Source organism: Ovis canadensis, chromosome 1 (assembly GCF_042477335.2).
Source record: "Ovis canadensis isolate MfBH-ARS-UI-01 breed Bighorn chromosome 1, ARS-UI_OviCan_v2, whole genome shotgun sequence".
Classification (NCBI taxonomy): Eukaryota; Metazoa; Chordata; class Mammalia; order Artiodactyla; family Bovidae; genus Ovis; species Ovis canadensis.
Window position 1 is genome coordinate 248010159 of NC_091245.1, and position 1153433 is coordinate 249163591.

The window sequence follows — 1153433 nt, forward strand, 5'->3', positions numbered from 1 at the left end:
TGGTTTTAGAAAAGGCAGAGGAACCAGAGATCAAATTGCCAACATCCGCTGGATCATGGAAAAAGCAAGAGAGTTCCAGAAAAACATCTATTTCTGCTTTATTGACTATGCCAAAGCCTTTGACTATGTAGATCACAATAAACTGTGGAAAATTCTGAAAGAGATGGGAATCCCAGACCACCTGACCTGCCTCTTGAGAAACCTATATCCAGGTCAGGAAGCAACAGTTAAACTGGACATGGAACAACAGACTGGTTCCAAATAGGAAAAGGAGTGCGTCAAGGCTGTATATTGTCACCCTGCTTATTTAACTTGCATGCAGAGTACATCATGAGAAACGTTGGACTGGAAGAAGCTCAGGCTGGAATCAAGATTGTCAGGAGAAATATCAGTAACCTCAGATATGCAGATGATACCACCCTTATGGCAGAAAGTGAAGAGGAACTAAGAAGCCTCTTGATGAAAGTGAAAGAGGAGAGTGAAAAAGTTGGTTTAAAACTCAACATTCAGAAAATGAAGACCATGGCATCTGGTCCCATCACTTCATGGGAAATAGATGAGGAAACAGTGTCAGACTTTATTTTGGGCGTTCCAAAATCACTGCAGCCATGAAATTAAAAGACGCTTACTCCTTGGAAGGAAAGTTATGACCAACCTAGATAGCATATTCAAAAGCAGAGACATTACTTTGCCAACAAAGGTCTGTCTAGTCAAGGCTATGGTTTTTCCTGTGGTCATATATGGATTTGAGAGTTGGACTGTGAAGAAAGCTGAGTGCCGAAGAATTAATGTTTTTGAACTGTGATGTTGGAGAAGACTCTTGAGAGTCCCTGGACTGCAAGGAGATCCAACCAATCCATTCTAAAAGAGATCAGCCCTGGGTGTTCTTTGCAAGCAATGATGCTAAAGCTGAAACTCCAGTACTTTGGCCACCTCATGAGAAGAGTTGACTCATTGGCAAAGACTCATGCTGGGAGGGATTGGGGGCAGGAGGAAAAGGGGACGACATAGGATGAGATGGCTGGGTGGCGTCACCGACTCGATGGACGTGAGTTGAGTGGACTCCGGGAATTGGTGATGGACAGGGAGGCCTGGCATGCTGTAATTCATGGGGTGGCAAAGAGTCAGACACGACTGAGTGACTGAACTGAACTGAATGGAACACAAAGACTTTGGCATAATCAATAAAACAGAAGTAGATTTTTTTTTCTGGAACTCTCTTGCTTTTTTGATTATGTGGATGTTGGCAATTTGACCTCTGGTTCCTCTGCCTTTTCTAAAACCAGCTTGAACATCTGGAAGTTCACAGTTCATGTACTATTGAAGCCTGACTTGGAGAATTTTGAGCATTACGTTGCTAGCGTGTGAGATGAGTGCAATTGTGCAGTAGTTTGAACCTTCTTTGGCATTGCCCTTCTTTGGGATTATAATGAAAACTCACCTTTTTCAGTCCTGTGGCCACTGCTGCATTGTGCAAATTTGCTGACATATTGAGTGCAGCACTTTCACAGCATCATCTTTTAGGATTTGAAATAGCTCAGCTGGATTTCCATCACTTCCACTAGCTTCATTCATAGTGATGCTTCCTAAGGCCCACTTGACTTTGTGTGCCAGGACATCTGGCTCTAAGTGAGTGATCATACCGTTGCAGCTATCTGGGTCATGAACCTCTTTTTTGTACAGTTCTTCTGTATATTCTTGCCCCCTCTTAATAGCTGCTGCTTCTGTTAGGTCCATTCTATTTCTGTCTTTTATGGTGCCCATCTTTGCATGAAATGTTCCCTTGGTATCTCTCATTTTCTTGAAGAGATCTCTAGTGTTTCGATTCTATTGTTTTCTGTTGTTTAAAAGAAGCTTAAGGCAAAGGAGAAAAGGAAAGATACACCCATTTGAATGTGTAGTTCCACAGAATAGCAGGGAGAGATAAGAAAGCCTTCCTCAGTGATCAATGTAAAGAAATAGAGGAAAACAATAGAATGGAATACCCATCATATATTTTTTTTAAAGTGAACTTGCTCTTAGAAAATTACAGTTTTACATTATGTCGTTATTATATCCCCTATAGCCGTTGTTGTAATTGTTCAGTCACTAAGTTGTGGCTGCTTCTACAACCTCATGGACTGCAGTACACTGGGTTTCCTCTGTCTTCCACTATCTCCTGGTAGTGAAAGTTTCTCTGTTGTGGCTGACTCTTAGCAACCCCATGGACTATATAGTCCATGGAGTTCTCCAAGCCAGAATACTGGAGTGGATAGCCTTCCTTTCTCCAGGGGATCTTCCCAACCCAAGGATCGAATCCAGGTCTCCCACATTGCAGGCAGATTCTTTACCAGCTGAGCCACAAGGGAAGCCCACTGTCTCGCAGTTTGCTCAAATTGATGTCCATTGAGTACCTAACATTCCAGGTTCCTATGCAATATTGTTCTTTACAGCATCGGACTTTGGTTTCAGCATCAGACACATCCCCAACTGAGCATCGTTTCTGCTTTGGCCCAACCTCTTCATTCTTTCTGAAGCTATTAGTAATTGCCCTCTACACTTCCCCATTAGCATATTGTACACCTTCTGACCTGGGAACTCATCTTTCAGTTTCAATTTTTGTGTCATAACCAAGGAGTAGGGACTGGTATCTAGTGGGAAGAGGCCAGGAATATTGCAAAACATCCTACACTGTACAAGGCAATTCCCAGCAACAAACAATTAACCAGCCCCAAATGTCAATAGTGATGTGTCATTGAGAAATTCTGACCTACAAAATTCCACTATTAGGTAGTAAGGTTTTAGGTATGAAAATTTTATTGTTTAGCATTCTTTTCTGCAGCATGAAAAGTGTGTGTATTTACACTTATTGCATATCTTGTGATTATAATGTTATGAACATTGTCAATTCAAAGAAAGTTTGTATCATTACAGCTGTTACTAGTATACATCTGCTCAAAGTATAAATGTCACAATTTTGAGTATTATAAAAATAATACTTTATTGAAATACATTTCTTAAGAGATTGAATTTTTTATTATTTAGGTAAAGTTTTCATGGATGAGTATTATTTATTGCTGTTATCTGACAGAGTTCAACATAATTCTTTTTCTCTTTTTCAACTTAAGAGATGTAAAGGCCAAAATGTCTTGTTTATTTGAGAGCAGTTAAAAAATGTTACACATTAAAAATGTCCTTTAATAATTTTTATTCCTTCAATGTTATATGCCAAAAATCTTTACTTACAGTGGTTTATCAGAACTTTTTTTTTTTAACTTTTATTTTTACTTTATTTTACTTTACAATACTGTATTGGTTTTGCCATACATTGACATGAATCCACCACGGGTGTACATGCGTTCCCAAACATGAACCCCCCTCCCACCTCCCTCCCCATAACATCTCTCTGGGTCATCCCCGTGCACCAGCCCCAAGCATGCTGTTGGACATATCAATTAGGTTTTCCAGTTTAGAAGCAATTATAATCTTGATTTAGAAAATGATTCTTTACTGAGTTACTAATTTTCTCATTATTGACTGTTTAGTCCCCTGATTGTTATGGCCTGAAACGATGTATCATAATAAATTTAGGATGAGTAAGAGGCATACCTTTTGGAAAGGCCAAAGAGACAATTAATAGTGTCTGATTTAAGTGATTGTTTATTAGTAGTTGTTGTATAGGTGGATGGATGAACAATTGAAGTAATTAACACTTTAGGATTAAATAGTATTGTAATAGTCCAAAGCTGGAAATGACAGCTGATAGCAAAGAAGCTATCAGCTTGTGGCTGATAGCTGTTCCCTTGTGGCTCAGACAAGTCTGCCTGCAATGTGGGAGACCCAGGTTAAAGTTGATGAGAATATTCTGAATATATTCCAAAGACAGATCTAAAAGAATTTACTCAAGGTTTGGATGAAAGTAGGAGCAGCATCAGCTATCAATGCATAGTTTTTGTCCTAAACTAGTAGAAGAGTTAGCATTTTACTGAGGTGAAGAAGGTTGAGAGGAAAAGAATGAGACAGATACTGCATTGGCCAAAAAGTTTGTTTGGGTTTTTCTCTTAACATCTTGTGGAAAAACCTGAATGTCTTCCAGTTAAAAATAAATACAAAAAGAAAAACCTGAGCAAGCTTTTTGGCCAATTCAATACAAGTAAAATTTTCCATGTCCATTTACTTCAGTGCCACGTTTGTGTTTCTAAGCTTAATTTAGCTATTGAAACATGCAGTTATCTATCAATATATGAATAATTATTACTTTTAGTCTAATTGAAAGACCTGTGTCATCACAAAATGATGGGGTCTTTTCCCTGTTTTCAATTCTGACACCTAGAATTGAAATGCTTGATAATGTTAACTATAACTCTTCCACTAACTAATGTTAATTATCTGATTTATGTATATTGTTAAAAGCTGTTCAGTGTTTCAGTAACGTTTTAATCTCATTTTGCTGCTGCTACTAAGTCACTTCAGTCGTGTCTGACTCTGTGTGACCCCGTAGACGGCAGCCCACCAGGCTCCCCTGTCCCTGGGATTCTCTAGGCAAGAACAAGGGTTGCCATTTCCTTCTCCAATGCATAAAAGTGAAAAGTGAAAGTCACTCAGTCATGTCCGACTCTTAGCAACCCCATGGACTGCAGCCTACCAGGCTCCTCCGTCCATGGGATTTTCCAGGCAAGAGTACTGGAGTGGAGTTCCATTGCCTTCTCCTTAATCTCATTTTACTATATTTTAAATCAATGACATTATACACAGGTATTTTTTAGGATGGGTTTAATATCAAACAGTTGGCTCTGTTGGATAAAAATAGACTTCTCAAACTCATAAACAACAAAACCATGATTTTGCTTGAGAACATTGAATCATAGTTTTTCTGACATGGTCAGAATAGTTCAGATTAGCTCAAGTGCAACTGTAATGCATAATTCTTGATTTATATTAATTCTGATTAACATGCAATATTACATAAGTGTTTTCTGCCTTGACTAGCCTAATCCAGAGAGGCACATTTTCTCTTAGTAAAGTTTTATTACTTCTGGTTTTTACTCCCCCAGTTTGTTTCAGCAGAGAAAGTAAGATACGCAAAGACAAAAAAATTAACAGCATTTCAATGAGAGATCACTTACTACCCTATATTAAGATTTGTTGAAAAATTAAACCAAAACCTATGTAAATTAATATTATTTTCTATTTTTAGGAGTTGGCATACATACTGGAAGTACTCCTTATCTAATTTCACCAAGTACAAGATTCTGAGGTTTTGGATTCTTAGAGTCCTGTGGAGAGACAGGTATTGAGAAATGTGATGTAAGCAAATATTAAAGGATCATAAACAAGAAATTCCTATAGCTATAGCTAGACATTATCTTTCCATTGATAGCACTCCTTTTAGGAGAGTTCACTAATATAATTTTGCTTCTTTTTTCCTTCATAATCTGTTTTCCTCATAAGCCTCACATTCTGTGTCTCCTACCTCCCTGAACCTGCTGATGATGTTCCTGCCATCTCTGCTGGGTGATGACAACTGCAGCCCAATGCTCGCTCTTAAGCAAGCAAGCCAGAAAGCTGGGAGAACCACAGCTGCCCTTTTCAGAACAACAGCATCTTCTGGGTAGCTAATGCTTGGACTTCTAAGTAAAGATCTCTTCATGGAAACCGCACATATAGGTAAAATATCTGAGTAGTCTCCAGCCTAATTGCTGTGCCCATTATACAAAGATCAGCCACAGCTGAGGAAGCCTATTTATGTCTTGTGTTTGAGTATCATAGTGTGTATGTAGTATTCAAAATTATGTGGTTGATATATGTTTTTGTTATGTTTTCCTTATAAAAGGGTTTATAAACCCTTTAGGCAAATAATTAAGAAGTCCCATTTTGGGGACCTAAAGATTCTGTCACTAATTCCTGTGTGTGGAGTGTATGTATGTGGGAGGGCATTCCCCACATCAGCAATTCTCTGACATCAGCTGGGTGTCCTACAATTTGACTCAATTCTATTATGTATCTGGAGACAGAATTAAATTCCACAGGTTAAGGACTCAGTCCCACAGGCCCACCCTATTACCTGTGCTTCTGATGACCAGCTACAAATCAAAGGTTCCTAGGACCCACTCCTTGGGTTATAGGTTAAGGAGTCAGTCCTACAAGACTCCCACTACCACTTCAGAAGCCAATTATAAGTCTAGGTTTATCACCTGTGCTTCTCATCATGTGCCATCCTTAGATTTGGTTAATTTGCTAAAGTGGCTCAAAAAACTCAGAGAAGCATTTTATGTAATAGATTACTGTTTTATTATAAATGGATATTACTCAGGAACTGCAAAATAGAAGAGATGCATAGGGCAAGGTATCAGAAAAGGACTCAAAGTTTTCATGCCCTCTCTGAGTGTGCCACTGTCTTAACTCTCTATCTGTTCACCAACCTAGGAGTTCTCTGAACCATCCTGTTAAAATTTTGTGGAGACTTCATTACATAGGCACAGTTGATTAAACTTTTGCTTGGCCATAGGTGATTGATTCAACATCCAGTCCCTTTTTTCTTTCCTCTCATCTAGGACAGAGTGGGACTGAAAGTTCTAATTCTCTGTTTGAATTGGTTCCGCTGGCAACCAGCAGCATCCTTAGATGCTCTGCAAAAGTCATCTTATTAACATACAACCAGCTATAGGAGAAGGGGGCTTGTTATGAGTAAGATATCCTCACCTTGATGGCTCTGGAGTGATTTAAGGAATTGAGGACAAGAGATCGAGTATTATAACAAAAGGTGCACACGTTGCTGTCTGCTCAGGAAATTCCAAGTGTTTAGAACTTTGGGCCAGGAACCAAAGGCCAAATATGTATTTCTTATTATGTCCTATGATGTCTCTTATATGCGGAATCTAAAAAGAAATGACACAAATGAACTTATTTATTTAACAGAAACAGACTCACAAACTTACAGTTGCCCAGGGGAAGGATGGGGGACAGGGATAGTTACAGAGTTTGGGATGGAGATGTACATACTGTTTAATTAAAATGGATAACCAACAGGACTGCTGTCCTACAGGGAACTCTGCTCAATGTTATGTGGCAGCCTGGATGGGAGGGGAGTTTGGGGGAAAATGAATGCATGTGTATATATGGCTGAGTCCCTTTGCTGTCCACCTGAAACTATCACAACATTCTTAATTGGCTGTACTTCCATATAAAATAAAAATAAAAATAAAAACTCTATATCACAGAAACTAACTGAAGAGATGTCTTATCATCCAGTATAATCTAATTGTATAGTATGGCCAGTAGAACTATGAGTTCAGAATAGAAATATAACTGATTGACCTGTCTGTCCAATTTGACAGATTGAGGGCTTTTTTCTTTCTCTTGTCTTCTAGGAAATAGTAAAGCTCTAGTTATTTTTTGAGAAGTTGTTACTGAACCGAATTTAGGTCCACTTGCCTGCCTTGTAGCAAAGCCAACCATACTGGCACTAGGTTGTGGTAAAGGAAAATACAGTATTTATTTGCAGGGCCCCAACCCCCATGGCTCACACAGTAAAGAATCTGCCTGCAATGTGGGAGACCTGGGTTCGATCCCTGGGTTGGGAAGATCCCCTGGAGAAGGGAATGGCAACCCACTCCAGTATTCTTGCCTAGAGAATTCCATGGACAGACGAGCTTGGCAGGGCTACATTCCATGGGGTTGCAAAGAGTCGGACACGACTGAGCAACTAACAAGCAAGGAGAAGGGCTTCCCTGATGGCTCAGCAGGTAAAGAATCCTCCTGCAATGCAGGAGACACAAGAGACATGGGTTTAATCCCTGTGTTGGGCAGATCCCCAAAGGAGGAAAATGGCAACCCACTCCAGTATTCTTGCCTGAAAAATCCTGTGGAAAGAGGAGCCTGGCAGGCTACAGTCCGTGGGGTCGCAAAGAGTGAAACATGACTGAGCAAGCAACTGACACAAGTAAGGAAAAAGGGCTGTTTGTGTTCAAAAGACCCAACCCCTCAGTGGCTTTCATGGAAGGGTTTTTAAAGGCAACATTTGGGATGAGGGTTTCAACTCATGGACTTTCTTCTAATTGGTTAGTGGTGAGGTAACAGCATGACCTTTCAGGAATCTCAACCGTCAGCTTTCTGGTTCCAACCAGTCAGGGGTCTATGTGCTTGTGGTCAGTATGTAGTCACCTTCTTCCATTTGGGTAGGGGGATCTTAATTTCTGTAGATAAACAGGGAGATATTCATCAGATTGTTAGGTGTATCTCTTGAGGAAAAACTAGGTCTCTTTTTTTTCCACTATCATTACTTTTATTGCTTTACTGCTTTTCCTTTGTTTCTGTATTCTCCCACTTCCCTAATTAGTAACTATTTGACCCTGCTCTTTAGAACTCAGGGAAGGCCTAAGAGATTAAACCTTTTTCTGCAAACAAGAAACAGGAGACATGGAGGGGCTTTTGTACCCAGGAGGGCCCAGCAGGATCCAGCTCAATTTCAAAGTCAAGAATTAAAATTTTAAATCACATCGAAGGGATTAGAAATATTACATATTCCTTTATTATAAATAAGCTTCCTTGAAGATTTGCCTGCATCTTAGAAAATACAAGTTTAATAATTGTAGATAAGTAAAATATATTGTAAAAAAAAAATGTGATCTAATTAATGATAACAGGATTGCTAGAACTTATTGACCAACTGTATAATCATAAGGGATTTGATTTAGGTCATACCTAAATGGGCTAGCAGTTTTCCCTACTTTCTTCAATTTAAGTCTGAATTTGGCAATAAGGAGTTCATGATCTGAGCCACAGTCAGCTCCCGGTCTTGTTTTTGCTGACTGTATAGAGCTTCTCCATCTTTGGCTGCAAAGAATATAATCAATCTGATTTCGGTGTTGGCCATCTGGTGATGTCCATGTGTAGAGGCTTGGCAAGAAGGTGTTTGGAAGAGGGTGTTTGCTATGACCAGTGCATTTTCTTGGCAAAACTCTTAGTCTTTACCCTGCATCATTCCGCATTCCAAGACCAAATTTGCGTGTTACTTCAGATGTTTCTCGACTTCCTACTTTTGCATTCCAGTCCTCTATAATGAAAAGGACATCTTTTGGGGTGTTAGTTCTACAAGGTCTTGTAGGTCTTCATAGAACCGTTCAACTTCAGCTTCTTCAGCATTACTGGTTGGGGCATAGACTTGGATTACAGTGATATTGAATGGTTTGCCTTGGAAACGAACAAAGATCATTCTGTCGTTTTTGAGATTGCATCCAAGTACTGCATTTCGGACTCTTTTGCTGACCATGATGGCTACTCCATTTCTTCTGAGGGATTTCTGCCCACAGTAGTAGATATAATGATCATCTGAGTAAAATTCACCCATTGCCGTCCATTTTAGTTTGCTGATTCCTAGAATGTTGACGTTCACTCTTGCCATCTCTTGTTTGACCACTTCCAATTTGCCTTGATTCATGGACCTGACATTCCAGGTTCCTATGCAATATTGCTCTTTACAGCATCAGACTTTGTTTCTATCACCAGTCACATCCACAGCTGGGTATTGTTTTTGCTTTGGCTCCATCCCTTCTTTCTTTCTGGAGTTATTTCTCCAATGATCTCCAGTAGCATATCGGACACCTACTGACCTGGGGAGTTCCTCATTCAGTATCCTGTCATTTTGCCTTTTCATACTGTTCATGGGGTTCTCAAGGCAAGAATACTGAAGTGGTTTGCCATTCCCTTCTCCAGTGGACCATATTAAAGAAATGCAAAAAAGCAAAATGGCTGTCTGGGGAGGCCTTACAAATAGCTGTGAAAAGAAGAGAAGCGAAAAGCAAAGGAGAAAAGGAAAGATATAAGCATCTGAATGCAGACTTCCAAAGAATAGCAAGAAGAGATAAGAAAGCCTTCTTCAGTGATCAGTGCAAAGAAATAGAGGAAAACAGCAGAATGGGAAAGACTATACATCTCTTCAAGAAAATTAGAGATACCAAGGTAACAATAAACTGTGGAAAATTCTGAAAGAGATGAGAATACCAGACCACCTGACCTGCCTCTTGAGAAACCTATATGCAGGTCAGGAAGCAACAGTTAGAACTGGACATGGAACAACAGACTGGTTCCAAATAGGAAAAGGAGTGTGTCAAGGCTGTATATTGTCACCCCGCTTATTTAACTTCTATGCAGAGTACATCATGAGAAACGCTGGGCTGGAAGAAGCACAAGCTGGAATCAAGATTGCTGGGAGAAATATCAATAACCTCAGATATGCAGATGACACCACCCTTATGGCAGAAAGTGAAGAGGAACTAAAAAGCCTCTTGATGAAAGTGAAAGAAGAGAGTGAAAAAGTTGGCTTAAAGCTCAACATTCAGAAAATGAAGATCATGGCATCTGGTCCCATTACTCCATGGGAAATAGATGGGGAAACAGTGGAAACAGTGTCAGACTTTATTTTTTTGGGCTCCAAAATCACTGCAGATGGTGACTGCAGCCATGAAATTAAAAGACACTTACTCCTTGGAAGAAAAGTTATGACCAACCTAGATAGCATATTCAAAGGCAGAGACATTACTTTGCCGACTAAGGTCCGTCTAGTCAAGGCTATGGTTTTTCCAGTAGTCATGTATGGATTTGAGAGTTGGACTGTGAAGAAAGCTGAGTGCCGAAGAATTGATGCTTTTAAACTGTGGTGTTGGAGAAGACTCTTGAGAGTCCCTTGCACTTCAAGGAGATCATCCCTGGGATTTCTTTGGAAGGAATGATGCTGAAGCTAAAACTCCAGTACTTAGGCCACCTTATTGAAGAGTTGACTCATTGGAGAAGACTTTGATGCTGGGAGGGATTGGGGGCAGGAGAAGAAGGGGACGACAGAGGATGAGATGGCTGGATGGCATCACTGGCTGGATGGCATCACTGACTCGATGGACGCGAGTCTGAGTGAACTCCAGGAGTTGGTGATGGACAGGGAGGCCTGGCGTGCTGTGATTCATGGGGTCACAAAGAGTCGGACACGACTGAGTGACTGAACTGAACTGAACATAAGTGAAAGTGAAAGTCACTCAGTCATGTCTGACTCTTTGTAACCCCATGGACTATAGACTGCCAGGCTCCTCTTCCATAGAATTTTCCAGGCAAGAATACTGGAGTTGGGTACCCATTCCCTTCCTCAGGGGTTCTTCCCAACCCAGGGATCGAACCAAGGACTTCCACATTGTAGGCGGATTCTTTACCATCTGAGCCACCATGGAAGCCCGTTCTACCATAAGGTAGCACTTAATTACAGCTAGCATTTTGCAGACCTAGTGGTAAATACAGTAATTGAAGTTCCAGAATTTATTTTAAAAGAAGCTTTAAACTCTACGTAAGGACAGATTTTATTTTATTTTATTTTTGGCTGTGCTGCATGGCTTGCAGGATCTTAGTTCCCACATCAGAGATCAAACCCAGACCTTAGGAGTGAAAGCCTCCAGTCTAACCATTAGACAGTCAGGAAATTGCCAAGGGCAGATTTTAACTGTTTTTGGGTAAGGTTTTGATTCCCAAATGTTTAAGACACTAGCACTTAGTATGGAACTATAAATAATGAAAACTAATTTAGAAAACAGTAATCTCCAATATTAGGAGAGAAAAACTAGCTCACTGTCAGTCTTAAAGCAATGACAATGGTAAATAGTAAACATTTTCCCTTAAAAATCATTAAATCATAACATGAATAATCATTTGTTAATTGTTGGGAATGTTTGTTTCTTCCAAAATTACTACCAATGAATTGCAATTGTTTTTACATTATTTTCTCTTAAAACTTGAAGTGATTGCAAAGAAAATTTCAGAGAAAATGCTAAGAAAAAAATTATCTTAAAAATTGTTTCAAATTCCACAGATGTTTTTAAAAGTCACAGCCTAATATGCAGGTTAATCCTCAGGAAGACTGTAGGTCAGCTTTCTGGAGATCTCTGAAGTGCTTTCTGTTCATTATTATTTCTCCTCAGCATCATTATATCTTGCAAATTATAGAATACTTGACATCCTTAAACACCAAACTCTTTTTCCTCACTTTGAGTGACTGCTAGTTGCTGTTTCGTTACCCTTTCGTATGATGCAGCCTGGAAACTCCAGAAATAAGCTTGGGCAAGATAGGGATTATTGTCCATATTTTCTTTTTAACAGGGACATTGATCATCGTCCTGTGCTGACATTGTACATAATCTGAAACAGTTGGTTCATATATTTTGTCCAGTTTTCTATTCGTTATGCATGCATGTGCTCAGTTGCTCAGTCATGTCTGACTCTTTCTGACTCCATGGAGTGTAGCCCGCCAGGCTTCTCTGCCCATGGGATTATCTTGGCAAGAATACTGGAGTGGGTTGCCATTTTCTCCTCCAGAGGATCTTCCCAATCGGGGATCAAACCTGCGTTTCCTGCATTAGCAGATGGATTCTTTATCACTGAGCCACCTGGGAAGCCCTATTTTTTATGGCAGGAGGTTAAAATCTGGTTCCTCTTATTCCACCATAGCTGGAAACTAAACTTCAGAGTATTTAAAACAACTTTTTTTGAAATTACATTCCTGGAGAAGGCACAAACTTTCCAGCTTTACTACTAAATTATTTACCACTAAATACAGTTTTAGAATGAACAGTTTCACACACATTTATGTCACTTGCTTGGTCCCTAAAGTTGTCTGAGTTTGCACTGATTTCTAGTGTCACCTTTCCAGTCAGCTTCCTATACTTAGAAAAAAGGACAAAATTAATACACAGGGCAATCCAAATCCAAACAGCAAAGGACATTTTCCCCAAAGAAGCCAAAAAACCTGTAGAAACCCGATACCTAGGTACTCTTGCTTCACAAAACAAAACTGAGCATTCAAGATTCTTGAGGTTTTCCCAGGAACAATAGATTGATGACTTGATTTACATTTGCTTTACAGGCCACTTTGTGTCTTTTCTTAGAGCAAAGAAATAATCTAAAGGTATATTTAACCTCTTAAAAGGTAGACATAATATAATATTTAGATGGCATTTTCCCCAGTTTGTATTCATCAGTGATTCAGAAGCATCTTGTAGTCCAGTTTGTCACCTTTTTGCATAAATGTAGTGAAATAGACAAATATTTGATCTTTGTCTCTAGTTCCTCACACAGAACTAAAATTTCTTGAACTTCTTCAGTGATAAGCAGGCCTTTAGATCACTTCAGAATGGGGGTCTGGTCACCAGAAAGGCCAATCTGTCGTCAGGGGAGTTTGTAATTTCCTTGGTTCTGTCTCACATCAGCAAAGATTTGAAATGGCAGACCAGTATTACAGCTTGGTTACAGCTCAGTTTTATTTGGCAAGCAAAGGATAGTACATCCTTGAGGCACGAAAGTGGGCTGACCCAAAAGGAGAGGCTTCAATCCATCTTGGCTTCCTCTTTTTATAAGTTTTGTCTCCTCCTTCCCCCCCCCACCCCCCCCACCCCCACACCAGCCCTATGTAAATTGGGCTAGCCGAGGAGGGGTGTGTTTGTTAGACCAGAAGTTCTCACTCAGGTGCCTGGATTTTCTTTTGTTCCATTTTCATGGACTTTTACCTGTCTTTGTCTTTTAGCTCCTGCTATTTTGGATTCCTTTTTCCTATTCTAACTATCTAACACCATGATTAGAAGCTTGAAAGTTTTGTTGCCTCTTGGTGAGTGCAAAAGACATAACCAAGCCAAAGAGCAGAGGAAGGGTTTATTCCTTGCAGCAGAACAACAGGGGTTTCTCCCAAAGCTTTTTCTCCCCATACAGCAAAATTGAGGAAGTTTTAAGCTAAGAGTATATTCATATTCATGAAGTGGCTTGAGTAGTGTATGCATATTCCTGAAGGGGCTTAAGCAGAGGAGAATTTCACACTGTATTGTGGCAGAGGTTGACCAGGTCCAGGGTTTAGTTGATTAAAAGTCACAAAGATCAGGAAAGGTCAGCATCATCTTTCCTTAGGTTCCACTACTCTGACATCTCAGCATGTAGGTAGTTCACTGTCCTTCACCTGAATGGATAGTTCCTGTGAAAAAGATTCGTATCAGAGTGTTATGTGTATCCCTTGAGGAGGAACTATGAATCTGTTTTATCACTGAACTGTTGCTCCTTGACTGTTTTGCTTTGTTCCTACATTTCCTCACTTCTTTTAAGATTATTAATTACTGAGACCTGTTAGCAGAAACACACTGACTAAAACTGTCCACCCTGGCCAGGCACGGTAGTAACTATTTGCAAGGGTTGTTTTATAACTGGAGGTCCTGGTAAGGAACAGGAACTAATAAGCTACCACCAACTGGTAGAGTTCAGGAAAAGTCCAAAGGAGACACCATGTGTCTGACCACCTCCCAGAATCCTCCTCGCTGCCATCCATCTTCGCTGAGCAATGCGTGTACCACCAGGAAGGACTCTTGAGTGAAAATGATTGGTCAGAGACAACCTGGAAGCTAATCCTATTACCATAGAACCCGAGACTGGGAGCCAGGTGACAAAGCAGTTCTCCTGGGTTCCCTTACCCTACTGCTCTTTGCCTGGGGTCCCCTTCCCAAAAACCTCTCTTGCTTTGTCAGCACTTGTATCTCCTCAGATGATTCATTTCCAAGTGTTAGGCAAGAGTCCTGTTTGGGGCCTGGAAAGGGTCTGCCTTCCTGCAACAGACCTTGTCAAGAGCAAGTATTGTGGCCAGGCTTAGATCACAAAATGACTTAGGACAAAAACGGCTTCTCACATGTTTACAAAGCCATGCCTGGTTCTCTTTCGCTGGGACCCCTTACACTATCCGCTTACACTTTCAGTCCTACCCTCCAACCTTCAGGAAGGGGAGAGGGGCTGGTGACTGGGTATTTACAAGTTTTCAGTAACTTAATCATCATGCCCATATAATGATACCTCCTTAAAAACCCCTAATGGATGGAATCTGGAGAGTTTTTCATTTGATAAACTTATTGAGGTGCTGGGGTTAATGCATCCAAAAAGGCACTGAAGTTTCACATCACTGCCACCATACGTTGCCCTGCATACCTCTTCCATTTGACTGTTGCTGAATTATATCTTCTATAATAGACCAGTTCAGTTCAGTTCAGTTCAGTCACTCAGTCGTGTCCAACTCTTTGCGACCCCATGACTTGCAGCACTCCAGGCCTCCCCGTCCATCACCAACTCCTGGAGTTCACTCAAGCTTACGTCCATCGAGTCGGTGATGCCATCCAGCCATCTCCTCTGTCGTCCCCTTTTCCTCCTGCCCCCAATCCATCCCAGCATCAGAGTCTTTCCAATGAGTCAACTCTTCGCATGAGGTGTCCAAAGTACTGGAGTTTCAGTTTTAGCATCATTCCCTCCAAAGAACACCCAGGGCTGATCTCCTTCAGAATGGACTGGTTGGCTCTCCTTGCAGTCCAAGGGACTCTCAGGAGTCTTCTCCAACACCATAGTTCAAAAGCATCAATTCTTCGGCACTCAGCTTTCTTCACAGTCCAACTCTCACATCCATACATGACCACTGGAAAAGCCATAGCCTTGACTAGACGGACCTTTGTTGGCAAAGTAATGTCTCTGCTTTTCAATAAACCAGTAGTCGTAAGTAAATGCCTTTTTTTTTTTTTTTTTTTTTATTCTGTGAGTTGTTCTGGTGAGCTACCAAACCTATGGAGAGGGTTGAGGTAACCCTTGATATTTAGTCTGCTGAGCAGAGATATGAGTAGCTTTTGCACAACATTTTTGGCCAGAATTTCAAGAGGGGGTGTCTCTTGTGGAAATGAGACACTTGTAGATTCTGATGCTAACTCTGGGAGTTGGTATCAGAATTGAATTATTGAAAATATAGGTGATACAAGAGTTAGTTGATGTGAATAAACAACAAATATCTACTTTTACAATGATAGTTGTTATGGGCTGAATTGTGTTTCCCAGAAGTTTATATATTGAAATCCTAATCCCCAGGACCTCAAAGTATAATCATAGTTAGAAATAAGGTCTTTAAAGCAATAATTAACTTAAAATGAGGCATTAGCATGGTCCTAAGCTAATTTGACTGGTGTTCTGGGAGTGGTTCTGACAAAGTGAAGCAGTTAGGGTAGGGGTTCCCTGGAGAAAGAGAACATGATTTTCCAGGCATGATTTTCTGGACATAAGAGATGCCATTTGGGGCCTAAGTCATTTACTCTTATCAGTTCAGTTTCAGTTCAGTTCAGTCTCTCAGTCGTGTCCGACTCTGCGACCCCATGAATCGCAGCACGCCAGGCCTCCCTGTTCATCACCAACTCCCGGAGTTCACCAAGACTCGCATCCAGTTTACTCTTATAGAAGAAGAAATTTGGACACAAGAACTGACACCGGGAGTGTGCACACAGAGACAAGACCATGTGGAGAGGCAGTGAGAGTTCTGCCATCTTCAAACCAAGGAGATAGGCCTCCGAGGAAATCAGCACTGCTGGCACCTTGATCTTAAACATCCAGCCTCCGGAACCTTGAGAAAATAAGTGTCTACTGTTTAAGCCGCCCAGTCTGTGGTATTTTGTTATGGCAGTCCCAGAAAACTAACACAGTTTATGATTCCTTCTTCATTTCTATTGACATATGCTCATTTCAGGCCTGCGTCTTCAGCCAGAAAATTGTAAGAGCACATTAACTAGTATCCCTGTCTCACTGTGTCCCAGCATAAAGATTTGGATTGTGATTTTCAAACTTTAAAGCTCAGTACATAAAAAAAGACAAACAAAAAAAACCTCAGCACATAAAGCATATATCAGAATTAGTAGTATAAAATGTCAAATGGAGGAAAATTGAGCACAGAACAAAAATACAAGTGGATAGAAAGTGTAAAAGACAAGATCAGAAAACTGAAAGACACAGACGACCCAACAGTGAGTAACAGGAGTTCCAAAGGGAGGAAGCAAAAAGATGGAGTAGTACTTCATATAAAAAAATTTTGTATAAAAAAATAAAAAATTCCTGAACTAGAGAAAGATCTGCAGAATAAAAGGTCCCACTCAGCCATGACTGATGAAGGAAGACTTTGTTGTAGAAAATTAGACTATAGACTTAAATTTTTAAATAAGACTTTGTTATTTACTAAGAATGACATTGCAGAAAAGGAGAGGCGTTCCCATCAAATAGCAAAGCAATCAACTAATTTCTTAATACATAAAATTATCATGGTTTACTTTAAACAGTAGCACAATGAAAGCCCAATTCCAGGAAGTGCATTACAGGCAAAAGGGAAGAGAGGACTTCACTGACCCTGAGAGAGGAAACATTGCCAGTGAGAAGTTAGCAAACAAAATGTCTCCCTGAAAAAGGTGCCAATACCGTACAATTAGGAAGGATCATAGAATCTGCTCATTAATATCTTAAGGATCTATCATTTTGTTGAAATTTCAACTTTCTTTACATTCTGACTTTTAATAGTATCTTGTTATGGACATATTAGAAATAATCTAGTTAAATTTCTAAGTTCCAAGGATAAAGAAAAAAGTCTGCCTTCTTTGGAGAAAGAATAAATCTTGAAGGCTAAAGAATCAGATCACCTTTTACTTACACCATTACAAGCAAGAGAAAAATTAAGTATCATTTATTTGGAGAAAAATGACTGATCAAATAACTAAGATATTTAATTGTCAATTTCAAAGAAAGTTGTTTGGAAATACATGAAGACTGATAGAATATATCAATAGTACAATTAAAGAAATAGTAAAGGAAAGGACTGTAAATAAGCAACAAACAAATAAAAAAATATAGATCTCAGGACAGGAAGATGGACTAAATGAAAGAGTGATGAGCTCTAATATGTCTGTAACCTGAAGAGAACTCTAAACAGAAATGCAGGCTGGGTATGTATAATACGAGTCCTCATGGTCAGCTCTTGAAATAGATGTGGCATACTGCAAGACTACACTGATAATAGACTCTGAAAGTGAAAAGTGAAAGTGTTAATCGCTAAGTTCAGTTCAGTTACTCAGTCATGTCCAACTCTTTGCGACCCCATGAATCGCAAACCAGGCCTCCCTGTCCACCACCAACTCCCGGAGTTCACTCAGACTCACATCTGTCGAGTCAGTGATGCCATCTAGCCATCTCATCCTCTGTCGTCCCCTTCTCCTCCTGCCCCCAATCCCTCCCAGCATCAGAGTCTTTTCCAATGAATCAACTCTTTGCATGAAGTGGCCAAAGTACTGGAGTTTCAGCTTCAGCATCATTCCCTCCAAAGAAATCCCAGGGCTGATCTCCTTCAGAATGGACTGGTTGGATCTCCTTGCAGTCCAAGGGACTCAAGAGTCTTCTCCAACTCCACAGTTCAGATGCATCAATTCTTTGGTGCTCAGCTTTCTTCACAGTCCGACTCTCACATCCATACATGACCATAGGAAAAACCATAGCCTTGACTAGACGGACCTTTGTTGGCAAAGTAGTGTCTCTTCTTTTCAATGTGCTCTCTAGGTTGGTCATAACTTTTCTTCCAAGGAGTAAGCATCTTTTAATTTCATGGCTGCACTCACCATCTGCAGTGATTTTGGAGCCCAAAAAATAAAGTCTGACACTGTTTCCACTGTTTCCCCATCTATTTCCCATGAAGTGATGAGACCAGATGCCATGATCTTCATTTTCTGAATGTTGAGTTTTAAGCCAACTTTTTCACTCTCCTCTTTCACTTTCATCAAGAGGCTTTTTAGCTCCTCTTCACTTTCTGCCATAAGGGTGGTGTCATCTGCATATCTGAGGTTATTGATATTTCTCCCAGCAATCTTGATTCCAGCTTGTGCTTCTTCCAGCCCAGGGTTTGTCTCAGTCATGTCTAACTCTTTGCAACCCCATGCACTGGAGCCCACCAGTCTCTTCTGTCTGAGGAATTCTCCAGGCAAGAATACTGGAATCGGTAGCCATTCCCTTCTCCAGAGGATCTTCCTGACCCAAGGACTGAACCCAGGTCTCCTGCATTGCAGGCAGATTCTTTATTGTCTGAGCCAGGGAAGATAAGACTCCAGCTAAAGGTAATTAAAATAGGGCAATAAATCCTAGGAGTTTGGAGATGAGGAGAGGAAAAATAAAAGTGTTTTAAATGGTTCACCCAGTGAAGGAACTGAGCACCTAAAAAGAGAATTAATTGTTGTTTGTTTGTTTGTTTTTCATAAAGCCCTTACTTTCATATGGATTTCATTTTGAGTAAATGAAAATGATAATCACCAGTTGAATGGAAAAGTATAGTAAATTTTCCCAATTAAAAAGAGGGAAAAGATAAGTAATGGTAATTATCAGACAGGAAAACTAATAAGGGAAATAAGTGTCTGCCCACAATGCAGGAGACCTGGGTTTGATCCCTGGGTTGGGAAGATCCCCTGGAGAAGGAAATGGCAACCCACTCCAGTACTCTTGCCTAGAAAATTCCATGGATGGAGGAGCCTGGTGGGCTACAGTCCATGGAGTCACAAAGAGTTGGACACGACTGAGTAACTTCACTTTCACTTTCAAGCAAAATGTTTACAAATGTAAACAAGGTAAGGTGAAAGCAATAAATGACACAAATGATTAAATTCTGCAACATATAAAACAGAATCTCAAAAAAAAAAAAACCACCAGAATCTCAGATTGAGTTGATAAAAACAAATCTACCCATGTATTCCTAAACACATACACACACACATTTAAGCAAAGCAATGAAGAAATGTTTGAAATAAGAAATAGGATAAGAGAAAAGAAACTGCATACAAATGGAGGAAAGGCAACATTAATAGCAGATAAAATAAAAAAGTATTAAGATAAAGATTATTCAATGATAAAAGGCTCAGTTTACAAAGAAAATATAACAATTATAAGCCAGTTTTTAAGATACTATCTCTCAGCTTCATATTTACACTTATATATTTTGTTTTGTGATGTTAGAACTAGAGCTCTGGAAATTGCATTTCTGATTTGTCAACTTGCCCCCTGTAAAGCTCTGGCAATAGGGGAAATAAAGGGTGATCACAAGACAGAGAAGGAGAAAAGAAACTATTTTTTCTCATACCATTTGCTTCTTGTTCCTATTAGCATCACTTTAATAAAGCTGCAGATGACACCACCCTTATGGCAGAAAGCGAAGAGGAACTAAAAACCCTCTTGCGAAAGAGAAAAGTGAAAAAGTTGGCTTAAAGCTCAACATACAGAAAATGAAGATCATCGCATCTGGTCCTATCACATCATGGAAAATAGATGGGGAAACAGTGGAAACAGTGTCGGACTTTATTTTGGGGGGCTCCAAAATCACTGCAGATGGTGATTGCAGCCATGAAATTAAAAGACACTTACTCCTTCAGAGTAGAAAAGTTATGACCAACCTAGATAGCATATTGAAAAGAAGAGACATTACTTTGCCAACAAAGGTCCTTTTAGTCAGGACTATGGTTTTTCCAGTGGTCATATATGGATGTGAGAGTTGGACTGTGAGGAAAGCTGAGCACTGAAGAATTGATGCTTTTGAACTGTGGAGTTGGAGAAGACTCTTGAGAGTCCCTTGGACTTCAAGGAGATCAGTCCTGGGTGTTCACTGGAAGGACTGATGCTGAAGCTGAAACTCCAATACTTTGGCCACCTCATGCAAAGAGCTGACTCATTGGAAAAGACTCTGATGCTGGGAGGAATTGGCGGCAGGAGGAGAAGGGGAGGAGAGAGGATGAGATGTCTGGATGGCATCACCAACTCGATGGACATGAGTTTGAGTGAACTCCGAGAGTTGGTGATGGACAGGGAGGCCTGGCATGCTGCAGTTCATGGGGTCACAAAGAGTCGGACACAACTGAGCGACTGAACTGAACTGAATAAAGCTTCGGGGCTTCTCTGGAAACTCAGCTGGTAAAGAATCTACCTGCAATGCAGGAAACCCTAGTTCAGTTCCTGGGTCAGGAAGACCCACTGGAAAAGGGATAGGCTACTCACTCCAGTATTCATAGGCTTCCTTGGTGGCTCAGATGGTAAAGAATCCACCTGCAATATGGGAAACCTGGATTTGATACCTGGGTTGGGAAGATCCCCTGGAGGAGGACATGGCAACCCACTCCAGTATTCTTGCCTGGAGAATCCCCATGGACAGAGGAGCATGATGGGCTACGTCCATGGGGTGGTAAAAAGTCAGACATGACTGAGCGAGTAAGCAGAAGCACAATAAAGCTTCACTTGGTAGTAACATTTCCTCATCACAGCAGCAGTTGACTGTAGCTTTGCAGTCTTTCAGCTACCATGCTGAATATGCCCACTCAGGGGATCCAACACCACTGTAACTCTGGCTTCTCTTAGGGCTGGATCCGAATTCCAAGAGTCCCTTCATTTGAACTCAGAAATGCCAGCACCAGCCAAGTACTAAACACTTCTTTAGTTTTCCAGATCTAGATATGGTAGTTACTTCCTACACGATTGAAGCAACTTAGCAGCAGCAGCAGCAGTTACTTTCTACAGTTTCTAGCCCTGTAATAGTCAAGACTTTTTTTAATGCCTTTCGGTACTTTAATGAGCTTTTTATATTAAGGAATCTCACTTAAATAACTGTGTAGGATTCTGAGAAAATGGTAGTGGAGATGTAACATGTTTGAGATCTTTTGAATTCCCACATTAAAAAACACTGCAGCTAGATTAACAAAGCTAAAAACAATATTTGCAAAAAAGATAACAGACTATCTTCACAAACCTGAGAATACAAGCAGGTGAGAAAAGCCATCAGTAGCTGCAAGACCTGTGTCTGATCAGTACCTATGTAGGGGGAAGCAGTGTGAAGCCATGGGGCATCTGATGGACCTGAGGAGAAAAATTCCACTTAAACTTATTCACTCGGAATCATGGCAGTTCAATTTGAGAACAGCAACTTAAACTGGGAGAGGTCTAGCATGTTCCAGTAATCAGAGCTAAGTCTTAGAGCTGGCCCATTTTCATAAATTCTCATAACTGACACTAGGGTTCCCTTCAAGTGCATGTCTCATACTGAAGAGAAACTGCTGAACTGAAAAAAAAATTGTTCAGCATGGGAACAACTAGGACAAAGGAAAAAAAAGATCCAGATAAAATAGAGAAGGAAATAGAGCTGCCAACTACACCAAGAAAGCAATTATAGTTTTACTGCTATAGAAAAGCATAGAAAAGGGAGCTTGTGAGAAGTTAGAAAAGCTATCTGGACCAAATCCAAGAAGTCATGCAAATTAAATCCATGTAAAAATGAGCACTGGAAAGCTATTTATGTCAAATAACATACAAGTAACTATAAGATGACAGTAAGAAGCAGAATAACCCTGCAGTCAAAGAAAACACTAGAAAGACATGCTCACCTTTTATGCAAATTGAAATGTAACATTTCAAAATGAGTTGAGACAATGTTGCATAGTGAAAAGAACAAGATATGAAAAAACAGTAAAAATTAGAAAAACTCAGAAACTAGCAAATAGAACTCATAAAAGAAAAGAAAAAATATTTCAGAACTGAAGAATAAATTAGAAGAAAAAAGACGTAACACATGCACACACACAAAACCAAATACAAGTAATGCCTTACAGGAAATAGATCCAAGGGAGGAAATCTTTAAAAATAAATGAAGAAATAAAAAGGATTTGAAGGATAATGACAAATATTAAAGTTATAAAAAGAAGATATATCATACAGTTACAGGAATACCTAAAAAGGGAAAGCAAAAAGATCTAGGGAATAGAACAAATATTAAAAACTTGCTAAAAAATATTACTGTGAAATATACATTAAAAGAACATCCTGTTACCTGAGAATATCAACTCAAAGCAACTAGACCAAGAAGTATTCTTGTAAAGGTATTGGACTTAAACAAACAAAAAGAAATCACTGGGACTCTAACCAAAAGAACATGTATTTCATAAGGGCATCAAAATTATCATCAGATTTTTTAACAAAAATGCTTTATACAGGAAGACATGGAACAACATATATAAGATGTGGGATTAAATAAGTAGGATAAAACAAATGAACAATTATGATATAATCTAAATCTATCATCACTTGTGACCTTGAGAATGAAGATTCTCAGTGTGGAAAGATGTAAAATAAAAAAGGTTAAGTAAAAACCCTGTAGTCCTGAATTTGAAAAATCCCAGGAGAAAAGAAATCACCAGTGCAAATAGCAACCCTAGCTTCCAGACTATTCTTTAGAAATACTATTTTCTTTTAAAGGAAACCATAAAAATTTTTTAAGATATGACTGATCCCAGGTATACAGTAGAAAATATGCTAGAATATCTTGAAGTATTTATAACAGAGAAACAATAAAAACACTACAAGGGTCATGTCACAAGAATACAGAAATCTAGTTGAGGCTCTAATTGGCCATAGTTTGTAGAAAAATTACAATGAATTGAAGCCTATCAAGTATGTTTAAACTTACAAGTTCATAGTAATATTAAATTACATTTTTAAAAGATATTATTGTCACTGTGGTAAACCTCCAAAGATATACAGTTTTTAACTGTATGTGGAAAAAGGATCTTTGTAGATGTAACAAAGAATAGTGGGATGGGGAGATTATCCTCAGTTATCCAGGTGGGTCTTAAACTTATCATAAGCATTAGCTTATGGAAAGCAGAGGAAGATATGACTACAGAGAGAAATAAGAAAGCCATGTGATGGAAACATTCTCAATGAGAGAAGATGGAGGTAGGACCTGGACAGGGGATTTTCACCGAGAGCCTTTGAAGTGAATGTGAAACCCCGCTGAAACCTTGATTTTAGTCCCAGAAGACTCATTTCAGCCTTCTGGCCTCCAGCATTGTAAGAGGATAAATACATGTTTTAAAGCATCAGGTTTGTGGTGATTTGTTACAGCAGCCATAGGAAACTATTAGAGTCCCAAATCACTGTCTTAAAAGCAGATGAAAGGAAAGCAGCATTCATGTCACCCTGTCTAAATGAACCATGAAAGTGAAAAGTGAAAGAGAAGTCGCTCAGTCGTGTCTGACTCTTTGTGACGCCATGGACTGTAACCTACCAGGCTTCTCTGTCCTTGGGATTCTCCAGGCAAGAATACTGGAGTGGGGTACCATTTCCTTCTCCAGGGGATTTTCCTGACCCAGGGATCGAACCTGGGTCTCCCACATTGGAGGCAGATGCTTTAACCTCTGAGCCATCAGGGAAATGAACCATACCACTTGGTAAATAGTAATGAGATTGCGTCTTCTTATAAACTTATTTCAGTTAATAAAAACATTAGGATATCACTATTTTGCAAACGAATGAATTAGTGAATTCAGACGTTGAACACAAATGGCTGCCAATATAAAAATTGAATGAAAACAGCTATAAGGGCCTTCAGATTAAAATTATAGTCTTACCAAAGGGATAAAAAGATAGTTTTATCAACTTCTGTATCCTGAAGAGAATTTGCAAGAAATAGAAAAAATAGAACATTTGAATTATACCATGAATACATAATCAGCAAAATTCAGTCAGTGAGAAACTGGACAGGACAAACAGCTCGGCTTTCCAGCAGGTAAGTAGTAAAGAAAAGAAAGCAATGAATGAAAAACCTGTGTATAAAAAGAGACAATTCAAGTTAACAAAAATGGATGAGTATTTACGGGTGCCCACTTTGGTGACTGAAAAACCATAATAATTCCAAGGATACAAATATTATAAAAGTTGGGATACTAGATATGGGTGGGAGGGGGCTGTGAGAAGGAAAGAGCACACAGAGGGACTTTGAGAATGGCTAGCCGATTTCTGTTTCTTGGCCAGGGTGGTGGTTACAAAAGTATTGTCTTGGGCTGTTAGGTCTGCTGTAACATAATACCACAGCTGGGTAGCTTATAAACAATAGAACCTTATTTTTCACTGTATTGGAGGCTCAAGTCCATGATCACAGTGCTGACATAGCTGGGTGAGGGCCTTCTTCCAGGTCACAAACTTTTCCTTGTATTCTCAGTAGGCAGAAAGGGCTAGGGAGCTCTCTGTTGCCTCCTGTATAAGGCACTAATCTAATCCCATTTGTGAAGGTTCCACCCTCCTGACTAAAGTACCTCTCAAAGACATTGCTTACTAATACCATCACCTTTAGGGGTTAGAATTTCAACATATAAATTTTGGTGGGTACACAAGACTTGAAACCATAATAGTTGTTTAACCTTATAGTAGTATAATTCATAAGCTTCATTTTTTTTCTGTAACTTTATTTTATTTTACAACAAAAAGACAGACATAAAGCAAGTTTTACTTCAGACTGGCACACCATAAACAATTAAAAAATTGGAGAATATATAGGAACAATTATTTTCAGACTTTGGCAGCACGAAGCTGTGATCCTAAAGAGCAGGGAAAGCACTTAAGTGAGTCTTGGCAATCATTCTGTTTTTAACTGGAGGCATTTTTCAGAATGAAAAGCAAGAAGGGAGAGCATGGATAGGCCTGGGATATATTTGAGATCAGACCAGCCAAAGGTAGAAACATTAGTAAATAGTCAAGGCATTCAGCAGAGACCCCAGAAGGATGCTCCCTTAGTAACAGGCTAAATTATGTCCGTATTAAGGCTACTCTGTGCTGTGCTGTGCTCAGTCATGTCTGATTCTGCAACCTATAGACTGTAGCCCACCAGACTCCCTCTGTCCATGGGATTCTCCGGGTGAGAATATTAGAGTGGGTTGCCATGCCCTCCTCCAGGGGATCTTCCCAACCCAGGAACTGAACCCATATCTCTGGTGTCTCCTGCATTGTAAGCAGGTTCTTTACCACTGAGCCACCTGGCAAGCCCTCAGGCTAGACTAGTATCTCATAAACAAAACTACTTAAACTCAAATGGATGAATAATTTGCCACACACAAAAAGCCAACATTCTTTAGAGGAAAACTAAAACTCCCAATAACATGAAAATAAAATATTACTAGAAATGCAATTAATTAGTAGAAATAAACCCATGAAATAATAATATTAGCAGACACATTCTTTAAAATAGTAATTAGACATACTTTAAGGAATTTTAAAGAGAGGAAAGAAAGATACAAAAGAAGAACTATAAGGAACATCTAGACCTGAAAAATAGGTCCAAAATGCAAAAAAATAAAAATGCAAAAAATAAAAGAACTTAATGGCAGAGTGTACATTTTAAAATAAAGGATCAGTGAACTTAAAGATATGGCAATTAACAATTGTTCAAGCTAAAATATAGAAAGCAAAAGGTTTGAGTATAAATGAAAACATTCACCCTGTGAGCTATGAGACAATATCAAGTGATCCAACTTAAGTACAAATGGTGTTTCAAAGGAGGGCAGCAGAAATATTTTTGATAAAATAATGGTCAAATATTTTTCAAACTTCAAGGAAACTATAAACTCACAACCCCACAAAGCTCAGTAAGTCCCAAGTAGAGCAAGCTCAGGAAAACTATAACAAGGGACATAAAATCAAACTGTTGAAAATCAGTGATAAAGAGAAAAATTTTAATTAACCAAAGGGGAAAAAAGGCATGTTGTATACTTTGGAATTAATGAGATGAATTAGAATTGGTTTCTCTTTAAAAACACTGTCAGCTTGAGGGTGATGGAAACACATCTTCAAAGGACTGAAAGAAAAAAAAAGGAAGCTATTAATCAAATTCCATATCTAGCTAAAATATCTTTCAAATATAAAGGCAAAATAAAGACATTTTCAGACAAAACTAAGAAAATTTGTCATTAACAGTGAAGCACTACAATGATAAAGGAAATTATTTTGGCTATTGGCCAAATTATTGGCTATATAGTAATAATGCTTCTGTTCTGCTGTTCAGTTGCTAAGTTGTGTCTGACTCTTTGCAACCCTATGGACTATATAGCCCATCAGGCTCCTCTGTTCATTCGATTTTCCAGGCAAGAATACTAGAGTGGGTTGCCATTTCCTTCCCCGGGGATCTTCCTGACCAGGAATTGAAGCCAAGTCTCCTGTGTATTCTGCATTAGTAGTTGGATTCTTTCCCACTGAGCCACCCAGGAAGCTCCCCCCACCAAAAATAATACCAGGTGGAAATCTGGGTCTACACAAATATTCTAACAATCCATCAAAATGCAGAGATTTTCAGACTAGATGAAAAAGCAAGGCCAAACTTTATAGTTTCCTCAATAACCGTTTAAAGACAGTGATAGATCATTAGTCATAAAAAAGATTAAATGGCTGTATTAATAAAGGACAAAATAAACTTCAGGTCAAACAATATTATTGAAGTAAATGATGCCATCTCAAAATAATTAAAGAATCATTTAATTAAGAGAACATAGTTTTAAATATATATGTGTCTAATAACAGAGCTTCAAAAGGTAGAAAGCAAAAGCTAAGAGAACTGAAAGGAAAAATAAATTAATCCATAAATGTTGCTGAAGATTTGAACACAATTTACTAATTGATCAAATAATTTGACAGAAACTTTATCTAAGATTATAGAAGATGTGAATAACAATATCACCCTGATTGTCCTAACTAAAATTATAGAAAATTATGCCCAACATAAGATACATCTTATTTTTGAATGCGTAAGAAATGTTCCTCAAGATAGGTCATATCTTGAGTCACAAAAGAAGTTCATATAAATATAAAATAATCAAAGTCATATGGCATGTAATTTATGGCCACAACTAAATTAATTTAGAAAGCAGACAAAATGTATCTGGAAATAAATTCCTAAATATTTGAGAATTAAATTACATTGTTCTACGTAAACCATGATCTGATGAATAAATAACATGGTAAATTTAAAAAAATGTTGAGCTGAATGAAATGAAATTATCTTTGAACTATAAAAAAAAAATCACATCAAAATTTGTAGGGTGCACCTAAAATAACTTACAGGGAAATCTGTACCATTAAGTGCTAATGTTAGAAAAGAGGAAACATTTAAAAACCAATGATCAAAGCTTCTATGTTAAAAAGTTAAAGAAATTAAACCCAACAGAAGTAGGAGGAATGAAATAAGGACTGGAATAATAAAGAGAAAATACACAATAGGGAAAATCCGTTGAACAAAGAACTGGTTCTTTGAAAAGATCAATAAAATTGATAAACTTATTTCCAGACTTATCAGAAAAAATGAAGGTAAACAAAAATTGCCAAAGACACGAATGAAAAACGCTATGAGGCTTACATACATTAAAAGAGTAATAAAGACATGTTTTGTTGAAATCTATGACTATTTATATAAAATATCAATAGAAAATTTCCTCCTGAAAGGCTAAATTAACAAGATTAGCACGGGGGAAAAAAATGTCAGTCTCCCATTTTAAAAACATGAAATCGATTATTTTAAACTTTACACAAAGAAAATACCAGTCCCATGCTGTTGGACTGGTATATCCAAACAAATATTAAAAGGAGAACATCACTAATCATATACAGACTTCTGCAGAAAATAGTGGTAATAAACACTTCCAATTCATTGTATGATGCCAATGCTATCCTAATACCCAAAACCCAGATAGAAACATTAGAAGTAAATAGAACTACAGACCAATATCCCTTAGAACATAGATGCAAAAATTTTTTATCAAATCCAGCAATATACAAAAATAATACATCATTACTAAGTGGAATTTATTCTAGAAGTACAAAATTAATTTAATTTTCAAAAACTATAGATATTTAATTTTATATGGGTCATTGATCTACCATAACAGTTTAAGCATCACAGAACTTCTGGAAAAAAACCTAGGAGAAAATCCCCATAGAGTTGAAGTAGAGAAAAGTTTTTGAGCTAAAACAACAGAAGTTCTCACCATGGTATCAAATTTAAAAAATTGATAAATTTGGGGAATTCCCTGGTAGTCCAGTTATTAGGATTGGATGCTTGCACTGCTGTGGCCCTGGGTTCAATGCCTAGTCAGGGAACTAAGCTCTCTCATGCTGTGTGGCCAAAAAGGAAAAAAAAAAAAGAAAAGATTATTTTATCAAAATTAACTTTTTTCTTTTTAAAGTGCTTTTATTATAAATTTTATAGTTTAATAAATTATCTAATAAAATATAAAAATATGAGGTAAGCAATTCAAGAAACTGGGGAACTGGACACAAAGGTTATTGAAAGTGGGCATGTGGGTTCTGAAGTATAGTTTTTTGAAGATAAATTGCAGGTATGAATGAGGAGAACATCCTGATTCCATTAACAGCTTGAGGTAATGCTCAATGCCAGGAAATTACTGCAGCTTTTAAAACTCTATTTGGCAGGGTATCATCCCAAGGTAGAATATGAGAGCAAGCTATATGTCTTAAACTACTTTGAAATCTACTAATTTTTTTTACCTTTATTTTCTGATTCTGACTTTCCTACTCATTTTCTCTTTTCCAGTTTCTTCTAAATTACTAGCTGTTGGTTTACAATGCTCACCCAGTTTATCCTTACTTAATTGTTTCCTTGCTTGATGTTTTTTTCTTGCTTGAAGCAGCTGTAGAGGTACTCAAAAATCTTATGGTGATAACTGCCCCTTTTCTTTTCTTCTGAGCTTCCCACTCAGAATTGTTTTATTATCCATTTTCTAGGTATAAACTTGTATTGCAATGTTTTTTATTATGACACAGTCATAGTCTTGGTTTCTTTTGGAGTGGTTTTAATAAATGAGTTATTATTGTTTTTAGGTTTTGCAAGCATATCTTTTTTCCAGTTTATTGATATATAATTGACATACAGCACTGTATAAGTTTAAGGTGTACAGTGTAATGTTTGACTTAATATTTGTGAAATGATTATAATAATGAATTTAGTTAACATTCATCAACTTGTATAGATACAAAAAAGGAAAAAAACTGTGTGCATTTGTGTGACAAAAATTCTTAGGATTTACTCTTTCAACAACCTTCAAATGTGCCATATAGCAATGTTAACTATAGTCATCATATTGCATATTACATCCCTTGTTGTTCGGTGGCCCAGTCGTGTCCAGCTATTTTGCCACCCCATGGACTGAAGCACACCAGGCCTCTCTGTCCCTCACCATCTCCTGAAGTTTGTGCAGATTCATGTCGTGTCCATTGCATCAATGATGCCATCCAGTCATCTCATCCTCTGACACCTTCTCCTTCTGCCCTCAATCTTTCCCAGCATCAGAGACTTTTCACATCAGATGACCAAAATACTGGAGCTTCAGCATCAGTGCTTCCAATGAGTATTCAGGGTTGATTTCCCTTAAGATTGACTGGTTTGATCTCCTTGCTGTACAAGGGACTTTCAGGAGTCTGTTCGAAGGCATTGATTCTTTGGCATTCTACCTTCTTTACGGTCCAGCTCTCACAATCATACGTGACCACTGGGAAGACCATAGCCTTGACTATACAAACCTTTGTTGGCAATGTCTCTTTGTCAACATGCTGTCTACGTTTGTCATAGCTTTCCTACCAAAAAGTAATCGTCTCTTGATTTCATGGCCGCAGTCACCATCTGCAGTGATCTTAGAGCCCAAGAGAGTAAATCTGTCACTATTTCCACCTTCTCCCCCTCTATTTGCCATGAAGTAATGGGGCTGGATGCCGTGATCTTTTTTTTTTTTTTTTTTTGAGTTTGAAGCCAGCTCTTTCACTCTCCTCCTTCACCCTCACCTTTATCAAGAGGCTCTTTAGTTCCTCTTAGCTTTCTGCCATTAGCATAGTATCATCCATGTATCTGAGGTTGTTGATATTTCTCCTGCTTATCTTGATTCCAGCTTGTAACTCATCCAGCCTGGCTTTTCTCATGATATGTTCCACACATAGGTTAAACAAACAGGGTGAGAGCAGACAGCCCTGTTGTACTCCTCTCTCAGTCTTGAGCCAATCAGTTGTTCCATGCAGGGTTTTAACTGTTGCTTATTGACGCACAAGTTTCTCAGGAGACAGGTGAGATGGTCTGGTATGCCCATTTCTTTAAGAGCTTTCCACAGTTTATTATGATCCACACAGTCAAAGGCTTTAGAGAAGTCAGTGAAATAGAGGTAGATATTTTTCTGAAATATCCTTGCTTTCTCTATGATCCAGGGAATGCTGGCAGTTTGATCTCTGGTTCCTCTTCCTTTTCTAAACCTAGCTTGCTTGGATATCTGGAAGTTCTTGGTTCATATAATGCTGAACCCAAGCATGCAAGATCTTAACCATGACCTTACTAGCATGGGAGATGAGTGCAATTGTCCTATTATGTCCCTAGTACTTACCTATCTTATAACTGAAAGTTTGTACCTTGACCGCTAACATCCAATTACCCCCCACCACACCCTGCTTTGGTAACCACAGATTTGATCTCTCTTACCATGAATTTGGTTTTTGTTTTTGGTTCTACATATAAATAAGATCGTACAGTATTTGTCTTTCTCTGTCTGAATTATTTTACTTAGCATAAATGCTCTCAAGGTCCATCCATATTGCTGCAAATGGCAGGATTTCCTTTTTTTAATGGGTGAATAAATATTCCATCATGAACATACATACATAAGATATATATATATATATTTATTTATATATATAACTTCGTAACTTCTGTATCCATTCATCTGTCAGTGGACTCTTTGGTTGTTATCATGCTGACTCTTTGTGACCCTATGGACTGTAGATCACCAGGATCCTCTGTGCATGGAATTCTCCAGGCAAGACTATTGGAGTAGGTAGCCATTCCCCTCTCCAGGGGATCTTCTTGACCCAGGGATCAAAACTGTGTTTCCCATTGCAGACAGATATTTTAACATCTGAGCCACCAGGGAAACCCCTATCATGTCTTAGCTATTGTAAATAATGTTTCTCTGAACATCAGGGTGCATATATCTCTTAGAATTAACATTTTCATTTCCTTTGGATGTATTTCCAGAAGTGGAACCACTAGATCATATGATCAGTTCAGTTCAGTGCAGTCGCTCAGTCATGTCTGACTCTTTGTGACCCCATGAATCGCAGCACGCCAGGCCTCCCTGTCCATCACCAACTCCCGGAGTACACTCAAACTCACAATCATCGAGTCAGTGAGGCCATCCAGCCATCTCATCCTCTATCGTCCCCTTCTCCTCCTGCCTTCAACCCCTCCCAGCATCAGAGTCTTTTCCAATGAGTCAACTTTTCGCATGAGGTGGCCAAAGTATTGGAGTTTCAGCTTTAGCATCATTCCTTCCAAGGAACACCCAGGACTGATCTCCTTTAGAATGGACTGGTTGGATTTCCTTGCAGTCCAAGGGACTCTCAGGAGTCTTCTCTAACACCACAGTTCAAAATCCTTAATTCTTCAGCGCTCAGCTTTCTTCACAGTCCAACTCTCGCATCCATACATGACCACTGGAAAAACCATAGCCTTGACTAGACGGACCTTAGTTGGCAAAGTAACGTCTCTGCTTTTGAATATGCTATCTAGCTTGGTCATAACTTTCCTTCCAAGGAATAAGCGTCTTTTAATTTCATGGCTGCAATCACCATCTGTGGTGATTTTGGAGCCCCCCAAAAAACAGTATGAACAGTATGAAAAGGCAAAATGATAGGATACTGAAAGAGGAACTCCTAGGTCGGTAGGTGCCCAATATGCTACTAGAGATCAGTGGAGAAATAACTCCAGAAAGAATGAAGGGATGGAGCCAAAGCAAAAACAATACCCAGCTGTGGATAGGACTGGTGATAGAAGCAAGGTCCGATGCTGTAAAGAGCAATATTGCATAGGAACCTGGAATGTCAGGTCGATGAATCAAGGCTAATTGGAAGTGGTCAAACAGGAGATGGCAAGAGTGAATGTCGACATTCTAGGAATCAGTGAACTAAAATGGACTAGAATGGGTGAATTTAACTTAGGTGACCATTATATCTACTACTGTGGGCAAGAATCCCTTAGAAGAAATGGAGTAGCCATCATGGTCAACAAAAGAGTCTGAAATGCAGTACTTGGATACAATCTCAAAAATGACAGAATGATCTCTGTTCATTTCCAAGGCAAACCATTCAATATCACAGTAATCCAAGCCTATGCCCCAACCAGTAATGCTGAAGAAGCTGAAGTTGAACGGTTCTATGAAGACCTACAAGACCTTTTAGAACTAACACCCCCCAAAAGATGTCCTTTTCATTATAGGGGATTTGAATGCAAAAGTAGGAAGTCAAGAAACACCTGAGGTAACAGGCAAATTTGGCCTTGGAATGCGGAATGAAGCAGGGCAAAGGCTAATAGAATTTTAACAAGAGAACGCACTGGTCATAGCAAACACCCTCTTCCAACAACACAAGAGAAGACTCTACACATGGACATCACCAGATGGTCAACACCGAAATCAGACTGATTATATTCTTTGCAGCCAAAGTTGGAGAAGCTCTATACAGTCAGCAAAAACAAGACCGGGAGCTGACTGTGGCTCAGATCATGAACTCCTTATTGCCAAATTCAGACTTAAATTGAAGAAAGTAGGGAAAACCACTAGACCATTTAGGTATGACCTAAATCAAATCCCTTATGATTATACAGTGGAAGTGAGAAATAGATTTAAGGGACCAGATCTGATAGATAGAATACCTGATGAACTATGGACTGAGGTTCGTGACATTGTACAGGAGACAGGGATCAATACCATCCCCTTGGAAAGATCATATGATAGTGCTATACTGTTTTTAATTTTTGAAGGAACTGCTATCTGTTTTCCATAGTGGCTGTACCAGTTTACTATCCCTCCAGTAGTGCACATGGGTTTCTTTTTCTCTGCGTCCTTACCAGCATTTGTTATCTTTTTTGATAGTCGTTCTAACAGGCCTGAGGTACTATCTCATTTTTGGTTTTGATTTGCATTTCCCTAATAATTAGTGATGTTGAGCACCTTTACATGTACCTGTTGGTCATTTGTAAATCTTCTTTGGAAAAATGTCTATTCTGATCTATTGATTATTTTTTATTGGATTATTTGCTTTTTTTAAATTAAATTGTATGAGTTCTTTAAATATTTTGGATATTAGCCCCTTATCAAATATCCAATTTGCAAATATTTTTCCCCATTCTATAGGTTGTCCTTGTACTTTTTTGATAATTTCTATTACCACACAGAAGTTTTTTAGTGATGTACCCTGTTATTTATCCTTGACTTTGTTGCTTGTGCTTTAGATACTTCTCAGGTAGTGCAGTGGTAAAGAATCTACCTGTTAATGCAGAAGACGCAGGAGACAGTTTCAATCCCTGGGGCGGGAAGATCCCCTAGAGTAGGAAATGGCAACCCACTCTAATATTATCGCCTGGAAAATTCCTTGGACAGAGGAGCCTCATGGGCTGCAATCCATGGGATTGCCAAGGGTTGGACATGACTGAGCACGCATGAGCAGGCTTGACATGTCACATCCAAAAAATTATTGCCAAGGATCTATGTCAGAATTTTTTAATGTTTTTTTTTTCTATAAATTATATGGATTCTGGTCTTATATTGAAGTCTTTGGTCCATTTTGAGATAATTTTTGTGAGCTGTAAGAGAGGGGTCTAATTTAATTCTTTTTACTTGTGAATATCCAGTTTTCCCAGCACCTTTTATTGAAAAGACTGTCTTCTCCATTGAGTATTCTTGACTCCCTTGTCAAATATTTTTTGACCATATATGCACAGATTTATTTCTGGTCTCTCAATTCTGTTCCTCTGTTCAGTGTGTCATTTTTATGCCAGTATCATACTATTTTACTTACTTTAGCTTTATAACACAGCTTGAAACCAGGAAGTGATACCTCCCACTTTATTATTCTTTCTCAGAATAACTTCTGCTGTTTAATACACACCATTAGGACAATGAAAAGGCAAGCCATACATTGGGAGAAAATGTTATTAAATTTCATATGTATATATATATATGTGTGTGTGTGCATATAATTATACACATATAATATACATATTTGTATTATAAATATATTTTATATAAAACTATATGTATATACATAATATGTAAAATATGAGTAGTCATTAAACACATGAAAGAATGTTTAGTATCAAAAGTTGTCAGAAAAATACAAACTGAAATCCAAATGAGTTACTACTACACATGTTTTCATATGGCTAAGATTAAAATAACTAGAAATAACAAGAAATGGTATGCATGTGAAACAACAGAAACTCATACATTGCTAGAGATTGTGACACAGTACAAACTTTAGAAAAGCATTTAGCAATTTAAACAACATCTTGTTGTAGAACACATTTTTGCAAAAAAATACAATGTCAATAAACAGCCTAAAAATGTATCTTATTCCAAAAATAAAGAAACATTATATAGAAATTCATCCCAGTTACAATCAGTGCTAGAAGGTGATGCAATATTATTTACATTTTTCTCAGGAAAAGAAAGAACATCAGAAGAAGTTAACACAAAATCAAATTATTATGTATATTTAAAGCCAACAGATAGTTTTCAAGCCTATAAAAATCAGAGGATAAATTATATTAACATTAGAAAGAAAGCCACTGAAATCATTAGGAAGAAAATAAGCTTAAAACTAAACCAAAGACAAAACAAAACCTTAGAATAAACAGTAAAAAGTTAAAATAAGAAAACAAAACAATTTGACAAAACAAAGAACAAACATATCTATCAGATCAATAAATTTAGATGGAATAAACTCATTTATTGAAAGAGGAATCTCTTACATCAAATCATAGAGCTAAATCCACATATAAACTGTAGATTCCAGAAATTCATCTAAAACCGGTCTAATCCAGAAAGGCTGAAAATTAATAGCTAGGCACAGACACACCTGTAGATGCCAACACAACAAAAATAGGTGATATTTTTGCATGTTTGTATGTGTTAGTTTTATTTTTTTGTAGAAATTGTTAGGTGCTAATCAATCCCACTTCTCTCTTTCCACATAGGAAGACTAAATTTCCTGGCCCAAACTGCAATATGAATACGGTCTTGTGACTGGATTCTAGACAATGTAGTGTGATAGATGAGATACGTCCTCTTCCAGGGTTGACAGTAATATGTTTCATGTGGTCTTCTCACTTTTTCTCTTGGCTAGCTAAAAGCAAAAGATCCAGCATAAAATTCTGAGAGGTTCATGGAAGATGCCCTGAATTAATTTACTATTTTCTAAATATAAGTATTTCTAGAAGATAGTTTATACTTATTCCTCTAGGAAACATGGTCTTCCACACCAGAAGATAGCATCTTTGGAGGTGATTTCCTAGTTTTGGGGTCTTGATCTGCTCAAATCCCAACTATCAGACATCCTTAAGCTTCAGGGGAAAGTAACATTGAAATATTGCTCAGTAGTGTATGGTTGATTTACAATGTTTCAGGCATATAATGAAGTGAGTCAGTTATACATATATATGTATACATATTACATATACATATATAATTGGAGAAAAGAAATAGCAACCCACTCCAATATTCTTGCCTGGAGAATCCTATGGACAGAGGAGCCTGGTGAGCTACAGTCCATAGGGTCACAAAGAGTCAGACATGACTGGACAACTAACACACACACACACACATATATAATATATATACTTTTTTCAGATTTTTCCCATTATATGTTACTACCAAATACTGAATATAGATCCCTGTGACACAGTAGGCCATTGTTTACCTGTTTTATATGTAATAGTGTGCATCTCTTAATCCCAAATTCCCAATGCATCCCTTCCCCCTGCTGTTTCCCCATATGTATAAAAGGCATTTTACTCACCTATTTTCCACCATGTAAAGTTCTGAATCATCAAAGCCTTCTCCGACTATCAATATTTTCAAGGCAGCCCAAAACTTTCATGAGAATGATCTAATCCTCAGCATATCCCTTTGTCTAATTTCTTTTTTTATGCTGTGTACTTACTCTTGACATTCGATTATGATTTTTGGTTCTTCCTGCAGCTTATTTCTACCTAATTATGATCTTTTTCACTAAAAATTAGTTGCTAACTTCTGATTACCATTTTTGTTACTGAATTTATCTTTCTTGTTACTATCTCCTGGAACCACTTTTCAGATCTTTTAACCAGATACATTTTCCTTCTCACAAAATGGAATTTCCTGTTTTTTCCTCTTAAAGTTCTAAAGAATCTCTGACTGTGACATTTATAGATTTTTTTTGGTAGATTTTTCTGGTGGTTGTAACTAGTGATAAAGTGTTGAATTATATCAATGTATTAAGTGTGTTTTTAGCAATAAAGTAACACCACATTTTAGATTTCAAAGTCCTGTTGAACTGTTCTACATTCTCAGTCTTAACCAAATCACTGTTGACAAAATGATGGATGTCATACTCCTTTAAAAGTTTCCTTATGGTGTTATTTAAAGTTTTCTTGTCCTCCTCCCCCCATCTCTCTGAAGTGTCTGTATTCTTCAGCCCGAATCAAATATTGCTCTAGGAGTTTAGGCAGCATAAATGACCTCTCCTGTCTTTTGACCCTCGGCTTGCATAAAGTTTAAAAGTACATCATTGGATGTTAAATCATCCTCTGTTACTTATAAAGCTGGCTCATATTCTCCAAGTCTACTTGGCAGTATCTAGAATCTCCTAATGTTGTCTTAAAGTGAAAAACACAAAGCGTGCTTTATTGTGGAGAGCATAAACTTTTTCTTTTTCACTTAAGTGTTGTACTACCGGATTCAATTTACCTTCTTGTTCCTTCTTAACTGCTTCTGAAAGATAGGAGACACAACCCCTTAGCCAATAGTTCCTAGAAAATAGTAAATCTTTCTAAACAAGTGCTGTGCCTTGTTAAATCTACAAGATTTATAAAAAGTGGCTGTCTTACTTTTCCAAGGTTGCCATAATAAAGTACCACAAACTAGGTGGCTTAAAAAAATTACCCCCAAAATCTATTGGATCACAGCTCGAGAGGCTAGAAGCCCAAAATCAAGGTGTCTTCAGGGCTGTACTCTCTCTGAAACATACAGGGGGGTCCCCACCTGGCCTCCTTCTAGCTCCTGGTAGTTTGCAGCAGTGTTTGGCATTCTTTGGCTTGTGGATGTGTTACTCCCGTTCTCTGTCTTCATGTAGTGTTCTAACTGTGTCGCCTGGGGGAAGCATTCCTCCATTTAAAACTCAGACCTGTAGATTAGAAGATAAGGTTGTAGGTACAGGGAACAAAAATTTTGCTAGTGGATCAATAGGAGTAATAATAAATGGTGCCACTTCCATATTGTTCAGGAGACTGTTTATGTCTAAATCAGCATCTAATATACGGTATTGTTTCTTCCATAGCCAGTATTCATAGGTCCAGGTATCTGGGGTATAAATGGGAATGAATCCTATTGCTATTTAATATGACTATTTCCATACCCTAAAAGCTAAATAATAATAGTTTTTTGATGATGAATTAAAATTAACTTCCTTTAAAAAGCTTTTAGTAATATATTTCAGAAAAAAACATCTACTTCTGCTTCATTGGCTACACTCCAGCCTTTGACTATTGTGAATCACAACAAATTGTGGAAAACTCTTAAAGTGACGGGAGTACCAGACCACCTGACCTGCCTCCTGAGAAACCTGTACGCGAGTCAAGAAGCAACAGCTAGAACCGAACAGGGAACAACGGACTGGGTAAAACTGGGAAAGGAGTACATCAAGGCTGTATATTGTCACCCTGCTTATTTAACTTCTATGCAGAGTACATCATGAGAAATGCCAGGCTGGATAAATCACAAGCTGGAATCAAGACTGGTGGGAGAAACAGCAACAATTGCAGATATGCAGGTGATACCACTCCTGTGGCAAAAAGTGAAGAGGAACTAAAGAGACTCTTGATGAGGCTGAAAGGGGAGAGTGAAAACCTCGCTTGAAACTCAACATTCAAAAAACAAAGACCATGGCACCTAGTCCCATCACTTCATGGTAAATAGAGAAAGTGGAAAGAAACAGTGACAGATTTTATTTTCCTTTGCTCTGAAACCACTGCAGATGGTGACTGCAGCCATGATACTAAAAGACACTTGCTCCTTGGAAGGAAAGCTATGACAAACCTAGACAGCATATTAAAAAGCAGAGATATCACTTTGCCAATAAAGGTCTGTAGAGTCAAAGCTATGGTTTTTCCAGTAGTCATGGATGGATGTGAGATGAAGAAGGCTGAGCACTGGGAGAGTTGATGCTTTTGAATTGCAGGGCCAGAGAAGACGCTTGAGAGTCCCTTGAACTGCAAGATCAAACCAGTCAATCCTAAAGGAAATCAACCCTGAATATTCATTGGTAAGGACTGTTGCTGGAGCTGAACCTTCAGTACTTTGGCCACCTGATGCGAACAGCTGATTCATTGGAAAAGATCCTGATGACAGGAAAGATTGAAGGCAAAAGGAGAAAAGGGTGGTAGAGGATAAGATGACTGACTCAATGGACATGAATATGATCAAGTCTAGGAGACAGTGGAGGACAGAGGAACCTGGCATACTACAGTCCATGGGGTCTCAAAGAGTCAGACACTACTTAGCAACTTAACAACAACAATAATCACTAATGTAAACACATACTTGTATAATACTTATACTGTAAATTTTGAAGGAGAGCTGAGTTGCAGTTTATTATGTGCCTTATCTGAATTCTTTCTGGTTCTTTTCTTTTCCCATCTATCAGTGATTACTCCTTAATCTCACCATCTGAAATACCTCATTTATCCTTATCAAGAATAGAGGGGAAAAAAAGATAAACTCAGTCACCTTAACAACCCAAGGGAAAGAAATAAACTAATACCATCAGAGAAGCAAGTTTAAAAAAAGTAAAAATTTTAGACTTTTAATTTTTGAGTTTAAAATACTTTGTGACTGATTTATCATAACAAGGTTATCATCATTGCCATCTGCCTTTAGTTTTTAAGTACTAGATATATATGATGTCTGCTAATAGACAAGAAAGTGGACAGTAGCCCATGATTTATTTATAATTTCTTTCATGTACAATTTTATATGTATAAAATATTTTTACATACACTATTTCATTTAATCAAATGACTTTAGAAATAGATTTAGAAGTAGGCTTCTTCAAATGTGGAAACAAGTTCCCAGGCAGCTAAACAACTTGTATTCAGTCATATAACTAGTTTACTGGCAAATATGAAGCTCATAATCCTTTCTTTTCTAATATAACTCAGCTTTCTAATAACTTAGCTAACTGAATATCCCCTAGTAAATATTATAATAAAGATTAGTTGATATATTACAATTCTCCTTTTAACCTATCAAAAAATAATGTTACTTATATGAAATTCTTTCTAAAATATATAATTATATAAAACATCTAATTTTTTTAAATAATTTACTTACTGTTTAAAGATACTTCTGGATTGTTTGAATATTAAAATATATGAAAAACAATTTTAAGAAAAAAGGCAATTACAGCTGAAAATTTTCACTTCTTAGTCATCAGAAAATTTTTCTAGTCATACTCTAAAATGGCCTCATGCATCATCCAATATAATTTGCACAATTACCTCTTGTGTTCATCCCAGGGAAATTTTAAAAGTTGCGGGGGCAACATTTCCTTTTATACACATTTTCTGTAGTAAAAGATTACAAGTCATCAGGTGCCAGTGTAGTTGAGAAGGTCAAGGTATAACTCCTAAAGAAAGTAGGAAAGGGAAAAACCAGACCACTTTGTTTAAAAACAGTTAAACTTGAGGGGAAAAAAACGTACATTCCATGTACTAGTGATGATCTCATTTATATCTGCAGCCTTGATTGTTCTTCTAAGCTCCAAATACACATATATGCCATTATTACCTATCCATTGGGATGACCTTTAGGTACCTTAAACTTAACCTGGTCCTAACAGAACTCGTGTCAGTCTTTTAGCCCCATCTTAGTAGATGGCTAAAATCTCAGACATTCTTATCTCCTCTTTCCTTTACTCCTTACATCTAACCTATCTGCAAGAGCTGTTTGATTACTTTCAAAATACATACTGAATCCAACTATGTCTTGAAACCTCTACAACTACCACCCTGGTCTAAGTCACCATCATAGTCTCCTAAATGTCTGCCTACTTCTACCAAACCATTATCCTACCATCCAGTCTCTACATGGAAGCCATGGTGATATTGTTTCAATGTAAATTAGACTGTGTATGTTGCCCCACAGCCCAGAATATGGCCCAGGATCTTTACCTTGGCCTAAGGACCTACCTACCCTTGTCTAGTCTCATCTTATATCACTCACCCCACTACCTTTTCTCCAGCCACACTCTCCTTCCAACTCTTCCTAAAAATACACCAAGTTTGCTCTGGCTTCAGGGCCTTCCTATTGGAGAAGGAAATGGCAACCCACTCCAGTGTTCTTGCCTGGAGAATCCCAGGGAGAGGGGAGGCTGGTGGGCTGCCGTCTATGGGGTTGCACAGAGTTGGATACGACTGAAGTGACTTGGCAACAGCAGGGCCTTCCTACATGCTATTTCTTTCACCAATCACTGGATGTCTTTGCAGATTCAGCCCTTCATCTCATCAAATGTCCCCAAGGAAGGTTTTCATGACTGCTCTATCTATAATGTTATCCTTTTCCACTACTTAATATTTTTTTTGATTCTTTGTCTCTTTTTCTTCATAGAAAGTATTTATTTTTTGTTTTCATATTGTCTGTCCTCCTGCAAGAAAAGCTTTGTTTTTTTCATGACTCCATTCCCCATGCCTTGTACAATGCCCAATGCTTAGACAGAAATAATTATTTTTGAATGAATGCATAGATGTATTTATTTAAATATTCATAGTTTTATAATCGAGTTTATAGTTTAATAGTTTAAACTAGTTTAATAGTTTAATAGAAAAACACATAATGCTTTCTTTAAAAGTTATCTTGCTTTAGAAAAATCTCAATTAGTTAAAATTCAATGCAGTTTGCATCTATGAACAGAGTTGATATGCTGAGTGAATCAAGCATTAATGGGCACACCTGGTGGCAGATGTAGGCGTTGCAAAAATGAAGACTAAGAAAACAATTTGTCTCCATCTAGAACAGTGATTCATCTAGGTAAGGCTATGGTTTTTCTAGTAGTCATGTATGGTTGTGAGAGTTGGACTCTGAAGAAAGCTGAGTGCTGAAGAATTGATGCTTTTGAACTGTGTTGTTGGAGAAGACTCTGAGAGTCCCTTGGACTGCAAGGGGATCCAACCAGTCTCTTCTAAAGGAGATCAGTCCTGGGTTTTCTTTGGAAGAAATAATGCTAAAGCTGAAACTCCAGTACTTTGGCCACCTCATGTGAAGAGTTGACTCATTGGAAAAGACTCTGATGCTGGGAGGGATTGAGGGCAGGAGGAGAAGGGGACAACAGAGGATGAGATGGCTGGATGGTATCACCAACTCGATGGACATGAGTCTGAGTGTACTCTGGGAGTTGGTGATGGACTGGGAGGCCTGGCGTGCTGCAATTCATGGGGTCGCAAAGAGTCGGACACGACTGAGCGACTGAACTGAACTGATAGCAGTGATTCTCAACCTTGGCCATACATTAGAATCACCTGGGAAGGTGACAAAAGTTTAATATTCAGGTCATACCCCAGAACAAGTAATTCAAAATCTTAGAGGTTTGTATCCAGGTCTCTATTAACATATTTGAAAAAGCTCCCCAGCTAATTACAATGACAACTACGAATGAGAACCACTGATGTATAAGTTAGGGGATGTTTGCAAAACTATTCGTCATGTTGACAATAGTATAGGAAGTACTCAAATATTTATTAAATGAATTGATGAGTGAGTGAATGAATGAATGCTGCTGCTGCTAAGTTGCATCAGTCATGTCCAACTCTGTGCGACCCTATAGATGACAGCCCACTCTGTCCCTGGGATTCTCCAGGTAAGAATACTGGAGTGGGTCACCATTTCCTTCTCCACTGCAAGAAAGTGAAAAGTGAAAGTGAAGTTGCTCAGTCGTGTCCAATTCTTTGCAACCCCACAGACTGTAGCCTACCAGGGACCTCTGTCCATGTCCATGGGATTTTCCAGGCAAGAGTACTGGAGTGGGTTGCCATTGCCTTCTCCAGAATGAATGAATGGGTGAATGTAAAGGGTGTTGATAGTCAACTGAATTCTTGAAAATCATTCAAAGCTAGATTTAGCAAATAAAATACAGGATTCCCATTTAATTATAAGATTTAAATAAACAGGAGCTTTTTTTTTTTTCAGTAATCCATGTCCCAAATATTGTAGGGGACATACTTATACTAAAAAATGTATTTATTATATGCCTGAAATTGAAGTTTAACTGGCATCCTGTATTTTATGTTGCAACCTATATACTGATTAGGGAGTAGTTAAGGTTCTCTTGTAAAAATCAGCATGTTATTAAAATATTTAAAACAATTCACTGTTAAAGTGGTAATTTAATATCTTCTATCATCAGCTGTTAAAAGCTACCATAAAACAGTCTATTATCCTTAAGAATAAATTTAATTTTGCATTTTAAGCTATTAGTAATTGTAAAAATTAGGTGTTATTGTGCATTATAGATTTTCCAAACGAACTTAGAATTTAAATTCTTCACTATCTATTTTTCGGAGAAGGCAATGGCACTGCACTCCAATACTCTTGCCTGGAAAATCCCATGGTCGGAGGGGCCTGGTAGGCTACAGTCCATGGGGTCGTGAAGAATCAGACACAACTGAGCGACTTCACTTTCACTTTTCACTTCATGCATTGGAGAAGGAAATGGCAACCCACTCCAGTGTTCTTCCCCAGAGAATCCCAGGGACGGGCGACCCTGGTGGGCTGCTGTCTCTGGGGTCGCACAGAGTTGGACACTACTGATGCAACTTAGCAGCAGCAGCAGCAGTATCTATTTTTAAGCTATCAAATCTTGTACCAAGAGTAAGAAAAGCAAAATTCAGACTGTTTTTAAAGCCTATGAAGTACATTCTCAACTTTACTTTTGAATAAGTGGCTACACTAGGGTGCTGTATCTTGAGTTCTCCACAGGTCCCTAAAGTGGAGAAAGACAGGAATCCTTCAGACTCTAGACCTTCATTTCTCTCTAGCTATTTTCTGCTAGGGGGAGACGGAGGATGAGATGGTTGAATGGCTGTACCAACTCAATGGGACGGAGTTTGAGCAAACTCCTGGAAATAGTGAAGGACAGGGAAGCCTGGCATTTTGCAGTCCATGGGGTCGCAAAGAGTCGGACACAACTGAACAACAATTTTCTGCTCATTATACTGACAAGCTAAAACTAAGATTAAATAATAGTAAGGAACAATACTTGACTTTAATTCTGATTGAAACAAATCAGTTGAATAATTGGTCATGCAAGCAGAAATATCAAAGGCACTGCCTTTTTCCTCAAGGATCCAGGAAAGTTCCAGTTCTTTGTAAATGGCTGATAAACACCTTTCACCACCAGGTGGCATACTCATTTGTTCAGAAATTCTCCAGTGAGTGAGTAACCCAAAGAAGGATCGAATTCGAGGTTAAACATAAGTGGAAAAAATGGAATGATGAAAAGACAAAACTGAAGAAGCTGTGCACGTTTCTAATGTTTTCTGTCCCCAGCTGAAGTGCAGAGCATGGAACGGTTTCTATGCAGAATTTGCAGGAAATAGCTTGTTGAGAGTTGGTGGTCGAAAATTTTGATTTTATTGGAACACTATCTTTTAAACTGTTTGAAGACATCTTCTTCAAAACTGGTCCAAATGTTGTAATAAAAACCAAACTTTTGCAGCAGTTTGTTTGTTGTTATTTTTTTGGTTATATGCAGAAATTCAAACCTTCCCTAAATCTGATGATGGATTAAAAACAAACAAGAAAAGTAGGAGGACAAAAGGTCTATTCAGATAGGAGTTTTAATCCATTTACCCCTTAAGTCTGAGATTGTTTCAGTTCAGTTCAGTTCAATCGCTCAGTCCTGTCTGACTCTTTGCGACCCCATGAATTGCAGCACACCAGGCCTCCCTGTCCATCACCAACTCCTGGAGTCACCCGAACTCATGTGCATCGAGTTGGTGATGCCATCCAGCCATCTCATCCTCGGTCATCCCCTTCTCCTCCTGCCTCAATCCCTCCCAGCTTCAGGGTCTTTTCCAATGAGTCAGCTTTTCTCATGAGGTGGCCAAAGTATTGGACTTTCAGCCTCAGCATCAGTCCTTCCAATGAACACTCAGGACTGGTCTCCTTTAGGATGGACTGGTTGGATCCCCTTGCAGTCCAAGGGACTCGCATGAGTCTTCTCCAACACCACAGTTCAAAAGCCTCAATTCTTCTGAGCTCAGCTTTCCTCAGAGTCCAACTCTCACATCCATACATGACCACTGGAAAAACCATAGCCTTGACTAGATGGACCTTTGTTGGCAAAGTAATATCTCTGCTTTTGAACATGCTATCTGGGTTGGCCATAACTTTTCTTCCAAGGAGTAAGCGTCTTTTAATTTCATGGCTGCAATCACCATCTGCAGTGATTTTGGAGCCAAGAAAAATAAAGTCTGACACTGTTTCCACTGTTTCCCCATCTATTTCCCATGAAGTGATGGGACCAGATGCCATGATCTTCATTTTCTGAATGTTGAGCTTTAAGCCAACTTTTTCACTCTCCTCTTTCACTTTCATCAAGAGGCTTTTTACTTCCTCTTCACTTTCTGCCATAAGAGTGGTGTCATCTGCATAGCTGAGGTTATTGAAATTTCTCCCGGCAATCTTAATTTCAGCTTGTGCTTCTTCCAGCCCAGCGTTTCTCATGATGTACTCTGCATAGAAGTTAAATAAGCAGGGTGACAATATACAGCCTTGATGTACTCCTTTTCCTATTTGGAACCAGTCTGTTGTTCCATGTCCAGTTCTAACAGTTGCTTCGTGACCTGCTGAGGTAGTATGGTGAAGGTTAAAGTCAATGGCCCTGGGCAGTAGTGGGGGATTATTCCTAGTCTCTGACCCCAGCTCTGCCCCTTATCAGGTGTGTCACTTTACACACCATTTAACCTGGCTGCCAGGCTTCTCTTCATTGAATTCTCTGGGCAAGATTACTAGAGTGGGTTGCCATGCCCTCCCCCAGGGGATCTTCCCCACCCAGCGATTGAATTCACTTCTCCTGCACTCCAGGCAGATTCTTTATCTCTGAGCCACTAGGTAAGCCCCTCTGAACCTTAAAGTAAAGTAAAGTAAAGTAAAATAAATTCGCTCAGTCGTGTCCGACTCTTTGCGAGTCTATGGACTGTGTCCTTTCAGGCTCCTCGGTCCATGGGATTTTCCAGGCAAGAGTGCTAGACTGGATTGCCATTTCCTTCTCCAGGGGATCTTCCCGACCCAGGAATCGAACCCAGGTCTCCTGCATTGCGGGCAGATGCTTTACCATCTGAGCCACCAGGGAAGCCCCAAACCTTGAGAGAAGACAAATGTCAAGTCTCCAGGCAGTAAATGTTTGGTAACTATTCCTCTAAGGGTAAAATTTGAAAATTAGAAGTTAATACTTCAGTTAACTCATCTCTGAATGACAGATAATAATAGTACTTACATTTATGGCATTTGTAAGGATTACGTGATGTAAAGTATATGACATACTGAGTTGAGTGACCTGCACATATTAAGTCAATAAATGGGAGCCACTGTTTTATTGTTATTTTTATTCTTTTTCAGGCACCATATATACTATTTCATCAATAAAATTTTTATCCTCATTTTTTTAAGTAGAAACTTAGGCCCAAACAGCCTAAAAGGAATTTGAGCCAGCAATAAAACCCCAGTCTGGCTCCAAAGCCCCAGACCCTTTAATGACAATCCATTTGGCTCTAACCAGTAGCAATTCTGACATCAAAAGAGCTGACACTGAGCAAGCAAGGAACAAGTTTTATTTCAGTTTAAATGTTCAGAGAAAGGAAATTTCTCATACCTTTTGCTGATATTCTACTACATAGTTACTGAAAAATGCATTGTTTAAGTTTTGAGGCCTTTTAAAAAACATCATGATGATATCTTCTATCATTCAGACGGTGAGATTATAGAGAATCTATGATCGAATAAAAAAGACAATATCATGTTCTTTAAATACTCCAAAGTCTCTGGCAGATTTATAGGCTTCATACTTCTTGGTGAATTTTAAGAAAACAAGAAAGCTGATATGAAGTATTTTGTACAAAAATGTTGCATAAAATTATTATTTTTACCTGTAATGTTTATTTTTTCCTAGTAGTGTTTACAAAATGCACCTGGCTAAATATAAATGAGCCAATCAGATGGTGTTCCAGATGTCTTGGGAAATATCCAGATGTTTTGATCTTAAAAAGGGATATTTTCAAAACAAACATTTTATTTTCCCACTTTTCAGCTGCATGTGCTAGCCTAGCTATTACACAGACTTAACTATAATTTGCTTTTTAGTATAAAATAACCTGAATCTTTTCACAGAGAAAATCTGATTTTAAGAATATAAACTTAAAGTCACTTTGGAAACATTTTTGAAAATTTGAAAAGTAAAAGTACTGTCTATACCAGGGATTGGCAAACTTTTTCTATCAAAGGCCAGATAGTAAATATTTTAGGCTTTCCTAGCCTCAAGTCCCTCCTGAAAACACTTAACGCTGCCTTTGTAGAGTTGGTATGCGTGGTTGGATTCCAGTAAAGCTTTATTTGCCAAAGCACGCAACAGTGTGCTGCATTTGTTTGGCCTAGGTCTACGCACTCTGAAGATACTAGATGTATTCTGTTTTGGGTAATACATAAATATCTGTCAACATAAATTAGGGAGAAGGAATTTCAAAATGGCAGCATCTGTCACTGTTTGGTTGGCCTTGAAAGTGTGCTGATTATTCTTCGTGTGCCCTCACTTCCTTGTTCTCCATTCTCTGTCCCCTGGGAGGCTGATCTTAACAGACTGCATCATCACTGGACATTTGGGTAACACCAGTAAGGAGATAAGAAGCTAGGAGGAGGGAGAAATTCTTCCAACTCTGGAGTGTCTCACACAGACACAGATAAGTCACTGCCTACCAAACCTGGACTGCTCTGTTCTGAGGGAAATCCAAACTGCACAGATCTTTTCCCCTCTTCTCCAAACACAAGTGTCTTGCTTCTCTATATATTCTCTCAAGACAACTTCCTGCTGATTCTCACTGAGAAAACAGCTGATACGTCTGCTATGGGTTGAGTAACCCTGGGGATGGGTGGATGGTGGACTTTTTATTAGAGGACTCCAAGTGGCTTTCCTGAACGCTTGGTCAGTAAAGAGGCCGCCTGCAATGCGGGAGACCTGGGTTTGATCCCTGGGTCAGGAAGATCCCTTGGAGAAGGAAATGGCAACCCACTCCAGTATTCTTGCCTGGAGAATTCCACGAACAGTACAGCCTGGTGGGCTACAGTCCAAGGCGTCACAAAGAGTTCGACACGACTAAATGACTAACTTTCACTTTCAAGAAATACCTTAAAAAGTAAATAAGGAAGGAATTTATAAAGATGATACCAAAAGCTGCCCCATGGAAAATGAGAGTAAAAGAACCATTATGGAAATTCCTACCATAGAAAAAAATTCATTATTCATAAGTTCAACCTTGATACTGGCAATGGACCAAGATTTAAAGCCACAGGTTTGTTATATTACCTCACCAAATGCCATTAGGGCTTAACAAGTGGTATTGTGTTTGTTCATGCTTGATACCACATTTACTACTATTCTAGAAATATTTTAAATTGCTCTCAGCTGTCAGGTGTTATACTACCCAATATATAATTGTGAGATGGTGAAGTAGAACTAAAGCAGTGATTTTTTTCATGCCATCTTAATGACAATTCAAGATATCACTAGCTTGAATAGCTATGTGTCTACAAAGGATCTGTTGTTGAAAAAAAAATCCCTTTAAAACTCTTTTAATGTGTCATTTGTACTTTAATAAACCCCGAAGTCCAGTTCTTGGAACACTAATCATGTGAATCTCAATAAAAGAGTCATACTATGTGTGGGGGGTGCTTCCCTGGTGGTTCAGGTGATAATCTACCTGCAATGCAGGAGATCTGAGTTAAACCCCTGGGTTGGGAAGATCCCCTGGAGAGAGGAGTTATATTTTAACCTGCTCCTAAAGGATCACAATGTACAGAAGCAGATTAAAGCCACTGGGAAGTACTGCAATAACTAACCAGCTTAACTTCCTGCATTAAATTTTCCCAAGTTTACTTAATCATGAAATTTTATTTTGAACATGATTTATTAACACTCCGTGGAACTTACTTTAGGAAGTGCTGGTAAAAAGTATTAAAATATTTGGTTTCAATCACTAGGAAAATTGCTACTATCAAGTGAACTTGATCATTTTTGGCATCTATCTGTTGATATGAATATTTATTTAAAATTCTTACCTTTGGGCAGATTTATAAGGAAAAATTAAAAAGGCCTTTCCCCAAATAATCTGGTAAATAACTTTTGCCCACCTCAAACTGTTGGACCTGCTGAGATCAGGTCACCAGTAGTGCTTGAAAATAAGTACTTCCTGCCTAAAACCAACATTTGACTCAAGTATTACCTCCACTTGGAAGCATTTCTGGCCCATGATCCAATTGCTTGCTCCCTGCTTTACATTTCCCTTACCATAATATTTAATCATTGTATGTGCTCATAGCCAGTGGTTTACTTATGTAACTCCACTCCCATGGATTATAAAATCCTTGAGGGCAAAGACTATAATTAGTCATCTTGATTTTTTAGTAGATATTTAATTAAGTGAGTTTATTTGACAATTCTACAAGGTTTGAAGCTCCTACAGAAATAATTTGCATTCTCACTAGATACTGAAGCAGTCTTATACCAGAATTGGTGTATACCAGTTCATGACAGCAGATGGTCAAAATTGGAGGAATTTTGCCAGCCAGTTGATTTCACATTAATACCTTGATATCAGGCCATGGTAAGAATATTTACAGCATAGAAATTGGCAAAAGCTGCAGATGAAGGCTTTTTTTATTTTTCTGGACAGCCAGTTGCTAAACATTTACCAGCACACCACTATATATGATATATTTTTATAATTTTTTGTTAAATGATAATTTAATAATGATAAAATAAATTTTAAATGTTTTTGATAGTAATATTTTTTAAATGAGCTGTTCTATCTCCTCATTTAGATTGCAAATTCTCTGGGGAAAGTGCTATTACTTTCTTTTCCTTTATTGCCCCAGTGCCTAGGAACTTACTAGCACTGAATAAATAACTGTATGTGGAGGGGTTGATGTCCTAAGATTTTGTGTTTTGAGTAAATTTGGCGTGGGGGAGGATGGGATCAAGAGTGAATGAAAAAAAAAAATTGAAATACTGTTTTGAGTTGATCCTAACACTGAATTTTGTGTTTAAAATTTTGGGTGTAGCATATATTATTTTTCTCTTCTAATTTTAGATTTATTCTCAAAATCTAAATATATTGAAAGCATTATATTAAAACCAGTGACATAATCATAGCCACAAGATTATAATCTTAGGGATGTAAGATTTTATGGTGTTTGGACTGCAGACAAAAACATATTTTAACTGCCACAAAACTGCAGCAAAATTAGCTGGAGTTGCAGAATTTCCTTAGATTTCCATTAAAAAAAAAGAAAGCTTACCTTAAAAGACTATTACTTTCCAGGGATATTAATCAACCTCATGAATTAATTTACTGTGTAGAATGTGATGAGAATTTCAATGTAAGTTTTGACCATGCGTGAAGAAAATGCTGCCTCCAAAATGTACCATGTAGTGCTCATGCTTATGCTGTTACAAATAAAATAAATTTTTGAAACCAAAAGCATCTACATCTAGGATTTCACTTAAGCAAAATATGTATTTTTAAAATATTTTAAATTAAGGTATCTCTTACATGCAGTAAAATACAGAAATCTTAAAGGGAAAGCTTGATGAACTTTTAAAAACATATAAATCTCTGTAACCATCACCAGATCACGGTATAGACATTTCTACCCTGCCAGAAATTTCTCTTCTGCTCCTTTCCTGTTGTTACCCATCCTTCTCATGTTATTATTCTGATTTCTACCACCACATATTAATTTTGCCTGTTAAAGACATTTCTTTGTCTATTTTTGTTGTTGTTAACAAATATATAAAATGGAGTGATTGCCGTTTGGGGACTAGTTTGAGGCAAAGGAATATAAAAACAGTAAAGGCAATGGCACCCCCCTCCAGTACTCTTGCCTGGAAAATCCCATGGATGGAGGAGCCTGGTGGGCTGCAGTCCATGGGGTCGCTAAGAGTCGGACATGACTGAGTGACTTTACTTTCACATTTCACTTTCATGCATTGGAGAAGGAAATGGCAACCCACTCCAGTGTTCTTGCCTGGAGAATCCCAGGGATGGGGGAGCCTGGTGGGCTGCTGTCTATGGGGTCGAACAGAGTTGGACACGACTGAAGTGACTTAGCAGTAGTAGTAGTGATTATATATTTGATAATAATAATAGCGATTAAATATCACTTTCAGGCATCTAGCAATGATTTCTTAAAGTGATTTTAAAAATATCTTCCAACACTTTAGGAACACCTCAGGACTTGTGAGTTAGTTATTATGATAATATTTACTCTTTGACCAGAGTTCACCTGAACAGCATAGCTGTTCTGCATGAAGAACTTTTTAATAAAAAGAAACTTTATATTCTCTGAGCTCATTGTTAGAGGACCAAGAGACCAAATTAGACAGATACTTTTGTCAAGATATTTAGAATCTAATGTCTGTAGAACTTACACACCTTTCACCATTCATCACTGTTTGCTTTATCAGGCTTTCTCTCCTAAGTAGTATGTTTAAGGCCAGCCTAGGATTGAATCTGGATCTCTACAACACTTCCCCTATGGTTAGCTCAGTCTAGTCAAAAGAAAATGAATGATGTTTCCTTTGACGGTGGGCCACAAGGCTGTAGCCACCAAGCCACGTGCTCTTGCTCAAGTGGAACATTGTATTCCCTGAACAGATGGTTTCTGGGAAAAGCCTGAAGGGTGTGATTTTCTGTAATGTATCTGCACAGGCAAGATGGACTTCAGAGTCTGGAAAGATAATAATTACACTTTGTATGGTCTAGGGTTTTCTTGCTTTCCAAGTTGCTTTTGAGAAGGGACAGAATGTGAATGGAATAAGTTCCTCAAGACAGCATTCTGATGGAGCTGCTTTCCTGGCCTGCTCTCCAACTCTCAAAACCACAGTTTTGTCTGTAATTGTCATCTGGGGTCTGGGCCAGAGGTGGACTATACCCTCTGTAACTTTAATCCCTTCGTCAAATATTCCATACTGCCTATTGCTATTGGCAATCAGCATCCCACCCAACCATTCCCCTAGTAGAGTTTAACGAAAGCCTCATGAAAGAAAGAAATGATAATGATATCTGTTTCTTCCCTCTAATTACTTTTAATTATTAATCTATCCAAGAGACTCCTGTTTTCTTTCAAAGATATTTGATTTAGCCTAGTCCCCCAATATCCAAAACATAAAATTGAAGCTAGAAAATGTAACCTGAAATTTTGCCTAAATATGATTTCCCTTTTCTCCTAATTATTCTTTTCAAACTTAATTTAAATGAATTCGATTAAGCAAATTCTTCTTGAGTTCTACTGTGTTCCTGGCACTATCCTAAGTCCTAGGGAAGTCACAACAGATAAGAAGTTCACAATCTATTAGGCAGGGGTTCTCAGAGAGGCAGGGATTACAGAGAAGAGGCAGATATTTTTCTTTTCTTTTTTTTTTTTTAATTCACAGTGAATAAGAATTTTGAGAGTCACATGTAATGAATATAGTTGTGTGACTTTCTTTCCAGCCTGCATTTTTCTTTTCTTAAAAACCTATCTGGATCTTTATTTTGGTAGAGACAACTACAATACTTCATACACCCCTGGCTCTAGGGAGAGGCATGAAGTTCAGGTTCAAAGTAGATTTTATATTCTCTTGCTTGGATTTCAGTGATTGGTTGATGATTGTATCACCATGGGAGAGCTAGACTCAGTACTAGGCTAGTGCATAGAAGATGGAGACCTAGAAACAAATGACTCCTTGATCAAACCAATCTTGAAGCCCGCAGAAACCCTAGACTGTCTAGTTACATTAATCAACACATCCCTTTTATTTTTAAATTTGTTCTGTCTTAGAGTAAAGCCACTATAATAAAGATACAAAAAAAAAAAACCCACAAAAATTTGTTGCTAAAATAGGATGGTAGTTTATTTCTTTCTTGTGTTATATTTTGATTTCACCACCTAAGGCTGACGAAGCTGTTCTGTTCCATGAGGCTATTTAAGGACCAAGAAAGAACTCCCCATCTATTCCTTTGCTATCACTAGCATTACATTATTTTGGGGGGGGGATAGCTGAAGCTGGGTCAATGCCCTGTCTAAACCCCACCCTATATGAAGAGGTGAAGGAGAAGCTGGAGAAACATATCCCCAGTGTTTTTAAGGCCAAAGCCTAGAAATGGCAAACATTATTTCTATTCACATATTATTGGTCTAAATTTAATCACATGGCCCTACCAAACTGCAAAGCAGACTGGGCAATATAGTCTCTAGCTGCCTGCCTAGCTAGAACTTGATTACTAACAAAGAAGGGGGAAATATATTTAGGAGACAACTAGCAGTATGCCACACAATTTACCTTTAATTTTCTGTTATTACATCAAAAGTTCTGAGAGATCACGGACTTCCCTGGCAGTACAGTGGATAGGAATCCACCTGCCAATGCACATGGGTTCCATCCCTCATCTGGGAAGATCCCACATGTCATGGGGTCACTAAGCCTGTGTGCCATAACCACTGAGCCCTTGCAGTAGAGCCCACAAGCCACAGCTGCTGAAGCCTAGAGCCTAGAGCCCGTGCTCCACAAGTGAAGCCACCACAATGCGAACCCACTCCCTGCAGTGAAGAGCTCCTGCTCACCACACGAAAGTCCATGTGCAGCAGTAAAGAGTCAGTGGAGCCAAAAATAAATGAATTAATTTTTGAAAAGTTCTGAGACATCATTATCATAGCATGAAAAATTCATGTTAACATTTTTATGTAACGAGGTAAATATTACAGAAACATAAAAGGCAAAGCATTTTTCCCCCTTAGATCTTGCCTTAAGGATGAAAATTACAATTTTATGAAATTATTTGAGGGCACACTTAAGCTATTAGAAGGTTTTTGGGGATGTCCAATAATTTTTATTTGATCCATTGTCTCACAATTTCCTCTAACCTGATCCATTATCTGCTTTTCATTCAGTCTTTTGCTTTATTTCAAAGTACAGAGTCCAAAATGGTCTTTTATTGAATATTTTGAGTTTTCTTGCTGAGCGCATACAACACTAAAATTTTTTTGCATTAATCATTGCTTTTATTTGTTCAAAGAAGAGTACAGGAAAAGTTAATGGCATTTATAAAAAGGTGCATCAACCAACCAAAACTTGTCAATATTTTTTACACTCTGGGCCATCTGTGTGTAAGGGGCTCCTTTTAGTCATATAACTTCATTTTAAAATTTCAATAGTGGAATGTTTTAGTTAAAACCTGAGGAAACAATATTACAATTTTACTTGAAAAACATTTACTTCCTTTTAAAAAATGGCAGCATCCGAGAGCTTACAAAGATTTAAAGTGCACTTTATTTTTTTAAGATTATATATTTTTTAGAGTACTTGTAGATTAACAGCAAATTTGAGAGGAAAGTACAGAGTTCCCATATACCCCTTTCTCCCACAAGTGCATAGCCTCCGTCTTTATCAATATCCCCCACCAAAGTGGTGTATTTTTTACAGTTGATTAATCTGCATTTGGCACATCATAGGCACCCAAAGTCCATAGTTTATATTAAGATTTACTCTTGGTGTTGTACACTCTGTGGGTTTCAACATATGTGTAATGACAAGTATCTACTATTACAGTATCAAACAGAATAGTCCCACTGCCCTAAAAATCCTTTAAGCTCCTCTTGTTCATCTCTACCAACCTCCTACTACTGGCAGCCAGTGATTTTTTAATGGCTACATAATTTTGCCTTTTCCAGAATGTCATATAACTGGCATCATACACTATGTAAGCCCTTTTAGAGCTTCTTTCACGTAGTAACGTGAATTTCGGTTTCCTTGAGATCAGGAGATCTCAAACATAGATAGCATCCTTCTTCTTTAATAGTCCAGCTAAAAGTTTTCATATTAAGTAACTTTTTTTTCCCATTTAAAATATTCTGATTCCACATTAAATCTAAAGGGAGACTGTTAAAAGCTTTGGTTATTGATTACTGAAGTTTCCCAAGTAGCTTGTTTTTACACTATTGACGTCTAATATTTTGTTTTCATAACTAGTATCAAAAATTTACTTTCCTACTAGGGGGATTTCCCATGTAACATCACTTCTTTTCCCTTTTCAAATCCTATGGTTTGTAGATACAAATATACACATATATTTATTTACAAATATGTATATGTTTTGAAATCATAAGATTTTAGTGTAGACTTTTGGACTCTGTGGGAGAGGGGGAGGGTGGGATGATTTGGGAGAATGGCATTGAAACATGTATATTATCATGTAAGAAATGAATCGCTAGTCTAGGTTCGATACAGGATACAGGATGCTTGGGGCTGCTGCACTGGGATGACCCAGAGAGATGATATGGGGAGGGTGGTAGGAGGCAGGTTCAGGGTTGGGAACTCATGTACACCTGTGGTGGATTCATGTCAATGTATGGCAAAACCAATACAGTATTGTAAAGTTAAAAAATAAAATTAAAAAATAAATAAATTAAATTTAAAAAAAACCCACAATGAGATACCACTCATACTTACTAGTATGCAAATGTACATAAAACTTTAAATTTTAACAATAAAGAGATAAACCCATTCTATATGAAAAAAAAAGACTTTAGTATATTTAAAAGTGACAAGATGTTTTCTTTTACCCAACACCTCTTTAACAATTAGGTCTATGGCTATTACCTTTTTTAGTCATCTTCTGAAAAGTTCTTTTTAAAAAGCATTATTAGTGTACCAACAAGATGAATTATGACAATAAGAAATACTTACATTATTTATTAAAGAAAAATTTAATAAAGAATCATAATTATAAATCAATTAATCTTTTATTTGTTTAAAACATGCCATTTAATGATTGTATTGTATATTGCACTGGGATGTCACTAAATTTAATTCATATTGATTAACATAAAGGTAAAGAAGTAGAACTATAAAATAAAATATTTATATTTTTTGTATGAATTCCAAGTTGAGACATTCATTGCATGCCATATATTATTTAAGTTTCCAATCTGAAATCATAACATAACATAATTTTATGTCTGGGAAACTGCAGAGGTTTGAAGAAAAATGTATTTCTTTTTCAGTTGTTTTCCTACATTGACATATGATTCTTAAATTCTTATTACATTTTGAAAGAGATTTATTCATCTGTAAAATAGTTCAAAAATACACTTGCATTTTACAAATTCTCTATTGCAGTATCAGTGACAGATACATTAAACATTGGTCAACAGGTTCAGTGGTCTTCAGAGTAGGGCACCTCCACACCTTAATCACTATGCAAATTGACCCAGTGGTGTGAGGGAAGAAAATGTTAGAACATACATTCTTGTTAACTTTTGAAAATCTGATCCATTTAAAATGGTTATTTTTATGAATTTTATATATAATATTTGTACAGGAACACATGTATGTTATGTATAAATAAATAATAGATGTAGCGCTTCTTTTTTTCCTAATAGTATTGCCCAGCTTAAAAATTTTGTAGAAGCTGACTCTAGATATAAACATTATTGTTCTCTTTTGTATGGCTCATACCTCATATAGTGCTTGACACAGAGTAGAGATGCTCAGTAAACATTTGTAAATGAATAATTAATCAGAATGGGTAGAGAATAGCTCCATGCATTATTTAAACCTGGGAATGCCATGGAAACAGGTCCAATATATAAATAGGCAGAGTAAATGTTTTCCAGACTTTTTTTAGGACACAGAGACTTAGTGGTTGCTGTGATACTGGATTGTTCCAGAAAGCACAGAGCCTTCTGAAATACATCTCTCCCATCTTTTTTAACTTTCTGTAGAATTAGAACAAAAGCAAATAAACATAAGTGGTTGATAGGCTAGCTGCTGCTGCTGCTAAGTCGCTTCAGTTGTGTCTGACTCTGTGCAACCCCATAGATGGCAGCCCACCAGGCTCCCCCGTCCCTGGGATTCTCCAGGCAAGAACACTGGGGTGGGTTGCCATTTCCTTCTCCAATGCATGAAAGTGAAAAGTGAAAGAGAAGTCACTCAGTCGCGTCCGACCCTCAGCGACCCCATGGACTGCAGCCTACCAGGCTCCTCTGTCCGTGGGATTTTCCAGGCAAGAGTACTGATAGGCTAGAAATCCATTTGAACTTAATGAAGAGGGGATTAGGGGAGAATTTACTATCGACTCTAACAATATGGAATGGGAGCAAAATGAGGTACTGACACAGATACTTACAAAGCCATAACTTCTGCTAATGTTCAAAGCCTAAACTTTAAGAAGGAATATGATTTAAATTTGTTATGTATTTATATCTCTAAGTTTATATAGGTTTCTTAGAGTCTTTATAATTAAGTATTAAGGAGAAACAGACATTTAGGAGAGGATTCTTTTTAAAAAGGAAAAAGTGCTTAGCTTCTCATACAGAAATGATAGCCCTATTGTTTAGGAGGGAATGGTAGTATTTTCTCAGGCACCTGCAGTGTGGGCCTCAGCAAGGTGTAGGAAAGGAAGAAAATAAGATTGTTTTGTACAGTTAAACTTGGAGAACAAAGCAAACTATTATGCAAAGTAACTAGAAAGATAAGAGTCTTGGCTGCATGAATTACCATGTCCAAAGGAAGACTTACCAATAAGGTGGGGGATACTCAGTCAACGAGCACCTGCTTACCTAGTAGCTGGACTTTATAGTATTTGATCTCCAGTGAGTCTTGGTGTAGTTATGGATGCAGGGAATGATATCAGTGAACTTTAAAGGGTTTTTTTTGCTTTTGTTTTTTAAAGCAAGACCATCTCCCTTCTGAAGTTCAAGTTAGTGTTTCTGCTTGATCTGGTTTCATCCCAACAAAGGGCCCTCTGAACAAACGGCCTTTTTCTGATTTGGCTGCTCACAAGGGCTCACCTACAAGGAGAAAAATATACTGATGATATATATGAATTTGGTTTTTTCCTGATTCTTGTGACTGGTTTCTTAAAGTGAACCAATTAAGTGGTTTCTGATGATGTTTGGGGTCCAAGCTGAGCAAGTGACCATGCTGAAGAGGCTGGCACTCCAATCTATGAGAGTTCTTGTCATGAATGAACTGATGTTTTCTTCTAGTTCAGATTCACCTTAGGAACCATGAACCTTGCCCAGGTCTTATCATTCTTGATGAGGATAAAAGTGAAGTAATTGGCATTGCAAAATGGCCTGAATCATTGGCAGTCCAATGAATTAGCCTTTGCTTAAAGAACTTAGTTTGGCGGCTACTTCTGTGTTCTCTCTCCTGTACCCAAAAAGGAATTTGAACACAAAGCACAGAGTCCTTTCACTTCTGTGTAAGAGAACAAAGACACTACAAAAATAGAATTATTGAATAACTTGGACATTTTTTATGAATTTTCTTAAAACGGCTGCATGGTAATTTTTCACTATTCAGCATACGGCAAACAACCCTCCCTACCCCCCAACATCCCTCCCCCCAACACAAAGACACATTTATTAGCAGCTCTTCTTCTCCAGGCTTTCACTGTTGAGCAGCTATTTAAAAATGAGTCTTTCCCCATACTTTCTCTTTGCAAGTAGTTCTCTCTATCACCCACATACCCTGCCCTTAGTTCTCTGCCTAGACCCCTTCAAAATCCTGCTTGACATCTGGTTTGCCCTCCCCCCAAAATAAAGGATGATTTCTTATTTTAGCATAGGCATAAATTCTTTAAAAATATGAAAATAGCATATTGAGAGAAAATGATTACTCAGACCTTTGAATTAGGTAATAAATGACTTTATCACAGCTATAAAATAAAGGGCTTTGAAAAGAATTCCAAGGAATATTTGAAAGTATCTACTAATGAAGAAATAAAAGAAATGCATTTATTTTTAATATTACAGAGCCAATTGCTAGAAAAACCTTCCTCATAATCTCAAACTATTAACCAAGTTACTGCATTAAAAAAAAAATAAATTGGTGGTCTTTTATTTTTCTGTTATTATAACCATACTATAAATGCATTGTATGGATTTCTTTTTTCCCCAGCTTTATTGAGATATGATTGACATCTATATTGATTTGATACATGTATATATATTGCAAAATTATTGTCCCATAGCATTAGCTAACACCATCACATTACATAATTACTACTTCTTTTTTTGTAGTGAGAATATTTGAGATTTACTCCCTTGAAAGAAAATTGAAAGCGTTAATCACTCAGTTGTGTCTAACCTTTTGCAAACCCACAGACTGTAGCCCACCAGGCTCCTCTGTCCATGAAATTCTCTAGGCAAGAATTTTGGAATGGGTAGTTATTCTCTTCTCCAGGGGATCTTCCTGACCCAGGAACTGAATTCAGGTCTCCTGCATTGCAGGAAGATTTTTAAAGGTCCTTGTATGTTGTATTTTAAGGAAAATCACTTGGCTAGACTTGGCCCTATATCAAGCCATGTGATGTTACTTTTCTTTGAACTTAATTTTCTTCATCTGTAATGTAGAATTAATATTTGCCCTGCTACAAGATTAAATTATATTATAAATATCTGTGTACTGAGGAAGATTTTAACAACTGGCACCGTGGTCCTTCCTAGGGAGAAAGTTAGGGGACAATTGTATATATGCTAGAACATAAGGTGACAGTTTGGGTTTTTTTTGCCTTTGAGACTGTTTGGGCTTCCCTGGTGGCTCAGAGGTTAAGCGTTTGCCTGGAATGCAGGAGACCCAGCTTCAATCCCTGGGTCAGGAAGATCCCCTGGAGAAGGAAATGGCAACCCACTCCAGTACTCTTGCCTGGATAATCCCATGGAGGGAGGAGCCTGGTAGGCTACAGTCCATGGGGTCGCAAAGAGTCGGACACGACTGAGCGACTTCACCTCACTTCGCTTCACTTCCCTTCATCCCTCCCATAGAGATAGCAACCTTAAATTCAAATCTCATGAGACATTATTTCAGAAGTTTCATGCTGGAGAACTAACAATTGTTTGGGGAAGACCTGCCTGAAACTGCTTCAATCAATGTTAATTTCAGTTGTTTATAAAGGTCACTCAAGAGACTCAGTTACCAAAAGAAAGCAAAGCAATTTAACCCAGCTGTAATCATTATTTTCCAGTACAATCTCTCAATTGCAAGTGTTGAATGTCATTGTGAATAAAACTTAAAGGTCACTTTAAAAAGCAATAAATTAAATGGTTACATTATGGAGAACACAAATAACAGGTTGATTCTTATGATTTGGGATAAAATTTCAGTGCAAGCAGGCTGACTGGGTTAAGTATGTGTGTGCGTGTTGGCCGCTCAGTTGTGTCCAACTCTTTGCACCCTGTGTCCTTCAAATTAGTTAGAAAGAAATGAACTTAATGGGTTTTAGAAAGCTGTGTTAGGTGGTTCTATTGGTGGCAAAGACACCATGTCAAATATGAAGAATTTTTCTCCCCAAGTCCATTGGACCTCCTGTACTTAAGTCCCATGGGCCTTCAAAGCCAACTGCTTTGGGGAGTCCTCCTCCTGATGCCAGACCTTCAGGCTGGGGAACCTCACAGTCTCGGAACTCTCACTTTGGTGGGAGAAACTCTGAAATCTGTTCAATAAGTGGTGCCAAGAAAACTGTACAGTTACATGTAAAAGGATGAAATTAGAACACCCCCTAACACCATACACAAAAATATACTTGAAATGGATCAAAGACCTAAATATAAGGCTGGGTACTATAAACCTTAGAGGAAAACATAGGCAGAACAGTCTTCAACATAAATCCTAGCAATATCTTTTTGGATCCACCTCCTAGAGTAATAAAAATAAAAGCAAAAATAAATAAGTGGAACCTAATTAAACTTAAAAGCTCCTGCACAGCAAAGGAAGCCATAAACAAAATGAAAAGATGGCACACAGCATGGGAGAAAATATGTGCAAATGAAACAAATGACAAGGGATTAATCTCCAAAATATAGAAACAGCTCATGCAGATCTACGTCAAAAAAAAAAAAAAAAAAAGTAAAGGTCAACCAAAAAATGGGAAGAAGATCTAAATAGATATTTCTCCAAAGAGGACATACAGATAGCCATAAAGCACATTAAAAGGTGCCCAGCACTAATTATCAGAGAATGCAAATCAAAGTTGCAAAGACATATCAACTCACACTGGTCAGAATGGCCATCATCAAAAAGTCCACAAAAAAGAAATGCTGGAGAAGATATGGAGAAAAAAAGAGAACCCTCCTACATGATTGGACCAAATGTTAATTGGTTCAACCACAATGGAGAACAGTATGGAGATTCCTAAAAAAAAAAAAAAAAATAGAACTACCATATGATCTAGCTGGGCATATATCCAGAGAGAACCATACTTTGAAAAACTACATGCATCCCAATGTTCATTGCAGCATTATTTACAATAACCAGGACATGGAAGCAATGTAAATGTCCATTGACAGATGAATGGACGAAGAAGGTGTGGAACATAGATGCTGTGGAATATTGCTCAGCCATAAAAAGAATGAAATGATGTCCTTTGCAGAAACATGGATAGACCTAGAAATTATCATACTAAGTGAAGTAAGTTAGAGAAAGACAAATATCATGTTATTACTCATATGTAAAATCTAATTAAAAAAAAACAAATTTATTTACAGAACAGAAATAGATTTGCAGATATCAAAACCAAGCATGGTTATGAAAGGGGAAACACTGGTGGGAGGGATAAATCAGAAGCTTGGAATGAACATATACGATACTGTATATAAGACAGATAACCAACAAGGACCAACTGTGTAGCACAGGGCATTCTACTAAATATTATGTGATAAGCTATATTAGAAAATAGTCTAAAAAAGGATGAATATAGGTACATGTATAACTGAGTCACTTTGCTGTACAGCTGAAACTAACACAACACTGTAAATCAACTATACTCCAATTTTAAAAAGCAGTGTAGGTCTTCGATAATGGATTCTTTTAAGTATGATTGTGTGATTAAATTGATAAGCTCAATACTGTAAGTAGACATCTGACTACTTACTCTATATCAATAATTTATATACATGTTTAAGTTGGGTAAAACTTCTTAAAGAGGATCTTCTCTTTTGGAAAATACATTCTTGGTCTCTTATATTCAGGCATATTTAGTATATTGATGAGCATCTTGTTGGAGAACTTGTGACTCTAGAGATGGAGAGACAATTTGTTTACCCCTGAGGCAGGTAGAGAGAGGGAGGCAGGAAGATAGAACCTTCTGAAAGCATGGGGCAAGAATCTCCATGGAGAGAAGGTCCAGAGCACATTCCCCATGATGGAGAGACTGAAGGAGAGGGAAAAAGCAGAGAGGAATATGTTCATCTGAAATTACCTGTGTGCTGAAAGATAAGCCCTTCCAAATCTTTCATCAGACATAATCTTCAAAAAATTCTGTACACTTTCACAAGCTTTGGGAGAGCAGAATTTTCTGGGGAACTCAAGAAGGGGGATGTTTTACATCTGAGATAACACTGGAACTAGGTCAGGAGGAGCCTGGTGGCCAAACTGACTTTCAGTTCAGTTCAGTTCAGTTGCTCAGTCGTGTCCAACTCTTTGCAACCCCATGAATCGCAGCACGCCAGGCCTCCCTGTCCATCACCAACTCCTGGAGTTCACTCAGAGTCACGTCCATCGAGTCCGTGATGCCATCCAGCCATCTCATCCTCGGTCATCCCCTTCTCCTCCTGCCCCCAATCCCTCCCAGCATCAAAGTCTTCTCCAATGAGTCAACTGTTCGCATGAGGTAGCCAAAGTACTGGAGTTTCAGCTTCAGCATCATTCCTTCCAAAGAAATCCTTGGGTTGATTTCCTTTAGAATGGACTGGTTGGATCTCCTTGCAGTCCAAGGGACTCTCAAGAGTCTTCTCCAACACCACAGTTCAAAAGCATCAATTCTTCAGCGCTCAGCCTTCTTCACAGTCCAACTCTCACATCCATACATGACTACTGGAAAAACCATAGCCTTGACTAGATGGACCTTAGTCGGCAAAGTAATGTCTCTGCTTTTCAATATGCTATCTAGGTTGGTCATAACTTTCCTTCCAAGGAGTAAGCGTCTTTTAATTTCATGGCTGCAATCACCATCTGCAGTGATTTTGGAGCCCCCAAAAATCTGACACTGTTTCCACTGTTTCCTCATCTATTTCCCATGCTCAAAATTCTCCAACCCAGGCTTCAGCAATACGTGAACTGTGAACTTCCTGATATTCAAGCTGGTTTTAGAAAAGGCAGAGGAACCAGAGATCAAATTTCCAACATCCACTGGATCATGGAAAAAGCAAGAGAGTTCCAGAAAAACTCTATTCCTGCTTTATTGACTATGCCAAAGCCTTTGACTATGTAGATCACAATAAACTGTGGAAAATTCTGAAAGAGATGGGAATACCAGACCACCTAACCTGCCTCTTGAGAAATCTGTATGCAGGTCAGGAAGCAACAGTTAGAACTGGACATGGAACAAGAGACTGGTTCCAAATAGGAAAAGGAGCAGTATTCTTGCCTGGAGAATCCCAGAGACAGAGGAGCCTAGTGGGCTGCCGTCTATGGGGTCGCACAGAGTTGGACACGACTGAAGCGACTTAGCAGCAGCAGCAGCAGCAGCAAGGCTGTATATTGTCACCCTGCTTATTTAACTTCTATGCAGAGTACATCATTAGAAACTCTGGACTGGAAGAAACACAGGCTAGGATCAAGATTGCCGAGAGAAATATCAATAACCTCAGATATGTAGATGACACCACCCTTATGGCAGAAAGTGAAGAGGAACTAAAAAGCTTCTTGATGAAAGTAAAAGAGGAGAGTGAAAAAGTTGGCTTAAAGCTCAACATTCAGAAAACAAAAATCATGGCATCCGGTCCCATCACTCCATGGGAAATAGATGGGGGAATCAGTGGAAACTGACCTTAAGAATACAGAATATTCTCTGTCCTCACCTTGTACTTGTGTAAAACTTGAGGAAGGCTCAGAGATTTCACAAGCTGAAGTCAGGTCAGTCTCTCCCAGCCTCCATGGGAAGGGGGCCCAGATGATATGTGGGCCATGAGCATGAGAGTTGGCAACACTAATTCACTTCGTAAAGTTAAGAGCATATTATTATCTAATGTAATTACTATTGCCTTCTACCTAGTAACTTGTAATTACTCAGCCATAAAAAAGGAAAAATTTGAGTCAGTTGAAATGAAGTGGGTGAACCTAGAACTTATTATACAGAATGAAGTAAGAACGAGAACAATAAATATCATATATTAACACTATTAACAGACTATTAATCTGTTAATATTAACAGGTTCCATATATCTGGAACCTAGAAAAATGGTACTGATGAACCTATTGGCAGGGCAGGAATAGACACAGATGTGGAAGAAACTCTTGTGAACACAGCAGGGGTAGGAGATGGTGGGATGAATCGAGAGAGTAGCACGGACGTATATACACCATCGTGTATAAAATAGATAGCCAATGGGAAGTCGCTATATAACAGAAGGAGCCCTGTGCTCTGTGATGTGCTAGAGGGCTGTGATGGGGTGGAGGTGGGAGGGAGGCTCTAAAGGGAGGAGATATATATATATGGCTTATTTGCATTGTTTTGGAGAAGGCAATGGCACCCCACTCCAGTACTCTTGCCTGGAAAATCCCATGGACAGAGGAGCCTGGTAGGCTGCAGTCCATGGGGTCGCGAAGAGTCGGACACGACTGAGCGACATCACTTTCACTTTTCACTTTCATGCATTGGAGAAGGAAATGGCAACCCACTCCCTTGTTCTTGCCTGGAGAATCCCAGGGACGGGGGAGCCTGGTGGGCTGACGTCTACAGGGTCGCACAGAGTCGGACACGACTGAAGCGACTTAGCAGCAGCAGCAGCAGCATAGCAGAAACCAACACAGCAGGGCAAAGCAATTATCCTGCAATTAAAAAAAAATACAGTGTAATATGTTAAATATGTTATATGTCCTACTCTGACTTAAAAACAATGTTTCAGAGCTTTGTGTAATTTTATAACTCATATTAATTTTATCTTATCTCATTTGAGCCCTATTTTTTTAAAAGAATATTTGAGTAATTATTAATTTGGAAATATGTACTTTATGAAATAAATTATGGACCTAACAGAAGCAGAAGATATTAAGAAGAGGTGGCAAAATAAGCAGAAGAACTATACAAAAAAAGATCTTCATGACCCAGAAAACCGTGATGGTGTGATTGCTTATCTAGAGCCAGACATTCTGGAATGCAAAGTCAAGTGGGCCTTAGGGAGCATCATTACAAACAAAGCCAGTGGAGATAAGGGAATTCTAGTTGAGCTATTTCAAATTCTAAAAGATGACGCTGTGAAAGTGCTACACTTAATATGCAAGCAAATTTGGAAAACTCAGAAGTGGCCACAGGACTAGAAAAGGTCAGTTTTCATTCCAATCCCAAAGAATGTTCGGAGTACCATAAAGCTGCACTCATCTCACGTGGTAGCAAAGTAATACTCAAAATTCTCCAAGCCAGGCTTCAATAGTACATGAGCCGTGAACTTCCAGATATTCAAGCTGGGTTTAGAAAAGGCAGAAGAACCAGAGATCAAATTGCCAACATCTGTTGGATCATCAAAAAGCAAGAGAGTTCCAGAAAAACATCTATTTCTGCTTTATTGACTACACAAAAGCCTTTGACTGTGTGGATCACAACAAAGTGTGGAAAATTCTTCAAGAGATGGGAATACCAGACCACTTGACCTGCCTCCTGAGAAATCTGTATGCAGGTCAAGGAGTAACAGAACTGGACATGGAACAACAGACTGGTTCCAAATCAGTAAAGGAGTATGTTAAGGCTGTTTACTGTCACCCTGCTTATTTAACTTATATGCAGAGTATATCATGTGAAATGCCCAGCTGGATGAAACACAAGGTGGAATCAAGTTTGCTGGGAGAAATATCAATAAACTCAGATATGCAGATGACACTACCCATATGGCAGAAAGCAGAGAAGAACTAAAGAGCCTCTTGATGAAAGTGAAAGAGGAGAATGAAAAACTTGGCTTAAAACTCAACATTTTGAAAACTAAGATCCTGGCATCTGGTCCCATCACTTCATGGCAAGTAGATGGAGAAACAATGGAAACAGTGAGAGACTCTATTTTGGGGGACTCCAAAATCACTGCAGATGGTGACTGCAGCCATGAAATTTAAAGATGCTTGCTCCTTGGAAGAAAAGCTATTGCAAACAGAGAGCATATTAAAAAGCAGAGACATTACTTTGCCAACAAAGGTCCATCTAGTCAAAGCTATGGTTTTTTCAGTAGTCATGTGTGGATGTGAGTGTTGGACCATAAAGAAAGCTGAGCACCAAAGAATTGATGCCTTCTTAAATGTGGTATTGGAGAAGACTCTTATGAGTCCCTTGGACTGCAAGGAAATCCAACCAATCAATCCTAAAGGAAATCAGTCCTTAATATTCATTGGAAGGATTGATGCTGAAGCTGAAACTCCAATATTTTGGCCACCTGATTTGAAGAACTAACTCATTTGAAAAGACCCTGATGCTGGGAAAGGTAGAAGGCAGGAGGAGACGGAGATAACAGAGGATGAGATGGTTGGATGGCATCACCGACTCAATGGACACGAATCTGAGTAGGCTCCAGGAGTTGGTGATGGACAGGGAGGCCTGACGTACTGCAGTCCATGGGGTCACAAAGAGTTGGACATGACTGAGTGACTGAACTGAACTGAATGAAGCAACTTTATTCAAAACCTTGATTGATGACTGTCTCTTGGTATTTCAGACTTTTGTCTATTGCTATTAAAAAGAGTTTATTATTTGAGACCTTGGCACAGAGAAGGGACTCTTCCCTAATCTTTAGCTAAATATCACCTTAAGAGATTCTAGAGGAAAGAGAAGAAGTTGGGGCAGAGAAGGAAAGTGGAGAAAGAGAATAGAAAGAAGAAGAAGGGACAGAGAAAAGAAAGGGTGGGGAATAAAAAATTGGAGGGGGGTGGTGGAATTTTCCAGTTCTTTGGAACTAATGGACTAAACTCGTTCAGTTGCCTGTTAGAGATGAGTGGCCCGCTTGACTACAACTCTACTTTATAAGGTCTGTTGTGCTTAGTTAATGGAAGCCCTACCCAACTAAGACAAAAAAGGGCAAAACATATGCCTGTTTCAGTTTTCCAAAGAAAACATAAAAATAACATTGACTTCCATGCACATATCATCAGACATTTTGCAAAGGTCATCACAACCAGTATAACATTAGATTCTAAGTGAAGACTTAACTGATACATTATGATAGTCATTTTTACAAAATGGGAAAGCAGAAAGAAGAAGGAAGGTGATTTGTGCAGTGTGACACAGGGGGTGATTGTGTGTGTGTGTGTGTGTGGTTTAACATAACAAAAATTAATTTATTGTTCCTACAAAGTCCATTATAGCTTGGGGAACTCTCCAGAACAGATACCTCTCCCCAGTGTAGGGGCTTGACATTCCAGACTGTTCTGACTTGTGGTTCCTCTCTCTGTATGTGTAAGTTCAGATGTTTGAACTTGAACCCAGACCACTGCTCCTTGTAAAACCCTAAACTTCTCTCGTAACAGCCAGTCTTCACACCATGATATCATCTGAAAATCTAATAAGAAGGTTTTAATATCTTCATGCAAAATCAATAAAAGTATTTAAAGGGCAATTGTTAGACATACCTTCTAAACTAAAGATGACATATGAATTTCTTCTTACAAGCCAACTATGATCGTTTGGGAGGGGCTGCCAATCCTGTGCATTGACAAGGATTCTGAGGTCAGATTAGGAAAGAAAACCAAAATTAACAATGTCAGCTACAGGCACAGAAGTGGGGTGTGCAACACTTGAACTCAGGATGACGAATGCTACTCCAACCCTGAGAACAATATGGGGTCCTCTTGGTCGAACAAAAGAGTTTTCCAGTGGGAAGAACGAAAATATAAACAAGGTTAGCCAAAGACATTTTTTTTAAATTCTGCTTTGAGTTGCTTCTCTCTGGTTGCCTCTCTCTGACCTCTTATTCTCTGTCAGTATGGAAAGTTGGAACCTCAAAACTAAATTCTAAAATATATTCCTCACATGAAGCTTTAGGTATATGGAAGATAATGAGTATCTGAAGGATAAGGTCTTCAAGATTTTACAGTAAATGCAGAAGGATTGATAAGGAGAAGCAAAATTTGTTCTCGAGAACATTCCTAGCAACTGTTTCACGGTTGGTAGAACAACTGGATATATAATCAGGGAGTATACAACTTTGGTTATAGTGGATTACACCAAGAGACATAATAATACTGCTATAATTACATACCAGCAGTTAGGCCTCAAATTCTTTTTTTAGAAAATAGCTATGAGTTTTGTAAAGCTACAAGTTATACAGAAATAGATCCAAGATAACAAGAAAAAAAAGGATCAGAGTAAAAATCCTTTGTGACTAAGAATGTGGCATACTGTCCTTCCCCACTCCTCCATCTTAAACCACAAAAATAAGTCCTTACTACACAGGACAGTAAACAGCAAAGCATATTTAGTTTCTAACTTAATTGTTTTTCAAGCATAAGATAGATATCTGCTTTCAAAACAGATACATGCTTAAAATGATTTAAGAAGTTAAATAGCTCAAAAGAGACTGACCAATTTAGCAATATTTACTAACAGAAATAACTTCATATAACTGCTTTCCTTATAGAAGCTTAGAAAATGCCACTTGCATTTATAAGAATTATGGAAGTTTTTATTGCTATGGAAATAAGAAACATATAAAGATCACGAGAATAAAATTAGAATATGTTTTAATTCAGTATTACTAACTTTTAAAAAGTTATGATTCTTAAAGCTTTTTTTCCAATTTTAAAGTGATTTTTCTAAAGATATCATCTGAGCTATGGGCGAGATGTTTGCTTCTTTTAATATTTATGTTTCTTAGAAAACCTCTCTAGTAACATAAATAATAAAATTGACTTCTAACATGGTTCTTTGTAAAATAAAGTTAATAACTAAATTATACAATTATATACAGAAAAATTGAGCAACTACGTGACTCTAGCAAAAGCAGTCACATTTCATGTAAAGATGAAGTGAGGAGGATTCAGACTGACTCAGTGATAGGCCTGACTCACTAAAAACATGGAACTTTCCTTTTTTCACAAAGTTCAGTTCAGTTCAGTCACTCGGTCATGCCCGACTCTTTGAGATCCCATGGACTGCAGTCCGCCAGGCCTCCCTGTCCATCACCAACTCCTGGAACTTACTCAAACTCATGTCCATTGAGTCGGTGATGCCATCCAACCATCTCATCCTCTGTCATCCCCTTTTCCTCCCACCTTCAATCTTTCCCAGCATCAAGGTCTTTTCAAATAAGTCAGTTCTTCAAATTAGGTGGCCAAAGTATTGGAGTTTCAGCTTCGGCATCAGTCCTTCCAATGAATATTCAGGACTAATTTCCTTTAGGATGGACTGGTTGGATTTCCTTGGTGTCCAAGGGACTCTCAAGAGTCTTCTCCAACACCACAGTTCAAAAGCATCACTTCTTCAGTGCTCAGCTTTCTTCACAATCCAACTCTCACATCTATACATGACCACTGGAAAAACCATAGCCTTGACTAGCTATGTAATATCTCTGCTTTTAAAGTAATGTCTCTGCTTTTTAATATGCTGTCCAGGTTGGCTACAACTTTTCTTCCAAGGAGCAAGCATCTTTCAATTACATGGCTGCAGTCACCATCTGCAGTGATTCTGGAGCCAAAAAGAATAAATTCTGCGTTGTTTCCACTCTTTCCCTGTCTATTTGCCATGAAGTGATGGGACCAGAGGCTATGATCTTAGTTTTCTGAATGTTGAGTTTTATGCCAACTTTTTCACTCTCTTCTTTCACTTTCATCAAGAGGCTCTATAGTGTCTCTTTCTTTGAGTTCTGCCATAAGTGTGGTGTCATCTGAATATCTGAGGTTACTGATATTCGTCTACTGAAAAAAATGGTGAAGTAGTAGTCAGATGTTACCTGCACTGGTTTAAATGCAAAGTCCCCCACTCCAAGGTTAGTGACAGTTCTGGCCACAGAAATATATCAGTACTAACACTCAAAAGCTATCTACTGTCAGTAAGAGCCACCTTAGCTTTCCAGCCCATATTTGGTCAGGCTAATCTGCATATATCCAATAATACCAAGAGTGTGAAGAACAATACATTCTGGTGAAGTAGTCATAGAATAGGAGCACTTCACTACAGAGGGCAGAACCCCAGGCTTCCATGGCTGGATGGCCTTGTTCCCACAGCAGGGAGCCATTGCTCTCTTTTCTCCACACTTAAAAGTTGAGGCTCTAGCCAGAGATTTGGATTCCACTTGACTCTCACAATGCAATTTTCTCTCTAACAGCAGCCCAGACAGTTTCCTGGGAGAGAGGAAGCTTACATACCTACAAGGCAATCAATGAACCAATGCAGCTCTCCACCTGGAGACCTCACCTGTCAGGAATGTATGTGTGAGGGAGGAAGTTGCATGTATTAATGGAAATGGCTCTACATTTGTAATTCTGTAACAACTGTAAGAGAATTATATTCCACTTAATACATCAAGGACATGGATGTTATACTGCCACTGTCTATCTGACCCACCAGGAGCTTTTAGGTAGTAGTTTCAATCTCTCAGTACTTGGGAGTTCTTTTCTAGAAAGTCCCCCACTCCAAGCTTAGGCTCTTCTGGAAATGAGAAGATCCCCAGTGATTATATTAACTATGGCAAGTCCTGCTCACCCCAAGTCCCAGTCCTGTGAGGCAAACAGGCCCACACTGATGGATCTGGGGAGACCCACTCTGGCTGATTCTGACAACCTTAGGGCTGAACAGGAGCATTAGGAAGTTTCATCTTGCCTGTGGTGGGCAGAGGGGAATAGACGTAGTTTTCGGTTCAGTATTCAGCAAGTCTTGGGCCTCCATGTATTGAAAGCACTGGTCTTCCATGCTGATCAGTCCCTGCAGTGAGGTTCTGGTCAGTCTGCTTCTTCTGCCTCAATTTTCTGTCCAGCATTCCAATTCTCTAGAGAATTATTTACTCTAGTACAGCCCTTAAACCTAAGCAGAAAGGGCCCCCATCCTGAGCCTTGAACTTTGGATAGCCTGCGTATCAGAAATATCAAATTGCAAAGATTATGAGAATGTTATTTTGGATGCTTGGTGATGATGGAACAAATGGGAATTATAAGAGAGGAATTTATGAACTGAACTGGGCATTCATCCAGCCCAGAAGATGCAAGGCTGAGAACCCTCATTTGTGACTGTGATGGTGAGGGTGGGAAGGGGTGGGTAGAATAAGATCACACCCTCTGCCCTGGGGGAGCAGGGAGAGGGAGTAGTTGCTCTTATTTGAAGTTGGCCACTATTTATTCAAAGTGACACCTATGCAAACTGCATTCCAAAGATAACAGTACTCCCTTCTTCTTCTTTGAGAAATGTTAAAAATTCTACGAAGGAAAAAGTTCACTTGGGGGAGGAGAACATACTCCCTTCAATATTCTGGGGATTTTTTCTGTATCACTGTGCTAAGGCTCAGTTTCTGCCCTGCCCTGCCTCACCCCAGCTAATCTGTGCTTGACCAGGAGACAGGCTTTATCCTTTAGCCATCAAGGCTTCGAGGCATTACCTGGGATTCCAGTGGGAGAGGAGGTGCCTTGGAAAAGAACATGGGCCATACACTACACTTTTGCCAGGCCCTTGTGCTGGGTAACATGATGGGGATTGAATTCTGCTTCTGAGAATCAGGTCATGGTCTGGAGTCTGACTCAATAAACTGACTACCTGGAAGAACAATGCTACTGCCTGGTCTTCTGGGTTTGAGTTGTTACTGCCTAGGGACTTCTATGGCAATGCCCTTCCTCCCAAGAAAACTCACTATCTCAACATCAGCAGCACAACTATCTTGGATAACAGCCTGAGCTAATCCCCAGTTTGCCTTGGGATGTTGGATATTAAGCAAAATCAATTCTCCCTTAATCCTATTTCCTTCTAGGCCTGATTCCCCGGTAAAAAAAAAGATTTCAGGCCATGTGAAAAAAGATTTCAGAAACTGTGGGTTAGTCACTGTGGGTCATTTTCTAGGGCTGCCATAGCAAAATGCCACAGACTGGGTAGCTTTAAAAAGAGAAATTTATTTTCTCACAATTTTGGAGGCTAAAAGTTCAAGTTAAAGGAATTGGCAGGGTTGACTTTTTGCCTGAGCCCTCTCTCTCTGACTGGCAGGTGACTGTCTTCTCACAATGTCTTTCCTCTGTGGGCACACATACCTCTTCTCTTACAAAGACAGCAGTCGTATTGGTTAACATCCACCCTAGTGATTTAATTTTCACTTAATTACTTCTTTAAATTACTCTTTTTTTTTTTCTGCCTCACTATTTAAGCTGGGACATCTCATTTCATCTCTTGCCCTCAGATTGAGATTTATACCATTGACTTCCCTGCTTTTTAAGTCTTCAGACTTAAGACTCAGACTAAACTATACTGCCAGCTTAGGTCTCTAGCTTTCGAACAGCAGACTGTGGGATTTCTCTTCCTCTATAATCACATGAGCCAATTCCTCTTAATAAATCTCTGTGTGTGTGTATATATATATAGGAAATATATATATTGGTATATATTGAAAATTGATTCTATGAAATCAGAGTTCAGTTCAGTCGCTCAGTCGTGTCTGACTCTGCGACCACATGAATTGCAGCACGCCAGGCCTCCCTGTCCATCACCAACTCCTGGAGTTCACCCAAACTCATGTGCATCGAGTCGGTGATGCCATCCAGCCATCTCATCCTCTTGTTGTCCCCTTCTGCCCCCAATCTCTCCCAGCATCAGAGTCTTTTCCAATGAGTCAGCTCTTCACATGAGGTGGCCAAAGTACTGGAGTTTCAGCTTTAGTATCATTCCTTCCAAAGAACACCCAGGACTGACCTCCTTTAGGATGAACTGGTTGGATCTTCTTGCAGTCCAAGGGACTCTCAAGAGTCTTCTCCAATACCACAGTTCAAAAGCATCACTTCTTTGGCACTCAGCTTTCTTCACAGTCCAACTCTCACATCCATACATGACTACTGGAAAAACCATAGCCTTAACTAGATGGACCTTTGTTGGCATAGTAATATCTCTGCTTTTGAACATGCTATCTAGGTTGGTCATAACTTTCCTTCCAAGGAGTAAGCGTCTTTTAATTTCATGGCTGCAATCACCATCTGCAGTGATTTTGGAGCCCCCAAAAATAAAGTCTGACACTGTTTCCACTGTTTCCCCGTCTATTTCCCATGAAGTGATGGGACTAAATGCCATGATCTTAGCTTTCTGAATGTTGAGCTTTAGGCCAACTTTTTCACTCTCCTCTTTCACTTTCATCAAGAGGCTTTTTAGTGTTACAAATACCCAAAAGCATGGAAGCAGCTTTGGAACTGCATAGTGGGTACAGGCTGAAAGAGTTATGAAGTTCTTGTTAGGTAATGGCTACATTTTGAATGGATCACTAAAGGTGATTTTGGTGAGAGCTTAGAAAGGAAAGAATAGAGCTGTAAAGAAAGCTTCAGTTCTCTTAGAGAATACCTGAGTAATGCTTAACAAAATATTGGCAGAGACATGGATGGTAAAGACCATTCTGATGAGATATCAAATGGACACGAAGAACGTGTTATTAGAAACTGGAGAAAAGATGATCCTTATTATAAAACGGCAAAGAACCTGACTGATTTGTATTCATGTTGTAGTGTTTTATAGAAGATAGAACTTGTGAACAGTGAAACTTGATATTTTGCTGAGGAGATCTCTAAGGAAAATGTCGAAGGTTCTTTCTGTCTCCTTACAGTAAGATGTGACAAGAGATAAATCTTTTATTTAAAAAATTGAATTGTTAAGCAAAAAAGAACTGGAACTTAAAGACTTGGAAAATTATCAACCTATCAATGCTGCAAAAATGAGAACGTATATTCTAAAGAGAACATTAAGGGCACAGTCAAGCGATAATTTGATAAGCAAATTAATGTGGATATGAATCATGGACCTAAAGGACCATCTCAGCAGAAGCCAGACATTATTGTCCAAGACAGGGGAAGAATGATACCCTGTCTTCCCAAAGTGATGCAGATATCATCAGGATTGTCACTTCCACCGCAGTCCCAGAGTGAAAGGGGCTGCGGGGCAGAATGGTTTCAAAAGGTGAGTCTGCCTCTCCAGTTCAGATGGTCTAGCATATCCTTGTCCAGAGCCTCTATAATAGGGCCACTGCAGACAGCATGGCATGAACAACACCCCACTGAGTCATCAAGAGGCTACCACAGTGGGACCAGAGGGCAGAACCTTGAGCCAAAGAGGATTATTCCTGAGCCTCAAGCCTTAATGTTATTGCCAGGTTAGGTTTTGATTTGAAACCACTAGTCCTTATGGCAATCCACTCCAATATTCTTGACTGGAAAATCCCGTGGATGGAGAAGCCTGGTAGGCTGCAGTCCATGGGGTCACTAAGGGTCGGACACGACTGAGCGACTTCGCTTTCACTTTTCACTCTCATGCATTGGAGAAGGAAATGGCAACCCACTCCAGTATTCTTGCCTGGAGAATCTCAGGGACAGAGGAGCCTAGTGGGCTGCTATCTATGGGGTTGCACAGAGTCGAACACGACTGAAGTGACTTAGCAGCAGTCCTTAAGGTCCATGTAGTCAAAGCTATGGTTTTGCCAGTAGTCATGTAAAATGTGGAAGTTGGACCATAAAGAAGGCTGAGTGTCAAATGATTGATGTTTTCAACTGTGATGCTGGAGAAGACTCTTGAGAGTCCCTTGGACAGCAGAGAGATCAAACCAGTCAATCGTACTTAGGAAGTCAATCCTGAATATTCATTGGAAGGACTGATGCTGAAGCTGAAACTTTAATACTTTGGCCTCCTGATACAAACAGCTGACTCATTGGAAAAGACCCTGATTCTGGGAAAGATTGAAGGCAGGAGGAGAAGCAGATGTCAGAGAATGAGATAGTTGGATGGCGTCACCGACTCAGTGGACGTGAGTTTGAGCAAAATCTGGGAGATAGTGAAGAACAGGGAAGCCTGGCTTGCTGCAGTCTGTGGGGTTACAAAGAGTCAGATGCAACTGAACAACAAAAAGTCCATTTTTCTTTCTTACTTCTCCCTTTTGGAATGGCAATGTATAGCCTTTGTTCACCCTACCATTATATTTTGGAAGCACACACCTTGTTTGATTTGAGAGGTTTAAAGTTATAGAGGAATTTACTTTTCAGGATAAATTTTACCTTCTGTCTCATCCATATCTGATTTTGATGATATATATTTAGATAAGACTTTGGATTTAGACTTCAGTGTTGATACTGCAACAAATTAAGACATTTGAAGTTGTTGGGATGAAACACATGTATCTTGCACACAAGAAGAACGTGAATTTGGGGAGCTCAGGAATAGAAAGTGACCTACTTAATATTTGTGTTTTCTCGTATGTTGAATCCTAATTCCTAATATGATGGTATTCAAGGTGGGGGCTTTGGAAGGTTATTAGGCTCATAAGATTGTTGAATTTACAAATGAGAACTCAGAGAGCTCTCCTGCCCTTTCTTACTGTGTATGGACTTAGCAAGAAGACAGCCATCTATGAACCAGGTGGCAGACTCTCACCAGACAATCTGCTGGTGCCGTGATCTTGCTCTATCTCTAGAATTGTTAGAAATAAATGTTTGTTTGTTTAAGTCACACAGTTTATAATAATTTTGGTATAGGAGCCAAAACTGACCTTTGAGACATTGATTTGGGGGGCAGTGTTTTACCCTATAATACACAGTAATAATCCTTGCTGCTGTGACAGATCAGGTCCTTGATTTGTTCAAGTTCTTACTTTTTATTAGAAAAGAGCAATGGCTTCTAGGATCCTTTCACGCTGGGCTGGATACCAGAAGTTCCTGCTGAAATTATTTTTCAGAAACGCATTTTTGATTAGGGCTGAGAAGCAAAAGTCAAGGTTATATTACCAGGTTAGTATCAGATTAGTAGTATCCAAAGCACATATTAAATATTTATGCAACATGTATTTATTTGGTCCCCACTAAGTTGTGTATTAAGGCTATAAAATTGTACTAGCTACTGGGAATATAACAGGAACCAGATACAATTATCATCCTCAAAAAGTTAGAGGCAAGCAAGATAGGAAAAACATGTAATAACATTTCAAAAAAGAAAAAAATTGTTCCAAACCTGATGTGAAAAAGAACATGCTTTGAGTGATATACGTCATATTGTCCTTTTGGGAGAAATGATTACTTCTGATTAACTTTTAAATAATTTCCCTACAAATTTTAATAGCTAAAATGTTGCCCTGCGGAATCAAGTAACTCACCATCCAGATGACTCTCAGTTGAAAGTCTGATGAACTTCTACCAAATATTCTTTCCTTCTTGCTCTGATTCAACAATGACTATCTAATCATTCTTTTGACTATAAGATCTCTCACCAAGAAAGAATCTTTAACTAGCATATTCATAGGCCTTTTCCTCACAACGAAGTTATAATGAGACTTTGACACATGTTCATAACTAAACTGGCTGAAAAGCAGCACCAGGTGGCCCTCAACAGATAACTGGATGAAGACAATGTGGTGTATATGCACAATGAAATATTACCCAGACATAAACAAGAGTGAAATATTGCCCTTTGCAGCAATGTGGATGAATCTGGAGAATACTGTGCTTACTAAATGAGTTAGACAGAGAAAAATAAATATTACATAATACCACTTTTATGAGGAATCTAAAAATAATACAAATGGAACCAGACTCACAGATATAGAAAGCAAACTTGTGGACTTCCCTGGTGGTGCTGTGGATAGGAATCCACCTGCCAATGCAGGGGGCAAGGGTTAGGTCACTGGTTTGGAAAGATTCTACGTACTGTGGAGCAACATGCACCATTTAACTACTGAGCCCACTTGTGGGCTCTAGAGCCCACAAGCCACAACCACTGGGCCTGTGTGCTGACACTACTGAAGCCCCAGAACTTAGAGCCTGTGCTCCATAACAAGAGAAGCCACCACGCTGTGAAGCCCATGCACTGCAGCTAGAGAAAGCCCATGTGCAGTAACAAAGACTGACTGTAACCAAAAATGAAATTAATTAATTAACTAAAAAATCTTTCAAAGAAAAAAAACCCAAACCCTAGGGTTACAAAAGGAGAGAGAGACAGATTAGAGGTATGGTACTGACAGATCCAAACTACTATGTGTGAAATAGGTAAGCAACAAGGATATACTATATAGCACAGGAAATTATAGCCATTCTCTTATAATAACCTATAATGGAGTATAATCTACAAAAATACTGAATCATTATGCTGTATATCTGAAACTAACACAATATTGTAAATCAGCTATACTTCAGTTAAAAAAAGATAGAAAGAAAATTACTAAGCATTATAATAAAAGCACAAGGGGAAGCATTTGAGTTTTGGTGGTAAGAGTGGGTGAGGTTGGGGGTGGGGTAAATTTCTCCAGAAGTGGCATCTAAATTAAATACTGCACAGTGAATAGAACAAAGTGCGGTGGGGAGATAAGAGGAGTCTAAGAGTAGTAAAGGCAAGAAACCTAGAAGAGGGAAAACATTATCTGTAGAGCAGGCCTGTCATTGCCCTAACTATGTCCCTTGGCTTGAAAATGTCCTTGTTCCCAGGGCACTTCCACCCGTCTGTACCTGCATCTCCACCTGAGACTTTTCCCTCAAGACAGCGGAAAGCCATTCTTCCCTCTTTTGGGAAATGCTGGTAAAAAAAACTTGAGAGGACTGACATCTCCAATAGCAGCCCTGAACCAATGACAGAGTGGTGCAGTTAATATGAAAACACCCTGGTTCCTTCTCCTCCTATCTCCTTCAAGTGGGATAATTCTGAGTGTGTTTTAAGTTTCCCAGAATTTCCCCAGGGATTTAGCTCCAATCCCCCTTGTGGGTCTGGCTTCCTTTTCCTGTGCTGTTTCTCAGCTCCCTACCAGTGTTTTCCCTACTTTTCAAAATGTTTTCCCTCTAGCCCTTGTCACATGGCCTGCTCTGGGGATTCCAGACTATACAGCCTTATTGAGTGAGTGAGTTGCAAGCGGGTGGACAACAGAAAAAATTTGTAATATCCAAAGAGGTTTAAGGATGGTTTGGCCAGAGTATACAGGGCCCTAATTTACCAATTTAGCATGTAAAACTACAGAATGCTTGGGTAAGCTTTAATTTCAGATAAATACCAAGTAACATTATAGTATAAGTATGTCCCAAGTATTGAAAAACTACTTATTATTTATCCAAAATTTAACTAGGCATCCGTTATTTTATCTGGCATTGCTACACAATCTAGAAAGGATTTGGAGCATTATCTACAGGATACTTTGATTGCAGCTTGAAACATGGATTTGGGAAAGGCTGGGGAGACTGGTGAGGAGGCCTGGGCCTGGAACAGTCAGGGAGATGGGAAGAGTGAATAGAAAGCATAAGGGCATTTGGAAAGCTATCTGCACATCTCAGACTAGCTGCCAGGGCAACAGAACTCTCGCTGGATAAAATGGGAAAAGACTTTCAAAACATGAGTTCAAGATGTCTGAAAATACCCCCTGACTGTTTAGACAAAGATATCAAAGTAACAGCAGAGGCCCCCTTCCCCTGCCTCACCTGTGCGCTTATGCCCATACAGTGAAGCACTCTTCCTTGGACCCAAACACCCAGCCCTCTAAATCAGGCTGCAGGGACCCTTTGGGCCTAGACCACTTCTCCTAAGCTGTTCTGAAGACCTGCATTAGAATGGACTCAGCTCAGCCTTGTCGCCAGACAAGCCTCTGACCAGATCTTCTGGGAATTACCAGCTGTGCATGGCAAAGAGCACTAAGGAAAAGCAAATTCTCTTGTTGATCATTTTCTCTTTGTTATTGTGGCTTTATCCCAAGATGGACCTTGCCCTATCTGATAATTCCAGCCTTGATGCCCACATGTCTCAGTGATCTCACTGAAAATTCAACCTCATTATGGAGATGAATGGAAAGCATATTTTGCTTTATCATATGCCTTTCTCTGTGGAAAGAACTCTTCAGTTTCAACTTTCATGAAGGAAATTCTACTCCTATGGGAATCTACTTCAAAACCAATATATTAAAAAAGAAGAAAAATGAAACCCATTTTACCAATGGTAGATTCTTTCTTCTGTTTCATTCTGTTTCCTCAATTTGTAAAATGCACACCAAAGGCCATTAGGGAACATAATTTGAATTTCTTTATAGCAAAGTTAAAGTGTCGAAAGATTAAAAAAAGAAAAAAAACTGTATCAAAATGAAAACAGGCCTTCATCATTTTCTAAGACCTGATTTTGATTATAACTTTCATTTCTCGAATTGCATAAGGCTATTTCTTCAAACTAAATTGTGAATACTTGTGTCAGACATTAGAAAGGCATATGCGTGAATGGTTTTCTAGAAGTCTTGTGTTTCCTACCCACTTTCACATACACACAGACACCACTGTATGCGTGATTTGAGTTAGCATGTAGCTGGGAAGGGTTAATTTTGATCCCATGTTGGATCTGTGTCTGTAAGTTTAACCCTTGTTTTGCCGCTTTTGTAATTATAGCAAATATAATGATCTACCTCAGGGAACTCTGCCCCCCTCTGCCTGACCCTTAAACTAAAGTGCCTTTGTTTAGCTCACAGGGAGATAACCTGACCCTGCCCACCTGTGAAGGACTGTGACATTCAGGCATGGCTCAGAAACTCACATTTTGGGGGCCAGAATCACAGATAGCTGTGGCATCTGTATTTGTTAATATGGCAAGAGATATTCCATTTCACACGACCTGTGAAATGGCTATCAGGAAGTGAAACTAGCACATTCCCCTACCTGAGCCTTGCCATTTTAGGAGATATTTGCAAGAATTAAATAGTCTTTTTACTTTGTTTCACCTCCCCTCATCTCTGATCCATAAAAGAACCTGGCATCCAGGCCCCATCAAGATGGTTATTTTGAGACGTTAGTCTGCTGTCTTCTTGGTCAGCCAGCTTTTCAAATAAAATCACATTCCTTGCCTCAACAACTCATCTCTCAGATCTATCGGCCTATCATGGGGTGAGCAGCATGAGCCTGGACTCAATAACAAGCAGAGCTGTTAATCACATTCAGCCACCCCACAGTAATCAAGTTGGTACCCTAGGGTATCTGATCTACCCTGTGCCAAGGATAATTTTTACTATTTACATATAGTATATGTTTAATTTTCATGATAACTTCATTTCTCTCAAAAAACCTTCTCTACAGCTATAGAAACTGAGACTTAGAAAAATTGAAGAATTTTCCCAAGGTCACATAGTCAATAAATGACAGCTGTGTGCTGAATTTTGTCCCCTCCAAAATTTATGTATATTTAGGTCCTAACCTCTAATATGTCAGAACATAACTGTACTCCTTCCTCTGCCTTTTATTCTATCCAGGCCTTCACTGGATTGGATGATGCCCACCAACATTGGAGAAGGCAATCTACTTTACTAAACCCACGGATTCAAGTGCAAATCTCATTCAGAAACTCTGTCAAATTTACCTGGAAGTAATATTTATTCATTCATCAGGTACTCTGTGGCTAGACAAGTTGATACATAAATGTAACTATCTCAATTGGAGAGACAGATAGACACAGAGAATCAAAACTAGCTAGATCAGCAACCCATGAGAGCCTGTGCCAAGGTTGGAAAATTTAAGCTATAACTGATGAATTGTCAGTGGCTTAGTGTGGACAAATTTGAGAATTAAAAACTCCAAAGAGACCCAATCATAGAGAAGACCCACAGTATTATGAGATTTACCTCCAGGAGTTTCCAAGCCCTCATAGTGAATATCAGAGAAAAATCTCCTTATGCTTCCAACAGTGGGAGGGGAAATGGATTTTTCTGTATTTTCAAATACACCAGAGCATTCAGTTCTTTTTTTTATTTTAAGTTTTATTGGAGTATAGTTGATTTACAATTAGTTTCTGTTGTACAGCAAGGTGAATCAGTTATACATATATCAACTCTTTTTAAGATTCTATTCCCATATAGGTCACTAGAGAGTATTGGGTGGAGTTCCTTGTGCTATACAGTAGGTTCTTATTTGTTATCTATTTTATATATAGCAGTGTATATCTGTTAATCCCAATCTCCCAATCTACCCTTCCCTCCCACCTTTTCCCCTTGGAGAGCATTCTCTTCCTAATCAATTTTGCCCTCAGAAGAAATTATTTTACCAGAACCTAACTTGCTGGGATTTTGCCAGAGCTTAGTCTACTTGAAGGAAGGGAAATAACGAAATCCTACTGATTTAGCCTTCCATGTGGGAGAAACAGGAACATATGACTTCCCAGGTAAACTTCACCAAACATTTAAAGAAGAGTTGATACCTATTCTTCTCAAATATTCTGAAAATTTAAAGTTAAGGAACACTTCCAAGCTTATTCTATGAGGCTAGTGTTACCGTGATACCAAAATCCAACAAAACACTCCAAAAAGAACAAAAACTAATAGGTCAATGTCTCTGATAAGCATAGATGCAAAATCCCCCAAAATATTAGCAAACCAGATTCAACAATACATTAAAAAGATCATATGCCATGATCATGTGGAATATATTTCAAGGATGTAAGGATGCTTCAATGCACACAAATCAATCAACCTGATGCACAACATTAATGAAATGAAGGATGGAACTCACATGGTAACTTCCATAGATGCTTAAAAAGCATTTGACAAAATCCAACATCCATTTACAACAAAAACTCTTAACAAAGTGTGTGTAGAAGAAACATCTCAACACAGCAACAGTTATATACAACAAACCCACAGCTAACATAATACTCAATGATGAAAAAATGAAAGCTTTTCCTCTAAGATCAGGAATAGGATGAGAATATGATCTCACTGAGGCAGGAAGATCAATGTTCAAAGTCTTAGCTACAGAAATAAGCAAGGAAAAGAAAAGAAATAAGAGCATCCAGATTGGAAGGGGAGAAGTTTCACTGTAGAAATATAACTATTTGCAGACAACATGATATGCTATATAAATAATCATAAAGATATCAAAAAACTATTAGAACTAATAAATGAATTCAGTAAAGTTGCAAGATAAAGTTAATATATAGAAATCTCTTGCATTCTAAGCACTCATAACAAGCTATCAGAAAAATAAATTAAGAAAACAATCCCATTTACAATTTTACTAAAAAGAGTGAAGTACCTAGGAACAAATTTAACTGAGAGGTGAAAGACCTGTACCCTGAAAACTGTAAGACATCGATGAAAGAAACTGATAGTGACACAAATAAATGGAAGAATATATCATGCTCATGGACTGGAAGAACTAATGTTGTTAAAAATGTCCATACTACCAAAAGCAATCTATAGATTCAATGCAATTTTTAAATTAATATCTTTCACAAAACTAGAACAAGTAATTCCAAAATTTGTATGGAACTGCAAAAGACCCCAAATATCCAAAGTAAACTTAAGAACAAAGATGGAGGTATCACATTCCTTGATTTCAAACTATACTACAAAATTATAGTAATCAAAGCATAATAGTACTGGCACAAAAACAGACACAAAAATCAGTGGAACAAAATAGAGAGCCAGAAATAAACCCACACTTATATGACTAATTAATCTATGACAAAAGAGGCAAGAGTATGCAATGAGGGAAAAATTAGGCTCTTGAATAAACAGTGCTGGGAAAATTACATGCAAAAGAATCAAATCAGACTACCTTCTCACACTATACACAAAAATAAACTCAAAATCAATTAACAATTTAAACATAAGACCCACAACCATAAAACTTCTGGAAGTAAATAGGCAGTATGCTCTTAGTTTTACCAATAGTTTCAAGGGTTTTTTCCCAAAGGCAGGGGAAACAAAAGGATGGGACTACCTCAAACTAAAAAGTCTTTGCATAACAAAAGAAACTGTCAAGAAAGCAGCCTTCTGAATGGAAGAAGATACTTGCAAATAACATATCTGATAAGAGATTATACAATCCATTTATAATATGCAAAATATACAAATAACTCACATAATGCAATATCCAAAATGAAACCTGATTAAAAAATAGGCAAAAGATCTGAATAGATATCTTTCCAAAAAAACACAGATGGCCAACAGACACACGAAAAGATGCTGAACATTGCTAATCATCAGAGAAATGCAAATCAAAACCACAATGAGATATCACTACACCTGTCAGAATAGTTATTATCAAAAACATAATCAATAACAAGTATTGGTGAGGCTATAGGGCAAAGAAAACCCACATGCACTGTAGATAGAAACGTAAATTGGCACAATCACTATGGAAAAAATGTATAGATTTTTCAAAATATTAAAAATACCATACAATCCAGCAGTTCTACTCCTTGGTATTTTTCTGAAAGAAAACAAACCACTAACTTGAAAAGATATATGCACTCCTATGTTCACCGCAGCATTCTTTACAAAAGTTAAGACATGAATATGGCCTAAGTGTTCATAAATTGTTGAATAGATAAAGAAGATATGGTGTATATATCTATAATGGAATATTACTCAACATAAAAAAAAGAATGAAATCTTACCATTAGCATCAATATGGATGAACCTAGAGGGTATTCTGCTATGTGAAATGTCACTTAGATATGAAATCTAACAAAACAAATGAACAAACACACACAAAAAACAGAAACATCTACACCAATAAAGAAAAACTAGTTGTCAGAGGGCAGGGAAGTGGGATAAATAAGCAAAATAGGTGAAAGGGCTTAAGAAGTACAACTTCTAGTTATAGAATAAAAAAGTCATGAGGATGTAATATACAGCACAAAGAATAGTATTGTGATAACTTTTACAGTGACAGATGGGAACCATACTCATAATCGTGATTACTTCATAATTTATAAAAGTGTTGAATTACTAGTATAACGGAAACGAATGTTACTTTGTAAGTCAACTAAACTCCAATAAAAATTGAAATAATAGTTGTGAGATTTAAAAGGAAAAAGAAAAACCAGAGCTGAATAGTCAAGAACTGTGAGACAATTACAAAATGCAACATCTAGAAAGATTAGGGAGAGAAAAAGAAACAGAAGAGAATGGAAGAAGTTATGGCAGAGAATTCCCCTAATTATTGGCAAACACCAAACCAGACTCAATAAGCATAAAGAACATGAAACAGAATAAATATCAAAAATACCTACACTTAGACATAGCATACTAAAGTTTCAGAAAATGAAAGAGCAAGAAAAATCTTGAGAGAAGCCAAAAGCAAAAAACACCTTACCTTTAGAGGAGCAAAGAAACCATGCAAGGAAGAAGAGCATGGAGTAAAACATTTGAAGTCTAGAGACAAAAACACAATGAAAGCACTACCCAGAATTCTGTGCACTGGAAAATTCGGCTTCAAATACAGGAGAAATACTTTCTCACACAAACAAAAGTTAAAGGAATTTGTTTCCAGTAGACCTACCTTGCATGAAATATTACAAGAAGTTCTTTAGAGAGAAGGAAAAGGATATAGATCAGAAACTCAGATTTGCATAAAGGAAGACCATTGAAGAATGAATTTGTGAAGATAAAATAATTTCACTTTTATTTTTAACCATTTGTTCAAAATAATAAAAACAACAATGTATTGAATTATAATTGTTTACATATCAGTCAGTTCAGTCACTCAGTCATGTCCAACTCTGCAACTCCATGAACCTCAGCATGCCAGGCCTCCCTGTCCATCACCGACACCCAGAGTCCACCCAAACCCATGTCCATTGAGTCTGTGATGCCATCCAACCATCTCATCCTCGGTCGTCCCCTTCTCCTCCTGCCCTCAATCTTTCCCAGCACCAGGGTCTTTTCCAATGAGTCAGCCCTTTGCATCAGGTGGCCAAAGTATTGGAGTTTCAGCTTCAGCATCAATCCTTCCAATGAACACCCAGGACTGATCTCCTTTAAGATGGACTGGTTGGATCTTCTTGCAGTCCAAGGGACTCTCAAGAGTCTTCTCCAACACCATAGTTTAAAAGCATAAATTCTTTAGCACTCAGCTTTCTTTATAGTCCAACTCTCACATCCATACATAGCCACTGGAAAAACCATGGCCTTCACTAGATGGATCTTTGTTGACAAAGTAATATCTCTGCTTTTTAATATGCTGTCTAGGTTGGTCATCAGAGAAGGCGATGGCACCCCCACTCCAGTATTCTTGCCTGGAAAATCCCATGGATGGAGGAGCCTAATGGGTTGCAGTCCATGGGGTTGCAAAGAGTCAGACACGACTAAGCGACTTCACTTTCACTTTTCACTTTCAAGCATTGGAGAAGGAAATGGCAACCCATTCCAGTGTTCTTGCCTGGAGAATCCCAGGGATGGGGAAGCCCGATGGGCTGCCGTCTATGGGGTTGCAGCAGCAGGTTGGTCATAACTTTCCTTCCAAGGAGTAAGCATCTTTTAATTTCATGGCTGCAATCACCATCTGCAATGATTTTGGAGCCCAGAAAAATAAAGTCAGCCACCGTTTCCACTGTTTCCCCATCTATTTTCCATGAAGTGATGGGACCAGATGCCATGATCTTAGTTTACATATAGATTTTATGAATTATGGCAATGATACATGAATTGGAAGGAGAAATTAGAAATATTTTATTATTATAAGGTCATACACTACCTGTGAATTGCTACAGTGTTATTTGAAAGTGGATTTGGACTTACTGTAAATGTATCTTCACCAAAGAAAATATACAGATGACAATAAGTATACAGAATGTGTCCCACATCATATGTTACCAGGAAATTGAAATTAAAGCAGCGATGAGATATCCCTATAGACCTATTATAAAGGCCAGAATTTAAAGCACTGACAACACCAACTGCCTGAGAGGATATGGAGTAAGAGAAACTCTCACTCATTGTTGGTGGGAATGCAAAATGTGTACAGCCACTTTGGAAGACAGTTCAGTAGTTTCTTACAAAACTGAACATACTCTTACCATAATCATACTCCTTGGTATTTATTGAACACATTTTTGTTGTTTACTTGATAAGCTGTGTCCAGCTTTTCTGCAACCCTATGGATTGTAGCTTATGTCCACACAAAAACCTGCTTATAGATGTTTTTAAAACAGCTTTAGAGTTGCCAGAAAGATGGCAGAGGAATAGGATGGGAAGACCAATTTCTCCCTCACATATTCCTCAAAAGAACATTTCAACGCTGAGCAAAGTCCACAAAACAACTTCTGTAGGCTGGCAGAGGACATCAGGCAACCAGAAAAGCAGACCATTGTCTTCAAAAACAGGTAGGAAAAAATACAAAAGACGAAAAAGGAGACAAAAGAGGTGGGGAGGGAGCTCCGTCCCGGGAAGGGAATTTTAAGAAGAGAGGTTTCCAAACACCAGGAAACACTCTCCCGGCCGAGTCTGTGGCGAGCCTTGGAAACACAGAGGGCAACATAACAGGAAGGGAAAAATAAATAAATAATTAAAACCAACAGATTACAAGCCCAACAGTAACTCCCCCAGCGGAAAAGCAGCACAGACGCCTGCATCTGCCATAAACTAGTGGGGGCAGGGCAGGCAAGCGCGGGAGGCACGGGCTGCAGTGCTTTGTAAGAATCGGGCGCAACCAGAACGATCTAACTTGGGCTAGCAAACCAGACTGTGGGATAGCTACCGCACGAATAGCTCGAACGTAAGACACCGCCAGGACCGAGCACAGAACAAAGGACGGAACAGAAAAAGCCGGCTGCAGACCATCCCCCGCTGGGGACAGGCAGGCAGAGCCGTAAGGACTGGAAAGGGGCAATTGCAGACCCGGAGAGACTTTACTTACCTAACTGCAAGCAGGCTCCTTTGCTAAGACTTCTGGGGGTGCTGGGCAGTCACCATCTGCCTCACAAGGGGCGCCAGCGGTCCACCCAGAAAACTGAGCAGCAGCGGCAGAAAAGGCGACAAGTCGCAGCGATCGAGCTCGCCAAACTCCTGAGCTACTCGGACCTGGGAAGGGCACAAAATGCAGTCCCAACTGAATCTGTGCCTCTGAGGGCTGCCTGAGTGCCGAGCCTGAGCGGCTTAGACCAGGGAAGTGCACGCAGCCTAGGACCGGCCTCAGACGGTTCCCGGCTGAGCATCGTAGAGCCGGAGTGGTTTGTGCGCCGCAAGAAGGGACAGGTCAAGCGGGGCTGAGACACTGAGTGCACACGACAGTGCTATTTGTTTGCAGCATCCCCCCTCCCCACAGCGCGACTGAACTAGTGAGCCTAAAAAACCAGCAAACAGAAGAAGTTAAACAGAGGGAACTTCCTTGGAAGTGATCCCACACGGCCCACAACATCAGAGAAGGGCCAGATATTTTTACTATTTTTAAAATCATTCCTTTTTTTTTTCTTTTTTTCTAACTTTTTTTTTAAATTGTTAAGTCTTCTATTTCTCCTCTAATTTTTATTTCTATAACCTACTATTACTATTTTTTAAAAAAAAGACTTTTTTTTTTTTTAAGGCAAACACCATATATAGTCTATGGGTGGTTGTTGGTGGGTTTTTTTTTTTTTTTTTAATAATTCTTGGTTTTTTTTGTTTGTTTTTGTTTTCTTTTTTTTTCCTCTTTTTTTTTCTTTCTTCCTTTTTCCTTCTGCTTCTTTTCTTTAATATTGTATTTTTGAAAATCCAACCTCTACTCTAGATTTTTAATCTTTGCTCTTAGGTTTTTGTTGTCAATTTTGTACATTTAAAAACCCAAACTTCACTACCCAAGTTTACCTGAGAGCGAGATTACTGGCTTGACCACTCTCTCCTCCTTTGGACTCTCCTTTTTCTCCACCAGGTGGCCTCTGTCTCTTTTCTCCCCCATCTCTTCTCTATCCAACTCTGTGAATCTCTGTGTGTTCCAGACGGTGGAGAACACCTAAGGAACTGGTTACTGGCAGGATTTGTCTCTCTCCTTCTCATTCCTCTCTCTTATCCTCCTGGCCACCTCTGTCTACTCCCTCCCTCTCCTCTTCCCCGTATAACTCCGTAAATACCTCTGAGCAGTCCAGACTATGGAACGCACATAAGGAAGTGACTACTGGCTAGCTTGCTCTCTCCTCTTTTGATCTCACCGCATCTCATTCCAGTTACCTCTAACTACCCCCTCCATCTTCTCTTCTCCTTGTAACTCAGTGAACTGCTCTGAGTGTCCCTCAATGTGGAGAAACTTTTCATCTTTAACCTAGATGTTTTATCACCGGTGCTGTATAGATGGAGAAGTCTAGAGGCTACTGTCAAAAAATAAAACTGAAAACCAGAAGCAGGAGGCTTAAATCCAAAGCCTGAAAACATTAGAGAACTCTTGAATTCAGGGAACATTAAGCAATAGGAGCTCATCAAATGCCTTCATACCTACACTGAAACCAAGCTCCAACCAAGGGCCAACAAGTTCCAAAACAAGACATACCACGTAAATTCTCCAGCAACACAGAAACACTTCCCTGAGCTTCAATATACAGGCAACTCAAAGTTATTCCAAAACCTTTGATGTCTCATAACCCATTACTGGTCACTCCACTGCACTCCAGAGAGAAGAAACCCAGCTCCACCCACCAGAACTCCAACACAAGCCTCCCTAACCAGGAAACCTTGACAAGCCACTGATAGAACCCCACCCACAGTGAGGAAGCTCCACAATAAAGAGAACTCCACAAATTACCAGAATATAAAAAGGCCACCCCAAATGCAGCAATATAACCAAGATGAAGAGACAGAGGAATACTCAGCAAGTAAAGGAACAGGAGAGTTGCCCACCAAACCAAACAAAAGAGGAAGAGGTAGGGAATCTACCTGAGAAAGAATTCTGAATATTGATAGTGAAAATGATCCAAAATCGTGAAATCAAACTGGAATCACAGACAAATAGCCTAGAGACAAGGATTAAGAAGATGCAAGAAAGGTTTAACAAGGACTTAGAAGAAATAAAAAAGAGTCAAAATATAATGAATAATGCAATAAATGAGATCAGAAACACTCTTGAGGCAACAAATAGTAGAATAGCAGAGGCAGAAGACAGGATTAGTGAAATAGAAGATAGAATGGTAGAAATAAATGAATCAGAGAGGAAACAAGAAAAATGAATTAAAAGAAATGAGGACAATCTCAGAGACCTCCAGGACAATATGAAACGCTCCAACATTCGAATTATAGGAGTCCCAGAAGAAGAAGACAGAAAGAAAGATCGTGAGAAAATCCTTGAGGAGATAATAGTTGAAAACTTCCCTAAAATGGGGAGGGAAATAATCACCCAAGTCCAAGAAACACAGAGAGTTCCAAATAGGATAAACCCAAGGTGAAACACCCCAAGACACATATTAATCAAATTAACAAAGATCAAACACAAAGAACAAATATTAAAAGCAACAAGGGAAAAACAACAAATAACACACAAGGGGATTCCCATAAGGATAACAGCTGATCTTTCAATAGAAACTCTTCAGGCCAGGAGGGAATGGCAAGACATACTTAAAGTGATGAAAGGCAACAACCTACAGCCCAGATTACCGTACCCAGCAAGGATCTCATTCAAATACAAAGAAGAAATCAAAAGCTTTACAGACAAGCAAAAGCTGAGAGAATTCAGCACCACCAAACCAGCTCTCCAACAAATTCTAAAGGATATTCTCTAGACAGGAAACACAAAAGGGTGTATAAACCCGAATCCAATACAATAAAGTAAATGGTAACGGGATCATACTTATCAATAATTACCTTAAACGTAAATGGGTTGAATGCCCCAACCAAAAGGCAAAGACTGGCCAATTGGATACAAAAACAAGACCCCTCTATATGCTGCTTACAAGAGACCCACCTCAGAACAAGGGACACATACAGACTGAAAGTGAAGGGCTGGAAAAAGATATACCACGCAAATAGAGACCAAAAGAAAGCAGGAGTGGCAATACTCATATCTGATAAAATAGACTTTAAAACAAAGGCTGTGAAAAGAGACAAACAAGGCCACTACATAATGATCAAAGGATCAATCCAAGAAGAAGATATAACAATTATAAATATATATGCACCCAATATAGGAGCACCGCAATATGTAAGACAAACGCTAACAAGTATGAAAGGGGAAATCAACAATAACACAATAATAGTGGGAGACTTTAATACCCCACTCACACCTATGGACAGATCAACTAAACAGAAAATTAACAAAGAAACACAAACTTTAAATGACACATTAGACCAGTTAGACCTAATTGATATCTATAGGACATTTCACCCCAAAACAATGAATTTTACCTTTTTTTCAAGTGCTCATGGAACATTCTCTAGGATAGATCACATCCTGGGCCATAAATCTAAACTTGATAAATTCAAAAAAATCAAAATCATTCCAAGCATCTTTTCTGACCATAATGCATTAAGATTAGATCTCAATTACAGGAGAAAAACTATTAAAAATTCCAACATATGGAGGTTGAACAACACACTTTTGAATAACCAACAAATCACAGAAGAAATCAAAATATGCATAGAAACTAATGAAAATGAAAACACAACAACCCAAAACCTGTGGGACACTATAAAAGCAGTGCTAAGAGGAAAGTTCATAGCAATACAGGCATACCTCAAGAAACAAGAAAAAAGTCAAATAAATAACCTAACTCTACAACTAAAGCAACTAGAAAAGGAAGAATTGGAGAACCCCAGAGTTAGTAGAAGGAAAGAAATCTTAAAAATTAGGGCAGAAATAAATGCAAAAGAAAAGAGACCATAGCAAAAATCAACAAAGCCAAAAACTGGTTCTTTGAAAGGATAAATAAAATTGACAAACCATTAGCCAGACTCATCAAGAAGCAAAGAGAGAAAAATCAAATCAATAAAATTAGAAATGAAAATGGAGAGATCACAACAGACAACACAGAAATACAAAGGATCATAAGAGACTACTATCAGCAGTTATATGCCAATAAAATGGACAACATGGAAGAAATGGACAAATTATTAGAAAAGTACAATTTTCCAAAACTGAACCAGGAAGAAATAGAAAATCTTAACAGACCCATCACAAGCATGGAAATTGAAACTGTAACCAGAAATCTTCCAGCAAACAAAAGCCCAGGTCCAGATGGCTTCACAGCTGAATTCTACCAAAAATTTCAAGAAGAGCTAACACCTATCCTCCTCAAACTCTTCCAGAAAATTGCAGAGGAAGGTAAACTTCCAAACTCATTCTATGAGGCCACCATCACCCTAATACCAAAACCTGACAAAGATGTCACAAAAAATGAAAACTACAGGCCAATATCACTGATGAACATAGATGCAAAAATCCTCAACAAAATTCTAGCAATCAGAATCCAACAACACATTAAAAAGATCATACACCATGACCAAGTGGGCTTTATCCCAGGGATGCAAGGATTCTTCAATATCCACAAATCAATCAATGTAATTCACCACATTAACAAATTGAAAAATAAAAACCATATGATTATCTCAATAGATGCAGAGAAGGCCTTTGACAAAATTCAACATCCATTTATGATAAAAACTCTCCAGAAAGCAGGAATAGAAGGAACATACCTCAACATAATAAAAGCTATATATGACAAACCCGCAGCAAACATTATCCTAAATGGTGAAAAATTGAAAGCATTTCCCCTAAAGTCAGGAACAAGACAAGGGTGCCCACTTTCACCACTACTATTCAACATAGTTCTGGAAGTTTTGGCCACAGCAATCAGAGCAGAAAAAGAAATAAAAGGAATCCAAATTGGAAAAGAAGAAGTAAAACTCTCACTGTTTGCAGATGACATGATCCTCTACATAGAAAACCCTAAAGACTCCACCAGAAAATTACTAGAGCTAATCAATGAATATAGTAAAGTTGCAGGATATAAAATCAACACACAGAAATCCCTTGCATTCCTATACACTAATAATGAGAAAGTAGAAAAAGAAATTAAGGAAACCATTCCATTCACCATTGCAACGAAAAGAATAAAATACTTAGGAATATATCTACCTAAAGAAACTAAAGACCTATATATAGAAAACTATAAAACACTGATGAAAGAAATCAAAGAGGACACTAATAGATGGAGAAATATACCATGTTCATAGATTGGAAGAATCAATATAGTGAAAATGAGTATACTACCCAAAGCAATTTACAAATTCAATGCAATCCCTATCAAGCTACCAGCCATATTTTTCACAGAACTAGAACAAATAATTTCAAGATTTGTATGGAAATACAAAAAACCTCGAATAGCCAAAGCAATCTTGAGAAAGAAGAATGGAACTGGAGGAATCAACTTGCCTGACTTCAGGCTCTACTACAAAGCCACAGTCATCAAGACAGTATGGTACTGGCACAAAGACAGACGTATAGATCAATGGAACAAAATAGAAAGCCCAGAGATAAATCCACACACATATGGATACCTTATCTTTGACAAAGGAGGCAAGAATATACAATGGAGTAAAGACTATCTCTTTAACAAGTGGTGCTGGGAAAACTGATCAACCACCTGTAAAAGAATGAAACTAGATCACTTTCTAACACCGCACACAAAAATAAACTCAAAATGGATTAAAGATCTAAATGTAAGACCAGAAACTATAAAACTCCTAGAGGAGAACATAGGCAAAACACTCTCCGATGTAAATCACAGCAGGATCCTCTATGATCCACCTCCCAGAATTCTGGAAATAAAAGCAAAAATAAACAAATGGGATCTAATTAAAATTAAAAGCTTCAGCACAACAAAGGAAAATATAAGCAAGGTGAAAAGACAGCCTTCTGAATGGGAGAAAATAATAGCAAATGAAGCAACTGACAAACAACTAATCTCAAAAATATACAAGCAACTTATGCAGCTCAATTCCAGAAAAATAAACGACCCAATCAAAAAATGGGCCAAAGAACTAAATAGACATTTCTCCAAAGAAGACATACGGATGGCTAACAAACACATGAAAAGATGCTCAACATCACTCATTATTAGAGAAATGCAAATCAAAACCACAATGAGGTACCACTTCACACCAGTCAGAATGGCTGTGATCCAAAAATCTGCAAGCAATAAATGCTGGAGAGGGTGTGGAGAAAAGGGAACCCTCCTACATTGTTGGTGGGAATGCAAACTAGTACAGCCACTATGGAGAACAGTGTGGAGATTCCTTAAAAAATTGCAAATAGAACTACCTTATGACCCAGCAATCCCACTGCTGGGCATACACACCGAGGAAACCAGAATTGAAAGAGACACATGTACCCCAATGTTCATCGCAGCACTGTTTATAATAGCCAGGACATGGAAACAACCTAGATGTCCATCAGCAGATGAATGGATAAGCAAGCTGTGGTACATATACACAATGGAGTATTACTCAGCCATTAAAAAGAATTCATTTGAATCAGTTCTGATGAGATGGATGAAACTGGAGCCGATTATACAGAGTGAAGTAAGTCAGAAAGAAAAACACTAATACAGTATACTAACATGTATATATGGAATATAGAAAGATGGCAATGATGACCCTGTATGCAAGACAGCAAAAAAGACACAGATGTGTATAACGGACTTTTGGACTCAGAGGGAGAGGGAGAGGGTGGGATGATTTGGGAGAATGGCATTCTAACATGTATACTATCATGTAAGAATCGATTCACCAGTCTATGTCTGATGCAGTATGCAGCATGCTTGGGGCTGGTGCATGGGGATGGCCCAGGGAGATGTTGTGGGGAGGGAGGTGGGAGGGGGGTTCATGTTTGAGAACGCATGTAAGAATTAAAGATTTTAAAATTGAAAAGAAAAAAAAATAAATAAAACTACTGTCAAGCCCCTTAAACAAAAAAAAAATAATAATAAATAATAAAAAAATAAAACAGCTTTACTCATAATTGCCAAGACTTTCAAGGAACTAGGATATCCTTCAGTAAGTGAATGGATAAATAAACTGTGGTACATCTAGACAACACAATATTATTCAGTGCTAAAAAGAAATAAGATACTAAGCCACAGAAAGACATAGAAAAACCTTAAATACATATTAGTAATTGAAAGAAGGCAAACTGAAAGCTACATGATTCGAACAGTATGACACTCTGAATAAGGCAAAACTATGGAAACAGTAAAAGATCAGTGATTGCCAGGGATTGGCGGTAGTGGGGTGGGGTGAATAGGCAGAGCCCAGAGGATTTTTAGGATAGAGCAATGATTCTGTGTGATACCACAATGGGGGATAGATGTTATACATTTGTCAAAATTCATAGACTATACACCACCAAAAATGAAACAATGTAAACTACAGACTTTGAGTGACAATCCCTGGTGGCTCAATGGTAATGAATTTGCCTACAATGAAGGACCTGCGGGAGATGCTGGTTCAATCTGTGGGTTGGGAGGTTCCCCTGGGGAAGGAAATAGCTACCCACTCCAATACTCTTGTCTGGAAAATCTCATGGATAGAGGAGCCTGGCTGTCTACAGTCCATGGGGTTGCAAAAATTTGGATGTGTTTGAGTATGCATGCAGGCATATGCCAGTGTAGGTTCATCGTTTGTAAATAACGTACCTCTCTAGTGTGGGAGGTTCATAATGGATGTGGTAGTACGTGTGTTAGAACAGGAGGTATATGAGAGCTCTCTGTACTTTCCACTCAATTTTGCTATGAATCTAAAATTGCTCTAAAAAAGGAGTTTATTAATTAAGAAATTTATTTGTACAGAGATTTTCTTTTTTCCCCCCTTTGTTTCCAACAGCCTCATCAGATCCAGCCATTTCCCAAGGTGAGAATAATGGAGAAGGCCTTTTAGTAAAGCTGACTAAAAGAGCTGCTAAAAAGATCTTTACCAGGTAGTGTTTACCTTCCAATTACCTCCTAATACAGGATTAGAATCTCTTTCCGTCCCTAGCTCTGTCTAGCTAGGAACAATCTAACTCAAGAGGTAAAACCAAAGGTAGACGAGAGTGGACTCTGAAAGAAAGTAAAGAAAATATTGCATGATCCCACCTGTGTGCAATGTCCAGAATAGGCAAATCTATAGTGACAAAAAATAGATTATGGTAGTCAGGGTCTGTGGGAAAAGGGCCACAGCTAAGGAGTGTGGTTTTTGGAGGGAGTGATGAATATGTCCTAAAATTGATTTTTGTGATGGTTGCACAAATCTGTGAATATACTAAAAACCATAGAAGTATATTATATGGTTTATAATTTATATTCCAATAAAATTGTTTTTGAAAAAGGAAGGCAAGGCAAACCTAGAGTTAAAATGACCAAGGAGTGGGAAAAAGGAGAGGGACAGGAAAGATAAAATCAAAAGGGGCAAAGTTTCCTGGTCATCCTGCAATGTCCAGCTTCAGAGGAATGACCACGTGGATATGCCTTGGCATTTTTAATTTGGGGCTTCAAGTCTTTAAGGAAATACAGACAAAAGTGAAGAAGTCAACTGTGAATCTCTGCTTCTGTGAGTCATGTAGAGATCGCAATAATCAACTTGAACCCAAGAGACAGTTTTGCACATGCTTCTGGACTCTCTCTGTGCGCCTGTCTATCTAACAGTGTGGTTGTTCGGGATCCATCTCTTTTTACTATAAAGGGAAACTCACAGTAGATAGTTGCTTACTTTTGAATTCCTCTTGACGTTTTAAATTTTAACATAGGATCAAACATAAACCTCAGAGAACTGTGTACTCATATTGTATTCTTTAGTCATCATAAATTGCTTTTAGTTAAAATTGGGTTTTGTTGTTTTGCCATCTGCCTCCATTGAAGAATACATTGAAAAAACAATCTTTAAAATTCAGCATCATCTTTATTGAGTCCACAGACCTGATATCAAAAGCACCTGAAGCTCTTATCAAATGCACAGATGCAAAGATAGTGAATTATAATCCTGAGACTGCAACCAGCATTACGATTCTATATGTTAACATATAATTCTGTATGTTAACAAAGCCTCCTTCTGTTGGATTTCCCAGCTGGAAACTACTGTGGCACATCACTTGTTCCTTCTTTATAACACCCCAGAAATGTTTTTGAGAAAAAAGTTGAAGTCCAGAAATAAAGTTATTTAGAGAGTGAGAAGGCTTGGATAAGGTGGCAGATCTCTTGATTCTTCACGCAGTGTTTTCCTTACCACACCATATCGATGTCACTTACTGATCTGCTAATTTTTAGGGATCAATAAAGGAGAGTCAGTGCTTCTCATTCCATGTAAATACTAACCTGAGGGAAATACTCTGGACTACCCAAGACTTTAGAACTAGGAAGACTCTATTACCTGGGATTAGCACATGAAAGGAGTTGGGAACCACAGAGCATTGAGTCATCAGGTGTTAAACAGTCCAGAAGTTCACAGGCCTTTGCTTCATTGCCTGCTGGGTTAGTCTCACCTTCCTCCAATCTATACCTAAAATTCCATTCTCTCCACCTTTCAATGGAAGCACCTCTGAGAAATATGAGATGACTCATATTTCTGTGGAGAAGCTCCATATGATATAAGCATTTTCAAAGAAAAGACAGTTCTTTGAAGAACATTTTATTGATGGGATTTTCTCCCCCCTAAGAAATAAAAGGTTTAATTTGAAAAGCCCAGATATTAGATGGAATTATTCATACTTTAGCGTTTCCAGGGACCAAAAACAGTGCAAAATCACAATACTCAGAAGGTCAGTTTATTTATATTATATGTCAATTAGCAATATGTAGATGTCCCAAAATTGGTTATAGTTGTATACTGCAATGGGAATTCCCTGGCCACTCAGTGGTAAAGAATCTGCATACCAATACAGGAGACAGGAGTTTGATCCATGGGTTGGGAAAATCCTCTGGAGAAGGAAATGGCAACCCACTCCAGTATTCTTGCCTGGGAAATCCCATAGGCAGAGGAACCTGGCAGGCTACAGTCCATGGGGTCACAAAAGAGTTGGAAACGACTTAGCGACTAAATAGCAACAACAGATATACTGCCATAACTTCTAATCTGTTACTCATATGATGACAATGACAAATTGCAAATCACAAAATGTAACAACAACAAACATGATTCTTCTTGACTGTTTCCATTCTGGTTCACTTACTCATTTTTTTTCTCTCTACACACACACTTGCACACACAGAGCATTTCAGTCACTCAAAGCTGCAGGAGCTTGGAGATCAAAGTCTCTACATTTTCAGGTTAGAAGTTCTCTTGAATAGTTAAAACTAGTGTGAAATCACATAAATTTCCATAAATTTCATTTGCTTTTTTCAAGACACATCTTACCTGGCTCATCAAGATGGAGTGGTAAGGAAATTGCTTGAGATTAATATTCAAATGGTCCTAGAAATAAACCAACAAGTTGAATTAAAGGTAATATGCATTTGTAGTAATTGTTCAACTAATTAGATTCAGTTTTTATGATTCCAGAATTTATGCAACTGAATATAAGGCCCACCTTACAGTTTGTGGTATGCTCCTTGGATTGATAGTGCTTTGGACTGTATTGTCAGTTTAAATTCTTGAGCCTTAAAGGGAAATAATGCAAGTGAGACCAAGTTAGACAAGTTACCTTACTTCTTAGGACCTGTTCCCCATCTATTAGTTTCTCATCTTTCAATTTTGTAGTGAGAAATAGAGATCATTGATGTGAATCACTAAGTACAGTGACTGGCATATTAGAGAAAGCTATTGTTATTGTTATTAATGATACTAACACAGAAACTTTTGCTCAACCATGATAATAAAAAAAATCAACTGGTTTTATAGCACAAGTAGAACAATTTTAATTAGAAATTACTTTCCATATCATTCTACAAGCACCACCTCTATTTTCCTCGAAATCCCTAAGAATTCTCAAATAGTTCCTGAGTATTTACACTCCAAAATTTTCTGTAAAATTATGTATTGATAATACAGCATATTGACACAGCTTTTTTCAACATAATAGTGCCTCATTTCTGCACAAATAAAGTAATGTTATATTGACTGACACCTTCTGTAGAAGCAAATTTAGGAGCCAGTGAATAAGCTGATCCATAACCTCTTTATTAGCAAAATTTCTGTTTTGATGTCCTTTCCTTTAACACATTTTGTAATGTGCCAAAAATTTCTTCTTCCTTTCGGGTTGTGTATGGTCACTTTTTGATATTTTTCTGACATTTTTTTGTACTAGAACACCTGTCACTAGAAATATATTTTTTTAATAGACCTTATTTTTTTTTAAGCAGTTTTAGCTCTTTTGACATCAGTCCTGAGGAAGCTTTGATGCTATAGTTGTTTCCTTACTCCACACAAGTTGGCACAGATGAGAAGATCACTGTGGTTGGTTGTAAGCTGCTTAGTTTTACAGCCAACGAAGGTAACACAACTGCAAAAACCAAAATAAAAGAAATATTTCCTCCAGGTTCTCATGAGTGGGTTATAATATATATAAAGATAAAGATAATTACACATTTTAAAATATTTTGTTGAGAATAAAAAAGCTGTAACAATAACAAAAAGATCACAAAAATGGCAGTCAATGTTGTTATCTTTTTCTTCTGGTTCATCTAGTATTCAAAAATAAAATACTGATAATGCATATTGTGATATTCTATAACTTATTAGGATGTGTTTCCAGAAATTGATGTCTCTAAAATCAAAAGCTTTTAACAAGATCTACAAACATTAATATTGAAGTATTGTACTAGTTCTGACTGCCGTAACAAATACCAGAGACTGGATGGCTTAAACAACAGAAATTAACTTCTCACATTCTGCAGGTTGGGAAGTCCAAGGACAAGGCGCAGGTACAGTCAGCCCCTGGTTATGGCTTCCTGGACTGCAGGCAGCTGCCTTCTTGCTGTGCCCTCACATGGTAGAGAGACAGACAAAGAAGGATCTAGCTTCCTCTTCTTATAGGACTACCAATCCTATTGGATTAGAACCCTAGTCCTATAACCTCATTTAGTCTTGGTTACCTCCTAAAATCTCTGTCTCTAAGTACAGTCACATTGCCGATTAATGCTCAATTCTATGAATTCTGTGGGAACACAATTCAATCCATAGCAGGTATGTTCCCAGGTAGTTCAGCTGGTAAAAAATCCATCTGCAATACAGGAGACCCCAGTTCGACTCCTGGGTCGGGAAGATCCCCTGGAGAAGGGAAAGGCTACCCACTCCAGTATTCTGTCCTGAAGAATTCCATGGACTGTATAGTCCATGGGGTTGCAAAGAGTCGGACATGACTGAGTGACTTGTACTTTTACTCTCATAAATAGAATAGGAAGGGAGGGCAAAAAAAGACGGAAGGGAGAGAAATTTTTCAGGGTGTGAAGATATAAATGTTGGTGTCTTGGTCTTTTCAGCTCCTGAATGAGCTGCCGTTAAGTTTATGGCCTTAAGTTTTACTGCTACAAGCAGCCAATAGCTGTAAGAAACATTTCCTGGCAGTCTGTCCCACACAAAGGTGTAAGCTAGCATCCTTCTAGCAAGTTTCCACAGAATTCTCTGTTAACTGGCATTGTTATAGCAACCGGAGTACCAATGGAGGCAGTCATGGTCTTCATCATCAAGTATCACTATGGCAACAGGAGTCTCTGGAAAGAAAAAGGAAAAAAAAAAAAAACCTTAAACTGTCAACTGGAATCAAAGAGGTCTGTGAAGGAAAAAAGGTGGAGGCTGAAATGAACATGAGGCTGGAGCAAGGGGCAGAGCAAAGAGAAATGATTGTACAGAAGCTGAACAAACAAGAGAGAAAGGAAACGATAAGCAAAACAGAGGGCAGAGACGTGGCTCACATAAGAAACAAGGCAGCAAAACACATATTCACATAAAATGGTGAAAAGTGTTCCCCAATGAAGGATTTGTAATATTTATTGATTTAATAAACATAGGATAGTAAGGTCTATGTTGTTGGAACTATCCAGTATGTTACTATTACTATTTTTTCATGCATTTATTTTTAATTGAAGGATAATTGTTTTACAGAATTTTGTTATTTTCTGTCAAACATCAACATGATGTCACTATTACTATTAAAGAAATATTTAGACTGAGGCCACAAGATAGTTAAGAAAGGATAAACCAATTTATGGAGTACTTTTGGCATAGCATCCTGCTGACTAGGAATTCTTATAATACTTGATGTTCAGAGGCACCACACTTAAATGTGCTTCGTTCTTTATTGGACAATGAGATTGCTTCAGACAAGGGCATATTGCCATTTGGTCCATTACAAATATATATTTCCTTCATTAGAGGATCTAAATGGATGTTGTTTTCCAAGAGAGAATTAAGATAATTACTCTAATACTATTAAAAAGTAAGTGGTAATGTCATTGGGAATAAAATATTTTTCACTTAATATTTTCTATTTTATTAGCGCTCAGACATTGAAGTTTTTCATGGCCCAATATTAATTTTTGTAAAGGGAAAAAGATCTACTTTATGAAAATGTGCCACTAAATGTTGATACTTTTTTTTAGAATTAAGAGATGATTTTGAGAAATGAGATTAAAGAAAACAAAAATAGAGACAGGAAAAGATGTGAGATGGTGTAATCATAAAGAAATAAAGCAAAAGAAAAATAACAAAAGCTTGAGATTAAAACATAGAAAAAAAATCAGCAGTCTTGGTGCTTTGCAGAACTCTGTTCTCAAGAATTTTTGCTGTTGTTGTTCAGTTGCTGAGTCGTGTCTGACTCTTTGTGACCCATGGATTACAGCTCACCAGGCTTCTCTTTCCTTCACCATCTCCCAGAGTTTGCTCAGATTCATGTCCATTGAGTTAGTGATGCTTTCTAACTAAGAATTTTAATAGGATTTTAATTTTTTCTGATTTTTACTTTAACAACAACTATTTCTTTCAAGCACCTGTATTTCATGTGTCATTTGCTAACTTGACAAGAAGTGGTCTGTGGCCATTTCTCTTCTGCTCAGAAAAATGTCAGCTGCTTAACACTAGAGAGGAGCAAACCTCATCAGGAAGGCCCACATTTTAGTAGCCATTGGCCCCCATTGACCTGTTCCCACTGGAAGTACAGACCAAGCTCCTGAGCAGATCATAGGAGAGATACCCATCTGGTCTCTCAGATCCTTCCACAAAGCTTGGATGACAACAGTGATAATGCCTTTTTGTCAAAGTTCATGATTAGAAAACCAACGCAAAATTTTTACTGGATGATACACACTTTAAACAAAGTTTATTTTTCTTTTGAATATTACAGTTATGTTTTAAATTTCCCCTATTTTTCTAACAACGCATACACCAAGCATCATCATTTACAGAAAATGTATAAAGTTTTATGCAATGCATAAATAAAATAGCCAATTTTTATTATTCCAGATACTTAAGAAATGAAACAAAAGTGAGATAGCATGCAAACAGAAGTCAAATTATGGATTATAACTTGAAAAAAGAAACATTTTTTGTGAGGTATAATATATAAGCACAAATTACCTAAAAATCATAAATGCATTGTTTGATGAATTATCACATAGTGAACATACCTGTTTAATCACCCAAATCATGCTATGAAACATTATGCTTTTCTAGTGGTTTTCTGATTGTGTCAGAAAAGAATTTTGACATATTTTAAAACCACATCCATTTACATTGTAAGATGGATAAGCAAAATGAAAATATTCTATTCCATCTTCTAAGAATTTATTGTACCATGTGCAGAGAGAGACCCCTGCTGGAACAATGTTTTTAAAGACAATGTCTGATCCAACCCAAGGAAATTATGTGGGGGGGAAAAAAAGAGAGTTGCCACTAGTTCTTACAGCACCTTTGTAAAAATTAGAAGGTGCCCATTTTTCAGTACCCTTACTTATCTCTGCCAGGAGATTGATTTACTATACTTATGTTAACAAATTAACATTTGTTAAGAGCAGCCCAGAGTACTGAACGGTGAGCCACAGTTCAGCAATAGATCCAAGAGAAACTGAAATAAAGAAGTTATTGTTCACAAATCCTGGAGGAAATGCCCAGTACATCTCTACGGGCCACATACAAGGGTCAAGTCAAAGAGCAAGATTTTGGCACATACCTTGATTAAGGACTGGTGAAGTGCTTTGGGATTTCCAAACAAGGGCTAGATTGACTAATTCAAACCAAAAGAACTGGATTTGGGTAGGTCCCATGAGGGTCTTGCCTTTTCATACTGTTCATGGGGTTCTCAAGGCAAGAATACTGAAGTGGTTTGCCATTCCCTTCTCCAGTGGACCACATTGTGTCAGTTATTTAAGTTATTTAACTTATATGCAGAGAACATCATGAGAAATGCTGGGCTGGAAGAAGCACAAGCTGGAATCAAGATTGCCGAGAGAAATATCAATAACCTCAGATATGCAGATGACACCACCCTTATGGCAGAAAGTGGAGAGGAACTTAAAAGCCTCCTGATGAAAGTGAAAGAGGAGAGTGAATAAGTTGGCTTAAAGCTCAACATTCAGAAAATGAAGATCATGGCATCTGGTCCCATCACTTCATGGGAAATAGATGGGGAAAGAGTGGAAACAGTGTCAGACTTTATTTTTTGGGCTCCAAAATCACTGCAGATGGTGATTGCAGCCAAGAAACTAAAAGACACTTACTCCTTGGAAGAAAAGTTATGACCAACCTACATAGCATATTCAAAAGCAGAGACATTACTTTGCCAACAAAGGTCCGTCTAGTCAAGGCTATGCCTTTTCCAGTGGTCATGTTATAGATGTGAGAGTTGGACTGTGAAGAAGGCTGAGCACCAAAGAATTGATGCTTTTGAACTGTGGTGTTGGAGAAGACTCTTGAGAGTCCCTTGGACTGCAAGGAGATCCAACCAGTCCATTCTAAAAGAGATCAGCCCTGGGATTTCTTTAGAGGGAATGATGCTGAAGCTGAAACTCCAGTACTTTGGCCACCTCATGCGAAGAGCTGACTCATTGGAAAAGACTCTGATGCTGGGAAGGATTGGGGGCAGGAGGAGAAGGGGACGACAGAGGATGAGATGGCTGGATGGCATCACTAACTTGATGGACGTGAGTCTGAGTGAACTCTGGGAGTTGGTGATGGACAGGGAGGCCTGGAGTGCTGCGATTCATGGGGTCACAAAGAGTCAGACATGACTGAGCGACTGAGCTGAACTGATGAGGGTCTTACCTGAGGGGCACATAAGGCTAACAGGCTCTGGGAGGCAGGGGAAACTTGATCACAAGAGCTGCTGGGGAAGTCATGTGAGGACCTGTCTTTTGCTTCTGATTCTATTGTCTGCTGTCTGGGGCAAATACTCGTATGGCAGATCTAGCGTCCATTTAAAGTTACTGCAGGCTTCTTGGGTGAACAAAATGGATGTGGAAGCAACAGTACTATAGAGCAGCTTAGCTAAACTCTCAATACCTTATTTTGTTGAAACAAAACACATTTCTTCTATCTGCCAGAAAAAAGTGTTGCAATAACTCTAGGATGTCTGCAGTGGGAATGATGCCCCTTTATATGTTGTTCCCCTAAGGACTGCAGACCTGCATAATGCTATACAGCATCTATGGTCATGAGAAAAAGATGCAATATGTTAGCGTGCCTTGGAAATCCCCAGAAGTATTTGAGTGTGAGAAATCGCTAATGAAAGTAAGTTAGGACTGGCTAAAGAAAACATTACTACTTTTGTTTGCATGCATGAATGATGTTTTTAAACAGTCACACGGAATGTACATTTTCACCAAACTAGGCATTAATATCGATGACTACATAGATGCTATAGTTCAGTGCATCTACAGTCATCAGAAAGTCCCCTGTGAAGACAGTCTAAGACTTTTCCCCAGACACTTCTTTAAAAAAGAAAGACCGAGATGTCTGGTTACCTTGTTCAAATCCAAAGAACTGGATCCTTGTTGACTCTGGCTTAATCTTCCTCTGTCCTAAAAGATATAAGATGTCTAGCATTTTCTGTTTATTCCTGAAATCATCTATTCTTACTTTTCAGGCAGCAAAGAATTGGAATGCTAACTGAGGTGACCAATGCCAGGGCTAGATGTGAGAGCTGGCTGGTTGGCCTGTGGACTATGAAATGTAAAGAGAAATGAATTCTGCTTTGGCGAATGGGCGTAGCTAGTAAGATTGGATTGATATGGAATATGTGGTCTCATGGGGAAAATGGGAACAACAAGCATATGAGAAGCAGAGAGTCTAGAACAGATGAAAACTGATTTGGCAGGGTCAGGAGGTGAAAGTGGAGAAGATACCTTGGGTTGATGCTGCAAGAGACGACAACCCACATGGAGAAACCCAAGGGAGAGGAGGGAAGTACTACTACGGTTAAGCTGGTTCAGAGGGGAAATTTGTCACCTCTGTGATTGTTCAGAATCCAAACAGCATTTTAAAAAATTCATTTGGCTGCTCCACATCCTAACTGCGGCACATGGGCTCTAGTTCCCTGATCAGGGATTGAACCCTGGCCCCTGCACTGGAAGCAAAGAGTCTTAACCATCGGACCACCAGGGAAGTCCCCAGAATCCAAACACTTTTCCTCGCTGAGGTTAATTCCAAATAGATGAGAGACAGGACTCCCCTTCTCACCAGAGGATCATTAATGAGGCAGTGGCACTCTTCCAGCTTACTGACGTGGGACATGAGCAGTGCAGCCCAATATCAGCCATCTGACTGCTCCAGCCTGGAAATGTGAAAGTTAAGGGTATGACACTGACATAGCACTGGTTCCCTAGACAAAAAGGCCTAGAAGAAAATCTTAGATGCCAAGTTTTTTTTTTGTTTGTTTTGTTTTGTTTTTAATTTGCCAGGGAAACAAGAGTGAGGAGAAAAGAAGAAGTGGAGCAGAGCAGGAGGAAAGAAAATACAAAGTGGTGCATTACAGATCTGGCCACAGCTTCTCAAGAAGACACCATTGGTAGCTTCGTTATGTGAGACACAACCATGATATGTACGCAGAGGTCAGTCTCAGAACAGCCCAGCAGGGGCAGAGAAGAGGAAGAATTACCAAAGTCCTCCTCATTTGGATATTAACTCTCCTGCACTTTAGGCTGTGTTAATCTGCTCTCAGGAGCAACTCTGGGAAAATCTCAGTATTTGTGGACAGATCGGAGGAGCCCTGGACCTGCTTTGGCCATGCAAAACCTAACCCCATCTCCAGGGAGACTGATAAAGTAGATGGTAGTAGAGATGGGTTGACATTTGCAACAAAGTGTTTAGCACCACAGAAAGAGCATGAGCCCTCTTTGGAGCTGTCTAGCAAGCCAGGCAAGTGTCTCAGGCCGTAGGGCTCAGTAGCCCTGGGGCAGCACCAGGAGATAGTCAAGGAAACCAGTGAAGATTATTTAAGGACGCATCTAGTGTCTCAAGGTGGCCATGCCAATAGTGATATGGTTGGATGGAGGAGGCTGGTAGGCTGCAGTCCATGGGGTCGCTAAGAGTCGGATACGACTGAGCGACTTCACTTTCACTTTTCACTTTCATGCACTGGAGAAGGAAATGGCAACCCACTCCAGTGTTCTTGCCCGGAGAATCCCAGGGACGGGGGAGCCTGGTGGGCGGCCGTCTATGGGGTCGTACAGAGTTGGACACGACTGAAGCGACTTAGCAGCAACAACTGTCCCCATGACTACGGAAAAATGTAAATGAGCAATCATTTTTTTAGTTTTCTGTGGTTGCTTTAGCTACCAAATTTCATTCCAATAAATCAACTGTCAGCATAAATAACCAAAGTGGACCTTTCTTGCTTACATCAGAATCCCCAGATATCCATCATGGCCATTTACCCTTTGGTTTGCTAAATGCTTCACTCTCTACTTACTCTGGATGGAGCGTGTGTGTGAACATTAACATATATGTTGGGCTTGAGACAGGCAAAACTGTTTTTATGGCTCTAGAACAAATCACCAGTGAAGTATTTTGGAAATTATTTCAAGTTTGTGAGATACTATATTACAGAGTATGAAGAAAGGAATTACCATTTGCTGGGGTCTCATTCAATTCACTATATACATTATGTATGTTATTTTATTTAAGTATCAGAACAACTTTTGTGATAGGCATAAACCAAGACCCCACAGAAAGTTTCAACATGAAGTGGCTCAGGCAGTCCTTAATTATCATTTCTTAGAAATGTAAACCTCTGTTTTATAGAACACTCGCCTCCTTGGATATCTTTATTAATGTTTTTACTGATATCTTTGAATTCTTTGCAATACTTCTAACATAGTAGGCCTTCAAAACATTCAGCAAATGGAGTTGGACTTATATGCCATATACTAAAAAAACTACCTTTACAGAGTACATAAAAAGCTACTTTGTTTTCACTCTCCATATTGTAGCAATGGATTTACATTTTCTTATGGACCATGATCAGCATAGCAATTGATGTCTCATCAAACTTGTTAAAACAAATTTACCTGTCTGTAGATGTCTGTGCATGTATAAATCTTTTGTTTTGGAAAATGACCGTGACTGTGATTACTACCTGCAAATCACTTAAATGACTGCTGTATAATTAGCAATCATTTCTACATTGTACACACACAGAGTCTCATTTGATTTTAACCCATTGTTGCTATTTGTGTGCTAGGCTCTTCTGTTTATAGATTGCAAGCCACTACTTAGATTTACTTTCAGGCAGAATATTTTATGAGACAGACAGGCATCTCTTGCCCCAACGGCTCCTGATGGTGCCACATTTGTTCACTTAGTGACTATTTATGAAGCAGCTGCTGTGAGGGCTTTGGTACTATTGGCTCAAATGGATTCTAAACATTAATTTGATTTTTCACGGGGGACCTTGATTTTTCTAGTCTAAATTGCTGTGCCAAGGAGCCCAATAAGCCAGGGGATTAAGGAAGATTATTTCTCTCATCTAGTAGTGGTCCAGGGTGGGTTGGTGAGTTGCTGTGCTCACACAGCTATTCAGGGATCCAGTTTCCTTCTCTCTGGCTTCCACTGGAGGTTGTGACCCCCATTCATGTGGTCAGAGATGGGTCTAAGCACCAACCTGTTCCATTTCACAGGAGGGAAAAGTGGGAAGGAGGCTATATAAAAAGGCTCGGGCCTGGAATGATGCACATCACTTCTGTTCACACGGCCTGGTCACACAGTAGTCCCTAGCTAAGTGACCACATATGTAGGTACAACTGTGCTCATGTGCAGAAAGGGAAAGTGGAAATTTGTCTGTCATAGACACAGGACATTTGGGGCTTCTTATGTTTTACAGCTGATTTTTTTTTTTGAGCAGCTTCAGTCACTCCCTTTTTATAATCACCATTACAGAGCCATTCTGAGACCTCACTTTTGGAAATAAAGGTTTTGATGGCCAACTTCTCTAGAATTTTATGCTGGTCCAGGAAAATGACATTTTTCTTCCCAGTTTTGAGGCAGCACCTGCCCTTCATTTATTATCTCGCTTTCCTAGATTCATTCCTGACCCCAGATCACCCCACCTCTACCATATCTCATTGTTCATGGAACTTGCTTGCTCAGAAATCTGTTATTGTTAAAGTTAATTCTTGTGGCCAGGTAATTTATCAAAATACCTACTGAGATATTAATTGGTGTCTTTATTTTCTGTTTTCAGAAAAATCAGAGAGATGCTTATGTTTTTTATTCTTTAAATATTTATTGCACACCTGTTTATTTAATTGAGATACAATTGATACAGAATATTATTTTAGTTTTAGATGTATGGCACTATTCAATATTGGTAGATATTATAAAATGATCACCATAATTAGTCTAGTTCACTTCCTTTACCATACATACATTGTTACAAAGGTTTTTTGTACCTTGTGATGAGAACTTTTGATTAACTCTCTTAACAACTTTCAAATATGTAAAACCGTATATCTAACTATAGTTACCATAGTTGATGTTACATAGCCATGACTTTCTAATTTTATAATTGGAAGCTTGTACCTTTTAACTCCCTTCACCAATTTTGCCCACTTCCCATCCCCTACATCTGGTAACCATCAATTTGAAACCTGTAGGTATGTGCTCATTTTTTTTTTTTAAGATTCCACATAAAAGTGAGATTATACAGTATTTGTCTTTGTCTGACTTATTTTACTTAATATAATGCCCTCAATGTAAGATTTTATTCTTTTTTATGCTTGAATACTATTCTTTTTTAATATATACCACACTTTTTTTTATCCATTCATCCACTGATGGATGAACAGTTTGCTTTTATATCTTGGCTAGTATAAATAATGCTGCAATGAATGGGGGGGGTGCATATATTTCTCTGAGTTAGTATTTTCAATTTTTTTAGATAAATAGCCAGAAGTGGAATTGCTGGATCGTATGGTAATCACTGCAGATGGTGACTGTAGCCATGAAATTAAAAGACGCTTACTCCTTGGAAGGAAAGTCATGACCAACCTAGATAGCATATTCAAAAGCAGAGACATTACTTTACCAACAAAGGTCCGTCTAGTCAAGGCTATAGTTTTTCCAGTGGTCATGTATGGATATGAGAGTTGGGCTGTGAAGAGAGCTGAGCACCGAAGAACTGATGCTTTTGAACTGTGGTGTTGGAGAACTCTTGAGAGTCCCTTGGACTGCAAGGAGATCCAACCAGTCCATTCTGAAGAAGATCAGCTCTGGGATTTCTTTGGAAGGAATGATGCTAAAGCTGAAACTCCAGTACTTTGGCCACCTCATGCGAAGAGTTAACTCATTGGAAAAGACCCTGATGCTGGGAGGAATTGGGGGCAGGAGGAGAAGGGAACGACAGAGGATGAGATGGCTGGATGGCATCACCGACTCAATGGACATGAATTTGAGTGAACACCGGGAGTTGGTGATGGACAGGGAGGCCTGGCGTGCTGTGATTCAAGGGGTCACAAAGAGTCGGACACGACTGAGTGACTGAACTGATGGTAGTTCTATTTCTAATTTTTTGAGAGACCTCCATACTGTTTCCCATAGTGGCTGCATTAATTTACATCCTACCAAGAGTGCACAAAGATTCCCTCTTTTCCACATCCTTGCCAACACTTGTTACCTTTTGTCTTTTTAGTAATAGTCATTTTAATAAGAGTGAGGTGAAGTCTTACTGTGGCTTTGATTTGTGTTCCCTGATGATTTGTAATGTTGACCGTCATTTTCATGTGTCTGTTTCATATGTTGGAGAAGGCAATGGCACCCGACTCCAGTACTCTTGCCTGGAAAATCCCATGGATGGAAGAGCCTGGTAGGCTGCAGTCCATGGGGTCGCTAAGAGTCGGATACGACTGAGCAACTTCACTTTCACTTTTCACTTTCATGCATTGGAGAAGGAAATGGCAACCCACTCCAGTGTTCTTGCCTGGAGAATCCCAGGGATGGGGGAGCCTGGTGGGCTGCCATCTATGGGGTCGCACAGAGTAGGACATGATTGAAGTGACTTAGCAGTTGGCCATCTGTATGCCTTCTTTGGAAAAATGTCTGTTCAGATCCTTTGCTGTGCAAGAGGCTTATGTGTTGTGTTAAGTGTTTATTTGTTTTATTACATCCAGGCTTCTTGCTTCCTTGGCCTCAAGTTGGGGTGTATTGCTATTTTTGAAGGCTAAAAACAGAAATTACCTAAGTTCTTGCTTTCAAAACTTTGAGTTATTGAATGCATTGTGCTATGGTCAGTCATTCTTAAAATGTAGCCTAGAATCAGAGTCACGTGGAGGATTTGTTAAAACACTTCTCTCTGGGCCTCTACATCAAGACTCTAATAATTTACATATCTGACAATCTGCCTTTAGTACTGCTGCTGCTGATCTTAAGATCCCAGAGAACCCAGGGAGAGAGGTAAGGTGGGGAAGAGAGTGGCCCATGAGTACTTCAGAAACAGCATAAGAAAGGAAAGCAATTTCCTCAGGCTGAGAAGGGCTCAGAGGTCCTGGGGACCTGAGGCCTACTAGGTGTCCTGGGGAGATTCTTCTCCCAAAGAGAAGCAGTGCCCCTGACTTCAAAGGAAATGTGGGCTTTACTAACGCACATAATGAAGAAGGGCTGAACTTCTGACTACTTCTCATCCTTTGAAATGTTCTTCGCTGTGCAAGATCCCCAAGACCTTCCCATGACCCTGGCGAGTGGGCCTAATAATCCTGACACTGAATTTCCCAATAGCTCTGATCCATCAAGACAGAGATTGAATTTGAATAAATAAAATGCCATTCTTGCACATCTTGGGCTATAGGGTAAAATTCCTACATGCTTCATTGACTAAGTTGCTATTGGCTTAAGGGACTAACTTTTCTCTTTGTCCCTGTACATCTTTCCAAGGCCACAAGGAGAGTACTTCAGAAGGTCACTTATAAGCTCTGTGACTTAGCTCTGGAAGAGAAAAGGGCAAGAGAAAACTTCCCAAGCTCATGTCCACGACCATGATCCTCTGTCCATCCAGCACAGCCAGCACAAGTATTCTGAGGTTAATAGGGAGGAGACCTGGAACCCCAGGTCAGTTGACCTTCATTTTATCTAGACCTCAGGGCTACACTCTACTGCTACACTTCTATAAACTCTTTCTTATTAAAGTAACACTGGAAATGTTTTGCAAAAATTATTACAGTTCATCAATTATCCCAAACAAAAGGCCATTTTGTATACACCAAGATGTTTAAACATTTGTCTTAATGTTCTAAATCAGAAATGTTTACTATCCAGACATTATAAACAAAGGAACTTTTTTTTTCATACACTTACCCAAACAAAGTGTTTACTGGGACCAAGTTTCTTCTGAGCTTCTAATCAGCGAAATCTTCAAAATATCTGGCATGTTTCTTACAATGCTTTTCCCTGTCCATTCAAAATTATCCTTCATTTTAACTTTAGCCTGTTCTTTATTGACTGAAGTTCTAATCATAGCCAAGAATAATATTTGTTTTCAGAATTATTTTCTGGCCATTTTCACAGAAACATGGAAGGAGATTGTCATTATACTTAAAGGACCTGAGAGTAGAAAGAGCAGATGAAATAAATAAGGCTTAAATATTTATCAGGTATTGACAGTGAGATAAACCACCATGAAAGAAAGCAGAAAATGTCCCTATTATAAAAACATGATGTTCACACTGGATCATTAATCCATATCCTGCTATGTATAAATCACACAACTATTTGACACAAAACTTGCCAAGTTTAGTCTCAGACTTTTGGGATTTGAGTATGGCTCAATGGTTCATACAGTAAAGAATCTGCCTGTAATACAAGATACTGGGGTTTAATCCCTGGGTCGGGAAGATCCCCTAGAGGAGGGCATGACAACCTACTCCAGTATTCTTGCCTGGAGAACCCCATGGGCAGAGAAACCTGGCTGGCAACAATCCATGGGGTTGCAAAGAGTCAGATACAACTGAGTGACTAACACTTTCGCTTTTCACTTTCAAACTCTATGTTGTTTGCACAGAGGCCCTAACTCCTCACTTTCTGCACAAAGGTGAACTCTGTCAAGTCATATAATATTGTTGCTCTATTTAGTACTTTATTGGATGTGGCATAAATGTAATACAACATGCAGCACCCCTTCAAAAAGGCAACAATGGATTATTATTTATATATTGTTATAGATTGGGCCCATCTTTGCATGAAAGTTCCCTTGGTGTCTCTAATTTTCTTGAAGAGATCTGTAGTCTTTCCCATTCTGTTGTTTTCCTCTATTTCTTTGCATTGATCGCTGAGGAAGGCTTTCTTATCTCTTTTTGCTATTCTTTGGAACTCTGCATTCAGATGCTTATATCTTTCCTTTTCTCCTTTGCTTTTCGCTTCTTTTCTTTTCATGTCTGAGTGAACTCCGGGAGTTGGTGATGGACGGGGAAGCCTGGCGTGCTCCGATTCATGGGGTCACAAAGAGTCGGACATGACTGAGCGACTGAACTGAACTGATAGATTGGGCCTGATATGTTTTTGGTAGTTGCAGAAATTGGTAACTATAAAAATAAACAAATTGCACATTGGGACCTGTATTGCTTCACAGTTCAAATTTCAAAGTAAATTAGTAAAAAATATCAACTTCTGCTATTGTAAATGTATCATTGGATCCAAAACAGGAAAGGGATATTGTGTATAGAGGCCAATTCCAAGTCAATCTCTATCCACTGTCATTTCAAGCTCTCTTTGTTGGTTAAAATGTAGAGAGCTCTTATATTTGCCATTTGAATAAGATATAGAGAATTCTTAGATACTGTGCTAGGAAATGTGCATATATTTCTCATTTAATCCTTACAATAACTCTATGAGGTTGACACTTGTTTTAATGCAGACTGCCATAACAAAATACAATAGACGGGGTGCTTTAAACAACAAGAAAATATCTCTCACAGTTCTAGATGCTGTGAGTACCGACTCAAGGTGCTATCAGGGTTGTTGTCTGATGAGAGCTCTCTCCTTAGGTTGCAGACAGCTACCTTCTCCCTCTGTCCTCACTTCACCTTTCTTTGGTGCATTTGGATAGGGAGGACAAGCAAGTTCTCTGGTATCTCTTCTTTAAGGGCACTAATCCTGTCATAAGGGCCTCACCCTTATGACATCATCTAAGCCTAAGTATCTCCTAAAGGCCTTATCTTCTAACACAATCACATTGGGCATGATGATGTCAACATATAACTTTTGGAGGAAACAATTCAGCTCATAGCAGTGCTATTATTATTTCCATTTCATACATGGAGAAATCAAGCACTGAGAGGCTCAGTCAATCAGTGAGGAGCCAGGAATTATACCCATTGTGTCTCCAAATTCTGATCCCTGGAAGACCATACGACCTTCATAGAGCCATCCCTGGGACCTAATCTCCCAGGCCTTAACAACTTGTTTCTGTAAATGAAGTTGCAGTTCCGACTGGACTTTTCAGCTTATTCAGGAGCTCATCCCTTTTCAGATTGGAGCCCTCCTGTCTTTTCAGGAAATGACAGTCATCTCTCTCCTGTGGGCAATAATAATTAGCTTCAGTAAGACTGTCTCTCCACAGGTACCTGTCCTCTCCAACCGCAAATACTGTGCTTCACCTCAGGCTGAGATCCTGGAATCTTCAAATTTCAGACTTCCCACTGGAAATGTTTATTGAATGTCTTCTGTGTTCTTGACACTGTGCTTCATTTACCACCATGGGTGAAACAGCATGTAACTAGTGAAGTATTATATATGTGACTACAAATTTTGAAGATTTCAAACACATGTTTTTCAAGGGAAAAGTGTATCTTTCTGTCTCTTTTAATGAATGTATAAAGAAAAAAAATCTAAAACTTAGAAATAAAGGCAAAAACATAACTGTGTACTCTTTCAAAATCATACTAGACTAGTGATACTCAACCATGGAAATTTTGTCCCCAAAGGTCATTTGGCAATATCTGGAAACACTATTAATTTTAGAAGAACTAAAGAGCCTCTTGATGAAAGTGAAAGAGGAGAGTGAAAAAATTGGCTTAAAACTCAGCATTCAGAAAACTAAGATCATGGCATCTGGTCCCATCACTTCATGGCAAATAGATGCGGAAACAGTGGAAACAGTGAGAGACTTTATTTTTTTGGCCTCCAAAATTACTGCAGATGGTGACTTTAGCCATGTAAATTAAAAGATGCTTGTTCCTTGAAAGAAAAGCTATGACCAACCTGCTGCTGCTGTTGCTAAGTTGCTTTAGTCATGTCCGACTCTGTGGGACCCCATAGACTGCAGCCCACCAGACTCCCCCATCCTTGGGATTCTCTAGGCAAGATCACTGGAGTGGTTGCCATTTCCTTCTCCAATGCATGAAAGTAAGAAGTGAAGTCACTCAGTCATGTCCGACAACAGCATATTAAAAAGCAGAGACATCACTTTGCCAACAAAGGTCCGTCTAGTCAAAGCTATGGTTTTTCCAGTAGTCAAGTATGGATGTGAGAGTTGGATTATAAAGATGACTGAGTTGGAGAAGAGACTCTTGAGAGTCCCTTGGACAGCAAGGAGATCCAACCAGTCCATCCTAAAGGAAATCAGCCCTGAATATTCATTGGAAGGACTGATGCTGAAGCTCAACTCCAATACTTTGGCCATCTTTTGCAAAGAACTGGCTCATTTGAAAACACCCCAAGGCTGGGAAAGATTGAAGGCAGGAGGAGAAGGGGACGACAGAGGATGAAATGGTTGGATGGCATCACCGACTCAATGGTCATGAGCTTGAGTAAACTCCAGGAGTTGGTGATGGACAGGGAGGCCTGGCATGCTGTAGTCCATGGGGTCACAAAGAGTCAGGCATGACTGAGCAACTGAACTGAACTGAACTGATGACTGGGAGGGGAGGTGCTATTGGTGTCCAGAGGGTAAAGGCAAAAGTTCTGCAGAACATCATACAGCCTACAGAATACACACCCACAACAGTTATCCAAATTTTCTGGCCCAACGTGTCAGTGTCAACTGTGCTGAGACTGAGAAACCCTGTACTCTAGAGTATTGTCTACCAAGCCTGATTAAGGGTCACCTGGTGCTCAAGGGACTATAACTTTATTTTCTTTTTACTATTGATTAAGTCTTAGACAATGTAAAGTTGGATGTTAACATATAGAAGATTGATAAACTGCCAATGATTTCTGTCTAGTAGAAAAGTTTTATTGCCCTGGTAGTCATTGATCAGTTTTTAAAATCTAACTTTTCAGTTTATTCCAGCATTCTTTTTCTCTGAGTATACATATACTGTTTATGCTCATTGTTTGTAGCACTTATATTCTATAAAATCACTGTGAATTCTGAGTTAGTGAATACTGAACCATTGCTCCAAGAGGAAATATATGGTTAGGTTCCTTCAAGCTTTTGGTCACATTTAATCAATTAATCAATATTTAATCGATTTGTATCAAAGTGTTTCTATTTAAAGGCAACTCATTTAATGTATGCTCTTGATTCTTTAGCATTGAACTCACACTCAACAGCACTACAACTCATGCCCCATCAAAACTTATGTAACAAACAAAATTTCTCTGTGAGGTGTATCACAGCTTTCTTGAGTTTAGAAGTAATAGATAGAATCCTAACAATATATGCAGGACTTAATCTGAACAATAAAGTCACCAAGAAAAATACAAAAATGCAAAAAATGTGGCAATAAATAGACCTCCAAAAAGACATTTGTTTACAATATGAGAACTGAAACAAGAAGGCAGAGCATGTATTTGTTTGACCTTGGCTGGGAACTTACGTGTTGGGAGGCTGGAATTTTTTGCCTCCCCTAACAAGACCTCTGTATGTCTTTGAACGCTCAGCAAATGATGACAAAAGTGGTGCAAGGATTGATTTGGGGATTACAAATCAATTTTAGTGAGCAGACAAATTTGCAACTATGGAATCTGTGAGTAGTGAGGATCTACTCTATTAGTTTCTAATGTTCTATTTTGAAACAGCTTTTGCAAATGGATGTTAGTTCCTTCATAATTGAATTAAAAATTTGACACATGCTCATTATATTGGCATGAGTTATGCTTCTAGCTTTTTGAAAATTACAATAGAAAATTTAACCCTTTTCAGGTGTCACAATTTGTTATTTAGATAGACAAATGCCCAGTGCTTTATGATGATTTAGGGCAGTAGCTCTTCCAGGTGTGTTTTATGGACACAAGTCAAGTGGGGACTGGACTCAGAAACAAATGTACGTGGCAGACAGCTTGCTGGGTTCACAGTCTTCTGTTCTTTCAGGTGTTCCTGGCTAAGTCCCCTGTGTCTGACACCTATTTTCATCAGCATGAGTTCCCCCTCAGGAGGCTCTTAGCCATCAGGGAAACAGGTTGCTACTGAGCCCACTGGATGCTTTCCAGAAATGCCAGGCTAAATTCAATCTGGGACTTTTAGGGCAAGGTGATAAGCTAGTCTTTGAGGTCACAGCAAGGGTAAAGTCCAGAGGCTAAAGTCATGAAAGTTTCAACAAGGTTAAACCAAAAATAATTCTGAGGAAAAAGGCTCTCCACAGAGTGAATTTTTATTGAGGGGACCAAAGAAATTCTCTTTCATCATAGAACTTTCTGGAACCTAAAGAAATAAGGCCCAGGGCCTATAGTAAAATAAATGTGCAGCATCTTCAGTATGCAACTGAAAGTTTATCAGAAGATTAACATGCAAATAATCTTTTCCAGTAGGAAATGCTGCATTATGTGGTATAATGGGGCTGCTAAAGGAAGGCTGATATCTTGACAATCCCTGCATACCTAGAATCCATATGAGTTGTATTTTTAAATACTATTATACATTTTTTTGCTTGAAAAGTCTTAAAATTAAAAATAGTATTGAGGGCTTCCCTGGTGGCTCAGTGCTAAAGAATCTACCTGCCAATGCAGTAGACGTGGGTTTGATCCCTGGTCCAGGGAGATCCCACATGCTGAGGAGCAAATAAGACTGTGTGCCACAACTGTTGAGCCTGTGCTCTAGGGCTTGGGACCCACAACTACTGAGCTCATGCTCCACAACTGCTGAAGCCCATGCATTGTAGAACCTGTGTTCCAAAACAGGAGAAGCCTTGCCAAGAGAAGCCTGGGCACCACAACTAGAGAGTTGCCCCAACTCCAATCAACCAGAGAAAAGCCAACACAAGAACAAAGACCCAACACAGCCAAGAATAAATAAATGAATAAAATTATTTTTAAAATAGTATTTTTTTTCTAGGTACTTTTCACAATGTATTTATTTATTTTTAAATTTTTATTTTTACTTTATTTTACTTTACAATACTGTATTGGTTTTGCCATACATTGACATGAATCCACCACAGGTGTACATGCATTCCCATGTAGAGGGAGATGGGAGGGGGGTTCATGTTTGGGAACGCATGTAAAATAGTATTTTAAAAGCTCAGCAAGGAATAAAGTAACATCTGCTTTTTTCTTTCCCTTCCCTTCCTCCTTCTTGTCATTTCACAACCTTCCTTTTAGGCTTGTGATGATTCCTGGGCTGGTGTTTTCATCATTTAAAGCAGTGGTTCTGTTACTGACCTATCTGGGTTTGCGTTAGACCCCAACAAGGGTTCTTTGGCCCAGTGTCAATAGAGAAAATAGAATGAGACCAAGCTCCTTTCAGAAGCAAAGGAAAGCTATGTCTGATTCATGTTGATATTTGGCAGAAAACAACAAAATTCTGTACAGCAATTAGGCTTCAATTTAAGGAAAAGAATGGAAAGGTACGGACTTGGCTCTGGAGTACACTCTGTCCCTTACCAGATTTTGGAGGGGCTTCTACATAGGGTCCTCCACCACAGAGGGAGATTCTCCACTATGGATGGAGTGCTTATGGGTCCTTGTAGTTGTGTTGGCCACAGTGCTTCAACCTGAAACGCTGGGCGTAGCCTCTCTGTACACAGTGTGCTATTGCCATCTTGAATTGCAGGGCTGTGGGCAGTACTTCTGCACACAATCTGCCAAGTTGGGGTGTGGTGGTTCTGTGCTGGGAGCTCTAATCCACGAGGTAGGTACAAGACTTTGTCACCTAGATTCCATCTTATTCCCTTCACCCCAGTCCCCAGTGAGCTTCGCCCATGACAGTTTTCAACCAGGAAGGATTTTTGCCCCTCAGTGGACATTTGGTGATGTCGAGAGATGTTTTCTGATAAAGGATGGAGGGGTGGTTAAGGAGTGGTTCAAAATATCAATAGTGCTGAGGTTTTGAAACTAGTCTAATCAGGGGTCAGAAAACTGCTTCTGTAAAGGACCAGATAATAAGCATTTTAGGTCACACTCTGTTTTAACAACTCAACTCTGGTTGTAATTTGAAACTAGCCATGGGCAATGTGTAAATAAATGGGCAGCTGTGTTCCAATAAAATTGTATTTATGGACACTGTTAAATTAATTAAGCAAGGAGGCCATTAGGCTGAGGTAGGTCTAATTCTGGGACTGCCTACATAAGCAAACCAAAATCTAAGCCTATAAACGCCACAAACATAAGAAATTGAAACCTAAAGCCAACCAACCACAAGCAGCCAACCAGGCTTCAAGCTGTACCAATCAATAATTTCCTTTCTTTGCTTCCGCATTGCTCTATAAAAATCTCTCCTGAGTTCCTGTCAGCAGAGCTGTCCTACCCACTTCTGGTTTGGCAATGCCCCATTTAAATCAATTTTTACTCCCAAATAAACTCTTAGAATTTTTAATATGAATCAGCTTATCTTATAATAATATCAATATCTGAATTTCATATAATTTTCACATGTCATAAAATACGATTCTTCATTTGATTTTTTTTCTTTTTCAACAATTAAAAAATATAAATGGAAAACCAATTCTAGCCTGCAACCATACAACAAGAGGTTGTGGGCCTGATTTGGACACAATGATCCCAGTGAATAGACAGACTTTTCCTTCTTTTTTAAAGGAAGCACAGTATTTTCATTCAGCAAAACCATTTATTCTTTTTTTTTTTTTTTTTGCTTGCAGCATTTTAATGTATGATTTGTGTTGTGTGATTCAGTGATTCAGCTAAGAAGAGCTGTGGATGAAGAATAGTCCTTTTTATGTAAGCAGTGCTATTGTGTTCTGGTCATTAAGAACTGAATTTTTAACAGACTCATAGACTGAGGAAACTTATTCCTTTTCTTAAGTGTTTATGATTTGCTTATTTAATCTTTGTCCCCTTTTCAGTTTTCTTGGCTTTTGGCTCAGCACTGGATATTCCGAGTGAAGCAGACTCAATTTTCTGTAGGTCTGAAATTTCACCAGGGGTAAGTTCATTCAGATTTGGGGTCATTTACATTTCAAGTCTGCAATTTGATCTGATTATCACTGACTGAAAAGAAACACCAAGGGCCTTTTAATGTGGGCTGAACTGGATAACCCATTCCAAGGGCTGGGTAAAACACAGAAAAACTGGGAAGTCTGGAGGGTACTTGCTTTTTATTTCTCAGCAGGGGGATATCATGGGAGAGTTTTATAAACACTAATTTCCAAAGAACAACTGAGAAAAACTTGAGATTTTTGGTGAAGGACCAGGGAGAGAGAAATGCTTCCTGCCAGGTTGAAAAAGAAGAATGGGAAAGGAACAAAAAGGGGTTATTGTGGAACAGGCTGAAATGTGCCTGAGGGTGAAGGGTATAGTTATCATACTTTCAGTACTTTCTCTTTTCCTAAGTGGTGTAAAGAGTACCTGAATAAACTTCTAGAACTGATAAGAGTTTGTGAAAGTGCCTAGATACCACATAAAATATACAAAATTCATTAATTTCTCTAAGTTTACCTATTGGAAGACAGGATATGGAAAACAAAGGATCCCATTCTCAGTGTCAACAAAAGACATACAGTAGCTAAGAATAAGCCTACCAATAAATGTGTAAAGTGTGCACAATGAAAACTATAATATTTTACTGAGAAGTATTTTTAAAAATTGAATAAATGGAGAGAGATTTTACCATTTGGTTTTCTGGCAGTGGGGCAGAACCATTACGAGTAATGAGAGTAAGGGATTTTTTTTTCAAAGACTAGACCTTACATGACTGTGGTAACCAGTTGAGAAATCAATGTAGAATTCTGCATCTGGTTCTGACCTCATGTCAGCAGAGTTGGCAAATGGGAAAGAAAGACGGTCTAAGGTGGGGAGAGCAGGGAAAGATGGGAAATTGCTGTTTTTTTCTTTCTCTTATCACCTCCAGCCTCAGTGACATGGGTGATCTAGAGGGTAACTGGGACCCTTCACCGTGGTGACCCTGGCACATGAAGCTGATTCTGAGAGCTGGAGGAGGAGATCTAGCGTTAACTGGTGGAACTTAGGTCCGGATGCTGCTTCATTTCTTCCCTTCAGATATTTCTCTTAAGAGAATCAAAGTGCTGTGCTAAGTCACTTCAGTCGTGTCCAACTCTTTGCAATCCTATGGTCTGTAGCCCACCAGGCTCCTCTGTCCATGCGATTCTCCAGGCAAGAATACTGGAGTGGGTTGCCATGCCCTCCTCCAGGGGATCTTCGCAACCTAGGGATCAAACCCAAGTCTCTTGTGTCTCCTGCATTGCAGGCAGATTCTTTACCCACTGAGTCACTTGGGAAGCCCAAAGCACAGTTCCAGCTTAGCTAAAGTGACACTGCATAAAGCAACCATACATACTTTGTCTCTTGATGATGATGACATAGCAAATATGACATTAACTACATGGTACACACTTTTCTAAGTTTTTTACGTTTATTAACTCATTTTAACTCTCACCACAACTCTCTGAGGTAGGGATGATTAGTAGCCCTATCTTGTAAATGAGGGAACAGCCTTGAGTAGTTAACAGCCTGCTGGTGGCCACATAACTTACAAGTGGCAAAGTCATCATTCAAACCCAGACAGTCTGGAAAGACTGCACTTCTTAAAATGTAAAGTCTCCTCAGGTTAATGTATTTTAATACAAGCTGTTAGAATCCCAATGGGCTGGGTATTGACAATTTGTAAGAATTTTTCTAAAGAGCTTCTTAAAGCCTACATGTAAGTACATGTGTATGTGAATACATACAATGAAACTCCAGTAACTGAAACAGCATATTTCCATAGAAATCAGCAAAGAATCAAAGATAACTCTAAACAGAGCTTAGTATACAAACCAGAAAAGAAGAGCTGCTGCTAAGTTGCTTCAGTCGTGTCTGACTCTGTGCGACCCCACAGACGGCAGGAGCTAGAAAGTGACAAATGCACCCTTGAACAACTGGCTTCTGGAGAAGAATGCAATGAGACCCTCCTCTCCCTGTGACTCACTGTGACATCACAAGAGGGGAGGCAACATCACTTTCATACTTTCTCATGCCATCCTGGCAAACCTGCACATCAGCCCCATTTCTTTCTTTCTTTTTTTTTTTTTTCTCTCTATGCACTTGAGAACTGCCCTGGGCAGATAGGTCCTACCATATTTAGATAATAAGTCTCTCTAGTCACATCAGTCATAATAGTAAGAGTGAAAAGGGGCAGAAAGTTTTGACAGGGAGAGCTCCTCTGCTATTCACTCCCCCGGGGCTGTTGAATATGTTTAAAGTTGGATCCTTATTATGCAAAAGTTTTCCGGAGGTGAGGAGGGGTTTACCCTAAAATACTTCTGCTGGATCGCTTTCACAGCAGATCCCAGGAGAGGCAGAGTGTCTCCTGACTTGGTTCTTGTCTTCTACCTCAGCCTCTTCTGAGGGCTGTTTTGCCTCTTTTTTCATAACTTCTTGAGCAGTTGTACAAGGTGACCAACCACCTTGGTTAGGCTGGGACTAAGGAGTTTCCCAGGATATGAGACTTTCAGCACCAAAACTTCAACAGCCCTGAACAAACCAGGAGGATTGGTCACTGTCAAAAGTTCCCTTTTGAATACCTCTGCACAACCGTGCCTGTCTACCTCTCGCTCCTGAGCAATGACCACTTCTGGTCCACTATTACATCCTAAATGCAGCTTTCTGAGTCCATGGATCACTGTTCATAAGAGATTTCCGTCTTACTCTGGTCCATTGTGTCCCCAAATGCCAGGCAACTATACATCAAGCTCTCAGAGTGGCCTTCTAGAAGCCTCTAACAGGGCTTGAGGTGAAAGGAAAGAGAGCTACCAATTCCCGCCTTCAGAGTAGGTGTGGAACCTGCGCAGACACCTCTCTCTAAAGAAAGCCGCCGCCCGCCTTTGGCTTTTTTCACTGACAGTCCTTGTAGGGGCTTTCTCTACTGCTGGCTCAGGGCCACACACTGGTGTTTGTCATGCTTTTGCAGTGGTGTTGAGGCAGTAAAATTTAGCCATCCCACTTTAGCATGTGGGAGCACCTGCCATGCACATTTTTGGTCACTAGATTTTTAAGCCTCAGAAAAAAACTGTGGCAAGATGGATTAGAGTTTTAATATCATGTTTCATAAACCCTTTAAGCAAAAAAAAAAAAAAAAAAGAGAGAGAGAGAGAGAAAGGAAAATTTCAGGGCAAGAGAGGATAATGAAGTTTGAAAATAATTGACTTGATACATAGAATTGTTAAGTATCTGTACATCAAAAATTGTATACAAATTTAAAAGCTAAATGACAACCAGGAATGTATCTCCAACAAAGTAACAAATAAGAAGCTAATATACATAATTATGTAAACAAAACACTTTTACAGGTAATAGAGTCCACATCTCACCACCTGTACCCCTACCTCCCCTTCCCAAATCACTCGTTTTCTGCCCTAAAAGCATAGCGATTTAGGATAATGGATACCTCTCTTATCTCCTTATGTTCTATTCAGTACCAATAGTCTGAATAATCTTTTAAAATTGTAAACAAGATCCTGTCATAGTTCTATCTAAATTTTCTTTATGGCTTTTCTTACATTTAAAAATGAAATCCAAAGTCCTTACACGCCATAGTACAGAAAGCTCATGCTGTCTGGTGCTGGCACATCTCTGACCTTATTCACACCCTAGCCCTCTGTGAGAGCAGGAACTTTATCAGTTATCTCTTTGTCCAATATCACAAAATGCTATCACTGAGAACAGCGCCAAGCACAGAGCAGAGCACCACTAAATATCTTTTGAATGAATAAATGAATGGATGGATGACTGTAAGAAAAAAGATCAATGAACTATGAGGAGTTTCCTAAAAGAAAGAATACTATACATCATTAGTTAAGAGCACAAGCTGGAATCAACATTGCCTGGAGAAACATCAATAATCACAGATATGCAGATGACATTACCCTTATGGCAGAAAGCGAAGAGCCTCTTGATGAAAGTGAAAGAGGAGAGTGAAAAAAGGCTTAAAACTCAATGTTCAAAAAACAAAGGTCATGACATGCAGTCTCATCACTTCGCAAATAGATGGAAAAACAATGGAAACAGTGACATACTTTAGTTTCTTGGGCTCCAAAATCACTGCAGATGGTGACTGAAGCCATGAAATTAAAAACACTTGCTCCTTGGAAGAAAAGCTATGAAAAACCTAGACTGCACATTATAAAGCAGAGACATTACTTTGCCGACAAAGGTCCATCTAGTCAAAGCTATGGTTTTTCCAGTAGTCATGTATGGATGTGAGAGTTGGGCCATAAAGAAAGCTGAGTGCTGAAGAACTGATGCTTTTGAGCACTGCTGTTGGAGAAGACTCTTGAGAGTCCCTTGGACTGCAAGGAGATCAAACCAATCAATCCTAAAGGAAATCAATCCTGAATATTCACTGGAAGGACTGATGCCGAAGCTCCAATACTTTGGCCACCTGATGTGAAGAACTGACTCTTTAGAAAAGACCCCGATGCTGGAAAAGAAGGCTGACAGAGAAGGGTATATCAGAGGATGAGATGGTTGGACGGCATCACTGACTCTATGGACATGAGTTTGAGCAAGCTCTAGGAGTTAGTGATGAACAGGGAAGCTTGGCATGCTGCGGTTCATGGGGTCGCAAAGAGTCAGATACGACTGAGTGACTGAACTGACACATACTGCTTGAGGACATATATTTTTAGACAATTTGGGGGGAAAACAATTTGGAAATAAGAATGTAAAGTGTATGAAGTTCATATAATTTTAAGATTTAGAAATTTCAATTCTAGAAATTCAGAATATACACACCTATTGATTTTGGTAAAAGAAGCTTATTATAACATTATTAATCATAGTAAAAAATTGGAAACAATCTAAAAGCCCAACAATAGCAGAAAAGTTTAATACATGTGTGCTTATTCACATGATGAAAAGTTGTATAGGTATTACCATGATTTCCAAACAAATTTTTGCTTCAGATTCATTGCTTAGTAAAATAACAAAATACAAAATTTAATGTATTATATGATTATAACTAAAATACATATGTGTAAATTAAAAATTTGAGCAAATCATTAATGTTACCATTGATTAATTTTGTTGGTGGGATAGGTAGTGATTTAAATTTTCTTCATTATACTTTGTTTAAATTTCAAATTTCGTTATGTTTAGAATCAGAAAAGACTACAAAACTTACTTTTAAAATAATTATAATTGATAGAGAAACTACTGATCAATGAATGCTTGCAGTCTTTAATATTTCCACAGACAGATGTGGACCAGTGACTTGATGATTGTGAATCAAATGTGCATAAAATTAAATTAATTTCCAACAAAACAAGGCCAGAGAACCTTATAAGAAGATTTCAGCTCATGCCTATGGCTCAGATATGCATAAAAAGGAAATTCCTCCATTTTATTCTACATTTTCTCATGCTTATGATAGAAATTACTCGATTTGTCAGGTGAGGTTGTCTCCATCTGATACAGTTTGAAGTGGTAATTACTCCTTGCTATTCCATCTCTTCCTTCTCTGGTTGATGTCAATTTGGGGGTCATGGTTTATAGGTTTGCTCTAGAGATGTGTCATTTCATCCTTGCTGGACCTGGTTACAGTATTTCACTACATTTGACCACTTGCCACATCTACCTCAGTGTCTCTTGACCCCTCAGTGATTGGGGTCCTATCCCATCAATTGTGAGAGGGAGGGTGGTCTCATCTGGTGTTCGGGGCAGTGTTTGCAACTGATGCTTATAACAACGAAGTTTTATTGAACATATGTCACGTGCAAGATCATGTGTTCTAACAACTTGAGGGGCACTCGCTTGTGCAGTTCTCATAGCAGCCAGCTCTGTGAGACAGATACAGCTAAGGAAACTGTGGCTCAGAAAGGGTAGGTACTTTGCCCATGGTCTATCACGTGTCAAAGTCAGAATGTCCACGGACTTTGTTATTGCCCTCGGTTGTCAGGTCCCCTCTTACTGTGGCCTTCTCATTTGACCCTGGATCTCCTTGGGACCCTTTCCTTAAAGTTTCAGGAACCCTTGACTGCTTCTCCACAGGAGAAATTGGGTGCTATGAGACTGTGCTCATACTTAGGTACAGGTCTATACCTGTTCCCCAAGTATTACTGCACTACCTTGCCTTGCCCAGGTTGTGTTGGAGTCTATAATGACAGACTGGCAGTTTTCTCAGGATTCTCTCAGGGAAAGTAGGGAATTTGTCTTGTTGTCTTCAGTTTTCCAGAGCCTGCTTTCCCAAGAACTTCCCAGAGACTTACTTTCTCCCCAGTTTGTTTTTCTAGCTTCTGGACAAGCTTTCTCCTTTGTGAGCTTTCTCCTTTTTCTTCCTTGTCTAATCTTCAAACTTTAGAACTTGATGAGTGATACCCAGGTGTGGGATATGTGATAAAATCATTAAAAAGGTTATTAGTATGAGAAAAAGTCTTATTAGAAAAAGAGTTCAAACAAGTCTTCCTACCTGCTTTACTGGCTTTGTCTTTGTGATGAAGAGTTGAAGAGGGGGAAAAAAAAAAATCTGAATTACATAAGGAAGGACATGGCTGATATTTGAAAACATTATCTTCAGCCCTCAAGGTCCATGCTATCCTGTCTGTCCCTATCGGGAAGCACTTTTTCCTGTTTTGGTCAGTGGTGCTGCCTTTCCCATCCTGCCATTGCACACTCAGTAGCTATTAATATCTACATTCTGCCACTCATGATAGCATTTGGAAGGCTCTTGGGTTTCAAAGGACCCTTATTTGAACTCCACACTGGGGAAAGTAAAATCTTAAGCATCAAATGCTGACATCTTAGCCGCAGCTCACTTATGAGCGAAGGTGAGAAAAAGATCTCAGAGACGGAGCCCATAGAGGGCCAGTGAGACCATCAGAATGTTGCCCAGAAGACCCTCTTCTCCCGAGTATGAATGCTCTCATTGCACACAGGGAGCACTGTGCTACCTGCGCAGAAATATTTATTGTTGTTCAGTTGCTCAGTCTTGTCTGACTCTTTACCATCCCATGGACTACAGCACTAGCTCACTTTGGCGCTCAGCCTTCTTAATGGTCCAACTCTCACATCCATACATGACTACTTGAAAAACCATAGCTTTGACTCTAAGTACCTTTGTTGGCAAAGTAACATCTCTGCTTTTTTAATACACTGTCTAGATTTGTCATAGCTTTTCTTCCAAAGAGCATGCATCTTTTAATTTCATGGTTGCAGTCACTATCTGCAGTGATTTTGGAGCCCAAGAATATAATCTGTTACTGTTTCCACTGTTTCTCCATCTATTTGCCATGAAGTGATGGGACTGGATGTCATGATCTTCATTTTTTGAATGCTGAGTTTTAAGCCAGTTTTTTCACTCTCCTCTTTCACCTTCATCAAGAGGCTCTTTAGTTCCACTTCACTTTCTGCCATAACGGTGGTGTCATCTGCATATCTGAGATAATTGATATTTCTCCTGGCAGCCTTGATTCCAACTTGTGCTTCATCCACCTTGGAATTTCAAATGATGTACTCTGCATGTAAATTGAATAAGCAGGGTGACAATATACAGCCTTGGCATACTCCTTTCCCAATTTTGAACCAGTCCCTTGTTCCATGTCCTGTTCTAACTGTTGCTTCTTGACCTGCACTCAGGTTTCACAGGAGGCAGGTAACATGGTCTGGAACTGTCCACAGTTTGTTGTGATCCACACAGTCAAAGGCTTTAGTGTAATCAATGAAGCAGAAATATATGTTTTTCTGGAATTCTCTTGCTTTTTCTATGATCCAACATGTGTTGACAATTTGATCTCTGGTGTCTCTGCCTTTTCTAAATCCAGTTTGAACATCTGGGAGTTCTTGATTCACATACTGTTGAAACCTAGCTTGGAGGAGTTTGAGGATTACTTTGCTAGCATGTGGGGCTTCCCTGGTGGCTCAGCTGGTAACGAATTCACCTGCAATGCAGGAGACCTGGGTTCAATCCCTGGGTTGTGAAGATTCCCTGGAGAAGGGAAGTTACCCACCCCAGCATTCTGGCCTAGAGAATCCTATGGACTGTATAGCCCAGGGGTTGCAAAGAGTTGGGCACGACTGAGTGACTTTCACTTGCTAGCATGTGAAATGAGTGAAGTTGTATGGTAGTTTGGACATACTTTGGCATTGCCTTTCTTTGGGATTGAAATGAAAACTGACCTTTTCCAGTCCTATGGCCTCTGCTGATTTTTCCAAATTTGCTGGCATAGTGAGTTCAGAAATACAGTTGCAGTTTAATGTACCTGATTAATACTAACAAATCTTAGTTATCTTTCATTTTGTCCATGTATCCGGGTTCCCGGTTATGTTTTACTCATGCAGGAGAAATAATCAATATTCTCTTTTCATGTAATGTGTTTAGACTCACATTACAAACTTTATTCAAACATATTCTATATTTAGATATATATTCTCCAGCTTGGGAACTTTCTAAGGTGAATAAAAGTAAACAAACAGGCATGTAAAACCCATAGACTATGTTTACAGTAGAAGAAAATAACCAGAAGAATCACTTTTCACAATTCTTAGATAGTGTTACAAAACCAAACTTGGGTCCTCTTATCCACCACCCAGCAAAGCCAGTCTACTGACACCTCTTTGTGGTGAGGGAAAGTACAGTGTTTATTGCAGGTGCCACTCAAGGAGTATACATGTGGCTCATGTTCAAAAGACCCAAACTTCTCAGTGGTTTTCAGGGAAGCATATTTAAAGGTAAAATCTGGGGAGAGGGCTGCTGCAGGGTATGTGACTTTCTTCTCATTTGTTGGTGGTAAGGTAACAGGTGGTCTTCCAGGAACCTTAGTCCTCAGCCTTCTGTTTCTAACCAGTCTGCATCCAGTGCTGGTACTCAGCCTGGAGTAAACATTCTCCTCTTGGGTGGGGACTTTCATTCCAGTGGAAGAACTCAAAGATAGGCATCCGGTTGTTATGTATACCCCTTGAGGAGGACCAGGGCACTGCTTTATTGCTGCACGATTGTTCCTTGACTGCTTTTCCTTTGTTTCTGAATTCTCTCACTTCCCTAATCAGTAACTGTATCTGCCGTTTGGAGCTCAGGGAAGGTCTAGGAGGCTGAAGGCTTTTTCTTGCCAACAAGAAACAGGGACACAGAAAGGCTTTTATAGGCAGAAGGAACTGACCTCAGGGCCCTGCTTGCTTTTAATACCTTTACTGTAATAATTTTAATCAAAACAGTTTTGCCTCAAAGTTGAGTCAACAGACAGTCCACACTCCTGTGAAATTTGAATCTTTCCTGCTTTCAAGGGCTCAACTAAGTAGAGGAACTACTACTCTTCAAGAAATCTCATCCTGCCCTAGAGAAAAGTTCTAAGTTAGCATTTAACAGTTTTCCTCTTTCTTCATTCTTTAAATATTGTCATGTACATGATTCCTTCAGTTCAGTTCAGTTCAGTCGCTCAGTCGTGTCCGACTCTTTGCGACCCCATGAATCACAGCATGCCAGGCCTCCCTGTCCATCACCATCTCCCGGAAATCACTCAGACTCACGTCCATCGAGTCCGTGATGCCATCCAGCCATCTCATCCTCTGTCGTCCCCTTCTCCTCCTGCCCCCAATCTCTCCCAGCATCAGAGTCTTTTCCAATGAGTCAACTCTTCTCATGAGGTGGCCAAAGTACTGGAGTTTCAACTTTAGCATCATTCCTTCCAAAGAAATCCCAGGACTGATCTCCTTCAGAATGGACTGGTTGGATATCCCTGCACTCCAAGGGACCTTCAAGAGTCTTCTTCAACACCAAAGTTCAAAAGCATCAATTCTTCGGCACTCAGCCTTCTTCACAGTCCAACTCTCACATCCATACATGACCACAGAAAAAATCATAGCCTTGACTAGGCGGACCTTAGTCAGCAAAATAATGTCTCTGCTTTTGAATATACTATCTAGGTTGGTCATAATTTTCTTCCAAGGACTAAGCGTCTTTTAATTTCATGGCTGCAGTCACCATCTGCAGTGATTTTGGAGCCCCCAAAAATGAAGTCTGACACTGTTTCCACTGTTTCCCCATCTATTTCCCATGAAGTGATGGGACCAGATGCCATGATCTTCGTTTTCTGAATGTTGAGCTTTAAGCCAGCTTTTTCACTCTCCTCTTTCACTTGCAACAAGAGGCTTTTTAGCTCCACTTTCTGCCATAAGGGTGGTGTCATTTGCATATCTGAGGTTATTGATATTTCTCCCGGCAATCTTGATTCCAGCTTGTGTTTCTTCCAGTCCAGCATTTCTCATGATGTGCTCTGCATATAAGTTAAATAAACAGGGTGACAATATACAGCCTTGATGTACTCCTTTTCCTATTTGGAACCAGTCTGTTGTTCCATGTCCAATTCTAACTGTTGCTTCCTGGCCTGCATACAGATTTCTCAAGAGGCAGGTCAGGTGGTCTGGTATTCCCATCTCTTTCAGAATTTTCCACAGTTTATTGTGATCCACACAGTCAAAGGCTTTGGCATAGTCAATAAAGCAGAAATAGATGTTTTTCTGGAACTCTCTTGCTTTTTTGATGATCCAGCAGGTGTTGGCAATTTGATCTCTGGTTCCTCTGCCTTTTCTAAAACCAGCTTGAACATCAGGGAGTTCACAGTTCATTTATTGCTGAAGCCTGGCTTGGAAAATTTTGAGCATTACTTTACTAGCATGTGAGATGAGTGCAATTGTGGGGTAGTTTGAGCATTCTTTTGCATTGCCTTTCTTTGGGATTGAAATGAAAACTGACCTTTTCCAGTCCTGTGGCCACTGCTGAGTTTTCCAAACTTGCTGGCATATTGAGTGCAGCACTTTCAAGTTACTAAAAATAAAGAAAACTCTCCTCTTATCATTGGCTAGCTTAGAGGCATTGTAACGTTTGAATCATGAAATTTTTAAAAAAGCAAACACATCAAGAAGACATTTCTTCTCTGATGTCCATTATTATAAGGTTCCTGCCTTATAGGAAGGAACTGTCTCTGTCTCTGTCTGCACCTCTGACCTCCGCACTCAGAGAGGCTTTGAAAGCACTGGTTGCCAGTGGGTGAGAGCGGTTTCATTGCAGAGAAGCAAGATAATAATAATGATCATGATGATGATGATGAAGTTTTTGCTTCACTCTTTGGAGGCCCAACAGTCTGAGCAGAAATTCAAAGGAAAGGAAATGTGATTGCACAGAGGCTTAGCACCATTCATAATGAGAGAAATGCTTATTACTCAGATATACCAGTTTTCACCCACTAGATTGACAAAGATCAGCAAGTCTGATAACATGATTAGAGAACATTTTGGGAAACAGAACCAATACTCTCAAAATTAGTGCTGAGATTTGGCAAGATCTAGCACAATTGCCAAGGTATATAGTTGTTGACCCAAAAGCTTCATTCCAGTAGATTTACCCTATAAATATACTCAGACACATGCAAAGAGATATAAAAGTTTACTGCAGAGTTGTTTTTAAACTTTTTTATTGGAAACAATCTTAAATGTGTCAGCTACAAATTGGCACTTCCCAGGAGCATTGCCAGCAATTGAACAAGTACAATAAGGGCATTGGCCATCTGCCTCTGTGGAGACCGAACCCTGTGCTGCAGCTGCTGACCTGCAACACCCTCTGAGGGGAATTCAGGGTGGAAAGTGAGACACTCTGCTCCAGGGAAACTTGTGGAATAGATCTTTAGACAGATATTTTCAAGAATCCATTTTAAGATCCCAATCCTTATCTTATCTGCATCTCTCTTATCTAAAAAAATCACTAAATCCCTTCATGGTGACATCAGCTCCTCAGTTCAGTTCAGTTCAGTTCTTTGCAACCCCATGAATTGCAGCACACCAGGCCTCCCTGTCCATCACCAACTCCTGGAGTTCACTCAGACTCACGTCCATTGAGTCAGTGATGCCATCCAGCCATCTCATCCTCTGTCGTCCCCTTCTCCTCCTGCCCCCAATCTCTCCCAGCATCAAAGTCTTTTCCAATGAGTCAACTCTTCGCATGAGGTGGCCAAAGTACTGGAGTTTCAGCTTTAGCATCATTCCTTCCAAAGGAATCCCAGGACTGATCTCCTTCAGAATGGACTGGTTGGATCTCCTTGCAGTCCAAGGGACTCTCAAGAGTCTCCTCCAACACCACAGTTCAAAAGCATCAATTCTTCGGCATTCAGCCTTCTTCACAGTCCAACTCTCACATCCATACATGACCACAGGAAAAACCATAGCCTTGACTAGATGGACCTTAGTCGGCAAAGTAATGTCTCTGCTTTTGAATATGCTATCTAGTTGGTCATAACTTTTTCTTCCAAGGAGTAAGAGTCTTTTAATTTCATGGCTGCAGTCACCATCTGCAATGATTTTGGAGCCCCCAAAAAATAAAGTCTGACACTGTTTCCACTGTTTCTCTCTCTACTTCCCATGGAGTGATGGGACCAGATGCCATGATCTTCGTTTTCTGAATGTTGAGCTTTAAGCCAGCTTTTTCACTCTCCTCTTTCACTTGCATCAAGAGGCTCTTTAGTTCCTCTTCACTTTCTGCCATAAGGGTGGTGTCATCTGCATATCTGAGGTTATTGATATTTCTCCCAGCAATCTTGATTCCAGCTTGTGTTTCTTCCAGTCCAGCATTTCTCATGATGTACTCTGCATGCAAGTTAAATAAGCAGGGTGACAATATACAGCCTTGACGTACTTCCTTTCCTGTTTGAAACCAGTCTGTTGTTCCATGTCCAATTCTAACTGTTGCTTCCTGGCCTGCATACAGATTTCTCAAGAGGCAGGTCAGGTGGTCCGGTATTCCCATCTCTTTCAAAATTTTCCACAGTTTATTGTGATCCACACAGTCAAAGGCTTTGGCATAGTCAATGAAGCAGAAATAGATGTTTTTTGGGAACTCTCTTGCTTTTTCCATGATCCAGCAGGTGTTGGCAAATTGATCTCTGGTTCCTCTGCCTTTTCTAAAACCAGCTTGAACATCAGGAAGTTCACGATTCACGTATTGCTGAAGCCTGGCTTGGAGAATTTTGAGCATTACTTTACTAGCATGTGAGATGAGTGCAATTGTGGGGTAGTTTGAGCATTCTTTTGCATTGCCTTTCTTTGGGATTGGGATGAAAACTGATCTTTTCCAGTCCTGTGGCCACTGCTGAGTTTTCCAAATTTGCAGCACTTTCACAGCATCGTCTTTCTGAATTTGAAACAGCTCAACTGAAATTCCATCACCTCCACTAGCTTTGTTCGTAGTGATGCTTTCCAAGGCCCACTTGACTTCACATTTTAGGATGTCTGGCTCTAGATAAGTGATCACACCATCGTGATTATCTGGGTCATGAAAATCTTTTCTGTACAGTTCTTCTGTGTATTCTTGCCATCTCTTCCAAATATATTCTGCTTCTGTTAGGTCCATACCATTTCTGTCCTTTATCGAGCCCATCTTTGCATGAAATGTTCCCTTGGTATCTCTAATTTTCTTGAAGAGATCTCTAGTCTTTCCCATTCTGTTCTTTTCCTCTATTTCTTTGCATTGATCGCTGAAGGCTTTCTATCTCTTCTTGCTATCTTCATGACTAGTGAAAAACCTTTTGTAAAATAAAGAGATTGATTGCATTGAACTCCTCCTTCACCCAAAGTTTATATATTGACCACCCTCCACTGCCTCTTTGGAGCAGTCTGTCAGAGCTATCTGAGGGGCTGTCTCCTAGGCTGCAGTTCTCATTTTGACTGACATAAAACTTAACTCGCAACTCTCACCTTGCACATTCTTTTAGTCGACACATGTTTATAAATAGGTCACAGGTTGGATATTGCATCCTTACATTGGACTAAGCAGCTTTAAAAAGACTGAGAAAGATACATAGATACATGCTGCTACTGCTGCTAAGTTGCGTCAGTCATGTCTGACTCTGTGTGACCCCAGAGACGGCAGCCCACCAGGCTCCCCCGTCCCTGGGATTCTCCAGGCAAGAACACTGGAGTGGGTTGCCATTACATTCTCCAACACATGAAAGTGAAAAGCGAAAATGAAGTCGCTCACTTGTGCCCAACTCTTAGCGACCCCATGGACTGCAGCCCACCAGGCTCCTCCCTCCATGGGATTTTCCAGGCAAGAGTACTGGAGTGGGGTGCCATTGCCTTCTCCGACATAGATACATAATGATATCTAAATATGAGTTAAAGAGCAGAGTACTGAACAGGGGGTATCATTTGTATAAAATAGTTGCAAGGGAGCTCTTTGTATATGTGCATTTTCTTATAGTGGCAAGAAATAGCTCACGAAACTGATGTCACATGTCCCCTCAGAGGGGACCCAAAGGTCTCAGGAGTGGAAAGGGAGTGAAATTTTCCCCTATATTTCTATCTATCCTATATTTCCACTATATTTCTATCTATATAGATGCAAACAAAAACACAAATTATTTGTGTTTGAATTTGGGCCACACAAATACATTATCTATCTAAAACACACACACTTTTCTGTATAAGTAGCAAACACTTACTTTTTAAGTAACTGTGAGCTGTTTCTTGTCAAGGCTGTATATTGTCACCCTCCTTACTTAACTTATATGCAGAGTAGATCATGAGAAATGCTGGGCTGGATGAAGCACAGGCTGGAATCAAGATTGCTAGGAGGGATATCAACAACCTCAGATATGCAGATGACATCACCCTTAAGGCAGAAAGCAAAGAAGAACTAAAGAGCCTCTTGATGAAAGTGAAAGAGGAGAGTTAAAAAGTTGGCTTAAAGCTCAACATTCAGAAAACAAAGATCATGGCATCCGGTCCCATCACTTCATAGTAAATAGATGGGGAAACAGTGGAAACAGTGGCTGACTTTATTTTGGGGGGCTCCAAAATCACTGCAGATGGTGACTGCAGCCATGAAATTGAAAGACGCTTTACTCCTTGGAAGGAAAGTTATGACCAACTTAGGATATTAAAAAGCAGAGACATTATTTTGCCAACAAAGATCTTTCTAGTCAAAGCTATGGTTTTTCCAGTAGTCATGTGTGGATGTGAGAGTTGGACTATAAAGAACACTGAGCACTGAAGAATTGATGCTTTTGAACTGTGGTGTTGGAGAAGACTCTTGAGAATCCCTTGGACAGCAAGCAGATCCAACCAGTCCATCCTAAAGGAAATCAGTCCTGAATATTCATTGAAAGAACTGATGCTGAAGCTGAAATTCCAATACTTTGGCCCCCTGATGTGAAGAACTGACTCATTTGAAAAGACCCTGATGCTGGGAAAGATTGAAAGCAGGAGGAGAAGGGGTCAACAGAGGATGAGATGGTTGGATGGCATCCCCGACTCAATGGACATGGTTTGACTAAACTCCAGGAATTGGTGGTGGACGGGGAGGCCTGGCATGTTGCAGTCCATGAGGTTGCAAAGAGTCGGACACAACTGAGCAACTGAACTGAACTGAACTGAGCTGTTTCTACTCATAACATTTCTGACATAAAATGCATGGTTTTTCCAGCATCAACAAATCCTCCAACTGTTCAACCATCAACTGGGTGTTCTGTAATTTAATTTAATTCTAACACTAACTACCTAGAGTAAGCACAGAACCCATTGACTAAGGGCTCATTCTCAGGTAGTACTGACCCTACCTCAAACATCGATTGCAGGTCCCAGACCACCCTACTTCTGATCAACCAGTTATAAAGCGGCTGTTCCCATGATTCCCTCCTCGGGTTGATAATCTACTAGTACAGCTCAGAAAACTTAAGAAACACTTGACTTACGAATACTGGTTTATTATGGGCTTCTCAGTGGTGCTAGTGGTAAAGAACGTGCCTGCCAATGCAGGAGACATGAGAGACTCAGGTTCGATCCCTGAGTCGGGAAGATCCCCTGGAGAAGAGAATGGCTATGCTCTCCAGTATTCTTGCCTGGAGAATCCCATGGACAGGGGAGCCTGGCAGGCTACATACAGTTCATAAGATCTCTGCGTTGGACATGACTGAAATGACCGAGCATGCATGCACACACTGGTTTATTATAAAGGGAACAACTCAGGAATTAACTCAAGGGCTTCTGTTCCTTTCCTGTAGGTTAGGCAATGGTGCCAAAAGTTCTAACCCTCTAGTCATGCCTTGGTCTTTTTTGCAACCAGCCCCCATCCTGAAGCTACCTGGGGCCCCTCAGTCAGCAGTCATCTCACTAGCATACAAGAGACACTCTATGGCTCCAGAGAGTCTAAGGGTTTTAGGAGTTGTATGTGGAACCACATACAAAGACAAAGCATATATTTGTTGTATCACAGTAACACAATATCACTTTACAGAGGATGTGGCAGATTATATTTTCCAAAGGTAGCTATATCAATGTATCACACCTCACAAGCTCTTCTTATAATATGATGCTGACACTCCCCTTGAATCTGGATGGGCCTGGAACCACGTGGAAGTGACTATTTGATCTTCAAGGTAAGGTCATAAAAGATGAAATAGCTGCCCCAGACTCTTCCTTGCTAGGGAAGTTTGCTCCTGGAATTCAGCTACACTGTTATGAGGAAGTCAAGTAGCCCTTTAGAAAAGTTCTGTGAAGTTGTTTCCACCCCAGCCCCAACTGAGGTCCAGATGGCAGCCAGTATCAACTGCCAGACTTGGGGTTAAGAGAGTCAGTCCCCAACCTTCTAGCCATCTCAACTGGTGCTGAGTAGAGCAGAGCCAAACTGTCCCCTCCCAGCTCTACCCAAACTGTAGACTTATAAGCAAAATAGATGATACATTGTTCTAGACTACTAAATTTTGGATGGTTTACTGTTACACAGCAATGAATGAATAACTAGAACAGAAGATAAGTTGCTGGAAGGCTTTGAGTAGACCTCTGGGCACTTTCATGAAATAAAGGAATGGTGAAGCTTGATGTTGGGCACAGCTAGAACCAGACTGGTCACTTCCACAGTTTCCCCTCTATCAGTTTCCTCCCATCTGCTGGTCACTGCTGCTTCTCTTTTCCTACATATTATTTTCTTAGGTCATTTGATTTCACAGCACACTTTCCCAATCTCCAATTCCCAACTTGGCCCTTTAAGAAGAACTAAACCTCTTTTCCTTGCTACAGGTTTTAGTATGCTATAAACAACTTTGGACCAATCAAATGTACCTATAGGGAAAGTCTTATAACATTTGGCCTAGGGGTTTGCTGGAGAGTTGGGGTTATTTTTGAGAAGAGAAAACTGCAAAATGAGTAGCCCTCACTTTTGAATTTGGGCAATTATTTAGGGAAATAATAAATTGCTTTCTGTGTGAGTTTAAATCCCAGAGTCTCAAGCGAAATGAAGCTTGAATTTTATGATAAAAATCAGTGGCACATAAAAATAGCTGAACGGGAATTCTTCTAATGGTACCATCTTGGACACTTCTATAAAATCATCAAGATCAACTAATTAGGGAGCCTTCAGGATGTTAATGGGAAATGTAAAGGGAGATTGAGAAGGGCAGATTTATCCAGTGTGGCTTTATGTGTTAACTAATTCTACGCAGCAGCAATACATTATAGCTGTTAGAGACCTGGGCCCTGGAGCCGGATGGCTCCACTCAGTGTGGCTCCAACACTGGTTGTCTTCATGACATTTAGCAAGCAATCTGTGTGCCTCAATGTTCTCATCTGAACATTGGCTCTAATAACATTCCTGCCAGACAGCATTATTATTGGTTTTAATAAATTATATGCTAAGTAATGCTCAAAATTCTCCAAGCCAGGCTTCAGCAATACATGAACCGCGAAATTCCAGATGTTCAAGCTGGTTTTAGAAAAGGCAGAGGAACCAGAGATCAAATTGCCAACATCCGCTGGATCATCAAAAAAGCAAGAGAGTTCCAGAAAAACATCTATTTCTGCTTTATTGACTATGCCAAAGCCTTTGACTGTGTGGATCACAATAAACTGTGGAAAATTCTGAGAGAGATGGGAATACCAGATCACCTGATCTGCCTCTTGAGAAATCTGTATGCAGGTCAGGAAACAACAGTTAGAACTGGACATGGAACAACAGACTGGTTCCAAATAGGAAAAGGAGTACATCAAGGCTGTATATTGTCACCCTGCTTATTTAACTTATATGCAGAGTACATCATGAGAAACGCTGGGCAGAAAGAAGCACAAGCTGGAATCAAGATTGCCGGGAGAAATATCAATAACCTCAGATATGCAGATGACACCACCCTTATGGCAGAAAGTGAAGAGGAGCTAAAAAGCCTCGATGCAAGTGAAAGAGCAGAGTGAAAAAGTTGGCGTAAAGCTCAACATTCAGAAAACTAAGATCATGGCATCTGGTCCCATCACTTCATGGGAAATAGATGTGGAAATAGTGGAAACAGTGTCAGACTTTATTTTGGGGGGGCTCCAAAATCACTGCAGATGGTGATTGCAGCCATGAAATTAAAAGACGCTTACTCCTTGGAAGAAAAGTTATGACCAACCTAGATAGTATATTCAAAAGCAGAAATATTACTTTGCCAACAAAGGTCTGTCTAGTCAAGTCTATGGTTTTTCCTGTGGTCATGTATGGATGTGAGAGTTGGACTGTAGAGAAAGCTGAGTGCCGAAGAATTGATGCTTTTGAACTGTGGTGTTGGAGAAGACTCTTGCGAGTCCCTTGGACTGCAAGGAGATCCAACCAGTCCATCCTAAAGATCAGTCCTGGGTGTTCTTTGGAGGGAATGATGCTCAAGCTTAAACTCCAGTACTTTGGCCATCTCATGTGAAGAGTTGACTCATTGGAAAAGACTCTGATGCTGGGAGAGATTGGGGGCAGGAGGAGAAGGGGAAGACAGAGGATGAGATGGCTGGATGGCATCACCGACTAGATGGACAAGAGTTTGGGTGAACTCTGGGAGTTGGTGATGGACAGGGAGGCCTGGCGTGCTGCGATTCATGGGGTCACAAAGAGTCAGACACGACTGAGTGACTGAACTGAACTGAACTGAACTGAACTGAACTGAACTGAGTCTGTGTGCCTCAATTTTCTCGTCTGAACATTGGCTCTAATAACATTCATGCCATACAGTATTATTATGGGTTTTGATAAATCATATGCTAAGCCTTAATATTACTCTTTGGCACAAAAATGAGTCCTCAATAAATAATGACTCTTGCTTTTACATTCCAGACATCAGATATGATACCTGTAGAATTTATCCTTAATTGTCTTTGTCATTAGAACTTATAATCCAGTTAAATTTATAAAGGGTGAGCAAGTCCTAGCCAAAACTTAGTTGCTAAAGGGAAATTGCTTTCTATTGCCCTTTGTTCCCTGTCTCCGTCCATATTTTGGAGTGGAGAGGTGTTATAGACATGGTAGATTGCCTCTCAGCATCAGTTCCAGCCTCTCCCGCATATGTTTGGAGTCTTGCAGATATTGATGTACTAAAACCTACTTTCCTAAACTTCCACATAGCTGGTGTTCTGGGTGCTGATTAGACTCTTTAGTCAGATGCATTTATGCAAAGCCTTTAAAGTGGATATTAGATGGGTGCCATCTTCCTGTTGCTTTGAATCCTTCTACTGGCAAATGCGATTGTGAGAGTTTTGAGTTTTTCTGGAGAAGTCCAGTGTCCCTCACTATTTCTGTGTGTACTGAGAGGCAGCTGTGAGGGGAAGCCAGTGGCTGAAGTTCCCTGAGTCCAGGTCACAGTAGGTGGCAGTGGGTTTTGAGATCAACCAACACAAGCCTACTCAGCTGGTACAGAATCTGCCAGCAATGCAGGAGACCCGAGTTGGATCCCTGGGTCAGGAAGATCCCCTGGAGGAGGGCATGGCAACCCACTCAAGTATTCTTGCCTAGAGAATCCCCAGGGACTGAGGAACCTGGTGGGCTGCAGTCCATGGGGTTGCAAAGAGTCAGACATGGCTAAGCGACTAAGCACAGCACACCACAACCTAAACATAATCTCCTAAAGCCCCACATTTCTGAACATATCAGAAGTAACAGCTCTTTTGGCTAGCCTGTTATATGATGTTGTTTGGGAGTGATTTCTCCAGCCCCTACAACACTTACATAAACACCCAGTTTCTAACACTGGGTGTTAGCTCCTTTTAGCTCCTTTTCTTACAACCAAACTGACTGATTCAGACGGGGAGACACAGATGTTATCTCTCCTTGACTATCCTCTGTCAAGTGGCTAATTTTTCCAAATTATTCCATGTGACCTTGCCAAGCTTCTCTATAAAATGGAGATGAACAGGAAAAGGAGGGTGTGGGCTGAGGAGCTGGATTGCCGATAAAGGATGATTCCTCAAAAAATAAACAAGTTTATCACGTACAACAATGGGGAAAGCCACTTCTCTGCTGCAGCACTGTTATGGCAGTACAATGGGGTCATGTAGTGAAAGCGTCTGGAGTGTCCCCAGTGTGATCAGTGATCACCCCCAAAAGAATTTCAGTTGATTCTACAAGTTATTGTTAGATCTTTCCACTCGAGCAGAGTGATTCAGATCTGTTTTAATCTCAGCTGTGCCACCTTGAAAAACTTAACTTTTTAATGCCTGTCCTTTTTCATCAACACTAGTACTGGGTTCCCCAAATGTTCCCAGCTGCTTTCTTCCTTGCCCCTGTCTCCACAGAGCATAGAAATTTATATACTACTGCCTCTCTTCTCTTGCCCTAGCAGGAGTCATATGATCCAATTCTAGTGAAACTCTCCCTGGAGTAGTTAATAGAAAAGCTTTTGTTTTCCTTAAAAAAAAAAAAAAAAAAAAAGGTCGTCAGAGTTTCTTCCTCCCTTCTCTCCTAACTTAAAAACATAAATATACTATCTGGAGTCATAGCACCCATTTTGTGAACATGAGGTCACAAGCCAATTTACCAAAGACGACAGAGGGGGGAAAAAACAGGAGTTAAGACCGTTGATGACACCATAGAGTCTCTACATTTGCCATGAATTTCATACCCCCTGGGCTTTTCCTTAAGTGAGAATAATAAATTTCTATTTGTTTAACAAGTATTTGTAGGGTATTCTATTCCTTGTAGTCTCATTTCTATATATTTGTTATTTATACCTCTTAGGGATTTTGTGGGATCTAGCAAGATAACTGGTATGAGAGTACTTTGAAAATCTATAAAAAGAGAACTAATTTTAAAGTCCTATTTTAAAGGGAATCAAATGTTTTCCGAGTAGCTCAAGGTAGAGGAAGTTTCAGTGAAATGATAAATGATTGAAATAAATATGCCACATATTTCTTTCAACAACTCAGATGAAGGCTTGCTTCTTTCTTAAATTATTAATAACCCCATTTAGTACTTTCAAAGTGCTTTGCTATCATTTGATATTTAATCCTCAGAATTTCCCTAGCAGATTGCAAAATCTCATTTTACAAGGGTAAAAGTGAAAGCAAGGTTTTTCAAAGACTTTCTCAGAGACACATATGCCTGTGGCAGACTCAGAATTAAAAATCAAAGAATCTAACAGTCTGGTGTGTAATTGGCTTCCTCATATAAGTTTGATATGCAGGAAATGACACAGCCTACGGAAGCCCTAAGGCCAAAGCATTTAAAATTTCAAAGTATATGTATATTCAAGCTAAAGTCCAGCTAACCACATACTTTATACTCTTTATCCTTGTGAATAAATGTCTTTATGAGCAACATTAGAAGAGGGCAAGGAAATAGCATCCTCCACCAGTACTGAACTTAAAGTCTATTTACACAGTGCTCTATACATGTAATAGTTATGTGTGCCCCTCCCCACTCCAATTCATATGTTGAACCTAATCCCCAGTGTGATATGGAGCATTTGGGAGATGAGTAGGTCATGATGGTGAAGCCTTCATGGATGGGATTAATACCCCAGAAAAGAGACCCCAGAGGGCTCTTTAATCCCTTCTATCATGTGAATACAGAAAGATGGCAGTTTTTGAAACAAAAAGTGGTCTCCTTAAATATTGAATCTGCTGGTGCCTTGACCTTAGGCTTTCTAGCCTCCAGAGCTCTGAGAAATAAATTTCTGTTGTTCATAAATCACCCAGTCTACAATTTGTTATAGCTGCCCAAACTAAGGCACACACTGAAAGCATCATCCTACAATGGCATAAGAGATTAGATCATATTACTTTATTATTTTCTTAATGTACATTGTTATAAGCAGTAAGAAGGTGATTCCTTTGACACTATTTTGCCCCTATTTAAATGGGCAAAACAAGGAGAAATGTCTAACTGCCTCAATAGGAAGTGGATTCATACTTTTAAAAGCAAGTAAAGAAAAATCATCAGTGATCAAAACTTCTTTCAGGATTTTGCTGCTGTGAATGTCCCTCCACCTTCAAGCCAAGAAAATGTTCTGGTAATTTTAATCATGTTTTGTTCGATGAAAGGCAACTTGGTCTTTAATTAATGGTGGTATTTTCAAGAACAAATTTATGCATTTCAAATCCTTTTATCCTAATTCTAACTTAGTGAAGCTTACATGACATGAGATCAAAGAAAGGAAAAGGCAAAAAGAGTCCAAAAAGAAATGCAAAAAGGTCTTAATAAGTCTATATTATTACGATCTTTATTTTCACATCCAGAAATGGATGATATAGGAGTTTCCTGTCCCAATTCTACTACTTCCTAGCTGTGGGACTTCAGGCAAATGACTCCCTCCGTGTTTAATTTCCTCAAGTAGTAAATAAACATAATGATAGCGCCTACTTCCTTGGGTGGTTAAGAGGATTGCATGAAATGATATTGTAACAGTAATGTTAGCTATTACTGTTGTCTGTAAAAACCAGGAAATAATAGGCACATCGAAGTCAGGGATACCTACAACACACACTACAAAGCTGCAGGACCTGTGTCCAACACATTTTGTAAAATACTGAAGGGTAGATTGTTGAGAGATGACAAACAGCACACTTAGATCCAGCTCTGCTATTTCCAAGGGCAACAATGGCCACTGGATTGAAGAGGACACAGTTGAATTTGAGGAATCAAAAAGGTGGTGCTCAGCAGGAAACAGGGATGTTCCTGAGCAAAAATCCATGGTAAATGGAGAAAATTACCAAAAATTATAAAGGGATTATTATTGGTCACAACAAGGAGCAGATGGCTTCTCAGAAATGTGCTTCCAGAAAGCCTGAATAGTAGAACGATGATTAGCCCTCTGGATTCTTGGTGAAGCTTACGAATTTATGGAGGAATAGCACACACCCTGGGAGAGTGAAAATTCTGTAAGATGCTTAAATCCTTGTGCCTGGTGTTTTAAAGGCTGCTGCATATGCACATTTTATATTAACTGCTTCTTTTTTTTTTAACAAATTAGGTTTTAAATTTTATTATTATTTTGGCCACACTGTGAGGCATGCGGGATTGTAGTCCCCTGATTGTAGATCTTGCTGTGGAAGTGCAGAGTCCTACCCACAGGACCACCAGGGAAGTCCCTGTAAACAACGTCTTCTGCAGCAGTCTCATAATAATGAGAATAGAGGAGTGAAGTATCTTGCCTGTTTCATATAGCAGATATGTTTAGGATGGAGTGTAATTGCATTGGGGGAGAGAGAGGAAAATGCAGCCAGAGAAGGCAAGTGCTTGAAACTGGTAGAATGAAACTGGGTAAACTCCAGGAAAACAAACGTGCCTACCATAAATGTCAGGCCAGTCTTGGCTTCTAAGTTTTGTTACTTCCAGGAGCACCCAGCACAGGGCAAGACTCTTCACCAACTGTCTGCAAGGTCCCAAGAGCACCTCTAGTGTTTCCTGTCTGCCTGCCTTGTAGCTCAGTCTCTCCTGAGTAAGTGGACTGAAAGGGGAAATAAGATGAAAGAAGGATGAGGAAGAAGAGACAACAATGAAAAAGGGGGGGAGCAATGAAGGATACAGAGAAGTGAAGGAACATTAAGAAGAAGGGAAAGAGAAAGGAAAAGAAAGGAGAAACTGAGAAAAAATATGGGGAAGAAAGAGAAGAAAGCATGCCACCGAGACAAGCACGGAATCACAAAGATGTCACCAGGAAGCTTGGACCGGAGTGTTGAGCTAGCGCTGGATACAGGGAAGGAGGGAGGAGACACTGTGTCAGGAGGGGCTTCCTGAGAGCAGAAGAGGTAGGATAAAAGGAGGTCAGAGGAAGAAAGAACACATTACTGTTATCCCAGATGTCAACATCAATAATAATCTTTAAATCTATTGTGTCAAAGCTCTTAGTGACATTGTGGGCAGAACCACATCTGATACTATTTCAAAATAATGATGACTTTTGGTGAGGCGGAGTGTATAAAGGGGAAGAGAAACTGGATCAATGATGAAGAGATAGGAAGCCAGTACTGTGAGACACCACAGGGAGATGTTGAACCCTTGAGAATGAAAGTGATGCAATGCCTGTGAAAATGAGCAGGATGTTTACTATCTCTCTGCACAGTTTAAGAAAAGCGAATAATTATAGCACTGGCTACACACAACTCTTTCTTACAGAAGAACGTATTGGCATCTGTTTTATCTAAAATTGAGTTGCCACCTTGAGTATTTGGCATATGTTGTTTTATTTCCATGTGATGTTGCATACTAGTTATTTATTGTTTTTTTAAATCAGGCTTTGGCTCCTTTGTATATGTGCTCCTTTTATTTTATGATATAAGTCATTTATTGCTCTATCCATACATTTATCAAGTTATCTCTTGGACCAGTCATTCTCAAATTTTAATGAGCATCAGAACCATCTGGAGGGCTAGTTAAACACAGATTTCTGGGCTCTACCCTGTCAGCATTTCTTGTGTATTATGTGGTCTGGAGTGGAAGAGTTTTCATTTCTAACACGTTTCCAGACCATGCTGATGCTGCTGGTAGAGACCTTGCTTTGAGAACCACAATATTTGACAAATAATAGTGTTCCTACTAGAGGAGGAAATGGCAACCCACTCCAGTATTCTTGCCTGGAGAATCCCAGGGATGGAGGAGCCTGGTAGGCTGCCGTCTATGGGGTCACACAGAGTCGGACACGACTGAAGCAGCTTATCAGCAGCAGCAGTGTTCCTACTGGATGCAAATTCTGTTACTGCAGAGATATTAAAACACAAGATTGTATTTCCAAGGATGGAATTCTTAGAGTATAGAAAACGTTAGAAGCATTACTACACCAAATTGTTGGTTTGCTATTATATCAATAGTAAAAATCAAAGAGTTTTATGAATTTTTTCAGGAAACTTCTGAATTTGTGAGTTTCTCTGATTACATGACTTATTTGAGGTTCTGGCCTTACCACTATAGTTTCTTCAATTTTAAAACCTCAAACTTAAGAGTTGTGAAGGAAATATACCTGAAACTAACACAACATTGTAAATCAACTATACTTCAATTAAAAAAAAATTTGCAAATAAAAATTCCCCCTCTTCTTCACATGACTGCATCTTGGCCCAGATAGAGGACACATTCACCAATAACTCTGTCCTCCCAGAATAGTCCCGGTGAGGAAGCTTGCTCTCCTGCATCTACCTGAGCTGGACGGAGTGTGATACTCACTGGGCCATGTTGATGTGTGAGGACTGTGCCTACAAAAAGAGGAGGGGGCCACCTTTGTGTCTGTGACTCCCTGAACTCTCAGGTGCCAACAGGCGTACCTGCACGTCTGTAGCCAAGCACTAAGCCCACCTGGGAAGCACTCTTCTGTAGGCATCAGTCTGCACAAATGCAGACTCATCTTGCAGTTGACTGGGTAAGTGGATGTAGGGTCCTTCTGCAACCTGGCCTCAGCCCCAGGGTGAATGTGCAGATCTTAGATCTAAGATAACTTCAGGTCTAAGCTGCACACTCCAACATACTTTACCAGAAGCCCTGCTAAACCTTTAGTACAATTGACTGTTCTGTAAATGCTTTATCAGTCAACTCTCTGAAGGGGAGCAGAATAGAATTTTAGATCCAAAAGGCCTTTAAAATATAGGCTGGGAAACAAGTACACACATAAGATGGGCATGTGGGCAATAAAAGGCAACCTAAGGAGAGCAAATATCTCAATGTAGGACTCACTGGAAAGATTTGGCCGGGCAGCTCACAGCGGTTTATACTACAGCCATAGCTGCAACATCAGGCATGGGATGCTCAAAAGCAGTGTTCTGATTAAGTGCCTTCTCAAAATATGTGGTCTTCACTTGTAAGGCTTTTTTAGACATTTGCGGAAAACATGATTGCTACTTTCACAGTGTCTTTTTTCTCCATAGAGTGCTTGGGGGCACAGGACACTAATGTGTTCATTCTGACCTCCAGTTTGTTAGGATCAGGCCTGAGTAACAGCTCTAAATCAGTTCCAAATCTGACTTCTTTACCTTATTTTAAATTACATCAAAAGTCAAATAGTCTTTTGGACTCGTGAGGCTCCATTATAGGATTCTGGAAATACACAATCTCTGCCTTTGTGTTGCAAATTAGCTCTGAAATGGGTATGTTAGAAATTCTCCTCATGGGTGTAGCGTCAGCTATAGCTATATCCCAGCTATAGCGTCAGCCATGGACGGGCAGTACAACAGGGAATGTGGGATGTGGAATTTCTCCAAAGGAGCTATGTCACATTTTTAATCTGGAGTAGAGTTCAGAAGAAAACCATCTTCACTATGAGCCAATGGCTAGGAGGATCAATTTCAAGATTTTTTTTCAGGACACTCTGTCATTTAGAATTTGGCTTGCCAAGTAACATACTGAAGAGAGAAAACTGGAAAGAGGTTTGATCTTGCAATCAAAACATCAATGAGAAAAAGTAAAAACAAAAATGAAGGCATACACATTGAGACAGGCAATAGAATAGAGAATGAACTTTTATCTTTGATGAAAGATTGAATTCTTGAAAATAGATATTACTAGGGAAAAGGGAAATATTTTAGCTATTCTTCAGTCAGGGAGTTTGGGGAGCTCACAAAGTCAAATAAAGGAAATGAGATTGAGAGAGCTAACTGGATTAATTCTCCCAGTAAGAGTCCTGGTAGAGAATACTGTTGACTTAAATTTTTATTGGAGTATAGTTGATTTAAAATGTTGTGTTAGTTTTCTTCTGTATAGCAAAGTGAATTGGTTATACATATACATGTATGTGTGTGTGTTTTAATCACTCAGTCACATCTAACTCTTCATGACCTCATGGATTATAACCTACCAAGCTCCTTTGTCCATGGAATTCTCCAGGCAAGAATACTGCAGTGGGGTGACATTTCCTTCTTCAGGAGATTTTCCCCATCCAGGGATCGAACCTGGGTCTCCTGCATTCTTTGCCCTCTGAGACTGCAGGGAATTCCCATGCCTATGCATATATCCACTTTTTTTAAAGATTCTTTTCCTATATAGGTCATTACAGAGTATTGAGTAGAGTTCCGCAGGCCATATAGCAGGTTTTTATTAGTTATCTATTTTATATATAGTAGTGTGTACACGTCAATCCCAATCTCCCAATTAACATACTCCTCACCCCCAGGTAACCATAAATTTGTTTTCTACATCTGTGATTCTACTTCTATTTTGTAAATAAGTTCATTTGTACCCATCTTTTTTAGATTCCACATATAAGCGATATCATATATCTGTCTCTCTATCTGACTTACTTCACTCAGTATGACAATCTCTAGGTCCATTCATGTTGCTACAGATGGCATTATTTTGCTCTTTTTTATGACTAATATTCCTTTGTATATGTACCATATCTTCTTTATCCGTTCACCTGTCAATGGACATTTTTGAGAGAGAAACTTTCCCTTCCTTTTCCTCTCCTCTCTTCTCTTCTCTCCTATCCTCCCTATCCCTTCCCTTCTCTTCCTTTCTTTTTCCTTCCCTTTCTTTTCTCCTCCTCTTTCTTGTTTTTAAAAGTATTTTAACTACAGCAATTTTCTAGCATACACCAAAGAGTGAATGCATTCCATTCTCTTCAATATGTTCATCTTTCAGCTCTACCAGTTACCAACATATGGCCCTTCTCATTTCATCCATACCGCTCCATTCCTCCCCAGCCCCTCATTACCTGCTGGATTATTTCAAAGTTAATTTCAGACACCATATGATTTCATCTGTATTGTCTTAAAGAAATAAGGATTTAAAAAACTTTTTGGCTGTACTGCACAGCATGCGGGACCTTAGTTCCTCAACTAGGGATCTAACCCACATCCTTATTATTGGAAGGCGGAGTCTTAACCACTGGACCACTGGGGAAGTCCTGAAATAAGGCAAAATTTAGCTGCAAGATCTTTTCACATCTAAAAATATTAATAATGACTCTAGGAGTTATTAAGCTATTATACCAAAGTTCCAGCATACAATGTTAAACATACAAAAAGTCAGTTGTTATCCTACTTACAAACAATAAGCAAGTGGAATCTGAAATAAAAAATGCAGTATCATTGGGAATTCCCTGGTAGGGTCCAGTGGTTAAGACTCCCTGTTTCCACTGCAGGGGTGCACGTTATATCCTTAGTTGGGGAACTAAGATCCTGCATGCTGCATGACGTGGTGGGGAAAAAAAAATGATATCATTAACATTGACAGACTCACCTCAAAGAACTACTTAGCAGTAAATCTAAAAGATATGTACAAGACCTATGAAGAAAACCTTAAAAATCTGGTGAATGAAATCAAAGAACTAAATAAATGGAGATATATTCCATGTTCATGAGTGAGAAGACTCAATATTGTCAAGATAGTTCTTCCCAACTTGATCTGTAGATTTAATCAAAATTCCAGCAAGTTATTTAAGGAATAAGTTAACATACTCATTCTAAAGTTAATCAAAGAACTAAATAAATGGAGATATATTCCATGTTCATGAGTGAAAAGATTCAATATTGTCAAGATAGTTCTTCCCAACTTGATCTGTAGATTTAATCAAAATTCCAGCAAGTTATTTAAGGACTAAGTTTACATACTCATTCTAAAGTTAATGTGGAGAGGACAAAAGACCCAGAATAGCCAAAATGGTATTGAAAGAGAGGAACAAAGTTGGAGAACTGAAAGTTACTCAACTTCATCACTACCTGTAAAGCTACATTAATCAAGATGGCTTGGTATTGTACAACATGGGGAATACAGCCAATATTTGCTTCCCTGGTGGCTCAGAGGTTAAAGCATCTGCCTGCAGTCTGGGAGACCTGGGTTCAATCCCTGGGTCAGGAAGATCCCTTGGAGAAGGAAATGGCAACCCACTCCAGTATTCTTGCCTGGAGAATCCCATGGACGGAGGAGCCTGGTGGGCTACAGTCCACGGGGTCACAAAGAGTTGGACACGACTGAGCGACTTCACTTCACTTCACTTCATAAATGGAGTATAACCTTTAAAATTGTGAATCACTATATTGTAAAACTTCCAGTGTGGTGAAATAATTCTTGTGGCCATTGTTTGGGAGATGTTCAGGGAAATCATAGTGTTAGGATTCTCAGCAAAGATTTAGGGAAGATGAGGTACAGTAAAGGGGAGCCCTGGAGATTAAAAAGAGGTCAATTCCGAACCAGAGTCAGGTGCTGGGCTAATGGAAGGCACTTGGGGTAGAATTATCAAGCTTGGGACAGTGAGGGTGACTGGATATGTTTGAACAGTGAACACATTTGGCTGAGCCAGAACTCATTGATTTCATGCAAGGGATCCCAGAACAACTGTCTGGTTTGGGGGGAAAAAAAAAATGAGGTCAGGAACTCTGACCTAGCAATAAGTGTTACCTAGGAGGAAAGAAAAAGCTTTGCTGAGCCTGCAGAATTCATGGAAGAAAAGAAAATGGAACAACAAGGGATATCAAACTGCTGTAGGAAAAGAGGTAGCTAGAGGAATAGCCCTACTACTAATGATGTGGGAAAAGAGATGTTCAGGGTCCGAAAAGTCCAAAAGCCAAGGAAAGGAAAGGTTTTGGGGGAAAGCATGTGAAAAAGAACACAGTGATCCTCACCTAGAACTATCCACAGCTAGGGGTTTACTGAGGCTCATTCTTTATTAATATTATTTTTATTTTGAGGATTGTTCTTTAAATGAGTTCATCAGGGTGGTAAGAGGGAACTGCATCTGTAATAAATGGCTCCTTAGATTAAGATTAGAGGAATTCCAGCACCAAATCTTTTCCAGTACAGGCTAAAACCCTCTTGAGTTTCTACTGTGGATGGAGAAATAGAGAAGGGAAATTCATTAAGATTATATAGAATGGAGGTCATGAGTGTACTTAGAAGGAGATGAAGGCTACATCACTAGGCAGAGTTCAAGCTCTGAGAGGAACTGGATACTCCAAAAGCAGCAATCAAGAAGGAAATAAAAATATGGTTAAAATTTTTGAATTATACATAAAAATAGAATAATATATCATTCCCATCATGCAGCCCCAACAGTCATAAAATTGTTGTCATTCTTATTTTGACGATCCCTTCACATGATTTTATGGTGGAGTATGTTAAAGGTCCAGATGTTTATCATTTAATTAATAAATAATCAGAAAAGTTTCACCATATAGGACAGATACAGAGCAGACCAATGAAGCCTTAGGTTAATGCAGAGGAGTGGACTAGGGGTGTCACCCTTGCACATTTCAAAGTAACAGAAGAAGATAGTATTTTATTTTTTAATGTTTTAATACAACTATAGTTGATTTACAATATTGTGTTAGTTTCAGGTATACAGCAAAGTGCTTCAGAAATATATATATATATATATATATACACACACACACATACATATGTATATATATATATATTTTTCAAATATATTTCCATTATAGGTTATTCCCAGATATTAGTTCCCTATTGTATATAAGAAATAATTATTGATTATCCATTAATATTTATATATAGTAGTGTATATCTGTTATTTCCAAATTCTCAATTTATCCCTTGTAACTCTTTCCCCTTTAGTAACCGTAAGTTTGTTTTCTACATCTGTGAGTCTGTTTCTGTTTTGTAAAGAAGTTCATTTGTATTATTATTTTTTTTTAATTTTAAAATCTTTAATTCTTACATGCGTTCCCAAACATGAACCCCCCTCCCACCTCCCTCCCCATAACATCTCTCTGGGTCATACCCATGCACCAGCCCCAAGCATGCTGTATCCTGCATCAGACATAGACTGGCGATTCGATTCTTACATGATAGTATACATGTTAGAATGCCATTCTCCCAAATCATCCCACCCTCTCCCTCTCCCTCTGAGTCCAAAAGTCCGTTATACATATCTCTGTCTTTTTTGCTGTCTTGCATACAGGGTCGTCATTGCCATCTTTCTAAATTCCATATATACGTGTTAGTATACTGTATTGGTGTTTTTCTTTCTGGCTTACTTCACTCTGTATAATCGGCTCCAGTTTCATCCATCTCATCAGAACTGATTCAAATGAATTCTTTTTAACGGCTGAGTAATACTCCATTGTGTATATGTACCACTGCTTTCTTATCCATTCATCTGCTGATGGACATTTAGGTTGTTTCCATGTCCTGGCTATTATAAACAGTGCTGCGATGAACATTGGGGTACATGTGTCTCTTTCAATTCTGGTTTCCTCGGTGTGTATGCCCAGGAGTGGGATTGCTGGGTCATAAGGTAGTTCTATTTGCAATTTTTTAAGGAATCTCCACACTGTTCTCCATAGTGGCTGTACTAATTTGCATTCCCACCACCAGTGTAGGAGGGTTCCCTTTTCTCCACACCCTCTCCAGCATTTATTGCTTGCAGATTTTTGGATCGCAGCCATTCTGACTGGTGTGAAGTGGTACCTCATTGTGGTTTTGATTTGCATTTCTCTAATAATGAGTGATGTTGAGCATCTTTTCATGGGTTTGTTAGCCATCCGTATGTTTTCTTTGGAGAAATGTCTATTTAATTCTTTGGCCCATTTTTTGATTGGGTCATTTATTTTTCTGGAATTGAGCTGCATAAGCTGCTTGTATATTTTTGAGATTAGTTGTTTGTCAGCTGCTTCATTTGCTATTATTTTCTCCCATTCAGAAGGCTGTCTTTTCACCTTGCTTATATTTTCCTTTGTTGTGCAGAAGCTTTTAATTTTAATTAGATCCCATTTGTTTATTTTTGCTTTTATTTCCAGAATTCTGGGAGGTGGATCATAGAGGATCCTGCTGTGATTTATGTGTATTATTTTTTTAGATTCCACATACAAGTGATATCTGACTTACTTCACTTAGTATGATAATCTCTAGGTCCATCCATGTTGCTATAAATGACAACATGTCATTCTTTTTATGGGCCACACATATTCCATTACATATATTGTTGTTGTCCAGTTGCTCAGTTGTGTCTGACTGTTTGCAACCCCGTGGACTGGAGCATGCCAAGCTTTCCCGTTCATGGATAGATACAGCTCTAGATATAGACATCATAGGTGGCCCAGTGGTAAAGAATTCACCTGTCAATGAAGGAGATCCAGGTTTGTTCCCTGGGTTGGGAAGATTCCCTGGAGTAGAAAATGGCAACTCACTCCAGAATACCTGCCTGGAAAATTCCATGGACAGAGGAACCTGACGGGTTACAGTCCATGGGGTCACAAGTATTGTACACAACTGAGCACACATGTGCACATGCGTTTTATATATATCACATTTTCTTTATTTATTCTTCTCTTGATGGCTGTCAGGTTGCTTCCATGTCTTGAGTGCTGTAAACAGTTCTGTTATGAACATTGGAGTGCATGTATCTTTTCGAATTAGAGTTTTTATCTTTTCTGGATATATATCTAGGAGTGATATTGCTGGGTCATATGGAAGCTCTAGCTTTAGTTTTTCAAATGACCCTCGATACTGTTTTCCATAGTAGCTGTACCATTTACATTCCCACCAACAGTGTAGGAGGGTTCCCTTTTCTGTTCATCCTCTCCAACATTTATTATTTGTAGACTTTTTTGAAGATGACCATTCTGATTAATATGAGGTGATACCTCATTGTAGTTTTGATTTACTATTTCTTTCATATTTGGTAATTTTGAGCATCTCTTCATGTGTCTGTTGGCCATCTATATGTCTTCTTTAAAGAAATGACTGTTTAGGCCTTCTGCCCCTTTTCTGATTGGGCTGCTTGTTGTGTGTGTGTGTGTGTGTTTTTTTTTTCATATTGAGCTGTGTGAACTGTTTGTGTGTTTTGGAAATTAAGCCAAATTACATTGTTCACAAGTATTTTCCCCCAGGTTGTCCTCTTCTTTTGTTTGTTTATGGTTGCCTTTGCTGTGCAAAACATTGTAAGTTTGATTAGGTCCCATTTGTTCATGTTTACTTTCATTTCTTTTGCCTTGGGAGACTGATCTAAGAAAATATTGCTATGATTTATGTCAGAAAACATTTTGTCTATGTTTTCTTCTAGGAGTATTATGGTGTCATGTCTTATATAAGTTTTTAAGCCATTTTGAGCTTATTTTTGTGTATGTGTGAGGGAGGGTTCTAACTACATTGATTTACATGAGGCTGTCCATCTTTCCCAACACCAATTGCTGAAGAGACTGTGTTTCTTCCATTGTATATTCTTGCCTCCTTTGTTGAAGATTAATTGACCATGGGTGTGTAGGTTTATTTCTGGGTTCTCTGTTTTATTCCACTGATCTATATGTCTGTTTTTATACCAGTGTCCATGCTGTTTTGATTACTTTAGCTTTGAAGTATTGTCTGAAGTATTGTCTGAAGTCAGGGAGGATTATGTCTCCAGCTTTGTTTTTTCCTCAGGATTGCTTTGGCAATTCTGGGTCTTTTGCAGATTCATATGAGTTTTAGGGTTATTTGTTCTAGTTCTAGAAAAAAATGTCATTGGGTAGATTGATAGGGATTGCATTAAATCTGTAGAATGCTTTGGATAAAATTGCCATTTTAACAATACTAATATTAATCCTTCCAATCCAAGAGCATAGGGTATCTTTTCATTTCTTTGAGTCATCTTCAGTTTCTCTTATCATGTTTATAGTTCTCATCATATAGGTCTTTCACCTCCTTGGTTAAGTTTATTCCCAGATTTCTTTTTAAACAGGGTTGTCTTTTACTTTCTGATATTTCATTGTTAGTGTAAAGAAATGCAACAGATTTCTATAGATTAATCTTGTATCCTGGTGCCTTGCTGAATTCATTTATTAGTTCTAATAGTTTTTGAGTGAGTTCTTTAGAGTTTTCTATATAAAGTATCATGCCATCTGTATATAATTTTAATTCTTCTCTTCCAATTTGAATACTTCTTATTAATCTTGATTGATTGCTATGGCTAGGACTTTGAATTTGAATAGTAATGGTAAGAGTGGGTATCCTTGGCTTGTTCAAGAATTTAGTGGGAAGGCTTTCAGTTTTATTAAATCTGTAGAATGCCATTGGATATTATATTGGCTGTGGATTTGTCATAAATGGCTTTTATTGAGATTGGCACCCCACTCCAGTACTCTCGCCTGGAAAATCCCATGGACGGAGGAGCCTGGTAGGCTGCAGTCCATGGGGTCGCTAAGAGTCGGACATGACTGAATGACTTCACTTTCACTTTTCACTTCCATGCATTGGAGAAGGAAATGGCAGCCCACTCCAGTGTTCTTGCCTGGAGAATTGCAGGGATGGGGGAGCCTGGTGGGCTGCCCTCTATGGAGTCGCACAGAGCTGGACACGACTGAAGCGGCTTAGCAGCAGCAGCAGCAGCATTCTCTCTATACCCACTGTGGTAAAAGTTTTTATCATAAATGGATGTTGATTTTATCAAATTCTTTTTCTATAAGGAGATAGCACTTTCAGTGCTTCTCTCTAATGGTGAAATGAATTTCCAAATGAATTTCCCCATTGTTACAGGAAATGTAGTATGACCATTAATGGTCAATTTCTCCAATGTGGGTTTAAATTTGTTGGAAAGGATTTCTCCACCACACACCCAGACTGATGTCCGTGTTGGTTAGCCTGAAAACAAAATATTTTATCTATAATTGTGCTTTCTTCGTGTGCCTGTCTTTCCCTAGGATACAACTCAGTAATATTCCTGCAGATAACAAAGATATAGACCTAGACTGTACAGTTCACAAAACTGGGAACAAATAATTTTGCTTGGGACAAGGCTCTAGCAGCAAAGGAATTGCTTGCCTGTATTTTGTAAAGTTTGTTATAATAAGTTTGGTGCAGTAATTCTCAGGCACTGCAGAATGCATGAGTAATTTGGAATTGGGTAAATTCAACTTTGTAGCTGCTGAAGAAACTATAATTATTCTAGTGCTTCAAAGATGGCACAAAACACTGCAGCTGCTAAAAGAAATCTGGCTCCATCACAGTTTGATAAATCCATTAAAACCAGAAAAAGACAGAAAAAATATTGAATTTAGTTTACAAGGGGAAGGGGAATTTGATTTAGACTACTAGTACTCTCTTACTTTAACAATCAAATAATTAATATTCAAATTTGGGGTATTTGAATGTTGTTTGTATGGTGTGTTTTTTGAGTAGTTTTATGCTGGCATGTGGAGCTTGTATACATTTTTGAGCTGTGATTTGCACAATGTGGATCAAAACAACTTACTGAAAAAAGAATTGAATAGGAATGAGTTTCTATCCTTTGGTGTTGGGTGGAGTTGAGGCAAATTTAGAGTTCTTATCCTTCCTCTCGGCTTCAGGGGCAAAAGTTAGACCACTCAACACACTGTCCCTGGAGGATGCAAAAGAAGCATCCTCATGAACACAGGAGCAGCATTGCTCAGACAAAATGCTGATTTCCATTCTGAAGTGGGTTCATCTGCTCTGGTTGACCGTAAGCCTGGGAGCAAAGCCCAACAAACACCTGGGAAGAGTTCACGGGGGACATTCTGTTCCTATCCTCACATTCCCACACTGGTCCATACAGGAGGAAATGCCCACCTATGCTTCTGAACTTTTGCAAGTGCCATGAAGGAGCTTCCGCCTCACTCTTGATCACTTGGAATGAGAATGGTCAGTGGGTGATCCAGACATCACATTGGCTGGGTCACATCTTATTAGAGGAGTTTCCTGGGCTCAGGAGCAAAGAAGTTTGAACTGTTCCTTTCTTTGATTTATACTGACAAAGTGAGGTTGAGGGGTGATTGAAGCTCCAACATTCTTTCTTTCTTTTTCCGCTGTATTGCTGCAGGAGACCTCCCTTCTTGAAACAGGCTGAGTACATGGATGTGAATTCTGCTTTGCAGGAAAGATCTTATATCAGCAGGTGTGTCTTTGAGTGTTCTCTCAGCCTCTTTGTAGATTTGGGATGAGGTGAGAGACCTGAGGTCTAAGTCACTTGTTCAAACATAGTTCACCAAAAATCTTGCGTTTGGTATGTGACTATGTTGTTCAGCTGTTTGTTTTGCCTGTATTCTCTTTTGGTTAAGGTGGTGGCAGGGAGGAGCTCCAACAGAACAGTACCGTTTTTCACATGGAGATGAATCTAGCTATTATAGTAGATTTTGGTGGAATACAATAATATTTCAGTCTGACAAGCAATTGACTTTGCTTCTTCCAAATTCAATATTTCTTAATTATAGTGCCTTAACAGACAAGGTTTACATAAGTTCAAAGTAGAGTTAGACTTTTTCCCTTTAAAAAATAAAGATTCTTCATTTAACATTTCAAAACTAATTGTTTATAGTTCCTCAGTTTTGAAGTTCAAATATGCTGAAGAAAAATTCATCTTTTAGCAGGATGCTAAGAGTGAGTAAATATTCAAAATTATCTCTCTTTTTTTTTTTAGTAATTTTGTTGAGGAACCTGGCAACCTGAAAGAGCTGCTATAACACAATGTTCTCTGTTGAGCTTAATTGAGATTTATAACCCCTGATAATGTTTTGAGGAACAGTTCTTTCCCCCACCTCGGGTCTTAGTCTATCTGGGCTTCTATCACAAAAATACCATAAACTAGGTGGCTTACACAGCATTTATTTTTCACAATTCTGGAGGTTGGGAACTGCACAATCAAGGTGCCAGCAGATGTGGTGTCTGGTGAAGCCCCACTCCCTGGTTTACAGATGGCAGCTGTCTTCCAGTTGGGTCTTCACACGGTGGAGGGGGCAAGGGAACACTCTAAGGTCTCTTTTGTAAGGGCACTAATCCTCCCATTTGTGAGAGTTCTGCCTCCATGACCCAATCATTTCCCAAAGATCCCACCTCCAAATGTCATCAGAATGGGGACAGGTTTCAACATATGAATTTTGGTGGGGGGAGAATACAAACATCCAGCTAGAGCTTAGAAATGAAAATGGATGATTTAGGTATTTGGATCTTACTGAATAATTTAATTATTTATGTATCCATACTTAGCCCAGGTAACAAACATTCTTGCATCTGCATATGATATAACAGCAAAATTACGATTGTAAGCTCCATCATTCTTTGTGAACTGTTATTCTTTTCCCACAGCAATGCAGGTTATTTTTACAGAAATAAAATCACATGGTCCTACGACATTTCTTAAAACTGTTAGACTGGATTAAAATGAATATGTAGCCACCTATTGTTCACTTAAAATTTATTTGGAGGAAGACCATGATAGAGTTTCAGTGAAGTGCATTTTAGTATGTGCATATGCCAAATTACATAGCCTTCAATGAGTCCCAGAGTAGTTTTAAACTTTTAGTTTAAAATTTAAACTTTAGATATGACATATCCACCACAAAGTGACATTTCAAAGCAAACTGAATTTCCTCTCCACAGGTGATATGAGACTTTAATTCTGCCAGCCACTGGGCATGATTTGCCTTCTTATCTAAGAGACCTATATTGTTTGTCATGGAATTTATCATGTAATTTTGTTGCTTTATGCATAAATAAAATTTAACTTAGGTGCTGCTTATGGGATGTTTTGACCACATACATAAGGTGGGGTTTCCCAGGTGGCTAAGTGGTAAAGAATGCACTTGCCGATACAGGAGGTGCAGTTTTGATCCCTGGGTTAGGAAGCTCCCTTGGAGAAGGAATGGCAACCTACTCCATCATTCTTGCCTGGAAAATTCCATGGGCACAGGAGTCTGGCAGGCTATGCTCCATGGAACTGCAGGCAAGTTGGACACAACTTAGGAACTAAAGAGCAGCAGCAGCATAAGTATGGTATTAAAGTTTCAAAGTGCATAGACCCTATGAAGATATGGATGAAATGCGGAATGGATTAGGTTACAATGAGGCTTACAATTTTATTTCTGAAAAATGGTATTTCCTAGTCTTTGTACAATCTTCCTCAGCTGGGATTTTGGGGGGACATCTCCTGACTAAATCTTCTGTATCCGGGTCCTTGTCTCAGGCTCTACATTTTTTAGGGAACCCACATTGAGATGTCCTCCAACAAAGGCTGTTTCAAAGACTGCTTTTTAAATTAGATTTAGGAGGGACTGAAAGAACTTTCTGTCACAATCTGCTCGGCATTTATGTACTTCATTTCAGAAAAATATTTCCAAGCTTACACAACATCACCTTGTTGGGAAGTCTGTCTTCTCTGTACATTGCACTGGAGAAATAAGTAGATGTAGGGAAAGGTGAGGGGCATGGTGCCTTCCTTTGTTAGCTCATATAAAATCTTTTATAATTTAATAAAGAAATGATAGGGCAAACTATCTTTTAGCTAATCAGGTCAGAGTTATTCATTTGTAAGACATAGAATAGAAGTTACTTCCTAAGAAGATTGTGAATTTATCACGTGGATGCTTAGGAGATCAAAGGTCTTTGATTGCAGGCAGTTTGCATTAAAGCAAGCTGCAGCTTGGACTGTCAGTTCTCCATCTTGTTCTCGCGTCCTTGGCTTCAGAGCTCATTCTTCTTCCCAACTCTGAAGCCTCCATCCTGAGTTGTAGGGGCGGTTTTAGCCACTGTGGCTGGCCTGCATTTACTCTGCTTTGTGGAGAGCTGACAGAGACCGAACACAATAAAAAGCCAATGGGTGACTGTTTTTTTTTTTTAATATTTTTTGCACAACTGACCTGTCAATATGTTCAAGACAGAAGTGGGGACCAATGGACAGAAACATTTCTTTTTTAAAAAACGTTTTAAAAACTGAGATTTAATTAGCATGTAACCTTTATCATTTCTTAAAAAAGGTTCTCTCTACAAAAGAAAAGGGGATGATATGCCATGGATAGACATCTAGGGACAAAGGAAGAGGAGAGACAGAATGAGAAATCAAGGGATATTCAGGTGGGACCCTCCTCTGAGGCTTTAGCTGTGAGGCCATGGCCCTTTGATGACACACAGATGATGCAGCTAGATCACAGGCAAAATGCAAGACTTGCCTCCCTGCAGCTCTAGACAGCTTTGAGACTCTCTGATAAACAATACTTAGACCCAGAGGGATGGGATGGTGAGGGAGGTAGGAGGGGGGGCTCAGGATGAGGATCCATGTACACCCATGGCGGATTCATGTCAATGTATGGCAAAACCAATACAATATTGTAAAGTAATTAGCCTACAATTAAAATAAATAAACTTATATTAAAAAACATCTTAAATAACAAGTGAGACCCAGTGTGTCTTTGCTGGCACAAAGCCAACAAGTGCATCTAGTGTGAGTGCAAGGGGATTCCCTCTTCTCTGGTCGTCACTGGCTGGGGGACCTTGTTATGTGCTCACACACATCTAGCACGAAAACTCCAGAGATAAGGCCTCACCTGGGAAAGCAGTAAGCTCTGTACCCCAGAGAACAGCTGGAACCTGATAGGGTAGAAAAAGGAAGAGCTCTTCATTTATACATACATTGCTATATATGAGTTGTTTTATAAAATTATACGAGTCCTCTCGTTTTCACTTGTTTTCAGCGTTCTTTATTTCACCTTGCCAGCAGAATGAAGGACAGTGGAAAGAACATCCACTTGGGAGTGATGTCCTACGTTCATGGTTCTTAGCCCCATAGATTTGGACTCTTCAGAGTCTGAAGAGGAAAACCAGGTATTAGTGAATTTCTTTGGGACTTACTATTGTCCAAGCATTTATCATGGAATTTAACTTTCTGTGAAATTTTTGAAGCTTCATTTCTCTGGAGAAATCTACGGATGGGAGTGGTTCATATTGCTCAAATTAGTGGCATTCTTATGCTAACATGTGACTTCTGGGGAGTAGGGAAAGCTAAGATGTGGTAAAAGATAAACTAAGGCATGTTAACATTTTCAAGAATGTATCTGCACACATGCATGTCAACTTCAGTTCAGTCGCTCAGTCGTGTCCGACTCTTTGCGACCCCATGAACTGCAGCATGCCAGGCCTCTCTGTACATCACCAACTCCAGAGTCCACCCAAACCCATGTCCATTGAGTTGGTGATGCCATCCAACCATCTTATCCTCTGCCGTCCCCTTCTCCTCCTGCCCTCAATCTTTCCCAACATCAGGGTCCTGTCAAATGAGGCAGCTCTTTGCATCAGGTAGCCAAAGTATTGGAGTTTCAGCTTCAACATTAGTCCCTCCAATGAACACCCAGGACTGATCTCCTTTAGGATGGACTGGTTGGATCTCCTTGCAGTCCAAGGGACTCTCAAGAGTCTTTTCCAAAACCACAGTTCAAAAGCATCAGTTCTTTGGTGCTCAGCTTTTTTATAGTCCAACATTCACATCCATACACGACCACTGGAAAAACCATACCCTTGACTAGACAGACCTTTGTTGACAAAGTAATGCCTCCGCTTTATAATATGCTGTCTAGGTTGGTCATAACTTTCCTTCTAAGGAGCAAGTGTCTTTTAATTTCATGGCTGCAATTACCATCTGCAGTGATTTTGGAGCCCAGAAAAATAAAGTCAGCCACTGTTTCTAGTGTTTCCCCATCTATTTGCCATGAAGTGATGGGACCAGGTGCCATGATCTTAATTTTCTGAATCTTGATCTTTAAGTCAACTTTTTCACTCTCCTCTTTCACTTGCATCAAGAGGCTCTTTAGTTCTTCACTTTCTGCCATAAGGGTGGTGTCATCTGCATATCTGAGGTTATTGATATTTCTCCCAGCAATCTTGATTCCAACTTGTGCTTCTTCCAGCCCATTGTTTCTGATGATGTACTCTGCATATAAGTTAAATAAGCAGGTAACAGTATACAGCCTTGATGTACTCCTTTTCCTATTTGGAACCAGACTGCTGTTCTGGTTCCAGTTCTAACTGTTTCTTCCTGAAACGCATACAGGCTTCTCAAGAGGCAGGTCAAGTAGTCTGGTATTCCCATCTCTTTCAGAATTTTCCATAGTTTATTGTGATCCACACAGTCAAAGGCTTTGGCATAGTCAATAAAGCAGAAATAGATGTTTTTCTGGAACTCTCTTGCTTTTTCAATGATCCAGCAGATGTTGGCAATTTGATCTCTGGTTCCTCTGCCTTTCCTAAAACAAGCTTGAACATCTGAAAGTTCACGATTCACATATTGCTGAAGCCTGACTTGGAGAATTTTAAGCATCACTTTACTAGCATGTGAGATGAGTGAGATTGTGCAGTAGTTTTAGCATTCTTTGCATTGCTTTTCTTTGGTATTGGAATGAAAACTGAGCTTTTCCAGTCCTGTGGCCACTGCTGAGTTTTCCAAATTTGCTGGCATATTGAGTGCAGCACTTTGAAAGCATCATCTTTCAGGATTTGAAATAGCTCTACTGGAATTCCATCACCTCCATTAGCTTTGTTTGTAGTGATGTTTCCTAAGGCCCATTTGACTTCACATTTCAGGATCTCTGGCTCTGGGTGAGTGATCACACCATCGTGATTATCTGGGTCATGAATATCTTTTTTGTACAGTTCTTCCATGTATTCTTGCCACCTCTTCTTAATATCTTCTGCTTCTGTTAGGTCCCTACCATTTCTGTCCTTTATTGAGTCCATCTTTGCATGAAATGTTCCCTTGGTGTCTCTAATTTTCTTGAAGAGATCTCTAGTCTTTCCCATTCTATTGTTTTCTTCTATTTCTTTGCACTGATCGCTGAAGAAGGCTTTCTTATCTCTTCTTGCTATTCTTTGGAACTCTGAATTCAAATGGGTATATCTTTCCTTTTCTCCTTTGTTTTTTGCTTCCCTTCTTTTCACAGCTATTTGTAAGGCCTCCCTTCTCAGACAGCCATTTTGCTTTTTTTCATTTCTTTTTCTTGAGGATGGTCTTGAATCCTGTTTCCTGTACAATGTCACTAACCTCCATCCATAGATCATCAGGCACTCTATCTATCAGTTCTAGTCCCTTAAATTTATTTCTCACTTCCACTGTATAGTCATAAGGGTTTTGATTTAGATCATACCTAGATGGTCTAGTGGTTTTCTCCACTTTCTTCAATTTCATTCTGAATTTGGCAATAAGGAGTTCATGATCTGAGCCACAGTCAGCTCCCAGTCTTGTTTTAGACAGCCTTGTATAACTCAGTGAAACTAAGCCATGCTGTGTGGGGCCACCCAAGATGGACAGGTCATGGTGGAGAGGTCTGCCAGAATGTGGTGCACTGAAGAAGGGATTGGCAAACCACTTCAGTATTCTTGCCTTGAGAACCCCATGAACAGTATGAAAAGGCAAAAAGACAGGACACTGAAAGAGGAACTCCCCAGGTCAGTAGGTGCCCAATATGCTATTGGAGATCAGTGGAGAAATAACTCCAGAAAGAATGAAGGGATGGAGCCAAAGCAAAACCAACACCCGGTTGTGGGTGGGACTGGTGATAGAAGCAAGGTCCAACGCTGTGAGGAGCAATATTGCATAGGAACCTGGAATGTCAGGTCCATGAATCAAGGCAAATTGGAAGTGGTCAAACAGGAGATGGCAAGAGTGAACATCGGCAATCTAGGAATCAGCAAACTAAGATGGACTGGAATAGGTGAATTTAACTCAGACGACCATTATATCTACTACTGTGGGCAGGAATCCCTTAGAAGAAATGGAGTAGCCATCATGGTCAACAAAAGAGTCCGAAATGCAGTACTTGGATGCAATTTCAAAAACGACAGAATGATCTCTGTTTGTTTCCAAGGCAAACCATTCAATATCACAGTAATCCAAGCGTATGCCCCAACCAGTAATGCTGAAGAAGCTGAAGTTGAACAGTTCTATGAAGACCTACAAGAACTTTTAGAAGTAACACCCCAAAAAGATGTCCTTTTCATTATAGGGGACTTGAATGCAAAAGTAGGAAGTCAAGAAACACCTGGAGTAACAGGCAAATTTGGCCTTGAAGTACAGAATGAAGCAGGGCAAAGGCTAATAGAGTTCTGCCAGGAGAATGCACTGGTCATAGCAAACACCCTCTTCCAACAACACAAGAGAAGGCTCTACACATAGACATCACCAGGTGGTCAACACTGAAATCAGATTGATTATATTCTTTGCAGCCAAACATGAGAAGCTCTATACAGTCAGCATTTGAACTTGGGCAGCACCAAACTGACAATGATTAGGAATATTCCACCAATGGAAGCTTAGAGGAAAGTTTTTATAGAAAAGATGGGGAAACAAGCAAAGACACTATTTGATTTGCTATAGATTACCTGATTGCTTTGTTTGGGAAATCACCATTGGCCATTTGTGATTGGTTGTTCTTAAATTCCTCAGATTTGAGCTCATTGACTCTGGCTTCGGTTTGTTTTGCATGCATAGGTAACCAAGACATTAGAGTTACCCCGGTCTAATAGTGCCTCATTTAATCACTTTAAGTCTTCCCAGGTGGTGCTAGTGGTAAAGAATCTGTCTGCCAATGCAGGAGACATAAAAGATGCAGGTTTGATCCCTGGGTCAGGAAGATCCATCCTCTGGAGGAGGAAATGGCAACCCACTCCTGTATTCTTCTCTGGAGAATCCCATGGACAGAAGAGCCTGGAGGGCTACAGTCCATAGAGTCATACAGAGTTGGGCATGAGTGAAGTGACTTAACACTGCAAAATCACTTTAACAGATGGATTCATGGCAAGCTTGAAAATAGAACTTTGGTTGGGCGCATTGTGTGGCTTTCAAGTAAACTTAATTTCAGTCCTGTCCTAGTCTATTTTATAACCTTTAGGGGCAAGACATGAAACTCCCCTCTCACTGGTCTCAGAGAGGGTTAAGTATCAGGGAAGAGGACAAGGAAGAGTGAGGAAATGGGATTTTCCTCAAACTCGGGGCCTGGGTTGACTTGAGTATTTTCTGTTAAGCCCAGAGGTTGAGAGGGTACTAAGAATAGGTAGGTAGGGCTCTAGGGAGCAGGGAAGAGGAACTCTCAGCAGCTTTTACACTAGGAAAGCATCCCTTCTTGATCCTCTGAGCCCACAGTCTCCATTGTCCTCTCTAAGCAAAGGAACCCTCAAGTGATTGGCCAGATTGTGGAACACAGTCTCTGGGTTCTAACAGGTCGGATTCACTAATAGGTGAGGTTACTCTGCTACACAAGGTTATTGGCTTGGAGGCCTTGTCAAGTTTTTCCTTCCATGGGACTGGATGGACAAGCTGAGGCAGGGCATATTCACTGCATAAACTGGACCATCCTGCTTTTCTCTTTACTTTCTTCCTGTTACCAGCATGTTGCATCTTGCAGCAAGAACCTTTGACTTAGTGGCCAACAGTTGTTAAGATCTGTAAGAGACAATCAACAATTCCTCTTTGAGCCTTATGTTTGAGTTCGATCCCAACTTCATTAGAGACCTAGTACTAAGGTTTATGTCACCAGCTAATAAAATTTATGTCACCAGCTAATAAAATAGTGCCTTAATTTTTAACTGATTTTTTTTTTTTTCTGAATATCTCCCTCAGGAATCTCATGAACAACAGTCATTTTTGATGGTACCAGATTTGTAAATTTGGGGAATCTTAAGGTTGACCTATTGTCCTGGTTTGCCTGTGTCTGAGGAGTTTCCTGGGATGCAGCACTTCTAGTACTAAAACCAAGAAAGTTTCTGACGAGCTAAGATGCATTAATCACTCTAGCTGAAATTCCATCTTTTTTTCCCAAACTTCATTAGACCTCTACTTCAGGAGAGCAAGATGTAAAGGAAGGAAACGTGCTTATCAAATAGTCAATTATCAACTAGGAGGCTATGCATAATAACAACACAAAATATTTTATATTTTCTAATATATGTCTTTTATATATATGTTATAACATGAAAAAATAAAAAGCACAAAAATTTGAACATAAATGTTTAGCTCTAACACATCAACATTTGTTTGTTTGTTTGTTTTCTTTTTGGTCTCAAGAAAGATTTCCTCGAATTTTACAGCAAGTTTTCCTCACTCTCTTGAGTCACGGCTGTGGATTACAGCTGTGAAATGCCATTTTAATACCATTAAACCCAACGTGTAAATTTAATTCTTACCGGCTGTGAGAACTTGGATATAACACCAACCCTCTCTGAGCCTTAAGCGCTTCACATATAGGTTTTCTATAAATATTACATCAAACTAAATTACATTTCCCAGCGTATTTCCTGGTTCATGTGTGTCTGCGTGCCAAGTTGTTTCAGATGTGTCCGACCCTTTGCAACCCTATGGACTGTAACCCACCAGGCTCCTCTGTCCATGGGATTCTCCAGGCAAGAATACTGGAGTGCATTGCCAGGCCCTCCTCCAGGGGATCTTCTCAACCCAGGGATTGAACCTGCATCTCTAACATCTCCTGCTTTGGGAGGATGGTTCTTTACCACTAGCACCACCTGGGAAGCTCTTCCTGGTTCATGAATATGTGTGCGAAAGTTGCTCAACCATGTGGACTCTTTGTGACCCCATGGACTATAGCCTGCCAGGCTCCTCTGTCCATGGAATTCTCCAGGCAAGAATACTGGAGTGGGTAGCCGTTCCCTTCTCCATGAGATCTTCCCAACCCAGGGTTCAAACCCAGGTCTCCCACATTGCAGGCGGATTCTTTTCAGTCTGAGCCACCAGGGAAGCCAGGTTCATAGTAGATACCAAATTAATATGTGCTCCTATTTCATTTTCTTATTTTTCTTGGCACAGAAGAATATTAAGTGATATTCTGTGAGGAAAACACAATATAGGAGGAATTGAAATATTTTTCTGAATTGAAGAATTGGAAAAGATTCTTAAGTCCACTTTTCAGTTCAATGAAAAGAAATTTTCCTAACATTAAATAGTATCAGGATTAGACAATGGAATAGTGAATGCATTCCATTACTGGAATAAACCAGGGGCCACATATTCAAGTGACTGTGGAGGCCATGCAGGGAACATAAAAATGAGTGAAATAGGATGAATGAGACTGTGGCAAACAGGCACCCCTCAGCCCGGATTGTGGCCACATGAGAAGGAGAGGCCAGTGTGACAGATCCTACCAGTTTTTTTCTAGAGAAACTATATGTTTGACTTTTTTTATGTGAAACATACATTTTTACATATGTTGACATTAAGTTTAGGATTTTCTAAAACAGTGTATTAGCCAGTCAAAACATTCCATAAGCCTTTAATCCTCTCACTGAGTTGCTTCATTGAGTAAGAGAGTGAAACTGGATGTTGTAGTAAGACAACCAAAGAAAGTTAATTCTGCCCAGATGGAATAATCATCATTATTAAAAGTAGCCAAAGCAATTAAATGATGACAGAAAAGAAAAAAAATTATGAAATTATCAAGTTTTAAATTTGGGTATCTTGTAAATTTAACAACTCAAGACTAACTCTGTGGGTGTGCAAAATTGTAAAGGTTGAACCTGCTAGCAAAGCTTGGTAAAATGCTTGCAAGCATTATCTGACAGATTTCAAAACAGTTTGAATATTAGTCATCACGGATATGTCTGCCAAAAAGGGTAGTGTAAAACATCTGCAGCCCACATAAATACCCCCTGCTGAGTTAAACTCAGGAAATCAGCTTCAAAAGTTGCAGGAGGCAAAGAAGCTGAAGTGGCAGAATTTTCTACTAAGTGGTTGATAGACTTTCTGTGTGAGTAAAACTGTTGGGCGGCGGTGGGGGGGGGGGGCGGGGGGGGGGTGGCGGCGACCAGCGAGCTTTAAACTTTGTTTAAACTTTGGCTTTTGGTGACAACATATTCTGAAGCTCTACTTGGACTTATCCTACTCAGTGAATCACTTACACGGTATAAACTGAATACTAATTCTGTTGAGTCAGGGGATGTTAGATGACTATTAAATTCCTGAATTACAATAATTTTATGAAATGATGAAAAATTTCACTTAACTGCATTTAATTGTACTGAAGAACCAATAAGGCAAACGTATCATCACAATTATTAAGAAAACAGCAGAGCCTAGAGTCTTGAACTTTTTCAAAAAGCATAAAGTTTTAATTCAAACAGAACTAACCTGCCAAATGCAAGATGATCTGAAGAATCATCACTGTCTGTGTCCTGGAATCCTGGAAACTTCAGTGTTAGTGGCAGACTATTCCTCAGTGAGCCACATTGTTTTGCCATAAGACAGAGGAGGTTTGTGATCTGTGGCAGATTCTGTGAGTCCTGAATGTCTGGATCAGGAATTTTATAAAGAGAAATCCACTAATGTGGCATTACTAGGAACGGCTGCATGGTTTCTTCCTTCAGAGATATGTTTCTTTTCTTCTTTTTTGACTCAATACATAAAAACATCACAGCTGGAGAGAGGAGGACAAAATTCTTTTTGTCTTATGTTTTCATTTATTCTTGTTAAAAGAAAAACAACGGATTCAGAGTTTAAATACTGTTGTGGTACTACCAGTTATATAAAACCAAACAGAGAGAGAGAGTCATATACAAAATTATTTCCTTCTTCTCAATTAAAAAAAAATCCTTATGAAATCATTTTCAGTCCCCATCACATTGCTAGGCTTTGGTTGGAAAGGAAAAATCTTGCATATGAATGAGGTTATGATTCAGGAATTGGCTTATTGAACTTAGAAAATGTTGCTGATGTAAGATGGTCTGTTCTATTATTAATCTACAGTTCACCAGTTATGCAGCTTAAGAAGACTTGTTCTAAATGATAAGATCATGATTCAATATCCCAGAACAACTGCTAGCAGGTTTGTCCAATATGAAAGTTAATTTCTTGGAATAAATCATTTAAAGACAGTAAGAGTCGATGATGAAACCACTCTCTGGAGTTTGAAAAGAGACCGGGCTGCTTTAAGAGAGAAACAGGAAGTTGTAACTAGAAGCCATCTGAATACTAAGCCAAGGCAGAATGCTCACGAAGTAGCAACTTAAGTGGCAGTGTTTATCCTGAAATCCTCAGGCAGTCAGACCGTTTTAGGCAAATCTTGATAAAATAGTCCTTGTCCAGGTTTTTATCTAAGGAATCCTGAGAAGACTGAAGAATGGAGAGAAAGCAAAGATTCATGTCAGAGAAGGATGAGTATCAGTTTCAACATCAGGGAGCGGTGGAGCTGCTTGTCTTTAATTTTTTGCTCATCCTTACCATTTTGACAATCTGGCTATTTAAAAATCATCGATTTCGCTTCTTGCATGAAACCGGGGGAGCGATGGTGTACGGTGAGTGCAGAAATTGTAGGATTGACGTGAAACTTGTTGCTTGGGCGTAATTAGAGACGTGCTCAGATGGCAAAGTACCAGAACTGGAGAAAATGTGCTGATTGAAATGTCATTAGCTTGATGAAAGGTGCTGCAGCATAATGAATGCTCATCTCTTTCCAGATGAGCTGCTGAAATTTGCCTTGTCACAAAAGTAAATGCCACAGTCCTGTTCTCACGAGGCACATAATGCGAGTCTGTTGATAGATGCGGTCCATTGTCATGTGGGAAGTCAAACCGGGCTAGTTGTTTGTTTTTGTAATGATAGATATTTGGAAGCGATGGCTCCGCAGTCATCTCTCTCTGGAGGGGCTGATGAGCATTATAAAGTTCTAGAAATAACATCACTTAAACATGTATTGAGAAAATCTTACAGCACCGAGTTTCAAGAAGAAAACTTGAAGAAATGTACGTATTCCTTCCCCTCCTAGTGAAGCAATTTTGTTCAAATCTACTTAAATTATATGAGTGTGTTTTATTTTCTTAAAATACCAAGAGTTTCTTTATGCAGTGCTCTTCATTTCTTAGCCTGATTTCATACTTTCTGATTAACAATTATTAATATTATTTGCTAAGTATCTTCTTTTTTTTTTGGAGGTACAGATAAGATGTGGAAAAACATTTAACCTTTAAACTCCCGAGGTATTGCTCTTTCTGTGCAATTTACCATATCATTCCTTTCAGAAAGTTTATTAAAACGTGACAGAGATTATCCAGTCTGTATTCTCATCTTTTGAAGTAAAGTGTAAGACACTGGTAGTTTTAAAACTGATTTGGTTTATGAAATAGTTTTCTAAACCACTCTTATCTCTGCCTGATATTGGATAGAAAATTTGAACACATGAAAATGGCTGAGGTATTGTTATAATTCATAAAAGAATATACTTTTATATTTCACTTCCCTTATTTTGGAAGTTCTGAAGCCTTTTACACTCCTGAGTTTCAGGGAACAGGATCAGTGCACATTTTATATGCTAACAACGTGATGTCCTGATAATAACAATATACAGTCATGATTTGAGACCATGAGAAACCCTATGCCTTAACTGGATCCAACTGTGAGATATTTGAGCTAAGTAGTTTTAGGCTAAGCAGAGTAATTGCTTTCAGGAGACTGATGTGCTGGTCCATTCAGAGAACAGTTAGGTTCTTTCCATCGAGGGTCTTAAAGCACACACAAACTCTCATTTGAGGAGAAAAAACTCACAATCAGGTTTAAGAGAAATAGTCAAAGAAAGTGATACCACTAGATGTAAAGCCCTGGGTGCCAGTCACTGCCCTCCTCCATCATCACTGGACCAAGCTTTCTCCTGACTTGTCTAATAAATAATCAATGAGGATGTGGGATGTAATCTGAGAAGTTGGAAACAATATAATTCCTAGCATTAAATTATAGGGCAATTTATAGTTTAGAAAAACAACACAGGTTTTAAAATAACAAACCTTTATTAGAGGGAAGGATTTCTTCACAGCCCTGAATTTGAGTGACCATGACTCATTTACCAATTAAAGTTTATCTATGACGGATATACTGTTTTGTAAAAGTTTTGATTAAATTTTGGTGACCTATTAAAATTCAACATACTTTGTACTCACAACACATAAATGTAACTTTTACTTTGGAACATGAAAATTCCCAGGTTAACTTTAATACTTAAACAGCTCCATGAAGTACTTTTAAGTTATGGTTAAACTCATAAAATATTAGCACATTTACTGCATAGCACAGGGAGCTATATTCAATATCTTTTAATATGCTATCCTGGAAAAGAATTGAAAAAAAAAAAGAGTATATATTCAAATTACTTTGCTGTACATCTGAAACTACCAATATTTCAAATCAGGTATGGTTTAATAAAAAGAAAAATAGCACTTGAACATTAGCTGAGATAGCATGTCTCTTAATTGCTATTCCCAAGGCAGTTTAAGCTTAAGGTTTGTGTGGGATTAAGTTGAACTGTCTGATTTCTGTCCTTCTTTCATAAATTTTTTTATACAAAAGTTATTGAAAGCAAGTTCTGAAACAGTGCAATGTATAAGGATTATAAAAATTATGGAGACATGCACATATATGTATAACTATCCCATTACTAGAAATTTTAGTATCCTTGAGTTATCTTGAACTGTATAAATCAATGAAAAGACTTTTACTTTAGTGTTGCTTAATTTTTTTGTTGTTGACATAGAATTATAATTGTTGGAATTTAAGGAGATCTTAGAGGTTATTTTTTCTAGCCACCTCATTATGCAGAGGAAGAAGCTAAATTTCAAAGACGTGAACTTCCCCCAAACTGAATAGCCCCTCATAACAGCATCCTTGTGCTTTCACTTACTCTAAAAAGCTTTCACTGATAATCCCCAAAAATAGTCCATATGGATAGCATTGGTGATATCTCAGTGTTCTTTTTCAGGGATGATATAAATGTTATAGGTAAAATAATTCATAGGCAGTTTCTCTCAATGATGTAATAAAATCATTTGAATCTACAACAGAGAAACAAGATGGGACATTCTGATAAACTTTTTTAAATGGTAAGGGGAAAGGCGATACCAAGTGAATGAATCTCCCAGTAGCTACAAATGAATTTGAAATTCATTTACTGGGAAGAAGTCAGAGATTGTAAGTTCAGTATCTTCATCTCATAGATGAGGAAATGAAGATTTATGTAGCCAATACACCTGAAGTTGTAACCAACCTATGACTTGGTTACATATTCATGTAACTGAGCTGATAGGCCTCTATCTTTTTTAAGAGATGCTGAAGATGCTTTAACATAAATTCTTTCAATGATTGTCCTAGAGAAAGGATGTATCTGTGAGATCCAGATGCATCCTCACATTCTTTATGCTTTCAACATTAGTCAGAGAGATTCTATTTTCCAGGAAGTCCAAAAGAATGAAATTTCAGAGTAAGACCATATAAGCCCTCATCATCAGAGTATGGAGACCATGGTTCTTGCTAGAGTCCTGTCAGAGGAACGGTGATAATCAATGTGGGAGAAAAGCAACAAAACTATGGTTGAAATCAACTTTGAACTGGTTTTTTTTTTTTGGCTTTTCTGGGTCTTGAGGCTCCTGTTGCATGCGGGTTTTCTCTAGTTGCAGCAAGCAGGGGCCACTCTAGTATGAGGGCTTCTCACTGTGGTGGCTGCTCTTGTTGCAGAGCCCAGACTCTAGAGTGTATGAATTTCGGAAGTTGTGGCACAGAGTTAGTTGTCCCACAGCATATGGGATCTGCCTGGACCAGGGATCGAATCTGTGTCCCTTGCATTGGCAGGCAAACTCTTAACTACTGGACCACAAGGGAAGTCCCCACATTGAACTTTTAAAGGGTTTTTTTTTGTCTTAGATGAACACTTGAGAGTAAACTGTACTTTAGTCATCTCCATCTTTCAGACAGATATACTTGTAATGAAACATCTAAGATTGCTTGGTCCTGTATCTGATGCTTATCAATGAATTTGACCAGTCCCCTACTGGACTGAGTAGTGCTCTTACTCCCATCAACTATCTGTATAATGTGCCATTTTCCTCTGTGTCAAGAATCATAAATATTTTCTAAGGCACTGGATTTCCTGTAATACTTAAGCCCAGCCAGCATGTTACCTTTCTGCTGACATTCCACTGATATGTATCTGTTATCTTTTAGAAAATACAATAGATGTTGATTCATTTTATCTGTATATTGTTGCTCAGTTGCCCAGTTGTGTCTGACTCTTTGTAACCCCATGGACTGTAGCATGCCAGGCTTGCTTATCCTTCACTATCTCCTGGAGTTTGCTAAAGGTCAAGTCCATTGAGTCGGTGATGCCATCCAACCATCTCATCCTCTGTCCTTCCCTTCTCCTCCTGCCCTCAGTCTTCCTGAGCATCAGGAAATGAGTCAGCTCTTCGCATCAGGTGGCTAAAGTGTTGGAGTTTCAACTTCAGCATCAGTCCTTTCAATGAATATTCAGGACTGATTTCCTTTAGGATGGACTGGTTGGATCTCCTTGCAGTCCAAGGGACTCTCAAGAGTCTTCTCCAACACCACAGTTCAAAGGTATCAATTCTTTGGCGCTCAGGTTTCTTTATAGTCCAACTTTCACATCCATACATGACTACTGGAAAAACCATAGCCTTGACTAGATGGACCTTTGTTGGCAAAGTAATGTCTCTGCCTTTTAATATGCTGTTTAGACTGGTCATAACTTTCCTTCCAAGAAGCATGCATCTTTTAACTTCATGGCTGCAGTCACCATCTGCAGTGATTTTGGAGCCCCCCAAAATAAAGTCTGACACTGTTTCCACTGTTTCCCCATCTATTTGCCATGAAGTGATGGGACCGGATGCCATGATCTTCATTTTCTGAATGTTGAGCTTTAAGCCAACTTTTTCACTCTCCTCTTTCACTTTCATCAAGAAGCTGTTTAGTTCTTCTTCACTTTCTGTCATGAGGGTGGTGTCATCTGCATATCTGAGGCTATTGATATTTCTTCCAGCAATCTTCATCCCACCTTGTGCTTCTTCCAGCCCAGCATTTCTCATGATGTACTCTGCATAGAAGTTAAATAAGCAGGGTGACAATATACAGCCTTGACGTATTCCTTTTCCTATTTGGAACCAGTCTGTTGTTCCATGTCCAGTTCTAACTGTTCAAGGGTCCTAGGATGCTTTTAAAAATTAGTGGTAACATTTTAACAATATTTTAGCTTCACTGATAACAGTGGTTGGTAATTGGGTCTCGTGACATTCTACAGTTCTCATTATTTCAAAATTGAAGGATTAAAATCCATAATTGGTTTAACGTATAAGCCATGATGGTATTCATTTAAATTGGACTAAAAGCTTAGAAGACTGTTAATGGTCAAATATTGATTGGCAGCAGAATGTGCACTTAGTGCTGCTCACTTAGGGCCCTGTATCCCCTTCTCATTGTTCATAAAAGAAAAATTGCTTCTTGTTCTCTGATAGCATTAACAATTCCATTATACATCACTGGCAGCTCCCTTACTTTGTAGGACGTTCCTAATGCTATGCATTTGAGGGGTGGGATCTGAACTTAGGAACAAAATAGTTTAAACCTCTTAGAATTCTGCCTTTGATTTCATGGCCTTACAATATAAGAAACAGTTTCTAAATGCACATGGAAATCTTGTTTAGTGGGCTGAAGGGAAAAATTAAGCTACAAAATTTAGATTTTGAATTCATTAAAGTATGTTAAACTATGGGGCTTCTCAGGTGGCTCAGTGGTAAAGAACCCACCTGTGAAACAAGAGACACAGCCCATCCCTGAGTTGGGAAGATCCCCTGGAGAGGGAGATGGCAGCCCACTCCATAGTCTTGCCTGGAGAACCCCATGGGCAGAGGAGCCTGGCAGGCTATAATTCATGGGGTTGCAAAGAATCGGACATGACTGAGCGACTAAACAACAGCAACATATTAAACTACTGACCTATGTTCCTCTAAAAAGATATTTACCAGTTTAATAGGTCCCATTGAGTTCACTCAACATCCTGTTTTTCAAGATTTAAAGGAAATATAGTTCATAGTCAATCACTAACCCTATCTTTCTTCAAAAATCACAAGGCATTCATTTTATCCTGGCACTGCTTGGAGGTTCCTCAGGATAAGACTGGGTTGTTGGACATGGTGTGGCTGTTCCCTACTGATCCATTTTACTCTGCTTCGGTCCAGCCCTGCCTCCTTGACCTCCAGGCCCATAGGAGACGTTGACTGCCACTTCGTACCCTTCTCCCTGCCTGGAAGCCCTGTCTGAGGCTTTTTCCTTATTCAAATGTGGCATGCTTTATGAACAAAGCATTGGATGCTCTCTTGTGGATTTGAGTTTTTAAATCCTTATGATTTTCCTTCTTTCTTTCTTTCTTTTTTTTCAGTAGCTAAATGCATTACTTGGGCAAGTGACTTAATTTCTAGCCTTACTTTTCCTATCTATAAAAAGAGGAAGAAGTGGTTATCACTAACTTTCCTTCCAGCTTCAAAAGTCCTTCAAGATTCAGGTCAAGGCTGACTTTTGCCATCAGGCATTTCAGTTACTCCAATTCAAACCAACACCTTTCTTCCCAGAACCAGCCTATAGTGACATCCAGGTCCTTCTCCCAGACAGAATTTTAGTTACTGTTATATTGCCATTCTTAGTTCTTCCAATCCCTCTCTGATTTTGTATTTCGTGCTCAATAAATCCTGTTGAATTCCTGTTAGAAAGTTAAAGAGAGAAAGTTATCCTGTCAGAACAGTGAGGGCTGGCTGTGGATCTGGGGGTCTGTGAATGCATGTCCTATGAAAGTCAGAGTGGCTCTGGTTTAATCTAAAGGGGTCTGCAGGAAAGGAAATTATGGTTAAGAGCCTAAGGAAGGAAACTTGCTTTCCCCTTTGGTTTAAAAAGAAAAGGTTGGTTTTAAGGACACCAGAGATCAGGGCAAGGTTATCCATGCTGTAAAGCGTTGGCCAGAGAAAGTTTGAAAAAGTGGAAAAAATCAAAGGCAAATTGCTCTATGTAGGTTTCTGAAAGTTGATTTTAAGAAAATAACCTCCTATGTATTCTGCTTTGCTCCTGAATCAGCAGGGAGCTACAGAAAAAGCCCTGAGAGCAAATTGTGTTGCCTCAAATGGTCTTGTCTCAGGTGCTAAAGGCTAATGAACAAGCACATTAAGAAAATGAATTTATGATTTAAACAGTTTATGGAGATATTATATGTAGTCTAAATTGAATTAAAATTATATGGTCAGCAAGTAGGGACATGAAGAACAAACATTTGTTAGGATTTATTATAAAATCAGTCAGTTCAGTCACTCAGTCGTGTCCGACTCTTTGTGACCTCATGAACTACAGCACACCAGGCCTCCCTGTCCATCACCAACTCTCAGAGTCCACCCAAACCCATATCCATTGAGTCAGTGATGCCACCCAGCCATCTCATCCTCTGTCGTCCCCTTTTCCTCCTGCCCCCAATCCCTCTCAGCATCAGAGTCTTTTCCAATGAGTCACCTCTTCGCATGAAGTGGCCAAAGTATTGGAGTTTCAGCTTTAGCATCAGTCCTTCCAATGAACACCCAGGACTGATCTCCTTTAGGATGGACTGGTTGGATCTCCTTGAAGCCAAGGAGCATCAATTCTTTGGCGCTCAGCTTTCTTCACAGTCCAGCTCTCACATTCATACATAACCACTGGAAAAACCATAACCTTTACTAGATAGACCTTTGCTGACAAAGTAATGTCTCTGCTTTTGAATATGCTGTCTAGACTGGTCATAACTTTCCTTCCAAGGAGTGTCTTTTAATTTCATGGCTGCAGTCACCATCTGCAGTGATTTTGGAGCCCCCCAAAATAAAGTCTGACACTGTTTCCACTGTTTCCCTATCTATTTGCCATGAAGTGATAGGACCGGATGCCATGATCTTCATTTTCTGAATGTTGAGCTTTAAGCCAACTTTTTCACTCTCCTCTTATACTTTCATCAAGAGGCTCTTTAGTTCTTCACTTTCTGTCATAAGGGTGGTGTCATCTGCATATCTGAGGTTATTGATATTTCTCCCGGCAATCTTGATTCCAGCTTGTGCTTCTTCGAGCCCAGCATTTCTCATGATATACTCTGCATAGAAGTTAAATAAGCAGGGTGACAATATACAGCCTTGATGTACTCTGTTTCCTATTTGGAACCAGACTGTTGTTCCATGTCCAGTTCTAGCTGTTTCTTCCTGACCTGCATATAGGTTTCTCAAGAAGCAGGTCAAGTGGTCTGTTATTCCCATCTCTTTCAGAATTTTCCACAGTTTATTGTGATCCACACAGTCAAAGGCTTTGACATAGTCAGTAACGCAGAAATAGATGTTTATCTGGAACTCTCTTGCTTAACATATAGTAAAAAAAAATACAACAAATGACAATAATAGCAATGACAAATGGCATTTGCAGTGGGAACTATGCTCTCATAAGTACTTAAACATATATTAACTTATTTAACTCTCACAATCACCATTTTTTAGAGGGGGAAACTGAGGCACCCCAAATTAAGTAACTTGCCCAATGTCACAAATCTACTAGATGCCACAGCTGGGACTCAAGCCTTGGCAGTTTGGCTCCATGAGGCCACAGGGTATCACAAACATGGGTATATTTGTGTGTGTGTGTGTGTTACAGGGAGAGATATTATCATTTTTTTAAGTTACAGATGCTGAAACCAATATTTGGAGACATGCTGTGACTTGCTGGTAACCACCAGGGCTGAACTTCAAACCCAGGACCATAAAACCCATGTTCTTTTTCCTGTATCACACATTTAATCCTACTGAGGTTGCTGTTATTCAGTTAAATGTCTACTCTGTGCCAGGTGATAGTACCTTAGAAAGTTTATAGAAGTAAGACAGAGAAAGAGAGATCTAACTTTATACTAACCACCATTGCTAATCATCACTGTATCCATGCAAAATAGGCCTGAGGACCTTCAGTTTGTATGTTAGGAAACATATACTCAAAATTTACAACCATGGGCAAGGTTTCCCACAATAATTGGCAAGAACACTATTTTTGGAAGCTAGTGCTCTCAAATTCTGGCCATAGTTGACTACTCATCAAAGTCTTTTGCTGATATTTAACTGTCCCATGAAGTCAGGAGTAGGGAGAGGTAGGGGAAGGAAGGTATTAAAGTTTTCTTTTTTACCTTGAGGCCCCAGAAACAGTATACTGTCCATAGCAAAAAGCCCAGGATGGGAAACTGGGGATAAATCACTTCAGTCATGTCCAACTCTTTGTCACCCTATGAACTGTAGCCCACCAGACTCCTCTGTCTGTGGGATTCTCCAGGCAAGAATACTGGAGTGGGTTGCCATGCCCTCCTTCAGGGGATCAGCCCAGGGATTTAACCCATGTCTCTTTCTTCTCCTGCATTGGGAGTTGAGTTCTTTACCCCTAGCATGGGAAAGACAGTGGGAGCAACACTGGGAAAGTGCATTATGCCAAGTAGCTGGGTTGCAATGTCCCAGTGAGAGTGATAAGGCTCACCAAGAAACTCCTGCCCCAGCATCAGGGTAGGTGGTGTTTCAAGTCCACAGTTACTCTGGTTTTAAATGGTTGTTGGAATGTGTGGGGAAGGTCCTGCAAATGCCTTATTTATGTGGAGCGGGCAAAGTAGGCTTTCATAATGTTAGGTTAATTGAGTTAAATGTTTGGAAGAGACTGAAGATAAAATTGATTATACCTCTGGACTCTCCAAGTTGGTGAAACCTATGTGCATGAACCTGAGGTGACATGGATATTGATAGAGTTCTATGACTGTGATGTCAATCATACTGGTAGAAACTGTTGTCTTACAGGACAGTGTTTGTCACAGTAGGGTCCCAGGACCAGCAGCATCAGCATTATCTGAAAACTCATTAGAAATGCTTATATGTGGGCCCCGGCCCAGACTTATTAGGTCAAAAATTTGGGGCAGAATCCAGCAAAGCAGTTTTTCAACAGACCTTCTAGAGGGTTCTGACACGCCAAAGTATAACTACTTCATGTAGCTCCTAGTTTTGTTCTTTTTTTTTTTCTTTTATATTTTGTTTTTCTCACTTCATTACCCTATTGTGACAAAAAGGGGATTTTGGGAGACAATCTCTATGTATTGGAGAGCCCCTTCCTCTTTCACTATCTATAATACTTTGTGAAATTTCAACTTGTGGTCTGAGGGGAAAAAAGAGACTGTTTTTGTGTAAACATTATAAAGTAAGAAATTAATTTGTTTTAGTCAGTATGTATCTAGTTTGATATCTCTATTTTCATATTTGTTCTGTAACCTTGCAAAGCTGATTTCATGGAAGCATGTTAGCTCTGTATAAGCTGGTGTCTGAGATAGTTTCTAGAGAAAAGTTACCTATAGTGCTGTGTTAGGAATCCAGAGTGCTGTGAAATGTGTGTGTTATGTGTTTGGGTGCTTGCATGTGTGTGTGTGTGTATGTTGTGTGCATGAGTGTGTTTGATATACACCAAGGAAGGAAGTGTGCGTTGAACAGCCTACCATGGTAGAAGATCTCATGGTTGGGGTTCTGTCATTTCCCATATGACTCTAACCTGTGAGGAGATAGAATTTTGAATGGATGAGGCATCCCAAGGTCCCAAGGTGGAACAGCTTCGTGGAGACCACTTTCCCACCTTGGGATATCATGGGATACTGTTGCTGGCAGATGCCCCAGACAGACCTGTTCTGAAATCCTATGGGATGCTTTTCTTCAACAAAACAAGTTGATAATGAGCCAGCACAAAGCAATAAATTATGTCCCTTTTAGCAACACCCACACTTTCTTTTAGTCCTTTGAATTTAGGAGGTTGGTAGGAGGGCAGAGAGAGAACAAAAGCCCTAAATAACAGAATGCACTGTGTATTTTTACTTTTGGTCCTATCCCTGACTAATCTAGCAGTGTAAAATTAAACTGCTAGAGGAAAATGTTAGGGAATGCATTTAGCATTTGAAACTCAAACCCACATCATCTCTCTAAATCAGTGTTCTGACAAAGACTTTGATAAGATGGCAAGTGAGTGAGTGAAGTCGCTCAGTCATGTCCGACTCTTTGCGACCCCATGGACTGTAGCCTATCAGGCTCCTCCGTCCATGCGATTTTCCAGGCAAGAGTGCTAGGGTGGATTGCCATTTCCTTCTCCAGGGGATCTTCCTGACAAGTGTAATACCACTTCCCTAATATCATCACTGTCCTAGCAGTGGCCTGGTGTCACCCACGTGAGCAGTATTGGTGCGGTGCAGAAACAAAGAACCTGGGCTCCAAGAAGGCTGCCTTCCTGGGTCAGGGATTTAGTGGCCCTGGAAGGGCTGCCCATCAGTGTACATTTTGGCCTGTTTACCTGTAGAAATCATACCACAGAGCATTCAGTGTTTATATACATTTAAACTGATAAGATGGTAGAGGTGGATAAATACCAAATAAACAGTTAAAAATTGTGGAGATGCCATGTAATGTCTAATATTTGTGAATAGTATCTTACAGTTAAATGGTATCCACTGATTTGACTGCCTTAAAATATTGATCACATCCTTTCCTTCTTCATCTCCACATTTAGATCCCTAGTTCATATGTATTTGTTTTAATCTGAGTGATTAAAATAACATCTTACATTCCCTGCCTTAAAGAGTCTCCTGCTGTAAAAAGTCTTAAGATTGGTAAAGAACATTCTTTCTTCTTTGGGCTTTATTTTATTCCTGTCATCTTGAAATTCCTCTACTCAAATTCCTTTGCTAAATTCTTTTCGCATAAATATACACTACTTCTGATGTTAACTTTCTCTGCAGTTGCCCACTGTATCTCATTTCTCTTTTCTCTGTTCGGATGGTTGTCTCCAAATGCTCTTTCCCTTGCTCCAAAACAGAGCAAATCTGCCTCCCTCAAAGGGGGTTACCCTGCCTTTCCTCAGGATCTTCTTGGCAACCGTCTCTCCTTCTTGAACAACCTCTGTTTCTCAGTTGTGCTGGGGCCCTTGGTCTCAGGTGCCTTAGTGGGCCACCCCAGCTGCTCCAGGGTCCTGATTAGGACCCTGCTCGTTGATTTCCATGGATTTCTCCCTAAAAATGTCTACACCCTCTTCTCTACTTGGCAAACCCTATGCATCCTTAAGAACCTTTTCTGTAAGGCCTTCCTTAATGCTTTCATGGGGCAGAGTTTGGGTTCCTGGGAACTTTTATATTCACTTAAAAATTATGTCTGTTAGCATGTATTCAGCTGTGTAGTCACAGAAATCCTGACTCAAACACACTGAAGCAGTGTGGTCATTTATTATCTTACATAGCTGAAGTCTAGAGGAGAGTAATCTTCAGAGCTGGTTGACTCAGCAGCCTGCTATTGTTTTCAAGGACCCAGGTTCTTTCCTTTACTCTGCTATTCCTAGTGCTGACTTCAATGTCAGAGTGAGGGTGAGGTGGACATGGCAGTTTCTACTGTCCTAACCAGGCCCAATAATAGTCTGAGGAAGAAGACAACACATCTCTCTTCTGCCTCTCTCTTAGGATGACAAAGCTTTTCTAGGAGGCCTCCTAGCAAGCTTCGCTTCACATCTTACTGACTGAAATAGAGTCACATGCCTTCTAGTACCAGTGGCTCAGATGGACAAGTATCCCGCTGCAATGCAAGCAATTCCAGGTTCAATCCCTGGGTCAGGAAGCTCCTCTAGAGAAGTGAATGGCTACCCACTCCAGTATTCTTGCCTGGAGAATCCCATGGACAGAGGATCCTGAGGGGATTGTCCATGGGATTGCAAAGACTCAGACATGACTGACAGACTAACACAGTTTTCATAGTGGCTCAGCAGTAAAGCATCTGCCTGCAGTGCAGAAAATGTCGGTCTGATCCCTGGGTTGGAAAGATCCCCCAGAGGAGGAAATGGCAATCCAGTATTCTTGCTGGGTAAATTCCATGGCCAGAGGAATCTGGCAGGCTACAATCCATAGAGTCACAAAGAGTTGGGCACAACTGAGCAACTGAACACATATTGAATGGAAACACTCATAGAACTGACAGAGAGGTCAGCTTACCCTGAGCATGTGTTGGGATAAAGGGGAGATGGATATGAGTTGTCAGTCAACAATATCTGATACCCTTATCAAGTTGAAATACATTATACACCTTAAAGATTCATCTTTTCTTGTAGGGAACAATACTTCTTTTATCTAGATTATTCTTAGAAGCCACTCAGTGCATAGAGTGAAAGAAATATAAAACTCAATTCTTCTCTAGCCTTCATGTATTAACTGCATTTTATTTAGGCTCCTAAATTCTCTCCAATATCTTGTGGCATTGAAATATACCTGTGTAAGGCAGTTCTATTTCCAGTTTTTTAAGGAATTGCCACACTTTTCCTCATAGTGGCTGTACTAGTTTGCATTCCCACCAACAATCTAAGAGGGTTCCCTTTTCTCCACACCCTCTCTAGCATTTATTGCTTGTAGACTTTTGGATAGCAGCCATTCTGACTGGCATGAAATGGTACTTCATTGTGGTTTTGATTTGCATTTCTCTGATAGTGATGTTGAGCATCTTTTCATGTGTTTGTTAGCCATCTGTACGTCTTCTTTGGAGAAATGTCTGCTTAGTTCTTTTGCCCATTTTTTGATTGGGTCATTTATTTTTTTTGGAATTGAGCTGTAGGAGTTGCTTGTATATTTTTGAGATTAGTTGTTTGTCAGTTGATTCATTTGCTATTATTTTCTCCCATTCTGAAGGCTGTCTTTTCACCTTGCTTAGAGTTTCCTTTGTTGTGCAGAAGCTTTTAATTTTAATTAGGTCCCATTTGTTTATTTTTGCTTTTATTTCCAATATTCTTGGAGGTGGGTCATAGAGGATCCTGCTGTGACTTATGTCGGAGATGGTTTTGCCTGTGTTCTCCTCTGGGAGTTTTATAGTTTCTGGTCTTACGTTTAGATCTTTAATCCATTTTGAGTTTATTTTTGTGTATGGTGTTAGAAAGTGTTCTAGTTTCATTCTTTTACAAGTGGTTGACCAGTTTTCCCAGCACCACTTGTTAAAGAGATTGTTTTTTCTCCATTGTATATTTTTGCCTCCTTTGTCAAAGATAAGGTGTCCATAGGTGCGTGCATTTATCTCTGGGCTTTCTATTTTGTTCCACTGATCTATATTTCTGTCTCTGTGCCAGTACCAAACTGTCTTGATGACTGTGGCTTTGTAGTGGGGCCTGAAGTCAGGCAGGTTGATTCCTCCTGTTCCCTTCTTCTTTCTCAGGATTGCTTTGGCTATTCAAGGTTTTTTGTATTTCCATAGAAATTGTGAAATTATTTGTTCTAGCTCTGTGAAAAATACCATTGGTAGCTTGATAGGGATTGCATTGAATCTATAGATTGCTTTAGGTAGTATACTCATTTTCACTATATTGATTCTTAATCCCACTGCTGGGCATACACACCAAGGAAACCAGAACTGAAAGAGACACGTGTACCCCAGTGTTCATCACAGCACTGTTTATAATAGCCAGGACATGTAAGCAACCTAGATGTCCATCAGCAGATGAATGGATAAGAAAGCTGTGGTACAGATACACAATGGAGTATTACTCAGCCATTAAAAAGAATACATTTGAATCAGTTCTAATGAGGTGGATGAAACTGGAGCATACAGAGTGAAGTAAGCCAGAAAGAAAAACACCAATACAGTATACTAACGCATATATATGGAATTTAGAAAGATGGTAATGTTAATGCTGTATGTGAGACAGCAAAAGAGACACAGATGTCTAGAACAGTCTTTTGGACTCTGTGGGAGAGGGTGAGGGTGGGATGATTTGGGAGAATGGCATTGAAATATGTATAATATCATATAAGAAACAGATCACCAGTCCAGGTTCAATGCAGGATACAGGATGCTTGGGGCTGCTGCACTGGGATGACCCAGAGGGATGGTACGGGGAGGGAGGTTGGAGGGAGGTTCAGGATGGGGAACACGTGTATACCCGGGGTAGATTCATGTTGAGGTATGGCAAAACCAATACAATATTGTAAAGTAATTAGCCTCCAATTAAAATAAATAAATTTAAATTTAAAAAAAGAAATATACCTGTGTAGTTATCTGATTATCAGATGCATATGTATAGTTGAGCTTGTTGCTTTATGTTACTCCAGAGAAGTACTACCCATACAGAACAAGACTCTGAAGGGAGCCTGCTGTGTGTGCCATGTGGGTGACAGTGTGTGTGACAGTGTGTGAACACAACTGTTGGTCTGAACATAGCCAAAGAGGTTTCAACCTGTGATGTTTTCAAAACCATTCTGTAATCCATTTCATTATACATAAATATAACCATTATATGTCAAAGTAAATCCCCATCCATATTTCTCTTAGAAAACACCCTTTAGGAGGACATTTCAGCATCATGTAGAATGACTGTCAGTAAGATGCAGGGGAACTGTTTATGAAATGCAGGCTCAATATAAGAAGACACTTAGGAAAAACCTGTTGTACCTTCTTCTTACCAGAAATTAGGATCACAGGACTGGGCAGAAGATAGGATTAAAATATTTTAATATTGTATGATCAGGGCCATATTTTGTTCATTTTTATAACTCCTACAAGTCTTAGAGCAATGCCTGTCTTGTCTATAGCATGAAAGCAGAAGGAGGAAAGAAGGGAAGTTTTTTTTTTTTTTGTTCCATATTTTCAATGTGAAGAGCGGAGAGTCAGCTCAGAGAGATGAGGCTCACGTTTCTAAATGCTTCTCATTTTGAGTGCTTGTGAGGCTCTTTTTTCTCCTTCCCTCTGTTCTTCTCCCACAAATATCACCATGTCCACTATGTGTCAGGCATCTGCTATGAGAATTATACCACAAGCAAGCTCTGTAAGGATGGGAACATCATAGCATTTGGTGTGATGCTCCTCACATGTGACATTTTAAAATGCTGGTCCCTGACTGAATACATAAACTCAGAGGATCCTTTTCTTCTTGAATCCAAGGGCGTTTGTGAACTTGGAGAAAGTTGGGCTGTAACTGCCTAAAGTGTTTGGCATTTCAAGACGAAAAAAAAGAGATGAGAAATAGCACAGCTTCTGCCCTAAACTATCTCCTTGTCTAGTGGTGACAAAGCCAAAGTCTACATAGCAATGCTGAACAATATATGTCTTTATATAAAATTGGGCCCAAAAGGGTGTGGTTCAAACTGTAAGTATTCAAAGATTAGGGAACTTAGTACAGGCCACATCAGAGCCCAGGTATCCCTGCTGGGACTTGGGATGCTCTTTGTTGGACTGTGAGTACTTTAGGGATGAGGACTGTTGTCCAGCTCTGACTTGGGGGTTTGTATGCGGCTGGAGCGAGGCCAGGACTCACTTGAGAACAGGTTTCCACTGCTGTCACACTAGTTACTGAGAAGCTCAGACTTGTAGACTCAGGGGATACATTTGGACTAGAGTTTCTGCTTGAAGAAGGTAATGCCACCAGCCAGCCAGGTGACAGAACTCAGCAAAGTGTCATACTTGTGAAGATAAACCTGGGACCAGGGCTGTGTGCACATGTGATGGTGATATTGCTTTGCTGGGAGAGGCTGCCTTCTTTTCTCCTTGGGCAAGTGGGGTCAGCTTCATGACTTACCAAAGAGAGTGCTGGTTTGTATCTATAAATCATGGTAGATAGTCTCCTCTTTCCTTCTTCTGCATACAAGTGGCTGATAACTGTCTATCGTGTATCTTTGTGGGGGTGTAAAAATGATCCCTTTTCATTAGCGTTTTCTTCCTATTAGCAGTCCTTCTTTATCTGTCACCTACTCTCTTATAATACTGGGTAGGAGTACATTCACTCAAGACTCCACATTTGTGTCAACATACAGCTAAAGCTGTGAGTGATTTAGCTAAAGCTAAAATTGTGAAGCTCTGTGAGCAAGTAGTCTGGCCTCCAACATTAAGGATTTTCTAGTTGCTGCTACTGCACACAGATGGGTGGATGTGTTTAACCAAGTTCATAGGGAAGCTGCAGCTCCTCCACTGATCCTTATCCTAGGCTAAGATGACTCCTCTCAACCCTTGGGGTAGGGGAGAAGAAGGGTCAGGGCCTTTTGTCTAGTGTGTTAATTTGAGTCTTCCAAGAGGCAGATGCTAGAAAGAGATTAGTTGTGCAAAAGATTTATTAGGGAAAATTCTTTTGAGGAAAAGGGGGGAAGGAGACTGAGGATGCTGGGCCAGCTGTCAGGCCTTGGTGCAGCCCCAACCAACTCCTGTGGCGAGAACGAAGGACAGGAGGCTAGGGAGGAGAAGATTTAAGCTGCAGTGCAGTTTTAAAAAAGGTTTGACAAGGCTGTTACAGAGTCTTTGAGCCATGGTGGCCCTTCAGAGGCCTGCTTAGTGCCCCTGATGAGATCAGTCATTTGGCTGATTTCTTAAGTTCCTGCAGTGTGCCTCTTCTCAAAGGCTGGAACCAATGATGGCACAGAGGGCCAGGCACGGCCATTTAGGTTTTGATTCACTGTATGAATCTAACCACAGAAACCCAGGTCCTGAGCACTTGTTTTTATGACAAATTCTTGTTTTCCCTGCTTAGGAAAGAATGATGGACACTTCATGTTTACTCCCTGTTATTGCACTGAGAGCACATTGCAAAAATAAAATGACTCACCCTTTGGGAATTTCAGACATTATCAACAATATAGTTTCTCTCTATTCAGGTGCAGAGAGTATCTTGTTTCCCTTCTATATTTCCCACTAAGCAGAAAGCTGAAGAGGTCATAGTATCATTCACGATACTTGCCAAGTAACATTTAGAGAATAAATTCTCCCCAAGATTTCACTGGAGTGTTGGAAAAGTGATATTCTTACGCAGGCATCCTAAGCCCTGTGCAGTGCATATGGTGTGTCTTCCCTCCTCTTTCCTGACTAGTTTTATTACAGGCATTTGACACTGCACATGGAAGGCTGCCCACTGCTCTGTGATAGGTCAAGTGCTCGTGGTGGTTACAAATCCATCACTTATTTTTTTCTTTCTAACGAAAGTTAGCATTAAATGTTTCTCACTATTATGGGGGAGTGGACCAAATAGCGAAGCAGGAATAAGTAAGATAAAAATATTCTTGACAGAAATCTGCTTTCATTCTCACTTTATTGCCAGAGCAATGGCTCTTACATGAAAATCTGACTGTTTTACTGTCCTGTCTAAAATCTTACAACAGTTTCATATTACCATTGGGTTAGAAATAAGAACTCCTTAGCAGGACAGAGGAGCCTCTTTATAACCTGGCCCCTGTAGTCTAGTTTCTCTCTCTTTCTCTCTCTCTCCCTCTCTTCCACTTATTCTCTTCTTACTCCACTGCTGATTTCCGAAATCCATCAGATTTCTTAAGTTCCTTTGTATATATATGGTATATTGTTAGGTCATCCTAGTGACTGTTGACACAGAAGCACTCACATTTCAGTGAGTGCACAAGAGAAGTTCACTTTTCGCTCACATAATGGTCTGGTGCAGGTTTTCCTGGCTCGTGGATGGCTTTCCCACACCTGCTGTCTCAGGGACTCAGGCTTCTTCAGTGTCGTGACTCTGTCTAACTGTAGTACTGTTTTTTCCCCTCCACATCCATCTGATAGATGGCTAAAGAGAAGGGAGAAAGCTCGCCTACTTCTTCAACACTTCTGTGGCACACATCAATTTTGCTTATAATCCATCGGTGAGAACCCATCCAAACTCAAGACAGCCAGAAACACAATCTCTGGGTGAGCAGCCACTTCCTGATGACTATTCTATGCACTGGTGAATCAAAATCCTAGGGGACATTTAGTTGTCTCTGCTGTTACTCACGTGCTGCTCCCCACATGTGCGGCCTGGATCCCACCTCATTCCCTGATTCAGCTCATCTGGACAAATCTTATGTGACCTTTTAAGATTCATCTAAAGCTTTGCATCATTCAAAGGGCTTTGGAATGTCTCCCCTCTATACTCATATAGCGCAGAATCCTTACCAGCTGTCATAGCACATGTCATGTTGTATTATAATTGTTTGCTTATGGATCTTGATTTCACAAACTTCAGCTCCTGTAGGACTGTGAGCTGTATTTTTATTTTAAATCTATAAATGTCTGGCACAAAATATGCACCCAAATATGCTCATTCATTTTATGTGTTATTAGATAAATGAAAGGCAATTCGATGACTCAATTCAGAGAAGAATGGCAAAACCCCCAGCATTTGATTTTTTTAAAGAGTAAACTGTGGATTTGTCCTGAAACAAATACATCAGTTCTAATTTTAAACTGAGGAATGTATACACCTCTAAAGTTTCTTTGCTTTTTTTGTTAATAAATCCATAATATTAAGAGAATTCACATTTATCAGATTACCGTGAGCATCTGAATAGTTTGTAAACTTAAAAGTCAAAGACTGTCACTTGAGTCCAACTCTTTGCTAAAGGAATATTGTGTCGTTAAAATGTGTTTGGCTGCAGGTAAGGATAAACTTCATTTTAAATAGTTTGAAAAAAATTAGAAAATGTGTTATGTCACATAATAAGAAGTCTAGAATTAGGGTAGGGCTTCCCAAGTGGCACAAGGGTAAAAAATCCTTCAGCCAATGCAGGAGACACGGGTTCAATCCCTGGGTGGGAAAGATCCCCTGGAGTAGGAAATGGCAACCCCCACTAGTATTCTTGTCTGGGAAATCCCATGAACAGAGAAGCCTAGTGAGCTACAGTCCATGGGGTCTCAAAGAGTTGGACATGACTGAGCGCCTGAACACACACACAGATTAGGCTCTGAGATAGGTTGATCCAGGGCACAGTGAAGTTATTCAGGACCTAGGTTCTGTCTATATCTCAGTCCCACCATCCTGAGTGTTCTGACTGTGTCCCCTTAAGGTGACAAGATACCTGCCAGCAAAATGTGGAGAAATATATTGCCTTGATCATGTCCTGAGGGTGAGAGAGAATAAGACTTGTCCCCTAACCATAGTACATAAGTGCTGCCTACTAGTCTGATGGGGCTCTCTTAGATATGTGCTGATTTGTGGACCAGAAACTTTCTCCAGGGCAATTCCATCTCCTGACTGATTAGATTACTCAGTATCCGTCACAGAGCCAAGGTTTTCTTGAAGCAATTGGATGGAAAAAAAGAGGTGGGTAGCTCTTCTCTCCAAAATCTGTGGGTCCGTTAGGAAGGAAAGAAGGAGAGGTACGAAGTGTCCACTCAAATATTGTAAGAGTCCAATCTTATCGACTCACAAAGAGTCAGGCGTGACTTAGTGACTGAACAACAAAAATCTAGTGAATTGGTGCCAGTGGAAGGGTAAACAATTTTCTAAGCCAGGTAATGATCCTTTCTCTTGCCACCTATATAAGTTCCAAATCATATATTTGAAAACATGGAATAATAAATATTTTAGATTACGTTCCTCCAGTACACTTATTTATTCTTTATTTTAGGCCTTGTAATGGGATTAATTTTACGATATGCTACAGCACCAACTGATATTGAAAGTGGAACTGTATATGATTGTGGAAAACTGGTCTTCAGCCCATCAACTCTTCTGATTAATATCACTGATCAAGTTTATGAATATAAATACAAGAGAGAAATAAGCCAACACAACATCAATCCTCACCAAGGCAATGCTATACTTGAAAAGGTAAGGACACTTTCTATCTGGTCACATATTTTTGTTTTCCAGTGTAAATAACTGTGTCATATATAAGCCACCATAGAGAGTGCATTCACACACATACATATGCCCCCTTAAACACCATACTCATGGGGCAATTTCATTTACTAAGGGGTTAATGTCTTGATATGCTCTTATTGTAAGCTCAGTTATCCGTATATTTCTTCTAGAAGCTGAGAAAGAGTGCTTCTTACTATAACTGTTTTGCAAACCACAGTTACATTAGGGAAAAAGATAATAATTCAGCTGACTCTACCTTTAATGATACTTGATTCAAGTTTTCACACGTGTGTTTTAAGTGTCATTGCATATATATATATTGTGGTTGTTGTATATGTTACCAGCTGGCTACTAAGTTTAAATCTCCCTTAAGCCAAAGGGAAAATGAAGAATGAAGGCATTTGCACTTGCAAACCTTGATCTAGAATGGCTGACTTTCAGCTGCCGACATAAAACACTGGCCTCTTTGCTGTTTATACACGCACTGACACTCAGTCCTTCTTAAGAGATCTCAACTCCATCTGTTTAGTTAGAGAATCTTAGATTGAAAAAAAGAAAAATTGTGAAGTTATTCACCTTCTGAAAATGGTTTTATTTTTGCAAATGTGTGAACTGCTTCGGTTATTGGAAGAGAAAATTTCTTTTGCTCTCAGGACTCTGGGTTAGAAAACAAGTAAGGTGACCTTTTTGCTGCCTTGTGTGTGGATCAGTCTTTGTAATAAGTAAATTTGTGTTTAACAACACATACGCATGCTAAGAATCAGGATCTTGCGTGACTTCTTCTAGCTTCTTTTGTGTCAGAACTGAGAACTTCCTTGAAATTATGAAAGTGCATTTTATCACTTTTATTCCATACAGATTTAGTTTTCTTTTAAAATACACTTTTTCCCCCCTCCATTCTGAGAGATCTGGGGCAGGAGGGGAGATACATGACCTGCCGTTTTTCCTCATTCAAGAAGAGTAATTTTTAGTATTTTTTTTCACACTATCTCCCAACTAGCAAATTTCTAGATTAACTTCCTCCTAGCACTTGGTAAGGGCTCTGGAAAGTCAAACTGATTATAATACTAGCCTAAATCATGCTTAGGGAAGTGAAGCGAAGCACAAGAAAGAAAATTAAATAATGTTTCTGAAGTAAACAGGAGCAACTTCTAGATCTTTGACTTTCTTGAGTGATCTCTTCTGTGAGATTCTTTCTATTCTCGTGAATAATGGAAAGTAATCCGTCTAGTCAAGGCTATGGTTTTTCCTGTGATCATGTATGGATGTGAGAATTGGACTGTGAAGAAGGCTGAGTGCCGAAGAATTGATGCTTTTGAACTGTGGTGTTGGAGAAGACTCTTGAGAGTCCCTTGGACTGCAAGGAGATCCAACCAGTCCATTCTGAAGGAGATCAACCCAGGGATTGCTTTGGAAGGAATGATGCTAAAGCTGAGGCTCCAGTACTTCGGCCACCTCATGCGAAGAGTTGACTCATTGGAGAAGACTTTGATGCTGGGAGGGATTGGGGACAGGAGGAGAAGGGGACAACCGAGGATAAGATGGCTGGATGGCGTCACTGACTCGATGGACGTGAGTCTGAGTGAACTCCGGGAGTTGGTGATGGACAGGGAGGCCTGGGGTGTTGCGATTCATGGAGTCACAAAGAGTTGGACACGACTGAGCCACTGAACTGAACTGAATCTATCTTGAAATAAATAATTTTTTTAGTGACCTTGTTAGCAGCATAGGATTTAAACACCCTTGTCTGTTTAATTTTCTTAGTACCAGAATTTAACTTATTTCCCTTCTCACTCTCTTATCTGTTTTTATCTGCATTTCTAAGCAGCACTATTTCTTCAAAGGGGTTTGAGTTCCACCCCCCACAAAGGTGCTGATAATTATCTCTGTCATTATAGCAATTTGTTTTCCAACAGGACTGCCTGTGAGCACCTGTTCAGAAATTCTGTTATGGTGTTACTGACATATTGATTTTTATCAACAGCCAATTACAGTGTTTGCTTTTTAAAAATTAAGGCAAGAGATGGAGAAAAATATGGAGGCTTCTTGGTTTTTCCTGTTGGTTGGATTTTGAATTCTCACATGAAATGTTGGATTGACTTTGAATGGTTCAAGTATTTTATAGACTAACTTCTAAAGCATGTGACTTATTGAATCACAATTAGCATTTGTTCCTCTGGACATTCCAGGCTGGCCATGGGCAGCTCAGTACCCAGGGTAAATCCCCAAGTCCCTTGCTGGTGGAACAAGGAGCATCTACTGATACACTTACCTTACTAGACAACTTTAAGTAGAAATGATGTTTTTAATAAATGGCCAGAGTATATTTCAGCACACATTTGTTGCTTATGTGCTAATGTTGGGGGACCCTACTTAGTCTGTGAAAATGAAATGCTCGTAGTCTGTCTTCCTTACTGAGAATTCTCCACTGCATGCAATTATTCATATGAATCAAGAAATTACTCAGTCTATGTCAGATGCAAAAGAATTGCAAAATGAGTCCAATTTTTGAAAGGTTTAACATGGAGTTACAGAGGTAGCATGGAATAATGGGGAAAAAATTCAGGACCAGAAAGACCTGTCATCTATCTTTAGTAAGTTCTTTGAACTTCCTAAGCTCCAACTTTCTTATTTGTAAGGTGGGTAGATTAGAACTATTTTGTAGGTTGTTTCAATGTTTAAGTGAGATGATGTATAGAAAGTGCCTGACTGCCATAGGCCTTTTATACTGCGTGGCTCTCACTGCCTTGTTATACTTCTAATTCCACCACCAATACCATCACCACTGCATGACCTTAAGATCAGTGCTACCATTGCTACTTCTAGATAGTATTTGAATGCTTAATGTATTCCAGCGATTAACGGAATATATGTTTCTTCCTCATTTATTTAATATCTTTGGGGGAGATAATACCAATATATAATATATGTTAGTATATGTTTCAGTTCTAAATTATATAGACTGTGAGTTTCTTAAACCTTTACAGATTAGTTGTCATAGATATTTAAGCTTGTTAGGGAGGCTTCCTGGAGGAGGTGGCACTTGAGAGGGTTTTCAAAGGTGGGGGTGGCTTGGATAGGCAGCAGGATAGAGTTCAGAAAGATCTGGGCAGGATTGGAGGATAAGGCTGCAGGAAGTGGTTCACTAGGTGAGAAGGGAAGAGGGCCTCGTGGATTCTTTGGGTCAATAGAATCTGCTTGATTTATAGGAAAAGTGTGAAGAGAAGAATCTAAGATTCCAGGGTTTCAGGCCTGGCTGGGAGAATATGAGGGTCCCAGGACAGTGGGAAGGGAGAGAAAGATTTGTGGAAGAGGGTGGGTGAAAATGACCTATGGATCTGCAGTTAGAGAGAGATCATCTAATTCAGAGCAGGAAAAAGACCTGATTTCCTTATGTTGAACTCCATCATTTAACAGATAAGTAAATGAACTTGAGCACTAAAATTGATTTAGTGCTTTACTCGGTGATTTTCAAATTTGTCTGAAATTTGGAATCACTGGAAGCTTCAAAAAATTCTGATGCTTGTATTCTGTCCCTGGAGTTGGTGATTTTACTGGTTTGGGGTGTAGCCTGAGCACTGGAAATTTTGGAAGATCACCAGATGAGTCTAATGCACAGGCAAGTTTTGGAACCACGTATTTAGGTTCTATGTTATGTTTGGGTGAATATAGAGAGGAAATAAATGCCACGTTTCTGCTGCTTCTCACTTCCACTGCTGCAGATCTAACAGCACTTTTCTCACGTCAGGACTTCTACACATGTTGCTCTTAGCATATGTTGTCTAAATTGGTCTTCTGCTCTTTGGATGTCAGGCTACTTCCTATTCCTGGAATCTTGAAATGCCATCTCTTCAGAGAGGGCTTGTCCTGTGATTTTCTCACATTGCATCCCCTCTCTCTCTCTTGCCCTCTCTTATGTTTCAAAGTACTTTTAGTACCAACTGAAATTTTATATGTATTTTCTTGCTTATTAATTATAATTCTTACATCATTTGATGTCCACTAGACTGTATACTTCACAAAGCAGGGTCCATGCCTTTTTTTATTGACCAGTGTGTCCCCAAAGCCTACCATAGAGCCTAGTGCATACTGCTGCTAAATAAATAGTTTGTGAATGAATGAATGGATGGAGGAATCTGAGTGCTTGGTAGAGTATATATAGCTGGAATATTTGGAAGATATCATCTTGGAGTTGGTAGGAGAATGTCCTAGACACTTAATGGTTGAAGAGACTAAGATATTATATAATCCTAGTTGTGTTCGTATAGATATAAATTCATATACAGAGAAATTACATGGTGGGCCCAGGGTCCCAGTAAATATATTACTGGTCAGAGGCAGAAGTGAGGTCCATAGGACTTTACTCTGAGTACTGAGTAGTTTATCAAATTGCATACCACTGGACAGGCTCCAGAGTGGCCTTGTGGACAGAGAAGGGCTGAGGCCTGAACAATCTGACATTGAGATGCGTGGGGGGGAGATGAGGACCAGTCCTGGAAAGGGCAGATTTACAGAACTGCAGAAATAGGTCCAGCACCAGGGTGTCACAGAAGCCATTGGCGTGGCTCCACTGGGTCCTTTTTCTTTGTGGTACAGATTAAAAGGAGTACTTGGCCTTTGTTTCTAAAAGTTACAGGATGAGGAAATGAGTTTTACTCTCAGAATGCAGTTTAGGGGCTTGGATGAAATTTCTGACTTCAGGATTTGAAGAGGCTGGAATAAATTCCTGTGCTATATAATCATCTCTTGGAATACCAATAAAAGCACATGTATTTCTGGGATGTTTGGGCCTTGACGTGCTTGGAAACAGCACTGGGCTTGATGGCTCCCTGGGTTTCTTCCAATAATGTGGTATAAAACTGGAAAATAGGAGAGCTGTTGGCATCTATATAAGCAGCAGTGTACTGTGCTTTCATACCACATTGTAAACATATAAAATTTTTAAGAATTACCATATGCCAAGCTTCTTTTGTTCATGCTCAATACAGATAAAAGTGTAGAGAAGAAAAAATATTTTCACTTAGAGATGTGTGAGAACAGTATTTTCCTATATATTACGAGCAGCTGATGATCTCAAAACAACCTTCGGAGAGACTAAAACTAGAATTATGTTGATTTATATCTATTCGGTTGACATTTCCAGAACTATTTGTCAAATTGTTCTGTGGATCCACTATATCCTTTAGTAATTTTTGCTGAGTGGGGCCTATATTCTATTACATAATATCTTTACAGACATTAATTTGTTACAGAATATTTAGGAATACAAAAATGTCTACTAAGTATTTTCTGAATTTAATATCCATAGGAAGTTAAAACTTGTTTTTGAAAAAAGAACTTTCTCTGTCATTCATTCCTTCAACACAAATGAACTGATTTCCATCCGTTTTGATTCTAAATAGGAATGATCTCAAGGAGTTTATTAGTAAATCTGGGGGAAATGCAGCATATGACAAGATACAAGACAGCTAGCTATCAAAGGAGTGGGTCAAATACCATAGACGTTCAGAGGGGGTGACATTATTTCTTGTTAGGGTGATAGGCTAAGCACCGAAGAATTTATACTTTTGAGCTGTGGTGTTGAAGAAGACTCTTGAGAGTCCCTTGGACAGCAAGGAGATCAACCCAGTCAATCCTAAAGGAAATTAACCCTGAATATTCATTGGATGCTGATGCTGAAGCTGAAGCTCCAATACTTTGGCCACCTGATGTGAAGAGCTAACTCATTAGAAAAGACCCTGATGCTGGGAAAGATTGAAGGCAGGAAGAGAAGGGGATGACGGAGGATGAGATGGTTGGATGACATTACTGATGCAATGGACATGAGTTTGAGCAAGCTCTGGGAGATGGTGAAGGATAGGGAAGCCTGGTGTGCTGCAATCCATGGTGTCACAGAGTCGGACATGACTGAGTGACCGAACAACAAAAAAGGGTGAGAGGAATGATTTTGAGGAAAGACAGCTGATTGACTCTGATAGTGATATATGTAGTGTTTGGAGGTTGGAGAGTCATTCCAAGCATGGGTAGAGAAAGGAGTAGAGAATATTCTGAGAAAGAAAGTCATTTCTAAGTTGTTGAAGTATGGAAGATCAATGAAACATAGGGTGGGACAAGGGCAGAGTCTGGCTGCAGAATCACTTAAATTCCAGGCTGAGTAATGCCACTGTATTTGTAGTCAGTGGAAGAGTGCAGTGTTGACAAAAGCAAAGAGATAGTTAGGCTGCTGTGTACAAGGTAGAGAGTGAAAGCAGAGGAACAGCTAAGTTTTAAGATCGAATGGTAACCGAGGGGCAGATAGAAGAGAAACGAGGAAGGAAGACACTGTAAAGTTTAGATCAGTTGGGCATGAGGAGGAAGGATGAAGAGCTAATTCTGCTGCTGTGTCTTGTGGGTTCATAGAAAGTTGCAGGACAGAAGTGGGTACCTTAGAAGTTAAAGGAAGGAGCTGTTTTATAGTGAAAAATCACAAATATGGTTTAAAACTATGATGAATGAATCAATCAATCTCATTTATTTATGTTTCATTGATTTAACACATTATGTTTTTCTACATTGAGTTGGAAAGGTCAGCAGACCGTTTGGCTAGAAAAGTCTTGCAGACCTAGTAGATTTTCAAAAAGTTGTCAGCACAGTTAAATTTATACTTCCTATAATTTATGAATCAGTTGACTGCAGTGTGAAAAGTCAAAGGAAACCCCAGTGAAAAGTTTGCCAAGCCTTCACTTCCTGCGTGACAAATGACACTATCATTTGGTAAAGAAAGTTATTTTAGGGCAAGTTAAACTACCAAGCAATCTGTCTTGTCTATTGTTTCAATAAAGAGAATTGTCAGGCAAATAGGTCACACTGAAGCTATTATCAATGGTGTTGATAGTACTGTGTATTTTTGAGATATTTTAAGGAAGTCCTTATAGCAGTAACATAACAGTAATTATATAACCTTACAAAATTATATGACCTTATAACAGTAATTATATGACTTTAAAAAATAACTTTGTATGTGTAGTATTAAAACATCATTGTCTGATTTTTTTCTCACTGTCCAACTTTTTCTGAAGATCGTTTTGACCGTTTGTGGTTCAGAGTCTTAATTCTCACATATTTATTTATAAACTATTTCTGTTCTTTCCAGTCTTTCTTTTTACTTGACTATTCTGGCTGAAGAGTCTGGAAGGCAAAACTCTTCTGCTAACAGGAACAGCTTGATCAGAAAGAATCATTAGACCATGAGATAATATGTGCACTTAGTGCTGGGACACTTTGGGGGAGGATAAAGAAAAGACAGGAAAGGAATGTCTTAAACTGTTCTACCCACAATGAGAGAAGCAAGTGTCACGATAAATCAGCACCTGGGGTTTGGGGAAACACTTATAGAATACTATCAATTATTTCTTCACTCTGTAGAGATCAGGGACTCATGATCTATGTTTCTCTGTCATGACCAGTTTTGATTCTTACACATGAGATGGTCTCAGGGAATCTCAAGTTTGGCAGTGCATGGGATGAGTCTCTTTGGATAGACTTAGATACTTTTATTGCAAACCTTCCTTAAGAGATCTATTGTTAACAAAGAAACCTAACATTTTTAATTCATTTTATCTATTTTCTTCCACCTTTGTTCAACTTTCTTTGTAGAATTTTGGCCTGAAGACTCAGTATTCCGTTTAACTTTTTCCAGTTCTATTGAGATAAATTAACGTATAAGATTATGTTAGTTTAACATAATGATTTTATATAGCTACATAGATATCTATAGGGCTTCCTGGGTGGTGCTAGTGGCAAAGAACTCATCTGCCAATGCAGGAGATCTAAGAGACAGGAGTTCAATCCCCTGGAGAAGGAAATGGCAACCCACTCCAACATTCTTGCCTGGGAAATGCCATGGACAGAGGAGCCTGGGGGGTTACAGTCCACAGGGTCACAAAGATTCGCACACAACTGGAGGGACTTAGCATGCACGCACGCATGCATATATATCTATGTATGGTCAAATGCAAATGATTATCACAGTAAGTTTAGTTAACCTTCATCAATTCATGTAATTACAGATTTTTTTGTCTTGAGAACTTTTAAGTTCTTAGCAACTTTTGAATATACAATACAATGTTATTAACTATAGTCACCATGCTGTACATTATATCCTCAGGATTTATTTATTTTATAACTGGGAATTTCTATCTTTTGACCACCTTCAACCATTTTTTCATCCCTCTTCTCTCACCTCTGGCAACAATCAGTCTGCTCTCTGTTTCTATAGTTCTTTTTAGACTCCAAGTAAGTGAGATGATGTAGTTTTGCCTTTCTCTATCTTATTTCACTTAGCATGATGTTCTCAAGTTCCATCCATGTTGTTGCACATGGCAGAGTTTCCTGCTTTTGCATGGCTGAATAATTCTATTGCATGTTAATCCAATTATCCATCAATGGACACCGGTTATTTCCATGTCCTGGTTATTGTAAATAATGAGGCAGTGAACATAGGATTGCAGTTATCTCTACAAGATTGTAATTTCAACTTGGGGGGATATATTCTCAGAAGTGGGATTGCCGGATCATAATGTAGTCCTACTTTTCAGTTTTTTTGAGAAACCACCATACTGTTTTCCTTGCTGGCTGCACCAATTTACTTTCCCATAAACAATGTGCAAGTGTTCCTTTTTCTATTCCACACCTGTTACCTTTTGTCTTTTCTATGACAGGCATTTTAACAACTGAAAGATGATATCTCCTATTTCTTTGTGCTTCTGACTTGCATTTCCTTGATTTAATCATTGAACAAACATTTTCTTTATTCATTTAGTCATTCAACAACTATTTATTGGACACTATTCATATGCTAAGTACTCGTTTTAAGTGATGCAGATACAATAGTGAACAAGACAAAGCCCTCACTCTCATGGCCCTTAGATCCTAAGGGGGAGCTAGACAAGGTACAGTTCAGTATAAGTATTTATAATCTAATGTCAGGAGAAGACATGCGCTATGAAGCCAGGTTAACAACGTGAGAAGATGGCAAGAGAAGTGTATTTAGATATGCTTTGCAGGGAAGCCCTCATTGAAAAGGTGAAGTTGGAGCCTAGATCTGAATGAATTTGGGAGTAAGCCACACAGAGATCAGAAAGAAGAGAACCAAACTAAATAATAGAAGATGTCTTTACTTTCTTGAGGTCAGTTTTTCCCTTTGCCAGTTCTTTGCTGTATTTTTCATGAATATCCAAGATCATTTTGTCTATAATAGAAGTTCCGGAAAAATTCTAGTCATTGTGACTGAGAAAGGTGGAGGAGAAGTAGAGAGATGTCAGCTTGGAATGGGCAGTGAAAATACAGAAAATGCAGAAATAACAGGAACGTCATGCCCCAAAGGCTGGCGGTCTTGACCTAACATCCAGGCCACTTTTGCAGTCTTGCCTTCAGAATGCATAGTCCAGATATGAAGGGGTTGTTTTGTGACAGTTTAGTTGTAACCTGGAGCACTCCAAATGTGAGATTGGTAATTACCCTTGTTGTTGTTTAGTTGCTAAGTCGAGTCTGACTCTTTTGTGACCTCATGGACTGTAGCCCACCAGGCTTCTCTGTCCATGGGATTTCCCAAGCAAGAATACCAGAGTGGGTTGCTATTTCCTTCTCCAGGGGATAAACCCATGTCTCCTGCATTAGCAGGTAGGTTCTTTACCATTGAGCCACCAGGGAAGCCCAAGAATAACCCTAGACAGCTCTGTTAGACAGAGTTTGGATTAAGTCTTTGCCACCTGGAATGCAGCTTGGCTTTTTCACACAGTGGTATGGACGCAGCACTCAAAAATCCTCCTGACTTCCTTTCTTCTTCTTCACCGATCATCACACATCATCACTCAGTGTTCTAAGGAAGCTGACTACTGGGACATTTATTTGTGGCATGATTGAATTCCAACCAGATGTCTAATTTTATTTCTTAACAAAAAACCTAGCTGTTCAAATAATGTAAAAGCTGCTGGTGGCAGTGATCTCTTGGATGTCATGTGATCAGAGCACAGATTGTACTGATGTCTCTCACACTCACTCTTGGTTAGCAAAGACAATGAGTCATGTGAGAGTGTATGAGTGGGATGAACACTGGCATTGGTGCACTTCCTAATGTGACAAAACTTGAGAAGAGGAGAGTGGCTATGGAGTAAAGGGAAAGCGTCTCAGGTTCTGGACTTTGAGCCCAAGAAGGTATCCCTGACCACCATGGGGAGAAGCAACTGATATGCCCACCCATCTCCCAATCACTCCTTCCTCCCGACTGATGCCTGGTTTTGGACCATCTCAGGTCATCCATTTGCCTAGTTCCAGAAAGGTCTTAGTGGCATCACAGACACCTTTTTAGGAACGACAGGAGCCAGCATGGCGGACCACAACATGGACTAGCATTTTGGGATGTTGAGTAGGCATCCACTTAGATATCAAAGTTCCCTGGTAGCTCAGATGGTAAAGAATCTGCCTGTAGTGCAGGAGACCAGATTCGATCCCTGGGTCAGGAGGATCCCCTGAAGAAGGGAATGGCTACCCATTCAAAGGATAGGTTTTCAAAGCTATTTTAGGGGGTTGTGGGTGACTGGGGGCTCTAAAGCTATTCTATTTCCTTGTCCTACTCAGTTCAAGATCATGGTGAAACATGTTCCGTGAGAGGCAATCTTTAAAAACTGACTTAAAACTTGTTATTTGATAATATTTTCTGTATTTACTAATGTTTTATATTTATTGTGTGTTACTTCCCTCGTGGCTCAGATAGTAAAGCATCTGTCTACAATGCGGGAGACCCGGGTTCGATCCCTGGGTTGGGAAGATCCCCTGGAGAATGAAATGGCAATCCATTCCAGGGCTATTGCCTGGAAAATCCCATGGACAGAGGAGCCTGGTAGGCTACAGTCCATGGGGTCGCAAAGAGTCGGACACACTGAGCGATTTCACTCACTCACTCACTATCTCAGAACAAAATATTCCTCATAAGTGACCTTTCCAAAGAGCCCCAAAATATTATTCTTATAAATATCAACACATACATGATAGAAACTGGCATGTATGAGACAGCATAATATGGTAAGAGCCCCATTCTGCAATCAAAATACTTGGGTTTAAACCTCTGGTCTACCTTTAACCTGCTGGGTGATCTTCAGCATCTGACTTAATCCTTGATGCCTTTGTTTTGTCAAATGAGGCAGTACTAGTACCAACCTCAAAAAGTTATTATGAGAACTAAGTGAAATAATTCATATAACCAGCTAATGTGCTTTAGCATTAATAAATCCTCAGTAAATATTACTTGCTATTATTGAGCATCAGGTACTTGCCAAGTAATTTAAAACACTGATTTCCAAACTTTGATATGTGCATCAGTTAAACTATTGAGGATGTGTACCTTATATTTGCCCATTTATTTGTAAATGACATGCAAGTGCTATTGTACAATGTATTGTGTATATTATAAAGTGAAAGTGTTAGTCACTCAGTCGTGTCTGACTCTTTATGACTACATGGTCTGTAGCCCACCAGGCTCCTCTGTCTGTGGAATTCTCCAGGCAAGCATACTGGAGTGGGTAGCCATTTCCTTCTCCAGGCAATCGTCCCAACTCAGGGACTGAACCCCATCTCCTGTACTACAGTCAGATTCTTTACCATTAGCGCCACCTAGGAAGTTCAGGTAATATTGCTATGAGAAAAGAGAATCAAACTACAATTTTTCAAAGGATGAGAAAAAATATAAAAAGTTTTTTGCACACTTAAGTGGATCATCTGGTTCACTTCATAACATATGTACACCTCAACTTAAAGAGCAATAAACAGGTCATATTTTATTAAAATTTTATTTTTACTTTATTTTTGATATTTTTCTTGAAACATTTTGCTCTTTTCTGAAAAATCTCACTGTATTCTGAGTCTCAGCAGCACCGATATGCACATGGGCTCTAGGCCTGAGGCAGGGATGCTTTTAGGGGTTGTTAGCTTTGTGGAAACATTCAGACCCACCCCAGGAGACCCCACATTACTATACTTCAGTATCTAGTTCTAGCATCTTAAGGCTCCAGCTGATGTTCTCCCACTATATCTTAGCTCAGCTGTAAGTTAATATTTATGTCTATGATGTTGGGTTACTATCTGTCTTATCACTAGACTTCAGGAGGGCAGGGACGAGCTCTGTCCATAGTCCATTGTGTTCCCAGCTCACAGCAGCGTGCCTGGCACCTGGCTGATACTCTGTGGCCCCTGGCAAGTGAGTGGATGATATAATGAAGTTTCCATCTCTGCTTGTCAGTTGCTACTTCTCCCTGCCGCTCTGTCCTGTCTTTGCTGTTTGCCATTTTATTCCCAAGCATCTGTCACAGATTTCTCCTCAGGGTGAAGTACCAGGGCTCTGTGATGGTTGTTTTGCTACTCAGACAGTTGAATTGTTGGCAGTCTTTTTTTTTTTTTGGTGGTTGTTTATTCATTATTGCGTTATGATTGCTTAACAATGTTGTGTTGCTTTCTGCTGTACAATGAAGTGAATCAGCCATATGTATACATAGTCACCTCCCTCTTGAGCCTCCCTTATCTCCTCCCCCATATCACCCCTCTAGGTCACCGCAGAGCACTGAGCTGAGCTCAGTGCTGTACAGCAGGATCCCACTAGCTATCTGCTTTACGCACAATATTGTATATGTGTCAATCCCCATCTCCGAGTTTATACCCAGTCCCAACCCTCCATGTCCACTCATCTGTTCTCTGCATCTGTGTCTCTATTGCTGCCCTGCAAATGGGTTCCTCTGTACCATTTTTGTCTAGATCCCATATATATGTGTTAATATATGATATTTTTCTCTTTCCTGACTTACATCACTCTGTATGACAGACTCTAGGTCCCTCCGTATCTCTACAAATGACCTGATTTCATTCCTTCTAGACGGTAGCCTTATCTCCAAATAATTGATCAAGGATAGAGGGAGAGGGAGACAAGGAGCTGGGCACAGGAGAGACAAACAGAGACGGAGGGAAAAAGGGAGGGAGAAAAAGAGATTCCTTGTGAAGACTTATAGTATGAGTGCATACAACTTAAAATGGATCTTTCAGTTCCTTTCCTGTTTGCTTTATTCCTTCTAAACCATTAAACTTAGGCAAGACTGCACATTTATCATTGCTGGTCTCTCACGAGTAATTATATAAGGTTCCATCCAACTGCGTTTCCTGGTTCTTCTCTAAGGTCATTAAGAAGCTCCTCATTAGTAGCTTACACAGCCCGAAGGCAGGGTAAACAGAAGTGGCACAGAGGGCTGAAAACAATCAGAAGGAGTGAGGACCTTGAAGAAGCTGTGCATTTATCTGGCTTGTCTCCTGATGCTATTTAAGCCTGTCTTGTGTTAGGGGTCTCCCAGCTGCTCCTCTCACATCCATTTTTAGTTACACTAAGTCTCCTACAGACGAACCTTCAAGTTGTGAGCTTTCAAAGATGTGTATGTGCCTTTGTGTGTCCAATCATGTAAGTTAGTTCACGTGTGTACATCCTCTGCCAGAGATTGTGCTTTTGTATAATACTGTAGAGAGTATCGTAGTAGGACAGTATCTTTATGTCAAGCCCAGGATGTCTGTAAACAAGCGTAAAAACAGCAGTGACGTATCTGGTACTACTGTGCTTTTTAGGGTACTATACTGTAAGATTAAAAATGTTTAATCTTTTGTGCTTGTTTGTTTATATTATTTGGGTGAATAGTATAATAAATCTATTATGGTAGAGTACTATACAGCTGGCTGTGGTAGTTGGGTATGTAAGTGCTGTGTGCTCAGTCATATCTGACTCCTTGCGATCTCATGGACCGTAGCCCACCAGGCACCTCTGTCCATGGGATTCTCCAGGCAAGAATACTGGAGTGGGTTTCCATTTCCTTCTCCAGGTAGTTGGGTACTTAAGTAACTTTGTATACTTATGAGCATGCTCTCAGAACAGGACTCAGTTCTATGTAGGTGACTTACTGTATAAGGCTAACTGGACATGGTCTGATTTGCAGAGTTCTGCCTCAGGTGGAGGTGTGTTGAATGAGGATGTCTCACAAATTCGGTTTCTTTTACTGTTGTTGCTGTTTGTTTGTGTCACATGGCATACAGGGTCTTAGCTCGCCAACCAGGGACCAAAGCTGCGCCCCCTGCAGTTGAAGCAGTACTAATCACTGGACCACCAGGGAACTCCCCTCTATACCATTCTTTCTGACTATTGAGCTCCTAGAGCACTCATAGGTAGAGTTTAGTGAGCAGGATGGTTAAGTGAGCTTGAGATCAATATCTTATGAATGGAAGAGGAAGGAAACTAGAGAGGACCAAGGGAGAAGCTAAGCTATGATGCAGGCTTGACAATTTTTTCTAACTGCTTGGCAAGTTCTGAAGCTAGAATGGCTCTTCAGAGTCCTCGGCCATTGGACTGAGATGGCCTGGACTCTAAAACACCAAATCATTTTGTCTTTGGATGTGGGCCTCTCTGGAAAGGGACTTTGTGTGAGGCGGTTCTTTTCAGTCTTACCAGTCTCTGAAGGGACTGACATTCTAAGCAGCAGAGGTGACAAGGCCTTCAGTGGAGGAAAAGCCCAGGATCTAACATATTGTAACATTGTAACCCTAATGGGGGAGGAAAATCTTTCTTTCTACCTGTCTAGGTTTTTGCCTTAGGGCCCTTGTAACAAAAGACAGATTAACAAGAGAAAGACACACAGAAGTTTATTTCATATAGGCCTGAGAGAAATCTAGAGAATGAGCAATCCAAAGAGATGGCTTCGAATTCAGGCTTCAATACCATCCTCAGCTAAGATAAAGAAAAGTGTATAGGGGAGGCAAGTTTTAGGAAGGTGACATGGAAATGTCTGGTGAACAAGGGTAAAACTGTTGTGCAGATTTAAGTCTTTGCCTTTTTCATTGATAAATTTCATATGATTTAGACTTATTTTTCTCTTCCTGGTATCAAGCAGGAGACACCCTTGTAAATAGAGGTTTCCTGTATGTAAATTTCCCTCACTGTTGTTGTTGTCCGGTTGTATCCAGCTGTTTGCGACCCCATGGACTGCAGCATGCCAGGCCTCCCTGTCCCCCACCATCTCCCAGAGTTTGCCAAAGTTCATGTTCATTGCATCGGTGATGCTGTCCAGCCATCACATCCTCTGACACCCTCTTCTCCTTCTGCCCTCGATCTTCTCCAGCATCAGAGTCTCATCCAATGAGCCATCTGTTTGTATCAGATGACCAAAATCCTGGAGCTTCAACTTCAGCATCAGTCTGTCAGGCGAGTGTATCCTTCTCAGTTCTGTCTCATGTCAACAAAGATTTGGAGTGACGGACATTAAAGCCCTCGGTGTGTCACAGCTCTCGGGTCTTGGACAGACCATGTTATAGCTCTCAGGTCTCGAACAGACAAATCAGTGTTACAGCTCTATTTTATTTAGAAAATAGCAGGGAAATCCATCCTCGAGGTGTGAGGGCATATCAACCCAAAGAGGTGAAGAGAAGAGAGCACCAGCGTGCCTGAGAGGGAGACCCCTGGCCCTTTGGCTCCTCTTTTTGTATGTTTTTTTCTCCTCTGGGCCTGCCCTATATAAATCGGGCTGGCCAGGAGTGTTTGTTCTACCTGAGGTCCTCACTCGGGTCCTCGGACCTTCCTTTGTTCTATTTTCGCAGGGTTTTCTCTTCCTTGTCTTTTAGCCACTGCCATTCTGGACTCCTGTTTCCTATTCTAACTACCTAACAAGTCCTTCTAGTGAATATTCAGGGTTAATCTCCTTTACGATTGACTGGTTTGGTCTCCTTGCAGTCCAAGGGACTTTCAGGAGTCTTCTTGTGCACCGCAGTTCCAAGGCATCAATTATTTGGCATTCTGCTTCTTTACAGTCCAGCTCTCACCACTGTACGTGACCACTGGAGAGACCATAGCCTTGACTCTACCAACCTTTGTCAGCAGGGCAATGTCTCTGCTTTTCAACACACTGTCCAGGTTTGTCATCGCTTTCCTTGCAAGAAGCAATCATCTTCTGATTTCATGGTTGCAGTCACTGTCCGCAGTGATTTTGGAGCCCAAGAAGAGGAAATCTGTCACTATTCCACCTTTTCCCCTTCTATTTGCCATGCAATAATGGGGCTAGATGTCATGATCTTAGTTTAATATTTAGTCTTAAGCCGGTTCTTTCACTTTCCTCCTTCACCTTACAAAAGAGTAATTTCTGGTCTGTTTTCAGAGCATCTCCTTTGTCCACTCTTTCTCAAAATAATCAGTTCAAAATAATTCTATGTCTAAAAGGCAAGTTTTTTTGGGGAGGTTATGTAATAGATTCTGGTCTCCTATACCTTCCATAGTGCGAGAAGCTTTATATGTTTACGTAGGTCATGTGCTCAAGAAGAGTACCCAAATGATGAGTTAACACACAGCTGAAGTAAAAGAACGCAGTGGAGTACTAGAACAGGCTTGTCTGTTCTCTGAGAGCTGATTGTTTATTTAATACCCAGAATCTTATAAGCCAGTTGATCAAACATTGGCAGCTTGAAATGGGTCATGGTGGGAGCATTTAGAAACCATCAACTGCTGCAAATCCAGGCTTTTAGGCTTTTTTCTCTCCCCAGAGAGATGATTTACTAGCATACCACTGAATATATGCCTACTCTTTGCATTTCTAGAAGAACTGAAAATATCCACACACCTCTTGTTTCATCTCACAAAAAAGTTTTTTCTCACATGAGGCTTGTCTTAAAATTCCACTGTTAGAGATTCCTATCTTCAGCTTGAACTAACTGCTTCTAGGGTGATACAGAGAAAAGCATAAGGATTTGTCTTAGTCCTTTTTGTCACCTGTAACAAAAATACCATATCCTGAGTGACTTAAACAACACTTATTTCTCACAGTTTTAGAAGCTGGGAAGTTCAAGATCAAGTCATCAGCATATTTGGAGTCTGGCGGGAGCTAACTTCCTGATTCATAGATGGCTGTCTTCCTGCTGTGTCCTTACGTGGCAGAAAGAATGAGAGCCCTCTCAGTTTTCTTTTATAAGGACATTAATCCCCTGTATGAGCGTTCTATCCTCATGACCTAATCACTTCCCAAAGGCCCCACCTCCTAAGACCATCATCTTAGGGGTTAGATTTCAACATATGAATTTTGACGAGACACAAATATTCAGTCCATTGCAGTTCTGCAATTACACCTTGGGCTGAATCCTGTCTCTGCCACTTCTAGCACTGAGACCTTGGAGAAGTTAACCTCTCATATTTTTCTTTATAAAACAGGGATCGGTCATACCCACTTTACAAAATGAATGAGAAAAAATTGTTAGAAGTGCTGTAAATATTACTCTTCTTCCTTAACATCTGCCCTTGGCAAGCATGGATTTCCCCCTTGGGACAAAGTTTGAAGTAGTTATGTTGAAGGAAGTTTGAAATTGTTTTTTTAATGCATCATTTTTAAGGTGAACGCACTGTGTGAAAAACACATCATTTTAATTTTAAATCAAGCTGTTTGGCATCTATTTTCTGCTGATTTCAGCTCATCCCCTATACTTCCCCCAAATCCCCTCAAGCATGCCTGCTGTGACTGGTCCTTGCTGATTCAGCCCTTCCCTGTCCAGCTTCCCCAAGCCAGTGGCTCCCTGCTGAGGCCTTATGATGGGGAAGCTGCATGCACAATTCAAAGCTAAGGACTGAAAAAGATAATGGAAACTCAGAAAATTGTAAGGCAAAAAGAAACTCTGTGCGACTGTGATATTCCTATATATCATGAAGGTCAGAAAGCAGTTTCTTTTGCTTTATAATATTAAGATTGGCCAAGATGAATATCAATTCCAGATGGAGAGGGAATCATTCTTCATGCACAGGCTTGTCTTTCCTTTTGCAATCCTCACCCAGGTATTGAGGAATAAATACTCTTGGTGAGATGAAGAACCAAGCCCTTCTCATATCCACCTGTTATTTTTTCTTCCCTTGCTGATATGAAGCCAGGAAGTCCCCTTGTCATGTTAATACCACTGCTAGTGGGGTGATGGGAGGTGGGCAGCTCACAGCAATATTATAAATATTAGTTGCTCAGTCGTGTCCGACTTTTTGCCACCCCATGGACTGTAGCCCGCCAGGCTCCTCTGTCCATGGGATTCTCTAGGCAAAAATACTGGAGTGGGTTGCCATTTCCTCCTCCAGGGGACCTTCCCAACTGTACATAAAGGAGACTTCATTAATGTGCATTAGAGGATACCCCAGGTTAACTGTCATAGAAAACTGTCTCTTGAGCCTTTCAATTCTATACCAATTCTCACAGCAAAGGGCAGGCCTATAGGGGACCAGCAGCCAATCCAAGCTATGTATAAGGAAATAAAGGCCAAGAGTCTGTCTAGAGTTAGCAGTAGAAAACCATATCATTTGATTTTTCAAGCTATAACTCTTGTGTGTGAATGAGGGATGTGAGTATTAATTAAGTCAGGACAACAGCTACTACCTGGGACTGTTCTGGTTAAGCTGGAAGGTATAGTTACCCTAGTAAAGGGTCACAAAGGTAACAGAGGTGAGTTCATGTGTCAAGAATCTTGTTCAGAAACATAGGAGACTCTGTCCATTGGTGTCTAGATGCTGTAGCAATGATTTGGAAAATGTAGGTGGTCTTTATGTATTTGCAGCTAATGAGGACACATCCAGTAGTGGAGTGGGTAACCTGAATCCACAGGTGGGTGGAAGATGGACTATTTTAGTTAAGAAGCTAGTCCCTGGAGCCATATTACTTGGTTCGGGTGCTCCTTACCAGCTAAGTGATATTGGGTAAGATGGTTGGTTTCTCTGTGCTTCAATTATCTGTTTGTAAAATAGGATATTCCTAACTACTTGGTAGGATAATTGTGAGTTGCAAATGAGAAAAACTTGTAAAGCACTTAGAGTAGTGCCTAGCTCATAGTAAATGTTCAAAATATACTGTTAGTTTTATCATTATTGTTATCAACAAAACAATGGATTCACAATTAGAAGCTAAGATATGAGTGCAAGTCTGGATACTTACAAGGTTTGTAACTGTAAAAGTCATGTAATTCTGAGCCTTGATTTCACCTCCATAAAAGTGGCATGTTCACAATACTTACCTCAAACAGTTGTTGCAAAGAAAAATATGAGAGTCTATGTATGAAGGTGCTTTTTTAAAAAAAAAAAATTATTACTTACTGTTATGATTAATTGACAAGTGGTAATAGCAGTCTATTAGTGAGGAAGATAGACCCTGAACTTCAGCCCTGCTTAAATTACAATAAATATGCATTCCCTTTTCAAAGATTATTGTTATTTCCATTTTAGTCTCACCATTTTTCCATGAGGTGAACAGGTATCACCTCCATGTTTCAGAAACTGAGGCTCTGAAAACTTATGTGACTTGGTCATGATTGGTCTGTGGCAGAACTGGTCTTAGGACAAGGTCTTCTGATTCTGAGTTCAGTGTACTTTCCACAACTCCATGCTGCCAACCTAAATATTTAGAGTTATCTAAATGTTCTATTCTAAATTCTCCACTTAAGTTTGCCTGGGTTTGTAGACATTACCTGGGCTTCCCAGGTAGCGCTAGTAGTAAAGAATCCACCTGCCGTAAGAGATACGGATTTGATCCCTGGGTTGGGAAGATCCCCTGGCAACCCACTGCAGTATTCTTGCCTGGAAAATCCGATGAACAGGGAAGCCTGGCGGGCTACAGTCCATAGGGTCACACAGAGCTGGACAGGACTAAAGCAACTTAGCATGCATGCACACACATAGACATCACCTACCTCCAATGAAATACCAATGTTTATATCTGTCATTTTTGCATGTATAAATTTCACAATAGTGTATTTCTAACTTCTGGAATTTAAACTACTTGAAAAGTCATCATGGTTTTGTGGTATGAGAGTCTCACAATTTCTCAGTGATATTAATAATTCATGATTATCATTACAAGGAAAAATATTTACATTCATTTTACATATTTTCCGTATGTGATTTAACTCAGGTGGTCTCTAAAACTTTGTAACTTGCTTTATTTATATTCAAACCCTAACCTTTCCTCAGGCTTTTAAAATTTTAGGGTAGACAGCCAATTATAAAACTTTAGGAGAAAATGTATTTATGACATCAGGATAAGGAAAGATTTTTTAAAGAAGTTACCAAAAGCTGAATCGAAGTGAAAAATGGAATAAATTTTACTACATTAAAATGAAAAACAATGGCATGAAAAAGACACCAGTGACAAAGTTAAAAATATGTTAAAAAGTTTAAGAAGGTAAGAGAATAGCAGAAGATGTTTGAAATGTAAATAACCAAAACTGAATAGTAACTATTGTATGAAGAATTAATAAACAAGAAAAAGTCATACTGGATAAAAGATATGATCCAAAAACTCATTAAAGAGATATCACAAAAGACCAAAACACACACAAAATATGCTTATTTCATTAGTAATGGGAAATGCAAAGAAAACAGTAATATTAAGCAGCCCTGATTGGTAAAAATTGGAAATTTATTAATACTAAGCATTGGTTAGAATGTGGGAGAATGCTCCTATACTCTTCCATAGAGTGTAAATTGGTGTGACCACTTTAAAGTAACTTCAGTCTAGTAAAGTTGAAGATTCGGCATCCCGCAATCTACCTTTAGTATTTTCCACTTCTAGAGAACTTCACACACATTATATGCAAAGGCTTAAGTGCAGGAATATCTACTGCATTATTTCTAGACATAGTGAAAAATAGGAAACAACCTGATTGCCCTGATTCTCTTGTTAGAGAAGGGAAAAAACAATCATGATATAGTCATCCGACAGAAGGCTATACTACAGTTTCAGCACATGGACCAGATCCACTTGTATTAATATAGGTAAGTTGTTAAAAAAAATTCTAAATGTAAAAAGCAGGATATAAAAGGTTGGTGTTGTGTGTTTAGTCAATTTAAGCCATGTCCAGCTCTTTTGTGACCCCTTGGACTGTAGCTCACCAGGCTCCCCTGTCCATGGGATTTCCCAGGCAAGAATACTGGAGTGGGATGCCCATTTCTTTCTCCAGGGATCTTCCTGACCCAGGGAGACAACCTACGCTTCCTGCATTGCAGGCAGATTCTTTACCACTAAACCACCAAAGAATATCATACAAAAGGCTATTTATAGCTAAATTTCTGTAAAACTTAAAGATGCACAAATAATAGTAATCATTGCTGTGGATACCTGTAAATGAAGTATAAGAACACAGTCATGGAAGAAAAGAACACTCTCTAACTTCAGGGTATTGGTCACTTCTAGGGAAGGGGGAAAGAAGGGTCTTTAACTCTGACATATCATTTGAAACTTGTTTAAAGCAAAGAACATACTATAATAAAAAGAGGAAGAGCTCCGGTCTAGACTTTTTAAGTTCAGTGGTGCCTCTGAGTGAAACCTTGACATTTCACATGTTCCTTGAACTTTCTAGGGGACAATATTAGGTCAGGGTCTGCTTCAGACCCTGAATAAAGCAGAGGAATGCTTCATTCAAAGAAAATCTGAAAAGCCTTCTCAATGTGTAAAACACATGAAATCAAAATTGCTCAGGCAGAACCGGAGGGCAGAGCCAGGGTGGAGACCAGCACTCTTGTTCCCACATCCCATCACCACCACACCTTCTGCAGGGCCCAGGAATTGACAGAGATCAGTTTGCAGACGGACACGACTGAGCGACTGAACTGAACTGAACTGAAGACAGGTGACCTCTCAGGCAGCTTCTCCCTCTGACTGCCTGTGGCACTATGTATTTCTTAATAAACAGCCTGCATGAGGTAGAGCCTGTTTCACTGAGGAATCCCTGCCACATAAAAGGGCCCAGCAGAAAACCATCTGGAGGAACAGAAGAATGCTTTTCACTGTGCATAACTATCTCCTAAGTCCATTCTGAAGAAGATCAGCCCTAGGATTTCTTTGGAAGGAATGATGCTAAAGCTGAAACTCCAGTACTTTGGCCACCTCATGTGAAGAGTTGACTCAATGGAAAAGACTCTGATGCTGGGAGGGATTGGGGGCAGGAGGAGAAGGGGATGACCGAGGATGAGATGGCTGGATGGCATCACTAACTCGATGGACGTGAGTCTGAGTGAACTCCGGGAGTTGGTGATGGACAGGGAGGCCTGGCGTGCTGTGATTCATGGGGTCGCAAAGAGTCGGACACGACTGAGCAACTGAACTGAACTGAACCTGGCTGCTCCACAAATTTGGAGTTTGAGAGAAAGATTTCTTTCCATATTTTTTTAAAATTAATTCATTATCTTTTTGCTGCTTATCTTGCTTCCTTGGGGCTTCCCTGGTTGCTCAAACTTCTGCAGTGCTGGAGACCCAGTTCAATCCCTGGGTTGGGAAGATTCCCTGAAGAAGGGAATGGCTACCCACTAGTATTCTTATCTGGAGAATTCCGTGGACAGAGGAGCCTGGTTCAGGCTACAATCTATAGCGTCTCAAAGAGTCAGATACAACTGAGTGACTAGCACACACACACACACACACACACCCCACTTCCTTACCTCCCTAAACTTAAGCCTTCACCATTCTTTGTCCTGATCTGCTCCCCTGCTTCCTTCTTTCTTAGCCTTTATCCTTTTGTTTTTCCTTCATCTCATCCTAGAGCCAGTTATTGGACTCCTGAAAGTGCTTGACACTCAACCTCCCAAATGAAGGTTCTAAACCCACTGCTTCTACATTCCATCACTCATTTTTTCCTTTACTCCCTGTATCCATTTCTTGATTGGAATCAATTGAAAAGGATTGACAACCACTTCCTAATTATGAAATTCAAAGGATTCTTCTCAGTCCTTGAAATTCTTTTCGTAGTCATTGATATTGGGCTGAAGAGTCAGTGGCTCCTTGGTTATTCATCTCCTCAGTCAACCAGATGCAAAAACACAGGTTCACTTTTGATTTTCTATTTTTTGTTGTTTTCAGTTGATCAGTTCTGTCTGACTCTTTTGTGACCTCATGGACTGTAGCCCTCTAGACTCCCCTCTCCATGAGATTTTCCAGGCAGGAATACTGAAGCAGGTTGCCATTTCCTTCTCCAAGGGATCTTCCTGACCTAGGGATTGAACCCACATCTGCATTGCAGGCAGATTCTTTACTGCTAAACCACCAGGGAAGCCCCTTTCTATTTTTGCTTCTCTGTATTGAGTTTCAGGTAAGTAAAAAATAATGGAGCAAAGCATATCCCAAATGCAGTGCTAAGAAACTGTTTTGAAAAATTATTGCTTAGATGGTGGTGGACAGGGAGGCCTGGCGTGCTGCGATTCATGGGGTTGCAAAGAGTCGAACACAACTGAGCGACTGAACTGAACTGAAGCTCCCATTAAACTGGGTGTATTTTTACCCAAGTCTGACAGTCTTGTCCAGGGAACAGCACCTCCTTCTCATACCACACTCCCCCTTAGTTTTCTGTGGCCCTGACCCTCATCCTGCTTGTCTCATGATTGCTCACTCATTGTCCTTTCCCATGATATTACCCCCTCTTCCCACCCCAGGGTCTGTTCTTGATTTTCTTCTCTTTCCTATAGTACTTACTCCTTCAAAGATCCCGCCTATACTTGACAAATCCTTTCCTCTCTGCTGATGATTTTGAGTCATTTCTCCTTGGCCCACCTGTCCCCAAGCATGTATTTCCAAGTGTTTCACAGACACCTCAGACTCAGGGAACCAAGACTTCAATTAGTCCTGAGCTTTTCTGACTCCTCTTACCTCTGCCAGGTCAGCTCCTCTTCAATCATTTTTTATTCAGCCATACTCCTAAGTGCAAAAATATGGGCTCCTTCTGTTTTTTTTTTAAATTATTATTTTTGCCTCTCTATTTTACCTGCAAGCTCTGCTGCTTCTCCTTGCCATATGCCTGGCTTATTCTCAGTAAATATTGTTGAATGAATGGATGTCTCCTGGGTTTGTTTCTTTCTTTCCATTCTGTGATAACCACCTTCATTCGCATTGTTGTTAATGTTGTGCTCAGTCTGGCAACTGTGGCTTGATCATGGTTTCCCTTCATCCAGGCCAACACTGAGGGCCCTTCAAACCAATCTACCTGAGACATCTTTTTCTGGGGTGAATTACTTCAATTTATTTTTTGACTAGGTAATGCCTTCATGTGGCTCACATTCAAAAGGTACAAAAGGGTATGTTGAAATCTTAAAGAAGTTATTCAGTATCATCTCTTTTGCCCATCTGAGTTTTTAGTTGATAGTATTTATTAAAATTTTTGTTGTTGCTGAGGTAGAGTTGCCCATCTGATTTTATAACTAGCTGAGACATAGATACAACAATAAGAAAGATGGAGATCAAAAGCTAGCTAAAATAATGAGGCTCAGTTTGTAAGCTGGCTTGCTCATCTTTAGCCCCAGAATTAGAAAGACTTATCAAACCAGCCACAGATCCAGCTGGACAGAAAACCTTCCCTATGTTCGGGAGGAGCTAGGGGCATCCACTTTGAGCAAACAGGCTGATTTCAACATGGAGAGAGAGGAGGCTGAGATGCACGCTCTCAATTTCTTTTCTCCAACTTAGATTGGTCACTCTCTGTGTCCTGGGGAGGATGAGTGAAAGATGAAATGAGGGCCAGGAGTATTGAATCCTGTACGGTGCTCCCCAGCTGATGTGCTAATGGATTACAGCTGCTCCACAGGCTTTAAATCCCTTCATCCTTGGGCTGAGGATGGTCAGAGTCCCAGTCTCATCCTTTTAGCCCTGAATTGTCTTACCAGGACCCTAATTTTCCCGCAGTTTCCTCCACTGACCAAATATAATCACTTTCTGTGTGTCTGTATTGATGGCAAAAATCCTGAATGCACTGCGCTAAGCAGCAGTCATCTCTGTATCTCTAGATAAAAGCCAGGGCAAAGAGAGTCATCCTTCACTAAGTAAATGCAAAAAAACCTTCTCCAAGCCACCCCCCTTCCTGCCACCAAGTTCTAATCCCTGGTCTCCCCAGAGGCAACTGATTGTATATATATATATAACATGGTAACAATGCTGGTTTAGTTACTAAGTTGCGTTTGACTCTTGTGACCCCATGGACTATATAGCCCAGTAGGCTCCTGTGTCTGTGGAATTCTCCAGGCAAGAATACTAGAGTGGGTTGCCATTTCCTTCTCCGGGGGATCTTTCCGACCCAGGGATCAAACCCAGGTCTGCATTGCCCGTGAATTCTTTACCATCTGAGTCACCAGGGAAGCCCACTATATAACATATATGATGGTATATATACAATTTACAATATATACAATTTACAATAGTATGTGTATGCACACACACACACATATATATAATATGCAAGTAAATATTCTACACTTCCTCCTTTTCCACACAAATCTTGGAACAGGCCAAAACTTTAACAGACTACCCCCAGATCTCAATGTGAGGTGAAGTGAAAGTCACTCAATCATATCCGACTCTGCAACCCCATGGACTATACAGTCTATGGAATTCTCCAGGCTAGAATACTGGATTGGGTAGCCTTTCCCTTCTCCTGGGGATCTTCTGAACCCAGGGATCGAGTCCAGGTCTCCCACATTGCAGGCAGATTCTTTACTAGCTGAGACACAAGGAAGCCCAAGAATACTGGAGTGGGTAGCCTATCCCTTCTCCAGTGGATCTTCCCAACCCAGGAATCAAACCCAGTGTCTCCTGCATTGCAGGCAGATTCTTTACCAGCTGAGCTATTAGGGAAGCCCAGATCTCAACAACTTAGTACACTAAAGTTTATTTATTGCTTGTGTTCAAATCCACTGTGGCCTTTGCAGTCTTCTCCAGGGGCCAGTAATCATCCCCAGCTTCCTTTAAACTAGTGGCTCTGCCACTCCCTAGTATTTGGGACCTCTGCCAGATGTTCCATGGGAACTAACAATGGCAGAAAGACAGAGAACATAGGAGGTCTAGGGGATTTTAGAGACCAGGGTTGGAAATTACTTATATTACTGTTATCCATATTCAACTGGTCAGACCTTTGCCGTACGTCACACGTGATGACAAGGAAATGTAGTCTAGGTATCTGGCGAGGACAGAAAAGAAAAGGAGTGTGGTGAGGACACAGCAAGATTTATTACACATGCCAGATGGACTGTTTTACACCTTGCTGTTTTAGCTTCACAACGAATTTTAGAAAGCAGCCGTATCAGTTCCTAGACAGTTTCCTCAGCCTTTCTAACAGTTGCATAGTATTCAGTTTTACAGATTGTAGTTGACCTTTGAACAACACAGGTTTGAACTGTGTGGGTCCACTTATGTGCAGATTTTTTTCGATAGCAAATACCACAGTCCTACATGATCCACAGTTGGGGGAATCTGCAGAGGCAGCACCATAGATAAGTAGGAATTGCAGAAAGAGAAGAATCTCGTATACAGAGGGCCAACCGTGAGTTATACCCAGATTTTCGAGCACAGGGAGTCGGCACTCCCCTACTTTGATCAAGGGTCAGCTGTATACTGTGATTTATTTCACCAGTCTGTGCTCAGTCATCCTCAATGTTTTTTTTTTCCCCCCATTCATTCATCTGCAGTGAATACTCTCATCCTTATGGCATTCCACACATGTGCAAGCATATCTGCAGGATAAATTCTCAAATTAGGTGTTGCTGAATCAAATAGTATGGATATTTGACATTTTGATAGCTGTTGCTAAATTACCATACTAAAAAGTTACACAAATTTGTACTCTCAATAGCCATTTTATTGTTCAATCCTGCTGCGTAAAACATTTCTACTTTTCTCTGTGTTTGAATGAATATTTCTGTGCCTTGAGTCCCCAATCCTCAATCCATTGCATCAATAGTTTCTTTCATTTCAGTTCAGGTACAGTGACCATTTCTTGAGAAACAATCAGTGTTGGGTACCAAGTAGACCCCTTTACATCTCTTACATCTAATCATGAAAAGCAAGTGTAGGAAGTAGGCAAATTACAAATGAGGAAACTGAGGCTCAGAGAGATTAAGTAAGTAGACTAAGCTCATCTAATTTGTAGGTGGTATATTTTCATTATATATTCTGAAATTATTCATCTTTTACCCCCTCTGGTACTTCTCACACCAAAGCATAACCTAGGGCAGAGGGAAGGAAATGTTCATTCTTATGTTGTCTAGAGCTGCCTTCCCTGAGCAAGCTTTCTTTGAAGTCTTTTATCTATATTAAAAATGCATGCAAGTTTTGATTTTCACTTCTAAATATATCTGCATGCTTAAAATATTCAAAATATTTCAAACTACTTGCTCTGAAGTATAACTGAAACTTCAGGAAGCTGCCAGTTTCCCCTGTGGCTTGGTGAACCCTGGCCCAGTGCTCCCTGGGCAGACAAAGGAGCATGGTTTTGTATGTTGGTGCCCCATGGAGAGGCTTCTATTCATCCTTCAAAACCCAGCTCCTGTGCTGCTTCAAGATCAAGGCTCCCTGCAGGGTCAGCAAGCCCAGAGTGCTATCTGTCTTCTAAAGAACTCTGGATTGCAGCAAAGGGGCTCACTAGATTTCTAATGGACAAATCATTGCAGATAAGCAAACACATTATTGTGTTAACTACTTTTATTTTTCCAAAGGAGTTGGGAATTGCCAAAATAATGAAGCCTATTTCTGTGCCAACCTCTCTTAAACACTCCTAGATCTTGGTTTAAGCAATTATATTAGCCTGGTTCTCAACTGAAAAGCACACATTTAGTTTGCCCAGGCATACACACCCTGTTCCCAGTGATATCCCTGTCACATTGATTGACACTGGGCATGCCTTTCATTTCTTCTCCTGTCTCTGGAAAAAGGGCATAATTGCATCTGCCAGCTACCACGCAGGAATGCTGTCAGAGTTGATGAAACAATGTTTTTAAAAGGCCTCTTTGGAAGTAATATGCCACATAAATCACAGTCCCCCATTAAAGTGGCTATTTTAGTGCTTATTTAGTTAGTAGTTGCATAGAACACATACTTTTTCCCAGGTAATTCATGTTGAGTCACTGGATGCCTTAATACTTAGGCCCAAACAGAATTTTGTATCTATAACCTTCTGATGAACTTGAGAGCTGAACTTGGTAGCTTTCCTTTCTACTCTTGGAAGTTTTCAAGTTGATTATCTCTCTGAAAGTAAGTCTGGGCCATTCCTAGCCAAACACTCGTGCATATCAGAGATAATAGATAAAGCTACCACATCCTTGTAGTAGTTGAACATATTGGTATTTTTCTGTCTCATACTACCTGGTATTTTAAGAATTGAATCCCAATATTTTTAAATCTCAGTTTTCATGAAGCATTCATAATTCTACCATTTGAGTTGCAGGTCTGTTGCTCCAAATTAATCATTCCTTATGCAGGGCGATAAACCATCTAAAAACCGAATGGTGTGAAGTTTTAAATTCTAGTACCTGTCTGTAAATATACTGTCCCATAGTTACTAGCCACAGAAAAATAAAAATTTCAGTCCCTCTGTTCCAGGAGTCTCCAGTTCAATTGCTCAATAGATCATGTGACCCATGACTACTCTACTGGGCAGGACAGTAATAGAATACGTCCACCATCACATAAAGTTCTGTTGGACGGTGCTGGTCTCTAAAACTTGTATTTTAAGACTAGTGTATTTGGCTGAAAGATGTTTAACTTTCTGTCCTTCCAGTTCACACCTGTCTTAGATTTTTTCCCCCTCATACTATAAGGAAAAATTTTAATTGTTGGGGCTTTTAAACCAGTCTCACCTCCAAGGCCATGATTTGAACACAAAGTTTGAGGAAAATGACATGTGGAACCGCCATCTGGAGGCTGGTGCAGTGGCAGATCCAGCCCCTTCTGAGAAATTATCTGGGTTTGGAGTTACTCCCAGAACTCTGATTTAGCAGTTCCTAAGCTTATAGCAAGTCTGAAAGGAACACAAATCTGTTTTGTATATACAAATAAATCCTCGTACTCTGCATGCCATTCTCAGCCTGCCAGTTTCATCTGGCTGCTCCAGAAAATATAATTCAATAGCACATTAGTTAACCTGCATGCAGGGAATGGGGCACTCTGATTATTGAAATGTTCTGGTTGAGTGATTAACCTGATTTTTGCAGAAAAACTGCAGAGGCGAGGGATTTTCTGCCCAAGATGTTGTGCCACTGTAATCCTCTCTTCCAGATGATCACAGATCACAGCTATGTGGTTTCACTCCTCCAGAACACAGAAATACATCTCTTTGCAAAAGCTTTCAAATATGCAATTGATAGATTCTTGAAGAGGCCTCAAAAATAGATCAATAATGGTGTTTTATATAATCTTAGAAAAAAGAATAAACTTAGAAGGAGAAGTAATCTCTTTGCCCAAATATTGCACAGTTGTAACACTTAAGAGGTCCTGACAATGGGGCTGCTGCTGCTGCTGCTAATTCACTTCAGTCGTGTCCGACTCTGTGAGACCCCATAGACGGCAGCCCATCAGGCTCCCCCGTCTCTGGGATTCTCCAGGCAAGAACACTGGAGTGGGTTGCCATTTCCTTCTCCAAGGCATGAAAGTGAAAAGTGAAAGTGAAGTCACTCCATTGTGCCCGACCCTTAGTGACCCTATAGACTTCAGCCCACCAGGCTCCTCCGTCCATGGGATTTTCCAGGCAAGAGTACTGGAGTGGGTTGCCATTGCCTTCTCTGACAATGGGGCAGTTTCTTCAAATCATATAACTTTAAATATTATTTCAAATATTTCATTTTCTTTAGTAATGAATTCTTAAAAGTACTTACTAGATGTTAGGCAATGATGCAAGAGCTTTACAAGTATTAATTCACTCAATTTTTCTGACCACCTTAGAAATTAGGTATAAAATTTTTGTATTCATCTTAAAGATGAAGAAACATGAGAGGCACAAGAAAGCTATGGATGGGCCAAGCTAATCTACCTGAATGCTCACTGGTCCAAGAGGTTGTGGCATCAATGAGAGAATAACTAGGTTTATAAGTAGGCTCCCAACTGAGTTACATGGCTCCTACTTCCCCAGCCTACCGCCTCCCAAATATTAGATGAGTAGAGTCAAGGAGCCGGTGTGGGGAAGGGAGAAGAGGGACTCTGGCCATGCTCAATTAGGCCCAAAGTAAATAGTGGAGTTAAGAAAAGCTTTTCTTAATTTTTACTTAAGTAATTCTTACCTGTGATATGTAAGGTTTTTAGGGATATATATATATATATATATATATATAATTAATTCCCTGGTAGCTCAGATGGTAAAGAATCTGCTTGCAACGTGGGAGACCTGGGTTTGATCCGTAGTTGGGGAAAATCCCCTGGAGAAGGGAATGGCAACCAGTGTTCTTGCCTGGAGAATTCCATGGGTAGAGGAGTCTGGTAGGCTACAGTCCACAGGGTCGCAAGAGTCAGACACAATTGAGTGACTAACGTATTCACTTTTTCATAATTCACTCTATTTTAATAGATTTGACTTTCAAAGGCAATTAATTTTTTCCCAATTGAGAAAAATATATCGAGCTATAAGCTAGCCCTGGGAGGGATGAAAGCAACACAGAATTGACCAAGGCATCATTGTGATCCTTGATGGCTTCCCAGTCTAATGGAGAAAGCAGTCAAACAGAAACTGATAAACTATGTTAGGAAACATATGCTACAAGGGAGGGTACAGAATGCTGAAAGAGCACAGAAGAAAGTACAGTTGGTTTTGACTGGGGAAATCAGCATGCTTCAGAGAGAAGTAGTTTTTGAGAATCAGCTTCAGAATGAGTAAGAATTCAGGCAAAAAAGTATAGAAAGTCTAGTTGTGAGACCTGTACGTCTGAAAGGTTTTGATGAGTGTTGTAATGGTAAGAAGGCCTTAGTGAAGAAATACTGAATGGCAGTGTATGTGTGTGCGTGTGTGTGTGCGTGCGTATGAGAGTGAGAGATGGAGTGTGAGAGAAGTAGAGAAGAAGAAGATGAATCTAAGGAAGGTTTTAAAGATTAAATTAGTTTTCATTTTCAGACTACTCAGCACAGAGCGTGTATTGGATTCAAGAATTTCTACATCTCATTTCATCATACTTCACACCAAGGAATTTTTGCCAAGTTTATTTTAGCATTTAAGTAAAAGCCAATAAACAAATACTAGAAAAATCCTGTTTCTCTTTCAAATGTGTTTTCCAGAGTCTGGAAAATATTTTGAACTTTGGAATAGGATAAAGTAGGGAAAACTAAGACTAAATTTCTAAAAATGTTTGATTTGGGAAAATTTTAAATAAATCCTGTCAGAAGCTAAAATATTTGAATACTACCAATCCCCTCAACTAGAAAAAAATAAAATAGAATAAAAGCATTTAAAATATGAAGAATGAATAGCTGATCAAAATAAAAGCAAAAAATTTTCTTTGCCTAGAAAGGTTTCATTCAGATTTTATGTTGTTCATATTAGCTACAGAATGGAACATAAGTTTTACATTTAAAATATTACTTTATAAGTTACACTCAATCATAAATTTCTAAGTTTGCATTTTCTCTTATTTTCATCTCTATTAATTTAATAGCATGTTGCTATGTCTCATATAACTTTAGCAATGGTAACTATAACTTTTTTAAAATTTATTTTTATTAGCCCAAAAGAGCATCTTCCTAACTACATATTTGTCTTTTTTGGCAGATGACATTTGATCCAGAAATCTTCTTCAATGTTTTACTGCCACCAATTATATTTCATGCTGGATATAGTCTAAAGAAGGTAAATATACAGTGATTATTTTCTTCTTTTATCATTAAATAGAGAATCTTGCCAGCACTAATAAAAAAAGCATCATTTTATTTTACGTGTTTACCTATTTGGTAAAAATATCATTATCTTAGATTATGTGATACAGATTCAAATCTGACATGCTTAGAATTCTAAACTTGCTCTGTCCAGTATACTGATTGATAGTCACGTGCAGCTATTCAGCCCTTGAAACTTGGCTAGTCTGAATGAAGATGTGCTTTAAGTGTACAATATGCACTGGGTTTTACAGGCTCAGTATAAAAAAAGAATGTAAAATATTTCTACAATATTTTATATTTATTTCATGTAGAAATGATAATTTTTGAATACATTATATTATCAATGTTCATTTTACTTTTTAAAAACTTATTTTAATATGACTACTAGAAAAGTACATATGTCATTTTATTTTTTATATATGTCATTTTAAATGACATATATGGTTTACATTATATTTCTAATGGGCAATATTAATCTAGATGATTATAACCAAAGAGTTTACTGTTAATTAACATTGAGTTTATAGGGAGAAAGTTCACTCTCGCATTTTTTGCACTTGCAAAACATGACTTATGTGTAGCCTGAACATGTACATTTCCTAAATTAGTAATTCACACCAAAGTCTACATGCTGGCCTCCCCAGGGCCAAAGATCGAGGCTCCAGCCTGAATGAGTTTTGAGACGCAGAGTTAATATGGTTGCTTTCCTGCTGCCCACCCCTGACTCCAGAGATTCCTAGGGCTCTCCTCCCTTTGGCCTGTGGGCTTTAGCAGCCTTTACTTGTTCAGAACAGACTTGATTTTCTTGTGTACTTTGGGCTCCCTCTTGCTGTCAGTTCTGGCTACTTAGCTACCACTTACAGAACTGGAAGGGAGTTTTTCCAAGCAAGCATTTGAAAAGATTTAGAAAGCTGGATTTATTCCGCTCATCCTTCTTCATCCCAGCCCCAAGACTAAGCATCATTTTGTGTGATTCATTAAAATAAACTGTTGTAGGTGATTAAGGTTCGGTTTCATCACTTTCAGAAAAACAGTAAATCAGAGATCCAATAAAAGTCAAACAGCAACTTAAATCTTTTAGAACAGTATATTTTAAGTGCTAAAGGGGTTTCAGTGACAACAAAACTTCTTAAAAACTCTGTCTTCCTTTAATCATTCCAGAGTCCTGCATGACCATTGCCTCAATCCCTTCCTCCTCTCTCAGGGCCAGCCAGTTCTGGCCTGTCACTTTCCAGATGTATCTTTTCCCTATTTGTTGGAAACCTCTGTCCTTTACGGTGTAAATCAGTTATCTTTGTACAATAAGGCCAGCAACTGAGGCTCCAAAAACAAAATCGGCCTTAACAGTGAGGAAAGGGAGACGCTGTGAAAACACATGCATTTGTTTTTATTTCTTGTTATGCTTAGAAGAAAAAATCTGATATACTATATGAAATCTATCTTTTCCTCCACAGAGACACTTTTTTCAAAACTTGGGATCTATTTTAACATATGCCTTCTTGGGAACGGCCATCTCCTGCATCGTCATAGGGTAAGTGACATTTGGAGCTTAAGTTCCAGAAGGCTGTGGGGCCAATCTCACATTTCCTGGCCTCACACTATGTGGGTGAATATTTTTTTTTTTCAGTATATCACATCTTGACACTTTTTTCTGACTCAGTTCCAAGGCTTGCATGTCTTCTGAGAAACACAAGACTTCAAATCAAAGCAAACTAGAATTAGATTGCTGGATTTTCTCTGAGTTTTGAACTTCTGACTTAGACAATGTGGCTAATTTGGTTTGAATTATGTGAAGCACATTGCCTGTTTTTTGGCTTAAATAATGCAGATAAGCACACACTGTATTCTTTTTCCATCTTCTTTGCAGGATCTTACATGTATTTGACAGGAGTACAATAGTAATATATGTCAGGGGTTTTCTTTCTAAGGGAAAGTTAACAAGAGAGCAGTCTGAGACAGACATTTTTAAATATCAGCAGAGTTGTTTAATGCTGGGATGGCTTTTTGGTCGATACGCTGTAGAGTGCAGACTTGTTTTTTTCTCATTATATTTTATTGGTTATGCTGTGAGCCCCAGACTCTGGCTTGCAGCTCATCATAAAGCAGAATGTGGCACAAAATGGTGAAGCCAATCCAATTCACTTCTAATTCTACCCAGTACATTAAATCTCCACTGTAGAAAACATATCCAGCTGCTCTGACTATGATGGTGTGGATGTCTTAGATTGTCTAATACAGCCAGTTCTACCCTGAAATTTTACTGCATACAGCTGTTAGATCCCTAAAACAAGAAACTGAGGCTAAAAGCACACATTAGTCACTCAGCCAGCCCTTTTCTTATGAAGTGTTTAGTGTGTGTCACTGCAAGGCTAAGGAGCTATCATTACTTGGACCTGAAAATGGGGAGTAGAGGGGGTTATGTTGAAATCGCTCTTAAATTTTTATTGGTTCAAGCCTAGAACAACTCAAGCTACATTATATGAAAATGTCCAGCATGGTTAAGTTAGTGAGGAAGCTGAAGATTTTAACAACTGAAGCTGGAGGCTTGCAGAGATGTAGACTGGGGAGCCTCATAAAGTCTGGACAACTAAGGGGTCTATCAACTGTTTGTGATTGAGAGTCACAGTGCATTGGATCTTTCTGGAAGCTTGTTCAAGGGAGGGCTTTTCTGTTCTGTGTGTATGCCATAGCTAAATATTCAAACTTCGAAGCTGGCAAGGGCCTCAGATATCTGTGTAATTAAACTCTTCCTTCTGAAGATGAGAAATGTAGCATCTTAAAAGGCTAATTAATTGTTTCAGTCTCACCATCTATAAGAAGTAGGACCTTGGTCAGGACAAAATTAAAAACTGCTGCTCTTGATCCAGCAGCTCTTGCTATCACCCTCTCTTTATTTAACAATTTATCTTTAATTCCTACACATCCCTAATCATTGTTCCTATACATTGACTCAAGACTCTGAGATGTATGAACTTTCAACAGATACTTACCAGTTTATAGCAAACATTGATTTTTAGCAATTCTATAATATGGAAATCTGAAATTTATAATAGATCTAAATTCTAAACTTGTAGACAATATTATCAAATTATGGCATAAGCAGTTTCATTATTACTCTGTTTCCTTGCATAACTAACTTCAAGTATACTTGTTTGTATATTTACATAACATGCTTTTGCTATTATTAAAACTCTATACATCTATTTTTTAAAGCACAATATATAGTATGTGTGTGTGTGTGTGTGTGTGTGTATCCTAGCATGCATGCATTGTATGTAATTGACTTGTTCTTAAAAATTTCAGTTCAAGAGATCCAGTAATATGTATTTATTGGAGCTGAGAAACTCTTCTAATTGATTTTGGAGGCTGCAGTTAACCATTTATAATGGAAAGTGATTTGAATAAGATGTGCAGCCCTGGCAAAACTTTTAGAACCATGTTCTTTGCTTGAACAACAAAAAATTACAGGGTGCCTTCCTAATGTGGATTAGATTAAAATTCAGAAGGGATAGATAAGTTAAAGATTTTAGGATCTTATGCAAGTAAGGGAAACCCTTAAAGAGCTTTAGCTCGAGAGTGACAAGATCAGATTTACACTTTGGGAAGGTCATTTTGGTGGGCATGTGAAGTAAGAAAAAAGGCAGCAAGGGGACTATTTCTTGAGACAATTTCCAAGCTAGGTTGGAAATGATGAGGGCTTAGTATCAGGCAATGACAGTAAAGAAGGATATCGAGTCATCAATTTGTTGAAATCCTGAGAGAATGAGGTCATGTAGAGCAAGTATGTGGAGTGAGAAAGGTAGGTATCTGGGCAACAGCACCATCTGAAGAAGGGGAGACGTGCCCACAAAAGACTAAGAAGTACTGGGCCAAATAAACAGGAAGCAAACCAGCAGGGGAATGTGTCTGAAAAACAAAGAAAAAGGTAGACGGAGGGTGGAAGTGTCTAACACAGGAGTGGTCAAGTGGGACAGACGTAGATATCCGTTGGATTCAATCCCTGGGAAATGATGGGTGACTCCACACTTATGCTGTGGGCAGAAATAGAGGAAGAACATTGGCAGGTTCAATTGCTTAGGGAACTGTATGATGAAAATCAATCACTGTTTTATGCTGCTCTCCAGATACAATTTCAAAAATTTTGAAGTGAAGTTAGTGGTGGTTTAGTCATTAAGTTATGTCCAACTCTTGTGACCATATGGACTGTAGCCCACCAGGCTCCTCTATCCATGGGGTTATCTAGGCAAGAATACTGGAGTGGGTTGCCATTTCCTTCTCCAGGGGAACTTTCTGACCCAGGGATCAAACTCACATCTCCTGCATTGGCAAGCACATTCTTTAAAACTGAGCCACCTGGCAAGCTCCAGCTTAATTTATAGGTATGCTCAAAACAGTCCATAAGCAGCACCTAAGATAAATTTTATTTATGCTTAAAGCAACTAAATTACATAATAAATCCCATGACAAACAATATGGGTCTCTTAGATAAAGAAATCCCCCATTTCCTTCTTTAGGGGATCTTCCCATCCCAGGGACTGAACCCAAGTCTACTGTATTACAGGTGGTCTCCTGCACTGCAGGCGGATTCTTTACCAACTGAGCCACCAGGGCAGTCCACTGAAGGAAAGGCACACACTTAAATTCAGATCAAAATGATACTTTCATAATTTGGTAACTCCCATTTTATGAATCACTCAAATTTAAACTTAAATCTTAGAAAACAACCAGTTCTATTCTTCTGATAAATTAATAGTGACAAGAACAATACAACAAACATTTTTTGAAAGCTTGATATGTACCATGCCCTTTTAAAAAGTGCTTTACATGGATTATTTCATTTAATCCTCCAAATAATCCTATTAAGTAGATACTATTATTACCCTCATTTAACAGTTGAGACAGCTGAGGTTCAGAGAGAATAGCACAGTGTAAGTAGTAGGGCTGATATTAGTAACCAAATAGTTTGGCTTCTGAGTCATATTCTTCATGCCAAAAAATTGCTTTACTTATATTTTTATTAGCACAAAAACATTTAAAATATTAAACTGAAAAATAAAATGGTAGAATAAATATTTACTAACATGCCACATGTTTCTTTATTTATCCCTTTTAAAGGTCTCATAGACATGAGAGATTTTTATCAGGAATCCCATCTAAAAAGAAATCCACGTTTTTATGGGGAAGAAGGAATACATGAGTTTATGCAGATATATTCATCTTTGGATAAAATAGGCCAGAGGAGGGACTGAGGACAATCAGTTAGAATGGAGGTTGAGAATAATTTTAAAAAGCGGGTAGATCCTGGGTAGTGATTTTGTGAAGAGGGATGAAGAAGTTGGATTTTACATACTATCAAGTGTATTAGTCCTGGTGGGTATTAAGAATATTGTGCAATTTTCCGTGTTGGAGAGTCAGTCTCACAGAGTGATATAAGAGAATGCGGGAACTGGAGTGCTGGAGAGTCAGCTGACAGATGCCCATGAATCTCAGGATCAGAAATGCATGAGGATGTGAAGATCATGTAGAGTGATCATGGAATATACGTGAAAACTCAGCTTGTGGGCCATGATCTTCTGCTAGTAAACCCTGTAATCAAACTATAGGTTAGCGCTAGAGCTGGACTCAGGTGTTCTATAGGATTTGAGATTGTTGGGTCCAGTAAATGAAAAAGTTCTTAAGTTTTATTAACTTCATTTCATTTAAAAAATTAGAGGTAAGTCATCTTTCAATGTACATGGGGAAGCTTAACAATATCCCCCCGGAAATAAAGTCGAAGAAATCTTTAAACTTTTTTTTAAGATTAACTTGTTCATCTTTGCTAGTTGTCTCCCCCATTTTACCACTTAAGAAATATTTAAAATATGTCTCTGCTTTTAAATACAATCCACGTATTTGAATTATTTTGCTCTTCATTTCCTCCATCTCTGAGAGCTCTTCCTTTACTATTGACTCAGTGTCTCTACTTTCATGGTCCCATAGGTGGGTCATCACAATGCCAACCTACCTACTGTTTACTGGCATCGCGTACATTTTTGTCCTAAGAACTGATCAGTGTCCGTGAAACACTTCTTTAAGAGAACTGAAAATGATATCCTTTCCGCTTCTCTGTTAAGGACAAATTAAAACAAATACCACAGTTTAAAAAAATTTTTTGAAAAAGGGGGTATGGATCTAAATGATAAAGAATGGGCTGTTAATTTTAAGAAAAGCTCGCTTTTTAAATTGCATTCCATGTGCCAGACATTGACCTATGCTTTTTACAAGTATTATCTCATCTTATTCTCATAGTGCCCCTATGAGACAGGTACTATTATCATCTTTCTTTTACATGCAAGGATGCTGAAGTTGAGACTTACTCAAGGTTACACAGTAAGTAAACAATAATAAATGGCACAGCCTGTCTGACTTGAGAACAATACTCTTAGAGTCTCTTTGTCCTCCTCCTAAGATGATGCATTATATTTCCTATAGTGTTTTGCAATTAATAATTATATATGCAAGACAAACCAAGCCCTCAGTAATTTCATATTTTCACATCTATCATTGTTGGTCTTTAGTCACTCAGTCATGTCTGAGTCTTTGCAACCCCATGAACGGCAGCATACCAGGCTTCCCTGTCCTTCACTGTCTCCCAGAGTTGCTTGAACTCATGTCCATGAGGCAGTGATGCCATCCCACCATCCCATCCTAGCAATTATGAAAAATATGAATGTTTGATAATGAGCTATGAATATAACTGCAGTGTAGAAATTGAACCTGTCCTTTCTTACTGGAGATGGAGGGATGGTATGACTTCATTTTACTTCCTTAGAATTGCTGGATTTGGAGTAACTCACTCTGGAAAACCTGGATTCAGGTGTGAGGTTTTTATATTATTCATGTCAACATTCTTCAGGAATGTTGTTTTACCTGCTGGACTCTCTAATACACCACAGAAGCGTACCTGACACTACCCTCTTGTGTGATCGTGCCCGCTGAGCTGGGGCCTATAGGCCTGAGCACACATGGAGCTAGTTCTGGAATCAGTGTTTCTCTGTCCTTGAAAGGGATAAGGTTTGTTGATGTTCAGCAGTCTCAAAAGGCTGACTCCTAAACCTAGAAGAAGGAACAACGGTCTAGAATCAGAACTTGAAGTATAGTTCGTGGATGGGAGCCAATATGTCAGTGCCTTAAGCTCTAACACTATAAAGAGAATGATTTAGAGCAGTTCTTAGTTACTAATCCAGTTCTTAATCCAGGAAACACAGACCATTAGATGTGCATAGAAGGACTTCAGCAAGGCAGTCAACCCCCTTAAATCATCCATGAATTTTTTATGAGAGAGAGACTATATAGATTTCACTGTTTCATCAGCTTTGCTAGGGAGTTGCAGTTCCCAAAAAACATGTTTTTCAAGAACCTAAGCAAAGAGAGAGCTGGGAAAGGAAGGATTTTACACATCTCCATATTTAATTAGAACTGAAGAATTCTCTAGACTGCATTCAGGGTAGCTCTAAAGTCCAAAAATATGCGTGCTATTATTTTATCTGTACTATAGAGTATTTTATCTGTACTATAGAGTAATAAGAGAAGGCAATGGCACCCCACTCCAGTACTCTTGCCTGGAAAATCCCATGGGCGGAGGAGCCTGGAAGGCTGCAGTCCGTGGGGTCGCTAAGAGTCGGACATGACTGAGCGACTTCACTTTCCCTTTTCACTTTCATGCATTGGAGAAGGAAATGGCAACCCACTGCAGTGTTCTTGCCTTGAGAATCCCAGGGACGTGGGAGTCTGGTGGGCTGCCGTCTATGGGGTCACACAGAGTCAGATACAACTGAAGTTACTTAGCAGCAGTAGCAGCATAGAGTAATAACAATAAACCAACTATTAGGTATTTGCCTGTGTTCCCAGACTTGGTGGCCATTCTGTATCCATGCCTAAGACTGGAAGGGCTGGTGGTAGGGTCTACAAAATGATATTTGTTTTTGCAAATGAAAAATCATCTCCAAAGCAATTGTTCCTTATAATTTTTGGCAATTTAATAGCAACGATATCAAATTCTACTGTAGTCTTTACTTTTATTTTCCTGATTGTTAATGAAATAGATTATATTTTCATATGCTACCTGACCAAACTTTTTATCCATTTTTCTAATGAGTTATTTTATCATATTTTTATTGTTGTTTTATCATATTTTCATTATTTTGCATAATTTCTTTATATATTCTACATGGTAATCTATACTTAGTTACAGATGCCACAAACATTTTCTTCCAGTTTGTGTCTTTTGCTTTTACTTTTTTCATGATTCTCTTAATAAACAGAATTTTAAAATTTTAATATAGTTAAACTTATATTTTTTTTCTTTTACGGCTAGCATTTTAAAATTTTATTGACTAAATCCTTCCTTGCCCCCAAATCAGAAAGATATTTTCTTCTAAAGTGTATTAAAGCTTTACCTTGTGCAGTAAGTCCATTTTCTGAAAATAGATTTTTTTTCTGAAATAGATTTTTGTGTGGAATATGCAGTAGACATCTAATTAATTTTTTTTTCTCAAAGTGACAACTAATTATTCTAACTAATTATTCTAACTAATTATTCATTTATTGTCCTGTCCCACTTTCCCCCAAGATCTACAGTGCCTCCTGTACTATGTGTTGTGGTTTCTGTTCGGGGCCATTAATTCTTTCTAATTGATCTCTAATCTATCCCTGCACCAGTACCACACTGTCCTAATTATGATGGCTTAATAATTAGTCCTTATATCTTAAATGGATACCCTTCTTCATGAGTACCTTGTCTATTATTATTTCTTTACTGTAGAACATAAATGTGTTCCAATGTTTACATTTATGAGTAAATAATTTTAAAATTCGTAAATACATTCTTACATACTTTGTACACATTTGTATATCTTATATTTCTGGGTATTTTCCTTAGGGACCCTCTTGTACACATTCACCATGTATAAAAATGTTTGTATCAACATTATTCATAATAGCAAATACTTGTAGACAACTCATATTTCATGAAAAAAGGAAAATAAATGTATATATATATAATATTATACAGCACTGAAAACAATGAAATAAATAAAACTGATGATGCCCATGTAGGTGAACCTTGAAAACAATGTAAGATCAATAAATCAAGTCCCATGTTACCTTTCTATAAAGTTCATAAGTGACCAAAATGACCAAGATTAAACAATATTTTATAAGCATACATGCATATAGGTGAGAATGCATATATGTGTATCTGTAGCAGATAGGGAATTAAGATCACAAAATTCAGCAAAGTGGTGATTTCTGGGGAAGAGGGAAGAGCATGGGATGGAAAGAAACACACAGAGGAAATAAGTTATTGGTAATATTCTGTCTCATGGCTTGAAGTGGGTTTCTCAGTAGTCAGTATACTATTATAATTTGTAATTTGCATATATCTGCTATATATTCTCCTGCATGTGTCAATTGTATTAAAAAGGAAATAAAAGGGAAAACAAGTTGAAGGGGCTATCTAATAGGTTTATGAATATAAGCAGCTTGATTACACTGCTCATTTCATTTCTGGGAAACTCTGATTCTTCTATTGTTCCTCCTTGTGTGTGTTTTAATAAGAAGAACTCTGGTTGGCAGGCACTAGCAGAGATGCAGAGGTGCCAAGAGTGTATTTGCCAGTATCCCCTGGTTAATTCTTATCAACTACAAAGCTCTCTATTTTCCCTCTGTCTTATCTATCTCCACCTTCTCTCTTGTTTCTCCCTGCTCTCTCCCCCTCCTTCCCAACCATGTTTTTCTCACTGTCCCCCGAGACTCTGGGCTGCTGCTCTCTGAGACTCCATTTTCAGGAAGCTGCAGCCCATCAGAGCTCAGGAGGCTGTGGTGAGTGTGACTAGGAGGCCCCATGCCTTTTCAGTGCGTTCATTTACTCTCTGGATGTGGAACTGGCACAGTAATAGCTGTCACTGCTGTCGGAGAGAAAAATAAATAATGCTGCTGCCCTGACACAGCCAAATAAGAAAAAAAAAAATCTCTAATCTGTCAAGTACAGCCTGAGCTGCTTAGCAGTGTGGTTTCTCATATCTATATCACAGCAGGCATGGGCTGTATTTCTGGGAGCAAAGAGAATAGTGAAATTTATTAGGAAAAGAAACACAAGGCAGAATAGAGGGGACTCTGGAGAAATCAGAGATGTAGTTTGGAGGTATAGAAGGTGATGTCTTATAGCCATATGCATTAGTCCATTTAATCCTTCTATCACAAACCTGAAGCTGTGGGCAATAAGGATGACAGCACAGGACAGAGAGAATAAATAGATTCCAAAAGGAAGAGAAATGTGGAAAGTCATGTGGAAGGAACAGAAAGATATGTGAGACTGTTGACATGAAAGAAGAGAAATGTCTTATAATAAGAAAGTATAAAAATAATTCAAACATACTCTATTCTGAAAAAGAATTTACCTGATAAGTCTCATTATTAAATAACTCATTCTAAAGATCCTAACTATGGGATTCCTTTTAAATGAAATATTTAATTCTTTGAATTATCTAGTTTATCTTCATCTCCAGGGCCCTCAGGTACAATGTCAAACATTTGTTTCAATTTGACCAAAATCTGATGGAAGAGCTACCGTAAATGTGGCACACATACACATACCCCACATCACATGCAGAAAAAGGTTAAAAAAAAAAAAAAAGCTAAGGGAACTTACCTTATCAGTTACCTATTGCTTATATAACAAACCACTCTCCAAACTTAGTGGCTTAAGACAGCAACTGTTCTCTGTATGCGTGCTCACTCCCTGCAGTTGCATCCAGCTCTTTCTGACGCCATGGACCATATCCCACCAGGCTCCTCTGTCCATGGATTTTCCAGACAAGAATACTGGAGAGTGTTGCCATTTCCTCCTCCACAGGATCTTCCCAACCCAGGGATTGAACCCACATCTCCTGCATTGCAGGTGGATTCTTTTACCACTGACCCACTGGGGAAGCCCATTAGTTCATAGTTACGTGGCTCAGCCATTTAGGTTGGAATCGGTTGGGCAGTTCTCAGATACTCATCTGAGGTCATTCATGTGACCAGTCATCTGGGATTTGACAGGGAAAGGGTGGTCTAATGTCTGCCTCCCAGTAGGCTAGCCATGGCTTTTTCCCATGGTGGTCTCAGGGCAGTATTCCAAGATGGCAGGAACTGAAGTGTAAGACTCTTAAGGCTCAAGACCAGAAGTCCTTCATCTTGGTCAAATTATTATAAGAGCAGCCAAGATTCAAAGCAAGTGGAAGTAGGCTCTTGATGCAATATGTGATAAAGTCACATTACAAAGGGATATTATACACAAGGATGGGAAAATTATTGTGGTCATTTTTGTGAATAATCTGCCACAGGAAGGAGCTCTAAAATATCTTCAAGATAAGAGCTTGTATTAAAAAATGGGGCTCAACCCATTGCTATTTACCTGAAACTATCACATTGTTAACTGGCTATACCACAATACAAAATAAAAAAAGTTTAAAAAATGGGACTGAAAATTTGTTATGAAACCTATGGCTACGAAATGAAAACATGGTGGTGAATTGAGTTGACCTTACAAGGGTTAACTCATCAGCCTCCTCTGTTAGGCTTCCTGATAGCCTGAAACCAGTAGCAATGAATATGTACCCTGATGATCTGAGTGACTTACGAAGAAGCATCTTATAATGTTCTTGGTTTGTGCATAAAATGTCTATGGAAAAATATACATAAAGTTCAAAGAAAATAAAGCAAAGAACATGGCTCACTAAGATTTTAGGATACCAAAAAAATGGCATTCATGGAAAATTGAGCTTTCCTCAGCTAGAGTGGGGAAGTATGGAAAATTATTAAACTTGAGAATTTCAGTTTCTCCTTTTCCCACAAGCGATGCAGAAAATGTGGAGGCAAAGATGTGGCCGTGTTATCTGCAAAGGCGGCAGTCTCTGCTGAGGCGGTTTCTCTCATGACTGCACATCCTTGTGAAAGGCTGTCATGTCAAGCCTGGTTTGTATCCATGTTTGTCTGGCTGGTCATGGTGCTTTGGGAAAGGGTGGAGCTTTGGAGATGACTAAAGCTCCATCTTGGCAGCTTATTCATTTTTCTTGAACAGCTTAAGAAAAAATAGGTCAAGGAGTTATACCACATGGCCTTCATTGCACTTTTTCAAGGCCTTGAAAATTACCTTAAAATGAAAACGCATGAATTCTTTACTGACTATAAGCTCCATTGCCAAAACTGTCCAACTTTCCTACGTGCTCCTCCCCATGGTCCTTTCCCCGCATCCCCAGAGGTAAATCTTATACTGAATTTTTATTTATAGTTTTTCTATATGCTTTCAAAATTTATGAGAACTGTATCATACTTTATGTCATCAAGCCATTTCTTCTTTTTTTGCCCACTCATGATTTTTCTAAGATTCATCCATGTTATGGTTTTCAGCTGTAGTTCATTCACTGTCATTGGTAATATGCAAAAGTGGGAATATTTCATGCTTTACTTATTCTCTTATTAATGGAGTTACTTTCATCTATGAGTGTTCTTATACAAATCACCTGCTGCTAAGTCACTTCAGTCATGTCTGACTCTGTGCGACCCCATAGACAGAAGCCCACCAGGCTCCCCCGACCCCGGGATTCTCCAGGCAAGAGCACTGGAGTGGGTTGCCATTTCCTTCTCCAATGCATGAAAGTGAAAAGTGAAAGGGAAGTTGCTCAGTCATGTCCGACTCCTAGCGACCCCATGGACTGCAGCCTACGAGGCTCCTCCATCCATGGGATTTTCCAGGCAAGAGCACTGGAGTGGGGTGCCATTGCCTTCTCCTATACAAATCACCTGGGGCCCTTGTAAAAGACTCTTTAAACAATGAACTTCGAGTGATATGGGCAATACCAAATTCTTTTTCCAAAGTAGTATTCCTACTCCAGCTGGTCCCATTACTTCATGGCAAATAGATGGGGAAACAATGGAAACAGTGAGAGACTTTATTTTCTTGCACTCAAAAATCTCTGCAGATGGTGACTGCAACCATGAATTAAAAGACGCTTGGAAGGAAAGCTGTGAACAACGTAGACAACATATTAAAAAGCAGAGACATTACTTTGCCAATAAAGGTGCATCTAGTTAAAGTTATGTTTTTTTCCAGTGGTCATGTATGGATGTGAGAGTTGGACTATAAAGAAAGCTGAGCACTGAAGAATTGATGCTTTTGAACTGTGGTGTTAGAGAAGACTCTTGAGAGTCCCTTGGACTGCAAGGATCCAACCAGTCCATTCTAAAGGAAATCAGTTCTGAATATTCATTGGAAGGACTGATGCTGAAGCTGAAACTCCAATCCTTTGGCTACCTGATACAAAGAACTGACTCATTGAAAAGACCCTGATACTGGGAAAGATTGAAGGTGGGAGGAGAAGGGATGACCGAGGATGAGATGGTTGGATGACATCACCGACTCGATGGACATGAGTTTGAGTAAGCTCCAGGAGTTGGTGATGGACAGGGAAACCTGGCTTGCTGCAGTCAGTCCATGGGGTCACAAAGGGTCGGACATGACTGAGTGACTGAATTAAACTGAACTGATTCCTACCAGATGGTATAAATGTTTCCATTGCACAACACGCTCACCAAAGCTTAGTCTTGTCAGACTTCATGATCAATTTGTCCAGCCCTGTGACAATATCACACTATTTTAATTATCACTGCCTTCTACTAATTAACTCTTGATATTTAATAGGAATAATCTGCCCCACTCCCCACCACACACACCCTGCAATATTCTTCCTCAGTGTTGTGATAGCTATTTGGATCTTTTTTACTGTAAACATTTTAGAACCATCTCATCAAATTCTTTGACTCACTGCATCAACATTTTGATTAGAATTATATCAAATCTATAGATCAGTTTAGATCTATAAAAATTGATGTATTTGTTATCTGTTTCTCTATTCTTAAATTTTGATCTCTTTTTACTTAGGTTTTCTTTTTTAAGTCTTCCAATAAGAGTCTTGCATAAATTTTACAAAATGTATTCCTAGGAATATTATAAATTGTTTTATTTTCAACATTTTATTTTCTTAGTGTTACAGTTTAGCAGTCTTGATGAGCAAGAAAATGGCCTGGTCCCAGCTGGCCTGGAGCTAACAGTCTGTGAGGGAGGCAGACATTCATGAGAGAGTCACACACACATGGAAGAGCACAACTGCCATGTGTGTGAGCAAGGAGAAGTGAAGGGTGCAAAGAGATCAGAGACTTGGAGGATCTGCTTGAGCTTTGGGTCAGGAGTGATATGACTGTGATGTGAGAGGTAAGGGGGCTGTGGGAGCCCACTAAGGGGACCAAGAGAGGCTTTTGGAAAAATGACCTATAACCTGAGATCTTACATTTATCCCAGAGGAAACCAGGAAAAGATCTGGGAGAAGGCATGCCAGGCAGAGAGGATGTTATGTGGGAGGCCAGAGTATGGATAGGAAGCAGTAGGAGATAAACAGGGAATTTATCGCAGGGACTTGAGACCTTGTTCTGGAGGTTGGACATAACTCTATAGGCTGTAGAGAACTACAGGAGATATGCCCTTGTATATTTTCACTCAAACTGGAATATGAAAATGGGTGAGAGAAGGTCAAGATGGGAAGCAGGAGGACAGTTAGGAGGTGATGCTACTTTAAACCTGGAGACTACTTGGTTGGATGTGAGAGCTGCTTGGGAGATGAAATTGATAGTACATGGCTATTGCCAGATTTAGAGACATAACGGCCATCGTGGTAACTGTCAATTTTCTGGCTTCAACCTTAAGCTCACTCTGAACTTGTCAAACCTAACACAATTTGTACCTCATGTCCAAATGAGTGCTATCCCCTTCCAACCTTATTTTATGTTCCCTGGTAGAATTAAACTCTTGGTTATTATGCCCTTACTTTTAGTAAAAGTCAATAACTATATTGCCAAGTAAATTAATGAAAAGATTTGAAAAATGTATATCGTTTGGCTGACAAAGGAGTCATAGAAATGACAGAAGTTACAACAAAAGATAGCTTTTGGTGCATTTTCTGTTGTTGTTTCTGACCTTGAACTGACCATTCTGCATTTATTATCTCATTTAATCTTCACAGCAAATAGCAGAGATGGTTAATTCCTATTGTTCCCTTTTTGTAAGTGAGAAGCTTGCAGCTCACATAGCTTAAGTAACTGTTCCAAGGTGTGACTGACTCCAGTGCTTGTATGCTAAACTCATCCTTGTAACTTAAGTTTCATCTTTGAACCTGCAGTAGCACCTGGAGCTTGTTAGAAGTGCAGAGTCTGGGGCCTCATGCCAGACTTTCTGAATCATAATCTATATATTGAGCTTCCCTGGTGGCTCAGACAGTAAAGAATATGCTTGTAATGCTGGAGATACAAGTTCGATCCCTGGGTTGGGGAGATCCCCTGGAGAAGGGAATGGCAACCCACTCAGGTATTCTTGCTTGGAGAATTCCATGGATAGAGGAATCTGGCGGGCTATAGTCCATGGGCTTGGAAAGAGTCAAAGATGACTGAGCAACTAATACTTTCACTTTCAATCTGTATGTATATTAATGAAGTAATGTGAAAGTTGCCCAGTCGTGTCCGACTCTTTGTGACTCCATGGACTATACAGTCCATGGAATTCTCCAGGCCAGAATACTGGAGTGGCATTCCCTTCTCCAGGGGATCTTCCCAACCTGGGATTGAACCCAGATCTCCTACACTGCGGGTGGATTCTTTACCAGTTGACCCACCAGGGAAGCCCAATATTAATGACAGCCCTGAGTAAATTTGTTATACCTCACTTCCAAACCAGTAGTGAGATTTAATATCTTACTTAGGGATTTAGTAAGAATAGGCTATAGGAATCAAGATGGTTTTAACTTACGCTTAATCCATCTTACCCAGGTGTCATTGAAACTAAAGCAAATTAATTTTAATTTCATAATTTATGTCCTCAAAATTTATATAGCTATCTATGTCAGTGTACGTGTTCAGGGCAAATATTGTATGTGTGGTATGTAGAGTATAATTGGTAGATTACTGTTAGTTGGGCACACAGAGCCATTTCAGTGAGAAACGCTCAATATTCTGGTCTAAGAGTTTCAGTGTGGGAGGTGCTCAAGCTGATTTAGCAATTACACTCTGATGTCATTAAAATGAAATGGTTCCAATAAAAGGAATAGAAGTCAATCTTAACTACAGTTCTGAGATGCTTTATTGCTCTATCTCATCCTTACTTACTAATTCTCACTGTGTGAGAGAGGTAGCTATAAAGGTTTCCAATAGGCAAGCTACATTATCAACAGAATCATGAATATGAATGATGACATCATTGTTTTAGCTTCAATGAGCTATTTTAAACTTGAAGGTCACTGCTACTGGATGATGGGTACCTATGATTTATTTTGACACAATTCTTGACTATTTGCCCTGTGGTTACACTTCCTTCCTCCACGTGATTTCAGCATCTATATGAATTTGACCTGCTTTTGACTGGATTTTTCTTGAAGCCTCTGTTCTAGTGTTTCGTGAAGTGGATTACTCAATCTTTTCTTTTAATTTCTCTAGGATACCATATCATTTGGTCCCCTTCTTTGAATAAGGTTTACAACTATGAGAACTATCAATTGTAGTGATGATAACTGCTTGTATTAAGTGAGTTCTGTCCCTGGGTTGGGAAGATTCCCTGGAGAAGTGCGTTGCAACCCGTTCCAGTATTTTTGCCTGGAGAATCCTCATGGACAGAGGAGCCTGGTGGGTTATAGTCCATAAGGTTAGAGAGAATCAGATACAACTTGAGCATGAGCACTTCACTGAATATGTACTTTGTGCCAGCTACTGAAATGCACTCTACACACATTAAACTTATTCATTACTCTAATCCCCCATTTAAAGATTTTTCTCACCACAAGAATATATTTGTTTTTATATTCTTTATTAATTTTTCCTTAGGATGTTAAGAAGTTTAGCACAATACTTTATAAATATTCTTATTTATAGAATAGACTTTTGCTGAACTTTTGCTAATATACAGTAGAAACTTAGGGTTCTTATGGAAGAAAGTCCTCAAGGATGAAAAGAATGAAATCTATTATAGACTAGACTTTAATACTAATGTATCAATATTGACTTATAGTACTGGAAACTGGAGGAGAGTTAAGGGGTATATGGGCACATATTTTGAGATTTTTTTTTAATATTTTCTACTCAATGTTTTTGTAAGCCACTCAAAAAATAAAACCTATTAATTTTTAAAACATCCACATTATTAATCTCTTATACAATCTCTTTCTTTTATAACACATAAAATATACCAAATATTTCCCAAGGCCCCAGTGGTTCGATGTTGGATGAAAACTAGAGGTTCTTATCCTTCTCTGAACCTAGAACTCTAACTCTTTTTGGCTCCTGGACTTTAAAAGCCCACTCAGCCTGTTTTAATGGTACCATCTTGGTTTACCAGTTTGGCAGTGGCCCTACTACGCTTCATCTCTATTACAGTATCAGGGGTCCTAAGAATAGCACTAAAAGCTGAGTTCTTTATGGCTACTGGGAAACTTTTCCTCTGGTAAGTCTCCATTATATGGTGGCCACCTTCCCAATCCCTTAGAATAGTACTATGAGGATGATGCTTTCTTAATTGCCCAAGTTAAATCATATTTCTTCTATTATTTTTGTTTTATTTTTCACATTTTTGAATTATTTCTTAACTGGAAGATAATTGCTTTACAATGTTGTGTTGGTTTCTGCTCTACAACAATGTAGATCAGCAATAAATATACCTATGTCCCCTCCCCCTTGAGCATCGCTCTCCCATCCCGCTTCTCTGGGTGATCACAGAGCACTGAGCTGAGCTTCTTGTGATATGCAGCAGCCTCCCACTAGCTATTCGTTTTACACGTGATCGTGTGTATATGTCAGCGCTACTTTCTCGGTTTGTCCTACCCTCTCCTCGCCTCCCCACACTGCGTCCACAACTCTGTCTCTTCTTACTTCTCTTTAAGTGTCCAAACTGCACTGCTGACAAAGTCATGACTGAATACAAGCTTTTCATGGGAGTGATCATAATGTATCATCAGTCCCTGATTGACTGTGATTCACTAATCCCATTTCTCAAGATCATTTTCTCCATGGCTATGTCATAATATCTTCATTATGTTTTTTGGTTGCATGTAATGTGCCAATGTTTTCTTCCATCCAAAATAGTAACCATAATTTAATCATCTGTTCCTAATTGATTCTCTCTCTGCGTAATGAGTGCTTTCTGTTTCAAAGTTTACTCATGTATTTAATTTTTCCTGTTGATTTGTACCACTTGGCTTCTGTTATTGGGCTGTCCTCTATTCAGGTAACCTAAGACTTCTAACATATATAGATAAATCCCTTACATGATTGTGAAAGCATTGCTTTTAATTTGCAGCAAAAATGTATCTATACTAGGTTGTGAATTTAAGGCTTCTACTGGAATCAATAACCTGATTATTGATAACTTATCTACTGTGCTTCACAGGGCTAAATACAGTTACAGCCTTATTCCAGCAGAGAGAAACTAAGAGTATAGGAAAAGGCAAACAGTATCCTCTAAGAGTGGAAAGTAAATGGAGACTCATTTGGAAAAATGTTAGTGGTTATTATGGATGGCACACACTTTAGGAAAGCATTTTACTTTAAAATGACCTGTTTTCATAGGACTGATATGTTAAAAATATGGACAAAATTTACTGTTTTCATAGTTCCCTCCTCACAAAATGTATTCATTGGATTTTATAACAACCACACCAGACAGGCAGGGACAGAAATTATCCTACTTTATGGATAAGAAAATTAAATTTAGTGGAAAACTACTTTCTAAAATACATTTTCATTGGTATTTGTCAAAACTGGTAATGATACCTTTTTTTTTGTAATTCCTGCTGCTGCTGCTGCTAAGTCACTTCCGTCATGTCCAACTCTGTGCGACCCCAGAGATGGCAGCCCACCGGGCTCCTAGATCTCTCCAAATGCTCTTCATCCTTGGTTAAGGTTTATCCCAGTTTTGAAACCTACTCTCTTGTTGATCATTCAATACAGCAAGGAAAGTTTGAGATTTAGAACAAACATGATAAATAATAATAGTATATTACATATACTCTATGTATATATGCACATATATATGCATATTATACATACTTATACACACACATACACACAGACACACACATATACACACCACATTCAACTTTTAATTTTTTTTTTTTTAACTTCCCATCAAGCCAGCTGGGATGTAAGATTTCTCACCAAAGACATCCCTAAGCCAGATCTGGAAATGAATATAAATCCAGTGAAATTGTTTAGAACATTGGAGGTGTAATTTCATGTCATTGCAAGAGTCCTACATTAGAAATAGTCCTGTGTTCACAGAGGTTTGGAGAACTGTATTTAATTAATCTCTGGAGGAAACTACCTACACAGAGCATACAAGTCAACCACCATTAATTCACCCAACTGCTGCCCAAATTATACTTTTCAGGAGCTGTGCCTCTAATCTTTACTTAGACTCAACTGTTCTATTACTTCCACTGATGTGCAGTTTAGTTTGGCTATTTCTAATGAATAACTCTTTGTAAGCAAATTGATTTTCCTGTTGGAAAAAAAATACAGAAGTTTCCCCAAAGGTTTTTCTCTTTTTCCTTCTAAATTTAACTAACTTTCCATAAATCAGATTAGGGAAAATACAGCTTTTTTAAAGATATTTTCTTTAAAAAGTAAAGAGTTGCCAGATGATTTCCAACCCTCTTTTTTCTCTTCCTCCCTGCCTCCCAGATGGATATGTTTACAACGGACATACTTAGGCATTGATATTCATTTCCAAAAGCCGTTCTCTGACTCCATTCCTCCCATATTGAATAATTTCAGCATTCAGCAAGTTATGGGGTTTTTCTTTTAAAATTTACAAGATGAAAGGGACTTTACTTAAACCTTAAATCATTCATAGCTATTTAGATACTTTGAAACATATTTTGAGCAGTGTTAGTATTCTTCAAACAATGTAGTTATGAGAACATATCAATTTTTTTACAACTTTGCTATAAGAAGAAAGACCATGAGCAAAATTCTACTGAAAGTGTTGTCTGCAGACCCATAGTAATCTGTGAACTGAGTGCTACTGGATTGGGAGTAATAATTGCAAAAAGTGAGACTAAGCATATAGGAACATTAACAGGCCTTTGATATCTGTTGAATTTAATAATAAAATATCTGGACTTGCATTTTGTGCAGTGTAAAAATACAATTTATGGAGCATCTAATTTTTATTGTATTTTATAAAATCAGTAGCAATAACTTAGAAATAAGTAATAAGCTAATTAATTAATACTCATTTACCACAGTTTAAGAAGTAGTGCTCAGGAAGGTCAATTCAAAGATGTCCTTATGGTAGGGGTATTTCATATAGGAAAAGAAAGTGGTTAGAAAATGATTTCTAGGTTGTGGTTAAAAAGAAGTTTGGTTAAAGTTCACTGGGCTTCCCTAGTAGCTCAATCAGTAAAGAATCTGCCTGTAGTGAAGGAGACATGCATTCAATCCCTGGGTCAGAAGGATCCCTTGGAGAAGGAAATAGCAACCCACTCAATGTTCTTGCCTGGAAAATCCTATGGACAGAGGAGCCCAATAGGCTACAGCCCATGGGGTGGCGAGAGTTGGACACGACTTGGTGACTAAGCCACCACCAAAGTTCACTAGGTGGATAACTAGTTCCTCAGAACAAATCTTAATTCTATTAAAGTTTATAAGAAAATTACTTAACCATTTTTAAGAGATGGCATTTATTTTTATAGGAGGTTTTCAATTATATATATATATAATTCAGATAAACTTTGCTTCAAATTTTTTTTTATCAGAGTCAGGGAGGAAAGTCAGTTTTGCTGAATACCTGAAATCTAACTTAAGTATATTTCCTCCTGACACAAGCTTCCCATATTGAGTAAGTTTCTTTGAGGCAACTGGGCTTGCTTCATGTAATTCTGGCTATCCAGTTTTTACTGAAAATGGATGCTTTCCAGGAAGGGCCCAGTAGAACTGAGCTCTAGGCATGATCTCTGATGGGTACACCAACAACAGTCTAGATTTTTAAGAAAGACAGAATGGGGCCAAGGAAGAGGTGACAAAAATACCCTTTAGAGACTTATCTGATTGTCCACAGGTTAAGATTCTGTGCTCCCAATTCAGGGGGCCAGGGTTGGATCCCTGGTCAGGAAACTAGGATCCCACAGGCTGCAACTAAGCACATGTGCCACAAGGAAGACTCACTGCAACCTAAATAAGGAAATAAACAAAATAAAATTATTTTTCTTAATGCTCTTTAGTAACCTCCTTGGTACCCCAAAGAACTAAACAAACGCACCGTTCACCAGGTAGATACTCAGTTCCTGAATGTTGTGAATTGCTTCCCCCAAAAGAAAAACTTTATATTGTGAATATATCTTAGCTCTCTCTTAAGTGAGTTTACAAAATTCTTAGGATGAAAAGTGTTCAAAATTTTCAATTTTTCTAAAATGACAAACATACTAAGGGATGTTTTTTTTCTCAGAAGCAACAATCCTACCAAGGTGTGAAATTCATTCATATTGAAGGGGAAACAAAATATTGCTTTAGAACATTCAGTTCAGTTCAGTTGCTCAGTCACGTCCAACTCTCTGCAACCACATGAATCGCAGCTCTCCAGGCCTCCCTGTCCATCACCAACTTCCGGAGTTCACTCAGACTCACGTCCATCGAGTCAGTGATGCCATCCAGCCATCTCATCTTCTGTCGTCCCCTTCTCCTCCTGCCCCCAGTCCCTCCCAGCATCAGAGTCTTTTCCAATGAGTCAACTCTTCTCATGAGGTGGCCAAAGTACTGGAGTTTCAGCTTTAGCATCATTCCTTCGAAAGAACACCCAGGGCTGATCTCCTTCAGAATGGATTGGTTAACATTACTTATAATTAAAAAAGAACTCTGATCTAGAAAATTATCCCCTCTCAATCTTTTATATTTCAACATCTAATGATATTTATGAGACTTTTTGTTTTATTACTATGAACTTCAGTCTTTTTTTCTTCAAAGTCTCTAGGAGAAGTTATAATTATGGGAAATAGCTTTTATTTTAAATGGCATTATCCCTACTCTGTCCTTTTGAGAAAGAGAGGAGAAAACTACAAATTGCATTCCTTAGAATGGAAGAGTTGATTTTATAATTCTTTATAATTTATTTTCATCACCAGCCTAGCTGTTCAGATTGTTTCAGGTGTTCAGATGTTTTCTTATTAGTTTGCAACTTCACTGGATAAGTCCATTAAATCACTTTGAAAAACATTTCAATACTAGGTGAAACTCCGGGAGTTGGTGATGGACAGGGAGGCCTGGCATGCTGCAGTCCATGGGGTCTCAAAGAGTCAGACACGAGAGTTCAGTTCAGTCACTCAGTCGTGTCCAACTCTTTGTGACCCCATGAACCGCAGCACACCAGGCCTCCCTGTCCATCACCAACTCCCAGAGTCCATTCAAACCCATGTCCATCGAGTCGGTGATGCCATCCAACTATCTCATCCTCTGTCATCCCCTTCTCCTCCTGCCCTCAATCTTGCCCAGCATCAGGGTCTTTCCAAATGAGTCAGCTCTTCACATCAGGTGGCCAAAGTACTGGAGTTTCAGCTTCAACATCAGTCCTACCAATGAACACTAAGGACTGATCTCGGGGAAAAAACCTTTTAACAAAATTTGATTTGAAGAGATGGAAAAAATCATACAATTGGCACAAAGAGATACATAAAAGATCTAATGATGATCTTTATACCTGTTCGTTTTGAAGGATAGGATTAATATATAGCTTATTATTATATATGTTAAAAACCCTTTCAAACTATATTAAATATACACATGTTTTGAGAAAGCAGAAAATTAGTTTTTTTAAACTGTGATGTTTTATATTTAAAGAACATACATTTGAATTTTGAAGGTTAGATTTTATTTAGAACATGATAAGGATGTGTATTTTTTCAGTGTCCTAAGAATTTACATATAAACTAGATTCACAGCACAAAACAAATTGATAAAGCTTTATTTATCCTTTGCTTTTTAACCAAACACCCACGCTGAGTTGAAGCCAGATTTTAGCAGTGTTTAAAGGCAACACAGTGTGTTATTGTAAGTTTGAATTTCAAATTCATCTCAAAGTTATAATCTTTTGCCTATTGGAAAGAAGAACTGGAACTTCAAAAAGGTCTGTTTCAATAAGCAGATGTGAAAAGCCGTTTTGGTAAATTTATTTGCAGATTTCAGACTCAGGCAAACCTTAAACATGAGAAGAATGGAGTGTGGATTATATTAGAATGGATGTTAAACAGGAGGGGGCAACTGTCACCACCTAGGAAGCTGAAACTCCATTCCAAAACCAACAGAATGAAATAATTATATATGGTAAATGATACACCAGCTGGAGCTCCACAGTCATTGCTTTTATATTGTGCCCTCTGGTGGGAAAATATATAAATCACAATTTTAGCAGTTATGAACTGAGAAAACATGTTTATTGTTTCTTATTTCTGAGCTTTATGTATAATCAAACTTTAGCTTAAGGGAGATTACATGATGATTTTTTTGAGGCAGAGTTGCCTTCAGTTCAGTTCAGTCGCTCAGTCATGTCTGACTCTTTGTGACCCCATGAATCGTAGCACTCCAGGCCTCCCTGTCCGTCACCAACACCCAGAGCTCACTCAGATTCACATCCATCGAGTCAGTGATGCCATCCAGCCATCTCATCTTCTGTCGTCCCCTTCTCCTCCTGCCCCCAGTCCCTCCCAGCATCAGAGTCTTTTCCAATGAGTCAACTCTTCGCATGAGTTGACTAAAAGTCATGAATGGCCAAAGTATTGGAGTTTCAGCTTTAGCATCATTCCTTCCAAAGAAATCCCAGGGCTGATCTCCTTGAGAATGAACTGGTTGGATCTCCTTAAGTATCAACTAATCCAACCTCCCAGTTTTACCTGGAGATAATAAATAATTTAATCAAGCTTAAAAAAAATTTAAAAAAACTGTTTATTATTTAGGTCTCCTGTGTCCCAGGAAAGTATTAATTACTGAATACCCTTTAAGTGCCAGACACTATATAAGCATCATTTCATTTAACTTCATTAATGCTGAACTTAGCCCAATACATTTCCCTATTACCTTAAGATCTTTCCTGTGCTAAAACATCACCTCCAGTCTATTCATATTTGCCAATACAAGTTTTAAATGTTATTTCTTTCTTTTCCCCTTTCAGAGAGGGACCAAGGAGGGGCAAGACCAGCAGAGCAGGAATAGGTCCCAGGAGGTGCTACTCTTTTTGGCTAATGAGACTAGAAGCCTGAGACCTGGCGTCCTTCACACAAATTAGCAGTGGGACTGGGAAATCCAACTCCAATCACTTATCCTGGGCCATGTATGGACAAAAGTCCATGGCAGTGACCCACAATGAGGCTTGTGAGCTGAGAAAGCTGAGCAGGCAGCTGAGAGGAGGCTGATAGTGTCCAGGGATCGGGGAGGGGGTCACGGAAATAAAATGGGGCATTTTTACCTATCCCTGGGTTTGTCCACATGTGTAGGTCAATTTGGAAGGCTCAGAGTTGGCCAATGTGTATATACTATGAACATTTTTAGAACTAGAAAATGTTGCAACAATATGTAGTTCAACTTTTAGATTTTTAAAAATTGTCTTTTTTTTCTGTGTAATATGATACATATATACATAATAATAATATAATAGCTAACCTTATAGGCCATCTTTTGTGCATGTATTTTATTCCAAGTCTTTCATATATCATAACCCATTCAGTCCTCACATATATCTCATGGAGTGGATGCCATTGTTGTCCTCAGTTTGCCAATGAATAGATCATAGCCCAGCCCATGATGGACATCACATGGACAATACTTGTGAAGAGCTAAGGCTCAAACTCAGGCCAGCTGGCTTCAACCTATGCTCCTAACAAATATGCCATGCCTACATGAAATTATGAAGCATAATAACAAATCACCTATAAACCTTGGTTCAACTTTAAAAATGGATGGCATCACTGGTAGCAGGGAAGGCCCCAACCAGTGAAGATGCTTTTCTCAGAACGACTAAGTGACTGTCCCACAACTGGTTATTGTTTCTTACTGAGTTTAAAACTCAGCGGTTGAGTTTATATGGATGCTACCTAGTAGCAAAAGTAGAAGTTTACTAGTTGATTTATTATTTACTGAAGCCAAGAAAACAGAATTTTTGTCTTACATGCCTTTCTGCCTGGAGAAGGGAATGGCAAACCACTTCAGTATTCTTGCCTTGAGAACCCCATGAACAGAATGACAAGGCAAAAAATAGGACACTGAAAGATGAATTCCTTAGGTCGGTAGGTGCCTAAAATGCTTCTGGAGATCAGTGGAGAAATAACTACAGAAAGAATGAAGAGACCGAGCCAAAGCAAAAACAATACCCAGTTGTGGATGAGACTGGTGATGGAAGCAAGGTCCGATGCTGTAAAGAGCAATATTGCATACGAACCTGGAATGTCAGGTCCATGAATCAAGGCAAATTGGAAGTGGTCAAACAGGAGATGGCAAGGGTCAACATTGACATTTTAGGAATCAGTTAACTAAAATGGACTGGAATGGGTAAATTTAACTCAGATAACCATTATATCTGCAAAGAAATAGAGAAAAACGATAGAATGGAAAAACTAGAGATCTCTTCAAGAAAATTAGAGATACCAAGGGAACATTTCATGTAAAAATGGGCTCGATAAAGGACAGAAATGGTATGGACCTAACAGAAGCAGAAGATATTAAGAAGAGGTGGCAAGAATACACAGAGGAACTGTACAAAAAAGAAATAATCATGATGGTGTGATCACTCACCTAGAGCCAGACATCCTGAAATGCAAAGTCAAGTGGGCCTTAGGAAGCATCACTACGAACAAAGCTAGTGGAGGTAATGGAATTCCAGTTGAGCTATTTCAAATCCTTAAAGATGATGCGGTGAAAGTGCTGCACTCAATATGCCAGCAAATTTGGAAAATTCAGCAGTGGCCACAGGACTGGAAAAGGTCAGTTTTCATTCTAATCCCAAAGAAAGGCAATGCAAAAGAATGCTCAAACTACCACACAATTGCACCCATTTCACATACTAGTAAAGTAATGCTCAAAATTCTCCAAGGCAGACTTTAACAATAAGTGAACCGTGAAATTCTAGATGTTCAAGCTGGATTAAGAAAAGGCAGAGGAACCAGAGATCAAATTGCCAACATCCGCTGTATCATCAAAAAAACAAGAGAATTCCAGAAAATCATCTATTTCTGCTTTATTGACTATGCCAAAGCCTTTGACTGTGTAGATCACCACAAACTGTGGAAACTTCTCAAAGGGACAGGAATACCAGACCACTGTAGATCAGGAAGTAACAGTTAGAACTCAATATGGAACAACAGACTGGTTCCAAATAGGAAAGAGTACGTCAAGGCTGTATATTGTCATCTTGCTTATTTAACTTATATGCAGAGTACATCATGAGGAACGCTGGGCTGGATGAAGCACAAGCTGGGATCAAGATTGCCGAGAAAAATATCAATAACCTCAGATACGCAGATGACACCCTTATAGCAGAAAGTAAAGAAGAACTAAAGACCCCTTGATGAAAGTGAAAGAGAAGAGTGAAAAAGCTGGCTTAAAGCTCGACATTCAGAAAACTAAGATCATGGCATCCAGTCCCATCACTTCATGGCAAATAGATGGGAAACAGTGTCAGACATTATTTTTTCAGCTCCAAAATCACTGCAGGTGACTGCAAAACCATGGAATTAAAAGACATATTCCTTGGAAGAAAAGTTTTGACCAACCTAGATAGCATATTAAAAGCAGAGACATTACTTTGTCAACAGAGGTCCATCTAGTCAAGGGTATGGTTTTTCCAATGGTAACGTATGGATGTGAGAGTTGGAGTATAAAGAAAGCTGAGTGCTGAAGAATTGATGCTTTTGAACTGTGGTGTTGGAGAAGACTCTTGAGAGTCCCTTGGACTACAAGGAGATCCAACCAGTTCATCCTTTAAAAAATCAGTCTTGAATATTCATTGGAAGGAGTGATGTTGAAGCTGAAGCTCCAATACTTTAGCCACCTGATGCGAAGAAGTGACTTGTTTGAAAAGATCTTCATGCTGGGAAAAATTGAAGGAGGGAGGAGAAGGGGATGATAGAGGATGAGATGGTTGGATGGCATCACCGACTCAGTGGACATGAATTTGAGTAAACTCTGGGAGTTGGTGATGGACAGGGAGGCCTGGCGTGCTGCAGTCCATGGGGTCACAAAGAGTCAAACAGGATTGAATGACTGAACTGAACTGAACTGAACTGCCTTATTTGTGGGGGTCATCATCCACCGCTTACTTGATTTTAAACAGACCTGAATCTTACTGTATTTGCATTTGGAAGACTTCTAAACTCAGATAGTTACTCACTAACTAGTGAACCAGTTAATTCACCAAGCATATGTATAAAACCTGCTGCTACTGCTGCTGTCACTTCAGTCGTGTCCAACTCTGTGCAACCCCATAGACAGCAGCCCACCAGCCTCCCCAGTCCCTGGGATTCTCCAGGCAAGAACACTGGAGTGGGTTGCCATTTCCTTCTCCAATGCATGGAGGTGAAAAGTGAAAGTGAAGTCGCTCAGTCGTGTCCGACTCAGCGACCCCATGGACTGCAGCCCACCAGGCTCCTCCATCCATGGGATTTTCCAGGCAAGAGTACTGGAGTGGGGTGCCATTGCCTTCTCCATGTATAACACCTACTAGGTGGCAATGATCATGCAAAGGACAGGGCAACAATTAGCAGTGCACTCTAGTGGCTTGTACTAGTTCCCAAAAGCCAACTGTTAACGATTCAGAACTTTTGTGAGTCAGTTGCCAAGTATATCCATTATCAAAAATTAAATTATATGAATATACAAATATATAAATTATAATAAAACAAAGCTAATAAATGGCAAAACTTGTCAGTTTCTAATCTTTTGCTACATTTTTATTATGCATGCCCTTGAGGTTACTTAGAATTGTATGGTGGAAAGAGTGTGCTAGCAATTGTGCATTTTTTCCCTACTCTACTTCAGAAATGTTACATTAGTTGCTTGAAATTCACCATTGTGTGTTTATGTCATAGAAACCATCAAATGCTGTAAACCAGGGCTTTTCTTCTCAAAGAGCTACTTTTTCCACTTTTAGCAGCATACCATCAAATACAGTGAAGATTAATATACAAGCTCTACTAAAAAAAGTAGAGATCTAATATAACTAGTTATTTGAGCAATGTTAGTGTTAGTCACTCAGTTGTGTGCGACTCTTTGTGACCCCATGGACTGTAACCCACCAGGCTCCTCTGTCCATGGGGATTCTCCAGGCAAGAATACTGGAGTGAGTAGCCATTCCCTTCTCCAGGGGATCTTCCCCACCCAGGCATCAAACCCACGTCTCCTGCATCGAAGGCAGATTTTTACCACCTGAGCCACCTACACACACTCAATATTAAAAAAAAAAGAAAGGAAAACAGCTGAATAAATTAAACACCAAAATCCACCATGGTCTCCAACAATGATAATTTTACACTGTTACCTTTTAACATAGTTAAAATCAACTTCATTTCCATATTTCTCTGGAATTTAAAGTTGGAAATACAGAACTGATGCCATGCTTCCAAAATTGAAATCTGTTGGGCAGGACCTCTGAAGGGCAGTGTTGTCTCTGTAAACATTTCTAGTCACAGCTCCAATCACAGTTTTCCACAAACTGGACTTTGGAGCAATTAAAGAGCTTGCTAATTAGCACTTCACAACAGTGATCACAACTCTTGTTTTGAAGTGAAAAGACTTTCTGAAGGATTTAACTAGAAACAATAGGGGTTAAGTGCTACAGTTCCTTCCAGAACTTGTTTTCCCTTCAGGTTACACCCGGCAGAGAGAATGCCCGCAAACATCCACACAGTCTGTGAGTTTACAGGATAAACTGCTCATGACCAATCTGGAATTTGAGGCCCTTCTAACTAGAACTTTCCTTCTTAAATATCTATATTCAATTATACTGACTGTCCTTAATCCACAAGCTTTAATGTACCAAAAGGAAACTTTTTTTCCATGGACTTTGGTTGCTTTACTTTTGGCCCCAATTTTTCTCTGGTGTGTGTGTGTGTGTTTCTTTCCATTGGAGGATAATTGCATTACAGTCTTCTGGTGATCTCTGCCGTACATCAACACAAATCAGTCATAATTATAAATATATCCCCTCCTTCTTGGGCCTCCCTTCTGCCTCATCCCACACCTTTAAGGTACTCATAGAACACCAGGCTTGCCTCCCTGTGTTATACAGCAGGTTGAATGTCAATGCTGCTTTCTCAGTTTGTCTCACCCTCTCCTTCCCTTGCTGTGCCCACCAGACCATTCTCTATATCTGTGTCTCCATCTCTTCTCTGTAAATACGTTCTTCAGTACTATTTTTCTAGGTTCCATATATATGCATTAATACATGATATTTGCTTTTCTCTTTCTGACTTACTTCACTCTGTGTAACAGGCTCTAGGATCATGCACCTCACTAGAACTGACTCAAATTCAATTTGTATGGCTGAGTAGTATTCCATTATATATATATATACCAAAACTTCTTTATCCATTCATCTGTCAATGAACATCTAGGTTGCTTCCATGTCCTGGCTATTATAAATAGTGCTGCAATGAACATTGGGGTGCATGTATGTTTCTGAAAGTAGTTTTCTCAGGGTATATGCCCAGCGGTGGGATAGTGGGTCATATGGTAATTTTATTCCTAGTTTGTAAAGGAACCTCCATACTATCCTCCATAGTGGCTATACCAATTTACATTCACACCAGCGTGCAGTAGGATTCCCTTTTCTCCACATCCTCTTAAGCATTTATTGTTTATATATGTATATTTTTATAATGGCCATTCTTTTTTGTTTAATAATTCTTTAAAAAAATTTTAAATTAAGTTATGAAAGTATGATAACACATTACAGGAGACTTGGAAAATACTGAAAAAAGTTACATTTAGTTCCACTATATGTTACAATTATTTTTAAGTGGATAAATTAAGATTTTTAGTTGGAGTTGCAATGTCAAACTCTCTATTAATTCTACAATGAATAGACAGAAAAGCAGAAGGATACAGTATACCTGAAAAGCTCTATGAACCAATTCGACACAAATCTTAAGATTTATACAGTTTTCACCCAACAGCAGGATACAAATTCTATTCAAGTTCCTGTAGACTATAAGCCAGGGGACACTGGAACATATCCAGGGATGTAAAACAAGGTGCAAAAATTTCATGGTATCTAAATCACATGGAGTATTTTCTCCTATCACTGTGGAGTTACATTAAGAATCAACAGGTGATGGCCATTCTGACTGGTGTGAGGTGTTCCCTCATTGTAGTTTTGATTTGCATTTCTCTAATAATGAGTGATGTTGAATATTTTTTATGTGGTTATTGGCCATCTGTTTGTCTTCTTTAGAAAAATGTCTGTTTAGATCTTTTGCCCAGTTTTTTTTTTTATTAGACTGTTTTTCTGATATCAAGCTGTATAAGCTGCTTTTATATTTTGGAGATTAGTCCTTTGTCAGTTGCTTCATTTGCAATTATTTTCTCCCATTCAGAGGATTGTCTTTTAATCTTGTTTATTGTTCCCTTTGCTGTGTAAATGTTTTTAAATTTAATTATGTCCCATTTGTTTATTTTTGTTTTTATTTCCATTACCCCAAAGATGCTACCAGAAAATTACTAGAGCTCTTCATATAGTTAAGACAAAGGAATATAAAATTAACACACAGAAATCCCTTGCATTGCTATACACTAACAATGAAAAATCAGAAAGAGAAATTAAGGAAACAATCCCATTCACCACCACAACAAAAAGAATAAAATACCTAGGAATAAACCTACCTACCTTTCCTGGTGAGTCAGACAGTACAGTAAAGAATCTGCATGCAGTGTGGGAGATCTGGGTTTGATCCCTGGGTCTGGAAGATCCCCTGGAGAAGGGAATGGCTACCCACTCCAGTATTCTTGCCTGGAGAATTCCATGGATAGAGGAGACTTGTGAGTTAAAGTCCATGGGTTCGCAAAGAGTCATACACAACTCAATGACTAACAGCAATAACTAAAAGCAGCAACAAAAAGACAAAAGACTTGTATTCAGAAAACTATAATACACTAATGAAGGAAATCAAGGATGACACAAACAGATGGAGAGATATATCAAGTTCTTGGATTGGAAGAATCGATATTGTGAAAATGACTATACTTCCCAAAGCAATCTACAGATTCAGTGCAACCCCTATCAAACTACCAATGGTATATTTTATAGAACTAGAACAAAATATTTCAGTTTGTGTGGAAACACAAAAGACCCTGAATAACCAAAGCAATCTTGAGAAAGGAAAACAGAGCTGGACGAATCAGTCTGACTTTCTGACTTCAGACTGTACTACAAAGCTACAGTCATCAAAAGAGCATGGTACCAACACAGAAACAAAAATATACACCAGTGGAACAATTTAGAAAGCCCGGGGGATAAAACCACCTATGAGCACCTTATCTTTGACAAAGGAGACAAGAATAATAATGGAGAAATGCCAGTCTCTTTAATAAGTGCTACTGGGAAAACCAGGCAGCTGCAAGTAAAAGAATGAAACTATAACACTTCCTAAAACCAGAAAGGCCAGAAACTATATATAAAACTCTTACTGGAGAATATAGGCAGCACACTCTTTGACATAAATCACAGCAAGATCCTCTTCGACCCACCTCCAAGAAATTTTCTTTACTTTTTCTCTATAACTAAAATTAGTTTCTATTTTGAGGTTTTACTATCCTGTCTGGATGGCTGAAACTAAATCTCTTCCCTATGATCATGTCCAATACCAGGAGACTTTGGAGCCCTAAGTTATCGTGGGTGGGAGAGCATTCTCTAGGCATACTAGCTTTCACAGAGACACCATAGGCTGGACTTCAGGCATTGGTCTACACATTTCACTTGTATACTCTCCCTATCCTAGCAGCAAAGTCTCACCAAGAAGCCTGCAATCTGAGTCATGTGTGTGCCACCCTGGAACCCATGAAAAACATTCTGCTGCCCCCATCCCCAACACACAGACACACACAGACACACATACACATTCTAGGGCTCTTCTGAGGCTCCCTTGGACCCATATGACCAGGTTGGAAGCCTAGCTGTGGTTTCGCAGACCATCTGGCCATCCACTAGCACTTCCTCTTCCATTTCTGCTGCCCAGGATGGAGGCTAGTCTGGAAAGGAAGCTGGTTCTTCCTCTCTGTCAATTCAGAAACAAATGTGGTCAGTTCTCCAGGTGATGATAAGAGGCAAAAAGAGTCTGAGTAGTTTCTACTACTTTCACAGCCAAAACATGATAAGGAATGACAACAAAAATAGAGAGGAAATCATAATGTCTTATTAACTGAGTCCACTCCAATGTCAGTAAAATTCCTCAATTATAACTGAGGAGTTTCCTGGGTTTTCAATGACACGTTAGCCTGAAATGGGACAGTTCAATGTAGAGGATAAATTTCCATTCAGTGTCATAATTCTTGAGCTTGAGATCTCAGCCTTTCCCCCATGGCACTACTGTCTGCAAGGTCAGCATGTCTGTCTATGTGTATGTGTGTGTGACTAATAGCAACCATAGTAGTAGCAGTAGTGTAGTAGTGAAGTCGCTCAGTTGTGTCCGACTCTTTGCGACCCCGTGGACTGTAGTCCACCAGGCTCCTCTGTCCATGGGATTCTCCAGACAAGGATACTGGAGTGGGTTGCCATTTTCTTCTCCAGGGGATCTTCCTGACCCAGGGATTGAACCCAGGTCTCCTGCATTGCAGGCAGATGCTTTAACCTCTGAGCCACAACTCTATTTGTATTTAAAAAAAAACAAACAAACAAGCTTTATTCAGTCTAATCACTCCATCACTTCCCTTCTTTGGTACACACCACATACTACATGCAGTTGAATCAGAATCCCACCCAACATGTCATAAGAAGAAAATATATATCATAAAAAATATCTCCTCCTTAACCTGACTGACATTCAATAAGCATTGGTTCTATATAGAAAATATTCCTTTTCCAGTTCCCTAGAGATGCTCTCATCAGCCATTATAGTTCAGGCCTGTTCTGAGATCTCTTTGCTTCTTTGCATTGTTGTGTTGTATGAACAGAGTATTTATGTCCCCCTCCTAAAATTGATATGTTGAAACCCTAATGCCCCAAAGTGATGGAATTTGGAAGTGGGGTCTTTGGGAGGTAATTAAATTTAGATGAGGGCATAAAGGTAGGCTCCAATGATGCAATTCATGTTTTTATAAGAAGAAGAAGAGAGATTAGAGCTTTGAGAAAGCAACTGTCTGCAAGCCTGGAAGAGGTCTTTCACCGGGAATGGAATCTGCTAAGACCTTGATTGTGGACTTCCCAACCTCCAGAACTATGAGAAATAAATGTCTATTGCCTAAGCCACCCAGTATATGGTATTCTGTTATAGCAGCCAAGCTAGAAGATTATATAATGTGTGCTTGGAATCAGGTCTGCAAGTGAAACATAATAGGGGAAGCATTTTCCCTCTATAAACTTTTTGATCTGATCGTTGATATTTTGATAGGTGAAAAATAATAACTTAGTTTTCATTTATATCTCTTACTGTGAGTAAGGCTGAGTATTTTTACATTTGTTTAAGAATTGTTTATATTTCCTTTTAGTGAACCATCTTCATAATCTTTATCTATTTTTTAAGTTTTAAAAAAAAATAGATAAAGTTTGTCTTTTATTAAGTTGTAGGAGCTTTTTATGAGCTTCCCTGGTGGCTCAGATGGCATAGAGTCTGCTTGCAATGCAGGAGATCTGAGTTTGATCCCTGGGTCAGGGAGATCTCCTGGAGAAGGGAATGGCTACCCACTCCAGTATTCTTGCCTGGAGAATTCCATGCACAGAGGAGCCTGAGGTGGCTACAATCCATGGGGTGGCAAAGAGTTGGACACAACTGAGGGCCTAACATTTTCAGGAGCTCTTTATACATCAACAAGACCATCTTCAGTGACGTGAGCAGCAAATAATTTTTCCAGCTTATCATCTGTTTGTAATAGGGCTTTCTTTTCCAGGAAAATCTTTTTTTTTTTTTTTTCCTGTGACTAATGTTATCAATACTTTATTTTGTGGGTTTAGGTCATTCTTACAAAGGCCTTTCCCGGTCTACATTTTATTTCATTTCTTTCTTTGTTTTCTTTAAGTGTTTTCATGTCTGTTTATTTGTATTTGTAGTAATTATTTGGCCTATCTTCAATTTCTGGAATAAAAGTTGTGATGTAAGGCTCTAACTTTATCCACCCTCTATCCGACTCCCCGCCAAACACACACACAATATAGTTACTCATTTATTTCTATGGCATTTGTTGAACAACTCATCTTTTGCCCACTCATTTTAAGTATTCTTTTTTATTAGATACCAAATTTGCTCATTTATTTGGGTTTAATCCTGAATAGTATACTCTGTTTTATTTGTTGTTTTTTCTCTAAGAACCAGTACCTCACTATCTTAATTATTATGGCTGTAAAATATGTTTTAATATATGTTAAGGTTAATGTCTTTTCCTATTTTTCCCCAAATTTTTTTGACTATTCTTGTTTGCTTATTTTCAATATTAACTTATGAATCACCTGTATGATCTTCAATCAAATTCATCTAGAATCCCACCTGTTCTTACTCGGATTGCATTAAATTGATAAATTAACTTGTGGAAAATTTACATATGAGGTCTAGTCCTCATCTTCAAGAAATATGATATATTGCAAGTATCAATAATTTAGTATGAATAGTAAAGTATAAATAAGGGGAAATAATTTCTATCTTTATGTAGTTAGAATGAATTTCAGGCTACCCATAAGCACTCACGCTTACTTGCATGCAGACACCTCTTTTCTTGAGTTGGGGAAAAAGAGACCACAATCTCAGCTAGCTCCCTAGGAGTTCCACACACCTCTTGACATCTCTTATCTCTGTACACAAGAGTGTGTATTCTGCATGTAAGCATCATCCATCCTTCTGTCACAGTGGGGAGAAAAAAGTTCTGAATTTTAGCCGGAGCATATGCTCTGACTTATCTAACACAGGTTGCTGTGCTTTCTTGACCTTTTTCTTGAACTTTTCCTTGAGTACTACCTTTTTCAGATCACCATTGTCCTAACTAGCCGCTATATTTTTATGTTTTTGCATGTTTGTACTTTTTATTTATTAGCTCACGTGGAATTTCAAGTTAGCATAGCTTCTTGGAAATTTGGCAGCTACAAGGCTACTTTTAGAAAATAGCAAAAGACAACATTTTTAATGGTGTGGAAAAGAAATGGTTCTCATAGCTTCTAATGTTTTTGCCCAGTTTTGCTTTTGTTTTAGAGGAGTAAAGAGTCGGACATGACTGAGCGACTGAACTGAACTGAACTTAGGGAATGAAGAATGAAACATTAAAAAGACTAGGCTAGTAGCAGCAACTGAATTCGGTATGGGCTTGTTTTCACTAACATTAACATGGATAAGGATGGTATAAATGCACTGATTCACATAATAGTAACAGCTGAAGAGCTATTCTCTATTTTTAAGATTATAAATACAATTTTATTTTCATTAACTTTTACAGCTCCTTGGTTCACCTTTAATTACTACTAGTAACAATATTTCTTATCTATTTTCTCCTTTAATCTGATAACTCTATCCTGTTGTTTCTTCCCACTCTGAAGATGAGGAAATCCAGGCTTAAAAAAGTTAAGTAATGTAGTCAAAGTCACACAGACAGTAAATGGGAAAACTTGAGTGAATACTTGAACTCTTAACCACTAATCCATGCTTGACCTTTTATAACAGAGTAAACCAGCTTATTATTTTAAACTATTTATATTTTAATTTGAAATATTTACACAAAGTACCAAAAAATAAACATTTGTACTAAATGTTACATGGAGGTATATAATCTCATTTTAAATAGCATTAGTACTTTGGAATTGGAAACTTTACCAAGACATCCCATTTCCCTTTATTTCCCTTATTTTACTGAATGAAGGCATTCATGGAGTATCAATATGCCATGCCATTTATTCAGCAGTGACTTTTAAAGCATTTATACAGGTTTTCCCTGGTGTTTCAGACAGTAAAGAATCTGCCTGCAGTGCCAGAGACCTGGGTTTGATCCCTGGTTGGGAAGGATCCTCTAGAGAAGGGAATAGCTACCCACTCCAGTATTCTTGCCTGGAAAATTCTATGGACAGAGAAGCCTGGTGGACTACAGTGCTTGTGGTCTCAAAGAGTCGGACACCACTGAGTGACTTACATTTTCATTTTTTTTCATCATGTATATAGCACTGGGTATCTCAGTAGCCTCACTGTAATGAATCTGTGTCTATGTGTATGAATGTGTATTTGTGTGATCAGTCGTGTCCGGTTCTTTGCAACCCGATGCACTGTAGCCTGCCAGGTTCCTCTGGCCATGAAATTTTCCCAGCAAGAATACTGGAGTGGGTTGCCATTTCCTTCTCCATTCATATGCACGAGTAGGAGTTATTTCCCTTGAAATTGCCCTTTGGTATCTGAAACACAGTTCCTCCTGTGTTTTGTTAGATGAGATACACTCCATCCACTTTCAACACATCATTAAGTAGTGTTCTGTTACTAGGTTCATATGCTCAGAGGAATGTGTTGCATCTGATTCCAAGAGAACAATTCTTCATTCTCTTAAAAAAAAAAAAAAAAAGGAACAAATTTTCTTCAACATCTCTAATTTGGGGACAAAATACAGAGCAGTTTGTTGTCAAGATTAAATGAATTAGTATATATGTAGTTCTTAGCATTATGTGAGACTCATTTTGTCCCCTCAGAGAGTAGTGTTCTGATTGCTTATTAACATGGCCATCACTGTTATTTATAAGTAGAAATGTTTATCTGTTTTTTTCCTCTTGACTAAGAGTCACTGAGAGAGAACAGCCCTTCAGGTGTGTAACCTTAGTGTCTAGCCAGGTTAGACAGTTAATGGGTGAATGTTGTATGAATGCAAGAAGAGGGCATGGTTTGAAGAATAAGAAGGGGAAGGAAATGGTAAGAAATGTGGGAAAGTCTAGCTGGAGGAGGGGTAGCAAGCAGGATAGTTATAGAGAGGATCTGTACAGCTGCCATCTATTTACCTTTAATTGCCTGCCAGAAACTTTGCAACAGAGCAAGCATGAGAATTTATACCAGCTCTCTTCAAGAGAATATATATTGGTCATTAAAAAATTCTGAGGGAGTGAGAGGCTTGAAAGATATAATTACTGTCTGTGTAGTTAATTCTAAACCATTAAGCTTCCCGTTTATAATCATTTAGTTATAAGATAGAGAGGTGTCACAGAAATGCATGAAGTGATAAAGATGATTGGGAAACCAGCCATCTAAATGGCCATTTCATTAAGGAAATAGGCTGTTATTTTTAAACAGTCAATGAAAATTTTTTTTAAAATCATGCTGTGAAGGATGAAGGAAGATTCATACTTACTGTTGAAAAAATTCTAAACCTTTCATGGATATGAAAACAAGGCTGCACTAAAAGTCCCCTGCTATGAAAGAATAGAAACCATGGAACATATTTGTTGAGAACATCCATGAACATCCATGATGTTCATTCCAATGGGCTCAAATGCTACAGGTATTTAAGAGTTAAGATGAGTTCCTGGCCATAGGGAGCTTTCTAACTGAGGTTAATGAGATATTTGTTTATGTAACTATCCTTCCCCCAAAAAACTTGATAGTCAGTTAAGGTAGCCCTTGAAGTCAATTTGTTTTTGCACATTCTTGCTCTCTTTCTGTTTCAGTAGTAGAATCATATGAAGGGCAGTGCCAGCTCATGTGTGTATACAGTGGGGAAGGAGTAAATAGTTTTACTCAGCATCGGAAATTACAGCTAGCTGGAGGATCATCCACATCGTCAAAGGTCTCATTGCTCGGTCTTGTCTGAAGATATCCTGGCATGAATAACATGCATGATGTTTGATCAAGTTATTCTGGTTAAACATCAATTCTTTCCTTCTGTCCCCTGCAAAAACATTGAGAGATCTGATCAAGGGGCATACCTCCTGAATGGGACATATGCTTTCAACACCCTAGCCATGTTATTAGCATAATTTTCATGAAGTATTCTTCAGCTCAGACACACTCAGATCATGGTAGTGTTAAATGCTACAGATATGACTTTCTAATTGCACATAGCAGCTGTGGGCATGACTGCCATGCATAGTTTCTCAAAGCAATTGGTATACTGAAATGACAGTTATGGGACACGTGGATAGACTCCTCTAGCCTATCCCTCCACCTACAGCCAAAAAATCCCAATACTTGCTTGTAGAAATGCAATTTACAATTCCTTAATATTAGCAATCATCCCACTATTTTTAACTGTGATGAGAGGGAAATCCTGTTTGGTAGCCATTCTCTTCCGGCAGAATCCCTCCCTTCCATACATGTTAGCTAATAATGGTTTTATGTTAGCTGATAATGGCTTTATTGATTCTGATCTTGTGGCCTGATACTATATCCTTTTCAACTTTCTTAAATGTCAGCTTAGCTTCAGCATGGAGGATTTCCTCGCTTTTGTTCCCTCTAGATCTCAGTTTTCAGATTCCCATGCTACAGTTCTTCTTTGCCCTCGGGAGACCATTTTTCAATAAGAACTTCCTCTGGTTAACCCCTAAACCATCTCAAAACTTAGTGTGTATCCTCTATCAGTTACCCATGGCCTCATTAATGCTGCGTAATGAATTACTACAAAAACCAGTGGCTTAAGGTACTAGTAGCTCAAGAATCTATAGGTCAGTGCTTCAGGCTTTGCTCTGTTGGCTGGTTCTTCTTGGTCTCAAACATACATCTGATATTCAGCCACGGTGACAAGAGTGATTGGGCCACTTACCTCTCATCTTTTAGCAGACTTGCCTGAAATATCTTTTCATGATGATGGCCGTGATGTGAGAGAGCAGAATTGTGCAAGTACCTTGTCAGGCTTCTGTGTGAGCCAAGTCTACTAACATTCTATTGGCAAACAAGTCACAGGGCTGAGGCTACAGGAAGACTGGAGGGCACTACAAAGTGACGTGGCGAACAGATGGGAGGGTGAGGAAGTAAGGCCAGTAATGTAATCATTACACCATAATATGACAGGAAAGTAATATTGAATTTGGCTACACAGAGCTCAGGGTGACTATGAAGCACAAATTTATGTCAATGATTTATATGAGCAATCACAGAGTTATATCTTTCATAGATAGCAGTCTCTTTACCAACTGCCCACTAATGCTTTTTGGTTTTGGAGTAAAAAAAAAAAACAACTATTATTATATGAATTGAATGCCAATTTATTTAATAAGCATTTATTTACCAAATATGTGTTGGTCTTGAATAAACGGCTAATCTGTTGAACAACATACTTAAAATAAGATCCCTACTGCTGCTGCTGCTAAGTCGCTTCAGTCGTGTCCGACTCTGTGCGACCCCACAGACAGCAGCGCACCAGGCTCCTCTCTGGGATTCTCCAGGCAAGAATACTGGAGTGGGTTGCCATTTCCTTCTCCAGTGCATCAAAGTGAAAAGTGAAAGTGAAGTCGCTCAGTCGTGCCCGACTCTTAGCGACCCCATGGACTGCAGCCTACCAGGCTCCTCCATCCATGGGATTTTCCAGGCAAGAGTACTGGAGTGGGGTGCCATTGCCTTCTCTGAAACAAGATCCCCTACTGAACCCCAGATGGATAGTGTGACAGACTCATAGGATCTAAACTCAAGGCATTAAAAAGAGGGAGCCCTCTTGGTTTAATGAACTCTCAGGGATCATTGGTAATGAACACAAGTGCCAGAAATGAAATACCAGACGTGAAGAGAAAATAGGAAATTCAGCAAAGAAGTCTTAGTCTTTCCATAACCCTGGGGTGGCCACATGAGGCAGTAGACTGTACACCTGAAGGTTTTCTGGAAGTTACTCCGAAGGCAGCATTTAGCTCTGCTTGTAGAAGTTTAATTTGCATTGCATATGTTTTACCTTTAAAGGGAAAAAAGATCATAAGTGGTCTATCTGGAAAATGACATGCTATCATTGAAATTTCTTCAGTCGGCTGCACAGAAACAGTCTGTCTTCATCCTGAGAAGTAGAGGAGAGCCATGATTTATTATGTTTCCTTAATCTATCTAGAATACTCACATCACCTCTTAGATACCATATTAGCAACTTTCTCCATCAAACTTTTGATGAGAATTAATGACTAGGAGAAAAATGACCTTTCCTGGGCAACAGTCCCCTTCTCTTTGCCTAACCATTCAAAGTGGATTTTTTTTAAAGCAATGTCTTCCAATATAAACTTGGCAAAGGGAAGAAAGAGCCCAGCTATCTTGCTTAGTCTATGACAAAGAATGGTTTTCAGAGGTTAGAGATCTTCGTAGAAAAAGATCTCTTAATAGTAACTTGGGAAATGTGAACTCTCTGAGTTAAAAAGAAGAAATATTAACTTATCATATCAGACTCTCAATAAGTATATTCTGTGTAGAAAAAAAAAATCACTCATCTGATTGGATGGCCCCATTTTCTCCAGTTTCTTCTGTTTTAGAGGTTTTACAACAGAGTTATCTTCTTAAACATCCCACTAGGTGGAGATCCTGAGCCATATTCCATGCTTTATGGCAAAAATGAAGAAACATGAAAAATATTTTATTTTGCTTTTTACTTCATTTTTCATGGCTTTTTTCCTTTTGAAAGATTGCAGAATACAACTATTTATTGGTTGCTGTATTAAAGAACATCTGGCATGTACCAACAAGCTCTCCAAAGATTTTAGTAACACCTATCACCCGAGGTTGAATTGATACCAGAAACTAGAAGTATGAAAATACCATGATGGTATTTTTTTTGTGAAAAAGAAGACGGGTGTTTGTTCTTTGTTTTGGAACCACAGTGACCAAATCACACACCTACTATTTGAACTTATCTGTTTATAAAGACATTCACCTTAAATCAGATTAAGGGTGGTTTTTTGTTTTTTTTTTTTTACCCAAAATTTCTCTGTCCAGAGTCTAGTAAGATGAAGGCAAGATGAAAAAAAAGCAGATGGGTGTAAATTTCCAAAGCTTGTGAACTAAAGGCTCACTTTGGTAACTGACACAGCTATCTGAATGTCATTGTGGGTTGTATCCCATCATATTATCCAGGTTCTGAAGGAAGAGGGTGGGGAACTCCCATGGCTCACAAGAAGAAAAAATGAATTTCCATTTCTGCCCACTGTATAGGAAGCCAGTAGAGAAGCTGCCACCTAGAGCCCCAGTGAAAGGCTAGCTAGGTCTTCTAGAAGCATCTGTGCTGTGCTATTCTAAATCTCTTCAGTAGTGTTCAACTCTTTGTGACCCTATGGACTGTAGCCTGTGAGGCTCCTCCTTCCATGGGATTCTCCGGGCAAGAATACTGTGGGTTGGATAGCCATACCCTCCTCCAGGGGATCTTCCTGACCCAGGGATCAAACCTGCATCTCTTACGTGTCCTGCATTGGCAGGTGGGTTCTTTATCACTAGCGCCACCTGGGAAGTGCAGAGCCATCTGAGGACTCTACAAAATATCCAGAAACCTTTAGGACTAGTTTTATCTCCTTTCCTTTTTTTCAAATGGAACCCCAAAACAGAGCTCTGTAAACGGCCATTCTACTGGCTGCTTCTCATGTGAATTGATTTGAGTTTCTCAACCGTAGGTTACCTCTTAATGTTATGAAACTTGTAAAAGCCACAAAGCCTCTTCAAAGAAGTGAAATGTAAAGACCTTTAAATCAGGAATATCAGCTAACTCAGGATCCAGTGCTAACCATGCCCCTAAATTGTGTGACCTTGCTCTTTAGGCCTCAGCATCCTCATCTGTAAAATGAGGACGATGGGGAGAAAGTCTCTTTGTTCTATCTGTGTTTATTCACAGATATATTAATTGCTCAGGCAAGTTCAGGTCAATTTGAGAAAATAACCATAGTCAGTATCCTTGCTTCCATCTCCCTCATAGCAACATAGTTCATGTGGGAAAGTTGCCTTGGAGATCATCACACTATTTAAGCAAACCATTGCAGTTTTATTTGGGGGTATAAAAGTCAAGCTTCTATCTGGTTGTTTTAATTATTTATCAAGGATTACAGTAGAATTCCATTTTAATGAAATTGGTAGACTATCAAAATAGCCCAAATACCACTAAAATTAAAGTCCACTCTGCAAACAAAAAGGATATTTATGGTATTAGATGTGATAGTGGTGATGACTATTGTTATCATTTTAAAAGCCATTTCTATAAAGCAAAAGTGTACTGTACATCCTGTTCCCAGTATTTCTAGTAGGAGGTGGAAGTCTGCTAGTGTCTGTGATATTATTATTGTCCTAAGACTAAATCTCAGAGGGATTTAGGAAAGTGTTCCTCATCTGAAAGAAGACAGAAAATGTTGATGAAAGGGATCAATGCTTAAGGCAGTAAAATACATAAGAGGAGATCGAAACTACAGACTGGAGATCTCTTTGTTGTTTTAGTTATATCTCTTTGGTTGTAAGTGACAGAAACCAATTCAGGGCAGGTTTGGCAAAACGTCGGTGCTTCTTATGAGAACAGAAGGTATCTCATCAAATCTGATGGCAGAAAGGAGCTGGTCTGGAAAAGGGGAATGGACACATACTAAGGACCTAGGAAATGCTCCCTTTCTATCTCTTTTCCGTGTCCTTCCAGTCATTCACCATCTTCTGCCTCTAAGTAGACCTGAAGGGAAGAAGGCAGACACCTGGTAGTCCCTGCACTTAAGACTGATCCAAACTGACTGGTTATTTCCATCTGAATTCCAAATGATTGGGGCAGGGGAAGAATCTGAATGGATAACTGGGGGCCAGGTGCCCACCTTGGTTTGAACAATTCTGTCCTGGGGAGGGGCTAGTTGTACACAAGGCTTCTGGGGTGTCCACTCTTGGCAGGGGGTAGGGATAATTCTCAAGGGGTCTGTCATCCTGGGAGTAACAATGTGAGATGTGAAATGAGGCAGGGTCACTTGACGGTTAAAAGCGGGACTTTGGAACCAGATTCCCAGCCTTCAGATTCCCATTCATACCCATGTCTGAGTTGAACAAGCTATTTAACCTTCTCTGCCTTAGTTTCTTCAGCTGTCAAATGAGGATGCCTGTAGTGTTGAGATGAAAAAAGTTAATTCATCTATTCATGATATAACATTGCCTACAACGTAACTAATAAATATTAGTTGTTGATATTATCATAATTATTAAAAGGTACAGATGTCTTAAAAACACATCCAGAGTTATTTTGAATCAGTTCTGAAGCTGTTAGTGACCTCTTATTTTGCAATCCTCCCTTCTTTGTCAATAAGGAAGGATATTACTTTTAAAAGCCCATCTTTATAACAAGGCTTAGAGGGTTCCTTCCTTCCCCCTCTCCCACCCTCTCTATGTCCCCTCTCTCCCTTGCAATGCATATCCAGTCTACTAGTCTTTGCTTCTCTGCTAGAACCAAGCTTAGTATCAGTTATACCTCCTGACCTTTCACTGTCCTGGTTCTTCTACCTGGCATTACCAATATCTGACACTCTTCTACTTTGAACTTTTAAAATTGTCTGACACCTATATTCCCACCCCTGCCTTGGTTCATTTCCTATTTTCTGTTAACAATTTTATTCCAAACATCTTCAAATCTGCATATCCCTGAGACCCTTTTTTTTTTAATCTTTTTTTAAAGATATGAGTTTCTCTGGTGGCTCAGATGGTAAAGAATCCACCTGCAATAAGGGAGACCTGGGTTCAGTCCCTGGGTTGGGAAGATCCCCTGAAGAAGGCAATGGCTACCCACTCTAGTATTTTTTTTTTCCCACTCCAGTATTATGGCCTGGAGAATTCCATGGGCAGAGGAGCCTGGCACGCTAAAGTCCATGGGGTTGCAAAGAGTCAGACACGACTGAGCAACTTTCACTTCACTTCACTTCACTTCAAAGATGTGAGGGTCATTACTCCAACAGGGAGACTCTCAACAGTCATTAAGTCCTTATAGGCTACAACATTCTCCACTCAGAGAAAACAAAAAACTGTACTTTGAGAATTGATGCCAGATTCACGGATATTATAACATGCGATCATTCAAAAGTAGTTTCTATTTCTGAATGAAACATTATATCAACAGATGTGTTAACTAGGTTGACTGGTAAATGAACAATGATTTGGGAATACAAAACTCTGTCTTACATGAGTTTTTCATTTAAGGAAGCTAATTATATCCATAACAGCAACCTTGGGTTACTGAGGGTTGTTGACCATGAGTTGGCAATGGCCTCATTATGTAAAACTGGATGTTATAAATGGTAGTCATTAAGACAGGATTCTAACTTAGTTTAAGGACCAAAGATATGAATGCAAAGTTTCTCAAATTGGGCATTCTGGGAAAGTTCCAAGGTGATGGAAGAGGATGAAAGGGAGCAGCTTTGAAAAACTGTGCGGTGGTAGAAATAATAAAAATCACTAGTCCAGCCTCCCTCCCCACATACTTTCTCTGCTGTTTCCTTTGCCTAGTGACTGCATTGACTTGTCCTTTGATCAGTTTCTCCTCCTCCTCCCCTCATTATCTTCATATTTCCTGCCAACCCCTTTAGAGTACCCTTTCTAATCTAATGTAAGACAAAGCAAATGATCTGCTATTGTAGTGTCCTCCTTAAATCCTGGAAATCATCTTGTGAATAAGGAAAAATATGAGAGGCAGAATAGTTTAGCCATAGAACCAGACCCTGGTTCTCACTTTTGGGGTGGGGTGGGAAATGCATGTTTGAAATTTGGGGTGTTGAGGGGAACACTTTCATTTGCCTAAATGCTGCTATAGCTTTTGATTCCTGAGAGACCTGGATGTCTGTAGACTTGCAACACACAGCAAAATCCTGCACAGTAAAAACCACTGCAAGTGCCAGCAGTTCCACTGCTGAGCAACTTTAGTGGAGTGAAATAGGTTGATTATTTAGAGCAGGGGTCACAATATAGCTATTGAGCCAACAACGGTGGTCAACAGGTATATTTTGTCTGCCTTGAGGCTTGTTTTATAAAAAAATTAAATGTGAATGGTGGGAATGCATATTTTTCATTTCCCCATGAGACCCACCCTCTACCCCCACCTGCTGTGGTTTTTTACCACTTCATTAATAGCACCCACTTACAACTTGAATTTGCTTGGCGATTTTGGCTTAGGTGTCACAAATCTGTATTTTTGAAAAGAAGAGAGAACCCCAAGTTCTCCCAGTTACTATTTTGATTTTCCTTCTCCAGCATCATAAACTGTTTGGCCCTGTGGACCTGACATTGTTCCTGGAGACAATTTTTGGGACATCACAGGAGCCTTTATTCTCTCGCTTGTCCTGTGCCCTGATACGGATCTCCTGGTTCATTCTGCATCTTACCTAAATCCCTGTAGAAAGCATTTGTGTTTTATTACATTTGCTTATACATTATTTATATCTTTTAAAAATGACTTTGGGTCAGCTTACAGTAGCAAGATAAAAACCGAAATAGGACCATTTAAGAGATCAATTAAAAGGAGAACTACTAGGATTAATCTGTTACTTGAGTCAGACATTTAATTTAACTCTGTGCTTTGGATTAATCAAAGAATAGATTATAGAATTCTCTTACCCAGTTAAGGGAAGCAAGCACCTTTGTTTGGAGAGACAGACCTCTTGAGCTGATATTGAAGTCTGCAAATATGTTATCGCACAAATTCTTACAATGTGATAATTCCTATGAATATTTTCAGCCTGTCTCTATTTATTATTACAAAAACAGATTATCCATTCAATAAACCAACACTGTCCCCAGAGTGCCTTGGTTTCTTATGTTCGAAACTGTGGAGGACCAATGAATGGTTTTGAAAGTAAATACTTTTAAAAATCTTATCCTGCTTAACATACATAGGGTAATGATTATAAGGTAAATGGATGTTTGTTCTAAAATTTGTTAGGCAACTGAAGCATAGATATTTTTAAGAAAGAACACTAAATACATGGTACTAGAATGAGATAGTGTATGAGAATGACAGCTGTAAATCTCTTTTCTTGTAAAGCCCTTGCCTGGTGAGTCAATGGCTTTAATTGGTTTATTCCAGGGATTTATAAAACTTGGATACTGCCACTGTTCTGTGAAAAAGAGCTTTCCTTTCCTGAATACTCAGGTCTAATTATGGGATTGTGGCCTTCATGTTTTGTATCCATAGGTACAGAAAGGCCTGCATATATTTTCTCTTTATGAGACAGTGTGATGGATGAAAAGTGATTTGTTTGACTTTGGGTGCAGAGATTAGGAAGAGGCCCCGATTGGTAACAAATGGTGATTTGGAAACATGGTCCCTGGAGTCACCACTGCATCACCAAAGACATGCCACTGAGCAGGTTTCTCAGTTCCCCCAAAAGTTTCCTTTTGTCTCCACCCCCCGCCTTTGTCTTTTTCTTGCAAAGAGAAATTTACAGCCAAATTACTTTAACTTACATCTTAATAGCCAACGCAATTCTCTCTTGCTCATTCTTTAATACATTTAAAAATTACATACACATACATGCATTCATGCATATTTGCACATATATAATAGATATATTTGGCATAATAAAGATTTGACATTATATTCTAAGTGACTTCAAGCTATTTTTGAAAATCAGTAAATACATTAGATAATAATAAATTATGATTTTTTAGTACATTTTAGAGATCCTGCCATATTTCTGTCTCCCACCTGACTGTTTAACAGGACTGTTTAACATGTGGCCACCTAGGAGGCTCACAATAAATATGTCTTAGATTTCTTGAACCCTATTGCTTCTAATAGGACTCTAGCACAGTTTCAAAACAGGTCTTATAAATTTTACTTTTTTTTTTTTAGTTCTACCAGTTTATTGTTACCAACCCATCTCCCTCCACCCTCATGCCTGCATGCTCATCCATGTAACCCCGTGGACTGCAGCCCACCAGGCTCCTCTGTCCATGGACTTTTCCAGGCAAGAATACTGGAGTGGGTTGCCATTTCCTTCTCCAAAATTTTAGTATTAAATTACCATGACCTAGGTTGCATACTAATTTAGGCAGTCCCTCTTTTCCTGTGTCCTTGACTAATCTGTAAAGCTCCTCTTTGCTCAGAGATGCCTGTGAATATGTTAAATGCTTGAGAATACACTTGTAGTCATTTCAAGGAGTACTCTTTTGGAAGAATCAACAAATCTCATAGATGTGTATACGAGTGTGGATATAAATGTATTCACCTTGAGAAGCCAATGCAGAGAGCCTTGGCAATCTACCGAGAGGGGATGTGTCTTCAATTCATTCAAGAGTGGCCTGGGGGCAGCTGGAAAGAGCCCACAGGCTCCCAGTGCTCCCTGAGAAAGGCTGGAAGCTCCTAAATCACCCATTGTACAAACACCTATTCACTGGCAAGATGTGGTTATAAGATTCTATGTCCACAGCAAGGTTTTGATGGTGTTGTAAACCACTCAAGCTCAGCTCTTGTAATTTATAGAAACATCAATTCCCCTCAAGGGAAATACAGGCTGATAATTACCATTTGTCTAGGTGCCATAAACATCAAAAGACCCTGGTTTCTCCATGGCAGAACTAAATATTATCCTATGTTGTAATGATAATGTGTAGTGGGGGAGAAAGCTTTTCTAAAAACTAAACAGCCTAACAAGACAAGAAGTGTGCCGCCCAGATGAGGTTCTTTTGCTAGACATATTGCCTCACTTTTCCTCTTTCCACCCTTGTCTTAATCCCTGAAAATTCCTTTTTTTTGGAGGCGCTTCTGTGATAACCAGCTCTCTTTTGAACATCTCAAGAAGCTTTTGTGTTCACCACAAGCTTTGTCTCGGGATTTCTGGCTCAGTTTCCAGCCCTCTGTTTTCCCCTTGTCACTTTGCTCTCCGGTGCCTGCCTCTGTCTGACTTGTCCTTTTCAGTGGCTCAGCCTTTTCAGTCACTCGACCACATGGGGAAAAGTCTATTCTGCTCAGGGACCCACTGAAGCTTCCACATCAATAAGGCAAATTGATGGCAGGTTTAACACATTTCCCAATTATTGTCTGCAGATGCTTTTCAGAACAAACAATCCCCAAAACCCTTCACACACAAGAAAACACTCCCCTGGCAAAATGATCTTGTTGGGAGCTTGAAAAGGAAAACCCTGACAAAGGAAGAATAGAAAATATTCATTGGCAGGAGTTTCCTGGCAATAGACCTTACTCCTGTTCAGAGGGATAAGAGCAGGAAAACACCCCAAAGCATCACAGCCTGACACTGGGGTTGCCATATTGGAATTAGCTTTTAATGAGAGAGGGTGGCTGCAAGAACACTTTATTTCATCAGCTCAGTGGCTATGTTTTTCTGTATTTTCTATTTCCTTGATCTCACTTTTCCACTATTGTGGATTCAGGTGACTAATCCTGACAGCTGGTCATCTCTTTTCCATACTTTTATCTTGAGTTTTGCAGAGATGATTTCTGAAAGGTCTATCCAAAACTGTGGAGGATGGTTGGGCTTCAAGCCCTTCCCATGGCTCCTGGGAAGAGAAAGAGAGATCCTGAGATATCCAGACATGCTTGATTATAGGGGAATATTCAGCACTTGTGTTGGTCTGTTCCCTGTTGGCAGGCAAGGTCTTGTGAGTTATTTGCTTTTTCTCTTTATAAAAAATCAGTAACCCCTTTTCCTTCCTCACTCTCTATAAAGAATTAGAGCATATACTTAGACAAAACTGTAATTCAGGAAGATACATGCACCCCTATGTTCATAGCAGCACTATTCACAATAGCCAAGACATGGAAACGACCTAAATATCGATTGACAGAACAATGAATGTTGTACATACACACAGTGGAACACTACTCAGCCATAAGAAAGAAAGAAGGTCATTGGCAGCAACATGCATGGACCTAGAGACGCTCATACTAAGTGAAATAAGTCAGAAAGAGAAATACAAATACGATATGTATTTACTAATATGTGAAATCTAAAATACCATACAGATCGACATACTTGGGAAACAAAAACAGACTCACCAATATAGAGAACAGACATGGTTGCCAAGGGCGGGGTGGTTTAAGGGAGGGAAAGAGTGGGAGTTTGGGAGAGCAGAGGCAAAAGATTACATATAGGATGAATAAAGAAGGTTCTACTGTAATAACACAGGGTACTATATTCAATATCCTGTGATAAACCATAATGAAAAATAATATGAGAAAGAATATATACATATGAGTGAGTCACTTTATAGAAGAAATTAACACACTATTGGAAATCAACTATACTTCAATGAAATTTTAAAAAAGATCAACTCCTAAAAGAAAAAAAATTGTTTCATGATCTTTTCTTATATCTGTTAGTATTGCACACCTTTCTGGGAAGCACTGGTATGCAGGCAATGCCAGGAAGCCTGAGGATCAACAAGCCTGAAGGCCTGAGAGACTGAGTCCCTTCCCCCATCAGCAGTGCCCCTGTGCAGTGAGCGGCCACTGGGGTTTGAAAAGCTCTAGGGACCGCCACAGTGGAGCGCCATTCCTGGAGATCCTCTAATGTTGCTGTGGGTGCTCACTCTTCTGAAATGCAACTGTAATAACCTCTTAGGGTCCTAAAGGGAACCAGGAAAGAACAAAGACCAGTGCTGCACCAGGCCCAGGGGAGAGCCTCCATCAGCTTCCTCTCTCTTCCTCTCTTGGAGGAAAAATTCCACCTTATTTTCCCACCCATCCAAAGAAGGGGCTGGAGCTCTGTATGGTTACAATGAACAGAAAATGGTGTGCATGTTGGGGGTGTGGGGAAAGTAAAATTTTCAATCGATATTTGGTGTCTCTGCACAGTTCCACAGTCTGTTACTTCCTAACTTGCATGCATGTGGAGTCAGTAAAGTAAAAGATCCACGCTTTTTTTTTTCCCCCACGTAGACCAAATCCTAATTTCAAGGAGACAGAAAAACCTTCCAAATATGGCAAAATACAAAGCGAAACTACAACCAAGGGACGGATGTGAGCTTTCTAAAAGCAGAACAAACCTTCTTGGAGCCATTCTGCTCAAGGGAGTGGGGAAAGAGAAGGAATGAAGGCCCAAACTTCAAAGAAATGTAAATAAAACATTCCTCCTGCTCTGATTTTAATCTCTTTGTTGGCCGCTTTCTGTGAGGGGGTGCCTAAGTGACTGGATTTGCCTACCCCTTCAACAAATCAAAGCTTTTCAGAACAGGATCATCAGTGGGGACTCCTTACCTCAGGCAACTGTAATAGGTGGTAAATATTAATTTCAGAGGAAGGCCTTTGAGCCTACGAAGTACAGCAACAGTGTGCCTCCAAGGAGCCACTTCTTTTCTTTTCCGTATCCATTGGAAGCAGGTTGTGGGAGCAAAGCTTATCTCCCATTTTTATCCATTTTAACAATGCTCTGCCTACTGCTAGTTAAACTGAGCTGCCTTAAGCTCAGTACAAAAAGCTCTTTTCAGAGCATCTAACAGATAACTTGAAAAAAAAAAAAAGGAATCTTTTCACATAGCCTTCCTGGTGCCCTTTCAAGAGATATGGCTGTGTGCAGACAGCAGGCCTGAGGTGGCCTTTGGGGACAAAGGCAACACCAAGAATTAAGTCTACGTTTGCTGCTGCTGAGTCGCTTCAGTTGTGTCCGACTCTGTGCAACCCCATAGACAGCAGCCCACCAGGCTCACCCGTCCCTGGGATTCTCTGGGCAAGAACACTGGAGTGGGTTGCCATTTCCTTCTCCAAAGCATGAAAGTGAAAGTGAAGTCGCTTAGTTGTGTCCGACTCTTCACGACCCCATGAACTGCAGCCTACCAGGCTCCTCTATCCATGGGATTTTCCAGGCAACAGTACTGGAGTGAGGTGCCAGTGCCTTCTCCGAAGTCTACGTTTACTCTTCTTTAAAGTTGTCACCATCTTCTTGTCTCTACCTTCTGCTTTTCCTCCAGTGCCCACCCTCACTCCCCGTAAGTGGGTAGGCCCATGCTGGCAGATTTGATGATGCTTTTTCTTTGCACACTGGTCAGTCAAGCCTGGTGAGGTGAGGATCTCCTGTTTTAAATCATGTCTCACCTTTAAGTTGAAGTGAAAGTGAGTCGCTCAGTCATGTCTGACTCCTTGCGACCCCATGGACTATAACCTGCCAGGCTCCTCAGTCCATGGGATTCATCAAGTAATGGTGTCTAAAACCCACAGTATCATCTGGAGACCCACTAGACCACCTGTGGGGAAGGTGATAAAAAGAATTCATAACAGGCAGGGTGGTGGCCAGATTCTGCTGGAGTTCTGTGAACAGTTGGTTTCCATACCAGCCTTGCTGAACCTGGATTTCTGTTCTCTCTGCTAACGAGACAGACCTCTGGAGTGCCATTTCCCTGCTCAGGTAAGGGCAGGAGAGGCGCCCTTTCTGCTGCTGCTGCTGAGGAGATTTCTGAGAATGCCGGAGTTTATTTTAAAATCTCTGAACTTCTCTTTGAAGTAAGGCTTCTTTGAAGTCACTCTAAAGTTGTTTCTGAAGAGTTTGATGAGTGTCTGAGAGGTGATTAAAAAGACTGTGGATGGAGGAATAGCCTTTCCTCCCAACCTGAGTTGTCCTTTCCTCTCAACAGCAGGCCACATTGGTGAGAATAGATTTTTCAATAGTCAGACTCATTGAGGATGCCCCTGGCTCTAGTCCAGAATCCACTTGACTCAACTCAGTCTGAGGGGAGAGGAAAACATTGCCTACCTCATTTTGGTCTTCAGTGTGGCCTCCTTCTCTCCCATGCTTCCAACTACTTTCTCTCATATCCATCAACATGTGCTTATTGATGCCATACCCACTTTGTTAGTCTGCCTTTGATCAGTGCCATGCCATTTACTTCTTCTGGAAAGGAACTTTCTGTCATCTCTGTCATAGGCCAGTTTCTCAGGAAGCCAACTCTGCCGAAGAGGTCATAGTGTTCTTGTGATGCAGGCCTGTAGAAGGAGAAAGGATGAGGTGGAGGGAAAAGCTGAGCTACAACACAGTTCCAAGAAAGGTCTCACCTTACCTTAGGGGATGGGAGGCCCTGGAGCCAGGATGGCCCTTCAGAGTTGTCCCAAACTGACACAAGGAAGCCAGGCCTTTATCCTCTTTATATCATTAAATGCAAGCTGCCCCTGGAAGGAAGTATGCCCTTGCAAAAGGTGAGTCTCTTCAACCAAGGCGATCCCCTTAGGGGCCTGACAGCAGCAGGAAAATAAGTCCTGCGTTCTTGAAGGGATATGAGGCCATGCCTCACATCTACTAAGGTCTCCACGTTAAACCATTAAGTGGGCCTGCCAGAAGCATCCTACTAGTGATTTAAAGGTGACAGGTACTTAGAAAGAAGGATGCCCTCCAATAGCATGCATCCTCCTGTTCATATAGCGGGAACCTGATTGAGCACTGCCAAGAAGGGCAACCTCGATACACCCTACAGTGTCACACTGAGGTCCCAGCTAGCCTGGCTTCCAACACAGAATTGTCCATAATGATGACTTCCTATTTTATTGAAGTAGCATCTGCTGTGCATCTCCTCCAGCAGCCCTGGAAACCGGTTCTGCCAGCTGCAGAGGAGAGAGCCAACAGCTAGACTCAACAGGAAGCTTGGATTTCAACAAAGAGAAAAAAATATAAATATTTATCTAATCACATAATTAAAGAAAATCCACTGTTCCTGTACAGTTGCTATCTAAATAGCCCACTTCATTAAAATGCAAAAGTTTTGTGAATTACTTTAAAATATTTCCTGAAAATGCTCTTCCCTTCATGGACTTACTTTTTTAAAAGAGGAAACAAACCAATATATTTAAAAGAATACATTTTTTATTTAAGTATATATTTTGCATGCCATATGTATATGATTATGTTTTGCTTTTACTCTGTACCTTCTTCCCACTTTACTATAGAATGGTTATCAGTTATTGGCACTTAACAAAGACGTTACCAAACAGTATTATGAAACATTTTCTTCTCTGCTGTCATTACAGGGTAGCAGATAGATTTGTCTACACAGGTGGGGAAAGTGGAGAGCTGAATTATTCAATGACTTTGATTAATGTTTATGTCAGAGCAGGAACTAATGTATCAGTAATGGGGAAGTTCAATTAGTGCTTTAATTAATTAGATTCCTGTTTTTAGCTCTATTGTGAAGGATAATTATTTGTTAGATTTGCTTAGGACCTGGGTGAAGGCCTTGATTACAGGTATCACAAAAAATATGGCACTGAGTTTGGGGCGCTTTGAAGAAATGTAAAGCTTGTGAAAATAGAAAATGTCAGTGAAAATTCAAACACATTGTCATTTGCTAAGCCATCAAAGGCTTAGAACAAAGTTCAAAATAAACAGATTTAACTGAAGATAGGATTATAAGCAAGACCTCTTAGATACATCAGTTGTCTTCTATTTGAATTTAGGGCCAGTTTTGACTGCAGTATTTTGACTACAGTATCAAGACAATACAGTATTATGCACTTAACCAAAAAGCTGACTTGAGTCTCTCTCTCCCTCTTTCTGTTGGCTAGGAACTTTTATCCTTACAATGATAAATCTACTAACAAATATCAAGATCGCAGAGGCGTAGTCTTACCAAACAATGGAGTAAGCCCTGCAGAGGAGTCTGCGTAGTTTAGATTTCTCCCAGTTCTCACCACTAGGATTTAATCATATCTGAAGGGCAGAGTAATTTTGATGCCTAAGCATCTGCATAGGTTTCCCTTTGTTCCTTATTTAGTCTGACCAGTATTTCTGAAACATTAATGGTATGCTCAAAGATTACAGAAGTATGTTCTTGAAACTAGGATAGTTGTACCTCATGGACCAATTAACAGGCGTTCAAGGGCAATTTTGGTTGAGAATTATAATAAGAAGCACATCAACAATTTAGCCACTTGGGCCTTAACATGAACTAAAGATCAAAAGTGTTGTCCCAACTAACTAGCTATTCTCCTCAACTCTAGCTTTCAAATGTAACACAAATAGTAGGCTTCTGATAAAGGAGCCTTATGAATGATTTGCTTTTCGCTTTTGAATGAAGTGGAGAACATTAAATGTTAGACCCATAAAGGAGCATGCTTAATCTCTGGCATCTAGGAATGTTTCCCTGAGTGGGAGAAAAGGAATTCCAGCTAAGTCTCCAGAAGTAGAATTCTTAGCCTAGTTCTTTAATGCTGTGGGTTGTCTTTGAAAGTACTGTAGTGTTTCTGAAATGTGATTTTGCAGTTAATTTTCTTCTTAACTCTAACTGTGGATACATTTTTTTAAAAGGAAGAATCAAAGAATAGAGGAAGAAAACATCTTGATTGTGTTTGATAAAGAATGACACCATAGCTATCTGTTTTTAACATCTAAAAAGTTTCAGTTCTTCTAAAACAGGGCAAAGAGATTTATGTGGCATTTATGGATATCAATTTAAAATAACAAGCAAATACATGAAACCATATGTGCACAATATTTACAGTAATAAAATGCTTTAAATTTTTAAATAGTCTGTACTTGTCTTTGAGAACCACATGAAAGTCTAGAAGGAAACCAAAATTAAGTTCAGTTAGAAAATATATATACCATATTTAACTTTTTTATAAAAATGACACTTCTATTATTTACGTGCTTGTGTAATGCTACTAGGTACATCTTTATCTTTATGTTTGGGTTTTTTTGCTCTACAATTTTAGTTTTATTCCTGTCTTCAGTTAGTACCTTCCTTTTTTAAAATATCTTCTTTTACTGCTCTTTCAATTATTTTATATAGTTGAAATAAATCTCTCATATTTTACATTACCCCTTTAAGACTTCTGAAAACTTTTTTATGAAGAAAGTGTGTACATGTTTGTGTGCATGTGAGTATATTTGGGAAGGAGGATAGTGGCACCAAGAAAGCAAGTAAATAAACAAAGACACCTTAAACTATTTTTGTTGTTTAGTTGCTAAGGCATGTCTGACTCTTTGCAATGCTCTGGACTTCAGCACACCAGGCTTCCTTGTCCTTCACTATCTCCCAGAGTTTGCATGAACTCATGTCCATTGATTCATTGATACCATCTAACCATCTTTTCCTCTTGTTGCCCACTTCTCCTCTTGCCCTCAATCTTTCCCAGCATCAGGGTCTTTCCCTAAACACACACACACATATATATATTTTTTCTATGTTTATATATATATATATGTATATACATACATATACATATATATGTATATACATATATGTATGTATATATACATGTGTGTGTATATATGTATACATGGCCCTGCATCTCTTACACAGCTATACTTTGGTAAATAAATTAATGCAATCAAGAAGAAAGGCTGTTCTTAGATTTCATATGTATTACATGTATGTAATTAACATATATATTCTTGGGTTTATTGGATGTGCTTCTCACTAACAGGAGAAAAATGATTGATAAGGTGTGACACTTGCTTTCAGGCAGCTCATAGTCATAGGAAAAGACAGAATAGTATACAAGCTATACACTCACTGTTCCATGAGATAGTGAAAGTCACTCAGTCATGTCCAACTCTTTGTGACCCCATGGACTGTATAGTCCCTGGAATTCTCCAGGCCAGAATGCTCGAGTGGGTAGCCTTTCCCTTCTCCAGGGGATCTTCCTGACCCAGGGATCAAACCCAGGTCTCCTGCATTGCAGGCGGATTCTTTTATCAGCTGAGCTACAAGGGAAGCCCTTCAATGAGATAAGTTCTGGAAATACTTGTGCTTAGGCCTGAAGGAATTGGAGAAGGAAATGGCAACCCACTCCAGTGTTCTGGAGAATCCCAGGGATGGCAAAGCCTGGTGGGCTGCCATTTATGGTGTCACACAGAGTCGGACACGACTGAAGCAACTTAGCAGCAGCAGCAGGCCTGAAGGAAGAATAGGAGCTCCGCATTAGAAAGGTCCTCTCTGTTATCAAGGCAGCAAAATCCAAAGCAGCAAAAGTATAATAGTCAAGTCTCAGAGGTCCATTGGAGGAATAGGTTTTTTCTGTTTATGATGGGAAAGAGAAGCACCAGGGTACCAGTTAAGGCATGAACATTCCCGAAGCAAGGAAGAGGTAGTGAGCCCAGAGAGTCATCAATCACATATCTTGTCAAAGGGATGAGGGTGAAGAAGACGGGCATTTATTAAAAATCTCATGTGAGATGACTGACAGGCTCATTGCACCCTCAGAGCAAGCCTATGTTAAGTGTTCATTCAGGATATAGTTATGAGCACAATGCTATGCTAGGCGCTGAGAATACAGCTGGGAAACAGTAAATCTCTGTCCGCATAGGGCTTCCACTTCATTAGGAGAAACAGTCAATAAGGAAACCAATTGTGAACATGTGATAGGATGAACCTGGGAGGGACACTCAGGAAATGATAGTTGAGCTGGGAACTGCTTGGAAGAAGGGGTCTAGGCCTGAGGCAATGTGAGGGAAGAACATTCTATGCAAATACAAAGGCCCCCAAAATGGAAATGAACAGAGAGTCTTCAAGGAACAAAGGAAGGAAGGTGGGTCTAGAGTAGAGACTCTGAGGTCACTACAGTGGGGAGGTGACAGGCAGGTGAGGCTTCATGAACTTACAGGATGTGCTACCAGTGGTGGAGCACAGATTTGATGCCAAGTCTGACTCCAAAGCCCCAGTTCTTCTCTTATTGGATCCTCTCCCCTGTTGGTTGTAGTAATGTGCCAGGAACTTGTACAAGAACTCTGATCAGAGAGTTCAAGAACATAGAATGCTTTTTAAACTGGCTATCCAACACTAGGACTTGTGCAAGCCAGAGGAAGTCCCAGACCTATTCCTGGGTCTCTAACATTTGTGGGGCCCAGGACAAGAGCATGAAGAGACACTCACATATCATGTGCTTAAATATTTAAAGTTAAAAGGCAAGGAAATTCCCTGGGGTCCAATGATTGGGACTCCATGCTTTCACTACCAAGGGTGTAGATTCAATCCCTGGTCAAAGAACTAAGATCCAGGCTTTTGTTTGCTGGAAGATTTCTGATTACAGTTTCAATTTCCTTGCTTGTGATGGGTCTGTTAAGATTTTCTATTTCTTCCTGGTTCAGTTTTGGAAAATTGTACTTTTCTAAGAATTTGTCCATTTCTTCCACGTTGTCCATTTTATTGGCATACAACTGCTGATAGTAGTCTCTTATGGTTGTCTGTTGTGATCTCTCCCTTTTCATTTCTAATTTTATTGATTTGATTTTTCTCTCTTTGCTTCTTGATGAGTCTGGCTAATGGTTTGTCAATTTTATTTATCCTTTCAAAGAACCAGCTTTTGGGTTTGTTGATTTTTGCTATGATCTCTTTTGTTTCTTTTGCATTTATTTCTGCCCTAATTTTTAAGATTTCTTTCCTTTTACTAACTCTGGGGTTCTCCAGTTCTTCCTTTTCTAGTTGCTTTAGCTGTAGAGTTAGGTTATTTATTTGACTTTTTTCTTGTTTCTTGAGGTATGCCTGTATTGCTATGAACTTTCCTCTTAGCACTGCTTTTATAATGTCCCACAGGTTTTGGGTTGTTGTGTTTTCATTTTCATTAGTTTCTATGCATATTTTGATTTCTTTTTTGATTTCTTCTGTGATTTGTTGGTTATTCAGAAGTGTGTTGTTCAACCTCCATATGTTGGAATTTTTAATAGTTTTTCTCCTGTAATTGAGATCTAATCTTAATGCATTATGGTCAGAAAAGATGCTTGGAATGAGAAAGTAGAAAAAGAAATTAAGGAAACAATTCCATTCACCATTGCAATGAAAAGAATAAAATACTTAGGAATATATCTACCTAAAGAAACTAAAGACCTATATATAGAAAACTATAAAACACTGATGAAAGAAATCAAAGAGGACACTAATAGATGGAGAAATATACCATGTTCATGGATTGGAAGAATCAATATAGTGAAAATGAGTATACTACCCAAAGCAATTTACAAATTCAATGCAATCCCTATCAAGCTACCAGCCATATTTTTCACAGAACTAGAACAAATAATTTCAAGATTTGTATGGAAATACAAAAAACCTTGAATTGCCAAAGCAATCTTGAGAAATAAGAATGGAACTGGAGGAATCAACTTGCCTGACTTCAGCCTCTACTACAAAGCCACAGTCATCAAGACAGTATGGTACTGGCACAAAGACAGACATATAGATCAATGGAACAAAATAGAAAGCCCAGAGATAAATCCACACACATATGGACACCTTATCTTTGACAAAGGAGGCAAGAATATACAATGGAGTAAAGACAATCTCTTTAACAAGTGGTGCTGGGAAAACTGGTTAACCACTTGTAAAACAATGAAACTAGATCACTTTCTAACACCGCACACAAAAATAAACTCAAAATGGATTAAAGATCTAAATGTAAGACCAGAAACTATAAAACTCCTAGAGGAGAACATAGGCAAAACACTCTCAGACATAAATCACAGCAGGATCCTCTATGATCCACCTCCCAGAATTCTGGAAATAAAAGCAAAAATAAACAAATGGGATCTAATTAAAATTAAAAGCTTCTGCACAACAAAGGAAAATATAAGCAAGATGAAAAGACAGCCATCTGAATGGGAGAAAATAATAGCAAATGAAGCAACTGACAAACAACTAATCTCAAAAATATACAAGCAACTTATGCAGCTCAATTCCAGAAAAATAAATGACCCAATCAAAAAATGGGCCAAAGAACTAAATAGACATTTCTCCAAAGAAGACATATGGATGGCTAACAAACACATGAAAAGATGCTCAACATCACTCATTATTAGAGAAATGCAAATCAAAACCACAATGAGGTACCACTTCACACCAGTCAGAATGGCTGCGATCCAAAAATCTGCAAGCAGTAAATGCTGGAGAAGGTGTGGAGAAAAGGGAACCCTCCTACACTGGTGGTGGGAATGCAAACTAGTACAGCCACTATGGAGAACAGTGTGGAGATTCCTTAAAAAATTGCAAATAGAACTACCTTATGACCCAGCAATCCCACTGCTGGGCATACACACCAAGGAAACCAGAATTGAAAGAGACACATGTACCCCAATGTTCATCGCAGCACTGTTTATAATAGCCAGGACATGGAAACAACCTAGATGTCCATCAGCAGATGAATGGATAAGCAAGCTGTGGTACATATACACAATGGAGTATTACTCAGCCATTAAAAAGAATTCATTTGAATCAGTTCTGATGAGATGGATGAAATTGGAGCCGATTATACAGAGTGAAGTAAGCCAGAAAGAAAAACACCAATACAGTATACTAACACATATATATGGAATTTAGAAAGATGGCAATGACGACCCTGTATGCAAGACAGCAAAAAAGACACAGTTATGTATAACGGACTTTTGGACTCAGAGGGAGAGGGAGAGGGTGGGAGGATTTGGGAGAATGGCATTCTAACATGTATACTATCATGTAAGAATCGATTCGCCAGTCTATGTCTGATGCAGTATGCAGCATGCTTGGGGCTGGTGCATGGGGATGACCCAGAGAGATGTTATGGGGAGGGAGGAGGGAGGGGGGTTCATGTTTGGGAACGCATGTGAGAATTAAAGATTTTTAAATTTAAATAAATAAATAAATTTTTTAAAAAACAACAAAGAACTAAGATCCTGCAAGCTGTGCAGTGTAGTAAAAAAAGAAAAAAAAAAAGAGGAATGGTGGTTAAAAATAAAATTAGTAAAGCTAGACGGCAGGCTAGAAAACTGCTAAATACACGTTCACACTTAAACCTTGACAAATATACCTTTATAATGACCTAGAAGATCTGTTCCAATTTGCAGTTCTCAAGATGCCAATTTCAGTGCCAGAATATAGGGGCAGTGAGAGTGTGAGTCTCTGACCTCTGACTGCCAGCCTACTTTAGGTCCACCTTAGACTCAGGAAAAGGACCCACAGAATCCCAGGAGCTGGCTTGACACCATTACTGGCAGGAGATCCCGGGAGTCATAGCCAGTGTGCACCCTAGACATGGGGCTATGTGTTCAGGGTGGTCACATCTCCTTGGCCTGTGAGCCTTTCACTGTGTGAAAGGAGAAGAAACAAGGTCAATAGCGGGGGCTCTAGATCACAAGACCTTCCTTGGCCAGAGGATCATTTTACCAGATCTGAGAGCAGTGCTACCTGCCCAGTGAGCCTAGAGGTGAAGTGGGAAGCTATGGAAGACAGAAAGCAGACTAAACCCCCAAAAATAATTCTTTAAAAATGTAACTCAAAGCATGCTTCTGCTGCTAAGTCATCTCATTCATGTCCAACTCTTTGCAACCCTATGGACTATAGCCCACCAGGCTCCCCTGTCCATGGGATTCTCCAAGCAAGAATACCCCAGTGGGTTGCCATGCCCTCCTCCAGGGGATCTTCCCAACCCAGGGATAGAACCCAGGTCTCTTGTGTCTCCTGCATTTCCTGTTGGGTTCTTTATCACAAGCATCACCTGGGAAGCCCTAACTCAAAGCACATTTCTGTATTATTTTCTGATGACTGCTGTATGAATTTCTACAAACTGGGAAGCATAAAATAACAGAAATGTATTCTCTCACAGTTCTAGAGATCAAATCTGGAAATCAGTTTCCCTGAGCTAAAATCAAAGTCTCAGCAGGCCTGCTTTTCTGCTAGGAGTTGTAATGGGGAATCAATCCTTTCCTTCCTCCAGTTTCTGGTTGTGGTAGCGGCTGGCATTCCAGCTTCCTGTGGCTGCATCACTCTGATAGTCAAGGCCAACATCTTCAAATCTCTCTTCTCCATTTTCACATCTCCTTCTATCTGTGTTAACATCTCTCTCTTCCTTTGTCTTATAAGGATATATGTAATTGCATTTAAGACCCATATGAATAGTCTAGAATAATCTCCCCACTTTGAGATTTTTAACTTAATCATAACTGCAAAGTTCCTGTGTTCATATAAGGTAAAGTTTCCAGGTTCTGGTCATTAGGACCTGATCTAGGCCCATGATTCAGCCTACCACAGCACTGTCTTTGTCTGATGGTTCAAGTTATAATACTGGTCAAAAAGAATTAAAAAGTATTAATTTTGAGGTAAAAAGCAATTAGATTGGTCACATAATTTAATGTTGTGTTAGTTGTTCAGCCATGTCTAATTCTTTGTGATCCCATGGATTATAGCCCACCAGACTCCTCTGTCCATGGAATTCTCCAGGCAAGAATACTGGAGTGGATAGATATTCCCTTCTCCAGGGGATTTAATATAGAGAGATAAATATTTTCATTTTGAATATTGTCAAGACCATCACCAGGGAAGACAAAAGTTTTCTATTTGGTCGTCTTTTTCCATGATTAGGGATGGTAACTGATAGCAGATGACCAAGAAAACAAAGATTTCTAGCCAATTGTTTTCCAGTTTCTTTCGTATTAATCAGCACTATTTTTATTTAGGATAGGCAGGTGACAAACCTGTCTATTTCCACCACACTGGAAAGAAATTATTCTAACACTTTAAAAAATGGTGAATGTACTCAAATAGGCAGGGCTTGATGGCAAGCTTTTTCCCTGAGAATTTGAGATAGGAGTCTTGAATTCCATTCAACGTTTTAATTAAACCGAAAACATTTGAGACACCACTAGATGCCAGGCGCTGGGCTTTGGAAAGAGAAAGACAAATTATATCCCATACATGTCCTCCAAGAGCTCACAATTTAGTATGTGTGAGAGGCACAGAAACAATTAAGAAAATGAAAATACAATGTGTTATGTGCTATGAGAGGAATGATTGAAGTGCTGAGGCTAAAGGTTCAAGAGGAGAAACAAGAGAACCCAGGAAACTATTGCATATACAAGGAGCACTCAATAATATCTGAATGATTGGGCCACTGCTATGTCCTTCCTAACACCTCCTCCACCAGCTCTGAGTTTAAGTTACCATCATCTCTTGCCTGAACCACTCTAATGCCTTCCAAATTAGTCCACCAGATCTATTCTCCATGCCAGAAATCCGTGGCTTCTTTGCTTAAACCCTCTAATTTTTTCTCACCAAACTGAGAATAAGATTCCATCTATTTGCTGTGGTCTGAGCAACATAGTTTAGCCCTGCCTACCTTCTGATTGTTGCTTCTGTTCCCCTTCCTCCAGCCACACCAGCCTTCTTTCTCTTGCTGGAAACTCTTAACTTATTCCTGCCTCAGAGCCTTTGCTTCTTGAGGTTTCCTTTGTTGTATCTTTGCTTCTGTTTAACCAGTCTCTGCTCAGGTATTCTCTATTCCCTGATAGAGGAATTTGTCTGATCACCCATAGTATCGGTTTCCAAAGTGATTTCCTGTGTTTATTTATTTTCTTTCTTTTCTTTTCAATTGAAATGCAATTTCCATGAGGCAGGACCTTGTTAATCTTATACAACATATTTTTCCCCATTGTTTGTCACAAGATAGATGTAAACTTTGACCCCTGCCATGATATGAAATGGAGAAGGAAATGGCAACCCACTCCAGTATTTTTGCCTGGAAAATCCCATGGACTGAGGAGCCTGGTAGGCTATAGTCCATGGGGTCACAAAGAGTCAGACACGACTGAGCAACTTCACATAACATTCACATATGATATGAAAACTGTAAATCTATACTGCCCAAAATCCAGGCCTTGACAAGAATTACCAGAAAAATATACAGCAAACTCCAGTGTTCTAGGTATTGGTGACATTATTATTCTGATCCTTTAAGTAAGCTTAAGAGTTAATTCCATAAAGGCTGCATGGCACAGCTGTAAAGTTTTCATGAAAGATGATTTTCGGCTTCTTTCCAGACTTCTAGGCTAGTCATTGGGCTAGAATTATGACACAAAAGTAAAAATGGACTTAAAAAAAATACAGGATCACTTTAAAATGAGAATAGTCCAGGAGATAAAATTGTGACAATTTGAACTCATTATTTGAAAATCTCCTTGTTTTCTTTCTCTGGAGGCTTTTATCTGCAACAATAAAAATATCTGTAAATGCTTTGCAATCAGAGAAGCTTATTATAAAAACATATCTCGGTTACTTGAAAATGCTCACTGGTCAGTAGTTTTCATTTATCAGTCTCTATGCCGTGCTTTGTCTGAAAGCTCCATCTCTCTCTCCTCTGAGTTATTGCCTGAGCATCAAACTAGTATATTTTGTATGCCAGTTATATTAAATTGGAGGTTAAACTGAAAAAGCTCCTTTGTGTAAAGGTCAAGCTCTCTTTAAAAAGCTCTGGCATTCAAAGCTAAAGCAGTAAACAACAAAAGAGGATGGCAAAGTTGAACAAATGGGGCTTAATTGGCTGTTAGACTTGGACCAATTTTTTAAAAATGAATGCCTAACTCTGCATTCTGGGTATCCAACTCTAAGGTAGTTCCCCTTAGCAGGCTCACTTCAGATAAATATCATCTAATTCCTTTCTCATTAAAAACTTCCTCTGGATATTGGCACAGTAAATACCTGGCATAAAAAGCTACCCCTGGTTCATCCCCCTTGCTTCTGCTTCTCCACTTAATCAGACTTAATCATTATTCATTTGCCTAATTCAGGAAACATTTAAAGCTGTTTTTCTCTTAATCATTTTGACTAAAAAAGCTACAAGACCAGTGGAGTTTTTTTTTTTTTTAAGCCTGTTAAAACCTTTAGAGCATAAAATGGTGAATTCTAATTATTATCTAATAAAACGGGAAAAAAAGAAACAGGAAGTTCTTTTTAATGGCAGAGGAACACATGCGGGGCCTGGGCAAGCTGGGGCGTGAGTGGGGTCCTGGGGAGAGAGGAGCCATTTTCTATTCTTGTGGCTGAGCTCTGCAGGGGTTTTGAGCTGGGACGCCTGTGTGGGAATGACTGTGTGCAGGTAACTGTCATTTTTGATTAGCTCAGCCTGGAGTCCTGCGACGAGGGAGACACATTCAGGGCCTGGAAGAGTTGGTCTCCCCAGGCAATAGGTGCCACGAGGGATGTCTTTGACAGGTGTGAAGTCGCCATTGCCAACGTTCCTAAAGAGGATGGGGCAGCAGCAGCTTTCTACCAGCCGAGCGGGCGTCTGGGAGCACCAGAGCCTAGAGCGCAGCTGGGACTCTGGGTTGCTCTGAAGCAAAATTGAGAACTGGCATTAACTTGGAGGCATGAAAGACTCTGAACTTGTCAAAAATTACCTTGAATTCTATATTGTTGGTGCCTGGGACTTGGTTAAGTATTTAATTGATGTTGCTATTATTATTACTCTTAATCATATTAGCTACTCACCACCTGCATCCACAGAATCAGAAAGCCTAGATGGTCATCTGGTCCATCAAACCTCTGCCTTTAGGGGCTTAAAAGTGTCAGAATATATTAAAGTTAAACTTCTCACTTGCATTCATGTCTAAAGAATTATACAGCTGAAAAAATATATTTTCCTCACCCTCATGCTTTCTGTCTCGAAACAGTTAGGAATGCCACAGGAAACGGACACAGGAACCAGCACGTACGAACGCCTTTCTACAAATTAAACAGAGCTGACCCCTGTGAAGGGGTGCCGCCTCTTACCTTGGCCATGGACTGTGTAGGCAGAGTGGGAGTTGGGTTTCAGCCTTGACTCACCCTCCTAAACTGGTATAAATTGGAATGAGATGAAGAGAACCTCCTGGGAACAGGCAGCAGGCTCTCTTAGAGAGCTGTGATATATTTATTTTCATTTTTTAAATAATAGGCTATATTTTAGAATAGTTGCAGAGTTAACAGAAAAAAATGAGAGACAGTACAGAATGTTCCCATTATATCTCCTGTTATCCTCCCCACTTCGCAGTTTCCCTTATAATTAACGTCTTAGCATTAGTTTTGTTAAAAAACAATTCAACTGAGTAAATTTTAAAGATCTGATTGACTTTATTAAATGAGTTATGAGTCAGGCAGCAACCCCTCTAGCAAATAGAAAGGACTCTGAGGAGCTGTACAAAATGGAAGGCTTTTCTAGGCAGAGGGTGAAGAGGAGGAGGTTTCAGGCTTAGGTACCTACCTGTGGGGGATGGAAGGGGACACGTGGCACATCACTTCATTGGTTCTCACTAGAAAATTCCAGACTGATTGGTTGAGACTACATTCCTGGGAAAGGTTGTAGCTGCAATTAGGGTAGGTATTATGTCTTTATGCACCGATGTGAGGCTTGCCACAAATGACTCCATTTGGGGCCAGTTGTTTCCTTTTTAACAGTCTGGTACATTTGTTACAGGCTTTCCAGGTGGCACAGTGGTAAAGAATCCACCTGTCAGTTCAGGAGACACAAGAGACATGGGTTTTATCTCTGCGTCATGAAGATCCTCTGGAGTAGGAAATGGCAACCCACTCCAGTATTCTTGCCTGGAAAATTCCATGGACAGAGGAGCTTGGTGGGCTCCAGTTCATGGGATCGCAGAGAGTTGGACATGACTTAGCAACTGAACAACAACAATGAACCAAAACAACAATATTGATATATTACTATTAACTAATTTTCTCTCCAAAAGGGAGAACCATTTGCTTAATTAATTCCAAAATATGTACAGCAGTGTCAGAGTTCTTAATTCATATGTCCATGAAAACAATTTTGTCAGCCAGAGTAACGTATTTATGCACAGTTCCTTTTGCCTTTAGTTTTAGGTCAGCCTTTTCCCCCTTCTTTTTTGAGTGACTTGTTTCATATGTTTGCGATACAGCTAGATACTCTTGTCTCAGTCTGCATTTTTTTCCTGAGATTCTTTAATGAAGAGATGTGAGAATTTAACAAATTAATTAATCTCATGTTTACCAAGCATATCACTGGTGGTATGCAAGATGATTTTTAAATAGACCTTTTTATTTTAATAGCTATGCATTTATTTTAATTTGTACTAGAAAAAAGTATTTAGCCTATCAAAGCTATGATTTCATGACTATTATTGATTAGAACAAAGGTAAAGGTATTTAATTTTCAGACTGGGTCATATTAATGAAAAATAGCAGTGACAGGGAAAGGCCTAAGTTGGGGAAAAACTGAAGTAATTTATTCACCAGGCCCATCGCTATCATACCACAGCCAATTAAGAATCCTACTTCAGCTTCAGCTTCTCAACCTATAACAACCTATAACAGTCTCGACAGTTCAAAACAATAATCTGGTGTGCAGATAATAATGATCTGTTACACATTCTATATCTTTCTCTTTTATCTCAAGTAGTGATGTTGCCCTCTCTGATCTGCTGCTGCTGCTGCTAAGTCGCTTCAGTCGTGTCCGACTCTGTGCGACCCCATAGACAGCAGCCCACCAGGCTCCCGCATCCCTGGGATTCTCCAGGCAAGAACACTGGAGTGGGTTGCCATTTCCTTCTCCAATGCATGAAAGTGAAAAGTGAAAGGGAAGTCACTCAGCCATGTCTGACTCTTTGTGACCCCATGGACTGCAGCCTACCAGCCTCCTCCATCCATGGGGTACTGGAATGGGATGCCATTTCCTTCTCCAATGGATGAAAGTGAAAAGTGAAAGTGAAGTCGTGTCTAATCTTTGAGACCACATGGACTGCAGCCTACGAGGCTCCTCCATCCATGGGATTTTCCAGGCAAGAGTACTGGAGTAGGGTGCCATTGCCTTCTCTGCTCTCTGATCTAGTCTCATATAATTTTATGACACATGAGGCAGCTCTCAACTCATAACTCTGGCCAACTTCTCACTAAGTTCACAACTTTTTACAATGGTATAACCTATAGAATTCCAGGATATTGAGGTGGGAGAAGCTGGATTTCATCTACGTCTTAAAGAAGACAGTCCTGATTGACAACACTAGCTCTCTAACTTACCTTATGGAAACCCAATTGAGAGAAGTAGCATCTCATTGGAGCATCAATAGGACCAAGATACCTTGACATGAATAGAGGTAGAGATGTGAAAACTAAGCGAAAAAGTCTTAGAGGATTTATTAAACACAGATTTCTAGGTCCCACTCCCAGAGAAGGCAATGGCAACCCACTCCAATACTCTTGCCTGGAAAATCCCATGGGCGGAGGAGCCTGGTAGGCTGCAGTCCATGGGGTCACAAAGAGTCGGACACGGCTAAGCGACTTCACTTTCACTTTTCACTTTCATGCATCAGAGAAGGAAATGGCATCCCACTCCAGTGTTCTTGCCTGGAGAATCCCAGGGACGGGGGAGCCTGGTGGGCTGCCGTCTATGGGGTTACACAGAGTCGGACACGACTGAAACGACATAGCAGCAGCAGCAGCAGGTCCCACTCCAAAGTTTCTAATTCAGTAGATATAAGTGGGCCCCAAGAATTTGCATTTTTAACAAATTTCCAGGAGATACTGAAGTCTGGGTTACAGGAACCACACTGTGAGAACCATTGGTTCAGGTGTTCAAGCAGTGGCTTAATGGAAGCAAAAGAACAGATTAGCCTTTTATATGTTATTATGTGCTAAGTTGCTTTAGTCATATCTGACTCCTTGCAACCCCAGGACTGTAGTCTGCCAGGTTCCTCTGTCCATGGGATTCTCCAGGCATGAATATTGGAATGGGTTGCTATTTCCTTCTCTTCTATGTTATTATAGAAAATATAACTGCTGGAAGCAAATACAATTTAAAGTATCTAAATGAAATTAAACTTGAATTTGGAATTTCCTTAATTTTATTGTGGCCATTGAGCTCAAGACCAGGTAAGGTTATAAGAAAAAATTAACCTATAAATTTAATAAATGTGACAGTTATCAGCATCATCATCTTTGCTTCCTTTCATGACAGATTTTAAGTAAGTATTGGATAGTTATTCTATTTGGGTTTGACCTTTTTAAAATTAGGGATATTTTGTTGTATTTTTCAAGTGGGTTGATTAATAAGAGCAAGTGGTTTAGACAATAAGAAATTTTTTTTCATTTTTTAAAATTTTGTTTAGTTTGAAAACATACTTCAAATTTGCTTCATTTTCTCATTTGAAGACTTTTAAAATATAAGTTAAATATCAAAGAAATTTTTTGCCTGAAATATAGTAACCTAATTTTTAGGAATCTCTTTTTATGGTATAGTAAAAAATACAGGTAAAGTTTGGGAGCATTATTTAAGAGTGAAAAATGGAATTTGTCTCAATGTCCAACATTAAAGGAATGTTTAAATATGTTAAATAAAATGAAATGTCCTGTGACTCTTATAAGTTAAGGTATAAATAAAGAAAATCATAATCCATATGAAAAATAGTAACTTGCAAAATTTTGTAATAGTATGAGTCACAAAGAGGCTATCCAGGTGGTGCTGCTGCTGCTAAGTCACTTCAGTCATGTCTGACTCTGCAACCCCATAGACGGCAGCCCACTCGGCCCCCTCGTCCCTGGGATTCTCCAGGCAAGAACACTGAAGTGGGTTGCCATTTCCTTCTCCAATGCATGAAAGTGAAAAGTGAAAGTGAAGTCGCTCAGTCGTATCTGACTCTTAGTGACCCCATGGACTGCAGCCTACCAGGCTCCTCTGTCCATGGGATTTTCCAGGCAAGAATACTGGAGTGGGGTGCCAATAGTGGTAAAGAACTCACCTGCCAGTGCAGGAGATGTAAGAGCCTCTGGTTCCATCCCTTGGTGGGATCCCCTGGAGAAGAAAACAGCAACCCACTCCGTATGAAAGAGTCAAACACGGCTGAATCCGTTTAGCACAGCATGATGACATATGGGTCACAAATGGGTTAAAATACGTAAAAATTATATTGGTATAAAATGTATTAAAGTTATATACAATTTTCATAGGGCTTAAACTGATGCCTCTGGATGCAGACTGTATGTGCATAAACCTAGCTCTAACACTTGCTAGCCACGTGGACTTGAATGAGGTTGTTAGTCTTTTTGTTCTCCACCATGAAATGGCACAATGGGAAATATATATTTGATCTTTGTCCTGGGTTTCTGGCACACAGCTTCTGAAACCTTTAGAAGGTTTAGAGTGATAGGTGTGTCTTTCATTATTTATAATAAGCTCATTTCAACTGTACCTGTGTTTGTGCTTATGAGGTAACTCTTGCAGTCCTCTAGATAGTTTCAGGATGAGGGTTGATTGACAGAAAGATCAAGGCATGATCAGAAGCCTGGACTTTCAGCTCTGCCGCACAACCTCCAGGGAAGCGAGAAGGGCTAGAGATAAAGTCAGCCACCCAAAGCCAATAATTTAATCAACAAAGTCTTTGTAATAGAACCTCCTTACAAGCCTTAAATGATGGGTTTCAAATATGTGTTCCAGGTTGGTGAACACATCAAGGTACTGCAGGGTGCTGTGCCTGGAGACGGCTTGGAAACTCCATATCTTTTCACCCCAGCCCCTATCCTCTGCCACCTCATTGCCATTATACCCCACTGCCACTATTCCTTGCCTTGTACATCTCCTCCATTTGGCAGTTCCCAAGTTGTATCTTTTATAATAAATCAGTATTAGTAAGTAAAAAGTTTTTAATGTGTTATCTGAGCTATTCTAGTATGTTATTAAACTGAGAGGGGGCTGTGGAAACTCGTGATGTATAGCTGGTGGGTCAGAACTAAAAGTGACTCAGGACTTGTGACTGGTATTTGAGTTGAGGAGTGTCTTGTAGAACTGAGCCCTTTAACTTGTGGAATATGATGCTAACTCCAGGTTGATAGTGTTAGAATTGAATTGAGTTGTTGATCATCTAATTTGTGGCCAGATAATTGGAGGACTGGTTATTGACCTTGTAAAATACCCCAGGAGTCATATTATTATTTAGCTATAACACTAGCAGTTCATTTAAGAAAACAGATCCACTCTAGATATTTCAAGCAGAAAAGATGTAATAATATTTGGGGTTTATGAAACTGTTCGAAGGGCCATAGAGGGAAGTCAAGAGGGTGGCCACTAGATTTTACAACTGTGTCCCAGAGATCCCGCCAGTGGTGAGGGACTGGGTGGAAACCTTGCTATTATCCAGTTATGCATATGTCCTATGGCATGTGACTGGAAGGGGATTCAGAAGCCATTGAAAGATCAATTTCTCCCAAGGCTCACATATCTGCCACTGAAGGAGGAAGAAGAATGAATTCTGACTCCCTCTTATCTCCAAAATCTAGTGCTAGAGTATTTCACTAAATTGCAAAATGTGAATTACATGTAGAACCCAAGTGATAATGGAGTCTAGGACACATAGTTCTTGGTCTTCCAACCCCTCAGATAAAGGGATAAGCACAAAGATCCATGGGCATATTATAAGCTAATCACTTAAAATAGTAAAAATCCAGCATATTACCTCAGAGGGTTTTGGGGGGACTAAATTTAAAGAAATTCATGCAAAGTATTAGCATGAAGAGTATTCGAGCACATTTTAAGTATTACGTTAGTGTAAACATTCTTGATAATGATAATGATTAGGAGGTGAGGGAGATGACAGATAATCTCTTGCTCTATATTTTTCCCATACTTTCACATTTTCTATAGTAAAAACTTACTATATATTTAGAAGAAAACTAAATAAAACCAGAATAAATGCTAGGAAATTATATTTTCTGTAGGTATATATAAAATATTAGTATAGAGTACCATATTAGAAGTATATATAAATTCATAAGCAAAGTATATTTTCTACACAAACCAAATACACTGACCTTCACTCCTGAGCATACTTGAAACTTGAGATTGAAACATGCCATCAGCACAGTCTTTACTGGCTTTGTCATGCATGGGAGTTTTAAAACTCTCTTTAGTAGGGATCTTATTTTAGGTATTGAGTGAACTCTGAATCAGGCCTTTATTTCTGTGATTCAAACTTAATTATTCTACCTGCTGTCTTCCAAAAATAAAAGTGCATCCAATTCTTGTAAGAACATCTTGGTAAAAATAGGAAAAGGCAAATGACTAACAGGAAGAACATCAAATGTACGTGGAACATAAAGAGTAATAGGAACATGAAAAAAGCTAATTTTTCAGTGAACCCAGGGAGACAATTCCAGTTAAAGGACTAATTAAAATACTGGGACAGAAAATGTTGTTTTCATGATGAAATGATGTCAAGACTTAGAAAGAATGGTGCTTCCAGGGCAAATCTTAAAATACGACATTCTGCCTTGACATTTATAATGTGGTGTGAAGTCTACTGAGTTATTATTATCATAAATCTTTAATAATATAAAATATTATAACCTGGCATTTTAATCAAAGAGTATTATTAGAATGACTCAATATCTGAGCTTTGCTCTACTTAGTGCATTAAGATAATTCTTTCAAATACACCAGTTATGATTGTCAGAGTAAGTGGAAAATAATTTATTTAGGAAGTAACCGCATTCTAATGTTCCCTATCCACTGACTCAGAGCTGATTAATACTTTACAAACCAGATGTGATTAGCTGGCAGCCTGGCTCAGAAGAGTCATCTCATTACTGGCCCATTATCCTGTTAGCCCTTTGCTCAAAAACTGATTAGTGAGCCAATTAACTATCGTCTCCTTAGTGTACAGGAGCATAGCATTGTGGTGTGTTCATCTTTTACAGATGTCACCTACCATCATCATTTATTTTACATGTCATGAGAACTAAGAACAAAAAGGAGAGAGTTATCTCAGTCTTAGACCTTCTTGCTATCGGTTAAAACAAAACCTCCAAAATTTAGATAAAACTCGAAACAGGGAGTAAATAGTTATTTCCACAGAGCCCCCTGTTTAGAGTATGCTCATGTCTGTTCAACATCTATTGAATATTCACTTCCACTAAAATATTGCTTCTAAGAGGGTAGGGTTTATCCTGATTACCTTGGAATCCACATGCTGAGAACTTTGCCTGCCATATAATAGATGCTCAATAAACATCTGTTGAATGAGTAAGTTAACACTTGACATGATGCTAATGTAAAAGGCAAAAATAATTAGAAGAGAAACACATGAATTTACTTAAATATAAGGTAGTAGGTGACAAATTATAATAAGACAGGAGCAAGGAAGATTGTGAGTCAGTTCAGTTCAGTTCAATTGCTCAGTGTCTGACTTTTGCGACCCCATGAACTATAGCATGCCAGGCTTCCCTGTCCATCACCAACTCCTGCGGCTTGCTCAAATTTATGTTCATCAAATCGGTGAAACCATCCAAACATCTTATCCTCTGTCGTCCCCTTCTCCTCCTGCCTTCAATCTTTCCCAGCATCAGGGTCTTTTCCAGTGAGTCAGTTCTTCCCATCAGGTGGCCCAAGTATTGGAGTTTCAGCTTCAGCATCAGTCCTTCCAAAGAATATTCAGGACTGATTTCCTTTAGGATTCAGTGGTTGGATCTCCTTGCAGTCCAAGGGACTCCCAAGAGTCTTCTCCAACACCACAGTTCAAAAGCATCAGTTCTTTGGCACTCAGCTTTCTTTATGGTCCAACTCTCACATCCATACATGACCACTGGAAAAACCTTGGCTTTGACTAGACGGATCTTTGTTGGCAAAGTAATGCATTTGCTTTTTAATATGCTGTCTAAGTTGATCATAGCTTTTCTTCCAAGGGGCAAGTGTCTTTTAATTTCATGGCTGCAGTCACCATCTGCAGTGATTTTGGAGCCCCCCAAAATAAAGTCTCTCACTGTTTCCATTGTTTCCCCATCTATTTGCCATGAAGTGATAGGACCAGATGTCATGATCTTAGTTTTCCAAATGTTGAGTTTTAAGCCAACTTTTTCACTTTCCTCTTTCAGTTTCATCAAGAGGCTCTTTAGTTCTTTGCTTTCTGCCATAAGCGTGGTGCCATCTGAATATCTGAGGTTATTGATATTTCTCCTGACAATCTTGATTCCAGCTTGTATTTCATCCAGCCTGGCATTTTGCAGGATGTACTCTACATATCAGTTAAATAAGCAGGGTGACAATATGCAACCTTGTCATACTCCTTTCCCTATTTGGAACTAGTCTGTTGTTCCATGTCCAGTTCTAACTGTTGCTCCTTTATCTGCATACAGATTTCTCAGGAGGCAGGTCAGATGGTCTGGTATTCCCATCTCTTGAAGAATTTTCCACAGTTTGTTGTGATTCACACATTCAAAGGCTTTGGCGTAGTCTAAAGCAGAAGTAGACTTCTTTTTGGCACTCTCTTGCTTTCTTGATGACCCAATGGATGTTGGCAGTCTGGTTCCTCTGCCTTTTCTAAATCCAGCTTGAACATCTGGAAGTTCAGTTCACAAACTGTTGAAACCTGGCTTGGAAAATTTTGAGCATTACTTTGCTAGCATATGAGATGAGTACAGTTGTGTGGTAGTTTGAACTTGCTTTGGCATTGCCTTTCAATAGGATTGGAATGAAAACTGACCTTTTCCAGTCCTGTGACCACTGCTGAGTTTTCCAAATTTGCTGCCATACTGAGTGCAGCACTTTCACAGCATCATCTTTTAGGGTTTGAAATAGCGCAGCTGGAATTCCATCACCTCTACTAGCCTTGTTCATAGTGATACTTCCTAAGGCCCACTTGACTTCGCATTCCAGGATGTCTAGTTCAAGGTGACTGATCACACCATCATGATTATCTGTTTCATGAAGGTCTTTTTTGTATAGTTCTCCTGTGTATTCTTTGCCATCTCTTCTTAATAGTTTCTGCTTCTGTAAGGTCCATGCCATTTCTGTCCTTTATTGTGCCCATCTTTGCATAAAATGTTCCCTTGGTATCTCTCATTTTCTTGAAGAGATCTCTAGTCTTTTCCAGTCTATGTTTTTCCTCTCTGTCTTTGCGTTGATCGCTGAGGAAGGCTTTCTTGTCTCTCCTTGCTATTCTTTGGAACTCTGCATTCAAATGGGTATATCTTTCCTTTTCTCCTTTCCCTTTCACTTCTCTTCTTTTCTCAGCTATTTATAAGACCTCCTCAGACACCCATTTTTCCTTTCTTTTCTTAGAGATGGCCTTGATCATTGCCTCCTGTACAATGTCATGAGCCTCTGTCCATAGTTCTTCAGGTACTTTATCAGATCTAATCCCTTGAATCTGTTTGTCACTTCCACAGTATAATTGTAAGGGATGTGATTTAGGTCATACCTGAGTGGTCTAGTGGTTTTCCCTTCAATTTAAGTCTGAATTTGGCAATAAGGAGTTCATGATCTGAGCTGCAGTCAGCTCCCAGCCTTGTTTTTGCTGACTGTATAGAGCTTCTTCATCTTTGGTTGCAAAGGATATGATCAATCTGATTTTGATATTGACTGTCTGGTGATGTCCATGTGTAGAGTCTTCTTTTGTGTTGCTGGAAGAGGGTGTTTGCTATGACCAGTGTGTTCTCTTAGTAAAACTCTGTTATCCTTTGCCCTGCTTCATTTTGTACTCCAAGGCCCAACTTGCCTATTACTCCAGGTATCTCTTGACTTCCTACTTTTGCATTCCAGTCCCTTATGATGAAAAGGACATCTTTTTTGGGTGTTGGTTCTAGAAGGTCTTGTAGGTCTTCATAGAACCATTCAACTTCAGCTTTTTCAACATTGTTGGTTGGAGTGTAGACTTGGATTACTGTGATACTGAATGGTTTGCTTTGGAAATGAACAGAGATCATTCTGTCGTTTTTGAGATTACATCCAAGTACTGCATTTCAGACTCTTTTGTTGACTATGAGGGCTACTCCTAGTCCTGTGAGTCAGGGAGAGACTAAATTTGGTGTCAGGAGGAGGTGTTTGGGGTAGGGACAGAGCAAACTTTCCAGGGATGAGGATGCATAGATTTTAAATAATTGTTAGGAAGTCCACAAGCCAAATGGAAGGTTCCAGGGAAAGAAGACAACATATGTAAAGATATGGTTTCCTGGCAAAAATCATCTGTTAGAAATATCTCAAGGGAAATTATCAGTATAACCCACACTGTTTTGCGGTTTCATGGTTATGATTTTCAAAAAGAGAAATGATAAGATCTGGAGAAAGAACAAATATGTTGTAAGGGGAATCTGAAAATGGCACATTAAAATCATTTTTGAAGAAGCTAAAGTTTAGAGAGACTAAGTAACTTGCTCAGTGTTAGACAGATAGCAAATGGGAGATCAGGAATTTGAACTCATCTCTCTAACTCTGACCTTTGCTGACAAAGGTCCCTATAGTCAAAGTTATGGTTTTTCTAGTAGCCATGTACTGATGTGAGAGTTGGACCATAAAGAAGGCTAAATGCCAAAGAATTGATGTTTTCAAATTGTGGTGGTAGAGAAGATTCTTAAGAGTGACTTGGACTGCAAGCAAATCAAACCAGTCAATTCTAAAGGAAATCAACCCTTAATATTCATTGGAAGGACTGATGCTGAAGCTGAAGCTCTAGTACTTTGGCCACCTGATAAGATGAGCTGACTCATTGGAAAAGACCTTGATGCTCAGAAAGATTGAGGGCAGGAGGAGAAGGGGGCATAGAGAATGAGATGGTTGGATGGCATCACCAACTCAGTAGACATGAGTTTGAGCTAACTCTGAGGGATAGTGAATTACAGGGAAGTTTGGCATGCTCCAGTCCATGGGGTCACGAGAGCTGGACATGACTTAGTGACTGAACGACAGTTACTCTCCAACCCGTGATCCTACTAATGCTTGACAGCATCTGTGAGGCATCCGCTTAGTTCATTTTTTCCTTGAATTATTATATGCCTGAGAAATCAAATTAGTTATTCAAAGCCTTATTTCCTGAGTATGAAATGTGTGTGTTTTTTTTCCTAAAGGAAGCCTACTGTTTGAATGTTTTCTAGAATCCTACTTTCATATTAGCTCTCCACAGGTTCATTGCTTCATTCTTTCAGTCAGCAGTCCCTAGCTCATGTACGCCAGATGCCGTTGAACACTGACTCATAGCATTCCTTGTCCTGGCCTTTATGCAGCAGACAATGAGAAGAGTCTTAATTTCCAACTTTACTTTATCAGGCTCACGGGAGTGTTAATGCAAATCTAATTTGGCAGATAGCATATCTTTTAAATCTACAATTCCAAGGTTGAACGAAATATAAATTGAGTAATTCTTGGAGTTCCCCAAGGGGCAGGAGTTCTTTTATTTGAGGCCTTTGGGGTCTAATGTCTACTTTGCTGCTTCACAGTATTGATTGCAGAAGCTTTAATCATTATTAAGATTTTCATTTAGGTAGTTGGTCCTCAAAAGTCATTCCGGTGATTGCTTTCTCATTGAGGAATGGGGAGAAAGAAGAGAGCTTATTTTCATCCTTATATTACCAGCAGGGCAAGAGATATGGCTCTCAAATGCGTTAATGTTAATTTTGTCAGGAATTGCATTCTGTATCCTAGCAAACAGGCCCTTCCTTCTACGCAAAACAAGTGTGTGACTCTGAGTACACTAATTATTGTCATTTGTTAAATGGATCTGATTGAGCTATAGCCAGATTAAATCGATGCATCTTTACCAAAGTGCAGATGACAATGCAATTTACAATGATCATCTTTATTATGATTTAGCCACAGATATTTTACCTGGGATTTTCTTTAGCCATTTAGAGAGGGAAAGTAGAGCAGAGTATGGTCGTGTTATTCCACCTTTGTTTATCTCCTAACTCTGTCACCTCTGTGTCCTTGAAATGTTATTGAATCTCTCCATGATAGAGTCTGCTCACTCACAAACCTCCCAGCAGAGTATTTATGAAGATTAGAGACAGTGCCTGCATGTAAAGTAACCAGAACATAATCTGTAGTTAGTGAGTGCTAAGTGCTGATATTATTATCTGGGAACTCATTAGGGTGGTAGCACATATACATGGGAAAACATGAGAACATTGAAAAAGGGTTAGAGAAGAACCACAAGATTAATTTGAAGGTTGAAGAATGAGCTTTGGAATGGAAGACTAGGGAGACTGAGGCTTGTGATGTTATAGACAAGAAGGAGAAAGATAATTCATTGTCTTTGAGGTGTTGAGCAGTATGAAGTGTTATTATCCTAAAGACAGCTACCAGCTGTTTGCTATTTAAATGAATAAAAAGTAGGAAATTTGGAGTCTACAGTATAGAATGGGGACTAGAGGTCAGGTGAACTGTTCCCACAATGTTTGCAAGGCCCTAGAGTCTTGATATACTGCTGCTAAGTCACTTCAGTCGTGTCCAACTCTGTGCAACCCCATGGACTGCAGCCCACCAGGCTCCTCCATCCATGGGATTCTCCAGGCAAGAGTACTGGAGTGGGCTGTCATTGCCTTCTCCACTTGATACACTAGTTGAATGAAAACTTGCATGAACTAATGAGCAAATTTAGAATAATTTTCTAGCACTAATGTTTCTTGAACATAGATTATTACTGAGAGGGGTTAAGGAACTCTTCTATCTGGTGAAATAAAGAGATCAGAAATGTGATTAAATAGAGGCCATCAATTGTCTTGAAAACATTATTTGAGCTGTGTGCATATGTATTCACTATAATTGTATATTGATTTATTCATTATTTTTTAACATGTTAAATGTTGCATAATAAATTTAGAAATAAAATAGTATTATAGATTCAGGTATCTCACTCTCCAGTACTTTGGCCACCTGATGCAAAGAGCTTTTTCTCTTTGGAAAAGACCCTGATGCTGGGAAAGATTGAGGGCAGGAGGAGAAGGGGAGAGGGTGAGAAGGAGAGGGTGAGATCATTGGATGGCATCACTGACCCAATAGACATGAATTTGAGCAAGCTCTGGGAGATAGTGAATGACAGGGAAGCCTGGTGTGCTATAGTTCATGGGGTCGCAAAGAGCTGGACACGACTGAGTGACGGAACAACAACACAGGATAGAGGTCTTTTGGCAATGAAGCTTAGTGATGAGAAAGAATAACGGGAGAAAAGGATACCAAAGTGCTCCTTTTGGCAGCACCTGTGGAATATTCTGATCCAGCTGTCCAGGATTCAGCATGCACGGCCTGGGCCACAGATACACATTGTTCCACTGTTCTTGTGGTCTCTGCCCCAGGATGGAGACTGCTGTAAAGCAGGAAGCAAAAGCATTCTGCTGGAGACAGCTCACAACTCCTGAGGTGTTTCCCAGGAGAAGCCAGGCTAGCTCTGAGCACAGAACATGAGCGGATGTGACCTCATGCTCTCCTCTTGGCATCTCATTGGTCTGCAGTGATGACAACTATCATCAGGATTCTATGTGTTTTTCTATCAAGTTCGGAAAAATTTAAACTAGTGCTCAGAGGTAGTTAAGTGTCAAGTGAATGAAAATAGGGCATCTTTCCAAATGCTAAAAATAAAATTATAGAGAAATATGATCAATTAACAGTTATGAGTACTATTGGCTCAAGTAGACAGACTTTCCTCCTTTTGTTTACACTGGGCAGTTGCTTACAGCTTTGGCTCCAATTTGGTCTTTCTCCCAGAGTACCTTTTGGAATAGTCTGGTCAGTGATCAAAATGCCTGTAAGTTACAAGCAGTTGTTGTGTATCCTGGACCTTACAAATGGAGGACCAAAAGGAGACCAGTTATCCCTGTTCTTCCTTCCTCTGAGTTGTGAACCCCTAACTTGTGACCATTAGCTTGCTCTTCTTTCTCCCCTGATGCCTGTCAACATCCTCTTTGTGGCTATCTTGAGTATAAGACCCATAAGTGGTAGGCAGTAGGGACAGTGTTCCTTCATTTTTTTTTTAATTGTAAAAAAAATATATGTAACATAAAACCTGTCATTTTAAACACTGTGAGTATACAATTCAGTGGCATTAATTGCATGTCCAATGTTGTACAACCATGATCACTATTTATTTTCAAAACTTTCCAAAATACCAAATAGAAGCTTCTTAATCATGAAGTAATAACTCTCCATTCTCCCCATCTCCAAGCACCTGATAACCTCTAATCTATTTTCTGTCTCTATGAACTTCAGTTCAGTGGCTCAGTAGCGTCCTGCACTCAGTGACCTCATGGACTGCAGCATGGCAGGCTTCCCTGTCCATCACCAACTCCTGGAGCCTACTCAAGCTCATGTCCATTGAGTCAGTGATGTCACCCAACCATCTCATCCTCTGTCGTCCCCTTCTCCACCTGCCTTCAATCTTTCCAGCATCAGGGTCTCTATGAATTTACCTGTTCTATGAGAGATATTTCATGTAAGTGGAATCACACAATATTTGTTCTTTGGTGCCTGGCTTATTTCATTTAGTGTAATGCTGTCAGGACTACCATATGGGTATATGGTAGTGCATGTTAAATGGAGAAGAAGATGGCAACTCACTCCAGTATTCTTGTCTTGGAAACCCCATGGACAAAGGAGCCTGGTGGACTAGAGTCCATAGGTTTGCAAACAGTAGGACACAACTTAGTGACTAAACCACCAACTGGCACATGTTAGAACTTCACTCCTTTTTATGACTGAATAATTTTTTTTAATAAATCCATTAAGCACCAACAGTTTTATAGCCCTGAATCAGCCATACAAAGACAATAAACAACACATAGTCTCTGCTCTCAAGATGGTCATGAGGCAATGCATGATAAGGGAAGGATTCATGCAAAGTGGACAAGTGAAACAGTCGTTATTGATTGTACCATGTACTAAGTATGTACACCACGTAGCAGTGCTACAAGTAAAACCTCACGAACAAGAATGCAGAGCAGGAATAAAGACACCGAGGCAGAGAATGGGCATGTGGACATGGCGGTGGGGAGGAAAGGGGGAACGAGTGGGGAGACTGGGACTGACATGCCAGGCTCCTCCATCCATGAGATTCTCCAGGCAAGGATATTGGAGTGGGTAGCCGTTTCTTTCTCCAGGGGATCTTCCTGACCCTGGGATTGAACCCAGGTCTCCTGCACTGCAGGCAGATTCTTTACCATCTGAGCCACTAGGGAAGCCCCCCATACATAACTACCATATGTAAAATTGACAACTAGTGGGAAGCTGCTGTATAGCACCAGGAGTTCAGCTTGGTGCTCTGTGATGACTGAGAGGGATAGAATGGGGAGTAGGAGGGCGGCTCAAGAGGGAGGAGATATATGTATACATATAGCTGATTCAGTTTGTTATATAGCAGAAACTAACACAGTATTATAAATCAACTATTTTGCTGTTCAGCCACTAAGTCATCTCCAACTCTTTGCAACCCCATGGACTGAAGCCTGCTAGGCTCTACTCTCCCCTACTATCTCTCAGCTTTACAGCATTGGACTTTAATTTCACCACTAGACATATCCTCAACTGAGCATCATTTCCCTGTTGGCTCAGCCATTTTATTCTTTCTGGAGTTAGTAATTGTTCTCCACTGTTCCCCAGTAGCATATTAGACACCTTCCAGCCTGAAGGGATCATCTGGTACCATATCTTTTTGCCTTCTCATACTGTTCATGGGGTTCTCCAGGCAAGAATCCTGAACTGGGTTGCCATTTCCTCCTCCATTGGGCCACATTTTATCAGAACTCTTTGCTATGACCTGTCCATCTTGGGTGACCCTACACAAAATGGCTTATAGCTTCATTGAATTATGCAAGCCCCTTTGCCATGACAAAGCTGTGATTTGGAGGGGAAAATCAAGTATACTCCCATTTTTTAAAAAAAGTTCAAAATGCTTTAACAGTAAGTGGATTTACTCTCTCAAATAACCAGACATCTAGAGTTCTCACAGTTGGTTAACTGAGCAACTTAAATCCAGGCCAGCTTCCTCCCATCTTTTTGCTCCACCATCTCCAGTCTCTTCCTACCAAGCTAACTCCCTTCACCTCACAATAGCTGTGAGGTTGGACAACAGCTGAAACAGTCCATGCAGTTACTTCCCACTCACAGATATCCAGAAGCTGAAAGAGGGAGTGCCCCATCATGAGTCTCCTTTGAGGAGCTAAGGGAAATTTTCCACAGTACTCACCCACCCCCAGGAGATTTCCCCTCATGCTTCATTGGCTTAGATTGTATGGCTTCACCCCTGGGCATGGCATGGCATCTCTCATCCTGAGTGTACTGAGAAAGGTGACTTGAACAAACTCAGGGATCTGCTGGCAAGAAAATGAAAAGGAAAGAGCCTAAGGGAGTAACCACATCCTGCTACATCCTGGGACAGAGTGCTCATGGGGTCTCTAAACAGCCTGCAGAGTGGGAAAGGCTTAGATAAAACCTCCCTTAGTGATGTTTCATTTCTCTGAAGCTCACAAATGGGTTGCTTATACCAAATTCCTCTTTCTTTTGTAATTAATGGTTTTATTTCCAATATTAAAGTCCACATGCCTCTTGAAAAATGTTTAAAATAAAACATAAAGTAGAAATAAAAATAAGACACAATTATGCTATCCCAGGGTTTATGTTGTTTATTTCTTTTCTCTTTGCATCATGTATATGTGTGTATACATGTTGCTGCTCATGGTTCACTCGCTAAGTCGTGTCTGACTCTTTGCCACCCCATGGACTGCAGCACCCGGGCTTCCATGTCATTCACTCTCTCCTGGAGCTTTCCCAAACTCATGTCCATTGAGTCAGTGATGCCATCCAACCATCTCATCCTCTGTCATCCCTTTCTCTTCTTGCCCTCAATCTTTCCCAGCATTGGGGTCTTTTCCAATGAGTCATCTCTTCGCATCAGGTGGCCAAAGTGGCCAAAGTATTAGAACTTCATCTTTAGCATCAGTCCTTCCAATGAATATTCAGGGTTGATTCCCTTTAGGATTGACTGGTTTGATCTCCTTGCTATCAAAGTTACTCTCAAGAGTCTTCTCCAGCACCACATTTCAAAAGCATCAATTCTTCAGAGCTCAGCCTTCTGTATGGTCCAAATCTCACATCCATAGATGACTACTGGAAAAACCATAGCTTTGACTATACAGACCTCTGTTGGCAAAGTGATGTCTCTGCTTTATAATACACTGTCTAGATTTGTGATAGCTTTTCTTCCAAGGAACATGTGTCTTTTAATTTCGTGGCTGTGGTCACCATCCACATTGATTTTGGAGCCCAAGAAAATGAAATCTTACACAACCATTTCCAATTTTTCCCCATCTATTTACCATTAAATGATAGGACTGGATGCCATGATCTTAGTTTTTTTTGAATGTTGAGTTTAAAGTCAGCTTTTTCACTCTTTTCTTTCACCTTCATCAAAAGGCTCTTTAGTTCATCTTCACTTTCTGCCATTAAAGTGGTGTGCTCAGTTGCTCAGTCGTGTCCAACTGTCTGTGACCCCAAGGCTGTAGCCTACAAGGCTCCTCTGTGCATGAAATTCTCCAGGCAAGAATACTGGAGTGGATTGCCATTTCCTGCTCCAGGGATTAAAGTGGTATCATCTGCATATTTGAGGTTGTCAGTATTTTTTCCAGCAATCTTGATTCCAGCTTGTGAGTCATCCATCCCAGTATTTCATATGATGTACTTTGTGTATAAGTTAAATAAGCAGGGTGACAATATACTGCCTTGACACGCTTCTTTCCCAATTTTGAACCAGTCCATTTTTCCATGTCAAGGTCTCACTGTTGCTTCTTGTCCTGAATACATATTTCTCAGAAGGCAGGCAAGGTAGTCTGGTATTTCTATACATACATTCTATACATTCCCATGTATACATATACATGTATTATATATACATATAATCTGTCGAAAAACTCATGTATAAAAGCTATGTAACTTTATTTTCCATAATTTAAATCAATGTTAAACCTGGGCGCAAAAACAAAATTTTGACTAGTTACATTAATCTCAACTAATTCAAGGTTTCAATTAGCCAATCCAAGTTATCCTCAGTCAGTTCAAAATATTCTCTCTCTATTTGCTTGAGGATTCTCTAAATTCCAAGAGTCATGGTGTTGGACTCCTGGAATTTAGGAGAGAAATGGAAAGTCAAGTCACGGGTATTTCATTGTTTTCTGTCCACAGCCCATGACTAGGTCTGAACATTGGGTAGTTTCTCATCTTTGGTTCAAATAGATGAGCACTATGTCTTCATTGTTTTTACACTAAGACCTCTTAGGTCTGTTGGTGATCTTCCTGTTTGTTTACCAAGAATCACACCAGAGTACCTAGCAAAAGTTGCTAAGTTAGATAGGTACCTCATGCCCCTATTTCTACCTGACACCTCTCAAGGCAGGTTCCACCAATGACCACAGAGATGTGGATGCTTCACTAGGGCCTAGTTGGAAAACAGTCCATACAGCCTGTGCTCTCGGATTGCCCCAAGTCTATCTGAAGAGTGGCATCTCTCTTCCCATCCCTACTCCTACCCTGCAGCCAGGGACAAACCCAGGTATAAAATCTTTTCTTCACCCTCCTCCCATCCCCATCTCTTCTCTCCTTCCAGGCCCTGTCTCTGATCTGGATTTGGTGCTGGGATATAGAGACTGGAAAAAACCTGCCTGTGGCTGAGATGACACCCTCCCACAACTATGCATTATGACTGAATCTTTCAAGGACTTGCTTTGGTCATTCAAAATCTCAGCTTCTGAGAAAAACTCAAAAGCCATTTTCTCCCCAGCCTTTGTCTATTTTAAAGTTCAAAATCTGAGAATTATAAAGCCAAAAGCTGAGCCAAAGTGAGACCAAAAATAATTAATAATAGTTCATGGGACAGACTATTTGGGGGAAAAAAAATCAAATATCCAGTTGATATAGAAAAGAAGACAAAATGTAGTCTTTACTTACTCACGGGTCAACTGATGGTTGTGACAACTTTTTAATCCTTGTTTCACCATTCCAGGTGCTAGTTACCACTCAGTTTATTCAGTCTAAGACTGCCATGTATTCTGACTGAATTTGTTCCAGGGATAGTCATGCCATATTTGACTACTTCTCTTATCTCTGATCCAAATTTCATTTCTCTGAAGTTCACAAACTGGTCATTGTTATTTTCCATGAGTAAGAAAAGCTCCTTTAGAGAAGATAGCTCAGCAGTGCCTTGAATTCCCAGGAGGTGTGGCCAGGGAGGAGGTTAATGAAGTATTTAGATGGATTCCATTGAAGCATGGATTTATCTGTTGTAAAGCTGGACATTAAACATTTAAGGATGGCTTTGTTAATGAGAAATTAAAGTCAAAGTGGTCAGAGGCTGTCCTCAAATCCCCATTCACAATTCCCATGGGTCTCTCTGAGACATTCACATACACAGCTGAAGGCAGTGTTGCATAAAGCTCTTTCTTTCAGGCTCTAACATGATAAACTCATGCTTTCATTTGTAAGAAAAGGGTTATTAATGGTACGTGTGGGGTATCAGTCACATAAAGAGAGAAGGATGAAGAGCTGCCCCACTCTTCTTTGTAAACTCTCTACATTGTCCATGATTGGATAACAGATTAGACACAAATTAAGACATTTACAGACAAAATACAGAATAGAATTTAGAAGGCCAAAGTAAGAGGCTTATGGATTTTCACAGAGGCATAAACTGCCACCAAGTTTCAGACAAAGTGAAACATTTTAAATTCATAGCACAGCATGCTTATCTTTTGAAGTGTGAGATCTGGGCCTTCTGTTGTCGTCAAGTTCATCCTCTGAATCAGTGACACATGCTCCAATAAACATCAAGTGACAGCTCCTAGCCACTAACCAACACAGGGTTCCTGGAGCGAATCCAATCCTCAAGAACAGAAGCCATGTAAATAAACTCTGTTGGGCAGGTCATGCACTGAGAGCGAACGAGACTAAGACATCAAGGAAATTCCTGGACAGATTGCTATAGCTGAGCAGATGGCAGGCAAGAGGAGTGCTTAAAGGAGCCACTGAGCACAATTTCAAGTGATGTCTCACATCCTCTGATGGCTGGAGAGTGATAGAAGCAAGCAGATCATGGGGATATATTATCACTTGGAAAGGAATGATTTCATTCAAAGATGACCTGGCCAAAAGACACAGTAGATCTCCTCAGAAAAGGGCAATGGGTATGGAGAGGTGACTGCAACTTGGACACCAAGGACCAATCCAAGGTCAGAAGCATAGCAAGGGTGACTTCTTCACATCTCAAGAGTCTCATGTTCGCTGTGGGGCACTGCATCCCAAATCATCTTAACTGTAAGAATATTTGATGTTATCAGAGGACAGGTATAGTCAAGCACTTCCTGGCTCAGAAGTATGGTTGAGAACATGTTATGAGGTTGAGCCTGCAGGTGGAAGGATGAGTGAGGACAAATTGTGGAGCAGGAGAACCAAGACAGAGGGAAGACAGTGAAATAGGAGCACTGTCCTCATCCCGTGATGGACACTGTGTAGGCCCCAGTGGGAGCAGTAGAACTGGGGATGCGTATTGTATACGGGAGTCAGTTGGGAATTGTGACTGCCCAGCATCCTCTCTTCCTCCCCGCTGCTACCAGAACCTCTACTCTGTTTAGGCAGCTACCCATTACCCACATGGCTCTGAGGATGGTGATCTCCTCCCTAGTTCAAGAGTGAATCTCTGTAGATGTGACTAGACCCCTTGCCAGAGACTGGGATTGTGAACTAGTTCTAGCTGCTGAAACTTATGGGGGAAATCTCTGAGAGGCTTCTTTGGAAAGGTTTCCTCTCTCCTAAGGGGAGATAGCCCTTTCATCTATATTTAAGGGTTGGAGGGGCTTCCCAAGTGGTGCTAGTGATAAAGAACCTGCCTGCTAATGCAGGAGGCATAAGAGATGTTGGTTCGATCCTTGTGATGGGAAGATCCCCTTCATGAGGGCATGGCAACCCACTCCAGTATTATTGCCTGAAAAATCCCATGGACAGAGGAGCCTGGCAGACTATGATCCATAGGGTTGCAAAGAGTTGGACGCAACTGAAGCGACTTAGCACACATGTGCACGTAAGGGTTGAAACACCTTATTTCAACCATCTTGTGACCACAAAAGAACCAGCATATGTTGATCAGGTGAAAATGGCTGAGCTGGAAAATTACCAATATGAGTCAAGGGTGTTTTGGTCACTGTACCTATAGCATCTTAATTTCTAGATTTTTTTTTTTTTAAGTCAGGTTAACTTTTCTGAAAGTTTAGTAGAAGTCTAGAGGAGGGAAGCTGGCTTTGTTTGAAAGCTCTATCTTCTGCTCTGCTCATCCATCCATCCATCCATCTGTCATTTATTATGTGCTTGCAATATGCCAGACATTTAGATGATTATTGAAGATATGAAGATAAATTGGAAATAGCCCTGCCCTTGCAGCGCACATAGTCCTTTATCATCAGATGGTATGATGCGTCTTGTAAGATAGGAATGTACAAAATGGCTTGGTAGTCCAGAGTGGGGAGTGATGAGCTCTAATCTCCAGATTAGATGTAGAGTAGGACAGAGATTGATTAAAACTTGCCCAGCAGAAAGTATGTTTCAGGGAGTAGAAACTGAAGAAGTGAATAGAGGTAATAAGGAAAGCCCAATCACTTCACTCCAAGATATAAATCCATGCAGAAAGGCAGGCCATATAGAAGTGGACTGTCTGCATCTTAAGGGAGGCCCAGAAAATGGTGAACAAAATAGTCAGTTTACTTATTTAGATGGTACAAGAGGAAGAAGGTAGGTTTAAGAAAGTATGAGGGATGTTTTATAAGACTAATCCTCGCTCTTGAGTTACACAGTCACACCAAAGTCTCCCAAATACCCCCCTTTCAAAGGTAGTCCAACAAGTGAATATGCTTCATGAAGCCTTTGTGACCTCCTTTCTGCTTCTAATTGTCAGAATTATATAAGGCCACTTCCCTTGGCCTTAACATGTGCACTTCAGTTCCAAAAGCATTTATGTAGTCAACTGCTTGCTATATATGATATAATTTGAAAAACAAGATACAAATACCAGGATTTGTACCCAAGCAACTCACAGGATTGAAAAGAAAACACATACATAACACACACCTATCATAAAATTGAAAGCAATTAAAATAAAAGTATGTGCATAGGTGAGATCCTTGAGGGATACAATGGAGAGAGATTGACCAGGTACAGAGAATAGATTATATTCCTGTTGGTCCTGAATGATAAGTAATGGTAAGAGTTTCTAAGTTGGGAAGGAACTTTCAGATAAAAACACCAACAACAAAAAAATGAAGCCCATAAGAAGAGGACATTTAAAGTGGGAAGATAATCTCCTAGGGGACAAGAAGTTACAGTGAGGTGAACTGGATGGAGTTAGCACAGAGGAGTGGATGGGCAGATTACATCATGAGAAATGCTGGGCTGGAAGAAGCACAAGCTGGAATCAAGATTGCTGGGAGAAATATCAATAACCTCAGATATGCAGGTGACACCACCTTTATGGCAGAAAGTGAAGAAGAATGAAAAAGCCTCTTGATGAAAGTGAAAAAGAAGAGTAAAAAAGTTGGCTTAAACCTCAACATTCAGAAAACGAAGATCATGGCATCCAGTCCCATCACTGCATGGCAAATAGATGGGGAAACAGTGGACACAGTGGCTGACTTTATTTTTCTGGGCTCCAAAATCACTGCAGATGGTGATTGTAGCCATGAAATTAAAAGACACTTACTCCTTGGAAGGAAAATTATGACCAACCTAGACAGCATATTAAAAAGCAGAGACATTACTTTGCCAACAAAGGTCCGTCTAGTCAAGGCTATGGTTTTTCCAGTGGTCATGTGTGGATGTGAGAGTTGGACTATAAAGAAAGCTGAGCACCGAAGAATTGATGCTTTTGAACTGTGGTGTTGGAGAAGACTCTTGAGAGTCCCTTGGTCTGCAAGGAGATCCAACCAGTCCATCCTAAAGGAGATCACTCCTGGGTGTTCATTGGAAGGACTGATGTTGAAGCTGAAACTCTAATCCTTTGGCCACCTGATGCAAAGGGCTGATTCATTTGAAAAGACCCTGATGCTGAGAAAGGTTGAGGGCAGGAAGAGAAGGGGACAACAGAGGATGAGATGGTTGGATGGCATCACCAACTCAATGGACATGGATTTGGGTGGACTCCGGGAGTTGGTGATGGACAGAGGCCTGGCATGCAGTTCATGGGATCGCAAAGAGTTGGATACGACTGAGCAACTGAATTGATTGATTGATTGAATTGAGTGGATGAGAGGTGACAAGATGAGAAAGAGCTTACAGACCAGTGAAGATACTGTATATATTTTTGAGGAGTCTTCATTTCATTGATTTTTATATATGTCAGGTGTCTCCCATGTGCCTGGGAATTTTAGGATCCACAGATACAAAGACAAGTCTTAGCCCATACTCTCAAGGAGACCTGGACCAATGGAGGAGTCAGACATATAGACAGCAGTAAGGTGAGTCAATGTTTAAAGAGCCTTGACCTGGTGCCACACTCTTGTGCCGCACACTATATGATGTTTGCCTCACAATGTACCATGAAGTAGATACTATTATTCTGGTTTTACAGACAAGGAACTGAGGTAAAGCATGGTCAAATAAATTTTCCAAGACCTCACAGCTAAAACAACAGACTAGATTCAGACTCAGGTCTGTTGGATTCCAAGGTCAACACAATGAAGTCTAGGGGGACGCAAAGAGTCAGACACGATTAAGCAACTTTCACTTTCACTTTCGGAAGCTCAATAGAGTGGTACTTAACTCAGGCTGAGGATCAAAGGAAGGCTTCCTTACGGAGATGATGTGTAAGCTAAGTTTTAAAAATTAGAAGCACTTGGCTAGGTGATGAAGGGAGGACATTCCAGGCAGAGGGAAGAGCATAGGCAGGGATGTGAAGGTATGAATGTAGGGAACTATCTGGTGTTAGAGCGAATTAGGTGTTGGTATCACATATATTATGAGGCAAGAGGGAAAGGAGATGAGTCTAAATATGTAAGCAGCAGCCAGATTATGGATGACCTGTATATTATAAGGAGAGGATGTTGTCTATTCTAACATGAGCAAAAAACATTTCTTTTTCAACCATTTCACCATCATTGGCTTCCTGCAAGATATCTCCACTATACTAGTTATTGAAACCATTATGTACCTGGTTGTTAAAACTAGACTTTTATAGTCATCCTTGATTTTTCCATACCCCAATCCCCTTAGCTAATGAATCAAGAGTTAAGTGAGATCATTTCTCCCTTCTAAATATATTTCTAATCTTCTCCCCACTCCATCCTCACTGCCACTTCCTAAGTCCAAGCAAATCAGTCTTCACCTGGATACAGAGAGAGCCTTCTCTGTGACCTTGCACTTCTGCTCAACAACCACAGCAACTTTCTAAAAATACAACTCAGACCACCTACCTCCTCATCCCTGCTTGAAATCCTTCTGTGGCTTCTCTTATATTTCACATGAAACCCAAATACCTTACTATGACTGGCAAAGCTCTGCTTTCCTTTCCAAGCTTACCTCACCCCTCTGTCTCTTTCATCCATTTTTCTCTTCTTCCTTAAAGACTTTAGAATACTCGCTACCCCTTGTCTTGAGGCCTTTGTCCATGCTGGATTCCTGCCTGCAAGGATCACCTTCCAGATTTTTACATGACTTCCTCCTTGCCATCCTTCCGATTCCAGCTTAAACAATGCTTTGGTTGATGCATCCTTCCATTTTCCTCCATCCCACTTTGATTTCTTCTCCATTATTGAATATTGTGATTCTCTTAGCATTCTCGCCACATGCAGTCACCATATATTTTTCTTATTAAATGTGTCTCTTCTGTTGCTCTCTAAACTTGCAAAATGACAGAAGTTTGTTATTTTGTTCATTCTACCCTGAATACCTAGCCCAGAATAGTCACAGTCCTTAGACGTATGGCTGTCTTCCATTGTTTAATGACAGCTCCACCAACTAACAACTGGAGACTTAAAACAACTTTAAGAAACAGTATGAGATATAGAAGAATATGGAGAAGAAATAAAATTTGTGTAGGAAATATAGGGAAGCATAATGATAAATTCAATTTAGAATGCATGGGGAGAGTGACTGCTCTGGACAGTGCCTGGCACAAAACAGCCATCAATAAATATTGGTTAAATCAATTAACGTTAGTTAAATGATTGACTCTATTGACATAGATGAGTAATCCTGTTCTAACAGACCTCACAGTGACAAGGAAAAGTAACAGCCCGAGTTGTGCATGCATGCGTGATCAGTCACTTCAGTCATATCTGACTCTGTAACCCTGTGGACTAGAGCCCACCAGGCTCCTCTGTCCATGGGATTTTCCAGATAAGAATATGGGCGTGGGTTGCGTGTCCTCCTCTAGCCTAAGGTGAGTTACTGTCAAAAGCAATTTTCTTCATCTGTGACGGGAAAGTACTCAGTGAATTAATGTTTTATTTTTTCGGCCATCTTTTTTTTTTTTTTCAATATACAAATCTGAAGCCAAGATATAATTTGTTATGGAAGATGAGCCCTGCTGGCCATATCATTTTGGCAGGAGAGAGGAATAACTCTTTCCCCTTGGTTGTAAATAGAATACAGTTCACTAAAAGTAATCTAATACAGTGAGAGAAACAAGTGTCAAGCCTAAAGAGTGTCCAGAGAGTCTTTGGTTCTTGTAGGCTAATGCATGGATGTGGGTATATTTTAATTCTAAATTTTATATTTCAGACAGCATAACACACCAGGTCATTGGAGTTGGATTTGAAAATGTAGCGACAGTTCCCTTGATGCCCCAAGTAGGATTTACAGAGAGAGTGTTTAATAATGCAGATTTTCTTTACTCTTCTCCTTTGATATTTGGGTGTACAGTCTGTGTTTGAGCTGTCTTGGTTAGAAACAAAGATAAGATTTTAGACAGTTGTATCCTCTTCTCACAGTACTCAGAAAAAATTTTTTATCCCTGCTTATCAGACAATAAGTATTTATTGAATATCTGCCATGTGCCAGACAGTGTTAATTAAAATTTGTTTCTCCTTTGTCATGTTAAAAATCTAGGCCTTTGTCATTGTTTGCCCTGTAATTAGGAAGGTGATTTCTTTTCTTGCTATTCATGGTTTTGTTTTTACAATTACTCAGGACTTTTTGTAGGGGTATGGGGCCTCATGTCTAAAATCTTCTAGAATTTATCTCAAAACTCTAGTGATTACTAAAGAGTCCCACAGATGGAGGAAGTCCAGTCTTCAAGCACTGGGATAAGACCTTTATTTCTGCTGGAATGATGGATTCCTTGAGAATTAAATAAAGATAACTACTATCTTCACTATTGTATTTCCAGTCAACCACATTCTCCCAGAGAATTTCCCTCAAGCATTTCAGAAAGGAGGTACTTTTTTTTTCCTCAGCCTTTGAAGGCATTATTTAATCTGGCTCGATACTTTTTTAAAACACTGACTACAAAAGTATACATTCACTTCTCCCTGCCTCTTTCTCAACATACTTACAGTTTATTCATGAGCAAGTAGCTTATCCACTGAAGAGACACGTCAAAGGCTGTATTCAGTCAGGGGCAAACACAAATATCATAATGATGAGACAGAAGATTAACAATATATGTGATTATCTTTTCTTTCACCTTTTAAAATGAACTTTATCATGTATAATCTTCATACAATAAAAGGCACTCATTTTATGTGTAGAGTCAGATGAGTTTTAACAAATGTGTGTCCATTTAAACACCATCTCAATCAGTATGAAGGATGTTTGCATTATCCCCAAAGTTTTCTTGGTGTCCCTCTGTAGTCAGCCACCCTCAACCTCACCATAGGCAACATTGACTAGAGCTGTATTTCTATTATTCTAATCACTGGGCAGAATAAAGGACAAGACACATCCTCTCTACATCTGTGTCTCTATTCCTGCTCTGGAAATATGTTCATTCATACCATTTTTCTAGCTTCCCATGTGTTAATATTCGATATTTGTTTTTCTTTTCCTGATTTCATTCTACGTGACAGACTCTAGGTCCATCTACGGCTTGAAGCTCTGTGATGGCCTACATGGATGGAATGGTGTGGAAAGAGAGGTCCAAGAGGGAGGGGATATATGTATACATGCAGCTGATTCACTTCATTTTATAGCAGAAACTAACTCAACATTGTAAAGAAACTATGAAAGTGAAAGTTGCTCAGTCATGTCCAACATTTTGCAAGCCCATGGACAATACAGTCTATGGAATCTTCAGGCCAGAATACTGGAGTGGGTAGCCTTTCCCTTCTCCAAGGGCTCTTCCCCACCCAGGGATCAAACCCAGGTCTCCCGCATTGCAGGCAGATTCTTTACCAGCTGAGCCACAAGGGAAGCCCAGGAATACTGGAGTGGGTAGCCTATCCCTTCTCCAGGGCATCTTCCCGACCCAGGAATTGAACCGGGGTCTAGTGCATTGCAGGCAGATTCTTTATCAACTGAGCTATCAGGGAAGCCTGAAAAGCAACTATACTCCAATCATGTTTGGGAACGCATGTAAGAATTAAAGATTTTAAAATTTAAAAAATAAAAAACTAAAAAAAAAATAAAAAATAAAAATTAAAAAAAAAATTAGAGAGAGAGAAAAGAATTATCTCCTGCCTTATAAGTCTTATAGAACAATGGAAATAATGGACACCAAAGAAATTCAATAGCAAGATAGTAATATACTCAAGAATTCATGGGGGCGGGGAGCAGGCAGAGCTGGGCTGGGGGGAGGCCTAGACTAAGCAATACAAGGCTTGGGTTCTTTCTCGTACAAACTCTATTTCTAAGCCACTGTCTCAGTTTTCTACTTATAAGCTGAGAAACATGAACTACCTGACCTCTAGAGGCCCTTCTAGCGTCCCACCTTTATATTTCACTTACGAGGAGGGAATGCTCTAGTCCCTGGGACTGCCATGGGTGTGGAAGTCTGTAATTACTCTCTGACAGGTAAAAAAGTCTGACTTCACTTGCCAAATACATTTTCATAAAAGTTTTTTGTTAATGTTTAGTATATTAGGCTCTTCTCATCAGAAGCAATCAATGGAGTTTTATTTGGTCTGTTTACATAATTTGAAATAATTGAAGGAGCAACTTTTTTGTTCAGGTTGAGAAATATGTTAATTGATGTTTCCTAGCCAGGATACTGGCTTCCCTCATAGCTCAGTTGGTAAAGAATCCGCCTGCAATGGAGGAGACCCTGGTTCGATTCCTGGGTCTGAAAGATCCACTGGTGAAGGGATAGGCTACCCACTCTGGTATTCTTGGGTTTCCCTTATGGCTCAGCTGGTAAAGAATCTGCCTGCAGTGCAAGAGACCCAGGTTCAATCCCTGGGTTGAGAAGCTCCCCTGGAGAAGGGAAAGGCTACCAACTCCAGTATTCTGGCCTGGAGAATTCCGTGGACTCTATAGTCCATGGGGTCGCAAAGAGTCGGACATGACTGAGTGACTTTCACTTTCATTTTCAGCCAGGATATAGCTGCTAGAGATGGCCTTAATTCCCCATCATCTCCCCTGCTGGCCGGTCTCCTTTACTCAGAGGTGGCTCTCCACAAAGTTAAATCTCCAGAAGTTACAACTCAGACAGGAAATGAGATAGGGAGTGAAGGAAGAGGAAAAGAGATCTCCACAGTGGTCTTCACTTCTAGCAAGGGTAAAACTTTCATCCCAAAAAGTGAATAAATAATTGGGCAATTATTTAAACATTGTTATAGCTTCTCTGACCGATAGGGGTGTTTTGTTTTTCTTCAATAGGCTTCTTAGACTTCATGAGTTAAACTTCTCAAATTCTGATCACCTGGGAATCTTGTTAAAATGCAGGTTCCAAGTCAGCAAGTCTGGGGAGGGGTCTGAGATGCTGCATTTCTAACACACTCCTGGGTGGTGTGGATGCTCCTGGGTCAAGGACTTGGACAGGTGACTGGAGTGGTGAGATGTCAGATGGGTTACCTTTTCTGGATAACTGATCGACTGAGTCCAAGTTATAACTCCAAGTTACATATGTTATTCAAGGTGCATAGTTTGGAAATGTCAAATTATTCAGGAAACATGCTTCCTAGAAGTTCAGTCTTCTATAGAGTCAGCCCTCTGAAAATGTCATTGAAATATACATTTTTCCATTGGGCAACCAACCCACTAGTTTAACCTTTTGGTCAGAAACTGTTTCATCCTTTGGATTAACATGAAAAATAGGAAAATTCTCTCCTGCCCTAAAACTTGTATTCAGGAAATAGAGGCCTCATCCATTACCATCCTGGCTTTCTGATGGACTTAAACCTGAGGCAATGGCATATGTGGATCCCTCTACCCAGGATACTTGTTTTTAGCGTTTAGTTTCTAACTCTCTGTGTGCAGGAGTCTGATCAAATTTTTGTCCTGACTGTGGTTTTCAGGAACACAAGTTTGTTTGTTTTTTTTTCCCTTCTGTTTATTGGTTTGTTGATTTCTAAAAGCAATCTTTGTTCCATCAATCACTTACCAGGGAGACATATTATTTTTATCACCTAAAGAAGGCAGATACTGCAACTCAGAGCAGATTTATATGTTGTTGGACTTATTTATCTGTAGGTGTACCAGAACTCAATCAGCCTGTGACTAGTGAGGAGTGAAGTGGACAGTAATCATCAAACTATAGTCAGGAGGCCAGGGAAAAAGTTAGGAGACAGTCATGTTATTGGTGTCCTGAGCCCTGTTTGTACTCAGCAAATATTAAAATACAAATTTTCAAAAATAATTGGTCCTTGGGTATTTCTAACTTATTTCTAAGGTATTCCTAAGAGAATGAGTAAATAAATAGAAAATAGTCTTGGAAAACATAATATAAATTACTGCCCACTGAAGACAAAATTGACCAAAATGAAAAGGACATTGGGAAGGAGTTGGGGAATGAAAAGAAAATGTCCTTTTCCCAAGGAAGCCAACAAAAGGAAAAGAAAATTAAGGCCAGAGAACTTTGGATCAGGCAGAGAGAGAGGGAAGCCTGCATTCTATGTGATTCTACAGTTTGTATGGGACTTCAGGAAGCCAGACCTTTGGGACACTGGCTTGGCCCTGGGGTTTGCCATCAATTTTATTGATGACTATGACTCATTTTAACCTGCAGAAAACTGATGAATTTAGGAGGAAGGAGAGTGTTACCAGATTTACATCTGACACAACTTCACTTTATTTCCCCATCTTAACCCATTAAATTCTTTAAAACTTAACACGATACTGCCTTTCTTCATTCACTTAAAAAAAATAGTTTTGGCTTACAAAAATTTTTGTAAAGGCCATGTTTTCAGTAATGCTTTCGTTTTGGACACTGACTAGTCAGAATGCTGAGATGAAAAGCAAATCTTCTGTTGAAAAAATGATTTGTTTTTCCTAGGCTCTTCTTCATATGTCTTTGTCTGACTTCCATCCAACCCTTGGCGTTAAGGTCACCTCAGAAATGGCTCCCCACTTTCTCTCCTTGTACTGGGCTGCTACTGTGTGGCGATTTCTCTCCTTCCTCCCCCTCTCCTCCGTCTCCACCGCTGCTGAGCCTTACAACCACAACCACCAGTGATTCAGTGCCTCACTTCTTCCCAAGGCTGGTGTGAGGGACTCTATAAAGTTACTGGGGAAAAGTTAAGGGGATGGGGTTAGAGGGGAGTTACCCACCTCAGAGCCACTGTAACAAAGCCTCTCCCCAGGACCTAGGATGGATCACTGAGGCTGTGCTCCCCTTCGACTCTCTTTATTAACCACCTCCTTCTCCACAGACTCCCTTCCTACACCTTCACAGGCATCCTCAGATTCAGAGAGTGGAAACTCACCACTTCTAAGTGTTTCTTTATACCATTATATTAAAAAGATACATCAGTGGAAGTTGCTAGCATTTCTCCTCCCTATATCTGCCCACACGAGGAGGTTCTGACTTGGTCCTCTCCTGTAGCTCCCTCCCACAAGCTCTGAGGGTGTAATATGTGGTGGCAGATGGGAGACATAAGGGAGAATTTTTAACAGGTATTGTTGGGACTTTTGAAGGTACAAAAATTATACCTGATGATCTGATTGTACCTTTTAGGTACAAAAATTATAACAAAGATAAAGCTTAAGGAAAATACTTAAGGACTGAAATATACATGGGTTATAGTGGCAGAATATTAAGTCAGCCCTCCCTGGACCTAAACAGCTAACATGTTCATTTCCCCATTCTTCTGCCTGCCTAGACTGAACCTAGAAAAGAGATGAACCTAAGGAGGCACTTTGCAACACTTTGCCCATTTTCCTGTTGAAGGCTCAGGGACAGGTGGGTGGGGTGGACAGGAGGGAGGAGATGAGACTGCTGGAAGCAACAGAAGGTGGAGGTGGAACAGGATACGCTGCAGTTATGAAGGGTGTGACAGGACACCCGTGGGACCAGGAGGCATTTTGAGGAGGCTTCCTGACATCTCTGTGTGTGTGGGTTGCATTAAAAAAAAAAAAAAAAAAGGAAAACTCTGCACCTGCTCATTTGCTCTTTCCTCAGCAAGTGAGGCCCGAGGCATTGGCAGCCAAAGCCATTCTCCTCGGGTGGCCTCCAGTCTTACTGTAAGTCCTGACTTCAATTGCCAGGCAAAGAACAGCAAAGAAAAACTCTAGGTCTGAATAGAAATCTCTCTTGCTTTTTTCAAACTATTAATTATGTGTATAGCTATATGGATAGAGCCTTTGGAATATCTGCCTTATACTTCCAGTAGAGCAGCCATACCCTACCTTTTTGACGCAAGGGAATCGATTTTATGGAAGACAGTTTTTGCACAGATTGGAGTGGGGGTGGTTTCGAGATGTTTCAAGCTCATTACATGTATTGTGCACTTTATTTCTAATATTATGACATCAGCTGCACCTCAGATCATCAGGCATTAGATCCCAAAGGTTGTGGACCCTTGCAGTGGAGAACCCAGGTGCGGCGTGTGTGTGTATGTATACCTGCATATCAGAATGTTTACAGATAGCAGTTGAGTTTAATTTAGGACACTTATTTGGAAACCTTTTAAAAAGACTGCCAGATATTTAGGGTTAGGAATTAACAGGCAAGCACGAAAAAAAAAAATAGATTAATTGTTTAGTCATGTAATTATTGGGTATCTACACCGTAGTAGGAACAATAGTCCAGCAGTTTTTCAAGATGAAACTTCAAGGAGTCTCCATGTAAGAGGGTTTCTGATTCTCTGATTGAAAGTATTACCATTTTTTACCTGCATACGTATGAGTGGATGAGTGAAAAATGGAGAGTGATATCCCAGAATGACAAGAGGGCATACACAGAACTAGGATTGGGGAGAGTTCAATATTGCTACCAGGGTATGGCTTTTTTTAATTTCATAATTTTTTTTCAAGCAGTGCTTTACTGTAGGGAGCAAAAATAAGCATTATTTACCTGTTCTCTAAGGGGGATAGTGAGCTGGTTCCTTCTACATGGTGAGGGTAGGGTTGTGGCCAGGGGTCAGGCTGGAGGGGTGGCTTAGGTATTTTGCCCACCCCTTAGGTAGTGTTGCTTGCAGGGGGCATGTGCAGTACCCTGCTTTTGCTCCTGACTCCCTTATCATAAATGTTTTCAACAAGCAATTATTCAGCACCTCTTAAGTGCCAGGAACTGTGCTACGTACAAAAATAAGAGAATTAAATATGGTGCCGGCCAAGGGTATCCACAGCCTAGTTACAGCAAGTAAACAAATGTTACAAAACAATGAGATAAGCTACATCTACCAGGGGTCCCAAAGATTTTGACAGGACTGAGTAAGCACACACCAGGGAATCATGGATGGGAAATGGAAGGAGAAAACACTACTTTGGAAGACCCAGTGTGAATGGTGGATAAGTCCAGATGGCTTCCCAAAGATAGTGGCCACTGAATTGAAACTTAGAGAATGAGCACCAAAGAACTGATGCTTTCAAACTGTAGTGCTAGAGCAGACTCTTGAAAGTCCCTTGGACAGCAAAGAGATCACACCAGTCAATCCTAAAGGAATATTCATTGGAAGGACTGATTGCTGAAGCTCCTATACTTTAGCCACCTGATGCAAAGAGCCGAGTCTTTGGAAAAGACCCTGATGCTGGGAAAGATTGAAAGCAAAAGGAGAAGAGGGTGGCAGAAGATGAGATAGCTTGATAGCATCACTGACTCAATGGAAATGAATTTGAGTGAACTCCTGGAAATAGTGAAGGACGAGAAAGCCTGGCATGCTGCTGTCCATAGGGTTGCAAAGAGTCAGACATGATTTACCGACTGAACAATAACAACAAAGATTATTTCAAGGGCTGTTCAAGGGTGGGAGTGGTGGAGGTGGAAGGTATTCCATGTGAAGGAAACAGCAAGTACCAAGGTGCTATTTTATCAGCTGTACATGTTGTTCAGCAAAGAACATCACATACATATTTGAAAATACTTTATTTTCAAGTAAAATATGGACCCTTGTATTTCTCTAGTATCACCACCTTCCACATCGTTAAGACTCTTACCATCTCCTTATTAGGAAAAATAAGCAAATACTCAAATAAAATAGTAACTAGATTAATTAAGGCAAAGATAATTAAAAGCTGAAGATCCAAAAACTCTGTCTTTTAAATGAATTTCTTCCATTCCCAAAAGGGCTTATTTGAAATCTAAAGAATATACTTTGGTTGCTTGTGTTTTTATTAAAGACACAAAAAAGAGACTTTTTCCCAAGTAAAAACAGATTGTAAATTCACAACTGACTTTATCATCATCTAGCATCATGCCTGTGCATTTGGGGCCCCTGGGCTGCAGCAGCCCACATGCCTCCCCATAGGAACGGAGGTGCCTTGAGGGAGCTGTGAGTCCTGCCCAGAGATCTTCTAAAATAGAAGATGGCAAGTCACCTGTCTGCAGGAGGAAAATCTGAGCCCTTTGTCTGCTCAGATTTGTATTCATGGAATACAAATTCCCACAGTTAGAAACCTCTCAGTAGTGTGCATTATGTTCTATAAAGAAGCAAACATGAATGGAAAGAACACATTAAGAAATTAATGTCCAGAGCACATTAGCGTGGATTTTTAAAAATCTGTTTAAGATTCAACAGCCATTTGTTTGGCTACCTGCTGTGTAACAACCTCCCAGGTCGGTTTTGTTATCCTCATCTTACAGAGGAGACTGGCTTTCTGAGAGGCCAAACTGTCCTCATTCAAGCAGCTACTAAATAGCGGTGTTTGGAGTTGAACCCAGAGTTTCTGACTATAGGTCAACTATTCTTCCTCAATACTCAGTTCTCACCTTGAAACTCAGAAAGCAAGGTCCTCAGGAATGGAATTCATGATTAAATAATTTTTATAGGAGAAACAATAAGGAAACTTTCAATGCATGAGATACCACCTGGGTGGGCTGACCCAGGTGAGCTGCTACAGGGCTGGGCCACTTGTGGCAGTCGCTCAGTCATGTCCGACTCTTTGCAACCCCATGGAATGTAGCCTGCTAGGCTCCTCTGTCCATGGGATTCTCTAGGCAGGAGTACTGGAGTGGGTACCCATTCCTTTCTCCAGGAGATCTTCCCCACCCAGGGACTGAACCTGGGTCTCCTGCATTGCAGGCAGATTCTTCATTGTCTGAGTCACTAGGGAAACTCATGAAGGGTCAGGGCAATAGCAGAACCTGTCTGTCCAGGCAGTAGGTGGGAATGGGCCGAGAAGGCCTGAAGCCCAGGCATTTCACCCTGGGAGGCGTTCAGCTCCAGGTGAGATGTGCTGGCACAGCAGGGGCATGACAGCCTGCTCCAGTCTCACTCACTTTGCTGCCTGAAAGCTCTTAATTCCATAGCAAGGGCAGAAATGTTCATTCTGCAGGGACTCTGCTGGATACCGCTTCAACAAAAACAAGAAAGGATTATGAAAGGAAAACATTTTCCCCTGAGTTTCTTCTCAAAATTGTATGCGTGGGGGAGAGAAATATGTAAGAGGAACAGAAAAATGTAAGTAAACAGTGCAAATCAAACCAGTAGGCGAGCTAGCACAGCTAGAACATCCCAAGATTGAAAGAGGAGAAAGGACTGATTTCAGCCTTATGTTGTTCTCTCTGAATGTTTCTTTTTTGTTTTTGATGTTTTCAAGTCAGAGGCTTGTAAACTTGCCAATTTCTATGAAATGGCTTCGGTGGGGTATGCTGTCTTTTTTCCTCTTCTTGGCTTCAGTCTTCCTTTCTCCCCTGTTTAACTCCCCATAACCTATTTAATCTTCAGCTTCTGAGGCTTGAATTTCCTTCACCAACAGGATCTTTCAGTTGTCATTGAACTTGATTAGCTGCTTGATTCTTACCCCTTGAGAATGTTACATCCACATCGTGATGTGTGAACCTACTAACCCCGCCACTGTTTATTCAACGAATCATTTTTTCTCTCTTTTTCTGCAAAAGGATAAAGCCACCTTGCCAGAGAAAATGTGTTCTTTCTGGACTTGCTTGCATCCTTTTTAACAGGGACATAGCTTTCTAAAATGGAAAATTGTGTTGATAACGGAAAAAGACTTTCTGGAAGCAAAATTGTCTTTCAAAAAGAGAATGGATCTCTGTTCCAACTAGCATATCTGAATTTAGACGCAAATGCAGAGGGGGATTAGGCAGGGGCTGTAATGATGGAAGCTGCCTAGATGTAAAAGTAATTCAGACTATGGCAAAAAAGGGAAGCAGGAAGCCACCATTCAGTTCCAATGGCCTCTTCCATGAGGGAGCAACGGTCTAACATTGCTGGATCTTATTTTCCAAGAGAAGCTCGTCATCTGAATTTTTTAAATTTATTTATTTTTAATTAAAGGATAATTCTTTTATAGTGTTGTGTTGGTTTCTACCAAACATCAACATAAATTAGTCATAGGTTCACCCATGTACCCTCCCACTTGAACATCCCTCCCACCTCCTTTCCCATCCCACCCCTCTAGGTTGTTACTGAGCTCCGATTTGAGTTCCCTGAGTCATACAACAATTTCCCTTTGGCTATCTATTTTACATATGGTAATGTATATTTCCATGTTACTCTCCATACATCCCACCCTCTCCTCCCCCACCACCCCCAGCCATGTCCTTGTAGTCTGAATTTTTATGTGTGGTCTTTTACTGTTAGCCACTAATCCTAGCAATTTTCAAGGCATTCAACGGCCACTCAACAGCCAGCTTAAAGTCACCGTGGTAGGTGAGAAATGAAATAGACATGCCACGCTGGGATAGTGCCATTCACTGAAAAATACTGACCTTGTGTATAGTTTGGGTTCTTGCTCCTTGCATTGTGGTCCATTGACCAGCAGTATTCATATCACCTGTATTCAAATCTGAATGTATCAGAATTCAGAATCTCAGACCCCATCTCTACTGAACCAGAGTCTACATTTTAACAAGGTCTTAGTGTTTGGTCTGCACATTAGAGTTTGAGAAGCATTGATATCTGTGTTAAGATGATGATTAGTGTAATGACAACTTTGATGTTCTGGAAGTGTCTTCACCTTGTTCTCCCATCCTGGAAGGCATCAAGGAAGCTTGGTTAAGTTCTAGGAGCTACAGACTGTAAAGCAGCTAAAGGCTGTGATTCATTTGCAGTTCTCTCTCTCTCACCTCTTGCCCATCCTCCTTTGCCCCATCCCTGGACTCACCAGTTGTGGTTGGAGAAAACATTTTTGTTGCTCCCCATAGATGTCCCACAGGGCTTCCCAAGTGGTGCTAGTGGTAAAGAACCTGATTGCCAGTGCAGGAGACATAAGAGATACTGGTTTGATCCCTGGGTTGGGAAGATCCCTTGGAGAGGAGCATGGCAACCTACTCCAGTATTCTTGCCTGGAGAATCCCAGGGACAGAGGAGCCTGACAGGCTACAGTCAATAGGGTCACAAAGAATCGGAGAGGATTGTAGCAACTTAACATGCATAGATGTCCCAGACATCCAAGTCAACAGGAAAAGAGCCACACAAAGGCTTTAGCAACCTCCTCTACTTTCACTCTGTAATTATCTCTCCCTTTTTCCCTTTGTCTGCTGTACATTCCCATTTTGATTTCAAGATTTTGGATCATTTTCACTATCAATATTCGGAGTTCCTTCTCCGGTAGATTCCCTACTTCTTCCTCTTTTGTTTGGTTTGGTGGGCAACTCTCCTGTTCCTTTGCCTGCTGAGTATTCCTCTGTCTCTTCATCTTGGTTATATTGCTGCGTTTGGGGTGGCCTTTTTATATTCTGGTAATTTGTGGAGTTCTCTTTATTATGGAGCTTCCTCACTTTGGGTGGGGTTCTATCAGTGGCTTGTCAAGGTTTCCTGGTTAGGGAGGCTTGTGTTGGAGTTCTGGTGGGTGGAGCTGGGTTTCTTCTCTCTGGAGTGCAGTGGAGTGACCCGTAATGGGTTATGAGACATCAAAGGTTTTGGGATAATTTTGAGCTGCCTGTATATTGAAGCTCAGGGGAGTGTTCCTGTGTTGCTGGAGAATTTGCGTGGTATGTCTTGTTTTGGAACTTGTTGGCCCTTGGGTGGAGCTTGGTTTCGGTGTAGGTATGAAGGCATTTGATGAGCTCCTATTGCTTAATGTTCCCTGAATTCAAGAGTTCTCTAATGTTTTCAAGCTTTGGATTTAAGCCTCCTGCTTCTGGTTTTCAGTTTTATTTTTACAGTAGCCTCTAGACTTCTCCATCTATACAGCACCGATGATAAAACATCTAGGTTAAAGATGAAGTTTCTCCACATTGAGGGACACTCAGAGAGGTTCACTGAGTTACAAGGAGAAGAGAAGAGGGAGGGGGTAGTTAGAAGTGACTGGAATGAGATGCGGTGAGATCAAAAGAGGAGAGAGCAAGCTAGCCAGTAGTCACTTCCTTATGTGCGCTCTATAGTCTGGACCGCTCAGAGGTATTTACAGAGTTATACGGGGAAGAGGAGAGGGAGGAAGTAGACAGAGGTGACCAGGAGGATAAGAGCGAGGAATGAGAAGGAGAGAGACAAATCCTGCCAGTAACCAGTTCCTTAGGTGTTCTCCACCGTCTGGAACATACAGAGATTCACAGAGTTGGATAGAGAAGAGATGGGGGAGAAAAGAGACAGAGGCCACCTGGTGGAGAAAGAGAGTCCAAAGGAGGAGAGAGCGGTCAAGCCAGTAATCTCGCTCTCAGGTAAACTTGGGTAGTGAAGTTTGGGTTTTTAAATGTACAAAATTGACAACAAAAACTTAAGAGCAAAGATTAAAAATCTGTTTTTGAAGACAATGGTCTGCTTTTCTGGTTGCCTGATGTCCTCTGCCAGCCTACAGAAGTTGTTTTGTGGAGTTTGCTCGGCGTTGAAATGTTCTTTTGAGGAATTTGTGAGGGAGAAAGTGGTCTTCCCGTCCTATTCCTCCGCCATCTTTCCCCTGTCTCTGTACATTCCCTTACTTACCAACTTCCCCTTGGTCCTCCATCATCTTGCTTATTTTTTGTTTGGTTGTTTGATTTTATTTTGTTTTGTGTCAGCCTTTGTTCATCAGCATTTGAAATGACAACCCCATGCTGGACTGATTTTCTAAACTTGACCTTGTATTCCCTTGGGATGTTTCCCTGTGCGTCCTTCCTCCTTTCACAGCCACAGAGCAGGAGAGACATGCCTGAGTTCAGCACAGGGTTAATGGTGACCACGCTTCTCTATTTGTCAGGAGTCTGGAATGAAGCGCTTTGATTAATTTGTTCTTTGATGTGAACTGATAATTAACTGGTAATGCTTAATAAGACACTAAGTATGTGTTTTTTTCTCTGAGAAATATGAAATTTGAAGTAAAAAAAAAACTCCATTTCTCTTTTGAAAATAACTCAAAGTAATACCTATGTCAAATCCAGACAAGTTTCTTGTGGTGGCTTGGTGTGCGGTAACAGAAAACGACTTACTCTTTGGGGGTATAAACCTCATATTTTTTAAATCCATCTAATTGAAGATATTCTCTTCAATTGACAAATAATCTATTGTGAAAAGTATCTTACCAAAGATTGTTGTTGTTTTAATGTCATACCTCCTCCAACTTATCTATGACAGTGAGAGGATAATCTGTGGCTTGTGATGGTTCTAATCACTCTGACTGGGGATCTGTCACTCCTGCCTTGGCCTTTCTCTCTACCTCCCCTTCTACCCCGCTCTCACCAACCCTCTTATTTGATAAATGATTATTGAGCACCTGTGTGTAAGCCCTGGTGTTACAGACAGTAAAGAATCTGCCTACAGTGGGGGAGACCTGGGTACAATTCCTGGGTTGGGAAGATCCCCTGGAGAAGGAAATGACAATCCACTCCAGTCTTCTTGCCTGGAAAATCCCATGGACAAAGGAACCTGGCAGGCTACAGTCAATGTGGTCACAAAGAGTTGGACACAACTGAGTGACTAACACATATGTGTAAGTGTTCCAGGGATTGGGAAGTGGCTAGTACAGGCATGGTTCCTATCCTCATCCTAGCAAGAAAGACAGATATTAGACAGTCTGTTACCCAATTAACCATTTAATTCTATGGTGAGTGCTTTGAAGAAGTATAGCATTACAGAAGCTTCTAATAGGCAGATCTGACTCTTGCAGAAGGGTCCAGAAGAGTTTCCATGAAAGAGTGATGTTTGAGGACTATTTAAAAGATGTGTGGAGGGCAACAAAAAAACGTAAAGGGTAGACCAGGTTCCCAGGGCTAGTAATAGCGGGGGCACCATTATCTGAGGAGGAAAGTGATGAAACCATGCTAGAACCTGAAGAGATCTGTGTAGACAGGACCAGCTGAAAGGAGATGTAACCTTTTTTGAAGGACTAAGAGCGCATGCAGACCCTGAAGGGAGAGAACTGAAAAGGTAAAGAATAAATATCCCAATCTTACTCTTGTCTCCCTCCCTGGTCTCCTGCCTGTGTCCCTCTACCTGATTTGACCTGTTGGTCAAATCTAAACAAAATCCAGAGATTAAGAGGAGCCCATTGATGGAACCCATACATATCAGCCTCTTGGGATACAGAACAGGGTGGAAAGGATGAAGAATGGACCTGGAAAGTAACAACCACCACAAGTATTTTGGCCTTTAATCTGCAAGCAATGGGAAGTCATGAAAATGATTTGAACATAGAAATACATGGTCAGATTTGTGTTTTATAATGATTCTGGCTACACATTGTTGGGAAGTGAGGGGATAAAGGAAGACAATTTCAGCAGGCATAGAGATAGCTGGAGGAGATGTGGTCTAGGCTAGACAATGGATGTATCTGAAACCAATTCAAGAGATAAACAACAGTTTAGCAATGGATTGCCTGTGGGGAAGGGCAAGGGGAAGAGAAAGCTAGAGATGTGTCTAAGATGACCTCCAGTCTTCTGGGTAGAAGTTGCTGCCTTTGCTGGAAAAAAAAAAAAAAGGAGACACTGTAATAACCCCAGTGTTCTGGATAAAATCCTAGTTTAGACTCAGAGTTAGTGATTGAGATGCCCACAGGTCCTCCCAGAAGCCAGAACAGGAGCCTGGGTATTAGATAAGGTAGAGAAACTGCTAGACATCCTGTTCAGAGTCATCTAGGAAACAAAAATGATTGGTTCCCCAGACCTAAGGAATTAAATGACTTTTGTGGATGTCTCCTCCCATCTGCTGGGAGGGCTGAGGCATTTGACACAGACAAGGATAACTTCATCTCTTTTCATTCTAATCCCAAACTAAACATCTGTGGAAAAGCTACTGTCGGGTTAGGAAGAGAGTACTGGTTAATCAAATCAGTTCCTGGTGTCAGATTTTAGGTCCCATCAAACTTGTCTTAATCTGTACTTTGATAACTGACTAAATGCTAGAAAATATTGTCAATTACAAAGTTTCCCAATCTTCCTCTCTTGGTCTTTGCTTTCATTTTTTTTTCTTGAGATTTTTATAAAATCATTAAGTTCGAGAGTTAGAAATTATCTTAAAATTCATTTAGTTTCACGTCCTAAATTCCCTCCCTCAAGTACACCTGTATCCTTTTTATATAATAGACTGATATCATTTATGCATAGAATACTTAAGGGATGGTAAAGCTCCTCCAGGGAAGGAAACTCCTTCTCTCCCGCAATACTGCATTCCTACCGCACTTTGGACAGTTTTTCAATAGGTTGATCTGACTCTGTAATGTCCACCTCTCTCCCTCGCTGCTTTCCCTCTAGCTTTCTGGAGGAACACAGGTTAGATTCTCTTTCTCTCTTCTTACGACCACCCTCCCATTGCAAACTCTGGACCGCATATTGCTTCTTGGTCTTCTCTAGGTAGCAAATCCAGCTCTGCATTTCTTGACCATCTAACATGCTTCTAACCCTTCAATAGTTTAAGTGGCATTTTTTAATAGGGTATTTTGAATAATAAAATATTTTAGCTAAGATTTAACCAATGTTTAATACAGTGGAATTAGTATGTATCAAGGTCTGCACAAATATACCTCCATTGATATAAGTATCTTTTCCCTCAACTACTTTTGCCATAGATCTGCCTTCTTTTCTCTTATCATATCACTAGGCTTGGGATTTTTGTGATATTTGTTTGAATATCTTCATTATGTGGATGACTAAACCCTATTAATCTTTTTGTGACCTCCCGGCAAGCTGCTCTTCACCATTTTAAGCTTGGCGACTTGCTTACTTTCTTCAGGGAGACCCAAAATTGGATGTGATGGGGTCAGGAGGGGTGGTCTTTCTGATGCGTGCTGTGGCAATGACTCTAGATCCAGTTTAAGAATCATTTAAAGAAGTAGTATCTTTGCCAGTGAGGTCTTGGCAAATTCCTATAGTGAAATTAGATGAGAACGTATGTTGCTATTATGTTGAAAACAATCTATTAAAGGCTTCTTTTGATAGCTCCAAATCTAAGTCTTTCTCAATTTGCTGATTCTCAGAGGGAGATGTTAATGCTAAATGGCCTTTTGTGTTTCTAGACAAAATAGCTGACAGAACTAAATATACCCTTGGGTCATTCAGCAGTGGTTCTCTGGTAATAATATGAAAGGATGAATTTTTATACCTATTTTATGGATAAGGAAATTGAGGAAAAGTTGAGATAAGTAAATTGCCTAGTGTCAAAGAGCCTGAAAGTGGCAGAAACATTTACTTAATAGATATTAACAATCTGTTTATTTCTCTGCAGACCCAAGTAGATTGCTCATTATCTTTTATTTTTCTTTCCATTTTATGCTCAGCACCTAGCAGGGTTCTGGGTATATATTTGTTGTTTTTCAGTTGCTCTGTCATGTTTGACTCTTTGCAGCCCCATGGACTGCAGCACGCCAGGCTTCCCTGTCCATCACCAACTCCTAGAGCTTGCTCAAACTCATGTCTATCAAGTCGGTGATGCCATACATCCATTTCATCCTCTGTCGTCCCCTTCTCCTCCTGCCTTCAATCTTTCCCAACATCAGGGTCTTTTCCGATGAGTTGGTTCTTTGCATCAGGTGGCCAAAGTACTAAAGCTTCAGCTTCAGCATCAGCCCTTGCAATGAATATTAGAGTTGATTTCCCTTAGGATTGACTGGCTTGATCTCCTTGCAGTCCAAAGGACTCTCAAGAGTCTTCTCCAACACCACAGTTCAAATGTATGTGGGTATACAGTTGGCATTCAATTAAAAATGTATTGTATGGCTTGATATTTAAATTTGATTCTTACCTCTCCCTCTGAGCCTCATTTTTATAAAGAAGATGCTTATTCCATCTACATTATATTTTATGCTTAATAATATCAAGTGCAATTCCTCTCAAGAGGAATGAGTTATTAAGAAATCAAATCATGAGCTATTGGCCATTAACTTGGGTGAGTCATCTCCATATGGATCATACCACGTCTGTCTTACAGCAGAATTAAATGCCCATTCAACTCCAGTCACATGGGAGCATGCCCAGCTGTCTACATCTCAGCTTAATGCCTAGTAAAGCCATCTATGGGGTCGCACAGAGTCGGACATGACAAGCGACTTAGCAGCAGCAGCAGCAGAGTAAAGCCAGCCCATATATCATGTGGATGGGGTTTAGTAAACAATGGGTAGGGGCATACGTGAAGAGTAAGTTATATCCAAATTCATGGTTACTAGGGAGAAGGATGGGTAGAAGGGATAGTTAGGGAGTTGGGGATGAACATGTACACACTGTTATATTTAAAATGGATAACCAACAAGGACCCCTTACATAACACAGGGAACTCTGCTCAATGTTTTGTGGCAGTCTGGATGGGAGGGGAGTTTGGAGGAGAATGGGTACATTATATGTATGCATGAGTCCCTTTTCTGTCCACCTGAAACTATCACATTATGTTGTTCATTTGCTTGGTCATGTCTGACTCTGCAACCCCACGGACTGCAGCAAGCCAGGTTTCCCTGTCCTTCAGTATCTCTCAGAGTTTGCTGAGACTTATGTCCATTGAGTCACTGATGCCATCCAACCATCTTATCCTCTGTTGTCCCCTTTTCCTCTTGATCTCAATCTTTCCCAGTATCTGGTCTTTTCCAATAAGTTGGCACTTCATACCAGGTGGCCAACGTATTGAAGCTTCAGCTTCAGCATCAGTCCTTCCAGTGAATAGTCAGGGTTGATTTCCTTTAGGATTGACTGGTTTGATCTCCTTTGTTGCCCAAGGGACTCTCGAGAGTCTTCTGTAGTAGACTAGAAGCATCAATTCTTCAGCTCTCAGCCTTCTGTATAGTCCAGCTCTCACATCTGTACATGACTACTGAAGAAACTGTAGCTTTGACTGTATGGACCTTTGTCAGCCATATTAAATTTTAAAAAATTGTTTTTTAAAAAAGTGAGTTATATCAATTATCTGGTGCTATGTAATGGTGGATAATTGTCAGAAATGTTCCCATAGATTGGTCAGGCTGGCCCCGTGTAGATCTAGCCATGGGGTCTGGTCATTTAATATTACAGCAGAGAAACTTGGGAATAACAGGATTCAGCAAACCAAATGGTCTTCTTTAGAAAATGTGTGTGTTGCTGGGGTGATGGGAAGCAGCAGCAGTGATCCAAGCTCAGGATCGATAAGGGAATACATAATTTCCTTATGGATCTAAATATTTTATCATTTTCTAAATGTTTTCTAAATCATTTTCGTGATTTCTTCTATGTTTGATTAGTTGGTAAACTCTGTTATTAGCAGAGAAGCCCATGAGGACAACCTGTCTCTAGGCTCTAAAAAGTGATTTGAAATATTGCAAAGAAATACACTTTACAACTATGAAGAGATTTCAAGTAAAAGCTTGTATTACATGCATCATAAGCAAAACAGGCTATCTGAAATTCTTCATTCTAGATCAAAAAGTTTTTAAAAATATGTTGAGGTGGTTGAAAAAGAAGAATCAGGGCAAGAAATGAACATTTGATTTTCATCACTCACAAGATAAATTGTTCAGTCTATCTTATTACCAATAATGATAATATATTTTAAAGCCATCAATCAAACAGTAAATAGTATAACATCTTACTTTGAGCTAAATATGTTTTTAAAAATCTACATTATTTATGAACTTGCTAGAAAATTGATCTGATTGGAGAAAATCCGGAGAGTTGCATTTTCTTGTTATTTACCTTCTGTTGCCACCAGCAGTTGGCTTTAGGGTTCCAAATGGTACAGCTGAAAAACATAAATATGCTTTAGGGAATATGAAAAAGGATGGAAAGTTTTCTAGGAATACTAGATAAGGCAAGTTATATTCAGATCACAGATTCTAATCCCTTTGCTGAAAGGGATTAGAGATGCTCTCCTAAGCAACAGAGCATTTATGTAAACTGCCAGTTCTGGTAAAATCTTTTTAGGAAAAAACTGGGCATCCAGTTTTGGCTCCTCTATCAACTGAGTTAAGTGTGACTTTGACCAAGATCTTAGCCTAGGTGGGCCATGGTTTTATATCTTTAATAAGGATTCTGAATTGAATTTTTTTTTTCTGGATCTAAATAACTGTTCCAAAGTGTTTCACTTTCAAACCAGAAGAAAGTGGTAGAATAAAGACTGTGAAGTGGTGAATAGGTTGCTCAGGTCCTTGTGACAGTTACTTCCTCTGAAAGTAAGATAATGGAGCTTGACTTTACCCATCTCCCAGGGAGAGCAAGAAGGGCAAGGGCAAGAGCAAGTGAGGCAGCAGTTATGCATGTGTTTTTCCTTTTGATAGCTTTATTTATTTATTTAGCTATTCTGGGTCGTAGTTGCTGCATATGGGAATGGGATCTAGTTCCCCAAGCAGGGGTCAGACCTGGGCCCCCTGTACTGGGATTGTGCAGGCTTAGTCACTGGACCACCAAGAAAGTCCCTGTGCATGTGTTTTTGATGATGAAGAGTAATGGTCAAGGGCCCAGCTGTACAGGGTAGCAGGCTTCTCTCTTGCTGCTTTAGGCTGGATGAATTTCATAGTTGTAGATACGTCTTACAAGTTTCAGTTCAGTTCAGCTGCTCAGTTGTGTCTGACTCTTTGCGACCCCATGGACTGCAGCACGCCAGGCCTCCCTGTTCATCACCAGCTCCTGGAGCTTACTCAAACTCATATCCATCGAGTCGGTGATGCCATTGAGCCATCTTATCTTCTGTTGTCCCTTTCTCCTCCTGCCTTCAATCTTTTCCAGCAACAGGGTCTTTTCCAGTGAGTCAACTCTTCCCATCAGATGGCCAAAGTATTCGAGCTTCAGCTTCAGCATCAGTCCTTCCAATGAATATTCAAAACTCATTTCCTTTAGGATTAACTGATTTGATTTCCTTGCAGTCCAAGGGACTCTCAGAAGTCTTCTCTAACACCACAGTTCAAAAGCATCAATTCTTTGGCGCTCAGCTTTCTTTATAGTCCAGCTCTCATATCTGTACATGACTACTGGAAAAACCATAGCCTTAACTAGATGGACCTTTATTGGCAAAGTAATGTCTCTGCTTTTTACAAGTTTACTTGTTGGTAATCAAAAATTCTATGTATATATATGTATTAGTTCAGTTCAGTTCAGTCGCTGAGTCGTGTCCGACTCTCTGCGACCCCATGAATCGCAGCACGCCAGGCCTCCCTATCCATCACCAACTCCCGGAGTTCACTCACACTCACGTCCATCGAGTCAGTGATGCCATCCAGCCATCTCATCTTCTGTCATCCCTTTCTCCTCCTGCCCCCAATCCCTCCCAACATCAAAGTCTTTTCCAATGAGTCAACTCTTCTCATGAGGTGACCAAAGTACTGGAGTTTCAGCTTTAGCAAAATTCCTTCCAAAGAAATCCCAGGGCTGACCTCCTTCAGAATGGACTGGTATACATACACATATTTGTACTGCCATCAGAGCTTCTAAATTGAAGTAGTTCAGCTGAAAACAAAGAAACCAGTTGCTGTTTAAAAAAACAAGCACAGTATTCCTTTAATGGGCTTCCTTGGTGGCTCAGATGGTAGAGAATCTGCCTACAATGCAGAAGATCTGAGTTTGATCCCTGGGTCAGGAAGATCCCCTAGAAGGAAATGTCTACCCACTCCAGTATTCTTGCCTGCAGAATTCCATGAACAACATGCAAATTGCTGCTAAAATTTTTTAAAAATTTAAAAGAAAAATTTGAAGATTCCCTTTACCACTTTTGAAAATGGTAGAACATTGCAGTGACCAGCCTCAGATGTGATGAGACCAAAGCAGTCATCCTGTGTCAGTGAAGGGCAGGTCTTTGTACCTAGGACAGAAGTGTCCATGGACCTATAGATCAAAGGCATAGCAGAAGTCTGTTAACTTTTACATTTTACTGGGAAGAAATTCTTTCACTCCCTCTTCCCCACTCCTTTTCATTTTCTTCTACAAAGAACTCTAAATTGAAACTGAGATGTAACGGTACCTTGATTCCTAAAACACTATTCAATAATTCTCATCACTCATCCACAAATCAGCAGGGAGACCAAGTCACCATGCAGTGGGTATTAGGTGCTTAACTGTAGGTGAGCCTGTATTAACTGCATGTCAGGCAGGCTCCATTTGTGACTACAAAGTGCGTCCTCCTTAAAGAGTACACAGTTAGATCCAGGATGTACACAAGTGTCTGAGTGATTTTGCTTAGTTAGCAGCTTCCTCATTTATAGTCTCCGACTCAAAGTGTGGCCTGGAACAAACAGCATCAGCACCTGCAAGATATTAGAAAGGCAGAATCTCAGGCCCCACTCCACCAGCTCATCCCTTAGCTCGTTGGTCTGGATACTAGAGACATGATGTGTTGATTTAAAACAGTAGTTCCCAAACTTTTTGGCATCAAGGACTAATTTCACAGAAGACAATTTTTCCATGGACCATGGGTAAGGGGATGGTTTGGGGATGATTCGAGTGCATTGCATTCATTGTGCACTTTATTTTCTAATCTAACACTGCCGCTGATCTGACAGGAGGTACTGATCTGTGGCCTGGAGGTTGGAGACCACTGATTTAGAAGATTTGTTCTAGATCTGGCTGCATAGTCAAGCAATGTAAGAACTTAAAAAAATATTGATGACTGGGTCCCACCTACAGAGATTCTAACATGCTTGGTCTGGGGTGTAGCCTGGGCATCATGATTTTTCAAAACTCCCTATATGATTCTAATATCCTATGTATGCACCAAAATTTGAGAGCCATTGAATTAGACTATATAGTAATTCATAGTGGAAGAATCTATTGGGTACTCACCCTGAATTACCCAACTTTCATTGTCCACACTTCATGTGTTGACATCCACTGCTTTGTGGGCCATGTTAACTTTTCCATAGTGACCACCCCTTTCCATGACCACAATTCATGTCTGACTCTAACAGTCCTTCAAGAAATATTCATCCCCAATGCTTTCTTCCCCCAGACCATGGTTCTCCTTTCCTCCCCTGAACCCTGTATGACTTTAGCTTTCTTACCAAACTTGTTATTTTTCACTTAGTAGTCCAATTATTTACACACGTAGTTTGTCCCTTTTCCTAAGCTTCTCCCAGAGGGCAGAAGCTGTATCAGAGTCATCTTTGTAACCCTTAGTGTCTAGAAAGCTGGGTAATGTGTGAATAGATTGGAGACAGGAAAAGAGAAAGCAGAAGGCAGAATAGAAGAGATGCGCTGATTCTCTTCAAATTACTCAAGTAAGGTAGGTACACAAAGCACACAAGAGTGGAATTTAGAATCTGAATGAAAGAAGGGAGATTTGTTAACCACATAAAGGGACAGATAATGCAGATACAAGTTGAAAGAAGGATGGCAGCAAGAGAGAATGATGGCATCCAGTAAGCATTAGGTGTGGTTCTCTGAAAGGACAAGGCAGGAGGCCCAGGTTGTAGAGAGAGACGAAGAGCTGAGGTTCCTCAGCGCACTTTAAGGGCCAGGCCACCCCAGGTCCTGACACAGGCTGACCAGCTTTGCACGGAAGGTTGTCATTTAGGGTCCATGATGCCCTTAGTGTGACTGTGTCCCACACTACCTTCATCATTCCCCTCAGTCTTCTCAGAAGCAATCTTCTTTCAGGCCCAAATGAGCCAGCATGCTCCCAGAAAGAGGATTTGAGTAGACATGCAGTCACAATGCCTGGTCAAGTTCTCAGCTGTGTATAGTTCACCTTTCAGTAGATCTCAGCTTCTTATGCATTTCAGCATTGCAACTTACATCCAATCTATATGCATGCTTGAAATTTGTATCATATTTCCTCCAAGAACTGTGAAACACTTAATAGGAAGGAAGCTTGTTTCCCTGCAGGCAACTATGTAGATTGCTGTTGGGCCTCCAGGGAAGACCCAAGAAAGTGACAAGTTGACAGGCAAGTGGGCAGTAGAGTATAGAAAAATGGACTCACTTAACTCTGTTCCAAGGGTCTCAAGATCCCAAAGCCTTATACCCCAGCTATGGTTAAAGACAAATGTATTTCATCACAACTGCCTCTCTGCAGTCTTTCCGTTCTTGCAAATCATAGTGACCATGATTTTTTTCTAGGCCCATAGGAAGCCTGATATAAAACTGACTTAAAGGAAAATCATGAAAGGCCTGGTGCTTTCCATATCCTCTTACAGTCAGATTTGATGCTGAAATGCAAGGTCTTCTAGGCCATTCCTAACTCTTATAAAGCTGGTCCCATTGTGTATCACGTCAAAAACATTCTACCAAAATAGTACAATTGTACAATAAGGATTGGTAGTATCTCACATGACTGAATATGAATGTAACTTTTCACTCAATAATCCTATTTCTATCAATTTACTTTGAAGATTCATCTTCAAAAATATGAAACAAAATATGCACAAGTTTATTCATTGTAGTATTATTTATAATAGCAAAATATTGAGAGCAATCTACACGCATATATGCAGAGCAGATTGATAGAATAAGCCACTATATGTCCATGCAATGGCATAATATGCAGCTATAAAAATGAAAAATATCTCTATAAATTGATATGAAGTGATTTTCAGAGTATTTTAAGTAGAAGACACATATATAGCATATAGTAATATGCTATATTTTTGTAAGAAAGTATGTGAAATAAGAATACATAACCATTTTTGTGAAAGAAACATAGGAAGGATAAATCAGAAGTGAATGAAACTGATCATCTGAAGGGGATGAGTTGAAATAAAGAAGAAACACCACCAAAGAGACAGAGATGTCTCTAAACGTACTGTTTTTATAGTTTTGATTTTTTGACCCATGTAAGTATTTCAGTGGTCATGTATGAATGTGAGAGTTGGACTGTGAAGAAGGCTGAGCACAGAATTGATGCTTTTGAACTGTGGTGTTGGAGAAGACTCTTGAGAGTCCCTTGGACTGCAAGGAGATCCAACCAGTCCATTCTGAAGGAGATCAGCCTTGGGATTTCTTTGGAGGGAATGATGCTAAAGCTGTAACTCCAGTACTTTGGCCACCTCATGCAAAGAGTTGACTCATTGGAAAAGACTCTGATGCTGGGAGGGATTGGGGGCAGGAGGAGAAGGGGATGACAGAGGATGAGGTGGCTGGATGGCATCACTGACTCGATGGACGTGAGTCTAAGTGAACTCCGAGAGTTGGTGATGGACAGGGAGGCCTGGCGTGCTGCAATTCATGGGGTCGCAAAGAGTCGGACACAACTGAGCGACTGAACTGAACTGAAATATTTCACCATACAAAAAATAAAATTAAATCATCAAATATGCAGAAAGATCCTAAAATTAAATATAAACAGAAAGAAATAAACCCATCCACATATTAAATTGGTAAGATAACTATACAGAAGGAAAAAATCTAATATAAATAATTTTTGGTGATAGTAATTGGACTATACTTCTCAATGAGACATATTCTAAAAATAACTGTGAAGAAATTTTGAAACTTTCTAACAGTATTTTTTTTTGGTATTGATGTGAATATAATAATTTTGAAATTATTTGCATGTATTACAGCAATGAGCAAAAGAGTAAATATATTGGTATTGTTGAGAACCAGGGAGGTTGAGAACTTGTTGGAGAAAATCATTGTGGAGGAATGTGATACAAAGAAAGAATGGGCAAAAGAGGAAGAATCTGTAGTATTAGATTGGAATTATAGGTGTTAATGGGCTTCCCTGGTGACTCAGATGGTAAACAATCTGCCTACAACGCAGGAGACTCGGGTTGGATCCCTGGGTTGGGAAGATGCCTTGGAGAAGAGAACTGGCTACCTACTCCAGTATTCTTGCCTGGAGAATTCCATGGTCAGAGGAGCCTGGTGGGCTACAGTCCATGGGTTTGTAAAGAATTGGACACAACTGAGCAATTAACACTTTCACTTTTCACACAATAAAGATAACAAATATTTTCATCATTAAAAAAAAAAAATTCTACCAGAAACAAAGAATGTGGTAATTGACTTTTTGAATTTGAGAAGTCAGGGCAAAGATATCTTACATTTTCTACATAATACTAAATGCTAAATAGTAGTACTAAATACTAAAGAGTAGAAAGGAACATATGTCTAAGTCTCATTTCTATCCTTTGCTGGATTTTCTTGTCTGTAATATCTGTAATATAAGATTCCTGATGGCTGCTTAACTGGTATGTGTGTGTGAGAGAGAAAGAGAGGATATAAAAAATAGAAAATGCACTAACATGGTAGCTCTACAGAGTAAGAACTCAACATATGCTCATATGTTCACTCTCTTCTTCCTTCACCCATTTTTATTTCTATTATTTTCATTCCTTCTTAAAATCTTGGGGCCAGAGAGCCATCTACCCAATGACAGATAAATGCCTTAAGAAGAACTAAAGTTTGTAATCCCATGAACTGTAGTCTTCCAGGTTCCTCTGTCCATGGAATTCTCTAGGCAAGAATACTGGAGTGGGTTGCTGTTCCCTTCTCCAGGGGATCTTCCTGACCCAGGGTTTGAACCTGGTTCTCCAGATTCTTTACCCTCTGAGCTGCCAGGAAAGGCAAGAGAGTAGGGGAGCAGAAGCCATGGACAAGACTGTGGTTCTACAGTTGTCTTTATGATGACTGTTGCAAACATTTTTGATTGGTCAAGTGTCCTGGCATAGAATTTCCCAACCTCAGTACACACTTCTGCGGTTGACAATGAACCCTCCCCTCATCCCTCCTCTTCCTCCTACCCCCATCCCATGCCCTTATCAGACTCCTCTTTCCACATAAGGACAGAAAAGTTGGATGCAACCGTTCCCTTCATCTCATACCTGTCTCCCTCTAACCCTTTCAGAGGAAAGAGGATCAAGGGCAGGCAGTCTGCAGTCTTCCTAGTTCCTTGTCCAAGAACTGGACAGGGGCTCGCTTGTCACCATGGCAAAGCTGCGTGAGCCTACTTGATCCCCTATTTTCTTTTAAGTTGCCCACAAGCCACCCACCCTCTTATTCCTTCACCCTCTTATTCTCCCCACTTTTCAATAAAACAGAAGGAGAAGCAAAATCTTGGGACTGGTGGGAAAAGTAGAACGGGCCAAAGAGGTCATCTAGTTTGTGAGGTCTTAGTACTTGGTTTAGCTACAGTAGGGCCCACAGACTTCATGGGTTTCTTGGGGTAGAACGACCCATACTGGTTGCTGAGGTAAAGGCCATAAATAGAACCACAAAGGAGACAGGACAAGCCTTTCCCCATCACCTCTGCTGTGGGCAATAGATGGCAGATGGTTCTCCAGATTGCTAAAGCAGAGGTTGCATTTCTTTGTCCGTTGGATTGTGTACTGTTCCAAAAAGAAACTACCTTTAGTAGGAAAGGGATTCCCTGGTGGTTCAGATGGTAAAGAGTCTGCCTACAATGCGAGAGGCCCAAGTTTGATCCCTGGATCAGCAAGATCCCCTGGATAAGAAAATTGCAACCCACTCCAGGATTCTTGCCTGAAAAATCCCATGAACAGAGGAGACTGGTTGGCTATAGCCCATAGGTTCACAAAGAGTCAGACATGACCGAGCAACTTCACTTTCACTTTTCTTAGTAGGAAAGGTTTTACATTCTAAGGGGAAAAAAATAAGTAGTTTGGGCATATCATATATAGGTAGGGCATTACAGGCAGTCTCCTTACTTGAATGTGTATTTCATTCAGCAAATATGCTACCTTCTTCTCAAAGTCTTTCCTGTGTCCCCAAGGGAGCTGCTTCTCTTCTGGGAATTGAATGCCCTTGATGTGCACCTCTCCTGCAACACTTAGCACTTTCTGTGGCTCAGAGGTTAAAGCGTCTGCCTGCAATGCGGAAGACCTGGGTTCTATCCCTGGGCCGGGAAGATCCCCTGGAGAAGGAAATAGCAACCCACTCCAGTATTCTTGCCTGGAGAACCCCATGGATGGAAGAGCCTGATGGGCTACAGTCCACGGGGTCGCAAAGAGTCGGACATGATTGAGCGACTTCACTTTCACTTTCACTCTGCTTTGTAGGTGACTTGTCTCTCCCTCCTGAGGATGGAAGTCATGGCTAGCTTATTTTTGCATTTCTCATAGGCTTTAGTAAAGACTTTTATGACAGGAAATATTGTATATGTACATATGTATGTATACACACATATATATATATATATAGAGAGAGAGAGAGAGCATTTACTATCATATATATATATACACATACACATGCATACATACACAGTGAGGAACAATGACAAAGAGGAGAATCATCTCTATGACACCTGTAGGAGTCGCCATGGTCCTAGAGACCCTCTAAGGTCCATATCAGTTCAGTCGCTCAGTCGTGTCTGACTCTTTGCGACCCCATGAATCGCAGCATGCCAGGCCTCCCCGTCCATCACCAACTCCCAGAGTTCACCCAGATTCATGTCCATCAAGTCCATGATGCCATCCAGCCATCTCATCCTCGGTCGTCCCCTTCTCCTGCCCCCAATCCCTCCCAGCATCAGAGTCTTTTCCAATGAGTCAACTCTTTGCATGAGGTGGCCAAAGTACTGGAGTTACAGCTTTAGCATCATTCCTTCCAAAGAAATCCCAGGACTGATCTCCTTCAGAATGGACTGGTTGGATTTCTTTGCAGTCCAAGGGACTCTCAAGAGTCTTCTCCAACACCACAGTTCAATTCGCAACTTGGTGCCACTAATCTTGAGAATGCGGAATTCTTATTTTGTAACTCTTTTTGTGTGTGTCACAGACATTTGTGAGCATCTGTGAGCATCTGTGAGATGTGAACCTCTTCACGACTTCTTCCTCATGTCTTTTATATCAACTCAATTCTCATCCCAATCTTCCTAATAGAGAAAGACCTGACTCCCCTCAAAACCGTGGATGGATGTGTTGCCTGTCTCAATTTCCTGATTTTCTAATCTCACTTTAGTTCCCGCATTCCAAATGACCCCGAGTAAAAGGGCCCTCTTCTCAGCACTCGGGTCTATGCATCATTCCTCCCTGAAGCCCTCTTCTTCTGACTCCTCTGACACTCTACCAGATTTTCACTCACGCCTCTGTTGACTGATTCTTGATATCCTCTGCTCCTCATCATCTCTACTTCATCTTCAAATGCTGGAGTTCCCAGACCTCGGTCATGGGTCCTCGTCCACTTTATGTTCTCTTCACACTTTCATCCACACCCAAGGCTGCAATAACACATACCACACAGTTCTCTCCAATTTGCTTTTAAGCAAACCTTCATGCAGTGCAACTCCGAATGCCCTACAAGCTAGAAGACCTTGGCAATCCCACCCATCCCAGTATTGATTAATTATGAATTCTCTCATAGAAATAGAACAGATTGATTGTTGCAGGAGCAGAGGGCAAGGGGGAGGTGGGAAAAGTGAATGAAGATGGTATAAGATGCAAACTTCCAGTTGTAAAATGAATAAGATCTGGGAATGTAATATATATGTCAACTATAGTTAATAACACTTTCTTGTGCATTTGAAAGTTGCTAAGAGAGTAAATCATAAAAATTCTTTGAAGTTCTCACCACCTAAAAAAACAGACTATGACTGTGAGGTGATGGATATGTTAATCAACCCTATTGTAATCATTTTGCTATATATATATCAGATCATCATATTGTACACCTTAAACTGACATAATGTTATATGTGAATTATATCTCAATAAAGCTATAAAGAAAAAGAATTTCTGATTTTTCCAGTGGGATGTTGCCCTTGAATGTGTGGCAGAAAAAAATAAACTGTGAGATTGAAACTCTCTAAAATGTGAACAAATAAATGGAGAAAGAACTTATCTAGAGGAAATGTTTTGAGTGTAGAAATAAGAAATCTAGGTGCAGATTATAATCTTTGTATTGCCTTCAGATCCTGTTGGTGCTGTGCTTTCCCACTGCCGAGTGAGGTCCATGTAATGGTCTGTTTCACGTGCCTTCACAGGCAAGGATGTGTCTCTTCTGACAGTTAACAGGCCTGGTCCATACAGCTGTCTCCAGACTAACAGCAAGTCCCCTTGCTTATCTCTAGCGATTCAAAAAACTGCCTTTTCCAGTGGATCTATTCATAGCTTGATCAAGACTGTTTTTTAAAAAGAAGATGTATTCTCAAAAAAAAAAAAAAAATTCCTGAGAGAGACTAAGATGGCACACTTGAAAATCATCCAAGCAATTGAACCTTCTGGAACTTTTTGTTTTGAAACATTTTTGCAGCATGTCTTTAGGTGTGGAGTTTTAATAGTGTGAAACAAGCTCATGGAATTTAAAATCAGTACGTGTGTCACAAACACTCAAGTATCTGGAGCTTTGTGTAGAGCATTTCCCCAAATTCTTTTTTATCCAATGCCTTCTGTTGGCATAAGTGATATGACTGCCATCCTGTTATACTCTGCTCTTTGAAGGCAGGTCATGGATTTTCACCTTTGTATCCTCCATAGCATAAGCCCTCTGCTTTTTAAAAAATAACTCTAAGTGGCTATTTGTTGAAATCAGTGTTATCAGCAATTTTGCGTATATGGAAGTTCTACTTCTGCCCTTTTCTGTGGCCTGTGACAGTCACTCAGTCATGTTTGACTCTTTATGATGCCATGGACTGTATAATCCATGGAATTCTCCAGACCTGAATACTGGAATGGGTAGCCGTTTCCTTCTCCAGGGGATCTTCCTAACCCAGGGGTTGAACCCAGGTCGCCCTCATTGCAGGCAGATTCTTTACCAGCTGAGCCACCAGGGAAGCCTTTTCTGTGACCTGGGATGTCCCACACAGACTGACCCCAGAAGGATATCTCACTTAGTTTCATCTACCATCTTCACAGCTTTGCATGCACTGGACCTAACTGGCTCCCCTCTCCCCATCTGTCCACATCTTTCCTGTATCCTGAGCCATCTGAGATGCTTTCAGTGAAGTGTTGATAGCACATGCTACTCTATGAGAATGTGGGCGGTTGCTAATGGGTTTACTTTTTAATTCTCCCAGTTAATATAGTTATAACTAGTTGGTTACCATAATGTAGCAACAATAGCAATAGTTGCCATTTATTTAAAAAGTGTCTGGCACATAACAGATACACACTAATTATTGACATTGTAATCACCAGTGACAATGTCCATTGTTATTAATAATAGCAAAATGATCATATGGAGCTTATACTGCACCGGGCCTTTGTTCTCTTGCCTATCTCAAAGAAGATATTGGAATTATAGTTATTTTGGGTCAGGGAGTTGATTTGGAGTTACAAGTCACTTAATTTCTTTTTAAAAGCATACAAACTGTGTATACAGGGGTGTGTGTGTGTGTGTGTGTGTGTGTGTGTGTGTGTGTGTACATTCACATGTGTTTCTCTTCATTTCAAAGCAATTCCAGAGCTTTGTAGAATGGCAGCTATGTGTGCAGGTTTTGGCATCTAGCTGCGCTTGTGCTTAGTCACTGAATCATGTCTGACTCTTTGCGACCCCATGGACTGGAGCCTCCACCAGGCTCCCCTATTCATGGGGATTCTCCAATCAAGAATACTGGAGGAGGTTGCCATGCTCTCCTCCAGGGCCTGGGTTCAAATCCAGCTTTGTCACAAGCTAACTTCTGTGATCTTTGGCAATTTACTTAACCTCTCTTTTTTAAGAATAGCACTTTCAGCTTTGTAGAAAGGAATAATTATAGTATCTAGCTCATAGTCTTGTGAAGATTAAATGACATAATGAGTGTCTACTGGGTCATACAATAGCACTCACCAGTGTACATTGCTTTTCTTTTTATTATTCAGTTCAGTTCAGTTCAGTTCAGTCGCTCAGTCGTGTCCGACTCTTTGCAACCCCACGAATCGCAGCACGCCAGGCCTCCCTGTCCATCACCAACTCCCGGAGTTCACTCAGACTCACGTCCATCGAGTCAGTGATGCCATCCAGCCATCTCATTCTCTGTTGTCCCCTTCTCCTCCTGCCCCCAATCCCTCCAAGCATCAGAGTCTTTTCCAATGAGTCAACTCCTCCCATTAGTGGCCAAAGTACTGGAGTTTCAGCTTTAGCATCATTCCCTCCAAAGAAATCCCAGGACTGATCTCCTTCAGAATGGACTGGTTGGATCTCTTTGCAGTCCAAGGGACTCTCAAGAGTCTTCTCCAACACCACAGTTCACAAGCATCAATTCTTCTGTGCTCAGCCTTCTTCACAGGCCAACTCTCACGTCCATACATGACCACAGGAAAAACCTATTACTGTTATTTTAAAAGAACTGGAAAATACAGAAAAGGAAAAAAGAAAATAGTCACATACAATTCCATTTTTATAACCATTGGTAACATCCCAGACTATATGCTTCAGGTCTTTTTCTGTTTATAGATATGCCTATGTTCAGTTTTTGTAAAATTAGAAATTATTATATATCACTTTATAAGGTTACTTTTCTTTGCCTAATATACACTCTTGTATCTTGTATTGAGTTTCATATTAGTTCATTATATGTGTGTTCTGTAATTTATTCATTGGACATTTAGATTGCTGTGAATTTTTCACTCATGAATACCAGTAATGTGAAATAATCTAATTACCTTTTGGGTTGTATTCAGATTAATTTCTTGGCAATTTATAGAAAATCATTTAATAAGCTATAGATATAAAACATTTAATACTTTTAAATAAGTTGGCAAATTGGCTTTTATAAAAATTTTAATTGTATTTTCAATAGTATATGACGTTTCTAGTTTCCATGTAACCTTGCCAAGCCAGTATAATATATATGCGTGCATATATCTTATCTCACCCAATCTATTGACTTCTATTGGGCAATATGGGGCAAGTTGTTTTAATTCTGAGCCTCAGATTCCTAACCTGTAAAATTAACTAATGAGAAGAGAATTCAGAAATACAGTCATAGGTTTTAAAGTTGATGTTGATTCCAGACCTTCTCTGTGCTCCATATTGGAAGTGTAGCTCAAATGAGAAAAGACTGTAGTGAAGTCGAGTTAACACCAGATGAGGCTGAGGGGATGATTGTCAGCGAGCATTTCCCTAGTGCTGTCATGACTGCTCAGAATGTCTCAGTGTTTATCAATGTTCACCAGACATGCATATTCTAATTCAGAGGGGGATGTGCATAACATATATAATTAAAATCGATTTTATTTTATTGCCATCTGCTTTGCTTTAAAATGCATGCTGCATAAGGACAGAGATCTTTGTCTTATTTATTGATGTATTTTAAACACCCAACACAGAGCCTGACGTGTAGTAAAGTTTCAGTAATAAATATCTGTTGAATAAGCAAATAAACTGAATGAAGCTACCCTATACCTTTCCAGAGGCTTCACCCTCTGGTAACCAGCAGAATGCCCTCCCCAGGATAACTGTAGATGCGCTGCCATGACTGGGACTTCTTTCCAGAAACCATTGCTATGTCCCATTACACAGTCTTTCTCAGATGTGTTGATACCGGCAGACTGGTTAAGATCTAGCCTCCCCTTCTAGAATTCACATACTTCACAGAAATATTGGGTCTTTCTACTTGAACTCATGTTGGTTGTGTTAATAGTTTGACTCAAGAGGAGTATTATTTCCAAGTTCTTAGGGACGCTTTCATTGCTGCCCCTTAGTACTATGTAGAACTGCCACTTTATGGACTAGTTGAGAGAATATTATATGATATAACATATAATAAGAAATACAGAACTGTTCATGTAAGCAATATGCTGTGGTGGTTAAAAACCCAAGACCCAGAGTTAAATTTCCTCAGTTAAAACCTGGATTCCACAATTTAATAATAGTTCTATCAACTTCAGCAAGTTACTTAATCACACAGTGTTCAGTTTTCTCATCTGTAAAATGCACCTAGTACCTACATTATAGAATCAATGTGTGGGTGAAATGAGTTAAAACAGATGAAGAAGTAGAAGTAGTAAGTGAATATTATTACTATATCTGTAATACTTGTATTAAGAATTTACTATGTGTCAAAACCCAAATTTATATTACTTCAGATAGTCTTTAAAACAACTCTGTAGACTGACCATTATTGTTATTCATAACTCATGAATAAGGATATTGAGGTTCAAAAGGTTTTAGTAATGCTCTAAAATCACATAGCTAGTGAGTGATAGAAACTGGATTTAAATGTAGATATGTATGAAATATTCTCTCATGGAGAAATTTTTAAGAGAATTAAAATATCTACATTCTCACTGACATTACAGTTTCTAATATCCAGTTTCTAGTATTTTTAGTCATGCTTACAATCCTAGAACATTTTTCAAGAAACTAGCTTTAAATGAATGTGAATATCTAAGCAACCATCTAGGGGTCTGAGGGTCTATAATTTTTAAAGACTCTCACAGTCACTTTTTGATTCAACTGTGGTCCAGTTTACGTGTCTCTGTATTTCCTTTACTAAGACTTAGAAAAATTCAGTCAATTAAATAGTTAAACATAATTTAAAAACTATAAGGTGACAAAAGATGACCAAAACAGATAATTTGCATTCCATGGTGCTGGTTTGGTAAACATATTATAATCTCACAAAAAGAACAGCTATCCTTGAAGATCAAAATGTAATGATTTCAGGATTCATTTTCAGCAGTGTGTTGAAGTTACAGGCACTCTAACCCAACAGTGATTCTGTGGGTGGAGAAGTGCCCTGACATCAGCAGTTGTAGAGACTCATCCATTGTAAAGTAACTGGTTGACCTAGTGCCTTCTCATCACAGTAACAGACTTGAAATTTGAATCCTTTTCAGATATCCTAGCAGACAAAACAATAAAACTGATAAGTAATCATTTAAAATGTCTGTGCACCTCTGTATTTGTGGTCATGATTTGCTATGCCATGTTTCATGGATAATTTTTTATACCCTGAGATACTTGTTTTCATTGAAGCACACTGTAAAACATTTTGCTATCTTTTGCCAGGGGAACGAATTGTGATATTTGGTAGGCAGTGTCCTGAGAACTAGCATGACTACAAATTAGCAGAATAGTGGTAATTTGTGCATCGTGCTTATTTAGGAAGCCCATTAGAGTGTTAACTCTGATGGCATGGGTTTACACAGAATTCAACTTGATGTTTGAAGATCCTATTTTTCTCTTCAACAGGTTAATTATGTATGGCTTTGTGAAGGCTATGGTATATGCTGACCAGCTGAAAAATGGAGACTTTCATTTCACTGACTGTTTGTTTTTTGGTTCACTGATGTCTGCTACAGATCCAGGTAATTGTCCAAATAATATGTTTTCTTCTTTCTGAGAGTCAAACGTTTAAATTGAATTTTTCTCTAAAGAGCATCACCCAAGTCAACATAATAATTCCTTATTCCTTTTCACTTGCAGTTGACGTATCTGTTAGTGATTTTAAAAAGCAGGTGAATATTCTAACAGCTCTCAAAAAATGGTTCTCAAAGCAATTTAAAGTAATGGGGAAGACTCTTTAAAATTCTCCACTGTTTGTTTCCCTAGAACATGTAGCCATCTTGACTTATGGCTCTTAATTCTTCTCTATTCAACTTGTCTTCTTTCAAAAATGCTCCATTGCTGTGGTCACCAACCTTTTTGGCACCAGGGACCAGTTTTGAAGAAGACAGTTTATCCATGTACCAGCAGATTGCTGGGTGGCGGGCGGTGAATAGTTTGGGGTTGATTCAAGCATATTACATCTATTAATGCCACCACTGATCTGTCAGGAGGTAGAGCTCAGGTCGTAATTCAAGCAATGGGTAGGGGCTGCAAATACAGATGATGCTTCATTCATTCAACCACTGCTCACCTCCTCCTGTGCAGGCCAGTGCCTAACACGCCATGGGCTGGTACTGGTCTATGGCCCAGGGCTTGGGGACCCTTGCTCTATTGAATTAAATGGTAAAAGATAATTTTGAAAATTGATTACTATATAATGTTTCAAGCATGTTAAGAATAGGGAAAATAGTAACAAGAATTGTCATATACCCTTCATATTATCAAATTATGATAATAATCAAATTTGGCCAAAGTGTTTTATCAGTATCCTCCTACATTCCTTCTCACTATGACTGAATTATATTAAAAACAAGTCTCAGACATCGTATCATTTTATTTGCAAATGTTTTGAAAAATGACAGTTGTCATTATGAAACCTAAAAATATTAACAATCTTAATATTATCAAAGTGCTATCCTCTGTTCAAAAAGGCAGAATTTTCTTTTTGTCATTATCATTATTAGTTCATGTAGTAGTTTGTACAAATTAGAACCCAATTAAAGGCTACACATTACAATTGATGGATATGGCATCTAGTATTTTTTTAATCTATATGTTACCCTTGTATCTTCTATTTTTCTTGTCACTTATTTATTGCAAAAAGAAAGACAAATTGTCTTGTGTTTGAATTAAATATTATTGCTTAAAATGTTCCCCTAGCCTCAGGATTTCTTGTAAACTGATGGTTAAATCTAGAAATTGAATCAGATCAGGGTTCATCGTTTTGGCAAGATTACTTGCTTGCTCTGAGTCTCTACAGAGTCACATCAGGAAGCACAGAGTGTTTGGTGACCCAGCTGTCAGTCTGATCCATCACACTGCTGAATTTCTGCTCCAGCAAAGACCACCAGAACACACCTGTAGTTGAATAAGACATGTTTATTACATGTTATAAGGAAGAAACTGCTCACCAGAGGAACACTGGGACCTCTCAGAGGGTGTTAGAAATGAGTTGTTATAGGATGTGGGCTAATGGTTGGTGATTTTAGGGAGAGCTTAAGGAATCGGGGTTTTGCTCGGGATTAGATGCTGTCAGAAAGCACGAATGATTGGACATTTTAGTAAATCTTCTCTAGCAGGAGGAAAGACTGAATAGAGCCTAAGCCTATAATTGGTAAAGAAACAGCATCACTCATAACAGCCAGGATAGGGATGCTGTGGTTTGGACAGTGTTCATTATTTGTGTTTAAATGTGATTACCCAATAGTCTTGTTTTTGTCTTGATTCTTTATGGTCACAGAGTGAACTTTTCTGATTTTTCTTGTGAAATTGTTTACACTCAACAAGAGAAACACAAGGCCCAGCTGATAGGAACAGGCCAGCTCCTGCATACCAGGGCCTGCTCTTCTCTTTCTTAGAACAGCCCAGCAGCACTGGCACCATGTGGCACCTTGTTTTAAATACAGCACCAGAGCTGCTGAATCAGCTTCTAAAATTTCACAGCATCCTCAAGTGGTTTATGAGTGCATGCATGCTTGCGTGCTCAGTCACTTCAGTTGTGTCCAGCTCTTTGCGACCCTGTGGACTGCTGCCTACCAGGCTCCTCTGTCCATGAATTCTCCAGGCAAGAACACTGGAGTGGGTTGCCATGCCCTCCTCCAGGGGATTTTCTCAGCCCAGGGTTTGAACCCACATCTCTTGCGTCACCTGCATTGCAGGTGGATTCTTTACCCACTGAGCCACCTGGGAAGCCCCAAGTGGTTTATAGGCACACTAAATTTTGAAATTTAGCTAGTCAAATCAAATCTCAGTCATGGGGAAGTTCTGTAATCAAATCCCAATGACCTTCAACCAGACCAATTTACCTGCCTCCTGAGAAATCCATATGCTTGTCAAGAAGTAACAGTTAGAACTGGACATGGAACAACGGACTGGTTCAAAATCAGGAAAGGAGTACATCAAGGTTGTATATTGTCACCTGACTAATTTAACCCATATGCAGAATACATCATGTGAGAGGCTCAAGCTGGAATCAAGGTTGCCAGGAGAAATATCAATAACCTCAGATAGGTAGATGATACCACCCTTATGGCAGAAAGCTAAGAGGAACTGAAGAGCCTCTTGATGACAGTGAAAGAAGAGAGTTAAAAAGTTGGCTTAAAACTCAACATTTAAAAAACTAAGGTCATGGCATCTAGTCCCATCACTTCATGGGAAATAGATGGGAAAATAATGGAAACAGTGAGAGACTTTATTTTCTTGGGCTCCAAAATCACTGCAGATGGTGACTGCAGCCATGAAATTAAAAGACGCTTGCTCTTTGGAAGAAAAGCTGTGACAAATCTAAACATCTTATTAAAAAGCAAAGATATCACTTTGCCGACAAAGACCCACATTGTCAAAGCTGTTGTTTTTCCAGTAGTCATGTACAGATGTGAGAGTTGGATCATAAAGAAGACTGAATGTCCAAGAATTGATGCTTTTGAACTGTGTTGTTGGAGAAGCCTCTTAAGAGTGCCTTGGACAGCAAGGAGATCAAACTAGTCAATCCTAAAGGAAATCAACTCTGAATATTCATTGGAAGGACTGATGCTGAACCTGAAGCTCCAATGCTTTGGCCACTAATGCAAACAGTTGACTCATTGAAAAAGACCCTGATGTTGGGAAAGATTGAAGGCAGGAGAAGAAGGGGATGACAGAGGATGAGATTGTTGGATGGCATCACTGGTTCTATGGACGCAAGTTTGAATAAGCTCTGGGAGTTGGTGATGGACAGGGAAGCCTGGTGTGCTGCAGTCCATGGGGTTGCAGAGTCAGACACCACGGAGTGAGTGAACAGCAACAAATTTTAGCTAATGACCTTAGTACCCATCAGGGGTTATGCTTGGTCTAGTATGTATTAGGGGTTACAAACTAGTGCTGTGTACCTTTTTGCATGTATTAGCCGGTACTCTCCCAAAAGAAGTTGTTTTTCAGATCAACCATTTGAGTGCCTGTGATATTATTTAAACAAAAAAATCAGGATAACTTATTGATCTTTGTATTTGCTAATTTTCAAAATAATGAATTGTTTCTCTAGCATCTTCCACATATGATCAAGGAGGTATATTTTTTCTTTTCTTACTTTTTTTTTTTGCTTTTTAAAAAATTATTTATTTTAATTGGAGGCTAATAACTTTACAATATTGTAGTGGTTTTTGCCATACTTTGACATGAATCAGCCATGGGTGTACATGTGTCCCCCATTCTGAAGCCCCCCTCCCACCTCCTTCCCCATCTCATCTCTCCCAGTGCACTGGCCCTGAGCGCCTGTCTCATGCTTTGCACCTAGACTGGCGATCTATTTCACATATGGTAATATACATGTTTCAGTGTTAAAGTATCATATCAATTATGGATTTAAACATAGCTGATATGTTCCCAGCTACTACAGTAATTACACTTTTTGATGATCAAAATATTCCATTTTTGACAACCAGGGGACTCTTCAGATTTCTTCTGCATCCTTTTGCCATAAACCGAAGTCTTTCAGAGACTCCTTATTTTGGTGCAGGACCAGACGTTCCAACCTTATCTTGTATGTTTCCTGTACCCTGACATGGAAACGAACATTTCTCTAAGAAATCTTGGTTCTTTATAAGAGGGAAATTTATTTAGAGCTTAAAATGTGGGCACTACATGTTTTCATTGCTATTGTACTGGTCATTGTTTCTTAGATATTTTTATTTGTTTTGAAGGAGAAGTAATATCACAAGTTCATATGAATATTGTTAGTTTCCATTGACATTTACTTAACTGCCTTGAATTTACTTTACATTTTTCTTCTGCTACTTTTCTTCTTTCTGTTACATTAATATAATTTCTTATGTGCTTTAAATATATTTTTTCAAGGTTACAATACCCATTATCACTAAAAATATGATTATTGAAAACTGCTTAGGTTTCATTGCAGTTCTTTTTAAACTTTACATATATGCCACTAGGATGAATAGCTAAAAATTACTGTTTTAAGAGGTCTTAAAATCATCCTCTATGTAGTTATGCCACAAGTCAAATATACAATAATGTTCATGTGCTTCACTTTGCTTTTAATTTCTGTTTTAAAATTAGATTAAATATCTACAGAATTCCAAAATGAAAACAATAGAAAAGAAGAGAAAGCTAGCTTTTATCCCTGTCCTCTCTACTCCGATTTTTCAACCATTTTGGCTGGTTTTTAGTTTACTCTTCTGCTTTAAATCTAAGCAAACAAGCATGAATACACCCAACCAGGCACACATGGTTCATCACCTTGCTGTTCTTTAATTAGCAGTATTTTGAAGAGTAATCCACAGCAACATATAAAGAGCTTTTTCATTTTCTTTTATAGCTGCAGAGCACTCTGTAGTTTATTCAACCAGTTGTCTGTTGATGGACATTTGAGGGATTTTTTTTGTCTTTTGTAATTATTAATGGTGTAACAATTAATAACTTTAATAGCTTTTCACATTTTGCCATTGTTTCTTTGGGACAGATTTCTAGAAATAGGTTAAAAAGTATTTGTAATTTTCCTGGATGCCAAATTCCTCCCCATTTTGCATTCAAACTAGCAATGTATGACATTATGTGTTCTGCACGGCCTTGCCAATGCAGAATTCTGTTACAATTTTTAATTTTTACCCACACAGTAGGTGAGGGTTTTTATTTCTCTGTGGTTTGACTTATTGCTTTTCTTATTATGAGTAAGATTGAACATTTGCTCATATGTTTAGGGTACATATGCATTTTTCTTGCCGCAAACCAAATGCTTTTAAGTTGCCCTTTTCCTGGTAGGGTTGTTGATATATTTATTTTTCATATTTCGGAAGCCTTTAATATATTGTCCATCATTTAAGTTACAAATACTTTTTTGCAGTTTTTTCTAATGTATTATTTTGCTTATGGGATGTGGGAGTAAAAAGGACTTATTAATGCCTGATGTTGACCTGTTTTCTGGAAGAAGGTGAAATGAAAGTATGTCTCAGATTTGGAACCTGAGGTATTGGTTAGAGGATCATAGCTGCAGAGTGGAGTATGAGGACAGACCACTTCGTCTCCAGGCCTGGACACGACTGGCCATGAAGTCATTGCTGGACCATTTCCGGCTACTGTCTCCCAGTGTCAGCGAAATGTAGAAGTCCTTTGGCATCCATGGAAGCAAGGCCTGCAGATAAAGTGTTTTGAACCCATCAGTGACTTCTAGTTTGTTAGGGTTGTTGGATACTTTGTTTTTCATGGTCAAGTCCCACTTTAGGTCACCTTTGAACAAATCTGCATGTTGAAAAAGCATTGTATCCATTGTTTCTTAGTTCCAGTGCTCATGGCCAAGTTGTTGCAGGCTATGGAATGACTCAGCCAGCTCCAAGCACAAGCTTTGTTCCTCCTGTGACTAGTGATCATTCCTGAGGTTATGTTTACATGACACAGGAGAAGTGATTGAAATAGAAAAAAAATATCTGGCTCAGTAAGATGGCTATTAATCTGTATCGTATCAAATAGCTGAACAGACTGACTTTTTTAAAATACAAAATTGACTCACAGCCATGAAGAGAATCTTGGAAACCAAGTCCACTTTTCAAACCTGGCACAGACCAGCTGTGCAACTTTGGGCACTACTTTACCTCTCTAGATTTTATGGGTTCCTGGAAGTGGAAGATATTCGATCTCATCTTTTCCAGTCACTTCATTTTACAGATGAAGAAACTGACTTTTCATCTGTAAAATGAAAAATTTTGACTAGAGCCTTTTGCCGCTCTAACATTTTGTGATTCTTAAGAATTTCTGTGAGTTTTTTTTTATTTTAAAACAAGTTTTTTTGTTTTTGTTTTTGTTTTTAGTAGTAGTTCAAAGTGAAGCTAAAGCCCTTTACCCAGACATTTTGGGGTTCTAACCCCAACTCAGCAAATGTTAGAGAAGATCTTGGCTCAGATGGTAAAGTGTCTGCCTACAAAGCAGAAGACCCAGGTTCAATCCCTGGGTCAGTAAGATCCCCTGGAGAAGGAAATGGCAACCCACTCTAGTACTCTTGCCTAGAAAATCCCATGGATGAAGGATCCTGGTAGGCTACAGTCCATGGGGTCGCAAAGAGTCAGACACGACTGAGACACTTCGCTTTCACTTTACTTTCATATAGCAGAGACCCACAGATGAACAGAAATACTTAAGCTCCCTTCTATTCTGGGAATTAATTGTTATATTAAAACATACTGAGCATACTCTCTGCTAAATTGGTACAATTTAAGATCTTCAACAACCTTTAAACACCTAGTTAATCTTATCCCACAATTACACATTTATTGCCTAAATTATTGTGACTCACTAATGAGAACCTATGCTTGCTCTCCAGGTCTGATTTTTCTTGGCCTTCTTTAAATTAATTCTTTCCCATTTAGCCTTAGCTAAATCTTAGCTAGGTGTTATTAACTATCCATATTTTTCTTTTATAGATACATATTTAGACTTAAATCTAATTCTTCCTCCGTGTTTCCGACTCTCTTCAGCCAATTTTTGGTTTACCTCCAGTTAGGATGATTTGGCTGTTATTTGATTGATTTAACTTCCTCCTTTCCTCTCTGATGAAGGTCTTACTAATGATGTAAAGGTCATCAGCATCCCTTAACAGAAAGAGTGGATAAATAAAGGCAGAGGCCCCAAAGAGACTGTGTATAAGAAATTGCAGGGTAGAAGAAGAGAGAAATACTTAGAGGGCTTGGTCACTGAACTAGCTCATCTTCAGTTGTGCCCCATATGTGTGTGCTCAGTTACTAGGTCATGTCTGACTCTTTGTCACCCCATGGACTGTAGTCCCCCAGGCTCCTCTGTCCATGGAATTTCCCAGGCAAGAATACTGGAGTAGGTTACTCTTTCCTCCTATAGGAGATTTTCCCCATCCAGGGATCAAAGCTGCATCTCCTGTGTCTCTTGCATTAGCTGGTGAATTCTTTAGGACTGAGCCCACCTGGAAAGCCCCAGGTTTATTTAGACAATAATAACAGGAGGATGGGAAAGGGAAGAGAGACAACTCATAACATGGCAATATTGTAGGGTAAAATTCTCAGCAGCTGGAAATAGATGCCATAGTTAATATCCTTTACTTGACAAATGGTCAAAACCTATCAGGAAACCCTCTGGCCTAATATTATCGTCCTGTCTCTTTCCTCATTGACTTGGGTTCCAGTTTGGTAAATTTAGATTATCCAAGATAATGATTTTTATTATTAAGTTTGAAAAATCCCTTTATATGGAGTGGGTGAGACAGAGAGGTCATCAGTGTATGTAAAGACACTTGGGAATCACAATGTACCTGTGTGCTATTCTTTGAACATGTCAATCTTAATTTGTATTAATGACTAGTCAATTTACAATGTTATATTAGTTTCAGATGTACAACAAAGTGATTCAATAATTTATATATTATACTCCATTTAAAGTTACTGCAAAATAGCAGTTATCTTTCCCTGTGCTGTATAATATATCCTTGCTGTTATTTTATACATATTAGTTTGTATCTCTTAATACCATACTTGTATCTCGCCCTTCCTCCCTTTTTCCTCACTGGTAAATACTAGTTTGTTCTCTATATCTGCAAGTTTTTCTCTGTTTTGTTATATACATTCACCTGTTTTATTTTTTAGACTGTACCTATAAGTGATAATATGGGCTTACCCAGTGGCTCAGACAGTAAAGAATCTGCCTGCAATGCAGGAGACCTGGGTTTGATCCCTGGGTTGCGACAATCCTCTGGAGAGGGGCATGGCAACCCACTCCAGTAATATGACCTGGAGAATCCCCATGGACAGAGGAGCCTGACTGGCTATAGTCCATGGGATCCAAAAGAGTCAGACATGACTGAGCGACTAATCACATAATGGATAACATAGTGTATCTGTCTTTCTCTGACTAATTTCTCTAAGCAGGATACCCTGTAGGTCCATCCACATTGCTGTAAGTGGCAGAAAATTTCTGATGGCCAAGTAATAATCTGTTGTATATATAAACCACATCTTCTTTAACCATTTGTCCATAGCTGGATACTTAGGTTGTTTCCATAACTTGGCTATTGTGAATAACTGTGTTATAGATATTGAGATACATGTATCTTTTGGAATTAGTGTTTTCATTTTCCTTGGATATTTACCCAGCAGTGGGATTGCTGGATCATATATAGTTCTACTTTCAGTTTTGGAATAATCTTCTATACTGTTTTCCATAGTGGCTGCAACAATTTACAATTCCACCAGCAGGATACTAGCGTTCCCGTTTCACATCCTTGCCAACAGTTGTTATTTGCAGAGTTTTTGATGATAGCCATTTTGGCAGGTGTGGGATGATATCTCATTGTAATTTTGATTTGCATTTCTCTGGTGATTAGCAATGTTGAGCATTTTTTTCTTGTACCTATTGGCCATCTGTATATCTTCTTGGAAAAAATGTCTATTTGGGTCTTCTGCTCATTTTTTAATCAGGTTGTTTGCTTTTTGATATTGAGTTATAGGAACTATTTATTTATTTTAGATATTAACCCCTTATTGGCCATATCATTTGCAAATATTTCTCCCATTCAGTAGATGGTTTTCTTTTTGTCAGCGTTTACTGTTGAAAGCTGTTAAGTTTAATTAGGTCCCACTTGTTTATTTTTGCTTTTATTTGTTTGGCCTTAGAAAACAATCCAAGAAAATGTTGCTAAGATTTATGTCAAAGAGTGTTCTACCTATATTCTTTTCTAGAATTTTCATGGTTTGCATCCTTATATTTAAATCTTTAATTCACTTTGAGTCTGTTTTTGTATATGGTCTGAGGAAATGTTCTAATCTCATTGCCTTCCTTGTAACTGTCCAGTTTTTTTCCAGCACCACTTACTGAAGACACTATCTTTGACCAATTATATACTTTTTCCTCCTTTGAATTGAAGTCTCCGACTCAATTCCGAAGTGTCCGACTCTCTTCGAACCCATGGACTGTAGCCTATAGGGCTCTTCTGTCCATTGGATTTTCCAGGCAACAGTACTGGAGTGGGTTGCCATTTCCTCCTCCAGGGAATCTTCCCAATCCAGGGATCGAACCTGGGTCTCCTGCATTGCAGGCAGACACTTTACCATCTGAGCCACCAGGGTGCCTCCTTGATCATAAATTGATTGGCTCTAAATGTATGGGTTTATTTCTGAACTCTCTATTCTTTTCCATTGATCTATGAGTCTGTTTATGTGCCGGTACTATGCTATTTTGATTACTATAGTTTTTTGTAGTCTGAAGTCAGAGAGTGTGATACCTCTAGTTTTGTTCTTTTTTCTCAAGATTGCTTTGACAATTCTGGATCTTTGTGGTTCCATATGAAATTTACAGTTATTTGTTCTAGTAAAAATATCATGGGTTTATTAATAGGGATTGCATTAAATCACTGCTTCAGATAGTATGGCTATTTTAACAATATTACTTCTTCTAATCAAAGAGTATGAAATACCTTTCCATTTACTTGTATCATTTTCAAATTCTTTCACCAGTGTTTTATAGTTTACAGGGTATAGATATTTTACCACCTGATTTAGTTTATTCCTAGATATTTTATTCTTTTTGATGTGATTTTAAACAGTATTATTTTCTTGCCCTCTCTTTTTCGATAATTCATTATTGATATATAGAAAAGTAACACATTTCTGCATATTAATCTTGTAACTCTACTAAATTCATATATTAGTTCTAATAATTTGGAGGCTTTAGGATTTTCTGATAGAGTAAGATTTCTCATGATAGAGTAACATGTCATCTGCAAATAGTGACGATTACACTCTTTCCTTTCCAATCTGGATGACTTTAATTATTTTTCTCATCTGGTTACTACGGCTAGGACTTTCAATACTGGGTTAAATAGAAGTGGTGAGAGTGGACATCCTGTCTTTTTCCTGATGTTGAAGGAAACACTTTAAGCTTTTCACCTTTGAGTATGATGGTATCTGGGACACGCCAGAGGCACAGTCTGGCTGCTGCCTCTGGGCATCTGCATTTGTTGTCTCTTTCTCCTCAATTTCTTCAGGTCTTTGCTCAAATATCACCTCAATGAGATCTTCTCTAAACATCCTATCAAAAATCACACCCTTCATTCCCCCCAACACAGCTGACCCCAGATCATTGTGTTTCCCCATGTTTTCCTTGACTTATATTCTTATACAGCACTAATCACTATTGATCCACTATTTATTTTATTTCCTTATTTTGTGTCCCCTTTGAAAGAGAAGCTTTTTTTCTATTTTTTTCTGTTATTTTCACTCTTCTATTTCTAGTATTTAGAATAGTAGGTTTCCAATAAATGTTCATTAAATTGATGACTTAATAAATTTGTGGAAGAAACTGCTAAAGTGTGGAGCTTGAAAGGGTATCTCTTCTCAAATATGAAATGTGAAGCAGTTGAATATCCCAGCTCACTGTTGGAGATAAGGAGTCTCATGGCCCCAGGAGGGACAGTGACTCAAAATGAAGGTCAAATTCCTAGCACATAGCTGAACTTCAAGTACAAGCTGCATGGAAATATTAATTTTTGTCCTTAAAAAAAAAAGAGAGAGAGAGAGAGATTCAACTAAAACAAAAATATGTGTCTTTATTCTTGTTCAACCATACAGCCAGTATTTATTTCCCCTTTTTCATTGTTGGTCAGTGGTTTAACACTTTCCAGAAAGCACCAAGCCATAGGTTGTCGACTTGCAGAAGCAGTTATGATAGTGTGGATTTTTTTTTTTTTTCAGTCAGAAGAGGTCCAAAATAGGAGCTTCCTTCAGGAAAAGGAAGAACTCAGCATAATACCTTAAATATTAATCACCCAGAAGATGCCAGAAACTCATCCTGGTATTTACAGGACTAACATTTCTTCCAAGGTCTGCAGGAAGCCATTTGTTCAGGCACACGTGGACTGTGCATTATTTCACTTCATCAATTTTCCTGTTTCCTATTTGGACTAAAATGTCTTCATTTTATATGATGCTGATGCAGCTGCATTGAGATTCAGATACAGCTGTGCTGTTCTGAATTCCACAAGTGTTAGTCCAGTATTTAAAACTAGAAAAGAATTCTTACTTTGTAGAGTAGTCCTATTTTGTCTTAATAAAGTTAATCCAGGTTGTCCTGATTTAGGTAACCTCAGATAGGGCCTACTCGAGTGTTCCTGTGTCTAACAGGGTGGCCAGAAGCCACACGGGGCTACTTGAAATGACACTGGTCAAAACTGACAGGCTGTATATATAAAATACACCCTAGATTTCAAAAACGTAATGTGAAAAAAGTAAAATATGTCACTGATAATTTTTATAGTGATTATATTTTGAAATTATAACATTAATTGAATATTGAGTTAAATAACATATAGTGGTTGCTCAGTGGTGACCGACTCTTTGCAACCCCAAGGACCGCAGCACGCCAGGCTTCCCTGTCCATCATCAACTCCCAGAGGTTGTTCAAACTCATGTCTGTAGAGTCGGTAATTCCATCCAACCATCTCATCCTCTGTTGTCCCCTTCTCCTCCTGCCTTCTATCTTTCCCAGAAAAAGGGTCTTTTCCAGTGAGTCAGTTCTTCTCATCAGGTGGCCAAAGTATTGGAGTTTCAGCTTTAGCATCAGTCCTTCCAATGAATATTCAGGACTGATTTCCTTTAGAATGGACTGGTTGATCTCCTCAGAAGCATCAATTCTTTGGTGCTCAGCTTTCTTAATAGTCCAACTCTCACATCCATACATGGCCACTGGAAGAACCATACCTCTGACTATATGGACCTTTGTTGACAAAGTAATGTCTCTGCTTTTTAATATGCTGTCTAGGTTGGTCATAGCTTTTCTTCCGAGGAAAGTGGAAAGAAAGAAAGTGAAATCGCTCAGTCGTGTCTGACTCTTTGTGATCCCATGGACTATAGCCTACCAGGCTCCTCAGTCCATGGTATTTTCAAGGCAAGAGTATTGCAGTGGGTTGCCATTTCCTTCTCCAGGGGATATTCCCAACCCAAGGACTGAACCCGGGTCTCCCACATTGCAGGCAGATGTTTTACCATCTGAGCCACCAGGGGGGCCCTCTCTTCCAAGGAACAAGCATCTTTTAATTTCATGGTTGCAGACACCATCTGCAGTGATTTTGGAGCCCCACAAAATAAAGTCTGTCACTGTTTCCACTGTTTCCCCATCTATTTGCAATGAAGTGATGGGACCAGATGCCATGATCTTCATTTTCTGAATGTTGAGTTTTAAGCCAGCTTTTTCACTCTCCTCTTTAACTTTCATCAAGAGGCTCTTTAGTTCCTCTTCACTTTCTGCCATAAGGGTAGTGTTATCTGCATATCTGAGGTTACTGATATTTCTCCCAGCACTCTTGATTCTAGGTTGTGCTATTAGAATTAATTTTGCCCATTTCTTTTTACTTTTTTAAGGTGGTCATTATATAATTCTGAATTACACATGTGGCTTACATTATATTTTTATCAAACAGCACTGCTATAGAGCAATATAGATAGGGAACTGTTTTAAGACTAAAGTATGATTTTTCCCAGGTTTGTTGAGATATTATTGACATATAGCATATGTACATTTAAAGTACACAGGATGATGATTTGATATTCATATGTATCATGAAATGATTACCACAATATGTTTAGTTAACACCTCTATCCCCTCACATAATTACCTTATGTGTATGTGTGGGGGGGAGGGTATCATTCAAGATCTACTTTCTTAACAGTACTCAAGATTATAATATAGTATTGTTAACTATATTCACTGTGTTGTATCTTAGACTCCCAGAACTTATTCATCTTATCATTGAATATTTATACCTCATCTCCCCTTTTCCAGACCCTGGCGACCACCATTCTACTCTCTGTTTCTATGAGTTCAGCTTTTTTCCATTTCACACAAAATGTGTTCCTTAATAGAAATTCCACAATTTAAAATTGAGCAGAAAAATTAAGCACATGTAAACACACTGCACAAATTATGACTTTTGGTGAAATACAGGCACTTTATTTTTACAAGATTGAACTAACATGTCTGAAATTTTCTTTGTAAAGTCTCTTTTCTTGGTCTTATTTTTCTTCTCCAACATTTAATAACCCATAAACTAGTTCACATCCATGTTTCAGAAGCAAAGCAAAAAGAAATACAAGTAAATATCTGTCTGATTCTAAATATCACACAACAACCTCTGACTTGAGAGAAGCAGATTAAATAAATTCCTGTCCAAATGTCTCAATTGTGTTCCTTTCCCTTAGTAGGACATAAATAATCAGTTCTCAAAGTCTGACAATCTGAGTTGCTTTTTTAATGCCCATTACTGTTTTGCTTTATGTAGCTTGTCAGAAACTCAGGAAAATTGACATTTATTTTGTTAGCTCTGTTTCAAAGTAATTTGATGCATTTAATGTCCCTAAATTGGTGGGACTCAATATCAGGAATAAATATTTATCCCAAAGTAATAAAGAGGCTACCTGTGTAGCCAATTGGTAAAATACAGTTGTTATTCTTTTTATTAAATTTAAAAATCAGGTTGATGTATATTATTAGTTCAGTACTCCAATTAAGGTCAAAATAAACATAGTGCTTAATAGAATCCATTGGTTTTTCTTTTTTTGTTTTGTTTTGCCCATGCCATGTGGCTTGTGGGATCATAGTTTCCCTAACCAAGGATGAATCCTGGGCCGCCTGCAGTAGAAGCACAGAATCCTAACTACTGGACTATCAGGGAGTACCTGAGAATCCATTTCTTTATTGACTTTCCTAGTGGCTCGGATCGGAGAAGGCAATGGCACCCCACTCCAGTACTCTTGCCTGGAAAATCCCATGGATGGAGGAGCCTGGTAGGCTGCAGTCCACAGGGTCGCTAAGAGTCAGGCACAACTGAGCGACTTCACTTTCACTTTTCACTTTCATGCACTGGAGAAGGAAATGGCAACCCACTCCAGTGTTCTTGCCTGGAGAATCCCAGGGATGGGGGAGCCTGGTGGGCTGCCGTCTATGGGGTTGCACAGAGTCGGACACGACTGAAGAGACTTAGCAGCAGCAGTGGCTCGGATGGCAAAGAGTCTACCTGCAATACAGGAAACTCAGGTTTAATCCCTGGGCCAGGAAGATCCCCTGGAGAAGGGAATGGCAACCCGCTCCAGTATTCTTGCTAGAGAATTCCATGGACAGAGAATCTGACAGGCCAGCATCCATAGGGTCATATAGAGTCAGACAATACTGAGTGACTTTCACTTTCATTTCTTTTTAAATAATATTTAATGACTAGAACTAAGAAAGCATCTACAGATGTGTCAAAGTACAGAAGGTCTAGTGAGTTTTGCACAGTGTACAATAAATATTTATTGAATAAATGTGATGGTCATTGAATATTGGTTAGAAACACTGTCCATGGCATGTTTAAATCCCCATTCTGCCTGACCCATTTGAGCCCCAGTTAATGATAATAATAAGACTTATTTTAAAGGTTCTTTATAAGAATTAAATGAGATGACAATTTTAAAACCGTTGTCATTTTTATGCCATTCTAAGCTAAGGCTGCTATTTTACCATCAGCAAGCAAAACATGCATATTTTTGCTTATGTACCTAGTAATAGTAATGGATTTCCATAAATCTACATACTTATTTAGTTACTTCCCTTGACTGACTCATTTGTTCATGAGTTGGGAATGTACTATATATAATATGGCTATTTTGCCTTGGATCAAACACAAATATGGGCACAATAAAAGATAAAAATGGTATGGACCTAACAGAAGTAGAAGACATTAAGAACAGGTGGCAAGAATACCCAGAAGAACTATGCAAAAAAGATCTTCATGATCCAGATAATCACGATGATGTGATCACTGGACTAGAGCCAGACATCCTGGAATATGAAGTCAAGTGGACCTTAGCAAGCATCATTATGAACAAAGCTAGTGGAGTTGATGGAATTCCAGTTGAGCTATTTCAAATCCTAAAAGATGATAATGTGCAAGTGCTGCACTCAAAATGCCAGCAAATTTGGACAACTCAGCAGTGGCCACAGGACTAGAAAAGGCCAGTTTTCATTCCAAATCCAAAGAAAGGCAATGCCAAAGAATGCTCAAACTACCACATAGCATTCATCTCACATGCTAGCAAAGTAATGTTCAAAATTCTCCAAATGAGGCTTCAACAGTATGTGAACTATGAACTTCCAGATGTTCAAGTAGGATTTAGAAAAGGCAGAGGAACTAGAGATCAAATTGCCAACATCCGTTGGATCATCAAGAAAGCAAGAGAATTTCAGAAAAACATCTACTCTGCTTTATTGACTACACCAAAGCCTTTGATTGTGTGCATCACAACAAACTGGAAAATTCTCAGAGAGATGGGAATAACAGACCACCTGACCTGCCTCCTGAGAAATCTGTAGGCAGGTCAACAAGCAACAGTTAGAACTGGAAATGGAACAACAGACTGGTTCCAAATAGGGAGAGGAGTTCGTCAGGGATGTATATTGTCACCCTGCTTATTTAACTTATGTGCAGAGTACATCATGTGAAATGCCAGGCTGGATGAACCACAAGCTGGAATCAAGATTGCTAGGAGAAATATCAATAACCTCAGATATGCAAATGACACTACCCTTATAGCAGAAAGCAAAGAAGAACTAAAGAGCCTCTTAATGAAAGTGAAAGAGGAGAGTGAAAAAGCTGTCTTAAAACTCAACATTTAGAAAACAAAGATCATATCATCTGGTCCCATCACTTCATGGCAAATAGTTGGGAGAACAATGGAAACAGTGAGAGACTTTATTTTCTTGGGCTCCAAAATCACTGCAGATGGTGATTGTAACCATGAAATTAAAAGATTCTTGTTCCTTGGAAGAAAAGCTATGACCAAACTAGACAGCATATTAAAAATCAGACATTACTTTGCTGACAAAGGTCCATATAGTCAAAGCTATGGTTTTTCCAGTAGTCATGTATGGATCTGAGAACTGGACTATAAAGAAAGCTAAGCACTGAAGAATTGATGCTTTTGAACTGTGGTGCTGGAGAAGACTCTTGAGAGTCTCTTGGACTGCAAGGAGATCCAACCAGTCCATCTTAAAGGAAATCAGTCCTGAATATTCATTGGAAGGACTGATGCTGAGGCTGAGACTCTAATATTTTGGCCACCTGATGCAAAGAGCTGACTCATTGGAACTTGCTCAAACTCATGTCAATCAAAATGGTGATGCCATCCAACCATCTCATCCTCCGTTATCCCCTTCTCCTCCTGCCTTCTATCTTTCCCAGCATCAGGGTCTTTCTTCAATCAGAGCTTCACATTTGACTTCTAGGTATTGTATATCTGTGTTTCCGTCTTTCATGCCACCACTTTTTGTGCTATTGAGTTATTGAGGATGTTGGTCAGCTGTATAGGATGTCCCACAATCTAGATTTGTATATTACCTTACCACAAGTGTCATTTTATTTTTCCCATATTTCTATTTTGAGAGTTAGTTCAAAAAAATCTTCATTAGATTCAGGTTCACCAGTTTTTCCAAAAATACTACATAGGGGGTTCTGTATAGCTTATGTTGCATCACATCAAAAGTTATACATTCTCTGGTGTTGACTTTTAGTGACCAGTTGGGTTCAAGTGGTCATAACCCGATTCCATGTGATTAAAGACTTATAGTGTGGATATTACCCTGAATTATCTGGGTTGCCTCAAGCTTCTCACCTGCAAGCATGCTCAGGCTTGTCTGACTCTTTGCAGCTCTGTGGGCAGTAGGCTGCCAGGCCCCTCTGTCCATAGAATTTTCCAGGCAACAATATGGAGTGGGTTGCTATTTCCTCATCCAAGGTATCTTCCTGACCCAGAGATTGAACCCTTGTCTTCTGCATCTCCTGCATTAGCAGGAGGATTCTTCTGCCACTGAGCCACCTGGGAAGCCCCATCACACGGTCTCTAAAAGCTAGAGAACCTTTCCTGGCTATGATCAGGGATAGATGTGACTATGGAAGACACATAGAGTGAACAATTTTCTGGTTTTGAAGATAAAGAAAAGGGGTTATTGACCAAGGAACATGGAGAGTGGTCTCTAGAAGCCAAAAAGGACAAGGAAACCAATTCTTCTTCAGAACCTCCAGAAAGTCCTGCTGACACCTTGACTTCCAGAATCATGAGAGAATCCATTTATGTTGTTTTAAGCCACTGAGTTTGTGATAGTTTGTTATAGCAACAATAGAAAACTAATTTTTAAGTGTTATGAAATATATATCTAGATTTAAATATCTTGAATTATCTCATGAAGCTTTTTATAGCTTCTCTCTTGGACCAAATATCAAGACAATATCTCCACATTCCTTTTAGATGATATAAGGAATTCCTTTTAGATGACATAATGAATAATTTGAAATAATAAAAGTGTAGGATATTTTTGCAGAAAGAGGCTTTAGAAATCATTTAATGTAACACTCTTAACTTTACAAAAGACCAAACTAAGGTTTAGAGGTGAATGACTTGATCCTAAGACAGTCATGTCAAAACAACATTATAATCACTCCAAAACATTTATGAAGGTCTGCAGTGAGTTCTGAGAAAGTGATGGCCTTAACTTGACTTCTTTGCTTTAGTTACACACACCAACATACTTGATTTTGCTAAAATCAAATAGATGCCTATATGCAACCGAGGGCTGGTGAAGCCGTGAGCTCAGCACAGGTGAGGTAACAAGCACTGAACTTTCTCTACCATGAGGAGAATGAGCATCTAGGTGCCATCTTCACAGATGCTTCAGTTGGCCAACGGAAAGCTATGAATATTCACCAAAGGTTTGGGTTTGCAGAACTCTGTGGGTCTTGGTGATGAAAAAGGAGGAAGAGGTTGAACAGCTCGCTCCTGTGTGAGTGAACTTAGTCTCCTCGATTGCTGGGCAAGGGGGTAGCCTCCTCACAAGTGCCTGAGGGTAGCCCACCTGCTTCTACACCACTGGCCGACTTTCTGCCACTTGTGCTGTGCTGTGCTTAGTTGCTCAGTCATGTCCAACTCTGCAATCCCGTGGACTATAGCCCGCCAGGCTCCTCTGTCCATGAGGGTTTTCCAGGCAAGAATACTGGAGTGGGTTACCATGGCCTCCCCCACGGGATCTTCCCAACTCAGGGATTGAACACAGGTCTCCTGAATTGCAGGCAGATTCTTTACCATCTGAGCCACCAGGGAAGCCCACTTTCTACACTTACAGGACTGCTATTTGTAGGGTAGTCCAACAGTCTTAAGCTCCAATAACCCAACAAAGAAAAATAAAAACACAACATGGCTTTTTAGCAGCCTGAGGGAGGAAGATCAGCCAAAACAGAGCACGCTAAATTTCCAAAGCAGCCAGAAGACAATTTGAATAACATTCTTATGAGAAAAGTTAAGAGGATTGGGGGGCGAGGGGGGGGGGTGGATAAAATTCATGATTTTTCAGAGTAAACAACTGGATAGATAAATTAAAGGATGATACAGTTAAGACTTTCCCTTCACAACAGACAATTATCTGGCCCCAAATGTCAATAGTTCGAAAATTGAGAAACCCACATTAGCTAATTTCTTGGGTCAGGGTTTAGACCCTTGGGGAGAGACAGCATTGGTAATCTGCCAGCTTCAGGATTTGTATGGAAAGAGAACACCTTAACTCATCACCCCAGATCTTTTGTACTGGTCTGATATTACTGTCGTGAACACCTGTCCTAGTGTTTAGCTAACTGTGTATGCTTTGTGTGACAAGGACCTGGGCAATAATTACTCCACGAAAAACAAATGAGCCAAAAGGGTGGGGCTTATATATATATATTTTTCCTAATTTGTCTTTTCACTATTGTGTCCAGCTGCCTTTTCTGGAATCTGATGGACCCCTCCCACCTCCCTCACCTCCCTTCCACAAGCTACAGTTCAAAACCACCTTCTTTCTTCCTGAGCACTTCTCATGGTTTTTGTTGGTATTATTATTATTATCTGTTTGTTACAATTCCATTTTCTTTGTATAATTTCTCTATCAGTGATTTAGGGGAAGAAACCAGTAGTTTACACTAGCTTATCATCTTGGTGATAGGAAGGATGTACGATAACTATGCCACTTTTGCCTAAAATAATATCAAAATTTAATGCAATTCTCATGAAAATCTAACATTTTAAAAATTGGAATGGGATAAAATTATCTTAAAGTTTATAAATTAGAATAAAAGCATGAGGGCAACTGCCTAACCAGATGTAAGAATATACGACAAAGCTATTATAATAAAATTAATGTGGTGCTGGCCTAGGAATAGGGAGAGCAGTTGGAAAAAAACAGAGGATCTAGAAACAAGTCTTGGTATAAATGAGAATTTGAGGAATCGTGTTTTAGTTCAGTGGGGAAAGGACTGTATATTTAACAAATGGTACTTGCACAAATGGCTGGCTATCCATTTAAGCTAAGTCACTTCAGACATGTCCGACTCTGTGCGACCCTATAGATGGCAGCCCACCAGGCTCCCCCGTCCCTGGGATTCTCCAGGCAAGAACACTGGAGTGGGTTGCCCTTTCCTTCTCCATGAAAATATTCCATGAATGAATTTCAGTAATTCTTAAACATTCCACAAAATTTCCTAAGAACCTGTGAGAGTATAGTATCTGGCAATCCTCTCTAAAACAGAAATTCACCTATCTGCTACATTACTGCTGATGATCTGAAATGTACATGATCGCTAAAAAATAACAGTACTGAATAAAACTGAAAGGATCATCCAAGTTCCTACATAATACCAAAGTATTTATCCAGGATTACTGAATAAATCATAGCAATTTGGTATCCTTTTCAGAAAAATATCCATTTAGAAGATTTTAAAATTGGATCCTTTTCTAACCATTTGCAAAAATATACCCAGCAGAATTAAAATGTAAATGAAAAAATAAATGAACTCCTGAAATAAATTTGTACATTTATATTTGCAGATATTGATAAGGAATTTCTACTTAACAAAGAATGAAAATCCAGAATCTATAAATAAAGAATAGACATATTTGACTTAATAAAATTGTTTTAAATGAGAAAAGATACCATAAACAAAGACAATAGACAGGCAATAGCTTGGGGAAGAAAGCATCTAAATACAGAGGACAGCGTATTCCTATGTCTATTATATTAAAGCACTTAAAAAGTGACAGTCTTGGCAATAAGTAAAAGAAAAATGGGCAAAGACAATAAAGAAGCGATTCCTAGAAGTGGAAATCCTCTTGGGCCACAAATGTGAAAAGTTATTCAAACTCATCAGAAATCATGGAAATGTAAAATAAAGTAACAGCATATCACGTTACCCCTAGCAGTTTGGCAACAATTATAAGGCCAGGAAACAGTCATTGCTGGCAGGGAGGCAGAAAAAAGTGCACTCTTACACATTTCCAGTGGAAATTTAAATCATGAACAGACTTTTGGAAAGCAATTTGGCAACAGCTATTAGAATTTAAAATACATAGCCTCTTCTCCCAGTGATCTGACTCCTGGGAGCCTGCCCCACACAAGTAAAAAGACTAGTTCTTAAGGATATATGGACAGGGATGTTTATTGCAACATTTTTTTAAGTGGGGAGTGGGTTTAAAAAAGAAGCGTAATGAATCCTGTCAATAAGGTGATCTACCCAATGTTGTGTAGCCATTAAAAAGATAAATTAGCGCCCTTCAAGCTGACTTGAGAGTTTTCCGGGAGACATTGTTGACTATGTAAAGCAAAATACGGAAAAGTATGTATTATTTATGATTCAAATTTTTTAAACAATCATCCCCATATATTTATGTATAGAAAACTAACCCCCATGCCTATATTAGTATTTACATATATACATATTTATGTATACTTATAAATTCATTTACTTACATTTAAAAATATGTAAATACATATTTACATATATATATACAGCAGGACTCAGGAGGTATAACCATAGAAGCTGCTTTTCTTTGCCCATTGCTCCTTTAAAAGTATTCTTTTAAAGGGCTACTCCTTTCTTACCTGCTCAAAAACTTTTGGCTTTTAAATTGCCATCAGAAGGTCAATTTACCAATGAACATGTCCAATATCATGTAATATTACAAATTTTCAGTTTAATTTAAGACTTTGCCCTACCTTTCCTAGCCAATTGAAAGCAGATATGGTTGGGGTCTTCTTTCTCACATACCTCATCTACCCCTTGCTAGATGCTGTCCTGACTTCTACAAGATGAGAGTAGAGATGAGATAAGGAAATCTTTTATTTAATTAATGATAAGCCACCACTGGGCTTCCCAGGTGGCACTTAGTGGCAAAGAACCCACCTGTCACTGCAGGAGATGTAAGAGGCACAGGTTCAATCCCTGGGTTGGGAAGATCTCCTGGAGGAGGGCATAGCGGCCCACTCCAGTGTTCCTGCCTGGGGAATCTCATTGACAGAGAAGCCTGGTGGGCCGCTCTCCACGGGGTCCCAAAGAGTCAGACACGACTGAAACGACAGCAGGTACACACGTAGCACGTGCAAGCCACCATTAGAGCAGCTGGACAGCCACAGCCCATTAGACTTCTCAGGTGAGAGTCAACCAGTATTCCACTGTATTCGCAGACTCCAGGGGTCACACCTTAAGCTGTCTGATTGTCGAGACAAAGACACTTTTCATTGGATCACGATAAGGTCAAGCACCCCCAGCTCTCCTCTTACTGAAGTGTGAGATTCACAATTCACAAGTGGTAGAACACCATTCACAAATCTTTAGCCTGCTAGGCTAAAGTCTAGAGACCCTTTCACCTTCTTAAGGTAGGTGAGAAGTTTAAAGGAGTCATGTAACTGGTTTTTGGATAAGTACTTTAAAATTGTGCATCTCACTGTGGAAAATGTGAAAATATGTTTTCTTTGGTTTCAGTTTAAACTTCTGATTTAATCTGTTATAAATGCATATGTATGTGATTATTATAAACAGACTTCTCGTATGAAGAGATATTGTTGGGACATATACTAGATTGTAGAGTTGGATTATTTGGAAAGGAAAGGAAGAGATGGGGAAAGGGAGTCATGCCAAAGCAGGAAAAAAAAAAAAAGCTATTAAAACAAAGCAAACAGGGCTTTCCTGGTGGGGTGATGAATTCCCCTGCCCATGCAGGAGACAAGAGTTTGCTATCTGGTCTGGGAAAATCCCACATGCCTCAGAGCAACCAAGCCCACGTACCACAACTACTGAGCCTGTTCTCTAGACCCCGGGAGTCACAGCAAGAGGGGCCACTGCAGTGAGCGGCTGGAGCAACTCAAGCAGAGAGATGCCCCCACTCAAAAAAAGTAGCCACCACTGGAAAAGAGCCTGCGCAGCGACGAAGATCCAGAGCAGTCAAAAATAAAATGAAGAAAGAAAATTTTTAAAACTCAAAGCAAACAAATAAATAAGAATATTTACAACGTGACATTTCTATATGGATGTACCCATATGGAAGCACATCTATGTATGTAAACAAGAAAATTTCAAATTTTCATAGAAATGGGATAAAGGATTTTTAATATATTGTTAGTAAATTACTATGATGTGTACTGAGAAGCTTTTAAAGGCATATCTTCAAACTCAATATATTATGTATACCATGAATTTAAAAAAATGCAGTCACTGCGTACATATTATGTAAGCCACATATCTTGACTTGCTCCAGCAACTGAAGTGTGCTAAGAATCCCAGGTGCCTGATGAAGCCCTTAGCACTGGGTTTTCGTTTTCACAAGGAGACTGCTGGCTCATGTTAATTGAATTTACAATATTCATTCTGGCATTATCCTGTCTGAAGCCCAAATTAAATGCATGGATAATAATTCATTTATTGAAATTAGAAGCCAGGAGGAATGTAGATACAAAGTCTCTGCTTTACTAATATCAAGCCCAACTAGCTCCTACTTGATAAGTGTTGGAGCACCATGGTATTTATATTGTGGGGCACTAGGAGAAGGAAATGGCAACCCACTCCAGTGTTCCTGCCTGGAGAATCCCAGGGACAGGGGAGCCTGGTGGGCTGCCGTCTATGGAGTCGCACAGAGTCAGACACAACTGAAGCAACCTAGCAGCAGCAGCAGCAGCAGCAGATCTAAGGTCTAGTTCAGATCCTGCTACTAACTTACATGGCAAATTCAGGTGCCCACTTAACCTTTCTGGGCTTAGTTTCTTCATATATATTTGCTGAGAGGAATTAGAAGATTGCTGAGGTCACTCGCTTTCTGTTTTCCATTAGTGATCCTCCAACTTGAGCATAGATAAAACTCCTATGTAAAATGCATGTTGCCGGGCTCTACTTTCAGAGATTCTGATTCAGTATGTCCAGTTCGGAACCAGAGCTACAATTCTAACAAATGTCCAGTGATACTGATGATCCTAATCCAGAAGCCTATGAGTATCAGAATTGATGAATGAAACATTTGCATTTCAGAGTATACCTGGTGAATCAGAGAGAGTGAAGTAGGCTCGGTACTGATGTTTTTCAGTTCAGTTCAGTTGCTCAGTCGTGTCTGACTCCTTGCAGCCCCATGGACTGCAGCACGCCAGGCTTCCCTGTCCATCACCAACTCCTGGAGCCAACTCAAATTCATGTCCAATCGTGTCAGTGATACCATTCAACCATCTCATCTTCTGCCGTCCCCTTCTCCTCCTGCCCTCAATCTTTCCCAGCATCAGGGTCTTTTCCAAGGAGTCAGCTCTTTGCATCAGGTGGCCAAAGTACTGGAGTTTCAGCTTCAGCATCAGTCCTTCCAGTGAATATTCAGGACTGACTTCCTTTAGGATGGGCTGGTTGGATCTCCTTGCAGTCCAAGAGACTCTCAAGAGTCTTCTCCAACACCACAGTTGAAAAGCATCAATTCTTCAGCACTCAGCTTTCTTTATACTCCAACTCTCAGATCCATACATGACCACTGGAAAAACCATAGCTTTGACTAGAAGGATATTTGTTGGTAAAGTAATGTCTCTGCTTTTTAATATGCTGTCTAGGTTGGTCATAGCTTTTCTTCCAAGGAGCAAGCATCTTTTAATTTTGCTGGTTCAGGCACCATCTGATGTTTTTAGGCTGAGGTAGATATCAGTACACACAGTTGTAGGACAGTTGTGTAATTCCAAGGGTGGCAAAACTTACTTTATAGTGTAATTGTAGTAAAGACAAATATTCACTGCAATATATGTTCCCTCCTCAGAGAATGTGAAGTGTAGCAGTCCTAGCTCCCAGGAGATCACAGAAGTGTAGAAAGCCTCTACACTACACTACACTACTCTACATTGCTGCTAGAAAACCTCTGAAGCTTCCACCTCTGTTGACCTTCCTTTCTCCTGGCAGTTTCCATTACCCTGCTTTCCCTGCATGTGCTACCTAAAGTTGCAGCTAGGTGTCACTCTAACTCTGGGGAGTGTTGGTCTAAGGGGTAGCGGTGTGAGCCAGGGTACTGGGGAATACATTACCAGCTCCTATGTTTGTGGGTTAAAGCATTTAACAGAGCACCTTGGAAATTCTCCACATGAAAGGATCGCAGCTTGGGATGGATCATAGACTTTTAATTCCAAGAGGAACTGTCACTAAAAATAAAACAGGTACATGATGGTGTAGGTTGTTGTTCAATTTCTCAGGTGTGTCCAACTCTGTGTGACCCCATGGACTGCAGAGCACCAGGCTTCCCTGTCCTTCACCATCTCCTGGAGTTTGCTCAACTCATGTCCATTGAGTCAGTGCTGCCATCCAGCCATCTTATCCTCTGTCGTCCCCTTCTCCTCCTGCCTTCAATCTTTCCCAGCATCAGGGTCTTTTCCAATGAGTCAGCTCTTCATATCAGGTGGCCAGAGTATTGGAGCTTCAGCTTCAGCATCAGTCCTTCTAATGAACATTCAGGATTGATTTCCTTTAGGATTGACTGGTTTGATCTCCTTGCAATCCAAGGGACTCTCAAGAGTCTTCTCCAACACCACAGTTCAAAAGCATCAATTCTTCGGTGTTCAGCCTTCTTATGGTCCAACTCTCCATAAATGACTACTGGAAAAACCATAGCTTTGACTAGACAGACCTTTGTTGGCAAAGTAATATCTCTGTTTTTTAATATGCTGTCTTGGTTTATCATAACTTTTCTTCCAAGGAGCAAGCATCTTTTAATTTCATGGCTATAGTCACCATCCACAGTGATTTTGCAGCCCACAAAAATAAAGTCTGTTACTGTTTCCATTGTTTCCCCATCTATTTGCCATGAAGTGACAGTCCCAGATGCCATGATGTTAGTTTTTAAATGTTGAGGTTTAAGCAAGTTTTTTTTTCACTCTCCTCTTTCACCTTTATCAGGAGACCCTTTAGTTCCTCTTTGCTTTCTATCATAAGGGTGGTGTCATCTGTACTTCTGAGGTTATTGATATTTCTCCTGGCAATCTTGATTCCAGCTTGTGCTTCATTCATCCTGGCATTTCGCATGATATACTCTGCAAAGAAGTTAAATAAGAAGGGTGACAATATACAGCCCTGGTGTACTCCTTTCCCAATTTGGAACCAGTCCGTTGTGCTATGTCTAGTTCTAACTGTTGCTTCCTGACCTGCATACAGATTTCTCAGGAGGTGAGTGAGGTGGTCTGGTATTCCCATCTCTTTAAGAATTTTCCAGTTTGTTGTGAGCCACACAGTCAAAGTCTTTAGCATAGTCAATGAAATAGAAGTAGATTTTTTTTTTTTAATTCTCTTGCTTTTTTTGATCCAGTGGATGTCGGCACTTTGATCTCTGGTTCCTCTGCCTTTTCTAAACCCAGATGGTATAGGAGAGTTATCTAAAAATGAGGTCAGTATAGGGGCTTCCAGTGGCTAGATTATTGTGGATATTGCAAGCATCTGTTCATTAAGATAGGATCAGTGTGATGGATGAATGGAGCACCACACTTTAGTGATTTAGCTTCTTTGAACTTCATTTTCCATGTCCTTAAAATAGATACTGCAACAACAAAACATCAAGTACATTCAATTTCTTCACATGATTCTTGTGAGATCAAATGTAATGTTATCTGTAAATTGATAGGTATTATTAAACAAATTTTTACTAACAATGAGTTCTTCTGAGTCACTTTATTGACCATTTAGATGACACTGTCGTAGCATTCTTATTTGTTTACAATTTAACATGAAATCGCCAGATATCCATTCTTTTCTTAAATAACCAAGATGAAGCAATTGTTTTCTTGTGATATTCCATTACCTCTCCACCCTCTGTCATGGTAAATGCTAGATATAAAAAGTTTAAAAAGAAATAATCAAATTGTACATATCTTTCTGTAACTTCTAGAGTGGATAGCCTATCCCATCTCCAGCAGGTCTTCCTGACCCAGGAATTGAACCAGGGTCTCCTGCATTGCTGGCGGATTCTTTACCAACTGAGCTATGAGGGAAGCCCTAATAGCGTCTAGTGTACCTTATTTATTTATGTTTATTGAAGAATAATAGATTTACAATGTTGTGTTAATTACTGCTGTACAACAAACTGATTCAGTTATATATATATATATATATAATCCTTTCTAAATGTTCTTTTCCATTATGGTTTATCAAAGAATAGTGAAAACAGTTCTCTGTGCTAGAGTAGGACCTTGTTGTTCACCCACTCTATTTGTGGAATCTTCCGTCTGCTCACCACAACCTCCTACTACATCCCTTCCTCAAACCCTTCCCCCTTGGCAAACATCAGTCTGTTCTCTCTGTTCATGATTCTGTTTCACAGATGAGTTCATTTGGGTCACATTTCAGGTTCCGTGTATGAATAGTGTCATGTGGTATTTGTCTTTCTCTTTCCGAATTCCTTCACTCAGTGTGATAATCTCTAGTTGCACCCATGTTGCTGCAAATGGTGTGATTCTGTCTTTTTACGGCTGAGTAGTACTGCACTGTATGTACGTACCACATCCTCTTTATCCAGTCATCTGTCAATGGATAGTTAGGTTGTTTCCATGTCTTGGCTATGGTAAATAGTATTGATATGAACATAAGCATGCATGTATCTCTCTGAATTATGGTTTTGTCCTATAGATGCCCAGCAGTGGAATTGCTGAATCATATTTTTCGTTTTCTGAGACACCTCCATACAGCTTCCAATAGTGGCTGCACCAACTTATATTCCCATCAACATCTAGGAGGGTTACCTTTTCTCCACACTAGTTCCAGCATTTGTTATTTGTAGATTCTTTGATGATTGCCATTTTGACTGGTGTGAGGTGGTACCTCGTTGTAGTTTTGGTTTGTCTGTTGTTTAGTTGCCAAGTTATGTCTGACTCTTTGCAATCCTGTGAACTATAGCCTGCCAGGCTCCTCTGTCCATGGGATTCTCCAGGCAAGAATACTGTAGTGGGTTGCCATTTCCTTCTCCAGGGGATCTTGCCAACTCAGGGATCAAATCTATGTCTGCTACATTGGCAGGCAGATTTTTTATCACTGAGCCAACTGAGAAGCCCAAGGTTTGGTTTGCATTTCTCTAGCAGTTAGAGATATTGAGTATATTCTCCATGTGCCTATTCAGTTCAGTTCAGTTCAGTCGCTCAGTCGTGTCCGACTCTTTGCGACCCCATGAATCGCAGTATGCCAGGCCTCCCTGTCCATCACCAACTCCTGGAGTTCACTCAGACTCACGTCCATAGAGTCAGTGATGCCATCCAGCCATCTCATCCTCTGTCGTCCCCTTCTCCTCCTGCCCCCAATCCCTCCCAGCATCAAAGTCTTTTCCAATGAGTCAACTCTTCGCATGAGGTAGCCAAAGTACTGGAGTTTCAACTTTAGCATCATTCCTTCCAAAGAAATCCCAGGGCTGATCCCCTTCAGAATGGACTGGTTGGATCTCCTTGCAGTCCAAGGGACTCTCAAGAGTCTTCTCCAACACCACAGTTCAAAAGCATCAATTCTTCAGCGCTCATCCTTCTTCACAGTCCAACTCTCACATCCACACATGACTACTGGAAAAACCATAGCCTTGACTAGACAGACCTTAGTCGGCAAAGTAATGTCTCTGCTTTTGAATATGCAATCTAGGTTGATCATAGCTTTCCTTCCAAGGAGTAAGCGTCTTTTAATTTCATGGCTGCAATCACCATCTGCAGTGATTTTGGAGCCCCCCAAAATAAAGTCTGACACTGTTTCCACTGTTTCCCCATCTATTTCCCATGAAGTGATGGGACTGGATGCCATGATCTTCGTTTTCTGAATGTTGAGCTTTAAGCCAACTTTTTCACTCTCCACTTTCACTTTCATCAAGAGGCTTTTTAGTTCCTCTTCACTTTCTGCCATAAGGGTGGTGTCATCTGCATATCTGAGGTTATTGAGATTTCTCCCGGCAATCTTGACTCCAGCTTGTGTTTCTTCCAGTCCAGCATTTCTCATGATGTGCTCTGCATAGAAGTTAAATAAGCAGGGTGACAATATACAGCCTTGACGTACTCCTTTTCCTATTTGGAACCAGTCTGTTGTTCCATGTCCAGTTCTAACTGTTGCTTTCTGACCTGCAAACAGATTTCTCAAGAGGCAGGTCAGGTGGTCTGGTATTCCAGTCTCTCTCAAAATTTTCCACAGTTTATTGTGATCCACACAGTCAAAGGCTTTGGCATAGTCAATAAAGCAGAAATAGATGTTTTTCTGGAACTCTCTTGCTTTTTCATGATCCAGCAGATGTTGGCAATTTGATCTCTGGTTCCTCTGCCTTTTCTAAAACCAGCTTGAACATAAGGAAGTTCACGGTTCATGTATTGCTGAAGCATGGCTTGGAGAATTTTGAGCATTACTTTACTAGCGTGTGAGATGAGTGCAATTGTGCAGTAGTTTGAGCATTCTTTGGCATTGCCTTTCTTTGGGATTGGAGTGAAAACTGACCTTTTCCAGTCCTGTGGCCACTGCTGAGTTTTCCAAAATTGCTGGCATATTGAGTGCAGCACTTTGACAGCGTCATCTTTCAGGATTTGAAGTAGCTCAACTAGAATTCCATCACCTCCACTAGCTTTGTTCGTAGTGATGCTTTCTAAGGCCCACTTGACTTCGCATTCCAGGATGTCTGGCTCTAGATGAGTGATTACACCATCGTGATTATCCAGGTCGTGAAGATCTTTTTTGTACAGTTCTTCTGTGTATTCTTGCCACCTCTTCTTAATATCTTCTGCTTCTGTTAGGTCCATGCCATTTCTATCCTTTATCAAGCCCATCTTTGCATGAAATGTTCCCGTGGTATCTCTAATTTTCTTGAAGAGATCTCTAGTCTTTCCCATTCTGTTGTTTTCCTCTTTCTGTGCATTGATTGTTGAGGAAAGCTTTCTTATCTCTTCTTGCTATTCTTTGGAACTCTGCATTTAGACGCTTATGTCTTTCCTTTTCTCCTTTGCTTTTCGCTTCTCTCCTTTTCACAGCTATTTGTAAGGCCTCCTCAGACAGCCGTTTTGCTTTTTTACATTTCTTTTCCTATATTTTGTCTTTGGAGGCATGTCTATTTAGGTCTTCTATACATTTTGGGTTAGGTTGTTTGTTTTCTGGTTGTTGAGTTATGAGATGTTTGTATGTTTTGGAAATTAAGCCCTTGTGTTGGTCACATCATTTGCAAATATTTTCTCCTATTCTGTAGGTTGTGTTTTTATCCTGTTGATGGTTTCCTAGTGTACATTATTTAAATATTTAAAATTCAGAGTGGTTTCCCTGTGCTTCCAAATGCTGCTCCTGGAGTCATATCAGGCATTTCAAAATGTAGTATAAAGGCTTGAATACTAGCTTCTGTTTTGGAGTGTATAGATCATGGAATAATTGAGTATGAGTGCTCTAGCCTTTTATTACCTGCTTACCCACCCCTCTTCAACCCATTCTAAGCCTATCATGAATTATAAAGCCAAATTCAGATCTGTGTTTGGATTGGTGCTTACCTGCTTTTTCAAGCCAGTTCTGCTTCTCTAATTAAAGGCTTCTTTTCTTTGTAATTTTACTCAGGGCCACACCTTAAGTTACCAACTATAGCTCATCCCACGTAATGTGTATCTACAGTCACCATTGACCATAGCTACCCTCTGCGTTCATAGGCACAAAATATTACTTCTCATCCTACAGGGCACCCAAGGGTAGGGTTTTTCCCTTTAACAGATTTTCAAACTTGGCAAAATGATTATTGTTGTCTCCTCAGCATAATCAGAAGCACTGGACAAATGAGCAGCATCGAGTTTTCATCTTTTCTATTATTAACACTTTGGCAAAATAAGAGTCTTCCAAAATGAAAGGCATTTTTGTACACCATACTTGGGAGTCACTATTTTCATTTAACATTTAAGTTGTAGGAGGAGAAAAGCCACCTTTATTCTCTAAAGTTTGCTACAGTGTAACTATTCTAGAGGCACGTGAACTATCTTACCTTTGATCGTGTTGATAATCTGAAGACCCTTTCCATTTGGGGTTACTATGGTTACGGCTGCATGGGTGATGTGTGAGCTACACTGCTGTTTTGATAAAAATAGGTATTAACTACCAGTCATAGTGCTTCTCATTTCACAGTAGTTCTTGCAGAAGAACAGCATATTAAAAAGAGGGTGGGGGGAGGAGAAGAAAGAAAAACAGCCTGACCAGAGAAGCATGAAGGAAACTCTGCGTAAATAATGGTGATTGGTCATGTGTATAAAAATATTTTTAATTAAATTCTTTTTAATTAAACAGGGCATTTTGCTGAATCCGTCTCTGTTATTTGCACCAAGCTTAGCCTTGAGGAAGATGGCTGATTAATAGACCCAAGAACCTATAATTAAAAACAGAACTGTTATTTTTAGAGAAAAGCCTCTCCAATAAGGGTGACTTAATTGGGCTCTCTCTCATATTTTTCATTTGTCATTGAACTCTCTGGTTAAAATTTTGATTTTTTTTTAATATATGGGAGGAACGGCTATTAACATTGTCATAATCAGAAGGCTTTTCATTGTTTAGTTTTGTTTTTCTTAGATCCCTTTGACCACACACTCCCTTCACTGTTGTTTCTCAATATTTAATTGTGGTCTTCATTTATTTCTTTTGTTATATTATATATATATATTTTACAATCATATATTGTTCTTTTTCTTCTCCGGCCCTCTCTGTCTCTCCATTTCAGTTTCAGGATACACCAAGTTTGTGGTTTCTCATCACTGGCGTTATCAGCATTCTGCACAGAAATTCAAGAGAAAGCTGAATAACTTTCTCTCCTCAGACCCAAAAAAAAAAAAAAAAAAAAGATGTAATTTACAAAGCAATCCCTTCAGCACCAGGGATGGCTTTGAGAACAAAGACAACATTCATTTAATATCTGCTAAGCAGCATAGAAAGAGATTGAGGTGGTTTTATGCTTATATTATTGAAAAAAAATACTCACATAGAGTATACAGTTCGTGTCCCTAAATCATTTGCTTAGTTATTATAGAGAAACTTGTATGAGTCTACTTTTATTATTTAATATTTGGTAGAGAAGTATTGTATCCATATTGCTGCAGAAGAAGGCTAGCAGTGAGAGATCATTTGAGGTCTTTTCACATGCTTTCATTATATTCCAAGGGGAAAAAATTACACCTCTGAGGATATCTGAGGTTATTAGATCAGCATTCTTCCCATTGAAGGCCGCAGTCTTCCAGAGACTGCAGACAGGCCAGCCATTTTTACCAGGCAATCTTTGCTTCAAACCTGCATACAGTGTCATTTAGTAGTATTTGGCTGCATTTTCTGTATCTGTCCAATTCCATGTTATGAAAGCATCAGTATAGAAAGTCTCTATATAAACCTAGGTCTATAAAATGCCATCATATAAACCTAGATTCTATTCTTGAGCAAATTTACCCAGAAATAAAAAGAGCAGCTTGAACTTATATTACGTATCTCTTTCAACAAACTCAAATAGCTTTCACATGCAGTATTTCAATTATTTTCACATGCTTTCTTGGGTAGAGAGGATCCATTTCTTAGGTGAAATAATTGAGGCACAGAGAAATGTTGGGTTTTTCTTAAGATTTTGTAGTAAGTCAATGAAAGATTGACACAAAAGCCAGGACTTCTGTTTTCTTAGATGACTACACTATGTTTTTTGTAAGACACTAACATCTGGGTGATCAAAATAAATTATTGACTTCAGCTAACATGCGGCCAGCTCTAAAATGTCCTTATTTTAACCATTAAAGCATCTGTGCACGTGAGTCAATATTTAGAATCCAAAGCTACCAAGTGGTAACAAATGAAAAACTCTATCTGAATGTTTCTACCTGGAGAGTTTGTCAGTTAGTGATAACCATTAACAGTGTATGCATATATCATCTAATTTGATTATTACCACAGCCAGTCGATTATCTACATTTTAAGAAACTTAAGATTCTAAGTACTAAGCCCATAAGGGGCAGAGATGGGAGATAAAGTATATTCAATATTCTTTAATATTTAATATTTGGTAGAGAAGTATTGTCTCTACCAAATATGTATGTCCATGCATGCATGCCAAGTCTCTTCAGTTGTGTTCAACACTTTGCAACCCTGTGAACTGTAGCCCACCAGGCTTCTCTGCCCATGGGTTTCTCCAGGCAAGAATACTGGAGTGGGTTGCCATGCCCTTCTCCAGGGGATCTTCCCCACCCAGGGATCCAACCCACATCTCTAATTATCTCCTGCATTGGCAGGTGTGTTCTTTACCACTAGTATCACTTGGGAAGCCCATTCTTTGTCCTATACCACTGTTATTTCTCAAAATAAAAAAGTAAAGTGACAGTCAAACTTAGCACAAAATGAAACCCTATAGTCAAGATCTCACTTCTTATTGATTTCATTTAACAAACATTTATTCAGCACCTACTATGCACTAGATCACACAGTGTCAGACTTTAGTTTTGGGGGCTCCAAAATCACTGCAGATGGTGATTGCAGCCATGAAATTAAAAAACACTTACTCCTTGGAAGGAAAGTTATGACCAACCTAGATAGCATGTTAAAAAGCAGAGACATTACTTTGCCAACAAAGGTTCGTCTAGTCAAGGCTATGGTTTTTCCTATAGTCATGTATGGATGTGAGAGTTGGACTGTGAAGAAGGCTGAACGCCGAAGAATTGATGCTTTTGAACTGTAGTGTTGGAGAAGACTCTTGAGAGTCCCTTGGACTTCAAGGGGATCCAACCAGTCCATTCTTAAGGAGATCAGCCCTGGTATTTCTTTGGAAGGAATGATGCTAAAGCTGAAACTCCAATACTTTGGCCACCTCATGTGAAGAGTTGACTCACTGGAAAAGACTCTGATGCTGGGAGAGATTGGGGGCAGGAGGAGAAGGGGACGACAGAGGATTAGATGGCTGGATGGCATCACCGACTGGATGGACGTGAGTTTGAGTGAACTCCGGGAGCTGGTGATGGACAGGAAGGCCTGGCGTACTGCGATTCATGGGGTCGCAAAGAGTTGAACACGACTGAGTGACTGAACTGAACTGATGCACTAGATACTGTAGGAGTGACTGGGGAAGGGAGAAGCAAAACACAGATCCTACATTCGAGAAACTCTTGTCTAAAGGCAGATGTAAATGTAGTAACTGGCAGTGAGTTTAAAAGATAAGACAGGCAGTCAGGCAGCTTTTTAAGCTTGAAGGAAGGACTCCATGAACTCCTGCATCAGTCTGCAGGGGCAGGGAGAGAGTTCTGGGAAGACCTGAGGGTCTTCTTCATTTCAAAAGAATATTTTGCTTGATTGAAAAAGATGACATGTTAGTCAGAGGAACCACAAAACATGTTTCCCTCCTATAAGAGATGGCTCTATGAGTAGGGTTCTTTAAATTGCCATTCAGGCCACAGATGACATAACTTGCTGAATATTAGCAAGATCTTCCTAGGCTCAGACTCCCTTTGGGGGTGTCCTGCCTTCACAATCCTGGGGGTCAGGGTCAAATAGAGAGCACACACAATTGCTGTTATATCAGCTCTCTCCTCCCTTATGCAGAAGAGTCGAGCACATGATCATCTGTCCTTGATACTATTCTGCACCTGTTGCTCTGCAGCGCTGCACCCAGGTTCCAGCATCATTAGCAAAATAGACACTCTCCACAACTGGGATCTACAGTTTGGAATTTAGGTCTGAGAGCCACAGAATTTTAGCTTTGGGAGGACCTTAAAGAAAACCTCTCTCAGTCTCATTTTTGGACAGGGATCTTGAGACTCAGAAAGGTAAAATAAGGACTTCTGTGGCAGTCCAGTGGTCAAGTCTTCACCTTCCAATGCACAGGGTGCAGGATCGATCCCTGGTCAGAGAGCTAAGATCCCACATGCCTTATGGCCAAAGAACCAAAAGGTAAAACAGAAGCAACATTGTAACAGCAATGTTGTAACAGCAACATTGTAACAGCTTTAATAAAGACTTTAAAAATGGAGCAACATTGTAACAGCAACATTGTAACAGCTTCAATAAAGACTTTAAAAACAGAGGCATCAAAATAGAAAAAAATATTTTTGGAAAGAAACAGAAAGTAAATGTAGGAGTAGGTGTCCTTCCCAAATGCAGAGATTCAAGCAGTAATTTGGGAGAAAGGGAGGGAGGCAGAGAAGAGTCTTCATGACTTCTCTACTTGATGATATCTATTTATCTCTCTTAAAGGCATTTTTGAGTATCAAAGGTGAAACACACAAGTAGAAGGTGTCATTCCATTTTATAATGGACAAACCCTCTTGATGGTTTTGATGACATGAGTAATAGCATTAATAGTAACCACCATTAATTGAGCTACAATATGCCAGACACTTTACATAAATTAGCTCACTTAATCATTCTGCAAAAGCCTATGAGGGAGAGAATATTTTTATCTTCTTTTTGCCAGTGATGCTTCCTGAAAGCTTAGTGAGGTTAAGTAACCGACTCAAGATCACCAAGTTCATTTGCTTTACAGTTGGGACCTGAACATAGGTTGGTTTGACATCAGAGTCAAGTTCCCAACCATTATCTCTACTTCTACTTCGGGACAGAGTTGTGAATAGCAAGGTCTTGGCACAAAGGTCTTGCTTCAGAAATTGGAAGCCTAGTTATTTCCAGAACAGAATTAGAGAATATAATGGGTGACAACCAACTATATACATGCCTCGGGATATTGAAAGTGGATAAAGCAAGACTCCAGGTGTTCTGAGGGTGGAATTTCAAGAACACACTGAAAAACCATTTGAAGCAATTCAGCAGCTCCATGGACAGCTGGAAAACAGCTGTGGCTGACAGACCTCTCTGGCTCGCTGCTTTAGGGGACAGAATTGCTCTGTTTAAATGAAAGCAGCTCATTCTCAGCAGTGCTCAAAGACAGACCTGCAGAACAGAAGTTTGGAAAGTCAGTGTCCAGCCCAAACTTTCCATTTATGTGTTAAAGAAGACATTGCATATTGTGGTGAATAGGATTTAGAAAGTTTTAAGACTGTTTCCTTGGACAGTAGGCTGTCTGGCTCCCTTTAGGGCTCGGCTTGGCTGAATGAGGTCAAACTCATGGGGCAGTGAGGCAACTGGTGAGTCATATTGAAGGCGTCACTCACTCTCAGAGTCAGATAAGAGCACAGTCAGCACCTCCACAAACTAAAAGTGGGCACCTCCTGAGGGTAAGATACCCAGGGAGCCAGGAGGGCACCATAAACAAGGCTGAGATCCCTTGTTCTACAAAATTTCTCAGGGGCCCCAGGGGTTAGGATTCCTTGAAAAGTGATTTTCCTCCTACAACACGGCCAAGAAATGATAGGGACTGGCCTTTTACCTGGGTTTTATAGATAAGAGACATTGTAGTGGTCAATGTATTATTTTGGGCTGAAATGGACACAGCTTTTCATAACAAGTGCTATCAGGTCAGTGAGTGGTCGAAGAAGTCCCTGATCACAGTGGGAGAACACAAGAGAGGCAGGAGCTGGTCTGATCCTCAAGGAGTCAGACACGTGGAACATGACCTTCAAGTTTCATTCATTCACTTATTTAATCAACAGATTTGCCTGCTGCTTGCCAGAAACTATTGAAAACATCAACAAATATATAGATGAACAACCAATATCAGTGATGAACAACTCTTTATCCAAGAAGACCAATTCAAAGAAAAGCTAAAATGCTTGCAGTCTACTTTTTGGGGAGTTTTGGTGTTTTATTTTTTTTTAAATACTGCTTTCACATAAGGAAAAGCATTTATCTGCAACCGAACTTCTGCATTTTTATTATTTTCCAATCCAGAATGGATTTCTGTAGAGGGCTAAAATTTCAGACATGACAAAGCTAGTTCATAATGCAGTATCTGATGTAATAGATCACCACTGAAACTGGTTTCCTTTTCTTTCCTTGACTGACTTTGTAAACCACTTAATTCCAAAGTGTGGCTTGTCTCTTCAAATTATACCCTATAATGCCAGAGAGTTTTCCATTGTAAATAAGTTACATTTTTTAGGATACACTTTATTTAAATATATATATTTTTTAATTTTTACAATGTTGTGTTGGTTTCTACCATATCACAACACAAATCAGCCATAATCATACATATATTCCCTCCCTCCCTCCCCCCAACCCCATCCCTCCAAGTCATCACAGAGCACCAGGCTGGGCTCCTTGTGCTACAGAGCAACTTCTAAAAAGCTATTCACTTTACACCTGAGAGTGTCTATAAGTTGATGCTAAGATGCGTTACTTTTTTTTTTTTCAATACAAACATAAGTTTCTGGCTAGGTGATGATGCCATTTCTTGAATTTGGTAATTCAAGAGGAAAAGCAACAGGTTGATGAAGGCTGGTTAGATGACAGGGAATCTACAGCACCTCCACACCCAGTGTCAGGCACACAGTGATGCTTAATAAGTATTTGTTCCAGTAGAAGAAATCCAGGTGGAGTTGTCTTGCCAGTGGCTAGATATGGGAGTCTGCAGGTGAGGAGGAGAAGGGATGGGCTGGAGACTGAGGCAAGTGAATATGGAGGAGATTGCCCACAGAGACTTGGTGGAATGAGGAGGGAACTGAGGAATTCTTGGGCAGCATTTGTGTCAAAGGGGTGGGTTTGCCAAGGAGAGAGAGAGGGGCTGGAGGGGTCAAAGAGAAACTAGAAGTTAGTCTCCCCAACACAAAAGAGAGCGCTCAGGGAGATAAGAAGGGTCCACAGTGGCATGTCACATAGAGGGCTCAACAGTCTGGAAGCCTGCGGGGCGGGAGGCGGAAGTTCTGGGAGAAAGGGAGGGGAGAGGAGTGCTCACATATGGCATCCTGGGCCGTGGGAAGAGACTCCGAGTTGCATGGTTTATCTCTTTATTAAGTTTGGCCAACTTTCAAGATGGCTTGTTATCCTTTTTTATTCATGCTTATTGTAGAAAAATTATAAAATATAAAAAAGAAATAAAAGTTCAGAGAAGAAAAATAAAAATGGCCACTGCTTGCTTTTCTCATGAGAGTGGCTTTAGGACTTTTGGCTTGCTCTTCTCAGTCTTGGCTGGTCTGACTGTGCTAACATTCCACCCTGGTTTGGGCTTCATCATTCCCACCTCAGCACTAGTTCTTCACAGTGTAGCTCAGATAAAATAAACACTGGAAAATAAAGTGATTTGATGAGCTATAAAATAATACATTCTGAGTAAATGATCAATCCGATGATCACACCAAGGGAGACACACACAGATAATTAATCAGCACAGAGGGCCTCATGGCAGAAACATTTGCAAATCCACAGCCTTCTCATCGGTTCAGGTTTTGTCCTTGCTAAAGTATGAGCTAAAAGATGGATTTGTCTATGTGACTTCTTGTCCACTGGGCAGGGAGGTAGGAGAAGAGAGGACTGAAGGGCCCTTCTACTCAGTAACTCATATATTGAAAAGTCAAATGCCTGGGAGTTTAGGCTGCCCATCATTTGTAGTTCCTCTGGTGAGAGGGGATCAGAGTGTATTCATTTATTAGGACTGCTGTAGCAAATTACCAGAAATGTTGCAGCTTAAAGCAACACAAATTTATTATTGTACAGTTCTGTAGGTTGGCTAGTTGCCCTAGGTTGGCTCAACTAGGATCTCTACTACACTCTCGCAAGGCCAAAATCAAGGTGCTGACTAGTGGGGCTCTCATGGTGAAGCTCTAGGTTCATTCCATTTGTTGACCGAATCCATTCCCTTGTAGTTGTAGGACTGATTTTCCTGCTTTCTTATCTTGGCTCAAAGAGATCTCTCCCTGACCCTTGCAAGTGAGCCCCTGCAGCTCAGAGTTAATAATGGCATGTGGACTACTTCTCACACTTGGAATCTTCATGACTGCTGTCCCCCTATCCCCCACCACCCTTTTTTAGTCTCTCTTCTGCCTTCTTTTCAGCTACATCTCTGATTCCAAGGAAAGAAACGTCTGTGCTTTTAAGAGCTTGAGTAATTAGGTTGGACCCACCCAAATAGGTTCAGTTCAGTTCAGTCGCTCAGTCATGTCTGACTCTTTGCGACCCTATGAATCACAGCATGTCAGGCCTCCCTGTCCATCACCAACTCCCGGAGTCCACCTAAACCCATGTCCATCAAGTCGGTGATGCCATCCAACCATCTCATCATCTGTCGTCCCCTTCTCCTCCTGCCCTCAATCTTTCCCAGCCTCAGGGTCTTTTCCAGTGAGTCAGCTCTTCGCATCAGGTGGCCAAAGTATTGGAGTTTCAGCTTGAGCATCAGTCCTTCCAATGAACACCCAGGACTTATCTCCTTTAGGATGGACTGGTTGGATCTCCTCGCAGTCCAAGGGACTCTCAAGAGTCTTCTCCAATACCACAGTTCAAAAGCATCAATTCTTCAGCACTCAGCTTTCTTTATAGTCCAACTCTCACATCCATACATGACCACTGGAAAAACCATAGCCTTGACTAGATGGACCTTTGTTGGCAAAGTAATAGAGCTGCTTTTTGATATGCTGACTAGTCAATCTAATCACACTGGGACCACAGCCTTGGCTAACTCAATGAAACTGAGTTATGCCCTGTGGGGCTACCCAAGATGGGTGGGCATGGTGGAAACGTCTGACGCAATGTGGTCCACTAGAGAAGGGAATGGCAAACCACTTCAGTATTCTTGCCTTGAGAACCCCATGAACAGTATGAAAAGGCAAAATGATAGGATACTGAAAGAGGAACTCCCCAGGTCAGTAGGTGCCCAATATGCTACTGGAGATCAGTGGAGAAATAACTCCAGAAAGAATGAAGGGATGGAGCCAAAGCAAAAACAATACCCAGCTGTGGATGTGACTGGTGATAGAAGCAAGGTCCGAAGCTGTAAAGAGCAGTATTGCATAGGAACCTGGAAAGTCAGGTCCATGAATCAAGGCAAATTGGAAGTGGTCAAACAGGAGATGGCAAGAGTGAACGTCGACATTCTAGGAATCAGCAAACTAAAATGGACTGGAATGACTGAATTTAACTCAGGTGACTATTATATCTACTACTGTGGGCAGGAATCCCTCAGGAGAAATGGAGTAGCCATCGTGGTCAACAAAAGACTCCGAAATGCAGTACTTGGATGCAGTCTCAAAAATGACAGAATGATCTCTGTTTGTCTCCAAGGCAAACCATTCAATATCACAGTAATCCAAGTCTATGCCCCAATCAGTAACGCTGAAGAAGCTGACGTCGAACGGTTCTATGAAGACCTACAAGATCTTAGAAGTAACTTTTTTGGGAGTTAGAAGTAACTCCCAAAAAAGATGTCCTTTTCATTATAGGGGACTGGAATGCAAAAGTAGGAAGTCAAGAAATACCTGGAGTAACAGGCAAATTTGGCCTTGGAATGCGGAATGAAGCAGGGCAAAGACTAATAGAGTTTTGCCAAGAAAATGCACTGGTCATAGCAAACACCCTCTTCCAACAACACAAGAGAAGACTCTACACATGGACATCACCAGATGGTCAACACCGAAATCAGATTGATGATATTCTTTGCAGCCAAAGGTGGAGAAGCTGTATACAGTCAACAAAAACAAGACCAGGAGATGACTGTGGCTCAGATCATGAACTCCTTATTGCCAAATTCAGACTTCAATTGAAGAAAGTAGGGAAAACCACTAGACCATTCAGGTATGACCTAAATCAAATCCCTTATGATTATACACTAGAAGTGAGAAATAGATTAAGGGACTAGATCTGATAAATAGAGTGCCTGATGAACTATGGGTGGAGGTTCATGACATTGTACAGGAGACAGGGATCAAGACCATCCCCATGGAAAAGAAATACAAAAAGCAAAATGGCTGTCTGAGGAGGCCTTACAAATAGCCATGAAAAGAAGAGAAGCGAAAAGCAAAGGAGAAAAGGAAAGATATACGTGTCTAAATGCAGAGTTCCAAAGAATAGCAAGAAGAGATAAGAAAACTTTCCTCAGCAATCCATGCAAAGAAATAGAGGAAAACAACAGAATGGGAAAGACGAGATCTCTTCAAGAAAATTAGAGATACCAAGGGAATATTTCATCCAAAGATGGGCTCAATAAAGGAAAGAAATGGTATGGACCTAACAGAAGCAGAAGATATTAAGAAGAGGTGGCAAGAATACACAGAAGAACTGTACAAAAAAGATCTTCATGACCAAGATAATCACGATGGTGTGATCATTCACCTAGAGCCAGACATCCTGGAATGCGAAGTCAAGTGGGCCTTAGAAAACATCACTATGAACAAAGCTAGTAGAGGTGATGGAATTCCAGTTGAGCTATTTCAAATCCTGAAAGATGACGCTGTCAAAGTGCTGCACTCAATATGCCAGCAAATTGGGAAAACTCAGCAGTGGCCACAGGACTGGAAAAGGTCAGTTTTCACTCCAATCCCAAAGAAAGGCAATGCCAAAGAATGCTCAAACTACCGCACAATTGCACTCATCTCACATACTAGTAAAGTAATGCTCAAAATTCTCCAAGCCATGCTTCAGCAATACATGAACCATGAACTTCCAGATGTTCAAGCTGGTTTTAGAAAAGGCAGAGGAACCAGAGATTAAATTGCCAACATCCACTCGATCATAGAAAAAGCAAGAGAGTTCCAGAAAAACATCTCTTTCTGCTTTATTGACTATGCCAAAGCCTTTGACTGTGTGGATCACAATAAACTGTGGAAAATTCTGAAAGAGATGGGAATACCAGACCACCTAACCTACCTCTTGAGAAATCTGTATGCAGGTCAGGAAGCAAAAGTTAGCACTGGACATGGAACAACAGACTGGTTCCAAATAGGAAAAGGAGTACGTCAAGGCTGTATATTGTCACCCTGCTTATTAACTCGGAGAAGGCAATGGCACTCCACTCCAGTTCTCTTGCCTGGAAAACCCCATGGATTGAGGAGCCTGGTGGGCTACAGTCCATGGGGTAGCTAAGAGTCAGACATGACTGAGTGACTTCACTTTCACTTTTCACTTCCATGCACTGGAGAAGGAAATGGCAACCCACTCCAGTACTCTTGCCTGGAGAATCCCAGAGACGGGCTTGCCTGGTGGGCTGCCGTCTGTGGGATCGCACAGAGTCGGACACGACTGAAACGACTCAGCAGCAGCAGCAACAGCGGCAGCTTATTAACTTCTGTGCAGAGTGCATCATGAGAAACTATGGACTGGAAGAAGCACAGGCTGGAATCAAGATTGCCGGGAGAAATATCAATAACCTCAGATATGCAGATGACACCACCCTTATGGCAGAAAGTGAAGAGGAACTAAAAAGCCTCTTGATGAAAGTAAAAGTGGAGAGTGAAAAACTTGGCTTAAAGCTCAACATTCAGAAAACGAAGATCACGGCATCCGGTCCCATCACTTCATGGGAAATAGATGGGGAAACAGTGGAAACAGTGTCAGACTTTATTTTTTGGGCTCCAAAATCACTGCAGATGGTGATTGCAACCATGAAATTAAAAGACGCTTACTCCTTGGAAGAAAAGTTATGACCAACCTACATAGCATATTGAAAAGCAGAGACATTACTTTGCCAACAAAGGTCCATCTAGTTAAGGCTATGGTTTTTCCTGTGGTCATGTGTGGATGTGAGAGTTGGACTATGAAGAAGGCTGAGCGCCGAAGAATTGATGCTTTTGAACTGTGGTGTTGGAGAAGACTCTTGCGAGTCCCTTGGACTGCAAGGAGATCCAACCGGTCCATTCTGAAGGAGATCAGCCCTGGGATTTCTTTGGAGGGAATGATGCTGAAGCTGAAATTCAGTACTTTGGCCACCTCATGCGAAGAGTTGACTCATTGAAATAGACTCTGATGCTGGGAGGGATTGGGGGCAGGAGGAGAAGGGGACAACAGAGGATGAGATGGCTGGATGGCATCACGGACTCGATGGACGTGAGTCTGAGTGAACTCCGGGAGTTGGTGATGGACAGGGAGGCCTGGCATGCTGCAATTCATGGTGTCAAAAAGAGTCAGACATGACTGAGTGACTGAACTTGAAGTAGATTGGTCATAACTTTTCTTCCAAGGAGTAAGCATCTTTTAATTTCATGGCTGCTATCACCATCTGCAGTGATTTTGGAGCCCAGAAAAATAAAGTCAGCCACTGTTTCCACTGTTTCCTCATCTATTTGCTATGAGGTGATAGGACCGGATGCCATGATCTTAGTTTTCTGAATGTTGAGCTATAAGTCAATTTTTTAACTCTTCTCTTTCGCTTTCATCAGGAGGCTCTTTAGTTCTTCTTCACTTTCTGCCATATGGGTGGATCCAACATAATTTGCCCATTTTATGCAAACTTTAATTATATCCATAAAGTCCCTTTTGCCATGTGAAGTTATACATGCACAGCCTCTGGAGATTTGTGCATGGAGGCCTTTCAGGGGGAGGTGGGGGAGGGGTTGTTGTTCAGTCGCTCAGTCACGTCTGACTTTGTGACTCCATGGACTGCAGCACACCAGGCTCCCCTGTCCATCATCTCCCAGAGCTGGCTCAAACTCATGTCAATCAAGTCAGTGATGCCATCAAACCATCTCGTCCTCTGTCATCCCCTTCTCCTCCCTCCTGCAATCTTTCCCAGCATCAGGGTCTTCTCTGATGAGTCGGCTCTTCGCATCAGGTAGCCAAAGTATTAGAGCTTCAGCTTCAGCATCAGTCCTTCCAATGAATATTCAGGAATGATTTTCCTTTAGGATTGATTGGTTTGATCTCTTTGCAGTCCAAGGGACTCTGAAAAGTCTTCTCCAACAACACAGTTCAAAAGCATCAATTCTCCTTTATGGTCCAACTCTTACATCCATACATGACTACTAGAAAAATCATGGCTTTGACTACATGGACCTTTGTGAACAAAGTAACGTCTCTGCAGGGGTGGGAGGGGCATTATTCAGCCTACCTCACAGAGTGATGGCAGAAATGATTGGACTCATGATATGATCCCTCTCCTCCTATCTTCCCCACCCTGCTGTGTCACACAGACCCAGTGTAGCCTCTTAATATTACTCTTGTTCACCCTAAGCAGCTTTTCTAATCAGAAATTAGAAATAGGCACCCTCTACTTTGAAATCTTCCTGTAATGTCTCTTGAGGTCATTATCCACAGATTGGGCAATGATGGAATACCTGCTTGTTTCGTGTCTTTTTGTAGCAAGATAAAAATTTAGTTGTGAAACCTGCTTATATAAATGTGTACCATGATCATGACTCACATTATCATATTTTTCCTACAATTTTTGTTATGTGTAATGGGTCACACTGTTATTTTTACCTCCCATTTTTGACCCATTCAGGCTTTGTCTGCTTTATGGCTCCATTGAGCTTTTCTCTGAATTTATTTCATAATTTGTAGGCAAACCCTTGCTTACCACGTTCATTTTTAAAATGGCAAAATGGTTAAGTCATAATCCTGATTGGAGTATGCTTGTATGACAGGGTAAGTCATCTTCACTCAGATATTGAACAGACTGCAAAGATTCCCCATTAAACTGCACCATGGCTCATTAAACCCCATTGGTGAGAAAATTGGGTCTTTGTTAAATGTTTATGTTCTGTGCTAATGTTAAATTTAGAATATTTCTGTTGTAGGTACCTTTGGGAAAAATTCTAAAGCACCAGCTAAAGTGCTGAAAGATATCACCCCATAGTTCCCAAATAGAGGATCTGGAAAATATCTCCCCACCCCAGTGTTTGTTCTCAGGTTTCTATCTTGCTAATCTTTATATTCCTTATTTGTTTTTCTTTCCTTAATATCAAACCTTGTGATATTCTGATTACTTTTCTATATTCTCAGTAACTGATAAGGACTGTACTTCAGGTTTTAGAGCAAAAGAGGGAATAGATTATCTGGAACTATGTTTGACCATGTTTGAAATCAAGGAAAGGACGACATGATTGTCAGTGTTTTTAATATGCATCCGTATGTTGAAGAAATAACCTCTGTCCACAAAGCACTTACATTCCAAAAAAGGACTTCACTTCAGTTCAGTTCAGTCGCTCAGTCATGTCCGACTCTTTGCGACCCCATGAATTGCAGCACGCCAGGCCTCCCTGTCCATCACCAACACCTGGAGTTCACTCAGGCTCACATCCATCGAGTGCATGATGCCATCCAGCCATCTCATCCTCTGTTGTCCCCTTCTCCTCCTGCCCCCAATCCCTCCCACCATCAGGGTCTTTTCCAATGGTCAACTCTTCGCATGAGGTGGCCAAAGTACTGGAGTTTCAGCTTTAGCATCATTCCTTCCAAAGAAATCCCAGGGCTGATCTCCTTCAGAATGGACTGGTTGGATCTCCTCATAGTCCAAGGGACTCTCAAGAGTCTTCTCCAACACCACAGTTCAAAAGCATCAATTCTTCGGCGCTCAGCCTTCTTCATAGTCCAACTCTCACATCCGTACATGACCACAGGAAAAACCATAGCCTTGACTAGACGGACCTTTGTTGGCAAAGTAATGTCTCTGCTTTTGAATATATTATCTAGGTTGGTCATAACGTTTCTTCCAAGGAGTAAGCGTCTTTTAATTTCATGGCTGCAGTCACCATCTGCAGTGATTTTGGAGCCCAAAAAATAAAGTCTGACACTGTTTCCACTACAAATACTTATGACAGAAATGTGATTCCAGAATGTTCTGTTTTAATTAATCTGAAAAGAATAATTTTCCCTCATGTAATAGTTATTAGAAATCCTCTACATACATTCCAAAAGAATCAGCTGGTTATTGTGTGGCAAAAGTTATTTAGAGCTAGGGAGCCTTCCTCAACAGGAATCCAACAAGGGAATTAAATTCCACTGAAAATGATTTGAGGAACGATTTTCTCATTTCTCTCAGAGACGATGCTTCATAAGTATCATTCTGGCTGCACAGGATGTAAATGGATTCATTACACACAACAAATGTCTTTGGACAATGGTTGTCAAGCTTTTTGGTGTCACAACCCTTTTAAAATTCTTCAGAATTAGGAAGGACCTCAAGGAGTCTTTTGTTTGTGGGTGTTATATCTATCATCATTTACCATGTTAGAATTTAAATTTTTTAATGTAATTTCATTGGCCTATTTAAAATAATAATCATGAACAATTTATATGCTAAATGACATTTGTTATAAAAACTGAATTTATTTTCAAAACAAAAAATTTACTGGGGAGAATGGCACATCTTTGCAAGTCCCCTTCCTGTGTGGTATGACAGAAGACAGCTGGATTCTCACACTGGTTTCTGAATTCAGCTGCACTAACACATCATATAACCTCTAAGTTCCACTCTACACAGATAAAATAACAAGAATGAAAAATGCAAGTAACTCTGTCATAGTATTCTGAGATAGTTTTGACCTTGGGAAGCGTCTTGAATAAGTCTCAGGAACTTGCAGGTGTCCCTGGACCAGACTTTGAAACTATTGCCCTGGGGCACTGGGGCTTATTTCTCCCAAGTATCTCTAGGGGAAAGGGCTGTAATGATGTGCTAACATGTGGTATTTTCTCTACCACGAACTCAGTACCAAAATAACATATCATATTGATGGACAAAATAAAATTGAAATGTTTTAGGGCTAAATCATTCATGATGGTCTGTGTAACTTCTAATTTACAATATTGTTGTTTAGTTGCTAAGACGTGTCCAACTCTTTTGTGACACCATGGGCCTATAGCCCACCAGGCTCCTCTGTCCATGGGATTTCCCAGGCAAGAATACTGGATTGGGCTGCTATTTCCTTCTCGAAGGGATCTTCCCTATCCAGGGATTGAACCTTCACTCCTGCACTTCAGGAAGATTCTTTTACCGCAGAGCCAAATTACCTCAATGAAATAACATCTAGTGGTTAACTTTCTAGATCTGGCATTGTTTCTCTGACCTATTTCAGAAGGGTTAGGATTTCTAGTTGTATTTCTAGGATATGATTGGCAAAGCTTGATCGGCAAAACTAGTACACTGATTCTCTGCCAAGCCTTCACTGAGAAGATTGAAGCTCAAACTAATTTCAGTATTCCAGCATACTAGAATATCTCAGCTATTTTGGAGCCTCTCCTTGTAATCTCACTATGTACAATATTTCAGAAAAGTGGCAAGAGTTATAGGAGAATTTCTTGCATACGAATTATAGGAGGGGGAAAAATCCCATATTTTCCCAGTAATCACTTTTGTAAATAGAAATTTCTGCCTTGTTTATGAGGCTACCAGGGTTCTCCACCTGTCAGCCTGACAAGGTTCCACTGCACAAGCCAGAGACTTTTTGATTCTCCATGTGTCAGGGACAAGTGTCATACATACTGATTTGCACAGAAAACCATGGAGAGCTCTCTGCAGGGAGAGGCAGCATTTTGACAAGGCTGAGTGATGACTTAGAGCAACGGGGTAAGAACTATTGTGTGATGCTGTCCACAGACCCAAGCAGAGCTTGTGCAGGTTGCTGAGAGTCCCTGTATTAAAATAGCATTTGAAATTTAAATTCCTTGTAAAACACCAAGAAAATATGGGTCAGAGAGCTGTTAATGGAGCTCTAGTGAAGGAACTGTCACTAAATCACCCTGAAGACTTAGAAGTGACTGAAAGAACATTAGGAAAGAGGTTAGTTCAAAAGATAGTAATAAAAAAGAAGTAAGACATTATTTAAGTCAATACACTGAAGTACCAAATGGGGTAAGGTAGTCATTATCTGAATTTTTATCTCTAGTTATGGTTATTGCAGTTGAGACGAGAAAATATGAGTTCTGATGCTGTAATAGGGTTCTCTTCTTTTTCCTTTATTTTCAACTTTTCTTTCTGCTTATTCTGTTCAATCTGTATTAAATTAGAAATTGAAGAGAAAGCCTCCATTGGCTTTCTACTCCACAGGCTCCCCATTATCACCAGCTTCTCAGAAGCGCCATCCACACCACTGCCTCATTCGTTCTCCCAAGACCCCTCCCTGTTTGACTACTGAAACTGTAACATATTCTCAAAAAATAGTTGAATCATTATTGTCATTCACTGAACCACTATTATCTCTAATAATTCAATGGCATGTCTCAACCATCCACTGCTCTTACATGGGAGTAGGTGTATGTGTGTGTCTGGGTATCTGTGTGTGCATATTTGAGCATAAGATTATATATGCTTGCATTCCTTACTACCCATTCAGGAGACAAAACAGATTTTTCTCTAGCTAAAAAGTCAAGTATGAGGAAGGAACCCCAAACCCCAAGCTGAGCGTTGAAACTCACCACTAAGTGATGAGAACTAAAGTATGACAAAGGCAAGCATGATACAATTCGTTGGTAAAATCAGAGGTTAAAGAAATCAGATTGTGTCTTCTCCTCTTACTCTCCACATGGTGTCTGGAATGTTCTCCCCAGACTATCCCAAGCAGTCTGATCAAACTATGCATGGCTCTTCAGCCGAGCCTCGGACCTGGGTTGTCTTTAAAACCCAGCAAGGTGCGAACAGAGCCAGTGTGAGCATGTCTACAGCTGTTCCAAGAGGTTCTCTCTTGGGAAGAGGCGCCATGAGAATCTTGGACATTGTGTGTGAGACGGCCCTGCCAGCGAGCTAATTACATGCATTTTTCAAAGCTCTCATCTCAGCAGTGAGAGTGGGTGGCTAATTTCCTGACTCACCTATTCAACTCATTTGTGGTCCCAGCAAATACTCCCTCTTGTAGGACACACCACCTTGTTTTATTTCAAAGCTGTTCCATTTCTTCACAAGGTAGATAGGAATGCCCAAAGTAATAGCTTTCTCTTTGTGTGGGACAGCATTTATGCAGTGGAGTTCAGTTCTTTGTGCAAAAGGAATTGTGGGAATGTCAGAACAGTTTTGTACAAAACTGGATATTTAGTTAAAAGCCTGTCCCTCCAAAGGCCCAAAGCTCTCACTGGAGAGATTTAGAGTCCATCCTAGCATAGGGTAGACTTCATAAGTGGGGAGGTGGGGAAAGAAACCCAGGGCTTTACCTCCCTATTTGTGAGCCCAGGAAACTCATGTGCCTGGGAGTGCAGACAAGCTGCAAGGCATCTTCAAAACTTGGAAATACAAATAAGGAGCTACAGATACTAAAGTCCATATTAGTAGAACTTCCATGATAGAATTTTTTAACTTAAGAGTAACTTTCCACCAACAGTGTAAGAAGTTTCCCTTTTCTTTACACCCTCACCTGCACTTACTGTTAGATTTTTCGATGATAGCCACTCTGACCAGCATGAGGTGATACCCCATTGTAGTTTTGATTGGCGTTTCTCTAATAATTAGTTATGTTGAGCATCTTTTCATGTACCTGTTGGCCATCTGTCTTTTCTGGAGAAATGTTTATGTAGGTCTTTTGCTCATTCTTTTTATTGGGTTGTTGGGTTTTCTTGATACTGAGCTCCATGTGCTATTTGTATATTTTGGAGATTAATTGATACAGCCACTGTGGAGATCAGTATGAAGGTTCCTTAAAAAACTTAACAGGTAACAACAATGACAAAAAACTAGACATAGAACTACCGTATACCCCAGCAATCATACTACTGGGCATATACCCTGAGAGAACCACAACTCAAAAGACACACATACTCCAATGTTCGTTGCAGCATTATTTATAATAGTCAGGACATGGAAGCAACTTAGATGCCCATCGACAGATGAATGGATAAAGAAGATGTGGTAACTGTATACAATGGAATATTCAGTTCAGTTCAGTCGCTCAGTCGTGTCAGACTCTTTGTAACCCCATGAATTGCAGCATGCCAGGCCTCCCTGTCCATCACCAACTCCCGGAGTTCACTCAGACTCACGTCCATCGAGTCAGTGATGCCATCCAGCCATCTCATCCTCTGTCGTCCCCTTCTCCTCCTGCCCCCAATCCCTCCCAGCATCAGAGTCTTTTTCAATGAGTCAACTCTTCGCATGAGGTGGCCAAAGTACTGGAGTTTCAGCTTTAGCATCATTCCTTCCAAAGAAATCCCAGGGCTGATCTCCTTCAGAATGGACTGGTTGGATCTCCTTGCAGTCCAAGGGATTCTCAAGAGTCTTCTCCAACACCACACTTCAAAAGCATCGATTCTTCAGTGCTCAGCTTTCTTCACAGTCCAACTCTCGCATCCATACATGACCACAGGAAAAACCATAGACTTGATTAGACGGACCTTTGTTGGCAAAGTAATGTCTCTGCTTTTGAATATACTATTTAGGTTGGTCATAACTTTTCTTCCAAGGAGTAAGCGTCTTTTAATTTCATGGCTGCAATCACCATCTGCAGTGATTTTGGAGCCCCCCAAATAAAGTCTGACACTATTTCCACTGTTTCCCCATCTATTTCCCATGAAGTGATGGGACCAGATGCCATGATCTTTGTTTTCTGAATGTTGAGCTTTAAGCCAACTTTTCACTCTCCTCTTTCACTTTCATCAAGAGGCTTTTTAGTTCCTCTTCACTTTTTGCCATAAGGGTGGTGTCATCTGCATATCTGAGGTGATTGATATTTCTCCCAGCAATCTTGATTCCAGCTTGTGCTTCTTCCAGTCCAGCGTTTCTCATGATGTACTCTGCATAGAAGTTACATAAGCAGGGTGACAATATACAGCCTTGACGTACTCCTTTTCCTATTTGGAACCAATCTGTTGTTCCATGTCCAGTTCTAACTGTTGCTTCCTGACCTGCATACAGATTTCTCAAGAGGCAGGTGAGGTGGTCTGGTATTCCCTTCTCTTTCAGAATTTCCCACAGTTTATTGTGATCCATACAGTCAAAGGCTTTGGCATAGTCAATAAAGAAGAAATAGATATTGCTCAGCCATAAAAAGGAATGAAATTGAGTCGATTTTAGTGTGTGGATGAACCTAGAGCCTGTGATACAGAGTGAAGTAAGTTAGAAAGAGAAAAACAAATTTCATATATTAACACATATATATGGAATCTAGTAAAATGGTACTGATGAATCTATTTTCATGTCAGAAATAGAGATACAGACATAGAGAACAGACTTGTAGACACAACGGGAAGGAGAGGGTGGGATGAATTGAGATAGTAGATTAACATATATATACTACCATGTATAAAATAGACAGTGGGAAGCTGCTCTGCGGCACAGGGAGCTCAGCTCAGTGCTCTGTGATGACTTGAGGGGTAGGGTGGGGGTGGGGTGGGAGGGAAGCTAAAGGGGGGGGATATATGTATACATATGGCTGATTCACATTGCTGTTCAGCAGAAACTAACCCAACATTATAAAGCAATTATATTCCAATAAAAATTATAGTTTTACTTTTATTCCGCATAAAATTCTGGTGAAAGGAAAATGTTGGTAATTCAAGCTCCCAATTGTGGACTTCCATGGTGGTCCAGTTGCTACAACCCTTTACTTCCAAGGCAGGGGGCACAGTTCAATCCCTTGTCAGGAAACCAAGACCCCCACATGCCTATGGTGTGCCGAAAAACAGAAAAATAAAACTCCCAACTGAGGCCTTTTGGTTTTGACTCAATCCAGGATCTTGACTCTATCCTATCAGGAGAAAGAGGTTACTTAGCAGAGATAATCGTCTGTCCCCTCCCACCACCACCTGCAAAGGCTCAGAGGTGGTACAAATGTGAACAGCTACATACTAGTAGATGGTACATCTCTGCTGTTCTATCATGATTAAGGATCTATTCATCTAGAATAATGAAATCGACTCTATGCCTAGTAAAGTGGAATCTGGCTAATTGTCATGCTGATTCATGGCATCTTGTATTTGTTGTCTCTTTACCCTAAAGCTAGTTGTTGAGTTCAATACTCCTTCCCCTAGGATAATCTTTAGTAAATAAAAATCTATTCATGATGGATGTGGTTTTCAGCCAACTTGCTCATGCTTAGGATCAGGTTTTGCAAATATCCTACAGGTATATTTCATGTTTCTTTTTCTCCAGGTATCCCTTCTGTGAGTATGTCCCAAGGATCTCTCATGAACTGTCTTCTGTTACTATATACTTCACCCAGGCAATCTCAGCCACTCCTGTGGCTTTATGTTCTACCTACATGCTTATTACCCTTAAATTCTTTCTTCTGCTTTAACTCTGTATGGTTACAACCTTTAAATTTTTTTTTTTAATTTATCTTTTGCTGTGCTGGGTCTTCACTGCTACGCAGGTGACTGTCTAGTTGTGGTGCGAAGGCTTCTCACCATGGTGACTTCTCTTGGGGAGCACAGGCTCTAGGGCACTTGGGCTTTAGGAGCTGTGACTCCCAGACTCTGGAGTGCAAGCTCCGTGAACTGTGGCACAGGGGCGCAGTTGCTTAGCGGCATGTGGGAACTTCCCAGACCAGGGATGAAACCCATGTCCCATCCATTGGCAGGTGGATTCTTTACCACTGAGCCACCAGGGAAGCCTCTAGCGATAGCCTTTTACTTCCAGCTTTCTTATTGAAATTTCCATTTGAAATTCCATCTGCCTACTTAAGTCAACATATCAAAAACCAAACTTGAAAAATTCCCTGTCTACAAATTTCTCTTATGCAGCCCATTTACTGCCTGCCCAGGGCTGAGACCCAAATCTTGCTGTCTCTCAAGCACCGAGATCTACCAGTTCTTCATCCCAAATATATCCTGGGTATTATCTCCTCTGCTGTATCCTCCCTGACATTATCTTTTCACTCACTAAAGCTTACCATGGTCTAGCAACATGCTAGGGGTTAGTGACCCAGAGGGAAGGTGAGAACCAATGAGTAAGTAAAATACAAAGCCCTGTGGTCACTGACCTATGAGAGCCCACGATGGTGGATGTTCAGGGAAGAGCAGGATGTGCAAGAGTTGAGGAGCCTGAACCTAGAACTCTTCCAGTCTTGATACAACTCATCTCTTGCCAGAACATTCAGGAAAGCTTCCAGTCGCATGTCCGCTCTGTCCTCTACCCTGCTGCCTAAACTCTATTTCCAGGGTTTAAATCAAGCTGTGTCACTCTGTCACTAAAACCCTCCCATTATGGCAGGACAAGGGCCAAACTTATTGACCCTACTTACAAAACAGTCCAACTGAGTTTTTTTTTTTTTTTTCCTCCCCAGCACTCTTTTAGACAACACAGTTATTAACCTCACAGTGCATGAAATAGGAAAGGAAAGAACAGAAGTGAAAATGCCCATTCTGCCTTAAAAATTTACCATCAGTATCATTTTCAACCACCCTCTTTTCCCCTTTGGCAGTCCACTCAGTGGATCATTCTCCTAATGATAGCTGTTCACACTTTGCATGACTGTTTCAAATATCAAAATACTGAATAGTTTTGATGAACGCAGTTAATCAGTGTGTGATTATTCACTGCCCAGGTATATGCCCAGAGGCTCTGTACAACTATACAGTATATAGGAGCCATGAAGCAGACTGCTGAAAATGAACCCTTAGGCCCCACTCTTAGGAACATTGGGTCCATCTGTATAGCTGAGTGTGATCTTGAGAGAATGAGAGCCAGGTGCCAACCACCTCTCCCTTCACAGGAATAAGCCACTGCACCAACCTTCATTCATTCGCTCACTCAGTCATTCACACATCAAACACTTCTTGAGCATGTGCCAAGAGCTCACAGTCTTTTCCATGATATGTTCTGTGATCCCAAATTCTGGGATCAAAAAGGAGTGAGCCAGGTCTTTACTGAGGGATCAGAGGGCTGGGGGGAAACTTGAGAAGCTTTTAAAGATTGAATAAAGGTTTGGGGTTTTTTTGTAGCAAAAAGTGTGTGTGTGTGTGTGTGTGTGTGTGTGTGTGTGTGTACTTAAGGAAGGAGAATGGTAGCATCTGGATGAGAAACAGATAGCTGCCCTGCTAAAGTGAACCCACATGCCAAGGTAATTAGAAAATGACACACTGTGTTCAGGAATTTTGACAAGTTCAGTGTGGCTGCTGCTGCTGCTAAGTCACTTCAGTCATGTCCGACTCTGTGTGACCCCATAGATGGCAGCCCACCAGGCTCCCCGGTCCCTGGGATTCTCCAGGCAAGAACACTGGAGTGGGCTGCCATTTCCTTCTCCAATGCATGAAAGTGAAAAGTGAAAGGGAAGTCGCTCAGTCGCGTCTGACTCTTGGCAACCCCATGGACTGCAGCCCACCAGGCTCCTCCGCCCATGGGATTTTCCAGGCTAGGGTACTGGAGTTGGGTGCCATCGCCTTCTCCATCAGTGCGGCTAGAGAGCGGGGGCAGGGAGTGCAGACAGAGATGCTGGAAGGCAAACAGTGCACAGATTATAGAAGGCTCGTACCAAGGAGCTCAAGCTTTCTCTGTAAGCAGTGGGGAGCCCAGAGAAATCTTAAGCAGGGGAGTGACAGATGAGGTTGATTTTGGTTAAAGGTTCAGTATGTATATATCAATGGATTTGAGAAGATGAACATTTAATGAGTGCTTTATACAGGTGACCACAGCCAAGGACAAGTCTATGGCCGCATCCCAGCTAACTTTGCATATTTGTGTGTGTCTCCCCTAGTGACGGTGTTGGCCATTTTCCATGAACTGCATGTCGACCCTGACCTGTACACACTCTTGTTTGGGGAGAGTGTGTTGAACGATGCAGTCGCCATAGTCCTTACATAGTAAGTACCAGAGCTTGGCCTGTGTTTCTTTGACCAAGTGAAAGATGCTTCAAATATGGTGATAATTCCTAGGGGCTTTAATAGTATCTTTTCTCTTATGTCATAGAGATAAAGGCAATTTCTAGCTTTTAAGGAATAATTACCAATGAAGAGCTCCAATAATGTGTACATTTCATTGTACATTTAATTTCTAATGCTATTAATAAGTTTCATGTTTCCAGTCTATGATAAAAAACTACTCAGAGGGTAACACTTTTGTTTCTTGGTGTATATATTTACCTGATTCGCTTAGGGTTCCTAAGATGCACATAAATAAGCTTTCTTCATTTTAAATCAGTATCATTTAATTTTTTCAAGTCATTTTCCAGATAATAGACTAATAGAAACCATTGTATTTATAAGAATTTTGGCAAATCAGAGATAGAAGTTGAGAGTCATAAATCTCTATTTATCAATGCAAATGTCACCCATTATAGGAATACACACATTCTAAAATCATCCATGTGATAAGTAAAACTGACGAAGCTTCTGCTAAGAGGTAATCTAATTTTCCTTTCATACTGGAGAAATTTTCATTTCAGGATAAGAATTAGTGCTCTCCTCACCTCCCCTTCAGGCACTCACCATTTATATTTAATAAATGCCATTTTGGTGGCTTTCACTATGTCAGAGGTCTCTTCTTGGTTTTAGATTAAGACTAACATTTTGGGCAACTGTCAAATACTCTAAAGGAAAGTAGCCATCTAATAATTAACTGTGACAACAAGATTCAATCCAGGGTGCTAATTACTTCGAATGCATTTGAATATATATTGCAAACTAACAAAGAATTTTTCAAAGTCAGACCTCACAGAGCAGTCTAGGAAACAGCAGAGCTGCACCTCTCTTTTTTTCTGCCAGCTGACATTTCTCAAGGCTGCCACCCCAAAGTTACCACTGCATTCAGCAACGTTCAGAAAAGAGTCAAAAAAAACCCTTATATTTCACCTGGCTCCCAAGAAGTGCTTTTCCTGCTTTTAAGGAAACTATCAGTGAGTCCAAATTAAGAGCAAAAGCCATGGGACATTCACAAATGCCAAAGGATGCTTTTAAAGAAACACCAAGAACAGTTCATTAAAACATCAGGAATCTCTGTCCAAGAAATACTAGTATTAAGGGAACATTTGGAGTAAAACTTGTTTAAAATCTGCTGAGTCTCTCATCTTCACTTCCTGAACTGCCAAGTTGTAAAAGGCCAAGCAAAGCGAAATCACTAAAGTACAAATGAGCTTGGGAAAGAATTGTGCAGCTACAACCAAGGAAAGGTTTGGCCTTTCTGCTTTCAGCACGACCATTCACAGTAGTTTTCCATTAAAAATGCAGACTCCAAGGATGAATGTTGATGCTGCTGAGCACAAGCCTGGAGGACATTCGGAACAATCCATTTAATATTGCCTCGGGTCAATAGGTGGTTATTAACTGGCAGTGCATTTTCTACTCCCATACCTGTGCATTGCATGTCATAATAAAATGTGTTTCTCACCATATCAGGATCCCTTCCTTTCTAGGCACCACACACTTGCCATTCTAACCAAAATCTTGTGCTTCCCAGCTTTGACATTTCAGGTATTGTACAGAGTGACCCCAGGAATACACACATTTTAACTTTATTTAACTTTTAAATGAAGCTAATTCTAAATTAGGAGTTCTTGACATGGACACTGCCACACATTGAAATCTGCAGGCTTTTTCTTCCACCCAGTGCGAGCGGATTCCATCGGCCCCTCGCGGGAGCTCTTCTGAGCATTAATGCACAGCTGTTCCCCTGCATCGACAAGGGACTGGTTCCAGGCCGCCTGTGGATACCAAAATCCATGGGTGCTCAAGTCCCTTATATGAAATGGCATAGTACAGCCAACCCTTTCCACCCGCCAGCTCCCTGTCTGCAGAGTCAGCTAACTAACCTCAGATTGTTCGATGAGGAACCTGCGAATTCAGCGGGCCACTTGTACTTAGGTTATGCTGGGTCTGGACTCTGTCCACCTCTGCTGTCTATTAATTACTTCTTCTCTCACCTTGCACAATTCTCCATGTGTTTCACTCTTCACTTTTCTCACATGCGTCTTAAACTTAGTTTACAGCCCATATGACAATCTCATTTTATACATCTACTTACCCACACATTCCCTCTCCTTTTAATGCTGCATCCCCACCCTCTCTCTTCCAACTATCTTCTGTTTACCTTGCAAGAGCACTACTAAAAAGTTTTCCATGACCTTTAGACCAGAAGTTCAAACATTTGTCTCTCCATTTTTCTCTTCCTTCACTCTAAACTTCACATAGTGCCCAGTCAAGTCTCTGACTTGTAACCTATGCTTTTCTTTACCGGCACACAGCTCCTGTTTTTGGCTCATCAGGTCTTTGACCACATACCTCAGACTCCTCCTCTGGGAACCACTAGCCCACACGCTAAGACCCTACCCTTCCTTTCTGTGTGCCTCTAATTCTCTGCCAGCTCAGCAGGGCACTCAGGTTTGCATGTATATTTGCTTCTCTAGATAGAAACGTCTGAGGATGGAGTCTTTGCACTTGAAACATACATAAAAAGAGAAAATGAAAATCTCTTTTGTATTTTCCCTTTCTCAGTTCCATCTTTGTGTGGTTTTGAAGTTTAAGAAGAGAGAGAGAGTTTTTTTTATTGTATCATGGAAAAGAAAAGACACATTTTGATGTGAAATCAAGTACTGTAAAGGACCTAAATCATCGACCACGATGGCCTTTGCAGTGACTCTGGAGCCTGTTTGGAATGGTCATACACTTTCATTTACCTTTTCATCTTCCAACAGCAAATCTCCTTGTTTAAGTATCATCCTCTTAATGTTCAAAAAAGTTTCATTGTTAGTTTTGTCACAATATTCTGTTCTAGCATTTCTCATTCAAATACAGAGTAATTTAGCCATATTTTAATTTAAAATTGGTCTTGCCTGGTGACTCAGTGTTAAAGAATCTGCCTGCATTGCAGGAGACACAGGAGATGGGTTCAATCCCTGAGTCGGGAAGATCTCCTGGAAAAGGAAATGACAACCCATTCCAGTGTTCTTTCATGAAAAATCTGATGGACAGAGGAGCCTGGTGGGCTGCTGCTGCTGCTAAGTTGCTTCAGTCGTGTCTGACTCTGTGTGACCCCATAGATGGCAGCCCATCAGACTCCCTGGTCCCTGGGATTCTCCAGGCAAGAACACTGGAGTGGGTTGCCATTTCCTTCTCCAGTGCGTGAAAGTGAAAAGTGAAAGGGAAGTCCTCAGTCTTGTCGGACTCTTCGCAACCCCATGGGCTGCAGCCTACCAGGCTCCTCCGCCCATGAGATTCTCCAGGCGAGAGTACTGGAGTGGGCTGCCATTGCCTTCTCCTCTGGTGGGCTGCATAGGGTTGCAAAGAGTTGGACACAACTGAGCATGCGTGCACACCATGCTGCTACTGCTGCTAAGTCTCTTCAGTCATGTCCGACTCTGTGCGACCCCATAGACGGCAGCCTACCGAGCTCTCCCGTCCCTGGGATTCTCCAGGCAAGAATACTGGAGTGGGTTGCCATTTCCTTCTCCAGTGCGTGAAAGTGAAAGTGAAGTCGTGTCCGACTCCTAGCGATCCCGTGGACTGCAGCCTACCAGGCTCCTCCATCCATGGGACCTTCCCGGCAAGAGTACTGGAGTGGGTTGCCACTGCCTTCTCCGTCCAGTTAACGCCATAGTTTAAATTAGCTTCTCTGTGCTAATCTAAGTAACCAGTTAAAATACTTTTTCTTAGGCTAAATGTGCTCTGAATTTCAAACAACTACTGTAATGTATAACTGAATTTGATGACTACAACTCCTGAACATAGTAGTGCATGGTGGGTGGTGTCCCTAAGGCTTAAAATGATCCAGAGTTACCTTAAGATAAAAGTAATTTTATTTAACAAAAAGTTTTGGAATTAGCTTTTCTCTGCTCCGTATGATTGTTCCAAGTATATAGGGAATGTCATGCCCAAACATGTATGCATAATGACTCATGAATGAGTTCCATGTGATGGCTTGGCATTTCCAAGAATGCGACTATGAAGGAAGACAAAAGATATAATGAAGACATCTTAAAAGGTGTGTGTTTTTGAATCCTGAACAAAAAGGCAACATGGTAGGGTAGAAAGAGCCTTAGATTTAAGTCAAAAAGCCGGTGTCAGGATTGTCTCGAATTAACTGTGCAGTTATTACAGTCGACATGGAATCAACCCCAACTGGAGTAAACACAAGGGGAATCTGTGTGAACTGAGGTAGCTGGACAGCAGCAGTATACATGGTTCAGGAAAGGGCCCAGTGACACAAACACAACTGTCCTCACTCAGCTTCTTCAGGATTACCTCACACGCCTGGTCACAAGATGGCTGCCAGCATCTCCCAGGGCTGTATCTTAAATCAGGAGAGTGGGGCCAGAATCTTTGTCCCATTATTCCCAGAAATAATCTTGGTTCATCTTGCAGACTCTGATGCCATTCCAGACTCATTCGAGGCCAGGGAGATGCGCTGAATTTACTGTCTCAAGTCTAAGTCACACTATTCATGAACTTAAGGCAGTAATTGGTTTTAATTGAAAGCACATGAACTGAGACTGGGGCAAGGTGGGATTATTGCTCAGAGTAATACTGCCGCAAAAAAAGGAAGAGTGAGGACTTCCCTGGTTTTCCAGTGGTTAAGAATTCACATTGCAATGCAGAGGACACGAGTTCTATCCCTGGTCGAAGAACTGAGATCCCTCATGCCGAAGGATAACTGAGCTCACACTGCTAAAGCTAAAGAGTCTGTGCATTACAACAAAGATACCATGCAGCCAAATTTTTTTTTAATTTAATTTAAAAAATTAAAAAAGGCAAGTGGATGTTTGTTGCTGTGTGTGGCAACTAAGACCCCATACAGCCAAAATTTTTCAAAAAATAAAATTAAAAAAGAAGAACAGAGGCTGGTCAGAAACAAAATAAAACTGAAAAAAACATGATGGTGACTTTATATGACCATAAACTTTTCACACTTGTTTCCTTACCTATATTAGGTAAGAATACTTGTCCTGTATACATTACAAAATTATTCTGGGTAATAAATAAAGCAATATAGTTGGAAAGGCTCTATAATCTATATAATCTACATAATCCATGCTTATAAGTATATATATACTTATTATAATTTATATAGTCACTGATATCAATATCTTTCATTCTACTTATACATATCTCTGGTTTCAGTGAAATGACTAAAGAAAGACCAGCTTCTAGTGAAGCATTCCTTCATAAATATGACATTTTATGAACCAAGGAATAGAGAGAATAACCATTTTTACATGTGATTTCCCCCATTAGGAATGAATGACTTAGTTAAAGCACACAGTCTAAAATCAAGAACTAGAAGTTGAAGTATATTATTTAACATTAAATAGGTTCTCACACTCCAGTATTCTTGCCTGGAGAATCCCAGGGACGGAAGAGCCTGATGGGCTGCCGTCTATGGGGTCGCACAGAGTTGGATATGACTGAAGCGACTTAGCAGCAGCAGCAGGTTCTCGCAACCAAAGTTGATATTACTTGTGAAAGCTAATTGGAGGAGGAGAGAGAAAAGCAGGCTATGTTACCTGAAATACCATGTCTCTCACAGTAAGAAATCAATTTTTACATATGGAGTTGATAAATCAAGAAATGAAAGTGCATACTTATATATATATATACTGGTGGGCTGCCATCTCTGGGGTCGCACAGAGTCGGACACGACTGAAGTGACTTAGCAGCAGCAGCAGCAGCATATATATGTGTATATATATACACACACATATTATTTAAAAATCTGAGTTGCAATGCAAGGGCCACGGGTTTGATGCCTGGTGGGGGAACAAAGATCCTACATGCTGTGGAGCAACTAAGACCTGACACAGCCAAATAAATAAATATTGGGCTTCCCAGGTGGCTCAGTGGTAAAGAACGCAGGAACTGCAGGAGACGTGGGTTCCCTGGGTCGGGAAGATCCCCTGGAGAAGGGAATGACAATCTACTCCAGTATTCTTGCCTGGAGAATCCAATGGACAGAGGAGGTTGGTGGGCTACAGTCTATGGGATCACAAAGAGTCAGACATGCATGCAGAGTCACAGGGCAGCTATCCGAAGAAATAAAGACATATATGGTTAAAAAGAGATACTTTTGCTATGTACGACAATGATAAAAGTGAAAAGATAATTTAACTCTATTTTGTATCCTTTCATACTATCTGAATGTTTGTATGCATTTGAATTAATGTATTTAAACTATTCTTCTGGTGATCAAAATAAAAGAAAAGCCAATTTATTTGATGAGAATAGAGTCAGTCAGTCCTAGCAGGCAAAAATCACTACAAACAAAATTAAATGATGAAAGATAGACCAGGGAAAGTAGTTTCAACAGACATATTGATAGTCTTTCAAATATGTATTATGATTGTCAGTCTTTTTAGTATACCAAGAGTACTAGTTATGTTACCTGAGGTAAATTACTTAACCTCTCTTTGCACCAGATGTGTCCTTTATAAAACAGAGATGGTGATATTAATAGCACTTACCTCATTGGGTAGGATTAAACAAAAAACTCCTGGAATAGGGCCTGACTTATAACACTCAGTAAACACTAGATATTAGCTTCTAATATAACTCCTGTTATAAAAGACCAATAAAGAAAAAGTAAGCATGATAGAAAAGTGGACAAAAGGTGTAAGTAGATAATGAACAAGAGAAGAAACATAAACGGCCAATATTCTACTAAATAAGATCAGCTTCACTAGTAATGAAACAAATTAAATATTATTTTTTGCCTAGCAAATCTTCAAATTTTCAGAACTCAAGAGAGAACAGTCGTACTTGGGGTAAATCAGAGTTTGGGGAAATGGGAACCCTCCCACATTACTGAGAAAAAAAGAAAAAAGGAATAGAACTTTTATAAAGGCAGTTTGGCAATATTTATAGTCATTAGAATTTGTGAATGCTTTCACCCATTTACTTCATTTCTAGAAATTTGTCTGAAGCAATTAAGGGTACGTGTAAAAATTTCTTCATGAGGATGAGTGCATTGCTTTGAACAAAAAGAGTTGTACTTAAATTACTAGTTGGTTGAGTAAATTATATTAAAATCATGAAATTCTATGCAGACATTTAAAAAATGATAGAAAAAGTATTGATATTAAAATATATTCGGAATATATTTTTAGGTAAAATAGGAAAATATTACTTTTATATATTTTCAAATATTTATTTTTATTCATTTATTTGGCTGCACTGGGTTTTAGTTGCCACATATGGGCTCTTGCTTGAGGCATGTGGAATCTAGTTCCCTGACCAGGGATTGAACCCAGGTTCCCTGCATTGGGAGAATGAAGTCTCAATAGCTGGACCACCAGGGAAGTCCTGAAAAAAAATTTAAATGGTGTATACTATAAGATCTATTAATATTTTTTGGTTAAAAAAACCACAGCCAAATTTATGTGTGTATAATTATAATACATTATAATTTATATACAAAATCAAAGTGTTGGGTGGGATCACAGGTGATTTTTATATTCTTTTTTGCTTGGATATAAATATATACAATGATCAGCTTTGGTCCAATGAATTCCCCATTAACATACTTGATAATTGGGAATCTTCATTTAAATGTAGATTCTAGAGAGCTTTAAATCTGACATTTTTCTACCCATGAAAGAGAAGAAAGAGGACGATGAGTGTTTTCAGTCATTTATCTGCAAAACTGAAGTACTGCCAGTATTGTACTGAAATATCTTCTTGTGAAATAATTACACAGTGTACAAATGCTTCCAGATTTTCTTAGAGATAAAATCAGAACCTCATTAAACAGCTGGCTGTTGGATGATAATAAATACATGCTAGGTTCCTTCATTTTCTAGTAAGCAAATGCTTACAAGGATATTCAATGTAGATTATTAAAAGAGTGTGGGAAATGGAGCACCATTTTCTTTTTTTAAATAAGAGTGTTACGCTACTTAGAGGTTCTTACTAGAAAATGTCATTTAAAGTGTGATACTGGTGAATGCTTAGCACTTAGTGTGAGTGACATTTTGAAAGAGCACATTTCTTATAGCGCATGCATCTTAAGAGAAATTTAAAATGGAGATTAATGGGATGACTGTGAGACTCCAAGTACCATGCAACTAACAGGAACCTTGAGATGTCATCCAGTCTTTCAGCAAAAATGGACTGAGGACCTATAAGCGCCAGACATTGTGCTGAGCCCTGGTGATGTGGAAGGATGGGCACAGCCACCTATGTGTGCTCTCAACTTAACTCCTCAGTGAAACAGGCAAATGATGGCTAACACAGGATTTTATATGTGTAACAGAAACTTGCTCTAAAAATTATCCCAGAAAATAGCTCTGTAGAGATGGGTTCTGAACATACAGTGCTAAGGAAATCTATTCTTCTTCTTGGTACCAGCATCGCTATGTAGATTACAAGCTCCTCGAAGGCAAATAGGTGGTTCTTCATCACCCACAACATGAAGCTAATTATCTGGAAGATGGGGACATTTTACTAATTATTAAAATTAAAATTCATTCCAGAGGATGGATGTTTAATATTCTTCATATTGCTTCTTCTAAATATATGAAAAGCCTTATTTGTTATCCTCATTAGCTCTACTTCTCCCATTTGACCCATAGCTGTAAACAAAGAGATGATAAGAAGATGTCTCCTTTTGATGAGCTTGAGCCAAAACTGTTATTCCAGCCAAAAAGTACAATATTTCTCATAAATCTGCTTAACTTAAAAACAAATTTCTTATATCTTGACATATCTTTCTGAGGATAAATCACTTTGATATTTGCCTTGGAAACTAATAATCAGCATGAAATGCATTTATTTTGATGCCTGTCTGGATACTGCTGGTATACATAATTGAAAAAAAGAAAAAAAAAGTTATGGCCCTCTTGGCTTAAGGCTCCTTGTCCTGGCAGTCAGTTCCATGCCAACTTCATCTTTTGGACACCAGGTGGCGGCACCTGGTAGGAATGGAAAGGCGTCCTGGTATCTTTAAGAAGCAACTGGGAGGCAGAGCTCAGCTGACCTCCAGCTTCAGTCAGAAAGCCCAGTGTTTGCTGCCACACCCGTGCCTGCTGCTGCAGGCTTGTTTGTTTTTTCTCATTCCTGATCCCTGGTTCCTGTTTCCTGGCTATGACTCTGGAACCTCCCCTAACCTGCCTCTTAATGTCCCTGTTCAGATGACAGGAATTGACCTTGGCTTCATCCTGGGACTCCATTCCTTGTCTCTCAGATTAGATCTGACATTTACTCACTATTTATCCGAAACTCAGAACTGGCTTTGCTTCATGTCAAACCATGCACTACAAACTGACCTACCAAGAATAAATAAATAAAAGAAATCCATGTTGATGGTGTCTTATTTTAATCCCACTATACGTTAATTTATTGGCACGTAAGTCAGATGTAAGTGACAGAAACCCAATTCAAATTAGCTTAAGCAAAGGAATTCACTGGCCTATTTAACAGGAGTTGAGCTGGCTCTGGACATACCAGGATTTAGGGGTTCAAATATGATTGTCTTCTTTCTTGGCTCTGATTCCCTCTGAGTGCTAACATCATTCTTTCCTACTGCAGATAGACTGCACAGACATATATGTATATATCTATGCACAATAAAATTTTATATGTATATCTATACAGACTATCTATCTGCAGGAAAGGGTAACTAATGCTATCTCCAGGCTTATATTGTTCTAGCTCAAAATAACACTTAATTCTCCCAATATTTGCATATCAGCCACAGAGAAGGGCTCCTGTTGGCTCTGCTTGCATCAGAAGATCACCTCTAGACCAATCACATAGCACTCCATGGAAATTAAACATGGTGACTGGCCAAATATGAATGATATCCTCATCCTTGTGGCCTGTGGCATGGAATCTGCCATTAGAAGAAAGTGATTGAAAAGACAAGTTTAATCCCAGAATAACAACTACCAATTTCACAATAATGGAATGTTCAGGACATAATGAACTGAAATGAAGCAGACAGGCCCCATGCCTTTACAAACTTTAAAAGAAAATGCTTTATCTAAAAAGGCAAAAAAATATCTTCTAAATGTAGAATTGATTTGAAGAAGAGGAAAGGAAATTCCCTAAGTGTAAGAAACAAGAGAGAAAGCAAGGCAACAGTGAGTGGGAAGCTGCCACTGTCAGCAGCCACATGATTGTGTATAGGATACAGACCCAGAGGTTTGGGAGCTGGAGTCCCTTCTCCCTGTGGAAATCAGAGCCCTGTCTTACAAGCTCATTCATGATAATATACTTGTGCAAAAGCTCTTTGAATAAAGCCTGAAGTCTCAACGTGCTCTCTCCATCACAGACTCTGTCCATCAGCCTTAAGAAATGGTGAGGACACTTGCCTTTTGGATTTTGCATCAAAATCCCTGGTCCAGGAAGTTGTGTACAAGAAATACAAGCCAATGAATTAAGATTACAAGTTTTCAGGACTATTGAAACTCCTGCCCCTGCCTTATTTTCCTTCCCTTATTTCTAAATATGTTAAATTTCTCTGAAGTGATACTATCTCAACTCAGAAACATGGAAATCCCACAGTAAAAAAACAACACTTCCTGAAAATAAATTCACAGTAAAAATTTACAAGCCACGGAAGGAAATGACTCCACTATGAAGAAAAGCCAGGAGATAACCAAAAGTAGATCAGAACAAGCACTCTAAGGAACTAAACAAAAAATATAAAATATTGAGATATATTATAAAAAATGAGCATATTAAACTAAAGAGATAAGTGGAGGAGCAGAAAACAAGTTAGGAAAGAATAATAAAAGAAGAAGCAAAAGACTGTTCCAAAATGAAAAATGCATATATTGACATTAAAAACTAAATGGATGAGAGAAATGTCCTATTAAATGCAGATGGTTAATCAAAAGATAAAATTTGCAAATGAACCAGGATGCAGAACAGAGTTAATTTGTGGCACTATTTGAAGAAATAATGGATGGTAATTTTCCAGAATTGAAGAGAAAAATTAAGACATCACATTATGTCCAGAACTGGATAAATTAAAATTATCTCACATCCAAATATATTATAGTGAAGTGTGAGATCATCAAAGACAAAGTGGAAATCTGAAAAGCAACCAGAGAGGAAAGATGAATTGCTGACAGTGGAAAACAATTTAGAAGGCAGCAGTTTTCTTATTAGCATTAGTAGTTGCCTGAGGACAGCAGAATAATACGTACAAAGTACTGAGGGAAAAGAATCTATAAACAAGGTTCTAAATAGCCTGCAAACAAGGTTACCATTCTAGGGAAAGAATGAAATAAAGACATTTACAGATTAAAAGAGTTTACCACTCACGGATAATCAGTGATAGAAATAAGAAACTGAACTAAATAGGAGTTGGAGACAGGAGTGGTGAGCAAAGAAGTTGGTGAAATAATCATAAATCTAATAAGGAATGACCATGGCAATAATCATGATGGTTAGTGGAGTAAATTATGTGAGAACTAGCACTCTATTATTCACTACAATATTCAGAGATGGTGGACATTGAATGTGATTGGACTGAGAGAGGATGCTGAGTTCAGAAAGTAGAAACACAGCAAAAGAGCTGTTTTAAAGCAATCCAATTTTCACTCAAGCAGCCGTGTTCATCAAAATATTTCTCAAAATGGCCAAAGAGTATGACAACAGATAATCCTTTTCAGTTTGGTTTAGAAATGCTGAAATCAGTTAAAAAGTGTGATGAAATGTTAGATAGTCTTTAATAATTTCAAACTATACGAAGTATTTCTTCAAGTTAGAAAGCTAGTAAAGTGTCTTTCTTGGGATCCTTTCATTTTTCTGTTCAAGATTATAAGCTCTCTCCTTTGTACCTCTACTGTCTCAAGTGTGGGACTTCTCAGGCTTTCTCTGGATGCTGTCCTTCATCTTTCTCATTGTCTTCCTAGTTTTCTTCATTCTTGGTTCTGATTGCCTCACGTTCCTTATTGTCAGATTTTATGATGCACACTAGGAATTCATCTATTCAGTTCTTACCAAGTCCTGGGAAGAGGTTACCTCCCTGGGTGGAAAGCGGTTACCTCCCTGGGTGGAAAGCAGGGATGTTTTCTGCCACATCCGTTCTTGATATGCTGTGTGGTGGAGATTCTTTAAAATATTGTCATTTATATACTCAAGTAACTTTGAGCTAACGTTCTAGGCAACAAACCAGTTTTGAGAGAACACTGGAAGGGACAGTTTTGTCTTCTGATGTACATTGTTCACTAAATCACAATGAACAATGTATGTAGCTCCTTATTCATTTTTGCCTCTGTTTGAAATTTTGGTTCTCTCTACATAAAAGAACCTGGTGATCTCTAGTCCAGGCCTGGGATGACCAGCCATGTACTAAGATAATGATTTGTGCTAAGCAAAGTATGTATGAGGCAGAGGCAGATGGCAGGGCATTGATATAAAATAGGCACCAAGAAATTACTGATCCATGGCCTAGCCTATTCACATTCGCTTGATCGGTTCATTTTCTTTCTATAGTCAAGTTATGTAGGAAGCTGAATCATAATCAGCATCCAGCTTATTATCTACCACAGGAAATTACTGTCACTAGGATTTCAAGTACCCCAAAGATCATATGACAAAAGCAGTCTTCTGTAGGCTGACCTGCATAAAAAGATAAATATCTAGAGGGTTGTATGATCAGCATGGGGACAGATGAAGAAGAGTAGATTGATGAATCATTAGTTCATCTGCATCTTTCACACAATAAGTACTTTTTCCCCCCAACCAGAAGTAGTAGGCAACCACTCCCCAAACCCATTACCAACTTTTAGGATAATTTAAAACAATTCAAAGTACGTTAGCATAACTAAACCTTACTCTCTCCCCACTATATAAAGCTGGGACTGTCACTCACAGAGTTTATGTGATTCCTCTGTGACTAATCAGTCCTTCTTCAGATTGATAGGTTGCATATTTGTCACTACATATGAATGCCTTATCTCTATTTAATGTCCTTGAATACCTGAGAGGGGAATTGATAGAGATTCTCCCTCCTCTGTGTTGTAACTTGTGACATACGTTCACAAGACAGTGGACTAATGATGGGGGACAGTTCATCACTAGGTATCTAGGACATCTATGAGAAGAACCAACCATGACGTGAAATAAAATTCCCAGCACTGTCAAACTGGCTTCTGTTCATAACATGATCTGAAACACTGCCCGTTCAACTTTTGGGGAAGAGGTTACAAAGTCTTTTAGAATCTGAAGAAAGCTATGGTTGTCATCTCAGAGAAGGGGGCATGTATCTGAACTTCAGGAACTCGTGGTTAAGATGTTTTTATCCTAAGGCATATTTATTTCCGGTGCATTTTAAGCTTGAATTCTCATTTTGAACAACCAAGAAAATGCCTTTTATTTTAAGTGATCGATTCTGAATATTTTTTTCCAAGAAAAACATTTCCAGAGAACAAGGGGTCAAATCAGTATGCAGTCGAAATTTTGGTCTAAATTAAAAGCTCTCTTTCAGCCCAGAGAATATAATCTGTTCGTATTACTTGGGCTCTATAATGAATTTACATGGCAGGCTTATTGCAGGTTTTATGTGGGCTCTGCCTTGCTGGGGCATGTGATGCTCAGGGAGTCTGATTAAAATTTGGGGAAGGAGCAGCTGTTCAACCATAGAAGGTGAACTCAGGGCCTGTTTTTCAGAGCATGACTCTAACGCCTGACACCCTTGCCAGCTATTGGATGATAAATTAACTGTATTTAATGCCGAGCTCCTGCGTTAACAGCTTTAAAAGATCAGTTGTTTATGGGAAAGAAGTTGAGAGCTCTTACCAATTTTCCTGTCCCAGGGGTCCTCAAATACATCATTTTTTTCATTGCTAGAATGACAGGCAGTGTTTAAGGGAAAAGGAAGAAATTCTTCCCAGCATTTAGTTTACTCTTCGTTGGTTAATGGCAAGAAGTTTCTCATTTCAAAAGATAGTGGAGTGAGTGCCCAGTGAATTCTTACATAAAACAAAACACATAAAACTCAGACCATGTGATTGCTGGTATTATCCTATAGGACCAGAATCATGATGTAATTTCATCTGATTTTTCTGAAGCTGCTTAATTCAACTGAACATGTGAAAGTCAAATTCTGAAGCCTGTGTTGTTATTGTTCAGTTGCTCAGTTGTGTCCTACTCTTTACGGCCCTGTGGACTGCAGCACACCAGGCTTCCCTGTCCTTCACTATCTCCCTGAGTTTGCTTAAACTCATCATCTCCGTCGAGTCGATGATGCCATCCAGCCATCTCATCCTGTGTCATCCTCTTTTCCTCCTCAATCTTTCCCAGCATCAGGTCGTTTCCATTGAGTCAGCTCCTCAGGTGGCCAAGATATTGGCGCTTCAGCTTCTTCCAGTGAATATGTCCTTCCAGTGAATATCAGTCCTTCCAGTGAATATGCCTTCCTTTAGGATTGACTGATTGGATCTCCTCACTGTCCAAGGGACTCTCAAGAGTCTTCTCCAACACCACAGCTTGAAAGCATCAATTCTTTGGTGCTCAGCCTTCTTTATGGTCCAACTCTCATATCAGTACATGACTACTGGAAAAGCTGTAGCATTGACTATATGCGCATTTGTCAGCAAAGTGATGTCTCTGGTTTTTAATATGCTGTCTAGGTTTGTCACAGCTTTTCTTCTAAGGAGCAAGTGCCTTTTAATTTTATGGCTGCAGTTATTGTCCACAGTGCTTTTGGAGCCGAGAATATAAAGTCTGTCACTGTTTGCATTGTTTCTTCATCTATTTGCCATGAAGTGATAGGACTGGATGCCATATTCTTCATTTTTTGAATATTGAGTTTTAAGCCAACTTTTTCACTCTCCTCTTTCACTTTCATCAAGAGGCTCTTTAGTTCCTCTTAGTTTTCTGCCATTAAGGTAGTATCATCTGCATATCTGAGGTTATTGATGTTTTTCCCGGCAATCTTGATTCCAGCTTGAGCTTCATCCAACCCGGCAGTTCATATGACATACTCTACATATAAGTTCAATAAGCAGGGTGACAATATATGGCCTTGATGTACTGCTTTCCTGGTTTTGAACCAGTTCATTGTTCCACATCTGCTTCTAACTTTTGCTTGCTGACCTGCATACAGATTTCTCGGAGGCAGGTAAGGTGGTCTGGTATTCCCATCTCTTTAGGAATTTTCCACAGTTTGTTGTGATCCACCTTGAAGCCTGTGCCATGTTGCTTATTTTCAGAATGGCCGTTAAATGGTTAAATCTGATCTAATGCCATTGATGTGAGCATACTATACCTGATGCCACTAAATTAAAATGAAAGTGAAAGTATTAGTCTCTTGGTCATGTTGGACTCTTTGCAACTCCATGGACTGCAGCCCACCAGGGTCCTCTGTCCATGAAATTCTCCAGGCAAGAATGCTGAAGTGGGTAGCCATTCCCTTCTCCAGGGGATCTTCCCCACCCAGGGATAGAATCCAGGTTTCCTATATTGCAGGCAGACTCTTTACCATCTGAGCCACCAGGAAAGCCCCATTAAATTAAATCCTAACCCTAATACATTGGGAGTTTATCCTTTTTTTATCTTTTACCACATACCCACCCGCATCTGCCTACTTTGTTTTTATGGACATCAGAATATCTTCTAAGTGGAATCAATTTTTAATATGTGACTGTTGAACATGCAGATTTTCAGACATTGCTTATTATTCTAATAGCAGAATCTGCTTTTAGCCTTTTCATTAGCAGGTTTTTAAGGACAAGTTATAAAAAGTAAAATATATATACATGTGGGCACTCAATTTTATTTGGAGTTCTGATAAAAGTTTTGGTGGAAGAATTTTAACCTTCAAACATACTTCATGTGTGGATCATGTGTTTTGGTTTCTCCATGAAAAACTGAAGGCTGATCTGAGAGTCTGAATGATGACTCTATCATTTACTAGCTTTATTCCACTAAGCAAGACAGTCAGCCTCTTCAAGTCTGCTTATTAATGTCATCAAGGTGTACACATCAGTTTACACGTCTATTCCAATTTAAAATATAAAAATATGTAAGGATTTTAGAAGTAAAGTTGAGGACATAGATTATAAAAGCAGATAGGATCAACACCATGGGAAAACAAAATTAGAGAAAACAAAAGCCCAAAACATAACTATTTACTAAGATAGGAGAAAAGGCTATATATATATATATATCTCCCCAATATAAAGGTAATTTGAGATTTTAAAGTAAAATTAAAGAAATTTAAAATATAAATGGTAAAATAAGCTATAAGCTGATATGACTGTCTAGGTAAGAATACAAGAGACTCAAATGGAAAAATTTAGAGAGCTCAAAAATCTGGCTGGAGAGAAGACTGACACACAAAAATCAATAGATTTTTCAGACCAGTAACAACTGATGATAAAATGCCATGGGAAAATTATTTTGTTCACAATAGCATTTTAAAATCTAAAATAATTAGAATAGCTCTAAATAATAAACCTACAAGATATATAAGAATAAAACTCTTAAATTTAGTGAAGGACAAAAGAAGACAACCTTAATAAATCTGGAACTTTTCTATGAAATAGGTTGGGAAGATTCAATATTGTAAAATAGTCAACTCTCCCCCCAAGTAAACTGTACCTTCAGAATAATCTCCCTCCTCAAATACCAACAGCTTTTTTTTAAGGTAATTCTAAAGTTCATGTGGAGCTTCTGCTGAAGACAGCAGAATAAAATATTTTATTCTACTAAGCTCTCTCAAAACAAACTAACACTATGAAAAACACTGAAAAATAGAGAGGGAATTTTCATAACACATGAAACAGAGAAATAGTCACAACTCTAAACCACAAGCTATGAAATATTTACATATGAAGTATTGCTGCCAAATAATATAAAAACTTGAACAAGAGATGGAAAGTTACTGAGCCAAGTCAGTTCCTCTCAGAACTGACAGCACATCACATCACTGAAAAAACCAGCTAATATTCCTTTGTTGAGAACACAGATTAAATCAGGTTGGATGGGCCAAGGGAGAAATGCGGTGGGGGGGGGGGGGGAATAATCTGACCCTTCAAAATGTAAGATGAGTAGAAATCATGCTGACCTACATTCTAGTTTCTCAGCTAGGGCTTTGCAGGAGGCTATTTGCATGGAGGGAGGGAGGCAACAATTTTCAAACCAAAACATAGTTCTTCTGCTACCCTTGTATTGGATTGATCCTCCAACTTCTTTAGAGCTTCCCCAACTGATACCACTGAACCTGCTATGTATGCACACTGTCGCTGAGTAGTGTCCAGCTCTTTGTGACTACATGGACTGTAGTCCACAAGGCTCCTCTGTCCATGGGATTTTACAGGCAAGAATACTGGAGTAGGTTGTCGTTCATTTCTCCAGGGGATTTTCCTGACCTAAGTATCCAACCCACATCTGTTACATCTCCTGGACTGGCAGTCAAATTCTTTACCACTAGTGCCACCTGGAAAGTCCCCGAATCTGCTGAGCTCTGCCCAGTCTGCAGATCTGTAAACCCAGCAACTGACTGTTGTTTTAAACCACTAAGTTCTGGGGTGGTTTTTTGTGCAACAATAGATAAGCAGAACAAACCCAAATTAACACTGTAATTGGCTTCTTCTTACTCGACTCTATTCTATGCATCCCCCCATAACACTGAACTACAATTTTCTTTAATAAATGGCCAGTCTCTTAAAATTAGTAATAATCAAAAAGGAGGAAGTGGGACATGTTCATCAAAACTGCAAAAGTTTTAAAACTTTAAGCCAAAGAAAAACCCTTGCACGCATGATAAGTCATTTCAGACTCTTTGCAACTCTATGGACTATAGCCTGCCAGGCTCATCTGTCTATGGGATTCTCCAGGCAAGAATCCTGGAGTAGGTTGCCATGCCATCCTCCATGGGATCTTCCTGACCCAGGGATCAAACCTGCATTTCTCATGTCTCCTGCACTGGCACGGAGGTTCTTCATGCTAGTGCCACTTGGGAAGCCCAAAAGAACCCACAACCGCCATCCCCCGCAGTCAAATTTACCAAAATATCCTAGAAAATTTTAGACAAAGCGTTCTCCATTATTATGAAAGAAAACATCAACTTTTCCTCTCTAGATGTAGGTATACATATGTGATTCAAGGTTTCCTAGAAGAGACATAAAATAACCAAAGGAGATTGAAAGTGGACTGGCAGGACTCAGGAGGAACCTAGAGTGATAAATACGATTACTTAAAAGATTAAACTTTGGAAGCAACAAAAAGACAATGAACTTCTCTGAAAACACTGTCAGGGACATAGAAGATGGGTCCGAGGAAATAATAAAAAGCAAAGCAGAAAAGAACCTGGGTATGACAATGACTATAGGAAATATAGTAGAAATGGATGGTAGGTAGTTGAGTGATTTTGAAGAAGAAAACACATGGAAATTAGTTAAGAACACAATAAACAATATTCTCCAATATTCTACAATGCAATGATGTAGTAAGTGGATTGAAAGACTTGAAGGACCCACTGAATGCCAGGAAAATTTCATTTGGAATCATCATGATGATGAGATAATCTGGCAAAGTTATTGAATTTCAAGTTTAAAGAAAGAATTATGGGGACATCTAGGCAGACAATTCAAGTCACCTACAAAAACAGAAATAATGAGGTTGGCCTTGGACTTGACTACAGTGACATTCAATTTCAGAAGATGGAAAGGCCGCACATTTTCACTTCTGAGGGACAGAATGTGAAACTCAAGCCAAATTGTTCTTCCAATATAAATGCAACCGATTAGGTGTTTTAATAAATAGTGTGGGCCAATGAGCTGTTCCTTTGGGAGAAAAAGTTAAATACCTAATTCACATCATTCCTAAAAAGTAATTCTAGAGGAGTACCGTGAACTTCCTGATGTTCAAGCTGGTTTTACAGAAGGCAGAGGAACCAGAGATCAAATTGCCATCATCCGCTGAATCATCGAAAAAGCAAGAGAGTTCCAGAAAAACATCTATTTCTGCTTTATTGACTATGCCAAAGCCTTTGACTGTGTGGATCACAATAAACTGTGGAAAATTCTGAAAGAGATGGGAATGCCAGATCACCTGACCTGCCTCTTGAGAAATCTATATGCAGGTCAGGAAGCAACAGTTAGAACTGGACATGGAACAACAGACTGGTTCCAAATAGGAAAAGGAGTACATCAAGGCTGTATATTGTCCCCCTGCTTATTTAACTTCTATGCAGAGTACATCATGAGAAATGCTGGACTAGAAGAATCACAAGCTGGAATCAAGATTGCCGGGAGAAATCTCAGTAACCTGAGATATGCAGATGACACCACCCTTATGGCAGAAAGTGAAGAGGAACTAAAAAGTCTCTTGATGAAAGTGAAAGTGGAGAGTGAAAAATTTGGCTTAAAGCTCAGCATTCAGAAAATGAAGATCATGGCATCTGGTCCCATCACTTCATGGGAAATAGATGGGGAAACAGTGTCAGACTTTATTTTGGGGGGCTCCAAAATCACTGCAGATGGTGATTGCAGCCATGAAATTAAAAGACGCTTACTCCTTGGAAGAAAAGTTATGACAAACCTAGATAGTATATTCAAAAGCAGAGACATTACTTTGCCGACTAAGGTCCGTCTAGTCAAGGCTATGGTTTTTCCTGTGGTCATGTATGGATGTGAGAGTTGGACTGTGAAGAAGGTTGAGCGCCGAAGAATTGATGCTTTTGAACTGTGGTGTTGGAGAAGACTCTTGAAAGTCCCTTGGGCTGCAAGGAAATCCAACCAGTCCATTCTGAAAGAGACTGGCCCTAGGATTTCTTTGGAAGGAGTGATGCTGAAGCTGAAACTCCAGTACTTTGGCCACCTCATGTGAAGAGCTGACTCATTGGAAAAGACTTTGATGCTGGGAGGGATTGGGGGCAGGAGGAGAAGGGGATGACAGAGGATGAGATGGCTGGATGGCATCACTGACTCTATGGACGTGAGTCTGAGTGAACTCCAGGAGCTGGTGATGGACAGGGAGCCTGGCGTGCTGCGATTCATGGGGTTGCAAAGAGTCGGACATGACTGAGTGACTGAATTGAACTGAACCGAGCAAAATGTTAAGAAAAAAGTATGAAAATACTAGGAGAAAATTCAAAAATTAATTCTATAATTTTGAAATATTGATAAACATTTGAGTCTTTATAAATTAGACTCAAACTTAAAAACAGTAAAATAAAAAATCAACTGACTTGATACACAAATTTTAAAAAGTAAATAACAACATAGATAGGAGACAGTTGACAGACTAGAAGGACATATTTGCAACATCTTGACAGTCTTAATATTTTAAATGCCCAAAGAACAGCTACAAATTAATGTGGAAAAGGTAATACAATAGAAAGTTGAATAAAAAACATAAACAAATAATGTGCAAATAATTAATAATGTGCAAACAAATAATAATCTCTCTATATATATGTGTATATACATGTATTAATACATATACATACTTATAGTCAAGTAAAATGATGTGTATTTAAAAATGGAGAAAATACAAATTCAAATGAGACATTTTACATCCATCAATCTGGCAAGAATTAAAAAGTGTTTTTTGTGTTTACTTCAGTGTTGTCAAGAATGAAGAGAATCAGGTGTTATTATATAATTGTGCCAGTACCACCCAACATTTTAAATGCACCCAGTAAAACTACCTCCAGTAACATAACTCAAGAAGTGTTTTCTTATGCAGACAAAGATACCGTTATAGTCATCAGTGTAATGACAACAAAGATGTAAACAGTCAATAATGGCTTTTCATAAGGAAGAAATTAAGTATTTTGTGCTACATACAAACTAGGGAACAAGTCGGAACCTCTAAAAAAGTAGATGACGGAAAAATCTCTAAGGCATTTTTAGTTACAAAATAACATTTCTGGAAAATACATATTTATGATAGCATTTATGCAAAAGTGATATTTGTATGTGCATGTATATAAAGTCTCTTCAGTCGTTTCCAACTCTTGGTGACCCTATGGACTCTAGCCTGCCAGGCTCCTCTGTCCATAGGATTCTCCAGGCAAGACTAGTGGAGTGGATTGCCATACCCTCCTCCAGGGGATCTTCCTGACCCAGGGATCAAATCCATATCTCCTATGCCTTCTGCATTTGCAGGCGGGCTCTTTACCACTAGCACTGCCTGGGAAGCCTGACATTTGTGTGCAAGTGCGTATGAGAGAAATGTAAGAGAAAGACTTTCACATTTTACTCTATATACTTTTGCATTGCCTTAATCTTTAATACAGAGAGTATATTTCTGTTTCATTCTTGCCTATTGCCTGCTGCTGCTAAGTCACTTCAGTCATGTCCAACTCTGTGCGACCCCATAGATGGCAGCCCACCAGGCTCCCCCGTCCCTGGGATTCTCCAGGCAAGAACAGTGGAGTGGGTTGCCATTTCCTTCTCCAACGCATGAAAGTGAAAAGTGAAAGTGAAGTCACTCAGTCGTGTCCTATTCTTCGCAACTCCATGGACTGCAGCCTTCCAGGCTCCTCCATCCACAGGATTTTCCAGGCAAGAATACTGGAGTGGGGTACCATCGCCTTCTCCGCACCTGTTGCCTAGTAGAGGTTTTCAGTTGTGTTTACTGCTACATTCCAAGCACCTACAAATGGCATAATAGTTGACCATCTGTTGTTAGTAGGCCTCTGTTTAATGAATGAGTGAACAGGGATTTGATGTCAATCAATGGGAGGGTGGTTGTAAAAGGCTTGTATAAGCACAGGTATTTATGTGACAGAAAAATTGATTGTACGTTAAAAGAGTGAAACCCTAGAAATGTGTGACTATGATTCCAGAACAGTTGATTGAAAATTGAAATCTTTGGCCAATCCATTTAGATCAGTTTTGAAGTTCCAAATCCCTAACCACATAAAAATGTTTAAGGTGTATTGGATGTATCCATCATGAACTTGACCCATGAGTATATATTTACATAAAGTCAATTTTTTCCCCTTCATATTAGTGACAATGCATTTCTAAGTAGTTTGTGAGCAAAGCAGATAATATGAATTTGTGATGGTCTAGGGTACAAGATACAGAGAAGGCAATGGCACCCCACTCCAGTATTCTTGCCTGGAAAATCCCATGGATGGAGGAGCCTGGTGGGCTGCAGTCCATGGGGTCGTGAAGAGTAGGACACGACTGAACGACTTCACTTTCACTTTTCACTTTCATGCCTTGGAGAAGGAAATGGCAACCCACTCCAGTGTTCTTGCCTGGAGAATCCCAGGGACAGTGGAGCCTGGTGGGCTGCCGTCTGTGGGGTTGCACAGAGTCGGACACGACTGAAGTGACTTAGCAGCAGCAGCAGGGCACAAGACAACAAAAAGTGGTGGTGGGGCCAGTGATCAGTGATTCAGTGGAAGGTACATGCTTCCAAAATTACTTGAGATTCAATTTTAATTCTAAACTTGGTTATAACCAAGCATAACTGGAGGTGACCAGTTTGAGATCCTGGGTTTAATTGATGAAAAGCATTCACTTCCATTAGAATCTTCTCATTGTCACCTCCATTTGGGCCATCCTCATTTCTACCTTAATTCTTTTGCACCTGTCCTTTTATCAGTTAGGAATTTCCTCCCAATGTTCTGTCTCCAAATTGTTATTGTTTTGTAAAGCTTAGATCACACCTTCCAGCTCCAACAAACATGATCAAGAACCATCAGCCCTAGATTCCTTTCTCTGAACCCCCAGGGAAAGCTTTATTTGGAACCATAGCCTCTCAGAGTGAAACAGGGCATTAAAGGTCAATCTAGTCTCAGGTAAGACTGCCTTCCAAAGTGACCAGCAGGAGGTCATGCCACCCAGAACTGGTGATGGAGGGAAAGCAGGGCAACTCTGAGGAACAACTCATCTTCTGCCTGATTCCCTGTACCTTCAAATTCTTTCCTGGGGTCCTGGTCTCACCCCTGGAAATCCTATGGTAACCAGCAGCCTGGTTTTGTCGGATTTTCCCAGTGTTGATTGCCAAAGTGTGTGTGTGTGTGTGTGTGTGTGTGTGTGTGTGTTGATGTGAATTTATTGCCCAGGTTTAAAAATCAAGAGAATTAGCATAAAAACCCAGATTTCTGACTACTTTTAAAAAAGCTGTTAGCTGTACTAAGACTGAGACAGCATAGCTAACATTTCCCCTGACAAAAATTAGCTGACATGAGGAAACTTTCCCTTTAACCTAGCACAACACTTCAGTTAGTAACAGTTCCCACCACCCCATGTGGCCTCTAAATTGAGCCCAGGAATCATCTGCTGCCATTGGCTAGTGAGTAGGCACAGTAGCTTTGTACAGGAGAGATAAGAGGAAAGGCATTATTTCTTGTGTTTCTGTCTTTATCAAAGAAGGAAAAGGAAGATAAGTCTCTCCTCCCTCATTCATATTACCTGCCCAAACTGTGGAACTTTGAATTTGCCACCTTAGTATTGAACACCTTCTCTTTCGTATGAAAGCTATTTATATACTGTGTGTGTTAGTCAGTTAGTCGAGTCTGACTCTCTGTGTCCCCCTGGACTGTAGCCACCAGGCTCCTCTTTCCATAGGATTCTCCAGGAAAGAATACTGGAATGGATTGCCATTTCCTTCTCCAGGGGATCTTCCTGACCCAGGGATCCAACTCAGATCTCCTGCATCACAGACAGATTCTTGTCCATCTGAGTTATAAGGAAGTCCACATTAATATATGAGAAAAAGTAAGACTATCGAAAAGAATTCATTGTTTTCTCCTCTGCAGATCCCTATTTCTGTTCAACATAAAACATAATTCTGATTTCATTCATCATCCTAGTTGCTGTACTGTGAACGAGTTTGCTGCTGTTTTTAACCGTGCATTCGAATTGTTGACCCAAATTCAAGGGTTTATTTTTAATCCCTACTGAATTTTGTTTAGATTTATGCAAGGTGCTTGTCCTCTCATCAGAATCTCATGGAATAATATGGAGAAGTTAGAGTTAGTAAGAAGGAAAATTAAGTAATTGGGTATTGATTTAAGTAGCAATAAAAGTCAATATTTCTAGTAGCTTGGCAGAGTTTTAGGGACTTTTTCTGTTCAATGTTTTTCTCAGTGATTGAGATGGAGGAACAGATTGCAGGCTTGTCAGATTTGCAATTGATATTAATCTAAGAGGTATAGCAAATATACAGAGTACTATGTTGAGATTACAGGAGATAATAACAGGCTGGAGAAATAGACTACCACATGTACTTAAGATTATTAATACCTTGACATAATTAGTCTCTGGATGATTAATTATCACACCATAATCATCCTGTCTCATCCATCTCATCCTCTGTTGTCTGCTTCTCCTCCCACCTTCAATCTTCCCCAGCATCAGGGTCTTTTCCAATGAGTCAGTTCTTCGCATCAGGTGGCCAAGTATTGGAGTTTCAGCTTCAGCATCAGTCCTTCCAGTGAATATTCAGGTCTGATTTCTTTTAAGATTGACTGGTTGGATCTTCTTGGAGGATAACATGGTTAGATGGCATCACCGACTCAATGGACATGAGTTTGAATAAACTCCAGAATTTGGTGATGGACAGGGAAGCCATGCTGCAGTCCATGGGGTCGCAAAAAGTTGGACATGACTGAGCAACTGAACTGAACTGAATCATCCTATCAGATTGATTTGTTTTGGCTATTAATTGATGAAAAACCTAGGTAAGAGCATTTCGAAAGAAACATACGTTAAGCAAAGTCCATAATATTCAGAAAACACATATGGGTATGAATTCATTTTTTATTTGTTCAAATAAGCAAGTTGAAAATTGAGCTTTAAATAAGAATTCCATTTCTTCCCCCTAGATTTTCACATAATGAACTCAACTCTTGGCCTGAAAACTAATCTCTGATCATTTCCCCCATGAACTGCATTACCATTAATACAGTAGATATTATTTTTAAAGTCTCAGATAATTGTCAAAGTAGAAAGAATGTGCCTTGGCTTCTAAGATAAGAAGAATGATTCTGTGCTCTTATCACAAGAGTCACTTCTTTCCCCCAAATGAACTGATCTTCAGAGCAAAAGGATGGTTCACTTGAGTATAAGGTATTTGTGGTTATCCTGGAAGTTCCCAGATGACTACATTTCTAGAATTTACCCTTTTTAGGGGGGTCCTTCCTCTCATCTAGAGTTCAGTTCAGTTCAGTTCAGTTCAGTCGTTCAGTTGTGTCTGACTCTTTGCGACCCCATGAATAGCAGCACGCCAGGCCTCCCTGTCCATCACCATCTCCCGGAGTTCACTCAGACTCACGTTCATCGAGTCAGTGATGCCATCCAGCCATCTCATCCTCTGTCGTCCCCTCCTTCTCCTGCCCCCAATCCCTCCCAGCATCAGAGTCTTTTCCAATGAGTCAACTCTTCACATGAGGTGGCCAAAGTACTGGAGTTTCAGCTTTAGCATCATTCCTTCCAAAGAAATCCGAGGGTTGATCTCCTTCAGAATGGACTGGTTGGATCTCCTTGCAGTCCAAGGGACCATCAAGAGTCTTCTCCAACACCACAGTTCAAAAGCATCAATTCTTCAGCGTTCAGCCTTCTTCAGAGTCCAACTCTCACATCCATACATGACCACAGGAAAAACCATAGCCTTTACTAGATGGACCTTAGTCGGCAAAGTAATGTCTCTGCTTTTGAATATGCTATCTAGGTTGGTCATAACTTTTCTTCCAAGGAGTAAGCATCTTTTAATTTCATGGCCGCAGTCATCATCTGCAGTGATCTTGGAGCCCAAAAAAAATAAAGTCTGACACTATTTCCACTGTTTCCCCATCTATTTTCCATGAAGTGATGGGACCGGATGCCATGATCTTCGTTTTCTGAATGTTGAGCTTTAAGCCAACTTTTTCACTCTCCTCTTTCACTTTCATCAAGAGGCTTTTTAGTTCCTCTTTGCTTTCTGCCATAAGGGTGGTGTCATCTGCATATCTGAGGTTACTGAGATTTCTCCCGGCAATCTTGATTCCAGCTTGTGATTCTTCCAGTCCAGCGTTTCTCATGATGTACTCTGCATAGACGTTAAATAAGCAGGGTGACAATATACAGCCTTGACGTACTCCTTTTCCTATTTGGAACCAGTCTGTTGTTCCATATCCAGTTCTAACTGTTGCTTCCTGACCTGCATACAGATTTCTCAAGAGGCAGGTTAGGTGGTCTGGTATTCCCATCTCTTTCAGAATTTTCCACATTTTATTGTGATCCACACAGTCAAAGGCGTGGCATAGTCAATAAAGCAGAAATAGATGTTTTTCTGGAACTCTCTTGCCTTTTCAATGATCCAGCGGATGTTGGCAATTTGATCTCCGGTTCCTCTGCCTTTCCTAAAACCAGCTTGAACATCAGGAAGTTCATGGTTCATGTATTGCCGAAGCCTGGCTTGGAGAATTTTGAGCATTACTTTACTAGCATGTGAGATGAGTGCAATTGTGCGGTAGTTTGAGCATTCTTTGGCATTGCCTTTCTTTGGAATTGGAATGAAAACTGACCTTTTCCAGTCCTGTGGCCACTGCTGAGTTTTCCAAATTTGCTGGCATAGTGAGTGCAGCACTTTCACGGCATCATCTTTCAGGATTTGAAACAGCTCCACTGGAATTCCATCACCTCCACTAGCTTTTTTTCATAGTGATGCTTTCTAAGGCCCACTTGACTTCACATTCCTCGATGTCTGGCTCTAGATTAGTGATCTAGATTTTGTTATTTGTAAAAAATAACAAAAGGTTGTCTGTCAATTTTCTTTTTCTTTTTTTTTCCCCCCTGGACAAGATGAGGATAAATGGTTGTTGAATTTAACAAAAATACATACATACACACACACACATATATATATATTTTTCAAGAATACATGGAAGAACTGTACAAAAAAGATCTTCATGACCCAGATAATCATGTGTGTCTCAAGAAGATTCTTGAGAAGATTCTTGAGAAGTGTCTTGAGAAGTGTCTTGAGAAGATTCTTGAGACACACTGGATTAAACAACTGGTTGTTTTGTGTTTGTGTCTTTGGACCTTTTTCCTCCACTGGTATTAATTGGTTTAGGGAGTTATTTAAATGCATCTGAATTTTCTCTAGAGAATTCATTTTACTTCCCATTGATTTTGAGACATTTTATTGATGAGTAACACAAAGACAGTTATTGTAAAGGATAACAAAAGGTTGTCTGTCAAATTTTTTGTTCTTTTTTTCCCCTGGACAAGATGAGGATAAATGGTTGTTGAATTCAACAAAAATACATATTTTTGTTTTTTTCATTGACACTTATATTAGCACTAAGGGAATAAAAATGGTATACTTGAATTATCTTCCATCCCCTTGCTAAGTATGATTTCATTTCTGCTATGCCCTGTCATCCTCAATTGGTTCTTTAGATTGGTTGGTCCATGAGAGTGGAGAATGCTTTGGTCCTACTCACCACTGTATCCCCAGTGCCTGACTCATAATAGACACTCAGTGAATACTTACTGACTGGATGAACATCTTAGGGTCTTTGAACACGCTATTCTTTTTTGGAGGGGAATAAACACTTTACCCCTCCCATACCTACAACAACATCCCATCATGTGATCCTCTTCCTTTCCTGGATTGCTCCTTTTTTCTGTCCATCTCAAATTAAATACAGTGTCTAGAGTGAGCTTTGCTTGACTATCCAATCTAGTATATCTCTCCTCTGACTCACACACACACACACACGCACATTTTTTACATGGTAGAATAGCCAGATTTAACAAATAAACGTGTAGGACCCCAGTGAAATTTGAACTTCAGATAATGACTGCTTTTAATATATGTAAGTTTAATACTGACAATCCTAAACATGGTACCCTGATCATAACTCTTTTCATGATTTACAATTATATATTCATTTACTCATTTATTGGCTATTATCTACTATTTCCTACTATGTTGTAAATTCCATGAGAGCAGAGACCATGTCTATTTTCCTTACCAACATGGCATTATCACTCAACATGGTTCTTGGCACTGGTAGATGTTCAGAACATATTTGTTGAATGAGTAGATTGGAGATCAGGTGAGCTATCAAGCTTAATAAATGATTTTTCTGATTGATGTGTTGAGCAGAAAAAGAATTTATTGCTTAGTGCTTCCCCCCAGCACAGGTGACTGATTGCAGTCAGTTACATTTAAAGAATATTACCTTTTTCCTTTGATGACATCACCAAAAAGTTGACCTCTCTAAGTGCAGATGACCCAGAGGAAACAGAAATTTACCCCAAAGAAATTTTGATTAGTATACCATTGACATTGCAGCTCCACTAATGATGGTATTTATGTCTGTTTTAATCTTTTTAGCAAAAGAAAAATACTTAACTAAGCTAAATTTAAATTTTCTATTTTATTTTTAATTATTTTGCACAAGAAATTTCAAATGCATTGATCTTGGAGAAAATAGGATGGTTTAATGACAACATTTCAGAGATACATTTGAACATACTCTCTGGGCCTGATTTACATCATCTATAACATAAGTGTTGATTAAATGCCTCTTATTTTATGTAGTGAAACTCTGATATCCCAAAGTATAGTTTGGAAGATAACTTCATAGGTCAGAAAATGATTGTTCTAACAAAAATTTTCAATTTGAATGACTCAAATAGGTCTCTGTATTCCATTTTACTAATCAGGAATATTAAAGGGTGAGCTATTATGTTACTCACTCTCTCCACTCACCCTTCTATCCCTCCATCCTAATCGATTTATCCCTCAGACAATTAGCTTCAGCTCCCTAAGCTCTCACATTCTAAACAAGACCATGTTCCTTCTAAGAAGTGAGAAAGTATTGTTTTCCTAAGAGTGAGTAGAAGGGATTAACATATCCTTAGGGAGAGGCCCAGGGTAGAATGCAGACTACATTAAATTAAATAAATAAAACACATTAAATACAGATACATTAAATCAGTGATGGCCTGTCCTCCTGACACCTCACAGTTTAACTGGAGATGGAAATGTTCACCTCTGAACTTGTATATTAACAACTCCCTGCTAATTTTAAAAACTTTTTTCTTATCTATTTAGTGTTTAGTATGTATTTTGTATTGATAATTGATTTGCATATGCCATCACATTTAATCCTCCCAATGCTATATGATAGATGCTTCTATCCTCGTTTAATAAATGAAATAAACCTACATGTAGGGATGTTAAATTACTTGCCTAAAACTCCAATACTTTGGCCACCTCATGCAAAGAGTGGACTCACTGGAAAAGACCCTGATGCTGGGAGGGATTGGGGGCAGGAGGAAAAGGGGACAACAGAGGATGAGATGGCTGGATGGCATCACCGACTCGAAGCACATGAGTTTGGGTGAACTCCCGGAGTTGGTGATGGACAGGGAGGCCTGGCGTGCTGCGATTCATGGGGTCTCAAAGAGTTGGACACAACTGAGCGACTGAACTGAACTGAACTGAACTGAAAACTCCTTGGTTAGAAAGTGGCAGACCTTAGGTAATAGATCCACTACACAGATAATTGGTATAATTTGGAGTGACATAAACAGGATAAATGTCAAAAGAACAGGGCTCTGCAAGAAGACACTTCCTGCAAATGAACCAAAGGGTCATGTCTTGACTCCCAGACACAGGAACTGATCTTGGGTGGCCTTGGCCTGTGGTGGTTTGAAGGCTTTGGCTCCTGGCCAGAGATTGAGGTTGGGTTGCAGAAGTAAAAGCACTAATTCATAGCCACTAGACCTGTATGCAGGTTAGGAAGCAACAGTTAGAACTGGACATGGAACAACAGACTGGTTCCAAATAGGAAAAGGAGTACGTCAAGGCTGTATATTGTCACCCTGCTTGTTTAACTTCTATGCAGAGTACATCATGAGAAATGCTGGACTGGAAGAAACACAAGCTGGAATCAAGATTGCTGGGAGAAATCTCAGTAACCTCAGATATGCAGATGACACCACTCTTATGGCAGAAAGCAAAGAGGAACTAAAAAGCCTCTTGATGAAAGTGAAAGAGGACAGTGAAAAAGTTGGCTTAAAGCTCAACATTCAGAAAACGAAGATTATGGCATCCGGTCCCATCACTTCATGGAAAATAGATGGGGAAACAGTGGAAATAGTGTCAGACTTTATTTTTGGGGCTCCAAAATCACTGCAGATGGTGACTGTAGCCATGAAATTAAAAGACGCTTACTCCTTGGAAGAAAAGTTATGACCAACCTAGATAGCATATTCAAAAGCAGAGACATTACTTTGCCGACTAAGGTCCGTCTAGTCAAGGCTATGGTTTTTCCAGTAGTCATGTATGGATGTGAGATTTGGACTGTGAAGAAGGCTGAGCGCCGAAGAATTAATGCTTCTGAACTGTGGTGTTGGAGAAGACTCTTGAGAGTCCCTTGGACTGCAAGGAGATCCAACCAGTCCATTGTAAAGGAGATCAACTCTGGGATTTCTTTGGAAGGAATGATGCTAAAGCTGAAACTCCAGTACTTTGGCCACCTCATGTGAAGAGTTGACTCATTGGAAAAGACTTTGATGCTGGGAGGGACTGGGGGCAGGAGGAGAAGGGGACGACAGAGGATGAGATTGCTGGATGGCATCACTGACTCGATGGACGTGAGTTTGAGTGAACTCCGGGAGTTGGTGATGATCAGAGTCCTGGCGTGCTGCAATTCATGGGATTGCAAAGAGTCAGATACGACTGAGTGACTGAACTGAACTGAACTGAACTGAGACCAGTGGTCAGTGATAAGGCCCTGGGCCTTTGGTTTTACAAAAAAAGAATTCCCATGAAGATGGAATCAAGTGAAACAAAGTGTTTACCAGGAGGAAAAGAGTACAGTATGTGTACAGACACAGGTGAACTCAGAGAGAGTCACACCCTGGTGGTAGTTTAAGTCACTTTAATGGGGCATTTGTTCCAGTTTACCTTTGGCCAGTCATTTTGATTTTCCTGGTTCTGAGTCCATATTTGGTATAACTCAGAATCCTCCCGTGTGTACACACAAATCTCTCAGCCAAGATGGATTCCGCCAGAGAAGCCAATGGGTAGGTAGACTTAGCATCAGCCCTCTTTTGACCTACAAGAAGCTTTCTAGTCAGGAGAATTTCCTTGACTGTGGGAAGGAAAAATATGTGGTCTCGTATGTCTTATCTGGGCAGCCTCCTCTTTTGGTTGTCCTGCTATTCTTATCTTAAAGTATTGGTCCACAGGGAATGAATCTCCAGTTGCTTATTCTGGGGGTTGGGTTGGCGGGGGGTGGGGGGGTGTGGTGGTGAGGGAGGCGTCTACCTCCTGCTTCAGAACCACTGAGAGAAAAAGTTCTCCTAGTCTTGCTTCTGTTCCTTGGCCAAGGCACAGCTGGACACCCCAAAGATTGCCTGGGTTGAATCCTGGGTTGAATCCCCACCTCTACTATTTCCTAATGATCCTAAAAATGTTATGCAACCTACTTGACCTGCATTGCTGTCAACAAAATATACCTGCAACTTTTATGAAAACTTAATCAACCTGGCTCCTTGTTAAGTATAAAACACCATGAAAATGGTATTTATTATTTGGCTTCTTTGAATGGGTCCAGAAGTTGTTGAGATACTGGAAAAGAAAAGGCCGTCCTTAGAAGTGCTTCTCCTCAGTTCTTCCCCAAATCTCTGGCCATGTGGGTGGCCCTCCAGAGTCAGCTGGGGGATAGTGGAGATTAAGGAGGACTAGTTTATCGTCTTACTCAAAGCTATTGTCCTGGTAAAATGAGGATTTGTATGCCTTTCCTCAGGATTGACACAGCATGACAGTAGCAGATGAATTTTTATCTGGGGCAATGCAAAATGTTACACACATGCCTTCCCCTAAATAAAAGGTTCTGTAAAGATTTTAATATTTGAATGCTATGCATGGAAAATAGGAGTACATTATGTATAAAATGCAAATGTTTGCAAATTTGAAAATCCCATTTTTATTAGACAAGCATAATGGTTCTGGTTTGCTTCAAGTAAGCTTCCTTTCTAAATATTAGTTACTGTGTGGAAATGTTTTCTTTCTTTTTCCTCCATACACAAACAAAATTACTCTGCTTAGAGCAGTTATCACAAGTTCTCTCAAACAGCGAGCATTGTCTGAGATTTTGCTTCAGAAACTGTAATCTTTACAGTGACAACATTTTCTAGGTTTCCTTTTTAACCTCTTTGCTTTCCCCTCTGTCTTCCAGTTACTCCTGTGGACTTTCTTCCACATATCTCTATAATATTGACAAAGTATAGGGCTTAGAAAATTGCCTCAGCTACTCTTCTAAATAAATTTGATACAGACGTGTGGCTTGTTGAATCCTTTCTCCTCGGTAAGATTCAGTTCACTGTCATGATGAACTTGATTGGGGAAGATACACAACTTTCAAAATTCAGGATGCTATGGCTTGACTTCTTTCGATGTGATGCTTCATGGAAACTGCCATTTCTTCTTTCCACAGAGAAATTACCTAAACGCTCTGTGTCTTTCATTCTCCATTTGGTCAAAATCTTCATAAAATCTTACTGATTACTTGCTTGGTTGTTGTTGTTGTTGTTGTTTTCTTCAAATGAATCCTATTTTGAGATTATCTCTCCATGCTACAAGTGAAAGTAGAATTTCAATCCTCCTTCCTATTTCAGTTCAGTTCAGTTCAGTCGCTCAAGTTGCGTCCGACTCTGCGACCCTGTGAATCCAGGCCTCCCTGTCCATCCCCAACTCTCGGAGTTCACCCAAACTCATGTCCATCGAGTCAGTGATGCCATCCAGCCATCTCATCCTCTGTCATCCCCTTCTCCTCCTGCCCCCAATCCCTCCCAGCATCAAAGTGTCTTCCAGTGAATCAACTCTTCACATGAGGTGGCCAAAGTATTGGAGTTTCAGCTTTAGCATCAGTCCTTCCAAAGAACACCCAGGACTGATCTCCTTTAGAATGGACTGATTGGATCTCCTTGCAGTCCAAGGGACTCTCAAGAGTCTTCTCCAACACCACAGTTCAAAAGCATCAATTCTTCGGTGCTCAGCTTTCTTCACAGTCCAACTCTCACATCCATACATGACCACAGGAAAAACCATAGCCTTGATTAGACTGACCTTTGTTGGCAGAGTAATGTCTCTGTTTTTGAATATGCTGTCTAGGTTGGTCATAATTTTCCTTCCAAGGAGTAAGCGTCTTTTAATTTCATGGCTGCAATCACCATCTGCAGTGATTTTGGAGCCCCCCAAAATAAAGTCTGACACTGTTTCTACTGTTTCCCCATCTATTTCTCATGAAATGATGGGACCAGATGCCACGATCTTCATTTTCTGAATGTTGAGCTTTAAGCCAACTTTTTCACTCTCTTCTTTCACTTTCATCAAGAGGCTTTTTAGTTCCTCTTCACTTTCTGCCATAAGGGTGGTGTCATCTGCATATCTGAAGTTATTGATATTTTTCCCAGCAATCTTGATTCCAGCTTGTGCTTGATTCCAGCCCTGCGTTTCTCATGATGTACTCTGCATAGAAGTTAAATAAGCAGGGTGACAATATACAGCCTTGACATACTCCTTTTCCTATTTGGAACCAGTCTGTTGTTCCATGACCAGTTTTAACTGTTGCTTCCTGACCTGCATATAGGTTTCTCAAGAGGCAGGTCAGGTGGTCTGGTATTCCCATCTCTCTCAGAATTTTCCACAGTTTATTGTGATCCACACAGTCAAAGGCTTTGGCATACTCAATAAAGCAGAAGTAGATGTTTTTCTGGAACTCTCTTGCTTTTTCAATGATCCAGCGGATGTTGGCAATTTGATCTCTGGTTCCTCTGCCTTTTCCAAAACCAACTTGAACATCTGCAAGTTCATGGGTTGGTGCAAAATAATTGTGGTTTTGCATTGTTGAACTTTGCTGTTTGACATGAGAATGCATTCTTAAATAAAAATGGTTATGCTATGTTCCATTTTAATGTACATTTCTCACTTTCATTTTGCTGATAACTTTTTGCTTGCTATTTATTTTATATTTATTTTAGACTATGGAAGTGATGTTAGACAAAAAGCAAATTTGAGCAATTTTCTTACTCAAGTTCAAAATGGATCATAAAGCAGTGGAGACAACTTACAACATCAGCAATGCCTTTGGCTCAGGGACTGCTAATGAACATATAGGGCAGTCAGTGGTGGTTCAAGAAGTTTTGCAAAGGAGATGAGAGCCTTGAAGATGAGGAGTGCAATGGCCGGCCATTAAAAGTTAACAAAGATCAACTGAGAGGATCATCAAAACTGATCCTCTTACAGCTACACAAGAGGTTGCTGAAGAACTCAGTGTGGACCACTCTATGGTCATTCGGCATTTAGAGCAAATTGGAAAGGTGGAAAAGATCAACAAGTAGGTGCCTCATGAGCCAACGACAAATCAAAAAAGTCACTGCTTTGAAGTGTCATCTTCTCTTCTGTGTAAACATAGTGAACCATTTTTCAATCAGATCGTGACGTGTGATCGAGAAGTGGATTTTATAGGACAAGCTGTGAAGACCAGCTCAGTGGTTGGATGGAGAAGAAGCTCCAAAGCACTTCCCAAAGCCAAACTTGCACCAAAAAAAAAAAAAAGGACATGGTCACTGTTTGGAGATTTGCTGCTGGTCTGACCCACTACAGCTTTCTGAATTCCAGCAAAACCATTACATATGAGAAGTCTGTTCAGCAAATCAATGAGATGCACCAAAAAGTGCAGCTCCTGCAGCCAGCGTTAGTCAACAGAAAGGGCCCAGTTCTTCTCCATGACAATGCCTGACTGCACGTTGCAGAAGCAGCGCTTCAGAAGGTGAAGGAATTTGGCTATGAAGTTTTGCCTCATCTGCCGTATTCACCTGACTCTTGCCAACTGACTTGCACTTCTTCAAGCATTTCGACAACTTTTTGCAAGGAAGATCCTTCCACAACTAACAGGAGACAGAAAATGCTTTCCAAGAGTTCATCAAATCCCAAAGCATGGATTTTTACACTACAGGAGTAAACAAACTTATTTCTCATCGGCAAAAATTGTAATGGTTCCGATTTGATTAATAAAGATGCATTTGAGTCTAGTTATAATAATTTAAGAGTAAGAGTCCAAAACCGCAATTACTTTTTCACCAACCTAAATATTAGGTAGGAGTAAACCTTTATTGGAAAGCTCATGAGGGTCTTTCCACGAGCAAGCAAAAAGTGACTTGTTTGCTATGCATCTAAGGAGGCTGAGAGGAATGGTGTGTTAGTCACTGAGTCGTTTTCAACTCTTTGCAACCCTATGTACTATAGCCTGCCAGGCCCTTCTGTCCATGGATTATCCAGGCCATTATACTGGGGAGGGTTGCCATTCGCTTCTCCAGGGGATCTTCCCAACCCAGGGATGGAACCCAGGTCTCCTGAATTACAGGCAGATTCTTTACCATCTGAGCCACTATGGAAGCCTGAGTAGAGAAGAATGGTGAGCTCCGTTTATTGTCCTAGCTTGGTCCTGAGGCAGGCACTCTCTCACCATCAGAAACCACCTTTGGTTTCTGATGACAGAATTAGGAAACAGGCACATGGATTTGGTACTGTCTCTGAGCCCTTGTAAGGTCTCTATATCTATCTATATCTACCAGACTTTCCAAACCTGGGATTGTACATTGGACCCTGAGACTCCAGCAACTCCATTTGTCCCTTTGACTACATTCATGTTCTACCCCTACCTGTAATGGAAAGCCACTGGCCCCAGATAATTTTTACAGTCTCTTCCAAAGGGCTTCTCTGCCCCACCTCCACACCTGACATCCCCAACACTCCTGATGCATTAGCTGTCTTGACCCAAGGCTGGTCAATCAACCACAGAAAGCAAGCTCTATGCTTTATTGATTTTAGGAATCTTGAGAATCCCCAAGTGGGATTTCAAAAAAATGGTCAGTGTTAACACTCTTCCCCCAACCATTCTAGTGGTTAGCTTTTGTCAGTCCAGTACCTAATCTCTCTGAGATGTTTTCCTCCTCTATGGAATGAGGCTAATTTTACACCAGTCAGTTCAGTTGCTCAGCCGTGTCCAGCTATTTGTGACCCTGTGGACTGCTAGGCTTCCCTGTCCATCACCAACTCCTGGAGCTTGCTCAAACTCATGTCCATCAAGTTGGTGATACCATCCAACCATCTCACCCTCTGTCATCCCCTTCTCCTCCTGCCTTCAACCTTTCACAGCATCAGGATCTTTTCCAGTGAGTCAGTTCCTCGCATCAGGTAGTCAAAGTATTGGAGCTTCAGTATCAATCCTTCCAATGAATATTCAGGATTGATTTCCTTTAGGACTGACTGGTTAGATCTCCTTGCAGTCCAGGGGACTCTCAAGAGTCTTCTCCAATGCCATAGTTCAAAAGCATCGATTGTTTGGCACTCAGCTTTCTTTACGGTCCAACTCTCACATGCATACGTGACTACTGGAAAAACCATAGCTTTGACTAGATGGATCTTTGTCAGCAAAGTAATGTCTCTGCTTTTCAATATGCTATCTAGGTTAGTCATAGCTTTTCTTCCAAAGAGCAAGTGTCTTTTAATTTCATGGCTGCAGACACCATCTACAGTGATTTTGGTGCCCAAGAAAATAAAGTCTGTCACTGTTTCCCCATCTTATTTGCCATGAAGTGATGGGACCAACAAGGAGATCCAACCAGTCCATTCTAAAGGAGATCAGCCCTGGATGTTCTTTGGAAGGAATGATGCTAAAGCTGAAACTCCAGTACTTTGGCCACCTCATGAGAAGAGTTGACTCATTGGAAAAGACTGATGCTGGGAGGGATTGAGGGCAAGAGGAGAAGGGAACGACAGAGGATGAGATGGCTGGATGGCATCACCGACTTGATGGACGTGAGTTTGAGTGAACTCTGGGAGATGGTGATGGACAGGGAGGCCTGGTGTGCTGCAATTCATGGGGTCGCAAATGGCTGGACACGACTGATGACTGAACTGAACTGAACTGAACTAAACTGATGGAACGAGATGCCATGACCTTTATTTTTTGAATGTTAAGTTTTAAGCCAGCTTTTTCACGCTCCTCTTTCACTTTCATCAAGAGGCTCGTTAGTTCCTCTTTGCTTTCTGCCATAAGCTTGGTGTCATCTGCATATCTGAAGTTATTGATATTTCTCCCAGCAGTCTTGATTCCAGCTTGTGATTCATCCAGCCTGACATTTCACATGATGTACTCTGCATTTAAGTTAAATAAGCAGCATGACAATATATAGCCTTGACGTACTCCTTTCCCAATTTGGAACCAGTGCACTGTTCCATGTCTGGTTATAACTGTTGTTTCTTGACCTGCATACAGATTTCTCAGGAGGCAGGCAAGGAGGTCCGGTATTCCTATCTCTTTAAGAATTTTCCATAGTTTGTTGTGATCCACATAGTCAAAAGCTTTAGCGTAGTCTATGAAGCAGAAGTAGATGTTTCTCTGGAATTCTCTTGCTTTCTCTATGCTCCAACAAATGTTGGCAATTTGATCTCTGGTTCCTCTGCCTTTTCTAATTCCAGCTTAAACATCTGGAGATTCTTGGTTCATGTACTGTGGAAGCCCAGCTTGGAGAATTTTGAGCATTACTTTGTTAGCATGTGAGATAAGTGCAATAATGCAATAGTTTGAACACTCTTTGGCATTGCCTTTCTTTGGGACTGGAATGATTGAATAAATGCAAGTGGGATGTATACAAATACAAGATTCCTTTTCCAATCTTGTGGCCACTGCTGAGTTTCTGAAATTTGCTGGCATATTGAGTGCAGCACTTTAACAGCATCATCTTTTAGGATTTAAAATAGCTCAGCTGAAGTTCTATCACCTCCACTAGCTTTGTTCATAGCAATGCTTCCTAAGGCCCACTTGACTTCACTCTCCAGGATGTCTGGCCCTAGGTGAGTGATCACACCATTGTGGTAATCAGGTTAATTAAGATCTTTTTTTTGTATAGTTTTACATACGCCATGCAATTGTTGTAATGACAATGATAATAAATTATTTATAGCATCCAATATATAATAAAAACTCAACAATACTGCCTGCTGCATTTATTTTACCATTATTATTGGCTCTGACTTACTTCCTGTGGTTGTTTTAATACTGATACATGAACTTAAGCTTTCATAGCCATTTTTTTTTTTAATTTCAGATATCTGGGTTCTCAGCTGCCTTTTGAAAACCTGAGACTGTCATAAAATTAGGTAGTATCTGAGAGCACAACAAGTACCCCACCTGACACATAAAAGGATCCCATAAATGTGGAATCTGAATTGATAGTTCTACCACCCATTATGAGAGTGAAACATCTTCAATGTCCTAACTATGGTTTTTATTTTTCCTATACTAATAAAGAGACCCAAAAAAGAGGAAACCACCTTAAATCGTCCTGGATCTCTATTACATGCCATGTGAGCAAAGACATGATCCAGTCATAACACATTCAGAGAGCAGTTTCTCCTGATTTTATTAGGCAGTCAGTAAGATTGTCCTCCTGTTGTCTGTTGGAGGTCTATGAATTAAAGTGCCTGGAATCAGAAGAGAGCTCTGCATAGTCTGCTTTCTCCTAAGCTAAAGGATCTCTAAATACGCTTTGTGGCTCATTAGAAAAGAGAGTAAGAAATGATTGAGAGCCAGAAAGACTGATCAAAGGACTAAATATATAGCTTACCAAATGATGCGCAGCAAGAGTGGTGGTTGGGTAGAAGGGAATCAGAAATTGATACAAGCTTACCACAAGTAAAAAGACTTGTTCAGACAGAAACTGAGCCTTGGAAACACTAGGCTTAACCCTCAGAGATGGTGTACTCATCACATGGCTCGTTGAAGACTCCCCCAAAGGAAACAAAGGAATAACCCAGACTCATTCAAACTATTGGATGCTGCCCTAGAGCCAATGGGCAATGGAAAACATAAGCAGAGGTAGTACTCAGAAACTATAGGAGGAGAATTATAAAATCTGAAGAGGAGAGAGAAACACTATTACATAGGAAAATTCATTATTAAAAATGTTAATTCTCCCCAAATTAAGTTTAAAATGTAGTGCAGTTCTCAAAAGCAATCTTTTTCTAAAACTGGAGAATAAATGAGTTATATAGGAGAATAAATGAGTTTCAATAATATCTAAAGTAGTCCTGAAAAATGAAGCATTATGAGATGATACAGTTATAATTATTGCAATACAGAACCAGATTCTCCAGTCCATGGGGTCGCAAAGAGTCGGACACGACTGAGCGACTTCACTTCAGTTCACCGGATTCTCCAGGCAAGAATACTGGAGTGGGTTACCGTTTCCTTCTCCAGGGGATCTTTCCGACCCAGGGATCGAACCCGAGTCTCCTGCATTGGAGCCAGATGCTTTAACCTCTGAGCCACCAGGGAAGCCTAGTACAGGGACAGATAGGTCAAATAAACAAAATAGAACACCCAGAAATAAACGGATGTATCTGTGGACATGCATGCACAAGTGTCATATGTTTAAAGTAACAATTCAGTGAAAAATGAAGAAGATGAAGTTGGGACATTTGCTGGCTAATTATGAAAAGACAGGAAGAAAATATTACAACTCTACTATCACACCTTACACAAAAGCAAATTCCAGATGACACTTTAAAAAACGTACATAAAATCACCAGAAATACTGAGTTTACTACAACTTAATACCACCTAGTAGCACTTAATAAATATTTGTGGTAGATCTTGTGGTCATAAGATTTAATTGCAAAATTTGAGAGGTTTTAATATACTCTGAAGACTGGTTGCCAAGGCTTCAAACATATTAAAATTACAGTAACTTTCATAAGTTCTTTACGGTTCTATATTTAATTTTCTTGTTAGTAACTTATTATCCATAACTGCCAGAAAATTAATCATTGCTATTGATATTTGGAATTCCTTTTACACACTTTTCAATTTGAAGGTGCATTTTGAAAAGAAGAGAAAAAAGAAAAAGACAGGCATCTCAGGGCCCTGGCCCCTCTTCCTTCTTAGACATCAATCCTGTGACTAACCACAGCAGAGCTTACAGAAGGAGGTACAGAAGGTAATTGATCACAGTAAAAGCACCTTGCCATAAGAAAATGTTTTGTATCTTTTCAATACTTCCTGGAGTCAAGGAATCAAACTGAGAAGAAAATACAAGCAGTATGTTATTGGGAGACTATCGCAATCAGCACAGCGGCTTCCAAATTGTTTGTCACATATTTCAGCCCCTGCTGAGTTTTTTCCTTTCTTTTTTTTCCTACATTAGGGGGAAAAAAAAGTCCATATTGGTCTGATTTAGCTTTCTTAAAGTGCTTTAGGTTTCTAAGGCAGTTCTTTAAGTAAGTTGCTATTAAAGAAGCTCCTTTTGTTTACATATAATATTCAAATTGAAATTAGTGTTCCTCTCTAAGTGGCAGGCTAGAATATTTCAGCGAGAAGTGTCATGGAGTTTGCCCTCAGGCATGTATGAAACTATAACTAGGTGCAAATTAGCTGGGGATTCCTGTGCATGTCATTTAAAATTTGCTCAGACTAGTTGTAGGTATTTTGGTCTGCTTTTCTATAAACAAAAGGATACTATGAAATGGAGGTTTGATAAACAGACAGTTCTGTTGGAGAACCTTGAAATCGCCTCAAAGAAACAATTATTTACCTCTGTTTTCAATTCTGCTTCTGTACTGGCAATCTGGCATCCTAACCCCGGGGTTTCTCTTGCAAACCTGTCAGAGTACAAGGGCTCCACCCTGAAGGTCAGTGTGATTGCAAGCCAGGCCAGATCCTTGCTCATTTATATAAGATTAGCCCATGAGTGAGAGAGACTGTCTGAAGGCAATAGGATTGCATAGGATTTGCTTCTACCTTGCAGCCAATATTCTGTCTAACTGCACTGCACTCATGCATATTCACGAGGGTTCAGGGTTTGAGACCTTGAAACAGGCTGAAAATGCAAAGTTTAATAGCTATGCTGCTATACACAGTGCTACCCACCTCTCTTCAAACTTGCGCTACCAGTGGCCATCACTATCTGTGCCTAGAGAGAATGCCAGTGTAACTCTGCAGCGATGCACCCCACATGGGGCAGGCTGGGATGCTGTTTGGGGTGGAGTCCAGCACTCATTACCTGTCTTTTAGATACTTCTAACATTGATGGGCTTCCCATGTGGTGCTAGTGGTAGAGAACCAGACTGCTAATACAGGAGACAGACTAAGGTTCAATCCCTGGGTCAAAAAGATCCCCTGGAGGAGGGCACGGCACGGCAACCACTCCAGTATTTTTGCCTGGAGAATCCCATAGACAGAGGAGCCTGGTGGTCTACAGTCCTTAGGATGGCAAAGAGTAGAACACGACTAGCAACTTAGCCGGCATGCAACACTGATGATCAACTGGAAGCTTTCACTTAAAAGTATTCCCTGCTTATCTCCAACTGGTTCATGTCGACCTCTGTAATATTGTTGTCCTTAACCTCTTGCTTTTTCCAACCCAGATCCACTCTGAATCAACCCAGTCAGTATTTACTTATGCTCCCAGCCCTAGGACACTTCCTTGTCATCTTGCAAGACAGGATCCAATTTAAAACTACTTTAAAGACCAACTGGCTAGAAATAAGCTGATCTTTTGAATACAATATTTTTCCATAAATGAATATTCCTTTTTTTTTTATTGTAGCAGCTTGATTTTTGAAGTGCCCTAGATCAGTTTTACAGTCCTTTGTTCTCCTCTGATTATTTCTTTTTATTTTTTGCTGTTTCTTCCACCTTTCTTCACTCCCACACCACCCCATCTCCCAGAATACGGGGGAACTAAATGTTAAAATATATATATTACATTGAAAAAGAACCTAAAAATTCAATAGTTGGGGGTTATGCCTGCCATAATTGTTTGAAAAAGTTTTTAATGGATTGAGGGTAAAAAAAGGAAAAAGAATATTTCCCTTCAGTCTATCATGACTTTATAGCTTTTTGTATAAAAGGCATGAGGCAGTATATAAGGAAACCACAGAACAGGCCTCACGCTGAGTAGATAACACTTGACTAAGAATTAACTCCAATTTTATAAATTAAAGGAAAGTACCTAAAAGGCAGTCTAAAAGACTTTAGTACTTTTCCTTTTTTGTGTTTTTATTTCTTTTCATCTATAGATAAAAATAATTTATGTACCGTAGATACAGATCATAAATTGCAGAGAAACAAAAAGATATGCATCAGAACCCCCACCATGATCCAACCTACTTAGAGACAACCACTATTGTAAATATACCATTTCTTTTCTCATATAGATGCAAAACATATACATATATACCTTATTCAGAAATGATATTATACCATACTTAGTGTTTGAGAATGTTTAACCAGTCGTCTATTGTTGGCCATTAGCTTTATTTGTGAGTGTGTGTGTTTTGCTAAATTTTTCTATTACAAATAGGTACAATAATAATGATAAAAATAGATACTGAAAACTTAAGGAAAAAGAAAAAATATTCTGGAAATTGACAAAAATATTTAAAAACAAAACATGATAAAAATAAGCTGAAGGAGCACCCAGGTTACCTATTTGTGGCTAAAAACATGTGTTTTTGATTATTATTTTCAGCAATTCATTCCTTTGACTGAACTATCTTATGTAACAAATTTCTTGTGAACTATGTCCAGTCACCTTTATTGGGTCCCATTAAAGTTTCGCTGCAAGTATCTGTCTCTTATGAGGATTCAGAGAGTGATTCATCCTGAGCCCCAAGTGTTCTACCATTTAACATGTTCCAGATCTATTCTATGCTCCTTAAGCCTCTGATTCTTTCCCCCTCCTTCTGAATTTCTTCAGGAATTGACTTATAGTAATACCCAAGTCATTGCTTATAAGTTGACTTTTACACAATCAACCAGACTTTAACATACCATCTTTCCTAACTTTCTTTTTATTAAATTTTTTTCCCTGCTCTTTGAAATTGGCAATACCTTTTTAAAAAAGAATTTTGGAGTATAGTTGGTTTATAATGTTGTGTTTGTTTCTGCTGTACAGCAAAGTGAATCAGCTATACATATGCATATGGGTGTTCTCAGTTATGTTCAACTCTTTGCAACCCCATGGACTGTAGCCTGCCAGGCTCCTCTGTCCTTGGGATTTTCCAGACAAGGATACTGGAGAGGGTTGCCGTGTCTCCTCTAGGGGATCTTCCCAACCCAGGGACCTAACCAGCGTCTCTCCTGTCTCCTTCGTTGGCAGACAGATTCTTTACCACTGCACCGCCTGGGAAGCTTTGTATATATACATACATCCCCTCTTTTTTGGATTGTCTTCCCATTTAGGTCACCACAAAGCTCTGAGTAGAGTTCGCTGTGCTACACAGTAGGTTCCCATTAGTTATTTTATACATAGTACCAATAGTGTTCAGTTCAGTTCAGTTGCTCAGTCGTGTCCGACTCTTTGCGACCCCATGTCAATCCCAAAGTCTTCTTAATCTTTTCGTTAGTATCAGATAAACCACCCTGCTTGCTAGAGTAACTGTCTTCACTTGGATTCTCATCCCTTTGTGTCCATTTTAAGACTTTATCTCTAAGCTCATATCTTCCTCTATTTTGTTTATCACTCATTCTGTATCATCTCCTTTATTATTTTCTTTAAGCTATGCCCTTATTTCCCCTTCCTTGAGCAGTACTTTTGCTTGTCTCTATGTACTTTTACTATGAATGTATTTTTCCTCTTCCTTGCAACACCAACACGAGCACATGGTTTGTACTACTCTACTTTCTCAAAGCCCTCCTTAACCCCTGTAAACTGACTTCCATCCCACTGACTCAACAAGCCTGCCTCACCTTTCCTTTTGGTTCTATCCAAGCTGTACTTTACAAGAATTTGGCCTTCTTCTCTGAAGCATCAAAACCTGTTTAAGCATACTCTTTTAGGACTCTCTCCACTTGCATTTATCCAAAGAGATTTGCTCAACTTTATGCTCTAATTTTGGAATTTTCATTTTGGCTCTTGAATTTTTCTTTCTAAAAGCCCTTTCTTGTTTTTGGTTGTTTCTTTTTCTAGGGTCCTATTCTTGTTTCATGAATGCAATATTTTCACTTGCCTCAGAATACTAATAATAGGTTTTGGAAGATTAAGGCCCAGGATATGGGCTAGAAACAAGTCTAGACTGTCAACTGGTGTCTTATTGTAGGGTAATTGGGAATCTGGCCTTTATTTGGGGGCAGCTCCAAATCTAAGTACCTGTGAATTAGTGAGCATCTACAAATAGTCCCTCTGCTGCTGCTAAGTCACTTCAGTCGTGTCCGACCCTGTGCGACCCCATTGACAGCAGCCCACCAGGCTCCGCCGTCCCTGGGATTCTCCAGGCAAGAACACTGGAGTGGCTTGTCATTTCCTTCTCCAATGCATGAAAGTGAAAAGTGAAAGTGAAGTTGCTCGGTCGTGTCTGACACTTAGCGACCCCATGGACTGCAGCCCACCAGGCTCCTCTGTCCATGGGATTTTCCAGGCAAGAGTACTGAGTGGGCTGCCACTGCCTTCTCCAATAGTCCCTCTAATCAGAGGTATAAGTAGATTACCATCATGCTGGGAGTACCTCATGGTAAAGGATCTAAGGGCTCTCACAGTTTATCATATGGCTTCTATTTACCCCACCTCTATTCGGTTCTGTATCCCACTCTTCCTCCTCTGTGCCTACTGTCCCCAGTCCAGAAGCTCCCTGCCTCAGTTTCCTCAGTAAATCCCCTACAGGTGGAGTGTGTGATAATGGCTGACTGCTCAGAGAAACAGACTAAACTTAGTAGAATGACGCTAAATCTTATCTGGAAAAATAAACATTCAAGGAAAATTCTGAAAGTCCTGGGTAACACTCAGGTATAAGTTCTACCAGATACTAAATGTATTATGAGACTCTAGCCATCAATGTTTGGTGGTGTGAAGGAAAAAGCTGGCAGCTTTATGGAAGCCTAGAGTTAGAAAAATCCACACAAACATTTGTAGGAATTTTGGATATGATAAAAGTGGCATATCTGTAGGGAAAAGAGGATACTTATACAACATTATTTGTAAAAACAAATAATTAAAAAACCTAAATGTCTACCAATATACAATTGCTTTAATAGATGTGATAACTTCATAGAATATTTGCCACTGTCCAAAAGAATGAGATAGTTATATATGAGCTAATTTGGAAGATATTCAATATATTACTTTAAGTTAAAAAGCAATTTACTGAATAATACATATGATATTATTTCATATTTATTCTAAAAAATGAGAGTTATATATTTACTAATCCATGCATAAAAGTTCTAGAAGCAGAAGAAATATTAATAGTACTTCTGGGAGTGTGAATTAAGAGCCTGGAGAGGGAGTCTTTCACTTTTTATTTTATACCCTCTGCACTCTGAATTTTTTTTTCATTTTTTCCCTATGAGAATACATATTTCATACAGCCAAAATTTTGTTAAAAATTAATAACTACAACACTGCTAACTTACTGTCCAAATACTAGATTGTGAAACAGTGTTTAAATGTAATTGAAAAAATATTGATTCTAAGCTGGCTTGCCCTATAGCAAATTGGCCCATGATCTGAGATTTCTTCAGGCTTGTGCTTATCCTATATTTTTGCTTACACTGACTCCAGCTGCCAGTCATCATGCTTTCTTACTTCTTGGAACACTCTCCACAATTTTTATTTACCCAGTCGGTCGCAGCATAAAAGTTTCCCAGATATCTGTTCTCTTAGGTCATTTACTACAGTTGGAGCAAATCGGAACCTGAACAGATTGATTGAAAATAGACTTATCTTCATCCTTACTTTAACTCATGGGAGTGTGGAAATAGGTTGGATAAGGAAGTTATATAACACCACATACAACAGACATAACAGAACATGTTCCATCATAGATTACTAGAAAACTGGCATGATTTCACATTTGTTTTAGAGAAAAATATTTAAAGTAATTCAACTACATAGACGTATACAGAAAAAAATGTACCCGTTACTCAGATATTTTTCCAAGATTGATTTTACCTTAAGACTCTTTTTTAAGGAATAAAAAATATAACTACTATTTAGTCCTTTTCCTTCCAGTTCTCTTCCTTCCCCATTTCCCTTCTCGCTGAAGGTAGCTGCTACCCTAAAGTCATTGCTTGTCCTTCTCAACCATCTCTTAATTATGTCCTATGTCTGTATGTATCTGTATACATTATATAACACATTTCTGTACATTTTATGTAAAAATTTACAAAAATAGTATTTTACTGTACTTATTTATTTCAATTAGGTTGTGTTCAGCAGCAAGTAACAGAAAAATATGCTATAGGATACTAAAGAGTTGAGTGTTATTTGTCTCACAAAACAAGAAATCTAAGGAAAAGGGGTCCTGTTCTGATCCAGTGGCTCAGTGGCATCATCAGAGAGGATAGTGACGTTATGTGTCATACTCTGCACCGTCCCTGGGGAACTCTTCACCTGCTGGCTAGTTGTCTGTGAAACCTCAGTTCATATTCCAGGGGGAACAAAGAGGAAAGGCACACTCAAAACCTTTTTCTTTCTAACCCTTGTCATTTTATTTAGGAAAGAAAAAACACCCAGAGAGAATTTCATTCATCTCATTTGCTAGAGCTGATATACCTTTTGCTGCCAGAGAAGGCAAAGTATCGAATATTTTAGCTTCTCAACTTCCTTAGAAAAAGTCACTGGGAAAGAGGGGGACTGTTAACTCTTGAGTGGCTAATCATGATGTCTGCTATGTTATTCTCTTAAAACTTGCTCTTTCCACTTGCCATCATCTTTTTTTTATGATTTATCCATATTCATAATTCTAGGTATAATCTACTCATATTAACTACTCAGTAATAGTTCATGATATAAATATATTAAAATTTTTGTATTTTCCTATTAAAGGACCTTTAAGTTGTTGCCATCTTTTTGCCATTACAAAATTAAAATATTTGTGTGTGTGTATCTTTGTACTCATGTGAGAATTATATGTATAATATTAATGTAATATATAATACATATATTACACATTATGTGATATACAGTTTACTACATATTATTACATACAAAATATACATATATATCTACATGGTGAAATAGGCTAATAGAGCATGTCATTTTCATCTCTGTTTGTCCACACAGGTGCACGTACACATATACCTTACTTTGTACTTTTGATGTAAACACTTTTCAATACTTCCTATTTTCTCCTTTTCTGCTTTCATTTGGATTATTAAATGACCTGTGTCTCTTTTATATTTTTATTCTACTGTGTGAAGTGACTCATTTCAGTTTCTTTTGTTGCCTTTGTCGTTATCCTTAAATTTTAAATATATAGTTCACATAGCATCTGTAATTAACAAAGTCCAAAACAAATAAATATCTCTAGCAACATCCTAGATAACACCCCAAAAATGAAAATGCTTTAACTCTTCTTACTCCTTCCATCATTCATGTGATTAATTATTATTTTAATTCCACCTCATTTTTAACCAAATAATTATTGTTGTTACAATTAATGTTTATTTTGGTTTATCTTATATTTAATAGTTTCTTTAATTAACATTGCTTCACAAACCTGCTCTTTCTTCTGTGTCCAGCTTTCTTTTTTCTAAAACTTTTCATGTAATGATTATTTTACTAAAGGCATGAGATTTTTGGTAAATTATCTCAGTAGTGGTAATTTACCAGTAAATTATTAGTCTTTGGCTTAAATTTTTCTTTACTTTGTTCTCACTTTTGAAGTATAGTTTATCTAGCCATAAAATTCAAAGTTGACAAATATTTTCCCTCAGAACTTTGGACATATTAGAAAACTCTATTTTGAACTTTGTTGCTATTGATTAAAAATATACTCTGCAACCATTATCATTTTTAAAGCTAACCTGTCTTTTCTCTCTGGTTGATTTTGGTTTTCTTTCTATGTATTGTAATTGTGCCGTTTCACTACAGCATATCTAAGTGTGCATTCAGTACAGTTCAGTCGCTCAGTCATGTCTGATTCTTTGCAACTCCATGGACTGCAGCATGCCAAGCTTCCCTGTCCATCACCAACGCCCAGAGCTTGCTCAAACTCATGTCCATCGAGTCAGTGATGCCATCCAACCATCTCATTCTCTGTCGTCCCTTTCTCCTCCTGCCTTCAATCTTTCCCAGCATCAGGGGCTTTTCCAGTGAGTCAGTTCTTCCCATCAGGTGGCCAAAGTATTGGAGTTTCAGCTTCAGCATCAGTCCTTTCAATGAATATTCAGGATCAATTTCCTTTAAGATTGACTGGTTTGATCTCCTTGCTGTCCAAAGGACTCTCAAGAGTCTTCTCCAACACCACAGTTCAAAAGCATTAGTTCTTCGGCCCTCAGCTTTCTTTATAGTCCAACTCTCACATCCATACACGACTACTGGAAAAATCATAGCTTTGACTAGATGGACCTTTGTTAGCAAAGTAATGTCTCTGCTTTTTAATATGCTCTCTAGGTTGGTCATAGCTTTTCTTCCAAGGAGCAAGCGTCTTTTAATTTCATGGCTGCAATCAGCATCTGCAGTGATTTTGGAGCCCCCCAAAATAAGGTCTCTCACTGTTTCCAGTGTTTCCCCATTTATTTGCCATGAAGTAATGGGACCAGATGCCATGATCTTAGTTTTCTGAATGTGTGCATTAATTTTAGTTTATTCCACTCAGAACTTAATATGATTATCCAATTTTATAAAAAATCTCCTATAATGTAGTCTCTCCCTTGTCTCTTTTCTTTCTTTTAAAACTGTTATTAGATATCTGTTGGATCTTTTCAGTTTATTCTGCATGTGTCTTATTATTTTGTCTTATTATTTATTTTTTTCCCTTTTTATATTATTTGAATGATTGACTCAGATCCTGTTCTCTAATTCTATTTTGAACTGTATCAGCTGAGTTTTGCCAGTATTCTTGCCTGGAGAATCCCAGGGACAGAGGAACCTAGTGGGCTGCCGTCTATGGGGTTGCACAGAGTCAGACATGACTGAAGCGACCTAGCCATAGTGGCTCAGACAGTATCGAATCTGCCTGCATTGGGGAAGACCTGGGTTCAGTCCCTGGGTCAGGAAGATCCCCTGGAGAAGGAAATGGCAACCCTCTCCAGTATTCTTGCCTAGAAAATCCCATGGACAGAGGAGTCTGGTGGGTTACAGTCAGTGGTGTCACAAAGAGTAGGAAATGACTGAGCAGTTAGCATTTACTTTGTAGATTTTGGTTTGTTTCTTTTTAAAATTGGCTATGTATTTTCATTATGTTGCATATATTAATGTATTATTAATTATTTTAAATGTAGCTGTTTAAGAGGATATTTCGGACTGTGCTGCTGTTTCTGTTTCTTTTGGTTCAAGTTCCCCCTTTTTAATTTTTTTTCCTGCTTCTCCTTCACAGTGGTTGCTCTTTCTAAACTATGTATATATTTTTAAGTCTTTTTATTAAACAAAGTTAGAATGAAAAGTGAAGGATATTGGTTTGAATTCTCTTTCAGGTCAGTTAAATGAAGCACACAAATTTGTCTTTGGTGAGGGTTTTGTTTTGTTGTTTTTTTTTTAGTGGCATCAAGTGGGGCTTATTCTTGTGTTCAGTTTTCCTTTTGTTTCTTACTCTTGGAAATTTCCATTTTTTTATTTTGCATTCAGCCATGAGTTCAAGAAGCTGTTATAATTCACGTATAAACTTATATGCACTAATACAGGAAGGGACTCTATATAAGTTTCATTCTGCTGGATGCATGAACCACCTATTAACAACTTTCTGAGGACACTTAACTTCCTTAACACTGCTGTGTCCTCCTGTCAGCACTAGGCGATGTCATAAAGTCATTGAAAACAAATGCACGTCTTAAAAGTGGTTTCTGAACAATTTCTTAATATGTGCCAAAGATAACATCTGCTAATATGATTTCCTAACCCTGAAGTTACAAACATATGTTCTACTGGTCATAACCCATGTGTTATGGGTTTTGTTCAGTCCATAGACACATTTTGTTCAGTCCACACAGTGTTCAAAATTTTGTTTTCATTTCTAACATTTAAAAATTAGCCAATTTTACATAATGGTTAAGATTTTCAGTGTCTCTTACAGACAATTAAAAATAACCAGAAAAGCATGCCTGTGCCACAACTGAAAACAGGGAGTTCTCATCCCTGGCCCTCATTTCCACAGACAGCTAGGTCCTTTACGTTATGACCTTGCTGGGACCTAAGCTTGTAGCTTCTGGTCTAAAGAAGTACAAAAATTTGTGGAGTGCCATCAAATAACTTACCATTCAGCTCCTAATAAATATGCAAAGGGCTGATTAATCTGGTTAGTTGGTGAATGCTTTAGCATTTAGGCACTTTGACTCACTAAGGTCAGGATGACAATCTGCTCTTTTGACTCAGTCTAAGGGAAGCATATTTATTTGGGGGAGTAATCCGAGGTCTTGTAAAGAAAACATACTACTGATTGTAATAAATGTAAACACAGTGGGTTCCAATGTGGATTAGACCAACAGAAAAGAGCAGAAAAGGCTTTCATTTTTGCTTTGTATTGGTGCATTTGTATCTTTGTGAGGTTTCGTGGTTTTACTGGAAGCAAGGCCTCCAGAATTCTCTCTAACTCTTGTTTCAACCAGCAGGCCCCTTTTTGGAAACGTGACAGAATCTGTGGATAATTAATAAGAATTGGACATGTTTCTAATTTTAAATTATTCTTTCTTTCTAGTTGTGCAAGAATTCAGCATTATTACAGCTGAGTGGGAGTGCTGTAAACTGTTATTAAATAGCTTTATTATTCCCTTCTAGGTTAGCTATTTATTAATTTGATCAGCACTCATGTGGAAAAAATGGCCTTTATTGTGTTGCCATCTCTTCCCTGTAAACTGTGTTCCCAGGTAGTCAGAAGCATATTACTTGTTTTCGCTTGTACCCCATACACCTCCACTTTCATTTCACCCCTACTTGAGCCACACTAAGCTTCTCACCATAACCAAGATGACTCTTGTTTAAATAATTCTTTTATTGATTTATTTATTTTTGGCCGCCCTGGGTCTTCATTGCTGTGCACAGGCTTTGTCTAGTGGTGAGCGGGCGCGACTCTCCAGCTGTGAGGCATGGGGGTTACTCTCCAGTTGTGATGCTCAAGCTCCTCAAAGCAGTGGTTTCTCTTGTGATGGAGCTCAGGCTAAAGGGCCTGGGCTCAGTGATGGCAGCTCAGAGCCTTAGTTGCCTCCTCAGCGTGTGGAATCTCCTGGACCAGGGATCAAATTCATGCCCCCTGCATAGGCCACTGGACCACGAGGGAAATCCTAGATGATTCTTGTTTTCCCTGAGTAGTAGTGCCAGCCTCTCCCTCTTCGTTGGGTCCAGTTTTGGTTTTGTCCCAAGTCAGGGATCATTTTTCTCTCCCTAACACTTTCATCCTGCCTTATTCACCCTGCGATGAACAGGACTGTCAGCTGGTTTTATGACTGGCTCTCCGTGTAATTGTCCAATACTAGATTTTGAGCTCCTTAAAAGGAAGCTTTACCTCTTGTCTTGTTCAGCTTTGTATTTCTAGGGCCTGCTACCCTGCTTTGCACCTAACGATTACTCAACAAACTCATAGTATCTTGAATTAGCCTTAATTATATCCACAAAGGACTTGAGTTAGTTTGTGGGACTAAGGAACATTTACTTTCAAAAAGGGTAATAAGTAAAAGATAAGACATCTCTTAAACAAGAAGATGAGTATCTGGCACCAATTAGATACTTAGTGCATGCATGCTTAGTCATGTCCGACTTTTTGCGACCCCAAGGACTGTAGCTCACCAGGCTTATCTGTCTGTGGGATTTCCCAGGCAAGAATACTGGAGTGGGTTGCCATTCCCTTCTCCAGGGTATCTTCCCTACCCAGGGATCAAACCTGCATCTCCTGCATTGGCAGGAGGATTCTTTACCACCGCACCACCTGGGGAGCCCATATTTAGATGCTTAATTTGGCACTAAACTTTGTTCAGAGCCTCCTGGCAACAAAGTGAAAAGGGAAGTATGTCAGTTTACACAGTTCTCCAAGCCAGCTAAAGAAAATACACAAATTATCTGCCAGTATTGTTACTGAAATGTGAAAAGTATGGCATAGGGTGACATAATAGACAATGTTCTTGACTGTAGTCTTATGAAAGACACAAAATTATCCTTCAAATTGACCTTTTAAAAATCTGCCAACTACAAAAGCTGAAAGTAAAGCAGTAATCCCTAACTAAATAAAGCCACTGCTATTATATAATAGTTCTTTAAAGTTGTTTCCTGATGGTCTGATGTGAAACCAAGTTAGACCTTAAGTAGCTATCAATTATCCATTGCTGGGTAGCAAATTACCCAACAACTTTGTTGCTTGATATGGCAAACATTCATCTCACTGTCCCTGAGGGTCCACTGAGACGCTCTGGTTCAAGGTTTCATGACTTTGCAGTTAAGCTGTTGGCCAGCACAGAAGTCTCTGAGGACTCAACTAGGACTAAAAGATCCACTTAAAGCTCACTCACATAGCTGTTTAACTTCCACGCCACACGTTCTCCTCCATAGGGCTGGTCATGACTTAACTTCCCCTTGATAGAGCAATCTAAGAGAAAGACTGAAAGATTATGACATAATGCATGCGAGAGAAAGAAAAAGCAACCAAAATGGAGGCCGTGGTAACTGTTTAAATCTAATCTCAGACAGGATGTACTATCACTTCTATTGATCACACAGACCAGCATTGGTACAGCATGAGAGGGGATTATCTCTTCTATTGATCACACAGACCAGTGTTGGTACGGTGTGAGAGGGGACTACACAAGCGTGTCGGTACCAAGGGTCAAGGATGGCTCAAAGGATGGCTGCCACGGCAACCAAGGATGTTTGGTTCTTGTGTACTTTAGATGGTCCTTCTCGCATCTCAGATGTGATCACTTGTAAGTAGTGAATGAAGACCATTCAAAGTTGACTCCTGTGGTTGCAAGTCAATATTGATTTGTTGATTAATGAGAGACATATATACTTCTTTGGGCTTCTCAGGTGGCTCAGTGGTGAAGAATTTGCCTGCCAAAGCAGGAGACACAGGTTTTATCCCTGGGTTGGGAAGATCCCCTGGAGATGGGAATGGAAGCCCACTCCAGTATTCTTGTCTGGGAAATCCCATGGACAGAGGAGCCTGGTGGGCTACAGTCCCTGGGGTCACAAAGACTAGGACACAACTGAGCACGCACACGTGTGTATACTTCCAGTCCCAGGAGACAAATGCACCTTATACAGGGTAGAAATGTATAGACCTGATGTGAGTATTCTTTCCCACCCTTGCAGTGATAAGACCAACAGTTTCCATGAAAGATAGCCAATTATGTTTAATGACTTACAAGAGCTGCACATAGGTTTCTGCTCATAAAATATGGAAGAAAACTCTTGGCTTTAAAACCCTTAAGCTCACGTGCGGTCACAAGCATTCTCAGCCTCAAGTCTTAGAAATGCTATTTCACATGCTCGATTTTTAGTAGGACTGCATCTTAAATGGTCCTTGGGGAGAGAGCTAAAGAAGGGAACCATCTTAAACTGTGAAAGGGACTTCTTTGGAGAAAGCCAGGTACTCTTACCATCCCTATTATACAGAAAGATTAAGTAATTTACACAATATTACAGAGCTAAGCATCGGTTATATTCAGCCAGGAAAAAAGAGGTTAGGCTCTCTTACTTTAGACTACATGCAGAATTGCCCCACCTGTGCCTATATTTCCTTTAGCCTTTTAAAAGGATTTATTAAGCCATTAAAAATGAATGAAATATTAATTAAAAGGCACACAAATGCTAGTATTAAATAGAGTTAAAGTTAATGTACTTAAGTATTAAGAATTTCTAAAGGATAAAAAAATTGCTTAAATTCCCTTTAAAGGGAGCTAATGAATGTTTGGAACAACTGACCTGGTGCTTTCGTCACCAAGAAAAACTTCTCAAGGGGCAGACTGTAGCTAAGATCTCACCGTTGTGATCTTGAGAGGTGTTGACCTAGAGCCCTTGGGTCTGAGCCAGGGCCTCTAGCAGGATCAGGGGCACGCACAGGAAGGAGGCCTGTGGCTGCGGGGCCGGCTACGTGCTGCTGGTCTCATAATGAGTAAACCAGTGAGTTTTCAAAGCAAGCTTGTCCAACAGGCCTCCCCAACTCTTAGCCACTTTGAAACATCAAATAATACAACAGCAAATTTAATTTTTTTATATGATAGCATTAAGGACAAATAAAACCTGCAGGAGTAATAAGTTTTTAAAAATTGAAGAAAGGTATTGTGGAAAATTTTTTAAATAAATAAGAAAGAGAACATGAGAAAACTGTTTTCTATAGGTTGGAAATGTAATAAAGGAGAAGTTCTCCAGAAAATTTCCCCAGCAGGGCCTCAAGTCTTAGTCAGGGCAAGGTGAGGGGTCAGAGGGATGGTAATAGAGGTTCTGGGATGCTGGGGGTGGGGATGAATGTGGGAGCAGTGGGGATGTCGGGGGAGGGTCTTGAAACCAGTGGGGATTCTGCCAGAAGAATCTGCAGATCCCCCAGAAAAGTCTGCAGGGGGAACAGTGCTTTTGTGCAAACACATGGACACCTTCCATCGAGTTCAGCCGCTTTTCAAAATATGCAGAACCGGCCTTCCTTCTGGATGACTTTAAATGACAGCTAGATAGCAGGCTCAATAAAGGTGTGCTTTGCAGGCCTCTGGGCTTGAGAACCTGGAATTAGAACACCTGGTCTTTTAGCTGGAGTTTTGCTCACACCATGGCACTGGCTCCAAATTCTAGCAGAACACTTAGGTCCTCTTGAGTGGAAACAGTGAGAAGCCTAGTCTAGCTACATGTCATCCATCAGACAGCTGATTTAGAGGATTCTTTTTGTGATAATTACACTTCACCATTCACGAAGTCTTCCTACATCTATTGTACAATATGATTCTTATGACAACCCTAAGATAAGTAAGGTAAACTAATGTAATTATCATCCCTTTTTTACAAGTGAGGCGACAAAGGCAAAGAAAAGCATCAGTGACTCCCCAGGGTGTCATATGTAACCATGGTGTTGTGTGTGCCATGCACGGCCTCTTATCCCTACCCCTACATCCCCCACCCGCCATCCCCAGCAAATTCACTGTAAGGACACCAGTCCTGTAAGCTATTGTACTTAATTAAATCACTGCCTCTAGGGTAGCAAAAGTTACTGTCAAACCCAGAGGGTCTGGCAATAACCCTGCTCCCTTCACAGTGAAATTTGAAAGCAGTGGTTAATCCACCATGCTGTAAATTAGCAATACAGAGTGGAAAGGTTAAATACATGACTTTGGAGAATTGTTGCTAGCTCAGTTGGTAAAGAATCCACCTGCAATGCAGGAGACCCCAGTTCGATTTCTGGGTCAGGAAAATTCCCTGGAGAAGGGATAGACTACCCACTCCAGTATTCCTGGGCTTCCCTTGTGGTTCAGCTGGTAAAGAATCCTCCTGCAATGTCTGATCCCTGGGTTGGGAAGATTCCCTGGAGAAGGGAAAGGCTACCCACTCCAGTATTCTGGCCTGGAGGATTCCATGGACTGTACAGTCCATGGGGTCTCAAAGTCAGAAACAACTGAGTGACTTCCACTTTCACTTTGAAAACTGTATAGTTCAGTTCAGTTCAGTCACTCAGTCGTGTCCGACTCTTTGCCAGTCCGTGGACTGTAGCATGCCAGGCTGTACATAGGTACACAAAATGTTAAATTAATCCTGGAAGTGCTATGATACAGTAAAAGAGCAGAAGTTTTAAAGAAAGATGTTCTGAATTTATTTTGTTTATTTATTTTTTGGTGCCTGGATAGGGACATGAACCCTGGACCCTCAGATTAGAAGCCTGATGCTCTACCAGCTGAGCTACCTAGGCTGTTAAGAAGATGTTCTGAATTTAAACCCTGGCTTCCCTGTTCACTCTTTTTGTTTGTTTGTTTGTTGTTTGATCATTTTATTTCTTTATTTAAAAAATTTCTGTTATACTGGAGTGTAGTTGACTAACAGAGTTGTGTTAGTTTAAGGTACACAGCAAAGTGATTCAGCTATACACACATGTATCTGTTCTTTTCAATTCTTTCCCCGTTTGCTGTTGTTTAGTCACTAAGTCATGTCTGCCTCTTTGCAACCTCATGGACTACTGCACACCATCCTTCCCTCTCCTTCACCATCTCCCTGAGCTCGCTCAAACTCATGTCCATTGAGTCAGTGATGCCATCAAACCATCTCATCCTCTGTCACCCTCTTCTCCTTTTGCCTTTAATTTTTCCCAGGATCAGGGTCTTTTCCAAAGAGTTGGCCTTTCACATCAGGTGGCCAAAGTTTCGGAGCTTCAGCTTCAGCATCAGTCCTTGATTTCCTTTAGGATTTACTGGTTTGATCTCCTTGTAGTCCTAGGGACTCTCAAGAGTCTTCTCCAGTACCACAATTCAAAAGCATCAGTTCTTCAGCACTCAGCCTTCTTTATGGTCCGACTCCCACATTCGTGCATGACTACTGGAAAAACCATAGCTTTAACTCTACGGACATTTTCAGGCAAAGTGATATCTCTGCTTTTTAATACACTGTTTAGATTTGTCATTTTCCCATTTAGGTTACTTCAAAATACTGAGATCCTTGTTGGTAATCTCTTTTTAATATAGCAATGTGTACATGTCAATCCCAGGCTTCCAACCTATTCTTGCCCTCACCTCCCACCCCCATCCCCTTCCCCAGCAATATTCACTGTTTAAAAGAATTCGGCTGAGTCACTTAACTTTGCTTAATTTCAACCCCTAAATCTACAAAATGGAGCTTTCATGACAAAACATTTCATTGGAATACGAAGAAACTCATATAAGATATTGTCTCTGAAGTCACTTTATAATTTTAAATTTTGAATTATTTCAAATCTGTTTGGGGAGGGTAACAGATCATTTCCCATCTCAAAAGATTGATTGTTGGTTTTCATATTTATTGTCTCTTTGCTTCCCCACGCCGCCCCTCTCGCTTATATTCACTGGCATATCACCATCATCTACAATATTGCCAGGCACTTAGTAGGCACTCAGCAAATATTTGCTGAATGAATAAGCATGAAAACCAATAGAAATAATCATATTGGAATTTAATTAAAGAGAAGAAGTTTTGAAAGATAACCTTCCTACTATAATTATTTAGACTGTCTCCCTCTAGCTTCCCAGGTCTAAGGGGAATGAAATGTGTGGTTAAATACACTTGCATCATTTCCACTTACATCTCCAATCGTCACTTTCTTATACCCAGTTAAGATAAATCACACAGCGCTTCCTCCCCATATTGTTTTCTGATCTTCAACAAGCCCTGCCAAGAGCTAGAAAGACAGCCCAGTGGGTCTCTTCTCTCAGCCCTGGGCACAGTGAAAAAAGAGGATTTGAAGTATTTGAAAGCATTTGTAAAAAAAAAAAAAAAGAAAAGAAAGAAATAAAAAAAATATATGTCACCCTTCTGGTCTATTTAACATTCTGTATCACCCATATTTCATTACCTTAGCTCCTCGCAATGACTATGAAATAATTTCCGGATTCTTTCCTTATCCATGGTTGCTGGTCAACATGAGTGATTTCATACTGATCAGTTTTTCTGATTTACTGGGAGTTGAGTTTCGGGACAGTCCTCTCAAATCCACTGAGGAACAAGAATGTCACCAACCTCTGTACCTCATTGATATTAAAAAGCTAATAACATTTATTAGCATTAAGGATTGACTTACCAATGTTAATATTTAAATCTGATAAATTAATGAGTTCTACTTTTGTTTATTTTTTGCATGCTTAAAGAATTCTAATCTGTCTAGAGGAAACGTCTCAGTTTTAGTTACTTTTCAGAGCAGCAAAATATCTGCAAGCAGGACTAGGAATATAGGTAAGAAGCCAAGAAAACCATAGTTGGAACAGTTATTGATTACTTGCTAAACTCTGGATGAGTGACTTCATTCTCCATATTTCTTTTGATTTCTGAGTTTTTTCAAAAAGGAAAGAATGAAGAGAGCCACTGATTTCCTACTTTGCAACATGATGAGAAGACAAATGAAATATTTTGATTTCTTACAGGTCTCAAGGAACCATAGGAGTTTGTTTGTTTTATTTCCATTTTATTATGTATTTTATTATGGATGACATTGAATATTTCAGGGCACTGCGGAGAAGGCAATGGCACCCCACTCCAGTACTCTGGCCTGGAAAATCCCATGGACAGAGGAGCCTGGTGGGCTGTAGTCCATGGGGTCACAAAGAGTCAGACACTTACTGAGCAACTTCACTTTCACTTTTCACTTTCATGCATTGGAGAAGGAAATGGCAACCCACTCCAGTGTTCTTGCCTGAAGAATCCCGGGGATGGTGGAGCCTGGTGGGCTGCCATCTGTGGGGTCGCACAGAGTCGAACTCAACTGAAGCGACTTAGCAGCAGCAGCGAAGTAACTTGGATTTTTTTGCCTCCAAGCCTAGTCTGTGGTCAGCCTCAGCATCATTTGCATTGCGGTAGCACAAAGGAAAGAAGTGGTATTTTGCTAGGTCACAGAGAGTGTCAGTGCCAAGTCAGGACCAAACACAGGCAATTGTTTAGCTCATAAAGCCCCAGAGCTTCCCGCGGATTATTTGTGGGTCACATCTCAACCTTATGTTTAATAACCACTACCACCGCAAAGATTGCTGATTACTCAGATGTTAAGCACAGCCATTATTTCTTTGCAAATAAAGGCTCTCCTCACAGAATAAAAAGACCACTTGTGCTTTCCAAGTAAAATCCTTTTATTATTAGATTCTGGATATTTGGTTACTTATACCGTATAATAATACTTATAATTCAATGATCTTAATAATAACAAAATAGCTGTAACTGATTGTTTGATAAAATACAGAGAATTCCAGAAACATAACTATGTTTTTACGAGATAAGTCATAGTATGAGGCTGGGAACATAATTTCTTTTCAGACCCTTTTCCCATGAGGCATATGGTAGACTTTCTTTTCCCACTTTGCTGCTCAATCCCACTCCTGTCTTGTGTGACAGCAAGAACTATCCCTTCAGCTTTACAAAGGGAGAACTAGTTTGAATTTTGTTTAGAATAAGGGATTGAGGCTGCCAACATTTTAAAAATGTATTTACTTATTCAGCTGTGTTGGGTTTTAGTTGCATCCTTCGGGATCTTTCGTTGCAATGCATGGACTCTCTAGTTGTGGCTCATGGGCTCAGTACTTGTGGCACGCAGGCTTAGTTGTTCAGGGGCATGTGGGATCTTAGTTACTCTGACCCGGGATCGCACCCAAATCCCTTGCATTGCAAGGAGGATTCTCAACCACTGGAACCAGGGAAGTCCCAAGGCCACCAACATATTGAAGCTACTCACATCATTCCCTGGTGCCTCAGTCAGTAAAGAATCAGCCTGCAATGTGGGAGAACTGGATTCAATCTCTGGGTTGGGAAGATCCCATAGAGGAGGAAATGGCAACTCACTCCAGTATTCTTCCCTGGAGAATCCCCATGGACAAAGGAGTCTGATGGGCTTCTGTCCATGGCACCACAAAGAGTCAGACATGACTGAGCAACTAAGCACAGCCCATCATTCTCAGCATCTGGTTTGCCATGCAAATCAAGGCAACAAAACAACAAACAAAAGTGTCCTGCTCCTTGAGAACCATAATGTCATTGTTAAAGAAAATGGCAACTCCCCAAGTATCAATTTTTTTTTATATTTGTCTTCATTGATGCCTACTGCACCCCACACAGAGAAAACCAAACTGTTTTCCCTTTTGAAAGACCAGGACAGCAACAGGCTGCACTGTCTCCCCAAATGGAAACTGGGGAATGATTTAAAATACATTGCATTGACTCCTTTGCAGCATTTTAATAGCACATTGGTGTGGTCCATGGAACTTCAGATAAGTAAGTCCTGAGTGAGTGCTGTCAGTAGAGCTTGCTTCTGGAATGTTCTGGGAGTAGCATTGAGATTTGGGGAATGAGAATGTCTTTTTTAAGGCAGCTACTGGAGAGAATTATTTTAATAACAACAACCTGGTGGTAAGTATCTACCTGGGGAAACTGGGGGTAAGTTGAACTCTCACAGTTCTAAGTCACCCTCCAATAAACCCTTATCGGGGCACAGCCACAGCCCCATCTTTAGTTCTTCTTGGACTTATACACATGTCCCTCTCATTCTGGCAAAAGGCAGTAGCATCATTCCATCTAGGCATGTTTTAGGATGCCTCCTGGAAACAGCTGTGTTGCCTGTCTTTGTGTGGATACAGTATTTTTTAAAATGAAAATCGCCATGGCAACAGCTGCAGTCACTTATTACAGAGCAGTGGAAGTGATGCTGGTATTTGTGAGGAAATCTATGCTCTCAGAATAATGTGCCCCTTACAATGGAGTGGATTTTTCCTGCAAACATTACCATTAAAAAAAAAATAAAAAAGTGTAAGAGTGTGTGTGAAAGAAATTTACCAGGGAACTGGAGAGTTCAGGGAATTGGTAAGCAAGAATGGAGCCTTTTATCTGTGGCCCCTGAGTTAAAATCAAACCATCTGCTATTAGCTATCAACACTGGGGTTCTAGGGAGAGCAGTGCTTATTTGTTTTTGACTCCCTGTTACCTAATATGGCACTCTAAATAGAATTGTTTAATGATGGTGATGATTAGAATTAATTGCAGCAGTTTTCTGCTGCTTTTAGCTCCACACCTTCCTTAAAGCATTGCTGCTGCTGCTGCTGCTAAGTCGCTTCAGTCGTGTCCGACTCTGTGCGACCCCAGAGACGGCAGCCCACCAGGCTCCGCCATCCCTGGGATTCTCCAGGCAAGAACACTGGAGTGGGTTGCCATTTCCTTCTCCAATGCATGAAAGTGAAAAGTGAAAGTGAAATCTCTCAGTCATGTCCGACTCTTCATGACCCCATGGACTGCAGCCCACCTGGCTCCTCCGTCCATGAGATTTTCCAGGCCAGAGTACTGGAGTGGGGTGCCATTGCCTTCTCCAAATTGGGGACTGTAGGAACTGATGTGCTCTCATCTCAGCCAAAAGTATAAAATAATTTAAGTTTGGTTTTCTTTCAACTCAGTTCTGAAATTAATAACATCTTTCATAGGCTCGTGCTTAATTTTCTGGCAATTTCTGTTTGCTAAGCATTAAGAAGGAGAGTGAAGAGGAAGCTAACAAAGAAAGATATGCCTTGACATATTTTCAAGACTGTTTATTATGAGGGAGCATCTGTGTGCTGAGTTTTGAATGAGTTTTTCATATTCCCTAAGCGTGATGTCACATTATTTAGTGATCAGTAACATAGACCGTGTTCTTGATGGACGCAATCAGATAATTCAACAGGAAGCATTTAACTATAAGGAAAGAGAAGAGTGATACCAACTGTGGGTAATTTATGGAAAATAAAACCTCAAAAGCTGAGGTCTCTAAGACTACAGATAAAGGAGCTTTGAGCACAGCACAAACATCCTTCAAAAACGAAATCCTTCACTCACTCCAAAACCTCTAACATCTGATGAGATGTTTCAGGTGTGCAAGTAGGCTGGGCGGGCAGGAGTGTGTGGTTACTTATGTCTCTGAGTGTGCATGTGGGATGAAAAGAAAATACGACATATTATTTGCTTCATCTCTCATAGTGTTCAAATCCCTTAAAGAAAAGTTATTCCATATATTTGTTGGCTGTTGGGCCCTAAAGTTTTAGTTGTATATTTCACTACCAAAATTATATTTCATCTAAACTTGGTTAAACTATGTTGTGCAATGGTTTGTTTTCTCCCATCACTCAGAAGAAGCAGAGAAGCCCAAGGAGAAAGATTTTTGCTCTGGGCTATCAGAAACATATTGCAAAAAGCTCCATCTCATCCTATTCCTGGAAATGACTGCAAAACATAAACCTTTCCCCCTTTAAGCCCAGTCACAAAGGACACAAAGGATTGTTTCATTTTTATTAGAAGGCAAGGAAGTATATTAGAATCCACTGAGCAGCAAGCAGTATGTCTATCTCTCTCCTTTCTGCTGCCAACTTTGTTTCCCATTCAAGTCAACCAAGCAACTGTTACACAAAATAAGTCAGAATTTGGGATTAGAAAATGATTGGATAGAGTCTCTCCAGAAAACTCTTTAGTGCTTATGATTTACATCCCCCTCATTTCTACATCCACAACCGGGTGTTGTTTTTGCTTTGGCTCCATCCCTTCATTCTTTCTGGTGTCATTTCTCCACTGATCTCCAGTAGCATACTGGGCACCTACCAACCTGGGGAATTCATCTTTCAGTGTCCTATCTTTTTGGGGTTCTCATACTGTTCATGAGGTTCTCAAGGCAAGAATACTGAAGTGGTTTGCCATTCCCTTCTCCAGTGGCCGTTTTGTCAGAACTCTCCACCATGACCTGTCCATCTTGGGTGTCCCTACACGGCATGACTCATAGTTTCACTGAGTTAGACAAGGCTGTGGTCCATGTAATCAGATTGGTTAGTTTCCTGTGATTATGGTTTTCAGTCTGTCTGCCCTCTGATGGAGAAGGATAAGAGGCTTATGGAAGCTTCCGGATGGGAGAGACTGACTGAGGGGGAAACTGGATCCTGTTCTCGAACCCAGGTCTCCTGCATTGCAGGTGGACACTTTAACCTCTGAGCTACCAGGGAAGCCCAGGGCATGCTCAGAAAATCTTTAATCCAATTTTCTGTCAATGGGCGGGGCTGTATTCCCTCCCTGTTATTTGACTTGAGGCCAAACTATGGTGGAGGTAATGAAGATAATGGCGACCTCCTTCAAACAGTCGCATGCACTGCTGCACTCAGTGCCCAGCCCTGCAGCAGGCCACCGCCAACCCACGCCTCCACCGGAGACTCCTGGACACTCACGGCCAAGTTTGGGTCAGTCTCTTGTGGGGTCACTGCTCCTTTCTCCAGCGTCCTGGTGCGCACAAGGTTCTGTCTCTGCTCTCCAGAGCCTGTTTCCCCAGTCCTGTATAAGTTCTGGCAGCTCTATGGTGGGGTTAATGGCAACGTCCTCCAAGAGGGCTTATGCCATACCAGGGTCTACTGCTCCCAGAGCCCCACCCCCGCAGCAGTCCACTGCTGACCCATACCTCTTCAGGACACACTCAAACACAGTTGTCTCAGCCTCTGTAGAGTCTCTGGGTCCTGATTTCATCCCTCCTACCATCTTGCTGGGGCTTCTCCTTTGCACTTGGATGTGGGGTATCTCCTCAAAGTCGTTCCAGCGCCACACAGCCACCACTCCAGTGCCTACCATCTTGCTGGGGCTTCTCTGTCCTTGGATGTGGGGTATCTCCTCACAGTACCTCCAGCACCAGGCAGCCACTGCTCCAGTGCCACACAGCTGCAGCACCACTCTTTGAATCAAGACAAATTGGAAGTGATCAAATGGGAGGTGGCAAGAGTGAACATCGATGTTTTAGGAATTAGCAAACTAAAATGGACAGGAATGGGTGAATTTAACTCAGATGACCATTATATCTACTACTGTGAGCAAGAATCCCTTAGAAGAAAGGGAGTAGCCATCATAGTCAACAAAAGAGTCTGAAATGCAGTACTTGGAGGCAATCTCAAAAATGACAAAATGATCTCTGTTCATTTCCAAGGTAAGCCATTCAATATCTCAGTAATCCAAGTCTATTCCCTGACCAGTAATGCTGAAGAAGCTGAAGTTAAACAGTTCTATGAAGACATATAAGACCTTATAGAACTAACACCCAAAACAGATGTCCTTTTCATTACTGGAATGCAAAAGTAGGAAGTCAAGAGATACCTGGAGTAACAGGCAAATTTGGCCTTGGGGTATAGAATGAAGCAGGACAAAGGCTAATAAAGTTTTGCCAAGAGAATGTACTGGTCATAGCAAACACGTCTTCCAGCAACACAAGAGAAATGGACATCACCAAACGGTCAATACCAAAATCAAATTGATTATATTCTTTGCAGCCAAAGATGAAGAAGCTCTATTCAGTCAACAAAAATAAGACTGGAAGCTGACTGTGGCTCAGATCATGAAACTCTTACTGCCAAATTAAGACTTGAATTGAAGAAAGTAAGGAAAACCACTAGGCCATTCAGGTATGACCTAAATCAAATCCCTTATGATTATACAGTGGAAGTAACAAGTAGATTCAAGGGATTAGATCTGATAGACAGAGTGCCTGAAGAACTATGGACAGAGGTTCATGACATTGTACAGGAGACAGTGATCAAGACCATCCCCAAGAAAAAGAAAGGCAAAATCGCTGTGGGAAGAGGCCTTACAAATAGCTGTGAAAACAACAGAAGCAAAAAGCAAAGGAGAAAAGAAAAGATATACCCATTTGAATGCAGAGTTCCAAATAATAGCAAGGACAGATAAGAAAGCCCTCCTCAGTGATCAGTGCAAAGAAATAGAGGAAAACAATACAATGGGAAAGACTAGAGATAGCTTCAAGAATATTAGAGATACCAAGGGGACATTTCATGCAAAGATGGGCACAGTAAAGGACAGAAATTGTATGGACCTAACAGAAGCAGAAGATATTAAGAAGAGGTGGCAAGAATACACAGAAGAACTATACAAAAAAGATCTTCATGACCCAGATAATCATGATGGTATGATCACTCACCTAGAGCCAGACATCCTGGAAACTGGGCCTTAGGAAGCATCATCAGAAACAAAGCTAGTGGAGGTGATGGAATTCCAGTTGAGCTATTTCAAATCCTAAAAGATAATGCTGTTAAAGTGGTACACTCAATGTACCAGCAAATGTGGAAAACTCAGCAGTGGCCACAGGACTGGAAAAGGTCAGTTTTCATTCCAATCCCAAAGAATGGCAATTCCAAAGCATGCTCAAACTACCATACAATTGCACTCATCTCACATGCTATAAAGTAATGCTCAAAATTCTCCAAGCCAGACTTCAATAGTATGTGAGCCATGAACTTCTAAATGTTCAAGCTGGATTTAGGAAAGGCAGAGGAACCAGAGATCAAATTGCCAACATCCACTGGATCATCGAAAAAGCAAGAGAATTCCAGAAAAACGTCTACTTCTGCTTTATTGACTATGCCAAAGCCTTTGACTCTATGGGTCAAAAGAAACTGTGGAAAATTCTGAAAGAGATGGGAATACCAGACCACCTGACCTGCCTCTTGAGAAATTTGTATGCAGGTCAAGAAGCAACAGTTAGAACTAGACATGGAACAACAGACTGGTTCCAAATTGGGAAAGGAGTATGTCAAGGCTGTATACTGTCACTCTGCTTATTTAACTTATATGCAGACTATATCATGTGAAATGCTGGGCTGGATGAAGCACAAGCTGGAATCAAGATTGCTGGGAGAAATATCAATAACCTCAGATATTCAGATGACACCACCCTTATGGCAGAAAGTGAAGAAGAACTAAAGAGCCTCTTGATGAAAGTGAAAGAAGAGAGTGAAAAAGTTGGCTTAAAGCTCAACATTCAGAAAACGAGGATCATGGCATCTGGTCCCATCACTTCATGGCAAATAAGATGGAGAAACAATGGAAGCAGTGACAGACTTTATTTTCTTGGGCTCCCAAATCACTGCAGATGGTAACTGCAGCCATGAAATTAAAAGATGCTTGCTCCTTAGAAGAAAACCTATGACCAACCTAGACAGCACATTAAAAAACAGAGATGTTACTTTGCCAACAAATGTCAGTCTAGTCAAAGCTATGGTTTCTCCAGTAGTCATGTATGGATGTGAGAGTTGGACTCTAAAGAAAGCTGAGCACTGAAAGATTGATGCTTTTGAATTGTGATGTTGGAGAAGACTCATGAGTGTCCCTTGGACTGCAAGGAGATCAAAACAGGAAATTCTAAAGGAAATCAAGGACTGGAGCTGAAGCTGAAGCTCCAAAACTTTGGCCCCCTGATGCAAAGAACTGACTCATTTAAAAGACCCTGGTGCTGGGAAAGATTGAAGGAGGGAGGAGGAGGGGATGACAGAGGATGACATGGTTGGATGGCATCACTGACTCGATTGACATGAGTTTGAGTAAGCTCTGGGAGTTGGTGATGGACAGGGAGACCTGGCATGCTGCAGTCCACGGGGTCACAAAGAGTCGGACACGACTGAGCGACTGAACTCACTGACATTTCTACACTTCATCTAAACCAACCTAATCAGCTTATTCATGACATTGCATTATATCTTACTTGAGAGTCTCAAAAGGAAGGTAACCCTAACAACTTCATTTTCGTTAAACTAGGCAAAAAGGAAGGACATGCTGATTTAAATCCTGATGCAGGAAAGGGAACTTTAAAAGAATGCAGCAACAAAGAATGGAGATAATCATTTTCTTCATGGATTTGGTAGCCTCAGGCAGATAATTTGATAACAGTTGTCAGTGGAGAAGGAATCACCATTTGGCATGAAATGCATCTGAGTATAATTAATTTCTCATTAATAAATGTATTGAATTTTGTTGAACCACTTCTGAAGCTAAAAATATAAGATACTATTGGGAGATCCTTGGGTCTGCAAAAGGATCAGGTCTACCTTTTTCGTGTGCTTAGGTCATAAGAAACCACTGCCCCAGTTCTTGTGTGTTTTAAAGCACAAGTCATGTGTTCAAAGAGAACTCATCAAGGCTCACATTTCTGGAGGACATCTGTTTTCAAGTTTGCCTTGGTAGGTCGGCGTCCTTCATTTTGCACCCAGAAAAGTCTCCATTTGGTATGACATCCCATTCTGATAGAAAAATAACGTTTTGATTATCCAGAAAATTTAGTAGCAGCCAAGGACAGATATGCTACTTCCTGCCAGATAACAGGCAAAACAGTCTACCCTTCAAACACAAACATTTTCTTAAGCCTTTGGAAAGGACTGGAGGACAGTTGACTGTGTAAGTTCTTCAGTTTCAATATCCCTTTGGGCTTTTATTTACTTATTTTGCTGGTTTGCTATTAAGTAGAGATACAAAAAAAGAATTAAAGAAATATACAGATAGATGCTTTAAAGATCTCACTTTACCTATAAAGATTACTTAAGGGAAGAACTTACCTATTGGGATCACCACATAAAACTAACCTTTTAGTGATGCACAAATTTGCCTACAGTTTACTAGGAGGAGAGAGGGGGCAACCCAGGAGGTTTAGAAACAGGTTCTAATGCAGGTCCTACCACTTACTAGCCATGTGTAAGGCTACATAGCTTAACTTTCCGCAATGTCCGCAATTTCTCCTTGTAATATGCAGATAACATTATCTCTCCTGTGGGACTATTGTCGTTGTCTGGTCCTAAGTCATGTCCAACTCTTTGCAACCTCATGGACTGCAGCACGCCAGGCTTCTCTGTCCTTCACTATCTCCCCAAGTTTGCTCAAACTCGTGGGGATATTATAACAATTATAAATAACATATACGAAATGCTGATCACAGTTCTGGCTCGCAAGAGGCCTTCAATAAACGGCAGCTATTAGTATTGCAATGCGGAAAGCCCAAAGTCCAGTAGAATTTTAACACGGAACACTTTGCAGGAGCAGACCATCCATGCTTTCTAAATTCAGTATTTAAGACTCTAAAATTATGTTGGCTTTGCACGGACTGATCACTCAATTGACCAACAAACTGCCTTTGGGTATCTTGCTGGTTTATTTTATTATGGTTGGAAGAGAGAGAAGTTACTATTTTTTTTCTCTGTCATCATTTTGGTAATTTATTGAGTTCTTTTTTTAAATCCAGAAGTTTGAAGGCAGGACATTTTAAAAGTAAATGGTTTAATAGAAGCAATGTTCTCTTTCCTGTCCACTGTCCCCTACACAGACTGGTTAGTGCCAAGGCCTAAACTGTCAGGCAATTCCAGGGAAGAAGATGGCAGAGGCACTTGTCCAGTTCCCTGAGACTTTCCATTTCATTACAGTCCCCAAATTCTGGCATTAGGCCGGAGGGGATTATCATACTTTTCCTGCAATGAGGCTACCTGGGGCCTCACTATCACATCCCGTATGCATCCATGGTGCTATAATCTCTAATTATGCAATGACCTCCTCCTGATAATGTTTTATTAGCATTAAGTGATAAAGCAGGTTTTTAACATACAAAAGCATGGATTTTGCTATTTCTCAGAATAAAATTTTTAAGTCTCTTTCTCTCTCTAACACACACACACACACGATGGATATAACTGCTACACACTCCTCTATTGTTTTCATCTAAATGGCATTCTCCTCTCCTATCACTCACTCATTTCTGTTTCCATTTGGATGCTTTCTAATAATGGCCCTGAAGCATTTTTTTTTAAATTGGATTTTCCAAGAAGGTGGGGATAGGTTTAAATAAAAATCTAGTGAATAGATTTAATCCAGAGGAGACAGTGAGGTATAATTCTGCCCTTTTTCTCAAAGACTTTGTGATTTCTATATCCCCTTAGTCCCACTTAAGTAAAGTTCAACACTAGCTGGTAGCATACTCAGTAAGTGGTGGGTAGAATGATAATGCAAGGGACCTGACCGAAGAAATACAACAACAACAACAAAAAACTGGAGAAAGAGACAGACAGAGAAAGAACGAGCTCCCTACCATAAAAGGAGCAAGTGGGAATTATTCAAAAGCAGCCTTCACCACCTGTCACTTGCCCTTCAAATTAGGAGGAGCCCCACCTCCTGCACCTTGTACCCGCTTCCTCCTTCTGACCCACACTGGCTACCAGTTTCTTCCCTTACAAACACTATGAACAATTCACTAGTTTGAACCCATCTCAGAAACAGACATCTGCAACCCAAATGCATTTTGTTACCAACATGTTACTTATTTCACAGCTAAGCCATCAAGGCACATTTCTCTCCCAATTCCCTGTTTCTCCCATGTGTTCTCATGACATATAAATAAAGACATCGGGTCTTTTGGAGATCTTGCCCTGGGTGCAGTAAACAAAGCCTGGGAGCTGTTGTGTCTCACACATTCTGATAGACCTGTGGAGAGTCAAGCCCTGGTGGTGGTGGTGATAGTAAGTTCAGGCATGTGACTTTGGATGTTTCGAATCAATGAAGTTGACATAAGCTAGACCATGAACAGAGAGGATTGTTTCAAGCCACGGTTAATTTATGCTTCACAGTGTTATCTGCTATACTTCCTCTGTCATTTAGTCCCCTGTAAATACAACTCTCCGAACCTCACCTCTCTCTGCAGAGATACTTAGATGTCATTATTTACTCATATTCTCCCATTGCCTGCTAGCCCACAGCAGCTATGTAAGATCCCTACCCGAGCAGAGAGCGTGTGAAAGGCCATGACTTAAACATAGGGTTTCCCCCATGATCCCACTCCTGTTCCCTGTGCCTTGCTCCGGTTAGCTGATTCTCTTATCTTACCTTCTGCAGTTATTGTTGGCCTCAGTTTCTGACCATCCTTCCTCGTTCTGCCATTAGTATTTGCGTATCCTCACAGCAGTGATGTGCAACTTTTTTGAGGTCATGGACTAAATGGAGATGTATGAACGTTAAGGACTCTCCTTCCAGAAAAATGCAAGCGTGCATTTATGTGGCTTCACAGCCATCCCTGGACTCCTTCGATCATTAATCCCCTGGCTGTGTTGATTGTTGTTTATATATTCACTGTGGCTTGCTCACCTGTTTCTAACTTGAAGCATTGCACTGACCTGTCTCCACCCCAATCCTCAACTGGGTCTTCCAGCCTACATTTCCCCCAGCTTCTGAGCTTTTGTCTGCTTGAAGTGAAAGTAAAAGTGTATGTTGCTCAGTCGTGTCTGACTCTTTGCGACCCCATGGACTGTAGCCCTCCAGGTTCCTCTGTCCATGGAATTCTCCAGACAAGAATATTGAGGTGGGTTGCCATTTCCTTGTCCAGGGAATCTTCCCAACCCAGCAATCAAACCCAAGTCTCCCACACTGCAGGCAGATTCTTCACTGTCTGAGCCACCAGGGAAGCCCCAGTTATCTTCCAACATGTGCAAAAACCATCTTCTTGAATCTTCAGACTGTTTCAGGGCCCCAGGTCCTAGCCCTGGGAGCTTCACAGCTGATCAATGACCTTGGTAAATGAAGTGTTCATCCTGGTGCTTGGCATCCGACTCCAAGTCTTAGTAACTACCTTTATTACATGGGTGGGCTAGGCCTATTAATTACCTGAGTTAGAAATCTCTCAATTTGTACAAGCTGTATTGGCTTAGAGATTCAAATATACTGTAAAGTATACATTCCTGTCCCAGACAAAGCTGTGTCCTGAAGATGCAGCATCAGAGATGGCTCTACTGTGGAACATTGCATTCTGCAACATATATACTTTATAGCAACTGCTACGCACATAAAATGTAATTTAAAGGCATTATGTGAAAGGAAAACACTCTTTGGTAAGATTTATTGGTCCACAGCTTCCATGCCTCAAACACAAAGTCAAAATCTGTATAGGAGAGGCAACTGCTTTGGTAAAATGCATTAGTTTAAGAAGATAACTGTGTGCTTTGCCCCCAAAGATAAACTTGGGCTCAAGTGAAATTATCTGCAACTCTAAAAAGATGGATGCAGATTCTCAATTAAGTTGTGATTTGGGAGGCAGATGCTCACTTAATTGCTAATAAATAGAAGAACAGGAGAAGGATCTGGGGATATGAGTTGATCAGTGCAAGTATTTTCTAGGAGTGGGCTTGTCACCAGGTGAAACTCCATCAGACCCTCTCAGAAAGCTCTTTATAATCTGAGTGAGTTTGTTTAACACAGGAACGAAAGGTGCCCAGATTAGGAAAGCTTTTCATAGGACCTTATCTACGAAAAGTCCTTTAACCCAACCAGAGGCAGCTAGCATTTCATTCAGCCCCTCATCTCTGTCCTCAGCACACAACATTTATGAAGCACTGCAGGCTCCGATGCAAGCAAGTGCCTGTTTTTGAATTCTTTTCATCTCTATGTGGCTTGCAGTGAGCTGTGGACTGATGATTGCCATGAAAGCAAGTGCCATAGGTTTCATGACTTTTTCTTGATTGTTGCTGATCAGCAATTCCACACAACTTTATTAGACAATTTCTATTCATGGTTTTTTCTTTTCTTTTCTTTTTGGCTTTAGATATAGTGATAAGTTAAAAAATCTGCCTTCAATACAGGAAGCACAGGTTCAATCCCTGGGTTGGGGAGATCCCCTGGAGGAGGAAATGGCAACTCACTCAGGTATTCTTGCCAGGAAAATTCTATGGACAGAGGAGCCTGATGGGCTACAGTCCATGGGTCACAAAGTTTTGGACACAACCGAGTGACTGACAGACTTAGCAACGAGATTTCTGTGCTATGTCTGCCTCGATGTCCCCTACTCCAGCAAGGTTACTAGAAGCTCGGCTCTGTTGGATTTGCAAGACAACCATGGATCTTTTGGTCTTAACTATTGTTAGCAATCTGCATGCATCTCCTTCTTTGATACTATCCCAGAAATCTTCTGCTTTACAAGCCTCATTAAGAAAAAGATGAATTCAGCATTTGATCTAACTCTAAATGTATTACTCATTCCACCTCAAAAGATTCTTGAAATGTTCTGACACATTAATTGGAATTCTAAATGCGCTATATTTTTAGAAATAAAGTTCAGTTTTTATTGACTTCTTTTGAGAAAATGGTGAAAAACACAGTAATCACTCTAACAATAATTAATACAAATAACAGTAACAACAGTTAATAACAGCTATCATTTATGGAGTGCTTTCTATGTTCCAAGTGGAAGCACTATATGTATATTAACCCAATGAATCTCCACTCTGTGAAGGAGGCACAATTGTTATCACCACTTTTTAGATGAAGACACTGTAACACAGATAATTACTATAAAGAGACAGTAGTCACACAGGGTGAACAACTGTAGGAGATGATGTGAAGCTTGAACTGGTGCTGGTATGGCCACCAAAAGGCACAACGTGTATGTAGTTTCATAACAAGCTCATTTCCATATGCAGAAGAGGCCTCCACAAAGGAGTCCTGGCCTATAAGCAGCATGGCAGTCAGCAAAACCACTCATATCAAAATGATTATGTTCACTAATGCAATTTTTTTTATTACAAATTAGCACCACGCCGTGTGTGCATACGTGCTCAGTCCTGTCCGACTCTTTGCAACCCCGTGGACCGTCGCCCACCGGGCTCCTCTGTCCATGAATTGTCCAGGCAAGAATACTGGAGTGGGTTGCCATATCCTTCTCCAGGGGATTTGGCTGACCCCAGGATCAAACCCGCGTGTCTCACGTCTTCTGTATTGGCAGGTGGGTTCTATACCAGCTGAGCCACCAGGGAAACACTGCTGCTGCTAAGTCGCGTCAGTCGTGTCTGACTGTGCGACCCCATAGACGGCAGCCCACCAGGCTCCCCCGTCCCTGGGATTCTCCAGGCAAAAACACTGGAGTGGGTTGCCGTTTCCTTCTCCAAAGTCGTTTGCCCTTTCCTTTTCTCCAGGAAAGTGAAAAGTGAAAGGGAAGTCGCTCAGTCGTTTTCGACCCTCAGCAACCCCATGGACTGCAGCCTTCCAGCACTAAAGTCCTAAAATCTTCGAAGAGTAGTCCTTGCCTCCATCTTATGGAGGTGAAATGTTTGTTGAGTTATTTATCTGTGCACACACTCAGGCAATGAATCTAAGTGCTCCTACTTTCTATTGTATTGTAAATGGGCTTTCACTAGTGAGACCTGAGTTGAGTGCCTACTAGTGAGACCTGAGTTGAGTGCCTACCATTCCAGTAAGAGTTACCTGGGGCAAATAATTTACCATCCCTGAGTCTGTTTATGTCCAAAATGCAAATATATGCTTCATTAGATTGTTAGAAGGATTAAATGAGGTGAAGTACACAGTTACTTAATTTCTCTAAGGGGCTTCCCTTGTAGCTCAGTTGGTAAAGAATCTGCCTACAGTGCAGGAGACCCGGATTCAATCCCTAGGTTGGAAAGATCCCCTGGAGGTCACAGCAACCCACTCCAGTATTCTTGCCTGGAGAATCCCATGGACAGAAGAGCCTGGCAGGCTATAGTCCATGGGGTCGCAAGAGTCAGACATGACTTAATGACTAAACCACCACCACAATTTCTCTAAGCCATAGTTTCCTCATCTATAAAATGTAAATCAAAATAGCACCAACTTCAGGGGGTCACAGTGAGTGTTAAGTGAGACAATGTTTATTAAAATGTTTAACCAGCACTTGACACGTAGTGAATGCTCCATAGTGAAAAAAAAAAAAAGGCAGGGAATAATAAGTATTTTGAGTGTTCAGTCAGTGTTGGAACACCTGACCCCCTTCTCCATTTCAGCCTTGAGGATTAAAATTTGGTCTTTCTTGTGCATATTAATGATTATACTTAATTTTAGCTAGCTTTCCATCTTTAGTGACTATTAACCTACTTTTCCATCTTTTTCTATCTATTATGACTAAAAGTTTCATACATCACAGTACTCTTTGGAGCTAAGGTTTCATTAGTAAGGATTAAAGCAACTAAAAGTTGGAAACAGGTTGAAGTTCATATCAGATCATGAGAATTAGTCCCTCTCTCTCTCTCTCTTTTAAATAGGCTCACAGTAGTGGGATTCAAATTCTTGTTTCTGCTTTAGTAAAGGAAGAAAGAAAGTGAAATAAGGAGAATATTTGCAAGTGACTTTTATCTTTAAAACTATCTCAAATTCACTTTCCTCCCAATATTAGGTATAAGAAAAAATTTCTCAAAGCCTGCAGACTAATTCAATTCTGACAAGACTTTTCAGGCTAAATTGCAAAGTAATTTAAGATCTCCTTTCAAAGAAAATGCACATATAATTCATAACAAACCTCCTTTAACTCTTCTTCCCTTTTAACCAATTTTAAGCTCAGAGCTCTCTTTGTCACTTTAGAGTTGGAACTTAATGGACCAGAGCCACTTAGGAATCTGTCAAAGACTTTATTCCCTTCTGAAATTTGTAACTGTTCTTGATGTCATGATCAACCTGGCTCCAACCTAAATCATTGGCGTCTTCTTTGCATCTCCACTGAAGTACTGCCCTTTGCTTGCTGAATGCTCAGCCATTTCCAGTGGCAGGATCTAAGTAGCACAGAAAACCAAGTCCCCTATCCCTCACCTGAGAGTTTTGGAAAATGCTGAAAATAGAGAGTCAGTGATTCTGGGGGCGGGAGGTTCCTCAAGGCCATGTTATCCAACACAGTCTGGTGCATGAATATTCTCCATAGCACCCTGACAGGTAATGCTTTCATTCTGTGCTTAAGCATCTCCAGTGACAGAGAACTTGCCTTTTGAAGATCCCATTTCATTTTCCATCAGATCTAAGAGTTAGGAAATTTCTGAAATAGAATATAAAGCTGAAATCCTCTGATGTTTTACTTGTGGACTTTATCTATCCTTCTGGGAACATAAAGATTGAGGCCAGCTCACTGTACCTGTTTCTGCTAAATTCATCATCTATCATTTAAACTCTCCTCCTCCCTTACATCTTCCTCCCAGCATCCTGCTCTTCCTCCTGTGAGCTGTTGTGGTTTTTCAGCTTTCATTCAGATGGTGGTATCCACTCCAGTGAAGAAAGGCCTGGTCTGCTGCAGCCATGGGAGAGTACAACGAGGTCACGTCCACTCCTGTCCAGCTTCCTCTACTCTTACTGACGCAGCCTTCACCTGGACTGTTCTAAAACATGCTCCCCTACCCTGAACCCTCCGTTAGATGCCCTTTCACCATTAGAGGAAAATCTAAGTCCTAACAATGTCCTAGAAGCTTCCACAAGACCTGGTCCCAGCCCCATCTCAGCCTGTCTCCTACCACTCTTCCGCTGCCCATTTCCCTCTAGCCACCGCCTCTGCTTCAGAGACTAGAAAGCCCTCCCATCGTTTTCATATAGGACTCCATTCAATAGTGCTTTTCAGAGGCTTTCCTGACCACCCTAACTAAACCAGCACCCTCATCACTGCCTCTTCCGTGCTCTCATGCTTCTTCCTTCCCTTTTCTGTCTCTGTCCTTAAATCAAATATCTATTTGCTGAGCTATTTATTATGCTGTTTTCTTCCCTTGAATGTCAGGAACATGAGGTCAGAAGCTTTGCTGTATTTCCTGCTGTATCTTTAGCGTCTAGAACAAAGTCTGCACATAGTAGGTGCTCGAGAAATATTTGTTGGTGGGAAGAATCTGCTAATTCAGTCTGAGATTGTATTATTCTGAGGGCAGCCATGATATACGAACTCATACGTCCCACGGAATTCTCTTTGTCTTTTTTTCTGTTGTGCCAGATATCAAAATGGTATTTGTCAAGCAAGGATTTGGAAAATCACTCTTTGGAGTGAATTTGGATTCTTAGGCAGCAGTCATTAACCAAACAATCCCTTAGAAGCTGAAAGAGTTAATTAATGTGCGTCCCCAAACACAGCTCTTTGCCCTACAGGGTCTTTAGCCCTGGGGAAGGTAAAACCCTGGTTCTAACTCAAGCTCAGCACACTTCTGGCCAGAACCTCTTATTATTAAGAGGCAGCTCTTCTAACCTCCCAGGGTGCCTGGAATGCCCCCAATTCCTGAAGTCATTATGTTTTACAGCAGGTTCTCTTGACAGAGCTTCAGCGGCCTTTGGCAGAACATAAGCCAGAATAATGGGCGAGCAGATGCCAGGATGAATTCTGATGTGTACACACAATTCTTGGCCCCATAAAAATCAATTCCTTATTCATTATTAAGCAACTTCTTGAGAAAGGGCAGGTTGGTACAGTTATTAAAAGATAAATAATAGATAAGGATCCACTTGTTTCTTTTTAGGGGGAAGAGAAAAATTTTAAACGCAAAATAGCACAGTAATTAGTTTTTCTTCTACATTGTCTCTTACCTGTGACACTCAGGGCCAACCAGACAGAGCAGTTTTACAAATTTCCATCACCCCTCCCTGTTGTGTTTCTCCCTAAAATGTATCCTTCAGGGTATAATAACAAGGCAACTCTAGATAGCTCGGGAGGAAAGAAACTAGAAGCACTCAGAATAAAGGTCACAAAATGTGTCAGCCTATGGGTTTTTTCCTGTTTTCCAAATTGGGTGTAAGGAGCAGAACTGAAAACAAAAGTAGCTAAATGCATCCATACTAAAAGGACTAGCAGGGCTCCCCAGCAGTAAGACGCATATACCTCTCAACAGGCTTCACTGGCAAAAGAATTGGCCTTGTTTCCTCCAATTCCTACCCGATCTTCTTGGTCTCAAATAACTGTATGAAAGGGGGCCTCCTTGGAGAGAGGGCAGTATTTGAGGTGGGAAGCTGTTAGCCCTCCCCATGAGGGAGCTTCCTCTCCCCTAAGTCAAGTGGAAGGAACCCCATTAGAATCACCCAAACAGATGAGGGCTGCCTGCAAGAAGAAGACTTCCAGCTTATCCCCAGCGGAGGAAGCTGCAGAGGGCCTGAGGCCCTCTCAAAACTGAGCAGGGAAGGGAGATCTTGGGTGTGGCTTCTTGGCGTGGGGATGCCAAACACAGGGACTGGCCTACAGATTGCTGAAGGAATCAGCTGGAACCCTCTGTGTCAGCACGGCTGCCTGGTTTGATGTGTCTGGGGAGTGGGCAAGGTGAGCCCACCCAGAGCAGTGGTCCATGGTCCATGGAGGGAGTTTGGTGCTGCCCCAAATAGGAGGACTACAGATCAAGAGAAAGGTGAGAGTCACTGATCTGCCCAAGTGGCCCCTAATCCAAGCCATAGAAAAGGGCTGGGAATGTGTATAGCTGGTGGGGCAGAAGGAAAATTGAGTGGCCCCTATGGGGGGGGGGGCGGGGGGTGGTGGTGGTGGGATTCTTAATAAAATGGAGGTGTCACCATGAGAGCAGGGACCTCCAAGAAAGGGACCAAGCAGGAACAAGAGTGGGATCAGGGACCCTGTCCATGGTGGCCAAGCAAAAGGTGGACAGCTTGGCTCCCTGTCCTTCCTCCATGTCTCTGACACCAGGGGGCGCTGGTGCCCAAGAGGGAGTAAAGGGACATCTCCGTCTCTCCTCCCTTTCAAATCATCCTGCTCTCTGCTTTAGAATATTCTTCAGGGAGAAGAATCTTGCTTTGAAGATTTTGGTTTTAAGCTAGACAGCTCTAGTTTAGATAACTGAAAGGAACGGAATAATGGAATTTGACCAAGACGTCATTAATAGAACTACATATCCAGCACAAAGAAGGATTTGATATGGTACAATTGGAAGTAGTGATTAGAAAAAAAAAAAATCCTATATGTGTCCCAACTAATCAAGAACTCTGTAATAAACTTGGGCCAGTGGTTTAAATATTTTCTGTGAGGGATTAAAGACTTGGCAGAGAAAACGGAAGTGCATTTCGTACATCTTTGGGTATGGTAATCATCTTCCCATTTTTTTCTTGATGACTTTCATAGAAATTCTAAAAGGAATGCAATCTATTTGCTTAAAACTTTCCTTTTACAGTTTTAAAGTGGCATTGATTCATGTTAACAGGAGAAGTGAGACTGAACTGGGAGACACAGAAGTAGATTGTTGCAATCAGGCACTCAGGACCGTGAGTGGCTTGTGGGAGCTGGGAGGACCAATCAGAGGGATAGCATCTTTATGAAAGAATGGCTGCCTGGGAGCTTGAGGTTATTGAGTAGTGTCTGTAATTATGGGGGAAATAATTTAGCAGTAGCAGTGACGAGTAACAGGAGGGGGTGGTGATGGAGACTGGGTGGTCTTGAAAAGATTGTAAGAAACAGGAGAGATGACTCAGTAGGATCCAGAGTTGGGAGATGCACCGTATTTTGGAAGGGGTCATTGGCAGCAGGGATGATGGTTCCATTTACAGACTGCTTTCCATACTTGATCTCATCGTCACTCTCAGCTTGATTGCAACACTTTTCCCCCTGCTTCCTCTTCTTCTTTCTTCTCCTCCTTACCTCTTTCTCTTTCTTCCTCATCACTGGCATTTATTGAGAACGTGCACCACATTCCATTATATACAAAACAGTTTGTAAGATCAAATGATACCTGATACCCAGAGATTCTAGACCAGGGACTAGTCAGTGTGAGACAGTTAATGGCATCTCAGTTCTAATTTGCTCGAGGTAGTACTGATTGGACATCTAGTTTGGGATACTTCTTTTAGAACTAAACCAATCTCTCAGTTCAATAGAAAGAGACAGAGGGAAAGAACAGACGATGAAGAAGGACAAGAAGAAGCAAAAGGAGGAAGAGGATGCAGGGAAAGAAGAGGACAAAGTAAAAAGAGGAGGAGGAGGGGTTATTTGAAGAAGGATGACTTACCTAAGAAATGCTTATCTAGTTTTGACTTTGTGCCAGGTACCATTTCAAATGCTTTATAAATATTAATTGATTGAATTCTCATAGCAACCTTATGTGATAGGTATATTTATTATTACCATCATTTTATTATCATTTTTAATCATCATCATAGGAAACTGAAGGGCATATAGTCTAAGTAATTTGGTCAAGGTCACACAGCCAGTAAGTGGCAGAGTTGAGATTCGCACCCAGCTCTCAGATTCAGATATGATGCTCTTAACACTACCTAAGCTGCCAGAGGGTTCCCTGTACGAATGTCGGAAAGATGAAAAGATGGGCTGTTGAGAACGCTGGAGTTTCAGTCATGTCTGTGAACCTTAAATGATACAGTGAGCACTGTGATCCTTATTCATGTTGCTCTCTTCAAAGGAATGTAGGCTATTTCATCCATTTCAAAAATTTTGAATAAAAGATACGCACATTTATTTCTGAGACTGGATGCAATACACGATCATCAAACTAGTTTTTGCTGAATAATCTGTTCCTGAACAGAATGAATCAATAACCTGGCCTTATTTCCAATTTATAAGATGAATATTTAAACACCACTGTGTAGTTCTGGTCATGTTATTTTCAAGGATATTGGTTGTATCCAACTCAAATATTCTTTTCCAGAAATCTGCATATCACAGATCTACCTTCACCAGATTATGCTATAAACAGTGCCTCTTCAGAGTGGTGTCCCATACAGCAAGCACCACAAAGTCCAGTTCTTCTTCCCCACATCTTCCCAGTCTGGTATTTGCATCCACTAATGGTTCAAATAGCTCCCTTGGTGCACGGGAGGAGGGATTTACTTTTTAAGTTCAAAGTGCTGAAACCAGCAGTAGGGCTGGCTGGAACGTGATCGTCCTTCCTTTGTCATATTGAGGTTGGAAAACTACACACACTACCCAAACCCTTGGTTGTTTCTGAAAACACCCTCTGTAGCTGCTGCTCCGTAATCTAGAGGCTTTGTGTTACAGCTGAAAACTGGAGCCCAGAAAGATGCCTCCTTTGCCAGGGCGTCGAATCTGGAGGAATAATTTCCTAAAACCCGGGCAGTCAGAAGAAATTCAACATCCCTGGGTTATAAGGCCCCTTCTTTCTTGGCCTCATCTCTTACCAGAAGCCAAAGAGTTTTGCCTGAAGATTGTCCTCGGTGAAACCTGGGGAGATGTGACTCAAGCTCGGTGTACTGGCCTGTCCTTGTCCTGGAGCACATCGTTGTCCAGGCTGCTGAGGATGCTCCTCTCCTCCTTCATCCATGGAACCAAGAGCTCCACACAAAACCAACTAGCATCACTTCTATGGCCATTTCCGCCCTCGAGACCCTTCCATTCCCATGCAGAAGTGACTAGGTCCTCTGCAGCACTGTGTGCATGGAGGGGAGCCACACCCCATCAGCCCATACCTGGAACCGAGGCCTGGTTCAGCCTCCTCACTCTGCTGTCTGTCATTGTGAGCCTGCGGAAGGTCTTAGCACGATGATGATGGGCAACATTCTTTGAGAGTCTTATTTTTTGTGCACACTATCAGCACTCAGTGAATGGCCCTACAACCCATAAGATAAATATATAGTAGTTTGGGGGTTTTTTTCCATCTCATTTATTTATTTATTTATTTATTCTTGGTCTTGTAGCACGTGGGCTCTTAGTTCCCTGACCAGAGATCGAACCTGTGCCCTCTGCAGTGGAAGTGCAGAGTCCTACCCACTGGGTACCCTAGGGAAGTCCATATATATATGTGTTTAAATATACCTCATATCCTCACACATTTCTGGAGCATAAGTACTACTATGTCCATTTCATAGACTTTGAAACAGAACCTGAGTGATGAAGTAACTCACCCAAGGCCATACAGCCAAGAAGGATCAGATCTTTGAAGCTCAAGAATCTCAAGTGTCCCCTTCAGGCTTGAATTGATGACCTTAAAAGTAACCACAACAGGACAACATATTGTTGCTGTTCAGTCGCTCAGTCATGTCCGACTCTTTGCAACCCCATGGACTGCAGCATACCAGGCTCCCCGGTCCTTCACTATTTTCATTATATCTACATATTGTCAATGCCTAATAAAAATCTGTAGATGATGATTTATTTTAAAGATAACTCATTTTGGCAAAACTCTCTTCCTACATTTCTTCCTTTTTTCCCTCTGACTTCCAGTCAGCCTGCCCTCATTTCCTCAGACTTTATATAGTCTGCCATGGGCCTGCATCCTAGGCATACAAAGAACAAGACCCAGGCCAGACCCCACAAAGCTTAAGTGCTGAAGCAGAAGCCAGACACGAAAGCAGGTTGCCAGGAGAAGCCCCGTCTCTTGCTTGCTCGTAGAATGGGAGAGAGGGTGCTGTTGCCCCACACAACACACAGCATGTTCTGCACTCTGCCTGTATTTGTGAGGGCGCTGCCCGAGTCCCATCCAGGCATGAAATGTAAGGCTCTGATACCTGAACTCCAGTTGCTCTTATATCACAGCCACACTCAGCTATGCTGATGCGGGTTTAGGTTTCCTCCTAACAAATCACTTTCTCAAGGTAGAAAGAAGAAATCTACATTTGGAACTTAGTGACTATAGATCTTTATTTCCCTGACTCTTAGTTTCTGTATTTTATTTTTAAAAAAGGCAAGGGGAGGAGAGATAAACATACGCGCCCTAATTACCTGGCAGAGCAGTTATCAGATCAAGCACAGTTATGAGGCAGGCATAAGAGGACTAAGCATTATGTAAATGTGAGGGCTTTGTGTATATTCTTAACGTGGGGTTTAAAGTTTTGAGTGATGCCATCTACCTGCCTTTACCCTCCACCAGGGCTCATACACGTGCTCCCAATCTCATGCCATAACCCTACGCTTCTACCTTTCTTGTAGTCACTTTTTGCTTCTTTTGCAATCCCATGTACTGTGTAGCCCACCAGGCTCCTCTGTCCATGTGATTTCCCAGGCAAGAATACTGGAGTGGGCTGCCATTTCCTCCTCCATGAGATCTTCCAGACCCAGGGATCGAACCTGCATCTCCTGTATTGATGGGCAGATTCATTGCCATCTGAGCCACCTGGGATTCTACCTTTACACACCCTCAATTCTCTGACTCCTTGTCTTTGCTACCACTCCAGTGGGAATGGCAACCCACTCCAGTAGTCTTGCCCGGGAAATCCCATGGACAGACCAGCATGGCAGGCTGTAATCCATGGGGTTGCAAAAGTCAGACATGACTGAGCAACTAACACTTCAGTTTTGCATTTGAATAAAAATGAGTTGGTTTAAAAACAAACATTACATAAATAATCATACAGAATATGGCCAAAAAATGTGATGGTGCTACTTCAAGCTGGGGAAGCATCAAGACAGAGAAAACACTTCTGGGGAGTGTGAAGGTGAAGATGGGGGTGAAGAGATGCTTGTTCTAAGGATCAGATTTGCTGGGAGCAACCTTAGGAATTAATAGAATTATTTACAAAAGAGTGTGACTGTGCAAAAACCTGGGTTTCAAAGGCAGACTGCAACTGAAATGTTTTCTCGTCACTATCATTTCTTCATTGAAATCAAGAAATATGTTCATATCAACTCACACACACACAGCTGTGGACACTGAATATCAGAATTCCCATAGGTTTTACACCCTTTCCCAGGACTGTCAGCCACAAAGGACCCAAATGTGGGTTTGCGTTTCCTTTATTCCTGCAAAGCACAACACTTTACAAAAAGAAAAACACTTCAAAGGCAATCCCTTTCTCGCATACATTTCAGGGCTCCATTTGAGATCCACATTTATCTTCCTTATCCAATTACGTGATCAAAGCAGAAGTGTTTGGCCTACTTTGGGGGTTTAAAGACATCCAGGGAAAAACTAGAAACATTTAAAACTACCTTTTTTTATGCCACACATTTTCCTGGAGGAGAACTGGAATCCACTCTCCCTGCTCTCTCTTAACTCTCTTAGTCTCCAGACACAAAAAGTCAGGTCAGAGAGTTAAGATACTTTAATTGTCCAAGCCATAAAAGATTCAGTTACATCTCTGTAAACACCTGTCTAATCTCAAGCCAGTGTGTCTGGTATCCTCTTTGCTCTCTACAGGGCTACAAAGTTCCTTCCAGAAGCTGCTGAGAAACTCTTGCTTTTGTCTGATTAGTTTTAAAGAACTTGTATTAAAATAAAAATAAAAAAACCTGAAAAGGGACTTTACTAGTCTCCCCAACACTGCTGGTTCTAGCACATCTGTCGTGTTAATGCTACAGGATGGAGCTCATGTTTCCTAAAGTAGGTCACACCTTGTCCTTTACATTAACACTGTAGGATGTGAGGCCCTGGCTGAAAAAAAACAGCAAACATGACGTCTTCAAAAATATTTCAGTGAACAAACCACCTATTGGTGGATTGATTCTTCTCTGTGGATATAAATCTGTTGTCAGCCCCCAGAATCGGGGCATAAAAGATGACCTCAGGCAGCTGCTGCCATTTGTTTCGGTGGGAAAACGAGGGTTTTGTCTCTCCCCAGAGGTTAATCCTGTGATGCTCTGAATGTCGTCTGGGCTCTGTTTCTGAAGGGTTACACTGGAGAGGAGCAATGCTTTGTGGTTTATGACAAGATCACAGCAGAATATTTTGTGCATGCTGTGATTTGTATTGCCCATTTGTGCACAGGCCATAAAAGCGCACTTTTTATCAGGAACATTTGTGAATATATAACAGCACCGAAGACATATGGCCACTAAATAATTCACAGTTATCTATCTCCTCAGCAGATTCTATCTATACCTACCATGTTTTAATGCCTAGTTTGCTCAGAAACAATATTCTTTACGACCCTTCCAATATAAAAATGTTTACTGACTGGCAACAATATATGGATACCAGGGGATTGGGCTGTAAGGAAGGGGAAAGCTTTCTGCCTTCTCCGCCTCTCCTTGTCCTCATCTGTTGCCACTGAATGCTTCCAACCAGCACCTAACCTCATAGGAGAAGGTGTCTTTCCCAAAATTGGGTGCTAAATTCTGACTTCTGGTGTTTGGGCCTTGAGACGGGAGTCCCTGACTAACCTTCACCCTCTTCTCTTTTCAGTTCTATATCCATTTACAGTCCCAAGGAGAATCCAAACACATTTGATGCCGCAGCATTTTTCCAGTCCGTGGGGAATTTCCTGGGCATCTTCGCCGGCTCATTTGCCATGGGGTCTGCATATGCTGTTGTCACGGCACTGATATCCTTTGTCTGTGTGTGGGAAGCTGGGGACTGTTAAGAGCAGGCAATATCCTTGGGATGTTTCTGAGGACTAACAAACTCCAGGAACTCTAGGAAACTCTAGGAAATGGCTAGACAGTCTTGTCCAAGCATAGCACAGCGCCACTGGGGCCGTCTTGATTCTGAAGCATAGGCTGATACCAGTGGAAGAGCGGCCCAGGCTCTTTTCCTGCCAATTCTAGCACTGCTCATACTGTCTGATCCCAGGATATCAAGAGTCTTTAAAAATTTCTAAGAATACAGGTGGCCAGGGGGATATCAGGCTTGGCTATATTAAGATCAAGAGGAAGAAGTGAATATCCAATGTCAAGAATGAAATAGGATTGACTCAAGAGTGACTTACTAAGTATTCTCTGCATCTTTTTTAAACTCGTATCAATCACTAGTTCAGAGGGTTGGCTGAGTCAAGAAGCACTGTGTGTTTAAACGAGCATCCATAGCTATTTTATGGAAGAACAGCAAGCAACTTAGAAATGATGCTTGCCATATCCAGGCAATTGTGTCATCCTACTCCCTCTTTTTCAATAGAGAGGCGGGAGGATGGGTAGAGTTCCTAGAGAACTTGAGTCAGGGAAAGAAGCTTGTCTGGTGGTCTCCTCACTCACAGCAGTTACATGGGACAAAAATGTCAGATTCTAGGAGGAACCAGAAGGCTAATGTCAAGTATGTGGGCTTAACAGAGTCCAGAGAGAGGAGGCAGGGCAAAGGATTAGAGATCTTGGGGAAAAGGGAAGGACTAAAGGAGAATGGTGGAAGAGGGGTCAGGGATCAAGGCAAAGAAAGCAAAATGTTGGACTCTTTTTCCATGAGGACTGACCCAACAGTTCACTAAGCAACTGCTAAAAGCCTAGGTTCTACTAAAGCTTTCTCAGGTAAGTCAGAATATGAATAAAACAGGCTTGGAAAGACAAGCTCTACAGAAAGAGTTGGATAGAAAGTAAGTGCTAAAGCTGCAGCCACCTTATTATGGTTATAAAAATATAAGGATGACGCCACCATATCTGGAAAAGTCCAGTAGACTCTTGGCCAATCTGATGATTCTGGAAAATAACCTGAAAAGCAGTATTTACATGCAGGGTGGGACTTAGGCTTGACCTGAAAGATAGGTAAGATGCAGGCAAAGACCACATAGGTGATTCACGAGAAGATCAGCATTCACAAAGATCAGGAGTGGGGGGCCGTGGGGGGCACTGACATGACCTATAGCAGTTGTCTCAGAGAGGGCCTTAGAGCTCGGACTGGTGTGCAGTGCAAAATGAGCAGACACAAGTGCAGAGGAGTCAGCTTGTGGAGTACCTTGGAGGGCCACTCTCTATAGTCCACAGTATGCGACTGAAGTTTTCTCCAAGGATCATGGCACACTGAAGGTCTTGTGTTTAAAACATAAATAAGGAACTGGTATGAAGAATGAATGAGAAGAGGAAGAGTGAAATCAAAGAAAACTGTGGTAATGACCTGTAGGAGAAAGTCAGAAAGGAGGTCAACGTAGAAGACCCTCTAGGACTCAGTGATTGGTTGGTTCTATGAGATAAACAAGAGGAGAAAATCAAAAGACGACCCCAAAGTTTTGTCCTGGAAACCCTGGAGAATGTCAACTCCATTGACAAAAATAAGTCAGAATAGGTAGGGTTGATTTCCAACAAAAAAAAGCAATGATTAACAATCTACCCAGTACTGGTGATACGTCAGGCCCCCTCCTACTTGTTTTACATGTAATACCTCATTTAATCTTCACATTGGTCATATCACACAGATGCTATTTTTCCTGGGGGGAAAAAAAAAGCTTAGACAGCATAAGCCCAAGGTCATGCAACTAGGAAGTAGAGCCAAGGTCAAACCCAGGGAATGAAACCAAGAGACAGACCATGCCCAGACCACACTCTTGATCACTACTACTCTTTTTTTTTTTTTTTTGCCTCATAATCATTAAGGGGAATTAGAATGGAGGTCACATGTTGTTTGGAGTAGAGAAATACTAATGATGATAGTAATGATAATGAGGAACTAAAGAGCCTCTTGATGAAAGGGAAAGAAGAGCGTGAAAAAGCTGGCTTAAAACTCAGCATTCAGAAAACAAAGATCATGGCATCCAGTCCCATCATGGCAAATGGATGGGGAAACTGGAAACGGTGACAGACTTTATTTTTGGGGCTCCAAAATCACTGCAGATGGTGACTGCAGCCATGAAATTAAAAGATGCTTGCTCCTTGGAAGAAAAGCTATGACCAACCTAAACAGCAAAAAAAGAGACATTGCTTTGCCAACAAAGATCCATCTAGTCAAAGTTATGGTTTTTCCAGTAGTCATGATGGATTTGAGAGCTGGACCATAAAGTAGGCTGAGTGCCAAAGAACTGATGCTTTTGAACTGTAGTGTTGGAGAAGAGTCTTGAGAGTCCCTTGGACTGCAAGGAGATCAAACCAGTCAATCCTAAAGGAAATCAGTCCTGAATATTCATTGGAAGAACTGATGCTGAAGTTTAAGCTCCAATACTTTGGCCACCTGATGCAAAGAACTGACTCAATGGAAAAGACCCTGATGTTGGGAAAGACTGAAGGCAGGAGAAGAAGGGGATGAAAGGATGAGATGGTTAGATGGCATCACTGACTTGATGTACTTGAGTCTGAGCAAGCTCTGGGAGTTGGTGATGGACAGGGAAGCCTGATGTGCTGCAGTCCATGCGTTCGCAAAGGGTCGGACACAACTGAGTGACTGAACTGAACTGAATAATAGTGAGATAGTTAGGTAGCATCACCAACTCAACGGATGTGAGTCCGAGCAAACTTCGGGAGATAGTAAAGGACAGGGAAGCTTGGCATGCTGAAGTCCGTGGGGTTGCAGGGAGTGAGACAAAACTTAGCGACTGAACAATAGTAATGATCACAACATTTTGTAAATGTCTAGCATGTGTCTTTATATATATCTCCTCATTTGAATTTACCCTATAAGACAGATTATTATTATTCCTGTTTTATACATATGGAAATTAAGTATTCATAGCTCACTCTGAGTCACATGTCAGTCATAAAGGGCATGATATTAATATCATCTTATATATCTTGAGAATCTTACCAAGTGCCACCCATTATCTTTTATATTTTGCATAGATTATCTCAGAGAGTCTTTATAAGAATCCTGGCAAGGAGATACTATTATTCTCTCAATTTTCAGCTGAAGAAACTGATGCATAATTTTAGACAACTTGTCCAAGGCCATATAGCTAGGACATTTTAGGGCCAGGACTTAGACCCAGGCTTTCATCCCCAGGGATGGCATGAAGCAGAAGAGCTGAGATTGGAACTTTTCTCTGCCTGATGTGCAGGAAATGTATGAACACATAAGTGAGCAGATTTTGATAAGAGAAGGGAAAAAATTCCTCAAGACTGGAAGTCTGCCCTGACATTGGATCAGATCTGGGGAAAGGGGTCCTCCTCCTGATAAAGAATTGCTTCCACATCCTTACTGAATCTCTTTCCAGAAAAGAGGTTTCACAAAACAGATTCACTTAAATTATACTAATTTAAAAACTTACACATCCCTTGTCACATGCCAGGCACTCTTCTATATACCTAGAAGGTAGGTTGTACTATTTGTGCCCATTTTCAGATATGGGAACCAAAGCACAGTGTGGCCAAGGTACACATCTAAGCTGATACAATGAATATGAGCCAAGCTAGAGTTGCCTTCTAGAGGTCATGCTCCCAACCATGATATAATCCTGGTATTGTGTGCTTTCTAAGACTTTACAAAACATTTTTAATACTGTCATCTCATGTTACTCTTCACACTGTGGGGAGAGGTATTATTCTTATCCCAGTTCACCTTGGATACAAATAAGGCTCAGAGAGGTTATCATACTGCTCAGAAATCACACAGTCAGTGACTGGCAAAGCCGGGACTCAAACCCACATCTTGCACTCCAGAGGTCATGCTTTTTGCTGGCAACCCACTCCAGTACCCTTGCCTGGAAATTCCCATGGACGGAGGAGCCTGATAGGCTGCAGTCCATGGGGTCGCTAAGAGTCCGACACAACTGAGCGACTTCATTTTCACTTTTCACTTTCATGCATTGGAGAAGGAAATGGCAACCCACTCCAGTATTCTTGCCCGGAGAATCCCAGGGACAGAGGAGCCTAGTGGGCTGCCATCTATGGGGTCGCACAGAGTCTCGGACATGACTGAACTGACATAGCAGCAGCAGCTGGCTGCTAAACATCTCTTAAGGTGGAATCTCCCTAAGATTCTTTTTCCAGAAACAAAATCGCAATGTCACATTTCCTTGTCTGTCAGGGCATTTTCTGCCTAAAGGTGGATACAGCTGCAGTTGTAGCCCTTTACCATCCATCACATACTCCTAATCATCTCCCCATAGCCCATTCTCTGCAAGGCTCAAATCACTGTGCCTTTGTTCTATTTGCAATTTATAGATGATTGGCCAAGTGTCATCTTGGCCAAAATGAACAATTGCCTGCCAAAGGGCATCTTGCTTGACTTAGAGATAATACACATTTTCCTCTATCCTACTTATGCAAAGAGAGCCTGGGCAGCTTCCCCATCACTGAACAAAAATGCTCGTCCTGATCCAGTTTCCATCCTGAAGAGAAAAGGCTCTTCAGGTGATCTGTCCATAGACCAGCATTCCTGGGGAGCAGTGGCCTGGGAGGCCACTCCTGGGAGTGTGGCCTGGCTGGCAGTATCTCCATGAGACATGTTCCTTGACTATTTTCCCAGATCTGCCAGTCTCCTGAAGGGCACACCCAAAGGGTTGAGGCCAAATTTAAGGGGTTTTGTGTTTCCACTTAGCTGACTTCATCCTCTTAATAAGACATCTTTTTTAATCTCAAGACCACTTTGCGTTTTTACAGCCGTGTTCAGCCCCCAAAGAAGCATGACTCATGCAGGCCTTCAAAGGGAGTCTCAGCGAGAGAAACAGTCAGGTCTGAGAATCGGTTCTCTCCTCTAAAACTATCACCACCAGAGTTTTTCTCAGCCAAGAGGGAGATTCATTCATAAAAGCAGTTGTTGTTTCCCTTAACGCCTCTGTCACTTGACCAAATTTACGAAACTGTGCGAGTTCCCCATGCTGGAAACCGGCCTGTTTTTCCTCCTATCTTGGAGCGCCTTTCTGTCTGCAGAGGCCGCTGGTCTAACAGGTCAGTGCTTCGTCCTGGGCAGCCCACTGGATGTGTGAATACCTGTGTTTCCCGCCCCTCACCAAGCTCCCCTCCCTGACCCTGCAGGAGGTGAAATGGATTGTGTCAGAATCAGCCTCTCCTGGGAGGGGAAAAAAAAAAAATGCATCCATTATGTGACAGCTCAATCGGAAGTCTCCAAAGTGCCGATTCCTCTTCTCTCCTTGCTGGTCAGGAAGGGGACGTTGAAATCTACGAATGACAGATGTACGGATGGTTGGTTTGACACGTTGCAGTCTTCTCAGAGTGTGAAGGGACGCACGGCTGTTTTGTGGGAATGAGTGCTGCCTTTCCATCGGCTGTTAACAGCCACGCCCACGTAGGCGGTCTCTTTGGGTGTACGCCTCGCCACACCCAACGGTATTTAAAAATCTCTGCCTACGTTCGGGCAAAGAAAATAAGGAGCTGACGCGGTGGTTTCGGCTCAGTGTCTCTTATCATAGAAGGTCTATATGTAGAGTCCTCTGAGATGGAACAGTCGATGGAGAAAGAGGCAGTCCCTAAGGTCCCCCGGGGGAGTGGGGAGGCCCGCGGGCGGGGGCCCACAGCTTGCATCCCGTATCTGAATTCTGCAATTAGATTGCCTTTCTGCAATAGCGAGGGTTTACACTTGGGTAGCTGCAACGATTGGGTGCTTTTCCATGTAGAAGAATCACCGTGGCTCTGAGCAAAATGTCAGAGCTATTTCTTTCCTTTGGCCTAGTCCCCTCCTTCTCCCGGGTTTGAGTCCTGGATCCCTCGCTGTTGCTACATCTAAATTGATCAGGTGGTGAGACCCCACCCCCCGACAGCGCTAACTGGGAATAAGGTATGCCTCCAGGGGTACTCGAATTTTAATAGGTGGTACTTTAAGGGTAAATAATAATAAAAGTTGATATAGAGAAAGCTTACAATGAGCCAGGTGCTGGCTAACTGCCTTTCATGGATGTTCACATTAATTTACAGAAAGACCCAACATTAGGGACTGGTTTACTTGGCCAAGAGCCAGTGGAGGCGCTGGGATTTCAGACTAGATCTAATTCCAGAGCCTGGGCTCATGGGCACCAAGCACTGCTACCTTGAATGAAATTATATCTTTGGAATATGAGGCAGGCCTTCAAGAGGAGGAAGATATTTGGGGTCCCAGGGGCCTGCCTGGTCCCCTTGCTTCTAGGCTGGTTTGGGCTTTCCTGTGAAAACCATGGCAGATCTTTCTTTGTAATGATAATCTGTTGCTCCAGGCGTCTGACCCACCTTACCTCATAGCCACAGTGAACCAGGCTGTTTCCACAGGCTTTGAGAGTATTTGTTGCTGATACAAACAGCCACCTGCCAGCCTTTATGACACTATAATCAAGACTACATTACCAGAGTACACCCAACCAGACCATGTATCATTCCAAACCATTCTAACACAACATCCATTGTACTGGAGCTTTCTTTGCCTTGTTATTAGAAAGGTTGCTAAAGAGCTTATGCATTGCAAAGAAAATGGATACTTAGTGTCTTTTAAATGAAATAATGGAGTGAAAAGTTTACATAGGTCATTCGAAAAGTTGTTGTTCCCTTTCCTCCGCATTCTATGCCCTTTTCAGCACTTAACATGGTGTAAAATAATGTAAGCAATGTTAACAATAAGAATACATATTTGACCTTCTGAAAAGGTTAAGTATCTTAACTCTCCTGATATTTTTTAGTCTACAGTTTAACATTGTAATAGAACACACAAACATATACACACATATCCCAATGCCTAAGATCGTTTTGTGTGTGGAAATTGTCTTACTATTTCGTGATCCAATTCAGCAAGATCATGTTTTCTTAACTCATTTTAAGATTATGGTCCATGTATAAATTATTGGTTTATCTGCGCCTTGCTCTTTTGCTACACTTTGGACCTGATATCCTTATTGGACACCAAGCAGACCTCATCTAAAGAGCCAGTGTCATGAGTTGAGTGGATGCATGCATGGGCTTTAGTAGCAGAAAGACCCAAATGCCCACAGCTGTACCCAGGGGAGCGCTTAACCAGGACAGGACTTCAGGTTAAGCAACAAGTTGGACAGGTGTTTGATACAAATCAAACTTTTTAAGTGTGAGCATTTTGTACTGCTAAAGACCAAGCCTGCTTAGTCCATATTACTTATGCATTTGTTTATTATTTGATCCCTGCCTCTTTCTAAATTGGCTTAGAGGCAACTCATAACATGAGCCATGCATATCATGGGACCATTTAGTTGAGGCTAGACACTCAAGTGCTTTGGGATAGAGTCGTTCTGCAAAATGAGACAGCTGTTCATTGCTGTGGTTTGGCAATAAATATGGCTCTGAGCTTTCTGGCAGCCAAAGCCAAAAGAGAAACATGAGTGGTACAGGAATAACACAGTATTATAAAAGGAAATCACAATTATTTATAAAAATGAGTACGCTTTTTTTTTCTAAAATTTTAGGTGAATTTATCACACACATCTTTATATAAGGGCCTTTGAGCACCATAACAGACAATGTATTGTTTTAGGAAAGATGGAGATCTGTTCTTTATGTAGTCATTTCTCATATCAACCTTCAGTAAAATCTGACAGTGTGGTATTAAATTACAATTCCCTGGGGATATTTCATGTAATAAGAAAACCCTTTCAGTTCTAATCCACAAGTAAGCTAATATAATACAAAGCTAAAAATATAGAAAATTTTTCAAAAAGTGCTTAATGAATAAACATATGATGATGAATATAGTGAATGAAATGGAATAAGATATAAAGAGTGTATGAGTTTCTGCAGTAGTAACCAACCATCCTGGGGCTGTGTACGGGTTCCCTAAGAATACCTCATGTATGTCCTTGAAACGGTGCTTACACATGATAGTTTCTCAGCAGAATTCCCCCAGCCCTGACATTGCTAGGTGGGAGCTAGAAGATGCCTACCAAGTGAGCACCCCCACATCACCCCTTTTATTGGTTCCACAGATTGAGTTTTCATCTAAGATTTTATTTGGGGGAAAAAAAGGATTTCTGTTGCTTTAAACAGAATAATATTTTAAAAAAATTTTTTCTTACTACCAAGATAAGGCATTTTCCTTGTAGAAAATTTGGAAAATATAGATTTACTGAAGGAAATAAAATTAGAGTTACCTGTATTCTCACTGCCTATTAATAACTATTGTTAGTATCTGTCTGAATTCATCTAATTATATGCAAATATTAGCATATATACATAATTAAATATATGCAAGGGCTTCCCTGGTGGGTCAGTGATAAAGAATCCACCTGCCAATGCAGGAGACATGGGTTCCATCCCTGGCTCAGGAAGAGCCCCTGGTGAAGGAAATAGCAACCCACTCCAGTATTCTTGCCTGGGAAATCCCATGGACAGAGGATCCTGGTGGGCTACAGTCCCTGGAGTCACAAAGACTTGGACACAACTGAGCATACACACAATATGTGTATGTAACTATATTTTTATTTTATTTTTTTTAATTTTTTTATTGTTGAGACTTTATTTATTTTATTTTTTTTAATTAATTTTTAGTTTTACTTTATTTTACTTTACAATTCTGTATTGGTTTTGCCATATATTGGCATGAATCCACCACGGGTTAATTTTTTTCACTTGACAATTTTATAGTGAATAGTTTCATGATATTAAATATTCTTCTATATTATTTTTTATGGCTGCCTAGTATCATACTGAAAGTGTTAGTCACTCAGTTGTGTCTGACTCTTTAGGACCCCATACACTGTACCCATCAGGCTCCTCAGTCCATGGAATTCTCCAGACAAAAATACTGGAGTGGGTAGCCATTCTTTTTTCCAGGGGATCGTCCCAAACTTAAACCTGGATCTCCTGCATTGCAGGCAGATTTTTTTACCTTCTGACCCACCATGGAAGCCCCACTATAACATATTAACTTGCTATAATTTATTATATTAACCTCTTGATCATTTATAGTTTTCAACATTATTATGATTGCTGTGATCATCCTTTCAGCTTGATATATAAACTTCTGTTTATATAACTACCTAAAAATAAAAATCCTGAGTTAATGAAAATGCTGAAATTTTAATGTCTTAGAAAAATACATCCAAGTTATCCTTCAGAAAATTTGTATTCCTTTATACTTCCACCAACAATGTAAGAGAGAGCTCATTCACTCACATCTTCACCCCCTGAACTCATATTCCCTCCTGCTAATTTGATAATCAACCTCCATTTCATTCTGATTTAAATTTATATATTTTTACTGAGGAAAGGATTTTAATTATATGTCATCATTGGCAATTTATATTCCTCCCTTGGTGAACTACCTGTTTATGCCCTTTGTCCTTTTTTTTTCTACTGAAGTGTTTATCTTTGTCACATTAAATTTTAAATACTCCTTATTGATTCAAAAATATAACTGTTGGCTATCTTGTAGACTACCAATGCTCTCCATTCATGGTTTTGTCTTTTAAATATATTGTATGTTGTTTGTTTACATAAGGGAAAAGTTTGGTTTAGACATTTTGAAGGTTCATATGGTTAATTTTTTCTTTCCTTAGAAAGTTCCAAGTTTTATTAATTTCTGCTCTTTGTTGTTGTTTAGTCGCTAAGCTGTGTCTGACTCTTTTGCAACCCCATGGACTGTAGCCCTCCAGGCTCCTCTGTCCATGAAATTCTCCAGGCAAGAATGCTGGAGTGGGTTGCCATTTACTTCTCCAGGGGATCTTCCTGATCCAGGGACTCAACCTGCATCTCCTGCATTGGCAGGCAAATTCTGTACCACTGAGCCACTAGAGATATAATTTCTGCTTAAAAAGCCCAATATTATTAATAATAATTTTTTACTTTATTTTAATATGTGTTTCGGGTTTTTTCGCATTAGAATCCAAACTGGAATTTGTTTTGATGTGAGGAATATGAGATGTGAGATACAGCAAGGATTTGATTTTCTTCCTAGATTGTTATTCACTCATCCTAATACCTATCAACCTTAACCTATGAGATTCTAACATAATGTCCGTGTATACAGGTACATATACGTGTATATATGTTCTGGCTTTCTGTTATTCCACTGAGCTTTTAGTCTTCACTGCGTTCATCATTTCAGCTCCATGGTTCCTTTTAATGGCTAATAGATCCATTTCTCATCCCCCTCCCCCATTTTTAAGAGCTTCTTTGCTATACTCACATGTTTATATTCCAGAATCACTTGAAAATAACATTGTGTTTCAAGCAGAAAATAACTTTAGGACTATGGTTAGGGTTGTATTAAATTTTTAGTTTAATTTGAGGAGGAGTGATGTTTTTACAATGTTGAGTCTTCCCACAGAGGAATACGTTATGTCTCTCCATTTATTCAAGTCATCTTTTATGGCCCTTAGTAAATTTTTATAGTTGTCTTCGCATTAGACCTACAAATTCCTTGTTAAGTACTTTTTAAGCTATTGTATATTTTGGCATACTATGATGAATGGAAACTTCTGTGATAGTTTCTGCATGGCTATCGTTTGTTCATGTGCATCTAGACCTCACTCTGCTATTTGATTTACTATCTGCAGTTCTGAAATATAGAACCAGAGCTGATGTGCAGAATTAGGATTGATGGGCCAAAGTTATATTAGACTATCAGGTTCATGAGAGCTATATCAGCACCAGCAGTGTGGCTGAAGCATTCTAGGCAGTCAATATCTTTTGAGCAATGGAATGAATGATTTTAGGCCAACAGAAGGAAAAATTTCTAAAATATGAATAACAGGCTGTGTCTAAGTTAGGGACGGCCTTATCCCTGATAATAGTCTTTTCTTTTTCTATATTATTTATTTATGGCTGCCCTGGGTGCATTGCTGCACACAGCTTTCTCTAGTTGTGGGGAACAAGGGCTTCTCTCTGTTGCAGTGCACAGGTTTCTCGTTTCTCTGGGTGCACGAGCTTCAGTAGTTGTGGCCCATGAGGTCTAGAGCACGGGCTCAGTAGTTATAGCATGTGGGCCTAGTTGCTTCACAACATCTGGAATCTTCCCAGACCAGGGATCAAACTCGTGTCCACTACGTTGGCAGGCCGATTCTTATCCACTCTACAACCAGGGAAGTCCCTAATAACATTCTTATGGATTCTTTATGACCACTGGTCAAAGTATTTCAGAGCAGTTTTATACATCAACTAAAGGGTGTATCATAAATTACATTAAGCTGCAATTTCATTTCTCTAACTCTTAACTGAAAATGGAGGCATGCAGACCCAGGGAAACAAGAGCCTAGTCTACAAGAATATGGTGGGCATATGTTGGCTTTGGCTACCCAGCACCCATCCTCACTTTCACTGGTAGTAGCATCCTGATGTTACTGAGGGAACTACCCTTTCTCCATCAGATACCATCTTGTTAACCAAGGTACCCCATTCTCACCTGTCAAAGAGAAAAGGTGCATCCGAAGCAAGGTCACCCAGACACTCCTTCCTGGGGGTGCAGACCTTTAGGAGGAAGTTAGAAGGATGTGTAATTGTTGGCACCTGGACTTTCCAGCTGCAAAACCTTGTTGGGAACCTCTATTCCTGCCACAGATCCCTGGAGCTGCCTTTATGCTTCTCCCCTCCAATAAATTCCCTCTGATCACAGTTGCCAGAATGAGTTTTCACTGCTTGCAAATAGAGAAATCTAAATAGTACAAGGGAAGGAATAATCCATGAGGGTATTTCAACAAAAGCTGTGTAACTTGGTGACAGTTCAGAAGGGGAAAGAGCCTCAAGGACAGCGCAGCCTCTAGGCTTAGGTGCTTGGACTATCTTATGCCAGGTGCATGCTGATACACAAACAAAAGAAATGAAGCTCACAAAGACAGTTTTCACAGTGTCCATTATTCTTTTTGAATTCATCTCCTTGTAAGATTCATTATGAACACTTCAGTGGGGGTGGAGCTCGCTCATTACCACAATTTTCTGCTTTCACTTTCAGTTGTTATTAATTTGATGATGATCATTTGATTTGTTTTGATCATCTTTTGCTTCAAGGGCCACATTTGCAGCCGCCTCATCTCAGTCTCTTGGAAATTGCACCTGCAAATGTTCATTCGTCACATAGAAGAACTTAGTTTTATGGAAACAAGTAGCTTTTAGACATGCAAATGAAGGTTGGCATTTCTATTACCCAGAGGTCTGATACTCTGCTATTGGAAATATACAAGCGCAGTCTGAGAAAAGTTTTATGTAGGAAGACTAGGCAGAGTGTCAAATGCTAGTGAGAAGTCTTTCTAGACAATGAGGGTGTGTGGATAGAAATGGAATTTAAGGAGTCCTCACAAGCCACAAGCTGGGACAGCAAAGAAGGAAGAGAACATATGTACGAGTGTCTGCCCTGATTACAAAATCAGCCACTGAGGGGTCTCAGATTTCTAACTCTTCTGCTAGTTTCCTGAAGGACTGGAAGAAGTCACCCTATTAATTGGTGTCTCAGTTTTCTTTATTGCAGAGGTAAAAGGATTTTATCATTTTGTAGTGGAAGGACATTGCACACACACACACAGAATGTGGCTTTTGTGTAAATACAGGACCCATGGTACCCTCTCTATGAGGTACCTGGTACATATGCATACCTAAATTCTGATCAAGTAGAATTTTTCTCGGCCAAGTTTTTAAAAGTCGTTAGGTTACTGAGTCATTATTTTAAATTGAATATTGGAAATAATTCAGCAGTGTTATTTATAGCATAATCTCCGGTGGAATTGAATCCTGTCATAGAAGCCACTTTTCAGTTTATAAAGATAACCAAAAAGCACAGCTGGACGGGTTGTTTGAAAATTCATTTTTACAATCTGTTTCCCAGCTGAGACTTTGGGGGTCAGGTTTTTGCCAGAAGCAAACTTTCAGGGACTGTCATTAAACAGTCGAAGGGTAAGATTTCTAATGGCAACATTGACACTGCGTCTAATGATTTCTCTGCTTCCAGGCACTGCTGTAATAAAGGCAGCTTCCATTTTTAGGTTCCTGGGGCATATTTTATGCCTGCTGGAAGTGAAGAGGGAGGAGGGAGGCGGTTGGCATTCCTCACTTTCTCGTATAGAAATTTAAACAGTATAACCCATTATTTACTCAGTTTAGGATGGTTTCCATCTAAGAAAATAAACATATAAAAATCTGAAAGAAAGAAAAAACAACCCTGATTACTAACCATTGCTATTGGGCTTCATAGTCTTGTTCTAGAGAGTAAAAGACTCTAAAAAATTTTTTTTGAACATAGAAGGGTAAAAACAAGTGACACCCTGGCCCATTCACTAAGGAACTGACCAAGATGTCTGCAAGAGAGAACTCAGCACACACAAGCATCAGAGACAACAGAAAAAGTTAATTCATTCCAATCCCATCACCGAGGTTTGTTCTCCCATTGGTTTCAAATGACAAGGGCCTAATTACATTGTCGTGATAAGGAAAAGCTGACAGTCAGGTCCTGCTTATCTGTTAGGTCAGCTCTTGAAAAGCTTTTGTAGAGTAAGTAGTCAGGAAAAGCGGAACCTGGGAAAGTCTTTTTTTTTTTTTTTTTTGTAATAGACAAGGAGGGAAGATTTCCAAATGAAATGACTATTACTGGGCATGTTGCAGCTTTACTTGATCTGAGTAAGTAAGCTGGCTCATTACGTCTCATCTCCATCATCTCTCAGTTTGGCAAAAGCTTGTCTGAAACTCTCAAGAAGGCTCCTAGTTCAGAGGTGAACGTGTTCCATTTGTCCTGCCACTGAACACATTGTATGACTGGATGGGAAATACATTTCTAGATCTCAGTAAATAAATCCCCGGGAGACAACTTAGTTTGCCTTGTTTCTCAAATCAATTTAGTTTGCCTTGTTTCTCAAATCAGGTCTGGCCAGTTTTAGCTTCTAAATACATGTCATTGGCTGACACCTCAGCTTCAAACTGTTCTTGCTTTCAAATTTCAATATTGACAGGACCATATGAGTCCAACTTATTAGCCAACAATTCAACAATAAATGAGGTGCATTGAGTGTTTTCCAAGCCAAAAAATAAAGCCAGAGGCTCAAACTATTTATTTTTAGGCATTCAAGCTGCAGCAAAAGACACCCAAATTTCTCAAGGGGGTTTGTTAACCAGCTCGCTGAACTGAGGGTGAACACTCAATGGCACCATCTCAGTAAACACAGGTGTGAAGTATATCTCCTCGCATAATAACTCATTAACTCACACCTGCACTTTCTTGAACCAAATAGTTCCTGGTTTCAATATGCCAACGACCTTGCACATGTAACTTGAATAGTGAACAAATTTACCTCTGTTTTCTCCACTGTAAATATTTTCTGTCATTATTTAACATCTCCTCATGGTGCCAGCAGGCATAGGGAAAAGAGAAACCTCTTTCTCTGTTGCCCATGTTCTGCCCAAGCATGTAGAAATTTGTCTGAAGATAGATGGCACAAATAATTAACATACAGGTAAAGGAGAAAGAGGAGTCAAGGATACTGGGAATTATATCAAACGGATCAATGGCTCATTTCAGCAAAATGGGGTATATACATGAATGAATACATGTCGTAGAGGGAGACACAAAAATTAGTTCATTCAAAAATCTGGACTCTATGCAAGTGTGGAACCTCCACATGTAAAGGCCACTGAGTGTGGACACCTGGAACAAGGCTGCTTACTGGAGCCTTAGGTGACACTGGCATGTACATGTATTAGCTGACTCCAAGGAAATGAAATCTAAAAAGCAGTAAGCCTGACAACACTGCATTTAAGGTGGAAAGTCAGGGATCTAAGTAAAAGAGTGTTTTTCTTCACTCTGGACCTCAAATTAATTTGCCTAAGTACTCACTACTACATTGTTGAAGGAATTTTTGTTTGTTTTAAATGGAAATTTATAAACCTTGCAACATGGACAGAAAGTAATCTTGAATGCATTGGAGGATCTAGAAATAAGAACGTAGATTTGTGCTGTTTTCTATATTGATATTCTCATATCCCATAGACTCATGTTTCATCTGCCAATTGTAGCATTGCCCAATATGGTGAATTAGACCGTAAATTGTACTCTTGGCAAACTTGGAATCCTTCATATTCCCTAAAGGAGATTTCCATCTTGTTAAATCTTTGACTTTTCAGTTCCAAGTTCATGTTCAGCAGTGGTGTAGGAAAACTGTCAGAAATGTCTCTTTTTACTAAATCAAAACTAAATAAAAGCATGGCATGGAAAAATAGCCCATCAACGTTAAAACCCCTCAGAGTGCCATCTGAGAGCAAGTCAGAGTTTTTTCTTTCTCACTTGTTCTCTTTCTGTGTTCTGATGATATAATCAATATTTCCTGTCCAAAAACGCAATATTCTCCAGTCTTAGAAACCCCTCAAGTCTTCATTTAATGTCAAAGAAAATCATGCTCCATGTGACAGATGTTTATTTTTCAGCTTCTGTATCTGAAGGCTTCATCAACTTTTAATGAGAAAAGAACTACTGAATAATGTTAGCAGCAGCAGAGACTATATGGGTGACAATAATCTTGAATAAGAAGATTTAAATATTAGAAGAAAATAGACTCTGCCACTAATAAATCCAGATAAATGTCTATTTGTATGTGAGGATCAAAAATAATTTCTCCTGCTTTCTCTTTGTAGAGCAGATAAATATTTCTTGAAATAGAGATTTATTCCTTTGACAGACCTGCCTTTGAGTGCCTGATGTCTGCTGGGTACTGTTATAGGGTTGGGGCAATGCAAAGAGGGACATGATAGACCCAGCCTTTGAGAAGGTCTAGGTCAAGAAGGGACACTGGTAATTTAGTTGTCAGGAAGTCCATTGGAAGCTGTGGTGGCCCCATGTAATTCTTCAGTTCCATATACAGTAAGTCCCCTACATACAGACCTTCAAGTTTCAAGCTTTCAAAGATGCAAACGTGTTCATATGTCCAATCATGTAAGTTAGTTCAGGCACCTGGCATGCATTGTCACATGTACGCATCCTTGTGCTTTTCTGTACTTTACTGTCTGGTACTATATAGGGTACAGTGGTACCATGTCTTTATTTCAAGCCCATGATGTCCAGAAGCAAGTATAAAAGCAGCAATGACGTAGCTGGTTCTACTGGGCTTTTCAGGGTACTGTACTTTAAGATTAAAAATATTTGCTTTATTTTTTGTGCTTGCTTATGTATTATTTGTGTGGAAAGTATTAGAAACTTATTACAGTACAATATTATACAGCCAGTTGTATTAGTTGGGTACCTAGGCTGACTTCTTTGGACTTATGAACAAACTGGGCTTATGAATGCACTCTCACAAGGGGACTAATTTGTGTTTGGGAATTTCAGTATGCAGTCCTTGAAGCAAATGTAAAAACAACTCAAGTCATAGACATTTAAGATGGGAAAGTGCTTAGAGATCATCTAGAGCAGAATTTACAGAATTTCTTGATCCTACCCACTCCAGTGTTCTGGCCTGGAGAATTCCATGGTCACAAGGAGTTGGACACAAATGAGTGACTTTCACTTTCATTTACTTTCTTGATCCTTATTGGAAAAAAAAAATAGTTTTATCATGCACTTATCTGCACACAGCATATTTTTGTCCACAAGGGTACTTATATAGTTTAAAATACACAGACGTGGGAGGGGGGTTCAGGATGGGGAACACATGTACATCCATGGCTGATTCATGTCAATGTATGGCAGAAACCACTACAATATTGTAAAGTAATTAGCCTCTAATTAAAATAAATAAATTATTTTTAAAAAATGCAATACACAGACGTTCTAATTAGTAGTTATGAAGTTATATTTTCTTCTAACCTTCTGTGGGTTTCTTGTATATCCAAATGCAGACCATCTTTTTTTAATTCACTGAAGCGAAAACAATGGACTAGGCAATGAATTTGAATTGCTCTAGTCATTCAGCTAGTTAGGTATCTGGACTATGCCAAGTAGATCCCAGGTCTCCTGGCACCAATTGTAGTACATTTTCTCTGATATAATTTGCAATGACACAATGAACCTTCATCTCATGTAAACATGTTTGTACATACGTGTGTGTGTGTATGTATATAACACTAATGCTCCCTGAGAGAGTCCAAAAGAGGGAATCACAGAAAACAGTGTAAACGGTGTTCTGTTAACCAAAAGGAATTAATTGTCCTCTCAAAACTGATCTCTCGAGAAAGAACTTACTTGCCAGCAGAATCATCATTCTTCCCAAAGAATTATGGACCTCCTCCTGCTGTTTCCCAAACTTCTTTGCTTGCCAGTAATTTGAATTTAACTGTGTACCTCTTTGTGGTTTCTCAAACAGCTCTTTTAGTTACTGTCATAAAGTATTGGTTCTAGTCCTTGCTCAAAATTGCAGAAATGAGTCCTTGCAGACAGCTCTTCAGGGATCTTGCCCACCACTGAAAGCTCACTATGCAAACTGAAAGGCAATTTTGAGCACACGCATGAGTCAGAAACTCTTATCATTATTTTCTCTAAGTCATTTCTTGATTTCTTTCAGACCCCCTTATTTTAGTTCTCAGATATTTTTGAGTATGATCCACTCCCCATGGACCTGGATGTATGTACTTAGTTCTATTTGTCATTGCCACGGGATCCCATAAATACAAGGTGAAACCAAGACTTTAGACATGCAACCCAGCAGTTGCATTAAGGACCACTTGTTTTTCAGAAAAGATGGAAACAGAATGATCAGATTTTACATCTGCTGGGAAAGAAAATGAAGTAATGTTTTGCCAACAGAAGATTGTCATATTCGATGCTTCATAATTCTATTTTGTGAATACTAGCACTAATAAAACAGAGAAATGCTTTCATACTTATGATAATTAGCTTGACCATTTTTAAAAAGTATTTATTTACTTGACTGTGTCAGGTCTTAGTTTTAGCACGGGGATCCTCTGCTGTGGCGCACAGACTTTAGTTGTGGTGCACAGGCCTCGCTTTTCCGCAGCATGTGGGATCCTAGTTCATTGACCAGGAACTGTACTCATGTTCCCTGTACTGCAAGGCAAATTCTTAACCACTGGACCGACCACCAGGGAAGTCCCTACCTTGACCATGTTAAACACAGAACATATTAATTGTTTCTTCTAAATTTTGTATTTAGAGAAACTATGATGAATTAATTCAATGTGTATTTATTGCCTAACCTATAACAGAGTCAAACCCAAAGTGTGCAAGTAAGCTGCCTGTTCATGTATAAGCTACACAGTCTCCTAGCTCTCTGCCCTCACATTGAATTCCCTACCTGTGATCCTACACCCTCCCAGGTTTTCTTATTCAAGACCTAAATGCCTCTCCATCCTTTAGGAAAACTTTCTTCATCTCTCTTCTACCTTCCCCAGTCCAAAAGAAGTCACTGCCTCCCAGAATTCCTATTTTATTATCACCTACTGCATTCTACCTGCTATTAGATGTTTCTGTGTACATGATGTCTCTGCTAGGAGACATAAAGCTACTTGAGATCTAGGAGTGGGTTAATTCATTCTGGCATTTCCCAACAGATGGATAGCATTTGAATGGATGGATAGCAAGTACCCAAGCCAACTTGTGGGATTCCCTGGTATCTCAGTGGTATAGAATCTGTCCTCCAGTGTACATGATGCAGGTTCCAACCCTGGGTCAGGAAGATCCCTGGAGAAGGAAATGGCTGCCCACTCCAGTATTCTTGCCTGGGAAATGCCATGGACACGGGATTACAAAAGAGTCAGATACAACTTAGCGAGTAAACAATGACAAGTTAACTTGCAAAAATCTAGTACCGTAACTGTAGTGCTACTGAGAATTGTCTAAATTTGGATTACTAGACTAGAGATCTCTTCAAGAAAATTAGAGATACCAAGGGAACATTTCATGAAAGATGGGCCCAATAAACGACAGAAATGGTATGGGCCTAACAGAAGCAGAAGATATTAAGAAGAGGTGGCAAGAATACACAGAAGAACTATACAAAAAGATCTTCACAACCCAGATAATCACAATGGTATGATCACTTACCTAGAGCCAGACATTCTGGAATGCAAAGTCAAGTGGGTCTTAGGAAGCATCATTACGAACAAAGCTAGTGGAGGTGATGGAATTCCAGTTGAGCTATTTCAAATCCTAAAAGATGATGCTGTGAAAGTGCTGCACTCAATATGCCAGCAAATTTGGAAAACTCAGCAGTGGCCACAGGACTGGAAAAGGTCAGTTTTCATTCCAATCCCAAAGAAAGGTAATGCTAAAGAATGCTCAAATTACTGCACAATTACAGTCATCTCACACACTAGTAAAGTAATAGTCAAAATTCTCCAAGCCAGGCTTCAACAATACATGAACCATGAACTTCCAGATGTTCAAGCTGGATTTAGAAGTACATGAACTGGTTCCAGAAAGACATCTATTTCTGCTTTAGTGACTATGCCAAAGTCTCTGACTGTGTGGATCACTACAAACTGGAAGATTCTTCAAGAGATTAAAATACCAGGCCACCTGACTTGTCTCCTGAGAAATATGTATGTAGATCAAGAAGCAACAGTTAGTACTGGACATGGAACAACAGACTGGTTCCAACTAGGGAAAAGGAGTACATGAGGCTATATATTGTCATCCTGCTTATTTAACTTATATACAGAGTACATCATGAGAAACACTGGGCTGGATGAAGCACAAGCTTAAATAAAGGTTGCTGGGAGAAATATCTATAACCTCAGATATGCAGATGACACCAACCTTATAGCAGAAAGCCAAGAAGAACTATAGAGCCTTTTGATGAAAGTGAAAGAGGAGAGTGAAAAAGTTAAAGCTCAACATTCAGAAAACTAAGATCACGGCTTCTGGTCCCATCACTTCATGTCAGATAGATGCAGAAACAGTGCAAACAGTGACAGACTTTATTGTTTTGGGCTCCAAAATCACTGCAGATGGTGACTGCAACCATGAAATTAAAAGACGCTTACTCCTTGGAAGAAAAGTTATGACCAACCTAGACAGCATATTAAAGAGCAGAGAAATTACTTTGCCAACCAAGGTCTGTCTAGTCAAAGCTGTGGTTTTTCCAGTAATCATGTATGGATGTGAGAGTTGGACTATAAAGAAAGCTGAGTGCTGAAGAATTGATGCTCTTCTCCAACTGTGGTGTTGGAGAAGACTCTTGAGAGTCCCTTGAACTGGGAGGAAATCCAACCAGTCCATCCTAAAGGAAATCAGTCCTGAATATTCATTGGAAGGACTGATGCTGAAGCTGAAACTCCAATACTTTGGCCACCTGATGCGAAGAATTGACTCATTTGAAAAGACCCTGATGCTGGGAAAGATTGAAGGTGAGAGGAGAAGGGGACAACAGAGGATGAGATGGTTGGATGGCATCACCGACTCAATGGACATGAGTTTGGGTGAACTCTGCTAGTTGGTGATGGACAGGCAGGCCTGGCGTGCTGCAGTCCGTGGGGTTGCAGAGTCGGACATGAGTGAGCGACTGAACTGAACTGACTGGGTTACTAGGAGTGAGGAGTACATTTCCACCTGCTTCTTGATGCAGGAGATAATGCGGAAGAGAAGGCAACAGGCAATGATTAAGGACATAAAATGTGTGAGATGTACTAGATGCCTTCTGTTTCTTCCCCTAGCCACTGGCTGAATAGGAAATATTGTGGCATGTGTTCTTCTGAGTTATTTCTCCTTTTCGTGTCATCTTCCTTTCACCTACTTATAGTAATTGGAGCAAAACCTTATGATTAGGTATTGGTATTTAGGCTACAAATCATTTTAAAATCCATCATATTACTTTATACTCAGAAGAGACCTGTGAGACAGGTGGGCAGGTACTATCCAAATGTGAAAATTGTCTTGGATGGCTGAAGCCCTTGGCCAACATCACCCACTGTACATGGGTTGGTCAGAGAACAGCATTCTGGAGTGGATGGACACGTGAGGGTCTGAGAGGCATGAGCCACACTGTCACTTTATAACTCTTCATGTACTAACCAAATCTATTATTTTTAGAATGTTCTCTTTGGCTATATTTTTTCATTTTTTTAATTAAGTTTTTAATTCTCTATCTTTGGGTCCATTTTATGTCTTTTGTCTAGATTCTTGAGGTAAAGAGTCCATTTTTTTCAATTTTTGTTTTCTAAATAGGATGCATATAAGACTATAATGTTTCCTCTGAATAACCCTTTGGTTTTATCCCATTGATTCTGGGGGAAAAAAAATGTTTACCTTACACTTATTTTTACATAAGCTAAAAATTCAACTTTGACTTCATCCTCAAATCCAATTTTGTTTAGGAATACAATTAAAAATCCCTAATGGATACATATATGCAACTATGCTTTTTGTTAATTTCCAGTTTTGTAGCATTGTGGTCAATGGATATGCTTTGTTTGTTTGTTTGTTTTGGAGTGGTAAAGAATTTATTGAGCTATTTGGTAGTAAAATATATCATCAGTTTTATTCCATGTGAGTAATTTATTTTACATCCCAGTGTTGCTGAGAAATTATGATCTCTTAAATGTTAATGGACAATTGTTCCATGAAGCGAAAATTACTTCATAGAATCCTGTTAATACTATTAATATAAAGTCACAGAAAAAAAAAATGGGGAATAAGATGTAAAAATATAATTTAAAAACATGTTTTTATAGCTAGCAAAAGTCATTTACAAACTTTGTAAATGAAAAATAAAAAGGCAATTAAAAAACGTATTTCTTCTTTGGAGCGACCTTCTAATTATTCCAAGGTGTTAAAAGGGCAATATCAGGCACAAGTCTCTCTTTTAAGGACCATACACATTCCAGGCCAAAGCGCAGCAAAGGAGAGTTGATACTAATACCAAAGTGTTGGTCAGCAGAGATTTGTCTCAAAGTGGGATGATAAAAGACCAGTAGCATGGACAGCTGATTTATACAATGAATGGTCATATAAATGCAGAATCCTGGGCTTTGAGATTCTGAATCTTCACTCCAAACCTAGAGAAGTAGAATCTGTATTTAACAAGGTTCCCAGATAATCTGAATGTTCATTAATAGTCCAGTGGCATTAGGGTAAAGTTCTGAAACTTCTCTTGCCTAATGCGGACTCTTGGACCACAGTTGACCCCACAGCCAGGTGGGGTCAAGTGGCTTCTGATGTGCCTGGTGGCGAGCAGGATAAGCTGTGAATTAAGCTTATCTGAGAGTGACAAGCAACACAGAGGGGTGAGGAGCAGAGGTAAGAGGAAGGAAAGGAAGCGGGTTCCTCTGAAGTGAGCTGTGTGTGTCGCTTAGACGCAGCCACTGGGGTTCGCCCTTTTCAGAGCTCTCTGACCTGAAAGTTTGTGTTCTAGAGATTTAGAAACATTTTCTACACAGAGGAGACATCCTGAGTTCATCTTTAAACTTCATAGCTTACTTGAAAAAATTTAGGTTTTTATGATTTGAAGATATGCTAGTGATATGTTTTAAAATTTTATTTTAGAGTAGCTGTCTGTCTAAATTTGGAAGAATATTTGAAAGTCTCTAAGTTTATCTTGTCTTTACTTTTTGAGAAAGTCAGGCTGCCTGTATTCAAAGTATCTAAATATTTCCTTTAGAACCAGTGTTATTGTCTTGACCAGAACTTAAAAACAAACAAAAAAATTAATTGAGGTATTAATCCTACTGAATTAATAAAATAGTTTATAAGAAAATGACAGATACACAGAAATGTAGGATATCCAAATTTCTACAACACTTTATGTAAAAAATTCTTTCTATAACAGCTCTGGCAGATGATCATTCATCTCACACATTTCAAATAATAGGGAACTTGTCACACTTCAAGGCAGTCACTCCATTGTAGGACAGTTCTCATATTTTGAAAAATCATGTGATGGAGAATCAGAAAACATATTAGTCCAAGTTAACTTACTCCTATCCCCAAACCACTTGCTCCAATCTAGGGGCTCAAACTAGAAAAAAAAATTCCAATCACAGGTCAGATTGAAATAGGCCTGAGCCCAGTCCCCAGGGACTTGGCACAGGATCTCATATGCTGCTGGCATCTCCCATTGTCCCAGTTATAATAAGAGAATAGAGGCTGAATCTTATTTCCAGATGACACACCTTCAGAGAACCATCAAAGTTTAGAATAGAAGGAACCCATAAGAGAGTCCTGGTTGGGGTTCAGTCAGGAAAAGAGGAATCAGCTGGCTATTAACAGAGTTTAATGCAGGAGATTGGATACACAGAAGATAGAGAGCTGCAAAAGTGAAAAGAGGGTCACTGAAGCAACGCACAGGTAGTCACTGCAGGAAGCAAGTATAACGCCTCAGACAGGAGGAGCAAAGGGAAGAGAATCTAGAAACTCCTAAGAAAGTGTCATGGAGCTGGGACCCAGCCCTCGGAGGACACTGCCTGGCTGTTGCCCCTCCTTCCTCTCGGCTAGGGGCGAGTCCCAGGAGGCTGGTCTGGAAGTGAAGGGAACAAAAAAATGAGAATATCCAGCCAGCTCAGATATATAATCTTCATCATCAGATCTCTATTTCCCTGGGGCATCAGAAATTATATTTTTAGATTGCTTAAGATTACCTTAAAATATTCACAGATGGTCTAAACACAGGCAGAAAAGTACAGGGGCTCTGTGAAATTTTGAATCTCAGCTCTGCCACTTTCAAGGTGATCTTGAGTAAATCACTTTGTTTTCTTGTTACCTGGTGATAACAATGTTCATTTAGTTATTCAACAAATACATGGAGTACCTACCATGTGCCTGCCATTGCTCTAATGGTTGGGGACCAATGAATCACTCTGCACTCAATGAGCTTTCCATTGCCATGCAGGAAGGCAGGAAATAAACCAATAAATATATAAAATGTTAGGTGGCAGTAAATAATATTAAAAAAATAGATAAAAGTAGGCAAGTAGAGAATGACAAGAGGGATATTTTTACAGAGTGCACAGCAAAGACCTGTCCAATGATGTAACATCTTAAGGAAAGGAGGGAGGCATGTCAAGGTCTGGAGAAGAACTTTACAAAGAGCAGGAACTAGACGTGCCAGAGTCCTGCAATGGAGCCTGCTTAGCAAATTCAGTGGGTTGAAGACAGACTGTGGCAGAGGCAGCAAGGGAGACAGGGGGCCATGTAGAAAGTTGTTGCTGTCATCTAGGCAGAAAATGATGGTGGCTTGGTAGTGGGTGTTAGGTGGAGATGTTGAGAAGTGATTGCATTATGGGTAACTTTGGAAGGACAAGTCAACAACATTGCTGATATACAGAGAGAGGAGACGCAAAGGTTGTTCTCAGAGTCTGGGCAGCAGGAAGAATGAGGATGTTACTGAGAAGGGAAAGAGAGATGGAAGAGATGGTAAATCATGAGAAGTCTGTTATGAAATAATAAATCAATGAAATAAATAAGATGATAAAACTAATATGTTCCTTGCTTACAATAAGGTTTGGCCAATCTTAGCCCCCTTATCTTTTATTCTTTGTTACCTATTTATGTTTTCAGAATGCATTTGTGAACTATCCACACACTTTTCCCTTTTTACTCACTACTTCTCTGTAGATCAATATACAGTCAAAACATTTCCATGACAGGCAGAGGTCAGCTAAACCTCACCCAGAAAAACTTCCGACAGACTGCAGAATCAGCAGAGATAGATACATTTCATTTTCAAATAAAGAAAGAAAAATATCTGATGCCAAAACAACATGCATGGCAATCCTCCTAGTTCCTCAAAGTCCTTGAAATACTTCAGTACCTAAAAGTTTCTCTGGCACTGCTTGTTTTTTAATAGAAATTCTGTGAAGAGTGAAATGTAATATTTCATAGGCATTTTTCTTTGAATTTCTGAAGAGAGACTAGAAAACTGAAGTTACCCAAAAAAAACTATATAAATGCTTACTGCATATAAATCTCTTGGCAAAATTTCCTAGTTGTTTTTGTCTAAAATTTTGAAGCATAATATTAAAAGGAAATAAGTGATGCAAATGTATTAGACAAATATATCTCAGCAATATTTTATCAAAAGCCAACCCCTCAAATAACAAACATATAAATAGAAGCATACAGTCAACATACAAAAAAATATGCTTGGTTCTTTAAAATTCTTTACTGCAGATTCATTTGAAATGTCAGTATTCAGTTCACATATCTCTATACTCTTAAGAATCATCAGCATTTAATTTATGAGTGTTTTTAGTGGGAAAGATTCTGCTGTTTAAAATTCAGTTCAATCCCCTTAGTTTGAGTTGAGGAATACTTACATCTTGTGTTTTTCCCAAAGCCCTCCTATAGAGCCCTCCCAATTTCCCATAATTAATCAAATCTTTAATCCAAGGTAGGATGCAGCCCCCATCTGCCTTCCCCATGCCAGCTTAGGGGCAATAACAGAGAACAGCAGAGCCCAGGGACAAATAACACATTTGTCCCGTGGTTCCTGCTCCTCTGTTCCCCGGGAACAGTGTACGTATGGCTTCTGACTATGTGTGGCTTCATGTAGCATTGGAAGCTGGGTATAATGATGGCTTTTGAAATAAATCCTACAACCAGCCAAAAAGCAGCTGAGGGCCCACTGTGGACAGGGAGCACACAAGAACAGACCAGCTTGCCTCAAGGATTGTGTGCCTTGAATGTGTTCATGAAATTACCCAGCAGTGGAAGGACAAAGCCCCCAGCTTTGCCAAGGAGACACAGAGGCAAACAAGGACCTCTTTCTGTGCTTGGCAAGGAGGAGCATTGGCAGAGGCAACTGAACCCTTGTAGACATCTTAGGTTTATGACTCATGGTTGTTAATACTGAATTGCGGTATGATAGGAACTTCTCAGGCTCCCCAAGGTACACAGTGGAAAGCAAAGTTCTCAACAAATATGCCAGCATTTAAAATGCAGCAAAGTAGTTGGCACTGGCTGTGAGAGGCCTGGAACTGACTACACAGTCTTTTGTTCATGGGTTTCCAAGTATAACTTTCCTAACTCATGACCAGAAAATAATTTATCCCCAGGAAGAATCTACTTATTAATACTTTTTTTTTTTTTTTTTTTGGTAAGCTTTAATCCTGTAAGTCCCATGTTTAAAGCAGGAGCAAGGTTTACCCAGGTTTCATCATTGTAATTATTAGCAGTTTTAACTCTCCTGACACCAAGTCCATTTTCTAACTGGGATAGCCCTGCCCTTTGACTTAGATGGGAAAGAAAATTGGTTTTGACTGGTATGTTTTTAAATTTCAGGGATAGTTGCTGTTCTCTTCTGTGGAGTCACGCAGGCACATTATACCTACAACAACCTGTCATCGGATTCCAAAATGAGGACTAAACAGGTAAAAGAAGAAACTCACTATAGGCTTTGTCTCTCTTCTCAGTGTAATGATTACGGAGCAATTCTGGCAGTGCACTTAGAAAGAATTTCATTAGCAAGGGAAGAAAGTAAGCTTAAGGCTTCATTATAGGTTGGATATTTATAGATTTTTTTTCTTCCTTCAGGATAACTATTAACAATTCTCTTGGTAAGCAAAAATATAGTTATAATACTCTTTCCCTCCTGAGAAATGTGGAACATAGACTGTCAGTCTTGAAGATGAAAGGCCCACAGTCAGTAATAATTCACAGTCACTTACATCTAAAAGCATTGTAAAGCATGTGAGATTGGGTAGTTATATAGAGAGAAGGAAATGAAGAAGAAGAAAGACAGGAATGTTTGGTCTTTAATTGGGTGCTTTTGCTTCCAAGTAAACTCAACTGCCAGTTGTCGCACAAGCAGAATGTATCTCCCATATGCCAGGAACACATCTGTTTCAATATTTGCACATAAACACTCAAAGATTCCTTCCACCAACATTTGCTGCATAACCACTCTGTGCCAAGCACTGTGCTAAGTACTAGGAATAAAAGGGCAGATAATACATGACCCAGCCTAAAGTGGTTCATTTTCAAGTCTGTTGAGGAGGATCAAGATGTGCAATGAGCAATTAATGATCCACAGTGTGGTAAGTACTGTGATAGAAATATCTGTAAAGGTTGTTTGAGGAAAATTCAGTAGGGCCTCCTCCCATGGTTAGGATTGGGACAGTGAAGAGAAAGTTTCCAGAGATGATAAGCCTGATCTGGAGCTTGCAATGGTGAGGGATGAGAAGGTAGTAAGAAGGACATTTGAGGCCGAGGTTGTATTAATATCATGGACAAAAGTTCTGAAACAGTTGATTGAGCACTTTAAATAGTTCCAAGTGCCTGGTGAATGGGGAAGGGCTGAAGTTATAGTGGAGCATAGTATGGTAGAGACCACAGACAGAGCCAGAGACCAGCTTATGGAAGGACTTTCATACCTTATGAAGAAGTTTAGATTTTATCCTAAAGGTAATGAGGAGTGGCTTAAACAACAGAAATTTATTCTTACATCCCAGGTGGCACTGATGGTAAAGAACCCACCTTCCAATACAGGAGACATAAGAGACACGGGTTCCATCCCTGGGTTGGGAAGCTCCCTTGGAGGAGGGCATGGCAACCCACTCCAGTATTCTTGCCTGTAGAATCCCATGGACAGAGGAGCCGGGCAATCTATGGTCCATAGTGTCACAAAGAGTCAGACATGACTGAAGTGACTTAGCACACAGCACATGGCTCTGGAGGCTAGAAGTCTGAGATGAAAGCATAGGCAGGATTAGTTCCTTCTAAAGTTCGTGAGGAAGAACCTGTTCTAGGCCTCAGTTTTGACCTCCTGGTGATTTTCTGACAAACTTTAGTGTTCTTTGGCCTGTAGAGACGTCATCCTAATCTCTGCCTTCCTGTTCACATGACACTCTCCCTATGAGCATGTCTGTCTCTAAATTCCCCGTTTTTTTAATAAGGATACCAGTCATATTAGAATAGGGACCCATCCTACTCCAGTATTACCTCATCTTGGCTTAACCAATTACATTTTTTAATGACCCTATTTCCAAAATCGTCATATTTGGAAGTACTGGGTGTTAGGAAATCAACATGTGAATTTGGGAAAACATCACTAACAGAAGTCATTGACGTATCTTAGGTAGAGTAGTTTTAGGATAATTGAAGTTTCATTTTAGAAATATCACTGTGACAGGCAGGAAGAGTGTGGATCAAGTGACACTTGTATCAGCTAGCTTTTGCTGTGTAACAAGCATCCCAGTGATATTCAACAATACACATTTATTTATCTTGCATTTACAGGGTTCAGCTCTTTTCACTGGGTTAATCTGGTTGGCTCTACTTGTCTTAACTGGGCGGATTCACTGAGTTTTGTGGGGCTCTATTCTAGAGTAGGCTTGGCTGGTGCACCATAGCCAGTCATACATGTCTATCATTCTTCTCCTGGCAGAAGAACAAACCCCAGTGTACAAGACCATTTCAAGCCTTTACTTACATCACATTTCCTAAATATCCTATAGATAAAGGAAATCATATAGTTGAGCCCAGGGTCAAAAGGCCCACAGTGGAGAGCACTGTAAAGTTACATGACAAGGATCATAGATATAGAAAATATATAGAATTGGACCAAATGATTGCAATCTGTCCCCAAATGCAAATGGAGGTAAAGAGGTTCCCATACTAAGTCTAATGATGCTGAGAACATCTGAGATGATATTGGGGCAGTGGGAGTGGAAAAGGCCAAAAAGACATCTCCGCAAATGTATAATTGGCTGGGAATTCCCAACCAGTTTTCAAAGACTTACCTTCAAGTTCTGTAAAATGGCTATTGTTTTCATTCTCTTTGTCATGTCCCAAGCTCAGCTGGACCTGAACCCAGCTCCCACCCACCCAGGGACTCTACAAGGTCACCCTTACCTCTCTGCTCATCAGAAGACTCAGAAGATACAATTGCAGAAATTTTAAGGACCCCCAATTTTTAAAGTTGAACACAAAAATTATGCCAATACCTAGAAATGTCTAATATATAGCCTTCCATCTAGGATCCTTTTAATTATGGAGACAACTAGCATTCTCTAGAGTTTAAAGGGCAATCTCTTGAGCTGGTTTTTCCTGACCTCATATGGTTCTCTGAACATTTGTATTCTGGGCAACTGAACTCTGTTTAGGCACTTGCACTTTTAAGTCACACTGCTCAGCGGAATTTCAAAGATAACTCATCTCATGGCGAGTCAGCAGCCCAGCACCTAGGAGAGACAAAGCTAAAATCAGTGCCCCACAGCCTTCTGTTTTCTTCTGAGTGGCTTGACAAGCACTCCCTGATGGGCTGCCAGTATCCTTTTTTATAGCAGTTTCCTTTAGGGAAGGAGATTTTTGAAAGTTCATTCTTCAACATCCAGATAGTTCCATCCCTCCATCTCTGTTCCCCCCATCACCTTCTTTCCTAGGTGCCTGGTTCATTGTAGGAGCTTGATGAATGCTAATTCCCTTCCCCTCCCTTCTCGTACCTTTCTCACTTCTTTTATTCCAGGAACTCTCACTTTCCATTTATTTTTTCTCTCAATATATGCGTATATAGCATGTGTGCATATTCGTACATGAATATATATGCATGCATCTACACGCATATTCCCCAATCAAGTACATAGAGTCTGGGGTCACCATTTTTTAAAAAAATGAGATTGAGCCCTTTAATTAACTTCACAGATCAGAAGTTCTTGGCCACATCTGCACCAACGTAGCAAGCAAAGTTTAAACTCCATGTGGGAAACCAATTACAAATTGTAAAGAAAAGCTGAAGCAGATATTATAGAGGTAGCCACTGTTTCCTTTCTGAAAGGGGCAAAGGTTTAGAAGGTATTAAATGACATGGTTACAGAATACATTATCTTCCTCTGCATCTCTCTGAGTTGTGTTTATTATCAGTGGGTAAAGTGGCCCCTTTGCCTCCATCCCCAGGACTGTTTAATGGGAGTGAAGGAAGTCAATTAATGAGTCTAGGGGAAACCTCTGAAAATCAACTTTGTGTTATAAAATCCTTAGGTAATATAATTTACAAAGGAATTTTATTCATGGGCTGTGCCTATACCAGCTAATCAAACAGCTACAACTGGAGACAAAGACTTTTGAGAATTAATATATCCTTTATAGCTTCAAGAATTAGAGTGCCTTTTTTAAAATGCAGTTTTACATTAAAATATGTTTTGTACTTGATAATGACCATCTAGATTCCAGTGAATTGCTTTTCACTCCAGTCCATGAACATGTCACATCCCTGTATGTTTAGGCATAAAGCAGCTTAATAGAGACACTCTGGTGCTGCTGCTCACCATGAGGATTTTTCATAGCAAAGCATTTGGGGAAAGAGTATATGAACACTGGTGGCAATCAGTTTTCCTGGACTCAGATTGGTTTGCTTATTTCAGGGTGTGCACATCTAGCCCTAAAGACAGACACACACTGACTCTTGACCTAGAAACTGAGAACCTTCAGAGATATTTGATATAGACATCAGCACATGGCACTCTGTAAGCTGAGAGATTTCACCCTGAACCATCCAGAAAACTGCCAACACATCCCCTGACCCCACTCACACATGTCTCAGCCTACCTCTCAACCTCTTCCTCCCTCATACCCTCAACCCACTAGCCAGACCTGGGGGCTGGTAATCTGGGCCAGACCCCAGGGTGTTTCCATCAGCTGTCTCTTCCTTGCTTGAGGCTTACTTGCAAAACCATGTACGTCTTTTTTTTTTTTTTTTTTTTCAGATTAAAGGGTATCCTTTCATTTTCCCTCCAACTTCCTATAAGGTTTTGGATTTTTTCAAAATTTGTTTTTCAGGTATAATTGATTAACAGCATTGTGTTAATTTCTGCTCAAACTAATTCAGTTATACATACATATACATTCTTTTTCATATTCTTTTCCACTCTGGTTTATCACAAGTCTACCATCCCTTTTAACTAGAAATTCTCCTTCCCTTCCTGCAGTTTTCACCTAAAAATTACTCCCAACAGATACACATGAGCATATAATATTAAGTTAAAGAATTAACATCTATGGTGCATCGATGGGCTTCCCAGATGGCACAGTGGTAAAGAATTTGTCTGCCAATGCGGCAGATGCAGGAGACTCAGTGTTGATCCCTGGGTCAGGAAGATCCCTTGGAGGAGGAAATGGCAACCCACTCCAGGATATTCTTGCCTGGAGAATCCCATGGACATAGGAGCCTGGCAGGCTACAGTCCATGTGGTCTCAAATAGTTGGATACAACTGAGAAACATGATGCATTAACAGATACAAAGTGAAAGTGTTAGTTGCTCAGTCCTGTCAGACACTTTGCAACCCCACGAGCTGAAGCCTGCCAGGTTCCTCTCCATGGAATTCTCTAGGCAAGAATACTGGAGTGGATAGCCATTCCCTTCTCCAGGAGATCTTCCTGACCCAAGGATCAAAACTTAAGTCTCCTGCATTGCAAGCAGATTCTTTACCATCTGAGCCACCTGGGAAGCCCAACAGGTAAAAAAAAAGTGCTTATTTAATTTTTACTTATTTCTTTACCTAAGAGGTGGCTCTTCTTATCATCACTGAATACCTTCATTCATTCACCTAATATTTTTTAAGAGCCTATTTTGTGCCAGCCACTCTTTAAGATGCTGGGATACAAGAGTGGATAAAAAAGAACTGCTAGTAGAGGAGCTTTAGAGTAATCAAAATAAATAACCAAAGTTTACAATGCATTCATGGTCAGTTACAAGGCAATAATAAAGCAAGAAAGGGAGGAAGGACTGTGTGTCTGGGAAGGCAGTGTTGCTATTTTAAACACTGTGGCCAAGGAAGGCCTCAAAAAGAAGATGATCCTTGAAAGAAAGAAAAGAGGGAACTATGTGGATAAAACTGGGGACCACATACACAATGGCACCCTGGGACAGAGTGACCACTGTGGCTGAGGTGGAGTGTTGTTGTTGTTGTGTTAGTCACATCAGTCGTGTCCAACTCTTTGTGACCCCATGGACTGTAGCCCACCAGGCTCCTCTGTCCATGGGATTCTCCAGGCAAGAATACTGGAGTGGGTTGCATGCCCTTTTCCAGATTAAAAGACTGGTTCCTCATTATTCCCAAAAGGAAATAGAACATGGAGAACTAAGGGACTTCAGCTCTTTTATACTTGGCAACCCAGAGGTGGAGTGTACCAGGTATGTAAGACAACATCAGAGCAGGTCTTAGGGAGCATGAACGAGGTGAGAAAACATCAGAGGTTTTTAAGTTCAAGCATGGCGTGATATGACTTAAATTTTTAAAAAAGGAAGGTGCCATGTGTTAGCTAGGAAGGCTGCAAAGTGGCAACATTTGAGGGCAACTGAGAATCAAGGATAGGTTTGTTATATTTGAGATGTATCAGTTCAGTTTAGTCGCTCAGTCATGTCCGACTCTTTGCGACCCCATGAATTGCAGCACGCCAGGCCTCCCTGTCCATCACCAACTCCTGGAGTCCACCCAAACTCATGTCCATCGAGTCGGTGATGCCATCCAGCCATCTCATCCTCTGTCGTACCCTTTTCCTCCTGCCCCCAACCCCTCCCAGCTTCAGAGTTTTTCCAATGAGTCAGCTCTTTGCCTGAGGTGGCCACAGTATTGGAGTTTCAGCTTCAGCATCATTCCTTCCAAAGAACACCCAGGGCTGATCTCCTTCAGAATGGACTGGTTGGCTCTCCTTGCAGTCCAAGGGACACTCAAGAGTCTTCTCCAAAACCACAGTTCAAAAGCATCAATTCTTCGGCGCTCAGCCTTCTTCACAGTCCAAATTTCACATCCATACATGACCACAGGAAAAACCATAGCCTTGACTAGACGGGCCTTTGTAATATTAGGCCAAAAAGCAGAGATGTTGATAGTTGGAAATAGAATTCTGGAGTTCAGGAGAGAAGTCTAGGCTAGAAATGTAGAAATCACCAGGATAGAGATGATATTGAAAACATGGGGTTAGATGAGATCTCTAAGGCAAAGACAGAGGAGAAATCCAAGAACCAAGCCTTGAGGTGCTCCAGTGGTGGTAAGAAATCAGAAACCAGCAAAAGGAGACTGTGAGGGAGTAGCCAGTGGGGAGAAGGAAAACCAAGAAAGTATGGTGTCCTGGGCGTCAAATGAGAAGAGTGGTTCAAAAAAGAGCGTAATGAATGATGCCAGATACTGCTGAAAGGGCAAGTGAGATGAAGAGCATGAACATCACTGATATTATTGATCAGAACCATATTGGTGGAGTGTCAAGGTAAAAGCCTAAACAATGGATTCAAGAGAGCAAGGAAAGAAACAAATTGGAAACTGTGTATATAGACAAGTTTTTCAAAAAATGGGGAACAGAGAAGTGATCACTGAAGGGAGAAGTGAGGCCAAAAGACTTCTCTCTTTATTTTTAGATGGGAGAAATAACAGTATTTTTGTATGCTGATGGGAATAATACAGAGTAGAAGACCCTGTGTTAGAGGGTTCACCAAGACTTATCAGTGGCAGAGGCAAATTTTAAACTTGGATTTTTTTTTAAAAGATGTTATTTATTTGGCTGTGCTGGGTCTTTATTGCTGCACACAGGCTCTCTCAGGTTGCAGAGGCTGGGAGCTACTCTTCATTGAGGTGTGCTGGTTTCTCCTTGAGGTGGCTTCTGTTGTTGTGGAGCATGGGCTCTAGGGTGCGTAGTAGGGTCAGTAGTTGGGGCTCATGGGCTTATTTGCTCTGTAGCATGTGGGATCTTCCCGGATCAGGGATCGAACCTGTGTCCCCTGCATTGGCCCGCAATTCTTAACCACTGGGCCACCAGGGAAGCCCAAACTTAGATTTTGTGACTTTGTAATTCAAATTATTTTTGCCTCTTACTAAATACTCTTTGATTAGTAGATAGGTTTAGTAGCAATTGTGGGGCTTAGCATCATTTATCCAGTAACCCTTGAGTGGATGGATAGCTGAATGAATGAATGTTTAGCTATTTTATTATATTTTCAGCTAATTAGTCATTTATCTTATATGTAATTCTATCATCTTTGAAAGTCTACCAATTTCAGTGCATTTCAACTTTTTTTTTTTTACTGAAATACAGATTGAGATGGACATAGACATTTTCGTTCATTTATTTTTGAAAAGCCAAATTCTTTGCCTAGCCTTTACGGACAAACAATGACATCTTCATTACAGCACATTCTTTCCAGATGCTTATTTCATTTCCACTCCCTCCAGATGATACTTCAATCACCAATTGAATAGAAAAGTAGCAACGCAAATCCAAATTTAAATTTCCAATTAAAAGAAAAATGACAATGGGAGCCAAATTAGACATGCTATGCATGACTTTGTAAGAAAATTCAAGGAAAATAACAGGAATGTGGGGAAAACAAGATGATATGGTAAAAAGAACACTTAACCAAGAGGCCAGAAAGCTAGAGTTTATCTAGACAAGACAAACAAGACAAGTTTTACCCTTGTCTCTACAACTAATGACGGGGTCTTAGATAATTAATTTAACACCTATGAGCTTCAGTTTTCTCATTTGTAAAGTGAATGATTGAACTCTATGACTGAGTTTTAAGGATGATGCTGTAAACCTAATAACTCTCTGACCTGACATAGAGCATAAAATATGCATCTGATTCCCACTTCTAGACTGGGATTGGGCAGTGATCACTTGATTACAGGATACTGCATAGCGATGAGAGAATCCATCAGTCTGTCATTGCTCTGGCCAACAAGTCACTGGGTAACCATTTTAATAAGTTGTCAAATCGAATCCAAGGGTGAAGCAATCAAACACCAAAGTCCCTGATTTATCCTGGGGTGAAACATTTCACTGAAGCCTAGATAGTTTTCCTGGAAAAATTCTCTGTTCCTACAGGAGTGATTGTAATGAGTTCTTCAAAGAATGCCTGCATGCTTGGGGTGGAGAGGACAGAGTTTACATTGCTACCACTCAGTCTCCGAGTCTGACTGAAGGGCTTCTCGGCTTTCCATTTCAAGCATGGATTGGATGTGGACTAAGCGCCACATGCTTCAGTGACAGGCACGGTGCTAGAATCCAGGGAGACAGGGGCAGTAAGACACGGTTCTCACCCTTAGTAGCATAGTAGTAGTGTTAGTCACTCAGTTGTGTCCAACTCTGTGACCCCATGGACTGTAGCCCGCAGACTCCTCTGTCCATGGGGTTCTCCAGGCAAGAATACTGGAATGAGTTGCCACTTCCTTCTCCACGGGGATCTTCCTGACCCGGGGCTCAAACCCAGGTCTCCTGCATTGCAGGCAGAATATTTACAATCTGAGCTATAGGGAAGTCCTGGTTCTCACCCTTAGGAGTTCCTAATATAGCAGGAAGCACATACATGCACACAAATGCACAAACAAGAACCACAGATTTTAACACAGAGGGATGACCAATGAGTCATGAGAACCAGAGGACTGAATTGCTTTCTGGAGGCAAGGTGTTCATGGAAAGCTGATTGTGGGTTAGATGTTTTAGAGAAGGGTGTAAGGATAATTAGGAGATTATCATTCAGATTTCATGGGAAATGAAAGTAAAAAAGAGTATGCAAAATCATAAAACTAAGAGTGAGCTTAATAAGTCTCAGAGGCAAAGAGATGGCACACTCTGCCCCGGCTCAGGTTGCCTTGGGGAAGTAGACAGGGTTGGGTTTGGCCTGCTGGTATATGTTGTGGAACAGGAAAGGAAACGGTGTGGGAGAGAGTTCAAGATTAAAATGAAAAGTGAGTTCAGGTGGACATTTCAATGTCTCACTCTGCTACACTTAGGAAAACTGTCTTCATACTTGCTTAGACTTTTTTGACATAGAGATGATAATAATCATTACAAAGATAATGAAGATAGCACCATGGAGGAAATGACGTCAACCTATGACATCAGTCTCCCTGTTCACCACATTTCCTTTTGATAAATACTTACATATGTAACATCTAAATTTATCTTAACCTTCTCTGGCTCTAGATAAATTTTTGTCTTGCTAATCGCTTAGGAAGTTGTGGTCTATGTGAAAAGTTTGTGGAAATTTACCATTTGGTTTTGTCATGAACTTAAGAGTTGCTGATTAAATAAATAGCTGAATGAATGAACTATAACCATTCATATTCCAAAATTAAAAATAGGGAAAATAATATCTGTTAATTAATGGTTTATTTAATCCTGATATGATGCATTAGTTTAAATGTCATGAGTTGGATGTACAAAGCAAATGTCTAAGGTAATCTTGAGATATTGAAAGAAAGATCAAGTATAATTCCATTGCTTGTGTGAGTTTCCTACAGTGTGCTTCTGCCTTATTGATTTGCATTACAGTGGTTTTTGATTATGGTTTTGTGCAATTTTTCTCCATCACTTCTAACAAAAGCAGGCACGTCCCATCCCAGTTACCTGTTTGAGGCACAGTGCAGAGAGAAAGTCGTGGGCAACAATGCCCACATCTCCCTGGCTTCTGAGAAGTAAGATTAAAGATATCTTTATAAAGCATAGAATTGCCATTTTTTAAAAACTCTAATTACATTTCTTTTGTCAAGATTTCTACCACTTTTCTTCTCCCCTTCATTCAAAGTACATTTAAAAATACCATCCTAGAAGGGTTGAATTCATAAATGATGGCAAAGTGTTTAAATTTCTCCTTAGCTAAGCTGGTGATTCTTTTCAATGAAACTCATTATATTGAATAAAGGACATTTAGTAGTTCAGCTAATAAGTGTTCTTTTAAATGCTAATGAGAGTAGAGCTCCCACATCATGGCAAGAACACACTGTACTTTCAGTGCCCAGAAAGAATTAATGTCTGTGAACCCCTAGTTAAGAAACCTTATGCCACAAACAACTTGGATAATAGTAGGGGCCAAAAATGACCATTAGGCACCCTCAGTAGTAGATGTCTCCTATATGCCAGGTACTGGGGCCCAAGGAGAAATAAAGCCAAGTTAGATGTGAGATGCACTTTCCCTTGAAAATGTTTCATGTAAATTTTTTTCTCTGATAAAGATATAATGGTACCATGTCTTCTTGATTAAATTTTAGTTCTTTTTACTTTTTTAACTACACATCTGTGTCTGTTTATCATAGTATATAATTGCAGTAGAAATTTTTAAGTCATAAAATCCAACAAGTTCAGAGAAGGGTGGGACAATAAAGATAAACATTTAAACCCAGATATTGGAAGAAACTGAAGCCCAAAGAAGTTCAGTGACCTGAGGGGTAGAATCAGTTCTTCAACCCAGGGGCCAATCTGAACGTAGATCAAAGCTCAAGGGATATGCTAAAATACACAGTACCCACCTCCAAAAAGCAACTTTTGGAGTATTAGTTATCTATTGCCATGTAACAAATTACCCCAAAATTTACCAATTAAAACAACAAACTTGTACTATTTCATACTGTTTTTGGAGGAACAAAGTCTAGGAGCATTAGCTCAGGGTCTCACATAAGGTTGCAGACAAGCTCTTGGCCATGGCTACAGTGTGTGAAGACTCAGCTGGGTGTGGAGGATCCACTTCAACATGGCTCACTCATACAGCTGTTGGCAGAAAATGTAAGTTCTTTACCATGTGTCTTCCCTTGTGGATCAGCTGGTAAAGAATCTGCCCTCAATGCAGGGGACCTGGGTTCAATCCCTGGATTGGGAAGATCCCCTGGAGAAGGGAAAGGCTACCTACTCCAGTATTCTGGCTTGGAGAATTCCTTGGACTGTATAGTTCCTGGAGTCACAAAGAATCAGACACGACTGAGAGACTTTCACTTCGCCATGTGTCTTCCGTAGGGCTGCTAGAGAGTCTTCATTGTGTGAAAGTAAGTTTCCCCCATAGCAAGTGAAACCAGTGAGAGGGAGCAAGAAGAAAGGAGCAATGCCTTTTATTAACTAGTCTCTGAAGGCACTCACTGTCACTTCTGCCATATTCTATTTTTAAAAAGCAAGTCACTAAGACCAGTCCACACCTAATGGGAGGAAATAAACCCCTAAATAAATAAATTATTTTAAAATAATATAAATTATTGATTTAAATAAATAAATAAACTCTTGAAAGGAGGAGTATCAAAAATTGTGAAAAATTACTTTAAACCTACCATGGAACCTAATGCCATTTTGGGAAGTAATTTTTTGATAATGGTTTCAATTTCTAAAATGATTGAACATTTAGGTTTTCTACTTCTTCAGTCAACTTTACTTTCTTAGTAAACCACCTGTTCTCTCCAGAGTTTCAAAAATTTTAATAACAACAATTATTGAGCACATACTATTACCAGGCATTCAGCTCAGTTCAGTTGCTCTGTCGTGTCCGACTCTTTGCAAACCCATGTATCGCAGCACGCCAGGCCTCCCTGTCCATCACCAACTCCCGGAGTTCACTCAAACTCACGTCCATTGAGTCAATGATATCATCCAGCCATCTCATCCTCTGTTGTCTCCTTTTCCTCCTGCCCCCAATCCCTCCCAGCATCAGAGTCTTTTCCAATGAGTCAACTCTTCTCATGAGGTGGCCAAAGTACTGGAGTTTCAGCTTTAGCATCATTCCTTCCAAAGAACTCCCAGGACTGATCGCCTTTAGAATAGACTGGTTGGATCTCCTTGCAGTCCAAGGGACTCTCAAGAGTCTTCTCCAACACCACAGTTCAAAAGCATCAGTTCTTCGGCGCTCAGCCTTCTTCACAGTCCAACTCTCACATCCATACATGACCACTGGAAAAACCATAGCCTTGACTAGATGGACCTTAGTTGGCAAAGTAATGTCTCTGCTTTTGAATATGCTATCTAAGCTAGTCATAACTTTCCTTCCAAGGAGTAAGCATCTTTTAATTTTATGGCTGCAATCATCATTTGCAGTAATTTTGGAGCACCCCAAAATAAAGTCTGACACTGTTTCCACTGTTTCCCCATCTGTTTCCCATGAAGTGATGGGACCGGATGCCATGATCTTTGTTTTCTGAATGTTGAGCTTTAAGCCAACTTTTTCACTCTCCATTTTCACTTTCATCAAGAGGCTTTTTAGTTCCTCTTCACTTTCTGCCATAAGGGTGGTGTCATCTGCATATCTGAGATTATTGAGATTTGTCCCAGCAATCTTGATTCCAGCTTGTGCTTCTTCCAGCCCAGCGTTTCTCATGATGTACTCTGCACATAAGTTAAATAAGCAGGATGACAATATATAGCTTTGACGTACTCCTTTTCCTATTTGGACCCAGTCTGTTGTTCCATGTCCAGTTCTAACTGTTGCTTCCTGACCTGCATACAGATTTCTCAAGAGGCAGGTGAGGTGGTCTGGTATTCCCATCTCTTTCAGAATTTTCCACAATTTATTGTGATCCACACAGTCAAAGGCTTTGGCATAGTCAATAAAACAGAAATAGATGTTTTTCTGGAACTCTCTTGCTTTTTCCATGATCCAGCAGATGTTGGCAGTTTGATTTCTGGTTCCTCTTGCCTTTTCTAAAACCAGCTTGAACATCAGGAAGTTCACGGTTCATGTATTGCTGACGCCTGGCTTGGAGAATTTTGAGCATTATTTTACTAGTGTGTGAGATGAGTGCAATTGTGCGGTAGTTTGAGCATTCTTTGGCACTGCCTTTCTTTGGGATTGGAATGAAAACTGACCTTTTCCAGTCCTGTGGCCACTGCTGAGTTTTCCAAATTTGTTGACATATTGAATGCAGCACTTTGACAGCATCATCTTTCAGGATTTGAAATAGCTCCACTGGAATGTCATCACCTCCACTAGCTTTGTTCGTAGTGATGCTTTCTAAGGCCCACTTGACTTCACATTCCAGTATGTCTGGCTCTAGGTGAGTGATCATACCATCTTGATTAGCTTTGTGGTGAAGATCTTTTTTGTACAGTTTTTCTGTGTATTCTTGCCACCTCTTCTTAATATCTTCTGCTTCTGTTAGGTCCATACCATTTCTGTCCTTTACCAGGCATTATAAGTGTATATTTCATATAAATTATTTCAATTAATATTCACTAAAAATCCATGAGGAAAATACCACTAGTTAGATTTTGCCAGCCTTAGAGAAGGTAATAAGGTCACCCAAAAGCTAGAGTTGTGCATCATAACCCATTATTGTTTTTAATGTCTTTTTCATATACTTGATTATAGACATTTCCTGTAGAAAATGATGTGTATGTATTTCTCCCTTTAATTTAGAAACTGCATATTATACTGATCATTTTAAGAAACAGCACTTGGATTTATTTATCTCTTTGACTACCATGTTCTCTAATTCATTGTTTTATCACTATCATTTTCTTCCTTTCCTTGGGCTTCTCCTCTTCCTCCCTGTCCCCTTTAATAGATGACAATAAACCCAAGTCGCCTTGTCCCTGCCAGCCAACACTCCTTTTGCTCTTCAGTTCCTTTCTCAGCCTTAACACTGACCCAAGATGGCCTTAATATTAGCACCAAGAATGACTTTTTTTCCCCACCAAGTATTGATGCTATCACATCTTCTATCCTAATCACCTCTTTATCTTATGACATACGCGTTATTCCGTTTTACCACTGTTGGTTTCCTCTTTCTTCAGGATTCATCAGTGTTCCATGTAGCTAAGAGTAACTGAATATTGTTGTTATTTTCTTCTAGTTCTTCATCCTGATCATAAAGGGCTCTATACCTGAGTCACCTCCCAGACCTGTCTGTCTCTACCCCAATAGGCAACATTTTGGGGATCCATATTAATTCACCATGACATTTCTTGCCAACACTGTTCCAAGTCTTCTCTGCATTTTTGTCTTATCTTCCAAAACTCTAAGAAAGTTTTGTTGTTGTTGTTCAGTTGCCCAGTCGTATCTGACTCTCTGCGACCCTATGGACTACAGCACACTAGGCCTCCCTGTCCCTCACCATCTCCCAAACTTTGCCCAAGTTCATGTCCATTGCATTGGTGATGCCATCCAGGCACCTCATCTGCTGATGCCCTCTTCTCCTTCTGCCCTCAGTCTTTCCCAGCATCAGGAACTTTTCCAGTGAGTCAGCTGTTTGCATCAGGTGACAGAAAGAAAGTGTATTTACCTCATTTACCATTTTCTAGCAATTTACTACATTTGCTGCATTCAAGTTTACTACATTTCCCCTCAAATAATGGTTTCATGTTCTGTACCACTATGTAGAGCTTTAGCGTCTCAGAGAGGGATGGTCCTCTCCCTTTCTCTTGCTCTCTCTGTTGCCTTTTGTCTCATTCTCTCTTTTCTCTCATTTCTTTCACCTTTAGAAAACAAAACAAAAAAATTAATGCTTGAGCATCAACACACAAAAATATATGTGATTCATGTCCTTCTATGTATAAGTCTGATTCACTTCTTAATGGAAAAAAATTTATCTGAATAAGATTTAAGAGATCAGCTAGCCATTCTGATGACATTCAAGACAGATGGTTGCTCATTATTACCTCAGAATTTCTAAGAATGGCAATGGCATAACCCCCTTGAATAGTCCATTATAGTTTTATCACCCAGCTTAATAGGTGCAGGTATGAAGGGCTTTGGTCTCATAATGGCATTGGGGGATGATAAATGGAAATTACTGTAATTTTTCTACTCATTTTAATTAAATTTTATTGATGCAGCACAGAAAATATCAAGGCTGAATATATGCACCAGAGTGTGTGTTTGTTAAAGAATATTGCCAAATTTTAAAGCTGCCATTTTCTTGATGGTCTTGAAAGATGAAGCAAATGGATTTAGTAAAATGTTAAATCTTTGTGCAATTCCTTCCGAAGAGAAATGGGATTGCTTCTGGAGGCATAGCTCAAAAATCCAAAGAATCTCATCAGTGGAGAAAGGATATAGAACTCCAGAGTACCTGAAAGGAAAATCTAATAAATGAGAGTAAGAGTTTGGTTTTAGAAAAGTTACTTAATGCAGTTGTTCTGGGTTACACTGAGAAAGAACTTGATTGGCATCAGCAGTGACCAATCCATTCCTGAGAGAGAAGAGAATGTCCCTTATAATGGACCCAATAAACATACAGATAAAAAACAATCCCTGATGTATTTTTCTAGTGGTTCCAATAAAAATTATTCTTGAAAACATACTTTTTCCCTGATAGAAAATTAAAGGAATTCTTCAGTTGGGAAAGAATGCCTAACCTTTTCTGTTATTGTAAGTAAGTGAATTTATACAACTCTTCTCTTCCCCGGAGATCTGTAAAAATGTGGTGTTTGGGATTCAGATTGGGGAGAAAGTGTTATTTGGGGTTTCTAGGACAATGACTTCAGACCTGAGCACTAGTCATCCTCTGACTTGCTTTTCTTTTCTAAAGATGCTGTTCTAATGATACCTTTGGAACCTACAACAGAGGAGCAAGGTGTAAGATCTCTCGACCAACTAGAAACAGAGAGGGGCTCTGGGTTAGGGCTAGAGTTTCCGTATGCTGAGTTCTGACACAGCAGGTTTCTGGACTGATACCATGAAGTTCTATGAGCAGCCCCTGGGTCTTTCCTAGGGTCACAAGGAGAACTATATCTTAATGGTTTATGTCTTTCTGTAGGTGTTCCCAAAGGTGCTGTGTAGGTTGGTGTCATAATGATTCAATTTTACGACACAATCTGTACCCAGTTCTGGCATAAGGTAATGATTTACACCACCCTCTGAGGGAAAGCACCACCATTCTTCCCCTTTGTGCTGCTTTATTATTTGGTTTTTGGTTTACTTTTATGGTACCATGTTGAGGCAAGTGGTCTACAGCAGTCCTTAGCTTCATCCAGGTTTACTAGAGACAGAAGAGTTTGAGACCATCTAACCTTCCAGGGAAAAGTAGTCTGATTTTAAAGGAACATTTCTGGCTTGTTTGGCCCTACTGAATGTTAATAGCTGGCCTCTTGCCAGGATTTAGATACACACCCTATGGAATAAAGCAAATTTCCTTGAGGGTCTTCCTTGGGGGAAAATATACCTATTTAGAAGCTCCAGAATGTTCCCAGGCATGAATACAGGCATCTAGCCTAATATCTGATTTGTCCAAGGTCCAGGCAACCCAAGGGAAGGAACCTGAATTTTATCCCTAACTGGCCTTCAGGCAGGTAGTGATATGGGCTTCCCAGGTGGCTCAGCAGTAAAAAATTCACCTGCCAATGCAGAAAACATGGCTTTGGTCCCTGGGTTGGGAAGATATCCTGGAGAAGGAAATGGAGACTCACTCCAGTACTCTTGCCTGGAGAATACCACAGACAAAGGAACTTTTTGGATTAATTTCCTTGGGGCTGTGAAGATTCAGATACAACTGTGACTGAGTGTGCATGCATATGCAGTAATATATGTGTGAGGAGGGGTTTAATGGCAGATACAGAGGGAAATAGCCAAACTGCTAAGAAGGAAATTCCTATAAATGGGAAGGCATCTATTACAGCCTGACAGTCAGCATCTTTTCTTGGGACAGTGTGAGAATGGAGGTGGTCCTCCCAACACACCAGCTACAGGCCTGCCTACATTTTCTGAGGACAAGAGCACTGATTGGTAAAATGGGGAGCAGAAGACACAACTTCACGATACAGCTTAGCATTGTGTCCCTGCTGGAACCCTCCTCTCTTCCAAGAATATTGGGTGGTAAGCTAGAAAGAATTTAAGCAGATGTCCAGATAACTCCAAATATTAAAAAACAGAGACATCACTTTGCTGTCAAAGGTTCTTATAGTCAAAGCTCATGTTTTTCCAGTAGTCATGTATGGATGTGAGAGTTGGACCATAAAGAGGGCTAAATGCAGAAGTATTGATGCTTTCAAATTGTGGTCCTGGAGAAGACCCTTGAGAGTCCCTTGGACAGCAAGGAGATCAAACCAGTCAGTCTTAAAGGAAATCAACCCTGAATGTTCATTGGAAGGATTGATGCTGAAGCTGAAGTTTCAGTACTTTGCCACCTGATGTGAAGAGTCAACTGGTTGGAAAAGACCCTGATGCTAGGAAAGATTGAAGGCCAAAGGAGAAGGAGGCAGCAGAGGATGAGATGGTTAGATAACATCACTGACTCAATGGGCATGAGTGTGAGCAAACTCTGGGAAATAGTAATGGACAGAGAAGCCTGGAGTGCTGCGCTCCATGGGGTCACAAAGAGTCAGACACGAGTTAGTGACTGAACAACAACAATAACCAGATAACTTTACTAAGGACCATCTCTAAAAGAACTGGATACAAAAAAATGAAGTCCTCCCCTATTGGTTGAAGCAAGAGATAAATGAAAAGACCAGGAGGCAGCAGAAATGGAGTTTAAAGTGCTAGTGGCAAAAATAGCCAGTGCCCCCGGGAGTGAAGCCTTCCTAGAATTTCAGGAGGCAGGCAGCTGCATTACAGACCGATGGAGAGCATGCTCAGCAGCTGGGAGTAAAGTGAGAGGTTTGCATGGCTGTGACTGAGCAGAGTGAGCACATGGCCTGCGGGAACTGAGACACAGCAAGTTCTAGACTCATCATAGTTGCCACCCCTGCTCCTTCTTCCCGGAAGCTCTTAGAGCATCATTCCCAACACTGAGACTCTGTTAGAATCACTGAGGAGCTTTTACAAGTCCCAGATGCCTGAGCCCTATGTCCAGGAACTCTGATTTATTTACTCTGTGGTGGGGCCTGGGCTACAGTATTTTTTAACTCTGAGTAATTCTAGGGCTTCCCTGGTGGCTCAGCAGTAAAAGAATCCACCTTGCAATGCAGGAGGCAGAGGAGAGGTGGGTTCTTTCCCAGGTGAGGAAGATCCCTTGGAGGAGGGCATGGCAACCCACTCCAGTATTCTTTCCTGGAGAATCCCTGGTGGGCTACAATCCATAGGGTCACAAAGAGTAGAACACAACTGAAGTTACTAAGCACTCATGCACTCACGTAAGTGATGCTAATGACTGACCAAAGTTGAGACCCCAGAAAGACAATGGAAGGGAAGGACTGAGGTCCTGTCGTTTGGCAGGTGGGTTTTTGATCCAGCACACAGAAAACAGCCAGTCCCTGTGACTTCATGTGGGGTGAAAACTGCATACCCTTGGGCTTGAGGCCCTGGCTCTCCAACCAGGCTGCATAGCGGAATCACCCAGGAGTTGTGTCAGCTGCTGCCCCAGGGATTCTGATTTAATTGGCATGGGGTAGGGTGGCCCGGGTAGCAGAGCTGTTTAAAGCTCCTTGGGTGGCTTTGATGTACAGTGATGCTTGAGAACCAATGACTTGTGGGACAGTAAATTCACTTATGAGACTGCCCTTTGAGATGCCTACAAATATTCAAGAGAAAAGGAAACTCTGGAAGGAATTTTACATTCCGTGTGAGTAGGCAGAGGCTCAGAGCTATCAAGATTTAGATGTTCATACAAATGCCTCTGTATCAATATTTGCAGTCAGGATGTTTCGGGGACATTACCCAGATAAGTATTTCCACAGTTCTTGGGTCTGGGAAGGCAGTCAAACAGACAAGCCGAAAAGAACAACTGACCCCCTCGCAGGGTGACTTACTCACCTGTCTTAAGCAGACAAATGGAGGTTTCACTTTGAGATTCACAGATTCACTGTAGTAAACACAACGTGCAAAAGTGTTACACTACATAAAAAATGAGACTTCAACTAGAATGAGCTATGTAAAGGTATCTGTTTTCACTACTTTAATCTTTAACTTAGGTGAATGCAAATTTGATTAATATTTACTGAATATCTAATAGGTACCAGTCACAGTCTAAGATGGTTCAGTGAAAATTAGTATATTTAATCTTCCTGACAACAAATGGTGACTTAGGTCTCAGTAGCAGCCATTTTATTTACGAGGAAACACACACACACAGATCACTCATTTACCTGGGATCACACAACAAACATGGATGGGATTAGAACAGATCCCAAGTATTTTTGTGTTGTTTTTTTTTTTTCCCACCTCACCAAGCTGCCTTTCTCCATCCCTACTAATTGATTTTAAAGTATCTCACAGTTTAACTCTCATTTGCCAATTTTAGTTCCATAGGATCATTTACTTGTGATGGATTTCATGACATACATTTGGAAAGTTGCCAAGCGGAGGATCCATATGAATCTAGTCTTACCTACAGAATCTAGACTGACCTACAGTATTTAGAATTACCTATGAAAGTGTTAGTTGCTCAGTCACGTCTGACTCTTTGTTGCCCTATGGACTGTAGCCTACCAGGCTCCTCTGTCCAATAGTATTTGCAATTTTACAATAGAGAATTTTTTCCACCTAAAATTATTTGAAACCTCAGTAAGTAATATCTTCTTAGAGTCAGTAATCTTAAAAGTGTTGAAATCAAATCTATAATTTCATCAGTTGAGGAGGTTGCATTCTTAAATGATAGTGATTCTAATTATTGTATTCTACCATGTATAAATTGGGAGAAATTGCCATGTCTGTTTCTCAAAAGCTGTGGCTCAGGTACACTCTGATAATTTTCAGAACTGTGCAAAAGAAAGTGAGATGTTTTCTATTGGATGGGGTAGACACATGTAAAGGAGAATCAAATGTGTCTTTAAAGTTATAATCTATGTGCAATTATATGTACTATAATTTTAGATTCTTTAACATTCTCAAGAGCTTTCATCTTAGACCACCTTATCCTACTCACTGAATCCCTGCCCCACAAAGAATACATTTGTGTCATAAATTATAAGTACTCTAAAAGCTCATATCACTGTAAGGAAGATAATCCTGTCTATGGCCTGCTAGGTCACTTCAGTTGTGTCCAACTCTTTGTGATTCTATGGACTGTAGCCCACCAGGATTCTCTGTCCATGGGATTCTCCAGGCTGGAATACTTGAGTAGGTTGCCATTTCCACCTGCAGGGAATCTTCCCAATCCAGGGATGGAACCCCAGTTTCTTATGTCTCCTGCATTGGCACACAGGTTCTTTACCACTAGCACCAAGTGGGAAACCTCAAGGAACATACTCATCTACTTAGAAAAAAATGCTGTTTCCAAAGTGTATATTAGGACTTCAATTCAGTTCAGTGGCTCAGTCGTGTCCAACTCTTTGCGACCCCATGAATCGCAGCACGCCAGACCTGTCTGTACATCACCAGCTCCCAGAGTTCACTCAGACTCATGTCCATCGAGTCAGTGATGCCATCCAGCCATCTCATCCTCTGTCATCTCCTTTTCCTCCTGCCCCCAATCCCTCCTAGCATCAGAGTTTTTTCCAATGAGTCAACTCTTTACATGCGGTGGCCAAAGTACTGGAGTTTCAGCTTCAGCATCATTCCTTCCAAAGAAAACCCAGGGCTGATCTCCTTTAGAATGGACTGGTTGGATCTCCTTGCAGTCCAAGGGACTCTCAAGAGTCTTCTCCAACACCACAGTTCAAAAGCGTCAATTCTTCGGTGCTCAGCCTTCTTCACAGTCCAACTCTCGCATCCATATATGACCATAGGAAAAACCATAGCCTTGACTAAATGGACCTTTGTTGGCAAAGTAATGTCTCTGCTTTTCAATATGCTGTCTAGGTTGGTCATAACTTTCCTTCCAAGGAGTGTCTTTTAATTTCATGGCTGCAGTCACCATCTGCAGTGATTTTGGAGCCCCACAAAATAAAGTCTGACATTGTTTCCACTGTTTCCCCATCAATTTCCCATGAAGTGATGGGACCAGATGCCATGATGTTCATTTTCTGAACGTTGAGCTTTAAGCCAACTTTTTCACTCTCCTCTTTCACTTTCATCAAGAGGCTCTTTAGTTCTTCACTTTCTGCCATAAGGGTGGTGTCATCTGCATATCTGAGGTTATTGATATTTCTCCTGGAAATCTTGATTCCAGCTTGTGCTTCCTCCAGCCCCGTGTTTCTCATGATGTTCTCTGCATATAAGTTAGATAAGCAGGATGACAATATACATCCTTGACACACTCCTTTTCCTATTTGGAACCAGAGTTTCAGAGTTAAGCAAAACAAAATATTCATTGACAATGTTCAACTGGACATAAAAATATAACACCCTGGTATCATTGGCAGAAGGTGACAGCATTGAACCTGACTTCAGGTTTCTGTTCTAACATGAATTTTTGTTCAGAAATAATATGTAGTAGTGGATTCTGTGATATAGAAACTTCTTTGGCCGAACACTACCATGTTCTAAGCTGCCTTAAGAGTTGCTCCAATCTCCATGTTCTTCAATATCTTAATGTTACTTTGACTTGAATGTATATATTTTATGCCTTCCCAGACTTTTAGTTCAGTTCAAGTCAGTTCCTCAGTCATGTCCGACTCTTTGCAACCCCATGAATTGCAGCATGCCAGGCCTCCCTGTCCATCACCAACTCCCGGAGTTCATTCAAACTCATGTCCATTGAGTCAGTGATGCCATCCAGCCATCTCATCCTCTGTCATCCCCTTCTCTTCCTGCCCTCAATCTCTCCCAGCATCAGAGTCTTTTCCAATGAGTCAGTTCTTCGCATGAGGTGGCCAAAGTAATGGAGTTTCAGCTTTAGCATCAGTCCTTCCAAAAAACACCCAGGACTGATCTCCTTTAGGATGGACTAGTTGGATCTCCTTGCAGTCCAAGGGACTTTCAAAAGTCTTCTCCAACACCACAATTCAAAAGCATCAATTCTTCGGCACTCAGCTTTCTTCACATTCCAAATTTCACATCCATACATGATGACTGGAAAAACAATAGCCTTGACTAGATGGACCTTTGTTGGCAAAGTAATGTCTCTGCTTTTGAATATGCTATCTAGGTTGGCCATAACTTTCCTTCCAAGAAGTAAGCGTCTTTTAATTTCGTGGCTGCAATCACCATCCGCAGTGATTTGGGAGCCCAAAAAGACAAAGTCTGACACTATTTCCACTGTTTCCCCATCTATTTCCCATGAAGCGATGGGACCAGACTCCATGATCTTCGTTTTCTGAATGTTGAGCTTTAAGCCAACTTTTTCACTCTCCTCTTTCACTTTCATCAAGAGGCTTTTTAGTTCCTCTTCACTTTCTGCCATAAGGGTGGTGGATTCTTTCCTAAATGCTTTCCTTGGTTGTGATTTATTATGATGATTTAAGTGATAATCTGTAGAAGTTAGACTTTAAATCTGCTTTTAAAAGAGAAATGATTTCATTTCTGTTGTTCATCTGAATATCCTAATGATGTATGCAATCAAAGTTACTTTTTCTACCATTTTTTGAGGCCTCCCTCAACCTAGAAATTCCTTTTGAAAAAAAAATTGCTTTTTCATTTTAAATTGCAACAGACACTTCAGTTTATGCCACAGAACACAAAAGTGGCTTTTTAAAAGATTTTTTTAGTAAAATGTTAGTTGTACCATTAGTTTCTAAATAACTTAAGGTTGCAGTTCAAAGAAAATCTCATGCCAAACTTACCTACTCAAAATGTGTTTTTCTGATCCCAGTGTCCAGCCTCCCAATTCTTCCACCAGTTTCCAAATGTCAAGTCAAGTAAGCAATAGGGTTGATAAAGAAACACTTACATCTACTCTGCTCGTCATCACACAAGACTTATGTGGATGCCAGGATGCTCACCTCTGTCCTGGGAATAAACCCAAGCTCTCTGGACCCAAAGAGTATGGGGGCTTTAAATTAACCCATGATCTTTAACATGAATCAGCAATCCTCCTGCTAAAATATGCCCACTACCTGCATCCAAGAAGCATTATTACCTGCCCCTGGGGGAATGGTTTCAGGGCCCTGGAAGACATGCCCAAATGCAGTGGCTCTGGGAGAAAGCCACGACCACAGGAACATTAGACTTCACAGTGGCCATGTTGAGAAACCCATTTTTTAAAAAATCACATTGTGTGGTCAGTTAACTTCATAAAGTCACACTTTACCTTTCAAACTTTGAACTAGGTGAACAGAGACATGATTTAATTTGTGGTTCTGCTGCATAGAAGCTACACATCATTTAAGTTTAGAATTTATTTTCAAATGTTTAAAAGCACCAGGAAATCATTTTTCTGTATTACTGACATTCAGATTTACCTGATCCTTGAAACGTTGTTATATTTTAATTATTATGAGCTGGTCTTGAGTTTCAAAGTATCATTTGATAACTGATTTAATTTTCAAGACATAAAATATGGGCTCTCTTCCTACAAGCAGAGCTGCTTTTTTTTTTTTAAAGAGAAATATGGTCAAGATAATTATTACACTCAGTTTTTATCATATGAAATCTTTAATAAGAAAAGCTTTTTTGCTGTAGCTTTGTGAATTGTTCCAACATGCAGTATATGACTCCATTTATTCATAGATGCTTATGTTAAAAATTGCATTATATTTTAGACAGTAGGTTAGGTGGACTAAACCCAGACATTTATTGCATTATAGGGAAGATCTATGCAATTATTTTTTGAAAAATATGCATAATATCTCTTCACCAATGTTCACCTCTTTAAAAAAGAAATACCATTTCACTTTAGTCACAAAGACCTTTCACTGACAGAGGCATGTTGGCCACAATGATCTGTTGGAATTCTTTTTTTCTATCTCTCTCTCAGATACATTTTTAAAATACCTCTACCTCCAGATGATTCAAAGATATATGATACTTAAAGATGCAGGTTGTTTTTTTCATGGTTACGCATCAGTTAATGCAACAAAGGTCAGCTTTGCTCTGTTTTGCATGTAATATGCTCATATGTCTGACTGTTTCTATCTATCTAAACTCACTTACTGCACTTTTCCAGATTTCATTGTGTTTGTCCTTTTCAAAGCATCTTGTGCTGCGTTAGAGCCATGACTTTTTGAATTATTAACACCGGTACCATGCCTCCCAGAAATGAGACAGTATGAGCACTGAATTATCCTGTGTGTCTCCAAGTCAATTTCCACACAACCTTGGCATCTGAGAAGCAGGGAAGGTGGGATAGCTAACACTGAATATAGGAGACCTGGGCTCTTGGTCTGAGTCTGCTCATGCACTGGTGGTGTGCCTCTACACAAAAGATTATTTTCTTTTGTACTGTTTTTTAAGCTTTTAAAACCTTACTATGCCATAGGTGATGTTCCAGGCCACAGTATAGATATCCTTCATTAAAATGAGGCTTGTGGAATTATCCTGAGTACCCATTAGGATATCAAAACAAAATCATTTGATCTTGTTTTTCTTACAACTTATCATCTACACCCACATTTTGTATTTTATAGTGAGTTAAGCTATTAAGACAGGATGAGAGGGAACTCAGGGAAGGAAGGTTTGTGTAGACTGACTCTTTTCAGACAAGCTTCCCACACATCATGTCTTCCCTGGTTTAGTGCCTCTGCTAGCAGGAAGATGGACTGTGGACCACTTGAGCTTTAAGTTCTTTCCTTCCCTCATCTGATTCCCAGTTCCCAAGGACAAGAAAAGTTGCCCTTACTACTCTTTCTAAGAGCTTCAGATAAGGAAAACTCAGCTGAATGCACTGGGGTTCTGAAAAGTCCAGAGCAGAATTCTCAAGAGAGAGAAAGTTCAGGGATTGCAGTTTGCTTTGGTGGCTCAGATGATAAAGAACTCACCTATCAATGCAGGAGACCCAGGTTCGATCCTTGGGTCAGGAAGATCCCTTGGAAAAGGAAATGGCAGCTCACTCCAGTATTCTTGCCTGGGAAATCCCACAGACAGAGGAGCTTGGTCAGCTACAGTCCCTGGGGTAGCAAAGAGTCAGACGGGACTGAGCAACTAACACTTTTCCTTGCCAAAACAGCATTCAAACTCTGAAGAGCTCAATGAGGCCAGGATACCCAAGAGCAGGCCCGAGGGGGTGAATCCAGCTCATTAGTGAATACAGATAATGATAGCTTCTGTTTTAATACTTGATGGCACCGGAATCTGTAACAGTGCTCAGCAAATAGCTATTGACAAGTGAATAGAATTGTTGTGAGGATTAAATAAGCTTTCACACGTTTTGTTTTCACAGTGTTTGTGGCACTTACATGCATGTTAGGTTTTGTTTTGGTTATTTTGTTTTGTTTTATTTTGTTTGCTTTCTAAGCGCTAGAATTAGGACTCATAATACATCAAGCTTCTGATCTGTAATGGAATTTCCACACAAGCTTTGCAGTTCAAGCTTCTGATCTGTAATGGAATTATCTTATTCCATGAAGTCAAATTTAAAATGCTAAAAGAAGATAGGTTGACATAGACAAATCCTGAATCACGTTAAAACAATTTTTCAATGAATTTAGATAGAGCAGCTACCAAGCCGAAGCTGGTTAGGCCAGAAAACAGGTAGTGAAGAAAGCACGTCTTGACAGAGCAGCAAGAGCCTAGGTGTACCCTTTAGGCAGCTGTTGGATTCTTGTCTCTGTTTTCTACCTGTGGCGACTATTTGAATAGTGTTTTGAAGACTTCTGATAGACTTGAGAAAATGTGTGGGCAGTCTTCCACCTGGTCAGTAAGGAAAAACCTTGCCCAGATAAAATACTTTGAATAGTCTTCCAACCATGATAATTTACTTACATATTAGCCACTTCTTGTTTGTTAGCCACAAACCTCTCCCTTCCTCAAAGGCAGGTTTTCAGTCCCTTCTGCTTGCTCAGTGAATGTCACAGACTCACTAAATGCAGGCTGAAATCAACCACTAGGCTGAAATGAGGCTGTAGCTGCCTTCCAGTCTCTAAGAACGCGTAATACTCAGGCTAGCCTCTGGGCAAGCACAACCCCAGGTTTCTCATTCTAACTTCTTCATCCTGGACTCGTGGGGGTAGCACCCCTTCCTCTCATCATGAATTCAAACCAAAGTAAGACAGACTTTTCTTTTGTGAAATCAACTAGAAATACAGCATCAGATATAGGGTCCAATTCTTTTTAGTCCTTCATTTGTTGAGTTCTTAACTTTTTAATATATAATCAACAACTTTATAATTCATAAACACTATATGTGCATGTGTACATGCTGAGTTGCATCAGTTCTGTCCGACTCTTTGAGAGTCTTTGGACTGTAGCCCACCAGGCTCTTCTGTCCATGGGATTTTCTAGGCAAGGATACTGGAGTGGGTCGTCATGCCCTCCTCCAGGGATTCTTCCCAACCCAGGGATCAAACCTGCAGCTCCTGCAGCTCCTGCACTGCAGGCGGAATCTTTACCACTGAGCCATCAGGGAAGCCCGTAAACACTATATAACTTTATGTAAACATCAAGTACCTTATACAATGCTGTGGCTTTCCAGTCTCTCACTTGAAGCCCTGTAACCACTCATAGGTCACAGAGTCCTTGGACTTGAAATCTATGACTTCTATTTTCATCTTTGTTAAAATGTACTTCAAATTTTCTTAAGAGTTAAAAATTGCTTCTCTAGTGTATTCAGCTCATCCAGTATATAAAATTATCCAACAAAACAAAATCCTTCCAAAATGCACTCACAGATCCTTTTACAGGATGACATTCCCTAACAAAACTTCATAATGCTCTTGTTTTATCCAAATCTCTTGAGAGGATTACATATCAAAAACAATTAAAACTTCCGTAGAAATGGGGTCAAAATGCTTCAGATGAATAAGAAATCCTCTAGGTCTTTTCTAAAAGCCAATGAACTTGGATTTTTTTCTCCCTCCTGTGTTTAAAAAAAAAAAAAAATTTTTTTTTAAGTTTAACTTGTTTTTCTTAACTATCTCAGTGTTGTGGTTTAAGTCATGAAATGAGGACTTTCTTCCAGAAAGGCATTTCCCACCCTAAGTGAGATATTGTGATTGTTGCTCCAGAGGCTTGGCTGGGTCTCTGAAAGAGTTAGATTCCCCCAGGGTCCCGGCACCCTGTTCAGAGGCTCTGTCTCCTCCCCCAGCAGCCCTGACTCCTCCTCCTCCTCTGCTTTAAGATGCATATGTTCTCCTTCAGGCTTTTTTCTTTTCCTTCAGAGTTAATGCTCTTGCTGGCTTTATATTTCCATCCTTTCATGCTGTTGATTTCCCCCATGATCAGGAAGATTAACCAAAGTAAAGATAAATTTCTGGTTTGTCAAATTGTGTAAACTCTGGCACAGAGTGCATACTCAAGAAACATCTGTAGCATTTTCTTTCTTTTGAGTTAAAGGGACAAGTTAAAGTTTTAAAGTTCCCTTCATCCCCTCCTAGCCATGTTACTAGTTACTAGCCAATTTTACTAGTTCGGACCGTATGAAGTTGTGGCTATTTGATGATTCTGACCTACAGAAATGACAACTTTATATGATTCAACTAATACCATGCTGCTAAGCAGCTGGGTATTCGGTTTATAAAGAGCTCTCACACGCATGACTAGGTAACCAACCAATGGTCTTGGTTAACCCAGCACTGAGGGTCTCTCAGGATATGAGATTTCAATTCTATAACAGGAAAGGAAGGAGTTAGTCACTCAGTCATGTCCAACCATGGTCCCCATAGACTAACTCACCAGGCTCCTCTGTCCTTGGGATTCTCCAGGCAAGAATACTGGAGCGGATTGCCTTTCCCTTCTCCAGGGGATCTTCCTGACCCAGGGATCAAACCTGGGTCTACCGTATTGCAGGCAGATTCTTTCCCACCTGAGCCACCAGGAAAACCTCAGCAAACTGGGACTAGTTGGTCACCCTACTCATTACACTGCAGTCGAAATTCTGTTTTCTGTGCTTTCCTGTTTCCTAAATGTGTACAGAAAAAAAAAATGTCCAAATTTATCATAATAATATTGGGTTGGCCACAAAGTTCATTTGGGTTTTTCCATAAGGTGGAAAATGAATAAACTGTGGCCAACCCAATATAATCATCAATAAGATTTATCAAAAGCCCCCCATGTGCAGACACCTCAGTCAATCTGAGTAATCTTTCCAATAATTCTATGAGGAAGGAAGTCTTCTAATCTCCATTTTCAGTTCAGTTTAGTTGCTCAGTCGTGTCCGACTCTTTGCAACCCCGTGAATCACAGCATGCCAGGCCTCCCTGTCCATTACCAACTCCTGGAGTTCACTCAAACTCATGTCCATTGAGTTGGTGATGCCATCCAGCCATCTCATCCTCTGTCATCCCCTTATCCTCCTGCCCCCAATCCCTCCCAGCATCAGGGTCTTTTCCAATGAGTTGGCTCTTCGCATGAGGTGGCCAAAGTATTGGAGTTTCAGCTTCAGCATCAGTCCTTCCAATGAACACCCAGGACTGAGCTCCTTTAGGATGGACTGGTTGGATCTCCTTGCAGTCCAAAGGACTCTTGAGAGTCTTCTCCAACACCACGGTTCAAAAGCATCAATTCTTTGGCACTCAGCTTTCTTCACAGTCCAACTTTCACATCCAGACATGACCACTGGAAAAACCATAGCCTTGACTAGACAGACCTTTTTGGCATAGTAATGTCTCTACTTTTCAATATGCTATCTAGGTTGGTCGTAACTTTCCTTCCAAGGAGTAAGTGTCTTTTAATTTCATGGCTGCAATCACCATCTGCAGTGATTTTGGAGCCCCCAAAAATAAAGTCTGACACTGTTTCCACTGTTTCTCCATCTATTTCCCATGAAGTGATGGGACCAGATGCCATGATCTTCGTTTTCTGAATATTGAGCTTTAAGCCAGCTTTTTCACTCCTCTTTCACTTTCATCAAGAGGCTTTTTAGTTCCTCTTCACTTCACTAGTCGGTAAAAGGAGGCACAAAGAAATAATAACCTGATGGGGGTTATGGAGCCTGAAGTCGTAGAGCAGGGAGCTGAGCACAGGGAATCTAAACCCAAAGTCAGTGCTCTTTTGCACAGTACACTGGTTCTCATTAGTTATCTGTTTTAGATGTAATATCAATGATGTATGTATGTCAATCCCAATCTCCCAATTCTTCCCACCTCCCCTTTCCCCCTTGATATCCATATAATTGTTCTCCATGTCCCTGTCTCTGTTTCTTCTATACATGTCCAGCTCTTAACATGAGAAGCCACTCTCTGTCCACTAGGACCATTGCTCCCTACAAACAGCTTCATCTATGGCCCATACCCCCTCCCCTTGGCTCTGCTCCCACTACTGAGTAGCAAAGGGGAGGAGGGCTAAACATCACCAGGTGGGCAGGTTGCTAGGTTGTGGAGAGTACTGAGTCTTGAAAGTCATGCTAAACAGTTTGGCTTTTACTTGATCGACAGTAAGGAGCCAGCTAAGGCTGATAAGCAGTGGCATGAGCACACTGTTTTAGAAAGATAAGTCAGAAGATCAACTTGGGCAGGGAGTCTCTCAGATTGCTTTCATTACATGAACACTGACAAACTCTGATACAATGGTGCTCAGTGTATACTGTGTTGAACCAAGGCAATTAGTCAATTACATGAAACACATCAACCTAATCCAGTTACATCAGCCTGTGATAATGTTCCCTATTTTCACTCTCCAATAGAGAATGCTCACAATAAAAAGACACAAGTTGTCAAGTTTTGTTGTGTTGATTAAACACTTCAGCTGTATTGGATCCTACTGTGTTCTAATATCGCTAATATATTTAGTTAAAATGTAGTTTATTAATCTTATGTTAAGCCCTAAAAGGGCTTGCTTCCCTGGTGACTCAATGGTAAAGAATCTGCCTGCCAGTGCAGGAGACAATCTACAGTGCAGATTGTAGCCTGGTGGGCTACAATCCATAGAGTCACAAAAGCCGGACACAGACACGACTTAGCATCTAAACCACCACCACAAGGCTTAAAAAGGAGTGACTGAACACATTTCATGCTATCTATGAAAATCGGTGAAATCCAAAAACAAAACTGAGAATGTTAACACTGTGAAGGGGAAATGAGTGCTGAAATATGTTGCCAAACTATGTTACCACTGTTCTGTGTTTATTTGTGGATTCTAAGTAATTTGCCTAGAACTGCATGGAAGGAGTTTCAGGAAAAGAAATGTAAAGACCTGCTTTAAGTTGAGGAAATAGCTCCCCAATGGATACATGTATATGTATGGCTGGGTCCCTTCCCTCTTCACCTAACATTGTTAACTATACCGCAATACAAAATAAAAAGTTTAAAAAATAAAGACAATATCTGTCCCCCCCCACCCTGACCCCTATAATGGGGTTGTTGATATTGTTGTTCAGTCACTAAATTGACTGTGTCCAACTCTTTGCAACCCCCATAGACACAGAGAGTCAGACAGTCCTTCTGCCAGGCTCCTCTGTCCATGGGATTCTCCAGGCAAGAATACTGGCGTGGGTTGCCATTTCCTTCTACAGGGGATCTTCCTGCCCCAGGGATCAAACCCACGTCTATTGCAGGTGAATTCTTTACCACTAAGACATGAAGGAAGCCCCTATTATGGGGTAGATCTGCTTTAAGATGAATGAAACAGTTTTCTACATCCATATCCATAGTTCCGCATGAGTGTCGAAGCCCCTCACACCACAGGAAGCTTGGTATATATTTCAACATGTGAGATAACATATACTTTGCACTGAGACTTTCTTGCTAAACTCAAGATCCTTACAATGGCTGCCAACTCCTAATATTTCAAAGACTGTCTACATTAATATCTTTCAAAGCCTCAAACCTTGGCAAGGAACAAAAATTGTTTTTGAATCTGCTTCAAGAATTAATATTAGAGAATAGGAGGTTCTCCTCTCAGCAAATTGAAGCTGAATAAATTGTTCTCCGTCTCCTTAGAAATGGAATTGATTGCTGGAGGTGAACACTGCTGCGAGGAGGCAGGGTGCAGTGCTGGGGAGGGACGCGTGTGGGCTAGAGGGGCCTTTGTTCTCTTAAATTATTGGCAGATCTGTTTCTTCAAACCCCCCAGTATAGATGCTAAAATACAGGAAATAAGTATATTAGTTTGGAGTTACATTAAAGACAGCTGGAATGGCTGGACGATCACTGCCTATTTTCTCTGACTGTGTGCCCACAGAGTAGCCTGCTCCCAAGCATTTCTGGGTGGCCGCTCACATCCTCGCCACTGTGACAGGTGAATTGAAGCAATCCCATGTAGACCTGCATTCAGTCTTTTCCTTGGAAAAAGACAACAAATCCAAGAAACTTTTCTTTGTGGTATTTCTGGCATCTGCTTTGTCACTCCCTGCCCCATACAAGCAGTGATTCTGTGGTTTGAGGATTTGGCGTAGTTCTCCTTATGGATTTAAAAGACCCAGAGTTCAAAGCCACCTCCCAAAGGTTCTGGTAATGGCTTTGGCTTTATTTTTTTCTATTTATAAAAATGACATAATTCTTGTAATCTACCAGTAAATATCAAACAGAATAATGAGACTAAAAGAAAATCTTACTTCCTAAAAGCAGCCACTGTAACTGCTAATATTTTGGCAGTTTTTTCTCCCAGTCTTTCTTAGCTGTTTTAATTTAGCCAAGAACAAACTGTGTGTATACAATTTTGTATCCTGCACTGTCTACCTGACTGTTATAACCTATGCATCTCCCATTAATTCTAAATCTCTGTTTTGTCATTACCGGCCAAATAAGTGTATCTAGATCCATGTATTGGATTAAATAGAAAAAAAAATAGAATAGAAAAATAGAAGAAAATATTGGATTTTCTTCTCCTACAACCTGTGGATTTTTATCATTTCATGCTTTCTTATTTATGTATCAAATTAAATCATTGACACCATCTAAGTGAAAGGTGTCTTTCAAAGGAATAAAGTGTTCTTCATTATAAGCCCAGAAATATGCTCTAAGGTTGTACTGACATTTGAATGCTAATTTCTAAAACAAAAGAAGAAATGGTTCCCCAAGACACTCACAGAGCAACAAGAAGATTAGAGGGAGATTTGAAGGATGAGATTCATATGCTCCTTCAGCATTCCAGAAAAAGTATGCATCACTTAACTGACAGTCAGGGTCCTCACCTGTCACTTACCTGCTGTATGATCTTAAATATGTCACTGAGCTTCCCCACAGAGGCTTTATCTGGGAAATGGGAGAAATAATACTTACTTCAGATAAGGACTATTTTTTTTTGTTTCATCACTAAGTCGTGTCCGACACTCTGTGACCCCATGGACTGCAGCATGCCAGACTTCCCATCCTTCACTATCTCCTGGAGTTTGCTTAGGGAGATTTAGCATAATCTAGTATATATCACTTTTTAGCATATAATCAATATTTGTTGGAACTCTGTCCTTACTATTCAAAGTGAAATCTTTTCATAGTAGATCTGTGTTAATGTAAACAATATAAAAAATAGAGAAGTGACATTTTCAAAGGCCTTAAAAATATAAGAACCAGTTCCTTAACTGCATCCTCCTATAGCTAGCATTTTTTTAAACAGATAGTCCATATTTTGCCTAGGCTGACAATGTATTTTTTTGACATCTGTATAGCAGTCAGTATACTTTGTTCATCTTGGTTGACTATGGATGTAGATTCTCAAGAAATCTAATCTCATTAGTTGATCATGATGATGCACACTCGGGAAACCCAAATGATTAGTGTAGATAGAATTCTAGGACCTTGTTTCAAAATGTGTGCGCATAAACCGCTTTTAGTACAGTCGAGCATTTTCAAAACCACTATATACATATAAAGAAACCACAAGGCTGCCACACATTGATTCTTCCATGGTTATTACAGTTGATCCACTTTCTCTTCTTTCTGCACGTTCTTCAATCCCATGCCTCCCTTGCCTTCAGCTTGACTGAGACAACAGACTATCAGTTGGATGGGGAATCTATTAGCCTCCATCCCTCATCTCAGTTCAGCCTCTATCCTTCTCTTCTGGGCAAGGACTTGGATGTCCTCAGGGACTCGGTCATCTTCTTCTGCCCTTGTGTCTGCAACCTCTCTACCCCTTCTAGCTGTTTCTCCTCCACAGTGCTTTTCATCACCGACAACTGAGCATTCTTCAATCCACCGCTTTCCGTGGTTTCTCTGAGACAGCCCTCGCCTGATCTTCCTCCTCTTTTCTGGTCTTCTATTCTCACTCTTCCATCTGCTCTGCTCAGGCATCAAAGTCTGCATTCAGAAAGAACCCCAGGGAATTCCGTGGCTGTCCAGTGATTAAGACCCCATTGTTTCACTGCCATGAGCCCAGGGCTCAATCCCTAGTCAGGAACTAAGATCCTGCAAGATATGAGGGAAAGCCAAAAAAAAAAAAAAAAAAAAAAACATGTCCTTTGAGCATGTCAAAGAAATGTAACATTACTGTTGGATTTCATTGTTTGACTTGAGTAAAGGAGACATCCATATTCAACTCTTTCTTCTTTTTATATAGCTTATGGGGCAGAAATAAAAATAAACGTATGTACCATCAGTCTTTTGTTTCTCATTACCTTCTTACCTAAGATACACACAATACACATAATCTTGACATGATTTGTTGTCTTTCAATGATTAATAATTAAGAATCCCCATGTGCTAGACTTTGAGAGATTACAGAAAAATATAATGATAACAGTTACCCTCACTGAGCTCCTCATGTTTGCCGGGAGGTTTATGTAACAACAACTTTGCCCAGTAGGATTAAATTTTCCAGTTCTACATGGAATAATGTTGAGGCTTCAAGTTTTCAAGTTCACACAGCTTGTAACCAAAGGGTTAGAATTCAAGCTGTTTCTTTATAACACAATACTTTCTCTTTATGACTCAACATTAAATATATATAACAGCTCCTCAGAGCTACAAACTATGAGGAGGGGTGATCGCTGTGGTTAGCTTTGAGTTTTGATCAAATTAATTATATGGGGTTTTTTTAAATTTATTCATTTGTTTTTCTAAAACTAAGAAAAATATACAGTTCTACAAAATTTGAATTTTGAAAAAAGTAAAAATAAGTCACTCCTACCCTCATTTTTCATTTCAATTTACATATCAGTTTTTCTCCTGCCTCATAAAATCATGCACTTTGGAAGCAAAGATAAGCATTATTTCATGAAAAATATGAAAATACTTTCAGAAAAGTTAAATGCTGGCCTTTTGCTGGTCACTCCTAAGACCTGTAGAATAGGAATGTTTACCTGATTCAGGAGGCGTTGAAACTGTGTCTCCTGAAAGTTCATTAATTATGGACATTTTCTCTTTTTCTTTCCATGGAATTCTAGGACTGGAAAAAACCTTGTTATGTAGCTCCAATATAAAAATAAACAATGACCTGAGAATAAAATGTAATTGGGGCAGGCCTAATGAGAGTCAGGGGTATGAGTAATGAGAGGCAGGCAGTGGGCCTAATGAGAAACTTTACAGACTCTGTTTCTTTCTATTACCCCTTTTCTATTTTTCAGGGTAATCTGTTAGGCTCTGTTTTGCTGAAATTTTCAGCATATTTTCCCTTCTGCTTTCTTATAAGTTTCTGATGTAGTGAACATAACGGCATGATGTGGTAAGGTTTCCTGTAGTGTAGGTAGATACCCAGGGCAGTGGTAAAGTAGCAGAGGAAAATCCTTGTTAGATCTGGTGGTTCTGTGCTGTTCTGGTGCCCAATCTTTTCTCATCTTGGAAGCTAGTTATAATTGGAGGGAATACCAGATGCTTCAGGGCTTTCTCCTAGGGCAGGAAAGACAAACAGAGATGATATATGAAGTTGAACTGACAACGTAAGATAAAGGTGGAGTTTATAGCTGTTCCCAAAATCAATGGGAAAGAAAGCTGTGATTAATGTTAAACATTTGTCTCACCATGCCAGTCCATGGGGCCGCAAAGGGTCGGACATGACTGAGAGACTAAGTGCAGTGGAGCACATGTCGTGCCTCTCCTAGGTTTCGACCATTCCTTTATAACAAGACTGTAAATCCCTCTATTCAACTATTAACTCCTTGAAAATATGAACTGATTTATTCCTTGTTGTATGTGCACTGGCTAGTACAGCTTTAGCATAAACAGTCAACCAATATTTGGAAATAAATGGAAAATAAATTAAGAGAATATAAATAATGATTTAAAGCTATTTTGAAGTCTAATTTCTGAACTAGACTTGTCTCATAAATAATTCTTAAATGTGAGCTATTATACCTACAATAACTCAGAAAACATTGGTAGGATTCTAGGTGGGAAAGATGTATCCGCTGAGAAATTTGACCTCATATTTGACCTTATGAGAGTCTATGGTTTAAGTTTATATTGCTTAGGATATCCACAATACTCAAATTTAGAAATAAATTTAAAATGTGGTCCAGTTGGAAAGCCCTGGAACAACTAGCAAAAACAAAGCATCATTGGCAGGCTACATTCCAGACGAGGGCCACAAAATGTCACCTCTGCTAAAACTCCACCAACACTAGCTCATAGTCCAAAATCAAAAATACATAAGGAAACAAACCACCATGAGAAACAGTATAAATAGCAAACAACAAAACTAGATTCTAAGATTTTCATATAATAAACAATTGGATAATGGTTACAAAATATATATTTTAAATGATTAAAGAAATAAAAGATGGAAACAAAAATGAGAAAAGAAAATAAATTATTAAAATAAGAAGCAAACATATCAAAGAATTTTAAGTTTTTAAAAGGGAATATTAACAGAAATTCACTTTATATAAAATACATATGTTATAATCAAATGCATCACTTCCAATCCCGCAAACAAATAAAGAAGAAAAAAGTCAGCCAATAAAAAAGCAGGCAGAAAATGAGAAAGACAACAGCAACAACAATCCAAAGCATAGAAAAGACAGGGTAATTGGAAAACAGACAGTAAAAATAAAATTTAAATACATTAATAGTAAACAAAACATAAATGGACTAAACTCGTAAGTTAAAAGGAAGGGATTGTTATATTTAATTTTAAAAAATTTTTATTCACAAAGGGAAATGTGTGTAACTTTTGTGAACTGAACTCACCTGTATAAATAGCACCTGGGTCAACAAATATTACCAGCACCTCAGAAGTCTCTCTCTCTTGCCTCTTTCAGTCATTTCCCTACTCTTCCCCAAAAGAGCAACCACTATCTTGACTCTAACAGCATAGATTAATTTTCTTTTTATTCCAGTTTAAAGATGTATACATGTAAAGCAAAATACAAAGCTTTCAGAAGACAGTCTTTATGATCTCAGAGTTTGGAAAGACTGCTAAAGCACAGAAACATATATAAAGGAAAGAACTGATCAGTTTGACTTCACTAAAAGAAAGAACTTTTGTTCATCATAAGACGTAAAAGCTATCAATAATCTAGTTACAAAGGAGAAAATATTTGCAATTTGAAATATAACCACCAAAGGATCAGTATCCAGAATATATAATTCCTATCAATCAATAAGAAAAAGATAAACTACCTATTGACTTGAAAACTAGATAAAGACTTAGATATTTCATATGAGAGGAAACCTTAATAGCCATTAATACAGCACTAGATATTCAACATCAGTGGTCATATAGGGAATTCAAATTAAACTATAACCACCAGGTTGAAAAAAAATGAAATATATATAGTGATTAAGGGTACAGACTCTGGAGTTGTCCTGGCTGGGTTCACACCCCAGATCCACATACCTAGTTAGGTGCTCTTGGGCAAATTATCACACTTCTTTGGGCTTTGGTTTCCTTATTTATAAAATGAGGCTGTTAATTCTTCCTACATTATAGAGGCATTAACCTCATTAGTATTGTTTTGTTTAGGCCAAAATCTTTCTTTTCTTTGACTTCATCTTTGGCCTTCAGGAAGTCCTCTCACTTCTATCTTTAAAATATATACAAAATTTTCTCTCTTTTCACCACTCCAGTCACTACCACTGTGGTCCAGATTCACTGATACATCTCACGCGGACAATCGCAATAACCATTTGAATGGCCTTTCTACTTCAGCACTGATCTCTGTAAGGCCATTTGCAACATAGCAGCAAGAATGGTAGTGTTGAGGCATATTCAGAACCGTGTCACTCTATCACTCCAAACCCTCCAGTGCACTCCCATCCTGCCCTGTAAAAGCCAAAATTCTGCCTGCGCTCTTCAAGTCCTTCAGGCTCCTAGATCACCTTGTTTCTGGTTCCCACTCTGATCTCCGCTTCTTCCATTCTGCTTCTCCATTCCAGACACACTGGATTCCTTGCTACCTGCTCTGATCAGAATGTTCCTCTTCCATTTGTCCACCTGGCTTGTTTATTTACTTCTTTTTTAAGTCTTCACTTTATCTTTAAGTCAGTGATAGCTTCATTGGGCATTGTCTAAAATTTCAATATCACTTGTGTTTGGTTTTGATTTTTTTTTTTCCCAACCTCCAATGAGGGGAAACCAAAGACCAAAAATAATCTGGAACTATTGAAATTTATGGGACAAAGTTAGTAGCCAAAGGAAGTTGTTCAGCCAACATATTGAATAACCCTACTTTTTCCTACTTAGCTTGGCTACATAGCATATCAGATCATTTCTGACCTCTGTACTTTCCCTCTCTGATTTTCTCCATCAGGCTTGCCCTCTCCTGGGGTGGGAGGGTCTAACTCAAGTGTTCATTCCTTCAGGCCTGAGTATCAGGGACTGCTGTCTGACAGTTGTGGTTCTTATCTCCGTGGTAGCAAAGTGAGCTCCTTGGGGGAAAAAAAAAAAAACAACAACTTGATATTTCCTTTTTTGCCTTTTTTTTTTTAACCTTAGCTCATATCACTAATATACTATATTTTAGCTGTGAAACTAACAGATAAAAACAATCTTGTTTAGTGTTTCCTCTACAGAATTTAAGTTCCAAAAGACAAGGATTTTTTGTTAAGTTTTGTTCACTAATGCATTTTCAGCACCTAGAATAGTGGCTGGCACATTGTAAGGCCTCAATAACTTTTTGTTGAGTGAATTCATAAATGAATGAATGAATGAATGCGTAGTTTGGGCAAGAGTGTGAAGCAACTGGAAGAATTACACGTTGCTGGCAGGAGTGTAAATTTGAATGACTTTGAGGAGTAACTTGACAGTACTGGTAAAGCCAAAGATGGATGTCCCTTCTGACTCAGATGTTCCAGTCCTGGTAGATACTCTTTAGTTAAATGCTTCATATGGGCATCAGGAGACAGGTATGAGAACAGTCAAAGTTCCACCATTTGTAATAGAATAGGATTGGAAACAACCCAAATGTTCATCAACAGTAGAATGGATAACTGCATTTCCACTGTTTTTCAAAATAAGTGAATTAGGACTGTAACAAAACAACACAGATGAATCTCGAAAACAAAATACTGAGCAATATATTCAATGTGATTTCATTTATATAAATTTGAAAAACATAACAACCAAATAATATGCTGTTTAGAAATAGTAAGATTTGCAGGCAAAACCAAAAACAAGGCCATAAGGTACATAAAATTTAGGATAGTGATTCCCACAGTGGCAGAAACGAAGAGATGGAATCACAGAAGACAGACAGTAGTTCCAAAGTGTAAAATCCATGTTCTTTTTGTTTTGTTTTATTTATTTATTTATTACTTTACAATATTGTATTGGTTTTGCCATACACTGACATGAATCCGCCATGGGCGTATATGTGTTCCCCATCCTGAACCCCCCTCCCACATCCCTTCCCATCCCATCCCTCTGGGTCATCCCAGTGCACCAGCCCCAAGCACCCTGTATCATCATGCATCAAACCCGGACTGGCGATTCATTTCACACATGATAATTTACATGTTTCAATGCCATTCTCCCAAATCATCCCACCCTCGCCCTCTCCCAGAGTCCAAAAGACTGTTCTATACATCTGTTTCTCTTTTGTTGTCTCTCATACAGGGTTATCATTACCATATTTCTAAATTCCATATATATGTGTTAGTATACTGTATTGGTGTTTTTCTCTCTGGCTTACTTCACTCTGTATAATAGGCTCCAGTTTCATCCACCTCATTAGAACTGATTCAAATGTATTCTTTTTAATGGCTGAGTAATACTCCATTGTGTATATGTACCACAGCTTTCTTATCCATTCATCTGCTGATGGACATCTAGGTTGCTTCCATGTCCTAGCTATTATAAACAGTGCTGCAATGAACTTTGGGGTACATGTGTCTCTTTCAATTCTGGTTTCCTCAGTGTGTATGCCCAGCAGTGGGATTGCTGGGTCATAAGGCAGTTCTATTTCCAGCTTTTTAAGGAATCTCCACATTGTTCTCCATAGTGGCTGTACTAGTTTGCATTCCCATCAACAGTGTAAGAGGGCTCCCTTTTCTCCACACCCTCTCCAGAATTTATTGCTTGTAGACTTGGATAGCAGCCATTCTGACTGGGATGAAATGGTACCTCTTTGTGGTTTTGATTTGCATTTCTCTGATAATGAGTGATATTGAGCATCTTTTCAGAGTTTGTTAGCCTTCTTATGTCTTCTTTGGAGAAATGTTTGTTTAGTTCTTTGGCCCACTTTTTGATTGAGTTGTTTATTTTTCTGGAATTGAGCTGCAGGAGCTGCTTGTATATTTTTGAGATTAATTCTTTGTCTGTTGCTTCATTTGCTATTATTTTCTCCCATTCTGAAGGCTGTCTTTTCAAGTTGCTTATAGTTTCCTTTGTTGTGCAGAAGCTTTTAATTTTAATTAGGTCCCATTTGTTTATTTTTGCTTTTATTTCCAATATTCTGGGAGGTGGGTCATAGAGGATCCTGCTGTTGTTTATGTTGGAGAGTGTTTTGCCTATGTTTTCCTCTAGGAGTTTTATAGTTTCTGGTCTTACATTTAGATCTTTAATCCATTTTGAGTTTACTTTTGTGTATGATGTTATAAAGTGTTCTAGTTTCATTCTTTTACAAGTGGTTGACCAGTTTTCCCAGCACCACTTGTTAAAGATATTGTCTTTTCTCCATTGTATATTCTTGCCTTCTTTGTCAAAGATAAGGTGTCCATAGGTGTGTGGATTTATCTCTGGGCTTTCTATTTTGTTCCATTGAACTATATTTCTGTGTTTGTGCCAGTACCATACTGTCTTGATGACTGTGGTTTTGTAGTAGAGACTGAAGTCAGGCAGGTTGATTCCTCCAGTTCCATTCTTCTTTCTCAAGGTTGCTTTGGCTATTCAAGGTTTTTTTGTATTTCCATACAAATTATGAAATTATTTGTTCTAGTTCTCTGAAAAATTGTATAGACCTATGTTATATTATCTATTTTTATGTTTCATAGTTATAAATATCCCACATTATATACTTTATATATAATAAAACTAATTTAAAACAAAAATTTAATGAAAATGATTAAAGAAAAAGATAGACAATTCACTGAATAGGAATTCCCATTGGTCAAGAAACAAGAGAAGCTGCCCAAACTCACCATAAATCAGAGCTAGAAATAAAACAATATTATGGTAATATTTATGAAGCTGGCAAGCTGTTCAAAAGTTATCAAACTAGATGTTTTTCAGGTTTTAGGGAAACAGATATTCTAATAAACTGCTCATGAAAAGGTAAAAAAATATACTCACTTAGAGGGCAATTTTGTTTTATCTATTAAATTAGTGATTACAGCCAGCAAATTTTCAAAATGGTACCATTTTTCCATCAGAATATCTTCAAAATAATACCATTTTTGGAAAACATACAAAAAGAATATTTTAATGAGTATATCTTTCTAGGTAGAATAGACTACATGGGATGGGGCCAGGAGGAATAGTCAAAGGGGTCTCTATCTGTAATGTTCTATTATTTTTAAGCATATTTATGTATTGCTTGTTTAATTATATTTTATTTTGCAATAGAAATACAATTAAAGCTGCATACTGAAATTTGCAGCTAATTAAATGTAGTACTTAAATGAAATTAGAGCATATATAGCCGTTAGTGTTTATCTTAAAAACTACAAAGAACTCGAATTTAATGAGTTAGAATATCAACTTAAGAGGTGAGAAAAGGAACAAGCAGAACAAGTCCAAAGAACAAAATTAAGTTAAAAATAAAGATAAAAGTATAAAAAATAGAAAAAAAAAAAACCCTGCAATAGAGAAGATGAACAAAAACCAAAACTTGTCTCCTTAAAAAGACCAATAAGGAGACTTCTCTGGAGGTCCCATAGACTCTGCTCTCCCAATAGAGGGGGCACATGTTCAACCACTGGGGAGGAACTAAGATGACACATGCTGTGCAGCCTAAAAACCAGAACAATAGCAAAAACAAAACAAAAAAACTGAAAAGACCAACAAAATAGACAATCTTAATAAGGCAAAAAAGAGAACAAAAATGAACAATGTTAGAAGAGAAAAGGAGGACATAATCACAGGTGCTGTGGAAATTACAAAGATGAGAACAGGGCATTCACAACTAATGTAAATAAATCTAAAAACTTAGATGAATGGACAATTTCCTAGAAACATGCAACTTATCAAAACTGTCTGAGGGGGCAAAAGCTACATAAGACCTTAAAGAAATTGAATCTGTCACTAAAAATCTATTCACCAAAAAATCCACAAAGCCCAAGTTGTTTCATAGGTGAGCTCTATTTAACTTTCAAAGAACGGATCATTTGATTTTTATATAACCTGTTTAAGAAAAAAGATAAAGGAGGAATGCCCCCCAAATCATTTAATGAAGTTATTATAATACTCCTGAAATAAAAGTCAATGGCTATAATAAAAGTGAAAAATACATGTTGATCTCACTTATGAACATAGATGCAAATGTTGTGAACACAGTATCAGCAAGAAAAATTAATCAATGTAAAAACAACCATAATATGACTGAACTGGGTTTATCCCAGGAATGTTAATTATCCTCTAATATTAGCATATTGTAAGTATAATTTAGGCTTCCCCAAAATTATAGTGGTAAAGGTGCTAGTCGTAAAGGACCCACCTGCCAATGCAGGAGCTGCAAGAGATACAGTTTTGATCCCTGGGTCAGGAAGAACCCCTGGAGGAGGGCATGGCAACCCATGCCAGTATTCTTGCCTGGAGAATCCCAAGGACAGAGGAGCCTGGTGGGCTACACAGTCCATAGGGTTACAAAGAATTGAACAAAACTGAAGCAACTTAGCTTGCCCCTGAGTATAATTTAACAAATGAGAAGAAAATATCTCTGTAGATATAGAAAAAACATTGAATATGAAAGATTCAGCACATATTTATTTTTTAAATTCTTGGCAAAGTATAGAAGGGAAGAATTTTATTTATGGATAAAATGTATCTGATAAAAACCCATAGGAAACATCATACATGGTGGTGAACCTTTAGAAGTTTAATCTTTTTAAAATTTTTAAGTATTCTTTTTTTGATGTATGTTTTGGCTGTTTCTCTATATCTTTTTATCTTAAGCAGTGAACATCTTGATGTAATCTATGTATACTTAGAAGGTTGTTTGCTTAGGAAAAATTCCAAGAAGTAGAATTGCTTAGACCAAGGTTTAACATCCTATAAATTGTATTATATTTTCCTAAATATCCATGAAGGAAGATTGTGCAAACTTACAGTGACAAAAGGAAATTCCCAAAGGAATTTGGAATAATATAAATTTGGAAAATAAAAAGGAAGTTCCCTTTTTATTCATTTCAATTATTCAATAGATATCACTATTGAGCATCATGATATGCTAAACTCTCTGCTGGGAGTTGGTATTCAATGACAAACACAACTAATATGCTTGGTGCCCTTCTGAAGCTTGCAGATTAGTTTTGAGGTCATCTGCCTATCTTCTTTAAGAAATTACTTGTGTGTGACTTATCCATTTTTCTGAGTTTTCAGTTTGATTCTACAGAAGCCAAAATTCTAGGGTCTTCAATATCTGAAATATAGAGTCCAAGAAATGAGATCTCTTCAGGTAGAGTAACTTTGTTTTCCAAACCAAAAATTGAATGGATGGTAGAAAAGCACAATAGTACTTAGATGGGGACAAGGGAACAAAGTATCTGAAAATAGGTCCATCCCCAAAAGTCTGGTAAAATGATTTCCTCACCCATGGAAAGGGAGGAAGTGCTTACACACAGAGAGGTTGGGGACATAAACCACAGGCTACATATCATATCCCCAGTTTTGCCTTGAGTAGGTTCTACAGTAATTTGGCTGAAGTTAAACTCAGAAACCGCTATGGAGGAGAGCCCTTCAATAGCATTTATCATTCTCAATCAGCAACTTTAATTTTATTAATAAAAAATAATAACAAAAAAACCCTCACCAATGACAAGTGAACAAACTAGCTTTAGCTACTCCTTCCTCCCAAATCAGACATGAATAAACTATGTAATTGAGAGAAAGCATGGAACCAACCAAGTCATAAAAACTATAAGAACACCTGGAGAGGTGAGAGGTAGTCTTGATGCGGTGTGGAAAAGGGGCCACATCTGCACAGCAGCCAAAGCAGGAACCCAAGGAGAGGATCAGTTAGAGATGTGAACTTCTGTGTTCACTATTGCTCTCATTATTTTGGACTGACCTTCATCCGCCTCATTGCAATAACCCCAGGCATCCATTGTCATATCAGGAGTAGCATCTGGGTTGTGAAGAAGTTGATGAAGGTGGAAGATGATCAGTTGCCCTGCCCTTGAGCATCCTCTCCATCTCCTGTGCCTCTAAATTCCCAGGCTGATGGAAAATAACCTAGAGAGACTGCCTCTTGCCAGTGATGCTATGTTCTAAGGATTTAAGGGTCAGTCCCTGACAGAGGAATTGCCAGAGGAGTGAGCTCAGTTCAATTGGGGGGTGATCTAAAATCTGATGGTGCTGGAGGCTTTCTCCACTGTGGAGCACATCCCTTCCCATCTCCTAAAAATCTCTGAAGGAACACTCTAGAGCGTGTTCCTCGTAACATTTCTTTGTAACATTTGGAGACAGGGTTGACCCCAGAATTATATGAGCTCACAGGCCAAAATAATCAGATGCCCAAGGAGTACCACCACTGAAAAACAGAGACTCAAATCTGGACATAGACCGCAAGAAGCAAAATTATTGAAACAGGCAAGCTGACAATTTAAAATAGGCATATTGAAGAGATAAAGAATGTTAAAGATAGATATTAGATAAAGATATTTAAAGATAGATAAAGATATTAGATAAATATAAAATATTAGAGAATATTAGTAATTTGGGACAGGTATAAGATGTTATAAAAATAATCAAATGGAAATATTAAACACAAAAAAAGTTAAAATAGAGAACAACAGATACCACTTTTATCTAAAACAAAATCGAAGTGAAGTAAAAGTTGCTCAGTCCTGTCTGACTCTTTGCGACCCAGTGGACTGTAGATCGCCAGTCTCCTCTCTCCATGGAATTCTCCAGGCAAGAATGGAGTGGGCTGCCATTCCTTTCTCCAGAGGATCTTCCCAGGCCAGGGATTGAACCCCAGGCTCCTGTATTACAGGCAGGCTCTTTACCATCTGAACCACCAGGGAGGCCCAAAACAAAATTGGAATTAGTCAATTAATGGAAAAGTCACTTAAAGCAAGGAATCATTTTTAAATGACACAAATACCTTCAACATTTTTTCGCTTACATAAATGCATCTTAATTTGCCAATCTTTTGATAGTCGATGCTTTTTCTCTGAATCTTAGAGTTCTAGGATATCTTTCTTGCACAAAGCACACTCAAAATATATCTACCAGAACTTCCAGTTTCTATTTCTGTGTCTTTAATTCAGAGCCAAGAATTAAAAGACATGTGCAAAGTATGTGAGTTGAGTCCTTCTGTATTTCAGTGTATTTTTGTAACATTTTACAGTTGTCCTGCTCACTACTAATTTAGTAGCATTTTCTATGCAACTAATTTTTACCATGTCTTTTCTACACATTTAACTTAGTGTTTTGAAAAAAAAAAACAATTCTTTTTCATAATGACACTTAATCTACATAGATAAATTAACCGTTACTAATACCAGTTTAAAGCAAACATATAAGACTTTGGGAGTAATGGAATTGACTCTTGTTAAGCCTAAAAATTTATGTGGTGGGTGTAGGAGTGACTTGGGCAACTGGAGAGTAATCTGATGCCATCGGCATTTGCTGTGCAAAAGGCATTGGTCACTGTGCTTTCTGGCACAGTCTTTCCCTTCATATATGTTCATGATTTATTTTGTGTACAAACTCATTCTGAACATCATCAAAAATACACATGTAGCCCAAAAGAACTTTTTGCAGGATCTTTGTGGGGTAACTCTGAAGTGCCTAACAGTTTGGAAACAAAATAAAAGTAGCTCTAAAGCACCAAAGTAAGTCAAAGCTAAAACTTTCATTCAGATTAGATTTTTGCATGCATGGATCTTATGTGAAAATAGAACTGCCTTCTTTGGAAACAAAGAGAAATACATTCTTGTACTGTAATAATTCATAATTTTTGACATTTTACCTATATTGTCAAGGATGTGCAATAGCTTCAATACAAGAGACCTTAAGGAGGGGGCTTAATGAATCTTGCTGAAAAAGAAAGCTCGACAAAGTTAATCAGTGTAAAATAAGAGTTTTCTGGAGTTCAGTACAAGCAGTGACAATCTACCCTCACCACACTTTGACTCTCACAAAGAAACAAGTCAAGCAAGCTTAATTTTCATCAGCTATTGATTTATAGATATTCGTGCCTTCATAAAAATCATTTGGTAGCTGTTTTCTAATTAAGTGGCATTATTCAAATGTCATATATTTTTTGTCTTCATTTTCATTGATTTCTCTGATTTATAAACTCTTTCACATGTTCCAATTTCTTATCATGTTTAACACAATCAACGTTCTACTCTAAGCTTCAAGCCCTCTATTGAATGCCTTTACATAATCTGCCATAGTTCAGAAACTGAATTCAAACTCTTCTTCACAATAAAAATGATTTTAACCTTTTGCTGTAATTTTTTCTTTCTTTTGTCAGACAAATTAATGAATTCTTTAGCCATCTGGAAAACAAAAAAATTTAAGAGCTTTAATATTAAATAATACTATTTACATATAGTGTTATATACTTGTATCAGACTTAAAATCATTTTGAAATACACAAGAAAACAATCTGTACCTCTTTACATTCTAAACTGTAAAATATCTACCTCCATGTATTGTACAAAGGATGACCTCAAAGCAAAAAGAAAAGTTGAACAAAGAGTTTGGCTAGCTCAGGCTAAATAGCAAATCAGTTTAATTAGTCTTCAAATTATTTTCCCTCTAAAATAGAAGATGGGGTAAGAATGGTAAAATAGTTTTCTGTTTTTTTGTTTTCTGAGATGTTCTGGCTACTGTTGTACCATTGTACATTGTACTGTTGTACCAAAGTACTCAAAATTAGCTAATTCAGAAAGTTATCAAAGGGATTCAAATATGATAGATATATTAACAAAAATGACCATTTTTATTGGGAGTAACATAAAGTGAAGCAAAGAAACTGGAAATTTTCAAGTTAATGATACAACTACGTGTTATTCCAAACCATACTTCAACTTCTCAAAATTGAGGCAAAACCTTTCTCAATTGGTTTGGCTCTAGTGTTTTCAGTTGTCCCGATACTCTGTGCATTACACTGTGAAATAGCTGATCGTAAAATAACACTGAATAATGTCCTCAGTCCTAGTCATTTTAGTTTGCAACACTTTCATTAAGGAAATGGGACGGCATAAAGCTCACAGTGTTGTGACTCAATATTCATTTTGTTGCCAGTGACAAATCCTCACGTAGAAGGACCTCACAGCCCTCATGGTGGATGGAATGGTGTAGTTTCAGTCATGTTGTGGATGGTTGTCCCTCATGTCAGTGGCAAGGGCTGGGGTATTGGTATTCAACTCAGAGACCTACCTAAAGCAATGAGATCATTAGATATCTTCCTTTTTGTGTACATTCTTTATACTCCCATTCGAGAAAGAATTCAGCATAGGCTAATTCTAAAGTTCAAAAGATGCACAAGATGAATAAGAAAGGAGATTAAGAATAGCTGTATGTAGAAAGTAGAAGAAATGGATATTAACCTTTAAAATTTTTGATAATATGTGTATTTTATCAACACATGACAATATCAATGTTTCTCTTGGTTTATTCATTAAGAGTTTTTTTTAAGCATAGTTTTAATTTCTTCAGAGAAAACATATTGTTTCAACTAGTTAATTTTCTTTATTTATTGGCAAGGCCACTGAGAAATTAATTATGCTGTGCCATGTCTCCCTTTTTTTCCCCTGAAAGACAATACTATTAGATTTGCTGAGAAGATCCTTCTGGAGGACATTTATTTGAACATAATTCTGGTCACTGTAGGCCCCCAGCCCTTGCAGATATTCTAGACTAGAGGCCCCATGTGCCAACCACAAGCTTCTAGCAAAATGTTTACTTTCAAGACAAATAAGACAGTAGGATGAAAAGTGGCTGTTGCTGTCTAAACTGTAAGATTACCTAAACTGCAGCTCTTCTGATAGAAATCCCCTTTCTGCTGTTAGAGCAAGCAGGATGAAATAAAATGATACCCTACTTGACTCTTATTTTTTATGAGCTGAAGGAGTAGAAGTAGGAGAAGCAGTTGAAAGTGAGAAGAGAACCAAATTTCAACTCAATGAAAAGAAAGATCTTCTAACAGTTGTGCTTTTTGTGACCCTATGAACTGTAGCATCATTAGGCGCCTCATCTCTAGGCAAGAATACTGAAGTGGGTCACCATTCCCTCCTCCAGGGGATCTTCCCAACCCAAGGATTGAATCTCATCTCTTATGTCTCCTGCATTGGCAGGCAGGTTCTTTACCACTAGTGCTACCTGGGAGGCCCCTCTAACTGTTACAGATATCCAAAAATGCCATTTACTTTCTTGGATAAGAGATGAGGTTTCTGCCTTTGGCCATGTTCAATTATAAGCCAGAGAGCCCTAACCAAGAGTGTTGGAGCAATCAAGCATTGGCTAGACGTCTGGACTACATACATCACAAAGTAACTCTGACTTTGAAATCGATGTTCCTATATTTTAGGCTGTGTGTGTATGTGTGTGTGTGTGTGTGTGTGTGTGTGTGTGTTTCCATTCATTGAAATAGATCTAAGGCCAGTCTTATGTGGGGAACTGATATTCCTGATCAATATCATGATTATAAGCACTTTGAAGTTGCAGACTTGAAAAGATATTCTTAACCTAATGGTACATTAACTCAAATGCAACCTTACAAAACTCTGTACTTATCCCTTAATAGCCTCCAAAACAGAGAGAATCAAAAGTAGAAAACCTCCAGAAATAAGAACACTATTATCAGTGTTTACCGGCTAACGTAATTTAGCAGACTCATAGAAAATGACCTTCCCTTTAAGTTATAAGCTCAAGGATTTCAAGAAAATCTGACTACAGTATTTATTCAGTTTAATGAAGCTCAATTCCTTGTAGCTGTAACTACATTTCTTTCCTTATATTAGCTTTACTTACTTAATGATGCCTATTCATCTTCTTAAGATGTGTTTTGCTGTGTTTTTATAGGCTGTGCTTTTGGAAGTCTCATGTTTTTAAAAAGTCAAATTAAGTTTAAAGGAGGACAATGAAAAATACAGGGGATGGGAAAGGGCTGGGTAGCAGCCAGGAGTGCATAGGGAACCCCAAAATTCTCAAAGAAATGACAAAGATGCAGCTCTCTGAACACTCAAGCCCTGTGAATAGCCTTTACTACAGGACCAGTAGAGCCCTGACCTTGAAGCATCTGATCGTGGATTTGAAGCCCACCTCCTGCAAATGGGGCAGAGACACTGCATGAAGTTTGTCTTATTTTAGGACATAGATAGATATAGATATAAAAATACACAATATATGTATAGCAGTATTATAAAACTGTACAATTGTTATATAAGACACAGTCCAGAAATTTCTCTAAGGGGAGAAGAGGTGATAGGAAAGGAGATTTGTCTTGATGTTATAAGAGCATGGCAAGACCTTTGGTTTTACTTTTGTGTTTTGAGAGGAGGAAAGAGAAGGATTGGATTGGAGTGGATGGTAAATAGACATTGTGGGGAGAAAAGTATGCCCCATCTTAAGTCACCCCCTGCTTCTACTAGTTGGGTACAAAGAAATTTACCTTTTAGGTTTCTTTACTTAAAAAAAAAAAAACAAAAAACACATGATCAGAATTACAGATATCTTCCCTACCAACAAAGAACTGCCCTGATGATCAAACAAGATGTATGAAACTCTGCTTTGTAGACTCTAATGTGTTACAAGTATTCACCGATACTATTACTAACTGTTATTAACACACATCTTTCTGTCCCTGAACCTGGATCTTGTCTAGTGGAGAGGCAGTGTAGTCTGGCAGAGGGGGTGTGGACTTTGGATAGAACTCAGGACAGCTCAGTTCTTCCCTTTATTGTGTTTTATGTGGACAAATGCATTAATATGGTCAAGTGCAGTTGTCCCAACTGTAAAATAGAAACAATAGTATCAATTTATGAGTTTTCTTGTTATAATAACGTGAATTGTTAAATTTTTTTGAAAGCCTTTAACAATTCCTTAGCACAAATCCTAAAAAGTGAGTCCCATTTGTATTATTACTATTTTATAACAATAATACTGATACTATTTTGTTGTTGTTATTTAGTTGTTATGTCATGTCCAACTCTTCTGCAACCCCATGGACTATAACCTGCCAGCTCTTCTGTCCGTGGGTTTCCCCAGGCAAGAATACTGGAGGGGGTTGCCTTTTCCTTCTCCAGAGGATCTTCCTGACCCAGGGATCAAACCCGTGTCTTCTGCACTGGCAATTCTTTACCACTGAGCCACCAGGGAAGCCAATGATACTATTACAATGTCCTAAATCTAGAAAAGGACCTCAAAAGATTGCACTTGTACTTATTTGTAAATCTTGTACTTATAAAGCTTTGGCTTCGTAAGGAGAGGCTTCACTCTGGGTACCATGATCTTGACTGGCAAGAAAGCTTCTGTCCTGGTGGTAAAGACCACAGGTCTTCAGCACAATTCATCTCCTATGCTTACCTCTAGACCCCATAGGATTTATTGGGTTCATCTTGAACAGATTCCCTCAGGATTTAGGACCAAGCAAGTATTATAATCCCAGGAGCAAAAGTTTATAATTCTAACAGAATACATTATAATGTTTGTTTGCAAATCCCCCCAATATAGTAATGAAATTGTTTATTGGTACTCTAGTTGGCTTCTTGCGTCTCAGTGGGTACAGAATCTGCCTACAATGAAAGAGACACAGGCAGATGTGAGTTCAATCCCCAGGTCGGGAAGATCCCCTGGAGGAGGGTATGGCAACCCACTCCAGTATTCTTGCCTGGAGAATCCCATGAACAGAGGAGCCTGGTGGGCTACAGTCCATAGGGTTACAAAGAGTTGGACACCACTGAAGCAACTGAACACACACACAGTCCAGTTTGTTCAGAATAGTTGTAGATATACCCAGTAACTGATAAAAAATGAAATCTGAGGTATTCTCTAAAGAAGGCTCCCAGTTAAAAAGAAAGGCAAATTTTATTAACAAATAAAAAAATTAATCCCAGGACAAAATTATGGAAAAAATAAAAGAATGCATTTAGTTCTTTCTTTACTTTCACTTTTTTTTAAACAGTTTTGTAGGTTCTTAACATCCAAATTAAAATTAATTTCAGTGCACTACTTGGACAAGTAGATGAAAGTCAGTATGTTGGGCCAAACTTTACTAAGTCAGATAGAGGCCATGTTGAGGAGTCCATGTGAATTTAATTAGTGTTAGTTAATCTGGGTGTAGTGAACTGCTATAATATGTCTGCACATGAACAAGAGTAATATAATACTTTCATTCTTTCACTATTCGGAGAAAGAATCAATCAGAATTAATAATAAACATATTTTATAAAACAGATATATAATAAAAAAGAAATGCCTCACCATGGCACCAGGTTTTCCTTCCCTTGCTTTCATGTTTAGAGTTGATATGATTTTTTTGATCCAAAAGAATTCAAGTTCTGGAAGATTCTTTGTGTAAAAGGTTATAGTAATACTTGAAAAATGATCATATGTGAAATCTATAATATAGTCAATATCAATTCAAGATAAATAAATAAAACAGATATGTTTTTTTTTCTTACTTTCTAGTAATTACAATAAGTAACACCAAATGAAAAGCATAGTATCAAAGAAGTCTGTAAAAAACATGATTTGCTGACCATATTATGTTGCTTAATTAACATAGGAGTGGTTACCATGAATTTTTAGAGCTTTTAAAGATAGATTGTCCTCTTATGCAGTTTAAATATTCCCCTAGTCTTGTTTGCACTATTAACTTGCTTCTTTTTCCTGAAGAAAAGCTTTCCCAAGCAAATATTATTTTAAACCTGAGTCTCCACCAAATGCTAACTGTGAATTAGTGGAAATAAAACAAATGTTGTTTACTGTACTAGATAAATAAAATGTTAATTCAAGTTATTTTTCATTGACCCTGAGTGGGAAGGAAGTAGATTCAAGGTTATTCATATTGAATACTGTATCAACTATTTTGACATTTGTTGTTATTATTGTTACTACTCTTATTGGTTCTGGGGTAGAGTTTGTTCTTTATTTTTTCAAAATTGACCAATAAATCTATTTCCTGGGTAATTGACTGCTCTGGGCCAGACTGGGGCAATGAAGGTTTAACAACCAAATTGGTTGCTTCTGTCAGCTTAGCCAGCAGTCTTTTTGGCACAGAGGGCCAGTTTTGTGGAAGACAAGTTTTCCATGGACCAGAGGATGGGAGATAGTTTTGCGATAATTCAAGCGCATTACATTTATTGTGCAATTTATCTCTATTTGTATTATATCAGCTCCACCTTAGATCAACAGGCTCTAGATCCCGAAGGTTGGGGACCCCTGCAGTGGAACTTAATGTAGATTCTCCTTCTGAAACATGTCTTCAGGAGAGTTTTGCCCGTGAAACACAAAGTTGAATTTGCCCACACATTTTCATTAAGTGCCCCAAGAAGGAAGTTATTATTAAGCCTATTCATTCAAAGGAATTTTGCTACATGATATAAATAGACAAAGGAGTGCTAATCAGTGCTACCGCCTTACTTTGAAGGGAATCTTTTTTAAAATTCTAACAACCAGGTACAATTTAAAATGAGTCTATCAGATTGTCAAAGGTTTTTTTTTAATTGATAAAAATTAATTTTGGCAAGGATATGAGGAAAACACAGCCTCCACACCATTGTTAGAGATGAAAATTGGTATAATCTTTCTGATAGGCAGACTGGTAGTATGTTGATAAAGTAAAATTAATGTATGTCCTTTGACAGAAGTAGCCCATATCTGGATATTTCACCTAAGGAATAGTCACTCAGCTGAGGAGAGAGGTTTGTATAAAGATGCTCAGTACAGTTTTGTTTTTAAGGGGAAAATCTGAAACAACCAAATGTCTAATAATGGGTAATAATGGACACAGTGAAATAAAATTTGATATGAAGATACAAAGAGATTATGCTGCCATTAAAAATTGTTTAGTAGATTCAAATTTATTGCCATGGAAAGAGACTTATAAATATTATTGAGCTAATGAAAGTAAATTATATAAAAATACAGTTAGATTTATGTAGCATTTTACATGATGACTGCCCTGGTGGCTCAGTGTAAAGAATCCTCCTTCCAATGCAGGAGACACGGGTTCAATTCCTGGGTCAGGAAGATCCCCTGGAGAAGGGAAGGACTGCCCACTCCAGTATTCTTGCCTGAAGGATCCCACAGCCAGAGGAGTCTGGTGGGCTACAGTCAATACGGTCACAAAAGAATCAGACACAGCTGAGTGACTGAGGACGCACACAGATAAGGATGCTTAATAATTTCCTAAAACCAAAAAGATGAAGAGTTGCTGTGAAAGCAAGGCTAAAGAAAGAAAATATTGGGGAAATACCTTTTTTCTACTCTATTTTTTAAATTTTCATTTTTAATTGAAGGACAATAGCTTTATAGTGTTGTGTGAGTTTCTTCCATACAAGAGCGTGAATCAGCTGCAAGGATACGTATATCCCCTCCCTCTGAAGCCTCCCCCCACCCCTTCTGTCTACCCATCTAGGTCATCACAGAGCACTGAACTGAGCGCCCTGTGTTACACAGCGGCTTCCCACTAGCTGTCTCTTTTACACGTGGCAGTGTGTGTCTGTCAATACTCTCAGTGTGTCCCACCCTTTCTTTCTGCCACTGTGTCTACAAGTCTCTCCTCTGTGTCTATTCCGGTCCTGCAAGTAAGTTCATCAATACCATTTTTTCTAGATTCCATATATATGTATTAATGTATTACTTCGATATTTGTTTTTCTTTCTTGTAGTTTAATTCAGTTTTTTTTAATTCTGAAAGTAACATGTTTGTAGTAAAAAATACAAACGTCAAATGTCTGTAAAGTGAACAAGCTGTGTGTACATGTGTATGTTAATACACTTGATGGATTCATCCATATACAAACATATTTTTTGTTTCTTTAACTTACTTTTTTTTTTAATGTCTCACATTCAGAAGTCCTAACTCCAGCTAATAACAGCTGAATTCATCACACACATTTTTGAACCAAACACACTGGTCTGAAAATGGGGGAAGAAGTGGACCCCAGAGACAAAATTGGGGTACGACCGCTAAGAGGCTGAATGGATCCTAGTCAGCAAGTGTCCTCTCTAGAGTAAAATACATTTGGGATGGGGACCCAAGAAGGGAAGGACCTATGCATTTAACCTTGATATGAGGTTATTAAAGCTATGACAAACCTAGACAGTGCATTAAAAAGTAGAGACATCACTTTGCCAACAAAGGTCCATATAGTCAAAGCTATGGTTTTTCCAGTAGTAATGTTTGGATGTGAGAGTTGGGCCATAATGAAGGCTGAGCATCAACGAACTGATGCTTTTGAATTGTCGTGCTAGAGAAAACTCTTGAGAGTCCCTTGGACAGAAGGATATCAAACCAGTCAATCCTAAAAAACAACTCGGAATATTCATTGGAAGGACAGTTGCTGAAGTTGAAGCTCCAATACTTTGGTCACCTGGTGCAAAGAGCCTACTCATTGGAAAAGACCCTGATGCTGGGAAAGTTTGAAGGCAGGAGGAGAAGGTGGTGACAGAGGATGAGATGGTTGGATGGCATCACCAACTCAGTGGACATGAGTTTGAGCAAACTCAGGGAGACAGTGAAGGACAGGGAAGCCTGGTGTGCTGCAGTTCATGGGATCACAAAGAGTTGTACACAACTTAACAACTGAATAATAACAGCAATGTGATTATTAATGTCAAAAACTGGGTAGTCTCTCTGGACTGAATATCTTCCCCCATCTTCCCCCTAACAAATTCATTTGTTTAAGCCCTAATCCTCAATGTGATGGCACTTAGAGGTGGGCTTTTGGGAGGTAATTAGGTCATGAGGGTGGAGTGCTCATAAATGGGATGAGTACCTTCAGAAGGTGAAACACTAGAAGGAAGTTCTCCCTTTCTCTCTGCCATGTGAGGACACAGCAAGTAGGTTGCTGTTTGCACGCCATCAAGAGGGCCTTCACCAGAACCAAATTGCCCAGCACTTGGATCTTAGAATTTCCAGCCTCCAGAACTATGAGAAATGAATTTCTGTTGTTCAAATCACCCAGTCCCTAGTATTTTGTTACAGCACCCTGGCGTGTTATGGCACATAGGCAAATCTCACTTTTTGAAAAAGTAAAGATATAATGAAATAGAAGAGTATCCCCCATCTCCTGTATTTCCCCTCGTATTTTCACATTGTCTGTGGCTATTTGGGTTACAGTGTTTGCTTAGATGGGCTGGCCTAGAATGTAAAGTGAGTGCTCAGGATAATTGATGATCACTACGACCAACCTAGATAGCATATTCAAAAGCGAAGACATTACTTTGCTGACTAAGGTCCGTCTAGTCAAGACTATGGTTTTTCCTATGGTCATGTATGGATGTGAGAGTTGGACTGTGAAGAAGGCTGAGTGTCGAAGAATTGATGCTTTTAAACTGTGGTGTTGGAGAAGACTCTTGAGAGTCCCTTGGACTGCAAGGAGATCCAACCAGTCCATTCTGAAGGAGATCAGCCCTGGGATTTCTTTGGAAGGAATGATGCTAAAGCTGAAACTCCAGTACTTTGGCCACCTCATGCGAAGGGTTGACTCATTGGAAAAGACTCTGATGCTGGGAGGGATTGGGGGCAGGAGAAGGGGACGACAGAGGATGAGATGGCTGGATGGCATCACTGACTCGATGGACGTGAGTCTGAGTAAACTCTGGGAGTTGGTGATGGACAGGGAGGCCTGGCGTGCTGCAGTTCATGGGATCGCAAAGAGTCGGACATGACTGAGTGACTGAACTGAACTGAACTGAACTGCTGCAGAAAGACCATCCTGTACTGAAAGAGCTGTGTCTTTTTAATCCATTCTTTCTATTACTGGTTTTAAATAATGTGTCTGACAAGATTCTGCTTTCTTTCTGTCAACTGTCAGTGAACAGGTATTGGGCATTATTTGTGGGGCTGTAAATACATTACATGAAAAAATAATGAGTCCTTAAAAAGTCAAGAAAAATGCCTCCAGAGACGTTTACCTCACATGGTGATTTATGTAGGTCTGGGAAGGAAGTTTCAGAAACTTCCAAATGAAAAGCCTGGAACATAAACTAATGTCTCTTCCAAATCTGCCTTTGCTGTAGCCCCTGGACATATTTCCCTTTCACTTCTAACCTGGAAGTTGGAGAATGTTTTTCATGTTCAACTTAAATTGTTTAGTTAATGGTCTAAGAATAACTCTTGGGAGCATCCCTCAGCATAACATGTTATTAGTCTATCCCTCTGACTGTAATTTGATGTATCTATTGTGTTCTTGCTGAATAAACTGATCCCTGGGATTAATCATTTTCTTTTTACCGGCTAGAAATTGTAGACGTTTAATGGATATACCTACATCAGTCAATTTAATGAGTCTCATTGTCTGAAGTTTGAAATATGATACTGATCCTGATCATTCTAATGCTGAAATATAGTTGACATTCATCCTTACCACAAGTTTCTAAGTTCTCCAAGTTTGTCTCTCTTGCCTGCCTGAGGAAGATAATTTAGCTAAAGCTTTTTTTTTTTTTTTTTAAATTTAATTCTTCCAGGGTCTGAGAACTCAAGTGCACTTTCTGGGTGATGTACAGAAGGGGCTAGAACATTCTTGCATGGTTCACTACAGGGCACATTAACCAAATCGCATAGTTTTGTTTTCTGTAAGAGGGACTGTTCTATCATCCCGGTGGGAATTGTGCCATTGAGGATCATGCTGGTAAATCTCACCCTGGGATATCACTGACAGCCTTGCAGTTGGAAAGGAGGCTGAGATGTTGACATGGATGTGGCATCTGTCCCTGGGCAGAGAGCCAGGGTAGAGTCCTGGCCAGTATGGGCAGGTCCCCTGTGCCTCTCCGGAGGCTGAGCCTAAGGATGGCCTTCCCAGATACAGGAGGACCATCTAGTCACCAAACACAGCCACAGGAAATTAAATGCACTCAAAGCTGAGTCATAATTCATGGCTTTTGTTCTCTGTTTTGTTTCCAGTTGTTTGAATTTATGAACTTCTTGGCTGAGAATGTCATCTTCTGTTACATGGGCCTGGCGCTGTTCACGTTCCAGAATCACATCTTCAATGCTCTTTTCATACTTGGAGCTTTTGTATCCTTTGAAATACTGAACACAGGGAGAAGAAAACAAACTACTTAACTTTAGGGATTATTCTTTTAAATTGTTCATTTTCCTCAGATTTACTGCAAAGTTCAAATTCAAAACATGTAAGTAATTTGAGTTAGAGGAGAAAAGCATCCTAAGAAATATTGGGGCCTTTATTAAATGTCTGTGGTTCAAGATATAAAGTTTGAAAATTGCTGAGGAAAATAAAGGGAAAAAAACTGAAAGAGGACGACATTTTTTGAATATTCAAAATATGTTTAAAATATGTTATGAATCATTTACATAAAAATTATGTCAACCCATTTTTTTTTATGTTTAATCTGCGTTAGAACGTATCAGAAAACAGCCAGGCCTTAGAACTTTAGAAATACTTTCACTGAAAGATGGTAAAATCTTTTTTCCAGTGAAGACTTTGTAAAAAGGATAGACAAAGTAAAGATCAAGTCAAATTACCATGATGGATGTGCTTTCACTATCTTAAGCATTGTGCACATGTAAGTTTAATAAGACAGCCTCTTTCCTGTAAGTAAAAGAACAGGTAAAGTCAAGACCTCACTTTTAATGCAGGGGGCTTTTCTTGCTCTAGGTCTGGGATCTAAGCATTCCCAGAGGAAAGGGATGTCTATCAGAAAAGATACTGAGCCACTGTGGATGTTCCCAGGGATAGTCAGCGGCTGTTATCCTTGTTCCTGGTTGGAAAATGGACAAGATGCCCTCTGGGATCACAGGTAGACGATCCTAACAGCCAAGAGAGCCATCTCCTCTCTGGAAGCCCTGGTCCAACTAGGCACCAGCCCTGGCCTCTTGTTCTCTTTTCACTGAGCAGAGAAGTGAATTTTCAAATTCCATCCAAGTCTTAGAAGCACGCTCCCTCTTTCCCAAGTAACTCCTACCATTTGAGGACAGACTAGCACAATCAGGGAAGATGTCCAAGATGTCAAAAGGGGACAGATGAGTACCACCAGTATTTTCATAGATTTTTTAACCTGTATAGCTTGGATTTTAGTGAAATGCCTGTTAAAGCAGAAGTTGTTTTATACATTTAGACAGGCAATTCCTCTCGAAATTAAATTCACTAAAAGAAAAAAAAAATAAGTGAAGCTTGCTAGATTTAGAGAGTATAAACTGATGGAAAGTAAGATGATAATCGTGAGCCAAAGCACATTTATCCTTTCTCAAGTGCTGCTTGAGAGGATAATGGCACAGCCTCGGAATGGTCTCTGCCTCACATTTTGCAGCAGAATTGAGCATAGAGTCAGTTATCAGCCACATAAATGTGATGAGAAAATTTACAGTGATTGAAATGGTATTGGATTAACAATTTTAAACCGAGTATATGTTCAAAGAAGACCTCTATTATTTCTGGAAAGGAACTGACATTGAAAGATGAATTTTGGAAGCGGTTTAGACATACATGTATCTACATGTTTGTTCCTATTTTCTGGGTCATAATATAGAGAAGCTTAAGGACATAATATTTAAAGCCCAAGGACTATCACACTTATTGCAACAACATTTTCCTCAATGTTTCCTTGCATTTATCCACAGGTAGCAATTTTTGTAGCCAGAGCCTGCAACATATATCCCCTCTCCTTCCTCCTGAATCTAGGCCGGAAACACACGATCCCCTGGAACTTTCAACACATGATGATGTTTTCAGGTATGTGAATTTTGTGTGTTCATGCGACTCTTCTCTCATATTTTTTCCTTGTACTTGAAAACCGTGTACACTATACATTATACTTAGAGACTTCTTGGGGAAGCATAACTTCTCTTTACCCCATTGTACCTACTTTCATGCTGCTATCCATACATTCTGTGCAACAATGGCATTTCTTTCCAGAAAGAAAATGAAATTAAAGAGAATATGGTTAAGATAGCCACGAGTTTCAATATCTGCCCGAAACTGGCCAGAATCTGGCCTAGAATAGCCACTGAACTTTTCCCTGACCTGTGCTCAGTCACTCAGTTGTGTCCGACTCTTTGGGACCACATGGACCACAGCCCGCCAGGTTCCTCTGTCCATGGGGATTCTCCAGGCAAGAATACTGGAGTAAGTTGCCATGCCCTCCCCCAGGGAATCTTTCCAACCCAGGAATCAAACCCAGCTCCCCTTCACTGCAGGCAGATTCCTTAACTGAGCCACCACGGAAGCCCTTTCCTGACCTATTTCAGATCAATTTTCAGTTGGAGGAATTTGCATAATTGTTTCACAAAATGCAGACTTACAGATAAATAGTGTGTAAGTGGTGCTGTTTCTGTCCAAAGTTATGGCTCCTTCTCCTTAGAAACCTTGCTGCTTCCCTATGCAAAGCTCCAGAAAGTTTTCATGGTTAGTACAGAAGCAAATCACATCCAAGTATGATCAGCTATTAGTTGAGAAAAGCGTTAATAGCAATTCCACCAAATACCAAGAGCTGTCCTACACACAGGTGGATGAAACCAACAAAGTCTCTATTCTCAAACCATAACCTGAAGTCCCCTTTTTCCCAAAGAAAACAAAATGAACTTGCTGACCCTGAACTGCTCTGGGGACTGTGTTTCTTTACGTTCAATTAATTTTCCTACCATCAGCCTTTTCTTATTTGGAGACTTTTCCCCTTACATGCCTTCTATGCACTTGTACACTTATATTACAGTCGGAGGCAGTTCACTGGAAGATACATGAGAGTAAAACAAAGCTTCACGATAGAGCAAACAAAATATGGGGTATACAGGAGAATATGGAAAAGGTGAGAAAAACTAGCATTTACTGCATATATGCTGCTGCTGCTAAGTTGCTTCAGTCGTGTCCGACTCTGTGTGACCCCACAGACAGCAGCCCACCAGGCTCCCCCGTCCCGGGGATTCTCCAGGCAAGAACACTGGAGTGGGTTGCCATTTCCTTCTCCAATGCATGAAAGTGAAAAGTCAAAATGAAGTCACTCAGTCGTGTCCAACTCATTGCGACCCCATGGACTGCAGCCTACCAGGCTCCTCTGTCCGTGGGATTTTCCAGGCAAGAGTACTGGTGTGGGTTGCCATTGCCTTTTGCTTTGCCTCTCATTATAAATCAATCCTAGTGAAGTGAAAGTTAAAGTTGCTCAGTTGCGTCCAACTCTTTGCAACCTCATGGACTATATGAAGTGAAGTGAAGTGAAGTCGCTCAGTTGTGTGCGACTCTTTGCAACCCCATGGACTGTAGCCCACCAGGCTCCTCCCTTCATGGGATTCTCCAGGCAAGAGTACTGGAGTGGGTTGCCATTTCCTTCTCCAGGGGATCTTCCCGACCCAGGGATCAAACCCAGGTCTCCAGCATTCCAGGCAGATGCTTTAACCTCTGAGCCGTATAAGTCCATGGAATTCTCCAGGCCAGAATACTGGAGTAGGTAGACTTTACCTTCTCCAGGGCATTTTCCCAACCCGGAGATCGAACGCAGGTCTTCTGCATTGCAGGCAGATTCTTAACCAGCTGAACAAGGAAAGCCCAAATTAATCCTATGAAGCAGATATTAATCCATTTTCTAGATGGAAAAAATGAGGTTCAGAATCTCAAAAAAAGTTTAAGTAACTTGGCTGAGGATGAAATCATTCCTAAGCCAAGGTCTGTGAAACTTCACCTCAAAACCCAACAAATCCACATTTTTAGAAGTAGGAATAAGGGCTTCCCCGGTAGCTTGGTGGTAAAGAATCTGCTTGCAATTCAAGAGACACAGGTTCAATCCTTGGGGTCAGGAAGATCTCCTAGAAAAGGAAGTGGCAACTCTCTCCAGCATTCTTGCCTGGAAAATCCCATGGACAGAGGAGCTTGGTGGGCTACGGTCCATGGGTTTACAAAGAGCTGGACACAACTTAGTGAATGAAAAACAACTAGGAATAGAAGGCTTGTTTCACCTTCACTTCCCTCCTAGCCTGTTCCGCACAGTAAAGGGTGGCAGCTCCCAGGCTGACAATGAGTCATTCAATCAAGTGCAGGCAAATGGAGGTCCAGAGTTTAAAAATGTCCTCCTGTAGGCCTCTGATGGTACTTCCCTACATTTCCAGATATGCCGGTGTGGCATGCCCAAGAGAGAGAGTCATACAGAGTGTACCAGTAGGTGATCTTTAATTTAAAGCAGTGATGAACTTTGGTAATGATTAACTCTTATATTGGGACAGCAAAACGCAGATTGGATCACGTAAAGAAGTTGGCACTGGGGTGCATTTTTGTAAAGCATTTCTAGGAGTCCTTCATTTCCATCAAAATATCAGTAGCTTCACTCTGGAGAATTGTGGTTTATTTTAAAAACTGGGATATTATATTTTAAACAATGCTTTATTTTACAAAGAAGATTTTGAGAAAAGTGCAAGGTTTAAATAGCTGTCTTGGGATGTGAAATGTCTGCCCAAATAACCTCGCGGTTTGCTGGTTTTCTGGTTTTGGCATCTTCTGTGTTTGCTTAGCTGTCAAATTGGAGCTGCATTAAAATCTGAGGCCAGCAGTATGGTATGTACGGCCAGGGGATGTGAGGAAGCCCAGAACTTGATGCTACCTTTATGATATTCTAAAGTGGGGAGTCAGCGAACTAGGGCCTTTGAACCAAATCTAGCCCGCATGAATTTTGTGAATAAAGTTGAAACATAGCTCTTCCTCTCTTTATATAATACTGCCTGGGCTGCCTTTATGCTGTGCACGCTGTGCAAAGTCACTTCAGTCGTGTTGGACTCTGTGACCCCATGGGCTGTAGTCCACAGGACTCCTCTGTCCATGGGATTCTCCAGGCAAGAATACTGGAGTGGGTTGCCCTGCCCTCCTCCAGGGATCTTCCAACCCACACCTTTTATGTCTCCTGCATTGGCAGGTAGGTCCTTTACCACTAGCACCATCAGGGAAGCCCCATCTTTACTCTACAAGGGCAGAATTGTATGTTGCAGTAGAAACTATATGATTTACAAAACCTCAACCAGTCCACTCTGAAGGAGATCAACCCTGGGATTTCTTTGGAAAGAATGATGCTAAAGCTGAAACTCCAGTACTTTGGCCACCTCATGCAAAGAGTTGACTCATTGGAAAAAACTCTGATGCTGGGAGGGATGCTGGGAGAAGGGGACGACCGAGGATGAGATGGCTGGATGGCATCACGATGGACGTGAGTCTGAGTGAACTCCGGGAGATGGTGATGAACAGGGAGGCCTGGCGTGCTGCGATTCATGGGGTTGCAAAGAGTCCGACATGACTGAGTGACTGAACTGAACTGAACTGAACTGAAAACAGCTACTACCTGGCCTTGTTCTAAAACACTTTCATCCTCTAGAAGAAAAACTATAACTCCATCACATTAATGGAATTGGCATTAATAGTTTAATTAGGGGAATACCCATCTGCCAGTTCCTATTATTAAGAACATTGACTTTTCCACTAAAAAGCTGTCTTCTTAGCTTTAAAATGAGGAAATTACTACGTTACATGGTTATGTAATTGAATCATAGATGGTCAACTCTAAAGTCACTCTGTACCTTTCTAAGACCTTTTGTGGGTAATGTTTTGAGACTCATCTCCAGAGCAAGATAGGCTAGGCATTGGTCTCTTTCTGTGGATTAAAAGAGAGAAGGAAAGAAAGACATGGAGAACTTTGGAGTATCTTGCTCAAATCCTGGCAACTAGTTAAGAGATGAAATTGAGACTTAAACCTGGGCCTCCGGACTTTGAATTTAGATCCTTCTCTGCCTTGACAGGACTTCAGATTTACCCTCAAGGTCATGAGAACAGAAGTTAAATCAAAGCCATGCCCTTCCTAGCCCAGGCAAACTCCAGCATCCAGTTCACAGTAAGCCACACATGTGGGTGACCCCCTTCCCCCAGCCATAGGCTCCGTTCTACACTGCACCCACTGATCCCCATCAGAATGTAGGAAGGATCAAGGGAGTTCACCATGTGGAGGGCAACAGTTTTCTTCAAAAGAGAATGCTCCAGACTAGGCTTTGATTTTCTGCATAAATCCTGATATTCCATACCTCATATTCCACACCTCACTCAGGACCTAAAGTTTTCAATGTATTTGCTGGGAAATAAAGAATTTAAAAGGTAAACTTAAGGTAATGCAAGCCAGAGGAGGAGGTGAAAAAGCAGATCAAATACACACAGTCTAGCCTTTTCTGGGTATGTGGACACCACAGCTGCTGAGATCAGAAAAACAACCGACCCTCTTAAAGAATATTTTCATTATAATGTAGTTTAATGTTCTTAATTATGTCCAGAGGGGTTTTGATCATCCAGTGAGAAGGAAACTTTGAAGCTCGCTGGTGGGACCTAGTTGTCCTTGCCTCACTGAGAAATGAAAATGGAGCCTCTCTTTACACAGCTCAAAACATTTTTCAGAGTCCTTAGAAGAAAGTAAATGACAATAACCCTCTATCTAAAATGGGTGAAAGTGAAAGTGAAGTCGCACAGTTGTGTCAACTGTTTGCGACCACGTGGACTGTAGTCTACCAGGCTCCTCCATCCATGGGATTCTCCAGGCAAGAATACTGGAGTGGATAGCCATTTCTTTCTCCAGGGTATCTTCCTGACCCAGGAAGTGTGAATTTATTTACACAGCCCCTCTGTCATCACCCAGCTTCTCATTTCACAGACATTTCCTTACAGGCTCGCTTAGGTAAGTGTTTGGGTGAACGGAGACCAAGCTGAGAACCCTGCCCTTAAAGCGGCTTGCAGTTTCAGAGAGAGAACTTGGCTTTGGGCCAAGGTTCACTAAGCCCTTGCAGCACAGATGGTTCAAAGGCCAATCAAATAAGAGCCAGAATTTCTGTCTTAGTCAATTACACCTGCTATGTGACAAAGCCTTTCCTCCATCATCTTTACTCTCCCCTTGTACATGACTTTTTGGCACTGGGCAGGAAGAGGGCTGGTGATGCTTTAGAAGTAGAAGTGGATTCACTTGTAAAGTTAAAGAAGCTTCAGTTTGAAGCTCCCCAGGTCCCTGTTCCAAGACCCTGAGATGAGCCCTAGCAGTGTGTTCTGATGGTATATAAAATCTGTTAAAGATATTTCTGTCTCTTTTTTCTTAAAGAGGGTCCCAAATGTATAAGTTTCAGGCCCCATAAACCTGAATCAGCTCCTATGTCCATTCTGGAGGCACCTGAGGATGAGAGCTTGCAGAGGGATCCTGGGCTCATTACTTACCTCCCGGTTGGGGAGGGGGGTGGGGGGATGGTCTTCGCACAGGGCCTGCAGTGAGCACTGAAGTAAGGCACGGAGCTTCGTAGATGGTGGGGTTTCAGCAATGTTTGGGGGGAAACCTCACATTGTTCCTGGATGATGACCATACTACCACTCCACCACCCTCTGCCCTCTCCCCTCAATACTCCACCTTTGGCTTCTAGAGCCAGTTAAAGTGAGCAAAGCCACTGTCAGGACCCAGGCTGAATTTCTCACCTAGCACAGGCCCTGTGCTAAGTCGCTTCAGTCATGTCCAACTCTTTGCGAGCCCTTGGCCTGTAGCCCACCAGGCTCCTCTGTCCATGGGATTCTCCAGGCAAGAATACTGGAGTGATTTGCCGTTTCCTCTTCCAGGGGATTTCCCGACCCAGGGATTGAACTTGTGTCTCTCATATCTCCTGCACTAGCAGGCAGGTTCTTTACCACTGAGCCACCTTGGGAAGCCCAGTCCCTACCCAGTTTATTTTGTATAGACTCAGCGTCCACACACGTGCAGCCTTAGAACCTGAAAATGAGGAACGGTCTCAAGGTCAGGAGGAGCGTGGTCTCTTTGCTTCCTCAGTCTTGAGAAGCTTTTAATAATGCAAATTCTGGTTGTTTTTTTTTTTTTTTGGTAGCTAGGTTGCAGCTCAGAGTCAGCTGGGGAAGTTTACCCTGAGACATTTTAAGACCTTCTTTAAATTCAAGGCCAGGAGTCCGTCACTGCTCTGTTGTATCGTGTGACTCCCAGCACAAAGGGCTTAAGAGGACTGCTCAGCATCCTGCCCCCCTCTCCTCGAAACTGTTCCTGTCGTGCTCAGCACAGCCCCAGTTAATGCTTGGAGTGGGCGGCCCCACCTAGCACTCAGTTCACTTGAAACCGAAGATGCAAACCTCTGTGGTTTAAATTAAAGGACGAGATGTGCTTTGCACAAATTAGCTTTCCCATTGATATGGTGCATATTACAAAGATCAGCCCTCTTGTTTTAATTCAAATCTGTGTGCTGCAATTTTTATTTAATTTAAAACTAAATAAGAGCCAAGAATTGCTAGAAGGCGGGGAAATACCAAGCCTAATTGAGCCCTGGCAGCCTTTCTGAAACCACTGGAACCACCAGGGACTGTAGGCTAGTGGGTTGTGGAGGCTCATGCAGAGTTGCTGTGCCGAACTGGACAGAAGGGAAGCCCAGAGTCATCCGGGCAGGTTGAAAGAGCCCAGCAGTGTGTCAGAAGACATGATTCGCCAATTTATCCATTTCTATTGCACTTTGAAGAGACTCTGTAACCCTGAAGTGTCCTATCCCATGAACTCGGAAGGGTTTTAACCTGGAAAATGCGATCCCAGTATATGGATATAACATAAAACCTCATCCATGAGTTTACATAACCATAAAGACAACAGCCCCAAGTGTGGCCCGGCTTTGCTGCTAATGTTGTTTGTTGCTCATTTGCTTGTCCACCAGCACTCATTAGCATCCAAATAGCTGCTGGCACTAAAGAACTAAGGGGAAGGCATGGAAGAAAAACTTTAAATTAAGAAAAATTTCCCATTAGCATTTATCTTCCCCCCTTACTAGTGAAAACACTGCCATTACTATTCAAGTTTTGGAAAACACTGTGCTCGGTATAGAACCCCAGTGTTCTATAGAACAGCTTAAGAACTCTGCCCACATGTTGGTGAGCGTTTTTCTATGTCTTTTTGGTGAGCTACTGATCAGGCTGTGGTCAGAGCCAGTCTGAGACTTTGACCCCAAAATGGCCTTCCCTTCTTGACATTCAGTTACAGAAAAGAAAAATATGTAAGTGAAGAGTCTAGGTTATTGTTTCAGCAGTGCCTAGCCATCTATGGGGTCGCACAGAGTCGGACATGACTGAAGTGATTTAGCAGCAGCAGCAGCAGTAGCAGTCTTTATCTTGGAGAAGGAAGTGGCAACCCACTCCAGTATTCTTGCCTGGAGAATCCTGTGGACAGAGGAGCCTGGTGGGCTGCTGTCCATGGGGTCGCACAGAGTCGGACACAACTGAAGCGACTTAGCATGCATGCATGCATTGGAGAAGGAAATGGCAACCCACTCCAGTGTTCTTGCCTGGAGAGTCCCAGGGACGGGGGAGCCTGGTGGGCTGTCATCTATGGGGTCGCACAGAGTCGGACACGACTGAAGCGGCTTAGCAGCTTTGTTGGCAAAGTAATGTCTCTACTTTTCGATATGCTGTCTAGGTTGGTCATAACTTTTCTTCTAAGGAGTAAGCGTCTTTTAATTTCATGGCTGCAGTCATCTGCAGTGATTTTGGAGCCCAAAAAAATAAAGTCCGACACTGATTCCACTGTTTCCCCATCTATTTCCCATGAAGTGATGGGACCAGATGCCATGATCTTTGTTTTCTGAATGTTGAGCTTTAAGCCAACTTTTTCACTCTCCACTTTCACTTTCATCAAGAGGCTTTTTAGTTCCTCTTCACTTTCTGCCATAAGTGTGGTGTCATCTGCATATCTGAGGTTACTGATATTTTTTCTGGCAATGTTGATTCCAGCTTGTGCTTCTTCCAGCCCAGGGTTTCTCATGATGTACTCTGCATAGAAGTTAAATATAGACTGTCTCTCTATGACCACCTAAATAAATGGAACCATATTAATCCATCAGACTGTCCGACACAATTACCAGCCACCATATAAAAGGAGCACTTCCAGGCTTTCTTGATCCTTTGAACCCAAAGATGTGGTCCTGGGACCAGCCGCTATGACACCACTGGGGATCTCTGTAGAAATGCTAATTCCAAGTCTGCCTTTGGATAAGATTCCCAGGCAATTTCTGTGCATGTGAAGGTCTGAGAAGCACATCCCAGAACATAACCACAGTGCATCGTTTCTGTTCTGAACCTCTCTCTTCAATACATTCCCCCCACCTTATTCACTTTTGCTTTAGACCCTTCTGTGATGCCAGTCTTGCTTCTTTTTTTCCATTTGCCAGTCTTATCAGCAGAGCAATGTTTACCCAGTTACTGAATTTCCTCCAGTTCCTCAAGCATGAGGAGATCTTTCCTACCTTCGCTCCCAGAACCCCACCCCCCACCGTTTACTCAGCTTCTTGGTTTTCCCTGACCCCTTTCCACACCCACCACCTTCACTTTTTACTCAGTAATTGGTTTTATCCTTCACATCTTGGCTTAAACGTCACTTCCTGTAGGAAAACTCTTCTTGTGGTTCAGTCACTCAGTCGAGTCCGACTCTTTGCAACCCATGGACTACAGCACGCTGGGCATCCCTGTCCTTCACCATCTCTCAGAACTTGCTCAAACTCATGTCCATTGAGTCAGTGATGCCATTCAACCATCTCATCCTTGGTCGTCCCCTTCTCCTCCTGCCCCTAATCCCTCCCAGCATCAGGGTCTTTTCCAATGAGTCAGCTTTTTGCATCAGGTGGCCAAAGTATTGGAGTTTCAGCTTGAGCATCAGTCCTTCCAATGATTATTCAGGACTGATTTCCTTTAGGATTGACAGGTTTGATCTTCTTACAGTCCAAAGGACACTCGGGTCTTTTCAATTCCACAGTTCAAAAACATCAATTCTTCAATACTCAGCCTTTTTCATGGTCCAACTCTCACATCCGTACATGACTACTAGAAAAACATAGCTTTGACTGGACGGACCTTTGTTGGCAAAGTAATGTCTCTGCTTTTTAATATGCTGTCTAGGTTTGTCACAGCTTGTCTTCCAAGAAGCAAGCATCTTTTAATTTCATGGCTGCAGTCACCATCTGCAGTGATTTTGGAGCCCAAGAAAATAAAGCCTCTCACTGTTTCCAACATTTCCCCATCTGTTTGCCATGAAGTGATGGGACCAGATGCCATGATCTTAGTTTTTCGAGTGTTGAATTTTTTAAGCCAGCTCTTTCACTCTCCTCTTTTACCTTTATCAAGAGGCTCTTTAGATCCTCTTTGCTTTCTGCCATAAGGGTGGTGTCATCTGCATATCTGAGGTTGTTGATATTTCTCCTGGAAATCTTGATTCCAGCTTGTGCTTCATCCAGCCTGGCATTTTTGCATGATGTACTCTGCATATAAGTTAAATAAGCAGAGTGATAATATACAGCCTTGACATACTCCTTGCCCAGTTGTCTGGGTTGATGTCCCTCACCTCTGTTTCTGTAACACCCAACACTTCTCCTCTCCTAGTACCCATCTCATTCTACTGTGATTTTTGGTTCACCCCACTCTATGCCCCTCTAGACAGGGAGCTTTGTGAAGCTAAATGCTTATCTATTGGGTTCACTCTGTACACTCAGCACCCAGCCCACTACTTGAACCTGAGTAGCCTTCTACAAATAAGTGACAGATAAATAGGCAGATGAATGAACAATTTAAAACAGTATCTCAGTCAGTCAGTCAGTTCAACCACTCAGTCATGTCCGACTCATTGCGTGCCCCTGCACTGCAGCACGCCAGGCTTCCCTGTCCATCACCAACACCCAGAGTTTACTCAAACTCATGTCCAAAGAGTCAGTGATACCATCCAACCATCTCATCTTCTGTCATCCCCTCTCCTCCCACCTCAATCTTTCACAGCATCAGGGTCTTTTCCAATGAGTCAGTTCTTAGCAGCAGGTGGCCAAAGTTTTGGAGGTTCAGCTTCAGCATCAGTCCTTCCATTGAATATTCAGGACTGATTTCCTTTAGGATGGATCGGTTGGATCTCCTTGCAGTGTCTACACAACAGTGTCTACACAATTTAAATGGTATACTTCACCAAAATGCCACTTAAGGACTCTCCATTCCTGTTCTATCAGACTGGGAACTTCGGAATCCAAAATCGCCCCATATGCAGCTCTCAGACCAGGCTTGCCTAATTCTACAGGTGCAAGCCAAGCAACAATACACTTAAGGAAAGAGATCCACAAATAAAACCATTTGTTTTTTAAATGAAAGTATTTTTCACCAAGAAAAATACTGAGTCTTCATAACAGTAGACATTGTTAACACTTCCTTGTAAGTAATATGTAAAGTTACTTCCTTGTAAGTAACTGATATGAGACTGTTTTTCAAATCTTCACTTGCTTTGTGTTGGGGGGATGTTTTTGGTTTCCAATTAAAAACTTTAGATCTCATTTAAAACCCTAAGATTTTTATATGAGCCAAGTGATTTGAATCAAGAATCAGGCTTAGCTTCAGCTTAGGAAAAAACAAAAAACAAAAAAGATTTCTGTAAACGTATATGCAAGGGTTGTCTGAGAATCTGAGGCTTCTCTAAGCAAGAGGACTCTGTTTTTGTTGTTTTTTGAAGGGGAGGGGAGGTGCACTGGATCTTAGTGCGCTGGATCTTAGTTCCCCAACCAGGAGTCAAACCAGGCCCAGACAGTGAAAGCATGGAGTGCTAAGCACCGGACTGCCTGGGAAATTCCAGCAGGACTTTTTCTCTTCTTGTCTCTTCCTTTTTCATTCTTCCAGAGAAAGACAACCTGAATGACATCATCATGGCGTCAAGCATTCCTTGCCAAGGCTTCCTCTTCAAAGCCCCCTCCCCCAGAGACCCATGTCCTCCCCTGTTCCTGAGCTACATCTCCTTCCAGCTCTTGGTGTACCTTGTTCAATTAATTAGGCCACTGTCTTCCTTACCACTGCTGCTAAGTCACTTCAGTCGTGTTCGACTCTGTGCAACCCCATAGACGGCTTCCCCGTCCCTGGGATTCTCCAGGCAAGAACTCTGGAGTGGGTTGCCATTTCCTTCTCCAATGCATGAGTGAAAAGTGAAAGTGAGGTCACTCAGTCGTGTCAGACTAAGCAACCCCATGGACTGCAGCCACTACAAGACCACTAAGCAGTTCACAGGGCACAAGCTCAGGATATTTGTTTTCTCCACTAGAAAAGATGAACCACACCAAGTCCCCAGCTCTCTCACTGAAGCCTGGGGCGGACATGAGTGGGCAAGTGGGCAAGTGGAGAAGGTCTTCTGAGGTCTTCAAATAGGAAGGAATGAGGGAGGAGTCATGAAAATGTTCTAACCAGTCTATCACACAGTCACAGAAAAAGTCATCTTAACTAATAAAAGCCACGTGCCACATTGCAATGACAAAGTAGACAAACGCAGTAGGCCCATATGAACTGAATATTCCATTAAGTCCAAATGTGTGCTCTGTCGCTACGTCATGCCCAGCTCTTTGCCACCGCATGGACTGTAGCCCTCCAGGCTCCTCTGTCCATGGAATTCTCCAGGCAAGACTACAGGAGTGGGTTGCCATTTCCTTCTCCAGGGGATCTTCCCAACCCAGGAATCAAACCCAACTCTCTTGTATCTCCTACATTGGCAAGTGAGTCCTTTACCACTGAGCCACCAGGGAAGCTCTCCATTAAGTCCTCATATAGCTTCAAATGCTGGGAAAAAGTGTGAATATGGAAAGCTGAGAACATCTGAGAACTAGCTTCAAACTACAGCCAGTCCCATAGTTATCTCCTATTATTTGGTCAAAATAGCATATTCTTCACTTAGTTCCCAAATAAATTTAGAGTAAAAGTTATGAGCCACTGCATTTTAAATAGAAGATTAGATTCCTCTATTTGGCAGAAAATAATATTTTTCTAAGGGAGAAGGCAATGGCAACCCACTCCAGTATTGTTGCCTAGAGAATCCCAAGGGCATAAATAGGAACTACTGTTTTGGTAAAATGCAGAGGGCTCATGCTTTAAAGCAGTCTTAGCCATGGGAAGCGGTGTGGTTAACCCTCTCCAAACCTCAGCTCTCTTGGCTGTAAAATGGTGTTTACCATAGTTGGTCAGTGTTGAAAACCAAACTAGAAAATGAATATAAAATGCCTGGCACAGGGACGGCCACTTAGGAAACAGTCAACAGTTGGGAATTTCCATCATTTTCTTTAACCACCACAGAAAAAGATAGCCATTAGTGCTTCATAGAGACTTGATTCATATAAACCCGCAACTGTTCTCAGAAAAATCTTCTATCAGAGATGAAGGTCTTTATTCCTAATAAGGTATGACTGTCAGATCACTGCTGAGGACCTACCTGTGCTAATGCTACTGACATACCCATGGACGGCAAGAACCCCCGATCCCTTCATTTAAGGACAATTGCTGATCTTCTGCTTTTAGTTCCAGCAGCAACTTATTCCTGGCACTAAGAGATGAAACGTTATAAACTCAAAGTGAAACTCAAGGTAACAGTTTTTGTGAGGAAAATATATTGTAACCCTCTCTGGGACACTACCCTTATGGTAGAATCTGTCTCCTTTATGGCAGATGACTCCACCCTTATGGCAGAAAGTGAAGAAGAACTAAAGAGCCTCTTGATGAAAGTGAAAGAGGAGAGTGAAAAAGTTGGCTTAAAACTCAACATTCAGAAAGCTAAGATCATGGCATCCAGTCCCATCACTTCATGGCAAATAGATGGGGAAACAATGGAAACAGTGAGAGACCTTATTTTCTTGGGCTCCAAAATCACTGCAGATGGTAACTGCAGCCATGAAATTAAAATACGCTTGCTCCTTGAAAGAAAAGCTATGACCAACCTAGACAGCATATTAAAAAGCAAAGACATTACTTTGCCAATAAAGGTCCGTCTAGTCAAGGCTATGGTTTTTCATGTATGGATATGAGAGTTGGACTATAAAGAAAGCTGAGAACCAACCAATTGATGCTTTTGAACTGTGGTGTTGGAGAAGACTCTTGAGAGTCTCTTGGACTGCAAGGAGATCCAACCAATCAATCCTAAAGGAAATCAGTCCTGAATAATCACTGGAAGGACTGTTGCTGAAGCTGGAACTCCAATACTTTGGTCCCCTAATGCTAAGGACTGACTCATTTGAAAAGACCCTGATCCTGGGAAAGATTGAAGGCGGGAGGAGAAGGGGACAACAGAGGATGAGATGGCTGGATGGCATCATTGACTCAGTGGATATGAGTTTGAGTAAACTCTGGGAGTTCGTGATGGACAGGAAAGCTTGGTGTGTTGCAGTCCATGGGGTCGCAAAGAGTCGGACATGACTGAGCAACTGAACTGAATTGGGACAAGTTGACACGTGCAAAATGTCACTATCTACTTAAGCATTTATTGAGTGTGAAAACGTGGCAAGACCTTGTAGATTACCCAACCACGCTATATATAGAGTAAGCCAAGAAGAGCATGCCAGCCTGAGAGACGCTGAGTAATGAAAGGGGACAACCCAGAATGCTTGTCACCTCTCCCTATATCTCAAGACAAGGTCTTACAAACATACGGAAAAATAAATAATCTTATTTAATCTGGGAAACTTACATGATCATTTCAGCTTTTCAGGTATGTCACAGTTCAGTTCAGTTCATTTCAGTCGCTCAGTCGTGTCACAGGTATCACAAATATCTGACTGATAGTTTTAATCAAGTGAAACTGTCTACTGAGGCAAAAAAATAGACTACATTGTTTTCCCCTGTTTTCTGCCTGAATTTGCTTCCTAATTGCTTGCTTGTTTCTGACATTAGGTTGACATAACCTTAGAAAACTATCGATACACACAAAGCAAGCTCAAAAAATAAGTCTGTCTGTGCCATGCATAAATCCCTCTAATTCCGCCCTCAGGTTCTGTGGATAGAGTTCAGAAGAAGTCAATAAGATTGACTCAAGTAAGTTATATGTGCAAATGAGCAAGAAGCAGTTACATTTGAAAATGCCTTGTGCTAAATTTTCAATAGAGCCATTATGTCAATTAGGAATTTTCAGCATTTACTCTGAATATACTGGGGTCCTTCAAAAGCCGTTTGGGCAACCAAGTTCTTCACAGACAGACCAAACCTCTGTGAATAGGGATGGGTTCCAGACCCACTGCCAGGCCTCCCACTGACCCTCTTCCAAACACTAGGAACTTTTAAAGCCCTGTGGTCACGTGAGAGGGCAGAGGGAGACACCGGGGCAGGTGCCCTGCCTGTGAATAACACCTTGCCCACCCTTGACAAGACCCTCAGTCCCACTCACCAACTGTTCCTCAGTGCTTGAAAACCGTCACTGGACCTTCAGGGAGCTGTTTTCAATTCCACAAGTAAGCATGAAAGCACACATGTTAACAACTGTCTCAAAAAGCAAGCCCTTCAGAACTGGGTGCTTTCCTTTCCCCAGCAGATTTCTTCCTTCCAGTTGTTTTCTTCCTGGCAGGAAGCTCGTTTTGGCTGCATGGGGAAATGAGGGTCTTGACTGGAAAGTCGGAAACCTATCGTGTTAGCATAGGGTGGCTTGGGCTCAGGTGGGGGTCGGGGAGCAGCACAGTGGCAGTGATGTGGGGAAAGGGAGACAGAGACTGAGAAAGAAGGCACAGAAAGAACTGAGGAGGGAGCAAAAGGCAAAATATCTTTTTCCAAATGTTGCCTCAGGTTGATCTGCCTAGGAAAGGGAAGACGATTTTCTTCTTCACATCTTTCCTAAAAATTCAAATTCTTAAGATAATCATGATTTTTCATCTTTGTTATGGGTTACATGCTCGGTCGGGAGAATGAAATGCAGATTGAATAACTAGTCATACCATTTACTATGTAACCTTGGCCCCTCCATCTCTCCTAACCCATATTTCCTCATCTGTTAAGAAAACAGCTGTGATCCTGCAGAGACATATAAGGGGAGAGAGACATGGGGTAAGCAGATATACAGAATCCTCTGGTAGGCTAAGCTCTGGGAGCACACAGTCTCCCCAAATTCAGTTCTTGAACCATTGCAGTAAATCCTCTCTCATTCAAGTCACAGATCAGGGTTGATATTGCTGGGGGAGTATATCATTTCCTCGGTTCTGTCTTGTCACAACAAAAATTTGAAGCAACGGACCAGTGTTACAGCTCTCAGATGGACGAGTGTTACGGCTCTGTGTTACAGCTCAGTTTTATTTAGAAAGTAAAGGAAAATACATCCTCAAGGCATAAGGGCATGCCAACCCAAAAGACATGAAGAGAAGAGAGGCCCCCAGCCCAAAGAGGAGCCCAAAGTAGGCTCCTCTTATAATATGTTTTTTCTCCTCCCCCTGGGCCTGCCCTATATAAATTGGGCTAGCCAGGAGTGCTGTTTGTTTTACCTGAGGTCCCCACTCCAGTCCTTGGACCTTCCTTTGTTCTATTTTTGAGGGCTTTTCCCTTCCTTGTCTTTTAGCCACCACCATTCTGGACTCCTTTTTCCTATTCTAACTACCTAACATTTCTCCCCTCAAGAGACGGGAGGCCCAATTATTTGGGAATAGGGGCATCAAGGTCTTTCTGCTACTTCATGCTGAACTGGGACAGCGAGGGGCATTAGGTCTCCCCTTCTTGCGAGTCTCAGGCCTCAGAGTCCTTATAGCAGTGTCCATCTAAGGGTGAGTGATATTTTCTGTGGTTTTATATATCCCTGTTGAACTGGCACTGCATGTTGTAGCTTCAACAAGCTACAGAGACAAAATAGGCAGAGACCTGGGCAGAGACAAAATAGGTTAGACAACTGATAATATGTGGAGCAATCACAAGCAGCATCAATATGGTGATGACAGGGACTAGTAGGGGCATTGATGCTGCTGCTGCTAAGTCGCTTCAGTCATGTCCAACTCTGTATGACCCCATAAACGGCAGCCCACTAGGCTCCTCTGTCTCTGGGATTCTCCAGGCAAGAATACTGGAGTGGGTTGCCATTTCCTTCTCCAATGCATGAAAGTGAAAAACTAAAGTGAAGTCGCTCAGTCGTGCCCAACTCTTAGCGACCCCATGGACTGCAGCCTACCAGGCTCCTCCATCCATGGGATTTTCCAGGCAAGAGTACTGGAGTGGGGTGCCATTGCCTTCTCCGAGTAGGGGCATTAGCCAACTCCAAATTTCCCATTTCCAGGATGATCCCCAAAGAGAGATTTTAGCCACCTGGAGAACGCTCCAGCTCATTCTTTGAGATCCTGTGGGGTCTGAATGTTTTTCTTGAGGACTGTGAGACTTTCTTTAACTTAGCTGGAGGTATTTACCCAGAAACAACACGTCTCATTCAAGATGGCTCAAGTCCCTCCTTGTTCAGGGATCAGAAGATCTATCTCCTGTCTGTTTTGGAGTACAACCCCTGCCAAGCTGTGTTGGCTCTTCAGAGCTGTCCTGAGAAATCTTATCCCCAGAAACTTAATTGCGGTGTTCATTAGAATGGCACTATTTGTAGTTCTGAATAGGTATCTGAGATTTCCCAGGGGCTCACAGGTGTATTGAGTGTCGTCTTCTGCTTTTTTCCACAGCTTGACTTGTGAGTAGTGAATCCAGGGGTCATGTCCTGGTACCTTGACTGCTGTGGGCATAGAAAGTATTACAGGGTAGGGGCCCTTCCACATGGGCTGGAGTTGTGCCTTTGGGGACCCATCTTTCCAGACTTTACATAAGACTTGAGTCCCTGGAGCATATAGTGGTGATGCTTTAGAATCTTTTGGGTCCTAGTTGACACCCCACAAGCATATATCCTGTTGGAATTGTCCAATGGCTATGGTATAAGACTGGAGGGTCTAAGCCTCTGGATCTAGGAAGAGGTCATTGACATAAACAAAAGGTCTCCCATATAGTATCTCATAAGGACTAAGACCAACCTGTTCCTTAGGGGCAATACCGGTGCAGAGGAGAGCTATTGGTAAAGCCTCCTTCCATCCCAGGGAGGTCTTTTGGGTTATCTTTTTTATCGCTGATTTTAAGAATTGATTGGCTCTGTCTACTTTTCCTGAAGACTGAGGCCTCCAGGCACAATGGAGATAATAAGTAATGCCCGATGCTTTAGAGACCCCTTGGGTGACCTTAGAATAAATAATGTCCCATTGTCACTTTTAATGACCTGGGTAGACCAAATCTCAGAATGATTTCATGGAGCAATTTTTTACCACCTCCCCAGCCTTCTCAGTCCAGGTGGGAAAGCCTTCAATCCATCCTGTGAATGTATCTATCATGACTAATAGGTATTTATACCCAGAGAAACTGGTATCTGGGTGAAGTCCATCTGCCAGTCCTCTCCTGGGTAGATACCACATCATTGGACGGGCTGGGCCAGCTGGGGTCTTCGAGCTCCTTGGGGGTTATTTAATTGGCAAGTGGGACAAAAGGAGACCACTTCCCTTTTAGTCATTTGGAGGCCTGTTCCTCTGAAGGACCTTTCTATTAATCTTTGGAGGGCTTTCTCCCCTAAATGAGTGGTGGTATGTAAGGAGTTAACTAACTTTCTTTGGAGGTTCCCTGGCAAATTAGTCTGTGGAGCTAATGACCTAATAGGCAACCCCTATTAGGTCATTGTTCTGTAATGCTGCTCTCTTAGCTGCCTGACCAGCTGCTTGTTTCCCTCATGCCACTTCTGTGCTCCTTTTTTGATGTCCTGTACAATGGGAGACTGAAACCTCAGCGGACAGATGGACTGCCTCCAAGAGCCTAAGGATTTGATCACCATATTTGATTGGGGACACTTGGGTGGTCAAGTGGCCTCTTTCTTTCCAAATAGCAGCATATGCATGTAGCACCAGAAAGGCATACTTGAAGTCAGTGTAAATGGCGACTCTATTTCCTTTTTCCAGCTCTAAAGCTCGAGTCAGGGCCATGAGCTCAGCTAATTGGGCTGAAGTACCTGGTGGCAGAGGCTTAGCCTCTATGGTCTCAAAATTGGAGACTACTTCATATCCAGCTCTTCTTTTTCCATCCAAGACAAAGCTGCTTCCATCAATGTACCAGATTTCCTCAGGATTGGTCAGAGGATCTTGTGACAATCCCTCTCGGGGTTTTATCCAATGGTCCAAGGTTTCTAGGCAAGTGTGAAAGGGGAGAGAGCCCTCGGGGGTAGGCAGGAGGGTGGCTGGGTTAAGAACCTCACAGGGGGATATAGTGAGGCCTAGATTTCCATCAGCACTACTTGATATCTGAGGATTTTTTGATCAGACATCCATGAATGGCCTCTCCCATTTAAGAGTTGTTTCACTTGGTGGCTGATAAAAATAGTTAGTTTGCCCCCAAAAGAGAGTTTTAAAGCATCTTCTACCAGGATTGCAATAGCTGCAAGATTTCAAAGGCAGGGAGGCCAGCCTCAGGTGGTTGGGTCAAGCCTCTTGGATAAGTAAGCTACAAGCTTGAGCTCAGGTCCCAACATTTGAGTTAGCACTCCTAAGACTATTCCTTCTGTTTTGTGGACATAAAGTTGGAAGGCTTTTTCTGTGTATGGCAACCTCATGGCAGGTGGTTGAGTTAAGGCTTGTTTTAGTGTAGCCTCCTCCTTCTTTTGAGAAGTTCCCCACAATATTAACATAGGGGTGGGGGATGGATGCCTCTCCTTCAGATGGTGATTCAGATGTTACCAAGCTCCTTCCATCATAATCCCCTAAGACAATGGTTCTTAAAATGTAGTACCTGGGCCAGCAATATCAGCAACACCCAGAAACTTGTTAGACATGCAGATCCTCGGGCCCTACCACAAACCCCCTGAATAAAACACTCTAGGTGTTGAGCCCAACAGTCTCAGAATGAACAGGTCCTCTAGGTAATTCTGGTGTACTTAAAGTTTGGGAACCACTGCTATAGGGCCTTATCATAACTTACAACTAGCTGGTGGAAAGGGAAAGAGAGACCAGGGTAGGAACAGCTGTTTCCTAAAAGCCTTGACCCAGAAATGACATGCCTCACCTCTGGTCTCATTTCCCTGGTGAGAAGCAGTTTTATAGCTATTCCTAGCTGCAAGAGATGCTAGCAAATATAGTTCATGCAGTTAGAGCAGCATCCAATGGATACCAGTGGACATACATGGATACATATCCTGGATACTATGGATACCAGTGGACAGAGAGCTATCTTTGCTAAAATAGCCCTTTGCAGTAGGAATAAGATCAATATTAGTCCAAGAGACTCTTAAGAGTCTTCTCCAATACCACAGTTCAAAAGCATCAATTCTTCAGCACTCATCCTTCTTTATGGTCCAATTCTCACATCCATACATAACTATTGGAAAAAAATCATAGCTTTGAGTAGATGGATCTTTGTTAGCAAAGTAATGTCTCTGCTTTTTAATATGCTGTCTAGATTGGTCATAGCTTATCTTCCACGGAGCAAGCATCTTTTAATTTCGTGGCTGCAATCACCATCTGCAATGATTTCTGAGCCCAAGAAAATAAAATCTGTCACTGTTTCCATTGCTTCCCCATCTATTTACCATGAAGTGATGAGACTGGCTGACATGATCCTTGTTTTTTGTATATTGAGTTTGGGGACAGATTATTGCTTTTTCTGGTGTCTGTCTTATACATGGTAGGCTCTGCCCAGGGATTCCATGATGGCTCAGATGGTAAAGAATCCAGCTGCAATGCAGGAGACACAGGTTCAATCCCTGGGTCAAGAAGATGCGCTGGAAAAAGAAATGACAACACACTTCAGTATTCTTGCCTGGGAAATCCCATGGACAGAGGAGCCTGGCAAGTCCACGGGGTCACAAAGAGTCAGACATGACTGAGTAACTAACACGTTCACTTTTCACCTGGGCTCTACCCACTAAACTAACAGTAGTGCCTCCCACCTTCCAGTTGTAGACAAACCATAAACGTCCCTGCTGCTAGTTGCTTCAGTCATGTCCGACTCTGTGCGACCCCATAGACAGCAGCCCACCAGGCTCCCCCATCCCTGGGATTTTCCAGGCAAGAACACTGGAGTGGGTTGCCATTTCCTCCTCTAATGCATGAAAGTGAAAGTGAAGTCGCTCAGTCATGTCCAACTCTTCGCGACCCCATGGACTGAAGCTTACCAGGCTCCTCTGTCCACAGAATTTTTCCGGCAAGAGTACTGGAGTATTCGGTGCCATTGCCTTCTCCAATAAATGTCCCTAGATATTGCCAAATAGTCTCTGAGGGACAAAATCACCCAAGATGAGAACCACTGGTCAAACAGAAAACTTATGAGTTGATCCTTGAACACATCCTGGCCATAAGTTGGGTGCTACTCCTCACAGAGGTGGACTTTCTTCTGGTCTCTGTCAGCCTTTCTCTTGAAACCCTCCATTGAAGTTTTCAGCTAGTGGCAAGGATTATTCCACAGTTTCCTACATCCACCTTTCTTACTTAAAAATAAGCTTCCAAAGCCAGAGGATCTAAGCATGTAGACTCAGAGCTGTGACAGAGCTAATCCTTCTGACAGTTACCCTTCCTGGCTGCCTAAGGTGTCCAAAAACAAACTTCATTTTATGCAAAAATATACTAAAGTTACAGCGCATTCCTTAGTGGCCTTAGGTTTAAATGCTTCAAGTTCAGGTAGAGAGATGAAGGAAAGAAGGTTCTGCTTATCTGACACAGGCTTAGTTTCCAGAAAAACTCAATTTATTTTTGAATGCAGAAGGATTTTTCACTGAAACAATCTGTTGGTTTCACTTCCATGTGATAAAATGATGTTGAACTGAAAATGGGACTGTGTAACAAGGTGGTACTATCTTGGAAAAATGTATTTTGAAACCAGACTGACAATTTTGCTGAAAGTAGTTACCCTTTGCAAGGTCATGGGACTTCAGCAACGGTAAAAGCAATGCATAATTCAATCTTAGATCCAAACTATGGTTTGATTTATCAAATTAATGATAAGAATGTGTTAAATCTTTGAAATCAATCCCTTCACAGTACTTGAAGTGAAGAGGAAAAGGGGATGGCACAGAATTTCCCAAAAGGAAAGAAATGCGGCAAAATAACTCATTTCAGGGATATTTGGATTAAAGAATGGGTCAGTTTCTCAGGGACATTTCTGCATCCCTGCCCAACTACTCATTTTCCTTTGGGTTCCACTTGTGCTTCAGATGCAAAGTATGACCTTTCCCTCATCCATTCTCTCATGCTTTTATCCAATGCTTGCTTGCATGATAAGTCACTTCACTCGTATCTGACTTTTTGTGGCCCTATGGACTATATAGCCTGCCAAGATCCTCTGTCCATGGGATGCTCCAGACAAGAATACTGGAGTGGGCATAAAAATTCAAATGGTGTAATTATAATAAATGACAGGCAAAAAAAAAAAAGACCTGGATTAAATTGGAGGGCACTTAGATGGCAGGATCATGACAGCCTTTCTGAGGCCTGAGATGATGAGCAACAGGGCATAGGGGAAACGAAGGGGAATTTAGGAAGAGGAGATGAAGAAAGCCTAGGAGCACGCCTCCAGGTGGGAGGAGCAGCACAGAGGCCTTGAAACAAGATAACACATGGCTCAAAATAAGCTTAATCTTCCCACTCTAAACTTTCCTCCTGTCTTCTTACTCTCTCCAGTAAAAAGACCTTTCCCCTGAACTCCAGACTCTTAGATCCAACCACCTGCTCAACCTCTGCACTTATATGACTATTAGGCATCTTGGATTTTGCAGGGCTGGAATATATCCCTTGATCTCCCCTAGACACCCAAATCTGCTCTTCTCACAGAATTTTCCTCAATTCTTCCCATTGCTCAGGCCTTAAGTTCTTGGAGTTCTCTCATCTTTTCATACTCCTCGACAAACTCATCATCAAATATCGTCAGCCTTTGACATTATTCCAGCACTTATGATGCTACCATTCTGTTCTAATCCACTTTTACTTCTCACATGGATTATGCAGCAGCCTTCTCACTGACCTTCTGCCTCCAATCTGAAGATCTGTTTTTCAGAGCCAGAGAGATCATTTTGAGCATAGAATAGATCATATCACGACCCTGCCAAAAACCTTCCTGAAGTTCTCCATCTCAAAATAAAATCCAAAAGCCATGCTGCTCAAGAGCCAAGCATGATCTGGCTCAGTTACCTCTTTGATGTTATCTGCTTCCACTCTCCCCCCAAACTTGCCCCCCATTCATCTTGTTCTAGCCACACCAGCCCCTTTGTTGCTATGTGAATGTATCAGGCACATCCTTGCCTCAGGGCCTTTGCACCTACTATTCTGGGAGCCTGAAGTGTTTTCTTCCAGATGCACACATGGTCTCTCCCTCATTAGGGTCTATGCTCAAATGTCACCTAACCAAAGTGGCTTTCCCAATCACCTTAAAAATTCCCACACTTCACATAAATACATCCTTTATCTTCTTACCATACTTTTGTTTTCTTCACATATTACTTTTTGCCTCTCTTTTAAACTAATCTGGAAGCCCCTTTAAGGCAGAAACTATCTCTTGCTTTCTGTTATCCCCTGGAGCCCAAATGAATGAAAAAGCCCCTCATACCTCCAGAGTTTAAAGCCATTGCAAACATTCAATTTAAAAGCATTCACTGAGTTTCATGGTTTGAATACTATGAGAGATATAAAGCTGTGTAAAGAAGTTGTAATCCCAACCTTTTAAAAGATTAATAATTGAGAATAAAGAATAGATCGCATTAAACTACTGATTCATCTCAGACTATCATTTAATAATATGAGTGGCATGAACAATATGTTTTATAGGATTTCTTAGAAAGAGAGAGCAATATGGCCTGGAGTATTCCAGAAAAACATCATGGTGTTGGTATAGAAGCAGAAAGAAGTTAATTATGGGCTTAACAGTAGGATCATTGCAAAGTGCATGCTCAGTTGCCCTATCATGCTCAACTCTTTGAGGCCCCATGGACTGTAACCCGCCAGGCTTCTCTGACCATGGGATTTCCCAAGCAAGAATACTAGAGTGGGTTGTCATTTCCTTCTCCAGGGGATCTTCCTGACCCAGGGATGAACCTGCATCCCCTGCTTCTCTTGCACTGGCAGGTGGGTTCTTTACCACTAAGCCACCTGGAAAGCCCCGTGGCATAGAGGCAAGAATAACAATTATTTCTGGGGAGAAAGAAGGAAAGAAGACCACCTTGTTGGTATGCAAAGCTCTCAGTGAAAGAGAGAAGGCAGACAAGGAAAGAGGGGTTGAAATTCTGACTGAGGGGTTTCTATGGGCTGTAGGAAACCACTTATGGTCGCTGGATCAGATTACTGAAGGAGTCTTTGGGCCTAGAAAAGAAAACAACAGTCTCAAAGGCCCTTGCTGAATCATCTAACTTGGGAGAAAACAAAACAGGACCTTAGGTCCCACCCTGATGCTCCAGGCCGGTTGCATCTATCTGGGACTTATCATCCCCTGTCCAGAAACCTTCCACCCCCTACCTGCCCAGAAGACTTATCACCCCCTGCCCAACTACAAATGCCATCTCAACTAAAGAATGCCCAAAACATCCTGCCTGATTAAGTTTCCCTTATCGCTTCCACAAACCTCCCTATAAATATGAAGCCTCCCTGATCCCTCTGGGCGCTCAGCCTGGTGGTTAGGCCAACTGTCACCCCTCCTTGCCTGAATAAAGGTAACCTACTTCTGTTGAGGTCGTCTTTCCTTTTCTGCCTCGGCCCGAGCTATACCTTACAATTAGCACCACATAAAGTTAGATTTTGAGGAAATTGTTTAGAGGGACATTGATAGTTTAGAAGGAGGGAAGGGTGAAGGATGTGAGGCTAAGAGACCAGAGAGTCAGTCGGGGCACAGTCAGAATGTGCTGTGATGGACCTTGGACCAAGGTGATACAGAGGGAGGAAGAGGAGTCTTTGCTGTCAAAGGACTCATTCTCTGCTGGATACAAATCTCTAGAGTTAGGACAGTGACATGAATGACTCATACATGTTTAAGTTTCACAGCTGATTGTGATGTGTACTCCTGACTAAAGACTATAAGCTAGTCTTAAAACCTCCATTTAGTGATGAGACAGCACAGATTCAGATCATGCAACCTAGGAACAAATTCCAGGTCTTTTGACTCTCAGTATGAGGCTTTAAAGTGAAGTGAAGTCGCTCAGTCGTGTCCGACTCTTTGCGATCCCATGGACTGTAGCCTACCAGGCTTCTCCATCCATGGGATTCTCCAGGCAAGAATACTGGAGTGGGTTACCATTTCCTTCTCCAGGGGATCTTCCCGACCCAGGGATCAAACCTGGGTCTCCTGCATTGGAGGCAGATGCTTTAACCTCTGAGCCACCAGGGAAGCCCATATGAGGCTTTAGGAGCCAATAAATAGCAAAATAGCAGAAGCCAAACTTGTAGAAACTCAACTACTCCACTAAACTAAGAGGTATCAATCACTTTTCACTTTTCCATGTAATCTGAAACCATGAAGAATCAGAACATTCATCCATTAACTGATCTTTTATGTGCTTGGCATTGCTGTGTCTGCATAAACACACAGCTAGCCAATTATAGTGTAATGTCATAAATCCCCTAGACCAATCTCAGCTAGTAGTACTAGGAATGTCAGTTAGCCTAATCCAGGCCCAGATCTCAGAGGAGGCTTCATAGAGAAATCAGAGGCTCAGCTGAGCTCTGAAGATGAGTGGGAATTAGGTGAAATTTGGGTGAGAGTTATAGAAGAAAGAACTAGAGAAAATCTGAATGGGAGAAAAATGATTCAAGTATAGAAAATCAGGTATGCAAAGATCTCTTTTAGCCCACCACTGAATTCAGTGTCTTAAACATTGCACATTTGTTGGCAATGCCATAATTTGGGCCCTCATGCAGTTTAGCAGTCTTATCTTTTTCTTCATCAGGGTATACATGCAAAGCATACTTTTCATACATCTGATGGGCTTTCCAGGTGGTGCAGTTGGTAAAGTATCTGCCTGCCAATGCAGGAGATGCAAGAGATGAGGGGTTCAATCCCTGGGTCAGGGAGATCCCTTGAAGGAGGAAATGACAACCCACTCCAGTATTCTTGCCTGGAAAATTCCATGGATAGAGGAGCCTGGTGGGCTAGAGTCCGCGGGGTCACAAAAAGTCGGACAAGACTGAGCATACATGTATGCCTCTGATACACTTTGTCATAGTTAACCTGTTAAAAGAGAGTCATTTTTGTAGGACCACAAGCCCTGGAATACAGGATCCTGAGCTTCCTCATCATTGCTTCCCCCTACTCTATCTTGGGTAACATGTAGCACAGAGTGAGTCCTTAATAAACATTTAGGTTTAGACTGTTGCTTTGCACTTTCAGTACAAATGCCTTCAGGGGTACTTGTATTCTTGTGACTTAAATGTAGCTGTATATGACCTTCACCCTGTTCAGAACACATCTGCAAATTTATAATAGATCAAGTTTCACTTTTGCTGTTTAAAGATAAACAGGAAGCTGCACATTTTCTGCAGCAGGGGTCCTTGCCCAAAAGCATTCCTTTGTTCAATAGTCTTCTATTGTTATGAATAGAACATCAACATAATTAACATAAGAATCCCTTAGAGGCCAATTTTAAATGAAACCACATTTAATTGCAGGTAATTCTTTTATTTCCCAAGATGATGCTAACTTTCCAACTGAGTATGTGAAATATGTCAAGTCTCTGAACAGTAAACCCTTCTAAAACAAAATGATAGAGTCTATCAACCCCCAAAAGTATAGAATTATGTCAATTAGTCGGCCAAAACAAAGAGAAAAAGAAAAGTAAATCCAAAGAGTCAAAGTACCCATAAAACAAAACAAAACAGGTTTTGACAATGAGTTCAGAATTTCCTGGTTTCTAAGCAAAATGACATGTGTTCTTTGCAAAGAGTGTTTAGCTAAAAGAAACACCTAAGTGAATACTAATCTTTAATTTCTAGTATTTTGCTAGTAGCCTAAGTAATTTATTTCAATCCTAAAGTCCTCTGTTTCCCAAATCCATGGTGTGAAGAAGTTAAGTGTGCCCAGAACCTCCAAATAGCAGATAATCAACACATACTGCTATGGACTGAAATGTGTCTCCTTCCCAGGTGGCACTAGTGGTAAAGAACCTGCCTGCCCAATGCAGGAGATGCAGGTTCATCCCTGGGTCCAGAAGATCCCTTGGAGGAGGGCACGGCAATCCACTCCAGTATTCTTGCCTGGAGAATCCCATGAACAGAGAAGCCTGGTGGGCTACAGTCCACAGAGTTCCAAAGAGTTGGACATAACTGAAGCAATTGAGCATACACACACATACAAATTCATAAATTGAAGCCCTGACTTCCAATATGATGCTAATTGGAGACAGGCTTTGGGAGACAATTAGATGAGGTTATGAGGGTAGAGCCCCTATGATGGAAGTAAGATCCTTCGAAGAAAAGACACCACAACCACTGAGCTTGCTCTTGCATGGCACGCAGGTGGCCTTCTGCAAGCCAGAGAGAAAACTCTTACTAGAACCTGGCCATGCTGGCAGCCTGATTATAGACATCCTGGTTTGCACAACTGTGACAAATATTTTCTATTGTTGAAGCTACCCAAACCATGACATTTTATTATGTCAGACTAAGACACTAAGTATATTCAAAAGCAGAGACATTACTTTGTCGACTAAGATCCGTCTAGTCAAGGCTATGGTTTTTCCTGTGGTCATGTATGGATGTGAGAGTTGGACTGTGAAGAAAGCTGAGTGCCAAAGAATTGATGCGTTTGAACTGTGGTGTTGGAGAAGACTCTTGAGAATCCCTTGGACTGCAAGGAGATCCAACCAGTCCATTCTGAAGGAGATCAGTCCTGGGATTTCTTTGGAAGGAATGATGCTAAAGCTGAAACTCCAGTACTTTGGCCACCTCATGCGAAGAGTTGACTCATTGGAAAAGACTCTGATGCTGGGAGGGATTGGGGGCCAGGAGAAGGGGACGCCAGAGGATGAGATGGCTGGATGGCATCACTGACTCGATGGACATGAGTCTGGGTGAGCTCCGGGAGTTGGTGATGGACAGGGAGGTCTGGCGTGCTGTGATTCATGGGGTCGCAAAGAGTAGGACACGACTGAGTGACTGAACTGAACTGAACCAAACTGAAGACACTAAGAGATGTATGTATTGAATGAAGCAATGAGTGACCATTGATTTGACAATTGTCTAGGCTCTAAATGTGTGATCAGTAACTTTGGCAATCACAAAGGATGAGTGAGATATAGATAGCCGTCCCCATCTAATGTTCTAAATGAGCTTCACTTTGTCCACTTAGTGACCTCACCTTTCTCATTTCCGTGCTTCCCGTGCTACCAAGTCATCTCACGTGTTGTTGTTGTTTGGTCACTCAGTTGTGGCTGACTCTTGTGACCCCATGGATTGTAGCCCCCCAGGCTCCTCTGTCCATGGGATTTCCCAGGCAAGAATACTGGAGGGGGTTGCCATTTCCTCCTCCAGGGGATCTTCCCAAACCAGAGATCCAACCAGCATCTCCTACATTGGAAGTGGATTCTTTACCACTGAGCCACTGCAGAAGCCTCCATCTCAAATGTGGGATGGGCCATATTTGCAACACACACAGCAAAGTGTGACACACCTTTTAGGTGGTCATTGTATGGAGAAGACTTCCTCTTATAGAGCCATCTTGGAGTTGTTTCTTAGTATGTCACAAGTATAAATACAAGACAGTGGCTTGCATTTTTTTTCTCTTTATGAGATCTCTATATTGCATCTCATGTAAATATAGTTTTATGTATAGAGTACAGATATTTTAGAAGTCAGAATAATATATTTTGAGTATATCTTTAGGTCAAGAACTGCTCAGGTATAGATAATTTAGATTTAAGAGCCTAGTTATGCTAGTTTAACATAATAGCAATTTTAGGAAGATAAATGATTACGTTCTTCCTTGTCCTTGATAACTAACATGAAACATTTACAATAAGTGTGATATAGCATGTTTTAACCTGTATTCTAGTCTCTATTCTTTTCTTTATCACAAAATTCAAAGTAAAACCAAAACAGAACAAAACCCAAACAAATACACACATACATATATGCAAATATTCAATAAAATGAAAACAAATACTTTGATTCTCATCACTTCAATATTTCTAACACATACCACTTCATTTAGGGTAATGCCTTTTTGTGGACATTTCTGGCAATAGGAGCTTGAAAGAAAGAAAACGAAAATACCACCTTTTGTCTCCAATCTTGTCCTGATTAAACACTGTTAGGAGCTTTACCTTAACCTATACATTTTCTCCTCAGATATAGAAAGCTGTTGCAAAACTGTTTCCTTCTGTTCTCATTCCCTAATGACACCATTTGTATTTCCTGGAGAGAACATTATTGAAATATTCTCCAGTAATAAGGGTTATTAAGATCTTCACTCTCTTCTTCCCAGCTGGGTCTAAATGCATGAACATCTCTGGTGGGGAACTTTTCTTCTTGAATATAGCCATATAAGTGTTCAGAATTCTGATGTATAAGAACTTTTTTTTATTAATGTCTACTTCAAATGTTATCTTCCTTATCTTCAGGCCATTTCCTTGTCTACATGGAGATTTAGAATAATTTTCTTCTTCCATTACATTTTGTTCCTTGAAGGTAATTTTATAATCAGAGTGCATGTTCCTCTCTCTTTCTCAGACTTCCTTGTTTCAGGCAAAAATATATTAAGTCTCCCTAGTCTAATTCTCTGAATCTTGTGTTATGCCACTTGTATCTTGTATATACTCAGCGTGGAGATAAGAAAGGAGTATTATGTTTAGTTGGGAACCCAAGGATAAAAACCAAGATAGTTAACAGTTTTCCTCATCCTATCCTGTATCCAATTTCTAAAAATCTTTTAATGTATGAATACAGATTTAGAAATTTAGAAACTTAGGTGATACAACAAATACTTTAAAAAATAGACCATTAAATTTTATGTATGTGACTTAAACCTTCCTATAAAAGTAACAAAATCACTACCTTTGACTTATACTTGCTGTCATTATAAATGTTTATTTGCCCTATTATTTGGTATTACAGAGCCTGTAAATCTCTTATAAGTCTTGTGTTACCCAAGACAAATTTTCCATTTTAACATTTTTTATTTCACTACTTGTCCTTTTATTTACTCTTCAAAGTCTACATCTGTTTTTATATTACCATCCCATTTTTATTTGAAATGTTCACATTTAATCTTCTTTAACCTCTTGCAAATATATTTAATGTGGATTCATAAAAATTCAATTAGCATATTATTATTAAAGAGGAAAAATGAAGCAAAAAATCAGATTTTAATACATCAGTTCAGATTATAGACTTTGTAAAAGTATGTTCTCAGTCTGGAGGAATTCTTAACTGTTATTTAATTATTTACTCATTTTCAGTGATCCATAAGCTTGGTTTTCCTTGTTGTCTAACACATTTGATTTTTCCAAAAATTATGTGTACCCAGAAAGACTTTTTTTGGTAAATACAGACAATATTTTTTTAATTGCATGGTAGAGTATTTAAAATCATTTTGAAAATGAAAAGTAAGAATCACTCTACCTGATATCAAGTCCTACCATATACCTCCAATAATCATGACAGTATACCATCAGAATAGGAATAGACACACAGATCAATGGAACAAAATAGAGAACCTAGGAGTCGAGCCAACAAATACACCAAACTGATTTTTTAAAAAGGTACAAAAGCAATTCAATAGAGCAATTAAACATCCATGGAAAGAAAAGAAAAAAAAGAAGACTCTCAACCTAAAACTCACTGCTTATGCCAAAATTAACTTAAAATGAGCATGGACTTAAATGTAAAATGTAAAGCTATGTAACTTTAGAAAAAAATTTAAAACATAGAGGAAAATCTTTGAGACCTAGAGCTAATATAGAGTTCTCAGTGCCGTGCTTAGTTGCTCAGTCGTGTCTGAGTCTTTGTGACCCCCTAGACTGTAGCCTGCCAGACTCCTCTGTCCATGGGATTCTCCATCCAAGAATACTGGAGTGGATTGCCATGCCCTCCTCCAGGGGATCTTCCCAACCCAGGGATCGAACCCAGGTCTCCCGCATTACAGGTGGATTCTTTACTGTCTGAGCCACCAGGGCAGACCAAGAATACTAGAGTGGGTTCACTTCAGTTCAGTTGCTCAGTCATCTCTGACTCTTTGCAACCCCATGGACTACAGCACCCCAGGCCTCCCTGTCCATCACCAACTCCTGGAGTTTACCCAAACTCATGTCCATTGAGTCAGTGATGCCATCCAACCGTCTCATCCTCTGTCGTCCCCTTCTCCTCCTGCCCTCAATCTTTCCCAGCATCAGGGTCTTTTCAAATGAGTCATCTCTTCGCATCATGTGGCCAAAGTATTGGAGTTCAGCTTTAACATCAGTCCTTCCAATGAACGCTCAGGACTGATCTCCTTTAGGATGGACTGGTTGGATCTCCTTGCAGTCCAAGGGACTCTCAAGAGTCTTCTCCAACATTACAATTCAAAAGCATCAGTTCTTTGGTGCTCAGCTTTCTTTATAGTCCAACTCTCACATCCATGCATGACTACTGGAAAAACCATAGCCTTGACTAGACAGACCTTTGTTGACAAAGTAATGTCTCTGCTTTTTAATATATTGTCTAGGTTGGTCATAACTTTCCTTCCAAGGAGTAAGCATCTTTTAATAGCCTATCCTTTCTCCAGGAGCTCTTCCCCAACCCAGGAATCAAACTGGCAGCTCCTGCATTGCAGGTGGATTCTTTACCTGCTGAGCTAGTAGTTCATAGACTTGACTGCAAATAGATGATTCATAAAAAGAAATATCAACAGATTAAAGGTCATCAATAGAAAGCTACAAAGTGGGAGGAAATATTTGCAAACTGTATAGCCAACAGAGGACTATTATCTAGAATATATAAAGAACTCTCAAAATTTCACAATCAAAAAATCCAACCATTCAATGAGAAAATGAGATAAAGACTCGAAGAGCCATTTCACCTGAGCAGGTATACAGATAACAAATGAGCACATTAAAAAATATTCAATACCCAAGGTAGGGTGGGGAACATGTATATACCTATAGCTGATTCATGTTGATGTGTGGCAGAAACCAACACAATGAGGTAAAGCCATCATCCTCCAATTAAAAACAAGAATAAAATATTAAATTCCATTCAGAAAATGGAAATTACAGTCCCTGTAAGCTATCAGAATGACTAAAATTTAAAACAGAGACAACACTAAAGGCTGATAAGGATGCAGAGAAACTGGATGACTCATATGTTGCTGCTGGGGTTGTAAAATGGTAGTGCCCTTCTGGAAAAGTTTGGCGGTTTCTTTTAAAAACATGCAAATTCTATATAACTCAGTGATTGTTCCTGGGAATTTATCTCAGAGAATTGAAAACTTATGTTCACATACACAGCAGCCCTTTTTGTAACAGCCAAGACCAGGAACTACCCAGACGGTCTTTAACAAACAAACTGTGGAACATGCATACCATGGAAATACTTACCACTCAACAGTGAAAAGAAACGAACTACTGATACATTTGACAACCTGGATGAGTATCCAGGGAATTAGGCTGGGTGAAAAAAAAGCCAGTTCCACAAGGCTACCTACTTTACAATTCCATTTATATCACATTCTCGAAATGGCAAAATTATAGAAAAGGAGAGTGGATCAGTGGTTGCCAGATGTTAAGGAGGAAGTGTGTGGGAGAAAAGCAGGTGTGTTTATAAAGGGTAACATGAGGGATCTTTACAGTGATGGGAATGTACTGAATCTTGCCTGTATCCGTGTCAAAATCCTGGTTGTGATGTTGTTACTTGAGTTTTGCAAGATGTTGTCTTTGGGGAGGAAATGAGGAACAGGCATGCAGTAAGTCCCTATTATTTCTTACAACTACAGGTGAGTCTACAGTTATCTCAAAATTAAAAGTTTAATTTTAAAAAGAAGTTGCGTTTGTCAGTACATGGTAAATATAAATTCAATGAAATGAGTATGACACTTGTATAGATGTTTACTTTTCTTCCTTTGGTGTTTCCCTGTAAGGTTTGCGAGGAGCAATAGCCTTTGCCTTGGCTATTCGGAGCACAGAATCTCAGCCGAAGCAAATGATGTTTACCACCACGCTGCTCCTCGTGTTCTTCACAGTCTGGATATTCGGAGGAGGAACAACCCCCATGCTGACTTGGCTTCAGATCAGGTGGGTGACACTGCTTAACAGAGGACATCACTATGAAGTATGATTGTGCTATTCCGTTTCAGATGTTGCTGACTGGCCAAAAGTACAGTGGCCTGGGTGTGCCTTTACTTTCCCTGGGGTCAAGTCAACCTTCAATGACAAGGTGAAACAATATGACTGATCACCAACAGAACTGACTTTACCAAGAGTTCTAGAAATCTCAGGATGATGTCTGTTCACAGTCTACAGTCCCTAGAAGTGATTGTCTTTATCTGTGAGTTCTTCCATTCAATCAGATTTATTGAGTACAATGTGATATGCTATGGCATTGACAAAAATGAGTAAGACACCAGTCTTGTCTTCAAGATACTTATGATAAAATAAAATTTATACAGAAAAGGCTGTGATATGAAGGAAAAAAATGAAGTTTTGTTTTTAATTCCTATAGCACTTAGGATAGAATTGAGGACACAGGAAATACTGAAGTGTGTTTGATTATTCAGCCATATGTTTAGCCAGAGGGATGCTATAAACACAGATTAGACAACTTCTCAAAGGAAAATGGGGTCAAGGCTTTAGTCAGAGGCCATTCAATAAGCAGTGCTTGGAAGGTGATTGCTATGAACCTGAAAGATGCAGGTAGTAGACAATATGATGAAAAATGAATAGCTTGTGGCAACTGCGTAAAGGGACAAATCTGTTGTAAAATGCTCTTGTCTTTATTTAAGTGTTTCTTTGACCTGGGTCCTCATTTTCCCATGCCAGAATGTAACAGTGCTTTATGTAAATCACATTTTATTTCCCAAAGGCATACATCTTGATGATCCTGCAGCCCCTCCCCGGTCCCCACATATTCTCTGTGAGGCAAATCCATACCCATCACATCTGACAGGAAAAGATCCACCTGACTGGGAGGGGACTTCCAAGAAGATTTTTTTCAGACAAGGACTCTGTTATTCCAGCATGAGTGTAGCGCCTGGCACATGGAAGAATTGAATAAATAATTGATACATGAAAATTAGATGGGTGTAATAATCACACATATATATTTCTTTTGTTAAGCCTTTATTGACAGATTTCTACCCACTTGACAAATAGAAGCAAGAGCAGGACTAATGAGTTTAGGATAAAAAAGCTTATCTTTAAACTGGGCCAAGTGGCTATGTGTCAAGCCAAATTCAAGGGGAAAGGGTCCTTTTAAAGTACTGTGAATATTGCTAAACACTTAAAGCGCTTTGACCAAAGGTTGAAATGGAGAGTGTTTTGAAATGCTTGTTGAACTATTTTCTAACCATGTAAATGTGACCTGCAATTTCTTTCACAGTGGTAGCTACTTTGTAGGCTCCTCTGGATGAGCGCAAATATTGCATTAAACACTATAGTGTCGGCTCCTCTGTAAACTGATAGTAAGATAATAGTGTTCAGGTTTCTGGAAAATAAATTCAGTAGGTGGATACATGCATGGAAAAATTAGGACTTGGAAAGCAGAAGTGAGAGGATATCAATCCCCACAAGAGAAATATATTGAATGCTCTATCAGGTAAATTAGAATATTCAGAACATAAAGTGGTGCTGGCAACATTTTCTTTAAAGTAATTCAAATATAACTTACTTCCTACTATTGTGTTTCTTTACCCTGAAGGATTTGTCCCCAAAGCAATAACATGTTTTACCCTAAAATATTTACCGGATTCTCCTATGCATGCGTGCGTGCTAAGTTCCTTCTGTCCTGTCCCACTGTGTGCGATGCTGTGGACTGTAGCCCGGCAGGCTCCTCTGTCTGTGGGATTGCCAGGCAAGAATACTGGGGTGGGTTGCCATGCCCTCCTCCAGGGGATCTTCTAGACCCAGGGATTGAACCCACATCTCTTACATCTCCGGCATTGACAGGCAGGTTCTTTACCACTTTTTTGAAAGGCATCCATTGGCTTCAGATAGATATCATAGCTTATGCAGTCTCCTGACAACTGGATCAGCAGGGAGAGGGTAATATAAAATGGGGCCTTAGGCGAGTTAGATGGTTTATCAGGTTATAGTACAGTGCCTAATAGAGAAAGACAGTAACATCAACTGTAGCATCCACAGTAAGAGTCCCGGAGGTCATCTTAGCCCAGTGTGTTACGGCCTGCTGAGAGGCACAGTATGGAGTTGCCAGGTCACGGAGATGCCCCAGTGAGAACTAGCTCCAAATGGCCCACCAATTCAATTCCAGACTTATCCACCAGCCAGACGGGAAGAAGAGTAAAAGTTAAAACCATAAGCTTTCAAACTCAAATGAACATCAGAACCACCTCGAGGGCTCATTAAACTCCAGATTGCTGGCCCCAGCCTCAGAGTTTCTGATCCAGTAGGTCTGGTTCAGGGCCTAAGAATTTGTATTTTAACCACACTCCAGGCAATGCTGATATGGCTGTTTCTGGGACTACATTTGGAGAACCACTGGTTTAGACTTATAAACCCACGTGGAAATGGAGCTACCTTGAGGAGAAAAATTCATTGTGCATTGATCAAGAAGGAAATAGAACATACTAGAATAAACATAAAAGACTAGGACCATAAGTTAGTGTGTGTTCAGGCACAAGCACAACACACATTTGGTGTGACCGTGTAATAGTGGTACTATCATATGCTCTACGTCCATCATGGTTTATAACGCTATCAAAGAAATCCTCAATTTCATTATAGCTTTTAAATGATCGTTGTCCATCATTTACACTGTATGGAGGGAGACTTTGCTTGTTTACAGAGAAATATCTCATTAACCATCTTTCATGTCAGATGCTTTCCGTGAAATGCCAGAGTGTTAGTAAACTGGGGCTTCATAAAATGACACACATAGGGGAACCCAAAGGGCAGGCATGCAAACATGATATAGAATGAACTCAAACATCCTCACTTGGCTGTGATTTATCTATACGCTTTGCCTTCCCTCTTATATATTTTTTACATTCAACTTTTTTTCCTTTTAATTATTAGGTATGTACTTGAGGATTTTTTTTTTGTCCCTATAAATTTGTCATTCAGCTGCAAACTATCACAGTAAGATGCAGTTTTATGTAAGGTAAAAATTGAGAACATTAATATGAATTTCACTTTGATAGAATTAACTTGAAATGGCAATGACTTAAGCTTAGAGAAACTCTATGTAAAGATTGATCTTTGCATATGAAACAAATTCTCCATTGGCTAAGTCTTATCCTGGGACTTCCCTGGTGGCTCAGACGGTAAAGAATCTGCCTGCAATACAGGAGACCTGGGTTTGATTTCTGGGACAGGAAGAGCCCGTGAAGAAGGAAATGGCCACCCACTCCAGTATTCTTGCCTGGAGAATTACACAGACAGAGTTTTATTAATAATAACAAAATAATTTTAATGCACCATTTTAATGCAGCATTTAACACAGAGACCTTTGCTTCTTAAAAATTCTAGAGAAAAAGATTCCTCCAGTATTATTTTGGAGGTTTACGTGTAAAGCAAGCAGAATGGTCTCTTGATTAGAATCCAGGCCTCCTCCCTGGTGGTTAGGAAAACTCAACTCTCAGTAGCCAAGGACTAGCTCTGATGTTAGCCAGGAAATAAGAGATCAAAGGTGTCAGGTTTTGCCCTACAGAGGCCAGTAAACAGTATTATCCACCAAATAATCACACGTTTACAAAGAAAGCTCAGAGACCAACAGAGTAAAACTTTCTGGCAGTGGTAAGTAACTTGGGGTGGTAACCCTATTCTTAGTTAAGAGTAGGATGTCACATGGAGTTAATGGAATTAGAGAGCCCATTTGTTGTTCAGTTGCTCAATCGTGAGCGACACCATGGACTGCAGCATGCCAGGCTTCCCTGTCCCTCACCATCTCCTGGAGCTTGCTCAATCTCATGTCCATTGAGTCAATGATATAATCCAACCATCTCATCCTCAGTCGTCCCCTTCTCCTCTTGCCCTCGGTCTTTCTCAGCATCAGGATCTTTTCCAGTCAGTTGGCTCTTGGCATCAGACAGCCAAAGTATTGGAGCTTCAGCTTCAGCATCAGTCCTTCTAAAGAATATTCAGAGTTGATTTCCTTTAGGATTGACTGGGTGAATCTCCTTACAGTCCAAGGGACTCTCAAGAGTCTTCTCCAACACCACAGTTCAAAAGCATCAGTTCTTTGGTGCTCATCCTTCGTCATGGTCCAACTCTCCCATCCATACATGACTACTGGAAAAACCATAGCTTTGACTATACAGACCTTTGTTGGCAAAGTAATGTCTCTGCTTTTTAATATACTATCTAGATTTGTCGTAGCTTTTCTTCCAAAGAGGAAGCATCTTTTAATTTCATGGCTGCAATCACCATCTGCAGTGATTTTGGAGCCCAAGAAAATACAGTCTGTCACTGTTTCCATTGTTTCCCCATCTATTTGCCATGAGGTGATGGGACCATACCGCAGTGCAAACCTTTCCTAGCTTCTCCCAGATAGGAATGCCAGACCCATCTCTTTAACACATCTCAGCCACAGTGCAGAAAGCCTAGCTTACCAGAGCAATTCAGAACTTGTATTCCAGACAGTATGAGAAAGTGCCCCCAGCAATATGACTTTTACAACTTCCAGATTTTTGCTTCCGATATCACAAAGAATAATAGCTAGCTTTTATTGACAATGTATTCTGTGCCAGATATTAGAAAATAAAGTACAAGGTAAAGTACAAAACTTCCTTGTGACTCTGCCTCTAATCTATGAAATGGAGATGATGGTAGTAGCTTCCTCCTAGAGTGGGTGAGGCCTGATGAAGTGGCACGGGGTCACCCCCCTGTCCGGCTGCAGAGTCAGACTCCAAGGCCAGGCAGCCCGAGCCCAGGGGCCTGCACTCCCAACTAGTTCCTTCTTCTGCCACTGCAAATAAATGAGCTTATTCCTGATGCCAGCAATCTACCTTGATTAACAAATCCTCTAGGGAAAAAGAGATGTACTTTTATAACCAAGACAGGCCAGTTAAAAACAAACACAGGAAATCTTCATCCATCATGAGTGATTGGGTTGACTTGCTCATGCAGCACAGAAATTCTTCGGTACAAATTTTCTCCTTGACCTAGAAAAGTTAAAGGTAAACAAGGCCAGCCCTGGTCTCGGGTAGCCAAACAGGGAAATTTGTCTACCTCAGTTATAAAAATTTGAAATTAGAGGAATTTGTTACCCTCAGGCTCATTTCCCAACCCCATTTGGGATCCCATCAGCCCTCCATCAGCCTCTTCCACAGATCAGACAAGAAAATATCATATCCTGCTCTGTGTCCATTGCAGAATGAAAAACTTTTAGGTAATGCAGTGTCTCCGCTAGCATCATTTTAGTTAAGTCTTTAAATTTTATTTGGGGTATGTGTCCTCTTCTATTTTATGTCATCCTAGAATGATTTTTTTCATCGTATGTGCCTACTGACTACAAAGTTTTTAATAACAGTCACCATGGGAATGCATACAGAGGTAAAGAGAGAACTGTCTTTAGTAATATTTTTTAATCTTAAACAATAATGAAGTTAAATATACCTGCTTACATACCGATTTCCCTTATTGCTGAGGTGAGGAAATGCCAATCTAATGTAATAGAAGATACATGTGATCAAGTTCCCTTCATATCCAGCTGGTTTCTGCTTGGTTTTCTTTTTGGCATCCAGAGTCTTATGCATGTTTAACAACTTATTTCACTGGTGAGTTAACATAGTAATTAAGCTCACACACTCTGAGGCAGACAATGTGGGGTCCAATCTTGCCTCCCTCTCCTCCTAGCTGTGGGACCTTGAGCAATAATTTGACCTCTCTATGCTTCAGTTTTCTTATTTGTAAGCTTGGAACAATAATAACTGCCTACCTCTTTAGATTTTTATATAGATTAAGTATTGCATGTATAAATTTAAGGCACACAGTAAGTGCTCAATAAATGTTGTGCTGTAGTTGTTTAGTCGCTAGGTCGTGTCCAGCTCTCTTGTGACACCATGGACGATAGCCCACCAGGCTCCTCTGTCCATGGGATTTCCCAGGCAAGAATACTAGAGTGGGTTTCCATTTCTTTCTCTAGGGTTTCTTCCCAGTCCAGGGATCAAACCCGAGTCTCCTGCATTGGCAGGTGGATTCTTCACCACTGAGCCACCAGGGAAGACCAAATGTTGCTGCAGCCCTACCCAAATCACCACCTATGAGCCTTTCTTATCTAAACATCCTTTTTCTGCCTATGGTGTATATGTATATATATATATATATATATATATATATACACACACATACACACACACACACACATATACATATACACACACATATATATACACACACATGCATACATACACATAAAGAGTTATTAATTAATTGTATTTATGAATGCATGGCTTACATGGGAAATAGAAATAGTCTCTAGGGAGTTTATTTCATTTTATGTAATGACTAGATTCATCAATTTTACAGGCAGCTCCTATTTCTGCATTCAAAATGATGAACCTCTTAAAGAAAAATGCTCACAAAAAGCATAATATTTATCTAACAACTCAGAAAGATTCTTCCTGGAACATGCTTCTGTTTGCTTCTGAGCAAAATAATCTTTGTCTCGGATCTCTTCAGAGATTTAATTTGCACCATTTCATTGATATATATTAATTTATTATTTTGCATTGATTTTGTACCAATTTGTACATTTTGTATCAATTTGTATTAATTGACAAGTCTGAGAAATACCCTCTGTCTTGTAACATGGAAAATGAGTTTACTCCTCTGAATGTAAACTTATACTCAATATTCCCCACCTCTAACTCCCATTTAAAATTATGTTCTATTTTCTGTAGGCTTCTCTAAATATTGTTTCAGAATGCCAAATATTTATTGCTTAAATTAATTTAGTTTGATATATTTTATTAAAATTATTGAATGACTCTAGTAACCTGCTGTTAACCTAAATCTATCCTGGGTTTTTAACAGGTGTAGATAGCAGCTACAGGATTTACCTTCAGTGCCATCTGGGTGTTTTAATATGGTTTCTCTCTGTGTACTGAATCTTCCCAGTTCCAGAGATAATAGACTTTCTCCTCACATCTGCCAGCTATCCTCCACTAGGCATGCTCTTATCTTCTTCAACATGCTCTTGAGACCATCAGTATCAATAAACTTCACCCATTTGTGAGGGTTACCAAACAATGAACATTCTGCTCTATTGAAGGGTATTCATTAGCCTGCTATCGTAAAATGTGATCAAATACAGGTGCCTTACTTTAAGTAATAAATGTATCATTGTTACTGTTGTTCAGTTGCTGAGTTGTGTCCATCTCTTTGCAACCCCATGGACTGCAACACGCTAGGCTTCCCTGTCCTTCACCATCTCCCAGATCTTGCTTAAACTCATGTCTATTGAGTGATGCCATCCAAACACCTCATCCTCTGTCATCCCCTTCCCCTCCTGCCTTCAATCTTTCCTGGCATCAGGGTCTTTTCCAGTGAGTCAGCTCTTCGCATCAGGTGGCGAAGTATTGGCACTTCAGCTTCAGCACCAGCCCTTCTAATGAATATTTATGATTGATTTCCTTTAGGGTTGACTGGTTTGATCTCTTTGCAGTCAAAGGGACTCTCAAGAGTCTTCTCCAGCACCACAGTCTGAAAGTATCAGTTCTTCAGTGCTCAACCTTCTTTATGGTCCAACTCTCACATCCACACATGACTACTGGAAAAACCATAGCTTTGACTATATGGATCATTATTGGCAAAGTGATGTATCTTTACTTTAGGTAATATGTGAAGTCTGAAAAGAATACTTTAAAATTGTATTTACAATAGAACTTGTGATCCAAAAGGCTATAGAGGGGATTCCAGTTTTGGTCAAGATGGAGTAACCATGCTTAATCCCATCTGTATCTTCCTCTGAATGCAACTAAAACCTCTAGACAGAATGCCTGTAGCTGCTATCTAAGGACTCTTAAGAGTAAATGATGGATTGGGGGAGGAAACAAATTCAGAGTACTATTAAACCAGTGGTGAATTTCCTTTTTTTTTTTTTTTTTCCTCCTCTGGCTTCTCAACCTGAATTCAAAGCAGTTTAAAGGCCAGAACTGCACAATAAGGAAGAGAGAAAGAACTGCAACAGAAATGATCTGTTTGGGCATAAGGAACAGGACAGAGGACCATCATGGGTTAGAGGAGTGGGGAATTCCCTGGGTTTGTTGTTATTGCTTATTTCATTGTCATTTGAATACCAGGCAAAGCTGAGGCAGCAGCGGTAATGATGGCAGCAGCGCCAGTTGGATGGACCCCAAATTCCCAGTCAGAGGAACTAAGATCCTGAGGTCTCAGGAAGAGTTCCCATGGCATTATTTTCTCTCTTAATCTTATCACTGTTTGACCTTGAAAACAGGCCCAATATTGCTGAAAAGTCATGGGAAAACATGTAGCAGCATAGGGAAACAAAAACCCTGGGCTTTAGGAAGCAAGAAAATGTGGAGGAATTTGTGGTGTGGAGGGAGCACAGGAAAGTTAAAATTGTGTTAAAATTTTGGGCTCACCTCCAAGCTGCATAAGCCTATATCTGACCCTAAATATCACACCAAAGTGTTTGAGAAATGAACTGCAAGAGAGAGCATCACTCAGGTCCCATATATACACTGTATGGCTCACATGCAGGGCATGTATGGATCTTAGATCAAAATGTAAACTATAAAACTTCTAGAAGAAAACATAAGAGACAAATCTTCACGGCCTTAAATTGGGCAAAGGAGTCTTAAATGTTATACCAAAAGCATCACATACAAAAGAAAAAGATGATAAATAGGACTTCATCAAAATGAATCTCTTTTGCTTTGCAAAAGACACTGTTAAGAGCATAAAAATGCAGACTACACACTCAGACTCTGAGAGAATGCATTGCTGATGGGAATACAAAACAGTGTGGCCAATCTGTAGATCACTTTAGCAGTTTCTTATAAAGTTAAACATACAGTGATTATAGGATTCAGCATTCCCTCTCCTAGACATTTAGCCTAGAGAGTAAAGTGGGGATAACAGAATCTGTCTCTGAAGATTAAACGTGTGAACATTAAATTAAAAAATACATGTTAAAATCCTTTGAGCAGAACTGAGGACTCATTAGTAACTATTTTATTCACAGCTTTTATTAGAAATGTCAGATGAAGTTTAATAGTGTTTTCAGCATATATTGAGATAATCACATCATGTTTCTCATCTGGTTTATCGATGTATGAAGTATATTGATTGCTATCTTGATATTGAATTATCTTTACAATATCAGGATAGTTACTTTTTTCCCTACAGTTCTGCTGTCTATAATAATAGCCGAGGTTAGTCTATAATTTTCTTTTTTTTAGAAGGAGAGGGGGCTCTCTTTATTTAAAGTTTAAATAGTGTTAAGGATGTACTATATTCATAGCATGAGCTAAAGACTTCTATTTTTTCATGGTATGAAATGAAAGCATAGTATAGAAATGATCAGGTTTGTAGAGAGAAGTTAGGAGTCAGCTGTAAAACCATCTGGCTCCTGGAGTCCTTTTAATAGTAGGTCTTTAGTCACCTTTCTGGATGTGAGAGTTGGACTGTGAAGAAAGCTGAGCACTGAAGAATTGATGCTTTTGAACTGTGGTGCTGGAGAAGACTCTCAAGAGTCCCTTAGACTGCAAGGAGATCCAACCAGTCCATTCTAAAGGAGATCAGTCCTGGGTGTTCATTGGAAGGACTGATGCTCAAGCTGAAACTCCAATACTTTGGCCACCTCATGCGAAAAGTTGACTCATTGGAAAAGACCCTGATGCTGGGAGGGATTGGGGGCAGGAGGAAAAGGGGACGACCAAGGATGAGATGGCTGGATGGCATCACTGACTCGATGGACATGAGTTTGAGTGAACTCCGGGAGTTGGTAATGGACAGGGAGGCCTGGTGTGCTGTGATTCATGGGGTCTCAGAGAGTCAGACACGACTGAGTGACTGAACTGAACTGAACTGAATCATTTTTCCAGTGTCTCCTATGGTAATTGCTGTATTCAGATGTAAAATTGTGATTTTTTTTTTTAGCTCAAAAGTGGTCAAGATGGATATCTGTATGCCCTGTACCTCATTTTATCCACTGTTAGTAATATGCCCATTTTGCTTTCTTGCTTTTATAAATACATATATATCACATATATTAAATGTTTTTGTTTTTTTTTTATTTTTCACTGAATCATTTAAATGTAAAAACAGACATCATACACTTCTAATCTAAGTACTGAAGAATGTCTTTGAAAAACAAGGACATTCTATTAGATAACTAAAATACCATTACTATGTCTAAAAATATTAAAAACAATAATTTTATCAGTATACACTCAAATTTTCCCAGTTATTGCAAAAAAAAATATATCATGTGTAGATGTTTTTTAATTACATGATCTGATAGAGGTTATATATTGTATTTGGTCAGTTTTCGTTTAGTCTCTTTAAATCAGTTTCTCTGCTTATTTTTTCCCCCATGACATTGATTTTTAGGGAAAAACAAAACAAAACAAAACAGGTCAGTTGTTTTGCACACTATTCCACATTCTGAACTTGTTTGTTTCCTCCTAGCATCAATTAATATGTTCTTTTCTCTACTATATTTCCTGTAAACTAGAAATTAGGTCAAGGCTTGACATTCAGGTTGAACCTTTTTGGCAAGAATTTTCACTGGCAAATGAACAAGTCTTTCACTCAGTAGGGGTATGCTTCAAGTACAGCTGTTGGACTGTATTATTTAACATGGTGTCTGATAACCCCATGTGGACGTGGTTAGTCCCAAACTGAGATATACTATCCTGGGTAGTAAACTATGTCCTCTCAAAATTCATATATTGAAGCTCTAACACCCAGTATGACTGTATTTGGAGACAGGGTTTTTAGAAGGTAATGAAGGTTAAGTGAGATCATGAGAGTAGGGTTCTAGCTGATAGGAGTGGTGGGCTTATAAAAAGAAAGATGGATTGCTGTCTCTCTGCACATGTGCTCCGAGGAACACAGTGAGGACATAGGGAGATGGTGCTGTCTGCAAACCAAGATGTAAGCCCTCACCAGAACCTAACCATTCTGTCAACCTGATCATAGACTGCCAAAACTGTGAGAAATAAATGTCTGTTGTTAAGTCTCTCAGTTGTGTCCGACTCTTTGCGACCCCATAGACTGTAGCGTACCGGGCTTCTCTGTCCATGGGATTTTCCAAGCAACAGTACTGGAGTGGATTGCCATTTCCTTCTCCAGGGGATCTTCCTAACCCAGGGCTCAAACCCAGGTCTCCTGCATTGTAGACAGATGCTTTACCATCTGAGTCACCAGGGAAGCTCCAAAGCCAAAACGAATATTCACTGGTAATGCTATATACTTAATACTGTGTATTTCCCAAAAAATTAATAATGCACATTTCATATCAATAAGCACATAAAGTCAAGTTGTCCCACTACTGGTGATGCTAAGTTTGGTTCATATGGTTATAGTAGTAACTTCCATTGTAAAAGTATAGTTTTAACTCTGTAATTAGTTTTTAACCTATGGGGCAACACTTGAGAACTGTGTGAATCTCCTGTTTCCAACATTCTTTTAGCCACTGTTTTTGCATCCATCAATGATCTGTCTGATTCAGTGATTCATTTGAGATGACTGTTTTGATTTCCTTTGCTAGGTAATTTTCTGTGAGTTTCTTAGTTTACCAAATGATCACAATTTTGATTACCTTTTTTATTAGTAACATTTATTTCTAATTCATTGAATTATAAGAATGTTTTACCAGTAACAATTCTACTTTTAAAATAAGAATTTTTATAATCAAGTATGTGACTGATTTGGGTGTGTATTCCATGGACACACACCAAAAAAGTATTTTTGCTATTTTTAGGGAAAAAGGTTTGTACATATGTATTGAATTTCTTGATTATGTGACTCAAATTCCCTACATCCTTATCTATATTTTCACTAGATATAGGATTCTGAAAGAGATACATTAAATTCCCCAGTAGAATTTTTTGTAATCTAAGTCTTATATTCTAATTTTATATAGTCTTTCATGAATCAGTATTTCTTATGTGTTGTGTGTAGTATACCACTTTATGATAGGGACTCTTCAAATTGTCTAATATGTCTTTCTTACCCCAGAAATGAAGCTTAAATTGGTTGTATCCTTCTTATATGTTCATTCCCCTCTTCTATTCCCTAGTTATCATAATGTGACATCCTAAAATAAAGAGTGAAAGCAATACAGAAAACTGAACTCCTTCCTTCCTCCATTTCATTTTGGTTATAAACAAGCAGTGAGCTAGTAGATTTCAGTGTTTTGATCAACATCATTTCATTCCCTGAAGTCCTTAACTTCTCTTCAGAAAATAAAGTCTAATTTTTTAATCTATTATCATCTTTTACCTGCTAGTATGCATTTTAAGCCTTAATGAAATGGTTTAAGAAAAATTACTGCATAAAATCCAAAGAGTTGCAGTAGAACTCCCATTTTGCATTTACCCTAAAGATCAATTGCAGAGCCCAAATATGGGATTTTAACTTGAGTTTTTAAAAATAAGTGCTGAGTTCTATCACACAGAATCATTTCGAAGAAATTGGTTAAGACAGGGAATTGCCCATTAGAGGCAAAATATGCTTTAACGCAGAGTTCATTGTACTCAGTCCATGGGATGTTGGGAAGACAATTAGCACTTCTTTTTTTTTTTTTTAATGGGAAGCATGTTCCCCGCGTCCCAGTGCTAGATTTGCAGTGCAGAGTGTAACTGACCAGTAATGAAGCAGTCCCCATGCTTGGAGATGAGAATTGAAAGAATGTAACAATTGACTTCTTGGGGGCATTGGCTGCTTATTTCTTATTTTCTGCAGGATTCAATGTGAACATCAAAGGTCACCACATGTCTCCTTGAGCCTCTTTGTCTCTCATTCTCGCACCCACATATGAGTCCCCACCAAGTAAACGATCATCTTTGTTTGGAAAGTTCCAGCTAAAATGCTGGTTCAGTTCTGGGGCCACCACAACCTGGATTTCCTCACGTGCTGGCCCTCGACGGGCTCTGCCAGGAGAGTGCAGCTGCCTGCCTGCAGCCTTTGTCCATGTGGGTTGTGATTTATTCTGGTCTAGCCAGCAAAATAATCCCACTCTTTTCTTTTTATTATTTTACTGTCACCATAGATCTACTCATTATCATACAGCACTCTTATGTCAAAGGGATCCTCAAAGAAAGGGAGAAAATATAAATGTTTGAAACAGTAATCTTAATTCTATTTTTCATGAACCATTACCAGACATTTAAGCAGGTGTTTAATTTTATGAGTATAAACTAATACATGCTTATTATATAAAATTTTAAAAACTAAAAATGTATTTTAAGAAATAAAATTCACCTGAAGTCCTTTTATGCCAAGATAATTACTAACAATAGTACATTTCTCTATTACTCTATAGATCTATAGATTTATAGACCTATAGGTTTTTTGGTAATCAAATTTTTTTTTACAAAACTCAGATCTGTTATTTTTTTACTTAAAAATATAGCATGATAGCTTTCCAATTTTATTAGCTATCCTTTGATATTATGTTTTCAAGGACTGAATAACAAAATTATATGAATATGCCAAAATTATTTATTTCCATTGGTATTAGAACATATGAACCTAGAATTATTTTAAACAATTATAAATTTTGCTGTGATTATTTCATACATAATACACACATAAAACTTTTTATATCTCTGATTTTTTGGGGGGGGAAATAAAAATGAAATTGAGGAGTCAATGGTGGAATATTTTCTACAATTCAAAATATATTTTGCCAAATTGCTTTCTGTGGATGTGAGAGTTGGACTGTGAAGAAGGCTGAGCGCTGAAGAATTGATGCTTTTGAACTGTGGTGTTGGAGAAGACTCTTGAGAGTCCCTTGGACTGCAAGCAGATCCAACCAGTCCATTCTGAAGGAGATCAGCCCTGGGATTTCTTTGGAAGGAATGATGCTAAAGCTGAAACTCCAGTACTTTGGCCACCTCATGCGAAGAGTTGACTCATTGGAAAAGACTCTGATGCTGGGAGGTATTGGGGGCAGGAGGAGAAGGGGACAACAGAGGATGAGATGGCTGGATGGCATCACGGACTCGATGGACGTGAGTCTGAATGAACTCCGGGAGTTGGTGATGGACAGGGAGGCCTGGCGTGCTGCGATTCATGGGGTCGCAAAGTGTCGGACACGACTGAGCGACTGAACTGAACTGAATCATTTTCTAAAATATTGTCCTGATTTCAGAAGTTCATTTATTCTAGGTCATCAAGAAGATGTTCCTTTTTCTTCACTCTGTAGAACATCTTGATAAGCTCTGTGCAATTTTTCTTGCCTCTGCTAGTTTTTGAATATGGAGAAAGGTTTCCAAACAGACTCAGCATTTGCCAACAGACAGGTGTGTGGATTGCCCTGGCTCCCCTCAACACCCGTCTGGCTGTTTGTTACTTTACTTTCTGGGAGTCATAGCAAGCAAATCCATCTGCAACAAATTTAACCAAAACTCTAGGATCAACCAAATACTCATCTTGAAGCCATGCCCTGTGTGTGTAGAATTTTGTCATCCTCACTGCTCAGTCTTCAGGCCCTCTGAGCAATGCTGCACACTCTACTCCTAGCATCTCCCCACCTCCATCCTTGGCTACCACTTTACATATGGGACATTTATACTCCCAAAATGCAATGTGCCATTGCAGATGCTGACCTCTCTCCCTCATCCTTTCATTCATCCATTCGCATTCATTCAGCGAATATTTATTGAGCTTCTACTCTGTGCCAGCCACCAGATAAAGCACAGAAGAGACAAAAGTCCCTGCCTTTGTGTAGCTGATACAACACCTCTAACTCCCACCTTCCACCCACCCTGTGACCTTTTGCTCTGGGTTTTCTGGTTGATACAAGATCTCTGAATTGGTGTAGGTAGTGGGGCTGAGGACAAAGTGTGTTTCAGCTGTCTTGCACACAAGCCAGGATGCTATATAATATTAAGTGGGGTATAGGTGGGGATACGCCACTGGTTGCTCTTCATACAGTAACTTATGATTATTGAAAGCTCATGGGAGATTTTAATGCTAACCTATCCTTTATTTGAGGTTTTCAATAGGATTGGAGTTGTCTCCTCCTCTGGATCTTCAAAAGCATTTAAGTAGGAAGTTAGGAGGGATACCGTTAGGTACTGCTAAACTGAAACCATTTTCAACAGTCACACAAGGCATTTACAGTCTTTCGGTTGTGCTATTTCTTTTTATCAAGGTAAATTTTGCGGCAGTTGTTTTCGAAGATTTTGTTGTTGTTGTTCTAGTGGTTGGAGAAGGCAATGGCAACCCACTCCAGTACTCTTGCCTGGAAAATCTCACGGACAGAGGAGCCTGGTAGGCTGCAGTCCATGCGGTCACAAAGAGTCAGACACAACTGAGCGACTTCACTTTCACTTTCCACTTTCATGCATTGGAGAAGGAAATGGCAACCCACTCCAGTGTTCTTGCCTGGAGAATCCCAGGGACGGCGGAGCCTGGTGGGCTGCTGTCTATGGGGTAGCACAGAGTCAGACACGACTGAAGTGACTTAGCAGCAGTTCTAGTGGTAAAGAACCCACCTGCCAGTGCAGGAGACTTAAGAATCCGATTCAGTCCCTGGGTCAGGATGGTCCCTTGGAGAAGGGAACAGCTACCCACTCCAGTATTCTGGCCTGGAGAATCTCATGGACAGAAGAGCCTGGTGAGCTACAGTCCATGGGGTCACACAGCGTCAGACATGACTAAAGCAACTTAGCACAGCCCAGCAACAGAACAAAAGAAACACAAAACTGCAGGAGCAAATTTTGTATGATGAATATAAATAGCATAGTTTTGATACTTAATATTTCTGCCTTCAATCCTTCAACAGAAACATTTGGCTGTGTTTTTTTCTTTTTCTATCACTGAGCTAAATCCTGTCTTTGTAACTCAATAGGACACCAAGATGAAATGAAAATCTGGCCTGTGTTTATATCCTATAATTAACTTCTTGTTGGATTGTTTGATGTGTCCCATAATTTCTAATACATGTTATAAAAATAACTGTCAACATCTTAATTTTGTCTTCTGCCCTATGTATTTGCAGTGGTGGTGGGTGGAGGGGCTTAGCAGGGAATATGGAAGTAGTTTCAAGTATGTTGTTGTCGTTCACTTGAAAAGTCATGTCTGACTCTTTGTGACCCCATAGACTGTAGCACCACAGGCTTCCCTGTCCTTCACCATCTCCCAGAGTTTGCTGAAACTCATGTCCATTGAGTCGGTGATGGCATCCAAGCATCTCCTTTTCTGTCTTCCCCTTCTCCTGCCTTCAATCTTCCCCAGCAAAAGGCTCTTTGCCAATGAGTCGGCTCTTCACATCAGGTGGCCAAAGGATTAAAACTTCAGCATCAGTCCTTCCGATGAATATTCAGGATTGATTTCCTTTAAGATTGACTGGTTTGATCTCCTTGCAGTCCAAGGGACTCTCAAGAGCCTTCTCCAGCACCACACTTCAAAAGCATCAATTCTTTGGTGCTCAGCCTTCTTTATGGTCCAACTTTCACATCCGTACATGACTACTGGAAAAAACATAGCTTAGATGGATCTTTGTTGCAAAGTAATGTCTCTGATTTTTAATATGCTGTATAGATTTTAATACACTGTGTAGATTTATCATAGCTTTTCTTCCAAGGAGCAAGTGTCTTTTAATTTCATGGCTGCAGTCACCATTTTCAGTGACTTTGGAGCCCAAGAAAATTAAGTCTGTCACTGTTTCCATTATTTCCCCATCTATTTGCCATGAAGTGATGGGACCAGATGCCATGATCTTCATTTTCTGAATGTTGAGTTTTAAGCCAACATTTTCACTCTCCTCTTTCACTTTTATCAAGAGGCTCTTTAGTTCCTCTTTGCTTTCTGCCATAATGGTAGTGTCATCTCCATATCTGAGGTTATTGTTATTTCTCCCAGCAATCTTGATTCCAGCTTGTACTTCATCCAGCCCAGCATTTGCAGTGGCCCCCATTATTCCATCAAACTGGCTTACCTGTCCTTTTTTTTTTTTTTTTTTTTTTGGCCAGATACTTGGGGGCTTGTGGGAATTCCCCAGCCAGAGATCAAACCCAAGCCCCTTTTGTGGGAGCATGTTGTCCTAACCACTGGACCACCAAGGAATTCCCTGTTCTTACCAGTTTTGATGCTCTCCTCCATATTACTAAATCCAGTGGTCAAGTCTCACTTTTCAGTTTATTGGACCATCAACATTTAATTCAATTGATCCTCCTTCTTACTTGAAACCTCCTTCTTCACTTGGATTCTAGGACACACTCTTTTTACTTTTCCTAATACCTCCTGCACCACTACTCAGCTAGTCAGTTTTTGTTGCAGGGACAATAGACCAAATATATCAGTGACCTGCAACCACAAAGATGCCTCTTGTTCAAGTTACACAACAGCTAGGAGTCACCTACCAGTCTGCCTGATGCTACTGGGTTCTACTTAGTTGCAGCTCAGCTCTGCTCAGCTCCTCTTGGCTATAGGTTGGCTGGAGTCCTACCTGTTTTCTCATCCTTAGACCCAAGCTGATAGAGCAGCCTTATCTGGAACACGCTGTTCTCTCATGGTGGATGACAAGAGAAAGTCTCTAAAAGCTGCTACTTGGACATGGTGTGGATCATATCTACTCACATTCCACTGGGCAAAGTAAATCTGCAAGTCTCCTTGACTACAGGAAAGGAATAACAACACAGATGAGGCTCACCCCTCACCTTAAGCCCCTGAGATGGGCTTCAGAAAGACCATCAACAAGCTTGATAAATGTCCCCAGACGACTGAGAGTTCCAGCGTCAAACCTGCAGCCTGGTTCATCTGAGAAATCTGAAGGGCCAGGAGCTGGCTGAAGCAGCCTGCAACAGAGTGAGATCCACGGTCTGGGAAGTTGATACATTTCCACCAAGAATACATCTAAGCAGTGTGTTTTCTATTGGTTGATAGTGTGGTGGAATAGACTTCTATTCAATAGACTCCATTCCATTGCATGGAGTTGTCACAGACTTGGCCCTAGAATGTCAACTGGAGAGACCAGAGATTACAGCAGAAGAAAGTCAGGGCTATATAGCTGGATGTTCAGAGGCTGGGGGAGAGGTGGATAGAATGCACAATTCATGTAGGAAACCACAGAAAGCAGAGAGCTATCTGGGTTTCCTGGAGAGCCCTCACAAACGCCCACAAAAGTCAGCTTCCAACATCCATCATAGCCAAAGGGAAGTGGTGCTTTAGTTGTGCCAGCAAATGAAACCTTTCTTGCCTAGTTACTGCTCCTCCTTCTCCTGTCCCCTAAGCTTGGAGAAGCTAGGAAAGCAAGGGAGTAGATTAGGAAACAGCAGGGGGATCAAAAGAAAGATGGACACTTGCAGCAAACCCGAGCTGGTGAAGGGAACTCAGTTGGAATGAACTTCAGATTCTGATATTATCACATGCGACTGAACATAGTTAACACCTGAGACTATTTCTGATTATAGGTGACCAAAGGACTCTTTTTAAAATTATTTAATTTTGAATAAGAAATGTATATATAAGATACAAAATTTGAAAGGTACAAAAGGGTAAATAATGAAGTGAGTCTGCTCTGCTCTATTATAGCATACTGCACACATGTGTATTTTATTCAAATAGACTTGATTTACAATGTTGTGTTAATTTCTCATGTACAGCAAAGTGGTTCATATATTTCTCATATTCTTTTCCATTATGGTTTATCACAGGATATTGAATATAGTTCCCTGTGCATTAACAGTAGCACCTTGTTGTTTATTCAGTCTATATATAATAGTTTGCATCTGCTAATCCCAAACGCCTAATTCACCATGCACCTATTCTCCCCACTTGGCAACCACAAGTCTGTTCTTTATGTCTGTGAGTCTGTTTCATAGATAAGTTCATTTGTGTCATATTTTAGATTCTGCATATTAGTGATATACAGGATATTTGTCTTTTCTTTCTGATTTCACTTGGTATAATCATCTCTAGGTCCACTAATGTTGCTGTTAATGGCTCTTTCCATTCTTTTCATGGCTGAGTACTATTCCATGGTGTATATGTACCACCTCTTCTTTATCCATTCATCTGTCAATGGACATTTAGGTTGATTCCATGTCTTGGCTATTGTCAGTAGTGCTGCTATGAACATAGACATGCATGTATGTTTTTGAATTACAGCTTTGTCAGGATATATGCCCAGGGATGAGATTGCTGGATCATATGGCAACTCAATTATTAGTGATTGAGGCACTTCATACTATCGTGGCTGCACCAATTTACATTCCTGCCATCAGTGTAGGAGGGCTCCTTTTCCTGTACACCCTCTCTAGCACTTGTTATTTGTAGACTTTTTAATGATGGCCATTTTGGCCAGAGTGAGGTCAAAATGGTTACTCATTGTCATCTAGATCAAAAGTCTATTTTTTAAACTATCTGGGAGTAACAAAAACCAGAACCAGTTCCACAGAGGGAAGTGTTGAAGCAGAGGTGTGTATATGCATAGCCTCTGTGTGTGTGTGTGTGTGTGTATGCATGCACATGAACATGTGTACGTGTGTGTTGGGTGGAAGGGAGGGAGACCTGATGGAGGTGTTTTCTTTCTTGCTCCATAAGCCACGTTCACTGCAAGGGCTCTTGGCCCCTGACTGGTTGCTTCCATCTGCCTGGGTTTCCTCTGTACTAAGAAGTTGCATCATGACTTTGTGGCGACTTCACGGACATCTTTGATTGTGAGGCTCCGGGAGGCCAGAACCTTAGTTTACAATTGGCTGCCCTTGCATTTGACCCTGTTTACGTAAAGGAAATCTAGGCATCTGGCCAATTCAGGACCAAAGAATTTTGCAGTGAGGGTGTTGATCTTCACTTCCTTTTTTCGTTTATAAATACAGTTGGGAGCTGATTTCAATGTGTTTTTAGGAAGTCAGTAAAAACATTTAGGCATAGCTACCACTGTTTTATGAAATTTCATCTATTGTTTTGACCTTGCCTGGGCTTAAATACGGAAATAAAAAGCCTGGTATGTCTGTGGGGGAGGGGAGGGGCATTATATCATTACAGCACCTACTTCAGGTCAGGAAACTCCGAACCGACCATCCATTTCCTACTTTACTAAGCCAAGGAATGCAATCGAGTGTGTGACCAAGGGTAACATGATTCAGGTTAAGAACTGGGTCTATGGAATTTGTTTCCTGGCCGAGAGAACTCCAACTCAATTGCTGCTAGAGTTAAGTGGAAAATAAATACTTTTGCCTTCACTAGAACTATTGTTACTTTTAAAGACTTGTTGAGAACATAAGATCAGACTTAAACATGATAGCACGGATTCTCCTTATGGGAAACTGAGAGAGCCCTGGAAATAGAGCCTTCCACCCCTAGTTCTGCTTGTGCTCCATGTCTGACTTTGCATATCACACCTCAGTCCTTACACTTGAGAGAGAGACTATTTCTCATTAACACACAGCATTGGACAAACTAAAAATACCCACTTAGACGCAAGTTTGACTAACTTAGTCTTATCCTTATGTGCATTTATTTCTTTATCTAGTTCTTCATTTCTTAAAATGCTGTCCTTCACAGAAGTACCTGGGGCTACAAGCAGCATATGAAAACAGTAATTAAAAAAGGTAAAACATGACAAAGCAGCAATTGAGAGAGCAGCAAAAGAGGTTACATCGTAAAACACTATTATGCTTAAAACCTGACAGCAGTATTCACCTCATCAGTATAGTAGGCACCCAGGCAAGCAGTTCTGGAACGCTACAGTGTCTTCGAGAAATCATACATGGGAAGCACATGATGATAAAATTACTCCAAATTTTACCTCAAAATGTAATTTTCCAACCCTCCACACCTCTGCCCTACTCTGTTCACCTGTAGGGTCGTCTGCTGCACACTGGGCTTCACATGTCCGTTCTGCCAGAAAGAGTTACGGAGAATTCAAAAACCCCTTTCTTTCCCAGAGGCTGTAACCGGAGTCCTTAGCCATACTTTACACAGCTTAAATGGCAGTTGATGATGCTTAAGTACTGGAAACAATCAAAGGATCATAACCTCAGAAAACATTCTACCAACTGAAGTAGGAAAAAACCTTGTCCTTCATCACCAGCTCCTGCCCCACCAGGCCCCGCAAACCCACCCAGTTTCCTTATGCAACCCCGTGGGCCCTCTCAGCCTGTCGCACACCTAATCCAGCCTAGGATTAATAACTGGCCTCACCAATCCTGTTTCTCTTTCCCCTTTTAACAGAGTGTACTTGAAAGATGTGGCTTTTAAAAGTTAGAATTTGCTTGGGTAGCAAGCTGCTTACAAAAGCTGATCACTCTGTGACAGGTTGTTAAGTGAGTGAGAGCTTGGTGAGCATTCTGAACAGGGAAGCTGAGAGTGAATCCCTTCCATTATGATGATCCAGGAGCGTCAAGATGCTGTTCTCAACAACACACTGAGTCCCTTCCGAACCCCCTCTGTGGGCTGTTCAACTTGTTTGTGTAAATGATCCTGTATCTCCATTTTGGTTCATATAGTACTTAAAAGGTGGCATCCGCCATGCATGCCAGTGTCTGCCTCTACGGCCTGGCTCCCCTCCACCCTCCCACCTCTTCTCACTCCAGCAAGGCCACCCCCTCAGGGTGCTCAATTCAGTAAATAGAATTCCCAAGAACAGCATCTTTATAGTTCTGGGCTGAGCTCTGTAGAATAACAACCCACAGAAGTTATGCCAGGCTTATTTTAAAGCCTCTTCTATATGAACATATTTAAACAGTTTCAATTTTGCCAGCGAAGCTCCTCTGGAGGATGTGCTATTCAAATGGTTTTCTACCACAAAGTCCTCTGAAATCATTCTGGAATTCCATATCAAAGAGAGAAAGAGCATCTCAATGTTCTGTAAAGACCCTGCCTTGGGAAGCAAAGGCTTGCTGAGGCCCTTGGCAAGCACCTCCAGGTTCCAATGGCTTATTTCATGAAGAACTGCATGTACCCAATGGGCTGTGCCACCACTCTGCCAACAATAAACAATAGGGCCATCTCCCAGAATTCAAACCACTTTAGCATAGTGGCGATTAAACAAATCATTAGAATGCCTTAAAGGATCTTTGGATTTCCTACAGGAAATATTATGAAGTCACTGTGTTTTCAGAGCTCATAAAATCCTTAGGTGGGTCTCGCCTGCAGAGGAAAGTGGCAAACCAGGGTCAAATACACTCTCCCCCAGCATCAGCCTGGGTTCTCCTTGTTTCCTGCACCATTCACTCCATCTTAACTGTTCCTTTCCTGCTGTAAAACACAGTTTGAAGGTGGCTTAAGTGAGCATGAAGACAAAAAAGCTTGCACTGGCTAATCGTGATGCCTGGGGAAGCCCACAAAGTCAGGGGCAAACTGAGTTTGGCACTGGCATAACCTCTGAACTTCTGACCGCATAAAGCCATTGTGGGCTTATCTTTAAAACCTAGATGTGGGTGCCAGAGCTTTAGAAGAGCCACCTCTGCCCCCAGCATGACTGCTTCTGCTTTGTCCTTGTGGCCACACCTGCCCCAAACTTCTCTTCACCCCAGAGCCAGAGCCTTATGTTCTCTGCCCACCCTCTCCTTCCATTACCTGGGACTTTTTGTGCTCTGGGTGGAGGGCAGAGAGGTAAGGCATGATCCCAAAAGTTGGCCCCTAACTAGAGGTACCGTTTATACATGAAAGCCACATGACTCCACAAACTAGGGTGATGGTTGTCGTTCAGTTGCTAAGTCGTGTCCACTGTGAGGTCCCTCCTCCAGCCTTTGCTCTAGAAACCCCTAGAGTTGAGGCTGCCTTTTTTGCCCTAATTCTTCCTACCCCGTGCTTCCCAGGTGGCACTAGTGGTAAAGAACCCAGCTGCCAATGCAGGAGATGTAAAAGACGAGGGTTTGATCCCTGGGTCAGAAAGATCCCCTGGAGAAGGGCATGGCAACCCACTCCAGTATTCTTTCCTGGAGAAACCCGTGGACAGAGGAGCCTGGCGGGCTGCAGTTGCAGAGTCAGACATGACTGAGAGACTAACACTTTCACTTTCTTCCTACTCCACCTTCTACCTGACGCTGATTGTGGCAACTGGTCCCACGGAGAATTGACCCCTCACTCACCATTTCTCCACTGGACTCTGAAGGTACAGCAAGCTTAGCCAGAGGCAGTGCAAGGCTGTAGCTAGGAAGACAGCAGGCCGACAACCAAGATACTAAACCTTAGGTCTCTTTAACTGTGTGACTTAAAGCAAGGCTTTTTGTGCCTCTGTTTTGTCAACTGCAAGAATGTGAACAATAGCACCTACTGTGCAGAGTTGTTGTGAAAAATTAACGAAATTAACAGAAGAGACTCCAAATGGTGTCTGGCATGTGATAAGTTCCTATAGTTGTTGTATATGATTACTGCTGCCACTCCTGTTAGGCTGTATGATTCCCCGGGGTATAGGCACTGCACATTTATCTTTATATCCCCACCTCCTTGCAGCTATAGGTAGCACAGAGTGGACAACCATAGAAGTTTATGAAATACAAATTGAACAGCTGCATAAAGGACTGACCAACAAGTGAAAGGACCCAGGAAGGACAGATGGAGCAGCATCTTATTGCAGCAATAGCCCTGGGCCCAGAACCGGGGATGCCTGAGTTCAGCTAATACGGCTTGACCTTGCTCAATCAAATGAGCCCCTGAGTCCTCCAGCAGTGGCACTCCTGGAAACCAATGAAAAGGGGTGTGGCTCTGAAGACTGGGATTCACTCCCCACTCAGGGGTTCAAGATCCATTTGACTCCAACCATCCCCGCCTTGGTTTCCTCAACTGCCAAAGATAGACACTGGACAGACCAAAGGGTCCCAAACCCTGTGGGCCATTCTGGGCTAAGGACTTATACACTAGAGTTCTTACAGTTTCCTGGGAGACCAGTTCCACTGTTTGGTGTGAGGCTGAGGATCAGAGTCTTAAAAAAACTCCCCAGGTGTTTGCAAATCTCAGACACAGGTTTCTAAACAGCTAGACTAGATGACTTCTCATACAGAAGGCAGAGGTGGCTGCGGGCCATACCCTGGAGTGTACTATAGCACCACACTCCTCCCCGGGCTTCCCTGGGGGCTCAGATGGCAAATAATCTGCCTGTGATGCAGGAGACCCAGATTCAATCCCTGGTCGGGAGGATCCCCTGGAGAAGGAAATGGCAACCCTCTCCAGTATTCTTCCCTGGAAAATCCCAAGGGAGCCTGGCAGTTCACGGGGTCACAAAGAGTTGGATACGACTGAGTGACCTAAAAACAGTAACAACCGTACTCCTCCCCAGCCCCTAGCTCACATGTGCATGCACACACATACGTACGTACACACACACAAACACACGCCAGGGGGATGCTAGGGAGAGTCCATCTCTGCCCTGCTCCTGAAACACAGAGCCTTGCGCACTGCCCAATCCCGCATCAACTTCTGCTCCAGGAAGGCAGTGCAGCGTTGGTACACTGAAGCCACTTTTCTGTGGAGACTGGTCTCCCGCCCCCAGCCCCTCCCCAGCACACGCCTGACAAGTGATGGGATGAATGACCACCTGCGATTGATCCATGCAAGTCCTAAACTGTTATGAACCTGGTTAATTGTTTTGCTTGTATAAGCACATTTTGCTTCATCCATTTGTCAAGCTGAAGGAAGGTTGTTTTATAAAAGGAGATTTAATTAAAGGTTTCATCCCAGCCCAGGCTTTCTCTCCACATCTGCATTATGCTTGTGTCATATTTTCCCCGGAGGGCAGGAAAACAATTTAGTGAAAATGAAGGATCCATTGATTTACTATTGAAAAAGGAAATGCCAAGCTAACAGCTCCCCTCTATAATTTTCTAGTGACCATAAGCGAGAATCCAGCCATTTAACTTCCAGACGTGTGTTTCCTGATGCACCTGGCTCTTTACATCCTTCTATACCATTCATGTGATTCTGTTTATGGCCTTGCTCTTGACTGAAATTATTTCTTGAACACTCTTAACAGCTATTTTTCTTCCCTGAACAGAAAACATGTTTCTAGTAAGTAATATCCTTTCATTGTTTCCACCTCCAGGTTGGTGACTGGGGGGTGGAGAATCTTTCTTTCCCCAAGACCCTCTCAGTGGGATCATAACAGCCTCCTACCGTTTAGCCACAGATCTCCCTGTGAACAGAATTTAACTTGACCTACTTTTCTGCCTGTTGAGCTGCCTCGGGCCTCAAATGTTCTCCTAGCAAAGATCAGCGATTTTCTGGGTTAAAGTCTTAGATCTTCAGCTCAATACAGTATCCCAGCACCTCAAAGCAAGCAGGTAGAGGAGGCTGAATGTGACAGGACCCGCGCTGGGTGGCCTGGTCCTCCAGCCGCCCTGTGTCTGCTGCTGATCATACTGGAAACTGAAGCTGCGGCCAAGGACCAGGACAGCTCTAGAAATTTCATTCTGAAGGGAGGGAGGTCATGAGTGAATGCAGAAAAGAATGTGGGACTAGAAATCAGGAAAATATGTTTGCCATAAGGGATACTGTGTCTTTGGCACCATATGTCACCTCTGAGGGTTTCAGTGTCCCTGCCAGTGCTAAGAGTCTGTGATTAATTCACTCAGTTTCATTAAGCATCCACTAAGCAGCAGCCTCTGTGGCTGGAGCCGTTGGAATCAGACCCAGTCCTGCCATCACGGAGTTCCGAGTCTAGTGGGAGGAATGGGCTGAAACGAATTTGAGACAATACTCTGATTAGAGCTATACACACAAGACTATGAGACATCACCAGGAGATCTAGCTCGGTGCCTGGCTAGAGAAAATCCAGGGAGTGGAGGAAGGCCTTTAGAAAGGAGTGACTTTGGGGTGAACTCACAAAAGATGACTTAGGGACTTCCCTGGTGGTCCGGTGGTTTAACTTCGCCTTCCAATGCAGGGGGTGCAGGTTTGATCTCTGGTCAGGGAGGTAAGATCCCACAGGCCTAGTGCCCAAAAAACCAAAGCATGAAACAGAAGCAATATTGTAACAGATTTAATAAAGACTTAAAAAAAGATGTGTTAACCAAGAGGAATATGACTCAGGCAGACCCATGCAGATAAAGGAGCGATACTACCACAGACTTGGTCAAGAACCCTGGCTGAGGATGCTGATTTTCCTGTGCCAAGCACCCACCTTCTCTCTAGGAGTGAAACTGCTCTATTAGGAAACGCACCTGCAAACCTCTGGACTGGAGCTGGTCAGCCAGAAAGCACTTATACCTAATTAGTCACAAGCTGCTGTCCACAAAGAGGAAATATTTTATTTTACTGCAGTAGACCAAGGATGAGGGCAGCTGTACTTCTCACTGTCACCTCTTCCATCTATCCAACGAGGAAAGGAAGGGAGAGGACAGCACTTCTGCTCTGATTTTCACAAATCATCTGACCAAATCACAAGTGGCTCATTAGAACAGGACAGTAGCTCACCTCTCATTTGCTGATGGACCAAACAAGATATAACTGAGGCTGTCTTGCATTTCTAGCACTGTCCACCCAGAGCCGTCAAAATCTTTTGTGAGCGTGACAAGCAACAGGGTCTCATGCTAATGCTAAGTGCCCTCATAATCAATGTTCACAGGCCCGAGTCTGGCTTATTAGCCAGTTGGGGTGGGGGCGGGGCATGCCCGGGATGGAGGCATGAGCTGAACCTGCCAACCAAGACCAGACCCTGTGCCCACCAGCCAGGGCTTTCTGCATGGATGCTGAGAGTGAGCCTCACGCAGACTCGAACCTACTTCTCCCATGCCAGGGGAAGCCCCCACAGCCCTTGTACCTGGGGAGACAATGTGAGGGCTGATTGCCAGGAACCTGGAGCAAGAGAAGGGCAGAGAGAGACTAGAGGCAAAGTGGGAAAGGCCCGGCCTGAGGGTGAGGGAGGCCGAGGAGGAACCTGGGCTGCACCCATGGGGTGATTAGTTTAGAGTGACATAGAAACTGGCACAGTCGTCTTGAAGGACTGTTGTCAAGGTCTGTGACTTGTCTTCCTGCAGTGTTCCTCCTGGTCCCACCTCTGTCCCTACTATGTCCCTCTAAGGGAGGAAATACTAAAAGTGTGACTCAGTCCTGTTTACATATAGTTGTGTTTGTCCTCCAGGGGTGTTCGTGGTCTCCTAAGCAGGGTAGAGAGATGGGTCCTCATGTGCCATTTTGGGCTCACTGGCACTCAAGCTTCAGTCCCACAGAAGAGATCTAAGTGGGGTTTCCAGGCACCTCACAAATCCTGCCACTCCGGGGGCTGCTCTGGGAATCTGCCCTAGGCTTCCATGCCCCTGGTCCTTTCATTCCAGAGCTCTTGTCTCCTGGAAAGCTTGATTTCATCGATTCATTCCTTGAAGATAATTCAGTAAAAATCTAATGTGTCAGGCAATATGTTAGACTCAAAGTGAAGACATTTTTCCTTGTTCTGACTTCTGAATTTCCCAGATTTTCAGTAGTGAATCTGCAAATTGTTTTGGGCAATAAGATTTGCTATAGAATTAAAATTGAAAATGGAACTATGTAAGCTAAGCAGTTATTGTTGTTGCTGAGTTTCTAAGTCAGGTCTGACTCTTTTGCATGGACTATAATAGCCTGCCAGACTCCTCTGTTCTCGGGATTTCCCAGGCAAGAATACTAGAGCGGGTTGTCATTTCCTTTTGCAGTGGATCTTCCTGACCCAGGGATTGAACCCAAATCTCTTACCTCTCTTGCCTTGAGAGGCGGGGTCTTTACTACTGAGCCACCTGGGTAGCCCAAGCATTTATTAGAGAAAAGCAGATTATTATTACTTTTAAAAATACTACTTGAAACTCTTACTTTAAAACCTTGACTTTGCTATCCTCTTTACCAAGAAAATACAAGGCTATTGGACTCCAACTTTCTCACTATCTCCAGATGCCTTTCTTCCAACTCAGAGAATCAGGTTCATTGGGTTTATAGTGGGGAAAACCTCCTTAAGAAGCAAAGATATAGTCATGCTGTCTGTCATCAAAACATTTGCAAGCTCAATGGTTAGAAGAGAAAAGACATCCAAAAATAGAAGTTTAAAATATAATGTAAAATATACTAAATATGACAAGATCAACAGGGATAAATATTTTTAAAGGTTCTTTGGAAGGAATGATGCTAAAGCTGAAGCTCTAGTACTTTGGCCACCTCATGCGAAGCATTGACTCATTGGAAAAGACTCTGGTGCTGGGAGGGATTGGGGGCAGGAGGAGAAGGGGACGACAGAGGATGAGATGGCTGGATGGCATCACTGACTCGATGGACGTGAGTCTGAGTGAACTCCAGGAGTTGGTGATGGACAGGGAGGCCTGGCGTGCTGCGATTCATGGGGTCGCAAAGTGTCAGACACAACTTAGCGACTGAACTGAACTGAACTAATGAGGTCTAAAGATGCCAGTAGAAGGTGTTTACTCCAGCTGAAGGGTAGGAAAACTTGATGGCAAACACGGGAGCCATGCCTGAATGGAAACAGGGTCCAGAGCTGCAATCAAGGTCAATATTGGGTGATTAAGGAGGGGGTTAACATGAGCTGTAGACGAGAGGTCAGAGGAGGAGGCTCATGGGATGGACCACATGAGCTTGGTTAGTTAGCATGAAGCCCAGAGACATAAAAGATGAGTGTAAGGTTCATGAATCCAGCTCTGGATGGAGGGTGCTGGGAGCCAGGCTGAAGGATTTGATTCTATCATCAGAGGCACTGGGGGCTTCCCAGGTGGCGCTAGTGGTAAAGAACCCATCTGCTGATGCAGGAGACGTTAAGAGACTCGGTTTTGGTCCCTGGGTCAGGAAGATCCCCTAGAGGAGGAAATGGCTACCCACTCCACTATTCTTGCCTGGAGTAATCCCATGGACAGAGGAGCCTGGTGGCCTATAGTCCATGGGGTCACAAAGAGTCAGAGATGACTGAAGTGACTTAGCATTCACCATTTCCGAGGCATTGAGATGATGGGTGCTCTTCCCAAGTCAGACTTGTCCAGAAGCAGAGGTTATGGATCAGGGTGAGGAGAGATGGAAATTTATGAAGCTGAATCCAAATAAATACGATGAATACCTGACCTAGGGGAATAGCCATGTGAATGGGGAGAGGGAGCAGACATAAGAGGCATCTCAGAGACAGAATTGGTAGATTCTGGAGAAACAAGGATTTTTCTTCAACCTGTGCCCTTATATTGGATGGGGCCAGCAAGCGGAGGTTAGTAGTTGCAGTAGAACTCTGGAAAGGAAAATTACAGCACAATACAGAGGCTGGAAAGGAAAATTACAGGATGTTCTTCCATGAGAACTTCTTCAGTTCAGAGGCACAAGGGGAGATGCTAGCATAATGAAAGCTAAACATAGGATTTCCAAGTAAGCAAGAAAGATAACTTATAAGACTTCTCTTTCTGTTTTCTTTCTGCCTCTCTCTCTATATATTTTTTTTAAGTCATATGTGCTTGCTCAGTCATTCAGTTGTGTCTGACTCTTTGCGACTCCATGGACTGTAGCCCACCAGGCTCCTCTGTCCATGGGATTTCCCACGCAAGAATACTGGAATGGGTTGCCATTTCCTTCTCCAGGGGATCTTCCCAACCCAAGGATCAAACGCAGGTCTCCTGCATTGGCAGATGGATTCTTTACCACTGACCCCCCTGGGAAGTCCTTTTTTAAGGCATCAGTCACTAAATATCTATAAAGCAGTTACACTATGTAAAAAACCAAAGAAACAAAATTTAACACCTCATTCCTAATCTCAGATGACTCAATGTATTTGCAGAGATAGAACTTCATCCCCATGTCAACATAACATCATACACTGTAGTTCATGATAAAGGCCACCTTGAAAAAGATGCTGAAATGTGAATCAAAATGGAAATGTTACATAAATTAGGAGGAACTACGTGTGTGTGTGTGTTGGGGAGGGGAAGGCAAGTATCATAGTATAGCGCTACTCTGTGCATTTATTTGACTTTTTATCTTATTCTCCTGCCCATATTTGTAGGGAAGGAATAGAGACACAGTCACAGAAAATAGACTTGTGGACTCAGTGGGGGAAGGAGAGGACGGGACAAGTTGAGAGAGTAGCGTTGACATATATACAGTACAGTATGCCAAGCAGATAGCTAGTGGCAACCTGCTGTTTTGCTTAGGGAGCTCAGCTCGGTGATCTGTGATAACCTAGTAGGGTAGGATGGGAGCGATGGGAGGAAGGCTCAGGAGGGAGGGGATAAATGTTACTTACGGCTGATGCACGGTGATTACAGCACAAACCAAGACAACACTGTAAAATAATTATCCTCCAATTAAAAATTTTTTTAAAGAGAAGTAAATAAAACCCAGAAAGGTTAAACAACTTGTTCAAAGTCACACAGCCAGTAAGCTGCAGAGTCAGGAGAGCCTGATCCAAAGGCCCGGTGCAGCATATCACCCTCCAGTGAGGCAGAGGTCAGGTAGGGAGGCAGCTGGAGGCAAACGATGTGCAAAGAGAAAGAAAATGGAGGCTAGCTAAATTTCGAAACCATTGAAACTTGAAGGTTTCGTAGGCGTCTCCCCTCTACTTTACTTTCCAGATGGTTTTAATAAAGGTTTCTGAAAGACTCCTTCTGCCGCTAAGAATCTGCACATTTCCTCAAGAGTTGGGGCAAAGCAAGACAAGATATTAACAGAAACACATGAGTAAATAGAAGATAAACGAGTTACTTACTGAAGTGAATGTTAGAGTCAAACAGTTTTAATCCTTGTGCTGTTCTATGTCTGCCTCCTGGGGTTCATAGGGTTAAGAGACACCAACCTTTTATAATATCAGCAGATCTTGATTAATCTGGCAAATGCTATAAATCAAGGGACAGTGTGAAATTGGACACTAAATGTATTGGACGTTATTATAAAAAGAGAAATTGGATAATTTCTACTCATTTCTATCCGAAAATGAAAAACCGCCAGGGTAATGAATCTCCTTGATCTGCTGAAATGCCTATCAGTTATAAAGTACCTTTCCATCAAAGAGATATGCGAAGTCAAAACATGCAATAAAAATTATTCACCACAGAATTTTTAAATAAAAGTAAATAAATCTCCATGATGCTTGTGCTATAATTCCCCCCAACCCCCGCCCCCTAAAAGACCGAGTGACCATCTCTGTTTTAAAAAGCCATAAAGTCAAAATCAAGACACATCTGAGTAAAAGGAGGACTTCACTGCCATTTCAGAAACTGTCCATCCTTCCATGAAATCAAGTGCCAACTTATCAGGACTGAATCTTATGACCAAGTCCAGTTAGATTTGATTGAAAAGAAATGCTAGCCCAAGAGTTATATTTAAATTCTCACTTTCATTGTTAAGTTCAAAGTAAGTTACCAGGGCTGCAACACCATCCCCAAGGGAGTTGGGTGATGCTGTTGGTCCAATCATATCATACCTTGGATTCTGATTTACCATAGGCAAAAAGGTGAGAGTGCCTTCAGTTGGGACAAGATCAGTCAGCTAGCCTCCATTCTCAGGGAAAGAATACTGATTCCTGGACAGCCTGCTCATAATAACATCTTTCTTTGTGAAGTTCCTCGAACCCTCAACCCTATCTGTTTCCCTTTTCTGTATGAATTACTGATGTGATTGTAATGGATTAACCCTCCAGAAAGTAATGTTTGAATTCTTAATTCTTCCTTTATAGGATAAATATACCCTCTACCTTCTAGTGAGACTAGTTTAAGTGGGGTAACTGGGATGGTAAATACTCATCTAACTGCAGACTCTTCAGGGGCCAGGATCATATCTTTTTTCCTACCACATCCCCAGGACCTGAGAGTGTATGGCACATGATAAGTCCTCAGTACCATATTGATCTAAATCAGTTTATTCGTATACTCAAAAATATTTACGTGCAAAGCACTTTTCTGGGCACTTGAAATAAGTCAGCTATCAAAAAAAAAAAAAAAGAGAGACAAATGTTTTCCCTCAGGGAGCTTTCCTCCTGGCAAGAGGAAATAAACCATAAGCAATTAGCAATTAGCACAATAGGTAAACTATATATACTATATTAGATGGTGATGAATGCTATAGAAAAAAAGAGTAAGGAAAAGTAAAAGGCTGGTTATAGGGAATGGAGATGGGCTGCAGTTTGAATTAGGTGGTCCAGGTAAGTCTAAAGAGAAGGTCTCTTGAGCAAAGACTTAAAGAAAGAGAGGATGAAGAGCTTTCTGGCAGAGGGAGCCACTTACGTAGATTGTAGGTAAAATGTACCTGACACGTTGAAGAACCAGCCGTGGGCCAGTGTGGACAAAGAGTTAGAGTTAAGTGGTGACAGTGGAGAAAAGATGGGGCAGGGAGATCATAAGACCCTTATGTGCCATTGTAAGGACTTTGTCTTTTACTTTGAAAAAAATGAGGAGTCACTGGCAGATTCTGCAAAGAAGAGGCATGTAACTGACTAGTGTTTTAAAGGGACCTCCTGTCTACAGTGAGAATACACTGTAGGGAGGCAGCAGTGGTGGCTAGGAGTCAAGTAAGAATCTGAGCAAATCAACAAATAATATGCGGTTTTATGTGTTTTGGTGATGGTACGCACAAGGCTAGACTTTAGAGCAGAGTGTGCGATCAGTTTGAACTGGAAGAAAGGGGTTTTGAGAAGGGAGGGAGGTGGCAACGGGTGAGCTGGGAAGGGTTTTGTGGCATCAGATTGCAAAAGGCCTTGAATCCCAAGGGTTTTACTTGTTATGATACCATAAATATACCCAACTATATAACTTACACAAACAAGGTCTTATTTGTCTCATATACAAAGAAATCTGAGGATCGGTCCAGAACTAGTGCAGAAAATCTGTGATGACAGTGGTGACCAGGCTCTTCCCATCATCCTGGTTGGGTTAGTTTGTCATGGTTATAAGATGCTGCCACAGATCCATGTTCTCAGAAGGAAGTGGGGGGAGAGCATGTATAACACATGAATCTGGCACCTCCTCTATTTAACCAGGAGAGCAAATCCCCCAGAAGCTCCATCCAATAGCTTCTGCTTATGTATCTTTGGCCCAGCTGGGTCACATGACCATCCCTACCTGGAAGGTGGCTGGACAGAAGACTGGTGGACCAGGTGTGTCCGTGACTAACAGTGCTGCCACAAGCTCTTAAGGCAGCTAATGCAAGTGAAGAGGATACCTTCCCAGAACCCAGGAGCAGCCGCACCACCTCCCACGTGTTGCAGGCAGGTTCAGTGGAAGGGGAGTGGCCTAGGTGTGCCTACTCCCCACCTCAGCTGTCATTGCCCCACCCCCTCCCAGGAGGGGCCCAGGCGGGCCAGGTGGGGCTTCCAAGTCCTCCTTTCCTGCCTATCTGCGAGCATCGCCAACTCTGCAGTGGGCTGGACACCCATGCTGCCTTTGCGATCTGTCTCTCTGTGGAGAAGAGCGATATATGTGTATACTTAACACTCAGAATTTCCCTAAGACTCCAGGGCTTGCTTTTGTTTTGGCAGAAGGGGCTTCTGTCCTGTCAGCCTAAGTGATGTAGCAAGGAGGCACCCATGTGAGGCAACCTGGGGCTGTGCCTGACTGAGCCACATCGTGAGTCTCTGCAAAACTTGACCTCAGTGGCCGGAACCAGCTCTTCCAGACCCCAGGTGCCTGCCACCCATGTCTCTTCACCTTCTTTCCAAATCTGTTCTTCCTAGAGGCTCTAACAAAGTCATTAACCGTGAAATATAAATGACTCATAAGACAGAAAATATCCCCTCCCCACCCAACCTGCCTCTTGAGAAATCTATATGCAGGCCAGGAGCAACAGACTGGTTCCAAATAGGAAAAGGAGAATGTCAAGGCTGTATATTGTCACCCTGCTTATTTAACTTCTATGCAGAGTACATCATGAGAAACGCTGGACTGGAAGAAACACAAGCTGGAATCAAGATTGCTGGGAGAAATATCAATAACCTCAGATATGCAGATGACACCACCCTTATGGCAAAAAGTGAAGAGGAACTCAAAAGCCTCTTGATGAAAGTGAAAGTGGAGAGTGAAAAAGTTGGCTTAAAGCTCAACATTCAGAAAATGAAGATCATGGCATCCAGTCCCATCACTCCATGGGAAATAGATGGGGAAACAGTGGAAACAGTGTCAGACTTTATTTTTGGGGGCTCCAAAATCACTGCAGATGATGATTGCAGCCATGAAATTAAAAGACGCTTACTCCTTAGAAGAAAAGTTATGATCAACCTAGATAGTATATTCAAAAGCAGAGACATTACTTTGCCGACTAAGGTCCGTCTAGTCAAGGCTATGGTTTTTCCAGTAGTCATGTATGGATGTGAGAGTTGGACTGTGAAGAAGGCTGAGCGCCAAAGAATTGATGCTTTTGAACTATGGTATTGGAGAAGACTCTTGAGAGTCCCTTGGACTGCAAGGAGATCCAACCAGCCCATTCTGAGGGGGATCAACCCTGGGATTTCTTTGGAAGAAATGGTGCTAAAGCTGAAACTCCAGTACTTTGGCCACCTCATGCACAGAGTTGACTCATTGGAAAAGACTTTGATGCTGGGAGGGATTGGGGGCAGGAGAAGAAGGGAACGACCGAGGATGAGATGGCTGGATGGCATCACTGACTCAATGGACGCGAGTCTGAGTGAACTCCGGGAGTTGGTGATGGACAGGGAGGCCTGGCGTGCTGCGATTCATGGGGTCGCAAAAAGTCGGACACGACTGAGCGACTGAACTGAACTGAACTGAGGTATGTCCTCATTTCAGTAGCTGCCAAGTCCCTATGACTCAGGCCTAAGTGTGGCATGAATTGGGCATCAGAGCACTGGTTTCTATTTCTAGCTCTGCTGCTCACTGTCCAGTCAATCAGTATATCTTGTGGGCTTCAACCATCTCATCTGTAAAGTAACAAGTTTGAAGGAAATGACCTCTAAGGCCAATGCATGTGTGTGTGCTAAGTTGCTTCAGTCATGTCTGACTCTTTGCAAACGTGTGGACTATAGCCCACCAGGCTCCTCTGTCCATGGGATTCTCCAGGGAAGAATACCTGGAGTGGATTGCCATGTCCTCCTCCAGGAGATCTTCCCAAGGCAAGGATCAGACCCGCATCTCTTGCGCTGGCAGCAAGTTCTTTACCACTAGCGCCACCTGGGAAGTCCCTAAAGCCCATACAGCCAAGTAGTAAACACTGGACACTGTAACTCTGGCCTTGACTGTGACTTAGCTGTCAGCATGGATGCAAGCATCATCCTACACACTCTGTTGATCAGGACCCCACACACTCTCTCTTCCTCTATAGGGCTGATCTTCAGCCAAGTTACATCCCCTCCTCCAAGACCTCTGTCTGACTTCCTCTAAAAGTAGGCATCTGTGTGTGGACATCCATGGAGAGGAGCTGCCTCTTGGTGAATCCACTTGACCATCAACCTGTTGAGGGCAGGGACATGTCTGGGTCACCAGGGTAACTGTGGCATCTACCGCAGGTCTGGCACACATAGGCATTCGACACATTTGTAAAGCTGAAGTGTCCTAACTGTGCTTAGAAAGGCAATAAGAATAAACCTCGTCCTCCATTTCTCTTCTTCCAAATAGACCCAGCGGGCTTTGCAGTCTACCCTTACCTGCCTTCTCCTCTGCTCTCTTCCTAATGCAAGGCAATGACTTCCTTACATACAGTCTTATTAAGGAGTCCCAAGTTGACCTCTCGCCCCAAACACCCTCCAAACATCCTCACAGCCTACAGAGCTGCCCAAGTCACCGCCCAAGTCAGTTCCATAATTTAAAGGTACTATTGCTTTGATTGTTGCATTAATAATAAATACCTGTAAATACCTTTTCAAGTTTTCCCAGTGTTCTCATTTAGTCTACCCCCCTCTCTTGGGAGAGGTAGTTTCACAAGCTAATATCAAGCTGTGACTTCTAAGAGATGAGCTGACAGCCAGCTAAGAGACCCTGGGGGGTAAGGAGCCACAGGAGACATGCCTGAGAGAAATATCAGCGTTAAGTGCTAGTAGCTAGGCAAGGAATTAGGATAAAATGAAATACCAGGAGGCAAGACACATTTCAGCAATATCACACCGTTACTTTGTGCCAGTTAAAGGCATAATGCCAGGCTTGGTTGTAGTAACTACGTCCAGCCCTAAGTTTTCTGAAACCATCGTTTTCTACCCACCCCTCCTCCCACCCTACCCCCCTCATCATAACAGAACATTTGTGCTTGTTGAACTACTTGACCTTCTGTTGTAAGCTGCCTCAACTTCTATTTTGTAAAAGAATAGAATATGGATAAGAAGTACCTTCTTTAATAATTATTAGAGATTGTTTATACAAGATGCCCTGATGCACTAGGAAGAAGATACAAGAATAGTTTTAATACCTAAAAGTGAAAAGTGAAAGTGAAGTAGCTGAGTTGTGTCCGACTCTTTGCAACCCCGTGGACTGTAGCCTACCAGGTTCCTCCATCCATGGGATTCTCCAGGCAAGAATTCTGGAGTGGGTTGCCATTTCCTTCTCCAGGGGATCTTCCTGACCCAGGGATCGAACCCAGCTATCCCACATTGCAGACAGATGCTTTAACCTCTGAGCCACCAGAGAAGCCCTAAATACCTAAAAAGTACCCTGAATTTCTCAGTAATAATAATAGTTTTAAATATGTAGCCAAATATGATGGCTTCTTTTCTTAGAGCATGAGAGCACACAGAGAGATATGGATAACTCCCATAATTTTGTGTGCATAAGCACGTTATACGAGCATAATTTTTCCACTATTACTAGGGGTACACTTTCTAGGCATTTAACCCACTTTGTGCTTCAGCCTGGCTCGCAGTAAGCAAATGGAACATTTCCCAGGACTCTTATCTGTGTGGATTGTCAATCAGGGTATGAAGAAGTTGCTTCTTAAATCTCTTTTACTTCATTTTTATGGGTTTAAAAACAAACAAACAAAAATGGTGCAACCTTACTTCAATAGTCATCATGTTTTGTAGATATGAGTAGACTCTAGTGGCTGAAAACCTGGGCTCTGGGGCCAGTTGCCTGGGTTTGAATCCAGCTCTGTCTCTCACAAGTTTCATAGCTATGGCCTAATTACTCAACCTCTTGGCACCTCCCTTTTCTCTTTCATAAACTGGGAACTATAATAGAAACCACCTCAGAGGGTCATTGTGAGGTCATTAACTGAGTTAAATTATGGACAGCATACACAGTACTTAAAACAGTGCCTGGCACATAATAAGTGCCCTGTAAGTGTTAGCTCTTATGATTATGAACAGTCATCTATTGTTACACTTAACAATTTCCATTTCTACTGCCATTTTCCAACATGGCATTGCTTATTATCTAAATTATTAGCTGCTTTCGAATAGGTTGTCCATGTAAGGGTAATCATAAAATTTCTATTTGACCTTGAGCAAAAATAGCTCTTTGTGTGTTCTGCATTGTGTGTGTGTGTTTGAAAAACATTAAGACTATAAGCCTATATTGAGATAAAAGAATTTATTTAAGGATGAACAAGTGTAAAAGGTTGGGGAAGGGGCAAGAAAATTGCTGCTACATTTCCCAGAAATGAAGAATCAGTGAACTCAGAGCTGGATATTTTAAGAAAGGAAACTGATAGGTTTCTACAAGATACTTCTCATAAACCCAGATCAACTTGGAAATTTATAGTGGCTTGATTGTGAGGGACCAAAATGGTTCCACACTAGTGACTGAATCTAAACGTGTTGATTAAAACACTTTTTTAGGTGTTCACAGCCTTGGAAGTAAAGTCCTGATTATGACCTGAGCCAATAATAGCCAGTAAACAGCTAATTACATTATAACGTGTGTTTTTTAATTGTTAATTATAATAAAAGAAGAAACAACCCAACAATAATTTGCCAGTTCGTACATCTGTGAAGTTTAAATGGGAAAATTGCCTCTTGTCTCAGCAAGGATGTAATTGATTCTTGGGCACTTAACAATATAATACCAGTTGCTGCCTGTTCTTTCTTCCTTCAAAGAGCTGACACCATTATGTCACTGATATAAATGGAATCTTGAAGGTGCATCAAAAATTCTCTGCCTTTTGAGAAAAAAAAAAAAAAAAAAAAGCCAGTGTGACTCTTTAGTTCAGAACAGGGGCATATTCAAGTAGGCATCCCAGGGTCAAGGTTAAAGTTCAGCCCAGCTGGAGATTTTCACTCTTTTCTATGGGGTGAGGTGGAGCCCATCTTGTCATGTTAGCAATGGTCATTGTGAACCTCTAAAATGTTTGAAAGTACCATTTTAAAAGACTGCCAAATGAGAGAGCAAAGAGGCTTTGTCAGAGCCCATCTGCTCTCATGTCAACCAAAGCTAACTGAAAAAGAACTCAAGGTTCTTAAAACTGAATTTAATTAGTGGAGATGGACCAAAACAATATGCCTTGAGAGGTAACTAGCAAAATATTAGCCTTACTCCCCACCCCCAATCTCAGCTCCTCATATTGCATTATTCCTGCTTGATATTAATTATCCAAAGGGCAGAAAAGGAATAATTTCCAAGAATCAACATCAAAGTGCTATCTGTGTTTCCTTCCCAACAAGAACATTGGTTTAATTTCAATTTTTTAATTTCCATTTTTAATTGAATTAGCAACTCTTGGTACTGTATACACTTTAATCCTTTATAATAGGCCCTGTGTATATAATTTTAAACTGCTTTAGAAATATCTTGTCAATGTATAACCACTTTTTCTTCATATTAATGCCTAGATTATTCCTAACACAATATTTTGGCCTGATATGATAATTATGTGTGTATATATATATATATATATATATATATATATATATATATATTTTAAAAAAACTAATCCCCATTGGGCCCCACATCAAAAAGTGTATATCCAAAGATTACAAACATATCAGTGTTATTTTAAACTCTCTCAGTCTGTGAAATCTACAGCCGTCTGCCTGAATAATAGGACTGACCACAGAGCAGATGTTTTCTAGCTGAATTCTATTTCTAGCTGAACAAGTCAGGAAGAATACACCAGATCTCTCTCCCTGGCATATGCCCTGAGGGGAAAAGATCACAGAGAATCATGTCATTGCCTACCAAGTAAGAAAAACAACCAGTAATATTCAGAACAGATTGTATTAAGTACTTCATTGTTGCTAACTCACAGGAAATCTATGTAGGTGCTTTTATTATCCCCATTTTACAGACCAAGAAAGTAAGTCGCAGATGATTTAGGCCACAAGTCATGTGGTAAAGAACCCTCCTGCCCATGCAGGAGACATAAGTGACATGGGTTTGATCTCTGGGTCTGGAAGATCCCCTGGAGGAAGAAATGGCAACCCACTCCAGTATTCTCGACTGGAGAATCCTATGGATGGGGGAGTCTGGTAGGCTACAGTCTAATGGGATCGCAAAGAGTCAGACATGACTGAGTGACTGTGCACGTGCATCACAAAGCTAGTTTTTACAAAGCTGGGATTCAAATCCAGAGCCTAATAAGTATCTTTAACCACTTTACTGTAACCCCTGCATGCACTATCTATGTTCCTTTCACTGTTGCTTTTGTTTTGAGATTTTTATTGTGAGGAAGATAATTTTTTATCTTGAAAAATATCAACCAAATTTTTTTTTTCTCAAAAGGCAAGCAAAAAAATAGTTGCAAACACAATACAAAGAACTTTTATTTCCTGGACCATTTGAAAGTCATTCACCTGATAAATCTTCACCTTTAAATACATTAATTAGCATGTAATTCCAATAAACCAGATACTCTCCTGCATAACCACAACACAACCACCAAGATTAGGAATTTAACATTCAAAATATTTCTTTGGTCTAATCCTTACACCCCATTCACATTTCACCAGTTTACCACTAATGTCCCATAAAGCCAAAGACAGTTCAAAATCATGTCTGTTGCATTTTTTGGTCACATCTCATTGGTCACCTTTAATCTGGAACAGCTCCACAATCTTTTAAGTTTCATGACCTTTATACCTTTGAAAATTACAGGCCAGATCTTCCATAGAGACCCTTCCTTTGGTGGGCGTCTGATATTTCCTTGTGATTAGATTCAGATTTTGCACCTTTAATGGAAATACGACAGAAATGATGCTGAGTTCTCTTTCATGCTATCAGGGACCCAAGTCTTAGAGTTGTCACACTGATCACTAAATTAAGATGATGTCAACCAGGTTTCTCCACTGTAAAGTTACTCCATAATTAATAAGTTTTCTGTGAGGAGATATTTTGAAGTTACATAAATAGTCCAGCTGATAATTTCAAGCCATTCATTTATTTATGAATATCAGTGAAGGTGTGTGCTTTTATTCAGTTGTTATAACGTATTACTATTGTTATTTATTTTGATGTTCCAATTTTCTTCCGTTGGCCTGTTAGGAGTTTCTTCAACCTATCTACTTTATCTTTTTTAATTTTTCCACCGTTTTTAAAGCACTTCCTTGCTAACTGACACAAGATGATGTTCCAGGCTCATCTTGTAGCTTCCCCACTGCAGCCTTGGCATCAACCATTTCTCTAAAGATTCTTGGTTTCTTTTAATGAAGAATGGTGTTTAGGAAGGAAGATGTGGTGTTGGTGTGCTCATACTGGTGCTTTAAAGCTGGCCCTCTGGGTAGAATTTAGAATCTGTGTGTGGCTATATATGCCTTTATATACGAGTTCCCACCAGTGCCTTTAATGCTCGTCTAACACCATTCTAGTCTTTCCCTCTCCGTAGCTGTAGCTCCCTTCTCTGACAGCAAGAAAGCTAACAGCCTGTGCTCTTAACCATCCTACTCTATTGTTTGCCTCTGGGGACTCAAGAAAAAGGAAGAAAATTGGACTAAAACCTAGGCTTGAGTCCTGGGTCTCCTTTTCAATAGCTGTATGATCTTGAACAAGTCACTTAGCGATGGTTTGTCATTCTTTGTCTGGAAAATAGCTGTGACCATAATACCTATTTCAGGAGGACACAGAGGGTGGAATTCAGAGCAAAGGGACACTCACTGGCTGTATGGCTTTGGGAAAATGACTCAACTACTCTGAGCCTTATTACTTCATTTTAAAAATGTAAATAATGCGACCGCCAAACTCTCAAGTGGTTGTGCTATTTATCATATACAAAATTGCTTGGAAGAGTGCCTGGTAGATAGAAACAATTAATAAATAATTATTCCCTTCACCTTTCTCCTCACCATAACATTAAGTAATAATAATAATAACACACCTATAATTATAGCTATACAGAGTAAAAGATGTCCAACACAAGTTAAGATGATCATGGAATCTCTTAAGTACTGTCCAGTGAGATGAGCTTCTAAAATAGCAACTGAGTATAAAAAGTTGCATTTTTATGGCATTTTCACCTTCTCTGAATATTTCCAAGGCATGATGAAACTAGGAGGAAGAGATGACTGCGCTAACAATAAAGGGTACATTTAAGAAAATTTTACCATCGTGTTTTAACTTTGAGTAATAATAAATAATGATGGCTTTGGTTGATTGAATGCATCTTGTATTAGGAACGCTGCAAACTCATTGCTAATCGTTACAACATCCCAGCAAGGAAGGGCATTTCGTAGATTAGAGAACTGCAGTTTGGAAAACTTAAATGTCTTCCTAAGGCTACACAGCCAGTAAATGAGTGGGTCCAGACTGGATCCAATGTGTGAAGGTCTTCAGACCATCCAGGCACTGTCACATTACTCCTAGTGAAAAACATACCCAGGACATGACCCTGCCCGGCTGATCTGTGGAAGTCTGACCATGTCCCATTTAGTCAGAGACAAAATAGCTAACAGTGAATTTAGAACATCACCTCCAGCTTCAAGCATTCCACACTCCTCGTGCTCCAGAAATTCAAGAGCACAATGATTAGAGTTTTTTGGCATCTTGTTGCCAGAGTATTTCTGTCACACAACTAGAAGAGTTGGCATCTGCTCAGGGACCAAAAAGGCTCCCACTGAGAATGAAATAAATTCAGCATCATCGACCTGTTCTTTTTCCTTACATAGCTTGTTTTTCACAGGCTCTTGTGTCTGTGGGGGTTTACCTGTATCCTTTTTGTACTTTCCCTACCCATTTGTCTGATCCCCAGCTAGACTGAGTTCTGAGGATACAAGGAGAGCGTTTTGGTCATCTTTATCTCATTTGTGCTAAAACAGGGCAGGTCCTTCATAGATAAATGTTGGCAGTCAGGATAGATGGTGCTTGTGATCATTATCCTTAATAATGTGAGGAATGAGGGGGTTACATACAATAATAAGGAAGTAAGGAAATAGCCTAGTTAGAGGTAAGTAGATCTATTCTAAATTTTATCAGAAAGTAAATATTTTAAAGACACAAACTTTCTAACTTCTTTCCAAGGGTGTGGTTCAGAGCATGGAGTCCAGGCAAGGCAGCCTGGTTGAATTTTCAGTCAAATATTTCTTCACTGTGTGACCTCATGCAGGTTACTTAAGCTCCCTGTGCCCTACCTGTAAAATGGGGTTGTTGTGCAAAATGGATGTGTTCATATATGTAAAGGGCCTGGCACTTGGCGAGTGCTATGTCAGTATGAGCCTTCGTTGTAGTATTCTGCCGTTGTTGCTTTGGTACAAAGAGATTAAGACCCCGATAGGGTAATAAAAAGAAAACATAGGACCCAAAGCCACATAAACTAAGAAAATACTTTTTATCCAAAGTACTCTACAAATTAGATTACCATAAACTGGTCATTTACACATGTGGTCTCAGGGGAAGGGGACAAGGAAACGAGAATGAAGCTACAACAAGGTGAGAAGATGCTAGTATAGTTCACTTCATCATTAACATAATATATTGTGGAAAAACCAACACAATCATTGTGTAATGCAGACATTAGTGCAGCGTGAACACACACCCCTGCAAGGAAGGACAATCGATCAGAAAGCAACTCCGTGCCTTCTCCCTGCAGCACCCTGGGTTGCTGGAGGTTGCAAGAAATTCACACAATCAAGCCTTTGTTTTCACTTTAAATTCATGATCTCGAGACGCAAATCGGCACTCAGTATTACTCAGCAAGCTTGCTAGATTTCTCTAGAAGGGTCATTTTTCCCCTTCTCTTACACATCTAATTCATTCCTTCTCTAGCCCTCGCCAGCCTCCCACAGCCCCTCCTCCATACTCCACATCAGCTAATGATCTTGTTTCAGGCTTCACAGAGAAAACAGAAGCCAGCAGGCACACATCCCTCACCCTCCACCAGCAGACCTGCCACCCAACTTCACTTGCTCCCATCTTCTTTTCCCAACACAGTCAAGAGCATTTTCCTTAAGAAGCACGTGCCTAGGGCTGACTGAACTGCCCATGCTTCAGTTCAAGGAACTGCCCTGGGTCCCCTGCTACTAAACTCAAGCAAGAAGAACAGAAAAAGACAATAAGAGTCAACGCTGAGTGTTTACCAGATGCTAAGATTTTTTCATATATTAAATTTCTTGATTCACCACAAGCCTACAAGGTGAATGGTATTATGGGCCCCACATTACAGATAAATCAAAGGCACAGAAAGGCTAAGTAATCTGCCCTAGGTCACAATACCACTAACTGGTGAACCCAGACATCTGGCTCCAGAGACTGAATTCTTACACTGGTACAGTCTCACCATGAAGCATGGGTGGCAGATATGGGAAGAAGAGGTAATAAATTATTAATTGGTGGCACTAATGGTAAAGAACCTGCCTGCCAATGCAGGAGACATAAGAGACGCAGGTTCAATCCCTGGGTTGGGAAGATCCCCTGGAGGAGGGCATGGCAACCCACTCCAGTATTCTTGCCTGGAAAATCCCATGGACAGAGGAGTCTGAGGGGATACAGTCCATGGAGTCACAGGGTCAGACACAACTGAAGCGACTTAGCACACACATGTCAGTCTTTCTGTGCTCAGAACAGACCCTCCTGCTGGGTCTCCTTCCTTCCTGGGGGTTGAGTAAGAATTAGCCAAGTGGGACGCTATCGTAGAGGAACACAAGAAATGCGCGTAACCAAGCTCCTTGCTCTAGAGAGTAAGACTGCAGAATCCTCGTACTCCTTCCTTTGAGAGTCTCCCATCATCTCAGCCTCTGTGACCATCACACAGAGCAAAGTTGTGATCTTCCCAAAGTTAGAGTTCCTCTGGGCCCTGGAAACTACTCTTCCTCAGGTATGGGGAGAGCCCTTGAGGGGCTTCAGTCTGCTCAAGCTGCCAGATCAAAATAGCAGAAATTGGAGCTTAAACAATTTATTTCTCACAGTTCTGGAGGCTGGGAAGTCCAAGATCAAGGTCCCAGCATATTCAGTTCCTAGTAAGCAGCCTCTTCCTGCCTTGCAGGTAATTGTCTTCTGACTATGTCCTCACATGGCCTTTCTTCAGTGTGTGCTAGTGGAGAGAGAGATCTTTTTCCCTCTTCCTCTTCTTTGTCATCATTGTTGTTGTTCAGTTACTCAGTCACGTCTGACTCTGCGACCCCATGGACTGCAGCATGCCAGGCTTCCCTGTCCTTTACTATCGCCTAGTGTTTGCTCAGATTCATGTCCACTGAGTCGGTGATGCTGTCTAACCACCTCAGCCTCTGCTGCCTTCTTCTCCTTTTGCCTTCCATCTTTCCCAGCATTGGGGTCTTTTCCATTGAGTCTGTTTCCTCTTCTTGTAAGGCTACTAATCCTATGGGATTAGGACCTCACCCTTATTTAACCTAAATTACCTCCTAAAAGCTTTATTTCCAAACATAGCTACATTGAGGGCCAGAGCTTCAACATATGAATTTTCGGGGATTCAACTCAGTCCATAGCAAGGAGTGTTTCAGAGCTTTCTGCTATAGTTGCCACCACCTTGAGACCAGTAGAGCAGTCATCCAGCTTGGAAAGAGCCTCCTAACCAAGTAGAAGACTTGCCCCTTCCCCTCTCTAAGGCAACCTCTCCCCTGAACTCTGAATTCTATCCTCTCTCACTTCTTAGATCTTCCCTCCCTTGGCCCTCTTTTCTGTACCATCAATATCTCCCTTTCGACCAGAGGGCTAATACCAGCATCCCAAATGTTGTCCTATGCCCTGCCCTCCTGCAGCACTGCTACAGAATCAGGGAAGGAACCTGAGCAAGATGTCATTTAGACTCTGTTCAGTCTAGCTTTTATGAAGAAATGGCTTGATTGTCAAGCTATAGTAGATATCTGATATATACATATATGTATTTATAAAATATAGATCTATATTATCTGTACTAAATGTGAGCATGTGCACATATATACACATACCAATATACACAAATACACACATGTAGATACATACAAATATATACACATGTACATGTATGTACAGATTTACACATGCACACTCCTGCACATGAAAATATACTCACATATGCACAGACAGGTATACAGATATATGCACATATATAAAGGCATATACAACTTTACCCACACAGGCACATATACACAACATATACAGTCACATATACACATACAGACATACACATATGCACACATAGTCTCGAAGAGGTTGCAAAGAGGAAAGGAGAGATTGGAATGCAATTATAAAAACAAATGGTGTGAAAGCCAAAAAGAAAGAAAAGATCAGACTGAATCTCTGCCTTTCCACTGAGTACTGACTGTTCCATTTTCAGCACATTTTTTCAGAACCTGCTATGTATCTGGCCTGAGTGAGGCACTTGCCCTTGCCTTCAAATGGCCCATTTAAAGCAACAGTATGCTTAATGAGATTTTTCAAGGGGGCAATAGGCTCCTTTCCAGGAAGAGCTGGAGTATATTCTCACCCAGAGAAGGCTGCTGCTAATGCATCTGCACAATAAACACATAAGCATGCACACACTCACTCAGTTAATGCTTCTGATCTCTATAACTTAGTACCTTCAATATGACTTCCTAAGCAAGAGCAAGAAAATGGCACTGTGAGAACGGCTACTTCAAGGGACCTCAGGCAGGAAAATGATTAAAGCAGTCAAGATTAGACTGTTGATTATCCAATAGCATTATTTTTGCTCATTCCCAGTCACACAGAGGTCTGGTGACAGGTGAAGGGTTCTTCAGAAGGTTCTGGTTGGTCTTTCCCCCCACAGGACACTCTTCTTTCCACACAGTAACTTAGCATAATAGCTCCTGGTCCCCTGTGCCAAGTCCAGCTTCTCTAAAACATGGGAGTCTGTGGGCAGGTGAGAGGAGGGTGAGCCCTGCTTCATTATAGTCAGCTGCCTTGGGAAAGGCATCTCCCAACTCTTCTTGGGCATTCTGTAGGACTGAACCTTGCTTGACTAATCATTCTACTTCTTAACATGATGCATTTTTCAAGCTTCCTGAAATGTCAGAGTCATATCCCCCTCCAGCTTATCCTTGTAATGGTTCATGTATGACCCTATGTACCACAAGCTGCCAGGCTCCTCTGTCATGAGGATTCTCCAGGCAAGAACACTGGAGTGGGTTGCCAAGCTCTCCTCCAGGGGATCTTCCCAACCCAGGGATCGAGCCTGCATCTCTTGTGTCTCCTGCATTGGCTGATGGGTCCTTTACCATTAATGCTGGCTGGGAAGCACTCATGTATGACAGGTCTTATGAAAAGTGAACCTCTGGCCTTCAGCCAGCCATATTCTACCTGATGAAGCTGCTTACTCCCAGACAACTGAGGAGAAGGCTGTGCATGACATTCAGTGGTAATGACTGACCACAAACCCAATTACTCCGTATCTCATCCCTTTCCTTACAATAGCACCTCTGTAGGGTTGTAGAAAATAATTGGAACTCCTTCCCGTGAGATTCAGAGGCCTTTTCTAAAGGTGCAAGTCTGTAAACTGAGGCAGAGGACATCAGTTCTTCTGTTAAACTCCAGCATGCTACCTGTAATTTTAAAAAAAAGAAAGAAAGAAAGAAAGAAAGCTCAGGATTGGTCCACCAATGTCCAGTTCAATCATTTTCCATTGTCAGTTCAACACTACAAAGATTAAGCATTCATTTTATGAAAGACGCTGTGAGAAGAGAGGAAATAGACCCAGAACCTGTCCTCATGTTATTTAGGATCTGGAGTGGGAGAGGCAGAGGCGTACGCAGTAATTTGAGAAAAGTCTGGTTGTATTAAGTGCTGCCACTGGGGAACAACCAGGACTAATAGGAGTACCAAGGGAGGGAGACATAAATTCCAGTTGAGACTTCCTGTCAAAGGTGGTATCTGAATCAGAGAACTAGGAGGATGCCAGAAGTCAGAGACAGGGAAAAGGGTGAGACGTCCATATGAAGGGAACTGTACATTGATCCAGAAGGGGGCCGCATGACATGGGGCTGGAGAAAGTGAGGAGTCAGGTATGACATCAAGTTCAGTGCATCCTATGTAAGAAAAGTACAGCTCCAAGGCCTAGGGTTTGGATGTCGTGCTTAGGAAACGGGGAGCCACTTAACGGTGTTAGTATTGTCATGCCTACCTTTTAGAAAGATAACTTGGAATCTGAGAAGGTGACTGCCAGAAAGAAAGCATGGACTTGGCCCCAGTCCTTCTCAGTCCCTTCTCTAGAGTCAATAGAAATGAAATTAGAGTCAGAGTTCAGAGAATGCATCAAGGGAGAGCATGCTGGGGACTTCAGACTCCATGGCGATGTCGACTGAAAATAAGAATCCTATGTGAGAGTTGTGAGTTAAGTTTTATTAGGGGCAAAATGAAGGCTATAGCCCAAGAGACAGCACCTCAGAGAGCTCTGAGGAACTGCTCTGAAGAGGTAGGGGGTGGGGGGAGGTCAGTATATATGTGATTTTGGTGAAGGGAGAGTACATGCAGTCAAGCATGTACTTTTTGGCAGAAAGTTGCTGCTAGTCACGAGAAGCAGATGTCTCCATTAATGATTTTGGTGCTTTTCTAGATATGAGAAGGTGCAAGAATTTGAGCTCATAGTTTTTCTCCTGAAAATAACTATCTGAAGGCTTGTTTTGCCAGTTTTTCCCAGAGCACAGAGTGTCTTGTTCCTGATCCCCACACTGAACTCCTTTCAAGGGTTGTTGAAGGTCAGCAGCTGCAGTGGCTCATAATTTAATCTTTGTAGAGGTAGGTGGTGAGTGCCAATTTGTAGTTGGCAGCAGCCAGCAAGACCTGATGACCAACAGCAAAGGAGGAGCTGTAACGTGAGGACCTTCAACGTTGTGACTCCCTAAAGAACCGCATCTGGCCGATGTCTTTCTGACCTGCTTGAAAGGGGGCTATGTGTCTCCTGACTACACATGTTGAATTCAAAGAGGTCACCAACTTACACTCACCCTCTTCAACCTACATGGGACCTCCCTTGTGGCCTGGATTCTGTTATATTGAGAGAATTTGACCCGTATCTCAGCAGACAGTTGGGCTTCCCTGGCAGCTCAGACAGTAGAGAATCTGCCTGCAATGTAGGAGACCTGGGTTCGATCCCTGAGTTGGGAAGATCCCCTGGAAAAGGAAACGGCAACCCACTCCAGTAGTCTTGCCTGGGAAATCGCATGGACAGAGGAGCCTGGTGGGCTACAGTCCATGGGGTCACAAAAGAGCTGAACATGACTGAGCAACTAACAAAGCTTCCACCCAATCTCAACAGAAGGTAACAATTTGCCTACTTGTTGGCCATCAACCCACAAAAATGGACACTGGCATGCCTCCTGCCCCTTGCTCTGTTTTTGCTGATAGAATTCCCCAACTGGCTGACTGGCACAAGTATTAGGGGAGCCCACAAGATCAGAAAGTAATGAAAAATTACAACCCACTTCAGGGGACTCTGTAGCCAGAGGAAGAAAGACATGGCTGAGCAAGTAGAGCTGGCAACTTCATTTACAGTAGAACTAATGAAAGAGAGAGAGGGGACATTAATAAAAGTAATTAGAACAAGATATAATTAGAGCACAGAAAGGCCTGCTGGAAACCAGAAGGATATTTCTGAGTTTTCAAAGTTCAGTAGACAAATTGAAAAAATGAATGTTCACTGCTGAGAATAGAATTCATGTTCTGAGAGATCAAGTGAAAGAAATATCTCAAGACGCAGAAAGCTCGTCCCCAAAGTAGAACTCACGTGGAACAAGCAAAGAGCCCTAGAAGACACATCCAGAGAATCTACCATGTTAACCTAAGAAGCAACAAGTGCACAAGAAATAAGAAAGTAATGGGAGAAAATGCTCCCTAAACTTGGACCTTCAGATCAAGAAGATGAGTTAAGAGGGGAAAACAGCAACAATAAACCTGAGACATACTCTAGTGAAATTTCTACATGCCCCTGCTCACCCATATGCCTGTGTCACCAGTCTAGGGCTACAGTTGGCATATCAAGGTGATATATAAGCAAAAATATGTTTCTTCCCTGGTGACTCAGATGGTAAAGAATCTGCCTGCAATGAAGGAGACTAGGGTTCAGTCCCTGGATGGGGAAGACCCCCTGGAGAAGAGAATGGCTACCCAATCCAGTTATTCCTGCCCGGAGAATTCCATGGACAGAGGAGCTTGGCAGGCTACAGTCCATGAGGTTGCAAAGAGACACAACTGAGAAACTTTCACTCACATAATATATTTCATAATATATATAATATATATATATTCATAATATGTATTCACTCACTCAGTCTAATATAATAGGCTCATCCCAGAGAAGTACAGCCAAACTCTAGAATGAGAGAGAAGAAAGCTCTATTCTTTCCACCCATCTCCTCTGCCACTCTGTTTGCAGGGACTGTCCTGGGAGATTGGGGCTGGAGGGCGGGGGCAGACAGAAACAGGCAGGGTCAGCATTTCCTCAATCAGGCCTCATTATTCAGCTCTAACGTCCTACTTAGGGAACAAGGGAGCTTCTCAAGAGACTTGTTCCGAAAGTAATTAAACACAACTACACAGTTGTAGCTCAATGACTATTAAATACAGCTTTAGCACTTCAGCTCAGTTTATGTTTGTCCTCAGTCCTGCCCCCGCATCCCAGAACCCCAGCAACACATCACTGAGAAATCTAGACCTTGGGAATCAAATAAAAGAATCATTGGTCAAGATCTCATAATATTCAGATAACTTTTAAAAACAAATCTTGTAATAAACATTCTGGATTCCATCCAAGTCAATCTTCCTTTATAACTTCTATAAAAGCAGCAGGTCAATCATAGTATTTGTTTGAGAGGAGGGGAAAAAGCCAGACAGTGAAGCATCCAGGAAAGATTTTTTCTGTCCTATGCCTCTACTTAGGCCAGCTTTGTTTTCCCTTTAATGTTGAAGAACAGCTTCAGGCAAAGTAGGTGGTTTAGTCGCTAAGCCGTGTCCAACTCTTTGTGACCCAATGGACTGTAGCCCAACACGCTTCTCTGTCCATGGGATTTCCCAGGGAAGAATACTGGAGTGGATTGACCATCTCCTTCTCCAGGGAATCTTCCTGACCCAGTGATCTTGAACCCAGACCTCCTGCATTGTAGGCAGTCTCTTTACCAACTGAGCCACCAAGAAAGCCCTCAGGCAAAGTATATTTGCTTAACTCTCTACCACAAATTTATGCCATGTTAATTTAGTCTTTTGGTGAAGAGGTTTAACTAGTGAATGAAATGGAAAGGTTGAATACTGGCAGCTGATTTTAATTACACTTTTCTAGCACTTTGATTGAGTCTATGCTTTGTTGCTGAGAGGCTAAGTCACTAGTCTGGACTCTCAGAGATGCTTACAATATGGAGAGCTCAGGTTGGTGTTCCAGCTATGAACCTATGTCTGAGAATTTCTGACCAGTATCCCAAAAAGTTTTCTCCCAAGTTCAGGCCATGGAAGATCAGATCATTGTGTTTAGCCACCACTCTTCAGTCAAAAGAAATAGCAGGACATCACATCATTTACAACTGAAGCCTAAGTTTTTCTTTGAATTACTACCGTTCACAGGCACAGTGACCTGACCTCATTCCAAATGAGCCCAAATCATGCTCAAGGAAAATAAAGCTACAGATACCCAAAGTAGTTCTGAGAACCACTGATATATCACTAGAGAAAAATGATATTCCTGAGCCCAGAATTAACTTCCCACATTCTTAGGAAATTGTCAAAATATATCTGGGCTGGCATTTTCTTTTCTTCTTCTTTTCCCTTTCTTTGTGTGCAGCTCTTTTGTAAAGTTGGTCCTCATTTCTCCTGGCTGGTGATGCTTATCAGCAGCCCAAATAAAATGATGGCAAAATGGCCTTATTCTTCATCTTTTTTAAGTTGCACCTATTTCTGAAGAGTGAATAATAGTATATATTTGGAAATTTAGCCAGGATTTTTCTTCTCCTTTATGTGCTAAGATTATTTTTCTCATGTGGTACCAATGTTTTTGTCTCTTTGCATCAACTGAAAATGAGCTTTTAATAATGCTCCAGAGTAAAGGGTCTTTCGTCATAGGCTTACAAATTTTGAGACATGAAGCATTTCATCTGAAGAATTTCACATATCTAATAAAAAGTTCAGAAATCTGAAAGGTACTCACTAAGGTAGTTTCCCTCAAGGTCATTTGTTGAAGAATTGACTGCTATTGAGATATTCTTTTTACATCTTTGTGCTTTCTTTGAGGACATCTTACATACAAATTGGATGCAGTGCTATTATTCTCATCAGCATCATTTCTTAACAAGTCTTAACATGATTAGCTGCATGTCAGCCTATTAATCATTGAGTACCCTCTCTCTGTCCTAAAGCAGAATGTGAGACCTTTGATTTTAGTTCCCTGATACCCAAAATGTGGTCCAAAGGCCAGCAGCAATCATATCTCCTAAGAGCTTGTTAGAAACTCAGAATCCCAGGCCCCACACACACCTACTGTTGTGGACGGAACTGTGTAACCACCCCAGGTTCGTATGTTGATGCTAACTACCCCTCCCCACAGTGTGACTGTTTCGGAGATAGGGCCTATTAGGAGGTAAAGTGTGGAAGTGTTATTCACTCAGTTGTGTCTGGCTCTGCAACTCCATGCTTTTCTGTCCGTGGGATTCTCTAGGCAAGAGGACTGGAGTGGATAGCCATTTTCTTCTTCAGGGAATCTTCCCAACCCAGAGATTGAACCTGGGTCTCCTGGATTGCAGGCAGATTCTTTACAATCTGATTAAGATTAAATGAGGTCATAAATGTGGGGCCCCAATCCTTTAGAATTAATCTCCTTATAAGAGACACTGGAGAGCTTGTGTTCTTTCTCAACACACATACACATACACACAAAAGAGGTCACATGAGCACATAGTGAGAACCCAACAATGGGCAATCCAGGAATAGATCTTACTAGTAACCAAATCAGCCATTACTTTGATCTAGGACATCCCAGCCTCCAAAACTGTAAGAAATAAATGTCTGTGGTGGAAGCAGCCCAATCTATGGTATTTTGTCATGGCAGCCCAAGCTGACTAAAACTCTTCTGACCCAAATTCTTCATTCTAACAAGATCCTCATTAAATTATGAGGATTACATTATTACAAGATGCATATTAAATTATGAGAAAGACACTGCTTAGTTACCTTGAAAAAGACATTATTTAAACCTATCCCCTATTATTTCATTTTCACATAAGTTCAGTTCAGTTACTCAGTCATGTCACTCAGTTCAGTTCAGTTACGTCATGCCCAGCTCTTTGCAACCCCATGGACTGCAGCACGCCAGGCCTCCCTGTCCATCATCAACACCCGGAGTTTACTCAAACTCATGTCCATTGAGTCGGTGATGCCATCCAACCATCTCATCCTCTGTCGTCCCCTTCTCCTCCTGCTATCAATCTTTCCCTGCATCAGGGTCTTTTCGAATGAGTCAGCTCTTCACATAGGTGGCCAAAGTATTGGAGTTTCAGCTTCAGCATCAGTCCTTCCAATGAATATTCAGGACTGATTTCCTTTAGGATAGACTGGTTAGATCTCCTTGCAGTCAAAGGGACTCTCAAGAGTCTTCTCCAACACCACAGTTCAAAAGCATCAATTCTTCAGTGCTCAGCTTTCTTTATAGTCCAACTCTCACATCCATACTTGATTACTGGAAAAATCATAGCTTTGACTAGACAGACTTTTGTTGGCAAAGTAATGTCTCTGCTTTTGAATATGCTGTCTATGTTGGTCATAACTTTTCTTCCAAGGAAGAAGTGTCTTTTAATTTCATGCCTGCAGTCACCATCTGCAGTGATTTTGGAGCCCCGAATATAAAGTCTGTCACTGTTTTCACCATTTCCCCATCTATTTCCCATGAAGTGATGGGACTGAATGTCATGATCTTAGTTTTCTGAATGTTGAGTTTTAAGCCAACTTTTTCACTCTCCTCTTTCACCTTCATCAAGAGACTCTTTAGTTCTTCTTCACTTTCTTCCATAATGGTAGTGTCATCTGCATATCTGAGGTTATTGATATTTCTCTCGGCAATCTTGATTCCAGCTTGTGTTTCATCCAGCCTGGCATTTCTCATGATGTACTCTGCACATAAGTTAAATAAGCAGGGCCTTAATATACTCCTTTTTCTGTTTAACCAGTCTCTTTTTCCATGTCTAGTTCTAACTGTTGCTTCCTGACCTGCATACAGATTTCTCAGGAGGCAGGTCAGTTGGTCTGGTATTCCCATCTCTTTCAGAATTTTCCACAGTTTGTTGTGGTCTGCACAGTCAAAGGCTTTGCCATAGTCATTAAAGCAGAAATAGATGTTTTTCTGGAACTCTCTTGCTTTTTTGATAATCCAAAGGATGTTGACAATTTGATCTCTGGTTCCTCTGCCTTTTCTAAATGCAAGTTGAATATCTGGAAGTTCGCAGTTCAGGTACTGTTAAAGCTTGGAGAATTTTGAGCATTACTTTACTAGCATGTGAGATGAGTGAAACTGTGTGGAAGTTTGAACATTATTTGGCATTGCCTTTCTTTGGGGTTGGAATGAAAACTGACCTTTTCCAGTCCTGTGGCAACTGCTGAGTTTTCCAAATATGCTTGCATATTGAGTACAGCACTTTCACAGCATCATCTTTTAGGATTTGACATAGCTCAACTGGAATTCCATCACCTCCACTAGCTTTGTTCATAGTGATGCTTCCTAAGGCCCACTTGACTTTGTGTTCCAGGATATCTAGCTCTAGGTTGGTGATCACACCATCATGATTATCTGAGTCATGAAGATCTTTTTTATATAGTTCTTCTGTGTATTCTTGCCACCTCTTCTTAATATCTTATGCTTCTGTTAGGTCCATACCATTTCTATCCTTTATTGTGCACATCTTTGCATGAAAATTTCCCTTGGTATCTCTAATTTTCTTGAAGAAATCTCTAGACTTTTCCATTCTATTGTTTTCCTCTATCTCTTTGCACTGGTCACTGAAGAAGGCTTTCTTATCTCTCCTTGCTATTCTTTGGAACTTTGCATTCAAATGGGTATATTTTCCTTTTCTCCTTTGCCTTTCACTTCTCTTCTATTCACAGCTGTTTGTAAGACCTCCTCAGACAACCATTTTGCCATTTTTCATTTCTTTTCCTTGGGGATGGTCTTGATCCCTGCCTCCTGTACAATGTCAGGAACCTCCTACCATAGTTCTTCAGGCACTCTATCAGATCTAATCCTTTGAATATATTTGTCACTTCCACTGTTATAATCACTATATAAAAGGACTGGGAAACTCTTGGAGGGCACAAACAGAGCTTTGTGTGCACCAGGACCCAGGAGAAAGAAGCAGTGACCCCACACTGCAAGTGATCCAGACTTGCCTGTAAGTGTCCAGGAGTCTCCGGCGGAGACGTGGATTGGCGGTGGCCTGCTGCAGGGCTGGGGACACTGAATGTAGCAGTTCATGCATGGGACCTTTTGAAGGAGGTCACCATTATCTTCATTACCTCCACCATAGTTTGGCCCCAGGTAAATAACAGGAGGGAACACAGTCCCACCCATTAATATAAAATTGGATTAAAGATTTCCTAAATATGGCCCCACCCATCAGAACTAGACCCAATTTCCCCCTAGTCAGTCTCTCCCATCAGGAAACTTCCACAAGCTTCTTACCCTTCTCCATCAGAGGGCAGACAGACTGAAAACCACAATCACAGGAAACTAACCAATCTGATCACATGGACCACAGCCTTGTCTAACTCAGTGAAACTATGAGCTATGCTGTGTAGGGTCATCCAAGACAGACAGGTCATGGTGGAGAGTTCTGACAAAATGTGGTCCACTGGAGAAGGGAATGGCAAACCACTTTAGTATTCTTGCCTTGAGAACCCCATGAACAGTATGAAAAACCAAAAGATAGGACACTGAAAGATGAATTCCCCAGGTCGGTAGGTGCCCAATATGCTACTGGAGATCAGTGGATAAATAACTCCAGAGGGAATGATGAGACAGAGCCAAAGCAAAAACACCCAGCTGTGGATGTGATAGGTGATGGAAGTAAAGTCCAATTCTGTAAAGAGCAATATTGCATAGGAACCCGGAATGTTAGGTCCATGAATCAATCAAATTGGAAGTAGTCAAACAGGAGATGGCCAGAGTGAACATTGACATTTTAGGAATCAGTGAACTAAAATGGACTGGAATGGGAGAATGTAATTCAGATGACCATCTTATCTACTACTGTTGGCAAGAATCCCTTAGAAGAAATGGAGTAGCCATCATAGTCAACAAAAGAGTCCGAAATGCAGTACTTGGATGCAATCTCAAAAATGACAGAATGATCTCTGTTTGTTTCCAAGGCAAACCATTCAATATCACAATAATCCAAGCCTATGCCCCGACAAGTAATGCTGAAGAAGCTAAAGATGGACGGTGCTATGAAGACCTACAAGACCTTCTGGAACTAACACCCCAAAAAGATGTCCTTTTCATTATAGGGAACTGAAATGCAAAAGTAGGAAGTCAAGAAACACTTGGAGTAATGGGCAGATTTGTCCTTGGAGTACAGAATGAAGCAGGGCAAAGGTTAATAGAGTTTTGCCAAGAGAATGCACTGATCATAGCAAACACCCTCTTCCAACAACACAAGACTCTACACATGGACATCACCAGATGGTCAACACTGAAATCAGATTGATTATATTCTTTGAAGCCAAAGATGGAGAAGTTCTATCCAGTCAGCAAAAACAGGACCAGGAGCTGACTATGGCCAGATCATGAACTCCTTTATTCCCAAATTCAGACTTAAATTGAAGAAAATAGGGAAAACCACTAGGCCATTTTCCCATGGAAAGAACTTAAGCCATGGACAAACTTTGAAATGAACCTTAGAGTTGGTTAGGCTCTGACTTTTTGGTTCAGGAGAACTTTGCTAGCCTCAGTTTGCCAACCAATCTCTGAAGCAAAGAGAATCCTGGTTCTATGGTTAAGTGGAAAAGGTGCTCCTTAAAAGCAAACAAACAAACAAAGCGCTGTGCATCTGTGAGCCCAGAAAGTTACATGCCCTTTTCGGGAGAAGTCTATAAGAGGGTCAGCAGGAATTCTATGGTGCAAAACTGAACAAATAGCAGTTTTCGGATTATAACAAAGGCTTCCCATCCTACAGGTACCTTTATTTTTATGTGGTGTCCACCTGCTCTTCAGGGGGGTGGTTTCATCAAGTTTAAAGGGCTATATTGTTTGGAACCACATTTACTCCATTTCAGAAAACCTAGATAATTTTCCATTGGAAGTCAAGAAATACTTGTTTCTTCCTTCCTTCCTCCTTGGTGTTGATAATATTTTGTGAGATAGGGTGCTAGACCAAACATGCTTAATGGACAAATGTCTCTTTCTCAAAAAAGAACATTACAAATAGGAATTAGCATCTAAGATGACAAATGAGCAAGAAATGCATCTTTACTATAGGGTGGTACCAGGAAAATCCAGACCCATTTCTGGAGTAGGGGAAAAGAAGGTCTCTACTCTCTCTAAGTCTCTCTTCTACCACAGTAGTGGGAACATCCTAGGGCAGGCTTGCCACCTTTTCTTGTATGGTTTATGAGCTAATAATGATTTTTACATGTTTAAGTGGTTGAAGACACATTTCTTAAAGATTATTTCTTGACATATGAAAATTATTGGGAACAAAATGTCAGAGTTAACAATAAAGTATTGGAACATAGCCATTTATTCTTTCTATATTGTCTATGAGTGGGCTCATGCTACAACCACAGAGCTGAGTAGTTGCAACAGAGTATGGCCTAAATTAGGGCTTTCCAGGTGGTACAGTGGTAAAGAATCCACCTGCAAATGCTGGAGATGCTGGAGTCGAGGGTTCAAGTCCTGCATCAGGAAGATCCCCTGGCGTAGGGAATGGTAATCCACTCCAGTTTTCTTGCTGGAAAAATCAGTGGACAAATGAGCTTGGTGGGCTATAGTCCATGGGGTTCACAAAGGGTGAACTGAGCACATGGCCTAAATCACTACTGGCCTCTTACAGAATATATTTGCTGACTGCAGACCTAGGGGAATTGGACTGGGGGTCAAGTAAGAAAACCTAAATTGTTTCTAGACAAGTTTTTGGAATGTTGGTGATAATCTGTGGTGAAAATGATGATGCTTTTAATTTAGATTTTATTTTAAATACCAGTTGGATAGCTTAATCTCAGAATCAATTCCCCGGAATAGGCTGTTGGGGCCAAACAGTATGTGACTTTCAATATTACCTATTTGTTCTGTTCAATGCAAAAGAGTTGCAGTGATTTCTACCACTGACAGTTTAACCATATCTTTCCTGAATCCTAGGAACTAATGCCTTGCTAATGCCAGAGATTGTACCTGATTTAGTCCCTCATGTGTTTTCCTCACATTAATAAAGTCCAGGGTAATGTGGCAAGCTTCCCCTAAATTTTCTATTCTTTTTTTGTCATCACCATTCTGACTTCTTGGTCAGTAGTGACAGCAAAATAGAAATCCCCCTTGTTGCTTTCATTTTCTTCTAGTATAGTAATGAAATTGTCAGCAGGGAAAACCAAAAAATAATTAGGTGTCCTATGTGTAAAAAAAATAAAACAAAACAAAAAACCTTATACTTCCAACAGATATCTGGAGCACTGCACAGATATCCCAGCTGTAGGAGCTCTTCATTCACAATACTAAGAGATTAGGTCAAGGTCTCTATCTAGCCTCTAAGTCTGTATAATACTCCCAGAATATAATCCTTCCACTTCTCTTTCATCTATGGAGAAACACTCTTCATCTCACTTCTCCACTAAGATTTATTTATTTTTCACTTAATTGTGTGTCTTTAAACACACACACATGAGCTTCCCAGGTGTCACTAGTGGTAAAGAACCTGCCTGCCAATGCAGAAGACATAAGAGACGTGGGCTCAATCCCTGGTCGGGAAGATCCCTGGAGGAGGGAATGGCTACACACTCCAGTATTCTTGCCTGGAGAATCCAATAGACAGAGGAGCCTGGTGGGCTACGGTCCATAGGTCGCAAAGAGTCAGACATGACTGAAGGGACTTATTAGCAGGAATGCACAAACACACACACACTTACACACACAGTGCCTCTCCTCTAGTCTTAATGTTTATTTTGAGCCAGTCCTGTTTTTCCACTAGTCTTAATCAAATCATGTATTGTCCTTAACAAAAATTCTTAATACCAAGAAGAAAAAAGAGAGTGTTTATTGAGCGCCTAATGTTTTCTAGTAAATACACTGGGTGCCTTGTCGTCATCTCTGAATGTGATGTTAACTCTGCAGAGCAGGTCCTATTATCCTCTTTTTATAGATGAATAAACTAGTATTCATAGAAGGGATGTTTCTTGTCCATGGTCACACAGCTAAAAGGAGTGGGGCCAAAATTAAAACCTAAGTCATCCTGGTTCCAAAACCATCAGGCAAGGTAGCACAATCTGTACCTAAAGCATACAGGAGTATTTTAGGAGGCACAAGGATGAACTTTATTTTTTTAAGTTACACATTTGTGTTTAAACCCTAATATAATAGAAAAAGCAGTAAAGAACCTGCCTGTAATGCAAGAGACCACCTGTGAATCAGGAGACGCATGTTCAATCCTGGGGTCAGGAAGATTCCCTGGAGAAGGAAATGGCAACCTATTCCAGTATTATTGCCCAGGAAATCCCATGAACAGAGAGATGGGCAGGCTACAGTCTATGGAGTCACAAAAGAGTTGGACACAGCTGAGTGACCAAACACATAATAGAAAAAAAAAATCGTCATTTACCATCTAGGTCCAACATGCTTTTGCTTTTTATATTTAAAATATTTACAAATAATTTTCAGGAGAATAAAAGGATAGTGAAAAACAACTTTATTCAAAATTTTCATAAAGAATACAAACACAGAAAACAATTTTTGTTATATATTTTTCCTCTCTCTAGATACATAAGAGAGAGAAATCTCAACTTGGCAACATTCTCTGAGTTCAATTAATTTCTTGTCAACCGTCATGCACACACCTGAAACATACTCCAGATTTCAAACATATCACTAAGAGGTTCTAGCTTATCATTATTTATAGGCCTTCTTTCTGCATTTCCATCACAAAAGTGGGAAATTTTAATATTTAAAAAATTTTTTGATTAATCATAATTATGTTGAAGAGGTCATATTTTTAATTCCACATTATAGAACATTTCAATCTTAGATTTACAATACCAGTTAAAGTAATAATATCTATTGAATTATTTTAATTTTCTTTATATATATATCTGATTCAGCCTTTGTCTACTTATGAATCATATCAAATAATTTTGGCTCTCAGTTCAGTTCAGTCACTCAGTCATGTCCGACTCTTTGCGATCCCATGAATTGCAGCACGCCAGGCCTCCCTGTCCATCACCATCTCCCGGAGTTCACTCAGACTCACGTCCATCGAGTCAGTGATGCCATCCAGCCATCTCATCCTCTGACGTCCCCTTCTTCTCCTGCCCTCAATCCCTCCCAGCATCAGAATCTTTTCCAATGAGTCAACTCTTCTCATGAGGTGGCCAAAGTACTAGAGTTTCAGCTTTAGCATCATTCCTTCCAAAGAACACCTAGGGCTGATCTCCTTCAGAATGGACTGACTGGATGTCCTTGCAGTCCAAGGGACTCTCAAGAGTCTTCTCCAACACCACAGTTCAAAAGCATCAATTCTTCGGCACTCAGCTTTCTTCACAATCCAAATCTCACATCCATACATGACCACTGGAAAAACCATAGCCTTGACTAGACGGACCTTAGTCGGCAAAGTAATGTCTCTGCTTTTGAATATGCTATCTAGGTTGGTCATAACTTTTCTTCCAAGGAGTAAGCGTCTTTTAATTTCATGGCTGCAGTCACCATCTGCAATGATTTTGGTGCCCAGAAAAATAAAGTCTGATACTGTTTCCACTGTTTCCCATCATAAAAGATAGAAGAATAAGGAATATATTCTTTTAGAATCATGGGATAATCCAAGTTCTTGTTGCAAAATATTACATGATAAAGTTCTTCCTCTTCAATGACTAAATGGATGAGAATGCCATATTTCCTTTGTTCTCTTAGAATTATATTCATCACTCATGGATTCTGGAGTTTAAAACAATTCATCTAGGATATTGTTATCGGAAGAATTATGGTCTAAGATTTAGCTAATACAATCAATTCGACCATCATCCTTGGAGAATAGAGTTTTGTTGTCTCTGCATTTGTCTTCTCATTTGTCTAATAATTGTGAAATGTCTTCTACTGTAAAATCTATTGCTTTTCTCATTATGGGTGAGAAATGAAAAAACTCTGAGTTGTGTCCAGAGAAAGCAGACTATGACTACAAACCCTTCTGTCTTCTGTAAGACGCCTTTTATAGAAGATGATGCAATACTTTTTAACAGATAATGCAGTACTTGAGGCAACATAATAAGAGCATTAAGGATAATAAAATAATGACATATTGTCATTGCCTGTTGTACCTAGGCAATCCCATCAGTTTTCTTGTTTTCCTATTAATTTAGTATTTTTAGCATCTTTTGGAATAATGAGTGATGAGGACATAATTCCTAGAATGATAAAATAGCAAAATTGTCAAGACAGAAAAAATAAGATGACTAAGACTTTATAACATATTTTAGCTTTTTAAAAGGTCCAGTAGACCTATATTGGGATAATTTTTTTTAAGTGGTATTATTTTATTTTTTTAATATGTCAGATTTCTCTCTGAGCTTTGGAAGACTTATAAGAAGAAAAATGCTGTTAAATAGCAATATTTACAAATAAAGCTACTCAAAACATAAGTTAAAATTAGATCCAATGAATGTTGATGGTGTACGGGGGATAAAGGGATACATAAAATATATAGCTAGTATGTCAAACCATGATTTCACAGATATTACTGCTTAAGATAAACTAAGCTTGTAAGACATCAATTGAGCAGGACTTCCAAAACAGAGATAAACTACATAATTTGTCCAGGCAATTCACTAAACAAACTAATAAAAAATAGCAACATCATCATGCCCTAGGGGCAGGAGACAGGGCTAATCAGAATCCAGAATTGGTACAATATATATCTACAATGTCTATTTTTGACAAAATATTATAAACTATGGAAAGTAACAAGATAATGTGTCCCTTGAATAGGAAAACAACAACAAACAAGCAATTAAAAACTGCATTTGAATGGGGAACATGTGTACACCCATGGTGGATTTATATTGATGTATGGCAAAACCAATACAATATTGTAAAAAATAATAATAATAAAAACTGCATTTGAGGGATCCTGGGTGAAGGAGACAAATACTTCAAAGCAGCTATTATAAATATGTTCAAACAACGAAAACCATGAAACCATGTTTAAAAAAAATTAAAGGAAAAGCAGGATGACCATGGCTCACTGATAGGGAATATCAATAAGGACATAGAAATCATATTGAAACATAGAAATTTGGACGTTGAAAAATACAGCACTTGTTGAAATGGAAAATTCACTATAGGGGTTCAACTGTAGATTTGAACTGGAAAAAGAATCAGCAAACTTGAAGGTAGATAACTAGAAATTATACAATCTTAAAAACTAAAGAAAAGAATGAGGAAAAGTGAATAAATCCTCTGAGACACCATCAGGCACACAAACATGCTTGTAATAAGAGTACCAGAAGGAGAGGAAGGGCAGAAAAGTTATTCAAAGACATAATAGTGAAAATTTTCCAGGTATGATGAAAAACATTGATCTAAAACCTTCAGGTTCAATGAACTCCAAACAGAAAAAATGAAAAAAGAACCATATCTAGACATATTGTAGTCAAAATGTTGAAAGTAAAAGACAAAGAGAAAATCTTGAAAGCAACAGAGAAATAATGATTTACCACATAGAAGAAAATTCCAATGACATTACAGCTTACTTCTTATCAGAAACAAGTAGTCCAAAAAGCACTTGATAACACATTTTAAATGCTTCAAGAAAAAGAAACCGTTAGCCAAGAACGCTACATCTAGCAAAATTATCTTGCAAAAGTGGGGAAAGCATAAAGACATTCCAAGATAAACAAAGACTAAGAGAATTTGTAGCTAGCAAACCTGCCTTACAAATAATATTAAAGGAATTCTCCAAGCTCAAAAGAAATAACACTAGACTGTAATTTAATCCATATGAAAAACCAGAAGTCCTGGCAGAGGAAATCACCTATTAAGTATAAAAGACAACATAATTATGTATTTGTTTTCCTTTCTTCTCTTCATTAATTAGAAGACAGTAGGGTAAACAGTATCTATAACATTTAATTCTCGGGGCCTCTAGCATATAAAGATATGTGTTTGACCACAATAATACAAAAGAAAGAAAGCAAAGTAGTGAAATGAGATAATAACTCAAGTCCACAGGAAGAAATAAAGAATACCAGAAACAGTGAATAAGATTAATATAAAAAGTTTATAAATACATTTTTTGCTTTCTTCTTAATTTCTGAAAATGACGTGAGATTATATAAAGCACATTATAACACTATACTGTTGTGTTTGTAAGATATATAAATGTGATATATATCTATACATAGTATTAACAATATAAAAGAAGTGAGAAGGAATAGAGTGGAACAAATTTTCTATATCTCACTGGAATTAATTTAGTATAAACATGAAGTAGAATCTGATATGATGTATATTGTAATTCCCAGAGCAACCACTAAGAAAATTACTCAAAAAACATTTTAGAAGTTATTAGAAGAGTTAAAATGGTACACAGAAAGTATCCATTTAATACAAAAGAAAACAATAATGGAAGAACAGAGAAATAAAAAAACACATACTTACAAAGTCACTTCAGACATGTTCACCTCTTTGCGACCCTGTGGATCATAGCCCACCAGTCTCCTCCGTCCATGGGATTCTCCAGGCAAGAATACTGGAGTGGGTTGCCACTTCTTTCTCCAGGGGGCCTTCCCCACCCAAGGATCAGACCCACATCTCAGAAGTCTCCTGCATTGGCAGGCGTGTTCTTTACCACTAGCACCACCTGGGAAGCTCATGAAACATGTAGAAAAAAATAGCAAAATGCAGAGGTAAATATGACTATAGCAATAATTAAATATGGATGAACTAAATGAATGAAAAGGCAGAAATTATTGGAGTAGATTTTAGACAGATAAAGTCCTTCTAGATTCAAAGATACAAGTAGACTAAAAGACAAAAAATGGAAAAAGATATACCATGGACATAGTAACTGTAAGAGATCTGGAGCTGAATACTAATAGAGGATAAAATGGACTGTCTCACACATCACACTTTGCTAGAGATTCCTTTATAATGATTAAAAAAAAGGGTCAATTATTAGGAAAATATAACAATTTTAAAGACATGTTCTTAACAACAAGGCCCCAAAATACATGAAGCAAAACTGATAGAATGGAAGAAAGAAAGGTTAAAGAAAAATATTAAAGAAATAATGGTAGAAGTTGCTTTCAGTAATTTAAAAAATCAGAAAGGGATTTTGTGAATTACTGCAGCTTGAGAAATACCACCCCATGCCACACGGCAGCCATATTGTTTTCAGATTTCAAGTTCACTCCCTGGTGGCTCAGATGGTAAAGCGCCTGCCTACCGTGCGGGAGACCCAGGTTCGATCCCTGGGTCGGGAAGATCTCATGGAGAAGGAAATGGCAACCCACTCCAGTAATCTTGCCTGGAAAATTCCATGGACTGAAGAGCCTGGTGGGCTACAGTCCATGGGGTTGCAAAGAGTCGGACATGACTGAGCAACTTCACTTTCACTTTCACTGTATTGTTATATCCTGACACCACAGGAAATAGGTATCTTCAACTAATCTCTTCATTTTAATCTTTCGTTCTCCTAAAAGTCCATTCTCACCAAAGGATAAAGATGGTTTTAGAATCTCCCCCATCATTGTTCATCTGCTTATTCAAGGTAAGCAACATACAAAGTTGAAAGGAAACAACCTGAATTTTAAAAGTGTTTTACATCTGGGCTCTATTACTTACAACCGAATTACCTCTGAGACCTTGGAAGAAAAGCTATGACAAACCTTGACAGCATATTAAAAAGCAGAGACATCACTTTGCAAGCTATGCTTTTTCAATGTACGGATGTGAGAGTTGGACCATAAAGAAGGCTGAGCACCAAAGAACTGATGCTTTCAAACTGTGGTGCTGGAGAAGACTCTTGAGAGTCCCTTGAACAACAACGAGATCAAACCAGTCAATCCTAAAGAAAATCAACCCTGAATATCCACTGGAAGGACTGAAACTGAAGCTCCAATACTTCAGCCACTTGATGGGAAGAGCTGACTCATTAGGAAAGACCCTGATACTGGGAAAGATTGAGGGCAGGAGGAGAAGAGGGTGACCGGATGAGATAGTTGGATGGCATCATTGATTCAATGGCCATGGTTTGAGCAAACTCCAAGAGATAGTGAAGGATAGGGAAGCCAGGGGTTCTTCGGTCCATGGGGTTGCAAAGAGTCAAACACGACTGAGGGACTGAACAACAGCAAAGGCTGAGACCACCTAAAGTCCCTTCTGAGCCTTACATGAACTGCTTTCACCAAGCTCACCATCAGGACGTCAGAAGGACCCAGATTGCTGAGGTGGTGAGGTCCACCTCACTGCTTCTCTAGATTACAACTTCAGCTTCCAGAAAGCCTTCTGTGAGCTTTTAACATTTTCTATAGACTTCAGTAGTTTAAGATGGAGCATTTAATAAAGCACATTTTGCCTTTGGATGTAATAAGAGGATTTGGTTCTAGACCACTTTTATGCCTCCTGTGTAGGTCCTAATAGGTCTGTGAAATGATCTACGCTCCTAATATCTGCAGTCAGCAGATTTTCCAAGTGAAAATCTGAGCCAGTCTAGGGCTGGGAGCCTTTATGTCAAGTTGGGCATGAATATGCAGATGCCCTAGAGAAACAGTTTAAAAGGCAGTTCCAGTTTTTATGGCTGGAAACAGAACTCTGTGTATGATTTGTTTATTATATTCAGGAGTTCCTTGAGAAATTTCATGTCTCTACAAAGTTCCTAGTTCAAAGTAAGAACTTTCTGCATCTGCATGCTTACACATATGAAATATTCTATTTTAGCCTGAGTTTTGGTAGGAAACAAATGATACATTCAAATTGATTCATTTAAAGGAAGTTAATAAAGGAAATATTTAGAAAGATGACTTAAGAAAACCAGCAAGGGATAGTGCAGCACCCTGGGACTAGAATCAGTGGAGAGCAGTTACAACCTGTACCTGAAAGGGCAGGGAAAGGGAGTATTGGCCAGAACCCAGAGAGAGCAGCTGCATGGAGCAGACTGACAGCAAGAAGCTGAGGCTTTGGGAGAGAGACACAGTCAACCATGGTGACCTAGCAAGGAGGGAGCCTGGAATAAACACCCTGTCTTCATTCACTTCCCTCCTTCCAGTATCTTGGAAGGAGTACTTCCCTTCAGCCAAAACCAATCCAGAGTCAGAGGGCAAGAGAACACACTTGAGGCGGTTCACCTTGGTGAGCATCCCAGATCACAAGACAATGTGGAGGAGGAGGGAGAGAGGACATGGGGGGCAAATGGAAAAAGTCACACAGTTCCCAAATCCAGGGATGGGGACAGCAAAAACAACTGTGAGGTTCTCTTATCCAATATCAGGACTACAGTGAGGCAATCAAGGTAGGTAAGATTTACAATTTAAGAAGATGCTCGCTCTCTGGATCAGGCTAAGGTTGAGCACTTGCCTGATGGGGTCACCTAGTGCCAGCAAGCAGAGACTTGATTACCAAAATAAGACCAGATTTAGCCAGAGAATTGGAGTTGTTTACAATAGAATGTCAGACTTTATTTTTGGGGGGCTCCAAAATCACTGCAGATGGTGACTGCAGCCATGAAATTAAAAGACGCTTACTCCTTGAAAGGAAAGTTATGACCAACCTAGATAGCATATTCAAAAGCAGAGACATTACTTTGCCAACAAAGGTCCATCTAGTCAAGGCTATGGTTTTTCCAGTGGTCATGTATGGATGTGAGAGTTGGACTGTGAAGAAAGCTGAGCGCCAAAGAATTGATGCTTTTGAACTGTGGTGTTGGAGAAGACTCTTGAGAGTCCCTTGGACTGCAAGGAAATCCAACCAGTCCATTCTGAAAGAGACTGGCCCTAGGATTTCTTTGGAAGGAATGATGCTGAAGCTGAAACTCCAGTACTTTGGACACCTCATGTGAAGAGTTGACTCATTGGAAAAGACCCTGATGCTAGGAGGGATTGGGGGCAGAAGGAGAAGGGGAAGACAGAGGATGAGATGGCTGGATGGCATCACCGACTCGATGGACATGAGTTTGGGTGAACTCCAGGAGTTGGTGATGGACAGGGAGGCCTGGCGTGCTGCAATTCATGGGGTCACAAAGAGTCGGACATGACTGAGCAACTGAACTGAACTGAACTGAACTGAACAATAGAATTAGCAGAGGGGATATATTACCTTTTGATATGTAATTATAAAAAAATTGTTAAAAAATTTAAAAATATCTCTTCAGAGACTTTAAAGCTATCTCCTCAGAGACTTTAAAAACTTCTCTTTAGACTTTTCCCCAGAGATCCAAGCAGATAATACACTAGTTATACATGAACTGTCCAGAAGCTAGTGCGTTTAATGGCCTGATGTTGGCATGAAGCACTGGATTTGGACTGTTGTTTTGTGTGGCTGTGTTATTGATTCCAACTGCACATTTTTTTACATTCTATCATTGCTGAAGTCAATCTTGTCTTATAATCAATGGAGTCAGAAGTGCAGTTAGTAGCATTTTTCTTCTTGCTGTTTAGTTGCTAAGGCATTTCCAACTCTTTTGCAATCGCATGGACTGTGGCCCACGAGGCTCCCGAAGTATACAAAGTAATAGTGTACCTTGTAATGGCATCTTTGATTTGGTGAAATTTAGTGTCAGTACTTTGAGCATCTTCCCTGGTGGCTCAGAGGTTAAAGCATCTGCCTCCAATGCGGGAGACCTGGGTTTGATCCCTGGGTCGGGAAGATCCCCTGGAGAAGGAAATGGCAACCCACTCCAGTATTCTTGCCTGGAGAATCCCGTGGATGGAGGAGCCTGGTAGGCTACAGTCCATGGGATCGCAAAGAGTCGGACACGACTGAGTGACTTCACCACCACCACCACTTTGAGCATCTAGTATGGATTTCATATCTAGCATGTAATAATGGTTGTGATGTATTCTCAACAGGATTTCATGAATGAATGAATGAACAATTGAGCAAAGGAGGGAATGAATGAAACAGTCCTCCTGTCCTAGCAGATATTTCCTTTTAGGACTTGGATAGTGTGGTGTCAGGAAAAAATATTAGTTCATATACAATAGTTTAAGCTATTATCGGGCTTTCCAGGTGATGTTAGAGGCAAAGAACCCTCAGGCCAATGCAGGAGACATAAGAGACATGGGTTCAATCCCTAGGTAGGGAAGATTCCCTGGAGGAGGCCATGGCGACCCACTCCAGTATTGTTGCCTGGAGAATCCCATGGACAGAGGAACCTGGCAGGCTATAGTCCACAGGGTCGCAAAGAGTCAGACACAACTGAAGCGACTTAGCACTGATGCCTGCATGCAAGCTATCATCATGATCTTCTGGAATGATAGGCTAAAAAAGCCTGAATGTTGCATTAGCCATGAGTATTCACTTAATGCTCATTATTTCATTTTCCGCCAAATTGATGCGAATTCTGTATACATGCTATATACACTTCCTGTAGTTTTCATGATAACTTGAAACTGTTTTATAGCAAATTGTCACTCACTCATCTCATCTTCCTCTTTATCATCTGCTCTAAGATAACTCTTTCTAACACGTTTTCATTAATTTTCAGCTTACATTGCTGATTTTACCCTCTGAATCTGAAATCAAGGTGCAGTTTCCAGGGTCATTCTATTAATAGCATTAACCATGAATTCTTTACTTAATGTTTTAAAATTTCATTTCATTTGAACACAGTCCTGCATGAAGGCATACATTTTAGTCTCATGGTTAATAGCAGCTGGTTTAGCCAGAGAAAACATAATTCTTCTAGTGATTTACTTTAATCTGTTGCTGCAGGAAACTAACATTATTTTCTTCTTTTTGATGAGTCATGTAGTAACAGCTTCCTATGTTAACCAATATCTCTTCCTGTCAATTAAATTAAGATATTTATTCATTTTTAGCAAAAAACAATATTGAGACTGGTATTTCTGACTTAACTCTCTTCTGGAGATAAGCTTTTCATTAATACATTATGTCACAAAGCTGAATATTAATTACTAATAGGATCATATGGCCTTAAAAAGTGTTAACCACCCCAAAAGAGAGTAAGATTTCAGGTGTTTTTAGAGGTTATGTATCACCATCTACTTCCAATTTGGGGTTTAAGTAATAGTCTTGGCAGCCATTATTTACCCCAAAGCTGTTTCCATTTCAATTTTAGTGATTTATTAGTGTTGGTGAAACAATCTCCTTTGGCTATTTTTTTCATGTTTACATCCATGTGGTTAATAATTCTGTACTATCTGCAGAATGTTGGTGACGGATAGCCAGAAGCAACAGATTTACTGGTGCAAAATTATTATAGAACCCAGTTCCAAGTGCTTTTTAATGGCTAGCTTAAAGAAACGTGTTATAAATCTTTTTTAAAAATTTTAATTATTAAGATACATGGTATTACAATAACTTCAGATCATCTTGTCAACCTCTATCTGCTTTAGATAAAGCATGCATTTTATCTAACAAAGCACTCCATTAGCACTCAATGTGTGCATGCATGCTCAGTTGCTTCAGTCATGTCTGAGTCTTTGTGATCCCGTGGACTATAGCCCACCAGACTCCTCTGTCCACGGGATTCTCCAGGCAAAAATAGTGGAGTGGGCTGCCATGCCCTCTTCCAGGGAATCTTCCTGATCCAGGGATCAAACCCGCATTTCCTGGGTCTCCTGCATTGCAGGTGTATTCTTTACCGCTGAGCTACTGGGGAAGCCCATACGCACTCAATATATATTGGCTATTAAGCTTATAGCTGCTTTTTCGCACTCTTCCTTACTCCCATACTCCATTGTGCCCTCTCACCAAGTACCTTGGTGACCTTTAGGTTGGTCACCTTTAGGTGACCTTTAGGTTCTTACCTCTTTCTATTCTCAGGAATAAGCCTGGTCCAGTCACTTGTACTTTGTATGAATACAAGTCCAAATATTACCTCTACCAAGTCCTTGCCTTTAGGTCTAGTCTTCAGCTGGGAATGAAGCACTTTATCTCATCCTAAGGAAGTTCAGGCATTAGTAGTTAGAGATGGTCATGATGTGGGGTGGTAGCCTTCTCAAAACATGTTGTAGATTACCTGCAAGAGTTAAAACCTAGAGGTAAAGCCATGGGGGCCAAGAGTTAAAGCCAATTTGGGATGAAGAATTCAGGACAAGCGACTGGAATTTTTTTTTTTTTAAGCAACTGGAATTATACCTTTTGCATCAGTTGTCTTATCAATAAATATCCATCAACTTTGCAAAGCTTTATTGTTCTCTTAGAATTATTTCCAGGACATCATCCCACATACATGTCTCTTGGTCATCATTTACTCCGGCTGGGTCAACTTCTCTCCAGGATTAGTGTTTAGAGAAATATAATAGTTCGCTAAATGTATGTTTTGTATATCTCCCCCTCATTTTAAAGTCCATTCTTGATTCTTGTGGATGATTTCTCATGGGTAGAGTATATTCCTTGCATCAAGAGAATATTCCCGTCCAAGGTCCTTCCCACTGAAGTCTGAGCATATCAAAGAACAGTGTGAAGCCTTGCTCTGAGGGGATGTCCAGACCCACATCATACACCATGTGTGGTGTTTCCTGGAGAGCAGGGTTCAGGCCACAGTTCTGCCTGGAGTTCCTTACAGCGTGGGCTGGTTTGGAGTGAGGGAAGGAGATGTACCTCCGATATTGTCATGGGAGCCTATTTGTTTGACTGTGAAGTAACCTCGATAGTTTCCAGGTTTTAAGTTTTCCACTTCTCACTCAGACAGCTGACAGTCTGGGATTTATTTTCAACCACTTTGGGTTTCACACCCACATTGAAAGCAGGCTGCTACAACCACTTTATATTCAGTAATAAAGTGTCTCTCTTTTTTCTCATCCAACATCTTCAGTTTGACATTGAGAAGACACCCCACCTGATAACACACTAGAATTTAAACAAGCTAATCCACTTGAAAGGATGGTTTTTCTTGAAAGGGGATGAGCACTTGGCTCTGATAAATCCCTAATTGCCCAGGCAGGGCACCCAGAGTGAAGCCCTTAGGGAAGAAAGGGCAGATCCCTTGATAAGTTATTGCATCTGTCTTCCCACCAAAGTGTGTCAGTGTGCTTCCAGTTCAGTCAGTTCATTTCAGTCGCTCAGTCGTGTCTGACTCTTTGCGACCCCGTGAATCGAAGCACGCCAGGCCTCCCTGTCCATCACCATCTCCCAGAGTTCACTCAGACTCACGTCCATTGAGTCAGTGATGCCACCCAGCCATCTCATCCTGGGTCGTCCCCTTCTCCTCCTGCCCCCAATCCCTCCCAGCATCAGAGTCTTTTCCAATGAGTCAACTTTTCGCATGAGGTGGCCAAAGTACTGGAGCTTCAGCTTTAGCATCATTCCTTCCAAAGAAATCCCAGGGTTGATCTCCTTCAGAATGGATTGGTTCGATCTCCTTGCAGCTTCCAGCTTAGGTCAAAAGAAATTAGTCTGTATGTTCAGTCTCAATCCACTTTCTAACTGACTCTTAGCTGTAGTCTGAAATTAGCTTACATCTTGGTAGAACTAAACACTCCAAACTCAAGGGAAGCTTTGCCAAATTTATAGAACAGGATGTAGAGCTGCCTTTGTGTCTGTGACACATACTTGTTTATTGGTGTTTATTTTTCAAATAACATAACGTTTTCAGCATACTTTTATGTTCCCAAATGTACTTCTAAATTTTCAGAGTATAAACACTAGTCCCATCACTCATCTACACATCCAGAGCTTGCCTCTGCTTCTCAGTGTTTGCACTGTAAATAAGCCTCCACCGGAGGAAGTCACATGGAAATGGACTTTGAGGTCAGGTGATAAAGGGTGAAACACAGCTCCATTGTGGAGATAATCACAGTTCAATCTTTATCCAGGAGGCCTAAGCAGCAAAGACAACAACATCCACAACCACCACAACCGAACAGCAGCTATCACTTCTGAGCACCGTCTCAGTGAAGTCCTGTGCTGGCCCCTTACATGCATCAACTCACAACACCCCCATGCAATAGTTGCTATTTACATTTCATTTCATGGAAAGAGAGGTACAGCTTCTTGCCTATAATCACACAGATAAGTGGTGGGACCAGCTTATCAGAGTGTCTAACTCCTGATAATCATGCTATATGCCTCTTGTTAGCTGTTACCTAGTACTTTCAGTACGCTGTGTCAACACACTATTAAAGAGAGAACAGATCCTTCTCTAGTCTGATCAGCCTGACAGTGACTCAAGAAATCTGTTTAGTCTCATATAAAACAAATATCACATGGGCAGTCACGGGACATCAAGACAGGAATGTGACATGAAACCTTGATCAGACAAGTCCCAGGGATAGAAAAGTGTAACCCAGCAGAGCATACAGGAGACCAACAGATGACAGTGTGTCCATTTGCTGGTGGAGACCCAGAGGGACAGCTCTGCTCTCAGCAGCATCCCCAGACTTCCCAGTATCTTACTCATCCACGTGAGTTCACAGTCACATCAAATACTTTATGTCCCCAAATTATGGAACCTCCCTTTCTCCCTTCACTTCAGTGGCAGATATATTATTTTATCACTCCCCAAATTTAACATCAGAGTTGCTTCTGAGTACACATTACCCTGTGAGGTCTAAATCCAGTCTTCTGATAGAAGTGTCAACCGTCTACCCAGTTACTTATCAAGGGGACTCGCTATCACACCTCTGTGATATCCATCATTCTTTGCTTGAAAGCAAACAAGAAATGGTGGAGCAGGTAACTTTTCTTGATACTGAGCTTACATGGACTACATTTGAGTAACTTCCATGTGGCACTGTCCCGTGTAATCGATATTAATCCAGACTACAATTTTTCTACATCTATTGCCACAGCCTTCATCCAGAAAATGTTTACCTCTTTTCAGACTGTGATAAATTACCCATGAGAGCCTCCTTCTTAAGCCTCTCTGTAGCCCTTCTTAAATAAGATGTCCAAACTGTCTTCAGATACTGAATGCAGTACACCCTCTCCAGCTTCCATGACCATTCCCACTCCACTGATCTTGGCCTTGAAATGCCCATTTTCTCTTATGGTTCAGCCTCCACTTCAGAGAAGCAAATAGTTTAAACTGTTGAGAGGGAGGGGCTGCTTTTCTCTAGCTTATAAGAATGTAGAGAGCTGACCTTGCTTCACTCACAAGAGAAGTGCTCAGAACTTACTGATGCTGAGGTTCTGTTCCAACCTCCTAATAGGATATGCCTCAGGGCACATTACCAAAATGGAGACATGGGGGAAGTGATAAATTAGGAGATTGGGATTAACATATACAAAGTGCTGTATGTAAAATAGGTAACTGTATAGCACATGGAACTATACTCAATTTTCTGCAATAACCTATATGTGAAAAAGAATATATATATATACATGCTTGCATGCTCATGCTCAGTTGTGTCTGACTCTTTGGGACCCCATGGACTATAGCGTGCCAGGCTCCTCTGTCCATGCAATTTTCCAGGCAAGAATTCTGGTGTCGGTTGCCATTTCCTACTCCAGGGGACTTTTCCAACCCAGGGATAGAACTTGCATCTCCCGCATTGGAAGGTGGATCCTTTACCAACTGCGGCGCCATGTAAGAGACATACATACATATGTCTTCCCATATATATAGGCTTCCCATATACATATATGTTTGTATACATAACTGATTAACTTTTCTGTACAACTGAAACTAATACAACACTGTAAGTCAACTATACTGCAATAATTATTTTTTTAATGAAAGAAAATCCACACATATTCCTCCCATATATAGTTAATGGCAGGGATGAACCATTCAGATATCCTGAGTAGAAACTCAGAAACCTCTCAGTAGATTCCTCTCCTTCCCTCCAGGTCAGTCCACCACATATCACAACCCCTGGCTCCTCCATATACAAATCTCTCAAATCCATCTCTTCTCCACTACCGCTATCTTAACTTTGATTCTTGCATGGACCATTGCAGTAGTCTACTAAATGACCTCTATACCTCTAGTTTATCAATATCTCAATTTTGCAAGTGGTTTTCTAGAACATGAATGTGAGTACTTCAACCCCTACTGCCTACAGGAAAACAAAACAAAAAACACCCTCCTAAGCATAGCATAGCTTGAACATACAACATTCTAGATGTTCCACATTCGAGATGTTCAAGCTGGATTTAGAAAAGCCAGAGGAACCAGAGACCAAATTGCCAACATCCTCTGGGTCATCAAAAAAGCAAGAGAGTTCCAAAAAAATATCTACTTCTGCTTTATTGACTATGCCAAAGCCTTTTTGACTGTGTGGATCACAACAAACTGTGGAAAATTCTGAAAGAGATGGGAATACCAAACCACCTTACCTGGCTCCTGAGAAACCTGTATGCAGGTCAAGAAGCAACAGTTAAAACTGGACATGAAACAACAGGCTGGTTCCATATCGGGAAACCGGATGACCAGATCATGGCATCCGGTCCCATCACTTCATGGCAAATAGATGGGGAAACAATGGAAACAGTGAGACACTTTATATTTGGGGTTCCAAAATCACTGCAGATGGTGACTGCAGCCATGAAATTAAAAGACATTTGCCCCATGGAAGAAAAGCTATGACCAACCTAGACAGCATATTAAAAAGCAGAGACATTATTTTGCCAACAAAGGTCCATCTAGTCAAAGCTATGGTTTTTCCAGTAGTCATGTATGAATGTGAGAGTTGGACTATAAAGAAAGTTGAGTGTCTAAGAACTGATGCTTTTGAACTGTGGTGTTGGAGAAGACCCTTAAGAGTCCCTTGGACTGCAAGGAGATCCAACCAGTCCATCCTAAAGGAAATCAGTCCTGAATATTCACTGGACTGATTCAAGGACTGATGTTGAAGCTGAAACGCCAATATTTTGGCCACCTGATGTGAAGAACTGACTCATTTGAAAAGACCCTGATGCTGGGAACGATTGAAGGCAGGAGGAGAAGGGGACGGCAGATGATGAGATGGTTGGATGGCATCACCGAATCAATGGACATGAGTATGAGTTAACTCTAGGAGTTGGTGATGGACAGGGAGGCCTGGTGTGCTGCAGTTCATGGGTCACAAAGAGTTGGACATGATTGAGTGACTAAACTGAACTGAAGCATAGCATTCAATATCCTTTATGATTTGGCCTCAAATTACTTTCTGATTTCACCCAGAGTGACTCTTCCCTCCTCAACATACATAATAACTCTCACAGTCTACTTGTACAGTTATTTGCTATGTCCTAAATCTACTTTCGGAGAAGGCAATGGCACCCCACTCCAGTACTCTTGCCTGGAAAATCCCATGGATGGAGGAGCCTGGTAGGCTGCAGTCCATGGGGTCGCTGAGGGTCGGACATGACTGAACGACTTTACTTTTGCTTTTCACTTTCATGCCTTGGAGAAGGAAATGGCAACCCACTCTAGTGTTGTTGCCTGGAGAATCCCAGGGACGGGGGAGCCGGGTGGGTTGCCATCTATGGGCTCGCACAGAGTCGGACACGACTGACGCGACTTAGCAGCAGCAGCAAATCTACCTTGCTCGTTTAAATTTCTAACCTTTTGCCCATGCTGTGCCCTCAGTCTGGAGTGCCCTCCATCAACCTCTCTTTCACTAAATGTTCATGAGGTGTGGGTCCCAGTCTATTAACAGTGATGCTCTGAGCTCAGGATGCCTAAGGCACTAACTCACCATATCCCTCGTAGAGACCTCACAGACATTTCCCCTACTTAGGTCAACGTGTCGGCTGGACCAGCCCTTGTGGTCTCAGTTATGATTGCAGGACACACACTTCCAGAGACTATCAGGGAACTTTAAGGAACAAGACTCATTTCTCAGAGGGTAAACGTGGCACTCCTGAGGCCACACAGCAAAGTCATGGGGAGACAGAGAGAGAATAGGGATCTGGGGTTCTGCCTTTATTAGATCGGAGAATGGAGTATCTGGGTTTTGGGGTGCTCACTCTTTATTGGCTAATTAAGCAGGAATTCAGGGGAAAGAGAATCTGAGTCACTCACGCAGTCAGTCCAGTCCTCTGGGTTATCCTAGACTTTCTGAAAGATGGAAATTAATGGGTGGATGCAGCCTAATTCCTCACTGGTTGTTTTGCTAGGAACTGTATCATTTAGCTGGCAATATGTTTACTGAAGATAGATGTCTTTAGAAATGGATGCTTCAACAATCAAAATCTTAATGTCAGGCACTCACACTACACTCCCTTTTCAATATCCAACTCCACTTTGAAATGTGCCCAAGCCCTTCACAACCCATCTTGGCTGGACTCTTTGTTGATGAATTTCAATAATTCTGTGTACAGTGCCTACCTCACTGTACTTTAGTTCTTTACTTCCAATGTCTGTCTTTCCGATTACATCTGGGGTCATTGATGGCAGGAATCCTGTCATTGACTTATGTATCTTAGCATCTATTATTTATGGGCTTCCCTTGTGGCTCAGCTGGTAAAGAATCACCTGCAATGTGGGAGACCTGGGTTTGATCCCTGGGTTGGGAAGATACCCTGGAGGAAGGGAAAGTCGGTCCACTCCAGTATTCTGGCCTGGAGAATTCCATGGACTGTACAGTCCATGGGGTTGCAAAGAATCGGACATGAATGAGTGACATTCACTTCGCTTCACTTCATCTATGATTTATAGACAATCTACTCTTGGTTTTAATCTATGCTGTATTTGCCATTCAATATGTTGTTGTTGTTAAGTTGCTAAGTTGTGCCTGACTCTGTAGCACTGTAGTCCAACAGGCTCCTCTGTCCATGGGATTTCCCAGGTAAAACTACTGCAGCGGGTTGTCATTTCCTTCTCCAGGGGATCTCCTCGACTCAGGGATCAAACCAGCATCTCCTGCATTAGAAGGCAGATTCTTTACCACCGAGCCACCAGGGAAGCCCCACGATTCAATTTAGGGTATATCAATTTCTCCCTAATAACATCAAGAACATAAGTTAATGTTTCATAAGTGCTTCTTAAGTGGCAGCCAACATTTTACACACTTTATATGTATTAACTAATTTTATCCTTATAATAATCCATACATTGATATATATTTATCTCCATTTACAACTGAGAAAGCTGAGGTTTAGAGAGATAAGTAATTTGTCCCAAAATTATAAATGCAATAAATCCTAGAAGTGAGATTTGAACCTATAGAGCCTGGCTACAGACTTCCAACTCGTCTAATTACTGTGCGGCACAAAATAAAATGAACTGGGATTTTTCCGATTATATTAGCCTATTTTTGTATTTCCCCAAAACCAATGTAAAATATTTGAGTGTTTAATTATATTAATTTTGGTCATACACAAGCCCAACTAATATTTATTCAAATAACATGGGGTGGGGATGGGGTGAAGTAGCAGATTGGGGCCCCATGTGATGTTCCCATGGCTACACAATAGTCTCCAAGCCTCAGCGGGTGTCTTTCAGACTCCTTCATTGTCCAGCCGTATTTGTTGTGCTCAATATCCAGTGGCTCTTCCCTTACTGAAAATGTCATTTTTTTTTACATTCAGCCATCAAATACAGTTCTTAGAGGAAATGGTTTCTCCTCCCCCACCACCTGGCCGCTGTCAGCCACCAGGGGCGGGGCGGGGGGGGGGGGGGGGCGGCGGCGGGGGATGGGGTGCTCAAAAGAACCAAACTGAACAGCAAGACTATTGGAATTCACACAATGAGAGTAAGCCCTGGTAATATTTCACTGGCTTTCCGGAGGTGCTAAGTGATAAGGATCAGAATGGATTTTGTTGGCTTTAATGGGAAAAGTGAGCCTTTTGTTAGTTACTTACCTTGCTTCCCCTCTAAGGAAAAACCCAACTTTGGAGCATTCATTTTGCCGTGCTTGGATATGGGAGCATCCTGAGTCTTCACTATGTCTAATAAAACTCTCCAAAGAATGGAGGTGCCCCGGGAGAGGAGGGATGCCCAGAGATGTGTTTGGCTCTGAAAACAGCACTGGATGCTTGCTGTAAATGAGGAACCTGGAGTGAGATGTTCCAGGGCACAGCTGGGAATATGTGCAAAGCTCATTTTCATTTTCATTTAAATACCATAGAGGCAGCACTCAACTTGCTTAAAATTAAAAGTTACATCAAAAATGCAAAACATGGTATAAAACTTTAACCAGTCTTCTTAGTTGCTTTTTAATCCTTCACTGGCTCTTCATATTCTCTATATTCAATTCTCTATATTTTTAGACATCTTCTTGGGCTGTGGTAGTTCCTCCATCCACCCTCAGCTTCCCCTTCTAAACTTGAATGTACCTTTGTGGTTATGTATCCGCTAGCTTACCTATTCTTGGGCTTCCCAGGTGGTGCTAGTGGTAAAGAATTAGCCTACCAGTACCAAAGACGGAAGAGATGTGGGTTCAGCCGCTGGGTAGGGAAGATCCCCTGGAGGAGGGCAGAGCAACCTACACCTGTATTCTTGCCTCGAGAATCCCATGGACAGAGGAGCCTGGCGAGCTATGGTTCACGGGGTCGCAAACAGTCAGACACAACTGAAGTGACTTAGCGTGTAGCACATTACCTGCTCTTTATAATAATGTATTGTTTCCTTTTTACCTGCCTTCTCTTTGCTCTCTTTCTGTTCATTCTTCCCTTCCTTCCCTTTGCTCTTCTAAACTCCTTCCTTTCCTTCTTTGTTGCCCTCTCACCTCCCTAGTCTACCAGTAAATTGTGAATGAATTCCAGTGTGGGAAGCTGCATAAATAGAACTGAATTTTACTGTGAAACCGGAAATCCCTGCTGTGCCCTGCCCACTACCTGTGGCTCCACTATAGCTGTTAGTTTACACTAGAGGTTTGCCCAGTGCAGAATCGGGAACCAGAAGGGCTGAGCAGCAAGCATGGCAGTACTGAGCTCTGGCCCCGCTGATTTTAAAAAGCACTGATAATAATAAAAATAATAACCTAGGGAGTTCCCTGGCAGTCCAGTGGTTAAGACTCTACCCTGCCAGTGCAGGGGACGCAGGTTCAGTCCCTAGTCAGGGAACTAAGATCCCACATGCCAGGCAGTGCAGCCAAAAGATAAAAATGAGCAGACAATAAAGAGGTTCTGGAAAGAACGACTATTTGTAAATAATAATAACATGGACAATAGCTGCTAACATGTCTTAAGAGCTCAGTAGGTACCAGGCCCTAAGCTAACACTTTACAAGTATTTTCATTTAATCTTCACCATAACCCTAGGAGAAGGAAATGGCAACCCACTCCAGTATTCTTGCCTGGGAAATCCCATGGGCAGAGGAGTCTGGTGGGCTACAGTCCATGGGGTCGCAGAGTCGGACATGACTAAGCACACACACACAGCAACCCCAGGAAGCAAGTTCCATCATTATCCCCATTGTACTAACCAGAAAACCTAGGCAGTGAGCAATGCAGGTCACACAGCAAAGAAACTCTTAACAACTGGGTCCACTCACCCTTCAATGGCCACAGGGTGACCTTGAGTCTGGGATTCCAGCCAAGGCTGCTGTCTCCTGAAGAGCGCTGGCTAGACGCATGGCTGGCTCTAACCTCAGGAGAAAAGAGGGTGGGCCAGCAGGACAATCACAGGTGCCCCAGGAGGGGTTCTGTCAGGAAGCAGAGGACAGAGCAGAAGACGTACGGCTACTTGCCATCCAAGTCAGTGAAAACTTTAAGTGATGGCGCATCTGAACGAAGTTAGCACAACAAGATGGATAGTCCACGATGGGGATCAGAAGAGGAAGGGCAGGAGGAGGAGGTTCAGAAAAAGAGGCGAGGTGTCACAGATGGCCAGGGATGGCCAGCATGGCCCAGCCACCAACTGGAGTTTACAGAGAGTGTTCAGTCAATGGAAGAGGCACTGATCCAGGCAGGGCCAGAGCACAGGGGCCACACTGGGCACTGAGGCTCAGAAACAAGGACGCATCCAGTTACCAGCCCCGAGGCACTGCCTCCAGGTCAGAAGAGCAGAAAGGGCAGTTCAAGGCTGTGGAAAGGTGCTGAAGAAACTAGGATATCCCCTCAGGGGTTGTCCTTTATCCCACACACCCGTGATCTCACCTGGGGAGCTGCTGTATACACAGGTGGTGCTACATGCCGGGGTAACGTGGTATCTTCTAATAATCTCTCAAAATCCCATAGTATGTAGGTGATCTTATGCATAAAAGTGAGGGGACCCAAGGGTAACCCTTTACGGGGTTACTTTCACACTCTGATTTGCTTTCTCAAAGAAGAGAGTAAGAGATACAGATGCAACTGGCATCTTGGCTTACCCCTGGGGATGCTGTATGTATGTGCCATGCACACTGATGCCAGTATACACATCACAATCGAGAAAATGCAGAAAATTGCCCTCAGAGGCAATATGGGGGTCGGGGGAGTGTGGGGGTGGACAGTTGGTCTGTGGGTGTGCAGGCTGTAGCAGAAGACAAGCTATTCTCTCAGAAAGCCCTTCTAGAATGCTTCAATTATATTATATTGTCACACATGTGTATGTTTTATAAACTTAAAAAGAAAAAATGTACTAAATCTGACCCTCAGGTTGTCATACTAAATATATACACCTATGGCTAATACGGTTGATGTATGGCAGAAACCAAATAAATTTTTTAAAATATCCTATGATAAGCCATAATGAAAAAAATATAAAAAATAAAAAGGCGAGCACAGAGTTAATATGCTGACATATTGTTGCAGGCAGGAAATCTAATCGGCAGATACAAGAATTTCAAAAAGAAAAAGAATAGTAGCCAGGGATCATTTAATATGGGCATAAAGAGGTTCACTTGCCTCTTGGAAATCATTATAACACAGTGAGTGTTAGATTTTATGGGGCTAGTGGCGATCCTGAGACCTCCAGTAAAGCTCCGAGTTACCCCCATCACACTGTGTTTAAGGAGGCTAAATATATTTTAGCAAGATTCCTATCAAAAGAAGCCAAAATCACCAGCGAGAGAAGGCTTCACTCTTTGGTGCCTTTCCTTCATAGCCCTTAAATTATAATAAACTTTTCAGATTTTTTAAAAATTAGATCTACCCAACTGTATGCCCTATGAGGACAGGAACCACGTCTTCTCTGTTCTCCTAGTTGCCCCAGAAGGGAAATAACTCACACTCACATAGGGTTCTGTTTCCTCAAGCCTCATGAGACTTTTTTTTAATATTTATTTATTTGGCTGTGTCGGGATCTACACTGCATCATTCAGGAACTTTGGTTGCTACTCGGGAGCTCCAGAGGACGCAGGCTCAGTTGCCCCACAGCATGTGGGATCTTGACTCCTCATCCAGGAATCAAACATTCATCCCCTGCATTGGAAGGTGGATTCTTAACCACTGAACCACCAGGGAAAACCCAAGTTCCTTGAGCTGTTTAGTCTGCTCTAGGCAAGGAAGATAGCAGGCCTGGCCTCAGGAGCAGATGCCGAGCTTCCATGAAATGGGAGGTGGGGAGGAGACATGTTCTTCCTCTGAGAAAGCAGATCTCTTGGCCCCCCGAGGTGCTCTTCACCGAGTCCCGCATAAAACTGAAAGACGTAAACTGTCCCCTCTCCTTCCTCTCTTCCATCTGGCTTCCGGAATAACTGAAACTAGCCTGGTCTACTGTGATGGCTGCTGGGGAGGAAAGCCTAAATGTCAGTGGAAAATCTCAGTGCTGCCTCTGACTTTAAACGTTGGGTTTCTTGTGAAATTTGACTTTTGTTCCCTCCAGTTTTCTAGACAGAGAACTGAAAAAAAGGGACCCTAAACAGATGCAGCCGTGGAAAGTTCAGGGCCCTCAGTCCAGTTCACAGCCTGCGTGGGTGCTGGTTAGCTCTTGGGGCTGGGGAGGGGTCCAGATTTACTCAGTAATAAAGGCTCCTGCGGAGAACTCAGGTCCACCAGAGACATGAGAAGGGGGGCCTGGGGCCCACTGTTCACAGAGGCTGGGCTCAGGTCAGCGGCACCGCAGGCTCATTGCCTAGACTCACCTCAGACGGCTGGGCCTCAACTCCCCTCCATTCTGCCTCCCCTACTCCTTCCCCCTTTCCTCAGGATCCCACCCCCTCTATCCTCTTCCGGCCCCCTCCCCGGCTCCACCTCCCCCCTCTCCCCCTCCCCTGCCCCTCCCACCTCCCCGCCTCCCCCTCCCTTCTTCTCATCCCTCTAGGCCCCTCCTTTCTCCTTCCTGACCCCCTTTCCCTCTCCCCCTCATCCTTCTCTCCCCCAACTTCAATAAAACAGGTCAAATGGCTCTTTCTACTCTAAGAAAATCAAAGGTTAGCCGCCACCAGAGGCTCTTTCCAGTTACCTGAAGGCCTAAAGATTCCACACACAGTCAACAGCTACCCACTTAGCGAGAAGGGGCCCTTCAGGCCCAGAGGCTACTAGTCTTAGAAGAATCAGAGGTGTTTGAAACCGGCCGCCTCTGCACTGCGGCCTTCCTTTCACAGGCTAGCACATCTGCGGGACTGGTGCCTGCCACCTGCCTCCCCTCCCCCACACAGAGAACACAACTGGAGCACCAAAGAAGAGTTTCCCGGGGCAGGAGGGCAAGGAAAGACTCCAAAGCGCTGGAGGTTGTGGCGTTCTCAGGAAAGGCTCTGGCGGAGCTCGAGCAGGTGGCTGAGGCCCTGAGCCACCACCCCCCACCCCATCCTGCCTGCCACAGGCAGAGGCCCACTGCCCAGAGCAGAGGAAGTTCAAGCTCCAGGCCCTCACGTGCTCCGGCCCTTCCAAGGCCCTGGGAAGAGCCCCAGCATTGTGTTCCCAGGGTCCTATGTTTTTGTAAGGTTTGCAAAAGGAATAGAGTTTAACCACTGTCGGGTTGGATCGCTGTTTCTTTCTACTACCGTTTCCTCTCAGGCTCACTTCGCCCCGGTCAGATGGCTCTGGTGTGGCCTGGGCGTCTGGGGGTCTGACCAAGGGAAAACTGAATCGGGCGGGCACTCAGCTTATCCTCAGTGGGGTTTCGTGGTCTGCTGTCACTCTGTGAAGGGCAAGTCACTGCTGGTCCTTGTGCAGGGACCGCTCACAGGAACAGAGCCACGAGGCTGAGCCCCAGTGGAACGTGCTCTATGGTACCTGGCTTCGCGACTGTACGGTTAGTGGAGAAAAAACAAGGCTTGAAATGCCCTGAGCCAGGAGCTAGTCTGTGGAAAACTCTTCCGGTTGTGAGATGTGTAAAATTCCAAGTGGAGGATTCCGTTCTCATCAATGTGCCGTCAGAATGGAAATTCAAGAATACTTATATTCAGTAATGCAGCACTTACACTGATAAATGCACTGGATAGTAGTGTTGATGAGAATCTCCTGAAGGGAAATTTATCAGAAATCTTGTCTTTTCAGGGTATTAATCTTTAGCGGTATTGCACACAGCAAGTGTGTCTGTGTAAGGAAGCATGCTATAATGACTCCCAATTATTAATAATTTCCATCAGTCTTGCTGGAGGAAAGACGACCTTATCTTCCCGTTCTCTCTTATATGATGTCATTATATCATGTAAACAGAGTAAGAAAGTATACAGGCAAAACTCAGGAGGAAAAGTTATTTTAGAGGTGTATCAGACAGAACATTATACATCTTATAGATTTCAAGATGTCTGTTGCACAGATTTTTAAATTATTTATTGTGTTACAATTTATTTTCTCTTTGTCAAGAGTCACTTTCAAACCTCATTTTGTATTTGTATTTTTGCATTAATTTGCGTAAAGAGAGCCCCCTAAATCGTATAAGTCCCACAAACCTGGATCCTCCCTACTTGCCAGCCTCCATGAGCATCTGGACGAAAGATCAGATGTTCCCCTAAATACAATATTGTAAAGCAACTAAAAAAACCTTTTTTGTTGTTTGTTTCTGTCCTTGGAAGCCTGCTGCAGCCCGGGCCCCCACATCCCCGAAGCAGTGTGGTCAGTGAGTCCTGCCAGAGAGACAGGTGGCCCTCCCTCCAGGAGCCCTGTTTGGGGGCCCTGGAGGTCTTTCCCTGAGGGCTTCGCTCCCAGATTCTCTTGCTGGGAAAGACAGCAGTGGGGAACAGCTGTTGGTGCTCCATTCCGCCAGCCGTACAGAGGCCCAGCTGTGCGAGCTCTCCTTTTCCCATAAATCTATTTGATGTTCCCTGGATTCACAGAGAGGTACGAGGGTTTTCTGCCAAACCCGTCCTCTGATTCGTACTCTCTTTGGTTCAGGTGGTCTGACCTAAGAGACTGTCTCGTCTCATCTACACAAGACCCTTACCAGTTCTCTCTTCTCTTTAACAGGGTTGGTGTAGACCTGGATGAAGATCAGAAGGAGGAACCCTCCTCACACCAGGCAAGTCAAAAAAGCAGAGGCATAGAGAACAACAACCTGAGCTGTTCTGTTTCATAGCCAGGAAGCCCCATTCTAAAGAGGGCTGTTTCCTCAGATAAAACAAATCAGATGACTATAAAATACGTGGGAATTCAGGGTATCTATAACCTTTGTATCACCTCTAGTCTGCTTTGTATCACCAGCAGACACTTGTGCCCTCTTTGCGGCCTCAGGAAGCCTGGAAAGTGCAATATATGGGAGCAAAAGCATGGCTCTTGGAATCAGGCAGCCTGGAGTTCAAATCCCTGCCCAGCAGCTTGCTTGCTGTGGTCATTTCAGTGAAATTGATTTGATGCACATTCAACACATGTGCTGTACAAAACAGATGGGCCTGCTTCTCCTGCGTGACTTCTCATTTATCAGGTTGAGGTATACAGAAATACAGAAACATTAAAAATCAGCAAAAGCACAGCCTGAAAATCCTAAGGGAAAATAGTTCAGGACAACATGCTGTTGCCTCAAGTAAGAGAAGTGTAGTCTCCAAACTCTGGACTTGAATCTAACATCAGAGTAAAGTCTATCATTGGCAATTTCGCTTTAGTTGTTTTTCACTTAGTACCCAAAGTTAACAACTGTGTAGCCATGTTGCACCTTTTGCTGAAATTGCAGGTAGACAGACCTGAAATCACAGGTAGAATAACATCATAAATAAGTGATGCTGCTTAATGAATCGTGTCCTGATCCTATCTGAATTTGAAAAGAATCCATCGCTTTGATCTCGTGTTTTCTTCCTACCATTACATCAATGAGACATAGCTGGTTAGTGCTGCCAGGCAAGATGCTGCCGCTTTCCTGGTTCACACAAAGAAGGAAGGATGTTATGCTCTACAGTAAGGGCTGGAAAATTAAGTTGGCAATGATCCGGCTCATGTGCACTTTGAATTTCTTTTGCCACATGTGTTCCAAGGTCAGGCTGGTGCTGTTTTCACTGACTTTATTGCCCAGAAAAGACACCTAACTGCAGGACTGAGCCCAGCAGGGGTGTCGGCACACTGGGATTAGGGCCAGAGTATTGACCTTCGAAAGGTGATCAAAACTGTATCCTTACACTGGTGGGCTATAATGAGTCGTCAGGAAGGGCTCCTGGTTAGGATTTTCACAAAGCATTTTATCTCATGCAGGTCAACTAATCCCTTCTCCTACTTTCAAGCAAAGCTTTTATCTAAGTTTTGTCCTTCTCCTATATCTTTTTCTTTAAAAGAAAAGTGATACAATAAGAAATTGATCAAAGAAAATTCTTCATCTTCTTCTAACTAACTGCCTAATACTTTATAGTTACATGTAATTATTGGTAAGATTATCTGCTAGCTTAAATTTTATCTTTTATAATTTAAATGTATTTTATTTTTGCTCATTTACACCATTAATTTAGTAATAATTCTTACCTGGAAATACTTTTATTTATTTATTTTTTATTTGTTTAATTTTATTGTCTGTATTCTGCCTCTATCATTACTTCATTCTCAACATACAGACCAATACAAATTAATATTCTTGAAAAAAGAAATGATAAAACACATACAAGAATTGACATTTTATGAGATTAAGTGTTGCTATGCTGAGACACAGCATGTTTTCTCATTTATTCAGGGTCTGTTTCATATCCTTTGATGTATCTTGCAGTTCTTATTTCTTTATAGTTTTACTTATCTGTATCATCTGAAGTGTTACCTTTATATATTTATTTATCTAGTTATTGGCCACACTATGAGGCCTGAAGGATCTTAGTTCCCCATCCAGGGATTGAAACCTTGTCCCTCAGGGGAAGCATGGAGTCCTTACCACTGGACTTACCTGGAAATACTTTTAATCAGTTGAAAGTACTTTTTGTTGTTCTTAGAGAAATGAGATATACCACATAATACAGTAAAAATTGTACCCCAGTAGCTGAGTGACAAAGAATCCAACTGCCAATGCAGAAGACGTGGGTTCGATCCCTGGGTCAGTAAGATCCCCTGGAGAAGAAAACGGCAATCGATTCCAGTATTCTTGCCTAGGAAATTGCATGGACAGAGGAGCCTGGCAGGCTACATGGGGTTGCAAAAGAGCCAGACTTGGCGACTAAACAACAGTGAAAAGTACATGGTATTTGATCTTCAGCAAGCTTTTTACATCTTTGAATCTTAACTTTCCTATCTATATAACGCAAATGATAATAATGTCTACTTCTCCAGGTTGTTAAAACAATCAAGTGAAATTATATTTATGAAGACTACTTAACTTAATCTCATTAAAACCATCTTATCTCATAAACAATTTGACGAAGCAGCTTATACCACCACATATGATAAAATAATAGTGAAATATTTTTAAGAATTTTAAAATTCAGTTTAAAAAATTTATAAAAGCAGGAAGATGAAAACCAGAGAAGTAAAAAAAAAAAAAATCATAAATAAAAGATCATAAGGTCCTATATACTTGCTAAAGTTGAGCCACAGGTAAGCTCGTTGTTAGACAAAGAGGGGGGAAAGGAAGTAATAATCAGCAATATACTAAGTTATTATACTTAAAAAATTACACTCACTCCCCAAGCTGTACAAAGCTTCACAGACCACAATGCTTTAAAAGAATTTTCTCACTTGAGGCTTCCTGTAGAGGACACGTAAGGAGCTGTCTAATTTCCATGTAATTTGCACGGTTTCTACTGCTCTTCTGCTGCTTAAAAATAGTTTTAATTTTAAGAAGTGTCCTGGAATTGTTCTTATTCATGCTGATTGACTACTAAGATAACTACATTTCAGATAAAGGTTTTCATCACACTTTGCAGTAATTTTTATTTTCAATGTCAAGTACAGGAAACAGCGGGCTCAGGCAACAAGTAACAAACCGCAGTGCCCGTGCAGCTGCCATTTAGCCTGGACAAAGGGGATTTGGGGGACTTTTCAAACCATGTGTCAAAAACCTCTAGGCCCTCATTTTTCCTGACAGCTCTTTGCTTATCATCAGCATCTGTTGCTCTGACTATAGAGCGTAAACTTAAGTCTCAGGAGGACTGTATTTTTCCACTCAGTTTGCATTTTATTACATTGGCCTTGTGTTAACAAACAGGTATCTTTGCACTGGTCAACTTCTGAAAAAAAGACTTTATTCTTAGTTTTTGTTCAGTTGCTCAGTCATGTCCAGCTCTTTTGCAACCCCATTGACTGTAGCTCGCTAGGCTCCTCTGTCCATGGGATTTCCCAGGGCAGAATACTGGAGTGGGGTGCTATTTTCTTCTCCAAGGGATTTTTCCCAACCCAGGGAACAAACCCGCATCTCCTGCATTGGCAGGTGGATTCTTTACCGCTGAGCCACCGGGGAAGCTTGCCTTATTCTTAACTTACCAGAAGCTAAAATTTTCAGATAATTATGGCAATTACTGATCATAATTTTGATCACTCTCAAAATCAGTAATAAGCATATGTAATGACATGTACATATCCTTGAAGGAATTTCCTCTTTCTCTGTTTCTGGAGAGTAAAATAGCCTTTGGAAAGCATGAACTTGCAGCTGCGACTACCCCACCCCCACCCTCCCCCGCCCCCATGTCACGATTTTCCTTTTTGCCCTGTAACACCTTGGAAGTGTGAATGGTATTACGTTCTTACCCATTACAAACCCAGAAGTTTTAAAAAGCATGTTCCACACGCAGATATTAAACTTTAAATATACACTGTATGCAAATGTGCCACTTCAAGAAATGAAAGGTATTGCAACTGTGAAATTTATTTCTCTTAAATGTAAAAAAATAAAAATAAAAACACCCTCAGACAAACTTTCCCCCTTGACAGGAAGTTTTCCTTGTACTTGATGCTGTGTCCTTGGCATCACAAGCCTTACAGAAAGGATGAGACTCGTTGGAGCACCATGCCTGTCATCTTAGTTCAATAGAAAATTCCTGCTACCCAAGAAGGGCCACCACTATTGCTTCTCTTTTTCCTGCTTGCTATCTTTCATGGTCATCCTAATATTTGTAGAGTGCTAACTATTGTTGTTAACACTTCTGAATATTAATACTTCAGCTGTGTTAACTCATTTACCCAGATAAACGTATCAGTTCAGTTCAGTTGCTCAGTCGTGTCTGACTCTTTGTGACCCCATGAATCGCAGCACACCAGGCCTCCCTGTCCATCACCAACTCCCAGAGTTCACTCAAACTCATGTCCATCGAGTCGGTGATGCCATCCAGCCATCTCATCCTCTGTCGTCCCCTTCTCCTCCTGCCCCCAATCCCTCCCAGCATCAGGGTCTTTTCCAATGAGACAACTTTTCGCATGAGGTGGTCAAAGTACTAGAGTTTCAGCTTTAGCATCATTCCTTCCAAAGAACACCCAGGACCGATCTCCTTTAGAATGGACTGGTTGGCTCTCCTTGCAGTCCAAGGGACTCTCAAGAGTCTTCTCCAACACCACAGTTCAAAAGCATCAATTCTTCAGTGCTCAGCTTTCTTCACAGTCCAACTCTCACATCCATACATGGCTACTGGAAAAACCATAGTCTTGACTAGACGGACCTTTGTTGGCAAAGTAATGTCTCTGCTTTTCAATATGCTATCTAGGTTGGTCATAACTTTCCTTCCAAAGAGTTAGCGTCTTTTCATCTCATGGCTGCAGTCACCATCTGCAGTGATTTTGGAGCCCCAAAAAATAAAGTCTGACACTGTTTCCACTGTTTCCCCATCTATTTCCCATGAAGTGATGGGACCAGATGCCATGATCTTAGCTTTCTGAATGTTGAGCTTTAAGCCAACTTTTTCACTCTCCTCTTTCACTTTCGTCAAGAGGCTTTTTAGTTCCTCTTCACTTTCTACCATAAGGGTGGTGTCATCTGCATATCTGAGGTTATCCTATGGGTAGGTGCTGTTATTATGTTTGTATTTTAAATAAGGAAACTGTACACAGAGAATATTAAATAACTTGCTGAAGGATACATAGTGAGAAGAGGTAAAATTCAAACCCAGGTGATCTGGTTCCAGAACTTCCACTCTTAATGGACATGCATGCCTCTGTTCGTTCATTCATTCATTCATTCATTCGTACAGGCCACCCATGTCAGGCAGGCATCTAAGTGTGAGGAGGATGCATCAGTTACCAATTCAAAGTCTTCACCCTCACAGAGCTTACACTCTAGTGGGGGACACAGAGAAGAAAGTGGTAAACCGCTATGCACTGTCAGTTCAGAGAATAATAACAACAGAGCAGGGAAGAGGATGGAGAACAACAGAGGAGAGGCTATGGCTGGCTTTCTTTCTGAGGAAGTGGCCTTTGGTTAGACACCTGAACAATGTACAGAAGTGAGATGTGCACGTAGGCTCTGGGTAAACGGGCCAGGCAGAGGGAACGGCAGGATGACGTCACAGTGAGCTACGGTGTGCTCCATACACCGCAGGCATACCGCGTGGCTGGAGCTGAGGGAGCAAGGCGGAAGCAAACGGAGGAGGAGTGGGAGAGACCAAGAGGGGCCAGATCACTGGCCATGGTGGTGGGTTCATTTCATTCTATGTGTGATGGAAGCAAAAACTTGCAGGTTTGGAACTTAAACCAACTTTTTTAAAAACTCATTTTTCTTCCATTTCCAGCTCTGCCAACTGTTGTTGTTGTTTAGTTGCTAAATTATCTGACTCTTTTGCGACCCCATGGACGATAGCCCTCCAGGCCCCTCTGTCCATGGGATTCCCCAGGCAAGAATACTGGAGTGGGTAGCCATTCCCTTCTCCAGGGGATCTTCCCTTCCCAGGGATTGATCCCACAACTTCTGCTTTGGCAGGTGGATACTTTACCACTGAGGAAACCCTGTCAACTGATTAACAATTAACTGTCTACAATTAACAAGGAAGTTAATTTTCTTTTCAAATATAACTTTATTTTTAACACTCTGCTTATGCCTCTATGTGCTCTCTTAAGGCTAACTTCCAATTTTATTTTTGCTTCTGAAAATCCCTTCATTGAAATTCTGATTTTGGTTGTCATTTATGCTTGTGTGTAACCTGGGTAGATCAGTTCTTGTCACTGTAGCTTAAGGAAGTCAAAGCAGAGCTGAGAAAAGTCCAGAGAAAGGCAGCTTCAATGAGCAGAGGGAGTTTAAAAGAATCAGGATTTCTCCAGCAGAAATGACTAGCACAACAAAGGGCTACAACAAAGTGTCTTTAAAAATATGGAGCATGTGAATCAGGTGAACAAAGACCTGTGTGCCAAATCCCAGAAAACCATAAACTAGAGCACCCTTAAATCTGAAAAAGCTCATTTGGAGAAGAATAAAAGTACTTGTTCTTCTGCACAATTGACACTTAGTACTCAGACTCATCTGGAGTTACAAGACTGGAAATACAAGTAGGTTCAGGAGGGAAAGAGATTCATTAACAGATGGTAGGGTCATCTAGTCATTAAGTAATATTTAATTTTACCTTGTAAATATTTTCTAGTATTTCTAACAAACTTATAGGAAACAGAATAAAGATTCCCACAACTATGTCCCTCAGATTTAACAATCATCAATATTTTTTCATACTTGCTATTGGAGTTGGCCTCATAGAATGGGAATCCCATGGTACATACCAACGAATATTTCAGAAATAAAATGCTAGCCTCTAAAGGGCATCACTGACTCAGTGGACATGAGTTTGGGTGAACTCTGGGAGTTGGTGATGGACAGGCAGGCCTGGCGTGCTGCGATTCATGGGGTCTCAAAGAGTCGGACGTGACTGAGCGACTGAACTGAACTAAAAGGGCTTTCCTGATAGCTCGGTTGGTAAAGAATCCATCAATAATGCAGTAGACCCCAGTTCAATTCCTTATCCCTGGAGAAGGGATAAGGCTACCCACTCCAGTAATCTTGGGCTTTCCTTGCAGCTCAGCTGACAAAGAATCCACAACGTGGGAGACCTCCCTGGTGGCTCAGACGGTAAAGCGTCTGTCTACAATGCGGGAGACCCGGGTTTGATCCCTGGTTTCAGAAGCCTCTAAAATTGATCTGATCCATATGAGAGTTTTTGTTTGTTTATTTGTTTTTAATGTTATTGCAACTAATAGTTCTGTGAGAAAAAGGTAAATGACTGTTTCAGAGTAAGTATCTTGGGTTTTTCTGGGGCCAACACTGAATTTATCTTGATTTTACTTACTCATGCTTATACACTGAAAAGAGTACAACCTACCCACTACTAATTTTACTGAGTAAGACTAAATTCCACGTATATACATATATGTCTTACCTGCAGATTCTATAATTTCATGCTTTAGAAAGCAAAAATAATAACAAGGAAGAGGGAGCAGAAGATGGTAGCTACTATTTAGTGATTAGGCACCATGTATAAAATCACAATTAATCTCTAACTTGACCAATCAACATACATATGATAAACCTCACTTTTTTAAGAATAAAGCTTTTATTTGGTTAGTTATGGCTGCACTGGATCTTTGTTGCTGCATGGGCTTTCGCTAGTTGTGGCAAGCAGGGGCTAATCTCTAGTTGCAGAGCGCAGGCTTCTCTTCGCAGTGGCTTCTTTTATTGCAGAGCATGGGCTTTAGGGCCTGTGGGCTTTTATAGTTACTGCAGAGGGGCTCAGTAGTTGTGGCACAAGTGCTTAGTTGCCCAACGTCATGTGGGATCTTTCTGGACCAGGGATCAAATTCATGTCCCCTGTGTTGGCAGATGGATTCTTAATCACTTGACCACCAGGGAAGTCCTAAACCCTATTTTATAAAGGATGAAATTGGAGTTCCAAGAATTAAACCAACTTTCCCAAGACAACATAAAAATTCCAGCCACTGCAACAATACCCAAACTCAGCTTCTGGTTCCACAGCTCATGAAACTGTTGTTCTCAGTTTGCATTGTTCTCTGCTTGGACTCTACCTCTTCACACTACCTACCATTGGGAAAGGGCCTCCTGGGAGAACAAAAGAAGAAGATAGGGCTCATTTCATTTGTTTTCCTTCTTTCAAGGATCACAGTCCTTTGCTGCCTGAACTCTATTACATATTTATGGTACCAGTTATTCTATCAGCCATTATGTATTTTGAAAATAGTTTTGTTCAGGGAAACATTGTTCTGCTTCATTTCGTTTTCAGGCAAAAATATAACACTCTGTTCAGTTCAGTTCAGTTGCTCAGTCACGTCCAACAGGCTTCCCTGTCCATCACCAATTCCTGGAGCTTACTCAAACTCATGTCCATAGAGTCAGTGATGCCATCCAACCATCTCATCCTCTGTCATCCCCTTATCTTCCTACCTTCAATCTTTCCCAGCACTCAAATCACAAGTCTAAATGTAAAACCCTTATCCTTGCTATGGTGTTTGTGATTTGGAGTTCTGTCATTGGGGGATAGCATGAGCTAGGATCTTCTTGTTCCAAAGTACCTTTTCAACTCCAGTGCCTTTTACATGTAGAACTTATAATTCTATTAGTAGTATGTAGTTGTATCAGGCTTCTACTGCTGTACAATAAATTGTCCCAAAAATCAGTTGCTTGAAATAACAAACATTTATTACCTCACAGTTTCTATGGGTCAGGAATTTGAGAGCAAATTAGCTGAGTGTTTCTGGTGCAGGGTCTCTCCTGAGGTTGCAGTCAGGATTTCAGCCAGAGTTAGTCATCTGAAGGCTCGCCTGGGGCTGAAGGATCCACTGCCATGTTGGCAAGAGGCCTCAGTTCCTTGCTAACTCTTCACAGAGACTCAGACCCTTACCATATAGAGCTCTCCACAGAGCTGCTTGAGTGTCCTCACGATATGGCAGCTGACTTTCCTCCAGTGCTTCAAGACAGACAGCAAGGAGGAACCCACAATGCCTTTTTATGACCTACTCTTGGATATCACCATCCCGTCTGCTCCATTCTATTGATTAAAAATGAGTCACTAAGTATGGTCCACACTCAATAGGAAGGAAAATTAGTCTCCATTTTTTTAAACTCATGTCTACTATTTATTGGACAATTTGTGAAGCACTATGCTACATAAGGCTTCTCATGGAAGCCCTATGAGGTAGGTATTGCATCCACATCTCACAGAGAATACAACAGTTTCAGAAAAATAAGCCACTTGCCCCTGATCACACTGCAAGGGAGAAAGTCTCCATCTTTTAAAGGAATAGTACCAAAGAGTTTGTGAATATATATTTTTAAATCACCAAAGTATTATATTTACCTGAGCCAAACAATTCATTTTCACTGAATTAACTTGAATCCTTTGTACAGACAAAATTATTTTTGAAGCAGTCCCCATCCTTTTTTTGTGGTAGTGAAACCATGAGTTTAGCCCATCTGGTCATATATCTGTGTTGTCTAAGTTTCCTCCTGGCAGTTTTATTCATCCTTGTCTGATTGTTTCCTTCATTTTTTTTTCTCCCTAAGCATGCATTTTCTGACTATACCTTCTTGGGAACATTTATGAATTTATCATGGTGTGGGAAAGGTAGAAATGTTTGCATAAAATACTTTCTATGTGGAGACTAAGAATTAATTTTACTTTTTAAAACATAAATTTGAAAACAAAATTTCCTTTTTCCCCTCAACTGTATATGCCCACCCTCTTTAGAACCCAGAAATCTTTCCCTTTAGGGACACAGACTCTAGTCCTCTCCTTGATTATCATAAAATCAAGGCAATAAATTTGAAATTATCACATGAATACATTCCAAACTGGGGGAGATGGTAGGGCAAAAGTACTGCTATCAAATTCCATTCACACTTACTACTGGAAAATGTGCTCTGGAACCATAAGGAACCCTACAGACTTATTATGATAATTACCTGTCATTGTCATCATTCTGTACAACCTCCATTGACTTTAGTATTGAATATGAAATCTTGAGAAATAGAAAGGAAAATCTTCTCTCTCTTAATCCGCTGAATCCCCATGAAGTGAGGAGCAATCCCATAAGATTAGCCCAGAGCAGAGGTTCATCTGGTTCACTTAGCAAAGGTCCCTCGTTTGAATATTGATAGAGGAATGTATTTACATTGGCTTAGTTCTTTCTCACTAAGGTTAATACAGCAAACAATCCCCTCCTGCTTCAGTGTCTGGTTTTCAAAGATTTCTTGCCAGAGCCTTTTGTTTTCTCTCAGGGATCCAAATAAGCATAAAACAAAGAGTACCTTCATAATTTTCCTCTTGCTTCCTCTCTAGGGTGTTGCTAGAGGGGTCACTTAAAAGACAACTACTCACTCCCTACTGTGTTCCTCCACTTCCCGATCTATTCCCTTGTTTAAGGAGAAAAAGGAAAGAGATCAAATGCCCCGGTCATTTGTGCATTTTCCCAGAAATAGAGGATAATAAAGGAACCTGAAATTGCACATATATCAAACACTGTGCCTCTTAGAAGTATCAAGGGCAAATAAAAGCTAAGATTCAATGCCCTTGAATCTCCAGTTCCCATTTACAGCTGTGAAACATGAGGCTCAGAGTTGGAAAGTGTATCATTATTATTGAATGGGAGACAGTCAGAGAACTCAAATCTTGGTCTTCAGTTTCTGGATCCTCTGCTTGTTCCAACATGTGTGCCACTTCTGGCATCCAAGAACTCAGGAGAGAAGATATATTACTAGCAATAAAGAAAATATCACCATGTTCCAGATTTTTCTGATGACTGCTCACATCCATTGTCCTGGGGTGTGATCGGATCTCAGCTTCAGAATAATCTAGGTAAATTGATGCTACCTGCTGTCCTCTGCCCATCTGGGCCCTCCCAGGCGCTTGCCCTCTGTGCTGCCTCATCAGATACTTATGTTCCTGGGTGGCTGCAAAGGCTGGCCTTCCCTTGGAACATTTATCTTCAACCCCCAGTGAACAAGCAGAGCACATAGTGGACTAACTCATTTATTTCTCCTCATTTATTGATGGCCTTTCATAACCAGGTTATTAAGTCATCAATAACTTCAGAGAAATAAATGAATGGATCCAGAACTGGGCCAACAGATATTTAAGACATACTCTGAACATTTTATCTCAGATCAGCAGAAAAAGTCAACGCTGGGTCCTCAGTGGTATTTTCCTTACCTGGAAACACATGTTCTATATTTTATTCTAATGGAACCCAGTTTATTTCTCTACAAAGTAGTGAAATGACTAACATCTCCAGTATCCCAAGTAAATTAAAGTTTGAAAAATAGATTATAAGTGTTAACATTTTTTCCCAAAATACCATCTAGTATGTGTTGCTCTCATCAGTTGGCAAAAAAAAAAAAAATAGTTCTGGAAGATTTGCCAGAAATAGATTATAAATTCTTTCAGGAATATTTGTAAGTTCTGATATTCCCCTCAGAAGATAAACTAAAATGAAAAGGAGATGGAAAAAGGAGTGAAAGGCAGGGAGGGTTTCTAAGACCCTGAGAAACCCCTGAAATTTAGGAGTCTAAAGAAATTTGTAACACTAAAGTTACGTTTCTATACAGATACTTTCTGACATGTCAGTGGTTCAGCCACCTGAGAGCAGCCATGCATTTTATTTATGTTTGGGGGTTTATACAGCTGCTCTGTCTCAACCTTGGGTTGAGACATTTGCTCTAGTTTGCTCTTCACTAACCCCAGGACCCCACGATAAGAATCTTGGCTACTGCTGAGAAGCCACAAGTGTGGTTGGAAACCTCTCTGTGCCACAGTTGCCTCAGTTTCCTCATCTGTAAAGTGGGAATAATAATATATAAGCAGCACTTTGAATAGTGTCTGGTACATGGTATCTGTTCAAGAAGTGTCAGCTGTTATTGTTGTTGTCATTAATGATAATACAGTATTTTCCATATGGTTAGGACCTCAGAAACCAGTCAATCTATTTTCCTCAATTCATTTTACAGACAAGGAGACTGCAACCCAAATAGCTTATCAAGCAATATACATTCTTTTCAACATTTAAAGGCTGAGTGAGAGACCAGCAGAAAGAATATCATCTTTTTTTTTTATTAACTTTTTATTTTGTATTGGATTATGGCCTATTAACAATGTTGTGATAGTTTTAGATGGAGAGTAAAGGATACTGTCATACATATACATGTATCCATCCTCCCGTAAACTTATTTCCCATCCAGGCTGCCACGTAAAATTGAGCAGAATTCCCTGTGCTATACAGTAGGTCCTTATTGGTTATCCATTTTATATATAGCAATGTGTACATGTTGATCCCAAACTTCCTAACTATCCCTTCCCCACTCCTTCCCCCTGGCAACCAAAAATTTGTTCTCTAAGTTTGTGAGTCTGTTTCTGTTAAAACATCATCTTTGAAATCCATGAGTCATGCATTCAAATTCTAGCTCTGTAGCTTGCTCGCTGTGTGACTTTGGACTCATCTCTTCTCTTTGAGTCTCACTAGATCCTCACTTGTAGAATAGGTATAACACAACTTACGCTGATGGATTGTTGCGAAAACTGAAAAATAATGACTGAAAAAGTTAATGACTGGATAATGTGACCAACACACTACCTAGGAATTAATGAGCATTCCATAGCTGAGGGCTATTACTGCAAATGTCATTCAATTGGGCTACTGCAAAGTGGGGGCTAGAAGCCTGGGCCCCTAACTGCCAGCTAAGCTCACCACTGTGCAGCTCACCTTAACTTAGAAACAAACAACCAAATAAAAAAGCGGAAATTTGCTTAACTCCTTTCTATCAGTTTTCTTCAATGACTATCTTGTCATCAGTGGATGTTCAGTTCAGTTCAGTTGCTCAGTCGTGTCCGACTTTTTGTGACCCCATGAATCACAGCACGCCAGGCCTCCCTGTCCATCACCAACTCCCAGAGTTCACTCAGACTCACACCCATTGAGTCAGTGATGCCATCCAGCCATCTCATCCTCTGTCGTCCCCTTCTCCTCCTGCCCACAATCCCTCCCAGCATCAGAGTCTTTTCCAATGAGTCAACTCTTCGCATGAGGTGGCCAAAGTACTGGAGTTTCAGCTTTAGCATCATTCCTTCCAAAGAAATCCCAGGGCTGATCTCTTTCAGAATGAATTGGTTGGATCTCCTTGCAGTCCAAGGGACTCTCAAGAGTCTTCTCCAACACCATGGTTCAAAAGCATCAATTCTTCAGCGTTCAGCCTTCTTCACAGTCCAACTCTCACATCCATACATGACTACTGGAAAAACCATAGCCTTGACTAGACTAGCTATCAAAACTAACTATGCCTCTTGATGGATTAAATTTGTAACTCCTTATTGTTCTTAAAAAAAGAAGAAGAAGAAGAAAGCAAACAAGAACTCCCCAGTGTTGGCCCAGAGCTTTTCTACCTAGTTTAGTTTAGGGAGAACAGTTTTACTCTCCCAGCTGTGCCCCAGCTGCTGACCTGTTTGAGAGATGGTGACTCAGAAACAGCTTGCAAATGTTCCAAGATGATGAAGAAAACACTAAGTATAGCAACAACTTTGCAAATCTGACACCTTTTGCAGGGTAGAAATAGCTAGAGAAAAGTTCAGGGAAGAATGGAAATTGAACTGGACACCCTGGTTTCCTTTTACTGGAAATGTAATGAATAAATTCTAACTCTAGATAACAGGGCATGGCATTCCAGGTGTATCAGAAAACAGATCTATGGAACTCAAACATCCATGGAAAGATCATGGATGTCCCACTGAGGAGCTGGGGATGGGGCATGTGGTTAGGTAAGTTTGAGAAAAGCTTCCCTCTCAAAAGTTTACAATGCTCACTTATAAATGAAAGATTCTAAAAATTTCTGTAAATAGCAGTCCTGCTTAACATGCTCAAACCCACCTTTTCCTGAATGATTAGTACAGAATTTCCATCAACATCACATAGAACAGTGGCATGCTAAGGAATGCTATTTAGGAAACTATTCAATGTTGGAAATCAGAGATCTTCAACCACCAATGAGAAAGCCTGCCAGTTTGGGTTTTCATTTTATTGCTGAGGTTCTGTTTCAACCATTTTAGACAGAGTTTAGATGGCTACCTAGAAAGGGATCACACTTAAGCTTTCTTACATCCCCATTTTGTTTGTGAGGCATGGCACTGAAGCACCTGCTGTGACATGTGTTTTGAAGCAGAATACAGCCTTTTGTGTTCAGTTATTTATCATTAACCATCAGTGGTACTGTCTGGAGAGGGGAATAAAAAGTAAATACATTAAATGAAGCAAATTAACTTAGATTAATCTAAAGGCTGGCTTTGGAGCAGCCAGTGGTTTGTCACTGTCTTCCATGCATCCTGATTTCTTGAGAATGTTCACTTACTAGTGGACTGTGAACTCTTGAAACCATTTGGAGATGGAAACCAAGGGTCCAAACAAAGCAATGAAATCCATTTTAATATATAAATGCTTTTAATGATGGAGATAACTGCAACTGATTGAAGTCCGGAATTTTCTTTTCTTAATATGTGAAATGGGATACAAAGAAAAAGATAAAATGTCACTGAATCTCCTTCATACCACACTGCAATGTTCATTATCATCTACCGGTATAAAGCTCACAAAAAAATTTTCACCTTTTCCCTTTTTCTCACTTTTTTATCCTCTACTGTTACATAATCACCCACCAAATGCTTTCTTTTTGTCCTTCTTAGTTCCTTTTCTTTGTCCCTCCCACTGTGGTCCTTTTGGAAAAAAGATGGGAGGCAAGGGGGCTGGGAGATAAACACATTCAGTTATTATAGGCTTCTTAACAAGAATGTCTATTTCAAAACTTCAGAATTGAAGGGAAAGATATCAAAAAATTAACCAGAGCCTTTGGTAATGATCTATCGAAAAGAAAATGAATGAAAACTAGTTTAACAATGATTAGACTGTTAGCCCTTTAGTCTTGACCTTTTGGTAAATCATAAATAAATACCATCCAAATTTGACAGAAGTAACTGCCAAATTCCCACAACAGCAATCTGACCGAAATATCATTTTTATTGGTGTCAAAAAAGTGGCATTTCTAAGCTGTTTAATAAAACAGGGATTATTAAGAAAAGTAAATGTTGAATTATGCCACAAGAGTCTCATCCATATCGCAAGATCTATGAGCTAATTGCTTGGCAGCTGCTTCACTATTTAGATAAAAATGCCTCTACCTGGAAAGTTGTTTTTTAAGTGGTTCAATTTGATATATAGTTAAAATATACTAAATACATACTATATATTAATGTTGATATGTCAGTATTTTATATTGATCATTTCTCTAATGACTTCTTCTACTGTCCCTTCTCCAGGAAGCAAACAATTTGGGTAAAAGCACGACAAAATCAGAGAGTGCCTGGCTCTTCAGAATGTGGTATGGCTTTGACCACAAGTATCCTTTGATAATGATCATCTTCCAGATCCTTCTATATGGCAGAGATGAACTTTGAGCACTTCATCACTGAGGTATGTGCCTCTGCTCTGCAAGAAACACCAAAAGGTAAAGTGAATTTGTGACCAAATTTAACCAAAAGAATGATTTCAAATAATTAAAACGTATGTCATTTATACTTACGTGTTGCGAAGAGCTAACGTGAAATCTCTCAGAAACAACTGAATTTGGTGTGTGTGTGTGACAATCTACAATTTCCTAACGCCAGATGACAAAATCGTGGAGTCTTGAAAAATGGACCTATTTTACTGTTCATCCCTTTGTAAAAATATCTTATTTCTGGTGTAGTCGGTCAGGATGACAAAGCTCCTTCACCCCTCTGCTAGGAACCCATTTATCTGTTTTTGTTTCATGCTGTAAAAAATGAAAGGGAAGGGGGAGAAGGAAGAAGGAATGGTCCAAGGAGAAGAGTGAGTCCGGTCATCACACTGTGAAATAATACTACTTTGTTTTCCAGGAAACACTGAAGTTTTTTTGTGTGTGTTTTTTTTTTCCTAGTCAAGGGCAGTTTTAAAATTCTAGCAATCAGTGTAAACATAGTGGCTCAGATACACGTTGCCATGTGACTCACAGGGCCAAGAAGTCAGGCCTGGAGGGCTTTGCCATTGTGAGTTGCAGTAAGCGGTCCATCTCTAATCCCAGGCAAAAGCGCCACAGAAGAAAGGGAAGAATTGCGCTGAAAATTGAATGTGTTGGGTCTTTGTAGTTAGTTTTCCACAGTCACAAATCCCTCTCCTTTCAGGGAGAAAATGTCAGTCACTGGGTGATTTTAAAGCAGCTTGGCAGTGATTTAAGCCACAGCAGATCAGTGGGAGAGGAAGAAGAATTAAGAACGGGTAACAGAAAGTCAAAGAATAAGATGAAGAAGAGCTAAAAGCGGAAAGGGAAGAGGAGGCGAGAGAAATACAGGAAATTCACAGCAGAAAGGAAAACGAATTAGAGGAATGACTGTAGAAAAATACAAGAGTGACTCGAATAATCAAAAGTAAATCAAGGTTAAAATTAGAAAGCAATTCTGGGAAAGTAGAGCATTCCAAGAATTATGAAATAGAGATGGGGAAGGTAGAGGCTTTCTGAGATTATGGTTTTGTTTTTCCATATTCCTGTTATCTATGGACAAATACCTTGTCTTGCTCAGTCTTGAGCTTTCACGGACAGTGTAGGCTGCCTCCACCCTAAGAGTGGCCCATCTTGGCCATTAAGTGCCTGCAGGAGGTGCTGGTACCTCATTAACCATTCACGGGCCCCTGGCTTTTAGCAGGTTATGCAGGTTTAGGTTCCAGGTTGTGTTTCTTCTAGAAATATATTTCCCCTGCCATTGCTTAGGTATCAATAACCAAATTTGTAAGAAGTTATAAAAATCTGGCTAAAGAGTACATATCATGGCTGCTTGGTTATGACAAATGTACGGGAAGATAATGGTTTGGGGTTCCTGGACCCGATATCTGACTTGTGTGAACAGAGGCTTCCCCATCCATCCAAGCAACGTGCTGGATACCAGCTCAGTGTCCTACAGCCCGACTCAATCCTGACATTGCCTACCTGGATACAGTGTCAGATCCTCTCAGGCAAGGGCTTGGTCCCACAAGGCTGCTGCCCTCACCTCTTCAGATGCCAGCCACAAGCCCAGGTTGCTACTTATGCTTCCAATCTATCGGCTACATGTTGGAGGTTCCATGACCTCCTCCTTGGATTCGATTAATTTGCTAGAAAACTTCACAGAACTCAGTAAAACATTTTACTTACAGGATCACTGGTTTATTATAAAAGGATATAACAGGAAAAGCCAGATGGAAGAAGTGCACAAGAGAAAGGACATGGAACTCCCACGGACTCTATGGGTACACCACTCTCCCCAAATCTCCACCTGTTCACCAACCGCTAAATTCTTCTCAAATCCATCCTTTTGAGGTTTTATGGAGGCTTCATTGCATAGGCACAATGGATGAATCATTGGCCCTTGGTGACTGAAATCCATTACCAGCCCTTCCCCATTTCCCAGACGTGGGGAAGGCAGGGCTTGAAAGTTCTAACCCTCTAATCACATGATTGGTTCTCCTGGTATCCAGCTCCTGACCTTAGACGAGGTCCAAATGTCACCCATTAACATAACAAAGGATGCCTTTTTGCTATCATCACCTAGGAAATTTAAGGGTTTTAGGAGCTCTGAGACAAAACTAGGAATGAAGACCAAATTGATATTTCTTATCATAAACCACAATATCACAAAATGGCAAATCAGAAATTAGATAAAAGATGGTTCTGTTCAAATTCTGACAGTGTTGTAAGGAATGCTTTACGATGAAGAAAAGAAATAAAATGGAAAAAAATAACTGGGAGACAAGAAAATGAAAGTGGCAACCGTCCTCAAGTTTTATCTCAGAGCAATGACACTAAATTCAGATGATGTCATAGATTTTGTCTCACATTTCACCAGGGGATTGTTTCCATGTGATTATGGACAGACTAGCAAAACTGAAAGCAGGCTTAACACCCTTAGTAATATCTCTTCTCATGGTAATTTGTCCTCCTGTGCATTCATTCTAGAAGTTGCAGGACGACCATCACTGCATAAATATATTTTCTCTTAGAAAACAGAGCTTTTATATCCCAGTTATGCTCTGAATTCATACCCAAAGAGTAGCAAAACCGACCAATTTCCACTCTGTACACTCTTGATTTGTCTGTATTTTTAGAGATAAATTATTCTCTTGGCATTTATGCTCATTCTGTTGTCCCCCCCAGAAGCCCGGTGCTGTACCCCCATGGACCTCATGGGTAGGCTATGCCAGGTTCGATCAGTGTACAGGTGATCTCCCTCTTCTAGGGTCAGGTTGCCTGGCTCAGGCCAAGACAGAAATTGTGAGGCCAAAAGAAATGGACTGTGCAGTTTGCAGCCGCTCAAGTTTCATTTTAGTAAAACTGCATCCTGCAAATGAAACATCATAAAGAATTACTGACAAGAGAAAAAGAAGAATAAATGAGCCTTTGTATGTACCTTTATCAGTCAGCATTCTCCGGAGAAACAGAATCAATAAGGAGTACACACGTATACATACGTGTACCTATACACATACACGTACACATGGATTTACTTCAAGGAATTGGCTTATGAGTTTGTAAGGGTGGCAAGTCCAGAATTTGTAGGGTAGGCTCTTAATCTAGACACTCTCAAGCAGGAGCTAAGATTCAGTAATCTTGAGATTCTTCTTCCGCAGGGAAACCTCATTTTCCTCTTAAGTCCACTCAACCGATCAGATGAGACCCACTTACATTACTGAGGATCATCTCTTTAAAGTGAACTGACTGTAGATGCTAGTCACACCTACAGAATCCCTCCATAGCAACACCTAGATTAGGGTGTTGTTTTTTTTTAATTGGAGTATAATTGCTTCACAATGTTGTATTAGTTTCTGCTGTACAATAACATGAATCAGCTATAAGTATACATATATGCCCTCCGTCTTGAGCCTCCTTCCCACCCCTCTAGGTCATCTTAGGGCACCAAGTTGAGCTCCCTGTATAATATACAGTGGCTTTCCACTAGCCATCTATTTTCCTGCAGTAGTTTTAGAGTTTGATTGAATAACAAGGTAGCCTAGTCAAAAAAAGACATAAATCTTAAGTGTCACAGTACTCAGTCCACATTCAACTATTGTCCAATATTCAGACTCAAGGAAGAAAGATCCTCAGCTCACCATCTGCTGCTGCTGCTCACCATCGGTATCAATAAAAAACAAGTCACTATTGCTCATATAGTTTTGTTTTCTTTTTTTACTTTATCATAGCATAATTAATATATACTATTGTTTTTGTTCAGTCACTGAATCATGTCTGACTCTTTTGCCACCCCCATGGATTGTAGCCTGCCAGGCTCCTCTGTATGTGGAATTTCCCAGACAAGAATTCTGGAGTGAGTTACCATTTCCTTCTCCAGAGGATCTTCCTGACCCAAGGATTGAATCTGTGTCTCCTGTGCAAGAGGTATCTCCTGCCCTGCATGTGGATTCTTTACCTCTGAGCGACCAGGGAAGCCCAGTTAATACACATGTATTCCTACAAAAATTTTCCAAAAGCTACAGAAGAATAAAAATAGTAAAAATTAGCATTCCATAAGGCTGAACAATGGCCAAGCACTGTGTTGAGTACTTTACATTATAATTTCATGTCACCTCCACAGCTCTGTAGGCGAGTGGGAGGGTCTAAGGGTATAATACCACACAAATGGACTACTGATTGGGTCCACCTCTGATGAAACAGCCTGAGCTCTCTCATTCAAGAACGTTGCTGGAAGCCTATGGTGCCAAAATTGATGATTAATTAAGATTTCATTATGATTCCCTGTGGGCAGCAATTCTGAGTCATGCGATGCAAAGCAGAAATTGAGAAGGGGAAGATGTTACTGCACACCAGTGCTTTCCATTGAGAACATTATTTTGTTTAATCCTAATAACCACCCTTTCAGTTTCATTCTCACAAAGCCTCTCTTTGAGGTGAAAGAAACAAAATCTCAAAGGACTTAAATAGCTTTCTTAAGGTTCCATACCTAGTGTCAGTTCCATGGTTCAAGCCCAGATCTATCACAATCTAAAACCCATAAATACCCTTAAATGAACTTTATCATTAACAACTCTGTGTCCTTGATAGCCCTTATTTACATGTAAACCCCATCTCCATACCTTCAGAATTCACTATTAAAGCAGTGACTATTATGACTGCTCACATTGTGTCGTGCAGAGCTCACATCTCATACATTTGTTGAATATATATGGGGTGATGCTTTGAGAAGACTCTTGAGAGTCCCTTGGACAGCAAGAGGATCAAATCAGTCAATCAACCCTGAATATTCATTGGAAGGACTGATGCTGAAGCTTCAGTACTTTGGCCACCTGATGCAAACAGATGGACTCACTAGAAAAGACCCTGATGTTGGGAAAGATTGAAAGCAGGAGGGGAAGAGGGCGACAGAGGATGAGATGGTTGGATGGCATCGCCGATTCAATGGACATGAACTTGGGCAAACTTCAGAAGATGGTGAGAGACAGAGAGGCCTGGCTTGCCATAGTCCACGTGGTCACAAAGAGTCAGACACAACTTGGTGACTGAACCCACACAAGGTTAGGGATCCTGGTAGGTCACCCTAAGAACACTACCACTGAGGAGTCTCCAAGTTTCTGAATCAGGTTCTCAGCTTTTCAGAGGCAGAGAGTTCAATATGCCAAAGACTCCAAGAATGGCTTAGTTTCATAGAAATGGATGCACTCTAGCCAAACTCCAGGAGGGACAAGTAGAAAGCAAACATCAAATTCCCAAATCATCATAGGTATCCTCATGGCGGGGAGGGAAATTCTTTTTTCTTTATTTCTTTACTTTTAAATTTATTTTTGGCTGTGCTGGGTCTTCGATGCTGCACATAGGCTTTCTCTAGTTGCAGTGAGTGGGGGCTTCCCTTCACTGCGGTGTGCGGGTTTCTCATTGTGGTGGCTTCTCTCGTTGTGGTGCACGGGCTCTGGGGCATGCGGGCTTCAACAGTTGTGCTCCCAGGCATTGGAGAAGGCAATGGCAGCCCACTCCAGTGTCCTCGCCTGGAGAATCCCAGGGACGGGGGAGCCTGGTGGGCTGCCATCTATGGGGTCGCACAGAGTCGGACACAACTGAAGCGACTTAGCAGCAGCAGCAGGCTCTAGAGCACAGACTCAGTAGCTGTGGTGCAGCTGCTTAATTGCCCAGTGACATATGGGGTTTTCCCCATAAGTGATCGATCAATACACGGGATCAAACCCATGTCCATTGCATTGTCAGGCAGATCCTCAACCATTGGACCCCCAGGGAAGTCTGGGGAGGGATAGTCCTTCCCAGCCTTCGGAAGGGTCAAGTCACAGTCTGGTCCCTGATGTCCCTCCGGCCCCCTCTCTTCGTCTTGCTCACTGGCTCACTCGACTCCAGCCCCCGTGGCCTTCCTGAGATGCACCAAGCACCTCACTGCTTCAGGGCATTGGCACTGCTCCTCTTCCTGCCCTCTCACTTGGGATACTCTTCTCTCATTCACATGCCTCCCTCCTTCAACTCTTCCATCCAGCTTAGCAGTGAGACCTTCCAGGTTCCATATGTGAAGTAGCTGTCCCAAGAGAAGCGCTCCCTCACCCCTTCCCTGCTTCGTTTTTCACCATTATGCTTATTACCATCTGACACTGTGTGTATTTTTTGTATTTGTTATAATATTCTTCACCAACCAGGATATATGCTTTCTGGGGACAGGGATCTGAGTCTGTACTCAAGGCATAGAATAGTATTTAGCACACAGTGAACACTCAATATATATTCGTTGAATGAATGAATCAAGCAAGCAAGCAACATTTTCTATCCAGGGCACCTTCATTCTACACCCTGATATAACAGAAAAATCCAATTAATTATCTGAAGGTTGCTAAGTGAGTATGAAAGCAGAGCAAGGCAGAGCAGGTTATCCTAGTTGTTTTCACCCAGGCTGCCTTTTAGCACCAAAAAGCACATCCCATGGACACCCACCTCTCCCCTCAGCCTCAGTGTCCCTGGCAGGGACAGCCACCACAGTCCACTTGGATCCCTGTTGCCTCACTGATCTCCTTCCTATGGTTGGTCCATTTTCCCTTAGGTTTAATTAGCACACCTGATCTTGTCTATGCAAGCCTGGCTCTGGCTTAGAAGCCTTTGTCTGTCTGAGTGACTGTATCTTATCTCACCAATTGTGTATTGATTTTATTTGTGTACAGAAGTCAGAACTTCAGAGCTACCTATCATCCTCACTAACAATCTCTTATAATGAGAAGAAATTGATGCCCCCTTACTCAGATTTTAAGACATCAGATAAAACGGCTTGCTTAGATTCACAGTGTTACAGCTGGTGTGGGAGTCGTAGGTTGCCCCGTTCATTGGTGACTAATAATGCAGCTGGACTGTCTGCTTCCTACTGTCTCTCTGTTTTATCATTTATTGTCTCTCTCCTTAAGTATGTGTATATATTTGTTCTACAAATGTGAATGACAGAGGATAAGAATGACCTTTTCCAAAATAAAAAGGGCAGCCTAAAATCATTTTTAGCACTTCCTGAATGCTGGCAACCACCAAAAATAAGGAGTTATCCTGTGGTTGCCAACATTTTACATAGTGTAAAGAAAGCACAAAGATAACAATGGATTGGCAAGTTGACACAGTAACAGAATTACATAAAGTCTCATGGATGAAGACTTCCTTCCCATCACTGGCTTGAAATGAACTGTGCACTGAGATATTACTAACAAAATATAAAACCCATGGCAGATGTGTGGATGCTGTGGCATTTGAGTTTTCCATTAAAAAGTCTGGCAAGAAAAGTGGCAGATGCCAGACCCCCTCCTGGACAAAAGAGTGACATTGCCTTCTAGGGAAAGTCTAATGTGAACATCAGGATAATCCAAAAGGATGCTTGGAACCAGGTATTGGAATGGCATTGTAGTCTTAAAAGAAAAAAAGAAGGAAAAAGAACACGTTTCCTCTTAAAACTTGACAGAATTCATTATATCCCACACAGACATGCTTATTTTAAATCATAGGTATGAATATTGTGAGCAGCAATTTCCATTTTAAATGATGATCACTGCATTGCAGTTTTTTCTACTCTGACTAGCTGAGCATCTATGAATTATTTATTGGATTGGTACTGTGGCCTTGTGAATGACTTGAGTTTACTTCGCAAAAAACTCTCAGAGGAACAAGGAATATTAGCTCTGTGATTCCCGTTTTATAAATGAGGCAACTGAGCCCAAACGAGGGAAAAGACACCTCCAAGGTCAGTGAAGGACTTGGAGGCAGCATTCATAATCAACAAAGAGTGGGCTGTGTCCACCCGAAGAATCCACGGGTCCCTGTTCCAGGAGTCCCTTCACTGAGCGTTAATATACATGTGATGCTATGTTGTAAGTATGCCTGGCCTACAGTTGGTAATTTGACATGATAGCTTCTTGAGTAGCTCATCAAAAACTTGACCAGTCTGTAAGTAGGATGTGTTTTACTTTAAGCAGAAATCCAGAGGGATAGCAGAGGATATAAGTAAGATGCTTTTTGTTGAACTTATTGAGTGCCTACTATGTGCCAGACAACATATTAGGTAGGTATGAGGCCAATAGCAAACGAGGTAGGCAAGGTTGACTCTCATGAGGTCTTGCTTATTTGACTCATTAAAATCCATCATAACTCCAGAGCTCCTTGAAATGCCAGGTGATCTTTAGTGTGGGAAAGAGAGACATTGGCACCAGCAGAGTTTAATGGGGGGAATTTTTTAGGGAGCCATAAATTAAAATAATTTGTCACCCTTACTTGCAAAATGTAACCAGATACCTCCATAAGTGGTTTCAGAAAGCCCCAAAACTTCAAACGATTTGAAACAAATGTAAGCAGTCAGCTTTCTGAAGACTCCCTCTAAATACATCCCTGATGGTATCCCATGTGAGGATGTACACAGCATTATAACTGCTTCCCTCCCAGGATGCTGGCTGCAGGAAAGAGCTGAGCTTCAGCAGTGGTGCAGCCAGCCCTCTCACCCAGGTGGTTAATCCACTGGGTATGCAGCTTGGTTTTTGGTCATCCTTGTCCTCACAAATGCTAATGTAGAAAGATCTTGTAGATAACCTTTGATTTAGCACTTAAGTATAATGAAATTAAAATTCACTAAAAGAAAACACTAGCTTCCTGGATCCTTGTGTTCCTTGACTGCTTGGTGAGAACCAAAGTAGGGGGATGTTATCAGTACCTGCCAATAGCTGTCTTTGTTCAGGTCATAACTTCGCTCTTCCATAATTTCTTCTTCCATATCATGGGAATAATAAACACTATCCTCTGTTTTGATTAAGTCCATTGGAAAAGTTGGCTAGTTATTTACTCAGCTTTGTACTGATGGCAGTTTGTTCAACCATCTCTCAGAGCCAAAACATGATTAAAACAGTTAAATAGTGCAATTTTCTTCAGACCCTGTGGCCTAAATACATTGAAGTATTCCATAACTGGACTGAAACTTTTCTGGAGTCTTGACAAGTGACTACAAGTATGACATTGTGAATTGTTGCCTGAACATGTTGCATAATCTACTGTGATTGTGGAAAGTTTTGGATCCCAAGATGATAGATAATTGAGTTTTTTTACAATAATCTCAGGATTCTGTAAGAGTTTTGGCATCGTTGATTTGTTTTGCTTTATCCCCTGTAAAAGTTTTAATAATAATTCTGTTAAATGAGAATGCTTTCTCATTTCATCTTCACTGTAAGCAAAATGAAAATCTGAATTTATGCAAATAGGAAATCAGGTGACTCCTCCTCTTCTAAAATAGATTCATAAAAAAATTTTTTTAATCCATTTTTTAAAAAAACTTTTTTTTTTTCAAAACAACTAGTTTTATTGGTTTCTGTGACGCTTAAGATGGATCTGTCTCATTGTGGCTTCTTCTTTGCCTTTGGATGTGGGGTATCTTTTTTTTTACGGTTCCAGCATCCTCTGTCAATGGTTGTTCAACAGCTAGTTGCAATTTTGGTGCTCTGTCAGGAAGAGATGACCACAGGTACTTCTACTCTGCCGTCTTGAACCAGAGGTCCATTTTTTTAAAAATCTTTTGAGCACTTTCTCATTGAAAAGCACAACGTTAGGCTTTCCTCTCTTCTGTTTATTCATGTATTCATTACATATTTATCAAGAGGCTACTGTAAGTCATGTACTATATTCAGCATGAGGAATACAGCTGTTGACAAGTTCTCACAGAGCTCACATTCCAATCTGGTTCTGTTTTTAAGTTTCTGATTTACAGATGTCTTTCCAGAAAATGATAACGGTGTAAAGAAAGATAAACATCAACATTCTACTCTTGGTTTTTATCAAATAGAGGAAGGTCTGGCTCAGGGTCAAGGTTTGTGGATTTATTGTAGCTTACTCACTCATGGGGTCGCAAAGAGTCGGACATGACTGAACGACTGAACTGAACTGAACTGAATTCACTTACTAGTTGTGTCCTTTTAGGAATGTTATTTACCCTCTCTGGGCCTCAGTCTCTCAGCTGAGAGACAAGAATAATACAAGTCCTTACCTTATAAGTTTGTTTTGAGGATTAAATGAGTTAACCCAAAGCACTCAGCAAAGTACGCAATAATGTGAGCTTTAGTATTGTCATCACTACCTGTTGATGTCTGTTTCTCTTCAAAGAAGGCATCATGTAATGTAATTAGTATTCATTGTCATTTGTTATTTCTGGGTGACTAAAATATCCATGATCATGTAGGCCTGTAATAATTTTTAGTTGCAATAGCCACATTTTAAAACAGTAAGAAAGTCTCAGTATCCATAAACAAAAGGTTCCACTCGGGTTGTAAATCAAATGCAACTCTTCTGACTCAATTTGAGTCAATGGACATAGCTGGGTGTTCGACACCTCCTTGTGTTCCCTATGATGCACATGTGATTGTTTCATTTACGATTTTTCTAAGTTATAGTACTTCATCCCATAGTTATTTTTCTGGAAATGACACCATAGAGAGCAATTTTGACTTGACAGAGAAGTACAGCAATTTTTCTGCCCACAATGGAAGCTGTACAAGCCTTCAATGATAATTATTCCTCTTGTACCTTCTTGTGATAAAGGAAATCTTTTAATGGCACCTGGTAGGTGAAGCCATCATGTTTTGTCATTAGCATTGCAATGTTACATTTGAAGATTTCTAGGTCAGTACATACTGAATCATTTTATTAGAAATAAAGAAGAAGGAAAAAATGTTAAGGTTGACAAAAAATATATATAATCTTAATGTGGTCAGTTTTGAACTTAGTTTCAGGATTTCATCCCCATAGGGGAAAAAAGAGTATTTTGTTTAAATTGTCTTTCGTTGCTACTTGGTCACTCCTTCTCAGTCACAGGAACGAAGCCATTTACAGGCTGACGACAAATCCACGTGTTGTCTGAGACATGTTAGCAGCATGAGCCTTGGTTGCTATGGTTCATATATTCTCACCGGACAGGGAGACAGAGGCCAAGTCTGTTTTGCGGGTGGCAGGTACTCAGCCCTGATCTGCATATGAAGCGGCTATAGACACAGCACAAGGCATGCGGGCAGACACGGGCCTGCTCTGATGAGAGTTCACTCCACAAGGCGGATGGTGATGACGTATCCTCAGCATAGGTCACGCCAACTCATAAGTAAGAGCGGGTAAAGAGGTGTGTGTGCTGGTCGTGAATGGGGGAAGTAACTGTAGGAGAAATCACTGCTGTTCTTCTAGTCCTGTGGGAAAGAGTCCGGGGAGGAACTGGGATTTCCTGACATGAAATTAAACAATGGGAAGGGAAGAAGAGTATTCTCCGCAGAGGGAATACCGTGGAGGGGGTCTTATGACAAGTGTGGCATCAACAGCTCGTAGAAGCCTGAGTAAAGCTGCCTGAAAGACAGAGTTGGGAGATGAAATAGGACGTAGTCTCCAGAGAACTGTAGGGTCAGCCCATGGAGCCAAGGAGGAAACTCTTATTCCCTACACCTAGTGCAATCAAAATTCTCTCTCACTGGGACCTCCCTGGTAGTCCAGTGGTTAAGACTTCACCTGCCAGTGCAGGGGGTGTTGGTTCAATCCCTGGTTAGGAAACTAAGATGGCACATGGCTTGCCGCCAAACATACAAAAAATAACTCCATAAAACAGACGTGATGTTGTAACAAATTCAATAAAGACTTTCAAAAATGGTTCACATTTTTAAAAAATCTTTAAACAATTCCCTCTCATTGGTATTAATTTTTTTCCTTTGGTAATTCAGATGGCTAGCATTAGGGTAATGTGTCACAGGCTAAAGAACCTTGAGAGTTCCTTTTCTGGCACAAATCTGATTCATCTGCTGACAGTCATTTATCAGGTACCTACACATTTAATGCTTCCAGAATTAACTTGAATTTTACTATTTCCCCTGGAAAAAATAAATATGTTGTTTAAATTACCTTTAATCATTTTAACTAAATTTTGTTCTAATACTTCTTTTCGAGAAGAGAAAAATATATATAAGTATGCTTTCTAGCTTCTTCTGAAGCCACAGAGATAAATAAGAAATGACGGTTGCCCTCAAAATGTGATAACGAGGTAGAGACAGCAGCCACCACTCTAAGAACTGTATTAAAGTTATGAGCAAAAAGTGTTATGGAAACCAGAGGTGTGTGTAACCAGTTCACCAGTTTTGGAGAATCAGAGAATCTACATGGAAGTCACTTTGAAACCAGAGGGAGGAAAAAGTGGCGGGGGGGGTAAGAATCTGTAAGGAGCTGGACTGAGGATGTGAAGGGCATTCTGACAATAAAACAGCTCAGGCAGGGGCACAAACAGGGTGTGAGATGTTTGGAAAATGTTAAGAGTTTCAGTGAAGCTAGATCAGTGGGGAGTGAAACTAGAGAGTTCTCATGTGGACAGATTGGGCTGGACCACACGTGTCATAGTCAAGAAGATGGATTTTATCTAATCGACAGTGGGAGACCAAGGCCTTGCTTTAAGCACAGAGTCACACAGTCCGTTTTGCTATAATGAGAACTCACAGCTGTGTGGAGGGGTGACAGGGAAAACAATAAACTTAGGACAATTCTGGACAGTTGCTCTCAAGAACACCCACCTGTTTTCTGTGTGGATGAAAATGAGGACAAGAATGTTCTTATTCTCCTTTGAAAAACATTTGGGAACCCTTGATATTTGTTTCAGGGACTTCCCTGCCGGTCCAGTGGTTAAGATTCCGCCCTTGCAATGCAGGGGGCGCTGGTATGATCTGGTTGGGGAACTAAGAGCTCACATTCCTAGCCAGTGTGGCCAGAAAAACAAATAAATTATCACTACAGCCCTATAAAATAGGTCATTTAAATATATATGTGTGTGTGTTTCAAAACCAGGATTCTGTAACAATCTAGAGGGCTGGGAAAGGTTGGGAGTTGGGAAGGAGGTTCAAGTGGGAGGAAACATATATAGGTGGATGCATGCTAAGTTACTCAGTCTTGTCCAACTCTTTGGGACCCCAGGGACTGTAGCCCTCCAGGCTCTGCTGTGCATGGGACAAGAATACTCCAGGCAAGAATACTGGAGCCGGTTGCCATAGATCTTCCCAACCCAGAGATGGAAACTGCATCCTTGCGTCTCCTGCATTGGCAGGTGGGTTCTTTACCGCTAATGCCACCTGGGAAGCCTCAACATAAGTACACCTATGGCTAATTCATGTTGATGTATGGCAGAAATTTAACCAATATTGTAAAGCAATTATCCTTCAATTAAAAATAAATTTAAATATATTTATGTTTCCAAACACAAATGTGTTAAAATAGAAAGGTGTCATTTCATTAAGAGATTGATTTTTTTTTTTTTTTTTAGCTTCCATTAAGGAAAATGATCTGGTGGTGAAATTTTTAGGGTGTACCAGGAGGTTTTCTGGTTCAAAAGCCAACTAATTCAGCTTAGCTTCTGGTCTTACAATTACCTTCCCATGGTCAGAATTGGGAGCACCTCTGACAGAAAATGTCAGATTAAAAACCACTTTCAAACAAAAGGCTGTTTTCTGTTCCCAAACTGATAAACTAGAATGCCACCAGCCCTCAGGCCACACTCAGCCCTGGGGTCAGCCACTTACCAGTGGTAACTGACGCTTTCGAATGTAGGGGAAGAAGCACAAGAGAGCTAACCTTTTTCCAGAGGAAACAGACACATCCTCAAAGCATTGCCTTTGACATTCTTTAAAGCCATTTCCTTGGAATTCCTTGAAGTCCACCAGTGTGCTGAGTTTCGCTGACCTGCTGCCTGTAAACATAGCCAGAGCTGCTTTCCAACTTACAAATACAGTGTTTAATAGCTGGAACAGGAAAGACCACACGTAACTGCTGTGTCCCTTCCTCACTACCCTTTCCTGAAGCCACAAACACCTCTTCACACATCCCTCAGCACCAGCAGAACTTGGTTGCAGGTGCCAAGCTCTTTGCTTTTCCTTCCCCTGCTTCATGTAGACAAAGGTCATACTTGCAGCTCCCAAGAGAAGGCCCGGCTGCCTGCATGCCCTATGAGAGGAGGGGACCCCTCTCAGGAGCAGGGACCCCACATCTTAAACAGCATAAGCCCAGAAGCCTAGTCTTTAGTTTAACCGATTCTTTTTCCTTTATTATTATTATTTTTTTTAATTTTTACTCTCAATCTCAAGTCCTCGGGCCTTCTCTGAACTGCAGTGTTCAGAAGATGAACATTATGGTAATTGGTAATTGCACAAGCACTTTGCAAACATCAAGTGCTTCATAAAGTTGAAATGATACCAAATCCAGTGACAGTTTTATAGGCCTGAAGGCCCTCAGACTCACTATGCAGATATAAACAAAGAACTTTATTACATTTTTATTATTTTTAAATTCTAGCTGATTTCCTGCTCTATTCGGGATTATTATGAGCACACAAGTCTCTTCTCAGTCCGCAGATGGGCCTTACTGAGAAATCTTTCTCCCCAGATCCCTGGCGCTCACAGTCCCATTCTTCTGAAGATGATCCACTGTGAAATGGATGCATCCCATTCCTCTTATCAATTAGCCTGTTAAGAATGCCTGTCCTTGCATAATCTCACGTGCAAGCAAAAGCCACAAAAGTCAAACTCAAAAGCAGAGAGTAGGGTGGCGGCTACCAGGGGAAATGAAGAGATGTGGGTCACAGGGGTCTCAGTCATGCAGGATGAGTAAGTTCTACGCATCTAATGTACAGTATGGTGATCACAGTTTGTAATTCTGTACTGTGTACTTGAAATGTGCTGAAAGTGTACATCTTAAGTGTTCTCATCACCAAAAAAGGTCACTATGTGGGGTGATGAATTTGCTAATCAGCTTGTGATAATCCTTTCACAGTGTATTATTGTTGTTATTCAGTCGCTCAGTCGTGTCTGATTCTTTGTGACTCCTTGGACTGCAATATGCCAGGCTTCCCTGTCCTTCACCATCTCCCAGAGTTTGCTCAAACTCATGTCCATTGAATCAGTGATGCCATCCAACCATCTCATCCTCTTTCACCCCCTTCTCCTCCTGCCTTCGATCTTTCCCAGCAGCGGGGTCTTTTCTAATTAGTCGGCTCTTCGCATCAGATGGCCAAAGTATTGGAGCTTCAGCATCAGTCCTTCCAGTGAATATTCAGAGTTGATTTCCTTTAGGATTGACTGGTTTGATCTACTTGAAGTCCAAGGGACTCTCAAAAGTCTTCTCCAGTACCACAGATCAAAAGTATCAATTCTTCACAATGTATATGTATATCAAAATATCACTATGTACACCTTAAAATATATAGTATCTTTATTTGTCAACTATTCCTGAATAAAAGCGGGGGGAAAAAATCTCTGTTCTTGACCTCCCAGCAAGTAAAGCTGGTGCTCTCCAGCTGAGGCCTTCCTTCCTGGTCTTGCCTTTGTATGAGGCATTTGTGTTCCTGCAAATGCAGGAACTTCATTTTAAATATAGGAACTGCAGCTTAAACCCACAATGAACACAGTTCTCTTGCTAGTTCAGTCTTTTCATAAATCTTTGAAAATTTGAAGATCTGGCTTGTAGGCTTGCCTCTCAGCTGTAGAACCTCAGGCTCTAGGCCTGTTCAGAGCCAACGTTTTCTGATCTACAAAATGAGTATAATCATATCTGCCCCACTTAGTACCTACGATTTTCAAATGGAATAAGGTAAGTGAAACCACTTTGAAAACTCAGAAATATCAAACAAACACAAGATGTCCTTATTAAGTTTTTCTGCACGAAGCAAAGGTCACACATAAAGATAAGAGTGGGTGCCTGGAACAGACTGAAGACAGCAGCTTGGCCCATGTACGGCTGGCCGTGAGAGAGGAAGGGATTCAAAGGCTTTTCTTGGGGAAATCTGTGGAGATTTTGAGTATCACATCAGGTGAAAATGTCTGGATTTGATTCAGCAGCTAATGGAGAATCGGATGATCTGTAGACAGGAGTGACAGAGTCTTGTTTTAGAAAGACTGATCTAACAGCTTTGATTAGGGGAAAGAAACAAGGCCCTAAATGGAACTAGTTGCAATGGGACTAGAAAAAAAAGAGGTTGATGCTAGAAAACCCTGGCCCCCAATCCATAGAATTTGATGCTATGTTACTGAGGGCATCAGTGCTGCAGAGAGGAAGGGCCAGGGAGATGCAGTTTTTAGGAGGTGAGGGACTGTAGGTAGCTGCTGCTGCTGCTGCTAAGTCGCTTCAGTCATGTCCGACTCTGTGCGACCCCATAGATGGCAGCCCACTAGGCTCCGCCGTCCCTGGGATTCTCCAGGCAAGAACACTGGAGTGGGTTGCCATTTCCTTCTCCACGCATGAAAGTGAAAAGTGAAAGTGAAGTCACTGAATCGTGTCCAATTCTCAGCGACCCCATGGACTGCACCACACCAGGCTCCTCCGTCCATGGGATTTTCCAGGCCAGAGTACTGGAGCGGGGTGCCATTGCCTTCTCCTGCAGGTAGCTGAGGGGGGGGAGGGGTTCCAACCCTCTGCTTCTGCCTGTTACAGAAATGAGAGGCAAGAAGACTACAGGAATTCCCCGACATACAAACGAGTTCCATTCCAAGAGTGTGTGCCTAAGTCCAATTCATTCGAGTTAGCCTACATACTCAACCAACAGAATAGACTATATAGTACTGTACTATAATAGGTTTATAATACTTTTCACACAAATAATACATAAAAACAAACATAAACAATAAAGAAAAACTATTAATCTTACAGTACCTTCAAAAGTACACTAGTACAGTACAATAGGGGGCTTCCCATGTGGTTCAGTGGTAAAGAAACCACCAGCCATCGAAAGAGGTGCAAAAGGTGCAGGTTCAATCCCTGGATCGGGAAGATGCTCTGGAGAAGGGAACCCACTCCCGTGTTCCAGCCTGGGAAATCCCATGGACAGAGGAGCCTGGGGAACTACAGTCCATGAGGTCGCAAAAGAGTTGGACACAGCCTAGCGATTAAACAACAGCACAACAGCTGGCCTACAGGGGCAGGCACACACTTTCCCTTTGCATCTTTGAAAGTTCGAAACAAAGTTTCATAGATAAGGAACTTACTGGATCCTCTTGGGGAAGGGATGAGAGGTTGGTCCCAGCTCCCCTAGGTAGAAATCTATTTATAAGAACTTACACCATGTTCTTGTTGAACCTGTTCTTTGGGACAAATGAGCCACTGGGCCAGTCTTGCCTGGCATATAGTTCTCTTGACCTCTGAGTAAACTTGGTTTGTTCCCCTGAGCTGCTCTCTTACAAGGAGACGCTCTACAATTAAAATTCTACTCAAAAAGAGGCAGAACACTTATTTTTAGTATTTTATGAAAATTCAGTCTTATCAATTTGTCTTCTATTTGCAGACTTTGCTTAAATTAAACCTCAGGTTAACTTATGTTATGAATACAGCCCTGATACCATATCCTACCACGTCAAGTTCAAACTCATTAGCCTGAAGCAGCATGGGGGTGAGTCTAATAGCTAGGTTTGGTTATCTGTTACTTACTAGCTGTGTGACACTGCAGAATTTACTCAAACTCTCTGAACCTTAATTCCCTAATCTGTAAAATGATGAAGATGATCACGATAATAATACCTATCCCTCAGGATTGTTGTAAGTTTCGCAATGGTAAACATATCTAGCATAGAGCTTAGAAAAAAATAGACCCTCAATAAAAGACTGCTATTGTTACCCTTATTCAGGGATATGAATTGATGTGTTCCACCCTCCTTCCTAACCACACACTACAGGTTTCCCTAATTCCATGGGCTGAGGCTTAGCCAGCCCAAGGAGAGGGGTTTCCAGTACTGACCTGGCAGCACCTATTTCTGCAGGAGCAAAAAGGCACTTTTTACTGCTCCTGTCTGTTAAGCCCACCCACGGGCTCTTTGGACAAAATAACTTTGTTCCAGCTCAACAGTGGTTCAAAAATGCCACGTGTCCCTCACTGAGAGTACGTGCACAGAGGTAGGACCACTCCATGTGTATGTACCACTTCAGTCACCCTGTATCCAGGGGTTGGGGAAAGACAGGGTTCCCATGGCTGCAGTCAGCTGAGCACTGGTGCAGCTGACCTTGTCCTGCCCCATGATCAGAAGAATCCTTGGGGAATCCCATCTGGCTGTGAAAATAAAATGCTTATGTTTCTATCATAAAATATGATTGCAAGCATTACATGCAAGCAATTAAGTGAATAGAGTATTCCTTGTGAGAAAGTCAAGTATTCACCAGCTAAACCAGAAATCATATTCAAGGAGTATGCAGCTGGGCCCCAGAGATCACAAAGCAGCAAGATTATGAGTCACGTGTCCTGGTTTGGGGTCCTGACTTTGCGGGCTATGTGAGCTTGAGGCAACCCCTTCCAGCCCCAAGTCTCCTCATCTGTGAGCACCTGGAATGCCCCTTTCTGTTCTTTATTTTATTTGGTGTTTTTTTTGTTTGGCTGTGCCATGAGGCATGTGAAAGCATGCCTACCATGAGTTCTCTGATCCAGGATGACCTGGGCTCCCTGCAGTGGAAGCATGGAATCCTAACCCTGGATGCAGGAAAGTCCTCTGTCCTGTTCTCTAACCAGGAAGAACACTCCCCCAACACAGAGCACTGTTCCTGCAATTTCAGAAATCCAAGGCTTTGACAGCCCGTGATACCCACACAATATCCCCCACATATTTTTTAATAGGCTTGGAAACTAGAATTCATTTTTCAGTCTTGCATGTCTATTTATGCTTCCAACCAACACCACATTGCCCAACAAAAGTGCTCAAAACAAATTCTTCTGTAAGAAATGGGTCCCCCCAAAAGTCACTTTTATGAAAAGGAGTGTATATTCTCCCATGGTTGTGTGTAAAGAAAGGAAAGACACCTCTGGCTCCCTGTTGTACGTTTGGAATCTACTCTCCATGAATAGGGTGCACTTGTCATATTTTTGTCCTTGCAAACTTAACAAGATGTAATATCCCCTTTGGATGGCATGTAGTAAATAAAGGTGTTTTCTTACACTCCCAGGAAGTAAATAATTGACATGGTAACTTCCTATGATTCAACCCAAGAAACATACATGAAAATGAAGGAAAGAAATGGAATAAAGTCCAATAAGCTGTTGTCAATAGCTGCTTACCTTTCCATCAGCTTTCAGGAAGAACTGATTTCACCCTATTTGTGATAGAAACAAAGAAACAAATCTTATATCACTTCTGACAAGCCATGAACTTCATCTTTTTTATGATGCTCCTTAAATTGTCACCTTTCAAATATTTTTTTCTAACTGGATCTTCATCAACTTGATTCTGAAATAGTTTTTTCAAGAGAGAGTTAGAAATAGCTTCTCTGCTAAGGCTGGTTGTGGATGAGAGAGGGCAAGTGACCACAGGGGTGGCTTTTCTGTTCTAGCACAGAGCAGGAGACATTCTTCCCTTCTTACAGAAAGAGAAACTGAGGTTCACCAGAGGTGGAACTAAGACCCATGACATGGGACAGCCCCACCCAGGGGCCCTTTCCTTATCTAGTGTTTCATCTCTGTGGACTTCCACTGTTTGATTTCTGATTTAGCCGAAAACGTTTATGTTTTCTTATAACAAATTCTTTTTGGAGGAATTTTGAATTTGACTTTTATTCTTTCACTTATCTGTTTCCTTGAGTGATTTTCTTGATTTCCTCTTTTGTCTGGCTCATCAATCCATTTGTTAACGCAAACAAACAAAACTATTTCTGCTCTTTTCCCAAGCTACCATCTGATTAAACCATACATAAAGCTGCTTCTCTATTAAAGCCCTCAATGATTAGTTGCCATGTTTGTGAACATTCTTGAACCAGTACTTGGCCAAATTCAAACATGAAATATATCTTGGATGTTCCTCGCTGAGAAAAATGCTATCCATTATCTCACAGGCTCACAGATGGGCACATTCTGAGAGTCTAGCAATTGCTTCAGTATACCCCCTGCCAGATTCAAGTTCACGTCCTTGAATTGTTAGATGCTTTTTGTTTATTTGAGGTTTAGCTGGTGAGAAGAAATTACATTTCCTTTCATTTGCTATTCCAAAATAACTAGGCATTTTCCTTTCTGGAAAAAAGGCAAGTTAGATTTGCCCTTGGCCATGATATTACTTATTATTTGGTGAAGGAAATTGACAACAGTCATCTGAAAAGTTTTGTGGAGATTGTATGTAATGGCCTTTCTCATGATTTTTCTCTAGTTTTCTAATAGCTAGTGTTTTTCCTTTTCATTTTATCCAAAGGTTTTAATAAAAACAATGTAATACAAAAAGGCCACAGAGTACTGGGAAAGAAATGAGACTTTAACATGATCATTTAAGTTTTTTACAACATCAAGTATCAGTTTTCTTTCTCAATTAGCTCAGCATTCATTTTGCTGAGAATAATGAAAAAACTAAATGAGGTTCCCCTTTGAGTAAAGCTATGCTTTTCATTCTCTCCATTTTTCTCCTCGTTTGGTCTCCAGTTCTTTGTATACATCCTTTACTCCTGGGCTTCCCTGGTGGCTCAGATGGTAAAGAATCTGCCTGCAATGCAGCCTGCAATGCAAGAGACTTGGGTTCAATTCCTGGGTCAGGAAGATCCCCTGGAAAAGGAAATGCAACCCACTCCATTATTCTTGCCTGGGAAATCGCATGGACAGTGTAGCCTGGCAGGCTATAGTCCATGGGGGTCACAAAAGAATCAAACAGGACTGATCGACTAACACTTTCACTTTACCCTTAGCAAGATAAAAAGATGAGAACATTTTCCACACACATTTATTATGCTGAGAGAGTTTTAACTGGAATATAAGGAGAAATCTACATTCAAATAAGGATTTATACAAGTCTGAACTGGTCTTTGAAATCTGTTTAGTCTATGCTTGGACCTTCCTACAAATTTGATGGGAGAGGGAATAGCTAAAATTGGACTTAGTTCTCTTTTGCCCTTTAGTTTAATTAAAAAGAAATTTTTTTATTCAGATATTTATAACATTAAATAAGACATTATTTTTCCTCCTTCTGAAGACAAGCTATATTAAGAGTAGTATATGCATAGATGAGACCTTTCTTTGAGGTGATGGAGATTCCAGTTCACTAAGGTCTATCCTTTCCCCAGTTTTCTACTTACCTAGATTGGAATCCATGCCCCATCATTTCAATAACACCCTTACAAACCCTCTATATTCCTCTACATCTGTTGTCCTTTTGGTACACCCATCTGGCAAAACCCCAAGCACTGATGAACCCAACCCTCTGCTTTTGGGGGAAACTGCACCTGAGTTGCTGAGACTAGTTAGAGTTACATACCTAGGAAGACTGGTTCCCCTATAAACTGTTAATCACCAGCCTCACATGACTCCATACCGCTCAACTCTCCTACTTCACACATTGCATAATTTTTATCTTTACTTTTTTGAGCCTACATCTGCACTCCTCAAACTTCAACTCTCCAACTTCCCATCTCTCTGTCATCTCTCCCCTCCTCCTTCACAGAGAATAGAAGCTGTTTGATGGGAACTTCTCCCAGCTATCGGTCAAACATTAAAATCAACCTACTTCTATACTTGCACTTTTCTTATATTGTCAACCACTCCTTCTCAACTAAGTACTTTGAAATACTTTTTTAAATTTTTCATTTTATTTTGGAGTATAGTTGATTCAAAATACTGTATTAGTTTTGGGTGTAAGACAAAGTGATTCAGTTATACATATACAAGTATCTATTAGGCAACCCACTCCAATACTCTTGCCTAGAAAATCCCATGGATGGAGGAGCCTGGTGTCTATGGGGTCACAAAGAGTCAGATACGGATGAGCAACTTCACTTTCACTTTCACTTATTCTTTTTCTAATTATTTTCCCATTTGTATTATTACAGCATATTAAGCAGAGTAAATTAAGATCATGGCATCCAGTCCCATCACTTCATGGCAAATAGATAGGGAAACAATGGAAACAGTGACAGACTTTATTTTGGGGGGCTCCAAAATTACTGCAGATGGTGACTACAGCCATGAAATTAAAAGATGCTTACTCCTTGGAAGAAAAGTTATGACCAGTCTAGATGACATATTAAAGAGCAGAGACATTACTTTGCCAACAAAGGTCCATCTAGTCAAGGCTATGGTTTTTCCAGTGGTCATGTATGGATGTGAGAGTTGGACTCTAAAAAAAGCTGAGTGCTGAAGAATTGATTTTTTTGAACTGTGGTGTTGGAGAAGACTCTCGAGAGTCCCTTGGACTGCAAGGAGATCCAACCAGTCCATCCTAAAGGAAATCAGTCCTGAATATTCATTGGAAGGACTGATGTTGAAGCTGAAACTCCAATACTTTGGCCACCTGATGCGAAGAGCTGACTCATTTGAAAAGATCCTGATGCTGGGAAAGATTGAAGGTAGGAGGAAAGGGGGATTACAGAGGATGAGATGGTTGGATGGCATCACCGACTCAATGGACATGAGTTTGAGTAAACTTCAGGAGTTGGTGATGCATAGGGAGGCCTGGCGTGCTACAGTCCATGGGGTCACAAAGAATCAGACACGACTGAGCAACTGAACTGAACTGAGCAGAGTAACCTGCATTATACATTAGGTCCTTGTTAACATCTATTTAAAATGCAGCAATGTGTATATGCTAATCTTAAACTTCCAATGTATCCCTACCCCCAATCTTAAGTCTTACTTATTTTACAACTATAGTTGGTAAAGAATCCACTTGCAATGCAGGAAACCGCAGTTCAATTCCTGGGTTGGGAAGATTCCCTGGAGAAGGGGATTCTCCTTCTGTGAGTGAAGAATACTTCACTCCAGTATTCTTGAGCTTCCCTTGTGGCTCAGCTGGTAAAGAATCCACCTCCAATGTGGGACACCTGGGTTCAATCCCTGGGTTGGGAAGATCCCCTGGGGAAGGGAAAGGCTACCCTTTCCAGGATTCTGGCCTGGAGAATTCCATGGACTATATGGTCCATGGATTCGCAAAGGGTTGGACACAACTGAGCGACTCTCACTTTCATATAAATACAATCTCAAGTAACCTCACAACACCTTCTTCAGTCATCTTCTTTTACCTTCCCTTTTAAAGTCAAAATTCTCAGAAAAATTGACAGTAGTCACGGTCTCCATTTGTTCTCCTTCTATTCAATCCTTGCCCCACTCAGTTCTGGCTTCCATCTCAGCCACATTACTAAAGCAGTTTTGTTAGGCCCACAATGACCCCCATGTTTCTAAACCATTCAGGCATTTCTTTAGTCCTCTTTCTGACATGTCTTTTTAGTAGCACGTGATACTGTTGATAGCTCCCTTCTTGTCATGCACTTTCTCTTGTCTTCCCATACTCAGCACTCTCTGAATTTCCTCCTGTGTCTCTGGCTAGTCATTTTCAGGCTCAACTCCCTATTCCATTAAGTGATGGAATTCATCAAGTTTTTTTCCAAGGCCCTCTTCTCTTCTCACCCTATTCTCTATCCCTAAGTGTCCATCTATGTTTTTGTCATTCAATCTCTATATCATGTCTGACTCTTTGCCACCGCATGGACTGCAGCACACCTGGCTCCTCTGCCCTCCACTATCTCCCAGAGTTTGCTCACATTCATGTCCATTGAGATAGTGATGCCATCCAACCATCGCATCCTCTGCTGCTCCCTTCTGCTGCTTTCAATCTGTCCCAGCATCAGGGTCTTTTCCAATGAGTCAGTGCTTCACATCAAGCGCCAAAGTACTAGAGCCTAAGGATCAGTCCTTCCAATGAATATTCAGGACTGATTTCCTTTAGGATGGACTGGTTTGATCTCCTTGCAGTCCAAGGACTTCTCAAGAGTCTTCTCCAACACTGCAGTTCAAAAGCATCAGTTCTTTGGTGCTCAGACTTCTTTATGGTCCAGTCTCACATTCATACATGACCACTGGAAAACCCATAGATTTGACTATATGGACCTATGTCAGTAAAGTGATATCTCTGCTTTTTAATATGCTGTCTAGGTTTGTCATAGCTTTCCTTCCAAGGGGGAAGCATCTTTTAATTTCATGGCTGCAGTCATCATCTGCAGTGATTTTGGAACCCAAGAAAATAAAATCTGTCACTGCTTCTACTTTTTCCCCTTCTATTTGCCATGAAGTATTGCTTTTGGATTAAAATAACAGGGAAACAGAGAAAAGTCACAAATTTAAACCTCTGTGAAATTCCAGGTACGTAGATGTAACTTACTTGATAACCCCACGCATATGCCTTAAACTCAGAAATTTCCCCTCCAAACTTAATCCGTGTCCCGCATCCCCTCTATTCTGTTATACAGCAAAAAGTTCAAGCATTTTTATGAAGACTCTCTCCTTGATCCAGCTCTTATGTAAATCACCTCTCACCAGTTTTACTACTTCCAAAATTTACGTTCAGAATAGCTTAGAACATTCTGATTGTTATTGTTCACTTAAATTTTTAAAAAGAACTACCTAGCACCTTTTATTTTCCTCTAAGCTCTTCTAACACAGTGAAACAAGAAAGACTTATAAGTGGGAAATGATGTAAATGTAAAATACTGCACAGGATTGAATATTTTTTGAAAAAAAATTACATGGCAGGAAATATTTTGTGTTTTTTTTTTTAAAGAGAAGCAACATTAATAGTGGGCATCATGTTTGTCACCTTCTCAAAGTCATGGTCACTAAGTTACACAGAAATGAGAGCACATAAAGGACTATAGTTACACCAAGAATTTCAGAAGGTCTAATGGATTAATGTCTTATCTTCTTAGATACATACATTTCTTCCATTTGGTGGAGTTGTAAAATGGAGCTTTAAAGTTAATTTTCTGATCATAAAATCTTAAAAATGGGCCTCCTTATCATATCATATTTCTCAAGAGAACTGGAATGTGGCCTATAAAAGAGATGTCTCAATATATTTTAAAATATTATCTTTAATTCTAAACAGAAAGCACTAGAAAGTTAGAGTGAACATTTACCCTGTTTTCTTTTGGTCCTGACTGTTTATACACTAGTAAAGAATGATAGATTCTTCTGCAAAGCCTCCTGAGAATATGGAACTAAATGCATCCAAATATTGAATTGTTTGAAAAAATAATAGGTACATTTCTGCAGATAAACCCTCTACCTCTGTTGAAAGCTAAGTGTTCATAGGAATATTGATAGGAGCTTTCCCAACTATGCCTCCCTCTGCCAAAATACAAAGCAACCTCCATCAGTTAATAATGAGCATGACTAATTATTAACCTGAATAACACATGACATCAGAGGAAACTGGCATAAATTATCCCAAAATGAACTGTGAGTGAATCTGTCCACTTAATGAATCTAATTTACATGATTCTTCTCCCTGCTGTTCCCTAAATAATCTTTCATTTCAATCATTTCCAGCCCCAAAGCTGAAATCATTATTCTGAGAGTTATGTGGGTTTGATGGGTAAGCCATTCTTCCAGCCATAACTTGCAAGCTGCTCAGATCATTGATCACTACACCTGGCTCTTGGTTTGGATACAATTTTGCTCAGGTAGTCAGCTCAGGACCTTGTTCAGAGCTCAGATCACAAAGAGAGACTCTTTAAAGGGACCTAGAACCAGGCTTCAGAGGGAGCAACGAGGGGTAAACAAATGTATATCCTCTGTCATTTTTAACTTACAAATAGCAAACAAAAATGCCTCCCTTTATACATAACCTTGAATCATCTTCGACATCATCAAAAGAATCAGTGATAGTCACACCACTTTCACAGCCCTCCAAGGTCCAGCAGACCCTTTGTTCATTTTGAGGGAACCCAATGGGGACTCCTACCATTTTCTCTCTATAGCGCTTCTTTGCTGAATCCCGGACCACATTATGAAGCCATGTTATTGATTTGATCACCGCTTGTGGCTGTTCTCTCTTAGCAGTTAAAACTTACTTTTTTTTTCTCTCTTAACCTCTTGCTAGAACACCTCATTCTGAAAATTGGCTTACTCTCACACTTCATTCCCACACTTTGCCTGGAAAAAGAGAAGGATTCTAAAAGACTGCCCTCCCATGCCTGTCACTACAAAGTGAAATATCAAAAGGAATTTAATATTTCCTGTCACACATGTGCTCGTGTGTGCATGATCATACAAAATTAGTCCCTCCAATATAAAGAGGAAAAGAACCAAGGAGAAAAGCATCCATAACCTCTTTGGGCATTAAGTCTATGGAATGTGCTATACAGTCAAACCATCTATTAAGGTCAAAACCATTATCTCCTCCTCTGGGTGTCTAAACTGCCCATAGCAGCCATTTCAGCGGATAAAGGAATAAAGACTAGGAAGTAGGATGCTTGCAGATTTGAGAAACAGTCAAAGTGTCAGTGCCATGAATGGCAACACTACCACTTGTATTATTACAGTCATTTTTTTCATTTTTGTATTACCAGCTTTTGAGGATTATACTATCTAGTATTTGAGGATTGTTTTGGCAATTTGTTCAAAGAGAGATAAGATAGAAGGAAGGGTCTTTTCACAAAGAGAGGCCTGTTTGTGTGTGTGTGCCTGAATGTGCCTTAAAGACATGCAAGGTACACCATACCTGACCTGGGTGATAAAATAGATTGCCCAATAGGAATTTTTGCAGCTATTTTTTAGTTCACTTGGTCTTTTGAAATAAGATATGTTATAGTCTTCAGAGGGGTGTGTGTCTAGAAGCATTGTCTGACTTTAACAACTTGCTCAAGTTAATCTTGACACATTCAGTGTAAGCTGGATGGCCTTGACAGCTGTTTGGCCTTGAAGATTATTTCATTTGTGACTGTTGCTCTAGTGAAATGACTAACGCTGTAAGCTGAAGCTCCAACACTTTGGCCACCTGTTGTGAAGAAGTGACTCATTGGCAAAGACCCTGATGATGGGAAAGAGTAAAGGCAGGAGGAGAAGGGGACAACAGACAATGAGATGGTTGGATGGCATCATCGATTCTATGGACGTGAGTTTGAGCAAGCTCTGGGAGTTGGTGATGAACAGGGAAGTCCGGTGTGCTGCAGTCCATGGGGTCGCAAAGAGTCAGACACAACTGAGCGACTGAACTGAACTGATTGCTCTAGTGGCTACTAGATAATAGCATTGGGTGGGGTGTTTTAAATCTAAGGTAGTTCAGTGATAAATAGGAATATGTCCCCAAGGGTTTTATAAAGCGTTTCATGAGGAATCTTTCAGCTCAATAAATTCTGGATCAGGGCCTGCTGGTCAGAAGGAAGCATACATTCTGGTGTTGGTCTCACTGAGAGTTCCCTTCCTAAGGGATCAACAAGCACCTTCTAACATGCTCTGCAAAGCTGCTGGATGTGCTAAGTGAAAAGTGAAATTTAGAAACATAGTTTCCACATTCACCTTTGCCTGCCTCCTACTGACATGGCTGGATAGCTGAGCCCTGCCCATGACATGGCTTCGAACACACTGTTCGTGCAGAAGTGTATTTACCAAGAATCAGTAACATTTAACTCTTAAGGGCCCTTCACTTAAGGGAGCCCCTTGTAAAGAATCTGTCTTTATTCTATACCCAAAGTTTAGATTCTTTTCTGTTAGGGAGGGTCCCCCAGACTGGGTAACCTTCAGGCTCCACAAAATCTGGATCTACTCCCATTCATTTGAGGAAGCAAGATAGAGAAAATACAACAAAGCATTAGTCTTTTTAAAAACTTTTTCAAGCATTTTACAAAGCAGATGACAAGTTAAGTATTTATTTCATTTTTGGCCACACCACACAGCATTGGGGAGCTTAGTTTCCCAGCCAGGGATAGAAACTTGGGCCCCCTGCAGTGGAAGTGCAGAGTCCTAACCACTGGACCACCAGGGAAATCCCAGATTTTCAGTCTTACTGTAATAATATTTGTCACACCACTGTGAAAGATTTCACTCTCTAGCACCCATTCAGCACTATTTTCTGAATTTCTTTATTGAAGTAGTTTTGGTAAGAGAATATGTTTTCCATTTACTTGAGCAGGGTTCAAAAATTCCTTGAAAACTGTAACCCTCAATTTGGAGCCTGAAACTAATGTTATTCCTCTCCACACCTCTCCCCAACCATCTTGCACAGCTTCTCCTATTCCTCATACTATAGAAAGTACCACCTTGTTAACTCTTGAAAAGTGTGCTTAAATTCACGGTACTCAATTATGTTTATTACAAGATCTCTTCCAATACCTTTCCATCTTCAGTCTAACTTTGTATTGTATAACTAATGACCTAGAAGGACTCATTTGCCCTCCTTTGTCACTCAATCCAGTTATGAGTTGATGATTATTTTTATGTCTCACTCTGGATCCCCCAAACTGCCCCAGACCACAAATCCTTAACTTGCTCTGGAGGCCCCCAACTGCTGCTGTCTCAGTTGTAGGTTCTCATGACCAAAGCTTCGTGGGAGCTAGGCCCCTGTAAGCCCTCCTCTCCAAAGGGCCTGCACAAAAGAAACACTAAAGAACAGTGAAAAAGAGCCTAATTAAAGAAAATTACCTCCCAATCAGACCAAATTAACGCTATCCTGAGGTAAGCTCAGAGAAAAGAACTGATTATATTCAATGTAAGTGCCAGAAGGCACTTGGGCAGAGTTTTCAGCTTGTAACATAGTGGGAGGGGCAGTCTTAAGAATTTTGTTAAGGATCTCTTAAAGAATTTTTTTGGAATTCAGTACCCTTTTCAGGTTTATCATTCTGCTACCAGCAAGAGTGATAAAGTTCAGATGATTCTAACTGCACAAAATATGTAGAAATGAATAAAACCTTTGGTTCTGATGACTGACAAATTTCAATAAATTCCTATCTCTCTTCTTTACATTCCTCATACCAAGTCATTTGTACTGCCGTCTTAGAAAGAGAGAAAGAAAGGGTACCCACAGACAGGTGTTTGGACCTCAGGAGATTCTTTACTAAACAGAGATTAGATCTGAGAAGAATCCCTTTCCTGAGTACATTTTGAAATATAGACACATATAGCAAGGGAAAATAATTATCATGAATTGCATCTGAAAAAGGATTGGTGCCTCCTTTCCAGAAGAAATCTTTTTTAAAAATATTTATTTGGCTGCCTCAGGTCTTAGTTGTGGCATGCAGGATCTTCCCTGCATCATGCAGGATATTTCCTGTGGAGCACACAGTCTCAGTAGCCCCATGGCATATGGGATCTTAGTTCCCCAACTGATCAGAGATCATACCTGCATCCTCTGCATTGCAAGGCAGATTCTTAACCACTGGACCACAGGGGAAGTCCCTCCAGAAGAAATCTTCAAGCGTATGTAAACAGAGAGCACTGGGAAAGCCCAAACCAAAATCTCGTGAAAATCTCATTGACGAAGTGTCTTCAAAGACTCTACTATATAGTGGTTGTGATGGGAACCCAGCTTGGTTTTCTGCTGAGAAATTCCAGCTACACGTCAGTACCTGTTTTCTCATCATGATAGCCTCTAGGCCTACCACCATGCCTGGCACAAAGCAAGTGTTCTAGTAAATGGCTAATCAGCAGAAAATCAAAAAGGTCCTTCAATTAAAATAGTAGTAAAAACACAAATGTATTTCATCAAAAGGCTTGCTCTATTTCAGGCTGCTCTTGGGCATTGACTTTTGACCTCTATCCATTGCTTTATTCATTTATCTGCTTTGCACTTAATGCAGTTCAGCATGGCTGTGCACAGAATCTGGAAACTAAGTCTATATTATGCCAGTCAAGCATGAAATTATAGCTTGTTGGCTGATAGTGCACAAGGGTGCCTAGGAGACTAAGCATGAGATAACAGTACTGAGGGCTTCTAACAGGAATTTAATCAACCATTATTCCAAGACACTCATTATTTTGTTTACAATGTCATGATGCACAAGTTCACCTGATGGGTCTTTAATGCTTTTCAGAATTCTCCAATGTGTTAGTCTTTGACCTGATTGCTTTTTTCCATGTCAGTTAACACCTTTTGGGGGAGCTGTAATTGTATGTACCACACCGCATAAGTCAGGCAGCACCCATTCTTTTACAGAAGCAGTTGTCACTCCCAAAGTCATATTAATAATTGTAAGAAAACAGTGAATTGAGCAACAGCTGTTAACATTAACCTAATGATCAGAACTGAATACAGCCAAACTTGGCTTTGGAACAGAAGAGGAAATTACCAGTGTAGATGTGAATGTTAAGAATTTCAGCGAACACCTCAACAATCTGCTCTTTTAGTGACAGCTATTGTTCACTGGGCATAACAAGGGTTTTCAGTGATGGGGCAATACAATGTGATAGAGAGCCTTAGGAACAGCAATGACAGTGAGAAGGATCTGAAGAGCCATTATTTGTGTTAGAAACAAAGCAGTGTGTCACTGCAGAAGGAAGGAATGTGGCATAAAGGGAGGTGGGCGGGGGTGGGGGCGCGGGGAGGCAATTTGTGCATTGAGCAAGAATCAAGCAGCCTGCAACCCAAGCAGATCTTCATCCAAGGCTTGAGCCCAGTAGGTGAGCAAGAGAGCTGGGAACTGCATTTCTTCTCCCTCAGTTGCTCAGCTCCGGGGTGGGGGGTAACAAATTATAATTAATTACAAAAGCAAAAGATGACAGCCAAGACACACTAGCAGTGAAGGAAGCGGAGGACACCTCTCCAAGGAGAGGTGTGATGAGCCTCCACACCAGGAGGGGGCACTAGTGAGCATATTGTGAGACAGAGCAAGGTGGGGTTCCAGGGACACACAAATAATCGCTGATGATGATTGAGAGAGAAGCCATCCACCAGCAGATAGTGGCATAGGGAAGCCAAAATTCTGTCCCTCAGGCTGTCAGTTGACACAGAGCTTTGTGTAGGAGGCATCAGGAAGCTTTCAGTTACGGAGTCTGAAGTTTTCCAGCATTCTCAACCATTCCATGGCTATAATTCCAACAAGGCCTAATAGAGAAGAGATCGCATGGCATTCTTTCATGTTACAAGTTAAGGTGGTATGACTTGTGGAAATTCAAAAGTCTTGGGATTCAAAACACATGTGTTCAGACCCCTGTCTCTTTTGATTAATATTTGTGACTGGTGATAGAAGCAAGATCCAATGCTGTAAAGAACAATATTGCATAGGAACCTAGAATGTCAGGTCCATGAATCAAAGCAAATTGGAAGTGGTCAAACAAGAGATGGCAAGGGTGAATATCAACATTCTAGGAATCAGCGAACTAAAATGGACTGGAATCGGTGAATTTAACTCAGATGGCCATTATATCTACTACTGCGGGCAGGAATCCCTCAGAAGAAATGGAGTAGCCATCATGGTCAGCAAAAGAGTCTGAAATGCAGTACTTAGATGCAATCTCAAAAATGACAGAATGATCTCTGTTCGTCTCCAAGGCAAACCATTCAATATCACAGTTATCCAAGTCTATGCCCCAACCAGTAACGCTGAAGAAACTGAAGTTGAACAGTTTTATGAAGACCTACGAGACCTTTTAGAACTAACACCCCCAAAAGATGTCCTTTTCATTGTAGGGGACTAGAATGCAAAAGTAGGAAGTCAAGAAACACCTGGAGTGACAGGCAAATTTGGCCTTGGAATGCAGAATGAAGCAGGGCAAAGACTAATAGAGTTTTGCCAAGAAAATGCACTGGTCATAGCAAACACCCCCTTCCACAACACAAGAGAAGACTCTACACATGGACATCACCAGATGGTCAACACCAAAATCAGATTGATTATATTCTATGCAGCCAAAGATGGAGAAGCTCTATACAGTCAACAAAAACAAGACCAGGAGCTGACTGTGGCTCAGATCATGAACTATTTATTGCCAAATTCAGACTTAAATTGAAGAAAGTAGGGAAAACTGCTAGACCAGTCAGGTATGACCTAAATCACATCCCTTATGATTATACAGCGGAAGTGAGAAATAGATTTAAGGGCCTAGATCTGATAGATAGAGTGCCTGATGAACTATGGAATGAGGTTCATGACACTGTACAGGAGACAGGGATCAAGACCATCCCCATGGAAAAGAAATGCAAAAAAGCAAAATGGCTGTCTGGGGAGGCCTTACAAATACCTGTGAAGAGAAGAGAGGTGAAAAGCAAAGGAGAAAAGGAAAGATATAGCATCTAAATGCAGAGTTCCAAAGAATAGCAAGAAGAGATAAGAAAGCCTTCTACAGCAATCAGTGCAAAGAAATAGATGAAAACAACAGATTGGGAAAGACTAGAGATCTCTTCAAGAAAATTAGAAATACCAAGGGACAATTCATGCAAAGATGGGCTCGATAAAGGACAGAAATGGTATGGACCTTACAGAAGCAGAAGATATTAAGAAGAGGTGGCAAGAATACACAGAAGAACTGTACAAAAAAGAGCTTCACAACCCAGATAATCATGATGATGTGATCACTCATCTAGAGCCAGACATCCTGGAAAGTGAAGTCAAGTGGACCTTAGAAAGCATCACTATGAACAAAGCTAGTGGAGGTGATGGAATTCCAATTGAGCTGTTTCAAATCCTGAAAGATGATGCTGTGAAAGTGCTGCACTCAATATGCCAGCAAATTTGGAAAACTCAGCAGTGGCCACAGGACTGTAAAGGTCAGTTTTCATTCCAATCCCAAAGAAAGGCAATGCCAAAGAATGCTCAAACTACCACACAATTGCACTCATCTCACATGCTAGTAAAGTAATGCTCAAAATTCTCCAAGCCAGGCTTCAGCAATATGTGAACCGTGAATGCCCTGACGTTCAAGCTGGTTTTAGAAAAGGCAGAGGAACCAGAGATCAAATTGCCAACATCCGCTGGATCATGGAAAAAGCAAGAGCGTTCCAGAAAAACATCTATTTCTGCTTTATTGACTATGCCAAAGCCTTTGACTGTGTGGATCACAATAAACTGTGGAAAATTCTGAAAGAGATGGGAATACCAGACCACCTAACCTGCCTCTTGAGAAACCTATATGCAGGTCAGGAAGCAACAGTTAGAACTGGACATGGAACAACAGACTGGTTCCAAATAGGAAAAGGAGTACGTCAAGGCTGTATATTGTCACCCTGATTATTTAATTTCTATGCAGAGTACATCATGAGAAACGCTGGACTGGAAGAAACACAAGCTGGAATCAAGATTGCTGGGAGAAATATCAATAACCTCAGATATGCAGATGACACCACCCTTATGGCAGAAAGAGAAGAACTAAAAAGACTCTTGAAAGTGAAAAAGGAGAGCGAAAAAGTTGGCCTAAAGGTCAACATTCAGAAAACGAAGATCATGGCATCTGGTCCCATTACTTCATGGGAAATAGATGGGGAAACAGTAGAAACAGTGTCAGACTTTATTTTTTTGGGCTCCAGAATCACTGCAGATGGTGACTGCAGCCATGAAATTAAAGGACGTTTACTCCTTGGAAGAAAAGTTATGACCAACCTAGATAGCATATTCAAAAGCAGAGACATTACTTTGCCGACTAAGGTCCATCTAGTCAAGGCTATGGTTTTTCCTGTGGTCGTGTATGGTTGTGAGAGTTGGACTGTGAAGAAGGCTGAGCGCCAAAGAATTGATGTCTTTGAACTGTGGTGTTGAAGAAGACTCTTGAGAGTCCCTTGGACTGCAAAGAGACCCAACCAGTCCATTCTGAAGGAGATCAACCCTGGGATTTCTTTGGAAGGAATGATGCTAAAGCTGAAACTCCAGTACTCTGGCCACCTCATGAGAAGAGTTGACTCATTGGAAAAGACTCTGATGCTGGGAGGGATTGGGGGCAGGAGGAGAAGGGGACGACAGAGGATGAGATGGCTGGATGGCATCACCAACTCAATGGATGTGAGTCTGAGTGAACTCCGGGAGATGGTGATGGACAGGGAGGCCTGGCGTGCTGCGATTCATGGGGTTGGAAAGAGTCGGACATGATTGAGCAACTGAACTGAAGTGAACTGAACTGAAATAACTGAGTGACCTGGACAAGTCACTTTTTAAATCTCTGTTTTTTAATCTTCCAAAGCGGAAGAAGCTATTGTCATAAGGGTAAGGTACCAAGTAGTATGCCCACATTCATGATTATTCAAGTAACTTGACATCCCCCAAAAGATGTCCTTTTCATTATAGGGGACTGAAATGCAAAAGTTGGAAGTCAAGAAACACCTGGTGTAATGGGAAAATTTGCCCTTGGAGTACAGAATGAGCAGGACAAAGGCTAATAGAGTTCTGCCAAAGAACACACTGGTCATAGCAAACACCCTCTTCCAACAACACAAGAGAAGACTCTACACATGGACATCACCAGATGGTCAACACCAAAATCAAATTAATTATATTCTTTGCACCCAAAGATGGAGAAGCTCTATACAGTCAGCAAAAACTGGAGCTGACTATGTATGGCTCAGATCATGAACGCCTTATTACCAAATTCAGACTTAAATTGAAGAAAGTAGGGAAAACCACTAGACCATTTAGGTATGACCTAAATCAAATCCCTTATGATTATACAGTGGAAGTGAGAAATAGATTTAAGGGACTATATCTGCTAGACAGTGCCTGATGAACTATATACGGAGGTTCATGACATTGTACAGGAGACAGGGATCAAGACCATCCCCAAGAAAAAGAAATGCGAAAAAGCAAAACGGCTGTCTGAGGAGGCCTTACAAATAGCTGTAAAAAGAAGAGAAGCGAAAAGCAAAGGAGAAAAGGAAAGATATACCCACTTGAATGCAGTGTTCCAAAGAATAGCAAGGAGAGATAAGAAAGCCTTCCTTAGGGGTCAATGCAAAGAAATAGAGGAAAACAGTAGAATGGCAAAGTCTATAGGTCTCTTCAAGAAAATGAGAGATACCAAGGGAACATTTCATGCAAAGATGGGCCCAATAAAGGACAGAAATGGAATGGACCTCACAGAAGCAGAAGATATTAAGAAGAGGGGGCAAGAATACACAGAAGAACTGTACAAAAAAGAGCTTCATGACCCAGATAATCACAATGGAGTGATCACTCACCTAGAGCCAGACATCCTGGAATGTGAAGTCAAGTGGGCCATAGGAAGCTAGTGGAGGTGATGGAATTCCAATTGAGCTGTTTCAAATCCTGAAAGATGATGCTGTGAAAGTGCTGCACTCAATATGCCAGCAAATTTGGAAAACTCAGCAGTGGCCACAGGACGGTAAAGATCAGTTTTCATTCCAACCCCAAAGAAAGGCAATGCCAAAGAACGCTCTAACTACCACACAATTGCACTCATCTCACACAGTAGCAAAGTAATGCTCAAAATTCTCCAAGCCAGGCTTCAGCAATACATGAACCATGAACTTCCAGATGTTCAAGCTGGTTTTAGAAAAGGCAGAGGAACCAGAGATCAAATTGCCAACATCCACTGGATCATAGAAAAAGCGAGAGAATTCCAGAAAAACATCTATTTCTGCTTTATTGACTATGCCAAAGCCTTTGACTGTGTGGATCACAATAAACTGTGGAAAATTCTGAAAGAGATGGGAACACCAGACCACCTGACCTGCCTCTTGAGAAACCTGTATGCAGGTCAGGAAGCAACAGTTAGAACTGGACATGGAACAACAGACTGGTTCCAAATAGGAAAAAACTGAAATCAAGATTTCCAGGAGATATATCAATAACCTCAGATATGCAGATGACACCGCCCTTATGGCAGAAAGAGAAGAAGAACTAAAGAGCCTCTTGATGAAAGTTAAGGAGGAGAGTGAAAAAGTTGGCTTAAAGGTCAACATTCAGAAAACGAAGATCATGGCATCTGGTCCCATCACTTCATGGGAAATAGATGGGGAAACAGTGGAAACAGTGTCAGACTATTTTTCTGGGCTCCAAAATCACTGCAGATGGTGATTGTAGCCATGAAATTAAAAGGACGCTTACTCCTTGGAAGGAAAGTTATAACCAACCTAGACAGCATATTAAAAAGCAGAGACATTACTTTTCCAACAAAGGTCTATCTAGTCAAGACTATGGTTTTTCCAGTGGTCATGTATGGATGTGCAAGTTGGACTATAAAGAAATCTGAGCGCCAAACAATTTATGCTTTTGACCTGTGGTGATGGAGAAGACTCTTTGTGAATCCCTTGGACAGCGAGGAGATCCAACCAGTCCATCCTAAAGGAGATTAGTCCTGGGTGTTCATTGGAAAGATTGATGTTGAAGCTCAAACTCCAATACTTTGGCCACCTGATGCAAAGAGCTGACTTATTGGAAAAGACCCTGATGCTGGGAAAGATTGAGGGCAGGAGGAGAAGGGGACCACAGAGGGTGAGATGGTTGGATGGCATCGCCGACTCAATGGAATGGGTTTGGGTGAACTCAGGAGTTGGTGATGGACAGGGAGGTCTGGTGTGCTGCAGCTCATGGAAGCACAAAGGGTCGGACACGACTGAGCAACTGAACTGAACTGAATTGAACTGAACTCCTTGGAAGGAAAGTTATGACCAACCTGGACAGCATATTAAAGAGCAGAGACAGTACTTTGTCAACAAAGGTCCATCTAGTCAAGGCTATGTTTTTTCCATTGGTCATGTATGGATGTGAGAGTTGGACTATAAAGAAAGCTGACCACCAAAGAATTAATGTTTTTGAATTGTGGTGTTGGAGAAGACTCTTGAGAGTCCCTTGGACTGCAAGGAGATCCAACCAGTCCATTCTAAAGGAGATCAGTCCTGAGTGTTCATTGGAAGGACTGATGCTGAAGCTGAAACTCCAATACTTTGGCCACCTAATGAGAAGAGCTGACTCATTTGAAAAGACCCTGATGCTGGAAAGATTGAGGGAGGAAATAGGGACAACAGAAGATGAGATGGTTGGAAGGCATCACCGACTCAGTGGACATGAGTTTGGATAAACTCCGGGGGTTGGTAATGGACAGGGAGGCCTGGCGTGCTGCAGTTTATGTGGTCACAAAGGGTCGGACACTGAGTGACTGAACTGAACTGACAGCCTATACAAAATCCACAGGCTGCTGCAAGTCATTTTTTTTAACATAAAGGTGATTGATTGCCCTCAATCATTCTGATTTTTTTTCCTCCAGCAAGTGGCTGCTCTGAGTAGAGGCAAACACCAGTAAGTCCATCACCTGGTTTGGGTGCAGTCAGGTGTGTGATTGTTTTGAAAGAATCTTTCAAAAATATGTGTATGCATGCTGCAAGTTCTGTACACACACTGTGGGCTGGGAATGAGTTAAATCAAAAATAAATGACTAGGCAGAGCTGACTGCTGCTACTTGCTCCCACTCCCTCCCTCTCTATGGGGTTCACAGAGGTGTTTGTTAATATAACACTGCCCTGTCTGCCTGGCAGGAGTTTGAGTCTGACACAGAAAGCCCCAGGTCAAATTGGGCCAAACATGTTTACAGTGCCCTTCCCTTTGCCGCATTTTTGGTGCAAGCTGAAATATTACACAAAACAGGATTCAGTCTTATTTACAATGAAACCTCTTAAAATGGATTTAGGCACAACTGAGTAGACAACTATAATACTTTGACATTGCAGTCAAAAATGAAAGCTCTTTTCTTCCTTAAAACTTTCCAAGACCACTAAGACGATGTAGCCAGTTTGCAGCCTGGCACACACAAAAAAACATGCATTCCTTACCTTCCCCAAATCCTTGAGTATATATTTAATAAACCTTTTATTTAAAGAGATCCATTGTTATTGTTGTTGTTGTTATTCAGTAGCTGAGTCATGTCCAGTTCTTTGTGACCCCATTGACTGAAGCATGCCCTGCTCGTCTGTCCTCCACTATCTCCCAGAATTCATTCAAATTCATGTCTACTGAGTTGGTGATGCCATCTAACCATCTCATCCTCTGTTACCCCCTTCTCCCTTTGCCTTCAGTCTTTCCCAGCATCAGGGTCTTTTCCAGTGAGTCAGCTCTTCACATCAGATGGCCAAATTTTAGAGCTTTAGCATCAGCCTCAGTCCTTCCAATGAATATTCAGGGTTGATTTCCTTTAGAATTGACTGATTTTCTCTCCTTGCTATCCAAGGGCCTCTCAAGAGTCTTCCTCCAGCACATCCATATTAAACTCTTATATACAAAAGTCACTTAACTGGCATTTAAGTATCCCTCCTTGTTTCCTTTACCCTTTTCTTAAGAACAAAAAAGCAAAAAAACATGTGGTTTTCCTTCATGAGGTCATGGCTGGCTCCACTCTGGCCCTGGCAGAAGCAGCAGTGAGTTCTGACCTTCAGAGCAGCCAGACAGATCCTCCTCTGCCAACAGAGAGGATGAAAGTCTAGGAATGAAGGGATATGGGTACAAGGCCAGGGTTTCCAAAGACTGGAGATTCCCCTTCCCTCTACTTAGTTCCCCAAGAACCTTATCAAGGTTTGCCAAGCTGCCTCTAGAGCAAACAGTAGTTTCTAAACATGGAGGCAGTTCAGAATCCCCTAAGGCTTTGGTTAAAAGTTAAGATCACTGGTCCTTTCCCTGAATATTCTGATTTAACCAGTATTCCATGGGATTCTGCTATAGTAGGTCAACAGGAAACTCTGGGGAAATTCCAGACGTCATCTGAAGGAGTTGCCCTATCAGGTTCCAGTATGGTCTGACTGCTGTACCCATTTTACAGAAGAGATCACTGAGGCTCAAAGTCACAAAGCAAGGAAGGGGCCAAACTGACTCATGAACCAAACTCTGTTAGAATTCCAGAGTCCGCACTTTGACTCACTGTGGGACAGTCTCTCCAAGAGCAGTGGGTGACTGTCAACTTACTTCCTCTGCTGTGGCTTCTAGTTTTCCACATGTCAGCTTCCAACAGCTCTCTGCTAATATATGCTGTTGAAATGGAATAACCAGGATTGTTAATCAGAGACCTTGTTTTTAAACCCATTTTAAGTCCATGGTCATGGTGTAAGGGCATGTAGGTAGATGCAGATCTCTCCCAGGAGTCAAGTTCACGGGCTTTGTGACACCTCTTTTCCGCTTGTGCTCAGGCCATTTTCTCAGACGTGCATGGGGTGAAAATTGGATTTCCAGACAATTAAAAGAAGTCCGGTTGATTGACACATGTAAATGCTTACCCAGGGATTTCTTATATCTAGTGCTGTGCTCTTCACACCAATTATAGCCTTCTTTTATTCAAATATATAATTAGTAAAAGCAAAGCTGCTCGGGTTGAAGGAAGAATGAATATCTTAGAGCCTAGAGTCCAGCCCTTTCTCCACTGACCTTCTTCTCCTCCCCATGAGACCCACTCCACACACCAAGGAATCTTGGGGCCCCGCAGAACATAGCTGGAAAGCCAAGGTCCTAGTGTCTCCTTCCAATGATTAAAAAAATAAAATAAAAACAGATACTAATGAAAGGCATAAGATTTTGTCAAGAGAGTAAATCATAACAAATGCACAAAACACATCTTACCTGGCTCCATCATTAGGAATTAATAAAAACTGATAATTCTAGACTTTAGACTTGGAGTTAGGGACTTTTGCAGTCTGTTGTGTGTTCCTGTGCTGGTGGCTTTTATTACCAGGCAAGTCATGGGGCTTGACTGGCTATAGTAACTTGTGTTTCCTCAAGGCCTATTTTCATGGTCTATCACCAGACCAGGAAGCAGCCCACTAGACTTAGAGAAATGCTGTCAAATTAAACACGTTCAGGGCTGCTCGTTACTACAGCTGCCTTGGTTGTGTAGGGAGATAAGAGAACTGAAGTTCTAGTAAGAATTTAGTGTTTCCTGTGAATAACTAGTTTCCTGCTTATGAGTTCTGAGATGATTCTGATAGTTATAGCATTAATTGGATTAATTGGGTGCAAAATAAAAACCTGCTTACTTGAAATGAACTTGTGAAACAGACAAATCCAAGTTGTACGTATATTTGCAAAAGGACATTTAAAATTAGCGAATGTGTCTGTTAATTTTAGAGGTTCATTGTGCCGTTGGTTCACAGAAATTACAACCAAGCAAACATGCCTTGTTAGGGCAATGACATGATATGCTTACAATGAGGATTTAGGCCAACCAGAACACAAAGTGAAAACACAGTTCCTGGCAGGTGGGGATTACCTTGTCCAGACCAGAGAGAAACATTCATGTTCCCATTAGGCCTCCATAAACAGACCGCAGTAGACGTAAACATCACCCATTTCCTTAATGCCATTTGCAGATGTAAAAGTTACAGATTTAGAGGTTAACATACTAAGTGAAGGAAGTCAGACAGAGAAAGACAAAAACCATATCATATCACTTATATGTAGAATCTAAAATATGATGCAAATGAAACTGTCTATGAAACAGACTCACAGTCATAGAGAACAGACTGGTTGCCAAGAGGGAGGTGGGTGAGGGAAGGATGAATTGGGAGTTTGCGATTAGCAAACTGTGGCTAAACAACAAGGTCCTACAGGATAGCATAGGAAACTATATTCAGTATCCTGTGATAAACCATAATAGAAAAGAATGTAGAAAGAGTATGTATGTACACACATATATATGTAACTGAATTACTTTGCTGTGCAGCACAAATCAGCTATACTTTAATACATTTTTTTTTAATATCACCCATTTTCTGGGCCACACGGTGAGACCAGACTACTTGCCAGAGCAAGAGGCTCAGGTTTTAGTTCCAAGAAGTGAACTTGATCATACCTAAGAGTAGCAACACACTCCCCAACTGCTCTTATTTCTTCTAATAAATGTCCTGTGTTTTACATGTGATTTACATTAAAGTCCTGAAAGTAAAATAAAGGAGTAAAAAGAATATAACTCTTGTGACCAGATTACCCTGCGATCGTAGGCAAGTTACTTAAGATCTCTAAGGTGTGTTTACTTCAGCTGTAAAAGTGGGGATAATAAATATATATTTAAAGGATTAATGTGGGGATCAAATGAAATTATATATTTGCATATAAGTTAGCAAACACGTAAATACACAGAAGGCTGTCAAGAAAGGGGAGCCATTATTATTAATAGTTACACTATTTGAATAAATGCCAAACAATGGCAAATCCTTTCCCATCTTCCCCAAGCCATCTTCTCCCCTCTCCACAATTGTCAGGAAGGAAGATGAAACCTCTTATGTTTAATAACGTTCTCAACTAATACCCAGACAAGTGGATTTCAACCCCTAGGTACACATGAAATCATTTGGGTTCATTGGTTTAGGGTGCGTCCTAGGTATAAGATATTTTTAACAAGCCCTTAAGTATTTCAGTGTACAACTAGGGTTGAGAACCAATGGCTTACACTATTGAACACTCCAATCCATTCTCTAGTGTCCTAGTGAAATAGGCTTTCCAACAGTCAAGTCTGACACTGTTATTTCTATATTCTAAAAGCTTAGATAGCTTCCTTTATCTACAGCAAAGATAGTGAATATACTTTTCCTGTGTTCCAATCCAGTAAGGTGGAGGCAGCTTCCTAAAGCCCTGTGTAGAGAAGGATTCCATGGGTTGGCCTGGGGTCAGCAGGAAAGAGGACACCATTCATGACAGACTGGGGATATCTGCCATGAGAGTAGAAACGGGGAGTGCTGGGATTTGCCCAGTATATGGAATAAAGTGAAAGTGCCAGCATGACATTGGAGATCCTGCAGAGGTTATTTCTCTAGTTCCATTTCCTCCCTATGAAGCCACAAACTTTATCCACAACCAATTTCTTATTTCCTTAATTTTCCTCCCAAGCATGAGTCCTTAACTCCATGACTTGACTCATACTATTCCTTTGCTAGGAAAGGAAAGGGCCTTGCCCTCCTCCCACCCCGCCATCACCACTCCTCAATCCCCTAACCCAGTTTCAAAATTCAGGCTGAATATCACCTTTTGGGGGAAAATTCCTATGACTACACCAGATATAGTCTCTCTCTTTCTCTCTACCTCTATCCTTCTGAAGCATTTTCCTCTATTTTTATAACTGACTTTGTCATAATACCATATGGTAATTTACTCTATGTTTACATATTCAAATCCCCCAGTGTTTGAAGCATATCATTAATGCTCAGTAAATGTTGATGAATGAGTGAATAGACTCCTTGGTAGCAGATACTATCACTGCTTACTCATCTTGTTTCCCAATGCCCAGCTAATAACTGACACGTAGTAGGAATTCAGAAGTCTGCTGAGCAACTGAGCCAGTGTCTAAAGGCTCTGCTGCTATCCATATGGCACCATGATCTGGACTCATTCTGAGTCACAAATCACAATCTGCCAGAAAACTTCCATCTGGAGTGATCACTCCCCTCAACAGCTTTTCCTTTTAGTCTTTAGGCCTGTTTTGTTCTCTATTCAACAGGAAATAATTGAATGCTAGCACTGACTCAAAAATAACTCGGGAAGCTATAAAAATTGTAAAAGTCTATCAGTAATATTGTGCAGGATGCTTTATGACAGTCCTGCTGAGGGCCATCCATCCAGTTCTCAGGGTTTCTTTATGCATTTCTGTTGCACGTGTTCTTCTTATCCCTGTGGTCAAGGCAGCCCACCAGCCCCTCACACCCCCTCTTGTGTGCAGCGCGGCCTTGCTGACTGCTCGGTGCAGGCAAACTGATCAGATGTCTATGGTAAGGAAAGGGAAAGTGCTCAGGGTTTGCTCAGGATGATCCCTAATCAGTTAATGTTGTGCAGAAGTGTTTAGAGCAGGAAATGGCAACCCACTCCAGTATTCTTGCCTGGGAAATCCCATGGACAGAGGAGCCTGGCAGGCTACAATCCATGGAGTCACAGAGAGTCGGACACGACTGAACAACTGAGCACACACACAGCATAGCATAGAAGAAATTATTGCATCTGTCCTTTCTAACGCCCTCCACCTGAAACATAAATGCTGTCCTCTCTCCATTAACTAAAGGTGAAATTCTGCCCTCAGAGAATTCTTTTGCAAGCACAACCATGCTGAGATGCGCAAAGAGTTAAGCTTTCTTGATTCCTTGTGGTTTACTCATTTAAATCAGCATCGCCACAGAGCAGAAACTATTCTGGCTCCATGCATAAGTGGAATATCTAATATAAAATTACATTATAGTGAAATATGCATTAATGCAAGCCTCATAAAGTGCTTTTCATGTTCTGTGGGCATCCAGAAGTTGAAAATGACTATAATCTTATTTTAGTTGCTGCTCAAATGATGATTCATCAGGTTAATACGCTTAATTAAAAGTCACATTTGAAACATTCAAAGGGATAGTTAGTTCGCTATTGACATTTGCTATAACATATTTAAGCATTGTGGAAACAAGACAATGGAATGTGTCACTCCTGCTAGGAATAGAAGGAAGATCTTTTATGATCTTCAGGAAACAGCATGTGCTTGACATCCAAGAAAATGTAACTAACCGTATCCTAAAGTATTAGCCATTAATAATACATTTGTGCTTCAAGAGACACTCTCAAAATAATATCCAAACCACTTAACTGTCTACTTTTAAATGAAAATGAATGAAAAAGAGGTATGTCCAGGCGCTGTTTATTCTGCAGTTCAGGTCTGATTAGTTGACTGTTGGGTACAGTCCTCAGAAATGGACAAAGACTGTCCAGAGACTGTCCCTTTCCATTTCTAATGACACACCTGTCCCCTGTGTTGAACATGAGACTTAAAGCTAATAAAGTCCACTCCCCCCGACTTGACACTGAATTTAAAATAAAACAACTGAGCTCAGTTCATTCACAAACGTCTTGACAATAGTCAAAACGTCCCAACAATAGTGCTTTATCCTTTTCTTCTCCTGCCCTATAGTCCATAGGGTTTACAGTGCAGCTGAGCCGCCCTCTGCTCACCTTGGTCTCACCGACATCTCTGGCCAGTTCATGAGGTTGCCCACAGGTCCTCACGTCATCATCTGTTGACTTCACTCCCAGAACTCAAAGCCTGGCACGGTGGGTCATAGTCCAGGCAAATTCCACTTTTCCATGAACTGCGCCTCCAGCATTTTTTAAAAAGTATTTTGAAAGCTCTTTCTCAGGATTTCCTCCTAATTACCCTTTGTCCTGCATTAGGAAGAAAAAACTCACAGAGCCAAGCCTAGGGGTATACAGGTGCTGAAAAAAGCTAGGGGAAAGGGAACCCTACCCAGGGGACCTGGGTGCAGGCAGTCCCCGTGGAGAAGGGACCTGAGCATCCTGACGGGGAGCTGCCGGGGGCTGGAAGATGAACAGAAGGGTACTCCCTGGGCCAGGAGGCAAGTGAGCATGTCTCCATCAGCCTGAGACCCTTCCAGGTAAGAGGATCAGCGCCCTGGGCACTGGGAGGCATAGGGTGGTACACACAGGCGTGCCCTTCTTCTCTGGTGTTAACCACTCTCCTCCCAAGAACTGGATGGGAAATCAAAATTGTTTTGCTAATCAATGATTTTAAATCTCATGTCAATAGAGACTCTGTGCTACACGAGGGGGAGTTTCCTTTACAGAGTCTGAAAGTCACTCATTTTTCATTTTGGCTACCTTGTTCCTCAAGGCTCTACTGAGCACCCTGCTCTGCCCCTTGTCTCAGCTTCTCACATTCTTTCTTTGCTCGCCCATCCCCTCCCATACTGCCACTTGCACTGCAAGCACACAAGCATATACACACACAACCTTCAAGGCACAATAAATTACCAGATCTATAAAAGGCTGTCATAAATAGGAAACACCCCTTCTGCATTAGGGTTTATATGGAGCAATGTGTCGTTTGGGTAATGGCTGTACTGAGGCTTAGAACAGCTCCCTGTTCTTAAATGGTTGGACTCTTGAAAGTTAGTTATTAACATGGATGGACCTACAGCTTGTCATACTGAGTGAAGTAAGTCAGAGAGAGAAGGAGAAATATCGTATGCCATTCCTTCTATGTGGAGTCTAAAATGAAATGATACAAACAGGAAGAGACTCACAGACTTAGAGAGTGAACTTACCGTTGTGCAGGCAGGGGGAGGATGGGGGAAGGGGTAGTTAGGGAGTTTGGGATCAACATGTACACACTGCTATATTTAAAATGGATAACCAACAAGGACCTACTGTATATCACAGGGAACTCTGCTCAATGTTATGTGTTAGCCTGGATGGGAGGGCATCTGGGGGGAGAATGGATACATGTACATGTATGGCTGAGTCCCTTTGCTATCCACCTGAAACTATCACAGCATTGTTAATCAGTTATACCCCAATACAAAATAAAAAGTTTAAAAATAAATAAATATAAATGCTTTGCTGAAACGACTCCCCAAAAAAGAAAGTCAACTGTGCAGAATACTAAACAGCACAGAGCATGCATGCTTGCAGACAGGCAAGAACAGCAGTTCCAAAGAGAGAAAATCCAGGTACCATTCTAACAATTCTTCAGGTCCATGACAAGCAGGGTGATGGAGGGTGAAGCAGGCTCATCAGAGGGAACAATCAAGATTCCTCCAACAGCTCAAGCTAACTGGTGACAGAAACAGGAATAGCGTACAAGTCGCAGAAGCTGGGAAAATTCCAGGAATGGTAACAAAATTACTTCCAGGTAGAGAACAAGAAGTTCTGGTGAAGAGGCTCACAGGGAGCTGGGCTGTGAGCACTGTGTAGGATTTTGAATCAGGGAGATGGAGGAGGAGGACTCTGTGGGACATGATCAGGACATCTAGGCTCCAGCGTGATGTCAGCACCCCTTCAAGATGGCAGAGTTCACCTGCTTCTTTGAGGTTCACTGTTACTGTGTTTTCAGGCTGTTCAGAACAGTTCTATGAAATAATCTTTAAAACCATCAAAGATCTGGAAACCAGAGGAATTGTAACTACTTTTATATATTTTTAATTGATAGACTACTTTTTGGAGCAGTTTTAGGTCTGCACAGAGAGTATCGAGTTCCCATGTACACCATCTCTCTCTGCGTGTAGTTTCTCCTGTTATTATTAATATTTTGCATTGATCTGGTATGTTTGTTCCAACTGATGAGCCAATATATTGATACATTATTATTAACCAAGGCCATAGTTTACAATGGGGTCCGCTCTTTGTGTTGTACATTTTATAGGTTTTTACAAATATAAAACACATATGTCTGCCATTACAATAACACTTGTAATGGTTTACTTTTCTAAAGACAGCTCAGACTCTGATTTATAGATATCTATCTGCACGTGTGCTCAGTTGCTTCAGCTGTGTCCAGCTCTTTGCAACACCATGGACTGTAGCCTGCCAGGCTCCTCTGTCCATGGGATTCTCCAAGCAAGAACACTGCAATGGGTTGCTATGCCCTCCTCCAGGGAATCTTCCTGACCCAGGGATCGAACCCATGTCTCCTGCATTGCAGGCAGATTCTTCACTGCTGAGCCACTGAGGAAACCCAGATATCTATCTAATACTGATTAAAACCCGCATAGACAGGGAAAATGGATAGTACTTGTACACAGAGCAGAAATGTCTGTGTAGAAAAACTCCCGCTGCTGACACACATTGCAATCAGGAAGAGAAGGGCCTTGCAAAACCTTTCTTTTCTTACTAAAAATAGCTCATCTAGGTTTGCAACTTTTAGTGGAACCTGAACACTGGGGATTGGACTAGTTAGTGCTCAAGGAGTTTAGAACGAATTTGGAAGAATTGGCACTGCTCCTCATAAAAGTTACTACATGCCCTTGATTTTTCCCCTAGATAGCTTGGAAAATCTAGTTACTACCACATTCTGGAACAGTGCGCCAGCCCACCAAAATTTTGAGGTCAGAATGTCCTAATAATCCTGTGTTATATTCAGAGTATTACCCTCAAGTACATTGAACAGAAAAACGTTAGAGGCTGTTTCTCTATCTCTAGTAGGTGACCGTAGATGGAGGATGTTTGTGAAAGAACTAAGAAAGCTGAAGGCAGGGGAGAGGGGCGACAAAGGAAAATACTTCCAAGTTCAAATGATAGGAAACAAGAAAAGCCTCAGGGCTCAAGAAATGGAATCAATGTACTAGTAATAATAAGAGGAGCTGGAACAAGTTAAACAGACAAAAGCTATGTCTCCTCTTGAATTAAAATTCATAGCTGTTCCATATGGTGTTGTACTCAGGGACTTTTCAAACTGTCTGATCCAGTGTCTAAGCTGGTTTTCTTCTTTATTCCCCATATTTAATGGGCAAGCTCCTTTACTGTTTATTCACCCCCACTCTACCCTCACCCCCACAAGTCTACTTTTATAGATTTTTTTTTCTATCATTGTGGGAGGTAGTGATTTTTTAAGAGAGGAAGTTTCGCTCTCACTTGGATTTATCATTTGCAATTTTTGGAGACTTTAGACTTCCTTCCTCTTTCTTTCCTGTCTGAAGGAGCCTCTGTGAGTGAGAGTTCTAGTTGAAATTCTGGAGAAATATGTTTCCAGCTCTCCACTGTACTCTCAGAATACTCACAAGGGCCCTTTCTGAGCTTTTTCAACTAAAATTATCCTTAAAAGACTTATTTCTGAACGTGTGTCTGCTGACAGATTCAAGGGGATCATTACTGCTGATGAAAAAAATTACTTTATTTCACTGCAAGACAGATGAGTGGCCCCTATCACCATTTGTAAGAACTATGAGCGCAAAGCAAGAGAAAATGGGCCACTGAGAGAGGGACATGTGTGACTGTTGATTTAAGTGCACAAACAAATAACACCTTATCGATTCTACAAATATTTACTTAGTGCCTACTAAGCACCAGGCCAGCTTCCCAGGTGGCTCAGTGATAAAGAATCTGCCTGCCCATGCAGGAGGTGCAGGAGACACAGGTTTGAATCCTGGGTTGGAAAGATTCCCTGGAGAAAGAAATGGCAACCCACTTCTGTATTCTCGCCTAGAGAATCCTGTGGACAGAGGAGCCTGGTCAGCTCCAATCAATGGGGTCACAAAGAGTCAGAAACTAACCAACAACCTCTAGACACTATTTAAAGCTGTAGATGAGATCACCTAGATAGATGCTGTTTGGGGGAATATAGGAGGGCCCAGGACAGACCCTCTAAGAATACCAGTTTTTAAACCTAAGTAGAAGACAGGAGTCTGCAGAGAAGGCCTCAAAGGAGAGACCCCTGAATAGAAAAGGAGACAAGAGGGCACAGGGTCCTGAGAGCTCAGGCAGCCGAATGTGGAGAGGGGTGGTCACTGTGCTGGGGGCTGAGGGACACAGAGAAGGGCACTCTGGAGTCGGTGCCACAGAGGTCACTGGTTGGCCTTGACTACAGCAAATTCAATAGTGACAGGAGCAAAAACTAGGTGGAGGTAGATGAGGAGTGAAGAAAGGTAAGAAAGCCATACAGTGGGCAGAAACCAACTCTTCCGGGTATGTGGGCTCTAAAAGGAAGCAAAGAAATGGGGCAAAATGTGGAGGAGAGTTAAATATGGAAGACACCAGATCACGTTTGTCTGTAGCTGATGGAAATGATCCAGGAGGGAGGGAGACAGCAGTGCCGAAGAGTGAATAAAAAATCCATTCCCTGAAAAGATATCAGAGGGTGGAATCCTGATCCCAGGAGGAGGAATCTGGCTGCTGAGGAAATGGGACAAACACTCAGAAGAAAGGAGCAGAGGAATTAAGGGCAGGTCAGGTGGTGGGAGTTAGTTGATGGGAAGGGGAGGTGGTTCCATCTGTTATAGCTGATGGAGCCTCTTATTTTCAATAGGATACCTGGTGAGGTCGTCAGCTGACAATGAGGGCGGGGCAGAAAGCTAGAGGAGAGAAATGCAAGTTATTTCAGGGAAGAAAAACATATCTTTTTGTTTGTTTTTTGCCCAACTGCACAGTGTGCAGGATCCTAGTTCCCTGACCAGGGGTAGATCATGCGTCCTGTACAATGGAAGCACAGAGTCTTAACCACTGGGCTGCCAGAGAACTGGCAAGTTCCCTGAAAAGCAAATCTTATTTAAAACAAAAACACAGGAGGGTCATCTAGCTCAGTTAAGTACCCAGGGCTTCCCAGGTGACACAATGGTAAAGAATCCACCTGTGAATGCAGGAGATGCAAGAGACTCGCATTCGATCCCTACTTCAGGAACATCCCCTGGAGGAGGGCGTGGCAATCCACTCTAGTATTCTTGCCTGGAAAATTCCATAGACAGAGAAGCCTGGTGGGCCACCGTCCATGGGGATCTCAAAAGAGTCGAGCACAACTTAGCAACTAAACAACAACCTCCTAAAAGTCGGACGCGACTGAGCACATGTATACTGTACTTGTGCTACAACTCAGTTGAATGATTTTCTCCAAAACTGTCTAGAGAGAAGATCTTTTTTTTTCCCTTCCTCCAGAAGAAGCCTGTTTACCTGCCACACAACATGTCCCTGTCCAGGTGTTAATACTAAGTTGCTTCAGAAGCACCTATGGAACTAGAAACTCCCTGTGAAGTGAAACCCTAACACTGTATAGGTTCCTGGGAAAAAGAGATATCCAGGATGGCTGACAGAGAGAACTGGACACACAGAGAAATTTCTTCTAATCCTTCCATGCTCCTTCAAAGTATTCTTTTCTCTAATAATTGGGTCCAAAGACAGTCAAAATCTCCTCTCACCGCACATCCAAGATTTGTATGGTTTTTTTTTTCCTTTCCATTATCATGAACAACTTTTTATTTCATATTTCCTATGAATATCCACATGCAAGCAAACACATGAAGTGCATGCAGAACAGTCACGTGCCAGAAGAGCAAACCAATACCAAGAGCCTCAGCCATAAGGGAGCAGATTCCTTCTTTCAGAAGCAGGACATTAATCCAGGACACTGTGATGTCTCAGGACTGACTGAGAGTACATCTCTACATTCCGGAAGCTGCGTGAGCTGCAGCTGACACGCCCTCTGTGTCTGCCCTACACTCATCCTGAAGACAGAGATCAGATCTGCAGGATTCACTGTCAACAATTACTGACAAGGAACCATAAACAGCTTATTATTGTCTCCTTTTGATGCCGCTGCTGATAGTCCTGATTGGCACAAGCCATGGGCTTTCAGAGATTTAAACACAGCGCAGAGCCCAAGGGGAGGTCTCGTCCTATGGAACTGGCCAAGGCCTTCCAGGTGTGCCTGTGTTGCTCAGTTACTCCTGCCCACAGCCCCCTTGCTCTTAGCACGGGAAGGCAAGCTTTTGATCCTGATTTGCATGTGCGGCATATAAGGCAGGGCCCTGGTCTTGGTAGCCCGTGGTCAGAGACACGGGAGTGCCAGAGGGAGTGCCAGAGGGACTGCCTGGCTGACCTGGCCAGAGCAGAGCCCAGCCTGACCCTAAGCTTCATCTGAATCAAGGCCAAAGACAAGAATTGGGCTTACGGAGGGAGAGAAAAGAGAGACGTGATTGACTATGTTCTACAGATCTGTTAACAAACTCTTAGCAAGGGCAATATTTCAGGCACTTCCTGGGGTTCAAAACATTCAGTGCTTAAGCCCTGTGCTGGGTCTCTGACGTGCGTTTTCCCATTCAGTCTTTGCACTGTAGTTTATAGCTGAGAAGAAGCTGGGGTGGGAGGCGAAGTGACATGGTGACATGGCCGATGAGGACAAATTCAACCAGGGCCAATGAACAGCAGGCTCACAACTGCTCTCACCACTGTGGAAGAATAGCGTTTATGATTTTTTTTATTATTATTTTTTCCTGGTCAGTGAGAAGAGACAGAAACACATAAAAAGGAGAAGAACAGGTTGTCCATAATCTGACCAATCGGGGCAAGGCTTTGGGGAATTTTTGCATATTTTCCATAGAAGATTTTTGATGACATTAAGAAGATTAAGCTGACAGCCATGTGCAAGGTGGGAGAAGCAGCATTTAAGAGGCTGCCGTGAGGGCATTAGTGCAGATTAACGGAGAAGCAGCCACAATTTACTCAGCATCCACACTGTGTCAGCAGGGCTCGAGGGTCTTTCTTTACATGTACGCTGTCCTCACTCAGCCCCGCTAGACACAGGTATTGCTTCCAGAAATGGGGGGACTCGCCCAGCAGGGTCACACACTAGTACAAAGAGGGCCCTGAGCGCAGTTAGAGCCCAGACTGGCCTGACCGCAGAGCGCTTTCCCACCCGCCTGTGCGGTTGGAGCTTTCAGGACCCAGAGGGGCTGTGGGAATGGAGGGGATGACCTAGACCAGGCTCACCGGGGCCATTATTACAACAACCCCACGGTGCTCCCACTCCTTCCGTAGGTCTCGTTCAAGGAAGTCAGCTATTGCTCCCCTGGCCACGTCTCTGCCCTTTCTCAGGGGAGCAGACATTTAAATCCTAGTAAAGGAGAGAAGTGGTGATAACAGCAGAGGAAGTGACTTCCAACCTAACCAGTTACCTCCACCACCAAGAACAGACCGTTCTCACACAAGTATAATGCAAAGAAAAATGGTTACATTGGGATCAAGTATAAAGGGCCCATTAAATAACCGGAAGATTAGCTAACCATTTTCTTAGGCTGCCAAACTGAAGACTAACATAAGCCAGGTTCAAGAATCCTTTTTAAAAATATTAGTTTCCTCAGGTGCATATGTATGATAAGTGGAGCCATATGCTGACAACAAAGCAAACATAAGCATCTTTTATGATTACAACTGCGTGAAACCCATGTGAGGCACTCTGGTCTGGAAACCTTCTTTCTTTTAATCTGTAGGCATCCTAGTTCGCACTAATTAATACCCTAAAAGTAAGCCTTGGAATTTCTAGTTTGTATACACACACAAGGCCTAGATCCACTGAGGAAGAAGAGCTCAAAGGCGAAATGAGGCATAGAGCCTGATTCCTCTTTCCCTGGTTATATTAGTCAGGATTCTCCAGAGAAAGAGAATCAGCAGGAGATATAGACACATATTTATACATGGGGAGGGCAAGCTGCTTTGCTCAGTTTGCTGATTCCCATGTTAATCTCACCCAGAAACACTCTTATAGATACACCCAGAATAATGTTTGACCAAATTTCTGGGCTCCCCGTAGCCCAGTCAGGTTGACACATCATAGTAATCATCATGCTGGTGAATTATGTAAATAAAGGAAAAAGTCAGACTAGATCAACCAAGAGGTCAGGGCTCCTCCACTGTCTTCCAGAAAGCAAGAGGCCAGGACTCCTCTTCTGAAAAGTCAGTGGAGGAGCCAAGCAGCTTCCCCTTGTGAGAAGCCGGGATGAAGAAGAAGATGGTCTACCTGGAACAGAGGAGGGATTCCTAACTCAGGGTCCAGACCCAAAGCATCATCCAGATGTATGTACATGTCCACCCGGAGAGATTCCATAACATCCCCAGATGCTCAAATGGTCTGTCACCGAAACAAGTCTAGGAATCACCACTCAAGAATCTTCCTAAGGAGCTAAAAATCAGAATCAAGGACCTTGGCATTCCAAAATTACTGGACATTTTAAACATTCCTTAGTTACAAAAGGAATGTACTTCTGAGCAACGGATGTACTATTTCAGCTGACTCTCTGGGCCTCGGTGATTATGATTAGTGTGAGGAGAAATGTCCTAGAGCATAACTGTGTGTCAACAGAGGTGTGAGGGAGGCTCCAGAGGGATAGGATATGTGTATTCATATAGCTGACTCACACTGTTGTACAGCAGACTAACACAACATTTTAAAGTAATTTTATTCCAATTAAAAATGGTTTTAATTTAGTTTTTTTAATAACTGATACACCAATGGCAGTGTCCATAGAAGGCCCCTTAATCTCACTGGAAACAGAGAATATAGACCACACAAAGTGAGAACTTAAAGATCCAAAATGGAAGTCAGCCAGTCAATAGGTAGCTAGTGGTATCCATGACAACGAACAGGCCAAGTGAAGCTAACCCCAGGAGAAAGGCCTCCCCAAACATGAAGGATTTCAGGGGCCATATCAGAAGAGCATACAGACCCACCCAGCTCAGAGAGCTCCTTGGCACAAAGGGAAAGCCTCAGTAAATTCCACACTCTTCCCTTTCTTCCCATCCATGTCTCTTACCGCTCTGACAAAGCTGCTATGAGGCTACCTTGCTTCACAGTGGAGGCCATAAGTAAACTGAGCTTCCCAGCAAGCGTGAGGAGCGCTTCCTGTCTCATTCCCTGAGGGGTCTCTTGTTGATCTGTAATAACCTTCATGTATTGGTTTCCCAGGGTTGTTGTAACAGAGCACCGCAAACTGGGTGGCTTAAAACAACAGAAATGTATTCCCTCACAGATCTGAAGGCCAGATGTTTGAAATCAGTGCTTCATCAAGGCAATGCTCCCTCCAAAAGTTCCTGGAAGGAATCCTTCCTCCCCTCTCCTAGCTTCTAGTGGTTGCTGTCAGGCAATCTTTGGGATTCTTCAGTTTGTAGATGCCTAACTCCAATCTCAGGAGAAGGCAATGGCACCCCACTCCAGTACTCTGGCCTGGAAAATCCCATGGATGGAGGAGCCTGGTGGGCTCCAGTCTATGGGGTCGCTGAGTCGGACCCGACTGAGCAACTTACACTTTCATTTTTCACTTTCATGCATTGGAGAAGGAAATGGCAACCCACTCCAGTGTTCTTGACTGGAGAATCCCAGGGACAGGGGAGCCTGGTGGGCTGCCGTCTATGGGGTCACACAGAGTCAGACACGACTGAAGCCACTTAGCAGCAGCAGCAGCAGCTCCAATCTCTGCCTCCATCTTCACATCATCTTCTCTGTGCATTTGTGTCTCTAGGTACAAATCCCCCTCTTTAGAGACATCAGCCATTGGATTTATGGCTCACCTTGATCATTTTAACTTGATCATATCTGCAAAGACCCTGTTTCCAAATAAGGCCATGTCCACTGGTACTAGGGGCTATTATAGAACATGTATATGTATTTTGGAGGGGCTACAGTTCTCAATACTTCAAATACAGACCCATCTTCTTCTTCTAAACAGTAGCTTGTCATCATTGAACTGGTAGCTTACAGAGAATAAGCAGTAAATTCATCCAAGCAATGTTTATTTAACAACGACTACACACCAGGCCAGTCCCAGGCACTGAGGATACCATAGTGAGTAAGATGGACAAGGAGCCTTCCCTCTGGGAACTCACCGTGCTCTAAAGAGAGACAGAGTATGAACAAGTGAACAAGTCAAAGAACTTCAGAGGGTGGTAAGAACTGTCACCCCAGCTGCTCCAAAGTGGCCATTCAGCGGGCAGAGAATTGGGGCAGGGTGGGGGAGGGCGGCCGCCAGTGATAGGCAGCTCGTGTTTGTAGGGCATGCCACAGCAAAGACCTTGAAGCAGTGATGCTGATGAACGATATAGGTATCGTTCAGGGTATAGGTAGATTAATTAACGTTTGTCAAGTGGTTTGAAGATCAGAGTTTTTCACTGCTGTTCCCAAGAAGTCAATTCCCTTGGAAAAAGAAGCCATCTCCCAGGGCAGTGGCTGCTCTCCATCTGACAGGATAAGATCTTCCCCATGGTTTCATCTGTCAGAAGGAAAAAAAAAAAAAAAAAGATTTGTTTAATTAGCAGGCAATGTTTTTCGGGAAACAGCTTCTGTGAATTAGCAAAGAGGCTGCAACTCCCAGCATATTATTATCATTTGTCTTTCCCCCCATCTGACATTTGCAGTCTGTCGCAAGTCACAAATTCCTAAAAGATAGATGTACTAAGGGGGAAAGCTAAGTGGTGAGCATGACACACCACTGAGGATTTCTGTTGCAACTGAAATTTAAAATCTTCAGGAAACATCTGCAAGATTGTCAGGGCAAAGGGGCAGCAGAGAGAGTGGGAGCCTGGAGGAACGATGGGTTAATGCCTTGCTATATTTTGCATTTCTATTTTCTCAGTCTGAAACAGGCTGATAATCCTTCCCTGTCCCTTTGCTCCCCTATCATATTGATCATTGGGGTCAATCCTGTCACCAGTGTCTACTGCTTATGCCTGATTCTCAAACAGGCAACAGAAACGGACATCACAGTCTAAGTGAGGATCAGGAATGACAAAAGAGACTCCATCCCATGTTAGGGAGAAGTGGTGGGAATTCCGGCAAGTCCAAGGTTCATGCCCCATAAAGGGCAGCCATTTGTGACCGATAGGTTGTTTTGGTTTCTTTGGTCCAATGCACATGTCTGGTGGTTAACTATTACATTCGCTGACTAATTGTGAGGTCTATATGTAGCTTCAAGTTCTGCTTGACTGCACTGTGCGTTCTGAACAAGCGTATCACTTTTCCTCTCTGTGTTGTTTCTTTGGGAGAAAAAGGCACCCAGTGACATTTGTCTCATCTTTACTTCACAGGGCTAATTGAATATTACTTTAAGTTGTCCAAAGAAATAATATAAAAATGCTGCTTAGCTCTCTTAAAGACTGCAGTAACGACAGCTTCTTCTCAATACAATTTTGTGTCTCATCTTCCCTTTGAAATAATCCCAGTCTTGACTTGTTGAAAGAAGGGTGAAATACATTTAGCAGCATTTTCTAGTCAGTTGGTAAAACAACCTCAGATATAGTTTCTGAAAGTAGATTATCTAATAAAAAGTAAAAATAAAAAGATGACCGCATATCAATATCCAGCCCCACCAGTGGTTGTAACAATCTTCTAGAAATCCCACTGGGTGGCAAAAGCCCATAAAGAGATTGGGATGGAGAGAGAAGGAAGAAATGAAATATAACATATCAAATCTCTAGAAATAATGAATTTTGTAGACATTGCTTTCTTTAAAATAGAGGAAACATGTGCCCGCTTTCTCCAGTACCCAGAGGACCTGTCTTGGAAAACACTGCTGGGAAGTGTGGTTCCTTAAATCCCATCTTTCTCCCTCTGCCATTCTCACCCTCCCCTTTACCTCTCCCTGCACAACCAAACACCTCGCACTCTCCTGTTGGTGTGGGAGTCACAGGATTTCTTTTAATGTTTAATTGTGGTAAAAGTCACATAATACAAAGCATACTATTTTAACCAATGTTTAACTATGTGGTTCAGTGGCAGTAAGTCCATTCACATTGTTGAGCAACTCTCGCTATCATCAATCTGAAGTTTTTACCTTCCCAAATTGAACTCTGTCCCCATTAAACACCAAGTACCCCCTTCTCCCTTCCCCACCACTGGCCCCTGGCATCTACCAATGTCCTTTCTGACTGTATAAATTTGACTATTCTAGGTACCTCATATAACAGAATGGGGGGGGGGGGGAAAGAAGGTACAATCTGTTGGTGGGACATACAGTAACTTTAAAAATGCATTCCAATATACATTAGGAATTGGGAGGATTTTGACTGAAGAAAGCCGTCTTATCTCAGTAACACCAAGACATCCAGCCTGAGAGAAAAGGTAGGGACAAATGAGGTGGGAGTGTCCCCTCCTTGGCCCTGGCTGGACAGAGCGAGTGGGCAAACTCCTGCCTCCTTTCTCCTTTAGGGGTGGGAAACAGTGCTTTTAATCATTGAGGAGTTGGCATGAGGTTGGTTATTTGAGAGGAGTTCATTTGTTTTTCTCTTGGAAGAGATCTGCAAGTGAGATTTATCCATGTTGGTAACAGTGGTTAACCTCACTGGAGCGCTGGCCATGTTTACGGCCTCATTCTTAGCACTTCGCCCGTATTTAGTCCACATAACAACCTGATGATAGAACTAAGATTGACTCCTATGCCCACCACTTAGTATCTGTGTGATACTGTGCCCACACAAGCTCCTTTCCCTCTCTGAGCCCAGGCTTGCTCATCTCTGAAATGGAAATAAAAATCACTTCTTTCATGGGAGGGTCACTGGGAAAATTAGGTACAGTAACACTTGTCAATTGCTTTAAGGGCTCAATACAAATTTTGTTGTTAATATTGTCAGATTTCCCTGGTGGCCCATTGGTTAGGTCTCTGCACTCCCAGTGAGGGGGTGAGTGGTTCAGTCCCTGGTTGGAGAACTGAGGTCTCACATGCCGCACAATGCAACCTAAAATATTGATAATATTGTCAATACATTATTCTCTACTCATTCCTTGGTGTGCCATTTCATCCAGCTGATGCCCCACAGGGCTGATTTTCCCCCGGTCCATCCATGTCAGGTGGTCAGGGTTCTATCAAAAGTCAAGAGTGCAGTATTTTGTACTTACACACCTGATAGGGAGTCTACTAAATGTTTCCTTAATTAGTATTATGGTGTCAACATCAGTGCCATCTTAAACGCCCAAAGCATGTCACTGAACAGAGCGCTGTCTGCCTGGCACTCTGTTGCATGCCAGCTCTTCTGGGAATGGAGGAGAGGTTCTCTTGCCCGGACAGGAGTTAATAACTTCCCATCCTGTATGTTCCCAAAGATCCCCATCTAGCCCCTCTCAGAGCACTGAACACAGAAAGTTGCGTTTCCTTTCTGTCTCCCGCAAACAGGAGTGAGTCTGAGGGAAAGAACTATGCCACAATCATGGTTATATCACCGCTGACCAGCAGGCTACTTGGCATGCAGTCATGGCACCTCACAAACGTTGGGTTGCTCGATGGAGAAAACGAGATAAAGCTGGCAGCTTGCCCCACGTCACTGAATTTGTGGTCCTGTGAGTGGCGAGTGGTTTTCAATATTTAAAGACGGGGGAATTTTTTTTTGCCTGTGCAGTTTCAACAACGGGTCATTTCCTCCTCATCTCTAGTGTCAAACTCTCTGACTCCCCAGCCCCAGCGTCCCTCAGTGCTGGGTGCCTCAGTGAAGTGTCTACTCAGACCCTCAGATACCTAGCACCGAACCTTCTGGCTGTAGCTTTGGGCAAGGAAACTTAGGTATCACCGTGTTCCCTCGCTGCCTCCTGGCTTGTTTGTGTATATATATGTATATATAATTTATTTATTTTTGGCTGTGCTGGGTCTTCATTGCTGCCCATAGGCTTTCTCTAGTTGCCACCAGTGGGGGCTACACTTTCTTATGGTCAGGAAGCTTCTCATTGCAGTGGCTTCTCTTGTTCACCTCAAGAGTTGCAGCTCGTGAGCTTAGTTGCACCTCAACGTGTGGAATCTTCCCATACCAGCGATCTGACCTGTGCCCTCTGCATTGGCAGGCAGATTCTTATCCGCTGGACCACCAGGGAAGTCCTCACCTGGCTTCTTTCATCAGCCAAAGGCCCTTCCTGACTGCCGTTGGAGTCCCCACCGCATTCCCAGGCTCTGTGTCTTCTCCAGGACCTGCCGCAGCTCACGGCCATGGCATCACATTCACTCTACAGGCACGCAGTTAATAAGCACTTTAGCATTACCCCCAGGGAAGCTTTAAACATTGGCTTTATTTTAGCTCTGCCCAAGTGGGAATTCTTCCAATTAAAGAAGGTAATATAAGAGCCTAAAACTGGTACAGACAAGAAGTGTTACTAAGTCTCCTTGACCAAAGGACAAACAACACCCTGGGTCTTTATTAGCTATGGTTCCTGAGTCATGATCCTCACGCATGGCTTTAAACAAACCAGGTAGGAAAGGGAATAAGTGGCATCCTTCAGTTCTCCTTGGGGCTACACAGACGTCGCTCAGGGCCTATCATGTACTTACTCTGCGCGCTAAGCAGTGGAGGACAGAGCAGATCGCCAGGTTTTGTTTTCTCATACCACACAGCAGTACATCAATTCTTGAAACGCCAAGAATGCTTTATAGAGCTGAGTGGAACGGAATCACCCCAGATGGAGTGTGTTGCTGCTAGAGGCTCTCACCACCCATCAGGCCTGTCAAGATGCACCAACTATCTCTTTGCAAAAATATAATTTTAGAGAGATCAGAGCTCGGTAATATGTGCCCAGTATACTGGGAATAAAATGTGACTTCCATTAGTCAGATGACCAGAAGATGTACTATAACTTGTCTTTGCTGGGGCCCTACAGCTGACAGTGTTTTAAATTTAATTTATTCTCAAAAATTGATTTTCTTTATTTAATTTGCCTCCTCTATCGGGCTTTCTATGAAGACTGCCCATGGTATAGCCATTAATAACCACAGGACTCTCTGAAATTTCCTTGAGTATCACCCCTTGAGGTTATCTGTTTCTGTGAATTCCACTCTTTAATTCTCTAATAAGAGCATTTCAAAAACCAAACAGTATTTTATGTTTAATTTCCCAGGTGTTGAGGGCTTCCCTTGTGGCTCGGCTGGTAAACAATCTGCCTGCAATGCGGAAGACCTGGGTTCGATCCCTGGGATGGGAAGAGCCCCTGGAGAAGGGAAAGGCTACCCACTCCAGTATTTTGGCCCAGAGAATTCCGTGGACTGTATAGTCCATGGGGTCACAAAGAGTCAGTCATGACTGAGTGACTTTCACTTTCACTTTCTTTCCCCGGTGCTAAAGGGCTATTGGAAATGGCACTTCCCATCCGCCTATCAGCTACTCACTGTCGAATCACTGTTGAGTGTTGTGATAGAATCCTTAGGGCTGCTCTGGAGTTCATCTCCAAGAGTGTAACTCATGCCCCAAAGTGGAGCGAGCTAGCCTGGCTGCATCTGTCTTGGGCAACATTTTGCGTGCAGCTTCGCAGACAGTGCCAGGGAACTTGCTTAAGACCAGTTAAAATCCCTGATAAGCAGCCGGCCAGAAAGAATTGAGATTCAATTTATCTCTGTGATGTGGGGGACCAAAGCCTCTAGAAGGGCTGGCCGGTAGAGGAAAGGCAGGGTTAAAAGAAATCTTCCTGGCTTGTCTTCAGCTGGAGAAACTTCTTTCCTTCAATCCATTTAGAATGATTCGTTTCCATGGAGTTTTTTTTAAATTCTGAGTTCATTTGTAGTGATACTTGCTAATCAGTTTTAAGTGGAAGTAGCTGCTGTGTCACACACAGCGCCCCTCCAAACCCTGAAAAAATTTAATTCAAACCATCCTCTCCCCACCCCCAAGCTGACCCACAATGCGCACCCCTACGGTTCTGTCTGTCAGGTTCCTGACTTCACTCCATGGGGCCAGCCCTCTGGGGGTGCAGATCAGAGGGAGAAGAGGTGTGTAAGCAGGAGGAGTGGGGATCCTGACAACCTGTGGCATAGAGCAGCGTGTGACCTCAGCAGTCAGGAAGGTGATGTGTAAAAGGCAGCCATGCTTCTCCTCCTGCTCGTCCATGACATGTTTATTGAACAGCTACTATATGCTAACAAACTGTGCTGCCTGCTTGGGACGGACATGAGAAGATGCAAACCCTGTTCTGGAGGAGCTCATAGTCCAATGGAGAGACAGGTTAGAAAGTCATAACTCAGAGAGTTAGGTCCTATGATGGAGGTGGCGTAAGGGCAACGGGAGCTCCAGATTGTTCCCTGAACTCACCGTCCACCTCTCCGGTGCACACCCACATCCTCAGTCTTACAAAGAGCCAGGTCTGGCGGTGTGGTCAGCTGCAGGCCTGGGACTGGCATGGTCACTCCTGTGTGGGATCAAGGCAAAGTGTACTCTTCCCTGCATCCCGCCCTGCGTTCCAGCACTTCCCGTGAATGGCAAGCACACTGTAATGGCCAGCATCCCTACCAGGGCCATTCTCCAGGACCATCCAGGAGAAGACAGATGAGCTGCTTCACCTCTACCCAAAAGGGGAGAACGGGGAGACCCAAGTGTGCCCCAAAAGCCAGGAGGTCAAAGACTGTGACTTTGCACTCCTTCATTGCTCTCAGGACATCAGTTCAAATTCGGTTCAGGCACTAAGTCGAGTATGACTCATTACAACCCCGTGGACTATAGCACACCAGGCTTCCCTTTCCTTCACCATCTCCCAGAGATTGCTCAAACTCATGCTCATTGAGTCAAACGATGCCATCCAATGATCTTGTCCTCCGTCATTCCCTTTTCCTTCTGCTTTCAATCTTTTCTAGTACCAGGGTCTTTTCCAGTGAGTCAGCTCTTCACATCGGGTGGCCAAGGTAATGGAGCTTCAGCTTCAGTATCAGTCCTTCCAATGAATATTCAATCCTTTAGGATTGACTGGTTTGATCTCTTTGAAGTCCAAGGGACTCTCCAGAGTCTACTTCAACACCACAGTTCGAAAGCATGATACTTCAGCACTCAAGCTTCTTTATGGTTCAGTTCTCACATCTGTACATGACTACTGGAAAAGCCATAGCTTTGACTAGATGGACTTTTGTCAGCAAAGTAACATCTCTGCTTTTTAATACACTGTCAGGGTTACTCATAGCTTTTCTCCTGAGGAGCAAGCATCTTTTAATTTCAAGTCAGCAGTCTGGAGGTGATGGAATTCCAGTTGAGTTATTTCAAATCCTGAAAGATGATGCTATGAAAGTGCTACACTCAATATGTCAGCAAATTTGGAAAACTCAGCAGTGGCTACAGGACTGGAAAAGGTCAGTTTTCATTCCAAACCCAAAGAAAGGCAATGCCAAAGAATGCTCCAACTACCATGCAATTGCACTCATCTCACACGCTAGTAAAGTAATTCTCAGAATTCTCTAAGCCAGGCTTCAGCAATACATGAATCATGAACTTCCAGATGTTCAAGCTGGCTTTAGAAAAGGCAGAGGAACCAGAGATCAAATTGCCAGCATCCGCTGGATCATCAAAATAGCAAGAGTTCCAGAAAAATATCTATTTCTGCTTTATTGACTATGCCAAAGCCTTTGACTGTGTGGGTCACAATAAACTGTGGAAAATTCTTCAAGAGATGGGAGTGCCAGACCACCTGATCTGCCTCTTGAGAAATCTGTATGCAGGTCAGGAAGCAACAGTTAGAACTGGACATGGAACAGCAGACTGGTTCCAAATAGGAAAAGGAGTACATCAAGGCCGAATATTGTCACCCTGCTTATTTAACTTATATGCAGAGGGAAATAGATGGGGAAACAGTAGAAACAGTGTCAGACTTTATTTTTTGGGGCTCCAAAATCACTGCAGATGGTGACTGTAGCCATGAAATTAAAAGATGCTTACTCCTTGGAAGAAAAGTTATGACCAACCTAGATAGCATATTCAAAAGCAGAGACATTACTTTGCTGACTAAGATCCATCTAGTCAAGGCTATGGTTTTTCCTATGGTCATGTATGGATGTGAGAGTTGGAATGTGAAGAAGGCTGAGCGCCAAAGAATTGATGCTTTTGAACTGTGGTGTTGGAGAAGACTCTTGAGAGTTCCTTGGACTGCAAGGAGATCTAACCAGTCCATTCTGAAGGAGATCAACCCTGGGATTCCTTTGGAAGGAATGATGCTAAAGCTGAAGCTCCAGTACTTTGGCCACCTCATGCGAAGAGTTGACTCATTGGAAAAGACCCTGATGCTGGGAGGGATTGGGGGCAGGAGGAGAAGGGGACGACAGAGGATGAGATGGCTGGATGGCATCACTGACTCTATGGACGTGAGTCTGAGTGAACTCCGGGAAATGGTGATGGACAGGGAGGCCTGGTGTGCTGCAATTCATAGGGTCCTAAAGAGTCGGACACGACTGAGCGACTGAACTGAACTGAGCATGGCCCCAACCATCAGAATAAGACCCAGTTTCCCCTGTAGTCTCTCCCATCAGGAAGCTTCCATTAGCCTCTTATACTTATCCATCAGAAGGGCAGACAGAATGAAAACCACAATCACAGAAAACTAACCAAACTGATCACATGAACCACAGCCTTGTCTAACTCAGTGAAACTATGTGCCATGCCATTTAGGGCTACCCAAGATGGAAGGGTCTACTCATTGGAAAAGGCCCTGATTCTGGGAAAGATTGAAGGCAAGAAGAGAGGAGGGCAGCAGAGGTTCAGATGGTTGGATGGCATCACTGACTTAATGGACATGGATTTGAGCAAACTCTGGGAGATAGTGAAGGACAGGGAAGTCTGGCGTACTGCCTGAAGTCCATGGGGTCACAAAGAGTCGGACACGACTTGGGGACTGAACAACAACACAACAGAGTACATCATGAGAAACGCTGGGCTGGAAGAAGCACAAGCTGGAATCAAGATTGCCGGGAGAAATATCAATAACCTCAGATATGCAGATGACACACCACGTTTATGGCAGAAAGTGAAGAACCAAAGGGCCTCTTGGTGAAAGTGAAAGAGGAGAGTGAAAAAGTTGGCTTAAAGCTCAACATTCAGAAAATGAAGATCATGACATCTGGTCCCATTATTTCATGGCAAATAGATGGGGAAACAATGGCTGAATTTATTTTTCTGGGCTCCAGAATCACTGCAAATGGTGATTGCAGCCATGAAATTAAAAGATGCTTACTCCTTGGAAGGAAAGTTATGACCAACCTAGACAGTATATTAAAAAGCAGAGACATTACTTTGTCAACAAAGATCCATCCAGTCAAGGATATGGTTTTTCCAGTGGTCATGTATGGATGTGAGAGTTGGACTCTAAAGAAAGCTGAGCGCCAAATAATTGATGCTTTTGAACTGTGGTGTTGGAGAAGACTCTTGAGAGTCCCTTGGACTGCAAGGAGATCCAACCAGTCCATCCTAAAGGAGATCAGTCCTGGGTGTTCATTGGTAGGACTGATGTTGAAGCTGAAACTCCAATACTTTGGCCACCTGATATTAAGAGCTGACTCATTTGAAAAGACCCTGATGCTGGGAAAGATTGAGGGCAGGAGGAGAAGGGGATGACAGAGGATGAGATGGTTGGATGGCATCACCGACTTGATAGACATGGGTTTGGATGGACTCCAGGAGTTGGTGATGGACCGGGAGGCCTGGGGTGCTGTGGTTCATGGGATTGCAAAGAGTTGAACATGACTGAGTGACTGGACTGAACTGAGTCACCATCCACAGTGATTTTGAAGACCAAGAAAATGGGTTTCTCTATCTGTAGACTGGGAGTGACACTGGAAACGTGGGAAAGATCAGGGAGAAAATAGAAGTATGGATGTTCTGGTGAAAGAGTGTGAGGTCATCTCACTACAGTCAATAAGCCATGTTCCTGGCCATTGTAGCTCTCAGACAGAGCAAGACTATAGCCTAGATCACTCTGCCCATCGCCAACCAGCTGGACCCTGGCTGTGTTTTGTGAATTACACATTGAGCTAGATTCCCATGGCTTCCAGGGGACCAACAAATGTAAAATGTAAAACAATAAATGTAAAAAGAGGTAGAGACAGGATTTAACCCTGGTGGAGGGCAGGGGTGGGGTGGGGGGAGGGCGGGTACCATTCCCTATCACAGGGCCCCTGTCCTCTTTTGAGTGTTCGGCCTTAGAATCAGTAAGATACTGAACTGCAGCTTTTCTACTCACAGTAGAACTGGGGCTCCATTTCCTCAAATACAAAACCACCAACAGCCAAACCTACCTTGAAGAATCGTCCTGAAGTTTAACTCTGAGGGTCCATGTGATCCACAGTAGAAAATTTATCAATTCTAAAGTTTTTCTTTTAACCTCCTTACTCTTCATGTTGTTTCTTGTTTAATATTATTAGCTTCCTGAAAGTCTCACAAGATAAATTAATTAGTTCTGTTGCCCAGAGAATGACCTGAGAAAGATATTTGAAGAAAGAGGAAGTATCATCTTAACATGGAGAAAGGAATGGCAACCCACTCCAGTATTCTTGCCTGTAGAATTCCATGGGCAAAGGAGCCTAGCAAGTTACAGTCCATGGGGTCACAAAGAGTCAGACATGACAGACACATACACACATCATCTTAACAAGAGCTTGCAAATATCATATACTAAGGGCTTCCCAGGTGGCGTTAGTTGTAAAGAAACAGCCTGCAATGCAGGCAGCCACAGGCGATGTGGGTTTGATCCCTAAGTCAGGAAGATCCTCTGGAGAAGGAAATGGCAACCCACTCCAGTATTCTTGCCTGGAAAATCCCAAGGACAGAAGAGTCTGGTGGTCTATAGCCCATGGGGTCACAAAGAGTCAGCTATGACTGAATGAGAAAAATGTAATTAATTAATTTAAAATATATGGGATCTAGAAAAATGGTACAGATGAACGTATTTGCTGGGCAAAAATAGAGACACGGACTTAGAGAAAAGACCTATGGACACGGTGAGGAAAGGAGAGGGTGGGACAAACTGCTGCTGCTGCTAAGTCGCTTCAGTCGTGTCCAACTCTGTGTGACCCCAGAGATGGCAGCCCACCAGGCTCCCCTGTCCCTGGGATTCTCCAGGCAAGAACACTGGAGTGGGTTGCCATTCGCTTCTCCAATGCATGAAAGTGAAAAGTGAAAGTGAAGTCACTCAGTCCTGTCTGACCCTCAGCGACCCTATGGACTGCAGCCTTCCAGGCTCCTCCATCCATGGGATTTTCCAGGCAAGAGTACTGGAGTGGGGTGCCATTGCCTTTTCTGGGACAAACTGGGAGAATAGAATTAACATTTACACACTATTGTCTGTAAAACAGACGGCTAGTGGGAATCTTGCTGTGTAGCACCGGGAGCTGAGTTCTGTGCTCTGCGGTGACCTAGAGGGGTGCGGGAGGGGAGGGAAGCTCGAGAGGGAGGGGATATATGTATACTTATAGCTGGGTCACGTTGTTGTACAGCAGAAACCAACACAATGTTTTAAACCAATTATCCTTCAATTTAAAATAATTTAAGAGCGTGTTCTCTGAGATGGAGATTGACAGGAGCATTCTTTGAGTCAGGAATGTAAGGCAGGGGTTATGTGGCCTGAGAGGCCATCTTGCTCTTGCTCTAGGCAATGGTCAGAGGTGAGAGCGGGACAACACCAGTCCCAGGTGTCTCATTTTGTTAGAACACAGTAGCCAGCTGCACTGAAGGAAGACGCAACATGAGGGACTCAGTTTCAAAAGTGAGAAGACCTTCCAGGAAGCTGGGGATGCTACCCCAAGGAATGAGTTGCCCGAAGGTAGGTATGGAATATCACTTCTCGGGCAGCTATATAAAGCAGGAGAGGTTTTCATCCACTGGACAGAAAGGCAGGATGATGGAACAGATGACTGCACTGGATCCTGCCTCATCCTCAGGCTGGTGAGCCAGTGTCTAGTTTGGAAAGGCCATGCTTACCCCTGGTGGACACCAAATGGCTCACCTGCTTCTCTTCTTTGGGACGGATTCAGAGATAGTCAGATGGGGGTTGGAGCAAAGAGTTGAGAGCAGACTTTTTCCATAGCAATGCTCATGCTTCCAAAACCAGTAAGGCCAGACGTTCTGTAGTGGTGCTTTGGTGACATTACAATGGAAGGTTAGCCTTTCAGCAACCATTTCTGGGTTTCCACCAAAGTTCATTATGACTCCTTTGACTCGATATTGTGTTGAGCCTTGTTGCAATATATTTCCAGATTTCCACCACCACCCCCCACCCACACACTCACACATCCATCCTTGTTCAGCAGATGATAGAAGTAGGTTACACCACATCCTCTTTCATAGAGAAAGGGCAATCAGTATTTTCCTGGGGTATTTTTATTCTCTGTAACTTAAAAAGGATTTAACAAGTCAAATGATCAGCATACAGATTTTGTTTCTCCATGAAGATTGAAGCTAAATGCTTGTTTCACCTTCTGGTAGATAAATAGTATAGAATGTCTCTCATCCCTCAAAAATACTAACTCATTTAATTTTTCCTCAAGGTTAGGGAAGTGTCATGTATGTTAAAAAACATTTACTAAGACTAAACTTAGGAGAATCTCAGAGAAAGTAAATCATGGCATGGTTGGTTTTCAGTACACAAGGGAACAAAGCCAGCCAGAGCAACAGCTAGAGATGAAAGAATATTCTCTCCCCACCACTGTCAACATAATTAGAAGAGACAGTTTTCCGAAATTTTTTTTTTTATGTAATAAGATCTGATATATCATCTGCTTCTCATCCAACTTTACTTGTCCTAATTCCACCCCGCCCCTGCCTCCCACCACCATTCTTGTTGTTTAGTTCTGCAAGGTATTGGGTTGGCCAAAACACTCATTCATGGTTCCCATAAGGTGTTACAGAAAAGCCCAAACAAACATTTTTGTTAATCCAATAAAAAGTGTAGCTATTGTTAGTAGAAGCATCTAACCTGCCTGGGAGTGAAGTCTGCTTTTGCCAGGGTCCTAGAGAGGAATTTCTCATAACCTGAAAATGCTAAATTGTTTAAAGATGGAATTGAATTGGAATAAGAAGTCCCTGGGTCAAGCCCCACATCTGCCACTTAATTGTCTGCCCTTGAGCAAGTCATTCTTTCCTATGGTTTTAATTTCCTTATCTGTGAAAATGGGAACGCATACGTCACAAAACAGATATTTAGAGCAGATGAAATACTGTGTTCTCATTAACTGTTAAGTGTTGTACCAATATATAATAATGCACGGTATTTCAATGGTTTGTTCCATCACACTTCCCAACTAACTCTAAGAGAAGGTCATAACCAATAGGGAAAGCAGGCACATTTATTTATTAATGTAGAATATTTCTGAACGCATACCAAAATAAGATGTCATTCACTTCACCAGCCATGTAAGGTTTTTCCTAGATGTACCCAAATTATCAAAACCTGGGCCACCAATATTGATTTTTGGCTCTCGGTAGTGTTTCACTGTCTTTTGGGTTCACTGAGCCATCCTTCCCTTTATTGCTAAGAATAAACCTTCCTAAGAGAGAGGACTTTCCAGGTGGTCCATCTTTCTGCCAATGCCAGGGACAATGGGTTCGATCCTGGTAGCACCCTAGAGCCTGTGCTCTGCAACAAGAAAAGCCACCAAAATGGCCCATGCACTGCAACAAAGACCCAGCACAGCCAAAGACAGATCAGTAAAATCTGCAAGAAGAGAGAGAGGCCAGGGCAGGTAAGAGTCCTAGCCACTCTAGACAAGGCAGTTGACCAAGGGCCAATTAAGTCACAAGAGACTTGCTTTTAAAGAAAAGACCCCATCTCCCCCTGACCATTTTGGGTAGGTAAGGAGCCAGTTTTTATCCTGGCTGAACTGGACAGGAAAAGTTCTCTGGAAACCAAGCGGTTCGCATAGAGAGCTTTTACAACCTAGGGCAACTCCACCTTTCTGGTTGCCCATTTCCTGATCACTAAAATAAGACGCCTACGGACAGCTGAAATCCTCCCCAAATAAAAATCCAGTTTGACTGTGGGACATTCTTAGCCTGAAGGATTTTAAGCCTAGAATATTTTTCTAGAACTTAAATCTTCTTCCGATTATTTATTCATGAAAATTATGACCACCTGTACTTATTTGTATTTACAGAATCACATGAGCCCGTGAGACAAATTCTTATGGATACACCAATTCTCATCACTGCCTTCTCCTGCACACACAGGAGTTGCCCCCTAGGTTTCCTTCTCTCTCTAGTGGTCCCCAACGTTTTTTGGCATCATGGACCAGTTTTGCAGAAGATAATTTTTCCATGGATTGGCGGGAAGGGATGGTTTCCAGATGATTCAAGCATTTTTCATTTATTGTGCACTTAATTCCTATTAGCACTTCCCAGGTGGTGCTGGTGGTAACGTACGTGCCTAGCAATGCAGGAGATATAAGAGATGTGGGTTCAATCCCTGGGTGGGGAAGATCCTCTGGAGAAGGGAATGGCAACCCACTCTGGGATTCTTGCCTGGGAAATCCCATGGACACAGGAACCTGGCAAGCTACAGTCCATGGGGTCACAAAGAGGAGGACATAACTGAAGCAATTGAGCACACTTAGCTTTATTTCTCTTATTATAACATCAGCTCCCCCTCAGATCATCAGGCATTAGATGCCAGAGGTTGGGGACCCCTGAGAATGTTCCATCGACCTAAACAGCCATACCTACCCTTGCAACCCTATAATTTCTACAGCTAGGAAGCATCACTGTGTTAGGATGGGGGCAGGAAGCCGAAAGCATCCATTTCTGAAATTGGTGCCAGCCTAGATTCTAAATTGGGATTTGTTTTAAGTGCAAGACATTCTGGGTTTGTTTTGTAAAGGCCACCCCACCCCCACACTTCACTACAAGATTCTCAGCCCTCATGTTGGCCTGATACCAGCTGAAAATTTCATAGCAGCCCCAGATTTCTGTGACTTTCTTCTAGAAAGGAGATCACTACACAGCCTATGGAAAAGGAAGACAGTGTTCCCTGGAAAGTGCTCTTAGTTTACAAACCTCATTTGCAGGCTGAGTCAAACTGGTTGGCAAATCACAGTTGCTTAGAATATGAGCCTCTAGGCTTCCTTTCTAAGGTGCTTGAAAATGGAGAGAAGGGGCTACTGCCCTAAATCTCAGTGAATGTTGAGAGCTGTGCGAAAAACCCTTTCCCGTTGACTCAGAAGCATCTGTCAGTTCAAGGCATCTGCAGCAACAGAGGGGCAGATTAAACAAAAAGTAAAAAAATTAGTCTTCAATCCCCCTGAAACAATACATGTTTGATCAGGCCAGTTTGATGTTAGATCACATGAACCAGTTCATGTGAAAAGCACAACCTTAAATTTTAAAAGATATCACTCAAAAAATAAGCTGGATCCTTTGTCCAGCCAGAGCTCTCTCCATGAAAGGACCAGCATGAATAAGGGCAGGCATGATATTAGGGAGTAAGATTTCCAGAGACACAGAGAGGTATTTTTTGTCTCTAACTCTCACCCCTGGGAAAAGTTTAAAAATTTCCAACTACCAGGCACATGACCAGATGCCCCATGGTGAGGTCTGGTGGAAATTCACATGGACCAGACCCAGGGAATGGCTGAGAACATTCCTTCCTTCTTTCCAACTTTTCTTTTAGGGGGATGATTAGATATCCCCCAAAGACCAGTTGAGATAGAGGGAAACAAATGGTTAAGAAGATGTGCTTTTAAAGGAACATCTGTTTATTCACCCTGGAGTGCAGAAACATGAGAAGGAAGGGTCTGGGAATCCTATGCTCAAATAGGGAAAGAGGAAACCGTCTTCCTTACTAAATAGAAATGACTGGAGAAACCGTGAAGCTAAGCCTGCATCAGGTGTCCTGGGTTGGAGAAATGGGAACATACTTGAAAAAAATCATACAGTGAAGCCTGGAGGAAAATTTACCTTTTTTTTTTTTTTTTTTAGCTTTTCTACTCTTTTGTTTTTATGAGAACTTTTTCAGAAAAGAATTATTGCAGGAATTTCCCTGGCAATGCAGTGGTTGAAACTTCCCCTTCCAGTGCAGGGGATATAGGTTCAAGCCCTGATTAGGGAGCTGGGATCCCATCTGCCCCATGGCCAATAAATCAGAACGTAAACAGTATGGACCTAGAGTCTGTCATCCAGAGTGAAGTAAGTCAGAAAGAGAAAAATAGATACCACACTATTAATGCATATATATGGCATCTAGAAAAATGGTACAGATGAACCTATTTACAATGCAGGAACATAGATGTAGAAATAGACAGGTGAACATGGGCATGGAGGGTGTGATGAATCGAGAGAGTGGCATTGCCATAGCCACACTACCGTGTGTAAAATAGACAGCTAGTGGGAAGCTGCTGTGCAACCCAGGGAGCTCAGCTTGGAGCTCTGTGCTGACCTAGAGGGGTGGGATGTGAGGGAAGCTCAAGAGGCAGGGAATGTATGTCTATAGATGGCTGAATTCATTCTTGTACAGCAGAAACTAACACTAACATTGTAAAGCAAGTATACTTTAAAATATTAATAAATGAAAAAAAGTTTAAAAAAAACAATATTGCAACAAGTTAAATACTTGTTGAGCTTGTAACTTCTTATAACAACTTGTAACTTCTTATAACAACTTGCCTGTTACAACAATATTGAAACAAGAAGCAATATTGTAAAAAGTGCAATGAAAACTTTAAAAATGGTCCACATTTTTTTAAAAAAAATCTTTTGAAAACAAGAATCATTGCAAAGTATGATTATAAAGATGTCTTCTGGTGTGTCCTTAGTCAGGAGAGAAACGGTCTCATCATCTGGAGGAGCAGGGCCCTGTTCCTAACCTCCTCCCTCTCGTTCTACAGCTCCTGGCGAGGCAGCCAGCCAGCCCAAGCCTCAGACTGCTCACATGGAAGATGGGTTGACCTTTGAATTAGAGGATCTTTAGAAATCAGCTCAGAACCCTTGATTTATGTATTCAGGGTTGGGAAGAGAGATTTGTTAATTTGAAAGAAGCTTGAAGGCCAGATAGAATCTCAGCAAACCCAGAGAGGGAGAAAGTTCTTTCAAAAGAACACTAAGACCCTGTATATATAAATGTCATGGAGTTGGTCAAAACAGATTTAGAGCTGGTAAGCCCTTTAGAGATTTTCTGAAATCCCCATGTTTTATAGAGGGAAAAATCTGAGCCTAGAAAAACTGAAGTGACTTTCAAAAAAATCACCAAATTTACATTATGTCAAGGTAAGAAATCAGGACTCTGTTCTGAAAAGGACTGAGCAAGCCAGGGGGAGCCCAGGTCAGACACCAGAAATGATCACCCACACCTTCTGGACATCTTCCCTGGGCCAAGCACCATGCTCAGTCCTGTCAACGCCTTGGGTCATTAAGTCCCCTCAAGTCTGGATGGTGTTATCTATAACCAGCACCAGCTTCATGGGCTTGAGGTCAGGGGCATTGCAAAAAGAGCCCCCTCTCCCACCAATTCAGAAGGGCCCTGTGCTATGCAGTAGCATCTTGAATTTCTTAATAAGTTTTGAATAAGGGACCCCACATTTTCATTTCATGCTGAGCCCCACATGCTGGCCTTCGTTATCTCCATGTTATGGATGTACCAACAGAGACTTAGAGAAATTAAATGGCTTACTTTTGGTCCTGGTCATTTATGAAGATGGGGGCACAAACAGAGTCAGCAGGCAGTGTGAAGGTGACCAAAAGGACTGGCTACGTGGATGCTGTGCTTTCAAAGTCCCTTTGGGATTTCCCTTCCTCTGCTGGCTCAGAGCTCTCTGTGCTCTGAGGAGGGTGACCAACAATTCCAGATTGCACTATGACTGCAGGGGGTTCCCAAGACATGGGACTTTCAGTGCTAAAATCAGGAAAGTCCAGGGCAAACCAGGATGACTTGGTTATCCTACTGTCCAGTTGCTGGCTTGGGGCTCTGGAGGCTTCCCAGACTTTGTCTCTTGTGCCATGTCCTACGCCCGCTGACCCACACATATCTCCTCTAACGCAGGCTAATCCAGAGCATAGGCTGGAGACCATAACCTGAGCAGAGATAGGCAGCCAACCGGCTGCCATTATGAGACAGGGGACCAGGCAAGCAAGTCCAGAGAGACCAGTCTGTTTGGGAACAATCAGGCCTCAATCAATATTCAGAGACCCAAGCCAAGCTAAGGCCAGTATGGGTGCAGACAGTCAAGACAAGAAGGCAACAAGCTGGAGCCAAGCCCCAAGGCACAGTCTTAGGGGATCTTCAGTTTACTCACTCTGTGACATTGGGGAAATCACTTACTTTGCTGAACCTACCTCTCCTTATTTGAAAAACAGGAGACTCATTACTAACTTCATCAGGTCATTGTCAAGATGATTGATCTATAGATGTCTATACAGATATAGATAGATAGATGAATTGATAGATAGGTAAATAGATTGATTTATACAGTATGCATTTAAGTATGGTCACCCTGAAAGTCTCAACTTAGACTCATTTAATTCCATAAATGGGCTTCCCAGGTGGTTCTGAGGCAAAGACTCCACCTGCCAATACAAGAGATGCGGGTTGATCCCTGGGTTGGGAAGATCCCCTAAAGAAGGAAATGGCAACCCACACCAGTGTTCTTGCCTGGGAAATCCCATGGACAGAGGAGCCTTGCGGGCTACAGTCCACAGAGTTGCAAAAGAGCTGGATACAACTTAGCAACTAAACAACAACAACAAACAAAATATTCCCACCAAGGCTGATGTCAGGGTGGGAATGTGAGGTCACTGAATTCAGAGTTGGCTTGTGCCAAATCTGCTCTAGGGAGCCACATCAGCACTTTACTGAGCTCCCCTATAATGAAAGAACAAACCTTAACAGTGAAAGTGTTATAGAAGAGAAAGGAGAGGGGGGAATAGATCAATGTAATTTTGGACAGAGAGCAGGGAAGACCTCCTTGAAGAAGATTTCTCCTGAGACCTGGAGGACGCATAAACATGACCAGGGGAAGGAAATAGCATGTTGCCAGGCCAGGAGGAAAGAAAGGGAGGAAGCGAGGAAAGCATGTCTGAGAAAAGCTTAAGGCAGGAAAAGACAAGGCTGGAGGAACAGAAACCAGACAGGGCAGCGGCCGAGTTCACCAGGCTCCCAGGCTGGTTCCATGCTAAAGCAAGCACGGGCATAGCACTTACAGTATTTCAGAACCATCACGCAGGCTAAGTGTGGTCAATGTTGAAAGACAAGAGGGCAAGCAGGGAGACCAGACAGACCAGGGCAGCATCCCAGATGGAAGATGCTGGTGTCCTGATCCAGGCTTTATATATCTGTTTTAACTGGTATTTATTGAGTTTGTCCATGTACCTATTACCTGTGTGAGGTCCTGGTGATTCACCAGTGAGAACACTGCCCCAGCCTTCATGCAAGTGAGAAACTGTTTTAAAAGATATAGTAATAATGGACTCTGGAGTGTTTACTGCTTGCCAGGCATGGTACTTTATATTCTACATACATTGTTTCATTTAATTCTCAATTAATTCTAGGGAGTAGGTCTAAATACCCTCAATGCCTAATACCCTTGCTTGACTTATTAGGTCATAAACTGGAAGCAGGTGATTCATGGTGCAGGTACCTGGGTTTCTCTGGAAGGCAGATGGATGCCGACATGATGGTAGAATGGGATCAGGTTGTACAGGGAGCCAGCCAAACCCCTGCTATCCTGTCCAGCACCCTGCTTCTGCTCTTCCCTACAGCCACCCCGAGGGTGCAGTAGAAGCTTCCAGGAAGAAGTACGGCTAGTGTGGGACACTAAGGAAAACAATGCCCATGTTTGTCAATGTCTCATATTAGAATGTTATGAAATTCCACTTCTATGATTTTTCAGGTCATTCACACCAAAGAAGATAAAACAAATGTTCATAATCTGATAAAACTACCGAATGTACTACAAAGGAGGTTTTGTTAGACTATTTCGCTCATTTGCAAGTAACTATGACTCTGACAAATAGCAAACATTCTTCTCCACCACTTGACAGCTGAGAAATTGAGACAAGCCAGGAAAGAAGCTGAGGAGATGATTCTACGACTTGAGCTGTGTTTTTCGCCAAGCCACTTCTGGTCAAAAATATATTTCTTTTCTCTTCAGTCATTTCTTTTTGATGGGGTGATGAGCAGTTAGTTTGAATCAAGGGGCTTAAATAGAATTGAGCTTTATTGACCAGACCCATCAAATCCACCAAAAGATTTCCTTGAGACCACTCCACTCTGTAGTAGTCGTATTTTCATTGGCAGCCTCTTCCTTAGACTTTCTCTTCCTATCAGTTCACTCTCCCCCAGCATCCCTGTCATAACAAGAGCAGAATCCAAATAATCATGAACTTTTGTGAAAACAACAAAACCGCTTTCAGGACCTTGAGGTCAGATAGACCTGGTGTTATTTCTTTTCTCCAATACTTCTGAGCTGTGTAACTTTGGGAAATATACTTAATGTCTCCGAACCTGTTTCCCAACTGTAAAAATCATTTATATGATTGTCAAGCATAAATGAGGTAAAGAATATAAAGTTCTTAGCACTCAGCATATCTATTGCTATTACCATCACTGTCAGGAGCCACTGCTGTGTAACAAAATAATTGTGATTCAGTGAGAGGTTTAGAAGATGAGACAGGGGTCACCCTCTAGAACAGGGTGAGAAGCAATAGAAGAAATGCCTGATGGAGTTTCTCAAAAAATCGGCCTCAACTCTCCCTTTCCCTGGAGAAAGCAATGGCACCCCACTCCAGTACTCTTGCCTGGAGAATCCCATGGACGGAGGAGCCTGGTGGGCTACAGTCCATGGGGTCACTAGGAGTTGGACACGACTAAGCGACTTCACTTTCACTTTTCTCTTTCATGCATTGGAGAAGGAAATGGCAACCCACTCCAGTGTTCTTGCCTGGAGAATCCCAGGGACGGAGGAGCCTGGTGAGCTGCCATCTATGGGGTCGCACAGAGTCAGACAAGACTGACGCGACTTAGCAGCAGCAGCAGCAACAGCAGCTCCCTTTCCCAGTCTATCCAAATGACCCATATCAGTTGGCGTTAGGATTCTTGAGCAGATATTGATATAAAAACTGTGATTGCCTTTTCACTTCCTGAGCAAAGGAAAAATTTTTTCTCAATAACCAAAATCTAATTTTGACATCATGTCCAAGATCAAATATCAAAATATAAAATATTCTTCAAAGTTGTGATCCACAGACCCAGATCAACTAGTCAGCCCTGACTTAGAGCTGAGTGGCCACCAGCAGGAGGAGCTAGAATGCCAGTGTGTGTGTTTCTCTGTGTGTGTGTGTGTGTGTGTGTGTTTCTGTGTGTGTGTGTGTGTGTGTGTGTGTGTGTGTGTAGGAGAGTTGGCAATTCTCTTCACTGAGCTTGCAAATAGTCAACCCTTAGAAAAAAATCTGTATGCAAAAAAAAAAAAAGGAATTTATGTCACTGGACTGAAATTTTAATAGGAATACTTGAGAAGAAAGGGAAAGATGTTAAACCAAACTTTAAAAAAAAAATACTGATAGGAGATGGATTTTGTATGTCTGAGGAAACATTCTGAGAAGTCATTATTGTTCACATTATCTTTATTGAGAGAAATCTCAGAAAGACTCCGTCTTATCAGCAGTGATAATGCTAATTTATTGGCTTCTCTGAAGATAGACCTTGGATGTCTCATTCATGAGTCAGCCTTGGCTGGACTCTTATCAAGTCCATCAACTTGAAACCAAGTTTTTGACTGAGGCCTGAATGCCACCAACATGAAGCATAAACATCCCCTCTAATCCCAAAATGCCTCTGTTGTAGAACTCCAGATGACTAAGAGACTTTGGGTTCCTCTCTTGGTTTCATATCTTAGACACAGGATGCAGTTTTTCACTGCTGGGGAGAAATAAAGGCATTTCCCAGGCACAGCCATTAAGGTAGGTGTTTCCTGGATGGCTCAGCCACCAGTTATTCAGAAGATTAACCCCAGAAAGTGGATTTTCAAGGCTCTTTCTCATCTCTTTCCTCCCTGAGGCCATCTCTGTTTGGTTGAAATCTCACCTGTGTACAGAAGACAGGAAAAGGAGAAAAATGTTGAAGAAATTCCATTTTCTTCTCATAAGCAGACCTGGAATGAAGTTATGTTGAAGTCCCAGACCCAAACCAGTGGCTACACCATCCAATGGCCACTAAGAGCTGACTGTCTTAGTTGCTGTCTTCCCACGGAAATCTAAGCTATCACTGAGTCCTCGTCCCCTCCCCCTGGTTTCCCTGTTGCCCTCTTTTCAGCTGACAATATAAATATTTTCTGGAAATCGGTGCCAATAAATGCCCAATGGAACATTTTTTGGTTTAGCCTCCTAAAGGCTAACCTGGTATAAATAAAGTCCTTCTGTTAAGAAATGAAGCAACTGGTTTTTTAAAAGTACCAGTTTAGGGGCCAAAGGCGCATTCTCTGAACTGACCTGAGCCCAGTCCTTTGCAGCTTTAGAGGGAGGTGAAGAGGCCTAGCCAGTTCTGCAAGGAAAACCTCACAGGTCACTGAAGCCTGGGGTCTAGGTGAAAAGACCGAGGTGTAAGCACAACAAAATGGAATCAAGTTACGGTTCTGTCATTAACTATGTGACATGGAGCAGGTCATTTATAAATACCCCTCTGAGGCTGAGTTTTTTCATATATATATATATATATATATTTTTTTTTTTTTTTTTTTTAATTCACATGTCATTCCTGCTTCACACCAGACATTATTTCCTGTAAGGTGACATCTGCCTCTGAGCCTGGCATTCAGCTTCCTTCGTGACCTGGTTCTTCCCACCTGTTCTAACCTCATCTCCACTGCTTGGTCCCCTGTTCGCTGCCTTCACACAAAGGCTCTAGCAATACTGAAAATCAGTTTCCCACCTCTGCTCCTCTGCACACGCTATGCCTGCCCCTAAGCAGTTCTCTCCCTTCCTTCCACCCACCTTCCCCCACTAAAACCATCTGGAAGAGGGAAAATTGTTCATCTTTGAAAACTCAGCTCAAATATCACTTTTTATGAGCAGGTCTCCCCAGACACCTCTGTACACACACCCCTCTCTTCACCACACACACACACACACACACACACACACACACACACACAGCCTCCTCCTGGAATCTCTGACTCTGTGACACGCGTCTTGTTTTATCCCACCAACACTTTTCTTCAGCTCATCTGCCCAAGACCTCAAAGGCCCCTTTTTCCAATGTGCACAGAGGCTGCCGATAGGCTGGCAGTGGGCCTGGAGGGTCCCTGGGGACAGGAAGGCGGCTTCAGAGTCTGTGTGTCACACCAACCGGAAGTGTCTGGAAGTCAGAGGGGAAATGCCTGGGGATGCAGCGGAGGCTCCGAGGGGAGGGGCAGGATGCTGTGGCTGGAAAGGGAGGCCTAGGAGAGGCTGCCAAGGATTGGCCCAGGGGTTAGTAGGGACTGTCAAGGGCTTAACTGGAGGTGGATTTGTAAGGTGGGAGGGGCTGGACTCTCTCAAGAAGGATAATTGAAAACAAAGAGGATTATGTAATTTGAAAATATCCGATTCCAGAAAATGTTCTGAATGCTGACAGTGGCCCACTTCACTCGCACTGGTGTGACTTTTCCCTCCAGTCCTGCCCCAGTCAGACTGTGTCTGTCCTCAGGGAGGGGACCAACTGTCCTAGCTCGTGGGAGGGTCTGTCCTCCCGAAGGCTCTCCCACTCCCCCACCTCCTTCTTCCTACTCTTACTCCCTTCCTCTGTCTTCAACTTCCTTCAGTCTCTAGTCAGTCATACTTTTATTTCTTTCTCTCTGGACGTTTCCTCCCTTTTCTCTGTTTCAGCCACCCCGTCCCACCCCCACCTCATCCCCTTGTCCCACATAAACCTCACGCAGGCCTCCTGGCCTGTTCTGCATCTCCTGATTCCCTCCAATATTTATTAGCATGAATACCTTATTTTTACCTACTTTTCCCCTTCAATATAATTTCCGCTCTGTTTCCTGGAATCCTTTGGCTCTGATTTTACTTGTTTCTGCCACTTCATTCGTTAGATGGTCACTTCTTAAGCACCTACTATGCTCCCTGCAGTGTGCAGAATGCTAGGGAAACCAAGATGTATGAGCCTGTTTCATAAAGCTGAAGTACAGACAATCACCCAGAAGTGAGGGCTAGGGGACCAAGTAGGCCTTTGGAACATTGTGGGACGTTTCCACTGGGGAGGTGGAGAAAAAGCCTGACCCTGCCAAGCCTGCAAAACCACAGCTTTTAAAAAACTGCTTCCACCCTCTTGCTGACTTCTCCGAGCCTCTGGGGTGTATTAAGCCTAAATTTTGTATGAATAGAACAGGAAGCAATTGGTACCCTTATGAGAGAGAGATAGAAAACTATTGTTTAAATGTGACAGGTTTTCACAACTCACTAAGTATGTATTTTGCACAAATGGAGTCAGCAAATCAGAACAATTTAGGAGAAGTGCGTGCGAGTGTTTGTGAAGGCGCAGCGGACCATATACCAGTCCTGTGGTCACTTTGTAGGATTAGCCAGGTTTCAAAAATGAGAAAATATGGAAACATAAACAGAAAAAGATTTTCCAAGGTTGCACTGAAGGTGGTGATGGAGGGAATTAGGAACTGAATACTCTCCTGAGTCTATTTGTGAGCTACTGTACAAATATAGCTTCCTGAATACAGATGTTAAACAGGTTTTTGCCTTTAAAATAAGAGTAAAAAAGATTCTTATTTTGGCCATGTTTCAGCACAGATCTCCTAGGGAAAAGGGGGTCCATTTGAAGGGAAATTAATTGCTTTAAGCTCCTGGAATATGAATCAAATGCAGCTTCTCCCTTTGTCTTACTAAAGAGTGCTGTGAACCTTAGAGAGTGGTTCTCAAACCTGACGGCCCATTAAAATACCTGGGAGTTTTGAAAACCTTAGGCTCAGGGCTCACCCTGGACCAAGTCAGAATCTCTGGGAGTGACACCCAAGCATCACTATTTTTTAAAGACTCTCCACGATGGAGCCAAATTTAAGCACCAGTGCTGTTGACACTGTACACATTGGGATGAGCCGAAACTTCAACTAGGACTGATATTTTTATCCCACCCCTAGAGAGCAGAATTTAATTGGTTTGGAGTATGGTCTGGGCTTAGAGGTCGCCAAATGATTCCAATGTGCAACTGAGTTCAAAGCCAACTGCTGAGGAGACTTGCCACGCAAAGCGTAAGTCCCTGGACCAGGAGTGCGGTCCACGTGTGCTGCTTAGAAATGCAAGTTCTCAGGCTCTACCCTGGACCTATTGAGTCTGAATCTGCATTTTAATAACAGTCCACAGTGATATGGATGCACATTTGAGTTTGATAAGCATTGTTTTACAGCAATGCCCCTGATAAAAAATTTTTTTTAATTACAAGGTAAAAAAGTTTTTACATTTCTAAACAGTGGTTTGCTTCCTTCTTCTAATAAGGTCCAGAATAGACACAAGAATGAACTGCAAAATTTGAGAAATGGAAATAATAATAGATAGTGATAAGAATGATACCTAATGTTTATTAGCATTCACTCTATGCTAGGTACTTTGCATGCCAGGCCCTCTACAGGTACTACTGTGTTTGATATTTACCACAAACCAATGATATACATGGGCTTCCCAGGCAGCACTAGTGGTAACAAACCCACCTGCCAATGCAGGAGACATAAGAGACGAGGGTTCAATCCCTGGGTTGGGAAGATCTCTGGAGGAGGGCATGGCAACCCACTCCAGTATTCTTGACTGGAGAATCCCATGGACAGAGGAGCCTGGCAGGCTACAGTCTATAGGGTCGCAAAGAGTCGGACATGGCCGAAGAGACTTAGCACACACGCATGATATCGATACAAGCCTTGTGCCCATTTCACAGCTGACCAAACTGAGGCTCAGACCCAGGTGAATAGCTGCAAGACTACACAGATCAACAGATAGAGGACTTACCCTAGGATTTCCATAACTTGAAAGCACTTGCTCTTAACCACTTAGTCTGACTTTCCCAACCAAACACTCAGGGTAGATTACACATGTGCCAAGACAGAGATCCCCTGAGCCCTGCATCAGTCTAGCAGGGCTTGGGTTGGCCACTCACTACAGAAAAAATTGTTAGGAAGCTCTGGTCTAAATTATGCTTTTTCCAAATTATACTTTTGCCCTGTTGTACAGAGTGGAAGCCCTGTCTCCTAGGGTTTAAGTGACTTGCCTAAAGCCAGGATGGGTCCAGAGCCATGGGGTCCCAATTGCCTGTAAGACTTCCCTGGTGGTTCAGAGAGTAAAGCGTCTGTCTGTGATGAGGGAGACCTGGGTTCTATCCCTGGGTCAGGAAGATTCCCTGGAGAAGGAAATGGCAACCCACTTCAGTACTCTTGCCTGGAAAATCCCATGGATGGAGGAGCTTGGTGTAAGCTACTGTCCATGGGGTCGTAAAGAGTCGGGCACGACTGAGCGACTTCACTTTCATTTTCACTCCTCCCACTAAGCAGCATTTCTCCAAGTATGGTCTCCAGATCAGGAGGATCAGCATCACTTGGGAACTGTGAGAAATGTAATACGTAATGTTTATTAGCATTAGCAGGACCCACAAGCCCTCCAGGCCATCCTGATGTTTGCCCCTTTAAGCACCAGCATGCTAAGCAAGCAGCCCCAGTGGCCCTGCCAGTGTGATTCCTCACAACTCCTGTGCTTGAGCCTCTGCTACAGGCTGCAGCTTCTCCACAAAATACAGATGTCTTAAGGGGCTTAGCTTGGAACTAAGCTGAAATTTACATGCTGATTTAATCTTCTTAGGGCCTTCTTTACCTCTCAGGAAAGAATCATAATGCTCTAGAAAAGAGAAAGAAAATAATGGATAACAGATAAAATATTAAGCACTCTTTCCATGCCTTCAGCTCACTTTCTTCTAGGGCAGCAAACATGTGGGTATCAGAAAAGGAAAGAAGAACTGCCATTTCCTGACCACCTAGTATATGCCAGGCATCAGGCACCCAGTGATACAGCATATATACCCTGCTCATCTCTCATGTCAGTAACAGAGTGATCTCTGTCTGAGAAATAGAGAAACTGAGGTTCAGAGACTTGAAGTAACTTGCCTAAAACCAAAGTGGTGATGGTAGCCCCAGGGTTTTTCTGGCAGCCTGTATTTTATGTTCCTTACTTTCCAGCAGGAGAGGTAAAGAGCTTAGGGCACACTCACTATCTGGAATGACTGGATTTCAGAATTCTCAGAGCAAACTCCCAAAACAGATCCGCCTACTCAGAGCCCCGGGATGCCTCGCTCAACAACCCTCTTCTGGGTTCTGTGTTCTTGCTGCACCGTGGAAGCTGCTCTCAAAGCATAAGAATAGATCAGCCACAAACGGTGAAATAATTCAGCTGCGCCTGAGCACCCTAAAAACTTAGAAAGCTATTCTTAACTGGCAGTGTCTGTTTCAAGGCAGCAGGCCCTGCGTTGCCAATGCCCTGCTAAGCAGCCTGAGCTTCACCCTTCAGAAGACCAAGGAACTTCTTTGCCACACCTAGAACTTGGGAAATGAACTCCCAAGAGAAAAGAACACGTGAAGATCTTGCTAGCGAGCAGGTCTTCCCCACATCCCAGTAGGAGCTGGTGTTCATGCCATTAAGTGCAACAGGCTTGGAACTATGAGCCAACATTGTTAGTTGCTCACTCATGTCTGTTTCTTTGCAACCCCATGGACTGTAGCCCACCAGGCTCTTCTCTCCATGTGGATTCTCCAGGCAAAAATACTGGAGTGGGTTACCATTCCCTTCTCCAAGGGATCTTCCTAATCCAGGGACTGAACCCAGGACTCCTTCATTGTTGGCAGATTGTTTACCGTCTGAGCCACCAGGAAAGCCCAATGATCCAACAAGTGAGACAAAAAGGAAATTGGCTGATTCAAGCACAGAATGAGATGGACACCTGGTTAAAGGTTAACATTGGTTTGTGGATCCAGACTTCATTTGGGCTTGCCTGGTGGCCCTAGTAAAAAAGAATCCATCTGCCAATGCAGGTAGACACAGAGACTTGGGTACAATCCCTGGGTCAGGAAGATCCCAGGAGAAGGGCATGGCAATCCCCTCCAGTATTCTTGCCTGGAGGATCCCATGAACAGAGAAGCCTGGCAGGCTCAGTCAGTAGGGTCTCAAAGAGTCAGACATGACTGAAGTGAGCATGCATGCAAGCACAAACTTCCTTCATTGTTTGCCCCAGCACCTGCCCAGCACAACTTCAAAACACTCTCCTCCCAAGCACCAGGTTCATCCACAGGTTAGACACGCAATGGGTAACCTGAACCCCAAGATGTGGGAAGCCCTTCCAGCACTTGGTCCAAATAGATCAATTCTTTGGAGAATTCAGCAGGCAAAACAAAAATTTCAACTCAACCTTTCTCATTCACGCAAGAAGAAAGCAATTTTCCACTCTGAGTAATTTTATTTTTGAATTACACACTTTTGCCAAAATGCAGGTCAGTTATTTCTGTAAGGGCCTCCATGGGCCATTTCCCTCTTGTTTGAGGTTAAGTCAGGGACTCTTTGAAAACCTGCATGCAGCCCAAGGGTTGCTGCTGCTGCTGCTAAGTCGCTTCAGTCGTGTCCGACTCTGTGTGACCCCATAGATGGGGGCCCACTGTCTCTGGGATTCTCCAGACAAGAACGCTGGAGTGGGTTGCCATTTCCTTCTCCAATGCATGAAAGTGAAAAGCGAAAGTAAAGTCGCTCAGTCGTGCCCGACTCTTAGCGACCCTATGGACTGCAGCCTACCAGGCTCCTCCGTCCATGGGATTTTCCAGGCAAGAGTACTGGAGTGGGGTGCCATTGCCTTCTCCGAGCCCAAGGGTTATAACTCCAGTATTTTTGCCTGAAGAATCCACATGGAGAGAAGAGCCTGGTGGGCTACAGTCCATGGGGTTGCAAAGAAACAGACATGAGTGAGCAGCTGACAATGTTGGGTCGTAGTTCCGAGCCTGTTGCACTTAATGGCATGAACACCAGCTCCTACTGGGATGTGGGGAAGACCTGCTCGCTAGCAAGATCTTCACGTGTTCCTTTTTCTTGGGAGTTCATGTCCACTCACTTGTCAGTACTGGACTCCAAGTTCCACTTCGTATTGTCCTTTCCAGGTAGGTACACCGCCACCAAGGCTGACTCTCCAGCTGAAGTCAAGAAAAGGTTATTCAGACATGATGGGCAATACCATATTATCAACAACTGTAGGTCCTTGAAACAGGAGTGATGATAGAAAGATCCACAATGGTAGCCACATGCCAGAAACTGGAGGGGCTTCATTTCTCAACGGGCAAAGAAGGGCTGCCATGAGCAAGTGTGGGGGGAGGCAGGAGCTTTTGCATGTTTTGATCAATTGTTCCATTTCATATTATGAAAAGATGTTGTTGTGTAATTACAGAAATGCTGGAAATGGTCTGAAGCAAAATTTAAAATCTACTTGAATAGAAGAGAACAAAAGTGGCCTAGGAAAGTGTGATTTGAAAGGTTAGCTAAACGATAGATATGAGAGGCTGTTGGTACATTGTCAGTTTTAGCATCATCTACAGACTGTTGAGGGGGCAAAATTTTTTAAAGATGTCTTAGAGTCAGTTACATTTACTGAGCATAATCGCATGAACTGTTTAACTTCCCCCAAATCATTTATCATTCCCACATAACAGGTGAGGAATCTGAGACTCTGAGTGGTTAATGGGTTAGCCTGAGGTCGTAGAACGGAATAGTGGCATGGTAGACTTTTTAAAAAATATTTATTTATTTATTTGGCTACACCAGGTCTTAATTGCAGCATGTGGGATCTTCAGTCTTCATTGCAGCATACAGGATTTTTTAGTTGCAGCATGTGGGATCTAGTTCCCTGACCAGGGCTTGAACAGGGGCCCTCTGCATTATGAGTGCAGAGTCTTAGCCACTGGACCACCAGGGAAGTCCCAGCCTGGCAGATTCTTAAATGCAAGTCTCTCTTCTTTTCGCTTCTATTGCTTTCTGTATCAGGACACCCACCTTAAAGTGCCTGCAGGGACAAGGCGGGCTGGACAAATAAAAGGAGCTACCAGATTGGAGGGGAATAAAAGAAATAAAAACAACTGATACAGGGTCAGGGAGACATTAGGAATTGGTGAGGACTACAGCAAAGTGGAAAATAACAGGCAACACCTAAAGTGAACAGCTGGTACTCAGAACCATCTGTCAGCTTGCAGGAGAGCAGATCCAATTGCCAGATCTGCTGATTGTTCAGATTGTTATATAGGGTTTCCTGTTAGTTTTTGTTTTAATGTTAGTGCAAAAAATAAACCTTAAACGTCAGATGTTTACCTATTCCATCAACAGGCAAAACAAAACCTAGCTGCAAACTAATTTTGGTTCATGGACTTCCAGAGGTAACTGGCTTTTTCTTGACCAATAACAAATAATTAAATTTTATCACAGATAGGACTTCAATCAATGATCTTCTGATCAGCTTTTCTGTCTTGTACATGAAAATTTTTCCAATAAGTGATAAAGACTTATTGAAATTATAAATATTAATGCCCATGATAGTGTTGCTTTTGACATAGCTCTATTTCCTACATGGGGTATGCATAGAAAAATCATGTTGTCCAATCAATGTTAGCATCCCAACAGGAGTGGGACCTTAAAGCAAGTAACTCAGTCTTTCTGAGTATTCAGTTTCTTCAGCTGCAAAATAGAGACACTGGCATGTGAATTACAAAATCGAAATGAGATTTAAATAAGGCAACTATTAGAAGTTATAGTACTCAAAGCCTATCAGAAAGAGTGTGGGCAAGGCCCTAGGAAAGATATAACCATTTGAATGCAGAGTTCCAAAGACTAGCGCAGAGAGCAAAGAAAGCCTTCCTCAGTGATCAATGCAAAGAAATAGAGGAAAACAACAGAAAGGGAAAGACTAGAGATCTCATCAAGAAAATTAATGATACCAGGGAATATTCTATGCAGAGATGGGCACAATAAAGGACAGAAATGGTATGGACCTAACAGAAGCAGAAGATATTAAGAAGAGGTGGCAAGAATACACAGAAGAACTATACAAAAAAGATCTTCATGACCCAGATAACCACAAAGGTATGATCACTCACTTAGAGCCAGATATCCTGGAATGCAAAGTCAAGGGGGCCTTAGGAAACATCACTACAAGCAGAGCAAGTGGAGGTGATGGAATTCCAGTTGAGTTATTTCAAATCCTAAAAGATGATGCTGTTAAAGTGCTGCACTCAGTATGTCAGCAAATTTGGAAAACTCAGCAGTGACCACAGGACTGGAAAAGGTCAGTTTTCATTCCTATCCCAAAGAAAAGCAATGCCAATGAATGTTCAAACTACCACACTCATCTCACACGTTAGTAAAGTAATGCTCAAAATTCTCCAAGCCAGGCTTCAACAGTACTTGAAATATGAACTTCCAGATGTTCAAGCTGGTTTTAGAAAAGGCAGAGGAGCCAGAAGTCAAATTGCCAACATCTGCTGGATCATAAAAAAAAGCAAGAGAGTTTCCAGAAAAAACATCTATTTCTGCTTTATTGACCATGCCAAAGCCTTTGTGTAGATCACAACAGACGAAAATTCTTCAGGGGATGGGAATACCAGACCACCTTACCTGTCTGCCGAGAAATCTGTATGCAGGTCAAGAAGCACAGTTAGAACTGGACATGGAACAACAGGCTGGTTCCAAATAGGAAAAGGAGTACATCAAGGCTGTATATTGTCACCCCGCTTATTTAACTTACATGCAGAGTACATCATGAGAAACGCTGGGCTGGATGAATCACAAGCTGGAATCAAGATTGCCGGGAGAAATATCAATAACCTCAGGTATGCAGATGATACCACCCTTATGGCAGAAAGTGAAGAGGAACTAAAGAGCCTCTTGATGAAAGTGAAAGAGGAGAGTGAAAAAGTTGGCTTAAAACTCAGCATTCAGAAAATGAAGATCATGGAGTCAAGTTCCATCACTTCATGGGAAATAGATGAGGAAACAATGAAAATAGTGGCAGACTTTATTTTGGGGGGCTCCAAAATTACTGCAGATGGTGACTGCAGCCATGAAATTAAAAGACACTTGCTCCTTGGAAGAAAAGCTATGACCAACCTAGACAGAATTTTAAAAAGCAGAAACATTACTTTTCCAACAAAGGTCCATCTAGTCAAGACTATGGTTTTTCCAGTAGTCATGTGTGGATGTGAGAGTTTAACTTTAAAAAAGCTGTGTGCCTAAGAATTGATGCTTTTGAACTGTGGTGTTGGAGAAGATTCTTGAGAGTCCCTTGGACTGCAAGGAGATCAAACTGGTCAATCCTGAAGGAAATCAGTCCTGAATATTCACTGGAAGGACTGATGCTGAAGCTGAAACTCCTTTACTTTGGCACCTGGTGCGAGGAAGTGACTCATTGGAAAAGACCCTGATGCTGGGAAAGATTGAAGGCAGGAGAAGAATGGGTCAACAGAGGATGAGATAGTTGGATAGCATCACTGACTCGATGGACATGAGTTTGAGCAAGCTCCAGGAGTTGGTGATGGACAGGGAAGCCTGGCGTGCTGCAGTCCATGGGGTCACAAAGAGTCAGACATGACTGAACAACTGAACTGAACTAATTGAAGGCCCTAGAGGTTGCCACTGCCCACCCTCATCCATCTACTTTCCCTCATCTGTAAATTTTCTTTTCTTTCAGCATTCGGACAACCTAGTTAGAATACAACTTACATTCTTTAAAAATTAATGTAAAATGGAAACTGGAATTTCTGCTTTTCTCTGAAGCAGGCTCCACCACTAGATTTCTGTGCTTCCTTGTCGCACACTTACTGGGTACCTTGTTTGGCAAGAGTCTTGACTTTTTATTGGATATACTAGAAAATGCACAGTAAGGATTTGAGTCTTACTTAGTTGTTTAGTCCAGTTCCTAAGTCACATCCAACTCTTTGCAATCCCATGGACTGTAGCCCACCAGGCTTTTCTGTACACAGGGTTTCCCAGCCACAAACAGTCCAACCCATCTCCTGCAATGCAAGCAGATTCTTTACCACTGAGCCGTACCTTACTCTAGAGGAAAACCCAGATTTTTCCTTCTACAGTAGGGGAGACCCAGTTCTTTTCTGCTGCACTTCTTTCCTGGAAAGTGAAAGTTGCTCAATCATGTCCAACTCTATGACCCCCTGGACTATACAGTCCATGGAATTCTCCAGGCCAGAATACTACAGTGGGTAGCCGTTCCCTTCTCCTGGGGATCTTCCCAACCCCAGGATCAAACCCAGGTCTCTTGCTTTGCCAGCGGATTCTTTACCAGCTGAGCCACCAGGGAAGCCCTTCTTTCCTGGGAGTCCCCTTTATTATTCACACAGAGCCCTCCACTTCTGATACTTCCTGTCACCAAATGTGGAGGGAGGGTTCTCTGCAACAATGGGCAGGTCTTGGACATCAGCTGGATGTCCTACAGTTTAGCTCTGTCCTGACACTGTCGACCAGGAGATAGCCTCAGATCTCACAGGTAAGGGCTCGGTCCCACAAAACGGCTCCCCTCACCCCCCACTTCAGACGCCAACCACAAGTCCAGCTTATCCTGTGCTATGGATTTGTGGTTCCAACAGCTCTCTCCTCAGACTTTATTAACTCCCTAGAGAGACTCCCAGGGAAATACAATAAGTCCCTTAGATACAAACCTTCAAGTTGTGAACTTTCAAAGATGCAAACATGTATCCCATTAGCATCAGGTAGGAGTGAAATTGCAGCTTGCTCTCGTCTCCCACTGCTGACGATCCTTCAGCTCTACCATCTTCCGGTCAGTTTCTCTTCTTGCCTCTTCACTTGATGCCAGCCCCTGTATGCCAGCTGTTGCATGGTACTACCATACTTTTCAAGGTACTGTACTGTAAGATTAAAATGTTTTCTTTATTTTCTGTTTTTTGTATGTATTATTTGTGCAAAAAGTATTAAAAACCTATTACAGTACAGTACTATATAGCCAGCTGTATTAGTTGAGTACCTTGGCTTACTTTGTTGGACTTAACAAACAAAATGAACTTATGACCTCACCCTTGGAATGGAACGCATTTGTATTTAGGGTACTTACTGTACTTACTTACATACCAGTTTATTAAAGGAGATTCTAAAAGATGGGGCTTCCCTGGTTGCTCAGTGGTAAAGAATCTGCCTGCCAATGCAGGAGATGTGGGTCCAATCTGTAAGTCAGGAAGGGTCCCTGGAGAAGGAAATGGCAACTTGGCAACCCATTTCAGTATTCTTGCCTGAGAAATCCCATGGACAGGCAGTCCATGGGGTCTCAAAGAGTCAGACACGACTTAGGTACAAAACCACCACCAGTGCTCTCTTAGGAATTTATAAGGGACTCAGGAGCCCTATGTCAGAATCCAGGGTCAAAGACCAATATGTGTGTGTATGTGTATGTGTGTGTGTGTGTGTGTGTGTGTGTGTGTGTGTTTCTATTATCTCACATTAGTATAGGTATTTGTCAGTTGAAAACAGACAGAAAACCAAAGCTCCTACCTCTTTCCCTCTTCCTGCATCAGTTGCCTAAATTCAGCACTCTCTTTTCCACTGTAAACACCAACAATTACAGGAGAGGGTAGGCAACTGGGGTTTAGTTTTCTTTAGTTTTATTTAAGGTTAAGTGACTACCTCAGCAATGAAAAATCAATATTGTATTTGGTCAGATAGACATTATTAAAGCACCTAGATTAAATGGAACATAAATAATAGTTGATTGATTTTTTTAATCCAACTTTTTGTAATTTGGTTTACAAGAAACAGTTATTCACAACGCACCAAGTGCTTGACTTGGCTGAGTATATTCTACAACATTTTATATGAATTTACATTTCATTATCTCATCTTATTTGTTCTTTTTGTTTTTACAGATGTATGTAAGAAAAGAGGTTTATAATTTTTTTTTAAATCTCTGGTCCCTAATTAACTACTTGACAAGAAATACCTCCTACCAGAATTCAGACACATTTAAAACACGGACTTGTGCTCAAAGATAGGATTCTTCAGTATTAGTAAATTTTGCAGGAATCATATTTTAAAACCTGATCATGGATATTAAACCACCTTCTGATCTTGAGACTACCCAATTCTCAAGTATCACATTATTCAGGAATTTCCAATTCCAGACCAAAGAAGATATCAGATAAGCTCCTGTGATTGACAGTAACATACTAAAATTCACAGCCATCAACCTCAGTCTCAGATCACATTCAACAACAGAAAGTGATCTTGGACAATGACAGGCAGTCCTCAGGTGGGTTCTGCTCTCAAGGTCTTCTCTCCCATAAGCCCTGAAGATCTTGAAGCAATTATCAGGAAAATGCCAATTATTCCAATAACAGAACAGCCATAGAATGATAAACAGCATGAATTAGTCTCCCCCCTCCCCTGAGCCATTCCCCAAAGTATCTGTTCATGACAGTGTTCCTATCTAAAGGTGCGATCACCAACCTAACTTTACTCACATACTATTGATTTTTGGCAGAGTGAAGCCAAATAATACAAAAATAGTGTAAAAATTGACGAATACGTTCAGATGCACATATCTGCCAAAACACTTGTTAAACTCTGCCTGAACCAGTGCATATAAGTAGGTCATTGAAAGTCAGTGCAAACCAGGGCAGCTCCCTTGGCAGGAGACATTAACCTGTAGGAGGAATCTTGCAGACAAGTGATACATTTTAGCCAAGCAGCTGTGTATTTTATTTATGAATTGTATAAGCATACAGATATATGAGGAGAGGGATGCACACTGTATGTATCCTTAAACACATTTCAAAACAAAGATAGATGGGAACAGAGGTTTATACCACATATTCTTCAGTTTAAAGGGTTTCTTTTCCCACCCCTACCCCCATCCCATCCAGAATAACAATAATCAGAGCTCTAATTATAGCTCTGGGGCCTCAGTGCACTTGAGTATCTTCCATTTTGTGCCCCCGCAAGTGTAGCATTGACCAGCCTCAGGCTCCTGGCTCAGAGAAGACCACCCATGCTACAGCCAGAAAGAGCAGTGCCTTCTAGGCACAGAGGGATCAAGGGATTCACATAACTCACATGGTCGAAAAGGCACCGGCTTCCCAGGTGGCACAGTGTTAAAAAAAAAGAAAAAAAAATCTGCCTGCCAACGCCAGAGATGCGGGAGATACAGGTTCAATCCCTGGGTCAGGAAGATCCCCTGGAGGAGGAAATGGCCATCCACTCCAGTATTCTTCCTTGGAAAACCCCATGGACAGAGGAGCCTGGAGGGCTACAGTCCATGGGGTCACAGAGAGTCGGACAGGACAGAGCACACATACACCAAAAGGCACCAGGTTCCTTCATTTTGGGAAAAGAGGTCCTAAAGGGGGCAGGTTTCCCTTCCTAGGCATCCACTTAGATGTGAACCCCATTTTAGACAGTGGAGCGTGTGTTTGCTTTAAGTTATGGAATGAGAGGTCAGGAAGGAATCTTCTAGATCATCCAACCCACAGCTTTGATTTTACAACTCTGGGCCACATAGATGCAGGGAAGCGCAAACAGAGGACCTCCATGTGGCCTGAAGAAGGCAGGATGTAACAGAACGAACATGGGTTCTGGAGCTAGGTCAACTTGTGTTCAAATCATAAGTGTAGAAGCTGCATCAAATCTCTAACCTTTCTGATCCTCAGGTTGCTCCCCTGTACAATGGAATAATAGCATCAACCCACAAGCTGTCATCAATAGTGCGGAAATCTAAACTGCTCTGAAAAAAAAATTCCTAATTCATTTGGTAGCAGAGTCAGCCCAGACTGAACTTACTTGGAGGTATAAGCTGCCTGATGGAACAAGGCTACATATATGGTCATTCTTTATCCCATGGCAGCCTCTATGTCTTCATCCTGTGTGCTTAATGAAGAGATTGCAGATGCTTCTAGTCCCCCCAGCTCCTGCCTGCTGTTCTGGTTAGTAGCAGGTTAGGGCCAAGAGGGAGAAGGCAATGGCAACCCATTCCAGTACTCTTGCCTGTAAAATCCCATGGACAGAGGAGCCTGGTAGGCTGCAGTCCATGGGGTCACTAAGAGGTGGACATGACTGAGAGACTTCACTTTCACTTTTCACTTTCATGCATTGGAGAAGAAAATGGCAACCCACTCCAGTTTCTTGCCTGGAGAATCCCAGGGACGGGGAAGCCTTGTGGGTTGCCATCTATGGGGTCGCACAGAGTCGGACATGACTGCAGGGACTTAGCAGCAGCAGCAGGGCCAAGAGAAAGGCTCTTATTCCTAGAAGCAAAATCTAAACATCTAAAGCAGTCTTTAGAAAGACACAGGGAGAAGTCAGATTGATTCATGTTCTAGAAACTTAAAGTAATTCATTTCCCAGAGGATTGGACCCCCCCCTCTTCCCTAGAAGAGTCCCCTAGCCCTACCCTCACTGGCTTTGAGCCGCAGTACAGGGCACCAGCCCCACTCCCGACTCCCTTGCAGCACCTATTAGCTCAACTACAAAGCTTCACAGTGGCATTTTCTGACTTTTTCCCCCCTTTTAGATTGGAAAAGGGGCTGTGAAAAAGGAGGAGTTTCAGGTTGTAGTTTCATGAAATTTTTCAGTCTATAATAAATAATTAATTTGAAAGAAGGAATACTGTCTCAGAAGGAAAAAATATACATATACTGCAAAAAAATTCTTCAAGGCAGACATTGAAACCTGCTCCAAGGGAACAGGGCTTAACTTTTGGGTGCCATCTTTCTTTTTCTCCTCCGTCAGTGAGTGGTTTAAGTTGGGTGTATGCTTTTCTTTCCTGATGTCTCAGGAACAGCCTCATCTTCTTCCTTTTTGAATGCTGACCCATGAGTTTCCCTTTGGGTGATGGACAGAACATTTGACTTTGGTGCGTGGCCAGGCCAGTCCCACAAGTGAGTGCAGACAGAGAGATGATGTACCATAGAGAGGCAGAAAGATCCTGCTCGAAATAAGCCCTGCCGCCCAACCTTCTACCACTCGAGCTGCCCTCCCTGGAAGCCAGGGGGTGTTAGTCAGCAAGGACCATCTAAGCAAACACCCCTGGGTGAGACTAAGCCTCATCAATTAGAGCTTTGGTGAACAGACTGTGACAGCCAAACCCCACAGGTGTGGACGCTGAGGAGGTGGGATGGGAACAGGGTGTGAGGTCACGGTGGGCACGGCTCAAAGGGAGTGTGGCCAGGTGTGACAGACAAGCTTCACCAGCCTCGTGGTTTCCTATGTTATTTTCAGGCAAGTCAGCCTCCTCCTAGGTCGCCTGTAGGGCCGGTGTGGCAAGGTGACATGGTTCCCCCAACTCTAAGCTCTTTTGTCCTCCGTTTGAGTTTATGGCATTCCAGTCTACATGAAACAGACATTTTTTTGAGTGTCAACCGTGTGCCAACTGGTCTAGGCAATGGGGAAAGATGAGTAAAGTACTGGCCTGGCCTTGAGGGACACAAAACTTTCATCTACTTAGAGATGCCGGAAAACACGACTTTATTGGTTCTCAGAGCAGGTTTCATGGAACATGAAAGTTGGGAAATAAGAGAGACTAAGAGGGACAGATTGTGTGCCTAACTAAGTTTCAGACACACTGCTTATTTCTCAGTATTTAAAAGAGTCTAAGCTATAAAGATATCTGCAAAATTTCCAGCTGGACTCAGTAGCCATTTATCAATTAACAAGTCCTCACATCCTAAGGTACTTATCCATCAGGAAACACACTTCGGGACCTGACCCATCTATTTCATCTCAGCCAGATGTGTTTTGTAATTCAGTATTTTCAAAGTGTTAGCAAGGCAATATGATACTTTTCTGTGCTATTGTGATGTCTGGGGACTTCTTCAGAGGAGAAACAGAAAACCTAGGTCCAGTAGATATCAAGACCTACCAGCAGGTTTGGGGACAAATGACTTTACATCAGACCCTGGAGTCTGAGACCACGTGACCAGACTCCTGTTTCTTTATCATATTCATCCCTTTTTTTATTTATTTCTAATTGCATTGAGTACCTACTATAGAAGCAACTACATTGAAAACTGGGTATTTTCTGTCATCAGGGACTTTGCAGTCTACCATCTTAGGGCTGGGCTAGGGGAGACCCAGGCAGTAAACAAATAATTTGAAGGTGTGATAAATACCATGACTAGGGTCACTGGAAAAGCCCCTGGTGCTGGGAAAGAGTGAGGGCAGGAGGAGAAGGGGACAACAGAGGATGAGATGGTTGGATGGCATCACCGACGCGATGGATATGAGTTCGAGCAACCTCTGGGGTTGGTGATGGACAGGGAGGCCTGGCGTGCTACAGTCTATGGGGTCACAAAGAGTTGGACACAACTGAGTAACTGAACTGAACTGAACTGAACTGAGGGTGACCATGGGCACCTGGGTTTGCCTGGGTCAGTCCCGATTTACACCTGTTGTCATGCAGAATATGTCCAAGTACTCTTCATTCCCTTAGTTGTCCCAGTTCTGACATTAGATCACAAGATCCCTGTAGTTACAATGGGTGCAAGTTGTGGAAGTCCAGAGTAGGGAGGGTCAGGGGAAGCTTCTGGGAGGACCTGACCCTTGAGTCCTGAAAACTGAGGAAGAGGAGCCATGGACAGTGGTGGATTCAGCACTCAGGTGGAAGGAATAGCAAGTGTGAAGGCTGAGAAAAGATAGGATTCAGCACATGTGGTTACACTGAAGGAGGCGGGAGCCAGATCTCAGAACCCCAGTTGTATCATGCTAAGAAGGTGAGACTTTTCAGGGCCATGGGAAGCACTTGATGGGGTTGTAGGCAGAGAAGTATCATGGTCAAGTCAACATTGCAGAAGAACCATTCTGGCTGTGACTGGGAGTGGAAGTGATGCAGTGAGCTGGGGGCAGTCAGCAGAGCCCCTAGGGCAGTGAAGTGGCTGTTGAAGCCACCCAGGAAAAAAGTGCTGGCAGCCTGGATGAGGACCACAGCTGTGAGCTGGAAAGAAGTGAAAGGATAAATGGGTGGATGGGTGGATAGATGGATGAATAAATGGATGGATGGATGGAAAGATGGATGCATGCATGGAAGGATGGATGGATAGATGAATGGATGGATGGAAAGAAGGCTCGGTGGAAAGGGAGATCTTTGGTAGGCACAATAGGCAGAACCTGGTGATTGACTGATTGACTCTCGTGAGGATGGAAGAAGAGAGAGTTGAAGGTCGACTCCATGCTTGAGCATGAAACTGATTGATGGAGTCTTCTTCAGTGAGACAGAGAGCATACAGGGAGGAACAGGTTTGGGGCAGATGAAGCCAAGGAGGTCGATTTTGACCAGGACAAATGTGAAGTGTCCTTGCTGTGTCTTGACCTTTTCTAGAACTTCAGGGCTGAAAGGGTAAAGACAAAGGGGCATTTTAAAAAGTGACTCACAAACATTCTTGAAACTGAATGAAACAAAAAGCCAAGTCAAAGTGTACAGGAGCAGCCTTGTTACTGGCACAACATGTCACTGGCTGCTGTTGTTCGGGAGGCAGTGAATTGAGCGTCTAATGCCAAGCTCCTCTGTTTAGCCCTGCAACAGAGCAGGTATAGATAAGGGCCCTGTGAGCACCCCTCCCACCCACCCGGAGTGCAGAACCTTCTGCATCCAGCCTGTGCTACCACTGTCAGCCCCAGTGAACAGACCAGCAGTTACCAAGTGGTTTCAGCCCTTCCTCGGGCTGAGACAGGTTTACAGCTGACAGCAAAGTGCACTTGAAGCCACTAGCCAGCCCCCTGAGCCACCCACCAACACTATCAGTCCTCTTGCCACTGCTTCCTCCTCACCTCCGGGGCCACTGTACAGGTTGGATGAGGGCAGAAGCAAGGGGATTGGGTTTCCTTTTGGTCAGAGAAGATCAAAGCTTGAAACTGCCCTGGCAGCTCTTGGATCTTCCAAGGCCATTCGAAGTTCTCTACTTGACTGTCCAATCCATTTTGTCTTTAGGTTCTTGGTGCAGGGTTTATTCATCTTATTGATAATGCGCAAGGGCTGATGAGTTACAGTGACTGCATGGCTGTAATGGTCCTACTCTTTCCAGGGAAAGGACAGGAAAGATTACCTCCTGGAACATGGCTGCCTATAGAGCTGTGCTTGATAGTGATGCTGTAGCAGGGATAAAATTATCTCAGCAAAAACTCGCCAGTCCTGGGACTGGAAGATGCTGTTGTCTGAAGCCCTGAGCCCTCAGCAGATGTGTTAGTCACCCCCAAAGTCTCCTATTGTAATTCAGAGGGCCAACCTTTGCATGCAAAGCAAGAAAACTCCAAGTTCAAGTTTCACTTCATAAGCTGTTATAGTGACCCAGGGTCAAGCTAAACCCTTTAAAGAAAGCCTAAAAAGAATTCTTGGCCCTGAAAATGCAAACAAGGAGAACCTGAACAGTGTATTTACATTTTACTTAGCAGTCCCAAGAAACCCATGAGCATTTGGGGTTTATGAAGTGTGATGTGTTCCTTAGTTTTTGTGATAACAGGAGTCTAGGCTTAGCTTTTTTTTTTTTTTTATGCTCTCTCTGTGTATAGTTGGAATTACAATCATCATAATCAAGCATTTAAGCAAACAAAAATAATCATTTGAAAGCCATTTTCCATAAGCGCTTTGGTTCTCCGTTCACTACAACTCTGTTCAGAGGGAAATGTTCCTTTTTTTTTCCTATTGTAGTACCTACTGTCAGCAGTAGAAGCAATGACCAGTTCTCCACATTTAAAATTAATTCCATTTCTGCTTTTCTGAATAAAAACAAATCAATCAAAAGCCTAAATGTGTTTTTTTTTTTGAGGTAGATATTTTTTGATGTGACAAGCCAGAATCTACTGGAGAATAACATCTTAGTGATACTTAAGTGTAAGCATTTGGCATCATTTTGTGCCTTCTGGAAAAACCAAATCGTTTACCTCTGAATATTTTTTAGTCTCTAAAATCCCCCTTGGTATCCACGTCATGAGAATTCTCCTCACAGCCTACCATTCCTAATTAAAGAAGTGCGAAGGTCCATAGATACAATGATTCTATAAACTAACTCACTGTTATTCCATCACCACTGAAGGACAAGGTGCTGAGCAGAAAATGAGAAAATGATTGTCCTGGCCTCCTTGAATAGCAGCTATGGGAATTATTCCAAACCCCGGGGGAATAGCTGCACATTCAGCTCCTTCGTTGTGCCAGCAAAGAGAGTGAGTTTGCAAGGATAACTCAAACCAATGCGTGATCTGCTCCCAGTTCTTCTTTCCACTTCAGTCACCTGTGAATCACAGAAATGAGACACGAAATCACAAGAGGAGCTAGCAATGGCAAGCACAGGGGTAGACGCTCCTGGAGGATAAAGAAAAGAGAAAAGAATTTTTCCCTCTGGTCCATAGCACCCTTTGATGTCTGCGCCTTAACAGGCTATTTTTTGAGTCATCAAATTATTCACAGTCTGCCCTATTAGCACTTTTCTAAATGGTCAGCGGAAGACTGCTGGCCAAGCCCAAGGTCAAACAGAATATGGCAAAAAGTATCGGTTTTGCCTCCTCCTCCAGGTCACTCCAGTGGCCTCTCTCCTCCGCTTGCCAGGATTACCTCCCATCCTACACCAGCTCAGCTACCAAAACAGAGTAGGCACTGAGAGATGGAGAATTTTGCTGACACATACTTTGTGAGGTCCAAAAATACAGGGTGGGACTTCCCTGGTGGCCCAGTGGATAAGAATCTGTCTGCCAATGCAGGGGACGCAGGTTCACTCTCTGGCCTGGGAAGATCCCACGTGCCTTGGAACAACTAAGCCAGTGGGCCACAACTACTGAGCCTGAGCACCGAGGCTCAGTAGTACCCGTGCTCTGCAACAAGAGAAGCCACTGCAATGAGAAGCCGATGCATCGCAACTGGAGTAAGCTCATGCACAGCAACAAAGACCCAGCATAGCCATAAGCAAATAAATACAAATAAATAGGGGAGCCACATTTTGCTTTAAAACTTCTAATGACTCTGTGGGTCGGGAAGATCCCCTGGAGGAGGGCATGGCAACCCACTCCAATATTCTTGCCTAGAGAATCCCATGGACAGAGGAGCCTGGTGGGCTATGGTCCATAGGGTCACACAGAGTAGGACATGACTGAAGCGACTTAGCATGCACGACGACTGACGTGAGCTATAAGGACTCAAGTCCTTGGCACCAATTTTCACAATCTATCAGACACTATGAAGTTTGATTCTAAAGGATTTGGACTTAATCTGATTTATCTGCCTCCTGGGGGAAACCCTAGGAGATGCTGATATGCTGGTTATCTGAAGTCACTGAAATCTGGTGTGAATGTTTCCAGTTCCTCTTATATCCAGACTGCATCCCTAAACTGGGAAGAATCAATGAAAGAAAAAGAATGTAAGTCCACTGCATGAAACAATGCAGCCTCAGCCTGAGCAGGAACATCCTGTGAGGGCCCAGCCAAAGGCAAGCGTGGGGGCTGGAGGGGATGTCGCCAGGCTGTAAACCTCCGTAATCGGCTTGACCCCGGGAACCACCTGAACTGAGACTGCTTTGGCCTCCTTTGCAAGTGTCAGATTTACTCCAAGGGCTCCTGACGCTGCTCAGGAGCTCTGAGCAGCGTCAGGAGCCCTGTGGTTCTGCTGACTCCAACAGAAAGAGCTATAGAATGCTTGGCTTGGCCTCCTCCAAATCCTCAAGAAGACCGCAGAATCTCTATGTCCAGCAATACTGTGCTCACAGCCCCAGGACCTGGCTGTAGCCCTCAGCAGGTTCTGGGAAGGTTTATCGAAACCCCATCCCTTCCCTACCACTACCACCTCAAGAGCACACGCTCGTCTTCCTTTGAAAACACTCAGAATCAGTCACAATGAACAAGCCCAGTTAAGAGAAAATAATGACTCCTGTTCAAGCAGTGGATGGCTCATGAAAGATGAAAACACCCCAACTTTTAGAGTGACTAACTCTTGAAGGTCCTTGACTTCCCTTTTCTTGGGTGAAAGAGAAGGAAATTTTTCAGTGTTGTTGTTTAGTCACTAAGTCATGTCCAATTTGTTTGCAACCCCATGGACTGTAGCCCACCAGGCCCCTCTGTCCGTGGGATTTCGCAGGCAAGAATACTGCAGTGGGTTGCCATTTCCTCCTTCAGGGGATCTTCCCCACCCAGGGATCGGACCCCTATTTCCTGCATCAGCAGGTGGATTCTTTCCCACTGACCCACCTGGGAAGCCCATTACTAACCTCTATATTCCAGTCTCTCCCAAGTTCTGGTTATAAGTCACATCTTATACTCCCTCAACTGTGCATTCAATTCCTCCAAGCCTCAAAACTCTACAGCTCATGAATAGAATCTCAAACAGTATGCAGTTGAGAGAAAAGGGGAGGGGGAGACAGCCCAGCTCCCCCTCCAGGCTGTCTCTGCTTTCCTCTTCTTTTCCCTCAAGAAACCAGGGATATGTGGAAAAATTATTAAAACTCCAACCATTACAAATGGAAGTCTCTAGTAGACCCCTCCATGGCAAATCCTTTCACACAGATAATTCTGCCCCAAACCCATGAATCACACCACAAAGTTCGTGGGCTGCAGTCATTATTAGTTGATGGCCTCAGGTGTGAATGGCGCAGAAGCAGCCTCAGAGAATACAGAAAACCGAAGGTCTTGTATTAGACAGACTTCTATCAACTCTTTTGTGCTGCTTTGAGTTCCAGAGTCAAGATGAGAGACGGTTAGGCTGGCTGGATAGCAGCCCTAGTGTGCATTCTGGCTTCATCATCTCCTAGCTATGTGGTTTCATCTCCCTGAGCCTCAGTTTCCTCATCCATAAAATGGGGATAGTGATAAAACTACTTCCTCAGATGAAAGGAGGTCATTCATGTGGAGCACTTAACACAGAACTTCCAACATACTTAATGTTTAATAAATGCTGAGCACCATTAATATTGCAGTTCTGAGCCTGAGGGCCAAAGAAGCATGAGCTTGCTGCTTTTGATTCTAACGCAGGTCAGAAACTCGACAGTGTCGCACAGAATGTGAAATTGGAGGGCAAGAGTAGCAGGAAATCACCCATAGTAGGAAGACCCTTTGATCTTTGCCTTCTCTAACCTATTTATAATCAGCTGATAGGGATCTCAAGTCAACAGGGATCTACAGCTCACACAGAGCCAAAGGATGCAGCCGATCTTTATCACTCAGTTTGTCAGTGTCACTCATTAAGAAGGCTTTATCAGGCTTGGCAGATTAAATGATCACTTCCACGTGGGAGTGGGGCAACCCCTCAGAGCACAGCCACAGAGGAAGGACCCTCCCTCTTTGCAGAGTGGTTCCCATGGACTTAAAATTTTTGTCTAAATACCAAGTTCCTCTTAAATAGGGGAAAATCCCATAAAATCTAATTTCCTTACCAAATTCCAGTTCCTAAGATTCAAGTTGAGCTGGAAATGCCCTCAAAGTAATCATATTTCTGAGACGCTGCCAATATTTCTCACCCATGCCCCTACTGAGTAGGGAAAGTTCTCCATCCTGCTAAAATATTTAGAGAGGAATTCTGACTGAAGGTCACAACCAATTCAGCCTTACCAATTCCTCAGGGTGATTTCAGATTGGGTTTCAAAAAGAGGCCAAGAGCCAAGCCCCACAGAAATTTCTGGAGCTGGCAGTAAATGAATCTTTCACAGAACTCCGAGCCACGGTTGGGTATTAACAAGGAGAAAAGAACAATTATCATTTGGGACTGCAAGTGCCACTTTATGTCACTTTAAAGAATGAATAGACTTCCAGTCCCTACTCAGCTGTCTGCTCACAATTACAAAGCAATGGTAAATAATCGTGGCAAATGGAAGGTTTGATTTAGGAGAGTGAAATTGTATAATGACTTGGTGTTTTTTTCTTCCTTTTTCTGTGGCAAGTGGGACAGCTCCTGCCACTAGTTTGGCTTATATCCAGATCTTTGACTCACACACACAACAAAAAGACCTTGGAGCCTGTTATTAAAACAGACATACAAACACAGAGCAAAGCTACCAAACACATTTTTTTAATTATTTTTACAAAGAGGGAATAATCATATAATGTGGCATGGTTTAATTTGCTCTCCAGTGGTTTTATTTAGCCAAAGGATCACATTTGTCTACGGCAATAATATTTTTGAACGGTTTTAATAGAAAGTGCATCTTTCCACTTTCTGTGTGCTGGTTTCCGAGGAGGCCCCCTGAGCTCTGCTCCTGAGAAGATGTGTAGATACAGTGAATATACAGGATTTCTCTCCTTCTGCACCCCGTAATTCACTGAAAGAGTGGCGCAGGTTTTATACTCACTCTGAAAGGGGTCCAGAGCCCCGGCAGGCAAGACTTTGATCTAGCGCCCAAAAGCATCTTATCCAAAGATGCATTCATTTAATCTTGCAACTCAAGAGTGACAGACCCTTCCAAAGTGGTTTGGGAGGACCAAGGGGACAGGGCTGGGGCGCACGAGAGGCACTCACAGCTATGCCCAAGGAGCCAGTTATCTGTGATACCCAGTCTCGGGAGAGAAGCTTTGCCTCTCAGAAGGCAGGAGGGTCGAGGTAAAGCATTCCAATGCAGGCAGACTCCTCTAGGGATTTCCAGGTAGCGGCAAGGTTCTGTGTCCGGAAAAGCATAACGGCAAACAAGAGCTACCCTGGGGAGATCCAAATTGGCTGAAACCCATGGCTGTGGTTTTTCCCACCTTTCCTTCTGTGGCCAGTCCAGCCCTACTCATCCCTCACACCCTCCTCTCAAAGGCCCCCGTCCAGTGTCATTTCCCATGATATTATTTCTTGCCAGTTAAATCCCGAATAAGGTTCAGGTTTCAGATAATATCCTTTCCAAAAGAATCTGCATGTCAACAGAAAATCCGAAATATGTTTCAAATCTCAATTCAATTCAACAAACATCAATTGAGAGGACTCATTCTGTCTACTGAGCATTAAACACTGCAGATACAGAAAGGAATGAGACAATGTTCCTCCCTCAAGGAGCTCACAGTCTAACAGGGGAGGAGATATAAAGTCAAATAGTTCTTATATATTACAATAAATATAATCAGAAAGTTGAGTGAAGGCCTATGGGAACCACAGCTTTAAAAAAATCCCTAGTTAGGATACAGGAATAGATAAAGAACTTTATGATTTGCCACATATAACAAAAATCCAAGTAACAATAGCTTAATCAAAATAGAGGTTTCATCTCATGTAAAAAAAAAGCCCAGTATTAATCAACTTACAGCTGGTAACAGACCTCTAGAATGTCATCAATATTCCTGTGGTCCTCCTATCTTTCTCTTCTATCATCCTTGGTGTACAGCTTCTATCATCAAGCTTATCTCATGGCCCCAAAACGGCTGCTGGAGCTTCAGACGGCACATACAAGTCTCAGGCAAGAAGGGAGAAAGGACAAACTTGATGCCCTTTGCAAAGCTTGTCTAGAAATTCTACCCAACAAACTTCTTCCATTTCATTGGCCACCTAATCTGCTGAGGAAATAGAACCTCTTACTATTGTAAGGGAAAAAGGGAGACTGGATATTGGATAGGGAAAAAGCAATCTATCACTTGGACTTTAAAGAATAAATGGACCTCCTCCAAAGACAAAGTGAGGAAGGACATTCCTGATAAAGGAAACAGAACATGCAAAGAAAAAATCTATATAGTATTTGGTAAATATGAAAACTGTGAGTAGCCTACAAAGGCCTTCCAAGTCTTTGTAAACCAACTTTGCTTTTTTAAGTTAGTGAATCTTCTAACTTTGGGGTATGTATTATGGTTATTGTTATTCATAGGAAGCTCTTTATTTAGAAGGAATTTGAGGGGGGACCCCAAGATGAAAAAGCTAAAAGACAGCAGCTCTGGCCCAAGGTGAGAATGGAGGAGGAGAATTGAACTTTAATAATTAAAAGGTAGAGAGCAGAAAGTCCTAGAAAAGTAAATAAATGATCAACAATTTCAGAGGGGCTTCCCCGGTAGCTCAGCTGGTAAATAATCCACAATGAAGGAGAATCCTGCAGTGAAAGAGATCCTGGTTCACAGTGACAGTTGAGTTGTACCTGAAGGAATGTAGGATTTCCAAGTGCCAAGGTGAAAAGATAAGCTGTTCAAGTGGGAGGAACATCATATGCAAAGGCCCAGGGGTTCAGTGACACATAAACAGGAATCAGTATCTCACAAACATGGGGAGTAGAGTTGAGAAGGTATGTGGTATCAGCAGAGGATAAGGAAGTTCAAGTGTCTGGCCCAGGACACAGCCATGGGAGGCCTGTGGTCTCACCACCTGACAGCACTGTGGTAGCAGCCATGCCTTTGTACTCCAACGTCTTTTAATAATAACTGGGATACATTGGTAATGTGGGTTCTCAATACACATAAGCTATTGATATTAATAAAATGTAGCATATATGAGGCCTGAATCTGGATCCACATCCATCCAAAAAGCAAAAAAAAAAAAATAATAATCCCACAGAACACTACTCAGTCACCTTTGGAACTAGTCTGTGGTGCCTCCCCATCAACATTATTGCATCCTAACTCTCTTCAGTCTCAAATCACACAACTACTCAGTCCTTAAGTCACCCAACCCTGGCACTTGAAACCCTGAGGAGAGACTGCTCTAGTGGATGCTCACCCTCCTCTATGGGATTCTCTCTCCATCCAAACTTCGGGGCTGTTAATGTGGCAGATGCTTTGGGGAAATGATTTGCAAACTGTACAAGGCAATCCATAGTAGGTCATGGAATCATTTTAATAACTCAAGATCAACATTTCTTGAAAAAGAAAGAAAAGAAATATGTAAGAATACCACATTAGAGTAGGACAGACTACTCTGTAGTAACAAACACCTCCCAAATCTCAGCTGCCCATCAAACACTTTTATTTTTCTCTTACTTAAAGACTGCTGAAGATGCAGATGACACTCTAGAGTGGCAGTCCTCCGTGTGGCCACCCAGCGATGTAAGCAACTTTGATCTGTGACTCCACCGTCTCAACCTGAGGCCTCCTTGGGTCACCATAGCAGGAAGAGAGTCAGCTGGAGGGATGTTGGCTTCTTGTGTTTCAGCGCTGAAATGATACTAGTCACCATGACCAGGGGCTTTCCAGGTGGTGCCAGTGGCAAAGAATCCGCGTGCTAATGCAGGAGACAAGAGATGCTGGTTCGATCTTTGGGTTGGGAAGATCCCCTGGAGGAGGGCATGGCAACCCACTCCAGTATTCTTGCCTGGAGAATCCCATGGACAGAGGAGCCTGGCGGGCTATGGTCCATGGGGTCGCACAAAGTCGAACACAACTGAAGCAACTTAGCACACTGTGTACACCATGACCAGAGCACATTGGTCAGAGTTAGTGATATGGCCCTAGTTACTTCAAAGAAGCCCGTGTACGTTCTTCACAAATGCTGATGTGCCAGAAAGACAGGAGACCTGGGTACTGGTGGTACACCTAGTAATGCCCAAGATGAGCAAATAGAGGACAGAGGGAATGGGATAGCATCGGATGGGAGAATAGGGCTAGGAATAAAACAAATAGGAGCAGGAATAGATCCAAGTGCACCACACACTATCTTTAGTTTTATGACTCTGTAGATGTTAGGACATGTACTGAGAAGTAATTGTAAAATGCATTTCCAGGTAGGGGTTAGAGGTGGGGAAAAAAGTTTGCAAGTGACTGCATCTGAGAGAAAAATGTGCCTGGAGAGGAAAGTGAGATTATTTATGACAAGTGACCCCGTAATAACACAGGGCTCTCCTCTTGTGTCCTCTCAAAGGAAAAAGATTTTCTAATGTCTCCTGAACAGGCTTCATTCTACAGCTCAAAATAACCCAGCATTGTATATCCTGATTCCCGTACGTGCAAAAAACTCAGTGGATTACAGCAGTCAGCATTGTTGGGGAGTGTGTGTGTGTGTGTGTGTGTGTGTGTGTGTGTGTGTGTGTGTATGAGAGAGAGAGGGAGAGAGAGAGAAAGAGATTTATTTTCCTCAAAAGCCAAGGGATGTGGATTCTACTAGGAGTTCACGAAATGGCCAGGAAGAGGCAGTGTCTTCAGAGTATATAGGAAAGTGGGATTCGCCTCAAGGACAACCAGGGCTCAGAAGAACACAGTGATGAGAAACGGCTGCTCTAAGGCAACCTTAAAAGCCCGATGCCCAACATGAAAACACCTCCCTTCCGAGCAAGCGTCTTACCCCTGTGGAGACAGGTCATTCCCATGTCAGGTGCTTCGGAAAGCAAGTGCTCCATCTGAAGCCCTGCTGACATGAAACAGGGAGCCGAGCCTCCCTGGGCACCTCTGTGCAGGACGCAGCTCCAAGAACACAAGGGAATCTTCTGGGAGTCAGTGTAGTAGCCAGCAGAAGAAACAGTAGGAATGCAGGCCATGTCGGGGGGGAGCAAACTGGGGGGCATTTAAAATATATCTCTAATACCTACAATTCCTCAAAGGATATAGCGAAAACCAGTAATAATTATGCTAACTAAGGTTTGTTGAGCACTTATTATGTGCCCAGACCTGTGCTTTTTTATCTCACTTAATCCTCTCCCCTATGAGATCACTATTATAAGCTATTTCCATTTTATGGATGGCAAAAATGAGGCTCAAAGGGCTTAGGAAATTGGCTTACTCACAGATAATAAGAGTTGTGATTCAAACCCAACCTGTCTAACTACTCTCCACAAATAAATAAAAAATACACTGAAGACATGGGATTATTCAGAAGAAGCAGGAAGTTATGAGCTGAATTATATCCCCCTCCCCAAAAGGTATTTGTCGTTGTTCAGTCACTAAGTCATGTCCAACTCTTTGCAACCTCATGGACTGTAGCACACCGGGCTTCCCCATCCTCCACTGTCTCGCAGAGTTTGCTCAAACTCATGTCCGCTGAGTCAGTGATGCTATCTAACCATCTCATCCTCCACTGCCCCTTCTTCTCTTACCCTCAATCTTTCCCAGCATCTGAGGTTTTTCCAATGAGTCAGCTCTTCACATCAGGTGGCCCAAGTATTGAAGCTTCAACCTCAGCATCAGTCCTTCCAGTGTGTATTCAGGGTTGATTGGTTGACTGGTTTGATCTCCTTGCAGTCCAAGGGACTCTCAAGAGTATTCTCTAGCACCACAGTTTAAAAGCATCAATTCATAGGTGCTCAGCCTTCTTTGTGGTCCAACTCTCACATTCGTACATAACTCCTGGAAAAACCATGACTTTGACTATACGCACCTTTGTCTGCAAAGTGATGTCTCTGCTTTTTAATATGCTGTCTAGGATTTTCATAGCTTTTCTTCCAAGGAGCAAGCGTCTTTTAAAGATATATTTAAGTCCTAACCCCTCATACCTCACAATGTAAGCTTCTTTGGAAATAGGTGCTTTGCAAATATAATTATTTAAATTAAGACTAAGTCATACTGGAATGGGATGGGTCCCTAATCCAATAACACTGGTTTGCTTATAAAGACAATCCTGTGAAGACTCAGGGAAACAGCAGGGGAAGGTGAAGATAGTGATGCAGGGATGTACCTACAAGGCAAGGAACACTCAGGAGTTCAGGCCGTGGCCAGTAGCCGGGAGAGAGGCAGCGGGCAGCTTGGCTCTCAGAGGCCTCAGAAGGAACCAGCCCTGCCGTACCTTGATCTCAGACTCCTGGCTTCCAGAACTGTGAGGCAATACGTTTCTGTTACTTTAAGCCACCCAGTGTGTAGTACTTTGTGATGCAGCCCTGGTAATCAAAGACACAAGGTAATTGCAATCTCTAAATAATTACCTAACCAGACCTACCAGAGCATCATGAGTCTCCTTAGTAATGAGAAAATAGAGGCACCAGGAGTCGAAGACATTTGCTCAGACTGAGAGGCAGTCACAAGCCAGAACCTCAGCCATCTGTGTTTGGTGCCTGCTGCCTTCCTCCCCATGAAAGAAAGCACTGGAGGTAGTTCCCTCTTTAGCTCTGTGCTCTGAGCATCCTGACCCATGGTCCACGTTCAAGCTGCCAGTAGGGAAGTGACTATTCCTATTTTCCCGAGGCAGAAGATGAGTACATGGGGGCTCCCGCCCATGTCCACAGGAGGACCAGTTCCCCTCAGGCATACATTCTATTCTTATGTCCAGCAAAAGGGCCCAGGCTCATGGATGAGCCAGAGAGGGTTTGGGCAGGCATAGCCAACTCCATAGTAAATATGAACTCTACGGTAGCTAGCTGAGACTCCAGCACTCAAGACCACATTCAATCAGTGTTGGGGGGTGGGAGCAGAAATCAAATAAAAATTGTACTCCAAACCAGAGTGGAGACTCGGAATGCTGGTGCAGAGTCACTTCTCACAGCCCAGTTCTTCAAAACACCGCAAGGCAAGTGACCCATAAAAGCCTCTGGTTGAAATCACCATGAGCTAACAGAAGGGGTCTGGGTCTTTGGCAGCACTTCCCCTAATGACCAGAAGGCTAGGAAAAGCCAAGATTCACTCTGTGTGAGTAACAGCAGCATTCTTCTCCACAACTGTTCTCTGTCAAAACAATGAGCCAAGTGTAACCTTCTCTATGGTGCAAACGGACTTAACTGCATCTGATAGGCAGCAAAGATTCCTGGAAATCTGTGATCCCATTCTGTGCCCAAAGGGAAAAATCTTCAGGACACAATAGTAGGAGGAGAACCAATGGTAGTAAAAGTAACATTATTGTCCTGGTTATTATTGTACAGTGTAGCTCATAGATGTGGCCCGGCCACAACCAGAATCCTTCAAGAGACAAGATGTCATTCTGCTCTGCATCACTTAGGCCATTTAGTGGTTTTAAAGGGGTTGTTATTATGCAGATTGCTAGGCGGCTACCCAGGAGGTCAGGGTCAACAGGTCAGAAATCTGCATTTTAAGAAGCAAAAAGCCATTGTAATACAGATATCAGGTGACCACACTTGGAGAAACTCCAGATTTAGACTTTCTTTTGTATTTAGATCCGAGGCTGTGGATCAGATGAACTCTCAGGTTTCTTTTCCTCCAGCCTCATGATTCCAATATTTCCCTCCGTTTATCTTGTGTCCACTTGCCCTACTTACACCGGCTGCTTTGGTATCCTACAACTGTCTTCTTTCCTTTAACCTTTCCAACAAATTCCACTGCCCTTTCTCTGCCCCTGGATTATCTATCTGGAGCTGATAGAATTGATATTTAATAGGTAGACTGTATAGATACCAGTGATAGAAACCAACTCCCTATACGAACAGGATAGCAACCCACATAATTTTTTCAGTCTTGAGTCTGCCCTGGTCCTTAATACTTAATTGCCAGTTTCCTAGCTCAGGATCTCTAGGGGAGCATGGATACATTTTAAGGTATCTCTAAAATGTCCTGTGAAACTGTATGCAAATGATGAGCACACAGGCATTTTTTCACTAGCCCAAGACCAGGGGAGGTTAAGAACCCTGATTCCAGGTGCCATTGGGCTCACCTGGTGTAACATAGGAAGTTCATTCTGGTAAATCAAAGCTACAGTGTTTTAATTATGGACAATTCCCAGTTAGCTTGGGCAATTCAGACAGAGTACAAATGTGCTCTAGATTTACAAATCTAGCTAGACCACATCCCCATTCGTTAATAATGTGCTGCTGCTGCTGCTGCTGCTGCTGCTGCTGCTAAGTCATGTCAGTCATGTCCGACTCTGTGCGACCCCGTAGACAACAGCCCACCAGGCTCCCCCGTCCCTGGGTTTCTCTAGGCAAGAACACTGGAATGGGTTGCCATTTCCTTCTCCAATGCATGAAAGTGAAAAGTGAAAGGGAAGTCGCTCAGTTGTGTCTGACTCTTAGACCCCATGGACTGTAGCCTACCGGCTCCTCCATCCATGGGATTTCCCAGGCAAGAGTACTGGAATGGGGTGCCATTGCCTTCTCCGAATAATGTGCTAAATACTATTAATAATTACCAACAATTTAAGATCAAATAAAATACAGTCCTGGAGGGTTCTGGGAAGAAGACAGTGGCAATAGCAGTCTTTCAATCTCCGGAGCAATCAAGACCCCTGAGAGTTCTTAAAATTATGTACAAATGATGAGCACATGGGCATTTTTTTCAAAGGGCTCCCTTCCAGGTCAGTGTGCAGCATTCAGGAGAAAGGACCTTGGCGTGGCATCAAAATTGAGCTGCATAGAGATGATAGTGACGATTGGAAAGGCAAGGTCCAGATCAGCTGGTGGGGGTGTGGGGGGAGGCAGTGGACATAGGAAACAGGGCAGGAAAGCTCAGAATGCAAGCTGCCATGTTTACCACTATGTACACACAGCAGAAGAGGGATCCCTGTGAAGTCAGGACAGCTTTCCTGAGCACTGCCTCATTCTTTAAGTTCAGGAAAACTAATTTTGCATAAAACTGAACAATAGAAAAGGAGTCAAATCACATAGAGACTTATTATAAGGGAAAAAAAGAGGATAAGGAACAGGATAACATCTCTACGAATAATGAAAAAATGCCAGAAAGATGTACCCATAAATAGATCAAAACTATAACATACTATATTAAAACAGGTTAAAAGACATTAAGAAAATGATACAAGCTATGAAAGAACAAAATTAATCAGAAATAAGAAAAAACTCTGGAGACAATTTAAAAGTTTTAAAAAAAAATCAGAAATGAATAGCAAAATCAGAAGGGCTACACAAGCAAATAAACACAATGGCTAATACCTTAGGAGGAATTTCAGGTAAAAGGAAAGTGTTTTAAGTTAAAAGGAAATGAAGAACAAAGATTTAAAAGTTTTAAGAGAAAGTGAAAAAATAATGAAGACAGGTAAAGAAGACTGAACAGTCAGAAAAAAAAGAATTCTTGAAAAAGCAAAGCAAGGAAACAAGAGAAGTCCTAATTCAAGAGAAGTTTCCCTGATAGCTCAGCTGGTAAAGACTCTGCCTGCAATGCAGGTGACACTGGTTCGATTCCTGGGTCAGGAAGATCCCCTGGAGAAGGAATAGGCTACCCACTCCAGTATTCTGGCCTGGAGAATCCCATGGACTGTACAGTCTGTGGGGTTGCAAAGAGTCAGACACGACTGAGCAACTTTCACTTCTTGAAACACAACACACTTAACCCACTGGGAACTACACACTGAAAGACCACACAGTGTACATGAGACTATCAATTAGGAACAACAAATATCAGGAAAACATTAGTGAAATTAATAAACTTTTTTTAAAAAGTCCTTTGGGCATCTAAAGGAAAAATACATGGTTTATAAGGGAAAGAAAATTATATTTTCATTAGACTTTTCAGGAGCTACTCCTTATGTCAAAAGAAAATAAAAACACTTTAAGCAATCAACTAAAGAAAGCATAGGTCAACAATTTTATTTCCGTTTATTTTATAAAAAGGACTTTCAATATATAAAGGGCACTTGTTATCAATATGCACAAACTCAGAGAACGTTCCCATGAATCCTTCCTGAGGAATCTACTAAGGAACAAGCTTCAGACAATCCAAATGACTAGAAAGACACCGACATAAGGCCTGAAGGTGAGCATTAAATATACAGTTACCTGTAGAGCTAAGATTTAATGAGGTTTGAGAGAGAATATAGAATGTAGTGGTTATATGTTCTGACTATGTAAATATAGCACAATTATGTATAGCTGTACTGTAGATTTTCTTTATTTAATAAGCTAGAATGGCAGACAGAGAAGGCAATGGCACCCCACTCCAGTACTCTTGCCTGGAAAATCCCATGGACAGAGGAGCCTGGTAGGCTGCAGTCCATGAGGTCGCGAAGAGTTGGACACAACTGAGTGACTTCCCTTTCACTTTTCACTTTCATGCATTGGAGAAGGAAATGGCAACCCACTTCAGTGTTCTTGCCTGGAGAATCCCAGGGACGGGGGAGCCTGGTGGGCTGCCGTCTATGGGGTCGCACAGAGTCGGACACGACTGAAGCAGCTTAGCAGTAGCAGTAGCAGAATGACAGAAGGATAAGCAAAAATGTTTAAATATTATAAAATATCCATATTCTGTAATTATTATGGTGGTAGTATATTATGAGATTACTATAATACTATGGATAAAATAAATGAGTCATTATAGAATATTCTAATTTTATCCATTTCCTATGTACTTGAGAATCATAAATTCTTGAACTGAATTGGAAGTATCCATAGGAACTCATGAGATATATAACCAGTGATGTGGTGAAGCTGGTTTACAAGAGCTGGTAAGAACAGACTGTACACATCTTCAGTTCAGTTCAGTTCAGTTCAGCCGCTCAGTCGTGTCCGACTCTGCGACCCCATGAATCACAGCACGCCAGGCCTCCCTGTCCATCACTAACTCCCAGAGTTCACCCAAACTCATGTCCATTGAGTCGGTGATGCCATCCAGCCATCTCATCCTCTATCGTCCCCTTCTCCTCCTGCCCCCAATCCCTCCCAGCATCAGAGTCTTTTCCAATGAGTCAACTCTTCGCATGAGGTGGCCAAAGTACTGGAGTTACAGCTTTAGCATCAGTTCTTCCAAAGAACACCCAGGACTGATCTCCTTTAGAATGGACTGGTTGGATCTCCTTGCAGTCCAAGGGACTCTCAAGAGTCTTCTCAACACCACAGTTCAAAAGCATCAATTCTTCGGCACTCAGCTTTCTTCACAGTCCAACTCTCACATCCATACATGACCACTGGAAAAACCATAGCCTTGACTAGACGGACCTTTGTTGGCAAAGTAATGTCTCTGCTTTTTAATATGCTATCTAGGTTTGCCCAGATCAACATTTAAGGACTTCATGTTGATATATCAGAATAAGCCATAGTGGGAGTGTTTACACTGTGGAAATTGGGAAATGCCCTTTTTTTCTAGTGAGTCAGTTGTTAAACATTTACCAGCACCCCATTGTATACTGCAACCCTTGATGCCCAGATTGTGGTATTAAAATACTATTTCTTACTGAAAAAAACACCAAGGAATGTTGTAGAAATAGCTGGTTTGAGGTCCAAAAGAGGAAATGTACAAGATGAACCTACAACTTGCCATACAATGACAAGGAAGCTATCAAGTATACTAGCATTATGTCAATAGCACTCAGAAGCCAATCTGAAGATTCCCATTGACCAAAAGCTTCAGTTTGAGCTTTAATGATGATAATAATTACAATCAAATTTATTTAAATTCATTACTTCATGGTGATATTTAAGCAAAGAAAAAGTCATTTTCAGGGAGTCATAACCAATCGTTACCTGGAAAACTAGTAAACAGAGGGAATAAATCAAACATTTATTTTGCCTTTCCTATATTGACTATTCCACTGAACATTCCAATAGGACAAATGAAAAAGTCTCTTTATTAAAGTATTCTACCTAATAAAAGAATAAAAAGATAATTAGAATTTCACTGTTTGCACATCCCAGTGAGCAAATAGATATAGGTATTACTCATCAGTGGCTGCTGAGATCACACAGAGAGAGACAGCCAGATATGCTGTGCCTTCTTGAGTCTTGCTGAAGGGAAAGAATAGAACCTGAGTCTGATCCCATCTCTGGATCCAGCTGGCAATTTGAAGGAAATACAAAGGGCAGAGGAACATGATGGGTTGCACATGAGTCTGCAAACAGCAATTCAGACTATGGGAAACTCCACAGGTCAAATGGCCCAAGTTCTTTAGCAGATAAATCATAAAGAAGAGGGTGGAAGAGTAATCTATAGATTAAAAGACATAATACATTTTAAAAATAGGCAAGACCAAACTGTAGTGGGTCAGAATGCATATTTAAGTGACAAAACTATAATAAAAACTCAAAGAAGTGATTAATATAATAGTCAGGATACAGTTACTTTTGGGGAAAGGAAGAAGTTTTATTTAGAATGAGACACCTGGAAAGGGCTACAAGGATTAGGCCACATAGTTCTGTTTCCTGCAATCTGGAAGCTTCCATTAAGATATAATACATTAGGCTTGTGAAGTTTGATGTATCCTTTTTCCATTTTACAATAAGAGATTTTATTTGATAATAAATTTCTTGCCCTCTGGCTTTCTAAGTGATTCAGTGGGTAAGCAATTCAGGAGATGTGGGTTTGATCCCTGGATCAGAAAGATTTCCTGGAGAAGGAAATGGCAAGCCACTCCAGTATTCTTGTCTGGAGAATCCCATGGATAGAGGAGCCTGGTGAGCTGCAAAGAGTTGGACAGGACTGAACGGATTGAGCACACAGGAACGCACATCCTTGCCCTCAGGGAGCTTAGAATCTAAAGAGGGAGACAGAGATGTAAACAATTAACTTCAAGACAATGTGATAAACGCTCTCAGGTAGGTATGTACACATTGACCTTGAAGGGAGACCAAATAGACACATGAGTGGCAGAACTCAGGGATCAAGCTGAAGGGGGGGGGCGGGGGGGGGGTTACAGTCAATCCTTGCTGGCTTATTCTAGACAGTTCTGCTTATTTATCAGAATGCTTATCCAGACTTCCATTCTGCCCCAGCAGTTACCTAGGGCCATTTCCTCTAGAATGGTAAAGGTTAAGATTGTCAACCAAAGGAATACATGTTCACCCATGTGTGTGAATAGTGGGTTTCTACCTTTTCCTTGATTTTAAACCAGAATTTCATGGATAGCCAGGAAGAGAAAGTGCCATCCTGATAGACTGTTCTGGAAATAGAGTGGTTGCTGGGACAGGATCCCACCCCTATGTTCCCTGTGAGTACCCAGTGCAGAACTGAAGTCGAGCAAGAGAGAACAGAGTGATGAAACTTAAAGAGGAGGGCTTTGGCTGGACTCTGAAAGCCTTCCTTCAACCTGAACCTCAAAGACAACTTAGCAGAATGGTTGATCACATCCTTAGGCAAGATGGCAAGACAGTGTCTAATTACAGAATCCAGTAAATCCCAAGGAAAGAGGGGGAACACACTCAACTTGTCAGCCCCCATTTCCTGTGAAACAAAGCATAAAGGGTGTGATTTGTACACTGAAATCAAAGAGTGACAGGGTGTGTACAATTTGGGGATGTCCTCTGCTAGTTCTGTTCACGGATGCTGAGTAAAGAACCATGAGGGGACTCAGCAAATGAAGGTGAAAAGTGAAAGTCACTCAGTCATGTCTGACTCTTTGAGACCCCAAAGACAATGGGCAAAAAATGATGATTTAAAATAATCTAAACATTTTACAGATGAGCCTGTTAACAGGGCAGGAATAGAGACACAGACATAGAGAATGGATGTGTAAACACAGTGAGGAAGGGGAGGGTGGGAAGGATTGAAAGATTGGGATTGACAAACATACTCTACCACATGTGAAATAGCTAGCTAGTGGGAAGCTGCTGTATAGCACAGAGAGCTCAGCTCTGTGCTCTGTGATGACCTAGAGGGGTGGGATGTGAGTGGGAGAGGAGAGAGCTTCAAGAAGGAGATATGTGTATACATATGGCTGATTCGTCACTTTGTTATACAGCAGAAACCAACAGGACATTGTAAAACAATAATACTCCAATAAAATTTTTAAATAAATAAAATAATCAAAGCAAAAATGAACAGAAGAGAGAAATCAATGTCACCATGTACTTTGGAAGTTAGTTCAGTTAAGCACTAAATTTAGGTCTGGACCTGCTGATAGCAGATGCATTTTCTCTTTTGGCCTGAGTTAATTGTCTTTCCTATTTCACGCATGTTAAATTCTGGGTAGAGCTCCAGCTTTTACTTACATCTCCTGAACCAAACTGCTATAACCAAACCCATGCCCTTTAAAGATGAGAAAAGTCATTGGTTTTTTTTTCCCCCCTAGAGCCTAACATTTCATCTCGATGTATTTCTAACTTATTAGAAAAGCAAAACTAGCTGTACCAAAAATACCCAGTGGGGAATATCTCTCTCTCCAAACATATACTAGAACCTGATAAGAAAAATAACCCAGTTTGCAAAATCAGCAGTAGAGGTTTTCTGGAGATCAAAAGAGTTTTCTTACTATTTTAATAATTCCAGTAACCCTGGCGATCTAGCCACTTTCCAGACCCTGCTCAGCAATGAAGAACTCAGAACATCACTGATTCCCCCATTCCAAATCAGTTATCCAATCAGATGAGACCTGTTACTCAGTGTCTCTGTAACAGAAGGAAGATGCTCAATGTGATGGAAATGTCTGGGATCTCAAGGCCAGTTCTTCCAATAACTAACTGGCTGGATTCCACTGAACAATTCTTTTATTCTCTTTGAGCTTATTGTCTTCATTAATTCAACAACTATTTCTTGAACATCTGAAATGTATCAACCACTTTACCAGGTGAAGGGGACAGCCCTACCCTCAAGGTGACCATCACCTAGAGACAAGAATATATGGCAAAAACACTTTGCATTCTATACAGTGGTAGTTGCTCAGTCGTGTCTGACTCTTTGCAACCCCGTGGACTGTAGCCGACCAGGCTCCTCTGTCCATGGGGTTCTCCAGGCAAGAATACTGGAATGGGTTGTTATTCCCTTCTCCAGGGGACCTTCCCAACTCAGGGATTGAACCTGGGTCTCCCGGATTGTAGGCAGATTCTTCACCATATGGGCCACCAGACTGTAACTGTTCATTTTCTTCTGTGGGTACCCCACTAGTTTTGCACATAAAATAAAAACATGTGAGTGTATGAAGGAACAAATGAATGGTCAAGCAAGTGAGATACGATGACTGTTTTCTAGCCACTTTATCTTGTGCCATTGCCACATGGTCCCATTTGTCTAATATCTTAGTCCCAAGAAGTCCTTTTTGACTTGACCTTCCTCAGCCTTTTATCCTCAGGAAATCCTCATCTGTTGGCTGTCATCTGGCCCCTTCATTCTTCCCTTGGCATAGTCACCCAGAATCTACCTCCATCACTCATAGCACCCTTGAATATTTTCCTAGACCATAAATTCAATAAACATCCATTGAGCACATAACGTTATATATGGCAAGCTCTGGGCAAACTAAGATGTTGGCGAACATAGGCCCTGCTCCACATGGTGTCTGTGGATGATACTTACACATTCCATTCACTGCCACAGGATATATGTGTTATTCCTTTGACCTGAAGCTACTGAGACACAGCCAGAATGGCATCACGAGCTTCCTAGAAGAAGAGTTTTATGACAACAAATTCTCCTACCTCTCACCTACCACCTGACACCAGCCCCCCATACAATAATGTTTAACCCAAATAGCTATTTTTGGTGCAGGAGCAGCTTAAATTTTCCAACCACTAACTACTAGCTTGTGACTCCTGATACCACACCAAGTGCTGAGTGCCATTCTCTCATCTCTACCCTAGCATCATTTTTCCTCTGTTATGTGAACAACAGTCGACACACCACTTTCTCCAACAAGTATTACTTAAGAAATAATTATTTTATAAAATAGCATTTGAATGGCATATGAGAGAGTGCAACACTATTTTCCCACATTATATCAGCTAACATTCACAGCAATACTTGAGGCTCACAGGGGTCAGTTGCTAGACCATAGGTCATAGAGTCAGTGAAGGGGCAGAGTTGCCAGTTGAACACAAGTCTTCTGAGTTGGGAATCCCAGAGCCTGTCCAGAGGGACCAAATGGTAGCCCATTTGGTCCAGGCCTCACATTCACAGAAAGCCACAAAGTAAGTGATTGTTAGCTCCCATAATAAGACACAGAGAGTTAAAGAGATACCTCATGGAGGGCAAGAGGAGAAGGGGACGACAGAGGATCCAGAGATGGTGGGATGGTGTCACTGACTCAATGGACATGAGTTCAAGCAAATGGGAGATAATGAAGAATGGGGAAGCCTGGCATGCCGCAGTCCATGGGGTCACAAAGAGTTGGACACGGCTGAGCCACTGAGCAATAACATCAGGATGAAAAGAAGAAAATGTTCATTGTGCAATTTTAAATTTGTGTTTTCCTTTTGTGACATGGTTTTGGCATTTTGATTTTTCAGTATATTGAGAATCTCAAACAATGGAAGTCGCCCAGGCCTCTCCTAAACTTAAAACCTTAACAAACCCCATTTTAGCTTACACAGCATCACTAAAAATGTTGCTTATTTGCTGTCACTTTTCCATCTGGAAATAAAATTGGCTTGATTTTCTTTGATTTATGTGCTGTGCTTGCTAAGTCACTTCAGTCGTGTCCAACTCTTGCGACCCCATGGACTGTAGCTCCTCTGTAGAACCCCAGGCTCCTCTGCCCATGGGATTCTCCAGGCAAGAATACTGGCATGGGTTGTCATTTCCTTCTCCAGGGGATCTTCCTGACCCAGGGATCGAACCTGCGTCTCTTGTGTCTCCTGCATTGGCAGGTGGGTTATTTACTACTAATGCCACCTGGGAATCCGTCACTTTTCCATCTGGAAATAAAATTGGCTGAATTTTCTTTGACTTATACTCCAGTTATATGTGTGTGTGTGTGTATATATATATGTGTGTGTGTGTGTGTATATATATATATATACACACATACATACATATCCTCCATCTCAGCTCCCTATCAAAAATAATTTTTTCCCCTGACCTACGCACACCATAAAGCCTATTAGGTCGCATGCTCCTGCCTGAGTGGGTCCACAGCTCACCAGCAGGGGTGTGGTCTGAGAGGTTTTCTCCCTGAAGAACCAACTGGTCACATGTTCAGTTCCACCCTGAGAAATTCCCTCTGCTAGCATATGATCTTTGTGGATCCAGATAGTAAAGGGAGCCTCTGGATTACTTAAAATCATCGTATATTTAGGCCTCAATGCCTTCATCCATAAAATGAAGTAAATAACACTCTGTAATAAAAATTAATGGAATATCATCAAGAGCTTTCCAGAGTTGTAGATAGACTTGCAAGATGTTGCAGGCAATGCCAGGCTCTGAACTTTAATATCTTCCCCGTCCTTAACTGAGCACAACAGCTGCGCATCTGAAAGGAGTTGTCAAGTTTTCCGCTCACAGTTGCAATCACAGACCCTCTTAAGTATCTCTTCAATCGCTCTCCTCGCATCATAACTAGGCTGTGTTCATGAGCCTCTCCTGCTTTGTCCCCACTGTGGGGGTGAACGATTCAAAGCCAGAGGCCAGCAGATTCCCGGCCCCTGCCGGCTGCATGCCCCTCTGTCCCATACACTCAGGACATCCCAGAATGACGGAGTGGTGTCGTCCACCCGTGGATGGGTTCCAGTAGAGCCTCCACCAAGATCTTCTCTTGAGTGCCTGGGGATGAGTGCGCATCTTCATGAACCAACATTAAATGCTTTCCATTTTTTTCACCTCTCCCTATTATTATAGCATTTCAGAAAGTTGACGAGGTGAACTATTCTCCAGCAGAGGAAATAATACAAAGCTTGAAAGTTGTTTCTGATGGAATGGTGAAATAATTTCACTACCTTTCTGGGAGGGAAAAAGAAAGGCAACCTGAGGCGGCAGCCTCTAGGGATTTCATTATTGCTAGATTGGAGGGAAACCTAAAGGCTTTAGATAAACAGGTTTTTCTTTTAACTAGTTAGAGCACCTTGGGATGAAGAGAGGAGAAAGACAGGTGTTAGACAGTAGAATAAACCTAGCTCCAGCTTATTTACATAATTTTGTATGGCAATGCATTGATGTATGAAGTATAAAGTGACTGTGTTGAATAGTGAAAATAACTATTTTGGCAAACAATGTGTTCACTGCCCAGTTCTCAAATGAGGGAATGTTTTATGAAATACCTCTTGATTTTTGTGTGAAAATTACCAGTGGTTTAAGCTGTGTGTGCAGTTTTAGGAAAACACAATCTTTTATGCTATTATTTCAAATAATTATTAAGAATATATTCTCTAAGCAGAGGAGACGTTGAGTGGGAGAGGCAAGGAAAAGAGGACCATTTACACCTCTCTGACATTGGCTGGTCCAGGTGCCATTTCCCCATGAGTAAAGACTACCAGGAGGGCTGGGAAGTGTGGGGATCAAAGAACATAAATAGCAAATTTGTGCAGGCCACATTACTTCCTCAGTGAGGGAGTAGGGGATTTGAAGGTAAAAGTAACTATCTTTCACTACATGCAAAGGTTTGTGCTATGTGAGAAACTCAATCCTGACTTCCTCTTGGCAAGTATTCCTTAACAGGCCTCACAGATACCTGAAACCAATTCTAACCCATTCTGGTCCTCCACTGACCACGACGTTACCTGAATGGTGTGGCCCAATTTCCCAACTGCTCACCAGTCCTCAGGCCTATGGGGTGAGTAGACATCTCGTGAGGGACAGGCTTGGTGAATACTGATAAAACCCAGAACCTTGGGACTATTTCTTCCCGCCTTGAGGAGGAAGCATACAGTTCTTAAAATTCACTACACCAAGAAGCTTCTCTCTTTTCTTTTCCATTGTTGCTGATGTGGGCTCATTCTTCTTTTTAAAAATGCAATTTTTTACTGTCACCAATATTTTTAACCATAAAATGAATTTAGAATATAAAAGAAGTAATGTGAACTCACAAACTGCTATGTTTTGAGGCTTTGAATATCAGGCCGGGTGCCTTATAGCTGAAGGGAGTGGAATAAATAAACTGATGAGAAGCAATTAGACTCCCTCCCAGTAAATCAGAGTGTCAGAGATGGGAGAGGAGCAGAATCTTGGAGTTTATGGCACCCTTGGAGGTGGCCGACCCCATGTCTAAACAGAGAAAAAATCATCTCAGATTTCACATGTGCTCAGAACACAACAGCCTGAGCCGGCGATTCTCAGTGTGTCCTTGGACCAGCAGTTTCAGCCTCACTTGGAAATTTGTTTTAAACATAGATTCTCAGGCCCCACCTCAGAATTCTGGCCTCAGGAACCCAGTATCTGTGATTCCAGTACAGGCTGAAGTTCGAAACCACTGACCTAAGGTCACCTAACCAGGGCTCATTCTACAGGGAATTCTGTGAGGTCTTCCCAAAGCCAATGAAAGAAAATTTGAGATTTTAATTCCTTTTCTTCAAGGGGAGGACAACTTTATTGGCCAAATCTAGTTGGTTTCCACCATTACCCACCAAGGAAACTTTGAACCACTTTTAGCCTTGGGACACTCATCCCATTTGAAACTTTTCAGAAAAAATATAGCAGACATTGAGGTAAAATATTAAAACCAATACTGGTGCATTCCAAAACCAATATTGGGAATCATTCTGTACTCTGAGGTCAAACGATTCTAAAAACTCCTCTCATCCAGGTTAGATACCCATTCAAAAGATCCACAGCATTTTATTTTAACTGCCCTTTAGCATTTTATTTAACCCACAGATGTGCTCAATTGGCACACGGTCTCTTACTGATGAGACTTGGAGACTTCTTATGATTATGTGATGATGTCCATCTTCAAGGTCATTTTAGAAATGTTTCACAACTCCTGCAGACATGGAAAAGGTTACATGTGGCATACCAGAAACTTCAGCCAAGTCAAGACAGGGCAGTGTAAAAAGGAAAATGAACTGCAGGACTGCTATTGTCTTCTGCTTTTATCAAGTGAACTCTCTCTCTTTCTCTCCAAAATCTAGGAACATCTCAAAGAGGATGATGTTGAATGCATCGTAAACCAGGACGAGCTTGCCATGAATTACCAGGAGCAAGGCACCTCACCCTGCAGCCCTCCTGGGGAGGACCAGAAAGCTTCACCCCAGACTCCAAGCAAGGAGAACATTTACGAGGGGGACCTTGGCCTGGGAAGCTATGAACTCAAGCTTGAGAAAACTCCTAGTCAATCCCAGCTGAACTGATGGGTGTGAACAGCGCAGACATGATCACAGGTCATGCAGGGCTCACTGAGGAATACAAGCCAAGCTGATGAGGCCAAGTGCATGGAAAGAGGTTGGAAAGTGTATGAAGGGCAGAAAGGAGAGATTCAAAACATACATCCTCTGGTGCCCACAGAAATGAAAATTTATTATCATCCCTTTATATTAGGCGACTGATTTACGTTTTGGACAGTGCCATTTTTATTAATGAACTGGGGAGGGTGGGAAGGGTGTGGGGATAGGAGACAGGCGTCTAGCTGGAAGGATGAAACAGTTGGGTCTGAAGGTGTTTCTTTGCTGTGTACAGCTCTCCTGACGCTTCCCTCAGATTTGAGATTCTATTCCCTCTTTAGGGAGAGTTTTAAAACTCTGTTTAAAAAGAGTTTCTGAGCTTAAACGCGTGGCTCCTAAGCTGAAGGGAATACCCATTTATTCAGGAAGTGACACGTTTTACATGTTTAGAACCCAGGGTCCCACTTGCTCCTAGTGATCCAGGGCTATTTGTCTAGATAAGTGCTCTACACCACTGCTGATGGCATGGTGCGTGGGGACCCCTGTCCTTCTGGGCATCTCAAGCGGCTCCTGCCACTGCTTGAAGGGGTTCCTCACAGCTGGGAAGCACTCCGCACTAAACTCAGTGCCGCTTTCCCCCTTGGCGGGACCCCTTCCAGGGACAGTGGGGTTCTCTTCCCCGCACCAGGTTTCAGCTTCCTACCCTTGCTTGCTTTCGAGTCACTTCCTGGCTCTGTGGCAGGTCCTTCTGTCTGTGGGGCGATGAGATCCCATAGCCCAGGCTCCTCTCCAGTTATAGTTCTCACCTGAGAACAGCAGCGCGGTGCGGGAGCGAGAAGAGCAGGATCGCGCATGCGCAGAGCTCCCCCACCCCACCCCCACCCACCACACCCCCACCCCCGCAGCACCAAGGACTCAGCATCAGCACCCTCGTCACAAGACGTGGCTCGTGGCCTGTGGCGGAGAGACCAACACAACAGCTTTTAATTCAGCTGCACGACCTGTGCCTTTAAGCCATTAAGATACCTCAAACCCAGCTTCTCTTGAAATAACAGATGTTCATGTCAGACCCCAAAAAGGGCAGCCCAAAAAGGGCCGCCCGAGTCATAGGTGCCCAGGTTCTGAAGAGTCTGCATCGGATGAGCGTCTTCGTGGGGCCCAAAGCTTGAAAGTAACATATGCTTTGTTGACAAGTCTTTAGGCTTTCGACACGAAACATGGAGGTGCCAGGCAATCCTCTTGCTTTCCAAACGGTAGAATCCAGGGGCACAAATTATTTTCTACTCAGCTAAGTATATCCTGGTCATTCCAGATAAATATGGCAAGCGGCAGAGCATGAAGTTTTCTAATTTGACTTAATCCTAATAAAACTTTGTTATAAAGTACGATTGTGTTCGCTAGTACATTATTTTAAAACGTCCTTTACTGTCCTGGGGCTTCCCTTGTAGCTCATTCGGTTTACCGACTGCAATGCAGGAGACCCAGGTTCGATTCCTGGATCTCCAGGGAACATCCCCTGGAGAAAGAAATGGAAATCCACTCTAGTATTCTTGCCTGGAGAATCCCCATGGACAGAGGAGCCTGGCAGGCTACAGTCCATGGGGGTCACAAGAGCTGGCCACGACTTAGTGACTAAGCCGCCATCTACTGTCCTTGCTAATTGTCAGTGCTAAGCCCTTACTCTTGAAGTGCCAGGTGAAAGGTGATGCAAGGGAGATGCAGGCATCCTCTGGCCAGGAAGAGTCATGGGAGTTTCTGGCCGAGTCAGTGATGCATGCAGAGAGCATGGAGCTGGGAGGACATAATGGAAGGTGGGATCAGACAGAGGGGGGCACCTCCTCCTTTCACAGGACAGGGGACCAGAAACCAAAAAGAGCTCCAAAAATAGGGGAGGAGGGACTAGAGGAGAAAGGACAAAAGGAAGGGAAAAAGAGAAAGGTTCATCTTAACTTCTGCCTTTATCATGTGAAAGGAAGGGACGGGAACTCATGTTTTGTTTCTTTCCCTTTGCATAGAAAAAGACACACCAAGGAAAGAGAGGATCCCCCTGAAACAGACAAATGTGAGTGGGGACAGAAGTGGAGAGGAGGGAGAGAAATATAACATGCTGGATAGAAATGAGGTGGGGTGAAGAAGGAAAGATACATGTCTATCCCAGCACCAACTTGCTAAGATGGCAGAGTAAAAATAGCCTCCTAGCCACAGGCAAAGCTCTCTCCTGCTTGGAAAAAGACTCTTTTTTCCAGCTAAACATCCTGAACCATTACCCACAAGGAGACTGTGCATGTGTGCTCAATCTTTGCAACCCCGTGGACTGTAGCCCCACCAGGCTCCTCTGACCATGGAATTTCCCACGCAAGAATGCTGGAGTGGGATGCCATTTCCTTCTCCAGGGGATCTTCCCAACCCAGGGATTGAACCTGTGTCTCCTGCATTGGCAGGCAGATTCATTACCACTGTGCCACCTGGGAATCCCCACAAGAAGATTGAGGGCTTCTTAATCTGGGCTGGACCACTTACCCCAGTGACTCCAGGTAGGTATGATATTGGGAGTTTGAGTAAACTGTGTCCTACCCAATAAGACAGAGTTCTAGCTTCAAGATGTAATAACCAGCCTCTTTCCCTCTGAGTCAGCCCAAGAACAGAACAGAGGCTAACTGGTGAACCAGTGAGCAATTGATAAACCCCAAATTCCCTTTTTTCCCCTATTATGAAGAATAATAATTTATGATCTTCAGAAATGCTCTGTGCTTTGATTAGCAGCATCAGGGTTATGCAATTCAAGCCTATTATTTACTGCCAGTTTCTAATGCATAATAAAGGCAAAGGAGCTTTATTCAAACCACTAATGCTTGCATTCATTATTAGAGCTTTAAACAGCACCCTAATGAATTGGCTTATGGTTCTTCTTTGAACTTTTTACCATATATACATCACACATATGCACACACACGCGCACACACACAGTAGCTCTCACTGTCAGGGTCCCAGCTAACACCTCTGTAGTTTTCTGCCTGGTACTCAGCACATGTCTGAACAAGTTTGAAGCCCAGTGGCAAATGTTGTCATGGTCTTCATTCATAAAGTTTCTAGAAACTTCTTGGAGGACAACTTACTGGTATAAATCAAAGCTGAAAATTCAAATACCCTTTGACCCACCAATTTTATGGGCAAAATTTTGATTCCAGATATTTGAGGATTTTATATGTACAAAGGATATTTATTAAAAACAAATGAATTGCTACCCTGGTTAAATAAAACATGGCATAGGCATCTCATGAAACAGCATCATATGTACTGATATGGAATGATCACCAAGATATATTGCTAAACAAAAAGACCAAGGTGCAGGGCATATGGTGTGCTGCCGCTCTGGAAGGTTAAACAAGAAACTGATAGTATGACTGCATCTTAAGAATTGAAGAGAGAACTAACAGTTTTGTATCTTTGGGGTTTTGTGCACTGTAGATGCATTATTTATTCAAAATAATAATGAGAAGAAGAAAATTCCTATGAAATAACACATTGAGGTGCTGAGCTAAAATAGGAAGTAAGGACTGGAAAAGCTATTTTACAACACAGTCTTTGAGACCTTGAGAATACCAGGTATAGCATCAATAGTACCAAGAGCTTCTGGTTTATTCATTTGCATCGTTCAACACATATGGATGCAAACTATATAAAAGGTCTTTAAAATTCAAAGATATGTGACTCAGTCTCATCAAATAGCTAGAAGAAGACAGACACTATAAAGAATCTAGACATATGATAAAAGTATAGTAACAAAAACACTGTAGTATTGGCTCAGAAATAAGCAAAGAGAACAAGAAAATCTGCTACAAAGGACAGAAACAAATTCATGACCTATATTTAGAAACTTAATTCATAAAAAATGTCATTTCAACTTGGGAGAATAGATGAATAGACTATTAACCAAAAAACAGTATGGACCAACTTGACATTCAGTATGGAAAAAGATAGAAAATTAGGTAATACTCTCAACATACACAAAATTAAATTACAAGTAACTTTAAGAATTAAATGGAAAAAAACAAACCTGCAGGATAACAAAAATATAAAATAAAATATGGATATGCATACTGATGGTCTTCCTGAGAAAGGTACAAACCAAAAACAGAAAATGACACATTTGACTCCACAAAAATATAAAATTTCTTATAATTAAAAACACAACAGGGCTTCCCTGGTGGCTCAGAGGTTAAAGCATCTGCCTGGAATGCTGGAGACCCAGGTTCAAGCAAAATTTTTAAATGAAGCAGAGAAAACTACACATATACTTAGTTTGTGTGACTAAGGATTATTCTTCAAATTATACAAGGAACTCTTACTGATGCATGAGAAAAAAAAAATTTCTGAATTTCAAAATTTCTGAATTTCAAAAATATGTCAAGAGTATGTAGAATCAGATATCCAGACTTCTTCTTTTATGCTTCCCTGTAGAAAAGAAATGCTTGGCATTTATGCATGAGGAGGTATACAGAATGATATTCATTGTGACACAGTTATTACAAAATACTGGCGGAGAAGGGGAATATCCATCAATAGCAGGGGTTAACTAAACTGTATTATACCCATATTCTGCAGCAGTTATACTCTCTGTAGAAATGGACCCATACACATAAACTCACATGGAAATATTTTCAAGATAAATTGTTAGTGAAAAAGTCTGGACTGACTCCCAGCAGACTGATAACAAGAAGAAGAATGAGAATAGGAGAGCTGAATCAAGAGAGCCTTTTGGTTTATCAGCATTACTTTTAATTTTCACAATGATATTATTTTCACATGTAATCAGTTCTTGAAGCTTTGGCTTCAAGATGTGGGAAGGCGGTGAAGGTGTGGTCAAGAAAGTTGTCATGGAGGAACTTACATCTGAGGGAGGTCTTGAAAGATGAGAGTGTTTGACCAAGCAGACATGATAGATGCTGAACTGTGGGGCAGGAGGTGGGGTGGATCCTGTATTAATATTTCCAGTATTAACAGAATATGGAAAAGGCATTCCAATCAAAGGAGAGAACCTGGGCAGGAGACAAAGGGATGTGAAGCAGAGGGGTGTGAAGCATTAGAGGAACCATATATTATTCCACATGGTACTATTCATGTGTTTGAACACAGAAAAATGGAAGAATAAAAAATAATTCTGGAAATGTAAATCAGACGAAGTAGTCTGAGCCATGATCCTTTGAGAATGGGGAGCTATTGAAATATTGTAAACAGGGAAGAAAACTACATGCATTGTGAGGAGATGGTATACCAGGAAGACTGGGTATTGGTGCAATAGCCCAGTTAGGACATTGTTATTTCACTGGCCCAGGAGAGAGACAATGAGAGGCTTAACTAAGGCAGAATCCAGGAGGATAGAGAGGAGACAGCTTCTAGACAGGTTTCAGAACTAGACTCAACAAAGCTGGTAACTGGATATGGAAAGTGAGGAAGCTGGGGGAGCCCAAAAGGACCCCGTATTTAAGGTTTAGGTGACAATAGGTTGATGACTCCATTCACCGAGGGTTTTAGGAGGAGCAAAGAAAAGCTGATGAATTCAGCGCTGGATATGCTGAGTCTGAAGTTCTCAGGCAGAGCTTCATGGAGCTGTCCAGAGGTTTACAAGAATCTGAAGTTTAAAGAAGAGGTCCAGCCTGGAAGTATGTATTTGGAAGGAGAAGACGTGCATCGCAGCTTCACGGAAAAATTTCTCGACTGCCGAACGGCCTTCCTCACCTTCTCTAAGAAAGAGATTCTGATATGCCCTCCTCACCAAGGGACCGTGTCAGAGTCTCCAAGAGGACAAGCAGATTTTTCCTCAAAAGGCCCCATGGATGATCCTTACTCAATCCTTGGGGAGAGCCACTGACAGTAAGAAGAGAGGTAATCAGACAGAGGCTGAAAGGTGCTCCATTCAGTGGGTGGACAGAGTACGCACCCATGAAAAGAGCCCTGGACAAGACCTCACTGAGAACTCAGGAAGCTCTGCGTGCCCATGGGACAGGGAACTAGCTCAGACAAATATTCATTTCTACTGCTACTGTGTTCGTGGTCTTGTACCATGACCCCGCCTCTCCTCAGCTATGACAGTTTCACATGTCAATGTGGCTAGGACATAATCCCCATTCAATCAAATATTAATCTAGATCTTGCTGTGGATGCATATTTTCAGATGTGATTAACATCTGCCCTCACCGTAAAGTGTCTGTCTACAATGCGGGAGACCCAGGTTCGATCCCTGGGTTGGGAAGAACCCCTGGAGAAGGAAATGGCAATCCACTCCAGTACTATTGCCTGGAAAATCTCATGGACAGAGGAGCCTGGTAGGCTACATACAGTCCATGGGGTCGCAAAGAGTCGGACACGACTGAGCGATTTCACTTTCACTTTCAGTTGACTAGGCCAGCTAATCTGGGTGGGCGTGCTTCAGTCAGTCAAAGGCCTCACGAGTGGCAAGAAGGTTTCTGAGAAGTTCTGCCTGTGACTCCAGTGTCAGCTCATAGCAGAGACTCCCAAACTGGGTACCCTGATAGCCTACTTGCCAAGCTATGTCCCCCCTCACCAGGTCTCTCCACCCTCGCTTTCCCCTCCCCGTTCCTTTCAGATTGAAGCAGAAGGACAAAGAAGGCTAGAAGAGGAATTTATTTCACAAAATAAATGAAACAGATAGATTACCTGATCAATTCAAATGTTTTCGAAAGGAGCACTTCAGAGATTTGTTTCTTATAAGAAACCATACAATATTCTGATTTATGCATGATGTTGCCCCGATTTCTTACCCCTTCTCTATACATAGCACAGTTCAAAGATAGCTGATGCTTATAGCATGGTCCTGAAGTGCAATCTCAAAGTACTTGTGTGATTAGCCAAGAAGGCTTCAAGTGTGTTTGTCCTTCAGAGCAGGCAGCAGGCTTGGTGTGGAGGAGGTTGCCAGGAGTAAGACGCCTACCTGTGGAAGCTTCCATATGCTTCCCAAATATTGGCCATCAACCTGTCATTCATTCAGTTTAACCAACATTTATCAGATACTTATAATATATGGCTGATAATCAAAGTTAGGAATTGCCAGTGTCAGCATCATTAATGGGATCAGTAAAGATGGGACAGATAAGCAATGGTGAGTCCCAGAAAGCACATTAATTCAAAGACATCTTGCCCATTGCATCACCCCATCATGCAGATTGATTCGTTTTAGCAAGAGTGTGGAGGAAAGAGAAGCTCCAACAAGTCAGGCTGGAGGTAAAAGAGGGAACTGGGCCATACAGGGGTCAGCGTCTCTGCATGTCAGCATCCTCCTTTCTGCCTCCTCTCCCCTGGGAACTGATCAGTGGGAAGCAAACAGCTCAGCAAGGACCAAGTGCAAGAGACCAATTCAAATGCCCCCAACCTCAAGATGTGGCCTAAGCAATGCAGTCATACTGTGGAACTCACCCTTCAGCAACTGAAGGTCTCCAGGGAACCCTCGGTTAACCAAAGTCACCAGGCCACCCTCCCTGAAACCCCGCTGTCCACTCACCATCTTGCAGATGGCCAGCATTCAGGAGTGCTGATTTATCAGAACTGAACTGAATTCAGTCGTGGGTTGGTTGTACCTGGCATCATGCCTAGAGGGAAAAAGGAAAAGTGTCAAAAGGAAGAAAAGGAAACAAATATTAGTTGATTTTTTGCTATAGGCCTCACTTTTCCATATACAATATCTCATCTCAACCTACAACCACTCTGGGAGCATCACATTTAAACCCCACTTGATGTGCATGGACCTGGGAAACAGGAATGTTAAGTCCTGGCCTTAGATCATGTAGTTGACTCATGGCAGAGGGGAGTTTTGAACCCAGAACCCTATAGTTTCAAAGATCCAGACTTCTTCCCCAATTATACTGGGCTGCAGGCAGACTTAGCACTGTCAACAGACACTAAGAACCCTTGATGTCCCAACATCAGGGGTAGAAAACCAAACAGATGTATCTCAGCTTCATGGAGTTTACAATGATCAGACAAGGATATTTTTAGTGGTTTTTTTTTTAAGTTTGTTTATTTATTTTTGGCTGCAGTGGGTCTTCATTGCTATGCATGGGCTTTTCCTAGTTGTGTTGAGTGACGGCTTCTCTTGTTGCACAACACAGGCTCTAGGCAGCATGTGGGCTCAGTCGTTGCAGCTTGAGGACTTTAGAGTGCAAACTCAGTACTTGTGGAGCAGGGGTTTAGCTGCTCCTCAGCATGTGGGATCTTCGCAGACCAGGGATGGAACCCATGTCCTCTGCATGGGCAGGCACATTCTTAATCAGTGGACCACCAGGGAAGTCCCAGACAGGAATTATGGTACTGGTTGGACACCGGATGGACCAGAAGAGCTTTACAAATTCCTAATGCCTGGATCCACCCACTGGATTCTGACTTGACTGGTCTGGGCTGGAGCCTGAACATCAGGATGTCTTAAATCTTCTCAGAGGATTCTGATGTGCAGCCAAGGTTGCAACCCACTAGATGAAAGGGACTTTGGAAGTGGTTAGAGATGTCATCCAGTTGCAGAAAATCATCAAAGGGGAAGTGGTGGTTGAGATGGGCAGTAAAAGCTGGCAATGTGGGGGAGAAGGTCTAGGGAAAGGGAGGAACAGGGTGAGGTGTGACAGCAGGGGACACAGGACCCATCCGTGGCATCTCACGTACTGGGGTAACAAGGAAGCACACACTGGCTGAGAGGCAATTGGGAGGTGGTGGGGATACTGCTCTCATTTTTTGTCCAGTTCTGAACCCGGGCTGTAACTACGCGCATGGCCAAGACCACTGTCCAGTTAGAAAAGCACCAACTCACAAAACCTGCGAATCATCAAGTTCTAAATCCCTAGCAGGCATCACATTTGGGAGCCACAGCTGCTGCCTGAACAAAAGAAAGAAAAAATAACTGCTCCCTTCAAGCCTCTGTGACCGTGCAACGTCATCCACCAAATCATTTCAAATTGTCTCCTTTTCATAACACTGGGTCCAAAGATACGAGCTGCATCCAAGCTGGCCTTGGTCCCCAAGTGCATCCTTTTGCTGGTAAAACCTTGACCAAGAGCCAGCACGGCCCTCACTGTCCCCCACAATCTGTGCCAGCTAGAAGTGAAGAGATGACTCTATTCAGTCAGCATAGCCAACTCTTCCTTCCTTCCCTTCTAGGCTCTCTGGCTGACCTAATAATTAAAGTGACATAAGATAGACACACAGGAGAAAAACAAATTTTGTACAGTGGGAGCCTCGTAAAAATATGAGATTCCCAGCAGTCAGGTAATTAAGGTTTAAACACCTTCCTGAGCTAAGGAGAAGGGAGGAGGGACCTGGGCTTCAAAGGGGAAGAAGATAATTCTCAGGAAGATGGGAAGAACCAAGGCTTGGGAACAAATGTTTTGCCACACCATGCAGATGAGTCTTTTGGATATAAAATTCCTCTCTGCTAATAGCTCTCTTCCTGGTACAGGCCCCTATCTAAAGTCTTTTAAGCAGTTAAAGGGGAGGTAAAAAGCTCTTCCTGAGTCTGTGTGTGTGCATGGTAAGTCGCTTCAGTCGTGTCCGAATTGGTGGGACCCCATGGACTGTAACCTGCCAGGCTCCTCTGTCCATGGGATTCTCCGGGCAAGAATATTGGAGTTTCCATTTCCTCCTCCAGGGGATCTTTCCAACCTCGGCTTTGAAACTGCATCTCTTATGTCTCCTGCATTGGCAGGCGGGTTCTTCACCGCCAGTGCCACCTGGGAAGCCCCTTCGCCCCTTCCGGAGTCTGCTGGGCCCCCATTGTCTTTAGCTGAAAATAATCCAAATGGCAAAGTGGCACCTTCTGGGACGGCTCATTCTGTCCCCCCATTTTCTGTTCAGCTGGTGTGGCTGCCACCCTTAAAGGCCTGCAAGGCTACTGTTCTTTATTAGGAGAGGAAGAACACCCTCCTGACATCCATCTTAGGAAGGGGTGTCCAGAGCATCACCTCTCAAACTTTCATGTACATTTGAATGCCCTGATGGAGGTGGTTTAGTCACCAAGTTCTGTCTGACTCTTGCGACCCCATGGGCTGTAGCCCTCCAGGTTCTTCTGTCCACGGGATTCTCCAGGCAAGAATACTGGAGTGGATGGCCATTTCCTTCTCCAGGGGGATCTTCCTGACCTAGGAATCAAACCCAGGTCTGCTGCATTGCAGGCAGATTCTTTACCAACTGGGCTACAGGGGAATGCCCTGAGGACTTGGTTAAATACAGATTCAGATTCCAAAGGTCTCAGATGGGACCTGAGTTTCTACATCTCCAGCCAGCTCCTGGTTGATGCTGATCTGCCAGTGCCTGGACCACACTTTGAGTAGCTGGGGGCCGAAGCAGTGTTTCTCAGGCTTGGGACTCAGTTAACAGGCAGTCTTTATCTGTCAAAGGGTCTGCAAGCAGTTTGGCAATTTTCAGAAATAAAGTGACAGAACAATTTGATTCATATGAACTGGGATATTAACTATGATTTTCACAAAAATCATTCTATTTTTCAAGTTCGTCCATGTCTGGGAAGGGTGGTATTGCTTTTTCCCTCCTAGTTACTCCTCACTTCACTTTTCAATTATCTAACCCTCAGTTTAGAGGGCACAGCTCAACTTGACTAACATCTCTCCTCATGTGGGAAAAATAGCTATGTTTGTCGTATACACATTTCTGTCATCAGTACTGTGTCACCATATTCCCCAAAACGGATAAAAGTAGGGATAGAAATAGTTATGTAAATACTGTGATTCAAAATGTAATATATATAGGTAGCTAACAAGACTCAAACGAGAGCTTGGTTCTGTGGTTCCAGCAGCTAACCAGGCAGGTGAGCCCATCAGATGACAACTGCAAGTAAGCAGCGCAAAGGGAAACCATCTGAAATTCAGTTATCAGGTCACCCTTCCCTCAGAAGACATCATCTTTTACACAATCTGTCAGAGGAGAGCATAAAGCTTTACCTTCACTTCAGAGCACAGAGGGAAACTCCTTTTGCCTTCTATGGTAAAACCCTTCTATTTAAAAAAAAAAATACAAAACAATACACTTCAATACAAAATGTGTACTGGAATGCACAATTTTTTGTACACAATGTACAATATGTGTACTGGAATCCACAACTGACAGGTGTGGTCCAAAGCTGAAGAAGAGTTATAAGCTTCTTATAAGAATCACCATTCAAAGTTGTATGCCCCACAGCAAAAAATGGGTCAAGTATGCTTTCACCAAAATACGTGAAACCAAACCAGTTTAATTATAAATACTCTGCTTAGAGGGACAACAAGAGTAAACATTAGGACGTGATTCTTGAGGTGAAAAGCCTACATGATCTTTGAGTTTGTAAGTGGGCATCTTCAGCTGGACAATACCACCAATGAAAAGGATATGAATCAGCTCTATGCTTACGTGAAATAAAGTTTTTTTTTTAATGCCCTGTATGTTTTTATTCTCTTTGTTACTAAAAACCTTTGCCACAGAAAAGACTCTCAATTTTGAAATGATTATTTTGTACCTGGTGAGGTAGACCAGGAAAGGTGTGCTTGAGTCACGCTGACAAAGCAGCTACGTGGCAGGGAGGCCTTTGCCAGGCAAATAGAAATGTCCATATACACACTGCACCATTCAGAGAGAAACTCGATGGTCACCAACATTGATTCTACAAGTATTTAATGAGCACCTACACTATGTCAGGCACTGTCGCAGGTGCATAGGATCCTGAGTGAACAAAGCAAAGTTTCATATCCTTCTAATGCTTACCTTCAAGCAGAAAAAGACAAATTTTAAAGTGACTGGAAGATGACCAAGGATAGCATCATTATGGGGAGGAAATAGAGCAGTGCAGGGGAGGTCAAGAACACAAAGGGACTTCCCTGGTGGCCCAGTGGCTAAGACTCCATGCTCCCAGTGCAGGGGACCCAGGTTTGATCCCTGGCCAGGAAACTGGATCCCCCGTGCCTCAACTAAGGATCCTGTGTGCCACAACGAAGATTGAAGATCCTGAGTCCTGCAACTGAGACCCGGCACAGCCAAATAAATAAATAAAATTTTTAAGAAAAGGATGAGGAGGAGCATGGAAGTTGGGGTTTTAAATAGAATGATCAGAGTCAGCCTCTCTGAGAAGGTGGCATTTGAGCAAAGACCATGGAGAGATACCTGAAGGAAGAGAGTTCTAGACTTGTTTAGAATGCTCAAGGAGAGCGGTGAAGTATGGGTGGCGAAAGGAGAGCTAGTGAGGAGGCTTATGGAAGTTGAAGCCAGGGAGGAGATGAGTAGGGAGAGGAAGTAGTTCATATGTGTTCTTATAAAAATTTCTAGTTGACCCTTAGTGAAATGAGAACCAATGGCAGGGGCAACACATAACTGGCAAAATCTGGCTGCTAAAATGACCATTCCATCTGCTGTGTTGAAAACAGACTTTACGGAGGTAATGACACAAATAAGGTATTTTGGTCAGCTGTTGCTGCATAACAAACAAGTTCAAAAATCTCAGCTATACAAACAGTATGCATTTATTTAGCTCATGTGTCATGAGTCATTGTTGGGGAGATCTGTTAATCCAGATTGGATCCAGCTGTGGTGGCCCCCCTGGTCTAGCCTGCTGTACCTCCCATTCTTCTCTGGGACCAGCAGGCTAGACCTGGAATTTTCTTTTCATGAGAATCATTGGCATGTAGATGGTATTGTAAGCCACAGTCTTGATTTAACAAAAAAGTTACATATCAAATAAAATTTTGGCCACCAAGTGTAGAGTTTCTCAGTGTGACATGTTAAGCATGAACAGTAAATCCTCTATACTTTGACTCATCAAAACACTCTGTCAAGGAGAAAGGAGCTCACATAGTTTTGCTTTTTTTTTTTTTAATGAATTATATGATTTCAGTCCACAATACCTGGCAGTGCCAATAAGCCAAGCTAGTTATAAGAAAGATGAAATAAGTACAGCCATATAAACAGTAACCCATCCACATTAAAAAGAAAACACACACACACAACTCCATTTAACAGCTCAATTGAGATGACCTCTAGCCATCACACTTGTTCCAGAAACAGCTCCTGCCTCCAACACCCACTAGACTTGGCCTTCTCCCGTGGCCTGGAAATGACGAGGGAATGGGGAGCTTTCTCTCTCGAGGCATCAGCATTTCATAAGCACTTATGGTGGCTCTCACCTCAAAAGAGCTCCTGCTCTGAGGGGTGAACTTTTCTCCAGCACATGTAATTAGCCCATTGATGCATCTCCCACAGTGTTCTGATCCTCTGGAGGGAAGCATTAGGAAGTCAAGTTCAAGCTAGGAAGGCAGGTAGCACAGCTGCTGAAGAGGAAAACGAGCCCTCTGTGGAGAGGGGGGTCCCGCGGGAGACAGGACCATCGTTCGAACCTGATGGGCTGTGACTAAAGCATTGACGGGGTGGGGGTGGAGGAGAGTGCGTAATCAGGCAGACTCCCGTGTAGTTATTCCTCCCCTTCTGCCTTTCCCAGAAATGCTGAGCCAGATGAGGGCAGAGCCGGTGGTGGTGGGAGAGAAAATAGCGGAGAGGGAGACCCAAAGCTCTGATAGGACCTGCCCCTGAAGGATGTCAGAGTCAATGAGGGTATAGGGGGGTGCTGTTGTTTCAACATAGTAAATGTTAATTAAACACAATTACAAGAAGTCATACCCAACCGCACCTGAAATCTCAGTTGATTGAAGGTGAGCAAGAAATCTGCCTGCTCGGCTAAGCAAGGGCTTCCCAGGTGCTGCTAGTGGTAAAGAACCCGCCAGCCAATACGGAGACATAGGGGACATAAGAGAGCCTGGGTCCACTCGAAGAGGGCATGGCAGCCCACTCCAGTGTTCTTGCCTGGAGAATCCCATGGACAGAGGGGCCTGGTGGGCTGCAGACCATGGGGTTGCAGAGAGTCGGACACAGCTGAAGCGATTTAGCTCGTAGTAGCCAAGCAAAGTTGAGTTAACACAGCCACACAGAGGAGAGGGATGCTGGGACTGAAGTGCCTTCACCAGTCGAGTTGTTCCCGAGTGTTCCGTGCGTTTCTCTGTTTTTCTGTTCTAGATAGCTCAGAAACAGGAGGATTTAGCGCTGCTGCAGAACACAGAGAACCACAACTCGAGTTTCTCAGGTGCTGAAGCTGAATTTCTATGCTTTTGAGAGTTCTGATCCAATTTCAACACCTCAGTTCCTTCCCTGTTGAGGAATTTGGGGAAGAAGATGAATACGCATCCTGACTCCCTCACAGACGCCCGGACTGTGCTCACGGGTCAGTTTCCTGTGAGGAGAGTAGACAGCCCCACTCCAGGGAGAGACAGAACCACACGTGTATAAGACACGGGAGTGACCATAGGACCCAGCAAACATTCAAGGATAGACTTGCCCTCTGAGACACCACCTGTGAAACCCATACATAATGCATGAGTTCAGCCATCTGGGGAAAGAAACCCAGAGGCTGTAAATGTGTGACTGAAAAGACTGGGAATACTCAAAACTCCAATCAAGGGGACCGGAGTGTAATTTTCAAGAAACAAAACCAAACTGTAATTGTAATTTAGAAAAATCAATCCTAATCAATGGTATTGTACCCAGTTTAAGCACAGTCTCTGGAACATACAGGGAGTGCTTGGCCTGGAGCACACAGAGGGGAAGCCCGGAGGCCCCCATCACTGGCTGTTTATTCAGCCCCATCGGGCTTGATGAGAAAGATCCCAAAGCCAGTATCAGCAAGGAGACATGTCCTGCTATGGTACAGGGTTGACACACCAGGCCTGTCCCTAGAGGAGCCACGGTGGGTTTCTGGGGGCCTTTGGGGGCCACCACAGGTGGGGAGAAGCCCCATCCATGATCCACCCAGAATGGCTCTCCCTTGATAACGCCCACAAACTAGACTTCCCCAAACATTTTTAAAATTTTGTTTGTTTTTAAAACATTTATCTATCTCTTTTTGGCTGTGCTGGGTCTCGTTGCCCTGCACAGGTTCTCTCTAGTGGCAGCAAGGGGGCGCTTCTCTCTAGCCGCAGAATGTGGGCTTATTGCGGTGGCTTCTCTTGCAGTGGAGCACAGGCTCTAGGGCGCCCACCCTTCAGTAGCTGCAGCTCAAGGGCTCCCGAACAGGGGCTCAGCAGTTGTGGTACACAGGCTCACTTGCCCCATGGCATGCGGTATCTTCCCGGACCAGGGATCAAACCAGGTCCCCTGCATTGCAAGGTGGATTCTTAATCACTGGACCACCAGGGAAGCCCACATTTTAAACAATTTTTATTGGAGTGTTGATTTACAATATTGTATTAGTTTCTACTGTATAGCAAAGTGATTCAGTTATACATATACCCACTCTTTTTTATATATTCTTTTCCCATATAGATCACGACAGAGTATTGAGTAGATATCCCTGTTTAATACAACAGGTTCTTGTTAGTTATCTGTTTTTATATACAGTATGGAGCATTGCTGCTGTAACAAATTACCACCAATTTCGTTGCTTCAGTTCAGTTCAGTTCAGTTCAGTTCAGTTGCTCAGTTGTGTCTGACTCTTTGCGACCCCATGAATCGCAGCACACCAGGCCTCCCTCCCTGTCCAACTCCCGGAGTTCACTCAGACTCACGTCCATCGAGTCAGTGATACCATCCAGCCATCTCATCCTCTGTCGTCCCCTTCTCCTCCTGCCCCCAATCCCTCCCAGCATCAGAGTCTTTCCCAGTGAGTCAACTCTTCACATGAGGTGGCCAAAGTACTGGAGTTTCAGCTTTAGCATCATTCCTTCCAAAGAAATCCCAGGGCTGATCTCCTTCAGAATGGACTGGTTGGATCTCCTTGCAGTCCAAGGCACTCTCGAGAGTCTTCTCCAACACCACAGTTCAGTGAACACAAATTTGTTATAGTGTTGCATGCGTGCATGCTAAGTCATTTCAGTCATGCCCAACTCTTTGTGACCCCATGGGCTATATAACCCACAAGCCTCTTCTGTCCATGGGATTTTTCAGGCAAGAATACTGGAGAGGGTCTTCCTGACCCAGGAATCAAACCCGCATCTCTTATATTTCCTGCAATGGCAGGCGGGCTCTTTACCACTAGCACCACCTGGGAAGCCCCATATTATAGTGCTAAAGAAGTCCAAAATCACTCTCACTGGCCTAAAGCCAAGGTGCTGGCAGAGTTGATTGCTTCTGGAGGATCAGGAGGAGAGTCTCTGCCATTTTCTGCTTCTTGAAACTGCCACGCTCCTTGGTTCATCACCCCCTCCCTGCATCACTCCAGCCTCTTGCTTCTATGATCTTATTTTCTTCTGCTGACTCTGAGCCTCCTGATCATTCCTCTTAGAAGGACCTTGTAATTACATTGGGCCCGCAGGATAATCCAGGATCATCTCTCCATCTTGAAATCCTTAATCATATCTGCAGAGTCGAAAGGTAACATCCATGGGTTTCAGGGATGAGGGCCTGGGTGTCTGTGGGAGCCATTTTCAACCAAAACAGCATCACAGCCATGGGTGATGTTAAAGATAAACAGGCATATTTAAATTTTTAAGAGTATTTGAGCATGCATGAGTGCTAAGTTGCTTCAGTCGTATCTGACTCTTTGCAACCCTATGGGCTTGCAAGGTTCCTCCATCCATGGGATTCTCCAGGCAAGAATACTGGAATGGGTTGCCATACCCTCCTCCAGGGGCTCTTCCTGACCCAGGGGTCAAACTTCCCTCTCTTATGTCTCCTGCATTGGCAGGCCAGATTCTTTACCACTAGCGCCACTGGGGAAGCCCCTTATTTGAGCAAAAATCTCTTTTATTTGGGCAGCACTAAACCAAAAGTGGTTAGGAGTGCTTGGCAGACAAGAGCCTCAGGAAAGACTTGCACCAAGAAGGTGCAAAAGCAAAGAAAGGAGATTATTTGATTGGCTATAGCATAAAGTCTGGTTGGTGCTTTGTGACTGACTGTCCCTAGTGTTTCAGTTTTGTAACCAGGAGGTACTTACGGGCTCAGGTCTTGGTTGGCTTACACAGGCTGTCAAGATGTTGGAGCCAGTCTGAAGGCCTCCTTATTTGATTAATGTAACAGCTGGAACAGGAGTAAATGGCACAACTGAAATGCAACTGATGAACCTTAAAGACTGAGTTCCAAAGGTTTGCGTTCTAGAAGCCAGAGAACTCTTTGTACCTTAAACAGCAATTCTGATTCGGAAAGAAGGTGCATGTCTGAGGGGGGCTGGCATGAATCCATGTGAGACACAAGTCACCACAGGACATTAGCACAGACCAACAGAACTCCCAGGACTGGCACAACCTAGGAGAAAATATGAATACCACCAACAGACACTCCAAGCCCCAGCCAGCTCCGCATTTATTAACTAGTCATTACTCCAGCACTCTTGCCTGGAAAATCCCATGGACGGAGGAGCGTGGTAGGCTATAGTCCATGGGGTCGCAAAGAGTCGGACACAACTGAGCAACTTCACTTTCACTTTCATTACACTAGATGCTCAAATTAAGGAGCATCCAGTACATTTAGGGTCTGTGTGGGTTTATTTTACAATATATAGGCTGGATGAAAAGCTGTGCTCTACACTGTGTTCTTAATTATTCCTTCTCATAACTTTTACAAAATTACAAGTAAAGATGCCTTTAGATCTTTTTTAAATTAACTTTCATTGGAATATAGTTTCTTTACAATGCTGTGTTAGTTTCTGCTGTACAGCAAAATGAATCAGCTATATATATATATATATATATATATATATATATATCCCTTTCCTTTTGGACTTCCTTCCCATTCAGGCCACCGTAGTGAGAAAACTCCTTTTAATCTTGTCAAGCAAGTAACCTGACCAGAGGTCCCAACTAAAGCTGCTGGCCACTATGCCAGGGCTTGAGCTCAGGTCAACATAACATTTGATCTATTCTTGTTGACTGTGACTTACTTTTTGATGTCATCCATGCTGAGAGGACCTCCATAGCCCAAAATATCTCCCCAATATCTTCACAAGCCTATGATGAAGACCTGCTTCTATCAAGCTTGGCTTCCAAACTGGGTCTGTCTAGATATAGATTTTTCCTCTTTTTAGCTGCATGAAGGTGAATGTAACCTTTCTAAATGTTGGCTTCATCATGTATAATATATAGGCTGTAATCTCAACCTTGCAGGTTATTGTGATTGTAATGAATAAAGTAGAAGTATAGCTAACATGGGAATATAACCCTCTATACATAGGAGCTATTTGTTATTAATATTATTTTCTGAGTTGTGAAACAAGGATAATCATATGCATACACTCTGTGTAAGGACGAGGTAACGTGTGTTAACACCTGATGCAGAAGATGTTCAGTGATAATTCATTCCCGACGTCCTCCTCCTTCCTCATGTTCTTCACAATCACCTTGTTGTGTTTACTGAAAAGAACAGCTGCTGGCTCCAGAAATATTATACCAAATGGAAACACTGTGGCGGGAATGAAAGCTGGTGCAGCCACTATGGAACACAGCATGGCAGTCCCTCAAAAAACTAAAACTATTCATGTTTGGGAACGCATCTAAGAATTAAAGATTTTAAAATTTAAAAAAAAAAAACTAGAACTAGAACTACCATATAATCCAGTCATCCCACTCCTAGGCAGATACCCAGACAAAACTGGAATCCAAAAATATACATGCACCCCAATGCTCACCGCAGCACTGTTTACAGGAGCCAAGACATAGAACCTCCCTAAAGGTCCATCGACAGGTTAATGGATAAAGAAAATGTGGTATACATGATTATATCAATATATATAATGAATATTACTCAGCCATAAAAAAGAATGAAATAATGCCATTTGCAGCAGCATGTCTGGACCTAGAGATTATCATACTAAATGAAGTAAGACAGAAAGAGAAAGATCAACACCATATGATACACTTACATGTGGAATCTAAAATATGACACTAACTTATCTACAAGACAGACTCACAGACATCAAGTATAGACTCATGGTTGCCAAGTGGGAGAGTGGTGGGGGAAGGGATGAATTGGGACTTTGAGATTAGCAGATGCAAACTATTAAATATAGGATGGATAAACAACAAGGTCTTACTGGATAACACAGGGAACTATATTCAATATCCTGTGATAAACCATAATATAAAAGAATATGAAAAGAATGTATATATACATATAACTGAAGCACTTTGCTGTACAGAAGAAATGAACATAACATTGTAAACCAACTATACCTCAATGAAATGGAAATTTTAAACTCTGTAAATCTTTTACCTGAGACCACCCTCTGGTTGGCTCATCAACACAGATTCACCTTTCCGATGAGCTCATCATCAGTACTGCCTGGAGAGCCTGTCCCTAAGGACACAGGAAAGACTAGGTTTAATGGGCTAGGCCAGGAAGAAAGTATTCGCTAAGGATCCCTTATTAAAGGATCCTCTGAGTGGCAGAAACACAGCATTAAGAAGCCTAAGAAAAGACATATAGGATGAAAAATCTGTTGACGCATATAACAGAAAAGCCCAGTGGCTGTATATGGTAAATATGCCTCAACCCAGATTCTCCAAAGATGTCGTCGAGAAGTCATGCTCCACCTCTTGGCTTTGCTTTCTTCCCATTTGTTTCCTTGTCTGAAGAAACTACCCTCTTCTGCTTCTACCCTAGTCCCCAGCTCAGCGAAATGGACAGGGGGAGCCCCTTTCTCAATAGTTCCAACAAAAAGCCTAATATGGGATTCTCTAGACCTTGGTGGATCAGCGGTGAAGAATCTGCCTGTAATGCAGGAGCCACAGGAGACACAGGTTCAATCCCCGGGTCAGAAAGGTCCCCTGGAGAAAGGCAGGGCAACCCTCTCCAGTATTCTTGCCTGAAGAATCCCATGGACAGAGAAACCTGACGGGCTATGGCCCATAGGGCTGCAAAGAGTCAGACATTACTGAAGCAACTTGGCATGCACCCACACACCAACTTGGCTAGGGTGACCAGCCCTATACAAGACACTGGGGTTGAAGCGGTAGAATATGCTGTCGGCTGGGCCGAGGGGACATGCCCACCTTGGTGCTAAAATGCACGGATGCTGAGAAGGTGGGTGAGTTCACACTTCCCAGTTGAGCTCCATGGATTGAGTAGATAATGAGTAGTTTACCAAAGAGAGAGAACAGTGCTAAGACTACAAGAAGCAGAAGTAGATGCTGAGGAAGCAGAACTTTCCAGAGGACCTGAAACATCGGCGGCCTAGGTTAACTGAGCAACACAAGGTCTCTGGCTGATACAACAGACCCTAGATATGGGAGGAGAGACTCGTGACTTCCAAGCAGCTCTTCTGCTTACAGGTCTTGCCCTGTCTGCCTTTGAGTGGATTACCACATCCCATCAGTCTTTCCAACCAGTCTCTGGACTACCCATGACTCATTTTCTTTACAACACTCTAGAAGATCTTACGTTTTTAGAGTGTGAATCAAGATCTGGGGTCAAATTCAGATGAACAGCCCCTCAACCTTGCCATCTTGTCCTGGACAAGCTGTCATGGGCAAGGAGGAGGGCAGAGAGCTGGTCGTTAACCCCTTTGCTTGAGAAGCCTTGTCTCTCAAGGCTTTAAAGTTGGGTAATAAAAATAAAACAATCTTAAAAATCAGTTTGTTGATCAGATCCTTGTGCAGGTCCCCACTAAAGCTGGCTACAGTGAAAAATGCCCATTTGTTCCTGACTCAGGCATCCTGGCTCCTAATCAGCCCTAATCCCCCACGGTTCTGCAGTTTTCCTCCCGTTACTGAATTCCCTTCTCATGAAGAACTTTGTCAAACACTTCTGGAAAGACTAAATAAATTAAAGCCACTAGTCCCTTTTATCCACGACTTTATTTCAAGGACTTCTGACAGGTTCAAGAGGCGTAATTCTACTCACTCCAAAGGCATGCCAGCTTGTTCCATTCAATCAGGTACTTCAGAAGACTTTTGAGTGATTCAGTTTGCCTTATCCACCTCAGCCTCATTACAGGGAAGTTATATCATAAATCTCTAATTCCCAAGGATGATTCTTTCTTAAGAATGCATCTTCAGAATACAATCGGTACGCTCTCAGTCACTTCAGTCATGTCTGACTCTTTGTGACCCTATGGACTGTAGCATGCCAAGCTCTTTTGTGACCCTATGGACTGTAGCCTGCCAAGCTCCTCTGTCCATGGGATTATCCTGGCAAGAATACTGGAGTGGGTTGCCATTCTCTTCTCCAGGGGATCTTCCCGACCCAGAGATCTAAACCATGTCTCCTGTGTCTCCTGCATTGGCAGGCAGATTCTTTACTACTGAGACATGTCGTGGGAAGCCCACAGAATACAATAAATGTGGCTTAAATTAAAAATAGAGCAAGGTCCTGACCTGTTTGGCCATGACTCTACAGAGCCTGCATTTAAGGATAAAATAGGTCCATACCAAATTGGCAAGATAGCCAAGAATATTGGTCCTTTGCCCTAGTTGTAAATAAAATCATTTAAGGAGAATTTTTTAAAAATAACCACTCCAAGCCTCACCCCAAACCATTTAAACACAAATCTCTGAGGTTGGGGCCTAAATTCTGGATTTTCTTTTAAATGTGCAGCTAAGCTAAGAACTACTGCTTAGAAGACATTGGGGTTCTCAAGATGTGGGCCCAGGTCATCACTTCTGATTCATCCCCAAGCTGGTGTCACCTGGAAAGAGTCTGCAAATGTCCTAGGAGCGGTGAGCCCCATTCATTGGGTCTTGAGCACCTGAGAGTGATGAACCTATGAATTAAAGGATCCTGAAGTCAGCTTTAAAGGAGGGCATATATATGGGATCTAGAGAAATGGTACTGATGAACCTATCTGCAGGTCAGGAATGCAGACGTAGAGAGCACACACAGATGCAGAAGGGAACAGAGAAGGTGAGATGAATTTAAAGAGGAATATTGACATCTATACACTACCATGTGTAGAATAGTGGGCTAGTGGGAAGCTGCTGCGTAACCCAGGGAGCTCTGGGTGCTCTGTGATGCTCTGTGATGACCTAGAGGGGTGGGAGGAAGGTCCAAAAGGGAGGGGGTATAGTTATACAGAGAGCTGATTCGCCTTGTTGTACAGCAGAAACCAGGGCAACATTGTAAAGCAATTATAGTCCAATAATAAAATAAAATAAAACTTTTTAATAAATTTGTTGTTGCTGTTGCTCAGTCATTAAATCACATCTGACTCTTTGCAACTCCATGGACTACAGCACACCAGACTCCCCTGTCCTTCACTACTGTCTCCCGGAGTTTGCTCAAATTCAGGTCCGTGGAGTCGGTGATGCTATCTAACATCTCATCCTCTGTTGCCCCTTTCTCCTTTTGCCTTCAGTCTGCCAGCATCAGGATCTTTTCCAGTGAGTCAGTTTCGCATCAGGTGGCCAAAGTATTGGAGCTTCAGAATCAGTCCTTCCAACAAATATTCAGAACCGAATATTTTCCTTTAAGATCGACTAGTTTGACCTCCTTGGAGTCAAAGGAACTCTCAAGAGTCTTCTCCAGCACCACAGTTCGAAAGCATCAGTTCTTCAGTGCTCAGGCTTCTTTATGGTCCAACTCTCACATCAGTACAGGACTACTGGAAAAACCATAGCTTTGACTATTCAGACCTTTGTCAGAAAAATGATGTCTCTACTTTTTAATATGCTATATAGGTTTGTCATAACTTTCCCTCCAAGGAGCAGGTGTCTTTTATTTTCACAGCTTCAGGTACCATCTGCAGTGATTTTACAGCCCAAGAAAATAAAATCTGTCACCGCTTCCACCTTTTAACCTCCTATTTGCCATGAAGTGGATGGCATCACTGACTCGATGGACGTGAGTCTGAGTGAACTCCGGGAGTTGGTGATGGACAGGGAGGCCTGGCGTGCTGCAATTCATGAGGTCACAAAGAGTCAGACACAACTGAGCGGCTGAACTGAACTGAACTGAGGCAACCCAATGCCACGATCTTAGTTTTACTGAATGTTGATTTATAAGCCAGCTTTTTCACTTTCCTCTTTCGCCCTGATCAAGAGGTTCTTTAGTTCCTCTTCACTTTCTGCCATTAGAGTGGTATCATCTGCATGTCTGAGGCTGTTAATATTTCTCTCAGCAATCTTGATTCCAGTTTGTGATTCATCCAGCCCAGCATTTCACATGATGTACTCTGCATAGAAGTTAAATAAGCAGGGTGACAATATCCAGCCTTGTCATACTCCTTTCTTAATTTTGAACCAGTCAGTTATTCCATGTCCAGTTCTAACTGTTGCTTCTTGACCAGTATACAGGTTTCTCAGGAGACAGGTAAGGTAGTCTGGTATTCCCATATCTTTGAGAATTTTCCACATTTTGTTGCAGTCCACACAGTCAAAAGATTTAGCATAGTCAATGAAACAAAAGTAGATGTTTCTGGAATTCCCTTGCTTTCTCCAGAATTCAGCAAATTTTGGCAATTTGATCTCTGATTTCTCTGGTTTTTCTAAACCCAACTTGTACATCTGGAAGTGTTTGGTTCACATACTACTGGAACCTAGCTTGAAGGATTTTAAGCTTATTTTGATAACCTTACTAGCATGTGAAATGAGCATAACTATACGGGAATTTGAATATTTTTAGGCATTGCCCTTTTTGGGGACTGGAATTAAAACTGACTTTTCCAGTCCTATAGCCACTGCTGAGTTTTCCAAATTTGCTGACATATTGAGTGCAGTGCTTTAACAGCATCATCTTTTAGGATTTGAAATAGCTCAGCTGGAATTCCGTCACCTCCATTAACTTTGTTTGTATTGATGCTTCCTAAGGCCCACTTGACTTCACACTCCAGGATGTCTGGCTCTAGGAATGGCTACATCACTGTGATTATCTGGGTCATTAAGACCTTTTTAAAGGAGGGCAAATCTCCTGTGCATATGAGAAAAAAAAAAAAAAAAACTATTCACGAAGAAAGACAATGACCGGTAAAAAAAGTCTGTCCATGAAGCTATAAAGGACCCAGAAAAGTCTCAGAGTGACACCATGCCTAGGCCTGGATGCTTGTTCTTCCCAGACTCTGACACTTATTTGCTATATGACCTTGGATAAATCTATTAACCTGCCTTGTCATATTCACCCACTTGAGGAATGGGCATGGCCTTCTTGGCCCTTTAAAGATCCTTTAAAGAGGGACTTCCCTGGAGGTCCGGTGGTTAAGAATCCACCTGCCAATGCAGGGGACATGGGTTCCATCCCTGGTCAGGGAACTAACATTTCACACGGCACAGCTACTGAAGCCCTCGCACCCTAGAGCCTGTGCTCCCCAACAAGCGAAGCCACAACAGTGAGAAGCCCCGAACCACAACTACAGAGTAGCCCTGACTCACTGCAACTAGAGAAAAGCCCGCACAAAGCAACAAAGACCCAGCACAGCCAAAAATTACTTAATTAAAAATTCTTTTAAAAAATCCTTTAAAGAAACAAGAGGCATTAGCTCTCATCTAAAAATAATTTTTGAGCTATAGTAATTATTTTCTTTGGAGAATTTTGAGCATTACTTTACTAGCATGTGAGATGAGTGCAATTGTGCAGTAGTTTGAGCATTCTTTGGCATTGTCTTTCTTTGGAATTAGAATGAAAACTGACCTTTTCCAGTCCTGTGGCCACTGCTGAATTTTCCAAACTTGCTGGCATATTGAGTGCAGCACTTTCACAGCATCATCTTTCAGGATTTGAAACAGCTCAACTGGAATTCCATCACCTCCACTAGCTTTGTTTGTAGTGATGCTTTCCTTTCTAAGGCACACTTGACTTCACATTCCGAGATGTCTGGCTCTAGATTAGTGATCACATCATCATGATTATCTGGGTTGTGAAGATCTTTTTTGTACAGTTCTTCCTATTATTCTTGCTACCTCTTCTTAATATCTTCTGCTTCTGTTAGGTCCAGACCATTTCTGTCCTTTATCAAGCCCATCTTTGCATGAAATGTTCCCTTGGTATCTCTAATTTTCTTGAAGACATCTCTAGTCTTTCCCATTCTGTTGTTTTCCTCTATTTCTTTGCATTGATCGCTGAAGAAGGCTTTCTTATCTCTTCTTCCTATTCTTTGGAATTCTGCATTCAGATGCTTATATCTTTGTTTTTCTCCTTTGCTTTTCGCCTCTCTTCTCTTCACAGCTATTTTGCCAGACAGCCATTTTGTAAGACCTCCCCAGACAGCCATTTTGCTTTTTTGCATTTCTTTTCCATGGGGATGGTCTTAATCCCTGCCTCCTGTACAATGTCATGAACCTCATTCCATAGTTCATCAGGCACTCTATCAGATCTAGACCCTTAAATCTATTTCTCACTTCCATTGTATAATCATAAGGGAAGTGATTTAGGTCATATCTGAATGGTCTAGCGGTTTTCCCTACTTTATTCAATTTAAGTCTGAATTTGGCAATAAGAAATTCATGATCTGAGCCACAGTCAGCTCCCGGTCTTGTTTTTGTTGACTGTATAGAGCTTCTCCATCTTTGGCTGCAAAGAATATAATCAATCTGATTTCGGTGTTGACCATCTGGTGATGTCCATGTGTAGAGTCTTCTCTTGTGTTGTTGGAAGACGGTATTTGCTATGACCAGTGCATTTTCTTGGCAAAACTCTATTAGTCTTTGCCCTGCTTCATTCCGCATTCCAAGGCCAAATTTGCCTGTTACTCCAGGTGTTTCTTGACTTCCTACTTTTGCATTCCAATCCCCTATAATGAAAAGGACATCTTTTGGGGGTGTTACTTCTGAAAGGTCTCGTAGGTCTTCATAAAACCATTCAACTTCAGTTTCTTCAGCGTTACTGGTTGGGGCATAGACTTGGATAACTGTGATATTGAATGGTTTGCCTTGGAGATGAACAGAGATCATTCTGTCGTTTTTGAGATTGCATCCAAGTACTGCATTTCAAACTCTTTTGTTGACCATGATGGCTACTCCGTTTCTTCTGAGGGATTCCTGCCCACAGTAGTAGATGTAATGGTCATCTGAGTTAAATTCACCCATTCCAGTCTGTTTTAGTTCGCTGATTCCTAGAATGTTGACGTTCACCCTTGCCATCTCATTGACTACTTCATATTTGCCTTGATTCATGGACCTAACATTCCAGGTTCCTATGCAATATTGCTCTTTACAGCATCGGATCTTGCTTCTATCACCAGTCACATCCACAACTGGGTATTGTTTTTGCTTTGGCTCCATCCCTACATTCTTTCTGGAGTTATTTCTCCACTGATCTCCAGTAGCATATTGGGCACCTAATGACCTGGGGAGTTCCTCTTTTGGTATCCTATCATTTTGCCTTTTCATACTGTTCATGGGGTTATCAAGGCAAGAATACTGAAGTGGCTTGCCATTCCCTTCTCCAGTAGACCAGACTTCAGCAATATGTGAACTGTGAACTCCCTGATGTTCAAGCTGGTTTTAGAAAAGGCAGAGGAACAAGAGATCAAATTGCCAACATCTGCTGGATCATGGAAAAAACAAGAGAGTTCCAGAAAAACATCTATTTCTGCTTTATTGACTATGCCAAAGCCTTTGACTGTGTGGATCACAATAAACTGTGGAAAATTCTGAAAGAGATGGGAGTACCAGACCACCTGACCTGCCTCTTGAGAAACCTGTATGCAGGTCAGGAAACAACAGTTAGAACTGGACATGGAACAACAGACTGGTTCCAAAGAGGAAAAGGAGTAAGTCAAAGCTGTATATTGTCACCCTGCTTATTTAACTTATATGCAGAACACATCATGAGAAACGCTGGACTGGAAGAAACACACGCTGGAATCAAGATTGCCAGGAGAAATATCAATAACCTCAGATATGCAGATGACACCACCCTTATGGCAGAAAGTGAAGAGGAACTAAAAAGCCTCTTGATGAAAGTGAAAGAGGAGAGTGAAAAAGTTGACTTAAAGCTCATCATTCAGAAAACGAAGATCATGGCATCTGGTCCCATCACTTCATGGGAAATAGATGGGGAAACAGTGGAAACAGTGTCAGACTTTATTTTTTTGGACTCCAAAATCACTGCAGATAGTGACTGCAGCCATGAAATTAAAAGACACTCTCCATGGAAGAAAAGTTATGACCAACCTAAATAGCATATTCAAAAGCAGAGACATTACTTTGCCGACTAAGGTCCGTCTAGTCAAGGCTATGGTTTTTCCTGTGGTCATGTATGGATGTGAGAGTTGGACTGTGAAGAAGGCTGAGCGCCGAAGAATTGATGCTTTGAAACTGTGGTGTTGGAGAAGACTCTTGAGGGTCCCTGGGACTGCATGGAGATCCAACCAGTCCATTCTGAAGGAGATCAGCCCTGGGATTTCTTTGGAAGGAACGATGCTAAAGCTGAAGCTCCAGTATTTCGGCCACCTCATATGAAGAGTTGACTCATTGGAAAAGACTCTGATGCTGAGAGGCATTGGGGGCAGGAGGAGAAGGGGACGACAGAGGATGAGATGGCTGGATGGCATCACGGACTCAATGGATGTGAGTCTGAGTGAACTCCGGGTGTTGGTGATGGACAGGGAGGCCTGGCGTGCTGCGATTCATGAGGTCTCAAAGAGTCGGACACAACTGAGCGACTGAACTGAACTGAACTGAGTTATTTTCTTGGGCTCCAAAAGCACTGCAGATGGTGACTGTAGCCATGAAATTAAAAGACGCTTGCTCCTTAGAACAAAAGCTATGACCAAACTAGACAGCATTTTAAAAAGCAGAGACATTACTTTGCCAACAAAGGTCCATCTAGTCAAAGCGATGGTTTTTCCAGTAGTCATGTACGGATGTGAGAGTTGGACCATAAAGAAAGCTGAGTGCCAAAGAATTGATGCATTAGAACTGTGGTGTTAGAGAAGACTCTTGAGAATCCCTTGGACTGCAAGGAGATCCAACTAGTTCATCCTAAAGGAAATCAGTCCTAAATATTCATTGAAAGGACTGATAGTGAAGCTAAAACTCCAATACTTTGGCCACCTTTTGCAAAGAACTGACTCACTGGAAAAGACCTTGCTGGGAAAAATTGAAGGCAGGAGGAGAAGGGGACAACAGAGGATGAGACGGTTGGATGGCATCACTGACTCAATGGACATGAATCTGAGCAAGCTCCAGGAGTTGATGATGGACAGGGAAGCCTGGCGTGCTGCAGTCCATGGGGTCGCAAAGAGTTGGACTCAACTGAGCAACTGAACTGAACTGAATGAGAAACAGACGTTGTTAATGGGAAAGTGGGGCAAGTCCTCCTGGTAAATGCTACCATTGTCCCCTCCCCATTACTCTACTTTCCTATTTACAGAAACAGAGACAAAACTACTGGAAATGTATCAAAATAGGTTATGGACAAATTAAAACTCCCTAAGTGTGCTGAAGATAAATGCTTTGAAAGTTAAGTTATCACAGCTACTCAGAGTTGAAATATGTTCAGGGTAAATCAGAGAGTCAGAAGTCTCCACAATTTGTTTAAAAAGCACAAAACCCCACAAGCTTTCAAAGAGCACCCCACATCTACAGATGAATTCTTGTCAAAATTCCCTTTTTGTTACAAAGAAGCAGGCAATAATATTATAAAGCCATTAACCATGACAAGGTCTCTTGACAATAAAAACTGGTACAGAAACGAAATGCTACCCAGTGAGAAAGACCAGAGTCAGAACTGACTTATACATGCATCTTGGGTTTCGTGCTTTCAGAGTCTTCAGTACTCAGAGGTCAAGTAGCTGAGAAAGTAGACTTCAACTCTTTATATGATCAATGTTTATAGGACAGAACTTGGGAAGCAGGTTGGTTAATTTCTCCCATGCCTGGGGTCCTGGCCCTAGTGGGCAATGTTATTTGATTCTGCAGCACACAGGAAGTAAATGGGTTTCTCTCCACGTGCAGATAACCAACCAGCCAGGATGGAACACCAGCAGTTTGTCTCACCATGTCGTCCCCTGTGGCAAGCACTAAGATGCAGGCATCATATCTTGCAGAACCATCTTCCTTCTTGATTTATTCCCATCAAAATGATTCATTTCTTCCTTCCTTCTTCTAGTGACTCTTTCAGGAAACATATTGTATTTGTATGGTATGCCAAACTTAATGCTCTGTATGGTGAGTAAGAGCTTTTAAAAAAAAAAATCCCTTCATTCAAGGAGTGGGGTAATCTAACTGAAAGTGGGATCTGGCTGCCTGCTGCTCAAAAGCCATTAAAGAAGTAAGGTTAGTGAAAAGGAAAGTTTGCTTTAGTTTGGATACCAGCAACTGGGTGGCAGGGGTCGGGGAGAGTGGAGTCCTGTTTAAAGGTGGATCCCCTGGCCCCCACCCCACTGACAGAGAGTAAGAGCTTTTATAGATGGAGAGAGGGCCTATATGCAGAAACAGCACAGTCGGCTTTGACAGTCATCTTGGAATTGGTCGTACAGTGGTTTGGTCGGCATCATCTTGATTTTTTTGTTGGTGTTGCTGTTCAGTCGCTAAGTCATATCCAACTCTTTGCAAGCCCCTGGACTGCAGCATGCCAGACTCTTTTGTCCTGCACTTTGCTCAAATGCATGTCACACAAAAAAAAAAGGATATCCTTTTCATCGTAGGGGATTGGAATGCAAAAGTAAGAAGTCAATAGATACCTAGAATAACAGGCAAGTTTGGCCTTGGAGTACAAAATGAAGCAGGGCAAAGGCTAACAGAGCTTTGTCAAGAGAACACACTGGTCATAGCAAACACCCTTTCCAACAACACAAGAGATGACTCTACACATGGATAGCACCAACTAGTCAATACTGAAATCAGATTGATTATATACTTTGCTGTTGAAGATGGAGAAGTTCTATACAGTCAGCAAAAATAAGACTGGGAGCTGACTATGGTTCAGATCATGAGCTCCTTATTGCAAAATTCAGGCTTAAATTGAAGAAAATAGGGAAAAGCACTAGCCCATTCTGGTATGACCTAAATCAAATTGATCATTTTAAGCACAATTAGTCTTCAGCTCTAGGGTTGATTTGTTTCCGTTTCTTTGAGGCTAGCTCTCAGAATTGTGGTGGCGTATGTCATGGCAATAACCTGGTCACCAGGTAGTTAACTTCTTCCAGCTGATGAGAGTTTCAGCATCTATAAGACAGCTCACAGGATACAGCTCTGAATATTATCTATAGTCCTTGAAGAGGAACTAAAGGTCTTTGACTGTGCTTACTGACTAAACTATTATTATTTAGTCTTGTTTGACACTTTTCCTCTATTTCTGCATTTTTTTCACCTCTGTGGTTAAGCTTACTCTTTGGCTAAATTATTTCCACAAACATAAGGTAGCCTGAGGACATGGAGACAGGGACCACAGGATTGTGCTCTGTTTCAGTAAGAGTTGTGATGAAGGAATCCCTAAGATGCAATGTGTGACGAGGGGGAACCAAAGCCAGATTTGAGACATATAGTTGGGAAAGGCTTATGGGAATATCAACTGAGATGAAAAGAATAGCCCAAAGAAAAGCAGTGAAAATGGCATTCCAGGCAGAGGGAAGAGGTTATGCAAAGTCCAAGAGACGTCCATGGGTCAAGAAGTGTGTTTCAAGCCATCCAATACATGTGGAGCGTGAGGAATTTGAAGAGAAGGGAAAGAGATGGAACGAGCAGTGGGGGTGGACCAAACCAGAAACGGTTTTGAGGATCTTAGGGGCTGGATTTTAAAGAAGGCAACATGGACCCACAAAAGATTTTAAACAGGAAGGCCTGGCAATCTACTCCAGTTTTCTTGCCTGGAGAATCCCATGGACAGAGGAGCCTGGCGGGCTACAGTCCATGGGGTCCCAAAGAATCAGACATGACTGAAGTGACTTAGCACACACGCATGAATGGGTAAGAGCGACACGGTGAAGGATGGATTAGAAGATGGAGAAAATGGAAATGAGGAACCCAGTTGCAAATGCTCATTGCATAAAACGGTAGAAATCAAGGGGCATGAGGACAGGAGGGAGGAGGAGAGAGTCAGAGAGAAAGCGGGGCTGGGGATGATCTGTACTGTACTGGGTGACTGGGGGATGGTGGTGAGAAAGAACTCAGAAGAAAGCGCATTAGGGGAAAGGACAGTGAGTTGGGTTTCAGTCTTAGTCATAAGCTGGGCCCTGTCAACATTATGCATGCTTGTTCAGTTGCTTAGTCATGTCCAACTCTTTGTGATCCCATGGACTGTAGCCCGCCAGGCTCCTCTGTCCATCGAATTTCCCAGGCAAGAATACTGGAGTGGGTTGCCATTTCCTTCTCCGGGGGATCTTCCCCACCCAGGGACTGGACCCATATCTCCTGCGTCTCCTGCATTGGCAGGCAGATTCTTTACCACTGAGCCACCGGCAGGTGAATGTGTCAATGCAGGATTGGGAAGAGAGGCTTGATCACTGTAGAAATACAAAACTAGGGGTACAGGATAGAGGGAGATGTGATTCCCTGCAGAAAATGCTTATGAGATGTGAATATGGTCCAGCAAGAATCCTGCCTCCAAGAACCTAAGGGTTGACAGTGATGCACCCTGTAATTATTAATGAGGAACTTAAAACCCCTTAAATGCATAAAAATAACTCACCAGTGCTGGCTACCATTCACGGACACTTAGCAGTTTCCAGGCAGTGCATGAGTGATCTCATGTAATTCCCAAACAATCAGAGACATGTCTCCCACTTTTATGCTCCTTTTTCAATAAGCAAACCTAGAACTGTAGAGGTGAAGGGACTTGCTCCGGGTTATACAGTCTAAGGGTAGGAGGAGATGGGGGCAACAGAGGATAAGATGGTTGGATGGCATCATGACTCAATGGACAGAGTTTGAGCAAGCTCTGGGAGATGGTGAAGGACAGGGAAACTTGGCATGCTGCAGTCTATGGCGTCACAAAGAGTTGGACACGATGGAGCGACTGAACAACATACATTCTAAGTGAAGGAGCCAGGTTTTGCCCCTAGTTCTATCAGAGCAAACCCACACAGTTAAGTCATGTCCAGCTCTTTTGCGAACCCATGGACTGTAGCCCACCAGGCTCCTCTGTCCATAGGAGTACAGAGCACAAACCTTCCACATGCAAAGCAAATGCCAGATTGGCAAAGAGAAAAGAATTTTTTTTCCCTCTGCTTCTTACCAAGACAAGAGGTAAAATGTTACAAATGCAAAGGTTAGAAGGAAAAAACAATGATTTGGGGGCTAGAAGAACCAAGAAAAAAGGCGTGGTTTACTAAAACAGAAACTGCCTCTGCAACCAGCCTGCTGTTGCTGAGGGCAAAAAGAGAGCAGTGTAGAACAGACCTCCATCCGGTCCTCCCTTTCTAAATCTGACAAGTGCATGCTGACATGTTAGGATGCTTCGCACCACATAACAAAGAACAGGATGCAGGGCGGGTGGGCCAGGGACTGAGATGATGAAAAACACACACTTCAAGCAGAGTGGAGCTTGGCTGAAAGGGCACTTTTTTTTTTTCAGCGAAGCATCTGAAGTGAGAGCATCTTTTCACTTACTTGACATCAGACAAGATGGTTCTCACACATTTTTTCCTTTTTTTTCTCCCCCTGGAAAAATGTATCTCCACAGGGCAGTCTCATCTTAAGCCTGGTTTTGCTTTCCACGATGTGTAGCATCCAGGCCAAATCGTAACAGGAGCCTGATCTTGTCTCAGAGAGGGAGGCCTGGAGGCCCATTGTGTCCATCAACCCCTTCAGCAGAATCCCACCCAGGGTTTTCCTCTTTGATTTCACGCTGGGTCCCATCATTTCCAGATCTGATTTTTTTTTAAGGTGAGTGTTTCCCTTACTAACTCAAGACTGGCAAACCTGCTCCCACTCTCTATCTCCCCGACATCTCTCTCTCCCTCTCTCTCTCACATACAGACACACACCCATCTTCCTTTCCAGCCACATCTTATTGCCTTGGCGAAGAGTGCAGTGAAGCAGAAAACAAATGTAGGAAAGTGACAGATGACACAAGCGTTTGTCCAATTAGCAATAAGAAAATCACAAGCACCGGCACTGACCATTCATGTCGAACAGCCAACTCAGCAAAGAGCCCCGCTGAATGTCTCTCTGATCTAATTAGAACCACTGGGGCTGCGACTGCCCAGCCTGTTCCTGCATTTTTAGCCCACTCAGGGCAGGTGCCTGAGTTGACCGATAATGAGAGATGTGAAACCATCAATAGTTTTGATTAAGCCACAGACTACCAATTTAAATGTACCATACTTCACAGCCTAAGACAGGGTTCCCCACCCCCTACATCAAAACATCTTTAAAATCAAAATGTGCCTTAGAATGAAGGCAATCATGGGATAGTCCTCATGGTTTCTGTGTGATGAACTTGGTCCCAGATGTTCATATTGTCATCATTTCAGCTGAGTTCAAAGCATGGTTGTAAGGACGGGTAAGGAAGTTCAGTGATGTTTAAAATGCCCTTCAAAGAGTATCCTATATTTTGGCATTTTCACAATGAGCTATTGTGGATGCCAAAAGAAACAGACGAGGGGGCTGTAAATTTGATATTTGTGAAGCAAATATTTGTTGCTACAGGAACAACTGCCATTTTATACTTTTTCACAAAGCAACAATCAATTGCTTTGAAGACCTCAAAAAAGATGAAATTCACAAGAAATGAAGCAGTTCTATTTGCCCCATATCTCGCAAAGCAATAGAAAGCAGGAGAAATTGACAAATCCCCTGGAAAAGATAAAAGAGATTTCAAAGCAGCCAGGCTAGTATGACTAACTCAAGAGCCATGCAGTACTGTTAAGACATTATGTGAGAGTTTAAAATAAATTTTTATCTTAGAAGTTCACAAGGTAACAGTGAATCTGGTACTCCATTATTTCTTAGGTATGATGAAATATAGTCTGTTCAGAATAACTTTGACCCTCCAAGAAAATACATAACTATCCTCTAAAGAGCGTGACAGTTTGAAAAGGGTAAGTTCACAGTTCAGGAGAGTGGCCACTGCAGACGGATGAGAGACACAGTCAGGGCTGAGCACCCAAAAGCATCACCCTCTCTACAGAGGAAGCTGTTGGTTGTCTTCCCCTACCCTATCTTCCTTGCTAGCAGAATCCAGGGTTGATTCAAGGTTGAAGGGGCCTTGTGCTTCAGAAAAGATTTGGTCCTTCCCTACTCCAAAGAAGCTTCATAAACCAATTCCAACATGATGTTTCCTTCTCTTTCTCATTGGTTGTTTTAATGGTGACGTGTGACCCAGTTCTGATCAATAAGATGTGAAAAGATGGGAGTGGAAGTGTAGGGAAAACTTCTAGGATTAAAAAAAAAGATACATGAGAAGAAAAGAAAGGTGTCTTTTCTACCTCTAGGCTTAGTGATGCCTAGAGCTACTGCAGCCAATTTGCAAGCACGAGGAAAGCTAACTGAAGGACACAGACACACACTGAAGACCTAAGTCCTTAGTGACATCACCACTTTCTTAACCAAGACTAAACACTGGCTTCTGGTTATGTGAGATATTAAACATCTATATTGTTCAATCCATTGTTAGTAGTTGAGTTTTCTGTTACTTTCACCCAAAGTCATATAATTGATACACTCTTGCCTCCCCACTACAGTGGTGATGCCACCTTCCCTTCTAGACTTCTTGAAACTCCCACTTGGGATGAACCAAGAGAAGTATGGACTCTGAAATGAGTGAGGTGACAGTCCTGCTCAACTCTAAGCTGGGCTAGTCAGTCAACATCGGATATATTAATTTATTGATGGAAGTGTGTATGTGTGCATGTTAAGTTGCTTCAGTCATGTCTGACTTTTTGCAACCCCATGGACTGTAGCCTGCCAGGCTTCTCTGTCCATGGGCTTCTCCAGGCAAGAATACTGGAGTGGGTTGTCATGCCCTCCTCCAAGGGATATTCCGGACCCAGGGATCGAACCCAAGTCTCCTGCAGCCCCTGCATTGCAGGCGGATTCCTTACCACTGAACCATCAGGGAAGCCCATTGGTAGAAGCAGAACATGTATTAAGAAGAACCTGACAAAACAGAGCTGAGGCCTGCCCAAAGGAAAGTAACTAATATTTGTTATTTTATTGAATAGATTTGTCAAATGAATAACAAAGATTATGAAGTAACATCAAAATCATGTGAGAAAGGGAAAGCTGGAGAATATTTTATCCTGGGGAAAAGAAGCCTTGTTTGGGATGAGGAAGAAGGAGCCAGTCTTCAAGGAACTGAAGGGATAAAGTATATGAAAGAGATGACATTATTTAAGAATAGAATACACTATTGCCATTCATTCATTTGTTCAACAAAGATGCCCCAAGTTGCTGCCCAACAGCCAGAACTCGCCTTCTTAAAACTTATGGTCTATGGGGCGGATGGATGACAAGCAAACTAATCACTACAAAAAACAAAATTTGCAAAGAAGGAAATGAAGTAAGGTGCTGAATTAGAAAAGAAGAGCAGAATTCTAAAGTAAACAGAACAGTAAGAAATGATGTTGCTAAGGCCATGATGTTTAAAGTGAAGCCAAAACACTGAAAGGAAGACCATTCAGAGAGCAGGGGGAAGGATATTTAAGGTGAGATAACAACAGGAAGGAAAGAACAGGAAAATGATGGGAGGACCCATAGCATATAGGGCTTAGGCCATTTAAAGGTCTGACTCTTATGTTGCTGCTGCCGCTGCTGTTAAATACAAAGAAAAGCCATTTAAAGGTATTTGAAAGAAGAGAGGCCTAAGTGAAATTTTCAAGAGATCATTGGCTGGGGCCTGAAGAATTATTTGAAAAGCAGAGAACAGTTGGAGAATATTGTCCCTGTTCAAGGGGTTGCTCCTGGGGGCTTTTACAGAAAGTGCTGGCAGTACAGAGGGGAGATATATTCAAGACAAACAGTTTTAGTTCTAATAAATAGGACCTGTAGGTGGGGGAGGGGCAGGAAGAATGACTCAAAGCAAGAAATCAAGGGTCATTCTAGTTGCAACAAATTGGTGGATGGTGACACCATTTATCAGGATAAGGAAGAAGGCAGATGAATAGGTCTAGGAGGGTGGGGAATGGAACATTCAGTTTTGGTTTGGGAAATTTTTTTTTCTGTTTGAAATTAAAGTATAATTGATTTACAATGTTGTGTTACTTTCAATGTATAGCAAACTGATTCAGTTATACTTTTTTTTTTCAGATTCTTTTCCCTTATAAGTTATTAGAAAATATTGAATACAGTTCCCTGTGCTATGGAGTAGGTCTTTGTTTTCTATTCTGTGTGTAGTAGTGTATATATCTTAATCCCAACTTCCTAATTTATCCCTGCCCACATCTTTCCACTTTGCTTTCTATGTCCATGGGTCTATTTATGTTATGTATACAAGTCTGTTGTATCACTTTTTTTAGATTTCACATATAAGTGGTATTATATGATATTTGTCTTTCTCTGTCTGACTCACTTCACTTAGTATGATAATCTCTGGATCCATGCAAATGGCATTATTTCATTCTTTTCACAACTGAGTGATAATCCATTGTATAAATATACCACATGGTCTTTATTAGATGGTCAAAAGGTACATGAAAACATACTCAACGTTGCTAATTATTGGAGAAATGTAAAACAAAATGTAAAACAAAACTACAAAACTTACACCAATCAGAATGGCCATCATCAGAAAGTCTACCAATAACAAATCCTAGAGAGGCTTTGGAGAAAAAAGAACCTTCCCACAGTGTTGGTGGGAATGTAAATTGGTACAGCCACTGTGAAGAACTGTATGGAGGTTCCTTAAAAAACTAGAAGTAGAGCTGCCATATGATCCTGCAATACCACTCTTGGGCATATATACAGAGAAAAACATGGTTCAAAAGGATGCATATGCACCCAAATGTTCACTGCATCACTGTTTACAAAAGCCAAGACATAGAAGGAACCTAAATGTCCATCCACAGATAATTGGATAAAGAAGATGAAACATTCAGCTTGGGACATGTTAATTTGAGATGCCTGTGAGGCAGCCAAATGGAGGAGTCAAGATGGCAGTCTCATGTATGAGTCTAGAGCTCAGAGAATTCTAGGGAGAAGGAACAACAAATTTGAGAGCCTGCAGATGCTATTGGAAACCATGGGGGTAGGACAGATGAACTCATATAAGGCAGCAGTATATAAGGTAAAGGAGGGCTTAACACCATGCTGTATGAAACTTAGAGATGGCATAGAGGTAGGGTAGAGGTGACAAACCTAGCTAGCGTGTTGAGCACAGAGACCTTACGCTTCCAACAAAGGTCCGTCTATTCAAGGCTATGGGCTTCCCAGTGGTCATGTACAGTTGTGAGAGCTGGACCATAAAGAGGGCAAAACACCAAAAAATTGATGCCTGCTTACTGTGGTGCTGGAGAAGACACCTGAGAATCCCTTGGACTGAAAGGAGATCAAACAGTCAATCTTAAGGGAAATCAACCCTGAAAATTCTTTGGAAGGACTAATAAGCTGAAACCAGTATTTTGGTCATCTGATGCAAACAGCCGACTCACTGGAAAAGTCCCTGACGCTGGGAAAGATTGAGGGCAGAAGGAGAAGGGGGCAGCAGAGGATGAGATGGCTGGATGGCATCACTGATGCAATGGACATGAACTTGGGCAAACTTCAGGAGATGGTGAGGGACAGAGAGGCCTGGCATGCTGCAGTCCATAGGGTCACAAAGAGTTGGACTCTATTGGGCAACTGAACAACAACAAGAGGTAGGTTATCCAATAAGTAGGGGGAAAAGGCATCTAAGAGAAGAGCCGGATGAGTATTCTATCATGGATGTCAACAAGGTATCTCAAGAAGGAATGAGCAGTCAGTTATTAAGAAAATCATCTAAGGGGCCAGTAAATCTATGACATAGGAGACATTGAATTTATAAACTAGAGGTTGCTGGTAATTTTGATAATGGAGTAATGCAGACAAAAACTAGATGGGAGAAGGCTGACCAGTGAATGAGAGGAAAGGAAGTGGAGATGACTTTCAAGGACAACTCTCATAAAGCTGGCTATGAAAAGCCTCAAGAGATACAAGCCAAAAATAGCAATGATGACAATGAGAAAATCTCCCATTGATGGAGCACCCACTATCAGCAAGCAAATTGTCCCTAGTCCTTACAAGGACCCTAGATACAGAAAATCAATGAAGTTAAGAACCAAGCCCAAGATTATCTAATACATTATTCATTTTCTTTGCTGTGTAAAAAATGATAAAACTAGCAGCTTAAAGTAATGCGTTGATTATTGTACAGTTTCTGAGAGTCAGGAGGTCAGGAATGGCTTAGCTGGGTCCCCTACAGAGCTGATGTCAAGGTGCTCGTCCAAGATGAGTTCTCATCTGGAGGCTTGACTGAAGAAGGTTCCCCTTCTAAGCTTTCTCAGGCTGGTGGCAGAATCTATTTCCTTGTGGCTGTACAATTCATTACAGCCTAATTTTTCAAAGCCAGCATTGCAGATAGAGAGATGATCTGCTACAAACATGGAGTCTGATATATTATAGGCATTGCATAATTATGGGAGTGACATCATCTCGGTTACATAACATAATGTAATTACCCATGTAACAGGAGTGACAATCCATTACTTTTACCATATTCAGTTGGTTAGAAGTAAGTCACAGGACTCACCTATACTCAAGGAAAGAGACTTATACAAAGCCGTGAACGCCAGGAGACAGGGCTCAAGGACTCATCTTGAAATCTCTTCAACTCATACAGTTAGTAACTGCCAAGGAACTAAAGACCAGCTCTATCTTGTTCCAATATCCATTCTCTTTTACTTTAGCTATGAAGCCTCAAAAATATAAAGTTTCTAAAAAGGCAGAGCCTTCTGCAAATGGAATAGACTGACTGCAGAGGACCTAGCTTCTCTGTCACTAGAGATGTCCATGTTTAGGACCGATACTAGATGTAAATGTAGCTGAAGGGGCTCCTGCTTTAGCAAGGATATCATGGGGCAAGATGGGGAGGAAGCTGTAGAGTCAGGTGACTTCCAAGGTGTTTCTCAGCCTTGCAGTTCTGATTCTTTCAGGCACATCACAGAGTCACAGAGTGTTACGGCTGAACAGAGTCTTTGAAATGAAGCCTCTGCATTTTACAGATCAGGAAACTGAGGTTAGGAAAGCCAAAACTTGTTTCAGGCTCAGCGAACACTGTTGATGATAGAAAATAAATGGACTTAATACTTGTTTTCAAGAAGCCTATAATCTAATTGGAAGAAAATAGTTATATATATATATATATACATATATATATATAACATGATAGACAATAAACAAGTCCTGTGATGGAATATAATTTCAGGTACTCCAAAAACCCAGAGGAAGAGAGGAAGCTTAGGAGCAGGCAAGTTTGTGGGGGCAGATGATAAGTTGAGATTCACACCTGTGGACACTGCATACTTAAAGGACATCTAGATGGTGATGGCGGGTACTGGGCTTCTCAAACCTTAATATTCACACAAATTCACCCAGAGACTGTGTTAAAAAGCAACTTCTGATTCTGCAGGCCTGGGGTGGAGCCTGGGATTCTGCATTTCCAACCAGCTCCCAGGGGGTACAGATGCTACTTTTCCTCAGACCATAGTTTGCGTAGCAGTCTAGGTGGTTAGTAAACCTTCTTGAATATTCATTCTGCATTCCTTCCCCCCTTCATCCCATTCTCCTCTCTCTGAAAAAGGGATAACACCAGAGGTTTCTGCCAAAATGAGAAAGAGAGATACAGGACGAGGGGATTCCCAGGTAGGAGCACCTCCACCAGCAGCCACTGGAGATAGCCACATTACCTGAGAATGCCTTTTAGTTGATGCCAAGACTTCATCTACTATTCTTGCCTTCTAGTACATTTACGGACTTTCCTCTCTAAAGAAATACAAAAATGAATAAGTCCACTGGTGCAAGAACTTAGTAATGCAGATCAGCAAGGCTGATTAGCCAGGAACTCTGGGCTTGGTGGTTTAATACATTTTAGTGTAGAGGGAGAAAACCAAAAGTGGGTAGGTAGGGGTAACACCGTAAAAGGAGAATCAGGGCTGAATGGAGAAGAGGCTAGAGCTACAGGACAGCCTCCTAAGATGTCCTTTTCCATTTTCAAGATAGCCCGTGACCCAATCGAAATGTACACCCTGCGATATTTAAAATAGGTAACCAACAAGGACCTACTGTATAGCACAGGGAACTCTGCTCAATGTTAGGTGGCAGCCTGGATGGGAAGGAAGTTTGGGAGAGAATGGATCCATGTATATGTGTGGCTGTGTCCCTTTGCTGTCCACCTGAAACTGTCACAACATTCTTAATCAGCTATATGTCAATAAAAAATTAAAAGTTTAAAGAAAAAAAGAGCCCATGACCCACTCTGCATAAGAATAAGTTACAAATGTGCTGAGTCTACCATCCTATGAAACTGTTTTCTCCATCAGGCACTCTCAGCCCAGTGCTCATGTCATATGAGCTCTTCAGGGACCTACAAAAATGTTTGAGGCCAGGATATAAAATCATTGACTCCCAGATGTGAAAAGAAAGCAACAAAATACAAATTAATAAATGTTTATTGCCAAAATATGACATTAGTTTAACCTCATTAATTGTTCAGTTTAGTATTCATAAAAGTCCCATTACAGCTGAAAAACATTTATAACTTAGCTTTGCTCACTTTGTAAAAACTCCTGAGTAAGCACGAGGATTGCAAAAAGATCCTAGCAAATTGTCAATTAAGTAAGTTTCCAGGAGCCAATAACTTCTAAAGAAATATTTGGCCTATTTTACAGCAAAAAATATATATTTTTAATGCAAGGTTTGGGTGTGTATCAATACCATTATGTCTGAATGCAGTCTGAAACCTAGGACTGACGTTAGAATGTGACAGTCCTTTGTGAAAAACTATAAACCAAAAGAGATGGATCTCCACTTGAGAATAATTGTCCAAGTGAAAATTATAGAATTTTTAGGGTCTCATTCAAAGCCATTTAAGGATAAAAGAGACAAATTCATTCAGTCAGTGAGCACCTACTATGTGTCAGTCACAATCCTAAGGCAAAGCAATACAACAGAAAAGAAGTTAGATAAAGCACCAGGTAGCAATGTAAGGTGAGTTCCCTCGGTGGCTCAGCGGTAAAAAATCAGCCTGCCAATACAGAAGGCGTAGGGTCGGGAATATCTCCTGGAGAAGGAAATGGCAACCCACTCCAGCATTCTTGCCTGGGAACTCCCATGATAGAGGAGCCTGTTGGGCTACAGTCCATAGGGGCTCAAAAAAGTCGGACAGGTCTGAGCGACTAAACAACTAGCTATGAAATGCAAGTGTCCCCGGAGATGGATCTCACTGAACCACACCCAACCCATCCACCTGAGGCAGGGCCAGGTAAGCCCAACAAGATGCCTGCAGTGGAAGGCCACCTTGTCTTCTCAGAGAGAAGAAAGAAAATTTACATTAAGTGCCTACTTTGTGCCACGATGCTAAGTGCTGTGTCATTCTTTCCGGTTGACCCCTCTGCCCGCAGCTCAGTGTGGTCTCTTAATTCACATACGAACAGCAAGGGAAGTGAACCCCACGCCAGATCAGACAGCTAGTTCCCAAGTGGGTGACTCTGGACTCGAGCCCAGGCCTATCTAACCCCGAAACCACACTTATTCGCTCAGACACCCTTGCTGAGCGGCAGCCAACGCTAACCAGCACCTGCTTGGGAAATTCCCAGAACTTCCCAGGTGGCCCTAATGGTAAACAACCGCCTGCCAGTGCAGGAGACATAAGGGACTTGGGTTCAGTCCCTGGGTTGGGAAAATCCCCTGGAGGAGGGCCTGGTAACCCACTTCAGTATTCTTGTCTGGAGAATCTCATGGACAGAGGAGCCTGGCAGGCTACAGTCCATAGGGTCGCACAGAGTCAGATACAACTAAAACGACTTAGCACAACGCACACACGTATAACTGAGTCACTTTGCTGTACAGAAGAAATTAACAGAACCATAGTTGTAAATCCACTATACTTCGATATTTTTTAAAAATCCTCCTATAAAATGGGACCTATTTCTGAATTGTCCATCTGTGATCTGATCTAGATAGCTATCCCTCTGCCTGTATCATCCTGATTTATTACAGTGGCTTTTTAGTTAAACAGATGCCTCCTTATTCTTCTTCCTACAATTTTTTTGGCTCTTCATAGGCATTTTTTTCCTCTGTATGAAATTTAATATTATGATCTGTTATCCCCCCAAAAGCCCTCATTGGAATTCTAATTAAAATTGCATTGACATATTAATTGTGACATAATTGATTTTGTTTGATATCAACGCTTCCATCCAAGAGCATGATGTTTTTCCATTTATTCAGATGTCGATCCTTCCATCTCATATTATTTATTTTACAGGTTCTGTATCATTCTTACCTATATTTTAAATTTTTTGTTGATGTTATCAATGAAATGTTTTCCCATTTCCATGTCTTACTTCTAGAATAAAGAAAAACTTGTGTCCCACATCACCAAATTCTTTTATTTCCTCTTTTATTTTTTATTTTAAAAAATTTTAAAACTAGAATTTCTTTGTTTTTCTAGGTATAGAATCATATGACCAATTTACCTCTATTTTTCTCCAATGTTTATACATACTATTTTATAATTTTGTCTTTGTATATATGATAGAATCTCTAAAAATAGTGATAAAGGTGATCATTGGCACCTCTTTTTTATTTCATTGATTTTCTTTCATCATTTCAGTACATGGAGTGATGATTCCTATTTTATTTTCAAAGATAGTTTCTTGTTTTAATTGAGGTTCAGTTGACATATAACTATGTTAATTTCAGGTACACAACATAATGATTTAATATTTGTATATATTGCAAACTGATCACCACAGGAAGTCTGATTAACATCTGTCCCCACACATAGTTACAACTTTTTTTTCTTTTGATGAAAACTCAAGATCTACTCTCTTAGCAACTTTTACATAGGAAATACAGTATTATTGAATATAGTCACCATGCTGTACATTACATCCCCAGGACTTACTCATTTTATAACTGGAAGTTTGACCTTCATTCATTAATCATATTTAAATAGCTTTTCTTAATTGCTATTTACTTAGAGGGTTTTTTTTTAGAAATAACTTCTGGGGTTATTTTCAATCAATTTTTTTTCAATATCTATTTCTCTGATCATATGGGTTTTCTCTTTTTTGCTGATATGATTAATTATTGATAAATGGGCCTCCCTGGTGGCTCAGATGCTAAAGAATCTGCCTGCTAATGCAGGAGAGCTGGGTTCAATCCCTGGGTCGGGAAGATCCCTTGGAGAAGGAAATAGCAACTCACTCCAGTATTCTTGCCTGGATAATTCCATGGACAGAGGAGCCTGACAGGCTATAGCCCATAGGGTCGCAAAGAGTCGGACACAACTAAGTGACTAACACACACACACACACACACACCCTTGCCTTTCCTCCTTGGTTATACTATACCATTCACTTGATACTTTGCTGTACTTATTTGTATATGTTAGGTAGGTCAGTTATATCTCGCAATCTTTGAGAAGTGGCCTTATATAGGAGACACCCTATGGGGCCCAGCAGCACACTCTCCCCTGGTTGCCAGAGCTTTACCTTCTAGGGGTGCCCCTTATCTAGGTTGCATGGACTTTTCTGTTGTGATGAGGTTGACTTCTGTGGGCCCACAGGTCACTGAAGGGGGCACCCAGCCCAGTTGGCTCCCAGGTCCTGCCTCATGTGGTGGTTGTCAGCCAGGTCAGGTTCCAGTGCAACTGGCTGCACAGCCCAGAGTGTCTGGAGCCGGGGATGGCCCATGGGTGTATGGGGCTGAGTCCCAAGGCTGGCGCCAACCTGCTGGTGGGCAGGTAAAGCCCCTGGCATTAATAAGCCAAAGGGAAGACTCCAAAATGGCACTTGTCAGCACCAGTGTCCTCAGGATAGAGTGAGCTCTCAAAAATGACTGCTGCTAGCATCTTTAATCCAATTTGCCTCCTGTCTCTCTAGGAGGATTTCCAACATCAGCAAGTGGGTCTGACCCAGGCTTCAAAGCAGCGCCTCTGCACGGGGACTTGGAGCATGGGAGATCCCTGTGTGCATCCTTTAAAAACAGAGTCTCTGTTTCCTACAGCCCTCTCCCCACTTTAGGCCCCAGTGGCCTTCGAAGTCAGACATTTGGGGGATTCATCTTCCCGGTGCAGGGCTCCCAGGCTGGGGAGCCTAATGTGGGGCTCAGACCCCTCGTTCCTCGGGGAGAACCTCCAATTGTGATAGTTCTCCTGTTTGCCTGCCCAGGGTGTGGATCTTGACTATACTGTCTCCACTCTGCCTACCCATCTCTCTGTGGTTCCTTCTTTATATCTTAAGTTGTGGAAAATCTTTTCTGCTAGCTTTCAGGTCATTTTCATCAATGGTTGCTCTGTAAACAATTGTAATTTTGGTGTGCCTGTGCAAGGAGGTGAGCTTAAGGTCTGCCTGCTCTACCATCTTGGCCACATCTTTCTCTATAAATACTAAAATGGTTATTTAATGTCTGCATAAGAGCCTCAATTTACCTCTCACAGAGCCTAAAATATGTACTACCCAGCCTTCTACAAAAACATTTGCCCTGTTCTTGATTTTCAAATAGGTTACTGAATAGTTGCACATGCAACATAATGATACCCTCTTACTAGATATCTTTGTTGGTGTGAACCATTTTTAAACTCTTCACTGAATTTGTTACGATATTGCTTCTGCTTTATGTTTTGGTTTTTTATCCATGAGGCATGTGGGATCTAGTTCCCCGACAAGGGATCAAACCTGCACTCCCCACATTAGCAGGCAAAGTCCTGATCACTAGATCACCAGAGAAGTCCCTCACTCACCGTTTTAACCCACATTCTCTGTTAGTTCTGTCTCTTTTCTTACTCCTGTGAAGTGAAAGTCGCTCAGTCATGTCCGACTCTTTGTGACCCCATGGACTATACAGTCCCTGGAATTCTCCAGGCCAGAATACTGGTCTGGGTAGCCTTTCCTTTCTCCAGGGGATCTTCCCAATCCAGGTATCGAAACCCAGGTCTCCCACATTGCAGGCAGATTCTTTACCAGCTGAGCCACAAGGGAAGCCCTTTTTCACTCCTAATCTTGTATATTTTGCTCTCCCACTTTTGTTCTTAATCAAGCTCATGAAGAGATTATGTATACATTACCAATCTTTGCAAAAATCTAGTTTTGCATTGATTTATACATTCTACTCTTTCAGTTTTCTATTTCATAACTTTCCATTTTGGCTGGGTTGCCACATTTCATCATTTTTTGGTACACCACTAAGAGAAACAAAACACTTCCACACTATCTGGAGCATAAGGCTTTCTTATCACTTAGAATGTTTATTTTGTACTTATGGGAAGAGCTCTTTTAGAGTCATTAGGCATAAATTTTAATCATATTTCTCGTATGCATCCATAAAAGAAAATATAAAATCACTGAACATACTTCTAAGATGTCTTCTGATTGAGAATCCAGCTCTTTTAAATCACCATCCACTCAGTCATCAATGTTCCAAATTTTCTGCACAATTTTGTCCTCCGTGCTGGTGACACAGCATTTCCTAAAAGAATGTTCCACTACTGTTTCCAAGATTTTCTTCCAAATTGCTGATACTAGCTCTCTCTTACTGGAAGTGTCATTCAAAATATTTCAGGTACCAACCAGTATTCACAGCCCTTCTTCAAACAGCCCTTAAATGGTTTTTTGACTGAGATCCCAAGGGATTTCAATCATGCCACCAGAAAGAACAAGTTCTTACAGGTAATAAGAGGTCACATGGCTACACGGTCAACAGAAATTGAGGACACATTCTGATTTAAGAGATGTCAAAATAAAAGGGGAAGCAGTCCTTAGAATTGATAAAATATGGTAATCCTCACTTTGTGATTATTTTGAGTTATTGTATCTTTTTCTAAGATAGGCAATGTTATTTTCAGTTCTTCTATCTCCAGGCAAGACTAATGGAGTGGGTAGCCATTCCCTTCTCCAGGCTATAATAATAAAGATATTTAAGGCTATGAATTTTTCTATGAGAATAGTTTTTGCAGTGACTACTAGGTTTTAAGGTAAAGCATTATATTCATGGGTTTAAATAGATTGTAACTTCAGTTCTGATTTTGGATGGTACCAGGTGTCTTCTGTTTATTTTTATTCTCCATGTAGTGATATTTTTATTATTTTCTAATCTTTGCTTTTAACTGTTTTGAATTAGGACCGTACAATTTGCCTGTAAAATGTCTACCTCTTAAAATGTATTAAGATGTGTTTTTTTTGGTAACACATAACTAGTTTTGGTCTTCCCCAGGGGCTCAATGGTAAAGAATCCTCCCAGAGTGCAGGAGCCATAGAAGACTTGGGTTCAATCCCTGAGTCAGGAAGACCTCCTGGAGAAGGGTATGGCAACCCACTCCAATATTCTTGCCTGGGGAATCCCATGGACAGAGGAGCCTGGAAGACTACAGTTCATGGGGTCACAAAGAGTCAAACACAGCTGAAGAGACTTAGCATGCATGCAACTAGTTTTATAAATTTTTATGGGCATATACACTTATGATTTTACCCCAAAGAAATAAAATTAAAGTTAATTAAAATAAAATCCACTAAGAATTAGAGTCAGTTAGATAATTTTCATTCAATTCCTCATTGTCTTAACTTTTTTTTTTCCTACTAGTTATGAAAACAAATAATTAAGAAATCTGGAGAAGTTTGGAGCTTCTCGGTAATAGGAAACTTAAGGGTGTCTGGGAGTAAGGTTCTTTTTTAACCACACAGGTTCAGCCACAATATTAGAAGTCAGAACAGAACTATTTCTCTGAGCTCCTGACTGACAGGTTCCTGAAAAGAGCTTCTAGGATCCTAGTAATACTCCGAGTCAGTTTTTATTATTATTATTTATGTGCCAGTTGCATGGATATTTTCAATCTATCAAAATTCTATCATTTTTATAAATTTATTTCTACGTTATTCTTTTTTAGAAGTTTTTTTTTAGTATAGCACCACAAGGTAAAATTATTTAATGCCATTTCTTCTTTCTTTCCCTATTCCCCATTCTCTTAAACAAATATCAATGAAAGAGAAATATTAATTTCACGTTTAGACCTGTTTGGGGAAAACTGCTTTGTGTTTTTGCTCCTTCCTTTTTCCCTAGGTCTTTTCCCGTGTATCAGTGAAGACAGTTTAATCTACAGTTAATGCACTATTTCTCTGACTGAACTCGCTCACACAAAGCCTTATACAGGTCAGGAGAACTTTCTCCATCTTGTCTTCACGTAAACTTCAGAGTAGCAGAGAAAGAGTAATGCCGAGAGTCCACCTGGCTTTTAAGCCACTTCCAACCCCATTGGGTGTCCTGAACCTAACAGCCATAAGGGGCCCAGAGGAAAGGAGCTATCACTCCGTGCCTGGTGACACGCCTTAATGAACTGGAAGAGCATGTTTCATGTGTCAACCCTGCAGTCTTCCCAGCTGTTCAAAAATCTTTCTTAATCCTGCAAACCAGCTCTTAAACTCATGAAACTGGTATCTTAATCCTTTTCCCTTCATCATAAAACCAAACGATGTAAGTAAACATTTTGCTTTGTTAAGAAAAGACTTGTGGTTACCAAAGGAGAAAAGAAGGGGAAGGATAAAAATGGGATTTAGGATTAACAGATACATGCTAATATGTATAAAATAGAAAAACAACAAGGATCTGCTGCATAGCACAGGGAACTATACTCAATATCCTGTAATAACTTATAATGGAAAAGAATCTGAAAAAGAATAGCTAAATATACATAAGGGCTTCCCTGGTGGCTCAGCAGAAAAGAATTCACCTGCCAGTGCAGGATATATGGGTTTGATTCCTGAGTAGGGAAGGTCCCCTGAAGAAGGAAATGGCCTGTACTCTTGCCCTGAGAATCTCCTGGACAGAGGAGCCTGGTGGGCTATATGTCCATGGGGTCACAAAGAGTTGGACATGACTAAAGCAGCTTATCACACATGCACGCATAGCATATAGCTGAGTCACTCTGCTTTACACCTGAGATGCTGTAAATCAACTATACTTGAATAAAAATTTTAAATTTTAAATTAAAAAGAAGGCGAAAAGATTCCGGTGCTTGTTTCTGGTTAGGTTTGAAGTGGGAAAGAGAGTGTTTCAATCACCTGTGCTTACTTATTTAACATCTCTCATTTTTCTTTGACATTTCTCAACACTTGTCCAATTATACCTCTGATATTCTCATGGAATCCATTTAAGAAAAGAATCACCTCCTTAGAACTGATTCCAATGTACTCTTTTTAATGGCTGAGAAATACTCCATTGTGTATCTGTACCACAGCTTTCTTATCCATTCATCTGCTGATGGACATCTAGGTTGATTCCATTTCCTGGCTACTATAAACAGATGTATGGCAAAACCAATACAACATTGTAAAGTAAAAAATAATAATAATAATAAAATTTAAAAAAAAGAAAAGTATCAGACTCATCAGTGGCTTGATCATTTTCTATTCAAACCCATCCTGTGGGGCTTAATTTTTCCCCATTCACTAGATGAAATTTAAGACAAGTCTCATGGTTTTATGTTCAATCATCACCAATTTTTTTAAAAAAGTTTTCCAGCTACATATAGTTCATGAAAATAGTCTCAGTTCAGTAATTAAAATATCTAGTCTTACAGAATAGTCACAAGATTCAGTTCTATTTATAATGACATCATTTTCCTGATAGACATGCTTTGAGAAGGAAATAGGTGTGGTCAATTCCTTTCTGTTTCATCTTGAGTTTCTGTTCCCCACCACTCTCTTGGTTGTGTTCACCTCTTCTAGGCTTAGAGTGCAGGGAAAAGCCAGGGCAGAAATGTTACTAGACAGATACTATCATGAGCTGCTGCATGGGGAGCATACAGCAAGTCTGGAATAAACCTGAACTATTTTACTCAAAAACAAAATGCATCAGCGTGGCACTGACATGCCATGGCGTGATTAATAATGTCACTTCACAACCGTGTGTCTGAGGAGTTCAGGGTGTTTTGTACCAGCTTGTCAGCATTGTTTATTGATAACAGTGAGGTTGGTGAGTTGCACCTGGTCTTGGTGAAAGCCCCCAAAAGTCTCACCCATCAGGGCTGATTACATAGCAAAAATATATCCATGTGCCCAGCAGAGTATGAGAAATGGTTCAGACTCTCCTCTGGGGTCCATGGTTCCGCAGTATTCTGCACACACATCAGTGGTTCCTGAGCTCGGACGGGGGTGGGGGATAAAACAGAGCTGATGTTCTGTTTCATCCTTCTCCTGAGTGAGCTGTAGATTGTTAAGTGCTGACCATGTGAGTCCTGCAAGTCTTTAGCAATCCCAAGGAAATCAACCCTAAATACTTATTAGAAGGACCGATGCTGAAGCTGAAGCTCCAGTGCTTTGGCCACCTAACGCAAAGAGCCAACTTATTGGAAAAGACCTTGATGTTGGCAAAGGATGAAGGCAAAAGGAGAAGGGGACAACAGAGGATGAGATGAATAGATAGCATCACCAACTCAATGGACATAAATTTGAGCAAACTCTAGGAGATAGTGAGGGACAGGGAAGCCTGGCATGCTGCAATCCATGGGGTCACCAAGAGTAGGACACAACTTATCGACTGAACAACAACCCCTACTGCCACCATTAATGCAGTTGACACCAGTGCTTCCTAGAATGTGCAGCTCAATGCAACTGACACTTTGTTTTGAGGAGTGCTTTTGTGGGTATTTCACAGGGTACTCCCAAGACTGGGTTTCTCCCACAAGCCTCACCCAGCAGGGCCAACAGCACCCTCTCTGGTCTTCACCTTGCCCTTCCAGGCAACCTTCCTGGTTGACATCTAAGTCAGCCCTCCCGGGCAACATCTGGTCAGAAGAATACATACTTTCTTTGCTCCAGTCAGCTTGGGGAGTGGAAATCATTCCATCTGCAGCAACTTCTTTTCACTCCTCTCTCAATAAAGCAAAGCAACAATGGTCTCTTACCCTTTGATGACTCACACATCAATCCATCAGGACGCATTGTCAAATTCACTGGTGGTCCTTTGGAAGACCTTCTCTCTGAGCTTGAGATCAAAGAAAAATGTCCCATCTTTCCAAATAAAAACTTCTTCTAATCTCTATTCAACCCTTCTATATTCTTGATGCTGAGAGGATACAGGTTTCTAAATAGTACTGGAAACTTCCTGCAAGTCCTGCATGATGGTGTCATACCCCATTTTGTAATGTGTATTAATTTCAAGTCTTGAAGTCCTGGCCAGATCTGATAGCCATAAAAAAAATGTTTTATTTCCACATACTATGACACTACTATAAGTGGAAAATCAAGATTTGAACCCACAGTTAGTTGATTCCAAGTGCCTTATTCTTTGTACTGGGCCAGACATTTAAGCCAATTTAAGGATGCTGTTTAGAATCTACTTAGAACCTTTTGGATTGTCTTCATTTTGGTCTTGGAAAAGATGTCCTTTCAAATGTGTCTGTGCCACATCCTTCCTTTCTCAGTGAATTTTGTCTACTTTATTCAGAGATGGAAAACCAAAGGAAGTTTTTATGTTCCCTTTCCTTGGTCAAGTGGAAACATTTGATTAGCTCCTCTGTTCAATGAATAGTGTGTTTAGCTGTTGTCAAACATAGTTTTGTGGTATGAATCCTTCCTTAGAGAAATAGTGAGGTAGAGTGGAGCAAAAACATTAAAAATTAAAAAAAATACTTTCTCAACGAATGCTTAAAAAAAGCATTTGAAAGTGTTTGCCACTGGTTACTGACTCTAAAGTCTAAGATTCCCAAATTTTCATTTCCAGTTGGGGTCATATCAACAAATGTGCTCATCTCCCTGTGTCTCATGGTTGATATTGCTCTATTCATTGTGGACAGTAAACTCAAGGCTCTCTGGCCCCTCTTCTCACCCTGAGTATTGGCCATGTGGTCGGCCGGTCAAAAGTCACTAGGGAGGCATCTTTCCACATTTAATTATTTCCCCAACCCATTCTGCCCAGCTCATCCCACAGTTGCTTCATAATAGAAGTAAATAGAGAGATGCATGCGTGTTCCTACTTAGTCGTATCCAACTCTTTGCGACCCTATGGACTGTAGCCCACCAGGCTCCTCTGTCCATGGGATTCTCCAGAAAAGAATACCAGTGAGTTGACATTTCTTCCTCCAGGGGATCTTCCCAACCCAAGGATGGAACCCAAGTCTCCTTCATCTCCTGCATTAGCAGACAGATGCTTTACCACTGAGCCACCTGGGAAGCCCCAAATAGAGAGATAATATTGTGCAAAACACAACACTTCCTCTTTTTTCAATACAAAATAATCAGTCTTCCCAGTAGTCTTTATGCAATGACATAAAAGAAACATCAGGGGTTCTATCCAGAAACAAGTTTGTAAGGATAGCCCCACAAGATCTTTTGTGGTGGTCAGTGGTTGAGACTCATGCTTCCATTGCAGGGGGCATGGGTTCGATCCCTGGTTGGGGAACTAAGATTCCGCATGCTGCATAGCCAACCAGAAAACAAAATAAAAGTGTATTTTTTAAAAAAGAAAAAGCTCTGTGGTAAACAGATCTCTTTGGGCCTAAAGAAGGCAGTTAGGTCTTCCTTGGGGGCCCAGAGGTTGAGTCTGCCTTGCGGTGCAGGAGACATGGGTTCCATTCCTGGTCCAGGAAGATCCAACAGGCCTCAGAGCACCTAAGCCCATGAGCCACAACTACTGAGCCCACCTGCTGCAACTTCTGAGACCCATGTGCCTAGAGCCTGTGCTCCACAACAAGAGAAGCCACCCCAACAAGAAACCCACGCACTGCAACGAGAGTAGGCCCTGATCACCTCAGCTAGAGAAAGCCCATGCGCGGTAACAAAGACCCAGTACAGCCCCCCCCAAAAAAAAAAATAGCATAAATAATTTTTTTTAAAGGAAGGTAGTTTAAAAAAAAGAAGAATAGCCCCAAAACATCAGTCTCTCAGGCAGATGAAGCATCCTGCCATGGCAAAATAACAGGCTGGGTTTCTGCTCCTGAACTTTCACCCTAAAAGCCTTTAACTGCATTGTTTAAGTAAAACCTTCATGTTAGCTACTCCTATTTCAGAAAAGCTTCAAGTAATATTTTCTGTAAATTAAAAAAAATACTGATTGTTATAATAAGTTAAAAAGTGTGAACACTTCCTCTCCACCCCACCTCTTAAGAAATCAAAGTTAGAAGTTTGGCCATATACTTTCGCATCTTTCTTCCTGATCATTTAAACATTATCAAGGCAGATCAGATTCTTTCACAGTCAGTTTAGTCGCTCAGTCATGTCCATTTCTGACCCCATGGACTGCAGCACTCCAGGCTTCCCTGTCCATCACCAACTCCCAGAGCTTGCTCAAACTCATGTCCATGGAGTCAGTGATGCCATCCCACCGTCTCATCCTGTCATCCCCTTCTCCTCCTGCCTTCGATCTTTCCCAGCATCAGGGTCTTTTCCAGTGAGTCAGTTCTTCGCATCAGGTGGCCAAAGTATTAAAGCTTCAGCTCCAGTAGTATTCTCCTGTCGATGGCTGTTCAGGAGTTAGTCACAGTTCTGGAGTTCTCACAAGAGAAGATGAGCACAAGCCCTTCTACTCCACCATCTTGGAAGAACAGATATTCTTTCATGTATACTTTAAAATCATGTCATCCTATATGCATTACAACCGAAATTTTTTTCTACTTATATAAGGTATTAATAAGCCTGGCTGCAAGATAACATAGATCCATGTTAAGCAGACAGAAGTTTCTGTCTGATTTAACAATTTCTGGGTAGAGGGTCAAGGGGCCTTGTGGACCTCTGCTCCAAACTATGGGCCAGGCAGCCAAGGTTTTCTATCTTGTTACCCATCCTGTCCACTATAGCAATAGTATTGCTATTCCACATGGCTTCAGTTTGCCATCACGGCCATGTTCAAGAAAGAAGATGGAGGAAAGAAGGCAGGAAAGATATGCCCCCACCCCTCTAATTTCAGAACACAGCACAGAAGTTGCCCATCTCACTTCCTCGTATTTCATTAACTAGGATCTGGTCACATTGACTACACTTTGCTGCAAGGAAAGCTGGGAAATGTAGTCTTTTCCCCTGGCAGCAATGTGGCCAGCTAAAAATCGTGGAAAGGGTTAGACTTACCAGAGGAGTAGGGGTGGGGTAATGCATAGCCTTTGTTCTTCCTATAATACATATCACTAACCAGATCAAAAATCAATGTTTTTACCTTTTTTTTTTTCTTTTGGCAATGCCATGCCTTAGTTGCCGCACGTGGGATCTAGTTCCCTGACCAGATATGGAACCTGCGTTAGGAGCTCAGAGTCTTAGCCACTGAACCACCACAAAGGTCCCTAACCATTCTTTTAATAACTATTCTTTTCAATAGTCATTCAATTTTGTAAAGTGTGTAAAGATCTGTATCCAACGATCTTCCTATTTCTGAAAATGTGCCCTATTTCCAGGCTTTTGTTTTCTCTTGGCCATAACAGGCAAGACTATTGAATTTGAGTGGAAATTTATCAAATATATTTAAACAAACGTGTCTCATTCTTACCTCTCCTGGACTGACAGGTGGAGGGACTGTCAAGTCTCTCTTCTTCTCTATTAAAGAACCTTGAGAAAAGATGAAGAAACTCGTGTGAGAGGCCCTCTTGTTGTCCTGTGTCTCCAGGTGTTTGTTATTCCCTTCTCAGTGGAAAGGGCTGTTGAAGATCACGCCAATGGAACTAGACATACGTCCTTAACTAAGATGAGACTGCCTTTAGGGAAGAACAATGATTTTGCTTAGTTTCTTCAGATAATATGTTGTGCACTATACTCTGGAAGGTATACCCTTCAACTTAATTTAGCCTTCAAAGCTGAGAGTTTGTAGCTTTGGGATTCCTGGCAAGAAAACAGCTTTAGGTTAGAACAGGGATTCTTTGTAACCTGAATACACGGTCATAAAGCAGTCTTGGGGGATAAATTAAAAACAAAAAAGGAAATGAAAGAGAGGGAGAGAAAGGTGGAAGGGAAAAAAATCAAGGAGCAACATCCAGGCACCAGAAGTCCATTTGGGAAAATGGGTCTCTGCTAGTCAAATCTTTTTGGTTTTAAGTCACAGACAATAACTAAAGTCAATGTAAAGATATAAGATATAGGAGACTTCCTTGGTGGACCATTGGTTGGGAGTCCATCTGCCAATACAGGGAGCAAGAGTTCAACCCCTGGTACAGGATGATCCCACATTCCATGGAGCAGCTGAGCCCACGCACCACAACCACTGAGCCCACATGCCTAAAGCTCAGGCTCTGCAACAAGAGAAGCCACCACAGTGAGAAGGTCCCCGCTCACTGCAGCGAGAGAAGGCCCTCGCACAGCAATGAAGACCCAAAGCAGTTAATTCAATTAACCAATAAATTAATTAACTCATCTTTTAAGACATGGGAATAAGGATATAAGATATAAGAATTCTTATAAAGATACAAGAATATTCAGGAAGCAAAAGGAAGATGGTTCTGGAAGCCAAAAAGAGGACAGCTCTATGGAATCTGCTTCTCTTTTCCCACTGAAGACCAGTCTTTGATGCTTCTCTGTGATTAAGTGAACAGAGGGGGAATGTGCCCCAACTTCTGAGACTCTGTCCTCTAGCTTCAAAAGACCAGAAAAGACTGATGAGGTCATAGTCTCAATTCAAAGTTCCCAGGAGAAAGAATACGGTTGATGCGGTGTGGGTCAGGTGCCCACCCTAGCTCCAGTCAACCACGGTCAGAAATGCAGCACCGGGAGAATAAACCTGGCAGGCAGGATGAGACCCCTGTGAGGATAGGAGTCCTTCTCCATGAAGCATGAGCTGGAAAGGTGACCAGGTAGTGACTCAAATTAAAGGTCAAGCCAACCACTTATTCAGCTGTTTCAGTAAGGGAAAGATAAAATATTCTGTGTGCATGCATGCTAAGTCGCTTCAGTCGTGCTCAACTCTTTGCAACCCTACAGACAATAGCCCGTCAGGCTCCTCTGTCCATGGGATTTCCCAGGAAAGAACACTGGAGTGGGTTCCCATTTCCTTCCCCAGGGGATCTTCCCAACCCAGGAACTGAACCCACATCTCTATGTCTTCTGCAATGGCAGGCAGGTTCTTTACCACTAGCGCTGCCTGGAAAGCCCAAGATATTCTACCTTAAACAACTATAAATTCAGTGTGATCCAGGCCATCTCTGGATCTTTCTTGGATTCAAAGTTCCGATGACATGGTTAGGATGAAATAAAACTGAAGCATTAGTTCTTGTCCACAATCTGTGCAAACCTTAGCATTCAAATCTATAGATCAGAAAAAGGTCATTAGTGATGGCACAGTCACCTGAACACTAGTCCATTCTCCAGGAAGGCAGGCTTGCTGTTTTCTCACCACACTCAGACCAACCATCAGGAAAGTCATTTCAACCTTAAACATATAATGACCTACTTCTCCTAGGGAGGTATAAGCCAGTACAGAAAGGACAGAGACATCCAATTTAGGAACGATCCTTCCCACCCAGAGCATGGAGGGGAGCTGCCTGGACCAGGTAAATGAACTGTTCTCCAGGACCCATAAGCTAGGGTCCTGTAGGTCCATCTATATACCTCTGTCAGCTGGGGAAAAAATCACAATGTGAGAGTTGTGAGTTAAGTTTTACTGGGGGCAAAATGAGGACTATAGCCCAGGAGACAGCCTTTGAGAAACTGCTCCCAAGAGGTAGGGGGAAAGGTCAATATACATGTGATTTTGGTGAAGTAGGGTACAAGCAGTCAAGCACACATTTTTGCTTTTCTAGATATAAGGAGATGCAAAAATTGGGCTCATAAAATCTGCTCCTGAAAATATATAACTCTCTGTTGGCTTGTTCTACCAGTTTTTCCCAGAGCACACAGAGTGCTTCATTCCTGATCTCCACCCTAAACTCTTTTTCAGTGGGTGTTGAAGGTCTGCGGTTGCACTGGCTTAATCCTTATAGAGGCAGATGGCAGCTGCCAATTTTTAGTTGGCACCTCTTTCTTAGACGTCTTTGTCCCAAGTCTGCTGATCTTTCTCCTGCCGGGCCTCTGACCAATCAGTCAGGTGGTTTACCACTGCCCAGGAGTCCATTCATATTCTGACCTTGAACCATTTCTCCTTCTATAAAAGTACAGACCGGATGCATCACTCAAAATTCTGCCCTTTGAAGGGGTTTGAGTCTTTATCAATTATTCTGATTTCTGCCATTCCTCCCAAGATGTTATAGTTTTCATTCACAGTTATTTAAGGTATTTGGGCTAGCCTTAGGGCTCAGATGGTAAAGAATCTGCTTGCAGTGCAGGAGATGTAAGAGATGTGGGTTTGATCCTTGGGTTGGGAAGATCCCCTGGAGGAGGGCATGGCAACCCACTCCATTATTCTTGCCTAGAGAATTCCATGGACAGAGGGGCCTGGCAGGCTACAGTCTATGGGGTCGCAAAGAGTTGGATATGACTGAAGCAACTAATGCTTTTTCACTTTCAGGTGGCTCAGTGGGTAAAGAATTCATCTGCAGTGCAGGAGATGCAGGAGACATGGGTATGATCCCTGGGTAGGGATGATCCCCTGGAGGAGCGCATGGCAACCTACTCCATTATTCTTGCCTGGAGAATCCCATGGACAAGAGGACCCTGGCAGACTACAGTCCATGGGGTTGCAAAGAGTTGGACATGACTGAAGCGATTGGCACGCACGCATGCACGTTTAAGTTAAGACAAAGAATGAGATGGTTGGATGGCAATCACCGACTCGATGGACATGAGTTTCAGTAAGCTCCAGGAGTTGGTGAAGGACAGGGAGGCCTGGCGTGCTGCAGTCCATGGGGTCACAAAGAGTCGGACATGACTGAGCAACTGAACTGATGTTTAAGTTATCTGTTGTTGAATAATGTTACCACGAAATATGGGATTTAAAACAGCAACTAGTTTATTACTTAGCACAACTCTGTGAGTTAACATGGGCCTAACTGGATCATTCCTCTGTTGATCTTGCTTGGAATCTCTCACACAGATGCAGCCAGATGGCAGCTGGGGTTGGAATCTCCAGGATGGCTTCATTCATGTGGCTGGCATCTTAGCAGAGAGGGCTGCCAGGCTGGGACCCCCTCATTCCATGTTTCCTCTTCATGTAGCTTCTTTATATGGCAGCTGATCCCAAGAGCAAGCATTTCAAGAAGACAAGTCCCTATGTGCAAACTCATATCAAGCCTTTGTATTCATCATGCCTACTCATCACCATTTTCCCAAGCTCAGATTCAGTGTTGGAGAAGACAACTAACTCAAAGCTGTGAATACTGGGAGGTGTGGTGCATTCAGGGCCACCAAAGCTACTGCTCAATTGACTATTAGGAGTACAGCAGCTGCCTCAAAGGCTTCCACTTTGCCTTTTCCACTACAAGAGCTCTAAACTTAGAGTCAAGCAGTAAATATGGTGGTTCTGCAAACTATCAAGTGTGTTAGTTCCAGGAAAATGACTTCTGAATGAGTCCATGAACTCAATGTACTCTATGAGTTAGACCTACACTATCAAAGAGGAAGGGACCTCAGGTATTAATATCAACTCTGGTGCCAACAGTCTTAGAAATGTTTGAGTATTCCCCTTTATCCTGTGTACAGTTAACTGAGTAAACAATTAGAGGCTCTCTGGGGAATCGTTACCCAGAGGAATTATATCATATTTCCCTGCTGTGGTATTGCAGGGTCATTCCTCCTAGGAACTTTGTCTATCCTGCATTTGACAAATTCCAAGTCCAAAAACTGACTCAGGTGCTTCCCTGGAAGTCCAAGGGCTTCCCTGGAAGTCCAGTGGCTAAGACACCACACTCCCAATGCAGGAGGCCCTGGTTCAAACCCTGGTCGGAGAACTAGATCCCACATGACAAAACCAAAAGATCTTGCTTGCCATGACTAAGACCCAGAGCAGCAGAATAAACAAATATCTTTTAAAACAAAAACTGACTCAGGCCTGGAAACTAGGCAAGGGATATTGTGAACTTTTATTAAATTAGTTCCCTCAACCTCCTGATAATCTAGCCTTGATTTCTTTTGATCCTATGGATTGAGCAGTCCTTTGTGGCTGCCCATCTATTTCACCTGCAAGGTTGCTACAAGTTCATTTCAGTTCAGTTCAGTCACTCAGTCATGTCTGACTCTTTGTGACCCCATGAATCACAGCACGCCAGGCCTCTCTGTCCATCACCAACTCCCAGAGTTTACCCAAACTCACGTCCATCAAGTCTGTGATGCCATCCAGCCATCTCATCCTCTGTCGTCCCCTTTTCCTCCTGCCCCCAATCCCTCCCAGCATCAGACTCTTTTCCAATGAGTCAACTTTTCTCATGAGGTGGCAAAAGTAATAGAGTTGCAGCTTTAGCATCAGTCCTTCCAGTGAACACCCAGGACTGATTTCCTTTAGGATGAACTGGTTGGATTTCCTTGTAGTCCAAGGGACTCTCAAGAGTCTTCTCCAACACCACAGTTCAAAACCATCAGTTCTTCGGCTCTCAGCTTTCTTCACAGTCCAGCTCTCACATCCATACATGACCACTGGAAAAACCATAGACTTGACTAGACGGACCTTTGTTGGCAAAGTAATGTCTCTGCTTTTGAATATGCTGTTTAGGTTGGTCATAACTTTCCTTCCAAGGAGTAAGCGTCTTTTAATTTCGTGGCTGCAATCACCATCTGCAGTAATTTTGGAGCCCCCAAAAATAAAGTCTGATACTGTTTCCACTGTTTCCCCATCTATTTCCCATGAAGTGATGGGACCAGATGCCATGATCTTTGTTTTCTGAATGTTGAGCTTTAAGCCAACTTTTTCACTCTCCTCTTTCACTTTCACCAAGACGCTTTTTAGTTCCTCTTCACTTTCTGCTACAAGTTACTATCTCCATCGCTCTCAGTAGGTCAGGGCTTCTGACTGCCATTTTTATCTTACCATTAATTATGATTTTTGTGCCCTTCTCCCAGCTTCCCCAGTGGCTCAGAGGTAAAAAATCTGCCTGCAATGCAGGAGCTGCAGGAGAGGCACGTTTGATCCCTGGGTCAGGAAGATCCTATGGAGGAGGGCATACTAACCCACTCCAATATTCTTGCCTGGAGAATCCCATGGATAGAGAATCCTGGTGGGCTACAGTCCAATCCACAGGATCGCAGAGTCAGACGCAAGTGAAGCAACTTAGCACGCACATTTCTGATGGTGAAGTACTGTGGATCCCATCAGCCCCATTGTTAGCGCTGAACTAGGTGCTCCAACAGCATCACCTTCTATTAACATCAGCACTGGCCTTCAGAATACAGCCACCACTGAACTTCTCAGTGATGTTCATGTCCTTCTGACCAGCTCAACCTTTATTCTTCTGGCTTTCTCATGGGATGTAGTCCATTAGCAGTTTTTTAAAATCCTTACTTAGTTTATGCTCTCTAGCATGCTCAATTCTCTGAGCCTTTGATCCCTTCCACCATCTGCCACAGAGTTCTGGAATTTCTACTCCATGTTCGTTAGACCATCACTTTCTCCAAGCTTCTAAGAGAATTCTAAGGGCTCATCAGCCTTCACTCTCCAGGGTCCTTGCCAAGGTGTTAAATCATGTATCCTGTGAGGTGTCTCCCTACCTATAAACTCCCCTTTAACCAACCTTGTACTTCCTCCTCACCTTCATCCCCACTTGATTCAGCCTCCCATGTGTACTCTTCCAACTCTGGGTACCACGTGCTGACCAGGTACAGCCGCTCCCTCTCTTCCCCCAGCAAGCACATCTCTTCTTTGGCCAGGTGATTCTGTGACCTAACTCTAGCTATTGGTCTAAAGAAGTGGTAGAAATAGATCCTGGGAGTGGCTGGGGTATGTTGCTTTTCAAGGCAGAGACTTCCTCTTTGTCTTCAAGGAAGGGGGCACACTAGCCGTTAACAGCGAGGACTTTGCCCACACTAGCCTTTAATAGTGAGGACTCTGAGTCTATAGGCTCAGAGACTCGGTAGATTCTGGAGAGTAAGAGTTTAATTACATCAACCCAGGTGACCCCATTCCAAATCTCAGAGTCCCACCTTTCTCATCAGAACCCCGAGGTAGCTGTCTTGCCATGTTTAAGAATTCAACCTCTTCTGGATCACCATCACTCTTAAAATTAGGTCTTAGATTTGATGATGCTGAGTGTTTTCTGCCCTTTGGCTACAGGAAGTGAGAATCTTTCCATATGCTGCCAAGGAGGCCTTCTGCTTTTCACCCTTCATTTGAAATGGGTGATGAATCATCCTAAGCCTTTCCTGCTCTCAGTGCCTTGATATCTCCAACCACCCACCATTCAATTCCATAATCCTAAGAGAATATTTGCTTTCCCTGAACTGCTTGACTGCTGAGCTATTGCAACTGCTAGTGAAGTCCCTTCCACCGGTATCCCATCCCAGTTCCCCACCAGCAACTGCACCACATATTAGGGGTCTGCTACCAGTGATGGGGTCCTCCTTGCTACCTAGCAAGTGATCCAGCTTCAAAATCATGTTTTTCTTTTGGGGAGTTCTTTTTTAAAGCTTTATTTAGTCATTTCCAATCTTAGTTGTGGCATCTGGGATCTTTTGTCGCAGCACACAGGGGTCTCTCTAGTGGCGGTGCCAGAGAGCATGGGGGCTCCAGCACGCAGGCTCAGAAATTGCAGGGCACAGGCTTTGTTGCCCCAGGACATGTAGGATCTTAGTTCCACAACCAGGGATTGAACCCATGACCCCTGCATCGGAAGGTAGATTCTTAACCACTAGACCACAGGGAAGTCCCCAGAATCCTTTCTTTTGGATTCCACTTCCTAGGACTATGTCTGATACCAACCTTTGTAGGTGAGCTTCCTGTAAAAAGACTCTGAAATTGAGGTTGATTAGGGTGTCTTGCTGGAAACAACTCCTATAAGCAAGTAAGGAAAGCAGAATGGTGCGGGGTGAGAGAGGGGGTGGGGTGGGGTGAGTATTTGAATTGTGATGCAAGGCAGGAAGACCTAAACCAATCTATGGGGAGCTGTGGAACTAGACTAGCTCTTATATCAAAGATTTTCAATATTGAAGCAAGGGGGTCAACCTTTGCACCTCTGCACCAACCTGTCATTGGGGCAGGACAGCTCCCTTTGTCCAAGGACAATTTCTGCTGAGCCATCCACAGGCAACACACCTACCCACTGGGGAATGTGTACCCCAGTTCCTAAGGGAGAAGCTGGAAAGCATATCAAAGCATCCACCAACCAGCCTAAAGAGAACTCACTACACAAACCTGACCTTGTAAATGCACTTATTAATAAAAATGGGATTCTAGGAAAGCATAACTATGTTTTAATAAGACTTAAAGATCTGGTCAATATACAATGATGGCAGGGCAGCGAGAAAGACAACAAATATCAGAAGCCTAAAAGCATCATGAACCTGAAATCTCATGACTAGCAAGATTAACAATTAAAAAGTGGACCTGCCAGAGCCATTGACCAGGATTCTGGTTTAAATCATCTTGAACCTAAAAAACAGGTCCTGTATCCAGACCAAGAACCAGCGGTGCATCCCAGAGCCTGCCCTCTAAGTTGGTCTGATGAAGTTATTGTTACCTTGGGAAGGTATAAGAACATAAGTGAGAATGAGGATACAGATTTGGGTAGAAAACACTGAAATCAATAAAACACTGAAATCAATACTGTAAGTAGAAAAATAGGACTGTGATCATTGTGATATTCTGTGTGTTTTATCTCCCTCTTGGGATGTTTAGAGCATTTAGGAGAATCCTAATACAAGGACCTGTGAAGATTTACAGTGTGAAAGCATTTAATCAAAGAAATTTCTTAGTTTCAGGGGGGATATCTTCTCAAATTCATCAATTTTGACGTATTAGTTATGTTAAATAGCATGCAACTGTTTAGAATCAGGAGGAAATGGCAAACCACTCCAGGATTCTTGCCTGGAAAATTCCATGGAAAGAGGAGCCTGGTGAGCTATAGTTCATGGGGTCACAAAAGAGTCAAACATGACTGAAGCATGCACACACACGCGTATTTAAAATATTAATTATTTAATCACCTATAATGCTTATTGTTTTATAAAATCCAACAAGTTAATAAATTGAGCATGAAAGGAAAGATAGGTAGTAGCAAGTATTCCTCTCCAAACATAAAAAGCCCTTCAGATAGTAAATAATAAAGTCAATAGAGACAATATAACGAGTCGCGTCCCCAGGGTTGCCATAGAATGTATAATTTGATACATATTGGTTTTGCTGTAACCACAAAATTCATTCTCTATATTTAAAAGACACCACTCAAGGGACATGCCTGGTGAACCAGTGGTTGAGTCCATCTTGCAGTGCAGGGAACACAAGATTGATCCCTGTTCGGGGACTAAGATCCCACATGCCATGGGGCAACTAAGACCACTTGCCACAGTGGAAATCCTGCTTGCTGCAACTAAGACCTGCCACAGCCAAATAAATAAATAAAATAATAAGTTTTAGAAAGCACAACCCAACAAAAGACAGTTCAAAGCTAAATATAAGTAACTGGATATCATCCACGACTTCTACCTCTTTCTGTCTGTCATCCCCATTTGCCAGACAATTGTGGGCTGACTTTACATGCAAACACTGATGGAATTCTCTTGGTTGGCTGTGATACAGGAGGAGCTCTTTATCTGCTTCTCAATCAACCCCTTCCATCCTTTGCTCTTCCTGGAAGGCAGCAGAGAGTGTGCCAGCATCGTAGAAAATGTCAGCTGGAACTGGTTACTGTTGGTGGCTCTATCCAAAGTCATTTCCACTGATAAGCTTGCCTGACTCCCCAGGGTGGAAGAAACCCAGAAAAATCAAGACAAATTCAGAATGATTTTTGTATGATACAATAAATAGAAAATCCAAAACTACTGACACTTCAGAGAAGCCAAGATCCAGGCAAAGATTCAGATTTTAAAACCGGTTCCCTGTTTTTAAGTACTCTGGCTTAAAAGTACTAAGTCTTCTTAAATACTCAGGTTTCCAAAATGCACATTGTGTACTTAAAATGAGTCTCTTGGATGTATTCAAGCAAACCCCGATGAGCTTATTCCCTTTCCTCTGTAAAGCACTTCAGCTCTGCACCTGCAATGGGAACTCCCTGTCCTTGGACTCATAACTGCTCACGGAAGCTTTTAATCCTCATGTAGCATGTAGGTGTGAGAGCTTCCTGACCTGACTCAAAGCCACTTTGACATCCAAACAAGTGAGCACACAGTGCCCACTCTGTTCTCACGGATTTGTTTGTGTTTGGGGGTTTTTTGTTTTGTTTCCGACTCTTGATTTCCTTTAGATTTTATGTTGAGCTTAATTTACTTTTTAAGTCACTTTCCTGAACCAGCTCGTCATCAAATATCAGCCAAGTTGGCCTGGAGTTGCCCTAGTCGGGGGGTGGTGCGCAGGATGTGTGCTTGATGCTAAGCCTGACTTCCATCCTTCAGCACTCCTTCCCAACAGATCCACAAAACATGGAGACTATTGTCCCCTGGAGAAAGAATTTCCTTGTCCTCCAAGGAAGCTTTCCCCAAAGGGCTGTGAAGGAGAGGAAAAATCTCTGACCTCCAGGGGCCTGGATCCCAGCCCTAGCACTGCCACTAGCTGCCTGAAGACCTTAGGCAAGTCACCTCCCCTTTCTGTGTCTGGGTGCTCGTTGGCAAAATGAAGGCACGAGATTAGATCACATAATAAGAAGTCCGGCTATTTTATGATCAGCAGCTGGAATTGACAGGTGTGGTTTTTTTTTTTTTAGCGTTATATCTTTTTTTTTAATTCATTTATTTATTTTTGGCTGTGCTGGGCTTCTCTCACTGTGGTTCGTGGGGGCTCCTCTTCACAGTGGCACGTGGGCTTCTCACGGCGGCGGCTTCCCTTGTCGTGGAGCTCAGGCTGTAGGCCCGTGGGCCTCCGTAGTTGCAGTATGTGGGCTCCAGGGCACAGGCTTCGGTAACCGGCACACGGGGTTAGTTGCTCCTCAGCATGTGGGATCTTCCCGGATCAGGGATTGAACTCACGTCCCCTACATTGGCAGGTGGATTCTTACCCACGGCGCTACCAGGGAAGTCCTGGAATTGACAGCTTTTAACTTTCCCTTTCCCTCTTCCACTTCTGGTCCACATCTGGAAAAGCTGAAAAGAAATCCCAGATGTTCCCTCCAAGGACTTTCAAGTCACTCAAGCTTCTGCCAGCACATGGGAACCCAGTTCTACCCCCAAATGGCTATAAAAACTGCAACGAGTCTCCCATCCCTCAGCTCTCAGGCTATTTTTGGAACCGCCCAGGACTTAAGGCTGCTCTCCCCAGAGTGCCTCATTATGTGACTAGCAAAGTTTTTCATCCTCTCTTGAGATGTGGCTTAATCAGTCTCAACAGTTGAACCAAATTTAGGGTTGAAGTGTATCCAGCTTCTACAGGGTGGTCACAGCAGATGGCCTCCAAGACCTTTGTTCTAAAGCAACACTTCCAGGAGAAAAGAAAAGTGATCTGCATGTGGAAATTAACAGTTTCTAGTGACCTTGAAAAATAAAAAGATGAAATCAACTTTAATAATACAGTCTATTTAATCCAATATAGCCAAAGCATTAGCATTTCAACACATGATCAACAAAAAAGTATTAAGCAGATATTTTAGCATTATTTATTTTCATAAAGAAGTTTCCAGCTTCTGGTGAGTATTTCGTGCTATAGCACACCATCATTTGTACCAGCCACACTTTAAGGCTCAAAATTCATTTTTGGCTGTAGTTTTGGATGGTACAGTTCTAAGAGATACTAATGAACCATTGTTGTTAATAAAAGTATTACTATATTCATCAGAACTAAGATGCCACAATTATGATATATGTTCATATTCATATGTCACATAAAATTGTAATTATAAGGCCATAAATTGTCAAATGAATTCAAAATTCAGAGATACTAAATTTAAAGTGTACCTTAGAATTGATTTTAAAATATATATTAAATGTATATACATAATACATACATATATACATAATATGTATAGTATATAAGTATATATTATAGATATGTGTGTATATATACTTATATACTATACATATTATGTATATATACCTTAGAAGTGATTAAAATATATATTTAAGATATACACATTCTATATATTACATGTATATATATACACACATATATGGTTGGTCAAAACTTTCATTAGGATTTTTCCTTAAGATCTTCTAGAAAAACCAAAAAAAAAAAACTTTTTAGCCAACTCTATATATACTAGTTTTCCATAAAAGGCCAGACATCTGGGTAAGCTGTGAGGTGAGAAAATCAGTGTCTTTGGTGTTCTTTCCCATTTTCTACCAAATTCTCTCTCTCCCCTTTGACCCTCTCCACTTAGTTCCTGCCAATCGTTGCTTTAATTATCATTTAGTGATGAGTGAGCACTCACTGATAAGCACTCACTGTATTACAGAAATCCTTGATGTGGCACTTGTATTTTCAGAGAGGACATTTTATTGAGCCCTGTGCCATGCAATGAGCTCATTTAATCCTTCCAGCAGCCCTGATTTAAGCATTATTTTCATTTCCATGGGGGGGATGGGGAAGAGCAGACTCAGGGACCCAAGATCAAATGGTATCTAGATGGCAAGTTTGGCTTTCAAACCTAGGTCTATCTAAGAGCCCAGGTATTTTCTCTGTAACCAAAAAAGGTGACTCAGACAGTACAGAATCCACCTTCAATGCAGGAGACTCGGGTTCGATCCTCGGGTCAGAAAGATCCTCTGGAGGAGGAAATGGCAACCCACTCCAGTGGTCTTGCCTGGGAAATCCCATGGACAGAGGAACTTGGAGGGCTATAGTCCATGGGGTCACAGAAGAGTCAGATGCCAGTTAGTGGCTAAACAACCACCTCCAGGATGACAAGTAGGGTCCCAGAAGGCAGCACTCCTTCCGACTAAGACCTCCTCACCCCTTCATAGATGCCCACAGGGGCCACTGGCAATGGCCCCTCCATCAGAAAGCCCATCAGACGGCAGCTCTGGCCACAGCATTTGGCCACCTGCGGTGACTCAGCAGGTTTCCTCTGCACGTCTGCAAGAAGCGTTGAAATCAGAAATTCCCCTTTAAAAATAATGCACTATCCTGAGCATCACGGAAATGCCTCAGTGAGCAGATGCAAATGCACACACACAAAGAGGGGACTGAACTGTGCCTTTTTGGACGTGAGACTACACAGCTGAGTGGCCACGGCCCATCACTCAGGACACAGGGTCTACACAACCGCCGTTCTCAGGAGTCCGTCAGTCACAGCTGGGTAGACGTGACTTGTTTTTCTCCTCTACGCTTGACAGCAGCATCCCAAAGACCTCAGTCAGGACTGAAGGGCTACCTGGCAAGCCAGCCAGATTGAATTCCAACCCAGCTCAGCCAGCTGAAATGTGAGAAGTGGGCATTCTTCGGGATAACCAGGATCAAGGTAGCACATGGCATCAACAATGCTTTGAAACACACAAGCAAAGACCCCTTCAGCCAAGGCTCTCAGCTGAAGGTGTGGGTAGGTATCAAAACTGCTCATCATTCTTACAGATAATGTAGAAAGGTACAGAAAGAATGACTATTATGTTTTGCAATGTCTGGGGTTTCTGATGGGACCATGGGAATGTGTGGGGTAGTGGGGTGGGGGAAGCAGCATAATTATCTGGAGTTTTCTTCACTCAAATAATCTGGTTCCTGAATGGGAATGACTCAAAGGCTGAGCTCAGCTGGGATGGTTAACCAAAATGCCTATGCATAGCCCCACAGGGTGACTTGGGTTTCCTCACAGCATGGTGGGTTCATGGTAGCTGGACTTCTTTCATTGGGCTCCCAATGTGAATGTTTCAATGAACAGGGGGGAGGCTGTATCACCTTTTATGAATCAGCCTAGGAAGCCATCTAGCATAATTTCCACGATAGTCTATGGGTTGAATAAGCCCACCCAGACTCAAGGAGAGATTAAAAAAATTCTATCTCTGAATGGAAAGAGTATCAAAAAAAAAAGGGGGGGGTGGGCAGTTTTTTAAAGCCAGCACTGTTAGCAAAAAAAAAAAAAGGCATAGACAAGTAACAGTAACTACCTTCGGATCAGAAATGAATTTCATTTTCAGAAAACAATCCCAGAATAACTGCAATTTTAGAAAACTAACAACATCTTGCAAACCCTCCTAGAGTGGATTTTCTTTTCAGCCTTGAGGTTGCAAGACAGACCACCTACCCACCGACTTCATCTATAATTTAGCAATCAGTCAGGCAAGTACTTTTCAAAATATGTGAAGAACACATTCTCTACTCCCTAGGAGTTGAAAAGTTTAATGACAAAAAATGAGCTGGCTTACAGATTCTTTTCTTTAGCCTTTTCCATTGGCTGGAAGTTCTGCATGCTTCCTAGCTAGCTCTGCACTCATGTAAAATGAGCTCAAGTTCATTTTACTGTGTTTGCTCTAGCCTAGCCACCTGTAAAATGGAGCTAGCCATCCCTGGAGAGCAGGTTCTTGTGGCTCCTTTTCTCTATTTACAACAGACTGTCAGATCCGTGGAGACCGTGCTGTTTAAATGCAAAATGTTGCGACTATCATTTCATTACTTGAAAAACTAAACAGCAGAGGATGCTTCTGTTGCCACGTTGCTAGGTAACCAACAGATCTCCCTGTCTGCACTTGAATGTCGAGACTCACTGCAGTTTTGCACCAGGGCAGCCCTTCTTAAGCGGAGATGAAGGTGAGAGAGAGAGATGGCTGACCTAGAGTCAAATTGCTACAGACATCACTGGGAAGAGAGGGGATTTAGCTCCCAAGTACCGTGGCAGGCTCCACTTGATCTTTGAATCTAACAACCCAGCTCATAGTATCAATGCTAGAGATGGGCTCAACAACGAGATGGGCTTAGTGCTGACAAAGTTGAGATTGCTTCTCTGAAGGAGCCAAGCCCACATCCACTTCATTTTCTGGAGAGTAAGGATTGTGATAATCAAATGTAAGAGGCAGGCAATAATACCTGGAATGTCTTTCGTATACACAAGGCATGGCATTGCCGTTCTGATACATTTGACCACATTTTTTAAAGGGAGGAGAAAACAATCGTATGCTATTAATTATTGTTTAGTCACTACATCATGTCTGATTCTTTTCCAACTCCATGGACTGTAGCCCATCAGGCTCCTCTGTGCATGGGATTTCTCAAGCAAGAATGCTGGAGTGGGTGCCCTTTCCTTCTCCAGGGGATCCTCCTGACCCAGGGCTCAAACCCATATCTCCTGCATTGGCAGGTGAGTTCTTTACCACTGAGCCATCAAGAAAGCCCCATTAATTCTATTTATATGAGCCATTAAAATATTCTTTCTGGGGCTGAGTAATCTTCTATTGGCAGTCCCAAGGCAGATGCTATTGGAAATGCCTAAAGGAAGATAATTTCTCCCAGATATGACATTTAGACACAATGACAAGTAATTACACACACACACACACACAGAAGGAGTTCTCACCCAGCATACCTCTAGGTAAATGCTATTTACTGAATATACTCTATTGCTAAAGAAAACTTTCCAGAAGCTTTACCCTGGTGAGTCTTTGTCTCTTTAATAACAATTTAAATCTGGCAGCAGCACCCCCCACTCTCAAAAACCCAGGGATATTTTCTCCTTGGCCATGTAACCGTGAAGAGTAATTTTAGAAAAGTCTGAAATGATCTCATCAATGGGGATGTGATATTCAGTATTCATCTGAAATCCTCTACCCATCTGTTTCCTTCTAGAGCAACATGGGAGAAAAAAAAACAAGGAAACCAATAAAGTTGTTACAAATGAATAGGGGAAGGAGGGAAGGACAGAGGAAGGGAGTGAGAAAGTAAAATGGAGACAGATGGAAATCAAGCTGTTGTAGAATTCTGCCGGGACAAGGCAGAGATGGGAGTGGCGATGATTCTTCCTCAGAAAACCAAGAAGTTCGCTAATCTGTCACCAAGGATGTACTGGGCACTTGTTCCAGGTGCTGGGGAGCCACAGCAGAGCCCTGGCAAGGAGGTACAGTCAGGACAGGAAAACCAGTAAGCACGCAAGTCAATGCATATTTATAGACCGCATGGGAGCCAGCAAGGACACCCCCAGGATGCCCTGAGCAAATACAGCTGGGAGAACTGATTTAGACCGGCAAGAAGTGGAAGACCAACCTCAGTTGGTGACATTTGCTCTTGAGAAACACTGGGGGCCTGTGGAAGGCAGCCAGAAAAGAGGCCGGAGCTCTCAGGCTGCTCAGCATCAGGACCAGACCTCAAAGGCAACCGGAAGCAAAAGCAGAGCTGCTCCACTGCTCTCACTCTATCTGGACCAGGAGATTCACAGAAGCTGCAACCTGTGGGCTGGCTCTGCCCTCTCCCTCCCCATCCTTTCCCAGGGCTCCCAGGGAAAAGAAGCCTTCTGTTTGCAGGGTGGTTTGTAAATACTCCCTCTTTTTTCCATCTAGAATGAAGTCAAAGAAATGTGTCTGTTTGCTTTTCTAATTTGACATGTTATCCTCTCTTTTACTCCTTGTCACTTTTCATAGCATTTTCATCATTCTTTCATCCACATGAACCCCCCTCCCCTTAGTGCTTAATTAAAAGCTTCCCCAGAATCCAGTTGTAAAGAAGGCTTCACAGTAAGCTGTTTTGCACAATGAAAGGGGACAGGATCTCGGTGTGTACAGACGGGGTGAATTTATTCTTTTAAAAACAGAACAAAGGAAAAGAAATGGAAAGTTCTGGAGTTAGGAGAAAGCATTTATTTCTCTTAATGTTGAAAGAGTCCCTTAAGAGGACTCAGAGAAACCTCAAACAGGACTATATCAATTAGCTGCAAATTAAGTCAAAATGATATAAACTTTGTGGGAAAGATTTAACAATGTATCTTAATCCCTTGAATCATTTTTCTTAATGCAGCATGGCCACAACTTTCCAGATGCTGGTAGCCTGGACAGAGATGAGAGGCAACATTCACAAGGACTGGCAGCGTTTATTCAGTCACAGCTGCCATCCTGCAATAAACATTCTATATGCAAATTGCCTCAAGTGACTCTCCAGAAATTGACTAGTTTCTTATGATGTAGCTTAGCACCAAAAGAAATTGAAAACATTTTTATGGCTTATGTCCATAATACATTCCTTCAGTATATGCTGTGTTTTTATCTGCCAGTATATTAAACTCTTCTCCTGCTTGCTTAGGCATCACCGGTTCATTTTTTTGTGTGACAATGGGAAAAAAAAAAAAAAGCTTGCCAAAATATCCATCTAAATGAGAGCTATTAATGGCCATCACCAAACTGCTGTTCAAGCTTCCTTTGTTCTTAAAACTGAATTGCTTTCAAAAGCAATAAGAAAAGTTGTGCAGATTCAAACCATTTATGATGTAGAAATTAAGCCCCATTTTTCCAGGGATGAAAGGTCTTGAGTGGACCCGATGCTTTGCTCTGACTTATTTCGTCCTGGCCATAAAGCTTTGGTCACTTCTTTGCAACAGAATTTCCATCGAAGCTTTACAATCCAATTAATGAGATCAAGCAGAGCCACTGTCCTTCGTGTTTTTTTTTTAATGGTGAGGTGAAGATGATTGTGTTTTTGTTTTGTGAGTTCCAAGGAGGTATTAAATGCTTGGTCATGCTCTTAGAAGCCTCATTTTCCTTCTAATCCTGTTGCTCTTAAGAAAAGTTTGGCAGGGACCTTCAAAGCAGCTCCGTTTCTTTTGTTTCGCTTCCCTGGAGCTTTGCAAAATGGTAACAGTGCCCACGGCTCCATGCCTCCAACATAAGGCCCACCTCCTCCCACTGAAAGCTCACATCTCACCCCTGCTTCAGAACGGCAACAATGGCATGATGGGGTGGTTTTAAATTTGTCTTTATCACAGCACTAAGAGCTAGAAAAGGTAAGAAATGAAACTAATTCCATAGTGTGCACAGTTCTTCTGTTTCTTACTGACTTTCATCTAAGGAGCAGTAGGTGGATGCGTTCAATCACAGTTCTGTGCATGCCCGTGGACGTCAGTGCTGGGAGCTAGAGTTAACATTCTCTTCCTGGAAGGGACCACTTGCTGTACAAATTTTGCAACATGATTCGTGCAGTTACAGACTGCTGTTGCTGAAGAGATCTTAGAGAAGTCTTCATCAAAGCTTCCTCACTTTACAGGTGAAAACACTGAGACCTAAAAATGCTCATCATTCAAGTTCATATAGTCAATTGATGACAGGGCTGGAGCAAGGATCCATTTCCTGATTGCTGGTTCAGGACTGCTTGGGTCGAATCACACTTCTGCATGATTTTATAGGTTTATCAAAGATATTATGTCGTAGATATTTTACTGAATATATAGCAAGTTAGCCATTTGAGTACACAGGAAAATAAATCATGTTGGAAAAAGAAGCCTGGATAGTGAAAAGATGCTATGTATGTGTACTCGATCGCTTTCAATCATGTCTGACTCTTCGTGACCCTATAGATTGTAAACTGCCAGGCTCCTCTGTCCCTGGAATTCTCCAGGCAAGAATACTGGAGTGGGTTGCCATGCCCTTCTCCAGGGGGTCTTCCTAACCCAAGGATCCAACTGGTGCCTCCTGCATTGCAGGCAGATTCTTTAACCACTGAACCACCTGGGAAGCCTGAAAAGATGCTACTTGTCTTGAAATCAATTTTCAGGCTTACTATATTAGGGGCTTAGAAGTGTGCAGGCTTCAGCAGTTGCAGAACGTGGGTTCAACAGTTGTGCTTCCTGAGCTCTAGAGCACAGGCTCAATATTTTCGGCACATGGGCTTAGCTGCTCCATGACCAGGGGTCACACTCGTATCTCCTGCATTAGCAGGCACATTCTTAACCACTTAGCTACCAGGGAAGCCGTGGAGGAGAATTCTTAATTGTAAAAGTCACATATAATAAAAGAGAGACATATCAACAGAAAAATGGGCAAAAAGACATGAGCAGGAAAAATTACAAAAGAAGACATGCAAATAGGATAGATAGACAAATATTTAGTCTCAATATCAATAACCTCAGATAATATCCGTATCTCCATAGCAATAACCTTGGATATGCAGATGCAGAAAGGGAACTGAAGAGCTTCTAGATGAAAGTGAAAAAGCTGGCTTAAAACTCAACATTCAAAAAATTAAGATCATAGCATCCAATCCCATCACTTCATGGCAAATGGATGGGGAAACAGTGGAAACAGTGACAGACTTTATTTTCTTGGGCTCCAAAATCACTGCAGATGGTGACTGCAGCCATGAAATTAAAAAACACTTACTCCTTGAAAGCAGAGAAGGCAATGACGACCCACTTCAGTACTGGAAAATCCCATGGACAGAGGAGCCTGGTAGGCTGCAGTCCATGGGATTGCTAAGAGTCGGACACGACTGAGCAACTTCACTTTCACTTTTCACTTTCATGCATTGGAGAAGGAAATGGCAACCCACTCCAGTGTTCTTGCCTGGAGAATCCCAGGGATGTGGGAGCCTGGTGGGCTGCCATCTATGGGGTCGCACAGTGTCGGACACGACTGAAGCGACTTAGCAGCAGCAGCTGCACTCCTTGGAAGAAAACTTATGACCAACCTAGACAGCATATTAAAAAGCAGAGACATTACTTTGCTGACAAAGGTCCATCTAGTCAAAGCTATAGGTTTTCCAGTAGTCATGTATGGATATGAGAGTTGGACCATAAAAAAAGCTGAGCGCCAAAGAATTGATGCTTTTGAACTGTGGTGTTGGAGAAGACTGTTGAGAGTCCCTTGGACTGCAAGGAAATCAAACCATTCAATCCTAGAGAAAATCAACCCTGAATGTTCATTGGAAGGACTGATGCTAAAGCTGAAGCTCCAATACTTTGGCTACCTGATGTGAAGAACTGACTCATTGGAAAAGATCCTGATGCTGGGAAAGATTGAAGGCAGGAGAAGGGAATGACAGAGGATGAGATGGTTGGATGGCATCACCAACTCAATGGACATGAGTTTGTGCAAGCTCTGGGGGTTGGTGGTGGATAGGGAAGCTTTGTATGCTGCAGCCCAGGGGGTTGCAAAGAGTCAGACATGACTGAGCAACTTCACTTAGTCTCCATAAGAATAAAGAATAAAAAACGCAAAAGAAAAACATTGAAAAGCATGTTCTCTTGTCATGTGGATAGAAAATCTTCTCCTACTCTTTTTTTTAAAGATAATATCAAGTGCAGATGTTAGTTCAGTCAAAAGGGAATTCTTACACAATAACAAAAAAAAATGTATTCCTTGATACAACCTCAACAGATGGACAATTTGGCAGCATGTATCATAAACTTTAAAGTGTATTTGGGAACGCATGTAAGAATTAAAGATTTTAAAATTTAAAAAAAATAAAGTGTATTGAAACACTTTGGTCTTATCTGCCTTTCTAAGAATTAATCCAGGAATAAGAGATGGGGGGCAGGAGAGGGGGAGCTTTATGAATGAGGATGTTTCTCATAGTATGATTTATAATACAAAAACTAGAAATGTTCCAAAAATCAAAAGTATAAAATAGTCAAGTAAATGGTACTGTAGCCATATAATAAATATGATGCTACATCAAGAATCATATTTTAAAGAATATTTAAAGACATGAGCTATAAATTTTTCTAAAGACAAATAAAAACTATACACACTGCATGCTACCTATTTCTTCTCAAAAAACTGGAAAGATATACATTGAAATTGTAACCTTTTCTCGAGTTGATAAAATATTGTGTGATAATTTAATATTTTAAATTCTGAATTTTTCAAGTTTTTCACAGTGATCTTATATCCCAAGATTAAAAATGTTATTAGTAAAATAATACAAAATACCAAGTTAGGAAGAGACCAGAGCTGGTCTCAGGTAGCACACCCAGCCCCTTCTCTAGACAATATAGATTTAAACATTGCTCTCTATTCTGAGTCCAGGAGGTCTGCCGTGCTGCTAATGATTGTGGCTGGGCAGTGATTTTGTAGATGTCCAGGGATTGGAGGAGATGGTTTTAATCTCCTGACTACTCTCCTGACCACTGAGTTTTAAGAGGACAAGAAAAAACTCACCACCATCAAAAATCCTATAAATGGAAGAAAGCAAGATGTCCTTCAATAGGTGAATGTATAAATAAACTGCAGTACATGCAGACAAGGAATATTATTCAGCCCTAAAAAGGAATGGGCTGTCAAGCCATGAAGAGCTATGGAAGCTTAAATGTATATTACTAAGTAAAAGAAGCCAATCTGGAATGGCTCCACGATATATGATTCCAATAATATAACATTCTGGGAAATGCAAACCTACAGACACAATAAAAAGATCAGTACTTGCCAGAGCTTTCCCAGGTGGCTCAGTGGTAAAGAATCTACTTGCCAATGCAGGGACTCAGCAGACGTGGGTTGGGAAGATCCCCTGGAGGAGGAAATGGCAACCCACACCAGTATTCTTGCCTGGAAAATTCCATGGACAGAGGAGCCTGGCATGATGCCGTCCATGCGGTCAAAAGGAATAGGACACGACTGAGTGTGCACACACATTGCCAGAGGTTGAGAAGAGGGAGAGATGAATGTGTGGAGCACAGAAGGTTTTTAGGGCCGAGAAAACACTCTATGTGATGTTAGAATAATCCAGACATTTATCCAGCCCCACAGACTGTACACCACAAAGAGCAAACCATAATGTAAACTATGGACTTCAGGTGATAATGATGTGTCAATGTAAGTTCATCAGTTGTAAAAAATGCACCAGTCTGGTGGGAGATGTGGATAGTGGGGGCTGGAGGGCTGCTACATATATAAGGAGAGAGAGGACATATGGGAAACCTCTGTAACTTCCCTTCGATTTTGCTATGAACCTTGAACTGCTCTAAAAATTTTTCTTTAGAAACAACAACAACAACAAAAACCCTTTAGGGTGGCCTTGTAGACAATCAACCACATTAAATACTCACCCATGCCAGAACCACGACTTAAAGACAGACTTCCCTTCTTCACATCTATCCTGCAAGCCACACATTGACTTTTTTTTTTTTAATTTTTTTTTTATTTTATTTTTTTTCCATTTTTTATTTTTATTTTTATTTTTTTTTAAATTTTAAAATCTTTAATTCTTACATGCATTCCCAAACATGAACCCCCCTCCCACCTCCCTCCCCAGAACATCTTTCTGGGTCATCCCCATGCCCCAGCCCCAAGCATGCTGCATCCTGCGTCAGACATAGACTGGCGATTCAATTCACATGATAGTATACATGTTAGAATGTCATTCTCCCAAATCATCCCACCCTCTCCCTCTCCCTCTGAGTCCAAAAGTCCGTTATACACATCTGTGTCTCTTTCCCTGTCTTGCATACAGGGTCGTCATTGCCATCTTCCTAAATTCCATATATATGTGTTAGTATACTGTATTGGTGTTTTTCTTTCTGGCTTACTTCACTCTGTATAATCGGCTCCAGTTTCATCCATCTCATCAGAACTGATTCAAATGAATTCTTTTTAACAGCTGAGTAATACTCCATTGTGTATATGTACCACAGCTTTCTTATCCATTCATCTGCTGATGGACATCTAGGTTGTTTCCATGTCCTGGCTATTATAAACAGTGCTGCGATGAACATTGGGACACATTGACTTTTTATAATGTCTTTTTCCCTTAAGCCTTCCCACAAGACTCACTTTATTCTTGCTTCACTTGGATAAAAATACAAAGGGTTATATAAGAAGAGCAAGCAGTGTGAGCTGCCCCCGGAGTATGAGTAGCTCAGACATCTTTTTGAAAGGGGAGGGTGGTGGGATCTGCTGTAGGAACAGATTTACTCAGCTCCAGAAGAAACTGGCACTGGTGTCCCATAGTAGAAAATCTAGTCCTTTTATTACAAATAGGAACAAGCAGTCAAAGCTCAACAAACAGTTGAGGAAATAAACAACATGAGAGGAATTCTATGGCAAACAGAGCGACTGATTATCAAGGATGCATGGACAGATTAAAAAAGACACCATATCTATCAAAATCAGAAAGGACACTTGAACACGTGCAGAGACAGCTACAACCTTTAAGGAATCATATAATTGTCAAAAGAAAAATCACAGAAGGACTAGAAGACAAAGTCAAGGTAGACTGTAGATTAGAAAGAAAGAAGGAGAGGTTTATAAAGGAAAGAAAGAGAAAAACTAAAGCAATACACCACCAGTCCAACAGGAACTCCAGAAGGAAAGGGGAGAAAAAGAAAACAGGAAGGAAGGAAGTCATCAAATAAATCATAGAAGAAAATTTCCTGGTGTACAAACACAGGTCTGGGATAAACCAATTACTGAGAAAAAATACCCACACTTAAACATATTCTTGGGAAATTTTGAAACATCAAAGATAAAAACTTCCAGAGGGGAGAAAATATCTACAAAAGAATTGGCATCACCAACTCTACTAGATGCTGGAAGATAGCAGAGCAACCCTGGCAAAGTTCTCATAGGCTATTTCCAACCTAAATTTACAGCCACTCAAAATCAAGTGTGAGGGCAATATAATGCAAGAACTTAAATACACAAAGACTCAGAAATTTTACTTTCCAGTTACCCATTCTGAAAAACTTACTTGTGGTTGAATACCAGCAAAAACTTATAAAAAAGGAAGACATGGACCAAACCAGAATTTCAGTACAATGTCAAGATGACAGCTATGCAGCAATAATAAACTTGAAAGTTTAAATTGAATCAGGAAGTCATAAACCCTCACACAAAACATCCTCAATTTAGAAAAAAATAGATTTACTTCAATAACAGTGCAATTAAAAAATTTCATATGCTTACTAATCAGGCAAAGACATCACAAAGTGATTAAAGTCTCAGTTTCCAAAATTAGACTGCTTGGTTCAAATTACAAACTATGTGTGTGACCTTGAGAAGTTACTTAAATTCCCTTTGGTTCAGGTTTTTTGCTTCAAAAATGAGTATAAAAATAATTTCTACTTCATAGGACTGTTGTGGGTATTTAATGAAATAATACATGCAAAATATTTAGTGCATGAGCCCTCAGTAAGTTCACTAAAAAGATTTTATTTTATTGTTATAATTTGCATATCAACAAGAAAAAAAAGAGAGGCAATTAGAGATTTGGGGAAGGAAAAAACAAACTGGTCAAAAAAAATCATATGTCAATGCAAATTAAACCACAGGGTGACTTTAGCAAGTAAAGGAGTATGGAGTGGAAAACAGAATTAATTTGACCTTGAAGACTGGATTTTTCTCCTTTGAGTGCCACGGGTTTGGTGATTTGGGATTATTTTTCCTTCTCTACAAGTCTAATCAAACTACTTGGTTCTACACTGAATAATATTTACATAATCATCATTTGCAATTGCCATTTAATAGTATTCGATTTTAAGAAACTAACCTATCGTCAAAGCACAGAAGACTTAATTATAGCTGCAGATCAGAATATAAATGTAATAAACCTTGATCATGTAAAAGTAATGACTGAAGCTGAGAGGGGAGGGGCCAGATAAAAGAGGAAGGAAGTGTTGGTGTCTATTCCTCTTCTTCCATAATGAGGAGTCAAGAAGTAGCAGTTTACATGCACTATTTATGGTTTAAAAGGTAACCAAAGGAAGACATTTTAAACAATAATGCAACTTTTAAAAACGGACCAAGAGGAGAGAAGTGATGGTAATATGATAAACTCTACATACACCTGATGCAAAGAGCCAACTCATTGTAAAGACCCTGATGCTAGGAAAGATTGAAGGCAGGAGAGGATGACAGAGGATGAGATGGTTGGATGGCATCACCAATTCAATGGACATGAGTTTAAGCCAACTCTGGAAGACAGTGAAGGACAGGGAAGCCTGGCATTCTGCAGTCTGTGGGGTTGCAAAGAGTTGAATATGACTGAACTACTGAACAATAACTACAAACTTCAAAACCAACTTACTTCTTGGGAGTGAGACCCAGATGGGGAGCGGGCAGAGGTGAGAGAAACAGGGAATGGGGAGAGGGAAGGAGGTCCTGAGCGCAGGCAGGATAATTGTACTTGTTTTATGCCTTGATGTTATTTTAAAATTTTCTCATGTGCTTGAATTACTTGTATGATTCAATAAGTGAAAAAGAACTAGTCCATTGCTCTGGTGGCTGGCTCAGACCGTGAAAAGTCTGCCTGCAATGTGGAAGACCTGGGTTCAATACTTGGGTCAGGAAGGTCCCCCTGGAGAAGGGAACCCACTCCAGTATTCTTGCTTGAAGAATTCCATGGACAGAGGAGCCTGGCAGGCTGCATCCATGGGGTCACAAAGAGTCAGACACAACTGAGCAACTAACACTTTCACTTTTCACTTTTTTTCCAGTTAGTTAAGAAATATTTACAGATGCATCCTCTGTGTCAGGCCTTGTCTATAATCACAAGAGAAAGTCCTTGCTCTCAAAAAGCTAACACTCTGATGAGGAAGAGTAACAGTGAACATGGAGTTTGATGAATATGCACATTTTAGACAGTGATGCTAAGAAGAAAATGGAGTAATGTGATACAGAGTCTACAAGGGGCCACGTGAAATCTCCTTTATTTACTGTAAACAAAAAAGATCTCTGGGAGGAGGTGACTTGAACTGAGTTGTGAATGATGCCCTCAGAGCAGCCACACAGATGTCTGAAGAAGTATCACATTCCAAGGGCTGGGACTGGAAAGAGCATGTTCTCAGGCTAGAAAGGCCAGTTGGAATGAGTGGGTAAAGGGGAGGCTGAGTATAGGAGTTGAGTTTAGAAATTTGGCAGGAGCCTTTTCAGCCATGATCAACCATTTGATTTTGTTCCACCACAATGCAAAGTCATTAAAGGGATTTAAGAAAAAGAGTGAAATGGCCTGATATTCACCTTAATAAGTTGCTCAGTCATTCGTGTCTGACTCTTTGTGACCCCCATGCACTGTAGCCCACGAGGCTCCTCTGTCCGTGGGATTCTTTATCCAGGCAAGAATACTGGAGCTGATCACCATTTCCTTCTACAGGGCATCTTCCTCACCCAGGGATGGAATCCGTGTCTCTTGCGTCTCCTGCATTGGCAGGCAGATTCTTTACCACTGAGCCACCCAGAAAGCTCCTTAATAAGTTGCCTGTCATTTTATTTAAGTTGTCATTTGAACCAGGCAGTCTGATGCCATAAATTTTTATTTTAACCACACAGTGATGCCTGTACTCAACTAGTAATAAAGTGAGTTGAAGAATGAAGGCAAGGTGGGCAACTACAAGATGTTGTTGTGGCTTCGGCTGAGGTGATAGCAGTGGAAATGGTAAAGCAGGCAAATTCAAAATATTTGAAAGTACAGTGGAAGGACTCATGGATGGATTGATGGATAGATGAATGGATGGAGAAAATTAAGGAATCTATTAGGACTGTGGGATGTTTATCATGAGAAATAGAATGAATGGTGATGGCCTTTGCTCCAGTGGGAAGCTGAGGAACAGCAGATGAGACTGGGAGGAAGGGGTTAAACCCATTGTTCTGTACAGCTAATTTTGAAACCCCTATTAGACACTCAAGTAGGCAGCAGGATATATAAGCCCTAGCTAGAGATAGAATTTAGGAGTCATCAGAGGATGGACTGTAGTAAGACCAAGAGATTATTTGTGATCGCCAAAAAGAGAGTACAAATAGAGACAAGAAGGCATCCCCAGAGATCAAGAAGTTGATGATGTTAGAGAGAGGAAAGAGAGATGCAGGAAAGAAGTATGTAACGAGGTGAAAAAGGATGGACGAGGCACAAGTGGAAGGCTTTGCCTTGGATGGGATCAGGGATTCTGTCTCCACTTCAACAGAATGGAAAGCAAGGAGTATGAGTTCTAATTCTTATAAACTGATGGATGTGATGATAGGAAAATGAGGTATTTGTCATCTAATTACACATAAAAATTGTAAGGTGATGCTAACCCCAGGATGGGCTAGAGGAATAGAATGATGTTGGAGATTTAAGGAAGGAGAAGAGGTGTGAAATGGTCTTGGGTGAATATCAGGAAACTGTTGAGAATGTCTAGAAGTCTTCAAAGATGATTTGAAACTCATGGTAATAATAAAAAGTGAGAATAGTTAGAAGGTTGTGTGACCTTTCTTCAGAAACACTCAGATACTCAGGTGCAGACATGGAGTCAGTTGATGGGTGGGCTTGACCAGCTCAGGAATATTACCATGCAAGAAGAAAGGGAAAGAGGACACAGGAAGTATCAATATAAACCCACTCAAAGGAGAAACTGTAATGCTGTGTCATAATGAAATTGTTTCCAAAGATGGCTCAACAACCCTCCCCCGCCCTTTCCACTTGCTCTTTTGCAGTGTAATCTTGCCCCTCAGAGATCCAATCTATTTCTGCTCCCTTTGGATCTGGGTTCACCATATGTTTTGTTTCAAGTAATGGAAAGCAGCAGAAGTGATGCTGTGTAACTTCTGATGCTGTGTGACTTCTGCAGCTTCTAGCTTTGCTAATCAGGATATTCACTCTTGAGATTCCAACTGCTGTGTAAAGAAGTCCAAGGTGGACTCCTGCAGTGCAGCATGAATTGAGAGAGACAGAGAGAATGATCCTACCATGACCACCAAGGTTCCAGACTTGAGACGGAAGCCATTAGGGACACTCCAATCTCACTTACCATTTGACTACAACCTCATGAGAGACTCCAGCTGATGCCACAGTGAGCACAAGAACCATTCAGTCAAGCCCTGCTCAAATTTCTGACCCTCAGGATTGTGAGCAAATAAAACGCTTGTTTTGAACCACTAAGCTCTGGGGTGATTTGTTACATGGCATTACCTAACAGAATCAGAAAGTATTCCCCCAGTTTGCTGCCAACTCCACTGAAAGGAAAGGAGGATTTCAAGGGATGTTACTGTAAGTGGAATAATAGGGTCTATAAAGTTGTTGGATTTGAGGCTTCCATGAGTCACAGGAATTTGTGAAGTGGGATTACTACAATAGAGAGTTGGAGGGACTTCCCTGGTGGTCCAGTAGCTAAGACTCCAAGCTCCCGGTGCAGGGGCCCCAGGTTCTATCCCTGGTTGGGGAACTAGATCCCACAAGCCACAACTAATAGGTCACATGATGCAACTAAAGATTCCAAGTGCTGGGACTAAGGCCTGGTGCAACCAAATAAAGAAAGAAAATGTTTAAAAATGCAATAGAGGATTGGAAAACCAGGAGGTGACACCAGAGAAGGAAGAACTTGAAATCCACATTTGGAGATAATGGTGTTGTAACCGCAGCAAAGACCTCAGGAGTGAGGACCTGTGGTAGGACAGGGGAACCAAGGAGATAAAGGGTCAGAAGGGCCAGAGTGTTGAGTGTCTGCAGAGACATTAAGGTTGCCAGGAATGTTAACAGGGAAACAGCTTACTACACTGTTTAAGGGTATTTGCTCTGGAGCCCAGCTGTACTTCCAGCCCTGACTCTGTCACTAACTGCGTGTGATCTTAGGCAAAATAGATTTCTCTCTGGGTCCCAGCTTACTCATCTATAGAATGAAGACGATGCTAGTATTCCTGTCATAGTTTTACAGGATTTAAATAAAAGAATACTTTCAGAGAGCTTAAAAGAGTTCCAAGAGAAAAAAGAGCCCTGGATAAATACTGCCACTGTCGTTATCATCAGCAGGAGAGATAAAGACAGCGGAGCAGGTGCTGGAGGCACCGAGGACTGAGGTCAGTGAATGACAGCAGCAAGGTGGGGTAGCAGGTGGTAACATCTGATGCTGCGCTTCAAAGGGGCTCGGATCTTTGAAGTTGGAAGCAAGAGCCATGATTAATTAGAGGCAGTAAAGGGGGTAAGGAAGAGACTTACCCTTTTTCCAGGCTTTCACATTCACGGGGTATGAAATCAAAGTGTCTCCTTGAGAGGACTGCAAAGGAGACAGAGTCCCCAGGGGGAGCCAGGTTCTAGTTAGAATGAGAAGGTAAAGGGAACATTCAGGGGAAAAGATGAGAATTTATGTCTGGTAAAGACAGAGCTCCAAAGGGCATGGTGGAAGGATTGGGACAGACACCAAGGCATGGAAGAAGGGTCAGATTTTAGAATGTGTGGAATAGTGTGGGGATAAGGGAACATGCAGGCAAGTGAAGGGTTATCATATGGGAAGTAAGGAGTAAGGAAAAAGATTTGTAACCCACAGGGAACTGATCCAAGAAGTCTCTCAAAAAGAAGTATGGAAAGATCCAGAACCAGCTGGCCATCCTTGTGGCTCAAAGTGGTGTGTGGGTCTAGGGGATGCGAGGGTTCCTCAGAGCTGTTCTGCTGGGCAATTCAATTTCTATGCAAGATTTTAAAGGTATGGGGTTGGGGGAGGGGCAGTGAAGAGAGTGTTCTTCCCATCTCTCCCGGGTGGGAAGAGCAAACAATCAGAGCATCCATCTATGATCCATTCTTGGAAGCCCAAAGGGTTATTATTCTCTTCCTGGCCTTAGAGGCTAGGCCACATGATCCTGGATGGTTGAACGGTATCAGGTGCTTAACATGTCCTGTGGCAAAAGAGGAACTAATGTCTTTACTGTATGTCTCAGTCTGTCTGGGCTGCTAAAACAAAATACTATAATTTGGGTGGCTTATAAACAACAGAAATTTATTTCTTGCAGTTCTAGAGGCTGAGAAGTCCAAGGTCAAGGCACCAACAGTATCAGAGTCTGATGAGGGCTCACTTCCAGCTGTCTTTTCACTATGTCCTCACATAGCCAAAAAAAAAAAAAACAGGAAGCTCTCAGAGGTCTCTTCCATAAGGCCACCAATTCCACTCATGAGAGCTCTACCCTCATCATCTATTCACCTCCCAAAGTGCCCCCTCCTAAAACCAGAGATTAGGAAATTAGGTTTCAACATATGAATGTTAGGGGCACACAGACATTGTCCATGGTTCAGGATCTTTTTTTTTATTCTTTCTTTTTTTAAATGTATTTATTTTTAATTGGAGGATAATTGTTTTACAATAATGTGTTAGTGTCTGTCATACATCAACACGAATCAGCTGCATATACTTACGTATCCATCCTCTAGAACCCCTCCCCCACCTCCCACCCATCCCACCCCTCTAAGGCTGTCAAAGAGCACTGCTTTGAGCTCCCTGAGTCACACAGCAAATTCCTGCTATCTATTTTACATACAGTAATGCGCATGTTTCCATGCCACTCTCAATTAATCCCACCATATCCTTCCCCCACAGTGCCCACAAGTCTATTCTCTATGTCTGTTTCTCCACTACTCCCTTGCAGATAGGTTCATCAGCATCTAGTTCAAGTGAAAAGTGAAAGTGTTAATCACTCGGTCATGTCCAACTCTTTGCAACCCCATGGACTATAGCCTGCCAGGCTCCTCTGTCCATGGCATTCTCCAGGCAAGAATACTGGAGCAGGTTGCCATTCACTTCTCCAAGGGAATCTTCCTGACCCAGGGATCGAATCCAGGTCTCTGCACTGCAGGCAGATTCTTTACAGTCTGAGCTCCAGGGTAGTCCCATGTACCACACTAATAGACGATTCAGTATCTTAATGCAAATCAGGGAAAGATATTCTCCCCTGGCAGACGCAGCCTCCAAGGTACATGGCTTGACCAGTACACAGTACTTTATAGGAAGAAAAAGCCGCTGCTTCCTGCAAGTAGGCACAGCCTATGGCAAGGACATCAAACCTAATACAGGCTTGGCCAGGCATCCCCTTTATAATGTACAACCTGCACATAATATTTTGTGACACTGGTGGGAGTCTGACTAAATGTCAACTACACAGGGTTCTTGTGTTGTTTCTAATTATACAAACTTGAGCCAATCACTGTCCTTTTCCAGGCACAGTTAGGGATCTTATTTGGCTCCTATGACAAATGAATAGGCTGGACTAATTCAATTCACACATTTTTAAATGGTATAATGTATTTGGCTTGTACCGGGCACCAAAGATGCCAAGATGAATTAGATGCCCATGGTCTTTGGGGGAGAACAGACACACAAACATCTAGTTTCACACTGCAATTCAGGTGCTATGACAAAAGTGTACACGGGTATCTATGGAAGCAAAGTGGAGTCCCTGTGTCTCCTGTCAGACATGTGACAAGTCATGGCCACTGAAATATGAGTAGAAATGAAATCACTTCAAGCGAAGGTGGTAAAAATCTGCCCCCATGCCCACTCTCACCAATTCTCCAGTCTCCTTCTACCCTGGTACAATGCTCCTCGGGAGGCCTCTTGTTGAGATGGTGGAACCACATAAGACCAAGACATCCTGGATCCCTGAGAAACCACATGACAGATGGCTGCCTGGGACACACAATGGACTTTGTACAAGCAATCATTAAGCTTAATCCATTGAGATTTGGGTGGTTATTTGTAACAATGACAAAATCTAGACTATCCTGACTGATGTTGGAAAGGGGTAATTAACAATGGATGATGCCTAAATTGCTTTCCAAGATGGATGGGTCTGATGAACTGCTGGGCTTTTGTTCAGCTGAACATCTATGCAAAACTATTCAACCAATGTTGAATTATTCAGGAAAACAGAGGACGGCTGGACACACTGTCCCTATACCCCGCAATCTCGTCACTCAGATCTCCTCCAAATAAATGTAGTACAAAATATTTAATTTTTTTCCACTGGGGACCTGTCCTCCCACACTCCCTGTTCTTGTGAACTAACTCCAGGACGGGGGGTATACCTGGCCAGCTGTGGTCCCACATCTTCTTGGCCACAATGGGCATATGAATCTATCCAGGCCATAGAGAGGAACCCAAGGTATCTGTCTGGAGAACCACCAGAGGAAATGATTTCTTTCCTAAGGGGTGGTTACATGAATGGGTATAAGGCTGGAACTGTTAGACTGACTTTATCATGGCATGGGGAGAATCTTCCTCAAAATGAAGACAACTCAGAGGAGAGCAGAGTCAGAAATGAAGAGAGACAGTGGCTAACTGATACTGTTTCTCGTGCCAAGACACCCACATGTGATAGTCCAGTCTTAGCACAGGAGCCACCAACCCCAGCTTACAATCCTTGACGCTAAGCACAAACTCTGGCATGGACTTCCTCACCTGCATCCTCAAGAACAGAAATGAGGCCAGAAGCTCATGTGCCCTGGATGTGTCCACCCTCCCCTAATCTCATTTGGCAGGAGACAAGAGAGGGCTCCAAAGCTCTGCGTGCTCCTGGGAAGACCCCATACATCTTCCCTGTCCACTCCCACCACCAACACTCACAGCTTCAATATCACTATCTGCTGTAAAGACCATCTGGTTTAATTCCATCATACCTCTCATCCCCGTCTAACAGCCTCTACAGATGTGTAACTCCAGACCACCCCTTATACCCCGGCCCTCATCTCAGGAATCCTCTACTCAAATTCTCCCTCCCACCCTTGCCTAACTCCTGCAGCTTCCACACTGTGTCCTCTGAAACTCACTACACATCAACAAAATCCCACATCGCAACATCTTTTCTGAACATTTCTATCACCTCCCTTGCTCCAGCTGAAACCACCTGTCATCTGAAGACACTGCCCCCACTTCAACCCTCATGCACGTGGGTTGTTTTCTTTCTCACAGTCCTGGGCTGTCATAGTCACAGGGCCTGGAGGTGGACTGGGTGACCTGCTTGCTCCCCACTGACATCTCACTTCTAAAAATCTTCCATTTTTGCATGACCAGCCTTCAGCCTAGATGTCCACTACTTCTCCTGTTGAGGTATTCTCCAGACCCTTATCACCCTCCCTCATTCTTTAGTACTCTTAGCTGCAAGTTCACAAGCAACCTGGCCATCTTAATACTTGTTGATTTCAAGATCCGTGTAAATGAACCCTTCAATATTCTGGCTTCCCAATTCCTAGACCGACCCTTCTTCCCATGGTCTTTTCCTTCTCTGCCACTGCTGACTTACTTCAACTGCCCAGTCACATAGTCACCCCCTAAATCTTGTCAGTGTCGATAACTACATGCTCTTTGTAATCTTAGTTTAAATCTCCTGCTGCCCATCCACCAATTATACACTCCCTCTGGTACCCCAACTTCCACAACTCCTTGATCCACCAGGATAAAAGCTATCGATCCTACTATTTTCGTTGCTTATTTTCTTGCTTCCCTCTCTACAAAGCTTAGAAGCTATGAGTCACCACTGTAAACCTTTCCTTACCTTTTCTTTGTTTCTTCTCATTCATCTAGGGAAACCACAGCCTCAATTAAACCCCACACCCTCATGGATAAAGACTGGATGTGATTGGACAAAAGCATGCAACCAGGCTTTCAGGTCCCATCTTAAGTTCAAGATCATTATCTACAGCCCTTCATGCTCCTAGATTTCTCCTGTCTCCTCTCTTACAACTTCCAGTATCTCCTCCCCATCCTCCCTCTTGGTTAATGACTTGACTTCCAATTTCTCTGAGAATATAGAATCAATTGGAAGAATTTTCACATGCTCCTACCATACCCCACGTGATCCAATATTTCGTGCCTCTTTTCTCCCATAGTGCATAAACCATCCATGCTTCTACAACCGATTTCTTCCTCCTCCCTTCTTAAGGCCCTCCCAAAGATATCACTCCAAGATTTACTCCATCTTTTCTGCATCTTTTTTTTTTCCTTTCTTTGCTAGAGTGTTCGTATCAGCATATACACTTGCCCTAATACTAAGCATCTTTTAAAACAAATCCTTAATAGGACTCTGTGCTCTCACTGCTGAGGACCAGGGATCTAAGATCCTGCAAGCTGCACGGTGCAGCCAAAAAAATAAGCACATAAAGATAAATCCAACACCTATACATGGACTCTAGAAAGATGGTGCTGATGAACATATTTGCAGGGCAGCAATGGAGACGCAGACATAGGGAACAGACTTGTGGACACAGCTTAGGAAGGAGACAGTGGGGCTAACTGAGAGAGTAGTAGCATGGAAACATACACATCATCAGCTGTAAAACAGCCAGTGAGAACTTGCTGTATGACTCAGAAAACTCAAACCAGAGCTCTGTGACAACTGAGGGGGTGGGAAGGGGTGGGAGATGGGAGGAAGGGTCAAGATAGAGGGGACATATGTATAGCTATGGCTAATTCATGTTGATGTGTGGCAGAAACCAACACAATATTATAAAGCAATTACCCTCCAATTAAAAATAAATAATAAATCCTTCAACTCAACTCCCCATGCCATCCCAGCACTCTGCTTCACAGCAGAATTTCTTAAAGGAGTTTTAGGGGCTTTGGGGGTGAAGCATTGTTTGTTTTTATAGCCACTGCCTCCAGCTCCTCTTGTTGCCACCTCTCGTGGGCATGCTAAATCACTGCAATTGTGTCCAACTCTTTGTAACCCCATGGACTATGGCCTTGAGCCTCCTCCAAACTTTCAGCCTCTCTACTTCACCAAAACAGGCCCTCTTTTCTGAAGTTATACATCGACTGTTGCTGAATGAATGAGTCCAGTGGTCAATTCCTAGTTCTCATCTTAACACAACTGTCAGCAGCATTTTTTCACAGATGGTCACAGTCTCTTCCTTGACACGTGTTTGTCCTTGGTTTCCAGCATACCACCCTCCCTTGGCTCTCCTCTTTCTCCTGCATTCACAATCATCTCGTGTCCCTAGCTTGGGGCTCAAACCTGAGACCTCTTTTCTCCTCTCTTTACACTCAGCCCCTTGTGATCTCAACTGATTCACGGTTTAAAATATAGTAAAGGCTGTGGTTTTTCCAGTGGTCATGTATGGATGCGACAGTTGGACTGTGAAGAAAGCTGAGCACCAAAGAATTGATGCTTTTGAACTGTGGTGTTGGCAAAGACTCTCGAGAGTCCCTTGGACTGCAAGGAGATCCAACCAGTCCATTCTAAAGGAGATCAGTCCTGGGTGTTCTTTGGAAGGAATGATGCTAAAGCTGAAACTCCAGTACTTTGGCCACCTCATGTGAAGAGCTGACTCATTGGAAAAGACTCTGATGCTGGGAGGGATGGGGGGCAGGAGGAGAAGGGGACGACAGAGGATGAGATGGCTGGATGGCATCACCGACTTGATGGACATGAGTCTGAGTGAACTCCGGGAGCTGGTGATGGACAGGGAGGCCTGGCATGCTGTGATTCATGGGGTTGCAAAGAGTTAGACACAACTGAGCAACTGAACTGAACTGAACTGAAGAATCTCAGATTTGTGATCTCCAACTCATATCTCTGCCCTGAACTCCCGATTTACATGCACACCAACCTACTCAGCCTCACCACTTGAATGTCTGCTAGGTGTCTCCAACTTAACTTGTCCCAAACCAAGTTCTTGATCTGCCCTCCCCAAACCCTCCCCAACCTTCTCCTCCTACAGCCTTCCTATCTCAGTATATGACAATCGCATCCTCTTGGTTTCCCAGCGCAAACACCTCAGCATCGTCCTTGACTCCAAGATTTTCCCACGTTCTGTATCGAAGCCGCCACCAAATTCCGTAACCTTCAAACACTTCTTACCTCCATGACCACAGTCCAGCCTCATCCACCATCATCTAATGCTTGGATTGTTACAATAACTCACAGTGGTACTTTCACCTTCTGTCCTTGCCTCCTTACAGGCTATACTCAACACAGCAGCTCTTTAAAATGTAAGGCCTCTGACCCCAGAGACAATACTATCCTCGATTTGTAAAGAAATATAATAGTCCCTTTGTAACTTTGATTTCTTTCCTGAAGGACTTTTATGATGTTTTATAATAACTATCAACTATTGTGAAAAAGAAAACATATGAAGAATTAGGCAAAATATATTTGGTATGTTTTAGTAATTTTTCACAGTTTTGAAACAGAAATTTATGAATTATCTTCCTCTGCTACATTTTTGGGAATCTCTGATGGCTAATTGATAAATTACATTTATAAAACTAAAGAAATGTTCAAAGTGTGTAATGTAGAAATAAATGACTGTTGGGCTAAACTGACTTTTATTCTATCATGAAAATAAATAAAATGTAAGGCCTCAATATCATCTCTGCTAGACCTCTCCAGTGGCTTTCAGAGTGTATACCGAAGCCCTAACAGTGTCCTACATGCCCTTACGTGACCTGGCAACTTGTCTGACCCATACCCGCCTCGCTCTTTCTGCTCCCATCACACTACTCTTCTCTGTCCTTGACCAGGCCAAGCACACGTCCACCACAGGCCTCTTGCACCTACTGTCTCTTTGTCTCTGAAACATGTACCTGACTTGCTTCCACATTTCCTTTATTTGTCCTTAATGTCTCCTTGTTGGAAAGAGTGTCCCTGATGCCTTGCCACGTGAAATAGAACAGTCATCCACCCAACTGCTTTCGACATGCTCATCCTGCTGTTTTTCTCCGTTCCTCTTTTTGTCACCTAATAGATATATTCCCTTTTTGGATTTTGTTCCCTGCTATAGCAGGCATTTAGACCTGCTATATTCCTTCCATATTCCTGGCATTTAGACCAATTCCTAGAACATCAATATTTGTTAAATAAATGAATACATTTGAACCCTCACTCCATTGTATTCTATGTGCATGAACTTAAGTATGTGGCTTAACCCTCTAAAGTTTAATCTCTTTATCCATAAAATGAAATCAAAACTTATCTCACACTGGTGTTGCTAAAGTGACTGATGTAATGCACGTGAAACATCCTCTGTTGAGCCAGTATTTAATAGGAGTCACATGAGGAGTTTTTACCATCATTGTGGTCATCCTAAGTGATGTTGCTACAGCAATCTGTGGTCAAGAATTCCATTTTAAATATCATATATAAATGCACATGTGTGGAATCTAGAAAGATGGTACTGATGAACCTATTTGCAGGGCAGCAGTGGAGATGCAGACACTGAGAACAGAATTGTGGGCATGGTGGTGGGGCAGAGGGTGGGGCGAATACAGAGAGTAGTCTTGAAACATACACATTATGGTATATAAAATGGATAGCCAGTGGGAATTTGCTGTATGATGCAAGGAATTCAAAGCTGGTGCTCTGTGACCACCTAGAGGTGGGGGATGGGCTGTGAGGTGGGAGGGAGGTTCAAGAGGAGGACAGACGTGTACCGACGACTGATTCATGTTGATGCATGGCGGAAGCCAACACGATGTTGCAAAGCACTTATCCTCCAATTAAAAATAAATCGTTTTTAAAAAGAATTTCATTTTGAGAGTCTCCAGAAAACCCTCCTGACCAGTTCTAGAAACTTCGGGGGCCAAACACAATCCCCATCCGTGCCCTTTCCCAGCCAACCCTCAGACAAATGTCCTTTAGTCCACCTACAAAACACGCCCGGAAGTCCAGTGGTTAGGACTCTGTGCTTCCAATGCAGAGGGCTCAGGTTCCATCCCTGGTCAGGGAACTAAGATCTCACATACAAGGGGGGAAAAAAAGGCTCAGGCTCATGAGTCCCCTAGAGCTCACTGTGTAGAAATACTTCAGCTCAGAGAGAAAATAACTCACCTCTATGACACCAGTTCCATCTTCTAGGACAGAGGGTGGTATTCTGTGCAATGAAAGCCATTTACTAAATAGTCCTCTGGTGCCGTGGAAAAGTGAATTCATTTTGCACGGGTCACAAGTTCACTTCCAGAGAGCAGTTTCTTCCCTGCCTGGGCAGAGCCAAGTCTAATGAAAAATGGAAAGGCATCACTGAGAGTGCCTGCAGACAGCGGTCCCCACCGTCCTGGGCTTTGGGAGCCCAGCTGAGGGAGAGAGACAGGAGCAGTAATGACCCTGAGAAAGCGGAGTTGTTCTCTGTGCTGCTCTTGAGACTGCTGGGACCAAAAGACTGGGGGTGGTGTGACTACCACCAGGACGGGATAAGAAGAGAAGACAAAGCCAGGGGTGCACTAATTCCATAGTCAGAACCAGGTGTCCAAAATGCAGTGAACTTAAACCTGACTGTATTGAGAGAGAGAGAGTGTGTGTGTATGAAAGAAAGAGTGAATACAGTGTTCTTAACTGCATTCTTACAATGGGGTTGGGAATTCCGGCCCCCAGATGTAGACAAATTAGAGGATGAAGTGATACAATGACTACAGAGCCTTCAATAAATAACAAATCTCTTTATCAAGTACCCCTCCACTTCTCTCCTATGTCTGTGTTTTAAAAAGATCTCCTTTTCACATACGGGTGCACACTTCATAGCTGTTCTTCTCAGATAAGTAACAGAGTTTCTCACCAGATCTGGATTTAGAATCTGCCCTTTTTGAGCATTTATAAATCACTCTAAAATGTCAAACAAAGGAGGCATTTGAGGAGACATCAGCAGCACACTAGGGGAGGGCAAGTGAGCTTCATCACACACTTCCCAGGCTCACATCTAGAGCTGACTAAGATCGGGAAGAAATCCAACAGTGTTATCCACAAAGGGAAATGTCAGTTTAGGAGATTATTAGAGACCTTAGAAGGAGACTTTATACAGTGCAAGCTAAAAGACAATCCTCTGTATCATTGTTTTACTTCTCAGTCATTTTTTTCAGCCGCTATTTGCTTGCCTTCTAGAAATCTCAGTCAACGCTTTGATTTTAAGGAACCCAATTAAAATTATACAACGCTGCTTCTACAGGATGTTACTAAGTATTTTGTGAAAAAAAAATTATCCTTTGGTCAATTTAACTTTGTAAATTCTAGGTTGAAAAAGGTTAAGAATATGTCTTCCCTGCATATTTTTGGTACTTTTAATATGTGTTCTGTGAATCTCAAATAATGGATATAGCACGTGAAGTTCTCCAAACTTACTTGATGACAGAAGCCTCTTTACAGGGAACATCCTGTAAGGGCGTACATGCAAGGAACACATTCTAAGAAATGCTAGTTCGATCTTTTCCTTTTATTGGCTCAGAGAAGCATTAATGGATTCTCTCGTGGCAAAATTCTAATCAACAGTCTTTTGAGAGTTGAACACTTAACTACTGGGCACTTTTGAAAAATCTTACTTTAATTGTTTGGTAAACATTTCAATTCATGAATATGGAAATATGAACCCCACAGCAGTGAAATTATTGTAAACTCAAGCCTCCATCGAACACACACAGCCTGGCCTAGTGGTTCAGGCCACAGACTCTGCAGGCAGAGTTCCTGGATTAGAATTCCAGTTTTAATCTCATTTATTAACTGTGCAGCCTCATGTTAGGTACTCCTCTGTGCCACAGTCCACACCTGCCCCAAGTGTATAATGAAGACAATGCTAATAATAGTATCTACCGACAGTGCTGCTTGAAATTTAATGAGTTAAAAATTTTATAGAGTACTTAGAATGGTAAACAGCAAGTTTTTGGAAAGTAATATGTGATATCAGTCATTTCAAACTCTCAGGAACAAAATGGTACACATACCCTTTGAGACAGTAAGACTTATCCATTTCCCCTCTCCACCTAAGAACTGTCCCATTTTCTTGTCTTATATATGTTTATTTTTATTTACTTATTTGCCTGCGCTGGATCTTAGTTGTGGCATGTAGGATCTCAGTTCCATGAAGAAGGCTCAAACTGCAGTGGGTCCCACTGCACTGGAAGCTCAGAGTCTTAACCACAGGACCACCAGAAAATTCCCAGAACTATTCTATTTTCAACATGAACAAGAAACAATGGAAATTGAAGTTAGACATCTAAAAAATGTTGCCTGGAAAGCTATTCAGTATTCAGCTGTAGAATAAGAGACTGTTCAGTTTGAGATATTTTAGAGAAAAATACCGAATTTGAATTAAACACAACTTAGCCTACTACCTGATCTTTGGGCCTGGAACCATTGAGATTTCGTGGAATCGGGTGTGCAGACAAGTTTGTATGGGTGCTTTTGTATACACCGGGCAATAACATTTTTAAGATTCTGGTATTTGAAACTGCTAAATTGCTGAATTGAAAAATTAACTACTGTGCCATGAAACCATAGTCATATCAATGTCATGAACGCTTCATGAGCAAGCAGATTTTCAGGACATGACTAGCCTCAGTTTCCTTGGCATGTTGATGATTATACATTGAGAAATCCATGTCCCACCACCAGCCCCTTCTTCCCTCACTTAGGTCTAAACCTTTGTGCCCTCTCTACCCTCGCCTATCTTGTCCCTCACCAGCACAAATGCAAGACTCTGCATTAAAATAATCCTTCAAAATGCCACAGAGCACTCCAATCTCATAGACTCATATTCTCCCAAGCTGATTTCAACTTTCTTCAAAATAATTTTCTGTTTTTAAAGACATGACTGAAAGCTTTTTTGGGCTCTCTATCCTTGATTTGGGAAAGGTATTTAAAAAAAATTTTTTTTCATTGAAGTAGAGTTGTTTTACGATGTTGAGCCAACCTCTGCTGTATAGCAAAGTGACTCAGTGGTACACATATGGACATTCTTTTCTTACTTTCTTTTCCATTGTGGTTTATCACAGGATATTGAATATAGCTCCATGTGCTATATGGTAGGGCCTTGTTTCTTATCCATTGTATATACAAAAGCTTACATCTGCTGACCGAGCCTCCCACTCCGCCCCTCCCCAGCCCTCTCCCCCTTGGCAGACACCAGTCTGTTCTCTGTGTCTGTGAGTCTATTTCTGTTCTGTAGATGGGCTCATTTGTGTCATATTTCAGATACCACATATAAGTGATATCCTGGATATTTGTCCTTCTCTATCCAACTTACTTCACTTGGTATGATAATCTCTAGTTGCACCTATTTGTCTGCACATTACCTTATTTAGTTATTTTTTACAGCTGAGTAGTATTCCATTGTACAAATATAACCACTTTATATTATGCAAATCTAGTAGGCTGAAGCACCAAATGGAGCCTATAAATTTCCTTTAAATTCATTATTGCTTGCAAAAGTGAGCGTGTGCTTGTTGTGTGTGTTGTGGTTGGTTGCCTGCCTTCCCCAGGTCTGTCCTGACCCTTCTGTCTGCAGTGGTTACAGCTCTGAGCCCTGGGGACCAACACCCAGGGCTGCATCAACCAGGCTTCGCTGCCAGCAGGCTCCTGGGTGGGTTTGGCCAAGAGAGGCAACTTGAAAGAAGGCCACACCCTCCCTGACCCCAACATGCACTGGAATAACACAACGCACTCCATGATGCTCTGTGTCCCCGGGGCAGCAATGGCTCTGCTGTTTGTCTCTGGGGGTCTCACCATCCGTGCTTGTTCCCTTAGCCCTGTTCACACCCTGCAGGCAGCATCTATTTTTTGTTTGTCTGTTTATCGAAGTTTTAAAATTTTTATGTTGAGGTATATTTGATTTACAGAGGCTTTCCAGGTGGCACAGTGGTAAAGAATCTGCCTGCTGATTCAGGAGACAGGAGTTCAGTTCCTGGGTTGGGAAGACCCCATGGAGAAGGAAATGGTAACCCACTCCAGCATTCTTGCCTGGAGAATTCCATGGACAGAGGAGCTTGGCAGGCTACAGTCCGTGGGGTCACGAAGAGTCAGATGTGACTGAGTGACTGACTATGCAGGTGACAGTTGATTTACAACTTTGTGTTAGTTTCAGGCATATACCAAGGGGACTCAATTTTATATATACATTTTTTTTTCTTTTTCAGATTTTTTTCCCATCTAGGTTGTTACAGAATATTGAGTAGAGTTCCCTGTGGTATACAGTAAGTCCTTGTTGGTTATCTGTTTTGAAAATAGTAATGTGTGTACAATAATCCCAACTTCCTAACTTACTCCCCTCTTTCCCTTTTGGTAACTTTAAGTTTGTTTTCTAAGACTGTGAGTCTGTTCCTGTTTTATAAATATGTTCATTTGTATTATTTTTTAGGTTCCACAAACAAGTGATATTATATGATATTTGTCTTTCTCTAACTTATTTCACTTAGTATGATAATCTCTAGGCCCATCCATGTTGCTGCAAATGGCATCATTTCATTCCTTTTCATTATAAGCAGCCTCTTTGCAGTCTCTTGAACTACATGAATGGAATTCTGTTTATTGCTGGGATCCTGACTGATACAGAGTCTTACTAAAATTATAATATTTTTTGCAAATTATAATTTTTAATGTGATTATTAAACAAAAATAGCATCTTTGCTTATACATACAGCCTCAAAGGTAAGAAAAAAACAATTATTGTTTCTATTAAGCTCTATCACCCTGGTGAGCAAGAGTCCCTCCTACGGGGAGTTATACTGGGCTTCCCTGGTGGCTCAGAGGTTAAAGCATCTGCCACCAATGTGGGAGACCCGGGCTCAATCCCTGGGTCAGGAAGATCCCCTGGAGAAAGAAATGGCAACCCACTCCAGTATTCTTGCCTGGAGAATCCCATGGACTGAGGAGTCTGGTGGGCTGCAGTCCACAGGGTCACAAAGAGTCAGACACGACTGAGTGACTTTACTTACTTATTTACTTAACTTTTAAAAACTCAAGTAACATTCCTGACTCCTAAATGAGTTAAAGATACCTCATAAATAGCATATACTTACAACTCAGAGACAGTTTTTTAGCAAAAATTAAAAATGTTTCAAAATGTACAATGTCCTCCAAAAATAAAAAGCTCAGTTTGAAACTTTTAACTTAAAATCACACAAAATTTATCATCTTTGGGAAACAACATGGGTCCCTCCCTCACCCCTGCTTTCTCTCTCTACCTGCAGTTCTCCAGATCTCTTTATGGCTGGCTTCTACTTATCATTTAGATCTCAACTTGATAGTGACCCACCTTCTGCCTCAGTAGCTCAGTTGGTAAAGAATCCACCTGCAATGCAGGAGACCTGGGTTTGATCCCTGGGTTAGGAAGAGTGGAATGTAACCCACTCCAGTATTCTTTTTTTTTTTTTAATTAATTAATTTTCAATTCTGTTCAGTCTCTGACTTGTGTCCGACTCTTTGCGACCTCATGAACCGCAGCATGCCAGGCCTCCCTGTCTATCACCAACTCCCGGAGTTTACCCAAACTCATGTCCATTGAGTCAGTGATGCCATCTAACCATCTCATCCTCTGTCATCCCCTTCTCCTCCTGCCTTCAATCTTTCCCAACATCCGGGTCTTTTCAAATGAGTCAATTCATTTTAATTGGAGGATAATTACTTTACAGTATTGTGGTAGCTTTTGCCATACATTGATATGAGTCAGCCATGGATGTACATGTGTCCCCCCGTCCCAAACCCCCCACCCACATCCCTCCCCATCCCTTCCCTCTAGGTTGTCCCAGTGCACCAGCTTTGAATGCCCTGTTTCATGCACCAAACTTGGACTGGTGATCTATTTCACATATGGTAATATGTATGTTTCCATGCTATTCTCTCAAATCATCCCACCCTTGCCTTCTCCCACAGAGTCCAAAAGTCTGTTCTTTATATCTGTGTCTCTCTTGCTGTCTCACATATAGGGGCATCATTACCATCTTTCTAAATTCCATATATATGCATTAATATACTGTATTGATGTTTTTCTTTCTGACTTACTTTGCTCTGCATAATAGGCTGCAGTTTCATCCACTTCAACAGAACTGACTCAAATGTGTTATTTTTAATGGCTGAGTAATACTCCATTGTGTATATGTACCACAACTTTCTTATCCATTCATCTGCCAATGGACATCTAGGCTGCTTCCATGTCCTGGCTATTACAACCAGTGTTGCGATGAACATTGGGGTACACGTATCTCTTTCAATTCTGGTTTCCTCAGTGTGTATGCTGAGCAGTGAGATTGCTGGGTCATATGGGAGTTGTATTTTCAGGTTTTTAAGGAATCTCCACACTGTTCTCCATAGTGGCTGTACTAGTTTGCATTCCCACCAATACCCACCCCAGAATTCTTGCCTGGAGAATTCTATGGACAGAGGAGCCTGGAAGGCTACAGTCCATGGGGTTGCAAGAGTAAGACATGACTTAAGGGACTACCACCACCACATGCCACCTCAGCATTCTAATTTAATCCTGCACATCGTTCACTGGTTTTGGGAGAAGCAAGTAATGTTTTTGTTATTTATTTGTTTGTGTACCTTCTCCCCCTTAGAACATGAGCTCCCTAACAGCTGAGACCTTATCTATTTTATTCACTAATAGATCCTCAACATTCGTCCTATAGTAGATGCTCAAAAACAAAATTGTTAAATGAATTAATGAATGAAATGGCATCTTATAAAAGATAAGTGAAAGAAAATACTGTTCCTGCTCTCAAGAAAGTCATAAATGGGACAAAGAAACACATCTGGAGATTTATACAGAAGAGCATGCTGCAATAACAGAATACACAGAGTCCCACTGCCAGCTACTGCAGACTATTTCATAGCAGAGCAATCAGCCCACTGAACAAACTACAAAAGTGTGATAAAATGAGAAGGAAAAAAAAAGCCTGTTTGAAGACATTGGAAACTCTTAAGCCAGGATTTGCAGGAGCCCAGAAAGCGGAGAAACTCACTGAGATGGGCCCAACATTCCATACCACTTTTCTCCTTAGGGTATTTTCTGGTACATACATATTGTGTGTAAGGGCTAAGAAGCCAAGCAGAAAACAACTGCTGAGAGACAAAGAAGCTGAGCAGCGCTTTTATCATCTCACAGAAATGGGAAGACAAAAATTGGAATTCAGAGCCAGCGAGACAGCCAGGACTTAAGGGGCCAAGATTCAGGAGAGAAGGGAAGCCAAAAGGTGAACCCAACAATCTGAGCCTCATTTCCCCTGGAGGCATTTACTGATTCATACAAAGCATCTACCGAGTGGCAGGTAGTGGCTTCCAAGACTATAGGAAGCTGGACAGAGCTCTCAGTGGTCCCAGAGTGCTGGAAGAGTTTTTAAATTCTCTCTGGAGGAAGAAAGTATTATTTAGCAGGAACAGTATTTTCTTTCACTTATCTTTTATAAAATGCCAATTCATTTGTAATCTCTGCATTGTTTACACACATATCTAGCATTCAATAAAATGTTACCAGACATCCAAGAGAGATAACCAAGAGGCAGAAAAGACGACAGAAAAAGACACCCTCCCCTCAACGATCCAAGGACTTATTTGAATACTTTAAAAATTCCTGTGATTTATAGGTTAATAAAAATAGATGGCAAGATTGAGAAATTCACCAGAGAATTCAGTTCAGTTCAGTCGAGTTCAGTCACTCAGTCGTGTCTGACTCTTTGGCATCCCATGAACCGCAGCACTCCAGGCCTCCCTGGTCATCGCCAACTCCGAGTTTACTCAAACTCATGTCCATCGAGTCAGTGATGCCATCCAACCATCTCACCCTCTGTCATCACCTTCTCCTCTTACCCCCAATCCCTCCCAGCATCAGAGTCTTTTCCAACGAGTCAACTGTTCGCATGAGATGGCCAAAGTATTGGAGTTTCAGCTTTAGCATCAGTCCTTCCAAAGAACATCCAAGACTGATCTCCTTTAGGATGGACTGGTTGGATCTCCTTGCAGTCCAAGGGACTCTCAAGAGTCTTCTCCAACACCACAGCTCAAAAGTATCAATTCTTCGGCACTCAGCCTTCTTCACACTCCAACTCTCACATCCGTATATGACCACTGGAAAAACCATAGCCTTGACTAGATGGACATTTTTTGGCAAAGTAATGTCTCTGCTTTTTAATTAGAACATACAAAAATAATCAAATGGAAGTTCTGAAACTGATATCAGAAATTGAGAACTCAATAAATAGACTTAGTAGATTAGACACAGCTGCAAAAGGCACTAATAATTTGGAATATAGGACAATGGAAATTACCCAGAATGAAGTACATAGAGGGAAAAAAAAGATGCAAAATATTGAAAGAGATATAGGGGACCCAGTAGGAAAAATCTAATATAAGGAATTAGAGTCTCAGTGAGAAGAAGGCAGAGCAATATTTGAACAAAAAATAATCAAGAATTTTCCAAAAGACATCAAGCCACAGATTCAAGTAGCCCTTCAAATTTCAAGGAGGATAAATACAAGAAAAATACACTGTGTGATGTGTATAACAGACTTTTAGACTCAGAGGGAGAGGGAGAGGGTGGGATGATTTGGGAGAATGACATTCTAACATGTATACTATCATGTGAATTGAATCGCCAGTCTATGTCTGACGCAGGATGCAGCATGCTTGGGGCTGGTGCATGGGGATGACCCAGAAAGATGTTATGGGGAGGGTGGTGGGAGGGGGGTTCATGTTTGGGAATGCATGTAAGAATTAAAGAATTTAAAATTTAAAAAATAAAAAACTAAAAAAAAAAAAAATACACTGTGAAAACCAAACTCAAAGAGAAAAAACTTGGAGGAATATGCAAAATATTATGTTATATTATATTACATAAAAGGAAAAAAATGATTTTGCTTCAGAGGATCAGATATTCACAAAGGAGGTAACAATTGATTTATTAATTAATCCAACAAAAGAATTCATCGAGTCATTTGTATATATCTATCACTAAGTTGAATCTTGAAAAAAATGAAAAATAAAAATGACAGTCCTTTGTCTCTTGGAGATCAGGTCTAGCATACAAAAGAGACAGAAATGGAAAACAGAATCTCCAGAAAGCCTGCCAAAAAGGGTTGTTTTTAAAAAAGAAGGCAAATGTTTGGGGCAGGTAGGCGTGAGGGGCTAGGGGAAAGTGCAGGACATTTGCAAGCTGCTTTCATGGAGACTCTAAAGGTGAAAACAACCAAAGCAAGGGCACAGTGAGTGTCTCTTTGAGCAAGGTGGGTTGCCTTTGGGCTTTCAGTGTGGGGAGGTGGTGGGGAGTTGCAGAAAATAAGGCTGGAAAATTTTGCTGGCAACAGATTCAATAGGAAGTGGGGGGACCCACCACAAGTTTTCAGCAGGAGTAAGGCATCATCTGAGACATTCTTTAGGAAGAGAGTCTTTGGAACATTATGAGGGTGCTTTTGAGAGGAAATCAATGACAGCCTATGGGACCAGGTAGGACAATTCTTTGTTGTCATGACCCAGGCAAGCGAGAACTATGGCAGTGGAAGTAGAAATGGAAACCTAAGAGCATCTTCTGTAGACACTTCAAAGTCAGAATCAATAAGACTCAGCCACCATGGAGAGTAAGAGACAGAAAAATAAGACAAAGTTGATTCAGGCATGTGGAGGACATCACACAAGGGTTGCTTGGGGATAATACCATGACGTCACTGTTAGCATATTGAGTTGGAAATTGCAACAAGACTTTTCTGAAATATTTATTAGGAAGGTAAAAAGTTCAGTCCAGAGTCCAGAAGCAAGATCAGGAGCTGACACCAAGCTCTGAGAGACCAGAAGAGGAAGATGGCAGAGCAAGAGCTGTATAAAGACCAGTAACTCCAAACCAAACACTGAAATACAGGTGATCCTAACAATATATTCTTGGGTTTCTCATTCTGAAATATGTGAAACTATGTTAAGAGAAAGAAAATCATTAATATGCTCATTACATAGGAAAACACTTTGAGAAACAAATCTATTACCCTTCCGATTTTGTTTTCCACAGCCTTTTGCTACACCGCATCCCAGTTTTTTCTGCTTACATAGCAGAAACACTAATGATGTGAACTGTACTTAAAAGTGCTTTCCAAGTCGGCTGGTTGAAAGCTTTGGTATGAATAATGCCAGAGGCACCAGGGATTTAAAAACTACATTTCTGCCACGTTTTAAAAATAATGCACATCAAATTAAGAAAAACACCACTTAAAATCGAGATAAAGTTTTCATAATATTAACCAACTACTTTGATTTAAATATATACACACATATACCTATACTGTTTACAGACACTGGGGATATTTTTTTCTCTGCTATCGGTCATTCGGTTTCTCTCATTTCAGATATGATTTGTGGATAAGAATATAACTTTGTCAGTGAGATTAGAAAGATTTTTGCAGCCTCCACATTATTGCAAAAGATTGAAGTTCAGGTCAAGAATAACAGACTTCCTCTGCTGTAGAAATTCTCTCACAGGGTTACACCGGATGCAACTTGAACTTTTGCATTTTTCAGCTACTTGTGGTTTATTTCTTGAAAAGTCTGTTGATCTGCTTTAAGTCCCCTGAGGACTACAGAGAAGCAAACTCAGTTAATATTCACACATTTGGTCTTTGGAGATGATTCCCCCAAATTACTTGCCTACACCCCTAAAACCCAGCACTCTCTGGTAAGTGCCCCATAGCGAGTCTAATTAGAGAGTAAAAACAATTAGTAGTTACTGACATGCTCGACATTGCTTCATGTGACAGGAAGTGAGGGAGCAGTGGAAGAAATGAGCTTTGAAGCAAATGAAAGACAGACGTTATTAAAGAAATGAACTAAAAATAGCTATAATCAAGGGCTGGAGAAGCATCAAGTATTAAATGCTGTAGGATCTTCTGTAAAGGAGTAATGTGTGTGGACTGCAAAAACCTGAAGGCTTCATGGAGAAGAGCAAATTTAACCCTGGAAACACTCGTGTGTCTCTTGCATACTCTTTGGTCTGGGTATAATATGTGTGCTCCATCCTTGCCAACCAGCCAGGGGAGAAGGAAGTGTCACAGACATGGTGTTTAGAGCAGGCTGAAAATTCAAACCCTCTGCCTCACATGTTGAAGTAAATGGTTGAAACTCTTACTTCCCTCATTCCCAAGCCCGCATGTGAGCTGACCACCCCCCTTCACACACATACACACACACACGTACCCCAACATGAGTGCCTGAGAAGGCATAAAGAGGTGAAGCCAGGAGAAAGGTGTACAGTTTCTTGTAGGCGGGATATCTGCAGCCTTTTACATTAACAGGGAGGTTGCAGTCGGATTCCAGACAATCTCAGACAAGATGGTGGCAGGATGGAGCTGTCTAAAACCTCGTTCTATACCTCCTCCACCAGCTCTCCTCTCATCCTCTTTTAGCTTCTCTCTGGAATTTTCCCCCTGCAGATTCAGATCTCATGAGTTGTCATTCACCAAATATTTACTAAGCACCTATAAAATCTTCCACATGAAGTGGATGGAATGTGTGTACCCCATGACGGATGAAGGGACTGCCAAGAAGTATACCATTTGTAAGGGGAGCAGACAAAAAATTCTAAGGCTGGCAGGGAGTACCGGGTAATAGAATTGTGTGCAGAACCAGTTATAAGGTGATGTTGACATGGGGACTACAGGTACAGGAATTTTGCAAAGCCTTGAGGTACTCAGATCTGCAGGGAAGGGAGGAGGGGAGTGCTCATCAGCCTGTTAACACAGAATTTGCAAGAGAACCGCTTTGAGAACTGCCTTGTGGTCAGCAGGGGGAGGGCACCCAGATGATACTCAGGGGAGAGGAGATCTCATCAGACTGCATACGAGAGAGAAAGGTAAAGCTTAGAACTGTTAAAAAAAAAAAAAGATGGAGATGGTGGGGAAGGAGGAAGGGGAGCCACTGATGATACACTTGGAAAAAATTCAGTGTTTGTCCAATAAAATTTTTATGAGCTTTCATTCTGCTGAAACTTTACCTCTCTTCCTCTAACTCCTGATGTCTGTTGTTGTCAAAGTAGGGACTGGTTTCTATGTGAACAATCCCCAAGGGAGAGAGGGATGAATTGGGAGGCTCAAGGAAGACTTTATGCAGAAGGCAGCATCCCAACCGAGCCCAGTGGATCGACTTTTAAAAGATAGTGATGGGAAAAAAAAAAAGATAGTGATGGGAGGACAGCCAGAGAGGAATCCATGGAAAAGGTGAGTAGCACATTCAAGAAGATGCATGGACTCCGGAAGAGCTATAATATCCACGTGAAGGGTAGGATGGGAAAATTCAGGATTCCAGTCTGGAAGACTAGCCTGGCACTAGTTCCAGGAGCCTCTGTGTACCAGCCTAGACTGTTCACATGGGCACTGGGGGGTCGCTGAAGGTATCTGAGCAGGAATGGGGACTTGATGCCACCAAAAATTCCCCAAAGCTACTGATAAATACTGCCTCAGGTCCTGCCCTCCTAGAAATATTTATATTTCAGTTTAAAACTTCCTGGATCTCCTGTATAGCACAGAAAGCTCTGTTTAATATTCTATAATAACCTAAATAAGAAAAGAATTTTAAAAAGAATAGGTACACGTACATGTGAAACTGAATCACGTTGCTACATACCTGAAATTAAAACAACATTGTTAACCAGCTAAACTCCACATAAAATAAAATTTAAAAAATTTTAAATAAACTCTCTAAAGGAAAAAAAAATGTGTTCACTTATCAAAAAATATAGATGTCAAGTGAGAGAATATCCCCAAAGTATGTAGCTTGGGACAGGGTCCCCAAGTGGTCCTCAAGTCACTGCTTCCACACCAAGATGGTCTTCTTGAGGCTGTGAGATAAAGATGGTCTATCTGTGAGTCTCCCTACCTTTTTTTCCCCTGAGACACCCAGGTCAGGTGACAGTCATAGACAGCCTACTCCCGTGGGTGCATCTAGGCTCACGTGAGAAACCAGCTCATCAAACAGCCTGAAGCAAGCAGGGTTCAAACAGAAAGCAGCTTTGTTTTTTCCTCCAGCCACTGCACTCAGATCTGCCTGATCAGACCGCCCTCCTCTACCCCTTGACATACTTGAATGATGCTATATCTTTCCCGTCATTGCCAGTTCTAAGAAAGAGCCTCATTTGGTCATCAAGACTCACTCTCAAGCCCAGTCCAGTCAAAGCTGAAATATCAGCCCCATGCCATCCACTGCCCTTTCACACCTCCTCCACCTCCAGCAGTCCTCTTCTGGGGTGAGAGCAGGGAAAGGGGGATGGTGCAAAGTGGACAAAGGTGCTACCAGATCTGTGCTTTTGTGATGCAGTGTTGATGCCTCCGGGGAGCCCCCATCCCAGGTTGGAAGGAAAAGCCAAAGCCATATCGCTCATTTCATTGATGATCCCTTTGAAATTCTCTTCTCCTCGTAGAGACTGGAAGTGGTTGTTGGTTGAAGCTCACAAGGCTGGTTTGGCCCCTCTTAGTAGGTGCTGCAGGGACCTTGCTAGCAGCAACTCCCTAGGAATTTATCATCCATTCATTATTGGCTCTGGGCCTTTAGGTGAATTTTTCAAGACAGCAGAAGAGTCATTTAGCATCTGATGGGTACTCAAGTTACCACTCACTAATTGTTAAAAAATTTTCCCTCCCACTCATTCATGAGACCATACCAAATGTAAGTCAGTGAGAATGAAATAATTAGACAGAAACTCCTGAATCTACTCTAATTTATTTTTTTAAATATATTGCTAGCAAACTTGGATGCTGTAAGCATGACTAATAAGTTTGTTTTGACACACCTCATGACTGATGTTTTGCAACATAAATGGAAACTTTCCTTGCTGGGGACAACTATAAATTTATTTCAAGTGAGGCACTCAATAGAGAGAGGCTCATTTAGGCAGACACGTAAGTTCTAAGATGCCAGTGTTAGGTATTCCTTGGTATTGCTAACTCACATGTCATGTGGGCAGGTAAAGGATTGTACCTTGCATTTATTTATGTATTTATTTTTACCAAACTGAGGCATGTGGGATCTTAGTTCCCTGAGTAGGGATCAAACCCATATACCCTGTGTTGGAAGCAGAGTCTTAACCACTGGACCACCAGGGAAGTTCTGTACCTTGCATTTCTGATTCACCTCTCTGACTGAGATGGGAAGGAAAGTGATAGAGAATCACACGAGTGGAAAAGGACCATGGCAGAAAGCACTGGAAAAGATCCTGAAGCTGGGAAAGATTGAGAGCAGGAGGAGAAGTGGGCAACAGAGAATGAGACGGTTAGATGACATCACCAACTCAACAGACGTGATTTGAGCAAACGTGATTTGAGAGACAGTGAAGGACAGGGAAGCCTGGTGTACTGCAGCCCATGGTGTAACAGAGTTGGACACGACTGAGCAACTGAACAGCAACAACAGAAAGCATGTGGCGTAGAAGCAGTACTGATGGTTTTAAATATGCAGCCTCCACAGTCCACTTGGTAGCATTTTCCAGCCACTGATTTATAAACTCCTTTGGTCTCTGTGGTCTAATGTGTGGTGAACTGGCATTATAGGAACTGCCTGAAAGACCCAAATGCACCAGTGCTTAGACCCCGGTACCCATTCTCACACTTTGGTCCTTTTCCTGATTAGGGCCTTAAGCATCACAGAGATTTACTGCATCCCTACTGCATCCATTAACCTCTGCTTCTGTGAGCAGGCAGAGGTTGGTAAAGGATGGCCAATTTTCCTTAATTTCTCAGCTTCTTGTCTGTTATCAAAAATATTTACAGTCACTGGCAAATCAATCAAGCAACAAATATCTAAGAAGTACCCACTAGGCACAAAGCCCTGTAGGGCCGTCCTGCCCCTACCCCAATCCTCCCGGTCCTAAGGAAAAGTATAAGCTAGCCTACCTCTAAGACTAGGCAGACAGGATTCATCCAATGATACTTTAGCTAACAGTATATTCCCTTTAGGAATGAACTTCAGGATTTGATGTGGGTCAGGAGGGAAGGAAAGAAAAGAGAAAGCTCATCAAGAGGTAGAAGAGATCATAAATTTCTTGTAGAAAAATGTTCAATTGATAGTTAGAAAGTAAAGATGATGAAGGATTAGGGTTCTTAAGAAAAGATAGGTTAAGTGATAAAGTCAGTTCTAAAATCATAAAGTATGACTCATGCACAAATCAGATTCATCCATTCAGTAGACTGGGTTGAGTGACTTCTAAGTCCTCATTATTGAAAGCATGGTCCCAGGCCGGCAGCAGCAGCATCACCTAGGAACTTGTTAGAAATGCAGGCTCTCAGCTCCCATCCCACAAACAGTGAATCCAAACCCACACTTTAGTAAGATCCACAGGTGACTCACAGGCTTGTTACAGTTTGAGGAATTCTGGTCTGAGTGCCAAGCATTGGCTATACATGTATCTACAAATGGAGGCCAGGAAATCTGTTTCAACAGATCATTCTGAGCTACTGGGAAAGAACAAGTCCTAAGCTTGTCCTCCTCTATAAATCTAGAGAATTCTCAAGCGGCTGGTGCCTCCCATCTGTTACCTAATTCCTTCAGGGGGAGACTGCTATGGCTGCTTTATAATTCAGAAGAGCCCCCTTTTCAACCACTGGGACAGCAGAAGAAATGCTAAATGAGAACTCAGAATGCACTTTCCCTGTTGGACAGTGCTTGTTCCTTGTTCTTATATGTTGACACGATTTATACTTCTCAATTAACTTATATAAAGAATTTCTACTTTCAAAAATTATCTGTAACAACTTATATATTCAATAAGGCTATTCAAATACAAAGAAAAATCAGACATTAGACAGGAAGAAGAAGCAAAAGGAAATGCTTCAAGCACCTTGAATATCATGATTATTTAAACAAAGCAGTAGTTATAGTTTGAGGTTGCTGGTAGCCAAAGCAAAAAGAGAAACATGATGAGTTCTGAAACTATCATTATCTGAAAATTACTACCCAAGGGAGGTAAGAGATATTTTTGGGAGATCAGTGTTAGGAGGAAGAAGTTAAATATGTAAAAAAAGAGAGATTAAAGACATAAGTCTGACTCCAAAATCTTTAGACAAAAGGACTTCAGATGGATGTCAAGAGTAAATGTTTTATATTTTATGTGCATCCTGCAAACTCTGCCTAAAACTCTTCAGGATAAGAAATATGTTTCCTAACACTTTTGTCCCCCTACTGAGGTACTGAATACAACCTGCAAATTCAATACTAGTGAAAATATATTTCCTTCATTCCCTCTCCATTACAGACTGAGAATTTAAATCACTGAGACTTTCCAAACTTTTTCAAGTGTTACGTCTTATTTGACTTTCACAACCTTCTGAGATTACTTCCTCTTTTGAAGAAAGCAGACCCAGGAACTTCACAGCACTTGCCTAACATGACATGGTGGGTCAGCCCTGGAAGTTAATCTGAAATCTGCATCTGCCAACATCCAGTCTGGTGTACTTGACTCTACAAGTTGCCTATTCTTGGAAGTCAAGATTTAATTCCAGTGAGCAGCCCCAAAATCATTTCCAACTACCAAACAGCATATTCTTCAGGGAAGGACAAGAGGAAGATAGATCTGTAATATACTGCAAGGCCAGTGACTTCCTGCACTTAGGAAGCTCTTTCTTAAAAGGGTCAATGGGAGAGGGCTCTCCAGCTAAAACATTCCTGCATTCATGCACTTGATAGCTCAGCTGAAACCCTAAGAGGAGGTTTTAAAGTCTAAAAATAACTGCTAGAGGAAGGGAAAAGTAAATCCACCATAATTAAAGAAACACAGCCTGTGAAAGAGATGTCTGCTAGGGTGGGCCATTCAGCAACAAGCTGGTTCTGCCAGAATATAACTCAAGAAAAGGTGTCCACATCAAAACTGAAACTGCAGAAAAACAGCTTGTGGATGAACTGAGCAGTAGGGCAGGCTGGTCATAGAGAGGATGACCGCAGAGATTCAGAATACAAATAATGTGATATCCACTGCAGGGGGAGCCCGGCACCACTCCAGGAGGAAGCCTTCAGAGCCTCCTTGCCAGGAAAACCAAGCCAAGAGCAAAAACATCTTTAGTTCCTTCTCTCTACACCACTAATCCACCACTCAGGCAAACAAATTGGACACCTGGGGCTCCGAATAACAGATACCAGCTCATGATGCTGCTTGAGTGCATCTGTGAATTTACCCCGGGGGCTGTTTGGTGACTAATCATGTTTCCCTTTTTGTTGCTGTGGCTAGGAAGCTCAGAGCCTGCCTGAGGTTCAGGAGCAAATGGTGTCTATTTCTTTGTGACTTTACACTCATTTCCTACACCATTTTACCTGGTTCAATTCAGTCGCTCAGTCGTGTCTGACTCTTTGCAACCCCATGAACCACAGCACGCCAGGCCTCTCTGTCCATCACCAACTCCCGGAGTTTACTCAAACTCCTGTCCATTGAGTCGGTGATTCCATCCAGCCATCTCATCCTCTGTCGTCCCCTTCTCCTCTCCTTTATCTAGTAGGTGACCATTTTTATAACTGTGTTAAATTTACTTTGGAATGAGGTGGGATAAAGATGAGAAATGAATAGGAAGGAAGGAAGAAAAGTGTGTGTGTGTGTGTGTGTGTGTGTGTGTGTGTGTGTGTGAGGGAGAGAGTGAGGGCAGGGGAGAGAGAGAGAAGAGGAGAAAGAGAGAGGATATGTGTGAGTTAAGAATTCAGGTGCAAATAAACAAATGGGACCTAATTAAACTTAAAAGCTTTTGCATAGCAAAGGAAACCATAAACAAAGCGAAAAGACAACCTATGGACTGGGAGAAAATATTTGCAAACCATGCTGCTGACAAGGGATTAATTTCCAAAATATACAAACAGTTCATACAGCTTAATACCAGTGAAAAAATGGGCTGCTGCTACTGCTGCTAAGTCACTTCAGTCGTGTCCGACTCTGTGCAACCCCATAGACGGCAGCCCACCAGGCTCCCCCGTCCCTGGGATTCTCCAGGCAAGAACACTGGAATGAGCTGCCATCTCCTTCCCCAATGCATGAAAGTTAAAAGTGAAAGTGAATTCGCTCAGTCATGTCCGACTCTTCGCGACCCCATGGACTGCAGCCCACCAGGCTTTTCCGTCCATGGGATTCTCCAGGCTAGAGTACTGAAGTGGGGTGCCACTGCCTTCTCCGGAAAAAATGGGCAGAAGACCTAAATAGACATTTCTCCAAAGAAGATTCGCAGGTGGTGAACAGGCACATGAAAAGATGCTCAATATCATTAATTATTAGAGAAATGCAAACCCAAACTACAATGAGGTATCACCTCACACTAATCAGAATGGCCATCATTAAAAAGTCTACAAATAAGAAGTGCCAGAGAGAGTGTGGAGACAAGGGAACCCTCCTTCACAGTTGGTGGGAATTAAATTGGTACAGCCACTGGGGAGAACAGAATGGAGAATCCTTAAAAAACTAAAAATATATTCTTGCAATCCCACTCCTGGGCATATATCCAGAGAAACCTTGAATTCAAAAGGATACATGCACCCCAATGTTCATAGCAGCGCTATTTACAATAATGAAGACATGGAAGCAACTTAAATGTCCACCAACAGATGAATGGATAAAGAAGATATGTATATAGATATAGATATAGATAATATATATATATATACACACACACAATGGAATATTAGCCACAAAAAATAACGAAATAATGCCATTTTCAGCAACACTGATTAACCTAGAGGTTATCATATTAAGTGAAGTAAGTCAAAAACCAATATCATATCATATCACATATTATGTGGAATCTAAAAAAATATATACAAATGAACTTGCAAAACAGAGATTCACAGACATAGAAAACAAACTGATGGCTACCAGAGGGAATAGCAGGGTGGGAGGGAGATAAAATTAAGAGTCTGGGATTAACATGTACCCGCTGCTGGGGACAGCACAAACCTGGGCACCCAGAGCTCAGTGCCCCTACCCTGGCTTATGAACTCAAGACCCAGACATTTCCCCAGTCAACAAAATTTATTCCCTGCCTCCTTCTACTCACCCCAGGCTTGGCTAGGATACTCTGGGCCTTTCTTTCCTTTACCTAAAAAGGTAATTCATTATTCCTTAGGAGTAATATATCACAGTGTTTGGTTTGAGAGGTTTATTTATTTATTTGGATTTAAGACAAATGAAAAGGAGTCTGCTTCAACTTGGCTGAATGGACCAAAATGGAAACAAAGACATCAGAATTCTCTTTCCCTCCCCAGTCCTGATCTGCTGATTTGCCAGTGCACAAGCCTTCTTGCAGAGGCAATGTACCTTAAAAAATGATACAAATGAATTTATATACAAAACAGAAATAGACTCATAGACATAGAAAACAAATTTATGGTTACCAAGGGGGAAGGGGGAATAAATTAGGAGTTTAGGATTAAAATATACACACTACTCTATATAAAATAGATAACCAACAAAGACCCACTGTATAGCATAGGCAACTAGACTCAATATCTTATAATAATCTATAATGAAAAACAATATATATATATATAATTGAATCACTTTGTTGCCCATCTGAGACTAACACAACATTGTAAATCAACTATAATTCAATTAAAAAAAAACCCAGATACTGAAAAAAAATTTTTTTAACGTATCAGTTCAGTTCAGTTCAGTCGCTCAGTCTACACACTGCTATGTATAAAACAGGAAGACTGTTATAGCACAGGGAATTATACACGATATCTTGTAACAACTTATAATGGAAAAGAATCTGAAAAAAGGCAGATTTTACACACATCTGAATCACTTTGCCATACACTTGAAACTAACACAACATTGTAAATTAACTATTGTTGTTGTCGTATCTGACTCTTTGTGACCCCATGAACGACAGCATGCCAGGCTTCTCTGTCCTCTTCCATCTCCCAGAGTTTCTCCTGGAACTACACCTTAATAAAAAACCATGCCTTAATAAATATATATATGTACATATAGAGTTCAAGTGCATCATTGTGAGTAACGATAATAAAATCAAAACCTCTCCTGAAAGGCCCCCATGAGTCCATAGGAGCCTCTAGGTAGAGATGGTTAACAGAGCTACCAACTTATTGAGGAAGCAGATCAAAACTAAAACTACTGATATTGTCCATGCCTGTAATACCCACAGCCACCATTCCTGAGAAGTTACCCTGTACTGTGCCCTTTGCCACACTGTCCTTTTTTATTTAGGAATAATTTACACACAGTAAAATGCACATGTTCTAAGTGTTCCGCTCAAGTTCTGACAATTCCATACACTCTTGTAACCACCAGTCCTGCAAAGATAGAAATGAGCTCCCCTCCCCAGTGTTGCTTGTTACTTTGTGTCACTTTTAAGTCAGTTCCTTCCCAGGAAGACAACCAATATTTGATTTCTATTGCTATAGATTCATTTTGTTCTGTCCTAGAATTTAGCACAAATGGAATCATGCTGTTTGTTCCTCTGCTTTCTTTCACTCAACATAATGAGGTTCACTCATGTTCAGTTCGGAGAAGGAAATGGCAGCCCACTCCAGTGTTCTTGCCTGGAGAATCCCAGGGACGGGGGAGCCTGGTGGGCCGCAGTCCATGGGGTCGCGAAGAGTCGGACATGACTGAGCAACTTCACTTTCACTTTTCACTTTCATGCATTGGAGAAGGAAATGGCAACCCACTCCAGTGTTCTTGCCTGGAGAATCCCAGGGACGGGGGAGCCTGGTGGGCTGCCATCTATGGGGTCCCACAGAGTCAGACACGACTGAAGCGACTTAGCAGCAGCAGCAGTGTGTTCAGTTCAGTCGCTCAGTCATGTCCGACTCTTTGCGACCCCATGAATCGCAGCACGCCAGGCCTCCCGGTCCATCACCATCTCCCAGAGTTCACTCAGACTCACGTCCATCGAGTCAGTGATGCCATCCAGCCATCTCATCCTCTGTTGTCCCCTCTTCCTCCTGCCCCCAATCCCTCCCAGCATCAGAGTCTTTTCCAATGAGTCAACTCTTCGCATGAAGTGGGCAAAGTACTGGAGTTTCAGCTTCAGCATCAGTCCTTCCAATGAATATTCAGGACTGGTCTCCTGTAGAATGGACTGGTTGGATCTTCTTGCAGTCCAAGGGACTCTCAAGAGTCTTTGCCAACACCATAGTTCGAAAGCATCAATTCTTCAGTGCTCAGCTTTCTTCACAGTCCAACTCTCACATCCATACATGACCACTGGAAAAACCATAGCCTTGACTAGATGGACCTTCGTCGGCAAAGTAATGTCTCTGCTTTTCAATATGCTATTTAGTTTGGTCATAACTTTTCTTCCAAGGAGTACGTGTCTTTTAATTTCATGGCTGCAGTCACCCATGTTACGTATCAGTAATTTGTTCTTTTGTATTGCTCTATAGTATTCAATTACATGGATATACCAACCTACTCCAATATTCTTGCCTGGAAAATTCCACAGACAGAGGAGCCTGGCAAGCTACAGTCCATGGCATCAAAAAGAGTCAGACACAACTGAGGGACTGAACACATTGCTGCACTGTATTCAATTACAGGGATATACCATGATTTGCTTATCTTCTCACCTGTTGATGGACATGCATATTGTTTCTGGTTTCTAGCTATTAAGAATGAGACTGCCATGAATGTTGTTGCACAAATCTTTCAGGAACATAGCTCTTGGATAGGTTATCATATTTCTTGGATAAATATCTATAAGTTTAATTATAGAGTTATAGGGTAGATTATGCTTGACTTCCTAAGAAATTGAAAAACGATTCTCCATAATGATTGTACATTTAAATGTTGACCAGCAGCATATGAATGTTTCAGATGTTATACAACTTGGTGTTATCTGTTGTTTTAATTTTAGTCATTATAATGTATGTCTAGTGGTATTTCATGGGGAAGGCAATGGCACCCCATTCCAGTACTCTTGCCTGGAAAATCTCATGGACAGAGGAGCCTGGTAGGCTGCAATCCATGGGGTCGCTGAGAGTTGGACACAACTCAGTGACTTCACTTTCACGCATTGGAGAAGGAAATGGTAACCCACTCCAGTGTTCTTGCTTGGAGAATCCCAGGGACGGCAGAGCCTGGTGGGCTGCCGTCTATGGGGTCACACAGAGTCGGACACAACTGAAGCAACTTAGCAGTAACTTAGCAGTGTTATTTCATTATGGTTTTAGTTTGCCTTTCCCTGATAAGCAAAGATATTGAATATCTTTTCACCTACTTATTGTTCATTAATATATCTTCCTTTATGAGTTTCTCTTCTCAGATCTTTTGTCCGTGTTTTTATGGGGCTGTTTGTCTTCTTATTGGTGAGTTTTGAGAGTTCTTGGTATCTTTTGGATACAAATTCTTTGTGAGATCTATGCTTCCCTGGTTGCTCAGATGGTAAAGAATTTGCCTGCAATCCAGGATCCCTGGGTTCCCAGACGAGGAGATGGCAACCCACTCCAGTATTCTTGCTTGGAGTATTCCATGGACACAGAAGCTTGGCGGACTACATGAGGTCTCAAAGAGTAGGACACAACTGAGCAACTAATATACACACACCATGCAAATATGTATCACAGATATTTTCTTATTTTCTCCTAGTCTATGTCCAATCTTTTTATCTTCTTAACAGTATCTTTGGATGAGCAGAAAATTTTATGGTTAGTGCTTTCCTATCCCAACATAACTAAGATATTCTCCTATGGTTTCTTTTAGAAGATTTATGGCTCTGATTTTATATTATGTCTAAAATCCATCTCAAATTAGTTTTGAATGTGAACTTGTAGGAGTCGAGGCTCATTTCCCCTTGTAGAGCTATCCAGCTGTTCCAGAATACTTTGTTGAAAAGGTTTTCTTGTCTAGTATTGAAATAACTTGGCACCCCTGTCAATTACCATGTTACATATTTAATCTTCACCAGCCTGTGGTGTATTTTCCCCATTTTACAGATTAGGAGAATGGAATACTATTCAGACGTTAAAAAGGAATGAAATTCTGCCATTTGCAACAACATGGATGGACCTGCAGAGTATTACGATTAGTGAAATATCAGATCAAGAAAGACAAATATTCTGTTTTCGCTTATATGTGGAGTTTGTAAATAAAACAAGCTAGTGAATATAATGAAACAGAAACAGACCCACGGATATAGATAACAAACTGGTAATCACCACTGGGGAGAGGGGTAATATGGGGGTAGAGAATTAAGAGATACAGACTACTATGTATAAAATAGATAAGCAACAAGGATATATTGCATTGCACAGGAAAAGATAGATTTTATAATAACTTTGACTAGAGTGTAATCTGTAAAAGTATTGAATCACTATGTTATACACCTAAAGCTAATATACTCTTGTAAATCAATTATGCTTCAATAAGAAAAAGAAAGTAATAAACTCCCTTCAAACACAGTTGTCTCCAGAAAACTGTAGTTTTGTCATAAATACAAAACATGTATGTTCTGCTAGGACACAGAGAGATTACAAAAGAGACTGAAGCCTGAATTATGGGGCACTGTCAGGAAAGGAGATTTCCAAGGTTACTGAGCTGCTGTGAGATGTAAGGTTATTGAGCCGAGCTGCTGGCCACAGATGCCCACAGTGGAAGCTCAAAGGGCACCAAGAAAAGCAGCTAAGAAGCGGCACCCTTGTAGGGCAGGTTGTCTGGGGGTCAGAGAAGCCACAGCCCACACAGAGGGTGATGTGGTTACTAAGTTAATTCTTCAAAAGGGCCTGCCCCTCAGAAGAGATGATGGAGCAATTTCCATCTCAAAACACTGTCAGCAGGAAATCATGGGGTGACACAAGCTAGAGGCTAAGGTCTCCAGGGAAGAGGGAAGGCAATCTCTAAAGAAACACAGACATGATCCATCATGAAGACAGAAGGTCAGTGTCCACAAATTCAGAAGGGATTAAAAACAAAAGGGCAGAGCTCATGACGAAAAGTGAAATATAAGCAGTAGGAAGAGAAACTCCAGATATAGAAGCCAATGAGGAGTTTCACTTTAAAATCACTTTGGCGGGGTCTGAGGAACCACCCTTCCTATCAGGACACAGTCAAACATTCTTATCTCCACAATCAAAGTGGAGAATTCAGCACATCTCTGGGAAACAGAGAACAAAGGATTTGGGCTTTTTAAGAAAGAACTGTCTGTTGCTCTAGTCCTCTAAGTTATTAGAATATGTCTTCAGTCCTACCTTAGAGTTCTACAAATACAACCTTGCAGTTAACGACAAGGCTCACCATTTCAGTAGCTCATGAGAAAGTTAGATTGGTGAATCAAATCAGTGTATTAAACATTTTTTTCTAAATGTCTCTTCAGGTCTTTGTAATCTTTTATTATTCTCTGAAGAAAATAGAAACAACATGGATTTTCTCACCAGATACAAGGCAATTTGGCTAAAATATATGTGCAAACACAGGAACTCAATTACCCGGACAAATGAACGGAAGGACAGGTAATTCACAAATAGCCATTAAGTCAGGTAGTATCAACAACCACCCTTTATTAAAGGTTTAATGTGGTAGGGCAGGCCCTATGCTCAGCACCTCACATACAGGAATTTAAACCTCGGGAAATTCTGTGATTGGGACTTCCCTGGCAGTCCAGTGGCTAGGAGTCCGCACTTTCACTGCAAGGGGCCCAGGTTCAATTCCTGGTCAGGAAACTAAGATCCCACATGCCACACAGCAAGGACAAAAAAAGAAAAATCCTGTGATAATAATAACAATGGTAACTGATACAAATATTATTTCGTTTGTTTCTCAGACCAAGCGTGGGAGGGAGACACTATTATTATCCCATTTTATAGATAAGGAAAGAATTTAAATACACAAAATAAATGTAAAGACACTAAATATAGTTCCCGTGGTCATGTAGCTAGGGAGTGTGGACCATGGAATCAATCCAAGTGTCTGATCCTGTTATCTGTATCTTGAACTACAAGACACTCCCCACATTTAACAAATGAGGTGTCTGAGCCCTAGAGAAGATAGAGCTCTGGTCCTCCTAATTTCAAGCCTCCATGCTCAAATGGATTTTCACACCCAGCCTAACTTCTATTTGCATTTTTTTGAGGATTTCATAAAACAGGAAATCCCAGGGCCTCAAACCAACACCCAAGCTCCATGGTAAAGGACCATCTCAAGAGAAGCCGGATGGGTATCCGAGTGATGCACCCCGACCTACACACCATCCTGAGGATGGCCAACAATGTCAACCATGTATCATCATTTGACTCCCACTTACCCTGGCAGGGAGAGGAGAACTATTTAGGACTTACAGTGAATGCATGTAGGGAACATAGGGAAAGAAATTTAACAATAAATTAACTTAAAGCTCACAGCAGATGGAAGAAAGCTGAGTAATGAAAGAGAGTAGTGGAACCAGCTGTTGGCAGTTTACCTCCTCTCCATTTGTGGGTTTTTATTCAAAGTGTTCTGCCTTTCCACCACCCAGTGATGGCATGTGACTCAAGTTAGACCAATAGATCAATCCCAGAAATTCAGTTTGAACTGGAGAGATGCAAAGAGAGGTTTCTTTTTTGAACTGATTCACACTGGATCAGAGTGACCACTGGTTCCTACTGTGAGGCCTCCCAGAGCTTCTAAGTCCCTATTCCTCTGTATCAGGGTCCAGCAGCTTTCTCTTCCATTCTGTTAGCAGCCTCCAACACAGTCCTTTTCAGCTAAGGTAGCTAGGGTTCTGTTCTGTTGCCTGCAACCAAAAACCCTTAACTGAATCTCAAGTTGGCCAAGAGGAGGCATCCCTTGACATGGTGAATCTCAGCAACGAAATCTAGAGCAGAGATCAGAAAGTGACTGACTGACTGGTATAGGAAAAATGAATGGAGAAAGGGGGCTGTTTCCAGAAACAAGAAGATGAAAGAATAGGCTCTAATTTTCTTGGTTGCTAATCACAGAGTTTCTCACCCCCTGGAATTCTCTGTCCCTTATGTGATTCACTCCTTCTATGGTCACTCATCACTTAAGCCCATATATTTTTCATCCTGTGAGAAGTAACTCAGCTATCTTGAGCATGATGCTAATGAGGGCCACACTTCTGACTTGACTTTTGTGGGCTGGTTACCTTAGTTCTGAGTCACAGACAAGAATGGCACTTGAAACCAAATCAAAGTTCTTTTAACATTTCATGAGGCTGGAGTAATGAAGTTGATGGACAACACTAATCGCTGTCACAAATTCAGGTTCAGCTCATATTTCTTAAAACTCTGAGCCATGCCAGGTAGTGCATTAGGCACTTCACAGGCATTATCTCATTGACCGTCAAGCAGGCACTCGTAACAAATGAATCCAAGTGGATTACAAATGAATGACATAACCATGTTGAAGACCAGTGAGGAAGGAAGGAACTGAGCTAAGCAACTTTGGAAAACAGTGTCTTAACTGGATACTACAAGGCTAAAGACATAAAGAAGTTTCTCTAGTTGGTAACTCTGCTTCTCACAGGAGTACTGGGTTAGCAATTCCAAAACCACTTTGTGTGCATGTTGGTGAACCCATAAGAAATTATATTGCCAATAATAAGAACCAAATTTCCTACTGCTGGAGGAAGAAGTTACAAATAAGGAAAGAAGGAGGTGAGAATAATCTGTCATGCTAGATGACGGTGGGAGGTAGCAACATGAATTTATTGCTAAATTTTTGTGGTTAAAATATACACAACAGACAATTCAGTGGCATTAACTACATTCACGTTGTTTTGCGGCCATCAGCATTATCCATCTCCAGAGCTTTACTTAATATCATCCCAAAGTGAAACTCTAACTTCTCAGGGTCTCATTGTTTTGTAGTGTCTTTGGTTTTGCTGCATGGCTCATGGTTAATTGTAATACATATACAGCTACAAAAATACAGAAAGAAATATAGATACATCTGTGTGCACAGGTTAGAATATACACACGTGTGTCCTAGCTCAGACTATCTTCTGAGAGATCCTAGAAAGAGTAATAACTAGTAGCAGTGAGCACAACTGCTACCCTGTTCTTAGTCTCAAATACCATGCTACCATAAAAGGAACTCTCGCCCCTTGGAGAAGTGGTTGATTCCAGGACTGAGGCAGGAAAAATATAAAACGAACCTGGAGCATTTCACAATGGCAGAAAGTTAAAAAGTGAGTTTTTTACCAAAAAAATAAGACTGTAAGGGCATATTAAAAACACAGGCGCCAACCTGAAAGAGCAAAAGCTGGAACAATTTGTGCAACAAGATAAATAACAATAGTATTGGATCATAACTGAACAATTAAATTAAATATTCTCTGAGTCCATAATGTAATAAATAAATGGTTGAATGAATAAGTAATAAATAGATAGGAAAGACAATACTTCCTTACAGAAGAATTCCAATAAATAAGTGTAAGAGGAGTTAGAGAAATAGTAAATCACTATCAGAACTCCACTGTAGTACCCATTGGAGGCAAAACCCACTGATGGTTATTAAAGTTAGCGAGTTAAAATTTAAGGAGAAACAGGATATTTCGATAATCTCAAACTATCTCCCCCAAAGTAAATATTTATTCATTTCAAAGTTAAATCCAGTCATTTTAAAGCAGAGAAACCACCTAAGCCAAATGATAAAGGCTAACATCAGTAGTGATGTCATTATGACATCATGCACTCTCCAATATGACCCACGGACAAGGGCACGTCACCTCAGTGGTATTCATCCCAATAATCCATAACTCCAGTCTAATCAGAAGAAAATATCAGACAAACTCAAACACAGTTATCTTCTACAAAATCTCTGACTTGTATTTTTCAAAAATATCAAAGTCATGAAAAACAGGAGAGACTGAAAGATTGTCACAGATCCAGGAGACTAAAGAGGCATTGTCCCTAAGTGCATCCTGGACTGAATTCTGGAACAGACAAAAGATGTTAGAAAAAACAGGAAATTCTACAACTGTCTGTAGTTTAGTTGGTAACATTATGCCAATGTTAACGTCTGAGTTTTCATAATTATACTACACTTCTGTAAGATTTTAACATTCGGGATAGCCTGAGAAAGGATCTATAGAAGCTCTCTGTTCTACATCTGCAACTTCCCTGAAAGTCTAAAATTATCTCAAAATTAACACAGAATGAAAATTATGAGAGTCCTGAGACATGATCTTTCTAGGCAACAACAGAACACCCGTTTTTCATGAATTAGGAACTCACAGTAGTTCACCGTTTTTCCCCACCAGAAGCCTAAAGCCCTCAGGGTCTGTTGATGAGGCAAAGGATTTAGGAAGCACTGTGGTGTTGGCCTGAGGCAGATCTGAGTTTGAATCTGAGGAATTTGTCAGGGAAAAGTTGTTCCACATCTCTGAAATGTAACATTTCCAGCTTTGCTGTGAATACTTCAGAATGCACTTTTCCACAGTAGGTATTCTCTGAATATCATTTTAGCGACTTCCCTGGGGGCCCAGTGGTTAAGAGTCTGCCCTGCAGTGCAGGGGAAGTAGGTTCGATCCCTGGTGGGGAAACCAGGATCCCTCATGCCTGGGAGAAACTAGGCCTGTGCGCCACAGCTAGAGAGTCAGGACACCACAGCAAAGGCCCTGAATGACGCGACTAAGACCCAGCGCAGCCAAATGGATAGTGAAAATCCTTTCCTTTGCTTCCGCTTTAAGCGAGTTAGAATATGAAAAGAAAACAAGACGTGTTCCCTGTTATGTCCGGGCTTTATAATCTAGATTGGGACAAAATGTACACGGGTGTGAAATATTGACCAAAGAATGGCTTCATACTCTGATACCGTCAGATGCTGCATTTACCTGAGAGTAGGACCGTGTGTGTGTACCAGAGCACAGTCCACACAAAAGGAGAGAAGACAGAACCATGAGCCAGCATCCCCGGGACGCCTTCGAGAGCAGCGGGACTGCCCTGAGCCTAGCGTCCGAGCGCGAGGACCGGGTGGGGCTGGGGTGAAACTGAGCCCCCTTCTGGAGAGGGAAAGCGGCAAAGGCGAGAAGACCCGAGTACGTGTGCGTGGATGCAGCCATTTCCACTTATTTTCCCATTATTTTTGCAGATAAAACAGACCAGTGGGAGATGTTCATTTGGAGCATAGGATGAATGTGAGGAAACAACAAACCCTCTTGACTAATTTAGGAGGAAGCAGAATTCTGGAGAGCTGAAAAGCAGCCCAAGATGTTCTGGATGCTGGAGGCAGGAGAGACTATGGCCGGTTAGTGAGGAAATGCAGGGCTCAAGGGAAGCATGGTTTAGTTTGAACTGTATTTGATACATGGAAGTGAGTTTCTTTTGTTTTACTGTGTTTGTTTTAATCGAAATATAATTGATTTACAATGCCATGGTAGTTTTACGTGTACAGCCAAGTGATTTGTGTGTGTCTGTGTGTTCTTAGTGAATATATGTCTATCTAAGACCTGATACTGTGTATAAAGTAGATAACTAATGAGAACCTACTGTATAGCACAGGGAACTCTATGCAGTGCTCTGTGACAACCTAAATGGGAAGGAAATTCAAAATAGAAGAGATGAATTTACACACATAGCTGATTCACTTTGCTACACAGTAGAAACTAACACAATATTCTAAAGCAACTATACTCCAGTAAAAATTAATTATATATGTATATATATTCTTTTTTCAGACTCATTTCCCATATGGGTTATTACAAGATATTGGATATAATTCCCTGTGTTATGCAGTTGTTGTTGTTGTTGCTAAGTCATGTCCAACTCTTTTGCGGCCCAAGGACTATAGCCTGCTATGCTCCTCTGTCCATGGGATTTCCCAGGCAAGAATACTGGAGCAGGTTGCCATTTCCTTCTCCAGGAGATCTTCCAGACCCAGGGATCGAACCCGGGTCTCCCACATTGTGGGTGAATTCTTTACCAGCTGAGCCACAAGGGAAGGCCAAGAACACTGGAGTGGGCAGCCTATCCCTTCTCTTCCCAATCCAGGAATCAAACCCGGGTCTCCTGCATTGCAGGCAGATTCTTTACCAACTGAGCTATACAGTACATCCTTGTTATTTACTTATTTTAAATAAGCACTGAAGAATTGATGCTTTTGAACTGTGGTGTTGGAGAAGACTCTTGAGAGTCAGTCCAAGACTGACTCCTTGGACTGCAAGGAGATCCAACCAGTCCATTCTAAAGGAGACCAGTCCTGGGTGTTCATTGGAAGGACTGATGCTGAAGCTGAAACTCCAATACTTTGGCCACCTGATGCAAAGAGTTAGCTCATTGGAAAAGACCCTGATGCTGGGAGGGATTGGGGGCAGGAGGAGAAGGGGACGACAGAGGATGAGATGGTTGGATGGCATCATCGACTCAGTGGACATGGGTTTGGGTGGACTCTGGGAGTTGGTGATGGACAGGGAGGGTTATGCGGTTATGCGGTTATGCGGACAGCTGCGGTTCATGGGGTCGCAAAGAGTCGGACACGACTGAGAGACTGAAATGAACTGAACTGAACTGAAATATAGTAGTGTGCATATGTTAATCTCAAACTCCTAATTTATCCCTCCCCTCTCCTTCTCCTTATGGTAACCGCAGTTTGATTTCTATGTCTGTGAGTCTCTTTCTGTTTTGTAAATAAGTTTACTTGTATCCTATTTTTTTTAGATACCACGTATAGGTGACATCATATGAGATTTGTCTTTGTCTGGCTTACTTCACTTAGTGTGATCATCTCTAGGTCAATCTGTGTTGCTGCAAATGGCATTATTTCATTCTTTCTTATGGCTGAGTAATACTGCATTGTGTCTAAGTACCACATCTTCTTTATCCATTCTTCTGTCGATGGAAATTTAAGTTGTTTCCATGTCTTGGCTATTAGAAATAGTGTTGCAATGAACACTGGAATGTCTGTATTTTTTAAATTAGTTTTCTCCAGATCTGTGCCCAGGAGCTGGATTACTGCATCGTACACTGTTGTTGGTGGTGTTCAGTCTCTCAGTCCTGTCTGACTCTTTGTGGCCCCACGGACAGCAGCGTGCCAGGCTTCCCTGTCCTTCACTGTCTCCTGGAGCTTGCTCAAACTCATGTCCATTGAGACAGTGATGCCATCCAACCATCTCATCCTCTGTCATCCCCTTCTCCTCCTGCCTTCAATCCACCCAGCGTCAGGGTCTTTTGTAGTGAGTCGGCTCTTTGCATCAGGTGGGCAAAGCAATGGAGCTTCAGCTTCAGCATCAGTTCTTCCAATGAATATTCAGAATTGATTTCCTTTAGGATTGACTGGTTTGATCTCCTTGCAGTCCAAGGGAATCTCAAGAGTCTTCTCCATCGTACGGTAGCTCTATTTTTCTAATGAATCCATACTATTCTCCATAGTGGCTGTACCAATTCACATACCAGCAGTATAGGAAGGTTTCCTTTTCTCCACACCACAGCATTTATTATATGTAAACTTTTTGATGATGGTCATTCTGACCAGGTTGAGGTGATACCTCATTGTAGTTTTGATTTGCATTTCTCTAATAATCGTTCCCAAGAGCATTTCTTCATGTGCCTGTTGGCCATCTGTACATTTTCTTTGGAGAAATGTCTATTTAGATCTTCTGCCCATTTTTTGATGGATTTGTTTCCTTTTTTTTTTTTTTCCACAGAAGTGGTTTAAGCAGAGGAGTCCTATGATCATAGCATGGAATATTAGGCAGGATTCTGTTGCAGGGAAATAAAAACCAATTCAGCAATTTTAAGTGGAAAGAAAATTAAGTGTCTATAAAATCATTGAAAAGGCTGGAGACTTGGTCTCTAGGCTGTCCTATTAGAAGGAATGTAAACTGGTAAAATCTTTGTCAAAAGCTGTTGAATGGCACCTATTAAATTGTACATATATATTTTTAAAATTTTCATTGTGTATTAGCATATCATTGATTTACAGTGTTGTGTTAGCTTCAGATGTACAGCAAAGTGATTCAGTTATACATAAACATATATTAATTATTTTTCAGATTCTTTTCCTGTATAGGTTATTTCAGAATACTGAGTTGAGTTTCCTGTCCTGTATATTCAGTTCAGTTCAGTTCAGTCGCTCAGTTGTGTCTGACTCTTTGCGACCCCATGAATCGCAGCACGCCAGGCCTCCCTGTCCATCACCAACTCCCAGAGTTCACTCAGACTCACGTCCATAGAGTCCGTGATGCCATCCAGCCATCTCATCCTCGGTCGTCCCATTTTCCTCCTGCCCTCAATCCCTCCCAGCATCAGAGTCTTTTCCAATGAGTCAACTCTTCGCATGAGGTGGCCAAAGTACTGGAGTTTCAGCTTTAGCATCATTCCTTCCAAAGAAATCCCAGGGCTGATCTCCTTCAGAATGGACTGGTTGGATCTCCTTGCAGTCCAAGGGACTCTCAAGAGTCTTCTCCAACACCACGGTTCAAAAGCATCAATTCTTCAGCGCTCAGCCTTCTTCACAGTCCAACTCTCACATTCATACATGACTACTGGAAAAACCATAGCCTTGACTAGATGGACCTTAGTCAGCAAAGTAATGTCTCTGCTTTTGAATATGCTATCCAGGTTGGTCATAACTTTTCTTCCAAGGAGTAAGCATCTTTTAATTTCATGGCTGCAGTCACCATCTGCAGTGATTTTGGAGCAAAATAAAGTCTGACACTGTTTCCACTGTTTCCCCATCTATTTCCCATGAAGTGATGGGACCGGATGCCATGATCTTCGTTTTCTGAATGTTGAGCTTTAAGCCAACTTTTTCACTCTCCTCTTTTACTTTCATCAAGAGGCGTTTTAGTTCCTCTTCACTTTTTGCCATAAGGGTGGTGTCATCTGCATGTATGAGGTTATTGATATTTCTCCTGGCAGTCTTGATTCCAGCTTGAGTTTCTTCCAGTCCAGTGTTTCTCATGATGTACTCTGCATTTAAGTTAAATAAGCAGGGTGACAATATACAGCCTTGACGTGCTCCTTTTCCTATTTGGAACCATTAGGTCCTTGTTGAATATATATATATACACACACATATATTATATATATAATATTTTATTTAGGAAATAAATAAATAGAAAAACTCAGTTCTAGAAAAAAAAATTATGTATAAACACAAACAGATTTACAAGATTGTTCATGGGAGCATTTTTTCTACCAGTGAAAAAAACTGTGTCTACTTCCTAAGTGGAAGAGGTTAAATAAAGCATGATATGGAATACTGTGCAATCATTAAAAGAATACATTGAGCCTTCATGGGAAAATCTCTCAGACATACTGTAAATTGAAAACCAAGTCACAAAGCAAAACCCACAGTATATCCCATGATTGTGTTTTTAAAGTACTTGGACTGAACGAATGGAGAGCAGTGTTCGCAGTACGTGTCTCTCAGAAAGAAAGATAGTTGGGAGCATGCTATGGAGCTGCTGTCATGTTTCCCTCTGAATATTCCTGCATTGTTTAATATATGAATATTCATGCATTCATATACTACTAGTGTGGTAAAAACATGAGGAATTGGTCCCCTCCTCCAAACCTCTTGTTAAAATACAATAAGGAAAACAGTGCTGATCCTAAGTTGAATCGTGATAGAGATAGATGAGAAGTACCATTCTTCTCATATAAGAAATGGACTGTTATCCATCTCAAGTAGAAATGATTACTGCAAGTCAGCAGCAAGTCAGTTTCTCCTTTTGTCCTGGTGAGTTGGGAAGAGGAAGGAGGAATGGAGATTTCATTTTTCCTTTATGTGCCAAATACCTATGATTTTAGCATAAGGGATGCTTTGAAAGACTGGCAGCAGAGCTCTGAATCCATTGGAAGACTGAAGATTGTAAGTTTAGAAAGCAGAAGAGGGCAAACCAGACAGCCCAACAACATACACAAGTTCCCATCTGGGCAGAGTGTGGTCAGGTCACCCCCACCAGGACCAACACTACCTACCTCTGCCTGCCACAACATATCTCCAATGGACCCTGCATCCTTGCATCACTCCCTGAAAATTTCAAGCCCTGATGGAAACATCTTATTGACCAACCAAACAAAGAGTAAGGAAGGGTATCTGTTCCTCTCCTTGATTTAGTCATGGGCCTTGCCCATCCCCAAGGTGCCAACAAGCAGAGACATGTCTCCAGTAAGAAGGGTACTTTGGTGCTGAGAAGACAAACAATGACAAATGTCAACCACATTTGGGGAGTTCAACTCAGATTTTGCTTGATTGTTGAAGAGATGCCCCATTGGCCTGTCCATTTGCCTTGGTCTAACGATTTCATATTGTCACCCTGCTTATTTAACTTATATGCAGAGTGCATCATGAGAAACACTGGACTGGAAGAAACTCAAGCTGGAATCAAGATTGCTGGGAGAAATATCAATAACCTCAGATATGCAGATGACACCACCCTTATGGCAGAAAGTGAAGAGGAACTAAAAATCCTCTTGATGAATGAAAGAGGAGAGTGAAAAAGTTGGCTTAAAGCTCAACATTCAGAAAACGAAGATCATGGCATCCGGTCCCATCACTTCATGGGAAATAGATGGGGAAACAGTGGAAACAGTGTCAGACTTTATTTTTTTTGGCTCCAAAATCACTGCAGATGGTGATTGCAGCCATGAAATTAAAAGACGCTTGCTCTTTGAAAGAAAAGTTATGACCAACCTAGATAGCATATTCAAAAGCAGAGATATTACTTTGCCAGCTAAGGTCCGTCTACTGGTGGCTCAGACGGTAAAGTGTCTGCCTGCAATGCGGGAGACCGGAGTTTGATTCCTGGGTTGGGAAGATCCCCTGGAGAAGGAAATGGCAATCCATTCCAGCATTCTTGCCTGGAAAATCCCATGGACGGAGGAACCTGACAGGCTACAGTCCCTGGGGTCACAAAGAGTCGGACACAACTGAGCGACCGATGGTATGGTAGTCAAGGCTGTGGTTTTTCCAGTAGTCATGTATGAATGTGAGAGTTGGACTGTGAAGAAGGCTGAGCACCAAAGAATTGATGCTTTTGAACTGTAGTGTTGGAGAAGACTCTTGAGAGTCCCTTGGACTGCAAGGAGATCCAACTGGTCCATTCTGAAGGAGATCAGCCCTGGGATTTCTTTGGAAGGAATGATGCTAAAGCTGAAACTCCAGTACTTTGGCCACCTCATGCGAAGAGTTGACTCATTGGAAAAGACTCTGATGCTGGGAGGGATTGGGGGCAGGAGGAGAAGGGGATGACCGAGGATGAGATGGCTGGATGGCATCACGGACTCGATGGACGTGAGTCTGAGTGAACTCTGGGAGTTGGTGATGGACAGGGAGGCCTGGCGTGCTGCGATTCATGGGGTCGCAAAGAGTCAGACACAACTGAGCAACTGAACTGAACTGAACTGAACGATTTCATTTGCTTTGGATTTTCGTTTATTTCAAGTCAGCTTAGCACTTCACAAACCGTTTGAGGGAAGGAGGCTCCTAGAGAGGAGGTGGCCTCACTTCTGAAGACGGCATCGGTGGCAGCATCCATGAGACAGGTATTTACGGAGCTGAGAGACGGAAGTGATGACTGATGCCCTGTCCCGCAGCATTCGGTTGAAGAAATGTGCCCCATGTCAGGATCCCCATTGCATCAGGAAATGAAGCAGATGATTGGGAAGTGTATAGGCTGGCTGGCTGTGGGGGCCAGCAGGTTGTAGCCACGCCTTCAGCAGACTGATGGGTTATACTCCAGAAAAGAGTTATTCAGCCTAGACTAGGGAGACAAAAGAGCAAATTCAATTGAGGTTCATAAAACTTATGAAGCATATGCTGAGAAGTGCCTCAGCAACTCACTCTCAGGCTTGTCCCATAAATAACACAAGGACAAAGGGAGAAGGAAAATGAAATTGGAGACTAGGAAAAAAATCTCTTTCACACACCCAGGAGTTTAGATGAGGCATGCTCCTCCAGCGGGCAGTAGAGCACATAGGATGGCAAAATGTCTTTGGAGAGGCCCATTCCATTTGAATTTTTTTTTTTTTACCACTTTTGGCCTTTGCAGGTATGAGGTATTGGCACTTCTTGATTTAGAACACAATTATATGTTTATTGGAAAAGGAGGGGCCAGGAGGATGATTATTTCCCATGTGTAAGAGCAATTTGTAAATAACCATATTCATTTCCACATTTCACCCCAGGCTCTCCATGTGATCCTCATCAATTCAGGAAAGGAAATTTGTGAATTCCTTTAATCCAGGACATCTCTGGGCAGATGTGGACACAAGCGAAGAGAAATCTGAAGGTTTGGTCACATCTTGGCAGACATCAGAGTCCTCGCTTGCTGACAGCTTAAGGAGCAGGCATAAGCTGTTTCCAGCACTTTCTCACTTTTATCAAGCCACAGGGAAGAGTGGGTGCAGCTCCTGGTAGCTACACCCCAGGAGCCTCTTGCCTGAAACCACTTTTCTCTTTCTCATCCAGTAAACCAGCAGCTAAGGCAAGGGGGCTAATTGAGATAATATAATTACCTTGGAATGTATTGGTTACTGAATTTCTTTTTCAAGGGGCCAAGAAAAGCAAACAGGACTATGCTGCTCTCTCTCAGGCCATTCTCGTGGCTTTAGGCCATCACTCCCTGTCAAAATGAAGGGACAGGAACTGCCTCTGAAATCATTAAATGCAGAGAGAGCAATATTTGTGTGGCAGACAGAGCCAAGAAGATGCTGGGGGATGTTACCAAAGAGCAAAAGAGCCAAGGCAAGAAATCAGGCTAAGCAGGAGCAGAAAGAACCCTGCCAGTCCTGGAGACATAAGCGCCCTGTCGGCGTCCTCACAAAGGATTGCTTCAATTTACATTTTTTTAAGAAACGAAAGACATAGGAGGCCAGATGCCATAATTTCAGACAAAGCAGTAGCTAGAAAGGCCAATTCTCCTGCAGAGAACTAGACTGTATATTGTTTTCATTATCCACTCATATGCCCTCTGCTTTCACATAAAACCTAGTGCCCATTTCCAAAAGGGGAAATTTACTGCTGTCTACAAGCCCATTGTTATGGAAGCTATTTGTATCAGTTAGAAATATCTGCAGATGCAAATAAAACTTGACTATCAGGGACTTAAATAGGTAGAGATTTATTTGTTTTATGCGAGAAGCAGTCTGGGGCTTTGCAGTCTCACAATAGCTTGGAAACTCAACACCGGCATCCAGATTCCAGGTTCTTCTCTTCTTCGTGTTCCGCAAGCCTTGTATCTTAAGCTTCTGTTCTCATGCTTGTTGCCACAGGGCTCCAAAATAGCTGCTGCATCTTAAATCATCACATATAATTCCAGGCAGGAAGCAAAGAAAGAAACAGAAAGAGGAAGCATTGTGTCCAGAAGGGGAATGTTTTTCCAAAACTCCTTTAGCAGCATTCTGCTTACAACTTGGTAACCAGAATGGTGTCCCATGGCCACTCTTAGCTGCAAGGGAGTCTGAGAGGTGGGCATTTTTAGTGAAAGGAGTGACTATGGAACACCAGAAGATCTCAGTGAGCTCCTGACCACAAGTCACCATCACAGTTGAAACCCTCGTGAAAATCAGCCTTTCTCAGAGGAAAAACAAATATCATATATTAATGCACGTGCATGGGATCTAGAAAGGTGGTACAGATGAGTCTGTTTGCAGGGCAGTGATAGAGGTGCAGATGTTGAGAACGGGCATGTGGACATGGGGCAGGGGAAGAGGAGGCTGAGAAAAATTGGAAGCGTAGCATTAACATATATACACTACCACGTATAAAATGGACAGTTAGAGTCGGACACGACTGAGCGACTTCACTTTCACTTTTCATTTTCATGCATTGGAGAAGGAAATGGCAACCCACTCCAGTGTTCTTGCCTGGAGAATCCCAGGGACGGGGGAGCCTGGTGGGCGGCCATCTATGGGGTCGCACAGGGTCAGACACGACTGACGCGACTTAGCAGCAGCAGCAGCAGCAGTGGGAAGCTGCTGTGTAGCCCAGGGGGCTCAGCTCAAGTGCTCTGATCTAGAGGGGTAGGGTTGGGGCATGTGAGGGAGGGGATATATGTAGACTTACAGCTGATCTACTTCGTCGTGCAGCAGAAACTAACACAACATTGTAAAACAACTATACTTCCCCCGCCAAAAAAAGTTAGTCTTTCTCTACCTCCAATCCTTGATCTAGACCCCACCCTGCATCCTTCATACATGCTAAGTCGCTTCAGTCATGTCCAACTCTTTGAGACCCTATGGACTGTAGCCTGCCAGGCTCCTCTGTTCATGGGATTCTCCAGGCAAGAATACTGGAGTGGGTTGCCATGCCCTCTTCCAGGGGATCTTTCCAACCCAGGGATGGAACCCGTGTCTCTTATGTTTCCTGCACTGGCAGGCAGGTTCTTTACCACTAGCGCCATCTGGGATTCATGTCACATCAAACGTCTCTTGCTCAGGGAGGCTTTCCTGGCCACCTTCCTTAACCTGTTTAGTTTTTCCTTGTTCTCTATTTTTCTGCCTGGTGCTTCTGTTAAATGTCTCAAAGCTCCTTGAGAGCAAGTATTCTGCCAATACTATCTCCTGTGCCTGGACCAGTGCTTGGCATAGAGAAGATGTTCGATAAATGTCAGCCCTATAACTTTTAAGCAAACAGGTATGATTCTCAATGTTTTACGTATATTAATTCACTTAAACTTTACAGCAACCCTGTAGGTAAATGCTGTCATCCCATTTTTCAGATGAGAAAACTGAGGCTCAGAGAGATTAAAACTGAACAATAAACACAGAGCTGGGACTCAAAGGCAGACACTGGCTCCAGAGCAAAGATGTTAGCCACTGCTTTATTCTGCCTCCACCTTGTAGAAGTTTTCACAACAGTTAGGTGTGTTGTAGCAGTACCTGTCTACTCTTCCCGACATATTATCATAAGATTTCATTCAACTCAGTAGTTATCCCTACTTCTTTTTTTTAATTCTTTTTTTAATGTGAACCATTTTTAAAGTCTTTATTGAATTTGTTACCGTATTGCTTCCACATTGGAAGGCGAAGTCTTAACCACTGGACTACCAGAGAAGTCCCTATCCTTAGTTCTCAATCTTTTTCTCCCTTCTCTCCATGGCTAGACGTGACCCCAGGCCTCTTTTAATGCTTCATGAATTGGGCACAAAATAGGCACTAGTAAACACTTATTAACCACTTATTATTGTCCTTAAATGCTTGGAAGAATCATCATTTGTTGGAAATAACCTACATTTTTAAAGCCAACTGTAAAATAGTTATACTTTTCTGTTCAAGGAAGTTTCAAGAAGGGCAGATGTAATTTATTGAATACCTACTTCATGCTAACATTGTGCTGGATGCTGTCTGTATGTTCTCATCCTTTCAACTATCCTGTAAAGAAAGCAACATTCTTCCATTTTTGAGATGAGAAACAGAGCCTTCAGGAGTTTCAGTGAATTGTCTAAAGTTGTGTCATAAGGAGCAGGTGGAGAAGCAGTATTCTGATTCAGCAAGTTTCACCATCTTATGAAAGAATTAAATGCCTTCCCAAGTCTGAGCACCTCACCAGGGAAATGTGAGAGGCGGTAAACTTTCAACCATGGACTCAAAGGAAATCAAGATCCATAAGAGAGTTTAACAGACAGAACTCTTTCCCCCTAATGAAAAGGTATTATTCTCCTTCCAAGGGTTGTGCTGAGAGGCAGACATTTCTGAAACAACTACAGAGCCAGTTCACAAATCATGCAAGGAAAGGAGCATTATGACTCGACGGTCTCATCGTATATGCCCGGCTTCTGCTGAGGAGAAAGCTCTCCTTATTCACAGCCCCTTTCTGCAAAGGACTTTTAGCTCTAATCCAAAAATCAAACCCACTTTCAAAGGATAAAGATTGGCCTGTTGGGACTTCCCTGGTGGTCCAACGGTTAGGACTCTGTGGGTTCCATCCCTGGTCAAAGAACTAAGATCCCACAGGCCAAAGATGACACAGCCAGGAAAAAGGGAGAGATTGGCCCATCACTGGAGATGAGGACGAGGTTGTAATTATCTCCAATTTACAAGGGAGGAAGTGCGAACTCCATTGCCTGAGGTCATTCATTTTGTCATCAGGGGAACCCAAGCTTGACCCCTCATCTTAGGACACTGAACCCATGCTCTTTCTCCATTTCCAAGGGGCGCTTCATTGTCTAGGGCGGGATATAGAGTCGAGAAGACAGAGGAAGAGGGAATATGTGACAGGCATTGGTGTCGTCATTGGAATCAGCCCACCCTAGCTCAGGCTTTGACTGTGGGAGATACCACGCGGATGTGTGTTAAAAAGCTGTTGATTTACTTCACAATTCCTGAGATGTCATTATAGTCACATATAGTGACAACTCCTGAGATGTCATTACATGAAGACTTGGTGGTTCTTGTTCACAGGGGGAAAATAGTAGGTCCTCTCTGGTAGAATGCATTCCCCCTGGACACTGGGGTTTAGAGATTTCTATTAATAGGATTTCTGCTCATCTCCTCAGTCTAGCAAGTGGTGGGATTGAAGAACCTCCTGAATCCCATGGGTGACGGGCCACCTGTCACAATGGCTTGGAGCTCTCCGTGGGCTCTGGAGTCAGACAGCCCTGCATTCAGTTCCCATCTCTGCTCCCCACCAGGTGGATAACTTCAGTCTGTCCCACCAGTAAGGTGGGGAACTGGTGCACTCTCTGAGAGCGGATGTGAGGGTTGGATGTGCTCATGATGCAGAGCCTTGAGCGCCCCATAGGCACTGAGTAAGCTCGCCAGTATTTCAGCTGGAAACAGAGGATCCCAGGGGAGCCACTTCCACCCAGCTGCGGGGCCTTAACAGGGCAGAGGAGGCAAAAATTGCTCTTCCTTCAAAGGTCAGGAATACATTGCCTAGAGGGACCCTGACTTCAGATCGAACCATGTGAGGTCCCTGAATGAATCACTCGGGGTGGATGAGCACCCCTGCCTCCAGCCATAGCCAGCGTGGGTGGTGTTTGCTGAGGGACACTGTCCCTCCCAGGAAGACAAGGGAGGCAAAGAAAACACCCCAAAGCAGCTTGTTTGCAAAGCAGCCATCCAGAATTTAAGTACACATTTTCAATAAAAATGCACCAAAACACTGTTTTTCTTTGTTGATACCGTTTCTAGCATTGAAACGTTGTCTAAGAAACACATTACCATAACTGCAGTCACCCTCTGTGCACAGAACCTGCTTCTTTCACAAAATATAATTATTCCCGCTCTCCAGGCTTTTAGCAGAAGATTAACTTGTAGCAACTTAAAAGGTCAAAGCTGAGATCAAACTGCCTGCGTTTTAATCTCCAAAAAATGTAAAGTGGGCCAAAATTTCAAAAACAACAAGCACGGCGGGTAGACTATATATTCGTGAAGAGTTTCCCATGACATCTGAACTGATCCTTGGAAAACAGGCTTTGCGTCAGAGAAGCAGATGTCATCTCTGATGAGGTATTTGCCGTGGTGCGGTAAAGGCTGATGCTTTATTGAAAAGAAACAAGCAAACAGAATAGAAATATCACAGGCTCCAAAACACGCCACAGTTGAAATGAAGGCTGTCTCCAGCATGATGGCTGCGATGATTTATCCAGCCAAATGTTTAAAATAAATGCCTCGATATGTTTGTATTGATTGTCCTTAGTTTTCACTGACAGAAATTGTGTCTACTAACTCCATCTCTGGGTAGAGGAGTCTAGATTTGGGGCTATAAATTTATGGCCACCATAAACCATCCTGAAAAAGAAAAAAAAAAAACAAACCGAGCTCCACTTTGCAGAGAACGAAACGCATTCCTTTCCACATGGCTGTTCTTCAACAAGAAATAATGAAGGAAAACAGTGCTGAAATGTGCTGTGCCATTCTTAATGGCATTTTAATAGTTTAAATTAGGAGCGAAAGGCCACTCTGCATGCGGTTTTGCATAAACATTGCCCTTTCGCGATATTAATTGGGGTGAGGTGAGACGAGCTAGGAGAGAGACGTCAGATGGCAGAACTCAGGGCGGGCTCCACTGGGAGGTGGCCGATGGCACAGACCCTCCTCGGCTCCTGAGAAGCTACAGCCAGACCTGGATACCAGAGTAAAGCAAATGCTATCAGCACCCCCGAATTATGAACTGACTTGCAGCATGAAATGCACTCCACAAGCGGTTGAGAGCTTGCTGGCCTGGACACTGCAACTGCTTAATTTATGTAATATTCAGCTAGGGAAGGAAACTTGGAAGTAAGAGGAAAATGACTCTTCTCTTACCACCGAAATCTATCTTTTCTAATTTCTACAAAGAGGATGATCATGATCATAAAATTCCAAAAGACAGACAGCTCCAGGGACGTTTGTTGCTGTTGACATTCAGTCACTGAGTTGTGTCCACCTCTTTGCAACCCCATGGACTGCAGCACGCCTAGCCTCCCTGTCCCTTACTGTCTCCTGGAGCTGGCCCAAGTTCATGTCTATTGACTCGGTGATGCCATCCGACCATCTCATCCTCTGCTGCCCCCTTCTCCTTCTGCCTTCAACCTTTTCAGCATCAGGGTCTTTTCCAATGAGTTCCAGGGCCATGTGGGGATTCCAGGTACATGTGGGTTTACAATTTGGGAGGTACCTAAGACCATAGCATTCGAATGTAGGAGGCACAGACCTGTTTCTTCCAGGTAAAGTTGATGGGTCCATGTACAAATTGACACAAGAGTCAGGAATCCATTTTAAGATTTCAGCATTCCTGTTCTAAACCCTGGGGATGTGCTTATAACCAAAACAGACAAGGTCCCTGCTCCTGCTCCCAAGGGCTTCCTATTCTATCTGCCCAAGTGTCAAGTGTACCACCCTTAAGTGTACCACCCTTAACAAAGGTCCGTCTCGTTAAGGCTATGGTTTTTCCAGTAGTCATTTATGGATGTGAGAGTTGGACTATAAAGAAAGCTGAGTGCCGAAGAATTGATGCTTTTGAACTGTGGTGTTGGAGAATATTCTTGAGAGTCCCTCGGACTGCAAAGAGATCCAACCAGTCCATCCCAAAGGAAATCATTCCTGAATTTTCACTGGAAGGACTGATGCTGAAACTGAAACTCCAATACTTTGGCCACCTGATGCAAAGAACTGACTTATTTGAAAAGACCTTGATGCTGGGAAAGATTGAAGGTGGGAGGAGAAGGGGACGACAGAGGATGAGATGGTTGGATGGCATCACGGAATGGACATGAGTTTGAGTAAACTCCGGGAGTTGGTGACGGACGGGGAGGCCTTGCATGCTGCAGTCCATGGCGTCGCAAAGAGTTGGACACAAATGAGCGACTGAACGGAACTGAAGTGTCAAGTAGACAAATCAACCAGTAAAATAATTCATTCATCAGGTCATGATAAATGCTACAAAGAAAATAAAAGTTGGGCAGGGAAGAGTGCCTATGCAGTCAGGGAAGCCTTTCCAGGGAGGGCATATTTAAGCTGAGACGTGAATGGCCAGAAGGGAACAGCCACTCGGAGAACTCAGGAAACAGCATTCAGGAAGAAGTTACCATAAGTGCAAAGGCCCTGGGGTGAGTATGTGTCTTGTTCCCTTCCTTTCACCATCAAAGCAGGTCCATGTCATGTCAGATCTTCTCATTGCAGCATTTCTTGAGCAGATGGTCTAGCTCTCTGGGGTGGAATATGAGCATGTTTCTAACACGGAAAATGAGCATCTTTTGGAAGAAGTAAATGGAGTGCTAAAGAAGCATAAGGGCACAGGATCCTAGGAGAGTAGGAAAACATAAGTGCTGTTTTCAAGGTGCAAACCTGGTTTGCAGAACCCCCTCTGAACCCTCTAGGGCAATTACCAATAGAAACAACATATGAACTCAAAATGTAGGTGGGGTTGGGGGTGGTCCTGAGAAGATGTTTGACAAACACCAGATTATTTGTTAAGTTTTTAGCGGATTATCAAAGGACAGCATATTCTGCTGCCAAATTGGCTGATCTGGGTCAGTCACGAGTTTTCCTGTGCCCCGCAGTTCCCATGATGGCAATAATACCACTCTTGAGTGTAATCTACATGGTAGAATTGATGTTGAGGATTATCCACTGGAGAAGTAGGAGCCAACAGGAAGAGGAGTCTCTGTGTGCTGGTGTGAGAAATGACTTCCTTCATCAGGAGCTCTGGATGAAGAAACGAAGTGCCCAAGTGGCTTCAAAAAGGTATCATAGCAACTTCCCTGGTAATCCAGTGGTTAAGACTCCATACTTCCATTGCAGGGGACACAGGTTCAATCCCTGGTTGGGGAACTAAGATCCAAATGCTGCACAGTGTGGCCATAAAAAAGAAAACAAGAAAGGTTTTTTAAAAAACTATTTTACTGTGTCTCAAAAGGCTAAAATGGAAAACTTGAATGGACCTTATTTTTTCAAAGTATAATTTTAAAGGAAGAACTACTCATAATAAGCACTCTTCCACTGAAAAGGTCCTGTGAGGCACACAGGAAGTAATAAACATACCTGGATGTCTTTTCCAAGCCTGTTAGGGATGTCCTTCTCTTTGAAGCTGGGTAACATGGTTGAGTATGGTATATATCCTGTACAGATGTCTCTCTTGAACAGCAATGACTTTTATAATCACAGCCCAGGTTTGATCATATCAGGAACTGCTCATCTTTGGGGGAACTGGCTCTAGACAATAGCAACAGAAAATTTTCCTTTTTTTTAAAGAATATAATTCCTCCAAACTTCTCTTTTGAAATCTTTCATTTTTCCTTCTTATCTTTTGTCACCAAATGCATCAAGTACAATGTAGAAAGGTCTTTGACTTTCTAGATAAGAAGAATTAGGTGTTTTGATCTATATGATTGCTCTAACTGCATTACCCATGTGGAAAATTGTTGGCTAAGTCAGCATGATTGAATTGTGTTCCAGGGGTTTCCGGTTTCCTCACTGCACTCCTGTTTGATCTATAGAGTGAATTTGATGAAGAACCCATAGAAAATGAAATAGAGACATCCTTCACCAAAACAGAAGAGATTAGCTTTTGCACTGGGAGATTTGGCCTTAAAGTTCATAAATTACCTGTTGACTATGCCTGTAACTATGATATACTTTGGAGGAAGGAGTATTAGCTATGCTGATTTGATATGACTCAACCATCTTGGCAAATGTATTACAAACTGGGAAATTGAATTTCTGACTAAAGCTGTATCTACACAACAGCACAACTGACTAAAAAAATGAAAAATGTAGTTAGTTGATCAGGATCTAACTATGCCAAACAACTAGCCAAGCTGATTTTTGCTTTACTAAATTGACCTGTAGCTTGAGCAAATGGGCTGAGTCATCCAGGTGATAAGGCATTAAGTAGATCTAGTCTATTCACACCAGCACGTACATGTATATCATCAGAGTTAGATTTTCCATAATCTATTTTCTTTTCAGCTCTAGTAGCAATAAATTTTGATGCTCACAGATAAAAAGATGAATTATTAGAACAGCAAATCTTCAATAAATATTTGTTGAAATGTAGGAAGTAAGCATAAATATGCACACTGATATTTCTGTAACTGTTAGAACAGTAACTTATATCTCCACATCACATAGGGCATAAAACTAAATTGATAATAAAGAAGTAACTGAGCAGAAAAAAATGAAAAGTGGCAATGTGCAACCAAGTCTGCTTTTAAGAGAGGCTTACATTTTGTTCTGAGTGATTACCAGATCTAGCCCTCAGATCTTAATTTTTAAATAACATTCTCTAATAAAAGAAATCATGGTTTCTTGGAGAAAAGGCTGATTCCAGGACAGGGAAAGAAAAGCCAAAGATGAACCTGGACCACCTTTTGGTGTCAAAAAAGAGTAAGAAATGCTCAAAAAATGATACAAATATATTGGAATGACACAGGAAACAAGTAGCTTAATCTGAGATTATTTCAGCAATAAATTAAACAATGATAATAATAGAGTAAAATAAAAGCTACTAATCTGTGCTGATATAAGTAAATTGAATAACCAAATAAATGAGAATGAAGGAAGAGCTCTTTCTTCTAGTAAAATTCTAATTAAATATAGAAGGAGTGATGGAAATAGAGAATTTGGCAAATCAGTTCAGCTCAGTTCAATCCCTCGGTCATGTCCGACTCTTTGCAACCCCATGGACTGCAGCATGCCAGGCTTCCCTGTCCATCACCAACTCTCGGAGCTTGCTCAAACTCATGTCCATTGAGTCAGTGATGCAATCCAACCATCTCATCCTCTGTCATCCCCTTCCCCTCCTGCCTTCAATCTTTCCCAGCATCAGGGTCTTTTCAAATGAGTCATCTCTTCACATCAGGTGGCCAAAGTATTGGGGTTTCAGCTTCAGCATCAGTCCTTCCAATGAATATTCAGGACTGGTCTCCTTTAGAATGGACTGGTTGGATCTCCTTGCAGTCCAAGAGTCTTCTCCAGCACCACAGTTCAAAAGCATCAATTCTTCGGTGCTCAGCTTTCTTTATAGTCCAACTCTCACATCATACATGGCCACTGGAAAAACCATAGCCTTAACTAGATGGACCTTTGTTGGCAAAGTAATGTCTCTGCTTTTGAATATGCTGTCTAGGTTGGTCATAACTTTCCTTCCAAGGAGCAAGCATCTTTTAATTTCATGGCTGCAGCCACCATCTGCAGTGATTTTGGAGCCCCCCAAAATAAAGTCAGCCACTGATTCCACTGTTTCCCCTGTTTCCCCATCTATTTGCCATGAAGTGATGGGACTGAATGCCATGAAGTAATGGGACTGGATGCCATGATCTTAGTTTTCTGAATGTTGAGCTTTAAACCAGCTTTTTCACTCTCCTCTTTCACTTTCATCAAGAGGCTCTTTAGTTCTTCGCTTTCTGCCATAAGGGTGGTGTCAAATAAGGGTGGTGTGGTATTTGGCAAATACCACAGTAATAATTGTTCCCAGCAAGGGTTATCAAAGGGATAACCCATAGGTTATTGATGCCTAAAATTAATAGGCACGAGTATGAGATACAAGATGTTTATATGATCTCAGCATATCCCCTTAAAAACCGACTAGTTACAGAGAAGAAAAAAATAATTTCACAATGGAGAAACGTCTCAGACACTACCTCAACCACGTTTTCAAAGTTAATGTCTCCAGATATGGTGGTGGTTTAGTAGCTAGATCCTGTCTGACTCTTGAGACCCCATGGACTGCAGCCCACCGGGCTCCTCTGTCCATGGGGATTCTCCAGATAAGAATATTGGAGTGGATTGCCATGCCCTTCTCCAGGGAACCTTCCCAACCTGAGGAAGGAACCCAGGTTTCCCGCACTGCAGATGGATTCTTTACCATCTGAGCCACCAGGGAAGCCCAAGAATACTGGAGTGGGTAGCCTATCCCTTCTCCAGGGGATCTTACCAAGCCAAGAATCGAAACAGGGTCTAACACATTGCAGGCAGATTCTTTACCAGCTGAGCTACAAGGAAGCTGCATATTTGCACTACCATATGTAAAATAGATAGCTAGTGGAAAGCTGCTATATAGCAGAGGGAGCTCAATTTGGTGCTCTCTGATGACCTAGAGGGATAGGATGGGGGGCAGGGAGGCTCAAGAGAGGGGGAATATATGTATACATATAGCTGATTAGCTGGATCATGGAGAAAGCAAGGGAGTTCCAGAAAAACATCTTCTTCTGCTTCATTGACTATTTAAAGCCTTTGACTGTGTGGATCACAACAAACTTTGGAAATTCTGAAAGAGATGGGAGTACCAGACCACCTGACCTGCCTCCTGAGAAACCTGTATGCAGGTCAGGAAGCAACAGTTAGAACTGGACATGGAACAACAGACTGGTTCCAAATAGGAAAAGCAGTACGTCAAGGCTGTATATTGTCACCTTGCTTATTTAACTTATATGCAGAAGACATCATGAGAAACACCAGACTGGATGAATCACAAGCTGGAAGCAAGATTGCTGGGGGAAATATCAACAACCACAGATATCCAGATAATACCACTCCAGTGACAGAAATTGAGCAGGAACTTAAAAGCCTCTTGATGAAAATGAAAGAGGCAAGTGAAAAAGTTGGCTTGAAACTCAACATTCAAAATACTGAGATCATGGCATCCAGTCCCATCACTTCATGGCAAATAGAAGAGGGGAATGTGAAAGCAGTAATAGATTTTATTTTCTTGTGCTCCAAAATCTCTGTGGATGGTGACTGCAGCCATAGAATTAAAAGATGCTTGCTCTTTGGAAGAAAAGCTATGACAAACCTAGACAGCATATTCAAAAGCAGAAACATTACTTTGCCAACAAAGGTCCATATACTCAGACTATGGTTTTCCAGTAGTCATGTAGGGATGTGAAAGATGGACCATAAAGAAGGCTGAGTGCTGAAGAATTGATGCTTTTGAATTGTGGGGCTGGAGAAGACTCTTGAAAGTTCCTTGGATGGCAAGGAGATCATACCAGTCAATCCTAAATGAAATCGACCCTGATTATTTGGAAGGACTGATGCTAAAGCTGAAGCTCTAATACTTTGGCCACCTGATTTGAACAGCTGACTGGAGAAAGATGCTGATGCTGGAAAAGACTGAAGGTAAAAGGAAAAGGAGGCGGCAGAGGATGAGATGGTTAGATGGCATCACTGACTCAGCGGACATGAATTTAAGCAAACTCCAGGAAGTCATGGAGGAAAGAGAAGCCTAGCATTCATGGGGTCGCAAAGAGCTGGACATGACTTAGCAGCTAAACAACAACAACGCTGATTCACTTCATTGTATAGCAGAAACAAACAGCATATAAAGCAATTATACTTGAATAAAATAAATGTATAACCTGAATTCAACCATCTTGAAACCTGGACAAATCCAGTTAAGGAATATTGCACAGAATAGCTGGCCAGTACTCTTCTCAAAGCATCAAGGTCATGAATGACAAAGACTAAGGAGCAAGTTGTCACAGATTAAAGGTAACTAGTAGGCATAACAGCTAAGTACAACAGGCTATCCCAGATTGGAGCCTGGACCAGAAAAGAGACATGTGATGGACACCTGGAGAAATATGATAATGGTCTCTAGCTTATATAACAATAGGACATTAATGTAGATTTCCTGGTTTTTATCATTTTACTGTGGCTATACGAAATGTTAACATTTGGTGAATCTGGGTGAAGGAGATAAGAAACGTCTTTGCAGTATTCTCACAACATTTTGTAAGTCTGAAATTATTTCAAAATTAATCAGCAAAAAATAAAGAAAATGTTTAGAATCGCTACCATTGCAGCTGTGGTTGCTGTTGGCAAGCTGGGGACAGCCAGCTTTGTAGAGACCAAACTGTGTAGTCTGTCAGAAAGCCAAGGATCCAGCCACCAACAAGAGGCAGCAGTGAGCTGAGTGCAGGGTCTGGATTAAGCTTAAACTTTACACTAACCTATTAACCCAACCGACACCTCTGACCATACATATATATACCCACAGATGCTTCAGACCTCTCCTTGCTTCCTACTGCTCTCCAAATGGAGAACAAACTCCTTGATGGTGCTTTGAACAAGGTACTTAACCTCTTCACTCTCCATCTATAAAATGGGGCCATAATATTAAGTCAGTCTTAGGCCCATTGCGAGGATAACATGAAAAGTACTTAGCATGGAGTCTGACACTGAGAAAGTTCTCGATGTATGCTGGCTGCTCTGCCATATTTTTTTCTATCATTATCATCATTATTATTATTCTGCTTGCGAAGACTTACAAACAGCCTCACTGGAGTCTAGTTCCATGGGAGCAGGTACTCTGTCCAGTATGGTGACCTCAGTAACCCCAGTTTCACACAATCCCTTCACAGAGGAGATATTCAGTTAGCATGCTACTCAAAAGGAAGAAAGAAACATCTGGCCCAGCTTCCCCTCTTGAATTATTTTGAACAGAAACATAGCTACTTTCAAAGACACTCAGATTATCAGTAACTTAAATAAAAAGAGAAGTTTATTTTTCTTCCACAGATCCATCTGAGCATAAGCAGCCCATGGCTACAAGATGTTTCCAGGAACAGGACTTAGTCTTCTGTTGGGGCAGGGCCATTCCCAGAAAGCTCATGACCTCATCCACATTCCTGCCCACAGGAAGCAGGCAGGAAAGGGCAGGAGGAAGGACACACTCTTTAAGCGCACAGCCAACAGGATATACACTCACTTCTGTTTCCTTCTCACTGGCCACGACTTAGGTATGGCCAATATCCAGTTGCAAGGGAAGCTGGAACATGTAGTCTTCATTCTGGGAAGCCATGTGCCTGGCTAGCATCTGGTGGTTCTATTACTATAGATGATCAAACCAGTCAGTCTTAAAGGAAATCAACCCTGAATATTCACCAGAAGGACTGATGCTGAAGCTGACGCTCCAATACTTTGGCCACCTGATACAAAGAGCCATCTCACTAGAAAAGACCCTGATGCTGGGAAAGATTGAGGGCAAGAGGAGAAGGGGGTGACAGAGGATGAGATGGTTGGATGGTATCACCAACTCAATGGACATGAGTTTAAGCAAACTCTGGAAGATGGTGAAGCACAGGAAAGCCTGGTGCAGGGCGGTCCATGGGGTCACAAAGAGTCAGACACGACTTAGTGACTGACAACAACAACAATTACTGTAGGTTGAAGAGGATGATGCTATTGGGAAGCCACCAGCAGTCCTGCCAATCTCTCCCACTCTAGACACCAGCCCCACTACTCTTCTCCTAGGCCTTTGCACCCACTGTTTCACCTTGGTGCCCCTAGCCTGATCTCAATTCCACTCTTTTCAGAAAAGCCTATTTCACTTTTCAGACCCTTAAAGAGACATCACTTCCTCTTGAAAGCCTTCTAGCACCCCAGCACAATCCAGTAGGGATTAGGTCCTCCTCCCTCCATGCAAGTCTGTCTCTGCCCCCGAACTTGTCCCACCATGGCACTTGGTGCTGTACCTAAAGTGTTAATCTGTCTTTCCTACTACAATGTACAGTCCAAGAGTGCAAAGAACACTTCTGTCTATGTCCCTTGCACATTACAGTACTTTAAATTTCTGCTGAATTATTTTTATATACTTTTGAGAATCTGCGTTTGAATTTCCAAGCTACTGCTGCTTTGTCCCCAGTGGAAGAATATTCTTGGCATAAACACAACCACGCTGGACCCAGGCAGTTAGGAGAGAAAAGACTAGTGAAATTAGACCTGCTACTTAAGAGAGGAAGGAATCCAGATGCCGTGAGCCCCCACAGGATCCTGGGAATGTTTGTCTGCTCCCAACTCCTGTTTACATCCGGCTGACCTAGAGCACAACAGAGCCCCATCATCAACACCTCCCTCTATGAAATCAGTAAGACTGGGGGGCACGCCTAACTCAGGACAGCATAGGCTTGTTTCCCGGTCAAGGAGCGATCAGGTGGCGATACCAGGACTCTGCTGGTTGAAGTCACAGCACAGATGGCTTATGAACATGAAAAGGCTGTTTAATGTTAAAAAGCCTTTGATTTTTTTTTTCCAGATTAATTCCTTCAGTGCCTGCAAGCTGTACCCAAAACTATGAGCCAAAGAGAAAGGGCATTTCAACTGAAACCCTAAACATCCTTGCTTGGTATCATTTCTGTGAGTCCCAAATCAGGGTCTTAAATACATGTTTGTGGATTCACTGTTTGTTTTGGTTTGTTTGAGGTAGGGGAGTGAAGGATACAGCTTTAGGCTGCTTTGCTTGTCCAAGTGTCAACAAAGGGAATGAGAAAATATTAAGCTCAGATGGAAGAATAAGAAGTTAACATTTGCAAATGTCTTAAAGGTTTCACTGGAGGGTTCCTCATTCACTCCTCCCAGCCTTTAATCAATACTTTGAAAGCAAGATGGAGAAGGAAATTGGAAGCCTGGTCATTCCTCAGTCTGGAGCATCTCTCTGAACAGAATAGGGACTGTGAGTTTCTGCGCAACAAAAGGAAAGTCCTAGAAGAACACAGCTAGTGACATCCTCCAGTCAAAACGTTGGATTGCAGGTTCAACACGCTTTCTGTTTGTAGCTTTTGCTTTGGGCATAGAAACGACGCGCCTCTGCTCTATCTCCTCCACAGAGCAACTAAAAAAAAAAAAAAAAAAGGTTGTCATTTGCAGAGGATGTTTTATTGAAGGAAACCTGACCTTAAACCTAATTCAAGGACTTCCCTGGTGGTCCAATAGTTAAGAATCTACCTTCCAACGTGGTGGACACAGGTTTGATCCCTGGTAGCGGAAGGAAGATCCCACATGCTGCCGAGCAACTGAGCCTGCAATTCACAGCTAAGATACAACACAGTCAAAAAAAGAAAAAATAATAATAATCCTCTTTCTTTACTACCAGGCTTACAACCCCTGTTCATTGTCCTTTCCTCACTGAGTACCGTTTCCCTTATTTCCGAATCAGAGGTTTAAACAAGACTGTTGATGGAAGACTTGCTTTTGTTCGTTTGAAAAATAGTTCTTTCAGTATTAGACCATTGAGCACTCTAAGTATTGAGCTGCACCAAGAATTTCATCTCATTTAATTTCCTTGCCAATGTTATGAAGTCAATAACAACACAGGGTTCAGAACAGTCCTCAGCTGGTAAATGACAATGTCATCTTATCTGATACCTCCACCTAGAAAAGAAACCTAAGATACAATGTTTTCTTTCAATACTCAGGGAAAGTTAAGGGAAACCCTGGAATTCTTTCTTGAGGAAGTTAAGCCCATGGATCATTCTGGGTCCTTGACTGCTACTAGTCTATGATGTCACCAGCCTATAACACTACTGTTAATCAAAATCTACCTAACTTCTTGCCTCTTACTAGTCATTCGATGTGCTCAGTTGCCTCAGTCATGTCTGACTCTTTTTGACCCCATGGAATGTAAGCCTGCCAGGCTCCTCTGTCCCTGAGATTCTCCAGGCAAGAATACTGGAATGGGTTGTCATTCCCTTCTCCAGGGGATCTTCCCAACCCAGGGATCAAACCCTCATTTTCTGTGCCTCCTGCATTGCAGGTGGATTCTTTACCCACTGAGCTACCTGGAAAGTCATCCAATAGGCCAGAGAGATTTCTGTGTAGTCCCTGGCTAACCACATCTGTGCTCTGCAGCCATCTCCGGTCAGTGAGCACAGAGCTATGATATGAGACAGTAACGCTTGTCATGAACAGGCAATGTCTTTATCCTTATTTTTAAGTACATAATACTGTGGAAGATGACAGGTTTGGCGGGTTTTTTCAACCTGCTATGAACATCACAGGATATTTTTGTAATGTCCTGAGGACTCAATCTCTAAAAACCAACATCCACATGTGACTAAGTTTTCAACATGCATCTTTATTAATAAGGGGGTCACTGAGGTCCCCTGCTCACATGTCTGATTAAGAAAACACTTAAATAAGTCCTCCTAAATCATTCCACATCAGCTGATTCTAAATGGCACCAAAACAGAAATAATTGCTTTCTTCTTGCACCCAAATAGGACATTTCCATGAAACTGTTCATTTGATTCAAAAGAGGGATGATACGTGATGATGATTCAGTTCAGAAATTAGATCTTAATTGGGTCTCTGGATGAAACAGAGTTTTCTTTTATTTAAAAAAAAAAAAAAGCCAAAAACAAAGATTCCTCTATAATTACCCACAGGTAAGGAAGGAGTTGTGTGATGTTTTCCTCTTCTTAGCAAATCATTTATTCTATTCTAGGTTTTCAACTTAGAAGGTCGTTAAATTGATCTGAAATAAGAACTACAACCTCTTTAACTGGGAAAAAGCGTTGCATGGGAACACCTTGGGCTGTGGGCTGAGAGACTGCTGTTTCTCTTGGCTATTGGCCGTGTTACTCCACTTCTCTGAGCCTCATCTGTGAATGGGGCTAAGAAAAGCGGCTATCCTAAGAGGCCCACTGGCTGGATGACATATAGACACAGCCCAGTTGCCAGATGAGTACACTCAATCAAGGTCAGCAAATTATTATCATCCTCTGAAGGTCAAACGAAGGAGGCTATTTTCTGCCCATTCACTGCCAATACAAAGTTGCATTTGAAAAGTGAACCAGGGACTTCCCTGGTGGTCTAGTGGCTAGAACTTCACACTTGCAGTGCCAGGGCAGGGGGCTAGGGGCAGAAGGGGTTGGTTTCTCTCCCTGGTCAGGATCACACCACATGTTCCAACTAAGACCCAGTGTAGCCAAATACACACATAAATAAACATTGTTTAAAATAAATAAAAGACATAAGATTTTCTTTAAAAAAAAAAAAAGTGAACCAACCTACAGTTTGACAAATCTAAAAGAGCTGGTACCTCTCCTGGACCAAAGGAGGTAAAAGTGAAGTCACTCAGTCGTGTCTGACTCTTGGTGACCCCTTGGACTGTAGCCCACCAGGTTCCTCCATCCATGGGATTTTCTAGGCAAGAATACTGAAGTGGGTTGCCATTTCCTTCTCCAGGAAGGCATTGTCTATGCCAGCCAGCTGATAGTGTACTCAAGCCCTAACCTCTTAGGTTAGGTACCACCGAGTACATGTGTCCATACTAAGTCACTTTAGTCATGTCCAGCGATTTGTGACCCCATGGATTGTAGCCTGCCAGTCTCCTCTGTCCATGGGATTCTCCAGGCAAGAATACTGGAGTAGGTTGCCATGCCCTCCTCTGGGGGATCTTCCCAACCCAGGGATTGAACTTGGGTCTCTTATATCTCCTGCATTCCCAGGCTGATTCTTCACCACTGGCACCACTGAGAAGCCCAGGTACCACCAGGTAGGTCCATTCAAGCCTAATGTGATCGTTTAGTCCCACTTTGCTCAGTTCTAATACGTTAGTAGCTTCCTTAAAACTACATCTACATGCTCAAGGACATATATGTATATATCCAGATAGATGAATGGATATGAGATATAGATAGCCATCTATTGTCATGCTCTTGATTTCCCCCCAGTCTGAGGACTGGCCTCAGCCTTCAGCAGTGAGAGTCTGTGTTACCAGCTGTGTCAAGTCTTGCCCCATAAGTGTTTTTCCAGGCTACAGCCAGCTGAGCGTGTTCCACCATATGTTGCATTTAGGCTGTGATGCCTTTGCTCTGTGCCATTTATTGGAGCTGTAAGCCACGTTGGCTGGCAAACATTATGGAAATGCAGGCATTTAACCTGCCACAGAGAAGCAAAGGATGAGTAACATGTTGGATATTAAAATGCAAGTTACCGCTTGGGTGTCCACTGGGACACGTTCATCAGAGTAGTTAGGTAATCATCTCAAAGCCAGGAGGAACTCCTGGAAGTCCTTAGATATTATCATCAGGCATCATCACTGCAACCCAGAGGACTGATCCACAACTGACTCTCAACTCTATCCTGGAAGCTGGAAGAAATCAAGGCCAAAGGTCTGAAGTTATCCCACGTGGTTCACAAAGCCTGGAAGAGCAACTGCCAATGGCAATGCCAGGACCACATCCCCCTGGGGACAATGCTGACTCAGTCATCACTCCCTCGTCCTGGAGAGCAAACCGCAGCTAGGAAGAACAGGACTGTGTTCCTTGCCTATCCCCAGCTTGAAGTCTTCAACCAGCTGTTTTTAAACAAACTCTCAAATTACAGAAAAGAAATGACTCATTCTTTCTGCCCTGTCTTATACAGAAGTTATGCAAATAATTTGTCACATATACTTACATGTAGAACATGCATATGTGATCCTTAGATGAGACGCTATAGATTTACTCAAAATTCGTGTTATGATTGCGTGAAAAACTCTTATGGTAGAACTATATTTTTATTAAATGAGGTGAACAGAAGCCAGAAAAAAAAGAAAAGATGAGCATTGCCATGTGTAACTAACATCTAATCTCTAGAGGGTTTGGTGAGACAAGTTTTCTTATCACCTGAAAGCAAGCTAAGAAATGAGAGAATTTGTCATTTTTTTTCTGTCATTTATACAATGCTTGTTTGCTTTTGGCCATCCAAAAAATGCACACTCACAAAGACTGAACATCAAACTCTGGACCCAGCCATGTGGCTAGGATGCCGCAGGATGGGAGCCCAGAGTTCGTTTTGACATGTAGTATTCCCCTGACTGTGACAGATTTCAGGTTTCAATTAGCTTTCTTCAGGCTCCCCAAATCAAGAAGAATCTGGTGGGCTGTTAACATATTCATAAGCAAACAAATGTTTGGTCCTTTGGCAGGTGGCCAGGATGTGGTGCCAGGGAGGGGTCCAGGCATCCATAGGGCAACCACGGGGAGCTTTCACATCCCTCACTCCGTGGGCCTTGACTAGCTGTGGATACTGCTCCTGTCTTTCTGAGCACCTTTATCTATACATTTATAGAAGTGAGCAAGATGCCCATGGAAAGAAGCCTGACATACACCCAAAATCACTTAACTGATGGGGTACTGCTTGTGCAAAACCACTCCAGGCTAAATGTTGGCGCAATGAAATTGCCTGTAGGTCTGCCTCAAACTTGAATGTGAACATCAATCACCTGGGATCCTGTTAAAATGCAGATTCCAATCCGGCAGGATAGGGAGAGGCTAATGCTGCAGACCTGAGGACCCCATTTACATTTGCCATTAAATAAGCATGGTTTGGAGGCATCTCAGGTGCCAGGCATGGTGCCTTCTGCTGGAAACACAAAGATAAGACAGGGCGCACTGACTTAGAGACGCTTGTGTCGTAGGAGAGACTGCTTACAACACTCTGGGAATTCATTTGAATTCTTTGCATTACAGAAAAAGAAAACCCATCCAAAGCAGTTCAAGTGAAAAGGGAAGGCAACTGGCTCCTGTAATTGCAGAGCCCAGGGAAGGTGACCAGGTCCGGTCTGATTCAGGGCTAAAATGATGTCACAAATACCTAGTTTCTCTTTCTCCACCAATACCCCGTTTCTCTCTCTGTCTTTCAGCTCTGCTTCCTGTGGTTTGGTTCCTTCTCCTGAAGGTAACATGGATACCCATCCATATTTCTTCTCCTCTTAAGGAGACTGCCTGCTTATCCCAGAAATCTCGGCAAAAATCTCAAGGTATCTCATTGGCTCTAACTGGGTCATGTGTTCACCCCTTACCCAATCACTGTGTCTGGGGAAGTCAGACTTCCACCATGCAAACCCTAGCATCTAGGGTGGAGTGAAGGCTGAGCGCTGAAGAATTGATTCTTTTGAACTGTGGTGTTGGAGAAGACTCTTGAGAGTCCCTTGGATTGCAAGGAGATCAACCCTGGAATTTCTTTGGAAGGAATGATGCGAAAGCTGAAACTCCAATACTTTGGCCACCTCATGCAAAGAGTTGACTCATTGGAAAAGACTCTGATGCTGGGAGGGACTGGGGGCAGGAGGAGAAGGGGACGACTGAGGATGAGATGGCTGGATGGCATCACTGACTCGATGGATGTGAGTCTGAGTGAACTCTGGGAGTTGGTGATGGACAGGGGGGCCTGGCGTGCTGCGATTCATGGGGTCGCAAAGAGTCGGACACGACTGAGCGACTGACCTGAACTGAACAGAACTAGCTCCAGCAGAACCACGTGTACCAAGAGAGCAGGAGGCATGGATTCCCAAAAGAAAATCAGGGGGTTGGATGCTGAGCAGCCAAAAGCCCACAGTCACCATACAGAGGTGTGATAGAAGAAAGTGCATAGAGAAAAACACTGGTACCTGATAAGTACTGTCGACAACATGCAGGTGTGTGCGTGCGTCGCCAGCCATAGGCAAAGTGCACAGTGTCTAGAAAGGACTACTGATTGGTTTCTTGGAGGCCTTTAACATGACATTCTCCTACCTCCACTCCAGCCATGGTGTGGTTCAGGCACTCTAGTAATATTTCATTCACTGCTTCAGAGCAGGAGATGCGACATGAAAAGTATGGTTTAATTGTTTCCAAGATTACAGTTAGAATTTAGTGAAGTTGGAATATAGACCAGAATGACACACATCAAATATTTTAAAGCCAGTACAAAATACTGTGTAGCTGAGTACCAATTTGTCCTCAAAGAAAGGAGGCATTGGTGTAAGCTGGGATAGAAGCTTCCACAGACATGAACACACAGATGGAAATAATGAGCCAGCTTGTGCATTGGGACATGAAAAGACCAAACTAGCTGTAGAAGAAAACAGGGTCAACTTCAAACACCAGGGACAGATGCAAGATTTGAACTCTCAGGCCAATGGCCTTCCCTCCACCGTGGCCCAGACCACCATGCCATGGTGAAAACCCGTCTGACATCCTGGCCTATTTCAGCTTCTTAACATCTTCACCTTCAACCCAACCCTTGGCTGAGAATTGCACCATCACAGAAATGTAGGTCTCAAGAATTCCTGACCACTTGTTATACATTCTATCCTTCCAGAACTGTGTGTGTATACATATATATATATACACACTCTATATAGAGAGAGTATATATAGAAATGTATATATAGAACTGTATGTGTGTGTATATATATATAGTGTATGTATATTATATAATATATATGATCTCAAATCTTTGTCATCGTTGAAAGCTTCAACCCAGTGCCTCTCCTACTTGTTGCCTATCCATTACCCATCACCCAATCCACCATCTTCTCTACACCTAAGCTTAACAGTTTAGGTGTAGAGCAGCAGAATGTAGCTAGAGAAACAGGCAACCTTTAAATTCATTGTAGTCTCAAATACCCAGAACAGTTATGAGGATGATGATGTTGATGATGGTGGTGATATCATTAGCACCTAACATTTATGAAGTATCATTATGAGGCAGCCTTATTGTCAGTTCTGAGTCAGTGAACACATAATTCTCTTTGGCTTAATTTAGCTCAGTATTTCTCAACGGAACCACTATTGGCATTTGGAGCAGGACAGCTCTTCATTACCAGAGACAGTCTTATGCACAACAGAACATTCAGTACCACTGCTCCCCACTAATGCCAATGTCATGGCAAAACTCATATATACACACACACCGTTTTCCAAAGGCTGATCCTCAATTTTGCCCCCAAGTAGATTTCAGGGACTGTTGCAAACCAATGGCTAAATGGAAAGAGTACCGATTTGGACATCAAACTGCCATGTATTGTACTTTGATCTTGAAGGGGCCACTGAGCCTCTCTGAGAATCAGTTTCTTCATCTATAAAAGATGGATTATAATTCTACTGCTGCCCAGTGCTAGCAAGTTTCCAAAGATTTAATAAAATATTAGTGAGAATATTTAGTGTATTCATTATGATTTTATGTGACTGTAAAAAAAAAAAATTGACAACAACAGTTTAAACAATTAGGTGTTTATTTTTCCACACCACAGGCATTCTGAAGGCTAGTGACCCATGACTGGTATGGTGACTTCATGATCCCATCAACATACCTGTCTTCTGTCTTTCTGCAAGTGGCTTTTACGTTCATGACCATCTCTCAGTCACAACAGAGAGACCTCCCTTCCAGACTCCAAACAGTCCAACAGAAAGGAGGGAGGAAGGAAAGAAGAAAGGTATGAAGACAAAACAGGCAAGAAAAAGCTCGATCGCAAGAAAAACGTAACACCTAAAATTCCCCAGCAAATTTCCATTCGCATCTCATTGGCTGTTGCGGGATCATTCCTACCTACGAGGGAGACTGGGAAGTATTTTTAGCTGAGCATTTTTCCTCCTTGAACAAAATTAAGATTCTGTGAGTAAGAAAGAAGAGGAGAATGGATAGTGGGTAGGAAACCAGTAATATTTGCCATACTTAGTAAACTATAAAGGATTGTATTAACAGATATGTAAGATGGCATTATTATTAAAGCCTGAAAAAAAGTACATCACAAAACATGCTATCTCTATGAATTTCATTACTTGAATTAATTCCCATCACTTAAATAAATGAGTATTCTTATTTACATCCAAAAAGCATGGCAGCCCAGTTTACTAATAAGGTCCATGGCTGCCCGTATTTTAACCTAGTAATGCAAAGCAAAACATCTTCAGTATGCCCTAAAGAAAATTGGGCCCTGGTTATTCAAAGTAACAGGAAAATGTGGAAGTGTTAGCTGCTCTAATGTCTTATTCTTTTCGACCCAATGGACTAGTCCTCCAGGCTCCTTTGTCTGTGGGGTTTTCCAGGCAAGAATGCTGGAGTAGGTAGACATTCCTTTATCCAGGGGATCTTCCAGACCCAGGGATTGAACCCAGGTCTCCTGTATTGCAGGCAGATTCTTTACCATCTGCGCCACCAGGGAAGCCCAAGGTAGCAGGAGATAATCATAAAGTATATAAATGAATATAGCAGAACATTTATTGGTTTAAGGCCACCTGGCATTTATTCCCCCACTTGTGATCATTGCACCCTGATTTTCTTGTGAAAAACTACTTTCCCACGATGTGTGCAAGTGATCTTGGGTGACCTTGGCCTGCAGTGGCTCGAAGCAGGATCTCAGTTCCCTAACCAGAGCCTGAATCCAGGCTGCAGCAGAGACAGCACTGAATCCTAACCACTAGACCACAAGGGCCAGGGGCCAGTGACAAAGCCCTGGCTTGTCTGCTTTGGAGAAATAAATTTCAACAAGGATACAGGGGATTTCCTGGTGGTCCAGTGGTTAAGAACCCACCTTCCAACGAAGGGGACTTGACTACGATCCCTGGCCAGGGAGCTAAGATCCCACATGCCGTAGAGCAACCGAGCCTGAGTGCCGCAGTGAAGACCCAGCACAGCCAAAATTTAAACAAAAAGAGAGAGGGAGTGGTAAAATAAGTGCCGTGTTCCTTAGGAGGAAAGAGCAAGTGTGAATAGACAGACACAAGAGGGCAGAGAGAGAGGGCACACCTGCGGCAGTTTAGGTCACTTACATGGGGCAGTTCCTCCAGGTTTCCGGAGGCCAGTCCTCTTGTTTGCCTGGTTCTGAGTCCCTGTTTGGTATGACAGCATCCTCCCCTGTGTGCGTGCATCTCTTAGCCAAGATGGATTCCAGCACAGAGGCCTGTGGCAAGGTTGACACCACCTATTATGGAGTGGTGCCCTTCCCTTTTGGACCCCCAAGACTTTCTGTAGTCAGCAGGTGTCCTTGACCTCAAAAATGAGAAATCTGTGGTCTCTTTATCTTTTATCTGGGCAGGACTCAGCTCCTGTCTGCCCCTGACAGAATTCTGGGGTCCATACATCTCCTGCCTCAGTGGGACTGTCAGTCAAGGTTCCCTGATCAGGTGCCAAGGAACAGACACCTGCTCCAAAGTCAGCCAATACAACTGTCTCTTCCAAGACACTGAATTCTGAATGTATGAAGCAAAGCAAACAAAAGCAAGAGAAAGGGAAATAAGCCAGCAAATTTGGAAAACTCAGCAGTGGCCACAGGACTGGAAAAGGTCAGTTTTCATTCCAATCCCAAACAAAGGCAATGCCAAAGAATGCTCAAACTACCGCACAATTGCACTCATCTCACATGCTAGTAAAGTAATGCTCAAAATTCTCCAAGCCAGGCTTCAGCAATATGTGAACCGTGAACGCCCTGACATTCAAACTGGTTTTAGAAAAGGCAGAGGAACAAGAGATCAAATTGCCAACATCCGCTGGATCATCGAAAAAGCAAGAGAGTTCCAGAAAAACATCTATTTCTGCTTTATTGACTATACCAAAGCCTTTGACTGTGTGGATCACAATAAACTGTGGAAAATTCTGAAAGAGATGGGAATACCAGACCACCTGACCTGCCTCTTGAGAAACCTATATGCAGGTCAGGAAGCAACAGTTAGAACTGGACATGGAACAACAGACTGGTTCCAAATAGGAAAAGGAGTACGTCAAGGCTGTATATTGTCACCCTGCTTATTTAACTTATATGCAGAACACATCAAGAGAAACACTGGGCTGGAAGAAGCACAAGCTGGAATCAAGATTGTTGGGAGAAATATCAATAACCTCAGATATGCAGATGACACCACCCTTATGGCAGAAAGTGAAGAGGAACTAAAAAGCCTCTTGATGAAAGTGAAAGTGGAGAGTGAGAAAGTTGGCTTAAAGCTCAACATTCAGAAAACGAAGATCATGGCATCTGGTCCCATCACTTCATGGGAAATAGATGGGGAAACAGTGGAAACAGCATCCGACTTTATTTTTTCAGGCTTTAGAATCACTGCAGATGGTGATTGCAGCCATGAAATTAAAAGATGCTTACTCCTTGGAAGGAAAGTTATGACCAACCTAGATAGCATATTGAAAAGCAGAGATATTACTTTGCCAACAAAGGTCCATCTAGTCAAGGCTATGGTTTTTCCAGCAGTCATGTATGGATGTGAGAGTTGGACTGTGAAGAAAGCTGAGTGCCAAAAAATTGATGCTTTGGAACTGTGGTGTTGGAGAAGACTCTTGAGAGTCCCTTGGACTGCAAGGAGATCCAACCAGTCTATTCTAAAGGAGATCAGTCTTGGATGTTCTTTGGAAGGACTGATGCTAAAGCTGAAACTCCAATACTTTGGCCACCTCATACAAAGAGTTGACTCATTGGAAAAGACTCTGATGCTGGGAGGGATTGGGGGCAGGAGGAGAACGGGACGATAGAGGATGAGATGGCTGGATGGCATCACGGACTCGATGGACATGAGTCTGAGTGAACTCCGGGAGTTGGTGATGGATAGGGAGGCCTGGTGTGCTGCAATTCATGGGGTCGCAAAGAGTCGGACATGACTGAGCGACTGAACTGAACTGAAGGGAGAGAGAGGGAAGGAGGGAGAAAGGGAGAAAGGAAGGTTAGGGGAAAAGAGAAAAGCAGGATATCCAGTCTTGTTTTTGAGCTGTTCCTCAGGTCCATGGCCTCCCCATATCTTTTCCAGTTAATGTCCTGCTTTGCTTAATGTAATGGAGTCAGGTTTTCAACCAAAGATCCTTAACTGGGACCTATGAGGATAACACTGGCAGACCACCCGAAAACTCAGCTGTATGCTTCGGTTTCAACCTCATCTCTTACTAAAGCTTGACCAGAATCCCAAAGGACACTTCTCTGATTCCCAGACATTCTATAGCATTATTGTGAAATACTGGAGTGGCCAAAAGATGGTGGGAGCCAAGGAAATTAAAAATTCTTAGGGTGAGGATGTGTCAGAGAGCCCTTGGTTGGGAATCAGGAGCCATGATTTCTAGTTTGTGTAATTTCTCTGACTGTAGACACAGAGAATGTCTTTCAGCCTCTGTACATCTCAGTTTACACACTTGTAGATGCCAGAGCTGTGTCTATCACATCACAGCTTTTATAACATGCCAGTATTTCCTAATTTTGCTAGGTCTCCACCTGCCCACCAAGTTCCTACCTGCAAAGCCCATAGAGTACAAGCCATATATCCACCTCCCAGACACCCCTACTCCTTGAGCAGCACTCATGCCACCTCATCCTTGAGATTTTAAATAAGATAGCCTAGAAGCCCTGTGTCACAGCTGGAGAGAAATTTTCCTCCCCGCCGAGTGTCTCCAGGGACAGCTGCGGTAAGCCCACACTTCTGCAGATCAATTCTAGCTCAAGTTCTGCTTCCTCTGAATTTGCAATCGCCTCCCTGCCTTTCACCTTCTGGTTTTTTCATCCCATGTCATTCTGGGTGGCACTACTCTCATCTCTTTAAATCACCACGCAGCCATGAAGAGCCTGTAGCAGCCTTTGCTAGAGGTTCAGGAGTACTGGAGGCTTCCCTGGTGGCTCAGATGGTAAAGAATCTGCCTGCAATGTGGGAGACCCGGGTTTGATCCCTGAGAAGATCCCCTGGAGAAGGAAATGGCAGTACTCTTGCCTGGAGAATTCCATGAAGAGAAGCCTGACTGCAGTCCATGGGGTCGCAAAGAGTCAGGCACGACTGAGCCACTGACACTTTCAACTTTAGGGTAACAGAGGTAACCATCCTGCAGCTGAGGAGGGCAAGCACCTCCATGCTGAACAAGACTCTTCCTGTCGCTAGCCATTCCCTTCTCTTCAGGGAGCATCACTCCAGGGTCCCTCCTTGGTCTCCAGCATCCCTTCACGTTGCTTGTCTCCTATTATTCCTCCTTAAACTCTTCAAAGTTGGCTTAAACTCAACATTCAGAAAACAAAGATCATAGCATCTGGTCCCATCACCTCATGGGAAATAGATGGGGAAACAGTGGAAACAGTGTCAGACTTTATTTTGGGGGGCTCCAAAATCACTGCAGATGGTGACTGCAGCCATGAAATTAAAAGACACTTACTCCTTGGAAGGAAAGTTATGACCAACCTAGATACTGTATTCAAAAGCAGAGACATTACTTTGCCGACTAAGGTCCGTCTAGCCAAGGCTATGGTTTTTCCAGTGGTCATGTATGGATGTGAGAGTTGGACTGTGAAGAAGGCTCAGTCCCGAAGAATTGATGCTTTTGAACTGTGGTGTTGGAGAAGACTCTTGAGAGTCCCTTGGACTGCAAGGAGATCCAACCAGTCCATTCTGAAGGAGATCAGCCCTGGGATTTCTTTGGAAGGAATGATGCTAAAGCTGAAACTCCAGTACTTTGGCCACCTCATGCGAAGAGTTGACTCACTGGAAAAGACTCTGATGCTGGGAAGGATTGGGGGCAGGAGGAGAAGGGGATGACAGAGGATGAGATGGCTGGATGGCATCATGGACTCGATGGACGTGAGTCTCAGTGAACTCCAGGAGATGGTGATGGACAGGGAGGCCTGGCATGCTGCGATTCATGGGGTCGCAAAGAGTCGGACACGACTGAGCGACTGAACTGAACTGAACTGAAACTCTTCACCTCTCCTTTCAAACTCTCTCAATCCCCAAATTTCCTGTTCACATTTTATATAGCTTCTTCCCACCATCAAAATGGCCTTTTACATGTTTTGCTAAACAAAGGTCATTCTAAGAGGAATTTTAACCAACAGCACTTAAGCCAAAAATTCTTTCTGCTAAAAAAAAAAAAAAAAAAAAAAGTATCTCTAATGATACTGAGAACACCTGTTCCCTGGCTGAAGGCATAATGCTTCCGGCATTTAGGAAGCATTTCTCAGAAAGCATTTGACTGGAACAAAAAGCTTTGCTATTTGGCTAGTATCCTTTTTATGGAAACCATGTGAACTCTCCTGTACCAAGCAAAAAGAAAGAGGCTTTGTCATTTACTAGCTGTGTGACCTTAGGAAAATTATCCATCTAAACCTCTATTTCCCTTGTGTAAAGTGGGACATTCCATCATCTCATCACAAGCAAAAGAATATTTTCTATTTCTCTAATTTTGTGTCTTTATGAGACAATGGATGTTCACTAAGCTTAATGTGACAATCCTTTAGTGATATATGTAAGTCAAATCATTATGCTGTGTGCCTGAAACTTACACAGTGATGTATGTTAATTGTTAAGTGAAGTGAAGTGAAAGTCGCTCATGTCTGTAATGACCCCTAAATGAACAAATTTTTTTAAGTGCTTGAGACATAAAGTCACTTTTTTTTCTTCTGAAGTCACTCAGTCGCACCCGACTCTTTGTGACCCTGTGGACTACACAGTCCATGGAATTCTCCAAGCCAGAGTACTGGAGTGGGTGGCTGTTCCCTTCTCCAGGGGATCTTCCCATCCCAGAGATTAAACCTGGGACTCCCACATTGCAGGCAGATTCTTTACCAGCTGAGCTACCAGGGAAGCCCAAGAATACTGGAGTGGGTAGCCTATCCCTTTTCCAGAGGATCTTCCCAACCCAGGAATCAAACTGGGGTCTCCTGCATTGCAGGCAGATTCTTTAACAACTGCAATTATACCTCAATAAAATTGGAAGGAAAAATGGGCACAATAATAGTTACTCCATAGGATCGTTATAAGAGTCAGACAGAATCATACTTACAAAGAATTTTGCATAGTGGCCAGCCCAAAAACAAATGCTCTACAAAGGGTAAATGATGATATTGTTTTCACCATCATCATTAGGACACTTGAAAGTGAAATTAAAGTGGTGATAGAAAGTTATAACGAGTACAGCACATGGCGAAGTCACTGGGGAAATGTAAAACTATAAATGAAGACTTAACCTAAAAAAGTGCACTCAGAGCTCACATTCTGGAAGGACACTCAACTCACCAGCAAGGTTATTTCAGCTCAAAAACAGAGCTAAAAACTATAAATGTGAATGCCCATTCTTTCAAAGAAAAAAATGTGTTTCACTTCTATTTTGCTTTTAGAAAGAAATAACATAATACCCTCCTTCATCTAAAGATGCTGAGCACCAATACAAGAACATCAAATATCTTAATTCCTCCCAGGAGCTAGTTCAATCCTAGAGAGAATAAGGAAGGTTTTGCCAGAGTAACTGGGACATCTGAAAATGGAAATGTAATATTCAGACCTCCGTATCGTACCTTGAAAATTTTCCAGTCCCTGAAAAAGTTAAAAGAATCATACCAGTGGTGAGAAATGCATGTCAAAATAAATACACAGGCCCAGCCTACATTATAGCAATACATTTTCCTAGTGGGCCCTTAAAATTGTATCATTTCTACATGCACCCCAGGGTTCATAGAAGCACAATTTACAATAGCTGAGATATGGATGAAACCTAAGTGACAATCAACAGATGAATGGATAGCAAAGATGTGGAAACATACAAGGAAAACCTACTCAGCCATTAAAAAAAAAAAAAGAATGTAATTTTGCCATTTGCAGCAACCTGTAAATGGACTTGGTGAGCATTATACACAGTGAAATAAGTCAGACAGAGAAAGACAAATAGTGTATGAGCTCACTTCTACGTGGAATCTAAAAAATACAATAAACCAGTGGATATAACAAAAAAGAAGTGGACTCACAGATATAGAGAATGAAATAGTGGTAACCAGTGGGAATGGGCAAGGGGAATGTGAGGTGGGGAAGCGGGAAACAAAATATCAGATGTCAACTGGCCTCAGGATGCACTGCCCAACACAGGGAACACAGCCAATATTTTATAATAACTGTAAATGGAAAGCAACCTTTAAAAATTGTATAAAAAATTTAAATATGTAAAAAAATGCATATACAGTATGCTCATAATAAAACTGTATCATTTTGTTTGACTGTAATTTAGCTGTTACCTTTCTTCTAGGGGGGCTCCAAATTATTGTTGTTTCTCTGTTTCAAACATTTAATATGAAGGACCCTATTTGAGGCTTTCCACAGATCTTTTTTGGAATTCCTTTTTGTCCATATTAATTTGTCTTGCTTTTTCTGCTTCTGTCTAGCACACATATGAAGCTCAGCCCATGGGGAAATGTCACATCTTAACTCAAAAGCCCCTTGGTCACTATCTGTCTGGCTTCTTGGGTGACCCCTTTTATATAGCACTCACTTCTAAATTAGTGTTTTTTAATTCACTTTATTATTTCTTTAATTTTTTGGCTGTGCTGGGTCTTCGTGGCTGTATGAAGGCTCTAGCGGCGAGCAGGGGCTACTTTCTAGTAACAATGCCTGGGTTTCTCCTTGCAGTGGTTGCTCTTGTGGCACATAGGCTCTACAGCCTGAGCTCAGCAGTTGTGGCACAGAGGCTTAGTTGCCCTGCTGCATATGTGATCTTCCCAGACCAGGGATCAAACCCAAGTCCCCTGCATTCTTTACCACTGGACCACCAGGGAAATCCAGCACTCACTTTTTAAAGACATCCATGCAAGATGCTGCTTCGATGTCAGGAGGACACACACACACAAACAGGATCCAGTTTCTTTTCTCTTAAAGGACCATGACTAAGAGAGGAAGTAGATTATTAACAACAACAACAACAAAAAAAATACCAACCTGCAAGGACACATACCAATAGATCTATGCACAGATCTATGCAGCCAGAGTGAATAGGGGATAGAAAGACACTTCTGCATCAGCTGATAAATAAAAACTTCAAAGAGACCCAGGCTCTTTAATAATAAGCAGGAATTCACAAAATAGAGAAGACACAGGAGGCAGGAGGGGGACAGAGTAAGGAGAACTTTCCCCAGAGGACAGCAGCACATACTATACCTACAAGGAAATAAACCTAGCCACCGCACCTGGCACACTGAGAAAGCAGAGCAGTTGGCTCAGCACACCCCGCACCTTACTCCTTGAGTTGATTGTAACTTGACCTCCTGCTTTTCTACACATAGACTCTCCCTCTCTATTATACACAAAGCAAATGCAGAGAGTCCCATGGTAGTTTCAGAAGGAAGGGAACATTGTCATCAGCAGAATTTGCCAGCATCCTCCTGCTGAGGACAAGGTCAAGCTCTCCATCCTCATGCAAGACTGTCTGACCTGTTCTTATGGGAAGGGTTCCTCCAATAGCACAGGCTAAGTATACATAAAGTTATAGAAAATAACTTCCTGAACTTAAGAAAGAAGTAAATATTCAGATCAAATGGGCTTGATGAATACTAGACAAAACTAATAGAAAGGGACCAGTTCCTACAGAAGCTTGACATTTTAGTTTTCATAGAGAGAATTCTGCAAGATGGGGGTATGGGGGAGAGAGTAAAACAAACCAAAAGAATGAACAAATTAGCTACAAGGCAAGAAAAATCCAGACCAGAAGTTAATAAAGCAACATCCATCCTGAGCAGGATTGGTCCCAAGTGGTCTCAAGTCCAACTGATGACTTGGAGGACCTTGTCAATCACTGGCAGCAATCATGGAGGATTATTTGTCCTGTGTGCACTTGCCTCCTTTGAATTCATCATACAGAGTACACTTGTCTCCCCAGGATGTCTGTGCTTTAATGACAGTTACACATAATACCCTGCACTCACTTTCCAGGAACTTGTAGGCCACCAATGTTAATTCCCTCCTATAATTAAACATTTCATCTTGGTCTCTGGATGCAGGACTCACTTCATGGCAAACCACCTGTGTAGTTTGTGGGCCCCATGCTCAGAACTGCCCAGGCTTGGTTTAATTCTCTGCTGCTGCAGAGCTGAAATGCTTCATCCTTTTTTAACAAGAGACCCCACATTTTCATTTTGCATGGAGCCTCACAAATTATGAGGCTGGCCCTGTCTGGAGGGCTCACTGCCTCAAGGTGCGTTTCTATCAAGACTTGTCTACACACTCGGGATGGGAGCCATTACCAAATGGCTCTGAGTATAGCTTTTGGTTACAATGATCGCTTTCACCCTCATTTACTTGGCAGGGTGACTGTCATCAACCTGAAAGTTCAAACAGCCCCCAGACACTTCTGACGTCTGATTACAAATAACTGGTTTGGTCAAAAGTTAAGCTTTGACGTTGGCCATCCTCTATCATCCTCCCAGGTACACAGACAGGCCCTGTTTCTTTAAGGCTCCTTTCAAGTTTATAAACAACCCCACCCCCTCGACACTGGTTCATAAAGTTTCCCATTCTACAAACTTAATGTGTTATTCAGAACCGAATGATTTCCTTAGCACAATTTGACGAAGGTGTGCAGAACTGCATCAGATGTAATAAAAGTCAAGCCCTGTAATTTCAATTATTAAACACTTGTACTAGAGCCTGTACCCAAGCAGCTCGGTGGCTCATACTTGAACTGCCAAAGTAGCAGCTGGGTTGCCAGAAAGAAGGGAAGGTGCAGAAAACCAGCCTGTGTTCTCAGCCATGACAGATTTGTAAGGGTCCTTCTCAAGATGAGTGACCAAAGGGGTCTATAGACTGTACATTTACCTCAGGACATCCCATTACACAGCTCAAGTCATTCCTCAGATTGCAACTGTTGTTTTCTACATGTCCACCTTGGATCCTGACACAGAACTGTCACCAGCTCTGATAGATTCATCGCCCACACGCTCTCAGAGGCCTGAGAAAAGTGTCCCTCCCGACACGCCCATTTGCTGGTATGTTAATAAAAGCATGCTCTCTTCCGGACCTTGAGACTGTGCAGAAACACACTTGTATGCGCAGGAGGGTATGTGTGCTATGTGTTGGGAGGGAGATGAAGGAGGTCAGGGGAGGCTGGAAAGTGACACCTTGTCCTTATTCACAACTACAGATAAGACACGCCTTCTTACTTCCCTCTTAGTCTTTCTGAAGTCATCTCTAGAGACTGGGTTTCAAACATGATTTTTATTTCATTGCTCAGACCCAGCGTATATTCACTTAATGGCCTCACTTAGCTTTACATTCATTTCAGACAGGGAAATTCAGCCACAACTCTCCTGTGTACAACAGAAATCCTGGACAGAACTGGCCATGGCCTGCATGGGGACAGGCATCCTTTGTCTCATCCAGCATCTACAATAGGACCCAATTCCTGCAAGTAACTATTCTCTGCCTGGGTGAAATTCACAGCACTGAAGGCCGGAAATAAATGTCACAGGCTTCTTGCTGGTGAATAGCACAGGAAGCTCAGCTCGGGGCTCTGTGATGACCTAGAGAGGTGCAATGGCAGTGGTGGGAGGGAGCCTCAAGAGGGAGAGGATATATGTATACAGATAGCTGATTCACATTGTTGTACAGCAGAAACTAACACAACATTGTTGAGCAATTATACTCCAATTAAAAAGAAAAAAAGAAAAACCACAGGCTCCCGCAATCATAAACAACATCCCAGCCCTCCCTTAAGGTATCAGGGCAGCATTAAATATTCTGCAGGTATGTTCTAATCCCTGCCTTTTATCTTGTTCATTGGAAAAACAAAGAATAAAAGTTGAATTCCTCATTTGGAAACTTTTATCTCTCCCCATTCAGAAATTCTAATTCATCAAAGGGAAATGTTGCTCTACACACAGCAACACTCCCCCACCCCCTACAGCCCCTTAACCACCAGGAAATCTTACAAGTGTTCCTAGCACCTATGCCTCACATTTAAATAGAACCTAAGATCCACTCTCTTGAGCAAACTTTGGTGAACAGCCTGGCACTTTCTCCAGGTAACTCATTTTCCCATTCTTCCCCTTCTGAGCACTTTCAAAATTGGATAGTAACATATTTCACTCAGTAAGTACTTATCAAGTACCCACTGCATAGTAGACATTGAAGGGAACAGGATTTGCCCCAGTCCCCACCCATAAGGTACCCACGGGTCAGTCTGAATGAGGCCTTTGAGTGCCTCTGAGCTCCCTGAAACTCAAGCACCCAGACTGGGCTGCTGCCTTTTTCCAAACTCACATTTGTTGGCTAAATGTGCTAAGGAGACTTCGTTCTACAAATAGAGCTTTCTCATTAGCAAAGGCATTCCAGAGTCAAAGGGGTAAGTCAGGCGTGCTATGGGTTGAACAGAATTTGAAAATAAAAATCACTCTGATAACCTGCTCTGAAGAATACCTCCTCCTGCTGATGGACTTATTGCCAAGCTGAGAACAGTGAAAAGAACCTCTTTCACGTTTGCTGCTTCAGAAATGGTCCCAGGCTTAGTTGCAATCTGTTGCGACATGAGTCTGCGAGCACCAGGGACTGACCAAGGCTGATTAACACCCCAAACTGCTTCCCTCCTTCTCAGACCTGTGGAAGGTGAATGTCACTAATACGATGATCTCGGCTGTTAGTGGGAACAACACCTGTCTCACTTTCCTAGAATGCAGCAAGGTATAAATTCTCCAGGAGCAACAATTCACCCTGTCAAATTACAGAGCCAGGAGTGGCAGAGTGGAGCAAAGCAGCTGCTACAAAACAAGAAAATTACAGGCAGAAGCTCCGTTCAAGCACAGCAAGGGGAGAACTGTTGGTGTTCAGCTCAGAATTTCATCTGAGCAGAGACCACGAATGTGCTGCAGGCTGCCAAGCCTCTACATGACATCTCTTATTTTTTAAACGCAAGATCCAAAAACATCGCAATTCCACTGTAACGCAATCGAAGTCCAGAGAGAAGAATGAATTCCACTGCTTAAAAATGCTTCACTCGAAAACTAAGCGTGAATTTTACTGTGATTAAGTGAAAAGAGTTGATTCTAATGCCACATGAAATTTGTTTTTAAATGGTTCTTTTATTCAGAGCGGTTGCTTTTTAATGATGTTGTTTTAATTTTCTGCTAAACCTGTTTCATCTCTAGTCATCCAACATTAATATTTATTTTGTTCATTTACTTTTAAAATATTCTTAAAGCTGTTACAAATATTCTACTGCTGCTGAAGATAATTCAGCATAGGCGCTACCATGAAAATATCATAGAAACCATGATCAATGTGTTATAGCTGTAATCTGGCTTAATAAACACAACACTATAAACAATTTTAGTAAATTAAGAAATATCCATTCTAGAATGTGTTATAAAATCAACTGCTAAATACATCCTTTTTTTAACCTCTGTGCTTCATCCCGGAATTAACAGCGTAGTTAGATTTCACATTGTAATGAAAATTATACTTAAGAATCATCTTGGGTTAAAGTATTTCCCATGTACATATTCCTTTCCATTCTATTTTCCTTAAAATAAAACCCTCAGCATTTAACCTATACAGATTGGCTTGCACAAATCTCACAATAAATTACAGTAAAACAGCTACGATGAACTTGAACTTGTACCGTATTTAATGTAATATATAACTACACTCTCATTCCTATTTAAGCTTCATAACTTTATATCATAATACAACATTCTGCAGAATGCTTCAGTACAAATGGGCTCAGGACGGCAGCAACACCATTACCATTACAGGAAAACTGCAATGGTTTTTTTCCCCTAGAAAATACCAAATCCCAAAATCCAGCTACTAACTCATAATTCACTTTCATTTCCTCTTCCCCATAATTTATTTTCACATCTAAAAGAAGCTCTTGGTTGAAGCCTTATATTGTCAGAACATGTAGCTACTTCACAATTTTACTTTTAGGAAACATGATAAAGAAAAGCAATGTACCCCACAGGCATCCTCAGTAAACCATTATTAATTCACATTCTCTTTTCATTAATTTGGCTAGGAAGCCGGGAATAAGGGGGATAGCCTGTGGGCGCCCTTACAGTTCTCAGGTCAAAAACTTCCCTTTTCATATGCCTCCGTGGACTGTGTCAGAGGCAGAAACATTCCAAACTCAGATACTTTCGTCACTTTTCTAACCAAAGAACTTGTTGACTACCATTGCCAACAAAACATTCACACTAATTTTTAAGGTTTGTGTTCACATCATCAGATGGTTTTTGAACTATCTACTTATCTTCTAAGAAAAAATCCTGTTTCTGAACTAAACTTAGGACCAAAACATCAGTCTCTGGTTCAAGGTTTCTCAGTGTAACTCCAGGGTAATCAAAACCGAATGCCTTCAAACCCTCAAGGGGTTACTTCTTCCTTTCTGTGCCCCAAGTGGAAAGCAGTGCCATGCTTTTTCCTCCACTGCCCTGTTTGGTTTTTGCCTTTAGAATCTGAAGATGTGTTCCCATTCCTGGGCACTGGACAGGCTATGATTTACCTGGGAGAAAACAACTCCAAGGTAGGGATCAAGGAGTCAGAGGCTGTCTCTGACAGGAAAGTCCCACCCATCTTAACTGTTTTCTAGGAAGCAGATGGGGGGAAAGAGGGTGGGAATAAGGGAAGCAGATTCTGTCTGAAGCTGCACAGGACAAGGAACACAGGTAAATCCAGAGTAATGGAGGCAAATATTTTTTAAAAAGAATATTATTTATTCTCTTCTTTATTAATACTCATGTATGACCTTTGCTTTTTACATAAAAGTCTACTTTATAAGAATGCCTCCTTGGTTTAGCATGCCCAGTGGGGCTTTCACTCCAGGACCACTTCCCCTTCCTCCACCCACCCCTCCCCCCACATCCAAAGACTCTTCTACACATTCACAGATACCACGAAAACTTTGTAAACAAGACTTGCAGTTACCCGATCTTGATTTAATCAACATCCCACTTCAAAATGGAAGGCAGGTAGGGAAGAGGGGAAGAAAAGGGAAGAAAAGGTAGAGGAGAGAGAGAAGGGCAGCTGCGGTCAGAACTTTCAAGTCGCCTTTTCTGAGATGTGTGTGCATTGTGGCTCTTTCTTGAAATTCCATGACTCAAAACATTGACAGCAAGTGCCTGTGTATTTATATTATGTATCTATAACAGAATATGTGGGCTTCCTCAGTTTGGATCTGGGCTGTTTTTGTTGAAACACACCACAATCCTTCCGTGGGTGTCTCCACAGGGCGTCAGGTCTCCCCGGAACCCCTCTCAGAGTCGGGGTTTCCGGAGCAGGGTCTTGCTGAGGTCTTTGACCTCCTCAGGGCTATTGACGCGCTCGTAGCCCAACACGGCCATGGGCTGGTAGCAAAACTCCTCCACCTGTTTAATCTGCTGGAAGGTGAGGGCGGTCCGCCAGGCGTTGGCGGCCTGTGTGGCGTTGCGGGCTGACACCACAAAAGGCTTGGAGGAGGAGCCTGAGCCACTAGTCATGTTGAGTGCAAACTGCTCCATTTCGGGGCTCACCAACAGCCCCACAAAGTCGTACACCCTCCGTAGGGTTTTGACGGGGTCTCCCACCAAGTCCTCGTACCGCACCACCAGGTAGTGGCCCTGCAGCCAGTCAGGGGGCTGCAGGGCCGTCTGCAGCGTCTTGGCCATGCTGTTGCAGATGACCTCCATGGCGCCAAGCGCGTGGTAGTCTGCCGGCCCTCCCATGCTCTCCTTCTTGACGCCCAGTTTGTGGCCGGGGGCCTCCAGGAAGGGCATGCGGTGGGCTCGGGGGTCCCGGCTGCGCACCACCTGCAGGCTTTCACGGATGAGACCATGGCGCGAGCGAATGCGTGAGCTGGCCACAGCGCGGGGGTCCCGCACCAGATGAATGACCTTGAGGTCCAGGGCCGGGTCTCGCAACAGTGGCGCCAATACCGCCACGTCGAAGACCCGAACACCCTTGATAACCAGCGTGCGGTACTTGCGGCACTCCTCCTCGAAGCGCGCCAGGCGCTGCGGCGGGCACTTCTTGCACACGCGGTCGTCCACCAGTCCCACAACCTCCTTGCGGTAGGCGGGGCACAGCGGCGAGGAGCACACCACCTTATTGGTGGCCGCACCAAAGATGCCCAGCGTGGTGAGGTTGCGCCCCCCACTGCCGGCGGGGCTGTACAGCTGGAAGACCGAGAGGTCGCAGCGGTAGAGAGCGCTCAGCATGTCCCGCGCCGCCCCTTGCAGGGAGACGGCGTCCCCCGGGTACAGTTTCTGCCACACATGCCACACCGGCTCGTAGAGGAAGAACACTTCGGGGTTCTGGTTGAAGAGCTCGCCGAAGAAGGACGAGCCTGAGCGCCACGTGGTGAACACGTACACCAGCTGCCTCTTGTCCCCGCCGCCCCGACTGCCATTACCTGGAGGGGCTGCGGCCCGCGCCGCCCCGGCCGCGACTGCCGGAGCTGCCTGGACTGCGGCGACGGGCGGGCGGTACGGGGTCCGGGGATCCAAGCGGGTGTGTGCGCGGGGCGGCACGGCTGGAGGAGGTCCTGGGCGCCCCCAGCCGCCCGAAGCCGCCCCCGCCCCGGCACCCAGCGACCCGTCGGGGCTGCACTGCTGCAACGGCTCCTTGTGCCACTTGTAGTCCAGGAGGTTGAGCATGGTGAGCACCAGCAGCAGCGCGTAGCCCGCGCAGAGCACCAGCGCCTTCCTGCGGAACACCTTCATTCCGAGTGGGGACGCAGGCCAGCGGCGACCCAGGCGCCGGGGCCACGGCGGGAGCAGGGCGCGCGGCCCGGCGGCGGGCGCGGCTGGGAGCAACCCGAGGGGCGCGCCCGCGGGTAGGGCTCGCGGCGGGCTGCGGCTCATCACAGGCACAACCCGGGCCGGCAGCGCGGCGGAGGCGGCCCTGCAACCCGGGAGGGGGACTCAGCGGCCCCGCTTCGGGCGCTGGGACTTGGGCCGCGGCTCCGAGGCGGGCGCGGCAGCAGCGGCGGCTGGTCCCCGGCGCCCAAGACTGGCTCTCCCATGGCAGCGGCTCCGAGAAGGACCTGCGAGGGGAAGCGGAGTAAGCCGGGGCGCCCCAATCCTCCCCCCAGCCGCCGCCTCCCGCTAAGTAACGCCCACCCTCCGGTCTGCCCGGCTCCCCAGCTCACCTGGCGCCGCGGGCGCGCCCCGGGGCGGCCCAGGAGCAAGGCCCGGCGTTCAGTCCTGCTGTCACTCGTCCCTCGATTTCTCGAGAGCTGTTTTCCGCCTGGGGTCCCCGCGCCTCCGAGGGGGCCGCGCGAATTGGCAGCCCAAGCCCTGGGCAGAGTTTCTGGGCAGCGGGCGCCCTGCGGCTGGGGAAGGGAAACTTTCACCGGGCCCGGAGCCCTGCTCTGTGCTCTGCCGAGTTCACTGCGCCCGGCTCCAGCGGCGTCTCCGCCGCCCTCTCGGGACTGTAGCTTCCTTCCTCGCTCTGGGGAGTGAAGCTGGCCGAGGGAGATGGGGGGGGGGGGGCGCTTATACTGGACCCGGTTCCCGGCAAAGCAGCTCCGCCTCTCTTGCTCTCAGTCTGCGCGCCCCGAATCCTCCCATCTCTTTGGCGGTGGTAGATGGGGCGCAGCGCGACCCTGCAGCCGCGGCGGCAGGAGCCGCTTCTTCCATCACCAGAAGGATGCCCTCGGGGAGGGCACTGCCGGCAGCCCCCGCCGCTTCTCAGCCTCCGACTGGCCCGGAAACCCCTTACATACACACAGCTCTAGGCAAAGGAGCTGGGGTCTGCAGCGCTCTCTTGCCCGTCCCGCCCCCGGCACCAGGCTCTTCTGGCCAACGAGGAATCCAGGCAGAGAAAACCCCCGCCGCCGCAGCCGCCGCCGAGCGAAAGCTGCGCCCAGGAGGATGCAGCTACGCGCCTCTCCCTACGCCGAGCGGCTGCAACGCGCTCGGGCCAGCCTCTGCGCGGCTCCTGCCAGCCCGCGCCGGGTTGGTGCGCGCCGCCGTCTGTCGCTGCGGCTCCTCCCCTTCGCCGCGCCGCCCGCCCCCTCGCAGCGCCCCGCTCCCGCCGCCGCCTTGAGGGTTGAAGATGCGGGGCCCGGTTTACAGCGGCGTCGCTTGGGCCTCCATCCGCTCGGCTGAGGCCGTAGCCATCCCAGCTCCACGCTCCAGGGTATGGGTGCGGGGTTCGGAGCGCTTGGGCGCCCCGACCTCTGGAAAACTTGGATTCTTGTGTGTGCTGCTGCCGGGCTCAACCGCACATTTTTGCTCTCGGAAAGAGTTGGTGACAAAGTTTGGGCAGAAATCCCCCAGGGGCTTCCCACTCCGCTCTGCCCCGCCTGGGTCGGCGCCGCCGGCTCCCGGTAGGAACCCAGGACGCACCCGCGCCTCGCAGCGCACAGAGGACGCCGAGCACCGGTCTCGGGCTTCCCACTCCCGGCGCGCCCGTTTCATCTGGCCTGAGGCTTCCCCCTCACCAAGGAAGTAATAAATCTTTCTGGCCCCAGGGTCAAAGAAGCAGCTTCGGTTTTTCTGAGGAGTGTGCCAGCGGGGCGTCTTCTCCCCGCTTTCCTCTAACTATGGAGAGGGCCTCTCTGATTTTATTACGCCCCCAGCAGACGCCCTCGGCATCTGTGCTCCTAATGACGCGCCCGCTGTGACTGATGTCCTTGGGAATTGGGGTGATAGGGGGTCGGGGGTGACTATTTGTTTTAGTTTACAAAAATTCTTGTTTTGCTTCTTGGTTTTAGAGATGCGATCAAAAGATTTGACCCTAAAAGAAACGCAGTTGTTGAAAGTAGATCATTTTAGCTTTAAGTACTTTTTTATTTTTAAGATAATGAGGAACAGCCTCCTTCCCCCTCTCTTCTCTTACCAACAGAGGCTAAGCCATAGCTGACTTTCAGCCACAAAATGGGGACACTTATAATAGCCTCCTGTATTTGAATGGTGATGAGGAGTTAGATGCCCAAATGATTAATCCCCACATGAGAGCACTGGGCTGAATCGCTCCGAATCCCGAAGGTTCTTGAGGCTAAGTCCGCTGGTAACTGATCTCCTGAAGGCATTTTGCTGCTTCCTGTCCTGATGGGAGTTTTTATAAGTTTGACAAAATTGCTGCACGTTTATCTTTATACTATGTGGGGCAGCCTTTCTCGGCCAGAGGATACTTCTAAATTTAAAATGTTGTTTGCGCCGTTATTCTTCAGTGAGTCTTACTGAAGTACGAATCAGTACTTTAGTACTTGCTGAAGTGCAAGAGTCTTAGAAAGTGACTTAATTCATAGGAATTTTCAGAGTAGAAAAATGTTCCAAGAATTTGATTTAGCCTCGTTTACAGAAATATCCAGAAAGCCACGGGTAGAGTTCAGAATTTTTTCCCCATGGTTCTGATGAAGAGTAAGGATGAGCCATTTCTAAGACAGATTTTTTAGAAATGAAAGGAGGAAGCATGAAGGTGGAATTTTATACATAGCCTTCTCAAGCAGAGTAGCATTTCCCCTGGGAGCACGTCAGGCTAGACAGAGGTTTTTAAGCCCTGTTTACAGACTGTGAGAGTTTCATGGAATGACTTCCCATCTCTCCATTTCTGGGCCCACCCACTTCCTTCCCCTGCTGTCTCTACCCCTCTCCCTTCTTCCCTCTGCTCTTTCCCCACAAAACTGACATGATACTGACACAGGAAAGAGTGGAAGAGAGGGAGTTGGAAGGCAAGGAAATTTCGAGGTTAGTATTCAACTTGGTTCTGAGAAAAATAATTTCTAATATTTAAAATTTTGTCCCTGGCTTTGTGGTTACTCAGAAAGGTCAGTGAATTGCAGTTATTTGATGTAAGGACCCTTTTAAAAACCATTGTTTGCATAGAAACTATTTTGTCTGCAATTCTGTAACACTTTCCCAAAGTTGGCAAAATAGTAAATCAGTTTGCCGACAGCCCCACAGGGAATGCTCAGCTGACATCAATTTACAGGTTCCAGCAACTCCACCCTCTCCTTGCTTGCAAATAATTTACCATTTTGCACCATGTCATGATTAATGCCAAACTTTGTCAGGACTAATGATATCCAAAAACATGATAATGCCTTCCCTTCCCACATTGGTTCAGTAAGTCCTTTCAATTTTTTAAATCCATATATCCCTTTAAAAAGTAATGACCGAGACAAATTAGAAGTCACGTAAGTCCATTGCCAGAGGAGCCAGTCAGGGCTAGCCTTAATTTCAGGGCTAGCCTTAATTTCAGCTCACTGTTGAATTTACTGCAATTGAGTCTTTTCCATGAAGCTCCTCAGTCTACTCTCTGCTGTCTGGGATGTGGAAAGGAAACTGCTGTGGAAACTTGCTGTAGCATTTACCTAATCCTGGACAGAGAGGAGGTCTAACATTCTGGGGTGCTATAGGCCCAGTGCCCAGTCTGTGGAATGTGGCAGAGAGGTCTTCCCAGACCTTCCTCTATAGTCTGAATTGGGAGACAGCGTAAGGCTGGGTTAACTGGCCAGTATCTGGCCAGGCCTGTCTGTGTCCCTGTGGTCCCACAGCTTCACCTCTGGGGAACACCTACCACTGGGCACCAAGATCCATTCAGTCACTCATTGTTTCAGCAGATACATATTTCCAGTGGAACTTGAGTGCACAGAGTTGGATTCATCATAATCCTTGATTTAAAACATGTTGACATCATTAGTTCAAGGGTCGCCCTTTTCTTTTTTTATATGGCTTTAAATAGTATGACTATTAAATGAATGACTCCCCTAGCGGCTCAGACGGTAAAGCATCTGCCTATAATGCAGGAGACCCAGGTTCAATCCCTGGGTCGGGAATATCTCCTGGAGAAGGAAATGGCAACCCACTCCAGTATTCCAGCCTAGAAAATTCCATGGATGGAGGAGCGTGGTAGGCTACGGAGTCCATGGGGTCGCAAAGAATCAGACACGACTGAGTGACTTCTCTTTCACTTACAATTAGTATAATGAATACTCATGAACCCATTATAGAGCCCAAGAGCCTCCAGAGGTAAACAGCTCTGCTTAATTTAGTTTAAAAATTGAAACAAAATGGTCAAGTTCAAGGTGCAGGGGACCAGAGTGGAGGTTGGGGGTTGGGGAGGGCGGGTTGCCTTATCTGTCAAAAAAGGAAATAGCCTAAATAGTGTTATGATCATGAAGGAATTCTTTTGAGTTTCCACCTTTAAATTCTAGTGTGTAGCCCCTAGTCATCCTGAGGAACTCTAGCTCTTCATCAACACCAGTGACCTCACCACTCACGCACCTCCACTCCCACCCCCTATGTCCCACCCCCCATCCCCACCAAGCCTTATTTATCACCAGCTGGATGAGAACAGCCCACAGTTCCCCCACCATCCTGGGTCTTTCTTCTCTGCAAAATACTTTACTACTCATTTCCCTTCTGACATTGCAGCTCACCAAATGTGTGGATTCTGTGACACCAACTGGATGTCCAGCAAATTAGCTCAATGCAGACACTGTCTACCTGGAGAGAGTGTCAGATCCCAGAGGTTTACAGCTCAGGGCCACTAGACTGCTCCCCATGTGCAATCACAATCCAGATTATCACCTGGGGTCTGACCAGTCGGTCACAAGTAAGAGGTTCCCACGACCTCTTGGATTCAGTTAATGTGCTAGACTGGATCGCAGGACTCTGGAAAAGTTTATTTACTTTTATTGATTTATTGTAAAAGGATACAATAAAGAATACTGATGAAGAGCCAGATGGAAGCGATGCACTAGGCAAGGTATGTGGGAAGGGGCGTGGAGCTTGCACGCCCCTTCTAGGCTCACCCCTCTCCCAGCACCAACACATGTTCACCAGCACGAGGTTCTTTGAAACCCTTACTGTTGGAAAGTATGGAGGCCTCTCAGATAGTCATGACCAATAATTAACTCCATTTCTAGCCCTTCTTGCCTCACCGGAAGATGGAGGCTAGTGGGGAAATTCATTCTTTCTAATGTGACTTGGTTTTTCTGGTGACCAGCCCCCATCCAGGAGCCCACCCAGAGTCACTTCAACAGAACAAAAGATGCTCCTAGTACTTTTTTTAAAAATTTTGGTTTGGACCATTTTAAACTCTGTATGAAATTTGTTACAATATTGCTTCTCTTTTATGTTTTGGTTTTTTGGCCCAGAGGCATGTGGGATCTTAGGTCCCCCACCAGGGGTGGAACCCTCACTCCCGGCATTGGAAGGTGAAGTGTTAGCCACTGGACCACCAGAGAAGTCCCTAGTACTCTTATCACTTAGGAAATTACAAGGGTTTCAGGAGTCTTGTGCCTGGAATCAGAGACATCGGCCAATATATGTATATTTCTTATTATCTCACGCTAACACTGATTGGTTATGATTATACACCATTGGTATATGATTATTATTCCCTTATGATTATACAGTAGAAGGGAGAAATAGAATTAAGGGCCTAGATCTGATAGATAGAGTGCCTGATGAACTATGGAATGAGGTTCGTGACATTGTACAGGAAACGGGGATCAAGACCATCCCCATGGGAAAGAAATGCAAAAAAGCAAAATGGCTGTCTGGGGAGGCCTTACAAATAGCTGTGAAAAGAAGAGAGGTGAAAAACAAGAGAAAAGGAAAGATAAGCATCTGAATGTAGAGTTCCAGAGAATAGCAAGAAGAGATAAGAAAGCCTTCCTCAGTGATCAATGCAAAGAAATAGAGGAAAAGAACAGAATGGGAAAGACTAGAGATCTCTTCAAGAAAATTAGAGATACCAAGGGAACATTTCATGGAAAGATGGGCTCGATAAAGGATAGAAATGGTCTGGACCTAACAGAAGCAGAAGATATTAAGAGGTGGCAAGAATACACAGAAAAACTGTACAAAAAAGATCTTCACGACCCGGATAATCATGATGGTGTGATCACTCATCTAGAGCCAGACATCCTGTAATGCAAAGTCAAGTGGGCCTTAGAAAGCATCACTGTGAACAAAGCTAGTGAAGGTGATGGAATTCCAGTTGAGCTATTTCAAATCCTGAAAGATGATGCTGTGAAAGTGCTGCACTCAATATGCCAGCAAATTTGGAAAACTCAGCAGTGGCCACAGGACTGTAAAGGTCAGTTTTCATTCCAATCCCAAAGAAAGGCAATGCCAAAGAATGTTCAAACTACCGCACAATTGCACTCATCTCACATGCTAGTAAAGTAATGCTCAAAATTCTCCAAACCAGTTTTCAGCAATACATGAACCGTGAACTTCCTGACGTTCAAGCTGGTTTTAGAAAAGGCAGAGGAACAAGAGATCAAATTGCCAACATCCGCTGAATCATGGAAAAAGCAAGAGAATTCCAGAAAAACATCTATTTCTGCTTCACTGACTATGCCAAAGCCTTTGACTGTGTGGATCACAATAAACTGTGTTAAATTCTGAGAGAGATGGGAATCCCAGAGCACCTGACCTGCCTCTTGAGAAATCTGTATGCAGGTCAGGAAGCAGCAGTTAGAACTGGACATGGAACAACAGACTGGTTTCAAATAGGAAAAGGAGTACGTCAAGGCTGTATATTGTCACCCTGCTTATTTAACTTATATGCAGAGTACATCATGAGAAACGCTGGGCTGGAAGAAGCACAAGCTGGAATCAAGATTGTTGGGAGAAATATCAATAACCTCAGATATGCAGACGACACCACCCTTATGGCAGAAATTGAAGAGAAACTAAAAAGCCTCTTGATGAAAGTGAAAGAGGAGAGTGAAAAAGTTGGCTTAAAGCTCAACATTCAGAAAACGAAGATCATGGCATCTGGTCCCATTACTTCATGGGAAATAGATGGGGAGACAGTGTCAGACTTTATTTTTTGGGGCTCCAAAATCACTGCAGATGGTGATTGAAGCCATGAAATTAAAAGACGCTTACTCCTTGGAAGAAAAGTTATGACCAACCTAGACAGCATATTCAAAAGCAGAGACATTAACTTTGCCGACTAAGGTCCGTCTAGTCAAGGCTATGGTTTTTCCTTTGGTCATGTATGGATGTGAGAGTTGGACTGTGAAGGAGGCTGAGCACCGAAGAATTGATGCTTTTGAACTGTGGTGGTGGAGAAGACTCTTGAGAGTCCCTTGGACTGCAAGGAGATCCAACCAGTCCATTCTGAAGGAGGTCAGCCCTGGGATTTCTTTGGAAGAACTGATGCTAAAGCTGAAACTCCAGTACTTTGGCCACCTCATGTGAAGAGTTGACTCATTGGAAAAGACTCTGATGCTGGGAGGGATTGGGGGCAGGAGGAAAAGGGGACAACAGAGAATGAGATGGCTGGATGGCATCACTGACTCGATGGACGTGAGTCTGAGTGAACTCCAGGAGTTAGTGATGGACAGGGAGGCTTGGCATGCTGCGATTCATGGGGTCTCAAAGAGTCGGACATGACTGAGCAACTGAACTGAACGCTGAATGGGCTACTCACTCATAACCACTGATCTCTTTTATGATTATTTAATTATAATGCCCCATTCAAAAAATAGCAGAAATGTGAGGTAGCTCACAAAGATAAACACAAGAAAATTGATCAAAAGGGAAAATAACATGAAGCCAGGCATATGGTCTGCACGACAGTTCATTTCATGAGGTCCTATGTAGTTCCCTGGCAGCTCAGAAAAGTAAAAGCATCTGCCTTCAATGTGGGAGACCTGGGTTCGATCCCTGGGTTGGGAAGATGCCCTGGAGAAGGAAATGGCAACCCACTCCAGTACTCTTGCCTGGAAAATCCCATGGACGGAAGAGCCTCAAAGGCTACAGTCCATGTGGTCGTGAAGAGTCAGACACAACTAAGCGACTTCACTTTTCTTTCAGTTTATGTAGTTGTGGGCAGTAAGTCCAAAAATTGACTCTGAGCTTCCTAGTAGGCATTGTAAAGAAGGAAAGTTGCTCAGGATATTGACAGCTTTGCCTAACATAGAGAACTAAGGTAATAGTTTCTCTTCTTTGTATTGTAAGCTTGATTCATGTGATTTCCTTGTTCACTGCTTTATTCCTAATACTAGTACCATATCTGGCATATGTGTTCAATAAAAACCTGTTGGGTGATTACTATGGGTCCTTAAAAAGGAATTATGCAGTATGGAAAGTGTACTATATCCTTAAATATGTCTCTATGATCTACAATAATAACAAGTAAAGAGTAGGGGCAGAAGGTACCAGTTCTTATTAGCCCAGTCAATGCAATCTAATGTCATAACATCAGTACTCAGCTCAGGAAAGGTGGTTTAGAGTGGACCACATCTACCACTCTCATGTAGTGTCTGGCCTCCTGCTTCATCTCAGCAGACTGCATGGAGCTACGTATCATGCCCATGTGTGCAGGGGGTGAACCCCTTCTAGAAAGAGGCTTCTTGGAGAAATGACTGCCTGGAAACAAGGGACTCAGCTTCTGTCAACTCTTTCCACATCTCTATGCCAAACATCTCCCCACAACAGGAAAAGCTGTGTCTTGTGCCATCAGCTAGAAAGTAGTCTGGAAGCATTTGGAAAATCATTCAATTTCCCCTTGCTGTCCCCTTCAGGTTCCCAGAACTTGCAGTTTATGAACACACCTAATGGAGTAGAACTGGGAGCTTGCAACGTACCTTACTCTGATCACTGGCGTTTGTCTCCAGGCTGGAGCTCCAGCTTACAGGAATTGCTCCTTGGAGCAAACTTGTTCCATCCATGGAGAGCCTACCCATCCCTCTGACAGTTGGATGCCTGGAGATTAGTCCTCCCTGTATCCCCTGAGAGATGGCCAATCTGCTCACTGTGGATCTTCTAGACTCATCTCTTACCTGGTCTCAGCCAGTCAGGAGCAATGACTTTCGCTGCTTATATGAAAAACACAACATTTAAAGAAGCTTTGCCATTGACATTTTAGTGTATGATCAGAAGTACTTTAAGAATCATCAACCAGTCACCAAAATCAACTGTCACACGGAAGCAGAGATAACATCACACAGGTAGAAACTCCATGGGACATCCACAGGGCTATGCAATTATAGAATTATGCTTAAAACAAATAAAGGGCTGTCTAGTGTACTACCCCCATGCCTTCAATGTGACTTCTACCTTGGGTACCACAGTCTCTGATAAAAGGCTGTCAATTGGAAAACCTCTTTATTGACAGAAGAAATTAAGTTCCTTGAGATGTAGCAACCAGATATACAGCTCATGTACAGAATTTGAAATTGGCCCTGGATTCAGTTCCCTTCAAGTTTACTTACTGTTTCCATGTTCTCAGATAAGACATGTCATCTCCCTGGGCCTCAGTTTCCCATCTGTGATACTGGGGTCATAATAGCCATCTCCTTGAATGACTAGAAAAAGCCAGAGTGAGTGCAGAAGAAAGGTGCGCTGCGTGCCTCAGAGTGGCTAGGACATGAAAGCTCCTGCCCACACCCCAGGGAGAAGGCATCTTCTTCTTAGGGGAGGAATTAACCTCAGAAGTCTGCAAGAAAGAAGCATGCCATATCACTTTTTTGAAAAATATTTATTTTATTTATTTGGTTACACCAGATCTTAGTTGCAGCACATGAGATCTTAGTTGTGGCATGTGGGATTTTTAACTGTGGCATTCTGGATCTAGTTCCCTGACCAGGGATCAAACCCAGCCCTCCTGCATTGGGAATGCAGGTCTTAGCCACTGGACCACCAGGGAAGTCCCCATATCACTTTCCTAGCCCCTTTTTGGTAAAGACATTTGGGGAACTGGTTTGGTGAGGGCTTTTTTTCAGGGTGGGAAGTGTTCTGGTTGAGGTTTGTAGGGGCAGAAAAATGGAAAATGATTCAGTGATTAACAGAGAGGATGAGGCCATCACGACTTGGAGTTGACCTTGGAGTTCATTGGTCTTGACATCCCCTAGGCTTTGCTGCTTAAAATAAGATCAGTGGATGGGCTGAATCAAGGTCAGCTGAGAGCTTGTTAGAAATGCAGAATCTCAGGCGCCAGAGGGCTCCCATCAGAATCTGCATTTTAACAAATCCAAGAGTGACCGGTCCGCACAGGAGAGTTTGGGTCGCCCAGCAGCCATTCTGGTATTAATGGGCATAAACACCTGAATAAGGAACTTAGGGTCTTGAAGATGGATGGACTGGTGTTTCACTTCCTTTTCCATTACATAAGATTATCAGGTGGCTAGGATAAGCTCCTTCTGGATCAGTTGCTAGCAACATATTAATAAGAAACCAGTTCCTCCCCACATTCCAGGTACAGCCCCAGGCCAGGGTGTGCAGGCAGTGAGCAGAGTCTTTGTGAAGAATACAACCATTCACAACCACATGAAGGCCTGTTCTTGGCACAAAAATAAGAAAAATAATACAAATTTCCAGAACTTGTCCATCACTCTCAACTTCCGTATTGACCAAAGCCATGGATAGCTGCTTTGCTGGTATTACCTAGGAAGAAAAAGATATTATGGCTGCACTTAAGGCTTGCTTGTTGGCTCAGATGGTAAAGAACCTGCCTGCAGAGACCCAGGTTCGATCCCTGGATAGCGAAGATTCCCCTGGAGGAGGGAATGGCTACCCACTCCAGTATTTTTGCCTGGACAGAGGAGCCTGGCAGGCTATAGTCCGTAGGGTCGCAAAGAGTCAGACACAACTGAGTGACTAACACCCTTGGTAGCAGCACATCGTGACCTCAGTTTTTTCTCAGACACGTCCTGAGTCTCATGGTACAAAAGCAAATTCCATTCTGAGGGATGTTATCTCTTGTAACTTTCAGACAAACTATTATGCAGAAACAGCGATTTTCCACAGGTGACCTCTGTGCTTAAGTGTGTAATTTCTATGGTGTGTCGGGTGAATGAAGCGGAATGTAGAATTTCATGCATATATTGTTTGGGCAGTCACAAGATAGAAAATCCAACTGGGGAAAAAAATTAGAAGAAAGTAGGTCTCAACCTAGATAGTTTCATTTTGCGTCTCCTCAGTCAGTCTACAGTTGGTCTTCCACCCCCCTCCAACTTCTGTGGCAGCATTTGAGTTCTGAATTCCCAAAGTTTTATGTCAACTCTTTATACTCTGGCTCAGATCTTGCTTAGTTACATGCTGAAAAGTTGGATGCAATTTTTGTCTCAGAATGTAACGTCTCATTAGTTTTCAGATGATATATCCTTGTCCCCCGACAGATTTCTTTCTCAGTCACGACATAACATGTGGTTTTATTTACTTCAAAGGAGCAACCTTTCAGCTAAAACTCAGTTTCTGCCACATCCATTTCAAAAGCACAAACTGTTTGTTGATTTGTTGAGCTGTTTCGTTCCCTTCACCTTGTTAGCTGTCTATTTTTATGCAAGATTTCATTGTTAGGACACAACTTATTATGCAGAAAATTTTCTTCTGAAAATCCATGCTCCACTTACAGTTTTGGGAGACAATCTACATTTTAATGCCACAGGTCAAATTCCAATCCAATAAATGTCTAAACTCCTAGTCTTCAAACAAAAATATATCATTCTCTTCATCTCCAGCCAATGCCCCATTTGTCATTTATTTCAGAATCTAATTGACTCGATGAAATTTCAGTACAACATAAGAAATTAGGAATTTATTGTACCATGAGTTTTTATTTTTATGACTAACATCTGGGTTCATCCAGATTTATTTTTCCATTATCATTTTAATGATGGATGTTTTGTTTCTTTGCCCCGCCAAATCTCCTCTGCTCAGAGCATAGGAGACTGGGGGTCACTGCTTTATATTCATTACAGAGAAGCAATGTTCAGCCATCGCCACCACCTGGATTCTATACTCGGAGAATGAAGATTTGACAGGCAGCATCACAGCACACAACATTGCACTAGACAGAATGGCAGTGCCAACAAAGTGGGAATAATGGTCACTAATGGCAGGAGGAAGCCCTCTCCCTCTGGTCTAAGTTAATTCTTCTCCATTAACACTCACGGTGCTGCTCTGGCAGCTTGCGGATCCCTGACCTGTTGAATGTGGTCCATAATGCGTGAAAGTCCCAGCACATCATTAACTAGCCCAATTTGCAGCATTTTTGTCAGGGTCACCACCTCAGAGCACTTGGGTACCCATCTTTCAAGTTTTGCCCTTCTGTGTGCTGTGCTGTGTTGAAGAAGAACCCAAGAGAGAGAGTGCCATTTGGTATGTTTTGGCTGAAAGGCATTGTTTCTGCACACAGCTGGATCTGGCCAACTCTGTTGGCCATCAACTTGGGTGTTTATGGCTCTTATGAAATTCCCATCTCACTCAGGCAGGCAATTGTTTACTTACGTTCTGCTGGAAACCCCTAGAAATACGTGCTCAATCGCTGCAGATGTGCCCACAGCTTGCCCACAGTCCCAGCCTGGGTCAGCAATCTTTTACATCCTTTTAAATAACCCACTCGGACTATCCCCTAACAGATTATTATCCATCTGGTAGTTCAAGTCGAAGTGCTGAATATGCACTGTGTGCTTTGGGGGCTCACATTTAGTCTACTCCCATGGTTCCTCCCGATTCAAAAAGTCTTTACTTACCTACCAGACTCCCCACATCACCAATTCTTGCTGTCAGTAAAAGGTAGATAATGCCATTTGTTTTCATAATCATGGTTCACTTTCAAAGCAATTTACAGGTGCTTGTCCTTAAAACCTCCCACCAGAGAAGGATAGAAATTTCAAGAAGACTGGAGATGAGGCACTAATTTCTCCCATGAATAGCTAGGTCCAATAGAATTTTAGCATCCTTATTTCATGGTGTCCTCCAAGGATGCCTGGCCCTGCATGAGGTTTATATAGAAAGCATGAACAGAGAACTGAGAAAAGCTCTCTCTCCATCTTCTCACATCCAAGCAGTCTCCTCTCAATCTCTCCCACAAAAACACCACTGAACTGGTAGCAAATATGCATGTAAGCCTCATGGGCCACGTGAAAGAAACATACATGTGCTGGACCTGCCCTTAGCTGGGATTGCAGTGGAGACAAGGAAAGGGGAAGCAGCCTAATGGTGTGGCAAGTCTATGACCGCAAGAGGGATGCTGATTCCGTGCTCACAGGGTTCTGACCTCTAGATTACGGGCTCTCTCAAATGGTCCAGGTACCTGCTCAAAGTGAGGTTTAAACACTCCCCTCCCCAAACTCACACAGTCATTATCTCCAAGGGCAGGGTCCCGGAAAACCCTCCAGCTGATTCTGATGCACTTAAATGGGGGTGGAGGGGTTGCTGTCAACTGTAGCACATACCTTGACACTCAGGCTTTCGCAGTCATTTCCCCATTTTTCGAGGCTCTTGGCTCCAATGCTAGTCTCCATCCACAGATAGACAGGCAGAAAAGGCTCTTCCAGGGAGACATCTATGATTACTACAGGAAGAAGCACAACCATAGCCCAGAACTCTGTCTGTGGCTCATGTTTGAACCACTGAGTTATCTTATCAAAGATATATGTGCAAGTCTTACTTCTCTTTGGGCAATTTCCCAAACTTCATTCATTCCCCTTCTACTTTCATTCCTTCTTGTCGTGTCCAGAGACCACCTGCTTTATTGTTTACTTAATATTTTTTTTATCTGAATCACTGTTCAGAGCTAACCTATATTTATTTAAGTAGAAATTTTATTATCACTACCACAATGGAAAACCATTATCATTTTTTACAAATGAAAGTAACCAAATATAAATGTAACCAAAAAAGGAAGTTATTACATTCTAGTTAGATTATAGCCTGTAAAAGATTTAGACATGCTCTCTCTTTGTTTATTTTACTTTTCTGTTTTGTTTTTAAGAGGAGGGGAATATTAGCAGATATTAAAGACAGACCAGCTGCAGACTAAAACTGAAAATTTCTCCTTATTTTCCTGCAAACAATATGACATGCCACGAATGCTAGAGTTCCTAGTCTTTAAGAAACACTGCACCAGAAATGGAAAGTTTCTCAAAGACAAGAGCTGTATTTCATGGGAAATGTAACAATTCAAAACTAGACAGATTGCCACTTAAGAAATCAGTCTGAACATTTTATAATACCATCATGCACATCTTTAAAACTGCCTTAAGACTTAGCACAAGTGTTTTGCATATGGAGGTACTGAACAGATATTCTTTGAGTGAATGAATGAGGAAATGTACAAACATCTTGGCTGTAAAATTGATTTTGTAACTTTCCTCCATTTAACCGCTCCATTAACCTTTAGCAGTTCAATTCAGGATCTTCCTGGTATAATACAAATTCTACCCCATGAATTCCTTCCCCTGTGTGGTGAGATCCAATTACACAATTCAAGTAGACAGCACTTGATTTGCATGTGATTTGGTTAGGGCCAGAATGTTCATTAACGGAGGCCAAAGTGGGTTTTTTGTTTGTTTGTTTGTTTATTGCACCTTCCATCTTGCATGCCGGATCACCCCATTCATTTATGTTAGGTCATGAACCACACAGATTATTGGAGCCACTGGTTGGTTTTTTGGTTCAGGTTCTGGTTTAGGATTGCACGTGTCATATTAAGCCTCCAGTCTCTAGCTTCTCTGTTTCTGAAGGTTTGTGTTTATGCCTGTGCAGGTCAAAGCAGTTTCACTCAACCTGCAGCCCTGGCTACAGCTCACTGAACAGCTTCTTCATGCTATTTCCTTATTAACATAGTGAATATTTCCATTCCAGGCTCATGAGCATTGCAAAAGATGCTAGCAAATTCCATGCACCCCAAATCTGATAATTCCTTTGAAACACTTCTGTGAACTATATATACAATTTGCTTTCGTTGTTAAGATTTAGAGTTTTTAAAGTGCTTTTAAAAACACTCAGTTCATTTTTAAGCGTATCTAGGCCTCCTTTCAAAATAGTATATAATCAATTATGTTCAAACATCAGAGCCACATGGGTACCACGCATGCAGTTACAGGGAGAAGAGAAAACACATTCTGCTTGCCATTGCACTTGGCATTTTTATTCATGCAAAAGACTCATATATTCAGCATGTATTTTTGAGCAGCTACTAGAAACATGAAGTCAACATGATATCACCATCTAAATTAAATAACAAACAATATAAATAGCCCTTTTCCATGCTAAATCTTGTTCTGACCCACTTTGGGGTTGCACATTGATATCACGTTTTCCCGAGTGCCATATGGGGTGACATACCCATATCCTTAAAAAGTGTTCTACTCAGAAGGCACTGCTTCCACTAATGACAAACTCAGTTATTCAGATCAGCGTAGCCACTTACTATAAAATTTGATGGTGTCAACTGAAAAAAGCACAACCTAAAAACTGAGAATTAGTGTTTTATTTGGCAGACAAAAACTGGGGACTTAAACCCAGGACACAGCTTTTCAAGTCTGGGAGAGGTAAGGGAGGAGCCAGGATATGTAGGGCATTTCGCAATGAAAGACTAGGTAGTCTGAACATCAAAAAATTACTGTTATTTAGACAAAATCAGATATCTCAAGTTAATGAATTTACCACTAGCCTGCATATGGGAAGATACAAAGAGTCTGGGATCATTGAAATCATTTCTTTAATATATACCTTAGCTGTCTGGGGCTGGTATCCTGTGCTTTCTCATCCTGAATCGCCTAGGGGGATGAACCGTAGAGGGTGGTTTCAGTGGCTCCAGGCTTGGCAGTGGGCAGCCTTCTTGTCACTATCCTGAGGTCCCTCAAGGTTCACCATCAGGGAGGCTGTAGTGGCTTGATGGCTGCAGCACCCTTTGTTTACTGATTTGTTTCATTCACAGTGGATATATAATGAAGAGAGGCAAGAAAAGCCAAGCAAAGCTCGAAGAAGAACAAGTAGGAAGATTTGCGTGCATGCTCAGTTGTGTCCGACTCTTCGACCCTATGGACTGCAGCCCACTGGGCTCTACTGTCCATGGGATTCTCCAGGCAAGAACACTGGAGTGGGTTGCCATGCCCTCTTCCAGAGGATCTTCCCAACCCCGGGATCAAACCTGGATCCCTTATGTCTCTCCAGCACTGGCAGTGGGTTCTTTACCACTAGTGCCACCTGGGAAGCTCCAGGAAGACTTGCTATTGTAGTTATCAAGACATAGTACAAATCTCTTATTATGAAGAAACTGTGATACTGATGCAGGGTAAAATAGGCCATGGCCTGGAATATAGACCAGGAAGTTCCATCACAGACTCATGCATATACGGATCTGAGCTGTGACAAAGCTGCTAGCTAACGCAAAAGGGTAGAACAGAGACAACCTCTCAATAAATGATGCTTGGACAATTAAATGCCCATATGGAAAAGACGACATTGGACACCTATCTCATACTATACATAAGGCTCAATCCCAACTAAATTACAGACCTCAATGTGAAAGGTAAAACACGGATGCTTTTAGAAGACAATGGAGAATAGCTTAATGATCTCAATAGAGAAAAACATTTTGAACATACTAAAGCACTAACCATAAAAAAAAACATGTATTTAACTACACTAAAAATAAGAGCTTCTGTTCATCAGAAAATAGCATAAAGGAAATGAAAATACAAATCATGGAGTGAGAGAAGGTGCTGCAATACATGTAAGTTTCAAAGGACTTCATTCCATGTTACACAAAGAACTCCCACAGCTTGGTAAGAGAAAGGCAGGTAACCTAATAGAAAAAAACTACGAAAGATTTGAACAGGCTCTTCACAAAGGAATAAACTGAAATTGCCTACGTACACAAAAAGATGTTCAATCTTATTAGTAATCAAGGAGATGTGATTAAAGACCACAATGTGAATTACTACATACCACCAAATTGTTAAAAACATAAAAAATCTGGCAGTGCCAACTGTTGGTGAGGATGGGAACTCTCATTCACTGCTGGTGGGAATCAAAAACTATTGCTATTTTGGAAAAAAAAGAGTTTGACATTATCTAGTCAACTTGAAAAATTTCATCCCTATGACCCAGCAATTCTACTCAAAGGGCATATTTGCAAGAGAATCTGTGGACCTGGGCATTTTTTCAGGAGATAGACCAGAATCTTCAAAACAGTGTTGTTTATAACATCCAAATCATCAAAATAGACCAACAAATTATACAAACAATAAATAAAAAATGAAAAGAAATGAACTAGAGTATAAGCAAAAATATGAATCTTACATTGCTCAGTGAAAAACAAGCACACTGTATTATCTCATTCTTATGAAATTCATGACCAGGCAAAATTATACACTATATTCAATATATATGTATATATGACATGTATATGTCAAAATTATATCATTTTAATCAAGAATGTGCTGTCCACATAAGTCAGCAGTGGTTACCTCTGTGGAGAAGAAATCAAATGTTTATTGAGGAAGCATGTGGGGGTGCTTTCAGGGAACTCATGGTATTACATCTCTCAACTTAGGGACTTCCCTAGCCGTCCACTGCAGGGGGCTCAGGTTCAATCCTTGGTTGGGCAATTGACATCCCACATGCCACATGGCTAAACAAAAGACCAAATACATTTCTTAACTTAGATGGTGGTGCAGAAGCGTTTACCTGTGTCAGTATTCATTATAATGTATATTTTATGTGTCTTTCTTACATGTAGTGTATTTTGTACGATAACAGCAAAGAAAGGAGAAGAAAAGAAAGTAGACAAGAAAAAAAAGGGAAAGAAGGAAGGAAGAAAAGATGGGAGGGAGGGAAAGAGAAGGAAAGGAGTGAGGAAGGCAGAAAATGAGAGTGATCAGAGGCAGAAACACCGCAGCTGCAGAGCCGCCTGACCACAGACAGGCTGGTGACTCAGCTTTGATCATGCAGTTGAAGACGATCCCCTAGGGGATGGCAGAACAAGAGGGAGGGGAGCCTTGGTCCCTGAATGACCACACGGAGCTCAGCTGGCCTCCAGCCTGGGCCCTGATCTCAGAGAAATAAATGTCCATCTTCTTAAATCCACTATGTTGCGAAATGTGTTTGTTACGCCAGCATTACCTTCCTACCATAACTAATACAGCTGTCTATCTCCAAATCAGGAGATTTCACATAAAAATTCAGATTTCCATTGAAAAATCAAAAGCTCTTGAGACCTTGGACTGTATTCTCCTAAGATAATCTTCCAGACCCAGCCGAATGGTGGCTGTCCCCTCAGAGGGGCCGAGTAGTGATGGACAGCTCACCAGAGCCCCCACCTGGTGTACTTTATTCATTTATGGTACCTGCCTAGCTTCTGAGAAATTTGCAGTCTCAGCATTAAATGCATTTTTTCCCCCCCTTCTATTTTTCGGTTGGGGATCTTACCTCCCCAACCAGGGGTCAAACCTAGGCCTCCTGCAGTGGAAGTACAGTGTCTTAACCACTAGATGCCCAGGAAAGTCCTATTAAATGCGCTTTTATCAATCTGTTCTCTTCCACAGATTTCATTCGCTCTCTGCCCCCAAGCTCCTCATTCTAGCACTGGATTCTCATCCCTGCACTCATGTACTCCCGGAGCCCACTTCCAGGCCCTGGCTCCACTTGTTTCCCCTTGCCCAGGGAAGCCAGCCTCCTCCTCCTCTCTGCTCAGGCAACCAAACACACACACACACACACATAGCTCCTCAGGGCCCAGTGACCTGCCATGCTCTGAACTGCTAGGACACAAGTTAATTGTCTGTGCTTCTCAAAAGATCATAGAATGTCAGAGGCAGAAAGAACCATAAGAAAAGGAGAGAAAGAGTTGTAATGAGAGTGTTTGAAATGACACAACTAATTAACGGTCAATTTCTGTATGGAAAAACCTAGACTCCCCAATACTTAGCCCTTTTCACTCCATCTCATTCATTAACGTCTCCAAGCCAGAGCTTCACATGCATTTTTTTTAAATCATAAGGCACAGTATGCGCACAAGTACACCACTCATAAAACATAAGCAGTACTTGATATTTTCTAGTCTATTCTACTTTTTAATACTGTTCTTAACCTCTGAATACTCTTCATGACCCATAAATTGTTTACAACCCACAGTGTGAAAAAAACCAGTCTGCTCCGTGATTCCTCCTTGGCCAGGTGGCAAGGAGCTGTGCTTGTCTCCAATCTTTGACCAGTCCCTTAGGGCACTCTGAGGCCTTGGGGAAATTGCCTGACTTCTTGAGTCTCTGTGTTCTCACCTGTAAGATGGGATAATAATGTTCACTGAGTTGTAAGGAGTCAAGACAATGTATACAAGTATTTGATCACAGCGCCTCATGTATAACAAGTGGTCTATAAACAGTGGCTTTGTCGTCAGTTTTTCTTTGTGGTTTTTGTATCATATTCCTCAAACGCATGGCAGTTTTCATCAGATATCATGGTACCCTGAGAGTTGCTTTATACCTGCTAGGATCTCAGCAAGTACCTCAAGGATAGTGTCCTGTCGTCTCTTTTGTCTTTGCCTTTAAGTCCCAACTTTAGGAATCAGCTGGAAGAGTCCAGATGGAGATGAGAAGGAGGAAATGTAGGAAGAAGGGAGGGGAGGGCAGAGTTTTCCCTCTTCTACCTGTGATCAGGAGCCACCCATCCTCCCAAACATTGATTTAGAGGCTGGCAGTACTGCAAAGCATCTTCAAGGTGACCAGAAAAAAATTCCTCATGTAGGGCCCAAAGGGGACATTGCCTAGCAGCCGCAGGAAGGATGGGTTAGAGGAAGGGCAATTTTGGGGAAAGCAGGTTTTGTTGGTTTTGTTTTGTTTTGTTTTGTTTTGTTTTGTTTTGTTTTTGGCCATCCTACGGCATGTGGGATCTTAGTTCCCCAGCCAGGGATCGAACCCATGCACCCTGCATTGGAAGTGTGGAATCTTAACCACTGGACCACTAGGGAAGTCCAAAGGCAGCTTTTAAAAATTACATGCACAGACACATGGATATGTGCACATACCTACATATGCACACACTGAGTCATCTGGTGAGAGTAATAGCATAATATGGTGCAACAACCCCATTTTACAGATGAGGAAGCTAAAGTCCACAGAGAGAGTGACTGAAGGTCACTTGCTCACCCGAATTTGAGCCAGGGACAGGGTTCTTTTCTCAGCCAACACCTTTTCCCCTGTGCAAGCACCAGCTAGCTGCATGCTTTCAAGCTTCATTCAGATGCCGCACTACCTCTCTCCCCTGATACAGTCAGGTTACACACTGGGAAGTTGTGGCCGTTTAACCTTCCATTCCAAAATTTTTGTAAGAACCCGAGCTGGTTTTGGTTAATTTTTGTTTTTAAATTTCTGGGGAAAGTAACATTGATGTAGAAGTAAAACCAATCTACCACCTTCTCCATGTCTCCAACTCTTCGTGACCCCATGGATTGTATCCCGAGTGACCCCATGGATTGTACCTGCCAGGCTCCTCTGTCCATGGGATTTCTCAAGCAAGAATACTGGAGTGAGTCACCACTTCCTTCTCCAGGGGATCTTCCTGACCCAGGGATCGAACCTGTGTCTGTTGCATATCCTGTGTTGGCAGATGGATTCCCTACCACTGAGCCACCTGAGAGGCCCCAAAGTATCAACAGTGGAAATATCTCTATGGGTAATCTTTTCTGAAGGCACCATGTTGACCATGTAAAAATTTTCTCTCTTCCCATCCTCACATTTGCCTCATTTGATTCAGGAAACCAGGAAAAAACCGCCAAACCCTTAAAATATGGTTGAAGCACTGACTGATAAAAAACCAAGTAATTTCATTGGCAGCTCGCACTGCTGGCTCCCCACCCAGCCTGGGGAAACACCGACTATTCAGGCCATAAAATACGAGCCAGGCCCAATCCACTCAGTCTGCAAAATGCAGGAATTTTTCATCTACTGGAGGCCGAACAACAGCCTGGGCTCTAAGTTTCTAAGCTTTCATCAGTTTAAGTTAGGACTCTAATGCAACTTTAATAGGTAGTGATTTTATTTTGTATCTAATGAAATCAACGGAGCGTGAAAATAGAATCAGAATTTGGAAGATAATGAGTCTGTTAGCCTGGCTGCAACCGTCTCTGAGCGAAGGTACAGTATTTAAGATACGAAGAATAGCCCGCTTCCGAGGAGGCTTTTATTAGCTTCATTAGGTGGACATCAAATGAATGATTTCATAGCAGATCTAATTAACCAAAGAATGTGCAGAGGCTGCATCTTCTTCCTGATAATTGGGCATTTAGACACAAGGCATATTAGCTACCTTAGAAATTCAGCATATAGATACACTTGATAGATTCTTTCTGGGGAAAGTTTCAGTGCAGGGGGCATTTAATAGCAGAATTTTGAACAACTCAAGATAAAAACTTTCTAACCTTTTGGCCCCTAATGTTGGACTAAGGACAATGGTCCCGCCCATCCCTTCCTCAGCTACCAGGAAAGGCAGCATCGATGGGCAGAAATTTTGCGGAATCCCTGGGAAAGCGTTTGACTGCAGGAAAAAAGAGCAGGGCAGAAGGCAGTGCCAGAGAGTAGACAGACCTGTAGGATGCAGGTCTGCCTAAGGGATCCCTGGGGAAGTTGTGCCAAAGACAAAGGGCTGTCTCGAGGTGAATCACTGGATGGCAGAGAAAGCGTTGAGGACAGTCAGGGCTACAGGCAGTGCCCACTGAAACAGAGCCAAGGCCAGCTGGCCAGAGTGAAGCTCTCACCCAGGATGCAGATCTCCTCCCGATGGCCAGGCTTCCCTGGTGGCTCAGTTGGTAAAAAGCCCCACCCACTTATTATGAAAGCACCAGCCTCTTGTTTCTGGAAAACAAAGCCACCCATTGGCAGCAAAGCCAACTCATATCTCTCATATCCACTCTTGAGAGCTGTGGGAAATGGTCAATCAGAACAAAAGAAGAGAGATTAATTAAATCTATGATCACCAGTATTAAAAAAAAACAGAAAACAGAAGGGATGGTGGGAAAGACTGAAGAACAAGTTGATGATTTTAGAGGTAGAGTCAAAATCTCCCAGAGTATATAGAATAAAAAGAAAAAGAAATTTTAAAAATAGGACAGGAAAGTAGAGAAGGACAATATTCATGCAGTTTGGCGTGTATCTGATAGTAATTCCAGTAGGAGTGTACCGTCATTACTGAAGAGAGAAATAATCAGAAACAATAATAAAAGATCCACTGAACAGAAAGATGTGACTTTTCATATCAAAAGCTCTCACCAAACAAGATTAAGGAAAAAGACCCTAAAGACCCTAACCTGGAGACACTTTACCAACATTTCTCACTCCAGAGATAGAGAAAATTCTAAAAGCTTTCAGGAAAAAAAAAAAAAAAAAGAAAAAAATCAGACTACCAAAAAGGAAAAAAAATCAGGCTTCTTTAAGCAACACTGGATTCTAAAAGACAATCATGAAGCATATTTTATAGTCTAATGAAAAATAAACTTTTTGGAGAATTTTATGCCCTGGCAAATTGAGTTAAATATTAGAGTAAAATAAAATATTTCTAGTCTAACAAGTACCGAAAGATTTACCATGCACAACTTTATAGGAAAGAATGAAAGAAGCAAAATTAAACGAAATAAAACAAATCTACATCAGGTAACGGACAACCACTGAATATGATTTCATAAAAGTTGATGTCATTATTAGTGTCCCCATCTTTTAGATGAGAAAACTGAGAGAGGTAAAGTAAGTTACTTGAAGTTACACAGCTAAGAAAGAAAGGGAGTTGAGATTTGAACCAGGCAATTGCCTTCCCAAGTAAGCTATGCTTCCTACAAAAGCAATGCTTTTATTCCTCCAATATTTTTAAGTGCAATTGGTTTTGAGAATCATAGCTTGTGCCAAAAGGGATTTTAAAGATTTAGGTAGACTGTCACAACCATGCCCTCCCTGTCCCCTGATTCACATCCCCTGGGCCCACATCTTTTTGCAGTGTCACTTTGACACTCCCCATCATCTAGGCCTCCATCTCCCCCACTCTGTGTCTGGGCTGACCTACTCTGTTGCTTTGACCAAGAGAATGCAGCTTGTGCCGCTGTGAGCCTAGGCCTTAAGAGGTCATGCAATTTCCAGCCTCCTCCTCTCTCAAGTCCTGTGACCCGCATGGCAAGAAGAACTCCAGGATGAAAGCTCACGAGGAGAGACGGGCCAGCGTCACAGGTGTCCCGGCTGAGCCCAGCCCCTGAATGATGCCCCGGGTGAGTGGTGCGCATGCGCCAGACCTGCAGCCCACAGCCGGGTCAGCCCGCAGCACTGGAAACGGTCCTTGGAGGCCACTAAGGTGCGGGGTCGTTTGTCAGCAGCCATAAATAACCGGGACAGAGCTCAGAGAGCACAGCCCACTAATTTTACAGCTAAGGAACTAGAGGTAAAGTGATTCACCATGTCCTTAAAGATGAAATTAACATAGAGCCATTGTGACTTGCCGACTGACCCAGGCAGAGAATAATGCCCGTGCTAGCACCGCGGGGTTTGCATTCACGCTGCCCTAGAAGGCGAGCGGCCAGCTGGGTGCAGGTGGAGGTGCGAGTGGAGCAGAGTCCCAGCTGCAGACTGCAGCACACTCACCCTCCCCTCCCCTCCCCTCCTCTGACTTGGCAAAGCCCCTGAATCCTCAAGCTTAGTGTGGGAGGGTTGCCGGTGAGGGGCGGAAAGGGGCCAGTCTGCAGATGCTGGCGGAATCCCCGCTGTATCCGTGGAGCCTGAGCTCAGAGCTTGGCAAATGGGAGAAACGTCAGCAATCATGAAAGGGATCCCCTCTCGATGACCTGAGGCTGAGCTGAGAGGCTGCGGAATTGGGGTGATCCTCCCTATCCATCCTCTTCTTGGGGGCAAGGCGGCCTGAGGAGCCCCAGACCTGCCACAGCCGCTGCCCTGAGCTGCTTGGCCAGCAAAGCCAGACAGGCCTGAGCTGGGGGTGGGGGTCAGGGGACCCTGAATGAGACAGGAAGGGAAGGGGGGCAGGGAGAAGGAGAGAGAGACAAGAAGCCCAGGGAGGGCTCCAGAAGCACCCTTTCTCCCACCCACGTCAGCTGACCTCTCCACCTGCCCACCAAGAAGAGGAAGATGGCGGATCATGTGGGGGTCTCAGAGGGGTTCAGCCCCATCTCTCCTGCAGGGTCCTGGTGCTGTCTCCCTGAAAGCTTCTTTCCCGTGTTGACCACATCCAGCCTCTCCTCTCTCCAGCCTGCCTCCCCAGTGGCACAGAGGGAACTCTCCAACTCGTATCAGCAAAAATAAAACCGCTCCCCCACCCATGAGATTTCTTTTCCCATAGCCACAGACACCTGTACTATCACTTCGCGCTTTCTTTTAAAAAATGACTCACTTTCTGACTTAAATAAATGTATCCTTGTTCTAAGCAATAATACCCATGACACTGTGGGCTTGATGTGCTGTTTATATATAGTTTTCCCCAATATACATTAAAATAATTACGTAACTGAAAAATGTAAATGTTGTTTGTGTGCCACCTCAGATCGTCCCACTGACTCCATCACACTCTGAAGCCACACTGAGAACTGTGTCACAATACTTGGGATGCAAGAAATAGGAATGGAGTCTATCAGCAGCGAAAGGAGATTTTATCAGAAAGCTGTATATAGGGGTGGTTGGGGGGAGGGGGAAGGCAGTGTCACAGGAGAGAGGAAGGCAGAAGGAGGTCCCAGACCCCAAAGGACAGAGCCAGTCTGGTCAGAGACAGGGTGCCCAGGAAACTGAGTTCCAGCCCCACCTAACCACACCCCCGCTGGAGTGAATGGCCCCAAGCATTTTCTGTCTCTAGTCAAATCAAAAAGTGTTCAAATTCCAGGGAGTGAATTCATTCGTCCTACCTGGGGCCGTTGCTCACCTCTTAGCTGTTGTTCAATTATAAAATTGAGGTGTTCTTCAACACCTCTTAGCTGTTGCAATTATAAAATGGACGTTGCACCATCCAAAAAAACCGCCATCCCCTCTTGTTTCCCTCTTAAAATAACCTTTGCAGAAATATTCATGGGTAGAATATTTCACCAACTTTACACGAAAGATGGAAATAGTTATGTGTCTTTTCCTCAGACTTGGTTCTTTGGGGGAATTTTTATGTTAATTAGTTTGATGTTAGAGTCTTTTAGAAGGAAGATTGGGTCAGAGAGGACATTAACAACACTACAATTGTCCAGTTTTTTTTTTTAAATAAATCCAATTTAAATAGATTAAAAGTACTCTCATCATCACAATCTACTGATCACCTGGACCCAAAAGAAATCCCTTCTGTCTCACATTTGAAGACCAGCTGCTTCTCCTCATTTAACGGGAAAGCTCAGAGCCAAATTTTGGTCCACTAATGGGAACTGTGTTGGTATTTAGCCTCACTCCTTTTTTTATATATTCATACTTGTTTTTCTTCTTTCCATCACTCCCTCCTAAATTCTACCTACTTCTTTTTATGCCATGTTGCTTGCTTTTTGTATCCTTCAAAAGTAAAGATACATAAATAGGGTATATAACAAGCTGGGAGGTGATGATGAAGATGCAAAAGGAATACACACACATGACAGAATGTTAAGATGGGCTTCTCTTGGTCTCAGTTTTGCCCAAAGTTCCATAAGATCAAGGACAAATTAACGGGTTGAAGAACACAGTACACCTTAAGATACCAAAGACTTATTCGTTGTTGTTCAGTCACTAAGTTGTGTCCTACTCTTTGCAACCCCATGAACTGCAGCACACCAGGCTTTCCTGTCCACTGTCTCCCTGGGTTTGCTGAAACTCTTGTCCATTGAGTCAGTGATGCTACCTAAACATCGCATCTTCTGCCGCCTCCTCCTCCTTTTGCCTTCAGTCTTTCCCAATCTTCTTCCAAAGAGTCAGCTCTTCCCATCAGGTGGCCAAAATATTGCAGCTTGAGCTTCAGCTTCATCATCAGTCCTTCCAATGAATATTCAGGGTTGATTTTCTTTAGGATTGACTGGTTTGATCTCCTTGCTGTCCAAGGGACTCTCAAGAGTCTTCTCCAACCACAGTCTGAAAGCATCGATTCTTCACCGCTCAGCCTTGCTAATGGTCCATCTCTCACATCCATATATGACTACTGGAAAAACCATAGCTTTGACTAGACTTTTGTTTGCAAAGTGAAATCTTTGCTTTTTAATATGCTGTTTAGGTTTGTCGTATCTTTTCTTCCAAGGAGTAATCATATTTTAATTTCATGGCTGCAGTCACCATCCAAAATGATTTTTGAGCCCAAGAAAATAAAATCTGTCACTGGTGCCATTTTCCCCCATCTATTTGCCATGAAGTGATGGGACCCGATGCCATGATCTTAGTTTTTTGAATGCTGAGTTTTAAGCCAACCTTTTCACTCTCCTCTTTCACCTTCATCAAGAGGCTCTTTAGTTCGTCTTTATTTTCTGCCATTAGGGTGGTATCATCTGCATATCCGAGGTATATAATCTTTCTCCTGGCAATCTTAATTCCAGTTTATGATTCATCCAGCCTGGCATTTCGCATGATGTACTCTGCATATAAGTTAAATAAGCAAGGTGAGTGACAATATTCAGCCTTGACATATTCCTTTCCCAGTTTTGAACCAGTCCATTGTTCCATGTCTGGTTCTAACTATTGCTTCTTGACCTGCATACAAGTTTCTCATGAGACAGGTAAGGTCTGGTATTCCCATCTCTTTAAGAATTTTCCACAGTTTGGTGTGATCCACACAGTCAAAGACTTTATTTAGCATAGTCAGTGAAGCAGAAGTAGATGTTTTTCTGAAATTCTCTAGCTTTCTCTATGACCCAACAGATGGCAATTTGACCTCTGATTCCTCTGCTTTTTCTAAATCCAGCTGTACATCTGGAAGTTCTCAGTTCACATACTATTAAAGCTTAGCTTGAAGAATTTTGAGCATTATCTTGCTAGCATGTAAAAAGAGTGCAATTATGCAATAGTTTGAACATTCTTTGGCATTGCCTTTCTTTGGGATTGGAATGAAAACTGGCCTTTTCCAGTCCTATGGCCACTGCTGAGTTTTCCAAATTTGCTGGCATATTGAGTGCAGCACTTTCACAGCATCATCTTTTAGAATTTGAAATAGCTCAGCATGAATTCCATCACCTCCACTAGTGTTGTTCGCCGTAATGCTTCCTAAGGCCCACTTGACTTTGCACTCCAGAATGTCTGGCTTGAGGTAAGTGACTAACCACTGTGATTATCTGGGCCATTAAGAGCTTTTTTCTACAGTTCTTCTGTGTATTCTTGCCACCTCTTCTTAATATCTTCTGCTTCTGTTAAGTCCACACTGTTTCTGTCCTTTATTGAGCCCATCTTTGCATGAAATGTTCCCTTGGTATCTCTGATTTTCTTCAAGAGATCTCTAGTCTTTCCCATTCTGTTGTTTTCCTCTATTTCTTTACATTAGTCACTTAGGAAGGCTTTCTTATCTCTCCTTGCTATTCTTTGGAACTCTGCATTCATATGGGTTATCTTTCCTTTTCTCCTTTGCCTTTCATTTCTCTTCTTTTCTCAGCTATTTGTAAGGCCTCCTCAGACAACCATTTTGCCCTTTTGCATTTCTTTTTCTTGGAGATGGTCTTGATTACTGCCTCCTGTACAATGTTACGAACCTCCATCAGTAGTTCTTCAGGCACTCTATCAGATCTAATCCCTTGAATAATCTATCTGTCACTTCCACTGTAAGGGATTTGATTTAGGTCATACCTGCATGGTCATGTGGTTTTCTTTACTTTCTTCAACTTAAGTCTGAATTTGGCAATAAAGAGTTCATAATCTGAACCACAGTCAGCTTCCAGTCTTGTTTTTGTTGACTGTATAGAGCTTCTCCATATTTGGCTGCAAAGAATATAATCAATTTGATTTCAGTATCGAACATTGGTGATGTCAATGTATAGAGTCATCTTTTATGTTGTTGAAAGAGGGTGTTTGCTATGACCAGTGCATTCTCTTAGCAAAACTCTGTTAGCCTTTGCCCTCCTTCACTTTGTACTCCAAGGCCAAACTTGCCTGTTACTCCAGGTATCTCTTGACTTCGTATTTTTGCATTCCTAAGTCCCCTATGATGAAAAGGACATCTTTTCAGTGTTAGTTCTAGAAGGTCTTGTTGGTCTTCATAGAAAAATTCAACTTCAGCTTCTTCAGCATTAGTCTTTGGGGCATAGGCTTGGATTACTGTGATGTGAATGGTTTGCCTTGGAAGCGAATTGAGATCATTCTGTTGTTTTTGAGATTGCATCCAAGTCTGAATTTTGGAGACTCAGTCAGTAAAGAGTCTGCCTGCAATGCGGGAGCCCTGGATTCAGTCCCTGGGTTGGGAAGATCCCTTGGAGAAGGAAATGGCAACCCACTCCAGTATTCTTGCCTGGAGAATTCCTTAGATAGAGGTGCCTGGTGGGCTACAGTCCTTGCAGTTGCAAAGAGTCTGACACAACTGAGCGACTAACCCTATACTGATATGGTCCATCATATAAACATATCTGAAGACTGCACTTTGGACTCTTTTGTTGACTGTGTGGGCTACATCATTTCTTCTAAGGGATTCTTGCCCACAGTCGTAGAATGGTCATCTGAATTCAATTCGTCCATTCTGGTCCATTTTAGTTCACTGATTCATAAAATGTCGGTGTTCATGCTTGCCATCTCCTATTTCACCACATCCAATTCACCTTGATTCATGGACCTAACATGCCAGGTTCGTATGCAATATTGTTCTTTACAACATCTGACTTTACTCACACCATCAGACACAGCTGCAACTGGAAGGCTTATTTATAACTGTAATATTTGTAAATATAGCTCTTTTATTTATTAAAAAAAAATTTGGCTGCATAGTATATGGGATCCTAGTTCCCCGACCAAAGTTCAAACCCTGAACCCCTGCAGCGAAAGCAGAGTCTAACCACTGAACCACCAGGGACATCCCAACATAGCTCTTTTAAATGTCAAATAAAACTGAAATTTACAAAATTTTTAAAAAGAACAAATCAATAGGTGTCAAATACTGCCTGAATTTCACAAGTTGGTACTCGGCGACCCCCTCCCCCTGTACAAGTCTTGCCAAAGAGGGGCTCAAAATTTGCAATCCTTAGCTCAGTGCCACCTGGAGGGTACTAAAGGGGTGAAGCTGAGAGATGAAAAAATTTATGAGAGAGATGAGGAAATATTTCTCTCTCTCCTCCTATGGGGAGAAGTGAGAGGCTTGTAGGGGAGAAGATGAGAGAACAAGTGGTTTCTTATGAGTCCTCATGACTTCTACACTTTCAACACACCAGTTCTGCAAACTCACAATCTTTTTTTCCCTCCATTTTTTGGCCACGCTACACAGCATGCAAGATCTTAGTTCCCCAACCAGGGATTGAACTTGTATCCTCTGCAATTAAAGTACAGAGTCCAAACCACTGGCCCACCAGGAAACTTCCTGAAAACTCACAGACTTTGAGAGCATAGATATCAATTCTTCACCCAGCATTGGTCCCAGGGTCCCTGGATACAAGTGTACATGATATCCATGAGAAAGTCTATCATGGAAATAAGTGAAAACTCTTACTTGAGACTGGACCCTAGAATTGGTCTAAATCTAGTAAAATGCCACTCCATCAAGATGCCTAAAGTCCCCCTAGGGGACCTTTGGATTTTGTTTCTTGATCTGGGAGCTTTTCGAGCTTTCCTTTGTTTGCATTGGGCTGGGGCTGGACAGCTCTTTTGAGACTAAGGACTGGAAAACTCCTCTCCTTTTCTCACAAGACGCTGACAGGGGTCACTGCCCTGTGGCTGTCTGGTGTGTTCAGAGTCTGAGGAGGGAATGGAGGAGGGAAAAAGTGGGACCAGGAAGCAGGGAAATCCCAAGTTGTAACCCTTAGAAAAGCCTCTGAAATATATTGATCAGATTCTCAAGCCATAAATCATATGGTGAGGTCCTTGCCTGACTTCTCTGTAGGCTGAGAGGTTCAGCAGCCTTGCTCCTTCAAGAACTGTAGTAGCTAAATACAGGGTTCACTCGGGGGATGGATGCACTTCACCTAATTGGTAAATGCTTCAAAATTTGGTGTTTCTACGTCTCCTTAATGATAGGTTGTACTGAATGTTCAATATGTGTAGATATGGTAGGAAGAATGGACTGTGGGGTTGAAAACAAGTGGTATGAAATTCCAGCAGATCAATTCACTCCAGGTTAAGTGTTTTATTACAATTACAGAAAAACTAAGAGATTCAAAGAAGAGGCTCCAAATAAACTCTTTCTTAGCTTGCTGAGTTTATGGCTTGAGAACATTATCTTTTCTAAAAATCAAAACCACAGCAAATGAGATTATTTTTTGTCCTCTAATTGTTTAATTATTCTTTTGTTCTTCTCTGAGACTTTGCCCAACAGCTAGAAAAATGAGAGATCAGGACATCCCAGGGCTTCTTATCAATGCTACACACCAAACATTCCCAAATAACCCTCTATAATAAACTGCTAACCATAAATAATTTAATCTGAGAAATAAATATATTTAATTATAAATGTGTGATTTAGAGATAAGCTCACTCTCAGCTTCTTAAACTTTTTGTTTCCCAGAAATTTCCCAAAGACAGATGCTGAAGAAGGACTTTTCAATAAGATATTTTTTGGTGAATTATCAACTCGTTAAAGAAATGGGCAAAAGATATGAAGAGGCACTTTGCCAGCAACCAGATCCATCTCCCGTATTTGGAAACTTCCCCAACATGAGTCCATTCCATTGAGAAGCCAGAAGGGGGCTGAAATTCCTGCTCCCTGGCTCCGCATGGAGGGCCCAGCACTGTGACCTCAGCTCCACTAAGTAGCCTTGCAGACACAGAACAGAGGACATTCCAGCCTGACAAGAGGATGGTGCCCTTAGCACCTCTTTGCCCACCCATTCTCTGAGTCTGGCTCGCCGCCTTCCTGGTGATTCCAGGTGCTGCTCAGTAACTCTTTGTCTCCCCAGTCACCACTAGTTGGTTTCTGTTGCCTTCAGCTAAACACCTTGGCTTATTTGACAAAGTTGTAGAGAAAAGGGAACCCTCCCTACACTGTTGGTAGGAAGGCAAATTAGTGCAGCCACTAGAGAACAGTGTAGTGGTTCCTCAAAAACTTACAAAATAGAATTACCATATGATCTAGCTATTCCACTTTGGGTATTTATCTGAAGAACACAAAAGCACTAATCCAAAATGATAGGACTTCCCTGATGGGTCAGTGGTTAAGAATCTGCCTGCCAGTTCAGGAGACATGAGTTCAATCCCTGGTCCAGGAAGATTCCACATGCTTTGGTGTAACTAGGCCTGTGTGCCCCAACTACTGAGCCTGCATTCTAGAGCTCTCAAGCTGCAACTATTGAAACCTGCTCACCTAGAGCCCATGCTCTGCAATGAGAGAAGCCACCACAAAGCGAGGCCTAAGCACCACAGTGAAGAGTAGTCCCCAAATGACACAATTAGAGAAAGCCATCGCACATCAATAAAGACCCAATGCAGCCAAAAAATTTAAAAAAAAATTATATACACACTCCAACGTTCATCGCAGCATTATTAACAATAGCCAAGAGGTGGAAACAACCTAAGTGCCCATTAACAGATGAACGGAGAAAAAAGACGTGGTACATATATACAATGGAATACTACTTGGCCGTAAAAACCATGAAACCTTACCATCTGCAACATATGGATGGACTTTGAAAGTGCGATGCTAAGCGAAATAAGTCAGAAGGAGAAAGATAAATTTTGTACGATTTCACTCATATGTGGGATCTTAAAAACAAACAAAATAAGTGAAGAAATCAAACCAAACAAAAACAAATATGTAGACACAGAGAACAGAGCAGTGGTTTCCAGAGAGGAGGGAACAGTGGGAGGAGAGTGAAATGGATAAAGGGGATTGACTGTATAATCGTGGATGGAAGCTAAATTTCTGGCAGTGAGTATGCTGTAGAGTATAATGAAATAGAAATATAAAGTTATACACATGAAACTTATGTAACATTATAAACAAATGTTATTGCAATAAAAAATTAAAATTAAAAAAAAAACTGAGCTATTCATTTTGAATCAGGAATGTGAGAACACTATGTTCATACAAGATGCCAGACTACAAATGTGCCTCCACTTCCCACCTGAAACTTGGAGCTACCCACACCAGCTTGTTTCACTGAATTTGTGAAAAGAATAACTTTAAAAATGTAAACATTTTTGGAATTAAGTAACATGGACAAAACACACATGTGTTTTTTGAACCAGCACATTGTATTAAAAGAAATGAAAGAATTCCCTGGTGGTACAGTGGATAAGAATTTGCCTGCCAATTCAGGGGAGGGACACAGGTTCGATCCCTGGTCCAGGAGGATCTCACATGCCAAGGAGCAACTTAAGCCTGTAGTCCACAACTACTGAAGCTGACACACCTAGAGTTTGTGCTCCGCAATGAGAGAAAATACCGCAGTGAGAAGCCTGTGCACACAGCTGCAGAAAGACCACGCAGCAACGATGACCCAGTGCAACCAAAAATAAATATATTAATTTTTAAAACACTAAAATAAAAGGAATGCAAATTTCAAAGCCAGAGGAAAGCAAAAGGCTCAGTGCAGAAATGCTGCACTAGTTTCTTCAGGCCGTAAGTGGAAATCCAGCCTGCGCTGCCACCTCAGAATTTATGGAGCCACCTAGGAGAAAAAAAAAAAAGAGTTTTTTCACAGACCCAATGATGCCATCTAAGACTTTGAAAAGCATCCCACACAGCCATAACTCTACCCGCATGTCACAGCATCTCTGTGTTTCCCTTCTCTGTATCTTTTTTAAGCGGCTGAGATAAATACGGAAACTAAGTCTCTTAAGAATTCATCTGTTGAAGCCTTTTTTCCTCTCACCAGCTGTAACCTCCAATTGTCACATCCATGGTAGAGGCTGGGGACATGGTAATCAAGTCACAAAGAACGAGCCCAGAAGGAAAAGAGAAAGCAGCACACGTGAGGAAACCCTTCACGTCAGAAGCCCATTCTTAAAAGAAAAGGTCACTTACCAGGAAAATTGAAAAGGAAATGATCATTGGGAGACTCCTTCATTAAGACATTCTTTTAAAGCCCGTAAGGTCGAGGTATCCACCTTTAGAGAATATCACACGCTTTCATTTGCAAATCCATCCAAGGGCATCGTGTCCCCTCTCACTGCAAATATGTTGTTGATGAGGAACAAGAGATGGCCCTCAGTGACCCCACCGGGAAAAGGGAGCCCCAGGGAGTACGAGGCATCAGACCAGAACAAGCTGTTGGGAAATGGAGGTAACATTTTCTGCTGGCGTCAGTGACTTGGAAAGTCAACTCCATTCCACTGAGCCTTTTCCCTGAGTTACGATGCTCTGACCTCATCTTCTTTTCACACCTGCAGCCTGAGGGCAATTCTGTGCATCAGTCTGTCACCAGTCTGCCCTCTATTCATCAGCAAAAGGCACACCTGTGGCTGCAGCACCTGGCCAGAGGCAAACCCAGAGATCCCTTTTAGAAGGTGCTACCAGAAGATTGTCAAGGTCTGGGCCCCCAGAAGGGAGACCCGCAGAACTGCAGCTGTCTGCAAAGAACAGGGCCCTAGGTGGGGCAGAGAGAGGACCCCTGGGCTGTTCATCCCTCCACACTTCATTTAAGCATAGTCTGTTGGTTTTTTAATAATGTTATTTATCTGTCTATTTATTTTTGGCTGTGCTGGGTCTTCATTGCTTCGGGAGGGGTTTTCTTTAGTTACAAAGAGCAGAGGTTCCTTACTCTTTGTTGTAGTGCGTGGGCTTCTCATTGAGGCGGCTTCTCCTGTTGCAGGGCACAGGCTGTAGGGCGCACGGGCTTTAGAAGCGGCAGCTCACGGCTTCCATAGTTGTGGCTTCCGGGCTGTCGAGCACAGGCTCAATAGTTGTGGCTCACCGGCTTAGTTGCCCCGCGGCATGTGGGATCTTCCTGGACCAGGGCTCAAACCCGTGTCCCCTGCATTCGCAGGTAGATTCTTTGCCACTGGCTCACACTCTTGGAAGGAATGCCCAGCAGACAGACAGATTCACAGGCATGCGTAGGATTAGGTGAAAGGAAGACAGCGTGGTGAGGAAGTTCAGTTCCCATCTCTCCCTGCAGTTCTGAAGTCACTAGCCAAACATGGTGCCCCCAGGTCAGCCCCAGGCCTGTGCAAGGGGCCTGGGGTGCTCTGGTTCCCAGAGTAGGGGATACTGGGCACCCCAGGTTGCCCTAAGCCAGTGGTGCCCCTCACTCAGGCACAGTGCAAAGACTGGCATTTCCCTTGTGTACATTCAAAATGTGTGCAGCCTGAGCTTCAGCCACTACAAGTTCAAAGGCTTTCAGCTCTCCCTTGCCCATGGGGGTGTGGAGGGGGCCCTGCAGACCACTTGGATTCAACACTAGGCCCAACACATCCCTGTAATTTCCATCCTATATGGTCCGTCCTGACTCTTCAGAAAGTTTAAACCATTTGTGTTAGCATTTTCCAACATTATTCCTAGATGAGACACAACTTTATTACCATCTCTAGCTGCCCTTTCCAATTCTAATATTCTCGTATTCTGTGCATCCCAAGAGGTCCTTTTCCTGACAAAGATATTTACCTTTGATATGTGTAACTTCCAGGAGTCTAAAATATGATCATAAAGCTCTTAGCTAATGCCGTGTTTTTTAGCTTCTCCAAAGCAGAACTCTCATCATTAATAAGTCTTTTAGTATATTCACCTCCGCTTAGCTTTCCTCTATCCCCCTATGTGAGGAGGACTTATTATATTTTGGATCCACCAGGGGACCACAGAAATGAAGTCTGCCTAGCATTTTATTAGCCCAATATATTATGTTCACGATGGGGAGGGAGAAAAAAACATGTTAATACCCCCAGGAGACTTCTAATGGTGCAAAGCTTTTCCTTTAGGCTGAAGTAAGAGGGAGAAACCTCAGCCTGGGTGAGAAAAAAGTCAGGCTCCTGCGTCTTCTCTCCTTGGGGGTCACTTCAGCCTTTCATAGGCCCAAAGGTTTATGTTGTTCTGGAAACTGGCTCTGACAGGCGTCCTGAGGATCAGAATTGGTCTAGATGGGGGTTTTCATACTTGAACACCCATCAGAACACCCAGGATGGCTGGTGGGAGCACAGATTGCTGGGCTCCAGCAGAGTTTCTGGTTCTGTTAGTCTGGGGTGGAGTCTGAGAGTTTGTATTTTTAACCAGTCACCAAGGATGCTGCCTCTGCTGGTCTGGGAACCACACTCTAGAACCAGTGGGGTTCCAAGATGGCTCACTGTTTTAGGACACTCAAAGGGAGCCAATAAAGGTCCGTCTGGTCAAGGCTATGGTTTTTCCAGTGGTCATGTATGGATGTGAGAGTTGGACTGTGAAGAAAGCTGAGCGCCAAAGAATTGATGCTTTTGAACTGTGGTGTTGGAGAAGACTCCTGAGAGTCCCTTGGACTGCAAGGAGATCCAACCAGTCCATTCTGAAGAAGATCAGCCCTGGGATTTCTTTGGAAGGAATGATGCTAAAGCTGAAACTCCAGTACTTTGGCCACCTGATGCAAAGAGCTGACTCATTGGAAAAAACTCTGATGCTGGGAGGGATTGGGGGCAGGAGGAGAAGGTGATGACAGAGGATGAGATGGCTGGATGGCGTCACTGACTCGATGGGCATGAGTCTGAGTGAACTCCGGGAGCTGGTGATGGACAGGGAGGTCTGGCGTGCTGCGATTCATGGGGTCACAAAGAGTCGGACATGACTGAGCGACTGAACTGAACTGAAGGGGGCCAATGAGTACACACTCTGAGAGGCGCCCCTAGGCTGCTCCTAGGCATCCAGCTGCTCCTAAGGTCCCCACTGCCCACTGCGAGCCCCCACTTCAGGAGTCCAGTCATCCCCAGACAGGCCCTAGTCCTATTCACATTGACCTCAGGGCCAGGGATGTCCATGCAGCAACCCCGACCCCACAAGAACAAGTGCTCACTGGCTCTGCCCCTGTTTTCCCCTCTGCCAGGACCAGCCACATAATGTATGGGGCCCAGTGTGTGTGTTAGTTGCTCAGTCGTGTCCAACTCTTTGAGACTCCGTGGATTGGAGCCTGCCAGGCTCCTTTGTCCATGGGATTTCCCAGGCAAGCATACTGGAACAGATAGCCACTCCCTTCTCCAGGGGATCTTCCCAACCCAGGGATCAAACCCCAGGCTCCTGCCCTGAAGGCAGATTCTTTACCATCTGAGCCACCAGAGAAGCCCCAGTGGAGCCCAGTGCAAAATTAAAACGGGGGCCCCTTATTCGGGGGGTTTCAGTTTCAGTGACTATAGAGCATTAAGCCGAGCATGCGCACTTCTTCTCAGGGCTTGGTCTTCAGGCCTCCACACAGCGAGTCCTAATTCTTTCTCTGCCCATCCCTCCATCTCAAGTCTCCACACAAGAACCCACCCTCCTTCCATACCACGTCCCACCTCCTTGACTCCACACTCTGCCCTAAAAAAGGGGTATTGATATATTTCCGGAGGAAAACTTAAATACCTGGGCAAATTATAAAGTGTCTCTCCAAAATCACTGCAGATGGTGACTCCAGCCATGAAATTAAAAGACGCTTGCTCCTTGGAAGAAAAGTTATGAGCAACCTAGACAGCATATTAAAAACCTGAAATTTTACTTTACCAACAAAGGTCGGCTTGCCAAAGCTATGGTTTTTCCAGTAGTCATGTATGGATGTGCGACTTGGACTATAAAGAAACCTGAGCACCAAAGAATTGATGCTTTTGAACTGTGGTGTTGGAGAAGATTCTTGAAAGTTCCTTGGACTGCAAGGAGATCCAACCAGTCCATCCTAAAGGAGATCAGTCCTGAATATTCATTGGAAGAACTGAAGCTGAAACTCCAATACCTTGGCTGCCTGATGCAAAGAACTGACTCATTGGGAAAGACCCTGATACTGGAAAAGATAGAAGGCGGGAGGACAAGGGGACGACAGAGGATGAGATGGCTGGATGGCATCACTGACTCAATGGACATGAGTTTGGGTGAACTCTGGGAGTTGGTGATGGACAGGGAAGTCTGGCATGCTACGATTCATGGGGTCACAAAGAGTTGGACACGACTGAGCAACTGAACTGAACTGAACTGTACTGAGCATGGCCCCTCCCATCAGAACAAGACCCAGTTTCCCCCTCAGTCAGTCTCTCCCATGAGGAAGCTTCCATGAGCCTCTCATCCTTCTCCATCAGAGGGCAGACAGAATGAAAACCACAATCACAGAAAACTAACCAGTCTGATCACATGGACCACAGCCTTGTCTAATTCAATGAAACTATGAGCCATGCCATGTAGGGCCACCCAAGACAGACGGGTCATGGTGGAGAGTTCTGACAAAACATGGTCCACTGGAAAAGGGCAAACCACTTCAATATTCTTGCCTCAAGAACCCCATGAACAGTATGAAAAGGTATTAGGGTAAGTAATGCTAACAACAAACTCCCACATCTCAATGGCTTAACACAGAGGTTTATCTTTCACTCAACAAGGTCTAATGTGGATGTTCCTCGGTGGTGGATGGCTTTCTCCTTGGCCATCCTGGGCCCCAGGTCCCTCCATCTTCTAGCCCTTCCTTCCTTTGTGTTCTCAGCACAGAGATAGAGAGTGTAGAGGGCTACAAGGGAGACTTTATGGGCCAGGCCTGGAAGGGACAAGTAGAAATCACGTTCCTCTAGTCACATCCCAGTAGCCACAATTTAACCTCATAACCCCACCTAACTATGTGGGAGCCTGGGGTGAGTGGTACAGTAGACACAATATGGGCCCAGAGATGTCCCCAGAACCTGTGTTCTATGCGTGTGTGAGTGTGTGCTCAGTTGTGTCTGACTTTGCAATCACATGGACTGAAGCTCACCAGGCTCGTCTGTCCAGGGAATTTTCCAGGCAAGAATACTGGAATGGGTTGCCATTTCCTACTCCAGGGGATCTTCCTGACCCAGAGGTTGAACTTGTGTCTCTTTCATCTCCTGCATTGGCAGGCGGATTCTTTACCACTAGAACCACCTGGGATGTGACATGCCAAAAGGACTTTGCAGATGTGATTAAGTTTAAAATCTTGTGAGGGAGAGACTGTCTCGGATTATATGGGTGGGCCCAATGGATTACAGTGTCCTAAGAAGAGACAGGCAAGAGAGGCAAAGTCAGAAAAAGGAGATCTGAGGGACTTACTTTGTAGTCTAGTGATTAAGACCTCACCTTCCTAGGCAGGGGGTTCAATCCCTGGCTGGGGAGTTGGGAGCCCACATGCCTCTCAGAGAAACAACCGAAACATAAAACAGAGGCAATATTGTAACAGATCCAATAAAGACTTGAAAATGGTCCACATTAAAAAAAAAAAAAAATCTTAAAAAGAAAGAAAGAAATCAACTTAAAAAAGAAAGAAAAGGAAAAAAAAAAAAAGGCGATATGAAGATGAAAGCAGAGGTTGGAGTCTCATACTTGAAGGTGCAGGAAGTAGCCCAAACCAAGACGGCTCCTCCAGAAGCTAGAAAAGGCAAAGACAAGCTTCCAGAAGAACGAAGCTCTGCCAACACCAGGATTTTAGGCTTCTGAATTCCAGAACTGTAAGCGAAAACCTTTGTGTTGAGTTAAGCCACCAAGTTTGTGGTCATTTGTTATAGCAGCGGTGGGACTGATACACATGGTCCAAAGGAGGAAAAGGCAATCACATTTGGAAAATAACAGCTGCCTTTCCTCCAGCAGGAGATCCAGGCTACCCCTTCTGCTGCTTTCTCACCTAGCCTCCAGCTCTGGCTGGCCTCCCCCTGACTCTACTTTATGCCAAAGTCTTTCCTCCTCAGCTACCCAAAAGGTTTTCCTAAATTATAGGTCAGAGAATCCCTTTTGCTCAAAAACGCCTGCATTTCCTATAGAAGAAAGTCCAAAATTCTCAGCCTCATTCCAAGTCTTATGATGTGGCTCCTAACTGCTTTTCTAACCAGTCCCACAATTGAGGGAGAAAACCTGGGGCTGTGAGAACCCATGACTAGAGGTCAAGGGACAGAGTCAACGGGACAGTCAGGTGCTGGCAGTTGGCCTGGGCTTACCCGCTTCCTCCCCTTCAGGCTCCATCACCGAACAAGACAGAGAGAAAGCCAGGGGTGTGCTTTCCGGATGTGAGGAGCAGTTTGAGAAAAGATGCTTCACATACCGATAAATAATACAACCCAAAGGCGCTTGTTCTGAGTCTAAATAATTGAAAGGGCAAACTTTAGACATACTTTCATTGACCTCCGTGGTTACCGGGAAGCCAGTTCTTTAGCCTGCAAGGCTGCACAGTCATCCCTGCCATCAAGCCCCATTCAGTGACGTCCTTCATGTGAAAGCTGAACTGCAGTCCTCCCCGTGATGAAACGCCTGAGGGTCCACCAAGGAGACTAGAAGTTTCGAAAGATCCCAAGCCCACACTTGTAGCTGGACTGTTTGTGAGCACGATGGACAAAGCTCAGGTAAGATGAAGGGGAGGCACCATCGCGTCCACTGTCACCCCACTGACTCTCTTCAGCCTGGGGTTTGTGTCCCCTCCCCCATCACTTCCTGGTAGCGTCCCTGCCCCAGCTCTAGGCTGTGCCTTATGCTCGGTGCCCCCTTTCCCCAGGCCCTGTCGTTTCCATTTTTTTATTTCCTTAAACCAGATTTCTAAAAGTAGGATTTCTGGGTCAAAGAGTATGAAAATATTCAGGGTGTGGTCAGACCGCATTTTTAAAAGTTGCCCCAATTTCAAGTGCAGTGAGCAAAGAAAGAGAATATCAGACATGGAGATATTTGTATTTCTTATAAACATTTTAAAATAATTTCAAATATATTTTTGCTATTTTAATTGGCAAGAGGAAAAAAATAGCATTTTGGAGTTAGAATGAACCTCATTTCCAATCCAGTGGTTTCCAAACTTGGCTTCATAACTGAATTACCTGAGGAGTCTCTTAATAATATGAGTTCCATATTGTTGAGAAAGCTTGAGAAATGGCTATTTTAGGTCTGAGGGTAAAAAAATGTATAAGATGAGTCTGGAGAGTTTGTCATTTCAGAAAATAAGGAAGCTATGAAAAAACCAATGTCTTGTGTCAAAAAGTCTCAGGGTTAAAGCACATCAAATATCTTAAATCTATGAGGTTATAATGTTAATAATAACCATAAAACTTTAATGGTCACTTTGAAGGATGTAATACATCAAAAACGATTTTGAGGGACTTTCCTGGAGGTCCAGTGGTTAAGACTCCATGCTCCCAATGTATAGGGCATGGGTTTGATCCCTGGTCAGGGAACTAAGATCCTGCATGCTATGTAGCAACACCAGAAAAAAAAAAAAGATTTTGAAAACTGGAAAATAAAGGGAAAGAATCCAGCATTTAGGCTGCCTTTCCTATCTGAACTGTAGACTAAGCAAATAATAGATGAGGGGAAGTTTTTTGCATCATCCCAGCTAACAAATGAAAAAGGAATGATAAACTTAGGATGTCACCATATACTGCTGCTGCTGCTAAGTCACTTCAGTCGTGTCTGACTCTGTGGGACCCCATAGATGGCAGCCCACCAGGCTCCCCCATCCCTGGGATTCTCCAAGCAAGAACACTGGATTGGATCACCATATACTACTATAATGAATTAATGGACACAGGCAATGACCATCAACAGCTGCTGCTGCTGCTGCTGCTGCTGCTGCTGCTGCTGCTGCTAAGTCGCTTCAGTCGTGTCCGACTCTGTGTGACCCCATAGACGGCAGCCCATCAGGCTCCTCCATCCCTGGGATTTTCCAGGCAAGAGTACTGGAGTGGGTTGCCATTTCCTTCTCCAATGCATGAAAGTGAAAAGTGAAAGTGAAGTCGCTCAGTCGTGTCCGACTTCGCAACCCCACAGACTGCAGCCTACCAGGCTCCTCCATCCATGGGATTTTCCAGGCCAGAGTACTGGAGTGGGTTGCCATTGCCTTCTCCGCGACAGCTGCTAATGCCATAAAAATAGACACAAGCAGACCCTAATGAAAGTCCACACCGTCTCTTATGAAATTTCCTTGCCAAAACTTTTTTTTTAATTTAAACTTTTTATTTTCTGTTGAGGTGTAGCTGATTAACAATGATGTGATAGTTTCAGGTGAACAGTGAAGGGACTCAGCCATATGTTTACATGTATCCATTCTCCCCTAACTCCCCTCCCATCAATTGTCAAAACTTTTGAACTTACATCAAAGCAAACCTCTAGATCAAATTATTGCTTCACCAAAAATAAACATGGTGGAAGGAAGAGGTGCACTCAGCAAAATCCAAACTATGGGAAAATCTTCAGGACACACACCTAGCTTTTTGACAAAAGCTTTAAAGTGGGAAAAAAAAGTTAAAAAGGACACCAATGGATGAAAAGTTACTTAAGAGTTACATTGACTTCCCAGGTGGCTCAGTGGTAAGGGATCCACCTGCCTAATGCAGGAAATGTGGGTTCGATCCCTGGGTCAAGAAGATACCCTGGAGAAGGAAAATGGCAGCCCACTCCAGTATTCTTGCCTGGGAAATCCCAAGGATGGAGGAGCCTGACAGGCTACACTCCATGGGGTCACCAAGAGTCAGACACTTGACTGACGAGAGATCAATAGCCAGTCATAATACAGGACGTTTTCTTGGATTTCAATTCAAACAAACAGGGGGAAACTTTTTTTTTTAATAAGACAATTATGGATTTGTGAACACTGACAGGATTTTTTATGATATTAAGGGATAACTGTTTATTCTTTTCTTGTGTATAATGCACTGTGGGTATTTTAAAGTCTGTATCTTTTTAAAAAACATACTAAAATATGTATGATTGAAATGACATCTGGGGTTTATACAGATTAAACAGGCTGTGAAATGATAATTGTTGACATCAAGTGATGTAGTCGAGGGGATTCACTATACTATTTTCTCGACTTTTGTGTATATTTTAATTTTCCACGTTAAAAGTAAAGACCCCAGACCTGCCGAACCAGCGTCTCAGTGCTGGGACCTGGAATCTGAATTCTGAGAGCTCTCCAGTGATTCTGATGGGCTAGTCTGAGGACTGGTGTTTGGGAAACAGTGGTTTGACAGGACATTTCTTGCCTAAGCTCACACAGCCAGTTCATGGGAGAACCCAAGATGCCTGACTCCAGTCCAGGATCCTTTTCAGAATAATAGGCAGCCTCTTGAATGCAAATGCCCTCGCTCCTCAATTCTTCCCCTTTAGGCAGCAGGATGCTTTGACCCGGTTCAAATGCATGTGGTCAGAAGGCACCCCAGAAGTTGTCTAAGACTTTTCAGCACTTGTGATCATCTCAAGGAGCTACCTGATCCACAAGGACCTCTGTGTCTTCATGAGAAAAGAGAGGGACTTTTGAGCCACATTTTGCACAGGAACTCACATTTCAGAACTTCCCCAGTTGTCTTCCTGCATTTACAGTCTAACAGTAGCAACATTTCCTGTGTCTGCAACATCTTCTCTGAATGAAAACCAAAAGGCAACAAGATGTAGAGGATTTTGTTTCTGTTGGCCTGAGAATCCTGAACAGAACAGGGAATATTCATCATGAGATGAATTAGAAGGTTGGAGGTAAAGGGCAACACGGGAGTCTGGGGGACTTCATGGTAATTGAACATAAGCTGAGCTAAAGAGTTGGGTAAATTCAGTCTTGGTGGATGAAAAGAATAATAATGATGATGATGGTCAAGGACTTCCCTGGTGGTACAGTGGGTAAGAAACCAGTGCAGGGGACACAGATTCTATCCCTGATCCCAGAAGATCCCACATGCCTTGGGGCAACTAAGCCCCTGCACCACAACTACTGAGCCTGCACTCTGGACCCTGGGAGCCACAACTACTGAGCCCACGGGCTATAGCTACTAGAGCCCAAGCTCCTACAGCCTCTGCTCTGCAATAAGAGAAAAGCCAATGCAAGAAGACCGTGCACTACAATGAAGAGTAGCCCTCGTTTGTGCAACCAGAGGAAGACTGCATGCAGCTATGAAGACTCAAGGCAAGCAAAAATAAAAAATTTTAATCAAAATAATAATAATGGTCAAATTGGTTGTGAAAAGCTGTGAAGAGAGAAAGAGAGAGGGGCCTGTGTGGTTTTCTCCTGATTACAGGAGATGTGAGGACTTCTTCTAGACCTTTGGTAATGAGGGTAGAGGCTAAAGCAGAGTTCACTGCTATCTGACCCCTGTTGTTAAAGAGACAAAGCCACATCACAAGCACTGGCTCCTCCCTGGCCCAGAAGCTGGGGATGTATTTTCACTAATGGCAAGCAGGGTAGGAAGCTTCAGAGGTATGGTTCACCCTTCCACCTTGCTCCCTACCATGCTTGATGTTCAATATTGCTTCTCTTTAGATTAATCAAACACAAGATTAGGAAGATAACCTTAAAGTTCAATTTTTTATTCTAGTAGTCATGCATGAGTGTGGCTCAGATGGTAAAGAGTCTGCCTGTAAAGTGGGAGACCTGGGTTCAATCCCTGGGTCAGGAAGATCCCCTGGAGAAGGAAATGGCAACCCATTCCAGTACTCTTGCCTGAAAAATCCCATGGGTGGAGACTGAGTGACTTTACTTTCACTTTCAGTCAGGTACAAATGTGAGAGTTGGACCATAAAGAAGGCTGAGCCCTGGAAAACTGATACTTTTGAACTGTGGTGCTGTAGAAGACTCTTGAGAGTCCCTTGGACTGCAAGGAGACCCAACCAGTCCATCCCAAAGGAAATCAGTCCCGAATATTCATTGGAAGGACTGATGCTGAAGATCAAGCTCCAATACTTTGGCCACCTGATTCTAAGAGTTGACTCACTGGAAAAGACCCTAATGTTGGGGAAGATTGAGGGCAAGAGGAGAAGGGGGTGGCAGAGGATGAGATGGTTGGATGGCATCACTGACTCAATGGACACAAGTTTGAGCAAATTCTGGGAGACAGTGGAGGACAGGGAAGCCTGGCGTGCTGCAGTCTATGGGGTCAAAAATAGTCGGACACGACTTAGCTGCTGCATAACAACAAAGTGCAGGAGGGTCTTGCAGTATTTCACAAGTCATCTGGGAGAAATGGAAATTTCCTCCTAACACACTCCAGGATATAGTAGAAAAATGGAAACCTGCCTAAGTGGCCCCTGGTCTGGAAAACAGGACATATAACATTGCTTGGCTTGATTTTTCTCATGTACCTACCAAAGATTTCTTCCTTTCTATCTCCCCTGATCTCTCTTCTATAACAACTCTACTCAGACACATACACACGTGGAAAACTCACTTGCCAAAACTGAACAAAAAATTGAAAGCAGCTGAAGCCAAAGACTTACACTTAAGTTATTATATAATTTCTGTCTTCTAAAAATAATGTAAAATAGTGATTTTTTTTTTTTAAACTGAGTTACAAGAGATTCATATCTGGTATCTTTGGCCTTTTGCCTCAGATGTCAGAGAAAATTAGTGCAGCCCTAGTAATATGGCTGCCACTCAGTATGGCTCCTGCAAGTGGAATTGCTTTAGACCTACACACTTTTTCAGATGACTGAACCAGTTACCTCACTCATCTATGCAGCTTGCCAAAATCACCGTCTGTTTTATAGATTCCAGAAATCTCCCAGCTGGGGGCATGTAGTATCTTCCAATTTGAATTATTTTTTTAATAGTATGTCACAAATTCCCAGTGCTGGCAAAGACGTGGTGAAATATCCACTGCTCAACATTAGAGAAAGTCTAAAGTGGTACATTTTTGGAAAGAAAGTTGACAACAGACATCACATGAACATTAAGATATTTATATTCTTTGACCCAATTTTTTCATATCTGGGAAGAATCTAAAAGTTCTTTTTAAAGAATAAAAACAAAAATGTTATGCATGGTGATGTTCATCACAGCATTATTTAGAAAAAAGTGGAAATAACCAAAGTTTCTAATAATAGAGTCTTGGTAAACCACACTAAATGATTGTTTGTAGCCATTCAAGTTATTTGTTTTTTAAACACTAATTACTGGAAAGCAAGGTCCACCCCTTCCTGGAATCCAAACTTTAGGTAGAAGAACACAGAGGCTGAGCAAGGCTAGAGCTGTGATCCTTCCTGGGGGGGCCTGGCCAGACTGCCCACCACTGTGATCCCAGCTCTCTCGCCTGCTGCCCTCCTCGGCCTCCTGACTCCCACATCCAGCTTTCCATCTGGCCCTGTCAGCTCTCTGAGTCTACACAGCTTTCCACTGAATCCCTTTTGGCTTAATTTAGCAAGAGATGTTCTCTATGATTTGTGCCTAAGGACTCTGACTCAACCCATCAATAAAATCATCAGATCCCAAAACATTTAGTTGCCCAATCAGTTTGAAAGTGTTTTCCAAAGTCTGTTCAGTGGAATTTTAGCCCTTGGAGATCAGATAAGTTTGGGAAATAGGACATCAATCTCCTGTCTGGGGATACATAGTCCATAGTCAAGGTTCTGAGAAGGACTGCTGTAAAGAAGCCTATGTAGCCCGATGTTTCTCAACTGCTTTGACCACACAACTCCTTTCTCCAGGTAGCATCCATTAACACCCAAAAGTGTGTCAGGCAGTAGTAGCAGTGGGTGGTAGTGGACTGCAGATATGAAGGAATGCTTGTGTAGTCTACTCAACTTATAATTTCCTCAAATACCAGACAGACAAATTTAATTTTTTTGGCCTCCAAAATCACTGCAGACGGTGACTGCAGCCATGAAATTAAAAGACCCTTGCTCCTTAGAAGGAAAGCTATGACAAACCTAGAAAGAGTATGAAAAAGCAGAGATGTCACTTTGCCGGCAAAGTCTGTATAGTCAAAGCTACCGTTTTTCTAATAGTCATGTACATTTGTGAGAGCTGGGTCACAAAAAAGGCTGAGTACCAAAGAACTGATGCTTTCGAGTTGTGGTGCTGTAGAAGACTTTTGAGTTCCTTGAACCACAAGGGGATCAAACCAGTCAATTCTTAAGGAAATCAACCCTGAATATTCAGCAGAAGGACTCATACTGAAGCTCCATTACTTTGGCCACCTGATTTGAAGAGCCAACTCATTGGAAAAGACCCCAATGCTGGGAAAGATCGAAGACAAAAGGAGAAGGGGTTGGCAGAGGATGAGACGGTTAGATAGTATCACCAATACTCAAACGCATGAATTTGAGCAAACTCCAGGAGACAGTTGAAGACAAAGGAGCCTGGCGTGCTGCAGTTCATGGGGTTGCAAAGAATCAGACACAACCTAGCGACTGAACAATATATACCAGCCTGAAAGCAACAGGGGTGCTATATCCTGATCTGGCTCAATTTGTCTAAGAGAGGTCAAGTGAAGTTAACCTTAAAGTGAATGCTTAGCCTCTGTGGGGAAGAAAGGAATCACAAGATCCAAGAAAATGATAAGAGGAGAGGCTGAATTATTTGTCAGAGAACTGCTATGTGCTCAGGGCAATGCTAGACACTTCACTTACACGATATCATTTAATCTTCACAGCCAAGAGCTTCCTAACTAGGTTACCTGTTTCTTCTCTTGCTGCTGTGCACAGTGGCCAGTGATCTTCTATAGCTACACCACTCCCTTGCTTAAAACTGTCAAGTTCTTCCTAACCTCACCTCATGTCATGCCTTCCTTTCCTCACTGCACTGGAGCCACGTTGACGGCTTTCCCTTCCTCACCAGATCAACATTGCTTCCTCCTTAACACAGTCATTCCTGCAGCTTCCTCAGCCTGGAGCACCTGGTGCCCTATTTTCACTTAGCCAGCGCTACCTTCTTACTCAGGTCTCAGATCAAATTTACCAGCTCTGCAAAGCCCTCTTTGACTGCTGCTGTCGCTGTTAAGTCATTAAGACATTTCTGACTCTTTGCAACCCCATGGACTGTAGCCCACTAGGCTCTTCCATTCATGGAGTTTGACATGCAAAAATACCAGAGTGGGTAGCCATTTCCTCCCTGACTCAGGTATGGAATCCATGTCTCCTGTTTGGCAGGTGGATTCTTTACCACTGAGCCACTTCTGGCTACCTACCATGCATCTAAAAGCACCCCTCACCCACTTCCTGTCTCGCCTCCCTGCTTTTTGTCTTTCAGTACCTTTTACCATTGGAAATGATCTTACTTGATTTACTTTCTGGCTCTTCCCATTAGGATATAAATTCCATAAAAAAGACCTTATTCTAACATCACCCTACACCCCCTGTGCCTAGAACAGTGCCAGGTGCAAAGTAAATACTCAATTTGTTGATGCTGATAACGAAATCGTGACCATGACCACACAGCCGGGAAGTGACTGTTTGCTTCAGGACAAAGCTGAAAGAAGTCTTTGCAGTCCGGGGATTATGTTGTATGGTTTGGCCAAATCCTGCTGGGCCACAAAATACAAAGAGCTGGGTTCTCAAGGAGGTACTCAGCTTTTGTGAAGTTTCTATCAAGCCCTTGTTGAAGATGCTCAAGGTCAGAAATTCATCTTTAGAAATCACATTCCACCCGAAATAACCAAAGAGCTCTAAGGTCTTGAGGTGTCTGACAACTAGACTCATTCAGACATGAGATGATGGAAGTGATTATATCTAACACTTTGTGTCTTTGCCCCCACCCAGTCTTGCTTATTGCTCTGCGCAGTATTTGGGTCAGAGGTAAGCATCTGTACAAATTAATCAGAGAGAAATATCATTTTAGGCAAGATCAGATATTTTAACATATTTACCTTGTCTTCAACACATTCTGCAAGAGCTGAAAGCTTCAGAGAAAGTGGGGAGAAATAAAAGCCCTAGAAGGCAATCAGAAGAGGGAAGGCAGGCAGGCAAGTCCTCTGTTTTCTCTGAAAGCACATTATATCCTCCTCTATATTCCACAGAAGGGTCTGTTGCAAGAGGTGCACCATCTCCCACGTAGATAGGAGCTTCGCAAGGTCTTCAAGGACTTTTGGCTTCTCAGCGGGTGCATGTAAGGACATCAAGGTGAATTGACAAAAGGCTGAAATCTAGGACAAAGATAGGTGGGTAGGTATTGGTATACTCAGGCACTAAAAATAACTTGAAGGCTTTTCCCATATAATCCAAGTTTTATAAGAATATATGAAGCACAAGGAAAGCCACACTTATGGTAATCTGAGTAGCTGAGAACTTTGAACTTTGTGATAAGCTATGGTACCTAAGAGAATCATCTTAACTCTTCACACTTGTTGTGGCTCAGTTGCTAAGTCATGTCTGACTCTTTGTGACCCCCATGGACTGCAGCACACCAGGCTTCCCTGTCCTTCACTGTCTCCTGGAGTTTGCTCAGACTCATGTCCATTGAGTCAGTGATGCCATCCAACCATCTCATCCTCTGCCACCTTCTTCTCCTCTTGCCCTCAATCTTTCCCAGCATCAGGGTCTTTTCCAGTGAGTCAGCTCTTTGCATCAGGTGGCCAAAGTATTGGAGCTTGATCTTCAGCATCAGTCCTTCCAATGAATATTCAGGACTGATTTCCTTTAGGATTGACTGGTTTGATCTCCTTGCAGTCCAAGGGACTCTCAAGAGTCTTTTCCAGCACCACAGTTCAAGGACATCAACTTTTTGGCACTCAGTCTTCTTTATGGTCCAGCTCTCATATCCATACATGATTACTTGAAAAACCATAGCTTTGACTATACAGATGTCAGCAAAGGTCCTACTTTTCACTCGGAAGGACACTATCAGTGTATGTGCTGTGATTGGTAATCATGTTAATCATGAGACTATTACAAGAGAAGCTGTTCTAGAAATACTCAGAAACAGATCTAGAATTCTGCAACTTGTGAATGGTACTGTAAGTTTTAAAATACGAGCAGGCAGAGTAATGCTTTATCTTAGCGCCAAAACTTTCTCTCATTCTTCACACATTGTTAGTCATGGTTCTGTTACGCACTAGAAAAAAGAATACATTAGACTTCATAATACATGCAAGTAAAGAATATTCTGAGAGGTTTCGACAAGTTCCAATCAAGAGAACAAACAGGTAAAAAGATCGTTCCTGGCTTAAAGACTTTTTCTAACAAATGCCTAGTATTTGGGCTTCCCAAGTGGCGCTAGTGGTAAAGAACCTGCCTGCCAATGCAGGAGATATAAGAGACATGGGTTCAATCCCTGGGTCAGGAAGATGCCCTGGAGGAGGGCACAGCAACCACTCTGGTATTCTTGCCTGGGAATTCCCATGGACAGAGGAGCCTGGCGGGCCACAGTCCATGGGGTCTGAGTGGCTTCAGTTTGAAAGCCACTTACCAAGCCACTTAGCATGTTAGCAGGGACTTCCCTGGTGGCTCAGATGGTAAAGCATCTGCCTACAATGTGAGAGACCCGGGTTCAATCCCTGGGTCAGGACTCCAGTACTCTTGCCTGGAAAATCCCATGGACAGAGGAGCCTGGTAGGCTACAGTCCATGGGGTCGCCAAGAGTCAGACACGACTGAGCGACTTCACTCACTAGCATGTTAGCAAGCATGCTTTTAGGGCAATCAATTCAGAATTCAACCAGTATTTTTATATGCTGAAACCTCTTGAGAAGTACTCAAGTGGTATTTCTGCTTTGTGGCACACATATATAGTATTTGGCACAGACCTCGACAGGCTGCAGATTTTTCTGGAGAGTATACATTCTTAAAATAAGATGGATATATCAGGGGAAGTTGAGGATAAGCACCCTATGAAATATGTAAGGTACATATGTGATCTTGGAATTTAGAGTTGAAAGTCACATTAGCAAAATGTTATAGTGATTGGAGACTATAAAGATTTAAAAAAACCTTAGAACACTTTTTGTTTTTTGACACAGCACTGCACCCTGTGAGGGAGGCCTATAATAGGCCCAGATAGCTAAGTTTCCCAGGAGTGAGTGAAGAGCTTGACAGAGCCTATATTAAAATGTTTTGTTGTTGTTCAGTTGCTAAGATGGAGAAGGCAATGGCACTCCAATCCAGTACTCTTGCCTGGAAAATCCCATGGACGGAGGAGCCTGGTAGGCTGCAGTCCATGGGGTCACAGAGTCGGATATGACTGAACGACTTCACTTTCACTTTTCACTTTCATGCATTGGAGAAAGAAATGGCAACCCACTCCAGTGTTCTTGCCTGGAGAATCCCAGGGACGGGAGAGCCTGGTGGGCTGCTGTCTATGGGGTCGCAGAGTCAGACACGACTGAGGTGACTTAACAGCAGCAGCAGCAGCAGCAGCAGCAGTTGCTAAGTCCTGTTCGACTCTTTTGAGACCTCATGGACTGTAGCCCAAAAGTTTCCTCTGTCTGTGGGATTTCCCAGGCAAGAATACTGGAGCAGGTTGCCATTTCCTTCTTCAGGGGATCTTCCTAACTCAGGGATCAAACCCAAGTCACCTGCATTGGCCGGCAGATTCTTCACCCTTGAGCCATTAAAACCTTAGCATGGCTAACCAACTGAAAAGCATCTTCCTTAATGTTCTTAACAATCTGCTCACTCCCAATAGCTATTGCAGCCAATAAAACAAAATATGCTGAAAGAAGAAAAATGATCTAATAGCCCCTCATTCAAGAGAACTATTTAGTTACCAAGCTAGCCAATGGATAGTGAGGTACTTACTCTTTTCGATTTCAATGTTTCAGTGATAAGGAGGACCAAATAGTGTTTTTAATCAAAGTTTTGCTCTTCTAGACTCTGTTAGTGCAGCTGCTGAGAACTCCAAAGCTTGTTACAAATGTTCTGAAGACATATTACTGTGTAGTTGTTAAGTTGGTCCGACTCTTTGCGATCCCATGAACTGTAACCTGCCAGGTTTCCCTGTCCATGAGATTCTCCAGGCAAGAATATTAGAGTGAGTTGCCATTTCCTCCTCCAGATCATCATCCTGACACAGGGATTGAACCCGCATCCCCTGCACTGGCAGGCAGGTTCTTCATCAGTGAGCCACCAGTGAAGCCCCTAAATCTATGAGTTTGTTTCTATTTTGCATGTGTATTCATTTGTATTGTTTTTAAATTGCACCTAAGTGATATCATACAGCATCATACAAGTATCCTCCACTCTTGGCTGCCCTAAATCCAGTGCAATGCTGTGGCAGAGGTGGTGGGAACGGAGCATTACCAGGTAGATAATAGGATCATTCACAGGAAAGCCATCAGCATTTCTTCCCAGTGGATAGTCATGATCATTGACATGGAGCTCAGTGTATGAGCAGGGCTCTTGAGGAGTCGGGGCAGAGACAGAGGGTGGACTAGGTGTTCTCGGAGTTCCCAAAGCTGTGATGGAAGGGAAAGAGGATTACAGTGACCAGACTCCCCCTGTCCTGAAACAGGCAACCCGACACTGAATCCCAAATACCTGTCCATTGCTGGGAGATATGGTTAGAAGACACACCCTCTCTGCGCCTCAGATTCCTCCTAGAAATAGTCCATTTATGCCTGATAACTGCAGTGTCCTCCCACACTGTTGCCACCCCAAGCTCTGCCAAACTCATTCACTGCACTCATAAGGCGCTTTCTCCAGTGTGAACTCTCCGATGTTCAGAGACTGGATTTATCAAGAAAAGATTTCCTGCATTCACTCCACTCATAAACCCTTTCTCCACTGTCAATCTCTGAAGATACTGAAGGCCAGAGCTGGCAGTGAAAGATTTTCTACGTTCACTGCACTCATTTTTCCCTCCAGTGTGCACTGGAACTGAGGTGGTGCATTTGATTAAAGGATGTACCATTCTGAGTAGAATTTAAAGTATAATTTCCTTTTCAAGTTCTATATAGTTTGAGCTCACCATTCTAAAAGGAGTTTTAGGGTACATTTCTTGTTTTGGCATAATCTGAAAATACAAACTGTAACTTGCAAACATACACAAAATACAGGAGTCCAATTACCCTCACATCACCAACCTTTTCAGTCTTCCCTCGTCCTATTCCCTGGCCACTCCTGTGAATATTGCACACTGCTGCTCAGCTCTGGTAACTTTTTTTTTTACTTTGCATTTGGGCAAAGAATCCAGCACCTCATCCTATTTTGTACTATTTCCCAGGCTCTTTTCACATACACCCTATTTCAACTGTTTACATTTGGATTTTGCATTATGAGTTTCCTTTCAGAAATTTTGGTCAATGGAATTCTATAATAAATGACAGGTTTTAAAGTATTTTAAAAAATCTACTTAATGAAAATGTCTTTCTCAAAGGAGATTAAGAATTAAATGTCATCTGTAGTAGTAAAGAATCCGCCTGCCAATGTAGGATACGGGTTCAATCCCTGGGTGGGGAAGCTTCCCCTGAAGAAGGAAATAGCAACCCACTCCAATATTCTCGCCTGGGAAATTCATGGACAGAAGAGCCTGGTGGGCTACAGTCTGTGGAGTGGCAGAGTCAGACAGGACTGAGTGACTAAGCACGGCACAAATGCAAATCAAGTACAAGAATGTGTCTTTTCAAGGTACCAGCACTATAGAACTGTAGTTTTACTGTTTTAGTTAAAAGATGTTCCCATCATTAGTTTTCAGGAACACTAAAAGTTTAACTACCACTGCATAATAACTACACACCAGTGACTTACATGTTATTTCATCCTTACAATAAACAGGCAAGATTACTGCCATTTTATAGATGAAAATAGATTCCAAATGATCACACAGCTAGTAGTAGGAAAGAGCTGGTATTCAAGTACGAAGCCACAGCCCAGCTTCTTCATCTTCCCCCAAGATTATGCTATGCCACATCTCATTCAAAAGTCAGAAAATAAATCTTTATTCTAAAGTTTCATGCTCTGTTTTCTAAGGATAGGGAAAAAACTATAAAAATATATAGATAAAACAAATGCTTTTTCCCCTCTTTGTGGCAAAATTAACATCTAAACACTGAGTATACTAAATGGCAAAATTTTAGTTTCCTTTTCACCAGGCAATGGAACTAAAAAAGCATTCGAATATAGTCATTTACATTAACAGCTTCAAAATCACACATTTTAAGATGCTAAAATGTGTTTTTATTTATGTTTTGACCACACTGCGTAGCATACACAACTTAAGCTCCTGGACCAGGGAGTGAACCTGTGCCCCCTCCAATGAAGTGCGGATTCTTAACCAATGGACCACCAGAAAACTCACATATGCTTTGAAAGTGTATTTTGTATCCCAAATTATGAAGTGAAGTCATATCACATATAATCAATCATGTAAAGAGAACACAGCACAAAAAATGTCTAAAAAAGTGGTAGTTAGCATATCTACTTGGTATTACTTTCTTTTTTACAATTTTTACTCGAAATATAAAATGCTAATGTGCCATTTGGGAAAAAAACTTTTCTAATTTTAAAAGGAATACAGAAACTTTCAAGAAAAAGTAGGCTTGAAAAAACCAACTCACATGCTACCACATGGATGAACCTGAAAGAACACTATGCTAAGTGAAATACGCCAGCACAAAATGACAAGCTCTGTATGACTCTACTTATTTGCAGTATCTGGAGTAGTCAAACTCACAGAAACAGAAAGCAAAATGGTGGTTGCCAAGTGTGGGGAGAAGGGAGTAAAGTTGTTTAATACATACAGAGTTTTAAGTTTGTAAGATGAAAAGTTCTGAAGACAGGTTATACAACAATGTGAATATACAAACACTACTACACAAAAATGGTTAGCATTTTTTTGTTTCTCGTGATTTTTGTTATGAGTATTTTATCACAATTTAAAAAATTTAAAGGAACCAGTGAATTATTTTTAATGTGATGATGATACTATGGTTATGTCTTATGTCATTTAGAGACTAGTAAGTGGATTATCTGTAGACTGATGGGTACCAGGGAGGCTCATCCTATTATTCTACTTTCATGTATGTTTGAAAATGTCCTCAATGAAACAGAACTTTTAAAAAATGGAACCAAAAGGAAAATGAAATTTCCTGATCAAAAAAATTATCTATCATGAAAATATTTTATTACGGTTTAAACATGTAAAAATGTAGAACATTTTAGCTACAACTGATAAATAAGACACATCATTTATTTCACTTGGGAGAAAGCTGCTGAAAACTAGATATGGTTTGCTGGGCTTACATTAGAAAAGCTGTATGGAGAAAATTACATCAACAGTCTAAAGTTTGCTATGAAAACAATGTATTTTATTAAAGTAATTAAAAGTCAAAAAACAACAACAAAAGGGAAATTCCACAACCTTTGTTTGCAACTATATAATCTTTATGTAGAAAAACTATAAAGTGACAGTCTGGGAGGCAGCTCCACGATAAACTGAATCCTTACATCAGGAGGGACTAAAATGATGGATCAGTTCACCCAAAAGAAATTTAGTCTTGCCGTAGAGTATTTCAGCTGAGCTGATTTCAACTATATTATTCTCATTTCTGAAAAGTTGTCTTTCCTGATATTTCAAATTACCAAAGATACAACGTGTAAGAGCCTGCTGAAGTCAAAAGAATAAAACACATACTCCAAGCACAATTACATATAAAAATGAATGAGGGCTTTTTATCTACAGATCTACAAAACTATATAAATAACCAATTACACACATAATCCGTGTACACTGACGCTCCATGAGGTGGTACTGAATGAACACTTGAGGCATAGAATTTTCAACACTGGAACATGGCTCACTCTGGTCAGCAGCGCATTCCCACCTTTTAGTCCAGCATCACAACACTTCCCCTGGGATTTGTATTTGTGTCTTATCTAAGTCCTGGGAAGTTGATAACAAATAAAGAAAAATGCCGAAAGGAAAATGAACGAAATATCATCTAAAATCTATTCTAAAACATGCCTGTGAAATATGAACAAACCAAGCATTTTGTGAGTTTTTACAGTCATGTTCCTTTAAACTTATATTAGTGTCTTCATTAGTACCTGCACTGAATTTTCTGTAGCTTTTCCATTAATATATAACAGAAGAGGAAAACAACAAATAAAAAAAGCTCTTATTTTCTTAGAAAAAAAGTGGTACTATTTATTTTAAAAAACAACTTTCTCTGCTAAAGAAATCACACTATTGTGATCATCAAAATGGGTTAAGTCACTTTGACAATACAGACTTATTTTATTTTTAATAATCAAACTATTACCACGGTCATATAATTTTTCCGAACTTATGAACACAATGGAGACAAATATGTACAGAATATTTCTAATAACCTATATTAGTTCATGATTATAACTGTTCAAAATATATTCAAGTACTCAAGAATATTAAAGTTTGGGGGAAAAATGCGAAAGTCATAAGCATTTCCTCCCTCTTAGATTCTTTAATTGGGATGAGAGTCTCATGGTAAGCCCATAGGAATGGTCTGTAATAAAGAAAAATTAGGTCAGTGTACAGTAATTTCTGCATACTTTAGCAGAAATGGCAAGAACACTTTGAGCCAAATGGAAGCATTCCTTTGGGTCAGGGCTTTTGTTTTAGTTCTTTCATCTCTAACTTCTCAACATGTCACAGTTCAGAAGTGCCTATACACCTACTAACAGTAATAAGAAAATACAAAATCAAAGAAAAGATTCACAGACATGATTCTTTTCAACCATAGGCCACCTTTGATAAGAAATAAATGACCATTTTTTTACTTTCTCTCACCTGTTAAAGAGAGAGATTAAACGGTATTAACCTAGTAAGGAATACCTGTTTATGTTGGAGGGGAAGAGTTTAAGCCACGACCTCTATAAAGTATAGATAACAGAGGATTTCCTCCTACATGTAGCTTTTGGGGAGGACAGAACTGGAACAGGATATTTCCTATAACTGAACAGTCATGCCTACAAACACTTTCATGAACCTGCAGAAATTGTGTTATCTAATTAAGTGTTCTTTAGACAAGAAACAATGACTACTATGCTCTTATAAAAATATGGTAGAATATCCCCCCCACTCCCATTCACCAATTACTGACCATTAAGCTTTCACTGAATCCATAGAGAAACACAATTACTCTGGATATTTTCTCATTAGGTAAAGCTGGAAATTATCTAACAATACCACTTGCAATTCCAGGAAAAAAAAAATCCAGTACAATCTAATGCGAACACTAGCAAGCTTCACAGAATACATATTCTATCAAGCCTACAGAATCCCCATCCATCACCCAAAAGGAAGTCAGTCTTATCCACTGCATAAATGATGTTCATTACATACCTAGATGCAGATTAGAAGAATTGCTACATTCTACTGCAGTAGAAAAAACTACTACAAATAAGCACTCAAAACTGACCTAACAATGTCTACTCACTCCTGCTTCTCCAGGCTACTTTAAGAGACAGAAAAATAAGCATAACTTGCAATTTGACTGGCAAAATCACTTCCTGACTAATCATTTCTAAGCCTATACTAGATACCAATGATGATGGAATGCCCACAATCACCAGCAACTCAACCTTATCGTTATTTCTGCAAAGGAAATTATATAAAATTCCATTCTCCCAGGCAGTGAACAAGGGAGAAAAACACATTCTTTAAAAATGGCTATATTTGTAGGCTTTTAGAAACCAGCACCAAATGTTCATGTTTAATGATTCTAAGCAACATTTAGTAATTAACTAAATGCTTACCAATATGGACAAACAAAAGAGTGAATGATAAGGAAATAACTTTCAAACAATAGTGCATGTTGTTAAGAACCACTAAGTAAAATAATCTGGCACATTTCTACAGCTTTTGTAGGTTTGCCCAGTTTGGAAATAACATGCCTCACTGCTCAGATAATATTCCTACTCCTCAAATCATGAGTACAGGTTTTTAATTTTGTGACTAGGCAAGACCAAATACAACAACTTGAAAAGATACTTTTAAAAAACAAGCTAACTCAGAACAATCTGCTATTAGAACCGTTACTCTATTAAGAAGGGAAAAAAACATTAAATCACTGTAAAAAGTGTCTAAATGAAAAACTGAAAGCAAGGTTCACAAACAGTAGCATCAGTTCAAGTCTACATAACCCTTTATTACACTGTAGCGATATTATGTTCAACATTACATAAGTTTTCTTATGTCTTCCTCACACTGCAATTTATTCCCACTGTACAACAGATTTCAACTCTGAAAATGGTTTAAATCAACTTTTGCATCTTTAATTTACAAACCATTGGGTGTTATGTTTCATAAAAATTTCTATCATTTTAAAATTCTGCTTAAAAGCTAAACCTAAAACTAAATCCTTTAAAAACAAAAAAACCAATGAAGGTGCTTTAAACAGAACCTTGTAGAAATATTCTGATACCAGTGTTTGAAAGAGAGCCTACAGAGGGCTATAAAAGGGCAACCTTCATAAAAAAAAAAATTCTATGGCCAGTTACTGTTAAATTCTTTTAAATAAATTTTCTAATGATAGAAAACTAAATCAAAAGATGGAAATTTAATATTTCCCTGAAAATAAGTAGTTGCTCAGGAGATGGGTTAAGTGTATTGAAATCATATTGCTTCTTTGGAAAAAAAAGAGATTTTAGCCAGGCATACCGTTAACAAAAGACCACGCATATCTGCCTAGTCTTTTGATCACTGGGTACTAGTATTACCCAAGGGAACATTACCCAAGAAATTGGTTGGCAAGCCTACCAAATATGAGTCTTGGGTCCCTAAATTTTGACAGTCATCTTAGTAAATACAAAACTTTAGCTACTTGAACAATGAAGCTTGTAAAGTGCATTAGGTGTAAGAAACACAACAGAGGTGCTAAACTCACTTAGCAGGATTTTAAGGGACTTGATGTCATCAATAGGGCAAAAAAACAACATTAAAGTTTTCTGTTCAGATTTTATTTGAAATCTAATTCAAATTGTCAAAGCTACAAAAGGGGGGAAGACATCTGTATTATTTTTTCTAAGTCACAACATCCTAAACAAAATACTACTACTGCCAGCAGATCCATTATACACATTTCTGATGAAATTCATTAGCACAATAAAAATTTCATCTTGAGAAACAGCCACAACAAAAGTAATTTATACAATATAAAACAACAACAGGTCTACAGATGCAGTTACTTATGAGTTTACACATGCATTCACAAACAAATAAAAACCCCAGGAATGCTCTTTCATTAGATTTTTTGGTTTTTGTTTTTTTAAAAAAACAGACCGTTCAGGCACAAAACAAAATCGCATTTCCAATAAGTGACAGCATCTTAAAAATTTATGTCAGTGTTTGTTTTTCTTTGACTTTTTATGAGACCTGTGTGGAGATCGGGACTGGGATCTGGATTTCTTCCCTGATTTTTTAGGGGATCTAGACCGTGATCGCCTAGATCTTTTAGGTGTCCTTGAACCAGATGGAGATCTAAGGAAACAAACAAAAATAATTTAACCAAAGTACTCACATGATCAAAACCAACTATCCTTAAATTGTCTAAATGATCTTTAACAGGGCACAATGAAAGTCACTGAAATAAAAAAGGCTGTAAACGTCCCAAATTTATTCTGTGCCTATTGTATGCACACACACACACACACACACATTTTGTACTTCCTATGCATCACATCAGTGATCATCAGTAGCATGCATGCCAAAACAGACTCTGGAGCCCTTCCACTGCTCTACTGAATCAAACTCTCGAACTCTGCATTTTAACAGCTCCCCAGATTATATAAGCCAAAGTTCAAAATGGCATCCAATAGCATTCACAAAACTTTTGAACGCAGTGGCTTTGTAGCCTATCTTCTTGACAGGAAAAGCACCAACTACTGCAATTTCAAGGGAATCTTTTAAGACAGCACTCTGTAAGTGCTATGCATTAAAATTACCAAAACAAATAATTATATAATTTTCATGAACATACATATATATAATATATGCACAAATACCATTCAGAAAAAAGAGTTATCTGTTATAGAAAAATTTTACTAAAAAATGGCTACAATAAAAACGTTTTAGGATAAAAAGCAGTTTCAGCTCTCAGGAAAACTCTATAATTATAAACACCTAGATAAACAAAACACTTCTGGAACACCTTTCTGGAACTTGGAGGAAAAAGGTACAGAACACACTAAATTAAACGCTGAAGAAATAGTCTATGGTATTTATGTCCACAAGTCTACCCAAGAACTTGCTAATAAGATTACTGCTGGGTGGGGAGGGAACATGTATTTTTCTTTCAGCCTTGACAAAAACTAAAGAATATTCCACAGAAACTAAAGAACAGAAAGGAAAGAAAAGCAGCTATTCCTACTTCACAGAAAACTGATGTTTAAAATTCCTGGCTGGTCTTTACGTGTTGGAAGCTTTCTTGTGCTTTAGTCATGAGGAGACTGAGGTGGGGAGATGGGAAGGAAGAATCTAAAATGAAAGTATATCTGTTTGGTTTTCTAAAATCCTTTCAAAAATGGCTGCCAAACAAATTATTTTCAAAAGCTGGTGGAATGACAAGGAAACTGGCATTCGAAATATTACAAAAAATGACTTGCGTTTACCTTTTGGCCTTTTTGCTAACATCTCTAGGAGAATCTTTGTGAGATGACCTGGACCGTGAGCTCTCTTTATGAGATCTTTCTGAACGCTCTGATCGCTCCGATTTTGGTGATGGGGATTTCACTCGTCTACCACTGCTACTGCGAGATGGGCTAGGGGACGTACTGTGTCGCCTTTTCCTATGGAACAAAGCCCCGAAAACATCCCATAAGTGAGCAAAGGATCAGGTATATCATTTTCCTTCTACTAAATTAGCTTTTAATTCCTATCAGTTTACACTATCTTTACTTTCACTAACTTTATTAATGTTATTTTCCAACAACATTCAAAGCCTTTTACACTAAGAACCAAAAAGTCTTAAAGATAGGCTGACTGACACAAAAAGCTAAATTCAACTAAATTGGATTTTTCTCTGCTTTAAGAGAGATTATTGGAACAGTAGTCAAAATTCCATCAAGGTCTCTGATTAGATGACAGTGTTTTTTTAAATGTTAATTTCCTGCTCTTGAAAATTTTTTCCTTTTGTTCGATCTGGAAACTTACTGTGGTTAAGTATGAAAATGGGGCATCATGTAAGCAAGTTATTCTTAAATGATTGGGGGTAAGGGGGGAAAGGAAGAAGAAGAAGAAAATAAAGCAAAAGGAGAAATACTTTTAACACTGGGGGAACGAAGGTGAAAGATTATCTGGGAATTCTTTATAGCATTCTTAAAACTTTTCTATAACTCTGAAATTTTATCAAGATAATAATAAATGACAAAAAAGTGATGGATTTACTACTTTACCAATTAGTATAACCATGTTATCTTGTAACTATATGAAGAGTGACTAACCCAAAATTTTTTAATTTGCATTTGCTTGGTTTTTATTATGAAAATCTCAATTCTAAAGTAACTTTCTCTACTAATCAGAGATTTAGGAACTGTAAAAGTAAGAATAAAAACTATAAGAGAAATTATTTTGATTAGAATGAAGACTTAAAGTGAGGACCAAGCCCTACAGCCTAAGTACACAATCTCCCTTAACATACAGGACTGGGAGACTCAAGTTTACAGGTAGCAGCCTCAGCACAGAAGAAAAGCTTATATTGGCGGTAACAGGTAAGATCTAGCAAGCTGCTTAGTTATTTAAGCCTTCGGTTCGATACCTAATACTGTAACTGAATTCTTGCCCTGAACTAAGGCTAAGGTACCTTATGAACCATGTAAAGGGATGATGTCCCAGGTAACTAAGCCTAGTGTCAAATGCCCCTTTGCTCAGCTAATTCTGCCTTCTGCAGGTAGAACCCAAACATGTTTATCATACACAAAAAAAACCCTTTCCAATCTGTTGGTTCCAGTGATGAAAATATTACAAAATGAAACATGATTCCAAATCCTAAAGTCAGCATAGGCATTAAATGAGAAATGTTATACCTTTCTTTCCTTGTTGGAGTACATTCGTCTTTCTCCTTCTTGTCTTTGGATCGAGATTCCAGTTTTTCTTTATCCTTCTTATCTCTTTCTCGCTCTCTTTCTAATTCCTTCTCTTTCTCCTGTTTTTTTTTTTCAAAGAAATATTTAGTCATTAAAAAACACCAATCTGGTTAATCTCATTTATGTAGTAATATTTTCCCTTCTAGTTAACTATTTATAAAATTACTACTGAAGGCATACCTACTCTTCCAGAAAGCCAATCATTTCTTCTACTTCTCTACTTATACTGAATGATAATAATGAGACCAGCAACAATGGCTAAGTATCTGAATGCCTACCATAGGCCAAGCAATTAATGAACAACTTTCCATATACCACTGCATGTAATTCTTCGAAACATGCCTATGAATAGTATTATCCTCATTCAAAACATGAAAAATGAGCCTTACAAAGGCTCAGTGCCATGCCTAAGGTCATAGAGGAATGAAGTCAGGATCTGAGCCAAAGCTCTAGAGTCAGGGCTCTTAAAGAGTGGTGTCCCTTCACTTAAAATAAACAAACTGGAAAAACAATATGATGACCTTTCCATCTCAGACTACTATAAAACTGTCAATAGTGATTCTAATTGTACAGCAAACTGATTTAATCAAAGGAAAGCAATTATTAACATACTAAAAAGGAGAAAGACTTATTCACAATAAATGTCTAGCAAAAAGTCTTAGTATTAATAGTGGGAAACAAGTATCAATCATATTGGAAATTTATAAAAGTACAAATTATAAATCCTAATATAAAAGTACAAATTGATTAGATGACTATATAATTACATAAATCAGAAAAATTACTTATTTGCTTATCCCCAACTGCTACAACTGCCACTTCTCACTTGAAATTATGACTGCTATTGATAATTAAGGGCGTGGCTACTGACAATGAACCCACAAAGCCAACTGAGCTCTTCAAAAACAAGAATGAAAAAACAAAACAATTAAATTTCTCTACGATTTGTATGCATCAAGAAAGGTAACCGATATATGATAAAAAAGCCCATACCAGATGCTGGCAAATGTTTTCTGTAAAGGGCCAGGTAGTAAATATTTTCTGCTTTGTGGGCTATAGTCTGTCAACTTTATAACCGTAGTCCAAAAGCTACTACAGATAATACATAGATAATAACTGAAGGGGCATGGCTGTGTTCTAATAAGTTCATTAACAAAAATGAAGTGATGGTCATAGTCTGCTGACCCCGGCCTATGTCTTCAAAAAAACACGTTCTTTCTTCCAATTATAACCATGGAGTGCAAGGAGACTAAAATGGTAATAAACATGTTACTACCTCAGGGCCAGTGGGCACCTCGAGGTACAGTCTTCCGTGCAAATCAAACACTTGCCACCATCCCCAAAGGGACTCAACAGGGTTCAGATATATCTTTTTTTTTTCATCTCATGTATCTTTTCTCCAAATACAAATTCACAAAGTGATGTTGAAGAGACCAACTTCCTCTGGTGATCTGTAGTTACATTTTCCTGATTGATACTTCACTGGAATCAGACTACAGTTCACTTATGATATTTTAAACACCTTAATAATAAAAATTAATGTTAGCAATTATTTAATTCTTTGCATGTGTGGTGCTAGTGGTAAAAAATCTGCCTGCCAATGCAGGAGACACAAAAGATGCAGGTTCAAACTCTGGGTCAAGAAGATGCCCCTGAGGAAGGCATGGCAACCCACTCCAGTATTTTTGCCTGGATAATCCCCATGGACAGAGGAGCCTGGTGGGCTACACTCCATGGTATCACAGAGTCAGACACAGCTGAAGCAACTTAACACACACATACACAATTATCTAATTCACAATCCTACAAAAACTGGACCATTAACCCAGTTTCACTGAGTAAAAGCAGGTTTCAGTGATGTGCCCGGGCATGCACCGCAGAGTAGCACCAGGAGTCCCCATGCTGAGCAGCACCACAGCTGCTTCACCATACCACTGCTCCCACCAACATGAGTAGCTTTGGATGACTCTAAGTTCCCTTCTAGTTGTTGCTATTTCTCTCAATCATCTTTTTTTTGTAATAACAGTCAAGATGTAGGTAAAAATTAATAACAGTACCAATCAATAAATTCCTAGCTTCTTTCAACAACTATCCTGTGGGCTTCTTGTGTTAAAATTCCCTGTATATCCCTACACATCTTTTGATGTACAAGAATACAAAGTCCCTCAAAAGCTTAGAATTCACAGATGAGGTATTCTCCCTCTTGCTGTTCCTCCTTGGACACAATGGAAAAGTAGTCCTAACTCCATCTCTGTCTCTGTGCCACTACTTAGGGTTGTTGGTCACAAATGTAACTCTTTCTATAGGACCCTCCAGTTCTGAAAGTGTGTCCTTAACAGGATGTTATGCTCTACAAGGATCTAGAATAAAAGAACATGGTGTTGTTCTGAAACTGTTTTCCAAGCTGAACTAACTATAAAACATCAAATTCCAGATGTTCCTAATTATTTACCAGTCTTCAGCATTTATATAAAGGATATAATTTGAAAATTCTCTTCCTTAAATACACCAATATATCAATATTACAGGCAGTCAAACATAACTGAAAAATGCATAATTGGGTATACTTATTCCTTACTCGCTGAAGAAGTTTATCTCTGTAGTGTTCTACTTGTTCCTGAAAGCTCTGGCCTGCTTTTTTAGGTCTTTTTCCAGATTCCAATTCATCTTGAAACTTCATAACTTTGAGCTGTGAAATAAGACATTTTTAAAATAAATCTTTTTATCATTATAGCTTCTCAAGCAGCGCTTTGCTCCTTTAAAAAAATATTTTCTTCTTTGAAATGTGTATAAGAAGGAGAAACAAAAATAGCAACATAAAACATAAAAACATACAGTAACTGATTAGGATTCAGTCAAAACATAACATCAGTGTATGTAACTCCCTAATCTGAAGGCCACTTGTGAGACAAGCTGAACTATGCAGAATTCAAGTGATCAGGCATGTGCCCATGTGCTCTGCATAGCCACACAAGACGACTTGAAAACCAAGACCTGTGCTTCATGCCCTTGAGAACGTACCTATTCTCTGATATAATGAGAATGAATTTGGTATCTGGTACCCCAAGTTACTCCAATACTTTGGCCACCGCATGTGAAGAGTTGACTCATTGGAAAAGACCCTGATGCTGGGAGGGATTGGGGACAGGAGAAGGAGATGACAGAGGATAAGATAGCTGGATGGCATCACCGACTCGATGGACATGAGTCTGGGTAAACTCCGGGAGTTGGTGATGGACAGGGATGGGATTCATGGTGTCACAAAGAGTCAGACATGACTGAGCGACTGAACTGAACTGACCCCAAATTAGAAAGGTAATGTTGTTAAAGGTAAGCATAACTTCCAGCAAGATAAGACAGTCAGCAGAACACGGGATAAACAACTATTAAAACAATCAAAGAGAGCAGCATTCTGGTTATAGCTCATAAAGCTGTAGCCTGAAGTGAAGTTTCACTCTGTTTACAGGAGAGCCTAATCACTCGGCATCAAGACATCCAGAAAAGGTTAAACCATATTCAAAACATACTTTTAAAGACACGAAGTACACAGTGATTTAAAAGAAAACAGAAAAATTCCCATTTCCTGTAATTTATTCATATATGAACAAAGTTTTTTGTACAAAAGTATTCACTACAGCATTATTTGCAAAGGAATATAGACCACCTCCAGTTTATCAAGAGATTGCTAGCTGATTTTACGTATGTGTGTGTGTGTGTGCATTGTGACTATGAGTGAACTAAGGGGAGTCAAATATACAGTGAATAGCATAAGGACTTAGATGATCCTGGATGGTACCACAGGACTACAGTCCCAAACCTGTAAAACCTTGTTTCACTTCAGGCGGTCAAAGGGAACACACTTATCTGACACAATTATTACAGATGCAAACTTCTTTACGTATTTCACACTGTTATGCCCTTTAAAGGGACTAAATGCTACTATTTTACTTGTATTTAAAAAAACAGGACCTCACTTGTTTTAGTTTTTTCCTTCACTACCAATGAGGCTTTCCAGTAGACTGGAAACAAGCCATAACTTCCATTCAAAGTGGTATTTTCACCATGTTTTACTTCATGAACAGTATGTTTCCTGATTTTTGCCCCTTTTCTACCTAATTCTACTTCTATTATCAGGATCATTTATAATCAGAGCTTTGAGGTTCTCTTCTCTTTCCTTAAAATTATTAAAAAATACTTGCATCGTGTGTGTGTGTTAACAACTACATTTAAAAAGATAGTAAGATGTAAGGTAAAAGAGGGTGGGGGCTTGGGAAATGCAAGTTTTCGAGTTCATCACTCTGTGAAGCCTCCCATGACTAAAACGGCTGTTCCAGAGAATGTATTTGTGGCAAATCAGTTTAAAAGTTAAACAAGCAAAAGTCAAACAACCTAAATGTTACTCATGTGAAAGGCATCCCTAGAGTGCCTTTTGAAAAATCACTATACAATCCCTAGTTGCAGTTCCTGCTGATGTGGCCTAACTCAGGCACAAGCGTAAGTCCAGGGTGCCTGGAGGATCCACAGGCCACAAAGGGTCCCAACTCAAAATAGCCCGTGCAATGGTTTGTTGGCCATCTCAAGTATATCACCTTTCCCTTCAACTACTCACTCCTTCCTCGGGGGTCAGGGCAGAAAAGAGATCTTTCTACTTCAGCAACAAAGACCCTTCACCTGGCTCCCCACCTAGTGTTCCTCTCCAACCCTTACTGGTAGAAATGGAAACAATAGCAGATAAGAAAAGGTAACTCCAGCCCAGGCACTGTTCTAAGCAGAATCTGAAAGATTACAAACTTGCTTCCAGTAAACACTGTAAGATCACATGACTGCATATTTTCTAAGTGCTCTGCAGAAAATGTCAATATTTTATAATATAAATCTTTGGTTTTTATTAATTTCATGATAAAAAAAGGTTCAGCTATAGACATCTTTGTTACAGTACATTTGGGGACAAGAAGAGCTTTTAAAAAGAAAAACTGCTAAGATGGTAAAGAGTCTGCCTGCCAAGCAGGAGATGTGTGTTCCTTGGGTAGGGAAGATCCCCTGGAGGCTACCCACTCCAGCACTCCTGCCTGGAGAATTCCATGGACAGAGGAGCCTGGCGGGATACAGTCCATAGGGTGGCAAAGAGTTGGACACGCCTGAACAACTAACACTTCCACTTTTTCACTTTCTTATAATACACATACCATATATATTGTAGTATATAATAAAACTAATTAGAATTTTATTCTTCATTTAAGGGATCACCAATAAAAAGGTATTCGCTGAACTCTAAATTCAGAAACTGACATTCGAATTTAGGGGCAGAGAAGGGACAGTACATGAATAAAGCTCATGAGCCCGGAGTTCTAGCTCAAACTGGCCACCAGTTGTGGACCCTTACTCCACATGACTAAATCTCAGAGTAAATAAGGAAAAGAACAAATAATTTTAAAACAAAGCCAAGATCTACATTTTAAAATTAGGTTTTTGGCTCACCATCCAAATCCCAAAAGAGTTAAGTAAATCGTGAGAGGGTAGCCAGTATGAGTGCAAGAAAGACAATCACTGAGTATCTAGCAAAGAGAAGCCAGATTATCAAAGAGCATATAAAATAGGGGGAGAGAAAAAAAAAATATATATATATATACATATGTAAGGTGTGTTGTTTATGTACATGCATGTACAGCACATATACACACATATACAGTGTAGAATCATCCAAATTAACCAAAAAGTTAAATCACATGGCTTTCTTTCAAGTCAAGAGGAAAACAGAACACTGAGAAATAGTCTATTTTGGTATGTCTAAGAAGACAGTTCAATTATCAAGAAAATACATTTTTTTAACTGAACTCAGTCTTTGTTTCTACTCCAGTACTTCTATCAGGTCAGTGAGGCAGAGTTCAGTAAGACTGGGAGGAGTGCTGAGAGTTCAGAAGGATCATGAGCAGCTTGAAAAAGGTCCACAGGTGAGTGCATTCACTGAGATAACACATCATCTTATTTTCCTGAAAATTTTATAAAGACTGAATATGAATGTATCTCAGGAAAAATATATCAACTTACTAATTCTGAAAATCCTCTCTACTTGTAACTGACATCACACTGATTCTGTAAGGTTGAAACAAAATGCTTTCTCTGTTTTTGGCTTGGTAATAGATATCTGGGAAAGAGGTAGGCAAGAACTTGTACCAGCCCCAAGAGCAGGTGGCGGAGACATGAAAACTGGTAATTAATATGGTAAGGTATGGTCTTTCCTAGTGGCTCAGTGGTGAAGAATCCACCCACCAATGCAGGAGACACAGGTTCAGTGCAGGAGCAACTAAGCCTGTGCACCACAATATTGAGCCTGTGCTCTGAACGCATGTGCTGCAACTACTGAAGCCTGCACATCAACAGCCTGTGCTTCTTCTCAAAAAGAAGCCACGGCAAGGAGAAGCCCGTGCACCCACCACTGGACAAAGTCCATGCAGCTACTAAGACCCAGCGCAATGAAAAATACATACATAAATAAAAATAAAACTACAACATGGAAGGTATTGTAAGTTAATAAAGGAAAAGCACAGACACACAGTAAGCATATAAAGTACTGTTAAATGAATGGACAGAGTATTACAATTCACTCTCATCTATACTTTTGCGATTAAGGACTGACTGCTACACTATTGCTAACATTTACTGGGAATGTTTCATCATCTGGGGGCAAGAAATAAGAAAGGCTCCCATTACAAAACCCTCCCCTCACTGACATGTCTGAATACCTTTGGAAATTTTTTAAAAGACATTATAAAATGGAAGGGCATGGAGACAGAGAAGTCTTGAGTGTGGACTCTTCCTTCTTATGGTTAAGCCCCAATGTCTACTCTCTCCCCATCACTTGGGCAGATACTTAGAAATTTTGAGTGATGTATACATAACTTGAATGTGCCAGAAAACATTTCACTTTTATTCCATACTATGTATGCTCAAAATATGATGGCTCTCTTAAGGTGAGATATAATCTATTACATCAATATCTGCAGATGGTCTCCTATGTGCCAGGCACTAAAGATATGATCATGAACAGACAACAAACATGTGAAGGGTCCCTTATCCTCACAGAAATCACAGCCTAGAGGGGAATACAGACATTACACAAGCAAGCAAGGAAAAAAAAAACATAAATATACATAACATAATACATGTAAAAGCATCACAGATTAATATGGATAAGTAAGCAAATCCAGAAGGTTAAGAAAAGGGTACCAAGACAGAAGAGGCGCTTGAACTAAGAGGCCTGAAGGAAGATAGCAGGTATGAAGGTTCCAGACAGAGAGGGAACAGTATGGACCCAAGTGTGATGCTAAGAGAAGCAGAGTTTGGTGGAGAAGGTGGAAGAAGGTACAGTGTAGTTTAAACTTCAATGCAATACTAACCTCAATTTCACGGAGTTTAGCTCGTTTCTCCTCACTCATTTCAGAGTACTTAGAGAACTTGGACTCAGTCATTTCCTCTTTGATTGGATTGGAGTACAAATGATGTTCTTCAGATTTGGAACTCTGAGTATCTTCTTCATCTTCACTTTCTTCTTCTTGACTTTGGAAGTAAACAGAATACATTTTATGTATGTCAAGGCAACAAGGAAAATAAAAGTTACATTTTAGAGTCTTGGCCTTTTTGGTTTTTCATTGCCTTAGAGCTAAAGTAATGTTTTAACGTAAGAGGACAATTCATCATTAAAACATTCTTTACAACATAACAGACAATTTTATAAAACTCTTATATGTTTCCTCCACAGAAAAAATTTGTGCTTCAACATAATCACACTCCTAAAAATTCTGATATGTTAACGTTATTTTTATGCCTTTTTCTGCCAGAAACCTTCGGTGCAGCAGTTAAATGAAATGAATAATCAATCAATGATTTCTGTTCTCTTTGTAGTTCAGTAATTTTATGACGGTTAACGTTTAAAAAGCCAAATGTTTACCCTTCCTTCAGCAGAGTCTATAAACTAGAAAATACAAGAGCTTGAGTCAGTTTCTATGAAACAATCAACACAGCAGCAAAGGCCTTATCTATTAATAAATTAACATATAACCCTAAGAATAAAACAATATATTAAGTATTAGCACATATTACTTCATGTCATAGTTGACTATGCAAGTTGGATTAGTATGTCAAATAAAAAGAAAATGAAAAACTAACTACCATAGCTAAGGATACAAGGAAGAAAAATTCTCCTGTTCTTCCAGAAGCAATCTAGTGGAAACAGACAAGCAACTATGACAAGCTGCTCATCATGGCCAGAATAGGATTAACAAGTGTTCTTCAATGTTCTTCAAATACAAAGAATGAAATGACTTTTAAAAAAAGGAAAAAGTTGTATGCTCCAAGACTGGGCTTTGTGAGTGTTAAATTTTAAATTTGAGGAAAACAAGTATTCTATGTACAAACTAATTCAGAAAGAGTTATACTGAAACAAAATTCCTGATAAAAAAATATGGTGATATGAACATGATTACCAGTATACCCTAGAAAATATGTTATTTTCTCTTTAGTATTTGAACCCAATAAGCCCTTATATGTTGGTATTTGGATACTAACACTCTACCATGAGTAAGGAGTCTTTTAGTATATCTTTACAACTATTTGTAATAATATAAAAACAATTATAACCATATTCATTCCACATAAAATTTTAATTATTTTAGAACCTGATAATAAGATACGCACTGAGAAAATGTTAAGCAAAGTCGATAACAATGAAGAGAAGATATACTGTTTGCCTTTTAATTTCTAATCTGCAGAATACTAATAAAATACTTTTCAAACTTTATACTCTTGAGCCCCACAAATCATTAGTAGCATATAGGCATAACTCAATACAATACTTACATGACGAAGAAAAACAGAAAAAAGTCAAAATCCAAGATTAAAAAAAAAACAACCTCTTTTCTGAACTAAAATTTACATATTTCTTCTTAATTTGTCAGAAAATTAGCACAGTTCTTAGCTAATTTTTTAGAACACAAGAATTTCTTCTCTAATGGTACAAAATAGTTCTACAACTGCCTCACACGCTTTTAAGTGGTTAAACTGTGTGTGTGTGTGTATGTAAAAACAGATGTTTACTGAAGGATTATTCTGGAAAGAGCCAGTCAATAAAGATGCAAAATAGTTAATGAAATTGTGTGACCTATGAAGTGAAAAGTGCTTAACCAATTGTCTGTTATTGACAAATTAAAAAAAAATTTTTTTGTAATTCTAAATATTCCTTGATAAACTTCCTTGCACACTTATCTGAATACCTGCTTTCAACCAAGATGAATACAGAGCAGATAAACATAGGGACTGACATGAAATAACAACATCCATGATAGTTCAATTAAAAAAAAAAAATGTGGGTCACAGAATAGGATATAAAACATTATATAATTTATGCTTTAAATTTATGCATATTTTTACACAGAGGAAGAATCTAGGAAACTAGAAACTAAATACTAATCATATTACTTAAGACTTTTAAAATGAACTACACTACAGATGATGACTTTTAAAATATACATACTTTACAGTTATCATTTAAATTTTCTAAGGCTTGAGCAATCTGTTCTAAATGGCTTTGACTTTAGCTCTTAGTTACCAGTTCTAGGTTCAGAACTTAGGCCCAACTTGTTCTTTTATTTTTAAAGAAATGGTAATTCAAGACTCTAAACCCATAAAGAATTCATTACAAATGAAATTAAATTACTATTTCGAACTTTTCTGCAAAATACTAGTGATATATACATACATATATTTAAACCAGTCTTCTGCCACAAATACAGTAATTACTTGTGTCACAGAGCAGCTTCTTGGTAAAAAGGTATTTTTGGACTCAGCCACTAGAGAGCAGTAGTGAGGCTCAAGAAAATTTCAAGAAACAGAAAACAGAATTTAAGTATTTTTTCCCTATTTTGCACTTTCATAAAGTTATTTTTGTTATTATGACTTATTTGGAACTCCTAGGAAAAGTAAAAAATATATATTGTACTCGTAGTGATCCATGCTTCCCTGTATGAATGATTACCATCAACACAAATACATACGCATTTCAAACATTAATATAAATAACAAACTTACTGCAAACAATTAGTATGCTTAGAAACAATACCACTTGAACAATACTTGAGTTCTGCAAAGGCTTTTCTACCCTTTATTTCCCTTAAATTAATTATTTTATAAGAACAGATATTCATTTTAAAAAGCAGTGATCCTACCACAGTGAGAGATGTTAACTAATGATGGGATTGCAGACGTAAAGATGAAAACAAGTTGTACTGTTTTCAATTCCTCTACTTCTAAACAGCCTCAGGTATTTCTGACAGCCAACAACATCTACATTTTACAAATATGCTGTCATAATGATTGCTGACATGTTCTGATCACACTGTTTCTGGAAAGACACCACTGTAGACAACTTTTCTTCACCATATCAAACTGTGTTTCCACAAATGCTTATCAATCATATTTCCTTAAATTTAAATGCTAATAATACCCATTTATTAGATCCATACAAATGCTCAAATTGTGCTGGGACACAAAGGGACTTTTCCTTCTGTTTACTCTTCCATTTGAAAACAAACAAACAAAACCCCAGAAACCTCTGCTTTGTGTTCTTGATGCCTTCTCTTTCCCTATTAAAAAAATAATTAACTTCCTTTGCACTGATTTTAAAAGGTGCCCAGTGTTACAAAAAACTACCAACATAAACTTGCAAAATTTGGGAGCAGGAATTCCTATTGCATTCAGTGCTAACCAGCAAAACTGAAAATTATAATAAATTTTCTATATGACGAAGGTAAGTGGTTTTTCTTTTTTCTTTGTTCTTCTGAAGTATGTACATTTAAATAACAAAAAGAATGGTCAGAATGCATTATTTTTCTTAGCAATTCCAAAAGAGCATAACCTTCCCATTCACATTTTAAAAATCACCATTTTGTGGAGCTGAAAGAATAAAGATTTAAAACAAATGCAGCTGACCATTTAGTAACTACAACGTGAGAATGTATAAACTAGCACAGAAAAATAAACTCAAAAGCAAACTGAAACCAGATGCATCAAAACCAGAAAGCAAAAGCTCTTTACTCATTAGAAAAACAATGAAGAACTAAAAATGATCCTCTTAAAACAAGCTTTTTAAGAGTTAAGTTTTCCTCTTCCCTATTACTCAAGTACACCTCTTAATGAAAAAGAGTGTGTATATGCAATAAGAAATGGAATATATTCTAAACCTAGATTCTTACTTTTGATTTTCTTCTTCTTCTGATTCTTCATGCTGGTCAAATAACTCCCATTTAGAAGTTGTTACAGCTGAATAGAAGGGAAAAATAGGATGTAATTCCATAAGGTAACTTAGCATTTTTGCAGCAGCACAGCAGAAGCCTAACTTTAGAACTGAGAGCTTATATTACAGAAGTTATCTACATTTATCTTTTCTTTGAATAGCCATTTCCATGTACTAAATCTATTTCTTTCCTCACACCTACACTATAATTTTATTCAAATTCAGGAAGCAACAAGTAACACTGTCCTCCTTGTTTCTGTGTTAGATGCTAACATCTGTTTCATCAGAACCTACAAAATACTAAATTAACAATTACACTAGGATACATGTCCAGGCAAGTATGAAAGGCAGGTCTAAACTGCATCTGATAAATCAAGCACTATAGGAGACACAGTGATTTCGATTTTCTGAAACTGACCTCTAAATTTCCAAATAGGCATCCCACCTACATTTTCTACTGATTGGCTCAACCTGAAAGGTTTTCAGTGATTTTTGATTACTCCAAGCATCCAAACTGAAGCATCTAAGAAAACTGTATAGCAACTACACTGAAAACTTAGCCACTAGAAATATAAACTATGGTAGTACTGGGTCTTAAGGTTGAAACATGTTATAAAACACAAAAGGAAAACTACACCTACACACACACACACCAACGTTCAGTAAAATTTTAAGTACTCAATTTTCTAACGATTTGCATTTACTGTACTTTAACTTACCCTGTGCTTCCAATTCAGATTCATCTACAGCTTCCCATTTTGACGGGGCAACTTTAAATATAGGCTCATTCTTCTTTGAATCTTCAGTTGCATCCACTAAGGAAGAAAAATGAGCCATTAACTTTTACTAGAGGATGACTTAAAGAGCTCATGAGTATTCGCTGTATTATTAAAAAGCAAAACTAAATAAGGTCACACACAGACTAATAATGCTAGTGTCAAGAATAACGAATATGACTAATCCAACTCTCTGCATCTGAAGGCTAATTTTTAAATATCAATGTAAGCAAAAATAATACATATGTGTATATACAAAACACACACCCAGAACATACAGGTGGTTACTTCAAGCAAATGGAGAAGTTGAGGAAGTAAAAAAAAACCCTTCAGTACCTTTATCTAATTATTTTTTTAAGTATAAAATTAATATTATTCAGTATTTTAACATACAATTCAAATGTACTGAAGAGGTACATTAGGTGTACGTAATTCAATAAATGATTTCAGGTAGCTAGGAAAACAAAGCGTAAGTTAGGAAAACTAATAATAAAAACAGAATTGGAGAAAAGGGAACCCTCTTACACTATTGGTGGGAATGCAAACTAGTATAGGTGGCTCAGAGGTTAAAGAGTCTGCCTCCAATGCGGGAGACCTGGGTTCGATCCCCGGGTCAGGAAGATGCCCTGGAGAAGAAAATGGCAATCCACTCCAGTAGAGAAGAAAATGGCAATCCACTCCAGTATTCCTGCCTGGAGAATCCCATGGACGGAGAAGCCTAGTAGGTTACAGTCCACGGGGTTGCAAAGAGTCGTACACGACTGAGCAACTTCACCATACCATACCATACCATAGCCACTATGGAGAACAGTGTGCAGATTCCTTAAAAAACTGGAAATAGAACTGCCATATGACCCAGCAATCCCACTGCTGGGCATACACACCAAGGAAACCAGAATAGAAAGAGACACGTGTACCCTAATGTTCATCACAGCACTGTTTATAATAGCCAGGACATGGAAACAACCTAGATGTCCATCAGCAGACGAATGGATAAGAAAGCTGTGGTACATATACACAATGGAGTATTACTCAGCCATTAAAAAGAATACATTTGAATCAGTTATAACGAGGTGGATGAAGCTGGAGCCTATTATACAGAGTGAAGTAAGCCAGAAAGAAAAACATCAAGACAGTATAATACTGCATATATAAGGAATTTAAAAAGATGGTAACGATAACTCTGTATGAGAGACAGCAAGAGAGACACAGATGTATAGAACAGTCTTTTGGACTCTGGGAGAGGGCGAGGATGGGATGATTTGGGAGAATGGCACTGAAACATGTATATTATCATATATGAAATGAATCGCCAGTCCAGGTTCGATGCATGATACAGGGTGCTCGGGGCTGGTACACTGGGATGGCCCAGAGGGAGGGGATAGGGAGGAAGGTGGGAGGGGGGTTCAGGATGGGGAACACATGTACACCCATGGCGGACTCATGTCAATGTATGATAAAACCAATACAATATTGTAAAGTAATTAGCCTCCAATTAAAATAAATTTATATTTTAAAAAAAACAGAATTGATAAAACAAAGTACTTGGAATTATGCATACAACTGAATATAAGGTTTTTGCCTCTAGTTTCCTGACAATTAAGACAGGAAAAATTTGCTAGTATTTTAAGAGGCTGACTATCTCACCAAAAAAAAAAAAACCTCAAATACGACCAAAAAGAATACGCTTTTCTTGGCATACTTAAATGTATTGCTGGCTATGTGAATTCTGAAAAGTCAAAAATAAAAGAAAGAAAAAAGTTAATAACTGACATCTTACTCAGAAATTATAACCTTCTTAAACATCAGCATGTGCAGAAATGAAGAGATTTGGAAACAAACTTATTAGCTAGATTCAATTAGTTTGAAGTCTGAACTTACAAGGCACTCCATCAAGATCATCATCAAGGCTCTTTATAGGGACTCCATCAAGGTCATCAATAGGAGTAGCATCAATAGGAATTCCATCCACATCTTCTAGAGGGGCACCATCCAGCTCTTCCTCAATGGGGGCACCATCAAGGTCATCTGGTACATCCTATAAAAACACATACTATTAAATGGGCTCGATAAAGGACAGGAATGGTATGAACCTAACAGAAGCAGAAGATATTAAGAAGAGGTGGCAAGAATACACAGAACTGTATAAAGAAGAGCTTCACGACCCAGATAATCATGATGGTGTGATCACTCACCTAGAGGCAGACATCCTGGAATGTGAAGTCAAGTGGGCCTTAGAAAGCATCACTACGAAGAAAGCTAGTGGAGGTGATGGAATTCCAGTTGAGCTATTTCAAATCCTGAGAGATGATGCTGTGAAAGTGCTGCACTCAATATGCCAGCAAATTTGGAAAACTCAGCAGTAGCCACAGGACTGGAAAAGATCACTTTTCATTCCAATCCCAAAGAAAGGCAATGCCAAAGAATGCTCAAACTACCACACAATGGCACTCATCTCACATGCTAGTAAAGTAATGCTCAAAATTCTCCAAGCCAGGTTTCAGCAATACGTGAATCATGAACTTCCAGATGTTCAAGCTGGATTTAGAAAAGGCAGAGGAACCAGAGATCAAGTTGCCAACATCCGCTGGATCACGGAAAAAGCAAGAGTTCCAGAAAAACATTTATTTCTGCTTTATTGACTATGCCAAAGCCTTTGACTGTGTGGATCACAATAAACTGTGGAAAATTCTCAAAGATGTGGGAATACCAGACCGCCTGACCTTACTCTTGAGAAACCAGTATGTAGGTCAGGAAGCAACAGTTAGAACTAGACATGGAACAACACACTGGTTCCAAATAGGAAAAGGAGTATGTCAAGGCTGTATATTGTCACCCTACCTATTTAACTTCTATGCAGAGTACATCATGAGAAACACTGGGCTGGAAGAAGCACAGGCTGGAATCAAGATTGCCGGGAGAAATATCAATAACCTCAGATATGCAGATGACACCACCCTTATGGCAAAAAGTGAAGAAGAACTAAAAAGCCTCTTGATGAAAGTGAAAGAGGAGAGTGAAAAAGTTGGCTTAAAGCTCAACATTCAGAAAACAAAGATCATGGCATCTGGTCCCATCACTTCATGGGAAATAAATGGGGAAACAGTGGAAACAGTGTCAGCCTTTATTTTTTTGGGCTCCAAAATCACTGCAGATGGTGATTGCAGCCATGAAATTAAAAGACGCTTACTCTTTGGAAGGAAAGTTATGACCAACCTAAAGAGCATATTCAAAAGCAGAGACATTACTTTGCCAACAAAAGTCCGTCTAGTCAAGGCTATGGTTTTTTCAGTAGTCACGTATGGATGTGAGAGTTGGACTGTGAAGAAGGCTGAGAGCTAAAGAATTGATGCTTTTGAACTGTGGTGTTGGAGAAGACTCTTGAGAGTCCCTTGGACTGCAAGGAGATCCAACCAGTCCATTCTAAAGGAGATCAGTCCTGGGTGTTCTTTGGAAGGACTGATGCTAAAGCCGAACCTCCAATACTCTGGCCACCTCATGCGAAGAGTTGACTCATTGGAAAAGACTCTGATGCTGGGAGGGGTTGGGGGCAGGAGGAGAAGGGGACGACAGAGGATGAGATGGCTGGATGGCATCACTGACTCGATGGACATGAGTTGAGTGAACTCCGGGAACTGGTGATGGACAAGGAGGCCTGGCGTGCTCCGATTCATGGGGTCGCAAAGAGTCGGACACAACTGAGCGACTGAACTGAACTGATTGTAATATGTTCTTTTGCATGCTAAAGTCTTATCACTGAAACATTAACTGCAATCCTGTATAAACCAAGTGGGCTTCCCTGGTGGCTCAAAGGTAAAGAATCCGCCTGCTAATGCAGGCAATGTAGATTTGATCCCTAGGTCAGGAACTTTCCCTAGAGGAGGAAATGGCAAGGCTCTCCAGTATTCTTGCCTGGGAAATCCCATGGACAGAGGAGCTACAGTCCATGGGGTCAAAAAAACAGCTGGATAGGACTTAGCAAAGCAACTAAACAACAACAACATAAACCAAACAGCTGGAGATTCACATTCCCAGGTACAAAATGCAGATATAAGAATAATATATTCTTATCATCCAGTCTGACAAAAAAGTAGTCATCTGTACAATATTTATCAAATATTTACCAATACTTAATGATGCCAGGTATCATATGAGGCACTAAGAATACAATAATGAGTGAAAATGAGCTTTGGTCCCTTAGTCCCTCCTGTCATAGAGCTCAGCAGAACTTGAGAGGCGGAGGGGGCAGGGGAGTGGAGAAGGAGCCAGGCAACCAGATAATCACAAAAGTGTAGGATGACTTATACAACAAAGAGGTGCACTGTATTATTAGAATGTATAGTATGTAGGTTCTACCTAAAGAGGTCAGAGAAAGCTCAATGAACTTATGCTCAAACTGAGATCTAAAGGGTCTGAGACAAGAGATGTTCCAAAAAGAGGAAAGAACATGTATAAAGGTCTTTGGTAGGAGAAAACACTGACATTTAAGAAACTGAAACAAGGACCATGTGGTTCAAGTAGGGAAGCAAATCAGGAGTATCTTGTAGAAGTGAAAGCGAAAACATGATAGATGGATTAGGATGGTGAAAATGAAGACGAAGGATTCAAGAACTATTGAGGAGGCTTAAAAAAAAACAAACCAGAACGGTGATGAACAGAATCTGCTACCACTGTGGTACACATCTTTTCAGGTACATATTTACTTACATAGGTATCTTCAGTTTAACAACATGAAATTGTGCTGCATATTTCGCTTTATTACTTGCTTTTTTTTCTTTCTTCTACTAATATACAATAAATGTTTTCATGTCATCAAATAAAACACCAATCATCAATTTTTACATAAGGATACAAAACAGAGAATTCCTGTTATATATAATTTCAACTCCTGGGCTCCAACAATTCCAGCAACAAATATCCACTATTTTGTGGTAAACAGTACATATTTTCTACAAAGAAATGTTACTCATATCTGTACCTCCAAAGCATCCCCAGAAATAAATTTTAAGATAATCAGACAAATACAGTGAATACATACCTCTGCTTCCTTTTCTTCAATAATATTTACAAGTCCTAAGAAAATATTTTGTAGTTTGATCAAAAATGGTTCTGGATAAATTGCCCAATCTTCCCACGCTCTAAAGCAGGTCATTACCCGTTGCTAAAAGGAAAAAGACAATGAATTATTATTCAGGACAATATGTATCAAACGTCATCTCATGATAATGACCATCACAATTTGCTGAATTTCCATCACAATTTTCCTTTAAAGCAATATTCTTTTTAAAATTTAAGGAAAAGAACTATCATTACAATATTTTTTATCATTAGTTTTTTTTAATCAATGTTACCTCTCAATTAAAAGAGGAAAGACACTAAGAATAAATATTTTTTTAAAAAAACAGTTAACTGCTTGCTCTTGGTCACCTAAGCTCAAGTTCCCTCTCAGAATGGTACACATTCTGCGAAACACTAGCCTAGAAACTAATGAAAGCTGGATACAAGCGTAGCCAAGTTCTGATCTGAACTCCTTTATGGTCTGATGAAATACTTCCCGAGTCAGATTAATACCTCTCTCTGTCCCATCCTTAAACTTTTCTATAATCTCTGTCTTATGGTCAAAATTTAAGATAAAAAAATTTTAATGGAGTTGTTCGTTTGACTCCCCTAAATGGTGGAGTCATTGGGGATCTGCCCAAGCTAAAAATTTCCTTAATGAGTGTTCTGCCCACGGAAGTATATTTATTTTTTTTATCTGTAAGTAAGGTATTTTGTTTGGCCTTTCTTAACATTGGTCTATAACTTCAGAGTTTATTTTAAAAATTAATAGCTGAATATACTTTCTAAACATGGATAACTAAAATGTGTATTTCTAATCCAACCAAATTATATATACTACTACAAAACAAGTGATCTTCTGAATATTTTCTGTGAAAAGACTATTTTATTAAAATGTTTAAAAATAAACCAGACACCCAAAACACTACACACATTTTTAAAATTTCAGACTTTTTCTGATACTGAAGGTAAAATGGTGGTAAATTTTAAACCAATAATTTGTAAAACATCTAAGTTATGTCTTACAGTTATCTTACATACTCTTCGCTCTCCAATGTGGTTCCCAGCCCCCATGTCCCATTTAAAACACTAGGGCAAAAATAACCAAACAATAAACGTACCTTAAAGTTTTCAGACTGTAAATGGCCTTGAATTGTACGGTAGGTAGCATTGAGGTCTGAAAATATCTGACACAACTTTGTTTCAAAACTGAAATTCAAATAATATGTTACTTTAACTCCTATTATTCTGAATTTTTCTTCTGCAAAAGCTCCCAAAGGGTCTTAAGAACTAGTTCCCTTGATTAATAAGGAATTTTACATCTAGGTTACTTTGGGGCATCTAGTCCAACCTCTTTGTTCCATAAAATAGGGAACAGAAAATTTAAGTGACTTGTCCAAGGCAGAAAAAGGAATAGCAGAGCTAAGATTAGGGTTGATTATCTCCAAATTTCCCTTCAGAGCCAGTTCTTAAAAGCCTCCCTGATTCATAAAATAAACACCAAAAAGGAAATGTCGGGAACTGAGCAAGAGTTATTACTATACTCTTTTCTGAGCTTCTTACCCTTAAATATTTTATTTTAGGCATATCACCTTATATCACTATACTTACAATTTTCTATAATAGGAAGCATTGGCAACTTTGGCTGAAGAGTTGTATAAAACATCAGAAACCAAATATAATCTGGCAATCTAGAATACCAAAAGATAGCATAAAATGGATTAAAACCGAAAACCAACAGCAAATAATGTAGCTTACAAAAACTCCACATTGAATTTTTTGAATCAACAGCATAAGGACAATGTTTAGCTATGATTTAATTATAACTAATTTGAAGAGTTTTAAGAAATTCAGTATCACCACAACCATGACTTTGGCAGGAATAAAACTTGTCATTCATTTACATTTCAACCTGTTGATAATTTGTGTCAATTAACCTACATTTCCCTGGCAGAAGGAAAACAAAACTACATGGGAAAGATTTCTTCAGTCAAGTTCTTGATTCAAAAATGAAACCAATTTCAATCAAAGCAGAAGTCAGTTACTACCTCTCTTTTTCTTAATTAAATGTTCCATAAAGAAAAATCATTCCCATACCTTTTTGGGAAGGGGTGTCTTTAAGATGGACAAGGACTCAGTAATGCAATCCACTATTTCTTCAGCAGCTTCAGCATTATTAAGACAGAAAACCATTGCATCTCCAATATCATTTTTCCTTGGAGTTAGCCCCCGCAGAATTTCTTCTAATTTGTCTCTCTGTCTGAATACAAATTTTTTTTAACTTGTAAGTATTTATAGACAAATTTTAAATACCATTACAGTTTCTTTCTGCTCACAAACTAATTTCTTTAAAACCCACTCAGATAAAATTCTGAAGGCTAAACTGTGTTAAGTCTGATTTGCGTTACATACTCCAAATGTGTTACATTTTTTTAAGAACTTATATGGGGAAGAAACAGGAACAAATATATTACTACTTCAGTGACTTTCAGTTTACAAATTAAGTAAATTAAAATTACAGTCATTTTTTTTCAAGACTCCTTGAGAACATCACAGTTCTATTACCCTATTACACTGAAAAAGAACCTTTATGCTCTTCACTTTCCTTTGAAGTCTGTTACTTTAGCATGTTCGCATAGGATTAGCACAGGCTAAAGCAAGGGTTAACAAACTTTTCCTGTAAAGGATCAGACAGTAAATATTGAGGCCTTGAAGGCCATATAGTCACTCAACTCTGCTGCTCTAACACCAGTGGAACCACAGACTACAAGTAAAAGAATGGGTATGGCTGTGTTCAAATAAAACAGGAGGCATCCAGATTTAGCCTATCTATGGGCTTAAGTATATGCAGATCCCTGGGCAAAAGTAATGATGAACATACATCTTTAGAACCAAATATACCCTCAAATACTATAGTTCTCTATTATCAATGCTCTTATAAACAATGCACCAATGCAACTATTAATAGCTTTAAGATTTATAGGCTAACAGAATGAAGCATATAGTTATACAAGCTAAGTATCATTTTAGCCTTTTTATCCCCCAAATCAGGGATACAGAATTTCCTTTGAACATTTCAATAGTTAAATCTGTTTCTGCTTCTTAAACAAAGCTAACTGCACTGTAGCAGTGCTGAACACTAATAATAACATGTTTCCATGGTGGCCGCACACTGCACTGCTTAGAGCAGCTTTTTGCATAGTCATCCATCTCACTTCACTAAGTCATATAATAATTTTCCCTCTTTATGCTGCACTCAGAGAAGCAACAATTCTAAGGGCCCTGAGATTACTTCTGTATGAATATAAAGTATTCCACTGCTAAAGTGCCATCACTTAAGAGATCAATTTTTATCAGTAAGAAGAGGTCAAGTTCAGCAGGACACACATTTACACTTGCCAAGATGTTTAAAGGGCTTCCCTGGTAGCTCAGAGATTAAAGCGTCTGCCTGAAATGCGGGAGACCTGGGTTCAATCCCTGGGTTGGGAAGATCCCCTGGAGAAGGAAATGGCACCCCATTCCAGTACTCTTGCCTGGAGAATCCCATGGAGGGAGGAACCTGGTAGGCTACAGTCCATGGGGTCGCAAACAATTGGACATGACTCAGTGACTTCACTTCAAGATGATTAAAATGAAAATGCATATCTTAAGACATGCACTATTTAAAACAGTCACAAAATTTTAAAGACCATTTTAAGGTTAACACATCCTACTCCATTAATTAAAGTGACCATTAAATCATCTTTTCTGAAAATAAAACAAGGAAAAAAACATCTTACTCTTCCTTAAGTGCTCCCTTTTTACTTGGCTCCTCTACAAAAGCTTCTGTTTCCTGCTCTTCTGACATTCCATGCAGATATGGATTTAATGGTGGTGGCCTCCAAAAAGATCCATTTTTGAACATACGAAAATCTTCCGTCCTCCACTTAGTTGGCGAATCTCCCTAGTAAGTGCCAAGAATGCTATCAGAAAGGTCCAATACCTCAGATTCAAAATTAACAAAGTAACTGATTATATACATGCCTGGAGAATAGAATAAAGCTTCCACCTATAGTAAACATGGGCTGGTGTCTGGTTTTCAAACAAGAATCTAAAACAAAAACAAACAAAAAATTAAACATCACTTTTTTTAATGCAGAAGTGCCTTCAAGTAAATAAAAACAAATGAGAAATTTTATTTACCTATTTAGTTCTAAATAAAACCAAAAGCAAAGATCCCTGAAAAGAAATCCTCACCCTCACTCCAAACTGTCTTTTGACTGACATTAACACTAAGAAGGTATATATGCATCATGCTGAGTCTTACGATCAGTTTTATTGAACACTCATATGTCAGGGACTGTGTCTGGCAATGGAGAAGTCTTCCCAACACGTAATTTCAAAAGCAGCAGTTTTTAAATGACTTAACTGTGAATGAATGTGTTAGATATCGTAACTATCCAGAAGATAAGTAGTTTTCTATAAACCTCATTTATTCTACCATATCTTGCTTATGACTCTTTCAGTGAAAAACAAAATGAGAAGTATTTTCCTCAAAGAGAATGCTAAAAACAATGCTAACTAACACCTGTGGCCATAATACAACTCTGGTCAATGTTTTCAAACTACCCTCCCACCCCATTACAAAAATAACCTCATACTTTCAGGACTTTATTCTTGGAATATTTTTTAAGTATTTTAAAAAAGCACATCTGGAGGATAAACAGAATGTGGTGTGTGTGCGTGTGTATGTTCATCCAAAGATGAACCCTGAAGACATACGCTAAGTGAAATTAAGTCAGTTTCAAAAGAACAAACAAGGTATGACCCCACTCAGATGAAGTACCTAGAGTATTCAAAGAGACAGAAAGTAGAAAAGTGGTTGCCAGTGGTTGCCAGAGAGACCAAAGGAATGGAGTTACTGTTTAAGGGGTACAGAGTTTCAGGTATGAAAGACTGCCATTGAACTGTACACGTAAAAACAGTAAATTATATGGGTATACTACATGCAAATTTTACCACAATTAAAAAAAAATGCACACCTGAACATAGGATTGTTGATCTCTCTGTTCATAATCATAGCTTCAAACATTGGCCCTTCACGTACAACAAACTCTATCATTCGATGTATCAGGGCGAGCAAATTCCTACAACAACAACACAGTTAAAGAAAATGGATTCAGACCTACCACTACATAAAACTACACTTGACCTAAGTTACTATAATTGTGCAGAAAAAGATTGTCCTGCTGACTAATACAGAATTTATACCAAGAAAGTAACCTGGAGCATATGTTACTATACCTTGTGCATTAAGAGGGAGCAGGGTGATGGGGATAAGGGAGTGGGAGAGAAGGGAAGGAGGGTGGGAGGCCACAACACAGCTTCATAGCAATAGAGACTTCAACTTCTAAATGCCACTTAACTTTAGTTTCCAAACGCAACACATTGAATTATGAATCACAACTAACTGGTAAGCTGCAAATATATACAATCAGTAACTCAGAGCTTATATGTTATCATAAAAAACTTATACACTATCTCAGTTTTAAAGAAAACATTCCTAAGCCAAGCACTTTTCTGGTGATACTGAAATGTTATAGACATGACTATAGTTTGTAAAAATGCAAAACTATTTAACAAGTTTAAGGCCTGATTTAAAGAAAAAAAATCCATCCAAATCCTGTGTTTTTCTGGTACACATATAGCAGTGGAGTTTTTATTGAATCTGACCTTTAATGAGGCAACATCCCTTTGTATCACACTTCAAACTAGTTCACATAGTTTATGACATGTATAATTCTGTCTGTGTGTTATGAATCAATAAAGCAATTATATTGCCAAAGCCTTAAACAAATGGAGTCCTCTTTCCAAAATATTTCAAAATACGGAACATGATGATATTCCCTTCCCATTTTTCATAACAACTACTTCCCAATAATATATATACATAACTTTTTAGTTGTCGTTTTGTTGACTGAGTTTATAGAAAGTCTTTATTTTAAAAATCTGATACTTTATGAGACTCCAAACACAATTTCAGACATTGATTACAATTCTAGGCAAAAATAATTCAGTTTATTACAGCTACTTCTGATTTCTCATTTTATTAGTTGCCACCATATAAAGTTGGCAAATAACAATTGGGAAAAGCAAAAGGATATTGGCTCCTGGTACAAGGCCCACACTAAATTACACCTTTAGCACTCCCAGCTCAAATTAAAGTTCATATAACTGCCAGAATATAAATTAAACATACAGTTATAGAATAAGACATTTTTTGCTCTGTAAAGCCCTGCTTCAGAGTACATGAACAATAAAATAATTTATCTCATAGTAATTATAATTATTTTCTCAGGCAAACCTACTTAAGTGGACATTAAAATCTCTATGTAATGAAAAAAATCACATGGAGGCTTAGTAAGTGTTTAACACAGGGGGAACTACATATTAAAACTATTAATTCAACCTCATATTGTTAAAACCCCAAAAGCATCACTTAATTTTAAATCTAAAATTTATTTCTTTCACAAATGCTACTAACTGCTCTGCAAATATGCAGTTCTTGATATCCAAATGAGAATGTATTCTCAGCATCCATACAGCTAATGAGTGTTTTAAAGGAATGGAGGTAATGCAATGTTAAGTACTGATTCAGCCCCAAAGCTCCCACTGGTATGCATCAAATTAAGCTGAAGGGAAATTTTGTGTATCATAATATATAAAACTAATGACTAGGTGGGCAAATACTACACATCCAGAAACTTCTATGAATTGTCAAAAGCAACTTGCATATTAAAGATAGATGAAAAATGGTTTAGCAAGTTTAAAACAAAGGATTCATTGTAATGGTGAGTCAAAACTTTACAGCAAAATGTATACTCAAAATCTTATTTAGAAATAAGCTGAGCCACATGTAAAACTAATACTGGATATATACTTTTTGAGTGCTGCAAATACACTTCCCTGTGAGTTCTTTACCAGTGGGGGGAAAAACCCACTATAGTTTTAAACAGGCTTGTAACTGATAAATCTATTCTTAGAAAATATAAAGTTTAAAAGAAGTTCTAAAATGCTTCATGATTATTTAAAATCAAAATCTGACAATTAGTTGTTGCTAACTTAAATTCAAGATTCGTAAAGAATTGTAATCACTTATCCTTAAGGATTATGTGCTTATTTTTAAAAGGGTGACTTTTCTATCAGAATGAAACAGTGTAGTACAAAAAGATGATATAAGTGCATTAATTTATTTTAAAATGGTAATTATCTTATTCTGGGCAACAACAACAAAAAAAACAAAAATTGTCTCTCAGTTATAATAAAACCACATTTACTAGAGTCGATCGTACCAATGTCTGGTCAAAAACTGTATACTTTCCCAATCCATCCCATGATGTTTTCCTGGTCCCCCGCTGCCGCAGACAGTTCAGCTGGTGTTGCTCACCAAGGCCAATGTCAAAGAGAATTTGGTATTCTTTTGTGTTCATTTATTATTCAACCAGTGTTGTGTTCCTGTGTTTGGGAAAAGGCTTAGCTTGACTGAGCAAGAGCATACCTAGAGCATGAATTCTTCTGCTTTAACATTATGTTGAAAAAGAAAAAAAGGAAGAAAGGAAAATAAAAGAATTCCAAAAACTTTTGTTATTAAAAAAAAATTCTAGTTATATCCAGTGTTCATAAAAACAACAGAAATTCCTTCTTAAAATCATTTAGGAAAAAAATAAAGCTACGCTTTCAGTAAAGAAAACTCAAACTAAAGTTGTACATTAAATACAGACAATTCAGAACCAAGAAAAAATAACAGATCGGGTCAAAATGTAACATTACCTAAAATTTAAGATATATTTAAAACACCTATTTTCCCATCACAGTAGTCTAGTATTATTAGACCAGCAACTCCAGATTAAATCTATTAAACACATTCTATCTGCTAAAGCTATAAAATTTCCTACATTGCTAACAATAAAAACAAAAGATAATGACATAAAATTGCAAAGTGTACTAAAGTTGATTAAGCTTCATATATCCCCCCAAAAAGTACTGGGAAGGAACCATTGCTCAGTCAAGATACTACCTTTTCCTCAACACTATTTTTTTTTAAAATTCAGAAGGGGATATTGTCTATATTTAGATCAGTAATAATAAAGAAAAACATGTACCTTTCTGTTGGGATAACCACTTTGACTATGGCTTGCGACAGAGTCTGTATATGAAGTCACATCAGATAATAAACATAGAATATGTGAGTATTGTTAACAAGTAACAAGCAAAAATATACATATGCATTGAAAATACTACACAACTAATCACAAGTTTTGCAGGCAATCACTGCATCTGAAGTAATTATACACTAAGCAATTACATAAATGCAAATGGATGTGTTCAGTGAACAATAAACGTTCACCAAATGCAAAGAATCAGAACATTCCTGCCAGAATGCACATCAATGCACTGAAATAGGTACTACACTGAGAATTATCAGATAAAGATTTTAATTTGTGAAATAATTAACTGTTTGCCTCTAACCATACAGTTTGCTACTTTGTTCCCAAGCCTTTAAAACCAGCCCTGTCATTTTTAAGTGTAATCAACATAATAGAACCAACAAATTCTTATAATTTGAAATTAAGTTGGTTTTATGTTTAATAAAAAGAAAATACTCACCCTTTGCTTTTAATAGAGTAAACTTTTTAAAAACCACATATGCTCTCAAATATTCTAATACCTCAGATCTTGAGAAGTTATTAGCTAGTTGCCATCCAAACAATTTAACTATTTAACTCCTAGAGTCTTTCTAATCGAAAAGGCACTTAACCAATACAAAGTATCACTTTCTCCAAATAAATTTAGATACTACACTTAAGCAAACCTGGATACAACAGAGGACAAAGAAAACAAAACAAAACAAAACTTAATAAGAGGTCAAAAAAGGAATGGTGGCCACAAATAAAAATATGATCTATTATCCCAGTACAGGGTTTCCATGGGCTAAGGCAGGGAACACATCTAAGTTATTTCTTTTTCTTTAACAGTTGCCAAACAGAATTACACACACATTTTTCTATAAAATTGTTGAAAAGAAATACTACCACAGATTTAGTATTTACAAATTAGATGCGGCCCTATGTACATTTTTAAAATTACCTTCTCAAAATCCTCCTTGTTTTTAGGTGGTGGTAACATGGGAGCATTGGGGTTTTTTAACCGCTCTCTAGGCTGCGCATTAAAAGGCAGTCCTGATGGAGGTGGGGGAAGCGTATGTTCCATCATGGAAGGCGGAATGTATATTGGATGTGGAGGAATAGGCACAGCTTTACCCCAACCTAACTTCATTTCAAAAGACATAATCATCTTTCCTAAAAGAAAGAAAAGAAAAGTCACATTGGTAACTCTCAAAAAATCTCTAGTGATATGAATTAATTTCCACGTTTAACCTTCACACTTCTGGTTCATTTTTCCCCTAGAGTTTTGATACTTTTCAAATCTAAAACAATGTCTAAATTCTATGATGGACTTCCTTACCATTTAAATTTTTTAAAGCTCTTTCAGCATCTCTTCTGTTCATAAAGGCCACAAAGCCACAATTTCTCTCTCTTGCCCTTTCTTCATCAGTTCTAGGCCACATAATTTTCACACTGGCTAATGGTCCAAATCTTCCAAATTCTTGGCACAACATTTCTTCATTCATCTATTAAAAGGCGTAAGATATTTTTAGTATACAAAGAGAAAATAATTCTATACAATGGAAAGCAAAGTAATTTTCCAAGATAAGAAGAGACCTATCAATGCTACAATTTTCCATCCAAGTACTAGGAGCCCTGCAAGGGAAAAATTCTGCCTTCACTGGCATTCACAAATCTTGTCATACCAGAAACACTGTTTTATGTAAGTGGCCAGGTAAAGACACTGGGAGGCTGGAGAAATCAAAAACACGCCTTTACCTTCACTCTTCCTCCTTTCGAGAGTCTGCATCTAAAATAAGCTACAGCAATGATTTGTTTTACAACAATGATTTGTTCAGCATTTACGAACATTTTTCAGGCAGCAATGATAATTATACTTAAACCAAGGAGGAAATATTTGTTGACAATGAAAGAAATAAAAGACCTGGTTACTTTTTTCTTTTCCAGCACCCAGCTACCAGTGTAATCAAGAAAAGACAAAACGGAAAATGGTAAATATGCCATGAGGTCCAAAACATGTATTATTTTTTAAGATATTATGCATAACAACCACTACATTCAGTTAAGAACATAGCAGGGGAAAGAATTAAAATATAAAAGGCAGCAGAAACGTTATTTTGCTATTATGGAGACAAAAAATTAAAAAAGGAAATCCATAAGGAAGCAGGCTATATATCAAAAGGAGAGAGTCTAAAAAGAATACTGTCCACCACTGGTCATATCCTGATTTGATAAATAAAATCAGCACTTAGGAAAACATTTCAAAATCAGAGTACAGTCCAGCTATAAAAAAAGGAGACAAGTCCTCAAGAATTATAACAAGAAAATTTGACCCACATCAGTAAGGCTCAATCTCACAACATAATTTTAGTTCCTACCTAGTTCTACCAAATCTGCTTATTTCACATGCTTGACTTTATCTTTTTTTTAATATTGACAAAGCAGTTTTCCAACAAAAGCATACAATATATGAGCCAATATTAATCTTACTTTTCTAGTATTACCTGTGGATTAATGTTTCCAAGGTATAAATTAGTAGTGCTTGGATCGCCTACATCATGTGAGCCAGGTGCATAATCATCAAGAACTATGACAAAGAGAAAAAAAATTATAACCTGCAAACTACAAAGTTTGGACAATTTCTACAAATTAAAAAAGCAAAAAACTATATTACCACCAGATGATCGATTTCTTCTTGAAGGCGCGTCCACTTTAAAAGAAGAAAAATAAAACAATTCTTAGTTTTTAGAATAGTTCATCACAAATATAAGCATTAAAATAAATGTCACTTACTAGAACGACGCTGACCATCAGAATCTGACTGTGGAGGTTCAAACCGACTTAACCTGCCTTTTGTTTTATGTCTCTCATCACGCTCTTCTTGAATTCTGTCGAAAATATATATAATCACTACTAATGAGCCAAAATTTGGTTGTTCACATTTGATAACAGAACTTATCCAGATGTCACCTTCAAATAACTTCAAAATACTTGTGTGACACACTGACAACTAAGACTGGAAGTGTCCCTCAGCTACAAATCATGAGCAAATTTCTGACGTATTTTATAAGCAAAAGAATACAAAGCCTACTTTTAAGATGAAAAGGAAATTCAACATGAAAAACACTTAAGTTTGTTCTTTCTTGGCTAAGATAGATCACTCTTCACCCCTATCTCACTGACTATACTGTTTCCACTGCAAACAGGACTCCGGACATTAGTTAAATTCAACTTAATTGAATCCATATAATGTAAGCAATCTAGATGCTGTACAAAATGCTAATTTACTGTCAAGTATACCCCACAAAATATCTGAAACAGCTTCATGTAAGCCAGTTAGTAAAAACAAACTAGTAGACTACATTCTTCATACCTCCATCTATAAGAATCAGCTCAAAATACCTATGAGAGCTATTCTCAACACTATAAAACTTACTGTTTCAATTCTTCTTTGAAGAGTTCCAAATTGCTTTTTTTCTTTTCTTTCTCCCCTTTCTTCAGTGGCTATGAAGGATATGATAAGTTATACTTCAAACAAAACAAGGTTAAACAAAACTAATGGTTCGACAATCAGATCACTCTAAATATACTTTTATTTTTGTGCCAATTATGATCTCATTATTTAAATTAAAAAGAAAGAATGCTTCTGTTACCACTGAACTGTCTGTCCTTCCTGTTCTCTAAAACTAAGAATTTAACAATTAAATTATTAAAACAACAAGCAGAAGTCTTAAGGTAAAGGAAACACCAACTTTATCCTCCCCTTAAATAAAGTCTACGATTGTTAGGCCAGAATACTGAGGAGCACTGGAGGAAAAATTAATAAACATAAAGTAACTGAACTGTCATGTAAATAACTGCCATGAACAACTACCAGAAATATGCACTCTTCAAAACAATCACCTTGGAGGAAATGAACTACTGAAACAAACAGCAACACTGCTTGAATTTCTCTCTTAAAACTGCTTCCAAAAACGCTTTGGGGATCCTCATTTTAAAAGATCCTTTCTTTAAAATCCTTATTATTTTGGGATCCTTAATTCAATGAGGAAGAATAACAAAGGGAGGTAGGTAAACTGAATATCCAAACACAAAAAAGAATGAAATTGGACCTCTACCTCATTCCATATACAAAAATTAACTCAAATGGTTCACAGACCTCAATATAAGAACCAAAACTATAAAACTCTTAGGAAAACATAGTGAATCATCATGAGCCTGAACTAGGCAACAGTTTCTTAGATATGACACCAAGAGAAACAAAAGAAAACTGATATATTGAACATCATCAAAATTATAAACTTTTGTTCTTCAAAGGACACAATCAAAAAAGGACAAAGAAAACCCAAAGGAAGAAAACAACATAGCTGGTAAGAGAGCTGACTACAAAAGCTGTAAAAATCTCTTAGAACTCAACAATAAAAAGACAACTCAATTAAAAATGTGCCAAAGATCTGAAAAGACATTTCTCTAAAGACTACAAATGGATAAGAAATAAAAAGATACTCAACATCACTAGACAAGTGCAAATCAAACTGTAATTAGGTACAACTTCACATCGACTAAAATGACTAAAATAAATCTTAGCAAGTGGTGATACAATTTCACTAGGAATATATATTAAGAGAAAAAAACATATATGTCCACAGAAGACTATACATGAATGCTTTCAGAAGTATACTCATAATAGCCAAAAAGTGGAAACAACCCAAATGTCCATTGAGATGGATAAACAATACATAGCATTATCCATAAAATGGAATACGATTCAACCATAAAGAGAAATAAATGTACTGATGGTGGTTGCCAAAGGCTGGGGACAACTAAAAAGTATAAAGTTTCCTTCAGGGATAATAAAAATGTTTTGAAATTAGAGATTAGTGATTGTTGTACAACTGTCAATATACTTTAAAAAACACTTTATACTTTTAAAGGGTCAATTTTATGATATGTGAATTAAATACAACTGTTTTTTAATTGCTTTCAGAGTCAGATAGGAAAAACCAGTTTTACTATTCAGTTTAACCACATTTTCTCATCAAATCTGGCTCCAAATGATAAGACCCACATCTACCTACCATCTTCCAAGAAAAATTTCACTCTCAAAAAATAAGATTTTCTAACACTAAGAATATATAAAGGAAAATGTCACTAGTTCTGATAGTAATTATCAGATTACTTGGAACATTACCAAACATGTTCCAAGCAACAGACACATTGTTGGAGTACAGTCTTCCAAATAATTGTCATCACGCATGCTGATGTATTTAAATACCCAATTCAGGATTGCTTAAAAAGACAATCCCAGTATTTCACATTTATACCTAAAATATAGTTAACTTTTAACTTGCAATATACTATGAGTAACAGCAAAGGTTAACTGCTTAATGAGCATAGAGTGTCATCTGTGTGTCCCAATTTGTTATCTCTCATATAGGAAGATTAAGCATCAAAACTCAGTATCTATTCCCAAAAGAATTAAAAACAAGAAACCAAAGTCCTGCTTACAGTGGAAGTACAGAAAATATTATTGGCAGTGTCATCCCTGAACCTAAATGGTCACTTACTTAAGTATGACTTACAGGTTTTTTGGTTTCTATCACAAGAAGAGATGGTGGTCTTTCGTTGGATGACTGATTTGGGGGATTTTTTTGATCCGCAAATCTTGAAGATGGCTTGTAGATTTTACCTCTTTTTTCATCTGTTTCATGTTCTTCTGAAATTTAAAATACTAAGTTTCAAAACTAATTTCACATTACATGGATTTACTTCACCCATTATTTTTATTGAAAATAAACAAAAATTAGTAAATGCTTTTTAGTACTAAGACAGATGACCTGTGACTAAATATGATAATTCAAATACTATTACCTTATTCTCAAAAATACTAGTTTAATCATTTTATAGTAAAACTATAAAATCCGTAAAATGGTACAGCTACTTTGAAAACAGTACGGTAGTTTCTCAAAAGGTTAAACAAATAGTTACCATATGCCCAGAAATTCCACTCCTAGGACTATAAAGTAGAACTGTAAAATACATTTTTTCGTATGTTTACAAAGTTTTCTGCCCTCTTGAAACTTGAAAGGTATTTTATATTTTAAAAACTTCTCTGGCTCGTTTCTCATTAATCCTTATTTGGCCATTTATTTTACTAATAAGTAGCACCACTAGAGGGTGCTGATAGAAAGGAAAAAGAAACTGAAAAGCAACCAAACTTTTTTCATCATTACCTAGTCATTCAACCAAGACTTTTTAGGTTTGCTCAAGGACTATAACATTCACACTAACCTTTTGCTGCATTAACAACACCTCCGCGCACAAACGTTTTCACTTTATTACCATCACTTCCTTCAAAAGCAGCAAGAAATTCCTCATAAATCTCAGCAGCTGCCTTTTCATCCTCCTAAATACACATGAAAATATTAATATCACTTGATATAAAAATTATTGTACACAGGGTGAAACTCATCAAGGAGTAATGTAAACAGAATCTCTTCCTCCAATGGGGAAAGCAGTTATTAAGCACTCCTCTTAGGCAATAATACCTAATCCTTAGTAGATACTAATTAGCATTGAAATTAAGAAGGACTTTGCTCCTCTACCAATAATCTGGGGAACAGAAAAAAAGGATCCACTAAATAAATTTGTTTAGAGACAACTCAAGGGTGCAACTATATGACAACTGACTACACAGACTATATTACTCTATTAATGTTTATGACAATTATAAGGCACAACAATTTAATTCAGTGAATATAAACATTTCCTTCACAAATCACCAAAGACATAAAATAATTAGAAGTCTGAAGAAGCTTCAAACAGTTTGCATTAAATATCTCCAGACAGTTTGCATTAAAGAAAAAACCTTCAGTAGAACCCTCACAATTTAACTATTCTAAATGTCCCTAAAACATGTATGACTTGAAGGTCAAATAGAGCAGAACAGAAAATACAGAAATAAATCCAACAGTATGTAAAAATTTTGCATTGTTGTTTAGTCGTTAAGTCATGTCCAACTTCTGTGACCACACAGACTGTAGCCCACCAGAGCGCTCCTCTGTCCATGCAATTTCCCAGGGTAAGAATACTAGAGTGGGTTGCCATTTCCTTCTCTAGGGGCTCTTCCCGACCCAGGGACTGAACCCACGTCTCAGGCATTGAAGACGGATTCTTTACCACCGAGGAACCAGGGAAGCCCATGTGGAAATTCAGTATTCAACAATTTGACAGCTATTTTAAAAAAATAATAAAAATGAACCAATTCTTCACATCATACACTAGGAGAAATTGCAAATGAATAAGATTTAATTTTTTAAAATGTAGGTATGAGGGGAAAAAAATGAGGAAATTCCTTTATAAGCTTGGAATAAAAAAACAAAACAGAAAAACCAGAAATCAGAAGACTGAGGTAAATCTGCCCATGACTTGTTTCTGCATGGAAAAAAACACCAGAAGCAAAATAAAAATGGAATCCACAACCTGAGAAAAAAGCACTGTACCGTGCGTCACACCCAAGTGGTACAATATACTTAAAACAAGAATTTCTAAATACAGATATCCTTCTAAGAGAAATACTGGTTTAGATATAAGCAGACAGTTCACAAAAACAAACACAAGAAAAGTTGTCCAACCTTACTTATAAGAGAAATGCAAATTTAAAACTACCTTGAGATTCCATTTTTTGCTTACCAGATTGGCAAAACTCCTTCAAAAATATCCTGTTGGCAAAGCTATGGGGAAACAACCTCTCAAACACTGATTATAGGCATGCAAAATGGACTTGCCCATAGAGAGCAATTTAACACCATCTAGCATAACTATAATTATACATTTACCATTCAATGCAGTAATCTCACTTACAGGAATATATCCTAAAAGTATACTAGGAGTAAACCCAAATACAAAACACTATCCCTGACTGCATTACTGGAAACAAAAGACCAAAACATTAATTCCCTCAATAGGAATTGCAGCGAATGTAGGATTTTAGTACATTAACTACCACATATCTATATAGCTTCAATAAAGAACAAGCAACGCTTCAATATACTTGTGGTAATCTCTGAGATACAATGTTAAGAGAAAAAAGCAAAGTGAAGGAATGGGTATTATATAAAGTAAAACATTGTTCATCTAAAAAAAAAAAGGCAGGCACAACATACATTTATACACACTGGCTTACAGGAGAAGAACAGACCAGAAAATAATCAAAACTGTCACACAGAAGTGAGGAAATGATGGAGGCGAAAGGCATAAAGCTGGACCTTCACTGAATACCTCTGTGTTATAGACTTAACTTGAGGTAGGAGCTGAGAATACCCTTGAAATCAAGAATCTTTGAGAAACATTTCTCTACTGTCCATACACTTAAAGCCTCCTTAGGTACATTTAACTGACAGAGATAACTAAAACTACATTCTAAGCATTACCTTCTTCTTTAATTCTTCTTGCTCCTTCTTACTCAAAGTTCGCTTAGCTGTACTCATTTTTCCAATACTGAAAGCTTTAAGTTTGTTTTCTAGAAGAGGCTGTGAAAAGGTAAAAAGCATACACCTTTACATACACATTCTCAATGTTACCTATAATTCTTCTAACTCAGTGTTATCTATAACCTTGAGGTTATTAACAAGTTAATTGAGTTAATAACATACAAAAGTCATTTTTAAATAAAAATAAAACACAAAGAGACACTAAGGCTTATAACACACTCAACCTACTTGTTGGCAAGAATAAAAGCATTTGAGGAGGGAAAGTATAGATGTTTCTGGGCAAAAGAAGCAGTGATCAAAAAACAGACATTCAAATAGGGAGGAAGAGCATATATTTCCATGATTGAATAGCAGGAATCATCACCATCCAGAACTCCCAATTCAGGTGCAAAAATCACATCATTTCCTTTTATAATTCAGCAAATTACTCTATTCTTCATCAACAAAACTGATATTTATGAACACAATTTCATTTTCATTGCTGGGAAAATACCACATACTATGTTCTAGGTTTCAGGCAAGTATACAGTTACCAATTAATTTTGAATGAGAAACAGTATTTTAATGAAGTCTTCATTTATGTTAAATTAGAAGCAATTTCCTTCTGAAATATGGTGTGAATAAACTGTAGACTCTTAATTGTTCTGTCATTCATTTGAATGTTAATTTTGATTCAGAAAGTTTTCTTTTGATTCATAAAATTTTAAAAGAGAGGAATGTTTATTAAATACAGCCTAAATATTAACCTGCAATTGAAATCTGAATATTCCTCTCTCACCTACCAAAATGAGACTGACTTATAAGAGTATCAGTCCCCTGGTTATTAAACAGGCTTGCTTTTGGTGAGAGACAGAATGGAAAGGTAATACTGCATTAATACCTTAAAGTTACATTTAAATCCCTCTGAAAAGATAAAAGCAGTTCATAACTCAGAAGTCACTACTGGTTTCATGAACAGATTTCAAAGTGAATTTTTTTCCAAAATAGAAAGGAAAATGTTTGGCCATCATTCAGCACCTTTGGTTTCAACTTCTTTGGTTTAAACAAATGGTAAAATTACACATAAATTCCATGAAAAACAAATTTTTACACAACAAAATTTTTGTCCTCAATTTTATTTGTATCTTAGGAGCTAAATTTAGACACCTAAGAGAGAAATGGTTAAGGAAATCATGGAATATTTACTCAAAAAATATAATGATTCATTAAAAAGTCTTATAGAATTTATCCTAGTTTTTTAAAAAAATTAGACCTGAGAGTCTTTTAAAATGTGTTCCTATAAAATAGACCTCAATGAAGTAAATATATATTTATGCTTACAAATACTAAACAAGAAAAATAAAGTGTTATCAATGTCAACACTGGCTGGTAATAACTGTTTTATTGTATTTTCTAAATTTAACCATGACAAGAAAACATTATTTGAAATCTAAAAAAGACTAAAAGAGTACAAGAGTATTTTGCAGATACATGCACAGACACACTCCTCCGGGTGCCTGGGTGGCCCTGGGCCCTGCACTGACCAGCAGAGTGAATAGCACCTGCTCCTGTTTGCTTCCCAGAATGAGATTACATATAAGCTCCCTGAGAACAAGTGTGTTTTGGGAATTCCCTGGAGGTCCAGTGGTTAGGATACTGTGCTTCCACTGCAGGGGGTAGAGGTTTGATCCCTGATCAGGGAACTAAGATCCTGCATGCCACATGACGTAGCCAAAAAGGGAAAAGTATTTTAAACATTTGTGTATTTCCAGTGACTGGCATCTGGCACTTGGTTCAGCAGAGGTTTGGCCTAAGGGGCGAACAATAAACCAATTAGCCTTTTTACATCCAAACACTCGTTGGTTTTTTTAAACAAAATTTTTAAATGAAACATTATCTTACATGTGACTTAGAAAACATTCCCTTAGGTAAGTTTATTTACCGTTAACCCAAACCGAATAATGAATGCTATTTTCAAATAGTACAAAATGAAACAAATACAAAACCAAGACACTTTAAGTACCAAATTCAATTAAGGACATATCCAAACCATTAATTATCCTTCATAATCTTTATCAATACTTACCCTTGAAAGATTCTGATGAGGAGAATCAGAAACACTTTCACGGGCACTCTCGTTCCTATAATTATGTTTCCTTGGGCTCTTAGGTCGAGTCCGACTTGGCATATCACTATCTGAGGGTCCAGATGCATCCATCTTAAAGAAAAGGAAAATAAGTTCTTAAGAATCATACAAGTCGTACTGAACTAGAAACAACCCAAACATTCCAATACTGACAAACTTCATTACATACTATCAAAATATATCACTACTGACCCCTTAATCTCATCCCTTAATACTACCACTGATTTCATCAGAAAAGTTCTTAAATACAGAAAGTTTTCAATAATTCTAATTTGGACTTGAAAGTTCAAATTTTATTATCATTAAACAGATTGCTGTCTTCTTCGAAGAAACAGGTACCTTTCCTTCACTTTAAAGAAAATGTCTGCCAAACACCCAAGTCTGATTACCCAGTCTGTCAATCAGTTGTACCTTCAGGTAAAAATAGCACTCAATGAGAAAAGGAACCAGTTTTATTTCACAACTTAATCCCACAAGCACTTCTCCTTAAGACAAATACCACATTTTGGCAGGTAGAAGTGCGTCCCATTTCATCACTCAGAACCCATACAGAAGGACAATATTTTATATTAATCATTTTTACTATCTAATCAAGAAAGTTCTTAAGTGAAACTAGCTTATTTTTACTGTGCCTAGTGGAGAAGAATATGACAACTACTTGCACATTTTGGTGACACTGCCTTGATTTGTGCTGAGGTGCCAACAGTTTACCCATCTACTGCTTTTATACCATTAGTGCAAATGTCAACACAGTGAAGGCAAATGATGTCTTAGTATTATCACAAAAGAATTCTGAACTCAGACTGAAAAATTCTCAGTGGCCACACTTTTATAGCATTGAAAACCACACTTCTATAGCACTGCTATAATAACCCATGTAAAGTAATGTTTATTGCATTATTCAAAATGTCAAAAAGCTTTAAACAAAACATCTAGGCCCACCAACAAAGAAACCAGCTTAATAATTAATAATATACCTCCTGCATGGAAAGTTAAGACGTCATTAGAAAGACTAGATTAGAGTTACAGCTGCTGACATGCAGAGGATTTCCAAAAGGTGTACTGTGCAGTGTGAAAAGAATTGTGTATAAACGTAAAACTTGTTTAAGAGATGTATAAACACACACACGTATATATGCACAAAATTTTACAAGCACAATAAAGAAAGGAAACATACATATTTCGTTTCTAACATGGTTTAAGGGGCCAACTTATGCGAATAATAGAACAGAAAAAAGAACACAAAATATCTAGCAAAAAAGGTTAAAAGAAAATAGGCACGTACAATGCAATCATATTTATCAGGTAAAATCGTAAGGGATATATCAAGTAGGGATCTACACAATAAGAAAGTAAATTTTAAGGAAAAAAGACAAAGACTGCCTCTGATACTCACATGGGCATCTGAAGATCCAGATGAATGAACATCTGATGATCTGGTCTGTAAGTATTAAAAATAAAAATCAACCTTTAAATAATGAGAAAAAGTATCATGCTAACAAAATAAGTATTTTTCATGTTATAAAGACTTAATCTTTCCAAATTAATAGCAATTTCTTCTCAAGTCATAAAATCAAACAAAGGCAAACTGACTTACAGAAAAAAAAAATTGTGATCCAAAATAAACGGGCCAGTCAAGTTCAGTCTTCAAACAATGGTGCCATTTAGTAAGGCCATCTGTTAAAATTTCATCTTTTAAGTTGATATACAATTTCAGATTACATATAGTGTATAACAAATTTGATTTTTCACTATGCATCTAAGGATCAAAAAGCCAAACTAAAACTAATATGAAATATCTTTCTGAAATTTCTACTTGGAGGCCCAGAATTTAACTGTCACTGAGTCATTTTTATTTTTCAAGGTATTGTGTAGTGAGATTTTACTTTGCATATTTTTAAGTATTAAAAGTGAAATCAAGAAACTTGAGATCACATTTATCTCACCTGAATACCAGATTTCAAAAACAACGCACATTCATTTTTAAGAGAAAACTGAAGATTTGTATGATGCAGAAAAGAGCAAACAAGATTCCTACGGGTCCACACAGTACTTTTTTACACACATATCTTGTAGAAACATATGGCTCTGAACAGCTGATCAGATTTTCATACTGAATCAATTTATTCCTCCACTGTACTGGACTGAGGCACAACCAGCCCAAGACAAGCAAGCACTGAGCTACTTCCCATCTCCATTCTTTCTACCCACCTTTTTTCTGTCCCCAACTTTTATTTTGTCTCTCCTATTTCACTTCCTTCTCCCTGCTAACCTTTCCTAAAAGGCAAGATATATGGGAGGAATTTTTTTTATATTTAAATTTAACCCTGGGAAACATACTTTGAATCACAGTTTGAAATGTGCCTATTTGCAGACACTTAAAAATCCAAGAATAAATAACTCCTCTTAAAAAAGAAAAGTTGAGTCAAGAGACTGAATTGAACAGAAAAAAACATTGTTGCTCTTTGTTAACCTGCTAGGTAACAAAAAATAACACCCTAGTAGTAATAGCAAGAAAAAACATAAACCACCTAGTAACCAACTAAAGAAATACCTTACTATTAAGACAAAGCCAACTATACCTAAATTTATTTTCGTATTTAATGCAATTTCATTCCATAGCTCAAAATCCTAAATAGAAGTCTTTGCAAGGGGACAAGGGGGATTGCCAAAAATAATTCTGAAGTTTGCCCAGAAGAAGAAACATGAAAGAGTAGCTACGAAAGTGCTAACCCTTTTTCTTTATGCCACCATATCCAAATCATCATTTTTAGGATTTAAAAATAACAGCATAGCGTAGGACGATGCATCAGCTGATTAACCCAAGATGGCACTGAACAACATTTACTGCAAACCAAACATTCTCCACTGATAAGCAGCTGCAGCTACAGAGCATTCAGAATAAAACTTTAGGCTTAAGAAGAATTAAAGAGATGCAAAGAGTAGTGAATAAAAATTTTAAACGAATAACTAACTTCTTGAGCTAATGGTTCAGGTAAACAGCAAATGTAACACTACTTTTGAAGTCACGTCTCTGCCTCTACTTAACCTGGAACAGTACTATATTATTTGTCTTGGGTCTGGGTTTTACGTCTTTGCTGAAGAACACCAAATTAGTGATGTTTAATGAGCTTCTGCAGTGCACAGCGCAATTCCTCATCCAAGTGAAAACACCCAAAAGCAAGAAACAAAAGGGGAAAATAAGGGAGATTTGAGGCAATAAAGAAGCAGACACAAGAAAAAATTTATCTCAAGACAGAGAAGGCAGATTTGTAATACACATGTGGGGAAGGACAGCAAAAAAAAAATTTTTTTAATAATTCTGACGGCTGCTGAGGAGAGAGATGAAGCCAACTAAACTTCAAAGTAAAACTTTTTTTCTGACTGCTCCCACCTTTACTTCAATTGAAAAACCCCCACACCTGAGTTCTTCAAATTACCAAGCTACCCACAGCAACACTGCTTCAATATTTCCACTCTGCCTAATCAGTTCTCCTATCCCATTTGTCTCCTTCCTCCTCATACCCTCCAAAGCATCAACTCACATCTCTGAAAGCTGAAGAATCACTCCCAAAGGAAGTACATCAATACTTCTATTGTACCAAAATGAACCCCAATTTCTTATTTTCAACCTTGGTGCTTCTCCTAGGTTCCAATCTGTTCTTAAACAACTTCCAGGACATCTTCACCTGAATATCTCCAAGTTCCTCAAATCCAGTATGTATAAAATCCCTCCCAAACTAGCTTCTCCTGTTGACCGTATTTCTGTCACTGAATGCTAATTCTCAGTCACAATCTGGAAGTAGTAACATTAAGAGCAGATTCTGGAATCAGACTTCCTGTTTTTAGCACTTACCAGCAGCTTTGTAATCTGTTCTTTCATCTATAAAGCTGACTGTGGTGTTGAAGGACAAAGACAGGTGAAGCATTAAGAACAGCACTGGGCCCATAAAAGCGCTCAATGAGTGTTAGCCAGCAGGATTATTATAACAGGGTCGTCCTCGACTCCTTCCTCATCCCCCATAATCAACTGAGTCACATTCTGTTTATCCCACCTCTACTAAAACTCTTCTCCGGGACCCTTTTTTCTAAAAATACTACTATGGTTCAGATCTTCCCTATATGCTACCCATTTACTGGCAACCACTTACTGGTACTGTGTCATGCATTAGAGATATAAAGTAAAATAAGACATAGCTCTTGCCCTTAGGAGCTAATAAAAGAGACAAGTAAAACAGTGTGGCTACACTGCACGAGCACAGAGGACAAGCAAATCTCAGTGGGATGCAGACAATGTCAGCAAAGCTTCCCAGAGAGTATCTGAGGTGAGATTTCTGGAGCAATCTTTATCAACAGCACTGCAAAAATCTTTAAACTATTCTCCTCACTCCCAGATTCTTCTTAAATTGTCTCCAGTATAGTTTTCCTAAAGGTCTTTCTTGTCTTGAATTTTCTATGACTCTCTTATTCCACAGGTATCAACGCCTCCACAATTTAGCTCAAACGAAACTTTCCATCTCAGAAACTTTTATTTCCTATTCCAGAGCCTTATAAATTGGCTAAAACGGACCATTTAGCAATCCATTTACAAGTGATTTTTATTTTCTTTACTTCACCCATCTCTTTTGATACCTGTGTCCACCCTTCAAAACTTTGCTCCTTGTTCTAAAGACTCAATCAAATGCCTCCATTCCTGAAGCCTCCCTCAACCCCACCCTCCATTCAGCTGTCATTTCTTTATCTAAACTTTTAGATGCTTCAGATAGCTCTGCCTTGAACTATTATACATTGACTCTCTTCTTCCACTAGACAGCATGCTCCCCAAAACTGAACTGTCATCTTATTCAACGTTTTATTCCTCAGAGTTAAACACAAGATCTGGCAAGTGACACAGTCTCAATACACTTGCTGATTCAGCTGGCTGGAACAAGTACCTGCCCAACAAAATTACATTCCATACTATCAATATATACTAAGCTGCCCACTCACCAACAAGGAGCAACTACCTAGCTGAATACCACTCTCCAAGACAAACCAAAGTCCACCTCTCAAAAAAACTTCATAAACTCACTGAGACAAGCACTATTTAATAATGTTTAATAACAAGGCTGAAACGATCCTTAAAATTACATCCAAAATACATGAAACATTTTAAGTACATTCTGAATGATCTGCATTTAATCTAAAATGAGGAAAAATCTAGTGAAAAAACACTGACTGCTCAAGGAACAGACGTCTAACAGTACCAAACAGCCTCAAGTGCTATTGGCAAATGCATCTTCCTTAAAAAAAAAAAAAAAAGTCCGCAAAATACCCACCAAGTGGCTGATATGCAATAAGCTGTTAAAGCTACTTAGTATAAGAGGCAAATTATTTGCAATATTACTATTTTTGAGTTTAATATCCTATAGGAACTTTTTTGCTTCTTTCTCCAAAAATGAGGCTCTTTGTGTAAAAGGAACAGAGAGGCAGAAGTCTTCAACTTGCATGGCAAATGAATGTTTTTGTCGATTTGTTTTCCGGGAAAAACAAAGCTTCAGGAATAAAAAAATCAATTCAATCCAATAAGACACACATTTTCAAAACACGTATCAGTAGTCATATTCAAGAACCAATGCTACAAATACTCAACTTCCTAAAAGGCACCAATCAAGAAAACAAAAGCTCCTAATTTCTCTCTCTACCTCAAAACAGCCTTCCACACAGAAAACTGACCTCCTTATAAGGTGTTTATCTTACAGTGTCAATCATATCATAATGAAGACTCAGTTTAAAACTGGCAAACAACAGAGGCTAATTTCTCAAGGTCTGTGTAAATCTTTGAAGTTTTTGGTCATATTTACTTCTTACATATCTTTAGGTACCACCAAAAAAGGTACACAGGCAACAATACATACCTAAGGATCACAAGCTATGAATGGATTCTCATCATACATTATTTCACACAAGTGAAATATTTTCACTAATCAGCAGTCACTCAAAATACTGATAGTTCCCACACCGATTTAGAACTGAGCATCCAAGGAAGCCAACAGCATTTTATACTTTGCTCATTTACCTCTCTAACCCAAGTTTTTACAATATGGGAAAAAAATAATGCACTGTCAGAGTCAAGTAACAGGGCACACAATTCCACTATACTTGCAATATTACCAGCACAGCAGATGCAGAGGGAACAAGGATACCATATTCTCTTCATATCCTCATTGTGCTGAGCAAACAACTCTTAAAATCAAAATTTTTATGAACTAATTTTTATAAACTAAATTCTAAGGAAATACGCTTAATATTTTTCTAAGCAAACAATTATAGACACTTTGCCTCTCCTCCCAAAATCAAAGCTACAACATGGCACCAAGACCTCTCTCCCCTAAAACATTATTTCAGTCTGGTGATACAGGAATAAAGGCACAGGAAATTCTTAGCTAATTCCTAAAACCTTTGCCAGGCTTTAAAATGTAAGTACAGCAAAATCGCACAGAAAACAAAAGACATGGGGTTTCTTCATTAGGACAACTACACACAAAGGTTAAATCATTTGACTATACACCCTTCATGTAATTTTTAAAGCTAAAAGAAACTGCGCTGCTGCCGCTCAGTTGCTCAATCGCGTCCAACTGTGCGACCTTATGGACGCAGGCTCCTCAGTCCATGGGATTCTCCAGGCAAGAATACTGGAGTGGACTGCCATTTCCTCCTCCAGGGGATCTTTTCAACCCAGGGATCAAACCTGCATCTCTTGTGTCTCCTGCATTGGCAGGAGGATTCTTTACCATCAGCATCACCTGGGAAGTCCAAAAGAAACTGTAGAGAGTATCTAATTTAATCTCTTTATTTTGTATTTAAGACAGGTCAAATAATTTTGCCATTGTCAATAGCAAAAATCCTGTCATACATTATATTTTTAAAATTTATTTTACTGAGGTATAACTGACATACGACACTGCATTAGTTTCAGGTATACAATAGGATTCATTATTTGTATGTTGTTGTTTAGTTGCCATAAATCATGTCCGACTCTTTTTGACCTCCTCTGTCCATGAGATTTTCCAGGCAAGAATACTGGAGTGGGTTGCCATTTCCTCCTCCAGGGGATCTTCCTAACCCAGGGATTGAACCCAAGTCTCCTGCATTGGCAGGTGGATTCTTTACCACTGAGCCACCAGGGAAGCCCCAGTATTTGTATACACTGCAAAAAGATCACCACACTATTAAGGCTAGTTAACAGCCAGTATCAAACACAGTTAAAAGAGTTTTTTATTTTCTTCCTGTGATGAGAACTTTTAAGATCTACTCTCTCAGCAGCTTTTAACTATGCAATACTTAAAACTGTTAACTATGGGCTTCCCCGATGGTTTGGTGGCAAGAATCTGCCTGCCAATACAGGCAAAAGATCAGGGTTCATTCAATCCCCGGGTGGGGAAGATCCCCTGGAGGAGGGCATGGCATGCTGTATTCTTGCCTGGAGAATCCCAGAGACAGAGGAGCCTGGTGGGCTACAGTCTATGGAGTCTCAAAACAGTGAGACAGAACCGAGAGCACGCACACATTGTTAACTACAGTCGCCATGCTATACACTACATCCTCTTGTATATTTTTAAATTACCATTTTTCTCAGAGTCTAGAAATATGATTGACAAGCCCATATCAACAGGAATTTATGACAAAAGAATGAACATGAAACTGAAAAATCTGTTCACTCATCTGTATGGTAGAATAGGTCACTCATCTGCACTCCCCAGATGTAGGGAAATCAAACCAGAGATCAAAGACTAGAAATCCCAAATGCTGCAGTATTAAACCAAAATGATCTTATACTCTCTCCAATAAATTCCGGACTTGGGGTTAGAAATAAAAAGCAGCAATCTGAGCAGTCATGATAACTGATGACAGATTCTAAATCTCAGGTTTAGAATTTATCCTGACATTTTGAAAAGTACTTTTTGTTTCCTCTAAGAACAAAAGAGGAAAGGAACTAAGGTTTTTAATGTATGTTATAGACATTCACTTATTTAATTCTTACATCGATCCTGTAGAAATGAGATTAAATCCGTATTACAAACAAGGAAATTTAAGGCTGAAAAAGTTAAGCAATTTGCCTTGATAGCGCAAACGATTTATTATCAAGTTAGGATTTGAATCCAATTATCTTGTTAGCAGTCTGCCCTGGTGGCTCAGAGGTTAAAGCCTCTGCCTGCAGTGCGGGAGACCTGGGTTCAATCCCTGCGTCCGGAAGATCCCCTGGAGAAGGAAATGGCAACCCACTTCAGTATTCTTGCCTGGAGAATCCCATGGACGGAGGAGCCTGGTGGGCTACAGTCCACAGGGTCTCAAAGAGTCGGACACCACTGAGCGACTTCACTTTCACCTTGTTAGCAAAATTCATAATCTCTCTACAAAACATGCACCCTCCATATTAATGGAGCAAATCATGTCAAGTCCTGAGATATTTTAATGACATCAGTAGAAAATCTCCTAACAGCATCAACTGATGATAATCTAAAGAAATACAGAGGACGTCCCTGACAGTCCAGTGATTAAGACTTCACTTCCAATAATGCAGTGGGTGAGGGTTCCATCCGTGGTCAGAGAGTTAAGATTCCACATGCCTCGCAGTCAAAAAACCAAAATATAAAACAAAAACAACATTGTAAACAATTCAATAAAGACCTTTAACATGGTCCACATTAAAAAACAACAAAACTTTTAAAAGCAATATAAACTGAAAAGGTTTATTACTGGAAGATCTAACAATTTACTTATAGGGAATAGCCACACACAACCATTATTAGAAAAGGAAGCCTGAACATACACATTAAAACGTTTTCAATATATCCAAAGTCTCAAATAAAAGATACTTAAAATATTACTTTGAAAATAAACAAAAATAATGAAGCTTATGCCATGAATTTTATGGATGTAGTAGCTTTCCTGCCCAGGTGGCGGTGGTAAAGAACCCACCTGCAATGTAGGAGACACGAGGCGGGTTCGATCCCTGGGTCGGTTAGATCCCCTGGAGGAGAAAATGGCAACCCACTCCAGTATTATTCCCTGGAGAATCCCACGGACAGAGGAGCCTAGCGGGCTACAGTCCATAGGATCGCAGAGAGTCGGAAGAGACTCAGCACGCACACAGCTTTCCTAACAGTTCCCTAACAGTAAGGAGGCCTGGGCTGGTTTTGTCAGAGTCGGCTGAGGAAAGTGGGAAATCATGTACTCAATTATTCCCCTCCTCACCAAGGGAAAAGGTATTGGGGAAGGAAGAAACAAACAAGAAATAAACCCCGCATGTAAAGTAGCCAAAACTAGCCCTAGTTTCTACACAACTGAAGGATTTCTGGAAAATCCATTACCGATAACAAACTAATTATAAACACCATTCACCAAACGGCATAAAGATTACAATTTAACAGAAACTGAGGAAGCAAGTATGTAACAGGTTGCATTTCCGAGAACAAATTGTACATACCAGACATGCTCCGTCTACCGTAAACGTAACTTCCTAAAACCCTACTTACAATCACACACACTCTGTAAGATGTAACAGTCCTTAGAACCTTTAAGTATTACACAACTTCTCGGATCAGCATCAAAAAGCGTTTAACAACTACTTCAGGCAGGACCTATTACTTTTAATATCGTGTTGGAGATGAGAAATTCAAAGCAAAAAGTCGATTAAAGGACCGGTCCAAGATGGCAACTTAGAACCTGATGCTAATCACAACATAACTAACGCTAAACTACTTCCACAGCTCAGTAATTTCCACAATACATGCACACGGTTCCCTGTAAACTCAAAAGCAATTTACTAATCTTAGGTGGCTTCCAAGTCTATGGAAATGAGCCCTCCAAATGTACTTCCTCTTACGTGAGGTAAAACCACGTGTAGAGCGTAGCGTTAACCTTGGCGATGCATCACCGCAAAGGGGAACTGCACTTCCCACCCCGCGTCCCTTCACTATTGGTCCTCCTCTCACAACTGATGGCCCTAAAGATTATTTATTTCCCGGAGGATGTGAGGGAAACGGGGGGAGGCCGGAAGCGTGTGAGATCCAAAACCAAAGGAAAAGGAGGCAGACACTTAAGCTAAGGGAAGCGATTCCCGCCTCTCCTAGGCTCTGCCCGGCGGCCTGAAGAGCGCAACAAGCTGAAACACCCCGGCGCGTTTTCCGGATTTAAGACCTCAATCTAAATCCCTGATTTCACTCCAGTGCTAAACTCGGGCCAAAATACTCACGCCACCAGCCCTGGGGCCCCCAGTCTCGAGCCGAATCCAAGCTGGGACTAAGGGGAGACACCAGGCCTCTCAACCTGCGCACCACGGTCCGTCTGCGCCCCGGCCTACCGTCGCGACCAGAACACGGACCCCGACCCCAATCTCCTCCCGCTGGCCAGAAGCGTCTATAGCCCCCAGACGACAGTGATAGGGCCACTGACTTAAGAAGTCCTCTAAGAAATTACCTTTGAACTGGCCTTCTGAGAGCCGCCTGGCGTTTTGTCCGCCATCTTGAGCTTTGCCCCTCCTTCAGCGGCGGCAGCAGCACGGGCGAGTCGAGCACCGAAAGGCTGGATCACAGCGGAGCCCGCCAGAGGAGCCTGCAAGGCTGAATAGTCGACTGCCGACCTGAGGAATTCAAGGAGAACTGCGCCACGTGACTTCCGGTGTTGAGCATTTCCTGGGCCCGCCCACTGAATATTTGGGGGCGTCTCCGTGTCGGGTTTTGCTATTGGGCCGGAGAATTTAGTGAATCTTTTCGTACTGGCTTTCGGGGCCGGTTGTTACTTCACTGTTTTTCCAGCCCCAACCCTAGATAGGTGCTGGGCGGGGAAGGAAAGACTTCTTAAAGAAGAAATGAATGATCAGCTTGGGAGGAGCTTTTACTTCAACTCAGAAAATAAATCTGAAGCCGACTGGGAGGTGGAGGGGGCGGGACGGGGCGGGGCAGGGGTTTGTCCGGCTCTCCTGGGATGAAGATGATATCCGTCCTACCTCTGGCGTCACGCCCTGCTGGGGGAAGGCAAACTTGCAGTCTGTTCAAGAAAGTCGTGTCCGGAAGCATAGGAAGGGAGCTTTTGACCCAACCTGAGACTCTGGCAGTGGAGTTTTCGGATAGACTATTCGGGTCAAAACCGGGACTTGCAGAAAGAGGATGAATGAAAGGAAAATTATAAATAGACGGTGTCTATTTATATAGCATCATGTAAGTTGTCATTTTAAAAGTTACATTTTACGGTTTAATCTTGTTTTCGTTTCTAATCACAAATGGACGGGAGCACCTAAGTTCTTAATAGGATCTACATGTATGGATGTGAGAGTTGGACTGTGAAGAAGGCTGAGCGCCGAAGAATTGATGCTTTTGAACTGTGGTGTTGGAGAAGACTCTTGAGAGTCCCTTGGACTGCAAGGAGATCCAACCAGTCCATTCTGAAGGAGATCAGCCCTGGGTGTTCTTTGGAAGGAATGATGCTGAAGCTGAAACTCCAGTACTTTGGCCACCTCATGCGAAGAGTTGATTCATTGGAAAAGACTGATGCTGAGACGGATTGGGGGCAGGAGGAGAAGGGGACGACAGAGGATGAGATCGCTGGATGGCATCACGGACTCGACGGACGTGAGTCTGAGTGAACTCCGGGGGTTGGTGATGGACAGGGAGGCCTGGCGTGCTCCGATTCATGGGGTCTCAAAGAGTCTTAGCTAATTGTCACCTGCAATGTAGGTGACCCAGGTTGGATCCCTGGGTCAGGAAGATCCCCTGGAGAAGGAAATGGCAACCCACTCCAGTACTCCTGCCTGGAGAATTCCATGGACAGAGGATCCTGGCAGGCTACAGTCCCTGGGGTCGCAAAGAGTCGGACACGACTGAGCCACTCACACACACTTACCTACTTATTGTGTGTAAAAGCCTGCATGAAGTGTTCAGAGGCTTACACAGATGACTACAATATTATCTTCATATAATTTAACATTTAATGAGGAATAGAGGGGAGATGGAGAAGGCAATGGCACCCCACTCCGGTACTCTTGCCTGGAAAATCCCATGGACCGGAGGAACCTGGTAGGCTGCAGTCCATGGAGTCGCAAAGAGTCGGACATGACTGAGCGACTTCACTTTCGCTTTTCACTTTCATGCATTGGAGAAGGAAATGGCAACCCACTGGAGAGAATCCCAGGGATGGGGGAGCCTGGTGGGCTGCCATCTATGGGGTCGCATAGAGTCAGACACGACTGACGCGACTTAGCAGCAGCAGCAGCAGAGGGGAGAAGGTACCAGCAAACTGACACTGTAGAATTCAACAGATGCTGAAAGGAAGGATCACTAGCTGTGGGAACTCTGAAAGAATTTATTCTGAAGGTGGGGATGGGGTAAACAGATGGAGGTTTCAGAGAGCAGGAAGCCAACTCTGAAGAAGAAGGAGATTTTTGTTTGTTGGATGGTGTTGGGGGAGAGGGAGGGGAGGTTGGAGTGGTGGTGATCTGATACATGGAAAGGCTAACAGGCCTGTGCCAGGCACTGAGGAATCAGCAAGTTGGGTAGGGCTCCTGTTCTGTGTGAGCAGGTTGGGGTAGAACAAATAGTAAACAAGCAAAAAAAAAAAGAAATGGTCAGAAAGTAACAAGTGTGAAATATCTTGTTTGTAAGTTTGGCCATTGTGGACTATATATATAATTTTTATTTCTTTATCTTTTTTATTGGCTGTGCTGGGTCTTCCTTGCTGCAGGGGCTTTTCGCTAGTTCCGGTGCTCAGGTTTCTCATTGCAGTGGCTTCTGTTGTAAAACACAGGCTCCAGGGCAGTCAGGCTTCAGTAGCTGCGGCGCCTGGGCTGAGTAGCTGCGGTTCCTGCGCTCTCAAGCACAGACTCAGTGGTTGTGGCATGTGGGATCTTCCCAGATCAGGGAGCCAAATGGTGCCTCCTCCATTGGCAGGCATACTTCACCACTGAGCCACCAGGGAAGCTCCACTGCGAAATACTGAAGTAGAATGGTGGTTTGCAACCTCCAGTCCTACTGAATTTAATTTCAAGCCCGGATATTTTTAATTCTAGACTTCTCACCCTCACCTCACCCTTATCCTTGCCTCTAATTGAAGGTTAATCAGTTTTTAAATACTCTTATGGGAGATATGGTTTTTCCAGTGGTCATGTATGGATGTGAGAGTTGGACTGTGAAGAAGGCTGAGCGCCGAAGAATTGTTGCTTTTGAACTGTGGTGTTGGAGAAGACTCTTGAGAGTCCCTTGGACTGCAAGGAGATCCAACCAGTCCATTCTGAAGGAGATCAGCCCTGGGATTTCTTTGGAAGGAATGATGCTAAAGCTGAAACTCCAGTACTTTGGCCACCTCATGCGAAGAGTTGACTCATTGGAAAAGACTCTGATGCTGGGAGGGATTGGGGGCAGGAGGAGAAGGGGACAACAGAGGATGAGATGGCTGGATGGCATCACGGACTCGGTGGACGTGAGTCTAAGTGAACTCTGGGAGTTGGTGATGGTCAGGGAGGCCTGGCATGCTGCAATTCATGGGGTCACAAAGAGTCAGACACGACTGAGCAACTGAACTGAACTGAACTGATTGATGGGAGATATATTTTCTCCAGGAATACTTAACAGACTTCCCTCCCCTACCAAGCCTAAGTAAGTTACTCTGCTTCTGTTTCCATGGGAACCTGTTTCCCACTCAAGATACTCATCACATTAGATCTTAATTGTCTGTTTACAATCTAGGATTAGAAAGTGAAATCATCAGCTGAGATGAAGGGAGAATTGTGGGCTTGTCCCTGCCTAGTCATGTTCTGGCAATACTTAAGGCTGACTTTGTCGCTATGAAGTAAATATACAAATGCTTTTCATTTAAATCCCTGAAGTCCTATTTCACATTAAAATCACCCTTATTAAATGTTGGGGCTTCTTCCCTGGTGTCTCAGCTGGTAAAGAATCCACCTGCAATGCGGGAGACCTGGGTTCAATCCCTGGGTTGGGAAGATCCCCTGGAGAAGGAAACAGCTACCCACTACAATATTCTGGCCTGGAGAATTCCATGGACTGTATAGTCCATGGGGTCACAAAGAGTCAGGAACGACTGAGTGACTTTCACTTCACTTACTTTATTAAATGTTTACTCCTAGAGACTTAAAAATAAAGAAACATAGACTTCTCTCTCTCATATAGTAAAGCCCCAAAGGAAGTCAAACATGTGCCCTGACTAAAAATTAAACATAAGCCTTCATTAAGACCTAATTAAGTACACTCTGAAAAACACAAAAGCATGATTAACAACAGAGTTTTCCTTCATACATATAAGTCTTGAAATTATGGCCCCTTTACTCAAACTGCAAATGAAGGAGGATGAGATAGCATGCACATAAATACAAACAGATGTTTATAGAACCTGAAATTGTTCATTAGATTCACAGTTATTACCAAGTGACTACACATAAATAGTAAGAAAATTATACAATTTGCTGCAGTTAGTGTTTCCCAGTCATACTAAAACCACGCTATTCTTGCTGACGTGTTGGTTCTCTACTCTTACACCTGTTTTTAAGGATTCTCCCTGCAGCTACATTTGACAAAGATTACAAAGTAGTGCCAGATGCAGTTCACAGAGGTGTTTTATTTGGCTCAAGCAGGAAGGGTTTTTTCTTTGAGTTAGGAGACTTGACTTTTTTCTACTCAGGCTTTCCAGTTTTTCTTGAAAAACAGGCAGGTCTGGGAACAATCCAGTGGGAGGGAGCCACATGGGACTCTGGGGTCAGCAGGCCTTCACCACACTCGGTGGACAAATGCCCCACACAGGCCTGCTTGTAGGCCTGTGTGTTTTCTGACTTCTCATATACAGTGTCAAGTCTCAGCAGAGGTGATAACACATTTAGCAGAGCTCTCCTGGGTTCAGCAGTAAAAAATCTGCCTGCCAATACAGGAGACATGGGTTCCATCTGTGGTCCAGAAAGATCTCACATGCCATGTGAGCCACAACTACATAGCCTGTGCTCTGGAACCCAGGAGCCGCAACTACGGAAGTGTGCACGCCCTTGAACCTGTACTCTGCAAAGGAGAAGCCCCTGAAACGAGAAGCCCGCACATGACAACCAGAGAAAAGCCCGAGCATCAGTGAAGACCCAGCACAGTCAAAAATAAATATTTTTTTAAAATTAAATAAAATCTCAAAGAAAATGGACATACAGTAAAAAGGAGGAAAGAAGGTTAATATTCTGTGGTTAACCCTCAGGAAGAAGGGGAAAAAAAATTAAACAGTCAGTCCCCCAGCACCGAGGTGAACTGGCTTACCCATTAGACATAGAAGGCTCAGTATATTTTTATACTAGGGCCAGTATATTTTTCAGGGCCTCCCCAAACGTCCTGGGCGTCCCTGGTGGCTCAGTTGGTAAAGAATCTGCCTGCAATGCCGGAGACCTGGGTTTGATCCCTGAGTTGGGAAGATCCCATGGAGAAGGGAACGGCTACCCACCCCAGTCAGGATTCTGGCCTGGAGAATTCCATGGACTGTATAGCCCATGGGGTCACAAAGAGTAGGACACGACTGAGCGACTTTCGTACACACAAGTTTTAATTTCTTTTAAACCGAGGGAGAGAAAAAGGTGGAGTGGAGAGGCTGAAACAACAGCATTTCGCAATATACACAGTGAAAGATAGAGACCTTACCAGGGCTTCCCTGCTGGTTCAGTGGTAAAGAACATGCCTACCTATACAGGAGACTTGGGTTCAATCCTTAGTCTAGGAAAATTCCGCGTGCTGAGGAGCAGCTAAGCCCGAGGGACACAACTATTCAGCTGGTGCCCTAGAGTCTGAAGCCCCGTGCTCCAGCGCCCGTGCTCCACAGCAAGAAAAGCCACCACAACAAGAAGCCTGCGCGCTGCCACCAGGGTAGCCCCCACATTCCCCGACTAGAGAAAAGCACACTCAGCAACGAAGACCCCAGCACAGCCCTAAATAGATACATTTAATTTAAATTATTTTTTAAAATGACTGCCCCAAAGCTAACATCTTCTCTGCTGTGCCAATGGACTGCTCCTATTTGGTGGCACTTAGAGAATTTTTAAGCGGTTTCTTTCTGCTCTTTAGGCTTCAGGATATAGGCTGGTGGAAGGACAATCCTATCCTTGTGTTCATTTGGCAGTTGTTGAATTTCTAGCATCTGCCAGGCTCTGCAGAAAGAAGATAAGGAGGGAGGAAAGGAGAGCTAAAAATCCAACTTAGCTTTTCTTCTGAGAGAGCCTAGCTGCCTCTAGGAGTAGTCAGATAACACCCTCCAAAGAAGGTGTGGTCTGCTTGAAATGGAAGATTCTTTGAGATTAACCTTATTGTCTGTCCCTGCCCCTCCCCCCTCCCACCACCCTACCCCATCCCACAAGGCTAGCCTGACAAGTAAGATTTCAGTGACAATAACAGCTCCTCCCTTTTCTCCACTCCTGTACCAAAAGAAATGTACTTATTGATGCTATCTAAAATTCCTTTGACTAGTGATTAGCAGTGGAGTTTTTTAAAAACAAACATCTCTTTTTAGCCTTTTATTTTTTAATGTTCTTGGCCGTGCTATGCAGCATGCAGCATATAGGATCTTAGTTCCCCAAAATGTGAAAGTGAAGTCACTCAGTTGTGTCCGACTCTTTGCTACCCCATGGAATTTTTCAGGCCAGAATACTGGAGTGGGTAGCTGTTTCCTTCTCCAGGGGACCTTCCCAACCCGGGGATCGAACCCAGGTCTCCCACATTGCAGGCGGATTCTTTACCAGCTGAGCCACAAGGGAAGCCCCTAGTTCCCCAACCAGGGATCAAATCCACACCCCTTGCATTGGAAGCTCGAAGATTCAACCACTGGACCGCCAGGGAAGTTCCTAGAAGTGGAATTTTTTTAAGCTACAATGTCCAAGATGTAGAGAGGTAAGAGGTATATAAAAATGATGTCCAAAAAACATATAACCTAAGAATAGGCTAGTGACATGTTGAAGATCATAAAATGGTTATTTTAGCTATGATCCTGGCTGTTTTCACAGTGCTATCATAGTCAGTCTTTCTCTTAAGGAACATGGCATACCTTTCTTCTTTTTCAAGTTTTGTTCTGTTTCCTTCATATTGACTTTTCACATTTCTTGTTACCGTAATTCCTAGTTTTTTGAAAATATTTTCAAGATTAACATTAAGTAAGAGTGGTACTAGTGGATATCCCTGGATTGTTCCTGACTTTAATGAGAATGCTTTTAGCGTTCTTCTGAAGATGAGGCTGACTTTGGGGTTGTAAGTTGAATTATCAATTAATGTGTATTAATTATATATTAAATTTTTAGTCAACCATGGAACTGAAAATGCAGAATTTTAAATTCTCATAGAAGACTTGGGGACCCTGAGGATATGCCAAAGGTCAGACAACCTTATTACAGAAACACTGTTGCAATCTTGTGTGAAAAACACCAGGACACCTCCATGACTTGGGAAAATAAGTGAACAGAGTAGAAATGTCCTGCTCTGTGCACCAGGGAGAATGGGCAGATTAAACGGAAGACAAAAATCTATATCAACTTCCTGATACTGCTGGAAGTTACCTCAAAGTTAGCAGCTTATAGCAACACGAATGTATTATCTTCTACTTCTGAGGTCAGAAGTCTAAAATGTGGCAGCAGGCCTGTGTTCATTTCTGAAATGCTAGAGGAGAATCCATTTCCTTGCATTTTCCAGTCTCTAGAGTTCACCTCGGAGAAGGCGATGGCGACCCACTCCAGTACTCTTGCCTGGGAAATCCCGTGGGTGGAGGGGCCTGGTAGGCTGCAGTCCATGGGGTCGCTAAGAGTTGGACACGACTGAGTGACTTCACTTTCACTCTTCACTTTCACTCTTCACTTTCATGCATTGGAGAAGGAAATGGCAACCCACTCCAATATTCTTGCCTGGAGAATCCCAGGGATGAAGGAGCCTGGTGGGCTGCCGTCTATGGAGTCACACAGTCAGACACGACTGAAGCAACTTAGCAGCAGCAGCAGCAGAGTTCACCTACATTCCCTGGCTTGTGGCCTCCTCTCCAGCTTCAAAGCCCATAGCATAGCAACCTCTCTACTCTCTGACATCTGTTTCCATCTTTACAGTCTTCTCTCCAGCTCTGCCACCTCCCTCTTACAAGGATCCTCGTGATTACATTGGGCCCACCCCAACAATCTCACATCTCAAAAGCCTTAAATTAATCACATCCACAAAAGATCCACAGTTTCTGAGAATTAGGGTGTGGACATCTTCAGAGGGCTATTATTCAGTCTACCATAGAATCTAAAATGAACTCTCTGCGTTTGTATTCTGTCCGTGGCTGGCAGGCACAGCTTTGATCCCACCAGAAAACTGACATGGCCCCAATAAGTACCATCTTCTTGAAGCAGCTGAGTTCTGAAATTGTTACTGGGGTATTAAATGGGCTGAAGGTGTGGTTCCAGTGAAACAGGATGAGACAGATCTCTGTTGTCAAAGGACTTACAAGGCGTAACGGAGACAGATGTGTCACGAGTATAATAAGTGAAGAATCTGAAGTTTAGTCTGATTTGAGCACCACTGCATCTGTCGTGCCTCGAACAGAGTACGCACATGCCGGCATTCAGTGACTATTTGCTGGTGAAAAAATTCCACAGCAGAGGTAGTTTTTTAGAAACATATAAAGCTTGATGCTGCATAAAAGGAGTCAGGGAAGACCTCATCAAAGAATCTACAGCATTTTCAGGGTATCTGTCCTACTCTTAAAAGGTCACCTCTGGGGCTAACTCCTAGGAGTTACTAGAGGCCCTCAGAGAGAAGGATGGAGACCTTAGCACAGTGTTGTCTAATTTTAAGAAAATGCAAATTTTGCTAATTTTAAGCAGACCAAAAAGTCTCCCATCCTGTGCAGATTTTGAAATAATACAAATCTCCTCTTCCTCAATCTAAAAAATTCTTTTTGAGAATTGTGTAATTTTGGGAGTTTCCTGGTGGTCTAGTGGTTAGGATTCAGCACTTTCACTGCAGAGGCCTGGGTTCAATCCCTGGTCGGAGAACTGAGATTCCTGCAAGCCACCGAGAATAATACTCCCCTCTCCAACTCCCCCAAAAAGAATTGTGTAATTCCTACAGACAGGCTCAATGGACTGCAAACATCATTTACTATTGTGCCACGTGGTGGCGCTGCTGCAGCTAGTAAACAAAAACATCCACTATCCTTCCTTAGGAAGATCCCCTGGAGGAGGAAATGGCAACCCCCTCCAGTGTTCTTGCCTGGAGAATCCCATGGAGAGAGGAGCCTGGTGGGCTACAGTCTACAGGCTGGCAAAGAGTCGGTCACAACTGAGCGTACACACACACACACACACACACACACACACACACTCACACTATTCTTCATAGGTGTTCTGTGAACATACATGGAACTTCTCTGAGTGGTCTTGGTGCTCAATTAAAAATCCTCCTAACATCCTGTCACTGTCAACCAAGCTTTCATTGAGCAATTGTACTAGCTTCGGTGCCGTAAACAAAGTATGTGCTAACAAAATGTAGAGGGGGAAGTTAAACGTGACAAAACTATGGCATTCTGTGATGTTCATCGAGGAGGGAGGAGCTTACAAAATCTAAGAGAGAACAAAAATATATTAGAGATGACATTAGAGGTAATATCTTTTCAGTCCAACTTGTCCTGCTTCTCAAGGAGGGCAGGAATGGGGCTGAATCCTAGCCCCTATTACTGTGCCTGGCTGCTGCTGCTGCTAAGTCGCTTCAGTCGTGTCCGACTCTGTGTGACCCCACAGACGGCAGCCCACCAGGCTCCGCGGTCCCTGGGTTTCTCCAGGCAAGAACACTGGAGTGGGTTGCCATTTCCTTCTCCAATGCATGAAAGTGAACAGTGAAAATGAAGTCGCTCAGTCGTGTCCTACTCTTTGCAACCCCACGGACTGTAGCCTACCAGGCTCCTCTGTCCATGGGATTTTCCAGGCGAGAGTACTGGAGTGGGTTGCCATTGCACCAATAGGCAAACAATGAACATTTATTGAATAAGTGAACATGGAAGACGGTACCTCATGCTCCCAAATATATATCCTCTTGCCCTACACAGAGACTAACAAAAAGTTGCTGACACCAACTTCCAAAATTTCAGCTGAGAGTTTCTTAGTATTCCAACTCAAGTTAGCTGCTCAGTCTTGGTCTAAGCAGCTGCATCCAGGGAAATAGAGCCACACGATACACATGGCTCCCGGAGGCTTACAGTGCGATGAATGAAGTCTTCAGGTTGAGGGTGGGAGCGGAGAGCCAAAACTAACTGCAGAGTATATGAATAATTGATCTTAGACATATGCACAATTATTTTTTTCAGATGTTTGGAGATGCAACAGTGATTGATAGGATACAGTTTGATTTATTGTGGAAAAATACACACAACATGCACTTTGCCATTTTAACCATTTTCAGTGTACAGTTTAGTGGCACTAAATACAATCACATTGTTGTGCAAACTCACACCACCATCTATCTCCAGAATTTCTTCACCTTCCCAAACAGAAACTATGCCCATTCAACACTAACTTCCCACCTCTCCTCCCCGCAGCCCCAGAAAGCTGCCATTCTATTTTCTGTGTCTATACATTTTTAAAATTAGTTATTTATTTTTGGTTGCACTGGGTCTCCGTTGCCTTGCACGGGCTTCCTTTAGTTGCGAAGAGCCGGGGCTACTCTCTAGCTTCATTGTGTGAGCTTCTCATTGCAGTGGCTTCTCTTGTTGCAGAGCCCAGCTCTACGCTCTAGGGTGTGTAGACTCGGTAGTTAGGGTGCACAGGCTTAGTTGCTCACAGCATGTGGAATCTTCCCAGACCAGGGACTGAACCTGTGTCTCCTGCATTGGTAGGCAGATTCTTATCCACTGTAGCACCAGGGAAGTCTTGTTTCTCTAAATCTGACTACTCTAAATATCTCATAGAAGTGAAATCATAATGGTATTGGTCCCTTCATGACTGGCTTATTTCACTTAGCATATCCTCTGTGCTATAGCTATGGTGTAGCATGTGTCAGAATTTCCTTCCTTTTTAAGGCTGAATAATAGTCCATTGTATGTCTATAGCACAATTTATCTGTTCATCCATCGATAAACATAAGGGTTACTTCCAACTTTGGGCTATTGTGAATCATGCTGCTATGAACACTGTCAGAGCATTCTGGAGTTCACAACAGCTCTTTGTCATATCCCTATTCTCAATCAGCAGTCTTCAAAGTGTACCTACTATCAAGTGGGGATCAGCAGAAAGACTGGCAGTGTGGGTGCCCTTATGTTTGACATCTTTTTGAATCTTAGGAGTGTGTTCAGAAGAAAAGAATCCGTGTGGCAGCACATCTGGAAATCAACTCCTGGGAAGAAGGAATGAATGAAGTCATTGGCCAGGAGCAGAGCAGAATGAAGGAAGCTGGGGAGCCATCTACAAGGAGCAAAGACTTTTTCCCTGTTGCTCCCTAAGACCAATTAAGAGGCACCACAGCATCAGATTTCTGATTTCAACTCAATATGTGAAATACTTTTTAACCTCTAGAGCTGTTTACTAATGGAATAATCTACCTTAATAGAATAAGTATTCCCCTATGAAAACACACAGAGAGAAGTTGATTGTAGAAGGGATTCCAGAACTTTGGAAGGGAATTGGAGGAGAGCTATATCTGGGTTCTAAGACTTCTTGATCCCAACATTCCCTGTCTTTCTAATGCTTGAAACATCCATAGGAAAGGCCAAAATGGCCAGAAAGTATAATGTTTCCAAAGTAAATAATTATTCAGTATAAACTTGACTTGATATTCATGAGTGCGATGTCCTCAAAGGAGGCTGAAATCTAAGAAGTTAACTGCTGAGTGACCCACACAAATATCAGAGAGGGAAGTGTTATCTAAGATTGTAGTGACAAGAGCCAGAAATGATCAGCAGGTACACTGGGGCCTAAACTCGAGTCCTTAATCTTGTTTTCATATTCTATTAGGAAAATACCCGGGTAAATCCAAATCATACAATGTTACACTGTTAGTTACTAAAAATTAATGACGGCAATTTGTTTCTCTTATTAGACTCTGGTTTTCAGTTTTTCTCCTACGATTTCCCTTTTGTTCATTAAAACTTGTGAACAATGCCTTAAGAAGCTATGGAGAAGTAGACAATTCTGCTTTGGGGTTGGGATGGCCATTTGGCCATAGTTATCAAAATGTGAAGGGAACATACCCTTTGACCCAGCAATTCCACTTGTAGGAATGAATTTCCCTCCATATGAGAAAGCACTGCAGTAAAGAGTATGTGCGGGGCTTCCCTGGTGGCCCAGTGGTTAAGAATCTGCTTTGCAGTGCACGGGAAATGCTGGTTTGATCTTCGGTCCCTTTGATCCTTGGTCCTGGAAGATCCCACATGCCTTGGAGCAGCTAAGCCCATGCTCCACAATAAGAGAAGTCACCGCAATGAGAGGCCCATGCACCCCAGCTAGAAAGTGGCTGCTGGTCGCCACAGCTGGAGCAAGCCAGCACTCAACAATGAAGACCCAGTGCAGCCAAAAATCAATAAATAATCATTTAAATTTTTTAAAAAGAATATGTGCAGCAAAACATTAAAAATGCCATGACTGTCTATCAATAAGGGACTGTTTCATGAGGAATGACACATGCTATATCAAGGGTAGAAGATCTTTATGTACTGACTTGGAAAGTGCTCCAAGATACACTGTTGTATGACAAAAGCAAGGTAGTAAACTTTGTGCTTTAAAAAAAAAGCATCTAGGGACTTCCTTGGAGGTTCAGTGATTAAGACTCAATGCTTCGACTGCAGTGGGTGTGGGTTTGATCACTGGTTGGGGAACTGAGGATCCCACATGCTGCAGGGCATGGCCAAAAAAAAAAAAAAAAAAGCTCAGAAAAAGGACATCTATAGACAGAAATACACGATGTGCCAGGCAGCTTCTAAGATGATCCTCAATGCTCTCCAACCCTTGGTGTGGATTCAACCTAGTGTGGGTTCAACCTAGTGTCTTTTTTCTAACAGAATATAGCAAGGGTGTCGATTCTGAGATTTGGTTGTAGAAAAAAACTTTGGTTTCCTTCTTGTCCTTCTTGAGTTTTCTAGCTCTCGTCACCTATTTGCATGGATGAAATCAGTTGCCATGCTCGGAGGAGCCCAGTGGAGAGGCCCATGGGGTAAGAAGCTCAGGGAGGCCTCAAGCAAAAGACCAATGCAGAAATGAGGCCATCAGCCTAACAGCCTGTGAGGAACTAAATCCTGCCAGCAAGGCCTTGAGGGAACTTGACAGCAGATAGTCTGGATCGGAGCTATGAGGTGACTGCATTCTCAGCTGACAGCTTGATGACATCTTTGTAACAGACCCTGAGCCTGGAGGGCCCGACGAGGCCACTGGGACTCTTGATCACAGGAAATATATGATAATAAATGTTTGTTGTTTTAAGTCACTACGTTTTGGGGTAACGTTACACAGCTGCTGCTGCTGCTGCTGTTGCTGCTGCTAAGTCGCTTCAGTTGTGTCCGACTCTGTGTGACCCCATAGATGGCAGCCCACCAGGCTCCCCCATCCCTGGGATTCCCAGGCAAGAACGCTGGAGTGGGTTGCCATTTCTTCTCCAATGCATGAAAGTGAAAAGTGAAAGTGAAGTCGATCAGTCGTGCCTGACTCTTAGTGACCCCATGGACTGCAGCCCACCAGGCTCCTCCGCCCATGGGATTGCCCACACAGCAGTAGATAGCTGATACCAAATGCATGTTTGTTTATGCACGTATTTCTTTTTTAAAAACTAAATAAAAGTATCTATTTTTGTTTGATTTTTAAAATTTATTTTTAATTGGAAGATAATTGTTTTATATCGTGTTGGTTTCTGCCATACATCAACATGAGTCTGTCATAGGCATACATATGTTCCCTCGCTCCTGAACCTCTCTCCCACCTCCTGCCCTGTCCCAACCTTCTAGGTTTTCACAGAGCACTGGATTTGAGCTCCCTGCAACATACAGCAAATTCCCACTGGCTATCTAATTTTACATATGGTAATGTGTATTTTTTAAACCCTGGCCACTGTGCTTGCCACCAGGGAAAGAAATTTAAGATTCTAGGGTGGAAGGAAACTTACTTTTTAATATAGACTCTTTAGTTTTATCTCAGTTGTTTATTCAACAAAGAGGCAAATAATAACATGTTTAATATTCTCCAATGAACAATCATTCCAAAGGCCCATTTCTAAAGTTCTCAAATGAAGTTTTACTTTCTATATCTACGTAAGTTAGCTAACTCACTCACAAAAAAGCTTTTTCATACTTCAACTGGAGCACATATTATATCACTTCACACACACAGAAAAGGAGACTCTTTCCTTCATCTCTTTTGGGGGAAAAGGAAAATGCCTTCTTCTCAGCCCCATTCTCTGCGGCCTGATAACTCTGTGCTCTGGCCACACCAAGGGATCCAGCTCCCCCAGGGGCCCTGTTTCCATCTCTTGTCTCTTAACTCACACCTCCTCTCAACTTGGAATTCTGCTCTTCCAACCCACTCTCCCTCCCAGCTAATTCTTATACCCAACTCTAGGCTTTTCCTCTGACACCTGAGCTCACTCCTGCCCCAACTCCCCTTAGCAGTTCTGTTCCTGGATATGCATCCCAGTCTCTCCCTCCTTTGAGCTAGCCCTGTGCTTTAAACTTAGTCCCAGACAGGTCTCCACCCACCATCATGTCATTTCTCTGTGTTCCCTATTAGACAGTAAGCTCCTTGCAGATAAGAGAGGATGGGATAGAAGGCAGACGTATAGGACTATGGTATGACACACCCCGTTCACTCCCCCAATCCCTACCCGGAGCAGAGGCAGCAGGTGTGGGAGCCCATACAGGGGTCACGTTCTCAATTTAAAGTCACAACAGATAATTGAGGATTTATACTTACACTACCTTAGGAAGCACGTGTAAGATACCTTTATGGTCCAAAAATATATACACCATAAAACAGTCAGACCATAAAGAAGGCTGGGTGCCGAAAAATTGATGCTTTTGAATTGTGGTGCTGGAGAAGACTCTTGAGAGTCCCTTGGACTGCAAGAAGATCAAACCAGTCAATCCTAAAGAAAAATCAGCCCTGAATATTCTTTGGAAGGACTGATGCTGAAGCTGAAGCTCCAATACTTTGGCCACCTGATGCGAAGGGCTGACTCACTGTAAAAGATCCTGAAGCTAGGAAAGATTAAAGCCAAAAGGAGAAGGGGGAGGCAGAGGATGAGATGGTTAGACAGCATCACCAACTCAGTGGACATGAATCTGAGCAAACTCCTGGGGAACCTGGTGTGCTGCAGTCCTTGGGGTCTCAAAGAGTGGGACACAACTTAGCAACTGAACAACAACACAGGATACCTTTAGTCACAACTGACAGGAATCCCATCACTTGTGTGGCTGACACTATAAGGAAATTTAATTATTTCATTCATCAAGATGCTCAGCGGCAAGACTCTCCCAGAATTTGTTAACTTAGCAGCCCAGTTTCATCAAGGGCCCACATTCTTTCCATCTCTCTGCTCTGCCATCTTCAGGGGGGTCAGCCTGTTCCTCAGGCTGATTTCCCTCACAGTCACAAAATGGCTACCACAGCTCCCAACATCACACCAGAGGAAGAAGTGTTCCTTTCGTCCAGAAAGCTTATATATCATTTTTTTTTAAGACTAAGAAAAAAGGCTTCCTAGACATCATCCCGTCAGACTTTTTCTTCATGTCTTATTTGTCAGAAATGAGCTGATGCCTAAACCAACTGATAGCAAAGAGAGTAGAATGACCACGGCGGGTTTACAGGGAGCACCTGGCTGACTGGGGTGTATGTATCTGTGTAAAATCTGGGCTCTGCTAAAAAGAAGGAACAGAGTGGGTAAGGACAACACTGTCTCCTACATTGTGAGGTCCTAGGCTTCTGACTTTTAAACTATTGACCTAAATTGCATATATTATCATTGGAAAACACTACCTCATTCCCAGCACCTGGAGATATATTTTTTAAATTATCATATATGTAACCTGAATCTAGCTTAGAACATGGATTTTTAAAACTTTGAACTTCAATAATACTGTGGGGGAAAAAAAAAACAAGGCAATTAAACCCAGAAACATGCTAGTGTTTGCCAAGAGGCTGAGTTGATAATTTTTTTTCCTTTTTCCCAATTGGTCAGTACTCTTCATTGGGCTCAAAGAACAATCAGACCAGGAGCTGATATACTGGGCATGTAGTAGAAAGGAAAACACACGCTCTCAAGCTAGACTGAGTTAGCTTAAAATCCTAGTTTCACCATTTAACAGTACATGAACTTTGATCATTGAAATTAGATTTTCCGGGCCTCTGTTTCCTTATGTGTAAAATATAGATAATAATACTGACCTAGATCATCACAATCATCCAAAAGTTAAAAAAATAAAAATACTGGCCTTGAAGCATTCTGAAAGAATTAAGTGAAAATCTGGACTGGAATCACATGAGTGTATAAAGAAAAAGAATAAAATATCAAACCTCTTGCCATTGTAAAAGCAAAACAAACAAACAAAAACGGTGTGCTCATAGCACGGGAACTGAAAGTTTGGTCGATGGATTAGAAGAGCTAATTCAGGGCCAGTTGCACAGGAACTTAATACACAGCAAAGGTGTCAGCACTGCTCAATGGGGGAAAGAATGATTGCTTAACAGATGGTGCTAGGAAAACTGACTCATTATGAGGAACAAGTAAATCCAATTTGGAGCATGGGACTGGGATGGAAAATGCCCTTCTCGCCTCTCGAACTGGCAGAGTGGTTCCAAGGTGAATGGAGGTTCTAATTGTCTGAGAGAGAGCTCTAAAATTAATGGAAGAAATTGCAGTAGGGAATCTTTGTGAACTTAGGAGTTACTAATAGAAAGCATTTCTTAAAATTTGACGAAGACAAATATTCTATGATATCACCTATATGCGGAATCTAAAATACACAACAAACTAGTCAATATAACAAAACAGAAACAGACTCAGACATGCAGAACATACTAGTGGTTACCACTGGGCAGGGAGGGGCAACTGGGGGTTAAGAGGGACAAACCATTATGTATAAAATAAGCTACAAGGATATAACGTATAGCACGGAGCAGATAGCCAACCCATATATTATATATATGATATATACATTCACGACTGAAGTGACACACACAGGAGTGGAACTGTCAGACAGAACTGAGCACACTGCAAGGAGTGTTAAAAGTGAGTGTTAAATTGCTCAGCCGTGTCTGACTCTTCACAATACCATGGACTGTAGCCCGCCAGTCTCCTCTGTCCATGGGATTTTCCAGGCAAGAACACTGGAATGGGTAGCCATTCCCTTCTCCAGCCGATCTTCCTGAATCAGGGATCAAACCCAGGTCTCCTGCATTGCAGGCAGATTCTTTACTGTCTGAGCCACCAGGAAATGCACGCATATATACCTATGGTAATTCTATTTTTAGAAAAACACAGAAGTTCTTGATTTTTGAGAAAAGGAGGGGGCTCTAGAATTCGAGTGTTTTCTTTAACCACTAGAGGGCACCCTGCATCGAGCATTTTGTGTTACTCCTATTCTGTATGATCTTTAAATGTTTATTTCAAGAGAATGTCAAGGAGTAAAAGAACAGCGAACTCTGATTTTTCAAAATAAATATTTTTTAAAACTTTCATTAACTTCACAAGAAATGATTAAGCATGAAGAAAGTAACAAAACAAGAGGGAAAGAAGTCAAAGTCCTGGAAACCTAAAAATGGATCAATCCAGATACTGTACTTGCCAAAAAATAAGTAAACACATAAGTTTTTCTCTTCAATTCCTAAGTAGTTAGAGAGTAAATCTAACTCCTCAGAAGGCAAAAAGAGAGAGCTGCAGCACCAGGCAAGTGTTATACTGTGAAGTGTCAGCAAAAGATGCTTTATGATGTTGTGATAAGAGGCAATTCTCTACTTAAGTCATTAGATGTTTTACTTAGTTTTATTGGATTGCTGATATATGCATGTCACGAAAATTTTAAAGGTACAAAATAGTCTCTCTTCTCCCCATAATATAGTTCCCCTCCTTAGAAGCCACAACTGTTACTGGTTTCTTATACATCTTTCAAACGAATCTATACATGTATAAGCACGATGCTGCTGCTGCTGCTGCTGCTGCTGCTGCTAGGTCGCTTCAGTTGTGTCCGACTCTGTGTGACTCCATAGACGCAGCCCACCAGGCTTCCCCCTCCCTGGGATTCTCCAGGCAAGAACACTGGAGTGGGTTGCCATTTCCTTCTCCAATGCATGAAAGTGAACACTGAAAGTGAAGTCACTCAGTCGAGTCCTACTGTTCGCGACCCATGGACTGCAGCCGACCAGGCTCCTCCATCCATGGGATTTTCCAGGCAAGAGTACTGGAGTGGGGTGCCATTGCCTTCTCCGATGTATAAGCATGCTACTGCTGCTAAGTCACTTCAGTCGTGTCCGACTCTGTGCGACCCCAGAGATGGCAGCCCACCAGGCTCCCCCTTCCCTGGGATTCTCCAGGCAGGAACACTGGAGTGGGTTGCCATTTCCTTCTCCAATACATGAAAGTGAAAAGTGAAAGTAAAGTCCCTCAGTCGTGTCCGACTGTAGCCTACCAGGCTCCTCTGTCCATGGGATTTTCCAGGTGAGATACTGGAGTGGGGTGCCATTGCCTTCTCCATGTATAAGCATAGAACTGAACAAATACACTGAGTTCTACTCACCACAGAAATGACTGTGTGCTACCTACACTGTTCTCACTTTGCATTTTTTCTTTCCTTTTTTTTTTAACTTAATAATGTATCTTGGAGATCCTTCTCTGTATGTCTGAATCTGCTTTATTTCTGCATTACTATTTTTAGCAGCTGTTATTTAGTGAGGTTACATTATTATCTTGTAATCCTATTGAAACTATACTTACATATTTCATCACTATCCAGTAATGAACATTTAAGCTATTCCCAATTATATCGTTTATAAATACTACTGCAATGAATACCATTTGCAGAGGTTATTTTCACTGTGAATATCTATAGAGTGAATACCAGGACTGAGTCAAACCTAATACACAATTAAAGTTTTGATAGACAATTTTTCTTCTGCAAAGATTGTATTAACTAAATTCCCATAACCCTGTTATCCTGTACCTTGCCCACACAGTTTTTACTTAATTTTTTTTTCAATCTTGGCCAATCTGCTCTGGCAAAAATATTGCCTTGTATGTTGTTTTGTGTTTCTCTTAATATAAGTGAGTTGAGCATCTTTTTCACATATTTAAGGAAAGGCTGGTATTAATCAGAATGAACTCTACCATATAAAGGCATAGAATGTGGAGATATTATCACCCAAATTAAGAATAGAGGTAAGTACATTTTCATGGGGAAAAGAGAATTGGGAAACTCCTGAGCTGACCCAACAAAGCAGGCCTTCAAGAACATCCCAAACCATACTACTACTTTCTATGCTGGGACCCCAGGTCCTCAGCAGATCTCTAGGGGGCCTCCGTGTCAAATTGAGAGACCAGACACTACCTGGGGCCAAAAGTACTAAAGTACCACTTATCCCCATTTTCCTCAGCCCTGCTCTGACCTGATCCCCCTCTCAGTCTTTCTCATTGCACTTTTATATCAACTCTGTCCAACAGAAATGTAATGCAAGCCACATGTGTAATTAAAATTTTTCTACAAGCTGTATTAAAAAAGAAGCATCTGGGAAACTAGAGAAAGCCCACATGTACCAATGAAGACCCAGCACAGCTAAAAATAATAAATAAGTAAATCTTAAAACAGAAGCAGCTGTAATTACTTGAAGTTTTATTGAAGTATAGTTGACTTAAAATATTGTGTTAATTTGTGCTGTATAGCAAAATGATTCAGTTATGCAAATATATATATTCTTCCCATTATGGTTCATCACAAGCTATTGAATATAGCTCCCTGTGCTAAACACTAAGAACTTGCTGTTTATCCATCCTAGGTATAATTGTTTGAATCTGCTAATCCCAAACTCCTAATCCTTCCTACGCCATCCTCCCTCCCCCTTTGTAATTACTTTCAATATTTTATATAACAAAATATATGCAAATTATTATTTCAACATGTGATCAATATTAAAAGTTACTAATATTCTGTATTCTTCTTTTGGGACAAAGTCTTTGTGTATTTATGCTCACAGCCCATCTCAAGGGCTCAGTAGCAGAACGTGGCTAGATCAGCATCATCCAGTGGAACTTTTTGCAATGATGGAAGTGTTAGATCTTTGTTCCCATAAATACCATCTAACCTCCTATATATTCAATTTTTCCCCAGAGCATTTTTTCTTCTTCTTGCACCGGTGGGATTCAGGTCCTCTCCTAAGGCCACTACACCACCCTTGGGCATCTCTAGTGGAGGCCACTTATTCTTTTATGCCCCGAATTACTAGAACCAGCTCCTCATGAAGCTTCCGTCTAGCTCTGCGTTGTCCAGTGTGATAAATGCAAATAAGCGCGTGGCTTCCTAGGTGGAGCAGTGGTAAAGAATCTGCTTACCAATGCAGAAAACACAGGTTTGATCCCTGGGTCAGGAAGATCCCCTGGAGTAGGAAATGGCAACCTGCTCCAGTATTCTTGCCTGGGAAATCCCATGAACAGAGGAACCTGGCAGGCAACAGTCTATGGGGCCACACAGAGTTGGACATGACTGAGCCACCGAGCATGCACACACCTACATTTAAGTTAATCAAAATAAAATACAAAATTTCATCCCCTCACTTGCACAAACCACAGTTGTGGGGCTCAAGAACCACATGTGGTTGGTGGCTGCCATATTGAACAGTGTTTCTCCTCTATTTATCTTTTACCACCAGAAAAAGCCATCTCTCTCTGGAGACCACACAGCTCTAGAGTCTTCAACCATGCCCTCATGGGAATCATGGAGCTACCTCTTCTGAGTAAGACTTTTAGAGGGTTCTCCTCATCCTTCATCACCTACAGAGCTACCCCATGCTCTCCAGCCCAGCTCAGAACACCACCCTGGGGCTTTGTACCATGGGTGTTCCTCTAGGTAACAGCCTAGCTGAACACGTTTGGTACTTTCTTAGTTCCAACCTTGCCTTCACTCCATTTCAATCACTTACTGCCAGTACCCAACCCTTGATCTAGTCATCACCTGGCAGTACTCCACCCAAGAAATCTTTCCTTATTCCCTTACTTATAATTAATTCATAAATAATGCATACTAAAAAAAGAATTGACCCACACAGCTAAAAGAAAGTCCCCTTTGGCCAGCCACCCCTAAAAATCAAGCCCATCTCCCAATCCCCTGTCCTTGTATTTCTAAACTCTGATAAGTGCATGTTGTTTTGCAACATGCTTGTTTTTCTTAACAATTTGTCCTGCAGACCTTTTCATGTCAGTAATATAGACCCACTTCTTCCTTGTTTTGTGTATGTAGTGGTGAGGGAGGTAGTATATTCACATAGTTAAAGCCGCAACAGTAAGTAAAAAGGTACAGTGAAGTTTTCCTCCCCATTCTTGCTCCTCATCTACACCATTCCCATACCAGTTTCATAGGTAACCACTGTTGTTAGTTTTCCTACTACAGTTTTTCCTCATGCATTTCAACCAAATATGAATATAGATTCCTATTTTCTCCCATTTTATGCATATTTATACACTATCCTGCACCTTGAAGTGACTTTCCATATCTTGATTCTATATCAGAGTACTGAGAACATCTTCCTTCTTTTTTCAGCACCATGTATGAAAGCGAAAGTGAAGTCGCTCAGTCGTGTCCTATTCTTTGCGACCCAATGGACTGTAGCCTACCAGGCTCCTCCATCCATGGGATTTTTCTGGGCAAGAACACTGGAGTGGGTTGCCATCTCCTTCTCCAGGAGATCTTCCCCACCCAGGGATCGAATCTGGGTCTCCTGCATTGTAGACAGACGCTTTACCGTCTGAGCTACAAGGAAATATATGACTGCCCCATAATTTATTTACCCAATCGGAATGGATGTTGATGGAGTCCTGGGTTGTTTTCAGTGTCACTATTACAATGAGTGCTACAACAAAGAACTTTGTACCTATATTACTTTCTGTATGGAAGTATACTTGTAAGATGAATTCCCCAAAGGGAAACTGCACAAAGGGTTTTTGATAGCTAATTTTGATAGATATTGCCACATTGCCTTCTGCAGGTACTGTACCAATTTATAACCCCATCAGCATGTATCTCAGTGTTTCCAACCACTGCGTAATACTCTGAAGACTATCGCCCTTCCTCTTGGTGGGTATGGAGTACCGACTGTACTGAGAATACAGATTGCATTGGGTAGGCTCCTCCTACTGATGAAGGATGTTGGGTTGTTTTCAATTGTTGTATTACAATGATGCTGTAATAAACATGCTTGTCTGTGCTTCCTTGTACATGTATTTTTCCAGAATAATTAAAGTAAACAAAGAGCAAAGGAAGCAGCTGTGCAAAGGCTCCAGGGTGGAAGAGAGCTCAGAGTGAGAAGAAATGGAGAGAGAGCCAGTGTGGCGGCTGGAGCTCAGGCATGAGGCTGGAGACATGAGGGCAAACGTGCACAGGGTCCACCCCTGGGCCAGAAAGCCATGGGTGCGGTTTTGGATTTTATTCTAAGATCAAGATTACCTGATTTACATTTCAAAGGCCACTCTGGCTGCTGCACTGAAGAATGGTTTCAAGGGAAAGAGGGGAAGCACAGGGACTTCCCCAGCATTGCAGTAGTTAAGAATCCACCTTCCAATGCAGGGAATGGGGAGTGGTTCAATCCCTGGTTGGGAAACTAAGATCCTACACGTCCTGGCGGGGTAGCTACTAAGCCCTCCCACTCCAGATCCCAGGGTCCACAGCTAGAGAAGGCCAGCGCACTACAAGGAAGACCAGTGCAGCCGGAAAAAACAATTGTGGAAGCAGACCAGGTAAGGATGAATGTCAGAAGGGGCACCAGAGGCCTGGCTAAAGTGAAAGACTAGATTCCTAGCAGGTTGCCCAAATGAGAAGTCAGTGAACAGGAAGGGCTCTGCTCCCAACAGACACCATAGAGAGCACTGAGGGACACCTGGAGCCTCAGGCAGACAAAGCCTCTGCCAGCAAGAACTTCCTCTCTAGCAAGGCATTTGGAGGTTAAGCAAATCATTTCAAGTCTAGACAAGTCCTCACACAGTGTGACGGGGAATAGAGAAGTGGCTTTGACCTTGGAATGAAATAGGGCCATTTGTAGAAACTTGGATGGGCCTAGAGACTGTCATACACAGTGAAATGTCAGAAAGAGAAAAACAAATATCGTGTAGTAACGCACGTATGTTAAATCTAGAAAAATGGTGCAGATGAACCTAATTTCCAAGGCAGGAATGGAGACACAGAACAAACATGTAGACATAGAGGGGAAAGGAGAGTGGGATGCACTGGGAGATTGGCATCAACATATACACTCTAAGTCAATTCAGTTGTGTCTGACTCTTTGCCACCCTATGGACTGTAGCCCACCAGACTCCTCTGTCCATGGGGCTCTCCTGGCAAGAATACTGAAGTATTCCCTCCTCTAGGGGAGCTTCCTGACCCAGGATCGAGCCCATGTCTCATGTCTCCTGCCTGGGCATGCAGGTTCTTTACCACTAGCAATACCTGGGAAGCTCCATATATATATACCACCCTGTGTGAAATAGATAGTGGGAATCTGCTGCAGAGCACAGGGAGCTCAGCTCTGTGCTTTATGGTGACCTAGCGGGGTGGGATGAGGGGTGGGGTGGGAAGGAACTTCAGGAGAGAGGGGAATATATGTATACACATAGCTGATCAAGCCTATGGCTCAGATGGTAAAAATCTGCCTGCAATGCAGGAGACCTGGATTCAATCCCTGGGTCGGGAAGATACCCCAGAGAAGAGAATGGCTACCCACTCCAGTATTCTTGCTTGGGAAATTCCTTAGATAGAGGAGCCTGGTGGGTTCCAGCCCATGGGTCCCAAAGAGTTGGACAGGACTAGGCGACTAACACAGAGAAGGAAATGGCAACCCACTCCAGTGTTCTTGCCTGGAGAATCCCAAGGGCAGGGGAACCTGGTGGGCTGCCGTCTATGGGGTCGCACAGAGTCGGACATGACTGAAATGACTTAGCAGCAGCAGGGTAACTAACACTTTCACTAACACTTATAGCTGATTCACTTTGCTGTATAGCAGAAACCAATATAACATTATGTAGCGACTGTATGCTAATAATATGCTAAGTGTATAGTAATTTTTATTAAAATTTTATTAGCATACGATTGTATTAGAATACAATTTTTTATTAAAAAAAATCTACTGTCCCACTTACTGGCTGTGTTACATTCGTCAAGTTCCTCTCTCTCTCTCTCATATCTGATTCCTTCATCTGCAACAGTTAGTGAGAAGTTTAAACGCGATTCTGTTTGAAAAGCACCTAACACTGGTTAAAAAAAAGGAGGTACTTAATTACATTTGGTAAATGTAGAAAAACACGTTCCCTTTTCACTGCCATCTGTCTTCTTGTGCCCCTGCTGCCTTTCCAGGCAATCATTTTGGTTCTAAAGTCCTGCCACCCCCTTCAACCACAGAGTGTGGTTACCACTGAAGTCAACCCAGCTCATTAACTCTTTGCACATGGTTTGCCAGAAGCAGGGGTTGCCAAGTAAATGCAAATTAACTGTTTATACTCCTTTGGGTCTATTCTTTCCCCAAAGTTATCCTTTTAAAAAGTAAATGAATATTCTTCCTCTCTCTCCCCTTTTATTATCAGGAAATTGTAAATATCCTAGTAACAGTGGATGGAGGAATTAATTTATTTGATTAATGGATACCGAATTATTATGGTTAAGTTTATTGTTTCAGACCACAGCTCCACTGGGACATTAATAAATGTGATTGCTTTTACTAGAATATTCGTTAATCCTGTGGTTTAGTGCACTGATAATGGAACATGTTCTTCCCCTGACTTTTAATGAGCGTGCTCCACTGACCAGCAGAAAAGCAAAGAAAATGATTTTATGGACGTATATACACTGAGAAGAATAAGGTAGTTTTTAAAACTCCATATGCTCTCAAAACATGTCACAAATGTGTTCTTATTTGTAATTTCTATTTCCTATAGGTTTTTTTCTATAGATCTTTTTAAAATTTAAACTAGAAATTTGAGAAGTGGTGCTCTTAAATTCTAAAACAAGATGAGTTATTTCTAGCTATTGGGATTTTAAAAGACTCTTTGGCTTGGAGGCCTTAATTAACATGATTTTTGCAGTTATGGGGTTTTGCCTTCTTTGTGAGTATATAACTCAAAACTGACAAAATAATATGATGATAATAGACATTGCTTCTTGTTGATTCAGGTCATAGCCGTAGTTGAAAGCAAAATGCTGTTATTTAAAAAATCATGAGAGCTTTCTGCTCAAGGACAATAGATTGCCAATGTGTCCATTCAAATGTTAAGGCTCATCGTGTACCCTTTCCTACTTTCATCTGCCCTCATAAAAATCTATATAAATCAATGTAGTATTTTTAAAACAACATGAAATTAAAAGATCTTGCTTCGAGTGGACCATATATTTTCCTCCTGTCGTTGCAGAGACAATCACTGTATAAATAATTATGGTGAGGATGAGGAGGGATAAAATTAAAACAACAAAGAGAACAGGTGAGGAAGTCACCCATGGACAGTAATTTCTGGAAGACAATTCAGATAAAGCGGGGCAGAGAAAGCCAAACTCCAGAATATACTGGGGAGGAGGATGCAGATCCAGTGAGAAAGAACCCTGGCAACGATGTTTAATATAGAGACCATATTTAAATGGCCTGGCACGGTGTTAAGTGTTCAAAAAATGTCAGCCATTATGTCATAACTCGGAACTTACTTTTCTTACTCCAGATCAATACATAACATGTAATATAGTCTTTTGTAGACATGATAGTCCATAACATGTTCATCCATTTCCCTATTTGAGAAAAGTTCAGATTATTGTTTTTTGTTTTTAAGGGGATGGTCTAAAAAATTGGTGCAACAAACTCACTTATATACCTATCATTTAATGATTTGTGCTGTCATTTCTACAGGCTAGATTTTCTATAGGCTAGGTCAAAGGTATGTGCAAGCTTAATTTTAACTAATTAAACAACTGATTAAATTTTGTCACAAGTTGTAGCAGACACACTCTGGCCAGCAACACCGAGGACCACCTGTTTCTGTATCCTCCAGCCAAAGCGGGATGTTGTCAGTATTATAAATCATAAATTTACAGATTTTTGTCATTCTGTTGAATTAAAAAAAGACAGTTCAGTCGCTCAGTCATGTCCGACTCTTTGCAAACCCATGGACTGCAGCATGCCGGGCTTCCCTGTCCATCACCAACTCCCAGAGCTTGCTCAAACTCATGTCCATTGAGTCAGCAATGCCATCCAACCATCTCATCCTCTGTCGTCCCCTTCTCCTGCCTTCAATCTTTCCCAGCATCAGGGTCTTTTCTAATGAGTCAGTTCTTCACATCAGGTGGCTAAAGTATTGGAGTTTCAGCTTCAGCAACAGTCCTTCCAGTGAATAATATTCAGGACTGATTTCAGTTAGGATGGACTGGTTTGATCTCCTTGCAGTCCAAAGGATTCTCAAGGGTCTTCTCCAACACCACATTTCAAAAGCATCAATTCTTAAGCACTCAGCTTTCTTTACAGTTCAACTCACACATTCATACATGAACTGAAAAAACTATAGCTTTGACTAGATGGACCTTTGTTAGCAAAGTAATGTCTCTGCTTTTTAATATGCTATCTAGGTTTGTCATAGCTTTTCTTCCAAGGATCAAGTGTCTTTTAATTTCATGGCTGCCATTTCTATTATAATTTGTTTATCACTGGCCTAGTGTAGTTGAGCATCTTTTCAGACACTTACCAGCTATATAAAGTTCTTAATTGGTGAGTTGATAATTCATATTCTTTGCCCATTTTTAAATTTTTTTAAAAATCAGATTGTAGGCAGGGTTGTATTTTAAAAACATTAATTTGTCTGTCCTATATTGACTTTGATTACCATTTTTCACTAGGCAGAAGTTCCTAATTTTTATGTTGTTGAACTCATCAGATTTTTCTTTTTGACTCTTCATTTTCTGTCTTCCTAGAGGCTGTCTCTCTCAAACTGAGATTATACAAATATTCTCCTACATTTCCTCCTGCTATCTTTATTGTTATATGTTTTAAATTTAGATCTTTAATCCACCTGGGATGTTTTGTTATTTATTTATTTTGAAGAGGGAGGTTTTTTTTGTTTTTTCTTTTTCTCCCCTGGCTGTGCTGTCTTTGTTGCAGTGCATGGACTTCTCATTGCTGTGGCTTCTCTTTTCGCAGAGCACAGCCTCTAGGCACATGGGCTTCAGTGGTTGTGGTGTGTGGGCTTAATTACCCTAAGACATGTAGAATCTTCCTGGACCAAGGATTGAACCTGTGTGCCTTGCATTGGCAGGTAGATTCTTAAGCACTGGACCACCGGGCAAGTTCACAATATCTTTTTTTATTGAAATATTGTTAATTTACAATGTTGTGGTAGTTTCAGATACACAGCAAAGTGATTCAGTTAAACACACATATATATATATGTATATATATATACATATTTTAGCTTCTTTTCCATTATAGATTATTGTAAGATATTGAATACAGTTCTCTGTGCTATACAGTAGGTCATTGTTGTTTTTTTCATTATACAGTATTGTACATCTTTTAATCTCAAACTCCGAATTGATCACACACACTCCTTCACTTTTGGTAGCCGTAAGTTTCTTTGCTATATCTGTGAGTCTGTTTGTGTTTCTCAAATAACTTCATTTGTATCACATTTTTAGATTCCACATATAAATGAAAGCATATAACACTTGCCTTTGTCTGGCTTGCTTCACTTAGTACGATAATCTCTGGGTCCATCCATGTTGCTGCAAAGGGCATTACTTTATTCTTTTTTATGGCTCAGCAGTATTCCATTGTATATATATGCCACACCTTTTTTATCCATTCATCTGTTGATGGACATTTAGGTTGCTTCCATGTCTTGGCTATTGTAAATAGTGCTGCAATGAACTTTGGGGGTTCATGCATCTTTTTGAGTTGGAGTTTTTGTCTTTTCAAGATATATGGCCCCATCTGGGATTTACTTTTATATCGTGAGAAGAAATAATAGTATTGAGCAACAATAACAGGTAAAAGTTACTGAACAATGTCCATATGCCAAGAGCTTTGTAAGCACTTGATTTACTTCACTGGATAAGAAAATTAAGGATTTGAGAATTTAAGGAACCAGCCAAGTTTATACAGCTACTAAGACACAAAAATGAAATTTTATTCCAAGCATTCTCACTCAGCACCTTATCCTTCCAAATATCCAGATGAACAGTTAATTATGCTAATCCCATTTAAGAGTCATCTTTCCCATTTAACTGAAACACACATTTCACAGTACAAATTCTCAAATATAGCCAGTCTATCTCTGGATTCTATTGTGGTTGTGTCACAACTATATTGTTCCAGTTTTAGTAGCTTTATAGTACTTTTTCTCTCTGGTGAGGCAAATGCTCTCTCACAACTCTTCTAAATTTATCCAATAAAATTTAAATATTCTTATTCCATACAAACGTTTAAACCATTTGTTCAATTTCAAAGAAAATATATATTAAATCTCTCTATCCATGAAAATGGTGTAATGCCTCATTTAAGTGAATCAAGAAAATGTTAGTTTTTTTAAAAAATATAATTCTTGTGGTTTGATCATTGAATCTGGCTCTTTTTGTCACCATTTTGAGTGGGATTGTTTTCCCCCATATCTAATAGGCAATTGCTAATATAGAAGAAACAATGCTTGGGCATATTTCTGGCATTTGGCAATAGAGTTAAATAAAACCTCTAATTGTTTTAATTGTTTTCTTAATGGAGTCTTGAATTTTCTAGGTATATAGTCACGCTACTGCCAAAAACTTATCCTCTTTTCCAATATTTATACCACTTGTTGAATTTATGGAGGAGTCCCAATACATTATTTAAACTTTTCAAAAAGTGTTGAATGTGGTAAATGTGCCTATCCTAGCTTTGGCTCTGACTTTAATGACAGTAGCTTTAATTTTTCACTTGATAATATGTTGTTGCCAATTGTAATTCATAATTTTTAGCAAGTTTAAGTAGCTTCCTTTTGTTCCTATCATAGCTGAAATTTGTATTAGAAAACCTACTTTGTCCAATTTTTTCATCTGGATTGCCATCATCACACAATTTTTAACCTTTAATGTGATAATATTTTAAATTATGTTGATATATTTCCTAACATTATAAAATGATATAATTCTGAAATAAGTACTTACATGAATATCCCTACACTTCCCAAACCATCCCAGACCGTGAAAACAGATGGAAAGCACTTCAGTTCATTGAATGATTTTATCATATCCTTTAATACCAAAACCTACTACAAAATACAAAACACAAGAATGATGGAACAATTTTACTTATGAAAAGAGGGATGCATGCATGCTAAGTAGCTTCAGTCATGTCCAGCTCTTTAGGACCTTATGGGTAGCCTACCATGCTCCTCTGTCCATGGGATTCTCCAGGCTAAAATAATAGAGTGGGTTGTCAAGCTCTCTTCCAGAGAATCTTCCTGACCCAGATTGAACCCAGGTCTCCTGTATTGCAGCAGATTCTTTACCACTGAGCCACCGGGGAAGCCCTGAAGAGGGGGATCAGTTCAGTCGCTCAGTCATGTCCTACTCTGAGACCTCATGAATTGCAGCACACCAGGCCTCCCTGTCCATCACCAGCTCCTGGAGTCCACCCAAACCCATGTCCATTGAGTTGGCAATGCCATCCAGCCATCTCATCCTCTGTCATCACCTTTTCCTCCTGCCCCCAATCCTTCCCAGCATCAGGGTCTTTTCCAATGAGTCAACTCTTCACATGAGGTGGCCAAAGTATTGGAGTTTCCGCTTCAACATCTATCCTTCCAATGAACAGCCAGAACTGATCTCTTTTTAGGATGGATTAGTTGGATCTACTTGCAGTCCAAGGGACTCTCAAGAGTCTTTTCCAATACCACAGTTCAAAAGCATCAATTCTTTGGCGCTCAGCTTTCTTCACCATCTAACTCTCACAACCATACATGACTACTGGAAAAACCATAGCCTTGACTAGACGGACCTTTGTTGGCAAAGTAATGTCTCTGCTTTTTAATATGCTGTCTAGGTTGGTCATAACTTTCCTTCCAAGGAGTAAGCATCTTTTAATTTCATGGCTGCAATCACCATCTGCAGTGATTTTGGAGCCTAGAAAAATAAAGTCTGACACTGTTTCTACTGTTTCCCCATCTACTTCCCATGAAGTGATGGGACCAGATGCCATGATCTTCGTTTTCTGAGTGTTGAGCTTTAAGCCAACTTTTTTACTCTCCTCTTTCACTTTCATCAAGAGGCTTTTTAGTTCCTCTTCACTTTCTGCCATAAGGGTGGTGTCATCTGCATATCTGAGGTTATTGATATTTCTCCTGGCAATCTTGATTCCAGCCTGTGCTTCTCCCAGCCCAGCGTTTCTCATGATGTACTCTGCATAGAAGTTAAATAAGCAGGGTGACAATATACAGCCTTTAGGTACTTCTTTTCCTGTTTGGAACCAGTCTGTTGTTCCATGTCCACTTCTGTTGCTTCCTGACCTGCATACAGGTTTCTTAAGAGACAGGTCAGACGGTGAGGGGGCTAAACTACTCTAAATGAAATATCAAATTAAATCTAGCAATGTGTTAGAAGAATGATAGCAAATGATGTGAGAGTATAATTAGAAGACATAAATATCAATGACAATAAAAACATACTGAAGAATTTTGAAAAAAGTCTAGGTATAAAAAATGAATAATATAAAAAATCAATAGTTGTTCTGTACATAACCACAAGCATTTGGAATTGGAAATGTAAAGGAATCCTATTCATGCCACAGTTTTTTGTTTTTGATAGTTTTCTTTGGAAGAAAAATTGTTTCTTGTGTTATTTGGGAATTTGTGAAACATAATCTTGAAAATGGAAAATAAACGTGGGTGGAGCCCTGCATGTGGTCTAATGATTCATTCACGAAAGACCATTTAGAGATAGAACACTGGCTGCATGACTGACTCATCAGATCTTCACTCCCCCAACCAGAACCACTGCACCAGTTGAATTCAAAATAATTCTGCAGGTTCCCTAAAAAGCACGGATTAAATAGCACTTCACCGGAGTATTTCTGGAATGAATTTCCTTTTGTTTGGGCTGGTCTTTACATCAGGGCAGAGCTGATGTTCACTTTACATCTGGTAAGTGTTATGTTGTCACTGCTAAAGAAAGAAAACTCCATAGGCACCTGGAATAGAAAGCCCCCTGGAGAGAAAGGACTTTGTTGTCTCATTGATTTCCTGTTTCTGGGAATAAATTCATTCACTCATGAATTTAACAAGTATTTCTTGCACTTTGGGTGCTGTACCAGGTCCTACAGAAAGAGAGGCAGCACAGCTGGACAGGGACCCACCCTCTGAGAACTTACAGAGGAGTGGGCTGAGGGCAGTGCTACACATTTGTGATGAAATTACGATGCACTGTTCATTTGCCTTTGGAGCAAACAACTGGAGAGCAACTGATGAATGAAGAACTGGTTATCTCACTCCTAAATGGACAAATAGGGTCTTTACAGTATGTTGTTATTTGTTATTTAATCATTAAGTCGTGTCCGACTCTTTGCGACCCCATGGACTATAGCCCACCAGGCTCCTCTGTCCATGGGATACTCCAGGCAAGAATACTGGAGTGGGCTGCCATGTCTTCCTCCAGGGCATCTTCCTGACCCAGGGACTGAACCCACGTCTCTTGCATTTCCTACCCTGGCAGAGGTGTTTTTTTACCACTAGCACCACCTGGGAAACTGATAACAGTATAGTCCTGTAAATTCTGCACCCCATGGACTGTAGCCCCATCAGGTCCTTCTGTCCATGGCAGAGCATCTCCAGGCAAGAATACTGGAGTGGATTGCTGTGCCCTTCTCCAGGAGATCTTCCCAATCCAGGGATCGAACCTGGGTCTCCTGCATTACAGACAGATTCTTTACCATCTGAGCCACCAGGGAAGCCCATTACTGCACATAAGAAAGTCCTTTTCCAGTTCATTTTGTTTCCTTCTCCCCTCTACCACATGTTTTCTAAGCAGAAAGAGAAACAGTATTTCTTCTCTGCCTTCTCTCTCCCGGGCTGAGGTCAGCCTCAGGACAAGGTCAACATTAGTCAGCTTGCCCAGTACTGACTCTCATCTCTGCCTCGAGGCCAATCTTGCTAAAATCTTGATGAAGAAATGAAGAGTGTCTATCCAGGGTCCTGGGCAAAGGTAGGGACATATCCCTGTGGAAAATATGATCTGAGACCTATGTGTGCTCTGGGTTGACATGGTAGGCACAGAGAGAGAGATCTCAGGGTTTTTTGCAAAAGAAATGTGTTAGTCACATCAGAAGCCACCAAAGTGTTCATATATTTTATCTCATAATTCTATTTTGGGGAATTTATGGCAAGAAAACAACATAAAAGAAAAAAAGTGTCCAAAGATATTCTCTTAACAGTGCAATTGGTATTATGATAAATTCTTAGCATTCCAAATACTTCCAATGGAGAATTTTGATATAATCTGGATGAAGGATTACAGAGGTATTAAAAATAGAGAGGATGTGTACTATGTTAATTCATGGAAATATCTACATTTAGAACAGAAGACAGAATTCACACATGGATTATAATTATGTGAAACATCTGTATGAATATTGAGAAAGATTAGAAGAGCATTTAGACCATTGTTTTTTCCCCAGAATTCTCTATTTTTAAAAAATTATTCTTATGAAAATGAAAATAAATGGCAACTGAGACATCAACACATAGAAGCTACTCTTAACCAGACTTAAAAGAGGGACGCCCAGAAGCAGTTGTTTGCATGTTGGGATGGGACAGTGTGCCCACCACCAACCTCTCCAGGACTGAACATGAGGTCAGGTTCTATGGTACCCTTCACCTCCCAAGGGATCACCCTGTTGTCAGCTACTCAGACCTATAAGCATACCTTTTGATTCCTCTGGATTTCTGATTTTTGTGCCATGTCCCTCCTTCAGGCTAACTAGATGGTGTGACCTGACTGTGGCCACCTGCCCTGAGGCTGCCTGCCTGCCTGGACGCCTCTTTATCTGTCTTCATGCCTTTACATGTCCTCCTCACACGGGCTTCTTTCAGGCACCATCAGGGGAAGCTGTTGCCCTAACACCTAAACTATCTCTCTGCATGTAACCTCATTGCCCAGATGTCCATCCCATTACTGAAACTGTTAGTCAGTCATGTCCAACTCTATGAGAACCCATGGACTGCAGCCTACCAGGCTCCTCTGTCTATGGAATTCTCCAGGCAAGAATACTGGAGTGGGTAGCCATTCCCTTCTTCAGGGGATCTTCTCAACCCAGGGATTGAACCCAGGTCTCCTGCACGGCAGGCAGATGCTTTACCATCTGAGCCACCAGGGAGGGCCATCACTGAAGTTCATCTCTTTAGATCTCAATGGCTCTTTTCAAGGATCTCTACCAAAAATGAGCTCATGCTCTGTGATGGCCTAGAGGGGTAGGATGGAGTTGGGGAGGGAGGCTCAAGAGGGAGGGAATATATGTGTTCATATAGCTGATTCATGTGGCTTTTCAGCAGAAACTAACACAAACTTTGTAAAGTGATTATACTCCGGTAAAAAACTGAAATAAATAAGTAAACACTTTTGAAAGTTGTACCATCTTAAACTAGTGTTTTGTAATATCCATTGATTGGTTTGTTTTTCCTCAGGTAAGGTTGTGGGAGATCAAACCACAGCCAATCCTAAAGGAAATCAACCCTGAATATTCACTGGAAGGACTGATGCTGAAGCTGAAGCTCCAACACTTTTGTCACCTGATGCAAAGAGCTGGAAAAACCTTGATGCTGGGAAAGATTAAAGGCAACAGGAGAAGGAGGGTGAAATGGTTGGATGGCATCACTGACTCAATGGACATGAGTTTGAGCAAACTCCGGAAGATAGTGAAGGACAGGGAAGCCTGGTGTGCTGCAGTCTATGGTGTTGCAAAGAGTCAGACACAACTTAGCCACTGAAAAACAACAATGTTGTGGGAGAGGTTGTAGGAAGAACAGTAACAGCTACCCTTTATTGGTATCTAGTCTGTGTCTAGCACTTTTATAGTCAATCTTCACAACAAAATTGCAAGACAGCATTACTTATGGGTTCCCTTTGCAAAACAGAGGTGATGCAACTTGCCCATCCAGTTGGATGACAAAGTCATGTTTCAAGCCCAAGCTTATCTGACTCAAAGTCAGGGCTTACTGTGAAAACAGTATGGAGGTTCCTTAAAAAAAAAAAAGAACTAAATATACAGTTACCATATGATCCAGCAGTCCCACTCCTGGATAGATATCCAGAAAAGATTAAAAGTTTTTTAAAAGAGACGCACGTGCTCCAATGTTCACAGCAGCACTATTTACAATAGCCCAGACACGGAAACAAGCAAGTGACCATCAGCAGATGAATGGCTTAAGAAGATGTGGTATATATACACAGTGGACTGTTAACCATAAAAAAGAACAAAATTTTGCTATTTGCAAACATGGATGGACCCAGAGGGTATTATGCTTAATGAAATAAGTCAGAGAGAGAAAACAAATACTATACATTATCACTTGTATGTAGAATCTGAAAAATAAAACAAGTGAATGAATATAACAAAACAGACTCACAGATGTAGAGAACAAACGAGTGGTTACTAGAGGGCAGAGGGATGACAGGAGGGACAAAATAAGAGTAGGGGATTAAGAGGTACCAAGCACTATGCATAAAATAAATAAATTACAAGGATATATTGTAAAACACAGGGAAAATAGCCAATATTTTATAATGACTTTAAATGGAGTATAATCTACAAAAATATTAATCACTACACTGTATACCTGAAACTAATATAATATTATAAATAAACTACACTTCAGTTATTTTTTTTTTTAATTTGTGCTGTGGTCTTAAAAGCTCTGAGACATTTGCAAATCTCCAAGCATTTTAAACCAGACTTTCAGGAAAAGGATCTGTTAAGTTCTAAAAGCTCAGGCCCTAGGGAAAGAGGGTATAAATTTTTTATGTCTCAGTGGCGCTATATCCGCACTGACATTTGCTTCTTTATTATCTCAGTTTAGGTGAAACCATGGTGAGACAGAATCCTAAATAGCCTCCGCAGAGCTGCTGGGGTGTGAAATGATGCTATTAATAGAAGAGATTTGAGGAATTCTCTTTGATACAAACTACTTTAGAATTGACCTTTAAAATTCAAATCAAAGCACTGCTAAGTCTTCCTATCATGATGGCTCATGTTATATGTTCTTTCTTTCCAGATAAATGACTTGTCCACAAAGTGAACAGGCCTCTTTCCACAGGTTTCACTGAGGGGAAGGGAGAGGTGAAGGTAGGGCAACAGGCATCTTTTAGGGGTCTGGTTTGCTGTTAAGATCCCTAAGTGATTGATTCTGAAGTACAGGCACCACTGCCATTGTCACTGAGGTTCACAGCCAACAGCTTTTGTGTTTTCTATTTTTGGTTTAGCTTTTCTGGGCTTTGGAGATCAGTTCATCAGAGAAGAGTCTGCTTGAGCAGGGTCAATACAAATGTTCTGAATTGAGCCTAACTCTGGACTTGGAAAGCCTTAGGAATGGTGTCTTTTAAACCTTTCACAAATGTTAAGTGCCTACTGTATGCCAGGGCCTTTGATAGGTGATGGGGATACAGCAGAGAGCAAAGTTCTGGCCCTCAAAGAGCTTCTATTTTAGTAGAGAGAAAGAATGAATAAGCATATATGATATCATATATTACAGTGTCTGCTAGTAAAACAGGAAGAAGATAAAGCAGGCTGAGGAGGCAGAGAGTGATGGGGGCTGCCATTTTGCCATTTGGGTGGGTGGCAGAGTTTTCTGAGAGATGGTATTGCTGATCAGAAAACTGAATGAAGGGAGAATGTCAGGGCAGAAAGCATTTGAGGCAGAGGGAGGCACAGAGAAAGAGCATGTGCAAGGGCCCAGGGGCAGCTATCAGCCCAGTTGTGACTCAGGGAAAGGCTTCCTTCTTCTGGGTAGACAGCCCATGTGTGGGCCCAGAGTGTGGCCAGCAGATTACAGGCTGCCTAGCAGATATTCCTGCCCCATCACCAGGCTGTTGTGCAGGGGAGAGCATGTACACAGCCACATGAAGCCTCTCCTGGTGGTACAGGCTTTAGAGGAACAGCTGGAAGGATGATGCAGCGGATGAGAGAGCGCATAGAATGAGGGAGTGTGGGAACTAGCGACCTTTGTCTTAAAAGATGAGGGATGTAGATTAAAAATCCTTTTCTTTGAAAATTATTTATTTTTATTTGTTTTTAAGTTTTTAAAATTATTTTTTGACTGTGCCACCATGCGGCATGCAGGATCTTAGTTCCCCAACCAGACACTGAGCCCATGCCCCAAGCAGTGGAAATGTGGATTCTTAACCACTGGACCACCAGGAAAGTCCCTAAAAATACTTTCTATTCAGTTCAGTTCAGTCACTCAGTCATGTCCGACTCTTTGCGACTCCATGAACCGCATGCCAGGCCTCCCTGTCCATCACCAACTCCCGGAGTTTACTCAAACTCATGCCCATTGAGTCGGTGATGCCATCCAACCATCTCATCCTCTGTTGTCCCCTTCTCCTCCTGCCCTCAATCTTTCCCAGCATCAGGGTCTTTTCAAATGAGTCAGCTCCTCGCATCAGGTGACCAAAGTACTGGAGTTTCAGCTTCAACATCAGTCCTTCCAATGAACACCCGGGACTGATTTCCTTTAGGATGGACTAGCTGGATCTCTTTGCAGTCCAAGGGACTCTCAAGAGTCTTGTCCAACACCACAGTTCAAAAGCATCAGTTCTTTCGCGCTCAGCTTTCTTTATAGTCCCACTCTCACATCCATACATGACTACTGGAAAAACCATAGCCTTGACTAGATGGACCTTTGTTGACAAAGTGATGTCTCTGCTTTTGAATATGCTTATCTAGGTTGGTCATAACTTTCCTTCCAAGGAGTAAGCGTCTTTTAATTTCATGGCTGCAATCACCATCTGCAGTGATTTTGGAGCCCCCCAAAATTAAGTCACTTAAAAAAATATTTATTTGGCTGTGCTAGATATTCATTGCTGTACATGGTCTTTCTCAAGTTACAGAGGGCAGGAGCTATGCTCTAGCTGTGGTGTTCGGGGTCCTCATTGTGGTGGCTTCTCTTGCTGTGGAGCACGGGCTCCAGAGCACAGGCTCAGTAGCTGGGGCACACGGGCTTAGTTGCTCTGAGGCATGTGGGATCTTCCTGGACCAGGGATCAAACCAGTGTCCCCTGCGTTGCAAGGTGGATTTTTAACCACTGGATCACCAGTGAAAGAAGTAAAAGTCTTAGTCATTCAGTCAGGTCCGACTCTTTGCGACCCCATGGGGTGTAGCCTGCCAGGTTCCTCTGTCCAAGGAATTCTCCCAGGGAACGCTTTGCAGGCAGATTCTTCACAATCTGAGCTACGAGGTAAGTCCTGGACCACCAGGGAAGCCCATAAAAATCCTTTTCTTAAGTGAATATAAGAAAACCACCAACCACATGGGACAGGATTTAGGAGCCCCCTCCCCGTCACAATGGACTCGCCTCCATTCCTCACTGGGGTGATGATTTTCTTAGCCATGAGGCTGATGTAGAATTTAAGAACCACATCAGCCCTAATGACAACACCATTCCAGTTTGGAAACTAAGGTAGGTTATTTCCATGCCCCTCTCACAAAGAGAAATTCTCTCTTCCTTCCCCATTTTATTTCTTCTCATTTAATATTTGTACAATGCTTGTCTCTCCTGAGTTACAATGTTCTGTGGCACAGCAAAGTCAAAAGATTTTTGGTGTAAGTATAAAACCACTGCTGCTTTCTAAATTATAGAGTAAAACAAGAAAACTAGCCTTTCATCACCCTTCTTCCATCTCTAATCCCTTTCTTTATGAGACTTTCATTTTCTACTTTATTTCTGAATTGTTTATAATGTCTTACAAATTTATTGCTTTGACAAGCCCATATCCAATTACTTGGTATATGTTTTAGTTTTGTTTACACAATATGAGAAAACAAAGTGTTGTGTTATCTTGTGTTGACATCTACCAGACCTGGCTTAGCCTGTCTCCCCTAAGTTATTATGAAGGAGTTTGGTGCCAGTAGACAGAATATACATAAATCACTGAAGGGCCTGTTAGACATGTTGAGGATTTCCGGCACAGTCTGGAGCTGGCAATATGAGAGAATTGTAGCCCACAGAGTCATTCCATTCCCAACCCCTTCCCTTCCAACACTCATCCAATTAAATAAAGTTAATATAATCAGAAGCTTCCAAAACATGAGAGACCATTCATGCAGTTTAAAGTGGAAAACAAAGTATTAATAAGTTCCATCCTGCTACATTCAAATCTATTTTTTTATTAGAAGGAAGTGAGGCCAGGCACTGTTATGGAGAAGGAGAAATCAGAGAACTAAGATAAAAGCCAAGGGAGAGAGAAACAAACGCCCCAGGATTGACAGTTCTCTCTGAGATGAGCAAGGGTGGATGACTCGTAACTCCAGTTTTCCATGGTTTTCTTGCCAGATGGTGCCTAGCCCTCACCCCAGCACTGACCTCTGTGGATGGGGTGCAGGTGTCTGTCCAGCAAATTACTGAGAAGTAAAAACATTGGAAACTTAATGGTGTTTGAAGCAGCATTGAAATACTGCTTGTTTCAAAATGGCTGCATTAAATAAGTAATCACAAAGTGGTTGCACTGAAACATTGTGGGCCCATTTCCCCTGCAACTGAGAAGAGGAATGATTCTAACTTCTCTTGATTGTGCTCCAACTTGCTCCTCTGCCCTTTCCTGCCCTGAGCGTCTGGTGCCGGCTATAAGCATAATTGGGGTTTATCATTGCTTGTTAAATAAACAACTGGCCTATCTCCTGAATGCTTGCTATAGATTTATTCAATAATCTCTACTCAGCACTGGGATATCTCTAATCAGTGAATTAAGTATGTATGAGAATGAAGTATCTAAGGTTGAAATAGGTGGAAAGAAGTTTAGAGGAGCAGGGTAAAGACCAAGAATAAAAACTAAAACATTACAATCTGCCGACTTCTAAATAAAGGGAATATTTTTAGTGAATATAGAAGGAAATAACTTTTATGTCACAAAATTCATATATTCAGCCATTTGATATTTTTCAAAATCATACAGTCATTGAAATTTAAGAAAGCATAAAAGTAAAATGTTTTCTCTTATTAAATATTTACTTTAAAAAAGAACTAAACCATTTTAACTGTAGAATTTCCATAACACACAGCTCAAAGAAATGTGCCTATGGGTGACCAAGGGATGACATAAGTTCCTTTAAAAATGCTCCTTCTTAAAAATCAATATATTAAATATATAAGATACGATATCTTCAATTAGTTTCATGATTGGTGCCCAGACAATTATGTTGATAAATTCTTTCAACAAATAGACATTGTACCTCAAAGAAAAGGAAAATCTTTAATTAAAAAATGAGATGTATAGGTATATCAAAAGATGCTCAACATTACTACTAACCATAAGGGTAACTCAAAACCACAGTGAGATATCACCTCTCACCTGCTAAAATGACTATTATTAAAAAAAAAAAAAGGAGTAATTTTGGAGACGTTTGAAAAAAAGGAAAGAAAAGAAAACTCTTGTGCACTGTTGACTGGACTGTAAATCGGTACAGCCACTGTGGAAACAGTATGGAGATTTCTCAAAACATTAAAATACAATTACTATACAACCTACCAACTCTACTCCAGAGTATTTATCCAAAGAAAATTGCAATGCTAATTCAAAAAGACAGCTGCACCTCCTTGTTCAATCAAGCATTGTTAACAATTGCCACGATGTGGAAACAACCTGTGTCCATCCATGGATGAATGGATAAAGAAGATGTGGTTTATGTGTGTATGTGCTGTGCTTAGTCGCTTAGTGGTGTCTGACTGTTTGCACCCATGGACTGCAGCCCACCAGGCTCCTCTGTCCATGGGATTCTCCAGGCAAGAATACTGGAGTGGGTTGCCATTCCCTCCTCCAGGGGGTCTTCCCAACCCAGGGATTGAGCCTAGGTCTCCCACATTGCACGCTGATTCTTTACCATCTGAGCCACCAGGGAAACCCATGTGTATAGGCATATATATATATATATATATATATATATATATATATATATATAATGGAATATTGTTGCTGTTGTTCAGTCACTCAGTCAGGTCCGACTCTTTGTCACCCCATGGACTGCAGCATGCCAGGCTTCCCTGTCCTTCACCATCTCACAGAGCTTGCTCAGACTCATTCTGCCATTAAAAAAAAGAATGAAATCTTGCCATTTGCGACAACACTGATGGACCTTGAGGACATTATGCTAGTAAAATAAGTCAGAAAAGGAAGACAAATACCATATGGGAGGTGGAGGTGAAAGGGGTCAAAAAAGTACAGATTCCAGTTATAAAATAAGTCCTGGGGATGTAAGGTACAGCATGGTGACTATAATTAATAATACTGTATTGCACACCTGAAAGTTGTCAAGAGAGTAAATCTTAAAAAGTCCTTAACACAAGGAAAAAAAACTCTTGTAACTATGTATGGTGTGGATGTGGATGTTGACTAATTGTGGTGATCATTTCACAATACATACAAATATCAAATCATTATGCACCTGAAACTAATATAATGCTGCAAGTCCATTATGCCTTAGTGAATTTTTTGTTAATTTTTAAAAAGAGAAAAAAAAAGAAAACTTAGCAGAATATATTCCTTTCTGTATTAATCAATCACTGTAATCAGTAATATTGTACTAAATGCAAGGATCACCTATGAAATCATAGAATCTGCTATCTGCATCTTTGTAGAGACTAAGACTATGGCAAGCTCCCTGGTAATAACAGATGTTAACTGTTTACAGGAAAATGCTCTTTATATGAAATGTACCTTCCAGCCACAGCTAATCAATATGCAGCTGTCACATACTGCATGCACACATGCCTTATTTGGCATCATTCTTTGCAGGGACTTTCTAACCAGACCCAACTGGTGACCACATTCAATAACACTTACAGTTGAGCTTTAGGCCAAGATGCAACAGTGTTTTTTTTTTTTTTTTCTCATCAGTTGTGCTCATTTATTTACAAAGTTCTCCCAAAACAACCATTTCAAAAGCTTAAAATGGAAGGGGATAACATATGAGGTAATGGGTGTCTTTACTGGAGATGTTCAAGGCTGGCTGCACAATAGCCTTGCAGGAGGTAGCATCCCAAAAAGGAAAGAGTTTTGGAATTAATGGTTTGACTTCTGATCTGCCACCCAGCTGCATCACATCTCTGAGCCTCTGATTTCTTGTCTGAAAACAGGGAGACTGGATTTACCTTACAAAGAATATTCTGAGAATTAGAGATAATATAGGTAAAGTGTCATTCCAATACCTGAATACAGTGTATGATCAGTAAATTGAAACGACTATCATAAATGGGAAGACTTGGACTAGATGACCAACTCTCGAGATGACCAAAGAATTACACCACATCGCTAGTCTGAGATTCTAACCATTCAAAGATTTACAGTACTAAAGAGAATTACCCCAGTCACAAATATGTTCATCCTTACTATGTGCAAAGCACTGTGTCTTAAGGAAAACTGTCAGTAAATAATGAGGAGCAGGCACTCAGATATCTATCTCACACACTAGGATCAGTTTCTAAAGCTAAATTAATGGAAGCCACCTAAAAGGCTCTACCAAAAAAGTCTCTTCCCAAAGGGTAAATCTGAATCAGGGTGAATATAACATGTAAATGGGCTTCCTTGATGACTCAGTGGTAAAGAATCCTCCTGGCAATGCAGGAGATGCAATTTTGATCCCTGGGTTGGGAAGATCCCCTGCAGAAGAAAATGGCAACCCACTCTAATATTCTTCCCTGGGAAATTCCATGGACAGAGGAGGCTGGCAGGCTACAGTCTCTCAGGTTGAAAAAAGTCAGATACAACTTAGGGACTAAATAACAAAAACACAAAATACAAAGTCTATGTAGGAAGACAATACAGGCTCTAGACAAGAACGAGAAAGAGCAGAACTGGGAGAAATAACTCCAGAATGGAGACTGTAAAAGCTCGGGAAGACTTTGGGAAGGGCTCAAGGCTTTGGGCAGGGCTAATCGGAGCCTAGGAACTGTTGGTGGACTCTGAGAGGCAGGACCTGAGAGGCAGGAAAGGGGAGTCTATCCTGAGTCCGAGAGAGGGGATGGAAGCAGATGGGACAAACAAGAGCAATGGACTATGGGGCAGAAGTGGACAAACAGTTTTGATTGCATGCCCTTTATCAGCCAGTGCTTAGATGCTCCCCATGCCCCCAACGTATTTAGAAGGATGAGATCTATTGAAAGAGAAGTTGTGGCATTTTATTCTTCTTCTTAGTCTTTTTATGCAGCCCACTTTGGAGACCACTGATAGAGAACAGGTGAACCTGTAGGACAGAGGGGAGTTTGGAGCTGTCCCTCCCAGCAAAGAATCTCAAAAGGCAAAAACACCTTCAACAAGGCTCCCTTAGCTTTTATTCAAAAAGGAATCCGTTGGGACTTCCCTGGTGGTCCAGTGATTAGAACTCCATACTTTCACTTTCAAGAGTGCAGGTTCAATCACTGTCAGGGAGCTAAGACCCCACAAGCCTTGTGGTGTGGCTAAAAAAAAAAGAGGGACAGAATTCTGCCACCATGTCAGTTACCAGGCAGAAATCATGCCAGATAAGAACTCAGTCTCCCACCACTTTATCATTTCCAGCCTTCCACCCAGCATTTGGATTGCACTTTGCCCTGAAAGTTGCCATAGTTACACCTGATGCCACTCCCAGAAGCTTTTCCATCGTCAAGAATCTGATTCTATAATCTGGTAATGATCACATCTGACATGGAAGTGTTTGTTTCATTTTTGCTTTTTAAAATTTTTTGTGGAAATATAGTTGATTCACAATGTTGTGGGAGTTCCAAGTGTACAGTAAAGTAATTCAGTTATACATACATATATATATATATAAAATACATATACACCTTTTCAAGATTCTTGTCGATTATAGGTATATTGGAAGATACAATAAATCATAAGGTATTTAGTATAGTTCCCTGTGCTATACAGTAGATCCTTGCTGGTTATCTATTTTATATATAGTAGTGAAAAGTGTTAGTCACTCAGTTGTGTCCAATTCTTTGTGACCCCATGGACTGTAGCCCACTAGGCTCCTCTGTCCATGGAATTCTCCAGGCAAGAATACTAAAGTGGGGTGCCATTCCCCTCTCCAGGGGATCTTCCTGACCCAGGGATCAAACCCACATCTTTCAGTCTCCTGCATTGGCAGGTGGGTTCTTTACCACTAACCACCTGGGAACCCCATAGTACATATATTTTAATCCCAAACAACATAGAAGAGTTTGGAAGATAACATTACGACTGTTTTCAACTTGAGGGAAGGGAAGCACTTTGTTTAGAATATATATTCTAAGAAGGGACTAAACCTTATAGAGTTCTCTGCATACAGTCACCAATGCAATTAAACAGTGTTCACAATGGGTTTTGTTTGCTTGTTTGATTGGTTTTGGCTAAAAATGAGACTAGGAAAAAAATTACCTCCTCCAAAACAGGTGTAGTATTACCAAATATCATAGCATATTTTTTCTTCAGATTTTACAAATATCTCATTATTTTTATTAGAAAACATCATATTTGCTGTGGAAGTTTTATATATGCTTCATCTTATTGTTAAAAGACACTTACTCCTTGGAAGAGAAGTTATGACCAACCTAGACAGTATATTAAAAAGCAGAGACATTACTTTGCCAACAAAGGTCCGTCTAGTCAAGGCTATGGTTTTTCCAGTGGTCATGTATGGATGTGAGAGTTGGAATATAAAGAAAGCTGAGCAGTGAAGAATTGATGCTTTTGAACCGTGGTGTTGAAGAAGACTCTTGAGAGTCTCTTGGACTGCAAGGAGATCCAACCAGTCCATCCTAAAAGAAATCAGTCCTGAATATTCTTTGGAAGGACTGACGCTGAAGCTGAAACTCCAATACTTTGGCCACCTGATGCGAAGAACATGACTCATTGGATAAGACCCTTAAGCTGGGAAAGATTGAAGGTGGGAGGAGAAGGGGACATCAGAGGATGAGATGGTTGGATGGCATCACCAACTTGATGGGTGTTGGTGATAGACAGGTAAGCGTGGTATGCTGCTGTCCATGGGGTCGCAAAGAGTTGGACACAACTGAGTGACTGAACTCAACTGAACTTCTTATTGTCATGGAGAGAACACAAATAAACCTACAGTTGATCTATAAGAACATCAAAGCAAACAACAAGGTCAAAATCCATTTGTCCTACTTGCTATAATTTCTACAAATGTCTGCATCTGGCAGCCAGGACCCATTAGTACCCAAAGGTACACAGTCTGCACAGAACTGCGAAAAACACACTTGTAACCTTGGTTTGACAAGATTTCAATGGGAAGAAATAGCCGGTTTCTGCCTCTAAACGATGGCACTGACTTTCCAATGTAATACGGGTAACTTTTCTCTATCAGGAACTCCGTAGTCAGTTCTAATTACCTGAGAGATGCCTTATCTCCCAGTTCACCTTTTGGGAATGGCAGGCAGCCCATGGTTTCTCTCTGTTTAGCCAAGCCCAGGGGATGGGACTGTGGTTCTCACTGCCAAGAGGCAGTTATTTTACTGGAGTTAAAATAAACTACAAAAGCCAGCCTTTGTAGGGTTTGGGAAACGAGGTTTTATAGCTCAAAAACCTTAAGGAAAATTAATTCTATAGATTGGTAGTAATTAAGAAAAAAATCATATCGCTGGTTCTTTTTTTTTTTTTAATAAGTTAGGTGAATTGTGGTGTTTCCCTAGTTCCCTTTGACTTGGCTTTGTCAGGGAATAGTCAGGACACTTGTCTTGGCTGGCATCGGAGAGCTTTCAGGAAAACCACTTCAAAACTGCAGCAGAGTCTGTGCCTCATGCAGGAGGGCAGTTACATGAAAAAAGAGAAAAGCAGAAATTGCAAAGACTTTCTGAAAGATTTTTAAGAATGTTACAATGGATTTTTTGACTTTATAAAATAGAGTGCTTTAAAGAACGTCATCTTTTATCATCGCCAGTCTCATCCCACCCACATAAAGATAAATGTTATTTCATCTAATCAGAGTTTCTTTCACATTTATTTACAGTCAATTCCATTATTTCACTTGATGTGAACTTACTATTATATTCTCCTCTATTATGTAAGTGAGCTGATTATGCAACCAAGAGGTCAGTAAATATGGGAATTATTATTATAAGATCAACATTTTTTACAGCTCAGGTTGTTTGTGGAACAACAAAGAAGAGAAAAAAAATCTTTGTTTTCCAGTCTGCCCTGGATTCAGTTTTATCATTCCTAGGTTAGATTTATAAATGCCTGAATCTTAATCTCTTTTACAAATTAGCCTGGATCCCTAGTCCAAATGTGAAAAGAAATTAGGTTTTGCTTTAAAACAAGGCTATAGACAGTAGCAAAACAAAATACTAAAACAAGATACAGTTAACTATAGCAAAATCTCATTTACTTAAAACCCATCAATAAGGGTTACTCCAGAAAGGCACGAGACCCAAGTGCACCTTTGGCCTAACTGTGTAAGAGCTTGCTAAAGCAGTTACTAATAGAAAACTTTTTTTTTTTTTGAAAGAGAAGGCTGAAACTTGTTTCTGATACCTTTAAGTAATTTTAGACATTTATAATACTGAATGACTTCCTAGTTATAAATAATTCTTATCCATAACTTAAGTCCCCTGAGCCACCACTAAGTAAACCTTCCTTGACCTACTTAAAGGATTTGTTATAGTGATGAAAGCGGCCTTTCATTTATGAAATGAAAATAGTTTCCTTTGAGCAAATCAGGTTGTTGGATGTTCTGCTTTAAGTACGTAAGGTCCAGAAGCAGTTTGCAGGATTCATAACCTCCTTCTGCCAACTAGGCCCGTTATTTACCGTCGCGGTGCTTAGACTTCCTTATCTGCAAAATGGGAAAAATAATAATGCCTAAATGATTTTTAAAAGTGTAAAGCACTTAGAACAATGCCTGGCTCCTTAAACGTTAGCCTCTATTGTCATGACACTACACAGCAGGTCAGTGATGCACGTCAGACTCAGTCACACCCTCAGGGCATTGCTAAGAGAAACTTCCGCGAAATGACAAAACATTTTACAGGAGGCAGGTTTTTTAGCCCCCTCTATTCACAAGGCTCAAGGGCATATTTTCACAGCGCAGTGCATCACAACCGTTTTTCCATTCTTCAGTCTTCCTTTCTTCTGGCCTCCAGCCACTCAACCTAGCCTGCCAGGTACTTCTGCTAAATTATGCATAAAGCTTTTTCCAAGCCACCCCTCCCAATCTCTACGAATTCGTCTCCGTTCTCTTTTCAATTCGGGCTAGAACGCACCTCCTCCCTGAGGTCTTCCGTCATCAACATCCCCCACTTACAATCAGCCCTTGACTCGGGCACAGCTCTGCTTGGGAATCCCTTCTTAATAAATTTCTCAGATCATTACAGGCTTTCCGAATCCCCTGGTCTTCATCTGAAATTTTTCATTAAAATGCTGAGTTTGAGCAGCCCGCCCTGAGTTGTAGGACTCTGGGCTCCAAACAAGATTCCTAGTTAAAGACACAGGAGCACGGGTGGGCTGCGACCCCCGAGGGCTGGTGATCACGACCACAGGCCAGTTTAGAGGGCCGTTCGTTTGAATCGGACAAGGACGAAAGGAGGTTGGTGACGCACCTGAATAAGTCCGCTAGACGAAAGGAGATAAACTAACGCTTGACATGGTGCTGAGAGTGAGAACCGCGCGCGCGCACGCACGCACACACACACACACACACACGCAAAGAGAGGAGCAGTACCAGGTATCTGACAACGACACGGCCTGATCCAGACGCGGCCTCAAAGCCCCCAGATTGCCGGAGCGCCCCCGCCCGCTCCCGATATTACGGTCGGCGCATCCCTGAGCCCTGCCCCGGCTCGGACTAGCCCGCCGCTCTCCCCTCACCCTCTTCCCCCGTTTCTGCGGCCGCAGCTCCCCGCCCCCCTGCGAACGCGGCTCCCCAGTGTCCTCTCGAACGCCCGCGTGGCTGTCGGGTTTCGAATCCCTAAGCCGACCCTCGCCCTCGGAGCGGGTCGCCGAGTCGCTGGCGCAGCCTTTGGTCCCAGCATCAATCATTAACGGGCCAGCTCGGGCTTCGGCGACCCGAAGCGGGGGAGCAGGGGAGGGATGGTACGGAACTCGAGACCGAGGACAACTCTATCCCCCGAGGCGGCCGCGAAATACTAGCCGGGGAGGCCCCCGCCCTCCCTCGGTGCGCCCGTCCCTCCCTCCCTCCAGCGCCTCAGCTCCCCCCATCCCCGCCTCCCGAGCCGGGGGCGGCGGCGGCTGCGCCCGCACCTCGCGATGCCCAGTCACCGCAGCAGCGCCGCCGCCGCCGCAGTCAGTCGCGCCGCCGCCGCCGCTGCCGCAGCGCGGGCGGCCGCGAGCCGGTAGCGGGGAGCCTGGCGAAGGGGCCGCCGTGCCCCGCGGGCTCCTGCCGGTTGGTACGCGCTTGAGATCGATGATTATTTGTATTTATTTCTTTATTTTTTAGGAACGGTTGTTCAGAGGCTCTGCTCTTCTGAACCTGCAGCGACGCCCCCGGCGCGCGCACAAAGGCTCCGACGGCGGCCGGCGGGGACTCGCGAGCGCGCCGGAGCCGGCGCCAGAGGTCGCCGGTGCGCGTCCTAGCCAAGCCCTGGGCACCATGCCGCGGCGCCTGCAGCCCAGGAGCGCGGGCACAAAGGGCCCGCCTGGCACGACCGCGGCGGCTTCGGAGGCCGCCTCGCGTCCCCACGCCGTGGCCTCCGGGGACTCTCCGGCATCCGCCAAGCCGCTGTTGCGCTGGGACGAGGTGCCCGACGACTTCGTGGAGTGCTTCATCCTGTCGGGCTACCGGCGGCTGCCGTGCACGGCGCAGGAGTGCCTGGCCTCGGTGCTGAAGCCCACCAATGAGACGCTCAACTTCTGGACGCACTTCATCCCGCTGCTGCTGTTCCTGAGCAAGTTCTGCCGCCTGTTTTTCCTGAGCGGCCGCGACGTGCCCTTCCACCATCCGTGGCTGCTGCCGCTGTGGTGCTACGCGTCGGGCGTGCTGCTGACCTTCGCCATGAGCTGCACGGCGCACGTGTTCAGCTGTCTGTCGCTGCGCCTGCGCGCCGCCTTCTTCTACCTAGACTACGCGTCCATCAGCTACTACGGCTTCGGGAGCACCGTGGCCTACTACTACTACCTGTTACCAGGCCTGAGTTTGTTGGACGCCCGGGTGATGACCTCGTACGTGCAGCAGCGCCTGGGCTGGCACGTGGACTGCACGGGCCTCATCGCCGCCTACCGCGCGCTCGTGCTGCCCGTGGCCTTCGTGCTGGCGGTGGCCTGCACTGTGGCCTGCTGCAAGAGCCGCACCGACTGGTGCTCTTACCCGTTCGCGCTGCGCACCTTCGTCTTCGTCATGCCGCTGAGCATGGCCTGCCCCATCATGCTGGAGAGCTGGCTCTTTGACCTGCGCGGGGAGAACCCCACGCTCTTCGTGCACTTCTACCGCCGCTACTTCTGGCTGGTGGTGGCTGCCTTCTTCAACGTGAGCAAGATCCCCGAGCGCATCCAGCCGGGCCTCTTCGACATCATCGGCCACAGCCACCAGCTCTTCCACATTTTCACTTTCCTCAGCATCTACGATCAGGTGTACTACGTGGAGGAGGGCCTGCGCCAGTTTCTCAAGGAGCCACCGGACGCGCCCACCTTCCTGGGCACCGTGGGCTACATGCTGCTGCTGGTCGTCTGCCTGGGGCTGGTCATCAAGAAGTTCCTCAGCAACGCCGAATTCTACAGTAAAAAGTGAGCCTCCTCCTTGGGGGAGGCTGCCGGCTCGCCCACCAGTTTGTTGGGGAGTTTCTGTTGGTTTGTTTTGAAGTTTTGTCGTGTTTCCTTCTTTGCTTGAGGAGGGTGCTGCGAAACCACAAGGGAAAAATCCAGCAAGGCAGGAGGGTTTCAGCGCACCTGGGGCTTTGGAAGAGGGAGGTGGGACAAATGGGAGGGATAAGGCAGCTGGTTCTTGTCCTTGGAGAAAATTCAGATGGTGTCTGTGGCATCAGGGATCCTTCTAAGGCAGCGAATAAAACCCCCACTAAAACCCCAAACGGTTCAATTTTCCAGTCGTCTTCTCCGCCAGAGGTAATATCAAGTGACCCTTGTGAGGTCAGGCATGGAGTAAAGAGGGTAAGTAGACGAAATCCCTGGGTACTTCCATTTGGTTCTGAGGAATGCTCGGATTTGTTGAGGAATAGACCTTTGTAGAAAATCAGCAAGGAGACACAAACCCAGGGTTTAACCTGCTAGAAAATGCATGGACTGTGAACACATGTTAATTATTTCAAAATGTTTTCTCAGATGTTATTTAAATAGTAATATATACAATGTTTTTTTCATAATTTATCAAAGCCTGTGATCTGCACTGAATTTTCTTTGTTGTGTAGTTTTGAATTTTGCAGCCCTTCTGCATTGTGTACACTTGAACTGGACATCAGGGCAAGCTGCTTGAGAGTTCTCAGCTACTTTTTTACACAGTATTTTTTGGAGGCCTATGTGTGTCATGATACAACTGTGAATTATTCTACTGTAGGGACTCTGGTTAAACTATTGAGAAGGAGCTAAATGGTTTGTATAGATCCCAGATTCCTATTTACTTTAATGTGTTCCATAAAACCCATCTGATTTTTTTTTTTTTTGCTTTGTTTTTAATCTTATTCTCTCCTTCTCTACTGATTTAAATTGCCACTGGAATAAATGTGCCTTTTGAAGCAATGCCCAAATGACTGGTCCTCAAAAATATCAATGGTTTCTTACATGGGGAGAGCAGTAGGAGTAAGCTTTTCTTACTTGATTGCAAATCAAGGTTTAACATTCCACTCAGGAGGGAAGGAAGATGGTGCTGGTTGTTTTTGGTAGGACTGAAAGTTGCTTACCAGGACATGCAGAACACTTGCCTTCTCTACAAGGAGAAGAAACCAATCCACTACTGTAGCTATGCTCCCTAATGTGGTCACTGGAGAAAGTGACTGTGCCCATCTATCCCTGCTTAAAATTAATATCATAGTATTCAGGAATAAATGTGGCAGTTGTATTATGAAAAGTCAGGAGTATGTTACTTGAGCTGTAGTTTAAGCTAAATAAGGTGACCTTTCCCTAGTTAAGCACTGAAGTCTCATTTGGGTCCAGACTATGGAAATGAACGGCAGTCATCCAAAGTCATTGAAAAATTTGGGAAACACATTCCTGAGATCCTGTCTGACAACCACATTGGCCAGTGTTACTTAAGATAGTTCTCATAAATGCTCTCCTGGTCCTGAGATGGCAACTCTAGATTAACACAAACTAGTGAGGTGATTTAAATGCTTATCACACTTCCTGACAATTCCTTTTGGTGAAGAGCCAAATAAGTCATTGAATGGGGAAGTGTTGCCTTCACGGTATAATTTAGATCAAGCACAGAAGGTAGATGAACACTTACTTCAGCACTGGTAGGCTGATGCTCCTGCCAAGACTGCTGTTTTTGTTTATGCTTTTAATCGCTACTGTATTTGTAATCAGAGAGGTTCAGCACAGCTCCCTGGAGGAACCAGTATCCTTGTGTGTTAACTGCACACAGACGTAAACTTTATGTATGTCTGTATTTGACTTAGGACCTCTTAATGGGACCATGAATACACTTTGCAAGTGGGCTGATAGGTGTCAATGTCTCGTCTTTGGCAAAGTGCAAGGAGATTCCTGTTAGGTTACGTTACAGAGACTGAGAGTTGTGCCTGCCACGGATGTTAATACTCAGCTGTAACTCCATTTGGAATGTGTGTTCAAGGACAGTTGTGGAAATCAGGCTATTTCTGCAGGCAAACTCATTTGCATGTCATTGCTGTCTCTTCTAGAACCCCAAAGAATGTTAGTTTGGAAGCTAGTTGAACAGGTTGAGAAGTATTTTGGGTCTTCCTGGTGAAATAGCCATCTCCTTTTTCAGAAGAAACTTTCTAGAGACAGACTTCTAAAAAATGTCGATGAGTTTGAGAAATTAAGCCCATATCTGTTGTTTTACGTTTTTGTTGGCGATCTTCCAGGTTCTCAAACGAAATTCTCTTCTTGCCCTGTGTCTTTGTCCTTAAGCAGAGGCCACTTAAGGATAAAATTATACCCATATCGTTTTCAAGTGATTATGATACATGAGCTCAGTAAGATGACACACTTTTCCCCTGGAAGGTTTCTGCAGGGTGAAGTCTCACTTTCGTTCCCTTTGTCTCTTCCTTCCTGCACTTTCCCTTTCCTACTCCATCTTGGTTTTTTATGTACCACAGACAACATTGACAAAGGACAGTCTGGTGGAAAACAGTGGTTTGGCTTTACTTTGTGTTCCAATAGGTACCCTATATACTACATAGGACCAAGGGATGATTTGTGAAACTGTATATGTTATTTGCTAAATGATATCAGATTTCAGTCAAGGTAAAATATGATTTTTGAGAATCAGCAAATATTTACTCAGTCTCCACATTTGCATGGAACTCTCCAGATGTATTACATATTTCAGGGATAATATGGCAATCACAATATAATTGCTTGTAAAATATTTAAAATGTTTTTTCACACTCTCCATGTTGCTACATCCTTTAAAATTCAGTCTTAGTTTATAGTGTTCAGCTGTTCAAAATATAGCACAAATAATAAGTCAAAATGCACTCCTTTATCTCTGTACAACCTATTTCAGCAGTAGAATTTTGAACCTTATTATGTAATGCATTTTATTTTTACTTGTTAGTCATGATCTAGGTGACATCTCAAGGAGCAGTCATGCCTGGGAAATGAGGGTGTTTGACTTGCATGCCTGTCACCCCGTGGGTTGGTCTCTGGAACTGACTCAGGCTGACTTAATTGGCCAGGGTGAAGGGGGTCCCCTTCTTTCCTGTCACTCTTGTATCTGCACCTTCAGGTGAAGAGGGTGACCTTCCCAGAGAGAGGAAGTGAGTTCTTCAGTCATGTCATGAGTGGCTTGTAAAAATAAACGTGATCTTTCCCCCTGGCCATATACTTTCTATAAATAGCCCGGGAAGAAAGTGTGGGGCTTCACAGCTGGCCACAGTGGCCTTCCCATGTTTCCATTCATAAATCCTGCCTGTAAGTGATTTCAGTCAAAACCCATTTCACCTAATTCATCTTACTGCTTCAGGGGAATCATTCCGAAGAATGCAAAATCTGGGGATGGAGATGATTTTTCTAACTTTTTTCTGATTTGGTGCTGAATCTGAGAGCTAACAGCAATAATAAGCAGGGATTTTAATCTTCAGATCTCTTCACAACTTGATTTAATATGCACAAAACTCTACTAGGAGAAAGATACTGTAGGGGTTATCTCCATTTCAGGGTTATACCATTGGTCCCCCAAGGTGATAGAATGTGGGGATGGTTGTACGCTCAATTGTGTTTACTAATTCATATGGCTATGATGCCTGGCCAAGCATATTGACACTAACTGGATATATATATATTTTCCTCCTTTAATTGATTACCTTATAATTACAAAACAGCAAGGTTAGAGATGGCTGTCCTTGAATTGGGCTTCCCAGGTGGCACTAGTGGTAAAGAACTTGCCTTGCCAATACAGGGGACATAGGAGACGCAAGTTCAATCCCTGGGTCAGGAAGATCCCCTGAAGGAGGGCAGGGCAACCCACATCAGTATTCTTGCCTGGAGAATCCCACGGACAGAGGAGCCTGGCTGAGTAGAGTCCATAAGGGTGCAGAGTCGCACATGACTGGAGCGACTTCACAAGCACACATCCTTGAATTTAGATTATAATGTTGTAAACAAAATGTTATTATTAACCACTTAAGTACTTTTTATCCTTTTTAAGGATGTTGAACTTTTTAAGTTGTTGAAGCTCACCTGTTGAAGTCTGCCATTGCTAACTTCACTCTGTAAGAGTCCTGTGAGCCGATTTTCATTTTTTTGTTCATATAATGCCTTTAGTGATCATTGAGCACCTTCTGCATGTAAGATGCTGGGCCAGGAACAATCCATATCATTACAGCCATCACCCTCTGCTGGTGGAATAGAGGTAGAAAAAACCCTCTGACCAGGGACCCAACTGTACCCTTGGCCATAAGCACAATGTCCTAAGCCACTGAGTTTGGTTCTTTTCTCCTATTAGTCTAAGAACAATGCATAGCATCTTATTTCAATTAACATCTTAATTTACCCACAACTGATTTCTTTCTTTTTTCTTTCTATAGTTTTCTTCCTCCCTTCCCTCCTTTTCTTTCTTTCTGATTCTAGGTCTGTGTGAATATTATAGGTAAAAATAACTAGAAAGTTTAATGGATAATCCAGGTGAAGGGAGAGAAGGCATATGCACAAAGAATTGAAAAATTTGTCATCACTACTAATTAATAAATAACAATCACTTTTGGAAGGTTCGTAGTGTTCATATCACTATGAAGTAAGATTCATCCAAAGTGCCTAGACTGTGATATTATTAAGTGTGCATTTCATAGATAGTGTAATTAATTTTTTAATGTGAACTTAAATGCTTATATCTCCAAAGATTAGCTAAGATTAACTAATGTTCTTTAGCTTTTCCCCTCCTTTAGGTGTGTTGTAACCTATGTACCTTGTTTCAGAAAAAAAATTAATCTGGAGAAAGTTATCTAGGAAAAAATATCAGGTGTGAAAAAGCTAGAAAGGAGGCATGAGAAAGGAAGAATGAGGAGGATTCAATTCACACAGTCAGAATGGGACAAGTTTAATTATGGACAATTTTGCCCGAGTTTTACATTTTGTCCCTAGAAAAGCATGTGCATTCCCAGGGCATTCGTGCTCATATAGGCAGATGAAGAATTCTGTTTGTCAGTCTGACCACATCCTGTAGGTTTTGACCTGAGCACAAGCGCCTCGGTATATTTTGAGTAGCACATGTGCCCGTGGCTTCATGTCTTTAATTTGTCTCCATAAAATTAGGACATAAGGCAGAAAGGCATGAGGGGATAACACCAGCCAATTTTTAATCACCTTTTGAATCATTTTCTTGAAGGACTGCCAATACTCTCTGACATATATCTAACAGAAAGCAAATGAGTCTAGACACACTGAAAAAGGAAACAATCATTGGTGGAAGCTGAGTGCTGCTGTACCGTGTTGTGAGTCTGCATGTCTTCCTACTGAAGAGTTTATTCCTTCAATATTATGAATAACTATTTATTTGTGAAAATAGATGTCTACTCTTAGTCACTATTCCAAAAGCCAATGCAAATTTTGTCGTCATTAGAAAAAGGACAAATGGATTGCATTTCTGGTTTGCAGATTTCTAACGAGTTTGTGGACTTTTTGTTCCCAAACAGCTTCTTCAGAGTCTGTCAGTGAGTTGCAGAATTAGAGTGTTTATTTATAGGTCAGAGGCCAAGAATGCTTATTTGGCTGTTAATTGCGGCAGGATGTGACTTTTTTAAAGCTCTGAACACATACCTAGATTCAGCAGAAATGCTCACATATTGACTATTTAACTCAGTGAAACACAGCTTTGGGTTTGAGCTTTTGAAAATGTTTCCAATGTACTATGCTTCTAAATGCAAAAGCTTCTAAAGTTTCTAAATGCACGACCTTTAATATTTTTTGTTCTTGAACAATCTCTGAAAGCTGTTCCAAACATGGCATTTCTTGAATGTGTAACATTATTCTCGAATGTGTAAAAGTGGCTGGCCACCTTTCTCATGCCTTATACTCCACCTAAAATATGCAATAAGCACTCAAGCAGGAGTTGGGGGTAGGGGGTATCTTCGGATGGTTTTTAAACCATCCTGAAGAAATGGCCCTTCTCCTCACAGCTCACCACAACCTTGAGAAAGGACCCCGTGTAAATAACCCTTGTTTCCAGATGAAGAACAGGGACACATTGATTTTATTTCTTCTTTTAGGTCAATCTCTAGTTAGATAGCATGATCTGTTTGTAGTATGCTGGATGCAAAAATGAAAATTAATAGGCAAAATTTTTAGAGAAGTATCCTAATTTTATATTTAAATGTTTATAACAGCAATTTGTTTGTAAAAACTGGCCTTAGCACACAGATGAGAACCAGCGCTTTTTGGAAAGCCTCATCTTTGTCCTGGGAATTTAATCACCTGGAGCTCTTACCCAAATGATAAAGACCTAGGAGGTCTTAAAACATGTAAATAGTGTATAGTTTAAAGATGGATAAAAATCATTTTCTAAAAAAGAATACAGGTCAGCTATGTAATAGGTATGTCACTAGGCTGCATTTAAAAGTCTTTTCAAAATTCTGTTATAGTTAGAAATGTCATTAAATGCACTCTTCCAACAAGGCTGAGCACAGACGGTCCACTTTTCTACCAGGTTTGTTTCCTTTTATGGAGGCTACGAGCAAAACTAAGCAACTGAGTACCAAGGCAATACAGAAATGAGGCCCAGTTCACTTTGATGAGGGTTCAATCACCAAACGTAGTAGGCTTGTGGATAACATAGCCAGGAAAATGTGCAGCCCTGGACACTCCGCTCCTGGTTTCTCTGGAGCAGAAAGATGAATAAAGCCTCATGCCATCCAGGAAAAGGCTCTATTTCAGGGATAGGGGAGGATACCATGCCCACTCTTCTCTCTAAATAAAGCACGTGCTAGCTCTGAGCTCTGTCCATTTCAGCTTTCTCCTAGACTGTATCCACCACCCTCAAAGCTTTCACTTGCCACAAACTCAGCCTTGAAGACAAAAGGTTTCTAAAAGGATTCCATGTGTATTTAGGCCTTCTCAAACCATCTGCCTTAGGAGGTTCATCCATTTCTAAAGTAAGGCTTTAAGTACAATGGCTGCACTCAAATTTACAAGGATGCACAACCAGCAGGTCCCCATTTGCAGTCATTAATTGAAGGGCCGTACACATTTTCCCCCCTCAGGTCAGAGGCAGAGAGAGGACTTACCAGTGAGCAAACAGAGACCTCCTCGTGTCAGTATTTTTTAAGTTCATTTAATGGTGTTAATGGAGGAAGGGGAGAGTAAAGGAAAATGCAGGCATGAAAAAAGACACTGAATAATGTTTTTCCACTGCTTGTTAAATTAATTCTTAAGCGACCTTAACTCCAGTCACCATCTATATCCTAAATAGCTGTGTTTAGCTAGCTGGCGAGGCTTTCTCAGGGTGTACGAACAGGTACTACAGTATGGATTCAAATCGTTGGTGAATTCTCCCAGAAAAGCATTATTTAATCATAATCCCATATGACCTGATACATTAAGCAAAAATAGTCCATAGAAATAGCTATCACTTGGTCAGTTCTGTGCATGTAGCTGAACAAAAATGAGTCATGTCTGTTGTATAATTCGCCATGATTTCAGTTTCTTGAGACCTTTGTTCCCTATGATCTTGAATATGAAAATCTGTATAAATAACTATGCATTTTTTGCTGAAAAACAAATGTATGAATTAAGAATAAAGTATTTGTAAGCATCATGTTTAGGACTGCATTTGTACATTGTCTGTATGTTCAGAAGATAACCTTCAGCAAACATTCCTAAATTCATAGCATGTGTGACGCTAATAAGGAGAAGGAAATGGTAACCCACTCCAGGATTCTTGCTTGGAAAATCCCATGGACGCAGGAGCCTGGTGGGCTATAGTCCATGGGGTCGCAAAGAGTCGGCCACAGCTTAGCAACTAAACAACGACAATGACACTAATAAACATAAGAAAAGACATTATCCTTTTTACAGAAATGAACAGGCAGAATGGGAAAATGGAAGTTTGTCCTGAAGAAGCATTCTTAGTATATTACTTTTTTTATAAGTAAAAGATTTGTTTATTTATTTATTTTGGCTGCACCAGGTCTTAGTTGCAGCATGTGGTATCTTTTAGTTGTGGCGTTTGAAGTCTTCATTGCAGCCTGTGGTGTCTAGTTCCCTGACCAGGGATTGAAGCCGGGCCCCCTGCATTGGAAACACAGACGTCGCTGGACTACCCAGAATATCACCTTTAGTGTATTACAATTTGAGTTAGATGAAAAAATTCACGAGTTATTTTGAAGCCATATTGTCTAAGAAAATACATAATCCAAATAATGAAGCTTTTCCTTACACCTCACTATTTTTCAAGGGCACATGTAGTCCATGGATTTCTATGCCAGTACAACCTGTCCCAGCACCCTGTGATTGTGTTTGACTTTGCATCATCTCCATCCCAAATAATCCTAGCAAGGGGGACCCAACTTCAGTTCTCAAGCTCTGAGACTGCAAAGTCCTTAAATCATGCTGACTCTTGTTTCAGGTAGGGGTTTGTGGTTATTAGGAACATAAATTCTCCTCTCAGTACTGAGGGATTCTCAGAATGCACAAAGCTGACCAGCCAGACCTCAAGAAGGACAAAGAACAGGACAGAGCTCAAGATCCCAGCTGGGAACTCCTGCCCCCAGCCAGCGGCTCTCCAGGGAGAGAGAGCCAACTTCGGCTGCTTTCTGGCCCTGTTGTATCTGTTCCCAACTCACATTCCTGGGAGGGAGTATCTGATTGGCTTAACCTAGCTCAGGTCACATGGACTCTTCTAAGGTAATAGGGTACAGGTGCTTGTGATTTACAGCCCTTTCCAGAACTACAAGGAGGGGAAAGTTTCATTCTCCAAAGGAAGGGGTGATGGGCAGATAAAAACAACAGCTGTCCACCTCATCGTCCATCCCCTTGGCCATCTGGTGCACAGGCATACCTCTGTAATCCTAACTCTTAGGGAGCATGAGGACAAGGACAATGGGAGACTGAAGGTTTGGGCTGATGGGCGCTGTGTAAAGCACTTGTCCAAGCTGAGTGTCTTACCCATGCAGGGTTCCTATCCAAGTTCTGAAGCAGCTGGTTACAGAAGGAAGGAGAAAAATATATGCCAGCAGCCCCAAATGATAGCAACCACAGCCCAGCATACGGCTGGCTAGCCTACCCTCTTCTTTCCATGTATGCTTGGCTTATGTAATACAACTGCATAATCTAAGTGTGCTTGCCCCCTTTCCTAAAATCAGCCCCAAGTCCTGGCTTAGAACTGCAGCTGGCTTCCAGCACCCAGGATCTCCATGTGATATGAATGCCTCTCAGTGATTCATTCAGCTACGCCCTGACTAACTGTAGGCAGAGAAGAACTGGATCACTGAGAGGCAAACTCACACTCACAGTGTCATACCACTTCTAATAACATACTGTCCCAGCAATACCTGACAGTCATCACCTCCCAGGATGTAGGAAGGCCAGGTCCTCCATGAGCTGGTTGTGGCTTCCTCAGGTTCTGTGTGCTGGGAGGAGCTCTGAATGCCTTGCTCCAAGGTCACTCTATTTTTGCTGTTCAATACCTCTTGGGCCAGGGCTTCCCAGGTGGCACTAGTGGTAAAGAACCTGGCTGCCAAGGCAGGAGATGCAAGAGACATGGGTTTGATCCTTGGGTTGGGAAGATCCCCTGGAGGAAGGCATGGCAACCCATTCCAGTATTCTTGCCTGGAGAATCCCATGGACAGAGGAGCCTGGCGGGCTACAGTTCACAGGGCTGCAAAGAGTCAGGCATGACTGAAGTGACTTAGCATGCATGCATGCATCTCTTGGGCCTGTGCCAGATATCTGCCTGTTTGTCTGCAGACCCATTTCCCTATCCTTCTGCTCATTTGTTCTGTGATTTTATGCCCCCTTCCCTCTGGCTTTTGTTAGGTTCTGCCAAGAGAAGAAGAAATGGTGGGAGATTGGCTAGAAGGAAGAAGGCAGGTATTTTTCCTCCTCCCTCTCGACTCTTTCTTCAATTTTTTCTGGAATCCTCAACCCTGACTGCTGCTAGCAGTCCAAGTGTAACCCTGAGGGAAGCCAGAATAGGAACAAAGCCAGCACATGGAGTGGGCCTGAATAGAGTAAATCACAACGGGAGCCTTGATCAACCTATGCCTGAAGTCTACACAATTTTTAACTTTTCCTTTTAAGCTAATACAGTCCCTTCATTTTACCACCCAGTTTAAGTTGTATTCACTGTATGTAATCAGAAACAACTGATCCACAGGTCTTCTAGTGTCCCAGTTATATATGGATAGGATTTGCACAGCTCCCATCCCGCCTTCCCTCAGCCAGTCCAGCATTTTAGGATCTGCATCTTGTTACTGTGTTCAGTTGCTCAGTCATGTCTGACTCTTTATGATCCATGAACTGCAGCATGCCAGGCTTCTCTGTCCTTCACCATCTCCTGGAGTCCTTCACCACCTCTAAGATACATCTGTATCTTAGATATTTGAAATTTGTCGTTCTTAATATACAGAGTTCCATATAAGGACTCAGGGCTGCCCAGTGACTCTCCTGTTCTCCATTGCAGGTATTCGTTTCTTTGATCCTCCTACTTCCGCTATCTCCTCAGATCTCTCGTCCTACCCCTTCCCATCTCTCGAAGAACCACACGCCATCTACTGCACATTCTTCTTCCCTGTGCTCAACTACTTCTACTCGATAGGATTCTCCTCATGAACATTTTAAAATGTGCTACTAGTTTCTCCCATCTTCTAAAAAAGGAGTCACCCTCTTCCCACTATGTCCCACTCTGACAGCCACCCTACTCTTTCTTCTACTTCACAGTCAGGCTTTCTGCAAGAGTGGTGTACGCTTGTCTTTGTTTTCATACCTCCCACTTGCTCCTTCACCCACTGCATTCTGGCTTCATTAATCTCACTAGAATGGTTCTTGCAAGTTTTCCAACCACCCCTTTATTGCCTCTTCTTAGACGGGACATTTCTTAGATCCTCTTTTCCACTTTCTTCTGCCGAAACTCTTCCCTCAGCCTCTGTGACCCGTCCTCCTGGATGCCCTCTGACCTCTCTGCTACTCTTTCACAATCTCCTTTGCTAACTTCTCTTCCCTGATTGCTCTCTGATGTCACTTTTCTCAAAGTGTCACTGCAGGCCATCCACAACAGCATACTTTATGGTATACCGTTTAGCTGCCACTTCCTGTGAACTCTGACTCACAGCAGAGGCATTGTAATTCTTATTCCAGAAAGCTCAACTTTGAGCTTACTCCTGCAGTCCTTCCAGTGGGTGACTAAGACAACCAATGCCTGTTAACAAATCCCCTTCAGCCCCAACTACTGAGTGGATTCTGTTGTCTGAAACTGATTCCAAACTGATAAACTAGCTATGCAGAAAAAGATGGTGATCAGGACTGCTGTAAATAAGAAATCATAGCTCTTTATTCCCCAAACCATTCATTAGCAAGTAGCCAAGTAGGCCCCTCCAGTTGACCATCACCAGATGGTCAATACTGAAATCAGATTGATTATATCTTTTCAGCCAAAGATGGAGAAGCTCTATACAGTCAGCAAAAACAAGTCCAGGGGCTGACTGTGGCTCAGATTATGAACTCCTTATTGCCAAATTCAGACTTAAATTGAAGAAAGTAGGGAAAACCATTAGATAATTCAGGTATGACCTAAATCAAATCCCTTACAATTATACAGTGGAAATGACAAATAGATTCAAGGGATTAAATCTGATAGACAGAGTGCCTGAAGAGCTATGGAAGGAGTTTCGTGACTTTGTAAAGGAGGCAATGATCAAGACCATCCCCAAGAAAGAGAAGTGCAAAAAGGCAAAATAGTTGAGGAGGACTTACAAATAGCTGAGAAAAGAAGAGAAGCTAAAGGCAAAGGAGAAAAGGGAAGATATACCCATCCGAATGCAGAGTTCCAAAGAATAGCAAGGAGAGATAAGAAAGCTTTCCTCAGTGATCAGTGCAAACAAATAGAGGAAAACAATAGAATGGGAAAGACTAGAGATCTCTTCAAGAAAATTAGAGATACCAAGGAAACATTTTATGCAAAGATAGGCTCAATAAAGGACAGAAATGGTATGGACCTAACAGAAGCAGAAGATATTAAGAAGAGGTGGCAAGAAAACACAGAACTATTAAAAAAAAAAAACATCTTCATGACCCAGATAACCATGATGGTGTGATCACTCACCTAGAGCCAGATATCCTGGAATGCAAAGTCAAGTGGGCCTTAGGAAGCATCACTACGAACAAAGCTAGTGGAGGTGATAGAATTCCAGTTGAGCTATTTCAAATCCTAAAAGATAATGCTGGGAAAGTCATGCACTCAATATGCCAGCAAAGTTGGAAAACTCAGCAGTGGCCACAGGACTGGAAAAGGTCAGTTTTCATTCCAACCCCAAAGAAAGGCAATGCCCAAGAATGTTCAAACGACTGCACAATTCCACTCATCTCACACACTAGCAAAGTAATGCTCAAAATTCTCCAAGCCAGGCTTCAACAGTATGTGAACCGAGAACTTCCAGATGTTCAAGGTGGATTTAGAAAAGGCAGAGGAACCAGAGATCAAATTGCAAACATCTGCTGGATCATCAAAAATTAAGAGTTCCAGAAAAACATTTATTTCTGCTTTATTGACTATGCCAAAGCCTTTGTGTGGATCACAACAAACTGGAAAATTCTTCAAGAGATGGGAATACCAGACCACCTGACCTACCTCCTAAGAAATCTGTATGCAGGTCAGGAAGCAACAGTTAGAACTGGACATGGAACAACAGACTGGTTCCATATTGGGAAAGGAGTATGTAAAGGCTGTATATTGTCACCCTGCTTATTTAACTTATATGCACAGTACATCATGCAAATGCCACGCTGGATGAAGCACAAGCTGGAATCAAGATTGCCGGGAGAAATATCAATAACCTCAGATATACAGATGACACCACCCTTATGGCAGAAAGGGAAGAAGAACTAAAGAGCCTCTTGATGAAAGTGAAAGAGGAGAGTGAAAAAGTTGGCTTAAATCTCAACATTCAGAAAACGAAGATCATGGCATCCAGTCCCATCACTTCGTGGCAAATAGATGGAGAAACAATAGAAACAGTGAGAGACTTTATTTTGGGGGGCTCCAAAATCACTGCAGATGGTGACTGCAGCCCTGAAATTAAAAGATGCTTGCTCCTTGAAAGATAAGCTATGACCAACCTAGACAGTATATTCAAAAGCATAGACACTACTTTGCCAACAAAGGTCCATCTGGTCAAAGCTACGGTTTTTCCAGTAGTCATGTGTAGATGTGAGAGTTGGACTACAAAGAACTGGTACTTTTGAACTGTGGTGTTGGGGAAGACCCTTGAGAGCCCCTTACACTGAAAGGAGATCCACCCAGTTCATCCTAAAGGAAATCAGTCCTGAATATTCATTGGAAGGACTGATGTTGAAGCTGAAACTCCAATACTTTGGCCACCTGATGCGAAGAACTGACTCATTGGAAAAGGCCCTTATGCTGGGAAAGATTGAAGGTGGGAGGAGAAGGGGACAACAGAGGCTGAGATGGTTGGATGGCATCACCGACTCGAGTTGGTGATGGGCAGGGAAGCCTGGTTATTGATATTTGTCCCAGCAATCTTGCTGTCCATGGGGTCACAAATTGAATTAGGCCCCTGATTTTTCACCTTTAATTCTCCTTGGAAGGCAAAGCAGATTCTGAATCAGGCATGAGACAGAAATCTCTTCAAAGAGTTTTGTTCTGTTTCAAAGGAAAAAAGGAACATTAGGAAGAAAATTACCTACAATTTCTTTCCTCTAATGTTGACTCTAAATAGATGAAGGGAGATATAATATGGATACTTAGAACACAAAATCAAGTGAAAGAAGTCTAAAATAACACAACTAATAAATAATGTGACATTCCTATCAGCAGAGTTTATATATTTTCATATTGAGAACCAGCCCCTAAGAACCAAAAATTCATTATGTACAAAGAATGTACAAAATTATAACATTGGAAAGGAATTTCAAGAGTCTAAAATCTAAAAAATTAACTGTGGTCCTCCTACACAGTGGAACGTGCTTTCTTGGTGGCTCAGCAGCTAAAAAAAAAAAAACAAAAACAAAAAAACCCGCTTGCAATGCAGAACACTTGGGTTTGACTCCTCGGTTGAGAAGATGCCCAGGAGAAGGAAATGGCAACTACTCTAGTAGTCTTGCCTGGGAAATCTTACAGAGAAAGAAGCCTGGGGGACTACAGTCCCCCGGGGGAGACACAAAAGAGTCAGACACTTAGCACTAAAAACAAGAGTCCCAGTGGAAGGCCATCAGAAGTGAACCAGAACTTGAGCAGTTGCTTGGTTTTCTCTTTTTCTTGGTTTCCTTCTATTCCTGTAATGCACCCCCTGCTCCTTTAACCCTAAATTTCCTTTCAGGAAGAATCCATTTCACTCCCTTTGGGGGGAGTGCTCTTCCTGACTGTGAAGTGTGAGGCATGTGACCTAAGGCAGGCCTGCAAGCCCAGAGCATCTCTGGACTCTGTACTTGCCATAACTTGTCTGCATATGACTTCATGTGATTCTGTGAGCCACCCAGAGCCTTCAGTAAATTACTTCTTTTATTCTTCTTATTTTTTTCCTCCTTGAGTTAGCCAGAAAGTTTCCATTTCCTGCAACTAAAGAATGTTGACTGAGGACTTCAGTTTCTGGTCTGGCATATAAGAAGCTTACAAACTGTCACTCCATCCTGCTACCGCTGCTGCCGCTAAGTCGCTTCAGTCGTGTCCAACTCTGTGCGACCCCATAGACGGCAGCCCACCAGGCTCCTCCGTCCCTGGGATTCTCCAGGCAAGAACATTGGAGTGGGTTGCCGTTTCCTTCTCCAATGTATGAAAGTGAAAGGTGAAAGTGAAGTCACTCAGTCGTGTCTGACTCTTAGCGATCCCATGGACTGCAGCCCACCAGGCTCCTCAGTCCATGGGAGTTCCCAGGCAAGAGTACTGGAATGGGGTGCCATTGCCTTCTCCAGTCACTCCATCTTAACAGCAACTAAAACTCGGAAGACACCCAGAAGATCACCAGTTCTCCTTGGATCAACTAGAGAAGTAAGATCACAGAGCAAACCACTGTCCTCAAAATTAGACACCCAGACAGGTGGATGCAAAGAATTACAACTTGCCATGTTAGGAATCCACAGAAATCCAGCAAAAACCTCTATAGGAAGAAATACTGGGTTCCTTTTCCTGATACATATCATGTCTAGTTTTAAATTAAAAACTACAAGGCTACTAAAAGGTCAAACCATAGTTTGAAGAGACAGAGCAAGCAACAGAACCAGATGCAGGGCAGGGCCGTTGGGATTATCAGACTAAGAATTTAGAACAACAATGCTAGAGACTCTAACGGAATAAGTAGACAACATGCAAGAACAGAGGGCTTCCCTCATAACTCAGTTGATAAATCATCTGCCTGCAATGCAGGAGACTCTGGGTTCAATTCCTGGGTCGGAAGATCCCCTGGAGAAGCAAATGGCAAACCACTCCAGTATTCTTGCCTGGAGAATCCCATGGACCAGAGGAACCTGGTGGGCTACAGTCCAGGATAGATCACTACAGTGCGATCTCTCTGGGATTGCAAGAGTAGGACATGACTTAGCAACTAAACCACCACCACCATGCAAAAACAAACAGATTGCAAACAAAGAGATGGAAATTCTAAAAAAGAATCAATAATAAATTCTAAAAATCAAAAACATGGTGATAGAAATGAAGAAGGCCCTCAATGGACTCATTAGTAGACTAGAGACTGTTCAAGAAAGAATCAAGGAACTTGAGGACACATCAGAAGAAACTTCCCAAATTGAAAAGTAAAGAGAAAAAAGACTGGGGAAAGAATGGAACAGAATAAACAAGAATGGTGGGACAATTACGAAAGGTATAACATGCTCAGTCAGAAGACCAGAGAAAAAAGGAACAGAGCATAGTAACTGATACAACACCTACTCAAAATCTGTGCAAAGGAAA

The 1153433-nt window shown here is 41.0% G+C and overlaps 4 protein-coding genes, 4 long non-coding RNA genes and 3 other non-coding genes across 20 annotated transcripts; 5 read left to right on the top strand and 6 right to left on the bottom strand.

The window, feature by feature from the left end:
• Window positions 1–84504: 84504 nt before the first annotated feature.
• Window positions 84505–120456, bottom strand: LOC138425380 (uncharacterized). Of its 2 annotated transcripts, XR_011251193.1 has the most exons (7): window positions 120354–120456; window positions 99427–99481; window positions 98113–98271; window positions 97360–97429; window positions 97188–97244; window positions 86764–86927; window positions 84505–85410 (listed from the first exon to the last, which is right to left on the bottom strand). It is a non-coding gene; the product is annotated as an uncharacterized lncRNA (long non-coding RNA). The 2 variants fall into 2 exon arrangements; XR_011251194.1 differs by lacking the exons at window positions 99427–99481; window positions 120354–120456 and adding an exon at window positions 98657–98759 and having other exon boundaries at window positions 98190–98271.
• Window positions 120457–166346: 45890 nt separating this feature from the next.
• SLC9A9 (solute carrier family 9 member A9) lies at window positions 166347–817585 on the top strand. 4 transcript variants are annotated; one of them, XM_069563205.1, is made up of 16 exons: window positions 166347–166704; window positions 186627–186829; window positions 218420–218497; window positions 219981–220057; window positions 342934–343049; window positions 397252–397357; window positions 480618–480756; window positions 485845–485950; window positions 507087–507175; window positions 563834–563947; window positions 565511–565622; window positions 597735–597888; window positions 681588–681639; window positions 696791–696870; window positions 814552–814657; window positions 815952–817585. In XM_069563205.1, exons 1-16 carry the CDS (start codon window positions 166530–166532, stop codon window positions 816168–816170), a joined length of 1926 nt encoding a protein of 641 aa, XP_069419306.1. In that variant the 5' UTR covers window positions 166347–166529; the 3' UTR covers window positions 816171–817585. The 4 variants fall into 4 exon arrangements, 3 of the variants coding, with proteins under 3 accessions (XP_069419306.1, XP_069419320.1, XP_069419311.1); XR_011251201.1 differs by lacking the exons at window positions 814552–814657; window positions 815952–817585 and adding an exon at window positions 709960–710246 and having other exon boundaries at window positions 696791–696978; XM_069563219.1 differs by lacking the exons at window positions 814552–814657; window positions 815952–817585 and adding an exon at window positions 754658–754941 and having other exon boundaries at window positions 696791–696944.
• TRNAR-UCU (transfer RNA arginine (anticodon UCU)) lies at window positions 453154–453226 on the bottom strand. Its single transcript has one exon. It is a non-coding gene; the product is annotated as a tRNA-Arg (tRNA).
• On the top strand, window positions 661674–661745 carry TRNAG-ACC (transfer RNA glycine (anticodon ACC)). Its single transcript has one exon. It is a non-coding gene; the product is annotated as a tRNA-Gly (tRNA).
• Window positions 780418–780490, bottom strand: TRNAM-CAU (transfer RNA methionine (anticodon CAU)). The gene has a single exon. It is a non-coding gene; the product is annotated as a tRNA-Met (tRNA).
• Window positions 817586–882211: 64626 nt separating the features above from the next.
• Window positions 882212–886327, top strand: LOC138425402 (uncharacterized). Its single transcript, XR_011251202.1, has 2 exons — window positions 882212–882647; window positions 884882–886327. It is a non-coding gene; the product is annotated as an uncharacterized lncRNA (long non-coding RNA).
• Window positions 886328–979623: 93296 nt separating this feature from the next.
• Window positions 979624–982841, bottom strand: CHST2 (carbohydrate sulfotransferase 2). Its single transcript, XM_069580909.1, has 2 exons — window positions 982056–982841; window positions 979624–981950 (listed from the first exon to the last, which is right to left on the bottom strand). The coding sequence occupies exon 2, from the start codon at window positions 981766–981768 to the stop codon at window positions 980185–980187; it is 1584 nt and encodes a 527-aa protein (XP_069437010.1). The 5' UTR covers window positions 981769–981950; window positions 982056–982841; the 3' UTR covers window positions 979624–980184.
• Window positions 982842–1014146: 31305 nt separating this feature from the next.
• Window positions 1014147–1018633, bottom strand: LOC138435825 (uncharacterized). Its single transcript, XR_011255245.1, has 2 exons — window positions 1014670–1018633; window positions 1014147–1014313 (listed from the first exon to the last, which is right to left on the bottom strand). It is a non-coding gene; the product is annotated as an uncharacterized lncRNA (long non-coding RNA).
• Window positions 1018634–1035675: 17042 nt separating this feature from the next.
• On the bottom strand, window positions 1035676–1089267 carry U2SURP (U2 snRNP associated SURP domain containing). Of its 6 annotated transcripts, none has more exons than XM_069563258.1 (28): window positions 1088816–1089267; window positions 1079751–1079795; window positions 1078295–1078426; window positions 1076170–1076268; window positions 1074029–1074143; window positions 1073320–1073453; window positions 1071174–1071241; window positions 1070531–1070625; window positions 1070415–1070447; window positions 1070242–1070324; window positions 1069077–1069242; window positions 1068699–1068910; window positions 1067714–1067757; window positions 1064594–1064698; window positions 1063596–1063662; window positions 1063352–1063515; window positions 1061670–1061832; window positions 1061184–1061263; window positions 1060694–1060781; window positions 1059553–1059675; window positions 1056396–1056552; window positions 1054458–1054553; window positions 1053698–1053764; window positions 1049849–1050008; window positions 1045030–1045140; window positions 1042392–1042510; window positions 1040979–1041155; window positions 1035676–1039848 (listed from the first exon to the last, which is right to left on the bottom strand). In XM_069563258.1, exons 1-28 carry the CDS (start codon window positions 1088858–1088860, stop codon window positions 1039710–1039712), a joined length of 3087 nt encoding a protein of 1028 aa, XP_069419359.1. In that variant the 5' UTR covers window positions 1088861–1089267; the 3' UTR covers window positions 1035676–1039709. The 6 variants fall into 6 exon arrangements, with proteins under 6 accessions (XP_069419359.1, XP_069419349.1, XP_069419378.1 ...); XM_069563248.1 differs by having other exon boundaries at window positions 1070412–1070447; XM_069563277.1 differs by lacking the exon at window positions 1040979–1041155.
• On the top strand, window positions 1089022–1102168 carry LOC138425425 (uncharacterized). The gene is made up of 2 exons (XR_011251208.1): window positions 1089022–1089966; window positions 1099658–1102168. It is a non-coding gene; the product is annotated as an uncharacterized lncRNA (long non-coding RNA).
• Window positions 1102169–1135783: 33615 nt separating this feature from the next.
• On the top strand, window positions 1135784–1138420 carry PAQR9 (progestin and adipoQ receptor family member 9). The gene is made up of 2 exons (XM_069580931.1): window positions 1135784–1135889; window positions 1136172–1138420. Exon 2 carries the CDS (start codon window positions 1136325–1136327, stop codon window positions 1137456–1137458), a length of 1134 nt encoding a protein of 377 aa, XP_069437032.1. The 5' UTR covers window positions 1135784–1135889; window positions 1136172–1136324; the 3' UTR covers window positions 1137459–1138420.
• The last annotated feature ends 15013 nt before the right edge of the window (window positions 1138421–1153433 follow it).

What these genes read in the sequence shown, in the direction of transcription:
- SLC9A9 (XM_069563205.1), top strand. Translation starts at nt 166,530, where the DNA reads ATGGAGAGAAAGCAAAGATTCATGTCAGAGAAGGATGAGTATCAGTTT. An exon ending in AGAGGCCGCTGGTCTAACAG is followed by an intron (nt 485,951 to 507,086) that starts GTCAGTGCTTCG and finishes TTTAAATTTCAG; the next exon opens with GGATAGTTGCTGTTCTCTTC. An exon ending in ACACATGATGATGTTTTCAG is followed by an intron (nt 565,623 to 597,734) that starts GTATGTGAATTT and finishes TTTCCCTGTAAG; the next exon opens with GTTTGCGAGGAGCAATAGCC.
- CHST2 (XM_069580909.1), bottom strand. Translation starts at nt 981,768, where the DNA reads ATGAGCCGCAGCCCGCCGCGAGCCCTACCCGCGGGCGCGCCCCTCGGG.
- U2SURP (XM_069563248.1), bottom strand. Translation starts at nt 1,088,860, where the DNA reads ATGGCGGACAAAACGCCAGGCGGCTCTCAGAAGGCCAGTTCAAAG. An exon ending in TGTTGTTAATGCAGCAAAAG is followed by an intron (nt 1,073,454 to 1,074,028) that starts GTTAGTGTGAAT and finishes TTTAAATTTCAG; the next exon opens with AAGAACATGAAACAGATGAA. An exon ending in GAGATAAACTTCTTCAGCGA is followed by an intron (nt 1,042,511 to 1,045,029) that starts GTAAGGAATAAG and finishes AAAAAAAAACAG; the next exon opens with GAGAAAGAGAAGGAATTAGA.
- PAQR9 (XM_069580931.1), top strand. Translation starts at nt 1,136,325, where the DNA reads ATGCCGCGGCGCCTGCAGCCCAGGAGCGCGGGCACAAAGGGCCCGCCT.